The 1,153,433-nt window shown below is 45.4% G+C and overlaps 16 protein-coding genes, 9 long non-coding RNA genes, 1 other non-coding gene and 2 pseudogenes across 58 annotated transcripts; 12 read left to right on the top strand and 16 right to left on the bottom strand.

The window, feature by feature from the left end:
- Window positions 1-11,330: 11,330 nt before the first annotated feature.
- LOC102531610 (casein kinase II subunit alpha' pseudogene) lies at window positions 11,331-12,734 on the bottom strand (annotated as a pseudogene).
- A 15,002-nt stretch (window positions 12,735-27,736) lies between these two features.
- Window positions 27,737-28,110, top strand: LOC140695869 (X antigen family member 3-like). Its single transcript, XM_072958977.1, is given in 2 exon segments — window positions 27,737-27,910; window positions 27,913-28,110. Coding segments are annotated over 2 exon segments (333 nt in total). The 5' UTR covers window positions 27,737-27,759; the 3' UTR covers window positions 28,095-28,110.
- An 11,784-nt stretch (window positions 28,111-39,894) lies between these two features.
- Window positions 39,895-42,790, top strand: FOXE1 (forkhead box E1). Its single transcript, XM_031677335.2, has one exon. It carries the CDS (start codon window positions 40,685-40,687, stop codon window positions 41,801-41,803), a length of 1,119 nt encoding a protein of 372 aa, XP_031533195.1. The 5' UTR covers window positions 39,895-40,684; the 3' UTR covers window positions 41,804-42,790.
- A 2,621-nt stretch (window positions 42,791-45,411) lies between these two features.
- Window positions 45,412-96,383, bottom strand: TRMO (tRNA methyltransferase O). 5 transcript variants are annotated; one of them, XM_072959792.1, is made up of 7 exons: window positions 96,329-96,383; window positions 90,687-90,861; window positions 88,698-88,855; window positions 85,283-85,936; window positions 82,612-82,867; window positions 46,819-46,886; window positions 45,412-46,589 (listed from the first exon to the last, which is right to left on the bottom strand). In XM_072959792.1, the coding sequence occupies exons 2-6, from the start codon at window positions 90,713-90,715 to the stop codon at window positions 46,880-46,882; spliced, it is 1,104 nt and encodes a 367-aa protein (XP_072815893.1). In that variant the 5' UTR covers window positions 90,716-90,861; window positions 96,329-96,383; the 3' UTR covers window positions 45,412-46,589; window positions 46,819-46,879. The 5 variants fall into 5 exon arrangements, with proteins under 5 accessions (XP_072815893.1, XP_015094455.2, XP_072815891.1 ...); XM_015238969.3 differs by lacking the exon at window positions 96,329-96,383 and adding an exon at window positions 95,182-95,334; XM_072959790.1 differs by lacking the exon at window positions 96,329-96,383 and adding an exon at window positions 95,032-95,134.
- Window positions 83,438-92,640, top strand: LOC140696092 (uncharacterized). 2 transcript variants are annotated; one of them, XR_012072097.1, is made up of 3 exons: window positions 83,438-83,714; window positions 88,163-88,334; window positions 92,561-92,640. It is a non-coding gene; the product is annotated as an uncharacterized lncRNA (long non-coding RNA). The 2 variants fall into 2 exon arrangements; XR_012072098.1 differs by lacking the exons at window positions 83,438-83,714; window positions 88,163-88,334 and adding an exon at window positions 91,499-91,571.
- Window positions 96,384-100,119: 3,736 nt separating the features above from the next.
- On the bottom strand, window positions 100,120-118,372 carry HEMGN (hemogen). 4 transcript variants are annotated; one of them, XM_072959794.1, is made up of 6 exons: window positions 118,196-118,372; window positions 116,583-116,699; window positions 110,014-110,139; window positions 108,002-108,095; window positions 102,810-103,735; window positions 100,120-100,277 (listed from the first exon to the last, which is right to left on the bottom strand). In XM_072959794.1, the coding sequence occupies exons 1-6, from the start codon at window positions 118,248-118,250 to the stop codon at window positions 100,171-100,173; spliced, it is 1,425 nt and encodes a 474-aa protein (XP_072815895.1). In that variant the 5' UTR covers window positions 118,251-118,372; the 3' UTR covers window positions 100,120-100,170. The 4 variants fall into 4 exon arrangements, with proteins under 4 accessions (XP_072815895.1, XP_015094452.2, XP_072815897.1 ...); XM_015238966.3 differs by lacking the exon at window positions 118,196-118,372 and having other exon boundaries at window positions 116,583-116,690; XM_072959796.1 differs by lacking the exons at window positions 116,583-116,699; window positions 118,196-118,372 and adding an exon at window positions 115,924-115,947.
- On the top strand, window positions 116,727-120,239 carry LOC140696093 (uncharacterized). Of its 2 annotated transcripts, none has more exons than XR_012072100.1 (2): window positions 116,727-116,984; window positions 119,681-120,239. It is a non-coding gene; the product is annotated as an uncharacterized lncRNA (long non-coding RNA). The 2 variants fall into 2 exon arrangements; XR_012072099.1 differs by having other exon boundaries at window positions 116,727-116,932.
- Window positions 120,240-125,869: 5,630 nt separating this feature from the next.
- Window positions 125,870-133,907, bottom strand: LOC140696094 (uncharacterized). The gene is made up of 3 exons (XR_012072101.1): window positions 133,847-133,907; window positions 126,627-126,722; window positions 125,870-126,250 (listed from the first exon to the last, which is right to left on the bottom strand). It is a non-coding gene; the product is annotated as an uncharacterized lncRNA (long non-coding RNA).
- A 10,093-nt stretch (window positions 133,908-144,000) lies between these two features.
- On the top strand, window positions 144,001-165,949 carry ANP32B (acidic nuclear phosphoprotein 32 family member B). The gene is made up of 7 exons (XM_006204063.4): window positions 144,001-144,411; window positions 151,936-152,085; window positions 155,242-155,364; window positions 160,641-160,830; window positions 163,197-163,321; window positions 164,190-164,265; window positions 165,498-165,949. Exons 1-7 carry the CDS (start codon window positions 144,358-144,360, stop codon window positions 165,563-165,565), a joined length of 786 nt encoding a protein of 261 aa, XP_006204125.1. The 5' UTR covers window positions 144,001-144,357; the 3' UTR covers window positions 165,566-165,949.
- Window positions 165,950-171,537: 5,588 nt separating this feature from the next.
- Window positions 171,538-176,426, bottom strand: LOC140695870 (uncharacterized). Of its 2 annotated transcripts, XR_012071703.1 has the most exons (3): window positions 176,262-176,426; window positions 173,968-174,131; window positions 171,538-171,716 (listed from the first exon to the last, which is right to left on the bottom strand). It is a non-coding gene; the product is annotated as an uncharacterized lncRNA (long non-coding RNA). The 2 variants fall into 2 exon arrangements; XR_012071702.1 differs by lacking the exon at window positions 171,538-171,716 and having other exon boundaries at window positions 173,557-174,131.
- Window positions 176,427-176,533: 107 nt separating this feature from the next.
- On the top strand, window positions 176,534-194,137 carry NANS (N-acetylneuraminate synthase). The gene is made up of 6 exons (XM_006204062.4): window positions 176,534-176,768; window positions 181,414-181,629; window positions 189,419-189,518; window positions 190,335-190,489; window positions 191,929-192,195; window positions 193,907-194,137. Exons 1-6 carry the CDS (start codon window positions 176,637-176,639, stop codon window positions 194,114-194,116), a joined length of 1,080 nt encoding a protein of 359 aa, XP_006204124.2. The 5' UTR covers window positions 176,534-176,636; the 3' UTR covers window positions 194,117-194,137.
- Window positions 193,521-225,964, bottom strand: TRIM14 (tripartite motif containing 14). The gene is made up of 6 exons (XM_072959797.1): window positions 225,747-225,964; window positions 223,062-223,157; window positions 211,674-211,907; window positions 208,215-208,377; window positions 203,362-203,454; window positions 193,521-200,498 (listed from the first exon to the last, which is right to left on the bottom strand). The coding sequence occupies exons 1-6, from the start codon at window positions 225,960-225,962 to the stop codon at window positions 199,963-199,965; spliced, it is 1,338 nt and encodes a 445-aa protein (XP_072815898.1). The 5' UTR covers window positions 225,963-225,964; the 3' UTR covers window positions 193,521-199,962.
- LOC140696095 (small ribosomal subunit protein eS1-like) lies at window positions 205,959-207,069 on the bottom strand (annotated as a pseudogene).
- A 4,782-nt stretch (window positions 225,965-230,746) lies between the features above and the next one.
- On the bottom strand, window positions 230,747-282,964 carry CORO2A (coronin 2A). Of its 7 annotated transcripts, XM_072959801.1 has the most exons (15): window positions 276,515-276,606; window positions 275,759-275,966; window positions 274,331-274,390; window positions 255,544-255,744; window positions 246,319-246,375; window positions 240,900-241,016; window positions 238,498-238,647; window positions 237,067-237,246; window positions 236,228-236,344; window positions 235,429-235,533; window positions 234,549-234,645; window positions 233,668-233,780; window positions 233,241-233,331; window positions 232,035-232,309; window positions 230,747-231,016 (listed from the first exon to the last, which is right to left on the bottom strand). In XM_072959801.1, exons 4-15 carry the CDS (start codon window positions 255,742-255,744, stop codon window positions 230,885-230,887), a joined length of 1,635 nt encoding a protein of 544 aa, XP_072815902.1. In that variant the 5' UTR covers window positions 274,331-274,390; window positions 275,759-275,966; window positions 276,515-276,606; the 3' UTR covers window positions 230,747-230,884. The 7 variants fall into 7 exon arrangements, with proteins under 7 accessions (XP_072815902.1, XP_072815901.1, XP_072815899.1 ...); XM_072959800.1 differs by lacking the exon at window positions 275,759-275,966 and having other exon boundaries at window positions 276,515-276,603; XM_072959798.1 differs by lacking the exons at window positions 274,331-274,390; window positions 275,759-275,966 and having other exon boundaries at window positions 276,471-276,776.
- On the top strand, window positions 235,038-248,686 carry LOC140696096 (uncharacterized). Its single transcript, XR_012072102.1, has 6 exons — window positions 235,038-235,128; window positions 235,391-235,599; window positions 243,343-243,588; window positions 245,689-245,815; window positions 246,340-246,450; window positions 248,138-248,686. It is a non-coding gene; the product is annotated as an uncharacterized lncRNA (long non-coding RNA).
- A 4,190-nt stretch (window positions 282,965-287,154) lies between the features above and the next one.
- Window positions 287,155-332,671, bottom strand: TBC1D2 (TBC1 domain family member 2). Of its 5 annotated transcripts, XM_006204059.4 has the most exons (13): window positions 332,038-332,671; window positions 328,520-328,661; window positions 323,940-324,087; window positions 319,340-319,473; window positions 315,877-316,070; window positions 307,442-307,825; window positions 302,100-302,210; window positions 298,688-298,875; window positions 297,184-297,660; window positions 291,831-291,951; window positions 289,299-289,484; window positions 288,368-288,489; window positions 287,155-287,720 (listed from the first exon to the last, which is right to left on the bottom strand). In XM_006204059.4, the coding sequence occupies exons 1-13, from the start codon at window positions 332,410-332,412 to the stop codon at window positions 287,513-287,515; spliced, it is 2,790 nt and encodes a 929-aa protein (XP_006204121.1). In that variant the 5' UTR covers window positions 332,413-332,671; the 3' UTR covers window positions 287,155-287,512. The 5 variants fall into 5 exon arrangements, 3 of the variants coding, with proteins under 3 accessions (XP_006204121.1, XP_031533204.1, XP_015094446.1); XM_031677344.2 differs by lacking the exon at window positions 328,520-328,661 and having other exon boundaries at window positions 332,038-332,165; XR_012072104.1 differs by lacking the exons at window positions 287,155-287,720; window positions 288,368-288,489 and adding an exon at window positions 291,247-291,452 and having other exon boundaries at window positions 289,347-289,484.
- Window positions 332,672-332,711: 40 nt separating this feature from the next.
- On the top strand, window positions 332,712-377,813 carry LOC116280322 (uncharacterized). 5 transcript variants are annotated; one of them, XR_012072109.1, is made up of 10 exons: window positions 342,466-342,674; window positions 342,776-342,932; window positions 344,572-344,643; window positions 345,349-345,475; window positions 351,272-351,435; window positions 353,655-353,813; window positions 368,141-368,338; window positions 369,524-369,644; window positions 370,613-371,880; window positions 377,262-377,813. It is a non-coding gene; the product is annotated as an uncharacterized lncRNA (long non-coding RNA). The 5 variants fall into 5 exon arrangements; XR_012072106.1 differs by lacking the exons at window positions 342,466-342,674; window positions 342,776-342,932 and adding an exon at window positions 332,715-333,045; XR_012072108.1 differs by lacking the exons at window positions 342,466-342,674; window positions 342,776-342,932 and adding an exon at window positions 332,722-333,045 and having other exon boundaries at window positions 370,613-370,733.
- GABBR2 (gamma-aminobutyric acid type B receptor subunit 2) lies at window positions 345,837-700,165 on the bottom strand. 4 transcript variants are annotated; one of them, XM_072959805.1, is made up of 20 exons: window positions 612,579-612,743; window positions 608,318-608,376; window positions 574,346-574,483; window positions 543,529-543,699; window positions 510,492-510,593; window positions 498,318-498,383; window positions 491,091-491,291; window positions 477,377-477,613; window positions 440,696-440,756; window positions 428,228-428,308; window positions 423,757-423,907; window positions 420,833-420,965; window positions 406,666-406,773; window positions 398,728-398,850; window positions 362,123-362,233; window positions 357,745-357,969; window positions 355,462-355,644; window positions 351,851-351,980; window positions 351,080-351,197; window positions 345,837-348,444 (listed from the first exon to the last, which is right to left on the bottom strand). In XM_072959805.1, exons 3-20 carry the CDS (start codon window positions 574,418-574,420, stop codon window positions 348,279-348,281), a joined length of 2,442 nt encoding a protein of 813 aa, XP_072815906.1. In that variant the 5' UTR covers window positions 574,421-574,483; window positions 608,318-608,376; window positions 612,579-612,743; the 3' UTR covers window positions 345,837-348,278. The 4 variants fall into 4 exon arrangements, with proteins under 4 accessions (XP_072815906.1, XP_031533205.1, XP_006204120.2 ...); XM_031677345.2 differs by lacking the exons at window positions 608,318-608,376; window positions 612,579-612,743 and adding an exon at window positions 699,800-700,165; XM_006204058.4 differs by lacking the exons at window positions 608,318-608,376; window positions 612,579-612,743 and adding an exon at window positions 682,145-682,934.
- Window positions 700,166-702,030: 1,865 nt separating this feature from the next.
- ANKS6 (ankyrin repeat and sterile alpha motif domain containing 6) lies at window positions 702,031-754,292 on the bottom strand. Of its 3 annotated transcripts, XM_072959807.1 has the most exons (16): window positions 753,898-754,292; window positions 745,699-746,195; window positions 741,198-741,242; window positions 740,319-740,523; window positions 739,252-739,358; window positions 737,442-737,590; window positions 735,937-736,135; window positions 735,117-735,166; window positions 732,072-732,275; window positions 730,804-730,957; window positions 728,430-728,599; window positions 720,848-721,034; window positions 716,187-716,254; window positions 713,915-714,031; window positions 707,200-707,296; window positions 702,031-704,304 (listed from the first exon to the last, which is right to left on the bottom strand). In XM_072959807.1, coding segments are annotated over exons 1-16 (2,610 nt in total). In that variant the 5' UTR covers window positions 754,257-754,292; the 3' UTR covers window positions 702,031-704,302. The 3 variants fall into 3 exon arrangements, with proteins under 3 accessions (XP_072815908.1, XP_031533210.2, XP_031533209.2); XM_031677350.2 differs by having other exon boundaries at window positions 702,031-707,296; window positions 720,848-721,031; XM_031677349.2 differs by having other exon boundaries at window positions 702,031-707,296.
- Window positions 754,293-768,736: 14,444 nt separating this feature from the next.
- GALNT12 (polypeptide N-acetylgalactosaminyltransferase 12) lies at window positions 768,737-804,246 on the top strand. 2 transcript variants are annotated; one of them, XM_072958978.1, is made up of 11 exons: window positions 768,737-769,163; window positions 780,554-780,723; window positions 784,468-784,657; window positions 787,499-787,684; window positions 790,232-790,349; window positions 791,718-791,894; window positions 794,057-794,188; window positions 797,858-797,971; window positions 800,370-800,516; window positions 802,544-802,678; window positions 804,112-804,246. In XM_072958978.1, exons 1-11 carry the CDS (start codon window positions 768,799-768,801, stop codon window positions 804,115-804,117), a joined length of 1,740 nt encoding a protein of 579 aa, XP_072815079.1. In that variant the 5' UTR covers window positions 768,737-768,798; the 3' UTR covers window positions 804,118-804,246. The 2 variants fall into 2 exon arrangements, with proteins under 2 accessions (XP_072815079.1, XP_006204119.2); XM_006204057.3 differs by lacking the exon at window positions 804,112-804,246 and having other exon boundaries at window positions 802,544-802,983.
- A 40,456-nt stretch (window positions 804,247-844,702) lies between these two features.
- Window positions 844,703-851,907, bottom strand: LOC140695871 (uncharacterized). Its single transcript, XR_012071704.1, has 5 exons — window positions 851,837-851,907; window positions 851,303-851,468; window positions 849,353-849,522; window positions 846,566-846,609; window positions 844,703-845,263 (listed from the first exon to the last, which is right to left on the bottom strand). It is a non-coding gene; the product is annotated as an uncharacterized lncRNA (long non-coding RNA).
- Window positions 851,908-872,602: 20,695 nt separating this feature from the next.
- Window positions 872,603-970,211, top strand: COL15A1 (collagen type XV alpha 1 chain). Its single transcript, XM_072959808.1, has 41 exons — window positions 872,603-873,090; window positions 873,173-873,258; window positions 905,457-906,004; window positions 907,204-907,278; window positions 909,106-909,186; window positions 913,800-913,947; window positions 917,074-917,183; window positions 919,446-919,592; window positions 920,862-921,014; window positions 923,064-923,213; window positions 923,742-923,882; window positions 927,255-927,314; window positions 928,463-928,555; window positions 929,732-929,857; window positions 930,427-930,489; window positions 936,272-936,307; window positions 936,726-936,866; window positions 937,057-937,125; window positions 937,931-937,966; window positions 938,073-938,156; window positions 939,412-939,477; window positions 941,712-941,747; window positions 943,635-943,697; window positions 946,079-946,147; window positions 946,256-946,291; window positions 949,331-949,384; window positions 949,485-949,544; window positions 950,956-951,024; window positions 951,152-951,193; window positions 953,721-953,766; window positions 955,914-955,994; window positions 956,402-956,451; window positions 956,549-956,650; window positions 957,543-957,687; window positions 960,769-960,833; window positions 962,167-962,295; window positions 962,490-962,549; window positions 963,256-963,315; window positions 966,563-966,748; window positions 968,014-968,129; window positions 969,112-970,211. The coding sequence occupies exons 1-41, from the start codon at window positions 873,080-873,082 to the stop codon at window positions 969,323-969,325; spliced, it is 4,107 nt and encodes a 1,368-aa protein (XP_072815909.1). The 5' UTR covers window positions 872,603-873,079; the 3' UTR covers window positions 969,326-970,211.
- LOC140695872 (uncharacterized) lies at window positions 893,504-899,295 on the bottom strand. Its single transcript, XR_012071705.1, has 3 exons — window positions 899,242-899,295; window positions 896,093-896,310; window positions 893,504-893,688 (listed from the first exon to the last, which is right to left on the bottom strand). It is a non-coding gene; the product is annotated as an uncharacterized lncRNA (long non-coding RNA).
- A 30,639-nt stretch (window positions 970,212-1,000,850) lies between the features above and the next one.
- Window positions 1,000,851-1,054,012, top strand: TGFBR1 (transforming growth factor beta receptor 1). 2 transcript variants are annotated; one of them, XM_072959809.1, is made up of 9 exons: window positions 1,000,851-1,001,038; window positions 1,027,864-1,028,109; window positions 1,030,457-1,030,699; window positions 1,035,343-1,035,573; window positions 1,039,396-1,039,563; window positions 1,041,279-1,041,435; window positions 1,042,566-1,042,690; window positions 1,043,961-1,044,091; window positions 1,049,767-1,054,012. In XM_072959809.1, exons 1-9 carry the CDS (start codon window positions 1,000,954-1,000,956, stop codon window positions 1,049,890-1,049,892), a joined length of 1,512 nt encoding a protein of 503 aa, XP_072815910.1. In that variant the 5' UTR covers window positions 1,000,851-1,000,953; the 3' UTR covers window positions 1,049,893-1,054,012. The 2 variants fall into 2 exon arrangements, with proteins under 2 accessions (XP_072815910.1, XP_072815911.1); XM_072959810.1 differs by having other exon boundaries at window positions 1,030,469-1,030,699.
- On the bottom strand, window positions 1,026,299-1,070,054 carry LOC140696099 (uncharacterized). The gene is made up of 3 exons (XR_012072114.1): window positions 1,069,861-1,070,054; window positions 1,030,420-1,030,579; window positions 1,026,299-1,026,569 (listed from the first exon to the last, which is right to left on the bottom strand). It is a non-coding gene; the product is annotated as an uncharacterized lncRNA (long non-coding RNA).
- Window positions 1,070,055-1,102,023: 31,969 nt separating this feature from the next.
- Window positions 1,102,024-1,138,179, bottom strand: LOC102526113 (ALG2 alpha-1,3/1,6-mannosyltransferase). Of its 2 annotated transcripts, none has more exons than XR_012072112.1 (5): window positions 1,134,351-1,134,413; window positions 1,132,078-1,132,228; window positions 1,131,102-1,131,174; window positions 1,129,952-1,130,081; window positions 1,102,024-1,103,275 (listed from the first exon to the last, which is right to left on the bottom strand). It is a non-coding gene; the product is annotated as an ALG2 alpha-1,3/1,6-mannosyltransferase (transcript). The 2 variants fall into 2 exon arrangements; XR_012072111.1 differs by lacking the exon at window positions 1,134,351-1,134,413 and adding an exon at window positions 1,137,928-1,138,179 and having other exon boundaries at window positions 1,102,025-1,103,275.
- Window positions 1,109,126-1,113,312, bottom strand: ALG2 (ALG2 alpha-1,3/1,6-mannosyltransferase). Its single transcript, XM_072959811.1, has 2 exons — window positions 1,112,878-1,113,312; window positions 1,109,126-1,110,616 (listed from the first exon to the last, which is right to left on the bottom strand). Exons 1-2 carry the CDS (start codon window positions 1,113,220-1,113,222, stop codon window positions 1,109,714-1,109,716), a joined length of 1,248 nt encoding a protein of 415 aa, XP_072815912.1. The 5' UTR covers window positions 1,113,223-1,113,312; the 3' UTR covers window positions 1,109,126-1,109,713.
- On the top strand, window positions 1,113,376-1,121,173 carry SEC61B (SEC61 translocon subunit beta). Its single transcript, XM_006204054.3, has 4 exons — window positions 1,113,376-1,113,694; window positions 1,113,885-1,113,982; window positions 1,117,918-1,118,019; window positions 1,120,890-1,121,173. The coding sequence occupies exons 1-4, from the start codon at window positions 1,113,692-1,113,694 to the stop codon at window positions 1,120,975-1,120,977; spliced, it is 291 nt and encodes a 96-aa protein (XP_006204116.1). The 5' UTR covers window positions 1,113,376-1,113,691; the 3' UTR covers window positions 1,120,978-1,121,173.
- Window positions 1,138,180-1,153,433: the final 15,254 nt, after the last annotated feature.

Raw genomic sequence — 1,153,433 nt, forward strand, 5'->3', positions numbered from 1 at the left:
CATGTTCAACATGTTCCAAGTTGTTCTTACCCCAAATCATAGGGCAGTGTCTGGGTTCTCCTTTCTCCCTAGGTCAGAGAGAAACCTGAGAGCTATTCTTGAGGCTTCCCGTCCTCCTACTATCCAATTACTTCTACCTGTCTTTCCTACCTCTTTAATGTCCCTTAAATCTATTTTCCATTCCTACTGTCACTATCCAAGTCTTGGCCAGTGTTACATTGCTGGCTTGGGGGACTGCAACAGACTACTAACTTGTCACTCCATCTCCAGTCTTGCCCCCAATCTATTCTCTACACTGAAGACAAAGTGACTTTCCTAAAATACAAATCTTACTGTGTCACTCCACATGTTACTTGCTTTCCAGACTCTTACCACATTGAACTTCTCTCTGTTCTCATAGTGCCATGCCTCTGGGCCTTCTCACATGCTATTCCCTTTCTCTGGAACACTTATATTCCTTCTTTGGCTCACTCTCATTTGTCCTACAGATCTCCTTTGCATAGCTTCCACTGCCCTTCCCAGCCCTTAACTACCTTAGACACCCCTCCTATTTGCTCTTGAAGTGGGAATCCATGAACTCTTATCTCATGGTGAATTCATTTTGATACAAAATTTCTAGAAAGCAAAAGGAAATGTGTATCAAAAGCCTTTAATACATCTATATTCCTCAACCCAGCAATTCTTCTTTTGAGAAATTTAAGAAAACCTGAAAGATGTACTCAGATATTTAAGGACACTGATATTCATCAGAGTGAAAAATGGAAACAACCAAAAGATCCAAAAAGGGATTGGTTAAATAAATATTACACCCACTAATTACCTCCTCCCCCACCCAAAATAAGTTAAAAATATTACACCCATACTATGGAATACTTTTCAGCCATTAAAAATGTAGGAATATGTGTAATATAAGGGAAAATTGTTCACAATATAATGTTAGGTGGGCAAAGCAGGTTGCAAAATGCTAGGTATGTACTGTATGAATCTAATTTTTAATTAAAATTTACATAGAAAAAAGTATCAGGAGATAAGCCAAAATATTAATAGTGATCATCTCTAAGTGATGATATTATGGGAGATTTTCATTTAGCTTATCCATGTTTTCTCCTGTCCTGTATTTGCTCTCTAATTATGTGATTTTAAAAATGAAATAAATGTTGGTTGACTGGATATTTTTATCCAGAGGCCTGAGTCAACCTGGCTGGAATAGTTGGGCCTTCTGGAGTTCCTGGCCAGCTTGAGAGGGGAGGGGCCTAAACACCAGAACAAAATGCCTCTCACCTATACCGAATTCAAATACAAAGCAATGCCAGTGGGAAGGAAAAACACAGTTGCTCTTTCAGTAGTAATGGCTAGAGGAATTTTCATTCATTGAAGTACTTGGCTTGGGAATTTCTATACTGGTAATATTCCCTGAGACCTTGGAGATCTTCAAATTCCACCTCCTCATCTTGGAACTGGGGAACTAGAAAACCAGAGGTGACTGGTGACTTTCCAAACCTTCCAGATCACATAGGCAGAGGAATATGTTTCCTCACTCCCTGGTCCCTGCTCATTCCAACATACATTCCCACCCAACCTTTGCAGTTGACCCCAAGACTCCCTACACACACACACACACAAACACACACACACACACACACACACACACACACAACACATAGGCAACCTGCTAGATTTCCATCCAAAGTCCATACATCCAGAAAGCAGACCACCCTGTATTCACTTAATATTTTATGATGGAGATCTCTCATACTAATCTTTGAGAAGTTAATCCACCTAACTGCCCCACCAAGCTCTGTTCTAAAGCATATCCAACTCTGTAACTACTACAGTCCAAACTCCACTGTTTTCTCTAGAGAGCTTCCTCTGTACCAAGCATTTTCCGTAAGATGTTCTCTTTTTTTTTTTTTGTATTTTTTATCTTATTCTCCCAACAGCACTACAATGTAGGGATTACTGTCCTTTTACCCTGTGAGGAAACTGCAATTCAATGGGGTTAAATAACTTTCTTAAGGTCACAGCTGTAAGTGCTACAGTCGGCTTTTAAACTTCTATTCTCAGTAGACCCCGCCCTGTAAACCAGTGTGGACCTGTTTCCCTGGTCTACACCGCCATGCCAGAGCAGATGTCCCTTTTTGTAGTCTGCTGAGAGGCATTTTTGGAACTCACAGAAAATTAGAGCTAAAGAGACCTCGGAGGGCCTCCTTTTACATTTTGTTCCACTCTTCAAACTGTTGTACAAAGTGGTTAAACTATGAACTGTGGACAAAGGACCTGAACTTAAACCCTGGCTCTGCCACTCATTGTGTGACTTTGGGCAAGTAACTTAACCTCTCTGTGCTTCAGGTTTCTCAACTGCAGAGATAATACTATTTAATTTATAGATTTGTTACAAGGATTAAATGAATTAAACGTGAAAATACTTAAAACAATGCTTGGCATATGGTAAGCTCTCCATAAATGGAAAGATTTATCATCATCATCACTATACTATTATTACTGCTACTAAGACTTTATGATGTACTAGGTATGATACACGGAACAGTGATTGGGAAAACAAAGATGACATAGACACCGTCCCCTCCTCAGGGAACTCATGGTATGGGAAGAGTGCAGAAACCATATATAATTAAAATATAGTAATGTGATGAATTCAATAACACAGATTTGTGTGGACACTCTAAGAGTGGGTGTGACTTGTCCAAGGGAGCAACAAAGTTAGAACTTGAGCCCAGGTATTGTGAGCCTCTTTCTAAGCCCATATCAACTGGCACTTTGCCCACATCCCATAAAGGTATGACCCAAAGTCTTTCCACGTGGCACCAAAAAGAGACTCCTAAAGCCACAGCTGCCTCAGCTGAAGATGTTACTAACATGTAGAGATAGTCAATAAACATTTGCTGAATGAGTCAATGAGTCAAAGGCGTTGGTGAGAAGACAGCCAACTTTCCCCTTGGCTCTCACCTCCTCAACCTGCAGGCATGAGGCATTGGCACAGGGCAAAGCAGAGGTGAGCCCTGGGGGACAAGTGGTTACCCTCTCTTCATCCTCAAATGGTGGGTAATTGGGGTACCACCATTCACTGGCTCCTCCTTTGCCACAGCTGTTTCTGAAATTTTTAGCACATTCAATTTAATCACTTCCACTATTCTGTTATTTGTATGTGCCCAACTCTGTAGAGAGAAAGGTGAATCAGCCCCAATCCCTGCCCTCAGGGAGCCTGAATTCCAGTAGAAGAAATTAACCATGACAAATTGCTCAGGGCCTCAAGAAAGGGGCAGAACAAAGACAGCCGGAATCCAGATAATAAGAGCTCAAAGGGAGAATATGACAGTCTGAATAATGGCCCCAAGACAGGTCCACGTGCTAATCCTGGGACCTGTGAATATTATTTTATATGGCAAAGAGTCTTTGCAGATGTGATTAAACTAAGGATCTTGAGATGGGGAGATCCAGATGGGTTGGCCCTAAATGTAATCACAAGTATCTTTATAATAGGGAGGAAGAGGGAGATTTGACTACAGACAAGAAGTGAGGATGAAAGCAAAACAGTTAGAATGATTCCAGGAAGGGGCCATGAGCAAGGGATTGTAGGTCACCTCCAGAAGCAAGAAAATAAACAGAAATGGATTCTCCCTGGGAGCCTCCTAAAGGAACCAGCCCTTCTGACACCTTGAAATTAATCCATTGAAACTGTTTCTGACTTCTGGCCTCCAGAACTATAAGGCAATAAATCTGTGTTGTTTTAAGCCACAGGTCTGTGGTGATTTGAAGGAATGGTATGAGGAGTGATGTGTAGGCGATATTACTAATGCTCACCGTTATTTGGTTCTCCTCTCCTTCTGTGGGAGACTACACTCCTGCCTTCTTGCAGTAAGGTGGCACCATGTGACCACTTCTGGCCAATGAAATGTGAGCAGTGAAAACCCCTGTGGAACTTGGCCTACAGGACCACTGATTCACATGTGCCTGTGAGCAAATCGCAAGCTCGCTCAGACTCCGTGACACAATGAACTTCTCCGATGTCACTTCCAATACTTACTCTCCAGGACTCTGAACATCATGTACCAAAATGGACAGTAAACGAGAGAAGAGGAAAGAAGAGCTTTAAAAGGGATGATGGGGACAGTGTGAAACACACGGGATACATGTGATTTGGGTTCCCCAGAGCACATGTACACACCAGCAAAGGAGACACTGGGATGAACTTAGTTATAATAAATAACTCATTTAGTTAATTATGGCAAATGATACTAGGCTTCCATCTAAAGTTTCTTTTTAGAGTAAATTTATGTTTTTAAAAAAGTGAATTGATTTAAAGAACAAATATTGATTAAGGTGGCTTGTGGATATGGCACAAACTGTAAAGGAGGAATCAAAAGACTAAAATCCAGCAACTTCCCTAGAACAATAGAAGGAACATGGGCTTTGGAATCAGACGAGGAAGGGGTTAAATCCAGTTCCACCACTTGCTGGCAGTGTGACCTCAGTCAGCTAAGGCTCTTTGGGATGATTTCCTTCTTATTTTTTTAATGGGCATCATTATTCCTACTTCACAGGGTAGATATGAGGATTACGACTTCCTCTCACCGTTGCTAACATTGTATCCTTCATTCTTATTGTTACCTCTGGGTCTTGATCCAGTTTTTAAATTCGGAGCCAAATCCAACCCACATTCCCAGAAGGCCTGGCCAGGCTCTGAGGAGGCAGAGCCCAGTTGGGCCAGCTCAACTCAGTCCCACCTCAAGCCCAGTCGAGGAGCTCCCTGCCAAGTGAAGCAACTGACACAGATTCAGAGAACCACAGTCCACAGCCTCAGTGTCACGGGAGATAGATGCAGCGGAGGCACTGAGGTGGCTCCCAGGAGAGCCACGCACGGTGCCAGAGAAGAGTCTTGAGCCATGAATAAGACTTCAACGGGCAGATGTGGGCAGGGAATATGTACTAGATAGCCTCACCTCTCTGAGCCTCAGTTTCCTCTTTTGTAAAATACAAATAAAACCACTTACCTTTTGCCTGCTACTGTGAGGATTAAGCGGGATAAAGCAAGGGAAGCACCTACCACAGCGTCTGGTTCATACTAGGCACTGAATAAACGGAGGCAATTACTTTACTATTATGTTGGATAATAAAGCCCTAGTGGGTGGCCCTCTTCCATAATGGAATTATCTTCTTCTTCCCTGTGACTCACCTCCAAGGGCTGGCCCAGGGGCTGGGATGTCCCAGGCTCCCAGGCAGGTTGGAACTGCCAAGCTCCCTAGAGTACGGCCTTTATTCAGAAGAGATCAGTGCCCAGGAGCTCTCACCTCATCTCACACTCCCATTTTGCAAACACAGACCCCTGGTCCCCAAGAGAACAAACATGATTTCTCCCCTCGTGTCAGAGCTGAGCCTCAAGTCCAACTTTCTACCATCTCAGAAGAGAAAGACCATGCCTCTAAGTCACCCAGGTCCTCCCAGACTCATCCTCAAGAACCTGCTATGCAGGAGGCCAGAGAGACCTTTTAGGAAGAAGCAGGAGCATGGACTGCTGGAGACCTGGCTTTAAATTCACCCAGTTGCTGTCTGAACCAGGGTCACAGCCCTTTCCCCACTCTAGGCCTCAGTGTTCTGAGACTGTATGTGACAGGCTGAAACTCCCACCGGTGTTCAAAAACTTTCGGGATTTAAAAAAACAAAACACGAAAACCACCGGGGTATCACAGACCCATCAGTGCAGACATTTGCAGGGTCCTGGTGGTCCCTCTCTGGGATAGGCATGAACCTTTTGCTTGTGGGGGAGGTATAAAATGTGCAGTGTGTGCGGTATGTGTTTCCCAAAGTGAACACGGGTCAACTGCACATCATCCTGCCCTCCCCCTCCTCCTCTCAAGGGCCCAGCACTGTGTCTGATACATACTGGCTCCACCTCAAGGTCCAATTTGTGTTCTGCAAGTTCCTCTTTCTAAGAAAGGTCCATACTCCCAAGAAGAGGCAGGAACCTCATGATTTTTTTAAAGCTTAATTGAAGTATAATTTATACACCATAAAATTCACCTATTTTAAGTGCACAATTCAATGACATATATTTACAGAGCTGTGCAACCCCACCACCAGAGTCCAGTTGGAGAACATTTCTATCATCCCCCTAATTTCCCCCACACTCATCACTCCCCTTTCCCATTCCCGTCCCCAGCCTCAGTCAACCACTAATCTACCTTCTGTTTCTGTAGATTGGCTTTTCCTGGACCTTTCATATAAAGGGAATCATGCAATATGTGGTCTTTTGTGTCTGGCTTCTTTCACTTAGCATAATTTTTTTTTTTTTGCTGAAAATTCATCTGTGTTGTGGCATGTGTCAGTACCCCATTCCTTATCTCAGTCATTTCACACACCTGGTACCCTACCAGTGCCCAGCACATGGTAGTTACTCAGAAAGGGGCTGAGGAATTTCACACAGGGACCAAAGGCCCTTCCAAAATGAGAGCAGCTACCTGCCAAAGAAATGCCAGTCAATCCCCAGTGGACAAGGCACTGCTCCGCAGGCCCACTGATGATGACATGAATACAGTTATCTGTTTCCAAACTCAGGATTGTACACCAGCTGAACAGGCATGCCCTCACGTTCAGAGGTGTGCTGCAGCATCCATCCACTTATGCTGTATTCGCCCTTATTCCCTCCTCATCCTATCTCTGAACACCCAGGTGACTCACTGCTCTGCAATTAACTCTCCTTCAACGCTGAATTGCCTGAACTAGTCGGAGAAGAATGACATTTCAAATACAACTAGTCTCCAACTATTACTGTAGAATTGTCTATCTGTCCCTTTAAGTCTCTCAATTTTTGCTTTATGTATTTTGGGACTTGATTTCCAGGTGTGGGTATGTTTATAATTGTTACATACCTTAATACTTATTGATGGATTGAACTTTTATCAATATATATTGTCCTTCTTTTTTTTTCCTTGTTTTTTTTTAACATTTTTTACTGATTTATAACGTTCTTCTCTGTCTCTCATAACCTTTTTTACTTACAATCTATTTTATCTCCAAAAGCAAAGGCAACAGAAGCAAAAATAGCAAGTGAGACTATATCAAACTTCCTAAGTTTCTGAACAGCAAAGGAAATAACCAACAAAATGAGAAAGCAACCTATGGAGTGGGAAAAAATATTTGCAAACCATGTATCTGATAAGGAGTTAATATCCCAAATATATAAGAAACTCATTCAACTCAATAGGACAGAAACAAATAACCTGATTTTTTATTTTTTTAATTTAATTTTTGATAGTTTTCATGCTTACTTTTTAACAGTTTTTAATAGGTTTATTTATTTTATTTTAAATTTATTTTTGAAGGGGGAGAGGTAATTAGATTTCTTTATTTATTTACTTATTTTTTTAATGGAGGACTGGGGATTGAACCCAGGACCTAATGCATGCTAAGCATGTGCTCTACCTCTGACCTATACCCTCCCTCCATAACCTGATTTTTTCAATGGGCAAAGGACATAAAAAGATATTTTTCTGAAGAATATATACAGACAGCCAACAGACACATGGAAGGATGCTCAATATCACTAATCAACAGGGAAATGCAAATCAAAACCACAATAAGATACCATCTCACAACCGTTAGGATGGCTATTATCAAAAAGACAAGAGATAATAAGCATTGATGAGGATGTAGGGAAATGGGAACCCTTGTGCACTGTTGGTAGGACAGTAAATTTGTGCAGCCACTATGAAAAACAGTATGGAGGGTCCTTAAAAAACTGAAAGTAGAACTACCATATGATCCAGCAATTCCACTTCTGGGTGCATATTTGAAGGAAATAAAGTCACTATCTCACAGAGATATCTGCACTCCAGTGTTCACTGCATTATTCACAATAGCCAAAGTATGAAAACAACCTAAGTGTCCATCAACAGATGAATTGTTAAAGAAAATGTGGCATACACATGCAATGGCATATTATAATATTATTCAGCCTTAAAAAAAAAAAAAAGGAAATCCTGCCATTTGCAACAGCATGGATAAACCTGAAGAACATTATGCTAAGTGAAATAAGCCAGACACAGAAAAACAAACTTCACACGATCTCACTTACACATGGAATCTAAAAAACAAACAAAAAAATTGGAACTCATAGCAACAGAGAGTAAAATGGTGGCTGCCAGAGGCTGGAGGATGCAGAAAAGGAGAGATATTCATCTAAGGGTACAAACTTTCAGTTATAGATGAATAACTTCTGGAAATCTATCATACAGTATAGTGACTGCAGTTAATAATAACATATTATATACTTGAATTTTGCTAAGAGAGTAAATCCCAAGTGTTCTCACCACACACACAAAAAGGTAACTATGGGAAATGTAGATATGTTAATTAGTTTGATTGTGGTAATCATTTCACAATGTATATGTATATCACAAAGTCACATTATGCACTCCAGTGTTCACAGCAGCACTATTTACAATAGCCAAGACATGGAAGCAATTCAAATGTCCATCGACAGATGAATGGATAAAGTTGTGATATATTTATACAATGGAATACTACTCAGCCATAAAAAAGAATGAAATAATGCCATTTGCAGCAACATGAATGGACCTAGAGATTATCACACTAAGTGAGGTAAGTCAGACAGGAAAAGAAAAATACCATATGATATCAATTATAAGTGGAATCTGAAAAGAGGAGACAAACATTTACAAAATAGAAACAGACTCACAGACATAGGAAACAAACTTATGGTTACCAAAGGGGAAAGTGGGAAGGAATAAATTTGGAGTATGGGATTAATAGTTATACATTATTATATATAAAATACAAAAACAATAAGGATTTACTGTGTAGCACAGGGAACTATATTCAATATCTTGTAATAACCTGTAATGGAAAAGAATTTGAAATATATATATATATATATATAAAACTGAGTCTCTTTGCTGTACACCTGAAACTAACACAAAATTGTAAATCAACTATATTTCAATTTTTAAAATCATGTTACATACCTTAAATATATATAATGTCTATTTCTCAAAAATAGGTAAAAATATATTTTAAGTCCATTCTGTCTGATAATGACAAAATGTCTTTTGTCTTTTGCTCATTATTTGCATAAAATATCTAGGTTAAAAGCACCAAAAGCCCATCTCTGCAGGACAATAGCTAAACTTCTGGTATCCAGAGTGATGTTCCAGATCTCCATGAGTCTTGGTTCTGTGACTGTTAAGAAGTTGTCTGTTTCCCTGTCCTATGAATCATCACAACAGTCCATTAGCAAAGCAATAATCTAAACTCTTCTTACTGTGTGAAGTGGTTGAATTATCAAAGAGCCTAGTAATAGAGATAAGAAAAACAAAACAAAAAAATTCTTACAAAGATAGGAGGGAATGCACCCCATAAAGATGTATATCACTCATGTAAGATGCTATGGAAGACTTTCAACTCAGTGATTCATTCACTCCTTCATTTCACAGCCCCTGAGCACCTATTCAGTTCCACAGCCTGAGCTGGACATAGCACTGAGGCAGTCATGGCCCCTGTGTTCTAGGACTCAGGATGATGTAGGCAAGCAGGGCCATTTTAAGATACTCATGACTTATACCTAAGTTTCCAAATCTTTGAAGTGTGGATAACAGCACAACCTCATAGGACTGGTGAATGGTTAAATTAATTTAAAATGTCATCATCATCATCATCATCATCATCATCATCATCATCATCATCATCATCATCATCATTATCATCATTACCCACCTTAATTATTTTTTTCTCTGGAAGCTGTATCTCACCAGTTAAAATTAAAAAATTTTTCACTGTAAAAACAATTTTTAGGGTAAACATTTTTACCATAAAAGCATTTTACTGTAAAGTATGTAATTTGTCTTTAGAGCCTATAATTAATTTCATATTTATTTTTAAGTTTGGGAGCCAATTATACTTTTTGAAAGCTCTTAAAAAGCTCATAAGACCATCCCCCTGGACTAAGTGGATAAAGTGGCTCTGCCCAGAGTGACCACGTAGGGCTGCACAGGTGAGATATTTTGTTTTTGGTTTTGGTTTTGGTTTTGGTTTTTTTTGTTTTTTTAGAGATAGGATCTGCTACTAATACCAATATGATTTTATTGGAATATGGAATATAAACATGTTCTCAAACAACCTAAACTTATAAAAATATATGGCGTTATTAAATAGTTAATAAAGAAATCCTAAAGTGTGATGGGGTGGTAGACACCTTGACCTCTAGCCAAGGTGTATGAGGTCCCCACAGCTGTGGCATGGCTCTGCAGCTGGGATCAGGGGATTGCTTGCAAACCATGTTGATGACAAGTCCTGAGAGTGAAATCAGCCTTATTTTTTATTTCCTTAAACAAAATTTAGCTTCCTTTGTAACATGAAGGCTAGCATAATGGATCCCAAGCTTTGATACTTGCCCCAGGAGCTCCACTCCCTTCCCCAAGCCCCTCACATGTTACCCTCTCTGGTCACTTGGGTTATCAGGTGGCCTTGCCCACACAACTCCAGTGCCTGCATATGTGAAAGACTTATCTTTGCCAACACATTCATGTGTTATGTACCAGAGCTTAAAAATGCAGATTACCCTGATTACAGTGAGAAACTGTTTCTCATGGGGCTAAAAAGGAATAAAGGGTGGGAAGGGAATGCTATTTTTCACCCAGTAGGTCTTTCTTGAATACTTTCTAATAGGACTTCTTTCCTCCCTCTCTGATTTCCTTGAAGACTGACTTTTCAGCTTTAGCTATGATTGTGAACAAGAAGTCTTTGTTTCAGAGATATGCATAAATAAGTGCACACACAGGGATGTGCTGGGAAATAGTGAGGTTTTCCTTACAAGGCTGGAAAAAAAAAAGCTACATGAAAAAAATAGCAACAAGATTTTGCAGTTAGGCAAATCAACGAAGGTTATGGTGAGCTCCAAGTTATGCACTTAGCATCCAACTTTTGATGAGACAGATGGACCTGTTCATGACATCACAAGGTTTAAAGTGATGCCTCCTGACATCAAAGGGGACTCATGGGAGTGACTGCAGTTTTTTCCCAAATGAATACACTTGGAAGAAAACTGCAGGGATAAGGTACATTTCCTAGAGAGCTCACATCATTAAAAAAAAATACATAAAACATGAATTTGTAAAAGAGCTTTAAAAAGAAAAATACTGTCACTGTTTTAGTATCTCCTTTTCATAAATGAGGCTGGTGTGTCAGAATAGACTGCTGACGTTTTGCTAAAACTTGAGCCTGAATCTCACCAAAGGAAACCCAGACCACAGTGGAATAGATAGGAAGTCAGATACTCAGAGATTGTTGACTGAACGGGTTTATTCAACAGTGGTCTCCTGTTAAATAAAGGTAAATGTGCAACAACTCTGAGTCTCTCATCTCTCACGCATTCCAAAGGGAGAGGCCCTCAGATCCTCAGCTGTGTGCATCGTCAGGCTACCAGAACAACTCCCTGTAGACTAGTACTGGGGAGTTTCTTTCCTTTTGACAGACTTTTAGGTCTTTACTCTTCTTTGCGTGTAGAAGGAATGGCTAGAATTTCTTCTTATCACACTGTAGTTTTCCTTCAAGATTTGTGTTTGGTTGGTTGGTTTCATTGGCAAGCGTCAATGCCGCATTACCCGTCGCTTTCCAGTCTTCATCGGGCCGCCATGAGACCACTGGAAAGTACAGAGTTATCTGCACAAGGCTGGGACCGCTCCTTCATCACGGGGTAGAAGTACGGGTGCTCCATGGCCTCTTTGGCAGTTGGTCTCTGTTGATGGTCATATCGCAGAAGTTTGTCCAGAAGACCTATAGGGCCTTCGGGCTGACGAGATGCCTGTTCTCACTATGGATAAAGTTTTCCCAACGCTTCTGTGAATGTTGTACCAGAATATCGTTGAAGTGCGGATCTAGGCCTGTGTGATACTTCTTCAGATACCCATACAGCTCGTCTGTACCCAGAACCTCAGCAACGCGAACAAGCTGGTCATAGTTATCCTGTCCGTGAAAGAAGGGCTTCTTTCGAAAGATCACACTCGCTAACATGCAGCCCAAACTCCACATGTCCAAGCTATAATCACACACCTGATAGTCCACAAGGAGCTCTGGTCCCTCGAAGTACCGCGAGGCTATGCGGACACTGTACTCGAGGTGGGGACAGAATTCTGCCAGACTCCAGTATATATCAGTCGCAGCTTTTTCTGTGGATGATCTGTCATGACATTGCGAGGTATCACCACCCTGGGCATGAGGTCCTTGCTGCGGCAGTAATGCAGAGCTTTAAGTAGTCTGTGCATACAAAACCGGATATCAAAGTCTGTCAGGGTCTGGTACAGTTGCTTAAAATCTGTGTTATTGATGTATTCAAATACCAAAGCTGGTGTCTTTGGCACAGGGTCCTTCACAGTGTCAACCAGCTTAATGATAATTTGTTCCACAACGAAGGTTCTCCAGAATCTTAACCTCTTGTTTCATCTTCTTTTTCTTCACTGACTTGAGAATTTTTACAAACACTGTCTCTTGTTGGTGATGTTAATGGCCTCAAATACTTCACCATACTTTCCCCGACCAAGTTTTCGAACAAGTCAGTAATCGTCTTGATCACCCCAGCTCGGGGCGTGAGCCTCAGCGTCCCAGAACTCGCGGCTCCTCAGGCCGTTCCCCGCGGCGTAGACCCGGGCCCTGCTGCGCGCGGCCGGGCCGGGCACGGCGGGCGGGACGCGGGGCGCCGCGGGGCGCAGAGGGCGGCGGCGGGCAGAGGAGGCGGCGGGCGGCGGGCCGCCGAAGTAGGAGGAGGAGCGCGGCGCTGGGCGGCCGAGCGAGGCCGAGCCCGCGGGGGCGGACGGGCTCGGGGCGCGGGGGGCGCCGGCCGAGGCGGCCCGGCCCTGGAGCGGCCGGCTGGGCGGCGGGGCGGGCGGCGCTCGCGCTCCGCGACGGCCTCCGCTCGGCTCGCGGTCCGGAGGCGGCGGCGGCGGCGGCGGCACCAGCAGCGGCAGCCGCCGGCCGGGAAAGGGGCAGCGGCGGCGGTGGCGGTGGCGGTGGCGAAGATGCATAGCTGGTTTTTACTACACAGCTCTAAGGAAGACCAGTCTCGTAGACTATGAGGTGAATGTCCCCATCCAGTCCCCAGAGATGTGTACTGCTGCAGCCCCGACCCTGCAGGTGAGGAAATCAAGGATTGCCAGCCAGCGCAATAAAGATCACTTCCCGTTGGGAGAAAAGAGAAGGCTTTATGGAGGCTCTTCTTCTGAGGCAAGTCATAAAGAGCAGGAAGACTTCGGTGCACAAAGATGCTGTGAGAAGGGCAATCCAGGCAGAAGGCACAGAAGAGCAAAGGCAAGGCGTACTTCTGTGGAGAGTGAGTAGTTCTGTTTGGTTGGAGGAAAAGATGTGTGAAGGGTGGAAGAAGGAAGTAAGTTTGGGGAGAGAGAAAGGAGCCAAGCTTCAAACTTTAAATTTTGTTATGTGGGCAGTAAGGAGTCATTGCATGTTTTTGAGGCGAGAAGTGTCATAATCAGGGCTGCGCTTTAGGAAAGTTCCTCTGGTAGCTGGTGTGAGGGGTGGGCTGGAGCAGGCAGAGGCTGGAGATAGGAGGCCAGTAAGAGGGTGGTTACAATTCTGGAAGCTAGAAGTCCAAAATCAAGGTGTTGGAAGGGTTGCTCCCTTCAAAGTCTTTAGGGAAATTTGAATCCATTCCTGGCCTCTTCTGCTGGCTATAGGCATTCCTTGGCTTGTGTGGCTTGTGTGGGCTCACTCCAATCTCTGCCTCCATCTTCACATGGCCTTCCCCTCATCTCTTCGTGACTCTCCTTTGTGTGTCTTCCATAAGGACATTTGTCATTGGATTTAGGGCCCCCCAGATCTCCCAGATTGTGTTAATTACATCTGCAAAGACTCTTATTCCAAATAAGGTCACAATCACAAGCTTCAGGGGTTGGGACACAGACATATCTTTTGGAGGCTCCCTTTCAATCCACTACACAGCTGTTGGCAAGAATGTGGAAAAATGAGAACGCTCATACACTGCTGGTGGGAATGTAAGATGATACAGCAACTTTGGGAAACAGTCTGGTAGTTTCTCAAATGGTAACACAGAGTTACCATATGATTCAGCAATCCCACTCCTAGGTATATACCTGAGAAAAATGAAAACATACGTCCACACAAAAACCTGTATATGAATGTTCATAGCAGCCTTATTCCTATTAGCCAAAAAGTGGAAACAACCCAAATATCCATCAACTAATGGTCCATTCAGAATCAATAAAATCTGGTAAATCCAAACAATGGGATATTATTCAGCAATAAAAAAGATTCATGATACAACGTGGATGAACCTTGAAAACATCACATTGCTGAGTGAAAGGAGCCATTCACAACAGGACACATACTGTATGATTGCAATTCTACAAAATGTCCAGATTAGAAAAATCTATACAGACAGAAGGTTGAGTAATGATCATCCAAGCCGAGGGGTGGGGGTGTGGAGGAAGAGGATGGGGCTAGGGGAGAAATGAGGAGAGACTACTAATATGTACAGGGCTTGGGGGAAGTGATAAGAAATGTTCTAAAACTGATTACAGTGATGGTTGCCCAACCCTATGAATATACTGAAAAACACTGAATTGTGCCTGAAATGAGTGAATCATGATACATGAATTACATCTCAGTAAAGCTGTTATTTTAAAAAGATAAATGTGGAGCACTGCATAAACCTCCTGGAAGCTCCTCAATACACTTGAGTTACCCTCCCATCAGTTCTGCCTTCCTGTGAATACCTGACAGGGGCCCATTACAGCAGCCCCACCTGGACATGAAGGTTGTAAATTGTAGACACCTTCAGATTAGCTGGACACAGGCACAATCAAATATTTCCTGAGCGCCAGCTATACAGAGGCTGCTGCAAGACAGCTGAAGAGCCAGAGATGAATTGCGAGCGCACCTCACCCTCAAGGTGCTCTTTCACATAATGAGAAAGGGTGTGGTCTTTGCCTTCGGGCTCCTCCAACATTGCCTTAATTAACCCCTCTCCCCTCCTCCTCTCCCTCCATGTTCTGTAAGATTTTCTCACAGAAAACTGCAGTAATTATCCATGTATTTACCACCATCACCACCCCCTTTTCTTTCAAAGGGAAGCATATTTAACCTTAGCAGATTTCCCAGACTCATTTGCCTGCAGAACACCTAACAAAAGATCTTGCCCAACCCCCTCATTTTACAGATGGGGAAATGATACCCTGCAGGGGTGGGGGAAAATCCTGTTCACAGTCACAGAGCAGAACATCGGGGCAGAAACCAGAAGCACACCCCAGGCTTTTGATTCCCACCCAAAGCTCTTCTTCCTTTAACAAGACACTGATGACACAGGCATCTTGTCAGTTGAGATACACCCATCTCTGATGACCTCTGTGCTCCTCAGTGTGACAGTGAGAAAGGGAACATGGAGGAGTGGTTAAGAGCATGGATCCCAGAGCCAGGCTGCCTAGGTTGAAGTCCTGGCTCCCCCACAAGCTGGGAGCCCTTGAGACAGTTAACTGAATGTCACTGTGCCCTGATATCCTCATCTTCAATATGGGGAAGGCAAGACGAGCACCTACCTCACAAGGTTGTGAGGATTACATGATTTAACGGGCATAAAGTAATGCACATAATGCCTCAAAGTATGTCTGGAAAAAGGGAATTCTGACACATGCTACAACACGGATGAACTTGAGGACATTATACTAAGTGAAATAAGCCAGTCACAAAAAGACAAATACTATATGATTCCACTTATATGAGATACCTAGAGAAGTCAAAATCACAGAAACAGAAAGGAGAAGGGTGGTTGCCAAAGCCTGGGAGGAGGGAAGAATGATGAGTCCTTGTTTAATGGGCACAGAGTTTCAGTGTTGGAACATGAAAAACTTCCAGAGATACATTGCACAATAATGTGAATATACTTAATACTACTGAACTGTACACAAGTTAAGATGGTAAATTTTATGTTATGTGGAGGATTTTGTTACCAAAATAAATAAATTTTTAAAAAATGTATTTCTGGCACTCAGGGAAGTTGCAGTCACTTACTATCCAGTTCTGTCACGGTTTGGTAAGTAGAGTGACAGGGGAGCCAGCCAACTCTCACCCTTGGTAGCTGTTTTAGGTCCCCTGGAGTCAGAGTGTCCTCATATAGAAGTTCTTCCTTCTCTACCAGGACTTGAACTCAGAATGACTGCAACCAAGCAGTGAAACAAGGTGTCGTAACTCCTGGCATGCTCCATCCCGGAGGGCTCCCCTCTGAGGCTTCTTCTAGCTGTAAATTCCTCCAAGATTCCATCTTCCTCATCCTTCAGAGCTGAGGCCAAAGCTCTGCCCACAGAAGTCTTCCTCCACCTCCTGGCAGGCAGCTGACACCAGTTCTCTTGCTTCTGAAATAGCTGACAATCTCTCTGTGGGAGTAGAGTCCTGGTTTTACATTCCCAACAGTGTGTGGGCTCCTGAGGGCAGGATGCAATCCCACAAGCAGAAGTGCTTAGCATGTTGGATGCATGTCTGAATGGATGAGTTGAACTTTCCTGGAGCTTCCAGGTCCACAAAGACTTCCTCCACAGTAACAGCTCCCTTTCACTTCATGCATTTGCAACCTAGTCCTCTCTCTGAAAGGACTGAGGACTCCCTGCCTTACATAACTGACAGATGTGTCCGAGGCTCCTCTCCACCCAAGACCATGAACTCCCTGAAGGAATGGACCAGGTCTGAGCCACCTTTATATCCAGAGTATTTATCACAAAATTTTACACAGGGTCGAGATGAAAATATGTTGAATTAAATTTGTTTTGCTATTTTAAAAAAAAAGCTTTATGTTCTAAAATATTAACCACAGAATTATTTATGCTAGAGAAAAATACAAAATAACTGAAATACCCAACAATAAGAAAATAACAAACTTAATTATAGTGAAGCTTGATGAAACATTTTGTAGCCATTGAAAATAGTAAGTATGAACAATGAGTAACAAGAGAGAAAACTTTCATGGGATGAAGTTAAGCAGAGAAAGTGGGTCATGAAATGTGTACACACTCTGACTACAGCTGTAACTGACAACATGTACTAAGGGCTAAGTATTTATAAACACTTCCCACCTACTTCTTACAACTCTTTGGGTTGGGTTTTATAATCCCACTTTCTCAGAGAAGAAAACGGAGGTTTGCAGAGGTTAAGTGCCACGCTCAAGGTCTCACGGTTGGTAAGACATTCAGGCACAACCCAGCCCCGGGTGGTCTATGCTGGTCCCTAAGTCCAAGCTCTTTACCACTTCGTTATACTGCCTTCCAGCAAAACCAACTCTGTAAGTATGGTAGTATTCTTGGAGAAGTGAAAGCTCAAAGTTCAGGCAGTAGGTTATGAGTATAATATTAATAATATTATTCAACATTATTTGAATAGTAACTTTAAAACATTTTAAGGATAAGAAACAGGATGTCAATGACAGAATTTCCTCAGAGCAGCAAGGTGGGAGAATATCTGGCAACAGGATATGCAGCTAAAAAAGCACCTGAGAGCTGGCTAGATTGATGGGGAAGCTCCTTTACTGGGCAGGGAAGCATGATTTGTGCAATTCAGGGAGGCCAGCACAGGGCACCAAAACTTGGGAAACGCTTGGCGGATGAGTATTTCTTGAATATTTAATGAATGAACGGGTGAGTGCCTCTGAGAGCTGCTTAGGAGGCTACTGACGCTAACTGCTGGGAGAAGGGATGGATTGGTTCCTGGGACACAGTGTATACGTCCCAGGAGTGTGTGTACCTGTGTGTGCGCGCGCACATGCCTGTGTGTAGGTGGGACTTGGAAGGCAGAAGGAAGAGGCAGGAGCCTTTGAGAGGCTGGGATTTGGTCCTTCTCTCACCTCTGACCTCTATCAGCTAATGGTATGGATCTCAGCCTGAGATCACCAATAAGCCTGTGGAGTGGAGTGTTCAGCCATCCATCCTGGCTGCCCTCCCCACCCCCACCAGGCTCCACCTCATTTCCACCCATTCCAACCGCAGTGTTCAGTCTTCTCTCCCTTTGCCTGAAAGCTCTGGGCTTCCTGCAGACATATCATGTCTGCTAGCTGCTTTATCTCCATTATCTCATTTCATCACTCCAGCAAGACTGCAGGTAGGTTCCATGATTATTCCCTGAGGTATAATGGTAAATAAATATCTGGTCTTTCCCTCCAATTCCTGGCACAGAACTCCATTCCTGAGTGATAGGGGTGACAGGAGTGTCTTTTGTTATTCATGATAAGCTTCTTTCAACCATACCAAGTGAAGGCTAATGAGGTCACTCTTGAGACCTCCATATAGCTTCAAGATGGGGACTGTTTACCCAAAAGACCAAGACCTGATTAGAGGGTTGGAACTTTCAGCCCTACCTTCCCACCCCTGACCTTGGTGGGTGGTGGTGGGGAGATAGGCTGGAGGTTGAGTTCAATCACCACTGGCCAATGATTTAATCAATCATATATACTGAAGACTCTGTTTAAAAACAAAACTAAACTAAAAACTGGGCTCAGACTGCTTCTGAGTTGAGGAACACAACAAGGTGCTTGGATGGCGGTGCACTCCAACTCCATGGGGACAGAATGTCCTTCACTCAGGACTCTGATTTCATCCTATGAGCCTCCTCATCTGGCTGTTCACTTATATCCTTCATGATGAACTGCAATAGTAAGTTTATTATTATAAAACTCTCTGGAGTTTTGTGAGTTATTCTAGCAAATTATTGAACCTGAGGAATAGGGTTGTGGGAAGCCCTGACTTTATAGCCAAGTCTGGCAGAAGTGCAGGTAACCTGGGGACCCAATGGTTGTGAAGTGAGTCCAGCCTTGTGGGACTGAGCCTTTAACCTGTGAAGTCTGACACTAGCTCTGGGCAGTCAGTATTAGAACTGAATTGGATTGCAGGACATTTAGTTGGTGTCAGAGAGCTGGAGAAGTGATGTTGGGAAAGACATCACATATTTGGTGTCAGGGGAAGAAGAAGAACCCCTCATTCCCACTTTGCAGATGAGGACTCTCTGCTGCAGGACTGGGCTGAAATCCTAAATTTGGTATTAACTCCCTCACCTTCCCCACGGGATTAAGGAACCCCACTCCCTTCTTTCATGAGTGGCTTCAAGAAGCCATTGAGATGATGAATGTGGAAGCACTTTGTACACCGGGGAGATAAGAATTAGAGAACAAAAGGGTCTGATGTTGGTTCAAATCCCAGCTTCATTGCTCATTTCCTGGGTGATCATGAAGAGTTAATCTCTCTGGACTTATTTTCTCACCTACAAATGAGAGAAATAGCACTGATCGGTGAGGATTTAATTATTTAGACATCAGATGTCAGGCACTTCACACACCCTGACACAGGAAGCTCTAGTAAACAGGAGCTCTTAATAATAGCAGAATGTAAAATCCAGGAGCTCACTAACCATAGCTTTTTGGGTTTTTTTAACCAAAAGACAGGAAGACATAATGTCAAAGCCAGATTGATATCAGGGAATGTGATTTACATGGAAATCAGAAAGTTCTGAATATACAAAACAAGCCAAGCCAGGTGTGAAAATAAGGCCCTGAAGCTCTCGTATTTTTAGAAGCCATTTGCCTGCCATTCTTGTTCCATTTCCCTAGCTCCCTGTGGGGATGGGTTTTTTAAATAACTTGACTGCTGATCTGCAAAGATATCCTCATTCAAGGTGATCAACTAGTGCCCTCCACTCCACTTCATTCATCCAATTATCTGTCCATTCAGCAAACATTTCCGCAGCTCCTGCTCTGGGCCAGCACTGCAGTAACTGCTGGTGACACAGTGGTGAACCCAGACCCATTCCTGGCATCAAGGAACTGCTAGTCTAGTCCAGAAAACAGACAAATCAGGCACCTGGTACAGGGAAGGGACAGCTTCTCTGAAGAGGTGGCACATGAGGAGCCACCCGGTGAAAGGCTGGGGGAGAGAGGTCAAGGCAGGGCAGGACCAGGTAAGAGAAAAGCCAGAGAGATGTTTGGAAAAAAGGGCAAGTAAGGAGGTGTGGTGGAGGAGGAGCCCAGAGAGATGCAAAGAGCCCTGATCTTGAAGGATGGAACTGGAATTTTGAACCAGATTAAACATCCGCTTGACGTAGGAAACGTGGGCAAGGACAGGGAGTGGGGAAGAGTCACCATGGCCACCCAGGAGGGTTTTTGTTTGTTTTATTTTTAGTCCTGGGGCTTCAAAGGGACTAGATTCTGAACCTGGCTCCATACTAACTTCTTGTTTGATCTTGGCAAGCCACTGACTCTCTCTAAGCCTCATATTTTTAATTTTTAAAATTTTCTTTCTTTATTTTTTAAAAATCATTCCTTCCTTTTTTTCCCCAGTTTTATTGAGATATCATTGACATACAACACTGTGTACTTTTTTAATGGAGGTACTGGGGATTGAACCCAATACCTTGTGCTTGCTAGGCACACACTCTACCACTGAGCTATATGCTCCCCACCAAGCCTAATTTTTTTTTAAATTGAAGTATAGTTGATTTACAATGTTGTGTTAGGTTCAGGTGTATAGCAAAGTAAATCAGTTATATTTATTTCTTTTTCTAGGTGCCTCGTTAGCGCCGTAGGTAGCACGTCAGTCTCATATTTTTTTTTCCTTTTCAAATCTTTTCCAATATAGGTTATTATGAGATACTGAATATAGTTCCCTGTGCTATACATTAGGTCTATGTTGTTCATTTTATATATAGTATTATGTATCTGTTAATCCCAAACTCCTGATTTATCCCTTCCCCCATTCCCCTTTTGGTAACGATAAGATTGTTTTCTATGTCTGTGAGTCTTATTTCTGTTTTGTAAATAAGTTCAACTGTGTCATTTTTTTTAGATTCCACATATAAGGTAGCATATGATATTTGTCTTTCTCTGTCTGAATTAATCACCTAGTATGATAGCATCTAAGTTCATCCATGTTGCTGCAAATGGCATTATTTCATTCTTTTTTTATGTCTAAGACTCATTTTTATCAACTCTGAGGCTGAGAGAGGGAAGGAGATGAATTCAAGATTATGTAACTTGAACCCTAAATCCGGGCTCAGTATGTTTCTAGTACATCAAACTGGTCTGTGATATCTGATTCTGGGGAGAACAGTGCATATAAAATTGAAGATCATCGAAAGGACTTTGGATAAATTGTGCAAATAAAATAAATAGTGTGAGTGTGAGTAGGACTGTGGCTAAGGTTAGTGTCTGTGGCAGTAAGGCATAGAGCCTAAGGGTTTATAAATTCAAAACCAGGATAGATGCATTTGAATGAGATTGGTATGTGAGGCTACCCTAACAAAATCAAACACAGCAGGCACTCACAGACTCTTACCACATGACCCAGCAATCATGCTCCTTGGTATTTACCTAAATGAGTTGAAACATTATGTTCACATTAAACCCTATATACAAATATTTACAGAAACTTTATTCATAATTGCCAAAATTTGGAAGCAACCAAGATATCTTTCATTAGGTAAATGGATAAATAAACTGTGGTACCTCTACACAATGAAATATCATGCAGTGCTAAAAAGAAATGAACCACTAAGCCATGAAAAGACAAGGAGGAACCTTAAATTCATATTACTAAGTGAAGAAAGCCAATCTGAAAAGACTCCATATTGCATGATCCCAGCTATATGACATTTATGACATTCTTTTTTTTTTTTTGCAGGGGGAGGTAATCAGGTTTATTTATTTAGTTAGTTTTTTGATGGAGGTACTGGGGATTGAATCCAGGACCTCGTGCATGCTAAGCATGTGCTCTGCCACTTGAGCTTTACCCTTCCCCCGCAACTATATGACATTCTTGAAAAGGCAAAACTATGGAGACAGTAAAAAGATCAGTGGAGGTAAAAAGATAGTTACCAGGGATTTGGATGAAGGAAGTATAAATAGGTGGAGCACAGGATTTTTTATGGTAGTGAAACTATTCTGTACTATAATGATGAATGTGTGTCCTTATATATTTGTCAAAACCTCTAGAATGTTAACACAAAGCATGATCCCCTAATGTAAACTATGGTCTCGGTTGATAATGATGTGTCAATGTTGGCTCATCAGCTGTAACAAATATACCACTCCAGCTAGGGACGTAGACAGTGGGGGAGGCTGGAAGGATGGGTTCGGGGTGAATGTAGGAACTCTCTGTATTTTTCCACTTAATTTACTGTGAATCTAAAATGGCTTCAAAAAATAAAATCTATTAATTTTTTAAACTGACAAGAAGAAATATAAAACCAAGTAGTCCTATGATTAGATACATTGAATTAAGTGTTGAAAATACTTTAACAAAAAGAGCAACAAATCCAGAAGATTTGAATAACAAATTCTATCAAACATTGAAGAAACAATAATTCTAATAGAAAATAGGGACCATTTCCTAATTATTTTATAATTATACCACTACTGGATTTGAAAACTTGAAAATAACATTAGAAGAAAGGATACTTCAGACCAACCTTATACATGAGCTAGTTGCAAAACCTCCAAACAAAGTATTAGCAAACAAAATCCAGCAATATATAAAAATGACAATACATTATGTTTCGATTAAGGTTTATCCCCCAAATGCAAGGTGCTTAGCATTTTTGAAAATCAGATTAACTTTAACAGATTTAAGAGTGTAGTTATCTCAACAGATGGAGAAAAGGCATCTGAAAAATCAACATCCAACTCATAACAAAATTTCCTAAAATCTAGGTATAGAGGGAAACTTCTTAACCTGATAAGTGTACCCAAAAAAGTACAGCAAAATATAATATTTAATTGTGAAACATTAAAACATTCTTTTAAGATAAAGATCAAAATAAGGATGTCAAGTTCCGTCATTTCTAGTCATCATTGCATTGAAAGCAATAAGGCAAAAAAATAAGAAAGAAAAAGTTTATATATATATATATACACACACACATATATATATGTATATATATATGAAATAAAAGTGTCATTACTCACAGTTAATATGATTTTTTATATTGAAAACCCAAAGAAATTTGTGATAAATTATTAGATTTTTTAAGAGAGTTGAGCCAGTTACCAGATACAAAATCAATGTGAAAAAAATCAGTTGTATTTGCACCTATCAACAACAAACAAGTAGATAAGCAATTTAAGAACAGCTAACATTTTTTAAGTCAGACAGAGAAAGGCAAATACTTATGATCTCATTCATATGTAGAATCTAAAAAAGCTAAACTCATAGAAACAGTGAATAGATTGATGGATGCCAGGGGCTTAGGGGTGGGAGAAATGAGGAAATGTTAGTCAAAGGGTACAAACTTCCAGTTATAAGAGGAGTGAATTCTGGGGATCTAATCTACAGCATGGTGACCATAGTTAACAACACTGTACTGTATACTTGTAAGTTGCTAAGAGAGTAGATCTTAAATGTTCCCACCACACACACAACAAAAAATCGTAATTATGTGAAGTGAAGGATGTTAACTGCCTTTATTGTAGTAAACATCTTGCAGAACATACGTATATCAAATTATGTTGTACACCTTAAACTTACACAATGTTATATGTCAGTTATAGTTCCATAAAGGTTGGAGGGGGAGAGAAGGACAGATAACATTTCCAATTTCATCCAAAAGAAGTACAAAGTGTTGGGAATAATTTTAATAAGATGTACAAGACCTTTATGGAGAAAAATAGAAAACTTTATTGATGAACATTAAGGAAAACCTAATTGAAATGATATGTAATTGAAATGATACATAAATCGTATTTATAAATTAGAAGACTTAATATCTATAAACGTCTAGTTCTAGTCACCAGTGTATGGGAAGTAAAGAAAATAGAGAAGCATGTTAAACTACACCATAAAAATACAATCTAAAATGTGGAAAACTCCATAAGGCCAACAACCTAGTTTTTTCAAAAAATAATTCCAAGGGAAAAATAAAAGCTGGGGTGGGAATTTATATATTAAATGAGACTCAAGACCAATCACAACCAACCCCAAGGCTTCTCACTGCAATAAAAAATTTTTTAATCCCAAACAAAATGTAAAAATAAAATAGTGGGGGAGGGCATACTGAAGTGGCAGAGCACATTCTTCCCCCCACAACAGAAAAGTAAAATAAATAAATAAATAAAACAATTACATTTATGAGACAACTGGAAGTCTAAACCTTCTCATTTAACTATCAAGTTGCCCTTGATGGTATTAAGGAATTAATGTGGTTTTTCTCTTTGGGGTTTTTTGGGTATGACATTGATATTGGGGTTTTATCTCTTAAAGATATATGTTGAATTACAGGTGAATTTATATGATGTCTGGGATATTCTGAAAATCATACAACAGTAGGGGAAGATGGGAATATGGATGGGACAGAAGTTGAACACAACTGATGGCTGCTGGAGCTGGGCAGCCAATGAGTACCTGTGGGTACATCATATTTTTTGTTTTGTATGTGCTCAATTTTTTAGATTTTTAAATTAAATAATATATATAAAGTGTGTATAAAATTTTGCTAATTCATTTGCAGATTCAATACAATCCAAATGCAAATCTCAACAAGAGACTGTTTAAATAAATGTAACACATATATGTTTATAAAATACTATATAGTCTTTAAAATGATGCTCTTGAAAAATATTTAAGTACACTGAAAGTTGTTTGTGCATATTAAAGGCAGAATTTGGGGTTAAAAGGCAGATTATACAGCAGTATGTGTAGTAGATGGCCATTTATGTAAAAAATGGACCAGAACTGAGATAAGAAATTTCTGCAGGAGGTTAAGCATTGCAGAAATTAATTTAGGTGAATAGTTTTTAACCTTCACTATGCATCAGAATCACCTATGAGAACTTAAAAAATATGCAGATGCCCAGGTCTCACACCAAAGTTTCCATTTCAACTGGTCTGAAATGGGGCCAGCCATCGTTAGATTTTAAAATTTCAGCGGGTGATTCTAACGTGCAGGACTGAGAGCCAATGATCTACATTTACAAAGAGAAGCAGAAAGATGGATAGAGAGTAGGAAGACAGATTAGATATATAGGTAGATAATTCATAGATTTTTGATTGATAGATGACGAGTAGACAGGTAAATGATAGGTGGGTTAGATAGTAAATCAAAGTCTGAAGAAAGGGAGGAGGGGATGGGGGAAGGGGAGGGAGAAGAAAGGAGGGAATTTGTAATGACACAGCAGATCAGAAATGAGCCACAACTCAATACCTAATTGAACAAAAAGAGAATGAAACAAAAGTGAACACTAAAAAATACAATAAAACAAAAAGTGAACATGTCTATATGATACAATGAAATGTATAAGTTGACTATTCTTTTATTTATTATATTTACTTAAAATCCATACCCCCTACTTTTCAAGGATATCAGTGATATCTTAAAAGTTAAAGAATGGAAGAATGGAGAATGACAGCTTAATGAGTGAGCAGTTTCCCTTAGGGGTGATGAAATGTTCTGTAACTAGAGATGATTGTACAGTATTGTGAATGTACTAAATGTCACTAATGGTAAATTTTATGTTATGTGGATAAAAAATACATTAAATGAAGATTGATTAAAGACTAAGGTTAGAGCCAGTTTAAAAGTGCAGAGGATGTTACCAGGCAATTGGGATGAGTTAATTATTGCTTCCAGTACAAAATTTGTTCCAAGTCTCCTAGCAGTTGAGGCAAAAAAGAAATCTGGCAGGTTATCGGGTTCTTTGTATATACTGAGGGCCCTTGGCATATCAGGGGCTACCTCTTGTTTCATTTTGACCCTTGCTCTATACCACATGCCCAGCGAGCGCGGAAGGGAAAGTGGGAGCCCTTTGGAACGTTTGACTCAGCTGAGAAAGGACGATTTGCCTTGGCTGGGAGAGGCAAGTCAGAGCTCAGCTCCTTCCCCTCAGAGCCTGTCATCAAACCGCTCTTAAGAATAGCAGCTCCTGCCATTGCGTGGCCTCGGCCTCGGCTGGTGGGTCTGAATGGCTGTTTGTTCAGCCTGAGCCGCGCAGAATCAGCCCTGACAGTGATGGCCCAGTAGGTATTATGAAAGGGGACCCAGCTTACCTGCCCTAAGACAGACAAAGCACATAGTTTGACAGGCAAAACAGAGCCAGCCTCTTTACTCCCAGGCAGCCAAGGGGCTATTCAAAGCCTGGACCTGGAAGATTTTCATGAGGTGCTGACATACGAAACCGGAATGCAGCAGGAACAAGGCAGAACTGGCACCACATGCAGTCAGGCATGGCAGGTGTCTCCAGCATCCAAACCGGGCCTTCTGGAGCTTTGACTAGGCTCCACCCATGAGAGAGAGAGAGAGAGAGGGCGCTTTGGGAGAGAGGGCCCCAACTTTCAGGCCTGAGCCTTCGGCAAACCTCACCTTTACCACCACCCTTATTGTTGTCCAACTGAGGAAAACCTTTCCAGGCCCTTCTCGTGGAAAACAGGACGTGGGTGCAGAGAGCCAGGAGTACTTGGCTCCTCGGTTACTAGCCAAGCTGCGCATGTCAGGGGCTGGCAGAGGCAGCAAAGGAACAGGTACTGAGTGCCCGCTGCACGCCAGGCGCTATGCAGGGGCTCCACCCTCAGGCACTGGTTTCACCCTCACAGGCACCCCACAAGGTAAGTACCCCATTATCTCTATTTCGCACGTGAGAAAACAGGCTCCAAAGAGGAACTTGCCCAAAGTTATACAACTGGGAAATGGCAGACCCAGCATTTGAACGCAGGTCTCCTTGGCCCCCAAACCCATGCTGTTTCTACCTAAATGGAGCCAGTTCACAAGACCCACAGCTCCTGGAATCACACTCTGTTTTCAAAGTGGCTTTGGCACTTTCTCGCTCTGTGATCCAGGTAGGTATTCATTCCCCCTTCTCAAGGCCTCAACGTCCCCATCGGTAGTATGAGGTACTTGTGAGCACTGAATGGATCAGGCAGGTGAGGATGCCTAGATGTCCACTGGTGTAAGTCATCACTGCTGAGCTGCACACTTTTTGACTGCTCTCAAAAACCACTCCCACCCTCAAAGGAGATCACCAGACCTATATAGATAACACTTTCTCTGGTCCTCTCTCAGAATTCTAAAAGAACATTCTCTGTCCAGTGTTGTGAGCAATGTGAGAGCAGAATTGCACCCGACTTGTCTACTCTCAAAATATCAACACAGAGCCCAGCATTTACTAGTGGCTCAAGAAATGCTGTTGAATGAACGAAAACATGAATGCATGGTTTGCCACGAGACGTACCATGTGTTGTGCTGGAAAGAGCTGGGCATCAGAGCACGTGGTTCTGGCTTTGCCACTAACTCACTATGTGGTTTTTAGCCACTCACTGGCCCCTCTGGACCTCAATGACCCCATTTATAAAATGAGGGAGGAGAACCAGGTACTCTCTAGCAGCCCGTGTCAGCTCTGATTCTGTAGGGACAGGGGAAAGAAAGATCTCACCCTCTGCAGTGATCTTCCCCTCTCCATGGAAAACTAAAGCTATATCATAGCCACGTTTGAGGATAGCCCGGGACATTCTAAATAAATGGTGGGGTGGGGGGGTATAGCTCAGTGGTAGAGCCCAGGCTTAGCATGCACGAAGTCCTAGGTTCAATCCCCAGTACTTCCATTAAAAAACAATGGCGAAAATTTTATGCCATGTGAATTATATCTCAATAAAGCTATTATTTCTAAAAAATTAAATTAAAAATAAACAAGCTGGGTGCAAAGCTGTGTCTCACGGTCTGGGCTCTTTCTCCTTGACTCCAGTGGGATATATGAGTCGGAGAATAAAGTCAACATTCAGACCTAAGGGAAGACGTTATGATCAAGAATGTTTCAAGCCAGTTGTGCCTGTGGTTGCCCACCACGATAAGCAACCTCAACAAAGGGAGCCACCAACTAAAAGTTAGGACATTACACCTGGTCAACAGAAAAAGATGAAGGAGCATCTGCAGTTCAAGAGCCTGCCCTGGAAGCTAATCAACAGGAACTGGCTCAGCCAGGGACTGGGCGTGAGCGTGGAGTTGGTCCTGATGTCACGGGGAAGACACTACCAAATCCAGAGCCCATTAAAATGCCAGAAGCAGGCGAAGGGCAACCACAGGTTTAAACGAAGACAAGCTGTAACCATGCAGGCTGTTCTTGTGTTGGAAATGTGACTGTTAAAATTCTCTCAGTGAAGTTTTGCAGTTTTATACAAAAATAAATAAATGAATGAATGAATGGCAGATCTGTCCCTGATTCAATCAGAAGCAGGCAAGCAACATTCTCAACAGTCAAATCCTTCCGTGCATGAAACAGAGACTTGCTCACGTGTGCAGCGTACTTTATAGTTTGCAAAACACTTCCCCTCCTTTCTCTCATTCAAACCTCAGCACAGCCTTATGAAGAGGACAGGACAGATGTCATTTCCCCATTTACTGACCTGCCCCAGGGGGCTTATGGAGGGAAAAAAGTACAGATGAGATGTGGACCCAGAACCAACTCCTGACTCCAAATTCTGCCTCCTTCCCTTTACACAGCTTGCTTGTACACAGGCAGTGAGGAGATGAACTCATTCTACCAAAACTAGATTTGGAGGGTCACAAGTTTACCATCTGGGTGGAAAACTGCCCAGCACGATGGAGCATTTTTAAGTCAAATTTGGGGAAGAAGGGTGCAGTGCACTGAGACCAGGTGGGCTTGTAGCCATGGAGAGTCAGCTGTACAGGAAGGAGGAGTCCAAGCCCGTGTCCAGGCATCGTACGTCAGCTCCTTGAAGCAGCTGGGAAGATGATCTGCATGCAATCTCTGAACATTGAGATACTGAAATACTGTGATGCCCCACAGACAAATAACCACTGCCTGAGGCCCCATCGCCACCCCTACCCATGCCCCTAGCTGTCCTGGTTCTCTCAGCCCTTCCCCAGGATCCCCTGGAAAGCCCCCAAGATTCTGCAACTAATGGGTTAAAGTCTGAAACAGCAGGGGAGCAGGGTACTGTCCTACCAGGCTTCCATTCTAATTGGCCACTTATTCCAACACATACAATCTGATTGGTCAACACCCTTGACTTACTGGTTTGGTTTTTTTAACCAAAAAAAAAAGGCTTTATTGAGGTATAATAGATACATAAAAAACTACATATATTTAATGCATATGTTTTGATGAGTTTGGATATTGCTTATACCTATGATACTATCACCTCAATCAAGGTAACAGATATATCTATTACCTCAAAAAGATTCATTGCGTCCCTTTTTGTGTGTGTTATAAGAACACTTAGCATGAGATCTACCCTCCTAACAAATTTTTAAGTGCACAACACCTTATTGTTAACCATAGGCACGATGACCTACGGGAGATCTCTATAACTTATTCACGTTGTGTAACTGTAACTTTATATTCATTGAACAACATACTGTTTGTTAAATATGTTTATTATTACTCCATCTGGCTAGCGAGATTGTAGAGAATCTCTTAGAGCTTTTCGATTGTTCTGAGTGTGATGATAATTTTCTTAACAGCTATAAATTCCACAGTTCTCACAACAGGCACACATACATGTAGGGTAGCCACATTTTTTTAGTAAATCCTGAGTGATAAATTTCATGTCCAGAAAATGACCAAAACTTAAGTGACATCTTTAAATGAATTTGCATTTTATTTATGATGCAACTTAACACAGACTTAAAAAGTAGTCATACATAATGTATGTGAGCCCTGTGAATGACTCAATCAATAGACAATGCCTAGTGCTCATGAGCACTGGAGGATACTTTGTAGTCGTCTCTTCTGTGGGGGTAAGAACAACTACCAATCTAGCCAACCAAATCTCCCCCCTCCATTTGAAAGCTGGAAAAACTGAGGCTGGACCTCCTCAAACCCACTGTTGGGCTGCATCTTGCAGGCATGCAAGCCCTGTACGTGTTCAGCCTCAAGACCGAAGAAAGAACCCAGAGACAGCCACAGAGACGCAATGGTTTCTTGGACAGGGGATCTTACAAAAGGTTCCTGGGGTGACACCCTACCATGGATGTGGACAGCAGACGGCAGGCAGGACACGGCAGCAGTCCTCTTCACTGCCTCTGGGAGAGGGAGGTTACTAGTTATAGACAGAACTGACATCAGGTTGGCTCATTGGTTACCAGGGAAACAGGCAGAGGAACACGCCCCTTACTGCCACTTTGACAAACTGTCCTAGTGGAGACATCTGATCTAAAGATTAGAACAACCACCACCTAGGGCCCGGGGCAAGTACCTAGGTATTTACTGATTAGGCACTATGATTAAGAGGGCAGGTCAGTCATGTGAGTAGATGTAGGTAAAGCAGGGACTAGCAGGTGAGGTACAGAGAGCAAGAGGACAGCCATCTTGGGTGGCTGGGTCATACACTCACTCACCACTTGGAGCTAAAACTTGAAGCAGCTTCGCATCCAAGATTTATTGTGTCCAGGGGTGTTGAATTAGGGGGTGCTGACTGGGCAGAAGACATCCCAAGCTGGGCCTCCAGTGACCCTCCCGTTATAAGGCAGGTATCATTCATGGAGATAGCCAGCAAAGATCTACTGTCTTTTCACTGACTGAGGTCAATCAGCCTTACAGCAGCCACTCAAGCCTATTAGACTAGGGGATGCGGGGAGGTTTTGCAACACTGCTCAATCCTGAGAAGAACCCAGTGAGTGATGACAGGTCTCATGGGCCCCAGAAGCAAAGGACACTGTGAGGCAAGGTTAGAAGTGTAATAACATGGGAATATACTAAGGTACTACAATGAAAGTCTATGGGCTTTGACAGGAAACAGGGGGCTTCAAATCCATCTCAGGTATATGGCCTGAGGTACATGAACTTTTCAGATCTCAGTTTCTAAATCTGTGAAATGGGACTGTTCTGGGGATTGATTAAATGGACTAACATATGTGTAACTCCTATTCAAAGCATGATACAGGTATATTGCTCAACAAATGTTCAGCTTCCCAGAATCATCAGGAAAATACAAACCCCTCCATCCAGCAGGAAAACTACAGTCTGACAATTCTGTCCACTTTTCCAATCCTTTGTTCTTTCATTTTTTCTTCTCTCCAATTTTCCCACATCTAGCACTACTACAAAGCAACTTTAAGCTCAGTTCTGCTAACTATACCAGGCTAAGCCATACCCAGATTCCTGACCCATAGAAACAGTGAGATGATAAATGTTTGCTGTTTTAAGCCACTAATTTTGTGGCTTACAGCAATAGATTATAAACATAATATCAGTCATGAGGGAAATGCAAATTAAAGCTACCATGAGATAACACTATATAAAAAGGGTAAAATTTAAAAGGCTGCACTAATCAAGTTTTGGTGAGGAGGTGGAGCAATCAAAACTCTCATCTACTGCTAGTAGAAATAAAAGAAATACAGCCATTTTGTGAAAACAGTTTGGTAACTTCTTAAAAATTTAAACATATGCCTACAATCTGACCCAGATACACCTCTCCTGGATATCTACTGAAGAGAAATGAGAACAGAGCCATGCAAGACTTGTACAGGACTATTTACGGCAGCTTGTATGTAAGAGCCAAAAATGGAAACAACCCAAATGTCTATCAACAAGTGAATGGATAGCGGGAAGGATATTGCTCAAGTGGTAGAGCACATGCTTAGCATGCAGGAGGTCCTGGGTTCAATATCCAGAAATTCCTCTAAGAATAAATAAATAAATAAACCTAATTACCTCTCCCCACCAGAAAGAAAAACTAAAAAAACAAAAGCAAAAACAAGTGACTGGATAAAGAAACTATGGTATATCCATATAACAGAATACTACTTAGAAAAAAAAAAGGGGAATTGACTATTGATATCACAACATGGATGAGTATCAAAAATAGTTATGCTGGATGAAAACAGTTAGGCAAAAATAAATACACTGTTATTCCATTTATATAAAATTCCATAAAATGCAAACTAGTCTATAGTGACATCAATAGATCAGTAATTGCCTGCAGATACTGCAGGGTGGGGACTGTAGGGGCAGAGGGATAGATGAATCCATCACAAGGGGCATGAGGAAACTTTGAAGAGTGATAGATATGTTAATTATCTTGATTGTGGTGAGTTGCAAGAGGTCCTTGGAGACAATTTGGTAGCACTATATTAAGAAGCAAAAATGTTCCTGGCCCCATAAATCTCTTAGGAATTTGTCTTAAGAAGGGTTCAAAAGAAATACAAAGCACTTTATACAAACACACAGCAGCATCACCTATATCAAAGATACTGGAAATTACCTAACTGCCCAGCTACTGTGAAAGGGTTAAATCAACACTACGCCATTTTATTCCCAATTACAGATGAAAAATGGGAGGTAAGATGCAACACATAGTTATGTTTACAAAATAATGCAAATGCACTGTGTATAAAGACAATGGAATTGTACATACACTATGGTTACACCATGGAAACGTACGTGTGTATGCAAAAGAACACAAAGGAGGAAAAAAAACAGAACAGAGAAAACCCTAGTAGATGAATGATAGGTAATTGGCATGTGGGTGACTTTTTTCTTCCTGTTGTCTCCTGTCGTGTTATGATGTTTTCATGGCAGTTTTTCAAATGTCTTCTTGTTGGTTTTGGCTCGGTCTCCCTACCTGGTGATTATTCTGAGCCTTGCATCTGTCAGCTACCAGCATCAGCACCTCAGCGTGGTCAGCCACTAGCCCAATCAGCTTGTCTTCTATGCCTTCTTCTAAATCACTGACAAAATGCTGAACAGAGCTAAGGTGTGGTGTGAAGGACACACTCTTTCCTTTCATCATTGTTAGTCTGCTTAGGTTATTTCAATTCCATAAATGACAGAAAGCCACTTCCCAAGGGAGGAGTACTAGGAGGCGGTAAGCAAAGTAAACCTGGAGAAGGAGGTTGAGCTGCTTACCTGAGCTCGGACTGTCTTACTCACTCACTGGGTAAAGCTAATGTCAATCATCTCTGGCCAGCAAATGCCCTGACAATCAGAGGCAGCGCCACAAACTACGTGCGGGAAATAGTAGCCTGTCTATGAGAAAGTTAGAACTTGGGGGGAAAAGTGATAGAAGCCTGCAGATAGAAGCTGTTGTGTTATCCCACTGACCCAGAGCTAAGTTCTAATAGTCCATCTGGTCCCACCACCTGGGGCCAGCTTGGCCTGGCCAGGGCTCAGGGAAGACAAAGAGCCACATACAACACCCACTAAGGTGAGGTCCCCTAAAGGGATCCCAGGAGCAGTCTCTCACCTCTTCCCTATGCCAGGAGTATGTCTAAACCCAGTCAGGAAGGTAAGCCCAGATCCCCTAATCAGCCCCATGGTCTCTGCAGTCCTACCCTACTGGGTAGTAAGTGTATGGATGGCTTCAAGACTGAAGAATATGCTTCTGAATATGCCCAGCTCAACGCTGAAGCTTTCCCCAAACCTCCTGCCAAAAGGCTGGGCCAGATCTGCCTGGACAGAAACCAGGTGCAAAGCCCTAAGTTTCCAGGACACCTGGGAGAGAGGCTGCCCCTGAGAGACTGTCAGACTGCAGCCTAGCAGCGCCAAGTTAGCCAGACTGCCTCCAAGATGGCCCCAGGATCGTCCACCCAGTGCCCTCCATACCTGAACCTAGCATAGAAGATGCTGTTCTGAGTCTGAACCTTCCCTCAGGCCCGGTCTGCCACATGTGAGACCCCTGCTTCCGGGCTCTTTTGCAGCTGCCCACCTGCCTAGATGGCATATCAAGTCATCATGCCTTCCAGATCCAGTGCTCTGCCTATTCTCCTGGATGTGCCCCCAATGCCCAGTTAGTAACAGGCCTGAGACTTGCCCCCAGGTCTCCTGATATGTTAGTGAATTTATTGTATGTAAAGTGCTTAAAACAGTGTCTACACATAGAAGAGTTTTACATGTGTTTGCAGTTAATATAAGCAACCATCACAACTATCTTATGACATTAGTATTATCCCCATTTTATAGATAGAAAAGCTGAGATTCAGAGTGAATTTAAGTGGCTGAAGGTTGCACAGCTGGGAAGAACTAGAGACAGGAAATGACCCAGAACTGGATGATTCTCAGTAACTGGCTCTCACAGCAGGGCCACATTGTTCCTTGGGCCAGGCCCTGTGCTGGTGACCTAGGTGCCCAGTTGCAGGAAGCCACACTTCCTGCCATCAAGGAGCGCCCAGAGAAGAACAGAGACAGTCACATAACCAAATTACTACATCACAAAAATGTGTGACAAGTGCTAAAATCCAAACTTGCTGGGGCAGGCCCAAAGAGGGAGTGTTTGACTTACTCAGGCAGATCAGGGAAGACGTCCCAGAAGAGGAGACATTTGAGCTGAGGTGGGAGGGGGACCAGCTTTTCTAGGCTGAGGGTAAGAACTTATGCAAGAGAACTGGAGATGATTTGGTGGGGAGTCCTCTGAAGCTGGGAACAGGGAAGACCAAGGTGGTGGAGAGGTGCTCCATTGTGCAGGGAGGGCCCTGAACTGCCCTGGAGTTAGGGGAGCCATTGAGGGACTTTGAACAGTCAAGTAGCCCAGTTTGTGCAGAGACAGACAGCAGGAGGGCCCTGCTGGGGAAGACTGATTGGACCCTTAGATTTGTCCAGAAGGCTGGCGTGTGTAACCCTGTGCTCCCCTCTCCCTGAGGCAGGCTCAGCAGAGCTGAGGTAGCTGAGGGCTCCAGAGGTACTTGGGCAGAAAGACTGAAGATCAGGACTTACACCTGCTCCAGCGTCCTCCTGCGTGAACGTGTGTCTGTCCCAGTCCTGCCGTTGTCGGCACCATCCTCTGGGAGGGAAGAGGCTGGTACAGGCAGCCCGACCCTGGCAAGAATGTGTGGGCTTTCTTTGCGAGTGACTCGGGAACATGTGCCCAGAAAGGGAAGATACATACAGGCTGATTCATACAAAGAGACAAAAGGACAGTGGACAAGACAGAAAGATACACATTCAGAGGCTTCGAGACAGAAAAAGAGAGCCAGAAAAGCCAGAAAGAAAGTGGCCAGAGGAGAGGTGGGCTGCCCGTGCGTGTGTCTGAGGACAAGTGTGGCGCTGTGGGCACCGAGCAACCAGCCAGCTGGGCTTGGTACCTGCCTGAGGCAGCAGGAACTCTATCAAGCTCTAACCACCCCGTCCCCACCCCTACCCCCACCCCAGGAGCTTGGACTGAGCTTCGGGGCAAGCCGCCATGCTGGCCACGGTGCTGGCCAGAAGAGGCAGCAAGGATTCGAATCAGAAGCCTGGGGCTCCGGGCTGAGCCTGGCCAACCAGGCTAGTGCATTTTGGCCCTTTTAAGATTGTCTTGCAAACCATGAACTCTGTTGCCCAAATGAAGAGTCACGGTGTTTTGCACAAATTCCGGGCTTCTCGGAGTCCCAAAGCCCTGGATAGAGCTCAGAAAAGCCAAGAAATCCGGAGGGCTCCTACGATCCCAGACGGTCGCTCCTGTGCCCCAGGTGTTAGAATCTAATCGAGGGTGCACCTGCTGGCCTCGCTGAAAATTCCTGGGTCCAGTCCTCACCACCTCTGCTGGGGGCCAAGTCTTTCTTGGGAGAGCCCACCGCCACAGCCCAGCTCTCTCCTACCCGGTGGCCTGGCTAGGTCTGAGCATTTCTCGGCTCAGAATGCTCGCTGAGCGCCAGAGAAAACGTGGAGGAGCTAACCTGGGGGCGGGGGCAAAGTTGAGGTCCGGGCTCAGGCTCAGCTCCATCCGGGACTCAGTGTGCGGGGTGGGACAAGTCCCCGTCCTCTCCGAGTCGGCTTGCCTTTTTCACCGCAGCCACTGGAGCTCCTGGAGGTCACAGCCGATTCCTGAACTCCCCATTCTGGGGACCAGAGGGCAGGGTTGGGAGACGGCTCCGGCTCCGAGGCAGGTACTGGGAGTATCCTGGAGGTGAGCCAGGAGGCTGCTGGCAGGGTGCAAGCTAAGCAGCGTGATGGGAAGAAGGCTCCCCTCTCTGGGTTCCAGTTTCTCAGCCGGGTCCCGGGGTGATGATAATTCTCTATTCACAGTGTTTAACTGAACCAATGGCAAGAAAGCGCTAATAGCTGCATTGCCCTGACCAAGCTCGGAGGTCCCCACACCTCGGTAGGAACAGAACAAGTCTACATCCACGCAGATCTCGAAAACTGGAATCACCATTTAACATACACAAACACACATACACACTCACATACTCCCTGCTAGGCGGGCAGAAAACATTTTACTTTAATCAACCGCTACTTCTTTGAGAAGATAAGACTTGAATTTTGATGAATGTCCGCCCATGAGTGGGAAAGACTTGAATTTTCCCCCGCAGCTTGTCTTTTTTTTCACAACAAAGTTTCACCCTGAAAACAACTTAAAAGACAAAAAAAACGATCACAGGTTGGCGATGTGCTCCACTCCATCCTCTCTACTCCCTGGAAGAGGGAGGGCAGGTAGGGAGTCCTCCACTTCACAGATGGGGAAACTGGGGCCTAAGAAGGGCAGCAGATGGCTCAAAGCTGCTGGGCCAGTAATGAGCTAGCTATAATCAGAGCTCTCACTCCATGCCACTGCTGTGACCATTGGCTGGGCTGAGTGTGACAAAGGACCCACCCCCTTTGTGGTACTCTGAGGCCATATAGCCCACTAACCTGATTGTCTCAGAGTAACCCACACAGAGGTCACTATGTTCCCCCTGTACTGAGATTCTTGGATCTGATTTGCAAGCATCTGGGCCTGGGGTTTCCATTGTCACCCTGTAAGGAGACTGGCCCAGGCCAGGCCATTAAGCACAAGTGAGGCTCTGAGAACTCAGGAAAAGACAGAGGGGCCAGAACACCTGAGTTTCCCTCTCAGTGTAGAATCTCCTCTGCAAGACTTTAAGCAAGTCCCTTCAGCAGTCTGAGCCTAGTTTCCTTCCTGGAAATTCCAGATAGAATTTCCAAGATTTCCTTAAGGGGTATGTGTGTTGGAGGGAGGGGGAGGAGCTACCTCTGCATTTGCATGAAGGGGCATCTGGGTCAAGGGATATGGAGGAATTTTCCAGGACTCCCTGGATCCCCTCCTTTATATTTACAAAACCCTCCAAAGACACTTCAAAACTCAGTAAAATAGTTGAGGAAGGTCTGCCAGCATTTTCTACAGATCATCAGCACTCCTTCCCTCATCCCCCGCAAAAAACTGAACATAAAATAGCCTGTGAGGGGGCAGGTTTTTCCAAAAAGTCACGGAGGATACATGCAGGGCTGAAGGCAGGCACAACACCAGCCCACCCCTGCTGGAACAGAAGAATCATCCAAGGAACTGGAACCCACCCCGTAGCTTTCAAATGGCTCTCAGTGGGGTCTGTTACCCTATATACATTAAGGAGCACTGAAGCAGAGAAGGGGGAAGACTGGACAAGAGAAAATCAGGGAAATGGTCTGGCATTGGGGGGATCTCTATGTATAGTTTTGATCCAAACGGGTAAAACGTCCCAGTTAACTCAAATCATTTAATTCAAATTTTACATCATAGATTCACAGAACTTTGAAATGTATTATTAGAATAAAACATTTATGGAATAGAATTTTTAGGATCCTTTGTTCATGAAAATCTTAGACTCATGATCTTTTATTGACATATAGTTGATATATAATGTGTTAGTTTCGGGCATAAAGTTATATATATACACATCTATGATCATGCTCTTTATAATGCTAATCTCAGTATGCTAAGACTTAGTCTGATGCACAGGTACAGCTTAATAGCTGCAAAGTTTCAAAAAAGGAATCAGATTTCTAAAAGAATGTGTCCACAGACACAAAACAATGAAGCTCAAGATATCCTGAGACATGGAATTTAAAAGTAGAGAGTCATAAAGTCATTAAAGCATATGGTTACAAATATCATAAGAATTATTAGAATTAGATTATTTATATTACTGAATAGTGGATCTAATACCTATGTTTTGGAATTAAAGAAGACGAGAGTCGTGGACTTTTAGGACCCAAATCTTCCAATCAGACATTCCTAGACTGAAATTCAAATTAAGTAATGTATACCTTAGAGCTGCAAAAATGTCTAAAACCTAGAGAAGCTGCAACTCCCAATAGCGGCATCATAGTTTCTAGCACAAAAATCTTATTCCTAGTATCTGAAAATATGAGGAATACGCTTTTACACTTTGACTAGATGCTTAAAGTCACAGGAACATAATCAGTGAAATAATTTAATGTCTGGTCATGGAATCTTAGAATTACAGAATCACGTTCTTTGATTTACGGATTCACATTAGGATAGTGGTCCCCAAATCTAACATCTGGAAACCCGAACCTTGGAAATAGAGAACCACAAAATCCAGTTTTAAAAGACTGCTATAAAATCTAGTTGAAATTTTAAACTTTTTATTTCCCTTTGAAAAAAAGTAACAAGAAGAAACCTGGGTTTTCGCATCTTCATTACTTTGGAAGAAGGAAGCTGGGAGTTTCGTTGAGCGAGTGAAAAGCCCTCAGCCCTCGGGATAAGTGCTCGAATCCGCCGAGGAATGTCTTCATGCAAACTGTTCAACTGCTTCCACACTCAGGTCGGCGGAGCGAGGACCTGGACTTTTTGCCTCTTTTTTCCGAAGGCAGTTGCCCAATACTTGGCGAGGCTGAGCCTGCCCGGAGCTCACCTCCAGGAAGAACGCGACTAAAACCCCTGAAGGCCAGCCGCCCGCGCTCTTGCGCCTCGCTCCGCCCTGCCCTGCACTCGCAGCCCCGCGGAAAGCTGCGTCTTGGCCGGAGCCTCTGGAGTTGGCATCAAGGCCCGAAATCCTAAGGGTAGAAAGGGCCCCCGAGATCTGCACATGCTCTCCTGCTCCCGATTCACAGAGGAGAAAATTGAGGGCTTGCAACTGTGAAGGGACAGGTCCAAGGCCTCCCCGCGAATGACTACAAAGCGAACCCAGACCTGCGGGGCCGCCGCCGCAAGCAGTCTCGGGGGAGGCCGGAATATGGCCTTAGGGGGCTGGCAGGAAAGGAACTCGGACAATCGCAGAGCGAACCGGTCGCGTCTGCCCGCCCCTTCCCCGGCAGACGCGCTCACCCAGCGCACCACCCCCCGGCACTCATCTCTCTCAGCCTTCACGCCCCACCAGGGGAAGGGCCTGCTAGGCTGCCCCCGGAGGTTTTGGGAGCCACCTGGAGCCCTCCCTGGCCTGAGCAAACTGGAGAAGTTTACCGCGAGAGGGCAGAAGCCTAGCCTTCATCCTCTCTAAGCTGTGCGCTACTCCGCATCATATAGACGGGTCCCGAGTTACTCAAAGACGATTAGAGTCTTTGAGTAACTCGGGACGGGCAGCCTCTCCCTAAGTATCAGCAATGGAAGGACACTTGAGATGCAAAACCTCGGTACAGTCGAGGAACCTGGGAGCCACAGAGGGAAAATAACTGCCCTTGGCACATGGCGGGGAAATGCAGTCCTAACAGACGCAGGCTGGTGTGAGGCTTGGCTAAGCCGCGAAGTCGCGGTGGAGCCGTGGCAAACCACCTCCTCTATCAGACCTAGGAATCATCTGAAAGATGAAGGACTGGATGGGGATTGGCCAGGGAAGATCTGCCTTTAGGTTTGAAAATCATTCTCGAAAGACTCTGGGCGTCAGTCACCTGGAACATCTTCTCCCCTCCTCGTCCCCCGCCCTCAAGAACCGAGCTCTCCCTCAGCCAATTATCACCCTCTCGGACCAAAAAAGTGAAGTGAGCCCCTCCTTTCACCTGAGGGTCCTAGCCTTCTGTAGAGTCTGGTAAAGTCCAGAAGCGCTGAGTTCGAGCGCCACGGTCTCCAGAGACAGTCCCTGGCCTCTCCCAACCTCAGTCTCCCCGTCGGTGCGCAGAGACGACCTACCCGAGAGATCTCCAAGCGCCCTCCACGCTCGGACGGTGTGGTGCTCCCGCCTCGCCTCCACAGCTGCTCCTACCTGGGGAGGTGCGCCAGGGCCCTGGGGGCGGGCAGTCGGGGGGTGGGAGGGGAACCGGCACCGCCCCAAGCTTCCTGGTGCCTTTAAGGAGGAGAAGCCTGCAGAGGGAGGAGCCGGTCCTGGTATGTGCAGGGGAGCACCTCGCCAGCGGTCCTGGCGGCTGGGGGCCAACGCCGAGGAGAGGAACAGTCGCCAGCCGTCCCGCCTGGCCCGCGCCGCGACCTCGCAGCTGGCGTCTCGCCTCCTTGCCCTCTGCGCCTTTCACAGCCCCAGCCGCAGGGGCGCAGCCTGGGCAGCCTCCACCAGAATGCCCCCACAGCTGCAGTAACTGCCCTCGGTTCAGGCCTTGGGGCCCGCAGCCTCCTCTGCGCGCACGGCTTCGACGGTTATCCTCAGATCAGCTGGAAGCCCAGACCAGCTGCAAGCGCCCCAGCTCCAGGATCAATTCCGGGCCCCTTGACCACCTGGCAATCGTGCGCAAAAGACCCTTCGGCCCGCGACGGGAGCCTAGTCCCGGTTCAAACGTCACGTCGCTGTCGGCGCCTGGCCTCGAGCTCCAGAACACGAGCAGAGCCGTCGGTGAGCGGGATACTCCTGAGCCTGTGTCTGCACTGAGCCAGCCCGGAAACCGCGGGCGCCAAGCCTCCAGAGCGCCCCTGGGAGGGAAGCTGTGCTCCCGGTGCCAGTTGCGAGGACCCGCTAAGCTCTCCGCAGACGGGCCCAGGGTCCGTTCTGGTGATCCTCCGTCCCAAGCCCAGCAGCTCCCAGGCTCGCCCCCGCACCTGGACAGCAGCGGGCAGCGGGGACACGCGACGGCTGCGCCATGACGGCCGAGAGCGGGCCGCCACCGCCGCCGCCGCAGCCGGAGGCGCTGGCGGCCGTGAAGGAGGAGCGCGGTGAGGCAGGTCCCGGGGTCCCGGCGGAGACTGCGGGTCGCGGCGCGGGCGGGCGGAGACGGAAGCGCCCCCTGCAGCGCGGAAAGCCGCCCTACAGCTACATTGCGCTCATTGCCATGGCCATCGCGCACGCGCCGGAGCGCCGCCTCACGCTGGGCGGCATCTACAAGTTTATCACCGAGCGTTTCCCCTTCTACCGTGACAACCCCAAAAAGTGGCAGAACAGCATCCGCCACAATCTCACGCTCAACGACTGCTTCCTCAAGATCCCGCGCGAGGCCGGCCGACCGGGCAAGGGCAACTACTGGGCACTCGACCCCAATGCCGAGGACATGTTCGAGAGCGGCAGCTTCCTGCGCCGCCGAAAGCGCTTCAAGCGCTCCGACCTCTCCACTTACCCCGCTTACATGCAAGACGCGGCCGCTGCCGCCGCCGCCGCCGCCGCCGCCGCCGCCGCCGCCATCTTCCCGGGCGCGGTGCCCGCTGCGCGACCGCCTTACCCGGGCGCCGTCTATGCAGGCTACGCCCCGCCATCGCTCGCTGCGGCGCCCCCGGTCTACTACCCCGCTGCGTCGCCAGGCCCGTGCCGTGTCTTCGGCCTGGTGCCAGAGCGGTCACTCAGCCCAGAACTAGGCCCCGCTCCGTCAGGGCCAGCGGGTTCCTGCGCCTTTGCTTCGACCGGCGCCTCTGCCACGACCACCGGCTATCAGCCCGCCGGCTGCGCAGGCGCCCGACCTGCCAACCCCTCCGCCTATGCGGCTGCCTACTCCAGCCCTGACGGCGCGTACCCGCAAGGGGCGGGCAGCGCCCTCTTCGCAGCGGCTGGCCGGTTGGCCGGGCCCGCCTCTCCCCCAACGGGTGGCAGCAGTGGCGGCGTCGAGCCCGCAGTGGACTTCTATGGACGCACATCGCCTGGCCAGTTCGGAGCGCTGGGGCCCTGCTACAATCCTGGTGGGCAGCTCGGAGCGGGCAGTGGAGGTACCTACCATGCTCGCCATGCGGCCGCCTATCCTGGCGGAGTAGATCGGTTCGTGTCCGCCATGTGAGCCGAGCATAAGGGCGAAAATTCATAGATACCTCGACTGTCCTTATGAACTAAGTATCCGCGAAACCTGAGGACGGGACTAAAGAGAGGACCGAATTGAAAGCCACAAGGGAGGGACCGAGCCGCCAGGACAGGCGCAGCCTCCTCGTGCACCGTGTACACACTGGTACGCTTTGAAAATGGGAAGAGGTGACGAGAGGCATCCGCGGCCCACAGACTGGGACAGTGGACCCTCACTGAGGCGAAGCTCCAAAGGACGTGCCTTTCTGACATTCTATTAGGAAGGGTCCTTGGCTATAAAGCGGGCGCTATGTAGTGTCTACATCAGAGTCTGGGGTCTCCGAATTGTGGGGAATAACATGACTTCACTCTTCCCTGTACTTCAGGAAATTCGGGTCCTTTCACACAGTTTGGACTCTTGTGCCTTTGACTACTTACGACAATAAAAGACTCCAATAGCGCCTTCCTACTTAAGGTGAGGAGGACAAATTTGCAAAACAAGTACCTGGGTTTTTTTAATGGGAAAAAAGAAATCTCTATGCTTCGCTTGACCAGGGGCTGGTTTTCCCTGCCTCTGAGAACCGCAGACCTGGCTCCGAGTCTGGACTGTACCCCAGCTCCACAATGTCACCCACTCCCATCACTCACACCCCCAGTTTCCCCATCTGTTATACCAGAGAGCTGCAGAATTCGATGGTCCCGCATATGATCTTTAAGTGCCCATCATCATTGTTGCTACCCTGCATATTTGGCAGCATGGGTGGGTCACCCAGGGCCTAATCGTATTCCAGGGAATGAGAACAGAGCTTATGGCAAACATCTAACTTAAAAGTCTCTGGATTAGCTCCAAACACCGGTTATATCGTAATTTCTTGACTCTTTTGAGCATGATGTGCTGATCATTCGGCAGCTGTTACTGCTGGTTCACAAATGCAGTTTTCCAATGAGGCATATAGGAATACATTTGTCCATTGCCCGCTCTTTCTTTTCATCAACAGCCCCAGACCCAATGGGTGAACTAAAATTCAAAGAGACGACAGGACTCAGGGGAGTCTGTTGGTGACAGCTTTCAGTATGTCAGGCTGGCTCTTCCATCCCTGGCACCCTCTGAGGTACCTTAGCAGCCTCTGTGCAAAAAGAAAAGAGAAAAACTAATTGGGGTGGTCAGTTAAGTAAGCTTTAGAAAGAAACTGGTGTTTAAATTTGTTTTGTATCCATTTGTTTGTTTCAAGCAGCAAGCTGACCAAAATTGGGGAAAAAATCCAACCACTATCACACCTTTCTTTTGAGAAATCTTGTAAGTTTTGATTCTGGGGCTAAATTTTCCAGCATTAAATATTTCAGAGGCTTAGTGTGCAGCTTTCAGGTAAACCTGAGTGTACAGATGAACTGTTTTAATAAAAATCTTGAGTAATTGAGTTCTGGCAAGAGAAATGCAACCTCTTTGCTAAGGAAGGGTGGAGGGGGTGAGAAAGAAGACTGAAAACCATTGGTAATTTTTAATTTCGGGGACTGCTCTATCCTGTTCATAAAGACATGTGAATATGATTCAGGCCAGACAGGTATTTGTCTAAACCAGTGCTGCCCAACAGAAATATAATGCAAGCTGTTTATGTAATTTAAATTTTTTTTCCGGTAGCCTCATTAATAAAATAAAAAGAAATCAGGTGAGATTAACTAATAATATATTGTATTTAACCCAATATATCCAGACTATCATTTAAACATATAACCAGTATAAAAGTGTTGAGATATTTTACTTTTTTCATACTGAGTCTTCAAAATCTGGAGTATACTTTACACTTACAGCTTATCTCAATTTGGACTAATCACATGCCAAGTGCTCAATAGCAGTGTGTGGCTGATAGCTATTATATTGGACAGTACTGGTCTAGAGACTGGTCCTTCCTGACTTCGGTGATGGTAAACGACCATCTGGAGGCTAGGGGCAGCTGCAGCACTCACCCTACTGCCAGTGGGTCCAGATATCAGGCCCAGCCTTGTGACCTTGGAAAAATCTAGATGTTACGTCTCCCTCATCTTCTTTTGGACCCTTGCAGGTTGAAATTCAAAGGATTCTGGTTCTCTCAGGCAGAAATCAGAGTGCCTTGCTGTTGGCTGTAGCGGGAAATTGAAACCCCTCCACCCTGGGGTTTTGTCCTTCCTGGCCGCCTGAAACCCAGCTAGGGGACTGGGGCTGGAGAGTTGTCTATGCACCCGTTAGTGCAGGTGTTGACCCTTTCTCTGGGTTTTAATTACCAAGTCGAGGTCTTTGGTAGCACCACTAACCTTAAGCCAGTCCCTTCTTTAATGTCCTAATTTGAGAATGGGAATTTGTGACCCCTTCCTCACAGAGTCCTCCTGAAGTTAAATGAATCAAGAGAGGTAGAAACGCTTTGTACACTGTAAAGCGCTGGGAACATGAGAGAGGAAAGGCTTTAACATTAAAAAAGCACCACCTTTATCCCGAAGCCTCCTGGAGAGTGGCGGTAAAGCCGGGGACGAGAAAGATGGGGAGGAAAAGTGCACGCGTCTTCGCCCCCAATTTGCCTTGTCAACGAGGACAACTGGTGAGATCGCGCCAAAAGCGAGAGTCTGTTCGCTGAGAGAGGAGACGCTGCGAGGAGGGAACTGGGTGTGTATAGCGGGAGCCGGCAGAGACGGCGAGACCCTGGAGGCATTGAAGACAGAGCGTCAGCCCTTCTCGGCCTCCTGCGGGCCGGCGACACACAAAGCTCGCTCGCCACCCGGGCCTGGCCAGGATGGACGCGGCGCAGGCGAGTGAGCACCGCTCGCACTTCTACCACAGAGGGGTCGGGCCGACCCTCTGATCCGCGTGACTCTAGGACCTTGAGAACATTGCCTGCTGCGTCTCTGGACAACTCTCCAAATCCTCAAACCGTGAAACCGGACCTCCCCGGTTCTCTGTCTAGGTGCTCAGAGACGGGAGGTGCGTTTCCTCTTCTCTTCTTCCTATTACGAAACCAGAAAAGTCGTTTGCCCCTCTCTGGGCCCCGGATCCCCAGCATCGTGTGCAGGCGACCCCCGGGCTGTGGGTAATTAGATGAGTTCTTCCCTAATTGCCCAAGGCTCATTAGAATTCGCCCCAGAGCTGTAACATTTATTTTCTTTCAAATTAACTTTGCTTGCAATTAAGCTTAGGAAACCAGCAACAAAAGCAGACTTGGCTCGAGGTCGTTTACTACGAAAACGGATTAAAGAAACTTCTTTCCCAATTTAAGGGGAAAGATTCCTGCAGCCAGAGTTTTGCGGGAGGAGCTCAGAGAGCAGAGGGGAAGAAGGAGTAGGAGGCTGCTTGCGGTGGTTGAGGACGCTGATGGCACTGGTCTTACTCCTCATCTCGGTGATTCCTGCCAGAAAGAGTAAGGGAAACCTCGCTGAAATGAACTAGAGAGGATTTGGGCTGAATTACACACCCATGACGCGAAGCTGCTGTATGTAACTACGGTTTATCTAGCACGTTCATGAACATAATCTCATTTACTAATAAGTTTGTAAGAATTTTCTTTTATTAAAATTAATTTTTTCTAATTACAAAATTGGTACATGTTCATTGTAAAAAAAAAAAAAACACTTAGAATCAAAGGAACCCATAGTTCACCCAGGGAAAGCACAGCAAACACCTCAGTGAGTATCTTTTCTAGTTTTCGTTTTTGTTTATTTTTGTTTTTCTTAAGCGAGAGGCCTGAGTCTCAACTTTGTCAGTGAAACACTGTGAAATCTTGAACAAGCTCCTTCCTGCACTGGGTAGGCCTCAGTTTCACTATCTACAAAGCTAGGTGGCAGGTCCCCTTTCACCCTCACATTCTTGAACTCCTCTTTTTTTGGTCATTCAAATCCAGAATGCACTTCTCCAAGGGCTGACAGCGGAGGCTTGCCCTCCCTGCTGTTTTACTCAAAAGCCTGAGGCCCTCAGGCCTTGCAGCTCTAAGTCTGTGGGGCACAGACTAGCTGTATGGGCATCCCTGAGAGCTTGCTAGAAATGCAGAATCTCAGATCCTACCCAGATCTACTGGGTACCTGCATTTCAGCAAGACCCTCCAGCAGTTCATATGCCCTAAACAGAGAGGCAGGGCTTTAGAGAAATGGGGAAAAAATGTGTTATGCTTTTGAGATCAGAGACCCCAGAACAACTTCCAGTAGCCTCCTGTTTCTGAGCAAGAACCCCAACCAGAGATGGCTGCAGAGAGAAGAGAGGGCCAGAGTGGAGCCCTTCACCTCCTCCCTTGGGTGTAATTTAGAGTCTTGGAATCCTAGCTCTTAGAATGTATCTTACCTCATGTTGCCAGTCTTACAGGTGACTGTGACAGTGACATTCAACCAGAGTGTATCAGAAATCATCTTGAAAGCTGGGGGGGTCAGAGCCAGGGCAGGAACCCAGGCTCCTGACTCCCTGCTGAGCCACTTTGGGGACCTTGGGTTCTAGTCACTGTACCTTCCCTAAGAAGCAGTCATTTGCCCAAGTATGAATTAAACGTGGTGGCTCCAAGCCCAAGTCTGGGCTAGTTGGTGATTTAGGAGGAAAATGAAGCTCTCTTCTCAGAACACAACAGTCAGCATGAAGAGGCCCCATTTCTGTGTCCCTCTGGGCTGAGGGATCCTATAGTAGAGCATTTTGTGTGCCACTTAGACAGCCCGAGATCCAGGGCACCCTAATGAATCCTCACCTGCCCCATACACACACACCTTTCTGGAGAATTTGGTTTCTGTGCTCATTCTGCTCCTGAGAAGTGCTGACTCCTGGGTGGGGTTGGCTGGCAGGAGAACTGGGGAAGAAAATGTCCCTCATGAAAAGGGGTTCAGACAAGGGCCATGTACCATGAAGAATGGGGGCAGAGCCCAAACTGGCCTCTCTTCCCAGGATCACACGGCAACTCACTGGGAGAACCAGGATTCTCAACTCAGAGCTCACATGCGTTTTCAATAACAGAAATGAAAAGGAATACCGTGAGAGTGTACAGAGCTTCTATAGAGCTGAAGGGACACGTGACTTACCCAAGCTCTCACAGCTGTAAGTGTCCAAGCCAGACTAGAACCCAAGGGAGACTGCCACTGATCATCTTCTTCATAAAAGGCAATGTGGAAATGGAAGTAATCAGATTGGGGCGGGGCGGGGGGTGAAGGCGGGGGTTGAGGGTTAGGGGTGGAGTGCAGCTTGGGGGCCTCCATTGTATGGATGGGTAAACTGAGCCTGGGATCAGCTAAATAAATAGCTTAGAATTACCCAGAGGGAAAGCAACATGACTAGTGCTCAGCCCAAACTGAGCAGTGAACTAAAGAAAAAGCATGGCAGATAGGTGGGGTGGGGATGGGGATAGGAGGTCCTGAATGGGTTTGGTTACTGGTCTCACTCTGTCCCTGCCTTCTTTCTAGCATTCTCTCTGGGCTAAGGCCAAAGCCAGCCTTTGCCGAGCTCCTGGAGTGAAGAGGATGACTGCTCCCTGTGGAGCTCCCTGTGCCCCTCTGCCAATCCCACAACCTCTCTTCTGAGAGCTGAGGCTCAGATTTCCAGCTCAGCCCAGAAGGGTTAACTGGGTGCAGAAGTATGTAGTCAGGGAGGCCCTGGGGATCAACTGTCAGACCCTCCCAGGGTGAGGAAGGGATTGGGAGCTGGAATCAGGGTGGATCTCAGCCCTGGTGCAGAGCACCAGCTTATCTCACTATCTGAGAACCTGGAGCGGCTTCTCCTAGGAGTGAGGGCTGAGCAGAGCCCCAGCCATGGTTTTTCAGGCATGGAGGCACTCAGCAATCAGAGATAAAGTGTGGGAACCACAGCCTCATAGAGCCTAACTCTCACCTCTGCTATCAGTCCCCAGCAGCCAGCCAGGACCTCCTCATGGGTGCTCATGCATCCTCCCTCCATCCTGCCCCCACTGCCAGACTCACTTCCTGAAGCTGAGCCCCAGTCCTGTGGAAGAAGGCTCCCTCCTGTCTGCAGCAGAAAGCCCAAACTCCAAGAGTCCTGTGCCAACCCTCTTCCCAGCTTCATCTCCCATAGCTGCCCTTCCCGAACCTCTAAGCTCCAGCCAACACACCACTCGCTGTCCCCAGACACTTCTATGTGTTCCTGTCACCGTGAATCTGCTCTGACCATTACCTCTCCAGGAACCACTGACCCCTATCTTGCACCTCCCAGGCCATCAAGCCAGCAGGAGCTTCTATCATCTCTCTCCTAGATCCCATTATTCATGGTACATGAGCCCTCCTAACAGGGCTCCCTGCTCCCTCCACCGCTCTCCGCAGTCATTCCCCCAACAGCAGCCAGTGTGTGACAGGGCTTAAACATGAATGGATCATGTCACTCTCTCATGGAGGTCCAGACCTCAGGGCCAAGCAGTGACATTAGGAATATGGCATGCTCATGAGCAGCCTTGTGCAGGGTTTCTTACACTATGAGAAAATTATATTTAATATGAGCATCTTCAAAAATTCCCCCTCCCGTGTAACACTTTCCTTTTACCCACACTTTCATCAAAGCTTCATATAACTATTCAACCTTGAGCAAAGTATGTATTTTCCCTGCAGTGGTGCTCAAAAGAAAGAATGGTGTCCCATCGTGGGGACTGGGCACAGGGGTCTTGATGGTAGAGCTGAGATGGAGCATGTTGAGGACAACCATGCAGTGGGCAACTCTGGACAGAAGTAACAACATACTCTGGCACATTTAAGAAGGTGTGACAGACACTGCTAGTTGTCTACCCAGGCATTTCCCCCTTCTTCTTTGCTCCCCAGACCCTGATTCTGTCCAGGTTGCAGTTGGTCATGTGTTTTAGGGGCAGTCTTATCCCTTGGGGTACCCAAAGGCTCAATTTGGACTTGTCTAAGGTAAGCATGGTCATGATTCCATCACTCTTGCCAGTGATTATTTAGAAACAGGCACAGGATGCTTTATTGGCCAATGAGATGTCCAAAAAAATCTGCTTGGGGCTTCTCAAAAATATTTCTTTGTTCTTAAAGAGACAGGCGAAGAAAAATACCATATGAGATCGCTCATATGTGGAATCTAAAAAAAAAAAACATAAATACAAAATAGAAACAGAATCATAGACATAGAATACAAACTTGTGGTTGCCAAGGGGGCGTGGGGTGGGAAGGGACAGACTGGAATTTTAAAATGTAGAATAGATAAACAAGATTATATTGTATAGCACAGGGAAATATATACAAGATCTTGTGGTAGCTCACAGCAAAAAAACAATGTGACAATGAATATGTATAACTGAAAAGTTGTGCTCTACACTGGAATTTGACACAACATTGTAAAATGACTATAACTCAATAAAAAATGTTTAAAAAGAGAGAGAGAGATAGGGGAAGAGAAACAGCCCTTTTCTTCCTCTTAATGTTGTCAGAGTGTGACTCCTAGAAGTGGGGCAGTCACGTAGGACTCAGAGGGTGCCAGCCTAGGTGAACAAACCAACTTGCTGAGGATGGCAGAGTCAAAAAGTGGGAATAACCTGGATGCCTGATGACATCATTGAGCTGTTGAAGGAACCAGCCCTGGAACGATTCATTACACCTGTGGGCAACAACAAATGTCCTCCAAGTGTAAGCCTCTCAACCTTGGGCTTCCTATGACTTGCAGCCAAATACGTCCTAACTGACTCAGAAGATGACCCTTATGGGCAGGGAAAAACTGACTCTTGGTTTTCCCTTTGAGATTTCCTTGGTCATTCTTATAAATAAACATGCAGCTGAAAGGTTATCTAGTCCCACCTCTTGTTTTATAAAAGGAAAATACCAAGGACCAGGGCAGGTAACTTTCCACGGTTACACAGTGAGCTAACATCGTAGACCCCTGGTCAGGGCTCTCGCACACCTCTGCTCTTCCCCAGCCTCAAGTGGCCCAGCAGTGGCACCACTGACTAATGGTAACCCTGACATTATCGAAGAGTGGCTGTATCCAGGGTGTACCAAGAAATTCCACAATATGTTATCCTTTGGATCTTCCCAACTGCCCTGGGAAGTAGCAGGTTTTGTTCAGATGAGGAAACTGAGGTCCAAGAAGAGAGGACAAGCTTAAGGTCTCGGACCTTTGCATAAGAAGGATTCAACCCAGGCGGAACAAAGTCCACAGCGAAATGAATCAGACACGTGAGGATCTTTCCTCCCTGGATGTGAGAATCGGGAGGCTTGCGTGTTGGTTTTGACTGCAGCTCCAAGGAAATCCTCTCTCTTCAGGCCTCTAAGTAGGGTGGATCCTCTACACGCCCCTGACTTACCTCCACAGGGCGTGTGAGGCTTAAAGATAATGTCTGCAGAGTGTGTGGATCTGCTTGCTTCAGATCCTACAAAGTAGAATGGTTAGTGCCAAAGCTGAAGGGGACTGGCTAGAGCTTAAAATGAGCTCTGCCATCGTAGGCCTCTTGTCACCCTCCTATCACCCTACCTGGACCCTCCCAGCTTTAGGCAGTGTTGGTCCCACCAAGGCAAAAGCTGCAGGCGCAGGCCCGTAGTTTACAGAACACCTGGGAGAGGCTGTGGGCAGCTGGGTAATTTCCAAATTAATTGTAGGAGAAACCTAACAAAACAATCTGCAGGCTAAGCGTCCCAGAGCTCTGCTGTGAGACTGACAGCCTGGAATCCAGCAAGTACAATGCGCCAACCACAGACAGGAGGGCCCTTCCTCCTTTGAGGGAGGAGGGCTGACTTCCTTCCAACAGGGGCCCGTCTGGGCCTGCAGCGGGCCCGATAGGAGAGCAAAACCCCAGAACTGAAACGGGCTTTCCACCCAAATCCCAAACCATAACGAACATAAACGGCTTTCCCGAAACACTGCTGCAAGGTCCGCCAGCCGGTAAGTTACAAGCCCTGGCAGACATCTGGCTCCTCAGACAGGGGCTTTCAGGTCTCATTTTGAAGATTTCTCCTGAATTGATCCTCAGGAAACCTGGGCTGCCTCCACTGCCCCCTGTAGACCACACACACAAGCATGAACTGAACCTGGAGTCTGACGATTGTTAATAATGGTCAAAACTGAACTTTGGTAGTTTCCTGTTTTCTGAGAGACCACCTGCCTTCATCAGAAAAGTACTGGTTCAAGGCCTGGTTCAGACACCTAGGCAAGTTTCAGCCTCAGCTTCCCCAACAATAAAATGGGCACAGCCCTGCCTTCCCTCTCTGATACCAACAGGAATGGCTAACATTCAGTGAGCTATGTGGCAGGCACTGTTTAGTGCTTTCAGTCTCCACAAACTCCCCTGGGAGGTAGTGACCATGAACTAGGAAATGATAGGAGCAGAGTCTGAAGCCAGGCAGTTGGGCACCCGAGCTTCTAAGTGATACCACTTTGCATCATGAGGCTCCTACTTCTCAGAGAAGCACGAGGCCAGAAGTCAAAAGACTTGGCCTCACCCCTCCACAGCCACCAACTTCATGTGTGACTTTGGGTGAGTCCCTTGCCTTCCATAGTCCCTTCTCGCTTGTACACTGGGTAGATGTGTGTAGCTGGGGCCAGTAAGATGGCCTACAGTGTCCCTTTAGCATAACATTTGATGAGTCTGAGTCCCCCTCCCCTGAACACAAACGTGAGAATGGAATTGCATAAGATGAAAGCTTCTGTATGCTGTGGTGAGATAGTTTATTTCTAAGCCCTTCCATGTCACTATTTCATGAAGTCCTCAAAGCAACTTCAAAGTGACAGGGTGACGTGGGATGGGGGAAGTTTTACTGCACTGGTGTTCATAGCATGGGGAACTAAAGCCCAAAGAGGGGTCATTAGCATCTACAGCAGAGCCCATGCTAGATTCAGGACAGCAGGCTCTGACCCAGTGCTCTTGCTGTTACATTGCATGGATTTTTGCAAATGAACACAGCAGCTTCCTGGCTCAGGTATAATGCTGTTTCTGGCATCGTGCCTTGCCTGCAGTGGGTGCTCACAGCATGTAGACCTAGAAAACTGGCTTGGTAGTAAGAAGTGTGAGGGTCAACCCTGACTTTGGCTACTCAGCCTGGGTCCTGGGGACTTAGGACTAATACCCACTCAGATCTGGGCCCAATCTTATAGGCTACTCAGACCCAGGGTTCCCAGACACAGCCTGGGTCCCCAAGCCCCTAGTGTCTGTCCACAACCTATTACGCTCACCTTCTAGATAGCACTGATGGTTATCCCAGGTCTGACATCTCATACTTCATCTCTCCCTTGCGCCTGCCCCATAGAGTCACACACTATGGTGGCAGATTCATGTCTCCCAACTTTCCCCCCAACCCTCAGTATTCACAGCCTGTGTAATCCCCTCCCATTGAGTGTGGATTGGACATAGTGACTTGCTACTAATGAACAGGGTATGAGAAAAGTGATAGGATGTCCCTTCCGTGATTAGGTTATGAGAGACTTCTGTCTTGCTAGCACTTGCTCTCTTGTCTGCTCTAATGAAGCAGGCTGCCACATTGTAAGATGCTGTATGTAGAGGACCAAATGGTAAGGAACCAAGGGACTTACGAGGAACTGAGATCTTAATTCAATAGCCTGTAAAGAGCCAACCCTGCCAGCAAGCATGTGAGTGAGCTGGGAGAAAAGGAGGGCCAGGGGAGCTGACCTCCAAGGAGCCTAGGCCTAAGCTTAGGACGCCTGGTTGCCCAGCGCGGTGACACTGGGTTTCACAGCCACGTCTCACAATATTCAAGTCCACCTTGCAGCCTTTGAAAACATGACTACGTACAGTGTCAATAAATGCAGAATCAACCCACTTTCTGCTGGCCTTTAAGTCTGACATTAAGATTAGAATTAACTGCTCCCAAAAGGAAATGAATAACATGTATTACAACCTTTAGGTGAGAGGCTTACTTTTGGAGGCCTCAGCCAACCCCAATCTGGCCTGAGGTTTTCTTAGAATTAACATTCATGACTTCTGTTCCAAGCTGAGTTTGGGCACTGCCAGAGAGAGAGGCACTGTTTCCTACATTCCCTTCTTCTGAATATTTAGAGCAAACACTCCAAGGGGAATCTAGAAACCACTGACCCCATGGTAAGATCTTTCTGACTGTACCATAGAAAACTTGGGCAAGACCTGCCATTTTTAAGTGGGGCTGTGAGCTCAAAAAACCAACAGCACAAGGGCCAGCCAGGGAATCCGGGATGGGTAGCAGCATGTGTGAAGACAGCTTAGCCAGTGCTATGCTCACTATGACTCAGGAATGTCATGAAGCTGCTGTAATAATAAACTTCATTTGAGGCTACATTAAAAGAAGTAGAGTGCTCGGAGCGAGGAAGTGATGGCCCTGCTGGACTTCGCCCTGTTCAGGGTGTCTGGATTGGCCCTGAGCTTCACATTTCTGAAGGACATTGATTAAGTGAAATGTATCATGAGAAGACTATCAGGATGGGAAAGGGGCTGCAGCCTGTCTCCTGGGAGGAGTAGTTGGAAGAATTAGGCTTGTGAATCTGAAGAAAGTCAGACTGTGGTACAATTCTCTTTCTTCAAGTCTCTGAGGCATTTCCAGGACAGAGATGTTGAAGAGGGGCACACAGATAGGATCAATGCCATGTAGCATCAGACTTCAGTCAGTAAAATGAAGAAGTTTGAAGTACTTAGAGGTAGCCAAGAGTGATACTGGCTGCCTCAGGCAGTAATAAGCTCTTCATTCTGGAGGAATGTCCAAACACAGTTGAAAAAAACAGTTGGTGGGGATGTTATAAGGGAATCCATTCCCTGGACAGAAGTTGGGTCCAAATAACTTCCGAAGACTCTTCCAGGCCTAAGTCTCTGAGATATCAGGTGCTCACTAAAGTCTCATCCACCCACATTTCCTGGTTCCACACCCATCCTCTCACAGGCATTCCAGTGGTACCCAAGGAGAACAAGGTTGTGCATCCCTTCCCACAGCATTATCAATCAGGCTTCTTTGGTTGCAGGCAACAAAATACAACTCTGAACAACTCAGCAGTAACAGGAGTGTATTGAAAGGCCATAGGATAGTTCACAGAACTGAAAGGAAAGCTGAGGAACAGGTCTTTAAAAAGGCAGAAGTCAGGCAAGCAGGTAAAATCTAATGGATGAGCTCTTTTGAGTGCCACTGTCAGGATGAATCAGATTGTCAGTTATTTGGACTCACAATTCAAATTTCAGGGAGTTGTCTGACCAATCTCTCTGGTATCACACACCCCTCTCGGCTAGCAGGGAACTGGGGACACTGACCAACAGACAGTCCAGTTTGATCACATCCACTGAAGGAGGGGTAACTTCCACAAAGCAAAATCAGATGTTATCAGAAGAAAGGGATGCTGCGCCTACAAAATAAAGGCTTTTGCCAAGATAAGCTGACAGGATTTGTGAAGAGGGCTCTAAAATCTGCTCCTCCAGTTATATGCTAATTATATCTCACGAAACTGGAAAAAAAATGAAATAAAATTAAATTTAAAATATGTTCCTCCCATCTTTTCCATTACAGTGAGAGTCAGGATTTCCCTGACCCTATAAAAGGCACACAAACTCTATCAAGGTCAAAGCCCTGGGTAATGTTGACACTTTGAGATGTGGGTACAGACATCCTGTGGAAAAAAGCACTGGAACTTCTGTTTCCATCAGCAATGAGGACCGAACACCCTTAAAGAATCTTCCAGTAGAAACAACTAAAATACCCGGATGAAATGTCTTTTAAAATGCACTGCTGAGTGGGCAAGAGATATAAAAAAAAAATCTACAGAGGCCCAAAATGAAATGAAAGCAGGAATTCTGGGAGGTGAGCAAGCCCTAAAGGCAGCTCTTGCCCTGAGGGTATCTATCTGCCCAATCCCAGAGGCCCAGAGTCGTTCTGTAGGCTTTGTGAGGTACAGGGGACAAGAGAGAAAAGTCTAGGGCCTGTTCTAGGTTGAGAATGTAGGAGGATACCATACAAAAGCTGGGGTTTCCAAAGGTACATATACTCAGGATAAGTGTGGATAAAAATAAATGTATCTTCTTTTTGCCTCATATCTCAGACTTGAAGCTGAAGAAACTGGTAATCTGAAAATGCCAAAGGGCACAGGAAAAAGGCCCCCCCAAACCCTGCTCCCCTTAGCCAAACAAGCAGGAAAAGGACAGCCCACCAAGGCAGAAAACTACTCCAGTCAAACATCACAGAGAAACTGACACTACCCACACCCACACCAGCAAAGGCCAAGTGGGGAGCAGGGACGCAATTATATGCTACTGTGGGAGACTGGATGATGGTCCCCAAAGACATCGGGTCCTAATTCCTGGAACCTGTGAATGTTACCTATGGCAAAACGGTCTTTGCAGATGTGATTAAGTTAAGAATCTTGAAACGGGGAGATTATCCTAGATTGTCCAAGTAGGCCCTAAATACAATCACCAGTGTCCCTGTAAAAGGGAGGGAGAGAGATTTAATTGAAAAACAGAAGACATGACAACAAAAGCAAGAGATAGGAATGATGTGACTATGAATCAAGAATACTAGTAGACTCTAGAAGTTGGAAGAGACAAAGAACAGATTCTCCCCTGCAGTCTCAAAAAGAAACCAGCCCTGCCAAAACCTTGATTTTTAGCCTAGTAAAACTGATTTAGGACTTATGATCTCCAGAACTATGAGAGAATAATTGTGTAGTGTTTTAGGTCACCAAGTTTCTGGTAACTTAGTTTAGAAGCTATAGAAAATTAACATAGCTATCTATAAGAAACTCACTTCTAATACAGCAACATAGGCAAGTTGAAAGCAAAAAGATTATATATATATATATATATACACACACACATACATACACACACACACACACATATATATATAATATAAACATTAATAAAAAAACTAGGAAGGCTGTATTACTATCAGATAAAGTAGACTTTAGAGCAAAGAAAATTACTAGGAAAAGAGAGGGACATCACATAATGACAAGAGGGTAAATCCAACACCAACACTTACCAATCCTAAATGTGTATGGACCAAACAACAGTTACCAAATATGTAAAGCAAAATTGATACAACTGAAAGGATAAAGAGACAAATTCACAATTATAATTGAAAACTTCAACAACCCTCTCTCAATAATTGATAGAACAACTCAACAGAAAATTAGTAAAGATACAGAACAACTCAACAATACCATCAAATAAGAAGATGTAGTCAAAGTCTGTAGAACACTCAAAAACAGCAGAATACACATGCTTTTCAAATGCCTATGGAACATGTACCAGAACCATATATCCTGGGCCATAAAAACAAAACCCAACATATTTAAGAGAACTGAAATTATACAGAATGAGTGCTCCAAATTTCTCTAAGAAAGATAACAAGATGACCTCTAAACATTTGGAAACTACACATTTCTAAATAGTCCATGAGTAACAAAGAAAATCTCAAGGAAAATTTTTTTGAAGCCGTGGAAGTGAATGAAAATAAAAACAACATATTAAAAGCTATGGGACACAGCAAAAGCAGTACTGAGAGGGAAATTTATAGCACTATAGGCATACATTGGAAAAAAGGAAAAATCTCCAATCAATAACCTAGGCTTCCACATCAAGAAAGTACAAAAAGGAGAATACAGTCAATAATATTGAAATAACTCTGTATGGTGACAGGTGGTAACCAGACTTAACGTGGTCATCATTTTGTAACATATAGGAATATTGAATCACTGTTGTGCACCTGGAACTAACATAGAGTTGTAGGTCAATTACACTGTAAGTAAAGAAGGAAGATAGGAAAGGAGGAAGGAAGGTAAGAGTAGAAATCATTGAAATGGAAAATAAAAACAACAGAGAAAAATCAAAGAAATAAAGAGCTGGTTCTTTGAAAAGATAAATAAAATGGACAAACCTCTAGCAAACTGATCATGGAAAAAAGAGAGAAGATACAAATCACTAATAACAGGAGTGAAACAGAGGATATCACTATAGACCCCACAGACATCAAAAGGATAAAAAAGGAATTCCACAAACAACTAAAAATACACAAATTTGACAACTTAGATAAAACAGACCAATTCTTCAAAACACAAAAACCACTACAACTTACCCAATATGAAGTAGATAATTTGAATAGCCTTGTAACTGTGAAGGAAATTGAATCTGTAATTTTTTTAATTCCCAAAAAGAAATTTCCAGGGCCAGATGATTTCACTGTAAAATTCTACCAAAAACTTACATAATTAACACCAATTACACAATCTCTTCCAAAAAATAGAAGAGGAAGAAGTGCCCCAGTTTATTTTATGAGGCTAGTTTGTCCTGATACCAAAATCAGATAAAGGTTACACAAAAAAAAAGAAAAGAAAAGAAAGAAAAATCTATAGACCAATAGTCCTGATAAATAGAGACAGAAGTCTTTAATAAAATATTAGCAAATAGAATTTAGCAATATATTAAAAGAATCATACACTATGACCAACCAGAGTTTATTTCAGAGATGCAAGTCTAGTTCAACAGTCAAAAAGTTAATTTTTGTAATCCACCATATTGACAGGCTAAAGAAAAAACTGCATAATCATATCAACCAGTGCAGAAAAAGTATTTGACTAATACTTCATGATAAAAACTCGCAGAAAAACAGGAACAGAGGGGAACTTCCTCAGTCTGATAAAGAATATATACCCAAAACCTACAGCTAACATACTTAATGATGAAAGATTGAGTATTTTTCCTATAGATCAAGCTCAAGGCAAGGATGTCCACCTCATCACTCTTATTCAACACCATACTGGAAGTTCTAGCCAGTGCAAAAAGACAAGAAAATGAAATAAGAGGAATACAGAATGGAAAGGAAGAAATAAAACTGTCCCTATTTTCAGATGACATGATTGAAAATCCCAACAACTCTACCAAAAAAAAAAAAAACCACCCAACTCCTAGAACCAATAAATGATCACAGGATATATATTTCCATGTACTAATAATGAAAATGTGGACATCAAAATTAAAAATATAATACCATTTACAACCACTGAAAAAAAACTTAGGTGTAATTCTAACAAAACATGTACAGAACTTGTATGCTGAAAACTATAAAATACTGATGAAAGAAATCAAGGAAAATCTTAACAGAAAGACATACTATGTTCATGGTTGGAAAACGCAATACCTGAAGATGTCAGTTCTCCTGAAAGTGACATACAGATTTAATGTAATTCCTATCAAAATCTCAGCAAGAACTTTTGTTGATATAGATAAGATTATGCTAAAATTTACGTAAAGGCAATGGAACTAGAATAGTTAGTATAATTTTGAATAAAGAATAAAGTATATTTTAGTCAGTTTGGGCTACTATAACAAAATATCATAGACTGGGTGGCTTATAAATAATAAAAATTTATTTCTCACAGCTCTGGAAGCTAGAAATCTGAGATCAGAATGCCAGTACGGTCAAGGTCTGGTGAGAGCCCTCTTCTAGACTGCAGACTGCCGACTTCTCATTGTATTCCCATGTGGCAGAAAGAGAATGAGAGAGCTCTCTGGGGTCCTTTTACAAGGGCATTAATTTCATTGAGGAGGGCTCCATCCTCATGACCTAATTACCTCCCAAAGGCCTCATCTCCTAATACTTTCACATTGGGAATTTGGATTTCAACAACTGAATTTTGAAGGGATACAAACATTTAACCCATTGCAAAGTGAGAGGAATCATTTACCCAATTTCAGGACTTCTTATATACTACAGTAACCAAGACTGTATGGTATTGGTAGAGGGAAAGACACATAGATCCATGAAAAAGAATAAAGAACCCAAAAATAGACCCACACAAATAAAACCAACTGATTTTTGACAAAGTTGTAAAAGCAATCCAACAGAGGAAAGATAGCCTTTTCAACAAATGGTGTTGTGGCAATTGGACATCCACAGGAGAAAAAAAAAAGAACCTCAATCTAAATTTCATACTTTATGCAAAAATTAACTTTAAATGGATAATGGACTCAAATATAAAATGTAAAAGTATAAAACTTTTAGAAGAAATGGGAGAAAATATTTGGGATATAGGACTAGGCAAGCAAAAAGTTCTTAGACTTGACACCAAAGCACAATGCATAAAAGAAAAAATTGCTAAATAAGACTTTATTAAAATTAAAAACATCTGTCTAGGAAAGACCCTGTTAAAAGGAATAAAAGACAAGCTAGAAGGAAATATTTTCAAACTACATAACTGACAAAAGATTCATATCTAGGATATATAGACAACTCTCAAAGTCAACAGTGAGAAAAGAAACAATCCAACTAAAAATTAGACAAAAGAGATACTTCACCAAAGAGGATACACAGATGGCAAATAAGCACATGAAAAGATGTTCACCATCATTAGCTATTAGGCAAATGCAAATTAAAACCACAATGAAATATCACTGCATACCTATCACAATGACTGAAAAAACAAAAACAGAGCAGTGACAATGCCAAACACTGGCAAGGAGTCAGAGAAACTGGATCACTCATACAATGCTGATGGGAATGTAAAATGGGACTGCCACTCTAGAAAACAATTTGGCGGTTTCTTATAAAGCTAAACATGCAACAACCATACAACTCAGCAGTTGCACTCCTGGCCACTTATCCCAGAGAAATAAAGACTATGCCCACACTAAAACCTGTACATGAATGTTTATAGCAGCTTATTCATAACAGCAAAAAAAAAAACCTGGAAAAAAACCCAGATGTCTTTCAATGGGTAAACAGTTAAACAAACTATGGTGCATCCATATTGTGGAATAATACTCAGCAATAAAAAGGAATGCATTATCAATACACACAACAACTTAGATGAACCTCCAGAGAATTATGCTCAGTGAAAAAAAGCCCATTCCAATAGGTAACATGCTGTATGACTCTATTTATATAACATTCTTGAAATGAAAAAATTACAGTAATGGAGAACAGCTCAGAGATTGCCAAAGGTTAAAGAGAGGCTGCAGGTAGGAGTGAAGTGGGTGTGGATATAAAAGCAAAACATGAGAGATCCTTGTGATGACTGACATGTTCTGTATCTTGACTATATGAATGTTGCTATCCTGGTCATGTTATTATACTGTTGTTTTATAAGTTGTTACCATTGGGGGAAATTGAATAAAGGCTACACAGGGTCTCTCTGTATTATTTCTTTTTTTTTCTGTGTTATTTCTTATAAGTGCATGTGAATCTACTATTTAAAAGTATTAAGTTTTAATATAGAAATAAATCAGGTTAGTAAAACAAACCCTGTGTAATTATGACAATATCAGACAAAATCTTATTTCATTGCAAAAGAAAAAAACCACCTCACTAGAAATAAGGTGGGTCATTTCATAATAATAACACTTTTAATTCACAAGGAAGATAATAATTCTAAACTTGTCTGCACCTAATAACATAGCTTTAAAATATACAGAGCAAAAGCTGGCAGAAGTAAAACACACCATCACAGTGAATACGTCTCTCTCAATAATAATAGATCAAGCAAACAAATATATCAATAAGCACAAGGAATATTTGAACAGCTCAATTAACAAGCCAAATGCCATTCATGGAATGTTACCACACGTGAAACATCTTTTGTGTATTGACCAGGTGCTAACCCCATAAAACAAGCCTCAAAAGATTGGTGTCGGCAAATAATAAATGCTGGAGAGGGTGTGGAGAAAAGGGAGCCCTCCTATGCTGTTGGTGGGAATGCAGTTTGGTGCAGCCACTGTAGAAAACAGTATGGAGATTCCTCAAAAGACTAAAAATAGACCTACCATATCACCCAGCAATCCTACTCCTGGGCATATATCCTGAAGGAACCCTAATTCAAAAGACACCTGCACCTCAATGTTCATAGCAGCACTACTTACAATAGCCAAGACATGGGAACAACCTAAATGTCCATCAACAGATGACTGAATAAAGAAGTTGTGGTAGGTATATTTATAGAACTGAATACTACTCAGCCATTAAAAATGATAACATAACGCCATTTGCAGCAACATGGATGTCCCTGGAGAATGTCATTCTAAGTGAAGTAAGCGAGAAAGAGAAAGAAAAATACCATATGAGATCACTCATATGTGGAACCTAAAAAAAAAAACCATAAATACAAAACAGAAACAGACTCACAGACATAGAATACAAACTTGTGGTTGCCAAGGGGGAGAGGGGTGGAAAGGGATAGACTGGGAGTTCAAAATTTGTAGATACTGACAGGCATATGTAGAATAGATAAACAAGATTATACTGTATAGCACAGGGAAATATATACAAGATCTTGTGGTAGCTCACAGCAAAAAAAAATATGACAATGAATATACATATGTTCATGTATAACTGAAAAATTGTGCTCTACACTGGAATTTGACACAATATTGTAAAGTGACTATAACTCAATAAAAAATGTTCAAAACAAAAAGACAAATGAACTTATACATAAAACAAAACAGACTCACAGACACAGAACACAGAATTGTCATTTTTAGCGGGGAGTGGGGTGAGAAGGGATAAACTGGGAGTATTTGCAGGTACTGAATGGTATATATAAAATAGATAAACAAGTTTATACTATATAGCACAAGGAAATAGATTCAATATCTTGTAATAGCTCATGGTGAAAAATAATGTGAAAATGAACATATGTATATTCGTGTATGACTGAAGAATCGTGCTGTACACCAGAAATTGACACAACATTGTAAACTGACTACAATTCAATAAAAAATATTAATTAATTAATTAAAGTTAAGTTGTTGGAAAAAAAAATACTGGTGTCGGACCATGATTCTGACCATGCAATTAAGCTAGGAATCAATAACAACAACAACAAAACTAAAGAATCCTACATGTTTGGAAAACTTAGAACAATTCTAATCAACTCAAAGAAGAAATCCTAATAGAAATCCAGATCAAACCATAACTAAAACATTGCATATCAAAACCTGAGGGACAGAGCTAAAGTAGTATTCAGGGGGGAAATTGTAACATATTTACCTTAAACATGTTCAAATTTAATTAGCTAAGTATTCTACCATAGTAAATTAGAAATTATAACACTAATAAATCCAAAGAAAGTAGAAGGTAAATAAAGATAAGAAAAAGAATTAATAAAATATAAAAATACAGTATAGAGATAACAACAAAGTGAAACCTGGATTTTTGAAAAGCTTAATAAAATAGACAAACTTCTGATGAGATTAATCAAAAAGGAAAGAGATTGAGAGAGAGAGAAGGCTCAAATAAATACAATTAGTTACAGAAAAAGAGGACACAGAGATGCGGCATATATTGCACATGTACACCAGAAGGTACATAAAAGAATTTTCATAGCAGCATGTTCATAACAATAAATAACTGAAAAAAACCCACAAATGTCCATCAATACCAGAGTGCATAAATAAATTGTGGTATATTCATACAATGCAATACTACTTGAAAGTGAAAATGAATGAACTTCAGCTACAAACATTAACATAGATGAATCTCAGAAACAAAATATTGAACATAAAAAAGAAAAGCCACAGATGAATACATGCCTTATGATTTCACACATAGACAATACTAAATTGGTGAAACTAAACCATACCTTCCTTGTTTAAGGATTCATACATACAGGAGTGATACTAGAAATATTTGCTAACTATTCAGCATAGGTACCAATCAATCAGAGTGAACATCCAGCCAACCAAAACAAACACCAGCAGTAAGTGATGGGAAATGCTGTACCTGAGCAACAGGCTGAATGTCAGTCCTCTATACCATTATGGTATAACCGAAGAAATACATGGGAATAATTAGCACAAAATTCTGTCAGTGGTTATCTTGGGCTGGGAAGACTTCGGAAGCAAAAGAGGAGAGGAACCAAAGGGGTGTATGATAATAATCTGACGTCTTAAACTGGATGGTGGGCTCAAGGATGCCCATTTGATGATGATGATGGTGTATATTGTATCAATTCCCTCTTCTATATGGATGATATATTTCACCAAAAACTTTGTTTAAAGATTACTGGAGAAAAAAAAGATCACTGGACTTTAAAATATAAAATAAAATAAAGATCACTGGACTCTGATTCAGAAGTCTTAAATCCACAGCTGTATCAATTTTGAAGCTCAGAGAGATTATGGTCTAACCACTTAGAGTAGCAGCCTCATAACTAGACTCCTGACTTCCAGTCCAGTGCTCATTCCTTTACACTCAATTCCATGGCAGTGCTTCCTTTAAGTTCCATTCTCTTGAGCATGAATGGCTTGTTAAATGTTGCAGGTGAAAGCTGTTGAACCCAGGGCTGCAGGGTGTGTGACTCCAAGGTCACCGTGCACACAACTGTCCGTGTAACTGGCATCCCTCTGGGGGTAATGTGAGTGATGTTCCTTGGGTTTGTGCAACCTGGTGCTACTAGTTCACCTGGAGGAAAACTTCTAAGAAAAGAAATTAGCTATTGGTTCAGGACAAAAAGACTATCTAGGCCAACAAAATCATTATACAGGAGTTTAAAAGGTTAAAACTTCTAAAATCCAAACCATCCTCCAGCATCTAGTCCATCTCTTTACAGTCACTTGACTTGGCCCACATTTCACCCTTTACAAGGCATCTTCACACCCGTTATCCCAGGCCCACCCAGGCAATGCTTGAAGCCCTAACGGGATTCACAGCTGGAATTAGGTCTCTTTCAGCTTTGCAGGTTGCTCAGTGACGTTCCCCAGGTGCCTCTCTCTCTGGGTGTGTCCTACATGGCAGTCCAGTCTGTAGCCCACTCACATCCAACCATCACCCAAGGCCCTCAGACAATCCCCACAGTTGAAACGGATCTTTGTTACACCATAACAGCACTGCCTCGGGTGTCTGTCTTTATAAGTTTGGAGCCCCTAGTGGATTCATCTCTTTATCCTTCAGTTCTTAGAAATATACTAACCAGAGTTTTTGAATCTTAGCACTATTGAGATTTGGGGCCAGATAATACGTTGTAGGGGACTGTCCTCTGCACTGTAGAACATTTGGCGGTATCTCTGGCCACTACCCACTAGCTACTCTACCATCGCCCCAGTCCCCGCCTGCCCCCACTGTGATGTGAAAACCAAAAATGTCTCTGGGTGTTGCCAAATGTTCACTAAGGGATAAAATTATTCCTTGGTGATAACCCCTGCTCTAGGCTATGAGCGCCTTGGGGACAGAGCAGTGCCTTTTTCACTTTGTACCCCTACCGTCTAACATTTTTCTGGCACACAGGAGTTGACCAGTGTAGAAAATTCAACTTACTAAGTGCCTCCTATGTGCCAAACATTGTCTGATTTATTAGTGCTGACTACCCTTCAGTCATTCACAGGCCAGCTTCCTGGTTTTTGCCTTATTTGCATGTAACCAATACTAGTATTAACTTGACATTTTCCTTTACATTGATTCAAATCAGCTACACAACATGGTATTACAGTACCTCATACAAAGAGGATGCTTAATAGCTGTAGACTATAAATGAGTTTCCCTTTCCAGTTCTCAATATCAGCTTCATGGAAAGAAACAAATTCCCTGACTACCTATCTCGTCTATTAGGGACCTCTCACTTCCGTGACAAATAAGCCCCAGAATTTTGAAATTTTGACACAATGAGATTTTATTTCCCACTCATGAATAGTCTGTATAGGGTGTTCCTGGCTGCCAGGTGACTGTGTGTTAATTCAGGGACCTCAGGCTCTTGACATCTCAAGGCTCCCTTCATGCTCTGGGTTCCCGTCTTACTATAAATACGGAGAGAGGAAGGGTAAAGAGAGCATGAAGAAGGCACCCCTCTTCTTCACAGGCAGGCCCGGAAGTGACATACATCACTTAGACTCACCTTCCTTTGGTGAGGACCACTCCCAAGGCCCCAGCTCAGTGCAAAGGGGCCTCAGAAATGGCCAGCCGCTTCCCAGTGATGACTCAACACTGTGGAACCAGCTTGCACCCTGCCTTAGGTCATGTAAGATACTGTCAGCTCACATCTCAGATGTCTGCTTTCACCCCCAGAACATCCCTTCACAGCACCCTGACATCCAGTCCTACTGACCACACCTCTGGTGTCACAAGAGGGAGCAGAGTAGGGAAACTCTTGTCTACAATGGGTTCTCAAATCAGCATGTCCACTCCATTCCTTCCACCCTTTGCCATTAAACAAATGGCAAAGCCAAGAGAGGACAAAGAGCCTACTCAGGATTACCCACCAAGTCAGGGGCAGTACAGGGCTCTGAGCTGCCGGCACTAGGCTGGCAGCAGTGGGGCCCTTCCACCCACCTTGCATGGAAGCAGCCCAGGGAATTAGTGCTGATGCCAATGCCCCACTCTGGAGTTCCTGACACCTCTTCTTGGACCTAGGCCCTTTTAAAAAGAGTATTTCAAATAGGAGCCATCAACACTTACAGAGGGTGGGTCTTAATCCATAGAGGATCATTAGCTTCACCAAAGTGATGGGACATCCATCAGCACCTCCCATTCTTCCACCAATTATCTATCTGCTAATTATCTGGGATTAAGAATTGACACGGAGTGACATGGTCATTAACCACATATTTGCACAGCTTATTCATGTCAGTGGGGCTAATCAGTCCCACTGAGTTTAATTGGACACGCCCACAATGCACACAACACATTTACATCTGCTCGGCTGTCAGCAACCAATAAAGGACTGCAGGATGTGTTTATTTCCAAAGGGACTTGGCTCTTGGCAGAGGCTTTTTTGCAGGCATGCTGGATGTCTTGGCTTTCCGGCAGTACAGGCTGTGCCTTAACTCACAGCTTGCACTCAGTCATTTGTCAGATATTTGTTAGCGCAAGCCCTGTAGCAGGCATGACACTGGCTCTAGAAAATTTTACAAAAGTGAATGAGACACTTTTCCTAACACCTCAGAGGTTTACTAACAGTCGAGGAAACAGATGCAAGCAGAGAGAGCTAAGGGCTCTGAGAGAGGAAAAAACAGCATGCCATGGGAATGCAACCCCAGGAGAGATCTGTTTGTCCTGAGAAATCAGGGGAGGCCTCACAGAGGAGGTGGCATTTTCAGTATAGAGACAGATAGAGGAATTCCAGGCTGAAGGAACCACAAAAGCAAGGGCACAGAGATGCACAAGCAGAACGGGGAGTGACCTAGTGTGGATGGCACACATGCACAGGTGAGAAGGAGATGGCCTGGTAGACTGGGTCATGTCGTGGAGAACACTGAATGTTTTGCTAGGGTTTGGAAATGTTTCCTCTGGTTATGAGGATCATGGAAGGAATTTTGTTGGTGGTGTGTGTGGGGGGAGGTGTTAGCAAACTTTTTATTTCAGTGTAGCATAAAAACAAAAAAAGTGCAAACATTTTCACAAACTGACCACACCTATGTAAATAGTACCCACTTAAGTAAATAAATCATTACTAAAACTCCAGAAATCGCCCTTGGCCCCCTTTAAGGAACTAGCCAATCATAAGAGAAAGCACTATCCTAACTTTAATGCAATAAATTAGTTTTCCCTATTTTCTTGCATTTGGCTTCTTTGACTCAAAGCAATGTTTTCAAGACTCATCCGTGTTGCTATACATAAAACTAGTTTGTTCCTTATCACTGTGAATATCTCATTGTATGAAAGTATCACAATTACTAATGAGCATTGTATAGTTTCCAGTTTGGGGCAGTAAACCTTCTTGCACATGACTTTTGGTTCTTTTATGGATGTACATCTGTTGGGTACAAATCTAGAAGCAGAATTGCCGGATCATAGGGTACACATATGTCTATTTGTATAGACATTGCTAGTTTTTCTAAAATTGTTCTATTTACACACCCACCAGTAACGCATGGGAGTTCTGGTTCCTCTATATCGTGGCCAACACTTAGTGCTGTCAGTCTTCTTATGCTTTATGCTTGCTTGTTTGGAGGCGAGAGACACAATCCCACCTAGGTTGAAGAAGGTCACTCTGGCAGCAGCATAGAATGTAGTGGTTAGAGGGAGCTGGCACAGGGATCAGCAACGAGGCCAGGCAGTAAAGCCTGGGAGAGGGATAATGAAATCAGTGGCAACAGAACTAGAATTTTGAAAGACTGATAAAAAGAGGCACTGCAGGGTGTAACATGTAGGATGTGGACTTGAGAGGGAGATGGAGGAAGGTTCCAGTGTAGGGTGGCTGGCTAGGTGAGGTGTGTCAGTTTTGAGAGCAGGAGAAAACATCTTAGTTTGGGATGCATCAAGTTTAAGATCTAGGACAACGAGATGGAGATGTTCAGTAAACTGCTGGTTACATGGGTCTGTTTGCTAAGGGATGAGGTCAAAACTGGAGACACAGAGTTAGGATTTATCATCACAGAGGCAGGGGATGAAGCCAGGGGTGTGGTTGAGATTTCCCAGGGCAGGGGGTGGGGTGGGGTGTGTAGAATGAAAGAGAGGAGGGCTGAAGACCTGCCGCCCACCTTTAGGGGATAAGCGGAGGAAGAGGAATGAGAGACAGCATCGCTTCCCTCCGAAATGCTGGCAGGGGCTGTGAAGCATGAGTCAACCCTTCGAGCCCTAGTAGCAGCCTGGGGTCCATCTCACCAGCCACAGTTTTACCCTGAATGAAATTGCATCACTAACCTCAAAGCTGCATTGCGAAATCCACAACAGATTGCGTACTTCTGGCGGCGTCCTAGGGACAATGGGCACCAGAGACTCATTGCATCTCAGGGATGGGAATCTTCCTCCCCACCTCCACAACATCTCTGCCAATTAGTTATCCAGCACCCAAGGCAAGGACTCAAACTTCCCACAGCAGCCCATTCCACCACAGAGCAAGTGAGGATGCAAGAAAAACCTTTCCTTATAAAGGCAGTCTCATGATGTTGGAAGACAAAGGAAAAGATAAAAGCGAAACTCCAGTGGTAATGACCCTAGATAGCATAAAGATGCAAGGACTCTGAAAAACTGTTTCTATTAAGATAGCCACGAGCATCTTTCTGTTGGGGTTGGGTTCACGGTGCTAGATTCCCCACAGGAAGCTGCAGTGATTTCACTACCGTTTGCACGCTGGATGGGGATGTGCTCATCCGCTGCAGGCACTTCTCTGGCTTCATCAAGCAGTGAGTACTGCCCTGGAGTATGGCCAGGCTCTCAGGACAGGAGCAGTGCATGCTCCAGCACAGATCCACCAGGCTGGACACGCGGAAAGAACAAACCCACGGCAAGCGAGGTGGGCACCATGCCATTCAGTTCAACATTTTTTTCTAAATCTTTACCTGCATCCGCCCTGTGTGTGTCTCTGTAGAAGAAGGCAGACAGATATGACTAAGAAATGCCCCCTCCCCCTTGCAGAGATTGGTGGAAGAAATGGCATGCAAGAGGGAAAGGTGGCTGAAACATGTTACTGGTTTTGTTTTTGGCTTTATTTTTAGAAAAGTCCAAAACATCTACCTGAGCAGCCTCTGCATGACCTGAAATATGATTTGGTTTCGGAAAAGACATCAGAGGAAAATGCACTTAAGCTTCAACAGAAAGGGTCTAATCAGCCACTATTAACAACTGACAGCATGAAACTCCAAACTGTTAATTAATGGATACACGTTTGTCAGCTGAAAAGGCATACATCACCTTCTCTTGACTACAAGACATCCACTCCACTAGGAGACCTCAGACTGAGGATTCTTAGGAATTTTCCAAAACTTGCAGACTTTGGAAGTGGATAGCTTCTATCCAAGATGACAGAACAAGATTAACTTTCTGGTTCTACAGAATCCATTTTTTTTTCTTTTTTGGGGAGTGTGTGTGTGTGCAGTAATTAGGTTTGTTTATTCATTTACTTTTAATGGAGGCACTGGGGATTGAATCCAACACTCATGCATGCTAAGCATGCACTCTATCACTGAGCTATACCTTCCCCCACCCAGGATCCTTTTTCGTTCCCTCTGCTTTACCACTCACCCTATCTATTACTGTACATTGACAACCTCCATTTTCTCAATATGATTCCCATAATGTTCATCCTGTTACTTTTAATCTGCTATGGTCATGAGAATTGCCCAATCCACAGGCATGGAATCCCACCAAGCACAGCATATGACCAGTGGCTGAGGTATGGGAATGAGCCCAGGGTCGTGGGATGCACTGCTTGATATCACGTGCTGCACCTGGAGGCTGGTAGCCTCACAGAATGCTGAAATGCCCTTCTAAAGGTACAACTGATGCACCATCTCTGGGGAAACACCCTGAAAGAATAGTGCCATTCTTCAGGATGCAGTGCATTTATTAAATCAGAGACCCCTATAGGTGTGAGTGCACCAGCAGGAAGGACAGAAGGCCTGGGAACCAAGAGGTGGAAGCAGCAGTGGCCCTACTAACCATCCATCTCAATGACCTACTGTAGGACTATGCTTCCCATCCCTGCACTTTTGGCCTCTGCAGGGTCACACTTTCTCAATCTCATGTGAGTCTACCAGCATGGGAATATATATTATGGTTTATCAGCTGGACTTTTTAACTGGAACTTTCTTGTTTTATTAGAAAATTGGGTGATTTTCTCATCTTTTTAATTGTGGTGGTTTCAGTGGTATTTGTATATATCGAAACTCATCAAATTACACATTTTAAACAACTGTTCCTCAATAAAGCTGCTTTAAAAAGAGAAAACTTGAACAGTTATATGAAATACACGACCTCAAAAGAACAAATATTGAGATTTCAATAGGAGTTTTGGTAAAAATATAGAAAGTAGACGAGAAAAATCAAGAAACCCTTCATAGAAGTAATTGTAGGCATGATTCAAAATTAATAAAAATATATTTTCGTATATACTCCAACTACTGTCTTTATAAAGTTGGAACAGCTTAAAGAGAAGGTCCCACCTACACCTCAAATCAGGACAGGTTTGAATATCAGATTGAGGTAGGGCCTTAGGAGAGGGGGACTGCTCTGTATAACAAGGGAGAAGCTGAGAAAAGAGGAGGCACCAGGGAGAGAGGAGAGAGGAACCAGCAGGGTGGGATGCTGCATGGGTGGAGGAGGGAAAGTTGAGAGTCCTCAGGGGCACAGCAACACAAAATGGACTTTGGGAGAACAGGAGTTAATCGGAGGGGATTTTTAAGTTGTTTGCCATGGTGTGTGCTCTGGACCTCTCTCCCTCTGGTCACTGCTGCACTACCTTTAGAAAAGGATGCATTGCTCACTAAATTCTTTTATGTGAAAGTGGATTGTTCTGGGAATACTGAAGCAGGCAGGGATGAGTTTTATGTCTGTGATGATGCAAGGCAAAAACAGACTAGATGCAGAGAAGCTGGAGTTAAAGACTCCAGTGTAAATCCTTGAAAATGAGCAAAAAATTCTAGGGGATCTTCTGACTTTCAAAGGCTGTGGAATTGCTGGAGTTCAAGTTGAGATCTCCAAGGGGTAAAGAGGGAGCCAGTTAATATCTAGGCTCTAATTGGAAGAAATAGGAAACACAATAAGATATGTATTTGATACAGTGATAAGATGGAGTCGAGAATAAAAAAGGCCCAGAGAAGGGTGGGAGGATGTAGAAGGGGTTGAGGGACCTGCTAGGCTGAGGGGCTATGAGTTTACCCACTCTCTGTCTACTCCACCCGCCCCCCAACCACCACTCTAGAGAAACCGAAGACGAGCCCCCAGAAGAAGTTGAGTTTTTAATTTTTCCTGTCCCTCATTCTAGTTTTCTAAATGAATTATGTGGCCCAGAGAGACAAGTGAGAGGGGAACTGTCAGAAAAGGAGAGAATATCATCTTTGTGGGCAGGGAGGGGCTAGAGCAGAGACTAGGGCCTCTATCCAGCACCCACAGACCACCTGTTTGGGTGTCCTACTGGGGTCTGGGAAAAAAACCCAGGCATGCAACTCAGGGGCCACGGATTGGATTACTAAGAGAGTTCAGAGAAACTGAAGGAGAGTTTCTCAACACCAGTTCATCAGTCACCGTCCCATCTGGGTTCCTTGGTCAAGGCTCTCTTCTGTGTTAGAGCTGATCTGAATAGCAGTGCTGGGCCCCTACAAGCTTCTAATCAGATGCTGGAGCCCCAGTGCTGTCCCCATGGAGCAGAATCCCACCTTCTGGAGCAAATTCTATCTGAGACTTTGTCTCCTTCTTCAGGAGAGTTCTCCTAATTGAAAAAAAATCAGCTAGGGACCCCACACAGAAAACCTTCCTCTGAGGTTTTCAAGAAAATAAAAAATATTTTTATCCACTTTAGAAATAAATAAAAGTAATGTAGAGCTCTGTTAACACAATGGAGAAAGATTTATCCATGAATTATGATGTGCCTAAAGAGAGGAGAATAAGAATTGAGTCCAAACCCCACATTCCTTTCTTGCTTTTCAGCATCAGAGTAGAGAGAAGAGGAGCAGAGAGTGAGCATTTGGTAGGTAAGGCTCTGCCTGTTCTGTCCTGAGCTCTCAAGGGTTAACCTTAATGTCTCCTTTCCGTGAGACCCAGGTCCAAGTCCACAGTCTCTAAGGGCGTCAGCCACTAGAGCTCATCCCCCTTAGAAAACAAAGGCCTCAACAGGGAGAGTTAGAGGAAGAAGTCAGATCCAAGAACGCTTCCCCAGTCTCCTGCTCAGCCCATCCACAAGAGTGGGAGAACGGTGGAGCTGGCCAGTGGGTCTTGCCCACCAGGTGGCAGTGTGAGACACCGTGGAACAGATACCTGGAGGCCGAACTTTTGGGTCCTGATTTGGGACAAACTGTTTCACGCTTTTAAGGTTCAGATTCCTTCTTGAGATACACTTGACCTTCATCCCTCACAGTGTGGTTACGAGGATCAGATGGGATAAAGTATAAAACGCTATTCCAGACTTGAGCCTGTCTGTTGTCAGTGACTATTTGACCGTGTGTACTAATGCTTAGGGTCTTAGAGTCTAGTCTCCCAAGGGCCTCCCCCAGAGGACAGTTTTGCTAAGCCTCCTGTAAGAGCCTTTGCTCCTACCTTCACCGCACGTGACTGTGTTGCCTGGTTTTCCAGCTGGGAGAGCTCGCCAGAAAGGAGCTCATGTAACGTGGGAACTGCTTGCTCTTTGGAAAAGCAGGTGTTAGTGAATCTTCTCCCTCTTTCCTGTCCCCCTCTTCCTAGCATGGCTTATGTGACTCCAGGCCCCAATGCAGCTGAGGCTGACATGGGAGGAGAGAGAAGAGGAGGAGGGACGCTTCCCACGCAACTGAGGCAGACTACCAGTGAAATCTTCTGGGATGACTCAGGAGCTTCCTGCTGACAAAAAGGACACTGCAGGCTCCCAACCTTTGTGGAGTAGCTACGTGGTCTTCAGCAGTTTCCAAACCCCAAAACCTGAGGGGACTCTGTGGCAGAAATGGAGCCAGCTCTTCCAGGGTCTCCCCTCTCTGCACAGTGAGTCCCTGGGGCTACTGTCCTGGTCCCAGGTGGCTGATACCCACTGGCATCTCCCTTTGGCTTATTCAGTGGGTTCCCTATTGGGCCCGGTCCACATTCAGAATAAAAGAAACCCAACTGCAGCCCCAGCCCACTCTCATCTCGCACCCTGCCCACATCCAGCCCTAACTCAGGCCTACCTTTAACCTCTCTCCTGTTACCCCAGCTAGGTCCTGCGGAGTGTCTCTCTCTGAACTCCAGGGTGAAGTACAGTCTCTCATCCCAAGGGAAATTCAACCCTTGGAGTGGCACTGCAGAAGCAGCTGGAACACGTGTGGTGTTTGCCCTCTTTCGGTCCAAAGATCTCTGCAAATCTTTAATCCACTAGCTCCCAGCATTCCTCAGTGTAACACAGCCTCTCCACCTCCAAAACCAGGTTCCGTCCTTGCTGGAGAATTTCCTATTAGCCATGAGATCTGGGGAAAGCTGGAGCACCACCTTCGAAAGAGCTTCATCCAACATAGGACGCACCTGGCGAAGATTACAGCCTCAGGACAAACTAGCAGGGAATTCTTGGCCAAAAGGCAAACATGATCCTTCCCAGCCCTCTGTGGCAGGAGGCGAAGCAGCACAGAAGGATGTAGGCTGCGTAACACTGAGGCAACCACATGACACTGGGAAAACTCCGTGTGAAGGGCCGGCAGTGCCACCTAGGGAACGACCCACAGAGTCAGGGACATAGTCTGGGGAAGATCCCCCAAATAATCCAGATATTTAGAAAGCTACCTGCAAGGAATCTAGACTCCGACTCTGTATGTCACTCAGGGAGCTCAAGGGGGAACCCAGATCAGAAGCAACTGGAAAACACCCTAAAGATTCACTTGGACAAAAAGTTGGGTAGACGTTTCCGGTAGGAGCCCTGTAGGTATGTACAGTTCATTGTTGCCACCTCTTGGAAGCTTTCCTTCCTTGATTCAGGCATTAAACAAGCACTGGAAGCCCAGATTACATGGTTTTGGGTACAGCAAAGATAGAGCTTACCTCTCAAGGTCCTTGAGTCCATAGAACTGTTTAGTTGATACAGACTCGATCACAGCCTCTTTCTCAGTCCATCTTTCTCTCTTAGTCTTCCATGTTTCAGGGATGGCTAAACCAAGGTTGCTTATCTCTTTAAGAGAAACCCTTAGGCAGATTGAGAGACAGGCTGATCACAGTCCACATCTTGGACAGTCCTCTCCCTGACCCTCAGCTGTGAGCAACGAAGGCCAGAGGGCCCTGAGATGTTGGTCATGGTTCACAGAGGACCTTCAGTCCAAGGGGAAGAGCAAACTTTTTAGCTCCTCACACCCATCATCACGGACAAACTGTGGTAGAGCAGGAGTGTATGGGGGACAGGAGAGGTAGTCCAGAGTCACTCCAAGTCAAGCAATGGCAGTTCATGACCCAAGGGATGAGAGTGGAGTCGTATTCCAGGAGACTCCTATCAGGGAGGAGCAGTGCCACAAAGGCAGAGAACAGAGTGTCTGGAGGGGGTCAGCACAACGGAGAGCATCTTCTTGGAGTTTAGGAGAAGGATATTAGAGATTAATTTAGGGATTCCTTCAAAGGCCATAGAATCCAGGGAGATAGTGATAGAGAGTCCAAGAAGACTCCAGCTCCTAAGCCACAACTGGAAGATGTCCTAAGAGCCAGTAAGCTGGGAAATGCACAGAAACTGAATGGCTCCAGTGGTCAAGGGACTCCAGTGACCAAGGAATGCGCCCTCCCACCTGAAGAGATCTGTAATGGCCAAGACTTAAAGAGCACCTTGCTGATGGACCAAGGCTCATACTAGAGGTATAGCTGCAGAGCCAGCCTCAGGATTTTCCCAGTGAAGTGGTTCTTGCCTCAGAGAGTCTGCTTACTCTATTTCCTTAAATCTATAAATCAATTTGAGAAGAGTTGATGCCTTAATGATATTATGGCCTCCAATTCACATTGTAGATCTCTCCACATATTTAGACCTTCCTCAATTTCCCTCAGTAGTGTTCTATAATTTTCTGTGTACAGATATTACACATATTTTGATAAATTTTATCCCTAAGTATTTCATATTTTTCCATAAGTACTATTTTAGTAGTTAACAATGATTCTATAATTTTTTAAATTGAAGTATATTCAATTTACAATGTTGTGTTAATTTCTGGTGTACAGCATAATGATTCATATATATATTCCTCTTCATATTCTTTTTCATTATAGACCACTACAAGGTACTGAATATAGTTCCCCATGCTATATTAGTAGCACAAGTAGGGCCTTGTTGTTTATCTATTTTATATATAGTAGTTAGTACCTACAAATCCCAAACTCCCAATTTATCCCTTCCCCACCCCCTTTCCTCCCTGGTAACCAAAAGTTTGTTCTCTATGTCTGTGAGTCTGTTTCTGTTTGTTTACACTTTTTTTATTGAGTTATTTCTGTTTTATAAATAAGTTCATTTGTTTTTTTGGTTTTTTAGATTCTGCATATGAGTGATATCATCTGGTATTTTTCTTTCTCTTTCTGGTTTACTTCACTTAGTATGATGATCTCCAAGTCTATCCATGTTGCTGCAAATGACATTTTTATTCTTTCTTATGGCTGAGTAGTATTCCATTGTGTATACATATATCACAATTTCTTTATCCAGTCATCTGTTGATGGACATTTAGGTTGCTTCCATGTTTTGGCTATTGTAAATCATGCTGCTATGAACATTGGAGTGCATGTATCTTTTTGAATTAGAGTTTCCTTCAGATATATGCCCAGGAGTAGGATTGCTGAATCATAAGGTAAATCTATTTTCAGTTTTTTAAGGAATTTCCATACTGTCTTCTATAATGGCTGTGCCAAACTACATTCCCACTAACAGTGTAGGAGGGTTCCCTTTCTCCACACCCTCTCCAGCATAAATGCTATTTTTATTTAAGTTTCCAGTTGTTCACTACTAATATATAGGGATAAAATTGACTTTTGTTTTTTGACTTTATAGTCCACATTTCCACCTTATATTCCAACTCACTTATTAATAATTAGCTTTTTCTGTTGACTCTTTAGGATTTTCTACATAGACATGTATTTGTAAATAAGGAAAATTCTATTTCTCTCTTTCCAATCTGTGTGCTTTTTATTTCTTTTTTGTGCCTTACTGAATTACCTAGTACTTCTAGTACAATACTGAGTAGAAGTGGTACACAAGGATGTCCTTGTCTTGTTCTTGATCTTAGGTTGGAAAGCATTCAGTCTTTCACCCCTATGTATGGTGTTGGCTGTAGGTTTTTTGTAGACTGAGGAAGTTCCCTTCTATTCCTGCTTTCTGAGAATTTTTTTTTTAACCAGGAATGGATATTAAATTTGGTCAAAAGCTTTTTTGGCATCTATTGAAATGACCATAGGGTTTACTTTTTCAAAAGTTTGTAAATATGGTGAATTTTGTTGATTTATTTAATGTTAAACCAAGCCCACGTTCTTGGGATAAATCCTACTTGGTCATGATGTATTATCCTTTAATATATTGTCGGATTAAATTTCCTAAAATTTTGTTTAGAATTTTTGCAAATGAGAGATACTGATCTGTAGTTTTCTTTCTTGTAATATGCTTATCTGGTTTTGATATCATGGTAATGTTGGGCTTACAGAATGAGTTGGAATATTTTCAATATTTTAAAAGTTTGCTTAGAATTCTTTTTTCTTCCTTAAATGTTTGATGGAATTCGCCAGGGGAAGCCATCTGCACCTGAAGTTTTCTGTGAGAGGGTTTTAACCACAATTTCAATTTCTTTAATAGATACAAAGGTTCTTCAAGTTATTTATTTCTCCTGGAGTGAATTCTAGTAATTTGTATATTCATATTTTTATTCATTTCATCTAAGTGTTTTAATTTATTGGGACAAAGTTGTTCATAATATTACTTTAAAATATCAATATAATCCATAGAGGTGTCACTTCTCATTCCTGATACTGTTCATTGGTGTTTCTTTTTTTCTAATCAGTATGGCCAGAAGTTTACCAAGTTGATCTAAAAAAAAATCAGCTTTTGGTTTTATTGATTTCTTTTGTTTTCTATTTTCTGTTTCACTGACTTCTGCTTTGGGTTTCATTTGCTCTTTTGGCTGCAATTTAATGGGATTTTAGCAGGCAGCAGAAACAAATGTATGGGTTTATTCCACGTTTATCCAGAAGTCAGAGACGTGATTTGAGGGAGAGAGGTGGTGAATTCAGTTTTAGTTCTACTTTGTGACTCTTCCATTTGAATTTATGGAACCGACAGTTGTAGATTCTTCTAGGATGGAAACCTTGGAGTTATTGGTGTTTAAGAATGTTGGTTCTGCAGTTTGACAGACTCAGGATTTATATGCCAAGTCTTCCCCCTTCCTAACTATGTGAACTTGCAGAGTAACTTAATGTCCTGAGACTCAACTTGTTCATTTGTACAATGGAAATAATAATAGTAGCTTTCCTCATGAGATAATCCATGTTAAAACTCTTAGTTCCATACCTAATGTGAAGTGCTTGGTAAATGGTAGTTATTACTTATTATAACTTTTTCATGACTTTTATTGCAAAAATCCATCCTGCTCTTCATCATTTAAGGATTTTGTCATGTTAACTTCTCCTGTTAAAAAAAAAACTCCAGTTTTCCACTGCTCCTCTCAAGAGTGTGGTAGCTAAATGTATAAGCTGTTTTTTGTTTCATAGCAAATCATCCCCAAATTAGTAACTTAAAATGTCACTAATTTTTCTTCCCCTCATGATTCTTTATGTTGGCTGGGCCATCTAGGCCAATTCAGATAGAGATGGATGATGAATGATGGCTTCAGTATGTCTGGTCATAGGTTCAGTGCCAGCTGAGACTCAGCCATGTACCTCTAGTGATCGAGCAGACTGACCCAGGCTTGCTGGTGTGGTAGTAGAAGGATTCCCAAGAGGAAGAAAGGGCAAGTTCTGAGGACAAAGCTCCTCCCACCTTAAGACCCAGTGGAAATTTGGGGCATGGCTTCACTCATCAATCCATTTTATGTCACTTGTTTCCCCCTTGCTTCACGGTTTCTTACTGGTGTTGTCCACTATACTGAAAGTATCTTTGAATGTGACCTTTCATCTTGGTAAAGATAGTATATTGGGCAAAGAACTAAGGAAGAAAAATCTCCAGCTCCAATATGAGGGGGTCTCTGACTTGAAGTCCCTGAGGTCCCTGGGTAACTTACCTAACCCCTCTGGGACTCAGTCCTGCCTTAGCTCTGCCATTTCTCTCAGACCTCGACTCCTCCCCAACTCAGGCAGAGCCTGAGCCTCCAAATCTGTTGACAGCCTTACTCCACCCCCAACACAGGCTCAGCTCTGCCACCTGCCACCATGCCAGCCTGCCCTTCTCCTAGTCTGCCCCACCTCCACCTCAGCACAGCTGCCTGACCCAGTGGGAATAGCCAATCCACAGCTCCGAGACTCTCCTTTCCTGAGCCTGAGCTCAGAGCTCCCCTTCTGACAGTGGGTAAGGGGCAGCCCTGGGGACCCAGGGAGAGCAACCCTCACAGTCATATGACCTATGAGCTCACTAAATGCAAGAAGACAGAGAACCAGTAGGTGGACCTGATGAGTGAATGGATCCTGCAAGCAGAGACCCATCCCTTCCTCCAGATTGGATGAACTGCACAGGTTTGGCGAGTACCGGGCTCGGTGCTCTCAGTGGCTCAGCCCTCTACCAGCAATATCACCTGCAATGTCTTCTGCCTGGAAACACACTGCCTTATCCAAAACCCTGTCTCTGGAAGAACAGAAAATGTCAGTGCATCCTTGGGACAAGCTGCCCAGGCCCAGCCGGTTTACCTGCCCCTAACTGGCTCAGCTCCACAGCTGATGTGTGACCTGGGTGGTTTCTAGTTTTGTGATCCACACGTGATGCTCCAGGAAAAAGTAACAATGTCTCTAACTATATTTACCAGATTTAGGGGGCAGGGAATGAAGACAAAGATACATAGTTATGTATTTAGATACACAAATCTAAAACTTAAGTTAGGACATTCTACTCTCCTTACATTCCACATATAAAAATAATCTGTGCTCATGATTAGAAAAAAAAATCCACAACATACTGAAGAGGATAAAGTGAAAAGTTCCCTTCACTAATAAATTCTCAGAGAATACATGACCCTCCCCCCAGGCAATCACTGTCAGCATACTTATATTTATCCTTCTAGAAATGTTCTACATATGTGTAAGCATGGATTTGTACAACCTCATTTTACACATATGAATAGGACATTATAATACATGCTTTTTATAATACTATTTATGCCATATTGGTTAAGTTTTCTCACATGGCTACAGGACTAAATCCTTTCAAAATACAGAGAATCCATGACTTAGAAGCATGTGATAATCCAAAAGTTATTTTGTTAATAACCTTTCTGGAACTCAAAACACCTTTTCAGAGAAATAATTTCTGAATCAGGGTCTGTAAACTTCTCCTGTAAAGGGCCAAAGAGTAAATATTTTTAGCTTTACATGCCGCAGTCTCTGTCACGGGTTCTGCTTTGAGCATTGTCTGTCTTTGTTTACAATCTTTTAAAAATGTTAAGATCAATCATAGCTCTTAGGCTGTAGAAAAACAGGCTGTGGGCCAAACCTGGCCTTCAGACTATACTTTGCTGCGCCCTGTTCTAAATAGTGGTTAGACTCCCAGCTTAGCTTCTAGAAGCAAAATCCACCCATAACATTGCTAAGATACCAAAGGAGACAATATATTGTAAATGGCTTTGTAAACCATAATGTCTGTATCACTGTGAAGAATTATCAGCCAGTTCTTCAGTGTTCAGCATGTGGATAATTTTTTAAATAAAATTTGTAAACACTGAATTAAAAAGTTTTATGTATCTTGAATTGCATGAAGAATTAGAGAAGAATCTGAATCAAGCTATCTACAACCCTGCATTACACCCAATCCTACTCATTCTGTCAGCACAACATAAACAGGCACTGATTCAAATTTGACTGGTTGGTGTGGTGGGAGTTCAGAGGCCAAGCGGTCCCCTCCATCGGAAAACAGGGAGTGTATCACTGAGTTTTTGCCCTACTGTGCGCACTGACAAGGCTTTTCTAGTGCTTGTTGTTCACAGTCACATGCACTGACCTAAACTTTATGTCCTCTCTGAGTCCCAGCTCCCGGAAGCCACAAAGGCAGGGAAGGGGCAGAGAGCAGAACATCAAGGACAATGGAGGGTCATTTGGTGACTGTCTAGGTGAGGAAGCTTATTTTTAACAAATGACCAAAAATCTCTTATATTTCATTGAGCTTTAATCCTTATGACTCGCCTCTTTTCTGCCACAGAGGTAGAACTTCCCTTAATAATTTCACACCATGATTACAATTCTATTTTCTCATAAAAGAAATGCAGAGATTTCCCTGAAATATCTGGGCTGAAATCAGGAAAGAAGGTGGAAGAGAAAGGGTGCTAAAGAGGATCACACATGAGACAGGCTGAGCTGGTGACCGAACGCACGGGCAGGGAAGGCGGCTCTTGGTACACGTACAACCTCAGGAGGGAGAGCCAGGTGGGCAATCGGTCCTTCAGGTGCAGGCACTTTGTGATCTCTCCCTTAGCAAAACATCCTACAACTTGCTAAAAGAAGTCCTTTAAAAAAAAATCTGTAATGATTATTATTATTAATATTAACATATAATAATAACAATAATAATAACAATAATAATAATAATAATAAAAAAAAACCCAGGCCATCCATACATTGGATTTTATGGACCCCTTGATTCTTCTGAATCTGCTTGTCCAGCCAGGTAAGCCAGAGCAGTGTGGCAGAGAAAGGGTGTTGATGATGACAGGTACAATTTTAAAAATAAGCTAAGTTTATAGACCATGAAGAGTTTAGAAAATACTTTCCCAGGCATTATCCTCATAACAACTCTGTAAGGTCCAGGAGGTGGAGATGGATGCAGGGACTTGCCCAAGGTCACACAGCTAGCACAGGGTGGAGCAGGAAGCAGCACGTGAACTTTCTGAGACCAGCCTCAGTGTTCTCCAATCTCCCACACTGCTTCCCAGAAGGGTCCAGCCTGCCGACCCTCACATACAGCAGCATGGTTTGCTGAGCATCTGCACCTGCACTGGGGGAGGCAGGAGAGCCAAGCTAGGAAGGGTGCCAACCGTGGAGCCTGAGCACGTTACTTACCCTCTGATCAATGGAGGGAAAGTAGGTGCCCAGTGCCAAGGACATGCCAGAAGTTCAGTAGCTAATACAGGTTCCATTATTATTGAGTCCTTATTTGTCTCCTTTGGGACCATATTATAAAAAGAAAACTACCAGCAAGAGGTTGATTCATGTCCTCAACTTCATTTTCTTCTGTCCAAAGAAATAAGCCACACACACACAGTTCATGCATTTAGCTCATGATTCTGCCTGGTTGTCACAGCCTCCATATGCTGGAATAATCCATCCTGCCCTTTAAACCAAGCTACAATTTTAAAATTTAAGAAATGACCCTTATCCTTCTGACTTCATCCTATATGTGATTAACAAACATCAGCACTTCCTGTGGAAGTTACTGTTCTGGAAAGCTGGGGCAGGTGGGCCCAAAGCCAGAATGACCTAAACAGCTTCAACTCCTGGAGTTTATCCTGAAGCTAGTGAAAATAATCAGCTATCAAGGGTTCCCCCTACAGGCACCAGAAAGCAAAGGCTAAACTGAGGTGGATGTCATCTGTGTTCCTTTCTTTTGAAAAAGTTTCCAAGATGAAAAGGAATAGATTTACTTCAAATGATTTCTCTTTCTGAGGAATAGAAGTTCATGACCCAGAGACCCAAATTTCCTCACAACAGGACGCTGGAAGTATCTGCCGAGAGACAAAAGCTCACATGGGGACTCAAGGATTGGGGGTGGGGCGAGGTGCTCACATGTTATGAGAAATAGCTGCAGAAAACACGGAGCGCGATCAGCTTTACCCTACACAGCCCTGCTGGAGCGCGGAGTTGCTGGACAACAGATTTCATTTCATACAAAGGAAGAACATTTTAATAATGAGCTACACACAGCAGGGCTGAAGGGTCCTCACTGAGGGGTTTAAGGAGGGGGAGAAGGCCAGTCACTGGGGAGTACCAAAGAGGCTGGCAAGCTGGTGGAGAATGAAACTGGATTATATTTAGGATTTAGTTCTAAAACCCTGAGAATATTAAAACCCCAAACAACAGAACACTCCTCTTACTAGAAGGCTGATTGGTATCGTCCTCAGAGTTATTTCTTCCATATTAAATATCAACATTTTGTACTTCAAGATCTGATTCAGTCTCAAAGTAACTTTAAGAGAAAAGAATTTGAAATCAAAGTAAAGGGTAGACTGTACCAATGTCAACTTCCTGGTTTTCATATTATACCATAGTTATGCAAGATTATAATCACAGGACGAAGCCAAGTCAAGGGTACATGGGCCCTATGCACTACTTCTGCAACTTCCTGTGAATCTACAATTATTTTGAATTCAAAAGCTTTTAAAAATCAAAGTAAAGATACTTCCCTAAGAGGTTCTAAGTAATCTCAAAGGCAACCCAGTTTGGTTCAAGAGTGCAGTATCATCAGCCACAAATGACTGTGCAAGTAGCCACAGGCAGCAGTGCTCATTTCAAAACCATGATCAAATTGCTATGAAGATTTATAGCGGCAATTAGGAAAGCCCACGTCATGTTGACAGTGTCTAATTTGGTTACGCTGATCATAAATCTTCAGTTATCTGGGATCACATCGTTAAAATCACCTATAGGCAATACATTTTTGAAACTGCTTCCTGTGAGGTACTAACACAGGAACCATGTTCTGATTTAATTACTATACTTGTCTAACTGTAATACAACAGTGAGCTGGTGTCTTCTTCCTCCACTATGACCCGCAACAAGAACTACATTCTGTCCATCTCATTTATCACCAAAACCTAACCCATACAGGTTCCCAGTAAATAGTCATAGAATAAATAAGAAATAAACCAGTAATTAAGTTATTTTCTTGGACTCCTAAGAGTGACTTTCTTTTCATACAAAGACATCCAAAGAAATCTCAGAGTCCCTATTTCGGAATCAGGACTAAATATATACACATACATACGTGTGTGTGTGAGAGACAAAGCCTGCAATACAGGGGTTTAATCTCTAAAGATCTTTATAACCACTTGTTTTTGATCTGTTAGTTTCTTAAGATACCATAATTCAATTTGATGTAGCATAAATTACAGAGGTCAGGCTTTTTCAGACAGAAAAACCAGTATGAATTGTTGAACACATCCCCCAGCTTCTGCCCAGTTTTATCAAGTGCCAATTCAGGAATCACTGAGACAGCGTCACCTTTGGATTCTTCAGTATTAACCAATCAAAAACCTATCAGCGATATGGCGATTCCTTAAATTCTAAATCCTCTTAGTTTATTAAAACATATGTCTTTCAAATAAATATTCTGAACTGCCCAATCAAAGCAGTGAGATCCCAAAGTGTTGCTTCTTTCTGCAAAAAAGGCACATGTGTTGCCTGTACAGAAAATCCAACAGCCACACCCGAAGTCAATTAGGCTGTTTTAAAGACGTGATGGAGGCTACTCACGATCCTAGAGACACCAAGGACTCCTCAGGGTCATTCATCTGAACGGCCTCAGAAGCCGCCTTGATCCTCAGGACCTCTGCAAAGCCATCACCAAACCAGCACGTGATGTGCGCTATGTCTACAGTAAAGTAGAAAAGGCGATCCTGGCAGAGCTTCCGGCGATACACAGACCGAGGGTCAGCAGACAGCACAGCCTCGATGGCCCGCCTCGCTTCCTCTGCCGACCGAAAGTATTTAAACGAAGCCTGACCAATGCCTGCAATGAGAAGAACACAACTTAATGCTCAAAATCATGCAGGGCAAATTTCAGTACAGTGAACTTCCACGTGGAGGTAGGCTGGTTCCTTGAATATCACTTGAAAATCTACTCAGTCGTTATGGAGAATGTCACCTTCAAGAGGTACTGTCATTAGATTGAATTTATGCACCCCTGCCCAAATTCTGCTGAACAAAAAAATCATGGTGATAACTCTTCTTTAGTTCCCTAACTAGGAGAGCCGAGCTTTCACTTTCTGGCAACATAGATGTTACTTTCCTATGCTCAACGTAGACTTTAATTCAATTCTTCATCATTTTCTCTTCAGAGTGCAGCCATGGTCAGGGAAAGGCATGACATTCCCAGCATTCTCAGGAAGCCACACTTACGCACAGCACTGGCTACATGCAGGGGAGAGCCTCAGAGAGCACTGCCACATACTCACAATTAAAAGTAATGCCACATTCCATAAGGAACAAGGACAGTGAAGCTGATACACCGAGAAAGTTCTATGCCATCACTAGGGAACAGGCCACCCCATTCTATCTAGGTGCGTATTTCAGTAAACAGATGTCTACCCCGTCAAGTGGGAAAACTTTCGATGTTTTTATCACTGTGGATGTATTTTAATTTTTAAAGATAAAGTACATACAAAACTTAAAAGATTAACTGTGACCACATAACCAAACGAAGCCAGCCTTTTCCAGGAAAGCATGTGATTTAAACAATGTTGTTCCTGTTCAAAATACCATCTGGAGTGGTGGTGGGTCTTTATCTTTCTGAAAGTAAATTCAACTTTTAGAAAGCAGCCAAAAATCACTCTGGGCTATGTGCAATAAATAAGGAGGTAAGTAAGCCATAAAATACAATTTTTGGTCAAAAACCAAGGACCCATTATGCAATGCTAAGATTCCTTTAGTGCATGGTTCATAAACTGACTCTAAAGCCACTCAGAAAAGAAGTTTTAAAAACACCACACTCCTCAGTAACAGTGTGTCTGGCAGAAGCTCCAGGCCTTTGCTTGGCTGATCATTTGGCGTAGGTGCCCTTTCCTCACTTCCCTACCCACTTATCCTTCCAGGCTCAGCCCAAATATATCCCTTTTCCTCCAAGAAGCCTTCCCAGATTGCTTCCCCAAGAAATAAGAAGCCTCCCCAGATTTTCCACTCCCCAAGTTAGAACCCTCTCTCCCTTGTGTGCCCACAACACTCAAGCGCCAATGCCCAACCCCCTGCCATTTCAACATCTTTTTATCTTTTCTAGACTCTGAACTTCCTGAGGTCATTTCTTTTTTCTGTACTGGCTCAAAATTCTGCTGTTATAAATTAGTCCCCATTTTACAGTTACATGTCTAATTTCTCTTTTTAACCATTTTTTATCAGTAAGGCATATTATAGCCTTTCAATGAACTGCAGTTTGACAAACATAAAACTTCCCAAAGGAGGAAGCATTCCACGATAACCACAAGAAAAGGGGTAAAATCTTCTAGGCAGTGCTGCTTTGGTCTACCACAAAATGCTTTTTTTAAAACTGATCTTCAAAAAAAAAAAAACAGCTGATCTTCCCCCTCCTGTGAACTGTACACGATGATGAAACAACTTTCAAAAACCAAACTTTTAAAATAAAGAGATCAATTTAAAAATCAAATGTTCTGTCTAAACATCAAGCCTCAGGAAAGAAAGAGAAGCACAAGCATCCAGCGGCAGGTAAAACTGGACATCTCCTTGGCAGCTAACTGGCTACTTCTTACTGGAATCACTGCACCCACTTCTTCACAGGCCCTTCCTTCATTCTAGATGGCTGTTTGCAATCTGTCGTGGGCTGGAGAAACCAGATAACAATGTTGTTAAGAACCATCTGTTATAGTAAACAGGCTCCAAGTAAAAGCCCTGTGGCCTCACTTCTGCAGTGAAATGCGTACCTCTAGTACTGGGACTTCTGGGGGACAACTTCTATGCTAAGACATTCTCTCCTTCTTACTCCTGGGCTCTGTGCCAGATGCTGAACTAACAGCCACCCGACAGAGTAAGATGGGACATTTCGCTAGTCAGATAGCGAAACAGATGGAAAAAACTCAACCTACGTAAGTACAGAACAAACACAATTTAGCCTCTGAATGCTGTTTGAAAACTCCAAGAACTACTGCAACAGGTACATAAAAAGGCCCAATTCCCAGGAAGCAGCCGTTCTCAGCAAACACTTGACTACGTGCCTGGGACTCACTGTACTGAACAGTTGTTGACTGAAAGCCGTCGGATGATGGTGTCACTCCAGTGTGACTTTATACTCCATTTCTTTACGAGTCATGATGACAGACTTCCTATAACTGCCCTCAGAAATACAAAGTTTCGCTAAATCTCCCAGTAAAAGCTCATCTCTCCTTCAACAATAAGAAACAGAAAACACCTGCTTCACCTGAGCTGAGGCGCCCAAGGTCCATCTCCGCGTGCGGGGTAAACCGGACTTCCAAGGAGGCCACGGGGGCGTCTCTCACCCAGGCGGGAACCACACTGTGGTGGGCTGCACCGGCCACCCTGGAAGGGCAGGCAAGAGCCTCCGGTGGCATCTCCGCACTGTTGCCTTGTGGGACCATTGCTTTTTCCCCTCTCCTTAGCCTCCTGTCTGCTTGTTCTTCCGAAAAGCTCTTCTCCAGGTGATGTGAGCCACTTTGCTCTTCTGCCATGCTCGGACTCTGACCACTTTCTGATTCAACACCCAAATCTGCTGCTCTCTCCCTGTGCGAAGCAGGGCTTCGCTGGACTTTTGCCGTGCCATCATGTTTCATGTCGTTTTCTCCTGAAGTTCTGTCTTCGGGACATTTGGGTTTCCCCTTGGTACAACTGTAGGGTTGCGGTTCATCATATCTTGAGAGCTGTTGCTGGTAACAGCTGTCAGTCTTGCCATCAGACTGGGACACGGTTTTTGGTTTATGTTGGTTATTCTGTAAATTAAAGTCCCCCAAGGGCTCAGTCAAATTTTGTGGCGAGTCATAATCAGCAATATAGGGCTTTATGTCTAGCACAGGTGTGCCATGGATCATGTCAATTCCAGAAAGGTACAAGGCTCCACCTGTAACGTGAAATATTAACAATGAAGAACAGTGTAAACAACTGGAGAATCAACACTATCTGCTTAAGCCTCACCAAGCTTACTCACAATTCTCTTACACACCAGGCTCTCTTATACCTGGTGCAGGAATACACTTTTCTCTCTACCTAGAAACCTGTCCTCTTCTTTACCTGTCAAACTCCAACTTACTCTTCAAGGCTCTCATGTGACATCTTTTTTACAAAGCCTTTCTGACTCTTCCAGACATAAGTATTCTTTCCTCTGGCTTCCATGAAGGAACCTGTGCCCAAACCTCTTCTGGAGCCTTGTCACGTGGTCTGGCAGTGACCTGCTTAGAGACTCTCTTCCTAGACAGTAAGTAGGACCTTGAACAGAGGTGAGGCCAATGTGCCTTTGCATCCCTGGGGCTTCTAACTCTGTTCCAGGCACATCAGGGACTCAACATATCTCCGTGAGACTGACGAAGGTTTCCACTGTGGCAAACAGATCTGAGGTGACCCCACGAGGCTCACCTCCTGGCATTTAATCCCCTCTTCTTAAGCATGACTTGATACCACTCCATTGACCACGTTGTGTTATCTAAGACTGTGTTTGCTGGCAGACTCACTTGAGAGATTCTCCTTGGGCATCTGACAAAGCAAGAAGCCATGCTGGGAAAGCGCACGAGGCAAGGCACTGCAAGCAGCCTCTAGGAGCTGGGGGTGGCTTCCAGGAGCTGGGGACAGCCACTACCCAACAACTAGCAAGAGGCTAAGAGCCTCCGAACCACAACTGTAAGAAAGTGAATCCTGCCAACCACCAGAGTGAGCTGGGAAGTACATTCTCCCACAGCCAAACCTCCAGAACAGAAGTCATCCCAGCTGACACCTTAACTGCAGCTCAGTGATACCCAAGTGGAGGACCCAGCTAAGCTGTGCCCATACTCTTGACTCACAGAAACATAATAATGTTTTAAACACAAAATAAATGTGTGTTGTTTAAACCAAGTGCATGGTAATTTGTTACACAGCAAGAAGAATCTAATACTCCATCAAGACAAATAACTAAGCAGAATGTAAGTCACCATTACTAAATACTAAGGACAGGGCCCCTGTTGTCCCACTTACAGAGCTACAGTCAGTTCCTTCTACTGGTATAGAGTCTCCTAACTTGACCCTTGGGAAACTGGCCAAATGAGAAATCAAAAAACCACATGTGATCACATTTGACCCTATCTCCATTTAAGAAAAACATGACTAACAAAGGACTCTGATCTCTAAAACATGCCTACTATGAATGAACCTGGAACTTCAGGAAGAAGATTTTGGACTTTCTAAATGACAGATTATGCTCAACAACGCCTGCAGGAGAAAGAAAGGCAATGGCGCACAGGGGAGAGTTCACGGGATTTGGAGTCAGATAAACCCCTGGCTGAATGCTACCGGGCATATCAACTAAGAGCCTCAGTGACTTTACCCAAAACACGGAGACTGCTACCTGTCAAACCCAGGAGCCACTGTGAGATACTGTACATGAACACTCTTTGTAAACCAGAAAGCACCACACAAGCACTGGTCATTACCGTAATGCTTATTTATAAGTGTCCACAGGGCTAGTGTGCTTGCCTTTCACCTTTCTGATTTGATTTCCCCCCCAGCAATGCTAAGCTCATCTGTAGGGCAGGGATTTTTATCCAATTTGCTTGCCACTATATCCTCAGCACCTAGAACACTGCTTGGCACATATTCAGCACTCAGAAAGCATGTATGGGTTGCACAAATGATCACAAAACGTTCCAGTCCTGTTACCTAGATTGGTTAGCCATCACAAATTGATAAAACTCAAGTTGGACTGGCTACAAAAATTTTTCTGGAAAACCTACCCAACGCCCAGCAGGGGAGTTCAAGATCTGGGAAAGAACAAGCAAAGTAACCGCTCTCATCTTTTTTAGCACCTGGTAGCCTGAAAAGCCACCTTACAGCTTTTGTCTCATAAGATCCTCAGAAAAATCCCATGGAGTGCCAGAGAAGGCAGATCCTTCTTCTTTGCCCACTTTACAAACAAGCAAGCTGAAGCCTGGAATGGTGTCCTGATTCCTATCTACCTGCCATTTCATCTTCTGCCTCTCTAACAAATGTGCTGATTAGGTCAGAGGAGTTCAAGAAAGAGATGCTTTCTAAAACATATGGCTCATTAGCTAGTTTATGTGTGAACATGTAGTTAAAATTAATCTGGTATTCTACACAGGTTCTTCCACAGTCTGACAGATGTTCAGTCTATGGCGTATTCATCCCAGACCCTCTGGCGCATGTCACAGTGCACGGCGGCACTGCAGCCACGATGCATGGCCATGTCCTCAGGGCTGCGAGGAAGAAAACACAGCACTGCCTGATGCTGATCATATAAACACGTGCAACAGGTACTGTGTGTTAAATTTTGAAAGTGTCTGATTATTTTTGGATCATTTTGTATTTATTACATTCCCAGTCAGAGAAAACTTGGTTACTAATTTAATGATTACGAAATCTTAAGAGACATTTTTAGATAATTTACAAACTTCTGATAAATGCAATGACTTAAAACTCTGAGCATCCTATGAAAGCTTATTTCAAAGTGTTCCAATGTTAACACTTTTTTAATCATTTCGTTTTCTTCAACGTCTGGTGGTTCTCAGGGGCTAACACCAGTGGCACTTGTCTGAATAACAACCAGTGCTGAGTACTATGTTGATTTTATAAGGCTTCTTTTGGTGAAGGAAAAAAAAGGTCAAAGTAGAAATTACCTTCTACCTTTTCCAGTTTGGCCAGCGTCAGTCCTATTGCATTGGGACGATGTGGGCTCCTGGTGGAGAAAACGCCAGTCTTCACACCATTCAGCCTGGGAGGCTGCACTTTTGCCTTACAGCTCAAATGACCATTTTTGTGAAAAACAAACAAAATCCTATTGAAAATAAACCAAACCACTGAGTTAGAAAAGAACACAAGTTAATCTATCATAATGACTTGAGGGGGAAAAAAACTTTAATAGCCACAGAAAGAATGCTTTTAATGGGAGTAAAACGTAATCAGTAGAGGAAAAAAAGAATAATACCATTCCTGTTTCTTGATGGAAGACAGAGTCTTAACTCTATACCCACTGCCCCAACACAATGACTGGTACACGGTAGGAACTTGAGACACTTGTCAAGTATCTGAATAAACAGTATTTACTAAGTAAGTGCCTGCAATGTGCCAGGCAGTGTGCTAGACATTTTTATACTCATCTCATTTAATCCTCTTAACAACCCTAAGGAGTATGATTTATCTTCCATTTTAAGAATGAGGACATTGAGCCTCAGAAGTGTTAAATGATTTCGCTAGGCCTCCCTACACAAGGTACAAAAAGAATTCATGAAGAAAAACAGTAACAGATTTGAATTCATTAAATCATTAAAATTGTGTGCTATAAAATGTCATCCCAGGAGAATAGGTTTGCTACATGTATAACAGACAGTGGGTTAACATCTGTGGTAGATGAATGGTTCCTACAAATCACAAAGTAAAAGAGAACTTGATATGGGAAACCAAGCAAAGAAAATGAATAGGTAATCATGGTACCTCCATATTTTGTAGTAACAGGCAGCTATCAAAGCAAACAAGGTAAATCTGTAAGTACCGTCATGATATATACTAAGAGAACAAAACATACTCCATTTATTAAAACACCCACTTTATATGTATATATTTAGGTTTCTATGTGTATTGAAAAAGGAAAAGAAAAAAAGAAAAGGTCTGGCAGGATACCCACCAAGCTGTTAACAGTGATAATCTCTGAAGAGTGTTAGGGCGGGTGGGGACAAGAAAGGAGAAAAACAGGAGGAATAAGGAAAAATCTCTTTATATACTTCAGAGTCCCAGAGTCCATTTTTTATAACAGCAGTGTTTTTAACGTAAGTAATTCAACCAAGATCATATACGCTAGGTCAGAATACCCATGTTCTTTCTACTCTACCCATATCCCCAAATTAACATGAAAAATAAACTATTTCAGAGTAAACAGTTACTTTTAGATCTTCGTTAGTACAATCAGACCAATTCAGACCGCTGATGTTGGGGTGATGAAAATGGATAGAGACAGAATTCCAAGTGACAGCAACCAACACGACTACCATGCAGACTCTAATATAGGCAACACTACGTATCTAGATTTCTAAGGTCTCTTCTGTCATTTAGGAAGAGGAGACTTAATGCTTCATGAGTCTAGAGCAGGGTCCACAAACTTTTCCTGTAAAGGGCCAGACAGTAAGTATTTTAGGGTTTGAAGGTCAACCAGTCTCTGCTGTAACTAGTCACCTCTGCTGCTGCAGCACAAAAGCAGCCACAGATAACACATCAAGGAATGCACACACGTGGCTGTGTTCCTGTAAACTTATTTACGAAAGCAGAAGGTGGGAAGGGTTTGGTCCATGGGCCACAGCTTGCTGACCCCTGGTCTAGAAGACAGAATGAGGACCCATGGACAGTATTGAGAAGTCTACAGATTTCAGCTCAACAGAAGGCATTCATCACAATCAGAACCAAGTGTGAATAGAATGTGCCCTCGCAGTGGATCCCAAGCTTCCCCGAGGGCGTCCAAGTTACGCAGACAATCACATGCACAACACAGTCCAGGAATCCCATGCAACAGGCAATGGTGGTCTAGATAGCAGTCTCCAACATTGCCTCCAACTGGAGTACTTTACTCAGGCACAAGTTCTGGGCCAAATATCATTTCTAACTAGAAAACAACTTACCAAACATGAGAAAACTGTTCTAAACCCATCAAGGAATGTTCAGGATTATTAAAGATGCTTTTTCTAATCCTCAAACAAGCCCGTGAATGGCTACAAATGGATGGCTGCCTTGGAGTACCATTCTTGGCTGAGAAACAGGATTCCAAGTAACCAATTGGTTCAGTTAAAAGATTCCCTACAAAAGAAAATTAGTTAAGAAATCATTAGTCAAAAGGTCAAGCAAAGATGTAGGAAAACATGTTTTCTTTAATGCACTGATTTCATAGTTTTAAAATCTACTAGGTGTTATGCAATTATAAAACATGATTCTTATAGTATTTATAAATACATATAAATATGCTCATCATTACATACGCATTGTTATATCCCATTAGATAATAAGCTGCAAAGAGCATAGGTCTAAGAAAGAATGGAAAGAAGAAGGCATCTTTAGAAGACCCACTATGACCGTAACTCAAATTCTACGCTATCACTGCTATGTTATGTGACGTTGGTCAGCGCTAAGAGGGTATTTCATATAGAGGGAATAACATGCACAAAGTTAAATGAGAAATGTTATAGCATAAGCAGGGAACAAGCTATTTTAATTGGCTAGAGTGTGAAATACAAGGCAAAGAATAATGAAAGATAAGGGGATGGGGGTTGTATGTAAGTAAAGATGCTTTCAATTGAAAACAACTGAACACATGAAACAAACTAGTTGAATTAAGCAATAAAGGGAGTGCATGGATCACAGTACTAAAATATCTAGAGGCAGGTTAGATTTCAGATTAGTCTTGCTCCAGCAGCCCTCTGCCCCACTAGTATGTAAGCTCCACATGGGCAGGAGTTTTACTATCTTATTTACTGCTATATTCTCATCGTCAGTACATGCCTACAAGAGGAGTAAGTACTTTAAAAATTCATGTTGCATGAGAAAAAGGATTATGTAAATCTTAGCTGATTAAAATGGAAAGTGAAAGAAGAATATATATAACATAATCCTATTTATGAAAATTGTATATATTTACCTATCTAAGTATATATAAATATATATCTAGAAAGCTGTCTGGAAGGATATTCACCAAAAATGTTAATAGTGGTTAACATCGGCTGAGAGATTCTTGGATTATTTTTATACTTAACTTTGTAATTTCTACAACATTTGAAATTTTGGCAATAATTACAAATCACTTCTTAAAATGTTTTTAAAGCAGTAACGCCTTTCAAAAGAAGAAAAAAGTACCCAGGCAGCATCAGTATAGGTTTTAAAGTCCAAGATATCCACAACCACCATTTTGAATTTATAGATTACTTTTTTTTCACATTTCATGAAGGCTCTCATTTTATTTCCAGCTTCCATTAAGTCTGTCCTACCAGCACAGGCAGTAAGAATATAGCCCTGGAGAAGTCCATCACAGCACTCTTCATTACTTTTCACTTGTAAAAACTATATTATGTGAGACATATAAAATATTACATGTAACACATATATAGTAAAGCATATTAAAATGAACTGTGTACCACCACCCAGCCCAAGAATTAGTGCTTTATCAACAATTTGCATCTTTTTATGTTACCTCTTTCCCTACCTTGACCCTTGAGATAGACAAGTGCGGCCTAGCTCATTCACTTCTTGAATGAATGTAGTCTTTAGCATTCACTTCTTTTTTTTAAATGATTTTATCACATGCATATGCATGCAAAAACAATGTTTCATTTATCTTGCCTTTGAGTTCTATAAAAACTGGTATCAAATGTATGTTATCTTTTCAGATTTGCTTTCTTTCTCTCAATATTAAGATTCTAAGATCCATCAGTACCGTGTACATTTTTGAGGACTTTAAATTTTTTGTCAATTATGTTTACAGGCATTCTTTTTTTTTAATTTTCAGCTGTGCCCTGTGGAATCAATACAGTAAACAATTTTCTGCTGTTCATAAAAAATGTCATGAAGGAAAATGGCCAAAAATCAGTTGGGATCCCTGTGTCTTATTTCATTTGTTTAACAAACACTTTATAACTGTCTCCAATTGCCAGACACTGCTAAGTTTGGGGAAAAGATACAAAACAAGAATCTTATCACAGTGGAGTCAACAGTTGGTTGAGAGAATCTTACATTAGCTGCAATATCATGGGAAATGTCATATCTGAAGTAATGATCAAAGACTCCTGCCCTTGACTGGGGGCCTACAAGTGTGTAACTAACTTGAGCTACCACTTCATTGAATTAGTCTTTACCTGTTTTTCGCAGGTTACACAGATGCTATGATAAATGTAAGTAGTAACCAATTAGATCGATTCCAACCTCTTTGTGCATCTTTACTAGAGCATAAGCAAGGTAACACCAGGTAAGCAATGAACTGAAAGCATACTCATGAGCCATGTTGTAAGGAGTCCCTCAACTATGTCACTCTCAAAATGTTTGGGACTATTCCCTACATATCAAATATCCATCTAATAACCTGGTGGGAACTTACCATATTCTAATACATCTGAACCCTCTGAAACTTATTTATATATTCTCTGTGCCCCATTGTTGGAATAACTGCTAAGAAATATAAATGCTCAATAATTTCCAAATATAAATTCTGCTTGAACGCTCTACTTGAAGTGGAGACCTGAGAAGGCACACCCAAGAGGATCCTGATCTTCTTCCTCTCGCCTCATATCTCAGAAAACAAACCAACAAACAAAAACATTAAGCACCTGCCATTTGGTAAGCACTGTGCTAGGTGCCTGGGTATAGGCATAAACAAGGACCAGTTTTCACCCTCAAGGTGTCCAGTATATTGACAGAGTAGACAAGTAAATCAACAATTAAATCGAATTACCTTACATTCAGGATAGGGATAAGCCCAGGTATGCCAGAGTAGTACCGGCATGAGAATTATATGGAGAGGCAGAAGAGGTTCCCCGAGGACTATGGCCAGTATGAAAAAAGGACAAAACAACACAGGGCCACTACACTAGTTGTGTGACCTTGGGCAAAACTGCTTACCTCTCTGGATCTGTTTTCTCTGTTATAAAATAAGGATAAAAATACCTATCTTGGAAAGTTACAAAATTACTAAAATATGTAAGACACGTAGTACAACAGAAAGTGCTCAACAAGAAGAGGTTTTTAAAGCCCTTGCTCAGGCTTTTCCCTTATTTTAACAATATTACAACCGTATTAACTGTGTAATTTTTTTAAAAAACCAACGAATTATTAATGCAGAGTTTTTTGTACACAAGGCTTATCAACAAGTCTTGTGCAGACAGAAAAATTCAGGTCCTTTTAACCTCTTGCCCGGACTATTAAATTACTCTTGTTATAATTCGACTCCCCTTAGCCAGTCCCTCTCTTCCTCAAAACACACTACACCAATCCTCCAGATTCTGAGCTCCTATGTCATGCTCCTCTCTAAACTTTCTATGTTCCCCACTATTAACAGATGTCCTATTTCTTAGCCTGCTATCCAAGGCTCTCTATCCAATCAACAGTTCTGACGCCTCCCTTTTCCATCGAATACTTGGTACTTATAGTCAGAATCTCATACTCTTTAACAGGCACAAATTTTGCCCAGGTAACAATACTTTCGGGAAATTTTTAAAACATACACAAAGATTTTAGTTTCAAGAACTTTCATTTATAACAGTGAAAACCAGCAATAACCTAAATGCCTCAAAATAGGGAACTGGTTAAATAAGTTAGAGCACATCTATAAAACAATACAGTGCACAATCACTTAAAATTAACATTAACTGCTGTGAAAAGATTTTTATGAACCTTAAGGGTTTTTTAAAGTTATAAGGCAGTGAAGTCGCATATTAACTCATATTTCTAGTGTGTATGCACTAAAACATGTATGGAATGTAGGCAGTAAGATATTAACAGTGGTTTTCTCTGCGTGATGGCCGACCACTTTAATCTTCCCATTTGCTTCCTCTAATTTCTAAAGTTAATATACTCTGCTCTACAAATAGGGGCGAAAATAGAGAAAAAAACTCATGTCCATCTGTCCAGGCCCAGTTTACAACTGTGTCCTCCCCCTGAACTCCCTCCGCCTCCCCTCACTTCCTACAGCACAGGATGCTTCCCTCGTGGTATTAATTCCTAATCGGCATAACACCTGCTGTATATATTCCGTCTCTCCTTTATGAGTGAGGACTCCCTCAGAGAAAGGCCGTTACAGTGCACGTGGCTGTTCTACCAAGATAACACCTGCTGTATATATTCCGTCTCTCCTTTATGAGTGAGGACTCCCTCAGAGAAAGGCCGTTACAGTGCACGTGGCTGTTCTACCAAGATCGGTCGATCTGAGCCACCAAGAACAGGAGAGATGACATCATTCCGCCCGCCTCAGACACATCACGTGGTTACCTAAGCACATGACCTGTGCCTTCGCAACAAGTAGGAAAACGACCCACGTCAGTTCAGGGTCTCGCATTTCCCGTCCCTCTATGCAATGAAGTCGGCTGCCTGCACTTAGGGCTCTTCTGAGCGCAGACCCTCCTGCCTCTTAGAAGTTACCTGTCTCCAGAGCCGGCTTCACGCACCCGCACGGGGTCGCTGCGGGGCGAGGCCCGGGCTCTTCCAAGCTGCGCATGGTTACTGGTCACACAGGTGCCCACCCAACGCGTTCAAGCCTTCCGCTTCCGGTCTCCATGCCTGGCGCCTGCGCAGGAGCGCGCCGGCGGGTGGCGCCAAGAGCTAGCACTCGCGCAGGAGGGGGGGCGCGCGCGGGGGGCGGGGCCGGAGGCCGCCGCAAGTTTGCGGTTAAGGGCTTGGGGGCCTCATCGCGGGTAATCCGCTGCAATTTCCCGCCCTTCCAGGGCAGCCAGCGACTCTGTGTTACCCGTTTATCCAAGAGGGACATGTCGATGAAGATTTGTGCGTAAGGATATCTCGAAATAATAAGCAACCTACATATACAACGCATGATGCTAATTCTTTAAGGAAAAGAATGTGTATAACTATCACACAGCAAGATGATCGGATGTTGGAAACTCTGTTCATTGTTCTTGGGTGGTGGGAATACATAGATGGTCATTTACACTTGTCTATATGCTCCCACTTTTCCATAATAAAAACGATGTTTTGTCAGAAAAGAATCCCAAGTAACTCTTATTTCAAATCTAATAGATGGGTAGCCCCACACCATATTAGGGGTTAAGAAGTAGGGACTGGTCCTTGTGCTCCAGATCTCACGAGAACTGAAGCGAGAATGAAATTGAGTCAACTTGCCATATACATTAAGGAGATTGTAGTCATTGCTTCTGGGCAGCTCTAAAAAGTTGAGGGCCAACAAGGACCGTTATTCATCCCATATGATGACCAGTTACCCCTGGACCGATAGCCTGGCCTTTTACCCACTTGTAATGTCATCTCTCATCTGTATATTTCTCTGTATACATTATTCTACTTCTGAGTTTTTATACTGTTGTTTCATGGGAGGGCAGGGGGACTGCAAGGAGACATATTGCCTGCGAGATAAATTATTCAAAACCATACATATCCGCGGATTTAAAAGCTTACCAGCCATGAAAAGCTGTTCCTCAACCTGTTCATTTATCATGGACTAACATCATTAGCAGAAAAAAACCATCATAAGGAGCCAAAGATTTAAAGATTGTAGGTTTCAAAACAAAAACCTTAAAAATTGATAAAATTCACATACCTACTTGTCCTCTGATGGATCTTTTCCACTTGAAAATTTGGAAAAGAATGCCATTACTCTGTTTCCCAGAGGAAACAGTTCTGGGCCGCTGAAAGAACAAGTTTGATAACCGCTGAACTATGTACACATTGTAGAACTGTGGCAGTAATAGCTGCAATTTGCCACGAGGTGGGGGTGTTGCTAAAAGTGATAGTCTTGCTTAATTTGTGGAGACTGTTGTAGAAAATGGGAGGTATTTGCCCTTCTGGACTTAGATATCATATACAATGATGATAACACCAAAAATACATTAACAAGTGTGAGAAGTTCTTAAATGCAGACTTGGAGACACAGATGAAGTAGGTTGCTATCTCTTTTAAAGGTAAAATTTCTCTTTATGGAAAACAGGAACTTAAATAAGTAGCACTATTATGTGATTTGAAGCTTTTATCATCTTACCTAGAGTTATATATTATTATTTGTAGTTTATGAGACAGCTGTTTATTTGAAGGTAGGACCTAGGAACATGCCTTAAAAAATTTAAATGTTCAAAGCAGGTGGTCATCTGCCTACACTTTGATGAACACTTCTCAGTGTAATAACTCAATCTTACATTTTGGTGAAGGATCCCTTTGAAGAATCAATTAAAGCTTTGGATTTTATCACACATCATATTAGATTTAATATCATAAGATTCATGGATTTCAAAGAACCACCATTGTACCTACCATGACAAGAGGATGGCACAGGGTAGGGCTAGATGGATTCTTGCAAAACTTAAATTCTGTGATCTCAAGGTTCTAAGCCAAGAAGAAAAGTGGAAAATTTGGGGATACACACTGTGTTTGAATGAGAATGATGAGAAAGCAGATGTTGTATGTATATAGGGAGTGGCATAAGAGGGCAAGTAGAAGAGGGGAGGGTATAGCTCAGTGATAGAGTTCATGCTAGGCATCTATGAGGTCCTGGGTTCAATTTTTTTAAGGAAAAAAAAAAGAGAGAGAGGGCAAGTAGAAAAGGTCCTAAAAAGTAGAAAGAGAGGATCCCTCTTCCTCTAATGTACTATATTCCTCATTCCATCTACTTTCTTATCTCTTTCACCTTTGTGCCCCTGTACATGTGTAAATCTCTTAAGATTCATCTTAATAAAACACTTTGAGAACTCGAAGTTTCAGTTTTTTTTCTGAACTTGAACCACTCTGGCAAGTGAAATTAAGATTTCCAAGGATTGAAAACCATAATGAAGAGCCCTGAGGAAGTTAGAGGTGACTTTGTGTGAGTACACAGCCTCTCTGCCGTAATTTCCTCAACTGTAAAATGGGAATGGTAATCACTGCCCAGCCTAGACTGCAAAGACTCTTGTGCAAATCAAATTAAAAAGTGTATGTGAGACTGGGACATTGTGCCGTACACCAGAATTGACATATTGTAACTGACTATACTTCAATTAAAAAAAAACTATATGTGAATGTGTAAGTTCTGATGTGCCATTCAGATGTTAGGGTCTATCATGTTGTAAGCTGTTCTCAATATGTTACTTCAGTAATATTTTGGGGTATGAGTAATCATTGTGCCATTAATATATCGGGAGGATAAAATTTAATGTTTTTTGGGGATAGTGTGGCAAATAGGAGGGAAGTAGCATTATAACCTCCCACTATACCAGTGGTCCTCAGCCAACATTAGGATAATCTGGAGAACCTTTAAAATACTCTAAATGCACAGACAGAAAACAAACTATGGTTACCAAAGGAGAAAGGGGTAGGGAGGAGGGATAAATTAGGAGTTTGAGATTAACAGATATACACTACTATATATAAAATAGATAAACAACAAGGACCTAATGTATAGCACCAGGAACTATATTCAATATCTTGTAATAACCTATAATGAAAAAGAATCTGAAAAAGAATATATACGTGTGTATATTTGCAACTGAATTACTTTGCTATATACCTGAAACTAACACAACATTGTAAATCAACTACACTGCAATAAAAATAAACTTTAAAAAATACTCTAAATGCAATGTTGTGTCCTAAATTGGATCCAGAAGCAGGAAAAGGGAGTTGGTAGAAAAACTAATGAAATCCAAATAGTATCTGTAGTTTAGTTAATGGCAAATCTTAATTTCTTAAGTTTTGATAAATGGACCATGGTTATGTGAGATGTTAGCATTAGGGTAGACTGGGTGAGAGGTATACAGGAACTTCTGTACTAGATATACAACTTCTATATAATTCTAAAATTATTTCTCAAAAATTATTTAGAGCAAAAAACAATTTAAAAAATAAATATACCTATGTCTGGATGTCACCCTAGATAGGTGAATTGGAATCCCTGGGGAGGTGTCTGGGCATCTGTGATTTTGAAATCTTCCCCAATGTTTCTAACATACCGTGAGGATTGAGAACCGCTGTTCTACACCATGAATGCTTGAAAAACAGGGATCCTGTCTTGTTTTTCACTATAGCCTAGTACCTAGCACGATGCCTATATGAAGAACTTGCATAATTGTGCCCTTGCTAAATCATTCCTTTATATGCAGAAATCTCCTTTGAGTCCACTGTAATAAGAGAAGGGAAACTGAAAATAAACCATCACCCCCCAAATGCCAGGGAAGATTTTCGGGCATCCTCCTACTCAGAATAGTTCCTACTCCTGCCCCCAGTCTCTTGTCATTTTCAGCTAATCCTGACCATTATCACCAGATAAATATTCCTAATATACTAAAACTGCCACTCCATTGTTCAAGTCATACTTGGTTTCCCATCACCTAAGTAAATAATATACTTCTTAGCTATGCAAAATTCCGTACACTCTAATAATATAATAATAACTGTTAGCCTACTAGCCTGCTATTATTCCACATGGACCCTGCATTACCTGTAGGGGTTCTGCATGCAATTTTCTTGACTATGTCTTGAATTCATCCTTCTCTGTGTCACGTACAGTAATGCTGCTATCCTCACCTGTAATACAAATCCTCTCCATCTTTCAAGGCTCCACTCAGCTGTAATTTTGTCAAGTCACTCCAGCAAAAAAGTGAGCATTCCCTCTGTTATATCTTCTATTCAAACGGCACTAACATTTACTATCTTCTTTTGTAATTATTTGTTTTCTGTTTTATTCCCCCATGAAACTAGACTAAAGCCCTAGTGGGCAAGGACTATGTGTTATAGGTCTTCTGACCCTCACAGTGCTTACTGTGATGCTGTCCACACAGTTAAACATGTAATCATGATTTAATGTACATTTTGCACAACTACAACATGTAAAAAGTAAAAATGGAAAATCAAAATTCAAATACACAAGTAAACCACATTCATCACTCCAAAAGTTCTTTGAAGGAGTCCCAGAATGATAAGAATTGTTAAAATTGTTAAGTTGTTAAAAGCCAACTGAAGCCTGAATAAAATTTTGGTGCTATTGTTACATTAATAATTGAACAGAGTTTACAAGAAAACTATATACTTCCCCAAATTTTAATTGTTCATACTTGAAAATGGGAAAAGGGAAGACTCAGTAATTAATTTTCCCCTAAGAAAAAACATTTCTTTAATTCCTAAGAGCAGGAAAATGATTAAGTCTGTTCCCACTACTATGGTCTCCCCAGTATACATATGCATACATATATACATGCGCGCACGCACACACGCACACACACACACACGCAGGATATTGTCTATGTGGTAGAGCCTGAAGAAAATATATTAGTTCTCTCAGATATGGTCTATATATGGGGGAAAAACACTTAAAATATTCATGAATATTGTAGAGATTTCTACCATATTTTGAGAAAATCACACATATAATGTACTAAGATGTGTATTTTGTTGAACAACTATGATGGTTGAACATCGTTAAAACAAAACATAACTATAGATGTCATTTTCTGGCTGAATCTCTTGAGGAACATTTGGAATCACTGGTATCTCTGGTTCTTCTGCTTTGGGTTTTTCCTTCATTTCTGTAAAACAAAATAAAATACAAAAATAGGTTCAATAAGTGGTATTGGGACAACTGGCTATCTATACGGAGAAAAAAACTACCTCACACCTCGCACAAAAAAATTTTCAAATGAAGATTTAAATATTAAAATAACATACATGCCATAGAGACAATAGAATGTCCCAATAATCTTAAGATTATAAAGGCCTTTTGAAGCAGAACACAGACCAGAAGCCATTCAGGAAGAGACTGACAAGTTTGAATCATTAAGAATTAAAATCATGACAGGTTTGAATAACTAAAAACTAAAATTAAAATTTTGTCAGATAGATTACCAAAATATTTCAAAGTTAAGCCAAAAAAATTTTTAATAAACATAAAAATAAAAAATAAAAAATAAAAAAATAAAATTTAATTTAAAAAAAGTTAAACCACAAACAACTAGAAATATATTTACAACTTATATGTAGGTAAAGGTTCAATAACTATTATTTAAAAAGATTTTTTTTAATCAATCAAAAAGATAGGTATCCTAAACATAACATCTGACAGGGATTCAAGCAGGCAATTCTCAAAAGAAAAAAATCAAATTCATAATAATTATAAAAAGATGCCTAGTAGCATTAGTCATCAAAAAAAGTGGGAATTAAAATAATTAGGTTGTTTTTTTTAACACAAAAGATAGGCAAAGATTTTTTAAAACATAATTATGTACAATGTTGGCAAGGGTGTGAGGAATAGGCACTTACATAAATTCTGGGTTTCTGTGAATTGCTACAACTTTTTGGAGTCTAGTCTGACAGAATGTATCCAGACTTTAAACGCTGGTACCCTTTGGCCCAGCTTCTAGGGCCAAACTTCTAGGGATTTATTTCTCCAAAGGAAATAATCAGAGAAACTTAAGCTTCCAGTGCCTTAGTTTCTTTATCTATAAAATGGGGATAATGTTATTCAGCCAATATGATTCTTAACATTAAATAAAATAGTTCAAATAAGATGTTTAATACAGTGTCTGGCAGATAGAAAGTGCCAAACAATTGTTAGTTAAATAAATGTTACTTCCAATGATGTGCATGGAACATTGTTATAATAGTAAAACTTGGTAGTAACCTAAGTTTTGATCATTATAGGGGCTGGTTGAATAAATTATTGTACATATGACATAATACTGTACAATTGTTTCAAAAGACATTATTAAGATGGCCACAATATATGTTGTATATGAAAAAAATAGGTTATAGAATAGAATGTATTGTACCATCTCATCTGTTAAAACAAAACAACAACTTAACATTGGGGATAGGAGAGGGTATCATAGGGGACTTTTATTCTACATTCACTTATATATTGCTGTAACTTATTATAATGAACATTAATAATTTTCATAATTTTATTATTTTAGTATATTTAATATTTATGGTTTTACTGTTATCTTATAATAATTTATGAATTATAATTGATAATAACATGATTATTATAATGAACATTTATAATCTTAAAGTTATGAAAATTTTATAATTACCAAAAAGATAGGTATTTCCACATGTTTACTAAGACTAAGCCAAAAACAAAATGAGCATTAATTAATTGCCCATCTTAACCTTGCTGGGTTTAGAATGAAACTCTTAGAATCAGGGTGTTGAATTGATTAGAGCAGCAGGAAACTCCTGTCAGTACAATGCTTCATATGTCTGCTTTTACTGTAATTTTATTTCCTCAACACCTGTGTTACTTGGACCCCAACTAACCCCAGGTTTTTGTTGCACTGATATTTTAGGAGAAAGAGTAAATAAGCTACCAGAGGGATTTCTTTAGAAAACAGTTCCTTGGGGCTAGCTGTGTTCTGCCAGACTCAATCCATTTCTTATACTGAGCACAGTAGTGTGCAAAGAGAACTGAGGCTCTCAGTTATGTCCCTGAGACAAGTCAAACCGAAGAAAGGTCACATTATTTTCAAAATTCTATGCTGAGGAGAAAGCTTTTCAGGAACAAATATTTAAATAGAAAGGGTTTTTGGTAAACGTAAGTCCTACAAGAATGAGTTCCCTAGTAGCAAAATCCTATTCTGTGCCTTTGTATCTCCCTCAGTACCTTGGAGCATGAATTTATTTGCATTTAGTTTACCAGGAAATTTTAATTTTCAAGAAAGACTTCATTCACTAAGCCTTCTTGCTAATCTAAATTTAATTGTCCTTTAAAGTATTTTGCACATAATTCACCCTGTATGAGGTTCATTTCTCTTCACTGGCTAAAGCTTCCCAAAATGGATAGTGTGTACACACTATACATGATTATAGTTTCAATTATTTTCTTTTAATTATGAAAATATACCAAGCAGATATTGGTTGAATGAAAAACATTTTTCACTTGAAACTAGACAGGGACATTAATGATATCCCTTTGAGATAATGGGGGATAACCCAGGATAGTCAAAAAAAAGGCTATAAATTACAACTCTGAGGGAGATACACCTATACAGTGCTCTGATTATGACCTGGGAACACCTATAAGTGGCAGCATCACTGACTTGTCCCCAGTAAACAACCCCTACCTTGAGGAAAAGTAGAAGCATCCTTAGCTTTTTCCTGGTGTGCTTTAGGATCTTCGTCTTGGGGCCCACCTGTTTCTTCATATGGCTCTGGAAAGCATTCTTTAGGCACATCCTTATCTTTACATGTCTTAGTAGAGAGGTCTTCAGGCCCAGGTGTTTCTTGGTATATATCAGGTACAGGGTCTTCAGATCCAGGTGTTTCTTGGTAGGTTTCAGGTGAATATTCTTCAGATCCAGGTATTTCCTGGATTGTTTCATGAGAGGGGGCTTTAGGCATAGCAATTTCTTTGTAAGTTTTATGAGAAGAGTCTTCAGGCTCAGCTGTTTCCTGGTATGTCTTTGTAGACAGCTCTTTAGGCACAGCTATTTCCTGCTGTATTTTAGGAATGAAGCCTCCAGTTTCAGCTATTCCTTGACCTGGTTCAGACTTGTGTTCCTCAGGTTCAGCTCTTTTTTGGTACATTTCAAGAGTGTAGCCTTCAGGCACATCTGGTTTGGGGTATGCTTCAGGAGAGCATCCTTCCAGGACAGCCATGTCTTCAGATGTTTTAGAAGAAAGGGCTGCAGCAGCTTCCTGGCACATTTTGGGAGAGAGGTCTTCTGGTTCAGCCATATCTTGGTGTATTTCAGAAGGGTGGGTTTGTACTGCTGTTTCTTGGTACTCAGAAGAATTTTCCTGATGGATAATGCTTTCTTGACCTATTTCAGAAAAATGTTTCTCAGGCACAACTCTCTGGGGCAGGGATCCCAGAAGGAGAGCTTCAGTCTCACTCCCAGGTGGCTCAGCTTCTTTCTCTATAGGTGCTTTCTCCGACACTTCCTTTTCTAGTTGTGATGGAGGCTCCACCTTCATTTCTGTATTCTGTTGTCTCTTTCTGCCTCTTTCATTTCTTTTTCCTGTTCTCTGCCGCTTGTGTTTTTTCTCTCTATGGAGAAATCAGAATTGGTGTCAGCAACAGGGCTATGGAATTCAAATAAATGCTAGGTAATAACAGTCCCAGGTCTCCCACTGCCTTGCATAACCTTGAACAAGCACTAAATCTCTCTGGGCCTCAGTCTCCTTGTTTGTAAAATGAAGGAGCAGTGCTAGACGTTCTCAATTGTCAGGAGAGGAAATGACCCTCAGGCTTTTTGTCTTTGATGCCTTTCTCAGCAGGAACCTTCTTGGTGAGCCATGTGTGTGTGGGTGGGTGTGTGTGTGTGTTTGAGAGCCTATACTTACACTTAAATTTTGGTTATGGAAAACGTGTCATTGATGTTATAAATGAATAGACTGGCATTCTGGTTTATATACTAGTGTCTTTGAGTTTAGTCTGTGTGAATTCGTTTCTCTATGCCCTGGGTAAACAAATACGATTGTGTTTCTAGATCTGCAGCCCAGCCCCGCTCTACATCTGTGCATCCTGCAGGTGAATGATGGATATGGCTTGCTCATCTAATACACTGTCTTGTGTAAAGCAGGTTAAGGAACTGCACTACATGTCAGATGAGGTGTGCTGTAAGCTGAGTCCAGAGCGTCAAAAACATTTTCTTGAGGTAAAGAATCTTGGTGGAAAGGCATGAGTGGTCATATTATACCTACTCTGAACTAGTAGTTAAAGATCTAGAAGAGGAAAGGATATGCATGGGACCTGCAGCCAATGACAAATTGTTAGGTGCTGCAAATATAACCAAATACAGATGGCTAATACAGATGGACTCAGGGGGGAGAAAAAGGTACTATAAATAAGCATTTCATCATTTTTATAAACCTACAGAAATTCTGTTCCATGCTACCTGCCCCATGGAGCCTTCTCTAACAGAACACAGGGCTGAAATGCTCTCCCTACTTAGCGCTCCTATAGGATGTATTATGATTATGCTTAAGGCAAAGAACATAGGCTGCCTCATCCTATAGTCACTTACGGAGAAATTCTATTTCTTTTAGTAAACTAGACCTTCTTTGGAGATAAAACTAGTGCTTTTTATACCCCTGCAGTGCTCACAGTTCCCTGCACACTTAAAAAAATGTGTACCCTATTATATTTTTGTGATTTCAAAATTTTCTATGATTAAAATTGTTTTAAAGATTGCCTCATCAAAACCAGTTTGAAGTCAATATTAAAAAGGAATATATTGTAATACGAGAGTTAAAATGAATATTTAAAATAATATAGAAGGTAAAAACGATATTGGTACCTCAGCATTTTGAAGTTTAATTCCAAGTAACCAAGGTGACAAGATAAATTATAAAATCTTTATTGTCAGATTTTTAAAAAGATGATGTATGTGAATTCTTCAGGAAACACTTATTATTATCCTGGAAATTAAATCCTAAATAATTCGATATGTAGATCTCTATATGAGGGAATTTGAGTAATATAATGTCCCATGTTCTTCCTGGTAGTTTTTCAAAAGATACAAATATGTCTGTGTGACCTAAAATTTAATCTGTACTCTGTGACTTATCAGCTGTATGATCGGGGCAAGTCACTTAAATTCTCTATCCCTTGGTTTCTTCACAGGTAATATGGAATAAACCAACCTCATGTGGTTGTTGTAAGAATTGCACATAATAACTTACATGAATCAATTATCCAAATAGAAATTTATACTCTAATATTAATATAGGAAATATTTCCTATACGTGTTAAGTAATTTACTTATTGTGTTATCACATATAATCTTCACATCAACTTACGAGGTAGATACTATTATCTCCATTTTGCAGATGACAAAACTGAGGCACAGAGAGATTCAGTAACTTGGTGAAACTGCTAGGAAGTGAGGGAGCCAGTCTTCAAATCTAGTCATTCCGGCTTTGACAGCCAGGATCTTAACCGTTACACTCTGCCACTTCTCTCTGGAACTACAAAGGTTTCACTGTGCAGTGTGTTGCAGTGACAACAGCCCTCAGTAGTATAGAGATGTGTCACAAGAGCAAGGCCAGCCAGCTGCCAAGAGGCTCACCAAGGTGTCATTCACTTCAGTGACCTCTTCAGCCTTGACCCCCAACCCAACGAGCACAGAAACCCAATTCAATGAGCATAATGAGATCAGCTCCATTTATGAGGGGCAGAGCTCATCAACCAGCTCAAAGAGATGAATATGTACACCTAAACACCAAATTTTATTTGTTTTGTTTTTGTTCTTGTTTTTGTTTTTGGTGGGGTGAGGTAGGCGGAGGGAGGTAATTGGGTTTATTTAGTTAGTTTTAGAGGATGTACTGGGGATTGAACCCAGGACCTTGGCAAACTAAGCATGTGCTCTACCACTTGAGCTATTACCCTCCCCAACCAATTTTTAAATGAACAGTGAGAAATGTAAAGTCACAATACTTGGGCTAACAAATAAACGCACTCTTTCCCTGTAGCAAGTACTTGGGAAGCCAAGTAATGATCAGAAGGTTGCTTGGTGACTATGGAATTAGGGGCGCTAATAGGGTATTCTTCAATAGAGGTATTTGCCAAAGGACCTAAGGATAGAAGTTTCTGCTATAACATATATGCATTCCTGAAAAACCTCTCTGCAAAATCATACACTTAAAGTTACAGGCTTATGGGGGAAAAAATCAAGTTGGGGCAAATGACTCAAATCTTATGCAACTTTTTAACACTAACATAAGCAATAATTGGTACAGGGGAGAGAGATCTTGGATAGTCCAGACAGGCAGTTTACTATGGCTGGAGGCTGCCTCGGGGATTGTAAAAATGCACAAAAGCAACAGTGTAAATGCAGGCTTTCAGCACTGAGATCATGCAAATAAGGGTGGCACTCTGAGCCAGCAGAGCTGCCACTAAGTTGAGCAAAGGAGGAAGTGCAACCTGCTACATGCAGAGATCTTTGCGAGGCTGGTAATGTCCTTCTCTAGGGGTGGAGCCCGGATGTAGGCTGAAAAGGATCCTATCTATACAGCAGCCAAGCTGAAGGCTTTTTCCTTCCTGCTGAAGGCTTTAATTCTATTCCCACTATTCTGGCTTCTTTTTGACTAGGAAAAATTATAAACGAACACAACTTCCACATTATACTGACATCATTCTCCTATTTACCAGTCCTATGTAAGCTAACTGGTGTTGTAGAAACACGTGTTGTAACAGAACAGCCAGTACTCAGTCCACAGTGGGACTAGGTGCTTAAAATACATACCTGCATAGTATGTTTTTTTTTTAAATGATGCCTGGAAAATTGCTTACCTACATTATTTTTGCCATTGGAGGAAGAAACATTTTTGCAATAAGGAAGAAATACACATCTATATCTTAATCAAAAATTTTTTAAAAGAAGAGTGCTTATTTAGATCAGTGGTTCTCAACTGGGAGCAATTTTGCCTCTTTCTCCCCGAACCCCAGGAGAAATTTGAGAATGTCTGGAGACAGTTTTGGTGGTCACAACTTGGGGAGAGGGGAGTTCTATGGGCTTCTAGAGGCCAGAGATGCTGCTAAACATCTTCAGTGCACAGGACAGCCTCCCATACAAAGAATTCTCCTACCCACAGTGTCAGCAGCGCTGGGGTTAAGACACCGTGGCTTGGATGCTGTCCTTTGGCTCCTTGGACTCCCATTTTCTATCTCCAAGCAAGCAATACCTCTGTTTTCATAGTCATAGTCTAAATGGATACAGTTAGATGCTGCCTAATGTATAATCATGTTCTTGTACTCCCTCTCTGAGATTACACACAGCTGACTGGGGCCATTTAGGAACTCCCAAACTCTCATCACTCATTTGCACACAGTGTTTGGGTTTAGTCCATGGAGAGTCAGCCACATTCATTCAAGGATTTTACTAATAGAAAGCTTGGAGAACAAGCTTGGTCGGGGGTGGGGGCAGGGGTGTCTCTCCTCAATGGTGTCTCCCAATTCCAACAATAAGATGCTTCTATGGTTATATTGCCAGGGTGGTTGGACACCAGGCCTCTCTACAATACACATAGTTTGATCGCCTGGTGCTTTAATTAAAAGAGACCAGGGATACGATTCTGTTCCCACTACTGTACTAGCTGTGGGACTTTAGGCAAAAGATTTAACCCTTCAGAGACTTGGTTTTTCTTTCTTTCTTTCTTTCTTTCTTTCTTTCTTTCTTTCTTTCTTTTTTGTAAAATAAGGATAACAACTCCCGATTTATGGGATTGTTGGAAAAATAAAATACAGTATGTAAAAGTGCTTAGCATATGCTCGGTAAATACCAGTTCCTTTTCCCTCATGGGGATACTGTACCCAAATTGCCATTGTGAAGTTTGCTTTTCTTGTGCTTCAGCTTTCCTTTTTCTGAGTTGTTCTCTGTTTCGCAAACGCCAAGTTCCAATGACTTCTGTAGGATCAAAATAAAAGTTATAGGAGATAGTTACGGATTGCACATAACAGCAAAAGAGTCATATAGCAAAGTGGCAGAATCCCTATACTTGGTATCTAAGTTTTTCTCCTAAGTTTTTCTTTTGAGGACAAGGACTATATCTTATTTATCCCTGTGCCTCTAAGGAATGCCTGGGAACAAACATTTAGTCAACATTTTTTAAATGAAAAGGTCAGTATTTATACATAAGTATGCAACCAACCTATTAATTTCTCCCAAATATTGTGCATATGGTGCAACATAGAAGAAAAAAATCAACCATGTTCTGCTGTCCCACACATTGTAATCTGTTTTCATTTCATTCCTCATATTCATTTAGTCCTTGTATTACACAAAATTGTAATGATAACATAACACAATTTAATCACTTATCAACCTAACAATGTATCAGAAATATTTTCCATCATCTAGTCTTTATAATTATAACTTTAGCAACTACATGATACTAATTAAGTGGATATATTCTCATTTATCAACTCATTCCACTTGTCTTGAATATTTAGGTTGTTGCCAATTTTGGGGGGGGTTGCCATTTTAGATCAAACTGTAATGAGTATTTCATGCATACAGGTTTTTTATTTTCTTTTGGAATTTTTTCCTTAAGATGATGTTTCTTTAAGTTCTTTGGAATATAAAAGTTATTATCAAGAAGAGTTCTGTTGCCATCCAAGTTTGTGAAAAGTTGAAATGGGTCTTTGACGTAGAACTTCTTAGAGCCTATGGAGTGATTGTAAATGTGCATGGGGATCCCCAAAAGAGAATATGTCCCTTGGACCATGGCACCCTTTGTTCTTAGGACAGAAGCTCTTTTTTTTGTTTGTTTGTTTTTGTCTTTTTGAGGGGAGATAATTAGGTTTGTTTATTCATTTATTATTAGTTATTTTGATGGAGGTACCAGGGATTGAACCCAGAACCTCGTGCATGCTAAGCACTGCACTCTACCACTGAGCTATACCTTTCCCCCAGGACAGAAGTTCTTAATGGTGAACTTGGATGGGGGAAGAGTATTCCTTTATTTTGATCAATCTCCAATTAAAATTAAAGGACCATATCCTTCAATTATGAATGTAGGTAACAAACAATGATAAATTCTAGCAGTGTGTGTCTTTGTCATGAAAAGAAATTACAGATTTTTTTTCATATCACATTAGTTATTGCAGATACCTTAAAATATCATTTATTTGAGATAATATATTTGATTTGATACAATGGTTATTAACTCCACCATTGGATCTTGTTATTTAATACATCTATAAAGAAGCGTATATATTACTATATCACAATTCTTATTTTGATAACTGTATCTTAATATAATTCTTTCTTTTGTAATTCTATGTATTTAATTTTATGTATTTAAAGTATCTAGTCTAAAAAGGGGTGTAGAGGTTCATCAGAATGCCAAAGGGATCCATGGCATAAAAAAGTTTTAAATCATTGTCTCGAGGCCTAGGGTTCTGCAAAACATTTTGAGAAATGCTGCTTTAGGATAGATCCAAAGATTAAGATCAGTGAGCAAAAGAATAAACACTATTATATTTACTATCTATTGCCAGGTCTCTTTCCAAAAGTTACACAACATTTATGTTACCAAATAGGTAAAGTGTACTTGTTTTACCACAACCATCCAGTAGTGAGTGTTTTCATTTATATATTTTATTAATAATTTATTTATTTATTATTTCCTTGTATTTCTCTGGCTTATTGGAATCTGAGCACCTGAAGCCACCTCAGAAAATTATAGAGCCCCAATTTTTCCCACTTAATATATGAACATACCCAATTATGCCCCTTTTTTGGCCAGGTCCATAAAAAGAGGAAAATAATCATAGCCCAAATCCTTCCCAACAGCCACCACCTCTTAAGGTCTCTTCATTACCTGGAACATGCTTCTCTTCTTGATGAGGATCAGGTGTCTGATGAATCATCAGATGAGATTGGTCCTTTTCCAAATCCATCTTGCTGCAATACCTTCTTGCTATTTGGTCTGACTTCCACAAGAAGCCTTTTTTAAAATGTCAAAAGTAACTAACAGTTAAAAACACACACACAGACACACAAGTTCACTTGTCACTTGACTTCCCGCCTAAAAGTTTTATCTGGTTGGACCACAGCTGCTGGCTACTTCTACTTTGTTTATCGTACTGCACAGGTGTGAGCAAGGAGCATGGCTGGTGCTCTGTCCTCATTCTCTAGCATAGTAGCTGGTTATACAGGGAGCCCCACGGCCACAGGCTGATATGTCACAGCCTCCAGTACACAAGTCATTTGGCTCTGTCTGCTAAGAAGTGCCTGAGTCTGGTGTTCCTTTTTACATACAGAGGTGGCATAGTGTAGGAAGAACACCAGGTCTAGCAGCTAACCAGCTCGATGTCCTTGAGCAAGTCGCTTCCCCTTTTTGTGACTCTCTTTCCTCATTTGCAAAGTGGGTAAATAATTCCTGACTTGCCTAACTCACACAGTTCTTGTGAAATTGAACATAATGAAGGTGAAAATTATGAAGATTTGAAATTAATCTTACATTGTTTTCCTGCATATGACATTTTTTCACCTTAATCTTATGCAAAGTGATGGAAAGCTTTGTTATAAACGCTGTTAGACTTAGATAATAGACATAAAGAACTAAATTAGGAATTCAAAGCAAATTTGGACCCGCTTCTGCTCACCTGATCATTCACAGGTGACTCAAGAACTAGTGAAATCCACTGTGACTCATCCAGGGAAGGTCAAAAAGCATTTCTTAGTGAAAATATCAGCACATTCTGTCACAGAAATTAAGTTGAAACCAAAGGAATCGCCCATCTCCATTCGGTCACCCCATTTATGAAGACAAGGAAGCATAGAGGATGAGGATTGTTCACCTAAGAAAGGAACACTGACCACCTCCTGATATGGGCAACCAGCCTGTGAGAGGTAGGCTTAACGACAGGTCTGGAGTCAAAGACTGAACTGAAGAGAGTCTGAATTCCAGAGTTGCCACATTCCCTAATTCAGTGATTTTAGACAAGTTAGATAGTCTTGGAGCCCATTTACCTACCTACAATATGGGACAATATTGGTATGTACTTTGTGGGGTTTGGGGATGATTGAATGGAATAATCCATGTAAAGCATTTTATATGTGCCTGGCATATTGAATACATGGTACCTAGCATATTGAACTTGTTTAACAAGTGTTAGGTGCTGTTGTTAATAACAAAAATATAGTGACCAGATTTTGGTAAACCAATTCCCAGTTTAAATGCACTAAAGAAACTCAGAAAAAAATCTGAAGGGAATCCTTTATAAAAAGAAAACCTTTACGATGTGAATAGATGCTCCCTACTTCCATAGACTCTTAAGGCGTTAGAATTGGAAGAGCTTCCTAAACCGTCTAGTCCCTCCCCCTATTTTATATGCAGAGAAACTGAGAACCGATAAAGGCAAGGATTTAGCTGCCCCAGGTTTTCTTACTTATTGCTGGCAGCAACTGTTACTTATAAAATGGGTCATCTTTTTATGCTTAATTTAACCTGGGTATGAGAATGTTTGTGTGATATGAACTATGAGAGAAGCAAGCTTTCCAAACACACTGAAAAGTACTGAGAATTATATAACAAGACACTCAAGTGCCCACCATCAAAACTTAATGCGGGGAGGGAATATCTCAAGTGGAGAATGCATGTTTAGCATGTATAAGGTCCTGGGTTCAATTCTCCGTACCTCCTCTAAAACATAAATAAAAATAAATAAATCTAATTACATCCCCCCAAAAATAAATAAATCAGAAAAAAACTTAATGTGGTTTTTAATTACAAGATCCTAAGCTCTAGCTTGAAGTTTCTCAGTTCCCCCAAGTCTTTCTTGTAAATAAATCTCGAAAAATTCAGATAATATCATGGAGTCCCTATTCAAAGGAGTCCTGTAGGGAATGGAAGGCATAATTTGTCATTTATCTCTTGATAATTTTTGGATTTTCAGAAACAGGGTTTTAAAAATCAAGTACAAGTAGCTTTGAAGATTATAAAAGGCGTTTTATAATGTAAACTGGTATTTTGAAAACTAGTCCCTTTATTTGAGATATTTTGTTCTTACTGATTAGGTTGTTTCTTATGATACTGAAATAAGATAGCATTTCAGAATACTTCTGGGGCACCTTACCAAAGATGCAGAATTGCTTCTTAAATACAATCATCCTTAAAGCTTACAACACCGGGTTCAACGATTCAAACCTTCCTGAAAGCCTACTCTGCGCTGCATACTGAGGAAGACTGTCAGACTTACAAAGGTGGACAGATGTTGGTCTCTGAGTTCTGTGTACTGTAGGTTCATAGAGATATGCACATCTTTATTGGGAGGAAGTAATATTTAGATCCTTTACACTTTCCTAAGTGGCACCCTTCTTAAGTTGACTCCACCCTGCCGCATGTTCCAGTATCTTAGGAGCACAATATTGAGGGACTATATGAGGGTGGGGTCTCAAGTTAACAGTAATGAGGGAGCAATATTGGGTGGAGGGGGCCAGTGGAGGGAGTTTGGAGCAAACTAGATTGGAAGTCAGGCAAGGTGTCCCTCGTGTGATAAGCAAGCCACAGCAGGAACTTGTCTGGGACAAAAATAGCCAGGCACTAAGTTCAAGCCATAGTTCATTGTCCTTTCCCCTCGGTAGTAAAGTCTAGAGTCATGACCAGAATGTGAGATGTTAGACATTAAAGGCTGGATATTTTTAACAAAAGTTGCCTTGTTCCAGAGTTCTTTGCATAGATACATGAAACCTGCCTCTAGGCCCCAAACTCTGAGAGGTGGTTACCACTGCTGATGCACCTTTCTGTCCCCACAGTATAATCCAGTAGGAGGCTTCACCCAGAGTGGTCCCCATAAACACCCTCACTCCTGAATGCAGGGCCGGCCTCGTCGGCGTGCAGACTGTGAAAGTACTTTATATACTCAGAGCAGCTGATGCTGCCATGACTGAATAATAGTAATAATGCCATCATCTGCTCCAGGGCTCTTTCTGCTGTCATTCAGTGGCACTGACCCATGGGCTGGAGATATAGCAGTTAAAAGATAAAAGGTCTCTGCCCTTACAGAGCCTACATTCTAATGGAAAGAGATAAACAATAAGCAAATAAATAAAATATGTATCTGATGGTGATGAGCGCTTTGAAGGAAAGTGAGCAGGGAATGATAGGATAAAGAATGAGGTGGGAAAGCTGATGGTGGTTGCTATTTTAAGCAGGGTGACAGTTGAGCAGAACTGGAGGAGGTGAGGGGCCAGCCAGGCTGCCATCTGGGAGGACACTGCAGGCAGAGGGGCACTGGCAAATGGCCTGAGGCGAGGGAGTAGTGGGGAGGTGTGTTCAGAGAGGTAGCTTATTGCCCCTTGTAGAGATTCCTGCTCTGATAGAGATTAATAGTCCTGGGATGGTTTTGAAGAGAGGAGTGATACCCTCTAACCTATATTTTAAAAGGATTATTTTGCCTACTGTGTTTAGAACAGACCATGGGGAGAGAGGCGGAGGTGGAAGCAGGGGGACCAGTTAGAAGGATCCTGCATAATCCAGGTGAAAGATGACTAAGACCTGAACTGTGACGGGAGTGGTAGAGCAGTGATCAGACTGGAGTAGCTTACAAATTAGGTGTGGAGTGAGCGATAAAGAGTCAAATACTTTAACAAGGGTTTTGGTCTGAGCGACTTAAAAGATCGTTACCATTAACAGAGGAAGACTGGGAGGAGCAGGTCTGCAAGAGATGATCAGGAGTTTAGTTTCAGACGTGCTAATAGATTAGGGAGAAAACAGCAGAGTAACAGCCAGTAAGGTGGAGAAAAACCAGAAAAATGCAGTTTTCTGGAAGCCAGGTGGAAAAAGATGTTTCAAGGAGGAAAGAGTGATCAATTGTGTCAAATTCTGCCAATAGCTAGAGTAGAGAAAGGATTGAGAGTTGTCCTAACAATTCATTTCCTAACAATTTAATTAATTATGGATTGGAGCCCAGAAAGGCTAAGTGACTTGGCCAAGGACAGGCAGACAGGACTAGCTATATAATTTGCAGGGCCCTGTCCAAAATGAAAATGCAGAGCTCCTCTTGCAAAAACTATTACGAATTTCAAGACAGCTACAGCAGAATATCAAACCCAGCAGAGGGCCCTACTGTCACAAGTGTTTCCCTGAATCTCTGTGGCCATCTTATAAAATAGCTGTTAGTATCCTCATTTTTCAGGTCAAGACACTGGTGCTCAGAGTGGAGAGTAATTTTATGGGGGTCACAGAGCTAGACCAGTAGTCTGAGCATGAAACCTGAGCCTGCAGCCTCCAAGTCTGGCCTTCTTCCTACCAGACCAAACTAGGTATCGAGGGAGAGAGTTGCTCTCCTGCCTCTTGATCCATCTGGAGCAGGTACTGAGGCCATGCATTTCAGAGGCCTGACTGAACTGCGCAGATGTGGGAGGGAGGGAAGCACACCACTAAGAACTCCTCCCTGGGGCTCTTTATGATGGGAGTGAAAAGGGAGCACTGGATATTACTTAGTCAGAAACGTGAGCTGGTAAAAGTACCCCAAAGCTAATGTAGTTTTAGGCTATGTCAATAGAATTATAGCAATGAGGGCGCTCAGAGTCCTGCTCCACTTTGGCTTGTCATACCATATGTGGAGTGTTCTACTGTGAAGACCACGTGAACTGGTATTTGAAAACACGTGGGGAAAAGAGCAAGGGATTTGGGGCTCTACCATTTCCCAGCTGTGTGATTTCAGCGGAAATCGCTCGATTCTTTCTGATCCTCAGAAAAACAGAGAAAAAGTAATTCTTCACAAGGATTCTGTGAGGATGAACAAGATCATGAGAGCTTTTTGTAAAATGAAGAGCACTGTGCAGATAGGCATGAGGCGAACTCGGGCAGTGTTGATAGTATGATTAGAGCACTCTAAGGATGCATCAGGGCATTTTCCCAGGGTGGGTGGGAAAGTCAAGAAAGGGAAGATGTAATACACTTATGTTTCTTGGTGTTCTTTCCTTGCCAAAATACTTTTTCAAGGCTTTTGAATTCTTTTCAAACAGTGGATCAAGCTTTGTTTTCCTTAGTGAGGAGAGTTTCTGGTTTCCCTCTCTCCACAGTCTGTTGATGCATGATAAATAAGCTCTGTCTGTGCTAAAACAGATGCTGCTCGACACATGCAGATAACACACTCTGTGACTTCAGAATGGCTGTAACCTGACTTTCAATCTCATTAGTTGCGAAGTCCCTCCTCCGGCCTCCTCCATCAATATTGCTTTCTATTTCTTCATGTATAAACAATAAGGATCTGTGCATAAACATTGGTGGGTGGTCATTTATCTAGGGAAGAACAATTCTGCCCCCACCTTGAGCCCCCATTGCATCACTATCCTCATGTTTCTGAATTTTCGGAACTAACAGTGTACTCTCAAGTCTACTGCTTCTTTTTCCCCACATCACGTCTTCATTCCTTTGCATCTGCAATTCAGTTTTCTCTTCCACATACTGTTCTCTCATAAGTCATAAATGACTTCCCAATGGCCAAGTCCGGTGGTCCATTATCAGTCCTTGTTCTATGACCTCACTGTAGCTCATGAGTCCTCTGAGCACTTCGGTCTCTCTATTCTTGGCTTCTATGGTAATGTGTTCTTCACCCTCTCCCTCCTCTTCTCCTCCTCCTCCTTCACACACTCCTCTTTCACTCCTCAAGCCATGGGAGGTACTTCCCAAGGACGACTCCCTGATCCTTTTCTCTCTTACTCTTCTTAGAAGATCCAACTGTATAGCTTTCACTATTACCTCTATGCAGAAAATTACCTGAGTTCCAAGATCACATTTTCGAGTGTCTCCTGAGTATCATTCCTCACCTGAATGTCCCACTGCACCTTAATCTTAGCACAGCAAAAAGCAAATATGTCTTCCCCCTAAGAGCAGTCTCCTCTGTACTTTATTTCTGCTATTCTTAACTATTCTACTATAGAATGGTAGCACCATGTTCCTGGCCATCAGTTCTAAACCTTCAGAGCTGTCTTTGACCCCACCTCCTCACTCTGCATTCCACATCCAGTAGAACACAGTTCTATGAGTTCATTCTTCCTAGTGTCCCACATGCTCACCCCCTCTCTTCCTTTCCCATACCATCATCCCAGAGGGGAACCTCAGCTTCTCATTGGAAGTATTGGAAAAGCTTTCTAAGTGGTTTATTTGCTTCCATCTCCCCTCACCTTCCCCAGATCGTCCTGCACAAACAGCTAGAAATTCCCCATATAACTGGCTCTGAACTGCTCTCTACCCTGTTCAGAATCCTGTAAAGTCTCAGTATTACTTGTAGAATAAAGACTAAATACATTGGCCTGACTTTTAAAGCCAACTTCCCAATGTTCCCTCCCATCACTTTCCTAAAAAACCCCAATGTTTCAATTAAATCATGCCACTTGCTCTCCCTGTTTGGCCTTGACTCTTTCTAACACCCTTACCTTTACTCACACCTCCTGGCTGTTCAGTGCTCTTCCCTTGTGTCCGCCCATCCAGATGGTGTGTGCCTCCATCACAAAGCCTTTGATGATGACGATGATTATGATGTGTTAGCCACTCTACAAACACATAGTAGGTATCTGACATGTTACACACATTATCTCATTTAGTTCTTCTAACCAATATTATCCCCACTTCACAGATAAGGAAATTATGGTATAAAGACGTTAGGTTACATCCCAAGATCGCATGAGCTTCGTAAGTGCCATAATTCGGGCTCAAAACCAAGGCAGTCTGATTCTGAAGGCCACAGATTTAACCATTCCTTTCTACTACCTTTTCCTACACAGAGGTAATCTCTTCTTTCGGAGCTATAGTGACAACTGATCTGAGCCTCTATTGTGGTAAATATCACATAATTTTAAAAATTTTATTGTTCATGTGTACACATCTTTTCTATAAGATTCATTCAGCAAACATTTATTGAACATTTATTTCTTGCCAGCCCCTCTGCTAAGCATTGGAGACATACAGAAGAATCAAACAGGAGTCCTTTCCTCCAAGGAACTCAGTCTGAGGGTGATAGACAAGTAAACTAAATTTAAAATATAATACAGAATGATCATTTTAATATCAATGTTTCCAAATGTTCTGAGAGTAGAGGTGGAGTGTTTACTTCTGCTGCCACAGAAGTGGAAAAATAAGGATATTATATTGTGTATCCTCCAGCTGTAATTCTCTTTATTCATAGCTTCCTTGGAATGACTCTGCATTGGTCAACAAGTAGACCTGGGAAAATGAGGAGGCCCTATGTGTGTAACACAGTGTTTTGGGTTTTTTTTTTTAACTTTACAGTAGTGTTAAGTTTTTCCCCTTTTATTAATTTCACAGAAATAATAATAATAATAGCCAATATTTATTGAACATCTGCCCACCGTATCCCAGACACTGCTCTAAGCACTTTATATACACTAATTCATTTAGTCTTTAAGTCTTTTAAGGTAGATACTATTGATATCCCTGTTTTGTAGATGAAGAAACTGAAGCACAGGCATTGAATCTGTTCCCTAAGTCGCACGCTTAGTAAGTGGCAAAACTGGGTAGTTTGGATCTAAAAGGCCATATGCTTAACCAACCTACTCTCCTGCCTCTCCATTCTACTTCTTTCATATTTAATAAAATAAGGTAGCAATTTGTTTTCTTTTTCGATCCCCTCTCCCTCCTTTCTTCCTCCCTTCTCTCTCCATGCTCTCCCTCTTTCTGCAATTTGTTGACTATCTACTCTGTGCCCCAAAGTATGTGGGGCCCTGGGGGTACAAAGGCAAATATGCAAAACAGCGTATGTGGAAAATGAAGGGAACACAGAGGACAGACATCAAACCAAGATGGAGAGATGAGGTCAAAGCAGTCTTCCTGGAATAGGTGATTTTAGGCTCAGTTTGGAGGCTGAACAGGAATTCACTGCGACCACGCAGCCAAGCTCAGAGGAACAAACACAGCCTCTGGAGTCAGACCTAAGTTCATTCAAATCAGGTTCTGTGTGGCCTTGGGCAAGTTACTTGAGATCTTCCAGCCTCGATTCCCTCACATACGGAATGGGCATTTTGACACCTACCTTTCATGACTATTATGAGAACTAAGAGGGATGACTTTTGGAAAGCATCCAGCATACAGCAGCCCTTAATGCTCCTGCTGTCATTACTGATTGTTCATAATCTCAATAACAATAAGTGAAACAGAGCGACTAAATAATAAATCCAAGCAAGGCGTGAGAGTTGTTTCATAGATACAGAACTGGAGAGCCAGAGAGGGGCCAATGTCACACAGGCTTAGTGGCAGTTCCGAACCGGAATCCAGATCCTCTGAAAGTTCTACCATTCTCCCTACCCCTGCCTGCTATTCCGAACATTTCTGTCTACAAGCCAATCTACCTCATCCCCTGGCTTAATGAAGTATTTCCCAAACTTTCCAATTACATCCCATCTTTGTGATTTTTTGCCATATTCTTGTAATAACATCTTCGGTAGTGTTATTTACTTAATGTTTTTCTTCAAATAAGCTTATTTACTAGCAGTATTTAAAATGGAAATGTTCTGTCACCATTGTAAATGGAAAAGCAACAGTATCACCTGTGAAATCACAGGTTTGTGGTATAACAAATTATAATTCTTCTAAGGCACATTAAAATACTGAACTATTAAAATAGACAATGTTTTATCTGAAATTATCTGCACTGTCCCAAGTGGAATGAATGCACACCACCTCTCAGGAAATGCTGGCTTAATCAGTGAGTTCTTTTCACTTCACAGAACTTCTAGATCATGTCCAAATTATCCTAAAACCAAACTGCCCTTTGCAGTGACTGGTTTATAATTTAAAAGGGACAGAGCAAGAGACCCAACTCATTCCCTGGCCTGCCATGGACCCACTGTTATTCACATCAGATACTCTCCACAGGGTATAAAGTTGAACAGTAACCTCTCCTATTTCTGCTCTTTCTTCACCCCTTGGAGTTTTAGCTACTCTGGCATAGAATATGTACTAAGACCTAACATGATGCTTTAGTCTTAATTGTTTGGAAACTTCAACTCCCTGCTTCCAGCAAATTCTATCCCCTGGACTTGAAGTTTAGAGTTAGAATGACCTAGATCAGTCCCTGCCTGAAAGGAAACACTGCTGATGCACTGCAGCCTTCCAAATGGTTCAGACCCAGTGCCTGCCGGGGGCCTGGCACAAGGTGTGCATTCAAGTGAACGGTCCTCACCTGAACCAGTTGAGGTCAGGGCACTCTGGCTAGAACTGCCGCCCCTAGGTGGACATAAATGGCAATTGCACCATTCTCACCTGTCAACTAGGTTGTGAGCCTTGGCTCCAGCACTTTCCCTTAGAGGCAGCCTGCCTTGCTCCCTAATTCTCTGACACTCTCTGTTCCCCCTCCCTGCAAGTCCCCCTCTGGGTGAGTTAGCATCGGGGATGTTTGCATACCAAACACTTAGCTAATTGATATTCTATCACAATCTGTTCAACAAATGTTAGGCTTTTTTGTATTTCGGGGTGTGTGTGTGTGTGTGTTTTGCTAACACTTTGGTTATATTTTTAGCCAGGTTGGAGAGGAAAGAGAAGGAGTTACTTCAGCAGGCAGAAAATGGATTGCCAGGTCTTTTCTCCCTGGCGTTCTCCTAAGTGACTGTGAGCACCTTTAACAGATGGAGCTCAGGATGTGATCAGATCTGATTTTATCAGCATGGATCCTGGGCAAGTTCACTGTGAGGATGAAGACTTCCTTTGTGCTTCTTTATGTTCTGTGTCGTCACCCTTTTCTGTTAGTACTCTCATCTCATTTTAAGGAAGCCGGCCCTGCTCAGCCGTGAGAGATACCTGTGTGGGAGACATGCAGCAAAGTCTGATGTTCCCCTGGAAGAAAAGACGATCCAGGCCTGTCCCAGAACTGTGTAATGAGCCCTCCCCTCCCCATCAGCAAGAAGCATATCTTATTCTTAAGTGTCAGAATGTTCTTGGCAGTCAAGACAGAAATTCAAACAAACCCAGACAGAATAGCCATCTTCAGAGACTACCAGCATCACCCCGAATTACCCATAACTCTTCTAACTGATGGGCTTTGTCTTTCTGATGAAAATAAAATAGGATGTTGAACATTATTATTGCCACAGTCTTTGTTATTAAAATTGGGTGCTATACTTTGCTTCTCAGGAAACATTAATAGCAGCAATTATCACCCTGAAGAGTGTGTGGTGCAGCAGACAGAGCCTGGACTCCTGGATTAGAAGATAAGTAGGGTATCTGCTTCCACAGAGCTGCTATTAACTTCTGTTTTCAGCCAGTTCAGATGGGCGTACAATGCTTTGTTCTCATGCAAGGAGACTGGACAGAATTATTAGGCAGAATTTATGTAATTTGGCCCACCCAACCAAGACAGACTTTCTAGAAAGTCCTACACCTCCCCTGATCTGTGGAAAACTCCATTCCCATATCCCACCACCAAATACGGCACCCACATGGATTCAGTCATCTCTCTGAGGAGGAATGAGGAGAATGAACCTTCACTAATCCAGTCAATTTAATTCCCCTTTAATGGGAGTTAAATTAAGATCTCAATAATACATGATGACAGTTCTGCTTTCTAGTCTTGTATAGAAATTCTGCCTTTAGCTCTAAATTCTAGTTATCCCTGGCAGAAGAAGTGAACAATTGATCAAGTAACAGAGTTGCCATACAGGAGGGAGTAGAAGTGGAAGGAATAGACTGATGACTAGGTGATACAGTAAGTAAGTAACAGGCTTGAGACTTTTTGGTAAGTCAGTCAGGGATGCTTGACTGGGCAGGAGACCTATTTGTTTGGGAAATTACTTGCAAACTGATAACTGTACTTTACAGAGTTACGTGAACCTAGGACACAGTAAACACTAAATTTCATAAAATTTCATAGCTGGAAGAAATTTTTAATGTCATCTAGTCATATTTCCCAAAAGATGTCTGAAAGCCCTGTACGGACTCAATTTACTAGTAAATGTTTCTGATTTTTTTAAATGTTTTTAAAGAAAACCTCATAGAGATTTTTTTTAAGTAACACCATATGTTATAGTTTTGATGATTACTTCACAACCCCGGGATAGTCACCACATTTCTATGGGCCTTTGCTCAAAATGTGACCTTGGGCAAGTCGCTTCCCTTCTCCGGATATTAGTGTCCTTCTTGACAAATAACAGCCCCAGCTCTGTCCTGCCTGCCCCTCAGGTTGGAAAACAGACTCAGTCTTGGTAACTGCAAGATATGGTGTCTTTTCTAAAACATAATAGGTGTTGCTACAGGTTCCTACAGTCCCTCACCAGCAACATCCCCGTGCTAAGCAAGGGTAGCCATGTTTCATCCCTCTGCATCCTATTAAGATGTGTCTCCTCCTCACCTGTAATTCCCCTGACAGAGTTACCCACAAATGGGTCCCTACAAGAGCGTTTTCCAAGGGGTCTTGTTTTTTCTTTTTTTTTAATTTTTTTTCAGTTGAATGAATTTTATTTTGTTTTATTTTAAAGGGGTCCTGTTTTTTCATGAAAGACAAGGGATGGGCTTGTGCGGGTCGCAGCATGTGGAGGGAACAAGCAGCAAGCATACAGGGAGGTTTTCAGGGGGCACAGCTGAAAGCCTCTTGCTTTCCCCCACATCCTCAACTACCAGGGCCACTTGTCCGTAGGCTTCTATCAGCGTGGGTGAACCCTAAGGAGCGTGGCAGCAGCAGACCACGCAGAGGACCCTCATCGTCTACATTTTCGGTCTCAGCAGAACCTCATGATGGCACAGATTGTCGTTCGTCCTAACAGGCATTTAGTAACTGTTTGTTGTGAGTCAGGTCCTGTGCTTGCCACCGGGGGTAAGAGATGAGTCAGATGTGCTGCCTGCCCTTGAGAGCTCACAGTTTAGTGGGAGAAAACAGACTCGTGTGTGTCATATACAGGATGTGTTGTGACCAAAGCCCACAGAGTGTGTGGGCACAGTTGGTAGGTCACTTAAGTCTGTCTGAGGGTCCAGGGTAGGTTTCTCAGAGGAGACAAAATTTAAATGGAACCTTAACAGGGGTGGAGAAATTCCCATGGGGTTGGGGGTTATGGGGGGGGGCATATTTCAAACAAGGGGAGCTGCAAGTATACAAAGGCACAGGGCTGTGAGAGGACACCTTGGTTCTTGGCACAGTAACAGGTTCTTGCTCCACATCAGGGAAGGGAGAGACCTGAAACCAGACAGGAAGCTGGGGGCCTGAGGAGAAGGCCTTTATGATGTCATGGGAAGCCACTGAAGGGCTTTAGGGAGGAGAATGTCATGGTCAGGTAAGGTTCTTAGAGCACTTTGGTGGCAGTATGGGGGCTGGGTGGGAAAGAAGAGAGAAGATAAATTCACAGAGAGCATTAAAGGAAGGGTCAGATTCTAGAGAGATTTAGAAGGTACCCTTGATTATGAAAAATTCTAAGAACTCTGGCTCAGGAAATTAAGAGAGAGAAGACAGTATGAAAATTTAGTGAGGGCCCACAGGTAAGATGACAAGATATCTTACATCAAGCAAATCACACCTTGACTGCAGTTTCTTGACTGCCTGGCCAAGATAGCCTATGTAATGTTTGTGGACAGGAGGTCAAAAGCTTTCATTATAAATTATTTTTATAGCTACAGAAGTGGATTCAGCAGATCTGGCTGCCTAGGCCAGTATTCCCCTCCTTCCTCTCCTGCCTAATGTGTCTTAGCCCCAAAGCCATTGCTTCATCAAGGAGGATGCCCTCTGCAGATAGAGTAAGGCCACGTTTTGGTTGAGGATTGACAAATAGCTGTGCCAAGATCATGATACAAAGTCCTGCCTAGATCCACTCATTACCACTGAGAACCACACAGCGCCCAATTCTCGGCTGCCTGTGGCTCACAATTACAGAACATGCGTGGGGTGAATTTCCAGAAGAACTGATATTTGAGCTGGGTCATGGAGGAAAGCTGAGGGAAAATAAGTACATTAAAATGATATCCTACCTGGTTTGGCCTTTTTTTAAGAAGTATACCTACAATGTTCTAAAGCAGAACTTTCTACAATGATGGGCATGTTCTTCTGTACAATCCAGCATGGTAGCCACCAATCACATACAGCTATTGAACACTCTAAATGAGGCTAATGTGACTGAAGAACTGACTTTGTCATCTAAGTTTTATGAATTTAAATTTAAATAGCTACCATGTTGGACAGCACAGCTCTGGAGCCCACTTAGCAAGCCTAAATTCTGTTTCACATGCTCATCCTTTGCTTCATTCTCCTTGTGACTCATGCCTGTCTCTGTTCTCATCTGCCTAGACCCTCCAGTTTGAGATACTAATTGACTGTCTTCTAGCTTCCAACATTGGTCCTGTTTCCTGGTTACTGATTTCCTCTCTCATCACAGCAGAAGCCCAGATTATTTTCCATTTGACACATTCCTTAATACTTACCCAACCTGTGCCAGTGTGTAGGTCTAGATAAAGTAGCTTCGGAGAAGCCTGTCCTGCCACACTGGGCTCTTCACTAGGCCTTATTCAGTCCTTCCCTTCTTTCTCTTGGTTTCTTTTCCAGGCCACTTTAACCAGCCAGTTAGTAACCTGGAACATTCTTTGATGTTTTCCCTCCCTGACAGCTTGAGTCAGAGGATGGAACATTTGGGATGGAGGTGTGTGTACTAGGGGCGGGGAGGGAGGGTTATAACTGGATTAATGGACATTTTGATTTGGAAATAGGTGAAGGGCCCCATCCTGAGGCCTTTTCTGTCAGGCATTTTTAACTGTGATTTATATACAGTTAGCAATATTGATAGATGGATTACATTTGTGGATAGAAAGGATAGATTCAGGATGCAAAAAAGGCTCTTGATAGGCCAAAGCATTGGGCCAAAATTTAACAGGTTCAAATGTAATGATGACAAATCTCAGATTCTGTTTTGGGGTCTAAATGGCCAATTGCCTGAGTACCAATGCATGGTGTAGAAGACTGGGCAGTTTTAGCTAATTATGAATCAGTGATGGATAACAAGAAAGGCAATATACCCTTGGAAAGCACTAGTAGAATCACATCCAACAAGAGTTCACATCCATAACAGACCTGCTCAAGGGTGTGGAGAAAAGAAAGCCCTCCTACACTGTTGGTGGAATGTAAATTGGTGCAGCCACTATGGATAACAGTATGGAGGTTCCTTAAAAAACTAAAAGTGGAGTCACCGTATGATCCAGCAATCCCACTCCTGGGCATATATCTGGAGAAAACTATAACTCAAAAACAACACATACACCCCAATGCTCATAGCAGCACTGTTTACAACCGCCAAGACATGGAAGCAACCTAAATGCCCATCAACACATAAATAGATAAAGAAAAAATGGTGTATACATATATAATAGAATATTACTCAACCAAAAAAAGAATGAAATATTACCATATACAGCAACCTGGATGGGCCTAGAGATTATCATACTAGGTGAAGTAAGTCAGACAAAGAAAGACAAACATCATATGATATCACTTATATGTGAAATCTAAAAAAATGATACAAATGAATGTATTTACAAAACAGAAATAGGCTTACAGACATAGAAAACAAACTTACGGTTGCCAAAGGGGAAAGGAGGGGGAGGGATAAATTTGGAATTGGGGATTAACGGGTAGTTACTAGTATATATAAAACAGATAAACAACAAGGATCTACTGTATAGCACAGGGAACTATATTCAATATCTTGTAATAACTTACAATGGAAAAGAATCTGAAAAAGAATACATATATATGTATAACTGAATCACTTTGCTGTACACCTGAAACATTGTAAAGCAACTATACTTCAATTTAAAAAAAATTAAAAACAAAACAAAACAAAAAACAAAAGAGACTTGCTCATTTCCACCCTGACCGGACCATGCCCGGATCATTGTTTCAGGTTTTGAGCACCTCTCCTTTAAAAACAGAAGTGGGGGTTGGTTTTGATAAGCTGAGTGACCACAGTGGTAAAGGGACTAGTAACCTGTCATATAAGGACCTGGGACAGTTGGGCTTTACAAGAGCAGACCATGGGGACAAGGTCACTGTCCTTAATCTCTCAAGGGCAGTCACAGAACAAAGAGCAGACATGCTCTACATGGCTTATGAGGGCAGAGCAAAAGCAAACGAGTGAAAACTAGGCCAGATTTCAGCTCAGTATGAGGAAAACATTTCCTATGGTCAGAACTATGATTTGGGATGATTTTAACCTGCAAAGGCAAAGTTTGGTAGAGACCCTGGAGAAATGACGTTAAACATGCCCCAAAGCGAGTCTGCTCAAAAATCGATCGTCTCCGCAGTGATGGATAGCTGATTCAAAATGTGTAGGCTGGATGCGCGCTGACCCCGCTGAGCTTACAGGTTCTATATTAAGTGCCACTTCTCTCATTCTAGCTCAGCATTCTCGTTAAATAACCTTGGCTCCTTGTATGTGAAAAACAGGTTTCGTGCACAGAACCTCTAGCACCAAGCAGAATGGCAACATAATTTTAGCTCCTGAGCAAAACGGGTGTCACAATAGCGTCGGTACAGTGTGCACATTAACATTTGAATATGCTGTATAATAAGCGTGCTAATTACCCTGAGAAGAATACTTGAAGAATAAAATAAGCTGTGATCGTTAGAGGAGGAAGGGGCTAGCAATTTATGGCATGGCTGCTGCTTGCTATTCAGAAGTACATGACAGCTCTCATCACAGGTAAAAGGTAATTACTGTGATTATAAAATGTAATGACAGTGGCAGGAAGTGATCAGAATTTTATTGGAAATAAGATTGTGGTACAGTTTTTTTTTTTTTAGACACATTCAGATTTAGTAGTAGTAAAAATGGGTCTCCAGTTGGTTGGTTGGTTGGTTCCTTCGGGCAGTTTAAATGTGAATCCATGGCTGTGTAACTAAATTCAATTTTGCAGGAAGTGGCCGACCGAGTTTTCACGGGAGATGAGAAGCTGGCATGGGGAGGCCTCGGGTTGGACGTGGGGACCTGACAATCACCTTGTGCTGGGATAGGAGCCGTGATAGGGAGCTGGCAGGCGTCCCACACCTTGGATGACCTAGACCAGCAGTTCTCAAAGTCTGGTCTGCAGACCTCTGGGGGATCCTGATACTCTTTCAAGGGGTCTGTAAGATCAAAATTATTTTCATAATAATATTAAGATGTTATTTGGTTTTTTCATGGCTTCCTATTGTATGACTCAGCTTATATGAAATGTCCCAAACAGGCAAATCCATAGAGACAGAAAGCAGATGAGGAATTGGCAGGGATGAGGGAGGCCAGAAGAGGGAGTGACTGCTTAATGGGTTTGGGCTTTCCTTTGGTGTGCTGAAAATGGTCTGGAACTAGATAGTGATGGTAGATGCACAACTAAAGAGGCTATTGAATTGTACACTTTAAAATGGTTAATATGGTGAACTTTATGTTTATGAATTTTACCACAATAAAAAAACTAAGACAAAAAAAAAAAAGACAAAGAAGAAGTAAAGGTTCCACATTTACCTGAGAGGTTCTTCCCATCCAGACTATTAAAGCTGCTTGAGGTTTTTCTAATCCTGGAAGTTGTCTTCTTTGCCAGGTCTTTCAATAGCTGCAACTCTGAAAGTGTGGCACATTTTTCTTATTCCCCTAGCCTGCCAGGCCCTTTCAAACCACTTCTTTAGACTTTGCCTAATGCTCATCTCTCTACTTGAAATAGCCTTTCTGTCAACCCGGAAAGCTACTACTTGTTCTTTGAAGTCCCTCTAAAAGGACATTCCCTGGCTGAAATCTTCCTGGGCCTCCACTCCCAACCACAACCCGGGAAGGTTTGGTCCCTTCCCCCAGTCCAGGTTTTTACAGTGCTTTGGTCACATTCCTTACATAGTATTCCTGATATAATATCTTGTCACTTTGTATCACAGTTACAATACATTACTTTTATTAATGTGTCTCTCTCTCTTAAAAGGTGACTCTTAAGAGCAGGAGTATATTCTTATTATTTCCTAATTATTATTCCTTATTATTATCCTATAATTATTACTTATTATTCCAGTACATACACCCCTCTCCACACACACGCAAAACACACAAACACACACACACACACAGCTCTCCAAATATTTGCTAATTAACAACTTAAAGTACTTTTTTAAAGGCTTTACAAACATTGACTCATTTAATTCTTATAACCTTATATACATTTTATAGACAGTTAAGCTGAGGGAGCAAAACTTTAGGGTATGAAGAGATTTTGACAGCAAAACTGTGGGATAGCAAAACCATGTGATGGCACCTGGTGTCAAATTTGGCACGTGGTTGCTGCTTAGTAAAGGCCTGTTTACTATTTACTAAAATGGCCAATAATATTTTTTAAAACGGCCAATAATATTAAGTAAATGAAAGAGATCCATTCTCAGGATTTGTTAAATGTTTCCATATATTTCGGGACCTCATAGAGTGTTAGAGCTGGGAGAGATCTTGGTTATCTCTTCATGCAAGTTGGAGATAGGGCATGGGAGCGCCAAGGTGATCCCTGGAAGAAATATGAAGCTGAAGCTTAATAAGAGAGATCAGGTGTAGGAAAGGAGGTCTCCAAGAAGCAGAGAGAGTGTATAAGATAATTAAGAGAGAAAATTATTCAACCAGCACTTAGGAAACCCCCTACCCCAAAAAAAAAAACGCCAGAGGAAGGCAAGAGAATTAGGAGATGGGAGAGTCCCAGAGCAGTGCAAGGTGCCCCAGGGCATGCATTATCATCAGAGGATATACGGAGTTTCAAATCAAAGAGCACTTCAAGGCTTCCCACAAAAACCAGCTGCAGTCTTTTGTCCCGTCCCACCCAGAGAGAGCTCCCCAGAGGCAACGATTGCTAACAGTTTTAGCTGTTTCTTCTGATGTTTACCTCCATTTTATAAACACATGATCTGTTCTACTTCTTGGTTTTTACACTTTAGACATGATCTGTTGACCTCTGTTATTGGAAGATTAGGGTTTTGCTCTCTGGTACCTTCTCTAAAAGCCAAGTAAGTGGGCACTAGTAAACTGGAAACCAAGTGACCCACCTAAAATGGAGGCAGCTGCTACTAAGTAGGTTATTGCCAGGGAATGCCGCCTCACGTTGGCCAACGTGTCAAAGTATGTTCACTTTGTAAGTAACTAAAATACGACTGGAAAACTGACTTATCAATGAAGCTCACACTAGAAGTCCAGGGTAATTCAAGCTTCAGGGTTGGTTTGATTTAGCAGAACACCAATGTCATTACAGCTGAACTTGATTGGGGGCAGGGCACAGCTCAGCAGTAGGGCGAGTGCTTAGCATGCAGGAGGTCCTGGGTTCAATTCCCCACTACATCCATTTAAAACAAAACAAAAACAAAAATGAAAAGCTGACCTTGATGTGAGATGGGCAAGTCCCAGAGCTCCTCACCCATATCCAGACAGATAAAAGTCACTTCTGGAAGCCTCTCTCTCAGGACTCCTAGCAAGCCTCTGTTAAGCTGGATTGGATCTTGTGCCTCTAGCGGACACCATGGGGTTCTGCCCAGATCCCCTCTTCCAGGAGGACACATCCATTCCTCAGCTGCTGGGAATACTTGCTCCTCACCCTCAGGAAGCCACTTCCCCCAAGCTTTTACACCCCATCCCAGGGTGCAGCCCGAGGCCAGTGACTGACTGATGTAGGAATACAAAAGCCTGGCCCCTTTACTTTGGTTTGGGACAACTCTGAAGGACCATCCCCATTCTTGAGTTCTGGCTAGGATAAGCTGAGGCTTTGGTTGTAACTACATTGCACCTACTGTGCTGGTCAGTTCTCCATGCCCACCCAGCCTTCACGTCCCCAGAGGTACATATCCCGAGAACGCGCCTCAGTAAACCTTCTTCATGCAACTCTCCATCTTGGATTCTGTTTCCAAGGAACCCAGTCTTAAGATAGTGCTTGTCTTTGAATCAATAAAAGTGACAAAAAGAAGGACTATGTTGATGAATTAGGACTAGTTTGTAAGCCCTGTTCTAGAACCATGGGTGAGATCGGCCTTTCCCAACCCACCTAGGCTGAGCCAGGGAGAATAGGGACTGGAACAAAACTTTGAATTGTTAATGAAAAAGGGAAGAATCATATTTTGATCTTTTAAGAAAAGCCAGAAACAGTTCATGTAGAAAAACAAAAATAAAAATCCTCATGATGTTTTAATATCAGAAACTAATTGAGGTTTTTTTAAATACTATGAAGAGCCAACAAGACATGGTCCAATTGTTTGAGCAGGCAGGTAGCTAGATATGAGCAGAGAAAGGGGGACACAGACCAAATGGCAGGAATTGGGCAGAAAGGAGGGGCACAAGCCAAATGCAGGAAAACATACATCATGTAAGCACTAGGGGTCCTGGGGTGGAGAAAGAAAAGGAGGAACCTTTGGGCTGATAAGGGGCCACACCTTTTGGCCTGGAGACCAACAAAGAAAGGTGAGAAAAGGCAGGAATTTCCAGTGTCCGAATGTAACCTTTTGCTCCTTGTGCCCTCGTTTCAATAAAATTAGCCTTGCAGATCAGAAGTACCCACGAGGCACCGACGCCATGACACTTCCGATCCAGACTAAATAAGGACAAAAATCCCTCCTCCCTTTGGGAAGGTGGAGTTGGGATGATAATCAGGAAATATGACCCCAAGTCCTTCCTTTCACAATCGATATTCCGCCCATTCATTTTTACATCCTATGTAACTAACTTTCCAAAGAAACACAGGGCAGCCACTCAACTGAGCCTGCAGGCTCTCCGCTTGAGAGTGTACTATCCATCAGCCTTTAATAAATCCTCGCTTTACTTTTTTTAACCACTATGTCTTGTCTCTGAATTCTTTCTGGGATGGACACAAGTACCTGGAATACCTGCTGCATCCACCGGCAACACAATACTGGCCAGCATTTTAGCAATTTGCAACCTTGGCCAGAGAGAACGCAGGTGTGGTCTGTAGTTCCAGAGCGCAAAGCTGTGATTAACAGTTATCATGAAATCAAGCTCTCCAACAGTTTCCTAATGAAGTGAGCAATATAAAAATGGAATGAAGCACCTCAGGAGGTGGTGAGTTCCTTGGCACTGAAGTTCATTGTTTGAGTCTTGTTAGAATTTGAACTATATGATCTTTGAGTTCCTATTTATTGATATCCATGTAAAGTGCCATGTATTCATAAAACATCACTGATACAATCTTCGCCTAATATCAATAGCAAAGAGCACTGGGATTGCACCAGTGGTTCCACTGAAACACAGCTCAACTTCCTTTTCCTGGAAAGCACTCCACTTGACTCATCACTTCCAGATACTTCAGTATCAAAGAAATAATAGGTGACAAGAAAATCATGTGATTCTTTGCCCTGTTCTTGACTTAGATACAAAAATGTCACCAGCAAATCCTTTACAGATTTCACATTATGATACCCTTTGTTGCTTAGAAATTAGCATTATATTCTAGCATGTCAGAGCTGGAAGCATCTCAAAGATCATGCAGTCTTGCTTTCATTCAGTGGGAGAAGACAGAGAAGAGAAGGAACCCACCAGAATTACAGGGTAAAGTGAGGACCAGGACCCAGATCTCGGCATTCTCAGAGCAGAGTTCTTGTTGCTGCAACCCAAGCAGCCCATTTATTGTCATTCAGCTGAAATAACCGCCTATCATCCAGCTACCCCAGAGTGACAGGACTTACGGGCTAATGGACCTCACAGATAGTAGGTAGCCAGGCTCTGTCCTTTTCAGCACTCCAGAATGCCTAACCATTTATAGAGAGAGATTATTTGATTCTGTTTAGAGGTTTTTTTTTTTAAGGTAATATGTTCACATGGTCCCCCCAAAAAAGTAAGCACTGAGAGTGTCATTCCCACTTCTCCTTTTCCTCTTATCCCCTCCTACAGGTGATTTCTCTTATTAGTTTCTCATAAACTATTATGAGACATTTGAAGTCAATTCCTCTGATTCTCAAAATGAGGGTAGGATATTTATTCACCCTCATTTCACCTATGAGGAAACCAAGACTTAGGGAGCCTCAGTGAACAAAAAAATGAAAAATTAACCAAGCTGAAACTCAGTGTTCTTTCACAATGTTACTACCCTTTTAATAACTCTGCGGTGTGTGGTAAGGGCTTAGCTACTAGGCACAGAATGAAAGGTACAAGTGGCCCTGGAAGGCAAGCTGAGCCACTGAACCAGGGCTCCTTAAATTTCCTAACAGGACAGAGCCTGCAGAGGGACTGACTGGCCCAAGCCGTAAAGAGAAGAGGGACACAACAGGCAGATATCCACCTTGAAATAGGACTTGTTTCATCCTGTTCCTTCATCCCATACATTTAACCTGTCACAAAGCCCTGTCAAGTTTTCCTGTGGAATGTTTATCCTGTCTGTACCTCATATATGGGTTATTGTCACAGGCTTTTAACTGGTCTCCTGGTGCACAAATAGCTTTAACCTAAATGAGCATGTATTACATCCAATTTCCCTTTATAATATGTGTGTAAATTATGCTCGTCCTTTAAAAAGCCTAGTTTTTAATCTTTCAACTCTATGCAGTGGAAACAACCTCATTAGTGTGTTAGTAAAGAGGGTCACGCAAAGAAGACTTGCTCCAGCTCAGAAACAAGGCTGGTTATGAGAAAAGGAGAGACTTGTTCAGAAAATGGATAAATACATTGCGATATATTCATACACTGGAATACTACTCATCAATAAAAAGAAACAGTTACTGGTGCATCTGATACAACCCAGATGAATCTCACAAATATGTTGAGGGAAAGGAGTCAGATACACGAGAGTACAAGTGGTATGGTATCATTCATATGACGTTCAAGAACAGGCAAAATTGTCTGTTGGGGATATAGTTTACAAGGGTTGCCTCTGATGGGGCACTGGAAGGGATACGGGAGGATGTGATAGCAGGGCTTCTGTCTTGATTGGGGTGTTAGTTACACAAGGTGTACACTCTTGTCAAAACTCAGAATACTCAACATCTGTGCATTTTACCCTAATTATTCCTCAATTTAAGAGACAGAGGAGAAAAAGAGAGAGTGAGAGGGAGGCCAACCTGTTCAGTCTGTTGTAACAAAAGGAAACTGGATGTCCAATGAAAAATAGTGGCTTCCTAGTAGCCCTCCGCCCTCTCTCAGCTTCTCTCTAAAACACATCTAAAGAAGCTAGGAAATTAGGAATCTCCCAAAACTGTATGAAATCTGACCTAAATGTTGTACTAGAGTCTTGGCAACATCTCTACTCTTCTGAAGTGCATGTTGCAGCTGGATGGAGAAAATCTGACCCAATTTTGAGCTCCTATCAAGCCCACTTTCATTCCATGAGCAGACTGCCTCAGAAAAGGTTGCAAGGCCCTCGGCCCCTCCCACACCATCTGTCCTCAGTGCTCTGGGGACACCCAGCCCTTCCAGAGCAGATCACTGAGGGAGGCAGAACACCTTTCCCGGTATCCACACCCTCTGCCAGCATACATGCTTTTTAATTTAACTTTTGTTTCAGAGTAAATCAAGGACAGAGTCTCAAATGCAAAATAGGACTACGACAAAACTTGTTACCAAAACAGCAGTCTCCTGCCTCGCCCCTCCCACTTCACTCCCCCTTCTCCAGAGACAGCAATTTCCGTTCTTTTAGCTGTTGGCGCTGGTGTTTGCCACCTTTTATATAAATAACGTGGTTATATTATGTTTGATGTTTTTTGAACATTAACTACTGACTTCCTACTATGAAAACTAGGAATTTGGACCCTGACACCTCACAGCTTTGACTCCCCCCAACCCTTGCCTTTCAATATTGGTTATTTATGTTAATAGGACTATATAATATTTACAGATGAGCCACATAACATGCTGTAATTATATTTCTTGTACAACTTTTTGTTTTTCCTGGATTACGAAAGACCTCTTTTCTTGTTGTTTTCATTTCTCTATCAGAGCTGTGAAGTCTCCTCAATGTGGTTACACAGGAGGTACGCTTCATTTTTCTTTTCCAGCATCCCCCCTGGAGCGCTCTGTCCTCTGTTCCATCTGTACTGGGTTGCCCTCGGGTTGGTTGGTAGCCTGCTACAGCTGCCCTCAAGGGAGGGTAGTTTCTAATAGCTTTCTGAGAAAGGGTGCATGGAGGGCTAACATTTTGAGATCTTAAATGTCTGAAAATATTTTTATTCTACTCTCTCTCTTGACTGACAGTTTGGCTGCTTGTTAAGTTCTAAGAGGAGGATCCCTTTCCTCAGAAGCCATCAACTGCTCCACTGTCTTCTAGTTCCCTGTGTTCTATTGAGATGTCTCATGCCATTAGGATTTTTTATCCTTTCATTATGACTTCTTTCTCTTACGACTTTTAGGATCTCTGGTTTTCTGATTTTCATCATAATATGCCTTGGTGGGCCATTTCAATCTTGAAATCCAAAGGAATTGTGCTGTATTATTGCTTGATCATTTCATCCTTTATAGCTACAGGTACTGAAAATACTGACTTTTGACTTTTGGGGGTGGGGGGGAATCTCTCAGTGGAAATGCCAGCTTGCTCCCTGATCACCATGGTGTAATACCCACTAGTCTGTAAGACCTACCAGTACATCAGAGTTTCCAGTCACCTTTTTAGCCCCTCTCTCATAATATGAACAGATATTCAAAGATGATCACATACTCAGGAAAGGCTTTTGAAAATTAACAAAGGGAAACCTCACTAAAATGGAGGTGGGGGGCCAGAGGGAGAGTTCTCATGTACGTACCACTCAACATCAATATAGATGCCAACAGGAAGAGACATGCCTTGCATCTCTGGCAGAAGTGACACTACTTAACTACCTTGGGAGGAAGAAAGATTTCTTCTTGCCTGGCAACAGCTCAGCCAATGAGGGACTGTCACAACTCAGCCTATGAAAGGCCACTATACTTCAAATTTCCTGTTTCCTCCAATGGACTCTTTGTTTATAACAGCTCCTCCCAATTTCCCTTCTCCTCTATAATAGAGTCTCTATTCTTTTGCTTTACTGCTTACCTGTGGTTCACCACAGTTGCCTGTCGAGTTGCAATTCTTTCCTGCTCCCAAATAACTCATTTGCTGGTAAAATAACTGGCTGTTTTATAGTTTTAGGTTAACAGACTCTAACACAAGAGCTAGAAATCTGAGTTAGTAAAAAGGAACTTGGGGACAATAGAGACAATTGGTGTATCAGAATAAAACTTTATCTCCTTAAAGATTAGAGAAGATATTATACCAATGAAATAGAAACAGGATGCTATGAAAAATGAATAATTATAAAGACAAAAAAAGGAAATTATAACTAAAATAAAAACAAATTTGGTTATCTTAGATGTTCACTCTTAAAGAAGTCACTTTCCTCAAAAGAGAATCCTCCAACCTCCTGCCTTTGGAGGTTAGCTATTAGCATTCTGGAACTAAGTGGAGGAAGGGGAGTTGGAGGGGTAGCTCACCATTTGGAAGGTAGGCTTCCACTTAATTGCCTCTATTTTATCTTTTCTCTCTTGAACTCTGGTAAGTCAGATATTGGACCTCCTGGACTGATCCTTTGATTTTATTTTTCCTTTAGTATATTTCTTTATCTTTTTGTTCTACTTTCTGGGAAAATTTCCTCAACTTGATCTTTAAATCCTTTTAAGGGTTTGGGAGGGTATGGAGATAAGTATGAGTTAAATCCATCGAGACTTACCAGAAATCTTTCTGCTATCATTCTACATCTTGACTGATGGTACAGTTGACCCTTGAACAACACAGGGGTTAGGGTTGCTGATCCTCCCTGCAGTTGAAAACCCACATATAGCTTTATAGTCGGCTCTCCTGCATCCGCCAATGTGCATCCACAGATTCAATGAACCTTGTTTTGTATAGGACTGTAGTTCATATTTACTGAAAAAAATCCATGTGTAAGGGTCCCACGAAGGACTAGTAGGGGCACTGTGCATTCTGAAATATACATTCTCCACCTCTCCATGGCTAGCGGAGGGAAATTCACTTTTATTTGGGCTTGGTGTCCCCGAGTCCAGCACCACTTTGAGCCTATTTCTCCAGAGAATAAACTTCTGGTCTTCTGCCATTTGTCCACTGGCTTTCCATTTGCTAACCTGTCCCAGAGGGGTACTGGTGAGGGTATAGACAGAAAAATAAGTGAAAAGAGAAGGAGGTCCAGAAATATACTAAAGAAAATGTAAGAATTTAGTATGTGATAAAAGATTATATTTCATGTTCATTGGGGGAAAGAAGGTTATTTAATACATGGTTTTGGCCATTAAAAATAAAGAAAATTAGACCTTTACCTCAAGCCTTACATTAAAACATTAGTCTACACAGATTAAAGATTTCACCAAAAAAAAATGAAACCACAAGTATCAGAGGAAAATATAAATAGTGATATAATCTTGGTCTGGGGAAGGCCTTTCTAAGCATGACATGAGGGCAATAACCATAAAGATGAGTTTTATCCTAAATAAAAATAAAAATTTTTTCTTCATCACCTTTCCCAGTGTGTGTGTGCGTGTGTGTATGTGTGTATACATACATACGTGAAACTTTAAAAACAAACAACAAATGGGGAAAAAATAGTTTGAACATGTATGTCAGACTAAGGGTTAATATTCTTAATACACACAGGGCACGTATTAATAAATAATTTTATAATACCAACAGGACATGAACAGGTAACTTATAAAGAAATACAAATAGCTTATAAATACCTGAAAAAAAATATTCAGCCCCATTAGTCATATACACAAGTACAAGTTAAAGAATGGGATATCATGGTCAGCTTACCTAAGTGATAGAAAATTTTTACAGTTTTATTGAGATATAATTCATACACTATAAAGTTCACTTCTAAAATGTACAATTCAGTAGTTTTCAGTATATTCACAAACATCATCACTATCAAATTCCAGAGCGTTCCTGTTACCCCAAAAAGAAACTCCATACTCATTTTAGTCACTCTCTGTTACTCCCAGCCCTTGACAACCACCAATTTACTTTTTGTCGCTATGGAGTTGCCTATTTTAGACATTCCATATAAATGGAATCATACACTACGTGGCCTTTGATGTTCTTTTACTTAGCATAATGTTTTCAAGTTGCATTCATGTTGCAGCCTACATCAGTACTTCATTCCTTCTTATGGTCAAATAATATTTCATTGTATGGCTGTATTAGTTTCCTACTTGTTGCCATAATAAATTGCCACAAATTTAGCAGCTTAAAACAACACAAATTTATTATCTTATAGTTCTATATGACAAATCCAAGGCAGGTATTCCTGGGCTAAATCAGGGTGTTGACAGAGCTGCATTCATTTTTGGAGGCTCCAAAGGAGAACCCATTTCCTTCCTTTTTTCAGTTTCTAGAGGCCATCCACATTCTTTGGTTTTTTTGCTCCTTTCCTCTGTGTTCAAAGGCAGCATCGGTAGGTCAGGCCCTCCTCAGGTCCCGTTACTCTGATGAACTCTTTTATAGTCAAATCTCTCTGTTCCTTCTTTTATGCCTCCCTCTTCAATTTTTAAGGACCTTTGTGATTACTTTGGCCCATATGGATAATCCAGGATAATCTCATCTCGAGATCCTTAATCACACCTGCCCAGTCCTTTTGCCATGTAAGGTAATACATTCACAAATTCAGAGATTAGGACTGTGGACATGTTTGGGAAGTCATTATTCTGCCTACCACATGTATATACCACAGTTTGTTTAAGCATTTATCAATTGATGGACATTTGGGTTTTTTCCACTTTGGGGCTATTGTGAATAATGTTGCTATGAACATTCCTGTACAAGTCCTTGTGTGAATTTACATTTTCAATTCTTTTGAGTATATACCTAGGAGTGGAGCTCTATGTTGAACTTTTTTAAAGTGTACAATTCAGTGGGTTTTAGTATATTCATAAAGCTGGGCAACCAAAGCATCACCACTATATAATTCTAGAATATTTTCATCACCCCCAAAAGAAACTCCATACCCACTAGAAGTTACTTCCAACTCTCCCCATCCTGCAACCTCTGGAAACCACTAATTTGCTTTCTCTTTGGATTTGCCTATCTCTGGACGTTTCACATAAATGATATCATATAAAATGTGGTCTTCTTGTCTGACTTTAGCTAGCATATTTTTAAGGTTCATCCATGTTGTAACACATATCAGTACCTCATTCCTATTTATGAGTTAAAAAAAATCCCATTGTACAGATATACCACATTTTATTTATCTATTCATCAGTTTATGGAGATTTGGGTTGTTTCCAATGTATGACAATTATGAATAATGCTAAAATAAACATTCATGGACAAATTTTACATGGACATATATTTTCATTCTCTTGGGTATATACCTAGCAGTGAAATTGCTGGTTCTATGTATAACTTTGAGAAACTGCCAAGCTGTTTTCCAAAACAGTTGCATCATTTTACATTTCTATTAGCAATGCACAAGGGTTCCAATTTTTCCACATTCTCACCAACACTTATTGGCCATCATTTTAAGTATAGCCATCGTAGTGGGTGTGAAGTGGTATCTTACTGAAGTTTTGATTTTCATTTTCCTGAATGCCTAATGATGTTAAGCTCCTTTTAGTGCTTATTGGTCATTCGTCTATCTTCTTTGGAGAAATGTCTATTCAAATCTTTGCCCATTTTTAATTGAGTTATTTGTCTTTCTGTTGTTGAGTTCTAATAGTTCTTTATCTAGTCTGGATACCAAGTCCCTTATTAGATATATAATTCAAATATTTTCTCTCATTCCATGCATTGTCTTTTTACTTTCTTGATGGTGTCATTTGAAGTGCAAAACTTTTAAATTTTGACTAAGTCCAATTTCTTTTTTCTCTGGTTTGTTGTGCTTTTGGTGTCATATATAAGAAAGCTTTGCCTAATCCAAGGTCATGAAGATTTACTTCTAGGTTTTCTCTGAGTCTTACAGTGGGTTTAGCTCTGGTATTACAAAGTCTATGATCTGTTTTGAGTTGAGTTTTGTATACGGTACGAGACAAAGGTTCAAATTCATTCTTCTGCGTGTGGATATATAAGAATCCCAGCACCTTTTGTTTAAAAGACTATTCTTTCACAATGACTTATGATGGCATCCTTAGGTTTTCACCCTTGCTATTAGTTGAAAACAGACTGCGGCAAAGAATTTGGAAAGATAATACCTAGTTTAGGCAAGAGTGAGGGGAAGTCTTACACACTGCTAATGGGAGCATAGAAGAACAGCCTCTGAGGGGTAATTTGCCATATATATTTGATTGAAAAATATATATTCTGGTTCAGGAATGGTACTTCTAGGAATGTATTTCAAGGAGCTAACTGTACAAAGATGTTAAATATAATGGTGAACAACTGGAAGTAACCTAAATGTTTATCAGTAGACAATTAGGTGAATAAACTGTGCTACATCTGTATTATGAAATATGATGTCAATTTTAAAAATTACGAAATGATTTACTGACTTGGAGAAATCTCTGTGACCTACTGCTAAATGAAAAATAAAAGCATGTTAAAGCTCCCTTTATAGTGATATTTCTTTATATAAAATTATGTGTTTTACATATGCATCTACATTCACAGAAATAGCTCAGAAAATATCCACAAAAATGTTAACAATGGTTGCCGCTAGGTAATGGGATTTTGGCTGACTTGTATTTCTTCTTTATACCTTTGTGCATCGCATGAATTTGCTACATGAATATGTACTGTCTTTATATTCAGAAAAAGAATAGCTATTTTCATTTTGTAGAAGAATGCCCTCAAGGAATATATACTGTAGAAGACTATTCAATGGCATGGAAATATGTTCCTAATATGTTAACTGAAAAAATCAGGTTCCAATATCATCCCACTTAAAAAATTTTAATGTCATATACACAGTATTTCCTAGGTACTATACTTTTTTTCACCACTTACTATTTCTGAAATAAAAATGTCTCTTATAGTCAATATGAATAATGTAGTTCCCCCCTCCCTGTCTCCCTGAAAAGCTGTTATTAATGAGATGATGCTTCTGGCAACTGGAGACTTGAGGAAGTGCCATATGTGTGCAGAGAAAAGACGGGAGGAAAAGATACCAAAATGTGAGCAATGCTCAGCCCTGAATTGAGGTCTTTCTTTTTGTTGCTGTTGTTAAATATAGTTTCCAAGTTTTCTGTAGTACATGTGTAGATAAACATACAAAGAAATCAGGAACCTGGCTGCTCTGCTTTTCAAGGAAGAAATAAGACTGTGAGGGTATTTGGGACTTTGGGGCTTTACCAAAATAAGAGACTAGCAAATTGGGACACACACAAACCACCTCCGTAGTGTCAGAGTCTGTAGTGAGGGAGGACGACCTTGCATGCCCTGTGAGGGACCCCTGGCCAAACAGCAGCTGGCAAAGCAAGCTCAAGAACAGATAGGAGAGTTCAGTCAGCAGGAGCAGGGCTCTTGGATCAATCTTAGCTCTGTGTGGATGAGGAAATCCCTATGAGGTAGGAGAGAGTCCAAATGGTGGGGATGCCGGCTAATTGTGGAGGAGAAGGATGCTCAACACTGTGGGGCCACACAGATATTTTCCAGGAGAACATTCCTAGTTCCTCAAAAGCTACAGGAGATGAAGGACATGGAGCAGAGGTGGAGGACTGATGGTCACAGTAGAACTTCAACAGCCCCTGAGGAGGCCAGCAAGCTCTGGGCCTCTGCTTAGAAGGGAGGGACATGGGCCTGCAGTGACTGTGGCCAGGGCGCACAGGAGAGTCCCAGGCACAGTGCCAGGTAGGAGCTTCCCTCACATGATCACGTCTAATCCTCACAACAGTCCTGAGACAAGCAGCCTGAGACTCCCAGAGTGGTTTGTCCCAAAGCACACAGCCTGTAAGTGGTAAGAGTGGTCTCCCTCCTTACTAAAGTCCTTCTCTAAAAAGGGAAAAACACAGAGCAAAGTTAACACTCACATTTATCATGAGTATTAACTCATTATTTATCATGGTGGTAGATGGAAAACAAGTTTCAAAAATTTTCAATCTGCTTTGAATATTTTTAAATAATAATACAGAAAAAAGCTGCAAGGATATACACCTTAATGGTGGATATGTCTCAACAGTAGGAATTTAATTTTTAAATTTCACTTTTTTTTAACTTCCTCTCTACCCTCATCCTTGAGCATGCAAATCTTCTTACAGCAGAGAAAAGTTTTTCCTGAAGCCGTTGTGAAGACTAGAGGATCAAAGTTGTAAGAATGAATTACAGTGGGACCTTAATGACAGAGAAATCCAGGTTCTTACTAGCTATGTGAGCTCCACTTGGTTTCGCTAAGCCTGTTTCCTAAACAATAAAAGGGGATTATAGTCTTGTCCCAGCGAGCTGTTGCCAGGATTAACTGAGATGCAACGTACACGAGAGCCCCAACCAGGGCACTTGGCGTAAGGACAGTGTTTAATAAACAGTAAACCTGACTCTTGGTAGTCAGAGCTCTTCCTTGCTGCAGCGGAAGGCTCAGCACCTGCAGCTGTTTCAGAGAGCAGAGAGGAACCTGGCTCTCTTGGCAGGGGCCCCTTATTGGACCTGAAGCTGCCTGCACACCTGACACTCTCCCCTCCTCTGTTTTTACCATCTGGATACTAACGGGATCTCATTCCTTAACCCATTTTCACCTATTTGCCTTCCTCTCTCCCTTTGTCTCAATGACCTCAGCTGCCTAGAGAGTAGTTTTGAGTACACGTGGCATTATTTCAACATAACACACATTTGCCAGGCACCTATGTTCTAAAGATGGCCCCAGGCTCCTGCTCTCCATTCATACCATCCAGAAATATGTGTATGAGCTCACGGTCTAGCTGAGAATTTAGATATTTCAGCAACTCCCACATGTTGCCTAACTGCCCTAACAGGCACACACACCAGGCTGGGAAACTCAGAGGGCAGATTTACCAGGGCATGCACATGTGTACGGGAGAGGAGGGAAAGAATGGAAGAATTTAGTATCTAAAGAGTAATGATTTCCTCACCCTATATTATGCATCAGCTTCATATACTGTCTTTCTTAAAGAGAAAAGGTATTCACTCTGCTGAACTGGTTTCAAAGGCAGTTAAACCAATGCTCAAGTAGGGCTGTTCCCTCTCATTTTCAGATTTGTTCAAGTCTGCTCACAGACCCAAAGTCTGTGGAAGGCTCTGGTCATCTGATGCTGCTGCTGAGGCAGTGGGGTGGAGAGCAGGTCCGAGGAGCTACAAACTTGCTCAGAATGTTCTCAGATATTTTGGAGCTCACTGGAATACACACACATTCTGATTAATAGGCAGTTTTAAGACGCAAAGAGATGCCAAAACCAGGCATTATTTGATATTTGTATTGCTTATTAGGTAAATATTAACATTAGTGGAAGTAAAAAGAGATTCACCTATAGTTGAGACTCCCTCACAAACTAAGATGTTTTCACTTTTATTCCCTTCCAGACTTTCTTCAAATCCATAGTCATGATAACTGAGGATTAAACATTCAACTTCTTTCTCAAACCCAGATGCATACACAGAATGGTGTTAAGTACAGCAGTATTCAAAACCAGAGCAGTGTGACAACAGCCCCTTCAAGCCCGTGGACTGACAGTCCAGTGGAAGATGTTGGCAGGGCAGTGAGACACACCCTGTTCTGCCTGTGTTATTTATGCCTCTGGCAGTGAAGCCCCTGACAAAGAAGCATGTCACTGGAACACACGCTCTTTGTTCACAGAGGTGCATGCCAGCACCGGCTGTGTCAGAAGGGACAGTACCGGGTCTGTAGTCTCTCCTTTGGCTCTTTTGCTTTCTTTTTATTTGCTGCACATTGTGGCTATGTTTATTAATTACTTTGTAGCTTAATCTTGTAAAACACACATTCATCTTGTGAGTCCTGATACACTTGAGATGGTCATAAGGAGAGGACAGGATCCCAAGATTTGTCCCCGTTTTCCCCTAAGGATTGATACCACCTCCCCCAAGAGCCGCCTGGTTACCACTCCCAGTCTCCTTCAGCATCTCCTCTTTACCTACAAGGTGGTGCCAGCAGGCTCTGTTTGGTATTAAAGATCCTCTACAGTTGTTCCCAACCCATTGTTCCAAAGCAGACCCCCATGCTAGGGACTTCGTTCCAGAAACGGACTGATGGTGTAGCAGAAAAGATGGAAGGCCTTGGAGTCAGAACCATTTGGGTTTAAACCCTAGCTCGTCCTCTTGTTGGCCAGGCAGCTTCAGTTCCTCATCTATAAAATGACTAAAATACAATCTACTTCACAGGGTTGCCTGAGGATAAAATAAGAACTTATTAGGCCCTACAAGTGGATGCTCAATCATTGCTTGTTAGCTCATGGAACTAATTTGCTAGGTTTTCGTAAAAGCCTTCATCCCACGGCCCTGTGGTTCCATAACCTTACAGTGATAGACCTCATGACAGTCTGAACAGCACCTCCCTCATCATCACAGAGATGTCTGCTAAGACTAACATTTTAAATACAAGACTCAGGAAACAACACACTAGACTGTTTTTCCCTTTATCCATAATCCTTCTAAAACTTTTTAGGCTTTGACGTATTAATTCATTTGATATTTAAAAATTAATACAACTAGTTTTGCATGAGGAGGGATAAATTAGGGGTTGGGGATTAACAGACACACATGACTATGTATAAAACAAACAAGGACCTACTTACAGCTCAGGGAACTATTTTCAATTTCTTGTAATGACACACAATGTAAAAGAATCTGAAAAGAAAATGTATGTATGTATGTGTATGTATAACTGTATCGCTTTGCTGTACACCTGAAACTAATATTGTAAATCAACTACACTTAAATAAAAAATTTTTAAATAGATGTAAGTAGTTTTGTTTGCCACTAAATGAATTTAGGTGAACTGGGAGAGGGGAGTCTCATAACTTAAAGAAAACCTTAGGTTAATGCATAGAATTCTAAGTCTTTCTCTATTCATACATTTTTCTCAACCTTGGAGCCTCTTGTCCATACCAGAATTAAGATAGTATCTGATTTGACATACGACGTATTTACTTATTTTAAGCTGAATGCAACGTTACGTTACCTACCCAAGGTCTGCAAAGCCGACTTAGTGCTCTAACCCTAGCTCTCAGGGAGCTCTCTGAGCCAGCACATTACAAAGGCTACCTGCCAAGCTTTACCGAAATGGAGACCATCAAGAATTCACACACCTCACAGGGGTGCCCTTAAAAATAAACGAGATAAAAGTCTTCGGGGAAACTCTGTAAACTCCGAGGCCCCATTAGAAATGCTAATTGCTGCCTTCGCTAGCCTATATTTAAATGTTAGAAAACCCAGGAAGATTCTCCCGAACTCTGGGACGCTCGGCTCCTCTGTGGCTTGGGCCAGTGGCCGGTCCCCACCGGCCGTGAAGGCCGACTCCGCACGTTGCCACGCGGTACAACGCGGGCCGGCAGCGATTCCGCCCCCGACGTGGGTCCTCGCAGCACTTCCAGCCCCACCTGGCCAAGGAGACGGCGGAGCTTGGGCTGTTGGCCCCACACTATGCAGGGGAGCGGGAGGTGAACCCGAAGGCCCCAGTTCCGCTCTCTTCACGTCTCCCGTCTTCGCGGGAGTCGGACTGGGCTGGCCAGGACTCTGAGGACGGACCTGGCCTTAGGGACCCCCGAAGTCGGACTGTAAAGTCTCCCCCCGTCCCCGGCCCTCCCGGCAAATGTCCAAGCGCGGGCTGGAGAACCGCCTACGTGCGCGTCGAGGAGGGACCTGGGGGTCTCAGCTCGGCAGCAGGCGTGGAAGCCCCCAAGGCGGGTCTTACATCAGCCACCCCACGTGCGATCGGAGGGCGGGAGGAAGTCGCTCCTGTCCCCGAGACTGCGCCTTTTGCCCCCAGCCTCCGCCCCTCCCGCCGCGCGTCTCCCCGCCCCGTCCTTGGTGCACCGCGGCCGCCGAGCCGAGCGGCGCCGCGCGGGGCCGAGTCGAGCCGAGCAGCCGCCCGCGCCGCGTCGCCGGTTTAAGCGCAGTGCGGGGCCGCGGCCGGGGGCGGCGGTAGTGAGGCCAGCGCTGCGCTCCAGCCCCCTTTTCCCTCCATGGTTTCTCTCCGCTCCCGTGAGTAACTTGGCTCCGGGGGCTCCGCTCGCCTCCCCGCACGCCGCCCGCCGCCCGGGACCGCGCCGCCGGCCTCTGCTGCGAGCAGACCCCTTTCGACGGCCCTCGCTGCGCAGGCTGGGACGCCTCTCCCCCCTCCGCCCCCGCCGCGGAAAGTTAAGTTTGAAGAGGGGGGAAGAGGCAAACATGGACATGAAGAGAAGGATCCACCTGGAGCTGAGGAACCGGACCCCGGCAGCTGTAAGCAGACCCCCCCAGTTCGAGCGCCCTCTCCCCCCGATGACTTGCATGTAATGGTGGCCACCTGCGGGGCTCGGGCCGCGGGTTCGCCGGCCCCGGAGCGAGGAAGAGCGCAGCTCGCGGGCTCGGACGGTGAAGGCAGGCGGGCGGGCGCGGAGGGGGGAGCGAGCGCGCGGGGATTAACTCTTTGGCGCCCGCGGGTCCCCGCAGCCGTCCGGGGAAGGCGGTGGGGTGGGGGAAAGCAAACTTTGAGCTCCTCGCCTGCCGGGGTCCTTTCCCCGCGGAGCGCGTGTGCGTGTGGCCGGCGGCAAGGGAGGGAGGAGGGGGTTGTGTAACGCTGGGAGCCATGTTTGCAGCCTCCCGGGATGCGCGGCCGGGCGGAGGCCGGGCCTGCCGAGGAGCCGCGCGGCCAGCCCAGGCTGGGCCCGCTTTGCTCCAGACCGGGCTCCGCAGGCCCCGGGCGGGTCAGGGAAAGGGGCTCGGGTGGCGCGGGTGGCTCCTCCGGTCTGACCTCGCGGTTGGCGCCGGCCCGGTCAGACCAGGGGCCGAGGGTCGAGCAGGGAGCCTCTTCCCTCCGAAGGGGACAAGAAGACCCCTTGGGCACCGGGGGGCTTGGGCGGGCGCGGCCTGGCGCGCGAGGAGCGGGGGAGGGGCGAACCCGGGCAGCGGAGGTGGCGCAACCGCCGCCCCTCCCGAGGCCAAGTTTGAAAAAAGGACCCGGTTCCCGCCATTTTTCAAGCCTAAAAATAAAACTTTCTCCCCCATTTTTATCGCTCCTCTTTGGACCCTCGGGCCTTCACTACTTGCGACCTCCCAGGGATGGCCCCCTCGGCCCGGGCTAGCCGTTGTGGCGTAGGCGGTTTCTCCCTACCCGCCCCCGCCCCCCCCCCCCCCGCCGCGGCGGCGGAGCCCGGGGGCCTCTGCCCGGGAGGCTGGCCCCTCGGTGTGGGCGGGTGGCGGCTCCTCGCGTCAGCCCGGGCGCGCCACAGACGGACACAGCGCCATGTTGGCGGGCACCCGTCTCCCTCCGCCGCGTGAGCCGGCCTGTGGGCTCGGCCCGCTGGGCCCTGCCCGCCCGCCCCGGCGGTAGCAGTGGGCCGCCGTTCCCCTGGCCGAGTCTGCGGCTTGTTTGGCGCCCGCCTCGCCGGGGCTGGGCTCGCACTGGCGGGAGCCGCGCGATCCGGCTGCCGCCGACTCGTCTCGGGCACGCTGCCGTCCCCCTCCCCCTCCTTCTTAAAAGGGCAACGCCAGGCGGCCGCCTCCGCCGGATTCGGGCGCCGGGGGCCTGGGCTCGCGGGCTGGGGCCTCTACCCCCGCACGTGCTCCAGGGCCGCCGATCCGGGCCGGCTCTCTCCCGCCGCGGCTGCGTGAGCAGCGGGCGGGTCTTTAAGAATGCCTCTTTCTTCTCCACCCCGGCCCTCGCGGCGAACTAGAGCGGCTTCCCGCGGCCGGGCACGGGGCCATGTTTCCCGGTCCCCGCGCGGGGAGGCCGCGCCTCAGCCAGACCGCCTCCTCGGGTGAGTGGCGTCCTCTGGCTGGTGGGCAGCCCAGGGGAGTCCTCCCACCCCGTCCCAGGCCAGCGATGGGAGTGTTAACGTGCAGTCAGGTAGCTGTGGGGTAACAAGTTGCCAACTTGTGGGAATTCGTCAACCATGGTTTACCTGGTGTGCACGCGAGGTTTTCAATCCCTGAGGTTCCCACAAATGTGGCCTTGGACAGGCCGCACCTCGTGGCTTCCCCGCGAGTCCCTGGAGGACCTCGGGGTGGGCGTCTCCACTCAGTCCCCGGGGTTTTAAGGTTGAGGTTTGACCGCAGCCATCCCTTCCGTCCATCGGTCAGACATTTTGTGTTGGCCACGTGCTAGTATATTGAACCGTTAGGCTCCTTCACACTAAAACTTGGAGTTGTCTCATTTTGAGTTGTTAATATAAGACGTTTGAATTATTACTGAGTAGTTGCAAATCAGTAGACTGTGGAGTAATTAAATTTAGCCAAATTTTCCAAAAGTGCGCACGTAGATCTTCAAAGTGCCTTAAAATCTGAAATTTGAGTTTTGAATGTGCATAAAGTACTATGAAAATACGCGGCTAAGAGCATTGTTGTTCCCTGTGAGAAATACAACTGAACTGGTGGTGTATATGGAATGTATTCATTATAAAATAACTAATATACTACTTTTTAAAACACATATATATACAAGTGCTGATTTTTCAAGAAATCAACAAGACTTAAACATTTTCCCCAAAGGCAGGCTACACTCATGTGGCTATTAAACTTAAATTAAAAGGTCAGCTTATCAGTTTCATTATTCACATTTCAAATACCCAAAAGCCACACATGACTAGTGGCTACTGTATTGGACAGCACTAACCTACAGTAATTCACTAGTTTTGTCACATATTTGAGTACCAACAGTATGCCAGGGTTTGGAAAAGCACTGTGAACATGGCAGAGAGCAGCCCCTTCCCTCCTGAAGCCTCAGAACCGAGTGTTGCCTGTTGCCCTAGTGCAATTTAGGGGCCTTGGGAGAGTGTCATGGGAGCCAGGCAAGAGTATGGGAGTGAAGAAAGTCTGCTCTATGGACTCTGACCAGGGGGCTGAGACCAGTAGGAGTTAGGTTCTTGGGAGAGGAAAGCTTTGACCTTAAACTGAAGGCTTTTCAGGAAAAAAGAAATTTGTAGATTTAAAGGAAGTTTTAAAAGAAGAGTTTAAAAATGTTTTGCACAAAAGCATCATCCTTAAGGTAAGTGAGAAGTTAGTTGTAAAATGATTCTTTTAAGACCTAAATCAGCTAGTCACATGGCACCATATGTTTGTTGTTGGGCCAGCTGTTAGAGAGTAGGCTTGACCTCTGGGATCCTGCAGACCCTTGTCACTTGGGGAAAGGAAGAACCCTCTCTCCATTGAATGTATTGGTATAATAAGGATAGGAGGCTCTTAAATTCACAACAGTGTATCCCATGGTTGACCCTGATGTCATGAAGTAAGACCTAACAGTATTTGAGGAGGTAAGTGGAGGTTTGATTGTAAGTGCTTTTAAGATCACAGGGGCTTTTATTGTATGTGTGGGGTTTTTTTGTTTGTTTGTTTTTATTTTGGGGTTTGAAGAAGATCCTGATAACACCTTACCTTGTGTTCTTTGGGCAAAGTACATGGGAAGAAGATAATAGGTTCATTTCACCAGTTACATCCTCACTTGTTACGTAAATGCAGGTATGCTCATTTCCCTAAGGTAGGGTAACTCATAAATAATGTAATTCAACTTTTTAAAGTCTAAAACACTTCTTTATAACAGAGGTGTTCTCATAGTGGAAAAAATGGCCTAAGATGACATTTAAAAAAATAATTTTCATAAAGAATGGTGATCACCATTTAAAAATATCTTGTAGGCAGGGATAGGGAATGCTTTATACAAAATATTGGTGTCAGTTATTTCACCGAGAGCAAATTATATAGTGCTAGCATGTACCCTATACACCATAGAAATGGTGGTAGATGTGAAGAGACACATGTAGTAGCCAGATACAGACCAGATTTAGATGTATTCCAGAATTGGAAAAAATTTCTGTTGTTTACGTAAGGCCCTCATCTTTCTACTACACCAAACATGCACCATTGTGAGCACCTCATTAACTATGAATCTCTGTTCCAGTCTTGTGTTCAAAGTTGGAAAGCCAGGCAGTTCCTGTGGCTCACAGTCTATGCCCCTGGGGAACACTGGTGGGCTGTATATGCTAGACTGAGACATTCCATATCTCACAAATAAGAGCAGTTTTTTTTTAAGTCCCGGTTTACTGAAGAAGGGGGGGGTTCTCACGTATGTCTTTTGAAGTTTTTTTCCTCCAGCTTTTGTCATTTATTGTCTACTGTGATGTGATTTTGAGCTCAATGGGATATTCTGATTGGTTGCATAGCAGCTAATTGGGTTTTTCCCTTGTATAAGGAATATATCTTCATTGAAGAGAAACTAGATACAAATATGCCAAAAAATAGTAGATATAAAGAATGAAAAACCCCAGAAATCTCACACACACACACACACACACACACCCCTATCCTACCATCTAAATATTCTGATATTTAGTATAGTCCACAAGAATGTTTAATTTTTTCCAAATTCAGATCATGCTATTAATGCTTATACTATCTTGTTGCTAAAGTACAGTAAATATCTTTATCTTTCTAAGTTACCATTTATTATTTTTACAGCCTGATTGTTAATGTCGGTATAGCCCATGGCATGTTTAGGTTTTTTGCTGTTTAAAATTGTACTGAAATGAACATTTTGTAATGTTAATCTCTGCCAAATTGCTTTTTAGAATGATCTCTTCTTTACCTACCCACCAGGTAGGATAGGGTTATTTCCTTCCTTCATGCCAATGTTTTGCCCCCCAAGCACACTTGAGAACTACTAATATAAATCTGTCCTGTTGTCATTTTGAAAGCATTCTTTTTTAAATTTATTTTTATTTTTAAGATTACCTTTCTGTGCCTCAGTGTCCTCATCTGTTTATTAGTGGAGGTACTGGGGGTTGAACCCAGGACCTCATGCATGCACTCTATGACTGAGCTATACCCTCCCTGCCAAAAAAAAAATTACTTAAAATAATAGTAGGGTGGAGAGTTGAAGATTGGTTAACTCAGAAGGATGGAAAATGTCAAAGGTGGCAGGAGTTACTTTCCACATTTTCTAATTTCACTCACTAGAGTAATCATGTATTTTCTAACTAAAAGAATTGATAGTGATCTTTAATCCTCCATCTCTTTTTCCCTTCTTATAACTGATAATTTAGGAAGGTCACTCAACCACTTAGGGGAAGTTGATACTTTTTTTTTTTTTTTTTTGGAAGAGTAGGAATGAGAGCAAGTTGGAGAGGATGGAAGAAAAATTGCTTGATCTCTTCTGTAGCTCCTAGCTCCAATCCCCATAGCTTGGCTACATTGTATGTCAACATTTTCAGTGAGAAACTGGAGTATCAGCTTTGCTGATAGCTATAGAAAACAAAAACAAGTTGAATAGAAGTCATTTGGATTTTTGTTCTTGGTTTTTAAGTGTTTACCTTAAATTCATGTTTGAGAAAAAGCTAGTTTCATTGGGAAATGAGGGATGAAGAGTGAACTTGGCCCTCAAAGTTAAACCATTTATCTTCAAGCAGAACACCAAGTAATTCTACCTTGGACCAAATAGCTCCCTAAGTTGTACATACAAATGTACAAGTGCCTGCCCAGACTTTCTTACTAGGTAGTAGCCCTGGGAGAATTGGGGACATAAGGAGATAAAACTAGAGCTGTTTTTCCTTGATTAGAACCTCCCGTTATGGATCTAGATTGGGAGGCCCTCGGGTTCTATGCCCCCCAGCCCCCACCTGATGCATTCTCCCTTGCAAGGCAGTCTGGATTCTTTCACACTCAGGAAGGATGGAGGGGAGAGGAGAGGCTTAGTTACCTCAAATGCTGCTGCTGACACAGTGCCTGAGAGCAGACACCTTTTCACCAAGGTCCTGTTTAGAACTTTAGATTGGCTAGAAGGCTGCTGATGGTGGGCTTTCTAGGCCTGTTATAGTTACCGGGTATACATTCCGTGAACTTCTCTCTCTCCCACTTGTAAACTTCCTGCACCTGAACCCATCCTAGCCATCTCTTCTCCGTGGAAGGGCTGCCCCACCTTCGACAAGAATAGAATGCCATCTCATTTTTAATATGCATTATGTATTACTTGTTATAGTCAAATGATTTTTTGTTTACTGACAGTTTATATTTTTATGGCTTGTCTACTTTTTTGTCAGTATTTTGTAGGGTTTTTTTCCTCCTCATTTAGGGGAAAAACAATACCTTAAGAAAAAGATAAAATAAATAAATGCAAATACCTAGAATTTCCATATATCAAGAAAGGTCACAAAAAAATCTTAAGGCTTGGTTCCCATTTTAAATAAAGAACTCATAACTCAGTAACAGGCTCTTAATGTTTATATTTTTTTCACCTAGCAAGAGATTGTGAGGAAACAATCCTTATTTCAAAGAGCCAGCCCTTCTCAGTTGCCTTTAAGTTTTCAGATATACTGATTTTCATCAGGAGAGGGAAGGTAGCAGAGGTATCTAGATAAAGGTGGAAGGAAGGGAAGAAAGAAGCAAACGATATAATGGGCCTGTATGCATCCTGAAAGCAGGGTTTCTGAAGAGGAAGTAGACAGGATAGCAAGAAGTAGTGAAGGAGCAAGTGAGAAGTTGCGGTGTTGCAGGTATCACTGACTCTAAATCTGTTTCCTTTTCTGTAGCTGGGGGTAGGATGTGTGGTAGTACAAAGAATGAGTAAATTCTCCATAAATGATAGCAGTTACTAGAATAGTATCCTTGGCTTTTGAATGGGAGGATGAAGATGTTACTAGTTCCCATCTTCCATTTTAGAACTATCAGCATCTCCTTCCCATAAACATGCTTGATTAATGCTGTTAAACATGTTAGAGTTACTGCAAGAATGCCTTTGGCAGTTAAAACTAATTTGCATTAGTGTAAATTTATCAAGACATGTTTAAAAATTGCAAGTTTCAGAGTCAGCCACAGAACAAGAATGGCAGTGGGAATCATGGTACATATTCAAACAGTAAACTGTTTATTAAGTAATCAGTATTTTCATAATCTTCAGATGTGATACCCTTGGGTGAATTTGAATTTTGAATTTCAGGACTTCCAAAGAAGAAGATTTTATGGCCTGAAAAAGGCACCTAATGTCTAATGGTTATCCTAGAAATGTTTTTCTCACATGTATCACAAAGTGATTCTGGAGGAGGGTATAGCAGGTGCTTAGCATACAAAAGGTCCTGGGTTCAATCCCCAGTGCCTCCTCTAAAAAATAAATAAGTAAACCTAATTTTTACCTCCCCCCACCGATAAAAATAAATAAATAAACATATATTAAAATAAAAATTTTAAAAATGATTCTTATTTTGAATTAAGGCCTCTTGCATCTTGAACATTTCCTAATGTCAAGATGATCTCAGTAAAAATTAATAAAACCAGAAGTGGAAATGTAGTCCAGCAACCTGTAGCCAAAATCTCTTCGGTGATCTTGATGGGAAAAATAAAGCTTTCCTCTTTCCCTTGTGTCAATCTCCTGGGCTTTCAGGTAGACTCAGCCTAAAGGGGTTGCTGGGGGTGGCAGGGAGGAGGCTGTCTTCACTCTGTAGTTGTGGTTAGAGCCACCCTTTCAGGAACAGACTTGGGAAAAGGAATAAGCGGGATATTGTTTCTTCACGTACATCTTAAGAACTGTAGTTTCTGTCTCTGGAAAGTAAAGAGTTTAAATCTTTATAACATGGTGTGACATTCCACCCTTGATATCTATAAGAATATTGTTACCAAAGGCTTAATCATTTTTCATTTATTTATAACTAATGATCTAGGTCTAAACAGAGTCTGCCCCTATATGTGGGTGATTTGTTGGGTATTTATGGTTGGAATTTTTACTTTGTTCCTTGTTTCTTGTATGTTTTTGAAAGCTTGTCTTTCCCTCTTTGTTACCCACAGGTTCGAGAACTTGTCCTGGACAACTGCAAATCAAATGATGGGAAAATTGAGGGCTTAACGGCTGAATTTGTGAATTTAGAGTTCCTCAGTTTAATAAATGTAAACTTGATTTCAGTTTCAAATCTCCCCAAACTACCTAAATTGAAAAAGGTAAGTGGTTTTTCTTTAACAGCAAAAGAGAAAACCATCTTGGGAGGGGAAAAATATTACTCTATCTAAGGAAGCGTTTAGTGTAGCAGAGAGCACATGGCCTTTGGAACTGGGCAGATCTGGGATTGAATTCCAGCTCTATCAATTTCCTAATGGGTGATCTTCTGCAGGTTACTTAATCTCTCTAAGGCTCAATTTCCTCGCCTATAAACTGGTGATACCACCTGACCTTGCATGCAGAATTGCTGTGATGTGTGGAAATCATACATGTTGGATGCTCAATAAATAATTATGAAGAATAACTGTGAATAACATTTCTTTTATGAATTTGTTATAATATTAACTACGTTTTGTTCTTAGTATGCTCTGGTTTAGGAACCACAGGGGCCTCCTACTCTTCATGTTTTATGTTTGTTGATTAAGGGTGAGTTTAAGTAAAGTCTTCAGATTTGTAGTCTGTAATATTTCAAACCCATAATATAATTCTTAGTGACTAGGAAGTTTAAAATGTGTTGCGATTGACTGCAAGAATTCATTTTAACAGAACTGCTCTATTTTCCTATCCTACTTGATGGCCTGTTAGTGCTTTATTGGTCAGTTATAAACCAATCACTATCTCCTCCAACCACGCCCCCCCTTCCCAAAAAAAAAAAAAAACACCCAAGAAAAATGCTTTTTCATGTCCTTGTACATTACATGTCAAGAGTCCCAGAATGTCTGCACTGGAAGAAATGTAGACCTTCTAGCCTAGCCCTTTATTTTACAGGCACAGGAGTAGACCCAGAAAGGTATAATAATTTACCTAAAGCCACTCACAAAAGTGCTTAGTACTGGAGCCAAAACTAGAACCCATATCTCCTATTTGCCAACCTAGGACTTGTTCCATCACATTTGAAAATGTATGTGGTCATAGTAGTCTTGTAGAATTCTCCAGTTTATGGAATCTCTTTATTAGAGAATTTACATTGAACCTTTATCTAAACAAAGATACAGATAGAAATCTGAACTCAAATTTAGGCAAAGGACAGGTAGGTTGTTTCTGTGGTTGACTTGCTTAAATCCGAAAGGGGCTGTTTTTTTGGTTGAGTATGGGAATTAAAAAACAGAAGTGCTTTTTGCTTATTTGCCTTATTTAGGTAATAAATGCTCAGGCAGCCCTCATGAGTTGCAGGGTGGCTGTCCTATCAGAAAGAATTCTGTTTTATTTAAATTTGTTAATTTTTTCTTTCTTGCATCTACTTCAGAGGTTCAAATGTAATCCTTTTACATTTGCATGGGTTATTGGTGACATTGGAAGCTCTAATAAGCCCATTAAAAACTGATGGCTTTTTAGCCTCTATCTACATAAACTTTATGCTAGCAGGTCCCTACTATGTGTTTTGTATTCTGTGCTGCTTTCTTAACATCCTGGTACATTTTCCTGAATTACTATGATCTATGTACTATCACACTTATTCAGAAAGTCATTGTACAGGGGAACATCCATATAGAGGCTTTATCAAATCCTTCTGAAGTCTTGTTAATCACTTAACTTTGTGGAGTTGGTGGGGGAGGAATGGAGATGTCTATAAACCAAACCAACCTGCCTTGGTTGGATGTTCTCACAGCCGATACAGACTTTATTTTCTTACCTGAGATTTTCATGTTGGAAGGATGTGAATATTACACATGTTGATAGTCTGACCAAGAGAAATGATCTGTTTAGTTTCATTTACTATAACCTCAGTAAAGCTGACACTTGAGTCTTCGTTGATTATCGAGATGTACTTTTAAATCTGGACCATGACTAGATATTTTAACAGACTATCCCAATTTGAAGGAAAAAATGTTTTGAAATGTCACATTTTTCTCTTCAGAAATGCTTGGTAATACATACGCAGCAGACTTGTTTTTTTAAACGCACTCTTTCAATGACTATTTACATTTTTTAAAGGTCCTCTGTTTGGTGTCATGTAGATTTCATTTCATTGCATGCCAGACTAAATGACAGGTGTTTTCATGGTATACATGGACATAGCATTTACATAGCATAGTGAGGAGCATGTGGATTCTTCTGAAACTAGCCTGCCTGGCTTCATATCATAGATCGACCACTGGGCAAATTACACAGTCTCTTTATTGTTTATTGTTCATTTTCCTTATCTGTAAGTGGGGGTAATAATTCTGCCTACCTCATAGGATTATTGTGAGATCGGATGAGTTCTTGTATTTCTAGTACTTTGAACAATTATTTAAGTACCTGTGTACTTAACACTTAAGTACCATATAAGAGTTAGATAGTTACCATTGTTATTGGCACTTAGAATAGAATTGAAAGCAGCTATATGGCCTAGGTTTTCTTATCTGCAAACTGAAGAGTTTAGTTTGAATTGGATGCTTTCAACCATCTTACTTTTCCAGGCTCCAATTTTTTTTCATTCTGCGATTCTGATATTCCTTGGTAAAGGTTCATTCCTTCATGGGCATACCACTGCTATTTGACCTGCAGCTGAGAATTAGAGTAGATTCTTAGAAATAGTGCCAGATTTGTGCAAGAAGTGGCCTCTGTTGAGTTGGTTTCATCAGTCTTGAAGCTGTTGCTCCAGTCCCTTTTCTGAGGTCATGGGACTTCTTTAAGGGCTTGTTCTGTGGTGTGTACCACTCCTGTAGCCTTTGGGGCAAGATTCCTTGGTGTCTTCCAGATGTAGAACCCCATGACGAATCAGCACTGTACAGAACCAGATTAGGTTTCAAGTGGCCATTGTGAGCTTTGCTTGGCCCACAAAATAAGCTGCTTAGAATGCACGGACTGTTTACCCTTCCTGGCAGGTATAGAGTATTACAGCTTCTCAAAGAATTCTAATTTGCTTTGACCCACTTTTTAGATTAGAAAATGTATTCACTGATGTTGGGGGCCAGTAAACTGTTACAATGAGCACCTGATTTAGAAACAACTCTTCTCATCCTATCAAGTCCCCCCTTCCCTGAAGTGTTCCTGGGATCTATAAACCACTTACTTCTGTTTAATCAAACAAAATGAACATACATACACTAATAAAAAATAGAGATGATTTGATCTTGATAAATACTTGCAAACTGTATTTGTTATTTATGACACCTTAATGATATGTGTTTCTCTATGTGTTATCTGTGTGCTGTGTGCATTTTCTCTTACAGCTTGAGCTCAGTGACAATAGAATCTTTGGAGGTCTGGATATGTTAGCAGAAAAACTTCCAAATCTCACACATCTAAACTTAAGTGGAAATAAACTGAAAGATATCAGCACCCTGGAACCTTTGGTGAGTAATCGATAATTTGGAAGCCAGGACTTATTGGTCATTTTCATTTTCATATTTCTTTATGGTGAGGGAAGTAATTGGAAATAATAATTGATCAAGAAAGTGGTGGGGTTTTGTTTTTTTTTTTATGTTCGTTTTTATAGAAAGTCCAGTTTTCAAGCTCGGGGCCTCTCTAGTTATATGTGTTCCTCTGGCTTTGCTCTCCCTCCCTGATTATTGTGGTGGCTTTCTTGAAAGGGGGGGATTTATTTCCTTTTTTGCTGTTTTTAAATATATATTGACTATATAGCCTTAAACATTTCTCTTAAGAAATTTTTCCCCAAACTAGCCAGGCTGTTCTGTACTTTTATAGAAAAGGCTGTTTACATTGGGTAGCATATCTGAGCTGTACATAGAACAGTTCAAGGGCAGCTCCAGTGAGTTCTAGGTCTTCTAATTCATGATCTTATGCTCTAGCTGGATCACTGGTGTCTAAAGTTTTACATGGGAACCCCCAAATTCTCCTCTGTCTTACATGCTGGAATAAGCTATGGAAAGTAGAGTGCCATTTGGGTTATAGACTTGCTGTGTGACCTTGGGCAAATTGCTTCTTCTCTCTGGGCCTCAATTTCCTCACTTAAAGAAGCTGGAAGGTTATAGTCCCTGCCTTAACTTACTTCACTTAGGAGTTCTGAGAATAAAACAAGGTAATACACTTACTTTGCTTTGTAAGTTGGGAAGCTGTGCTATTGGGAGTCCAGTCCATGTGGAGGTTATAGGGACCAGGAAAGAGCTTCTGGAGGCAGGGTTCATGCAGGGTAGGGGGCAGCTCCACAGGCTGTTTTCTTTGGCTGTCACCTGGAAATTTCTATGGTTTTAAGATTATTAAATGACTTTTCCCCCTAAATAATACATTCTATTCATAGAGGTAGAATTCGGTTCTAATAAGGCTAATGAAACTCAGACTTGTTTCATACCACCCAGAGAAGCCTGTGCTTCTTTCTAATTTTTTTCTGTTAGACATAAAGTCAGTATTTCCATCTGACTTGACTGGGAAAGGGGTTATGTAGCAGATAGGAGCTGTCTTTCAGGATCCACAAGAGCAGAACCCAAGAGGATAAGGCATCCTTCTGCTGTCTGTATCTTTTCTGATGCCACAATTTATTAAAATAATTTGGATTTCATATCACTTGTACAGAATGCTCTGTTGCTATTTCAAAAGAATATAGAGTTAAATTATGTTTTCTTTTAATGAAGAGGATTTCCTGCCGGAACTATAGGGTCTTTTCCCTCCTAATGGATAATTGAGGCTGTGCTCCAATACAGATTTAATCACCAATTTTGTGAGTCCCTTTGTTTTTATATTTCATAAAGTAGACCACATTTAGCTCATATTTCTCGTAAGTATTGGGAGGTTGGTGCTCACCTTTTTTCCATGAATTTTGCCCCTTTTTTCCTGCTATAGGTACACCCAGATACTTGGGCTCCCTCCTTTTTTTTTTTTTTTGAACTAGTTCTGTTTTCCTCCAAACCAATCCCCATTTCTAGTATTTAAGCAAGCACTGCATTTTGCTTTATTCAAGAACATTAACATTTGCCTGTTGTATCCTCATATAAGGCAGAGAAGAGAGAATGTCCTCCTTTTAGAAATGAAGAAAACGAATTTAATTACTTAGCAGCCTCAGATAAATGGCGAGTAGGGATTCAAATCCAAGTCCTCCAGTCTTTCCACTGCCCTTTGAACCTGTTCTCTTTTTATCTATAAAGTTATTCCATACCCAGGTTGACCTAAGCTGGGAATTCCAGCAGGAGCACTAAATTAAGTGCTGATGGTCTCCCAGTCAGATGGGTTACATTACGCCTTTGTTGTTTGTGTTAATGATAGGCCTATCAATTTAGGGTCATTGTAAGCATTGGAACCCCTTTTCTCGGGAACAGAACACCAGTAAGCATTGGAACCCCTTTTCTCGGGAACAGAATACCAGTAAGCATTGGAACCCCTTTTCTCGGGAACAGAATACCAGGCAGTCAGTACCTTTTCATGCTGTTACCTAGTTTTCATGGCAACCTTATTAGTCTTCTTTGATGTTTCGTCAGAAGGTTTTGTCAGTGTCACAGCATTTAGAGGTAGAGCAGAAGCAAACATTGTGTGGGAGTTGTTTGCATGGTGTGTTCCTGACCTGGTCAGTGATATAATTAGGGCCCTTTGGTGGCTATGAAATTCTCAGCGCCCTGAGACTGTGAAGAATGAGAAATAAGCATTATAATATTTACCATTTTTGGAGGATCTGCTATGTACCATACACCATAGTGGATGCTTTGTGTATGTTGTCTCATTTGTAATCAACATTTCTACAAAGTGGATAGAAATAGCATGACCCTTATTTTATACATGAGGAAGTTGAGGCTTAGGAGAGGCTGAATCCATTGTCCAGAGTCACACACTTGGCTAGCCATTTGACCGACCCACAGCTCCACAAACCCATGACTATCTGGAAAGCTTGAACTCCTGCCATTCTCCTGAACTTGTTCAGATTCCTGGGGGTGCTAGGTGGGTCTCCTGGAGTTACAACTTCAGGATAAATAAATCTGTGGAAAGTGAAGGGGGGAAATGGGTCCATTTCGACTTTGGAAGGTATTCTTCAGTGGGGGAAAACACCATCCTCATCCTCATCAACCACATACATTTTGACACCGTCTACTTTGAGCCCAGTTCTTACAGTCAATGCAATGATTGTGAATGCCTCTGCTTACTACAGGGACATTAATCGAGAGACAAAGAAGGCATCAATTCAAACTTCCTTGGACACCTTTTTTAAGAGACCTGGGCCATCCAAACCATCCCCCAAAGCCCTTCTAAATTCTAAGAAGGCAAGCAAAATTATTGTTAATAAAATGTTTAATGTTTATTATGGCTAGCCTATTAGTTTTAGGCCAAATTTCTGAAATGGTAGAGTTGTGGTTTTTTTTTTAAGAAGTAGTTACACATTACATTGAGATCCTAAATAATCTGTGTGTATATTTTGGGCCTTAAAGCATAATTTTACTGCTTTAAACAATTCTAGAGTGCTACAATTATTTGGTGTTTTGTTGTTTATTTGCTTTCACTTCGTTTTCTAGCATATTGTTTGACCTGTCCAAATTATTCATAATGCGTCCTTCCTGAAGAGGTAGTTACAACTGTCACAGATTCAGAGTTTCAGAAACAGGAGAGCCTTGGAGGCCCTGTACTAGGATAGTCAACAGAATTAGAAAATGGGCTTGGAACACTGTAGAGCTTTAAAGATCAGGGGTTGTGTACATTTTTGTACATTGATTCCTAGGGAATAATGTTGAGCAGTAAATTCCCTTGAGCAAAGAATTTAGATGAGTCTCTGTGGGAAAGCTGCCTAAATTTACTTGTTCTATCCTAGCTGGTGTAGTCAATCTTTTTGTGCAGAGAAAAGAGTTCCCCACTTGTCTAGGGTGCTGTTTCAGCATTTTTTTTCCTTTTTGGCAAGAACTCATACCTCGGCTTCTGGAGGTCAGGGGCTCTCCAGTAGGGAACCTAATCTGAAAGCTACATGACATAAAAGCCATTCTCCCTGTGATCAGAAGGGCTGGGGACAGTGCTCTTAAGACCTTGGGGGACCGACTTACATAATCACATTATTGGATTCACAAAACTCTTGGATCATTGTACGTTGGTGTTTTGAGGAGTACATTTGCCTGTTGCTGTAACCCTGTTCTGTGTTCCCTGCCTGGCTCTGTGTTCCCAAGGGCTGTTCAGTGAGAATAAAATCAGTGTGGGAACCTCTTCTTTGATAAGGAAGATGAAGCTTTTGTGTGTGCAGGGTCAGCAACCCTTTCCTCTAGAGGACCACCTAATAGTAGGTCTTTTAGGCTTTGTAGGCTGTACAGTCCCTGTCACAACTACTGCACTTTGCCATTGAACCACAGAAGAAGCCACACATAATACACAAACAGGTGTGGCTATGTTCCAGGAAAACTTGTCCTGAAGACACGGCTTTGTTTCATCTGTGTTTCTTCCCAGGTTCTCGTGAATGTTGAAATAGACTTCCCAATAAAGCATCAAAGCCTTTAAACATCAACGTTTATTTTTTGCAACTTACTTCATAGAGATCCTCTTAATATTTTTATAGTACCACCCTCTTAGAGAATACCAAGCTTTTTCTCTTGATTCAGACCCATTAAAAGTTAAACTTACGAAGCTGTATATCCATATGCCTTCCAGGCCTGTTCTAAAAGGCACCAGGCTACATGGTACTTCATATTTTGTGTTTACTCTTTATAGGTTTGCCCCCTCTTCTCCCTGTGAGGGTCTGTTGTCACTTTCTGTTGCTATCTCCTTACTTGCCTATAATACTGCCTCTGTCCCCCATCTCTTAATTCACCCTTAATCAAAACTTAATAGACCTGGGATTGAAATACTAGGACACTGATGTGATAACAAATGAAGATTTGAGTAAAATACATGGACACTTTCCTGTCCACTTTGGCTGCTCAGAAAACTTTTCTTGGGCCAGGTTTTAAGAGAGAAAGATGAAACTGAGGTCCTGAATAATTGAGGTACTGTAACAAAACTTTTAAGGTATGGTAAAATCAGAAGAATTTTACATCAGAAAGTTCTGGTAATAGTGTCAATCTTCCCTAAAAATTAGAAAAGAAGGAAAGAGTGTAATGTTTCTCTACTTATGAAGTTTCAAGTCTGAGACCCCTTCTTTTTCCCAGCCTGTATTGACTCCTGTCTTCCCAGAAAGTATCTGCATCACCACACTTGGTGCTTTACTATACTCTGTTCTCAAGTGTTTCATATCTATGTCCCCAAGTAGAAATCGCAAAGATCTTGACATTTGAATAGATTGCAGTCAGTCATATACTACCACCTCAGAGCTTTGAAGACTTAACTGCTTGATAACCCAGCAAGTTCTTATTGGTCATTTGATTACTGAAACATTAAAGTTTAGTTTTGAATCAGATTTATTAAACTCTCTGATTTGTCTCATACTGTGAAAAGATCCAATTTTAATAAATACTTCAAATTCATATTTCTTAAGACTACTCATGCTGCCAAAAGAAAAAAAGAATCTGAGAAGGTAGAGAAGGGAAGAACTAGTTAAAATTTTAGTGACCTAATGTAAAGGTTGTAAAGGACTTGAAATGTTTTCCTATGTATAAGGCTGAGTAGGTAGCAGCTAATTGAATACAGAGCCTTGAATTTTACCTCTTTGGGAGATGGGTTTCGTTGTTTATGTTCCTTTGGTTTAGGAGGTATGTTTCTTGGTCCTTTTCTTCAGAAAAAGTTGGAATGTCTGAAAAGCCTGGATCTGTTTAACTGTGAGGTTACTAACCTGAACGACTACCGAGAGAGTGTCTTCAAGCTTCTGCCCCAGCTGACCTACCTGGATGGCTATGACCGAGAGGATCGTGAAGCCCCTGACTCAGATGCCGAGGTGGACGGTGTGGATGAAGAGGAGGAGGATGAGGGTGAGTGGGTACAACATCCAGTGAACCTAGTTTTTGCCTTTCAGAGGCCCTGATAAAGCTATTGAATGTTCTTGCTACTGAGCAGAAAAATTTATATCCATGCCGTGCATGTAGGCATTCTGTTAAATTTGGAACTCTTAGGACATTGAAGTCTTCAAATGATTTAAAATGGAAAATGCTTTGAACTAGTCTTGAACTCAGAGCCTAGAGATCATAGACTGTGCTCCAGCCCATGGCGGTACTTGTAGTTTACCTTTTACTTAAAAGGACCATTGTCTCAGGTCTCTTGCTTTTGACCTAGCTGTTCCCCTTTCTTGGCTACTACCTACTTACCCACAGTCAGCTTTGTCAACACTTCCAGGTAGCATTTGGTGACACCAGCGAGCTAGGTTAGATTCCTGTGTGTGCCACAGCATTGCCTTGCTTACCTCTTTCATAGCACTTGTGATTCTCTGCTATTCTTGTCCCTTCCAGGTATGCTATGGTTATCTTCTTACCTTTTAATTCACAGGGCCGAGCACTTAGGAGGTACTTAGTACATGTTTTTTATAAGTAAATATAAATACACATTTCCTGCTTTCAATATGACTAGAGTTTTAAAAGTAATGATTTTAAAGCACTATATGTTGCATTCCATTTTTCATTAATAAAGGAAATAATCTCTGGCTATAACATGGAATTAGAATGTAATTTTTATTTTTGACACTTAATCAAGGTTTTACCATCCAGTTATCTCTATTATCTCTTTGTATATTTTCTGCTCAAACTACCCCTCCTGATTAGCTTGTGCTTTCCTTGCATAGTGACGTGATTACTCTGAGTCATTCTTAGGATAAAAGGCTTCTCACCTCCAGTGGCTTAGAGAATGCAGAACAATTAGTTTGCACGTAAGTCAACATGAAGAAAATTTATTCTCACAGAGTTCCTGGTGTTGCTGGAATTTGCAGTATTATTGGACTTGAAGCATTGTTTTTAATACCTCTTTAAAGATAAAAGTTCATAAGACAGAAATGCTTAAAAGTGGAGAGCATCATCAGGCACCTTGGGTGCAGTTAATAGGGCAATACTCTGGAAGCATTTTACAGTTTTTTATTACTGCAGATTTCAGACAGGATGAAAAGTGATGGGATGTTAGGTGGTAAAGTGGGCACAGAATAGCTCAGCTTGTTTCAGATGTTTACATCACTTAATGCCCTTCACTACTGGTTCTCAGTTTTTCTTAAAAACCAGTCTTGTTTTTATTTTATTTACATTCACCTTAAATGGATTGAAAGGCCACCTGTGTGCAGGAGCCCATAAAGGAAATCCCTTGGAGGTTGGAGGGCAGTTCTTGAGAGCGAGATCAATTAGGCAACAAATATATGTGCTAGGCTCTGTGGAAAGTAGTTTCAAAAGAAAAAATAGACATAGTTCCTGTCCCCTTGAAGCTACTGTCTACTAAGAAGGAAAATGTTAAATAATCATAACTAAATAAATAATCACAAGTGAGCAAAGTGTGTGGTAATGGAGAAGCATCACGTCGTCATGTGGGAACATAGAGCTGAGATTAGGGGGTTTGGCAAGTCAGCCTGAGGAAGTGATGTTTAACTGAGAATCAAAGGTTGAGTCAGTGTTAGCCATGCAGAAAAGGCAGGGAAGAGTGCGCAGAGTCCAGGAGGTAGGAGCGAGCACAGCAAGCTCCAGGACCAGGAGAGAGAACTGCTTGACTAGAGGCCTGCACCAACCGGAGGAGAGACACAGTACCTTTCAGCTGGCCTGGCTGCCTCCCCTGTCCCCACGCCCACCGTCATCCCCATCGTGGGGTTATTATGGCTGTTACTCAGGTTTTTGATTTGCACAGCTGGTTTGTAGTGGTACCCTTAACCCAGAGAAAATGGTTGGTATTCTTAGGTTATTTTGGTTTTTTGTCTGAGAGGGGTGTTCTTCCTTCTTTTCTTTCCTTTCCTTTCCTTCCTTCCTTGGAAAATTTCAAATATAGACAGTGGTAGAAATACCAGTAAAACCAACTTTCATGTTCGCATTACCGAGTTTCAACAATTACTGTGTCATGGCTGATCTTATTTAAACATACACACTTCCCCCCTTCCTTATTTTGAAGCAAATTGTAGAGGTTGTATCATTTCATCGGTAAGTATTATGGTACACCTAGTCCACCAGGATTCCTGGCCTCCAGGTTTTATGAGACTCGAGATAAAGGGACTGAGCTGCAGCAGTGTGAGAGAAAGAAGGTCGCTGTGGTTTGTGCTTTCTCCTGACAGTGTAGCCCAGCACTGTCCTGTGGACCAACCCAAAGCTCCACAACCTTAGCAGGTGTGCCTTGTGGGGCACACAGGGTATTTAATGAATTCGTTTTGGACTATTTTCAGAAGGAGAAGATGAGGACAAGGAGGAGGATGAGGATGGTGAGGAGGAAGAGTTTGATGATGAAGAAGATGAAGACGAAGATGAAGATGTAGAAGGGGAAGAGGATGAAGATGAAGTCAGTGGGGAGGTCAGTGCAAATCTTGCTGACCTGTTTCCTATTTGCAGTTAAAATAAAAGTGGATTTTTTTTTAAAGGAAAAGAAAAGCCTTTTGAAGAAGTTAAGGTACTCATAAATAGATGGATTTCTGTCTGATTAATTTAGCTCTTGCCCCCTTTTAGTAAATACTAAACGGAGTACTTATTGAATGCCTACTAGACAGTGCTTGGCTCTGCAGAGTAAGTTTTGACCCTTTAACTTTGGGAGGCATCAGCGAGTTTAGTATTCAGTCAGCAGGATGAGAAAACTGGAAACATTGAGAACAATGGTATGTCCATCTCTTTGTTGGGAAGGGTATATTTACCAAGTCTGAACTTTCTTGTATATCCAGCTTAATGCAGTAAATACACATGTGCCTGCTATGTTAAAGAATTGAGGATACAAAGTTGAATAAAAATGTGGTCCTACTCTGAAAGAACAAGTAGTCTAGTTTATGGGACACACGGTAATACAGTATCTCTGAGGAGCTGAATGCCATAGAAGGACAGGAGAGAGGAGTGAGTTAACTTTGACCCTAAAGGGGATTTGTGAAAACAGGCCAAGAAAATAGATGTCATCCAAAAAGCATGTTCTTTTGTAGTACAAACATAAGGCTGAGGATTTGTGTAATTTCATAGGTCTAATGAAATTAAGTTTGTGAAAGAAGCTTTTTAAGAAGATTTTAAATTAAGCTTATTTAAGAAAAACCAACAGTTCTCAGTATATTAAAGTAGGTAAAAATAAACTTACAGTTTGTTCCTGGTGGACTGTTACATGTATTGACAATCATCATTTTTCTTTGTACTCCTCAACTGAGCAGACTTAATCTAATAGTGGTATGCTATTTACCATTCCATAGGAAGAAGAATTTGGACAGGATGGAGAAGTTGATGAAGATGAAGATGATGAGGATGAAGATGAAGATGAGGATGAAGGTGGGTTAAAGCCTGTACTATGGTCCCCCTCAGTTAAAAATCAGGCGGAAATTCCGTTAATTTAGAATTTGAAACCACTGAGAAGAAAATAAAATGCCTTTGACCCTCATGGTCTTCACAGGCACTTGTATAGCCACATCAGTGCATCTGTGCTGGTTCAGCCCCCTGGCTCTACAAGAATTAATAATACCTACATGAGGGTGGGAAGCCTGCCCTCAGTCCCCACACGTTTTTTTAGACCCCATCATTTTGGTTACTGTCAGGCATGAGATTTCTGTTTGGAATTTTTTCATTTAAAAAATTCTTAATTGGATCGTAATTTTTCCAGATATATAAATAGCACCTTTCCAATTTTATTAATGTTACTCCTTTTCTCACCACAACCAAAACTAGTGAAACATTTATTTATTACTTGTCAAAAGTACAGATTCTAACGCTTATGTACGTCAGAGTACCAGGTTGTTTGCTGTGCTTTCCACTGGTTCATACTTTCAGCATCTGCACAGGACTAAATTTACATTGGATATAGTGATGGTTAGGCTCTGATTTCTGCCTTCAAGGAGCATTCCGGAACACACTTCAATGCAGGTTTAGTTAATTTCATTAAAATAGCCAAGAGTTTTTACTAGTTGAAAAAACAGAATGATGCATAGGCCTCTGTGTCTCAAATATCTAAGAAGTCTAAGAAATCTTTTTATTTAATATAAACTGGCTGAGTCTTGCCATGTTCTAGGCTAAATACTTTTAATCCTCAGAATAACCCTATAGAGTCAGTGCCATTGTACCCATTTTACAAACGAGGAAACAGGCTTAAAGCGGTTTAAGTGGCCTGCCAAGATCACTTGTCAGTGAGCTTGGCTCAAAAATAGTCTAGCTAACTCCAGAGTCCTTGCTGTGCGTTTTAGTAACTGCTAATGTCTAATTGTTGGGACCAACAAGTATAAGAAAACTAAGAAACGTGACGGCGATTTAAAATTGAGAAAACGGACTTGACTTGGCTATGATTTGAGACGCTGCTGTGCATTGTGCCCTTCTTGGTTCTGTAGTCACTATTTTATGCTCCTTCAAATTAATACTTCTTAATTAACAACTTGTCCATCTGATCAAGCTTACATCATTTTTTAAATCTCCCAACCGTTAAAAAATTCATTGTTGTTACCTCCATTAGCAATAACTTAGGCAAAGTGAATGCATTTCCAGTTGTTTTAAAGTGAATTTTTGCTATTGTACAGAGGAGGAAGAAAGCGGGAAAGGTGAAAAGAGGAAGAGAGAAACAGATGATGAAGGAGAAGATGATTAAGACCCCAAATAACCTGCAAAAAAGAACTGTTCAGTATTGGTTGGACTGCTCATATGGATTTGGTAGCTGTTTTAAAAAAAAAAAAAAAAAGGTAGCTGTGATACAAACCCCAGGACACCCACCCACCCAAAGAGCCAAAGAATAGTTCCTGTGACATTCCGCCTTCCTCCACTTAGTCCCTCTTGGAAATCCACCACCAAGCTTTGGGACTTACCCCAACAAAATTGTAAGCGTTGTTAGGTTTTGTGTAAGACTCTTGCTGTAGCCTGGATAGCTGTGAGTGGTGAGTCACCCGTCTGTGGCTCCCAGTCACGCTGAGATTGTAACAGCATTTTTACTTTCTGTACAACAAAGAAGCTTTGTAAATAAAATCTTAACATTTTGGGTCTGTTTTTTCATGCTTTTCTTTTCTTTTTAATGAAATTTTTTTACACTAGGACATTTTATGTGACAACTGCCAAAAAATATTTTTAAGAATTAAGTGAAATAAACACGTTCCTCTTTGGTAAAGCCTAGTTGTATGCTTACATTTGTAAATTAAGACTTTGTAAGCCTGTGTTAAAACACCCTAAAGAACTGGTTTCTTTGGCATTTTTATTTTAGAGATTGTTGAGGGGAAATACACAATATGTGAGATCTTTGAGCATTTAAATCTAATCCTCATTCTTGATTGTGGAAATAAATGAAGTAGACTTTTGAAAAATAGTGTTTGAAATTCAGTGTCCTGGAGCCCATGAACGCCAGTAAAAATACTGTTAGATTCAAATAACAGACAAATTAAAGAAATGAGGGTAGGATAAAGGAAAAGGCCCTGCCCTGAGTCCCGGGAGATCTGAATTCTAGTTCTGGCTCTGCCACTGATTTCCTTTGTGACCTTGTGTTGACCTATGGTTTACCTCCCAGCCTATAAAATTGAGGGGGTGTGACCAGATGGCTTCTGAAGTCTTGCAGCACTGATCATCTGTGACCCTTGCTGACAGGAAGGTCTGAAGAAACAAATGAGCTTTGCACCAAGGCTGAAACATGTAGCATTTGACTGACAGTTGAACAGAGTATGGTTTGTTTTCAGGACAGGCATGCTGAGGGGGAATGACATGTGAAAAGCTTTGCCAGGGAGCAGGTAGGCACTGTCTGAAGTCAGCTCAGCTTTTGCAGAAAATGGAAATTTGCTCTATTCTTACAGAACTTAAAGGGATTTAGGGGAGGGATCAGATAGATATTCTGCAATCTGTATGCAGTGGGTCAACAATTTAATAGATGTGTGACTGTGTTGTCAATTTTTGGAATGGAAGGTTGACGGTTGTTTTGGTAACTGAGCTCTAAGCTACCAGAATCGGGTTTTTATACATGTAAAACTAGTGTTAAAAATTGGAACCTAATCTGAATTTATATCTAGAAATAGTTTATATAGTGTCAAGGTAGCCCCCACATTGTGTGCTTTGAAGTTAGTCTCCTCTAGGCTTTAAAATGGAGTTTGCTTTTTGCAAATGAAATTTGAGAAAATTGAATTTGATCTCTGGCTTAACATAATATTTTCCCCAACCATAAGGCTTCATCAAGGCTATTTGGCAAACCTTACATATTATAAATCTTTGTAACATAGGTGTCCTTAGGTTTTGCATATATTGTCAAATACCAAACAGTAACTTTGGGTGAACATTTTTTCTGATTTTTTAAGTTTACAGAACATTCCAGTAGCTACCAAGCACCTAGCACATGCCAGGCTCAGCTGCTTGGCCAGGCAAGGTAGAAGGGGTTGGGACAGACAAGTCAGCCCTTGGGTGCTCCTAGGAACTAGTAGAGGAGACACAGGTGATATTTACCAAGATCTAGAACAAGAGGTCCAGTAAGTGTTAGGGTAATTCAGAGGTGGCTTCCAGCTGGGAGGTTTAGGAGAGTTTCCTAGAAAGGAAAGTATTTGAGCTACACATGTAAATATGAGTAGGGTTTAGAGAGAGGAATGGAGAAAGGAGGGAGGAACGTGATGGACAGATGTCAGAGGTAGGGAGTTGTGTACATTTAGATTCAAATAGGCAAGTTTGACTAGAGAATGAAGGAGAGGAGAGGAATGGCAGATGAGACCAGCGCAGTGATTTGGGACCTTATCCCAGCATGCCTTGAAGGTCAGACCTTTCTTGTGCATTCACTTTATAAAATGTCATCTGACCTACTAGTGGCCAGTGAGGATGTCTAGGGATTTATTAAACCAGCTTTTCATTTCTATCATGCACTTCTTGTTTTAAAATTAGGTTTTCCAGAAGCCTATGACATTCAGATCTCTGGGAAGGCCTTGAGGCTCAGCTGCTTTTGAGTAGAGATTATTTTTAAGTTCTTGAGAAGCAAGTTTTTGGGTGATGAGGTCACAGCAGACCATATTTCTAGAATTATCTCCTATCTGAAGGAGACCTTCATTGAGTGGGTTTGCTTCCAGCTTTTGCAGTGAGTGTTTTAAGTTATAAATGTCTGAGCTGGGTGGAATCTGATGGGCTGGATAACTGGTTCCAGTTTGCTCCTGCAGGGCCAGGAGAGAGGTCTCTTGCACACACACACCTGCCCCTCCAGCCAGAGCAATTGCTCTGTTCCTGTGTGATATGCTGGAATGTCATGATTGCTTTTGAAGCTTTCGTCTTCTAAAAATAAAGGGTTAGAACCATTGCTTGGTGTAGATATGGGGAAACTGAGGCACAGGAGAGGGTCAAGGACTGGTCCACAGTTTCCTGGTGAAGTAGTGAAAGAGCTTGGCCCTGTTTACAACTTTGTTCTTACCTTTAGTTTACTCCTGCTGCTGTAGGAATCCAGGCCCTGAAGATTGACAGACACTTCTGATGGAAATGCAGAAGACCATCTTGTGTAAGATGCTAACCCCCCCACTCCACATCACCACTGCCAGGACTCCTCTAACTAGGTCATATGAGAGTCGATGGTTTCCATTTCTGGCATTCCTATTTGGGCTATACCGTCCTCCCAGTGTAGAAAGGTGAGACAGAACTATAGAGGTGGTTTTATCCCTAGGCTATGACCTTCCCTTTTCTCCAGCCTTGTCAAGTTGTGCTGACATCAATTTTAATGAGACTGATGACACCATTGTGTTGACAGTTCGAAAAGGGAATCTAGTTACCAGCTGACTTAAGCTTCAGCTGCCAAACAGTTGCTCTGCAGGAAAACCACCAAGACTGAAGCAAGTGTAGAAGGTCTTTCTAGAGCCAATTAGGTCAGCTTCATAATCTCTCACCAAGTATTTTATAACTTGTCCCACAGATGTCAGAATGGCATACAGAGAAAAGAAAATGACCCTTAGAGTTACTCTGATCAAGGGGACTTGACCCAGGCCAGTGGGTGTGTTCATTACAACACTGCCCTGCCCCAACCCTTGGGAAGCAGAGTGGAGGTATGGTGAGGGAAGCCTCAGATAGAATCCAGAGACCTGTTCTGGCCACCAGCTGGAAACTGACCCTTCTAAGTCACTTCTCTCCTGTGAGTATCTAGTTCCTCCACTGAAAATATGGAGTCCAAGCTTAGGTGAGCTTGCAGCTCTGATCCAGCTATACAAATCTGGGTTATCCTCCAGTTCTAACCAGCAACTGACATGCTAGTAGTTAGCTATTCATGCTGTTATTCCCAGTTACCCCAGTCTTCCTGAGGAGTAGGTAAGGGTTTGTTTTGGGCTGGTGGAAAATGTCAGAGCCATGCCTTAGGCTGATGGAGTAGAAAGGGATGGACATTAGCAAGAGATGAGTGAGGAGGCCATTCTGGACAAGGCTGGATGAGGACTGCACTCCCAAGACTGATGGTGCATGAAGTACCTTCCAAAAACTGCAATACGAATACTAGTAAATCTGTTTTACTAGTTAAACTAGTCAGTCTGGAAAGTAGCATTACAGACTCACTCTAGCACGAGCAGAATGTGTATCTGCCCCTAGGGGGCACTAACGCTCTGAATCGTAGGAAATGAGCTAAACTGTATTCCACATTTTACAGAAGTGGAAGGAAACTGAAGGATTTAGAAGTGAGGTCCCACTAAAGTCACATAGCCAGTAAATGGCCAGCCTGGCTGGGGTTCCAACCTAGCTCTGCTCGAATCCACGGCTTCTGCTCTTTACCAAATGCTCCTCCTAGGGCTCTCTGGTTCCTGGCTTCTGACTCCTTGCTCTGTTCTAATGAGAAAGTTAGTGGATCTATTTCTTTCTCCTCAGTCTGGAGCAAACTAGATGCTGGCTAACAAGACCCTGAACAGAGCTAGTTTTCAGAATTGGAACCATGAAATGCTTTAGGGGTGCGGGCAAACAGTGAGTATTCTATAAAAACAATTACCATTCTTAATCATAATTTCACATTGTTAGAGGCAGCCCTGCCATGTACCAACTGTTAACTGGCAAAAGGCTCTTTGCTTCTTAGAACTCCATTTTCCATTCATAAATTGGTGGCCCTGCACACTGTCTGTGGTAAGCTAATGAGTGTGAAAGTGCTGGACCCTCAGGGAGGGTAATGTGCAGAATTGCTGGGAACAGCCTGCATTCTGTCAGTGGCAGACTAGGCTAGCACACATGCAGCCGGGGATCTGCACAGCTGTGCACTTGGGAGCTGCGGCACCAGCAGGCGGGGGAGCAGTAGGCACCTGAGCAGAGTGGGTGGCCTGGCACTGAGGGAGTTTGGGAGTAGGTGATAGGACCCTGGGGAGGCAAGTATTCCGCAGGAGTCCAGCCAGCCTCTGGGGATGGGAATTCCTGTCAGGCCCTTGGCTTTGTCCATTCCAGTGCTGGGTCAGGGCCCTGCCTTGTCCTTGATCTGCCCTTAGGTTCCCCTCCTGCTGGGACATCAGCCCCTTGTTTCCCGATTCTTTAGCCACCTGGTGCCTCTACAGCTACCTGTCCAAATCCTACCTGCAGCCACTCTGCCAAGGTCGGGCCTGACCGGCTCCAAGGCTGACCCATCCTGAGCCCCACTTCTGCCAAAAGAATGATGGCCTCCAGTGTGTCCACGGCATGCTACAGTTTGCATAGCTCATATCCATCATCTTGTTCAAAGGATGTGTGTGGATTCTGTGCAGTGTGAGCATTCTGACCCTATCTTTCAAATAAGGGAATTGAGGCTCGAGGTGACTTGCAAGGCCCCAGAATGCAGAGTAAGGCATTCCAGCAGGCAAGAAACTTCCCTCCCTGGATTCCTCATTCAATGACTTTGATGACTCGATCTCACCGCCCTGGTGCTGGCTGCTCTGCTCCCTGTCTAGCCTCCCCTGCTAGGGAGTGAGTGCTCTGGGCCATGGGTCTGAACGCCTTTGCTATGCCTCACACACTGGCACTCGGTGCACATTTCCTCAATGACATTTCCTCAAGTGTATTAGGTAACAAAGCATCATAGACTGGTGGCTTAAACAACAGAAATTCATTGTCTCGGTTCTGGAGGCTAGAAGCCCAAGGTGAGGGAGTGAAGAGGGCTGGTTCCCCCTGGGGTCTGTGGGGGAAGGATCTGCTTGTAATTGGCCATCTTCTCCCTGTGTCTCTTTACTTGGAGTTGTTCTGTATGCCTCTGTGTCCAAATTTCCCCTTTTTATAAGGACAATAGTCATCTTGGATTAGGGCCCACCCTCATGACCTCATCTTAACTAATTACATCTGCAAGGACCTTATTTCTAAGTGAGGTTACATCCCGAGGTACTGGGCATTAAGGACTTTAACATATGCATTGGGGTGGGGTGTGACACAATTCAGCTCATCACACAAGCAAGTGAATTGTGAAAACCTCTGGGCAGAGAATGGCAGTCAGGTGCTTATAAGCCCCCACAGTTGTGTATTTGGACATATAAGCAATGTGATTAAAAGGGGGACCTGGGGACTCAGGTTTGGAGAGGAGAGTCAGACCCTGATTTGCCATCTCCTATTTTGTGATCTCACTTAAATTACCCCATACTATATTGCTGTTCCAAACTATATTAATTCACATTAATTATATCATCCCCCTTTGAACTTGGAACTGGGAAAAATTATTTTATTTTGATGAGCAGAGGGCTAAAATGACAGTAGGTGAGACAAATCAATTCAAGGGAATCTAGAGTCCCAAAATCAGAACCCACCAATCTGGAGATAACAAAGTCGTATCTTCAGATACCGATGGAAACTTCCAAAATGCAGAGCAATCCGGGCTCTCCAGGCTGCAAGAAACCACATCTCATGTAGTCAACTCCATCTGCTGATGCTGGAAACCCCTCAGCAACATGCCTGCCTGACTTGTTGGATACCTCAGGGATGGGGAGCTCACTCTTTATAAGGCAATGTATTTTCCACCTTAGAAAAACAAAGTTCTTTGTCTCTAGAATAGTAAGGCAGCTTTATTTTTTATTATCATGGGTGTTGTTAATTTGATAAGCAGTCTTCTTCAAAAGCTCTTATTTACCCAATTTCCTATAACACTCTTGGCTCTAATTTTGCCCCACAGAGCTGCAGAGGGGGAAAAAAATCTAATTTAGCTTTTTAAATGGAGTCTTGCAAATAATTGATATAATCTATCATGGCTCCCCTAGCCCCCAACCTCTCTTCTCCACAATTTATCTCAGTTGAATACTGTTGAAAGCTTCAACTATTGAAAATTCCTGTGACAAGGTTCCAATGTCAGGTTCATCCATGTTGTAGCATGAATCAGTGGTTCATTCCTTTTTATTACTAAGTAATATTCCACTGGGTAGCTATTATTCTATTTTATCCATTGATCAGTTGATGGACATTCAGGTGGTTTCCACTTTTTGGCTATTATAAATAATATTATTATGAATATTTGTGCACAAATTTTTGTGTGGACACTTTATTTCTCTTGGGAATGTATCTAGGAGTGGAATTGCTGGGTCATATGGTAATGCTATGTTTAGCCTTTTGAAGAACTGCCAGGCTGTGTCCCAAAGCGGCTGTACCATTTTATATCCCATCAGCACTGTATGAGGGTTCCATCTCTCCATACCCTTGTTTTTATGTCCTTCGGATTCTAGACATCCTAGTGAGTATTTGGTGGGCTCTCACTGTGGCTTTGATTTGCATTTTCCTGATGGTTAATGATGTTGAGCATCTTTTCATGTGCTTATTGGTCAGAAAATTATCCTTTGACACATGTCTGGATCAATCTGGTTGGCCTCGGGTTGGCAGTATCACACGGTTGAGACTAGGCTGATGGGGGGGTGGGTTCTGATGTACTGGGGTTGTTTTTAGAGATGCTAGTGAGCTAAGCAGGCAACCAGGAGAGCAGTCAGAGTTGGTGATGAATATCTGAGAGTCACCACCAAGGACACAGACCTTGAAACCCTGTAAATGATTGCTATTCCCAAGGACAATATGAGGAAGAAAATGAAAGTTCTGAAAGTTTTGGAGATCCTTGGAAGTTAAGAGTGAGAGGAGGAAGGAGAGACATCATAGACCTATTGTCTTAACTGGGGTGTGGGGTGAGGAGGAGATAAGGCTGGTGACAGATACAGACTATCGAGATGAGGCATGAGGACAGGGAAGGTCCCCCCAGGCCACAGGCAGTGGAAGAAGGCCAGGGAGCAAGGGCTCAGAAATGAGACTCCTTTCTCCCTAAGTGTCTGGGAAGAGAAAGAACCTGGGCAGGCAGTTCTGGGCGGTTAGGGGGTCTCCCACGCCTCAGCTCATGTGGTCCTCACTACTGCCCTCTGGTGGTGGTTGTCCCCATTTGGTGGGAAATTGAGAAGTTATTTAGCAGGAAGGGACACAGCTGGGAGTGAAACCCAGGCCTGACTTATTCCAAACCCTGTGCTTTTTTCAGGACATTCCACTGTTTCAGCATCCTGTTGGGCCCAGCATGGGAAGAGATTATTATCATTTGGAAGGAATTTGGGGTGGGGGGGTCCCAGCTTCAGTGTCCTCTCTTCAGAAAGACTCTTCTTGAGCACTCATCTAAAGAAGGTCCCCTTGTTAGTCACACACAGCACTCAATTTGTTTTCTTCATTGCCATTATTATAATTCATGATTTTATATCAATATGTGAATATAGTTTATAAACTACATTTACTGTAAAATGGAGTTTACAGGGAAAGGACCATGTTCTTCATTCCCCATTCTATTCCTGGTGCCTGACATGGTGCCTGGCATGTAGCAGACACTCAGGAATTATTTGTTAGATGGGTGAGTGAGGTAGCATTTGGAAAATGGAGGCAGGTAAGATGTGTTCAACTTTCCAAAAAGAAATTTTTTTTGGACTTTATCACAGGACAGAAGCCTTCCACAGAGACAGTACGAGTTGCCTTTTGCCTCCCACACCAGCCCAAGGTGTGATGGTGGGCTTGTTCTCCCACGGACACTATAAAAATGAGTTCATGTTACAGAGATGAGGAAGCAGGAAGTGGGTGTGGGACAGGGTGTGACCAGGATGGGTGCCTATAAATGGAACAACTGAGCACCTTGGGAGAAGCAGATTCTTTGGCCACTTGACACCAGGGCAGGTCCTCAGCAGCTGGGATTGGGGAGCTTGGGTAGATGAATACTTCATTTCTTCTTCAGAGGGACTTTTCCAGAAAGCTGACTTCAGGGGACAGTCATGTTCACTCAGGAGGCTAAATGTGGCCTGAGGGATAAACATGTGAAGTCAGTTATTCCTCAGTCTTCGCCGTCATCTTTCCTTTTCTGACCATTCAGAAAATGTTTATTGGCACCTAGTAAGTGTTTAGAAGTCCTGTGCTTGGTGCTGGGGACATAGTAGGAAACAGTTCAGGCCCTGCTCTCAAGGAGCTCTTGGCCCTGTAGGACACAGTTACAATACAGAGGACTGGTCTGTCCTGTTCACCACGGGCTTTGTGAGAGAAAGTGACTTCTACACTGAAGAGCCTGCAGAAGGCAGGGCTCAGTATGGTGGCTGGAGAGGAGCAGGGACTGTGCAGGCTCGGGAAACAGCCTGTGCCAAGGCCTGGAGGAGAGAGAACATGATCCTTTAGGGGAACTCAAAATAGTTCAGCGTAACTAGATCACAGAGTGGCAAAAAGTTAAACATGAGTCCTAAATTGGAGAAGGCTTTGCAGGAATCACCTTCACTGACCACTGGGGTCCCCAGCCCCAGGGTCTCAGTTCTGGGAACTGGGTCCAATCCTCTACTTTGATCTGCATGACCCAGCACTCTGGGTACCCTAGTTTCTCCAAAACTAAGTTCTTCCTTGCACTCTCCTGCCAGTAGCGGAAAAAAGTCCATCATTGGTTTTAATTTGTTTTTAAAGACCTTCCCACATGTCCTCATCCATCTGGACAGATTGAACACTGTTTCATTATCCAAGCAGAAAAAGCAACAGAAAGCACTGGAAACTGGCTTTAAAAACAGGAATAAGAGTGGAATAAGGATTGTGTCCTTTCCTCCTTACTATAGTAAGGCAAGCCACTACTATATTTTATTGAAAGTCCTTATTTAACCACGAATAACATCAGCCTAACTTGCTTTGGTGGGATGATCTACTTTTAAACATGATTTCTCCTTTTTTTTTCTTTAAGTGTGGTTTCCACTCATTTACAAATTATGCAAAGCTATAATGGTTTTCTTTAGCCCAAGGTGACTGAGTTGCTTTAATTTTCTTTAGAATCAGGATCCGTTGCTCAGCCTCACCCAGGTGTGAAAGGCCATTTAAACTTGAGAAACATAAAGCAGGTGGCATCTTGTCTAGCACACTCAGCATAATGCAGATGAATGAACCCCACTACAAACTCCTTTTCCCTTTGGCTGCTTCCTCCTGGCCTCCAAATACGCACTTCTTCAGAGCCCCTCAACTTTGGGACCCACCTTCCTCTAGCCCAGGGTCCATTTTCCCTCTCCTTTTAACAACTCAATTTTTCCAAGAAAAGCTCAATTTTTACCTCCTGTTACCTCATCTTCCCTTGACCACAAAATCGGCTTCTCCAGTGGCTCCCCCCTGCCCCGCACGCCCCCCAAGTTCTTGCTCCTCATTCTCCTGCACTGCTCTGGGCCTTTGACTTTGTGGGTCTCTCCTCCTTGGGATACACCCTGGTTCTCTGTCCTTCCAGGGCAGCTCACTCCTCCACACTGCTTATCCCTCTGCAGACCCTCTCCTTTGGGAGTCTAACCTATCCTCAGTCTTTTCCTTACTCAGAATGGCTCCCAGGTTTCTCTCCCCAGCCCAGACCTCTACTCTGAGCTTCAGACCTGCCTTCCTCCTGCCTGGTGGGCAGTTTCACCTGCATGTTTATACCTTCGGATCCTAAACCTACTCTTCTCCCCTTCCATCCAGGAGTGCCTCCTCTTCTCCTTTCTGTTGTTATTATTGTTACTTAGCCCATTAGTTCTGCTAAGTCAAGCTGGGAATCAAGAGTTTTTTTCCTTCAAACTGGTTCTTATCTCTCAACTTCGTCTGCAACCCAGTATAATTAATGTATTGCAAGAGCCTTAGGCTGAGAGGCAGTCAAGGGTCCTAGTCCCAGCTCCGCTCCGGCTTTCTGGTTGGCTTTGGATAAGGCAGTGGAACTTCCTGAACTTGTTTCCTCTTATATAATAGGACCGGCGTTGAAAGCTTACTACAGGCCAAGTACTGTGGTCAGGGTGTTCTACACATCATCTCATGAACCTTAGGAGATGGGCTGTATGTAATTTCCCCATTTCAGAGAAAAAGGAAATTTTTACTTAGAAAGACTAAGGTATTCATGACCAAGAGCTGGTTAGCGGCAGGGGCTGGGCTGGAACCAGCTCTGTAATTCTCACCCCAGAATCCGTTTTTTCCATTACACCGTCGAGCGCACTCTTCTCACTCCCAAAGCCGCCACCATACTCCTTCGGGGAATGTGGGGACCCCGCGACCGCCAGGGGTCAGGCGTCCAGGATATGAGCTACACACTCAGCTCCCGAGAAGGGCGCGGGGATTCCTCTTCCCGCCGCTCCTCTCTGGAGTGTGGCCCCGCCCCCTGACCCGATTGGCTGTCGGGAGCGAGTAGGCGCCCGGGGATTGGCAGCGCGGCGGCCACGGCTGACGTGGCAGGGCCGGCGTGTGCGTCTAGCCGGGCTGCCGACAGAACTGACCCGAAGCAACGGCTGCGGGGCCGAGGAGGGTGTTGCTGCGCCGGAGCGCGAGGCGCTGCCATGCCGCTGGAGCTGGAGCTGTGTCCCGGGCGCTGGGTGGGCGGGCAGCACCCATGCTTCATCATTGCGGAGATCGGCCAGAACCACCAGGGCGACCTCGACGTGGCCAAGCGCATGATCCGCACCGCCAAGGTGAAGGGAGAGTCTAGAGGACCCGGGCGCCGGGCGGGGCCTGGGAAGACCAGCCAGGGGAGGGGCGGGGCTGCGGAGGCCGGGACCGTCCGCTTCTCCGTGCCCTGCATCCGGCCTGGCGTGCAGCTCGCCAGGTCCTTTTCCAGATATTTGGAATTCTCTTCTTCATCCTCCGCCACCCTCCTGATTTGTTTGCATTACTACAGCTGCGCCCTAACCCGACTTCTTTCGCCCGCTTCTGGTAGCAGAATGATCTTTTTTTTTTTTTTTTAAATTGAAGCATAGTAGGTTTACAATGTTGTGTCTGATGCACAGCATAATGTTTCAGTCATGCATATACATACATGTATTCCTTCTCATATTCTTTTTCATTATAGGTTACTGCAAGATATTGAATGTAGTTCCCTGTGCTATACAGTAGAAACTTGCTGTTTATCTATTTTCTATATAGTAGTTAGTATCTGCAAATCTCAAACTCCTAATTTATCCCTTCCCACCCCCTTTCCCCTTGGTAACCATAAGTTTGTTTTCTATGTCTAGGACTATGTTTCTATTTCGTTTGTATCATATTTTAGATTCCACATAAATGATATCGTATGGCATTTGTCTTTCTCTTTGTGACTTACTTTACTTATTAGTATGACAATCTCCAGGTCCATCCCTGTTGCTGCTGATGGCATTATTTTATTCTTTTAGAATTATCTTTCTAAAACACAGATTTGATCAGGTCATACCCCGGCTTGACACCTTCAAGTAGCTCCTACTGCCAGCAGGTAGAGTTGAAACCCTTTAACAGAGCCTTCAAGACCTTAATGACCTGGCCTCTTCCTGCCCATTATTTTTCCTCTCTGACATCTTCCAGTGACAGTGAATTACTTCCAGTAAGTTCCTGAAAGTTGCTGTGGTCTCTTTCATCTGCCATTCCTTGTACTTACCTCATAGAGGTGTGAGGATCAAATGAGATAACTTGTGTAAAGCTCTTAGCACAGTGCTTGGCACAGAGGACTCAGTAAATGTAGCTGTTAGTGATATGACGTTAATGAACGTTCATTTTCTCTCTTCTCTTGGTTGCTTTCTCCAACCCCTTCCTGCAAAGCTGGGCTCCAATAATTGTTCCCATCCAGTTGCACTGTCACATCTGATTGAAATTCTCTGTTAGACTGTGAGCTCCCTGAAGGGGGTGCCTATCATGTTCTTCATTGTGACTCCAGCCCCCAGCATAAGATCTGCACTGTGATTCCTTGGCTTAGAGGTAGCTCGCTCCATCTTTTTCCTTTACTTTCCTTTCAGTCAGTGCTGTTCACCCAGTCATTCATGACTAGGTTTTTCCTTACTCTTCCAAAATTAACTTTCCTTTTATGGAAGCCTACTGAATCATAAAGATACTTTTTTTTTTAACATAAAGAAACTTTATTTTTTATTATTATTTATTTTTCATTGAAGTATAGTTGTTTTACAATAATATATTAGTTTCAGGTATACCACATAGTGATTCAGTATTTTTATAAGTTATACTCCATTTAAAGTTATTATGAAATAATGGCTATATTTCCCTGTGCCATGCAATATACCCTTGTTGCTTATCTTATGCATCGTAGTTTTTATCTCTTAACCCTCTACTCCTATGTTGCCCCTTCCTACTTCCCTCTCCCCAGAGGTAACCACTAGTTTGTTCTCTGTATCTGTGAGTCTGTTTGCAGCCTAAGTGTCCATCAACAGATGAAAGGATAAAGAAAATTGGTGTATATATACATGATGGAATATTACTCAGCCATAAAAAGAATGGAATTCTGCCATTTGCAACAACGTGGATGGATCTAGAGGATATTATGTTTAGTGAAATAAGTTAGAGAAAGACAAATACTCTATGTTATCATTTATATATGGAATCTAAAAAATAAAAAGTACTATTAATGAGGAACAATTGCTAACTTTTTTTTGAGTGCTTACTAAGTGCTTTAAATGCACCATCTCACTTAATTCCTGCAACAGCCCAATGGAGAAGATACTGCTGGTTTCATTTTAAAGTCTCAGAGAAGGTAAGTGACTTGTCCAAGGGCACACAGCCAGTAATTCATTGATTTCAGAGCTTTGCTCCTAGCTATAGGCTCCAGCCTTTGTACTGTAACATTGTTTGTAGGGGGAAATTCCTGCTCTTAATTTAGGGAACAACTTTTTTTTTAGAGGTGTGACCTCTGAATCGTGAAGTTACAGAAGTTCCTAGAGATATTGAAGACATAGAAACAAAGTTATAGTTGTTTTTTTTTTCTTTCTGTGGAGGATAGTTCTCCCAGGAGGAGAATGAAGAGGTTGAGGCTGTGTTACAGTGGAAAGAGCCCTGGACTAGAGTCATGGCATCATTTACTAGCTGATACAGTCTTGAGCTTTTCCTCTCTAGGCTTCAATTTCACTCGTTTTACAGTATGTATGTATTTCTGTTTTTAAATTTAAAGCAGTGGAATCTTTTGAAATCCTTATATTTTAGGATTTTTTTTTCCAAATGGAATCACATTTCCAAGTTTAGTTACTCAGAGTGTGTTATGTACAAGCTAGCTTGTTCATACACCAAATCTGTTGAAGTATTAAAAACTGAGTTCTGTTAAAAAAAATTTGAGTTCTGTTAACTTGAAACCCAAAAACACACGTGAGAGCTTTGAGCTGAGTTTATTCAGTGTCTTACTGAGGCCTGTAGCCCGGGAGACAGCCTCTCAGACAGCTCTGAGAAGCTGTTCTGAAGAGATAAGCGGGGAGGTCAGTATATATGTGATTTTGGTGAAGGATTCACATAATCAGTAGAAGGCTGCTGCTAGTCAGGAGGAACACATGTCTTAGTTAATGATTTTAGGACTTAGTTCAATGTGTGGGAAAATGCAAGAATCTGGGGTCATTGGAATTCTTCCTGGGATATGCATCTTAACTACCAGCCTGTTTATCCAAAGCACAGAAAGCCTCATAGTCCTGTTTTTTCCATCCTGAATTCACCTCAGGGTGCGCTGTCTGTCTGTGGAGACCTGTCGTCTGTGGAGACCGCAGTGGGTTGTGACTTAACCCTTGTGTAACTGGATGATGAGCAACATTGTTTGTTCTTTTCTTGTTCACACAGTATTTTAATAGAATAAAAATTTTATTATAACAATATTATAATATGACATATATGGAATATAAATGTATTATAATTAGAGATTTGCTGATTGGATATACTTTTAACTTTCAATTTTTGATGCAAAGGGAGCATCATACCTTGTCTGGTTCTGGGCTTCTGCAGCTTGCGTTCTGCCAGGAGAGACTCGATAAAACCTTGAACAAAGAAACCATCAGCATTTTTAATAGTAAAACAGGGACAGTGGTTGAGTTTTCTGAACCTAATGCTACAGAGTTGACCATAGCATTAAGCAGATAAATCACTCATATTTAGGGAAGAAGCTGAGAATGGGAAAGGAGGAACCTGCTGTCCTGCCATCCGTCCTCCCATACAACCGCTGTCAGGTGGAATGTGGTAGAACTTTATCTGATTTCTTATCATTAAGTTTCTGCTTTTACTTGACTTCACTTTACTACTTCCTGTAAAGGGAAGGTTTGCCTAGGTGTAGATAAGCTTTTTCACTGCTTGAGGGTAAGTCTACTTTTTGAGATAGAGGTGAGACCACAGGGAGGGAAGCAGCACTCTGGGAAGCCCTCTGGCTGCTCTGCCAGACTCACCGTGCAGCTTTGGTCAGGTCACTCTAGGCCTTGGGATCTTCCTCTAGACAATAAGGACTCTGCACAACATCACTTTCAGTTCTCATGTTCTTTGAACTTCTTTCCAGCATCAAGTTCTGACCAGCACAGACATTTCTGGAGGAGAGGTTTTCAACAGCATGAGGACCTCTGTGCTTACAGAAATGTCAGTGAGCTGAGACTTTGGAGGGTTTTCTTTAATCCTTCTCTTGAGTGGCTTTTAAAAACAATTTTGAGAGATTGGAGGCTGGCTGGCAATAAAATTATAGCTTTCACAGACAACCCAGCTCTTGTATTATAGCTTCTCTTCAGTAAGGCTGGGTCATTTCTAAGTTTTATTTGTCTGCTTTTTGCCCCAGGACCTCTTGTTCAAACAAGATGCCATGCAGAAAAGCCTAAGTGCAGAACAGATAAAAGCTGAGTTGTTCCTTTGCTTCCCACCCCCTTAAGGGGCTCCTCAGAACAGTTACAGGTCCTGGAACCAGCCGCCAATGGCTGTTTGTGTAGCTGGAGACACAGAGCCCCGAGACAGGAAGGGACTTATCCAAGAGTTAGGGTCAAAGTTAAGCCAGATTCTGACTTTTTCTCCTAAATTCTAATCTGGTGCTCATTGTCCTGTGCTGAGTTACGGAACTTCTTCTTTAACTGTTTGATTCATTACTTTTAATATTATTGTACAAAACAAATCCTCCCCTCACCTTCTTTCTACATTTTAAGAGGGAAAAATAGAGGGGAACCCCCATCTCCAGCCTGTTCTTCCTTTGAGACTTCCTCGCTTCTCCTGTTTCTTGTTGTGGGGCGTTTTTAACGCCTCTGTAAATCGATATAGTTTCTAAAGATAACAATTTAATGTCAGTTGCCCCCAAACTTCTCTCCTCTCTGAGAATCCGTGGCTAGTCATTGAAAGGACCCCTGACGTATGTTGCAGGAGTGTGGGGCTGATTGTGCCAAGTTCCAGAAGAGTGAGCTGGAATACAAGTTTAATCGGAAAGCCTTGGAGAGGCCGTATACTTCGAAGCACTCCTGGGGGAAGACGTACGGGGAGCACAAACGCCACCTGGAATTCAGCCACGCCCAGTACAGGGAGCTGCAGAAGTATGCCGAGGAGGTTGGCATCTTCTTCACTGCCTCTGGCATGGATGAGGTGAGCCCTCTGCCGCTCTGTCATTCACCATTTTAGCTGGCCCAGGGGACAGCAGGTGGCCTGGTGGCTTTTGGCTTAGAGCCAGCTCCAGCCCTTGCTCACTTTAGACCTTTCTGTGCTTTCCGGACCTAGAGTTCCCCATAGCATTAAGTAGATAAATATCCACCTGGCTCAGTGAGATCTGCGGTGAAGAGAACATAGTTGTCAGGGCAGGCTGTCTCTGGGAGCAGGGGGTAGCCACAGTGGAACCCCAGAGTCCCTCCAGCCTGTGGGAGATCCCCCCACGACAAGGCCAGTTTTCTCCCAGTGGAAAGTGGCCTGGATTCAGAGTCAGGAAACTGCAGTTCTGACCAGAGTCCTCCCTTTGCTGCGTGGCCTTGGCTGTTATGGGTTAGGTGGCGTTGCGTCATCCAGAAGGGAGCGGCATGCAGGATGGCCTTGCTGACATCCTGGAAGAGTCCCACTGGTGCCAGGTCTCAGGTTCCATCTGCTCTGTGACCTGCCTCAAGATTCCTTCATGTGTTCTTTTTTTGAGTATAAAACAACTTTAATTATAAAAATAACATAATATCACAGAAAGTTCAGAAAACAGAAAAAAAGGGGGGAACTGACCCATAACCCCTATAGAGAGCTCTTTTTATGTATTTTCTCTTGAAGTTGTTTTATGTGCATATTTTATTGCCTGGTTGTTAACAATTGTGAGTGTTTAGTTCCGTGCATGCTTTTCCCAGTTAACATTATATCACAGCTTTTACATATATCTTGATTTCTTCCCCCCAACTTTATTGAGTCATGTAATAATGGTTATGAAAATATCTTGTGCTGAAAGTTTTTAATGGCAGTGTAATATTTCTTTGGGGGGATTTATAATATATGTAACTGTTTCTTTATGTTTGAACATGCAGGTTACTTTCAGTTTTTTGTGCTTATAAATAATGATGAGATAAACATCTTCTTTGTGTGTTTTGAGTTGTTTCCCTAGGATAACTCTGCAGACACGATCATTAGATGAAACCTAAGAACATTTTTATGGCTCTTAAAACACTTGGGATTCTTTAAAACAGCCAGAATATTTTAAGTGACCCTAGTTCCTTCTCAGGCCTCTGACCTTTTGTGTTGCTGTTCCAACCCTATGAGTTGTCTGTAAATTGACCCAAAAGAAACATAAGTCTAGCCTAAGCCAATGGTAGTTTAAAAAAAAAGAGGAGAAGCAGAGAACCTTGGTGTCTGGGAAACTTGACAAGTGCAAATTCCTTCTTTAACTGACAGTATGACATTCTTGACATTCTTCAAACCTAGTTGTACATTTAATCATCTTAGTTTCCTACTTCTGAATTATGTTATAGTTTAGAAAGCATCTTCACTTACAGTAGTATAGTTTATCCCTACTATGCCCCATTTTACAGATGAACAAATGGAGGCTCAGAGGGGCCAGGAAGTTTGTACAATGTCGCACAGCTGGGAATTGGATCTTGGGGGCAGTGTGCTCTGTGTGGTCCCTCAGCTGCCGCCTGGGCGTCAGTCCAGATGTGTCTGGCTTCCCAGAGCTCAGCAGAGCCTTAGGGCTTCCACCCTGGCTCTTCACCACCCTCGATGTTGGTGGCTGGAGAGTCTTTGGCCCCAAGAGCTGCCTCGGGGTGGAGGGGACAGACTTTTTAGGAAAGCCTCCCTAAAGTCGTTGCTGGGTATTTTCGTAGTCACAACTTGAGTAAGACCTCTTCAGGAAATTTTTCCTGTGCTCCTGCTTGGTTCAGGCTCCTCCTTCTGTCGTGTTCTCCCAGTGCACTTTACTTCTGTAATTGCTGTGAACCACGCTCCTTCCCGCCAGCCTGTTAGCCCCACAGTGTCCCCAGTGCCTGGTATGTCATAGGTGCTCGGGAGAGATTGGTTGAATGAATAAAGAATTGGATGAGCCAAATAAAAGGGAAGGTTAGTGGCTTTTATCAGCTCCTTAAAGGATCTGCAAATCAGTAAAAGTTAGGCAGGAAAGAACATGGGCTTTCGGATCCGAGAGACTTGGGTGTTGTTTCTGGTTTTGCTATTAACTAGCTGAGCGACTCAGAGTAAGAATCTTTAACCTTTCATGAGTGTTTATGTTTTGCCAAGTTCTGTGCTATAATCTCAAAATAAAAAGTTTAAAATCTAAAAAAAATTCCTCAGTTTTTAAAAGATTTTAGCTCAGTAAATATGACTAGTAGAAGCTGCATAAACAGAAGCTCTGTGGCGTCCTCACTGGTCAGGGCCGAGCGGCTCGCTGCCCTGAGTGTGGTGTGCACCTTGCTCTCTAGTGTGGACCCTGGCTGGCTGGGCTGGTGGCTGCGTGCATGGCCTCTGGGGTCCCTTTTTATTTTTAAATTGATTTTTTTTTAATTGAAGCATGGTCAGTTACAATGTGTCAGTTTCTGATGTACAACATAATGTCCCAGTCATGCATGTATATGCATGATGTCCCATTTGAGTTTGAATATGGTTTGTCTGTCATTCCTAGTGAGTCCAGGTGAGGGTTATTTACTTTCCTTGTGCTTCTGTGTCTTTAGCTGAACCCCTGTCATTGAGTCATTGTGAGGATTAAATGTGATCATTCATGTGAAGCGAAGCACATATCAGGCACCCAGCAACATTAGTCACAGTTTAGGCTGGGCTGAGGGTCAGGACATCCGGGTCCTTGCCCTGCTTTGCTCTAAATTCATCTCAGTGTGAGCTTGGTGAGTCCCTTCCCTGCTCTCGGCCCCCATTTCCTTTTGTGTGTGAACAAGCTGCTGTCCAAAGTCTCTCCCAGCTCTGCTGTCCCAAGTCAACCTAGAACCAGAAACGGCATCACTAACGGTGACTTAGACCTGGAATGAGGGCTTTTCTGTTCAGTCTGTGTTTCCAGGCACCTGAGCTCCCGGGCGTGGACTCTGAAGCGGAGGATGCCTTACATCTGTGGGGCTGCTCAGGAAGTCACATCTTTAGGTCGTTCACTCCCAGGTGGCTTCGAGGTGGGAATTAGGAGCAGTTGGGAGAAGGAGAGGAGCCCGGGTGTTGGTAACCGGGAGCTGCCTTTCGGCAGGTTCCCTTTTGGTTCCCAGGAAGCGCTTCTGTTTGGTGTGTAGAACGTGTGCTCTGCAGCCGTGCTCAGTTCAGGTGCCGATACTGACACTTCTTCTGTGGGCTTGGGCTCATCATGTAACCTCTTTGAGCCACAGATGCCCCATCTGCAAAAGTGAGGTGATCAAGATGCCCACCCACAGGCTGCAGGGAGGCTCCAGTGAGACAAGCCTGTGGGGCTCAAGATCTGCCTCCACTGAATGACAACTGTTCTGCTACTTAGGACCCTTTCTTTTCTCTGCTTCACACTCACTGGGCGGGGAGGCTCCTCTGTCCTAGGAATGCCGTTGGTTCCCAGCTGCTCTCCTGACTGACCTGGGTGCAGGTAGTGAGGGGAAATGCATTATTTTTTTTAACACCTTTATTGTGGTATGGTCCTATACAGTAAACTACACATATTTCAAATGTACAATTTGATGAATTTTGATAGATATATATACACCCATGAAACCACTACCACAATCAAGATAGCAAACATTTCCATCACTCCACAAGAGGTGCAGTTTTCAAATTCCCAATTTATCCCTTCCCACCCTTTTTACCCCCTGGTAACCATAAGTTTTTTCTCTATGTCTGTGAGTCTGTTTCTGTTTTGTAGATAAGTTCGTTTGTCTTTTTTCAGATTCCACATATAAGCAATATCATACAGCATTTTTCTTTTCCTTCTGGCTTACTTCACTTAGAGTGACAATCTCCATGTCCATCCATATTGCTGCAAATGGTATTGCTTCATTCCTTTTTATGGCTGAGTAGTATTCCCTTGTATATATAGACCACATCTTACTTTTCTAGTCACCTATTGATGGGCCTTTGGGTTGTTACCATATCTTGGCTATTGTAAATAGTGCTGCTATGAACATTGGGATGCATGTATCTTTTGGATTATATTTTTCTCTGGGTATATGCCCAGGAGTGGGGTTGCTGGATCATATGGTAAGGCTGTTTTTAGTTTTTTAAGGAACCTCCATACTATCCTCCATAGTGGCTACACTAATTTACATTACCACCAACAGAGTTGGAGGATTCCTTTTTCTCTACAACCTCTCCAGCTTTTATCATTTGTAGACTTTTTGATCTTGGCCATTCTGACTGGTGTGAGGTGATATCTCATCGTAGTGTTGATTTGTATTTCTCTAACAATTAGTGATGTTGAGCATCTTTTCATGTGCTTGTTGGCCATCTGTATGTCTTTGGAAAGATGTCTGTTTAGATCTTCTGCCCATTTTTCGATTGGGTTGCTTGTTTTTTTATATTAAGGTATATGAGCTGTTTGTATATTTTGGAAATTAGTCCCTTGGTAGTTGCATCATTTGCAAATATTTTCTCCCATTCTGTAGGTTGTCTTTTCATTTTGTTGATGGTATCCTTAGCTGTGCAAAAGCTTTTAAGTTTAATTAGATCCCGTTTATTTTTGCTTTTATTTCCATTACTCCAGGAGCTGGTTCAAAAAATATATTGCTGTGATTTATGTGCAAGAGTGTTCTGTTTTCTCCTAGCAGTTTTATAGTGTCTGGTCTTACATTTAAGTCTCTAATCCATTTTGAGTTTATTTTTGTATATGGTATTAGAAAATGTTCTAATTTCATTGGGAAATGCATTGTTATGAGCCTTTGCAAGAGTTAATTTCTTTTCCTGCCAGGCACCTTGGCTGAACCAGCAAGTCCTGTCTACCCGGCTGTTGGAGGCAGGTTGGTCCCTTGTTCTGTGTTTACCTGGCAAGTAGCTCTGAGTATTTACCCACCTAACTTCCTCATGTACAGTAGGCATTTATTGAGTGCCGATTTTCTCCTCTCTGTGTGCTGAGGAAGGTTAAGGCATGGCGGAACTTCATTAAGACGAAGAAAACTGCCAGGGCACTTGGTCAAAAGCTACACAGAGGCACGTGGAACTTGGCTGAAATGAGCACAGTGCCTTTGGTCTAAATGGAGAATTCTGTTCAGAAAGCCAGTGGGAGCCATGAAGTAGCGGTGGCCCTGAGGGACCCATCCTAGCGGAGCTGCCCTTCCCTCCCTGCACCTGCCTCTACAGCGCCCTTTCCTCTGCCACCCCTGCCTCCTCATGCTGCATTCTGATGGGGCCAGCGGGCTCTATGTCCCCCTTATCATTTCCTCACCCTGACTAGGGCAGTCCTTCAGCACCCCTGTTCTTGCCAGCTTATCACCACAGATACAGAGGGGAGTGGAAGCACCTCTTAGATCAGCGGACCCCCACATTTCTCATGGGACACAATGTGGAGAGGGGGTTCTATGGGCACACATTGTTGATTATCATTAGTTTATTAATTTAGAATCAAAGCCTCTCCCCCAAATAAACAAGGATTCTGAGTAAAATAAGTGTGGGAAGCACTGAGATAAAATAGCTGGACAGGTGTATTTACTGGGACCCTCTGGGAGGGAGTCTGGCAGTGTGGTGTTTCACCCAAACCAGTTTGCTGGTGGGACCCTTTTCTGTGTGTTTAACCCAGTTAGATGCCCGGGGTTGGGGGGCGGTGGGTCATACTCAGCCAGGTTCCTTTCAGACAGATTCAGAAAGCCTTTGTGCTGTGGAGTGGGAAGGGGGAGAAGTTGTAAGACTGCCTGGCTGCATTGTACCCCTGGATGGAAGGGATCAAACAGCAGGGTGGGCAGGGCTAGAGGAAGCCAGGGAGTCCACGGAGAGGAGGAGGCCACTGACATTGACCCAGCCTGAGGGGTCCTGGGCATGGCGATATGGCCGCAGGGTGGAAGGCTAGCCTTTTCCGGATTATGGCTGAAGTTGGCACCCTTTGCAGAGATTAACCCCAAATGGCAGTTTTCTAAATGGCCACTAGGTGGGGCTGGCTCCTCAGGAGGGCTGCAAAATGAGGTGCACAGTTCTCTTCCAGCACAAATTTTGTCCTTTTCCTCATTTGAAAATTGTAGAGCTCCATGCACATTTTACAACTAGCATAGGTAAGCATTTTCAAGTGTTTTTTCTGTACATGGCCCCCCACCTTGCCCCTGTTCGCTCTGCACCTCTCCTGAGTGGGCTTCTCCATCTCTGTGCTCTTAGGGGCTTTTTCATCATGAACCACGCTCTCACAAGTTGACCATTATATAGACGAAAACTTAGCACAGGGTTTCCCCTCTTAAAATGGAAAACACGCTCTTCATCTGCCAGATAGAGTAAGAAGGATGGGAACGTTAGGCTTTGTTCAATAAATATATTAAAAGTGAATACTTTTCAGTCCCATCTTAGGGCTGGTTAACAGTATGAGAGACACATACACAAGAGAGAGTGACATAGAAAACTATGGAAAGGAAAGGAGAGACGAGGAAGAAGTAAAGCAGAGAGGAGGAGGCACCAGTGTCTTAGCACACTTGGAGGTGAGTGGCGCTTGGGCCATCTCCAAGGTGTCTCTTGGACTGAGGGGCCATCTGCCTTTGAACTGTTCACTGGCTGGTTAGCCACTCTGAATGTCTCTCCCGAACAGCTCTAATACCTATGTTATTAGAGTCTTAACACATGAGGACAGTGATTCTCTGAGTGTGGCCAGTGATTGGAGTAGTAGTTCATCACCTGCTGGGAAGATGGACAGAAGCTCAGGCAGCAGTGTCTTGATTTAAAGAGCCTACTGGCAGAATGACCTTCTCAGACTGCTCCTAACCATCCCCAAGCCCTTTGGATTTTCATGCTGGTAGTCTCGCTCCTTGCTATTCAGGGTATGATTCTCGGAGCAGTAACAGTGGCATTCCCTGGGAACTTACAAGAAATGCAGACTCTCAGGTCCCACTGTAGACCAACAGAATCAGAATTTGCATTTCACTTGAGCAAAATCCCTGACAGGTTCCTGGGCCCGTATTAGAGTGTGAGAAGCACTGACCTAGCTAACCAAGTCTTCCAAACTTACTTTTGAGACTCAGCCAGCATTTTAAGATAGATGAACTTAGATATTTGGAAACATTCCAAGACATTGATTCGCCCTGCTTCTGGTTTTCAACTTCAGTTTTTAAAAACAGCAATGAAAAGTAATTTGGGGGGTCTTGTCATTTGACAGCAAGTTGAGATTTTACTCTTAAATCCTGAGGTCCTTTGCCAACTTCCTGAGTGTAACTGATGAATCCCAGATAAGGATGGTGAAAGGCCCTAGAGAGGTAGCCTCAGACAATGATGTTGTGTCCAAAAAAGTGACTGCGGTTCATTTTTCCTGTGAGCAGCATGGTTTGAGGTCTGAAAGGGCTTGGGTTTGATGGGCCCTGCCAGCTGTGGACTAGTGTGTGTCAGAGCTGGGCCATCCTGTGCTCCATTTTTTTCTACTTTCGGCAAAGATTGAAATGGCTACTTTTCCTGGCTCTTTGGTCCTGAAGAAAGGGTAAAACCTTTGAGGAACTTCCACTTTCTCACTGCCTGCTTTTCTGGGTCAAGATTAGGCCTTCTCGTTTGTTTCCTGGGCCCCTGGGGAAGGAAGGTCTGGCCAGGGGTCCCATTCACTTCGAGATTCTCATGGCTAGTGCAGGCCAGCATGCAACGTTTGTTGGACAGACGGATGGTTGGATATGAATGCAAGAGTGTTTGAATTTGAATGAAATGACTGATAACAAATCTGTGTCTGCTTTCAAGTTGTTGAGAGTCCCTCTTGCTGGGCAAGAGAAGGGATTTTTCTGTTTGTGGCTCCTCACCAGTCTTCAGGACAGTGATTTTGAACAATGGTGAAAAAGAGCTCCCCCTCTGATTTTTGTAGATGGCAGTTGAGTTTCTGCACGAACTGAATGTTCCATTTTTCAAAGTTGGATCTGGGGATACTAACAATTTCCCTTATCTGGAAAAGACGGCCAAAAAAGGTGAGTGTTTCATTTTTGTCATACAGTCTGAGTCCAGACCCTCTTGTTCTTACTCTGTTAATAAACAACCCACCAAAGGAGTCTCCTGAAGATAGGTTTTCCAGTCAGCATATTCTCCCACTTTTTCATTTGCTGACTTGAAAGGAAAGTAATTGAGGATAAGACAGTTTTTTAACAAAAATTTTTAAATTAAAAATTTTTTTTAATTTCTAAGAATATTTATACTAAATTGAGGATATGACAGTCTATATAAAGCTTCTTAGAGGAAGGTCTGACTTTGAGAAATATTCTGTAGGTATATTACAATGTCTAACCTCTGCACGTCACAGTTTGTAAAGTGGCCTTACAACAGGAGGGGTCTCACTTGATCCTCGTAACAACCCTGGGGCTGAAGCAGGTCGTATAACTATGATGCTCTCTACTTACTTCACAGACGAGGCATCTGAGACCACACCACGTAGATGTGGCAGCTCTGGGCCTCGCACTCTTGTATCTGGGGCAGTGCTCACCTTACCACACTGTGCAACCTCTTAATCCAATGAGATGTTCATTTTTCTCTGAAGAGTGTGGAGTTCCTCTTTATTTGGTTCACCTTGCAAAACGATGATGTTGCGGGGGTGAGGGCTCTGCATTTCCTGTAGTTGAGGACAGGACCCCACCAAGCTCACCTCTGTTCCCCCAGCAAGGCTGGCACAGTGTTTGAGAGCTGTTTGTAGGGTTCAGTGGAACGATGAGACCAAGAGCAGGGGTGTGCTTAAGGGAGAGTTAGAAGCCCTAAAAAGAAAGTGGTGGCAGTGTTGGTGTTGGGTCCCGCAGGCCGCCCCATGGTGATCTCCAGTGGGATGCAGTCGATGGACACCATGAAGCAAGTCTATCAGATTGTGAAGCCCCTCAACCCCAACTTCTGCTTCCTCCAGTGCACCAGTGCATACCCACTCCAGCCTGAGGACGTCAACCTGCGCGTCATCTCGGTGAGCACGAGGGAGGGCCGTTTGTCTGATCGGGCCATTTGCTGTGAGGCAGATGCTGCCCAGATCCTAAACAACCTTGCTTTGTAACTTAAACATCCTTTGCCAATACCTTTTTTTTTTTTTTTAACATCCTTTGACAATCCTGCTGTTACAGAATCTAATTAGAACCAGCTCTGAGGTTAAAGAAGCAGATACATTCTAAAGATCATAAATTAAATTTTCTTAAAGCCAATCTTAATTTTGCTCATTGTAAAACTTAAGGTGGCGTCTTCATAATTATCTATGTACATTTTCTTTACCAGTGTGTCTTCGCCATTAGCGGTTCCTCTTCTGTGAATGGCTGGCTTATATCCTTTCTAAGTGAGTTGTGGGTAAAAAAAAAAATTAACCTTTTTGGAAATGACACTGCTATCTTTTTAACTAAAGTTTCTGTCCCTCCCAGTTCAGTAGTCTTTTCTCCATTTCTAGCTCATCTCTAAATCATGTTATTTTTAAAACATGATTTTTTAAAAACTCAAACAGCCCTGAAATACATAACATAGCAAATGAGCATCCTCTCTAATCCCATCCCACAGAGATTACCATAATTAACAATTTAGTGTATGTGATGCCAGATAGTTTCCTCAGTTTTCTTCCTTTGTGAAGCATGGTCCCCACTTCCCTTCCATCCCCCTAAGGTGTGTGCATGGCCTCTCTCTGGAGAGCAGGGCACGGTCAGAGTTAAACTGCCAGCCCGCCCCTTGGGCCCAGCCCACCCGAGTCACAGCAGGGTGAGTCCTCTGACCCAGCACCCTGCACTTCTTTGTCCATCTCACACCCGTAAGCCTGGTTTTCAAGGCCTTTGCCACTCAGCCATCCTAATCTTTTATTAACTCCCATCTGGATCTGTCTGCTGTACTTAAGCTTCCTCGTCACCTCACTGACAAGACTCACTCGACTTAGAATGTCTTGTGTTGCATCCAGTGAATTATAGACAACCAGTTAATTATTTAGCGTTTTCACCAAAGGACTGTTTTGGGATTGGGCTGTGTGCTTTATTGATGATGGTACTTGTGCATGTAGCACACTTGCTTTCAGCAGCTCAGGCTAATTAACGGGGCAGGTGCTTTTCGGACGAGTTTAGGCATTTGGTTATAGTCCTGTTATTATTCCTGGTGGTTTGCACAGTGTGAAACGTCCTTCAGCTGCGTTCTTGATAACAGTAGCCATTACTTTTGAGCATTTACAGTGTGCTGAGTGCTTTCCACGTGTTCACGGCAGCTCCCACCAGGTACAGTTGTCCCAGGAAGGAGAGGCTCAGAGAGCCTCAGCGTCCTCCTGCAGCTGTGTGGATAGTGAGCGGCTAAACTCGGGCTCAAACCCCGATCTTCGTGACTCCGGATGTATATGGAAAGCACCACAATATTCAACCTTCTTTCTTCTCTTTTTCTACTTTAAAGGAATATCAGAAGCTCTTTCCTGACATTCCCATAGGGTATTCTGGGCATGAAACAGGCATAGCAATATCTGTGGCCGCGGTGGCTCTGGGGGCCAAAGTCTTGGAGCGTCACATAACTTTGGACAAAACCTGGAAAGGGAGTGACCACTCGGCCTCGCTGGAGCCTGGAGAGCTGGCCGAGCTGGTGCGGTCCGTGCGCCTCGTGGAGAGGGCCCTTGGCTCCCCGAACAAGCAGCTGCTGCCCTGTGAGATGGCCTGCAACGAGAAGGTGGGTCCTCCTGATCCTGCCAGGCTCCACCGTGGGGAGGGGCCACAGTGGGCTTACCTGAGAGGTAGTTAGTACCAGCCCTACCTGAGCCCAGGCCAGGGCGGGGATGCAGGGATGTTGCTTTGAGCCTTGGAGTTCTTTTGGGTTCATTTTATAGTTTTCCATTAAGTCTCTGAAGCCTGTCACCCTGGTGCTCTAGACCCTGAGAGATGTCAGGGCTGGGGAGTGTCCGGGTCCTCATGAGGCACAAACGTAGGTCAAGCCTGGGGTCCCGTGGAGTAGGTAAGTCTTGAGAAACATTCAGGCAGAGGGGTTCCGTGAGGCAGCGGGTGAAGGGCCTGTGATATGTCGAGGCATCCCTAAGTGCGGGAGGCTCTGGGTGGAGGGGAGCAGGGGGTTGTCACAGGGCTGGTGGGGGATGATGCAAATGTTCCCTCAGGAGCAGTTTGAGCTGCACAGCATTAACCTTCAGACAGAGGGGACGGGGAGGCCGAGGAACCCTGCCTGGCACACTGAGCATCTGGGCTTCCTCACAGCCATAGCCTAGACCTGTCTTGGCCTCTGAGTTGAGAGCCAGGTGGCCCGGGGCTACTAGGAGAGCAGCCCTCCTCACGTGATGCAGGTGGTCTGAGTGGAGGCAGAGATCAAACACTGGGCCTGCATGAGGAGTGTTTGCCATCTTTTATGCTGTCCTCAAATTGAAGATGCATATACACCAAGAAATTAAAATAGTTAAAAAAACGAAACTGAACAAAAACCCAGCTACTTTAGAGAGGAAAAGGGGAGAGAACTGGACCAGAAACTGGAATGAGAGATGTAGCAGTTGAGTACTTGGTTTGGTTCTGAGCCTCCAGGCTCCCTGGGCAAACAGTGAAAATATCACAGGATGCATAATCTGATAATCATCCCTTGGGAGACTTTTTGTCCTGCCACTAAATTCCAGAGTAGATTCCTTGGCCCCTGCCTGGAGGATGTAGCGGAATGGAAGAGATGATTTGTTGACCCGTGTTAACAGACAAGACAGAATCGCTGGTCATGATCTTCATGTCTCCTTTGTTCCCCTTACCTGCCCGTCCTGTCTGTCCACCCTTCCTAGGAGGCCCCCTTTCTGTTCCTCTGAACAGCAGTCATCCTCACCGTCTTGTGAGCCCTCCATATTCCTATTTTACCGAGCAAGGGGACCATAAGGTTTGTGTCCGTCGAGAGCAGTGGGCCAGGAGTCAGGAATCCTAGGTTCTCCTGGCTCCTCGTAGTCTTGGCCGGGTTACCTGCCCTCTGTGGACCTCAGTTTCCCCATGTTTAAAATGAGATACTGAACTAGACGATGACAAAGTAATCTTAATTTTTATTTATTGAGAGCATTCTACGTTCCAGGTAGATTACAGACATTATTATCATTAATCCTTATAGTTGTGTGACAAGATAGAGGCACTGTTGTTTCCCATTCTACAGAGACACTCAGCCACGATTCGGATCTGGCTCTTTGGCTCCGTATCCTGAGTACTTTATTATAAAGGCCCCTCCTCTGAGTCCCCTTGACACTGGCTGAGTCCCTGCTGTGTGTGAGATACTGTTTTAGGCACCAAAGGGGAAAACAGTCCCTGCTTTCAAGGTACCCTGTTCAAGAATACCAATCGGGGACCTTGGGGATAAAGCAGCGTGTGCTAGTTATTTCTGTGAGGCTGGCACTGAGTCTTTATTTTATCCACAGCTGGGCAAGTCTGTGGTGGCCAAAGTGAAAATCCCGGAGGGCACCATTTTAACACTGGACATGCTCACTGTGAAGGTGGGTGAGCCCAAAGGCTATCCTCCTGAAGACATCTTTAGTCTAGTGGGCAAGAAGGTCCTGGTCACTGTTGAAGAAGACGACACGATCATGGAAGAATCGGTAGAAAATCATGGCAAAAAAATCAAGTCTTAAAATAAAGTGCCATTCTTTGAATTCTGAATTGCCTTGCGGGTACTGTCAGGTGCCTTTGAGTGAAATGGGGTGGGAGTGGTTGTCTCCAGGGACCTGGCTTTCATCCCCTCCATGCCCAGACAACAGACATTTTGGGGCCAGGCCCTGGACCAGGCCCGGTGCAGGGATACAAAGAGCAGATAGGAGCAGCCTCTGCCTCAGGTTGGCCGGCCCAGAACGTGAGGTGGGCTCAGAAGCATCCCATCACCCTCCACTTGCTGTGAGGGTGCAGAGGCGTGAGTACTGGCTGAATGGGCCCTCTCCTTCCAGCCTGCCTTCTTCCTGCCCACAAGCCATCCCTAATGACCCCAAATCTCCCGTCCTTCCAGACCTTCAGCTGTCTCTCCTTCTCCACTGCCCTTATCCTCCGCCCGCCCTGGGGCCGAGTAGTTAACTGTATAGCGACGACTTGGCATTAGAGAAGGGGTGGCCAGAGTGTCTTGCAGGCAAAGAAATGCCCAAAGTACTCATATGTCTGAGCAAAGAGGGAAATGGCATAATATTCCTTCTTTCAACAAATACGGAGGGCCTACTATGTGCCAGGCCCTGCTTTAGGGCCTGAGGATACAGCAGTGAATCCCTTCCTTATGGGACATCCGTTCAGATGGGGACAGATGCACCGTAAGCCGTGAGCACAGTAAGTAAACTGCAGTGTTAGAAGTGAGATGGGTAAGGGAGTTGGGGGATGTGGGTCTTGGTGTATTTGCAGCTTGTGGTGACTTGTAAATGCGGTGGTGATGCTGAAATCAGCCCTTCCGTGATCCACAGAGAAACTACAAACCCAGCTAACAAAAAACCCTCACTGTTCTACTTCCTTGAACTGCAGCATGAACGTTTCACAGAGATTCCGTATCATATTCCTCTTTGTTCTTTTGAACCAATACTGGGATTAATGATTATTTTCAAATTCTTAATCTTTGTTCATATTTATGTGACGTGGTTACTATAACTCCTCTTGTTTCAAGGTATATATTTGAGTCTCTTTTCAAATGCATAAATTTGCCTTTTGAAGTTTCTTTACTTGTGAGGATAGAGCCTCCCTCTCCTATGGATCCTGGAAGTTTCTGGAAAGGCACTCGTGTTTGTGTGTGTGGGTGCGTTGGGGTGGGACTCCGAGGTTGTGCTCACATGTCAAAGAGAACCCACAGAGTTGACGTGCTAGTGCTGGAGTGTGGGAGCGCCCATTTCTGCCTGCTCTTTACTCCCTTTTGTTTCTCCTATAAACAGATCGTGAGTAGACAGTCAAAATTGCTGATTCCATGGCCTTTTTCTTCTACAACAGCAGAGAAGATGACACTAAAGCAAGTATCTGAGACTTCCTAATAAGAGGAGACATAGTATGGTAGGAGACAGATGTGTTCCAGGGCCTGGAAGGATGTGGGTCTGGAAGAAAGGGAGGGAAGGGTCTGGCTAAGAATGAGCAGCAGGTGGTTTCTAGCAGGGAACCAGTCAGTCGCCTCCAGGTCCTGTGAGACTGTAATGTTAGAAGGGCCCAGGCTGCTCTGCTGACCTCAGCTGGATTTCCCTCAGAGGGCAGGGGCCAGTGAGGCTCAGAGTTGGAAGAGCCACTGAGAGTATAGATCTTAACTCTACCTTTTGGGTGGAGGACTGTGTAACATGTTGGAGAGAACTGTGAAGGAGGGCCAGTGTCCAGAACACGCTTCCCGCCAGGGCACATAGAGAAAACGACAGCCTGTGTATGACATGTGTGGGTAAAGTACGGGGCTGCCTGCGGCCAGGAGTAGCTGGCCCCTTCATGCTGTGCTGGGCCCCGAGGGCAGAGGATGGATGTCTGGGCACAGCTCTGGCCCATTCAGGTTGGGAAGCTCAGGTCTAGAAAGTGACATATGCAGTGAGATGGGCAAGGGAGTTGGGGAATGTGGAGCACCTGCCAGGTGGGAGATGCATTGTTGGGCCCATAGAGGCAGCAGATGGACCCTGTTGGAGAGTTGACAGCCTGTTGGGTGCAGGTAACTCCACTAATAGCATGCTGCATTTGTGAATTGCTGAGATATTTTTCAAGAGTCATGGGAGCTACGGAATGGCAATGAGAGAAGAGATGTTGGCCAGGGAAGCCCTCCTGGAGGAGGCAGCACTTTAGTTTAGCCTTGCATGTTGAGAAGTGACCAAGTGAGGAATTGTGGGATTCGGGGCATGGGAAGTGCCCTGTGTGTCCAGGTGATGGTTTGGCAGGGAATGGCCACATGGAAAGAAAGGGTTTGGAAGGTGGTCAGAAAGGAAGCAAGGGCTTAAAAGCCTGCTGAATTTGACTTTGTTCTGTAAGTAATGGGGCGCCATAGAAGGCTTTAGAGCAGGACATGGTGGACTCAACCTTGCCCCCCACTCTTATGCGTACCCACCCCACCTCCTTTGCAGCTTGGCTTCTTGGGCAGGCTCTCCCCTCTGCATAGTAGAGCCTCCTGCCCACCAGGCCCTGGCTGTGCAGGGCCATCTCTGTGCCTCCTGCGAGGTTGTGCCTCCACCAGGCTGTCATCACTGTCCCCTGCTCCCTGACAAAGTTGAATTGCAGAAAAAGAAGAGATGGTACAGTAGGCAAGGGAGGGTCCATGAAATCTCTAAAAATTGGCTTCAGTGTTGCTATAGGATGATTATAAAGTTGCCAAAAGCTACATAATACTGTCTTGGATAGGAACAGCCCAGGAGGCAGGAATTTGTTTCCACATAAGCAAGAACTTGGTGAATTACCTTAGAAACAGTGAACTAACTCTCCATCACTAGATAGTCAACCAAGGACCAGCTGACTATGAGAGAGTTGTGGAGAGGGTGGGAGGTGAGCAAGGCCCTGCTCAGGCCTAGGTGCTGTGTGTACTTGAAGCAACATGAACTTCCAGTGAAGAACATGGTTAAAGGAGACAGTATTCGTATTTTATTAAAACAAACCACATATTAGACAATTGCTGTCTCTTAAAAATATCTGCAAGCAGTTTATGCTCAGTAAAGAAACTTCTGTAGATTCAAGTCTGAAGGAGAGTAAGTGATCAGAACCCTTATACAGACATGGACCCCAAGGGAACTCTGTCCCGTGTTGAGAACATTCATGGAGGCTCCTGCTACCGCCAGATGGCAGCTAGGAATATCGGTTGTCTCGCACTGTGCCAGGCAGAACAAGGACTTTGCTGGGGATGCTAATAGGTCCTGGCATGGTACAGCCCTGTGCAGTTTTTAAAGCAAGTTCATATCCTTTGGCTAATTTGAGCCTCACAGCACTGGTAGGCATTAAACCCACTTTATGGATGATGCCTCAATAAGTACAGTGACTAGCTTGAGGTCACAACTGATTGTGGATGAAAACTACAGTTCTCTGGCTGGCACCAGCCCCGGCACAGGGTCAGAATTTGGTTAAAGCCAGTTTTCACCCCTTTGTCCAGCTCTGGCTCTGCTACATGCATCCCAAACTCTCAAATCCCCTTCTAGGTGTAAGAACTCATCTCAGAGCCCCAGGAAGGTAATCCAAAGGCAGACTCAAGTCTCAGAGTAACTGGGCAAAAGCAAAGCACCACAGGCCTAACAAGAGAGGGGCCAGAGCAGGTAGGCACTGGCTAGAGACCAGCTGCGTTCACCCAAACATGGTGCATGAGCATGGGCTTCAGCTCCACCATTAGCTGTGTGATCTTGGGCACATTAGTCATTCTGTGTACAACTGGGATAACTTTCTACCTCCTAGAGATGATGTAAGGATCAAATGAGTTAATAGTTGTAAAGCATTAGAACAGTGCTTGACAAAATAAGCAAGTATTTTTACTTGGCCCCTGAGGCTGTGGGTCTGGGAACAAGTCTTGGTTTGCAGGGATGAACAGAGATGTGGGGTCAAGTGAACCCATCTTCCTCTGTCAGGAATGCCCTCTGCCTGTCAGAATTCAGCTCTGGGCCATCTCAAGTAGAATTAATTTCCCTTTTCTCAGGATTCCCAGAGCATAGCGCTTAGATATCTATCCAAGCTCGAGTTTTAAATGATTTGGTTAGAACTAAAGCAGCTTTTGAGATTCCTTCTGCCTTGTAGTCTACTTGTATTACATTGCCCCCCAGGAAAGTGCCATTTTTTAGGTCAAAAACTATTGGTAATTGGCAGCTTTATGTAGTTCAAACTAATTAATGCACCAAGAGTCTGTTTAAACCCTGAGGGGGATTCAGCTTTGCATTTTCTTCACTCTGCCACTGCCTCCTGCCGAGCACCTAGGGAGATACTTTAACATAGTCTAACTTCAAAACCACCTAACAAATTCAGCAAGTCAAGGTGCCGAGCCTTCAGAACTGAAGCACAGACCCTGGAAGGAGGCCCTTCCTTCCCTGCTAGACGCACTGACCTCCCTGGCAAGGCCTGCTGATGTGGCCTTCTCTATTTCCATCGCTTCCTGGAAAACAGGGCTCTCTGGGTTTCCTTGCCAACATCTTGGATCTGAGGAGCATAGCGATGCCCCAACCCCACTCACAGTTCATGTCTTTTTGATTCTAAGACAGTTGGGAAAACTGCCTCTGGTTGCTTAGCAACTGTCACCTGCTGATTTCGTCCCAACATCCCCTGAGAAATGAGTAAGCAGTAAAATCTCCCAGGTTGAAAGCTGGGCCTGAAGGGCTGGGCCAAGTGGCAAATGAGACGCATGCTTGGGGGTATGTGGGTAAGCCCTTAATCACTGTGGGTGACTTTAAGTAACTTTCTTGCAGGACTTTATTCTCCCCAAATGTGCAACGTGGTCCGGCTGCCTGGTCTGTGAGGTCCTCCCATCTCAGCTGTTCTGTGATTCAGGGATAGCCAGCTGGTGGTCATTCATTCACTGCCTGGGAGGGAAGGGACTTTCTGAACTTTTCAGGGTGTGGAGGGTGTAGGACATGGCTGCCCTTAGAAATCTTCCAATCTAATTGGAAAGACATGTCCCAGATTGTGGATCTGATAGTAAGAGAGAGAGATTCTTGTGACTTCTATAGACTTCCTGGGGCATTTAAGCCTGGGGAAGATGGACAGGAAAAAAGAAAAAAGGGCTTTCCTGTATAAACGTGTTTTGTGTAGGAAGTGGCAAAGACACCGGTGTAGAGGAGCAACTGTGACACACAGTTCTGACTGGAGGGTCTCTGAAAAGAGCAGAAGGAGCTAGATGAGGAAAAGTAGCTTTGGGGCAGACTAGAAAAACCTTGAATGCTAAGGTAAAGTGCTTCCCCCCCCCCCCCACGGTGGTCGTTGGGAACCTTTTGATAGTTCTGAGAGGTTAAGTGAGGTTTCAGGCAGAACATTCTGGCAGTAGGGTGGAGGATGAGCATTGGGAAGGGTTCAAGCCAGGAGACAATAAGAAGCTCTTGGCAGCTGCTTTTAAGGGAGGTGACATGGACAAGCTGAAGTAGAGTGGAGAGGAGGAAGCAGATCCAAGGGACATTCAGGGATAGAAGAGTCTTAGTGACTCATTCATTCACATAGTTATTGTGTGCCTACTATGTACCAGGCAGTTCTGGGTGCTGTATGAGGGAGAATGTTCTGAGGCTGAGAATAATGTATTCTAACATCGTCAGGATGCTTAGGGCTCACCTTGTGGGTATGCCCTTTTAGGAACCTGGACTAAAAGCAGTGTAGTGTAAGTGCTGGGGGGTGAGGGGGGTTCCCATGAGACAGCAGCAAGAGGACCTGTGTTTAGAGCATGTTTGAAACTCGCCTACCTAGGAGAACTGTTTAAAACGCAGGGCATGACTGGTGGAGGAGAGAATGGGAGGCTTAGAGAGGCGGCCATAGACCAGCCACATCTGGGTGGGGTGGGACCAGAACCACGCAGAGCCTAGGGAGGTTACTCGGGTCTCGGCCCCTAGGGCAGTCGGATCATGCTGATGGCTCCTTCCCAGAGCCGCAGGGCCGGGTAGAGCGGCTCCTGGAAGGCGGCACGGAAAGTGTACAGGTGGCTCATGCCGCCTGTCACGTCATAGAAGGCTAGGACACCGGCCTCGTAATCCAGGAAGACGCCAAGCCTGTCAGGGTCATCACGGGGCCGCAGGCGGCTGCGCTGGCCGTCGTGGAAGGCCCAGTACTCGAGGTCATAGCGTTTGAGGCACCAGGACTGGCGGTTGCAGCCCAGGCGGGAGGCGGCCGTGGCCCCGTGGCGCCGCAGGGAGCCGTAGGCCGCGCCCACCCACCAGCCGATGCCCGCCTCCTGCAAGTCCACTTCCCAGTAGTGGCGGCCTGCGGCGAAGCAGTCTCGACCCAGTACTTGCCATAGCGAGTCGAAACGCACCGTGGGCGCTGGCCCTAGGCGGGCGAAGAGGCCACAGCGTACCATCAGACGGTCGGCCGAGAGGCGCAGGCGCGCGTGCATCGTGTCCGGCTCCAGCGTGGGCGTGCGTGCGTCTGCGGAGGGTGGGGACACCGGGCCGCGCCTGACGGGTGGGGCCAACGCCCCGCCCCGCCCCGCCCCCGGGAAACTGACCCGGCTGGGGGCCGCGCCCCGGCACACGTTCACAGTAGAAAACGAAAAAACGAGTCTCCAGTGGGGAAGTGGAAAGCCACCCTTCTAACCCTGATTTCCTCTGGGGAGGTGGCTGGGGGACGGGGGAAGGAGAGAACATTTCACTGCTCACTCATTGTACCAGTTGAATTTTCTACCGTGGGATTTGTTGTCAGTTTCAAAGAATTTAAATAGTATTTCTATCACAATACTTGGGTATATATCCTGCTAATTCATTTTCCTTTACTTGCTGCTTTATAGTTCTTCTTAACATTGGTATCATACCATACAGGCTCTTGGGTAATGTGCTTTTTAAAATTTATTGATGTATTTATGAACATTTTACTACATCATGTCAGTCTTTCACAAGAGCTTTTTAATGGCAACCTTAAGATTTTGATGTATAGATGAAGTATAATTTAACCTATCCCCTTTGCCTTTTTTTTTAAATTTAGGCTTTTTAAAAACCTTTCAAAAACACTAATATACATCTTTATGTATCTGATTATTTATTTAGGATATAATCCTAAACGAAGAATTGCTGGGTCAACATGGATGATTGTGTTTTTAAGGCCTTGGGTAAATGTTGCCAAATTGTCCTCCAGAAAGGTGGCAGTGATTTAAACTCACCGTAACAATTTTTGTTGCATTATACACATATGTAGACATGAAATTAAAGAGAAGTCTAGGTCTTAGGGCATGTTAGTTCAGTATTAGGAGATACTGCCAGATTGTCTCCTTGGTAATATTTTACAATTTTCTGTAGAGAGGTTTTGTACATCTTTTCTTAGATTTATCCCTAGTTTTTAAAAAGTATTACTGAAAATAATGTTTTTAAATTTTCATTTTCTAATTGTATATTGCCAATACATAGAAATAGTTATTTTTGTATGCTGACATTACATCTAGCAGCTGTTCTAAATTCACTTGGTAACTAATTTATCTATAGATTATTTCGAATTCTTTGTAAATAATCATATCATCTATGAATAACGATCTTTTTTTTTCTCTTTTCCCATCCTTATAGCTTTCTTTTTCTTGCCTTAAGGCACTAAGAACAGTGTTGCATAGATGTGGTTATACTGGGCATCCTTTTTTCCCACTCCTGAGTAAATATCCAATAGACATGCACACATACATGCATCAAAAGACATGCACCAGAATATTCATAGCAACATTGTTCATGACAGGCAAACGCTGAAAATCCAGAATGTCCATCAGTAATATTAAGTGTGCTGTGTTCATACAATGGAACACTGAACCACAGTGAAAATCAACAAACTACTGCTATGTACAATCATATAAATAAATTTTTCAAATGTTGAGTGATAGAAGCAAGACACAAAAGAGTATAGGCTGAATGATTAATTGTATAAAAGTCAAAAACAGGCAAGAGTTATCTATTGTGTTAGTAGTCAGGAGAGTGGTGACCCTTAGGGGATAGAGGGCAGGAACCGGCACAAGGAGGGGTTCTGGGGAGCTGGAAAATTCCATTTCATGGTCTGAAGGAAATTACAGAATGTGTTTAAAGAATCACTGAGATAAACAAGTTTATACTGTATACAGCACAGGGAACTGTATTCAATATCCTGTAGTAACCAATAATGAAAATGAAAAAGAATATGAAAAGGAATATATGTATGTATATGTATGACTGAAACATTATGCTGTACACTAGAAATTGACACATTGTAAACTGACTATACATCAACTAAAAAATCTCTGAAATTAAAAAAATAAAAATAAAAAATCACTGAGTTGCACCCCTTTAATTCATGTGCTTTTCTTTGTGTTTTATATTTCTATTAAAGATTAGTTTAAAAATGCATGCCCAGTAATTAATTCCACTTTGAGAAATTACTCCTAAAAAAAAAATCCAAAATGAGCTAAGATGTATTCAGTCACTTATTCATTAATTCAACAAATAGGTACAAGAATGGATGTTTACTGCAGCATTGTTTATAGAAATGTAAAGCAGCCTAAATGTCCAACAATATATGAGATTGATTTAAATATGGCATATTCAATGGAATACCATGTATCCTTCAAAAATAACAATACTATTTGTATTTATTGAAATATAAAATTATTCAAGCTATACTATTAAATTTTTTTTAGTTACAAAGAATATCTATAATATGACTCCATTTTTAAAACTCTGTGCACATATATGCTTTTAAAATGCCTGAAGGAATATATGCCGAAATGTGAACATCATTTATCTCTGGGGGAGGCAACTGTTTCCATATATTTAATTTCTAATTATCTACAAGAAGCATGCACTACCTCTACAATTTTTTAAGGGAAAAAAGATGTTCATAATATATCAGTATATGAAAACAGATTACAGAACAGTATGTATAGTATGACACCATGTTTGTTAAAAAAAAAGATATATTAAATATTTATCATATATATCATACATCATACATATATTTGATATATCAAGTATGATATATATAGCTGTGCTAAAAAAAAGCTAAAAGGGCATGTAACAATAATTCTCTACTCTGCTTGGGTAGACAGGAGCAGAAGAATTTCCAAAGCCCTCCAGTGATTGTCTTTTTAAAATTTTTGCTTTTCTTTGTTTTCCAATTTTTCTACAGTCAACATGTATTATTTCTGTATTTTTAAAAAACTGATAATAAGGGTTAAAAAAAAAACAAAGTTGAGTCTCGGAGAAAAAGAGGGGCCTCCACCTCAGTGACCCTCCCTCCCACTGTGTACCCCACCCTCTTCACCCTTTCCCCACTCCTGGGGTCTTACATTTTAAGAAGAGTGATCGTTCTGGTGAAGGACTTGTTTTCAGCAAGGAACCTGGCTTGGCGCTGAAGGAGCCTGAGAGCTGGCAGTTCATGTCTGTAATGAATTGTGAGAAATAAGTGCCTGGTGTTCATGCCAGCAGCACAAATTACAAAACATACTAAAAATATTACAAAAATGGAAATTCGCATAATCTCTCCTCAAGAATCACATGCAAATTTAAGCAGGAAATGCAAATTCACAATAACAAGAAAACTCAAGGACAAGGCTGAGATCTATGGAGAAACAACCTTCTAGGACAGGAAGCACCTTCAGCAATGGCAGGCCAGCGTGAGCAAGCCTTGGACACCAGGAGGCTCCAGGACCATCCTGAGAATCAACTATGTATTTTATAGTCAAGGAAGGAGGCAATCTCACGGCAGACATGCAAATTCCAGAATAAATATGGAAAACAGGAAATGAAAGCTGAGCCCTCAAAAAGGCCTCATTCAGGTTAAACGGGAGTTCAGGGGAAACCCAAGCCATGGTCCCTGTCTTCAACAGCTCAGTCAGGTAAATGAGGTGAGAAATGGGCTTGCTTGAGCTATACTACCCAAGGTAGAGAGTACTCCAGGTCCAGAAGAGAAGTGAAAGGCTCCAGGGCTTGGAGGGGTCAGGGAAGGCTTCATGGAGAATCAAGCAAGCAGCTCAGCTGGCCCTTAAAGGATGGGGAAGATTTGGACACCCAGAAAAAGGATAGGAAGCTTTCCCAACAAGAGGATACAGCAGGAGCAAAGACATTAAGGGTAGGTGCTAGGAGTGGCAATGTAAACAGTGGGGAGCCATAGAAGGTGTCTGAGGGAGGGTAGACATGAGCAGAAGAATTTCCAAAGCTCTCTCTGGTGGGTAAGGGATGGAGAAGGGTGAGAGTGAAGGCACAGACCAGAACTGGAGCAGCAGGGATGGAAAAGGTGGGTTCAGGATATACTGCAGTGGCAGAAGAACCAGGACTTAACTGTACGAGGAGTGGGGATAAAGAGCAGACTGGAGTCAGGAAACAGCAAATTGGGGGTTTGAGGTGGAAGATGTTAAATTCCATTCCAGCCTGAGCCTGCAATGTCTGTGGAACTCACAGGTGGGGAGGTGGGGAGGTGGGGAGGTGGGGCAGGAAGGGCAGAGGTGCTGCAAGACGCCCATCTCCTTGGGTCCTTCGTGGGAGTCAGCACCTCTCAGTATTCCCTGTGACAGTGAGAATGATGGCCTTACCTGGAGGTGGGTGAAGGGTGATGGATGGCCTGGGAGGAAGCAGAGTCCAGGGGGTCAGAACGCAGACCCTGGGACCAGAGTCTGTTTGAATTCGGCCTCTACCCCTACCAGCCGTGTGACAAAGGGCAAGTCAGTTAACCTGAGCCTCAGTTCCTTATCTGTAAAATGGGGGATAACGAAGACATCTTTATGGGGTAGTGGTGAGGAGTTGCTGGATGAATCCGTGTAAAGTGCTCAGAACAATGCCTAGCACAGAGTGTTAGCAGTTATCATGGACTCGACAGGAACCACCAGCTCTTTGGGAATGGACTTTGAGAATGTAAGTGTGAGTGAACTGCAGTTTGGCTCGGCCTGAGTAGCTTTACGCCAGGGGTGGTGCTTCCTGCAGCCAATTGCTAAGATTTCTTTTTTCATGTTTGACTATTCTCTTTTATAAAAATTGAGATATACTCACTGCTATAATTCTGATGTGTGATTTTCTTTTAAAATAATGGTTGGACTATGTATCCAAAATTCCAGTGGAAGTTATGAGCAAAGAGAACACCACCCATAGATTAAAAATCTGGTTTGACAAACCGGCTCACACAAATCACTGCTCGGCCCCGCTGCAATGAGTCACAGTGTCGAAAACACGCTTTAGTGTTTTCTTGTCTCAGTTTGAAATGCCTTCCCCGTTCTCTCCCACTCTGGAAATCTTAGTGATTCAGTAAGGCCCAGCTCAATACCAGCTCCTTTCAAGAAGGCTTCCCAGTTTCCTGTCAGAATCACTCTCTCCTTCCTCTGCGCTCCTTTGGCCCCTGGGCAGAATTCAAATAGGTCCCAGGATCTGTATCCGACCCCCTCGACTCTGCTTCTTCCCAGGCCATCACCGCTCACCCACTCTGATGAGGTAGTCTCTCTCACTATCACAGGCAATACTGAGCAGGGCTGACCCCCAGGAGGGACCCAAGGAGACATGTCCCCAGACACTGCAGGCTCAATGAAGCCTCCAGCTCTGCAGCTAGGACCCGGCCTGGCCTCCCTCCACACCCTAGAGGGGGCTCAGTGGGTGCTGGGGCGTTTCTGCCTCACTTCCTCCCGTCCCTTCTTTTCTTCTGATCTTCAGACCTTGACAAGGTGATTTCCAACTTCTCACCTCACCTCCTGCCACGCTCCCTGAGCACCTCATCGGGGCAGGAGCAGCCCCTCCGCCCCTGTTGCTCTCACAGCCCTCATCGCAGGGCCCACCCTTGGGTGATACGTGGGAGACCTGTCTCCATCCCCAGGACTCTAGAATCACAGGTCCAACCGCCTATTTGAGATCATCACATCGGAGGTCAAATTCCATACTTATGAGGTCCAAACACTTACCATTCCCTCCAGTTTTTTTTTTTTTAAAGACTACGTTGTATTCAAAGCCCAAATTTTAAACAGATTCTTGGACTGGTGGCTCATATCCATCAGCTTTTTCAACTTTAACAGATGTCTTGTCCCTAGTAGCTTTTTCCACAACTGCTGCCTTCTCCACCAAACTCCATAGTTTTCTCAACTCAAACTCAGGAAAGCATTTTCATGTCAGTCAGCATTTTCACTTTTTAACACAGACATCACAGAGTGAATAAGGCAAGCCTTTTCTATGTCTTCTCTGATGCTGTTTGGAAGAAATTCATTGACCTCTTCTTTCAAATCATTTTCCTGCACCTCTTGGGTCATTATTTCATCATCCGTACTTGGCAGACCTGCTGGTGCTGAGGGTAAAAGGTCTTTCTTAATCTGACTGTTGTGGTTTTTTTAGCAAAACCAACACAACATGAGAAGTAAACGTCAGTAATCTTGATACCAACATGAGCTTCAATCGTGGTCTGCGGTTTTTTGACCATGGAGCACATATTGTCATGGATAAGATCTGTGCCAAGAAAGGTAGGCTGTTTTTGCCCTGAACATCTTCAGTAATTAGCTTTAATTTTCTAAATGCAGCATCATGATTCTGCACATCAGCAAGGCTCATGTCCACAAGATGACCCTTGAGGCCATCAGACACAATTTTGGTTCCTCAAGTTCTCCTGACTAGGGGTTTTCCAATATTTCTTATATTGAATGTAGCTGGTGCATTCACATCCTACCAACGTTTTTTAGAAAAAAGATCAACTACTTTTTTCTTTGCCCCTCTTTTGCCAGCTTTATTCAGGCATTTGTTCTTGCATACCACCATGGTACCGTTCAGAAAGCCAAGAGGGCCATTCCCTCAAGTTCTAAATGCTTTATCCCATCTCAGAATATAACAACTTCCTTCTACTTGCTCAGGCCAAAATCTCTGGAGTCTCCTTGGTATCTCTCTTTTTCTCTCCCTGGACCAACATCTACTCCTGTTAACTGCCTCTCTGCTTTGCTGTTCCTTCAAGATGCCAAACTCTTACCTTGTGCCTCAGGACCTTTGCACTTGCTTTTCCTGCTGCTTATAAGACGTCTCCCCCAGGTGTAACAGCAGCAGCAACAATAATAGCTAATGCTCACAGGATGCTTACTATTCCTGACCACCATTCTGAGCACTTTACATATAAGAACTCATTTAATGCTTGCAACAACTCTATAAATAGAGGGGACTCTATTATCATCTCCACTTTATGGATGTGGAAACAGAGGCATGGATAAGTTGGGTGCCCTGCCTTAAGGGGCAGGGTTAGGAAGTGGTGGGCCTGGGTTAGGAACCCGGGCAGTCTGGCTCTAGAGTCCATGCATGTGACACAGTGCTCTCCAGCCTTTCCTTCAGGTCAGCTCACACATCCCCTTCTCAGAGAGGCCTTCCTCATTTCCCCATATAAAATAGCTCTTTCTCCTGGTCACCCTCTATTCTCCTTACTCGGTTGTATTATTTTTTTCAGAGCACTTCTAATCGCTGACATAGATTCGATTTGTTGTCTGTCTTCGCCTTAAAAGACTGAGCACCACAAAGGCAGGAGCTTTGTTTTGTACCCTATTGTGCCTGGCGCATAGTAAGGGCTCAATAAATGTTCTGAATGAAGCCTAATAGCAGAGATAAATGAATGAATGAATGGATATTTCTGAGCACCTGCTTTGTATCAGGCCCTGCAGTGACTTCGGAGCTGGACCTAAAGTGGTTCTTGCCCTCTGGGCATTTACAAGAGGCAGGGAGGGGGTCTGTGTATCTGGCTCACAAACACCCCCAGGCAGGAGATGGAGCAGGCCTTGGAGGGGGAAGGGAAAGAAGGGGGAGATGGCCAGGAGAGGGAGCCAGCCCAAGGTGGCACAGACACGCCTCCCAGGTGAGCAGGCTGCGGTCCTTGACAGAGCGGGAGGAAGAAGGAGGAGTTAGCCCTTCCAGCTGGGAGCCTGGAGCAGACAAAGCTGAGTGAGTGTGGCAGAACCCCGGAGCAGCTCAGGGGCAGGAGCAGAGCACTGCGACTGCGACAGGCAGGACATGGTCTCGGGATGCGCAGGAGGTGCAGCTAGAAGGGAGGGTTGGGCCCAGGCCCAGGAAACCCTGCCTGCCCAGCCTACCTAGGGCCTCTGTGCGGGAGAGTCATGATGTAGGGTGGCGATCTTCACAGCCATCTGTGTCTAAAGGGCACTAGGGGAGTAAAGGACCCAAGGGTGGTCACATGGGGACTTACTTTCCTTAAGGCGGACGTCCAGTGGCGTCTGTAGCAGGCTCTGCATGGCTTCCACGAGGCCATTAAAGAAGATTTTGACAGGCTCGAAGGAGAAGGGAACGGGCTGGCATAGCTCGCCCAGGCTCATCTGCCGCTGGATCTGCTGCTCAGCAGCTGTGTACTCCTGCGAGGGCACGCGGGGTCAGGGCAGCCCGGGGCCGCGCCCCAACCTCCCACGCCAGGAACAAACCCAGCCAGCCGGAGGCCCCCACCGGCCCGACACCTGCGCCAGCCCAGGCCGGGGAGCACAGCCCAGGGAACTCTGGTCAGCCCCGCACTGAGAGACCTTTTAAATACCTTTGATGTGTTAAGTGCAGCTCTTTTAGGTAGAAGCTAGAAAACTGTCCCAGCCCTCCGTGTACCCCTGGTGTAGGCCTGTGACGAGGCTTCTCCACTCTAAGAGGCGGATGTGGAAGTGAGGGCGGGGTAGCGATGGCGGCGCGTAGCTGTGTGGGACAGCAGTGGTGGAGGTTACGGGGCTGTGCCCTGGGGCAGTGGTATGAGCTGTGGTGTCCTGCCCAGTGGAGATGCAGTGGAGTCTGCACTGGAGCAAGCCTATGCCGTGGCCTCAACTTCACTCCTATTGCCTGGTCTTCATCCCGACTTTCTGACCCTCCTGCAGGCCTGTGAGCTGCCTAATACTGTTTCATGAATTCCTTTCTCATTTAAAACAGTTACAGTGGATTCTCTTATCTGCAGCTAAGAGCCCTGTCTGCACTTTCTGGAGGGTGGTCTGGGCAAGGATTTAGGAGACAGCAGATTGCCTTAGGCGAGCAGGCCCTGGCTGGTGGGCAGTGCTGCCCAAGATGGAGTGGATGGATGGATGCCTCAGGAGAGAGGAAAGATGGCTTGGCAGTCCCCCCCGTGGGAGGAGCTGAGGGATGGTCTTTAAGCCCCGCCCACCTAGGAAGTGGCAGGTCTAAAGCCCATCCTCATTTGGGTGGGAAGAAGGTAATTTGTGGGGAAACAGGGCTAAGGTCACACCCAGAGGCCTGCAGTGGAGCTGGCCAGGGAGTCAGAGCACTAGCAGGGAGGGCAGGGAGCAGCTCCAGGCAGCAGGAGGGTGGCCCAGAGGGCAGATGGGTGGGGTGGGACTGAGAGGGGGATGAGGGACAAATACCACCACCTGGTAACCCCAAACTCCAGCATCTAGCACAGGGCCTGACACATAGTAGGCTCTCGATAAGTGTTTATGATTGGATAAATACTTCTTGCCTTTGCAGACTCAGAGAATAGCCCCATAGCCACCCATGTCTCACCCATCAGCTGTCATCTTGGCTTCCTCTAACCACCAGTCCTGTCACATCTCCCATACCTGCCTGCTTCTCCCTATCCCTGCTGCCTCTTCGCTGGGCCAGCCCACCACCATCCATCTCCTGGACACTGGGGTCTCCTCCCAACTTCCCTTCCAGCCTCCAGTCCTGGCCTGCCCAGTCCACCCTCCAACCTGTCACCAAAGTGACCTTTCTAAAGCATTAATCTGACCAGGTCATTCTTTGGTTCAAAACACTCCCCTGGTCCCTGTTCTCTTTATAGGATAAAGTCTAAACTCCATGGCCAGGCACATAAGATCTTTCATCAACCAGCCCTGGCCTTCCGATCCAGCTGCATTTCCCAACAGCCCCTCCTCCCTTATACCCTCCTGCCCCACCTCCAGCCAGGCTGAATCCCAGTGGTTCTCCAGCCTGCCAAGCTCTCTCATGCACACGGTTCTTTTCTGCCTGAGAGGTCCTCTATGCTTCTTCCCTCTGAATATACCAAAGGAGCTCCTCCTTATCCTTCCACACCAGCTGCATTGTCATTTCCTCCTGGAAGTCTTCCCTGATTCCCCATACAGAGTTGGAATTTTCTTGGACACGCTTTTGCTAGCTTACTTGAGCTGAGCTGTGTTGTGAATAACTGTTTCCGAGTACATCTCGCCACCAGTGAGCTCCTCATGTGAAGCAGGGGCCTGCTACAGATCAGGTTACTGAGTGTACATTTGATGAACAAATGAGTGAGCAAATGCAAGGAACGATGAATAATGAAAATCAGTAGCCCTGACCCCAGAGGGGGGAAAAATGACAAAGCCCTGAAACTATACCTATGATGGAAGAATGACATTCTTCTCCATGGAAACACCCCTTTGCGTTAGCTATCCCTAAAAGATAACAATATTTTAAAAGAAAAAAAATACCCCTCTGTACATCTTGCCTCTCTTGAAGTACAATGTCTACTGTGCCTAGGAGAGCATCTCACCCAGAGTATTTTGTTAGTGTTTATTGTTGTTATTTGTTGTTGCTTTATTGTTAGCTAACAGTGAGACACAGGCCGAGTTGACCAAGGCCACATAAAGGCACAAGCCAGGGAGTGGCTTGACGAGTTTTGTACTGACTTACTTATTTGTCTATCTTATTTTGCAGCCAGAGCCCAAACTAATCTGTGGTTAAACTCAGTGCCATCTGTATTTAGTTGTACCTTATTCCACAAGCTTTTAAAGCATCTTATGAAGGTTATCTAATACTGCAAAGTTTTCCTTTACAGTGAGAAAAATGAAGCCAAAGGAAAACCAGGTCAAGAATGTAAGCTAGAAGCCAGGGTGAGATGAGGCACAAAGTCTTATCCCAGCTATTTGAAATATATTTGGCTCTGAGCTTCCCAGAAACCATGGCAAAGAAAGAAACAGGAAGAGTTACATGAGGAGAAAAGCAATCCAAGTGCACAGGTGACTGCACAGGAGTATTGACATGAGAGAGGAGGTTCTCATGGTTCCTTCAAGACAGAAACACCACCTTCAACAACATGCTTTCACTAAGGGTGTAGGAATGACTATCAGAGGGGCTAGTTTTTAGATTCTCCTTCAGGATAAGATAACAACCTCTAATAGAGTACCATCCTTCTCTCCTCTTTGAGCAAACTGTGACTCAGCCCTTGAAGTCTGCTTGGTAGCTTTTGAAAGGACACCTGCCTTTTCAGAAGTGATGTTTCGATTAAGACTGCACAGGTAGAGGACTGGGCAGTGATGCCTTGTGGCCTTACAGTCAGACAGACCTGAGCCCCGATCTACCCCCCACCAGCTGTATGACCCTGGGTGAGTCACTTCATCTCCCTGAGCTGCAATTTCTCATTAGTAAAATGGGGTGAGAATATCCAGTTTGCAGAGCTCCAGTAGATATTAGATCTAAGATAAATGAAGCACTTGGAACACAGAGGCCCTCAAAAATGGTGGCTGTTAGTGCTATTCAATGAGTTCAAGATATATATTACATTCCTATTCATACGTATTTTATGACCATTTGTGTGGGGGGCAAGGAAGTCTACATGCTGTCAAGGCAACTCTCTGCATATTTATTCAGAGTGTAAATACCGTGTTCAATGTCATAGTAACCAGGATGAAATGTGGTGGCGGTGGCCAGGGTGAGGGCAGAAACCCAACATTACCTGCAGCAGCTGTATAGGATTGGGCTCCTGGCTGATACTCCAAACCCTGCTGGAGAGGCTGTCCGTGACATCGATTTGCTCCCCACAAGACTTGATCTGCTCCCTGTACACCTGGAGCGCAAGCTGCGTGTTTTTATCAATGAATTTCTTGGCTAGTGCTTCCTCTTCATCAAGCAGCAATCTGAGTTCAGTGAATTTCTCTGTCAGCCAGGTTTTACTTGACTCTGCATGAGCCTAAAAAGAAAACCAGTTGCAGATGATATGATTGCCAACCAGGAAATCCAAAATGGTCAACATGAAAAAAATTTTGATAACCTCTAAAAATTATGATAATCTCTAAAAACTCACACTTTCCTAAGTACCGGTTATAATCAATTAGAAAATGCATGGAGAAATAAAGAACCTTTTATAAACAGTAGAAAAAAATTGCAAAGTATCTAAAACTAAACCTAACAAAAACTGTAAAGACCTAGATAAAGAGAAGCATAAAACTGTACTGAAAGACATTAAAAAATCTGAATTCATAGAATTACAAACCATATCCCAGGCTGGGAAGATTCACTAATATAAAGATGCCATTTGTCTCCAAGTTAGCCTATAAATTGGATGTAGCTGAAATCAAAGTCTTAATATATATATTAAACAAATTTTAAATTATCATGGGGAGAATAAGCACAAGAAAAGCCAAAAATTGCTTTAAAAAGATCAATAAAGGATGAACTGCCTTATTAGCTATCAAAACAGACTGTAAAGCTACAGGATTGAAAACCACGTGGTTTAGGCATAGACAAAAGGATCAAGAGCACAGAATAGTTTAGAAAAGAATACATATATATACATATGTGTATAAATATATGCATTTATATGCTATTCAATAAATGATATTGGCCCAGCAATTTATCTTTTGAAAAAAATTAAGTTACATCCTTACCTTTTTCTGTATACAAAAATAAATTCATACAGACTCCACTTATGAAGTAGTCTTGCGAAAAATGTGAATCTGAATCTGAAGGAGCCTTAAAGATACAATGTAGAGAACACAAAGAGGACAGAGGAGCATGCTAACCATCAGCTTAAAAAATACATCAACCGATTGCATTTTGAAAACCTTATTTCACTCCTAATTCAAACAAAATGTGACATTTATAAGACAATTGAAAATGCGACCATGGATTGGATCTGTGACGATATTAAGGAACCACTGTTAGTTTTCAGAGGTGTGATGATGATACTGTGGCTATATATTTTAAAAGATGAGTCTTTGTAGAGATAATATGCTGAGAGTTCGATGCAAAAAAGCATTTGATAAAATTCAACACCCATTTATTATAAAAACTCTCGCCAAAGTGGGTATAGAGGGAACATATCTCAACATAATAAAAGCTATATATGACAAACCTATAGCCAGCATAGTTCTCAACAGTGAAAAACTCAAAAGCTTCCCACTAAAATCTGGGACAAGACAAGGATGCCCACTATCACCACTCCTATTCAATATAGTCCTGGAAGTCCTAGCCACAGCAATCAGGCAAGAGAAAGAAATAAAAGGGATCCAAATTGGAAAAGAAGAGGTAAAAGTGTCGTTATATGCTGACGACATGTTACTATATATAGAAAACCCTAAAAGGTCCACAAAAAAGCTACTAGAGCTGATCGAAGAATTCAGCAAGGTAGCAGGTTACAAAATTAATGTTCAAAAATCAGTTGCCTTTCTTTACACTAACGATAAATCAACAGAAAAAGAAAGTAAAGAAACAATCCCCTTTAAAATAGCACCCAAAGTAATAAAATATCTGGGAATAAATCTAACCAAAGAGGCGAAAGAATTATACACAGAAAACTATAAACCATTGATGAAGGAAATTAAAGAAGACTTTAAAAAATGGAAAGATATTCCATGCTCTTGGATTGTAAGAATCAATATTGTTAAAATGGTCACACTGCCCAAGGCAATCTACAGATTTAATGCAATCCCTATCCAATTACCCAGGACATATTTCACAGAACTAGAACAAATCATAATAAAATTTATATGGAACCATCAAAGACCTAGAATTGCTAAAGCATTACTGAAGAGAAAGAAAGAGGCTGGAGGAATAACTCTCCCAGACTTCAGACAATACTATAGAGCTACAGTCATCAAGACAGCATGGTATTGGTACCAAAACAGACATATAGACCAATGGAACAGAATAGAGAGCCCAGAAATGAACCCACAAACTTTCGGTCAACTCATCTTCGACAAAGGAGGCAAGAATATACAATGGAATAAAGACAGTCTCTTCAGCAAATGGTGTTGGGAAAACTGGACAGCAGCATGTAAAACAATGAAGCTAGAACACACCCTTACACCATATACAAAAATCAACTCAAAATGGATTAAAGACTTAAACATAAGACAAGATACAATAAACCTCCTAGAGGAAAACATAGGCAAAACATTATCTGACATACATTTCAAAAATTTTCTCCTAGAAGAAATAAAAGCAAGAATAAACAAATGGGACCTAATGAAACTTACAAGCTTCTGCAGAGCAAAGGAAACCAGAAATAAAACAAGAAGAAAACCTACAGAATGGGAGAAAATTTTTGCAAGTGAAACCGACAAAGGCTTGATCTCCAAAATATATAAGCAGCTCATACGACTCAATAAGAAAAAAATAAACAACCCAATCCAAAAATGGGCAGAAGACCTAAACAAGCAACTCTCCAAGGAAGACATACAAATGATCAAAAAGCACATGAAAAAATGTTCAATATCACTAATTATCAGAGAAATGCAAATCAAAACTACAATGAGGTATCACCTCACACCAGTCAGAATGGCCGTCATTCAAAAATCCAAAAATGACAAATGCTGGAGAGGCTGTGGAGAAAGGGGAACCCTCCTACACTGCTGGTGGGAATGCAGTTTGGTGCAGCCACTATGGAAAACAGTGTGGAGATTCCTCAAAAGACTAGGAATAGACTTAACATATGACCCAGGAATCCTACTCCTGGGCTTGTATCCAGAAGGAAATCTACTTCAGGACAACACCTGCACCCCAATGTTCATAGCAGCACTATTTACAATAGCCAAAACATGGAAACAACCTAAATGTCCATCAACAGGTGACTGGATAAAGAAGATGTGGTATATTTATACAATGGAATACTACTCAGCCATAAAAACCGACAACATAATGCCATTTGCAGCAACATGGATGATCCTAGAGAATGTCATTCTAAGTGAAGTAAGCCAGAAAGAGAAAGAAAAATACCATATGAGATCGCTCATATGTGGAATCTAAAAAACAAAAACAAACAAACAAAAACAAAGCATAAATACAGGACAGAAATAGACTCATGAACAGAGAATACAGACTTGTGGTTACCGGTGGGGGGTAGAGGATGGGAAGGGATAGACTGGGATTTCAAAATTGTAGAAGAGATAGACAAGATTGCACTGTATAGCACGGGGAAATATACACAAAATGTTATGATAAATCACAGAGAAAAAAATGTGACAATAGTGTGTATATGTCCATGAATGACTGAAAAATTGTGCTGAACACTGGAATTTGACACAACACTGTAAAATGATTATGAATCAATAAAAAATGTAAAAAAAAAAAAAGCCCTTAAAGAGATGCCTGGTGGTGATGCAAGTAGGCAAGGTAAAATGAGAGCAGATGTTCTAGGGTGAGAAATGGAAAGAATAGGTAATAGAGGTTTGAAGTCAGTAGTACAGATTCAGATTTTATGAAAATTCCTCTAGAAAGGAAGGAAGAATACACAATGGGAAAAAGACAGTTTCTTCAATAAATGGTGTTGGGAAAACTGGACAGATTTATGCAAAAGAATGAATCTAGACGAATTTCTTACAGCATAAATAAAAATAAACTCAAGTAGATTAAAGACTTAAATGTAAGACCTGAAACTATAAAACTCCTAGAAGATATAAGCAGTATGCTCTTTGACATTGGTCTTAGCAATATTTTTTTTGGATCTGTCTCCTCAGGCAAGAGAAACAAAAGCAAAAATAAAAAAATGGAACTACATCAAACTAAAAAGTGAAGGAAACCATCAACATCATGAAAAGGCAACTTACCAAATGGAAAATATTTGCAAATGATATGTCCAATAAAGGCTTAATATCCAAAATAAATAAATAATTTATACAACTCAATATCAAAACACAAACAATCCAATTTAAAAATGGGTGAAGGACCTGAATAGATATTTTTCCAAAGAAGACATACAGATGGTCAATAGACACAGGAAAAGATGCTCAACATCACTAATCATCAGAGAAAGGAAAATCAAAACACAATGAGATATTAAATGCTATTTCTCATCATTGCCTGAAAACAACATCATGACCAAAAACTCTTTTTGTTCAAATAATAATTTTTCACTAAATAGATTTACTCATCAAAGTAAGTCATGGCTGTTGACTTTAACTGCAGAAATTTAACTAAACAGATTCCTTTTCGATAAAGTTGCAAATTTCATAGCCCAAACACAAGAATCTAACTTGATGTCAATTTGAAAGAGATATAACTTAATTAAGAATTGTAAATTATTGACAAAAAGCAGGAAATGTTTAATTTTCTTTGTTATAACTTATCCGTAAAACTTAATTTTAAAGCATTTGTTAAAAGATAAAGATAAATGCATTATATTTGTTAAACTAAACTTGATTATTTAATATACATAACACATGCTGACTGTAATACGCACACAAATTTCAAACATCAACAGAAAATTGATTTCTTGAAATTCTATATTATTTCTAAATTATAAACCATTTTCTTTAGTATTGCATCTGATACTATTGCAAGAAATAGCCTTCTCCAAGACTACTCATAATGTGCATTTGTGATTAGAATGATGAAATCACATACTGTATGACTATTAAAAAAATGAACATTACGTGACAGAATAGTTTCAGAGAAGTATATGACTCTTGACACATCCTAAATTGGTTGCAAATTACAGTGTATTAAGAGGCAACTCTCTTACATGACCTAATTCTCTCAAAGTTATATCATTTCCTTGTAATACAGGATTTAATTCAATTGTTTTCTAAGAGAAAATGATGTCATTAATAGAAGTATTATATTATTTCTATTGGACTGTATAGGTTAAAAGCATCATAATATATTAATAAAGCACATATGTAGTCACCAAAAAAAAAATATGCTGAGAGTTTTACAGGTGAAATGGTATGTTGGATTTACTTCAAAACACGTGTATATGCTTGAGGTTTTCTACAATAAAAGGTAAACACTTTGAAATAGACTAAAACACTTTACATTAAAAATAATAAACCTATTAGAATGAAATACAAAACAATTTTATTTCAAAAAATTGGGGGAAGGGAAGACCTCTGTAGGAGGCCCCCAAAACTCAGCAAAAAGGGAGACATGGCAGGTTTGATCACCTAAAAAAAGAAACTCTTCCCAAGATGGAAAACACTATAAACAAAGCTACATGACAGGTAACAAATTACACAGGTCTACTATCCATAACATAGTTTAAAAAAAAAAAAGAAATCATTCGCTTTAAAAATGGACCAAAGATATACGAGAGCCAATAGACGTATGAAGAGGTGCTAAGCCTCCCCCAAAACAAGGAAGTGAGCAGTGTAATCAGAAAAAATATATGTATGTATTTTTGGCCATCAGACTGGAAGAATTTTAACTGATGGATAAAACCAAGAGTCCGTAAGGGTATGTGGAATAGGTATGTGGGTGGTAGTGTCAATTAGTACTGCATTTTTAGAGGGCGATGTAATATCAAAATTTTAAATGCTTAAATCCTCTGATGCAGCAATTCTTCTTGGAGGAATTGATCCTATAAAATGTTTTCACATGTGCACAAAGATTTGTGTACCAAGATGCTCACTATAGCATTGTTGTGGTAGAGAAAATTTGGACAAAATTTTCAATATGGAAAGTGTATACATATACATGTTCATTGTACAAATTATGCTGCGTTCATAGAATGAGATAATATTTAGTGATTAAAAAGAATGCAGTGTTCTGACACATGAGTATGGATAAAACTTGATGACAAAATGCTAAATAAGCCAGACACAGAAGGGCAAATATTGTATGATTTCCACTTATACGAAATATCTAGAACAGGGAAATTCACAGAGACGGGAAGTAGATTAGAGGTTACCAGAGGCCGGTGGGAGGGGAATGGGAAGTAATTGCTTAATGATTACAGAGTTTATGTTTGGGGTAATGGAAAAGTTTTGGAAACAGCAGTGATGGTTGTACAACACTGTGAATGTAATTAATGCCACTGAATTACACACTTCAAAATGGTTAAAACAGTAACTTTTATTACCATTTGTGTGTGTATTTTGCCACACACACACACACACACACAAAGAATGTAGTGGACCTCTATGTCCTGTCGCAGAAAACTCTCCAAGAAACCATGTGAAAAAGGGCAAATTGCAGAATAATACCTGCAAGATGATCCCAATTATGTAAAAGATAACAGAATAAAATCCATATATGGATATATGCATGTTTCCAAGTTCATTTAAAATGTGTTAGTGATAGTCATGTTTGGGAAGAGGTGTGGGATTGGAGAGATGGTCAAAAGGGACTCTCACTTTGTACTTTCTATAGTTCTATACTATATTCTAATATACTATTTATTTAAATTTTTTAAAATAAGCATGTGTCCCTGTATTACTAGTATGATTAAAAAATAAAACAGAATCATTAAAAAAAATAGGCCAGCCTCTTTCCTCAGCCCAAATGTCTGTACAGCCCACACAGTAGAAAGACCCCTGGTGCCTGGGCGGGTGGGCAGGCACCCCCGTGATCCCATGTTCTCTTCTTAGTAGGGCAGGAATGTGTGGGTTGGCAGAATCGAGGGGATGGTTTCCCAAAGTCTGTGTTTACTATACAATGCTCTGGGCAGTGGTCAGGCTCTGAGGTTAGCTTATTACCATCATGTGCCATATAGATTAAATTGGCTTGGGCCAGCTTGGGAATTAGTCTACATTTACAGCATGGTTTCTATGGGTCAGTGAGCCCAGACACAAATATATCTTTGTTGAATGACTAAATGAAGGAAAGAACATGTGTTCTAAACCCTTGATTTATCAACACATTTTGGAGGTGACGTATGTAAACGGAGGACCTTTCTATAGGAACCAATAGCATCTCCTCCCGACCAAGCTGTGCTCCAAACAGTTTCCACAGATCTACTTTGTAAAGAATATACAAAATCAGCTTAGTGACACTACACATTGTCATAACTCTCAGCATAGAAACAGCCACCTGAAAACTTACGGTGTAAGCAGATGAGGCTGATTATGCAATATGATTAAAAAAAAAGATTGAGAGAATTCTGGCAGTGAAACAAGGAAGTACACTGTCTGGTTTGGGCCACATTGGTTCAAAGTGAAACTGGATCCCAGGTTGAACTGGGCCAGGGTTTGGACCCTGCTGGGCAGGGCTGGGGCTGAGTGAGGGCCTGGCAAAGTCTAGTCGAGGACGGTCTAAGGACTGTGGGAGAAAAAATAACTTGATCAGCGATGAAGCCCTGCACATGGGAAGATGAGGAATTTTGCATATGGAGGGCTGGCTGTTACATGAATCCATCCCTGCTCAGGCCCTTGGAAGCCTGTCTGGAGCCTATGAGGGGAATGGAAAGAGCTGTTTTGCTGAAAACTCAGTATGACTTTGGACAGTCTTGCTGTGGGCACCGTTCAGGGGCGGGCGTCCCACCAGGGAAGCAGCTTCCCTCTCCAGTCCTGCCGGACCATGTTAGCCCTGCTGTCCCCATGAAGTTGATACGAGGCAGCGGCCTGCAGGGGGAGCCAGAGGGGCGGCCGTGCTCAGCAGGGGTGATGGGGACCAGTGGCACCATCAAGGTTGACAGTATGGCTTGGCTGAGTCCTAGTCTTCCCATTCCCACTCTGTCAAAGGCTGGTTTATGTCACATTGCTGGTCCCTCGACCCCAGGCTGGGTTTCAGTCCCTACAGCTCTGGTGGGTCACAGGAAAAGGCACAGAGCCAGGAACCAAGGCTGTGTATTTCACTCCCTGGGGTGTCAGTCTAGGCCTAAGTGTCTCAGGTCCATTTCCTGTCCTTCCCTGGCTCTGCCTGAGGGTCTGACTCCCGCAGGCAGAATTACCAGGATCCTCCTTCAGGCTGGGTTTGGTCAATGGCAGGAGGAACTAGAGGGAGGTCAAAGGGTGAAGGGAAGAAGGCAACTAGGGTATCCCTCCCACCAGGACATCCCTCCCACCAGGGCCAGGGCTGCATCCCTCAGCCCTCTCCACCCTCCAGTTCCCACAGGCCAGCCCGCTCTGGTTCCACTCCTGCTTAGGTAGCCCTGACCTTGCTCTCTGCTAATGCCACCTCCTCCTTTGTCCCGTCCCCGCAGGAGTGAAGGTGCTTCCTCTGATGCTAATTGCCTTGCCACCCACTGGCTGGCTTCTCTGCCTCTTCCCGGCTGTGTCACCACTCCCTGCATTTATCCCCTCTGTCCAAAAGACTCCGAGTGGCTTCTGTTTTCCTGGGTGGACCTTGATGGATACAGCTGTGGCCCCAGGTCCACCTCTGCCTTCCTACGTGGCCAGTGATAAGTTATCTCCTCTTTCTGGGTGTCTCCATTTCCAAGGGCCCTTGAGCTCTGACAGCCTACGCCCATTCTAAATCCCGATCTGGATGGTTTGGATTCAATGGACAATAACCAATGTTAAATACACATATAATATTTATATACTTTTTGTTTGTTTACAAAAGTATCAAAAGCTCATTGTGGATAATTCAGAAGACTGGAAAGAACATAATCATTCTGCTATACTGTCTGAACTTTTTTTGCGTGTGTGGAGGGAGGTAATTAGGTTTATTTATTTATTCTTTGAGGAGGTACTACGGGATTGAACCCAGGACCTCATGCATGCTAAGCATGAGCTATATCCTCCCACCACCACTCTGCTATACTGTCATCCCATCCTAGTCCAAATAAAAAGTTAGGGTGGCAAGCATATGTTGATTTTTTTTTCCCTACACCTGGCATGTATCAGCCCCCTGAGGAGCCATGGTGGGGAAGCAAATAGCTTATTAACAAGGATGTCAGAGAAAATCACTGAATGGGTGTCAGCTGGGGATTAATGATCAAATCCTTCTTGACTGCTCTCTGGAAAGGAGTGGTTAGTTAGGCCTGGTCATCGGCTTCTGAACAGTGGACTCTGGATCATTATGAACTTTATTGGTTCCGATTTGTTTACCAAGCTGTTTTATGGATTAATTTTCAGGCAGATGCCCTTTTCCCAAGTACTGCCTCTGGGTAAGCAAGGACGGAGCAGCACTGTTAGCCCAGACCTCTCTGCCACAAACCCTGCCCGCCATAGCTGGGTGGAATGCACGGGAGTCCCTGGCAACACCTGGGCCAGTTGAGCCTGGTGAGTCAAGTCTACAGGTGTGTCCCAAAGGAAATAAACCAAGGTGCCAAATATCACTGCAGTGTTGCTTCACATGAGTGAAAAACTGGAAATGATCTAAATGTTCAACATTAGGAAAATGGCTTCACGAATCATGGTAGATCCATACAATGGCATATACAGCCTCTCACACTCACACTGATGACAGACTTTTAATGACCTAGGGAAAGGTTATGGTCTTAAACAACAAAACGCCCTGTATGTAAAATGACACATAGTTTTGGTCAATAAGGGAGAAGAAGCTGACACGGAAGATCCCCCTTGCTACTTCAAACACATGGAAATGCTGATACAACGACAAATTTTAAAATTATATGACCAAGCTGGAAAACAAAACAAAACCAAACCCCGCAATCAAACAGACAATAACAGTAGAAAGGAAATCTTCAGGGGCCAAAAACAAAGAGGGAATTTGGCATCAGAGCTGAGCTGAGTGAGCCAGGCAGGGTAGGGGTGGAGATGTGTGTGAGAGCCAGAGCACGCAGGCGCCTAGTCATCTAAAAGGACTCCCGGGCACATGGCTTCATTCCCTCTGGGAGTGGGAAGGGGGCCACCTGACCTGCATCAAACCAGATTCACAGAGAGCTGCTCTACCCCTCAACTAGGCACCAGGGAAACTCCACCCACCGGCCTGGGGAGGGGCAAAGAATCTTGTCATCCATCCACGGTCATGCACTACCTTTGTAACGGTCTATGAATCTGTAATTATTTCAAAACAGTTTAAAAGTTGGGGAGAAGGTTCAAAGAAAGAAACCCATTCCTTAGATGAAGCTGCAACCTCCTCCCTTAGGCTTTCTATACATGTCCTAACTCTCTCCTCGAGGGAACCTAAACCATATCTGCTCAGAGATTTACAGACAGTGAGCCTGTGCCCGGAGACTCTTCTTTTGGCCAAACAGCCCAAAGCACCTCCCCTATCCCTTCGGGCATGTCAACTCTCAGTTCCCAAATCCTTTTGAACTGATGTATTGGTCTAAACTCAGAGTCCTGCTCTTGAAGACATGACATGATTAGTAATTAAGCAGGGGACACAGATGTAAACTATAACTGACCCCAACAAACTGGGGAGTGCAGTCACCCAAAAGATAACAGATGTTGGCAAACAGATGGCCAATTCTGTGGCCCGATGTGGGTCTCGGCATTTTCATTCCACTGTGCGCCTGGCCTTAGGAAGACCTGGGTGCTAGCTATGCCCACGGTCAGAGCCAGTCTCCCCGCCTGACTTGTGGTGGTCACCCCAGGGTTTCCAGAGTCCTCAGTGAGATAGGCCCTGGGAAGGCATCGCTCCCCAATTTTGAGGAGGCGGCAGCTGAGGCCGAGAAGGGAAGGGACTGGCCAAGTTCACATAAAAGGTCCCTAAGAAGCAATAGCGTTTTCAGTCACAACAGCAGCTGGGATACTGTCAGCCAACTTCCCACTTAAAACCACAAAAGAAGCCACTTAAATAAGCATCATGAAAGCGGAAACCTAAAGAAAGTAGATATTTATGGAATACATTTATACCTGTTTGCTTTGCATGTTCCTTACCTTGTATTTTGCTTTGCTTAAGCAACTTGGGGTGTAGGGCATGGAGGACTAGTCTCTCCAAGAGAGTGGGCTTGGCAATGGCAGGAGACAGCCATTCCTCCATCTTATCAGGTGTTACGGGGTAAGCGCCAGGCACTGAGCAGAGGTAGATTCACCACAAAGCTAATGAAACAGGAGCCCCAGGCCCCTCCCTAGCACAGCCCCTTCATGATCTTGCAGCTAATTTGGTGTTTTCTCCAAAGGGCCCCCTAAATTATAGAAGACCCAGGCCCTACTAAACCTGATCCGCCCCTTTGAGGTTGGTGTTCATTTTCCCTTAGCTCCAGCTTGGGGAGAACCATGTGTCTGAGAGGGAATGTGGGCATTGCAGTGAGAATAAGGAAAGATCACCCACTTGCCTTGAGCTTCTCAGCAGCGTCTTCTATCTGGGTTATGTTGCCAACTTGCTCCTGCTTCTTGGATGCCAGCCGCGTTAAACATTCTTGGGTGAATTTCTGTATGTGAAGGAGTCAGGAGAAAAGCCTTAATGCTGTCCTTTTCATGATAACAAAGCACCCCAGGGGTCATCACCGCTCACCCTGTATTTTTTTCAGCTGAGGTATCTGAGACACAGGTGAGGTGACTTGCCCAAAGTTAAGAGGCAAGTTGGAGAATCAGCTGAAACCAGGGACCCTCTGATCCTCAGAGGCCCTCATCAGGTATTCTCCAAATATTGATGCACCCCCTTTTCTCTAGGACAGTCCTGCTTGTGACCTGCTTTTCCAGGCCCTCAAATAGGACCCTTAAGGCAAGCAGTTTGGGGGCAGGGGAAGAGCATTCACTTCTAGAGTGAATACTGAGTACCTAATACATGCTGGGCCCTGTTCCAGGAGCTGCCCTCATGGAACTTGCATCCAGGGTTGGTCTGTGTTCCTCTGCCTGGATTGGGGTTCAGAAGACCTGCATGTGGGAGAGGCCTGTGGGGTTTGTGATCTCCCTCACTGGAGATGGCTCCCTTTCATATCTCTGATTTTTACAATTGCCATTTCTCCAAAGGTATGCTCTGGGACCCTCTCTCTACCAGGTGTGACCTTACCTCCATCTTACCTTCTTACATCCCACCTTACACTCAGCTGCTGGGATGACGGGGAGCTTCCCGAGGGCAGGCTTGCTCCATTCTTGGCTCCCCTATAGGGACCAGGGGGTGACCAAAAGTGTTTGCTGAATTACCAGGGGCTGCCACCTTCAAGTGGACAGCTGAAGCCACCCAGCAAGTTATGAGCCAGAGCCCCAGAGTCAGATGGGAACTCCTTAGTCTGAGTCTCAGTTCTCCTTCCACATGACCTGGGCAAATGACCTCACCTTTTTAAACCTTGCTTTTCTCAGCTGTAAGCATGGGGATAACCCCACAGAATTGCTCTAGAGAATGAGAAGTACACAAAGTGCTTGATGTAGTGTTTGGAAGACAGTAAGTGCTCAACAGGTGTAGCTCTTATTTTAACACCCAACAAGCATTTGCTACTGTGTGCAGTTTTAGTCTAGGAGGAGGGTTGGGAGTGAGTAAGCAGTGGGGCTGGGAACACAATAGAAACCCAACTATAAGCTACAGCCTCAACTTCCAAGAGCACATCCTTACCCCACTGTGATTTCTAAGGCTTCAAGTCTAGATCCTGTCCATCAGCCAAAGACAACCCAGCCTCCTGGTGCTTGTGCTTTCCAGTCACAGGGTGCTTCTCCTGTCCAGGTACCTGGTGAAACCCCATTTATTCTTTATGGCCAGCTCCAATGGTACCTCCTCCAGGAAGTCTTCTGGGCTTCCTGTCCCTGGTTCACAGTGTCCTCTCTTTGGCTCCCTCTGACCACTGCCTCAGGCTTCCCAATTATAATACTTACCATACTGTATTGTCAGTGTTTGTTCTCCCCCAACTAGCCAAGGAACTCCTCCAGGTCAGGGAAGAATTGATCTATGTACTGAATAGATGTCTAATGAATGAATGAATGAGTGGATGGATGATGGATGAACAGATAGATGAGTGGGTGGGTGTGTGGAGGCAAAATGGGTAGGGTGGGGGGCACCTGCCTATGAGACCCAGAAGCCATATCTCTGAAAGTAGCCTTGTTAACTCTGAAAGCAGCCTTTTGAGAAGCTACTATTATTACAGCCATTTTATAGATAAGAAAAGGAAGACCTGGGAGGCAGAAGCAGGTATTGAATCCTGGACCCCACCTGCTAGAATGGCCCCAACATGGCCCGTTCTCAGCTTGGAGCTCCAAGGTTGTCACAATGTGATGGTGTTAATTTGTGCTGTGCAGGGGGATAGGTCACTGTGGGGGTGACTTAATCACTGAAGACTTCTTAAAGTTGGAAGTGGTAGAATCAACTTCTGTGACAGGAGGGCCCGTCTAGCCTAGAGAGGTGGGGGGATTTGACCAGAGTCACTGGACAAGTCGGCCACAAGGCTGGAACAAGAGTTCAGAACCCCCTTCCACTATGAGGATTAAGCATAGGTGAGAGCTTCACAGTGAGCATGGGCCGTTGGGGGCAGTTCAGCTGGTGGAGTCCTGGGTTCAAGGCCCGTCTCTGCCTCCAGAACCTTCTTCTTCTTATTCACGAAGTGGCCTTCTAGCTCCCTCCAGGCTGTTAAGAGCGAGGAATGGAGCGGATGTGGAGGGGGAAGCGCAGAACGGGGTAGCAGAGGGCCGCTGAGGGCGTTCCCGGGGCGACCGGGCCAGGCCGTCCGCAGTGGCTTTCCGGAGCTACACGGCGGTTTTCTAGGCAGAAGGGATTTTTTTCATCTTTGTTAAGAGGTAGACATTCTTCCGGGCCAAAGGCAGTGTGATGGACCCATCGTGGAGGACGAGGTCCTGGATATCTGGGGACCACCTAGGGTACCCAAGTTCTCACTCTCAAACCCACCTTTTCTGAAGCTTAATTGATGGCCTTGGCTCGCCGTTGCCCTTTTTTGGGCCTCAGTTTCTCTTTCTGAACAATAGCTCGGCCGCCTAGATGGTCTCCGGCCGCCGTGGGGTCCTGGTCCCAACCGGTAACCGTTAGTGGCACGCCCCTCTCCGCCCGTTACTCGGGGGCTCGCGCCCGTCCTTACCTGCACGCGCGCCGCCTCCTCCCGCGCCAGGTCGACCGGGTGGCCGCGGTGCGCGCCCAGCAGCGGGCAAAGCGCGCACACGCAGCGGCGGCAGCGGCGACAGAAGAGCTCGGCCGCGCGGTCGCCATGCTCCGGGCAGCGCCAGCCGCGCGCGTCCTCGGGCTCCGCGGGGCCCAGCCCTCCAGGTGTCCTGCTTAGCGCCGCCGTGCCCGCCATTTTCACCCGTTTCGGGCCGCTGCGCCGCAGCCGGGGGCAAGCAGGGAATCGAAACTTGGGCGGTGGGGCGGGGCGCTCTGGGTCGGCCCAGTTCCGGGAGGGAAGGACGAACTACAGGGCGCCCCCGGCCGGGGGACACTCGCAGTATCATCACCCTCGGGGCAGCAGGGTGCTCTCCGGCCCACCTGCCCTGGCAGGGAGGGCTCAGGCCCGGTCTAGCCGGCTCTGTGTCTGGCCTGGAGGCGGCCACAGCACATTGGGGGCTTGCTTCTAATGGGCTAACTGGAAGGAGGTGGGGTTCCCTGCTAAGTGACGCTCGTCAGGAACCAAAGTTGGCTGTGGCCTTCCCGGATGCTGTGCATTACTTACACTTTTCCCTTTCCCTTAATTGTCTCTTGCCCTTTCCCCAAGAGAATTAGCTATTCCCTCAATTGTGGAAAATCACTCTGGAAACTCCAGTTGCCCCCATGCTAAAGTTTCAACATCCACGGAAGTGAATGGGTACAGCCATTATGTAAAACAGTAAGGAGGTTCCTCAAAAAATTAAAACTAGAGCTACCACGTGATCCAACAATCCGGCTTTTGGGTGTATATTCCAAAGAATATGAAGTCAATATCTCAAAGAGAGATCTGCACGTCCATGTTCACTGCAGCATTATTCACAATAGCCGAAATACGGAAATAACATGTTTCCAAGAATGGATAAAGAAGATGTGGTATATGTATGTATATATAGTGAAATGTTATTTAGACTTAAAGGAAATCCTGCCATTTTCAAAGTGAATGAGCCTGAAAGACATTATGCTAAGTAAGATAAGCCAGACAGAGAAAGACATATACTGTATGGTATCTAAATATGTGAATCTGAAAAAAAAAAAAAAGTCAAACTCATAGAAACAGAGTGGAAGGGTAGTTGCCAGAGGCTAGCGGAAAAAGATGGAGTGAAGGAAAAGGGTACAAACCATCAGTTACAGAAGGCATAAGTTCTGGGGATCTAATGTACAGCATGGTGAATATAGTTAATAATACTAAATTGTATACTTGAAATTTGTTGAGAGTAAATCTCAGATGTTCTCACCACACATGAAAAATGGTAACAATATGAAGTGATGGATGTATTAATTAACTTGATTGTGGTAATCACTTTACAATGTATTTATATATTAAATCATCACATTGTACACCTTAAGAAATCACATACAACCTAAGTAGATACAATTTTTGTGACTCATACGTCAGTAAAGCTAGGGAGACATCTCAGCTCTCACCTACAAGGCCCTTGGCTCTTCGTACACTTAATACCCTTGATCTCTGCCCTGTCTGTGCTCCATCCTTTGCTCATTTCCAGACCAGGGAACAAGTAGTTCCAAAGAGTGCTCAGAACACTCTTTTCCCCATATGCCCATTGCCCCATTTATTCCTGTTTATCCTCCAAGTTTCTGCCTAAGTATCAAGAAGCCTTTCTTGCATCTCCCAGAGCAGCCTGCACATCCCCTGCCCAGGCCCTGCCCTTCCTTCCAACTACGACTGAAAACTGATTGGAGGGCAGGAACCAAGTCTGTCTTGCCTGTTTCCCAGCCTGGTTTCTGGCCCAAACAAATAGGTACTTACAGGTATTTTCAAAAGTTCACTTTATGCCACCTTGCTTTTACGAAAGACCTGTATTAGTACTTGTTTTCCCTAACAAAGAAATCTGAAGTGAAGTTTCCCTTGCATGCAAAAAGCGAAAAGAGCATTCAGTGTTTGTTTTGCAGGGAGCCATTATAGAGGCAGCGTGCACCCCCCACCCCGTGCACCCCAAGCAGTGAGAGTGGCACCGCCAAGCTCCTTCCTGGGGAAGGAGCACTCAGCATGTCAACATTAAGCAGGCATAGCTTTGAACTGTATCTGTGAGCATTTGTGCTTTATCTTGATTTATTTTGTGTATCTGTTAGCACGATGTGTTAATGTTACTGCTTCTTCACTTTAGCCATTTTGACTTATGAAAGATTTCACAAGAACCTCTACTTTTCAGATAGTGAGGGAAATTGGTATTTATGAAACAAATCAAGAAAAGGAAAGCTCTATGTATTAAAATGTCTAGGCAGATGTTTATTATTTTATCACATTCTTTCCATTGCACGATTCCACATCTATTTATATTTTCACTTTTATTTCTTTATATTATTTTATTTTTTTTTTACAAAGGTACAAGGAATTTCAGAAACAACATTAAACCAATCAAACTGTTTCAGGCACGGTTTCATATGAAAAGCATAGATTAATTTCTCACTTCCTGCTTCCCTCTATGATACAATCTCAATGATTGCAGAGCTAAGGTGGATACACCCCAAAGCTCATCTCCCAGGGCTGTCTTCATTCTCAGAAAGTTCCTGAGTCAACAGTCAGGGGGCTCCCAGGATATGGAGTAAGGAGATGAGTACACATTCTGCTTGCCCTGAGCCTGAGGGCCCTGCAAGTGCTGGGCAAGTCCCATTTCATCAGGCAAGAACATAAATGTAATTTTAAAAAATGGCTTAAAAAAATATCTGATAAAAATTACCTATCCCTCTCCCTTGCTGTGAAATAATTTAAATAATTTACCATAGATGTAAAAAAAAAAAGAAAAAAGAAGTTTGTTCATGGATGCCTTCGTAAGCATGAGGTCTGGGTCCCTTAGGGGCGGGGAGAGCTTGAGAAGGGCGGGATGGCTCTGTGAAGAGGAGGCATGCAGGCAGCTTCCCAGACCAGCCCCACCTCCACGCCTGGCAGCCAGTGCCTTTGGGCTTGGGCTTGACGATTCTTCATTCTCTGAGGCTAGGTCTTCCCTTCTGAACGTGGGGATCATTAACGCCTAGCTGACCCGTATTAGAGTAGGATGTGTCAGTGAGTGGAGGTGGGAGGACTACGTAAACTGCGAAGTGCTGGCCACAAATGAGGTGGGAGAGGTAATCCCATCCAGCGGAGCTCTGATTCCCTGACAATGCCTGGGATTTGGCCTTTGGCAAGCTTGGCGGGCCCCAGCAGCTGAGTAAACACGACAAGGATCGTGGGCATCTAGCATGTGCGGGCACACAAGGTGACTGTAGCCTCACCTAGCGGAGGGGGCAGTCAGGAGCACAGAGCCCTTATCGTGTTGCAGCTGGGGGTCCCAGAGACACCCTGGATAATGCTTCTTGATGTTTTTAGGAGCTTCCAGCCTGGGCTTAGAAGATGGAGTTGGAGTCTCAGAACCTGTCTGGTACTCACTGTCCTCATCTTTACTGCAAATAGGTAAAGTTGACTAGCCCAGTGGGTCTCTATCCTCACTGTATTGCAGAATCACCTGGAAACTTATAAAAACATACACAAGGCCAGGCCCTACTCTGGAGATTGAACTTCAGTTGGTCCAGGATTGGGCTTGGGTATCTATTTCCTGAATGCTCCCAGGGGATTCTAATGTACAGCCTGGGTTGAAACCTACCAGGCTAGGTGACCTCCTGCTGTTCCCATCTTGGCTCCAGAATCATCCTGTGCAATGGGCAAAACTCATCATCTGCACCTCCTTGGCAAGGAGGGGCACATTTAACTCCCAACATTCCCCATCTCTAGCTGGGCTGCTGTATTGACCACTGAAAAAGAGAGAACCTTAGAGAAAGGGCTCAGAACACAGATTCATAAAGGAGGGACACAGAAAAACTCTCAGGCCAGAAGGGAAGGTCAGGGCCAACTGGTCCCACTTCCTTGCCTGGTGTAGTCATCCTACTCCAGAAGCCTTCATGGGTGGCCAGCCATGGGGTTCTGCTGGCACACTTCCAGTGTGGGGCTCACTACCTCCTGGAGACTTCTTTTACCCTGGCCTGAAATCTGCTTACATCATCCTGGAGGCAGGCTCTGTGACCTGAGGGCTTTGGTGGTGGCAGTCAGTGGTCATGGGCACCACTCTGCTGTCTGCATCCCCACATAAGGAATAGTGTGTATCCACATCCGATGGATTCTGGTTGAAGAGAGAGTGGCCTCCAGCCTGTGTTCTACTGCTGAACCTTGACTTATTTCCCTGAAGTTAAACTCTTGCTGCCTCTTTGTCAATGTCTTTTGCGTTCCTGCAGCAAACCCAGATCATCACCCTACACGTAGTTTTCTTCAGGTCAAGGCCAAGGTTTCTTATCTCAGGCGGCAGATCCTACAGAGGACAGCCCATTCCAAGGGCCCCCTTGTTCAGACAGAGAAAGTGAGACCAGAGAGGGAATGACTTGCAAGAAGTCACTGAGCAAGTCAGGGACACAGCTGAGGCCAGAACCAACAGATTCCTGCCCCGTGGGCTGAGACCTGCACATCTGCTGCATCAAACAGCAGAGATAGACCCAGGAGACCAGGTGCTCAGCCCAGCCCTGCCATGAACTCTCTGGGGACCTTGATTACTTGCCTCTCCAGGCCTCAGTTTCCCCACCTGTCAAATAAGGAGGTTGCGCCACATTACTGGTTTTTAAACCAAAATTCTCTTTCAGTAGCAGAATTCTGTATTCCTTAGAAGCCAATATATAAAACAGAAAGGAGGGGAGCTGTCTGGTTGCAACAGCAGGCAGAGGGCAGAGCCCTCCTGCTTAGCCTTCTCCCCTTGCTTATGGACCACAGTTTGAAATTCCAGGCAGGTTCACCTCTTTGGTCCTTCCAGCTCTAACTCTACAATGTTCTTCCCCTTGAGAAGTTATTGTGGACCCTTCAAAGCAATTAAACAGAAGGCAAGGTATCATCTAAAAAGAGTCAATTCAGACACTTGTTTTTCGAGAAGGCAAATAGAAAAACGGCACCAGGTCCCACTGGAATCCTTCAGCAACCAAGAGTTTCATTTCTGGTAAAAAATATAGAAAGAGTGGCTGTTCTTGGGGGACCTGTGGTTTGGTTCTGGACCTCCCCGTGGAGCTGAGTGGTGTCCCTGAGGCGAGGAGGGCAGAGACCTCTGCTCAGAACCTCTCTGAGCCCATCCGCAAGTTTTTGATCTCCAGTTCCAATTGTTTGGCCTGGACCTCGCGCTGGGTCACCAGCTCCCGGAGCCTTCGGATCTCATCCTGTTGCCGATAGAACATCTGTAGCAGCTAGGAAAGCATAGAGCAGAGGGAAGGTCACCCGGATGTCCTGGGATATGAGGCGGCATGACACCAGCAGAAAGCATAAAACATTACTTCTCTTTGAAGCAGAAAGGTGGGGTGATTAAGGTGGCTGAGGCTGAGGGGGCATCCATGGCATAGAAGTTTTACAAAAACCTTTTCATCACCCAGTAAATGAAATTCAAAAAGATTTGACGTTTCAGAAGTTTTCTGCCTCCTTAGATTCCCCCATGAGTGGAGCAAAGGATACTTGGCCCTGAAGTCTTGGAGACCAGAGTTTTTACCACCACTAAACTGTGTGACCTCAGGCAAGTTACTTACCCTCTCTGAGCTTCAGTTTCCTCCTCTGGAAACTAGAGATCAGAAAACTAACCCCAGCATTATGACAATTGCTGCTGCTATATAGCATGGCACTAGATGTTAAGTGTACCCCCTAAGGAGCTTCGTTATTCCACTAGGTGCTGACAAGACCCTTATGAGGGTGATATTATTAGCATCCTTACTTTACCACCATGGAAACCGAAGCTAAGAGATTCAGCCCCCAGCTCTAACATCCTAGAGGCTCCGTAAGGCCAGGCTCAGAATCCCTCTGTGAGGCACCAGTCCTTGTGTTTTCAGCCACCACATCCTGACTCCCAGGGCTGTTGAGAAAATTCAATCAGATCGAAGTGCCTACCTACCCAGGACCTGGCACACAGTAGGCATTTAATAAATATTGACTCTGAGAGCACAGAAAATCCTAGTTTCAGAACTGGGAGGGAATTTAATACCCACCAAGTCAAACTCTCTTCGTTCTACAGATGGTTCGCCACTATCTGTAAGTAAACCCACCATCTTGGCATACAGAAGGTGCTCATTACTTCTTTGTTGAATGGCTCAGCAAAGTGAGTTAAGTGGCCAGGTCATGCAGCTGATTATTTTTCTCAGCCCTCATTTCCTCCCTCCCCACCCCAGCTGCTCACAGCTGCCCCTTCCCCACACAGGACCACCCCACCCCTGTTCGCACCTCATTCTCCGTCTTTGGTGGGGGGCACTCAAAGATGTCAAAGCCATTTGTGAGCCAAGTTTTCTTCTCCTCCAGCCTGTGTTCTGCCGCCCACCTTGGTGCCTTCTCCTCCAGCAGGGAGAAGGGCCTCCGGCCATCTTCTGCACCCAGCTTTTCCCTCTGGTTGAAGAGCAGAGGCGAGGTGGGGGCCATGGGGTTGGAGAGGGGTCTCTCTGGGGGCAGAGGACGAGTGCTCAGCAGCTCGGAGCCAGGCCTAAGGGACACCAGGACTGGCCCTGGGAGGGAAGCAAAGAGCTGTGTGAGGACTGAGTGGCCCCGGAGCAGATGGGTGTGGGGGACACTGACACATGCAGGCACACAGACATGCACAGAGCCACACACAAACACAGTGATACACGTGACAGGTGTGGGAGACATGGCCACGTGCACAGGCACAAACCCACAGAGTGCAGCAATAGGAGCGTAAATACACACTCGTTATGATTATCTAAGGGAGGCCTGGTTTGTAGGAGCTGCCCCCCAACACCGCAAGCTGCTCAGGCAAAGCCTTGACCTTGCTTTCTAAGGAGAGTCCCACCCGCGTTGCACTCTGCCATCTACCAGTTCATGAATTCTCCCAACACCCTCAGAAGCCGGGGAGGCAGGCATCACGGATATAATGAGGAAACTGAGCCCAGACAAGAGCGAGACTAAGGGTTACACATAAAAGGGAGGGGGTACAAGGCAGCTGAGGAGCGGGAACCAGGGTGGGAGCACACACTGCCTTCCCCTGCACAGGCCCTTATGTTGACAGGCCAGGGAGGGAGAGTCAGGGAGGGCAGAGTGGGCAGAAGGGTCCAGGCAGGGGCTGGTGCCTAGAGTCTCTGGAGTTAGAATGTAATTGCAGAGGTGGCGGGAGGATGGGCAGGGGGCAGCCAGCTGAGATTATCCAGTCACTCTGCACAGCCCAGAGTTTAAAGATGCTTTTCGTGGAGCAAAATCCTTTGATTCGGAGGGAGTTTCCAGAGCCACTTGGGACAAGCCTCTCCCTTTCTGGACCCATATGTGACCATCCTAACCACTGGGGACTGACTGTCGAGGACCAGTCCAGGGTTATGGGGTAACAGGAGAACACAAATACCAGGCAAACCCCTCTCAGCCACCCGGGCACTGGACATGCCATTGTCTCCCCACATTCGCCTGAGGCCTTTTCTCTGCCTTTCTCACCTTTATTCATCCCACTGAGCCACTCCTGGGCTGTCAGAGAGGGCTGGGCACCTGCTGTGGGTGGGTAGATGTCCTCTTGGTAGGATTCTGACTGCAGGAGAAGTCAGGACAGTGAGAGTGGGGATGGTGCGGGAGGGCCCTTAGAGAGCTGGGGGTTCAGGCTTTCCCAACCCTCATGAGTTTAGGAAACAGAGGCCCAGAGAGCAAAGGGATGTGCCCACGGTCACAGAGCCACTCAAGAGCACAGGTGGAGTGACACTCAGGAAGCCTAGCTCCCAGTGACAGTGTGCTGACCACCAGAAAGGCCTTCCCCTTGACAAGGGGCCATCAGTACCCCTGTTGCTGCCCCAAGGGCAAGGGCTCCAGGCCCCAGGGTCCTTCAGGAGGGGTTCCCCACCTCCCTCGCAGACTGCCCCCACACCCTTACCCTCCGGGGTACGATCATGGATACAGGTTCGATGAGGCTTTTGGTTGTAATCAGCTTGTAGAAGCGGAAGATCTCGCAGGAGGACACGTCGAGACCTCTCTTTGGCATAACACCTGCGGGCAGACGGCCAAGGAGGGTCAAGAGGTCCTCAGGATGGGCTGGGGCCCAAGAGACCCAGAGAGAGTAGCAAAGCCAGGTTGCACACCTGGATGTGAAAGGGGGACCAGCCTCCTCCTACCATCCTCACCACAATAAACAGTCCCACACTAGACCAGGGCCTGTGCTAGCGAAATGGGGTTGAAATCATCAAACCTTATCCCTACTTTCAAGGACTTAAATGATTTTGGCTAAACTTTTACAGGAAGGGTGCTCTGCTCAAGGCCCTCCATCGCCATCCCCATGGCTCCCGACCCAGATGCTCTTTATAGAGCAGCTCCAGCTTTCCTCTGATTCTGTTAGAATGCTATCTTTCTCCATCCCTTTACTTTTAATCTAACTGTGTCTTCATTTGTAAGTGGGTTTCCTGTAGACAGCGTATAGTTACATCTTTTTTTTTTAATCCCTAAATGCACTTAAAAAGTAGGGCCTCTCTTGGTCAACATCTCCCATCTCCTTGCTACTGTTGTAACTGCTTAACTTTGGGCCAGAACACCTTCATCCTCTGCCCATGCTGTGCTCTGCTTCTCTTTTGGCTCCTTAAATGTTGCCTCCTCCAGGAAGCCCTCCACGACTTCCTTCTGTGTGCTCCCAGCACACCTCGACTAGAGCTCCCATCCACTCAAGACTGTTGACCCACCATCTCTCCTCCCCAGTGTGGGCAGGACCTGCATGTGATATCCCTGATCCCCAGGCCCCAAGTGGCCTCGTTGTCCCACACTCACCGATCCCCTTCTGCGGGTTATAGGAGCGGTATTCAGTCAGGTAGTTCAGGTGAGGTTTGTCGGCGCTTACCTCATAGTAGCGGATGTTCCCATCTCCCTGAGGAGGGGAGGGTATGATTCAGAGCTAGGTCCCATCAGCCTCCCAGCTGGCCCCCACTGCCCTACAGCAGAAACTTGGCATTCACTGTGAGTGAAGAGTTGGCAGAGCCACCTCACACAAGGGCACAGTAAGGAACTATCACCAAGGCAACAGGGAGGTCCTCATTTTAACACTCAGTCCCCCCAACCATGACCCGAAGCCCACCCATGTGACTCCAGGGCAGAGGCTCTGGGAACACAGGCCTGAATCCCACTCCTATCTGAGAGCTGCACACGAAGGTCAGAAGTGGGGTGTCCTGAGACCATCTAGCAGGTCTTGTCCCTGAGGGCATTTCTGGTAGTCACTGTCACAGTGACTGGGCGGGGCGGGGTGGGGTGGGGTGGGCAGGCGCTACTCCTGGCATTGGTGGGTAGGAGTGGCGAGGGATGCCAAATACAGAACAGTCCTATCCAGTGAGGACCCCCTGCCCCAAAGTCGAAGGTACCCCTGCTGAGAAACACCAACTGGTTCCTCCTCATCTGGACCCAGAATTGGGGAGGGGCTAGCTCAGGGTGTCTGGCCAAAGCCCTGACCCCAGGTGTTCCTGTGGAGCCAGGAAGGTGGGAGAGGGGTGCGAGCTCACCACAGGTGCAGAGTATCCACTCTTGCCTGTCCCTTCCCCTGCCCTGCCCCACAAGGGTCCCAGGCTGCTGTCTGACCACAGGCGGGACTAGACTCAGGGTAGTTCTGCCTCCTGCCTCAGGGGTCCGGGCAGCCAACTCCCTCTGGTGCCAGACTGACCTTCCCCACCACGTAGAGCATGTTGGTGTCCGCATCATAGAAGGGAAACAGCACACCTGAGGAGCCATCCAGGTCCTCCTCTGTGAGAGGCACAGAAAGGTCGTCCTGCAAAGGAACGGAGACCAGGAAGGCCTGTGGGTCATTCACGGACGCCCTCGGTGGTGCTTGGAGGTAAGAATCTCCGCCATGGGGCTCTGGGGTGGGTGTGTATACACGTGTGCGTGTGCGCGTGCCTGTGCCATGCGGGAGAGCGTACCACCTTTTATCCCGCCAGTATTTTGCCTTTAATAAATTACTTCTCACACGCATGATGTCACTCCAGCCCTCCCCCTCCTGTTTTCTATCTACGATGATAGATGAAGAAGGAAATTCAGAGAGGAAATGACTCTGAGTGCTCCTTCAAATCAATACTACTTGGTCTGGCTGGGCCTCACTCCCACCCCTACCACCTTGAACAGGCAGCTCCTCCCACCCACACGCCTCCCTATTTCATTCCAAGTCCTTGTTCCAGCTGTTCCCTCCACCCAGAAGGCCCTCTCTCTCTCCCTCCCCCAGCCCTGGTCTCAGACTCAGCCACCTTCCCTTCCCTACACCAGGGCCTCTCCTGGGTCCTGACCCCTCCCCTCTCTTGAACGACAAGATGCACAAGGTCTGGGTGAGTGTCACTGGGCTGTTGGCACCTCCCTGGTTTTCATCAATCAGTTCGATCAGTGAGTGAATGCGTGAATGAATGAAGGAAGCCAGCACTCAGCTGAGGAGCGCTGGTGAGAGGCCTTGTGGGGTCGTGCGGGAGACTCACCTGGTCCCACAGGGCCACCTGCCGGTTGTTCCATCGGGATGTGCCCGTGGACAGCAGCTTCTTCAGGTTCCCCAGAAACAGCACTTTGTTGGCCCTGTGCCCCTTGTAGCTGGCTTCCTAGAAGGACATGTGTGGTCAGGGACTCCCTGCCTTTGCTTATGTTGCTGCTCCACCTGCTTATGCTACTTTCTTACGCCAGCTCTGCCTGGAGAATCCTTCCAGGGGCACCACCTCCAGGAAGCCTTCCTGAGTCTCTCCCATTCATCCAGAATCTCTCCCACTATTTTTGTTGAGAGTTCATTTTCTCAGCTAGAATAGAGGCAGATTTTGGCCCAGCTCCATGCTCTTGCTAAAAGATTATCGAGCATACACGAGATGCAAGGTATGGGGCAGGTTGGGCACTGTCACCTGGGTCATCTCATTTAATCCTCCCAAACGAAAGACTAATGACCCATTGTTGCAGATGAGAAAACAGAGGCTCAGAGAGTAGAAAGTGCTTGTCTGAGGTCACACAGTAGATAAACAGCGGTGCCCTGAGGTCTCCAGACTCCATGTCATGCCTCCTGACAGAGCTGAGGCACACTGACAAGCTTTGGAGTCAGACCAGGTTCAAGTCCCAGCTTTCAGTGTGGGCAAGTCATGTAGCCTCTCTTTGGCCTCAGTTTTCTCATCTAAAAAATAGGGATGACATATTCTGCACCTCCCAGCAGATGGGGATAACACGTGTGAAGGCTTGGCCAGAACACTGACAGTGTTACTGTCCTGTTCTCAGAAGCCTCCCCCATCCTCATTCCACTCCTTGCCCCTCCGACCCCAAGCCACCCCACCCCAGCACTGACCTGGAGGACTGCCCCTGCTCGGGGGTCGAGAACTCGTATCTTGCGGTCTCGACAGGCAGTGGCCAGCAGGCTGCCGTTGGTGTTGAAGGACATGGAGAGGATCACGTCTTGGTGACAGTTAATTGTCTTCACGGGGCTCATGATTACAGACTCCTTTGTATCCAGGTTCCAGACCATCACCTGCATGGCAGAGAGCCAACTCTGAGCACAGTGGCCGCCACCTCCCTCCCTGGCCCCTACAGTCACACACCAGCCAGGCTGCAGTGAAACATGGTATCCCCGGGAGGGAAGCCGCAGATGGCAGTCTGGCCAAGAGGCCTCGGGTGGGAGGATGGATCCGCTGCCACGTGGCAGGAGGGGAAAGCCAGGAGTCAGGCTGTCTGGCAGTGAAAAGAAAACACCATCTGCTTGGAGCAACAAAACATCTATGCTGGGAGGACCCCAGGGGACTAGCCAGTCCAGGGGGTTTCAAACCGTCATTAGCAACAGTTTCCACCACACAGATAAAAAGGGCTGTCATGTTCAGCTGCTTAGGCTGTGCACTGCACAGCTCCAGGGCAACCCATTTCCATAGTCTATAATGTGAATAGCACCCCCCCAGAGTTGTGTACAGAATAACCTGCACAGTCATAAACCATAGCACACCCTACATAAGAGGATAATAGAGCACTTTTGACCAGAACGGGGTAAAAGGCCCTCCCAACAGCTCCCATCACACCCTTTTATCCACCACAGAGGCCCCTGAAGTGCCCTACAGAGTTGTGAAGGGAAGAGTTTAAAAGTCACGGCTATGGTCACATTAACCCCAGACTGAGAAACTGAGTCCCAGGGAAGATAAAGGACTTTCCAGGTCACATTGCAAGTCAGAGACTGAGTGGGAATAGAATCTAGGCCTCATACTGTGAGTCTTCCCAATCCACAGGGCCCACAGCTTGCTAGCTTGGCAGCCAACGGAGCAGGGGGAGGTTTCTCTGGGCAGGATCCAGCCCATCCCCTCCAGGAAGACTAACAGTGTCCCCACAAAGCTCATGTCTACCTGAAACCTCAGAATGTGACCTTATTTAGAAATAGGGTCTTTGTAGATGTCATGAGTTACAGTGGGGTCATACTGGATTTGGGTGGGCCCTCAATCCAATGACTGGTGTTCTTATAAGAAGAGGAGAGGACACACATACACAGAGAAGGCGGCAAGAGACGGAGGCAGATGGGAGTGATGCAGCTACAAACCCAGGTGTGCTTGGAGCTGCCAGAAGCTGTAAGAAGCACAGAAGAATTCTTCCCTAGAGCCTTTGGAGAAAGCATGGCCCTCCTAGCACCTTGATTTTGGATTTCTGGTCTCCAGAAATGTGTGAGAATACATTTCTCTTGTCTTAACTCACCCAGTTTGATCATATGTCAGAGCAGCCCCAGGAAACTAACATACAGACCCACCTTGTAGTCGTAGCCAGAGCTGAAGAGGATGTTGGCGGCCGTAGGGTGCCACTCCACCAGGCCCACTCTGCGGGAGTGGGCCACCAGCTCCTTCCTGCAGGCCGTGAGGTTCCTTGCCAGCAGCTGCTTGGGGATGTCCCAGATTTTAATCTGTCAGGGGAGAGGTGGCCAAAGGGAAGTGTTAGCCAGGCTCATCTTGGCACCCCCACGATCCTGAGCCACAGAACTGGCAGTGCTCAGCAGAAGGGCCAGGGGAGCTCTCTCTGCATCCACCTCTCATTTAGTGGAGAGTCAGCTGGGGCCCCTCAGCCTAGATTATCCCTCAAAGCACAATGGTCTACCTTGTCCTGGTCCCAAAGGCTCAGAGTAGAGCTTTGAATGCCGGGAGGAAGGGTTTATGCTACATCCTCAGGGCATAGGGAGCCAGTGCAGTCTCTGGAGCAAGACAGGGGAGGGACAACTCCTTCCTTTATAGGGTGGAAGAAGAAAGACTAAAGGCCAGAAGGCTGGTTTGGATCGGGGCACAGGCCTGCATTCCACAGTAGGGGCCTGCGGGGAGGAGCTGGGGCTTTCTTCCACAGTAGTACTGTTGAGGATAGAAGGGGCTTACATGGTAGAAAGTAAGCTCCCCATCACGGAAGCATACAAATGGAGGTGCTGAGGGATGCTGCAGAGGGTGACAGAGCCCAGGCTGGTGTTGACTAAATGTTCCTTATTGTCCTGCAGGGCTCTCGGGCCCCTACATGACTGTTTGTCCTCTTTCCTTCACAGATAAACTGCTTTTCAGGTAGACTTTGCTTTCAGTGCAGCAAATATTTATTTCCTGGTTGTCTTGAATTTAAAACCAGAAAGCCAACACCCCCACCCCCCTGCTCCCGCTGCCAAATAGTGCCAGGCTCCAGAGAGATGGAGTCCGGTGAGTGCTGTTACTGCACAGATAGACTTGGCTGGAGGACAGACGCTGGGCAGGTCTGTTTGGAAGGTACAGACACCATCCCCAACATTCCCCAGAGCTAGAGGGTCATCTCTGCCACCCCTAATAATTGTATTCACTCCTCCTGCCCCTGGGGCATCTGGGAAGGGACAGGAGATGAGACTAGCTAGGAATTTAATAAAGATCTTGAGGGAGACTTCAAAGCAGGCCTGCAAGGGCAGATACTCCAGGAGTGGACACAGAGTCAGATATTTGATATCCTATCGGAAGTCCTACTCTCGTGTGAGATAAGACCAGTTCTCAACAAGCCCAACTGCCCCTTTGGGGAAATCACATGCTGGCAGACACTGTCCTTTATGTTTCTCAGCATCTTTTATGTGGAAAGGACACAAGTCCTCTTAGGATTTTCTACCTGCTTCTCTTGAACTGGTCTGTTTCCTTTGATTAGACAGTGAGGGTTCTGCAATACATTCTATTTCCTTTTTTGCCTTGGCTGCCAGGCAGCTCTAAACTAAACATGGAACTCAACAGCTACCACCCTCCATAGTCAACGTTTCTAGTATTATTTCCTCACTTCCTCCATCTGTGGCTGCTGCTCTTTAGGGAAATGGCATAGCTCAGTGGAAACATATTGGGCTCTGAAATCAAGCCTTAGTCTGAAGCCTGGCTCTACCTCCACAAACTGTGTGACCTTGGGCAAACTGCCACACCTCTCAGATCCTCAATTTCTCCATCAGAAAAACATCCTACCTTGTGGGGTTGCTGGGAAGACTGAGTGAAATGATATTTGTAAAGAGAGTCAGGAACCCCATGGGTAACTATTACCTAAATGGTAACTATGACTTTTACCTTTATTTTAATCATTTGTTCATATCTGTGTCTTTTGTTTTAAGCTATACCCACTGAGTTTTAGAAGTGGGCACAGAATACATTATAAATAACACCAAACATTGTGGGGGCATGGACTATGACCCTGGCACAGAACAGGGGCTCAGAAAGTTGGTGAGACTGGAGCTTTGGGGACTGTTTTGGTATCCATATTCATTTAGTGCTCCCACTTTTATCCTTTACAATCTCCCCTCCCCACTGTCTATGAGATTAAGTGGCACAGTATTTTCTGGCCACAATAAAAATGCTGCTTACAGCATTTTATAGTTGTCTTGAAAGATGGGCTTTCTCACTGGAAAATGAATTTCATTGGATCTTCATTAGATGGTTGGGGGCCATTATGCCCATTATTTTACATGGGGGACTGAGGCGCATAGAGAGGAAGTGTGGTGCCTAAGTCTCATAGGACCCAGAACTTCTCCTCCTCAACCTAACTTACCCCCTCGGCTCACAGTGACCTCACCTAATGAAGGATAAAGAATCAGGAGTGTCCGAGCTGAGTCCAGACACCATTCTGTGTCCCTATGCCCCAGTCCTGCTCCTCTCAGGAAAGGGAACCACCTCATGCGCTGACACTCACCGTGGCATCTTCGGAACAGGAGGCGATCTCAAAGTCATCAAAAGGGTTCCACTTGATGTCTAAGACGTTCCCTCTGTGCCCGCAGACCTTCGGGTAGTGTGGGTCCAACTTTCCCGTCTGTAAAACAGTACCCAGGAAAGTTGAGGAGGGGAGGGGATTAACTCCACCTTAGCATCTAGAGGGTCGCTCGGGCAGCCAGCAATCACTGAGTAGACAGGAGAATGTATGGGGCAGGACTGGGTGTGAATCTAGAATTTACCACTAATCCCTGTGTGATCCTGGGGGAGTCACTTCTCTGAGCCTCAGTGTCCTCTTCAGTAAAATGGAGGCAATAATAGGTATTTCAGAGGGTTCATGTGAGACTCATAGGACATGAGGTACAGGAAGAGTCTGGCACAGTGCCTAGCACACAGTAGGTGTTCAATAAAAGAACGTTTCCCTTCATACACTGCTGGTGGGAATGCAAAAATGGTGCAGCCACTGTGGAAAACAGTCTGGCAGATCCTTAAAAGGTTAAACAGAGTTACTATACGACCTGGTAATTCCACTGCTAGGTATATCTCCAAAAGAAATAAAAATATAGGTCAACAAAAAAGTGTACATCATTGTTCACAGCATCATTATTCATAATAACCAAAAGGTGGAAGCAACCCAAATGTCCATCAGTGGATGAATGAATATATAAAGTGTAGTCTATTCATACAGAGGAATACTGTTCCGCCAACAAAGGGAATGAAGTACTGATACACGCTACAACATGGGTGAACCTTGAAAACATCTTGCTAAGGAAAGAAGATAGACATAAAAAGCCACATACTGCATGATTCCACTTAGATGATGTACCAGATGCAGTTTCATTGCTCGAGCAAATTAATACATCCCCTGGTACCTAGTATGGAGAACCCTGACTAGTGCATATGAAGAACGCAGAATAGGTAAATTCTTAGACTGAAAGCAGACGAGTGGTGGCTTAGGGCTGGGGGAAGAGGGCAATAGGAAGTGACTGCTCGCGGATTTGGAGTTTCTGCTGGGGGTCATGAAATTATTTTCAAATTAGTGGTGATGGTTAAACCACCATGTGAATATTTAAAACCCACTGAATTATACACTTAAATGGTGAATTTTATGGTATGGAGTTATATTTCAATTAAAAAGAAAGGGCATTTCTTTTCCCTCCTCCTTTTCCTGCTGAGAATTCCATATAGGTGCTGGGAGGACACACAGGTCTCACAGCCCAGGCTACCCAGCCCTGAAGCTGAGATTCCCCAGGTCATGGGACAGCTACACCAGCTCAGTCACAGAAACCCAGAGCTGGCAGGGACCAGCACACTCATTTTACACATCACACTGCATGGCCCTGGCAGTACAGGGACCCTCTGCCTGCCCACGCAGGCACTGCCCACATGCATTGTCCAGCCTCAGGGTCTAAAGTCCACCCACCAGAAGACTCCACCTTTATATCCAAATGAAGGAGATAGCGGAGAAGGAAACTGGCCAACATCCATCCATACAGCAAATCTTTCGGGAACCTGGGAACAGGCCCTGTTTGAGGTGCTGGGTGAACATAAGACATAGTACTCTACCTCGCAGAATTAACAGTCTCAGGAGTTTTAAAAACAAACTTTCAATAAAAATTGTAAAGCAGCACAGAATTAACAACAACAAAAAATAAAACAAGTAAAAATTTAAAAAGAAATAATAAAAAATAAATAAATGAAATTTAAAACAAAAATGAACTTTCAGGAACACAGTGAACCCCGGGAACACCCACAGTGTGTCCTCGCCTCACCTCCCCAGCTCTGCAGAGACCACTGCGCTCTTGTGGGACATCCTAGACCATGTGCAATGGAGACTAAGCAAAGACCAGTGAAGGTCTCTGACATTGCTTACTAAGGCTGTGACACAGGCAGCTGCCATGAGAACAGACATAGGACATCCCTGTTACCTCTGGCAAGCTAGGAGACAGATGATTGAGCCTCTGGTTCATGGGGGTCTAACGCATGCATCTTAGTGGCTCTGCAAACAGGCCATGGTACTGGGCTTCCCTTCGGAAATACTCCACCCAATTCAGCTCCTGCCCCTTGGGAAAGGGTCTTAGATACCTCAACCTAGACTGGATCCCTTCCTGGAGGAGGAACTCTATCAAACACGTTGTTTGACAAGTTGGAATGTTTATGGTAGATTAAAGTGTTGTTGCAATGTTAGATGTAGTGAATTCGACGATGTACTGTGGTTACATAAGAGAATATTCTTATCTGTAGGAAATATATAAGGTTTAGGGATAGAGGGTAAAGATATATGTAAGTTACCCTCAAAGGGTTCAGGAAAAAAATTATACTCTCACATACACATTCAGAGAGAGAGAGAAAATAGAGGAAAGAATTTGAACTTGTGTCATTTGACAGTGATGTGTGAGGATGAGCAAAAGTTCTATTTCTTTCAGATGGTTCTGCCTTCTCCGTGGCTGAAAAAAAATGGGCCCCTGGGCAGAGAAGAGAGCAGTGGGGCACCAGGACCCGGGAAGAACACTGCACCCACGGGCCCAGCCTAGATATCCTGGGACCATTGCTCCAGCCACCAGGCCATTCTGCAGCTTCTTAACATGTGAATAATAATCTCTTCCTCTCAAGATTGTTGAGAGGGTTAAATGACATATTGTGCATGAAAAGCCAAACACTGATGTCCTATAGTAAGTGCTCATATAAGAGCTTTTATTATATGTGTGTGTGTGTGTGTGTGCGTGCATGCACATACATGTGTACGTTAAAGCTGAGAAAAAAAGACTGGAAGGAAATGCACCAAACAGTTCTCTCTAGATGGTGGGGTAAATGGGTGGTTTTTATCATCTGTGCATTTAAAAATTTTTTTCTAAACTATCTACAAAAACTGTGTAAGTTTTGCAATAAAAAGTATTTAAGGGGCAACAAATAAATGAGGAGTTTGGGATTAACATATACACACTACCATGTGTAAAACAGATGAACAACAAGGACATACTGTAGTATAGCACAGGGAATGATATTCAATATCTTGTAAAAACCTGTAATGGAAAAGAATCTGAAAAAGAATACATATATGTATATGTATAACTGAATCACCTGAAACTAACACAACATTGTAAATCAAGTATACTTCAATAAAAATGGAAATAGAAATAATTTTTTAAGAAAAGGTATTTAAGACAAAACTTCAGACTTCCTGAAAAGACAGGGTCTTTGCAGGATTAGCCAAAAATTTCTTATAAAACTGCAGAGCCTGAAGGGCTCTGAGATCAGGAACAGTAAAAACAGCAATGTTCTTGAATCTTGCACCTGTGGCAGGCATTACTAATGGATCACAACATTGTCTCAGTGACCCCAGACTGGAGGAGAGACTTGCCCAGGGTCACAGGGAATGTCAGGGACAGAGCTGGGTTAGAGCCCAGGGCTCTGGCTCCCAAGTGTGAGTCTGTGGTATACTTACTGTGCTCTGAGGGAGCACCAGCCCTCTGTGAGTCAGTATCCTGCCCTCTTCCTGCACACAGCCCTTCCCTTCTCTTGGATTACTTCCTGGGTGAAAGGGCATGATCAGTGCTGCGTCTTTTGCTGCGGCACACCCAAGTGCTCTCAGAGCCTTGATCTCTGCACTCTGGCCCAGGGCCATGCCCCACTTTCTGCCCTGAGGGTTCCTGGGAAGAGCTGATTGTCAGCTAGCTGGCCTTGGCTGACCGGAGGCAATCTGTCTGGGAGGCCATTCAGACTCCCGCCTCCCAGCCTGGGCTGCTGAGCCACAGACTCGGACGAACCCAAGAGCCAGGCCTGGCTCTGATGGACACTCCTCCCAGGACTCTAAGAGCAGAAGCCCCAGCCCCAGACGGCTTCTCCTCCTCCTCAGTGAATACAGGAGGCTGATGCTTCCTGGAGGCCGGCAGGCTCTGTGCCTAAAAGGGTCTGAGCAGAGGACTGACGTTAACAGACATTAGCCAGTCTGAAGGGCTATTGACCCAGCTGCTAAAAGGCCTGTCAGAGCAGGGACATTTATAGTCAGGAGGCCACTTCTGCCTTTTGGCCTATTAGGCCAGCCAGTGGCCAGGGATAGGCCTCTGATGGCTAGGGGCGCAAACTCTAAATCAGAGGAGATACACCTGCCTCCTCCTAGACCCCAGGGAACTGTGGCTTGGATGCAGGGAGCTGGCTGATCAGCCTGGAGAGACGCCACCTCCGAGTCTCTGGGGGGATGCCCTGGGGCAGATGGAGTGGACGGGGCTGTAGGACCCAGAGGACAGGGCCAGGTGGGTGGGGGACCTCAGCTGCCAGGATGGGAGAGGCTATGGGGCCATTGTCATGATCTCTAGTGCTCACAGGGAGCTGGCTGTTCCCACAACAGTGTCACAGTTGTGGCCTCAAGCAACCCCTCCCCACAGCCCAGGGTGGACATGGGAGGCAGGGGTGGTAGAGGCGGGCAGAAGTGGGCTGCCCAAGAGGTGAGGCAGGCAGGCTGACTCTGGTTTCCTGAGTTTGAATCCCTGCTACAGCACTTACTGCTGTGTGACCTTGAGCAAGTGACATCAACTCTCTGTGCCTCAGTTTCCTCATCGACAAAATGGCAACAGTAGTAGGACCTCACAGAATGGGTACGAGGATTAAATGAGTTCATATACGTAAAGTGCTTAAGAAACTCCCTGGTACATGGTAAGCTCTCAGTGAATTCACCAATTTAAGTTCATAAGTGCTAACCACAATTACCCAGTTTTATCGTTGCTCAGTGTTTCAGGGGCCCAGGGATGTACTTAGTGTACAAACTTCCACAGAGGGGCTCCTGTCACTTCCTACAACTGATGGGCAATCGCTCCAGGGGTGCCCTCAGTGAATAAACTGATGCCTTGATCATATCCTGACTGATGAACTCAAGCAGGAGCTCATATTTCTAAGAAACAGGTTTGTAAGTACTTTTCTTTAGGAACCATAATTTATGGAGTCATTTATGTGCCAGGAGCTTTGCTCATGTTATTTGATTTCCCTCCCTCCCTCCCGTGCTGCTAAAATGCCAATCACATTCCCATGAGGATCTAGGGCAGAGCGTCACTCATCAGCTCTCCCCTCATATACACAGATGAGCATGAAGAGGGTTTACCGTAGAACCCCACACCCAGGGCTGGAGGTGGTAAACCGCAGAGGCTATCTGGTAACCCTGCTTGGTCACCTCCAGAGATGGGGAGCTCACTTTCTCCCCAGTGGTTTATTCCACTTTCAGACCTTGCTGACTGTGAGAAAATGCTTCTTACTCGGAGCCTGGTGTAGCCTCCCTGTGGCTTTTCCCGCTCCCCTCACTCTCTGCTTGTGGTTCTAGCTCTGTCCCTTGGGACCCCATAGACACCACCCCCAACTCGACCCCTAGTCCCAGGCCAGCTCCTTGGATATTGAAGGCAGAAGACTCATTCCTTGAATATGTCCTTTTCCAGGCTGAACAGACTCTTGGAACTGGAAGAGACTCTCCCCTAAAATAGAAAAATAAAACAGACTAGTCTACACCCTGCATTCCTAGAAGGGGGACCTGCGTGCGGAAAGAACAGGTATGTGCTATGGAAGGCTCTGAGGTTCAGCTGTCGGCTGGGATGGGGCCTGAAGGGCTTTGATGAAAAAGGCAGGACTGTGTGTGCAGGTGATGGGGGTCTTGGGAGGCGTTTACACAAGGGAGTGACATGGTCTGACACAGGCTTAAGGAGGGTCTGGCTGGCCTCTAAGAGCACAGCAGTGAAGTGCTCCCCTCCCTTTGCTCCCAGGTACCTGTAGGCCCTGTGTCCATTCAGCCCCTCAAGCCCACGCATCCCTCTGGCCCTGTCCACTGCCAGCGATGCTGCAGGGCCCATCCCCAGGGCTCTGCCTGCTCTTGCTGGCATGCCTCCCGACCTCCACACCTCACAGCAAAGTCCACCTCCTACCCTGAGGGGCTGGGTCCGCTGTAGGCTGGGCCCCAAGGTCAGGAGCCCAACCAGGCGTGTCACCGGGCTCAGGGCGGGCCTGTCCCCAGACCTTCCCACTGTGCCTTTGGTCCCTGAACATAGCCCTTGGTTGCCTGGGCGGCAAGCGCCACCCTGCAACAGGCCCACCCTGGGTCACAGCAGGCAAGAGGAAGGGACTGTGAAGTCATTCCCTTTGGGACACCTGACACCACCTGGGCAGCCTGACCCTTCTGAGAAAACTTCCAGGACATGGTGGTAAGACCAGGCACCTTTCAAGCCTGTGTTCCAATAAAGAATTAGCTATAGTAAACAATCTTATGGTTACTGGGGGAAGAGGGTGGAAAGGGATAAATTTGGGAGTTTGAGATTTGCAAATGTTAGCCACTATATATAAAAACAAATTTCTTCTGTATAGCACAGGGAACTATATTGAGTATCTTGCAATAACCTTTAATGAAAAAGAATATGGAAACAAATAGATATATGTATATGCATGACTGGGACATTGTGCTGTACCAGAAATTGACACATTGCAACTGACTGTACTTCAATTAAAAAATAAAATAAAATTCTGTGTCAATCACGGAATCACTATAAAGAAAAAAAAAAGTTGGTTGAATATTAAAAAAAAAAAAGAAGCTCCTTCTTTCAAAAAAATAAGAGACATGTTATAGGTTGAATTGTGTCCCCCTAAATTCATATGTTGAAGCCCTAACCCCTGGTACCTCAGAATGTGATCTTCCATGTAAATAGGGTCATTGCAGATATAATTAGTTAAGATGAAGTCTTACTGGAGTAGAGTGGGCCCCTAATCCAATATGACTGGTGTCCTTATAAAAAGGAGAATTTTGGACAAGATACATGCACTCAAGGGGAACACCATGTGAAGATGAAGGCAGAGGTGCGAGCGAACTTCTACAAGACCAGGAATATCGAAGATTACAGGCAAACCACAGGATATTAGGCGAGAGGCAGGGACCAGTTTTCTGTTGCAGCCCTCAGGAGGAATCAACCTCGCCGACACCTCAGTCTCAGACTTTTAGCTTCCAGAACTGTGAGACGATAGATTTCTGTTTGTTTAAGTCACTCAGTTTATGGTATTTTGTCATGGCAGCCCTAGAAAACTAACACAGCCCATTACACCCGATTGTTCTACCCTAGAGTGTCAGAGGTAATGCAGAGAAGAGACTGAAAGTAATTAAGAAGAGAATGAAAGTTCTTCAGAACTCATTCCACTAATACAGAGATTCAGTTGGGTTAACATTATTTTCTTAAAATACAAAAATTTCTTTTCAAGGTTATGATCATCAGTTATTTCTACCTTCTGGCATATTATATTTTCCAAAGATAGCCAGCATATCCCCCAGTCCACATTGCTTTTCAAGAACCTTTCCATTTCTCCATTAAGGAGTAAGGCTAATTCCTCCTGGAATCCAGGTGGGCTTGTGATTGACTTGTAAGCAACAGAATGTGGTAGAAGTGATGCTACATGACTTCTGAGGCCATGTTCTAAAAGCTGATGCAGCTGCTGCCTTGGGAGCAAAAATACTTGCATTGGAGCACTGAACCGCCCCGAGGCTGCCATGTTGTGAGGAAGCACAAACCAGCTCTTTTGGAGAGACCACATGGAGAGGCCCAAGACTGCATGAAGAGAGAGCCAACACCCAGCAAGACTGCAGCTACTCCAGTCACTCTGCTCTTCTAGCTCCAGCCACCAACTGATTGCAACCACATAAGGGACCCAAGGACAGAATCTCCCACTGACCTTACCTGAATTCCTGAGCATAGAAACTGGGAGAGGTAATAAAATAATAATAAAATGGCTCATTTAAGTGAAAAAAAATTAGCTAGCTTGTCCCTTCCCTTCTTTACTGACACCTCTCTGTGCCTCTCTTTACTGACACCTCTTTCTGGTAACTGAGAAGAAGCCAGCGTAAACCAGAGCCAAACCTCAGAAGCGCCAGTCAGCTGAGGGAGGGGGTGGGGGAAGCCAAGGCCATGCCCAGGTGTAGGTCCTCACCCTTACTGCTCAGGGTCCTTCAGGAAGTCATCTGAGCCTCAACATCCTCATCTGTACAATGGGGCAAGACCTCCTACAAAATGGGCTAATAAAGGTACAACATAAGGCCTGTCCCTGTGGCTACCTGGAGAAGGGCCCGCAGACCTGTCTGCTCAGGTAAGTGCTGCCCAATGGGACCAGCACTTGTGTCCTTTCCCTGTCTCAGCCTCTCCTTCCTGCTTATCACACTGAATCTGGTTACTTAAGAACATGTCAGCCAAATGCAGTGCATGGAACTTTCTGGATCCTGATTCAAACAAACCAGATACAAAGAGGCATTTCTGAGGAAATCAAGGGCATTTTCACATATAGGGACCAGGTGGCACAGGAGATATTGTTGATGCTGTGATCCTGGCTTTGTGCTTATGTCAGAAAGTGTTGCTATATTTTAGAATTTCAGACTGAACTTTGTGGGGGTAAAATAACAAGTTGTCCAGGATTTGCTTTAAAATACCTCAGGGGTAGAAGGGGATGGATGAAGCAAGAGCGGCAAAGTCTTCAAAATTCTAAACTCTGGGTAAGAAGAGTTCATTGTAGTTTTTATCTGCCTTTGCGTTGGAAATTTTTTTGTAATGATAAAAAAGAACTAGAAGTGAGCCCCGCTGCTGAAAATGTAGTTTGTAAACAAGTAGCATTGGCATCACCTGGGTGTAGAGATGCCAGATTTAGCAAATGAAAATAAAGGCTTGTCTAGTAGAATTTGAATTTCGGATAAACAGCAAAGACTTTTTTAGAAGTATGTTCCACATAATATTTTACTTATGCTATAAAGCTATTTGTGAAAATAGCTTGGCAGGTTCTTATAAAACTGCACACGTAACTACTTTATGATCCAGCGATGGCACTCCTCGTCAGTTATCCCAGAAAAATGGAATTTACTTATGTTCACACAGACATCTGTACACAAATGTTTACAGCAGCTTCGTTCCTAACAGCCCCAAACTGGAAACAGTCCAGATGGCCTTCAACAGCAAATGGTTTGACAAACTGTGTGCACCCACACCACAGACTATGACTCAGCAATAAAAAAGAATGAGCAACTAACTGGTACACCCAACAATCTAAATGGATCTCCAGAGAATTGTACTGAGTGAAAAAAGTTAAGCCCAAAAGACTACATTCTGTACAGTTCCATTTGTATGACATTCTTAAAATGGCAGAAGTATAGAGATGGAGAGCAGATTAGCGGTAGTCAGGCGTGAAGGAGAAGGTAGGGGTGGAGGGAAGTGGCTGTGGCTATAAAAGGGCAACATGGGAGATCTTTGTGATGATAGCAACATTCAGGTCACCAAATCAGAATCTGTGTTGGACACTCAGGTGTGAACTCTGATTAGTGGCTTCCGGCTCTGACTGCCTGGATTCCTAGGTAGCAATGAACATGTGTCCTCCAGCTATTTATGCTGTTTCAAAAAGTCCAAAGGGAATCACAGAGTACCCAGGATCAGGTTGAGCAGGACAGACAGCTGAGTTTCAACCTTCCAGGGGTTTCCCAGTAGACTCAGAGTAGAGCCAGGCTCCCGCCCTGGCCTACAAAGCCATCACAGTCCTGGCCCTGCTCCTCTCCCTGACCTCACCTCTGACCACGCTTGCCTATGTGACAATGCACCCGCTTGTTTCTCAAACACACCAAACCCATTCCACCTCAGGGCCTTTGTATTTGCTATCCAGTCTGCCTGAACACTCTGCCTCTAGAACTTTGAGTGGCTCTCTGTGCAAATGTTGCCTCCCCAGAAAGGCCTCCTCTAATCAATCTATCTAAACTAGGTCCCCTCTTCGCACCCAGGTCACACCCCATCACATCAAACCAATTTATTTTCTTACTCTCAGTCATTAGTACCTATTTATACTGAGTAGTTCATGCTAGCTAGAAATGGAGAGTTCTGAGAGTCTAAGTAATAAAGAGCAGGAAAACACATTAATTAATTCATTAAAAATATAGTTTGTTTGGTGGACAGAATCTTTCAAAAGCACCCAGAGCTCAGGAGAAGCAAGTAGCTGAACAGGCCATCTCTAGGGGTCTTTCCAGCTCTGACCTTCAAGTCTTTCCTTACATCCCATTTTACACTTGTCCCTCCTCAGCTTGAAAAATGTCATCTCTTTCTAGAATACAGTTTACACTTTTCACCCTGGCGTTCAAGGCCCTTCTCACCTGGCCCCAGTCCACTTCCCAGGATATTTCCCTTCCTGCCCTTCACAGACTGTTCATTTGTTCTGGCCAGACTGCTCTCTGCACTGTTCCATGAACACTCCACGCACAGTCTCAACTCCATGTCTTGGCTTGTGCCCTTCCCTTTAACAAGCATGCCTCTCTATTTATTTGGATGAACAATCACTGGGTAATTTGTTCAATCAGTGAAAATGTATGAGCACCATCTTTGTGGCCACAAGGTGGTATATGGGTAAACAAAGTACTGGTTCTTTTTCTCACTATTCCAAGTACATGAGGAGGTGCTACCAAAAGAACACAAATGACTCTAATTCAAAGAACTCAAGGCACAGTATCCCAAGACAGGAATGGTCTGTGGCATATGTCATAAAAAGGAGAATGCTGTGGACATCTGGGGAACGGATGAAAAGTGGCTATTCATGAACATGGTACATATTTCCTTTTACTAGGTCACCTTCAACATTAGCCTTTAAATGATGCACTGTAATTTTCTTCTTTTCAGTTTCACTTATTTATTCCTAGGTATTCACTTTTCTTTTATTTTACTGCAAATGCTTACATTTTCCAAGCATTCTTGGTAGGTAAAATTGTGATTCATTTTTGTATTCTGATTTTTTTTATCCAGCTACCTTCCAAACATTCTTATTATTTTTCTAATAATTTGACTATATGTTCTTTTGGGTTTCTATGTAGACAATCACATCTGCAAATAATGTAGTTTTACTTCTTCCTTTTCAATCCTTATACCTTTAACTTATTTTCTTAGTCGTACTATGCAGGCCAGGAACTTTTATCTTATCGCTGATCTTAAAGGGTTGTTTCTAACATTCCCTCTTTATAAATGATGTTTGCATCATATTAACAAATAGATCAAATATCACCAACATCTCCAGTTATGGGACAAGCTGATATCATGTGTCACATGATGTAATGAACTGAGGATACACATCACCTGTTTAATACTCTTGCCAAAAATGTATGACATGAATCTAATCATGAGGAAACAATTTGACAAATCCAAATTTAGGAATGTTTACAAAACAGCTGGACTTTACTGCTTTAAAATGTCAATATCATGAAATAAAGTGGACTAAGAGATATGATAACTAAATAAAATGCATGATCTTGAGTTGGATTCTGGACCAGAAGTGAAATTTCTGTATACTCACATATGGAGAAAAAGATATAAAAAGAGATAAAAAGTATATTTGGCAGAATGTTAACAACTGGTGAATCTAGGTGAAGGATAATCACTTTATTCAACTATTTTTGCAACTTTTCTGTAGGGTTGAGATTCTTTCAATAAAAAGTTTTAAAAACTTTGTCTCTTATATGTTATATTTATATGTTCCTATAACTTCCCCTTTCCTAGTCTGCAAAGAATTTTTATCAGTAGTGGGTACTGCACTCTTAAAATGCTTTTTCTGAATTTATGGAGATGACCACATGGGTTTTCTCCCTTCATGTGCTAACATAGTGATCTATATTTATAGATTTACTAATATTAAATCACTCAGTTTCTGGAATAAATCCAGTGTGGTCAGAATATATCTTTATTCAATTCATTACTAAATTCGATTTGCTAATAATTTTGCATTCATCTTCTTGAGTGATACTGGCCTGTAATTTTTCTTTCTTGATCTATTCCTATCTGGTTTTGGAATCAAGGTTATACCGGCCTCAGAACAAGGAAGGGAGCAGCCCCTCTTTTCCTAGTCTTTGGAGGTGTTGGTAAAAGAGTAGAAGAATAATTTCCTTGAAAGTTACATAAAAATTGCCCATAAAACCACATGGACTTGGGGAGGGTATAGCTTAGTGGTAGAGTGTATACCTAGCATGCACAAGGTCCTGGGTTCAATCCCCAGCACCTTCATTAAAACAAACAAGTAAACAAACAAATGACTTCCCCTCTAGGGAAAATAAAGACAAAACCAACCAAACAAAAAACAAACCACATGGGCCAAGTGTCATTGTTTCGTGTGTTTGTGTGAAATATAATATACTAAAAAAATGCATAAAATGTAAATGTTCAGCTTAATGAATTGTTAAAAAAAAATAAATTTAACCATATAACCACCATCTCCCCAGGTCAAGATATGAACCATTACCAGCACAGTGGAGACTCCCTTCTATGCAACACTTTCCAATCATAACTCCCTCCCTCCCTCCCTTCCTCCCCCAGGGGTTAACTATTATCCTGGTTTTCTTGATAATCCCCTGCTTGCTTTTCTTTAAGATTTTTCTACTTATGCATCCCTTAAAATTTAATGTAATTTAGTCTGTTTTTAACTTTAGGTAAGTAGAACGAGACTGTAATTTATTTGGTTTCTTTCCTCGACATTGTCTTTATGATTCATCCATGTCATGGTATATGTCTATACTTTGACTTTTCATAACTGTGTATATTCAACATTATGGATATACCATAATTTATTTATTCAATTCTTGGACATTTAGGTTTTTGCAGTTTTGTGATAACATGAACAATGCTCTCATGCAGACTCTTGTGTTTGTGTTCTGACACATCTAAGCACACAGTTTTGCATAGTAAATATGTAAGAGTGGAATCTCTGAGTAACTGTCTGTGCATTTTCCTCTTTAATAGAAACTGTCACACTTCGTTCCAAAACACGTGTGCCAGTTTACCCTGCCACCAGAAGACTCTGAGAGTTTACAGTGCTCCATATCCTCATCATTACTTACTATTACTAGATTTTTACATTTTTGTCAAGCTGGTGAGTTGCAGTGGTGTCTCATTGTGGTTTACTAACAAGGTTGAGCATTTTTTCAAATGTTTAGCAACCATTTGGATTTTCTCTGCTGTGAGATAGCTGTTCAGTTTTGTCCCCCCCCCCAGTTCATTTTATACATTCAGGAAATGAGCTCTTTGTCATGTTTACTGCGCAAATATCCTTTCTCACTTCATGGCTTGCCTTTTCCTTCCGCTGTTTTCTTTAAGAGAGATTTTTATTACTCAATTTTGAAAACAGTTACAGGACTATTCAGGCTTTGTATTTCTACTTGAATTGGTATTGACAAATTATATATATATATATATATATATAGATATTAAGAATTTGTCCATATTGCCAACATTTTCAAATACATTCTCATAAAATTGCTCCTATTTTTTGAAGTTCTACTGATACTGCCTTTGTTGTTGTTGTTGCTCTTGGTGCTGTTTGTACCTTCTCTCTTTAATTTCTGACCATCTCTCCAGAGGCTTGTCTATCAGTCTTTTCTAAGAACCAACTTTAGGCTCTCTTGATCCTCTTTAATTGATCATTGATTCTCTTTCACTGATTTCTACTCTTTATTACCTCCTTCCTCAAACTTTCTTTGGGTTTACTCTGTTGTTCTTTTTCTAACTTCTTAGAGTGAATGTTGAGTCATTATTTCTCAGCCTAATGTAAGCATCTATGCTATGAACTTCCCTTGAGGCACCACCTTCTCTGTATCCTGTAAGTTTTGTGATGTATTTCACTATCATTCATTTCCAAGTATTTTTAAATTTCTATTTTGATTTCTTCTTTAATCTAGAAGTTATTTAGAAAGGTGTTTCTAAATTTCAAAATGAATAGGCATTTAACATTTATCTTTTGTTACTGATTTCTAGCTCAACTGCACTGGGATCAGAAAACCTGATCTATGAGAGTCCAATCTGTATTTACGATTTGAACTTCTAAAGCCCTTTGGGGCTCTAAGTCTGTTGTTTGTCTAAGTCTGACGCTCACTCATGGATGTTTACATGCTTGGTGTTCTCAGCTTACGAATTTCCCTGATCTTAATCTGTGGGAATCCTGTCCACATTGGGAATGCTTCTCTCTGGAGAAACTCTGTATCTGCTTCTGCGGCAAGCCAGAGGCACTCCCAAGCCCAGATCCCTCGAGCCCCTTCAGAGATTCTGCCTCAAGGCAGAGACTCAGGATCCTGAAAAGACCTGCTATCAAGTTGATCTATGTGAAACTGCCATTTGGGGTCAAAAACTGTTAAATATCAGCAATTGCATATGGCCCAACTTATTCTGTCCACCTTCATCACAGGACAAGCCTGTTCTTCCTGTTCACTTGCTGCTTACCTTTTCTACTTAGATTTTGGCTCAGGTTTTTTCCCTTTCTTGGGGAGAGGAGGTGGTTTTTCAAGACTTCCTCAACGTCTAGTTAGCCCAGCAGTGCGTTAAGAATTAAATGTTATTCAGGAGTGAAATGCTTTGCAGTGGGGTGGAGGGGAGGTCCCAGGAGTCCTAGATGACTGCTAGAAGCCAAAATCCCAGGAGAGGTATACTTTACCAATGAGGAAACTAAGACTCAAGGGAGTGAAATGACTTATTTGTGGTCACTCGTGACACGGCTGGCAACAGGCAGGGCTAGGTCTTGAACCCACATACGGGACGGAAACCAAAGCTCTCTCTACCTTCCCTCTGTCCTGCGCTGCCTCCAGAGAGCTGTTTGGACCTGGGCTTAGCAGGCTTCTTTACCTGGTGCAAAGGGATGACGAGGAAGGCCCCCCCACCAGCACACTCAGTCACGACCGCGATGAAGTGGGGGTTCACAGCGCAGAAGTGGTTGTCGTGGACGCTGCGGGTGATGGGCACGGAGTCGTAGCAGTTCTCCTTGCTGGCTGGTTTGCCAAAGACGTGGCGGAACTTGGAGCTCCGGTACTGGGGGTGCCATGACATCTGCCGGAGACAAATGGGACAGAGGAGGTGTGAGGCTCGTTGCAGGACACAGCAGGGCACGTGGAGTCTCACCTTGAGAATACGTAAGAGGGTGTGACCAGGATAACGCTCAGTTCTACGAGGATAGTAATGTGCTATAAAGGGCTCCCAGGTGAACAGGCTTTAATTGTGGCTACTTCTATGGACATAGTGAGATGATGGATAGTTACTGCTGAACTGTTTGCTTTTCATCCCTTCCAGTGTGAACATAAAAAGGCAGAAAAACCACAGAGAGAACTCACCCTATTCTCTCCCTATCCAGCACCTCACCCAACAGCCCAGCCACCCTGCCCCACTCAGCCTAGTTAAGTGGGTAACAATATGTCTTCTGGAACCAGTCTCCCTGGGCTCGAGTTCCAGCTCTGCCTCTTGCTAGCTGGATGGCCAAATGACTTAACTTCTGAAGCCTCAAGTTTCCTTATCTGTAAAATGGGGACAAAGAAACTATCTGTCTCATAGACTTGTTGTAAGGATTAAATTAGATGATACATTAAGATCTCTCACTCAACAGCAATAATTACAACCACTATTATCATCCAGGCATCTTGACCTTCCCTTGTTCTTCATCCAGCCTTGTATTTGTTCACTCAGTATTTACTAAGCACCACCATGTGACTAAGTCCTATGCCAGGCACTGGGGGTTTGGAGAGAACAAGGCTAAGCCCAGCCTTACAGGGGCCAAGAGTCCTATGAGTGAGGCCACCAGTGAGTCTGGGCCACTGGGACCCAGTGTACCATAGGTAATAATGGAGGTTTGTACATGGCAGTCAGGGAGGGCTTCCCAGAGGAAGTGACATGTAAGCTGTGAGTTGAAGGATGAGTAGGAGCTGGCCATGGAAGCTGGACAAGGGTGAGCTGGAGGGAAGGTGTCTGGGCAGATGGAACAGCTTGAGCAAAGGCCCTAAGATAGAAGCCAACATGAAATGTTTGGGGAACTACATGTGGATTGGTAAGATTAGCAAGGAGATGCTAAAAAGAAAAAAAAAATTCACACATATAACATGTAGACTGGATGGTTTGAATGAAGAGAATACAAGCTGGAGGGGTGAGCAGGGCTAGATCATGAATGGCTTGTAAGAGGGTCTGGGACTCATTGCCAAACACATGACACCATGTGGCCTCCTCTCTCCCCACTGCTGCTCCATTCAAACTCCTGCCCCTCAGTCTCACTGACCCACTGGGCCCTCCTATCCATGTTCCCTGTGCAGCCAGAGGGATTGTTCTGGACACTGAGCCTGACTGTATTCCTCCCACCAAGGCCCCCACCTTAGACCACCCTTTGATGCACCCCATTCACTGATGTCCTACAGGATCAAGGCCAGACTCGGTTTGGGTCCCACCCCATATTCCAAGATTTACTTTTTCTTGCTCATCTTCTAAATGATAACTTCCAGACAAAGACCACCACCCAGCTTCCCTTGCACCTGCTCCTGCATTTGCAGTCCTCTGGGCCCTCACCCTTGCCTTTCCCTCTGCTTAGCTTGCTCTTTCCAGCCCCCTATTGCCCATACCCATCTCTACAAGTCCAAATCCTCCCCTTCCCCAGCTCCCAGGCGCCCTCCTCCAGCGCTGACCTGGAGTAGCGGATCTCTTGCTCTCCTCTGTCTCTCCTCCTTGACTTTTGGTCCTTGACACTGTCTTTCCTGATTTGCAGTTTGGTGTCAGGTCTCCTCTACCAGATTGCACATATGTCAGAGAAAGGCCTGGGGCTACCCCAGGAATGCCTGGCACAGTGCTTTGCCTACGCCAGGCCCCCAGGCATTTCCCAGGGGAAGGCAAGTTTGGCCGGGCATCCATGAGGTCAGGACAAAGAAGGCACTGACCCAGCCTGCTTGGCGGCCTGAGGCTCTTCTCTGGGCTCAGTTCAAAGGCACAAGATTAGGCTGCTGACCTTGGGAGATCATGGAGAGCAGGGGCCCGATCCTTGAGCCAAGCCCTTTATACCCTACCAGGTGGCCCATCAGCCTTGTCGGGGCGGGTCTATCCTGTGAAGCTCAGGTATTTCAACTTGCCTTTTAGGACCTTTGCCCAAAACGCTGGCTGTATTTGCCAGAGCTACAGGAGGCAGCACAGAACGCAGGGACTGACTGCCTAATTAATGCCCATCTGATCCCAGAAAGGATGTAGGAAGCCTTACAGAAATAGACAGAACACACACACACACACACACACACACAAATGCCATGGTGAGGAAATGGGGACAGAGGGAAAATGCGAGAACCAAGAGATCACCTGAAATGTGGGGGGAGTCAACTACAAACGTGTGCTGCCAGACCCTGCACACAGAGGAAGTGGACCTCAGGGGGCGAAATTTGAGTCTGAGCTTCCTAGTGGTCAATTCGACAAAGGAAACAGAATCAGAAAGGGATTTACTCAGTGTCTGTAAGATAAACGCCACCACTTGCTAAGGAGCAGCTTGGCTTTGCTCTGCTCTGTGTCCTGAGAGAAATGGGTCCTAAAGATCATCTTAGGAAGGAAGATCAAGGGATAATGATCTCCCCAGTGTCTTGGCAATTAGGTGGCAGCTGATGAGTTGCCTGGAGCCTGCGTGGGTGGTGGCAAAGTAGGGGGCAAGTCAGCAGGCTCAGGTCCTGGGACCCTACTCCTGCCTTGTCTTGAGCGGTGGGGGATGAACTGGGGCGGAGGGTGCCGATGGTGGTGGTGGGGGACCTGTGTGTGGCCTACTGTGATGCTCACCAGATATTCCACTGCTCCCATCCTGTCTCAGCCTCCTTGCAGTTAGACAGCCACTATTAGGCCTAGCCAGTGAATCATGGGCAAAAGCGACCAGTGTCACTTCCAGGCTGAAGCATGTAAGACCTGCCTGTGACCCTCTGGAATTCTTGTCCTTGGCTGGAAGGATGAGGTCACATGTTCCAGATGGTGCAGCTTCCATCATCCTGGGTCCCCAAGGACTATGTGAACAAAGCACCTCCCCACAACTGACTCATGTTGGACAAATAGTGTGACTGGGAAATAAACTTATAGAGTGAACCACTGAGAAGTAGCAGGGTTATTTGTCACAGAGAATAGTCTATCTGTCCTGACCAACACACTATCCCATGCAGGTCCAATTAATGGTAAACAGGTAATGGCTGCCTGTGCTTGGTGTGGGCAGGGCCCAGGAGGCTACAGGGAAGAGGTGGGCGAGCAGGCAGGACCCAGATCCTCTCAGGAGCCAAGTGAAATGACCTGGACTCTGAGGGCAAAGGGGAGCTATAGTAGGGGTTACAGCATGGGAAGGTGAGGACCAGTGTTCACTATTAGGTGATTCCTCTGATGGTTAGAGAAAGAAAGGGTGGAACAGATGAGAGTGATGGTCACCTGGGCTGAAGGAGGGCAGAGGGGATGGAGAGGGAGGGACGGGTTCGTGAAAAACCAGAGAGGGGGATAAACCGGCCGTGGTGCTGTGCCCACGGTGGGCTGTGGGGCACTGGGGCCAGTCATCGCTGCTGAGATCAACATGACATGACCAGCATCAGCAGTCCTGGCCCCTCCAGCCACTCCCAACGCTCTCCCTTCACAGCCTGGGGACGGCTCTGGGTCCAGGTTCAGGTTCGGGGCTGTCAGAGGCCTGGGCAATGCCTCTCTTTGAGCTCACAGCTACATCCATGGCAATAGCAGCCCACAGTTTGGGGTGCTCGCTAGGCACCAGGCACATTTCAAGTGCTTCCCCTGTATGAATTTAACAGTAGGTGCTACCTTGCTCCCCGTTACGGATGTAGGAGTTGAGGCAGAAGAGCGAAGCAACCTTCCCAATGTCACACAGCGAGGAGGCGGTGGAGCTGGGAGCTGAACCGAGCTGTCTCCGGAGCCCTCAGCTCCAGACAACGAGCATGACGACGGAGCTCCGCTCATTACACTCCGAATCCCACCTCGGCTCCCAAAAGGAGGTATCATGATCATCATCCACCCACTTCACAGAAAAGGAACCCAAGTGGACACCCTCTGGAAAGGGGGCTGTTGGCCTCCACTGACGAAGCCGGCCAGCCTGGGAGCAGCGTAAACATCACTCAGCCCTGAACTCTGTGCCAAACTCCTCTCTCCCACCCCACCCCACCTGGCCCCAGCACCTAATCCCCACTGCCAAGTTTCTTCTAGGACTGTTCTCATGAGGGAAACTTACAGAAGTGTGGGTGGCACCAGGCCAGGCAGGCCGTCTTTCCCTCAAGTATAGGCGTGTGCATGTACATATGCAGGGTCTGGGGGAGTTTGTGCAAATTCGTGTGCACTGTGTGTGCAAGTCTGTGCATGAGCACGGGACTGATCAGGGCGTTCACATGTGCTCATGTGCTCCTGTGAGTGTGCAGCACCCATGTATCGGGGTGTTTGTGTCTGTGCATGTACTGCACACACAGCAGGTGCGCATCAGTGCATATGTGAGTTTAAGGGCTCAGCAATTCAGAGAGCAGTTTTACCTTCCCCACAAGCAGGCACTTGCCTGAAAATGCAGACCATAGTGGGCCCTCAGCACTGCGAGGCCCTCACCCAAGGGCTGGGCCAGAACAGCAATCTGGGCCAGGTTTACCCCACGCCACTTGTCCTATCCTGCCTGGTCCCATCCAGCTGGGCCTACATCAAAGCCACAGCAGCCAGACCGCTGGGGGGCACAAAGCAGGGGGTGGCACTGATTCTACTGCTATCCCAAGGGTGCTTAGCAGGCCTGACGCCATGGGATTAGGCTCTTTGCGCTGTGAATTCCCCACCCCTCAAAAAGATTTAGTGATTGCTGGGTGTAACATCCCATTGAGCTTATTTCTTAATGCCCAACAGCAGAATGGCTCACTGCCTGTCCCACCCCTTACAACTCTCCTGGGGACTGTTGTCCCCATGTGGGGCAGAGGAAGTGACATGACCAAGATCGCATTAGTAGGAGCAGAGGCGGTGGGAAGCAGAAGCCAGGACTTGGTGCAGATGCCCCTCTTCCTGCCACATGCTCCTTTCTGATGTGTGAGAGAGATGGAGACAGAGACAGAGACACAGAGACTTCCCTGCCTGGCCCCAAAGGCCTGTCTTCCCAGCCCAGCCCTGAATCATTACAGGACAAGGGTTAGCTGCAGGGTGGCTGAAACCGAATCCAAACTGGGTGTGGTACAAAGCAGTATAATAGATTATTCATTAATTGTGCTGTACCTGGCCTCAGGGAGAGAATGAAATTATCTGATTTGGTCTTTGAACGTCAAGGATGGGGAGGAGTCTGGTGCTGCTGGCCACCACTGGCCCCTTGGGAAGTGTGTGGTTCTGCATCTAATATTTGGAACCGTATTTTATTTTTTCCTAAAACCTGACCTTGTGGTCACTGAGCTGCCCCCAAGCACGCCTCATGGGACGGTCTGAACCACCACACCCATGTCAGTTAATAGAGGAATATCTGAATCACAAGTTACCCAGTTTTAAAAAATGAAAAAAGGTTACCATAAAGAGTAAAGGACTCTGAAGGTGATCTACAGAGACCAAGAATTAACACAATATTCACCTAACTACAGGTGGGTCCAATACCCTGACGCCAATCCTGGGTTGACTATCATCTGTCAGAGAGTTTATCTTGATCCTGGCCCTGACCCCAAACTTGACCAGAAAGCTCCTTTCTAATTTACCCTAAATCCTTATCAGGGCCTCTGATCCACCCCAGGAGAGGGTGAGATATCTGGTTCAAGAAGCCAAGGCCCATTTGAGGTCAAGGACTCCCTGCTGTCGACGCAGGTCTCTGCCTGACCAGCGATTTCCCGTGGAACCTTCCTTTCTCACCAGACAGAAAGGAGAAACAGGTGTCAGCTACTTCTCCCAGTGAGAATTTTACCAGTCATTTTTGTTCATCTGAGGCCAGGTCCTGGTTTAGCTGTCACTTCTTGGCACAAGGTGTCTTTATTTTTGCCCACAACAGGCCAGCAATAGGGTCTGAAGTGACAGGGTGGGACCTAGGGAATCAGGGCCTCAGGGTCTCATCTCACAGGCTCAGTTTTCTTCCCTACTTCAGAACAGGAAGAGGCCGTGTCGCGCTGCAGAGAAGTAGGGTGACCAACTGTTCTGGTTTGCCCAGGACAGGGTGTGGGGGCAGGTATTTCTGGGATGCAGGACTTTAAGTGGTAAAATCAGGAAAGTCTCAGGCAAACAGGAAAAAGCTGGTCACCCTTTCACTTACTATAGAGGCCTTCAGAAAACTTTTATCTGATTTACGTGCAAGGATTCTATAGTAAGTCACTAGTAGCCTTAACTCTGACAATTTGCCTGCAAGAGAGAAGGCTCTAGAACTGACTTCTTAAAGAGCCCAATATCCTGAACCAGAGAACAGAACACCTCGAAGCAAAAAAGTCAGGAAGGTGTATAAGGAGAGGTGAAAATGATTTAACTCAATCACCAACCTTCATCCACTACTGGCTCAGCGCTGCTTCTGTATGAGGCCCTGTGTTGGGGTCAGGGGAAGGGGAAATTCAGGGAAATGGCCAAAGGAGGAAAGGATGAGATGCCAGAACCCTGACGGGCTGCTAAAGCACAGGGCAGTGGTTTGCAGCTCAATGCACATTAGAATCACTTAGATCAGATCACCGGGTATGAGACCCAGGCACCAGCTCTGTCCAACACGGGAATCTCTAGTCGCACATGGCTTCTAAATTAATATTAAAATCAATCATAATGTAAAATTCAGCTCCTCAGTTGCACTAATAACATTTCAAATGCTCAACAGCCACATGGAGCTACCAGGTACTCAGCTAAACAGTGTAATGATAGAACATGTCTATCATGCCTGTGACTTTGGGCCAGTAACTTAGCATTTCTAATTCCTTACCACTGGGCATAATAACAAATAATAGCTAATACATTCCTCACTCTGTGTGAGGTATGTTCCAGGTACTAACTGAATCCTCACAACAGTTCGTAAGTATTATCGCCTCAATTTTGGATAGAAAAACTGGAGTACAGAGAGGTTAAGTAACCTGCCCCAAATCACACAGCGAGTTGGTGGCCAAGCTGGAATCTGAAGCCACACTGATTAGTCCCGGGTCCACACTCCTCCACGGGGTTGACTTGACAACTAAATGAGATTAACCACATAACACACAGAGCGACGCTGGGGGCATATTTAGTCTTCAACAAATGTTCACTGTGAAGACTGTTGTAGCCCCAGTGTTTACAGGACACTGAGATTTGATTTAACACACGACAGGTACGTGCTGAGGGCCCAACATCTGAGTAAAAGTTCCAAACCAGAAAGTGCAAAGCAGCCCACCAGGTGCGCAGAGATTTCCCCCCTGGTGATCACCACGTTGATGGAGGGAAAAGACATGTGAAATGCTAACTAACAGTCTCTGCGGATCCAGAAGAACCCACAGAGGTGGAGTGTGTATTTGAGTGTCTCCTGCGGGGCTCTCCTGAAGCAGGACTCTGTGGGGTCCTCCTGGTACAAAAGCCTTTCCATGTTCTGAGTTTCTTGTTTGTAGAAAAAAGGATTCTGCTTTCTAGCCCTGAGTTCTAAAGGGCAGATTCAGTTACTCATCAGAGACGCCAGGGACTGCAGAAACAAAGGAAAAACAGGCAAACAATAGTGAAGCAGAGTCCCGGTTCATCCTCAAAGGATATACATAACAATATATGTTTGAGTTCTTCTACAGGAACTAAGGCTCCCTACGCAGGTGGAGGATGGTAACTTCCAGCTGAGCACAGGATTCCTGGAGCACCAGCAATCAGAAGAAAGTCACATACCCTGCAGCCCTCCGCCCAAAGTTTGCCTGTAAAATCCTCTTCCCTGAAAACCATGGGGGAGTTCAGATTTTTTAAGCATGAGTTCTGCCCTCCTGGCCTATCTTTCTTGCTTGACCCTTGTAATTAAACCTTTCTCTGCTCCAAATTTTGACGTTTCCGTTTGTTTGGCTTTACTGTGCATCAGGCACACGAACTTGGGTTTGACAGCAGAGGCCAGCAGCCTAGCTCAGCCCAGTGCTGAGGAGCCTGGGGGTCTTGGTGGGGGCAGGGCGGAGGCTGGAAGGGCAGAGGAAGCCCTTTGGTTCTCTGGGACATCAGTACAGCCCAGGCGGGAAAGCAGAATGCTGATGCCCGGGGAATCCCCTCCCCCAAACTGCCCCCGGCAGGCCTCAACGCCCAGGCCCTATCAACAGTGGAGGCAGAGGCACCACGCAGCCAGCAGGTAAAAACAGTCCTGTTTCCAGGTTCTCTGCCTCGAGTACCCTCCCACCTCTGCCTTTATCACTCCTCCTCCAGCTCCCTGGTCCTTCTGGTCCAGCACAGGTGCCACCCGGCAGGCCCACAGGAAATACAGATTGAGTCAGAAAGCGAGCCAAGATAATGCCTCTTTCCTGCTGATGCGATTAAGTCTGTGGGAGTGCCTCTTCCCAACATCTGACACTGCCCAGAGCCAGGTAGGTCCCTGGGTCCCGAGGAGGAGCAGGGCATCTCCTGAGATGGTCTGATCTCCCCTGCCCCACGGAGCACCTGCTCTTGACCCCTCCCTCAAGCTGTGTGCGGCCTGGGCTGCCTTTTCTCGCAGTGACTCCATTTCTCCTCCACCACAGCCCAGGCCTCCTATCCTGCCCCCACCCTGACTCTGTTATTTCCCTGAAGACAGCCCCCTCCTGTCCCCTCTGTCTTCAGGATAAAGTCCTCTTCTAGACTTGGGTTTTGAGGCCCCTGTACATTCCCTGATGGACGGCCTTCCCCTCACATCTACAGACCTGCCTTTGGGCCATTCTGGTTTATCTACTCTCCCTTCAAAGCGTCGGCTTTCCCAGACACCCCATCTTTGCTTACACCCCTTCTCCCTGCCTAAAGCCAAGTCAGCCCAGATAAGTCTGAGGCTCCTCAGATGCCCCTTTCTCGCACTGCACCGTCCTGGGCCCAGCTCAAACAGAACCGTCTTCGGGGCCTCCCCAGATCACAGCCTGAGCAGTCTTTGTAGCCTGTGAGGTCCCCCATCCTGATACTCACGGAGGCGAAAGAGGGGCACCTGGTTCAAAGCCCGCATTTGTCTCTGGGCCCCGGCATCCTCATCTGTAAAAGAGTACCCGACATCTACCTCATGGGGCCTTGCCAAGGGCTAAATGAGGCAGCAGATGTGAACTGCCTTGCGTGTGTCTGGTACCACGCAGGAGCTCGGCTGATGGATGCTCCCTTCCTTTCCTCCTGTCCTGCTCCCTGTATTTCTTCCTTCTTTCCTCCGTCTGTCCATCCATTCATCCTTGGGGCTGTTGACCCCAAATGGCCCTCCGCCTTCTGCACTGCCCACCCACAGGCCAGACCCCACAGGCAGGCACCCAGGGGGAGTCTGACCTGGCTTCTGGACTGAGCTTTCACTCACTCCATCAGCCTCTCCTGAACACCCGCTCTGGGTACTAGGAACTGGGAACTGGGCATGTCACTTCATAGTAGGCTTGCTGGTCAGGTGGAGGAGTCCTAATTCTGATGCCAGTTTGCTCCGTGACCTTGGGCAAATCTTGTCCTATCTCAGGGTTTGTTTGTCCACCCATAAAACAGCAACGCCTCTGCCCTGCCCACCTGTTAGGACAACCTGCTGAGGGCTCTGCAGCCCACCTGTTCCAGGCCCCGGGGCCCGAGAGGACGCTGGGACTGCCCAGCTGGCGGCCGCCCCAGTCCTCAGAGGGCTGGTCCTTTCCTACCTCGACCCTCGGGAGACACAGAACAGGGCTTCTTCCTGTTTATTCCTCAGAACCAGGCCCTGACCAAAATTCCACACAGATTTATTGCCCCACAATTTCCTTATCTGGGAGTTTCGAGAGACAAGGGTCACTGGAGACTTTTTAAAGATGCCTCCTGGAGGTGGAAAACCTGGGGGCTCCACTTCCTGGTTACCGTCTGTTCCCTGGCAGAGCTTCTGGATCTGCTTTTGGACAGAGAGGGACACTGAGGCCCAGGAAGGGATGGTGCTTTGCTCATGGCCCCACAGTGAAGCCCTGTGGCCCCGTCCTGGGACAGACACCTGGCCAGGGGAGCTGCATTCTGTCATCAGCGGACCCACAAATCAGCTCTCACCCTGCCCAGCTGCAGGGGCCTTGGGCCCCGAATGAGTCCAGCCAGCATCACTGGGACCCTCTCTTAGCCTGGCCTGTGCTGGGTGCTGTGGGGGCAGGGGTGACCCTGACTCCCAGGAGCCCTGGCTGATGGTAAAAGCCAGCAAGCTCAATTCAGGGCAGCAGGGAGCCTGAAACTGGGGGAGTCAGTGAGGGCCACCAGGAGGCTATGTTTGAGCTAAACTTCGAGGCTGAGTGGACGAACCCAGCACCGAGGTGGAAGGCTCTGCGCTGAGCCACACCCGGAGCCCTGCGGCGCAGGCAGCGAGGGGCATGCGGCGTTGGGTGGGTAGGCGAAGGCACATCCAGGGAACAGAAGGGTCCAGATCAACTGGGGTCTGAGCTAATGCTGGGGAGCAGTCAGGGCTGCGGCTGGAAGGGTGGCCTGGCGAGGCTCTGAAGGCCTGCTGAGGAGCTGGTACTTGAGACCACGAAGGGAGGCGGCAAAGTCTGTAGCCCAGGTGTGAGCTGTCAGGGCTGAAGCGGCTGTAGCCCCTGTCATTAGCGAGGGGAAGTATTCTCTCTCCTCAGCTCTGGGCTGTTCTAGGGAAAAAATAAGTGTGTTTCGTTTCATGCCCAGCTCCAGTCTGCGGGAGCGGCTGGAGCACGGTGAGAGCGGCGAGGGTACTCTGAGGCCTGTCAGGACGAGGGAAGAGCTGGCGTGCTGCTGACCAGGAGTCCGGGCCTGCCCTGTCTCCACTGGAGAGAAACACTGAGCTGGGAAGCCCATTCCTGGGCTGCTTCTCAGCAGCTGGGTTTTAAATCAGGAAGCAGCGTCCCTTTATCATTCAACCCATTTCTGTGGGAGGAGTTCCCAGGCATGACTTAGGGCTGCCTGCTCCTGCCTGGGACTGGGCAGCCGACAACGCACGTTCCAGCCCAGCTGCACACGCAGGAGGGTGATGGGAAGCCCCTACCTGCTTCTCCCCAACCCGCTCATCAACATGGAATTAAATGCCACTGTGCAGCCTTAATCAATTCCCTGGGTGGTGTCTGCAACAGACGCTGAGGATGGTGGGCCTTCTCTCCATTTCCAGCCTCCCTGGGCTCTGCCCACATCTGTTCAGGCTAGGCCTGTGGACCAGGGAGGACAGGAGGCCCAAGGGAGTACAAAGAGTACAGGCAGCACCCCAGGCTGAAGAGGCACTTCCACCCCAAGACTGACTCTTTGCTCAGATGGGTGACAGTATCTCATTTACATTTTGCAAGAAGCTCTCCAACAGTGGGTCTCAAACGTGAGAGCACATCAGGGTCACCTGGAAGGCTGACTGACACCCAGATTGCTGGGTCCATCCTAGAGTTTCTGATTCAGCAGGTCTGGGATGGATGCTGAGATCTCTGCATTTCTAGCAAGTTCCCAGGTGGTGCTGATACAGCTGCTCCAGGAACCCCTCTTTGGGAACCACTGCTCCACAGCCCTGCTCCATGATTTACAAAGTCCTTCCCACTCACCGTTGAATTCACGCCTCACAGCCACCTTGGGTGGGGACAATTATCCTCACTTCATGGATGCAGCAAGCTGCACTCAGCTCAGAGTGATGGAGGCACATTCCTGAGGTTACACAACACGTAGGAACCTGACTCCAAAGGCTCCATGAGCACAGGGCACCTTCCTAACTTGGGCCACATGGGGCTGTGTTTCTGGGCTTCCTCTCTCCAATATTATCCTAAATACATACATGTGGGTTCAGGCCAGCACTCAAGAGCTGGGCAGGTGTTTCCACGACAGTTTCACTGTCTGAACAGCAGGCATCAAGGGCAGGTGGTCAAGACATAGGCAGGCTTCAGAGTCAGAGACCCTCCCTACATCTTGGTACCACACAGCACCCACCTCTCCCCGGGTTACTATGAGACGGGGCAAGAGGCTGGACAGAGCCTCTGAGCTGGCACACAGCGAGTGCTCCACAAGCCAGTGTGCCCATACAAGAGCCAGGGAGGGATGCGGGGAAAGGTACTAACCCTCTCTGTGCCTCAGTCTCCTCAGCTGTAAAAGAGGATCATTAACAGAATCTGCTTTATAGGGGAGTCATAAGGATTCCATACGTTTATCCCTTTAAATTGCCTTAGAGCAGTGCCTGGCATGCGAAAAGCTGTGTGTGAGCCTCCTATGCACGGTCCCTTTGCTAAGCATGATATTTTAGCATTGACTGCACACTCTTCATCCATACATGTAAACAAACCATTAAACAATAGACTAGGCTACTGTGATGTCAAAATTTAAAAATCATAGTGGTAGTGATTGCACAACAGTGTGAATCTACTGCATGTCTCAGAACGGTATACTTAAAATGGTTAAAATGGTAAATTTTATGTTATGTATATTATACCACAATTAAAAAATAAAGGAAAAAGGAACAGCAGCACGGAGCTAGATCAGCACCCAGCTCTCTGCACGCCTTCGCTGGGCTCTGCCTCTGCTTTCACGGTGGTTTCACCAGGGAGTTCCTGTTCCTTTAACCCTTCCTGACTCCTGGCCTTAGAGTCGACTTCAGGGGATGAGGGGCAGTTGGTTCCCCAACTGCTCACCCTTTCTTTCACTCCTGGCTCATCAGGGCTTCTCTGCCTAGGCTTCCAGTAGGAGGGGCCCCTCGGGGTGAGGATCCTCACCCCTCCCCCAGGCACCTTCAGGATGGCCTCGAAAACATTCTCCTGGGCAGAGGGAAGCTCTTTCCTTTAACTTCCTTCTAGCTCGCTGGCCCTCTGTGGAGCTGACTCCACTCATTTTGGTGAAGGAAGGGACCGCTTGAGGGAGCAGTGCCCTCAATAACCAGCACGTACTCCCACCAGGCTTCAGCTGGGAGCTCTGCTCTGTAGTGGGAAGGTGCACAGATATTCTGAGACCAGGGGCCCGGCTCCAGTCTGCTCTGCCCTCATTTGCTGTGTGACCCTGCTCAAGGGTCCCTCTCTGGGCCCCAGTGCCCCATCCATAAAATGGGAATGTGCATCCCTGCCTAAAACCCTCCTGGAGAACGGAGGCAAAGGCACTTTGTTTCTTTATTACATGGCATGACCACGTCAAGAGGCAGCACAGCAGTGGACAGACGTGGTTTGGAGCCCGCTTGCCCAGCTCAAACATCGGCCCCAACTCACACCAGCCGGAAGGCCTTGGACAGGTTAGTCAACCTCTCTAGGCCTCAGGTTTTCTCATCTATAAAATGGGATGGTAATATTAAATGAGTTCACATCTGACAAGCACTTAGAACACTGCCTGGCACATGGTAAATGCAAAAGAAATTAAAAATAAGTAATAATGGCAACAATGTGGATGGACCGAGAGAGTATTAGGCTGAGTGAAATAAGTCAGACAGAGAAAGACAAATACTGTATGATATCACTTTTATGTGCAATCTAAAAAAATAAAATAAATGAGTGTATATAGCAAAACAGAAACAGACAGACATAGAGAAGAAACTAGTGGTTATCAGTGGGGAGAGGGAAGGGGCAAGATAGAGGTATGAGATTAAGAGGTACAAACTACTATGTATAAATAGCTAAGTAACAGGGTATATCGTACAGCACAGGGAACTATAGACATTATTTTGTAATAACTTTAAATGGAGTATAATCTATAAAAATACGAAATCATTATGTTGTGCACCTGAAACTAATAAAATGTTGTAAATCTATACTTCAATTGAAAAAATAAATTAAAAAAACTAATAATGGTAATTTCTATCGACTATTCACTATGAGGGGGCACAGTTTTAAACTACTTACCTGTATTAATGGATTGAAATGAACATTTAGCAGAAATGAATACGGACTTTGAACAGGGTTTACAGATTAAACCAGAAGCACAAAGTGCCCATGTTCCTTTTCTCTTCAACCAGCGACACCTAAAGATCTACAGTTTTGAGGGTGGGAGAGATCATCTGCATTGGGAGGCACCAAAATCCCCTTCACTAGATGAAAACAGAGGAAGCCTTGTGCCCCTCCCCCACCCCTCAGTGCCGATTTAGAATCTGAAGCTCTAATTCTTGTCTAATCTAATTCTCAGCCAGACCCACTAACTCCCTCTCTCAAATGATCTTATTAAATCTGGGGGCAAGAAACAGACACGATATCCCAGGACTGCCTGGGGTCAAGGGCCCTCATGGGCATCCAGCCCAGCTCTCTGCTTTCCTGTCCACACCCTTCCATCTGCAAAGCCTGCAGGTCCCGGCTTGCACCATTCTACTAAAGGGAAGCTCACTCCTCCGCGGGCAGAAGAGCGCAATCGTTAGACTTCCTCCTTCCACTGAGTGGAAATCTACAACTTCCCCACAGCCCTGTCTCCACCTCTGGAGCCCCACCAACCACATCCGGTTCTCTGCCCCATGACAGCCCTTCAGAGATCTGAGGCCCCTGACCGCCTGCCACTGGGATGGCTCCGCTCCAGGTTGGGGGGCTTCTTGTGTGACTCAGTTTCCCATCTTCTCCCTATTTTGGTTGTGGCACAGTCATGCTCCAAGTTGTCCCCATTGCTCACTCAGTTTGGAGCCCAGCTCATACCCAAACCTCCTAGATGGGGGCTGTGAACCACTCAGTAGAGAGGTCTCCAAAAAGATCCCAGACTTCGCATCTCAGAAAAGCAGCAATGGCCAAGCCCCTAGAGATCAAGAGGTACAAAAGGAGAATCAGCATGCCCAGGGCCACCCATACAGGGCAGAACCAGGAGTGAGAGCCAGGTCTCCAGCCCCCAGCCCAGGAAAGTCCACTAAGACACGGAACAAAGTTTCCTTTGATCCTGTGCCTGGATACGGTGTCACATATTTTGTTCCTTATCTGTGCTGCTATTCTCGGAGGGACAAATTCCAAGGATGGCTGGGGAAGAAGGCCTTCTGATTGTGAGGCCGAGGGTCATTCACCCTAGCTGGGCTCTCCTGAGGCTCAGACCTTTGAAAGATACTGCATTTCTCTAGAATGTGGTTTAGGCTGGGAAAGATGGGGCCAAGACAGAAGACAGACCCCAGGTCTTTGCTGCTAGAAAGGCCAGCAGAGCATAATTGAAGCACATCCACTCAATCCATATTTTCCAAGTTCCCAGTTGGAAACAGAACACCATTCTGGGCTCTTTGGGCCCAGAGGTAGCCATGGAGTCTCTGCCCTGGGAGCAGGTAGAGAAATGGAGAAATCGCACCCCACTCAAACAAAGTCTGATCATAAACGTGGTGGTGTGTCAGAAGTGGCAGCAGCATAGACAAGACCAGGAAGTTAGAGCAGGGGGACCCAACCTTTTTTGATTATTTACTCCTTCCAAAGGGAAAAGAATTGAGCTCACCCACTCCAATATATTATATTACATACAAGTGCCCATCACCAGTAGCCACAAGGCACAATACATACAAGAGGTGAGGCTCACCATTAACTGGAGTGACTGTAAATCTGTATTTCAAATAGTGTCCTCCCCACCCCAAAAATTTTGGGTTGACCTCTTGACTCGTGGTTTTTTCCCTTGTGGCTGATGAAGTGATCGTGCTAGAAAGCCGTGTTAATCCTTCCATTGTCTCGTCCGCATGTGCTAGCATTATTAGAATTACTAACTACCCAGCATTCTGGTAGGAATCTTTTGAAACCACTTGTCCGTTTTGTGAGAGTTAGTTTTGTTAAAACCAGTTAATATAATCCATAAATTCAATCTGGTTTAATTACCCTGGATTAACCTAGATTAACGACCAGGTTAATTAATAGGGATAACCTGCCTAAAATGAAGCAAAGAGTAGGGTGTCCTTGCCACCTCTTTCCCAGAGACTTCTAGAGACACGAGACATGAGGCTGCTTGACCCCCTGACTGACTGCAGACGGTATCAGTGTGCCTACACGTGGCAAATGTGAGCAAACCTGAGTTATTCCCTTGTTTGGATAATATTTTTTCCTATACCCCAACAGTGTCTTGCAACCCTCACCTTGGAGGCCAGGGAGACCCTCAGAGAGGATTTTCAGGCTGCAAGGGATGGCAGGGATCATCTAATCTAAACCCTCACTTTGCAGGAGAGGAAACAAGGACCTGGGAAGGGATGTAGCTGGTCCTGATGTTAACACCTCCGTGTCCTGGCCACAGTCAGCCCCTTCCTAGCCCTCTCACTGGGCTACAGGCAGGTCCCTGATGTCTCACCCTCTGGGCTGCCTCCCCTGGGATGTGAGATCACCCGCTGGCTCTGAGGGTAGCTGTGGGCAGCAGGGAGACGTGCATCTCAGCAAAGGTTACAGGTGCTATCAGGACAGGGGATGAGGGATCATCAGCAGGCCCTGGTTCTGAGAGTTGCTCTGAAGCCTCAGTTTCCTCATCTGTGAAGTGGGACTAAATCGACCCAGCTGTTGTCTGAGTGCCCATGAGGTCTCAGAGACATCTGTGGGCTGGGAAGTACCCCCTGAAGGGCATTACTGCTGTCCTCATAACTTTGGAAGGTTCTGTTTGGGAGGGTGAGATCTGGGATGCCCCTAGAGCCTGAGGATTCTGCTCTGACAGCCAGCTGGAGCCCTGGACACTGCAGGACTTGGAACCCCACAGCCCAGCGGTCTGCAGGGTGTGCCAGCTCTGGCCTGGTGAGGTGGTGGGTAGCTGTGGACATGGATCTTGGGCCTTGTGCAGCACAGGCTGAAATCCTGCTCCTGTCTCTGTGGCTCTCTTCCCTCTGCTGGGAAGGGGAAGTGGGGGGACAAAGGCAGTAGGGAGGTAAGCAGTCAGTCTGGGTGCAGACAATAAGGGGGCGCATTTTCTATAGAGCATTTCAAAACAATAGTAAAATCGACTAAAAGTCTGACTTTTTATTACCATGATGTTCCTGCAATTCCAAACAATGTCAGTGATAAAACTCTCCTCCCTGCCAGGGCAGACTGCTCCCTCCCTGCCCTTGGTATCGGGCCAGTATCTGATTCTTCTCTCTTTAAATTGAGCCAAACCAGACGATGTGTGCACCGCATCCCAAACAGGCTCCACGTGCTTCCCATCACCAGCCCTTGGCTTCTTTGTTCCTTTGCCAATATCTCCCTCCCCATCACTCTGTATGTTCAGCTGCCTGGCTCAGACTAGATGCTCCCTCTTCCAGGAAGTCTTCCGGCATGCAGTCCTGTCCATCCCCTAGCTGGCTGCAGCTCCCCTTCCAGGCTGCAAACTCAGCAGTGTCATGTTCTCAGCTCCAGAGCAAGAGTCAGGAAAGGAACTACCCTCTGAAATCTGGGACCCACGGGACAGACAACCACGCCAGAGCGCTAATTCCTAGCTGTGTGACCTCAGACAAGTCCCATGGCCTCTCTGGCCTCCGTTTCCCCTCTGTACAAGGACCATCTCATCTCCAAATGGCCTCCTTTCCTTCACTTCAGCCATCCCTTCTCTTAGCCACACCCTGCACTTTGTCATCATATGAAACTGTTCCGCCTAATTCCAAAGTCACATTAGTGTGACCCCCTCCTTGCCGACCACACCCTCAATGCCTCCAGCTTCCTGTCACCCTGGCCTCCTTCTCCTGGTACCCACTGCCAATCCATCACTCATCCCACCTTCCCCCACCTCCAAACATCTCTTAAACCATCCACATAGGTCCATTCCCATGGCTACCACCTGTTCTCATCTGGTCACTTAGTCTAAACCACCAACCATCTTGTCCCTGATCTTTTCAAATGATGGAAATTTGAGTATGTCACTCCATGGTCGTTGCTCCAGGGCCGGAAGGGTCTGGCCCACTCAACCTATCCAGCCTTACCTTGCCCAGGGATCAAAGCTGCAGATATTCAGTGCTTTTAATTCCTCAAAAGCCCATTTCCTCCAGCCTCAGGGCCTTTGCACAGGCTGTTCCTCTGGTCTAGTGTGCTCCGCTCTCCACCCTCACCTACTCCCTACTCATCTTCCAGATCTCAGCTCAGAAGCCCCCCCCCCCACCTTCGAACAGCCTTCTGCAGTGATCCTAGACTAGGCACATTTCTCTGCTCTGCATGCTCCTTATGTCCCCTCTCCTCCAGGTTTTGTAGGACTCCCCGGTTACTGCCCGTCTCTCCTCCTGTCTGTGAGCTCAGCAGGGCCGCTCCTTTATTGGTTTTGCTCTGCTCTGTATCCCGAACACTGAGCTGTGTTTCACATGCAGAAAGTGCTCAACACATGAACAAAGATCCCGTTCAAAAAATCAAATTGAGAAATAACTTTTTAGGAATGAATGAGTGGGCCAATCTGGGTGAGGCTCTAGGATTGTATATGTGGGACAGGCCTCTGCAGTTTCTCTCCAGGGTGGGCCACAGGCCAACTAACTCCCAGTAATGGCCATAACGAGGATAAGACTAATGATGCAGTCAGTAAGCTCTCAAAGCCCCATCCTGTCCATTAGTTCCCCAGCCCTCCTCCAGGCCCCCTGTTACTCAGAGCACCCAGCGTTTAACAGCCAGTGCACCGGGGCATTTCTGCACTGAGGTACGTTCACTCTGATGAACGTTCTCTTTTTCCCAAGGACCAGAGCTCAAGGGCCTTGTCTTTGTGGGGTCGGATGAGGAAAAAGTAGTAGAATCTAGTTAGAATAGGGTTCAAATCCTAGCTTTACCTCTTGCTGGCTGTGTGACCTTGCAAGTCACTTAACTTCTCTGGGTTCCTGTTTCCTCATCTGCAAAAAGAGAAGAATATCTAGCCATGAGGTACTGTAAGGATTAAATGAGTGAATAAACGAAGAATCTAGGGTGGGGCCTGCCACATGTCTGATTCCAAGACACAGTTTTTGTTTTTTTATTTAGCATTTTAACATCTCTGAAACTATGATGCAATTTATAATTATATTTTAATTGCCTTTTAAAATAGAACTATATATTTTATAATTAAATATATAAAATACATAAAATATATTTTATAATTTTATATTTTATAGAAAAGTCCTTTTTTCTTTCTTAGTGGATTATGAAGTAACAGTGTATCTCACAACAGGCGGTGCCCTGCATTCAATGAAATAGGACAGCAGCTTAGTTTCTTTGCTTTCTTTGCAAAGAGGCAGGAGGGTCTATGAGAGTCCCAGGGACCAAAGACTGAAAAAGCACATGATTGAGCGCAAAGGGCCTTCCGGGGCCTGGCACACTGAGGTGGAAACCTGAAGCATCCGGGTATCTGAAGGCACAGGCTCCTCCCCAGCCTGGTGGCCTCTCAATCTGTCCCAGATGTCCCAGTCCCACCCAGGGGGCTGCCTGAGCTCCAGCAGGACCCTCACTTTCCTAGATCTGACTCTATGCTTCTGCTGATGTCGTCTGAGGTTCCTAGCTTTGGACAGTCAGGTCATAATGCTGACTGTGTCTGCAGCCACCTAAAACCCCTAGTCTTTGTCCCAAGAAGAGAGTCCTGGGACTCATTCCAGAGACCCCCAGAGACCTCTCCTCTTGTGTTACTCCCACATCAAGCCATCCCTGGACTCTGCTCTCAACTGTTCTGGAAGGCCAGCATCCAGGATGTCCTCCAGGCCTTACCCAAGTCCTCGTGCTGTGGGTACCTCCTTAACCCTCCAGCCTGGTAACAGCAGACTGGCCAGATTATTATATTAGCTATATTCTATTGTATCATGTATATTTATTTTTATAACAATAAAATGTCTATCACATATAAAATTTCAAAATATAGAAAAGACAAAAGAAAATAAAATTCTGCCATCTAGTGATAATCAACCAGCTGGATGTGTGTCTGTCTGAGTATCTTTCTGTATTTATATGTGTGTAGATCTATTCTTTCCTCATATTCAAACCCAAACAGGCTCATTCCCCACCTTGCTCTTTTCCTTGCTTTTCCAGGTAATGCAAATTTGCAGACCTCTCTCTACACAGACTGGTTTCTTTCCAGTGACTTCTCGGTGCTCCTGTATCCTCCATCCCTTCCCCTGGCAGGTCCCTCCAGCCGCCACCCCCTCCCCAGGTCAGGTCCCTGAGGCCTGACTAGGGTGCCCAGCCTGTACCAGAATGCAGGGCTTTTGGCCTGGTGGGTTTCTATGGACACTCACTCCTTCCTTGGACAGGGCTGTGATCGGGTCATAGCTGCCCTCGGAGCCTCCTCTAACCCCAGTTGCAACCCAGCGCCGAAATATTCTTGAACTCTTAAATCAAGGGCTGTGAGGTGAACAGCGGCTGTCTGCCCCTGCCGGATTTGACTGCAGGTCTTTCTAAACAGGCTAGATGTTTCTCCAGACTCAGATGCTGCCCCCGGGAACTCTAGATAGCACAATAAACAACAATGAACAGGGGCCTGGCATTCTGCAGTTCACAAGCGCTTCCATGCTCTTTATCCAGTTTTGAGACTCACAACCACCCTATATATTAGGCAAACCAGGTATTTATGATCTCCATTTTACAGATGAAGAGACTGAGGCTCACAGAAATGGGGCAATTTACCCAATGACCTTCCTCGCTTTTCTCTCCTTCAGAGTCTGGCTAACTCCAAATCCCACTAACAACCCGGCCCAGGTATCACCTCCTCCTGGGAGCCTCCCCAACTCCCATCCCCACCCCTGGCTGCAACAGATGCCCCTCTTTGAGGGCCCACGGCTCTGGGGTGTCCCTATTAGAACTGGAGCCCCACCAGGCTGTGTGCCTTTGAAGGCAGTGGTGGGTCTGGCTTATCTCCATCTATACTCCCCAGGGTATAGTAAAACCTTAATAGATGGCTGCTGGTATGAAGACCATTATGATTATTAAGGCAGGAAACACTCTACTCACTTTCCAGGAGAGAAAAGGGGGCATAAAGAAGGCACAGGACTTGCCTACAGAGTCTGTCAGTGGCCAGGTCAAGTCTTCCTCCTCAGAGGCTCTTCTGTTCCACTGTCTCTCCTGTTGTCTGCAATCTTGGACTCCAAGCCACTGCCCGAGGTTCATTTCCATCTCCTCTTGCACTGGCAGGGCCCTACTGATCAAGCCGGGTGTGAAGGGGAGCACTGTGGACAGGGCTCTGGCTGGGTAGGCTCAATCCCTGGGCCAGCACCCTGGGGTGGTTCTAGGAGCAGCAGCAGTAGCCAGCTCTCTATTGAGCTCTTCTGTGTGCCACGCCCTGTGCCAGCACTTTCCATCCCCATCTCCCTTTATCTTGCAGGTGTCACCATTATGATGCCACTTTGCAAGTGGCGGGGGGGGGGGGGGGGGGGACCCTGGCCCAAGGCTCACACAGTGGCCGGGCTAGGATTGGAAGCCAGGGCTGCAACCCTGGCAGCAGGCAGTCCCAGGAGTTTGCTGGCATCAGTCAGAAATAAACGCACAGTCAGAGTACAGGAGACAACTCCCAGGGGGCCTGCAGGCTTGGCAAGGTCTCAAACTCTCCCTCCCCATTCCCTGGCTGCTTCCCACCAGGGTCTGCTGGAGGGCTGAGACTCTTAGGCTCTGGAAACATAGGCCTGCCCTCGCAGTGCCCAGCACTTCTTGTGGGCAGGGTCATGGTACTTGCCAGCCCCCTGCAAGCTCTGGTCTCAAGATCAGGCTGGAAGCAGCTGTCTCATCAGCCAGCATAAGTGCTTAGATCCCTATTTCTTCTTAGAATGAGACATCACACTCTGCTCCCAAATGGCTGAGAAATGCTGAGCAAGGCCTTCCTTTCACTGGGCCTCACTTTCCCTATCAATGAAATCATGCTGGGGTGGGGGGAGATGGGTGGGTGGTGTCTCAATGGAACCCACCAACTGACATTCCAGAGTTTGCCTATGGGCAACATAGCCAAGTGATTAAGACCCTGGACAATGCAGCCAGAGGACATGGGTCCAAATGTATTACCCTGGGCAAGCTGCTCAACTGCTTTGGACCTCAGTGTCCTCATCTGTAAAATGGGAATAATAGTAAAAAAAGAAAAAGACAAGGTAAATATACCACAGTATTTATATAGATTATCTGGTATTAAAAGAGAAGATGTGAGTGATTTATTTTGTCTGTTTTCCTGTCTTTCTTCTAAATTCTCCATTATCATCAAGTATTTATAATAGAAAAAAATATACTTTCTCTGTAAATTAACTTTATTGAGATATAATTTACATATAATACACCTATTAAAATTGGGAATAATAATAAGTAGTAGTATCTATTCTATAGATTGCTTTGAGGATTGAATGGGTCAACGGGTGTAAAATCTTAGATGGTACCTGGAGCATAAGAAGTGCTATTATTTGTTAAATAAATAAGCCCAAGAGAAAACTCTTAATTTGAAAAGATGCATGCACCCTAATGTTCACAGCAGCACTGTTTACAATAGCCTAGACATCTAATCAAGCTAAATGTCCATCGGCAGATGACTGAATAAAGAAGATGCGGTATATATATATATATATACAATGGAATTCTACTTGGCCACAAAAAAATGAAATAATGCCGTCTGTAGCAACATGGATGGACCTAGAGATTGTCATACTAAGTGAAGTCAGACAGAGACAGACAAATATCATATGATATCATTTATATGTGGAATCTAAAAAAATGATACAAATGAACTTATTTACAAAACAGAAAGAGACTCAGACCTAGAAAACAAACTTATGGTTACCAAAGGGGAAAGAGGGGGAGAGATAAATTAGGAATCTGGGATTAGCAGACATAAACTACTATATATAAAGTAGAAAAACAACAAGGTCCTACTGTATAGCACAAGGAACCACATTCAATAACTTATAATGATCAATAATGGAAAAGAATATATATACATAGAACTGAATCACTATGCTGTACACCAGAAGCTAACATAACATTGTAAATCAACTATACTTCAATTAAAAAAAAAACCCCAAGACCAGCCTGGCTTCCTCCTCCTCTTCCTGCTCACCTGGCCTGGACCACTACCTCACCCCTAGTACCAAGCTCAGCAGATCCTCTGCCCCCACGTTCAATGGTTCACACACGGGTCCAACCTCATCACTTTCACAGCTTCTCTCTGCACCCAGAGGAAGCACACTAACGCAAATGTGGCCGTGCCCTGGCTTTGTTCAAAAGCCTTCCATGGCTCCCTCTGCACTTGACCAAAAGCCCTAGATCCTCTGTGAGATACTGTTTCGGCAAGTACTTAAACTCTCTGTATTTCTGTTCCTTTAACTGAAAAACAGACATACAAATATTACCTCCCTCACAAACTTATAGGACTCATTTCATGTTGTATGAGACGGGGTGCACAGCCTGACCCATGGCCTCTCTCACCTGTCTCCTCTTCCCTCTCCATCACTCTGTCCCAGTGTGCTCTTCCTTGAACGTGCCAGACATGGCCTACCTCAGGGCTTTTGCACCAGCTCTCCTCTCTACCTAGATGGCTCTTCCTCCAGAAATCAGCCCAGTTCATTCCCTTACCTCCTTCAAGCCCTTGCCCAAAAGTCACCTTCTCAATGATCCTCCCAACCATCCTATTTAAAACCACAACCACCTCTTTCCATTCCCCTCACATGCCTGAAACATCCTATGTTTTATTTGCTCTATCTCACTTATCACCACCTATTTTACTTACTGTTAACTCTCTGTCTTTTCTCCTATTAAGAGTGGAAGCTCCTTTAAGACAGATTTTTTTTTTGTCTATTTTGTTTACTGTCAAGCCCTCCCACCCCTACCTAGAAAAATGTGGCGCAAAGTAGGTGCTTAATAAATGGAAGGCTGGATGACTACACGAAAGACACAAAGCACAGGACAGAATCAGGCAGGTAGTAAGTACTAGACACTTGTTAGCTTATTATTGTTGTTGTTATGGGTTCTTCACGGTGAGACTCCCAAGTCCTTCCACCTTGACTTCTCCAAGCTTGTAATCACCTTTCCCAGTCCCCACCGCACCCTGCCAATCTCTCAATTATGGTAAGGAGCACACTGCATTTTAATTATATCTTCTTTCATTTAGGCTGAGCAAAATAAAATTGCCATTTCTTATAAGTCAAAAACAGCCAGATACTGACCATTTCACATAGTTTAATCTAATGTGTTTCCCATGGCACCCATAGGCCCTCGGGAGGCACCTCAAGGCCTAGAACACAGTAGGTGCCCAGTAAATGTTTGTTCACCTCCTCCTGGCCCTTCATAATAGCTGTGATTGCTAAACACCTCCAGTCTGTTCTGAAAGAGGCAAGGCACAGCCTACAGACTTAAAATAAGAAATGGAGGATCTTGCTGCATTATTTTCTGATCCTCCTAAAAAATCTCGGTCCCCTTATATTTGGTAAAGATAAAAACAAAAACACACTAGCTCCTAAAATAATCCACGTTCTGGCCATTTGAAGATAACAAAGGTCCAAGGCTGAGGGAAGTCTCTTTCCCAGAAGAGTAGCTAGCTAGCTGCTTGACTCTAAGGGGATTCATTTAATGATAGGGGAGGGAGGGAGGCTGGAAGGTTCTTTGGTTACCCTGTGTTCATGGCTCCTAATAAAGGCTTCAGTTACAGGGATTTAAGTCTAGAAGGTGGGTTGTCAGAGCTCAAAGAAATTTAGCAATCACTGAATATACCCCATTTCACAGACAGGGAAATGAGGTCCAGAAAGGGGCAGGGATGGACCTAAGGTCACACGGTGGGGTAGAGGAAGAGCCAATCCGGGAATCTACAGCTGCTGACCTGAGCCTTGTGGCTTTTCCTCCGGACCACACTGCTCCTGTGCTGGCCAGTCTCTGGCAATGGAAGCTTTAGTGTCACTATTTTTAAAGCTGTACTTTTCAAATGAAATGTTGATTAAGCCTCAGGTAAAACACCAAAAGCTTCGTCTGTATAAGATAACATCTTGTAAATAATAGCACTACACTCATTTCTCTCTGTAATTACTTCCTTGGGGTAAAGTCCTCAAAGTAGAAGGCTAGGGGCAAAGGGAAGTTAGGATCATTTTCATGGACTTTTGTAACCAGCTGCCAGATTGCCCTGTAAAGTTAAATGCTACTGCAGAATCCCTACTGTTTTGCCAGTATAGAGGTTTATCCTCTTATATTTATTTTTGTTAATTTTATAGGAATAAACACAGGTTGCTTTCATTTACTGTATGGTATGGCTTTTCAAACACACACACACACACACACGCATACACATTGGTCCTGGAGTCAGGATCCCTGGACTTGGTTGTTTGTTTGCTGTGTGACCTTTGACAAGTCATATCCCCTCCAGGGATAGGGGATACCTATCTGTAAAATGAGGGAGTTGGATGAGATGATTTCTTAAGATCCCTTTCAGCTTGGATGTTCCATAATTCCATGGTACATTTTAAAATTATTGGCATAGGATGACTTTTTAATAACTGGAATCTGCCCTACCCCTAAATCAAGGCCCAATTGGCTTGGACTAGCAGAGCAGGAAAATGGAGCCCAGATTATACGCAGGTAGAGATGATGGGAGGCACAGGTAGCACTTAAGCCTGTGTGATGGAGCTACACTCGAGTGAAAGCACATATACTTAGTCTGCTTTTACAAGGGGATAAGAACACTCATCTGTGGTCTAGCTTCAAGTTCTGTGCAACTCCATCATGGCCAGAATGCAAGGTCATGGCTACTCTACTTCGGCCCTAGTGTACCAGACTTGCAGTCAAAGGGAGCTCACCCCCAGCAAGTGCTCATCCAAGCCTCTGTACACACACCTCTAATGACACAGAGCTCACCATCTGCCCAGGCATCCGCTCCTTTCCTTTGGCTTTGAGGAAGCTCCCGGGTGAGGGGCAGGTCATGAGGGGGTAAAAGAGAGACCAGAAGGCCCAGACTTAATTCTCAGAAACTACTCCCAGTTAGGGCAGGCGACAGGAGAAGACAGGGAAGAGGACCCAGAGGCTGGAAGGCCTGGAGAGGGGTCCCCTGGCTCTTCTCTCACTCCAGACCTCTAAGACGGCTGCTAACCCATACAGGGGACACATTCCAGTCCTGATGAAGGTGGGTTCTGAGAAAGCCCCAGGCTAACTGCTGCCTGCTCTGGGGCAGACACCTCAGCTTCCTTGTCTTGCTTTTTCTCCCTTTGGCTCTGACAGGAGAAACAGTGCCGGATCTGGGGCTGTTTAGCCCTGAGATGAGCTGATTTAAGGCACCAGATGATTGCCCTGGGGTGGGGGATGGAGCAGGACTAGCAGATTCTAGTTCTGCTTACAGCTAGTGAGATTCCCATCATAAGCGGTATGCAATAGGGCAGCAAGATCTTCTAAAGGGGATCTTACCAAGGGGCTGGGCCAGATGCCAGAGGTCTTTTTTTACTCAGAGAGCTTGGACTCACAGTCTCTCAGACACCTGCTCTGTCCCAGACCCAACCCTACCCAGACACAGCTCTCTTGGCACTGTGGCCCTTCTCGGGTGCCTGCATGGAGAAGTCATTCCTATCACACCGGGTGGGAGCACAGAGCTGGGCACCAGAACCTGGAGGGGAAGGGAAGAGGAAGCGCATGTTCCACACCATTCCCTAAATCAAGGTGTCTGCTGGGTCTGGTCCAGGCAAGTCTGTGGCCAAGGGCCCATCCACCTCCAAACCAGGGCTCCTCCAGCCCCAGACCGCGAGAGAGACTTGGCGGGCAGACTGACTGCCCCACCCTGCATGCCCAGGCGGGCTCCATAGGGACCCGGGGGTGTCTCCCCTCCTTGTTTCTCATACTGGGAAGGTAAGGCCCAGCAGGTTACTCAGCCAGGAGAGGGAAGAGCCCCGGCACAGGTCCCACGGGGCACTCAGGCCACTAGAGGGGACTGTCGGGACCGGCTCGCCACACCCAGCATGAGCAGCCCTCACTGCGGGTGGGCTGTGCAGACAGTGCCCATCCAGGCCCCGCCGCCGTCGGGAGCCGGGAGCTTGAGGCTGCCCTACCGAGCAGCCCAGCTAGGAAGGGGCCACCTTTACGGCTGCTATCCCGATGAGGAACTGAGGCCTGCGGAGGAGCAGTGCTTTGTGCAAGGTCACGCGGGGGGCTGGAAGCCAGGTCCCCCCAGCCCCGCCGGGTCCCTTGCGGTGCACCGAGCCCCAGCATTCCTCCCCGGGCGCTGCAGCCGGGGGACACAGCGCGCACACATAGCGCAGACCTGGAAGGCATTGCCGGTGGTCCCGGGCCGCCCTACCTTGATGACGGCCGCGCAGGTGGCGGTGGCGGCGGCGGCGGCGTCCGGCTACGGCTCCGCGCTCCTCGCCGCCCGCCGAGTCCTCGCGCCCAGCGCGCTGCCTCCTCCCCGCCAAGGCCCGGCGGGCGGGGCCTATGGGCGGGGCAGGAGCCCAACACAAGCCCCGCCCGCGAGCCCAGCGAGTTTGAGGGGCCACCCCTCCTTCCTCACCTCCCCGGCCGCGCTCCTGGCCCCCCAGAGCTGGTCTTGGGGCGCGCACACGCACACAGAACGGGCGCGCACACCGGCGCTCACACGCCGTAGTGATTGGGGCAGGCTGCCTGGCGACCAAGCAGAAGCTGGAGACAGTCTCACCCGCCTGCCTTCACGTCCCGCCACTCCCTGGCTGAGTGACATGGGACAAGGGACTTGCCTCCCGGGAGCCTCCTTTTGTGAAATGTAAACAGTAATCGAGTCTGCCTCAGAGAGCTGTCTGAGAATTAGATGAGAGGATCTAATTTACGGCCCGGTAAAGTGCGCGCTCAGAGTCCGCCACAGGAGTCTTTTCGGTGAACCTGCGCCGGTAGTGTAATTCCCGAGGCTTCCCGGTCCTCCGGGAGGAAGAGGGCAAGGAGAACTGCTGAGTATGGGGAGGATGCTCTTCTTTCTCTCGGTAGCCAGGAGAGGGCGCTGCTGCCCAGTCTCGCCAGCTTTGGGATCGAACACACTAGATAATCTCCATGAGGAGGCCCAGCCTTTTAGTAATACCACCTAACCCTTAAAGAGCCAGACACTGTTCTAGGCACCTTAAACGCATCACCGCACTTTACCGTCACACAAGCCTACGAGGTTACGTATGACACACCTATTTTACTCTGAGGCACAGAGAAGTTAAGTATCTCGCTTAAGATCACACAGGTAGGCAGTGTGGCTCCCAAGCCTAAGCTCGTAGCTACTATATCACACCACCTCTTTTGAAAAAAGCTCTTTGTTCAGTGGTGTATCTCCAGGGACTAGAACAGTGCCTGGCTCAGTAAGTGGTAGTTCACCTGAATGTCTTAATTCACCTAGGACTTGGGCCAGTAACTCTGGTGCATCCCCCACTCCCTTGCACTCACACCTCTGTGCCCTTGTTCACATTGTCCTCTGTCAGGAATTCTCTCCCCACATCATCTCCTACTGTCTAACCAGACTCATACGTCCTTCCCCAGGAAGGCTTCCCAGATCCCTTGTGGACATGCATTTTCCCACTCTGTGTCACTATGGTAGGTGGCTGGGACTGTGTTTGAGGAAAGGCTGGTTTGACAGGGATTTCTCTGGGGACCATGGGCATATGGACCAGAGGGGAGGCCATTGGTCCTCTGTAATACATGACATGGGCTCTTCCTAGAGATGCTGTGTGTATTTCCTCATTCTCCTGACCCTTCCCTCCCTCTGACTCTGGTCCACTTGGTGAAGGCTACCCTCTAACCATGTGAATTGCACACATGGGAAACTGAGGCCCGAGAAGGGATGACATGCACACGGGTCCCTAGCTAGGAAATGACACAATAGGTCTGGTCACGAAGTTGAGCCCATCTACTAGCACTTTCTATTGGGCCTTATTGCTGATTGGGATGGGCCAGAAATCCAACATCTTCTTATGTCCACATGGCCTGCTTTGTTTAATCTGCCATGTGTGAGTCAGTGTCTAACGGGGAACCAGAACGTGTGTGTGGGGGTGGAGGGGCAAGTTCTCTCCTCTACCTGCCCAGCATGGAGCTTTCTGTACAATATGGCCCTGTGCAGATTTAGCTGAGAAAGAATGAGGGTACAGCAGTGCCTGGGATGTGAGATTCTGAATATGGGGGAGAGTACCCTAAACACAGGCATTCTGTAGAAGTGAGTGTGCATCTCCCACTTTGCGGTGGGGAAGGGTCTTCCAAAGTGCCCTCCAGGCCCTCCCTCCTGTTTTGAGGAGTCTTACTCTGGGTGGATATTGCCCCAGGCAGGCTCCCCAGGTAAATCCTTTCTCCTCCCCTATGGAATGGAGCTTGGACGTGAGCTTGCCCGGGGCCTATGTCTGAGAGAGGAATGCTTTGAGCTAGAGGGCCCATCCCCTGGGGTAGGGAGGTAGGGCTGTGATGGATCAGATCCTCTAGCCCTGGAAGGCAGCAGCCCCTGGGGATGAGGGGCGACAGCTATGGTGCAGGGCCAGGAACCTGACACCAGGGGTGGGCCCCAAATGCCTTTCAGGAAGAGCTGGGGGGGGTAGGCAGTCTCCCTAGGAGCAGCAGCAGCCTCAGACATTCTTGGGGTTTGGCCCTACCCCCACCAGTCCCTGCTACAGCTTCCCTGTCAGGTGGACGGTCCTTCCTCCCATTTTCCTCTCCCTGGAGCTATCCTCACGGGCCCTACACCACTCAGGAGGTTGTAGGCTAGCCTTGCCCTTTCCCCTGGGCTCTTGGGGGAGGTGTTTCAGGATCCAGAGAAGGCTCCTGAGCTTGGAGGATCCCTCCCTGGTTTTGCAGTTATCACTTCTAAGGCTTGAGCATGTCTTAACTACTCAGTGGCTGTGTGACTTTCGGCAAGTAGTTTAACCTCTCTGAGCCTTGTCTCCTCATCTGTAAACTGAGCTTGGCCTGGAGTGAGTGGGTGCTCTAGGACAGGCAGTTCTCATTCCTGGCTCTGGCTCCAGCTCCCTGGTAATGGGTAGGAGGCCCCACCAATCACTCCCCATTACTTGTGGTCTCTGACTCTCTCAATGCCCATGCCCCCCAGTAGGCTCTGAGTGTGGGGGGTCAGCACTTAGGTGATTCTATGGTGCAGCCAGGTAGGATCCAGAGGTGACCCAGTGCTGGACCAGCTGCAGAGCACCACCCCTCCCTCCAGTAGGGGAGGGGAAGTGGGGGTAGGCACCCAGCTCTGGGCAGAGCTTCCCTGTCTGAATGTGTGTGGGAAAGATGGAGGTTGGGGGAGAATAGTGGAGAGGAGAGGAGGGGAGAGATGAGAGGGAAGAGGAGGAGAGGGGCAGAGGAAGACGGGGGGAGGGGGTAGCAGGAGGGAAGGGAGAAGAGGGGGCCATTTTTCTGGCAGCCTCTGTCTGAACTGGGATTGTTTGCTGTATTTTCTGCTGAGGACGTAACTTGATTTTAAGGCTAGAGTCTGAGGGACCAGCTGGACCTATTCTTTCCTAGAGCCTTGGGCCTTTTCTAGGCCTCAGGGCCCTCCTGGTGACATTTTCTTCGTGAAAAGGCCACTTATGGCCTGTGATTGTGCTTCAGTCTGTGCCAGCACCAGGCTCAGCACCAGTGTCATCGCCTTTAACCCTCTCAGAGTTCCTGGAGGCTGGACCCCTTGTCTCCCCGGTGATGACCCTCAGGGTTACAGCACGCAGCCTGTTGCTGGTGCAGCCAGGACCTCCACCAGGTCACCGTCCGGTCACTATCATGCTAAACAGTTACTGTTTGATGGTGAAAGGACCTCAGCAGATGAAAAAAGTTCAGCAAAAATGAGAAAGGCCATCAAGCCCAGGTGTGAGGTGTTCACAGGAAACCGGGCCGGCCAGTAGCCCACGCGCATGTGGCACGAAAGAAACCCTGAGGGTCCCTTCCCCAGAGTTGTTGGAGGGGGCACGGGGAAGGGGGAGGGGGGACCTGTGGGTCACAAAGGGGTCTGTCCCTGGTCCCCAGTAACGGGCATGGCTTCCTCCCCTGCCCTGACAAGAGCCCCAGATCAGGGAAACGCCACCCCAGTCCTTCATACCAAAGACTGCTGAGCCCTGCACAGGCTTTGCTGAGAAATGAGCTGCCAAAGTCATTTGTGCAGCCTCGGCGCTCTGCCTTGAGGCAAATGCGGGAAGCTTGTCTGCTGAGGAAGGGCCTGGAAGAGCCCAGGAGAACTGGAGCTGAGTTCTGCACACGTGGGTGCTGTGATGAGCCAGCCCTGACTTGGCAACAGGCTGCAGCTCTGTCCCTCTCACCACCTTTTCCTCCCCCTCCCAACCAAACATTTTTCAAAGACATGACTTTTCTTGCCCCTGCCTGTGAAGTTGGTGATGGGAGATCAGCAGTTGGGCACCTGACCCAGGGCTCTCTGCCCAGGCCCCCACACCAAGTTCCTCTTGGTGGTGGACAGGAAATGCCCCCCACTCCCACCCCTAGATGGGCTGTGAGCAGAAAGGAGAGAACAGGGGCAAGGCTCAGGAAACAGGCCTCGCTAGGTGGGAGCCGGGCCTGGAACAAAGGCCCCACCAGCATTGGAGAGGCGGTGTCACCCAGAAAGACAGAAGCCCTAAATGCACAGGGTCCCAGCTCTTCCAGGAACCAGGAGGGGGACTGGCACTGCAGAGGCGCCCACAGGAAGAGCAGCCAGGGACGTCCCAGGCTGGAAACACTCTGGAGCCTCCGGCCCACCCAGGAACAACTGGTTACTGAGAATCAGTTAAATTCCAAAGACTATGAACTATTTCCAATATTTACACTGTTTTACACAGAAAAAACCTGGGGAATGTTCAGGTTACCCTATAAAGACAGCACTCTTGATTGTCTGTGTACTAAAGTGCTCTATGGAGGAATGAGAAGGGGTGCATCCTGGAGACGTGTCATGAGCAGATAACCCAACCAATGGCTTCAGAAGCCAGTGTCCCAATGGGGTGACTGAGTCCCAGAGAATGGTAGGGACTTGCCTAGGGTCACATGGTGATGGGGCTTAGGTAGGGGGCCTGGATCACCTCCATGGCCGTCCTATGGGCCTGCCAGCCAAGGGTGAGAAAGGGATTTGGGGAGGGCAGGTGACCAAGTCAGGCCTCCAAGTCCCCCTCATCCTCACTGGTGCAACTCTCGGGCACCGCGGGGCCCTGGCACGTCCGGGTCTCCAAGTACTCTGCCTTGAACTGCTCCAGCTCGTGCAGCTCAGCCTCCAGTCGCTCCCGGTGGGCCGTCCGCAGCTGCCACAGCTGTTTCATAGGAAAGGGGTTCATGTCGTTGAAGGCGATGTTCATCAGCTTCCTGTGGGGAGAGCACAGTCAGCCCAGAGCCAGTGCCCGCCCCGGGCCCACATTCTCCAACAGTCCCAGGTACCCCTGCGTTCATTCCGCTCATGCAGCCGAGGCCCCTTCCAGAGAGGAAACAGTGAATAAGAAGATAATTTCCACCCAAAGTGACATATACTGAGGCAGGAGGGAGCTTAGGGCTATGGGAAGGAAAAGTTGGTCAGGGAAGACTTCTTGGAGGAGGGGACAAGTGAGTTGAGTTTTGAAAAATCAGTAGAAGTAGTCCAGGCAAAGATGGTGGTGGTGGAAGAGGTAACGAGACAGTCCAAGAAGAAGAAGCTGCAAGGCCAGAAGCCTAGAGATGGAGGTTGTCCTGGTAACTCAAATAATTCTGTTTGGCAAGATCATAGGGCATGGGTGTTGGGGGCAGGAAAAGGTGAGCAAGAAATCAAACTGCATGGAGGCCTCAAGTGTCGTGTTAAGGGGCAGAAAGATGCTGAGGAAAGTCCCTAGAGACAGTTCAAAGCTGTAACGGAGGATTAGCAGCACTAATCAACCCACACTTGGAAACACCAGCCTCCTCTCTGCTATGTGTCCTGGGTGGGCATGTGTGGGTGGTGGGTGTGGTGGAGGGGCAGGGTGGGGGCAGGAGCAGGTTCTCACTGGCTGTTGCAAATGGTCTTGGTGAAGAAGCGCAGGTACTGGTAGATCTCCAGACCATCCTGCAGCCTCAGGATCGCCTCCTCGTTGTACTTGAAAATGGCCAAGGCGTAGCGGAACACCACCTGGGGGGCAAAGTAGGGGCTCAGGTTGGGTGTGGGGAACCAGGGCAGGGAATCCCCAGAGGGAGTAGAGCCCACACCCCTAGGTGGTGTGGAAGTCCCTAGGCAGGCTGCAGAGGTTGAAGGCTTGGAGGAAACTGTAGGGGAAGGCCAAGGGGAGGGGGAGATTGGAAACCCCATGGGGAACACAGCTTAGAATCTGGGGATTAGGACTGACTAGTCCTGGGACCCTGGGCAAGGTCTTGCCCTTATTGGACCTAACTCGGGGTAACACTGTCTTTACATGGGGCATCAGCAGGAATTGAATGGAGAGGCAGATCTGAGGGTGCTGGGTAAACCGTGAGGTGCAGTACATTATCAATCACCATGGATACGGGGCAGAGGCTAGGGGATGGCCTGTCCAGGATCTCCTAGCAAGGTAAGGGGCAGAGCTGGGACCAGACTCAAGTGCCAGCCTCTCAGTCTGGGGCTCAGTCCAAACAGGAGGAGGAGAAGGTGGGGCCTGGGTGCTGGAGGGGCAAGGGATGGAACAGCGACCTCCCTCCTGGTCATGCTCGTGCCTCCTCTCCAGGGAAAGGAAATCCCCTCAACTTTAGGATTCATCTTCAGGGGCAGAAGCACTACTTTCCCTCATGGGTGCAAAGCACTTGAGCTTACAAAGCCATGCTCCCAGGAGAGGTCTTCCACAGACCTGACAGTGAGCACTGTCCTCTCATTGTCTAGGGGCAGAATCGAGACCCAGGGGATGCAGAGACCTGGCCAGGACCCTCCTGCGCACCCTCCCATCTCCTACATCCCCTACAGTGCTCTACCTTGGTGCCCTCGTAGAGGAAGGCATCCCATACTTGGAAGAGGATGTTGCTGATGAGACTGTCTGCAAAGACCACGAGGAACCAGTTGAAGGTGATGAAGGACAGGTCCACACGGTGCTGCCCCAGGTGGGCCATCAGCCTGGGCAGCTTCTCTGAGAGGAGGTCCTGGAGAACCCGCTGGTCCACCTGCAAGTGACGCGAGGGCTGTCAGCTGCCGCCCCACAGAAGGTGCTGCCTCCCTCCTACCTGCCCCTTCACACCCAGCCAGTCCACACACACACATCCCTGGAGCTTCCCCCAGTGGGTCCTGCCCTGCCTGGGAGCACAGAGCGCCTGGAGGAGCTAGAGCCCAGCCTGGCCAGGAGACAGGTCACTCCACAGGCAAGCAGCTTTTCAGGCTAGAGCTTTGATGTGGAGGTCTCTGTGGATCATAAGTTCTCGGTCAGTGGACTTCTGGCCCTTTGTCCCCCTGAACGTCAAGCCAAGTAGGAGCTCAGGCTTTATCGGCTGACACCACGGCTGCTCCTTGCTACCCATTTTGGGCCTGATGCACAAGATGCTCAGGGCAAGGTCTTGTGGGTGGGTGTCTGGGAAACCACACCTGACATCAAGGGTGATGCTGCTGGGTGAGGTTTCTAGTGAACTCTCCACATGGTCACTGTTACACCTCCGTCAATGTTGCACTTGACCTGGCTGATTACTCCCAGAACTGCCTCCTTCCCTGGCTCTGGCATATGGTTCTTTTGTGGCTGCCCCCTACCTCTGTGACAAGCCTATGTTAGGCTCCTCTTGCTCTTCCTTTCCTGGAACTGCTGGTTTCTCAGCCCTTTCCCTCCATTTAAGCCTTCTTCTGGACTTTAGCCAGCAGCTGTGGCGAATGCCCTCTCCCTCCCTTCCTCTCTCTGAACTCCAGGTCTGCTGCAGAGGCCGAGTGTCCAGCTCAAAACCTAGGGCAACTCACTGAATCGAAGATGCCACTGAACCTACTGAAGGATTTATAGATGAACAGATATGATGTCTGAGATATACTTCCAGGTCATCAAAGAAGGAGTGGGTGGGAGTGTAGGTGAAACAGCACTGGTCTTCCTATGTTGATAATTATTGAAACTAGGTAATGGATACATGGAAGTTCACTACACTGTTTTCTCTATTTTTTGGTACATTTGAAATTTTCCGTACTAAAAATAAACAAAACAAACAAAACACACACCATAACACATTGGTTTATACAATATACCTCAATTCCAGAGATGTTAAAATGTGATAGTGAAATAGTTGTAAAGTAAAATATTTGTATATTTCCCAGCCTGCCTTGCAACTAGAGGTGCCATGCAACACAGTTCTGACCAATAAGAGGTAAGCAGAAGTTGCTGGGTGGGGAAGGCTATTGGAAGGGGAGCCAGCCGGTGCCTGCCTTTCACCCTCTGCTTCTTTCAGCCTGGACCATGGCCACAGTGCCAGAGGTGGTGCAGCCATCTTGTGACCACGAGGTGATGAGCAGGAGAATGAAAGTCACGTTGCAGAACAGAGAGCTGGAAGGAGCCTTCAGCTTCCTCATTATCTGGGAAAAATAATCCCCCATTTAAGCCACTGTTAGGTTGGGTCTCCCTGCTACACAGGCACACACAATCCTTATCTGGTTCACCATCTATTTCCTGATGACTCCTAAGTTTTGATCTCCATCCCTAATCTCTCTCCTCACCTCCCCACCCAGGTCTGTGTCCCAGAAGGAGGAAGCAGTGTTTGGTGCTCGGTGCTCGCAGTAGGAAAGAACAGGATGGGTGGGCGGGTAATGGCTTAGTAGGTTTGGAAGGGGAGTGAGAAGGTTCCTTCTGGGTGGCCTGTCTCCATAAAGCACATGCGCTGATGGAGCAAGAATGGGACAAGGGGCGAGGAGGGAGAGGCTGGGGGTAGGGGTGGCAGGTTTGAAATGGTTTCCCATTTATACCTCTCAGCAAGCCCAGGAAGTAACGTTACTCCCATCCAAAAGCTGGCAAGCCCGAATTTCAGAGAGATGATGCCGCTTGCTATGCACACGGCTGGTTACTGGAGGGTCACTTCTGAACCGAGCTCCGCCTGACTCCAGGATGGCCTGTGCTCGGAGGGCAGCCGAGGGGCCACGAGGTGACGGAGGCAGCTGTGCTGCTCAGGAGGCTGTGGTGAGCGTGCGTGAAGAATTTCCGTCACCTCCCATCTTCCCAGTCCCGACTTCCACCCTACCTGACCTCTGTTTTGAAATTCTTGACTGGCAAATACCAAGTGACATTAGATTATATTCTCCTCCCCTCTCCAGGAAATCAACTGTTTCTAATGACCTCACATCACCACTGGAAAAACAATGGTCTATCTTGTGGGCAGGGCCCCCACAGTTCTCAAGGCCATCAGCTCACTGGAACTTCACAGCAGCCCACTGTACAGAGGGAGATTTAGAGGCTTGAGACATTACTGACTTTCCTGAGATTCACCGGCTTCTCGGAACAACACAGGGGCACTGACCTGCGTGGCTCCAGGTCCCATCCCTGCCCCGCTCACCTGGGATGCCAAGAGCGTCTTGCTGTAGTAATCAGCTGGCATGATGACCTCCACGATGGCCACCAGACACCAGAAGGCACTCTCCTCCTCATCTAGGACCAGCAGAGCGATGGCTGCCAGTCTGGAGTGGGAGGGAAGGAGACCTGGGTGACCCATGGAAGTTATAACCAGGCAGCCCTTGGCAGAGGTGGCTACCCAGGGGATGTCCTGCCCAGCACCATTTCCTAATCAGGCTGGTGTTCCTGGTACCTAGGGTGAGACGGACATGCTTTTGAAGAGGACTACCATGGGGATTTCTAGAACAACGGGAATCACCTTAGAGCAGGGCCTCTGGAGTCCCACTGCCTGGGTGTGAATGCTGGTCCTGTTGCTTCTTTGCTGGGTGACTGAGAGTTAACCTCTCTGAACTTTAGCCTCCTCATAATTATCACAGGATTGTTACAAGGGTTAACAGAGTAACTACACCTTAACTGCCCAGCACAGTGCCTGATACATAGTGAGACGCTTTATAAATGTTAGCTAACCTCATCTTAATATCCTCGGGCTTTGAGACTTTGGCAAGTGTGCTCATTTCTGAGCCTCACTTCCATCACCTGTCAAGTGGGGTTAACAGTATCCACCTCCCAGGACTGGGAGGCGTTTGACATACAGTGCCTTGCTCACTGTCTGGGCATATACCAGGCGCTCAATAAATGGAGTTCTTTTTCTCCTTTGCTTCCCCTCTCCAGAGTTATCACAAGTCTCTATGAGATCACGGGTAAGAAGAAAAGCCCACAGTGCTGAGCTGGGATGTCTGCCTGGAAGAAGCACTGCTTTCTCTCTTCTCCCACCTTCCCTGGCAGGTCTCGTCCAGGGCCAATCCAAGAATACATTTCCCAGAATGTACTGGTCTCTCAAGATGCTAGATGGGCACATGGTCCCACTCAAAGATGTGTGAGGAATGCTGCATACCCTAGCCCCCTTCTAGAGGCTCATGATATGCAGTATCTTACCAGAGCCTCTTAGAAATCCCATGGTAACAAAGCCCCACGTGACTGACACAAGGTTGTCCAATGGGGCTGTGTACAGTGCATCTGCTGAATCTCCTTGGGCAGAGGCTGCTTTCAGGACTGGGTAGCCTCATGCTCTCGATGGACTTAGCACATTTCATTGTCCAGATATTCCTGCTTCTCTGGGCTCTTACTAGATTGGATTTATTACCTCTTCTGAGGTTCATGCTTTTTTTAGAAACAGGGTTTCTCAAAAGAAGAAAGAAATTCCTTTTTGCCCCCCAGTAGATTGGGAAGGAATTTCTCTCCACTCCAGCTAAAATATTTGTACCAAGTCCTCCGGAGTCTAGCTGAGTGGATGGTGAGAACAGTTACAGGTCTCTTGGAAATAAGAGTCTTTGCCCTCTCAGAGATGGAGAAGTGGGAAGGCCTACAGAGGTTATTTAGCTCAGGGATAGCAAATGTGATACATTGGCCACCACTGTCTTTGTGTGTGCCTGGGCCAGACATAACTAATTGATCACAGCACTCTTTCCCACTGAGTCTGAAGGCTGCCTCAGAAACTCACAAGACGAGGCTCCAGGCAGTTACTTCCTACTGGTTATCCCTGGTCATTGCAGAAACAGGAAAACTGAGGCCCAGAGAGCTAAACTGACTTGCTCAAGACTATACAGTCAGGTGGCAGCAGACTGGAAATAGAACCGAGGGCTCCCTAAGTCCAGCCTGTTCTCTCCATCCCTCCTCATTCCACTAGAGCCTCACTCAGGATGTGCTCAGTTAGGAGCTGGCTATCAGCATTAGCTCAGACTTCTGCTCACAGTAAAAGGTCAGTGATTTGATATGTGAGCTGTTGGTAATGTTCAGTGGTTTGTACTATTTTTAATATTTTGACTCAATCCTGAACTGGTAGGATAAAGCTTTTGTGTCAGAAGGGAGGTTTAGTCCTGCTAAGATGCCACTCATGGAAGGCCCTAAGCAAGGCGTGGGGCTTTGGGAACCAACACCACTGTTTTTGCAAGTCCCAGTAATGCCACTGGGGGCAAGGGTATGACATGATTTCTGAATCCAAGAATGCTCTCAACATGCTTGGTGGGATAACTCAGGACCCCTTCTCCTGGTGGAGGAGGCCAAAGGACCTTGTTTTTACTTCCATGAGCTTTGTTTCCAAATCATATTGCTCTCAGCTTCCCAAAGACTGGTCCCCTTGAAGAGGCCCAGGCCACAGGTTCTCATTAATAGCCACAGGAAGGTTCGCTGGCCTGTGCCTGTCTTCAGGCTTAACTCCCAGGAAGCTGCCTCACCCTTGGCCGGCCTCTGCTTCCTGCCCCATCCCCGACTCCTCAGCAGGCCTCCCTGCCACTCTGTGGGCCTCACCTGTTGGTACTGGGAACTTTTTCTGGGCTAGTGAAAATTTTAGATGTGTGTTCCTTGTGACTTTTAAAACTTTTTTAGTTGTGTTTTAATGCTGCAGAATAGCCCAGACATAAGAATATCTGTGGCCGAATTCTCATAACAAAACAAAACAAAACAAAAAAGATTTAAAAACGTTATGGTACATTTAGACAATGGAAATTGAGCCTCTGTTGAAAAAAATGCCCCCGGCAGAAAGGAAAATATACATTCCCACAAAGACTTGCCCAGGAATGTTCATGGCATTATTCATAATAGCCAAAAGGTAGAAACAATCCAAATGTCCATCAGCTGGTTAGTGGATAATCAAAATATGGCACATCCATGTGATGGAATGCTTCTCAGTAAAAAAAATACATGCTATGACATGGTTGAACTTCAAGAATACTACGCTAAGCAAAAGAACTTGATGCAAATGATCACATACTGTATGACTGGTAAATGAAATGCCCACAACAAGCAGATTCATAGAAGCAAATGGGCCCAAGGTATCTTTTAGGGGTGATGGAAATGTTCTAAAACCGGACTGTGGGGATGGCTGTGCAACTCTATGAATTTACTAGAGATCATTGAGTTGTGCACTTAAAAGGGGTGAAAAAGAGGAAAAAAAGGTCAGTAATAAGCATTCTAGCAAATGCTCGGGCTACAGCCAGACTCTAACTGAAGACACTCAAGCCCAAGTAGGTCTGTAAAGGAGGGTGATGCGAGAAAGAAAAAAACTGCTTAAAAAGCACCTGTTATATTTTAGAGAGATGTGGATTTAACAATTTTTGCTCTGAATCAGCATTAAATCATTACTATATCTGTCTCCCTCAAACAAGGCTGGGTTTGTAGCATAAAAGCAGGTTCCATCCTCTTTTGAGACACCACACATGCAGTTCTAATGGCCGCCACTAGACAGTAGCACTCAGATGAGTGAAAGGGGCCGGCCGGCTGGGTTTAGGGGCCTTGAAAAGAATACAGTGCACTCTCCACATTTAAACAGGCTCTATTTCAAAAACTTTCTATTTAAAGCAACAGTATGACTATCTTCCTAAATGCCAATTATTGGCAAAAGCAGCATTTACAGAAAGAAGGAAAGAAATACCTCTGGGTGTCTCCCCCTCTTGGTCTCTGCTGTTCCTTCTGTGAGGCTGACCTCAAGACTCCCCTCCTGCTATAGGATTTCCCCTCTGCCCCTGCAGCACAGATTAGACTCCAAAGCCCACATATGGCTAACTGAATTCCTGTTCTCAAAAAAGGTTATATCTGATCAGGAAAAAAGGTTTCTGGGAGCTCTCAGCACACTCTCTGCCACAGTTCCCATTCTGGGTGAGGGCAGGTGGTAGGAAGGATGAGGTCTGGGAGCTGGAGACCAGGGTGAGCAGCTGGCCCAGCCCCCTTGCATGGTGAGGCCCAGGCAGGTTCCTTAGCTTCTCAGACCCTCTCTTGTCTCACCTGGACAATGTGGGTACTGATGCCCACCTGGCAGGGTTTTTATGAGGCTTAGATGGTGTCTGGTATGTAAAGTGCCTGGCATCCAAGAGGCCCTCTTTAAGTCTTAGTTCCTTCCTGACCTTTGCGAGAAATGTAAAAATTATTATTCATACTAATCCTATAGCTTCCAGCTCCCTTCAAATCCAAAGAGGATTCAAAGTTTTGTCCCTTCTGGATTTTAACATGTTCAAACAGATGAGAAGTGCACAGGCTTCTGCTTGGCTGCTGAATACATGAATGAATGAATGAATTTCTACAGACATCCCCTATAGCAGGCATTTAGAGCAGCATGAAATGTGAACATGTTTTCTAAGAGCCTTAGACTGAAAGGTATTAATGTTGGGGCTTAACCCTGAATTCCCAGTAATTGTACATGTATATGCTCAATTCCACCCAATTCAGGCTGAAAAAAAGTATCAAAAATATCTACCCTTGGGAATCATTCAAATTTGTGTAAGGACACTCTGAATATTTATTCTGTGTTAAATAAATGTCACACACTGCCTACTTTGAAAAAAAAAGAAAAATAGCGGAATAGCTTATGTAAATTTTGCTTGGTATTATGTGTGTTTAAATTGAGTTGAGTCAAAACTTGCTTTGGGAAATATTTAAGATTATGCCACTTCTATCAAGATAACTGGGGGCAGCCGTGAGAGTTCCCCATAGTACTGGTGGGAGCAGCCCTACCAAGTCACACCACCCCACCCCATCCCCCATCCCTTGTCTCCTGCTGTTGGACCTGAAATAGAAATTAATCCAGGCTGGACCAGATTCCTTTCTTTGGGAATTTAGGCCTGGGGCATGAAGGTATCAACAAGCCGGTTGCTGAGAGGCTCAACTCAGGGACTGAGGTTTCCATCCTGACAGCCCTGATGGACCCTAAATGTCCAAAGACTGACAGGCAGAGAGGCGGGTCTGCTGAGAGAGGAGGAAGCAGCCATGTATTGTGAGAGGCCAGAGACTGCGTAGCCCACAGAGAGCTACACTGTCTCAGGGGACAACACCCCCTTGGAAAATGGCATGAATGGCGCCCTCTGGGGCTGTGCTGTACTGTGGCCCCACTAGAGAAAAGAGTTGCCTGGCTTCCAATACCATCTGGTCCCTAGCTCTATTTCCTTTTCCTGGCTTTTGGGAGCTTCCCCTGTAATATTTACAAATTCTCTTTTCCTTGGGCTCCTCTGAGTGGGTTTTGTTTAAAGCAATGATCCCTGACCCAGGCAGTGGTGCAATACGTGAGCTGGCTGTGCGTGACTTAACCCCAGGGGCCCGCTCGCATGCTCTCTAAGAGAGCAGTACCACCTTGAGCGCAGACTGCAGGAGAGGGCACGGGACCGGGAGCCTGGGGCTCTGGGCCAGTGCTTTCTTGAGCATGTCCTTTTCACCTGCTGGTCCCCATCTGTACGTAAGCCCCATCCAGCTTCTTGAGAGGGTTCAAAGAGACTGAGAGGTGCCCTGGGAGGTAGGGCTGTGTGGCTCACCTGTTCAGGCCCTGGCAGTAGCCGATGGTGGGGTTCTGCCAGGAGAAGGCCAGCAGTACCCGGCGGAGCTTGTCAGGGAAGCTGGAGGTGGGACAGGTGAAATGCTTGTTGTTGGGGAAGGTCCGGTTCAGATCCAGCTCGATCTGCCGGGCGGCGGGGTGCTTGCAGGCCTGGCTCCGGCTCAGCAGCTCCTGGTAGCGGCCGGGGGCCTGCAGGTGCTGGACGCGGAAGCGGACCAGCCACCTCCAGATGTGCGGCCGGTGCTCATGGGGCACGCCCGCCCGCAGCAGCTGCTTGAGCTCAGCTGAGGGGGCCAGCTCCCCTAGGGCTGCCCAGCGCTCCCGCAGCGGCCGCTCCACCGCCTCGTGGGCCAGCAGGTGGTGGGAGTGCACTTCCAGCGCCTGGATCTTGGCCAGCAGCTTCAGGTCTTCCACCTCGTAGTTGGGCACTGTCAGGAAGCCGTACTCATCGTACTCGCTGCCAGCAAAATCCTGTGTCAGTGGCACCCTGCAAGGCCCTTCCCCAGATAAGGGGCGGTGGGGAGAGGGTGGACCCTAGGCAGGGATCCTGCCTGGCTTCACTGCAGGTTGGCCTTGTAACTCTGGGCAGGTCACTTCCTGCTCCGAACCTCAGTCTGCTCTGTACAATGGGCATAGGAACTCCTGCTCGGCCTCATGAAGATCCAGTGAGATCCTCTGACGTAAACTGCTAGGGGCTGGACACTGCCTGGCACATGGTAAATGCTGAAAAGATATTTACTCATTCATGCTGTGCAAATATATAGCACCCTCTTATTACTCCATGCAGCCTTAGGCGCAAGGTGTCCTGTACTGCCATTCCAGAAACCCACTTCCATGGCCAGGAGGCCCAAGGGCAGACGGGGAATACAGAGAACCAATAACAAGCAGAAATAGGAAAGCTGGGGACCCGACCCAGATGGCCTTTCATTTAGTCAATGTTTATTTGCCTCTAGCACGTGCTCTGTATGTGCTATCTCATTTAATGCTCATGATCCTGCAAAGCAGGGATCTGAGCCCCTGTCTAACGGACGCTGAATATGAGGCTCAAAGGTAAAGTGATTTGTCCAGGGTCCCAAAGTGGCAAAGCCAGATGTGGCTCCAAAGCCTGGGCTCTGGCCACTGGACCACCCAACCTTTAGGGGCCTTTAACCCCAGCCACAGCCCCTCCATTATATTTAACTGTCCAAGTCCACTGTCCTCAGCAAGCTTGGCTCTGACAAACACCTCTAGGGGGCAGCCTGGGGAGGTGGGAAAAACAGAACTCTAGAGGCAGGCCCATGTCAGATGCACTAATGTGCTGTGTGGCCTTGGGCAAGGGGCTGCCTCCGCTGAGCCTGCACCGCCTCAGCTGTGAAACAGGGCTCATTCCAGCCACATGCTCATTTGTCTGAAGGCCCAAGGAGGTCAGGGATGTGACACAAGGTCAGCAGCAACTGGCAGCAGGGACCCCAGGTCCTGCAGACCCAGCCCTGCTCTGGGCTTACCTGATGGGGCTCAGCACGACGCTGTCGGCAGAGGAGTCGCCGGCTTCCCACTGCAGTGCCTCCTGGATGAGCTGCCTCAGCAGCTCTGAGCACTCACTGGCCTCGCCCCCTATGGCCTCCTGCAGCCTCCGCAGCCCCGCCAGGTACTTGCTTTCCACCTGGCAGTTCTTGGCTTGGAGGTAGGCACACTGTGGGAGGGAGGGATGGGGCTGGTCAGGCCATCTGGTTGGGCTTGGGCCAGAGGCCCTAGGCCTGAACAGCTTCAGGCAGTCCAGCCCATCTTCCAGCTGGACCCCCATCCATCCCCACCCCGGCCATTCATGTAAGGGAAGGGAGATGAGCCCCGAACCCAAGGATTTACATCAAGGCAGAAAGGTTCCAGGCAGGAGAGAACCCGTCCCAAGGCTGAAGCTGGATTCAGAAAAAGCAGGGAGAGGTGGGCAGGAGCAGCACAGGCTCTTGCATGGCCTGCAGTCCCATTCTGGTTCAGCCACTGCAGGCTGGGTAACCTACGGCAAGTTACTTAACCTCTCTGTGCCTTAATTTCTTCATCTGAACAATGGGGAAAATACAGAGTATGCCTTAGACTTCTTGTGAGACTCAGATGAGCCAATGTGTGTAAAGCTCTTCCAGGGAACTTGGCCCAGAGCAAGCTCTCTGTAGGTGGTATAACGGTATAAGCAGTTCCCAGGGGATGGACATGGAGCTCTGGACACTGCTCTCGTACCTTCTGCTGCCATCATGTGGGCTCTTTCCATTCCTCCAACACACCACCTCTCTCTACCTCGTGGGACACACACTGCATTCTCCCCATCTGCCTACCCCCTCCTCCTGCCTTGAACTTTTGTGTTTCTATTTACACAAGCTGGGTGGTGCTGGGGAAGTCAGGTAACCTCTCCGGGCCCTGTTTTCTGTCTTTGTAAGATAGGGACAGTAAAAATCTGTCTCGTAGCATTACCATGACCTTGGGGCCAGCTGGCTCCTGTCTCATCCTGGTGTGGCAGAGTGGGAGTCTCTAGGCCAAGGCTGCCATCCTGTGGCACCCCTGCCCAGTCACCATCACTAACCCTGAGCCATCCTGTGAGCCTGTCTCCTACCTGTCCCACCTGGCTCCCACCCCTGCTTCCCTCTAAAGCCAGAGCCACTTCCTGAGGCCCCCACCAGTTCGCTTCTATGGGATTTCTGCTGCAGACTCCCAAGTCTCCCTACTTCCAGGCCCACCTCCTCAAGTCCACCCTCCACCGAGCACCCACAGCAGTCTCCTCAAAACACTCATCTAACTGAGGCCCTCCCACTCAAAATCCTTTAACAACTCGCAGTTTCCTCAGAGTACACTCCATACTCCTCACCCTTTTATTAAAATATAACGTCTTTGTCTCTTATCACTTTTTAAAAAATTTGAAGTCTTTTTTGTCTAATATTAGTACAGCTACCCTGCTTTCTTTTGGTTACCATTTGCATAGAATATCCTTGTCTTTCCTTACACATTCAATCTATTTCGGTCTTTGGATCTAAAATCAACCTCTGGTAGACAGTATATAGTTGGATTATGCATTTTTATCCATTTTTCCCAATCTCTGTTTTTTGACTGGTGACTTTAATCTATTTACATTTTTCCCCCCTAACAGAGGCACTAGGGATTGAACCCAGGACCTCATGAATGCCAGAATGGGCCCTCCAACTGAGTTATACTCCCCACCCATAATCTATTTACATTTAAAGTAATTACTGACAAGGGGGAACTTATTTCTGTCATTTTGCTGTCATGGTTACAATAATACTAGCTTTTATAGTCACCCATGTGTTTCCCTTCATTGAGATCTGTTTCTTTATACAGCTTTGAGTTACTGTCCTTTCATTTCACCCCACAGGACTCCCCCTGAGCATTTCTTAAACAGCAGGTCTAGGGGCAACAAACCCCTTCAGATTTTATTTATCTGAAAATGCCTTAATTTCTCCCTCACTTCTGAAGGAAAGCTTTGCCAGGCATGGATTCTTGGTTGACAGGTTTTTTTCCTTTAGTGCTTTGACTCTCTCAGCCTACTGCCTTTTGGCCATCAGACTTTTTGATGAGACATCTGCTCGTCATCTTGCTGAGGGTCCCTTTGTGTGTGATGAGTCACTTCTCTCTGCTTTCAAGGTATCTCTTTGTCTTTTGCCCTTGGAAAGTCTCGATATAATGTGTCTTGGGGTGGGTCTCTTTGAGTTTATCTTACTTGAAGTCTGTTGAGCTTCTTGGATGTTTCTAGGGTCATCCCTTGGTATTTGCAAGGGATTGGTCCCAGGACTCCTCTTGGATAACAAAATCTGTGGGTGCCCAAGTCATGTATAAAATGGTGTGTTATTTGCATATAACCTACACACATCCCCCTGGATACTTTAAATCATCTCTAGATTACTTATAATACCAAATACAATGTAAATGCTATGTAAATAGTTGCCAGCATGCAACAAATTCAGTTTTGCTTTTTGGAAATTTCTGGAATTTTTTTTGAGAATATTTTCGATCCACTGTCACAAACAGTGGATATGGAGGGCCAATTGTATTCATGTTTTTTCATAAAATTTGGAAAGTTTTCAACTATTATTTCTTCAAATATTCTCTCTGCCCCTTTCACTTGCTCTTCTCCTTCTGGGACTCCCATAATATGATAGATATGTTGTTCTGCTTCATGGTGTCTCACAGGTCACCCGGGCTCTGTTCACTTTTCTTCAGTCTTTTCTCTTTCTGACTCAGTAATTCCCACTGTCCTATCTTCACATTCACTGATTCTTTCTGCCCGCTCAAATCTGCCTGTAAATCTCTCTAAGTGAATTTTTCATTTCAGTTACTATACTTTTTAGCTCCAGAATCTCTTTTGGTTTCTTTCTAGGTTCTCTCTTTCTTGATATTTTTATTTTGTTCACACACTACTTTCTTGGCTCTCCACATCTTCCTTTAGTTCTCTGAGCACCTTTAAGACAATTGTTTTAAAGTCTTTGTCTGGTAGATTTGCCATCAGGTCTTTTGCTGGGACACTTTCTGTCGATTTATTTTTACTTCCAAATGGGCCATATCTTCCTGCTTCTTTGAATGCTTTCTGATATTTTGTTGAAAACTGGACATCCGAAATCTAATAATTGGGAGTGGAATTGATTAAAGAAACCTCAGCTAAAAGAGGATTCAGGACAGGCCTGTATGGGGAGCAATGTGGGGAGGTGGAACAGTGGCTGCCTGCCTCTTCCTCTGCTCCTCCATGATCAGAAGCAGCAGTCAGCAGAGCGCAGATCCCTGGGATTTGGAAGGCCAATCATCAAAGGCACAGTCCAGAGGGAGAGGAGTAATAATGAGGAGAGTGAAAGAGTGGTGAGACGGTGAGAGGACAGGAAGGGCGGCTGGGAATAGAGCCAGGACAGGGCTCCCGCCCCTCACCTTCATCAGGAGGGCCCTCTCCTTCTCAGCCACCTTTCTCCAAATCTTTGTGACCTGGTGGATCTCGGAGTTGAGAAAGCGATTCTGGGTCCGGTATGCTTCCATGTCATCCTGGAAAAGAGAGCAAAGCGTTTATTGAGTTGGTCCTCACTCTCAAATGAGCTGCCAAAACTTACTTCCTTTAGAAATTTCTAATAATAGTAATGGAAAAGGAAATCTGAGAGAGAAAAAAGTTACTGATAACCCCCTTCTCTAATCTTGATCCCATCATGATATGGTGGAGAGAATGTTAAGAGTGCAGTTCAAATCCTGGCTCTGAATTCCTGACTGGGAAGCTTCACTGAACCACTATGACCCTCTGTTTCCTCATTTGTAAAAGGGGAAAAATACCAATACTACTCTACTCTGCAGCTGGAGACTAAGTAAGGTAACGTGTACACTGAGTGCAAGGACCAAACACAGCATTCAATTAGTGTTTGTTTTTAAATAAATATATTTTGTCATATATTTGTGATCATAGAGAACAATACTGGGTGAAAATTTTTTACTTAGTGTCACTTTATAAATACTTCTGTATGTTGTTACAGAAGCTTCCCAATGATCATTTTTAATGTCTGATGACTACTCTAGTAGGTGAACTTATCATAACTTAGATGTAATCTTTCTCCTGTTGTTTTTCTTTTGAGCCCTGGCTTGTTCTTGGTTTGTCTCTATTATGAATAATGCTGGCATGCTTATCTCTGAGCCTAGAGCTTTCCTTTCGAAAGCTGTCCAGTGGAGGGAGTAAGATCACGCCGCTGGGACGTGCAGAGAGAAGTTGGCCAAGCCCTGGGGAGGTTCAAGCAGGAGGCTGAGCCTCAGAAAAAAGCAGCCATAACCATGGATCTCAATCTGCTTAGATGAACACTGCAGAAGCAACGGACAACGCGTGCTCACAACAATACCTAGCAATTCCAGGGCATCTAGTAGCTGAAACTCAACCCCTTTCTGTTCCACCCAAGAAAATGTACTGGGCGAGTATGAGGGACTCTCGCAGGTATGACTTTGGATAGGCCCTGATTTATCGGAAATTAAAAAAAGCACACCTAGCCTGTGGCACTTCATTATCAGGGATGGGTCACTTGTGCATGGCTCACAGGTCATTCTGATCCTCTTCATTCTGGCTAAGATCCCTTCCAGCCTGGAAGCTCCAATTCATGTCCAGGTCTGCTGCATTCTGCCTAGATGGCTGACACAATGGGAAGACCACATGCTCCCAGGACTCATTAGCTGGAAAAAATGCCCCAGGCTGACTTCATCACGTGGTCTCTCACCCCTCTGCTGGGGCTTCCATGGTGTCCCCCACCCTGGCTGCCTCTGCTTTCATCTCCCTCCCTGTGCCTAGGCTGCAAGGCTGTCCTCAGGCTGAGCTTGCTCTCTGCTCTCTCCTCCCAGCTGGGACCCAGGCTGTTCTATATCCCCAGCCTGGACTTCATCCTACTCTCCAGCCATTACCCTGCCCTGGATCAAACTCCAGGCTCCTTTTGTCAGAAATGCTGCTGGGGAATGCCAGCTGCTCTTCTGAAAAAGTGCCTGCCTGTTTCCCCTCCACGACCCTCATTTCATATCCTTATGTGGAAGGGGCAGTGAGGATGCTGCAAATCCCCACGCTTGCAGCATGAGGACCCACCTCCTGTAAGCACCAGGATTTTCTAGGACCACTCCCCACTCCCACGACAGTCTTACATTTTGGTGTCTGGAGATTCAGAAAACTTAAGAACAAAGAAGCTGTGCGGGCTCCCCGCACCTTCACCCCCACCCTCCACCCCTATACTGAGCACATTATCTCATTAATCCTCCCAGCAGCCCAGAGAATAACACAGGTGAGATCTCAGAGGCCCTGAAATGATAAGTAAGTTGCCCAAGGTCACAAAGCAGAGTGAGACTGAGCCCAGGTCTGTCTGATTCTAAAGCCAAGTCCTAAACACTGCACCCCCTGCCCACTTTCCAACTCCCTCCCTGCTGGAATCTACCTGGATGACAAAGTCTAGTCCCCTCTTCAAGGGTTGTCTTTGGTAGTGTTCTGGCTGAAGGCAAGCATGCTTGTCTGACCTCGCCTACCTGGCAGCATAGCAACATCGCACCACAGACACACCTGCCCACTGCCTGGATGTAAAGCTGCCCTTCCCACTGAGCCCCGGCACAAGTCACTCACCCTTTCTGTGCCTTATCCCCTCACCCAGAGAACAAGGATGATAACAGTACCACCTCAGGGGTTGTTGGAAGGATTCCTAGTTAGCTCATCTGTGCACAAGGTGGAGAACCGTGGGTGGTGTGGGGCGCGCGCAGTGAGAGTGTCATCTCCCTCCTGACTCTCACATCTCGGATCCACTCTTCCCACTGTGCTCCTCCCACACCTGCTGAAAGGTTTCCCACTGCTGCTACCGTGAGTTCTTCCAAATGCCTGGGAAATGCAACAAGCCTCCAGGTGAGGGAGGCAAAGCGCTACCAGCTGCCTGAGTTTCTACACTAAGCGCCAGGCCCCTTCCCCCACACACATTGTTGTGTGTAATTTAACCTTGACCACAGTGCTGTGGGGGAAGTGCTCAAGTACCAGCACTCCCTCTTCACAGGTGAGGAAACAGGTTCAGAAAAGGTACATTCTCCTCAGTCACGCAGCTGGTACGGGGAGAGAGGCAGGATCCAAACCCAGGCGTGCTCAGTCCATGCTGGGACTTGAAAACGACTGCGGGCTGGTCTGAGACTGTTCTGCACCGCTCAGCTCTGCCTCCTGACAGCAGCCCTCTTCCTGTGCCCCAGGCCTAGAAGGTGCACACTGGCTCTCCAAGGCTTTGGGCATGTTGTAGAGGGCACCCTGCTTCCAGCCCAGACAGGGAGGGCAGGTGCGAGCACCCCGGGGAGCAGCCGTGGGCCTGGTGGGGGTGGCATCTGGGTGCCCCTTCCCATTCGGCTCCTTGCCCTACCTTGAGTGTTCTTCTTGGCTCAGAACTGCAGGAAGGAAAAGGAGAGATCTCAGAGAAGAGAAAAGCTACTTGACTGTCACCAGTGAAGCCAAAGAGCAAAACACAACTGCAGAGAGGGGACAGGGAAGACGGGAGTCTGCCTGCCTGCCTTCACAGGGCCCAGGGGCCCGGGAACCCTCTTCGGGAAATGCTGCATGGACTAGCCCTTGTGCTAGTGGGGAAGGCGGTGGATTGGATGTGGGGAGACCCGGGGTCTAGCTGCAATCCTGCTGCTTGTGCTGTGCGACCCTGGCCCAGTCCTTTCCCCTCTCCAAGGCTCGGCCGACGCTGCCAGCAGATGAGAGGCAGGCTAGATCTCTGAGTCTTTCTGGCTCTGATATTCAAGAGGTCAATGATTCTCACACTGACAGTTTCAACAACGAGGAGGCATTTCCCTAAAGAGAGGTGCCCTCAACCACAAGGGCAAACAGGCAATGTGAACACGCTCTGTTCCAAACATAAAGACAATGGAATTTTGATGAGTCTTCTATTTTTTTTTCTAGCTCAGACACCTAAAGGCTAAAAAATAAGGGACTCACTCTAGCACATGCAACTCTTTCTAGCACAAAACACCTGAGGTGTCAGCTGAAGGACTGATCGCTAACAACCTCCAAGGATCAGCTGTAAATGTTAAGCATGGTTGATGTGAACCGTACCCAGAGTTTCTTCATATCTGGGCTCACTGATAAATTAAACTCCTGAAAATGCAAACTCAGGGGCACACTCAGTGTCCTAGGTGCATCCGTGCTTCCAGTCAATTCTGAGGCAGTCTGGAGGCACCAGTGAGTCTACCTCTCTGACCCCCACGCTGTTCTACTGGGTCTTCAACAGTGGATTCCAGCAGGACCGACGAAGAAAGAAGACAACTTAGCAGGGCAGAGTAGGGCAGGAGAGCAAGCTGATGGAAGCGACTTTCACAGCTATGTGAGGGACTGAGAGCTTTCTAACAGCCTAGCCGCATCTGCACTTGAAAGTCTTTTTTTCATTTTGAACTCTAAAGAATCTTTGATTTTCGACTAAATAAGGGAGAAGGTTCGTAGACTGGTCATGTGGTTTTTCATGCTGAAAGAAAGGGAAGGAGTCTGGGTTTCATGTCACCTCCCCTTGTAACAGCTCTGTGAGTAGGACTGGATAGGCCAGGCTATATAAAGGTAAGATAACTTGGCCAAGATCACAGAGCTAGGAAGAGGCAGAGCCAGGATTCAAACACAGGCTGCCCGACCTCAGAGTTTGTGGAGTGGCCACTGTACCACATGGCCCACTGTTCTCTCAAGAGCTCCTGGATTTCTTTTTCTTTCCCCCTTCACTCCTTCAACAGCAGTTCTTTGATTCAGCAGCACGGGAATTCCACTATAACACGATGTATACACGTGTGGCTCTGAGTGCCAGGGCTGGGGGCTGGGCTGACTCTGGCTATATGGCTGCCTGTGGAGACGGTGGGGGCTCTGCGCACCTATCCCCAGCCTCAGGCCTCCGGGGGTCTGGCAGTTCCTGTCACCACCCTCCAGAGAGGAGGCTGCAGCCTGTGGCCGACATCACACCTAAAATAAAGTTCCTGCCTGCTTTGCTGCGACTGGTCCCTGCAGGATAGGGCGGCCTTTCCCAGGTGAGAACTGCAGCCTGGACGAGGGTGAGGCAGGGATGTCGGTGGTGGCTAGAAGCTCCAAAGAAGCTAGCAGGCAGCAGAGCAGACAGGCTAGTGAGAGATGTGAGCTACAGCCCAACCCCCGTCCCCTGACCTGCTCAGCACACCGCCCTGGGCAAGTTACTTCACCCATCTCAGCCTCAGAGTTCTCCTCTGTCAAGTGGGGGGCACATGAGCAGCTGCCTCGCAGGGCTGGTGCGGGGGTTCAATGAAGTGATGCAAGTAAAGCACTTAGGGCAGCGCCTGCCACACAGGAAACAACCTGTAAGCAGGAGAGGCGATGACTATCAGAAGCAAGTCACAGCCAGCCAAGGTCACGACTTGTGTGCAGGACTGCCGAGGAGGGCCGCCTGGCACCTTGGGCTCCCGAGAGCATTGCTGGGGCACTAAAGGAAGCTGACTGGGCCAGGCCCCAGAGCACTTGGGAGTTCTGGCTCCACCTTGGGGTCTTTCATCTCTAATTTGATTACTTAGAGATTCTTTCACTTCCAGCCAAGGATATCATGAAGTGATCAAATTTGCCTTGGGCCTTCTGGTTAAAAAAGTGAGGAAGAGTCTAGCAACATCTCCATCAACATCTATTTCAACTATGAATATTCTAGCATTAAGGGCTAGCCCTGCTCTATCTAGAAAACCCTTAGGGTCGAGAGCAATGCCCTCCCCGAGACCCAGGGCCTGGAGGGAGGGGTCCCTACCTTCAGGTGCTCCATCTTCTCCTGCTGGCTCAGAAAGTCCCTGTTGGCCGCATCTGGAGTTGCCAGGGGCCGCATGAAGTCCTGGGTGACCTTCTCAGAGAGCTTGCAGATGACCTGCTGCTTGGCCTGGTTCTTGTCCATGAGCAGCTGCACATGCTGCTGCAGTTCCTGCACCTGCTGCTCCCGCAGGCTCGCCGTCTGCACCAGGCTCTCCCGCTCCTGCTCCAGGGCCTCCACCCTCCTGCCCAGCTCCGCGATCTGCCGCACTTTGTGCCGCACCAGCTCCAGCCGGTCCTTGTCCTCGGCAGCTGCCAGGTACATGCTGGACACCCTCTTCTCCTGCTGGGCAGCCTCCAGAGCCTTGTGCAGGATCTTCACCAGCTCCTGGGCAGGACAAACGAAGCACCCTGTGAACTTGGGGAAGGGCTGTTAGGGGCCAGCAGCAGTGGGGCATAAGCTGTCATCAGTTCTCCTAGGAGCCCTGGGAGGTGGCCGGCGTCACCCCCGGGGGCATCTAATTCCAGCATGCATATTCTCTTTTTCTGCTCAGAAGAGTTTTAGTTGAATACATGGTTCCCCAGTGAAAGACTACATTTCCCAGCCAAGCTCATAGCCAGATATGGCCAAGTGACAATTCTGCCTAAATGGGATCTGAGAAATGCTGTGGGCGGCTTCTGGATCATACCTTTAAAACCGCAGCACACATGCTCCCCTGGCCCAGTTCCCCTTCCTTCTGGCTGGGAAATGGCAAGATCTCGGTAGCCACGTGGGGCTCACGAGCAGAAGCTGCATGTTGATGATGACACGGTCGCCCCACCAGCTCAGAACTGTGTACTTACCTTTGGATTCTTCAGTGTCAGAAATAAACTTCCAATTTGTTTTAGGCCATGGTACTTTAAGGCTTCTATGTTACAGTAGCTGGGCCTGTACCCTGACAGATACATGTCTGTTTCAGAGATGTACAGAGGCCCAGAAGAGTGGAATTTAATCCCAAGTCATCTGGACTCCTAGCAGCCTGTACTCAGTCAATAATGAAAGCAGGGTGGTCAGCGGCATGGCACATGGGCCTGGCTCTTCTCTGTCACTCCTGAGGCAGACATCACTAATTAATCTCAATACTCCTTCCTGCTAAGCCTGGTTGAGGCCTCAGAACCCCTCTGAACATGGCATCTGAGCAGTCACTACTAATCGAGCTGAGGTGGCATTAGAAAGGAAACACGTTGGCCATCCTCATGCCAAGCCACACACTCAGGGCCTCATTCAAGTCATCCATGCCCAGTCTTCGGCTCACCAAACGATGCCTGTAGGGTTGGTCCAAAGAAACGTGAGACAGTTCAGAAGAAACAGACCTTGATTGATTCCTTGGCAGGAGCCCCTGATTTGCGTGGAAATTCAAGGTTTGGCTCCCCGCGTCTTCGAGCTTCCACCCTCCCCAGCACCCAGGGACCTGTCTCGCCCCCAAGCAGAGATGTGTATTCAGTCAGGACCAGGAAGAACAGCAGAAGCCAGGCAGCCCAGCAGCCAATCACACGTGAACCTCAGACCTGGAAGTTAGGGCTTTTAGGTCACACTGCTGTGCTTCATGCCAGTCTCATTTGAAAAACATGGTTTCCAGGAGGCATGTTAACTGTATGCACGCCAAAGTATTTAAATCAGTGATCAGCTGGATAGGGATATTTGCTAAGAACAATTCCATTTTGGAGAATTGCCCTAAGTCTATGGCTTTATTTTAGAAGCTAATGAGAAGAACAGATTAGCACACATCTCCTGAAACCTTGATACCAGTAACTGTCCCTTCTCTGGTTCTCTCTCTTCTATCTGTCCATCCAACCTTGATTAAGCATCACTCAGTGCCAGGCCCTGGGGCCCAGGGAAGGACCGGTCACAGTTCCCACCCTCAAAGAAAACAAAGGCTGCTGGAAGCAAAGGTGAATCACTGTCATGGAATGATTTACTGCAGAGCGAAGCAAGGGTGTTTGTGGGGGCACAGGGCAGCAAGCAGTGACTTCTCCCTGGGGTGGAGGCGGGGGAAGACCAGCATATCCTAGAGAAAGGCAGAGCAGTTTAAGCAGATCCTGAGGAATGAGGAGGGCCCGAGATGGTCCAGCAGCAGGTGGGAGCTGAGCGTTGGGAGGGCTTTCCAGTTGAGGCTGAGCCAACAGCTTGAGCAAAGGCTCAAAGGAATGAAAGAACAAGTGCGGAGCTGTGGGAGTTCTGGGGTGTGGCGGGAAGGTGGGGTGGGGTCAGTGGTTGCAAACCAAACCAGAATGTCTGGAATGAAGCAGTCAGCTTCCCAGGGCTGTGCTGAGAGAATTTAACATTCCTGTGGTTCCAGGATAATCGAGAAACCTAGACCGTTTTCTAGGTCAGCTGAAGTTTGGAGATTACCTTGGGTAACTGCCTGGTGAAATAACCAACACGTGCCACTGTTCAGACTCGCCCTAGCCTCAGAATCCAGTGGGTATCTTTCCCCCAACTCAGAGTCAACTCTGAGGCCCATTTCATGACATCGGAACGCTGTCTCTCCACTTCCCACATCTGGCTTTCCAAATCCAAGACAAAGACACCAGCCTAGGAGGCTGTCCTCCCACCTCAGGATCCCTGCACCAAAACGGGGCAGGGGGAAAGGAACTCGGAAGAGGGATGGAGCTGGAGCAGGAAGTGTGAGGTGAGGAGTGGGAGTGGATCATGGATTTAGAAAACCACCTGGAGGCTGGAAGGCCCTGGGAGACCACCTGGTCCAGTCACCTCACTGTCACATAGGGAGACTGAAGCTCAAGAAAGGAGAAAGGAGGGGACCAAAGGGACTTGGTGATCCCCATGACAGGGAAAACTGCAGCAAGAACAGAGGGCTCTCAACTCCAATCCTAAGATCCTTCGCTTCTCCAGGATGTGTAGTTAATGGATTTTGCACCGAAACGCTTCTTTCAAGTTCTTTAAAAGTGGAAATAATCCATGTTCGTAGCAGCATTATTCACAAAACCCAAGAGGTGGAGATAACCCAAGGGTCTGTTGATGGTGAGTGGATCAACAGAATGTGGCACAGAATGGAATGTTACTGTCACATGTTACAACATGGATGAGCCTTGAGGCCATTCTGTTAGGTAAAAATAAGCCAGTCACAAGAACGCACATACACATCAATAAAAATAACAGAAACAAAAAGGAAGGCTTGAACGTCAGTTCTGAAGCTGGTTTTGTCCTTATGACGTGACGGTGCCTCTCCAGGTTAGTCGGTATTGAGCAACACCTTTGTTTGCGACAGTTCAAGAGCACGCCTCGTACGAAGGTACCACAGTTCCCTTCATCCCACCCACCCCAGCATGGACATCTGGGTCATTTCCAATTCCCGCAATTATAAGCAATGCCTTAGGACCAAGTCTTAGAAATAGAAGAGCCGATCAAGTGATACTTTTAATATTTCTTAATCAAATCATTGCCTGGCCCATCTCAGACTTTGATAACTGGTCATAAGTTGTCATTTTATTAAAGTTTTTAAAAGCCAATAAATCATTTAAAAAAATCCTTTATCTTATTAAAGAGTTGATACCTTCATCACTCACTAAAATCAAGGCGGTACGGCGCCCAACATTGTTTGTGACAAAAGCACTGGACTGGGAGCGCAGCACTTCAGCCACTGACCCCTAAGGGGACTGGAGTCAGCTGGGTGCAGGTGAAGGGGCACTGGCTTTCGAGTTACAGAGGCCTTGGTTCCCATTCCAGATCCATGAGGGTGTATCTAATGCAGGTGTTTAACAAAACTGAACCTCAGCTTTCTCGGATGTAAAATGGAGATAATGGTCCTTACTTTACTGAGAGTCACTGAAAGGATGAGCAGATGTGGCAGGTGTCCCTCCCCCAGCTGAAGCAGGGGCCTTCTCGACCCTCTTTTATGACCTCAGGCCCCAGGGCCTGTCTCTGAAGTCTTTGGCTTCCCAGAAGCTTCCCAAGTGAATGACGTGCTTTTACCAAGTAATCCTGAGCTAAATTGGCCCCAGGCAGCACCTGGGAGGGGTTCACCATTCCCAGCAGCCAACAGATGGCCAACATCACCACTAACAGCAGCCTTCCATCTGCCGGAGCAGACAGCCTCCAGGCTGGGTGCGATGCTGTCAGCTCTGAAAGCCTGAGTCAGAGGCCAGGCCGCCATCTGGCGCTCTCTCCTAGAGTCCAGATCTCCCGTGGGGCCCGTGCTGCAGGGGCCTGGGAGGGATAATGGCTTAATGGGCATCGGAATCACAGGGAGTGTGTTCACTTGTTCCGAGGAGCAGTTGCGGTGCTTGTGTCCGATACTGTAAGACTAGGGAGGAGGCGGTCCTGGACCTGGAGAAGGAGACCAGGGCCCAAGTCCTGGCTCTTCCAGCTGTGTGACCCTGGAAGTCACCCACCTTCTCTGAGCATGGTGCAGTGAAAAGGGAGAAGCTCTAGAGGCAGGCAGACCAGAGTGTGAACCCTGGCTTGGCGCCTGGGAGGCCCTGAGCATCAGAACCTCTTAGAACCTTAGTTTGTTCGTCAGAAGGAGCTGATAACTGTGTGTGTGTGTGTAAAGATTAGTGACAAAGCATGGAAGGTTCCAGCACAGTGCTGGGGCCACTTAATACCCAGTTACTTGTGCTCGTATTGTCTCTTCCCCACTGGAGGGTGAGGTCCCCCAGGGCAGGGATGTGGCCCAACGTACCTCTGTGCCCTCCATAGAATCCAATAGACCCTGAGATACAAACTCTTTTTAAAAATCACTAAAACTATTGGCAGGTTCTGTCTGGCTATCTGAGCCTGGAGAAGACCCCCAGTTCCCATGTCCTCTTGCAGCCTGAGGTAGAAAGGTGGTGCCTTCTCACTGAAGAGTCACAGGAGGGCATCCTGTAGACATGGGCCCAGGAGGTCCAGGGGACTGTTTCCCCAGCTGAGGAATTAGACTTGGAGGGTCTCAGATGGAGAGGTGCTCTCTGACCAGCATTTCTGAGTGGCTGGGGTCCCACTGTGTACCCCAAGATCGTGCCAGCTCCTCTGTCTTATCTGTGGGTCAAGAGTCAGTCCCTTTTCCTCCTGCCCCTCTTTGGTTTTGGTATTTGGGTTGAAGGCAAAACCTGAGTTGGTAGGGCTGGGTTCCCCTTCCTAATGTGGAATGAAGGTGGTGGGGCCTCAGCTCATGCTGCTGTGCCACACAAGCACACCTCCGGAGCCCCTGGCGGGGGAGGGGGGTGCCTCACTCCTGGTAAGGCAGGCAGGAATCAACGAGGAGGGCAGCGAATGCCACAGTCATCGCCAACATAACCAAAGCCTGCATGTCTGGGGGACTTGCTGCGTGCCAGGCACTGGGCTTTGTGAATCTGGACACAGGCCTCTCCAGTAAACAGGATTACAGCTCCATCTAAGGAGGAGGGAACCGAGGCTCAGAGAGGTTAAGAGCCAGAATTGGGGCCTGCGTATCTTATCTAAAGGCCTGTGCTTTGAATGGCCCACTAGACTAAAGTGCATTTGGGAGATGGGTCGGAGAGCATGCAAATCCACTCATGCTGTGAGCCAAAAGTTAAACCCCAAGACTTGCTCTCCTCCCGACTATCTGTCCCAGGACAGGGCTGAGGTCTGCTGGAAAGTGAACTAGTCAAAGTCTAGATTCTTTAGTGCTCAGACAACTTCCTCCTGACATTTCCACTCTGCTGAAGGGGAGTTGTCAACGGCCTGGGCAGCCCTTGCTAATCTCCATGAGTTTGCCTCATTTATTGAAGAACGGAGAGTCCTCCAGGGCTGCACAGCCATCGGGGACAAACCCGGATGAAATCTAGGTTTCCCGGGGATTATCCACGTCATTGACAACTCCCACGTCCTTGGAAGGAAAGGCTGAGTCACGGGAGGCTGCCCACGTTTCCTGGAAAGAAGGGGAAGATGCACGGAAAGGAGAGGTGGTGTTTACATTCTAGATGTCTTTTCCAGTCAGGTCGGGTTTGGGACTTGAGCTGTACTGGTCCAGGGATTAGGAAGCCGCTACAGCTCAGCTTAATGCCCTCAGCTCTCAGGAGTGGCCTGCAGCCTCTTGACAGGAACACAGAGGTGACTGGAGGAAAGAGTGACAGCTGGGTTGCTAGTGGCAGCAGAGGAGACCTACATGCTGTAAGGATATATCGGTGTTGGTTTGCTGAATGCCTGTCTCTGCCATGAAATGGAAGTCCTGCAAGGGCAGGACTTGTGTCTTTCTTCACTGTTTGTTTTCCAGCACCTAGAACTCAGCTTACATGTAACAGGTCCTCACTAAAGACTTGCTGAATGAACAAATGAATTGAGAACATATGAACGAATGAGCTTCCTCCTTGGAGAACTCTGATCACCAGCTACTTCATTAACAGTTACCCTGACCTGTCAGGAATGAAGTGTCTGCTGGTTCCCGTATTAACTGTTTAGGGGCAAGAAAGGCAAAGAAGGAGCAAAACTAGATAGGGAGAACATTTTCTCCAAAAACAGAGCATAAAGGAAGAGAAGAAATGTACAAGGGGGAGAATTTTTAGCAGTAAATACAGGACACTCCCCACCTCCCCAAGAGCAAGAGCAAAAACAAAGCAGAAGGAGGCTCACTGGTACCAAGGCATGAAATTTTGGGCCTTCCCCTCAGAGGTGGAGGAGCCTGGGTGCTCAGTGGGGCCCATCACTGGAGCCCTACCGGCACCACCCTCGGGATTTGGGTAACAACTGTGAAAGCTTAATGACTTTTATTATGCTAAATAGAGCCTATCCCCTCTGTTCAGACTTGATGGAGAAATCAAAAGCTTCACAGATAAACAAAAGTAAAAGAATTCAGCACCACAAAACCAGCTTTACAACAAATGTTACAGGAACTTCTCTAGTCATTAAATCACAAGAAAAGAGAACAAAAAGAAGAAAGAGAGAAAAAAAATCTACAAAAGATTGCTTTGGTAGCTCGGGGTCTTTCATGGTCCCATATAAATTTTGGAATTGCTTGTTCTAGTTCTGTGGAGAATGTCGTGAGCATTTTGACAGGGACTGCACTGGATCTGTAGATTGCTTTGGGTAGTAAGGCCATTTTGATGATGTTGATTCTTCCAATCCAGAAGCACAAGGTATCTTTCCATTTCCTTGCATCACCTTCAATTTCCTTCATCAGTGTTCTATAGTTTTCAGAGTGTAGGTAACCTCCTTGGTTAAGTTTATTTCTAGGTATTTTCTTGTTTTTGATGTAATGGGAATGTTTATGCCAGTTATAAAATTCTGGTTTTTGAAGTGAAAAAAAAAAGTGAATGAAGGGCCATAAATGGCAAAATACCCTTCTTTCTTATGTTGTATTTCATTACTTATATATGCTGCATCTTTTTTATCCATTCATCTATTGATGTGCACTTAGGATGCTTCCATATCTTGGCAATTATAAATAATGTTGCTGTTAATTGTAGGGTGTAAGTATCTTTTTGAATTAATTCTTATTTTGTGGTTGGCTTTATTCCTTTGATAACTATGTAAGTTAAAAAGCTACGTTCTTAGAAACAATGAACAGTACGTATATGTAAATGAAAAATATATGGGCAGTATATTGTGTATATGTGTTTACATACAATATATTGTATATGTGCAGTCAAATTGTAACAATCCTACCTAACAAAACTGAAAAATGAAAACAAAAAAGAGCCTATTGTCCAGTGCCGCAACCCCACTGCCTCCCTGTCACATGACCCTTACTACTTCATGAGGTCACTCCTGGATATGACCACAATTTACTCTCTGGGTTACAGGATTTCTGAATGATTCTAATCCCTGTGTATGTATATGATCTGTTTTCTACAATAATCATGTAGCTTGTTCTTTTCTTTTATTAATTTATTTTTATTATTATTATTTTTTAATGGTGGTACTGGGGATTGAACCCAGGACCTCATGCATGCTAAGCACTCACTCTACTACTGAGCTGTACCCAACCCCCCCCAAGCTCGTTCTTTTCTTAACCAGTATAATTAACCTCTCTATTCTCTAGCTTAAATCTTCCTCCCTGTCACTGTCCCCTGTTGGGCCTTGCTCAGCCCCAGGGCCACACAGACCTGCCTGCTTTCTCTGTCCTGTGACAGACCGTTAGAGATCTGTACCCCTTACCAGCTACCAGGTCAAAGATCCCCCAGTTCCTTTGGTGGCCCCTCCCAGGACCCTGTACCCAGATCAGACTCCTCCAAACACTGTCCCTCTTTGGGTAGGGGGGTCAGACCATGCACAGTCCTTCAGGAGAGGATCAAGAGACCTTGCTCTTGGTGGCCTTCTGTCACCTAGCTTGAGTGATAGCACATCCCTGACTGATCAACAGCACAGCATTTCTAGTCACCTGCAGTTTGACTGTCAAGGACCACAGACTGGCCAATGTATCATGTCTAATTTGTCCAAAGGCTCCAGGCCCAGAGGGGTCCACTGAAGCCTGGGGCTTCTCTTGGGCCAGAGCTTACCTTTTGAGCCGTTAGCTCCTTGGTGAGCATCAGAACCTGCTGCTCCAAGGCCAGCACTTTCTCCTGGGCGGTTCGGTTCCGTATGAGCCCTTCGGTGAACAGTGGGAAGGTACTGCTCTGGAGTTTGGCTTTTTGAATGAGATTGGTGCTCAGAAAGGACTTGGGAGGCTTCAGAGAATCTGCTGAGTCCTTCCCTGTTCAAGAGGAAAAACACAGAGGTTATGATCAGCAGCCTCAGTAGTTCTCAAACTTGGGCTTGCTACAGAAGCACCTAGAAGGCTTAGTAAAATGCAGACTGGGGACTCTGCTCCCAGAGCTTTCCATGCCATAGGCCTAGGGCAGGGCTTGAGAATTCGCATTTTTAAACGTTCCTAGGTGATACTGATACAGCTTGTCCAGAGATCATACTTTGAGAACCACTGCACTGTGTAAACATGGTTTACCTTGTGCTGGCCAGATCATTCAGCTCATCCTCTAAACTTGGATCCCAACCTACATGGCCTATCTCGTAATACCCCGCTGGGGTCTGCCAGGTGGCCATCTCCTCAGGCACAGGCCCAGGCAGGGTGTCTTTTTTCTTATTTCAGGCTCCCACCTCTACCCTCTGGGTGATTTTCAAAGCACATGGATCTTGTCCTTCGATAGGAGCACAAAATACCTATACTCTGCATTATCGCCCCAGTGACTAATTTAAATTCTCACTGATTCTTATTTCATGCTAAATTAGGAGACATATTTCCCACAGCCGAACGTCTCAAGGCCGTATCCTTTTATTTCCTCCAGAGCCTGAGACAGCAAACAACAGCCCAGGCTAAATCTGCCGGTAGCCTGCTTTTGTAAATAAAGTTTTACTGGAACACAGTCATGCCATTTGTTGCACAATGTCTGTACTTCTTTCACTCCACAAGGGCAGAGTTGAGTACTTGCAACAGAGACCATATGGCCTACAACGCCTCTGTTTATCTGGCTCTTTATAGACAGTGTTTGCTCACCAGTGCTAAATTTTATTCTTAAATCACATCCAATATCAGAGACTCACTCACTCAGACTGACTTGTCCTGCCCTGCCCCCAGCTTTAGGGCTCTGCCATCAGCCTGCATCCAGGGACACGTAATGGCCCGACTATATGGTCAAGGGACCTTGAGAATTTTGATCACATGGATCATACACATCATGTTCATTATGAGGCTCCAACAGGAGAAATTCTCCCCAGTACTCAGTGCCAGAAAAAGCTTTGCCTCTTCCAAGAAAATACAGGTTTAATCTCATGGAGCTGGAAATAATCTAAACACATGCATTTCCCTCTTTGCCTTGGCTGCTGAGAAGCTCAGAGCCACATCTGCTGCCCACCTTTGGTACACTGTAGGATTTTTTTCTTGATCTTACCTAAATTTCCTAACCCAAAATACTCATTTACGTTCCCCCGATATACATTTTAGTAAGTTATACCCAATCATTTTGGGACTAAGATGTTAAGAATAAGGATGTGGTATGAGATTCTAGGGGAGGGGACAGGCAGGGCTTGCAGGACAAGCTGAATCACTTAGCAACTTTCTTCTGAGGACGAGGCCAAGGACCAACCAAATAGTCCTGAACAGATAAAGAACTACTCTCGTAGGTGACAAAAACCAGAAACTCCTTGGCCTTGTTGAGCACAAGATCAAGTCTTGTTCCAAACTTAAAAGAAATCCGGTTGAGCGGGTACAAAGCAGCTTGCAGAGCTCAGAGGAATGCGATGCTGCTTTCTCTTTCCTGCCACAGGGTCTAAGAGGGCTGGGAGGCTCCCTGGAGCCCTGCTGCCCTCTAATAATAACACTACCATCCACCAGCCCTGAGGACAGGCAGCGTAAGATCACCCTGCTCAGCTTGCAGTTGGGGAAAACGAGGCCTACGACAGTGGTTTCCAATCAGTGCCCTGGGATTTCGTGGGAGCACCTCAAGCGCTGACTGGGCAGGGAAGAGGGTGGGCCCGGAGGAGCTGAGGGGGAGCCCAGACTCCCACTCCTGCCTCCACTCGGCTTTTATCTGCTTTGTGTTTCAGATTTTGTTTATGGGCACAAAGTTTCATGGCAATAAAGATGTAGTTTGAAAAGTCACTGACTTAGAAAACGAGGCTTCAGGTTAGCAGTATGGGACTGGACTGCTTGGCCTGAATTGTATTCTGTTACTCACTGTGCAGCCGTGAGCGAGTCACCCCACACGTCTGTCCCCAGTTCCCTCATTTATTAAATGACGAGAACAGCAGTATGTACTGTTCAGGTTGTAAGGATTAAACAGGTTAATGCAGGTAAAGCACTTAGTGTACATGGACAAAACTTGAAAAGGTTGTGCTGAGTGAGAGGCACCAATCACAGAGGACCACATACTGTAGATTTCATTTACATGAAATGTCCACAACAGGCAAATCTATAGAGGCAGCAGGTAGATTTAGTGGTTGCCTGTAGTTAGAAGGGGGTGGAGATTGGGATTGAGGGCTGAGGGGTACAGGGTTTCTTTTGGGGGTAATAAAAATGTTTGAAAATTGATTACAGGGATGATTGTACAGAATATACTGAAAGCTGCTGAACTGTATGCTTCAAAGGAGTGAACTGCATGGTATGTGAATTACATCTTAATGAAACTGTTACCAAAAAAAAAAAAAAGCTTAGAGTTGCTCTAGCAAAAAGTGCCACTATATATAAGTGCTAGTTGTATTATTTTTATTGATTTGATATAGTACTGACTTTCTCTTGGACTGTTCATTGTGATCTGTGGGGACTCTCCAGGCACTGCTCCAAAGGGGTGCTTTTTCTAGAGTCACCTCTACCCAGCACCGGGGGCCTCTCTGCCCTAAGACCCCTCAGTGCTACCTTAGCCCGTTTTCTCCCAGCTGTTTCTAAGTTAAAATATGTTCTAAGGGCATCAATGCCAATTTCAGAGACGTCAAACCCCCTGATGTTGTGGGTCACCCACATTTCGTGAAAGAAATAATAAAGTGCCACATCATAACTGGGATGAACACCTTGAGGTTGTCTGTTCTGCCTCTTCAGTCAGATCTGATTTTAATTATCCCAGAAAAGCATTTTTATATCCTTTCCTTGTAAATTAACAAAAAAAAGTAAGAAAGTAAAAGTGAGAGAGATTTTCCTTATTACTTCCAGAATCACTGCTTGGTGTTTCAGTTTGGGAGGATGAAAAGACTTCTGAAAATGGTTGGTGGTGATGGTTGCACACAATTGCGGATGTACTTAATGCCACTGAACTACACACCTAATATTGGTTAAAGTGGTAAGTTTTAAGTTACGTATTGTTATCACCCCCCAAAAAAGAATCATTGCTACTAGACCCGTGGAAGCCCAGGAGAGGAGGAGTGACCTGGAGAGTTCCACCTTTGACACACACAAGCATGAATGCTGGTTTTCGGGGAGGAGAGAGGGCACACACTCAGTCTCTGAAGGCAGCTCGGACCTGGGCAGAGGCTCACCTGGGGTGCCGGGGTCAGGGGATGAGGGCTGCTCCTCCCTCTGGGGCTCCTCGCTCAGTGGGGAATCTTCTCCTGGGGGAGTGTGGCCTGTTCCTTGGGTCTGCTTGTTGCTCCGGATGTTATGCATCGTGTTTCTGAAAGGAAAATGGAGGATCCTGAGGCTGACAGCCCTGCCATCCTGCCCACTGCCCTCCCCACTGGCGCTGCTGGCGCTTGGGCCGCATCCTCATCCCTAGTCACGGCCCGATCAGTCCGATGCATCCCACCTGAGCCACTCCTGTCACCCTCACCCTCTCCTTTTCATTTTCTCATTGTACATATCACCTTCCATACACAGTATTCCTTGTAAACAATATACGCTTGACGCCTCTGCCTCCAGCCCCACTGCTGGAGCATAAGCTCCATGAGAGCAGGGATGTTTGTCTGTTTTGTTCACTGAAAACCTCTGAATGCCTAGAACAGTGCCTGAAGCATAGAGGGCACTTACTACATACCTGTTGAATGAATGTTGGATGGACTTGCCAAACTAACTTCCTGAAACCTTCATCCAGTCTTATAACTACCCGGCTCAAAATCCATCAGTGGCTCCCTATTTCTGCTGAGAAAAGTTCCAAACCTCTCCTGGCCTCCATCTCCCCTTGCTTTCTTTCCCTGCTCAAATCTGTTCTCTCTGTAGCCTCCACTGATCACCTCAACAGGCTCCAAGGAGCTTACCACACTTCAGGAATGGGCCACCCTTTGACCAAGTACTTGTCTAGGCTGAGTAATGGCATCTTCTCTTCAAGAGCTGGGCACCCACCTATCAGCATGCCTGCTGGTACGGAATGCAGGCTCAACAGATGTTTGCAGGAAGGAGCCAGGTAGCACTAAAGGCTGGCCTGGCACCGCAGACCATGGAGAGATTCATAATGAGTCAGATGAAAAGGCAGTCTGACTGAGTTTATACACCCTTAGTAAAAGGATAAAAGTAGACATATTCTTACATTAATAACAAGAAAGAAAAAAATGACAAAAAAGATCAGGAAGTCAGAGTTTTTCAAACAGCAGGTTGTGACCCACTGGTAGACTGAAAATCAGTTTCACGTCATGACTGGTTTTTAAAAATTGGAACAGAACATACCAGAATGCACCCCACTCAGGACGGGTTAAAATTTTGTGAATTATATATATGTGGACTGAGCTATAAAATAAAATGTTTTTCTTACTGTAGTCATGGTCAAAAGTTTGAAAAAGACTGCACGAGGAGGTCACTTACTTAAAGGGCAGCAATAGCATGGTCAAACAACAAGAGGATGCCAAGGTCTGTAGACCGTGATGGAGCCCTGGCTTTGCTCCACGGTCCCTACGGTCCATGCAAACATCTAGCAATATGGTGGGCAAACTACTCTAAAAAACTCTTGCTCCACAAACACCTAGATGATAGATAAATGCAAAACATATTTTTAAAATATTTAGCTGAATTCCCAGAAAAAGGAAGGGACCAAACACAAAAAACGAGGTGAAATTCAAGTGGGAAGTAAAGAGGAAGAAGAATGTGGGGACTAAATTACCGCTGGGCAAATACTCACTCCTTCCCCTCCACCTCCACAGGAGACTACTTCCCCCTCCTCCTCTTGACTTCGGGCATGGCCATGTGACTGGCTTTGGCTGAAAGGTTGTTGGTAGGTATGATGTTAAACACAGGTTTAAAATGCGCTTGCATGTAGGGCTTGCCCTCTTGAAGAACATGCCTCAGCGGCTGGTCCATGGAAAGTGAGAAATATGTGTAGACCTAGATTTTCCCAATGGCTTGGAGCCAGGACCAGGGGAATCCAGCTTGTATCGGTTAAACCCAGATGTGCTGGAAATAAATGTGTATTATTATATGACACTGAATTCTGAAGTGTTTGTTTGCAGAATTATCATTGTGAAAGTTGGCTAGGATGTGAGTTTGTCCAAGGATCAATTGGTTTTGTTTTTAATTGAAATGTAATTGAGTATAACGTGATATTAGTTTCCAGTGTACAACATACTGATTAAATGCATGAATGTATTGCAAAAGGATCACCACAGTAAGTCTAGTTAGCATTCCTTACCACACATAGTTACTTTTTTTTTTCCTGTGATCAGAAATAGACTGTTGATACCAGAAACCTAGAGCCTTGGTTGCAAAGGAGGAAAGAAAACAAGGTTTTGGACCCATACAAAATATGGAGTTAAAACTGAAATTCTTACATAAAGCTGGGATTCCTGAAGGTCCATGTCCTTTGTGAAAAGGTGAATTAAAAAAAAAAAAAGCCTGCTGGCAAAATTGATACAAGCAGTATAGGTGAAGGCTCTGGGTGTTCAAAACATTCTCTTTATGTGGTTTTGGTTTCAGAACAATATTGGCCTAATTGAATAAGTTGGGAAGTGTTCCCTGCTCTTTTTGCAGGGGGAGGGCTGGAGTTTGTAAAGAATTGGTATTAACTCTTCTGTAAATGTTTGGTTGAACTCACCAGTGAATTTATCTGGTCCTAGGTTTTTGTTTGTGTGTGTTCATGGTATTCCCTTATAAACCTTTTTATTTCTATAAGGTTGGTAGTAATGTCCCTTCTTTTGTTCCTGCCTTTAGTCATTTGAATCTGTTTTTTCTGGTCTTTCAAGGTAAAAGTTTATCAATTTCGTTCATCATTTCAAGGAACTATCATTCGATCTTAAACTTACTTTTAAAGCAAAATCCAGTTTTTTGGTATAGCTGGGTCCAGAATAGGAAAAAAATGAAACTATACTTTAATGGAAAGTACAGCTGACTGATGGAAGGTAAAATTAATCAATTAAATTAAGAACACAGAAGAAATCAGATGTCAGGACTCCCAACACCTGACCTTCAATAAAGAGCCCTGACTCCTTGGGCTAGTCATTTATTTTTCCTAGTTCTTACTTTACCCATTTAAAAATTAAAGAGTGGTGGCCATATTAGTATGAATGATGACCATGAGGGGCACCATGCTGAGCCCATCACATGACCTTCACACACCATAAGCCACATGAGTTGGTGAGAACTCAGGGGCACATCACTATAGCCAGAGGCACTGGCTGGGTGGGGTGAGCGTCACTGCTGCCCACACTTCCCCTTGTCCAGTGGGTGCAGGAGACAAGGGCAACCCTGGTCTTATGGGGGCTGTCAGCAGCCAGGGCACTTGCAACACTGCCTCGCATTTCTGTGGGTTATTACAAGTAACTGACTGATCCTCAGGAACTTCCTTCCTTCTTGATCTCTGCATGTTCTCTGTTCCACTTCTGCTGTTTGTGGTGGTCATTATGCAGAAACCTGGCTTAGTCTTAGGGAGACCATCCTAGACACACACCAGCTGGGTGGCTGGACTTCTCAGGTCCCTTCTGCCACAGCAGGCTCCCCATGCACCGAGGTCCCTCCAGCTCTGCCTGAGGGAACATCCCCTACAGGGCATCCACCTTGTCTGTTCACACTGGGGGCTCAACCACACCCCATACCCCCCAAGTCTCTCTGTCCAGCTCAGCTCTCTCTCCTGTGTTCCAGGCTGTTCCACCCACTGTGGGGTAGTTCCACCTCCAGCCAGTAGGCCCTAAAGGACACTCATCATATTTTCCCTGAAACCTGCTTCTCTCCTGGGAAGAGCATCACTACTCTGCTAGTTACCCAAGCAAATTCAAATGCTGAAGCCAACAGAGGGAAACGCTATGCCTGGTTCACACAGAGCCAGGGGTCTCTAATCCAAGTCCAGTTAACAATCTATTCTGCCTTCTAAGGGGTCCCAGTTTGTCTGAAGTCTATACAGAAAGTGAGCACCCAAACAGGATCAGGATTGAGAATAGCCTGAATTCCAAAAGCTTCCATTCCTTCAATTAGAGCAACAGTAATAGCAACAGACAATATTTCAGTGCTTACTGATACCCAAGCAGCTATAAAGCAGTTTACATGCATTAACCCATTTACCACACACACACACACACACATCTTGTAAGGCAAGCACTGTTATGCTTACATTTATTGACAATTTAAGTGAAGCACAGAGAAATCAAACAACTTGCTAAGGGCAGCACTGCCCATAAATGGTGGGGCCAGGATACAAATCCAGGCACTGCTAACTTTTTATAAAGTATTTAAAACAAAGCCTGCCAGTGGGAAATCGTATATACCATACAGTATTAAATGAAAAAGAAACTGAGATGTGATCAGTATACAATAAATTACACATGTTAAAAGTGAATAATTTGATGTTTGACATATGTAGACATTTAGTGAAGTCATCATCCCATTATGTTGATATGATCTCAATTATGCACATATGAATATAGAAAATTCGGGGAAAGAGATATAGCACATGCTGAGAATGCCTGTCCAGGTGACAGGACTATGGTAACTGTAAATGCATACCTTTCTAGGTGTTCCTAATCTCCTACAAAGAACATGCACTACTTCAAAAATCAGAACAACAAATGTAATATTTTAAAGTCATGATGTGATGAATTGAAAATAAAGCTCCTAACCCTCTACCCAGGCCCAACTCCCTGTAAGGGAATCACGCCTGATCACTGTAAGCGCCAAAGAAGGGACTGCTTGCAGCTTGGCCAGCCCCTCAGCTCCACGGGCACTCACTGTATCTCAGTTCCCAGGTGCTTGAGGGAAATATTCTGAAGAGCCAAGGGCATGGCAGGGACTGGCTGGGAGGCAGCTGCTAGGCCCACAAGTCCAGGGGGCGTTTTCACAGGACACAGGAACTCCTCCAGCTCCGCCTCCTCTTGCTCTGGGGAACAAAGGAAAGGGAAGTCACCCACTGGGTCACTGCACTTGCAAAGACTAGACAGGTGGGTGCTACAGGCTCAGGTCTGCCTGGGAGCAGGCAGGAGTCTGAGCTGTACGGGCAAGCCTTCCTTCCAGGTTAACACCAAAGAGGCAGGCTTTTCTCCAAATGTGCTGCAACCAGTAAAATGATGCATTTTGCTGAGACAGCCTTCCTGGAAACCCCCTTAAAAGTTTGCAGAATTGCAGATATTTCTACATCTGAGAATCCATCCTAAAGAAGTTGCCTGAAATGCAGACAAAGCTTTATGGGCCAAGAGGTTCATCCTGGTACTGTTTAGCCTCAAACTGGAACTAGCGTAAAGATCTAGGGAAAGGTTAAATATATCATGATGCTTTTCACACAATGGAATATTACTCAACCATTAAAACAATGCTAATGAAGAATGCTTAAGTATGGGGATGAGATATAATATGGAAAAAACCATATAACAAATTGGGTTTGTTGTATGTCTCAACTGTACAGACAAAAAACTCAAAGAAATACACTCTGCAATCTTAACAGTGGTCAAAACTACATGATGGGATTAGAAATAGGCAGGATATGCTCATTATAATTTATGGTTTTCCCCCTACATATTCTACAGTAAACATGAATTACTTTTAAAAACAGAAAAATAATATATCTTTACCAAAAGTAGCTGTTTATAAAAAGATTTTACAACAGGGAAAATTTCAGATCACTCTACTGAGTACCAAAAAGCAAAGTAGGATGTTTTATATTATTATATGATCCAAAATATGTCTAAGTAAAAGGCAGATAGGAGCTCATGACATAATGTTAATACTGGCTGTCTCTGGGTGATAGGATTATGACTACTTTTTTCTTCCAGTTTTCTACATTTTCCAAGTGTTTAAACAATGATTCCCATACAGCAAGTGCTTCAAAATGTTTAATGTTAAGGGAGGTTTTGAAGCAAAGGACACATTATTAGAGGTATAAGAGAGGGAGTTGAAATATTTAGAAGTCAATTTTGAGTATTACAAAAAGTGAGAGAGAACTCAGGCCACTTATGGGATGGTACCATCTTGACCAAGTGGCCCCTGAGGACAACAGGGCAGTAGATAACACCTCTCATTTGGAGCCCTCTTACTGAGAGGGTGAAAATGTAGGGGTAGAGCGTATTTATTTTTGCACTACATCTGAAAAAAGGTGTGGGTGTAAAAACATAAAATACAGGCACACCTCAGAGATATTGTGGGTTCGGTTCCAGACAGATGCCACTGTAGGAAACAGAATTGATGACCCAAGGCTCTGGCCTAGGGCCTCTGGGCCCCTCTCCAGGCTAGAGAAACACTCTCAGTGAGGTGATCACATGAAGAATTTTCAGCGGCATTAACCTATAATTCTTTTGCCTGAGCTGTAGAGGTTGCCCCATTACCAGTAGGAAGAAATCATCACCCAACAAAAAGTGCCTGGACCTGTGGGCCACTGCTTCCCCAAAGGGCCCTGGACACATGACCAGTTGCCTCCAAAGCTGAAGGGGAGTGGGGTGGTGGTGGTGGAATGAGTCTGCAGACTAGGGTTCAAATTTCAGTGCTGCCATTTTCTTCCTGTGTGACCCTGGACAGGTCTCTTAACCTCTCTGAGCCTCTTCTGAAAAATAGGAATAACACTACCTACTTGAGATTGCTGTGAGGCTGAGAAAACAATGCATATAAACTGTGAGAACAGAGTCAGTAAGTGGTATGCATATTTTTATGACATACATTTAAAAAAGTCCTTTGTAAACTGTGCCCTACTTAGGCAGCATGTTAACATTCTTATAAATTTGTTGACTTCCCCTCCATCCTTTTTGGCTCTTGTGGAGACCACTGTTTAGGTAAAGTATAAAATAAAGGTGTAAAAGCTATAGAGAACATGCCTTGCAGATTGCTCAAGGACTGTGGTAAGACACTTTTACAAGCTGATGTGTCTGTGACTCAAGGTCAGATGAGAGTCTGTTGGTTTTCGCTGCCCTGGGAGCAGGCCCCTGCTTCCTCCCAGGAAGGGTGGAGACTGGAGAGGTGGGGCAGCCTCCAGTCTAATCCTGAGTCTGCCAGTTTGCTCAAGACTCTAGAAATTTCTTTCTGGATAGACTAGGGAAGGTTATACAGGGGCCCTGGGTCCAGGAGGGTGAAGGCAGACTGTGGGACAAGAGAGGTTTCAGGAGAAGCCCACATCCCTGCTTCCTGCATCTCCTCCCCGAGCGCCCCTGTCAGGAGACTGGAGCCTGCTCGTTATGGCAATCGCTCCCCTCCCCTGATGCTCACAGCACAGGCTGGCCCAGAAGAGGCCCACCGAGTGTGCTGAACCGAAGCCATTCTTCTGATTACCCAGTTCTACTGATTTCAATTCTGGACGCTCGGGAATTGTCAGGAGGAGGGCTTTTTGTTGCTTCTAGTCTGAGGCTGATTCGGCAACCATGTCAACTCAGTTTGCAGTTTCCCGCACAGCTGGGGTGCTGAGTCTCCGACAGATGGGAGTGGAGGGTGAGCAGAAGTGCAGAAGCAAAAGCAAACAAACCCTTCCTCAAAGAAAGTCCTTACAAGCATAAAAGCCCCAGCAAGTTCTCTGAAACAATTATGGATGATTATTATAGACCCTAAAAAGAGGCACTTGACAGTGACAGCGTGCAGGTACACACACAGCGACAGTTTTACAGGGCAGCTCCCCCGTACTGAGCTCTCACACTGTGCCTGCCATTACACTGAGGGCTTTTCATTCCTTTCCTCATTTAACGATAAAATTCGATGTATTCACTCACACATTCACTCAGCAAATATCGACTGTGCCTGGCAGGGCAGCAGGTAGGGGAGACACAGGTGACAAAGACACAGCCCTCATCCTTCAGGGCCAGAGGGCAGAGACTGACAAGGATGCTCTAATTACAACAAAACGTGACAGGCCTTGTTGGAACCATCCGCAAAAAGTGCTGAGGGCTCATACAAGTCCAGGGGGCACAGTCCGGGAAGGCTTCCGAGAGGCGGTGGCAGAGGAGGAGGTGACAGTGGAGCTCGGCCACAGAGACTAAGCAGGAGCTCACCAGGCAGAGAGGAGCGAGCAGACATGCCTCTGGTGCTGCTGCAAGTGGGCTCCGGGGGAGCGGGCAGAGGGGAGACGAGGAAGGATGAGGCCTGAGTTTGGTGCTAAAAAGCTGGGACTGGGCCTGGGACATGGTGGGTGGCTACGGAAGCTGGGGTGGGGTGGGGAGCTCAGGTTTTCATTTGAGGAAGCACACTTTGGCTGTAGTGAAGGGGGTGGGTCTGAGGTGGCAGGTTGGGACACGGGGACATCATAGAGGAGGCTGCTGTGGTTTCCAGCTAACAGTTGAGGCCTGACCCAAGGCAACAGGGGTGAGAAGGGCCTGGGTCTGAGGTGCAGGCCAGAGGGCAGACATCGCCAGCACAGGGGACTGAATGGACTGACTATCAGTGATCTAGGAAGGAGCAAGAGGGCTCCCAGTTGCTGGGGCAACTGGGTAAATGAAGGCCATTTACTGAGGGAAGGAAAAGTGGGGAGGAGAAGGCTAAGGGCAGATGAGCTCAGTCTGCAAAGCATCCAGGTACTGGGGTCTAGGCGGTGCCCAGCCACAGGTCCTGCTCTCGCCCACTGTTTCCCTGTCAACTGAGGCTGCGGTGTGTTAGACACACTGCAGCTCTGTGCTGCGACCTCACTCTCCACACTGTCACAGGGGCAGCTCTCTGGGTTGTCTGTCCCAATTCTAAAACCTGCCAATCATAACCCTGGCTGCAGCATGGGCAGGAGGGTATGAGCTCCTAGACTCCCCCATGCTGAGATGTTTTAGGATTTGGGATCAAGAAACTTCACTTGTGGGCCACATGGGGGTAAAGATTCTGCCTTATGGGGCCATTGATGATAAAATCATTGATTTACCCAACCCACAGCACAAAAGCATTTACGTAAGAAGCGACAACAATAACTGTATTTTCTCATTAACCTTCCTCGTAGCAGCTCTGTGAGTTTCATTTCTTGAGCTCTTCCCACAGCTGTCATCATCATAATAGTAGCTGACATTTACTGAGCTCTGACAACAGGCCGGCATTGTTCCAACCATGTAAGGTGTATGGATTAATTTAATCCTCATAATAACCCTAGGAAGCAGGCATACTTTACAGGAAAGGAAACCAAAGCTCAGAAGGGTTAAGCAACTTGCCCAAGGCCACACAGGATTTGGAATTGAATCTAGGCAGCCTGGCCTCAGAGCCCATATTCTTGCCCTTGATGCTGTACTGTTGCCCTAACTGATCCTGAGTCACATCCCTGGCTCTGCTTCTTTAGCAGATGGTTCCTCCCACTCACTCCCAACAGGAGAGTAAAGGCTTGGTCACCAAGAGCCCTGGGTGTGCAAGCAAGAGGCAAGCCCATTGGGTACCTAGCTCGAGGCGCAGGGCGGGCCCATTCCCAGCCAGGGCAGCGTCAGGGGTGGCGGGAGGTGCAGGTGGGCTGTTGTGGAACTCCCAGCGCTTCATCTGCAGCTGCTGCAGCCAGTACAGCATCGCTTGCTTGGTGGCGGCCTGAGAAGCACAAGGGTTAGTTGGCAAGGCCCTGTGCCTGCATGGTGGCACTGGGTGTGGGACGCAGGGAGGTCATGGGAGGCTTGGCAACTCTCTCCTTCCCAGGGGAAAAGAAACTGTCACTGCGGATGGGTGCCCACCTCTGAAACACCACCTGCTTCTTTGCCACAGAAGATAACTCAGGCTCTGATCTCCCCACTCAGAGGTTCCTTAGCCTTCCTGGGCCTCAGTTTTGTCATCTGTACTATGGTGATGATAACCCTCATTTCCTAAGGTGGTTATGAGGGTGAAATGAGGTAAGGAAAGTAAAGTGTCCAGCACAGTTCCTGACACACAGCAGGTGCTCAAAATGTGCTCACTGGATAAAGGAACTTGGAGATGCTAAGAGAGAGGGAGAGGGCTTTGAAATTCTGACCCGGCTGGGGCTCTGGTAGCATCACTGTGTTCCCGTGTGGCATCTCAACGTCCTAGCTGACCTTGTGAAATGGGGAGAATCCCTCCTGTTAGAGGGAGGCACTGAAATCATGGATATGATTGGGACCTGAAAAGCCATCCACACACTACAACAACTACATTGCACCCTCCAGGCAGCCCACATGGGGTATGGCTGACATCGCCCATTAGTCTCCCAGCACTAGATGGTCCAAATGCCGACTCTCACATCCATTACATTGCCGGGTCCTCCACTGGGGAGGCAGGGCAGGAGTGATCAGGTCCCTTCCACAGATGGAGAAACTAAGGCTCTGGAGTCTTCTACGCAGGTGGTGGTAGAGCTGGTCCCAGAACCTGGGTCTCCCACCTCTAGGCCAGAGATTCATTAATTTACGGCCAGGAGATTGTGGCTCACACAGAGAAGGCATGGGATCAGCTGGGCCACAGAGGCTGGGCAGCTCACTGCAGGTGGATTGGGAGCCTCACAGAGCTGCCCTCAATCAGAACAATGAGAACAGCAGAAGCTACGGGTGACCAGGGCAAGCCTCTCTCTCATGATGACCACAGGTGAGGTGTGCACGAGCTCATGAAAGAGGCCTTCAGCCTGTTGTGGAGGTATCGAGTCACATAAAACCATGCCCACCATTCTTCTCTTTCTATATACTTTTTGCAAGAGATCTCAGCCCTGCCCAGGGTTTCACCATGACCTTGTGTGACAAGCCCCAGTCCATATCCAAACACCCTATTTTATTGATTAATTGGACAGGTGTATATTGAGCATCGACTATACATGTCAGGGACTGTGGCAGGCACGGGAGACACTGTGGTAAGCCAACACACATGGCCCCTATCCTCTTGGAACTTAAGAGTCTACAGGGGGCAACAGAAGCCTGCATGTCCTATGGACTCCTCATCCTGGGTTCCCTCATATCAGTGACTGGCCTGACCATGCAGTCAGCCAGTTGCACAAGGCAGCTCTGACTCCTCCCGCACATCCCGAGCCACCCCTATTTGTCTCCCTTCCCACTGCCACAGCTCTAGCTCGGCCATCATTCTCTCCTGACCACCTCCTGATGGACCACAGCTGGGCCACAGCCTTATCTTCTCCTAATTTGTTCTCTACCCAATAGCCAGACAACTTTCTCAACATTCTAATCTCGCAGTGCTTCCTTGCTTAAAGCTCTGACAATTTCCCATAGCCCGTAAGACAAAATCCAAGCTCTCTGGCCAACCTCATGAATGGCCTGCCCTCAGGCTTCTGCTCTCCCACTCTGACTTCTGGGCCCCTCTATATCCCAGGCTTCTGGGATTTGCCTGGACATTCCAGGCTGTTTTCCTGTTTTTGCTCATGGGGGTCTCTTGGCCTGGAATATCCTTCTTTCTCTTGTCTGCTTGTAGAAAACTGATTTCCTTTTTCAAGTCTCAATGTGTCATCGCCCGTTTCCTCCTCCTCCTTTCTGGATAGCCCCACCTACTCAGTGGAAGAGACCCCTCCTGTCACGATGTCTTTCTGGTACCAACTTATCATAGTGTCTCTATAAAACAGTTTACTTGCATGCCAGTCTCCCTGTTGGTCTCTCTCACCAGGACTTAAGGTGTTTGAACACCAGGGAGCTGGTCTGATTTGGCTCCACATCCCAGTGCCTAACAGTGCTAGACACACACAGGGGTCAATGGAATAGTAAACGGCATATGTTGGAGACCATGTAGACAGCATTCAATGTGTGGGAGGAAAGACATGACCCATAAGCCACATTACCCCTAAAACGCCTGCCTTCCTAGGCGTGGAATTCCTGATTTGCATTATTTTTTGCAGATTCCCTCAGCCTGGTCACATACAGGGGAACTAAAGTTGTGGGCTCAACAGATGCCCAGTTGGCTGGAGGTGAGGGTGGAGATGTGGGAAGACGGGGTGGGGTGGTGCGAGGGTAGGTGTAGACTGGACTGGAAGACAGTCTCCTGGCACACTCGTCTCTGATGAACGTGAATCCTAGAACTCTTAGCCCACATCTGTCTTTCCAGTTAAGTTCTGGGGCCCTCCCTCTTGACATGACATGAACTTTCTGACCTTGCTTCCATTGCTATGTGTCTTCATTCAACAAATATTTATTGAGCCACTATGTGACAGGCTGTACTCGAGGTGCTGAGATTAATTTAACAACTTGTAGGTGCCTGTGATGTGCTAGGTGCTTACACACCTTGTTTTAAATCTCACAAACTGTTTAGGTACAAAGAGGTTAACTTGCTCAGAGCCACACAGCTAGTAAGTAGCTGATGTAGAATTTGATCCCAAGCATGTCTGACTTCAAAGCACATGGCCTTCACATTGTTTCAGGTTTTCTCAGGTAAATATGACGATAAAACAAAACCTACTGGTGAGAAAACAGGTTTCGGCATGCCTTGATGAACAATGTGGGTTGATCGGTGAAACCTAAGTGTTTATCTCCCAATCTCTGCCGAAGTTTTCTCAGCATTCACTCCCCTTGGCCACAACATCAAGGAAAGTGATTCAGAATCCGGGCCTTGAGAGAAGATTGCAAACCTCCCAACTCGGCTGTAGTTTTAGCCCCAAGTAAGAAAGTTAGAGTAACTGCATTGTTAGCCACGCCCAAAAGTAAAAGTTCTGATACGGGACTGAGAAGTAGAAAAACTATGGGATACACCATTTTTTAGTTGCATGACCTCGGACCAGTCACTTCATCTCTTTAGAAGTTTCTTGATCCGTAATATGGGTCCATCATCCCTGCCTTTGTTGTGGGAACTCAATTAGGAAATGGATGTGAATGCACTTTGGAAAGCACAAAACTCTGAGCACCCAGGGTTCACTGGAGTGCTCAGGGTCGGTGATCGTTGTTCCAGTAAGTTTACTGTGACCACCCACCTGCGCCTGGCCGTACCTTGGGATATAAACCCAGCTGAAAAGGAAAAAAGCTGTCCCATTTACCTTCAAAGTAATAATCCGGCTGGGAGTCTTGATTTCGAAAGTCCCTTCCTCAGCGTTTGCCTTGCAGTCAAAGACTGCAGTGGAGACGTCGATGCTGTCCAAGGGATTGGCATCCTGTGCGGTCCGCGAATAATACAGGTGACATTTCCTCTCGTCGTAGAAGAACCAGCGGGATTTCCAGCCCCGGATGGGCCCTTTGCCGCCAAACTTACTTAGATATCCACAAAGTTTCTTAGGAGTTGTCTCCAGGGGCCGGGCGCAGCCCTCCGGCTCCTCGGGAGGCAATACCTCGCGGCCCTTGGCCGAGCCGGCAGGCTCTTCGGACCTGGGGGCGGAGGAGCTAGACTCCGCGGGGTTTTCCTCGGCGCCCTCCATCGCTGATAGAGACCACCGAGGGACTGGAGGTCAGCAGCCGAACTCCGGTCAAATCTCGGAGACCGAGGGGAAATTGTCTAAGAGGGAGCTTTCTGGATGGGGCGGGGCCAGTGGTGACCCGCCCCCAGGAGACGACGGAGGGACACGGCTGGCTGCTGTGAGTGCACCTAATTGATCAAAACCCCAGTAGGGGCGGCTGGTCACGCCCATCGGAACCCTTCTGCAGCCAGCCCACGCCCCGACACGCCCTCTACCGGCTCCTCCCACTCCGCCTACTTCCGGCTTTCCTTCGCGTCTATCCGCCATCTTTACTGAGGGCAGTTGCGGCGTGAGGGGGTCTTCAGGTTGAAGGCGTCGTGTTCCTGAGCTAGGTTAACCTGCGGAAAAGAAGCTGGAAGTGACGCCCGGCCTCGACTACATGCTCCGGTAACTCGCGCAATAACGTAGAAGGATAGCTCCTCGCGCCTTACGGGCCTCCCGCCTTTTCTTCTCAGGTGCCGCGCAGGTCACGGTCGGACGACGGACGGCGCACCGCGCTGCCATTGGCTAAAAGGGACGCCCGGCTCGGTGCCACCACTTCCGGCGACGCACACGGCGCGCGTGCCTCGTGGGGTCTGTTGCTTTAGCGCCCCGGTGAGTCGCAGCTGACCGTGGTGGTCTCTTCTCCCTCGGTCCCAGTTCCCACTTGACTCTTTCCCGGGCTGCTCGCCTTATATAGGGCCCAGTGCCTGGGGCGGGATTGGGCTCAGTAAATTTTGTAAACCAACAAATATACCCAGGTTGACAGGCTCGCTCAGCTTCCTGCCCAGTTCTACCTTTTGTCCTTAAGTTTCTCCTTCTTCCTTAAGGCGCATTCTGTGGAGCCCATTTCTGTCCACCTTTTTAGGGGCTTCAGGCTTCTTCTCTAGCCCTTCCTTAGCTTCTTTATCTTTTGCTTCTCCCCATCAGCCGTCCTTAAGAAAAATCTTCTTTGTTTTCTTCGGGGCAAGTTATGCTCATGAGACTGAGATTGCCTTAGCCAGTAATTTATTTAACACAGGTTCACTGCTGGAATTATAATTATAAATGATGTTACCGACCAGGGTTCTTGGCCTTAATCAATATAAATTGATAACAGGCCAGAGGAGAAATTCAGGCAAGGTTTTAGTGGGACTCGTGCCGCAGCATGAGGAAGCAATAACAAGTAACAGGTTCCCTTACTCGCTCCCTGAGGGGGTGGGGGAACTGGTCCCTTAAATAAGGCAAGGGTAGGGGCGGGCCCAGGGGTTGGGCTGCAGGGGTGGCTTAGGTGGTCTGCCCACCCCCTTGGTGGTGCTGTGTGCAGGAATTATATGCAGTTATCTTGCTTCTGCTCTGGGGACCCTGCTATTGCTCCCGATAGTTCAGAAGAGGCAGTTGGGTTTTTGGTCTTTTAATATCTTATTGTTCATAATTTGCCCCAACTGTGCATGCATACAGTTATTTTTAGTCCTTTATAGTTTCTTTGTATCCTGTTTATCCTGGTGCAAGCATTGCAGCCCAGGGTCCCAGGCAAACCCTATTCCCGACCACCTCCATGCTGAGGGAATTAGGGAGGGGCATGGTGTACAGGCCCCAGCTGCAGTGGTGGGTGTTAGGAAACCTGGGCACTGGAATTTTCATTGGCCCATTAAAACCTTTCTGGCTTTGGTTTCCTCATCTGTAAAATAGTGATTATAATTCCTACCCAGGACATCCCACTGAATACGAAGACCTAAAAAGGTAATGATGGAAAAATTTTGTCTTGGTGTCCCTAATCTGCAGTAATAATCTGTATGCTCAGGGTTGCTCCAGAGGGAAAAAAAGGTTTAAGTTTTAGGTTTAGGAGCAGTAGAGGGAAATTCCTGTTAATCTAGATGCACTAATTGCTAAATATCCTAATGGATGTACTTTTGGTTACATCAAAATATAGTCAACATCCCTCACAACCCTCCCCTCTTTACCTGCAGGCGCCTAGCGTTAGCTGCAAAGCAAGAGGTTGTCAGATAGCGACACCTTGTGGCCTTTGTGGTGTACTGCCGTTGGGTTTATCGGGTCGCTTGTCAAAGGGAAACTGATTTTCTTTCAACAAAGTCATGAATTTCTCTGTGTTCCATTATTATATGCACTAGTAAATATTATGCCTTAAGTTATTTGAGCTACCTTCCATGTTGAATTTTTTCCTTTTCTTACTATGGGACAGTGTTATTTCTCTTACTGAGAATCTTATTTCTCTTACTGAGTGCAATCTTATTGAGAAAACATTTTTAAAAATTTAGGTTTTCTGGTCAGCAAAACATCATCATATAATTTCTAACATCTATTTTTGAGTAATATCATTTTCAATTGAAAATAAGCCCAAAGAATTAATGTGTTTTGACAAATAAGATTTTTTAATTGAAGTGTAGTCAGTTTATAATGTTGTGTCAGTTTCTGGTGTACAGCATGATGTTTTAGTTATACATGTACATACACGTATTCTTTTTCATGTTCTTTTTCATTTTAGTTACTACAGTGTATTGAATATAGTTTCCTGTGTAGAAAGTTGTTGTTTATCTGTTTTGTATATAGTAGTTAGTATCTGCAAATCTCAGACTTCCAATTTATCCCTTCCCAACTCCTTCCCTGCCAGTAGCCATAAGTTTGTTTTCTATGTCTGTGAGTCTTTTTGTGTTTTGTGAGTAATTTCATTTGTGTGGTTTTTTTTTAGATATCATATGGTTTTTTTTTTTTTTTCTCTTTCTGGCTTACTTCACTTAGTATGACGATCTCCAGGTCCATCCATGTTGCTGCAGATGGCATTATTTTATTCTTTTTTATGGCTGAGTAGTATCCATTGTATAAATATACCATTGGGTTGTTTCTGCGCATTTTAAAATTGGGTTGTTTGGGGGTTTTTTTTGATATTGAGTTGTATGAGTTCTTTGTATATTTGTTGTTATACAAATATTGTTACTATAAATTGTCTGCAAATATCTTCTCGCATTCAGTAGGCAGCCTTTTCATTTTATGATAGTTTCCTTTACTGCAAAAACTTTTTAGTTTGATGTGGTCCCATTTGTTTATATTTGCTTTTGTTTCCCTTGCCTAAGGAGGCATATCCAAAAAATGTTACTAAGACCAATGTCAAAGAGAGTACTGCCTGTTTTCTTCTAGAAGTTATGGCTTCTGGTCTTATATTTAAGTCTTTAATCTATTTTGGCTTTATTTTTGTGGATGGTGTGAGAAAGTAGTCCAGTTTGATTCTTTTGCATGTAGCTGACCAATTTTCCCAAGTATATAATTTTAAGGGAGTGAGGTTCATTTAAACACACAAGTCATTTGCAAATAGGATTCTCATTGACAGCTTTCCTATAAAACGTTGGAAAGAGAGAAACAGTGTTTACTTTTGCATGTATGCTTCATAATATCACATCATCTCAGAGGTCACAGTGCACTGCCCCACTAGCGTGCAGGGTCACAAAACAAATGTCAACTCTGACAGTAACATTTTGCATGGCTGAACATAAAGGAAATTCAGTTCCACATGTAAAGCACATGTTTCACAATGTTTAGTTATAGAATCTTGAAAGAAATGATCCGACATTGCAGACATTGAATAGTTTTATTTTATATTCCATTTTGAATTCTGAATGTGAACCAGATTCTGCAAAAGAGCTTTAGTTCCAGGGAAATTGTCTTTTTTAATTGTTGTGTATTTTAAAGACTCAAATAACAGGGGAATATTTGTAGTTTAACTTTCACATATTTGTAAGCCAGAAAAATGAAATTTTAGACTTCTGTGTTTTTTTGGTTTTGGTATGCTTAGCAAGAAATGTGGCCACATCATTTAATGGGTAGGGAGAAGAAATTCCCTTCAGAAATTGTCAGATCTTGTTGGCATCTTCATCATTTCTCCTCTAGTGTCTCTGGAGTTAGATTGTCTGGATTTAAATTCTGGCTCCATCATCACTAGATGTGTGATCTTGGACAAGTTACTTTACCTCTCTGCCTGAGTTTTTTCATCTGTATAACTGAGGTTAATCGTAATACCTGTCCCGTGGTGTTATTACATAATCATGTGAGATAAGCCACTAATGTGCTCACACAGTGTCTGGCCCATGGAAAGCATTTAGTAAGTGTTGGCTGCTAATATTAGTATCAGTTCTCAGAATCCTAGGTTCTTTGAGCGAGTAGGGCCTCCTAACTTTCTTCTGATCCAGGTCATTGTCCAAACTCTCTTGTTTTCACTCCAGGCTAGCAGACAAGACAGTTTCTCTGTTTATTGCTGATTTCATTAAATAACAGGAGGCTCTGAACTCTTCTAAAAGGGAGTCAACTAGATAGTAATGTTCCTTCAAAGAGGAATAATGTCCCTTTAAAAATGTAAAATGGCTGCTGTTCTGGAGGTGATGTGGCTTCATGATCCACCAGTCCATGTGTACCCCAGGGGCTGCCTTTCTCCTTTCCATTGGATTATTGGGAGCCTCACTCCAGGGCCAGGTGCAGATGACCTTTTGGTGATTTCCTGTGCTGTTCACGTGCACTGCAGATCTTCAGGGAGCACAGGGAGAGAGGGAGAATTGAGAAGAACACAGCTGTATGCCACTGTCCCAGATGAAGGTTGAGAGTTATAGAATACAGCGGAAGTCATCCACTCACGTGCCTGCAGAGAGAAAGCTGGTAATAATATACTTGTGTTAGGTGGGCTGGGTATAAGGGAAAACCCCACAGTACAAGCAGAATGATGAATGTCAGGGAACACTTGGCCTCGATGTTGGGTACAGCGGTGGGGTGGTGGCCATGGTGATCTGCAGGACGTATGACCTACGGAGTGGGGCACCTCTGCTCAGCTCTGTTCTGGTTTTCAAGAGAAACCAGAAATACAGGCTTTATTTAAATAATAGTACTATTAATACTGCTACTACTAATATATTGGGCACTTTATAGGCAACCTTGTACTCACAAGAGCAGGCACATCTGTTTACGCCATATGACATGCATGCTGTCAGTTTGCAACCTCCGAAACAACGGTCTTGGGCGTTAATCCATTCCAGCCTCTCTTCAGCCTCCCTGTTTGAACTCTTCCAGAGAGAGGGTGGCTACTTCCTCATGAGGCGTTCTGTTCGTTGTGTGAACTGTTAGGCTTGCTGAGCCAGAACTGTCTCCTTGAACCTGCTGCAGTTTGTCCTCCTTTGTCCCTTTGGAGAGATGAGGAGGAAGACACTTCTTTTGTATTAGGTGGCTTCCCTTGGGAGGTAGTAGTTGTCATGCTGTGCTTTCCCACTGCTCCCAAATCTTCCTTCAGCTGTGTCCCCTTGACATGATTTCTGGGCTTGTCACTGTCTGGTTCCCCCTCCTCCAGAACTGCTCCTTCAGAAGCCTTATGACTAGAACAGGACTATGAGGGCAGGGTTGCACACGCAGATACCTTGTAACTTTCATCTCCAAGAGGCCAAGCAAATGACATCTGCCCTGCCAAGTCATATCTTCCCCCTTGGAGATATACTTTGGGTAGATCAGAGAATGGGGAAAAGAAAGATCTCATTTTGCAAAGCCATGTGCAAAAGTAGGATTTTACCCCGGAAGGAGTTTCCTTGAAGGTGATGGGTGTGATTCTTGCAGATGATCCCTTTGTGTTTGTCCTGGGACCTCGGGATGCTCTGAGGATAGTAAATACAGACGCCTACTCCGGAAGCTCAGCCTTCTTCCTCCTCCTCAGCCTGCCCCACAAGTGGACCGCCCCTCAGCCTCTCTTAAGATGTCTAAACCCCACCCCCACCGCCCAACATTCCTGTGTCCACTCAACCCATGAGAAGCCCATGTCTCCTATCAAGTCACTCTGTGGGAGTACTGCTGGCCACCCCTGGCCCTTCTTCCCTTCAGCAGGGCCCCTTTCTCTGGCCCCTTTCTCCATATCCCTGCAGCACCAGCCCTGAGCTTTGGGCAGTCCAGTGTTTCTGAAGTTTTCAGATAAAGGTGTTACCAGTCCCTTACTTGGCGAAGGGGAGAGGATATGTGTGAATACTTCAGGTACTTCTAACCTTATGGGGGAGGAGAACTTGTCTAGTGCACCCCCTGCTACCCAGGGGATGGGAAAGAGGTGGATTTTGCTCCATGAACTCTACTCTCTTGCCTCGTCTAATTTTGACCAACAATGCCCACCCTCACCACCCTCTAGGCTGTAAGTACAGGGTCAGGGGTGATTAGTGAGTGAAGGTGGATGTTGTAGGGTTCTTTTGCGGAAATCACGTGAAATCATAACTCCCTGCAGGCCTCCATTGAGATAACAGCCTCACATCTGCTGGCCCTTTGATATCAGAATGGAGGCTCTAAAAGCAAATCCAGAAATGCTGGTAACATTCCACTGGGCTTTCCCACTACTGAGTTAGAATCTACTTCCAAGTAGCCTTCTGTGCAAACAGTGGGAAGGGGGTGGCCTGGATTTTCTCCCCTTCCCAAACAGTGCAGTTGCTTGAACTTTCAGGAGTGTGCATGAGACACTTTCCCTAGCTTCCAGAAATGGTCTAGGTAGAACTGTCACACAGATTTCCCCCTGTTGGGTGGGCCATTGTAGCAAGGAACTGGGCGAGGGAAGGAGTTAAGTATGTGGGCTTCTGACACTGCCCTCATCCCAGAATTTCCCTCCCCCCTCCCCCTCCTTTTCTCCCATCCTTTTCTCCTTTCCTTCTCAGCCCTTGTCTCAACAGTTTAACTGTAATCTCTTGTCTCATAGAAACCAGGTCTTACTAGTTTTTCTTGAAACTGCAGAGCAGATAAGATTTGATATTTACTTGTTTCCTGAGGGAAATCTTTTCCCAAAGTACTTTAGTCTTGGCCTGTTGTTTATCTTTATGCTGCAGAATCTTCATAGACTCACACGTTGATTTTTTTTCCTGCTGAGGAGAAGGCGTATTGTATTGAGGTATAACCGCATGTGATTATATCTATATGTGTGTGTGTGGTTTTGTACACATGTTCACACACATGTGTGATTATATATATGTGCATGTATGTGTGTATATATATGTGTGTGTGTGTGTGTGTATATATATATAATATCACATCATAAGTGTACAGTTCAAAGAATTTTCTTAAAGAGAAGACAGTGCTGTAACCAGTGCTCAGACCAAGAACCAGAACATTACAAGCACTCAAGAGCCCTTCTCTAACCATCTTCCCCACGACCCGTCCCCACCAAGGGTCACCACTACTCTGGTATCTAAGAGGTTAGTTTTGCTGGTTTTTGAACTTTGTATCAGTGGAATCTTAGAGTATGTTTTGCTGGTTTTTGAACTTTGTATCAGTGGAATCTTAGAGTATGTCTTCTTTCATGTCTGGCTTCTTCCACTTCATATGTTTGTTAGGTTCACTTTTACTGTCACATGTAGGGTTGTTTCCTCTGGTTCTGCTGTATTCTACTCTGTGAATATACTGCATCACATTTTTTTCTGTTCTACTGAAGATAGCATTTGGGTAATTCCGGTTTTGGCCAGCCTGGTCATTTCTGAGCAGTGACTGTCATATCCAAGGCTGGCATTTCTCCACAGAAGGGTGAGCATCTTCTACCTTGCTTGCCCTGCCCTGGGATGCTGGCAGAGAGTCCTGCCAGATCTTGGAGGCCTGAATGCTCAGGGGCAGGGTGGGCGGATCTGGGCAGTGGGCAGCTTGGGCAGAGTTTGTCTCTGTATAGCTTCTTCCATGTTGTTGGCTTACCTGCACCTCAGAGCAGTGAGGGTTTCCCCCTGCTCACACTGCCCGGGGCCAGAGACGCTCAGGCCACGGGTTTAGAGCCTCAGGGGATGATGTGAATGAATCTGAGATAGGCAGACCTATAAAATTTTAAAAGATTGTGTTTTCATTTCAAAATCATCTAAAACAAATTAGGCATATTCTCAGTCATCTGAATCCAGCTACTTCTAATGAGGCAGTTTAAGGAAGTATACACAAAGGGGATGTGTTCCGGCATCAGACTGCCTGTGTGCAAATTCGCACTCCCCATCCCAGCTGTCTGACCCAGGACAGCACTCACGCTCTGTGCCTGAGGGCCCTGAGCTATAAAAGGGTGGCAGTAATCTTACTGTGGGGTCCCTGTGAGATCCGAATGAGATTATGCCTGCAGAGTACCTTACCAAGGGCTTAGTGAGCATCAGCCCTCGGTCACCGTTAGACTCGTGTTTATTATCTGGGTGGCCCCATGATTGTCAATGGCTCATGAGAGAACAACAGAGGCGGATTTAATAGCGAGGTGATGTGTTAGAGTTGAGTGAAGGCCAAATGATATCACAGCGTGCTGAATAAATGAAGTTTTCACGGTAGTTTAAATAAAGAAAATCAGTGTAATAATTGAGTCATCACACCAGGCAGGCTGAATTCAAAGGGACGTGCCTGGGAGCAGTTGGTGCCGTGCTTGTGCTGTGAGCTGCAACGTCTGTTTCAGCAGAACCTCATCTATCCCTTTAAATCAGTGTTGTTAAGATGTTTTCATTGTTTTTGTCATTTTCTTTACATTTACATTGTACATTTGTTTGGCTTTTATGTGAAGGATATAAGTATGAGTTTGTCTAGTTTAAACATATTAGGTAACTTGTTTTGCAAAAATAATTTAAGTCAACACTACATCTTAAAAGGTGTCCCTGTGGTTTCAAACACTGCCCTGGGTCTTTCGCATTGGAATTCAGTTGGAGAGAAAGCAAATGCGTTTCCTCCTGGCACAGAGCCCTAGCTGTCCAGTTAGGGCAGGGTGGACCAGAGCCAAGAGGGCAGGCGCGACCTGGAGGCAAAGCCGCCTGGCTTCAGGATGGCAGATCCTCCACTTTCACCGCCTCCAGGGCCTTGCGTGTGGACTTTATTTTGTGATGCAGTTACCCCACAGTGTTACTGGTCTTGCTTTCTAGTATGTCTGCCCTTGCAGTCAGGATCTTTGAGACTGATGGCTCTGAGGGATAAAGTGTTCCATGTCACTCATGGAAGCTAGATGTCAGCAAGGGTGACGCTGCCCGGAGAGATCTGGGGGTTCCGTCCAGACTTCCCGTACCTCCCGTGCCAGCTCCTTTCTAGTACTTCCGTGCATTTCTGCGGAGCTTGTACTCACGGTCACCTCTGGCTCCCTGTCCCTGCTTGTGCAGGGAGCGTGTTTTCCCCTCTGCTGCTGCTTTTGTCCTCATTTTGGCTTCCATCCAAACTTAGAATTTATCCCTTTCTTTCATTTCCACCAAACCCCACAAGACTTTTGCTTGTACAGTAAATGTTACTGAAAGTTTAGGGACACTTTGTGGGAGCGGGTGAAGTGAAGGGAAGGAGAGGGTTTATTTTATAGCGACACGGAGGACTTGATATTACATGTCTGATGTCTCTGTTCTTCGAACTCTTACCATGTTACTTGAACATTGCCCCCCCCGCTCACCTTTCTCTTCCTTCCACTCCCAAATTTCTAATCCTTTTGAACAGAACTGTGCCTGTGTCTCTTTTTGAGCCTTGTCTTCAGAATCTTACCTTCCCTCCCCCATAGCTTGTCAAGAGTCTCCCTAACAGTTTCCGTTGCAAGATACATTCTGCTGTTAAGGAGTTAGATGATTGGGCTGGCCCCTGCACTTATAGAAGGTGTTCATTTTACATCCGTCTTGTCTGGGAAGAGAACAAATATTACCTCAGTGCTTACAAAGCACTTTCACCTACATGAACTCCTAGGTGAGATATCACGCCCATTTTACAGATGTGGAACCGGAAACTCAGAGAGGTTGAATGAATCATCTAAAGCCACGTAGCCAGATAAGTGGGGAAGTAGAAAGCTGCACCCAGCTCTGAAGGTTTAGAGCTGTGACCCGTGTTATCACACACAGACAGAATGCAATGCTCTCTGAACCTTCAGGCATCTGAGGCCACGTGGATTCCAGGGTAAATGATTAACATGTGACAACCCAGTTGGCCTGGGGAGGAGGGCAGCCCCAGCACCCCCGGCAGGTGTGTGCCTTCTGCAGGAGTTGGCCTGCCAGTTCCCACCCTATGCTTTCCCCTTCCTTCCCTCTTTTACTAACCAGCGCCTACTCATCTTCATTTCAGGTCTAGGTGTAGGGCTGGCTACATAGTTTGTTGGACCCAGTACAAAATAAAATGTTGGGCCTCTTGTTCAAAAGCTATTAAGAATTTCCAAACAGCGACAGCAGAACATTAAGTCAAATACGGAACTCTGGTAAGCAACTGCACACGTGACATGCCCACAAAGCCAGCCGTGTATGGAGCTTCCACCCCCGGGAGGCGTCTTCTGGCTCCCGGCTCTGAGCAAGGTGCTTATCACATGCTGTCATCATTTCTTCTTTACGCTCCTGCTTCCCCATTAGCCTGTGAGCTTCCTGAGACCTGTGTCCTTTTCACTGCTGTTCCCTAGTGCCCAGCAGGAGCCCTGACAAAGAGCACAGGCTCAGTGGATGCCCCCCTGGGGCTTGGGGCTCCTGGAAGTCGGACCTGAAGGAACCAGGCAGTGAACAGTCATGTCCAAGCAAGACCCATCCAGGACTACACAGTTTCAGGCCAAGGATGACTGAGTGAGCCTGTGGGGCTTGGCAGGGGTTTTGGTGTGGGGTAGGGACTCATCCTTTTTTCAAAAGAGTGTGTTAATCATTTGCTGCCCAGGACCTCACAAACCCTGCTTCTCAGGGCCAAGTAAGCTGTGGCCAGCTGAGGAGGTAGGGCATAGGCAGGGGACAAGGGCAGAGAGCATGGAACTGACATCGAGCCCTTCCTGGGGCCACGCAACCTGGCCCACTGACCTTTCTTTAGCTTCCTGAGGCTTCTAAGGCCCGCATGCCCCTTACCCACCCTCCCAGCTCAGTGGTGTGTGTGGGAAAAGGGGGAATATTCCTCTGATGTCTTCTTAAAGCTAGGGGAAGGGGAAGGGGCAGAATTCTCAAAAGTTTTGGACAACAAAGAGCCCTCATGTGGAATTCCCTGATTCCCACAGATTTCTTTTGGTTCTAAGTGACAGAAACCCTACTCTGTGAGCAGAAAAAGGGATGTATTAGTTTAAAACTGAGAAGGTCAAGGGCAGATGTATCTTTAGGGGTTATTGAGCCTTGAGCCCAAATGATGTCACGAGAGCTCATTGCCTCTCTTTTCATATCTCTCTGGGTGGAGGGCAAGATTTGATGCCTCCTGAAAGATGGCTGAAACCCTGGAAGGGCTCTGATTGGCTGGGCTGAGGTAATGAGCATATCCTTGAGCCAATCCCTGTGTCCAGGGATGACAGCAAGGGCAGTTCCTCCAGATTCCCTCCCCTTAGGTCCCTCTCCTCCCCCAAGAAGCAGGGCCGTACTGCCAGGGGAGGGGCAGGAATGGGCCGGGCATGCAGAGTAGCCAGTGACCCCTGGTCTGCTTTCCTTTAACCCAGCACCACCTCCTCTCCCTGTCACTGGCTTCTAAACCTCTAGAGGAAGCTCCTTGTGGAGAGGAAACGGCTGAGCATGGGGAACTGCCTGGAAGGTCAGGGCTCTGGCTGGTGCCCCAGATTCCCTGTTTTCTAGAAACTTCTTCCCACCTTCCCTCAGAGCAGGTCCTAGGGTTGTCTCTACAATGTGGGCTGAGGAGAAATCCCAAGCAGAGATTTCTCAAAGGGCTTCAACTCCAGAATGCTTTTCTTTGAGGGACATAGTCTATCTTATTTTTACCTTAGAAACGAGCCAATCATAACCAAAGGAGGACAAAGAGAGCCCTATATGAGCGGGTGAATCTCCTGCTGCTCTTGAGGCCTTTTCTTTAGACTTATTTTTTAACCGCAAACGAGCTCCAAGGCCAAGCAAGGCGTGAAGAACCCTACTGAGGATGGTGATGACAGCTCTGTGGATGTTTCTCTCAGACATGCTAAAAGAAAAAGCCACATTTTTCATCAGTTGATTCCATATTTAGTGGGGAAATAGGAAGATTTCTCAAGGATCTGAGGTGGTGGAGAAATGTCTCTGTGTCGTGGTGTCTCTGTGCTATGGTTGCTCTACCTGTGGTTCTGGGTCAAGTGTGAGGAAGGAGCTGGATCTCAAAGTCAGGAAATCTGGCTCCCATGCCGGCCCTCTCAGGACCTTCTGCTTGACCTTGGCTCCTGTCACCGGGCCTCACTCACACCACCTGTAAAGTGAGGGGTTGGACAAGATGACACCTAAGATCTCTCTTAGCTCTGAATTTCTGTGATTCTAGGTCAGGTGGAGAAGACCAATCAGGATTCTGGTTCTGTTCTTGCCTGTGCCATGACTCACTAGGTAACCTTAGGTAAGTTCCTCCTCTTCCTCGTTGGACCTGTTTGCCACCCTTGAACATCCTGCATCCCATGGGAGGGCTGTATAAAAGGTAGCCAGGGTTCATCACTGAGGATCCTATGCATTAGGAAACTCCAGCCTGGGTCCAGCCTCCTAGTGAAGTCTGTGGGTCCAGTTCCCCACTTCTGGGCTCGCACCCAGTCACATGGCCTCGGGCCACCCCAGCCTGCTTTGGCCACCTAGGCCTTCCCTCTGTCTTCCAGGCCTGGCGACCAATATGAACACACCTCAATCAAAATGTTCAGTTCTACAAAAGCTTTGTTGAAGGCTGTTCTGAGCTAGTGAGAGGGCCTAGTGCTGGGTGGGACATCGGAGAAGCAGATGTGACTCCCATCTTCAGGGAGCTCATGGTCTGGGGTGGAGAGGAGGGGCCAGCATGAGCGTGTACCTAGTGTGGTGAGAGAGGGACAGTGGCCCAGAGGATTTCAATTTGGGGGAATCTGAGGGTGCTTGGATGGGACCTTGAAGGATGGGGTAGATTTGAGATAAAGCTGCAGGCTGAGGACCCAGCATGATGGAGAAAGTTCAGACAGTGTAGGGTCCAGGGGGAGAGGGCAGTGAGGCTGGGAAGAAGCATGGGGCCACATGGCCTGGAGGGGGAGTCAGGGCTGGGGAGGCAGTGAGGCTTCTAGACTCATCAGGAACCTTTTGGTTGCAGTTGTTGGGAACTGAACTTGGAGTAACCTAGGAGAAAAGGGCGATTTATTGGGAGAACTGAGAATCTGAGGAAATTCTGAACATCCCAGCATGGGAAGGACCAGGGTGCTGCTGGCCTTCAAGAACAGGTAACCAGGTGCTTGGACACCATCAGGACTCACTTCTTGATCCTGTTTCTCTCTATGTTGGCTTCATTTTTCTCTCTCGTGGCTAAATTTTTCTACATGGGGAAGAGACTTAACTGGCCCAGCTCAGGTCAGGGTCCCATCCCTGGATCTATCGCCTCTGGCTAGAAGTTGGGTCACGTGGTAACGGGGCTGGTCTGTTACTGTCTGCAGAGGCAGGGGAAGGCAGTTTCTGAAGGAAGGGGCCATGCTGAGCAGGCACCCACAGGCCACCCACTGAATTTCCAAGCAGAGGAATGTGGCCTGATGGGACCTGCATTTTGGGCAGAGTAGGCATTAAAAGATGACAGTTTTTTTCCTTTTATTCATAAAAACAAATTTGCAACAATTTATTAAAAATTGATACCATGCAATAGGGGTACGAGAAATTCCTCATTTACATTTGATTCTGGCAGTTCCAGTCTAATTTAAAGCGTTTGTGCACTAACATCATTGGAAAATGCCTTCAGGCTGAAGCCTCTCCGGAAAAGTACAGTGTGTTTGCTGCATATAAAAGAACAGAACCATTAAATAGCTAGTCACTTCTGTGGGTCTTGTTATTTGTGGGGAAATTAAAAACAAAACAAAACAAAACAAAACGGGTGAACCTACAGTATCATTAAGACAGAGAATGTGCCTTGTGGGTTAACCTAGAAGACGGTGCATGTTCAGGAGTCACAACGGGTCACGGACGCACACACTCACCTCCGACTGTCCAATACTTTTGTTTTTTATTTCCCTGCTATGCTGGATTAATATTTCTACAGGTATTAGTTTTTGTGTGTGTATACATTATGTACAATGAATTGTCTCTTTCCTTTTGAAAAATTAATGTGGTTCTTTAAATTAAATCTGGTTTTGGTGAAATCAAGAAAGCAAGTAAATACTGGTAATACACAGTGAGTGACAACACCGATTTTTAGTGCCTAAATAGACAACAACTTCAACTTGACCTGTGATGTGTTAACATTTTTTTTTCCCTAAAAGCTACAGAACCTCTGTAACCTCTCTTTAGGGGAGGGGAGGGGAGAGCTATGCTATGTGAAATAAGGTGTTTTGAAATGTTGGCGATGGTAAGATTCCTGCGGGCCCGTTTGTCAAACCCTGGTGGTGACAGCACTATATTCCTGACTTTAGTGGTCTGGGAAGAGATTATTGCCTGCCTGTTGAAGCTGCCATTAGGTTTCCTTAGAGAGTGAGTGACTGCTCAGTTGTGCAGACGTCCTGGACGTTATCATTCAGGTCTTTTTTTAGCTAAGACTGAACCTGTCTAAAAATGTCACAAGGTCATTGAGAGCCTCTCTCCAGCCTGGCTGATCCTGGTAGAGGGCTGCACGGGGAGCTTCTCTGGCCCATACCCCTGGCTGTCACGAGGGCTGAATGTCGTGGTCATCCTGATACCTCACGGGTCAGGGCTGCTTCACTGTTTGCTCTAAAGCTTTCCTGGATGAGATCAAGGTTTGATCCTCAGAGCCACCCCGTGAGGTAGGCAGGATGGGTATTATTTCAACCCCAGTTTGTTAGAGAGGGGAAACTGAGGCTCAGAGAGACACAAGTGACTTGCCCAAGGACATGGAGGGAGTCAGCAGTGGAGCGAGGGCTTGAACCCAGGTCTGACTCTCAGACCAGTACTCTTTGGAGTCTGTTTAAAAGAGAAGAGTGATCTTACGAATGAGAACCAGTGTGCTGACCAGTCACCCTCGGGACCCCCAAGGGCCAAGCTTGCTGGCTTGTCCACTTGAAGGTTGCCTTCCTGAAGTTAAGGGAAGCCCTCAGCTAGCAACTCTCTCCCCATGACTACAGGGATGTCTTCTAGCAGATGCTCCCGATTCACTTTGGTCAGACATAAAGTCAGTGGGGAAAAAAAAAACAAACCAACCCCAGCCAGCCCTTGGGCCCTGATGAGAGAGGTTAAAGTGCACAATCTTTCTTTATCATGTTTGCTGGGAACAGACATTCCATGATTAGCTCGGGTGATCCCCCTCACTACGGGAACACCTGATACGAACACGAGGGCATGGCCAACGTGGTGGGTGCATGACCAACTGTGGGTGAATGCTGCAGAGCATGTCTGCAGTGACGTGCCCTAAATCCCCATGGTCCCGGAACGGGTGTTATTGTGTTAATGTGTGGCATTTATCAGAGAGTAAGGTCCCACCGGGAGGCATGCGGGTCAGCCTGCTCCGGTACCCCAGCCCTCAGTACCCCAGCTCCCGGGCCGCCCGCTGCAGAGGTGTGCCGGCTGCCCTTCCTGCAGACTCCCTGTTCCAGGAAGGCTGGGGCTGGCTGGACTGGCTGCCTGCCCACCTCCTTCCCCAGAGGGGAGAAGGGCTGGCTGGGGGGCCACAGCCGGCGGTGTGTGTGCAGCGGCAGAGGCGGTTTCTCCAGAAGCCCCTTGCCTCTTTTCAAGGCTGCTCAGGGCCACTCAGTGACTTCTAGCTGGAGTTCTAGTGACTTTCTCCTGGTCTAGGATTTTTTTTTTTTTTTGCAAAGTTTCAAATATCCTAGCTCCTCCTTTGCAGATGTTAAGGAAGAAGTCATTTCCATTCCTCTTCTTTGTGAAAGAATAAAAGCTTCACAAATAAGGCGCGAGGTCAGGTGCCAAGTGACCCCCATCCTGTGCACCGAGTGCCATCCGAGCAGTCCTGTGAGGCCAGCCGTGGCGCCAGCTTCTTCACAGTCAGAGCTGACAGTGTTCCCGTAAGCAGACGCCTCTGCTTCGTGTGGTTCCGTCATGGGGGAGGCCCCGGCCCCAGGCCTCCCAACCTTACAGGCCCGAGACCATAACTCGGAAGGAGGGCGGCACATGTCTGTGGCGGGGGCTGGCGGTGGGGCTGACGCAGGGGCTGACACAGCTGGCATCCACGCCTCCAATGGATGGGAGGTAGGCGTGGTGGAGGATGGGGAGCTGGAGGGACAGCCGGCGCTGGATGCTGTGGAGAGAGGAGGGGAGGAGTGTCAGTGAAGGCTGTCTGGCTGTTCACCGGAAGGTTCCCTGGGCTCACTTTGGCTAAGAAGCTGGTGGGAGGAGTAGAGCTCTCTCTGAACTCAGGATCTGTCCATCCTGTCATCTGACCACTCACCCATCCAGCAGGGGTTTAGTGCAGGCCTTCACATGCCAACTGGGAGTAACCGGGGTGACAGCAGTCAAGGAGGAGGCAGGCTTCTGGAGCTTCTGGTGACCAAGAATCCCAAAGAAGAAAGGCTTTTTTGCCCTTCTAATAGGGCCTTGCTGCAAACATGGACAGTTATCATTCCCTACTCTTGCAAGTCTCCAAAGGGACTTGGCTTTGAGTTCCATCCCTGAAAGCCTTCCCAGCTGCTCTGTCCTTCCTCATTGGCTCCTCTGCCCCTGCCTCTTGCCCAGGACCTCAACTCTTCTTGCTGGGCCAATTCCAACAGGTTCCTTCCTGGTCTTTTGGCTTTTTTGGGGTGACTAGTGTTCTCTCTCCAACACTGGGATAGGGCATTCAGGGATCCCCAAGATCTGTCTCTTGCCAAATTCCCGAGGTGAATCTTCTGCCCCTTCTCCCCACAAACCCTACGCTCTGGCGGCTAGTCTCCCCTCCAGCTCTGCTATGGCAGTCTCTGCACGCGCTATTTCCCCCGCCTGCGAAGTTCTTCCTCCACTTTCCCGCATGGTGACCACTGCCCCTTTAAGATCCAGTTTAAACGTCCTCTTCTTTGGGCTAATCCCCCAGAGAGTGAGCCCCTTCCTCCTCTACACCTCCAGCAGCCTTGGTAAATTCCCAGAAACGCAGCCAGGAAAACCCAGAGGCAGGGCTGAGCCCGGGGCTGAGTATGCCGGACTGATGGAGGAGCGGAGTGAAAAGGGGGCCAGCTGTCCTTGCTCCCTGTCACTGCCACGCCCTTCCGCTTGCCTTCTCATCAGTTTTCACCACCAGCAGGTCAGTAGGTCAGTAAGTCACCTCAGCTGTTGTGAAGGCTGCTTTGGGGGATGTGCCCAGGCCACTGCTCCCCTGCACTGCTCAGCTGAGTTTTGTGCGGTTCACTGCATCTGGGAAGTTGCATTGCCTGAACTCTGAGGCCTCCTTGTGTCCCCCATGCCTGGTCACTCAGGTGGGGAAAAATCCAGACATTCACAGAACCCAGGAGGCAGAAGAGGCACTGCTATTCCCATTGTAAAGATGAGGGCAGGGTAAACAGAACTTGCTCACAGAACCAGAACCAGAACTGGGGAAGGAGGGATTCTTGCTGCTTCTGTTGAATCACAGTGCTTTGTAGGGTAGCAGATCAACTTGGGGGGCTGCCTCTTCCCACCAGTGTGTGCCCAGGAGTGTATGTAGGGCATTGGTGGGGTTCTGAGGTGGACAAGGACAGATGCAGTGCTGCCCCCACTCCCTAGGGACCTGCTGGCCAGAAGGGCTTCTCCTGAGAGACTTCACAAGTGCCCATGAGAGATTAGTGTGAGACATTTTGAAATTAGAGTTGAACTTATGTAATGTCGTAGGTGTTGGCAAAGAGTCCAGGAAAAACGGGAGCTGAAGAATGGGCCTGACTTGGGCCAAGATGTCCTGTCTGAGCATCCCTGACAGGGCCATCTGCCCGGGCAGGGTGGGCCTCTGTATGTGGCTGTCAGAGCCACACATTCTGCTGTCTGCCGGGATCCTATTTGCCTTTTCACTAATTCGTTGCTGAAGACCTACTCAATGCTGGAACCTCTGTTCAGTCCAGGGGACGTATGAAGGGCTATGCCTTGCCCTCACGGTGCTTGCACTCTAGTGCAGGGAACTAATACGCAGACCACTGATGAATGCCATGTAACCATCAGTAATTGTACTGGACCATCAGCTGTGAGGCTCTGGAACTAACTGGGTTGAGATGCTATTGGCTCTTAAGACCAAAGGGCCCCAAATGACACTGCAGTTAGTGTCTGGGCTCCCTTTGCTGGCTCCTTACCTCTTGTCACTTCCCAGGGAACAAGTTTCAGAGTCAACATTTTAAATTACTGCTTCCAATCTGCTGTAAACTGGGAAGAACTAAAAATTGCCACTGGGGACCAAGCTACTGGAGATGTCCAGGTCTTTGCTTTGATGTCACCTTCTCTGACCACCCTATGTAAAATGATACTTCTTAAGCCCTTCCCTGCTTTATTTTTCTCCAGAGCACCTATCACTTAACATACAAAGGTTTGCTTTCTTATTAAGTTATTGTCTTGCCAGACAGAATGCAAACTCTGTGGAGGGATTTTATCTGTTTTTGTCACGGCTGTGCCTGGCACATACTAGGTCTCAGTAAATCGGTGTTAGGTGACTGTGGTTGTTTTATATACATCACAAAGGCAGAGAACATGGGATTTGATGTTGGACAGACCCAGTTCAAATCCTGTCTCCTACATTTAGCAACTGGTGAGCTTTGGCAGGTCACCTCCCCTCTCTGAGTATTAGTCTTCTCAGCTGTAAGATGAGCATTGTAATTTGACCTGCCTCATGGGATTACTGTGGAGTCCAAGTGAAATAATGCACGTGAAAACATGGTGCCAGTTGTAAACTCTTGGGCAGGAGGAACATTCTCTATGGCGATAATTCTCAAGGAGAAGGTACTTACTGTTCTGGGGAGTTTATATCTTCTATAGGATCTTTGCATGTTCGAGAGGGCTCTGTTGTGTTCCACTGTAGCTGCGGATTTTGATCGAGGTGATTTTTTAAAATGGCCTTTCCCCCATCTGAATGCAAAACAATATTGCAATAGATTCTGTTAACTTGATTTTGAAAAGTCAACAATGCAATCATTTTTTAGGATTGTGGCCCAAGGAGACAGAATGCAAAAGAGCCCATCGTCCCTCTGCACCCTCTCTGCTGTGGTCTCTGCAGCAGCTCTCTGGAGCTCGCTTTTTAAGAGTTGTACCGTGTGTCTTGTTTAGCTGCATCATAATTAATGAATCCACCTCGAGTGACGAACATGTAAGTTATTTCCAGCTTTTCTTGCCCACAGGTAGTGTTATGATAAATACTGTGTGTCTACACCTTTGCCCACGTGGGAGTATTTCCAAGGGGCAGCCTCCTGCTAGGGGGATTGCTAGTCAAGGGGCTTAACACCTGACATTTGGAGAGTGCCAGACCGACTTCCAGAACGTTGCAGGAGGATGCCCAGTTCCACACACTCTTACCGACACTGGGGATCTTTTTAAAAGCTTTCTGAAATGCAGGCAAAAAATGGACTGTTATTTCCCAAGTAGTTGGTGGAGTTGAGCAACATATCATCTTACTGACCACTCCTTTCCTGTACGTGCATGAGTACCTTTCCTGTACAACTTCCTCATCTGTAAAATGGAAGAGGGGAGGCTGGTGTCATACCCAGGGGCCCCCCTCCTCCTACCTGTGCTCTCGGTGAAGTTCCCCAGGTTGAGGATGTCGTTGAGCTCTTGGTAGTGGTTCTGTTTAATGTAAGTGGTCTTTTCTGGTGTGTCCTGCAGCTGCATGGTGACCTCTTCCAAGTCTTTATCCAGCTAGAAGACAAAGGCTCCGGCTGAGTCAGAGCCCCCGGCCCAGCCCCTGCCCTGGCCCTGGCTGCCAAGCCTCAGAGCCAGGAAGCGGGTCACAGGGTCACAGGGTCACAGGGCTGGGCCTCGGCTGGCCTCAGGAGGGCACTGAGAGACACATGGGCTGCTGCGTGTTGGGGAAGAGACACAGAAGGCCCGTGCCCACACTTGTTCCAGGAGAAGCTATGCTGAGAGAGGCCTGGGCTGTGCAGTGATGTGTTCAGTGCAGGTGTGAGCCTTGACAGAGCAGCTAAGCAGGCCTGGGGAGGCAGGGGGAGGGGGAGGGGAGTGGGGAGGCAGGGCGACAGAGCATCAGTGCACAGGCTGAGGTTGGACAGGCCTGGGGGCAAACTCAAGGCTGTGTATTGGCTGGTGAGAACTGAGTCTCAACTCCTTCATCTGTAGAATGGGGTAATAGCAGTATCTATCTCATGGGGATTAAGTGAGATAATGCAGTGAAAGTTTATTCCAATGCCTGCCACATAAGAAGGGTAACCTGCTACTGTAACAATACTACTATAATTACTATTATTGATACTAGCGGGATCCTCGGTGGGGAGGACACATCTGTAGGGCTGGTCAGCTCTGAGCCTCACACTGTCACAGAGACTCAGGCCAGTAGGAGCTCCTGCAAAGGGGTTAATCAGGATGGATCCCAGTTGCTTCCAAGTTACATAAAAATCAGATGCAAGCTCTGGGGCATTTCAGCCCCTGAGATGCCTGGGAAGTGGGTGTGGGTTGGGGAGAGTAGTGGGCATCCTGCTACAGATAAGGGAGAGGAAGTCATAAACTGCTATTCCGATGGCAAGAGCACAGCCATTAAACTGTTTAATTAGTTTTCATGTGGAGGAGGAGAGAAAGAAGTTTTTTCTGTGTGATTCAGACAGCAGGGCTAGAATCAAAGAGTAGAGGCAACAGGAGGCCAGACTGTGATTCAGTCCCAGGAAAACCCCAAATTTTTAGGGTTTTTGCCCATGGCTGGCATTTCAGGTTTCCTAAAGTGAGTGAACTTCTCATCGCTGGAGGGTGCAAGTGGAGTTCGAATGTCAAGGCCCAGGGATGTGTGGTATCACTAGTCCCTGAGAGGCCTGATATGACAGCAGAATCAGCAGTGGGCTTTGGGGGACAGAAACCTTTCCTGCTTTGATCCCGTGGCACATGGAGGGCTGTCCCGTGCTACAGCTGTCCGCTTTAGAGGCACGGACAGCTGTGCTGCGGATCTTTGGGGCAGAGTATAGTGAGTCCCCCAAAACGTTGCCAGATTGAACAAATAAAAATTCAGAATGCCCAGTCACCTTTGAATTTCAGATAATAAGAATCAGAATTTCAGATAATAAGGAATAAAAAATTTTAAGTATAAATATATCCCAAATATTATATAGGACATATTTACACTAAAAATATGATTGGTTGGTTGTCAGAAAATCAAATTTAACTGGACATCCTGTACTTAATCTGGCAATCCCACATCTCATTTCTTTCTTGGGCCTGTCTGGCTAGAGACTACATTTCCCAGCCCTCCAGTGTGATCACATACGTTCTTGCCAGTGTAACTGGAGCAGAACCAAAATGTATGCAACTTGCGCATCACTTGCTTAAAAGGCGATCCCTTGCATGGACTTCCTTTCTCTTTCCTTTCAGGGACTGGGAACAGGACATGCTGTCCACGCAGCTTTAAGTGTTCTAGTGAGGAAGACACCTTGGGGACTGGCAGAAAATTAAGAGTAAAAGAGCCTCAGTCAGCAGTGACCTTGGGCAGAACTGCCTGCCAACCTGGACCTCTCTCCCCAGGACTGTCAGGTGAGAGAAATAAACATGTATCTTCTTTGGGCCACTCTATTTTGGGGCCTCTATTATAACAACTTAGCCAGTACCCTAACAGCTCACTTTTCTTTGTTCCTTTCCTGTCCCACTCATCAATCAGAGTTCCTCCCTTAAAGACATAACCCAAGGATCATGGGCATGGTCACACCTGAGACCTAAAGGGAGGGCTGGAGAAGGGGAAGGTGATTCGGTTTCTCCTCCCTAGTGTAGAAAGTCCAGATTTGAGGTTTGGCTTGGGCACCAAGGAATCCAGTTATAGCCTCTCTAGACTATTCAAGGACCAGTTAAGGACTTTCAGGACAAAACTGAGGTCTGTTGCAGCAAAGTCTCCCTCCTGAGAAGTTCCTCCTCACTTCCTCCTCTCTTGCTTTGCATCACACAGATGTGAGTGGTTACGGGTTGTGTTGGGAGAGTGAAAAATGGAGGCGGGGATATACTTAGGAAGCTGCTTATGAGACAGTAATACATACTGGCCTCTGCCCTGGGTTTCTGACACAGGGCTCCTGAAACCCTTGTAATTTCCTGGGTGTTGGGGTATCTTTTGTTCTAACTGGGCAACTGTGGGTGGGCTCCTGGATGAGGGCTGGTCACCAGAAAGAATGAGCCATGATTAGAAACCAGGAATTTTCAGCCTTGTCCCCCATCCTCTTGAGGAGGGAGAAGGGCTGAAAACAGAGTTAATGATCAATCATGACGGGTAACAGAGCCTCCATAAAACCCCAACATATGGGGTCTGGAGAGCTTCTGGGTTGGCGAACACATCCCCACTGGGAGGGTGACGTACCCCAGCCCCACGAGACACAAGCTTCTGTGCTCAAGAGCCCCTGGCCTCTCCCACTGTATCCCCTCCTGGCTGTTCATCTGTATCCTTTATCATATCCTCTAATAAACTGGTAAATGTAAGTAAGTGTTCCCGTGAGTTCTGGGAGCTGCTCTAGCAAATTAATTGAACCTGAGGAGGGGGTCATGGAAACGTCTGGTTTGTGGCCAAGTTGGACAGAACTGTGGGTAACCAGGGGGCCCACTACTGGTGACTGGCATCTGAAGGAGGGTGGGGGTGGTCTGTGGGATAGGCTTAGGAGCCTTTAACCTCTGGGGTCTGACACTATGTCTAGGCAGATGGTGTTAGAATGAGTTAAATTGTAGGACACCCAGATGGTGTTGAAGAGAACTGCTTGGTTCGGGAACTCCCTCCCCCTCCCCCTTGACACACACACACACATTTGGTGACCAGAAGTGTCAGAAGTGAAGAGTTCTGTGTGAGTGGTAAAGGAGACAGACAGGAGGTAGAAAACTAAGTTTTCCCAAATCAGTGCTATAATCTGGGGGCTTACAAATCTCTAAGAACTTTCTTTCTGAAGATGCTTGAATCGAGGCATTGCTGGAACCCAAGAGCCTTGGCCAGATGGACAATAAACTTCTATGAGATTCCGACAAACCGCCTCTGTCTAGTTTATGTTCCCGTGGTTCTTAACAGCATAATGACAACAGATGGGACTGCACAGCCATGATGTGTGGGTGTCCTAGGGGAGCCGAGGTGGGGAGCGGCAGCTCGGAGGCCCTGCACGGGGCCGGGGGCTCCCGTGGAGGATGGGGCCCTGGTGACCAGCGCTGTGGGAGGTACCTCTGTGATCTTCATTCGCAGGCGGTGGTTTTCTGACTGCAGGCCCTCTAGGCGGGATGTGCTTGCTTGGTTCACGCTGGTGACTGAGGTGGAGGTTTTAGAATCTTCTTTCTTCTGATTCTGAGTGAACTGAAATCGTCTGTTCTGAGTTGCTGCGTCTGGGTTTGTTCTCAGAGTGATGAGCTGAAAGGACAAAAGTGGAGCTGAGAAGAGAACCCTGGGGTCTTTCCTCTCGGGCCCCATCCAGTCCCTCCCAGCAGGGCCTGCACTGGAGGCAACATGGGGCCCCAGGAAGGACACAGTCTGAGAGTCTGGAGCCCTGGGCTCAGGCTTGTCTCTGGCCCTCGCTTGTGTGTGACCTCGCGCAGGCCTCTTCCTCTCTCTGAGTCTCGGTTTTCTTCCTTGCTGGTAGAAGTCTGGTCTCCTGACCCTGATTCCACCTGCATCCTTGCCATCCCGCTTATGCCCTGCTCCAGCTGAGCCTCACTCTGCCTCAGGCCTTGCTCCACGTAGAAAATAAACCTGAAGGTGACAGCTGTGAAGACAGTGGGAGGAGAGTGAAGGCTTGTGCTTGTTAGAACCATGGCCACGGCCCCTGTCCACTAGGACTTCTGGTTCAGAGGTGAGAGGCAGGGATGGAGGAAGGACTCAGATCATCACCAGGCCAGGCATTCAGGGCACAGTGCTCAGCATGGTGCTGTGGGCCTGAGCTAGGCTCTGGGGAGGGCGTGGAAGGATGGTGAGGGTAAGGGAATTCCAGGGGAAGAAATGGCACATGCAGATGCAGGGGGGCTCAGGGCACTTATAGAGAAAGGCAGCTGGATGATGGACAGGGTTCTCTGGGGAGCCTAGAGGGATCCAGTGATCCTGAAAGCCAGCCCAGTATTGGGCAACTTGATCCTGGAGCCAGGAGGGCAATGAAGAGCTGTCGAGGGTGACAAAGCAGAGTGTCCTGATCAGAGCTGGGCTTAGGGTCAACCTGGCATCTTCACAGGGTGGAGAGAACATGTGAGTGCACACAGAGAAGTTGTGGGCTTGGCCTGGAGCCTGGGAAAGTGTCGACACCCTAAGGAAGGAGTACGTGCCAGAGGTGTTCTGGGGCACAGCTGAGCCTGACTGGGGACTGATCGCGTGCCCAGGGGAGAGGAGAGATCACTGGGGTCCTGTGGCTCCTCCATCCAAAATAACCACTGACCTGAGAGATGTTTTCCTGACATTATCCCACCCAGCAGTGGGCGGGTGAATTGGAGGCCTTGACCTCTTCAGTAGGCTGATCTGTGTAGAGAAAACCTAACCTCGGTGGGGCCCAAGAATAAAGGAAGAAGCAGAAGACAGAGTTAAGAAGTTATTGACTCAAGCTGGGTAGGATAATGTCTGGAAGATATCACTCAGGTAAGCCCTGCAGATGAATGAAAACGTAAGTGGCTGTTAAAAATGGTTATTCCTTTTCACCCAGTAGTGCTACTTCTGTGACTCAAGCTTAAGGGAATGACTGGAAACAAGGAAAGTGTATTATGTAGGAAAAATAAAAGTACACTTATAAGAAATCTGGAAATACTGTAATGCTCAACCATAAGGGATCAAGAAGACAAGTAGGTTACAGAACTTCCCCTCAATGATGGTTATGAATGTGGGAAAATACAAGGGGCAAAAGCTAAGTGAAAAAGGCAGCTACAAAGCATGCTATAATTACAGCTGTGTCTGACTCACAGACGTAGAATACAAACTTGTGGTTGCCAAGGGGGCGCGGGGTTGGAAGGGACAGACTGGGATTTTAAAAAGTAGAAAAGATAAACAAAATTATACTGTATAGCACAGGGAAATATATACAAGATCTTGTGGCAGCGAAAAAAAATGTGACAATGAATATATGTATGTTCATGTATAACTGAAAAATTGTGCTCTACACTGGAATTTGACACAACATTGTAAACTGACTATAACTCTATAAAAAATGTCAAAAAAATACAGCTATATCTGAAAAAGCATCACTGCCTAAGCACTAAAAAAAAGACTGGAAGGATACATCAAAAATATTAACAGTAAAAAACCAAACCAAAACATTAACAGTGGTTATTTTTGGGTGGGGGGACTATGTGAGAGTTCTGAAAAATCTGATTTTTGCTTTTCTGCATTTTCTAAACTTTGTGATGTGAACTGTGTTCATCAGTTAAAGAAAAAAGTGCGTAAGACTTTTAGAAAGTGGAGGAAACTCAGCAATCCCCTTGTGAGGCCAGACAGGATGGCAGGGCGGTGAGACTGGGGGCAGAGGACCGCCTGTACCTTGGGCACAAACACCAGGCAAAGGGTGATGGTGCTGCAGAAGATGATGACCAGGGCCACGATGCAGAACTGCACGTTGGGCTGGTCGCGGGTCAGGAAGGAGACAGCGGCCCCAATGATGCACATGATCCCCACGTTGTAGACGCTCATCCCAATGTACTTGCTGTCGTTGAGGGCGGGGATGCTGACGTTGCGGGTCTCCCAAGCTAAGAAACAACCGAACAACTGCAGCGGTGACAAAAAGGGGAGAGAGATGGTCATTACCAAGCAGCTCCTGCTCTGAGAAGCTGCTGAACTGAGGGTTACTCTGGAGGTGGGGGTTGGGGAGGGAGGCTGGGGGCTTGCTGCTGTCTGGGTCTTCTGGATATCACCATCTGTCACCACTGTGGCCCCAGGTTGAGTCCTTCCGAGGAAATGCAGGCTGGGGTGTTTTCGCTGTCTGGTTCTCCTTCACCCCCACCACTAGTTCACGCACAGATGCACAGGAGGCGGCAGTGGGAAGGAATGTCAGACATGATCTCAACCACGTCGCCTTGCTCTACAGAGAACCCGAAGGCCCAGAGAGGAGGAAGGCGCTTGCCCAAGGCCACACAGCAATCTGGTGACAAAAGTGGACTATGTCCCTAGAAGTTCAGTCCAGTCTTTTTTCTGTTGAACCAGACAGAGCCCCTGTGTCTGGGACTTCTATTACCCCCCAGTGCACGCAGTCACACAGAATAGAGAGACTGCATTTCCTAGCCGTCCTTGAAGCTAGGTGTGATGTGACTAGGTTCTGGACAATGCCATGTAGGTGGAAGTGGTGTGTGCAAGTTCTAGCAAGTGTCTTTAGAGGAAAATGCTATTCTCCTTCCTCCACTCCAGCAGATGGAGTGGAATGTGATGGGTGGAGCTTGAGCAGCCATCTTAGACCATAAAGTCATCTTAGACCATGATGTGGAAGATGCGTGATGAAGATGAGGGAGGCAAGATGCAAGGGACTAAGATTCTAAGAGCCTCCACACAAGCTCTTTTGCTTACCTGAGAGGGAAATTAACTACATTTTTTTAAACTACTGTTTTTGTAGGTTTTCTGTCACTTGCAGCTCTACTCCTAACCAATTCATGTCCTAGCTGAAATGAGTAGAAGTCAAACGTGATCTGAATCAGGGTGTTTAGGGTTTAGCCTGCAAAAGGGAGGGCAGGTGGCAGAGAAAGTGCAGGCGGAATGTGGGGCAGAATGGTGGTGTGGGCGGGAGGGAGAGCTGATCAGGACTGCTGACTGGTCAGGGGTTTTGGCTGTGGGTCAGCCCCTCCAGGAGGTCTTCCTACAAAGGCCCCCTTTCCCTCTGGCTTTATCACTGATGTTTGGGGCATCCAGCAGCTGCACAAGCCATTTAACTTCATCCAGGGCCTACACTCTGAGGTTTGATTTAATTGGCAGCACAATGCCATGTGGTAGAGGCCAGAGGGTCTGGAATCTGCTCTGCTATCCCCTGGCTGTGTGACTTTGGGTAAATCATATCACCTCTCAGGACCTCAGTTTCAATATCTGTGAAATGGGAATAACAGTAATACCTATCTCAGGGCTTCTATCTAGACGAAATGAGAAGATGGGTGTGAAAGCATTTTGTAAACTGGTATGTCTGATACAAAAATAAGTTAATAACTATCTTATAACTGGTTATTTTGTTTTTACAACCACAGTTGTAGTTTGCTCCTTTAAGTGTGTTATCTCACAGATGGACATGTTATTTTTTAAAAATTCCAATTAAAGTGGGAACCAGAGCCCAGGAAGCAGATACTGAGTAAGAGAAGGAAACATGCACTGTTGAAAGCCTGCTTTGTGCTGGGTCCTTGGAGTGCAGCCCCTTCAGTCCCACAGCAGCCATGCCAGCTGGGCGGGCCTGTCCCCGACCTACAGGGGAGGAAACGGAGGCTGGGCAAGGCGAAATGACCTGCCTCGGGTCCCACAGCAACGTGTCAGGGCTGAGTGGGTGCCTGGGATGTCTGCTCCTTGCCACACTGCTGATGGTCCACCAAACCATCACAAGAGTCCACTGGTCATAAAATGTGGGCAAGTCTGGGGACCTAGTAGTTGGCTGCAAATCTCTGACGAGTGTCAGGAAGAAACAGAGGGTAACCTGTTCTCAGGCCTTCAAGAAGTAGAATGTGTGTTCACAGGCACATGTTACACTGAGGCTGATTTAAATTGAGGATAAGGAAGAACTTTCTAGAAAAGCAATCCATCTGTGGTAGGTTGAAATAGTGGCCCTTAAAGATATGTCCACATCCTAATCCCTGGAAGCTGTCAATGTGACCTTATTTGGAAAAAAGGTCTTTGCAGATAATTAAGGTTCTCAAGATGAGATCATCCTGGATGGCCCAGGTGGAGGTAGAGACTGGAGTCATGCAGCCACAACCCAAAGAATGCCTGGAGCCATCATATGCTGAGAGAGGCAAGGGAGCATTCTTCCCTGGAGCCTTTGGAGGGAGCATGGCTGTGCCTGGATTTCAGACTTCCAGCCTCCAGAACTGTGAGAGAATACATTTCAGTAGTTTTAAGCCACCAGTTTGTATTTGCTACTGCAGCCACAGGAAACTGATACACCATCCATAGATGGCACAGGCTGAAGGGGGTGAGCTCCCCATCACTGGAGGTGTGGAAGCAGTGAGTGAATGAACACTTGTTAGGGATGCTCAGGGTGGGCTGGGGGGCTGACACATCTGAGAGCAGAACCGGCCTACAGGGCTGTGTATGTTCTTTCCACCCTGAGATTCTGTGGTTTCAGAACAGAAGGGGCCGGGAGGTGGGATTTTGGTCATGAGCCTTAAGGGCCAGGAGGGCTGTGGACGGTTCCTTGCACATGCTGGAAACAGTAAAGCATTTGTGCTGTCAAATAAAGAGCTTTTATGGACATGATCTGGGTGAAGGTATTAGTTTCTCTGGAAGAGATACAGTCACCTCCATTCACTTTTGGAAGTAGGTGGAGAAGATAATAGATGGCCAAAACATTACAGACAAATCCAGTTTAAAGAGTCAGTCTGATTCACCATAATCTAATTTCACAGAGTCTCAGGATCAAGGAACATGGAGGCTGGAGGGATCCTGGAGAGTCTAGCTTCATGCGCTTTACTCAGCAAGGGCCGAGAAACTCAAGTAATTGATGCCGCATGCCTTCCATGAAGGGAGCTCCTTCCCGCCCGGGGGCTCAATCACCTTTGTGGACACTGCTCTGTTAGACAGAATCCTTCTTTATGTAAACTCGAGGGTTGCCTTCTGACAACTCTGTGCACTGATGATGGGTCTGCTTTGGGGGTCTGTACCCCCTGTCTCTGACAGCCCTGGTGACCATGTCCTCAAGGTCCCATTTTCTACTTCATGCATGTCCTGTTACGTCATGGGACCCAGACTGTACCCCAGTGGTCCTCAAAGGACCTCCACGGAAATCACAAGAAGGTCTCAACTAGTATGAAGTGGGGGGCACCCTTTGCCTGGGGTTCTTGTAACACATGATCTTCTGGTGTGGCCCTGTGCAGGATCCAGGATTAATAACAGTTCTCTGAAGCAGCAGCAGGTAAGGATGCATTTGAGCAGCGCAAGAAATGGCCTTTGGAGAGGGCTTCATTCTCAGCCTTTAAGTGGTAGCCACACAGAGGCAGATGGTGGCTTAACTTTCCTATGGAAAGATCTGAGGTGCAGTGGCCAGCATCCTGACCCTGGAGGGATTTTAGTGGAGGCATGGCCTGCACAGGATGTGGAGAGAAGGTTCAAGGGTTAACCTGGAATAAGGTAGGATGAGACTGCCTTTTCAAGTCCTTCCTAACTTTGAAATTCTACAACCTTGAGAGGTGGGCTAGGTATGTGATCTTTGATTACACAGATGAATGGAGTGGGAAGAGTATTGGGTTTGGAGACTGGAGGTTACCAGGTGGCCTTCAGCAATTCATTTAACTTCTCTGAGCCTTACTTTCCCCATCTATAAAATGGGGATGATTCCACTCACCTCCCACAGGAGGTAGATCCAGTGAAATGCAGGGATGTGAACATGCGCTAGGTGTTACCAGACTGCTGTTCAGGGAGCAGGACAGGGGCAGCTGGGAAGCACGCTCACAGGCTTGGGGGTTACTCTCTAGTTAAGACCTTGACTCTGCCACTTACTAGCTGAGTGACCTCGGGCAAACCAAGCCTCAGCGTCCTCATCAGTGAAATGGGGACATTATTTGTACCTGTCTCACATGGGGTTGTGCGACCGAGATGACATGTGCCAGACACTGAGCCTGGCGTGCAGTAAGTGCCTGGTCCTGGGGGCTCTGGTTATTTTTATGTTGACGGAGGCCCCAGGGAGAGAGAGCTCTGACAGAGAAGCATTTCCCCACGCTGCCTCCTGCTCTGCACCTACCATGAGAAGCCCCTTATAGGCATAGACGATGCCGAGCCAGATGGTCATGTGGGTGTTCTCACAGTGCTCCAGGAGAGGGCGGATGGAGATGTCCCGTCCTGCTGGGTCCGGCTGTGCAAAGAGAAGACAGCAACTGTTGGTGTCGCAATATCATATACACATACACACCGTATGCGGAGAGAGCTGATGGCTACTCTAAAGCTTTATTAAAGTTATACAGTCTTATATAGCAAAGAAGAATGACAAGGGAAATGGTTAACTGGTAGTGTCTGGCTCAAGGTCAGAAGACCCTTTATGTTTTGGTAAATCATGTTCGTGTTGGCACCAGCGAGCCTTACAGCTTATCAGGGCGGAATGTATGAGAAACAGCTGCTTAACAATCTTCTTCTTGGACTCCGGCGGCTGTGCCTGTCTTAGGTTGCCCCCCTCTGGGGATCTTACCCGTCATTGGCTAACCAGCCTTCTCACCTCTGAGCCTGCAGCTTTTTATAACTTGTTTACCATTCCAGCCCAAGGCTCGTTCCTTTGTTCCCACAGTCGGGGGGCTACAGAAACCCAAGGATGGCACTGGCCATCTTCCCAGCAGCCAAGTCCCTGTTTGACAGTCCTTTCCTCTCCCATGAGCCACAGCCAGTGCCACCATCCAGGAGGCCTTTTGGACCCCACCTCTGTGTTCCATGGGGCTCACGCCTCAACCAGCATTGGCTGCCTCTGTTTGTTGGTTGTGATTCAGCTCTGAACTTCATTTATCTGAGTTCTTCATATCTTTCCAACTTGATTCAGAGCTCCTAAGAGTAGGGACTGGGTCATTTCTGTACCCCTAGTACCTAGCACAAGACCTGGCCCTGAGCAGGCATCTATAACATTTGTTAGAAGAGTGAGGGAGAGAATGAGGCACTCAGTTAGGTCAGGAGGCCTTCAGGTGTCTCTGGAATTAACTCAGGCAGTTGGAGGTTCAGTATCTACTGGCTGGGCCAAGCACGGGGCCTGCCAAACCCTTTTAAGGAGACCCTCTTGCCCACCACCTCCACTGAGGGAGCAATGGTGGCAGCCATGTTATGTACCACATGACCCTTCCTGGGCTGGAGCTGATTGGACAAGGGGTGGGCACCAGACCCTAGGCAGCCAATCCAGGGGCTTATCAGAGACCTAGGAAGTTTCCTAGTGCAAACTGCTCTGCCCAAAGAGGGGTGGTGGAGAGGACTCAATCCAAGCACGTTCTCTCAGGAGTCTGAACTGGGAAACTGTGGAATCAGCCAGGTGGTGGCAAGAGGAGAAAAAGACACCCAGGGAGTGAAAAAATATCTACTATACATATATATTTTTTCTGAGCCATTTGCGAGTAAGTTGCAGACATCCTGGCGCTTCTTTACCTCTAAACATGTAGCATGTATTTCCTAAGAACAAGGGATTCTCTCATATAACCATGTACACTTACCAAATTCAGAAAATTTGACATTGATACGGTATATTATCTAATACAGTACTCACTTTACAATTTTGCCAACTGGCCCATTAATGTCCTTTAAGGACCCAATCCAGAACCATGTCGCATTCACTTGTCATGTCTGCAGTCAGCCTTGGAATCAGCCCTTTCTCCTTCAATCTCAAACAAGACCTCAGCCTCCTTTCATGTCATTGATGTATCTGAAGATTCCAGGTCAGTTATTTTGTATAATGTCGCTCAATTGGGTTTGTCTGAATGTGTTTCCATGATTAGATTCAGGTTATGTATTCTTGGCAGGAATCCTGTATAAGTGATGTTCTCACCTCTTCAATGTTTCACATCAGGGGCACTTGATGGCACTTGCCCCATTATTGGTGATGCTTGTGATCATTTGGTTGAGGTGATGTCTGCCAAATCTCTTTACTTCAGAGGTACCATTTCCCCCTTGTAATTAATAAATAATCTGTGGGAGATACTTTGAGACTATGTGAGTATATTGTTCCCCCACAAACTAACTCAGTGGTTTCAGCATCCATTGATGATTTCTATCTGATTACTTTGGTAGCTGCAAATGGTGATTTTCTAACTCTCTCATTACATTTAAATACTTGGCAATATACTGTAAACAGGCTCTTTCCTTTCCTCCCACTCATCTATGTATATCAGTATGGACTTATGGGATCCTTTTAGATTCAATGTCTTACAATCCATTACTACTATTATTTATTTTGCTCAAAATTTTCCAGATTTGGCCAGTAGAAAACTCCTTCATGCTGTCGCCTGTGTTTTTTTCCACATGTCCCTATAATTTTTTAAGCACTTTCATATTTCTTGGCACAAGATATTCCAGGCTCTCCCTACACTTTTCTTTTCCCCCCAGTCTTAGAATCAGCCTTTTCTCTGAAGAGTCCTGGTTCTTTTAGCAGAGAATGGTATTTAGAAACCAAGATCTGGGCACTTGATGTGCTCACTATTCCTAGGGTATCATTACTTTGAGGCCCTTTTATCTCTCTGTCTATCCATCTATCCATCTACCTATCCATCTATCCATCATCATTCAGTCTGTATCATCTATCTATAGATATAGATCAAGATAAAATCCAACATCACAGAGTTCTTCCTTGTTTTCCCTCATTCCATATTTGCATCTGTATTCTCCCATAGTGAATCCCTAGTTTCTAACAACATCAAAATACTCACTCATTTTTTTCAATTCTATAATAGACACAAAACAGTTTCAAAATTGCTATATCCATACACCAGCAACAACAAATTTACTAAAGTTGAAGATTTCCTTGCAAATCTGTTTGTCTTTAGAACTGATCCCACTGAGGGTATCTCATCAAAGATATGGATGGGTGGGGAGGGATATGTGTGAACTCTCTGTCTTTTCTGCTCAATTCTGCTGTGAACCTGAAACTGCTCTAAAAAAATAAAATCTATTAATAAAAAAAAGAACAAAAAAATAACTGTGTTCTGGATGTTGTCCTCTTAAGGCCGAGGGTAAAGCCACATTCCTGAGGGTAAGGGGTAGGCATTCTCAGGGTCAGTCACTAGAAAGAAGGGGCACTTTGGTGGGATCCAGGGATGCAGAAGGCAGACTTCAGGCAGGTGCAGGATGGACACCCTATTTGTCTTGGCCCTGCTCACTAGGCTTGGCCTTTGAGGCAGGCAAGTGGCTGGGCTCCTGTGAGTTGAGGAAGATAGTGTCCTGACATGGATGCAGGAGGAGCTGGGAGGGGTGGGGCCTGAGGGCTCAGGCCATTTGGTGACTAGATCACAGTTGCATGCTCTCTCAGGCTTGATTTCCCTTTTGCTGTCCCAAGCCACAGAAAGCTTTAGCTTAGCTTCTTTGGGTCCATGGTCGTTGAGTGCACACACCCGCGGCAGTGCTAGAGGGAGAGCAGGGTCCCCTGCGGCCTCCTCAGTGGTGGCAGTGGGTGCTAGTGAGAGACACCTAGGGAAAGGTGATCCGCAGGAACCACAGTCAGAGTTGCCAGGGCTAGAGATTTCCCAACCACTGCTACTCCCCCAGGAAGTGGCTGGATTCTAAGGGTGGTAGGGGATTCCTGATACCCTAATTTAATTTAATTGAGGAGACTGAGGAAGAACTTGGACCCGAGGTCAGCAGTGACTTAGTGGCATAACTTGGTTTTCTCCAATGTCTGACAGCGAAGCAGACTCAGAACGCAGTAGCACAGGCCCGCTGCGGGCATGCATGAACAGCAGGGCCATTAATGATGACAGTGTCTGTTCTACCAGGAAAGGCAGTAATTTATGATGAACTCTTAGATCCTCCATGTAGAGAGGAGTGATTCTGTCATACCCATTTTTCGATGTAATGAAAACTCTGTTCATGGGAAGCTGACAGTGGTTGCCTGGCGTATTTGCCCCCAGTGGCAGAGAGTGCCCTCCTTCCCACTCTTGGTGAATTTTTTTTTTTAATTGAACCAGAACCTTCTCCTCCTGTACTTCCACCTTCGGTCCTTGTCTTTCTCCCAGGGCTCCCCAGAAAGATACCAAACTCTTTTTCCACAGGAGGGGAAGATCTGCCAGGATGCATCACCTCCCCCAACAAGTAGACCTGGTCCTGCAAACCTAGATTTGAGCTCAACACTTCAGGTAGTGCTAAGCACCTCTCTCCAGCTCTCCCTGGTGCTCTAAATAACTACCTTCCACTGGTGATTCATAAGTTCCTTGTGGTTGACTAGGACCCCACAGGTAGTTTTCACGGAACTGCTGGTAGCTCTGTCTTCCCCTTTCTGTGGTTGGCACTCCAGCCTGGTTACCTTTTACCTTGTTAGTGCCCCCTCCTCTCCACCCCCCACCCCAATCCTGGTCTGCTCTAACCTCTTCAAATCCTGATTTTTAATCTGGTCTTTCAGTCCCCGACCCATCTCATTAAACTTAAGCACAGCCTTTCCTGCGGAGGTGAGAGGGCAGCAAAAAACCACGGGCTTGCCCAGAGCTCAGAGAAGTCAGTGGTCCCAAGGGTGGGCAGAGATGCTTCTACTTCATCTCCCCAGTACACAGGCACTGATCTGGAAGTAAGCCAAAAAAAATATCCTGGTCATCAGCATCACTCTCACACAGCCCCAGGTTTGTGCACGCTGGCCAGAGTGGCAGTGGTTGGGGGTGGTTTTAGGAGTAGGGGATGGGGAATCTGAATAAAGTCAAATCAGCCCTGCATTGAATTTCAAACTGTAAGAGCCATGCCTCTTCCTGTATGATCTGTCCTGATCATGCCTGGGACTGGAGTTCAGAGTGCTGGGAGCAATCACACACATGAAGAGAGATGCCTGACCATGCAACAGGACATGGTGGGGAACCTGGGCCATTACCTGAGTGCTTACTTGACCTCGTTGTCGTGCACCAAAGCGCCGCTAGAGGGCAGCAAAGAACCATGTGGAGGGTTCCGCCCAGCAGCCGTGGCTCACCCTCTCCTGGGGACGCAGAGCTGCTTGTGGAGCTCAGTGGGGCTGCAAGTGGCGAAGCCATCAGCAGCAGCATCCTTTTCTCTAGAAGGCACTCATTGGCCTTAAATTAGGCCAGACCTCCAGGCACCTTGGAAGACCTGCCTCATCCTGCTTTTTGGGCAGTGGGTGAATGGGGGCTACTGAGGAAGGAAGGACTGGCCATCACACTCCCTGTTCCCAGAGTGGGCCAGCCACGTCGCCCAGTGCCAGTGAGCACAGGGCACTGACTCCTGCAGATGCCATGCTAGGATTTGATGTCAGGGCCTGAGCCGGGATTTCAGGCCCACTTCTCTGTACGGTGTGGGCTACAGCATTTCCATTGGCCTAAGAATGTTTCCCTTGCCTTGGATGACTGGTCTGCAAGAACTTTCAGCTTGCTTTTTTCTCTTCTTTATTTTTCTTCCTTACTTGTTGCTCACCTGGGCATTACCTAAGTCATCATTCATTCATTCATTCATACCGTAATTATCAGGCACTACCATTTGCTGGGTACTGTTCCGGGAATGGGGAATGTGACAGTAACCAGGACTGACAAGGGCCCTGTCCCCGTGGGTCTTCCATTCTAGTAAGATCAGGATGGTTCCATGAGAGGTGACCTCAAAGGGGGAGTGGGCTGGCCTCAGCCAATAAGAGCCACCCTAAAACACCAGAGCTGCCTTGTCACGAGTGACAACAGTGTGCTAGTTGCTAAGCTGTGAGCTCTACACACGTTATCTTGTCGCTGCTTTATAAGGATCCAACAAGGCGTTAACCTCACTTCACAGACGAGGAAACTGAGGCAGAGAGGTTAAGTAACGCCCTAATCTCCAACCAGTACGTGTCAGAGCTGAGATTCAGACCCAGGTCTGTCTGACTCCCAAACCAGCGTTCGTTCCTTCCTCACCATGTGTATCCCCCAGCCTGCCCTGCCTTTCACATGCCAAGGAGACAGCGGGTATAAACCTGTTCTACAAACTGTGAGGTGCTGCTCGTGGGAGGAATGACTTAAGTGCTAAACGTTCGATAGAGGCCTCCCTGAAGCCCCGGAGCTCTGTGAAGGCTGTGCTTTGGTGCTGCATGAAATCAAGCTGATAAAATGCTCTTTCTGCCTGACAGGGCGCAGAGCCCAGCAGAGCAGCCACGCCTGTCTGTGATGGCCGGAGGCTGCAAGGGCTCACACCTGACTCCTGGTCCAGCCGCCGCTCAGCGGGAGGCTTGCAGACGCTGCCCGGGAAAGCCTCCCCCATCTGTGCAGCAAAAGGAGAGCAGCTGGCCTGAGAGTCCCTCTGCATGATGCAATTATTCACAATGTAGGTCAGTGGCCCCTGCAAACATCCGGCTTTGTCAGGCCGCACAAAACAGACAGGCAAGGATATGGACCTGGCTTGAGGCATCGACGCCTGAAAGGTCAAAGGCCTGGATCCTGCTCTAGACTTGCTGGGTGACCTTGGGCAAGTCCTCACACTTTTTTTGACCTCAGTTTCCCATTTCTCAGCAAATGAGCCCATGGGTTAATTTACAGGATAACTAATGTGATTGTGAATAACTGGGGATGACTATATTTGTCCTGTGTTCCCTCATCAGAATCAACTCAGTATTTCTCATGTGCCTGCTGTGTGCCGGGCTCGATGCTGGGGTCCAGTTCTGAGACCTCACAATGCTTGCCTTCTTGGAGCATGCATTTCAGTGGAGGGTACAGGAGGTTGACAGGAGCTCTGAGCAGAGGGGTGATAGGTGTTCCTAAAGAGAAGGACAAGGCGCTATGAGGACCTGCTTCAGGTCAGGTAGTCTGGGAAAAGCTCTTCGGAAGTGGTGACATGTAGTCTGAGACCTGAACTGAACAGTGGGAAGACCAGCCATGTGAAAACCTAGCGGGGGAGCATTCCTGGGAGCAGGAGCAGTGCACAGGCAGGACCTGAAATGGCAAGGACTCTGCCAGCACTTCTTTGAAGGAGTGGGTGCCTTCCACCTTCTGACCAGCTCCCAGAAGTGGGCTCTCGGAACTTTCTTCCTGAGCCATTTCTGCCTCTTTTTTAAATTTCAAACTTGATTTTTAAAATATGTGGTAAAATTGGTAGGTTTTCCTACTGGAGGTTAGTATATGTGTGTATATAAATGTGAGTTTGAAAGTGTGTGGTGGTGGGAGGAGGGAGGACGTCTGACCTTTCTGGGCTGAGTTTCAGTCTTGAGATGCTTCTCTTTTCCTGGGAAGGCAGGTGAGTTGACACTGCCTCTTTTGGGGGAGATGCCAGGGGTTGTCCCATCAAGGAAGCCTGGGCAGGGAGGGAAAGGCCACGGGGGTCAGATCCCAAGTCCATCACTTGCCAGCTGTGTGACTTTGAATGTATCTCTAAGCCTTTCTGAGCCATGATTTCCTCATCTGCAACCTCCCTGGGTTGGCAAGATGATCAAAAGAGGTAACCGGTGTGTTTAGCAGGCTTTTGAGACTGGAAAGCCCACTCCTTATGTGTAGACCATCATCATTATCTCCAACCGCAGAGAGTCACAGAGCGCTGGAGCCGGGAGGAGCCTTCCAGATCCCGCCGGGGCTGGGCCGCTTATCTCAACAGCAGCAGTCACACATCTCTGAGGCAACAAAGCTCGAAGCTGTCATTTCAAAGTAAGAATTTTTTTGAAATGTTTGATTATGAGTCTGGGTGAATTTTTTCAGAATCCCAGATTGAAGGGACCTGTGAGATCACCCACCAAGGTTTCTCCCCAGGGCCACTTCCGGCAATTCTTCTCTTTGGAGGGGCTGTAAATCTTTGTTGTGAGGGGCTGTCCTGTCTAGTGCAGGGCACCCAGAACCCCTGGCTCCTGGATGCCATGAACACCCTCTAGTCACCATGTCAGCCAGTCTCCCTCCCCTGGCTCCCCATTTCTAAACACTAAGGGGGTCGTGCCCTAGTCCAATTCCTCTTTTTATAGATGGAGAAACTGAGGCCCAGAAAAGGACTCACAGCAAGCAGTGACTAAATGGAGACCCGGGTGCAGGTGTTCTGACCTTGGCCCCATGCCCTGTGCACTGGACCATGCTGTAGGTTGGCACAGGGGGAACCAGCCTTGTGGGCTGCTCACCAGCCAACATTTATTGGGACTTACCATTCACAGGTGCCAGGCAAGGCCAAGTCAGCCCCCTGGAGCTGGCTTGTAGGCCAACCCCTGGCTTTTGGACTGTGCACTCTTTCTTAGGTGTCCCTGGGGCAGTGTCTAGGGCAGCAGTCATGGGTCCAGAGCCACTTGCCCTAACCTCCCTGGCCACATCCTTATGGAGCCATGCTTTGCGGAGGGGAGAGGAGGTGGGGGAGGTGGCTGGGACCTGGCTGAGGAGGGCAAGGAGCCCTGGTTGAGCATTAGGATGCCAGTGGGCTAGTGGGACCCTCACCTGGTCCTGTTCAGAGAGGCATCCTGAGTTTGACCTTGGAATCCAGAATGAAGTTCTGTGGCTATGTAAGGGTCATAGCTGGGGTGAGGATCATCTTGGGGAAGTTAAGGATTGACAGGTGCAGTAATAGGTCCTAACATTTCTAGCCTTTTGCAGCTCACAGATGTATTCATACTAGGATTTCTCTTTGATTCTGACCCCAGGAGCCAGGAATTTTGCACACGTTACAAGTGAGGAAACCGAGGCTCAGAGAGGATGAGAGACTTGCTTAAGGTGACGTAAGTCCGAGGCAAAACCAAGCCAGACCTCTTTCCTGCAAAGCAGGTGAGGACATCTCAACGTCTGTGGCCTGGCTCTGTCCCCCTCCCTGTGAAAGCAGGCCTTCAGGGGCACCCCTACTCTCCACACGCCTGTGCCTGAGGCTTCTGGGGCAAGCCTGGAGCAGGAAGAGCTCACAGGCATTGCTGCTGAACCCGAAGCCAAGAGGTGCTTGTTCATGGCGGGCTTTCATGAGGCAGCCTGTGAACGGGTGATGATACTGCCGCGTCCCAGGCGTCAGCCTCGTGGTTTGCAGCGACCTCCTGGCACCAGGGTGGCGCGTTGTGCACTTTTCAGTGAGCCTGACCATGCTGGGTAATGAGAGACCAGTGCCAGAACATGCACTTCCCCAGACGGAATGATGACCCAGCGACTGGGGACAGGGAGGTGGCTCCACACGTCCTTGAGAGAGTCACCAGGGAGTGGCTGGGCACCAGGATGGGAAGTCTTCCTGCGGCTCTAGAGCAGAGAGAAACTCCTGCGCCTCAGGCATTGTGCGGGCCACAGATGTGTTTTACTTCACCTAATGGTGCTTAAAATTTTTAGACTTCATAGTCAGTATTTAAACTGACTCAGTGATTTCACACGAACACCCAGATTTCTGGCTTCTTCTGGAAATGAGACACCTGGCAGCACAGGGCCTGTCTGTGTGCACGTCACCGCTCACGAGCTGGGTTCCTGCCACCATCCTGCGTCTGGGCTGCCTGTCCACACGGCTCGTCCTGGTTCCAGAGTCAAGTGAATGCTTGGAAGGGCTTCTAACTCTAAGGACATTTTTGAAGTGAGTGTGGCTACTGTTCTCAAGTTAGTTAAAGAACTCGAGAGAGTGAAGTGGTGACTGAAAGCAGCTGATGTGGGTGAGGACAACTCTACCTCAGTGTTGGAGAAACTGCTGCTGTTTTAGCAACTGGATGAGAATTCCCTTCTCGGGAGCCACGACTTGGTGGAAAGTGCCAGCTCTCGGAAGGTAGTTGCCACTGGCACCACGTGTACAGAGGAGGCCAAACCCACCCTGGGAGCTGGTGGGGAGACTGTCTGCTCCAGAGAGAGAGCAGAGAGCAGCAGGACGGAAGCTGGCTGGGCCACATGCTCCTTCCCCACAGACTTCTGCACCTTCAGAAAGTTCTACAAAAATTCAGGACATGTTTGATGGGTGAGAGGGGAAGGGGGTGACCCTGGCAAAAGGACTGGGACTTGTCCCGGGGTGATGTGGGGTGGAAGAGAGATGGTATCCGTGAACCAGGAGCTGCACTGTGCCCATGAGGAAGGCTGGGAGCGGGAGGAAATTCCTAGCAGGCTCGGGATGTCCTCCCCACCTTGGGGGTTGAGGCAGTACTTCCGGTATCTCACGGCCCACAAGGGCCCAGCTGACACTGGGATATGTGGAAATACGGGTTAACTATTCATATGATCACCTGATTTTTGGAGAAGCAGGGTTATTGATTGGAAACGTCTGTGGGCCAAGCCTGGGCAAGCAAGCTCCTTCCCCTCTGAGTGCTGACATCTGGTGAGCCTGGGGTGGCCACACCCAACGGGAAGCACAGGCCCCTGGTAGGCTGCCTGGAGTCCGGCTGCACCCGCCCTCAGCAGGACCAGGGTGCCCACCACCCTGACAGCAGAACCTGGCTTTCTTCCCGCGGTCCTGGGACCAACCTGGGTGTCCGGGCCTCTGCCCGTCAGGGTAGGGGTGGGGGTGGGGGGAGTGAGTAGAACAATGGAAGGAGAGCAGACAGGAGAGAACAGAAGAGAAGAGAGACTTGTGTCCCTCAGACACAGACATGGTACAGTAAGACTCTGAGATGCTGGAAATTAAGTCCTGAGAATAAACGAGAACAAGAGTTGAACGAGTCAACAGCCACTGGGTTTGAGCACTAACAGGAAAATGACTGAGGAAGAAACCCCTGACCCCATCTCTGCTCCCTGACCCCTGCTCTCCTGCCTAGTTACTCCGCCGCCCCCGCTGGGCCCCAGCCTGGTCGAAGGCTCCTTCCTGCTTCCTGTTTCTCAAGCGATTTGGCCCCTTTCTCTTGCCTGTCAGTGGAGCTTTCTGAAAAGGGTGCCTGTACCTCCACCTACATTCTTTACCTCCCAACACTCACCCCCAAGCCACTGCAGTGCTCCCCGTGGACTCCACGACCTCCTAGTGGCCAAAGGCAGGGGACCCCGTTTAGTCCTCTGCTCCCGGAGGCCACCTGAAGGAATCATGCTCTCACTTCCAGCCCTGCCCTCTCCCGGTTCTTTGATTCTTTGCCCTCCGACCCCTCCAACTTAACATTTCTCAGTCAGAACTCATTACTTTCTCCCTTAAACCTTCCATCCCTCCCGGGTTTGCTAACTCAGAGACCTGCCTCACGTCCACCCAGGTCACGCCGGAACCTGGGCTGCCTTCCAGGACCTCGCTACCTCTCATGCCCTTTGCCCTCACTCATCTCCTTCCCGCCCCAGCTCCTCCTCCATGCTGCTCCGGAGCAATCTTCTACATAAAGGCTATGATACCACACTCAGAGACCCTCAACAGCTTCTCAAACCGTAGGAAAGTCACTCAGACCCACAAACCGGGCTTCGTGACCCTCTGTGATCAGATTCCGCATATCTGACCAGCCCTGCATCCCATGACCCAAACTCACCCACGGCCCAGCCCCATAATCTCCCTCCGGGTCCTTTACTCAGCCTTTTCTTTGTCCTGGGATGCCCTTCCTTCACCCCTTCCTCCATCTTTGCAATCTTTCTAGGTCCTCTCACCCGGAGTCCTCCCCTCCGAGGCCCCCTGTGCTTCCTGCCTCTCTCTTTGGGGAGGACTGTGGCCTCGTGCTGGAGACACCTATGTGGGAATTTTTCCTCTCCTCTACCTCCCCCACCCCTTTACCACATGTGCTTCCTCTGCCGCCCTGCACGTGCTGACTGCTCACTGTGTGCCACATTCTGCGCTAAGCGTGTTGGGTACCCTGTCCCATTTCCTCTAAACAATCACACAGGATTGAGGTCTAGTATGACCCCCATTTTAGGGGATGCTGAATGAGGCTCGGAGCAGCTGAGCCACAGGCTCAAGGTTACACAGGCATTCAGTGACAGCTGGGACTTCCCAAACTTTTGCTTTAGACCATAAATCCAGAACTACCCAAAAAGATGCCCTGGTCACTGGTGTGCCAGCAGCGGGTTACAAATGTCCCAGGATGGTGTGCTTTCCTCTGCCTGGGGCACAGGGCTGGGGCCAGGCACCTCCAGCCACAATCAGCTTCTGTGGTCACCCTCATGCTTGAGAACATTGCTTCCTGTGAGCGCCATGATGTGAAAAGGAGGGGAAGCCCTGCCCTAAGCTAGACTTGGTCACAGCCCTGAGCCAGGTCAGGGCAGCACCTTCCTGGAACCTGCAGCCTGGCCTGGGAATACCTGCTGAAGCCCACTCCCCGCGTCCTGCTCTAGGCCAGCACTCCCAGGCCAAAGGGCCTCCACGTGGGGGCAACTGTCCCTGGCCTGGGATGAGATCTGTGGCCCCATACATAAGAGGAGCTCTCAGGGGGCCCTGCCCAAGCTGCCCAGCTCAGTCCTTGGCCGGGGTGGCACGTCCCCTGCCCAGCCCGCAGCCCTCCCAGCCCAGACCTCGAGGCAGCTAAGCTGGCGCTGTTCAGCCCCGCCTAGCCATGCCCACGTGGTATCTCTCATCACCCTCTCACGGCAGTCTGCTGCTAACTCAGGGCACGACCTGGCTGGTGGTTCACAGAGACTCCCTGCTCTCAAGTCCAAGGCCATCTTGGTGTGAATAGGGAGGTGACAGAACTAGAGTGTGAAGATGCTCTAAATCAGGAAGCTGGAGCATTGGGATCCTGGACAGAACTACTATACTCCCCTGCTGCTGTGCTTGGCACTCAGTTTTACGGTTTTCAGTATCATTAGATCTGCCTAACGACGCGAGGAGTTTAGTAGGGCCATTAGACTTGCTGCTATTTTGCTTAGAACCCTGAGCCCAGGAATAGGCTGTAACTCACCCAAGGCCACACAGCAAGAAATCCAAGGACCTAGCACTTGAGCCCGGGGTCCTGACTCCTAGCCCAGGGTCCTCCATTGTTTGTGCTTCTCCCTGAAACTCTGGCTAGTTCTGGGAGTCTCAGCTCACCAAGGAGAAAGGAAGGTGGCGCTTGGACGAGCCTCAAGTGCTCCCCCCTGTTCTCCTCTGCATCTCGGATTTTACAGTTTGCCCATGGTGAAAAGGAAGCAGGGGACCCCACAGTGCCCTGGTGTAATGGACAGCCACCTGCCTGGCCTCTGGGCGAGGGTTCTGGCCCAGGGCTGTCACACGCTCAGTCTGAGCCCCAGGTTCTCCTCTGAGACATGCTGGGGTCACCTGCTTTGGGGGTTCTGAGCATCGAGCAAGAGCATGGTAATAAAAAAGACTACAAAGCCGAGGTGCACGCGCCCCATGCTAATACAATTGAGAACAACGCATCCATTTCATTTGCCTGTTGCCTTTCAAGGAGGCGAGCGTATTGGGAGCCCCATAAGTGCAGTGTTGCAAAGACTGTTCCAAAATAGGATGTTGTAACTGGTGCTGCTGCCATGGCTGGCTGTGCGCTGGAATCCCTGGGCAGCAATGGGCCGGGAGAGAGTGCACACCCCTTCCTCACTCTGCAGGGGCTTGTTTTCTGGGCCAGTTTCTGCACTGCCAGTGCTTTCTCCTCTGCACCAATGATGGAGTTTCCAAGGTGAACATGACACTCCAATTCACATAACTGAAAGCTGCTCTCAACTCATCTCACACACACCCATTAGCAACAAATATATATATAAATAAAAAAGTCTCCTGAGGTCACACCAAGTTTGTAGAATCACACAACTTTTGGGCTTAAGGAGACCCAAGCGTCTTCTTTCACTTCACTTCTTTAGTGTGCAGTCCACACCAAGCACTCATCCAACCTTTTCTGCACTGGGGATGGGACACTCCCTACCCTCTGAGGAAGCCTGTTCACTTTTAGATAAGCCAGGCTAAGACCTGAACTTCCTTCCCCATCCTATGCTGAGACCTGTATCCCCAGGACTGCTCCCGCTGGTCCTGGCTCTGCCGTCCAGGGCCCTGCCGGTCATGACTCCTCCCTTGGCTCCAGGAAAGCCCCTCTGAGCCTTCTCTTAGCTGGGTTGGCACCAACCCTTTCTACATGACACAGTTTTTTATTCTTTGCTCATCCTGGCCACCCTGCATCTTGTCACCGTCTCCAGAGGGTCTGGGGTCTGGGGTCCAGATGAGAACACAAGTCTCCAGTGGGGTCTGAGTGGGTAAGACTTGTCTCCTCCCCACGCCTGGGGTCCCACTCTCCCAGGGCGGCCCCGAGCCTGCAGCAGCTACTGTGAGCCACGCCACAGCATGGCGCTTGGCAGTCCACACCGTCAGTGTCCTCAGTGAGGGGATTACTGGTGCTTGAAACAGACACAGACACAGACACACACACACACACACACACACACACACACACACACACACACACACACACACACACACACACACACACACACACACACACGTCTGGTGTTCCTAGGGGATCTAAGGAACCCTAGGTCACGTGAAGCAGGCCCCTGAGGGTTTTCTCTGCTGTCTCTGCTGAGAAATGCACTGGCGGCCTCCCTGTCATCCCTCTTGGCACTTTAGGGTCTCCTTTTCCGTGCGGGATGTGCTGCCTAGTGTGCGATTCCAAAAATAGGCCAGCAAAGGTTACTGAGAAGTGGTCTTAATGATCTCACTGAAAAATAACTTAAAAGACCCAAACAAGAGGAGGGAGTAGGCAATACAGAGATGAAATGGGTTCAGGGGAATAAGAACAAAAACGTAGATTTAAGGAGTGTTGAAGTTGTACATTTTTCCTATTAACCAAAGAATGTGGTATGGCTTTGGCACAGCATGAAGTAAACATATAATCACTTCTAACTTTAACTTAGTGTTTTTCACTATATGATCACATCTGCCCCCTAACACTCCCATGAAAGATAGGACAGGAAGTACTAGCCCTTTTTTACAGATGAGGAAACTGAGGCTTAGAGAGGTGAAGTGGACTGACCAAAGGGAATGAAGGACTGGCAGAGGCTAGCACTCCCGGGACATCTCATCTGCTCACCCACAGTTCCGAGCCCCTGTACAGTTAGGTGGGAGTCGCATGGCTAATTCTGGCCAATGGGTAGTGGGCTGGAGTGACATTTGACCTCTGTGGCCTGAAGCATAGAAAAGCTGTTTGCAAGATCTGCGTGCTGCCTTGTGTTGGGGCCCAGATCACAGAGCTGCCTCATGGGAGACAGTTGCCTCGGAGACCACCTGGATTCACAGGTGGACTTTATATGACTGAGAAATAGAGCTTAGCTGCCAAGATTTAGGGCTTCATTATTACCTCAGCCTCTTCCAGCCTATCCTGGCTAATGTGGAAGGGCAGTTAGTTTTTACATTATCACGTGTCAGGCCCTGTGCTCAGGACTTGCACATGTTTCTCCCCGCCCCCATGCAGTCCTTGAAGCTGTCCTGTGAGACAAGGATAATTCTTGCTCTTTACTGTGTAGGAAAACGGAGACATGGAGAAGCAAAGCCGCTTGCCCAGGATCACAGAGCCACTGAGGTGTGGACTTGGAAGCCGAATCTGGGTCTGATTGGAAAGCCTCGATGAACTCTGGTGATGTGCAGAAACAGATGGCTATTGTGTCCCAGCACCCTGTTGGGCTAAATGCTTTCTTTGAAGATGGAAGATTGCACAGACTGCTTTTCTCATTCAGATTTGATGCCTGAGTAAAACCCTTGTGCTGTGATTTATTATAGCAACACTGATTTTCCAATTTTAAGACAACAATGCAGCATGAAATAAAACGAAAAGAAAACACCGAAACATTTGAAACCTTTGCTTTTGATCCTTATTGTGTCTTGCTTGAGCTGTTCAGGGCCTGCCTCCTCTTCCCCTCCTGCCTCCATTCATCCCCCGCGTTCCCCAGTTCTGAGGCTCTGCCTGAGCCACCTTTCTAAAGCAGAGTCTGTCTATGCTCCCTCCAGCTCAAAAGCCACAAAAAGGCTCTTCATCCTCCAGCAGCACTTCCTAAATTACACTCCTCAGAATATGTAAATGTAAATATGCTATAGCCTACAAATAAAGAGTTCCATGGCCAAAGATGTTTTGGAAATGCTAATTTAAATGTTTTTATTATTAAAAATTAAAATGAAAAAATTTTAGTTAAAAGTTTTTGGGTAAACTTCAGGACTTTTCAGAGTCTTTAACATACTAAAGCCCATACATTGTACATTTCCAAGAGGCAGATACCTCGTTTCTGGGATTTCTTAAACTTTTGGACCATGAAATCTCCCCGTTCCCTTTTATTTGGGGACAGCTAATGGGATTAGCATTCCATGCTGTATACCGGGGGAAGATGCTGGCTTTCAGGGTAAAGTCTGGACTTCTCAACTAATATTCAGGGTCTCCCAGGATCTGTTGCCAGCTCACCTTCCAGCCTCATCTCATAAACCCTTGCCTCCGTCTACCCCAGGGTTCAGCTCCTCTCGCTCCCCCCGCCTGGGACATCGTACTGTTTCTCACTGAGGGGTAGGTTGTGTGATCTCTGAGCTGTGACCTGGAGGGGAAACAAGGGTTGTGGAACAATGTCAGAAACTTAACACAATACAGCCTCTATTTGGGAGAATGTTAAAAACACTCGATTAGTGACGTGGTTGAGATGAAAATGGGAATGATGATTGTGCAACTAATTGAAGGCATGTGTTTACCGAGGCTCAAAGAATCCCTTTTAGAAGTGGGAACTGGGCCCTCATGTGCCAATGAACAAGGCAAAATGGGTGCATGCTGGAAACAAAAAGCACCAAGATATGCTGGGCAGAACCAAAGATATTAACGTAATTAATAAAGTAATTAACATGCACAGGAAGGAAAAAGCTGCCAGGAGGCTGATAAGAGAGGGTTATTAAAAAAGAATGAGCAGTGTAGCAGGGAAGTGAAATTAAGTTTTGCATTTCTTTTTTATCATGGACCCCCAAAATACTCTATGAGTAATAAATAGGCCTTGATTTACTGCGAAAATACCAATGAGGCTGGGGCCAGAATTTGCTGTTGACCCTCTCCCTTGCAAAATAAACAGACCACTCACTCACTCACTCAGTCAGCCAGTCACTGAGAATGGAGGGGGACCTACACCCAGTGGTGTAGCTGAGGGCAAGGTGGTTAAAGATGTCAGACCAGGGGCCAGACTGCCTGAGCTCTAGTCCCAAGTCTGCCACTTAGAAACGCTGGAACCCTACAGGAGCTATTTAGCCTCATTGTTGCCATCTGTAGAATGGGTCTAAACACAGTACCTCCTCCTAGGACTGAGGATTAAATATACTGATAGGAGTAAAGCCCCTAGACCAGTGCCTGGTCCAAGTGAATGGCTCAGACAGGGTCAGCTGTTACTATTGTCACCACCAACGCCCCCCACCCCATGCCATGGCAGTTTACCCAAGCTCCCTGTTAACATACATTCAGAAAGTATTTCAAAGGATTCATTAAGAAAATCAGACCAAACTCATGTCCCTTCTTGTCATTTCTCCTCTGTCTGGTCCCTAGAGCGTTCAGGGGAAGGTGGAAACAGGCACACGAGGGCTGGTTTAACTGGGAGATTATCCTCAGTCAATTCTCTGGCTCAGGGACTTTGGGCAAGACTCTATTTCCCCAACATAGAAACGAGGGTCTGTTTATGAGATTTCTTAGGTCATTCAAGCTCTGAAATGCTATGCATCAACATTAGTCATACAGGCAAGTATCTATTGCAGAGAGCAAAAACAACCCTCCTTAGAGGCTCCTTCTCCTCCTCCTCCTTGGCTGTTTTTCAGCTCTATTCCTGGCACTGGGGTCCTCCTGGGCCCTCAGGCTGGGAGCTGCAGAGTCATCGAGCTACTGTGCCTCCCTTATCTACACGTCCAACCGCCCCGAGCCCTGGGTCTTGGACCTCTGCCAATCTCAGCAACAGGGAACCTCGGCCCCAGCCCTTGGGGCTCAGGCTCTTGGGTCCTCACTGCCCCACCTCCCCAGCCTGTCCCTCCCCCGGAGAGATCTGTCTCCCCTGAACCCAATTTTCTCCTTTTCTCAAATTGTACTGAAAACATTTTTTCCCCAAACACATTGAAAGACTAAATAGTACAACGAACACCTGTGTACTCTCCTCCAGGAGTCAGAAATGGCTAACATTTTGCCACAATCTGCTCTCTCTCTACACACACACACACACACACACACACACACACACACACCCCTCCCCTCTAAACCATCTGAAAGTAAATTTCAGACTCACTCTAGTTCTGAATGAATGAGTACATAGTCCTAAATAACCACAATATTATAATACCTAAGAAAAGTAACAACAACCTCATAATAATATTGGAGAGCCAGGCTGAAATTTTATTAAGACCTTGTTGTGTTGTTCCGCTACTGAAATTCCTTTAATGGCTCCCCGTTGCCTCCACATTATGGTACAAGCTCCCTCCAGCTCTGCTCTTACTTCCTACCCACAAGCAGCCAGATTCAACTGACTCTCGAACTTTCCCCTAGGCATACCCTCCAGTTTCCTGCTCATGGATTTTCATCCTGGAATGCCATTGCCTCCAATATCTTCTTGAGGTTTTGCCCATCATATAAAGCTTAAAATTCCATGCTGTCCAAGGAAACTTTAAAGGTTTTATTCTACTTGAAATGCATCTTCCTTTCCATATCTCTGTAACACGTGGGAAGCTAGTGCGATAACATATTTCACACAAGGAGGAAGGCAGAGATGAAAGTCTTACAGAAAAATGGAATTGATCCCTGATCAAACTGTGCCTGAATTCCTAATTACCACTAGAACCTTCCAGGTTGTCAATACATTCTCTCTACTGTGCACTCCAATTTGAGTTACTTGCAGTCAAAAACATCCGAATGAATACTGTAGAGACTAGGGCTGATGATCCTTCAGCCTTCTAAAGCTGTGATGCAACAGTAGAAAAATACAACGCATTATGCCCAGTTGCATCGGACACTTGTTGTTCCCTAAGATCACTTCCCCCTCTTCCTACCCTTGTTTTGGAAGGCTTGTCACCTGGAATGCTCTCGTATACCTTGTCCTGTCTTTAAAAAATGAGATAAAATTCATACAAAAATTCACTATTTTAGCCATTTTAAAGTGTATAAGCAGTGGTTTTTAGTATGTTTACAATGTTGTCCAACCATTACTACTATCCAATTCCAGATAATTCTTACCACTTCAAAAAGAAATGCCATACCTGTTGGTAGTTACTCCCCATTCCCTGTCCCCAGCCACTAATCTTTCTGTCTCTATGGATTTGCCTATTCTGGACATTTCAATAGATTGAATCATACAATATGTGGCTATTTATTTATTTATTTATTTTGGTGGGGGTAATTAGGTTGATTTATTTTAATGGAGGTACTGGGGATTGAACCCAGGACCTTGTGCATGCTAGGCATGCGCTCTACCACTGAGCTACACCCTCCCCCAATATGTGGCCTTTTAGTGTCTGGTTTCTTTCACTGAACATAACGTTTTCAAGGTTCATCCACATTGTAGTGTGCATTAGAACGGCATTTCTCTTTATGTCTGAATGATGTTCAATCGTCTGGACATATCACATTATGTTTATCCATTCATCAACTGATGGACATTTGGGTTGTTCCCACTTTTTTGGCTATTGTGAATAATGCTGCTATAAGTATTTATATACACACTTTCACTTCTCTTGAATGAATGGATACCTAGGAGTGGAACTGCTGGGTCATGGGGTAACTCTGTTTAATTTTTTGAGGAACTGCCAGACTGTTTTGTATAGCTCGAGTTTTCTTTAGCTCTGTAAGCCTTACTTGTCCTTTCAAGACTTTGGGGAAAAGCACATCTCCCCACTTTTTAATGAAACATTTCTCAGGGTAGAATGACTAGCCACCTCCTCTGTGATCCCCTAGGGCTGGGGGCTAAGCTTTCCCAGCACTTAACCACTGCACTGACAGGTCAATTTACCCATCTGTCCCCCCGGACTAGGAGAGTCCTAAGAGCAGGGCTTGTGCCTTATCCATCGCTGGGCACAAAGTGAATGCCCAGCAAATGTGGGTCTGGTGAATGAGTGAACAGCACATGTCTCTAGTGACCTCATGGTACAGCTCAGCTTCGCAAGGGTTTCTTCACAACAGAGCTAGGCTGTGCTGAGAGCCTCCTGGATGAGGGAGTGAGAGCGAGTGGGTGGAGCAGAGGATGTGGATGTGCGAGAAGGCACGAGGAGAGGGGTTGAGGGTGTGCATGCGGGGATGCAGTTCAACAACACATGCTTGAGTTCAGAGACTGCCTTGGAGCAAGCCGAATGAGACTGATCCAACTGGCTTATCCTAGAAGGGGGAAGTGAGGACAACAGACTTGGACAAAAAGGCAGTTAGGATGCCTGACCACAGGCAGGTGCTTGAGATAATAACAGTAACAGGCCTCAAGCTGGGGTAGAGCTCTGCTCCTTAGGAAGCAATTTCCCATCCATTATCTCATTTGAGAGTCAGCATGGGGCGTGAAAGGAGCATGGCTTTGGGGAGCTGTGGCCTGGCTTAGAGCCTCTGAGCCCCCCTTGTGGTCCAGAGTCCATCACTTGACTCCATGCATCTCCAGGTGCTCACCTGCAAAATGGGAAGAGAACTCTCTCTGCTCAAGGTGATCGTGAGGCTTAAGTGAGTGGAGTCAGCGGAAATGCATTGGAAGGTGTAAATCCACTCCACTGGCAGCAACATTGCTCCTTAAGACCTCCCTGGGAGGTGGGCAGGGTAGTTATGTTAATTTCCCTGTGGAGTCAGGAAGGTCTGAGTCAGAGAGTGGGAACAGAAGTCACAATGATGGGACTCCTGTGTGTCAGACTTAGTGCTAGGCACTCGAACATGTGACCCCAGTCAGTGTACATGGTAAATCTGTAAGGGAGAAATGGATTTTCCTTATGAGCACTTAGGCTCAGAGAGGGTGAATCACTCACCCAAAGTCACACAGCTAGGAGGTGGCAGAATATAGATTAAAACCTTGGATCATAGTGTTTACGGCTACTTCATTATTCCTCCAAAGCCCAGAGCTGGAGCTTGGGTTGGTGAATACATTCCATTTCCTTGGCATGTGAATGCACTTCCAGAAGGCTGCCATATATATTTAATAATTGGTATGAACATGCAATCTCTTGTCAGCCTGCTTCCCGTCTGCTGTAAGACACAGATAAGAAAGAAAAGCTGAGCAGACGCAGGAAAAATCCTCCACATCCGTTGGCAGAAGTCACTCCGGCCCAGAGTTACCTTTCTCAACTTAATTCTCTGAGCCTTCTGTGTCTGACTCATGTAAGAAAATGACTTCTTGGGTGAAATATTAAAACGCCATGTGTGGATGTTCATAGTCTCGCTCTGGCAGCTCTGGCGATAATGGCTTGGAGGAACGGGCTCGGCAGCCTGCATCTAGGAGTCAGATTTAATTCCTCTGAGATTCCGAAGCCAGGAGCACACTGGGCTGGGCTCAGGGGGCCCATGACAAGGAGTCAGACACAGGAAAATGGCAAGATGAGGGATCAACTCTGAGAGGGCCCAGGGGCAGGGCCGTCAAGGACCAGGTAATAATGCTCCAAGTAATAGCTAACCTCCACTGGGCGCCCTCCACATGCGGGGTGAGTCCTTCATAGGCACGCTGTCCCTTCTAATCCTCCCCGAAGCTCTCTGAGGTGGGCGTTATTAGTATCTAGACCCATATTGTGGATGAAGAAACTGCGGCTCTCACAAGTTAAGTCACTTATTGTATTAGTTTCCAAGGGTTGCTAAACTAATATCCATAAACTGGGTGGTTTAAAACTAATAGAAATTTATCCTTAGACAGTTCTGGAAGCCAGAACCTGGAAATCAAGGCGCTGGCAAAGCTGCGCTCCCTCTAGGGGCTCCAGGGGAACTCCTGTGCCTCTGCTGCTTCTGGGGGCTCCGGGCGCTCCCTGGCTTGTGGCTTCATCACTCTGGTCCCTGCTTCCACTGTCATCTGACCTTCTCCTCTGGGTCTATGTCCTCTCCTCTTCTGCTTCTTTTAATGACACTTGTCATTGAATTTAGGGCCAATCTGGGTAATCCAGGAGATTTCATTTTAATATTTTTAATTTAATCACCCTTGCAAAGACCCTTTTTCTAAATAAGGTTGCACTCACAGGTTCTAGGGGAAGGACGTTGACATATCTTTTTGGGGGTCACAGTTCAACCCACGACACATACCTAACTGCATACAGTAAGCGGCCGAGCTGGGATCAGAAGCCTGACTCCACAGTCCAATTCCCTGACCACAACGGGCTAAATGCTGTGTGACTGTGATCATGCTGCTTAACCCCTCTGTGCCTCAGCTTCCTCACCTGTAGACTAGGGATAACAATGGTAACTACGGCATGGGTGGTATGGGTGGTTGTGAGGATTAAGAGAGTCAATAAAGGAAAGCACCTGGAACGATGTCCTAAGCACACAGTATGTACTCAGCAAAAGCTGCCGCTGTTACTATTTTTGCTGTTAAACCAAGACCAAGCAGCTTCTTTGGAGTCCTGGATGAAGGCTGCACAGACCCGCTACTGAGGACGAGGCTGGACTGGGAGGCAGTGCTCTCAGATCTGAATTTGCTCGGTTTGAACATCTGCTCACAAGTGCTTCGCTCTTATGAAACATCAACCAGAGAATCACAGATGTGAGAGAGATCTGAACATCTATAAGAGAGCATTATGCACAGTGGATGCTAATAATCTTGAAAGCATCGATGAAGGAAATTTCTTTAAAACAAAACTAAGTAAAACACAGGACTGATGTGAAAAGATGCAGGAAGTATGAATAGACCAACAGACCGATCCAAGCAGAATCGATCCCGAGTCATCTAGCAGCACATGGCCTGGGCTGGGTGTTTCCAGTTGCAGGCAATCAGTTCACCTCTCCAGTCTCAGTTTCCTCATCTCTAAAACACAGTGATGTCAAGGTGCTTGGTAAACTGTGCATGCAGTAGAAATGCAGGCACCCATTATTACAGTGTGTATTTGCCAATTGTTGAGTGCCTGTTCTCCAGTGGGATAGACCTGGGCTTAGAGCTCCGGTCCAGGGAAGGGTAGGGGAGTGGGTGGGCTGGGCACTAAGAATTGGGATGACGATGCTGCTGTCCCCTGAGCCCTTAGGAGGGGCCCACAGGTTGTGTCAGGGTCTTCTGAACTGAACTGAGCATCTCTGGGTCATGTTAAGTGCTCCATCCTATGTCAGGATCAAAATGACTCAGTATTTGAAGTTTAACCCACTGTCACCTTAGGGAGACACTTCAAGCCAAACAGTGGCAGAAAATAACGAGCATCCCACCAAGTGGCCGGCAGTTCTATTTCGGAGCCACTGTGGGTGGCGAGGTGCCCGGACACTGTGGTTCCCTTGCCCTCGTTGGTTTCTGTGGTCAGTGGCTCCCTGCAATGGCAGGGCAGGTGTTGTTTTAACCCACCTAAAGTTCTGGTCTGCAACTTGCTCACCCTCTGCCTCTCAGCTCCAATGAAAAATGCAACAGAAATCGAAATCCCATAGCTTTTCCTTGTTTCCTATTTCTTACTTTCTGTCTTCCACTGGGGAAAACAGTTGTTCAAATGCTGACGAGGGTTTTCAGCAAAACGTGAGACTGGAGGGACTCATTCAGCTCTGTGGGGTCTGCACATGCCAACCTTCCCGTGTAGCCCTCTCCCTGAGTCTGTATTTCCTTTGTCACCATCATGTCTTCCAGCTCGGGTTAGGGTAGGGGTTGGTAGGGGACCAACTGAACTTCAGATCTCTTGGATTTAGGCTTTTCTTCTCTCATCTTTTAGCCTTAAACATATTCTCCTGAGTCTGTTTCTAACTCTGGTAACCAAAGTGCAGTCCTGGGGCCTTCCTAGACACTGGTGAGGGGTGAGCTCAGAAAGTTTCAACCCTGGCTGCACACCAGAACCCATAGCAATTTCTAAAAAACTCCAGTGTTCGGGCCTCTTTCTAAACCAATTAAATCAGAATTTCTGGGCAATGTGACCCAAGTACAAGTATTTTTAAAAAGATCTCTTCTGGGGTGATGTGGCCAGGATCTAGAATCACACATTTGGCCTACCTTTATGTAAAGAACTCTTATAACTCAACAACAAAAGGATAAATAATTCAACTAAAAATGGGCAAAGGACTTAAATAGACATTTCTCCAAAGAAGATATACAAATGGTCAATAAGCACATAAAAAGATGTTAACATCATTGGTCATTTGACTGTCATTCTCATCAAAACCACAATGAGATTCCACTTCACATCCAATAGGATGGCTGTAATCAAAAAGGAAGATAAATGACAAGTGTTGGCAACAATGTGGAGAGATTGGAACCCTCGTACATTGCTGGTGGGAATGTAAAATTTTAGACACATGGCACTGTCTAGCAGTTCCTAAAAATGTTAAACAGAATTACCACATAACACAGCAATTCTCTCTCTCTCTCTCTCTATATATATATATATACATACACACACACACACACACACACACATATATACACACATATACATACACACACCCAAGACAACTGAAAACATATGTTCACATAAAAACTTGTAAATAAATGCTCATAGCAGCATTACTTATAATAGTCAAAAAGTAGAAACAACCCAAATATCCATCAATTGATGAATGGACAAATAAAATGTGGTATATCCACATAAGGGAATATTACTTAGCCATAAAAAGGCAGGAAATGCTGACACAGGCTACAACATGGAGGAACCTTAAAAACATTATGCTACGTCAAAGGAGCCAGACACAAAAATCAATGTATTGTATGATTCTGTTGATACGAAATATCCAGAGTAGGCAAATCCACAGAGCCATAAAGTAGATTTGTGGTTGCCAGGGGCTGGAGGGAAGGGGAAATAGGGGTGATGGGTAAAAGGAACAGGGTTTCTGTTTGGAGTGATGAGAATTTTCTGGAACTAATGAGGATGACTGTACGATCTTAGGAATGTACTAAAAACCACTGTACTGTACATTTTAAAACTGTGAATTTTATGGTATGTAAATTATATCTAAAAAAACAAAAGGACACTTCCAACTGCCATGGAGAATGGCTTGAAGGGGGCTATGAGTGGGAGGAGGGAGCTTGCTTAGAAAGTTGTGGTAACAACAACAATAAACCACAGCTCAGTGGCCTCCACAGGAAAGGCAGCGTCATCCCTCTTGTCCACGGTGCGTCCACAGTAGCTCTGCTCATAGTGCCCTCTCTGTGATGCCAGATGAGAGATGACGGTGCCCCGGACCTCGGTAGGAGCAGTGGAGATGGACAGAAGCAATGGATTGAAGGCTGGCTTCCTTCAGTCATTTACCTGGTCTTATTTATTGAGGGACTGGGGATGCAGCAGTGAATAAAACACAGTTCTGCCTCCTCCCTTGTTCTCATGGAGCTCACATTCTAGTCGGGGGGTGGTATCTGTGACAGTGGCAGGAAGATAGATGGAAGGCCCTCCCATAGTCATTATGGCTAAACCTCCAACCCCGGCTCTTTCTCTCCTAGGTTCATGGTAGGATGGCTTTTCCCTGACCCACTGAACTCAGGCATGGAGAGTTGACCTGTTGGGGCCAATGAAACATGAGTGAAAGTGAGTGGAAGCTTTAAAAGTTAGTGCACACCTGCCATGCTCTGTGCCACAAAAACTGTCTCTGGAGGTGCCCACCAGCTGTGTCCTGGAGTGACGATGCTGTGGTGGCGGCAGGCTTTAGCTGTTCTTCTGTGAACAAGTGCTATGACGAGCGAAGTCTCTGAGGTTTTAATCCACTGAGTTTTGCTGTTGTTACCACAGCAAACCTAGCACACCCTGTTCTTTCTCACTCTTCACCCTCTGAGGGACATGACTTCAAACCCCATCCTAGCTCATATTTTAGAAAAGTAAGCCTAGTATCTCTGTACAGTAAGCCAGACATAAAACCAAGAGTCTGGCGGCATATGTCATGGAGAAGGTGACAGCCCACTGTGTGTGTGTCCAGTCTTGCCCCTCAGACTGAGCAGTCCTCAGGGGAGTCTGAGCACACACACAGTGGGCTCCCCAGAAAGCTGCAGGAGCGCCCAGATGACACACCATTTACGAAGAGGCAGGCTGGCTGGAATTCTCCCGCAAGGAAGAGGGGACATCTCCATGAGTGCCCTGTGCGAGGAAAACCATCAAAATTTAAAGGCAGTCTTTGCTCAAGAACCGGACTGGCTTTACCAAGACACACAGTGTTCGAAAGAGGCCAGTATCGCAGATAATTTTCCAGCTGTTCTGCCCTGTGGCACTTGAGGATGGCCAGTAGACAGGCCACCCTCTGCGGAGCACTGGACGGGTAGAGACCAGAGAATTCCCTGCCTCAGGGCTGTCCCCTGCTGCGGTGTCTCTGTGTCTTTTGCTTGGTGTCCTGAGGGGCCTCTGGAGCCTTAGGACCTCCCAAAGGCACAAGGGAAGCCAATAAGGAAACTGAAACAAACTGCGGTCTCCCCTAGATCTGAGATGCCTTTGGATGAAATGTTCCAGAAGCTTGGCTGTGGCCGGCAGAGCAGTCTGTCCACACATGGGGCCCACCATGCTGACTGCAGCCGAGGCCAATCTGGGACCCCAGCCAGAGGAGAATGTTTGAGGACATCCTGAAAATGTCTCTCTGGCACATCATTTCAATTAAATCTCGCCTAGCGTTCTTATTTTAATAACTTAATCTGGAACTTACACCTTGCCTCCTCTCCCAAAGGGCCTGAGGCAGCGCACAATAAAAGCCCAAACACAACAGGACAGTTAAAAATAAAGACGAACGATCAGAAGGCGAGATAATCCTCCAGGAACCCGAGAAAAGATGGTTATTGCGGCTGAGTGTTGAATTTGGCTCCAACTTTCTGGCAGCCAAGGTTAAAAAGAAAACAGAGTGGCTTATCCAGTTACGACTGCCTGATGGAAGGAAGGAAGTAGATACCGGTTCGCGAGGGGAGCACAGCCCATTTCCTGGCGCTAAATTCCGTGAGGATCTATCCAGTGGATCGCTGTCTCCAGGGACGAAGTCACAAACTGAACAACAGTCTTTTATAGAAGATGCTGAATCATCCTTCAATTGGCAGCTTTAGCCCTGTAAGTGGGCCCTTGATAAAAGGTGAGGGTGTAATATTAAATTAAATTGCAACTCAGCAAAGACATTTCTTGGAGAAGCCGGCTTAATGGGCCCAGACAGATGGGTTGAATTCGGACATATGGAGGCTTGGCGAGAGAGTTCCAGGTGGAGGGAACAATTTATTCAATAAATATTTACTGAGCACTTACTGAGAGCCAGGCTCTGCCAGTGGGTGCTGGGGACATACAGATGGCCCTGGCCTCTCAGGAGGTCACAGACTAGGAGGGGCCAGGTGCACAGGCAGATAATTACCAGTGTTGTGATCAGATGAGGGGCAGACAAGGTGAGGTGGGGGCCTAGACAGAGGCATTCAAAGCAGCCTGCTGTTCCAGATGCTTCTGGAGAAGATGCTTCTGAGCTGCCTCTTGAAGGTCAAGTAGGAATTTTTTACATGAAGATGGTGTATTGTGATGGGAGGGAGGGTGTTCTGGGCAGAAGAGAACAGCAGGTACGTGTGGTGTGGAAGGAGACAGAGTGTGACATTTTAATGAAATGCCATTAGTAAGGGGAGCTGAGCTCAAGGAGTGAGGGAGGGGCTGAGAGAGGAGGCAGGGGAAGTGAGTGGGGCCAGACTGCCAGATCATTGAGAACCTCCCGAACCGCTCAGAGTGAGGGCTTCATCTCTAGCCAACAGGGAGGATTGAACAGGAGAATGACATAGTCAGAACTTCAGATGGTTCAGCCCTCTCCCAGGAGGTGGTAGGCAGGCTAACTGGGGTGGCCTCAGCTAATGGGTCCACCCGAGGTCCTTGCTGAGTCCTACTGCCCTGCCTGGGACTTGGTCTGCATCCAGGTGGAGCCTGAGCAGGACCATCCAGAACCCCATAGATGACTATGGATGACAAAGACCCGTCCTACTGTCCAGGGATGGCAGTGATGACTCACCACTTGGAATATGACCCTGGGCATCAAAGCCTTGGACCACCAGGCTGTCCATGTGCAGCTCACAGAGCAGAGTGGACCATGACCCTTAGCACGCCCCTCACCCTGGCCATTCTGATACCTCTTTATTTCAAAATGAATAGTGTGAGATGGAGCCTGGACAAGCTTTATGAAGATACCAGATGTTTCTGAAAGTGTCTGCTTTGGGATTGGAATTCTTTTCCAGAGCAACTGTAGAGGGAGGCAGAAGATAAGAGTTAAAATTATTTAAAACTCTATGTATTTGCTTCTTCCAATATCTGTTTCCATAGAAACATAACTGGAATAAGACACCAGTTTCAGAGCCAAGTGCAGTCTATGACTTCCAAGTCCCCCATTTGCTTCCACAAAGAAGCATGGTCAAAGCATGGAATATGGAGGGAAGTTTGAAATACTCCTCTGTCCCAAACTGCCCTTTACATGGTTACTGCCTGAATGGCCAGAAGGCCACAGAACCCAGAGTGCAAGCAATTCTTGACATAGAGCTGGTGGAGACAGCCTGGTGCCAATTCTTTCGTTCGTTTTTTTTTTTTTTTAATGGAGGCACTGGGGATTGAACCCAGGACCTTGTGCATGCTAGGCATGTACTCTTCCACTGCCACTGAGCTATACTCTTCCTCCTTCTGCTGCCATTTCTGTAAGTGAATGTCACACATGTGGCTCCTATGGGTGACCAACTGTACATGATTCCACCTCTGTTGCCACCTGCCTGGGAAGCAGATAGGGGGTGGCCTCAGGGAGTGCAGGTGGCCTCAGGATGCTGCCTTGGTGGCTGCCCGTGGCTCTCCTGGGTGTTCAACATCTGGTGGCCTTTGGTGCTGTCCACCATCTTCTCTCCATTTCAGAACCATTTCAGAATGGTCAAGAGGTGGGCTAGCAGAAAAGGAAGGCTTGGGACAAAAGCAAACAACCCTTCCACCCAGGCTGTCTTCATACCATCATTATGCACTGCTTTCACTCTAGAGGAAATTATCTCAAATTATTTTCCTTAAAAGAAAAAAAATCCCATATAGGTGTGTGTGTATGCACACACATACACAGTGTCAATTCTTGGTTTTCATCTTACTTGATCTAAAAGCAGCACTTGACACACTTCATCAAAACTTCCTCCTTGGAACACTTTCTTCATTTGGTTTCCTAGACACCAGACTCATCTATTTTCTTCCTATCCGTGGCTTCTCCTTGTAGGTCTCCTTTGCAGTTTCCCACCTACCTCCCTTGTCTCCAAACACTGGTGCAACTGGGGGTCTGTCCTTGGTCCCCTTCTCTTCTCCATTGTTAGGTACCCCACTCCCCAACCCGTGCTCTCATCTAAGGCTCTCAGTGTCATCTATATGTTGACCGCATCCAAGTTCCCATCTCCAGCCCATACCCCTCCCTGAACCCCATGTCCGTATGTCCAACACCTACTCACCATCGCCACTGGTAGAGTAGGTATTCAAAAAAAGGAGAGTTTTCCCCTCTTTTTTTTCTAAGAATAAAAATCGTATTTTAAAAACCTTTTTAACATACTTGGCAGATTTATCCACACCTGCTATATGTGAAATGCAGAAATAGCCAATCTTCCCATCAGACTTGGTAAAGCAGAGGAAGGAATGGTTGCAATGCAATGCTGGAGTACTGAGGACAGAGTCAAGTCATGGAGGAGGACCTGTCAGTCCTTACTTTGGTCTGGGAGACCTCTCCTTCCTTCTTCAAGTTCTCCCTATGCATGGACAGCTTTCCTCTTCCTTGCACCCATCCATGGGTGGCTCTCTCTCCTGGCTACCCCCTTCTTTACAGACCTCCATGTCAAAGTCCCTTTGCCTGGCTTCTCCTCCTGTTCCCATCACCACTTAGTGATTCCTTGGGCTCCAGTCAGGATGTCTTCACTCTGACTGTACCACTCTCACGCCGACCACATGCATCCCCACAGCTCCCATTGTGAATGTGTAAACTGCCCCTCCCCCAAATTTATCTACTGGACAAACTGCTCTCTTGTGCTCTAGGACCCTACATCCAATCTTCTGAGGTCCTCTACCCAGAAATGAACCTTTCACATTCCCTTCCAAATCCTCATTCTGCACCTGACCTCAGTGGTGAGGTATGCCATCCACTACCTAGTCAGAAATCCAGGCAGTGCCCCAGCTGCCTCCCTGTCCTTACCCCTTCGAGTCAACCAATCACCAAGCATTGTCATGTCTGCTTCCTTAATAGCTCTCAAATCCACCCACTTCTCTCTGTTCCCAACTGCAACTGCCCTGCTTTAGGTCGTCATCAGCTCCTGCCTGGATTACTGCAAAAACCATCTCTGAGCCATTGCTGGGACTCCAGCCTTGCCTCTCCATCTGTTCTCACCCTGCGGCCAGGGCAAATCTGATCATGTCATTCCCCCGATTAAATGTCTTTCATTCTGAAGTTTAAATTCCTCTGCTCAACACAAAAGTTCCCTAATGACTCAGGCTCCGCCTGTGTCATCACTGCCCTTCCTGTCACCTCTCCAAAGGCACCCTCAGTTTTGGACAGCAGAACCATCTTGTGTTTATTTTTTTGATCATTTAAGAAAAAATGATATATTAATATCATGTTTCATGTTGAGAAGCTAAATCCTTTCCCTTTAAGATCAGAAACTAGGCAAGGTTGTCCCTTCTCACCACTGCTATTCAACATCACACTAAGAGTCCTAGCTAAAACAAAAATAAGCCAAGAAAAGAACTAAAACGCATACAGATTGAGAAGGAAAAAAATAAAATAGTTCATTTGTAGAGGGCATAACTATCTATGTAGAGAGTCCCAAAGGATCAACAACAAAAACCCTTCTGGAACTAACAAGCAATTATAAGCAACATTGTAGAATTCAAGTTTAAGATACAAAAGTCAACTGCTTTCCTATGTAATGAGCAACTGGAATTTGAAATTAAAAAACACAACACCACTTATATTAGCATCGAAAACAAAATACTTCGGTATAAGTCTAACAAAATAAGAGCTATATGAGGAAATCTACAAAACTCAGATGAAAGAAATCAAAGTAGATCTAAATAAACGGAGAGATAATCCATGTTCATGGATAGGAAGTCTCAATATTGTTAAGATGTCAGTTCTCTCCAACTTGAGCTATAGAACTGACACAATCCCAATCAAAATGCCAGCAAGTTACTTTGTGGATATCAACAAAGTGATTCTAAAGTTTATATAGAGACACAAAAGACCCAGAATAACCAACACAATATTGAACAAGAAAAGTCAGAGAACTGGTATTATTTGACTTATTTGATTTCAAGACTTACTATAAAACTATGGTCATCAAATCAGTGTGGAATTAGTGAAAAAACAGACAAACAGATCAGTGAAACAGACTAGGGAGTCCAGAAATAGACCCATACCATTAAAGTCAACCAATCGATGACAAAGACACAAAGGGAATACATTGGGGAAAGGATAGTATTTTTGACAAATGGTGCTGGAACTACTAGACATTTACGTGCATAAAAGTGAATCTAGACAGTGACCTCGCACCTTTTACAAAAATTAACTCAAAATGGATCATAGACCTAAATGTAAAATGCAAAACTATAAAACTTCTAGAAGATAACAGGAGAAAATCTAGGTGACCATGGGTATGGCAATGAGTATTTAGATACAACACCGAAAGCACAAGCCATGAAATGACAAATTAATAACTTGGACATCCTTAAAATAAAAAATTTCTGTTCTGCCTAAGACAATGTGAAGAAAATGAAAAGACAAGATATAGACTCAGAGAAAATATATGCAAAACACATACATGATAAAGGACTTGTATCCAGAATGTGCAAAGAATTATTAAAACTCAACAATAAGAAGATAAACAATCTAATTAAAAAGTGGGCAAAAGATCTGAACAGATACCTCACCGAAGAATAAATACAGGGGGGAGTGTATAGCTCAAGTGATAGAGTGCATGCTTAGCATATACAAGATCCTGGGTTCAGTCTCCAGTACCTCCTCCAAAAATAAATAATTAAGTAAACCTAATTACCACCCCCCAAAAAAATTAAAAAATTAAAAATTAAAAAAAGAAGAAATACAGGTGGTAAATAAGCATATGAAAAGATGCTCTACATCATATGTCAATCTTGTAACCTGCTACCTTGCTGAATTCTTCGATTATTTCCAGTAGCTTTTATGTGGACCTTTTAGGGTTTTCTATATATAGTATTATGTTACCTGCATATAGTGACACTTTTACCTCTTCTTTTCCAATTTGGATCCCTTTTATTTCTCTCTCTTGCCTGATTGCTGTGGCTAGGACTTCCAAGTCTATGTTGAATAGGAGTGGTGATAGTGGGCAGCCTTGTCTTGTCCCAGACTTTAGTGGGAAGCTTTTGAGTTTTTCACTGTTCAGTACTATGCTGCTGTAGGTTTGTCATATATAGCTTTCATTATGTTGAAATATGTTCCCTTTATACCTACTTTGGTGAGAGTTTTTATCATTAATGGGTGTTGAATTTTATCAAATGTTTTTTCTGCATCTATTGAGACGATCATGTGGTTTTTGTCCTTTGTCTTGTGGATGTGATGTATTATATTGACTGATTTGCGTATGTTGAACCACCCTTGTGTCCCTGGGATGAACCCCACTTGATCATGATGTATAATCTTTTTTATGTGCTGTTGGATTCAATTTGCTAATATTTTGGTAAGGATTTTTGCGTCTATGTTCATCAGTGATATCGGTCTGTAATTCTATTTTTTGGTGGTGTCTTTGCCTGGTTTTGGTATCAGGGTGATGGTGGCTTTAGAGAATGAGTTTGGGAGTATTGTCTCCTTTTCAATCTTCTGGAAGAGTCTGAGAAGGCCTCTACATCATATGTCATTAGGGAATTGTACATTAAAACAACAATCTGATACCACTATACAACTACTAGAATGGCTAAAATCCAAAATACTGACAATACCAAATGCTGACAAGGATGGAGCAACAGGAACTCTTATTCACTGCTGATGGGAACGCAAAATGGTACAGCCACTTTGCAAGACAGTTGGCAAAATTAAACATACTCTTAGCATATGATCTAATGATCCTGCTTCTAGGTACTTACCCAAATTACTTGAAAACTTATGTCCACACAAAAACCTACCTAAAAAATGCTTATAGCAGCTTTGTTAATAATTGTCCACTCTTGGAAGCAACCAATATGTCCTTCAATGGGCAAATAGATAAACAAACTGTGGTACATCTGTACAATAGAATATTATTCAGTAGTAAGAAGAAATGATCTATCAAGTCATGAAAAGACATGGAGGAAACTTAAATGTACATTGTTAAGTAAAAGAAGCCAGTCTGAAAAAGCTACATAGTGTATGAGTCCAACTGTATGCCATTCTGGAAAAGGCAAAGCCATAGACAGTAGAAAGGTCAGTGGTTGCGAGGGGTTGGTGATGCATAGAGGATATTTCAGGCAGTGAGCCTGATCTGTACGACACTGTAATAGTGGATACATGACTATGCATTTGGCAACATCTATAGAATGTACAGCGCAAAGAGTGAACCCTAGAGTAAATTATGTACTTTAGTGAATAATAATGTATTAGTACTGGTTCATCAGCTATAACAAGTACACCACACAATGCAAGATGTTAATAATAGGGAGAACTATGGGGTGTGGGGTGGGACATATATGGAAACTCTCTGTACTTTCTGTTCCATTCTGGAATGGAGACGCTCTTCCACTGGTCCTTTCTGTTATTCCTGAACCCTTTATCTTGTTTATTTACTTCCAAGTGCTATCAGAATCCATGCGATCTAAAGGAATTGTGCTTATTTGCATGTTTACTCTCTGCCCCACACTAGCCTGTGGTCACTTTGAGACCAAAGGTCACACTGCTGTGCTCACCTCTGTCTCCCCAGGGGAAGATGCATGTGGAGGTGCTGGGCTGGGTGATGGGGGAGACTGATCTGCGGGGTCCTGTCCTGGAGAAGCAAGCAGCCCAGCAGGGGTGGGACGGGGCAGAGATGCACTCAGCAGAGATGATCAGTGTGCTACGTGTCCTGACGGGCAAGGCCAAGATGGGGACGGAAATGGGAAGAGGAGGCGCTTAAATCTGGTTGAGCTCAGGAACACAGCAGATGACACAGGAGCCTGCAACTGAAGTTCACTCACTTGTCAGAGAAGGTTCTGGAAGGGGGGCCAGCACAGGCAAAGGCTTGAAAGTGCAACACAGAGCAAGGTCTGTGACTAGAATCCTGAGGCGTCAGTGTCCAGAGTGACCAAAGGCTTCTGGGATAGGTGTGGTCCAAGAGGAGGAGGGGACAGGCTAGGGAGATCTTTGATCACTTCTCCCCCAAGCGTAAACTTTCTCTCTCACTGGGGGTTGTGGAAAAAACAGCCCTTCGTAGAAAATTTAGGACCCCTCAGCCTCTGGGGACACTCAACCATCATGCTGCATCTGACAGAGGCGGGTGTGAGGGAAATCAACTGACAGCTTGGCGCTGTTTGGTGGAAAAATGACAATAAACCGACACGGCTGTGGGTCGACATATCAAAGGTTCTGCTACCATGGCAACAGAATGACAGGGCAACCCTAAAATTAGAGGATCAGGCCAGAAAAGGTTCAGAGAGAAATCTCAGCAGATACTTGGAGGGAAACACAGAGACAAGGTGTCTGGGCCTCAAGACAGGGAGGTGGCTGTCCTCCGGCCCCCACCTTCAGATGCCCCCGGGCAGGACCTTCTCCCTCCCCAGCCTCAGTTTCCTCATCTACACAGAGAAGCATTTCCATGGCACCCCATGGCTCTTCAGTTTGAGAACCATCTCCTAGAAGGTCTGGAATGGACCAGAGTTCTATGCACAGAGCTATGGAGAGCAGCAGTACTTACTACAGAAAGTAAGGAAGAAAGGTAAGATGGGTGAGAGCCACTTACATTAATTGGCCTGCACAAGCTCCATCTCCTTCAAATGCTCCAGGGGCACAGGCTTCCTGGATCTATGTCCAGAGTCAGCTGACTCAGGCCAACTCCAGCTCTGCAGCCTCTCCCCAACACAGTCAGATCCTAGGGACCCCAGTGCATGCCCGGCCCCTATCTTAACCTTGAGCAGAGATGGCAGCGCCCCACCTCCAGCAACCCTTGGGCTCGGCATCAAGCCAGCTGGGTCTGGTCTCTGTCACGGGGTCTGCCCGACTCCCTTTCTCTTTCCCTGATATCCTTGGGCCCTCAGTCTGCCCAACACCTAATTTTAGGCTTCATCTGCAGAAAGTGAGAACACTTTCCTGCCCTACCCATTTCGTAGACCAGTGACCAAAGGTCTTCAAAAACACCTAAAAACTACAAAGTACTGTCGTGTATCGAAAGACAAGGGAGGAGAGTGAGTGAGACAACAGTTGGTGGTATTGTCATTAACCTGCTAGGTAACCTTGGGTACCTTATATAATAATCTCTCTGGGTTACTGTTTCTGCATCATTAAAATGGAGTTCAGGATAGTACCTATTCTACAGAGTTAACTGTGAGGATTCAGTGAATTAACACACAAATCTAGTCACCAGCAGCATCATTATTATTGTTGTCATTAGCATTACTGCTTTTGATCATCATCACCCCAGGCTCTCCCTAGCCTGGAGGTCCAGTTAGCCAATGGCGGCTCTTCCTCCTGCTGACATCCGGTCTGGATTTCCAAATCCTGTGGGTGGTGAACCCCTAGGATGGAGTCGGGGGCAGGTCTGCCCCTTTTCCAACTGTGCAGATGAGTGATGACCAGATGTCACCTCCCCTCTAGGAACAGCCTGTCTGCTCAAGTGACCTCAGCTGAGTTCCTGCCCCTTTGGCCCATGTGCAGAGCCAGTGTTGGGTCTGTCCTCTGCCAGATCTGGTTGAGCCTGTCTGGATTCCTGCTTCCCCCCAGGATGGACACTTAAGGCAGTGAGATGGAGGCGCACAGCCCTAAATCCCTCTCCTAAATCCACGCTGTCAGAAAACGCGTTCTCTGCCGCTGCTCTGATTGCCTGACTTCTTATTGGGCTGAGCAAACCCTCTGCCTGTTTGCCAGACAAATGAGGTCAGGCATCTTATTTGCTAGAAAATCTTGTCCAGAAGGATAAAAACCTCTGTCCTCAATGCATAAAACGACTGTCTCCAGTTTAGTTTAAGAACTCACCTTAAATTCCACAGAAAGATTTCCTTAATAACGCAGTGAGAGAACTGGAGAAAATTCCAGCTTTCTCAATAGAATTTGCCACCCTGCAGGGAAATCATACAGTACAGCCACCACCGTTCAGCCTGCTCTCTCCCCGACAAAGGTATGTTTAACTCTTCTAAGAAAAAGTCAACATAACTACAACTTCCCTGATCTTGAATTTCCCTAATCTGGAGCATCCAAGGAAGACCAGTATGCGTTAAGGGCAAAGCCGAGCACAAGACTACTAAAATATGTATTTAACAGTACTTTTATGTAAGGTTCTTCTTTTTGACAACACATCACTTTGAAGATCCTCTGGTAACTAGAAGGAGCTATCAGAGTGTTTATTCCCTAGTAACACTCCCTAGGGAATTGACTTTAAAGGCGGGATTAAAAATGCAACGTAATTTCTAGACTAACGGATCTTTTTATAAATTGGGCTTTTACATACTGGTTTAAACAGCTCAACATTTCCCCTTAATTCTGCATATATTAATACACCTAGACAAATTTTTGCCATTGTTTCCCCAGGAGTAAAGACGTTATATTTGGCCTTCCTGAAATAACGTGTCTCAAATGGAAGCAGACAGAGCTGATGAGACATTCCTGACAGGGAACGCAGGCCCATGTGGAGCTGTGATGACTTCCCCATAACTATCTTGACTTCTTAAGAAGCGCACCTTGGGCAGCTGGGGCGACTGTGCCTCGCTGTCCCGGTATCTGGGGGCAGCATCCCCGCAGGGCTCCCTCCTGCTGGGCCGGGCGCTTACCTCCATGCTGTACCTCTCCACCGTCCTTCTCAGGGGGTCCACAGCCTGCCAGCAAATCAGGATGCACAGGTCAATCAGCAGCATGCCCCCGACGATCACGAGCAGTTTCTGGTCCTTGATGATCTGCAGAGAAGGCAGGGGCAGATGGGAATGGACATGAGAGAGCTTTCCAACAGCAGCTGAGGAACTGGGTCAGGTGAGTGACTGAATGGTGGCACCCCCAGTTTCAAACTTCCCCCAGATTCCCCATCGCCCATAGAATAAATCCAGCCAAGCTTCTTTGCCTGGCATTCAAGGCCTTTCATGAGCTTGGCTTGTCCACATCCCAAACACACACATATACTTAGTTAAGTCTGCTGACTCCCGGTCTCGGACTCTGCTGAGATTTTCACTCCAGGCCTTTGTGGGTGCTGGTTCTCTTGTCTGAAACACTCTATTCTTTCTGTTCAGCAAACTGCTAATAATCTTTAAAGACCCAGATGCATTGTCACCTCTCCATGAAGCCCCCTAACTCCCACAGCAGAACTAATTATTCCCATAGCACTTTGTTCACATAATTATACTTAATACGTTCAATACTTATTATTATGGAGAGTAATAGTAGTAACTACAAGAAGAAAAATAAATATAAATGTTAACATTTAATGAACACATACACTGCACCTGCCTCTAGGTTGATTTCTTAAAAAATTTTTTTTATAGGTTTATTGTTTTACATACATCTTCTCACATAAAGGCAGACACTATTATTCCCATTTTTTGGACGAAGAAACTGAGGCTGGTGCTGGGGGCTAAGTAACTTGCTCAGTGGAATATAGCTACTAAAAAGTGAAGCCCAGATTGGAACCAAACTCCTCCTCTCTCCAGAATCCACACCCTCAAACATTTACAGCACCTACCAGATGTCTCAGGGACCAGATGCTTTATTAAGTTGTATACCCGCCTGCCCTCCTCAGTAAACTGGGGAACCCCTGACAGAAGGGAAGCCTGTTTTATTTATTTGTTTACCCTCAGTACCCAGCAGGACCTGGCATACAGTTGGTACTTAAGTTTGATGGATTGAATTGAGATGAAGGAATATATAAAGAAGAAATATAGCTTCTACCCGCCTTTGCAGCCTGGGATATTTTTATTATACCGTGAAATTCCCACCCTACTTTATGTCCATTTGATAGGGATTGGCCTGAGGACAAATGCTGTCAGCGGCAAAGCTAACCTGTATTTCACTCACTGCACGTTTATGTGTCCTTCCCTGCCCCCTGCCCCAACGCCAAATAAAAGCTAATGTGATGAAGTAGTTCTGGAAAAGACTATATAGAAAAATAAACAAAACTGAAACAAAAGCTTAAGAAATATCACCAGGTCTGGCTTTTAATGATTGAAGCCATTTTTAAAGGCGAAATAGAAACGCAAGAGGTTTCTCTGTGGCCAAATTGTGAAAAGAACAAGAAAGTATTGCTGAGTTACTACCAAAGAGATCAAATCCACCAAAACCACTTTACCTGGGGCTGGGGTGGTGGCAAAGACCCCTCTGAGATTTTTCAGAAGCATTCAGTGAACGGCTGATGGTTTGCAGAGGCCTGGCTTAACCCTAGTCCTCTGGGGAACCAGGCGGCTCCCTGAAAGCCTCGAGATATTGGACCAAAAGGAAGAAATGCTGAGGAGCTTAGGACTCGGAGGATGGCTAGAAGGGGCTCCCTGGTTGATGCTCACCCAGGGCTGTTGGAGGCCCAGGCATTTGCCCATGGAAGGTCTTTCCCCAGCTTTCTGCCGGTGCCCTCCTACCCTTATTTCAAGGTTGAGCCTGAGCAGCTGCTCCTCTGTGAATTTGTAGCCCTGCACAGGGCGTGGGCTACAACTGTGCTCCTGTCAGAACAGAGGCAGGGACCAGCCGGTCTCTCCTCTGTACCCTGGTGGCCTTGTGCAGGGGCTGGCTCTCTGATCTTCCTGGGGAATTAATGAATGAGTTCCCAGAAAAAGGACAAGGGAAAGAGGTGCTGTTGAGCAAGTTCAAGGTCACTGCCTCCTGCCTAGGGCTCAGGTTCTGCTTCCCATAAGGCCCCACCTGCTGCAGGTTCCTATTCCTTCCCAGGCCTTTGTAGCTGCTGGTTCTTTTGTCAAAAACAACATTTCCTCTCTGTGAGAGGTTCTGTATGGCTGCATGAGTGTGGGGCGGGATGGGGATGTGGCTGGAGACAGGGTGAGCTGGAGCAGGAGAGCCTGTGTGCATGTGATGGGGCCTCCTGTGGGGCTGCTGGAGGTTTAAGCATCTTTAAGCATCAGAGTGATGGGGAGCTCTCTGCAGCATTGAGGGGTGGACCTGAGGTGGGAGCCTGAAGTAGGAGGCCAGTTAGAAGCTGGGGCTGCTGTCCTGATGAGGAGGGAGGAGGCCCGATGCAGAGCAGTGACTACCAAATGGACAGGAGAATGCAGATGCCACGAATACCAGGTAGGCAGAGTTGCCAGCCTCAGCCTCTGAGTCCTCTTCCCCTCCCCAAACTTCCCCCACCAGCAAGTGCCAGCACCTCCAGCTCCCTCCTCTGCCAAGGCTTTCCCATGAGATGGAAAGGGTACTACTCTTCCCACAGCATAACTTCCAGGAGGCAGTGACCTTGAACTTGCTCAGCAGTGCCACTTCTCCTGGCCTCTTCCCAAGGGCTCATGCACATAGGATATGGACCACCTTGCACTCCAGCACACAATACCTCGGGTCCTTTGGGACTGCACAGTCTCTCCTGGACGAGAAGTGGTACACTGAGAGGGAGGGGCTGAGAAACATGAGGTGGGCACACTCAGTGAGTCACCTACAGGGGAGGTAGATGCAGCACCTTGACCCCTGCTGCCTGAATAGGGAAAGCACCCACGGCACAGCTGGCCTTTAAACTTAAGTGTGATAAAGTCAAGTCCTCCCAGTTTTAAGGCTCAAGTCTGAAGCCTGAGGTAGCATGTGGCTAGAAAGACAGGATCTGGGATTATGTGGACCTGGATTGGAGTCCTGTTTCCATCCCTTGTGACCTGTGTGTGACCCTGGGTAAATCACTTCCTCTCTCATTCTGCATTTCTGATTTGTACAATGGCAAGGAGTGGAAGGTAGTTGGGGGAGGCTCATGTAAGCTCTAAGCATGGTGCAAAAAAAGAACACAGTTTTGGGCTCCTTCTAATCCCAGTTCTTGTCAAATGTGATCCTGAGCACGCTGTATAACTTTGCTGGGCTTATCTCCTCCTCGAAAAGTGGAGCCAGGGAGCCCTAAGCTGCAGAGCTGGTATAATAGTAAAATGAGATGATGTATGGAAGGCATTTAGTACAATGTCCAGCATAGAGAAGATGCTCAACAAATGGTAGCTGTTTGGCTGTCATTACTTGGGTTTTGCCAATTTCTGATTCTCTGTTTATGTGCAGGACAGTGACGTCTAGGGGCAAAGTGTGACATTGCACCTCAGCTCTACTAGATTCAGGGCTACACTTCATACAGACGGATCCAAGGTGGGAAGAGCCTGAGAAGAGAGGACACATCTAATTTCCAAAGCCTGACACTTGGCCAGTGTTTGTGACTAAACAAATTTAGGCTACGTAGTTATGAATCACATTTGACTTACTAATCACAGGAACAATTTATTGAGCGCCTCCTCTGAATTAAGTTCTGTTCTAGGCACTAGGGATGCAACAGTGGGCAAAACATAAATATCCTGCCATGGAGCGTGCATAAAAGGGGGAAGACTAATAATGACTAACTAAACAAATATTGCATGCATATACACAGTGCAATGTCAAGGAGAGGTGACTTGAAATAATCTTTTAAAAAAGATCTAAAATTTTAAATTTAAAAAACAGCACTGATCTGATCATACAAAGTCTGAGCACCAGAGAATCCCCAAATTAGGCAAGGTCATCTCTCTAGTCTCACCTCAGCTTTCCTGAGTTCCCTCCTTATCTTTCAGCTTTCTCTTCAAGAGCTGCATGAACTTTTCTCCATTGTGTCAGTGCACAACAAAGCCATGAAACTCAGTTCTCTCTCTGGGGCTAGGAAGTTACTAGTGCTCTGGTCTCACTGAATGAGAGATGGGGGTGAAGGCATCAGGAATGATTAAGCACCAGCTTCTGGAATCAGATCTGAGTTTGATTCCTACTGACTTAGCTGTGTGACCTTAGGTAAGGTTCCTAACCCCTCTGAGCCAGTTTCCTCATCTCCAAAATGGGGAAGATGACCACACAAATCACATTAGATTACCAGAGCTTGGCTTATGATTACTGTTCAACAAATGTCAGCTATTATTACTAAATGTCACTTCCCATGGTTGTTTAGAGCAGGGATCAGCAAACTACAGATATGACCTACTTTTGACTTTGTAAATAAAGCTTTATTAGAACACAGTCAAAGCCATTCGTTTATGTATTTGTCTCTGCTTTCGTTCTACAACAGCAGTTACATGGTTGTGACAGAGGCTGTATGGCCTGTAACGCTGAGCATATTTACTATCTGACTCTTTATAGGAAAAATTGGCTGACACCTTGTTTTGAGAAAAGAGCATTTCTTTATCTCTTCAAAAAGCTTCAGATATTTTGACTGATCCAGACTGCCCTTCTACTAGGACCAGCTAACTGCCTACTTTCAAGGACGCCATTCCAGAGGGAATACAGTGTGAATGGTGCCCCCTAGAGTTGTTCATTCAGCACAGTGGCCCTGCCTTCCTGCCATCAGTCAGATGATGGTGCTCTCTCAGCATTTTCCTGAAGCTGAGTCTGGATGAAAGTCCGAGGGGACAGTCCCATGTTACTGTCTGCAACAGTATCAAGTCATACTTGTAGTGAGCTTTCTTTGTCCTCAAAAAAACACCTGCCCCCACAAGGGAAGACCTCATCTCCGAGTTACTGCTCTCTCTCAAACTTTCAATTTGGTTCTAGTAAATATAAGAGGCAGAATAAATACTATAGTAGTGGGGCTTCTCAATTCAAGATTTTATAATTGGTCTTTAGGAAAAAATGGTAACATACTATAAAAACATTGAATTTGGAAGCATTAAGTCACCACATGTCAATACTTCCTTTAATGGGCTTCTTTTCTTTTAATGTCTTTTAAAATGTAGCCATATGGGGTGAAGTTTGTGTATGTGTGTCTGGGGAGGGTGTGACATCGTAGGTGGAGGGAAAACGAGGTGGAAGCCAGGGAAGGAAGAAAAAGATAAAAAGACTATGAAAAAAAGTGTGTGATCGCATTTACACATTTAGGTAAATCTTGTATGTGTCAGAAAAAAAAATTAAGGGGCCCATTTAAAAAAAAGTCTAAATTTAAAAAATAATAAGACAAAGTAATGACAGTAAAAACCAATCCTGGCTATATAAAAGGTTGGAGTCATGGAGAATTCAATCCTAGTTTTGTCCCACAACTGCCACAACAACTCTTTCAAAACCATCTAGTTCCTGGACTTGAATTTTTGATCTGTGTAAGGTATAAATCTCTCTTCTACACTCTTAACCTCCTCTAATTTGGTTGATAAACGATACTCCGCTGTAGGGCCACAAGGCTGTTCGTGGAATAACTGGAAAGCCTAGAGCAAAAAGTGTCTCACACTGGAATGTCTGTTCATCTGGCTTAAATCATCTTTACCACAGACTAAACTAGTGACCAAATCTTGCAGTCAAAGCCTTTCTGCTGTACTCAAAGCAGTTTCTCAGACAGGCCCCCTCCCTGGACGCCTGGGCCCATGACCTCCCTGGGCTCTCACTTTGCCCAGACACCCCGGGGGTGGAGTCCCCTCGGCTCAGGCAATGCAGCGGCTGTGGCCACATCACAGCTCCAACTCCCATGGGGCTTTCAGACAACTGAACTCCTAAAGTCTTCCCCAGCACGCTTTGTCAATTGCTACCGAAGAATCCAAGTGTTCTGGCTTAGTGATCACATAAGTAATGGAACATATAGGCCGGTCCTTCATTACTGAAAATGATACGCATGAACCACATACTGACACAGAAGAAACAACACTGATTCTTCAAACCCAGGATGGAGTTGTCATAAACAGCCGAGCATCTCTAAACCAGAGCCGCAGACTGGGAGGGGCCCCAGAAGTGAGCTTGTGCCTGTCAAACTTTGGCTAGCATCAGCTTCACAGAGAGGGCTGGTGAAAACACGTGTTTCTGGGCTCCACCCCAGGATCCGATTCTTAGGGCTGGGGTGGGTCCTAAAAATTTGCATTTCTAACAAGCTTCCTGGTGATGCCCATGATCCTGCTGGTCCAGCCCGCACTCTGAGTAGCTCTGATCTAGACCACAGGTCTTCCACCCTGGCTGCATATTAGAGTCCCCTGGGGAAGTCTAATAACTCCTGATGCTCAGCTCCAGCCCGGGAGATGTGGTTTCAGCTGGCCTGGGCTGGGTTACTTGCAGTTTTTAAAAGCTCCCATTTGATTATAAAGTGCAGTCAGGTCTGAGAAGGACCAGGCGGCCAGGCTCCTCATCTTACAGACAGGAAGGAGTTGTCACAAATGCTGCTGAGGCCCAGCGAGGGGAGGGCCTTCCAGGTGAGCACAGGCAGTGGGGTGGCAGAGCTGAGCTCTTTCTTCCCTCTAAATGGAGCCCCGGGTGGAGCAGAAGAGGCGAAGCTGCTCCAGTGGGACCAACAGCAGTCCCTGAGTTTACAGGAGCGAAGGATGTCGGAGTGTTTCCTGAGCACCGGATGTGGGCCCAGCTGAGGGAGAGCTGTGTCCAAGACAAGCTGGGGGGACCAGGGAGCCCAGGAGTTGGGGAACTGCCACGTGCCTGGGAAAGGAGCCACAAATGGCCAACTGGGGAAGTATTTCACCCATGTCAGGGGCACCGCAGGACAGAGTCCCAGTAATGAGGGGCTTTGAAAACCCCACAAAAAGACCCCATGAGAGCCTAAAGGGCCTACTTAACCTCTGCCAGGCCCAGCAAGCCCAATGCCGCTCCTGGCAAATAAGGTCTTTCCCGCCCTGTCCACCACTCCAAACTCCAACTCTGGAGGGTCCAGGAAACCTTGGGAATGGGATAACGGGGAAAAAACTCAGGCTAGTAAAAGAGAGAAGCAGCCCACTCACACCCCTCTCCCAGGGCAAGTGGCCAGCTGCTTCAGGATGGTCTGGGGGCGGGAGAAGCAGTGCAGTGCCTTGGAATGTAGTTTAAAGTTTTGAATATTACGATGGACTCCACATATATTAGTTGTTGACCAGAGAACCTCAAAGCCATTAGACTTGCCCGAATTTTTAACCAGGAGCAAGAGAAAAAGAGCACCAGCCACCAGAAGGGTTAAAATGACAGTTTGGAGAAAGTTTCGCTATGACTACATCCTAAGAGTCAAGCTTAATCAACACGATGGTTAGAGCCAACCACACGGGTGGCAAATGCTTTCCTCCCACACGAAGGCAGAGGGCTCCTGTCCTCTAGGGCCTCTTCGAAAATGGAAGCATTAAATCAGGCCTCTGCCTCTGTTTCTACTCCCCTCTTTCAAGGGCTCTTCATTGCCCATAAGTTAAAGTTGAGATTCCGTACCTCCTGCCTTCCCCTGAAGCCCCCTCTTGTACTCTGTCTCCACAAACCCATCCCCATCCCCCAAGCCTCCGTGCACACGGTTCCCTCTATGGGGCTTGAAAACTCCCCAGCCTCTGCCTCTCAGTCACCCTCCAGGTCTTAGCATAGCCATCGCTTCCTACAGGAAGCCTTCCCTGAGTGCTGTACCCCAGTTTCCCCCATATGCACCCATCCAGCCCCTATCATCTTGCATTGTAAACGCTTTGTTAGCTGTCTGATTTCCCCAGGAGCCTGAAGGTGTTGGGGGTGGGAGTCGGGAGGTGGGAAAGGTTGTGTGTAGCTTGAATCCAAAGCAAATAGCCCAGTGCCTGGCACATAGTAGGTGCCTAACAAATCTTCATTAAATAAATACGAATTGAATATTATAAACACCCTGCAATGGAAGGCAGGATTACCTTCTTCTTCATTTTCACATTTTTGAAGATGGCGTGGACCCTCCATGTCTTTGCAAACATTGCCCCAAAGGCGGTTGTGTAGCCCACGGTGAGAATCCAGGTCCTGACCTAGAGGCGGTGAGAAAACAGAGGCATTAAAATCTCCCAGGTGGCTCCAACAAGGGGACTCTAAATGGTGTTGCTCTACTTTACATACTGTAGAGTTTTACCAGCACCAATGGTCCTTCAATCACGTTTCAATCTGATAGACGTTTGGTTCTACCGGCCACTTGCCAGACCCAGGCCCCTGGGCGCAGAGGCACATGAGAGTCAAATCCTGCCTTTGATGGGCCCACAGCCCAGAGGGAACCAGTCATAGAGAGAGGCACAGAGGGCCCCCAGGACCACTGAGGGGTCACAAAGCTGTTTCAGGCCAGCTCTCTGGTCTTCCCTCACCTTCCTTGACAGCCTTCTAATGTGGGGAGACATGCCTGCAGAGGTGAACATAATCACTGATTTCTGTCTCCTCACCTGAGTCTCTAGGAGACCAGGTGGCTCCAGGAACCTCCCAGCTCCTGGGTTGTGGGCCGCGGGTAGGGAAGGGCACTGGGCCCCAGGGGCTGAGACTGGGCAGGACAACAAGCCTGCATGGCTCTTCTCCAGTGCTAGCAACCCCACCACTCTGGTAGAGCAGTGCAGGACTTGGCCAGAGCTGGCCTTGGGGACACCTGACTGGCAGCTGCACCAGCTCAGCTCATGGCCATCATGAGGGGCTCAGTTAGGAGGAAGGCCAGGGGGAAGAGCTGTGACCTTCCCACTCCCAGCAGGGGCCTGTTTCCTTGGGCCTTTGGAGAAAGACAGGAATGATGTTGCCTGGGTCCTGCTGCTCAGCCCCCAGTCCCAGCCCCCCATGGCCTATCATTCTGTGTGACCTCAGGAGTCTGGTAACTCAGCACCAGGCCAGCCTGGCCACTGAACCCACATTCAGACCTTGGCTTCCTGCTCACGACTAACGTCCTATCTGGCTCTTACCTGTTCCCCAGGACTAAAGTGTGCCTCGATCTCTAGCCCTGGGCCGGTGGCTGCTGGGAACTATCAGCCCTGATAGGAGCCTACAGCCTGATTCACGCAGGCTGGGATGGCCAGCCGCCATATATTAGGTCTTGGAGGCCTCCCAGGTGCCCACTCTCCACCTGCACTACCACCTTGGCCAGACCCCAGCCCCTCCCAATTCTAACGTCGCTGGCTGGTCTGGACACTCTCCAAGACCCTGGAGATTCCCCAGCTCCAGGCTGGACCCCATATCATGGCCCAGCCCTCAGCTGTGCACCACTTAGTTCTGGGGCCTCCCACTCCCTGGGACAAAAAGGCTGCGTGCTCTGTGAGCTCCAGTTCTCAGCTGTGGTCTTTCTTCTGCTCTCCTCAGCTCTGCTGAGCTAAATTCTCTCTGAAAGGTCCCTGAGCCTCCTCCACTGAACACAGCAGGAAGAGGGATATGGTAGGGATATGGTAGGGAGAGAGAGACAGCAGGCTGGAGCAGATAGCCAGGGCCTCCGTGTCCAGAGGAGTCAGCCAAGCAGGTTTGCCCGGCCTCAAATGGCCCCGTCCAGCCCCAGGCTGCGGGCAGTTAGGTAGGAGGTTCCCAGACACACTCCCTTCACGGAGTCCCTTCACCCTGCCTTTCTATTCCAGTGACTTGGCTCTCCAGCTTTCCAGAGACAGAACACTTTCCCTTTCCATTTGATTTGTAAAAATAGGAACTGGCTGGGTAGAGGCAAGGCCGACCCCGTAAGAAAGACCAGCAGCGTTACAGCAGTCGCTCAGAAACACAGACATCTGAGGTGTGAATGCTGACAATGGCACAGGTGGGGACCTAACCTTCTTCTTTTTTTAAATTTCAAAAATTTCTGACAGGCAAGAATGAATCACAGTACTTTAAAGAAGGTCTTGGAGGGCCACATCATCACTCGTATTAAAATACAGGGATGCAAGAAAAAGTAAACAGAACAGGGACTGGGAAGGAGACAATTACTGGGAATTTAGACCTTATTCAATGACCGGATCACACTTTCCTAGTCTGTCAGAGTTGCAAAGGACCTTACAGATCATCTCATTCATTCATTCATTCATTTATTTGTTCATCTGTTCATCCGGTAAGTATTACTAGGCCAGAAATTTAGTATATAATGATAAAAACACACAAATAAAACCACAGCAACAACCAACACCAAGGTGATTTTCTGAATCCATCAGTTGAGTGAGAAAACCCCTTTGCAGGTGAAGAAACTGAGACTCAGGGTGTTTAAGGTATTTCTCTCAACCATGCCACTCATTGCAGCCCTCTTTCCCTCACATCATGCCTGCTCCTCCTCAGCCTCCTTGACCCCAATCAGGTTCTTCCCTGCCCTGGAGGCAGCGGTCAGAGGGACAGGACACATCTGTGGGCGGGGCTGGCCGGCCTGAGAACACTCTCCTCGCTGATCTCAGCACACTTTCAGAGCTAATGGTTGCCACGGTTGTTCTGGCCGATGGCCTCCAAGCGTTTTGATCATATTCTCTTATCAGAAAAACAATTTTAAACATGAACATATACAGAAGGTGGACATTTAAAAAAGGATGGTAAGAAATGAAATAACATCATTACTTTTACCTCATAATGTGGCAGACAATGACCTCCTATAAAGTATCACCCCAATGTGCTTCACGTTACTATATTTGCTTTGACTTATGTTTTCTTTGGAGTAATCGTTTCCAGGCCACTGATCTATTTTGTAGGGCCCAATTCCTTAGAACTCAGTCATATCAATGAGATAAAGTTAGTTAAGACACAATAACACAAACTTAACCTGGCATCTGGACATGGCAGTATGTTGCCATAGACTGAAAGCAAAGAACGGGTGAGGACGCCTGGGCAGAAAGGAGCTAACCTAGCAGAAAAGGTGAGCTTTCAAAGCCCTGCTGGCAAAGTGGGCCCTCCAGCTGGCGTCTGAGAATTTGGATTTGGGGAGAGTTTTCCCCATTCCCTCAATGACAAGAGTGACTCTGTGCCTGAACAAACGGTTTGTGCCAGCGGTGTGGTTTATGCTGCACACCTGCCTTCCTTCTGGGAGCCTGGTATCGTGCTGTGTGCTCAGCATAAGGTACCTTGGTGACCGGCCCCCGGTAAATACCCTGGGCGCTGAGTGTCTAGTGAGCATCCCTGGTACATATTTCATGTGTTGTCACAATTCATTGCTGGGGAATTGAGTGCGTCCTGTGTGACTCCACTGGGAAAGGCTCCTGGACGCTTGCACCTGATTCCCCCTGACTTCGCCCCATGTGCCTTTTCTGCTTTGCTGATTTTGCTTTATGTTCTTTCTCTGTGATTAATCATTACCGTGAGGACTATTATATGCCGAGTCCTAGTGAATCACTGAACTGGGGGCTGTCTTGCAGACCCTGGACACAATGCCCCGTGGCTGGCTGGTGTCACGGACTGACTCACCACTCTGTTCTCAGGAGAGCTCCTGCACAAGACCACCAGACACACCCACTGAGCCCCAGTGTCAGCCCGAGTATTAAATCTTAGTACAGTTTAATTTCTTTCATTTTTTCTACATAAAAAGTAAATAAAAGCTGTAATATATTCTTCTACAAGATGATCCCAGTGGTTCACATCCCATTTGGAGAAAGCTCTTCAGACAACGATGAAACAACACTAGAAGAAATATTCTGAAAGCAGGACAGTGGAACCCCCACCAGCAGAGCCGCCCATGTCAGACTGCCTCGCTCAGGGTCATCCCTGGCCTAGGCCGCTGCAAAAGGAGGTCTTATGTCTCTCTCCACTCCTCCACTATCTTTTTAGGATGGAAATGGACCCTGGGGTTCAGTACTGGACCCTCTTTGTCCTAAAAGGGCTCTCCCTGGGTTATCACTCCCACCCTTAGGCTTCAATCCTTTTCTTTGTGCTGATAATTCCCTTAGCTCTTCCCCAGCTCCTACCTCACTTCTGAGCTCCAGACCTGGATATGCCACTGTCACTGGAAACCTAAGTGACACTTAGGTGTCCCATAAAACCTTCACACTCCAGAGCCCAAGCTGAGCCCATGAGCCCTTCTGTTGAGCAGCTCCATTTCCTCCTGACTCAGGGATGGTGCCACTACTGCCTGTCACCTAAGTTAGGGACCTGAAAGCCCTCCTGGGAACCTCCTCTCACCCTCAGTCTCCTATTCGGCCCCCAAGCCCATTTCCCTCTGCTGCACCACCCCCAGAGCAGTTCTCTGCCCTTCCCATGCTCTGACAGGTGGAGCCCCATGCCTGTGCCTCTCGGGCTCCATGACCTCCTGGCTTCCAGCTGGATCTGGAAGGCACGATCAGGAGACTGGCAGGTGCTAGGAGAGAGAAGATGGGTATGTGCTTCCTGCGGCCACTGCTTCTGTGCTGTGTCTCTGGGCCCCTCACACGGTCCTGGCCCTGTCTGGGCTCAGGGAGACACTCCTCTCTCTGCTTTTGCAGGCCCAGGAGTGGCAAGGGCTTCCTGTGTGGTGGCCTCAACACCTGTGTTTGCTTCCTTAACCCCACCTACACCTCTGCAGGTAGTCCCTGCACGGGAGTCTCTCCCTGTGAAGCACGGGGGTGGGCTCTGTTTGTGGCCAGGGCTGTGCCTCACGGCCATCTCATCCCCTGTCTCTCGTGAGTACTCCCTTCCTCTGTGTTCCCGGGGTGCCATCCAGATTTGTCATTTCAGCAGGGCCTCTGGAGGCAGACTGACATGGGTTCAGGTCCTGGCTTTGTCATTCACTATCTACGTGAACCTGGAGCAGGTCACACGACCTCTTTGAGCCTTGATCCCCTCATCTGTGAAATGGGATAATAATAATGCCTCTGACTTCACGGAGTGGTTGTGCTGAAGAGATGAAAAAAGGTGGTGTAAAGGGCTGAGGTTCTTGATCAATATCTGCTTTTTGTCCATGGCTTCCTTACCACTGTTCACTGGACAGCTGGGGGATCCTCCAGCTGGTCTTCCCTTCTCTCCCTCACTTCCTGCTCATCCGACACCCAGAGAGACTGTTCTTCAGTGCAAATCTAAGCAAGTCTCCCTGGATTTAAACCCTTCACTGCCCCACTGAGCCTGCAGGCTGAACTCCAGATTCTTAGCAGGGTGTGCCCCACCCCACAGTACCCCTCCTGTCATTCCTCACATAGCATTTCACTTCCAAGAAATTCTATGCTGTTTAAATGTCCCCACATATCACACTGGCTCACACTGTGGGCCTGGCACCGGCTATTTCCTCCATTCAAAATGCCATCTTCTCTCTAAACTCCTTTACAAATTCTCATTTGTCCTCTGAAAACCAGACTCATGGACCACCTTCTCTGAGAAGCCCTCCCAGACCTTACAAGGAGGTCACAGCTGCCTCCTCCTCGAGACCTTGCCCTCATGCATGTTTCTGTTGTGCTGGTCACACTGAGATGTCTATCTGATAACCTGCCTGCCTCTCCCATGAAATGGTACTACTGGGAGGTGGATCCTACACAGTCCACCTTTAAATCTCTGGTTTGAGGGGTGATTGGGCTGGGTGGGCCTGCTTAGGAGGTAATGGACCATCTGTCACCTAAAACGTACAAGTCGAGCCCGAACAAGCACAGGAAAGGAAGAGCACACAGAGAACTGGAGTTCTGGACGGCAAAAGAGGCCGAGTTTATGGTCTCGGTGGTCCCTTCCTCCCAATGCAATATTCTGTCTGTGAGGTAGTGAGCTCCCCATCACCACATGGATTTAAGCAGAGCCTGGAGGACTCCCTGTCATGGTACTATACGGGCATTTCCAGCACTGAACGACGTTTCATTTGATGATCTACCTTCCGCGTAGCTCTATGATGCCAAATCAACTAGGAGGTTCTGTGGGCTCTAATGATTCTGTTTCCAAAATGTCGACTCTAATACAAGCCTCCACTGATTCATCATCACAAGACAAACAGCTACTTCGCTTCCTCTCCCAAAGTCTTGAACATATTTACTCTTCTAACGTTAATGTCTTTCCTTTTCTCTCTTCAGCCATAAAGTTCCTGGCCCCTCTCACACAGCCCTGACATGCATCCATGGGGGAGGGGAACTTTAGCCAGGCAATGCCCATCTCAGTCTCGACTATAAAAAAGGGAAAAACAATTAGAGCACATCTCCAGACGGAAGGAAAAATCTATGCCCGGAATAGTTCTGCTCAGCCACTTGTTCAATCGATTTTGGGAAGGCCTGCCTGGCAGAGTGAAGGGCTTTCATGGCTCTTTTGGGGACTAGCAGGAAAGGGACACACAGCCTCTCTTGCAGGTCTGTTCTGACAGACGACTGGGGCTGCCAGGCTCCAGGTCTCTGGCATGTGGGCCCCAGGCCAGGAAGTCAGAGGGCGGAGGAAGCCCTGGCAGGTGGCTGGATGCTGCAGGGTAAGCTGCTTTCCCGCTGTCCAGAAAGGTTCCTAAAAGGGCCTTTTGTTTCATTCTGACTGTTCACCCCAGGTAATCAATAGTGAGAAGATGGGTAAGGAAGACCCCGACTATCCAAAAACAAGCCCCAGAGCTCCATTACTACAAGGCGGAGGGAAAGGCGTTGTTGTCTGGAGCTAAAAGGCCAGTACAAAGTACTTTACCATGGCCAGTCACCAAAGCATGGGATGACATGCTGAAACAGCCTCCAAACTACATTATTACATCAGGTTATCTCTCAACTGTCTCAGAAAGAAATCCCTGAGCAAAAAACAAAACAAAACAAAACAAAACAAAACAAAAAAAAACCCACAGATATTTATGGTCATTTAAATGAAGACATCACTAATTTCTAATTCCTACTAGGCTTGAATTTACTGGGAGGCCAGTGGGTGTTCCCAGGTAGCCTTTGACTTTTGAGACAGAGTTATAAAATCCTAGCATCTCTGGGAGGGCTGGAAGAAGACGTCATGCTTCCCAATCAGTATCTGGGCCGCCACGACTCCATCCTTTCCAGCAGCTGCCCATCCAGAGCTCATTCATACACCTCTTGTGAGCAGATGGTGAGAATGTGCTTCAGGCCCTAGAATCCAGCCCTGCCTCCTGTGATGGGACAGCCCTGCTTCCTGGGATTCCAGGGTGGAGGCCCAGGATCCCTCTTCCTACTCCAGCCGATCCTCATGGAACAAGGCTTCTGGTGCTTCCATTTCTCTTACATCATCAGTCTCCGAGAGACAAACTCAAAAATAAAGCATGGGTCCTAATCCTGACCTCGCTACTGTGTGGTCTGTGGATGCAGTATCCACATCACCTGGCAGCTTGTTAGAGCTGTAGCATCTCCAACTCATCCCACACCTGCTGAGATGGAATCTGCTTCTTCGCCTGGAGGCAGCTTTGAGACCCCAGACCCACACCGGGGTAAGCACCCCCTAGAGGGCAAGGTGGACTCCCCTGGGGCCCTAGCAGGGATCTGAGCCAAGGGCTCCAGATGATTCACGTGCCCTCTAAGCAGCGCTGTCTGTGCAGGTGGAAGTCAGGATGGTGGCTACTCTTGGGAGGGGGGTGCTGATAGGAAGGGGACAGGAAGGGCTTCGGGGATGCTGGTTATGGCCTGTTTTCTTCATCTGGATTCACAATTGAGTCCAATCTGTGACAATTCATTGAGCTATACACTTATGAAATGTGTATGTGTATATCTATATTTACTTTAATAAAAAGTTAAAAAAAAGAGAAATAAATAAAAGAGTCAGGATTCTCAGCAAGCAGAGGCAGATGAGAAATAAAGCTGAGCCCAGGGCTGAACTGGCTTCTCCTAATTCTCACGACAGATTCCAATGACTGGGGACTCATGTCCACGCGCCCTCAGAGGTCCCACCCACGTCATTCTTACCTCCCTCACAGCCCGCCCTGAGGCCCCTTCCAACACTCAAGGTTGCAGAGGTGTTGCAGCTTGGCTTTGACTTGGGAAGGCCCTGAATCTGTTCCTGACCCAGTTCTAAAAGAGCAAGGGCATGTAAGGCCAGGAGCTGCCACGGACGTACCCACGCCCAATCAACAAGGGCCAACCCCAATTCTCCAGGCTCCTCTTCATGCCAAGTTTACCCTGCTCTATCAGCACCTCTCTTAGCAGTGTTCACAGGTGAACACAACTATCCAGATGTAGGCCCATCATTCACTCATTCCATTCATTCATTCATAATGATTATGGCTAACGTTTATTGAACCTTCCTATGTGGCAGGCGCCAAGTGCTTTAATGTACCATCTCATTTAATCTTCACAACCCTATGATTATGGCCATTTTACAGAGGAGTAAACTAAACTAAAGAGGAGATGGTAAGTAACTTCAAGTCACATAGCTGGGAAGTAGTGTCATTGGGATTTGAAAGTGAGCAGTCAAACTGAAATTGTCTTATATGCCAGGCACTCTGATATACTTTGGGGACGTATCAAAAATGAATGAATAGATATACTAAGACAACTGAATTATATATACATCTTAATAGGGTACATGTTATGGTATACGAATTACAGTCAACTCTCCCTATCTGTGGGTTCCACATCTGTGGATTCAACCAACAGGGAGCAAATTGAAAATATTTTTTCAAAAAATTCCAGAAAGTCCCCAAAAGCAAAACTTGGATTTGGAGCACCAGCAACTATTTACATAGCATTTACATTGGATTTACAACTCCTTACATAGCACTTACATTGTATTAGGTATCGTAAGTAATCTAGAGATGATTTAAAGCATACACGAGGACTGCGTAGGTTATATGCAAATATCACAGCATTTTATATAAGGGACTTGAACATCCTTGGATTTTGGTAGCTGCGGGAGTTCTTGGAACCAATTCCCTATGAATACTGTGAAGGGATGACTATATAACCCAATTTTAAAAAGTCTGAATGGACAAAAATTTTGGTTGGGATAAATGTTGACCACATCCCTAAGAATTTAGTTGACCTGTTTTTCCTGGTATAAACCAGCTAACAACAACAAAAAAATTTCCTAAAAAAATGAATGAAATGTCTCAGATATCTTTGTAGTTCAACATAGCTAGTTCCAAACCTCAGTCCTGACAGCTCGCATGTGTGACAGAGTTTCAGTTTTCTCTCCTGTGAAGTGGGGATAGTGAACCTGACCTTCGTCAGGCAGTTTTGGCGACTGAAGGGAAGGCAGCACGTGGCGGCTGGCTCTTCGTAGGTCAGAGCAGAGAGTGCTGAGTTTTATGAGGGCACAGGCTTGGGGAGTTAACAGGGCTCTGCTGACCATCTCCACCCCCAGGATTGCTCTGAGCACCCCAGAAGCTGCTGAGACCTGTGCCGGGACCCAAGGCCCACCTTTGATCAACGGTCTTCTCGTCCTCACTGCAGTGTGCCTTCTTCCATGCTCGTGTGTGGCTTTCTGCCTAGGATTCCACAAGGAAGGCAAGTACCTTTTCCCTTCCTCACCCACCAGCTCCCTCTCTGGGCTGCCAGGGACTGGAATTCCAGAGTCTCCTAAGCTGGAAGCAGGCCCTCCCATCCCCCTGGCACTGGGGCTCTGGCCCACGCCCAGCGCGGTCCTCCTAGGCATCTCTGTGCCCACAGGGGCCAAGTTGCTATGGTGATTCCACTACCCACACAGTGTCCAGGGAGACAGCACGGTGTAGCTGGAGCTGTTTGCAAGACTTGCTGAAACTAGGCTGGGAAGATGCCTGAAAGGGTCAGAGGGAGCGCGGGATGGGAACCAAGTGTAACTGCTTCCCTAGCTCTGTGTGCGTACGTGCGTGTGTGTGCATGCTCACACGGGCGCCCACCCCGCTGTCTTCTGAGCAGACCATCTAGTGATTGTCACAGGTTTCTTCCTAAGGGAACGTTCACGGTTTATCGTTGTGTTTAGTTTCTATATTGAAAACCAAAAGGGGAAAAAAAGTCGTATTCATATGGCAGCAGAACAGACTGAACTGTGACTTCAATTGCTCCACATCTGAAGCTGGCTTCATGTTCCACTTTATCCCTTGTCCAGTAAGATTTCCTGGGATACCAGGAGATTACACTGTGAAGGGGAGAAAGATGCCTTCTCCCTTGACCCTACACTTGCCTTATGTTCCAGGCAGCTCCTCTGAATAGTTGTTCAAACCACTCCATGATCCTGCATGGGGATTCATCATGCTCATTTTATACATTACAAAACTGAAGCTCAGAGAGGTAAGTCACCCACCACCGCCAGGAGGTAGGAAGTGTAGGATGTGGGAGTCAAACCCCGGCTGTTGAAGATCTGTGCTCACTGGGCTAGGCGGCTCTGCTTCCATCTCCATCTCCCAACTCTGGAAGTTTACTGTGAGAATCTTCCAGGCCCAGAGAGGAGAATCCAAGGCACGACGTGAAATAAAGGAGCTGAGCCCCCTGGAATAGCAGGTGGAGGACAATCCAAATTGCACCCATTGGGGGCTGGCACTTAGACTCCAAATTTGAGAGCTTTCAGTTCCCCTTCTGAGCAATATTGGGAACTATTAAATAAGTGATCCCGGTCCTAACCCATGTACACATTCGTGCTGACCCAATTCAATCCAGAGTAGTTAATCTATGCCTCCCCTCCCCGTCACAGTCAGGAATGTGAGCTCCCCTTTGCAGAGCCTCTGCAACAGCCCTTACTGCAAATAAATGAATCCTTGGGGCGGGGAGAAGCAGGCCGGAGCATCTTCAGAGCCCTCGTGTTCCAGCTAATGCTGATTTGTAAAGCGCTTTATGATTTATTCATACCGCCTTGCCAGGCTTCCCAGGACAGCCTTCCTCTCACACAAATGAGCGCGACTCCCAGAGCAGAATGTCAAGCTTCATTAAAAGAAAACACCGGGTGTGGGGGATGTCCCCGTTCTGGTTCCCTAGCCTGTGTCACCCAGCGTTTGGAGGATTCAGGGCAAACTCCAGGAAGCACCTGTGCTCTGACAGCATTTGGCTTATGAGCAAGGTGAGGTGTCAGGAACTCTTTTCTGAGAGGCAGAGACTCTCCAAGGGCTGGGCCTCACGTCTCTACACCAAAGACTAGACCTTGGGCCAGTGGATGTGTTCCCAGGTGGCAGGCACAAGTGACAAGGACCTGGAGAGAGGGATCCCGGGAGGGACTTGGGTGGAGCTCTGCCCCCTGATTCTCCTCGGTTGGGAGACCAAGGTGGGCGTCTCAGCTCTCGGGGATGCCACTGAGAGCCCAGAGCACCGTGTAAATGAGAAGTTACCAAACTGGCCCCCGGTTGGTATTTTCATTATTACCATTACCATCAAGTACCATTTTCATCATTACCATCATCATGGTCTCCTTAAACTTGGAGAGGGCACCTGGGCACAAAAGGGAGAAGGAAACCCAACTTTCTTCACTTAGCTTCTTCAGGGTGCCTTGAGAGCAGCCCCTCCCTCAGCCTCACCACTGTCCAGGAAAGCTGGACACACATGGCACCCATGAGATCACAAGGCCCCCAGGGCACAGAAGTCATGCTGATGCAGCAATGAAGGGGCCTTCAGGGGCTTCACATCCTCCCTAGTGAGCAGGACACAAACCACGGTCACCATCCTCATGCCAGGGGGGCACACTTTTGAGGGAACAAACTGCTAAAACACACTCACAAGGACTTTTGAGCAGCTCAGCTTCTTTGGAAGCTGACTCCAGGCACCCTGACGCTAGGCACATGGGGGACTTGTGACTCTTAAGTTCACCTCCTTAACCCCCAGAAGGGCAGAATAAAGAAGGGGGGCAGGAGAGGGGCTTGGATAAAAATCTCTTGAGTAGGAAGATCGAATTGGGTGAGTCCTGGAGCACGTGGGGTCTGACTGCCCTCCAGATCCACCCCAGAGAGAAGAGATGGCTGAGCACCCCAGAGACCCCCTGGGGTATTGGGGACTTGACCACACACTTCTCAAATGGAATCTTTCAGACCAAGTACATGTTCTGCGCATATCAGTTGCTGGACAACTCATGTTGAGGTTACTGGTAACGTTAACAAGTCAGTCCAATGTGATCACCTGCAGGACTCAGGGGAGCATCATCATGTGCTCCGGGGCTTCCCTCCTGCCCACGTGCTGTCCCACTGCCTAGGGACTCCAGGCAGTCCTGAAAGTCCAAGGTGTGGGCTGTGACCTGCAGCACTTTTAAGAGGTCCCTCCCCTTGTTTATCTCTGGCTGCCAGCTTTCTCTCCAAAATCGTCCAGTAGTGGCAACACAGATTTTAAAAGAGACTACATGGGCCTACATTGCTCTTAACACTTTAAAAGAAAACAGCAACAGGAGAGGCTGTGGAGAAAAGGGGGCCCTCCTGCACTGCTGGTGGGAATGCAGTTTGGTGCAGCCACTGTGGAAAACAGTATGGAGATTCCTCAAAAGACTAGGAATAGACTTACCATATGACCCAGGCATCCCGCTCCTGGGCATATATCCAGAAGGAACCCTACTTCAAAAGGACACCTGCAACCCAGTGTTCACAGCAGCACTATTTACAATAGACAAGACATGGAAAAAGCCTAAATGTCCATCAACAGATGACTGGATAAAGAAGATGTGGTATATTTATACAATGGAATACTATTCAGCCATAAAAACCAATAACATAACGCCATTTGCAGCAACCTGGATGTTCCTGGAGAATGTCATTCTAAGTGAAGTAAGCCAGAAAGAGAAAGAAAAATACCATGTGAGATTGCTTATATGCGGAATCTAAAAAAAAAAAAAACCATAAATACGAAACAGAAACAGACTCATAGACATAGAATACAAACTTGTGGTTTCTAGGGGTACAGGAGGTGGGAAGGAACTGGGATTTCAAAACGCAGAATAGATAAACAAGATTGTACTGTGTAGCACAGGGAAATATATACAGGATCTTGTGGTGGCTCACAGCGAAAAAGAATGTGACAATGAATGTATGTATGTTCATATATAACTGAAAAATTGTGCTCTACACTGGAATTTGACACAACATTGTAAAATGACTATAACTCAATAAAAAAAATGTTTAAAAAAAAGAAAGAAAAAACACCCAGCAACAACAAAAGAGTTGCTTTTGGATTAATCTGGTCAACACTGATCCTTTAATCATCCCTTCAAGCTCTGGTCCTCTAGGCAGGGAATTGGATACATTACTGCATTTGCGACAATGGAGAGACCCAAATGTCTAACCCAGTTTTGAGAGATCATAGTGAAGTCCAGAAATAAATCCCAACTGTTCATCCTCATCTTAAAAAGTAAACCAATACTACTTTCAACTGATAGTTCTACATAATTGCTAATTGTTAATGTACAAACTCCTTAAAAAAATTAACAACAACAACAACTAGGCATCAAAAATTTTAAACATGTTAATTTTCAAAATAATATTTCTAAAATATAGTAAACAAATTACACTGTTTTGGGCTTTCTTAAATATATTCATTCTTAGTGGGTGGTGATATAATTCCCAAGGTGGGGGCAAACATTGTTTTTTTTTTAATTTAAATTTTTTTGGGGGAGGGGGAGGTAAGTAGGCTTACTTACTTATTTATTTTTAATGGAGGTACTGGGGGTTGAACCTAGGACCTCCTGCATGCTAGGCATGCACTCTACCACTGAGCTATCCCCTCCCGCCAAACATTGGTTCTTGAATGTGAAAAAATGTTAGCCTTTTATGTAGTAACTATAGCTATACGTATAGTATATGAACAGACATACAGTATATCTTTGATATTGAAATTTCAAGAGGGGATGATCAGAAAAGAAAGTCTAGAAAGTCTCCTTAGGAAAGTAACTGAGAACAAAGGGTCGAGAAACACTGCAATTAAATAGAGAATAAGGATAGTTATTTTTTCTTGTACAACTCAAAGTCACCCTTACAGAGACATCTCTTCTTATACTCTGTGGTGGTTATCGAGGTCGACGGGCAGACTACTTCTTTCTTACACAGCCCTGCCCCTGCCCCCAGGCACGATGCGTTTACGAGTGGTCGTTTTTCTCCCTTGCTTTTCTAGGTTATCCGGTCATTCTCAGTAGGCTGTCTCCCAGCAATGGTCTGTTAAATACATGATCCTAATTTTACCAGCAATACATAAGTCTATTCTGGTCTAAAAGCTACACCACGCTGCCCTGTTGAATTGCCGACATGGCTGAACGGGCTGTCTGCTGCCTGTTCATGTAGTCTCATGCATTTCTGTGTTTTTGGTGATTGTGGTCACCAAGAAAACCTTATATCACAAACCACTGGAACATGCAGAAAGAATGACTTACGGTGCAAAGGGTTTCGAAGGTCTTTTCAGAGACAAAGGACCCATCAAGGCCAAAGAGAAAGATGGATGCATAGGAAAGCATTCCTCCGAGGATGATGAGGTTGTTCATGTATGGACTCGACATCTTTATCAGCCTGACAAGAGAAAGATACTGCAGTTAACAGGACTGTGAATGGAGCTATTCCTTCAGCACATATTTTCTGAATGTGTATCTTGTCACAAAAGCTGGAGGGAGAGAGAAAAATGAAAGCCCTGGTTTCCTCCACTGCCCACCCTGCCAAGACTGTGCCACCTCCAAGGGGCTGCTTCCCTCCAACTAAAGGACCCCGGATGCTATCATTTCTGGTTGTTGATTTCCCTTTCTCCTCAGTCAAGTTCACCTATCACTTCTCTGGAGACAGCTTCTAGCTTCTTCAACCATTAATTTTTAGTTTACACAAAGACGTTCAGTCAACAGGGTTTTTTGTTTTTTTGGTCTTTTTGTTTGTTTGTTTGTTTTGGTTTTTTTTGGCTGCAACTGGGAAGACAGCCAAAACTAGAGAATTCTAATTTAAGTTCAGCTACCTTCCACAGTGAGGGAGGAGATGGCCACACCACAATCTCCCATGCTGAGTGGACCAGATCTAGGAGGTGTACAGGTGAGAATTCAGGGCTGCTCAGGAATTGTGGTCACCAGGTGGTAAGCGAGTATCCACTCTGGCTATCTGAAGCTCACACTGAACTGGGCACAAAGAGGGCCACACGCGTGAGTAGGAGCACCTCTCCCTGTCACCAGGTGATGGAGGTAGACAATGGATTCCCCACCCCAACTTCTCCTCCTGTCTTCACCAGACTGCTGTTGGGGGGCATTCTTTATACTCCCAAACTCTACAAACTCTACATTCTTCTCTTTCACTTTCTTGAGGAATCCTGCTGTGGCTCCCAGAAGCACAGCAAGCCAGGGCTGGGTTAAACCATCGGTTGGCTGGAATTTACCCGCAGCAGTGCCTGGCTCCCCTAGCACAATCCGTTCAGAATGTCTTGGGTTTTCAGGCACCCCGTGGTCCAGATGCTCTTTTGCAGATTGTAATTATGGTCAGTTCTTCCCCCAACATTTTCTTTTGCATTCTGCACTTATATTCATCCTTCCACATTTAAAAAATGTAATGTCAAAGTAGTAGAGAAATAAAAAATGTGCTATAAACTGTGACCCACTCACAGGCTTTTGAGTTGGGAGCCCTGGGTCCAGCACTTGGCCCCTGTCACCCCACAAGGTGCACCTTTAGCAAGTCAGTTAGCTGGCTGAGTTTCCTCAACTATAAAAACACAGGTCCCACTGCCTAGGGCATTTGTGAGGCTGAGAGGAGACTGGGTCCCTGGAGGTCCTTTTGCAAACTAAAAACTGCTAAAGCCCCTTCATTCTTATTACCACAGAAAGCTGGGGAGGAGGGAGGCCAGCAGTTGGGGCAGGCTTCTTCCTAGAGGAGGTGGACCTTAAAGGATGAGAAGCATTTAGAAAGATAGAAGTGAGGGAGATTTGAAATCAGTGACATTTATTTCCTATCTCTTTGCAGATTTTTTTAATCTGCAAAGCCAGTCAAAAAATTCACATGAAAAACAGCCTACTGGAAAGAGTAATGGTAATTCCCCTTAGGAGGTCAAGAGGGGGTAGTTAAAGAATTAAAGGACAGGGACAACTTGCTGTTATGATGAGAACTCTTGCAGCTTGTAGGAAGGGAATCTAACATTAAGAGCTGACTATGTCCCCAGGTCTTGTGCCAAGTGCTAATAGGCATGGTCATCATTTAAGGTTTGTACGGAGTAGATGAGATTTGCTTCAGTTTTTTTGGTGGCAATATATGTGATATTGGTGATAAATAAAACAACAGGTGAATTAAACTCCTTTTGTTCTTTAGGAAATAGGTTTGACTAAGTAGCGGCTACCAAAAAAAAAAAACAAAAACCAAAACCAAAAACCACAACAGAAAATCTGGAGCCTCCAAGTTTCTCCTTTGCAAGCAGGGAGAGAGAAAAACCTGTTCTTGGAACTGCTCTTGTTCCTGGCAGCCCGGGAGGTCATGCAGCATGGCTTCTGGGCACAATGGCAGAGCTGTACCGCCCACGGGTGGGCACCAAGGCTGTGCCCCTGACGGCTGAACTCTGAGCCCCTGCTCAGCCGTTCCCACAACAAGTCAGAGAGCGGGGTTCAAGGATTTGCTATGGAAACCAAAGAAATCGGTTGTGCTCAGTAAACACCCCACTGTCTGGGGTAGTGGCCAGTTCTACCCACAACTGACCAGAATAACAGAAAGTGAGCTGCTCTCCTCCAGAGAAGGAAGGCCAGGCATGGGGGAAGAGGAATCAAGACCAGAAACCAAGGGGATGGGTTCTGCCACATGCAGCCATGCAGCCTTGGACAGCAGCCCTCCAACAATTAGCTGGTGCTCTCCTCTGTACTCAGGGTTGTTATCCAAGGGTCAACTGAGATGATGATGGAGGCTATTCCTGGATCGTGATGTGCTGTAGGGATGGGAAGTGCTCTTATTGACCTCAGTGATCCCCACGGGCAGTGCTTCTGGAAGATGCTGGGGTGGGGGGCGCAAAGATGTTTGGGGAATTCTGTTTCCTATATTTCTCCTCCTGGACTATCACAAAGTGCGTGAGCATAGTGAAAGTTCCAAGAAGGCCTGTGGACTTGGAGCCTTCAATTTTGTTTAACCCAGCCTTCCTGTGCAAGCAGCAACCCTGCCTGTGGGTGTGAATGTGTGTCCGCACCGGCACGGGCACATTCACAGGAAACATCTAATGACATTCCAGCAACTAAGGGGCATGTTTTGGAAAACTACCCTGTGCCCCTGGAGAACCTGTCACATGATGGTCCTAAACTTTGTCTGAGGCTTGTCAACCCAGAAAGCACTATCTGAGAGGAGGGCATGAGTGGCTTACTTCTGATTCCGATTCTTGATGTTGAAGAAGAGAAAAGCGCTCGCCATGATCATTCCCAGGATGGTGAGGGCAGAGAGGATGCTGTAGAGAGGTAGGGAGATCTTACGAAGCTGCTCCAGGATGATGGTCTTGTCTTTAGGCGGTTCGGATCCTAGAAGGCCAAGAAAAAGACATCAGCAGAGCCCAGCGCACAGTCAGTCCCTGAGAACACGCTTGCCTGCATGTCCTTGACATCTGCCCCCTGTGCACAACTGCTGTGCAGGACATGCCACTGGGTAAGCAGGCTTCGGAGACTGGCCAGTCTGTCCAGCAGGGAGCCTTAGCCAGGACTTATTTCTTTCTCTAAATAGAATCAATAAGGGATTTGTGATGCATTTAATAGCCATTAGAAGACTAGAATTTGATTTGGTCTAATTACCCTGTTGAAAAACCATCACCATTTATCCCCAAAGGTACCAGTGGCTTGAAAGGCCCAGGGCTGGGTGCTGGGAATGGGTACCACTGGGTGTCTCTGGGGGCGAGGAACTTGGCTTGAGCTCTTAAGGACTCTGCTCTGAGACATGATAATGACTACTCCTCAACAGGGTGGAAACCTTGCCTGTCAATTCCATGGAGATGTATATGTGCTCTGGCTACGGATTTTCTGCCTCAAGGTCATTATGTTATAAAATCTCTTTCTTTTTATTTCATAAGACTTGCTGACTGTGGGAGGCAGAGGCTACCAGCATGCCTTCCTCTCCCTGCTGTGCCAAGCCTGGACTGAAACCGTGGAATGCCATCCCTCTGTGCAACTGTATGGATGTCCCTGCTCATTCTTCAAGGGCGCCAGGAACCTGAGGCAGCCCTGAGGGCCTTGGAGCAAACTCATCTTTATGGATGGTGGCAAAACTGTCCTGTTTTAGTTTTACCAGGTAAGGCTGGTTTGGGAGGAACGATGCAGGAACATCCCCTCCATACCTGCCTACCTCTCATTTCTGGCAAATCTCCTTTCTCAGCTGCTATTTCAGATCAGGTTTCTGCTGTGAAACTGTGAACATCTGGGTCTTTTCCTTCCAGTGGGGATGTGTGGAATCAGCCAGATGTTCAAGAGGGGCCAAGCCTGGGAGACCCACCAGGGGTCACGATGACCACAGCATGGCTGTGCCACAGATGCCAGCCTTGGTTATGCTTCTGTTCCCAGGAGGATGGGCAGATGTGGCAGCAGGGATTAAGAACTCCCCTGAACATCAGTGTGTAAAAAACTCTGCCAACAGGTTCAAATGTGTTTGGAAACATTCAATGGGTAAAAAGAGTTTGAACCATCTAAGTAGTCTAGGGAAGCTGCCAGGTTCAAAAACCGCTGGGAACCTGCTGGCTTGGTTAATGTAAAGCAATACTCACTTCTATGCAAAGTAACACTTATAAGAGGTAGCCTCTAGAGCCAAAAGTCAGGGCAAAAGCAGACTCAAGGGGACAGAGGTAACATCCTCTCTTGCCTCCAGAAGTAAAAGCTCAACACTTAGAAATTTCTACTCTCATTCCCCATCCTCATCCCCTCTCCCACACATAGCCTGGGCTGCATTAGGCTGACTCAGGTGCCTTCTGGATCCTGAACAAAAGAGCTGTGGGTGCGCATCAGTTCCTGGTGGAAACAAGCCCGTCTCTGGGCACTAAGAAAGAGGGCGAGGTTTGGGTCAAAGGTTACGTGACTACCACGACCATTAGGTTGTGTAGAAACACCTTCAGAAAACTGACAATACCTTCTTATTCTACCATCCTTTCCCCCCAAATGGCGCCTCCCCACCATGCATCTTAGTTAAGTCTTTACGGAAACCAAATGGTAAGAGCTTATCAGAGGTGTTAGTAACAGCAGCAGCCCCGTTTCTTGCTCCACACCCAATCTATTCATTCATTCTTCATCCGTTCTTCATCCATTCATCACCATCCTTCATCCACCACCCTTCCTTCCTTCATCATCATTAATCATTCATCATCATCATCTTTCCAACTGTCTGGCCTGGTGTGGGGCACCAGTGATTCAAAGATAAGCAAGACACAGTTCCTGTCCTCAGGGAACTTACATACCAGCCATGTTAAAAAAGAAAAAAGGCAATAACAAGCAATCACATTTATTGAATGCTTACCACAGGCTGAGTACTTTATAGAGCTTTTCTCACTTGGTCATCTAACAGTCTCATGAGTAGAGAAGATTATTCCCATTTTACGGGATGTGGGAACAGGTTCCTAGGTATTAAGTGGCTTCTATAGGTAGTAAGTAGCAAAGTTGGCAGGATCTGTACCCAGATCTGCATAACCCTGAAGCCTATGCACATTGCCTCTAGTGATGGGTCCAGGTGGTCTAATAACATTAGGCACAGAGAGGCCTGAGTAGGAAGCAGGGAGCAGAGTGCAGTTCTCCCTGATGGGGCCAGGAAAGGCAAAGAAAGCAGATGAAGTGGGAGCTGAGTCTTGAGAGGAACATAAGTAGTTGGCTGTTCACCAGGAAGATGAGGATAGGGCATTCTGGGCAGAGGCCCAGCACAGGCAGAGGCACGGCAGTGTCTTGGCACATTTGTGGAACTGTAAGTGGCTTGGATGGGGAGATCTGAAAGAGGAGGCAGAGAAGCGGGGCGGGGTCCTTCATGGAGGCCTTGGCACCATTCCAGGGAGTGAGGCCTCTCACTATGAGCAAGGAGGATTATGCAGGCATCTGAGCAAAGGTGGGGTGTCTTTACTGCAGCATGGACAGGACGGACTTGAGCGGGGTAGACTGGCGGTGGGTAAGACCCATTGCGGGCTGGGGTAGGGGTCTGGGTGTGAGAGGCTGAGAGCTGAACCCAGGCCGGGTGAGGACTCAAGAGCTGGGCTCTGCCCTGTGTCCAGGGGCGTCTTAACTGGCTCTGGGTTCAGACACTGGTTATCTGTCCTCTGGAAGGTTCAGGGAAGGCCTGAAAAGCAGAGGTGGGAGCCTGGAAGAGCTGTGGCCTCAGGGTTATCCTGGCCTGGAGCTTCCTCACTATTACTTAGCCATTGGGTTCCTGGCTGGGTTTTTTGTTTATTTTTAAATTTATGTCTTTCCTCTCAGTTACGTTTTATGACTTTTATTTATTTTCTGTTTGAGTTTTTCTTTTAAACTGTAAACCCAGAATCCCTTCTTTAGCAAACCCAGATCCCCCGAGTCGAGGAGCCAACAGCCCCACTTTGGGGATCACTCTTGTGGTCAGCACTGGCTTTGCCTCTCGCAGGCTGTGCAAATTTGGCGTTTTCTGAGCCCTTTTCTCATCTGTACAACAGGGATGACAGGACTTGCCCACTCACCTTTCAGAATGTTTCTGTGGCTCCATGAGGTAATATGTGACTACGGGCTTGGTGACAGCTCCCTCAGGTGGGAATGAGAAGAACACGCCTCCTCTTTGAGGCCACCTGGAGTTCTGCTGAACCCCATAGATCCAGTGGATATGCAGGCACATGACAAAATAACCAAAGGGTCCATGGGACAGCCTTCTCTGGTGGCCTTGGTTTTAAGAAGGAACTCCAGGCACAGAAAGTCAGCTGTCATTCTTTGCAGTCGCAGGGGAACCAAAGTAAGAGTATCTGGGTGCTATGGGTATGGTGGCTTCCCCCATTGCCACGCAATGACTAGGCTATCCATCTACCAACTCACCCATCCATCTATTCACCCATGCACCCACCCATCCTTCCACTCATCCACCCATCCACATATACATCCATCCATCCACCCACTTGCTCACTGACTCATATGCTCACCCATTCATTCATTTACTCACCCACCCACTCAACCATTTTCTTGATCCATCATGTATTCATTTTTTCATCACATATCACTGAGCCCCCGACATGTGCCAGACCCTGGCTGGTGGCAGGAATTTAAAGTCAAATAGGATCCAGTCAGGGAGCTCATGGTCCAATAAACTACTAATTTCAATGCAAAGTGACATGGGAGAGGTAGAGATAAAGACTATGAAAGCAAAGAGAAAGGAGCCATTAGCTAGACTGGAGGCCATGAGACAAGGCTGAACAGAGGAGGGGTCATTTGATCTGGTTCTAGAGGCTAAGGAGGCATTCTCCAGCAGAAGAAGAGAGAGAATGGTTTTCCAGGGAGAGCAGCAGGTGAAAAAGCCTTATCACCAGCCTGTCCATGTGTTTTCCCAGAGGAGGGGACAGAGTGAAATTTACCTGGGCCACATTTAAAAAGAATTATTCCTGGCCATTCAAAGGTTTAAACACAGATGCCTTGGTGAGAGCCAGCACTACATGCAAATTCCAGTGACCCAACCCAGGAGCTGGAACCCAGCTCCCACTTGAGTGATGGGGCCCTGCCCTCAGTGAGTGAGTGCATGGACTGAGAGGAGAGGATGTTCCCTCTTCTGCATGAAGCCAAAGATTCTGAGCTTGTCCCCAACTCTCAGACAATATCAAGGCCTGGGAGCACCGAGCAGGCCCTCTCCTCCAAGAAGCCCACCTGCCTTACCTTGGAACCTAATGGTGTCGTTGATGATCTCCAGCGTGTCAGCCACAGCGTTGTATTCTCCCACCTTCACCTCCCTTCTGTCTGCGGGAAACAAGAGACAGTGGCTGGTGAGATCTGAGTCCTGTGTTTGTGTCTGGGTGTCCTGTCCCGGCTCTTGCTTCTCCACAGGCCCTGGATATATTCTTGCAGCCTTTTCCTTTCCCAGTGCCTCTTCTAGGCAGAATCACAAAACCTCCAACCTGATATAAGTTGGAACAAATACTCTCTCACATTGTCTCATCAACCGGTCATCTGTTCTTTGCTGTACATCTATGGATGGGAAGCCTACTCCCCCATCTGCCTGTTTCCAAGTCTCTCCTGGGTCATTGAGCTGAATCATCTCTCTGTAACTTGCCCTGGTCATCTGGCTCTGCCCTCTAGGACCACGCAGACCATCTCCCTCTGCCTCAGGAGAGCCCTAGAGACTTGAAGACAAGAACAGATCATCCCTCTGGCACTAACCCCCAACTCCACCTTACTGAACATCTTTTCTATTTTCCAGCTGATCCGGACCCCAATTTGGGCCACACCCCACAGTGTCACTGTCTGACAGAGTGTAGACCAATGACTGACCAACGCACTTTAGGCATGGCCTGTTCAGCAGCAAGCAGAAGGGACCATCTCCTCTTTCGGTCTGCACATTATATTCCTATTAACGTATCCTAAGGTGAAATTCCCATCTTTCAGAGGCCCCATTGCTCTGCTGTGTCCCACCAAACACAAAGTCTCCTTCATATGCTCCTGTTCCTTGGTTCCTCCATATGCATTTATTCAGGTGTATTCTCAAACTCAAGTGATACATTTGAATTTATCTTCATCCTTGATACTATTCTGTTGGTGGGTTTAGGTCACTGTTTCAGTCACTGCCAGGGACAAAGATGATGAGGACTGGCTCAGGGTAGTGGCAGGAGGAATGGCACAGTGGGAATTAGATTTGATGCAAGTTTCTTTTTTCCAGTTTCAGGTAAAATCTGAACAACTGGGTGATCAGTTGGTGAGGGAAATGAGGGACAGGGGAGTGAAGCAAGTGACTGGGGGGCTCAGGTGCCATTCCCTGAGTGGGAAACCTAGGAAGAAGGTGGGAAGATGACAAGTTCTGGATGTGCTGAGTCTGAGGTGCCTGTGGATCACCAGGATGGAGACATCCTTGGGTCTGGAGCAGGGGAAGTGGTCTGGGCTGGGAAGAAAGGGTTGGGGCCATCAGCACGTAAGCTGGGAGTTGGAGCAGGGGTCAGGGAGGAGACCCCAGGGACAGTGCCAAGCGAGAAGAGCAGAGGACCAAGGGCAGTACCCTGGGGAGCGCCAACCTCGGGGCGAGCAGAGCAAGGATGCTGCAAAGAGACTGGGAAGGAGTGGCCAGGACTCTGGGAGCAGGATGCCAAGAGAGAGCCGGCATCATGGGAGACAAGGAAAGGGATGATTTCACAATGGACCTGGCCAGCAATGCCACAAGCCACTGAGACGGGGACAAGATGCCTCTTGAACATGGGGTCTATTCAAGGCTTGTGGGGGAATACTGGTGACCACAGATGAAGCTGATTCAGGGAAAGGTGGGGTTAGGGGCAGAGAGCCAAAGGCAAGGAGTGGAGGGTGGAGCCCCTGTGGCAGAGCAGGCTTGGACAGGGTTGGTGAGTGCGTGGGGAGGGCCAAGGGGATCCACCTTCAGGTGTCTTTTCTTGTTTAGGTCTCACAATTGTGTGGAGTAGCTGGTTTCAGTCCCACTTTACAGATGAGGAAACTGAGGCTCAGGCAGGTTGTAGCTTTGCCCAGGGCCCCACCAATACTAAGAGCAGAGCCCAGGTTCAAACCCAGGACTTCCCACAGTCCATGCTCTTCCCTGACAGGGTTGCCTTGATGGGACCCGTGAGAGGTGACAGCTCTGTGCTGAACTCCTCCCTCCATAGGCCACCTGAGTGTAATCACTAGAGAGAGAGATGCCCACCTGTCTACCTGTGGGGCAGGCAGGTCTCCAGAGCTGCAGACCCTGGTCCTCAAAATGCCCAGTGGTTATAAAGCAACACAGCAGCAGGAGTTCCAGGCATGTGCCTGGAAAAGCTGCCTGCTAGGGTTCTGGCTTTAAGCGAATTTCTTTGCAGAGATGCAGGTGAACTGCTGGTTTCTTATAAACATTCAGGAAACGGAACAGGGAATCCCATAGGCCACACTTCTGCCTACGTTCCTTTGAGTGTGGGGTAGAAAATAGGGCTGTAAAAGTCACTTCCTTCTCCCGGAAAAGGTCTCCCCACCAATTGGGAGGTGTCACACTGTGCAGGCGGCTGTCGCTTGCCGGGGTCACCCAGATCCTAAATGTCACATTAGCAGACTCTGCTGGGAGCTCCAGCATCCCTGCTCTGCCTTTTGAAGTCTCAGCCCCAGTCAGCTCCTACTGCTCAGAGGAGGAGGCCCTGATTTATTTATTTGGTGTGGGGAGGCAGCACATGAAATATGCAGGCTGATTGGAATAAATCATCAGGAGCTGGGAAGTGGTGTGGCTGGCACCTCACCGCACCCCCAGCCACACAGCCCTCCCCCCTCTGACTCACACACCCCACTCTACCATCTATCGCATGCCACCAAAATAATACTCAGCTTCCCACGAGGACCATAATCACCATAATCTCTCCTTGGGGGCAGCGCTTGGAGGCTCATAGAGGGGCTTCACACAGTCCTGCATTTAAGACTCACAGCAAACCATGAATCTACTCAGCATAACTTGCCCCAGTCTGTAGGTGAGGGAGGAACCTCACTTCCGTTAAGTGAATGCTCAGAGCCACACAGTGGGCAGCAAACAAGTGGGCACCTGAACTTGGGTGCCCTATTTCTGAATTCAGAGCACTTTCCCTGCCCATACTGAGCAGGGCTGCCAGCCATTCAGTCCACATTTACTGAGTGCCTACTGCATGCCAGACCCAGCTCGATAAAGAACCCCTCGAAAGCAGCAGCACAGGTGGTAGAAGGTTAGCTTACATCCTCATCCTTGACTGAGTGACCTTGGATATCTGAATGCTGAAGGATGTTTATGCTAAATCCCTTAGTTTAAGGGTAATCACTTAATTTATTCGTTCATTCAATAAACATTGATTGGGTGCCTGTTATGTGCCAGGCTCTGCGCTGAAGAAATAAGATGAAAAAATAAGTCATAATCTCTGATCTTGTAGTTGAGTGACTGCAGCCTCATCCAGCACTAGCAGGTGGGTAAAATTATTCCCATTTATAGGTATTTCCTTTCCAGCCTGTGCCCCACGAGGGAGTGGCTGTAACTGTAAAATGGGGAATTTCAGAGCCCCTATGAGGGCTAAAGAGGAGACTATAGGAAGTTTCTGGCTTGAGACCCAACTCATAGTAAGCGTTAGATAAATTGTAGTTAATTATTTGAGTCATGATAAAAGTAACTGTGAGCTATTTGTGAGGTCTCCAAACACTCCCTTTGTTTTATTACTGCCATCATTCCCCACAATGGTCCCTCTGCTTGGAAGGTAGCTTTTCCTTCTCTCTACCAAACCAACATGCCCAAATTGTATCCACCTTTTCCAGGAGCCCTTCCGAATACTGTTCTTCTCCTCCGAGTACTTGAGTTGCTGTGGGCCCAGGACACTGGGTGACAGTTTCCCTGGTTGGAGCCATGCTCTAGGTGTGCCCAGGCCTTCCTTATGATTCTTGTCACCTGGTCATTTCTTGAGAAGAACCTGAAGTCTGACTTCTGAGGTCCCGGGCAGCACAGGGTCCTATCCCCTGCATTCTGCCCAAGGCCCTCCCGGGTCTGCAGGGGAAGGATGGTGTCCCCTCTGCTCTTCCATTCACTCACTACCCAGCCAGGTGGAGCCCCATGATAGGGGCTCGGCACTTAAAACTTTTAACACTTGGGCTCCTTGGTAACTAACTCTGTCGTGCAAACATCAACCACTTATTTGGATACAGCCTGGGCCTTGCAGATTGTGGACCAAGGGACTTGAGGCTGGACTAGACAGAGGATGCCTGGGGATGGGGAGGGGAACAGAGCAGAAGGAAGGGGGCTACGGCACTGGGTCTGTCACTGGCTGGCCTCCCTGCCCCACAAGCCCCGCTGTAGGATGCTACTGACTCACTGTGTGACCCTGGGCCAACCATTCCTTTCCTCTGGGCCTCATTTTCTCCATCTGCAAATTGTACGGCAGGGGCTCCAGTGGTTCTCAGCCCTGGCCAGACACTAGAGTCACCTGGGGAACTTCTAGAAAATTCAGATGCCTGGGTCCCAACATGGACCCATTATATAAAACCCCTTGGAGGTAGAGGAGTGGATCCTGGGTGGCAGTATTTTTAAAAGTTCCTGAAACTGATGCTAATGCACAGCTAGGGTTGAGAACCACATCATTAGGACTCCCCAGTGCTGACACTTTCTGTTCTCGGAGGCTCAAAATACTGTCAAATAATAAAGAGTCTGGGAACTGCTTCAGTCACAGAGTGATCCTGCCTCCCCCTTGCCCCACACGCACCCAGGCAGGAGAACTAGTTGTGGGGTCAACAACCTCCTGTTTTAGCTGGGTCCCCACATCCTGCTTCCTGGGCTCCCCACCCCCAAGTATTCATTCTTCCTCAGTTGGCTCTAGACCTGGACTGAGGGAAGTATATGTGTGCTTTAAAGTTGAATTGTTCTTGCAAACATAGACTCAATGTATAACTCTGAGGTATAAAACAAAAGACGATCTTGGCTCAATGAAAAATCAAAGATTCTATAAAATCATGCCATTCTAGGACTCCCTATCAAAATCCCAGTCTCAGGGATAGGAAGGAGCTCTGGCTGGAGGACAGGACCCTTGGAGTGAGTTTTGGCTTTGCCATTTCCTCAGTAAGGAGCCCCAGGGAAGTGACATCCCCTGCCCAGGTCTTGATACAGTGAGTGGGCCAGATGGGGAAATCTCTGTGCCCTCCGGCTCTGGTTCCATGATTCTGCAACTGCTTTGAAGGGTCTCCCTCAGTCCAAGCAGAAGCCTGCTCCCTGAGACTTCCCTCACGGTCCTGGCTCTGCCTGGGGCCACACACCACAGCGACTCTTGCTCCTCGCTGTTCTTCAGAGGTGGGAACTCAGCGATTTCGGGCCTTGATTCTGCTTTTCTCTGAGCTGGCCAGCCATTCCTCAGGAAATGATTTTTCACTCCCATCCACACACACCTTCAGTCTGGTCACTTGGAGCCTCCTCTACACTTGTCTCTATTTCCACAAACAGCATCCACTGCCACATTTTCAATGAGTTAACTTCATTGCCCCTTGTTTTGAGATTTTTAACAGGCCAGGTGGACTCTGGCCAAATGTCCCCAGTGTATAATAATCCTGCCAAAGGTAAGAGTTGTTTACTGATTTACGCAAACTGGCCCGAGGCTAAACCTAAGTACCTGAGGGGATACAGGATCCAGATAAATACAATAGGTTATTTGCACAGAAAACAGCTTTGTTCTCTTCCTCTTGGCTAACTCCCACTCATCCTTCAGAATTCATCTCAGATGCTACCTCTCCCAGGTAGCCTTCCTAGAATCTGCCAGGTGGAGCCAAGTGCCCCTCCTCTGAATGCCCTTATGACATATCACACTTAGCTGGGGCCCTATATCTGCTCCCCACTGAACTAGGGGCTCCCTGAGGGCAGGGGCTGTGTCTTACCCATCTCTATACCCCCTTTGCCCAGCCAGGACCTGGCATGTGGGTGCCAGGATATGACTGTTGAGAAACTTCAAAAGCCCAAACCATGGGACCAAAAAACAAAACAAAACAAAACAACACATCAAAATTAAGAACTGTTCACCAAGGTCTTTAAGTTGAGACAAGGGACCAAGGGACCAAATCGGAGAAGATATTTGCAAAGCCTAAAGCCAACAAGGATTGAAATCGAGATTATGTAAGAAACTCTTGCAAATCAAGGAAAAAAGAAAAATCTTCAAAATAAAAGTGGTCAGAGCATCAGAACAGACAATTAACAAATGGCTAACAAGCACAAGGAGAAATGTCCAAACTCATCAGCAATCAGAAAAATGGTATTTAAAACTACAATATAATATTAATTTATACTTTAAGACTGACAGAAAATGAGCCGGAAACCATCCAGGGTGGGTGGGAGGTAGGGACACAGGACTCCTCATGCTGGTGGGAGTGGAGGTGGGTATGGGCATCCCCAGGAGACATTTGGCAGATTTTAGGCCTGTTCAGTGTTGACATACCCTCTGACCCAACAATTCAGCTCATGGGCATTTGTCTTCAAGAATGTCCAGTTGGGTTCATAAAGGAAGATGTACAAGGACACTCATGTACATGGAGGCAGGGAGGTGAAGGTGACCTGGGTGGCTGTCCCTGGAGAGTGGAGGGATGTGCCCTGTGGAGTGAGCAGTGAAAGCCACAGCCTAGATGTACACACAGGATAATGGAGGCACCTCAAAAATGAAGGGCTGAATGGGGACAAAGAAACAGGAAAAGGTATATAATCCAGTTGCGTCGATGTAAATTCAAAAATAGGCACACAAAACAGCAACACACATTTTGCAAGGACACATACAAAGACAACATCAGCATTAAATACTTAGAGTGTTTGCCTTTCATGGGGGGAGGTAGGAATGGGGAATGAGAATAAATGAGGGAAATAAAGGGATAAACAAACAAGAGGGGCTTTCATGGACCAACGATAACAACATCCCATGAAATGAGGAGTGTGAAATGTGTCCTGAGGAAGCAAGATGGCACTTTGTTCAAGAAATTCTGGAGGGGGTAAGTCTGGGATCATTGTGAAGAGTTCCAGAGAGGAGAAGGAAGCCCACAGTTGTCACGGCTCTTCTCTGTGCCAGTCACCAAGCCTGGGTCATTCATAGCCTCATGTCATTGGATTCTCACCATCACTCTCAAAAGGAAAATGATCACCTTTTATTTCACTATTTTAAAATAAGTGCTGAAATGATGGCTCAGAGAGATTAAGCCACAGTGCCTGACTAGCAGTGATTAGGCATGTCTGCTTTAAAGCTCATGTACTTCTCACATGAGAAGAGGTGAGCTCTCCATCACTGGAGGAATTCAAGTAGAGGCAATGCTGTAAAGAAGAGTCATGTAAAGGAAAGTCCTTCAACGAAGAGAGTCTATTGCTCAATGAAAGACAAGATCTGCTCAATAATTCTGTCTCCAGGCCACCTTTCTTGGGCTCCCTCAAAGGTAAGCCCTGGATCATGAGGGCTAGGAGGTATCAAGGTCAGAGTCCAACTCCCAGCCCGAAAGAGCCCATATTCACATGTGTCCTTCCATTCCTGCTGACCCACACCCCTGCCCGTGTGTCCTGCAGGGTAGTGGGCTTACTCCTAACTACATCAAGTTGAGTGGCAGTACGACAAACTGGCCTTTCCAGACCCATGGCTTAGTGAAGAGAGCTATAATATATGCCTTCATAGAAGGAAAAGGGTATTAAAAATCAGCCTGAAGAGTCTCAAACTAGAGTCAAACTAGCTCCAAAAGTTTTCTAGTAGGTTCTGGGAAATTATCTTCCTGCTTTTATAGGCACTGGCACTTGGCCAGAGAGATTATGAAGCCCTTGCCGGGGGTGAGGGGAGGCAGGGACTGTATCTTATTCAACTTGGCTTCCCTGGAGGACTTGGTAAAGCGCCTGGCAGATGCTCAGGAAATGCGCACTGAATAGAACCGTATCTTTTACCCTGAAGACCAAACGGCAATTAATGTCTGCAAATGGTGGGGGTGGGGGGGCAAGCCTACATTTCATTAGGTACCTTCTGAATGACAGTTACACTGTTAGAGCAGTGGAAGACCCCACCCCTTCAAATGCCGATGGATAAAACTCCAAAGTCTGAGTCCTTTATGTTGCACAGAAGCAGTGTGAAATTCAAGCAGATTATCATTCACTGAGATGCTCACAAACAGTCCTAATGAAGGCAGGGACAGGGAGTTAGAGCGGCAGATGCTGAGATTTCACCAAGAACAGCACAAACAAGGCTCTAACCATGGTTTCACTCAACTTCCTTCCCTGCTGCAAATTCTGAGCCATGTTTAGACTTCGTTAGTAACATGAATTCTTTTTTTCTCTTAAGGGAAAAAAAAAGCCAGTTCCTTGGTATTCATCCCCATCTACACGTGGTTTGGTGGAAGTTAGCGATGGCGTGGGGGAGGGGTACTGAACTTGGGAGCTGAAAGTGGGTTAGGCCCACTGCACCCAAAGTGTGTGGCCGGGGGATGCTAGTACCTGCCTTACCTACTGCCATGGGTGGGTCCCTCAGTATGGCGCCTGGACAAGAGTAAGAATGCATGTAATTTATTTAGAGGTGATCCTTGAACACACTGATAGGGGCCTGGGGAGGTGAGACAGGGAAGGGAAGGGAGCCAGGGCAAGGTGCGTTAGTGAGCAGATTTCTCAGCGGCCAACTGAGGCTCAATCCCAGGGGACCTCTGGAGACAGAGGAGAACATTCCTTGGAGTTCTTGGGAGTTTCCACCCAAGGGGAAAGGACGCTGGGGGATTTATCCTCCACTTCTCATCCATCTCTGGCTGAGAGCTGACATGGAAGCATTAACTCCCTGAATACCTGTCTTGCTCTTCGCACAGGGTGAGAGATGAAGGTGCTCTTAATAAGATGCTTGTTTGGAACCACGGATGCTCAGGGACTATGGGTGAGAGACTGATGGCATCCACTGCGTCGACCCTCTAGGATTGTCCTGTTGGAAGGTAAGCGCGCTGGGAAGCCTTGAAAATGGAGGGAAGCTGGGAATGAGGAAGGTCATGCTTAGGGCTCTGGAGCCCTCTCTGGATTCAAAATGCCTCAAGAAGGACCATGGGGCCAGCCCTGGCACGTTATTTTAGAGTGGTTCTGTCTATCCAGCACTCCTAAGTTTGCAAAAAAGGCTATTTCTCCATGAACAACAATGGCCATCATCGTGAAGTAGCTTCAGTTCACATGTCTGTTGTCAAGACCAACTGCTGTTTGCCAGACATCCTGACTTGATTCAAGCCACTGGAAACCACAAGTAAATGCACATGCTCTCAGATTTCTAAGAGCCATATCACTAATCAATTCAGTAAACATTCACCAAGAGCCAGCCAGGAGCCAGGCAGCATGCTAGTGACGTGACTAGCTTCCCAGCACTCGAGGGTTTATGGAGCAAAATCTCATTTGGTCCCCACACCAGCCCCAGGGGACAGGCAGGGCTGGCATTAGTGTCATCCCACTTTCCAGAGGAGGAAATTGAGGATTAGGGAGATAAAGCAACTTTCCCAGGGTCACAATGCTGGTAAGCTTCAGAGCAAGGGCTTGAATTCAGGACTTAAATCTCCAAATTAATTCAATAAATTTGTACCTGGGGCTTACTGAGTGCCAGGCCCTTGCAATACCAATCCCATCACTCTGGAGTCAAAAAGAGCAGGACCGTGGATTCCTGGCTCCCCTTTTAGTCTTCTCCCCCAAACTCCCTCCCATGTCCAATTAATCTAGTTTTAGTTTTACAAAGGACTTAACAGAGCCTCCTATAAAATGCTTCCTCTACTACAGGAAAAGGGTTTTGAAAGCACCAGGAACTTTGCAAATGAGAAGCCGAAAAAGCATCTTTCAAGGTCTTCAGAAGGAGGGTGAGATGGGCCAACTTCCAAGATCCTGCCAGTGAGCCCTGAGACAGTCTGGGTGGGAGCTCAGGAGCAGACCCTGCATAGGGAGCCCCACTGCTGGGCTGGCTGTTTGTGAGTCAGCTCTGCTGTTCCACTGTCCCTTCTTAAAAGAGGGCAGGAGGCCAGGGAGAGAGGAACAGATAAGGAGAGAGAGGGCTTGAAGGGCACAGCAAAAAAACAACATGGTGACTCTGATTAGAAGCCTTTTGTGAGGTAATTTAGGATCTAGTAAACCCAAGATGGGGGGCAGGCCCACCCTCTGGCTAAATTCCTGGAAGGTCCTAGAAGACAGAGTCTGGACCAGCCCCTCTTGGAGGGGAACCATGAGCCCAGAAAAGAAAAGGGATGAACTCACTGTCCTACAGCAAGTCCCTTCTCGTATCTGAACCTCAGTTTCCCCTCTTGTGAAGTGAGATGACAACCAGGAGCCCTCCCAGCCTGGACAGGCTACCCAATAATTCAGTGCCCCTCCATCCTGGCAGCAAGGTACCTCTGAGACTCTATGAATTTGGAAAACTAACTGTTGTGTTGATGTGAACATGCCCCTAGCACAGCATCCCTCTGCCAACAGGACTCAATGCCCTCTTTAAAAACATGTAAATGGGAGTATCTTCAAGACTCAGCTCTGACATCCAGTAAAAGCTGGACACAAGCGTGGTGATGAGAGAACACTTGGGCATAGGTATACATGTGAACACGTGGAGGCCAGCACTTGAGGGAAGTCGAGGTCCAGTCCCCACTCTGCCACCAGCCAGCTGGATGTCCCTGGGGAGATCACTTCCCTTCCCTGAGCCTCAGTTTCCCCATTTACACCATGAAGTCATGGGACGAGGTCATCTCTTTGGCCCTGCCCCATGTGACATCCCACATGTCATTAAGTGTTGGGAGCAGCTGTAAGGGGTAGGCAGACAAAAAGGCACACAGAGGGTTTCAACACACCAAGAAAATGTGGATTTGCTCCAGAAAAATGTCATAATTTAGACTAAATGCTAATAATAACTGCTACTACTTACTGAGCAAGAAATACAAGCACACGTTTCTCTGTGTTATCTCACCTAGCTCCTCCCACGTCCCAAGAAGGCAGGTAGGGTCATATCCTTATTTTACAGATGAGGACATTGAGACTCAGAGACGTTAAGTCACTTGCCTGATGTTCTACAGCGATTTGAGCTCAGATGGTTTCAAACCCACCTCTGAACTACTGTTCGCTACACTACTTTTCTTATAAATACCTAAAACCAGTCACTGGAGTTGGTGTCTCATCCTAACATTCAGGGGGGAAAAAAGGCAATAAAACTGGCATGCAATCGTAGCTGTGACTGGCCAATCAATATTTTACAAAATATTCTCCTAGAACGATATAATTTGAGAACTGGAAATGTGACAAGAGAATTTAGTTGCAATCACTCAAAAAAAAAAAAAAGTAAGTATCTTTGCCAAGATGCTTACTTTGTTCAACCAATGAAGAAGTAAGACTTAACAAATGGGGAAATAATTCCGTTTGCCTAAAATTACATCTTTTGTGCACGCCAGAGAGCTGACACGTGTTTCAATTACCTGTCACGGGAAGACAAATGGGTGAACCTACAAGACTGCATTATGGGGTGACGGTGCCGAAGAACACCTGCCCTGATTGATCTGAATCCGGCTGGGATTCGTCTGAATGAATCTGAAAAACCCGATTTCATTTCTTGCTTTCCCCTCAATGACTCTGGGATCTGCTCAAAGTGAGTGGACACAGAAGGCCCTGCTCTTGTTTCTGGATTTTCTAGAAACAATCAGAGGCTGAAAAACATTGCATTAATGAATGGTCTGTCTCATGGTTCTGGCTAACAACCCTGCTAATGACCATACTGGGCTGACCTGAGGTTCCTCCAGGGACAGCACCCATCCCTGCTCCTCACTGATGCCCAATGGGCTCTGACAAGACACTGCCCCTCTCTGGCCTCCGTTTCCTCCTCATCACATGAGGACCTGGATCTGGATGGTTGCTGAGGTCCCCTCCAACTCTGCCAGCAGAAGAGTCTGACAAATGATCTGGTTTCTTAAAAAAATCAAATGGTCTGTAAACACTGTGTGCGGGAGGAGTATAGATTAAAAGAGACTAAAAAGACACATCAACCAGATGCAATGAGTGGACCTTGTGTGAACTCCCCAACAAACCAACTAGGGAGTCATTTTTGAGACAAGGAGAGGATCAACACAGACTGGGAATAAAGCGTATTAACACTTGTTAAATGCTTAGGGTGCAATAATAGAATTGTGGTTATGTTTTTAAAAGCCCTTATCTAGTAGAAATGCATACTGCAGTATTTATAGATTGAAATGAGATAATGTCTGGGAGCTTCTTTGAAACATTACAGCAAAAAGGGGTGGGGGGCAGGGGAATGGGGTGAGTCAAGATAAAACACGGTTGGCAAAGTGTTGAAAACAGTTGAAGCCGGGTGATGGGTACATGGTGTTCACTATGCTGTTCTCTCAGGTTTAGAGTCTGTTTGAAAATTTCTATAATCAAAAACTAAAACAATGCAAGATCCCTCAGAATACTGGCACTGACTTAACCGCCACCACTCCCCATATTTTCATGAGCTTGAGTCACGTGGAAAGACTTGAATAGGCCTGAGAAATAATGCAGCTGAGAAAAAATACTCTGAATAAGTTGAAACTAATGTTTTCACAGAGAAGTGTTTCCTATTGATTCTGCTTTCTCTTATCTGGAACATCGTACTTTCATTTCTTTTTATGTATTTTATTGCATAAACACAACATCCCTGAATATAGAATTCATCAACTAGAAAGAATAAGCATCAAAAAGCCTACCTTGAAATTGAGTAAACTTAATGGTCCCCATTCTCTCTCCGTTCCGGAACACAACTTGACCCTAAAAACAAAACAAGACAAACAAGAACAAAAAAGAAATGCTGTATTAGCCCAAACACTACTGATCTCAACTGAAATTCGTTAATTGTACAATGCGATTATTATTACTGGATAAAGAATAGACTCCTGTTGGATCACAGATGCAAAATTAAATGAATTGTTTTTAAACTGGTTGTGATTTTTATCTCATAAGTTTGAGGAGCACAAAATCAATAATGGAAACTACACACGTAAGTTAAAGCTGAGATACACATCATCATTATCACCATGACTATCAAATGCCCACATGCCCTGTGTTGTCCCAGGACAAGGTCTTCCAGGGTGCTGGAAAGATGGAGGCAGAGATGAAGCCCATGGAACCTGGTCCTGGCTCTGTTTCCAAGCCTCACCCACAAAGATGGAGGGCTTTGCTGAGGTTGTTTGGCTGGAGGACCAGAGGGGGCTAGAGTTTGGTTAGTATTTCTTACTCAGGACAGAGAATGTTTTTTTAAGTTCTTCCTGAACAGTGACATCAGCCCCAATTATAACTGGGCTACGGGGCAGCACAAAATTAAGCTTCTTGAGCCAATGAGACCTGACTAGTGTCACAGGCAGCTAAGCACCCCTCATTAGTGACCCTGGGGGCGAAAGACAGCATCATCTGCTGCATCTGCCTTGCTGGCTGATATCTGGCTTCCACACGCTGGGCTAAATAAATCAGGAACATAAATAAAGAGGGGGCGTGGTCTCTTCTTGCCTATTTATGGTGCACCTAAAATTCTGCAACCCTGCAAAGAAGTCGACACGTTATATCAATGAATCTTTATGACAAGCTTGAGTGGAAGGAGGATGATCCTGATTTTTATAGATCAAGAAACAGATTGAGGGAGGTTATGCCAAGGTCACTGCAAGAGAGGCTGGTGGATTCCAGTCCGAGTTTGATTTTAATGCCCATGCAACCTCACTATAGCATATTGTTTCTGATCCAGAAATAAATTTCTTCCTTTCTTTCCATTAATGTGAAATTAAGAGAAGAAAGTGTCTTAAAGGTACACTGCTTTACGCATGCAGTCACGCTCTTGCGTCCCCAATTAGGCAGTGGCACTGACAGTACCACGGAGCCCACTCAATTCTCAGGAGAAATCACCAGAAAGTACCTAGCTTCCCTGGGTGGAAATCCAAAGTCTGAGGCCCTGAGGCTTTCGGAACAAAGAGAATCACTCAACGTGTTCTCAGAACAAGAAACACCTTCTAAGGCCACTTTGACACCATGTTGAAATCCTGCAGACAGCTGCAAGTAGTATCAGTTTGAAACTAACGCCCACCAAATTCTATATTCAGGTGATGGTAAGCAATTCCCTGGAGTGTGAAAACACTTCAATGTAAGGTGAGACAGGAGCTGTGATTTTATTTCCAGGGATGATTGAAAAACACAGAACATCTTCCAAAAGGATCACTTTTATGCAAATGGACCACTTTGCATGGGTGGAAAAGATGCAGGTTCTGTCCACAGGACATTTCTCTGTTTGACACAGGTAGAGATCTAACTAATTCACCCATCTCCTGCCAAGCTTTGAAGAATCCCAAAGACTTCTAGATATAAAACGTGGACAAATTCTGCAGAATCTTTATAACTTAAAAAGAATATGCAATTATATTCAAAGCTTGGATGGAATAACATAGGAGTGGAATATAGGATGCGGATGAGGAAGACTCTCTCTTTACTTTCTTGGTTCCCCCCGACCCCCTTTACTTTTTAAACAAAGCTAATTAGTCCATCTTTGAAGGAAGACCTGTCATATTTTATTTCTCTCACAGTAGCTATTTTTACCCATAGCAGCTCCTCCTAACTCCTTGATTTTTCAGGTAGTGCAGTGAAAGGCGGCCAGCATCTGAGTATCACAAAGCTGGGTTCAGGGCTCCCTTGGGCAGGCTCCTGAACACCTGAGTTACAGAACTAGCACAGCTCCTGGTCTTCAACAGGCACTCAGTAAATGGTATCAGTGATTTTTATTTAAACACATTTAATAGAGAGCTGAAATAAAGAAGACTTCAAGCACCAGGAAGCTTTCCAATCTTTAGGAAGAGATACTCAACGTCACATGATTTCAGCTGGAAAAGAGGTAAACTGTTGGGCCCTAATCCAAGGTGGCGACACTGCTCAGACACATCGGTCCCCAAGTAATTGAGTTTCCTAACCACGTGGGCTGCTGTGTGTTCTACCAAAGAAAGAAAGCTGAGAGTTCTTTGACCACGGTAACGGGGAGTCATGATGGACATGCAGATGGGTAACTGGCTATACAGAGGGTCGGCACCAGAGGAGAGCCATGAAGCTCTGTGTGGCCCCTTCTGAGGAAGATGCATCACGTGATTCTTTCCCTGCAGTTGCGACCATGGCATCTGTTAGGTCAAACCGATTGATGAAGCCAACTCTGCTACCTTGACCATGGATGACTGGATGGGGACCACCATCCTAGCCATCAAGCTCGATAAGACTGGACATGAGGAAGGCCGCATGCCAATGAGGTGCTTTTCAAGAAATTCTGCCAGATGGATGTCCTCCGTGTTAGTGGATGCTCAACTCACATGACATTCCACAAATATCTGTCTGCCCTGGCTGGGTCCTCTTCTAGGAGCTGATTCCCTGCTCTCAGAGAACTTCATATTTGATTAGGAGATAAATGAATAAGATCATTTTAGTTAGTGAAGTGAGCTGTGAAGAAAACAAACGGGAGTGCCTGGGTGAAGGGAGTGAATCTACTGCATGCTTAGGAAAGAACTCCCAGCAGAGCCGACATAAGGCTGAGGCCTGTGCAGCAAGAAGAGATACCCCGAGCAGAGGCAAAGGCCAGGACAAGCCCTCAGGTGGGAACGGAACAGAAGGGGCAGGCAGGGGAAGCCCAGTGAGGGAGTGGGCAGGTAGGGGTGAACTGGGGGCCATGACAGAGCTTGGAGGGGATGCCAAGTGCAGCGAAGAGCCATGGCGATGGGGAGGTTATGCAAAGCAGTAGCATGATCTGACTTAAGATCTCAGAAGATTGCTCTGGCTGATGGAGAGAGAATGGATGGTAGTGAGGCAAACATGGAAGCAGAGACACGGGGTCTTAGGTGGCAGCGGCTTAGGCTAGGGAGGTGGCTGGACTCTCTCTCTGTCTCTCCAGCTCAGGGTGCATCGTCAAAGTGGCTGAGCGCTGTGGCCTGAGCAGCAGTGGCTTCCCTTCTACTCCTGCCATCCTGGATGGGGGGTGCCATGGTGTGCGGCTGGATGCCCCCTTCAGGATGAAGGAGCTTATTTCCCCAGAATTTCGGCTGTTGTTGGGTTGCCCTGCACCCACAGGGAGCTGTATCAGTGAAGATTATGTCCCTCCCTGGGGGCAGCCTACATCCACTGGTCAGTGTAAAAAGACACAGTTGTTCGAGCCCCCCTCCCTCAACTCAGGAGAGCTGGGAAGGCCCATGGCTCCAGAGGTCCCCGAGGGTGGCTGAGGCTGTGAAGGCAGCTGCATTCCACTTCACCTTGTCCCTCGGCCTCATCCTGCTCAGCTTCTTCCCTTTCGAGTTTTCTTCCTGAGAGCCTCCTGACAAACTTCGTGCATGTCAATCTTTGTCTCAGTCTGTTTCCTGGGTAACCCTGGCCTAAGACACCTGCCATCAAAGGTCACTGGAATGCTCTCTTTTTTGCAAGCCAAAGGAGGCTGAGTGGTAAGGCAGTGGGAACAGAGGCAACGATTCTGAGTGAGGCCCACACAGCAACTAGAGTCCGGTTTCGCTATGACCTGCATCTCCGAGCCAGGGAAGCCGGGCAGGCTTTGGTTTCTAAGACCCCCGCTTGAGCAGGGATTATTTTGCTCTTCTCTTCACACAGACATTCTTTATGTCTATATAAATGCCGCGACTCTCCTGAAGCTTTTGCCGAGTGCGATCCCAGGGCTGTAATGGAGGATCATCACATCCACTTGAGACCAATCCATGTGAGGCCTTAAATTCCAAAGCAGTGGAGTTTGATAACTCTGGCTGGAGCAGTGGTTGTGACCTGTCTGTTGGCTCACAGTCCACGCTCACTTTCCTATGTCCTCTGTGTCGCAGGGCCCACAGCCTGGAAACCACACTTCCCAGAATCCCCTGCCAGCTGGTTTCCATTTAGGTTCTGCTAATGAGAAGTATTCATGGGGGATTAGAAAGTGTGCATAAGGGAAAGGCTTTTTTTTTTTTTTTTGCTTTTTTTTCTCTACTTTGGTTGCAGCAGCAGGAGCTGAGTGACTGCAGGTGTCTGTGGGGCCCCAGCAGCTCTGCATTGTCAGTGTGTGTAGTGGAGGGTCCAGGCTGACCGCTTGGTGGCCAGTGGTGGGTCCCCAAAGCAGCAGAAACAGCAGTGGCAGGAGCCTCGGAGGCCAGTGTGTTTGGGTCCCCAGTATTTTATTTGCATTCCAAATCTGCTCTGCAGTCACTTATAAACTCCTCGCAAGTTAGAATCCATTACCAATCAGCATGCAGTCAAGAAAACAGAAAGCACTTCAGGCATGTCAGAGGCAACACCATTCCCTTTTTGTTCGTCCAGCTCAAAGGGCTTGGTCGTTTTCTTTGGTCTCATCTTTGGTGACAGCACCTACCTGATCTGCTCCTCCATTCCTTCCAACAAAGTTGTCACCAGTTCCCTGTATTAACTCTCCCTCTGACATGCCTGAAGTGCTTTCTATTCTCTTGGCTGCATGCTGACTGATAATGGATTCTAACTTCCGAGGAGTTTATAAGAACGACCACAGAGCTGATTTGGAATGCAAATAAAATAATGCAGGTAAAACCCCAAGTGGATACTTTATAAGGATGTTTCTTTTTCCTTAAAGAGATGTTGCTAATGTCAAAGAGAGCAGTCTGTTTCATAAAAGCTGATCCAAACCAACAGTTCAGGTTGAATTGAGAGTGATAAAGCTGCATGTTCTTTTTCAGAGGAATCTTCAGAACACATAGGATGAATGACATATGGAAAAAAAACTTAAGTTTCTGCATTCACTAGACAAGAGTAAATTTGCCATTGGTATGACCTTGGACAGTCATTCAGTGTTTTTGAGCATCAATTCTATCTGAAAAGCAGGAAGAACAACACCTGCTTCTCAGGATGGTTTGTGAGAATTAAAGAAGGCAATTATGAAAACAGCATAACCCAGGGTTGCCACACACAAAGGGTAACTCTTATAATCCTCCAGGTAATCTGCGTTAGCAAAATTCTACCTGATGTCAGTTCAGAATCCCCAGAAAAATCAGTGCAGCGTAAATGTACAGTAAGGATTCCAGCAGTCAGGAGGCATCAGTGGTCTCCTCTTGGAAAAATTAATTCAGTTTCCATTGTTCATCTTTAATGTTTCACTACTAAGCATGAGTGAAATTTATTCCAACAACACTTTATGAATTGTACAGGTCAAGCCCTACATTGGAAAAAATTTTTTTTGTCTCTTTCAATTTCATAACAAAGGGCAGGGATGCTCTGCCCTGGAACATCATCTGATGTCGAGCTGGAGGCTAGGCAGAGGGAAGACTCACTCGGCTCAGCCAGGTCTCCTGGAGTCCCAGGCCCACTGAGGGACCAGGTCTCTGCCGATCACGGTGCTTTTGGGGAAGGCGTTCTGTCCTTAATACAGCTCTAACTGTACTCGTCTCTGGGTGAGCGTTTGTCTTTGGGAGGTGTGAGCAAGCATGCTCATCTGGGTGTCTGATTTGTGCTGTGGGGAAATAAGATCCGCTCTGACAGGTCACACAGGCAGCTAATCTTTAAGGAGGTGGAAGCTGAAGGGTGATGGGGGCCCTGGTCGGCACAGCACTATCTGAGTGGATGATCCAAGCCCACTTTGGACTGTTCTGCTCTAGCCCTTCACCCAGGACCACACGGATCTCAAATGAATAATGAAGATTTTGAGAAAATGTTGGGGTTACACTGCTGGTTAGATTTTCCGTAAAGAATAGAGATCCTCATCACGTAGGCTTGAAGAAGTTACCTTCTGTTTCCCAAGGGACATAAAAGAGAAATACCAAACAACTGGGTACATCCACCCACATGTTCTGCAAAAATGAAAAATACTTTTTTCCTACATGTCCCTTGGGCTATAGGTCAAGTCATATTTTGCATACTATTTAAAATATTTTCTTACATAAAAATGCTTTTGATAGGCCTAAGCCTTGAGGAAGGTTTGATGTCTCTATTGAGTCTTGAGCAGCTGGTTTGCAGGGAGTTAAGAGGAGGGGCAGGATGGGACGTGTGGCCTGCCCACTGCCATCTTCTGCTGGTGAGCAGTAAATAGAGGGCCATCCTTCTGATGGCCCATAGGGTTCAAGTGGCAACCAGCCACAAAGGAAGTGGTGGTCTACGGCAGGTTGGGTACAGTGGACAGGAGTGGGGACCAAGAGGAGATGGCGGCTGGCTGGCCCAAGAGAAGTGAGACCAATTCCCTCTATTTCCCTCCAGTTATGATATAAGAGTCAAGCTTGTTTAGAATAGAAAAATATCAGAAATAAACGAAATGTTCAAGAAATAGGGCAATAGCAAAGTAAACCATGATAGTAAAGTAAACATGATGAAATTTTATGACACATGCAATCACTCAGTCAGCACTGTCAAGCCCCTAACATGTGTCAGGTATGTGCCAGGTAGGCACCGGATAGAGAGTGAGCAAAGTCCACATGGTCCTTGAGTGTATGGATCTTGCAGTCAGGTGGGAGGTATAGTCATCAAACAATAAATACACCGATACATATATGTTTACAAACCACCGTAAGTGATATAAAGGAAAGGAACAGGGTGATGCAAGAGAGAACTACAAGGCTTCAATTAGACTGGGGGTCAAGGAGGGCTTTTCTGGGGAGGTGGCATTTGCGTTGAGACCTGAAGGAGTCAGCTAAGAGTGAGGGGAGAGCTTCCTGTGAAGACAAATTGCAAGTACAAAGGTCCTGAGGCAGGAAAGAGATTGGGAAGTTGGAGGAGCTGAAACAATGCCAGTGGAGCTGAAAGTGGTGATTGAGGGGGAGATGAAGCATGGAATGGAACTGGCAGGGTGGACAGGTGCAATGTCACACAGAACCTTATAGGCTTATCAAGGATGCCAGGCTTAATTTTAAATTTAAGGGGAGCCATTGAAGGGTTTTAATCAGGAGGTGACTTGATCTAGGTTATGCAGACTTGAATATTATGTCATAAAAGTTATAAAAGATTGGAAAAAGCGTTATCCTGATTGTGCCAGTCACTGGCTAGTTGTTTCTCAAATCCATTTCCTCTTCCTCCCAGGCACATGGTTAGACTGCATTTTCCAACCTCCCTTATACTTAGATGTGGCCATGTGACAGTTCTAGCCAGCGCAATGTGGGCAGAAGTGGCATGTGGCATTCCAGGTCTGGCCCATGAAAATCTCCCACAAGACCCTTCCTGCTCCCTCACTTCCCCCATCTGCCAACCATAGTCACAGGATCTATCAATGAACTCCAAGTTCTAAGGAACAGTGGGGACATGAGACAAAGGAGCCTGGGTCCATGAATAATCATGCAGCAACGCTATCTTCCAGCCAGAAACATCCACTTTGGATTTTTCAAAAGAGAGAAACACATTATTCCTGTGTGAATCCATTGAGGTTCTGAGATATCTTTGTTACACCAGCTAGTGTTATTCACCCTAATACAATATGTAAGTTAAAAAGACAGGATAAAAATTATATACACAGAATGTTCACAATTATGTAAAAATTACCCCAACCAAGTAAAAAATTATTCCCAACCAATACTGATTGGTCCCAGGTTGTGGGATTATGGTTTTTTGTCTTTTTACTTTTCAATACATTCCAATATCCTCTAATAGCATGCATTATTTTAATAACAGGAAAACTTTATTAAAAACTTTCTTCTGAAAGGCTGTTATAAGGAGGCACATTTTTTTACAGGCAAAAATAGCAACATCATCACCAACAAAATAATACTCCCTCTTGGAATAGATTAATTTTTACTGACAGCTTAGAGTTTTCCTGAATAAGAGCCAAAGGATCTGTGCACGCATAAGCACATTTCCCCCTCAACTTAGGAGAAGGGGAAGAGCACTGAACAAGGGTTCGGGAGAGGCAGACTCGGGCTGTGATATGCTATTTTCTAGGAAGGAAACCTGGGGCAAGACCCTCCTCATTTCTGTTCTCAGGTTTTTCTCTGCAGAGCGTAAGTTATTTTTAGCTCTGCTGAAACATTTGTGTATGTTATCTAAGATTTTTTCTGGGGTTCTTCTTTATTAATAAATTCTCAACAACAACCTCATTGTGATGAACTATGTGCTATTATCATCTTCATTTTACAGATGAGAAAATTGAGGGGCTGAGAAGTTAAGAAAATTGCCTAGGGTCACATAACCGGTAGGCAGTAGGAATGGGACTCATCCTAGCTGTGCCTGGCTTTAAGCTCATGTTTCTAACACATACTTACTATCCGGCCTTCCTTTGCAAAACCCAGTCACTGATCAGAACACGAGCTCTTTGCAGGGGATGAGAGCCTGGGCGAGGGGAGCAGGTAGGAGTAGAACAGGAGGTAGGTGGAGGAGAAAAGGAGTCAAGGATGTGTTGGTAAGTATTTAACTGGCTCTCTGGGGGAATAAAAGGGTCCTGATTTGTAGTGTTTGCCAATTTCCACAGTGTAAATATTCCCACCAAGGCAGATTTCCAGCTATCAATCATTTAACAACTGGCTTTAGGCAGCCCGCAGGAGCCGGTTCAGAACGCTGGTGGCAGAGCCAGTCCTCTCAGGAATGTGAAACGTGAAGAATAATGCAAAATGCCTACTTTTACTTGCACAAGAGGTGGGTGAGAACCTCTTCTTAGAAGGGAGGGAGGGGCTTCGAGTCAGGGTGGGAACACTGGAGGAGGGGCTTGTGCCAGGGACTACTTGCTGTCTCTCAGCCTCCAGCTGCCCTTCTCCACTCAGTTCTGTGATGCTGGACCTGGGAAGCTGCGTCTCCCAGACGCCCCATCAGCTCCGCCGATAGCTGACCCTGAGGGAGAGTGGGAAGCAGGCGAAGAGAAGGACTTGGGAATTCCCATTTCCCTGCTTCTGTCAGGGTCCCGCTGCCAGCGCCAGTCCAGCTACACCCCCTGAGAGGTGCCAGCAGCACTGGGCAGTGCCCCTCCTCAGATGTCTGAACACTAGCTCTGTCGGCCTTCTCCTCTGAGCTCCCAGCTTCTGGGAGTCTCACCTCTTCCCTTCCTTCTTCTAGCCTACGGGTGATGACTGTTTCTCTCAGCAGCCGGTGTCTCCGGACTGCCTCAGGATTCCTTTTACACTTCTTTCTCCTTCCAACACCTATTAAGTAACTCCCTGTATTAAATCCCCTCTGTTAGAAGTCCCTAGTTTGCTTTCTGCTTTTCTCCTGGGCCCTCTGTCCCTCTGTCTACCACGTGGTCCCTAGGAGGACTCAGTCCTCCAGCACCAGCCCTGTATGTCAAGACCGGATGAAAATGGCCTCCCAACTCATGTTCTCCATGGTGCACTGGTGACACTGCCTGCCCTGCCTCTACCTCAGGGGGTGCCGGCAGCTCCTTCCTCCACCCCCTGACCTGCCTACTGTACTTGTGTCCTGCTGAGATGGAGCTCCCCCTACCCCACCCCAGCACAGAAAAGTGCTCTTTCCTTCTCTAGTCCTGGGAAGGAGAGGAGTGTGGAGCTGTTTGTGTTGGGCTAAGTGGGATGATCCAGTTTAGGGGACACTGGAGCAGGGTCCCTCAGGAAGGGCTATGGAGGAAAAGGAGGGGAGAGAGAAAGGACACTGGGAGACCAAGACATCCCTGTGGGCTAATGGTATTGGGGGTCAGGGCTGAATGATGTTTGTTGAGACCAGTTCTTTACAATTAAACCCAAAAGGGCTCTGGACTTAGAGTGGGAGATTCAGAGCTCTAGTCCCAGTTTTGACACCAACACCCAGTGTGCCCATCATTATGTTCCTTCCTCTATCTGGGTCTCGGTTTCCACAGATAAAATGAGGAAACGGTTGCCACACACAGTGTTTGGGGCATGGCATGCTGATGCTAGACCCAGGAAAGGTATACTAAGTCAAAGTCCTTTTTTCCCTAGAAGTTCCCAGTCTAATGGAGGTAACAGATTAAAAAAAGACAGTTACAGGTCAGTGTGATAAATGCTAGGACAGGGTGGGTACAGAGGGGGATGGGAGCACAGAGGAAGGGCACCTCTCTTGTGAGGAGGTGGTTTGGGAGGACCGGGAAGAATGAGTGTGAGTTAGCCAAGTAGAAAAGATAAAAGGATGAGACAGGGAATGTTCTGCGCAGAGGCAACCGCATATGCAAAGGCCTGGAGGCAAGAGAGAGCTTAACTCTCTGGAGACCAGAAGGAAGAGGGCATGGTGGCTGGTGGGTGGTGTGCAAGGGGTAGGAGGGTTGGTGGAGTCAGGAAGGCAGGAGCCACGTCAGGCAGGACTCTGGATCTCATGATCCAAATGAGGGCCACAGGAAGCTTGTAAACCAGGAAATAGTAATTCCCACATGCTCTTTAAAAACAAGGAAATCCTGCCATTTGTGACAAATGATGGACCTAGAGGACATTATGCTAAATGAAAGAGGCCTGTGTGTCTGAACAGAAAGACAAATACTGCATGGCGTCACTTTTATGTCGAATCTGTATTAGTCGAACTCATAGAAGAAGAGAGTAGAATGGTGGTTGCCAGGGATTGAGGGCAGGGAAATGGGGAACCTCCCAGTTATGCAGATGAGTAAGTTCTGGAGGTCTAACGTACAGCCTAGTGACTATAGTTAACAATATTCTACTGTACACTTGACACCTGCTAAAGGGGGTAGATCTTCAGTGTTCTCATCATAAAAAAAGAAAAGAAAAGAAAAAGAAAGTGAGGAAAAAGAAAAGAAAAAGAAAATGGTAACCATGAGTTGTGATGAGTATGTTAATTACCTTGATTGTAGTGCTCATTTCACAATGTATGTGTATATCAAATCATCAAATTATACCCCTTAAATATATATAACTCCTACTTTCCAATTATATCTTCATAAAGAAAAAGAAAAGGGCTACTTTGGCTGCTGTGTGGAAAACGGATGGGTATGTGGGCAAGACCAGAGGCCAGGAAGCTGCTGTGAACTTCAAGTGAGAGATGAGGGTGACACAGGTGGAGCAGAGCCCATGATTCAAGAGATGGGAAGGAGATGGAATTGAAGGACCTGAGAGGTGGCCAGCATGTACAGGGTGGGGAAAGCGGAGAAATGAAGAATGGCTTTTCGATTTCATGTTGCCCTTTCTCACCTGCATAGTCAGCAGAGGGGATCTGGCAGGGTCTGTGAGGGGGTCTCTGCCCAGGTTCCTGGGTGGGTGGTTGAGCCAAGGGAGCTTTGCAGCTCTAAAGCCACACATCACGAGGCCTCCTCTAAGCTTTCTGCCTCCACCCGCAACTTCCCTTCTTTCCTGGTCGTTTGCAGATGCAAGCAGCCTCACGATTAGAAATATTTAATTTTGCTTTACTGTATGTTCTATTTTTGTTAAATAGATTAGTCTCCACAAGGAAAACCAAATTGCTGACCAGTCGACCTGAAAGCCTGAGACATGCAATTTGCAATCTGTTGGAATCTTCACTGTAAGCTGGGTGGGCTGCAGATTGTCCTGAGGGGGCTGGGGGAGGGTTCAAATGAGGCAGCTGGTGCCGCAGCAGTCCAGGCGCGAGGCCAGGGGGCTCAGGCTGCAGGAAGTGGCCAGGCAGAAAGAAGGGCATAGACTAGAGAATAATAGAGACAAAATGGGCAGGACTTGGTGACTCACAGACAGGTGATTCAGAAGGGGCGCTGGGCTGGGAGGCCGCTGGGTTTCCGGCCTGGGATCCCCCACTCGCTTTGGTTGTGGTCTTTCCTACTGTGTAAAGAGATAAAGTTTATATCATCTGAAAGCTGGGCCAAAAATTCCCCTTAAAGAGAGAACAAGCTTGATGGAGGAAGGAATCTTGATTAGAAGGAAATGCAGGAGAATATCTTCGAAACCTAAGGGCAAGGAAAACTTCCTCAAACAAAGCTTCAAATGGACAAACCACAAGGCAAAAAAATTGATCAATTTGATTATATCAAAATAGAGCATTTCTGTCAGACAAAGGACTCTCGGACAAAGTCAACAGACAGATGACAGAATGGAAGATGACTACATTATTAGTCTACTAATATCCAGATTAGACATGGCACTCCTGAAATTCAGCAATTTACAGAGAGCAAATCCATCAGAAAAATGGAGCAATTTACAAAAGAGGAACTCAGAGCAAACAGGCACATGAAAGGATGCTCAATATCATTAGGAATCAGAAAAATTAAAATGATGTCACTTTATATGGATTAAATGGCAAAAATCAGAAATCAGATAATGCAGGTGTTGGTGAGGACTTGGAGACACAGTAACTTCATGCATCACTGGTGGGATGTCATAGGAGCAGCTATTCTGGGCAGCATCTGGCACTACTTAGTCCAATTAAGTGTCTACATACCCTCTGACCCAGAACTCCACTCCTGGGATACAGCCTCAGGAAATTCTTATAAGGGGACATTTAGAAGGGTGCTCATTACACACATTATGGTGTGTGTGTATGTGTGTGTGTCTGTGTGTGAGAGAGATGGAGGTGACCTGGGGAGAATCATAAGCAGCAGATTTGATACACAGAGAGCTTAATGAAAAAAGAAAAAAGGATGACATATAACAATACCATTTACATAAATTAAAAATACAACAATACACTTTGTAAAACTACATACAGAAAAAGGTACAATTAGACTCATTAGAATGCCTCCTGTGGAGAAAGGGGGATGAAAGTGGGGAATGCAGATAAAAAGGAATGAATAAAAAAATGAATGAATGAAACAGAGCTGAGCCTTGATGACAAATATGAACTCAGTTCTTTGCACCTGAGAGAGGTTAAACAAAATAAAACAGAACCCAGACTTTCTCCTAAGGGCAGTGGAAGCCAGCTGGAGTCAAGAGGGTCTGTGCTCCTTTCATTTGTATGTTGTTTATTCAATCAGTCATTTACACACTCATTCATTCATCATATTTTGGAGATCCTTCTCCTTTGGGCCAGGCACTGCGCTGGGCTCTAGGGATAACATGGTAGACAAATATTCCTGGGCTTTGGTCCTACTGCAAGGCCAAGTACCTAACAGGCTGCTCTGGTGTTAAATGGATCCAAGATGGGCAAACCAGGTGGTCCACAGGTTTTATTACCTTTCCATTTCTTGGTTTAGGAAAATGAAGCTCAGATAGGTAAGTCACATGCCCTAGGTCACAGCTGTGGGAGGCAGAGCTGGGAGCTGAGCTCAGGTCTGTGGAACTCTGAAGCCTCCTGCTTTCCCTCACACCCCAGCAGAGGAGGAGGAAGAATCATAGCAGTTTTACCCCAGGTAGGCTGCAGTCCTGATCTCAGCTGCTTCAGCTTACTTACTCAAAGAAGGGCTGGGAAGGCTTCAAGCAGTTGGCATGAAAGACCCAAGCCAGAACCTTCCAGCTAAGTCACTCTTGAATTCCTGACTCACAAGAAACTATGTGAGCTAATAAAAGTTTATTGTTGCTTTAGGCCATCACACTTCGGGATAATTTGTTATGAAGTAATAGAAAATGAATACAAGGTCACAGGAGGAAACAATTCACCCTGGATGGTTCAAAAGAAGAGACTTTATTAAAGACTTCTCACAGAGCAGGGGCAGACTAAGGGAGCAGACCAGGGAAGGTTATATGCCCATAGACTACCAATGGCAGAAACTGTTATTTGGGGGCAAAGGAAGATAGAGTGTCTCTGGAGCTTCATAAGAGTGGGACACACAGAGCAGAAGACATAGCCAGGGAGGGAGGGGCACAGCTATTTCCGGAGATGCAGCACCAAAGTTCAGGGGGCAGGTTGCAACCAGACCCCTCTCTCTCCTCCTAGCCTCCAATCTCCAGCCTATGGTCTCCAGTGGCCCCAACCCAACCAGCCCAAGAACAAGAGATCCTGGGTGATGTCACCTATGGGCTCTGCCTCTCAGGGCACAGAAAATGGCAGAAAATAGGTCTGTGGGAGGAGAGAAAAAGAGAGAAAAAAAACAACAGAGGGATATTCCTGGCCCCACTCTCAGCCTTGAAGTTCTGTGAAGGTGACTCTATACAGGGCTGGATCACATGAGTTAGACTAAGCCAATCAGTGCAGCCTATCCTCTAGCTATAGTGATTGGTTCAGGGATGGGCACATGACCCCAGTTAGCCAATCGGGGCTAAGAGGACTCACCTCTTTGATGATGCTTTTGGGAAAATGGGCTTTTTTTGGTTTTTCTTTCTTTCTTTTTTCTTTTGCTGGATTTGGTGCTGTGATTATGGGAACAAAGAAGCAACTGTGCAGAGACTGAGGATGGAGCTGGCACAGAAGAAAGCAGAGCCAGAGATGGAGAGATGGAGAAGCCTCATCTTGGACCTCATTGTTATCTCTGATTATGTACGGTTTTCAATTACTTGCACCAGAAGAGTCCTGAATGAAACATTCTCACCCACAGCTTTGATGATTCTTGTGGCAGCTCTCTGGGGTAGGCTGGGCAGAGATCATTAATTCCATTTTATAGATGAAGAAAATGAGGTTCAGTTCTCTTTATCACTTGGAAAACCAGTTCATTTAAATTCATAATTAAGTTCACTACACTAGCCTAGGTCTTTGGTGTATATTCTGTCCTCACGTTGTATGGTTTTAGATTTCTGACTTCTATTTCAGTGGCCTTGATTGAAAGCTTATTGAAAGCTGCTTCGAACGCTCTTTAGAAGTAGGTGGCACTCAATTATTAATTTTAACCAAATGAGCAAACAAATTGTGTAGATCTCCACCACTCTCCCACCTCTGTGCGGCTCTCTCCTCTCTGCCACTCTGCCTGCAAATTGCAGCCTCTTTTGGCTCTCTAAATTCAAATTTTCAACTCTGTCTCCTCTCCTCAACTTGGCAAGACTGCTAGGCTCTTTTTGGCCACCCCTTCCTGTGCACGGCCTGGAAACTCTCCAGGCAGTAGGGTGGGCAATCATAAGCTCACATCCTTGGTGTCCCTTCTCTCAGGGGTCACTCTCCTCTGTGGTCTATAGCTCAATGTCAGAATGTCATTATGTGTTGCGTCACATAATTCGGCCAGTTTTTTTTTTTGGTCACTTAAGGCAGGAGGGTACATCAAGTTCCTGGATATTACTTCTCCGCCTTGGCCAGAAGTAGAAGCTCCCCCGACTCAAGTGCTCCAGACACTCTCACCCTAGGCTTTCCCACTGGCTGCTCATCCACCCGGATCCCTCTTTCCCCAGTCATCTCAGGGCTTGCTCTCTCCTTCAAGTCTTTTCTCATGTGTTACCTTCCCAATCAGTCCTCCTCTGGCTGTCCTGTTTAAATGCCCACTCCCCGTCCAATGGTGGCATTTTCAATTCTGCTTCCTCTTGCACATTTTTCTTTTTGAATAGCAACCACTGCCTTCTAACATACTGGATAAATTACCTATGTAATATGTGGATTATTGACTGCCTCCTTGCACTAGACTGTAAACTCTCTGAAGGATTTCTGTTTTGTTTGGTTCATTGCTGTATTCCCAGCTCCTAATACAGTACTTGGCTATAGTAAGTTCTCAAAAATTATTCATTAAGGGAGTAAATGATTGAAAAGATGGAAGGGAAAAAACCCTCAATGGGCACAGTTATGAAGCTTGGAAATTATGATGTGTGGGACAGTAGCTGGTATCCCTTCTGTGTGAACAGCAGCGTGAGGAGAAATAGCTGGAAACTCAGGTTATAGCCTGAGGGGTGGGTTGGAGCTCCTAAAATGCCAGGCTATATCCTGCAGGCAGTGGGGAGCCGTGGAAGGCTTTTAATAAGGAATAACATGTGGGGAGCCGTGGAAGGCTTTTAATAAGGAATAACATGGTAAAGGATTATTTAGGAAGAATAATCTGTTGAGTGTAAAAGTGACAGCCACAATAAATGAGCGGCAGAGAGGGGAGAGAAGAGACGGGGCACTTGGGGTTTCACAGTTAGCAGGCTTGACAAGTGGAGGTGGGAGACAAGATGATACCTGCATATATTTCTCTGTAGAAACACAGCTGGTATAACAGGGCAAGCTTAGGTTCCAAAGGATTCCACTGAGTGAGGTGGGCAGGGGTGTGAAAAGAACCTGGGCATTAGAGGTGGCTGACATCAGGCCTAAAACCTGGACCCTGCACTTCCCACCTTGTGAACCCGGCCCAGGTCACACTTGCCACTTGGTGAACTTGGGCACAATTCACACGTCTCACTGTCTTGAGACCCTTTTCTCCTTCACTACTTCAGAGTCACAGGGGCCTGAGAGATCCGAGAGCCCCTTCTCTGAACACGCCAGGCAACAGCCCCTCCAAATCCCACAGATGAACTGAGACACAGAACGCACCCCTAGCTGAGGTCCACTGACTGTCCGACGGAGGAGGCGTCTGATAACATCTCACTCCCTGTTATGGATGCTGCTACTCATAAAATTTGGGGTGCAAAGCATGAGCCCAAGTTGTAGATGCCAAGCTGGACATCTGCTCCAAATCCCATTGTTGTGGGGGTGAGTGGAGAAAATAGGACATGTTTTCATTACACTGGAGTTTAGAACCTCAGGATACTCTGTTCACAAGAGACTTTAATTCCCAAGACAGCTGTCTAGGGGCTAAGGCCATTAAACATGGATTACGGAGGCAGCTCTTCATAAGCTAGTTGATAGAATTACTAGATTTGAGGACGAACAGGAAATTTTTTTGTACATTTCAGAAAGCACTGCAGAGCCTGCACACACTGCAGGGACCCTGCCAAATTACTGACGGGGAATTGACAGTGGTTATGTGGATTAGCTACCAGTACATATGGCTCACTAAGGATCCTGTGTGCTGGAGAGAGAATCTAGGTCACTGTTTTACCATATACTGTGGGCCTGTAAAAATATATATGTATGTGTATCTGCACACATATGATACATATATATACATATACAAAATTCTGAACTCTTCATCCACTTACACTAAGCATCTATCAGAGCTGATCAAACACAACAGTAATTAAGTGTATACACCCTCAGTCCTCCAAACCTCAAGTCTTTTTCAAGCTGGTCTACACCCTATGTTAGATAACATCTTATGTAGTTTTTATTCTATATATTCAAGATTAAAGTGCATAACATGCCCTTAATTAATGGGACTCCAACCAGTGGGACTCCAACTCAGCAGAGTTTGGCATTGAGGAGAAAAATGGTGGAGTCAGTTCCTCTAGGCCCAGAAAACTGATGGCCGCATGAGGGCAGGACACGCTGAAGGTCTCTCCGATATCCACTTCCGCCTCTTCTCCCCTCCCTGCCCCTTTCTTTTTGAAATGAGAACCAGGGTCCACCTAAGACAGAATGGGGCAGAAAGGGGAAGAACATTAATAATGACTGAGGGACCACATGCGCCAGGAACACCAAACAGAGATGTGTCATTTAACCTTCATGACAGCCCCATGAAGCAGGTATTAATAGAGCCTATTGTACAGATGGGAAAACTGAGGCTGAGGGCTTAATAGTGAAAGTTCCTTGGCTAGTAAGGTCAAGACTGGATGAAAACCCAGGTCTTCTGAAGTTAGTAATTTTGAAGTTTTCCTTTTTTTTTTTAAGTCTTTCCTTTTGTTTTTAAAGTCTTCTTTCTTTTTTTTTAACTGAGACCTAAAGTAATGCATAGTCACTGAAGAAAATTTGAAAAGAATAAACAAAGAGAAAGAATTCCATCCAGAGACAACCACTGTTAACATTTTGTAGAACATTCTTCTAGTCTTTATGTATTTACAGTTTTTTAAATCAAAAGTGGGGATTTACCACACAAACTTTTGTAACCTGTCATTTTCCTCACCAAGTAATGTATTATAAACCATCTTCTATGCCATTAGAGACTATTCCATAACGACTATTTTTAGTGGCTGCCAATAATTCCACTGTGAAAATGCATCCAAATTTATTTAGTGAAGTCCAAGCCCTGGGCATTTAGGTTGCTTCTAGTTTTTCCCCTGCCCCCATCATGACAAAACATGTTGCCCTGAACACGCTGATTGGCCCTGTCTGCCCATGCCACGACAGCTTCCTGGGGAAAGCTTTCTAGAAATACAGCTTTTTAGATCTAAGGGGATATAATACTCCTCACACAGGGCATGGGAAAGTCTGAGTGCTTATTTCTAGACAACATTCTCCTGTCTGCTCCCGTTATCTCTGATTTTCCAGACTCCACCTGCCCTTTGAGGTCAGCCCAGCTGTCTAGACTGGAACTCTATGCCACTGGCCCAGGGGCTCCTTCAAAGTTTAAACCACAGTGACCAATAGAATGTGAGCCAAATATGTCTTTTAAATAATCCAATAACCATATCAGAAAGTTGAAAGAATCAGGTGAAATTAATATTAATGACCAGTTTTATTTAACCTGATATATTCAGGACAGCATCATTTCAGTTGTACTCAATATAAAATTATTAATGAGATATTTGACACTTTTTGGTACTAAGTCTCTGAAATCCAGTGTGTATTTTACACATATGGACCAGCCCCACTTTCAGTGCTCTTGAATGGGGCTATGGGGGACCACACTGAGAAGTGCAGGTGTAGAATGTGTCTTACTCCCTCCCGTATTCTTATGAAGAACCCAGGGCCTGACGTGAGTGAGTCAGTCACTAAAAGAATAATCATTCCTCCTTCTGATGGTCCTATCTCCAGCAAGAAGTGAGTCTCCCTGCTGTCACCCCCTAGTGCCCTGAAATGTTCCTTCTTGATGTCCCCATGGATGGACCCCGTCCTGTCCAACACACAGCTTTGTAATGCCAGGGGCCTGGCTGACCTAAACCAGGACTCACAGTCCACCCCCGCCTGATGACTGTTGGGGCCACAGTCCCCAGACAATGAGATGTTTAGTGTGCTGGTGCCTTTGTGTCTGTTTTGGGGTGGGGGCTGGCAGGTCCATGTGCCCAGGCACTGGGTCTGACCCCTGTGGAGAGAGGGGCTGAGTGGAAGCTAAAGGGACTGTGTCCACAGGGAACCTGTGGGACTCGGGGCACAGCTGAGCTCTGGGCCCAGTCAGTGGTGTGCTGGGAAATGTTCAACAAGAGCTCTCTGAGGGGGACAAATCAGGAGGAAGTCCTGATTTGTAGTGCTTGCTGATTACTGTGGCATGAATACTCCCATCATGGCCAATTTCAAACTACTAAGGTGGTGACATTGCTGAACAGGGAGGGGGGAAGAGACGTGGATAGTCGGCTCTAATGAACAGATACAAGTCAGTTCCAACACAGCACTGTGCCCAGCTGAGCAAGTGCGACAAGCAAGGGGCAGAGTGGCCTTCTTCCCCAGTAACAACTAAGGCTGGAACAACCCTGCAGGGGCCCCATTTTGGGGGGCACTGGGGGATGAAGATCTGGTGATAAAGTGCTGGCTTATGGGCACTGGATGTCACCAAGAGGCCATGGCACTGGGCCAAATGAGGACCATGTATGAGGACACTGAGATCCAGGGACACAGAGACTACTGGAGGCATTTTGGAAGGTGGGGTGGGACTTGCAGTCATGCTATTCTGCAGGTAGGGGCACCATACAAGGAGGTTTCCTTAACGTTGGTATAACCTCCTTTGTAGACAGGCTGGAGTGGATTTTACATCATATCTGCCTCCCCATGGACATGTACATCTAAAGGCTAAGATCAGATCTGTCCTGCACACTCGTATGCTCTGTTTTAAATGAGTGTTTGCCAAACATCTTTTTGGACCTGATCCTTGCCTCCCATGGATGGAGTGTAATTCTCCAGGACTAGGAAGGGTGACTGCACCAACCATTTTTCCCTGGGCTACCATGCAAATTTCCAGAATACCCAGATGTTAAACTGTACAGAATACCATAGAGTCTACAGATACATCCCTCTAATTTACTGTAGTAATATTCACAGTGTATGTAATTTGAGGACCATTCAGTTGAAAATAGGAAGCAATTGCATTAGAAGTACATCCTTGATCATCCCCTTTTCTACCATAACTGGTCAATAACCAAGCCCTGTGGTTTTTCTCCTGCCATGTGCCTTGAATCCACCTGCCCCTCTGCCCACTCACTGCCACAGTTGGTACCTCATCCCTGCAGTCGCTCTCGCTTGCTTCTAATCTGTGCTCTCCCACGGCAGCCAGGGGAAGCTTCTGAAGAACAGGAGTCAGTGTGCTCCCTGGCTAGACATCTTTCCGTGGGGTCCCAAGGCACTGGATAACAGGTGCAGAATGAGCTTCCTCCAATCCTTCTCCCCCACGCTCATCCCACTCTCAGCTCACAGTCCTATTCATTCTCCAGTCTCAACTCACAGTCACCTCCCTAGACAAGTCTTTTCTGATCCCCAGCCTAAGTCAGGTCTCCACATCATACACTCTCCACACACTCCATAACTTTCCACAATTTATATTAAGTTATTCAGGTGATTATCTGTTTCCTCCTGGGTATAAGGACCACTTTTGTCCTGCTCAATGCCATAACCATAGCACGCCCCTCCCCATGCCTCTCATACTGTAGGTGCTAGTAAATAGCTGCAGAAGAAATGGAAGAGGACAACAACCATTTCTCTGCAACTGTGGCAGGTTTTTTACCTTATGGTCAACATCACTCATAATAAAAATTCCATGGCCCCAAAAAGGTGTTTTATTGGTTCTTAGACGTATAGTTAATACTTTTTAATGAAATAGCTGATTTCTCCTGTTGTTTAAGTCCCCCGAAAAGAAAGGAATGTGATATATATGAGGTATGGCTTTCTTCCCTCTATATGACTGAGGCATCCTCCACTGTAAGAGCACTTTACAGTTTGTAACGTACCTTCTTTATTTCATCTCTAGAGAAACCCAACGAGGGGGCCACTGGTCGTTGGTCTCACTTTGCAGAAGAGAATGCAAAGATTAGAGACCTCCCCCAGGTCACCACTGCTAGGAAGGAGGGGACAGCATGCAAACCTAGGTCTGTGGACTCCATGTCCAGTGCTCCTTCCGCCACCCGAAGCTTCCTCTCCCAGCAAGCTAAACAAGCACCCAAATGAAACAGTGTCACCTCAGTTTTGCCTGGCATTTTTCTCAAATGCTTTCAGAATCATTTTTGCAACTGAAACATCTCTCAAAGGAAGAAAACTAGTTCATCACAGTAATCAAGTCTGTCATAGAAGATGTGTGATGATGTTTGAAAATATAATCCTATGAACATCAGAACTGACAACTCTGAAACATCTCTAGGCTAAATCTGCTAATAACAGTCTTTAGCATTCAGGCCGGCACTCACATGGGTTTGGTGTGATACATTTCACAGCAGAAATACCCTAACAAGGAACTTCCTCAAAGAGTAACCAGGTAGAGGACAGATTTTAATGAGGCCCAATCCCTGAAAGGGTGAAGTGTGAGTGAAAAATAAAGGCATGAGATGAAACATGTATTTCTGTGAGTCATATGACAAGATGGGGCCTCACATTAGAACATGGCGAACACTTTCTAGGGGTCGGGACTCTTACAGAAAAAAAGTCAAGACATCAGGGCCATCAACTCTGAAGATTCTCCCAGAAAAAAATGTGCTTTGATTAGAATGAAGCAGACACATATGAATTGCAATTACCTCTTCTAAGCCTGCTGTTCACTCACTCACTCCTTCTCACCCACCTACCCACCCACCAACTTAACCACTCATTCATCTTTGTCTATCCACCCACCTGCCCATCTGCCTACCTATCTTATCAATCCATCTATCCACTTACCCACACATCTACCCATCCATTTCTACATACTCACCCATTAATCCATCTACTCATCTCTCTCTTTCTCCATCATCCATTCACCTACCCCCATATCCATCTATCCATTCATCCACTCGACCATCCAACTGTCTACTCATCTGCCTACCTCTCCACTCGTCCTCTCACCCATCCAACCAGCTACCCAGGCTTTCCTGTGTATCTACCATGCATAAAGCCCTGAAGAGATGTTGAAGAGGTTGGAGACAGGGGTGGTCATAAAAATATATCTGATGTATTTGTTCCTTTACCATCAGTTGGGACTCAAATACAGGTCAGAATGTGACCTGGGACCTGAGAACAGAGGGTGAATCTCAGACAGATCCTGTCCTCAAGGAATGGGTAGTAGAAACCTCTGTTGTAAAGCTGGCCACCTACTTGGGAATCAAAATGACTGCAGAATGGAGACTAATGCAAGGATCTCCACATAATGCTGCTTGGGATTGAGGGCCACCACAAGCAGCTTCACAGTTCTTTTCTTGTCTGTTTCACGGACACCCACCCCCTGGCCAATCATATTATACTACTAAAAACACACAAATGTGGTGAAAGGGCATTAAACAAGAAGGCTATTAACCCTACCACCAGAAACTTAGGTGTAAAAGTACAGTACTGTTTGCTACTTTGGTAACTACACAAGCTGGCCAAGGAAAACAAAGTTCTGCTGTTGGTCAGTCTCTCACTCTTCCTCATTCTCTTTTCCACTCTTTTATGATTCATTTCTTAACCTTTTAAGAGGATGACCACAGTGCCTTTCAATAAAAGTGAAGATAAAGCAACAAGGAGGACTCTGTTTCTGAAACCTCCTTCATACATGTGTCACCTTCACAATTTTTGTAGCCATCTGTGCTTTTCTTTATTAAATATCTGCTTCTTAAAAAGAAAACTAAAAAAGAAAACTTATCTTGCTACCTTAAATGCTAGTTATACTTTTATAGTACACATTAAAATCAAACACAGCTATTAAAATAATGTGTGTAGGTCCTCGAAAAACTAAAAATAGAACTACCATATGATCTAGCAATTTCACTCCTGGGTATATATCTGAAAAAAATGAAAACACTAATCTGAAAAGATACATGCACCCCAATGTTCCTAGCAGCATTATTTACCATAGCCAAGATATGGAAGCAACCCAAGTGTCCATCAATAGATGAATAGATAAAGATGATGTACACACATACACAATGGAATATTACTATTCAGCCATATTAAAGTTCTGCCATTTGCAGTAACATGGAGGGACCTAGAGGGTATTACACTTAGTGAAATAAGTCAAACAGAGAAAGATAAATACTGTATGTTATCACCTGTATGTGGAATCTAAACAATAAAACAAATGAATGAATATAACAAAACAGAAACAGACTCACAGATATAGAGAACAAACTAAGTGGTTACCGGTGGGGAGAGGGGCGGAGGATGGGGTAAGATAGGGGTAGAGGATTAAGAGGTACAAACTACTATGTATAAAATAAGTAAGCAACAAGGATATATTACACAACACAGAGAATGTAGTCAATATTTTATAATAACGTTAAATGGAGTATAATCTATACAAATGATAAATCACTATGTTGTACATCTGAAACTAACATAATATTGTAAATCAACTATACTTTAATTAAGAAAAAAGAGAGCGCAGGTTTGGGTACCACCCTAGATCATCTCTTCTCCCATCTCTGAGGCACTGTCAGGGACCTGCCACCACCGCTGCTCTCCGTGGGCCTCTCTCAGGGGCCTGACCTGGGTGAGCTGAACTGAGGGTTTGGGTCAGGTTCCCCCTTAAGCCTTTGCTTCATCTTTGTTCCTGCAGAAATGTACTTGCTGATTTTTAAATAAAAAGGGAGGGTTAACGAAGTCTTCCAAGGAACAAATTTGGGGGGAAAAAAGGTAAAGTTAAATGTAATTTTAATGTTGATGCGAGTGCAAATGTTAAATGAGGGACAATGATATTGGGCTTATATGTAACAGCTCTTTTGAAAAACAAATTTGAAAACCAATGGAATAGATTGATAAATCGCTGTATGTGCGAATGAACAAGTATGCCCATAAATCACACATTTAGGAGTGTGTGTAAGTATACGTGAGTGCGTGTGAGTGTGTTTGCTGCTGTGCCTATGAACGTGAGAATGTGAATTACCAAAGATGGCAAGAACAGAAAGGATGCAACTGAAGCAGTGATATGGGGTCCCATCTACCCCAGTATCTCCTGGAAAATTAACTGTAAGTGTTTGAGGATCTAGAGGACTGTGTGCAGCTGGTATCCAAATGCATCTTTCTTCATCATCCTCTCAGTAACTTAGCACCTACTATGTCCCAAGCACTCTGCATGTATAAATCTCTTTAATCCTCACAACCCTTTGAAGAAGGGCTACTGTTATCTGTAGGGGATACTGGAGGGCTCTGCTCATATCCCCTCTTTATGGCTGAGGCAACATCCTCCAAATCCTGGGAGTACTGGATACTGAGGTTCTCAGCAAGGCTCCTTGCTTGGAGCCTTACCGTGCCTCCACCATGGGGAATAGTCTTGCCCAAGGATACACCCCGTCCCAGGGCCCAGCCATGACCAGTGACTGGCTGATGAGAAGATCTAAAGGCCCAGGCCCATGCCTCACTTTGAACAACTCTGAGGGCCATCCCAGCTCTAGAACTCCTCTAAGGTCAGCTGCGGCCTCAATTGCAAACTTCGGATCAACTTCTTGCTCTGCCCAATCTGCCAGCCTCACTTCCTTACAGTGTATTTCCTAAGCTTATTCTCTTACAAACCTTCTGCATGCAACTCTCTGTCCCTGAGTCTGTTAACAGGGAGCCCAACCTAAGGCATTATCCCATTTTACAGATGTGAACCAGGGAAGAGTGTCTCCAGAGTCCATGTTCCTAAGCATTTGATACTATTGCCTCGTATGAAGACAAAGGTAGGCAACCCCCTCTAGTATTTTCCCCACCTTATCCCCACTTCCACTGCCCCTTCCACAATTTACACTGCTCTGTCTAGACCCTAGGTCTCCACTTGCTGTGAAGATTAATAAATTTTCATTAAAATGTTGTCAGGAGGCCAGAAGGGGGAGCTCTCATGCATAAATCACTCACTCAATATAGATCCCAAGAAGAGATATACTCTGCATCTTGGGTAGGAAGTGACCCTACTTTACTACCACTAGCAGAAGGAAGAAAGATTTCTCCTAGCCTGGCAACAGCTCAGCCAATGAAAAGCCTCTATACTTCAAATTCTCAATTTCCTCCAATGGATCTCTATTTATAACAGCCCCTCCCAACTTCCCCTTTTCTTCTATAAAAAAGTTTCCTCTCTTTTGCTTAACTGGACTTGCATATGGTTTGCCACTGCTGCATGTCCTGAACTTCAATTCTTTGCTGCTCCTGAACAAACCCATTTTGCTGGTAAAATAACTGGCTACTTTATTACTTTAGGTTAACATTATCAAATACTGGCTTAAGCTAGAATCCTAAGCTTGAATTCCACTGAGAAAGAAGAAAGAGGGTGGGAGAGTGTTGCAATTCCATTAGAAAATGGATCTTTCCAGCTTCTTTCACCTCCTCATGCTGGGCTGGCCATCATCAGTCAGGCAGGCACAGAGGGTCACATCCAAGTGTGTGTGAATAACCTCTCTATGAGGCATCCATTAGTGTTCAAAGCTGTGGGACTTGTCAACTGAAATTTATGTCAGCTGTCCTCCCCTGATTGGAGAACACTTCCCTCCTGCTTAGCAAGCTCACGGGCTAACATACCTTGACACACACTGAGAGGGTACTCTGGCCGCACACAGAGAGAAAGGCATGGGATGCACTACGGACCTCTTCAGACTGTTCTCCAAACAGGATCTGGGTGTATCTTTACGGATTTTCCTCAATAGTAGGGAAATCACTAATGCTTAACTATATTATTTACTTTAAAATGTTAGCTCACTATATTCTCAACATTTTTTTTAATGTACATTCTTAGGTTTCTACATGAAAAGACAACCAAACTGTTGCTGGGCTAAACACTATTTGGTTAGAGTAAGCTTGCAAATACCATAATTTCCCTCTAAAATTAGTAAGCAAATGACTTATGATATCTTTACAAATGCTTTTGAAAATAAATAATAAATGAATAGTATCAGCTTTCCCATAATAAATAATAGCTTTAAGATGACTGCACCTAATGGGGAGTTACTGTTTAATGGGGACAGAATTTCAGTTTGGGAAGATGAAAAAGTTCTGCAGATGGATGGTGGTGATGGTTGCACAACAGTGTGAATGTACTTAATGCCACTAAACTGAATACTTACAAATGGTTAATGGTAAATTTTATGGTATGTATATTTTATCACAATTTAAAAAAAAAAGCAAAGGTGGGGTTAAAAGATTGAGAACTGTTGCCATAGAAAAAGCTTTATAATGTGAGGGATCAAAACAAATGGTTGGAAAGGATTTTTTTTTTTTTAAAAGATCTGGCTGACTCAAAAGCCCATGTTCTTAACCATCGAGATATTCTGTTCCTTCAGCTAGCATTTCCAGCACCCCCTCTAAGCCAGACTTGAGTCAGGCAGGAGGGGTAAGACATAAGGTTTGCCCCGCAAGGAACTTGCTATTCAAACAACCACATGAGCTTCATGAGAGGGAGAGCAGAAACGACTCTCCCGTGTTAATAGTGGAGGATATTGTGGTCCCCTCTCTGACCAGGTTATTTGTGTGTTCGTCTGCCCCTTTCCACTGGACAGTGAGCACATCTGAGTGTGAAGTGTAAGTGCTTACAGTGTTCTATAGTTACTTCAATGATGAAGTTACAGGTGCCTCTGATTTTCTCTTTGGTGCTTGTCTTATATTTTTCTACATTTTCTATAATGAACATGTATTATTTTAGTAATCACAAAAAGAAATATGTTATTTTAAAATACATGAATAAGAAGAATATGTAACATGGGGTATATAATACCTCCCTCCCCCCAAGTCAGGAAAGAAGTGAATAAAATGTAAGTTCTCTCAGTTCTGGAGGCTACAGGCCCAAGATCAAGGTGACGGCAGGGCTGGTTCTTTCTGGAGGGCTGTGAGGAAGAACCAGTTCCACGCCTCTCCCCCAGCTTTTGGTAGCTTGCTGGCCATCATCTGCATTCCTTGGCTTACAGAAGCATCACTCCATCTCTGCCTTCATCTTCTCGTGGGTTTCTCCCTGGATGCATGTCTGTCTCCAAATCTCCCTGTTCTAAGAGGACGCTAGTTACACTGGGTTATCGTACTCCAGTATGACCTCATCTTAATTACATCTGTAATGACTCTATTTCCAAGTCAGGTCACATTCTGAGGTGCTTTGGGTCAGGAGTTCAACATATGGATTTTGGGAGGACGCAATTCAACTTATAACAGGGCTTATTATGAGAACTAAATGGGGTAATACATTTAAGGGCCTAACATAGCACCTGGCATATAGTGAGCACTGAAAACTATTAGCCATTCCTATTATCACGACATCTGTCATTATAGTAATGTTACTACAACCACCATGTCACCGAACTCTTCCTTTGACTGTTTCACTCAGGGACCCGGACAGAGTCTGTACACAGGGCTTCTGTAGACGCTCCCATGGGATGATACACTCCCCTACACTGCTTTTCATAAGGAAACAGCTATTTTTTCCCCCTGACTTGAGGAAGTCAAACTTGCAAGCTTTGGAAGGCTAGGCATCAATTCAAACAAATTGCTAAACCACATTATTTTGATCTTTCAAATTTATCTGACAGCAGAAGGAGTAGGATTCTTCCCTGTGCTGTACATTATCTGCAGTCATTTGTGATTGTGTTTAAATAAACGGGGGAGAGCAGCCAAGCAGCACCCAAAAACACAACATTTGGAGACACTCGCATTTAGATTCAGAAGACCTAGGATGCAGATCTGATAGGCTCACCAGCAATACACAGTGGGACCCAAGCATAGCTACTCTGCCTCGCTGAGCTACAATTTCCTAATGCATTCAATCAACAAACGTGTTTCGAGGACTAAGAGCCAGTATTATACAAGGCATCAGAGGTACAGAGAAAATCACAGGTCCCAGTCCCAGTCAAGGAGCTCACAGGCTCACTGTCCAGTGGAAAGGGGCAGACGTACACACAAATAACCTGGTCAGAGAGGGGACCACAATATCCTCCACTATTAACACGGGAGAGTCGTTTCTGCTCTCCCTCTCATGAAGCTCATGTGGTTGTTTGAATAGCAAGTTCCTTGCGGGGCAAACCTTATGTCTTACACCCCTCCTGCCTGACCCAAGTCTGGCTTAGAGGGGGTGCTGGAAATGCTAGCTGAAGGAACAGAATATCTCGATGGTTAAGAACATGGGCTTTTGAGTCAGCCAGATCGGGCAGCTTTGAATAAACTCTGTCACTTGCTACCTGTACGATATTGGGTAAATCATTTATCTTTGCTCAGCCTATTTGTTTTGTTTTGTTTTGTTTTTTTAAATCAATGATATGGTTGCTAATTATCTAAACCATTCAATCATTTAACAAATATTTACCAGGCACCTACTAGGTCCCAGGTACCTGGTTCTAAGCCGAAGCAATACAGCAAAAAACAAAGCACAGTGAATAAGTAAAATAGGGTGCACGTCAAGTGGGGTAACTATTATGAAGAAGAACAAAGCGGGTGGAGTTGCAATGTTAAATAGGGTGCCAGGAAGGCCTCACTGAGTAGCTGACACATGGACAAAGATGTGACATCCGTGAGAAAATCAGACGCAGCTCACTGGGAGGAGTGTTCCAGGCACTTGGAATTACACATCCCCTGCTGGGCGGCTGTTTCGAGCATCACATTCAATAGCATGTGCAGTGCTCAGGACACTGCCTGGGATGTAGGGGCTCATTAATTGATAGCTATTATTAGAATTAAGTTAATAACTGTAAGTGCATTGAGAAACGAAGGAGGGGGAAACTGTAAATGTACTCTGTGCACAGGGCAGTCACATCGATGACTATTACTGTTTTTTATTACTTGCAGTTACCTCTAGGAAATGCTCCTTACGGTCTGAAGTCACAGACGGCCCATGAGCAAACCCCTCTCCCCCTCAGGCCCAGGGAACTGAGCCCCAGAGAGATGCTAATGGGAGAGAATAGGGAGGGGCTAGGGGGCCTCAGGAAGGAAGAGCAAGAGCCTCAATCCCCATCCCAACACACACACATATGGGGGAGATTTCCACAACCTGTGTGAAACAGTGACGCCAGCTATTACAGCAATAATCTGGAAATTGAGGTCAGCAGATTCAAGAACTATGGACCCTGTTAATACTTCTGTTGTCAGTTCTGATTATGGGGTAGAAAAAGTCTTTTTAGTTTAGAGAAGTCTGGAAGGAGGCAGAGTAGGAGAGAGGGACTGAATTTCTTGATCGTGTGTGGATTCAATCCCACAAAGTTAACTCAAGGTTCTACCTTCTGAGTTTCTACCAGGTGTAACGCGCCAGGTGAAGTACTCTGGGGACCAGAGGGATGAAGACCTGTGGTCCCCACAAATCTGGGAGCTACTGACTCACTGGAGGAGACAAATATGGCTCTCGCACAGGCTGAATGCAAGAGGCAGGGGTAGGAGCAGAGGGCAGCAGAGTACAAGGGAGATGAGTCTGAAACCCTCTACCTGGTGTCAGGAAGGTGATGGATGTGATTAGGTTGGTGCTAAACCTAATGCAGAGATAACAACTAGCTTACAGTAAAAGTCTCTCTTGAAAATGTTTAAATTTTCCATAAAGACACACAGATGTCCCCCAGAAGCAGAGCCTAGGACAGGAAATCGTGTGCAGGTGATTTATTACAGACACGTTCTCAAGAGAAAGCTGTAAGGGACAGACAAAGAGGGAAGAGGCCAAACTTAGATGTGTCTTCAGAGCAAGCCTCAGCCTAATCCCGCGGGGAGCTCCAGAGGTGAATCCCACAGGTGTCTGACTACCACTCCAGCCAGTCATCATTGCTGCAGTTTGCTGGGTGGGACGTGAGTCCCAGGCACCTCCCGGTTGGGAGGCTCCAGTTGCCCAAGGAAGGGGTGGGCTGTTAGCAGGGGCACCTGCACAGCTGGATGTGCGCAGAGGATGGGCAAACCTCACCAAACCCCTAAAAGGGATCCCAGGAGATCTGGCTGGGGCACCAACAGCATCTGCTGTGGCTAGTTTCTGTGTATGATCCTGAGTGGTAATTCTTAGGGCCATGGGAGTTTGAGTGGCATGGAGCCAGACTAAAGGGAGGAACACTGGGAGGTCTGTGGGCAGATTCTTTCCACCCTCAAGGTAACTATCAAATCCCCAGAGTGAATGGTAGCAGGGAGGGAACTCAAAAGTGTTCCTGTATCTTTAATACAAGTTAATAGATTTGTTTATTGTTGAGAAAATTAAATGAGATAATATATGTGAAACAGACTGGCACTTAGGTATAGAATGATTGTTGGATGTAAGTCTGAATATTGATTAGATCCACATAAATTGTTTTTTGAAAAAATCACCACCATAATAGCAGTGGTAATAATAACAACAATAATAATTGTAATAGTAATGATGGTGCAGTTATTGGGTGCTAAACACCACTGTTATTTCTCACATAACCCCTATGAAGTAAGTTATATTTCCCTTCATAGATGAGGAAAGTGAGGCACAGAGAGGTAAATAATTTCCCTGAGGTCACACAGCTCTAAGTAGTGAACTAGGCTGTGGCCTCCTTTTGTCTGACTTCTCAAATTTGCATTTCCTGTTACAGTTCCTCACTGCCATGCCCCAGGCAATGGTGTGTTTTGTCGGAGTTTGTGGGTGGGCTCCTTAGCTAGGGAATAAAGGGAGAGAGATTAAGTTCTCAAATCAGCTCCTTTGTTAAGTTTTTGTATGATGCAATTCCACTGCAATTCCCCGGGTCTGGGATGGAGACAAGTAGGGTGCAGAGGAAGTTCTAGAAGGGTTTGCTGTTGATTATGGCCAATGGCTAAGAAAGACTCCTGAAAGGGGGACCTTAGGACAGGAAACCCTGAGTGGTGTCCAGAGCTAGCAGTTGGTCAATGGGATATGCCTTGTTTTCTAGGACATGCAGTAGGCACATCACACTCAGATTGTGGCAGATCTTCTGACAAGTTCTCTAGTGATCGTCTCAAGGATAAAATCGAGAAACAGACAGAATCCTGAGAGTCCAGGGGATGGAGTCATGACTGATAAAATGACCAGCCCCAAAATGGTTCAAATCCTAAATTGGTAGAATTTTCTCTACTTCTAGATGGAGTTCCTAGTGCTCCATTTCTTGTCTCACTCAAATTCAACCTAAAAAAAAAAATCTACAGGCTAAATGATGACATAAGGCACAAATGGGTGGCTGGTGAGAAGCTTCTGTACTAAACAATAAAACCAGGACCCCAAAGATCAGACAGGCAGGAGAGATGGGCCAACTTGAACAAGATGCTGTTTAACTCATTCGTGTGTGTGTGTGTGTGTGTGTGTGTGTGTGTGTGTGTGTGTGTGTGTGTGGTGTAAGTCTCCTCTTTGAATAAAAAAGTCAACTGCATAACTTCAGGGCCACAGTAGGGCCAGGAAACAGTGGGTGTGAAATAAGTGGGGCTTCAGCCAACAGTGCGGTTTCCCTGGACGAGGAGCTGGTTGACTTCCTCTAACCACCTGATTCCAAGTGCCTGGAGTGACTGGAATCCCACCAAACTAGCTTACTCTATGATGTCCTCTTTTCAGATAACATGCTGGCAGGGGGAGGAAGGAGGTAGTATTTGAATCTTGGAGAGAGATTTTCAAAAAATTTTTGCATAAAAACTTGAAGTTTAAGGGACACACTGGTGAAGGCTGGATTCTTGTTCTCCAGCAACAAATACAAATAAATCAATAAACTCTGCAAATCACCACCTGCTGTCTTCGTCACCTTCTTAATGAGATCAGTTAGTGACAACAGCCATCAGAGGTGATGTGCCTGGACCTGAGGCTGCCAGCCTCTCCAGACAGATGTTAAATTGAGATGTCCAGACCTGAAGCTGGCTGGAGAGGTTGGGCAGAGGATGAAGAACAGCCCTGTTATTTGGAGGAACTCACGGGTCACCCTCTTTGCAGCTGTGATCGCTTCTACGTGAGGTCTGCCAATAGGGAGTGAGGACGTATTCACAGGAAATACTTTAACAAGGACAGGCCCTCTTCTCACAATCAAAGATATTCCCAGAAGCTTCTTTCAGTTTCTCTATGGACAAGAGCTCTTGGAAGCCTCATGCCCCAACCCAGACCTGGGGTACATATCCCAGTAACTTTCTGGAGCAATTATTACACACATTACATTTTCATGACAGGATGTAACAAGATTCTCTTTTTCAGCCTCTGTTACAGGCACCACAAAGTTAACGTGAAACATTTACTAACGGGGGAATACTGCTGGTCAGAGCCATCAGATCTAAGTCTGGCATATCCAAAGGATATATCCACTTTGAGGGCTGGTAAGTCATCCTTGTTTTAAGAAACTGATCACTCTCAGGAAAATTTAAGCTTTGATTTCCACCTGGATACTCAGCACATGTCCGTAAGCGGGCTTGGAAGGGTTATAGGTATAAGCTTGTCGATGAATTAAGTGCCTCTTTGGTAGAAAGGCCTCCTTGGAGGAGTCTGTTAAGCCACAGTATACAGCCCTGAGTGCTGGGGAGGGAGCAGCTGGCATTGTACCCTTGCTCCACGGGCATGGCCCAGGGAGAACCCGCAGACGGGCACCTTGCAGTTACCCACATATAGAGTTCTGCTGAGGAACTGTGGGAAAATCAAGGACAGCTCCCTCATCTTTACTCCCATAAGTAGAATGGAGCCCTCCCTCCAAGGGCCTTGAGCTGACCCTGGACAGTGCCCAGCAACTGTTCATCTAGTGTCTCCCTACTGGGCAAGGAGCTCTTGAGGGTCAGACCCCCATTATTCCTCTCTACGCTCCCAGCTCCCAGCACAGGGTCTGCTAAGGAGCGAATGGATGGAGCAACAAACACATCTCTGCCAGATTTAAATTCAAAAAGAGTGTGTGTGTGTGTATGTGTGTTTGCATGTGTGTGCACACGTGCACATCTGACAGAGCTCCACTGGGACTCTTGTTAATAGTGGGAATTTTTTAGCCCTGCTGCAAAGCCACCAAATCAGGAGTTCTGAGGTGGGGCCAGGAAATCTGAATTTTTAATGAACCTCCCTGGGAGATTCTCATACATATAGAAGTTTAGGAATTCTTGCCCGAGATGAACCCTGCTGAGCTGGGATTCTCAGAATGCCCTGGGCTTTGGGGACCTAAACAGACAATTCTAACCTGAGTTTCTGGTGACATGTTTGGCAGAAGAAGGGTTTCCAGGTGAGAAAGCATTCTGAGATTTGCAGACCAGAGAGAAGTAATGACAGGGCCCCACATCAGAACCGTGCACTCGGGGAATCAGAGGTGGCAGAACCCTCAGGCCATTGGTGTGCAGGGAAAATACAGATCCTGTTTCCCAGTGTTCTCTGAGGAGGGCTGCCGGCAGGAGAGATCCTAAGAAAAGGAAACAGAGCTGGTCTCCAAGCTAAGCCAGATATCTAATCTGGGATGCCTGGAAGAAACCTCTTCTTCACACACCAATGCGTGGCCACATGTCAAGCTCCCAGGCAAGAGTACATACTGAATCAATTGAAATTGAGTCACAGATATAATTAATTTAATGTGTTCAAACGATTTCCCATATAGTAAACACATTGAATGAGGGTGACCCAGAATAAACTGTCTGCTTGAGAGTGGAAAAATGGATACGGGGTGTGCTGTATAATGAAAACCCTTCAGCAAATAGAAAATGCTTCAATTTATTTCTATCTCCTGTTCCTTTCCTTTCTAACTCTTTATTTATGGCTGAACTTGGCCTTCTGTGGTCTCCTTGGACCACAGGGACACTTTTTATTTTGTCAGAAGATGGCCTTTTCCCCCTGATCAGAACACAATTTTAATGAAACCTGCTTACAGCCTGGTGACAAGCACATGTTAACATGTGAAGAAGGGGATAAGGAGGAAGGGGGAAAAAGTGAAGAACTGTTTCACTATTGCAATTTCTTTCTCAACTAATGGAGGACTTGCACAAAGAGGAGGGAGACAGCACGTAGTGTGGTGGGGGCAAGGCAATCTGAGCAACTGTTCTGGCTAAATCGAACCTTCTTTCCACGTGACTTTGAAACTCCCCACCCATATCTCGGATACTCAACACGAGGCAGCTGAATTTGAGGATCTCTAAGACTGCTTTCAGTTCTGACATTCGCTGAATTATGAGTCACAAACCAGAGCAGGCATAAATATGTGTCGAGGAATTTCCCATTAAAAAGAAACTCATCTTCAAGCTGTATGAAGCATTTCAGGCAGCCTCATCTAATTGCTCATCAAGTAGGGATTATGTATTATTTGGCTTTGGTGAGAGGGAGCCCTTAGGAGTAGTTATAAATGCTCTCCAACTAAGATACATCAGGCATCTAGACAAAATGCCAAGTTCTAGGATTAGGAGAGGCTTCCTAGATTCTGTAGCTCTCTATCCAGCCGTTTCAATTTAGGATACTAGGAATTCATTCTATTCAGTAAGAAAAAAAGCATGAAAAGAGGACCTGAAAAAGTGTACCCACATGTTGAGACAGCTTTGCCACAATGCTACAGGTGGGACCCCAAGCAAATCCCAAGCCCCTCTAAGGCTCAGCCTATGAGTTTGTACCACAAACAGAAAGCACTTCCGAAATACTTGGTGCCCTTGGAGCCCCTCTGAGGTGGGGGGGTCTCGGGGCTGCGGGGAGGACTGGGGAGGGGGCCGATCGCAGGGCTTTGGGCTCCTCCTCTGTTCACCTGAGAGACCCCTCTTTAATCTGTATTATGTATCAGGCACAACGTAAAATTTTATAACAAAAGGTTCTGAGGATAAGAAGGTAATTTTGAAACCACTGGGCTGAGAAAAAAAATTAGATTTCCAGTCTGGGTCTCAGCTGCGCTATGAACACGGCCTTTCCTGGTAACTATATAGAGCCTTTACTTCTGAGCTGTGGGAGCAGATGCCCAGGCCTCAGGTCAAAAGTGGATCTACTCAAGAATTTGGAAACCTCCTTCTTTTTAGCAAATTTCCATACTGCCCACTGCCCAGAGCAGTGGTTCTCAAACTCTAGCCTGCATTAGAATCACCTGGAGGGTCTGTTAAACCACAGATAGCTGGGCCCCAACCCTGGAGATTCTGATCCAGTGGGCCTGGGGACAGGCTGCATAATTTGCATTTCTAACTGGATCCCAGGGGATGTGGCTGCTGCTGGCTGAGGTGCACTTGGAGAATCTTGGCCTGTGAGATGAAGGCCAGCATCCTTAGCTTGCCTCTACAGAACTGGGCTCCAATTTACCTGATCAGCCTCATCATCCTCCCCTTCAATATTCCAGACAAAGTAACTGTTCCTGCTGCATCCCTCCCCTGCTCACCATGCTCCTGGCTGGACCTCCAGCCCACTCTGCATGTCTAAGGCACAGCTCAAATGCTGCCGCTTCCAAAAAGCTTTCCCTGACTGTTTCATCAAGGGTCACAGAAACCCCTCTGGGCTCACACAGTCTCCCCCATGGTGCTGAGCACTTTTAACCTCTTATTGTCATTTGAGTCCAGGTTTCACCCTTGCACCTGGACCATGGGCTCCAGGACGGGGAGCCCATCTTACTCACTTTGGCATTCACATCATGGTCTACAGTCAGCACCTACCTGCACAAGCCCTGGCCTGTCAAAGCAGCAATTCAAGCCTGAGAGCGCACACAAAGGAACATGAACGTTTAAGGAATATACCAGTCAGCTCATCTTATCTACTCCTAAGACAGACTGATTCTCTAAATGACTCTTTAAATTAGAACAAAGGACAGCACTTCAGCCACTTCAACCTATTTAGGCAAATTGTCATTATTTTCTGGGAGCAGAGTTAATGACAAATAAATCATCATGAGACGTAAGTAACTATCACTGATGTCCACTACCAGAGGCAGTATGATGCAGCAATTAAAAAGCTAGACCCAGATTTGAATCCCAGCTCTGCCTCTGATTAGCCCTGGTATTTAAATGCTCTGAGCTCCAGACTCCTCACCTTTAACAAGGATAACAGCACCTACTTCCCATGTGTGGCATACGGATGCAGTGAGACCATTACCACAATAACAACCACTAGCATCTACTGAGTGCCTGCATGTGCCTAGCACTGGGCATACACCATTGAACCTAATCTACATAAAGTGCCCAGCACGTGTCTAGCACATAATAAGCATCCAGGAAATAGCAGTGATTCTCATTATTGCTAATTTTCCCAATTTCCATGCAAGACGTTATCCCCATTTCCCAGCTGAGAATCTTGAAGCTCAGAGCCAGTAGCTTGCTCAACAGATACTAGCAGTTTTACTTTGTAACAGTGGATCTTTATAACCACTGTGAGAGGGAGGTATTCCCATTTGAGGAATGAAAACTCTAGCTTGAAGATGGTAACTTGAATATGAAGGCCCAGGATTTGAACTTGATTTTGGGTGTAGAGCTGGCCCACCTTACCCCACCCCACTCCATCACCTGGTGGATTCTACCTGCTTTGTGTGCAGTCAACTCACTATGCCCTTTCTAACCCTAACCTAATTTAATCTAATAGATTGTAATATAATAGAATCTATGAGGGAAGTTACAGAGAAGTGGTACAGCGTGTTGGGGAGCACCACTGTACCCGCCCGGTTCAGCAGTCCCGCAGCCGTACAGCCCACAGGATGTTATCTCAATGACAGAGAAAATGCACCGTATACCAGACAGCCTCCTTCCCTTGTACATCTCCCAGGGGCACTAAGAAAAGCAAAGCCCGAGGGCCTGGGACTGACCGTGACCCCAAAGAAGTTGGTCTCATTCATGGCGTTGAGGATAATCCTGCCCAGCGTGTGGTCCGTGTAGTTGAAGTCCTGGATCCGCTGGTGCCGACTGCTGGCGTGCAGCGTCTCCATGGCCCTCTGCAGCGTCTTGGCGATGACCCAGATGCCGTCGTAGGCATACCCGTGGAACTTGCTGGGCCCCACGCCTGACCGCTTGCTGTTGTACTCCCTCTCATACTGCTGTGGCGTCTGGAAAACAAGGAGGCCACGTGTGACTTGTGACACCAAGTTACAGCCAGCAGGGTTACCAGGCAGCTGACACTCTCCTGTGCTGTGAGCCAGGCACAGTGCCTGGCTTTGAATGTGCATGATCTCATCTAATCACAACAACCTTGTGTGGTGGTACTGTTATTGTCCCGGTTTACAGATGAGAGAACTGACTCAGGAAAGTCAACTTGCTTAGGGCCAAGTGAGTGGCAGGGCTGATATCCTAATCCTGGCCGTCTGCCTCTGCTGGGGTGAAGGAATAATGCACCCTAACCAGGCCTCCTCCTGACATTTGGGGGTCTGGAGCTAGAGACCCATGTACCACATGACTAAATAGTAAGTTACAGGAAAGCAAACAAACTGTTCAACAAAATATTTTCTATCTTTCCAACATAACGGGTTAAAGGAAGGTAAATATACCTTCCTAATCATCTAGAAGGCCAAGTTTGCATTCAGAAGTCTGGGGCTCCTCAGAGTTTCAATCTGGACACAGCAGCACCGGGGTAGCTGGCCTTGCTGGGTGGCCCACCCACCCCTTCCCTTCCCATCCTACTCTATCCCACAGTTCAGCCAAGCTCCGTCCATACCGCCTCCCCCTTCCAGCATCAGCAGCCATTTGACCATCCCAAAGGCCCAGTCCTCCCTGAAGAGGCTCCTCAGGAAGTGGCTCCAGCCATGTGAGCTGGGAATTCAGCGCCTAGGAGGTGGAGGGAATGGGGGGGTCCAGGTGGTCATGTCCCTGTGGCTTTGTGCATTCTGAACCCCTTGGGGCCTGAGTGAGGTCCTCTTAGAGCATGGGGCCCAGAGCAGGGCCCAGTTGCTCAGGTGTAAAGGCCGTTCTGACCTCTACATTGTGCCCTTCCCTTTTATCTTCCGTAATATTATAGCATAACTCAGTATTTGAAAAAAATTTTTTTTTCCCTCTATTGAGCTGAATTTCATAAAAGAATTTCATTGGTAATATTAACATTCTGATTGAGGCCACAAAGTAATGAAACTGCTTTTTTACTCCAGTCCCTGAGGCTTATACATCCAAATGAATGCCACTCCAGGGGAACCCATTACCCTCAGCCCTTCTGTGGGCCTTTTCTCAAATCACGTCTGAACTCCTCTGCTAGAAATGTCATCAGAGCCCATGGCTAAGTCTTTGGAAAAACCCTCCGTGGGGACAAATCACATGTAGAAACTATCAACTCATTGTCAGTTTATACCAGGAAAGGCCCTTAGAGACCGCCACATATGCCCCCTCAACCTGCAGCTAGAGACACAGAGAGATCTAGAGACTTGCCCAAGGTCACACAGCTTGTGTGTGCATGTATATAGCTAGGCTGGTCCCATTCCATCTTTGCTGCTTCTCTCTCATTTGACCTTTGAGGGCATAATTGCCTTTTGAAACCCACCCCAAGTTGTTAGGGGCCATGTTGAGTGCCCAATGAGGGTGGTGAAGTCGAGCTGTTGAAGGCTGGGTCATCCTGTGACTGGAGCTCGAGTCTCTTGCCCTTGGCTCAGGTTGTTAGCAGAGCCAAGGTACAGCCGAGTCCCTCGAACTGTGGACACCAGGAATTCTGCCTGACCAAATGTGAATGGTGTCCTAGCAACAAATTCACTACCTGTTAGGTTCACCACACCATGTGTTAGGTTTTATCCATCTATGATTTCCTTCAGAAATTCATCATGTCCAGCCATCACTATTCTGTTCATCACTCAAATTACACAGCAGAAGCTCTTCAATTCCAAGGGTTCTTCAAGGAGACAGCACTGTCTCTAGCCCAGCCCCACTCCCCAAGCCCCTTCTCACAAGTAATTGCCGCCCACCCGCCGGCTCTCCCAATCATCCTTTGCAGTCTCACTCCTCCTGGGGAGCATGAAATGGTCCATTATGAGGCTTCTCTTCCTTAAACCTTTTGGGTCCTTTGATCACGTCGTTTGTCTGCACCTCAGGGCTGTGGCATTAGATACTTACTCTGCCAGAAAGCTTCTTCCCCAGCTCTTTGTGTGATATTCTTGGCACCCAAATATCAACACTTGTCATTTCTCAGGGCGGGCTTCCCTGAGCCACCCTTTCCAAAGCCCCCTCCCCCCAGGCATTCTCTATCTGCTGGTTTTACCTTCTTTATTGCTCTTTTCACTTCCTGCAATTTACCTACCCAAAGAATTAAGCTCCATGAGGTTAGGTATGTTATCTGTCTTGATCACAGAACCCAGAACAATACCTGCAGAGATACTTTCTAAGCCTCAATTTCTCCCTCTGACAAGCGAGGAGGTTGGACCAGGTGATAGAGAAGTTTCCCCTTGGTGACTGAGGCAGGGGCCTGGCACAGTGATAAGAATGCAGGATTTGGAAGCAGGACGACATGCCCTGGATCCAGCCCCAGCTCCATGGTTTGCTAACTGTGACCTGGGGCAGGGTCCTATCTCCTCCAGGTCCCCGCATCCTCCCTTGCTTGGTGGCCGTGAGGGTTCAGTGAGATGAAGTGTGTGCAGCACCAGTCCCGTGTCCAGGACATGGTAGGTCCCCCACAAATGCTAGCCATGGCTATTAATAGAACAGTTGGTTGGTTACCTGGCCACCTGCCACGGCTGCTCGCCCAGGATGTCCTGAAGACCCCAGACTGCGCCGAGACTGGTACTGACAACAGTCAACAGCCCTCCCAAGAACATCCTACCTTTACTTCCTCAGCTAATTTCCAATTATTGGACATTTAGGCTGTTCCTAATTTTTCCCAATTACACCCCTGCAAAAAAGCACCCCTGTATCTAAATTTTCTGAACACACACTGATAAGTATGTTTTCAGAAGAAATTCCCAGATGTGAAATTTCTGAGGAATTGCTGAAGGTATAAGAAACTTAAATGCTATTCACACATATATAGGGGCAAATTATTCTCCCCAAATATGAAAAGCTAAAATCCCATTGTGTATGAAAGTACCCATTTCCCTGCATCCTGGCGCACAATAGGTATCTCAATTTTTAAGATCATTGTCAGTTTCTTAGGTTAAGAAAAAAAAGTGTTATCTCCTCTCATTTTAATTTGCATTTCTCTGATTAATGATTAAGAAGGAGCTCCTTTCAAATACTGATGGGCAACTTTCACTTCCGAGGTGTGCTTCCTCTTTATATCAGATTGCTATGGTAAGAGTCACAATTTTCAATGTTTTATTTCAAAGCATCCATGTTATTTTTCCATCTTTCACTATTTGGCTATATTTTTCTTGATTTTAAAATGCAACTGGGGGCAATTTCATCTTATTAATTCAGCTATTGGCTATATTTCTCTAATTAATTGCTTAAGCATAAAAGGAAGGAGGCCCCTTTGACCTCTTTCCTGGATCTTGCTGCCATGAGGCTTTCTCTGATGCACGCAAAGGCATCTGAGGGCTGGTGGTATCTCTTTGAGTCCTGCTTGTTCAACCTAATGATTACATTCAGATGACGTCTCCAGACCTCTTTCCCATCCGGGACAAGCCACTGGGGGCATCCTTCAAGGATTCTGTGACCCTCTTAAAGTAGGGTGGGGGGTTCAGACCTGAGCAAACAGACACAGTATGGTCTCACCAGGAGATCAATGAGTGTGATTTTTAAACTTCTTCGATATAGTTTATTGGCAGTATTTTTTTTGTGTGGACAGTAGTGGGATCAAGATCAGGCTGTTTATTCAGTTTGACATTGAAGCCAACATAAGCCCCTATATACTTTTTTATATGTACCACCTTAAATCCCTATCTTTTCTATTTCACAGAACTGTTCTTCATCCAAGGGAAAGGAGAGTGCAGAACACTGGCAATGTGGCTGTTTACTTCTCTTCTATGGGTAGAGTCCTTGGAGTGGGACACCGGTGTAGCTTAGCTCTGAAAGGTGACCTCATGCTCACTGTCTTTGCAAGCATGGAGTCGAAGTCATTGCTAACACACTATAGCCCAGACCATTCATCACTGTTCCCAGGTGAAGCCGGCTCCAATCTCCCTCAGGCAAAACAATGACAGCAGGAAGAAACACTCTCACAATCGTCTGAGAAAAAGTAATAGTTGTTCTTAAAGCAGGTCTCCAATTATGCAGGGCAGAAGAATTTCTTCCATTGTAAAGCTGACACTGAAAGCTGATTGATTACTCAGGTTTATCATGAGATGCTAAAAGTTTCTGAGAACATAACTTTATATAGAGAGTCCCAATTACTGACAGGTTGTGCTCCACATATTTCTGAAAGGCAGTTAGTTGTTGGAACCTAGAACATATTTTCCCACAGAAACTATGTTATAAATAGTGGTGCCGTTCCCAGGCTAGCCCACACAAGCTTGCTACCGCACAGTGTGACTAAACTTTATGGGTCTGTCATTCCCACAGTACTGAGCTGAGTCCTGCTTTCTGGGAGATGGGAGTCTCATGGACAGAAGAGAGGAGGAGGAGGAGACAACCCCTTCCACATCTTCAACTGACATCCCCCAAGGGCAGCAAAACTGGCAGAGTTTCTCTCTAGCATCCCTTGTGGGATGCTAGAAACACAGCCTCATTTGGAAGGTACACTAGGGGATAATCTGATTCCTATACTCCAGTTTGTAGGTCACCTGGGGAGCTTGTTAAAAATGCCAGGGCCCTACATTTTGTTCAGTATGTCTGTGAGATAACATCTGCATTTTTTAAAAATACACAGATTGGTTACCATTGATTAAGCCCCTCTTACAATCTGATTATAGGACCTCGTTTCTCATTAGCAACTTCCAGGTGTTTGTTGAGCCCTTTCTGAGATTCCCCCAGTGTTGGCAGAAGGCAGAGCTTTCCACTTAAGGAATGCCTGGTGTCTATGACACTAGTCTTCCAGATACAGAGTTTACATCCATCTCCCTGTAACGTGCTACGTCTTCCTGTGGAGTCGCAAAAACCATGTCTGCTCCCTGTAATCCACAGCGGTGCCTCAAAGGGCTGAAGTTAGTGACATGCTTACCCTGTCCCCAACTTGCCACTCTTCACCTTTTAAGCAAAACAGTCTCAATTGAGACTTCTACTCTGACTATGACAAAATAGGTTACATCAGACTAAAGCTCTCATGAAGAGCATTCAGGAAAGCAGAATAAAATTTTAAAAAGCTGGATATCTAGAAACCAGGGTATCTAGGACTTGAGGAACCAATATCCTGGAGAGAAAAGAAATGTTCTGAGAAGAGTCCAGCATTCTTTGCTGCTTCCTCATGAGGCATTTGCTGATTTGTAAGTAGGAATGCTAGCTAAAGGAACAGAAAACACTGGATAAGAGTTTTCAGCAGACTCTCAGAGACTGGAATTAAAAACACTGTAGTTCAGGGTTATCAGGGTGGCAAGGCTTGTAGGGCCAAGGTCTCAGAGGAAAAGGAACCACAGAATACCAGAATGCAGACTGACATTCACATTTGAAATATTTGGTGATAACTAAGCTACATAAAGCAAGAGACTGAGAAGCCCCCCCCCCCCAAATGGTGGCTAAGGGGCTAAGATAACAAGCAGATGTGTTAAGAGTCTCAAGATATCAGGAAGACAAAAACTGGAATCCAGGGCCAGTAAACACCCCTGGGTTTCAGTTTAGAACACTGAACCACAAACAGGATTAAGGGCAAACCAAATGAGATCAGGCCTTACGAAAACTAAAACCAGGCCTGGAATCATCTCAATTCTTGATTGTATAACGTGCTCTGCTCCTAAGCTAACTGCTTGCTTGAAGAGAAATAAATCTTCTCTGGAGAAAGACAACATCATCTGTAGCCCCTTTAATTTTTCATATCCAATTCAATTAGTCAAGTTTTCTAGATATACCAGGTGATAGGACAAAATTTTTTAAAAAGAAAGTAAAGGAAAGAAAGAAAGAAGTAGGGACGGAGGGGAGGCAGGGAGGAAGGAAGGAAGGAAGACAGGCAATAGAAGCAGACCCACAGATGATCCAAATCTTCTTGTTATTAGACATGGACTTTAACGTAGCAGGTTTATATGTCCAAGAAAACAGATAAAAGATACAGAATGCCACCAGAGAACTGGAAACTATGAAAGAAAAAAAAAGAGTAAAATGAAAATTCTAAACATAAGAAAGACAACAAATGAAATGAAGAACTCAATAGATGGATGAGGCAGCATATTAGACACAGAAGAAAGGTTAGTGAACTGGAAGAAAGGCTAGTAATATTCAGACTGAGGCATAGGGAGGAAAAAAGAATAGAAAATAAGAAATGAACAAAAGAGATATATGGAATGTGTTGAAAATGCACATGTATAATTGGTGCCCTGAAATGTGAGGAAAGAGAGAACAGATAGAAGCAATATTTGAGGGATATCATCCTAGAATTTCCTCAAATACACATCAACCCACTGATTCATGAAGTTCTGTAAAGCTCTGTAAACTCCAATCAAGATAAACCCAAAGAAAATCTCACTTTAGCACAGCAGAGTAAAACTGCTGAACACTCAAGCAAAGACAAAAATCTTCAAAGCAGCTAGAGAAAAGAAAAGGGTGCATTGCCTTCAAAAGACCGACAATAAGGCTGACTTAATAGAAACAATGGATGCCAGAAGACAATGAAATGACATCTTACAGTGCTAAAATAACAGACCATCTAGCATTCTACACTTAGTTAATATACCTCTCAGTATTAAGGTGAAAGAAAGTAAACTTCACACAATCAGAAATTGCGAGAATTTGTCTCCAGCAAACCCATTATAAAAGAAAGATCAACGGGGGTTCCTCAGGCAGAAAGAAAATAATCACAAACAGAACAGAAATGAAGGAATGAAGAGTAATGGAAAGTGTAAATATGTGAGTAGATCTAAATGAAACATGACATCAGGGCCAAGGACACCCAAGGAAGTCTTACAGAAGAAGAACAAAGATATGGGCTAACACTACCAGGCATCAGAACTTATTCTAAAACTTCAATTATTAAGACACTGTGGTATTGGTTAAAGGATAGGCTAATAGACCAATGGAAGAGAACAGAAAGTTAAGAAACAGATCTACACACTACATAAACTCATTTAATTTACAGCAGGAGGATAGAGAGGATTCTCAGTAAATGATTCTGAATCATTGTTTATCCATATGAAAATATTAATCTTGATCTTACCTCAGACCTCATATAAAATCAATTTCACATGAATTCTATACCTAAATGTGAAAGGTAAAACAAGTTTCTAAAAGACAAGCTAGAAAAATATCTTTATGAGCATGGGTGGGCAAAGATGCTTAAACAGGACATAAAAAACATAAGTAATACATGTAACTGTCTAAGAATTCATATCCAGAATACAAAAAGAACTTCCACAAATCAATAAGAAACAGGCAGAGAATTCAAGTGGAAAATGGGCAAAAGACTTGAATAGGCAATTTATAAAAGAGGATATCAAAATGGGTAATAACGGTATGAAAGATTCACAACTTTATTAGGCATCAAGGAAATGTAAATTAAAACAAAAATGGGACACCACTACACACCCACTAGAATGGCTAAAATTAAAAAGCTAACAATGCCAAATGTCGGTGAGCATGTGAACCAACTGGAACTCTCAATCACTGCTGGTGGGTGTGTAAATTGGTACAACCACTTTAGAAATCTGTTTGGCAGTGTCTACCAAAGCTGAACATATGCATTCCCTATGACTCAGAAATTCCACCCCTAAGTATGCACCCAAGAGTAATGTGCACATATAGTCGCCAAAATACATTAAATATCTAGAAATAAATCAAATGGAGTATGTGCAAGAATTCCACATGGAAAATTACAAAACATTTCTGAGAGAAATTGAACAGACTAGAAGACTCCATATTATTATCAGTTTTTCCTAAATCAATCTATAGATTCAGTAAAGTCCCAACAACAAAGGAGAGCAGATTTGTGTGTAAAAACTGACTCACTACTCCTTTCTCCCACCTCTGAGGCTGCTGTACTGATGAAGGAAGAAAATTACAATTTGTCAAGTACCTATTGTGTGCTTGGCAGTACCTGGCAAGATATTTTCCTCTATATTACCTCATCTAATTCTTCTAAATCTGTAAAAGAGATATAATCATCCTAGTATAACAAGAAACAATTTCAGAAAGGTCAGCTGACTTGCCCTATGTCTTTGTATCACTATTGATTAGGTTCAACCACATAACTAAGAGACAAATTATCAGTAACTTAAATGAGATAGTTTCTGTCTCATGTTAAAGAGTCTATATGTAGGCAATGCAGGGTTGCTATGGTAGCTCTACAGTGTAACTGGGGACTCAGGCTCCTATCTTTATGCTCTGCCTCCCTAGAATGAAATTTCCTTCTCAAGGTCACCTGTTGATCCCAAGATGGCTGCTATAATTCCAGCCATCCCATCCATATTCTAGTCAAACAAAGGAGAAGGAAAAAGAAGGGCAAGTCTTCCCCTTAAGGAACATTTTATAAGTCTTATATAATACTTCTACTTACATCTCTTGGCTAGATTTAGAATCCTGGCAGTCTCTAGCTACATGGGAGGCTGGGAGATGTACATTTTTCAGCTGGGTGGCAACACACCCAGATAAAAGCCAGAGTTATGTTACCGAGGAGGAAGGAAGTTTATGGATGTCGGTATGGACAACTATCTTCCAGAGTCACTCAGCTGGAAAATGGTGGGTCCAAGATTCAAATCTAGCAAGTGTCAATAGGCCACCACACTCTTTCTCCTGAGCCCATATTCTCTTGCCATATCACCTGTCTCCCAGGGATGTGAATACTTAGAGAAGCTGAAGGGAACAGGATCTTTGTGGGGAAGGTGGAGGCAGAGGCAGCAGCATTGTAAAGCTTGACTCCCCAGGAAGCTCCTTTACTTTTCCATGGCACCTTCCCTTCCTCCTCTCCAGAGCCCAGGGCTGCCCTAAAAGCCCCAAGTTCTTTGCCATGGAGCTTCCAATGCAGTGACAATGAGATGGGTGCAGCTTTTTCTGGGTCATTGCTCTAAGCTGAGGACTCCCAAGATTTGTGTTTCTTCTCATTCTGCTGTGTTTAATAAACAGTCGTGGGTGGTCTCAGAAGCTTCTTGCTGGAAAACATTACAAAACTCTTCCAAAGAATGAGCCTGCGCCTTTGATGGAGGATTGGGGCCACCTTTGAGGTTCCCACTGATTCCAGAGTTCTGTGAACATCTCCATCTGGTGCCTTGGCCCAGCTTTGTGTCTCAGCAGGGGAATGGTAACAGGGAAGAATGTCCTTATTGGAGAGGCTGAGCCATCACTGGAATTTTACACCAGAACTCTAAATGCTCACAGTGGAAACAAACCCAAAGGGACAAAGAAGAGTGAAAGCTGACACTGGAAATCACCAATGTCAACAGAGTCACTGTGGGGGAGAAGAGTGGTGATGGGGAACCGTAATGGGAAGAAAGAACTGTTAGGGCCAAAGCAAGTACCCAGAGGCTGTTTTTGTGAGGCTCTAGAAAACTGAGCTCTGAGTGTGCTCCAGGAAGCCTGAGGGTCTGTATTTATCCCGTCATTGAAAATTCCAACTGGAAGGGACTGATGAACATGCTTGGGAGGGACAATGACCTTGTTATTCCTCCTACCAGAAATCTCCTGGGTGCCAATGAGCAAGTTGGGGACAGCTTGATATTGAAGACAGGCATATCGAAGAGGGAACTGTGGAGAATGCATTTCAAGAGGGGCCACTGTTCCACCCAATTCTGCAACTTTATCAGGAGTCACTTTTATCCTGGGGGTTCCAGGGTTTAACATTGTAACCACATTACACAGTCTGCTGTAATAATTCAATAGATGTTTACAGAGTTAGAGAATTCCACTGTGAAAGGATACCAGGAACTATGTAGTCCAAATCTCTCATTTTCAGCTGAGGAAACTGAGGCCCAGGGAGGGTGAGTGTCTAGTTGAGGTGGCCATGTCAGGATTTGCACTAAATCTCCTGATTACCAGGCCCATGCTGTCCTGTTCTGTCACTTACTAACAGGCCTGCTGAGACATCACAGAAAGGGCTGATTTGGATGTGTTCTGTTTCTAAGCATGTCACAAATCTAGAGGAAGAGCACAGTAGAGGGAAAGGGGCAGAGAGTGGGGACCTAGCAGTCCTGGATCTGTCCCCAACCTGCTGGGTAACTGTATCAGTTTCTAGAGGCTGCCATAACAAACTTCCACAAACTGGGTGGTTTAAAATCTACAGAAATTCATTTGCTCATAGTTGTGGAAACCAGAAATCCAAGACAAAGGTGTTGGCAGGGTTGGTTCCCTTTGGAAACTCCAAGGAAGAATCCATTCCATGCCTTTCTTCTGGCGGCTGCCAGCAATCCTTGATGTTCCTTGTCTTGTGGACACATTACTCCAATTTCTGCCTCCATCTTCACATGACCTCCTCTGTGTGGCAAGCCTCTCTCTGCCTTCTCTAATAAGGACACTTGTCATTGGATTTAGGATTTACCCAGGTAGTCCAGGATAATCTCATCTCAAGATCCTTAAATTAATTATATCTGCTTTTCCGAGTAAGGTCACATTCATGAGTTCTAAGGGTTAGGACATGGACATATCTTTTTAGGGGCCACTATTCAACCCACTACAAGGATCCTGGGTATGTCCCTTCCCCTTTCTGCTTCTTAGCTTTCCAAGTAGAAACAGTGAGAGTGGCAAGCATCCATTGACTTGATTCCACAAATGTTTGCTTGTTTTCATGGACACTGATGGACCACAAAATACACACCATCAACCCAGCATCCCGTGCCATGCTGACCACAGTCCCCAGCAGTCGTGTATACCGCAAAATCAAAAGCAAGAACTATTTCATGACTTTCTAGAACTTCCTTTGGCGATAGATTCTTGCAGGTTGGTTGGGGAAGTTGGCTTGTGGTCAGACCACAAATAGGAATGCCTTATCAACTCTGGACCCCACACTCTGGGGAGAGAGCGTTCAACAAGAGCAAGTGCAGAGGATGGGCTGAGTGTGGGAAGGGGCTTGACAAAAAACCTGTGCAGGGCTGGGACCAGGGGGAGGTGAGTGAGGCCCTCCCTTCTGGGGCAAAATTGAGGAGGGAGCCAAAAACCTCAGTAATCAAGATTAAAAAAAAAAAAAAGGGACCAAAAAACGAATGCAAAAAAATGCATGATGAACAAAATATCAAAATTTTAAAGACAAGATGTGATCGTGAGACTCAAATCAGTTAGCTCACTCTAACCTTGGCCTTGTGGAGCCTCTCTTTACGTAAAATTTTGGTATTTTGTTCATCACGGATTTTTTGCATTGAGGTCTTTGGCATCCCCTTAAATTCTGCCTTTAGTCTCAGCCCTGGAACTGTGAGTTACGACCATAGGGATGGGCCCTTTAGTGACAGGGATCACTCCGCGGATGTGGTGACCACCAACAGGACCTGGAGGGGGTGGTGCCCAGAGGGACCAGTGGGGAAAATTAAGGAAGAAGTAGTGAGTCCTGTGCTACTGGGAGGATCTGAGAGTCTGATAGGAGGCTGGTCCACATGATCTCTAGGAAAGCCCTAAGACCCTCTGATTCCAAGAAGGAAAAAGGCTGAAGATTTCCCCCATGTAATTTCAATCATCTTTCAACCTCGAGATAATGTAAAAGCTGCCTCTTGCCTCACAGACTCTTGGACAGGGACTAGGTCGCCTGGAATTTTAGAAGCCACCGAAGCTGGGAGCCTGCCTGGCTCTGCTCTGATGGCATTGCTCCATCCTGGAAGGCCCAGGAGTTGGTAGCCCACACAGTAGGGTGAAGTGAACAGCCCCAGGAATAGCCCCAAGGTGTCCCATTCATGGGCACAGTGATAAGGGGGTGAGGTCAGTCTCCTCACCAGCTCCAAATTAAAAAATTTAAAATTAAAAATGAAAGTCAGTGACTTGGGAGATGTTACAAAGTCAAAACACTTACTACAAAAAAAAAAAAAAAGAAACTGCAAAAAAGTGATATTTCCAAAATGCACTCCTGTGTACTTCTACACATCTGGGTGTGGCTCGCCCACTCTGGGTAACATTCAAGCTCCTTGGAACGACATTGAAGCCCTTGGGGTGTTGCATGGCCCTCACCCCAACTCAGCTTCACAGATCTCATGTGTAATCATTTACATCTTTGGTCTTCCTTAAGTCTCTCATTTTAATTATTATACTGTCTACCTGTATGGAATTTTTTTCTTAGTTTTGTACTTCCTTCAAATGTTATACTATTTTTAGATTAAAGTATAGGGTATCCCTGGACCCAAGAATCTTCTAATAAACTGCAAACTTTAACGCCTTTAAAAATAACACTTACTGAAATAAAAATGAGCTGTTTCTACTCATTATTCAGCATCTCCAAAAACTTCATATACTCATTGATTTTGGTATGAAAATATTTCTCCAAACACTTTCTAACCAGAGTGTTTTTCCAGGATTTCTCAGGTGCCAGCTTGATCTAGCGCCGCTTATAAAATGTGTCCTAATGATTTGCCATTTTTGGACAAATCAATAAATCATTCTTAGAGCACTGGCTCTAACTGAGACTAAGTAATGGACAATAATAACATACATATTTTTTTACTTTACTATGAAGTTTATTCTTTAAATGAAACTGATGGTGGGTGAGCATCTAAAAATCTGAGATCAGAGGAGACAGGAAAGGATGATGTGCACCGTGGTGCTGAATTTTGGCTGGTGGTTAGAACTGAGAGATGGATGTTGCCATCTTCACCGAGGCTGTCGTCACCTGATTCTTGATAATGGTATCTTACACTGATGGAGAACAGTGTGCTTTGGAAACACTTTTACATATACCACGTTACCCGTTCTCTCACAGCCCAAAGAGATAAGCAGGCCAGGGGTTAGTCATCCCAAGTGGAAACATGTGGAGGCCTGAGGACTTAAGCACCCTGTCAAGGTCCTCCTCCCAGTTATGACAGCACAAGGTGCCAGGCGCCATGCCAGCCACGTTGCACAATCTGCCAACCAGTCCTCCCTTTGACTCCAGAGGAGGATATTTTCACCACCACTATACAGGTGAAGAAACAGCGGCTCAGAGAACTCAAGCTCAAGATCATGCAGCTGGTAAGTGGCAAAGCTAGGGTTTCGACCAATCTTTCTGGTCCTCAGTACATGTCTCCTCAAGTCTACTTGAGGAGTCTGTCCTTTCCTCCAGGCTGACAGGAGCATCAGTGAGACTGAGAAAAGACTGCAGGTCGGCGAGGCATGGGAGAAACGCCAGCCTACTCTGAAAGGCAATGTCTGCAGTTGGTGCTATAACAGTCACGACTCCATCCCTGACACATACACTATGTTATGTGCTTACAAAGCACACTTACCTCATTTGATTCCCACAGTTCCCCAGAGGGCCATGTAGTAGTGGGCTGGCTATTCTCATTTAACAGATAAGCAAGGCTCAGAGAGGTTAAGTGATTTACTCAAAGTCACACAGCAAAGGCAAGAACAAGGTCTAGGTGCTTTTTGCCAACATCACTGGACAACATGATCAAAGGAGATGGGTTTGGGGCAGACCAAGCAGACCAAGGCACTGACCTTTCCTGAGATGGTCTTGATCTGCTTGGAGCTCAGGGGCTCAAAGTCCACGCCAATGTAACCCTCCATGGCAGCAAGGAGATTCTTCCGGAGACAACGGGATGAGTTGGCTTCTGTGTGCACCTGCTCCCACCAGGAAGGCTCATACCAGCCAGGGATGATCCACTGGTACTTGCTACCATACATATTCTCCTCATATGCCTGCAACAGAGGGGTTGACCATGAAGACACCAAAAGACAAACATCTGTTCAAAGCTTTGTGCCCTTGAGAGAGATGGAGATGACTCAGGCTTCCTCTTACCAGAGGATTCATTAATTCTTCTATTACTTGCTTGGTCTCCTCTTCTTTTATCTCTCAAGGGAGCCAAGGTAGTTTATAGGAAACATGTATAATAAAATAATAAACATCAAGAAAAAATTAAAACATAAGGGCCTGGGAAAGTTAATTATAATATGTTTACTAGAGGTAAAGGGAACAGAACATAGACAAGTCAACCAAAGGTTCCAACACAGTACATACTAAGCTGTATATTTCACCATAAATTCCCGGCAGCCTAAGAGAAAAGGGCAACAATATTAATTGCTCAACTCTTGCGTTCAATAGGGAGAACACATACTAGTTCTTCAGGGACATGAAGTGTTTTCCAGGCTTTAATCCCTAAAAAATGCCTCATATGGAGGACACTGTCAAATTAGCTAGCATGGTATTAGCAGCATCCCTACAACAAACAGATTTCATAAGGCTATTTTTGTATAGATCTTAACTAAAAGACAAGATTATAACCTTTAAATACAACCCAGGGGGAGCAATTTTGCAAGGGGCTAAGAAAATTTAATGTGAGCATGTAACTTACATAAGATGCCACTTGGCAAACTGAACATTCTTTCTAAATCTTTACCCAAAGCATAAATTGAGATCCTAAAAAAAAAGTCCCTTACATTTGTATGCTCTACCCACATCTTACTTGATTGTCATTCGTATTCACCCTTTGAGATGGTCTGGGCAGACTTTTATTATCCTCATTTTAGAAACAAGGAAACTGAAAACCAGAGAGGGAAAGTCACTTTTCCAAGGTCACACAGCCAGGGAGAAAAATCAGCCTGGAACCTAGATCTGCCAACTCTTACACTGCAAAGCCACACTGCCTGCCTTCCATTTAAACAGAAAGTTGTCAAGACTTTTAATGCAGCCTTATTTGGCTTTAATTCATACTATGATGATTTTATAACAGGAAAGGTATGCTTTTCGATAGCACAAATGAACCCAGAAAATCTCACTTTGTAGGAATGTCATGTTCCATCAAAGCTGGGTCCAGAATGGAGTTTCTAAGTAGAGTGCACATTCTTATCAGTAATTAAAATACCCGGAAGTAACAAAAGAGAGCAGTAGTGTGCGCTCTGTGTGCTGTGATGAACTGTATACATTTAAAAATGTGAACCTTAAACAATCCATCTGTTTGTTCCTGGGGAATCACCTATGTTAGAAGGACATTTTGGGAAACAATTCAAGTCAGACCTCTTTATGTTCCTTGGCTTAGAACAGAGATAGCACAGACACCAGGAGGGTGCAAAGAGAAGCCTACGGATTGCCCGGAATGCCGGAGAGGTTCTGGCTGCCCTGCAGTTAGACTCTAGGACGCTAAGCCAGGGTCTACCCAGAAAGGTGGGCCAGAGCCCCTAATGCGTCTGCACACTGGAGCATAGTTACTGTCAAGTCTAAGAGTTGGAAGAGTGTTTCCTTCATTCCTCTTCCAGAAAGGGGGGTAACACTTCAAAACTCTCTCAACACCTGAAAAAGCCCAGCCTGCATGATAGAGCATCTCACTGCAGTAAATGTGAATTAGAATATCTGTTCCTTAACTTAAGGTCAAATTCCAACTCCAAGGCCTCTGTTCATTGATTCAGTGAAGCCTCCACAGATTAAACTGAAATTGTTTAATAAAAGAGCCCTTCAACTATCTCAAGGCAGTGATCACATTGCCTCTTCTCTAGACTCCTCCAACGATATGGGACTTTCACCTCCCTCATTCTAGACACTGTACTTCTCATAATGCAGCCTCAGAGCATAGTCATTTTTCCAGCAACTATATTATAATGTTATGTATAATGCCCCAATCAAAACTGTTGTAGAAAACATGGAGAGCCTTCATATTACCATGACATAATAAAATCACAGTTCAACAAAAGAAGGCAGTCTTCTGGGCTTCCCTCTAATAAACGGGGCTTATTCCACAGACACTTTTTTTTTTTTTTACGAAAGATCATCCCAAATCCTCTCTTGGGGCTAGACCTTTGAACAAAACGGTTGTCCTGAGGATCCCAGGTTATTTAACCAATGGCAGAAACTGTGAGACTTCACAACTGTCATCTTTCACTGACAGGGAGGAACTGACATGTTAAGCCCTTATTATGTACTTGGCCATTTATATACATTACCTTATTTTATTCTCACAACAACTCTATGAGGTGTGTGCTATCATCTCCATTTTATGAGGTGTGTGCTATTGTCTCTATTTTACAGATGAAGAAATTGAGGCTCAGAGATCGAGGAATTTGCCCAAATACATTCAACTAAGTCAAGGGGACAAAATTCAAAGTCCATTTTTTTTAAAGTTTCCTTCTTTTCTTAGCAAAACACAACTTTTTGGAAGCTCTCTTAATCTTAAAAGGTTGAGACAAGATAGTGCCACTTATTGAGAATGTATGGTGAGTAAGAGTCAATAGACACAGAGCAAGGACAGGAGGAGGTCTTCCGATCAGATGCAAAGGCAGCTCAGCATTACTCTCTGAGACCAAAGACCATGTGGTAACTCAGAGGCAGCACAGAGCAGGAAGTCAGGAGCCTCTCAGGAATCTGCTGTGATACCTGACTGACCTGCCATTGTCCTATTAGGAGCTGTTCCTTGTGAGTGGATTTTCTAGAAAACAGAAGCTCAGTCCATTTGAATGACAATACATTTTGTTTAGAATCTCAGCAAATTTGGTTAAGATAAAAATTTTTCTACTGATCCTCTGGGGAAAAAAAAATTACAGTCAAGCAGCACTAGATTCTCTACCACACACCAGCTGGGTAGCCCTGGCACACAAAGCCTTGGGCCTCTCTTTTCTCATTCATGGCCCATGGAAAGTAAATCCCATCTCACTGGGTTGGTGCAGGAATCAAATGAGGAAATATGTGCACCATGCCTGGACAACACTACATTCAGGAACATTTTAGCTGCTCCTGCTCGTTCCCTTCTCCCTTTGGTACCTCATGGTCTCATCCTGAACATCAGCCACTGTTACGGGCCATGCAGAGTGACGCTCTTGGACATGAAGAAGACTGACCCAAATGCCAAATGGCTCCAGACTGTTCTTGGAGTTTTTGATGCACTTTTTATGGCTTTGTCTCCTTTCAAGCTGTCAGGTCTAGGCTGTCACTTTCACTCTGAATTTGCTGCTTTTGAACTGCTACAGAAAGCAGGGAGCCTAGATTGTTAAGTATATGTGTAGAGCAAAAGTACATGGACTTTGAGAGAAGGTCTAAAAGGCGCTCCTGCAAGAGAGGTAGACTGGTCTTAAATATAGCATCCACTGTCCAAAGCAACTGCAGAGAAGCCTCTGGGCCTCCACTCTGTTTTCCCACATTTAGAAGAGCTGAGATTGTTGGACATGTGAGCTTTAAGAATCTTTGCCTGGTATCCTTGTCTTCTCCTTTGCCAGATAGGGAGTTCCTGGAGGGTTGGTGTCTGCTCTTCCCAGGATCCTCAGTGCTCAGCACAGTGCCTGGTGTGCAGCGGGCACCCAATAAATGGTTGCAGAGTGACTGAATGAATGCATTTCCAGTTTACTTGGTCACCTTGGTTTTCATTTTCTCTGCCTCTAGTAGGAATGTGGTCTCAGGAAATGGCCACCAAATGGGCCCTGCCAGGTGATGACGGGCAGTCCTGAGCTCACGTTCTTTAGTCCCACGAACCACGCTGGTTCTTGTTAGCTGCAGGCAGGTAACCATGATGTGATTAAAAAATCCAATTTCCTCTTTTTATTAAGTTTCCTTTTGCCTCCTCACCTCCCCATGCAAGAAGGACATTTGCTTTTTATAGACATTTCACAACCATAATAGTAATAAATCCTCACATCGGTAAAGCAGTTAACAATTGGGATGATGGTCACCCTCCAATGGCCGTGTTTAAGCTTCTCAACAACCCCATGAAGCAGATAAGGCAGGGGTCATTGCTTCTGTTTCAGAGGTGAGGCAGCCGGGGACTGCAGTTGTAAAGTGGCCCGAGGAGTTCTGAGTGGCCAGAACCCAGGTCAGAGTGCTTGAGAACTGAGAATAGACCACCAAGGAGACAGAAGAAGACAAAAGTGACAGGCTATGCTCATCCTTTGCTGGAGCCAAAATGAACATTTTGCCACAGGGCTATAAATAGGCCTTGCGTTTGCTGGAGTCTGCTTTCCCACTGGGTGGCAGGTCCAATCTCAAGAACACAGCAACATGCTGCAAAGTTTGCACTGCAGCATTTGGATGGCAAAGACGTGGTTGTGTCCATCTGGTTGTGTCTGACCCCGAGATGGGCAGAAAGGCTCTCTCCCTGGGTCTCTGTTCTGAGCAGCCCCTCCTTCCATCACACGCCAGAGTCTTGATCCAGCGTGAAGACATTCAGCAGACTCTCCTCAAGACCTTCCAGATCTGGGAGAAGAACTCCTTCCTGACCAGATAAGAATGAAAGTCCTGGAGCGCAGATCCATCTGAGGGTCTGACACACGGAATAAATCTCCAACCAAAAACTTCTGAGAAACTCCTCAACAAATAAAGCAGTCAGCAAGACTCTAAGAAAAAGCCCATCTCAAAATACCCAAAGTCTAAGAGGAAAGAAGAAAGTGGGATGACGAGGCGGGATGGTGTCCTGTGCTGAGTGGAAGGCAAGCAGCCTGGGACTGGGTCAATAGGCAGATAGCCATGCACTCTGTTCTGATATGGAAACCACGCTGGAAATGCCACTCGGAAAATAATCCCAGTGCATGGCACAGAGGGAAATCACAGCCATGCCTTGGCTTGGATTTGGTTCAAGTCAGAACAGGAGGCCTCTCTGCATTTTGTGCAAACGAGAGATGGCCAGTGCCCAGTGTGGCGTCTTCATGGATGATTTTTATTTATTTTTTTCTCATTTGGTCAACAATCACACACCATGGGCCAGCTGTTTGCAAGGCCTTGGGGATATGTGGGGGTAAAACCCAGATTCTTCTCTAAAAAATTACGTCCTCTAATTTGGAGCATTATTTTCCTTTTTTAAATGGGCCATTTCTGGACCATAAATGGTAACATGTAAGGCATTATGAGTTTTGAAGTAAAACATGTTAAATCAATTTGCTCCATTTTTTTTCAGTTTTTCCTCATGCTCCTCCTTAGATTTTTGTGTGGAAGGACTTCTTGTTACCCTTAACTAAAACATAGGATGCTTAACAGAATCTTGTACAGTCCATTAGTTAGTAAACTTACTAGCCCAATGGCAGTCCATTCCATCCTCCGAGCCCTTATGTAAACAAATAAAAAAAATTGCTGACATTTACTGAGGACTCACTGCACATCAGGCACTATGCAAAATGTTTTTGCCCATTTAATCTTCACAGCAATCCTATTAGACAGGTGTTATTATTATCCCCACTTTACAGATGAGAAAACTGAGGCTCAGAAAGTGTTAACAAGTCCAAATTCAGTTACTAAGCTGCACACCAGGAGTTCAGGCCCAAGCAGACTGATTCCTGAGTGCTAAGTTTCATCTAGGGTCTCCTGAAATGTCAGCCTGTAACTTCTCCCTCCTCCCTGCTATTCTGAGAGATAATCAGGCAGTTCCTGCTTTGCTCCTTAGCTTTCCCGATGAAATATCCCTGTGGAACTGTGGCTTCCAGCCACTGCTCTCTCCTTCTCCCAGTCTCTTTTCAGTTCCTGCATCTCTCCTGTAATGTGGCGCCAGGAGCTGAGCAGGACACCCCAGGTGGGGTCTCTCAGCAGAGGGCAGAGGGACCACCCGTCCTGGGGGTGAATGTGGAGCCTGAGGTCACCTCGGCTCCCCGGCAGCTCTGCTCACACTGGTTACTCACAGTAACCTTGAGGCAACAGACTCCAAATTTTCTCTTGTTCTAAACACACACAGTTCTCCTCAGCTATGCCTCTACCATCTTGGACACAGGCTGCCCAATTTGTTCTAATATAACCTTATATTAAGACCATTAGATTTAATCTTCTTGGATTTAATCAAACATTCCAGTTAATTAAGGTTCTTTGCACCCTGGTTCTGTCATCCAACATATTTCACAGCTTCTAAAATTCCTATAAGCCTGCTTTTTATAATCTCATCTAAGTTACTGACTAAGGGTCAAGAAGAACAGAGGGCTGTGGCCCATCACTAGAGCGTACACCTAGAACAACCTCAGTCCAAGAGGAGGAGCTTATTGGGTAGACGATGACTCACAAAACTAGCCTCTCATTCTGATGAATTCTCTCCTGACCCTGGGGTGGAGGAGGAGCCAGGGCATCAAAATCGGAAGACACACTTCCTGTGTTAGAGCTCTTATGTATGCTCGGGTCAGAACATGATGTGGAGAAAAGAGGATCTGACTGGGACTCAGGTGAATGAGGATGGAGCCTTGGCTCTGCCACGAACTGTCCTTCTCTGGGCCTCTATTTCCTCATCTATAAAACAGGGTAATGAGAGTAGCTTCACATGGTTATGGAAAAAATTAAATGGAATAAGTTTTAAAAATCTCCTTCATCACCTGTCACACACCAGATAATTAGAAGGACTCAGGGGTAGATACTGAACAGTTGACAGTTTGTTCTAAACCCGAGCCTCTGAGCCCTGCTTGCAGGGCAGGGAGGGGTCTGAGGCAGCCTCATCTCTCCTGGAATCTGGCGCCTTCCTCTGTGGGGTGCACATGGCACTGCTCCACTAAGTAAGGCTGGGTCGAGGGGACTTAGAACTAGCAGGCAGCACTAAGGCAATGGTCAGACAGTGGGTTTGGTAAATCAAGGTTTCTGGTTCCTCCTACGACTGCACTGTACTGAGCCCTGGCGTTTTAGCGCCCTGAAAAGAAGAAAGAGCAGTGAGCATAACACTTCTACCTCCAACTCCCCGGACTCAGGCCCTGTGGTGCCCCTCTTGGAACAGGCAGGGAGAATGATCTGAGAAAAAGCTTTGTGAACCTTCTCAAAAACACAAATGACACGACCAAAGTGTTACTTACACAACAGAACACTTTTGCTGCCATATTCTGGTCAAACTGGCCAAGGATGATCCGCACGTCGTTGCCCTGTGGACAGAAGGACAGGGTGTGAAGGTGAGCATGTGATCGGCACAGCCCAGAAGGCTCGGGGCCATGGGCAGGGAATATTCACGTGCTCCAGGCTCCCTAGCGAGAGCTCTTCTGGAGCGGGGTGGGCAGGGCAGAACCACACCCCTTATCCCAGCCCGGCCTGGATCACCAGCCTTCTCTGGGTCCAGCTTTTCCTCAGCACCTGCTGTTGGCCCTCCCTGGTCTCATGGGAAAACCCTGGGGCAAGTCTGCACAGGCTGGAAGCTGAAGCTGATGGCTCTGTGGGGCCTTGGCACGCTCCCTGCTCTCCTCCAATGGCAAATCCTGTGGGGCACTGAGACAGGGCTGACTCTCCGTCCTCACTCTACACATAGGGAAGCTGAGGCCACAGGAGAGAAGGGAACTTCCAAGGTCTCCAGGGGGGGCTGGCAACAGAAACAAGTTCCCAGCCAACTCCTCCCCCAGTATTCTAGACTTTTCTGCCTTCCTGGAGCCCACAGAGCTTCCCAATTAAGAAGTTGCAGAGTCTTCTCAAGTTCTGAACTTTGTTCAAATCTTAGCTCCACTCCAGTGGCCTCAAGTGGCTCCTTTTCCCATCTTAGCCTCAATTTCCTCATCTGCAAAATGCGGATAATGGCAGTCCTTTCTTAGAGGGCTGCTGAGACAACTAAATGAGATAATCCTCATAAAGTGCTTAGCAGAGCTCCTGGCACAGAGTAAACACCAGCTAGAATTAGTATTTTATAAACTTCTCCCAACCCATCCATCTCCCTTTATTTCAAAGGAAGATCTATATTCAATAGCTCTATAAATGGTTATTTATTATCTTATTATCTCAATGCAGTTAACACGTATACATTGTATCATAGCTCCTATGATTCATTTATTCACTCCACAAACATTAACTGAATGCCTGATGCTCCCTCCTGGGTCAGGGTGAGGGGTTCTTGGTTGCTTTCTAGGGGACAGGATCCAGGCTGGGCCCCGCTCCCATAGAGAACAGGATGTACAGGCAGCCTCCAGGCAGGCAGCCTCCAGGCGGCCAGCCTGGCTCCTGCCCACGTGCCTGCTCCCCATCTCAGGCCTGCCCTCTGTACTGAGGCTCAACCTTGCAGGTGGTGCCACCTTCCTGCCATTTATCCCGTCCTTTCCAGCAGGCCTCAAGGCCCTTTGATGCATAAAGAAGAGAAACATGCCTTTAGAGATCAGTTTTTAGCATCTTTCAAAATTGGAAAGTGCTGACTGGGAGGCCATTTTACTCATCATGTACTTTAGCAAAATAAAAAAGGCTTGGATTCTAAAATCATCTTTCGTTTGCAAGCAAGAATGGAAAGAAGAAAAAAAAAACTTGCTCTGAAAGGACTTTAAAAGATCGTTACCAGAGCAGTTGAAGGAAGGCAAGCCTTTGTCATCACCATGTCTGCAATGCTATAAAAAGTTCTAAGCTGCTTCCTTCCGTTCTGTGGCCATGTTCCTGGGCACACTCCAGGGTCTTTCTGCTTGTTTGTTGAAAAAAAAATTTTTTTGTTTATAGCATTTCTTGCTACTAACGGTATTCACCTATCCATATCCATCCATCCAGCAAACACTCATGGAGCGCCTACTTTGTGCCAAGCCTGTGTCGCTAAACATGGTATAGCAGAAACAGCTTATTGGATTTTGGAATCAGACCTTGGTTCACATTCCAGCTCCAGCACTGACCAGCTGCATGACCCTGGGTCTTAAATCTCCCAGAGCCTTGATTTCCTCATTTCTGAAACAGGGATAATACTCCCTACTCTGCCTAGTAGGTTGTAGGATTCATGATAACGAAACCCACCCACTGGCTTTATGATGCTCTCTCCTGGCTCCCTCCTTCCTCCTAGTCATTCCTGCTCAGACTCTAAATCAGTTTCTCATCTTTCTGCTCATCCCTAAATGCTGCTGTTCCATACAGTTCTGCCCTCATCACTCTCCCTGGGCAATCTCATTCATGACCCCAGCCACAACTCCCCACCGTGTGCTATGAGCTCCCAAACCTCTCTTCCCAGCCCAGACTTTTCTCCAACTGTCCCCTGGACACCTCCACTTGGATTCCCCAGGCACCTTAAGCTCAACATGTTCCAAACTGAACTCATCTTCATTCCCAACGCGCCCCTTCCCCTTCCTATACTGTCCATTTCTAGAATGCTGTTTTGCCAATCTCCCACTCCCCCAGATCAGAAACCTGCGCGTCATCTTAGACTCCTCCTCTCCTCATCCTAGCCATAACCAGGGCCTGTTGGTCCTGTCTGCTCACCAGTGCCTGAATCACCCCCATCTCTTCAGGCCCACTCCCCTGGGCATAGCCACCATTATTCCCTACTCCGTGAACCACTACGGCCTCCTAGCTGGACCCCTGCCTTTAGTCCTGCCCCGTCCACCCCAGTCTCCACAGAGCAGACGAAGGGATCATTCCAAGATTCAAATGTGATGGTGTAAAATCTTTCCATGGCTCCTCGAGCTTTACAGATCAACCTCTAAGCTCCTCAGAGCACTGCAGATTCTTTACCAGCTGACTCCTGCTCATGTCTCTAGTCACATTTCTCACTACTCCACAGGAGAGAGAAGGAACTGCCTGGGGTACTCTAAAATGGTCTGCCATCCATTCACTCACTCATTCACTTATTCATTCATTCATTTTCTCACCCTGTCCCCTTTCTACAAGCTCATCCATCCAGAATGCCATTCCCTCCCACCCACTGGCTCTGCCTGGAGGGCTGCTGGTACTCCTGCTTCACGCCTTAGCTCAGGCAGCCCTACTCTGAGATGCCGTCTCTGTCCCATCAGGCTTGGTGGCCCAGAGCACTCTGTACTTCCCTCCATCATGGCCCAGGTCCACCAGTCTGTCTTCCCCATTGGACTGAGGTAACCTGATTCATCTCTGGTCTCCAGCTCCCAGAACAGGGCACAACACATATATCAATAAATAAGTACGGAATGCATGATTAAGTGAGTGAATGCTGTGTGAAGCCCCAAGCACACCGCCTGGCCCACAGTGGTTATTTAGTAGCTGGTGGTTATTATCATCAACTGCACTAATATCTTGCTAGCCTAGGGCCCAGGCTCTGGTTGGGTTCACGATGTCCATTTCTTCAATGAACAGAAGGACCCATACCTTCATGGCTGACTGCCTGACCACCTGCTGACAGATAAATAACCCACTCTGCCACTTGTGTACCATTTAGTGTCTCTGTTGTCATGACAACCAAGTTGCATGGACTGCTTGGTTCTGTGCTCCCAAACTGTTAGGATTGGATAGGGCCCAGGGGATCATTTATCTAGTTAACCCCTTCCCAGAGAGGCAAAAGGCTTTCCCCAAACCAGCACAGCACCCCAAAACTGGTGCTCTCACCTTGGTGCCCTGTGACCATCAGAGGACACTGGAGAAAGAGCCTATCCAGAGCCGAAATGTGCCTGATGCAGGGAGCTATTTGCACCCACTCTGGTTCTAGATGGTGAGTAAGTGGGGCAGGCTGCTGCAAAGTCTGGGAGGGAAGAGGACGAGCCAGCACCCAGTGTAGCCGGAGCCTGGATCCCAGGGTGGGGAGAAGACAAAGGCAGATGGGACTCGGCTGGGATCCTTAGGGGAATCTTGAGAGCAGCATATAAAGTTTAAGGTGCTCCTTAAATTGGGATATGTGTACTCCCAGGGCATAAGTAGTAGTCCTGAGAGTAAGAAAAGCACAGATATACCTGGTCCTTCTTTCTAGAGTAGTAATTTAGTAGAAGATTTGGGGGTGAGGGGAAAGGTTTTGGATTGGGGGAAACTTAAAAAAATTTTAACACATTCATACTTTCACAAAACTTCCAGAATCCCACTTTGCAATGTTGCATAACTTGTATATTTTTCTGAAAATACAGAGAGAGGAAGTAGAAATTTTGTGTTGGTAGTGGACCCTGCTTCCAGCCAAGCCTCCCCACCTCCCTGCCAGGGGTATAAGCATACACTCTTCTGCAGCTGAAATGGCTTGGGGGAAGTGGAAGGCATGCCAGGGGGTTGGGAAGAAGAGCTATGACCGTCTCTGAGGATGAGGGGGCAGAAGAGTGCTGTGATGTCAGAAACATGGCAGAGGGCAGGTTCTCAAAAATCACCACCATGCACTCTTGGCTTTGCAGGCGGCTGTCTGGAGTGAAAGTAGATTTCCTAAGATCAGACAAAAGACAACTTCTTCTGAGAGGCTAGATCTAAGGTCGTGGACCATAGTGGAGACCCATGTTCACACCCTCAATAGGCCACACCCACAAGGGAGGGGCAAACAAGGGAAGGGAACAGCCATGGGGTGCTTAGCCCAGGGAGGGGTGCTCAGGCCAAACCCTGGGTGGATTTCCTTTCCCCTTTCTGAGCCCCTCTCACGTTATCTAGAACCCCTTTGTCTGTGGGACCCTTAAAGGGAGCTAAAAGCACACACACATAAAAATGACACTTAAGAAGGATGACTCATTTCAAAGCACTGGTGTGTAACCCCCATTTTACAGGGGATCCTAGCAAAATCAAAATAAATGACAGTTCCCGAGATCTTTCCAGCCATGGTCCTAGGAGGTAGGTGCTATTACCGTGCCCACTCTGGATAGTTTCATGAGCAAACTGAGGCCCAAAGACTTAAGCAACTTTCGTAGGCTCAGCAGACACCGTGGGTCCTGTGTATCCCCTCCTCAGGGCTGGTGCACCCTTCCCAGCTGCAGTGGGGGTGGGCTACTGACAGCTCACTCCCTTCTCTGGAGAACTCCCCTAAGCCAAGGGGAGTTTCCTGGCCCGAGGAGGCCATGCTTTGTCCCACACCCCGCAGCAGCCAGTGACTGATTCACACAGATAGAAAACTCCAGCCCCCTTGCTGAAAGGTGGGACCAGCTTGTGGTGCAGGCCATGCTCCAGAGGCCTGGTGGGGCCAGGTCAAACCAGTCTCCAGCCAAGAGGCATTCTAGCCTAGCTCCCCTCCGCCTTATCCTGCTTCTCTCCCCTTCTCGTGCACACTTGCTGTAAGTCACTTTTACAAGAACCCCAGGCTCTGTTTCTAGGCAGTTCAACCTAAGACACCAGGTCACAAGGATAAGAAGTGGCACTGGCCTCAACCCAAGGTGGGTCTGGCCCCAGAGCCTAAGCACTTGATCACTCACCCCCGTATATCACCTCCCAGGCTGAGAAGGCAGGCCCCACGAGGTCTGAGCTGCTGGGACTCAGCGCTCAGTCTGCGGCAACAACTCATGGAGAAAAGTCTTACAGATTCTGAAGTGGAAGGACAAGAGCAGCAAGTGTAGTCCCGAGACATTAAAATAGCTAGTGTGCATCTAAAGAGCAGAAAAGCAGAAAGCTACCCATCCTGCCTTCCCTGTGACAGGAGTGTGGAGTCCTGCTAGAAGGTCAAGGTTGACCGTGACATTGACCTCTGGGTTATCCGGCATCTCCTGCCACCTGTGCATCTGTCTCGGCCCATGTTTCATAGCTTCCTGGTTTCCCACAGACTCACTACCTCGCTACCCCACTGGGCTGCTGAAAAATCAAATGAGACCATATTTGATGTCGTAGAAAGGGGTGAGATGCTACGAGTCCTAAGGTGGCTGAACTACTAGAGGCCGGCCATGATGCAGGCTGGAAGGTGCCCTGACTGGGGGCAGGGGGCACTGGTGAAGGGGTCAAAAGCCCAGGCCTGCTCCTGCTCCCCAACTCTGGTTGTGAGATCTGGGGTAAGCCTGAGACAGTTAGCCTAGATGTTCTTCCAAAGTCCATTTTGGCTCGGACAGACTGACTCCACACCCAAAATGAGTATTCTCTTTTATTTAGCTAAAATTAGTCTTTCTTAGACTTCCCCCACCCCAGAAGTGTCCCTAAAGGCAGAGAAGCAGGAGACATACACTCTTAAGGACAGGAGTGAAAGAGGGAATAGCCCATAGCAGCCCACTGGCAAAGCATGGCATTTCTTTAAAGTTTATTATTTTATCCCGAAAATTCACATATACTGAGCATGCCAATAACATATCTATGTTTATCTCAAGATAAAAATAATGCTTTTTCTTCCCAGATCTTTGCACAAAACTAGCCTGCTGAGATGAGGCACCACATTTACTCTATAGCTTTGTGTCATATATACAAGCTGTATATATGAACCTCAGGTTCAGGCAGGGCTTGTGGCCAGTGGGGTGAGGGGTAACTCCCACTAGGATTCTGCCATGGAGCAAAGTGGGAACAGTCCCCCTCAAGGCCTATCCTTGTGGTCTTCCTGTGATAGACGGAATAATGGCCCACCAAAGATGTCCATGTCCTAATCCCCAGAACCTGTGAATAAGCTACGTGACATGGCGAGGGGGAACTAACATTGCAGGTAGAATTAAGGTTTAAATATAATCAGTCAACTGTTTTATAAAACGGGGAGAGTCTGAATCCTGAATGATGGGTTGGAGGCTCCAGGGAAGGCCAAAAAAGAAACTGAAGTGAACAGAGGGGCATGTCTGGAGCCTGGCGCCCTCCCCCGCAGAGCCCAGCTCCTCAGTGCGGGCACCACAGGAACACCCAGGGCAGTCTCTGGCCAGTGCAGGGGGTGGCCTCTCAGCCCAGCCTGGCGACAGTTAACTTTCAAGGCCCCTGTTTGAAACAGCCTGGAATGAGCTTAAAGGCCTGGGGTCTTCGTGACACAGACATGGTTTTATTTCCCAACTTTCTTTTAGATGAACTTTGACACATATCTGCTAAATCAGCCTGATTAATTCCATTATTCAGTTCCTCTGTGTTCTTGCTTATTTTTGCCTGGCTGATCCGTCCAAGACTGAGAGAGATGTTGTGGCTCCCAATACTATTGTGTTTCTGTCAATAACAGGCTTTTCTTTATATATTTCAGTGAGATGTAATTTAGAACAATAATGGCCCATGAGTGTGCTACTCTCAGGGTGAATTGTTCTCTTATCTATAGAAAATGACTCTCCTTAATCCTGTTTAACGCCTGTACCTTGAATTCTCTTTGCTCCAATGTGAACACTGGATTCTTGCTTCAGTTTGGCTTGCCTGATACACCTTTGCCCGACCTTGGACCTTTCTGTGTCACTTGGTCTCTTGTAAATAGAACTATAGTTAGTTGTTCAAAACACAATTTGAAAGTCTTTGCCCCTTAACAGGGAGTTTGACCTATTTGAATTTATGATCAGAATGAACATATTTGGTCTGCAGTTACAGTTTATGCTTTCTGGTTTTCACGTTGGCTTTCTGCTTTTCGATATGTGGACTAGATTTTCTTTGCTTTTACCTTTCGTGTTTCAGGAGCTTCAGGCTCTGCATTACAGTATATTTACCATTAAGTTATTCAAAGCCTTCTTAAACTTATATTTTTCTAATTATGAAACTCATCAGCAAAACAGTCTCTTTTGAGTCTCTCTTCTACTTAAGAACCAGGAGTTAAGCATCCAATATCTTTTTACTCACTTCTTTGGCTCTGTTAATGGAACTTGGGTTTTTATATCTCAATTACTGTTATTACAGTATCTATTTGTATTATGTATATATGCATGTTTGCTTTCCAAATGAATTTCTGCATCTGCATATTCTTTTATAACAACTTTTCATAACAACTACTTAGCTCTCTTTTCACGTGTTTCGGTGGTCCCTGCTCAGCCGTTTCTGTCATGACCTCAGCTGTAGTTTGTTGTCATTCCCGGAGGGCTGATATAGGACTTCAAGGATTAACTTCAAGAAGGGCAGCTGGCTAGTACATCATGCGAGCCTCACACGTTGGAGAAAGTCTCCCAGTTGCTCCATTGCTTCTAGGCTCGAATGTTGCAGGGAGTTCACGTAGCCTGATTTTACACCTTTGTGGGAAATCTGTTTTTCCTTGTCTAGATACTTGTAGATTCCCCCCTTATGTTTGTATTGCAAGACCTTTGCAAAAATGTGTCTGGGGATGATTCTCTTTTCACCCACTCTGCTACAATGAGGAAAGGCCAGCTCATCTGCACATAGAGTTGGCACAATTTCCTTATGAAACTGTTGATTTTGTAGTTCCAAAATGGTTGTATACCAGCAATTTTGTATGGTCCAATCTAGTAGATCTCTCCTGAGCCCCTTAAGTTTGTCTCCTTTTTGAAAAAAAATAAACTTATTTGAGAAGTGTTAGATTTATGGTAAAATCACAAAGAGAGTATAGAGAGTTGCCATGTGTCCCCCACCCAGTTTCCCCTATTATTAACATTTTATGTTACTATGGTACATTTGTTATAATTAATGAATCAATATCAATTCATTATTAACTAAAGCTCATACTTTATTCAGATTTTCTCAGTTTTTCTCTAGTGTCTTTTTTCTATTCCCAGATCCCTTCCAGGATACCACATTCTATTTCATCATCATGTCTCTGTAGGCTCCTTTTGGCTTAGACATTCTTTAGTTTTGAAGACCCAGGCAGTTTTGAGGAGTATTGGTTGGGTATTTTGCAGGATGTCCTTCAACTAGAATTCACCTGATGTTCTTCTCCTGGTTAGACTGGGGTTATGGGTTTTGGGGAGAAAGATCACCAACCACATCACATCAAGGGGACATACTATCAACATGACTTATCACGGTTAATGCTGACCTTGGTCACTGGGCTGCAGTCATGTTTGTCTAATTCTTCCAATATAAAGATGTTCTTTTTTCCTCCTTTTCATCCTGAAGTCGTTTAACAAGTGGGTCATTCTGCTCTACCTCTTTGAGTCTGAAATACCTACGTAAATTATTTGGAACTCTTTGGCACAGAGGATTTGTCTATTCTCTCCCATTTACTTTTTCAATCAACTCATGAATATTTATTTTATACTTTGGGTTATAATCCAATACTACTTTTATTTTATTGCTCAAATGTCCCAGCCTTGGCTATTGGGAGCTCTTTCAGTTGGCTGCTGTATTCTTCTGACACACCCCCATCAGTGTGTGTCGTTGTTTTGAGCACATCCTTAACTTTCTGGCATGACAAGATGCTCCAGGGTCATCTTGTATATTCCTGTCCCAGTCCGAGAATCAGTCATCCCTCAGAGGAGCCCTGGTTCCTGTTCGTGGAGGTATTAGAAACCAAGATCTGGGTGGTAGGTGTGCTTGCCGATACTGGGGTGCCTATTTTGTTTTATATTTTGGTTCTGTTTCATTTGTCCTGGTTCTCCCATAGGATCTCCCTTCTCCACTGTCCATAACTTATCTTTCCTCTCATTAGATTGATCTCTTTGACCACTGCCTCCGAATTCTGGAAAAGTATTTCCAGTTTGTCCTCCGTATGACTGATTTTTATTTTCCTTGGCATTAACTCTGCTTTCTACTACCTCCAATGCAGATTTAAATTATGCTATTTGCTATTTAGTTTTCTTCCTTGTCCTCTGTACCTCCTTCTCTATCTTATCCCACGGCAAACCAGAGATTTGCTTTTTCTTTGAGCTTTGCAGAAGTTACTTTTCTTTGTTCCTGAGTATTTTATCCTTGTGTCCTCTCTTGGTTTTGCCTGTCCAGACTTGGTATTTTATTTGCACACACTCAGCAAATTTGTTGAGCAAATTAGTTTTGGTTCCAGGTGATGGGGGATAAAACAGTGACCAAGACAGACAGAAACTGTTGCCTCCTAGAGCTTACTTCCTAGTGGGAGGAGACAGATAACAAAACCACCAGGTAAAATGAATAGGACGCCAGACATTGTTGTGGGTTGAACTGTGTCTCCCAAAGATATATTGAAATCCTAACCCCCAATACCTCAGAATGTGACCTCATTTGAAAACAGGGTTGTTGCAAATGGAATTAGTTAAGATGATGTCATACTGGAGTAGGGTAGGCTCCTAATCCCACGTGACTAGTGTCCTAATAGGAAGACAATGTGAAGAGAAAGGGAGGAGATGCCAGGTGAGGCAGAGACTGGAGTCACACAGCTGCAAGTCAAGGAATGCCAAGGATAGCCAGTGACACCAGAAGCTAAGAGCAAGGCAGAAGAGTCCCCAAACCTTCTAGAGAGCATGGCCTTGCTGACACCCTGACCTTGGACTTCTAGCCTCCAGAATGTGAGACAATAAACTTCTGTTGTTTTAATCCACCTAGTTTGTGGTATTTTGTTATGGCAGCCCCTGGAAACTGACACAGATGCCCATCAGTGAAAAGGAGAAAATTAGCAGAAAGGGGGAGTGGGAGCATGAGGGGTAGGGATTTTAATTTTAAATAAAGCACTCAGGGAAGGCCTCTGGGAAAAGGAGACAACTGAGAAATGACTAGAAGAAGGTGCAAGAAGGGGCTATGTGGGTTCTGGAGGAAGAACACTCCATGCAGAGGGGATCCTTTGCCAATAGACTGAGCGTGCTGTCCTTGGCTCTGCTCTCCCGAGCTTATGTGATGCTGGAATCCTTTCTCAGAACCGCAGCTGTGCAGGGTGGTGGAGAAGCTGGACCATGGTGTTGCCCAGATTCAGGTTTGAATTCCAATCTACTGCTTTCTAGCTGGGTGACTTGGATTGAGTTCCTTAACCTCTTCGAGCCTCAAGTTCTCTGTGCGTGAAATGGGAATACAAAGATTCCCTCAGCCCCAGTGCTTGGAGAGGACAGAATGGGCAAGTGCAGGTCAAGGGCTGTGCATGGGGCCTGGCCCTTGCTCAGTGCACTGGAAAGGCCAGCTGCTGTTTTTAGCATCGTTACTATCACTCACGCTTCCGTTGGAGTCAGATGGTTGATGGGAATTCCATCCCCAATTTCTTGTAGACTTTCAACTAGTGCTTCTGCTCCATACAAAAGGCTCTTTAAATTTTAAAGCCCACAGAACTCCGCTGGACCTCTGAGATGCAGGAAGCTATTTCAAGTGCCCACCCTGGGGAGACACTGCGGGTGGCAGGAGAATGTCAGCGCAGCATCAGGCCCCCACCCCTACCCCCACCCAGGGCTCCCAGGGCTGAAATGTCACATGCACATGTGGTGTCTGCTCCTGAGAAGGTGACAAACACCTGGTGCCCTGGTCCCTTACTCCCCATTTTTGGGCCTTAGTCTCCCCATTTGTGAACTGAAGGCTTTGTAAGCTCTAAGCTTCCACCTGCTCTGACTGACTGGTATACCCTGGGGCCAGCCCAAGAGAGAAGGGCCATGTCAGCAGTTGGCGTCTAGGGTCTCAGACAACTTTCAATGTAGACATGAGGAGTGGAAGAGTAAGGTGACGGCTCTGTCTGTACCTGCTTACAGCTTCCCAGAAGCTCCTCGCTGCCCTCAGGATAAAAGACCCAACTTTTTATCTCGGCATTCAAGGCTTGTGGAAACTGGCTCCAAACTCTGTTTCCAGCCTCAGCATCTTTCCCGTAGCTCCACCCCTGAGACTCCCACCTCCTGGAATTCCTGCTGGTCCCAAGTGCGCAGTAAGCATGGCTGCCCTGCCCTCTGATCTTTACCCTTCCCTCCCTGCTGGGCTCCTGCAGGTCCCCATCTGGTCATCCTCCACGGCTGTCCCTTCTCTGGAGCCTCGTCTGAACCCTCTCCCTGGGGAGGACGAGTCACTTCTCCCTTTGTTCCCCAGCCCCTCTGTTCCTGATTCCCCTGAGACGTATCTGCCTTCCTCACCAGCTCTGAGTGACCTGACAACATGGGCAAGCCTGATGGTGTCTGTGAGCCCAGGAAAGGGTCCGGCACAAACACAGTGATTGAGAGGGTTTGTGGAATGAACAGATGACAGGGACTAGTTACACCTGGGCAAACTTCTGGTTGACCTTTCTGTTCCTGGAGTGAGTGTCACTAGAGGGGGTCAGGAGACTGAGCTTTTAGTCCCAACAACAGTTCTTCCTTGCTGTGGCTTTGGGAAAGACAGTTCCTCTCTCTGAGCCTCTTCCCAACAGACATGGTAATAATCATGCCCTGCTTGCCCCTCCAGCTGGGTAAAGAGACACAGGATCACTGAGCAAGGTCCACGTGGCTGTGCACCTGGCACAGACCTCTGGCCAGTGAGGGACAGCAAGCAAGGGGACAGGAAGGGAAGCCAGCTCCTGAGAGCTTCACCCCATGTCTCAGATGCCAGGGATGAAATGAAATGGCCTAAACTTAAGGCTCCTTCAAAGTCAGGGGATCTGGGGAACCCCAGGAGCCTGCTGCCCATCTGTCTCCCAGGCTATGGCCAGCGGCACCTACCTTAAGCTTCTTGACACTGGTGCAAGGATCATTGGAGAAGCTCTCGGTGTCTGAAATTTCAATGTCCTCACCGTACAAAACCCCGGTCAGGTCGTTCCTCACCTGTCAGCAAAGAGAAAGCAGAGGGTGGGTGTGCTGGCAGCCACAGGAAGGGCCGGTTCAGAGGGCTCACTCCTCCTGGGAAATGGCTCAAATGGGCGAAGTGATTTTCTCCAGCAATGTGCAAAAGGGGTAGGTTTTATCTTCATTATAAACTAAAGCACCCTCTGGGGCCTTGGAGATCCCCCAGCACCAACCCACACTTGACACATAGGCATAAAGAGGCCAGACAGGGAAGGGGCTTAACTAAAATTGCCCAGGAATTTCCTGGAAGAATTAAGATGAACATCCAAGTCTTTGGATTTTCATGCTGGTGTTTCATACTGTCTCCAAATCAGATTAGTCAAATACATCTCTATTTATATTTTACATTATTTATTTGCAATACTACTTCATTTCCAGGGTGAAGAAATAGCTGAGATATTCAGAAAAGAGGAAAGAGTAAGGGGGTATAGCAGCAGCCTGTGATGTTAGACACAACTATGTGTCTGCTGGCATGCAGAGTCACTAACATCTACGTGCTTGGAAAACAGAGCTGCAAACTTCCATGTTCACAGGGACTCGCCAGTGTGTGAAGCAGCCTGTGGCCTGTGTGGAAAGACACTAGGGGGTTATGGGGGCTGTGGCAAACTGGTGACCATGTGCCTCACCTAAAGATGGCACTTGCTGCTCGGCTCCAAACATACTATGCCAGAATGTTGGTCTAGAGTTACCAGGCTTTCTGATTTGAGAGGAGAAATCAGATATCTAGATTTTTAAAATATAAGATCCCCCACATTTTAAAATGTTAATATGATTTTCAATTAAAAACACACACACACACAAAGTAAGAACCAAACCAAATAAATCTGAAGTCTGTATCTGGCCTGTGTCCATGGTTGTGTACCCTGTGACATAAACCAATGGAAACTGGACTCTGTTTTAGTAGAAAAAACCAGGTGGGAATTTTGGGACCCAGGTTTCAGGTCCTGCTGTTTCTGACTTGCTTGTGACCTCAGCCTCTCTGTGTGACCCTTTTCTTCCTAGGGCTTCAGTTTCTTCCTCTTTAAGAGGAGATGATCTTACTCCTTGTTCATACCCATTAAGAAATGGCTATTATCACCCCCCTCAAAACAGTAAGTGTTAATAAGGATGTGAAGAAATTGGAACCTTTGTGCACTGTTAAAATTAACTGTAGAATTATCATATGATCCAGCAATTCCATTTCTGGGTATATATCCAAAAGAATTGAAAGCAAGGACTTGAAGAAATACTTGTACACTCATGTTCATAGCAGCATTATTCACAATAGCCAAAAGCACCCCAAATATTCATCAACAGATGAATGGATGAACAAATTGTACTTTATACATATGATGGAATAATATTCAGACTTAAAAAGGAATAAAACTTTGACACATGCTACAACACAGATGAACCTTGAACACATTATGCTAAGTGAAATAAGCCAGATACAAAAGGATAAACATTGTAGGATTCCACTTAGACGAGGACCTACAGTAGTCAAATTCACAGAGACAGAAAGGAGAACAGGGCTTCTAGGGGCTGGGAGGAGGGAGTGAGGAGTTATTGTTTATTGGATACAGAGTTCTGTTGGGATGATGGGAAGTTCTGGAGATGGCTGGTGATGCTGGCTCCACAACGATATGAAAGTACTTAATGCTTCTGCCCTGTAAATTTAAAAGTGGTTAAAATGGTAAATTTGATGTTATGTATATTTTACCACAATAAAAGAAACACTTCTTGTTTCAACCATTGGTAGATCCTCCCAATGTACGTATCAAAATCTTTCGAATAATTAGGCCCTGAATGTTGCAGGATGGTCACTGGGAAGCCACCATCGTGGAAGCGGAACAAACCGGGTTTCAATGGGAACTGCTGTATTCCACTCCTTTAAAAGAAATACGATGCAAATAGAGCAAAATGTGAACACATTAATTCTGGGTAGCAAGTCCATGGGTGCTTGGTATTCTGTGGTTTCCTGAATGCTCGAAATACTTTGTAATAAATGTTTTGTAAAAAGAATGAAACTGCCACAGTCAGGGTGAAACTTGTCCATCCTTAGTTCCTACATCTATTTTGACGGAAGACTGGGAACTAGCTGATGGAAAAAAAAGTTGACTTTGCCATTACAGTTTATTTCTGCTGCCTCAAATCCTTTCTGGTTGCAGGTGGGGTTCCATTATTAGTTCTGTGTGTCATAGTGGTGCCGTGGAGAAACAACAATTATTAAACACAGAAAATGTGCAAACTCGCCCCTGCTGGAAGGCAAGGCAGCCAGCGCACACGTGACCAGCCATGCACAGTCAAGCCTCAGCTCTTCACTTGCACGCCACCCAAACATAGGGAAACTACCTGAGCTCTTTTGAGTCTCAGTCTTTTCACCTGCAAAATGGGGGCAATAAGTGTAAGCATGTAACTTACAGGGTTGTTACAGGGCCCAGCAAGGACACGGAGGATGTGGAATGGCTTCATAAACTCTAAAGTTATTTGAGCTGGTTAAAAGCTGGAATGATCATTTCCATGCACAAGACATGGATGGCATCAAGGTGGTCAGTGGCTAGGCTCTATCTGAATAAGTGTGTGTGTGAGAGCTATATATAATTAAGGCAGGAAAAAATATTTCATAGGTGGTCAGGACACAAAACAAACAAAACCGAAACACCCTAGAGGTCATCTCATTCTGCCCCTAATTTCACAAATGAGGAAACTGGGGTGTGACTCCCAGTCCAGTGCTTTCTGCATTCTCCCAGGCTCTTCTGGACTCCGCCAGATGTGGATGGTTCCTGAAGCTTATGAGCCAGAACAGGTCAGAACAGATGGTTGGTGCAATCAGCCACTCACTGCCCATAATTTCAGCACCAAGAAGTCTGTCTGCTCGAGTATTTATTCTAATGGATTTTTTTTCTGGGAAGTAGGGAAGCAAATAGAAGAAACTAGTAATAAATGGTATTTTAAAATAACCAAAACAAGGAAAAGAAGTAATGATCTATCTCACAAGGAAAAAAAATCCATACTCTTACATGTGGATAGAAGGATCATTCAGTGCACTGATTAAAGATTACTAAATAAATTAGAAAAAAGACCTATTTTTTTTTCCTTCTGAAGCAGCAGGTATCTCTTGTTTAATGGGGCCAATGTCTTTTAGCAGCTTGCTATAAACTGCATTTCTGCTAAGTGAATCCTATTTTCTTTATTCACCTCCATTATAAAAGCAGAAATATCTTCTTCCTGGAAAGGAGTAATCCTTAATTTCCCAGATAATAAAATACATTCACACATACACACACACTCAAGGATAGCCAGGGTCCCACTGGGGGGCCTAATCTACATATTGGGCCCAGAGAGGTAGCCATCAGGCGTCTGATCTGCTGAAAGGCCCTGGCCATCCTGGAAGGGAGGGGGAAAGATGGGTTCTGATGGGCAGGGAGGGAACAGAGAAGTAGGCTGCCCATCACCTGGAAGGGAGGGCCAGGGCTGCCAGTGGAGTGAGGAAGGCCACAAGTGGGGTTCCTAGTGCTGTTAGAAGGGGGATTAGGAAGGGCTGAGTCCTTAAAGGCCTGGATCTCCAGGCCAGCCCACAGGGCTGAGATAGCCTAAGGGAAGAACTCTCCTTGCTTCTGGAGCAAATGAATCCAGGCCCTGGCCACAAGAGCAAATCTGAAAGAAGCCCAGGTCACTCGGTACCAGAGAGAGCAGGTTGGGTCAGAGCTCCAGGAATAAATAATGAGGGATAGGCTTGGAGGCAATAGCTGTTGACTTTTTCCTCCAAGAACTGGAATGGGCCATGGATATGAAGTCATACAAGAAGGCATGTCCCTAAAGAAGTGGCAGTGGTTCTCATGGTGTGGCCCCTGGATCAGTAACACCAGCATCATCTGAGGGAACGTGTTAGAAATGCAAATTCTCAGGCCCACCTCAGACCTACTGGATCATACACTTAGGGGTGGGGTCCAGCAATCTGTGTTTTAACCAGCCCTCCAGGTGATTCTGATGCATGTTCAAGTTTGAGAACCACTGCCCTAAAGGAGGCAGGACAAGTTTTAAGCAAACCATTGGTAGTGGTATGAAAAAATACCTCCCATGGCTTGGATATTTTCCCCTTGAGCAAGAGCCCAGAATGTGCTGATGTGAGTAAAACAATTGCCAAAAGTGTGAGTAGGACTGGGAACCGCATTTTAAAACGTATCACATCTAGAACGATGGAGAGGACAATCGTCCTCTGGCCTGTCCACCCCAGGCCACACCTGGAGTGCTGGGCTCAGTTCTGGTTGCATTTATCAGGGATTGTGACAAAGTGGCTCAGACTCAGAGGAGAGAGGTGTGGCTATGACAGGGACCAAGAGCCCTTTGGGTGACCATGGATATGGAGATAGGGGGTGGAAGGGTGGGGGTGTAAAAGTCATAAGAGGTGACACCAATGACTCCTCAGGGCTCCCATGTAGCCTTGGGAATCAAACATCCAAATCTAAGAATTTTAACATACAAATCCAGACTTCAAGCTCTAGGGAAGTCCAACATCTTGAAAGACGTCAAGAGCCAGGCAGAATCAGCAGCTTTGGGGGAAAGCCCAGAGCTGGAGGACGATCCTGCTCAGGCTGAGCGGGAGAAAGTGCCGTCAGGTCAGATCAGCCGTCTGAACTGCGGGCCCAGTGGGTCTGCACACAGCCTGCCTCCCAGCTGTTTCACAGGACCATGAGTGAAGGAGTGAAGGGGTGACAGGGACTTGTCACTCCAATGAAGCCATCACAATGGCCTCGCTCCTCTAACTGAGCACACAGCCTCCATCCACATGCTTGGCATCAGAAACTCACAGCTGGTCTTCATCTGTCCTGCAAAATGTAGAGGGAGAAGTGGACAGGCGTGGGGAGGAAAGGGGGATCAGAGGAAGACATGTGCAGCTAGTGGTATTAGGAAAGGAGTGTAGGTGAACAGACTGGGAGAATTTTCTGGCTTAGCATAACTGACTCCACAGGACCCATTTTAAGCATAATGTGGGTCCACTCTGTTCTATCAGGGAGGCTTGTCACCACCTTTGAGCAATCCCCAGTGCAATTCCACCTGCAGGCCTCTCCCTGTTCTGAAGCCTGCACCTCTTCACTAACATGTATCAGCTGCCCAGATGATGCTCCTTGTCTCTAGAAATCACCCAGTGATTGGCCATATGAGATAAGTGTATTATGTGCCCCTACCCTGAGTAACTGCCATGTGGGTTAGGCTGTTCTCTCTATCCACACTAACCTTGCTTCAGGGTCCCAGGACCGTATCTGTAGGCCCTGTCAGTTTCCTATCCCCCTGCAAGTTTCCGCTGCCCACAGGCCAGGCCAATTAACTCCCTGTTCTAACAGATCCTCCACCTCAGCCCTGGAAACCCTTCATCCTCCAGCAAGGCAATGTAAGGAGCCTGAGGTCAGGAGGTCAGGGGTTCAGCCCCCTGCCAACTTGGCATGCAGCTTTCTTAGATCTCAGGCTCTCAATCAGGGCTCTGGCTTCATTCCTGGGGTTGGAATTCCATCTCTTGCCCAGTCACTCCCTTGCCTCTGGGCTTGAGTCCCTCTCTAGACAGCTACCGAGTGCCTGGTCATTCCAGAATGGGGCCCTGTTTGTTCTTGCCAGTCTCTCTCACTCTCATTCATTCATTCAGTCATGATATTGACATCTTTTCTGTTCCAGGTACCATGCAAACTAGTACTAGGGCTCTGATGCTGAGCAAAACCATTCATTGTCTTGGATCTCTGTCTAGGGGGATTGAGAGACATTAATCAGATAGTTACCCTGGTACCTACCAACACAAGGGCACTCATATTCAGGGGTGTGCTTCTGGGAGAGGCTATCATGGAGAAGTCAGACCCAGGCCAGAAGGAAGGGCAGAGAGAAGGATTTCAGGCTGAAGAGCAGCACATGCAAAGGATCTAGTGGGAGGGGGCTGGTAGGAAAACCAGAAGAGCGTGGCTGAGCTAAAGCAGAGCATGGGCAGGGGGCTAGGGGAGGCAGAAGATTGCTGGAATGAAATGAGAATGAGAGAGAAGAGGTGGGTGGGGGAAGACCACGAGGGCCTCATAATTCACACAAAAGATTCTGGTCTTGAGCCTAGAACAGTGGGAGCCTAAGGACAGTGTTGAGGGAGGGGGTGCCATGATTACAACTGTGTTTTAAAACCAAGACTTAGGCTGCCGTGGGACCCATGGAGTCACAGGCATGAAGGAACAGAAAAGCCATTGAGGCAGCTACAGAATCATCCAGCTGGATGAGGAGATGGTGGTACAGGTGACAAGAAGTGATCCATTTGAGGATATATTGGGGCAACTAATAATCTGTATTAGTCATCTGTTGCTGTGTAACAAATTATCCCAAAACTTACTAGCTTAAAACAAGAAACATTTATTATCTCACACAGTTTCCATGAGTCAGGGCTGTGGAGGTGACTTAGCTGGGTGCTCTGGCCCAGGGTCTTCCAAGAGATTGTTTCAGGATGTTGGCTGGGGCTGCAGTCACCTGGAGCCTTCTGGGCTGCATATTAGAATCACCTAGGAGTCTTTAAAAACTACTGATGCCCTGGCTGCATCCTAAACCAACAAGAACCTCTAGGATAGAGCTCTCCAGGTGGTTCCAACATGTAACTAAAATCAAGGACCACAAATGAAGGGGCAAAAGCCACAGAACTGCCAGGCTCACAGCTGGGCTGCCAGCCTGCCTAAAAAGCCCTCCAAGTCACCTACCCCAACCTTCTCCAGGTTCTGGGCACCATCTTCCTATACAGCTGGGACTCCCCTCCTGACCCATGCAATAGTTATGTCTCTTCTTTATCATCTTTAACCCCAAGATCCTTCTACTCCTGGCTCCCAGCACCGCGAGCAGATCCTGACCACGTCAGAAGGGACAATGGAGGGAAGGCAAGCAGGGAGAAGGGAATGAGAGGCAGAGAGAAAGTAAGAAAGGGAGAAACAACAGAATATTAGTTAGCTATAAGTTTAAGCTGTAAGTTATCATATTTCAACTGCATGTCCCGGGCGGGGAAGGCTCTGATGGAGCTTGTGAAGTGTACCATGGAGGCTGCGGGGAGTATGAGAGGCTCCAGAACACTAGGCTTCTGTTGCCAGTAGTTCCCTAGACGCCTTCCCTAAGGAGGCCACTGCACCAGCTGAGGAATCATCCAGATCCAGGTAAAGATGGGGAGAACCAGGTCTGCACACACGCACTTTACAACTCTGAAAATTCTAATTAGGTTACGAAATGAACTTGAGAGCAAAGCGAGTTCCCAGCTCCCCTATGGAAGCTGAGGTAACCTACTTTGTCATTCAAATACACTCGCTATATATAGCCCTAGATTGTGCCAAAATGTCACTTCTCTTACCTGACTAAAGCGTATAATTATAGATTTACTTCTATTCATTCATGAAATATGTCTTCACTTGATTAAACAGTTCATTCAAGTAAAATCCATTAAAATATGGAACATGTTAAAATGTGGCTCGTTAGAGGCAGAGGGCACTACTGTAGTTAAGATGCTAATTAGGATAAACAGGCATTTAAAACACTCAAATCTTTGAATAATTCAGGTCACTTTTACCGGGGCTGGAGCTCCCCAGGAACCACCATTAATTTAAACCAATTAAAAAATTAGCCTGGAGAAGAGTAGACTAAGGCAGGAAGTGATGGCCAATCTCAAAACCTGAAGGGCTGTGGTATGGAAGGGAGGGCACCTGGTTCTGGGCACCTCTGTGTTCAAGGAGGGACCAACAGGTAGGTGGCTCAAGAAAGCAGATTTTGGCTTAAAGCCAAAAAGAACTTTCTAATGATGGAGAAGGTAGCTTTGGTAGGTAACGAGCTCCCTATCATCAGAGGTGTGCAAGTAGAATCTGGTCAGAATACTGGAGAGGGGTTTTTTTTCTTTCGTCGCCAATGTTTGTGGTTCCAGGAAAGTAAGTTTTAAAATCTCACCTGTGCCCATTCCTTGTCTTTTTGAATGTTAACGTTACTGAAGCAGCCCTCTGCAGCTCTGAAGTTTTTCAAAGATTTTAGGCATGCACTTAAGAGTCCCATAAAAACTTATCCATGAGGTTTTATTTCTACCTTTCTGAGGAGGCTCATGAAACAAAGAGCCTGAGGAACACTCATGACACAAAGAGACCTGGCAGCTACTGGTTCAATTCACATTCCCTTGGTTAAGCCCCAGCTTCCTGTCCCATTCACACCCTCACGTCACAGGCTGAGGTTTCCTGACGGGAACACTGGTTTCCCTCTACTCAGTAGCTACTTGTCTGTCCTAAAGAAATATGACTTTCCTCACTTTCCCAGAGTTACCAAGAGCAGGAAACCAAGGTGGGGACCATGAGTAGCTGTGTCATGGGACACAGGGGTCCAGGTGGGGGGCCACCAGCCACATGAGCCTTAGTGGAGGGCTCAGGAGTCCAGCACGGATGACTCAAGGGAACTAGGGCTCTCTGGCTCTCAAACCCCTGTTCTCATCAGCCAGCCTTCCACAGTTTTAAAAATTCCAAAGAATCTTAAGTGTGATGAACACAATAATTACCAATCCCCCTCCACCGCCCGCCGAAGATGTCCCCATCCTCATCCCTGGAATATGTTACCTTACATGGCAAAGGGGACTTTGCAAAGGGGTGTAAGTGAAGGATCTTGAGATAAGGAAACCATCCTGGATTATCGAGAAGAGCCCAAGGTGATCACAGGGGTCTTTATAAGGGAAAGAGAAAGGTAGGAAAGTCAGAATCCGAGGAGACATGACAGAAACAGGGATTCTTGGGGTGAGGGGGGAGATTCATCTGAACAAGCCACACTGCTGGCTTTGAAGATGCAAGATGGGGCCAAGCCAAAACAGGCAGGCAGCTTCCAGAAGCTGGAAGAGGCAAGGAAACAGATTCTCCCTTAGAGCCTCCAGAAGGAACCAGTCCTGCTAAACACCTTGATTTTGGCTCAGTGAGACTGATTTTCAACTTCTGAGCTCAGTATCATAAGATAATAAATTTGTGCTATTTTAAGCCACCAAGTTTGTGATGATCTGTTACAACAGAATAGGAAACTCATATAATAAGCTGTGTCCTTGAGATCCTTCTCAAAGACCCTCTCGTACAGGAGGCCTTCCCCCATCCCCAAGCTAGTGGTGACCCCTCCTCTGAACTCCACAGTCCTGTGCTCAGAGCCACTCTTTCTGGCTCAACAGAGACTGTCCTGAGAGTCAACACACCCTCCATCTGGGACCCACAGAGCCCAGCACAGGGCTGCCTAGGGAAGCAGGGCTGGGCCCAAGCCCCCTTCTTGAATAATGTGCAAGTCCTTGCTTTGGACCTCCCAGCCAATAGTCTTCTCTTTGCCAGAAGTTCCAAGGAGCTTGCCACTCTGCTCGGTCAGTGAAGTCAGGCCACACCAAGTCATTGGGGAATGAAATTAGCCTTCGGAACCTCATTGCTTTCCTGTGACAGAAGTACCTATGGCTTTAATTGCAGCAGACCTGTGGGACCAAACCAGTATTTACAGAAATACTTGGATATTAATAAAACAGGTATATTTTCCAGTTAAGATGATGAACACAAACCTTTAGGAAATCAATGAGATGCAAATTGTGCCTCTGACACCAAAATAGCAGAGGGATATTAGAGAACTCACACCTGAGAACACTAAAGAATACAGAACGCAGAGTCCTCCTCTGGTTTTCTAAGCCCCATCCCTGTCACTGGAGGAGTGGCTGAGGGGACAGGAGGGGGCCACGTGGACAGGAAGTCCAGGCCTGTGAGACACCCCACCTGCATATCCCGAGGAGCTGTCATTGAGACTAGCGGAACAGCGTGGCGCCTGGGCGTCAGGGGAAGGGGAAGGGCCAGGACCGGTGAGGGAAGGGCCAGGAAGTAGATTTCAGCTCCCTCAGAGGCAGAACTTTCTAACAGGGGAGCAAGCCAAGGATGGAAGGGCCTCCCCCATCTGGGAATGAGCTCTCTGCCACTGTAGATGTGCAAGCAGAGGTGGGGTTGCTATAGACGGGATTCAGCCATCAGATGGAGGGGCAGAAGAGACTGCTGGATCCCAAGGAAGGTCTTAGATTCTTAAGCCAGTGCCCCAGCTAAGAGGGACAAATGCTGACGGCAGCCTAGGTGGCACATGTTCACCCTGCAGGAACAGGACAGCTTCAGGAAGCTCCAAAAGCTGGATAAGTAGCTGGATCCAAGTGTTCATCCCTAACTTCATGGCAGAGCTTTAAAGGGCTCCTCTCAGAGACCCTGGGGCATGATGCCCTTTTCATGGGCAGCTTTTTCTCCAGTTCTATATTCCAGAGTGAATTCTCTGTCTTCCACTCTAGTGTTCTGCCTGGATGCTCTACAGCCTAGCATTTGAAGCCCTCCTTTGTTTATCCAGACTCTCTTCTTCATCCAGGACTGCAAATCTGGTGTATAGGTTGGGGGGGGTAGAAAGTGAAGGCATAGATGCAAATGGCTCCCCAGAGCCTGCCTCCCTTCCTCCCACTCCTCACTCGAAGCCCTCAGGGAGCAAGCAGGCTGTAGGTCGCACAGCACAATCACTATGGAGTGAATTTCATCTTAGGAAGTAGATATCATCATTGTGTCCATTTTATAGAGGAGGGACCTGAAAAGTTAAGTGACTTACCCAAGGCCTTTCAATTAGTAAGCCTGAGGGTGTAGATTTAAACTCGTATTTCCCTGCCTCCACAATCCAGGGCGGTTGGGTGGAGGGAGAAGAGAGGAGGGGGTTCAGAGGCAGCATTGACCTGATCCCCAGGGTGAGTTGCCACAGTGACAGGAAGAAGGGCTCAGTTACTTGAGTGTCTCCCCCAAGACTGGGAGGCCTGGAGGGGTGAGACTGTGTTGGGGCCTCTTCATGTGCCCATGTGGGACACAAGCCAAGCAACCAGAACATTTAGAAGAGAGAAGAGGGCAGAACTAAGTACATCCAAGGGACGGGGGATCAAGATCAGAAGGTGATAATGACAAGGAAGTGGGCAGAGGCCTAAGATGTATTTCAGTTCCAGGCCCCAGTATCACTGCAAAGGGAGCTTCTGTCCAGCGGGTAGAGTTGGCACTACCACCCTCAGGCCCACTCCCCACACCTCTAAGAAAGGGGCTGTGCTCAGAACGGGCTGGCTGCTACACCAACACACCAGCCCATGTTGGACGGTGGGGGAAAGTGAGGTCCTGAGATGGGTAGGGACTTGCCCCAAATCACACAGCTGTCTAGGCACAAACCTAGTTTCCTGCTTCCCAGGCCAATGTTGCCCAACGTCATGCCTTTACTAGCAGCAACAGAAGAGCAGCCCTGCAAAAAGCCACCAGCTGCAGCCCTTCAAGGGCCCTTTCTCCAAGCCCTACAAGACAGGAGCTGCCCAGCCCAGTTCCTTGGTGTCCAGTACCCAGTACAGGGCCTGGCACAGAGCAGCAGCTCAGTAGACACTGCATAGAACTGGCAATCTCCCCGATGTCAACCACCCTTGGGTTCAGAGTTTTTGAGTAGTGGCTCCAAAGCCTGCTATACATCACATCTCCCTGCAAATTTTGCAGAAATACAGATTCCTGGGCCCCACCCAAGAGAGCTGACTCTGGTATGAGCAGAGGGGGAGGGAGGCCAGGAATCTGTATTTCAGTAGAGCACCTTGGGTCTTGGTTACACAGCCAGACTGGGGACCACTAGCTAAGTGATGCCCTTTTGGCTGCCCTGGTCTGACTGGCCCTTTAGCCTAAACTCCCTTATTCCCAAAGCCCTGTGATAGATACTATGGTGCAGGTGGGAAACTTCCATTCTCCCAGCTGCCAGGAGTGTTGGCTACTGACAATTCACGCTGTGTGTCCTCCCAGGATTTGCCCTTCACTTAAGGGGGCAGCCTTGTCCAAGGTCACACCCCCTCCCCAGGGCAGCCTAAGTCCAGTTGCTGGCCCAGCCTCTGGACTCAATGTGGGACATCTCTGAAGGGCCACCCCAGCTCCAGAGCTCCCCACAGGCTCGGCTGAGGCCTGTTACAACTTCATTTTGCGTCAACCTCTTCCTCCACCTCACTCCCTCCTGTGGGCATTCCACAATAAACCTCCCACAAGTCTCAGGATCCCTTTCCTGGGGAACCTGACCTAGGCCAGGCCCACCCATGTGTGTGTTGGATCAGCCCAAACCAGTGGCTTGCCCCTCGGTCCCTTGACGATGACACCTCCTGTCCTGAGAGCTCACGGACAGCTGCATGCTTCGGGGTTCTTCTCTGTAGGACTTTGTACCAGTTGCATTCTTTTGACTCAAAGACTTCAAACTTACCTAAGTAATTTACAAACTTCACTGAAAGTCTGAAAAAAGGAGAAAAGTGATAGAATTACCCATATTCCTGATACACTACCCAGGCTAATATAATTTCTCAGGCTGATTGCCTTTCCAGCCTGCCCTCTGCTATTCTGTTTCTAGAACTTGACTTTTATGTATGGCATCACTTGAGCTCCCTCATCCTGTGACTTCCAGGTAGGCTAGGCCAATGAGAGGCCCCAGCAGGGGTCAGAGGGTGGGAAGAGAAAGAGTTCAGGGTATTTCTCCCTGCCTGCTCCCTGGCTTAGCTACAGCCCTTGCCAAGCAGCCCCTCCTCCCAGCTCCAGTGATGCTGCTCTCTCTGCTTGTCCTCCAGGCACATGGCGGTCCTGACTCCCACCGTTGCTAGTCCCTGGTGCTGCATTTGCCCTGGTTGGCTCCCCTGGTCCTGTCCAAAGTACTTCCTCACTATTTAAGCCCCATGAAGTCCTTCTGGATTTTCCAACGAGCTGTGCTCACCCCCCTGAATGTCTGCATTCTCTGCTCCTCCCTCCCAGGTCCACACTTCCTTTACCCTGTTCTGGAGGAACTGGGAACTGCCTCAGGCCTCCACACCCCCATACCAGCACACAGCACGTCCTTGGCCCTAGTGAGGTGGCCAAGGGAGAATGCCAAGGCCAAATGGACCAATGGAGAGGAGCTAAGCTGTCAACAGCTCCTCCAAGGTCACGAAAGACAGTCTGCCCGTGCCCTGGCCCAGAGCCCGAGGAGCCAGCCCCAGCCTGGAGAGGTGCTGAGTATGTGCCTGGGAGGGAACCAGCGGGTCAGGTGAGCCGACCACGTCCTGGGGTGGACACTGCATCAAAGTGCTGAGCAGGCCGACAGCCCGGGAGCGGGGCTTGAAGCTGTGCTAAGCTCAGCAGTTTTTATAATGTATCTTCCTAGGAGCAGTACCCAGACTCCAGGGAACAGGCATCCACTCTGTAGAGTGCAAGGTGAATTTTCCAAAGGGGACCAGAATCTGGAGACACAGTGGTTATGGTGACTGTCATCGCTATTAACATGTCCATCTGCCCCAGGCTAGGGGCTCCTACTATGCCTGAGGCCCTGTCTGAGTCCCTGTCAGACTCAAGCATAATGGTCTGGCTCAATCACCACTGGCTGAATGAACGAATGAGACCAACAGGACACGCCATTCAGCTGCCTGAGGTCAGCATCATTTTTGCCTGCTGCTCAGTGTTCTGAGAAGGCTCAGGAAGCATCTGTGCTTCATTTGTGCTGTAGGGTATCAGAGAAGATGAAGGATTCTTAGGAAGAAATGTCAGAATGCTCCAGAAAGGAAGCCAAAGAGCAAAAGTGGAGAAGGCTGCACATCTGTGACAGGTGAGAAAGGTAACAATGACAACTCACGTTTCTGAGTGCCCACCTGTATACACAGTCCCTCACACATGTCATCTCCCGCCTCTTGACCACTGGTGAAACCCAAAGGTACAATTATGACCAGCTTATGAGTAAGTAAAATGAGATTCAGAGATGTTGAGTCAGATGCCTTAGGTCACACAGCTGGGAAGTAATGAGCCTTGGATTCAACTTCAGGTCTGTCTCTTTCCACAGCCCTGCCTGTAAACCATGGTCAGCAAATGTTCTCTAGAAAGGGCCAGATAATACACATTTTAGGCTCTGAGGGCCATACAGTCTCTGTCACCACTACTCAAATCTGCCTTTACATTGCAAAGGCAACCACAGACAACGTGCAAATGAATGGTCACGGCTGTGTTCCAATAAAACTTTACTGACAAAGCATGGGGCTTGCTTGGGCCCCCTGGCCTACCATGGCAGATCTCGGCTCTGAACCCACAACGGAGAGCCTGTGGGTCTATTTTCCCCTCTAGGCAGGCAGTGGCAGAGAGGAAAGAGTACCAATTGGAGTCAGGTGGCTGCAGACTAGAATGCTGGCTATGCCCTACTGGCTGGGCTCCTCGGGTGAGCAAGGGAACTCTCTGAGCTCTTTTCTCCCCTGTGAAAGGGGCATAACCATAGCTTCTCTTAAGGTTGTCACAAAGGCTAAAATAAGCTGATACATGGCTGAGGTTCAGTCAATGGCAGTGTTTAGTATTAGAGGTGAAACAGGTTGGGAGAAGGGAAGGAAGAGCCAGTAGTGCCACTGGAACTAAACCCCGATGGGTGCATCTTCTCATAAAGGCTAGTTACTTTGGACTTTCTGCAGGAGAATGTTATTCCACACCCCATGAAACCCCGAAGGGAATTCACAGGCACCCACAGTGGGAGGAATCTTTGCACCGTTCCCGGAAGGAGCAGATGTGTGGCGCTTGGTGACTCCCTGACAAGGGTAGGCAGGCAGCTGTTCCCAGACTTGATATGGCAAATTGTGTGATGTGCTGTCTTCCTGGGGCAGCCAGCCAAGCAGCGATGGGGGCCTCTGGCACCCCCTCCCCCACCACCTTCTGCCCACGTCTGCTGATTCATGCGGGAGGGTCTGGGTGTGCCAGAAGGAAGCCGAAATGGCTCTCAAGTGCAACAACACAAGGCTTCAGAAGGAGAATGGGGACTTGGAAGCAAGAGGACGGATCCTTCTCTGTTTCCACTGGAAGGTCATAACTTTGGCACAGAAAGGAGGATGTGGAGAAACTCCATCAATATTGCTGGAGGCTAGGATATGGCTTATGATGCCAGATGATAAGCCCCTGCAAAGGGACGGCACTCACCACCCCAAGACTGGCAACACCATGTTTGCTGGGAGAATTTATCCATCTGATCAAGAGGATGCTAAACTGAAATTTGAGAGGGAGAGAAAAAGTTTCCAGGAAAAATATAAAACCAGATATGATGAGGGCCAGTATATATAAGGAATTTTAAAAAGGGGGCCACTAAAAAGGAAATGCTCAGGAATTGTCATCTATCTGTAGACCGAAGTACAAAGTATGTGCAAGTGTTAACTATAAAACTTTTGGGAAAGATGGTAAAGCTGAGCACAGATGTCCAACTCCCACCTAAGCTACCTCCTTCTGAAAGTGACAGAAAGGACCAAAAGAGTATAAAAATAGGGGGGATCTGCTTCAGCATTGGAAAATAGGAAAGAGCGCCATCAATATGCCACCAACTTTGAGGAATTTCTGCCGGGTGCAGTGCCAGTGGAACCAGATTGAAGGCTGACTCACAGCTCTCCTTCCTGAGAAAGCAGCATGGTGCTGCAAGGAGGGCGGGCGTGCCCACAGGGCCCATCTCACAGCCTTTGATGGCGAATGAGAGAGTGCTGGACTAGAGGCTGGGCCACAGGAGGGGTGCAGAGCCCACCATGGGGAGCCCACCTCTCACAGTGCAGCCCAACAGCCTTCAGGAGTGCCTGAGCCATTAGATCCAAGGACAAGCAAAGCCGATCCAAGCCTGGTTTTCCGATGACTGGTCTGGATGTCCCCTAGACACAGAAGGTGGGAGAACAAGGGAGAGGCCAGAAGGGACAGGACACATCGGGAGCAGCTGTGCCAACAAAGCAGAGAAGAGACACCCACAGCACAAATGACCCCCAACCCCTTGGGCTGGCTGGTAATGTGAACTGTCGTCATGCAGTCTTCCAGATTAATATCTGATGTGAAGAATCTCACAGCATCCAGATAAAACAATGAGGGGATCCCAGGAGAAGTGAGCGAATACCAGGTCAGGGAAGACCTAAAATGCACACGGAACCTCTGAAAATCTTCTGAAACATAAAGGAGACAAATGAGGAATGCATACAGAGGAAAAACATCACCTCTAAAAAGATTCACTATAGGAACCAGAAGTAAATTCTAGTGTCTGTTTTGTACTTCAAAGAGGCCAAAGAATCCTGGCCTCTAAGATGTAAGAAATGGAATTTGCAATAGAAGAGACTGAAACAAAAAGAAAGCTGGCAGAGCTAAGAAGATAATGACAGATAAAGAATGGTGTTATAAGAATTTTAAGAAGAATTAGAAGCAGGAAAGAACAGAAATTAATTGTAGAAAACCGATGGATCCTGTTGAGGACAATGGTGAGATGTTTTCTCAGAACACACAGAACAAGGACTAGGGTAAAAATTGCCAGAGAGAAAATAATACTATGGAGAATAAACGACAGAGGCTCACTCATGAATTGCTGGTATTCCTAAAAAAAGATACCAGAACAAAAGAGTCATAATTAAAGATATAACAGAAGACAACTTCTGCAATATGAATACTGATTCTTCATATAAAAATGGTAATCATATTTTAGACAAAATAGACAAGCATCTGACATGTGCCATATTTTTTTAAATTCCAAAGATTAAGAAAGAATCCCACAAGCATCCAGCACAGAGCGGGGAAAAAAAAGACTCATCCACAAAAAAATCAAATCAGATTGCATCAGACTTCACTACAATGTTGATGTAATGTCTAGAGAAGTTTCAGGAAGAATATTATGATAATAGAAATCTATACTTCATACGAGAAGCAACAGAAAGAAACTGTGGTCTGTGTAACAGCATGGTAGATAGAAAACCCATATATCCTTCCTGAAAAATATTACTCAAAGATGTATTCATGCCACAGAGAGACAAATCAAGACACAACTCCTGAAAGATATGTCAATACAAGTTGAAGCCATATGAATCTGAATCTTAAAATCATAGTTATTGTAATATAAGCTTTAAAATATAATCAGTATTTCAAATGACAACAGAAAAAGAATATCCACAATGTAAAGAATAAAGTCAAATAAAAACTGAAATTATAACAATTCAAAATCAGAGGTGATAAGGGATGGGCAGTAAATAAAAATGCTAATTTCCATAGCTAACAATAGATATTACATTTTAATACTGGTACTTAGAGAAGTAGGAGCCTAACATTTTAAACTGAAAATGCAATTACAGAATAATCTTATTAAAATGCCATATTACATAGCTAAAAAATATAGGATTTGGCTAAAGCTGAAATCAAAGACTAATTTATGGGCTTAAACACATTTGATAGCAAATAAAAAAGAGTAAAATAAGTATGCAAATCTAGAAGTTAGAAAAAGAATTGCAAAACAAACACAAAAGAAGGATGGTATTAATAAAAATAAAAGCAGAAGGAAATAAATTAGAATTAGAAATAAATTAGGTAAATAGAAGCAAAGCTAATAAAAATTCAAGTGCTGGTTCTTTGGGTTAAAATAAACAAGATAACAGGATGTTTCACTGAAAATTTAATTTGTGTTTTTGCTATATGTTCTTTGGCAAAGGAAATGTCTGGAAAAGTTGTTTATCTCTGGGAAGGGGTGGTAATCTTTAAAGGGAAAGCAAATGGACCCCTAGAGGCTACCAAGGTGTCTGCTTTAAAGAAGATGAATAGTGGTTATGGCAAATAGTACTGCTTGCCCACCCTCCACCTTTTCCCTTGCAGCACTGTCCTGCTTCTGTTTAGAGGGCACTGTGCCAAGTACTGTTCCCCTTAGTCAGAGGTGGGCATGTGACCTATGTTCTTTCCACAGAGACTTAAGGAGTAGTCTGTTGGATCTTTCTTTGGGGAAATTTTTTTCCTAATAAAAGAGCAGATGAAAGAAAGAGACAGAGAGAGAGGAAAGAAAGAGAGAAAGAGAGAAAGAGAAAGAAAGAAAGAAAGAAAGAAAGAAAGAAAGAAAGAAAGAAAGAAAGAAAGAAAGAAAGAAAGAAAGAAAGAAAGAAAGAAAGAAAGAAAGAAAGAAAGAAAGAAAGGAAGGAAGGAAGGAAGGAAGGAAGGAAGGAGGAAGGAAGGAAGGGAAAGAAAGAAGAAAGAAAGAAAGAAAGAAAGAAAGAAAGAAAGAAAGAAAGAAAGAAAGAAAGAAAGAAAGAAAGAAAGAAAGAAAGAAAGGAAGGAAGGAAGGAAGGAAGAAAGAGAGGGAGGGAGGGAGAAAGGGAGGGAGGAAGGAAAGAAAGAGAGAGAGAGAAAGGAAGGAAGGAAGGGAGAAAGGAGAATACACAGCAAAATGGATAGGACCATTTAGGAGTAGGGTTCTAAAAGAAACCTTTTCTGATTCTTAGGGGTATGGATATCAGAGAAGAAAAAGCCAACAAAGGTTTTGGATCCATGGGAGGAAAATGACCAAGTGTCTCCTGACAATGTGTTTCTGCATCCTGGGAGTGGCTCCAAATGGGAGTGGCTCCAAATGGGAGTGAAAAGGCTGTTCATAGAAAGTTGCAACCTGGGAACCCAGTGAGGAGTTCGAGGATGCTGGGAAGTGTTCCTAGGGACCTCCATCAGTGGAGGTAACCAGTCAGACCAGTGTCAACAGCACCACCAAGAGGCAACAGGCAGCAAGGGCTGCAGAACACAGGCTCTCCCAGCTGGGTGAGAGAGACTATTTTGGAAGAGGGTGACACTTCAAGAGGAAGATGCTGACCCTAGTAAATCTGGCAGGTAGAGTGCTTGATCCAGGTTTGATTTAACTTGGAAAAGTAAGAAATGTGACCATTTTTTACATGCTGAATTTAAGATGTTAATATCGGTTACATCAGTAAAGAAGTAAACTGGATAATTTAATCAAGGAGAAAAGTGGGGAAATATATCTGTAATGAGAAAGAGCATATAACAAAAGACACAGAAATTTTTTAAAAACGGTAGTTAAACATATTCTGATAAATTTGAAAATCTAAAGCAAATGTACCATTCTCTGGTAAACATAAGTTCTAAAATCCACACAAGAAGTAGAAATCTAAAGTGATCAAAAAGCATGGAAGAAACCAAAAAGATAACTTGTAAAGTGGGTGGGATGGGGGACACAAAATCCTGGATGGTTTCACAGACTCATCATTTGATTTTCAAAGAGCAGCTAATCTGTATATTCTATAAACTGTTTCAGAGCACCTAAAAAGATGAAAAGTTTTCTGACTCATGTTGTAAAATTAGAATAACTCTGACAACTAAACCTGATTGAAGATGGCATAATCAGAGTAAAATATAAACTATTATTACATGTATTTACCAAAAAACCCCCTAAATTATTAAATTGATTAAAAGAATAATGCAGCATGACAAAGAAAGGTTTACTTTAGGAATGCTACTATGGTTTAATGTAAATATGAATTCCAGATCCATTTATCCAACTGCCTAGTCCACCTCTCCATCTGGATATCCTAAACTAAGGAATAAGTTAAGCATACCTAAACTAACTGTTGATTTTCTTCTCTAAAACTTGTTCCTCTGCATCCTTCCTTAAGTTAATAAGTAGTAACTTATTCCTTCTAGTTGCTCAGATCAAAAACTTTGGCTCCATCCTTGAATACGCATCCTTTTTCACATTACACATACAATCCATCAACAGATCTACTTTGTCAGCTCTATTGTAAAAGAAGTATCCAGAATCCAAGTAGTTTTCATCGTCTAGTCTCCAAGTCAACACCTTCCACTCAGCAGCCAGGGTGACCCTTTTAAAATGTAAGTCAGAGCATATCCTTCTTCTTCTTCTTCAAAAAAAAAAACTCTCCAGTAGTCCAGAAATAAATCCATATTACTATGGTCAACTGATTTTCAACAAGGATGCCAAGACCATTTAATGGAGAAATAATAGTCTTTTAAATAAATGGTCCTAGGTCAACTGGATAGTTTCATACAAAAGACCCTTACCTCACATCATATACAAAAATCAACTGAAAAGGCAGAAAGACCTAAATGTAAGAGCTAAAACTATAAAACTTAAAAAAAAAAGGAAATATAGTTTTAAGTCTTCATGACCTTGGATTAGACAATGGTTTCTTAACTATGACACCAAAAGCACAAGCAACAACAAGAACAAAACCCAAACAGATAAATTGGATTCACCAAATTAAAAGCTTGGACACCATTAGGAAAGCACAAAGACAACCCACAGGATGAGAGAAAATATTTGCAAATCATATATCTGACAAGGGTCTAGTATCCAGAATATATAAAGAACACTTAAAATTCAGTAGCAAAAAGATAAACAACCCAGTTAAAAATTGGACAAAGGATTTGAATAGGTATTTCTCCAAAGAAGATGTACAAATAAGCCAGACACAAAATGCCACATATTTTGTGGTCCCTTTTCCCTTTGTTTTATTGGGATATAATTGTCATATAACATAGTATAAATTTAAGGTATACAATATAATAATTTGATATATGTATATATTGCAAGATGATTAATTGCGATAATAAGTTTAGTTAATATCCATCATGTCACATAGTTAACAATTTTTTTCTTATTGATGAGAACTTTTAAGAGCTGCTCTCTTCAGCAACTTTCAAATATACAACACAGTATTGTTAACTACAGCCACCATGCTGTATGTTACAACCCCAGAACTCATTTATCTTATAACTGAAGTTTATACCTTTGACCACTTTCCCCCATTTCCCCTACCTCACACCCCTATGGTTCCACTTTTATGAAAAGTCCATTATAGCCAAAGATACAGAAAGTAGATTTCTGGTTGGTAGGGGCTGGGGGGCAGGGGGGAATGAGAGTTCTTTCTGGAGTGAAAATGCCCTGAAATTAGATAGTAGTTATGGCTGCACATCTTGGCGTACATACCAAACCATTTAATTGTACACTATAAAGTGGTTAAAGCAGTAGGTTTTATGTTATGTGAAGCTCTTCTCAATAAAAACAAAACCCAAAATAATCTCTGGTAGCTTCTCAACTGACTCAAAATATAAGCCAAAGTCCTCACAAATGTCTTGTGAGGGCACTTCCCTCAAAAATGCTCCACTTTCCCCTCACCCACTCTGTTCCAGACATACTGGCCTCGCTGATGTGGTTCCAGCACCACCAGATTTACTCCTATATCAGGACCTTTGCACATGCTGTTCTCTCTGTCTGGAACCCTGTTCTCCCAGATATCCTATGACTTGGCCCTCACTGCCTGCACATGTCCGCTAAACGTCACCTTATCTTTGAAGCTGTCCTTGACCACACCCCACCCTCCATGGCATATCCTACTCCCCTGACCCTACTTCATTTTTCTCCCTAGCACTTAACATTATCTGACATCTTATACATTTATTCGCTTAATTGTTTTTTTTATCATGTGTCTCCCCTACTAGAATGCGAACTCTTTGAGGGCAGGAACTTTGTTTCATTCACTGATCTGTCCAGAATGCCTAAGACAGTGCCCAACACATGCTAGGTACTCAGTGAAGAGGTGTTAAATGAATGAATGCATTACAGAAAGAACACGAGGAAACTGATGACTGTAATTGGTCACACTAACAGAGCAAAGAAAAAACGTGATTATTGATATATATCCTAAAAAGACATTTGATTTTTCAGTGTGCATATCTGGTTCAAACACCAAATAAATAAAAATAGAATATCTCTTCTATTAGAATAGAACATCATGATGAGGAATATCTGTCCTTCTAGCAGACATCATATCTTACAAACAGCAGTCCCATTAAAGCCAAGAAAAAGACAAAAATATCCACTATTATCACTATTTTAAAATATGACTCTAGGATGTTTAGTGAATGAGGCAATAATAATAACAGTAATAATAGCCAATTTATATTGGGTGCTCCTTTGGGCATTGTTCTAAGCCTTAAGTGCCTTATACGTGACTTATATAATAAATGTAGATTACTTGAGAATAAACCTAAAACAAAATGGAAAGGATCTAGAGGAAGAAAATGACAAAGCTTTACTGAGGACCCAAGATATTTTTAATGGAGAGAAGTTCTATGCTCATGAATGGATAGGCTCAGTATTATAAAGACGTCAAATGTCCCCTAAATTAATTCTGGGGTTATTGAAATTCAAATAAAAACATCAATGGCATTCTGGGAACCTTACAAAAATTAATGAGTGAAAATAGAGACAACTGTGGAAAAGAAGGTAAGACTGCACATGAAATTATATTTTAAAGAAATAATATTCAAAACACTGGGATGCCAATTCCAGAATAGCCAGATCAATGGAACAAAATTTAAAAACTTAGAAACAGTCTAAAGCCATACTGTCTAATATGGTAGCCACTGGCCCACATGTGAAATGATAATGTTTTAGGGTATGTTGCATTAAATAAAATGTTTTATTAAAATTAATTTTTCTTTTTAAAATATGACTAGTAGAAAATTTAAAATTACATATGTGGCTTATATCGTATTTCTATTACATAGAACTGCAAAGTATATATAAAAAAGCAGTATGTTATTTTCTAAACAAAATTTAGCATAGGCATTTTAAATGGGTTGGAAAAGATGCATTCATTAGATGCTGGAAGAATTACTGAATGACTATGGGAGCAGAAGAAAGAAAGGTTTGCTATCTCAGGACATATGCTGAAATTCTGGGCAAACTGAAAAAGGAAGTAATAAAAGTACTAGGAGAAAATGTAGGCACATATTTGCAAAAATTCTTGGGATGGGAAAAGCATGCCAAGCTAAACTTAAAAGTGAAAAACATGGTCTTGTTAAATTTAACTATATGAAATATTAAAATTTTCAATATTATCAAATAACATAAAAAACAAAACTGAGTATCACATGAAACACGGGGAGATTTCTACAACAAATGTGACAAAGAGCTGATATCCTTACTTTATAAAGAGCTCTTATAAATCAGTAAGAAAAACTGGAACAGGTGCCAATAACATGAACAGCCAATTTACAAAAGGAGAAACAGAAATGAGAATGATTCCTAGTAAGAAAGAAATTTAATCTTACTAGTAATCAAAGAAATGCAAATTAAAATAGCAATTGCCAAGGATCAAGAAAGAACAGTATACAATGTTGGCATTGAGTGCTCTCATATCCTGCTATGAAACACTAAATTGGTATGATCTTTCTGGAGGACAATTTGGCAACATGCACAAAAGGTTCCAAAATGCACACATACTATTTCTAAGAATTTATCCTCAAATAATAATCAGATGTTCACACAAAACTACAAGTATGAATTTACTGCATTGTTGTTTGTAATCAGGAAAAATTGTCAACTATCTCCATGTTCAGTCATTACTGTACTGGAGCTTCGTTGAGCAATTATAGTACATCCATAGGGTAGAATTTTTTCAAGGGCTATTGGAAAAAAATAGGGTACAACAGAGACTAACTCCTGTCCCATCCCAAATCCCTCAAAATGGCAAAGATAAAAAAAAAAATCTAACAGTACTGGAAAACGATTAAGACGACCACTAATGGACAGAACATTTGCAGAACTACTGGAAGACAGGGAAGAAGAGAACAGATTGTAGGATAAAGAAGACTGGAGAAAAACAGCCCCAAACACATCAGGCTGTGGCAAAGGTGGGGACAGTCCACAGGGTCAGCAGGCCCAGAGTTGCCAGGACATTACGAGTCATAGTGGTAGAGAATATCTGCTGGCCAGGGAAATATTCCACCTGGGTTGCTAAGTTAAAGACACCATGTCTACAGTAAGAGCGTCTATTTGTTTATACAAGTTCACTCATATGTATCAAAAAACAAAACAAAACTGTAAAGGCATATCCCTACAGATGTTAACAGTGACCTTTTAGTGGGTAGTTATGGCCAATTTTTAATTTCCTTTTTGTTCTTCTGTGTTATTCTAAGTTTTCTGCATTGAGTACATATCACTATTATGGCTACAAAACAATGATCAGTATTTTAAAACAAAGAGGCAAAAAATAAAAACAAAGAGAACTTGAAGTTTTTACGTAAGAAAGTAACTACAATCTTACTACTTTTCCTTTGAATTCTTGCAATAACCTTCTGGCTGGTTTCCCAGACTCCTGCCTGCTGGTCTCAATCTGCCCTCAAGATCGCTACCATCCCTCATCCCCAATTTAAAAACCTTCCGTGGCTCCCTACTGCTGATAGGTAAAGTCCTGGGGCCTTCACCACTCCTCCCCCAGCCATTCTCCCCTCCACTCCGAGCTGTCCTGCCCCAACTACCTGCCATTTCCTGAAGGTTCCACACACCTTTCAACTCCAGACCTTTGCCCAGGGAGTCCTGGCACCATCCAAGCTTGGCAGAGGGGCCTTGGAGGGAACCACAGCCAGAATGACCAGAACAGCTCTGGAGACCCACACACGACAGGGTGCGCTGCCTTCTCAGCCAAGTTTAGACAAGGCTGAAAAACGTCTCCTGGAACACCTTGGTAGGAGCAGGGGTGGAGGGACACCCCTGAGTCTGAGATTTGAGATCTGGGAAAATCATAAGAATTAAATGCAGAATCCCAAGGCAAAAACTCCAGGAGACTGTGAGAGGCTCTGCTTAAGACACAGGTTGCTTGGTCCAGATATCCACCTCCTTACTGTTGGTAGGGGTGGGGTGGGTGGGGGATTCTGGCTGAGGCCTGTGGTCTCCTTCTCTCCACAAGGGGAGGCACAAACCTGGGTTCACACCTATACCTGCCACCTCTTGGTGGAACCTTGGCAAAGTGACATAACCCTTCCTTCCTGAGTCTGTTCCTGGAGACGGACCATGCTGGGTGAGAATGTCATCACCTGCACACAGTAGGTACCCCTAAATGGCAGTGGATGATGTCATAATTACATTTTCCTACCCAGCGGTCCTGGTGCATGGGCTGGTTCATGGGGCTGGAGTTGTGCTCTGGGTAACTGGCCCAGGGGCTGTGCAGGAGGCCCCAGGAAGTGTCCCCGGTGAGGGCTTTGAGGTGGATGGCCAGGACCCCCGAGACCTCCAGGATCTCCTTCTGGGCCCTCACTCACCCCTGTGTTCTGGGATCCATGCAGCCTGGGTGGAGATGTAGCTGTCTAATATCACAGCAGCGAGTGTAGCACTCACCAATGCCCTCCGAGAGCCCTGGGGCTGGCACAAAGACCCTAGCCAAGCACCTCGTCCTCTCAGAGCAGGGTCCAGGCAACTCTTTTCTTTAAGAGTTGGGGTATGTGAGGCGGGAGGGTACTTGGCGCCTATGACCTGCTGTGGAGTGTTAGGGAGGAAGCATTCGCCAGGCCCTGCAGTTTCCTGTCCCTGCATCTCCTGCAGCTCTGGAATGGGCCGTCTCTCCAAGGGCAGAGCTCTGAGCTGGATTAAGGCATTCAGCTTGGAGGCTGACCTTTTCTTCAGAAGGCTTAGCCACTGCAGCCACCCCAGGACAAGAAACACTGGATGTGCCCCAGATGTGTGCACGTTGCCAACAGGATGGCAGGAGCGCTAGGAACTGCAGATCCTGACAGGGTGAGGGGTGGTTCTCACCTAGGTGGGGTCTTCACCCTCTGCAGGGATGGGTGAGCAGAGCACTGGCTGGTGGGCTGCCCTTCCACCTGGGGGTACTCACATGAAGGTACAAGTGCTGCCTGAACCTCAGAGTCTGCCCTGTGATAGAAGGCTGAAGGCCTGCAGGCCAATTCTTGACCTTGACCTCAAGTTTCTCCCATTGACCACCTGCAATGGACCAGGGCTTCGAGGGACAGCCTACTGCCAGTACTACCTTCCACCCCTCACCCACCCTCACCTGCTAAGTGAACAGGCAGCCAGATGACTTCATCCATCCCAGTGGTCTCCAAACTTCAGTCCTTCTTGTACCCCCTTAGAGGCAATTTCACTGTATAAATGCACCACCTATGTGCTTGGTAGCTTAGTATTTTCCTTTAAACAGTCTCACTTTTTAAATGAAGGTTCTAAATAATAAGATCAATTAAGTGCAGTTTTGATGGGCTAGTAATCTTTTTTCCCCTGGTATATAATAACAGAAATACACAACTATTAAAACTGTACAGAAATCTTACATAAAACTGTGGGAAATAATGGAGCCCTCTCCCCAGTGCCAAAGAGGCTGCCACAAATAGCAAGGCTGGGTGTGGGCAGGATGGATACTGAGCTGTCCCTGGCGGGTCTCTCCCAGAGCAGGAGGCAAGAGCACTAAGAAGGAGAGGACGTTTCTCGCCTGGGGCGGAGAGCCAATCACCTAAAAGCATCAGCAAGTTTTCAAATAGAAGTTGAAGCACAGGATGGGGCACTGGGACCATTAGGATTAGAATCTGATTTGTCAGGAGTTCCCTCCTGTCTCCTAATGATGGAATATTTGCAGGTGTGTGGGCGGCCAAGGTGATCCTACAGCCTGGAGGGAAGCCAAGGACAGAGACCAGAGGTGGCTTGGTGCCCCCAGCATGCCTGGCCCTTTTCTCAGATAAAGTGGGCCTAGGAGCACAGTGGCTTCAGTTGAAACCTGCCCATTTTTTCCATTACAGGGGTTCTCAAACTTGGGCGTGCTGGGCCCCACCCCAGAGGGCCTGATTCAGGGGTCTAGGGTGGAGCCCTCAGATTTGCTGGGAACATGCTGACTCTGCTCATCCAGAACCAACTGTGAGAACCGCTCCAGAAGCTGGGATTACCTCATCCTGGTAAGGGAGGATGACAGCTCAGAATGAACATCACAGGAAGCCAACAACTCAGATACAAACCACAAGTGTGCATTCCCAATGTCCATCACTGACGCCACCGAGAAGCAACCACATGGCAGGCCCCTGGTCACCGCTGGTTCCAGCGGCTGGCCCAGAACTTTCCCATTGAGATCTCTAGAAGAATCCTCACCAACGATGTCATGTCCAAATTTGAAGACTCAGTTAAGAAATGACAGAATGGCCTGTGCTGAGTTCTGCAGGAGTTTCACTTCCCGATTTTGCTAGCTCCTCCCTTCTTTCTGATGCCCCAGTGATTCATGATAGGGACTGGGACATCCCTGCCCTCCTCTAACCTGCTCTTACCATCCCAGCTGCAAGCAGACTACAGGCACAGAAGGGAAATCACTGCATTTATCCCTAAGAATCTGGCCTAATGGATAGAGACTGATTTACCAAAACCCTTACTGAACACACACATGCCAGACAGCATGCAGGGTGAGGGGACAGAGAGGGCCGGATGGCTCTTGTCACAGGACCCTCCAGCCCAGTGGCAGTGGGTGACCAGTGAAGAAGCAGGTCGGGTATTTCCCTGCACTGTGCAAGGAGCTGGTACAGGGAGCAGCCCGAGGGGAGAGGAATATAATGGTGGCTGCCCTGACCCAGCCAGGGGAGGAAGGGTGAGCCTGGGAGTGTTGGGGAGGATGTTCTGCAGAGAGAAGCCAGTGTGGAGGTGTGGCTGGACCAAAGTGAGAAGTGCCTGGAGGAGAGACAGAGTAGCAGGCCTCCAGTGGCATGAAGGGTCTCTGGAGTGACATCAAGGAGCTCATTCCTGCTCAGAGCAACAGGGAAAAAGCTGATGATTCTACAAGGTTGGCTCCTGGATTAGAAGCAAGCACAAGGTCCTCCACCCTCCACTGGGGGTGTGTCTCCCAGGCTATATGAGTGGTAACTTTGGAGGAGGCCCAGAGACCCCTCTGGTGGGGCAGATGGTGACTCAGCAGGGCCGAAGGGCTGGTGTTTGAAGAAGAAACTCTGCAGATGGTGCCCTTTCAGTAGTGGACAGATCAAAGGCCTCAGCTGGTCCCAGGACTTGAAGGAGTCCCCTGGTGTGGAAAGGTCAGCCCCAGAAGCACCGAGATCACTGAGGACCACCAACCGGGCAGGTAGCCCCCGAGCCTGCTTGGAGGGAGGAGAGGAAAGGGAGCAAAAGGCACCAAACCCCGCCATGGCTTGCTCCTGAATGGGGTCAGTCATGTGCTAAGGAACCAAATTCGAGATGACAATAAAAATAACAGCCACCCCTTCCTGGTGCGGATTATGAGTCAGGCACTTCTCTTAGCACTTTAAGTTTCTGAACACATGTAATCCTCATAACCACCCTAAGAGTTAGTTACCATTATTACCCTCATTTTTAAGAGAAAGAATCTGAGGCACAAAGAGGCCCAGCAATTCTCATGGCGACAGCCCTGGGAGTGGTGGGATCAAGGTCAATGACCAGATCTCCCTAAACCTAAATTCCTTGAGCTAGGAAAGATCCTAGAGGTCAACTGACCCAACTCCCTTATCTTTTACAAGGGGAAACCGAAGCCTAGAGAGACTAAGTGATTTGTCCAATGATACGTAGCTGGTTAGTTGCATCATGGACTCAAGAACCCAAAGAATAACTTAGTGAACACTGTTTAGTAGACCACACGCCTGCATTTGGGAGAAGGGGCCCAAATAGCCCTGTTGGTGTCTGCTGGGCCTCCCAGGCTCCCCTGCTCACTGCCTTCATCCCACCTCATCCCTGCCTCCATCCTGAGTGGATGTCACTCAGAGCACTCTGGCATTTCACTTACTTACCCCAGTTCCAGTGACCTCTACCTGCACTTGGCTTTAGCTATTCACACACAGCCAGGGCCTGGCCCCTCAGTTCCTACATCCCTCGCCCAGCTCTGCCACAGCTTTTATCCTTCCAGCTCCCTCACTCCCACTGACTTAAGCTTCTCAGAGACTTCCAGGGCTCCACTTCCTCCAAGCCCACAAGCCACCTGCCTGCCCACTGCTCACCATTCCTGCCCCCACAGACCACCTTCTCAGCAGTGACCTCAATCTTCATCACCACCTCCACCTTTGTCTTCTACCTGGTGAAGCCCCTGGCACCATGGTCTCCACCTTCTCCATCCTGCTCCACAGTCACCTGGCCTGCTAAGAGTGGTCATGCCACCATGTAGACCAGGCCACTCTGAGCACAAAGGGCTCCTACCACAAGAGGGGATCATTTCCACCCTGAATTTCTGAGCCAGTTGTGAGGAATGTCAGCATTGTCTGCACACTGAAGTAACCTGGAGAACTGGGAAAGGTTCCAACGCCTGGGTCATCTAATGCAACTGTTCTGGGGGTGGCCTGGGCATCAGGATTTATAAAGCTTCCCAGGTGATTCTAAAATGTGCCCTGTCCACACAGGGGAATACTACTCAGATGTATAAAGAGACAAACTACCAATGCATGTTATGTGGATGAACCTCAAAAAAATTGTGCAAAGTGAAAGAAAACAGACACCAAAAAGCACATGTTATATGATTCTATTTATATGAAATTTCCAGAAAAGACAGAATTATAGTGCAAGCAAATGAAACTAGGGCTGAGTGTGGGACTGCCTACAATGGGCACCAGGAACTTTTGGGGAGATGGGAGTGTTCTAAGGCTGGATTGTGGTGATGGCTGCACAATTGTATAAATCTAGTAAAAATAACTGGACTGTACACTAACAATGGATGAACTGTAAGGTATATAAAGTATATACCAATAAAGGTATTAAAAGTGGGGGGAAAAAGTAAAAAGAAAAAACCCAACTTATGGAACTTAAATTTTATTTTGCTCAAAAAAAATTCCCCAAGTGATTCTGATGAGTAGCCAGAGTTGAGAACCCAAGGAAGGAGGCCTGACACTCACTGACCCCGAGGCCACACCCACTCCTCTCCGGCTCTCCACAGCACACGGTCTGCACCCTCATAGACTGTGGCACACAGTAGGCCTCATGAGTATTTTCTGAGTAAATGGATATGCATTTCTAGGGTCTGTCCTATGTTCTAGCAGAGTCGAGAATGTCCATTTAATGAATACTAACTATGCAGAAGTCTTTCATTTATGTTTTCTCATCTAACTCTCCCATCTCCCAGTGCCTGTGAGGTAGGGATAAATATCCCGATTTTACACAAGGAAAACAGGATCTCACTGAGGTGAAGTGAATTGCCTGGGGTCACACAAACACTGCTTGGCAAAGCTGGGCTTAGAGATCAGCCCATATATGGTACCAAGTCCTTCCTTCTTCTCTCCTCTAAGTCTTTGACCCAGAGAGGGCAGGCCTGAAGCAAGCGCCACCTTTTCTGCCACTGGGATTCCCCACGGACCCTCATTTGTTCTGGCAGAAGCTCTAGGTCTGATCCATCTGAGCCAACAAGGTGAAGTGAATTGACAAAGCGGGACCTAGAGATCAGCACACCTGATCTAAGTCCCCAGCAGCCTCTGGGTCACCACGCACTAGCCTTGAATCTCAGTGGCTGAAAAGGTGGAGCAGCTGGTCACGAGGTGGGATGGCCCTCAGCTGTCAGCCCTCCAACCCTTTCAGTCCCAATGTAATAAATTGCACAGGATTAAGGTTCATCCCCCAGCACCCTCCTCCAAATTCAGGATTGCTTTCATTTGACATTCCTTCCAGTGTACCAGTCGGGAACAGAAGTGCTTGACGCTGCTGATCGACCACTTTCATAAAAGGAATCCAGTTTCCTTTGCACTCAGAAAAAGCTGTTAGCCCCTGGCGAGTTTCCAGGGCCTGCACTCCAACGATGCAGCCCAGACATCGGGAGAGGGATGCCAAAGCCCTTGGGCACAGAGAGGAGTCAGCTGGGCTGATAGATTTAAATCGAGAGGGGTTCTTGCCAGCAATACCACCAAGCAACATCCTGTCCTCAGAAAAGAGGTTTCCCGCTGAGCTGCCCTGAAACCCAGCTGAAGGCCCTAACACAGCTGTGCAGGGATGGAGCTATGGTACCAAACTGCCAATAGCTGACCCCAGTGAGGACAATGTAATGGAGAAGACACTGAACAACAGTCCAGAGTGTCAGCTGGGTTCTTTACCAGTATGTGCCCCAGCACAAGAAAGCACCCACCCTCTGTGAACCTCAGTTTTCTCATCTATAAAATGGGAACCATAACCCCTCCTTCCAGGGCAACTGGCTGTGAGAGTGTTTGGAAACCCATAAAGCACTCAACCAAGTTGGGGCTGATCATTTATCCTCTTTAGACCAAGGATTTGGGGTTTTTCAAAACTTGGAGTCTACACACAGGTAGTTTCCATGTGACTACAGGAAGTTATAGATAGAAAGAACAACTGGGAGTGCAGAACTCAGGATTCAATCCCAGCTTTTCTGTGACCAATCATTTCATGACTTCAGAGGTGATTTGAAACCCTGGACTGTGTCCCTTTTCCACTCTGGGCCTCAGTCTCCCCTTCTGTACAATAAGGAGGTTGCGAGAGGTGTCTCTAAGGGCCCCTGAGGCTCTGTCAGCCAAAGACTATACTGGAGAAAGTCAGGTCCCCCCAAATTGCAGCAGAGCCTGTGTTAATGGGGCCATGGGACTGGCCCTCCCCACCCTCACCATTAACCTGTTTCACATTCATTTCAGAACATTTGTGGCTGCTCTATAAAGGGCAGGCTTCCAGCAAAAGCCTCTTCAGTATTTGGCAGTGAGTCATGCCCACTGGAGGTCAAATTCCCTTTGTGCCTCTCCCTAGGGACTGCAAAACAGAGGTGGGAAGATGAGAACCAGTCTTGTTGGGGGGAAAAACTGGCCTTGTTTGGATGACCACAGATAGTGGGGCCAAACACTTCTGCTTTTCAAACACCTATGAAAACATCCCTCTCTGTGCATAAACTTCACAAAGATCTCTGAAATTCATGTTTCATCTGATTTTGGCAAGAGTCCTGCAGGATAGGCATGGGAAGTGCTGTTGTCCTCATTTTACAGGGTACGAAACCACAACTCAGAGAAGTGAGGTGACTTCTCCAAGGTTGCACAGCCAAGGCATGCAGTGGCCTCTCTTTCCCTGGGGAGAGACAGGGCAGAGTCTCAGAAAGGGAAGTGTAGAGCTGGAGTGGAAACCAGGTCTGGTGATTCCCAGCCCTGCTCTGCCCCATCTCCCCCACCCCACACCCAGCATCCCCAACTGGTAGAAGGGCTGTGTCCTCTCTGATTCATCTCACTGAGGTCTGCCTGGATACCTGCCTCACACATTTTTCCACAAAACTGCTCAGTTTTTTGTTTGTTTGTTTGTTTTTGTTTTTTCTATTGGGCTGCTAAGCAAACCTGGAATGTCGTATCTCTTTGGGAGGCTCTGAGTACCAAGAGCATACAGGGGAGAAGAAAGGAAAGTAGGAACTCTAAGGAGAATGGGAAGAAAAACAGAAACCATTCTGCAACTCAGCTGAATGGGGAAAACTTTTTAGATTTGCTAATATCCTATTAGTAAAGATGTGTGGAAATGGGAATTTTCAAATGTCACTGGAGGGACTAAAAATTGGAGGTCAATTTCTCTCAACATTTTAAATGACCCAGTAATTCCACTTCTAGAAATCTATTATGAAGATGCACACCTCCACGGGAAGGTATTATCTGTGATATCAGAAAGCTGTAAACATTCAATAAATTACCATCTATCTGACAGAACACCACAGCCCACTAATAAGAATAAAGTCAATCAAGATCTCTAAGATCTGTTGTAAAGTGAAAAAAGCCATGTATCTAGTATGAAGACATTTGGGTTTAAACAAATACTGAAAAAGGCCTGGCAGATGAATACTACACAGAAAGTAGGACTAGATTTGGAAGAGAACGTGGATTTAGGGGGATTGGGTAAAGCAAGCCTTTTCTTTTTTTACTGTATATATTCTGGCTTTTTTTTTTTGGTAAAACAACAACAACAAGAAAATCTCAGAACACCAAGTACTGATGTATATTTGTAAGTTATTAAAACAAACAAACAAAACCCCCCAAAACCACCCAATCCACAGTGACTTTGGAATCTTCATTCCAAGTCAGCTCCTCCCAAAATTCCTCACAGAAGAAATGCTCTAGACGGCACCTCATGGGTTTAGATGGTCACTATAGGTCAGCAGCAAGGACAACACACCTGGGTGGGGTGGGGCAGTGAGGGGATAAATTTCGCTGAAAGACAAAACGAAAGGGGAGGTTCCACTCCTGAGCTGTGCAGGTTGGAAGTCATCCCTGTCTCATGCACAAATTCCTCAACAGCTTAAAGGCCCCTGGACATGACAGTGCCCATCCTTGATTGAGCTGTCTTGCCCCTTGCCCGAAGGTGACAGCGCTAACAGGTGGGTGAGGGCATGCCTCTCGGTGGGGCGTACCTCGGAGAAGCGCTGCACGTCCTGAGTCAGCGTGCCCACTCGCTTCCACTGGTAGTGCTTCAGCAACTTCAGGATGGCTGGATTCACCGCGTTATCTGATGGGACTGTCCGAAAGAAATAAGGGTATTTCTTCTTATCAGCTAGAACAGGCGTGGTTGCAGCAAAGGAGAGCTGAAAAACACAAAAGAGGCAGCGCTTTCACTGAGGGAACCTCACAGCTGTGAGCCCAGGATCTTTCCTAAGGGAACAGAGGTCTTTAGTTCTTACTTGGGGTACGAACACACAGGTAAAATATTTTTTAAGCCTTCTTATTGCAAAAGCAACACATTATAATTTAAGAGGTTTTAAAAATGCAAAATAAAGAGAAAGGAGGAAAAAATGGACCAATAATTAATCCTTCCCCCAAAACAGTCATTAATATTGTCATCTATTTCCTTCTGATCCTTTCTCCTGCATGGCAATGTTTTAAAAAAAAAGATTCTTGGGATCATTCTACATACACAATTTAACTATTTATTCCTTCACTTATTATCCTACAAGCATTTAACCATGCTGTTAAAACTTCCTGTAAATATTTTAACATGTAAACTTTTTATTAGCTGCATAATATTCCAGCATATGAACATACCATAATTTATTGAATTATGTCTAATTTGGGTGCATTTAGGCTGTTTCTAATTTGTCATTATTGTTGTATTATTCTATAAGCATCTTTGTGTATAGTATTTTTTCCCTGTATTTCAGGCTATTTCCGTAGGCTAGAGTCTAGGATGTGAAATGTCCCAGATAAAGGATATGAGCATTTAAAGACTTTATACTTATTTCCCCCCCAAATCATGTCAATTTACACACTCACTAGTCAGGAATAATTAGAGGGCCAATCTCACCAACATTCTTGTCAACAGAAGGAAAATAGAACATCTCTCTAATTTATTTATGATTTATCACCAAAAACTGTAATCACATTGCATTTGTTGGTTATACATATTGAACCTTTTCCCATGTGGTTGTTAACCAGTCATATGTTCTATTTTAGGAATTGCTTTTGTATGTCTCTTGTTTATTTTCTGAGTGGTATTCTAATGCTTTTCTCACAGAGTTTAACGAAGACTTTTATATATTCAGCATTTAAACTCAGGCTATTACAGTTGCTGCAAATATCCCAGTTTGTTTGCTTTTACATTTTGTGTGTGTATATTTTAATTTACACTCAGTAGTCAAATCTGTCCATCTTTCCCTTTATTATTTCTTCTTTTTCTTTTAAGTGCCAGTAAGTTGCTAAATTGGATTTTAATTATCTGCCCTACAGAGCCCAGCTTAAATGTCATTCCTTCTATAACATTTCCTCTGATCTCTGCTCTCTCTTCCGCTCAGCCTCATCCACGGAAGGCTGTTATCAAATTTTTTGATCTTTGCAGTATGATGGTGGAAAAATGGCATCTTGTAGTTCTGATTTGCATTTGAGGTTGAGTGAGGTTGAGTGTCTCTTCTTATGCTTAAGAGCAATTTGCAATTTCTTTCTGGAAACTCTTCACATCCTTTGCCTGTTTTCCAATTGGACTCTGAGTCTTTTTCTTGTTGGTTGGTAGAAGTGATCTTTTATAGTAAGGAGATTAGCCCTTTGTGATATAAGTTGCTAATTTCCACCCAGTTTGCACTTTTTCTTTTGATGTTTCTTATGGTGTCTTTTGCCATATAGAAGTGTTGTTGTTTTTTTTTAATGTGGCTGAAATTATCATTTGTTTCTTTTCTGTCTTCAGGTTTTATGTCATATTTAGAAAGGCCTTTCCCACTCTGACATTATAAAAGAATTTCTCCATGGTTCCTTCTAGTCTGTCTGTCATCTCCCCTCCCCTCCTTCCCCGCTTCCCTCCACCCTTCTCTGCTTTCTTTCTTTTCTTCCTTCTTTTGTTTCATTTAAGTCTTCGATCCAGAGAGGGCAAGGCTGAAGCAAGATCCCTCTCTGCTGCCACAGGCTGTCTCCCCAACCCCTGCTGTCCCAGCAGCTCTAGATCCAATATATCCCAGAGTCTAACTCCAGCATCCAGGGAAATAACATCCTGGAACCCATAGGCCCCAGCTGAAGTTGCTTTATTGCTCCTCCTGTCACCCAGTGAAGCACTACCCCCCACCCCCAAGACTTCAGCAGAGCAGGGCAATGGAGATTTGCCCCTTTTCTTGAGCTGGCTCAGATGGTATACGGCCACTACTAGAATCCCTGGATCACCTGCATCCACTCAGCAGCCTCAGTAGGTCCTGTTGTTAGAGCTGAACACACAACAAACCATCAGCTGTCACCCGGAGCTATACAGCACTTATAGGAACCAATTTCTAAGATCTCCACAAAGACAGGATATCATTCCAAGACTGGATAGATCGACTATTAAAAAAAAAAATTCTGGGTAGAATAAAGGTCAAGGGGAAGAACCTACAGAAAGGAAAATCCAGCTGGACACACTAAGGACACAACCTAAACTGTCCAGCAAGGGGAGGCCTGCTGTTGGAAGTAGTGAGATCCCTGTTTCTGGAGGTGTGCAAACAGAGGCTGGATCATGATGATGCAGTAAGAGCACAGAGGGGCTGCAAGGTATCTGGGAACTCCCTGAAAACTGTATGAAAAAGCTTGGTGAGCATGTATGTGCATACAGACATGCACATTTTTCTGAAAAGAGTATCCATGGTTTCCATCAGATTCACAAAGAGAATCAACCAAACAAGGTCAGCACCCCTGCCTGAAGGTGGTACTTAGGTCCCATAGTGAGTGCAAGAAATAGAAGCTCTCTACAGTCTGCTCAAACTTAGTGTCTGTGATCCTTCTCTCGAGATTAAAACAATATTTCCAGCTTCCTACGGTCACCAGTGTAAGAAGGAGCTATTTGAAAAATCAAAGAGCAACTATTTCAGGACCAGGAATGGTATATGTACCATCACATCCCCAAAAATGCTTATCTAATACAATTTGGAAAATATTGGTTTTCTGATGTGATTTCTGAATCACACTCTGGTTGATACTTTGCTGTTATTGTCCCATTAGTTCCAGGTCCACAATTAATTGTTGCTTGAACAACCTCATATGTTTGCCCTGTAGGTAATTACAGTGGTTACTGTTCAGCGCATAAATGGCCCATTGTGTTTACAATGGGCTTGGAGTACAATATATGCCCCGGGTCTAAATCATGTTGGGTGCAAAATATTAACTGGCGCTGACATTTTCTGCACCATTTGAGATAATGCACACTTTGATTAGATTGCTTTGCATCACTGTTCCTCTGGCTTTAGCCTCCTAAAACTTTCTTCCATCGGCAAAGACCGCAGGTGCCCAGCAGCATTGCTGAACTGAAGGAACCCTAGAAATCTAGTTCTGGGGTTCCCTACTCTGGCTGCACATTAGAATCACATGGGGACAGTTTTAAAAATATTCATGATTTGGTCCCATGCTAAAACAAGTGCATCAGACTCTGTGGGCATACAGCCCAGGCATCAGTATTATTTAGAAACTTCCCAAGCTGAGGGTTGAGAACCGCAGTTGAACTGAGGGTTCAGCACCCCTAGTCTCGAATATAACAGACTGAGGCCAAGAAATAGGGAGAAATTGAGATACCCAACACAGTCAGTAAGAGGCAGAAGCAGAATTCAAAGCCAGGTCTAAAGGACTCTAACACCAGTGCTCTTTCTCCCTCTGATGGCTGTCCCCTCCCTCCTGTGTGTTTGCCAGGGCTTCCTCCCCGAGCAGTCACCCAGCACCTGCAACACTAGGCCTGCTACCATTAGAGTCCTAACTCCAAGACCTAGTCTTTCTGGGCTCTCCTGCCTTATTTCACACAACCAAGTTCATTTCTAAACAGACTATGATTGAGGCTTCGAATTAATCCCTAACCAAGGATTTATTCCAGAGAGTACTTTTTAATTTATTTTATAGTTTTATCATTTCTAGGTTTATTGGATTGTTTTGAGAATTTGGAGTGTACAGTTTCTGCTTTCAGAATTTACTGAGAATTTTTTTTTTGGTAGCCTATTATACAATCAATTTTTGTAAAAGTTTCATGGTGGCTGGAAAAACAGATGTAGTCTCTGGTTGTAAGCTATAAAATTATCAGACTTCTTATGTATAAGAGATATAGTCTAACTAATCAATCATATTATTAACACATGTTTTGTATTTTTGTTTACTTCACCTATCAAAAACTGAGAGGTTTGATTTGACACAACATTGTAAAATGATTATAGATCAATAAAAAATGTTAAAAAAAAAACCCCAAAAAAACCTGAGAGGTTTGTTAAATTTTTCCCTGTTGTCACTGACAACATTTCCATATTCTTCAGCAGTTTTTGCTTTATATGCTTTGATTTTATGTTGTTTTGAGGATAAATGTTCATTACGTCTTTATTTTTCAGCAATATATACCCTTTTCAAATGCAAATAGCAGGTAATTAGTAGATAATAATTGAGTGGACTGAGATTAAAGTATTTACTAAGGCAAAATAACCCTCTTCATCATTTTATTGCTGTTTGTTTCATATATCTTGCTCGATATTAATATTGAATATCTTACTTAATATTAATATTGAAATCCTTTATTTTTTTTATCACACTTGCCTGCCATGGCTGAGATCCATCTTTTATTTGTATTCTATTAAGATTATATTTAAGTATATTTCCTGAAACAAGTACATGGAGTGGATTTCAAAATACACACTTATTGCTGCAATAAATACTTGGTCTTGCATTTATCATTCTGTTGGAAGTCTTATTCTTTCTTTTAATGCTTCCTTTTTGTTTCCTTTTGTTCCCTCTGGTATTCAAACTACGTATCCACTCTTCTCCATTCTGGATGTATTAATCTTGCTTCTTGTCTTAACCTGCTGGAATATCTTTTCATATTCTGAAGGAGGGTAAAGGGTTGAAAACTTGCTGAGAATGAACCTCTGCTGCCTTGACTCATGCAGAATTTATCTGGGTATAAAATTCTTGGGCTACCATTTTTCCCCTTTGAAATTACAAAGAGATGCAGAAGAGAAATCTGGGGATAGTTTGATTGTTGTTCATTAGTAGGTATCTGATTTTCTCTGCTTGGATGTCTGAAGGATTTTTTTTTCTTTATTCTTAGAATTCAAAAAATTTGCCAAGATCATTCTGGGTGTGGCAATCTTGATTTTATATGGGACACAGGGAGTCCTTCAATCTACACACTCATCTTTCAACCAAAAAATATATATATGTATAAATGTATTATTTATCATATAAATATAGTATACACAATACTATATTTATTATATTTATGCTACGTTAATATTCATATATATCCTTGCCTCTCCACTGGAATATCTGATTATCTACACGTTGTCTTTCATTTCCCAAATCCATATCTGTCCTATTTTTTCCATGATTTCATCTCTTGGTCCTTGTCCTCTGAGTTCTGGAAGACCATCTTATTGTGTTCTGTCTCTTTTATTACAGGGTATGTGCATATCCAGTTTTGTTAACTTCTGATAAAATGGCTGCATCAGCCACAATCCCAGCAGTGGTGCACAAGGGTCCTTATTTCTCCACATACTGACCAATGTTTGGTATTATCTGACTTTCTACTTTTTGCTCAGCTTTTGGGGATAAGTTAGCGCTTCAATATTAATAGACTCTGCAGCCCTTTGACTATAATATGATTGAGTAGCTGTACAGAAACATGTTAGCCATTCAAGTTCCTTGTTCAGGTTTGTTGATTTGCATTTCAACAGTCTCAGTTTGAGCTTTACTGTCCCTGACATATTTTTTTTATTGTTTTTGACTTCTTCCATTTCCTAGTAATTTTTTATGACCATATCCCTTTTCGCCACATCCTCTTATCTCATATTTCATGGAGACCATGTATTTTTCTGCATATGACGGAGGATGTCAAAAGTCTTTCAAAAGTTTTCTTCTGTATCCTACAATAGCTCATCTTCAGAGGTGAGCTCTTCCTCTGCTTCTTCTGGATATTGTGCATCTTTGATTATTTTTGCAGTATTTCTTCAAAGGCTGAATGTAGATGATTTCAGTGTACTCATCCTCAAAAGCAAGGCAGGTATTTTCTGAGGCAGCCCATCAAAAGACAATATATGGGTTGCATTTGGCCCTATCTGCTGTCTGTTTACATTATAATTTAGTATTTTTTCTCAGAAAACTGGAGAACAAGTATTTGAGCACAGATTTTTGGTGTCTAGTAGGCTCCCATCTTATGCTGTCTGTGTTAATGAGTGCATGATTTTCTGATACTCTGGTTAACACAGTACATTAAATTCCTGTCATGCATTGTTGCCAGAGATTTTCTTTTTTGCCCATGAAACTTTGTCATGAAACTTACTTTAGAGGTTTCTGTTTCACTCCTTGTGCCCTCCTGTCCACTTTATATAGCTTTTTCTAGGAATTTATAGCTCTGTTTGAATTTAGAAAGATAAACAAGAATGAAGAGAAAAAGCATCTTGGTTGCCTCAAAGATCAACAACCATGAGGAGAGAGGCACAGCTGCCCAATTTTCTGTAGAAGCCCTGGGTCCCAAACAGATTGTGGAGGAAAGAAGGGGTAGTCTGTATTATTCTTCAGGACAATTGTCATTTTATGAGGCAAGGGCCCAAGTGCCAGGGGGCAAATTTGGGTAGGATTTTCTCAATCCTGTTCCATCCACTTTATAATCGGTGAAGCTTCCAAACATCTAGAATGTCAGTGAGTCTCAGAGTCCCTTAGTTCTTCGAGGTAAAATTTACCATCCATTTTACAGCTGAAGAAACTGTGGCCCCGAAAGGTGATACAAGCTGTGCAAGTACTAGAAATATGGAATTGGTCTTTTGACTTCACATCCAGTTCTGTTTCTTCAACCAGCTCTGACCCATCAGTCCCAGATGAGACAGGGTAATGATCCAGGGCTTGTTTATTCTTCAGACCCACTAGCCCAGGGAAGAGACAGCGTATTTCAAGGCTACTCAAACATAGCAAGTGTCCACGGTGGGCATGGTTGATCCTGGGAGATTCCGGGAAGACACACCCTTTAACCAGCAGCATGGGATGGGAAGAGAGCCATCAGCATCTCCCTCTGGGTGGGAAGCCCCGGCTGGCCATGAAATACCCTGAGAAAGTTTGGGTTCTGCATGTTGGACTGTGAGTCTCTTTCACATCAAGCGCCCACAGACAGCGAGAGCAGGAGAACGAAGACAGCTACAAGGGTACTCTAGGGAGCTGGGAAACCAGGCTGAACCCCGTCTCCGTGACTTCAAGAACAAGGCAAAGCATTTCTCATCTGTGGGTGTCTGTTTTTCTCATCTCTGAAAATGATGGATTGAACCAAAGATTTCAAAGGCTCCTTGCAACCACACAATTCTATACTTCTCTCTCCAACAATGGAGGAAAATGATGAAGGAGTTTGTTACTTTTGTGTGGGTGTGTGTTTCATTTGATCTGATTTATTCTGATAATTGCCGTTGTGTCTCACTTCTCTTTGCAGATATAAGCCTAGATGAAAAATAGAAATACACCTCCCCATTTCAGGATCTTTATTAAATTCTCAGCCATTGATGAATTCTTCTCTAAATGCAATTCCTTCTTTACCTAATTTGGGGCCTCTGAATTTCACCTTTCTGCAGAAATAAACCATTTTTCAGATGGAAAGTATAACCAAGAGTGGCCCTAGTTGCTAAATCCTAGGTGAGAAATGCCAGCCAGATCCGAGGGGGGAGAAGATGATTGAGGCTTTGCTCTTTTCTCCGCTCGGTTTAATCTTCTTCCATGGGTTTGCTGACTGTTTCTGTAATTAAATGAGGGAGGTATTTGTCATCTAGGGTTTCTTTCAGCCAAGATGAATGGAACACAACTTTCTCAGGAAGCTTCTGACAAAACCTTGTTTGTGGCCAGTGCCAGGATGTATACAAAGGCACCAGGCTGTGTGCGTTGGGAACTGGGGTCCACTTGAGATCTGTGCCAGGTCGCTGCTGCGCCCAAGCCCTGGAGAAAAACTGTTTGGACACAAAGTGCCTCAACATAGACACCCGTGAGATTAACGTGACGTGGGGTGGCCACAAAGCATTTCCCGAGTTAAGAACGGAGAATGAAAGTCTGGCATTCGGGCAAGTTCTTGGGGCCCTACTCCCACCAAGGCCGGCCAGGCAGTATGTGTAGTCTTGCTGAGGCTCAAAACCTCTTCTGGAACCACCTGGAGTTAACTGTCTCTCCTTTCTGTTGATGAATTATAGTTTTAATCACTCAGAGGTGCACAGGAGTTCAGCTTTTCCCACTCACGTCCATAGCTGTGTCCTTACTGTGGACTCACAACAATTCGTGAGGGAGATGGGGAAGGCATGGTTGTCTGTGTTCCTGATGGAAAAACTGAGGCTGAGGAAGGCACAGTGACATGCCCAAGGCTCCACGGCCAGCAAGGGGCACAGATGGAATTTGAACTCAGATATTTTGACTCCTTGAAGGTATTGCCTACTCAGCACCTGCAGTGGGACAAGCCTTGTGCATATGGCTAGGCTTGAAGGGCTCACTTTGTCACTGAATGTGCAAAACCACCTTATGAGGTAGATAATATTTTGAGCTGTATTTTTCAGATGAGACGACTGAGGCTCAGAGAGGTTAAGTCACTTGCACCTGGTCACACAGACAGCAACTGGCAGAGCAGGAAGACTAACGTCACAGGCTTCACTCAACCCACAGATTGCTATGCTTCTTCTCTGTGATGAATAATTTCCAAAACTCATTTCCTGCTTTCATCTAACTTTGATCTTCACAAAACCCCATGATACAGGTAGACTTTATTACTCTCATTTTATAGCCGAGGAAGCTGAAGCTCAGAGAGTTAAGTGACGAGCTCAGAGTCACATGTTAGCAAGTGGCAAGGGCTAGTGCTCGAACTTGGAACTTCTGTTCTTGAAATGTAGTTTTCTATCCAGTAACAAGACTGCTTCTTAGGGAGGCAGCCAGGTACAAGATGACAAAAAACTGCAGCCATTTAGAAGAAGGGAGAAGAAAAAAATAAGATTTGCTTAAAAGAAAAACAGTACTGAATCCGTGGCTTATTACGCTTTTGACTGACTAAGATGGTCCAATTCAATTATACGAAACAAAACTCATGTATATTTGATTTTTTACTGAAGAGAAAATTCTTCACATTTTTCTTTTTAAACATTTATTAAGCAATATAAACTATGTATATAAGTGTATGAAATATATATGTTCAGTTCAAGGAGTAATAACAAAATCAATATCCAACTGTCTATCACCCAGTTTAAGAGAAGGAGCTTTTATTTATTTGTAAATATTAAATTGTAAAGTAACTTAATTTTTTGCTCTTTCAGATACAATTTTTTTTCATGTGGCATTCTGTGATTTTTATTTCATTCTTAGCTCCCTTCCATAGCATTTCTATCATTGTTTTATGCAAAGAAGGTTGCAAAACAAATATGACTTCCTCAAATCGTTTTTTCTCCCTTTTTAAGTTAAAAATGGGAGTAAAATAGAGCAAAACTAAGCCAGTGCTGAAAAAGCGGTGTGGTCCATAAGGATAAGAATTTCAAGTTTCGGCTTGGACAGGCTGGGTCTAAATGCCAGCTACACCACTCACCATACAACTTCAGGAACACTACTTCACCTCTGGGGATATATTTCCTCTGTAAACTGGGGTGACAAGCACCCCCTGCCACCTCAGGGCTACTCTGAGGATCGGAATAATGCAGGCACCCAATTAATGATTACTAATGTTAGATCACAACTTCTCAACTTAGACATTATGAGAATTGGATGGTACCATTATGTACAAAAATGTATGTGTTACAATTATGAAAAGCCTTTTAACTTACAAAGCTGTTTCCCTCAATACCTCAACCCCAAACAAGGCAGAGTGGAGGAGAGTTTACCCATTTTACAGATGAGAAGCCTCAGTGAATGGAAGGGTTTACTCACAGTGACGTGGCTGCTACCAGGTAGAGACATAATTCTAAATCAGGCTTTCTAAATTCTAACCTAGTGATTTAAAAATGGATTGTTAATTAAAAAATAATAATAATGATTATATTAGTTGTCTAATCACATACAATGAGAACATATGTCTTCAATTTTCTCTTAAACTTCTGGTGAGATGTTCCATTTCCCCCTTAGAGCTGTGTAGGTGACAAATGTAGGAAATTAACAAATTACATTAGAAGCCTCTTCGGTTTCCTCAGCTCCTTTTCACTTTGCTTTCAGCTGATGTCTTCAGGGGTAAGAAGTACTCTCAGGTGATCACAGCTGTGAAGCCAACTGCCTTTTAATTACCACACTGCAAAAATCATGTCTCTTCATGTCAATTTAGCACCTCTAATTAGTCGATAGGTTGACATCACATCTACAGGGGGAAAGGTGTGCTGGGCCCAGCTCAATGCTTGCAGCGGGAGGGGATGCAGCATTTCCATCTGATGGATCCTCTTATCTCTTAAGGGCCAGCTCCTACTCATTTGTCCAGGCCTGCTCACAGCCACCTCCTCTAGGAAGCCTTCCCTGCTATCCCTCGGTTCTTCCAGCACTGTTTCTTCCCCTTGCTGTGGGGTCCTGAGAAGTGATTGGTAGTTAGGCCCATTTCACTGACTGGTCTGTGAGCATTTCAAGGACAGTCTCCAAGTCCTTTTTTGCAGCCATGGGAGAAGAGGGAGAAGAAGGGCAAGGGGAGGCAGTGGGTTCACAAAATGCTTCCATGCTTTGCCTTCCAGACAAGAACTCACCGTGGTTTTCACATAGAATGGGGCTGAGGAGGAAGGCAAGCACTGGTTTCTGTAGCAACGAAAGATGGTGTTAGCCAGGCCTGCCACCTGGGCATCTAAAGAGAATCCAAGAAAAGCTCTGGGCAGCAGTACTGGTACCAAGGTATTGCTCAACCAGGACAGGCCAAGATTCGTGTGGGGGCCTATGAGCCACCTGCCTGTGACACACAGACCGAGAGACTACAGAAGGGTCAGGAGGGTGGAGGTCACCGGGTACCTAACAGTCAGGATCCCAGAGACATCAGGGCTCCAAGAGAAGGGGTCATCATAAGTCCCCTTCACCCTTGTGAGCCAACACCACCCATAACCAAGGAAGGGAGAGCAGAACTCTGGACTCTAGACCTCTGAGATTTGCTTCATGGTCAGTCCTGGGAAAACTGAGTAAGTTAAATCAAGATAAAAGATTCAAAGGGCAGAGAAGGTCATCCTGGACCAGCTGGGCTGGGGCTCAGGGCACAAGGAAAGGAGCATGGGTGTGTGACTATAGAACGGCGAAACCCAGCTCCTCCACATGTCAGCTGCACATCTGCTGGCGGTTCATTAAGCCTCAGTCTCTTTACTTATGAAATGGAGAGAGTGAGTCCCATCCTGACTACCTCTCCAGGGCTCTTTTCTTTTCTCTTTCTTTCTTTTTTTTAAATTAGAACCTGGCTATGAAAATGTTCTATAGGAAGTAAGTTCTTATGTTAATGGAGGGTTACAATACCCACCTGATCTGCTCACTCCTCACCTTTTCTGCGGCTCCAGCTTCCTTTCTCATCCTCTCACTCAGCCTTTTACTTCCAAAAGCATACCAGCCTCTCTCTCATTTCCCCACAAAGAAGCTTTCCTAAACACCTCCCCACACCTCCAGCCTAGGCCAAATGCGCCTCCCCTGCCCCATCCCCATCAGACCTGTCACACTGTATTGTAATTGCATCCTTACTTCCCTCAATAAGACTGTAAGATAACAAGTACTCAAGCTGTCACATTAAGAAGCACTCAAATATCTGTCAAGTAGGAAAACTAGGATCAATATGTGACAAATATGGCTGATATGATAAGGTTGATATGGATTCAGTAAAAGAAAAAATATTTAATAATAAGGTATTTAAGAATGAATCAAAACCTTGCAAAGTACTGAGTTCCCCATCCCTGAAGGTATTCAAGGAGATACTCAAAGATCATCCACCAGGGTCATGGAAGGGATTCCTAAACCAGCAAGGAGTTTGCATTCGTCAGTGTTGTTTTCTGTGCACTGCTGGTGGCACACCCAACATTTATAGGTGAGCCCCAGACTAATATTTTATATCTTAATAGGTATGTTTTCTCTTTATTTGCTTTTACACTTCTTCTTAGTAAATTATACTGATTTTCAATTGCAAGTATTTAAATGAAAGGATAGTTGATTTAAAATACTAAGTAAATTAATAATACAAGTGGTATACAGATTTGGCAAATTCAAGAAAGTGATATGCAAATGATGTCTGGGGAACATGGGATTGCAGGTTTGCTCAGGAGTCTTACAAGAATATATGGCCCTCAAATAGATTAAAAAAACAAATTTCTTCTGTATAGCAGAAGGAACTATATTCCATAATAACCTTTAATGAAAGAAAATATAAAAACAAGTGTATGTATATATGTGCATGACTGGGACATCATGCTATACACCAGAATTTGACACACTGTAACTGACTTCAATTTAAAAAATGATGAAGGGTTGGAAACAAACAAAAAGAATATATGGCCCTCAGAAATAAAAATCTACTCAAATCTCCATCACTTTCCATAAATTAAACTATACTATAAGTTTAAACCATATAGAATAAGCTAGACTCTTAGCTGGGCCCTAGAGAATGGGCATTGTCAGAAGTACCAAAAAGAGAGTAGATCTCTAAAATGAAAGAAATTAATTACATAGAAGAAAGAGAAATAACTGCAGAAGTAGAAACAACCTAAGGGAGAGGGTTGCTGTATTTAGCAATATTGGGGACATACTTGCAATTAAAAAATTATTCTTTATTTACCTGAAATTCAAATTTAACTGGGCGCCCTGTACTCTAGCTGGTAACCCCTACGTAATCACCCAAGCCAGAAACGGTAAATAGGCTTGAGCCAATGTGACATCATAATCAGGCTGACAGTGGCTGCCCAGGGTAGTAGATTAAGTCAGTGAAGAGGGTGTGGTGATCAATTAGTTACATCTGCAATTAACACTGGAGGAGGGAAGTAATGGCACCAACGTTACTCATTAATCTGCCACCCTGGGCTTGTCCAACTCCTCATTTTACACAGTGAGGACCAGGGAAGACAAAGGACTTGCCCAGGCTCACAGCACAAGTCCACAGCTGGGCTGGACTAAACTCATTTGCAGCTCCATGCCGCCTGCTTGGAATCAAAACAGAATGCGACCAACGCCATGATTATGTAATTTCAGACTACCCTCAGCAAGCATCACCACCCACATCATCAGCCAGAATGCACCCCGCCAGTCAGTCCCTCCACCTGATCCACATTTGATCATGACCACATTTGGATGCCCTAGAATATCACAAAAGATGTGAAACAAGATCCTTTTACACTGAGAGTTCCGTTGAAGGAGATGTCGTTGTGACAGAAAGCACTCAGGGGTCTGACCCACCATGCTCTTCACGTACCATCTCAGGGGGTCTCAGTAGTACAGTTTCACATTTGACTCCCTGCTTTATTACTAAGCAGATATTTCACCTATTGTTTATGGAACTGGATAGGATTGAACTAAATTTGTGTTTTCTACGTCATCATTCTTTTGGTCCCTCCTCCTTCTGGGCCAGAGGTTCCTTATTGCTAAAAGAAGAAGACTGTACCAGGTGGATTTTTATTTCAGCTCTAAAATTTCATTATTTTGTAATTCTATGTTTAATTTACAAACCAAGGTGAAATTCTCTCTTTAGGGGAGAAAACGAAAATTGCTGGCCTAGAGACAATATCACCAGAAGGGTTTTGACCTAGCCTCTCTCACAAAGAGAATTATTTAGTCTAATTGTTTTATGTCTCCATTTAGATATTAGTCTTTTACTTTCCACTCTTCTTAATCAAGTTTATTCATTAGCTTTCTCATTCATTCTCTAAAGATGTATTTTCTAGAAAAATTGTAGATGCATTTTCCCTTTGAACCAGAAATCCCACTTCTAGGAATCCATCCCCAATTTACACTGGCACAAATATGACTTGTGGCCAAGGTTATTCCAACAGATTGGAAACAACACAAATGTCCATCAATAAGGGACTGGCTGTACAAATTATAGTATATCCACACAAAGAAGTGCTATGCAGCTGTAAAAAGAATAAGGAGTGTACACAGTGATAAAACAGTGAGCTCCAGGAAAATTAAGTAAAAAAAGCAACATGCAAACACTGTATATAGTATGCTCCCTTTTGCATAAGAAGGAGAAAGACGAATAAACACACAGAAGTTTGTGCATATTTGCAATAAGAAACACCAGAATAATAAACTAAAAAACTAATAAAAATGGTTATCTATAGGGGTGGCACAGAACAGAGGGAAGCTGGATCAGAGCCAAATATTCTCTACTTCTTATATAGTCTTGAGTATAGAGGAGTAGAGAGTCACATACAAATTGTACACATTTTACATGCTCTCCCAGAGATCATACAATCAGCTAAAAATATAACACCAAAAATAAGACACTTAAACACAGATCTGCTTTGAAGCAATTCAATAAATTGTAATCGAATTCAACTGAAATTAATAAAATTGAACTCATCTGACTGGATATGTACAAAGATTGAGCATTAGCTGGAATTCTCCAAGAAGCCATTGCAGGGTAGGGTGTAATGGTACAATTTCTTGGAGGAAAGAGAGAAACAAACACTTAAAAATGCCTTAAACCATGTTTTGCAATCATTTAGCCTAGCAAGAGAGGCTCTGAGAAACAGCAGCTCTAGATAAGCTACTGTGGAATGCAGCTAGTGGGAAAATGTCAATCACAGGGAATCAACTTAAAAGGAAGACTGAAATTTCACAGCAAATCGTTTAAAAAAAGATTTTTTTCTTAACTTCAATTTTAAAAGTTGTATATATTTTAAAAATAAAATTAATTAGCAAGAAGAAAAATATCAATCCCTGAAAACTGAAAACAAAGGCATTTAAGAGTATACCAAGTTGCTAATGTAATCACACACAGAAGTCTGTACAGAGACTTCTGGACACATCTTTATTGTCTTAACTAAGCAGGGATATGGTCCCTCCTCCACTCCCAACCTCACACTCATTCATAGCTTTTTATTGTGAAAACAGTCAAACCTACAAAAAAGTTGAAAGAACAGTACAATGCCCACAATATACCTTTCACCATTCACCATTTTCCACATCTGCTTTCCTCTCTCTATAAATATATACACATATGTATGTATATATACATACACACATAATATACGTACACACACACACACATACACAGATTTTTGGTTTTGACACATTTCAAATTAACTTGCAAACATTGTGACACTTTATTCCTAAACAGTTCAGAATGCATCTCCTAAGAATGACATTCTCCTATGTCATTACAGCATCATCACACTTATGAACATGAATTAGTAATTCAGTATCATCTAATGTATAGTCCACATCGATTTCAATTTCCCAAATATGTCCTTTACATTAAAAAAATTCCAGATCTAATCAACACACAAGCACTGCATTTGACTGTTGTATTTTTTTTTTGAAAGATCAAAATTTAGTTTAATCAGAAATCAGTCCTCCAGTCTTTTTGGCTTGGGATGGAAGTGTTCTTTTTTTTTTTTTTTTACATTTTTTATTGATTCATAATCATTTTACAGTGTTGTGTCAAATTCCAGTGTTCAGCACAATTTTTCAGTCATTCATGGACATATACACACTCATTGTCACATTTTTTTCTCTGTGATTTATCATAACATTTTGTGTATATTTCCCTGTGCTATACAGTGTAATCTTGTTTATCTATTCTACAATTTTGAAATCCCAGTCTATCCCTTCCCACTCTCTACCCCCCTCCCCCCCCGTTGTATTTTTTTAGTCTCTTTTCATCTAGAACAATCAGTCCCCTGCCTTTCTGCTGTTGTTCTTGCTTTCTGCAACATTAACTTTTTTGAAGAATCCAGGCCAGGTGACTTCAAGGATATACCACATTTGTGTGACTATCTCCTCATGGTGAGATTAAAATTTAAACATTTTTGTTTAAAACATTAAAATTTATATTTTCTAGCTCAGTTCACTGAAGAAATCTAGAAGCAGTGAACCCCAATAGCAATGAGCATGCAGACCTTGGTTTCTAAATATGATTTCCCACTGGAAAGAATCAGGGATCCTTCGAGAAATGGCTGATTCCAAGTCAAAGGCAGGTAAAATATAAGCACCCAAACTGATGGCGGAGAGTGAGGAGGAGAGAGAAGGAAGAAGGAGGAGGGAAAATAAGGGTCAAAAATGGAGTGCTCTTCTATAGAGAAGAGTGCTAGCTTAAATGTGGAAGGAAGACAAGAATTAGAAAATGCAACCCCAATGTAATTAACAGTGACTCAAGCAAGGACCATCAATGGATGCCAAAACCACTGGGAGAGAGATTGTAGAGGACAGGTATTCATATGGTCTCAAAGTCTCATCCCACAGATCACTTAATAATTACTGAGGGAAAAGGGTATCTTTACAATAAATCTAGCAGATGCGACCTTAACCAAGTGATCAAATTTAGCAAATTTGATTTATCCCCTGGTTGAGGGGGATAAATTAGGAGTTTGGAATTAACAGACACATACTACTATATATATAATACAGAAACAAGTACCTACTATATAGCACAGATAACTGTATGCAATATCTTGTAATAAACAATAATGGAAAAGAATCTGAAGAAGAATATATATATATATGTAAAACTGAATCACTTTGCTATACACCTGAAACTAACACAACATTGTAAATTAACTATACTTCAGCTATTTAAAAAAAAATGGTTAAAAGAGTAGTGTTCTTACCCAAATTGTTTAACCTGAATCTAATAGTGAAGAAACAATCAAACAAATCCAGATTTGGGATTTGCGGGAAATTTTACAAAAAAACTAACTGATTTGGGCTTTTAAAAAAGGTCAATGTCCTGAAAGCTCCCCTGACCCCAAGAAAGAAGAAACGTTCTAGATTAAAGGAGACTAATAAGCACATGACGAAAATTACAATGCATGCTCCCCAGTTGGACCTTTGATCCCTTCCTACCCACCTCTACAAATAAATGGCAAAAGGGATATTCTGGGGACAACTGAGGAAATTTGATTATGAACCATATATTTAGGTAATATTATTGTATTACTGTTAGTTTTTTAAAACATAACATATATACTATTGCTATGTAAGAGAATATAATTGTTCTTAGGAGGTTCATGCTGACATATTTAGAGGTGAAGTGTCATTGCATCTGCAAAGTATTGTCAAGTGCTTTAATAAAAGTGTGTTTGTGTTTGTGCGTGTCTATGTGTGTGTGTGTGTGCGTGTGCGTGTGCGTGTTGGGAGGGGGTTGTGTGGGGGACAGAAAGGGAGAGGAAAATCCACACACAGCAAAATGCAAAGAACTAGTGAATCGAGGCAGAGGGTATATGATGCTCATTGTAGTTTCTTTTAACTTTTTTGATGGGTTTGGAATTTTTCAAAATAAAAAGCTGGACAAAGGCAGAAACATAAGAGCAACAAAAACTACTGTCTGCATTAAAAAATGATATCTGCAACTGATTGGAATATAGTCCATTATTAAATACTTATTAAATACTTTCAAAGATCCATGAATTCATAATGTTACTGAAAAAGGAGAGACTGAGAAAGCAGGAATCTCAAAACAAAACAAAAACAAAGATTCCTGGAGGTTCTCCTAAATTCCAGGCCATATGCCTGGCTCAGGGGTTCCAGCTGCCAGTGAGAGGGATGTGGTCTCACCTTCCTGGAGGGAGCTGACAACTCTCAGGCAAACTCGACACTGAACTGGCAATTGACTCTGCGGTGACGCTGCAGGACAGGGAGAAACAGGTACTATGTATGTGTCTATTGGAGACAGTGATCTGGCTGGGAAGGCTTCCCAGAGAAGTTTTGTGTTGAAACTGAGAACTGAGCAAAGATCCCTTTTTGCTAGCGTGGGAGCTGGGTTGGGCTTGGGCTGCTTTGCTGTGCTGAAGGTCCTCGTACGCATTACTCTAGCAAGGGACCTGGAGTTTCAGAAGACATCCAGGACAAGAAGGGAGCCATTCCCTGGCACACACAAAGCCAACCTGCCATCTTAGGAGTAACCAGGACAGTACTATGAAACCGCTTGTGTGGGAACTTGGGGAAGTTTGGGGAAATTATGCTCTTATTGGCATTTAGGCAATAATGTCTAGCCATCTGACCTAGGATTCTTTTCCTCAAGTCGAGTGATTCCTACGGTATAAAGGCTCAATCTTGGCCTCATGGAAATAATCAATTATTTAATCTTCTTAGTAAACAGATTCAAAGCCAAAGCCTTCTGTATAATTCAAAATGAAAGGCTATGCTCTATTAAAAAAAATCAAGCCATTCATTACAGAACCACCTAGAGTAGAACTCGAAGTACCTACCATATGCTTGAAATACTTAGCATGTTATTGATTTTCACGACAATCAGTCCATCTATTTTCTGAGTTCGAAGGAACCACTTATTTTTTATATACAAGTCACTGGATAAATAGTAAGTTTAAAAGTGGTGTGTGTGTGTGATGAATGATTTACAGGGAGAACACATGTCTGCATGGAGAGGCTCATGCCAGCCTGGGTTGTCATCTGCTGACAGGCAGGAAGCTCCCTGGAGAAGTAGGTTGCGGAGAGACCCCAGAAATACAGAGGAAGCCTCTGTGGCCTCCGGAGCCCCGACTCCTATACCCTGAGGTCTGCTCACAGCAAGAAGCAGGGCAAGCCTTGCTCTCTGCCTCTTATTTTCCTCATTCAGCAAACAGGCCCCACCAGGATGATACCTGCTCCTCCTTCCCCACAGTATTGCCCCAGGCACTGGAGGAGGGTGTGTGAGAGGCAGTGCACCTAGTCGATGCCAGCACAGCCTCCAGAGCCACTTGGTCCCGGCAATTCCTTGGTGAGACACTCAACCTCTCCATGCCTCCGTTTCCTCATCTGTGAAATGGGCAGAGTGGTGTCCAGCTCAGAGGGTCGGCGTATGGAGTATATGAGTTCATGTATGCACAGTGGAAGAGTGCCTGCCCCACGGTCAAGGTCATAGAATTGTAGGCCAGTAGTACTACAAATTGGTTTTGTAGTGGGCCACCCAGAGGTGTCCATTCATGATTTCTGAGCACCCACTCAGTGCCAGGTCCTATGCGAGGCTCTTGGGGTACAGCCAAGGCTCAGGCCGGCAAGGTCTGTCCTGAAGGAGTTTGCAGTGTGCTGGGTAACACTGAAACCTCATCAGAGAACTGTAATACACTCAAGAAAGGGAAGAGATGAAGTAAATGAAGAAAAGGCAAAGGGAGAGGCCAGGTACCTCCTCCAGCTGGGGAGCAGGGCTGCTGAAGATTTAGGGAGGCTTTCATGAGGAGGTGACACTTGAACTAAATATCAGAAAATACAGAGAATTGTGCCAGGTGTGGAGGGGGAACAGAGAGGGCATCAAGCAGTGGGAACACATAGGCAAAGGCCCTGGAGCTGCAGAGAGCAGGTTCTATCCCTTAGCACGAGGGGATCAGACTAGAGGGGGACCTAGCAAAATGCTGATGCCAAAACTCAACCACTACTCATGGTGTGACCCTATGCAGGCTGCGGGACCCCTCTGGGGTCATTTCCTTCACCTTAGAATGGAGGGTTCTCTGCCTGGAGAGGTATGATGGAGGCTGCATGCCTAAGCGATAAGTAGCTCAGGAATGGAAGGGGAACCAGGCCCCAGCCCAGGAGCCCCTAGGGGAGGGAATCACATGCAGGGCCCAAGAGGGAAGCTAACAGAGTGAAGACAGATGCTGATGGCTTTGAGCCACACATAATAAGGACATGACACTATCAAGGCTATCTGCTGTCCCAACCCTCTCCCTTTACAATAGGAGGCCCAGAGAGAGCAAGGGATGCACAGAGGCCACACAGCAAGTGCCAGAGTGCTGATCCTAGATCCCATGGCCCTGCCTCTACCTGGGAGGTAGACCAGGGGCCACCTGGGTTCCCTGGGCCTTGAAGAATTGTGAGCATGGTGTGAGGAACTCTGCCAGCATCATCTCAGGTCATCTCACAACCAGCCAGGGTCAGTATGATGCCACCGCCATTTCCAGAGGAGGAGCTGAGAGTGGGAGAGGCTAAGTAACCTGCTCGAGGCTACCAGCTAAGAAGCCCCAGAGCCTGGATGGGAGCCCCAGCCCATCTGACCCCGAGTCTAAAAAACACAGCCAGTATTATCAGTTTACAGGTTGACCAAGCCCATTAGCCCCTTTGGGCCTCAGTTTCTTCATCTGAACAAATGGGCAGAGGACCACCTTATGAAACAGGGTGAGGATAGAGCAGTCAATGCCATGTTGTGACACAACTCCCAAGCTTTTGTTCCAGAGCACTTGCCTAGCAGCACCCCTGGGCCCTGACTCACTGGAGCAAGTCCCCACTGTCCTGGGAGGAAAGCAGACAGCTACAGACAAGGATGCTCAGGCTTCAGGGAGGGGAGGTGGTTTGTGTAAGGCCAGCCAGCTGGGAGATGGCAAGGCCAGGATGGGAAGCCAGGTGTCCTCACATTGACCCAGTGCCCTGTCCTTTATTCCTTATTTGGAGCCACAGGTCCCCTCTGTGCACTCCTGGCCACTACAGGATCAGGGGCCTTGCTGGCTGAAAGAGACTCCCAGGTCAGCCCGTCACAGTGAGACTCAAGAACCATAGTTTGACAAGAGGCCCTGTGGCCCACAATGCTGACTGCAGGGACGGCCAGAGGTGCTGAAAACACTGACCGCAACTGCATTTTCACTATGACATTCCAAAGGTGAATCCTGGGGCTGAATCAGTAGCTCTCTTCCCAAGCCAACTTGAGCCTGAATACTTACCCTCAAAACTCTTCCTACTCAGCTGACACACCTCACCTCCCTTCAGAGACCCCAGGTACTCCTGGGTGAAAGGCACCTTAGATTGGCAAGAATCACGTAGGAATTTGCTAAAATTCAGAGTCAGAGTGAGTAGGTCTGGGGTGGGGCCTGAGAGTCTGCATTCCTAACATACTCTTAGGTGCTGCTGCTGGTCGGTGGACCACATTGCTTTAGAGACTGTCTAGACAGGATTTCCCCAAATTTCCCTGATGATAACTATCCAAAGCACTTGTTAAAAATCAGTTTCCCAGGCTTCTGTTCTGGAGATGCTGATCGGGGGACCTGGGAATCTGATTTTTAATTGGTAAATCAATAGCTCGCTCCCACTCCGCTCCACCTGATAAGTCCTGCCATCAGATCATTTGGGAAACATCGCCTAGTCCAACCCCCTCATCTGGTGCCTGAATCCCCTCTGAGCATCCCCAACCAGGAGCCATCCTGTCTCCATCCGAGGGTGGCTCATCCCTCTGCAGCAGATGCTCTCACCCACTGCTGTGCATCAGAGTCACCTGGAGCACTAATAAAGTGCTCAGAGACCAGCCTCCTAGAAGTAGGACAGGGCCTGGCCAAGGTGACCAACTTGTCCCCATTTGCCTGGGCCTTTCCTGTTCACGTTTCCTGCTCCACCTTTATCATTTCTACCCCGTGAGGTTGGTATTACACCCATTTTACACATTTGTCCTTCTGGAGGGAGTCTTCTGATTCCCTCCCCAGTTCTTTCCAGACTCAACTTGTAATTCCAGACCCGACTCAGTGTAACCTGCGGCTGGGCTGTTTCCTAGCAGCATCAGCCGTACCGTAAGTAGTGCGAGTAATTTATTTATTTAGAATGAATTATTTACACCCAGCATATTTCCAGGCGGTGAAAGACGCATCAACAATGAGGCCATTGGAGTTACACGCTGGGAACTGATATCACTTTAGATACCATGGTCTTGAATTAAAAATGGGGGTCAGAACCTTGAATTGAATCTTTTACCAGATGGACAGGAAAGATATGTTGGGTCCTTGGCAGGAATAGATTGGGAACCGCCACGCACTTGATAGCATCGTGCCCTTCTTTGCCTCTGCTTCCGTGAAAACTCAACCAGAAAAGAGTATGCGCACTGCTCACAGATGCCTTGGGCTTATATGGCCTCTCCTGCAGGTTCTCTGTTTTAATTTTACTGTTCTGAATCACCTTCATGGTCTGTGATAGCTCATTTCATCCACAAAACTTTGAACCTAGAGACAAATGGAGACATAATTCTTCAAAGAGCTCCCTGCCCAGGGCCAGGCTGGCATCTCAGGTGCCAGAAGCATCAGCGATGATAATATGAACCTTAATCTGTAGCAAGCTTACAGTCTGCAAAGGGCCTCCACCTGCCACACCTTCCCTGTCCTAGTTGATGCTCTCAATGGCCCCAGAAGAAGGGCAGATTTAGTTAGCCCAACTCACAGGTGAGTTCGGCGAGGCTCCCGGAGGTTGCCAATCTGCCCAAGCCTGCTGTCAGTGGAAGACAAAGGAGGGACAATTACCCAGAGCCGCTGGATTCCAGGCCTCTGTTCTGGTTACTACACCCACTGCCTCTCTGCCATGTCCACCTGTCCTGGGGGTGGCAGTGTTGGGCAGCGGAATTGGCACTGGTCTGGGAGAGTATACAGAAGGCATTGCACTTGAATAAGGGAATGAGTAAATAAATATGAGCATAATTTAATGAATGAATGAATGAATGAGAACACCTCCCTTTCTCCCCAGAAGATCAATGGGATCTGCTGGGATCCCTGCTGAGGGCTCAGCTCATACTTCCTACAACCCATGTGTATGCAAACCAATTGCTAGCACCCTTTTCCTGCCTCACATATGACACTCCACCTGCTCTCAGAACCTTTTTTATTGCACCAGGCATCCAATCTTATAACCAGGAAGGGCCATCCACTGTCTCCAATCCTCGGGGTCTCTCCTGCCCCCTCCATTTGGCCATAGTGAATGCCTTTAATATCTCTTCCCTTTCTCCTCCCCCATCTATTTTTTCTTTTTTAATGAATCCAGAAGGTGGAAGCATCTCATAGATTATTAATGTGCTAAATGGCCCCTCTGGAGATCAGCGCCAAGAAATGGCTCCAACCCGCCCTGGATTATTGGCCTCCGTTCTCTTTCTTAGAGAGCAGTGCAGCAGCAGCAGGAGCAGCAAAGTTTCCAGCTGTGCCTAATCACATCATAGCTCCTAAGTGGCTTTCAGTCAAGTCCACAGTCTCTGTCAGCCACTCCACAGCAAGGGCATGGCATCACCTGGGCTGGCAGTGGTGGAACTTTGGCCTGCTGGATTCTGACTCTTGGGGGCTGAGAAGCAGACCTGTGTGCTCTTTGAGTGTCTTGCTGAAGAACCCTCATCCTGCCTCGGATGCCTTAGTTTCAGGGCCTGCAGTGCTGTTGATGCAGAACAGGGGGTGTGGCCAGAGGTCTGCTCCTGGGGAGGAGTCCTCGTCATTGTAATATTATCATATTACAACATTGTAACAGCACCTACTGTTTTGTAGTCTTTAAAAAGTGTTTTCACCTAAAAAAGGAAGAGCCTTATTGATTCTCACAACTGCACAAAACATGTAAGGCTAATTTGCTATTCCCATTTTACATAAGAAAAGTGGGGCTGAGAAAGATAAAATAAAACACAATTTAATTACAAAATACTGGAGAGTGAGCCAGGGGACCCAGCTTTGCTGTTACTGTGAGAAACATGGGTCCTACCCACTTTGGGCCTGTTTCCCAGTCTGTATGATGGGGAGACTGGACCCAGTGATTGCTAAGGCTCTTTGCCTTTTTTGACTCTACCTCAAATTCCACAAACCATGGCTAACTAAGAAACAACCTCTGGATTTCTCAGGCAACCCACAGCTTTAATAAGGTAGTCACTTGAGAAAGTCAAGTCAGATGACAAAATTTTTGTTCCTATAAAAGAAACAGCATCAACCGACAGTTTAAAGGTATGCTGGAATTTGGTAAATAGCAAAGGGCCTGATTTGAGGGTTTTCACTGATCTGGCTTTTTAAATGTCAAAACCAAGCATGATTTAGACTTTTCAGAAAACAAGTCCTAAATGTGCCAACACTTAGGCAGAGTCAAGGTTCTCCTGTTCACATGACCTCCTCACCTCTGCTCTCTCTTGTGAGCTCCAAGGAGACAGCCCCATCACACAAACTGCAATGTTCTGGCCCAGCAAGGTCCACGAGGAGTGGACAGGCCAGGAGGCAGGGTGGGCTGCCGAGGGGAGGCTTGGGACAGTGCCAGGAGAAATGCATCTACAATTTAATAATCTGCTGTGGCTGCCTTTTAAAGGACAGGCTCTGCGGGAAACGGTTCTTGACGAAATAGTGCTTGCGTTTTCCTGTGAGCAGCCCTTTATCCCTTCAGGAATCTGACTTTATTTTCATCAGCGAGGCTATTTCTGTCTGCAAGCTGAGGCAGCTATCATCTCACTCCCAAGAAGGAAGGGGTTTTTATCCTGGTCTCAGGTGTGAACCCCCTCTGGCCATATCTCCTGTACCTTTGCTGCGCTCTGTCTCCATCTTCCCCACCCAGCTCCAAACCCTCCGGCTTTGCCCCAGGCCCCGTGCTTTCAGACAGACAGACTAGGCTGGTGGGAGGTCTGCAGAATTGGTCCCAAAAGTGCAGGGCAGGGTCAGAAGGAAGCCACCTTCAGGTCTCTGAGGGAAGGATTCTACGGGGGTCTGAAAACATTTTTCAAAGGAAACATATTAGTTAAAAAGCATCAAGGCCAGAGATGGGAGATGTGGGCTGAAGCCATTTCAGGTGTCCCTTCATGTCCTATCACCAGGGGGCTGCAGTTGGAGAGTCCTTGGGTCCCCCCAGGTCTTATAGGCTCTGATGATCTGCCCTTGTCATTAGGAATGAAACTGGGGCCTCGAAGGCAGGCATCCGGCTCTCTGCAAACACGCCCAGGTACCGCTCAGCATCAGGCACAGGGTGCAGGGGCAAATGAGAGCAGGCACTGCCCTCAGGCAGCTTGACGCCGGGTGTGTGCCAGAGCAGCAATCACCGTGGGAGGGGTATGCAGGTAAGGGAGCAAAGAGGAAGGAACGGGAAACTTCACAGCAGAGGAGGCAGCCAAACTGCACTAGGAAGGATGAGCACAGTCCTGCCGGTGGAGAGGGAACAGCCTGTAAGTGATCGGTGGCATGAAAGAGCAGGCGGGTGGCAAAGAGAGGGGCAAAATGAAAGAGCACCTCTTGCCATGTCACAGGCTATGGACTTTGTCCTGGGGATATCTGCCCCAGCTGCATACCCTGCTGTCAACTCCATGTCCTCTTTCCAACAGGAACTGTGTAAATTGAAGTTCTGTGGACCAGGGGCACTCATCAGAGTCTTGATGCCTGGGAGATGAATGGGACTTAGAGATCACCTGGTCTCGCAAGTCCCTAGGAACCAACCATATCTACATCACTTGAGCCGCTGGTATTGAAATGGCAGTGGGGGTGAGGAGTGGGGCCCACAGTCCTTGAGGGATTTGATGAATCCTTTAACCTAGACCTGCTCAGCGTGGAGCCCGAGAATTTGCATTAACACAAGCACATCCTTGGCCCCCGTAAGTGACTCTCACCGTATAGTCTGAGAGCCAGCAACCTAGAATATGCCTACTCCATGTATTAAATCTCCCCAATAGCAGGACTGGATGAGACTGGGGTGTTCAGAGCAACAGGGAACTCACTATATCACAGCCAGGCAGCCCACTCCATACCAGATGCCTCCAGCAGCAAGGACTTACTTGCAGGGAGCAGAGAACCCTGCTCACCGCTAACAGCAGCCATTGATCCTGCATCTCCCAACCTACAGCTCAGAGAACCAGCAGAATCTCTCAAAAAGCCATGCAGCTTTTTGTAGGCTGACTCCTCCCTCCTTTCCAGGGCCCTGCAGGTTCTCCAGTCTGAAGACATTCAGCTCTCCAATAGCCAGGTCCCGACCCTTCCCAGATGCCTCCCAGGCTATGCCCTGGTGAGTCTGTCCCAGTGTGAGGCCCAGATCTGAGCTTCTACCCTGGGCGGGTTCTGACCAGGAGGACAGGGACCAAGCCTGCCATGCACACCCTGGGCTGTATGCAGGTCCCTGCAACTAGTTGGAGGAGCTGATGCTCCCAGTGACTCACATCACGACTTACACAATATTAGCCTCTCGACATAGCAACCATGAATCAAGAAGCCCGGCAAAAGGCAAAAGTTAAATTTAACTGATTTTAGCACCACCGTGGATTTTCACCCTTTTGTGGCGCGAATCCCTATTTTTGTAGCACCAGGAAACAGAAACAACTGATTATGCATTCCAGGCTGTCTCTGTCCAGCAAGCATTGTTCCCCCAAAGGGCAGTCAGAGCTCCTTTTCAATTACACAAATTACATGCATTTTCCCATTTGTGGAACTCTGTTTCGGAGCCCAGTTTTGAATAAGTTAAGGGACTCATCAAATCCCTTGGGCAACAGCAGACCCACTCATCCAGCCCTCCACCGTCTCTTCAGGCAAGCTCAGCCTCCAGGAGGTGGGGAGTGGGTGGAAGATCCTCAGAATCTGGTTTGTAACAAATGGGGCTGAGTTCCCCAAGAGTGCAGGGTAGGTCAGAAATCCTCCAGGGCTATTCCCGATAGGGACTTAGATCTTTGTTCCTACATCCCCCTTGCCCCTTTCCTGGGCTCATCCTATGATTCTGCCTCTCAGGTCCCCAGAGCTGTCCCACCAGCTGGGCAGTGTCGAGTTCTTAGCCTCAGTGTCCCTGATCCATGCACAGCTGGAGCCCTTGATCTGGCCCAGTGTCTGGCAACAGATGTGCAGGACAGTGGTGGACAAGAATGGTGCACGAGAATCACCCAGGAGCCTGTCCACAATGCAGAGGGATTCTTCTGAGGTGGAGGCTGAGAATCTGCATCTTTCCCAAGTCCTCTGCCCCCCCCCCCCCCCCGCCGTGGTCAAGTTCACATCGTGAGCAACCCTGCTATGGAGAGTTTCAGACTCCCCAGCTTATCCCCTGCACTTGGTTCGGTTCAGCACTCAATGAGGACCTACTGTGTGCCAGGCCCTGTGCTAGGCACTGGAAACTAGGAGATGAAGGAAATGAGAGCTTGTGACCCCAAGAAGCTTATAATCTAGTAGGGAAGACCCAGATATAGAATAAACTATTTTCCACAGAATGTAACACATTTAATAACGAAACACCATATGCAGTATCAAAGTGATGCAGAACCACATACGCTCCTCAATCTTATTTTCACTTTCACTTTCACTTTCCTAAGACACCTTTAAGCATTTTTTCCTAATTTCACTTGACTCGTGAAGTTGTAAGACCACAGGTATACTATATATCTGTTTATGCATTGTATGTATACCTGTGCTTTATATATAAAAAGAGTGAGTTTTTTTGCCCTTTTCCCACAAGAATGAATTTTCACCCCCTTGAGGGACATGACCCCCTACATTGAGAAGACATTGTTTAGAAGGGAACAATCAATTCAATTTTGGGGTTGGGGATGGGAGGCACAGTAGGAAAGGGATCAGGGAAGGCATCACAGAGGAAGCGGTACCTACCTAGGGCTTTGAAGGGTGAACATCAGCATCCAGTCTCACTTTCTGAGCAATGTGAGTTCCTGGTTTCACCCAAGAATCCCTCCCTCCTGTGGTAGCCAGCCTCTGAGATGGTCCCTAGTGGTCCTCACCTCCTGCTATAGATTGTGAAGTCCTCTCCCTCACTAAATAGGAGCTAATTTGTGATCAATAAAACATGGTGTGCAACTTCTGAAGCTAAGTTCTAAAAAACTTTGCCACCTCTGTCTCCTAGATGACTTGCTTTGGGGGAAGCGAGCTGCCATGCTGTGAGGCCCCTCTAGCAGTGCTATGGAGAGGATCCCATGGAGAAGCCCCATGTGAGGGAGCAAGCATGGGAGCAGACATTCCAGCCCCAAGCAAGCCTTCAGATGATGCCAGCCCCCGTCTCCAAATCTTCCAGCTGGACCTCAAACATCATGGAGCAGATGCAGGCCATTCTGTGGGTCTGAATTCCTGACCCACAGAAATAATACAATAATAAATGATTATTGTTGTTTTAAGCCACTAGATTTTGAGGTGATTTGTTATGCAGCAAAATACAATAACACTCCCGTCTCAAAACCCAAGTTTCCTGTCTTGTCAGCTCCAGAGGCTGTCTTGTACATGCTGAGGCCAGGTAGCTCTGTTTGGCAAGCCAGGAGTCTGCAACACTGTGCTTGCTCCTATAGCTCTTAGAGAATTCTGAGGGGCAGATAGTTCCAGGTGAGGCTGTGAGAAGGTCAGGAAGCTCCCTGGATTCTTCTCTGGCTGGGGAGTTTCCAGGAAGCTTGGTCTCTCGTATCTGGACAAATTGTCCATCTACAGATCCTTCCATCCCTCCTTCCCTCCATCTCTCTGACCATTCAGCAAAAATCTGATAACGTCTGTGAAGTATTAGGCACCAGGAAGAACAGGGGTAACTCAGGCCCAGTTTCTGTCCTCAAGACGCTCACAGCCCAACTAAATATGCCCCCACATCTGTAAAGCCCTAAGCAGGGAAAGGCAGAGGGGTCTAGGCGATGGGCTGTGTATATGTTCTGCTAGAAAGTAAACAGGAGAAAGTGAGAGAAAGAAAAAGAGGAACTACTTTGGCTAGTGCAGTAAGGAACCTAGAAGAGGCAGTATTTAAGCTGGGTCTCTGAGAATGGTAGGACTTGTCATACAGGTCATGGGGAGAATGGGATATTTCAGGTGGTGGGAAATGTTTCAGGAAAGACAAGAAATGCTAAGTGTTGAGGTATTCAAGGGGGTATTCAACTCAGGGAGTAACAGGAGGCAGGGCAGGGGTGACAACAATAGTAAAACATGAGACACTTAATGATTGGGACATGCCAGGTGCAGTTCTAATCACTGCTTAGTCACTCAGCCACATGGTAGCCCAATGAAGTCAGTCCTCTTATTACCCTGCTTTTACAGATGGGAGGCTGAGGCCAGAGAGGCAGTGCCTGGCCCTGACCAGCAGGCGTCTAGCATGCTCCTTGGTACTCAGAAGAGGAAGCTCAAGGGTGGAGAAGGTACGTGACTCCACCAAGGTCTCACGGCTGAGGGGGCCGCAGGGCTGGAAGCCAGGCTTCCCCAGCACACTGAGCTGCGCTGGCTTCCAGCTCCAAACTCCTTAGGTTTTCACCAAAGCACGTCGAGTTGCTCTTCTGGCCTCGTCCCGTTACACTCGCCCACACTTAGCATGGCCTGCTCCAGCCACAGCGAGTGACTCACTGCTCCCCAAGCCCACACGCTTTCCCACCTCCCGCTTTTGCACGCCCAGTTTCCTTTGCCAGCAAGTGTGCTCCTCCATGTCTCCAGCTGTCCGACGCCCTCTCCTCCTTCGCAGCTGGCTCACCTCCCATGAGAAGCCTTCCTTAACTCCAGGCTGAGTGGGTGGCCCTCCCCTGGGACCTTGCTCTTCCCTCGTCACAGCTCTGCCATGGCTGCCTCCCACCTCCCCTCTGGCCATGATCTTGGGGCTCTACCCCCAGCACCTCACCTATGCTGGGCTGGACTCAGGTCTTCAGTCAATGGGAGCAGACCCCCTGTGGTCTGGCTCCTTCCTCCCTTCATTCTCCTTCTCCCCATTCATCACACTCCAGCCCCACTGCCCTCTTTTCTGTTCCCTGAACATGCCAGGTCCTTCCCGTAACAGGTTGTCTGCATGTGCCATTCCATCCTGATGTGGTGGACTATTCTTTACCCATCCAACTCCCTCTCATGCTTCAGGTCTCAGCTCAACTGTCACCTCCTCCAAGAGACGTTTCCTGACTGTTTTGAGCTAGTCACTATCCCATCACCCCATTTACCTGTATCTTAGCCCAATCTCCTTCCCACAATCTTATCTCAAGGGCCAGACTGCCCTCGAGCTTAAACCCTGGCTCTATTACCTATGAGCTGAGGGTCCTTGGGCAAGTTATTTAGTCTCTGTGTGCCTCAGTCTCCCTATCTATAAAATGAGATGTTAAAAGTACCGACAGCATAGAGAAGTTATAAGGAGTAAATGAACTAATGAAAATAAGTGCTCATAATAGTGTCTGATACCTCATAAGCCTGACATATATACTATGTACATGTTATTCTTAGTATTATTGTTTATTTGCTTCTTGCCTGCCTCCCTCCTAGAATGTAAGCTCTAACAGGGTAGGGACTGTGTCTGTCCTGTTCAGCACTATATCGCCCATGTCTACGAAAATTCCAGATACACAGTAAGTTGCATTATATTTGTTAGATGGATGAATGGATGATGGATGATGGATGGGTGGATGGATGAAGCAAAGAAGCAAAACATGTGCCTGGGCCATCATTCATCCTAGGTGGTCACATCTTTCTACACTCTCTCCTCTCCTGTATTCCAAACAATGGCTAGTACAGGTGAGTTTCATCTAAAACAGACTATGCACTCATGTAGAACATTTGACAGTGTTGAGTGAATAACAGCCAGAAGTCCAGGGAAAGGCTAAACTAAGGACAAAGGCAGTCGTAGTGGACAAAAGAATTTCAGTGTGGGGAGAGAGGTTTTGATCATCTGGTTAAGGAAATAGCAAGAGTAGGGCTCCGAGGCCTGTAGATTTAGGGTGCATTTGGGGAAGGTGGGGCTGAGGCATGAAGTGAGTGGCAGGGATAGATGAGACTGGACAGGAAGACTGGCTGGACATTGATGGCCGTGAAAGTTGGGCCAGGGAGTCACTAAAAGACTTCAAACACCAATGGTGGCATCAGGACTGCCCTTTAGAGACCCACCGTGAGAGCCATGTCAGGACAGGACAGAGGATCAGGCCAGGAGGTGAAGGCAGTGGGAAGCTGTGCCATCATCCAGGAAAGAGTAGGTGAGGCTTGAACTGGCAAGGAACCATGTTGGGCAAGGAACCATTGCTGCAAAAGATTGGTGGCCAATCAAAGACAGTTCCCCAACCAAAGGTGGCCAGGATCTTACCTGTACCAGATTCCAGCCTTGGAGGGACTCTGCGATGATGGACGTAACAGATGGACAGACTCCTCCAAACACCATCAAGTGGTTCGGCCCGTATTTTATTGCATCGTAGAAGGCTTTCAACCCTTTTGCATTATCACACTGGGGAGCAACACACAGAAAGAGAAGTGCATATTAGAAACAGCTTTCCCCAGGGACAAGGGCCCAACAGTGGATTCACAAACAAATCTTTCCCATGGGAAATGTGGGTTTCAGTTCTTCCATCGTGAGCCCTTTATTTAAGCCAGCCCTGAGTCAATGCTGTGGGTTCAGTGAGGCGTGGTCTTGGTACCCTCTTTGCTGGCTGTCCTCCACCTGAGTGCTCTCCAAATTTGAGACGCTGGCTCCTCAGTTATCTCTCTTCAGGGCACACTGAGGAAAGGGTGCCCAAATGCCTCACCCTGAGGCCCCACACCACGGTCATTTACATTTTAAAAGAAGATGAATCCATACCCATTAAGTAGGCTATTATTAAAAAAGCAGAAAATAACAACTATTGGCAAGGATGTGGTAAAATCAGAATCCTTGTGCATTGCTGGTAGGGATACAAAATGGTGCAGCTTCAACAGAACACAGTACTGCAGTTTCTCAAAAAGTTAAAGAGTTACTACATGATCCAGCATTCCACTTCTGGGTAAATACCCCAAAAGAACTGAAAGCAGGGACTGGAAGAGATATTGTTCACTCATGTACAGAGCAGCATTATTCACAATAGCCAAAAGGCGTAAACAACCCAAACATCCATCAGGAGATGAATGAATGAACAAATCGTGATTTATACATACAATGGAATATTTTTCAGCCTTAGGAAACTCTGACACATGCTACAACATGGATGAAACTTGAAGACATTGTGCCAAATGAAATAAGCCAGACACCAAAGGACAAATACTGTGTGATTCCACTTAGATGAGATATTTAGAAGAGTCAAATTCATAAAGACAGAAAGTAGAATAGTGGTTTACCAGGGTCTGGGGGAGGGGAACAGGGAGTTACTGTTTAATGAGCACAGTTTCAGTTTCGGAAGATGGAAATGTTCCGGAAATGGATGGATGGTGGTAGCGGCTGCAGGTTAGTGTGAATGTACTTAATGTCACTGAACTGCACCACCTAAAAATCATTAAAGTGGTACATTTCATGTTATATACATTTTTATCACAATAAAAAAGGAGGAGGAGGAGGTGAATCTAAAGGGAAGAAATCATTCAGCAGATACCTGCCAAACATCACTCTGTGTTCAGCCCAGGGCTCGATGTTGAGGAAACAGAAAAGTTGGACACAGCTCCTGCCCAGGAGCTCACATGTGAGAGGGGGAAACAGATCCCGGCGATCCACTGTGGGAATGAACAAGGACAAATGTCTGCGGATGTTGGGAGTCAGTCAAGGCTCACCTCCCCCTCTCTCATCAGGCTGGTGGCCAGCTCTCCCCTGGACAGAGGCACTGGCTGCTAACTGGGCATCTTGCTCCCCCTGGGGCCCAGTTAAGCCTGTTCATCACCAAGTAGTCTGAGGCTCCTTTGTAAAACATATATTAGTCCTTTATACTCTCCTGCTTTCTGTGCACTTAAAACCCAAACTCCTATCAGAATATAACTCTCAAAAGGTTAAAAACATAATTCTAGTGAAAATCAATAGAGGGTACATGTCAACCTTTTATTTAACTCATTAATAAAGGGGATCTGCAGGATGACAAAGTGGATTTGAAAGAAAGTTTTGAGAGATGAGGATTTTTACAGTGGGTGGAAAAATAAGAAATAAGATTGCTAAATTAGATATAAAACTGGCTAATGTCCAACAGGGCAATAAAACTATAATCTTTGGGGACAGAAAAGAATATCATTGAAAACCAGCACATCTTATCAGTTTTAGAGAATTATAAGATGTCTGGGCCTTAAATTCCCCACTCAGATGACCTTAGGCAGGGCTATCAGAAAGTGCCATTAAGTGTTAGGCTGACAGGTTATATAATAACTATTTTGTATTTTTTTGCAAGTTTGGTATGATATTCTTAACCCTCCTTATAATGGATGCAAGAAGCCACAAGATCCAGCCCTGCCTTCCTCTCTGACCTGATTTTCCTCTACTCTTTCCCTTGCTCACCAAGTACAGCCTCACCAGCCTCCTTTTTGTTCCTTGAAATGGAAAGCAATTCCCTCCTGCCTCCGGGCCTTTGCACTTGCTGTTTTCTTTGCTGGGAATAATACTCCCGTGGTTCTCAGCACAACTCACTCCTCATCATTCAGGTCTCAGCTTAGCCGTTAACTCCTCAGGGGAGTCGTTACTGTCCCCCTACCCAAAATGGTCCCCACCCCTACTCACACGCTACCATGCCATCCTATTTAACACCCTAAAATAGTTCTTAAAATTGTCGGAAATCATCTTGTCTATTTTTGTTTGCCTGTTTGGTCCTCTAATTGAACTATAAGCGCCCTGAGGGCAAGGCTTTTTGTCATTGTTTCCACTGCTGTCTCCCCAGAGCTTACACAAGGGATCTCAGTAAGGATCCGCCGGATGCCTGACGGAGCCCTCTGACCTTTTCCCTACCTATTCTCCTCTCTTTGTACTTCCGCATTTCTCTTCTTATTTCTGTCTTCCTCTCTCCCCCTGCTCCACCCTCCTCTCCCCTCAAATGAACATAATGTAGGACCAGAGTGGGCTAATATTCGTTGTTTCCACCTCATTTATTTGAGAGATTCTGGACTGAGATCCATGGTGGGTGCTGACAAGGATAGAAATATTGAACCTGATGCAGTTCCTGGCATCAGAGAGCTCACTGTCTGGTGAGACAGGAGCACAGGTGACCACTGCACTGCACTGGGGTGGAGAGGACACAGTGCCAGAGCAGAGGCACCACAGGGGAGCACCAGGGAGGGCTCTGGGTGGAGGCGGGTGGGGGCACTTGAGACTGAGGATGAGGGCTAAGTGGCCTGGGCTAAGGCTAAGGAGTGCTCTGAATGCCAGGCTAGTGAGTTTGGGTGGTGCCCTGGAGAGATTCAGAAAATACTTCAATTTTCAAATTTTAATTTAATTTAAAAATTGGTCAAGAGAATTGTCTTACCAAGAAAGAGAGAAAGAGAAAAGGGGAGAAAGATGGGAGAAAAAGAAGAAAGAAGGAAGGAGGGAGGGAGGGAGAAAAGAAAGATTAAATTCTTATTGTTTCTTGGGGCCTCTATTAATTGTCCCTGACCTTGACTGAAAGCAACACTTCCCATCTTCAGTGGAGCACAAGCAGATGTAATGGAGCAGTTCATGTTTTAATTGTTTCTACCATGATTTACTGAATCACTTCCAATTTTAATACATTCCTGTAATGATTTTAGCTTGCTTTCTAATCTGTGCTAATGACAATGATAATACAGTACCACAAGATTTATATCAAAGTTGCATTAAAATAATATTGGCAACAATGAACTTATTAATACTTGTTTGCTCAGCAAACATTTCCCCAGAACCTAGTCCCTGCAAGACTCTGTAGTAATAATGATGTCCTAGCTTCTCAAAATATATACCTTCTGAATATATCAACTAAAAAATCTGAGAATATTTGACCACCTGTATTTGAGCTGGAAGAATCTTCCAGTGTTTGCAAATGTTTATCTGACTCAGCGTTCACCAGGCTGGGTGTGGAAAGTAGAATTCTGGGTCCCGTGCGTGACCTCCTTGGTCTTACTCTCATGAATACATTAGGTTACACGGCAAATGGGACTTTGCAGATGTAATTAAGGTTACTGATAAACTGACCTTAAACTGTTATCTATGTAGCCCCATGTGATCTCACAAGCCCTGAAAAGTAGAGATGTTCCTCTCTGATAGCAGAGAGGAAATCAGAGATTCAAAGCATGAGATGAATTTGATGTGCCATTGTTGGCTTGAAGTTGAAGGGGGACCTCAGTCCTACATACCAACGAAATGGGAACCTCAGTCCTACAGTCCTAAGAAACTGAATCCTGCCAACAACCTGAATAGCTGGGTATCCAGGTAAGAACCCAGCCCAGCTGACACCTTGACCTTGGGAACTCCGAGCAGAGGGCTTGGCAGAGTCATGCAGGCCTGGACTTCTGGCCCATGGACAGAGACAATGAGTAGTTGTGGTTTAAGCCACTAAATTTGTGGTCATCCATTAACAGCAGCAATAGAAAACTAATGTGGTAAAGTAAAATGATAAAAATAAGAAAAATATAATGAGATTTTCCTTAACACTAAGTTACATTCCATTAGAAGAACTGCCCTTAATTTTTAGACAAGATTCTTCATAGTTTGTATGGTGTTGAAATGTTTTTCTGTTACAAAATTATAGATAGTAGCACAATTTTGTTTTTAACGTCCTAACGTGGCAAAATAAGATGGTTTCCACCCTGTGTAGGTTTCTGTTCCGTGCCCCCTGGCACCCGTCCCTTTAGCCTTTACTGCTGTGTGAGTTCCAAACATTCAGGCACTGCTAACCCAGCCAGCCCTGCATCCTCATTTCAGGGCAGACCCTGAGTGCAGAAAGGTGACAGGACCTGTCCACTGTCCTTTCAGGATTAGGAGAGAGATTTTGGGGTCCCAAATTTGGAGCTTTCTCAATGACCCAGAGAATTCAGCTGAAAGGGCGAAGGGAAGGTAGAAGCCAACAGTGTTCTAGAAAGGACCATGCCCCCAGGATAATGCTGCAAACCCAGGCCTCTTCCTGAACAGCACTCTCGACCTGAGGCCGGAGAAACAACCTAGGGGGCACCAAGTAAGAAAGAAATAAAGAAAAAGAGAGAGAGAGAGAGATAGGAAGGGAGGAAGAAGGAAGAAGGGCGCTTCCACGGCTCTCCTAGAGAACACGTTTGCAGTGACTAACAAAGTAAAGATCACATGGATGTACCTGTCCCATTTTAGATGCTACTGTCCCTCATCCTCACTTCTAATACTGTCTCTTCTTATCTGACATGGTTAGTGTCCCCAATTCATGGGCTCTCCAGCTGACCAAAGCTGAGTCTTTGTGGCTGAACAAGCCTGGAGGTTTTCAAACTCAGTCCATCAGGGGTCTATGACCCAGCAGAGATGATTGCGGGCCAGTGAGAGAGGCTCTAGGTGCTTTACCTTCACTTCAAGCAGTAGATCTCCTTCATCTGTTCTATATACAGCATCAAGGTGCCACATAATACTTAATTTGAAAAGAGGACTTCATGGCTAGTGGCAAAAAAAAAATGTTTGAAAACCATAAAGGAGAATGACCCCAGATGTCCTTGCCTGTGTATGAGTTTTGCCGCTGGCCTCGGGAGGTGCAGGCGGGTGTCTGGCAGGCGAGGCTGGGTGAGTCAGTCACTTGAGCACAGACACTATAGGCCACTCGCTGAAAGTTAATCCACTACACATCAGTTTGCCTGATGATCGATTCACCAAATCATTGGGGAATTTCTCTAAGTTTGAGTTTCCCAAGGGATTCTTTGCAGATACTTCGCATGGCCATTTCATAAGGATTTGTCCTTGCGGATCAAGTGAAAGTCAATTTCAACTGTATTTCAGTCCTTCCTAAATGCTGTGCTTAAAGATGCTGCCCTAATGCCTGTTTATTATTGTCTTCTTCTTACGGGCTCTGGACCTGCCCCTCCATGAGCCAGGGAAATGCTGAAGCTTTTCTATCCACCATTTAAGGTGTCTGTCAGATGGATTTTAGTGAGCTGGTCACTGGGCAAAATCATCATTCTGGGAAATTATTTATGACATGTTGTCTTTGAGCGATTTGGCTTTTGATGAATTGCTCTCAGAGCCCCTATAAAGGGGTTCTCGTGTCCTGGAAGAAAGCTACAGGTTTTATCTTGTTCTACTTCCCCAATGTCCTCCACCAGAAATTCCCCTAACTCCCCTCGAGAGGGTATTCTGACAGTTGGCTTGGCCACACCTGACTGGCAGACAGGAAGCTAATTCCATCATGGTTCACATTCTCATGCAGTAAGTGAGAGCTGAATGACCAGCCACAGCCTCTGATCTGCAGTCCTGTCTCTTGGACAGGGGCTCTGGCACACAGTAGGCCCTCACTAATTCACGCCCTCCCTCCCGTCTTCTCTCCAGGATTTTTCCTCCTTGCCTTTCACAGATTCCATACCTCCAGTAGCTCATGGTCATTACCTCCAACTCCCTTCCCATTTCATTTCCAAAGGCTTCTCCTTCCCTGCCAAGATGGACTTGTCTCAGGGAAATCATAATGGACACATACAGGCTCTTAAAATTCAGCACCTATAAATGGGAATAGATCCAAAAGCCATGAAAATCAATTTTTTTTTAAATGAAAGAGTGGAAATCTGGGATAAAATCCATTTTCATTTAAATCTCATTTTTAAAGAATTAAAATTTTTTGACTTAAAAATTTCAAAAAAAAATGTTGCTGAGAGTTAAAATGTAAAAATGCCAAGAAAATGTCAGAGTTAATAATGACCAATTTGAAACCGGGAATTACTCTGCACAGAATTTCAGAACTGAAGGAGTATGGAGTATGTAAAAGCTAATGTGTCCAACATGTGCCCCCGACACAAAGGACCCCTTTATGTATCCTGCTCCAGGAGCAATCAGCAATCTGCTTACAGCCCTCCAGTGGCAGGGGTCTCACTCCTTCACTAGGAAACTACTTCATTATTGGCCAGATCTGTTTCTTAGAAAGTTCTTATGGTCTTGAAATCACCCTCCTTTTGCACTCCCTGGTCCAAGTTCTCACTCTACAGCAAAGGTCAGCAAACTTTCCCCATAAAAGGCCAGGAAATCAACATTTTAGGCTCTGTGTGCCATATGGTCTCTGTCGCAACTTCTCAGTCCTTTGTAGCACAAAAGCAGCCACAGACAAAACATAAAAGAATGAATGTGGTTGCAATCCCATAAAATTTTATTTACAATACAGGCAGCAGCCAGATTTGGGCCATCGGTCATAGTTTGCCCACCCTTGCTCTAGAACCTCATAGAACATGTACAGTCCTCCATCCCCATGAGCACCCTTTAGATACCTAAACTTAGCCAGCCTCCCTCCATGAGATGCTTTCAGGCCAAAGGATCCTTAGCTCTTCTCATCATCCCCCTACGATACAATTTCACATCCTTCTTGTCTGTGAGCATCCTATGGAAAGGCTTCAGAGAACATATTCCTAGGATGCACCCCAAATACCTCCATCTGCACTGCACAGAAAAGCAAAGTAATGTGTTGCACACTTACTATGTGTCAAGCATGATAATAAGAACTTCACATAAATTATCCTATTCACTCCTCAAACATTATGTAAGGTAAGTACTATTATTTCCATCTCACAGAGAAGGAAACTAAAGTTCAGAATATTTTAAAACTTGCCCAAGGTCACATAAATGGTAAGGATTCAATCCCAAGCAGTACCACTTAAGAGCACTGTCTTATCTAAAACAAGAATTTATATGAAATATTTCATTCACAGAAAAGAATACATATATGTATACATATAACTTATATAAAGCATGGGAAATAGCAATGTGAACATACAGTATACCCAACACCCAGCTTATGCCGAAGGCCCTGTGTGCCCACCTGGCACATATCTCTCCTTAACCCAGGAAGAACACTTACTCTAAACTTTGTGTTTATCCTTCCTTGCTCTTCTTTGTTGTTTTATTATATATATACATGCCCGAAACACTGTTATCACTTAATTTAACTGATTTTTTTAATGTATCTGTAAGTGGAATCATGCCTGAAACTTGCTTTTATGACTTCACATTATGTCTGTGAGATTTTTGTTGCTGAACAAAGCTGCAGTTCATTCATTTTCACAGCTAAGTAGTATTCCACTGTGTGAACATGCCATGGTCTATTTGTTCATTCCCCCGTTGATGGACACTTGGGTTGTTTCCAGTGTCTTGTTTTGATTGCTGATGTAAGCAAGACAGCTATATGTATCTCCTGGGAGACATGTGTAGAGCTTCTCTAGGGTATAAACCTGGAAGTGGAATCGTTGACTCACAAGATTTCCCATGTTTTATCAAACTGGTTTTATCCATTTACACTCCCACCAGCAGCATTTGGACCATTACTCCTCATCCTCACCAACTTTAATTTTTGCCAATCTTAGGGATATTTGATGTCATTTCTATTTGTATATTCCTGATTATTAAGGAGGATAACCCATCTTTTTGTATGTTTGTATAGTTTCTGTTTCCCCTTTTGGACTGATGATTTTGTCCATCTTTCAGTTGGATTGTCTGTCTTTTCCTTACTGATTCGCTTAGAGCATACCTAGCCGCAATGCTAAACTGAATGAAACGATCACCTCCCGCATTCTGAGCACAGACTTCTATTAATATATTCTCAGACAGCAGGCCTTCTACTTGGTACCTGCTTCGCACAGAGCTTGCTGTCAGTAAAGACTACTAAATCAGCACAAGTAATCTTAATAACAAAACACCTATGAACTTTTCTTGGAAAGAAAAAGAAAGAAAGAAAGAAAGAAAGAAAGAAAGAAAGAAAGAAAGAAAGAAAGAAAGAAAGAAAGAAAGAAAGAAAGAAAGAAAGAAACCACTCGATGATAAAATCTAGCCAACCACAAGATGAATCAAAATACAGACCTCAGGAAAGGAAGGCTTGTGATAAAAAGGAGTGATTGTGAGAGCTGGATCCATTTAACATGAAACAATCAGCAATGTAAAGCTAATATAATGTAGCAGAAAATAAAGAAGGTGGAAGATAGAAAAGGAGTTGTGAGATTGCTAATTTCCTTTTCTTCCATACAAGGATTTTAATCGATACCATCTAAAGTGGAAAACTGGAGTTTAAAAGCCAGAGCTCTAACCTCACTGCTCTTCATAATCTTCTATTACCCTTAGATATTTTAAAAACAATTATTTTCTGTAGCAAAGGTAAAACTGTTTAATATTGAGAAATTCTTTTTGCTTTACTCTTCTTTTTTCCTTCTGACATACAAATAAATAAAATTTGACATCAATTTTAATTAGCATGTAATAATGATCTTTTTATAAAATTATTTGTCCATTTCTCTAACTGAATGCATAGAGAGATGTCAGGAATGAGAGTTATTCACATTAAAAACAGTAAGATTTTGAGTGACTTTTAAAAAACTTTCTTCTTTGTACTTAACGTGTTTTGCCTGAAATTTTTTAAAGCATATATTATTTTTATAGAGACAGAAACTCATTTTTAAACTGGTAGGCATTTCACACTCACGATACTTTCTCAGCCATTTAAGTCTGTCTCTTTCTGTTCTTCTGTGATTGGCTTTCTAAGCCAAAGCACAGGACTTAACATTTATTATTGCTAAAGCATGTTAAAAATTATCCAAGCACCATGGTCAACCGAATTCAACATACACTATATTTTTTCCATTGAAATTGATTCATTCAAACATTTTCTGAGCATCCACTAAGTGCTATGAGAAATAATAAGTCCCTGTGACATATAAAGATTCCTCAAACAGAGTACTCACTCAAGAAACATTTACGGACACATTAAATCTGGAAATAAGAATGGTGATAACAGCAGGGCAATTGCTGTATCACCTGCTCTATTTGTGCTGGGCACTGTTCTACTTTTAAATACATATTAACTCAGTCCTCACAACAACACTGTGAAACATGTCCTATTATCCACACTTCAACAGATGAAGAAACTGAGGGTCAGAGAGTCACGTGAGTGATGTGTCCAGAGTTTTTACACACTGAGTAAGAGGCAGAGTTGGCATTCTGATCTCCCTGGGCACACAATGACACTTCATTCCCCGCCTTCTTTGCAATCAGGTGTGACTGCTGAGTTTTGGGCAATGGAATATGAGCAAAGATGATGGGTGCTTTGCCCAGGACTGGCCTATAAAACCTTTTCATGGGTGCTCCTGCTCTCTTTCCATACATAGTGTGAGTGGGGAAGACTCCAAGGACCTGGAAGCTCCCCTAACCCCAAGTCCCTGTGGCCATCATGGAGGGACACCACTGCTGCCAGAGGACCTGTCATGTGGAGGGCAGCCTTCCAAGCTGACAGACGCTGGGAGCACTGCCTTCAGAATATGCCTGGCTCTTTGTAGGCAACCCAAATCATTGACTGAGCATGGCGGCCAAACACAGGCTCACGATTTCTGGCCAGAACAAGACTGAGCTACGGGCAACCCTGAGCCCCTCTGGTCGGGTTGAGACTTTCTCAGAGCTGCACTGCTTCCTGAGTCGCTTCCTACCCACCTCTCCTTCCTTCCCCCTCTGCTTTCACAAGTGGCAGACCTGCCGACACTCTGAAGACTTGCCCTGCCTTTCTCTGCTCTCTCTCCTCTTTCTTTCATGGGCATTTCTCCCAATGCACCTTGAACTCTGGGCATCTGCTTCCCAGAGGACCCAACCAACACACCCTCTGACCTGCACTTGACTATGACATGAGCAAGAAACCACCTTAACGCATTGAACCACTTGAAACATAGGGGTGTTTGTTACTGAGATGAGACTGCATTGACCAGTAAACATTCTTAACTATCTACTATAAAAATGTTGAAACATAAGAAAATCAACACACCTGGGACACTATTACAGAAAGCTGAGAAGAGTTTAAAGAGAGACAAAATAAGATTATAGGAAAAGATAGGAAGAAATTATGCTGTATATTTACAAGTGTTCCCCTATCAATCAGGACACTGATGTCAAACTAGAGTTCAAGGGAGATGATCAGATGTAACTCAGATTCGCTGCACTGGGTGGCCTTCGAACCCTCTGTCCCCTTGTGCCCTCAGAGGGCCTGGCTCCAAACAGGTATCTAGTACATACTGGCTTGACGAAATTATTGCTGCATGGTGGATACAATCGTTGCTGGTGGATACAGCCTGAAACAAGAGTAACCACAGCTTAGCTCTATTCCAAAGAGCTTATTAACTCTTGCCATCTTGAGTTTTTCACACTTCTTCCCCAGGGTGATGGACAGACCATCTGCTTCTGAAAGTCTCCAGAGAGCCAGAATGTCCATCTTGGATACTGAGAAAAACTGGCATTTCTGTATTCTCCCTGAAGCTGTCACTCTGAATTGCTGGCCGGCTGCAGACTATGTTATTGGAGGATGATGGAGCCGTAGCACACATCTCTCCTCTGCACTGGGAAAGCCAATTACCTAGTTTACAAAATGTTTTTCAAAGACTGGTAGATACAAACTGTGTTTCCTAATTAGCTGTCAGTAAGTACCCCCACATATGCAGGAGTGACATTTTAAAAACTCAGGGTCATGAACACAAAGTGTATGCAGTCTGCCTGTCAGGAAGGTAGGGGGTGCTCCTTCTGCAGGTTTGCAGAAATTTCACAAGTTGCAGTCCTTCCCCTGGGAATGGGGACCAGGTCACCTGCTGAGGAGGGACACACTCCAGCTACAAGCCACCAGGCCACTTTCACTCCTTTCTACTCCACATACGCCTCTGCAGTGTGCTCTTCTGAGGGGCACACAGGTTCCACACATGCTGAGGACCTGGGCTAGATACAGGGGTATGAGATAGGTATAAGTCCCCTCAGGAGACTTACAATCTAGAGGAGGTGCAGAAATAATTTAGTAAAATGTAGTACAAGGTGTAATGGAGGTCTGGAACCCTCATTCACTCCTTTAACACTCAGGGGCAATGGTGAAGAGTCAGATCCTGTGGCAGGTGCTGGGGACACGAGGAAGTTTACATCTGGTCCTGCTCATGAGGGAGCTCTTACTTCAGTGGAGGAGAGAAGATTGAAACATAAGGCAGGATAAAAGTGGGAACTGTGGTAGAGACTCAAGTCATGCATAAAGAAAGGAATGGTCAAACCACACTGAGATATTTTGCCAGGACTTCTTGGAGGAGGTGACATTCCAGCTGAGCCTTGGAAGATGAGGAAGAGAGTGCAGTGGTAGGAGGGCACTGCAGGCTGGGATTCCAGCATGAGCAGTGTCCCGGAGGGGATAGTGCAGGGCACACAGGAGAAGTGCGGTACCTGCTTCTCTGGCAGGAGCACAGAGTAGGGAAGAGAGGTGGAAGGAGACAGATATGTGGGGTCAGACTGGCTAGTCCCTGGGGAGCCCTGAACACCAGGCAGAGTATAGTTTCGTTTCTCTAGGCAGCAGGAGGTAGCGCAGAACTTTCATCAGGGGAGTGCCAGGATGGAGGCTGTGCTGTGTGCAGATGCCTCTGGCAGCTGGTGCAGAGGAGGGAGGCCTGATGGGAAAGAAGGCGGCCAGCAGGGCGTGGGGAGCAACAGTCCAGGTGAGAGGCTTCATGAGCAACCTGGCCTAGCACCCCGGGAAGGATGTGTGTCCACAGAGGAGCTCACTTCTTAGAGGCCCATTAACTAAGAGGCCCTGAGGCTTGGGTTTGACCAGCATGTGACATCAATGGGACCCAATCAGACGGGTCACTACAATGGCCTCCTTAATGGGAGCTCAGTGACGGGGAAGACCGATGAAGAAAGATACCAAAGGGAGAACAGAGCCAGCGATGTCAAGCACAGATGTGGGCCTGGATGAGAGCCTCAGGCCTGCCCTTGCCTTGCCCTAGCCCTCCTCTTCACCTGGGCTTCACTTACAAAACAAGAAGATTGAGTTAACTGGTTTACAAGTCAGGAGAGGCTAGGCTATGCTGTGGCAACAATCCCCCAAACCTCAGTGGAGCACACCATAAAAAGCTGATTTCTCTCTCAGCAAGAGGGAGCTTGGCACATCCTAGTCACTCAGAGGCCCAAGCTGATGGAACAACTACCATCTTGAATGCTGCCTGTTGCAAACAGAGAAGGAAAGAGAAAACTCCGGAGAGGGTCAATCAGCAATTAAATGGAACTCACCGGCCAGACGTGGCCCCACTGAGTACCAGGGACCCAAAGCGCAACTTGGCCAGCAGGAGAGGGGAACTACAAATGGCTGCCACAGTTGGTCTCTCAGCTTCCTTCCTGCCCTAGCAATCTGTGTTTTGGTTCGTGTGACAGATTTTGCTTCAATGAATATACACCTAGCTAACGCTTCTTTAGCACTGACCTATGTGCTGGGCACTATGCTAGATTCTTTATGTGCATTATCTTATTGGTTATTCATAATGTATCTTCTTTAATATTCACAATGACTCTTTGAGATGTCATTATAAACACACCTCATTTAATTGAGCTTTGATTTATTGTGCTTCACAAATACTGCATTGTTTTGTTTTTTAACAAACTGAAGATTTGTGACAACTCTGTTTCTAGAAAGTCTATCAGTGCCATTTTTCCCAACAGCATTTGCACAGTTTGTTTGTGTCACATGTTGATAATTTCCACGATATTTCAAACCCTCTACCAGCAAAAATATTCGACTTACTGAAAGCTGAGATGATGGTTAGCATTTTTTAGCAATAAAGTATGTCTTAATTAAGGTATGTACATTTCTTTTTTAAACATAATGCTATTGCACACTTAATAGACGCCAGTGTAGTGTAAAAATAACTTTATACACATTGGGAAACCAAAAACTTCATGTGACTGGCTTTATTGTGGTGGCCTGGACCCAAATCCATAATGTCACCTGTATTATCCCTCATTTAACAGAGGAGAAAACAGAGGTTCAGGGAGCTTAACTGACAAGTTCTAGGTCACACGACTAGTAAGTCATGAAGCACCAGGACTCAAATCCAGAGCATCATACTCCAAACATTAACTCTTATCTTTTACAATCTGAGCTCTTACAGTCCAGAGATGGGGTAAAATGTCTTGTAAAGCAGTGGGCTGCCTGTGACTGTGGGCGTTCCAGCAGAAGCCTACAGGAGGATGTTGTAGAAAGGATTCTTCACTGAGTAAAGGAGTAGACTCTAATCCTGAATTTCCATGAGAAGAAGCAAAGAAACAGGAAAAAGGCAAGGAAACAGTAAGTGGCATGCTGAGTTGGAGCACTCCAAGAATGAATGGAGAAATGAGAGGTGGGATTGGAAAGGGAGGCTGAGGCAGCTTCTGGGGGCCCCTGAGCACCAATGTAAGGGGCCATACCCAATTCTGGGAGCCTTGGGGAGTTTTTATTTTCATTTGGTTGTTTTTTAACCATTTTAACCATTTTCAAGTGTACAGTTCAGTGGCATTAAGTGCACTCACAGTGTTGTATAACCATCACCACTATTTCCAGAACTTTTTCAGCATCCCAGAGAAACTGTACTTATTAAACCCCTTATTAAAGGGTTTAAAACTGATACTGACATCATCAGAGCTGAATGGCGATGACCCCCTCAGGTTGAGATGGGCAACCGTGGCTGCCACTTGAAGGACATTATTAGAAGGAAGAGAGACTGGACACGGGGATGAGTAATCAGACCAGCACAGGGGTCCAGGTGGGAGATGGTAGAAGCCAAAGACAGGGCAACAAGAGGGACAGAGGGAAGTGGTCAGATTTGGCACAAGAGGAAGGGAAACTGCAGAGGAAGAAGGGAGCCCTAACTTCCTCCCGGGGCCCAGTGAGTCCTGAGCTACCAAAAACTGAGGTAGAGGAGCCAGGAGGGGACCTGGGGTCCTGGGGATGCCACCAGTCCAGCACTGCACCTGATACAGGTGAGGCGCTGGCCAGCTGCCTGCTCCACCAACTTTCCCTAGGGAAGCACATCCCCAAACTTGACAGTCCTTCCTGGGACACAGGCCAGAGCTGCAGCCTGACACAGACCCTACCTGCACTCAAACACTCACTGTGTGCCGGTCTGGAGATGAAGGGTGATCACAGGTGGAACAGAATCATCACCCCACCTCCCCGCAGCCACACTCATTACTTAAGGCGGGGCCGGCGTCAGCAGCAGCTCAGCTGGAGTTAATTATGTGCCTCTTTTGTCCTCCAGCTGGGGACATGGCGGTCACTCCCCCACCTGATGGATGAAGGCTGGGTCTCTGTCACACATCACCACAACCAGGGGCCTCTACTCAAGGAAACTTCCAATTCCTGTCACAAGTCCTTCCACCTCTCCGCTGCATGGGCTGCTGCAGGCACCTGTCTTCAGAAGCCTTTTTGAGAAGGGGTTTTCTCATCACTCCAAAACTCGGCCTGCTTCCCTAGATCCCATCCCCACAGCCACCTGACCCCAGGCACAGGCTGACCCCACTTGACTTCTGGGGGCCTCGTTACACAGGCATCCATGGGCCTGTCTGGGTGCCCACCTCATCACCCTGTTCCCACACCCCAGCCCCTCCAAGTCTAAAGTCCGAACATGCCTTCCCAGGCCTCTGTCCCCAGGACACAATGCTTGCCTGCCTCCACCCTATGGCTGAGCTCCTGCAAAAGGGTCCCCAAGCTCATCATGGCACTAACCACCCAGATGGCACTGCTGAGTGCTGCTCTAGACTCTGAGGGATGGGAAGCACCCCCTGCCTGGAAAGGGGCTCTTGGGGCAGCTAGGAGCAGCACATTTAGAAGTACAATCCACACTGAGGAGGCCCCTTCGCAGGACCCCTTGCCAGGGGGCTGGCAAAACTCTAAGAGCAGTAGCATTTGGAAGGCCAGGCAGAGGTGAAGACCCTCAGAGGGCAGCCTGTCCCATCTTGCACATCTCTGTACCTCCCTTCTTTGTAAAACAGGGAAGCAGCTCTGGGAAGGCCTAACCCTAGGGCCCTTCCAGGGCTGAGTGGGGCAGATGCCCAAGAGCCCTTCGTTAGATGTTAACTCTGTGCTGATTCAGTTCGATGCACCAGGCATTTACTGAGCACCTCGCATGGGCCATGCTCTGTGCCAGGCGCTGGGCAAACAAAGGAAACAAGTCAGAGCATATCCTCAATAAGCTCACTAGCTAGTGGAGATGAGAGAGGCGCCAAGAAGCAATCACAGCACAGGCTGGGAAAGCACTCCATGAAATGGGCAGCAGACAGTGTAGGGCCCAGAAAAGGCCACTGAACCCAGTACCAGAAATCAGGGTTGGCTTCCTGAAGGAGGAGGTGCTTACGCTGAACCTCTTGATACGTAAGGAGGAATTAGCCAGATGGAGAGAGTAGAGGAGAGTGAGTAGAACTTTCATTCATTCATTCATTGTACAAGAATTATTTGAGCACTTATTATGTGTCAGGCACTGTGATAGGTGGCAGGGACACAGCAGGAAAAAAAGGCCCACCTCTGAGAGCTTTTATTTCTGTGGAGGAAGGAGAGAATAAATGAGTAGGGAAAGTAAAATGTTAGTAAATGTTAGAGAGCATAGTAATAAGTAAAACGTGCTACATGTAATAAGTGCTAAATGGAAAAAGGAAGTAGGGGACAGGCTGTGCAGGGTGGTGGTGGGAAGGGAGTGAACTAGGAGGTTTCAGCAATGACTGACTCCTGGCACAGAGCACAGGGCACACAGAAGGGAGAGGCTACGCAGGACGGTGGGAGGGACATCTGGGAGGGCAGTTGTGGGGGAGGAGGCAGTGGAGAGCAGGCCCCAGAGAGCATCACGGGGAATCAGTAATAGTCATCATAATTATTATTAAACCATGGCCACAGCTATTGTCCCTAACATACTAGTGAAAGTCAAAGCAACTAAGGTCTGTAATGATTTGGAGAAAGCTCCCCTCCAAACTCCAGAAGCATCTAAGCCTTGCCAATGAAAACAGCTACTCAGAATCTCAGAATCTGAGGGGCTGAGAACTCCCCAGATGGCCTCACACCACGCTGATGTGACACACCAGCTGCATAACAGCACAGAGGCAGTGGGGATGCAGGTGGGCAAAGCGCTGAGCTAGAGGACCCCGTGTACCAAAGCAGTGCCTCTGCCTGGACTGGGAGCCACGGCCCAGCCCCCACCCTCTACTCCAGCTCCTCACTGGGGACCATTGGGCAGGTCTCAGCTCTCCTGCACTTCACATAAAACAGGTCCAGTGAGCCCGCCTCCTTCACATGGCAGAGGGTGGATCAAGCTGGATGGCATTTGTGGGCCCTGGGAGCAAGTGCATGTTGGAGGGCCTGTGTTGCTATTCATACCCAGACCTGAGGGCAGAGATACCCCGGACTCAAGATTGGGCTCCCATTGTTTGCCATTTGCTGGGTGACCTTGCGCTGGGGCCCTCTTGTCTCTGGGCTTCAAGATCTTCATCCCAGGACAGCCTCTGGGCACTCCAAGCTCCAAGGTTCTGAGAGGTTTCCTACATGTGGTGGTTCGGTGCCTCTACAGTGAGTCTTGCCAGAACCACCCCTTGAAACCGGGCCCATTTCTAACCATGATAGGACCCCCACCCAGATACAGGGCAAAGTAAGGCTGCCTGTGGCCTCCATACCATCCCTTCCTCAGGACTCTGCTCCATACACCGCTGTCACACCCAGTAGGTGCCCTTCCCCAGGTGGAGGGCAAAAAAAAAATTACCTTAATAAATCCTGCAAACAGAACAGGAGGATTTTCAGGGTTTATTCATTTTCATGCGGAAAAAATTACGATTATTTTTTCCTAGAGTAGCAACCTCGTTGTGAAATTGTCACTTTGTTTTCTCCGTAGGTTTAACAGATCCTTCCTGAGTCTTGAAAAATTATTTGAATGCAGTTTTTCTCAAAATTTTGAAAAACAAGCAGAAAGACAAATAAGGCAGACAAGAAAAGGACAAATATTGCATGATTCACTTAGATGAGGTACCTAGAGCAGTCAAATTCATAGAAAGAGAAAGTAGAACTGTGGCTTCCTGGGCTGGGGGAGGGGGGAATGGGAGTCATTAAATGAGCACTCAGTTTCAGTTTGGAAACACGGAAAAGTTCTACAGACAGATGGTGGTGATGGTTGCACAACAATGTGAACGTACTTTATGCCACTGAACTGGACACTTAAAAACAGCTAAATGGTAAATTTGATGTTATACATATTTCACCACAATTGAAAAAAACACAAGTAGGAAAATATCTTCCCTAGAACAGTTCTCATGGCTTCCCTGGGCCTCAGTTTCCTAATCTGTACAATGGAAGAGAAATTCATTCCTCCCTACTCTCTCAGCCTCACGGGGAATTCATGCCTTTTTCAAATGACACTTTACAAAGAAACTAAAGAGAAATCAAAGTGGAACTAAATAATGAATACAGAGAAGCACCAAATGGCTCGTGTCTGGGGGACAGAACGTGTGTGTGCTCAGGAGCCTGGAGGCCTCCTTGCCCAGCTCCCCTCTGCCTTCTTGTCCTGAGGAAAGAGGAGTGAAGGGAAGAGAAGGAAGTTGCCCAGGGCACACAGCCAGTCGCTGAGCGAGCTGGACAGACCCTCCTGCCCAGAACCCATGCTCCCCTCACCCAGCAACAGGCCCACTACTCAGACTGCATGTGGACTCTGTCACAACAGCCATGTCCACTCACTGTGTCCAGCCAAGCCCAGCACATCTTGCTTCCTCCTGGAAGCCTTCACCGGGTGAGATGCCCTTTCCGTGCGCTAATTCAGCACCTCTGGGGTAGGATGGCCCAGGACAGCCCCTGGAGCATGGCTTTCTAAGGACAGAGCTATCTCCTGTACCTCTGTGGTCAAGGGTCCACCCCTGGAGCCAGGTCCCTGGGTTCACATCTCCTATTTAATAGCCTATTGACCTTGGACCAATTCTTTAGTCTCTGTGCATCTGTTTCCTCCCCGATAAACGGGGATAATAGTGTCTGCATATAGTTGTTGTGAGGGTACAACTGGTTAATTCAAAGCCCAGGAAGAGTGCCTGGCACCCAGGGAATACCTGATAAATGCTAGCTATTCAGTGTACTTTCCTCAGGAGCCTACTGGCCCCAGCATGCACGCGTACATAGGTGCTCCAGGAATGTGTGCTGACCCACTTACCATCCCTCCTCACCCTGGGCCAATGAGTGGAATCACAGCAGCCTTGGGAGTGGGCACTGGCTTGTGAGTTTCCTTCTCAAGCTTCACATTAAACAGCAACAGAGACCCCAGGACAGTGCCTGCCCCATCTGGTCCCTCACATGTCCCCCCACTTTTACGGCTCTACAAGCCTGGTCCAGCCCCAGCCCTGCCATGGAAGGAGCGGGTGCTGTGGTCATGACAGGCACCGTATGGGGACCCACCCCTCTCTATTTTTGGCCAATCTGTTGACATGACAACCAGGCTTCCCGACCCTGCCGCCCAGTCTCCATCCTTGTGTTCTGCCAGGCACATCTCCACTGGCTGCCTTGCAGGTTGTAAGGACACTTTTCACAAATTCTGTCAAGACTCTTCTCCAAACAGCAGCAGATTTGGGACATCACGCCAGGCATCCCTGCTCATGATGGGCACAGAACTGGCAGCTCTGTTCCCCAAAACCCAAAAGAGGGGCTTAAGGAAGCACAGAGGAAGGGGTGGCCACCATCATGAAGCTTTCCAGAAAACCCCAGGACTGACTCAACTTCACCAACTAGGAGCTGATGAGGACCTACCCACATACTGTGCCCAGTCTCCACACACTAATATTCCAGGAAATGTCAGGTCAGGAATGGCACATAGAGGTTGTCTGAGCTGAGTGCTGCATTCTACTGTTGGGGAACCCAAGGGGTGCGGCTTATCTGAGACCACACAGACCCCCAACTCCTGCTGGTCCAGGATTCCCTGCACCCCACCAAGATTCTGTTCACGTTGCTCTAAAATAGATGAAAGAATGTGCTGGAGTCTCCTGCATAATAGTAGAGCACACAGAATTTTATTTTTAAATAAGGAGCTTTGTGATCATAAACAACACACCAGGGACAAAACAACAAGATAATAATAGCTCGCAACTCCTGAGGCTCAGTATGTGCCAGGTAAAATCCTAAATTCTTCACAAACATCATCTCAAGTAACAACCTTCACAGCATGCCCATTTTACAGACTGGGAACAAAATCTCAGACTTTAAATAACCAACTCAAGGACACACAGCAGAAGAGGAGTCAGGCTTGGGGCCAGCCTGTATATGCACTTACCCATGATCTCATGAGGCCTGGAGAGAGGGGGGGGCCCCAAGGATGAAGTGGTAGCAAGCATCTCTGAACCAACTGGTGTGATGGCACAGACAAGGAAACTTGGAGCAAAATGCTCAGAGAAGTGAGGAAGAATGAGCCATGCAAGGGGAGGAAGGGAAGGGCACACGACTGGGGGAGAGCAGCAAGGAGTATCCATTTATAAACAGTTCCAAGAGCCATGCACTAATCTAGGCACTTCTGATTATACCATCTGTCCACCCACCTATAGGGCCCCTTAGGTGGGGGTGTGGGGGTCAGTGACCAGGACTAAAGAGACAGGAAAAGGCTTCTTGGAGGAGGAGGCTTTCAAACTGGAAGATAGGACTATCTGAATTTTCCACAGTTCAGGAAATGCATCATCTATTTCGCGGTACAAACTACGCAATATTCCATCCTGACACCACACCCACACTAAACTCTCCACACCCTCTAGAAACAGAAAGAACTTAAAATTCCACAGGGAGATGTATTGTTGACATAGTGCATAATAGAAAACAACAAAAGAATTTCACTAGGAGGCCGGCTGATGCAGTCAGCTGAAATAAATAAATTAAAATGTGCATTGTTGTTTCTTTGTGTTATGTTAGTTTTAATTACTGTTTGCTTAAAAACTAAAATTTCACATGTGCAAGAAGGAGAAAGAAAATCCCCAAACCTGTGCATCCGGAGTCTCTGTGTAATGGATCTACCTTGGGGTAGGCGGGGTGGACTTTAATTTTCAGCTGTCATGGCAGGGTCTAGCCAGGGGCGTAGACACAGCCCATGTTCATCAAGTGCCTTGAGTGTTTTTCCACGTGGCTGGAGGAGGCATGGACCCAAAAGCTCATCCAGTGCTCATGGATGCACACACACCTCCTCAGCCTCAGAGCTGCCTCTAGGCCATGTGGGATGGGCAGGATTTTCTGTTTGGTCACAGCACACCCACCATGTCTTCTTTGTGGGATTTACTCCGTCTTTTATTAAACAGCCTGTTGTTGCCATGGCTGGCTCTCCTGTCCATGGGAGAAGGTATACCCAAGGGCAAGAACCATGCCTGGGCCACGTCGCTTGGGCCTGGCACAGAACTAGACCTCTGTGCCAGGCTGCCAAACTGAGCATAAGATAAGATGGGCATCCTCAGCTGTCGGGTCAGTGGAGAGAGATGTGGAGGGTCTCGCTCCTGGGTGAGGTCTCTGGGGGCCCTGCGGGTGAGGACGCGAACCTAGGGATTTCAAACTCAGTTCCTCAGGAAGCCTCTCGAAGCACTGACTTGGTATGACCCCAGGGGATAGGCTCTGGGTTCCCACTGCCATTGAACCAGGAGAGGTCCCTTCTGCCCTAAAAGAGATCCAGACCCTCTGGCCAAATGGACAATAGAAAAGATAAAACACAACAACCTCCCACGAAAGAAGTACCATCTTGGACTTTCAACACTGGATGAGGCGGCTGGGGTTTTCTCTTGACCTGATTGATGCTGAGTGACAAATGGCCTGTGTCATAGTTCATTTGAACTGTGATAACAGATACCATTGACTGCTTGCTTAAACAATACATATTTATTTCTCACAGTTCTGGAGGCTGGGAAGTCTGAAGTCAGGGCAGTTTCAGAATCCAGTGAGAGCCAGCTTCCTGGTTCTCACTGTGTCCTCTGATGGCAGAAGAGGCAAGGGAGCTCTGGGTCACTTTTCTAAGGGCACTATCCCATCATGAGGGCTCCATCCTCATAACGTAATCGCCCGCCAAAGGCCCAGCCCCAAATACCACCACACTGGGGATTAGGTTTCAACATATGAACCTTGGGTGGTGGGGACAAATAGTCAGTCCATAGCACCATGAATGCCAGGCTAACAGGCACTTCCTCCATCTTACGGAGCGTGTGGCCCAGACCTCTAACTCACAGTATACAGTGGGTATTGGTGGGCTCCATGCAGGTTACACAGACAAGCCGAGACGGGCCCAAGCAGGCTCAGATGTAAGCTCAGGACACAAACCTCGGCACCAGGAAGATTTTCCCAAGGGAGAAGGAAGGGAGACCTGAGGGTGTTCTAGACGATTAGAGGATGAGACAGGACAGCAAGGGAGAGGCGGGAGTGGGACAAGACATGTTGACGATCCACCAGCCCAGTCTGGCTGAAGCAGACCATTGGAGAGATGGACAGAGACAAGGTCCAAAGCAGAGAATGCTTGGATGGGGGCATCTGAACACTAGGAGGGTGAGGAGAAAGGAGCAGGGACACTCTAAGTAATTGCTGCAGCTGGAGGATGGCTTCCCAGAGGCTGTTTATCCCACTCTTTCTACTGTGATATATTTCTGAAATCATCCATAATAAAAAGCTCAAGAGAAAACAAAAGGAAAAGAAAGGGCCAAGCGGACCCTGAAATCTTCCCTTTCCTATTTCAGTGATCTCAGGAGCTCCTGCGGGAAATACACTAACTCCAAATCACAGCTAGGAAGAGAGGCATGGAGGACTGGAAAGGCAGCATAGCGCCCACTCCCCTCAGCTGGGCAAAGCATGTCTTTCAGGCAGTATTTATGGGCGGTTTTTCCCACCCTACTACATCAGCCACCTCCTGCAGATGTGACCCTAAATCCTGCCCTCAGTCCCAAACTGATCTGGTCTCCACCTGGGTGACCCATAGCCCCAAACCTGCAGTCACCACCATCCTTCACATCTGGCCAGTGTCCCAGAAGGCTGAATGCAAATGTGTCCGGAAGGACACAGGCTGTATACTCAAACACTGAGAAAACTGCTTTCTGGAAGCCTTCTGCATAGGTATAGTGCTCAGCAGGTGCTCAGTTCATGGAAAAGCTCAGTTACTGTTACTGTTGTCGAAATTTGTGTCAGAATCAGCATTAACACTCCCCTGCAGCCTCCCCAGCTTTGCAAGCCCCAAGTCCTGAAGGTCTACTGGCTGAGCATCTATGGAATCAGGCCAGCCTCTCTGTCCCCACTGCCATGCACTCCTGTCTGGCCTCATCATCTCTCCCCTGAACCGCAGGCAGTCCTTCTGCTCTCAGGCCTGCTGCCTACCCTCTGCTGTTCACCTTCCCTCCAGAGTGATCTCCCTAAATGCTCATTTCACTCTCTACTCAAAGAATTTCACAGACCCCCATGGCCAAAGGCACTTAGTTCAAGCTCCTTCATCTGCCACACATGGCCTCCCAGATCAGCCACCTACACGTCTGGCTGGCCTCAGCTTTCCCCGCCTGAACTCCTCCCTCAAGCTGGCAGGCAGTGTTCTCAGGAGCACCTCAACTCTGCCTGCCTTTCCTCACCAGCCTCTCCTCCTGGAATGCCCCTTCCCTGGTGAGCACCCTCTCCCCTCGCCTTCCAAGGCGCAGCTCAGACAGCCCTTTCTGCCCCCAATCCTCCATGGTCCCAGCAATCAGGATGGCCACTTCCTCCCTGTGCCCCGTGGACCTCACACACTTCTGTAACGGCAGTGCCCAGACTCCTAGCCATCATAAAACACACAATTCCCCCGTTATCCAAATCAGAATGCCAAGGCAGGTCGTTAAATTTTATTTTCTCAAGTGAGGATGAGGGCATTAAAGAACAAAACAAAATGAACAAACAAATGCTAACATCCTCTATCACCACCATTTGGTTTTTAAAGGACATGCTAACAAGGAAGGAGGAGGAGAGAAGGAAGCGCACCATCTCAAAGTAGAGGCCTTCAAAATAACAACAGGAGCCAGCCCCTTCTTATTTTCCCATGTCACAATGCTCTGCGAAAGCTCTGTCAAGGCCAGTATGGATCAAGGGCTGGTCACTGTGAGCATTCCCTGGGTTGCCCACATCTTCACTGGGGACTTTTGAGCCCCCAAGGGTGAGGGTGAGCCAGGAGATGCTCGGCTTGTTCACAGATGGACAAACCTGCAGGTATGGCTGACCACGGCAGTGGGTGTCAGGGCCTCCCCACTGCCCAGCTGCCTAGGAATGTGATTTCCAGTAACACACCATCACAAACCCATCCAGCGACAAGAAGTGCCCCTGGCAGGGCTGCCAGGTTGGTTTTAGAAAGATTTTACTAGAACAACTGCTCTTTCTAATATCTCTTAGGAAACATTCCTTAAAATAAGAATACAAACAAACCTGCCCAGGCACCTGGGATCAATTCTCCACTGTTAATTAATTCAATGGGAGAGGGAAAAACATGGAGGAAAGGGAACTGAATCTCTAAGGAGATTCTCCTCTCTCTTTCTTTCTCTCTTCCTCCCTCCCTCCCCCTCACTCTGTCCTTCTGTCCGTCCTTCCATCTGTCCTTCCTTCCTTCCATCTGTCCTTCCTTCCTTCCTTCCTTCTTTCCTTCCCTCTCTCTTTCTTAGCAAACTACCTGTACCTGCCACAATTTCTTCCTTCCTTAAACACCCCCATACAGGATTCCACCAAGTGCAGGGGGCGGGGTGTGGGGCATAGTCTGTAGTGGAGAGTCCAGGGCTCCACAGTCAGAGCAGGCACGGTGCTGGGTGCAACCTGGCAGTCCCTCTGGGACTCAGCTTCCTCACCAATTAGGTGCAATGATGCTTTTTCTACCTGCCTCCTACAGCTATAGGGAGGGACAGCCAAGACGCTGGACAACACAGGCTCTGGAAACTCCAGGATTGAACAAACGCCTGGGATTGCTGCCAGAATTATTGTTACTGTTGTTGCTAATAAGACCGCTAACAAGTGTAGACCAAAAAAGAAATCGGTCGCATGTAAATAAACAGCCCGCTCTCTCTGGCCTGTCTCGGATAGCGCACCTCATTTCATTTGCTGAGACATTCCCTATTTCAGGGAGATAAACAAGATCCCTGAAGACCATAAATAATTCTTACAGCAACTTTCCCCTTGCCTGCTGCAACCAAGACCCAAGTGGACCTTCTCAAGCAAAGAATCTGGTCCGGAACAACTTTTCCACTGTGTTTCCTCAATAGCCAACATTCATTCATGCAAGAGAGAGGAGGAATTTAATATTTCTAATTACTTTTCAGGGAGTAGTCTACTCCTGCAAATTTTGTTAATTGATTTTTCATCCGGTTTCCCTTTGGTTGGTATTATTCTCTCAAGACCCTTACTGCACCTTCCAACTACACTTCTTTTCCTCTTCATATTCCAGCTGTGTGTTTGCTTTTCTGGTCCTCCCTCAAGGGCAAAGGCCATGTCTGCAAGTTTTGGATCCCAGCCCTGTGCCTGGCAAACCAGTGAGCTAAGCCAATGCACTGGGAACAAAGACTAGAAGAAGGAATTATTTCCTCTACCCATGCTTTCTCTAACTGCAGCTCAGAAATCCCAAATGGTTCGGGTTCAGAAACTGGCCCAAAGCTGATTAATTTTGCAAAACAGACCTTCCAGGATAGCACATAAGATCTTCAGAAACAACATTCTGGTTTTTACTTCCCACTGAGAGCTTCAGGGACCATAATTAGAGCAGCACGGAGCAACAGACTCAACTTGAGTTCACTAAACCTCAAGAACCTTCCCACCAACACGTACAAAAATAACTTTCTGTTCTGTTTGAAAATACCACCTTGCATTCAGATTTGTGCTTTCCCATTGTGTTCCATGCATTTTTAAGGAGTTCTGTTTGGCTGGGTTTTGACAACTGGAGGCTGGGGCATGGAGCCCAGCTCCAGACACAGGGCGGTGGACAAATGCATCAGAACAACCTGGTGGCTTGTTAAAATGCCACTTCCCAAGTGCTACTGTAGACCACACAGATAGAAACCTCCAGGGCTGGCCTCTTTTAAATTAGCATCCCTGATGATTTGGATGTGCACTAAAGTCTGAGGTGCCAACTCATTTTTCTGCCCACCCTCCTTTGCCCCACAAGGTCCCCCACACTCCACGTACATTTATTCCTTGGATTTTACTGAGCAACTATTTCTGCAGGATAGGATGTCTGGGAGCTCCATGGGATCCAAAGACTGCAGACTCTCCAAAGTTCTCAGGGTCTTCGTCTGCAGCCCAACATTGCCCTTACACTTGCTGCAATGGCCCCCAGGCCCCTTTAGGCTCCTAGTGTTTTTCCTTTTGTTTCAGAAGACTGTGCTCTCCAAGCTTTGTTCTTGCCTCTGCAATGTGCAGAAGGCTGAGCACGGGACAGGTCCTGAGAAATTTGCCTGCTGATTGCCCACCACTTGGCAACAATTTCATGGATTGGAGCCACTCACTGGAAGGTCATTCCTTGAATGTGCATTTATTGAATTCTAACTGGATATTAGTACCGACAACAACAATAGTAATAAAGATGCTAGTGATAAGATTCCTGATACAAAGCCCATTCTAGCTTACAAGGATGTGTCAGTTTCCCTTTGACTCTCACAGTCACCTGCAACACTGCCAGAACAAACATGATCATGCCTACTTTACAAATAGGAAACTGAAGCTCAGACAGGTTAAGTGACTTTCCTGAGGATCTACAGCTCATTGGTTACAGAGATGGTGCTCAACCCAGACTTCCTGACTCCCAGGAATTAACCATTCTCTCCCTGATCCAATAAATAATATTAAGCACCCACTGCATATCATTCATTGTAGTGGTACTGGAGGTGGAAGAGTCAAGACTGCATGGTCCCTGCCCTCCTGGTCTCAAGCCTCATTGCCCTGAATGACATAGAAGCATGGTCAACAAGGAGACAAGACATGTATACAGGGAAGTGACGAGGAGTAACAGAACAGGGCAAAGTGCACCAATAAGACAAAACCAGGGCAGCAAGGTCTTAGCAGGGATGCGTGGTGCCATGGAGCAACCTGACCACAGTCCCCGGGTCGGCATCTAACCACACCACCCTGCCAGTCTCAGACAGTGTGAGCCCCGAATGGGGAGGCCAGGAGAAGCACAGCTCTTGGTGTGAACAGGGGCACTGTCCAGAAACGGGGAGCAAAGGGGCTTGGTGCAAGCTGCACTTCTTCAGGGCCTTGCACAGATATGCAGTGGCCTGGTCGCCGCACTGGGCCTTCTCTCTTTAGGGCTCTGGGCCCCTGCCTCACTTGCCAGGGTTAAGGTTACCTGCCTTACAGAGCTGTTGGGATGCCTACATGAATGCGATCAGGAAACTCACAAGCTCAGCCTGAACGTCAGCAATCGCTATGATTCCTCAGGGGGCCAAAAGTCTTCTGCTCTTCCTAACTGATCTTCTAGGGCCTAGAGACTGCTGCTGCCATCTAGGACTAGGGTGAGGGGCATCTCTAGGGTATCTGCCACTTTCAAATCTTCCTTTAACTTGGGCTTCAAGCCCCGTGACAACTGACTAGGCCTGAGCCCTGGGCACCTCGCTTAACATCACAGCACCCATTTCTTCATCTGTAAATGGTATCGGATAAAGGGACTTACCCTCCCAGAGTTGGTGTGAGAAACAAATGAGAAAATACTTATAAACCACTTGGAATAATACCTGGTACATCCTAAGCACTGTGCCTGCTACCCTTATTTTTCTTTTATTATCACTTTCCATCAAAAAAAAGTGCAAAGAACATGCATCTCTATGACTGAAACAGAATCATTTCTTACAAAACCACTGCTCTGTCCCTTCACACTAGCATCCTGGACACCCTGGAATTTGGCCTCTTCCAGCCCCTCTGCCATCCCCTTCAGGTGCCCTACATCACAGTCATCTTGCAACTATCCTTTCCCAAAGTTAACCCATCTGTTCCCACCTCTGCATCTTTGCTCCCCACATTCCCTCCAACTTCCTGCACCTGGAATGCCTTTTCCCTCCCATTCATGCCATCTGAAGACTGCCCATGTTGCAAGTGAAAGTGGAGTGTGAGTTCTCCTGATTTTTAACAGGGTGATTTCCCCACGCAGCAGAGCACATGCCTCTTCCCAGCCATAACACAACCAGATGGGCTGAGCCCTAACTCCTAAGCAAGGAGGAGGCAAGACTGAGGTTGAAGGACAGGGCTCCAAGGTGGGTGTTTGGCAGTGAGGAGAGTGTAGTCTCTGTATGAGCACCAAGGCCCTGGAGCCAGTCCTCTGGGCCAGGAGGCTGGACAGTGGAACTGGTGGTTCTGAAGAAGGCTGGCCATCCCAGGAGGAGACAGGGGTGTAGACATCAGGGGCTGTGGCTCCTCATGTTCCAAACCAAACTCCTGTCCACCCCTCCACCACTGAGCCTCTCCCCAGTGCCTCATCTCAGGGGGCAGCGCCATGGTTCCATATATCCAGCACAGGAAGGCAGTGCAGCCAGCTGGTTAGGAGCAAGGACTCTCAAACCAGACTGCCGGGGTTCTAATCCCAGCTCCAAGGCTTCATGGTGCCGTGACAGAGGGCAAGTCTGACCTCTCTGAGCCTCAGCTTCCTCGTCCACAAAGCAGGGATGACAATAGTACCTGTATAAGGTTGCTAAGGCTAAGTGGTCTAAATGAGCCGGTACATCTGAAGCAATCAGGCCACAGTGCCTGGTCTTCAGTCAGCACTAGGTAAGTGCTAACTTACATAGTCTGTCTTTGAGCACCACAGGGGGTGTATCATGGCCTGCAGAAACATACGTCCTAAGTCCCGGAGCTGGTAAATGCTACTATATGTGGTAAAGGAGTGAATATTACCTTATATGGCAAGAGATGTAATTAAGTTAAGGATTTTGAGAGGAGACGCTTATCCTGGAATATCCAGGCTGGCCCTAAATCTCATGAATGAGGCAGAGGGAGAAGAGACAGACAGAAGAGGAGGAGACACTGTGACCACAGAGGCAGAGATTGGAATGATGTAGATGTGGATCAAGGAATGCCAACAGTCTCCAGGAACTGGAAAAGCCAAGGAAGGATCAACTCTCCCCTAGAGCTTTCAGAGAGCACGACCCTACTGACACCTTGATTTTAGACTTCTGGCCTTCTAAACTGTGAGAGACTAGATTCTGTTGTCTTAAGCCACCCATTTGTACAGCAGCCCCAGGAAACTAATGCGGGTGCATTCTTGACATAACCCTCTCTCACCCCTTCCCCTCCTTTCTCAACTTTCTCTCTAATCCAGACATTCCTCTCCATCTCCTCTAATATCAACGTGGTCCAACTCCCTCCCTAACAGTCTATTTCCATCCCCATCTACTTTCTGCCTAGCGGCCACACAGATCTTTCTCATGTCCCTCCTATACCAATTCATGTTAAAGATAGCAATAAAGATTCAAATCCTGCCCACGGCCTATAAGGCCAGGCCCATGGTCCGGCCGCTGCCACCACTTCTGCTACCTTGCCCCATGCTTGCCCTCATGCCCAAGACTCCAGCCACAGTCCCTCTTATGTGCCATGTTCCCTCCAGCCACAGGGCTGCCACATCTACTGTCACCCACACCCCATCCTTAACCTACATAATTCTCATCTGAGCTGCCACAGCAGTGAAGACTGTCATGGATTCCTTCATTGCATCCTGAGCACACCCAAGGAATGGATGAATGGATGGACAGATGAATGAATGAATGAATGAATGATATTCAAAGATCCTGAACATACCAGGCATAGTTAATTGGATAAGGTATGTAGTCCCAACCCATAAGCTAGCCGCTGACCTATAATCTTGCAGGTCATGTAGCAATGAGCTGCCAAGACAGAGATCTCCTCTCTTGAGAATCTGGATTTGGAAACGTTAAGAAAATAGAGACATCACTTCCTTATGGAAAACCTCCCCAAACCTGGTTAGGTTCTCTGTTACAATCTCTCACATCACCATGTACTTAACTCTTATGGCCGTGATCAAACTACATCTGTCTCCCACACCAGACTCCAAGTTTCATGGCAGTCTTGTTCACCACGGCATCCCTGGTACACCCAAGGAATGAATAAATGAATGAATGAGTGAAAGATGGTTGACCGAGAAGCCACGGGAGTCCATCCCATGAGGTGGCTCACAGATGCACATATAGGAGGAAAGGTCCCAGATCAAGGAGGTGGGGGAACAGACTTGCTTGGCTGTTGTGGTTACTGATGGATCCATCTAAACCCACCTTTGAGGCTCTGTGCAGGCTCTGACTATGAGAGGGAGGAGGAAATGTGAAGAATGTCCATGAAGGCAGCCATGTGGTAAGAGGACAGGCCATCATAGCCCACAAGTTCAGGCTACAGAACCTGGAGCTGTCCAGCCGGGAGAAGGAGGGCTCAGTTGGGGCCCAGTAATGGCCTCCATGCTCTGATGTGTTCTCAAAAACAGAGCACATAGATGAGGTCTATTTGATTCCAGAGGGGAAAAGTAGAACTAGAGTTGGGAAGTGGGGCCTAGGGCAGAGAAGCTATAAGGAGGCATATATTAGCTGAAAAAGAACAACTTTTTAAAAACCAGGGCTATTCAGAGATAGGATGAAGAAGTGGCAGACCAGCCATCCCTGAAGGTGTCCAGGCACTAGACGTCCACTTGTGGGATATGCATTAGAGGGATTAAAGCACTGGAAGGCTCCTTCTAACCTTGAGAGTCTGAGCTTTTGTTCTGTCACAATTATGTACATTCTAAAGTGGCTGTCACACTCTCATCTGTTTCCTGGAGAAAGTGACAGGCACAGTTTTAGGAAGTAAACACAGGAATCCCAGCCAAGGTGGTATTGCAAATTAAATTCATACTTTAAGGTCCCCTCCTCCCCACCATACCAAATACAGAGCAACAGTAGCTGAAATACAAAAATAGTAAGGTTAAAGATGCAACATTACAAAAATATTAGATAAAAATCTCAATTAGGAAAAAGAGAAGAAAAAAAAAAAAAACCACAACATGTTATGTGGAGATGTAAGCTTAATGGGCTCCAAATGTGAAACAGCCAAAGATACCTGGCAGTGTGAATTCTCCAGGACAACAGAGACTCATAGCATCCCAGAAAAGCAGGGGCAGAGCCAGATTCAATGCAAAGGGGGACCAGAGTCAAGCTCACTATTTGAAGCAAAGCAGGTAAGGAAGAGCCTGCTCTACTCATCAGAAAAGCTGAAACTAAGTTCTGCTGTTGCCTGGCAATGCAGGCCACATGAAGTTAGATGCTCAGGGTGGCAAGACAAAGAAGCAGAAGCAAGCGATAAATTGAAACCAAAAATGACCGTAATCACTTCAGTCAATCCTGCACCCAAGGCCATTGTAAAATGACTTTCCCACTCCTTCCATCAAAAGATGGAATTTACTTTCCCACTTCTTGAATCCAGGCTGGCCTTGTGACTTGATTTGGCCAACAGAATACAACAAAAGGGACAGTAAGCTGGTTCCAGGCATAGGCCTCAAGAGCTACCAGGAAAAGGCTGTTTATAAAGAATCAGATGGACAGCAGACTTCTCATTGACAACAACAGATCCAAAAGACAAAGTTCTAAAGATAAATAACCGTTTGCCTAGAATTCTATACCCTGCTAAACTATTACTCAAAAGTGAGAGGAAAATAGAGACATTTTATGACATTCAAATATTGTGAGTTGACCACCTTCGACCCCTATTATATGTACTGACTACAACTTAAGAATGAACTGAGCAAGAGAAGTGAACCCAGAAGGAATGGGACACAAAACAAAAACAAAAACAAGGGTGAGCAATAACATTGGTAAAACGTGTAGGCAAATTAAATTATTAACTAAAAAATAAAAATAATGACTAAAAAAGTTTTTAATTAGTGAAACCAAAGTTCTAGGAAACAATAAGAAATACAGAGTTCTAGGAAACAATTAGTGGGTGTGTTAGACATTGTTACAATTCTTGTCAGATTCAGTAGAGGAGAAATATACTGAGTTCCTTTGGATTTTAGGAGGAAAAAAATATAATTCAGAATGTACACTAAAATGTTAAGGGTATAACCACGTCAGTAGAGGGAAAAAATGGGGTGGCAGAAGGAACACCCAAAATAAGATGGTAGAAATATGGCAGGAATCACAATAAATATAAACCAATTAAAAACTACCTATTAAAAGACAAACTGAGTATAACAAAATGGGATAAAAAATGTTATTTACAGTATGATGTTTGTATCAAGATTTAAAAATACTATCTATATGTTGTTTATGGACATGTACATCTGTAGTAAAATATAAAAATAGAGATGGGAAAAATACAACCAACTTCCAGACAGTTGTTATTTCTGTGGAAGGAAGAAGGGAGGGAAGTGGGAATGGGAAGGGTAAAGAGGTAACTCTGGCTGTGTTTGTAATGCTTTGGTTTTTTTGAAAATGAGGTCTGGAAGGAAAAGATTCACATTTTCAAATCTGAGTTGTAGGGATAAGCTACATTGTAGCTATAAATATTTATCTTTTTCTGTATGTTTGAAATATTTTGTGATATGTTTTAAAGTTGGAAGGAAGGAGGAAAGAATTAAGGAAGGAAAGAAGGGAGAGGGGAAAGGAAGGAAGATTAACTACCTCTTTTATGTTCTGCACTCTGATGCTTTGACATCTGGGGCCCTGCTGGCCCTAAAGGGACTGCCCCTCCCAGAGTGTGTCAATTCCTTAGAAACAGTCAACCAGCCTGTGAGCCTTTTGCCTGTAAACCAGTCCAGAGCCCATACCCCCAACCACTTTCCTGAGCTCTGGGCACTGTCCCCTGCCCTCATCAGCCCAGGGACAGGTACCAGACAACTAGGGACAGCCCTGAGCCCTAGAACCAACTGATGTTATTCAAACTCGCCAATCCTAAGCTGCTGACCCTGACTCATCTATTTCTTCCCACGGAAACCACAATAAAGGCTCTTGCCCATGTGCCCCCGTCACTCCCTCTGCCTCCTGACCAACCAGGGTGCTTCCCTTTGTGGGAAGTGCTGTGCCTGCTGTTTCTAGGGGACTGTGAGTGTAAACACCTTCCTTCACAACAGTCTATATTAGCATGTCTCACCAGCCTGCTTAAAACAAAGCCCCAGCACCCTGAAAACCGAAAGGAAGGAGGAAACAGAGGAAGGAAGGGGAGGAAGGAAAGAATCCATGAGTATCAGTCCTAGAACCTGACCAGAAACTGAGACTGTAAACTTAATTCATCCAGGGGATGGCTCTTTTTAATATAGCTCTCCATTATTCTGTTGCCCAGAAATAGACTTTCAGGGTAAATAAACCTGCTTCTCTGCTTCTGTTGTTCTCTCAGCCCAGAACAGCATCTCAGTCCTACAGTCTTTTCTATCAAAATCTTATCCTTCTAGGCTTAATGGACACACCCCTTTCTTGATTCCCCCACAGAAGGAACCACACCCCAGGCTTACCCCTCGCTCAGCCTGAGGCTGGCTGGTCCACCTCTGTTGCCCTCACTTGATGGGCTCCTGAGGCCGAGATACTGTCCCATTCACCCCTGGGTCGCCAGCCCCTAGCAGGCACAGTCACAGCGGAGTGCGCCGCTCCTGTCTGTGCAGATGACGGGATGACAGTGACAGCCCTCAGAGGCACGGATTGCTGCTCTGGGTGTGAGAATTCTGAGAGGCAAGGAACAACTACAAGCCCACGGTGCAGCAACAGGCAATGTCCACAGTGGGACAATGAGACAGCGTTGATGCTTGCACGGGAGTGAATTTCTAGATAATTCGAGTGTGTATCTTTAAAAGCCCAAACATTCAAGTATTTTTTGATGGATTCATTTTTAAAGTGTATATACATTTAGACACACTGGAAGATTTTAAACATGTTCTTATTGCTTACAACTCTTTCTCTTTCCCCCATGAACGTGTTTTAAATTGCTAAGGTTACTCATGCTTGTAGAAAATTCCAATAATACTGTAACGCATCAAGTAGGAAATGCAAGCTCCTACTTGCTCCCCTTCCTTCTAGCCTCACCCTCCAGATATAATCACTGTTGACCCTCTGCTCTCCTAAACGAGGGGTGTGGTACACAGCTCCAGCCCCTTCATTCAGACCACCTGGCATGTGCCGAAACTGCTAGGCTTCTTCATATCGGTTTAATCTAACCCACGAAACAGCTCTTTGAGGGAAGCATGATTATTGCTCCAGAATAACAGCTGGTTATGTGAGATCAGAGGAGCCTGGCTGCCTGGCCTAGAATCCGGTTTTGCCATTTATGAGCCCTGTGGGTTTGGGCAGCTTTGCTTCTGGTCTGTGCTTCCGTTTCTTAGTGATAATAAATAGCGCACACTTCATAATCAGCAGGAGAATTAAATAAACTGGCACAGGTAAAGAATGAAGAACAGTGCCTAACACATAGGAACCCAATAAATTACTATTTCCATTTTACAGATAAGGAAATCGAGGCTCAGAGACGTATTGACTTACAAATTCAACAGATGATCATGAAATCAAGCATGAACCAGCCAGGATTACGTGCAGCTCCCCTGGAAGGCAGAGGGTGTGGGGTGTTACTCTGCCCTACAACTTCATTCCTCCAATGCTTTTTTAGTCCCTAGGTCCTTCTCTGACATTTTTCCCTCTCACCCTCTGAGTCAGGTGGTAAGCTGTCACTTCTTGCTGCTGGCTCTCTGCCTACATCAACCTGACATCTACTCCCAATTGGTTAACTTGCTGTAGACTGGAAACCAAATATAACTTTCTGGTGAGAACAGTACACAAAACAAGTACAAGTAGGCATGGAGTGAAGCCCTAAGCAGACCTCCCATTTTTAAACTGAGTGAGTCTAATAAGTCTTCTTTTCCTGCTGTTCAGAGACCTGCAGATCCCAGGCAGGGATCTAGATAGCTGAGGTGCTGGATTCCATGCCCTCTGGCTAAAGGAGGTGCTGATCTATGAATGTGTTTCCATATTTGTAAACTAAAGATTCTGATTTAGACACTTTTAAATTTCCCTGCTCTCACAAGGCAGAGACGTGCATCACAGTCCCCCTGCCAGGGTGTTTCACTTCATACACCGGCATTTCAGGCTCCCCCAGGTACCACCGAGACTTAGAATCATCAGGAGATGCCGCATTACATTTAAACAACTCCCAGCTCACCTCCGTAAATGCTCTGTATGATGGTTGGTTGCAAGTTTCTGTCATGTGTGTGTGTCTGAATACTAAATTATGCCAAAAACCAAGCACGTGCGGGGTCACGGAGGTAAGTGAGACCCAAGTCGCACCCTGGAGGAGGTGGGAGTCTGGAGGGTGAGGTGAAACAGGGCATCGGGAAGTAAAAGGCAGCACAAGAAGTTCCATGAGAAAGTCCAGAAGGAACTAAGGACGCCTGGAGGAGGGGTTGCAAATACAGCCTGGGGGGAGACAGGGTCCCGGCTGGCTTTGTGGGCCCAAAGACCTCTAAGATCTCTGATTTTGTAGTTACATTCTTTATACTTGTTGAATTCATGATGAAGACATATGCATTAGACACTCTACTGTGGTTCATACAAAAATATCAAGAATCAGCAAGAGGAGTGACGAGGGAGATGGGATTTTCTGGCTTATTTGCACAATCAGATAACTCAAGTTCCTAAATGGATTTCTTTGGCCTCCAATCTCTGATGAGATCATTTAGAAATCCTTACCTCTCCTCTGGTGAATATGGGAGACCCAGATCGTCCGTTACCCAAAAAAGTTTCAGGAAACTGAGTGCCAGTGTCACAGTGGGGATGGCTCGGCGGGGGAGCAACGTCATTCACAGGCGTCCCTGAGCTGCTAGGTGAGGGAATGGTAAGGAGCCCAGGCTGAGGGACCAGCCTCACGCTCAGCAGATCATAAGCCCACAGGCCAAGTGCAGGGATGGAAGGGGGCGAGGCTGACAGGGGCTGGGACCATCTCCCTGAAGCCTTGATCTCCCTGTGAGACTTGGACTTAGAGCCTGAGAGTCCTGTGTCCAGTTTGGCTCCACTACCTACAGGTGATATGACCTTGAGTGCTTTGAGCCTTAGTTTCCTCACCTATAAAATGGGATGATATCTATCCCAGCTGGTTGTCTGCAAGGGCTAAAAGGGGAAAAGGTACATAAAAAGTGTAATTAGCCTAGGGCCTGGTCCACAGAAAGCGCTCCACCAAGTAGGTGTCATTCTTACTCTTGCCGTCATCCAGAAATGTCTTTCACTCATGTTAGAGACCCGAGTCCCCACTGCAGTCAGGCCTCGGGGTGAACTGACCCTGTGAACCTAGGTCTCTGGTTGCAGACCTCATGAAGGGCCTCCACCTTTCCTACACAAGATCCTTCTAAACAGCTTAATAATAGTGGCCCTCAGAAGGGGAGCCAGACTCAGCATAATTACTACTCTTGTGCCCTCTTTGTAATCTTGACATTGTAGGGATTGTTTGATCACAATAGTTGGGGGTTTGTGTGCAGTATTTAATTAGGCAGATGAAAGAATGTTAGGATGAAACAATAGTATCTCTAATTTAATGGCCTGTTCTGCGTCTTATCCTAAAACCATGACAAAAGATGCTTCCATTCAAAGAAAAAGAATCTCTCTCTCTTTCTCCCTTCCCTCCCTCCCTTCCTGTCTCTTTTTTCCCCAGTTGAAATCCAATTAACATGGTTCCCACCTCACCACCATGTTCTGGTGAATATGCCATTGCTAACCACTCTTCGCTCCTTTACAAGCCACCTGACTGATGGAATCCAGAAGAGAAAGGAACGGAGGAAGTGTGGTGCAGTGGTGCATGCCTGGCCTTCAACCCCAGCTCCAGTCCCAGCTCTGACCTCAAGCCAGTCACTCCCAGGCCAGTTTCCTCCTCTATTAAGTGACATATTTAGTTTAAGCCTACCCTGGCTCTTCTTTTGGAAAATAAAATATTTATTAGAACTTGTGCCCTGGGACCAAGATTTGAGGGAGGTTTATAAAATTAAACACAGTTTAAGATAGGGTAATTAAACATAATAAAAACATTATCCAGCTAAGCAGAGTCCAGAAAGAGATATTAGCAGGTAACAGGATGATCTCAGAGCTCTTGTCTAAAATTCTATTATTTTAATTCTGGGCTATAAAATGCCAACATTTACCCAAGTCAATAAACATCAAGAGACTGATATTTCATTGGAATCCAAGTCTGATTTTTCAATATTGATTTTTGTGAAGTCAATTTTGGTTTAAAGTGCCTTTTTAAATTGGTGCTCCAGTGGTGTCAAATGTCAACATTTATTTTTCCAGGACTCTCTTTTCTGTGGGCACTCTGGTCAATGAATGAAGTTTTGGATACTTGGGAGTTTTTATTTTCTTACTTCTGACTGAGGGCCCTGATTCATAGTATAGGGTGTTTTTTACTCAGCCTTTAAGGTTCCTGTTGGGATATGAAAAGTAATTTCTGTGTGCATGCCCATCACCAAAAAGCTAGAAGAGGAAGAGTCAAAGAGTAGGGAGAGGTGAAGGGTTAATTAGGGGTCTAGCTGATCGCTCTGAAGGCTTCATGCAGACCTGAAACTCACCATTCACTTGCTGTGTGACCATGGGCATGTCACTTACCCTCTCTGAGCTTTGCTGGGTCATTTGCAAACTAGGGATAACAACACCTACCTAACAGAGGAGCTATGAGAAAATGAGACAGCTCATGCCAGTGGCCGGCTCACAAAATGCATTCAGCAAATGGCGATCCTTCCTCAGCTATCAACTGAATTAAATTATTGAATTATTTTCCTTCCACTGATACTTTTTATTTAAAAATTTTCAAATCTACAGAAAAGTTGAAAGAATAGTACACTTAATACCTATACTTTTAATCTATTCACCAACTGATAATATTTTCCCACATTTGCTTCTCTCTCTCCTTTATTTTTTCCCCTGAATTGTTTGATTGTAGGTTGCAAACGTAAGACCACTTTACCCCCAATACTTTGGGATGTAGCTCTGAAAAATGAGGACACTCTCCCACCTACTACACACTTAAAAAAGTAATACTCAGAAAATAATATTACTTAAAATTAAATTTGTATTTCAAACTTCCAGCTGTCTCTAAAATGTCTTTTATAATTTTCTTTAATTCCACGTTTTAAAAAATCACACATAACATTTGGTTGTCAATTTCTCTTTAACATTTGGTCATCAATTTCTCTTTGCCAATCTACCCCTTGATTTTTAGATGGTATAAGAAAAGAGATATTCTCCAGGGCAAGTAGGGGCAAAAGAGCAGATGATAATTTGGTTAACAGAAGAGGCAAGAAGGAACCTTTGGAATTGGGTTCAGATCCTGTCTGAGACACCGGCTCTGGGTGACCTTGGACCTGATGCTTCCTTCTTACAGAAGCTTTCATCATCTGTAATCAAGGGCTTGCCTAGTCCATCTCCAGACCCATTATCCCTCTAAAGGAGGGAGCTGACATTCACAAGCTATTGAACATGAAGAGCCCAGTTTAAATTCTACTCTATTAGGAGTGTGACCCTCAAATGATGAGGCCCTCAAATTATGTCTCTGAGCCTCAGTTTCCCCATCTGCAAAACAGGTGTGCTAACAATAGTACCCACCTCATAGAACATAATTAGAATTAAATACCATAATTCATGTGAAGCACTAGGCACAGTGGCAGGCACAGAGTAATGGCTCAGTAAGAGAAAAAAAAGCTATTATAGTTATTAATGTTCCAGGAATTATGGACTCTACAATCAAAACTCTTATCTGCACAGCAATTACCTTTGGCTTATGAAGAGCCCTTCACAATTTATGAAGCACTTTCTCTATTATCTCCTGGTATGCAGTCCTGGGAGGTGGCAGCATGGGGACAATTTTTCTCACTTCAGAGAGGGGACCCAGAGGCTCAGAGAGGTTGAGCAGGTTGGCTGAGGTTGTTCAGCTGGTTACAGAGGGAACCAGGCCTTGGAGGGGCCCCACCCCTTTCCTGCCCTCTGAGCTCTTGTTCTGTTACTATGGCATCAGCATTATGTGGTTCTCCATCCATTTCTGCCTTGAGAACACTCATCTTGTTTTATTTCAGTCCACTGAATGTCCAGTCAAATCTGGACACACCTTACATCCTATTATGTGACCACAGGAAAAAGACTCTGCTTCTCTGAGCTTCTGAACTTCTGTCCCTGCATCTGTGGGATGGATGTGAACCTGTTGCCCCAGCGGGCTGCTCCTGGTCTGAAATTCAAACCAGAGAATCACGCTGTGAACTGCAGGGTATTTTAGAGAATGACGGCAACCACTGTTGTCATCAGACTCTGGACCTACTAAAGGCTCCTTCCTTTACATGTGGAGCCAAATAATTAGCATAGAAAATTAGGGTCCTCTCTCCCGGGCCTCATATTTGAATCATAAACTACAAGAATCAGAGTCACTTTGAAAAATGGCTTTTCATTTGTCATGATTTTTTTCATTTCCTCAAAGAGAAGGCATACTGTACTAGGCAAGAAATCAATGCTTCCCCATAATAATGTGTCTATAAGAGATCCAGGGCAGAAGGCCTCATGGAGAAGCAAGGGAGGCTTATCTATGGAGTACCTCAGCCACAGTAAGAATCTGAAAATCAATACTATATGGGTTTGCATTGAAAATGCACAATTTTTAATCAAAATACAGAACAACTGACTATAAGGTTTTAAGACAAAAACTATGTCTTGCAATTTAAAACAAAATGCCTGCAAACATCCCAAGGAAAAACTATATCCTTTTATCAACCTAAATATTATAATTATCAGAGCATCCTTCATGTTCCTAGAGCCTAGTCACTCTTCCTTCATCCCACCTATAGCACATATATTTTATAACCACCAAACCAGATCCACCGACTGTGACAGGAAGGAAGGAATAAATGCTGGGTGCCAGCTACATGCCACAGACTGTGCAAGGTGCTAGAGAAACAAGCACACTCAGGGTCAGATTCTACTTAAGACCACACACAGCTCGGCCCAAAGACTTCCTGTGGCATCCCCATCTCACTTGGAGCCAAAGTCCCTGCAATGCCCCCTACCTCATGTGATCTGCTTCTGGCTAGGTCCTCCCCAGTGTCACCTCCTTTTCTCTTCAGCCATGCTGGCCTCTTCACTGCTCCTAAATGTGCTTTCTAGGGCTGCTGTAACAAATTACCACCATTGAGGGGCTTAAAATAAGAGAATTTTATTCTTTCACAGTTCTAGAAGATAAAAGTCCAGAATCAAGCTATCATCAGGGCCATGTTCTTTCAAAAGGCTTTAGGGAGAATCTGTTCCATGCCATTCTGTTAGCTTCTGGTGACAGCTGGCAGTCCTTGGCATTCCTTGGCCTGTAGACGCATCACTTCAATTTCTGCCTCTGTCATCACATGGTGTCCCATCTCCCTCCATATGTCTCTGTCTGTCTCCTTTCCTCTTCTTGTAAGGACAGCAGTCATATTGGATTAAGGGCACAACCTATTCCAGTGTAATGCCATCTTAACTAATTACATCTACAACAACCCTACTTCCAAATAAGGTCACTTTCACAGACACTGGGGATGAAGACTTTAACATATCTGTTTGGGGGACATAATTCAACCCACAACATACACCAAGCCCCAGGGCCTTTGCATTTGCTATTCTCTTTGTTGAAGGCTCTTCCTCCAGGTGGCCACATGTTTCACTCCTCATCTCCTCTAAGTCTTTGCTCAACTACAACCTTCTCAGTGAGGCCTTTCTGATTACACTACGCAAAACTACAACACCCCTGCCACCCCAACACTCTCCATCCCATTTACCCACTTTATTTTCTTCTATGTTACCTATCTTCTATCTGACTGTATAATTTACTGATTTGTTTGTCTGTCTCTCCTCACTAGAGTGGAGTGTAAACTCCAGGAGGGCAGGGATTTTTGTGTTTTGTGAAATGTATCCCTCATACTGAGAACTGTGTCTGGCATATAATAAGCATTTACTAAACACTTGCTGAATGAATGAATGGTCCAGTGCAGGGAAAGATGGACACAAGAACTTAAAATTACAACACAATGTGATGGGGGTTCCAGGGCACAGCACAGGCAACTGCAGGGATATGGAGAAGGTAGTGGTCTGGCTCCAACGTGCAGAGGGAAGGGTCAGGAGTGGCTTTCTGGAGGAGGTGATATCTGAGCAGTGTCAGGAAGGGCAAACAGAATAGTCAAGTACTGAGGCTGGGTAGGAGAGGGAGAGCAGAGGGGGCTATTTCAGGTGGGACAGCAGCATTTTAAAAGAGATGTGACAATGACTGCGATAATAACAACTACTGATGTTTCCTGGTCACTCCTAAGCATGCGTCTTAACTCAGTGAATCTTCACGGTGTAAGAGGTAAGGTGGTGTATCAGTTTCCTATGGCTGCTGTAACAAATTACCACAAGCTTGGCAGCTTAAAACAACACAATGATGATCTTACAGTTCTGGACGCCAAAGTCCAAAATGGGTCTCACTGGGCTAAAATCAAGCAGAAAACCAGGGCTGCTTTCCTTCTGGAGGCTCTCTAAGGGGAGAATCTATTCCCTTGCCTTTTCCAGCTTGTACAGGCTGCCTGCATTCCTTGGCTCATGGTCTCTTCCTCCAACTTCAAAGCTAGCAGTGCAGCATCTTCAAATCTCTCTCTGACCCTGACTCCCACTTTTGTTGTCACATCTTCTTCTCTACTTGAACTCTCTTGCCTCCCTTGTAAGGATCCTTGTGATAATATTGGACCCACCTAAATAATCCAGGACAATCTCCCCATCTCCAGATCCTTAATTTACTTACATCTGTCAAATCCCTTTTGCTATGTAAGGTAACATACTCCCAGGTCTGGGATTAGGATGTGGATACCTAATAGGTCCATGATTCTGCCTACTACAGTCCTCTTCTTATGCAGTTTTCAGATGGGAACCCTGAGGCCCTGAGTGGTTCTGTAACTTCCCAGGCCTCAGGGGGGAAGGGGGCTGAGGCAGGATTCAAAGGCACAGTCTGACTGCAGAGGCCACACCCTTCCTCTGCTCTGTGAGATAGCAGGGCTGGTGCACAGATCTGCAAGTAACTATGTGTCCTGAGAGTCAAGGAAGATGGTGAATGGCAAGAGCTGAAGCAGGCACAGAGGGCAGTGAGATGGCTGAAGCCCTGTGAGCTGTGAAGGAGCTGGACCTTCTCTCAAGGGCAGTGGGGAGCCCCATAGGGTGTGGCCTCACCTCCAAACAGCACGGATGTGCGTGAAGGACAGACAGGCTGGCAGAAGGAAGGCGGGTGCCTACAGGTTTCAGGAGAAATGTGCTCACCGCAAGGAGCAAGGGAAGTAAAAGAAACCTTGACCTTGACTGTCTCAGCCTGTAGTAGTCCAGAGGGAACCTGAACCTGACCCCACTGGGATGCTGGGGTGTCCCACCCCAATTCCATGAAAGGTTGATATGTTTTGGCCAGAACTGTGGGAGAGAAAAACTTCAATTATCCTAATTGTTCAAATACTGTCTTCTAGGAGAAAAGAAATGAGAAGTTAAACAAAAGGTGGGTGGGTGGTTGCAACTAAGACAGAGAGAGTCAGGGTGGGAGGCAGAGTGGGGAGTGAGAGCATCGCTGGGCTGGGGGCAGGGAAAGGCAGCAGTGAGGAGCTGCTGGGCAGCTGCAGAAGCACGAAGGTAGACAGCAAGAATGCCCAAGCCGGGACAGGAGGGCCATGGCAAACGCACAGAGAGTGAATAGCCAGCCTGAGTAGGAGCCCAAGCCAAGGGCAGACAGGAAAGCAGCTTACTCTGATTTATGATGGGACCTCGACAAGGACCATTCTCCCCCTGAGCCTCAGTTCCCCCATGAGCATTGGGAGGATGAGAGAGAAGGAATCAGCATGATGTTCTGCAGGGTTTTCTGCAACATGCGACCCCTCCCTCCTTGCCTGGCTAGAGCACCCCTCAGAAGCCCTCTACCTAGCCTCTTGAGGCCTTGCTGTCTGCCTCTGGCCAGGAAGCACTGTCCTTCCTGGAACCAGGACATGTTGGGGACCTACACCTGGGCCAGCACACGCTGCTGGGCTACATATAAAGGTCACAGCTGAGGTCTCTGCAGAGGGGGCTGAACTCTAGCCTGCACCCCAGTTGCCACGTTGCATACCCACCTCTCCCTGCACCCACCCCACATTCATCCCCACTCACCTCCTCAAGCAAGGAAACCCCAGACCGTGAACATCAGGGCTCTAGATTGTCCAGGAGACACTTCCCCCAGTGCCCATACCACCTCCTGTGGTTCTCTCTCCTCCTGCCAATGGGTCATTGTCCTCAGATCCCACATGGCCCGAAACCTGGAGAAGCCCTACTGGGAGATCATGAGGCAGAGAGAACACAGGCTTGGCAAGGAACTATCCTGCCACTTCCTCTGGGGGGTCTTGGGGAATATCCTGGGTCTTTCTTTGAGGGTGGACATGATGCCCCCCTCACCAGTTTGCTGAGAATCAAATGAGATAACAGGGCGACCGCCCCACATACTGGAATGATCTACACGATGACTCATACAGTTACCAGCTCAGAGGTTTCTCTGAATTTCTAAGACAGGCCCAAGACCAACTGGATCCATATTCTGCTGGCCCCATGGCCAGTCACAGTCTGGTGAAATGCATGTATGCAACTATCTCCTTTAATCCTCACAGCAACCTCAAAAAGCAGAGACTAATTTACGCCCATTTCACAGATGAAGAAACTATGGCTCAGAGAGGTTTCAGTGGCTTGCCAAAGAGCACAAAGTATGTAGAGCAATGGAGCCACACCAAATCCACCTTCCTCCCACACCTGAGCAGGGAGGTGCCATCACTAGGGAAGCCAGAGCTCAGAGAGGGCAGTGGAGGGAGCATCCTGCCAATCAGGGCAGGGCCACCACAGGTAGTGGGAGCAGCCTGGCCAAGCTCTGGAAATGAACCTGGAAAATGCAATGCTAAGTGCAAGAACCAGGTTTAACAGACCATGTACTGTGTAATTCCATCTGTAGAGAATGTCCAGAATAGGCAATCCATACAGACGGAAAGCAGATGACAGGGACAGAGACGGGGGAATTGGGGGTAAACAGGAAGTGACTGCTAATGGCTATAGGGTTTCTTTTTAGGGTGATGAAAATGTTCTTAGATCGATGATGGTAACGGTTGTACAACTCTGTGAATACGCCAATAATCATTGAATTACATTCTTAAAAGGGGTGAATTGTATGGTATGTGAATTATATCTGCAATAAAAAGCTGTTAGCTTTTTTTAAACAAGGATATGGAAGTGACTTCTGGTTTAGCTTAAGGTGAAATCTCCGTGAAGTAGTTAAGAGCCTGGGTTCAAATCCTGTTCTACTTGCTACCTGAGTTATCTTGGACAAGTTACTTGACCGCTCTGTGTCTCCATTTCGCTAGCTGTACAATAGGGGCAATAGTACTTACCTCTTAGGATTATGAGGTTTGAGTTAAATGTAAATACCTGTACTTAAAAAGGTCTCAAGCATTGTAAGTTCTAGACAATTACTTGTTATTTTTATCTGAAGAAACACTAAGCATGAGGACCTTTCGTCCAGTTTGCATGTTGCTTGTATAAAGTTGCCTACTCTGTTCCACCCATTGTGAAGTGACCTAAAATGCCTTCTCTTTGGGGGAAGATAAACAAGCATTCAGTCAGTCAACAGTCATGCATTTTTGCCTCTGACTGGAACTTTTCTGGATTCTTCTGGAGAACTGAGCTAGCAGAGAAGTTACAAGGAAACGAATTTTAAGATACCACTGAGATCATCTTGCCTTGGGAATAAGGAGAACCTGGAACATGAACACACCTCGGTTTGAAATCCCCTTTCTTGAAAAAGATGAGACAGCTGAGTTGAAAGGATGTGGGATCTGGCTTCCTGAGGTAGGTTAGCCTCAGCCCCTGAAAAGCCAGTCTGGCAGAGTGGCCCCGATTGCAGCTTTCCCCATGATGCTCTGAGTCCACGTTGGTTCCTGAGCTTCCTCCTTGAATATAAGCTACTGAGATTGGAGGCCAAGAAGCCAACAAGCTGTGATGGGCCATGTCATCTCCCTTGGGCGCCTCTCCCCTCCTCTGGAAGGATGCCCGGACCACCCAAAGCCTGCCTCTGGGACCTCAAAGGGCAAACTGGGAAGAGCAGTCAAAATGCACCCAAGAAACAGGCTGCTAAGTCAAGGGTTTAGGTGCTGTGAGTGAGACAGTGTTGGGATAAGTTATTCCCCAATCTCTTGTCCATTGTTCTGGCTATTGCAGGAATCATCTGGAACAATCAGGTAGAATACTGCATTCCAGAAGCCTTTGTAAACTGTGTCCACCTGTGGGTCTGTTACTCTCATTACGAATACCTGACTAACAACTAGAGCAGCTGAACTGGGGAAAGCTGTTTCGTGAAGCAGTGCCCTCCCTGTCACATGGAAGCGTCCACACAGGGCAGGTGGCAGGTGAACACCCATCCAGGGTGTTTTAAAGGGGATGCGTGCACTGGCTGATGCTCTGTGAATTCCCATGGCCATTCTCCTCGGTTTCTGAGGCTCTCAGCAGCACCCCAACCTGAGGTTCAGTAAACTACGAAATCACAAACCAAAGGAGCCGGAAGGGACCTCCAAGACCATTTGGTTCAGCCCCTCTATTTTACCAAGGGAAAAACTGATTTTACAGATGAGAAGTTAACTTGCCCAAGGTCACACAGCTCTTCAGGCAGAGCCTGGAGAATTAAATTGGCCTGTTCAATTGGGCCTGAAGTTGGGCATCGGCAGACAGACCTTCTGCTGGAAAACTGTTTCAAAACTTTTTGCATCCGTGGGTTATAGCCAAATGGCTTTTAATCAGATAAGGATGATTCTCAAACACAGAGAATTTTAGAAAAAATGTAGCTTTCCTTTAGCACCATTAACAAACAGCAATCAGAACAGACGCTTTGAAAAGTTACAAGATGTGAGATACAAGAATAATGACTTACATGTGTTTCAAATGATCCCACTTGGACCCAAGAATAACCTTTTAATTTTAGCCCGATTTTACAGATGAGGAGGTTGAAGACCAGGAAAGCCTGAAAGAAGAAAGAACTAGAAGCCTGGGCTGACTTCAAAGTAGGACTTTTGCTACTACCCAGGTGTCCTAAAGCCACATGTTATAAAGAGATACACAAATAAGTTTTCAAAGGAAGGGGAGCTAATTATCTGGGCTGCCTGCTGGCCATAACTCCCCCTGAATTGCACTTGCTAAGGCCAGTGCCTTCTCTGGGCATTTGTTGGTGTTTGACCAGCTCCGGGGCACCTCTTGGCTGAGAAACACTTGAGCTTTCTGTGAAATTGCCCACTTTAGGTGGTAACACCTTTTCTTTCTCTCCCCTTTATATAAAAAGTACATGTAATGCTATTTCAAAGCTTTTCTATTAGCTATGCCACTGTACTTGACTTTTTCTCCCAGCAATCACACCTCGCTCTCTGCTCTGTGTGATCCAAACCGCCCTGAAAATGGAACTTGCCTTCACACACGACCCTGCCTCCAACACCTCCTGCCAACTACTACTCAAGATATTTTTCCGTAAGAGGAAAGGGCAAGGGTTTGCTGCATGACAGAGTGTGGGCTCCCCACCAGCCAACTTCTCTTACCTGCAGCTCCCCCAGCCTCCTCCGTGCTGCACAGGAGAACACACACAGATGTAAGGGCAGGGCTGGGCCCTTCTCCCCTCCCAGCACTGTAAATTGACGGCCAGATTTAAAGCTGAGTCAAAACTAAGAGTCAATCACCAATTCTGGGTAAGGAAAGGGATCCTTCCTATACACACCTGGTACTAAACATTAGCGTTCATCTAAGCACAGACTGAGCTAAGGTTTAATGAGTGAGGCAATTCATTTGTGCTTGATATTTACACTTTTTCAAATATGCTTCAAAATTATATGTGCCCTTATTTATAAAGAGAAAACAGGATATTCAGGTTTATGCTATTGTTTTACTAAAGAATCATAAAATTTTCACAGAAAAGACTGGAAATGTTCAGATGACGAGCCCAGAATTTCTTCCTGCTCTTAAATCAAACCCAAGCTGATTCTAATCATTAAGCTGAAGAAGCACACTTATCACGAGGAGCTCCTTAAATCACAGGCCGTCTTCTCCTCCTTGGGACTAGATCATATAAACCAAACCTGAAAGCAGGGGCCATCATTTTCCTCATACCTCTAACAGCTTGATATTCTCTGCCCACTGACTTCTTTAAGTGGACATTGTGGATACTGGGGGTTTCCTAAGTAGCCTTCATCTTTCTCTCCCTTGACAGACCTTGATTTTCATCTGGGCTCAGCCCTCCCCCTCGTGTAGCAGCCAAGCTCTCTGTGGGGTCCTGGCTCGTGAGTCTAAGCCCCTTTTCCTTGATCTTGATTGCTGCAGCTGTTAGAATACACGGCTCCCTGAAGGAATGTTCTTGGAAAATTTGGGCCTGTGAACTAAGAGAAAAGTTGCCTGGAGTTTTTTTCCTAGGACAAAATCCCACTATGACTTGAGAGGGCCTAGGTATTTTTGCCTTCCTAGGCCCCTTCCTCAATAAACAAATAAATATGAATGTGCTTGTACTAAAAATTACATTTTATGACTGCACTGGTATAAAGATGAATTATTAAAATCATATATCAACACATTTTCTCCAACTTCAAAGTTCTTGTCTTCTTATTTTAAAAATATTAAAGCATTTTTGTGGGCATTAAAATTACCATGGGCCCTAGACATTGTGCCTACTGTACCTTATAGATAAGGTGGCTCTGTTACAGGAATGAGTTGCCCCGAATACCCACCTACTCTGGACCTCTCATTGTGAGCCTACGGGCTTCCTTACGGTTTATGTCACTCTGAGTGGCTTTTTTATTACTGGCAGCCAAGAGCATCCAGACACCCTGGAAATCGGGCAACAGGTAATGAGCACTGGGGGTTGCAGGAGTGTGATTAGAGGCCCAGTGACCAACCAGGGTAGGACAGACTCAGTTTCCACTTCCTTTCATGTTTCATTTCTTTAATTCAGCAGCAACAGGATCAAAAAAATGATCAAAACACAGACAGCAGAAGGAGAAAAGAGAAGCAAAGGGAATTTGTTGGGGAAGCTGGGAGACCACTGGGAATTTGTGAAACTAGATTTTCAAGCCAGCAAGGACCACATGATAAAGGGAAAGAGCCAGTGAAGGAAGTAGGACGTTAGGGTCCTAGCCCATGTCTACGCTGAAATCACAGCAAGCCCCTAGGAAGCCTTTTTCCCTCGTGGGCCTCAAGTCTCTCTTTGTAGGGGAAAAAAGGGAAGTTCTCACTTTTTTTTCGAATAGTCACTAGCCATATGTGGTCAGTGGCTACCACGTTAAATACTGCAGATATACAACAGTTCCATCATCAGAGAAAGCTCTATTGTTCAGCACTGCTACTGTAAACCATTATTAAATACTATGTTAATATAAAAACCATCAATGATAGTCATCAAAATCAAACTGAGTGGATTTGCAATTCACAAACACCTCTTGAAAACTTCTGTGGTGTGTTTACACACTTAGGAAAAAAGAAATACAGGGTAAGGAGTCCAGAAATTTGGATCCAGGCCTTGACTAACTTCCTGCCTGTGTGACCCTAGAAAAGACAATTTACCTTTCTAAGACTCAGCCTCTTCATTAGTAAAATGAAATGAAATGTAATGATAATGAAAGTTTCTATTCTATAAGGATATGGCTGTGATCAATTAGCTAATTCAACAAATACTTATTAAGTGTCCACTCTGTGCCAGTAACTACTTATCCTGTACACTGAGGATAGACAGATATCCCTGACCCCATGGAGCTAACACTCTAATCTAATCTAAAAGATCTCTAATCAATCTAAAAGATTTTAGCAAATGTGAGTTATCAATCCTGATAATAAAAGTTATGGCAATACTCTGGTTCCTATTTGTCATCAATGGAGACGCACTCAATCAGTAAGAATGTAATTTTAATTTTACAAATATTGGGCCCTCTAACTTATCTCCCTCCCCAATATAGAGCTCAACTAAAAATTCTTTAAACTTGTGCACTGCTTTGGGTTACATCATAAAACCAAAGACTTCCCTGTGACATTTGAATCTAATTCAAGAAAAAAGATCTGATTTCAGCAGCTTTTAGTCCAGACTTTAGAAAAAAATTAATTATGCATGCATTCAACTAGCAATGAGCAAACTTGATAATTTAGGCAGTTTAGCAATTGGATTGAAATTTTACAGCTAATTTGAAGTACTCCACACTACTGACTTCAGACTTGAGGTTCTGAAGCTGAATTAGCCTGGACAAGAGCAATTACTCAGCACTTCCTACACACGTGGTCTTGATTGACTTTTAGGCACAGTGAAGCACTGCTCATACCCAACCACAGTTGGCTGGATGCTAAAATGCCATGGGGATACATATATGCCAGACTGAGTTTGTTTTGTGCTCTCTAAGCAAGATTGGGTCTTATGTACCCTTGGCTCCCCAAGCCTAACAGAAGTCACATTGTACTCCACAAATGAACTTAAGTTAAGTCCTAGTAGAAGGGTCATAATGATTTATGGCTGTGTGACCTTACACAAGCTCCTTAACCTCTCTAAGCCTATTTATTTATCTGCAAAATGGAAATTATAACATTATAGTTGTGAAGAAATAGAGATGATGTATATAAAGCATCTGGCACATAGCAGGTGCTCAATAAATGTAGCTCCTTGTCTTAGTCAGTGTGGCCATTTAAAAATGTGTCACAAAAGGTCTTAAGACACATCTCCCCTTAGGGGAAAGGTCTATGCCCCACCTTCTCGGATCTGAGAGACTTGTGACTCCTCTAATCAATAAAGTATAGTGACAGTGATACTATGTTACCTCTAAGACTGAGTCATAAAGGCCACACAACCATTACCTGGCTCTCCTGAAACATGCAGTCCAAGAATTTCTTTTTGGCAGTCACAATATGCTCTGTCTTAAAACCCAGCCACTTTCTGTGAGAAGCCAAAACCACATGGAGAGGCTGTGTGTAGGGTCTCTGGTCTACAGTCTCAGCTAAGTTTAGGCATCAAGTCTTCCCAATCGTAGGATAGGACAAGCCATTCCTGCTGTGGCCTGATTTCCTGACCCACAGGGTCCTTGAGCATAATAAAATAGTGGAATAGTGGCTGCTTCACCACCAAGTTTGGGATGGTTTGCACAGAGTGGTAAGCACCTGGAATACTCAGTAGGTATCACTCATTCACTCAACACCCACTGGAGCCTCTATGTGCCAAGGGATGCAGTGCACTCAGGACAGCCTCAGAAAGTGCACAGGCTGCTGGAGAAGCATAACTGTAAGCTGTCAATAGTGTGCTGGTCAGTGTTTAATAAACACCTGGGGGAAGGGGAAGGCCTGGTTTGTAGTGGTGGCCAATTTCCATGGTATGAAGACTCCCATCATCGCCAATTTCAAGCTACTAACGTGAAGTCAGTCAGCCTCAAAAACTCCTGAGAAGTTAACATCAGCTCTCGTGAGCCAGTACAAGCTGGCTCCATGACACCACTGTCACAAGACCTCGGAAAGGCAGCAAAAACATCAGGGGCACAGGAGAGTTCCGGGAGTGGGGGCCGAGGTAATGGTGGCCATTTAAGTCCAAAACTCCTGATATTGCCTCCAAGAAACAGTAAGGAAAAGAATAAATAAAAAGCACATCTACAATAAAACAGAAGATGCAGACCCCTCAAGCCTCAATTTACCTGAAAGTAGAAAAATAAATTCAAAATCTTAGTGAGAGCAAGTGCTGAGAAGGGCAGTTTGGGGAAAACTGTTAGAGGAGAGAGGAGCTGATGGCAGGTGGAAAGCTGATCTAAAATCACCCTAGAAAAAGAAAGCCCACAAAAATTAGAAAACCGTGGAAATAAATACCAATGGTTTCGAACACCTACTGCAGGGAATGGATTTGTTTAGGGGAGCAGCAGGGGAGGGGGTCTTCCCAAGGTGATGCCTGGGGACGGGAGAGAAGCAGGTCATGGAAAAGAGAGGCATGTTGGAAGCCACACAATGAAGGGGAATAGAAACAAGAGGGGCATCTAGAATCATGCAAGACAAAGAAAATAGGAAAATCAAGGACAAGCAACCCTTCCCCTCACTGAGGGGCGACTGAGTCTCCCCTGGGCCAATACTGTCCCATCTGTAACAGAAGGCTGTGCCCAGGCCTAACCTGTATGATTCTGTATTTGAAACAGAGAATAACTTGTGAGAAATCTAGAGTTACTCTTAGTATGTAGCATCTTGCATTTGTGTGGGTTTCCCCGAGAGCAGAGCTTGCTGGAGGGCAGAGAGGTCATCCAGCAAGGAAGCAGGGAGGTGGGATAAGAAAGAAGAAACAGTGCAAAAGGGCGAGCTGTTGGTCTGGTCACTGCCGTGGGCAACTGTAGAACCAGCAAGAATGCTTCTCCGACATCCATCCCATGTCGGTCCAGTTCCTCCGAGAAGCAGAGGCTAGGACAGGGTTTGATGTGCAAGAGATTAACAGGGGAAACGCCTGTGAGAGAAAATGGGCCAGGAGCCAAAGGGGACAGGAGAGGATCAGACCACAACTTGGGTCTGACAGAGGGCAGCGGGGAGGGGTGGTCGGTGGAAGAGCCTTGGACTGCAGTGCAGTTTTAGGGGTGCTCGGCAAGGGTCAATGGGTAGTCCTTGAACCCAGTGTCATCAGAGGAGTCTCACATCTCCCACAACTAGGCCTGTTCTGTTGTGTTCTAGTGTCCTAGTATCTCCACTCAGCTCAGCACTGGCTGGGAGCAGTCCATGGGAAGCCTGACCTCAGCACAAAAGCAGTGATGGGTTTCAGATGGCAGTACCTGGAGTGTGGTCGGTTACACTTGCCACTGGTGGGGATGGCAGAGGTGCATTTTCATAGCTGCCATATGAGGCCGTGGGGGCTTTAGGGGGAAACCTGTCATTGTGCACGAGTCTGCAGAAGATCTCAGGGCTGCTCAGGGGATGGGCAAAGACATCAGCTCAACTCCCAGCTAGCTTCCTTGATTTGGGCCCTGGATAGAACATCACTCCCACTACTTCAGTCCATACACTTAGAGGCCTACAACAATATGGAACTTCCTGGGGCAGAGCCTTAGACGGTGAGCACACTGCCCTGGAGAGATGTTTTATACTTATTTTTAGTGGGTTGAGTAGTGTTCCCCTCCAAATTCATGTCTACCTGGAAATTCAGAATGTGACCTTATTGGAAATCGGGTCTTTGCTGATGTAATTAATTAAGGATCTTGAGATGAAATCATCCTGGGTTTAGGGCAGGCTCCAAATCCACTGGCTGGTGTCCCTATTAAAAGAGAAGATGAAGAGAGACACAGAAGGAAGAAGGCCATGTGAAGATGGAGGCAGGGATTGGAGAGATGACGCCACAGGCCAAAGACACCAGGAACCATAAGACGACGCAAGGAAGGATCTTCCCCTAGAGCCTTCAGGGAGAGTGTGGCCCTGCTGACACCTTAATTTTGGGCTTCTAGCCTCTGGAACTGTGAAACAACAAATTTCTGTTGTTTAAAACCACCCAGTTTGTGATTATTTATTATAGCACCTTAGAGAACTAATAAACTGATAAACTATTATTAGTTAAAATAAAGAATAAACAACTATTAATTCAATGCCCATCAAAAGTGTAGACATCAGAGAGTTGGAAGAAGGAACACACAACCAGAGAATCAGTGACCCTTGGCGTTGTAGTGCATGGGAGCCACGCCTCTTACCAGCTATCAAACCTTTTAGGCTCATTCAGCTTCTCCTTGAACACCCCCAGTGACAGGGAACTTATCACCTCAAGAGGAAGCCTGACAGTCAAACCCCTTCATTTCTGGCAGCTCTGACAGTCAAAGCCCTACCTATTACCAACCTAAAACATCTGCCTCCCTGTGATCCCCCAGCTTTCAGCCTAATTTTGTTCTCTGGGACCCAGCCTGCTCCTGACAGCACATCTCCTGCTATATCTTCCTGCAGGCTACTCGGCCCCAGTTCCTTTAAGGAATAATGTAACTTACTCGAAATACAACAATGAACCAGAATATGCAAATTATCTTATCAGCTGTACTCTATAAAGACAATCTTTCCCTGATTAGCATACTGCTCTGTCTATTTTCATCAGGGATTCACAGAACTGGCACGTTCAGAGCTTCTAGCAACCACAGGGCATTTTGGGACAGCCACTGAAGCTGGGAGGGCACACCAGGCAAAGTTTAGGAGGGGACAACTGGCATAGTGGTCCCTTCATTCCACACACATCTAAAGAGTGACCCCTACGTGTCAGAGTCTGGGATTGGGAGAGGTAAGGAGGCCAAGGTGAGAGTAAGTGCCATCCAGTTAACATCCAGAACAACAGTGTGGGAGACAGAGCCAGAAATACTACCTGGAACTCTCAATACAACTCATTTAACTATCACGCTCTAGCTCAAACAAAGGGAAAGGCACACACAAAGGCAAGAGGTGTGACTGCCTCCTGAGGTGAAATCAGAGCAGGCTTCCAGAAGGAGGCATCTGTAGGTTGAGCCTTTAAGTCAGATGTGACAATCAAAATAAAAGGGACAGATCAGGCAGAAGGAACTGCCTAAGCAAAGGCAAGGCGATGTGAACCTTCAGGCCATGTTCAGGAAATGAAGACAAATTTAGTGTGGCTGGAATACAGGGGGTACAAGTGTATTTGCAAGAGGAAGAGATAAGAGTAGAAGATGAAGTAAAAGATGGCCTTATAGACTGGGTAAAGGTTTCCTCTCTTTAGCTGTTTTTTCCCCATGAAACTGAGCATTTATGGTGCTTCTCAGAGTTTAGAAATCACCTGTACAGTGTGCTTAATGTGCAGACCTCAGCCTCCCCTCACTGTGCCCCTAGCATCCCAACTCCCTTGCACACCCTGCCATGCCCCCTATTCTGATTCCATGAGTTGGAGTGGAGCCTGGGTTTCTGCATCATAAATATGCTCCAGCAATAATTCCAAGGCAGGAGACAGCAAACCTCACCAAGGAAGCAGTCTTGTGCCCCTCACCTTTCTTCGTTACGAAAAAAGATGTGGGTGGCATGACAACATATTAGGTTATGCCAGAAATACCGGCAATTTAAGTTCATATGAAAATGCACTGGGGAAAGAAAAATAAATTTCAATTCTCCATCAAGGTACTCGGTAAAAATAAAAGGCCAAGAATTTATCAGAAATTACCTCTGTGGGCAAAGGAATGAATTGTGGGGCTGCCCAACTCTCTCCCCAACCCTCAGAGTCACCTGTTACTTGTAAAGGGAGGCCCTTAGGTCGTGTCAGGGTGAGCACAAGGTTCAGCCTCAAGATCTCTCAGGAAACTGAAGCATGCCCTTGGAGGGAAGTCAGTCCCTCACAAAGGAGTGACAGGGATTTAAACAGATATTTCATTTCGTTTTTGAAAAGCAAAAAAGAATTTTGGAAACAAAAAAAAATTTCTGGAGCAAAGTATCTCAGAGGTGGAAGAACCTTTGAGCCATTGTCTCCTTCAAGTACCTCGCTCCAAGTTGCTCATAAATACAGAGTCCCAGGCCCTCCACTGGAGACTCTGGTCCAATGGGTCAGGGATGAGGTCTGGGAATCTGGTGGTGAGAGATGTTTGGAAACACTGATCTAGCTCACCTGGCCTCTGCTTACACACCTCCAAGGATAGGGAGCTCCTTTCCTTCAAGGGTGACCCATCCCAATTTTGAAGAGCTCTGACCATTTAACAACTTCCATCAGACACTGCTGAACTAAAATTTTCCTCCAGTGCCAAGTCCTCTAAGCTCCAGGCCTCTGCACTGACTCAGTAAGTCTAACCTTCTGCCACAGGCAGCCTGGTAAAAAGGCAAAACCCCCACCCAGGAATGAGGTCCTGGGTCGGCACACTGTATGTGGAAAGGGAAGTGCATCTGGCTTCTTTGAGAACCTGTCCCTCCACTTTTCTGGTGACCCCTCACTTCTGCTTCCCCAGAGAAAGGTGAGAGTAATAACATTCATGAACAAGGCTATTTATTGAAGGCTTACTGTGGTCAGCAGAAATAATGGCCCCCAAAGTATGTCCACATTCTAATCTCCAGACTCTGAATATGCAGGTTACATGGCAAAGGAGAATCAGGCCACAGATGAAATTCAATTGCTAATTAGCTGGCCTTAAAATAGGGAGATTATCCTGGATTATCTGGGTGGAATTTAAGGATCCTTAAAGTGGGAGCAAGAGGCAGAAAAGTAAATGTCAGAGGGAGGCAGTGTGAGAAGACTCGAGTGGCCATCAAGGCCTTAGGAAGCCATAGGGGACCACAAGCCAAGGAGCGCAGGCAGGCTCCATGAGGCAAGAAAACAGATTCTCCTCTTTAGCCTCCTGAACGCAGTCCTGCTGACATCTTGACTTTATCCCATGGAGACCCACGTTGGACTTCTGACATCCAGAACCGTGAGATAATAAATCTGTGCTGTTATAAGCCACTCAATTTGTGGTAATTTGCGTCGGCTGTAATAGAAATTTAGCACATAGATATATATGCCAGAGAACACTTGCTCATATACCTGAGTATGTCATTTAATAACATAACAACCAGAGAATAGATATTATTCCTGTCTGACATGTGAGTAAACTCAGGCTTAGATAAGCTATTAATAATTTGCCTGGAATCACACAAACAGAAGTGGTACAGCCTGGATTCAAACCCAAGTCTGTCTGTCTCCCAAATCTTTTATGAAGAAGGGTGGTGAGGAAAAAGAGGAGCTAAAAATAAGAGTACAAAATGGGAACAAAGAGATGAAAAGACCTGGAAAGAGACCCAGAACAAAGCACATAATAACTCTACAGAGTTACCCAAAGGGTGTTCTAGATTAATGAGAAATGCTTAGAGTCCAATTCTAATCACAGACTCAAAATATATGAGCTGGAAGCATACTTGCAGATAATCTAGTTCAAACCCACCAGGTTCAAGTTGAAGAAGGAGACCTAGAGAGGGGAAGTGACTTGTCCAGGGCAACAGAGAGGCTGGTGGGGATGGGGCTGGAACCACGGCCCCACTCCCCATCCAGGGCTAGTTCTTCCTCTCCTTTTGCCCTGTACTTCCTTTCTTCCTTCCAGAAGAGTCTGTGATGGCTCATGGGCAGCTGAGTAGGGGGTTCTGCCCAGGGCACAGCAATGGAGACTGCCAGAAGCTTTATGCCTAAGATGTCTCAAGACAGTGTCCTCCCCAGCAGGACCTCTCACTCCCAGACATCCAGCAATCATGATAGAAACAGGTTGTATTCACCCAAAGTATCCATTGTGTGTTCTGATACCTGTCGTTGCCTTGCACATCTAGTGTGACCCAGACCACCATACCATGAAGATGGCAGCTGCCAGGAGACTGGCATTGCCTGGGGATGGACGGGACAGCGCCACCCCACCCCCTACCCTTGGAAGAGGAGAAACAGCATACCTTGCAGTGACACAATTTTCCTACAAATACAACTTAATTAACCTAGTATAAATTTCAGCCTCATATCTAATCATCAACCATCCCTCTCACACACGCATATGCAAAGAAAAAAATTTCAGATACAAGACCCATTTATGATGGGTCTAGAAAATCCTGGTTTCCCACACTCTATTTCAGAAAGAACCTCATAATTGCCCTCTCCCCCGACCCAGAAGCCCGTGCTGGAGATCCAGCTGGCCACATATGGTGCCAGCATCTCCACTGGCAGCTGCTCCCTCTAAAGGTTCCAGTGGTTCCTTTATAAACTACCTTTCCTTGGGAAGTGCCCTGCTGACCCGGGACCTCCCCTGCCAGGCCTAGGGGAAAACCAGGTGCTTCTGGCCATGCAGATCCTCTCTCCTAACCAGAAAGAGTGGCACTGTGGTGGCCTCAGGACAGGCCTCTTCTATAACCTGGAACTGGCTCTGAGGCTCCCTCAATTTTTACCTCTTTTCCTTGTGATCACTTCACTTGAATTAAAAAGGGAGTCTTGGCTAAATTCCACCAGTCTCAACATTTAAGATTTCTATTTTACTTGAATAATTTTTAAGTTTTGAACCTTTAAAAAAAACTGCCAAAGATATATAAAACATTTCAACAACTTGATAGTAATTTCCTCTAAACAGCTGCTAAAGTCAGAACCAGGCCCTACTTCACCTTTGGATCTGCTGTAGCTCCAGCATCCACTGGGCACCCAAGTAATGGGTGCTGAACTGAATGTAATCACCTAACCTCATCCAAGCCTAGGGATGGAATCACAGACACTATTAGTCATGGACACTCTGCAGCTTGCCCTGCTGTCTCCACTTAGCTGCCAACTACTCAACACTCAGTAAACCTGCTCACAGCATGAAGGGGCAGACTGCCCTTGTTTTCCCCTTATTCTACAAGGCTCAGCTCAAATACTTCCCCTATCTCCATGAAATCAGCCTGATGCTCCCTTTGCTGCGAGTCAGAATCTGTCTCTCCCTGAGTGATGCTGAGGGACCACAGACAGAACAGTCCTACCATGTTCCAGATATGGTCCTGATACAGGGAATGTGAGAGATGCTTTAATGGGGCAGGGGCCACAGACAAGGATTGGTCTAGACTTGGGGCAAATTGTGCTTTGGGAGCCCAGAGCAGGGAGAAGTCTAATCCACTGGAGAAGGACAGCAGGCAGGCATCCTGGAAGACTTCCTGAAGGAGAGCCCACCTGTGCAGAGTGGGTGATACGCAGGCTATGCAAGGTGGGAGGCTTACAGGTTCTGAAACGGGGCAGGGTGCCTGAGGGAACCACTAGCAGATCAGTAAGTCTCACACACGGGATTTGGGGTAAGATATTAACAGGCTGAGCTTGGCTGAGTTCCTAAAACTTTTGGAGCCTCAGTTTCCCGATCTGTAAAGTGGGGAAAAATAAGGAATCTCCACAGAGATTTGCATACCTTAGTACACGTAAGAATAGCCTGGAGACCTTACTAAAGTACAGATTTCTTGGGTTTCCCTCCTCTCCCCTCCACCTCCACACAAACACTTAGAGAATCTGAATCAGTAGGTCTAAGATGGAACCCAAGGACCTGTGTTGTAACATTCATACACACATATCATACATACCTACCATATATACCACACATAACACACATACACACACACATACATCATGCACATACATACCACCCCGCCATACCACGCACTGTGCACACACACCGCACTTCTACACACACAGGTAATTTTCATTGGAGGGGTGTCCACAGATCCATAAAACACAGAGTTACTGTAAGACGAAGTATCTAACGTAAGTAAAGCAACTAGCATGCACTTGCCACATTATTGGTGCTCAAAATGTTAGTTTCCCTTCCTTCCTGTTTGTTCCTGAAAATCTTTGCAACAGTTTTAATAGAGCAGACACTCCATTCTGCCTTCATTTATTTGGAGCCACTTTCATCATGATCCTATGTGTGTTTCTGTGTCTGCTTCCCCCAACAAGACCATGTGCCCCTTAAGGGCAGGGACCAAATTAGCATCCTCAGTGTCCAGTGGGCCCCTGGCCAGGTAAATATTCTGTGAATGAAAGGCAAGAACACAGCTCCCCCAGCTTGGCTCCATATGAATCGTGCAGTAAGTAGGTCGATGGGCGGTGGGGCTGGAGGGGGACCCTGAGGGCCTCACCCAAGGGGAGAAGAGGGGCGCTGTGAAGAGCTGCAAGAATGAAATCCATCAAGAAGCAAGGCTCCTCCAGCACGGCTACTTCCCACTTACGACAGCTCTGGGAACAGTTCTGCTTTCTGGACACATTAAGTACAAGTTGCTTGACCAGTCGACAAGTTCTTTATGACATTTCCAGACTCACAGACCGGAATAACATTAATGAAAGTTTCATGCCCTGATAAATAGTTCATCAGTAACCAAGGAAGATGATGGCCTCCACCCTCCTCCCCATGAGCCAGCCTGGAGACCCCAAGGCCTCTTTCTCACCTTCCTCAGTCTTCCTGTCCAATTAGCCACTGAGGCTGGGTGCCTCCACCATCTGCTTCCGCCTCTCCATCCCCCTGCCCTAGTCCTAAGGCAGACCCTGAAGCAAAGCAATTCAGCTGGACCACAAAGCAGGCTCCTCACGGTCTCCTTGCTTCTTCAGCCCATCCCCTGCACTGCCATAATAAGCTTCCTGAAGCTCAGCTGGGAACTGAACTCAGAAGCCCGCAGTGACTCCCCATGACTCCAGAATCAAGTGCAGGTATTTCAGCCTGACATTCAGGCTCCTCTGAGGTCTGGTCTAACCTAACTTTCTCCCTCATCACCCGCTACTCTGATTCCTACCCCCTTCCCTTTAGCCCATGTTTTTAAAACTGAAGATCACACTCTATTAAGGAGATACCAAATTAAGCTAGCGGGTCCTGACCAGAATTTTTTCACAGAACAGAACAGAATATGACATACCAAAGTGCATCACACATAGGAATTTTTCATTTCATGAAAATTCCATTTTACATATGTGTGCGTGACTCTGAGTGTGTGTGTGTGTGTGTGTGTGCAGGTGTGAGTGTACTGTATCCCGTTGTAAAATGCACATCTTACCATGGATCACAGTCAAAAAGATTTGAAAAGTGCTGTTTGGGCCAAGCTGAATTCACTGTCTCTCTTCTAAGTTCTGTGCTCTCTGTTCCATCTCCATACGTTTTTCACGTAATTCCTTCCTCCTACGTTGTTTCTACCTCTCCTCCATCCTAATGACTTCCATCCATCCAAATCTTACTCATTCTTCCAGGCTGTCTTAGCTGGTTTCTTCCAGAAGCAGACTCTGGGATGAGGATTTTTATTTGTGAGGTGACTCCAAAAAAGCACCAGTAAGGAAATGCAGAAGTAGAATAGAAAAAGAGCTGGAACAATCAGGGTGCTCTGTTGAGCAGGTTCCTGCTGTGGGTAACTGGACTCAATCCACTGGGGTCTCTGGAGGGCAAGGAGTTGGGATATTCACCAACCTACTCCTGCCAGTCACTGCTGCAGGCTGCTGGCAGGTGGGGGTGGTCAGGGCATCACTGCAGGGGGGCATGGTGAGTGCCCAAAGGCTACGGTGGGGCAGCGCCAGTGATGATAGAGAAAGGTAATTTCCTACATGAAATCCGCCCTTATGCTCTGCCCATCCTACACAGACACACACACACACACACATATACACACAGAGGCATCACCGTTCCACTTGTGTAGTGGACTTTCCTTCCTCTATCTTTGTTTCTGAAATTCACTGTTAACAAAGATTTTAATAGAGCAGGGACTTCATCCTGCCTTTGTTTAAGTTGGAGCTCCTCTTTATGTTTCATTGTCTGTTTCTGTGTCTGCTTCCCCCAACAAGACTGTGAGCTCAATATCCATGCTCTCTTCTTCCTGGAAATAGAGCCCATATCTTCCTTGGGGGAGCGCTCTTCTTCCACTCTCATCATGTGAGCCAACTATATCCCTGTGGCCACAGCGACATGGGCAGAGATAGGCACTGACCCCAACAGGTCCACCGAGGCTCAGTCTGGGGACTTCTGTTTGCTTTGTTAGCAAAAAGAATCGCTTTTTTGTTGGTGTTGCTGAGAGCTGCTGACTGCCATCTTCCCACCAGGAGGAGAAAAGCCACAAGAGAATGCAGCCAGCACAGAATCAAAAAGAGAGGGGAGAGAGGAACCAAGTCCTGGAATGATTCCAATCCATTCCTTCTTTCCCCTGAAGTCATCTTGAACTGAGTTTCTGTCCCAAATCCCATCCGATGTAGCCTGCCTTATGTCCCTTGCTGCAGTGTCACCTGGAGGACAGAGTGCATGACCTGTCTGGACCTCTACACTTGGCAGTCATTCGGGACAAGCAGGGATCTAGAGAGCGAGCAGGGGTGGGGATGCCACCCAAACACATTTCCTTTTGCACTGCAGTTTCTGGCTGCTGGCAGACATAGACATATGGTCACTGACCCAGTCGTAACCATGACCTCCAAAACAAATATAGTGGACAGTTACAGACATAGATGTGGGCAGCAAAGAGCAGAAAGGACAAGACTGTGAATAAGGAAAAGGAGGCTGGGAACTGAAGCGTGTCTGAGTTGCCTGGGTCAGTCTAAAAGGAGCCCTGGGTTCTAACACGGAGACCTTGGAACTTGCCGGCATATTAACCCAGATTCAGCCCCAGGGAGGCCCCGAGAAGCACAATTTTTCAGAGCTGGGGGACTGAGGAACATCTTGTTCAGCCCCAAGGTGTCAGGGGCTGGCCCGAGGTCACTGAGCAAGCTGGTGGCATCTCTGGAACTAGAAGCTGGGCTGGGGCTCTTCCTACTGCACAGGGAAGAAGCTGGAACATGGGGGTCTGGTTCATCCCATCACTGTTGTCAGACTGCTAGAGGGTGACCCTGTGCCTTCAGCCTTTCCCTCTGCCATCAATCTCCTTCCCAAAGACGCTCTCCAGCGTGAACTCCCTGGTGCCCAGGAGACCAGCAGTAATTGAGTTCCCCACCTGCCAAGGCTCTAAACCCCCTCGGTATGCAAAAGCACTGATCACCAGCTCTGTCTCAGACCAGGCACGGTGTGGGAAGGACACTTCTACTTAACACTGCGTATGGTCCTTGGGAAGCTTCTTTTCTGCAATCAGGCATGTATATTTAGCACCACAGAACCTTAAACTGCAACCACAATAGTAATTATAATAGCAGCTAAGCTAGCTAACAGCTAAGCTGTTAGCACTTTCTGTATGCCAGGCACTGTTGAAGTGCTTTACACAGACTAACTTGTCTAATTGTCAACCAACCCAGTGAGGCAAGTACTATCATCTTCATTTTACAGATGAGGAAACAGAGGTGTAGAAAGGTTTAAACTTGTCCAAGATTACCTACACAGCAGATGGCAGGCCAGGATGGGAACCCAGGCAGCCTGGCTCCAGGGTCCCCAGCGAGGACCGCCTTTAAATACTATGTCTGTGCAGAAAAGGGTTAGAGGAGCAAGCTGGCGACTGTGTCCTTAGAAAGACCTGCTTGCAAGGGTGGCCCTTGGCTGGCACCTAAGAAGTTGGATTTGAGGAGGGTTCCCACCATCCCCTGGTAAGAGTGCCTCACCGAGCCTAAATTGTGCAGATATGGCTTATGCCAAACACCTACTTTTCTTCAGAGTCTAGAAGTTTTGGTTTATGCCAAGGTGATCGGCTCCCATTAAAAACCCTGGGCACTGAGTGCCCAGTGAGCTTCCTGGGTAGATGGTATGTCACATGTGTTGTCAAAACTTATTGCTGGGGAATTAAGTGCATCCCATGTGATTCCACTGGGGGAGGCTCTGGAAAGCTTGCACGTGGTTCTTCTGGTCCTTGCCCCCATGAGCCTTTTCCCTTTGCTGATTTTGCTTTATATTCATTGATTGTAATAAAGCATAGCTGTGAGTATGGCTTTCTCTGAGTTCTGTGAGACCTCCTAGCAAATCACTGAACCTAGAGGTGGTCTTGGAGAACTGATACATCCTCAAAATCCCTAAAGGTAATCATCTGTATGAACATCACCTTGGCTCATCTGCTCTTGGGTAACATTTTTCTCAGGTGTCCTTGTATATTTTACATAAGACTCACTCGGGTGTTACAAATGTGCCTCAAAGTGGGCTGTCCAGCACTGGGCCAGCACAGGGTCCCAAAGCTGGCAGGTCTCTCAGAGGACTGTCTCCAAGAAGGACCCCCTACACCCATTCTGGCCTCATGGGGCATCAGAGATAAGCCCTCGGCCATCAGTAATACCAGCCATGCTGTTTAACCTACAGGGAAACTGAGGCTCACAATGGGTGTGTGATGTTCTTAGGCACCAGAACCTCTGTCTCTTGACTTTCCATCCAGGGAACACCCATGATCTATCCTAGGCACAATGATTAGAGGGGGCAGGAGAAGATTTTGTTGCAATATAAGGAATAATATCCCTCCAGTAGTAGGGGATGCTCCCAAATGCACTGAACAAACATAGGTAATGTGCTGGGCATGCTAGAATCAGACACGGTCCCTGTCTTATGGAGCTTACACCTACAGAAGGTTTGATTTAAGGGACTGGGCAGGTTGGGAATCCCTGCCTTCTAGTTCCTGACACTGGGATTCAGCGAATTTTATGTTACATGTCTGATAATGCCAGACAAGCATCTCTCAGGCCCGCTATACTCTTTCTCCAACCTTTCCTCTCTGCTCCACCATTCTTCTCCAGACAAAGCCCAGCCCAGGAAGTGTGCAGGCTGCCAGAACAGAAGACATAGTGGGCTTTGGAAACAGAGAGGCCCCCAAGTTTGATCTCAGCTCTACCCCACACTAGCTCTGGATTCTGGCAAGTGCCATTAAGCCCTCTGATTCTTCTGCTTCCTCAACTGTGGCTAACAGGGACTCAGGAGATTGCATGAAATCCATACCTGGCCCGGTGCCTGTTACCCAGCAGGAGTGTAAGAAAATTGTGCCCTACCCCCCTTGACGCCCAGAGTGCTGGATGTGCCAGTTTTATGAATAGGCCACCTACTTTCCCTTCTTCACTCCACCAACAGGAGGAAGAATTAGGTTAATTACATTGAGAAGAAATACAAGAGGGTAATAAGATCTCTAATCCCATCTTTTGTTCACAAGTTAAATAAATGTAAAAGTTCTTACCCAAATGATGTTAAAATATTTGACCTCATTACCCTGAGTGCCGGCCATGGTATGGGGGCTAGTCAATGGGAAAGAAGATCCTAGTTATTCAAGTACAGCTTCCCTTATGTAAGAATGAACATCACTCTTATATTGTCAATAGAAATGTTACTTATTCTTTAAATGTTCGTTTAAATGTTTGGTTTCTTCCTCCAAGCAAGTTCACAACAACAGGAAAGAAAGTAGCCAAGAGTCATGGCACCCAAATGGAGGACTATTCCTCTAAGCCTCATTCCCCATTCTATCTTTATTTACATGGTTATAATCATGCAGGGTATATATCTACCATTTAAGAGCATTTTTGAAAAGCACCTCCATGTTTTGATATCACCTTCATATTTGCTACTTCAGGGGGGTATAAAATGGTAAATATTTGAGAGCACCTCTCCAGACCCAGTACTGCCACCACGTAACTCCTTCTTGTTCCCTCTGTGTCTCCATTTCCTTCTCAGTAAAAGGATGGGTTTGGACTAGATCAGGAGTTACCAAACACAGCTTGGTTAGCATAATAATCAGCGGAGGAGCTTTTAAATATCCAGATTCCCAGGTCTCACCTGGATCCACAGAATGAACCTCTTGAGAGTGGGGCCTCAGAATCTGAATTTTCAGCAATATGTCCTCTCCCCGCTCACTATCGCACCACCACCACCACCAACCACCTCCACCTCCTAGGGCTCTCAGATGCAGCTACTTTGGCACCCAGTCACAGACCAGCTGGACTAGACTATCTTTATGTTCCTACCAAGGTTGATATTTTACTTTTTGGATGATCTCACAGAACTAACATCTGGTAATAATCTTAATCATTCCCCAACTTCTAGGTGTCTGAGTTATTTTCCATTTTCCTAAATATGACTCTTTTTAAATGGGTCGTGGTGGCTATCATTTTTCCTCATTCACAGGCATCCACAGAAAACACAGAGCCCAAAGGAACGTCCACATTCTAAAGGTCCATTAAAAAGTGATGGATGTCTTGGAATTCAGGTCAGTTTCAAAGGTAGATTTCTCCTGATTCATCTCTCAGTGACGACAGGGCAAGGCTGGGTGGATTTGATTTAAATCTAACTGATTTAACTCTCCAGACAAGAGGACTCAATTTGACCAATTTTTCTTCTACAAAAGATGTGCTCTTTTTTTCAGAAATATAACCTTAACGCCTCCTTTACAGCTCAGAGACAAATGTAGCTTTCTTTTTTGTTAAAAAAAATCATGATTTTCTTAGTATCCAAGCATCCTTAAATGTCAAAGCTGGAAAGACCTAGCAGTCGCCCAGTTTAACCCAGTAAGGCTCCAAAGAAGTAGTGACCTTCTGAGGTCCCACTGGGAGTCTGCGGCAGGGAGGGAGAAGGACGGCACTGTGGACACTTGGGCAGTGCCTTTTCCACCATAGCCCCTGCCTCTAACTTGCTTCATGGTCCTTACCAGGAATCCCACAGCTACAAAAGAACCTTCAATGATGCCTGGGTTTTCCTTTTACCCAAAGCTAACTGGAGCAGTGGGATACAAACAGCAGCCAAAGAAGGAAAATGCTTTCCTCTCAATTCACAAGCCCAGAGACTAAGGTTTCAGACACTTAGAAATGACTCTCAGTTTTAAAGCTGATGTATATATGTATATGTACACATGTATAATGTATGTATTTATGGCTACTGGAAAAAAGAAACTAAAAAAAAAAAGACCTGATGAAGTGGTGGAGTTAAAGATTTTCTTCTCCATTCTCCAAAAAGGTGTTATGTTGTTTCAAAAATAAGTATAAACTTTAAAAAAAAATATGAGGCTCTTGGAAAGGGGGCATCCAGGGGCTATCAGAAAGACAGGTAGCCATTTACCTTGCTTTATTTCTGCTGAATACCATGACCATCTATCTTGGATATGCTATTCAACAATAAGCATTCACAGCGATGTAACAAAGTACCCTAAGGTGGTTCATATGTCTGGATTTACACTGACTTCTGAGAGCTATGAAGAGGTTTCTCCAACAGTACTCACCCCTGACATTCACAGTATACCTTACTCATCTGGAAGACAATTAGGTGTGATCTGGTAACATTCCCTCTGTTAACCTAAATTTCCATCTCTATTTTTCCATGTGTTTGGGTCCAATCTCCCCAGGAATCAAAATCATGATCTCTTTTTAACTAATCCCTTGTCTTGAATAGCAGTACAGCATAATCCAACTAGACGGCCTGCGGCAGAATCCTGTTCTGCACGTGCTAACTAGGTGATTGAGGATGAGTCATTTAACCTCTACTTAACCTATTTCCCTAATCTTTATTTTTATTTTTATTTTTGTATATATATTTTGTATTGAAGTACAATCAGTTTACAACATTGTGTCAATTTCTGGTATATAGGTTAATGCTTCACTCATACATGAACATACATATATTCGTTTTCATATTCTTTTTCACTATAATTTACGACAAGATATTGAATATATTTCCCTGTGCTATACAGTATGAACTTATAGTTTATCTATTATATATATATACATATACATATAAGTTAGTATCTGCAAATCTCGAACTCCCAACTTATCCCTTCCCACCCCCCTTCCCTCCTGGTAACCATAAGTTTGTTATCTATGTCTGTGAGTCTGTTTCTGTTTTGTAAATAAGTTCGTTTGTCTTTTTTTTTTTAGATTCTACATATAAGTGATATCATATGGTATTTTTCTTTCTCTTTCTGGCTTACTTCTCTTAGAATGACAATCCCCAGGTCCATCCATGTTGTTGCAAGTAGCATTATTTTATTTTTTCTATGGCTGAGTAGTATATTATTGTTTATTATTCCACTGCATAAGTATACTACAACTTCTTTATCCAGTCATCTGTCAACATTTAGGTAGTTTCCATGTCTTGGCTATTGTAAACAGTGCTGCTATGAACACTGGGGTGCATGGATCTTTTTGAATTAAGGTTCTTTCTGGATATATGCCCAGGAGTGGGATTGCTGGATCATGTGGTAAGTCTTTTGAAGAATCTCCATACTGTTTTCCATAACAGCTGCACCAAACTACATTCCCACCAACAGTGTAGGAAGGTTCCCTTTTCTCCACGCCCTTTCCAGCATTTATCATTTGTGGACTTTTAAATGATGGCCATTCTGACTGGTGTGAGGTGATACTTCACTGTAGTTTTGATTTGCATTTCTCTGAAAATTAGCAATATTGAGCATTTTTTCCATGTGCCTATTGGCCATTTTATGTCTGTTTCCCTATCTTTAAAATGGAGTTTCAATGAATAGTACTTATCTCATAGGGTTAACTCAGTTTATATATTTTTAAAACTTAAAATTGTGCCCAGCAAAGAATAAGTACAATATAAATGACAAAATGTAAGCTACCGTGGCCAGCCCAAAAGTTAATGAGGTCATCAGCAAAAGCCCAGATAGTGGGGAACACTACAGGACAAATGACCCAGTTTCATCAACAAATAAATTGCAAGAAGAAAAGAGAGAAAGGAAGGAGGGAGATGAAGGTGGAATCTATAGATTAAAAGATGCTTAAATGCTCAAGAGTTATTTATATACCTACGTTCATAGCAGCATTATTCACAACGGCCAAAATAGCAAAAGGTATAGGCAACCCAACTGTCCATCAATGTATGAATGAATAAACAAGATGTGACATCTACATACAATGGACTATTATTCATCCTTAAAAAGAAATTAAATTCTGACACATGTTACAACATAGAGGAACCTTAAAGACATTATGCTAAGTGAAGTAAGCCAGTCACAAAAAGACAAATACTGCATGATTCCACTTACATGAGGTACCTAGAGTAGTCACATTAATAAAGACAGAAAGTAGAATGGTGGTTCCCAGAGGCTGGAGGGAGGGAGGAATGGGGAGTTACTGTTTAATGTGTATAAAGCTTCAGTCGGGGATGATGAAAAAGTTCTAGAGATGGATGGTGGTGATGGTTGCACAACAATGTGAATGTACTTAATATCTCTGAACTGTATACTTTAAAATGGCTAAAATGATAAATGTAACATTATGCATATTTTATCACATTTTTTAAAAAATATGCTTAAGAAATATATCAGCCGATCGCAATATGTGGACCTGATTCAAAATAAACTTAAAAATGTATGATATTTATGAGACAACTGGAAATTTGAATCCTGACTGGATATTTTATGATATGAAACAATTAATGTTGATTTTTAAGGGTGTAATCATGATTTTTAAGAGTCTCTATCATTTAGAGACACAAACGAAAATATTTACAAATGCAATGATTTAATATGTGAGATTAGCTTCAAAATAACAAAGGAAGGGAAGAAGTGAATGGGGATAATCATAAAACAAGATTGGCCAAAAGGCGATAACTGTTGAAGCTGGGTGAGGAGCACATGGGGCTCCTGATACTATTCCTTCTACTGTAGGTTTGTGAATTTCTATCATCAAATAAGGTCAAATACTTTATTATCAGTGGCAAAAGAGCTGTTACGATATGTGTATCATCTCTGCTCTCAACGGTCTAGAATGACTCCTGGCACACCACAGCTGATCTGTCACTACTTTTTAGTTTTGTCTGGTTAATTTCAGCTCATTCAGGTCCGAAGACCTAAGGAATACGGAAAGCCATGATCTTCCCTCTAACCTCGCCCCTGCACCCTCAGCTCCAACATGGACTCTTCCCACTGCTCCTCCAGCTAAGATATTAAAGGAGTGAACAACCTCACAGGTGTACAGGTCTTTTCAACTGAATAAACTTCATCTGAGAGATGAGGACCCGAGGGCCTGAGAGTCTGGCGACTCGCTCTTGCCATCAAGTTGCAGAATCAGGACTTAAACCTGGATCCCTGGTCACAGAGCTGTCTCTCCTCCCCTCTCCCAGCAGCCTCCTTTCTACTACCTTTTCACACACTCACCTCTTCCCCGCTCTCCTTCAGAGAGAGCCTGGAACCCAGGTCCTATCAGTATTCCTCAGTCAAGCTAAAGCCTTGGCCCAGTGTTTTCCAGGTAAGTGCGAATTCTCATTCTCCTTTTCCAGGTGTACATTTTGAGGTTGTTGGTTGGTCCTCTCCCAGGCACTGCAGGTTAAAAGAGCTGCCACCAGGTGGCCTTACCAGGTGGCCACCAGGTGGCTCTGAGGTCTGAACAGCCAGGCTTTCCAGGCCTGGTTTCCAGGAGCAGTGGCTCTCTACACTGGCTGCACATTTAAATCACCAGGGGAGATCTGAAAAACACCAATGCCAGGGCCCCACTTCCAGAGACACTGACCTAATTGGTGTGAGTGGCCTCAGGCATCGTGTTTTTTTAAAAACTCCTCAGCTGTTCCAAAGTGCAGCCAGGGTTTCTGATACGGCCTCAGAGACAAAAGGATCCTTTTCTCTAGCCAGTTAGCTTTCTTTACCTACAAAGTGGGACTCTTTAAAAAAAAAATGACTGAAAGAAAACTAATATTGGGATAAACATGACACATAAATGAACAGTAAATACTGGTTGAAAAGGTCATAAATTAAATTAGAGTAAGATTTAAAGAAATGAAAACCCTGAGGTTCCTAGGAAGAATTAGGTATCTTCAAGTGTCTCCCCTTTTTTACATCCCAGCTCTAAAAGGAGAAACGTCTAACTTCTCCTTCTGGATATGAATTCAAAAGACACCAGGATATGATAACATCCTTCTGTCCCTGGTGGCTGTTAGCACAGCCTCTCCCTTCCATGCCTGAAGGGCCTCCCCAGAGGTTTTCAGTATAGAGGCATGTGTACACACACACACACACACACACATACACCCTCAAATATCTACTTGTCTCAATAGCTGGGCTGAGATCAAGGAAAATACTGGTCTTTGGCATCATAAACAGCTAAAACAATCTTTTTTCTAATCAGAGGGGTGGGAGGTCCATACACAGTGGATTCTTCAGCTCATGGAGAAACTCCATAGTTTTAACACTATGGAATGCATGTGGAGTGCCAGGTACTGTCTGAGCACTCTACGTGTGCCCCATGGTCCCACTTCACCCAGCAGGCTAGGAGAGATTAAGTGACTGACTCAAGGTCAGAAAACTCATCAGTGACTATCCTGGGACCTGTATTCTGATTTTGAGATTCTAAATTCAATGGTCTTCCCATATTACAGCCACAACCATCCCTCTCACCTGCCCACACAAAGTGTGCACAGACACAGAACTACAGTCACCCATAGAGCCCTGGTGGGGGTGCTCATGACTATCACTGTCAATCTCTGGTGCCCACTCTTCACTGGGCACCATGGAAACAGAGTGGAGCCTTGCTCTGGGTCCCTCTGCAGCTGGTGCACAGCTCCATCACAGCCCGTCTCACCCCCAGCATAGCTGTCTAAATATCTGTCTCACATGTAGGCTCTTTTAAGAGCTCATGATTGGGAAGAAGACCATTCACCACCATTCATTCACTCAACAAATATCTGAGTGCTTTCTATGTGCCAGACAGTTTCGACTCAACAGGGTGCTAACTTGGAGCTCACATACTAGTGGTGACAATGGATATTAGTCTAAGAGTTACAGGAATACGCATATAATCACATGCTGACGAGTGCTACGGGAAAACACAGGATGTTAGAGAACACTGAGCAAAAAGAGGAGGACCCGATCTGAGGGCTCAAGGTAGACTCACTGAGGAAGTGGAGTCAGAGCTGAGCTCTGAAGGATACATTGGGGGTTCAGCAGACAAAAGGCAGTGGGGCATGGGGAGTGGTCTATGAAGAAAGAACTATACAGCATGATGAAGACATGAAATGGGCGAAGAGCCAGAGAGCAAGAGGACCAAAGTAAGAGATAACAGTGGTGTACAGGTTGGGGGGTCGGTCTGTACAGGACCTTAAAAATGATGTTAAGGATTTTGCTCTTTATCCAAAGGACAATGTGAGCCACTGGTGGGTACCAAGTAAGGGGTTGATACAGTTCTGAAAATCTTATCTGGGTATAGCACTGGGAATGAACTAATATGGGGTGACAGTGAATACAGGCAGACAGTTAGAAGCCAGTAGAATTGCCAAAGAGCTGGATGATGGTGGCCTAGAGCAGAGTAGCAGCAGAGATGAAGAGAAATAAATGGATCCAGAAGATATTTGGGATGGATATGGTGGAGAGGAAGAAGGGGTATGGAGGATGACCCCTAGCCTCCAGCTTGCAGAAATGGAAGGATGGTGGGGCCATACACTAGGAGGAGGGGTTATGAAGGAAATGCAGGTCCAAGATGTTTCATTCATATCCGACAGAGTTCATCACTGGGCTAAACCCAGCCCCACATTGCTGTCTTATTATGAAGAAGAGAAAAAAAAAAACAGTCGAGCTGATATTTTGAGTAATAAGTGGGCAAGTACTTCAACATTTAATTTATATGTCACTAGTTTCAAAACTCATTTTAAAACCTTCCTATAGTCTTACCAGGTTTATGTACACTGACATTATAACACCCAAATTATTTCTGATCTAAAAATAATTACCCCGTATGTTGCTTTGCCTGAAAAAGTGTTGAGAGAAGTTATTGGCAAGAAATATTTTTCCATTGCCAGAGAACAGTGAGCCAATTACCAGTTATGCCTTAACTCATTTCATCTATTCTTAAGAAAACCTATCATGGGAGAGACACATTCCCTGAACATATTTGGGAATGAGGGTATCCTGGCAAGACGGCAGAGCACTGTGAAATGATTATGGAATTGTGGAAATATGAAATATGGGGAGATCCAGACAAGAATCAGTCAACAGCTGGGATGTCTGTTAACAGGTAGATGAGTAGGCGGTACTGGCAAAAGCAAGCAGGTCTTTGATCCCGGATCAGAGGTTAAAAACTGGTAGTTCTTGGGCCATAGTCAACCTTAAAATATGTTTTGTTTGCCCCACATAGTGCTATTTTTAAAAACTGAGCCAACATTTTAAGAAGTCTAAATTTCTCGATTCTCCTGAGAAATCAGTAGATTTGTCCAATCTGGGCCACATTCCCACGTGGTAATGATCAGCTGAAACTGAGTAGCCATTATCCCCTCAGATGGGCAGGGCTCTCCCATCCACACATCCCCAAGATGCCCCATCTCTACCCAACAGTAAATGTCAGCTAACATTTATCACTGCACTTGCAGAGTTGTTTTTCTTATGGTGAAGAAATATTTTTCTGTACCCATGTCTTGATTAAAAGTGGGAAAACAAAACATAAACCATAAAGACGGCATGTTTCCAAGAAAAATGGAGAAAGTGTATTTCTTGAACGGAATTAAAAACTATTCGACAGGCGTAATACACGAAATGTGTCTGCATCATTTGTCTTACCCACCGGCTCTCTTCACTCATTTTTATATTACCCGCCTGGCCCCTGTTGATTCCTGTATGCTCTTGATTTTGCAAGCTCTCAAGACACTGAGGCCCCAGGCTAGGGATTCCGATACAAGGAAGGGTCTCAGTTTAAGGGGAAAGGGATATGAAAAAGGCATGGCCACAGGAAAGACTAAAATTCAGTTATGAGAAACAGGCTCTAGGGTAAAGGCCAGTAAGCCAACTCAATGATAATGATAATTTTGACCATGACAGTCACAACAGCCTTTACTAAGCTTCTATTTTGTGTGCTAAGCGTGTTAGAAATATACTTTGCGTGTATTCATTTTAACCCATTTCATAGACAAGTAATTTGAGGCTCTGAGAGGTTAAGTCATTCACTCATAGTCATGTGACTGATAAGCAAGGAAAAAAGGATTCGAACTCCAAACCCAAGGTCCACCACCAGTGGTTTTTCCACTGGAGATACATGTCAGAATCATGAAGGGAGATACGTAGAAATACGCATGCCTGGGGTCCCACCTCCAGAAGATCCTGACTCAGAAAGTCTGGGTGGAGTCTAGGCACCGCTATTCACAAAGCTCCCCAGGTGCTCAGTATACACAGCCCCAGTGAAGAACCACTGCCTCACACCTCATCATTGACTGAATGAATGCTGGAGAGAACTGGCTAACACAAGTAAAATGGGCTAACTTTCCCATTAGATGGTGTCACCAGGACCTGCCTTACAGCTGCCCCTCCATGAACAGACAAGTGCTTGCTCCAATCCATCATTCTGTTCTGCCTCCAAAAGCAGAACCAGCATATGTTGCAGAAAAAGTTATTCTTCCTTCAAGGTGGCATCCTAAAAAGTGCCTCTTTCAAAGAACCAGTGACAGTATCCCATATGGCTGTGTGTGCAGAGCACTTTGTTCAAGTGACACAGAAGGGAGAAAGCCTTGGCTCAGGGATGGGGACAGGTACATGTGACCTCATGAATGCCACGCAGTAATACTGTGGCTGATAATGATCACAAGCCACATATATACAAGTTGTGGGACCCCAACTCACTCACTCAGAAGACCCCTATCTGAAACCAACAAGAAACATAAAGAGAGGAAATGAGTTTGGGGCAACATAAAGGATGTCATTCCCTGAAATTGAAGACTTTCTTCATGAGAATTTGTTCTTCCACGAATCCAAAGCCAATTTATTCTCCCTCTGGGCAAAATACTCTCAATCTGATCACACCAAAAATTCACATTATATAGCTTCAGTGGTGTACAGAAGTGTATTATCTCAGCCAAGAAAAACTATTAATCTTTTCTTGAGCAGCTGGGGTGTGTTAGATATTATATATATATATTCTTGCTTTGGCCACCAGGTAGCACAGAGCCAAATTTCTGATTCACTTTTAGTAGCTGTGCAACATTTTTGCACACATTTCTCTGTACTCAGTTTATTCCTCTCTTCATTTTATAATACCCCCTTTAGTACCTTTCTTAATTCCCCAATTGATCCATCTACTTTAAGTCACTACACTCTGGAAATTTTAATAAATCTTTTCTGTTTGTTTTACATTTTTAACACTGTTTTACTTACTATAGAGAATTAGAAGCTATAGATCAGGGGTCAGCCAACTTTCTGTAAAGGTCCAGATAGTAAATACTTCAGTATTTGCAGACCATATGGTCTCTGTCATCTATTCCTTTTTTTTTTTCTTTAACAACTCTTAAAAAATGTAAAAACCATTCTTAGCTTGCAGGCTTTAAAAAAAAAGGTGCTATAGTTTGCTGATTTCTGATATAGATTAAAAACTATATTAAACTTACCAGAAATAACCGCTATTTAAATTATGGTACATATTCTTTAAGACATTTTTATACACATGTTTTAATAAAATCTGGATTACATTATACATGCTATTTTGTGATCTGCATTATTCATTTAACAATAATTCATTAATATTTACTATGTTAAAACTGGATACAGAAAGTATTGTATAGATATATACAATAGATACATTTTAATCAATATTTATTCAATCAATTCTTTTTTTGAATATTTAGGAGTTTCCCATTTTTCACTATCATAGATTATACTCCAACCATTACCTTTGGATAAAGTCCTAAAAATGGAATTTCTAGATCAGGGAAGATACATATTTTAAAATCATTTGACAAATATTCTCAGAAAACCCTACAGAAAAGTTATACCAATTTACACAACACTCCTACCTACTGGCAGTATGAGAACAGATATTTCCTTAATCCTCACCAACAACAGGAATTACCAGTTTTTACTTTCACCAATATGACAGGTAAAAGTGGTATCTTATTGCTTTAATTTGAATTTGAATGTCTTTGGCAACAAATATATGTATATTTGTAACTAGGGTATATATTTTTAATTGCATTTGTATTGTATATGTTCTTTTGTAAATTTCCTGTTCAGGTCTGAATTCATTTCTTATTGCTGCCATAACAAATCACAAACTTGGTGGCTTAAAACAACACAAATTTGTTCTCTATAGTTCTGGAGATAGAAGTGCAAAATCTTATGGGGCTAAGTAAAGTTAAGATGTCAGTAGGGCTGGTTCCTTCAGAGGCTCTGAGGAGAGAATCTGTTTCCTTGCCTTTTTCAGCTTCTAGAGGCTGCCTGCATCCCTTGGTTCATGGCCCCTTCCTTGCAGCACTCAAAGTTCTTAATTCCATCATCACATCTCCTACTACCCACTCTAGTCTCTCGCCTTTTTCTTATAAGGACTTTTGTGATTATGTCAGGACCACCTGGATGATCCAGAATAATATCCCCATCTCAAGATTCTTAACTAATTACATCTTCAAAGTTCCTTTTCCCATATATGGTAACATTCACAGGTCCCACGGATTAGAATGTAGACATCTTTTGGGGCCATAATTAAGCCTGCACAGTGGGTCTTTTACCCGCTGTTTCCGCCAGTGTTCATCTCTCTCCTATTCTTCCTTCTGTACATTAAGATATTTTGACTATCATAGTGGAGCTGTGGTGCATTGCCCAGATCTCCCCTTCAGGACCAAGACATTCATTCACTCAGCTGTTTGGAGGGCTGGCTGTTGGTGACTGACAGATGTCTCTTCCAGAAATTGCCCTGAGCTGAAAGTTACCATTCTGCCTGGCCCGTGCCTTGATTCAGGACAGCTCCGGAGCACCCTAGAGAACTGATTAAGGCTTCTCTGCAATGGCCTTGCAGCTCAACTTCCCCCTCTGCCCAGTCTTGCTTCCCTCACTCTCTTACAGGCGACGTTCCTGAGAGTACTTGCCAAAACAGATTCCTGGATTCAAATCTCAAATTAGTTTCCCAGGGAACCCAGCCTAAGGAGCTGGCTTCAGAAGTTGTTCTAGGAAGCATAAGCTAATAAGAGATTTTGGAACTGGCACTGAGAACCCCATCCTTGGTGGCAGGTGGAGCACTCATAGTCCACTGCATGCTGAAGCAGTGAAACTGTTAAACTTTCACCATGGTGGACTGGAATGGGGTGTCGGTAGGGACAAGGGAAGTAGTAATTATAAGGAACTTGGAATTAGAGATGGCTGTTGCTGGATAAAATTGATATGCTAGAGGAAGAGAGGCTGAGAATGATTAATCACCAATTTAAGTGAATGGGAAAATCAGAGACCCTCCTTGCTATCACACTGAGACTTGCATCTCCTACAGGTGAAGCACAGAAAAAAGCTGAGCATCAGACCCAGGACTCTGAGTGGGGAATGGTACTGCCAGACTTGGAAGGGAGACAGCTGGTCAATGCACTCTAAAACTAGAATTCTCAGGTCCTCCTGAGCCCTCTGAGCCTGCAGTTATGACCCACTGCTCCCTATGATGGGCTACTGCTGTCCCCTTGCTTGAAGATGATGCAGAAACAACATGACATATGCTCCCCACTCAAGATTTATCCCGAATCTCCTTTCCTGACCATCAGACCAAAAACTAGAGTGAAATCACAACATAGCCCAGACATGGAAGTCCTGGGCCTGCTAAGACATGAGGGGTAACATTCACCAAAGGAACCACAGGACCAGCAAACATGTGCCACAGGAACAAGAAGGTTATGTATGAGCCTGGATTCTGAGGGTGGTGGGTCAAGGGGGATGGAACATAAAGTTGGTTAACGGGGAGTTTATCAATATGGGAGGAACTTCCCAAGATACAGGATATAAGATCCTGGTAATATCCTAAGAGGTACAATGGCTCTTAGAAGCCTGGTCTATACTAAGTGAAAAATAAATGCTATAATTCTCACAAAGTTGGTAGAAGAAGGGATCAAAAAGCTTAGAGAGGGTATATACTAGAGTGGATATACTACCAAGGCCAGGGAACCCACTAGGAGACTATGTTATGCTGAGGGGGATGGACCCAGGTGGAGAGGACCACATGACTGAGATGCTCAGTAGTGGCTCTCCTCTGTAGGCCAGAGCTGATGGCAGAAAATGCTGCTATAGACTGAACTGCCCGACAGCAATGGGGACAACAGAGTCCCAAATAATAAGAGGTCAGAGAGCAGCGCTTAACTGTTAGAAGCAAGGTGGGTGCAATTATCATAATGAACGGCAAGGTCAGAGTGGCAGTCAGAGGGGCCTACTCCCCAGAGACCTAGGAAGATGGTTAACAAAACACAGTGTTCCTAGGGGGAAAGACAGATAGGCAGCCAACAGGAGTACTGCTTAATTGATAAAACCAAAAAATAAAAAATCAAGAATGGATGATCAGGAGGCAGGTAAGGCAGTTATCCCACTAAATAAATCATAATTCCTTGCCCAGTTTATGAACCTGAGATTTTTCAGACATGAAAGCCTCTGTCTGAAGGAGAGGCTAGGGATTCCCATGAGGAAGGACCTCATAGCATCACAGCAAGGATACATAATGATTCCCCCAGTCTTTCCCCAGAGTGACATATAGAATTTATTCCTGGTAATCATAAACTTGGAAAAGAGAAAGATCCAGGCACTTTGAAGATCATTAAACACAGGATCTGAGTTGATACTGATATCTGGGGACCCAAAGGACCATCATGGCACCCCTGTTGGAATGGGATTGTATGGGGGGAGCCAATAAAAGGAATTCTGGCCCAGGTCCAGGTCATAATGAGTCCACTAGATCCACAGACCCACTCAGGGGTTATGTCCCCAGGTGATTCACTGAGATCTCTCTCAGTGGTCCTCTGCCCAATTTTGACAGTAAATGTACAGTGCCTGGGACTACAGCACTCATGGCCTGAGAAGAAGATGTGGCCAGGAGCCCAGAGCCCTCAGGGTCATCCCACCTAGTAAGCCACTGAGATCAGAAGAGATGCTGGAGTATTCAGAATAGTCAGCAAAGGAGAGAGGTGGAGTATCAGGTGTTCCCCAAGACAAGCTGTAGTGGTAGGGGCTGTAGTTTGTCCCACTAACTTCCTCTTAGAAGTCTCCAAGGAAAAGAGATCACAGAATTTTCGAGAAGACACTCCAGACAGTTGAACTTACATTCAAAGAAAGTGAATGCAGGGGCAGAAGCACTGGATGGGGCAGGTGCTGTGGTGCACTGCCCAGACCCTTCCCTTTAGGGCCTAGACACCTGTTCCCCCAGCTGCGGGGAATGTTGGCTGGCGACTTCACAATTAAGCCCTCACCAGGACAGCCCTTGGCTAAAGTGAGCTGCCTTACCCAAGTTTATGTCCCCTCTGCTGGGACAGCCCATATCCAGAAATTGTTTCCTCCAGGGTATAAAGGCTTGGCACCCTTGCCTTGTTTCAGGACATATCTAAGGGATGTCCTAGCTTCAGAGGTCCCTGTAGGAACAAGCTGAAGCCTTGCCAGCAACTATCTGGAAGTTCAACTTCTCCACCAGTCCCACCCTGCCTCTCTCTCCCTTACAGGTGCTGTTCCAGAGAATACCCCTGGGGTGTAAACCTCCTGCATGCAGATCTCTGCTCAGTTTCCCAGGGAATCTGACCTAAGAATATTTACTGGGCCTGTTGCTTATGGCTATAGTGGATCCTGTGAGGCTCCACCCATGTCCCCTTTGCTGGGCCCAGAGCCCATCCCCACTGCTGCTGAGAATATTTACTGCTGATGGCTCATAACTGAGTCCCTTACTGGAACCTGCCCTCAGCCTTAGGGAACCACCACATCCCAAGGGGCAACCCACGGTCAGTGACTGGCTGATGCAGGGAAACAAACCGCTGCCTCAATCTGGAACATCCCTGAAGGGCCACCACAGCTCCAGGATTCCTCATGGGATCAGCTAAGGGGTCCCCTGAACCACAATGCTGGTAGGCTTCTTCCTCGGCCCCTCCTGCCGTCCTCCCCCTTAATTCTTGACTGGCCCAAGCGCACTCCTCAGTAAAGCTTTTGCACACACATCTCAGAGACTCTTTCCTGGGAGCCCAACTTAACACAACAGTGGTTTTGATTTTCAAATATTTTTAAATTTTGCATTCAAATTTATCAGTCTTTTCCTTTGTGGTTACCCACTTTTTAATTTTTTTAACATTTTAATTCTTAAATGTGATGAACCAGTCATCCTCAACATCCTCTGTTGAGTAACTCAGCTTTTCTCAAATACTTACAGAGCATTATTGTTAGGACTTGGGGATACAGAACATACAGAGCAGACCAGGGGCAGGGGGCCGACACACACAAGTAATTAGGCACATGTGAAGGGAACAATAAGTGGAAGTCTGGAAGCATAATACTTGAAATTGAGTTATTATCGTGACAAGGTCTTAGTGCAGCAATATCTACAGAGCTTTCTGCAATGATGGAGGTGTTCTACATCTCTGCAGTCCAATACGGCAGCCACCAGCCACAACTTGCTACTGGATACTTGAAATGTGGCTAGTACTACTGAGGTACTAAAATTTTTTACTTTATTTAATTAAATTCAAATTAAATAACCACCTATGGCTAGCAGCTGCTGTATTCATCATTTCTTTTTACAGCCAAATAATTTCTATTTTATGAATATACCATATTTTATTTATCCATTTGTCAGTTGATGGACATTTGGGTTGTTTCTACCTTATTGGCTATTATGAACAATGCTGTTATGAACATTCATATATAAGTTTTTGTATAGACATATGTTTTCATTTCTCTTGGGTATATATCTAGGAGTGGAATTGCTAGGGCATAATGATAACTCTATGTTTAATAATTTAAGGAACTGACAGACCATTTTCCAAAGCATCTGCACCATTTTACATTCCCATTAGCAGTATATGAGGATTCCAATTTCTCCACATCCTCACTAACATTTGTTATTGTCTTACCTTGTGATTCTACCCATCTAGTGGGTGTGAAGTGGCATCTCACTGTGGTTTTCATTTGCATTTCCCTAATCACTGAAGGCTTTTAATGGAGGGCCTCATACAACCAGACTTTTGAACAGTTCACCCTGCAGAAACAATTTGAGGATTTGAGGACAGAAGGCCATGAGAGGATGGTGAAGAGGCCATTACAGCGCTCTGGGGAAGATGATGGTAGTTGAGTTGTGATGGGAGAGATGGTAAACAGGAGACAGTTGGAGAAATGGGAGATAAAATCTAGTAGGTCTAGAGGTCATTGGATGGGGCACAAGGAGGGAGGGGTAAAAGGTTTTTGATTTATAGAACTGGGTATATGGTAGTACTCCCACCAAGAGAACACAGAAATAGTTTTAAAATTGTGATAAAAATACATGTAACATAAAATTCACTACCTTAACCATTTTTAATCATATAGTTCAGTAATTTAAGTATATTCATAATGTTGTGCAATCAAGCTCCAGAACTTTTCATCTTGCAAAACTGAAACTCTATACTCATTAAACAATAACTTTCCACTCCCTGGCAACCACCATTCTACCTTCTGTCTCTGTGAATTTGACTACTTCAGATACCTCATACATATGGAATCACTCAGTATTTGTCTTTTTATAACTGGCTTATTTCACTTAAAACAATGTTCTCAGGATTCATCCATGTTGTAGTATGTGTCAGGTTACCTTGCTTTTTAAGTGAAAACATAGAAATATTTTTTTACTGACCAAAAAAAGGCACAGGTTTATTCTTTCTTCAATACACTAAGTTTTACTAAGTTTTAATATAAGCCTTCTTCAAATTCAGATTCTCAAGGTTCTTCTAAGCCAGTGCTTGCCTTGGCCAAACTTGCATAGCATTGTGCTGATACTGTGCTGTTCATGACCCAATCTTCATGATCTGATCTTCCTATTTGATTATTTGCACTTTCATTTTTCTTTAATTAAGTCATCTATTAACAGAAACTAGATAGTTTCTCTTGAAAATCAGTCCCAAGCTTTTAATAATTTGGGGCACTTGATATTCCTCCATTACACAAATTTGGTCACATTTACCTCCCTGCAACTAACTGCAAAAATCCTATGATCTATTCTGAGAGATCTGGCAATTTCTGCTGCCTTTAGTCATCTTGCCTGGCACGTGACAGGCAATCTTCTGGATTCACAATGATTTCATTTCTTCATTACAGTATAATCTTTTAGAAAACATAATGAGCAGCCAGTTAGGAATTCAAACGCAAGTAAAAATTCAAGTGAGTGTAAGGTCTCCAACCAAATAAGTGACCAAAGCAGCTGAGGTGGAAACAGATGAAACCCCATCTACGCACAGATGATGAGAATCTTCATCAGAACTTACTGCATTGCCTGCTGGCAAGACATATCCCAGTTTTAGCAACATAAAAATGTTAAGGGAAGATGGGCATCTTGGAGTCAAGAAGGTGTGGTGCATGCAGAGAGGCAAAGGAATACAAGGAGGGTTTACATATAGCAGCAGAAAGTGCCAGCAGGCACCAAGAGAATGAGAACACAATAAAACAGATAACAACCCCACACAGCACCCTTTATACTCAAGAATCACAGTGGTGGGGCAATAAAAAAATCCTACATCCCTCCTGTAACTTCCCAGAGTAAAAGTAGAAGACAGCTGATGAGGACTGAGATGAAGATATGGAGTCATCAATAAAAGATTAAATTAAAAGTACATCTTAGAAGGTGGGATGTTAATAGTGCTTACCTCTGAGAGGAGCAAATTAAAGGGAAGTTGTTATTGCTTATAAGTATTTTCTTGGTTTTTGCTACAGTGAACATTCACATTAAAATTTTTATAAGTTAAAAAAATAAGGAATAAGAAATTTTAGAACAATATTATAAATCAACTATACTTCAATAAAAAACCAAAAAAATTTTAATTAAAAAAAACATATTTTAGAAAGAACTACAAAATGCAGGAAACAGTTTCTCGTGTTTAAATATGGAAATTTTAGTTCCCTGAAAATAAGCACCTCAGTACAATTCATGTCCTGAAGATCCTGAATAAATGAGGCATAACTGAACATGGGAACCTTGCATAATCGCCAACATCACTTTGGTTTTGCTATAAAGCACTGTTCGATGAACAGGCCCCTGTCTGACCTACAGTCAGTGCTAATTCTTCAGCTACTACCTCTGAAGGTCATATAAGAGCCTGCTGAGGAGATAAATGGTAATGGTTTCTGTAACAAGGAAGCCTCATTTGGGCTCACCAGTCACTGCAAATGCCATCCATACACCCTGTATCAATTCTCTTGGGAAGGAGCAAAGGTTTATAAACTTTGCTTAATAGTCAGACCCTCCATCCTCCAGGCACCACGGGCCCTCCCTGCAGCCTTGCGTGGCTCATGATGGTTGGTCATTTTGGTCTCCAGCATCCTCTAGGGAGGGAACAGAGAAGTTTCAGATACTCTGCTCAGCAGTTCCCTCCAGTGCCCAGGACGGTGCCTGGAACACAAAAGGAGCCTAATAATTTGCTCCTGAATGGAATGTAGAGGCCATCATTCCCCAGAATCCTAAGTCCAGATTCAGTGATCCTGCCTGTTCTGACAAGTTGGTTAAACCCATCAACACAGCCTGGAAATCATGGGGATTTCCTCAGTAATCTTACGGGTGAGAGCATCCACCCATGAAAGCCAGAGAAGTCATATTAACGTCTTGAGGGAAGTCACAGGATCCTTCACCCCCCTATTCGCTTCTGATTCAGGGGCCCTGAGGGCTGGTGCCTGGGCCAGTGGGATGAGATGGGATGGGGTAGGGGGCCTAGCAGGAAGCAGAAATGAGCAAGGGAAGGTCATGCATCCCGGAGCCCAGAGCAGTGGGGAAATAGCCCCTGGCAGGTCACTCGCCCTGAGTACAGGCTCATTGCTCAGGACGGATGGAAGGGATGAGACACCTCCCCTGGAGAGCGCATAACAGATGAGACAAGAAGAGAGGTGACAGGCAGTGATGCAGCCCAGAAGAGCCAGACTGGGGAGCCCTAAGCTGGGTCTCAGAGACTCAGAGCCGGCAGCCCAGCCTGCCTTCAGGAGCACACAGAGGGTCTGGGGAGGTTCTGAGCCAGAGGGTCCACTGGCCAGGGAGGCAACTAGATGCCACCATGGGAGTGCTGTGCAGGGGGCAGAGGTGAAGCCAGCCTTGATTCCCTCCAGACCCTCTTGTCTTTCTGCCTCCCCAGCCTTCAGCAGGAGTCCTGGTCACCAGGAAAGGAATCACCACATCTTAGAAGGATAGCTCATCTGGCCAGGCTCTCCCAACTGTGAAGAAGGAAACTGAGGTTTAGAGGAGACGTGTGTCTTGCCTCGGCCTCCCAGTGGGTCCCTGGCTGAGGATGAGACCCTGAGCTAGGGACTCTGACTCCAGGGCCCTTTTCCCGTTCCCATCTTGGTCAAACACATGAGGACTGAGAACAGATGAGTTTTCACCTGATAGGAACTAGGATCCTGGTGGAGATTTCTGAGCACAGTGGAAAGGCAGTGGTTCTTGGTCAGTGAAACCAAAGTAGAAGCTGCCGTGGACAAGAGAGGCCTGAAGGAGGAGGGACTTCATGGGACAAGGGCCCATGAAAAGTGTGGCAAGGGTGCAATGGCAGGGATGAGGGCTAGACCAGTTCCATGAATAGCCTAGCAAAGAGAGGCTGGGAGTGAACATCAGGAGATCTGAAACTGCGCAGCCTGATGGGCAGGGCAGTCAAGCAAAGGGAGTGGCCAGAGAGGAAGCCAAGCCACTCAGCCTATGTGACCAAGAAGAGGACAGTACAGGGAAACCAGGAGAAGGAGTTGCACTGGTGGCCCTGGGTAGTGGGCTCAGTTTTAGCTCTGTAGAGCTATGTGTCTTTGAAAGGAGGCATCTGGCCCAAATGTCCATCACTCTGAAGGTGGGGGCAGGTGATGGAGTCCACCAAGGGTGCAGAACTTATCAGTAACAGGTGTGAGCTACTGATCTGCCCAATGGGCTTCCTCTTTAACTTCTTTTGTCTGAACTTAGCATATACACCTTTAAAGAACAGCATGCGACACCTGACACCCTTTGCTTTTCTATAAACCGGTGAATTTCAGCACAGTGCAAAGGAGCAAGCAGTCAATATCCCACCGCACATTCCTTCATTCAGCATTAACTGAGCAACCACCATGTGCCAGGCAGTAAGACCCTGTCCCCTGATTTCCTTTCTCCCTTTCCTTCTTTTAGTAGTCAAACCACTTTCCACCTATGGTAGACAGAATAATGCTATCCTCCAACAAAAATATACAGATTCTAATCCCAGACATTTGTGACTATGTTGCCTTACATGGCAGAAGGGACTATGCAGATGTGATTAAGTAAGAATTTTGACACGGAAAAAGAAAACAAGTTTCTCCTGTATATAACAGGGAAGTATATTCAATATCCTATAATAACTTGTAATGAAAAAGAATATGAAAACAAACATATGTATGTATATGCATGACTGGGACATTGTGCTGCACACCAGGAACTACACACTGTAACTGACTGTACTTCAACGCAAAAAATTTTTTTAAAAATAATTTCGAGATGGGGACATTATACTGGATCATCCTACTATAACCACAAAAGTCCTTAAAGACAGACAGGAGACCAGAATGAGTAACAGGAGATGTGACAATAGAACCAAGAAATCTGATGTGCTGCAAGTAAGGGAAGGGCCATTAGCCAAGGAAGGCAGGCAGCCTCTAGATGCTAAAAAAGGCAAGGAAACAGAGTCTCCTCTCACAGTCTTCAAAGGAACAAGCCTTGCCAATACTCTACGTCAGCAAGACTCACTTTGTATTCCTAACCTCCAGAACTGTAAGAGAATAAATTTTTGTTGTTTCAAGCCACTGAATTTGTGGTAATTTGTTATAGCAGCCATAGGAAACTAATATACCACATCATTACATTTAAGCTGGGCCCATGCCATCAAGCTAGAGATCAAATGTAACCATCCTCCCTTGTAGCTGAGCGTGATTATGTGACTAATTTCTAACAGACTGAACAGAAGAAGTAATATGTGCAACTTCTGGACCATCTTAAGCTTTAAGAGAGGCTACTTGCTCTGGTTGTCCGCACTCTCTCTTCCCCCTGCCCCCACTGGAATGCAGATGTGGCAGTGACCCTGTTCCAGTCACACCAATGAGGACAAATCCTGTAGGCACGGTGGGACAGCAAGAGGAGTTAAGGAACTTGGATCCCTGAATGATGTGGTAGAGCAGAGACAACCTACCAGACTGGGGAAATAAATTTTTAACTTATTCAAGGTGCTATATTTTAGGGTCTTTTTGTTATAGCAGCTTACCTATCACCCAAACACACTGCCTAAAGAAGGTGGATAGCAAACACAGAAACAGATCTTTACACTATTACAAGATGATGCTATGGTACAGAGGTGAGAAAGGAGCCCAGGAGCACAAGAGGCCCCTATAGTGGATCCAGGACCTCAGATTCACTCAACGTAAGCCATCAGTCCAATCTCTCTTGCCTTACAGGCCTGTAAAACAATAAGGGTAGTGCTAAAGACGAAATAATTGTTTCACACAGCAAAGAGGGCTCTTTAAAGCTCAATTGGACTATCACTGCCCAAGTCCTGCCCTCTGTAGTGGATATTTTCAGCTCATGAAGATGAGTCTGAGCCACTTGTATATCTCCAGACTTAAGCTCCTGACCAAGGGGAGGTGTCTGGCAAACTCCAAGCCGGTCAGCCCCAAACAGATGAAGGCTTGATCCACACAACAATCTGGTCAAACATGAAGAAGAGTCCTACTCATTGTGTTTTCCCATATTAATAGCCTGAGGGCATCTGAGACAGGTTTACAACATCATATAGGTATTCAAGCACTGTTGCCAATTTTTCAGAATATTTTTTTCTAGTTTTTGTGGTGGTAGTTGGCTACTGTTTCTTTATCTCTTTCATTTTCAGCCAATTCTGCCTGCTCTGCCAAAAAATCTTTCAGAAATAAACCCAAAAATGCCTAAAGACAGAGTCTGGAAAATAGCCCTAAAAGACAAGTCAAATCACATCATTTCTCTGTGCATAATCCTTGAATGTCCCATGGCCATCAAGCACTGTGGGATATGGCCCTTCCCCCTCACCAGCTGGATCCTACAGCACTTCCTCACTCTGCTCCAGCCCCAGGGGCCTCTTTGCTGGTCTTGAATTCCCCAAGGAAGATGCCTCAGCACCCCCGCAGCTGCCCTTCCACTGGCCTGGACATCACACAACACCACAGGTTCTCTGGCGCCCTCTATTCCGTCTCCACTCAAATGCTGCCTCACAGAGGCTTTCTCTGAACACTGATTTAAAACAGAACTCACCCAGCCCCTAAATCATTATCACTCATCCCTTTACTGTGTTTATCTGTCTTTTCTAGCACTATCACCACCTGACATGGTTTATGGCTTGCTGGCTAAGATATATGTCAACTTACGTATCGTTTGTCCATCTCCCTTACCAGCATGCAAGTTCTCTATGGACAGGGTCTTTCTTATGTCCTGCTGTACCCCCAATGTTGACAATAGTACCTGCCACATAGTATATGGTTAATGTTTGTTGAATAAATAAGTAGTGCACCAAAACTACCTATATGTGAAAAATCCAGTAAAAAGGGACAATTCATTTTTTGCCAACTTATCAGTTTGGACCTAATTTTCATCTTAATTATATCATTTTCAACCAAATTGTCTTAGAACAACCTGTTTTCAGCCAAATCAACTGGCACCATCCTGGGGGCACTTCCAAGCACCGTTCAGCTCGTCACCTGGCACCTGAATCCCTTATTTATTTAGAAAGCATGTCGAATCCCCCAGACAAAATTCACCCCATCACAGCCACACCTTTACTGCAAGGTGCTTTGCTGAGAAGGCTGACTCCCATCCCAGCAGCTGGCATAATCATGAGGTTGGTAATACCAGAGCTCAGGAAGGCTACAATTAGTACTTGACAAGCACTTTATGGCCCACAATTTAAACGTCTACGGTATTGTAATTCAGTTCCTTGGTGAGGCAAACATGTTACTAACCTCACCTGGAAAACTGGATGAAATGCCTCCTCGTGTTGATGGCCTCCTAATTAGAGCACAAGGGAAGGTGAGGCTCCCCAGCCTTCTCACCTCTGAATTTTGAGACTGCTTTTTAACGTCCTTCTAGAATTCATGCCAGTGACAGAACATGCATCCGCTGGCTCTGACATGCGCTGAATGAGTACCTTCCGGGGCTGGGGGCACTAGGATGGCTTCAGCTCCTGTTTCTCCATAGGGTCTCAATACAGCTGGGGATGAATGACTATAGATGATCTTGAGGACAGATCACACCCACCAGGTGTTTACAGTCTAGTTGCCAACATGCAGTCATCCACTGGGCCTGCTAAAACAACTCTTTGAAATGCAAACAGTGCATATGGGAGATGCAGAAAAAGAACTTAATAAAATTCACTCATTTCTGATTTAAAACAATAAAATCAAACCCTCTCAGTAAATGAGAAAGAAGGTACCTTCAGGACACACCAAAATCTGTCACAAACAACAGCCAGTGTGCCCAGCAACAGTGAAACAGAAGTCATTCCATCAAACCAGAATGCCTGTGGTCATGACATCTACCTGATTCTGTGCTCACAGTTGATGAGCATTCAATCCATGGACAAAGAAGCCAGGTAAAAATACTGAAAAGGAAGAGGCATAAGTATTGTCCCTTGTTAAGAAAGATGACTATCCACCTGGAAAACCCATGGGAAGCTAGTAGGACCAATGAGAATGCTCAGTTAGGTGGCTGGTTATGAAATATCCACAAATCAAAGCTTTCTACACACCAGCAATAATTAGTTAGAAAATACAGCAATGAAGGGCAGCCACTATAAAATAAAAGGATATCACTCACAATAGTAACAAAGCTATAAAATACTGAGTAATTAACTTAGTGAAATGAGTAAGATTTATATGAATAAGAAAAGATGTATATGTATATGTATGGCTGAAACATTATGCTTTTACACCAGACGTTGACACGCTGTAACTGACTATGCTTTAATAAAAAATAATTCAGTAATTAATTTAAAAAATTAATGAGATGATATATATAAAAGCACCTGACTTTGGCCCATAGTAAGCTTTCCAGAAATGGCAGAGATACCTAAGCTTAAAAATATTTAAATTTTGCATACTCTTTGGCTCAGACAATGTCAGAGTCTGAGAAACTAATCATGGAAAACCATACACATTTTGTTTCAAGACTGTATGCTGCAGCGCTGTTTAGAATAAAAAAAAAAAACCCACATGTTCAACAAGAAAAAATTATCCAAATAAACTATGGCTTAATGTAATACTGTCAAGACAATTAAAATATGGAGTAGAGGTTCTGAAATGGCCTGGAAAGCTCTTCGTGATATGGAGTTAAAGAGAAAAAGAGCAGGTAACAAGCAGCAGATAATTTGAATTTTGTTTAAAAACAGTGTGACACTACATGCTATGTTATCAACAGTGATTATGTTTAGATAGTGGGACTATGACTGATTTTAGTTTTCTTTTAATTTGCATTTTCCAAATTGTCTTCAATAAACATAAATTACTTTTATAATAAGATAAAAACACGAAAAGTTATCTTTTTTCTTAATGCAAACTCTTTCAAATACGAAAGTTGGTCGTTAGGATGGCTTTTCAAAAGATGCAAATGATCTTCTAAGTATGCCTTTCTCTTCCCAGCTGGAAAAGGTCCAATAGTGGAGATGAACACCACTGGCAAGATACTGACTAAAGTCCCCAAACAGAAATTGCTCATTGTACTCAATGATATCTATTCATTCCTTGGTACATTTGTCCTTATTCTGGAAAAGGGGGCCTGTGATTCCAAGACAATGTACTTATCCCAAAAGATCAAAACCAAATACATTTTGTGATACTCTACAATAACATTTTTCAAAAACACAGGTAAAAACAATGTCTGTGGTAGAGATAAACCTCACCGCAGCCCAAAGCAGTCCTTAGAGATCTGTATTTTGTCTGTGTGGTGGACTCTGCCTGAATTCCCTGCCCTAAGGATGTAATTCTCTACTTTCCTCAAGGCCAGCTGCTGCCTCACCCCCCTCCCCAACTGCCCAGCCCAAGGCAGAATGAACTATTCCACGGAATAGAAGGCCATTCCACCCCTGGCTCCCTGCTTTAGTCTCACCTGTGTGTTCCCCCACTCCTGACTGCACAGCTGCCTATATCAGAATGCCTGGATTATCCCCATGGCCAGTCCGATGGCCCCATTTACACACATGTTGCAGAAAGACTTGCTTGTAAACTCCATGAGTACAGGGACCCTGGTTGGTACTGACCACCAGTGCCCACCACAATGCCTGGCACACAGGGGTCTTACTTAACAAGCATCTGCAGAAGGGAGGGAGAGAAGAGAGGTGGGAGGCTAACCTGAGATGAAGCCAAGGTTGAAGCCAAGGTCGAAGCCAAGGTCACCAATAGGAGCTTTTCTCTAGTGTACAGACAGATATCTTTGATGGTCTCGCTGACATCACCTTTCCCAGCACATGCCCTGAAAGAGGCCCCATTCTCAGCAGACTCAGGGACTTCAGACTACCAGGTGGCCTGAATTTACGTCAGCACATGCACTGAGCAGCAGACCCCAGTTGCTCCTTCCTTCCAAGGAGCATAATGAGTCTCAGTCAACTGGGGCCTCAGTCTCTTTCCATACCTACTCCCTTTAAGCCTCATCAACTTTGTCCTGTCCTTAAGCAGCTGTTTCAGAACCTAAGTGCCAGTTGACGCAATGAATCCTGAAAAAGAAGTCTTGAAATCCTGGAGCAATGGAGTGAATATAACAAGAGGAAGTTTGCTTTTTGGCTCTGTCATCTGAAATATTTGAGAATCCTCCTAGCTTGACATCATCAGCAAAATCTGACCAGTATGACATCTATGACTTTATTCAAATCACTGATTTTAAAAGAATATATATCTTCTTTTAAAAATAGAAAGACAGAGAGATAGGTCAATTGATCTTCCTCAACTTAAAATGTGGTGAAGTCCCATAGTAAGTTGAAAATATAATTAATACATGTAACCCACTGAACGTGAGAGCTTAGCCTAGTCTACTCAAGCGTGCTCAGAACCCTTATGTTAGCTTACAGTTGGGTAAAATCATCTAATACAAAACCTACTTCATAATAAAGTGTTGAATATCTCACGTAACTCATTGAATACTGTACTGAAAGTGAAAAACAGAATGGTTATCTGGGTACAGGAAGGTTTTAAATGTATCGGTTTCTCTCTCGTGACCATGAGTGGGAGCTGGGGCTCACGCCGCTGCCCAGCACTAGAAAGTACTGTACCGCACCAGCCCAGGAAAAGATCAAAATTCAAAACCTGAGGTACACTTTCTGCTGAATGCATATGGCTTTTGTACATTACAAAGTCAAAAAACTGTAAGTCAAACTACCAGAAGTTGGAAATTATAATTTACAAATCCAGGCAAAGAACAGAGTCCTGTGGACAAACCCCTCAGACTATGAAGATTAACATCTTCTGGATTTGAGATTCAAACAATTAACAGATGCCTCTAAATGGACCATTTTCTCCATCTAATTGAAAAGGTATAGGAGATTTTGTCAAATACCTTCATGGAGTTCACATTTGCTAGGTTCCCAGCTCCCCTGATCTCATCAGTTTTCCTCAACAAAGTAAGTGAGTTTGGTCCAGCAGGTCATTTTTCTTGGAAAACTCAGAGTGACCCCCTCTTCCTTTTCTAATTGTTCAGACCACCTTCTAAACATGCTCTGAGCATCCACATTGGAATCACAGCTCGTGAAGGTTCCTGCCAACCTACCTGTAACCCTCATACAGCCTCTGTGGACAGCAGGGTGGGGCACACCGGGGAAGAGGCCTGTCAGCCAGAGTGAGCCCGACAACAAGACGGGGGCCAGCTGGTTCAAGAAGAGGAAAGCAGAAAGCATGCCAGGGATGAGAAGGAAGAGTCCAGTCTGGGCCAGATGTTGACATGGCTCTCACTCTCTCAGAAAGAGGAACACAAAAGGCAGGGCAGAAACTTCCAGAGGAGGTCACTCCTGTAATGAAGAGCCAGGTTCTAGTTCTAGCTAGCCTGCAGTCCCATTGTGGGCTTTAGCAAGGCAGGCCCCTTGCCTTGGCACCTTCGTCTGTTCAAGCTGCTGGAACAGATATCATGGACTAGGTGGCTTATAAAAAACGGAAACTTATTTCTCATAGTTTTGGAGGTTGGGAAGTCTAAGGCTAAGGCACCAGCAGACTTGATGTCTGGTGAGAGTCCACTTTCCGGTTCACAGATGATGATCATCTTTGCTATAACCTCACATGGTAAAAAGAGTGAGCTCTCTGGGATCTCTTTTATAAGAACACTAACCCTAATCACCTAATTACCTCCCAAAGGCTCCACTTCTAAATACCATCACACTGGGAGTCAGGATTTAACATATGAATTGGGGGGGGGCAGGTGGGTGGTTGGATGGGGAAACAAAGATTCAGTCTATAGCACTGGGCCTCAGCTTTCTTATCTGTAAAATGGGGATAATGATAAGATTATCTGTGGGAAGGCAGGCGACTGAGCCACTTGATCTTTTGAGGTCCCTTTGAAAGCCAGACACAAAAACAGAGATGCACAGTGTTTATGGATGTGGGCCCGAGAATCAAAGTGCCTGAGTTTGAATTAGTCAGTTACCTGCCACGTAACTTTAGGCAAGTTATTAAACTTCTCTGGGCTTCACTTTTCTCATCTGAAACATAGGAGCAATAAAAATGCTTATCTTCTAGGATCTTGATGAAAAGTAGATGATTTACTACATAAAGAACAGAGGCTAAGCCCATAGAATGTGTTTGCTCTGTGTTTGAAGGCTGGTGGTGCTAGTGGTGAAACATACTGTGGTTTCACTTAGGCAAGTTCACACCTGCTCCCAGGGCACCTAGACAATAACCAGAATTCCCACATGCCTGGTTTCTAGAAGACCTTGTATAGCTCCACACAAGAAGAGTGGGACTAGAGAAAGCAAACAGCTGCAGCTAGCAGAGGGGCCAGTATCATCCTCCAAAATATTCTCCATTCCAGATGTCTCCCAGTCTGGCTTTTCTTCAAAGGAGTCAGAATGGTAGGGGTTTATGGCACTGTCATGTTCTTCCTAACGCTATTAGATCAGTCATTATTTACACCTTACAAAGATCTGAAAGCTTTTAAACCAGCTTCTTATACACATTCAAACCACTTAAGAAAGCCTTTTTGGGATATATTTATTTGTTTGTCCTGGTGGGCCGGACAGCTCCTCTGACATTCTGACTTCTAACTCATACAGGATGAAAGAATCCAATTGCCCATTTTCTGTCCTGAAAAGTAAACTCTGACTTAAAAACCAGAATAGATAGCTGAATCTTTACATCCACTGCCCTATTTCTTCCTAAAACCTAATGAGACCTACTTTAGTTCCCATTATTTTCACAACACTGCTTTTTCTGTAGCTTTCACGATTTTCTTCTTTACACATCCGGACAACTGCCACTGTAGGGGTCTCTCACAGAAATACTTAACAATCCCACATAGTCCTACTTTGACTTTTCTCAAGGGCTTTCCAGTGCCATTATTCGATTTAAGCATAAAATCACCCTGAGAGAATAGTTGGAGCAGGTACCCTCCCCATTTTATAGAAAAAGAGACCAAGGCTCAGAGAGCCCAGCTCCCTTGGAAAGACCCCAAGGTTGAGTCTTCCAAAATCCACACCTGTATTCTGAACACATCCCTTACCAACAGTTCCCCCTAAGGCATTACAACTTCTTTCCCTAAACAGAATGGAGTCATTTTGGTAAAAATCCAATTGAGTCTTTTTACATCAACTTCTTTATCAGTGGTTGTGAGAAAACCACTCTATTGCTCTGTTCAGGATATCTTCCATCCAAATGGGTTTTAGAAATGGCCCATCGCTGCACAGAGAAGTGACCTGCAGCAGGTGGGAAAAGGGCTGGACCCCGGCAGGTCTCAAAAGGAAAGCCATTCCACATTCCAGCTGGGTACCAAAAACTTCATCCTCCCAAGACAGTCTGCTCAATCACTAGATTCCAAAATGACAGCCACTCCTGGAAGCCTTTCTGTCTCAAACCCAGAGCCTGTCCTGGTGGGGGACGGAGGAGGCACCTAATCCTTGCCAGATATCCAGCCACACTCAAAACAGAGACAGGCCCCCCGGGGCCAGTGCAGTCTGTGGCTCAACCCATGTCAAAAAGGGAAACCTCTGCAGCCGGACTGGCTACCCATCAGCCTGACAGATAGGCCTGGGGATGTCAGCACCAGCCTTCTACCCTCAGACTGCACGGCTGGGCCTGCCAACCTGGCTTCTGGCTGCGAGGTTCCCCAACAGTTATTCCAGCATGATCCCTGCTACTCTCAGCTTCCCTTCATCAAGAAAGCCATTAAGAGAAACGTAAAGCTGATTGCTTCTATTACGTCCACCTACAGACCCAACTTAGAGTAAGCTCTGAAATCACTCCAGGGCCCTCTTCAGACCCTGAGTCATTTTTCGATTGTTAAAATTAGAATGGTCTCATGGCAGACTCGCTCCTGAATCTAATCGGTGTCAAACTAGGCTGGGTCCTACTCCCATTCAATGTTCTTAGTCTGGGGAATCTGGGGATACTTCCTCTCATCCTTGCCTTCTGGCTACCCCATCAAGGCTGGTACCCACAACCCAACTGTACAGGTAGAAAAACAGGCTCAGTGAGTTGGCGCTTGCCCAAAGCCATACCTCAGGAAGTGGCAAAGCCAAGATTTAACTAAATCTGCCTGATCTACCTTCCTTACCTTGCACTCTAGTCTTTGTGAGGTCCCTGGAGATAACCTTGTCCAGCTCCCAGGGGTGTGTCCTCCAGCTTTAGCCAACAGGAAGCCTTTGTGCTGAGAGCAAGTTCCAGCAGCCAGGACCTTGCAAGAGGCCCTTGATGAGCACCAATTGACTAAAAAATATGTGTTCGGACACTGCAGGCCCAAAGATGGTTCTTCCGATCTTTGTTCTCTCTCCACAATGTCTTCTGCAGTCAGTCACAATGTGCCTGCCACACCTGAATGGCTCAGCATTTTCCCCTCAAACTCCCACCTGCCAACATTTGCTAGCACAGTTCCCTTCTCCCACAGGGTTCTTCCCACATCTCCACCTTTGTCTGTCAAGCCCAGCTCAAAGGTCACCCATTAGGAGAAGCCCACCGAGGTTGCACCCAGGGAGAATTCATCACCCCTTCTTTCATAGTCCTGTAGCCTTTACTTGTGCTTCACCTAAGAGTGTATTCATATTGGCCTTTTATCATTTATTTTATTTGACAAACTCTTTTATGGCACTTACTATGTAGTTACCCAGAGGTTGAAGTCCTCAGCACACTTTAACTGACTTAATTTTTATGACTATCCTATGAAATAGGTACTATTATCATTTCTCCATTGTACTGATGAGAACACTGGGGCACAGGAGATGAAGTGGCTGTACCAAAAGTAACACAGCCGGTAAGACGTGGTGAGGCAGTCCTGCTCCAGAGTCAGGTACTCCACCAGGGTCACTTGCTCGCATGTGAGTTGCCCACACTGTCCTGTCATACCCAAGCCATGTTCAGATGCCCACAGCCTGGCATGAGATATGTGCACCATGCTCGCTCCTGGAGCTCAATGTCCAGCACCAGGTCATCTCTCCCATGCGGTCAGCTGACAGTGGCCAATGTACAGATGCTGGTCCAAACTTCCAGCTGCTCTAAGTTTGCCTCCCTGCTGTGGACACCACCTCTGGCAGTCCTTCCTGAGGCGCTTAGGAGGATGAAGTAGGAAGCACTTTATCATCCGTGAAGCCAATAGCGTCTGTACATATACCTCTTCCAGGCTTGACTGGAGGACCTTCAGGGATGGCCATGATGGATGACTCCCCTGCTTCTGGCTGGATCCCCGTGAACCCAGATCAGAGTGCAGAACCACAGAGCCCACCTGGCTAGATTGGAGTGTGCCCAGCAGCTCTGGGCAGTGCAAAGGGAACTGGGCTTAGAGTCTGGCAGACTCTGTTTACTGCTTCAACCTGGGCTCATCACTCTGAGCCTGTTTCCTTATCTATAAATGAGGCTAATAGAAGAATTCCTCTCTTATCAGGTTGTTAACGGATGACGCATTTGAAAGAAATAATCAACTCTAGCACTACACACAATCTGTAATTCTTGTTTAGTTGTTGAAATAATATCTACTAAATAATGTTATTATCAGAACTAAATAAGAAACCAACTGCACTTCACACTTTACCAGACTGGGGTACAAGGGAGGTCACATTTCTTTGAATGGTCAGAGACGACAGGGACAGGGCAGTTCAGGTGTTATCCTGACAGCACATGGCCCAGTGCGCCTCGGCCCTCTAGGTGGCCTGTGCTGACAGGTTGGTGAGTCTGCCTCACCTGCACCCCTCAGGATGCTCCTGGGCCCAACCTCTGAGCCAGACCCAGCTGCCAGCCTTTGTCTCCTTCAGCTGCCATGCTGGCCAGAGGCTTGAGGTCTGCTCTGAAACCAGGGCAGGTCCTTGCATCCTGAGGAGGTTGGCCCAGGGACAGGAGAGTGCCAGAGCCCAGATGGAAACTGAGGGTTACAGCTGTCAACACTGAGCACCTTCAGTTTACATTATACACACAGCCACCATCCCCAGGGTCTCCCCAGGGCATCAGCGGGGAGGAGGAGCACTCCAGCATCGACTCCCATCTCCAAACCAGCCTGCCCTTGATCCCCCATGCCCTGGGCCCCCATTCCAAGCAAAGCTCTCCTGGGAGCTCTTTTTGCCCTTTCCTCTGGCAGGCCCCACTCAAAGCTAGGTCACCCCTCAGGCATGTCCTAACAATTTCAATCAGCAGAGGGAGGGACCAGGGCCTCAGTCCTTTCCCTCCTAGAGGACCCCACGTTCTTTAGACAGTGGGGCCACTGACCCCAGCAACCTCAAAGCTTCCTAACAGTAATGGAGGGGTTTCTAGAATTATCTGAATACAGAGCCAGACCAGAGCAGGGCCTTCTTCCAGTTACACCCACTTCCCCACCTCCCTGAGCCAAGCTCTTTTCGTTACACCTTGCCTTCTCAGGCGCGCATGAGAGAGAGCCCAGCACAATGCCCAGCTCATAGTAGGGGCTCAGTAAGGATCTGTCACTTTGTTTTGTCCATGGTGGAACCACCAGGCTAGAACTAGAGCCACAGCCTGCAGAGGCTCTAGAGCAGCCAAGCAAAGCCAGTCAGATGGTCTGAAGACCCAGCATCCACAGGAGCCCAGTGGGTGCTCTTCTGAGGATATCCAATGGCAGGGGGTGGATCTGGGGCCCCTAAACCTCTCAAAACAAACTCTTTATCTCCACAGTGTCTGGTCCAAAATTCTGAGGTCTCAACCAAGTACTTGTACATCCGTTGGCCAGAACCAAAGCTCTTTCTGGAGAAAACAAATGCTACTAGCTCAGCACATGGGCATCCCAGTCGCCCACTCTGGGGCTGCCGTGGACTGGCCCAGTCTGCGCATTTCATATTTCAATCAGATGTGCCAGGCTTTGCCCCAGTCCCTAAACCCAGCAACCCCCCACAATTTGCTGGCCTGGATCCCAAATCACTGCTTACAGCAGATAGCCCTAACTCCCACACCACCAAATTTCTGCCCTGGCTCTCTTGTTCAATAGTTTGGCTGTGGACAGTCTTGGATCTGACACCTGCCAAAGACGAATAGCTGGCTTCTGAAGACATCTGACAGATCAGAGGAAGACATGTTAATCAATTCTTGTTCTAGATGCTTCTGTAAGACAGCCTGCTGGGGTCAGAAAACCTCAGCCCCCTGCCTAACTGCTTCCACAGTGTTGCTATCTAATACTGTGCCCTCCTTCTTTAATAGAAAGTTGAATGAATCACCTGTGTGAACAACATCTCTGTGTCTTTGATAAAGATGTTATTGGAAATATCCAAAGGCCCTGAGAGAACAACCCAGAATTAATTACTCTTTGTGCTTAGTTTCAGGCACATCTAATATCTGCAACTCTTCATGACTTTTTAAAAGACTCTACACTAATCTCTCTCTCCCCGCGCCTTCTCTCTCTCTCTCCCTTTTCAATGATTTCCACAATAACTCCATGGACAAGCAGGGCAGGCATTGTTATTATTCCCATTTTATAGATGATAAAACTAAGGTGTACAGAAGTTAAACAACTACTTCAAGGTCATTCACCAGTGAGTATTAGAGACAGGTCACCATGGCAAATGTAGAGCCCTTTCCACTGAGCCACCCAGTCCTCTAAGCTAAAAGATTTGTCTCTGGAGCCCAAAGGGAAACGTGGTCTCCTCACAGGGGAACTCCGGAACACTTCTCTCTCCCCTTCAAATCTGGTCTGCAGTTGAAGCAACCCATTCCTCACAGATGCCAGATTGTGTCTTCTCCCTCTGCTCCATTTAGAGGCTCAGTTGTGATTTGATCCAAAATTGTCATGCTGTACATCACGTTTAGCACCACTCATGCAAAAAGCATTTGCTAAGCACTTATAATGTGCCAGGGGTCATGCTAGGTGCTCGGACACAGAGGCACTCATCAGATATTGCTGAGTGCCTGCAGGCTCTGTCCTGGGTGCAAGGACACGGCAGGTGCAAAACAGATGATGTGCCTGTCCTTGTGGGCTGGCCCAGCTCACAGCCAGGGGACACGGCGGACAACAGCCAGCAGTGACAACACAGAGCTGCAAGGACTCCACCGGGACAACAGCCCAGTCCCAGGCCCAGGGGAGGTCCACCACTGAGCTCTCAGAGCACCTCAGATCCTCCTGGAAATGCACAGGGATTTAGAAACAACCACTTCACTTAGACTCCCATTCAATGAAGCTCAGACAAATCTCACACACTTCTTTCACTGGCCTCAAACACACAGGCCCCTACTGAAATAAAAACCAGTTTTTATGTGACTAGACAGCATTTTACATTTTCATACACATTATAATGAAATGACAACAAAATTTAGTGGGTGCCTACTCAACGTGGCCCTCTGTGGTCAATGCTTGGCATGAATGTTCCATGTCAGCCTTCAAAATAACCCTCTGAGAAAGGATCATCCCCATTTCACAGATGAAGGACACTGAGGCTCAAGGACTGAGCAGCGTCAGCACACACACACAGGTCTCTGATTCCACGTGTGATGGTCTTTGCACAGTGCCCAGCTGTCTTCCCCAACTTGTACGGGAATTAGAAAACACATAGAAGCCGTCATTAACAACCAGATGAGCCTCACAGATCCTTCAGCACTCATCCATGCATTCTGCAAATATTTACTGAGCACCTGCTATGTGCTAGAAACTGCTGGGCGCTATGGTGAGCCAACATTTAGACCATAGCTCTTTGGCAGAACAGGGAAGGACCAACATTGATCAAATAATCCAGCAAATTAAAATTGCACTTGTGATAAGCACCAGAAAAGAAAGAGTCATGGTTTTTAGAAAAAATGAAACGAGATTTTTTTCCAATGAGGAAGGACAGAGGAAACATACTTGAGCTGGTATCTAAAAGATGAAGAGACATGACAAAAGCAGTCCAGACAGTGAGAACAGCTTGTGAGAAGGTCCTGTGCACACTCTCTGAGCACGTTCACCAAAGAAACTTGAGAAGACCACGTGCCTGGGCCCAGAGGGTGAGGGGAGAGTGCTCTGTAATGAAGCTGGGTATGAGCAGGGCAGATTGCAGGGCTTCCAAGGGCACAGGGCGAAGTTCTGTTCCCATTCCCAGAACGGAAGTCGCTGAAGGGTGTCAAGCAGGGAGGGCACTTGGCCAGAGTGCTGGGTCAGTGGTCCTAACAGTCCTCTACATCTGGGAGATGGCCCCTGCACCTGCCCCAGGCTGCACCATCACTTTTCCCATGACACACAGTAATGATCCCTGGCGGCCTCCCTTTGAGAGCGCTGCTGTGTCAGGATCACCTCCACATGCCCCATAACCAACCCTGGGCCTGGCACCAAGCAGATGCTTAGCAAGTACGAGTTACATGCACACAGGAAGCATCACAGCTGCCCTCGACATGATCCCAGCTAACATGAGAGACACACACACACAAACACTGACACCCTGAGTAAACACTACAAGAGGTAACGAGTTCTGCAGGAGCAAGAGGAGCAGAGAGCAGATCCGTGTAAGTCAGGTGTGTCGACAGATACACTTGAAGTGAGTACAGAGTACAGAGCTGGCTGTGTGACTGAGTGGGCAGACAGGGAAATGGGGGAGGGTGGGGCTGAATTAGAGGGAGAGGCAAGCAGCTAGGTGAAATTCACCAAAAAAAGAGAAGCAGCAGCTACTGACAAAACGTGCCACTTGCTTTTATGGAAGGAAGACAACTCCCATATGAAGATGCTGTTTCACTTTAGTGCTTAAGCAGCAGAGATCAAAGCCATACTATCCAGACTGAAATCCCAGCTCACCACTCGGTTGGCTGGGATGTTAAATAAGTCACTTAACCTTTAACCTCTCTAAGCCTCATCTGTAAAATGCAGACAATAACAGCATCTACCACATCAAATTGGGATGAGAATTAAATTAAGTGCTTGACATAGGACTGACATGCACTAAGCACAGGATAAAGGTGAGTTACTGCTGTTGCTGTGGTCTCTTTTCCTTTACCTACACAGTTGCAAATAAAGTTACCATTTCCTTTTCCCTTTTTTCAATAAGGTTAGAAGCTCTCCAAAGTCTTCCTAATGTTTCTAGAATTCAGAGTTCAGCAACGAGGTCAAAAGGGTCGGTTGGGGCCCTGAGGGGATACTCCATGGAGTGACAGGCGAGCCAAGGTGCTCTGAGACGGGCTGGGTGGGAGCATTAGTATGGGCTCTGATCATATGCCCTGCAGTGGGCTTCCAGGTCCCAGTCTGACAGTTAAATCCCTGAAACAATTCTGGGGCATTCTCAGGAAAGCTTCAGTGAATGGGGAGTTCTAGAAACAAAGCGATTTGGATAATATAGTGATTATTATAAGGATGGCTGCTGCTTTCAAAATCAGTTCCCTCTGAACAAAGTCAAGTGGATCATGAGTAGAGTGTGAAAATACCATTTTCTCTCTGCCACCTCCTGACCCTGCGCCATGAGAACAGCTATAATGCATCAATCCAAAGTCCTTCTTTGGCTACATTTTCTCTGAACGGTGACTGATGATGTCCTTGCCAAATGGCAGGAGAAGGGGTCTGCTTTAGCCAGCAGCTGTGGAACGTGGGCACTGATGAAGATAGATGAATCCATCTACTCAGTACTTTGGAGCTACCACTAATTTTCTAGATGACAATGACACTTCATCCTTCCAGCAATGTAGACTGTTCCAAAAAACTGAAAAAGTAGAAAGCAGGCAAAAGAATGCCCAAATCAGTCACCCAAAGGTGTCACAATGTTCATGCCTTTCTTCAAGCAAGAATTCTTAGACCTTCAAAGACCAGCTCATAACCAATTTACTCTTATTTTGCACATGATTCTAATAAACTTGGCTATCTGATTTGGGGTCCAGACCAAAACTAGGTCAGGGAGATGGTCACCTCCAGGCTGAGCTTACCCAGTTCCTGAGTCAGTCCTAACCACGGAAGGATAAAGAGCAGAAGTTTTCAGCCCAGGAGCAGGGTGCCTAGCATAAGTCTTATTGTTCAGGGGATCCCAGAGCGCCTCTTTATTCACTGTACTCAAACCTGCGACTAGATCACCTGGCTCAGCAAGGCTGATGACTTGGCCTCTTTCCTACAATTTCTACTAGGACCAGAGCCCAGTTCACTCTCTGTGGTTCTCACACTCCCTGGAGGTGGGAGTAGGGTATCAGAACCTGATTCCTGCAACCACCAACAGCTGGTTAGAGTATTTTTTGCAATAAACTAATCTCCTAAAGCCACAGTACTTCTCAGACACTGGAAAGTACTTCTTTCCTAGGTTTTGATGTACCTTGGAGGATGCTGTGTATGTTTGTCAGGGGAGAAGAGACTGATGTGAGCTTTTCACAAAATCTTCTATTGGAACATTCAAGAAGTACCCTTTCCCCTTTGCATGCCACAACTTCAGCCCCTCCCTCCCCCAAAGCACCAAAGAACGAATAAAGAACAAGCAGGAAGCTCACCCTACAAGGCTTGGCATACAAAGCACTTCCTCAATTTGTTAAAACTATACCCATTAATCCTCTAAGAAGCAGAGAGCTCAATTCCAGGCTTTTAGATCTATTTGTTTGTTCAATAAATATTTATTGAGCTTTTGCTCTGTGCCTGGCCCTGAGATAGTCCCTGGGAGATCAGGGAGGGGGGTGGGGTGCGGCACAAGGGAGTCAGACACACCCAGTGCATGCCCTTGGGGTGCTCACAATGGAGCAGAGATCAATCTGTGCTGCAGTTCACAGAGAGAAACAAACACTTAGCAACTAACCTAGCACCAGCACCCTGATCGCTGAGGTCTTAGCAACTAGTCTAACACCAGAACCCAGATCATTGACCCCATCTGAGGCTCACACTCCTATAATTTCAGCCTGGCACAACTACTCTTTCCTAGAAAGGTACAGAGAGGAAGGCATCTCACCAGTCTCACTGCACGTCGTTACATAAGCAAAAAGGATAAAGAGTAAAATAAAGGAGCAGATGAACGCAGATGCTCATTGGGCAAACTATGCCATTTAATTTTCTCACCTTCCTAGAACCAAAATAAATAACAACAACAAAAAAGTAAGCAATAGGAAGCCACTTACATTTCATTCCCAAACAACATGGAGGAGGACCAAACAGGCGCCCCCAGAAGATGGATAACTTCCTCAGCATCCTCTGCCTGACCATGGTCAGGTCACACTATGTGCGATGGTTTCTGTCTTGACCACCGGTTATCCAGTGAGATTCTCACAGGCGAGGTCTGTGTCACATCCTAGAAAAGGGCCTGGCAGAAATTCCTCTCCATCAGAATGTGTAGCATTAGGGTGTTGGAGCAGAAACAGGTGGTGCTGTGGCAGCCATCTAGGTGGGTGACTCAGATCTCCTTTGAAGAGAGAACCTACAGGACAAGTGCTGTCAGCTAAGCCTTCAGCTGTAGCTTCAAGATCTGTCCGCAGTGTTTAATTAAGCAAAGGACACAAACTTCCCAGGCAGCCTTCAGCCAGTGACTGAGTTGGGCAGGGATTCTAGAGCCTGGCTCTTTCGGTCTCCAATACGGGACCCCTCTAATAGGCAATCTTTGCTCTGCAGCACCTCAGTGGGCTGGCCAAGACTTTCTGAGAGCCACACACCAATCTAAGACTCTTCCTCCCAACTCTCCTTCCTTCCCCTCTCCTTTCACAGGTGTCAGAATAGCATCGTGGTCTGAGGGTTTCCCTACCTCCTCTTTTATCTTTCACAGGTATTACCCCCAAGACCTTTGGCACTGGTAAATCCATCTTGGCATTTACTTCCTGAAGGACTCCAAATGATAAGTGTCCATGACATTCACGCGCTCCTCTACACATCCCAGCCTCCTTTCAAGTTAGGTTGGCCAATGAAATATGAATAGAAGTAATACGTGTCACTTCCAAGTAAAGATAGTCAAAAATCTGGTGTGCCTTCCCTGTGGATTCCTCCCTACCCTCTTCTTCTTGAAGCCACAAGATGGGAGAGTGACAACACAAGAGCAGCCTGGAGCCCTATGTTCTCACTTGGAGGACAGCCTCCCAAGAGGTTCGACCCACACTGGATTTGGGTGAGCAGTATATAAATTTGGCTGTGTTAAGCAATCAGAGATTTCAGAATTTGTCTGTTAATGCAGCATAGCCTAGTCCACCCTGACTAACAAAAGCCATATCTCCTCTACATGTATTTATTTAGCACCTCTATTTGCACCCCTCTCTTACACTTTCAGCTTGTTCATTTCCCTGCTGAAATCTCACATCTCTGCGTGAAGAAGTTGATGTTACTCTGTCCAAAGGAGGGTAGGCCAAACACATGAAGAAGAGCCCTTTAAAGATCACGTTAGCAAGCTAAAACTCTCAGCCAATACCAAGTTCTAAACAGGCTCTAGTGTGTTATTCCACCCACCACCATGAGGGGTGCCTGGCTAGGTCTGAGGAATTGGTCAGGGGCAGGCACGGCTAAGGGCATTTCCCTCATACTAGGGAAGCTCAGGGGTCGGTGCTGGTGAAATCATGCAGAAGGCAGCTACAGCTTAATCCTGGTATATGGGAGCCCCTGTGTCCTATGGTGGTGGGGGGTGGGGGCCATGGAGCAAAGACCCTGGGGAAGTGATCCAGAGAAACCATTCATTCTAAGGGATGCAAATTCAGAAGGTAGATTCTAATTTATTCACTTATAGTTCAGCTCAGCAAACATTCACTCATGCCCACTGCAGGTAAAACAATGGGGAATCGGATTAAGCCCTGCCCTCACGGAGCTACACTCCAGCAGAGGAGAAAGAGATAAATATGGCTATGACACATGACAGAATGGAAGATGCACTGGGAGATACACATGAATAAAGATCTTGTGCTTGCATCCTTTCTCAACACCCGTCTCAGCATCCCATTCATTGTTGGAATGCAAGATTACAGGCAACACGGCTTTACGTTTACATCATGTTTTGAGGTTCCACATCCATTATATTTATTCCTAATACAGCCCTGTGAGATCAGCATAATCACCCCCACATGGTACAGGAATAATGAGAATGGTGACAAAATAGCAGTGAATGTTTACTGAGCACTTACGGTGTACCAAGCATTGAATTACTTTATCGGGATGATCTCATTTGTTCCCCACACTCTATCAGGCAGTTAGTATGTTACTCCCATTTTACAGATGAAGAAAAGGGGCAAAGTGGCTTGCCCAAGGTCACCAGGCAGGTATGTGGTAGCCAATGGGGATAGAAACCCAGGTCCCTGACATGTTGAGAAGCTCATCCAACAGGTGCTCTGGAGCTAGGGGAACTGATCTGGTTTTGTGCCCAGCCTCATCCTGCAGGGATTCTCTCTCCTTGTTCCCTTGCAGTGCAACTGACTCCAGTTACTGTCTTGCCCACCAGATACCCCCATCACCATGACTCCCTCTCTGCTGACCCTCCCACCCAGTTACTGCCTTGCCTCAGAGCTCCCCCATCCTTTCACACTGCCTCTCCATCTCTGTTCAGGCCTCAACTGCCCCTTCAACTGCTACAACAGCTTTCGGGCTTCTCTGTCTCCACCCTTACCTGTCTAACATCCAGCCTCTACACTCCTACCAGCCCTAATCACATCCATGTTTGAAAACATGGCATTCAGGGCCTTCCACACCCACCACCAGGCTGCCTTTCCTTCTACAAGCCCTGCACTCCAGTGGAAACATAAGTCTGTGCTCCCCAGACACACTTCACATGTTGTGGCCTCCATCCTTTGATCTTGGGGATCTTTCCTGGGATCCAACCTCCATCTCCCAGAGCCTGCGCCTCCCTGTGTCAACATTATGTTCACCCTTCCAGACTCATCCTGACATCCTCTCCTCCAGGAGGCCCCTCTTGACCTAGATATGGTCTGCCCTTTCTCTCTCTCATTTGTTTTTTGGTGGAGGGAAGTGATTAGGTTTATCTATTTGTTACTTTTGGTAAAGCTACTGGGGATCGAACTCGGGACCTTGTTCATGCTAGGCACGCACTCTACCATTAAGCTATACCCTACCTCCTTCCCTTTCTCTTAATACCCCTGGCATTTATTGTTTCTTTCTTGAATATAGCACTTCCCAAGTGGATATCTGTGATCAGACCCACCTGGCATCCACCCCCCTTTAATAGCCTCTGATGTACTTCAAGGAATCACCTCTTCACTCTGTATTCATGTGTTGGATGGGGCTGACCTCTATCCTCCTCCATGAAAGGCTGGAAGATGTCCCAGGCCCATCAGTATCATGTTATTGGTCTAGCCAATGAGAGCTAAGCTTGGGATTTTTGCCAAAACAGTCAAGAAAGAAACACTCTTCTTACTGGAGTTTCTAAACTTGGGAGTGTATAAACTTGCAGCTGCTAAGGGCCATCTGTACAGCCAAATGAGGAGACCCTGCCTGAGGGTAAAGCCAAACACAGAGGAAATCAGAGCCAAGAGACAGAGAGGATGACATTTTTCAAGTGTCATTTGAGACTCTGGATTCAGCCTTGCCTGAATACAGCCCACTCCATCAACCAAACCTGGGTTTCAGTTACCTTCAACAAGGTTCCTAAGCAATACACCTACTAAGGGTCAGGAACCGTGCCAGGTAACGGGATATAATCACAAAGAAGATGTGAGCTTGATCCTAAAAGAGCTCATTTTCTACCTCTTTATTTCTAAGAACAGCTGTATTCAGATATAATTCACATACCATAACATGCATTCTTTTAAAGTCTACAGTTCAATGGTTTTTAGTATAGTTACAATTGTACAACCATCAAGATAGATCACTTTCTATCTTGCACTGAAAAATGACAAACATGTGCTTGCTCTGTTCTCCCCTTTGCACCAGCTCCTCTCCTGGGCCCAAGGCTAGGTTTTCTCCTTTCTGCAGCAACAGCAATTACACTAGGTGCTCAATTAATGCCTGCGAGGTTGTACTCAGACCTCCTTGAAAAACCTGGCTTCCATCCAACAGTTGTTTGGGTCTGCTCTAAAGCACAACGAATGAGAGAACAGATATTTGGGAAAACCACGCAAGGAATATTAGGTGTAGGTGGATTACAGGCAATGTTTTTGTACTTCTCCATAATTTTCAGTTTTTCTAAAATGAACATTACCTTAATCAAATCAGAAGAGCCAACATTATTTTCTAATCCATTCCTTGGTTATTGTTTAATTTTATGAATGTGGCTACCAAAGAATGAGAAACAGCCACGTAAAGAACACTTCCGTACCTGAAAACTTTCTTTAAAAAAGACACTGTCCCTCAGAGTCTTTCAATCAAACATGTAAGTAATGTAATCCACCATGTTTACCTTTTAACCTTAACTGCCAGGAAGCTCAGAGCTAAAATTTAATACACAAAAATGCAATAATCATCTTAGCCCAGGTTCTTGGTTCAGTAACTTCAATACTTCTATGCAGTTTCTGATGCTTCCTTTTATCTCTATTTTCAGTTGTCTTGTTTATGTTTTTATATACTCAAACCTTCCCTGGACTACATAAAGAAGTATTAGCTTAAGTGATTTGAGGTACATCAGAGAAGAGAGGTCTTGCCTAGCAGATGCTCTGATGGGATGTTTAATTTTTACAAACACATGGCACTGAGTGGGGCTTTGAATGTTCTGTCCCTATTCTAATTACAGAAGAAAGGCAACCTGGATAAGTGCGTTTGGGAGGCACCTTGATAGAGACAGGCTGGTCCCAATGATCACATTAACCCATAAATCTCCACCTCTTTGAAGGCTGTGTGGACACAGGTCCATCTTGGCTGCCCACAGTCTCTGGCCATTGACTGACAGCAAACGTTAGCAAAGGCAGCCAGAATCCATTCACCATGTGCATCCTGTGTTCAGGTCTACAGACAAGTGATGCAGCCAGTAAGTGACTAGGGAGTACATACAATTCATAAAGACATCCTACCTGAATAAAACAGCACAGACACTCTAACACAGGCCCCAAACACGCTTCAGATCGCTGTGGATTTTGCTGCAATTACCCAGACTGATCCTTCCTTTACTTTGGCTTGGAGAGAAAGGACCTCTACTCTAAAGATGGGTCCCTTGAAAAAATTATTATATCACCCAGGTATTCTCCCAGCCATGACACCTCATGGCAGAAGATAACATGTTTATTTGATTGAATGTCAGGATTCTTTTTTTCTGGTGATAACTTCACTGACTCTTTGTGAGATTTCAAAAGTGAGAAAAACAAGTAAGCAGGATTATTATTTTAGTTGCGACCATTTTATCATATCTAAAGTCACAATGTCTTACTTGTGAATCCACACCAGAGGAGAATGAAGGGAGGAAGGCAGGAAACATTTATTTAGTGCTTACAGCATGCCAGACAGAGCACTGGCTGCTGCACCTAACAGCTCAAGGCAGTTTCCACTCAGGCCTGTTATCTCCCTTAAGCATCACAATACCGTCCTATAGCATATCATGGCCCTATTTCTTCAGAAGTGGAAATCTAGGCTTAGTGAGATTAAATACCTTGCTCAAGGTCACCCAGGGGGGAGACAACAGGCTTCTGACTAGAACTCAGGTCAGACTCACCCCAAAACCCATGCTCTGTGACCCTTCAAATGGCTAGATATGCTTCCCTGTTTTCATGAGGCTGAGATTACCCTCTGCCCTCCTTCCTCATGAGCTGAAGTGCCTTCTGACTGCCTCCTCCTCTTGACTTTGGGCCCCCTCTCACTCAGAAAGTCATCAAGATACACTTGAAAAATAAAATAAAGCAGCATCAGCCCACATGCTGAAATTGAGCACCGTTCCCTTTGATGCCACAAACAAGCTAATGTGAAATCTCTCTCAGGAAAGCTTTCTGAAGGGAATAAGTTGACAGTGAAAACCTTATGCACCTGACAATATTTGGTGATGATGCAAGCAAGGCTACCCTGTCCATAAATGGTTTTGTCTCCAAAGAACTGGCTCTCCCATGTCCTTTCCAAAAATATATATGTGGAGCAACAGAAACAGTACGAGAAGACGTGGCTGAGTATAATTGCATTGCCCTCTCCGTTTATGCGTGCCGTACAAGTACCCCAGAGAACTTGAAATGTTCTGGGAAAGATAGGAATGCCATTCAGAAATGATTCCTCATAGGTTGACTCTGCATAGCTCCCCAGCTCACATCCTCCTGGGGCAGAGGAAGCCTCTCCGCTTGCAGCAGCCTGCGCGCACCGCCACCAACTGCCACCCGTTCCTTCACCTTTTATTTACAGCGCAGAGCAGGCTGGTTCATCAGTGAAAGGGGGAGGCGGGGAATAAAATGCAATCCAGATTTCTGCGCTTTCTCCCGGGACCAAAAGAGAAAAAAAGGGGGGAGGGGGTGGTCAAACAGAGAAGGAAGCCGATCCTAGGCTGCAGGATTAGCGCGGCAGCGCGACCATCCTCTCCGAAAGGGGTTTGCACCGGGGCTCAAGCAGAAGCGCCCGGGGAGCCCCTGGAAGCCGGGTCAAGCGCAGCGCCTTGTCGGGGCTTGGCGCGGTGGAAGAGGCGCCAATCGAGCGTACTGCACAGGAAATCACTGCCCCCTTCAGGCCGCGTCTTAAACGCTGCAGCCGGAGCGTAGGGGCTCCCTGAGTCCAGAAAAACTCGCAAACCCGACCTCGCGCGGCGGCCGATCGCTCCTCCAAGGCCCCACGGCGCACCCCAGTCCTCAGGCGGACGGTGACGATCCGCGCTAGGGCTTCAGCCGGAACCCAAGTTGAGGGTGTGAGGAGGCAGTTTGGGATGGAAAGCTCTTGGCTCTTCTGCTCCCCTCAGAGAAGGAGGCAGGGAGGACAAGCCGGCTTCTGCGCTCTAAGTCCGTGCTTCAAGTCTGCGCCCGGGGAAACTGCGCCCGCAACTGCCTGGCCACCAGCAGCGGCGCGGCCGGGCACCCCGGCATGTACGGGGAGACACCTCTCTGAGCAACTAACCCTCAGAAAACCGCTCGGGCCACAGGAAGCGCCGGGCACACGCAGGCAGCAACGCTACAGAGTCGGCGGCCCCACACCGGCCCGCGCCGTGCGGGCTCCGAGCTGCTAGCGCGCATCAGGCGCCCAGCCCTGCTGCGCGCTCTGGCCCCTGTGCTCCCCGAGCCCTCCGGACCTCAAAGCACAGCTAGGCTTTTCTGGGGCCCGCAAGCAGGCCCGTGGCCTCTCTATCCTCGGGTGGCCCCGTTTATAGTCAGTGCGCCTGTTCCTCCCACTCTACAGCCCCACCAGCGGGACCTGGCAGGGGTGACCGCTGAAGGCCTTTTGATGGGGGTCCAGTCCCCACCATCTCCACACCTTCTCTGGTTAAAAGGGACCTTAGCCTTCTATTCCACATCCCACAAGCATACACACAAATAAAATCCCAGAGGAGGAAGATGCTCAGCAAATCTTGGTACCAGCTGTGTCAGCCAAACCCGGCGGGACCCAGGGGGTGAGCACTGAGCCCCAGCCCGCGGTGCCCTCGGTAGGCATGGGCGGGTCAATCAGGGCTCTGCCCAAGGACTGAAGCTTGCCTCTCTCCAACACGCCCTCCCCCATCGCCCCCACAGCCCCGACGGCGCGGGCGGCCGGACACTCACCTCGGTGTCGTAGAGCCGCAGGTCGAGGAAGTAGGGGCGCAGAAGCGACTCATTACGGATCTGCTCGATGGCCAGTTCCACGGCGGGGAGCACGCCGCGCCCGATGCTGCCCTTGGCCACCTCCTTGGTTAGCGGCATGAGGCCCATGATGGAGAGCGGCGGGCTACTGGGCGGCGGCCGGGGGGCGCCCCGCGCCCAGCCCCAGGCCCCGGGCGCGAGCGGCAGCAGTAGCGGCAGCAGCAGCAGAAGCAGAAGGCGCGCGGGTGGCGGTGGCGGCGGTGGCGGCGGCCCGGGCTGCCCAGAGCTCGGCGAGGAAGCCATGCCGCGCCGCGGGCTGCGGGCGCCGGCTCACTCGGCCCGCATGGCCTGGCCCGGCCCGCCGCCCCGCGCCAAGCTCTCCCCGCGGCGCCCGCGCAATGGCGCCGTCCCCGTCCCCGGCTCCGGCTCGGGCTCGGGCTCGGGCTCGGGCTCCGGCTCGGCTCAGAACGGCCGCGGCGGCGGTAGCGGCGGCGGCGCCCGTGACGGATCAATCACGCCGGGAAGGGGTGGGAGCGAGCGGGGTGCGGGAGGCGGGGAGCCAGCGAGCAAATGCGGAGAGGGGGGCCGGCGTCTCCGCGCGCGCCTCTCTCCGGCGCGGCCGCCCCGAACCGGGCCGCCTCCGCCCGCCCCCGTGCGCGCTGTGAGCCGCTCTCCCGCCGAGAACCGCTTGGCGGCAGCCCCTGGAGCCCGGCTGGGGGAGGGCGGGCGGCAGGAAACGCGGGAGGCGAAAGCGAGTCTGCTCCGCGGCGGCTTGGGCCGCCTCCGGAGACAGGGACGGGCCGTGCGCGCCGGGGGAGGGGAGGCGCTGGCGCTGCGGCGGCCGCGGGGAGGGCTGCCTTCCCAGCACACGCACACATGCACCCCCGGCGCTCCGCCGCGCCGGCTGCCCGCTGCCCGCGACCTCCGGGGACCTGAGCGCCCTGGGACAGGAGCTGGGGAAACGAGGGCGGTGTGCTGGCACACGTAGTGGCCGCCGCCGCTTCGCCGAGCTCTTCCTGTAGCACCTGCACTGTGATTTGGGACTGCTTCTCAGAGGTCTGGCTGGGAAGGTCTGGACTGTGAGCGCGCCACCGAGGCGTCCTAGAGGCACCTGCAGCCCACGCTTTCCTGGCCTGCGCGGGTGCCGGGGTGGCGGGGGTGCGCTGTGAGCCCGAAGGGGCGGCCGAAGATGCCGCCGGCGCTTGAACGCCCCTTGGTGCTAAGGTGTCCGGCCCTTAGAGTCTTTCCTCTAAGTCCCCCTCCCTTCCTACCAGACTGAGCCGCCCTTTGCCAACCCCAAGAGATTAGGGTCTTCATCTTGCGTGTGCTACCGCCCCCTCCAGGCATTTGGCCGCCCCTTGTCCCCATTCCCGAAGAGGGCTCCGCCCTAGAATTCTTCCCCGGACTCCCCCTTCTCTGGGTCGGAGCACTGTCCTTAGGCCAGAGCAGATCCATGCTCCTCTTGACTTGGCCTTCTCTCTGCCGGGTCGCACTGGCTCTCTGGCTGCACTGGCTAACCTTAATTAAGCAAAGCAGTCCTGTAATCTGACCTAGAGCCTGGGACCCCATGTACCTCTCCAAGCTTGAAGAATAGGAATCGTGGTCGTTAAAATATAAAATCCTAAGAGGTGATTAATGAGGAGGACACTATAGGACATCAAATCTGAAAACCTCCTTGAGCCTGAAACAACCATTGTGGGCAATATGGACGACCTTGTCACAAGGTTGAGAGTTTAACCTTCACTGAACACTTGCTTACAGCCTTATTGTGGAATCCTCACAACAGCCCTAGGAACTAAGTACTGTGTTTACCTTTCTCACTTTACAGATGAATACTCTGAGGCTCAGAGAGGGTCTATAACTTGTCAAAGTACATAGAACTATTAAGGGAGGACTGGAACCCAGAGCCATTAAGAGCTCTATACACAGTGCAGTGGAAGTCAGGATGGAGAACAGGTTCTCCTATGGGAGGGGGACTGCCCTGACTTCGGATTGTTCTGAACCTTGGTTCCCTTGGGCATGTGGTGAAGGAGTTGGACCACATGTCACCCACAGACTTGCTCTTCTGGGGTGACTCAGAGGCAGCCCTGAATCATAGGCCAGGTTGGTTATTATCAGGAAGCACGAAGATGGAGAGGAGAGGCTGGGACCAACTCCTGGAGAGCACCTTGGACAGCTCTGGGGAAACCAGGCCAAATTCTCTCTGTCCAACTCTTTCTAGGCTTCTGCAGACACCATCTCTCAGGCTCCACTTAGCATTTGCTGCCGTCTAAGCTGGAGGGTTTGTATGGGCAGAGCTCACTTGAGCATGTCCACCAAAAAAAAAAAAAAAAGGTCCAGAGGACAGTTTAATCCCCAGATGCTCTCTTAACTGGTATCTTGACATCACAGATATTCCCTAGTCATAGGTTTCCAGCATCTGCCATTCCTCAACTTCTCAGCTCAGGTTTCTGAATGAAAATTTTCACTCTTTTTTCCCCTTTTTTCCCTTAGTCATTTGTGTTTTCCTTGCATGCCGTGCCAATATGGAATATCCACTGACACACATCTGGGAATAAGTTGAAAGCTGGCATAACTTTGCTTGACATTTACTAAGTGGTTGAAGGCCCTGCCTGGTAACTAGTTGTAAGCCTCTTTGTCTTCACTTATGGGATGACCTGGCCCCTAGACACATTGCCTGGGACTAGCCCTGACCTGAGGAGCACCAATCTCACTCTCCATCAGCCTGGCTCCAGGCCAAGCTGTGATCTCATGCCCCATTTCTAGTGTCTGAGCATTCTTCTGGTTCCCAGATTCTAACTTGGCCTGAATTCCAGTTTGGGTAACTGGATCCCCAGCATGCTTCCTCAGGTCTGAGTTCCTGCCTCGGTCACCAGCCTTGGGTCCATGTTCTTCTAAAGCTGGAATTTAGCCTCTTACTTGGTAATAATTCACTCCTTCAATCAATGTTTTGCATTGTCTACTGTGTGCTGAGCAGCATCCTAGGAGCTGAGGACAAGTCAAACTAAAATCCCTGCCCTCATAAAACTGACATTCTAATGGAGAAAGAGAGACAATAAACAGAAAGAAGATATTTTAGTATGTCAGTTCATGAAAAGTGCTATGGATAACAATACAGCAGGAAAGAGGACTGAGACTGACAGGGTACAGCTACAGTTTGAAATTGGGAGGTCACAGAAGGACACACTGAGATGACTTTTCAGTAAAGACCTAAAGGAGGTAAGTAAGCAAGACACGCAAATAGTGTTCCAGGTGGAGGAACTGCAAGGGCAGAGGCTCTGAGACAGAAGTGTGCCTGGCATGTTCAAGGAACCATCAGGAAGCCAGTGTGGCTGGAATCGAATGAACAGGGGAAAGCAGTAGTACCCAAGGTCAAAGGCAGGCAGGACCAGGTAGAACCTGGGCACTGTCAGGACTCTGGCTTGCACATGACAGAGTGGGGAATAACTACAGGGTACTGAGTGCAGCAGTGACATGATCTAATCTATTTTAACAGGATCTCTCTGGCTGCCAAGTGAAAAGTCGTTGGTAGGAGGAAGGGAGGAAGCAGAGAGACTGGTTAGACAATCAGCCACTTATGGTAGCAAGAACCAGGCTACAAGCAGAGGAAGTGGTGAGAAGTGGCTGGGTTAATACTCATTCTTTTTATTATTAATGGGAATAAAATGCACTGGCAGATGCCAAATCTCAGGACTATGGTAAACAACTTACAAGAAACGTAGTAGAGACTTTAGAAAGCAATGTGCTCAGGGTCACACCCCTAGAAAGTGATAAAACATGAATGTCAGTCCAGGTCTGTATGGCTTAAATCCTCACCTTCCTTCCCAAACTCTGCCTCCTTAGCAGTCCTTTCTCCCTACACACAAGAACCAGAAGCTAGTGTCCAAACCCTAGTTTAGAGTTTGGGCTGTGTTGAAAGATGATGCCTGTTCCCCTTCTGGGGACTCTGGGGGACCATGCATGGTCCATTGGCTGCCCGTCAGCAGGACACCCCATCCCTTTAAGCAGGATCATGACAATGGGAGGCTAATCAGGCCTCACCCTGCTGCCTGTTCTCCTTCCACATTGGGCTGGACACCCTTTGCCACTCTGGTGCCAGCTGCTCAGATCTGCCCTCCTCCAGCTGCCTCCTCCTAGGAACTGAGTCCAGTTTCCAAGACCTTGTTCCCAGTCTGACCTGTCATCCACACCTATCTCTATTCTAACTCTCAACAACAGGGAGGTCTTCTTTTATGTTTTTCTTTAAAAAAAATTATAAGCCATCTTTACAGATATCTCCCATGTATTTCTTATTCATGTGTGCATTGAAATGTTTCTTTCAACCAAGTAGCTGTTTTTTTAAGTACATTGTTTGTTTTCATTTCCATTTTTTAATGGATAAGTTATGAATGATGGCTCCAAAAAAGATTAGCTACATGAATCTAAGTTGCTTTTCTTTTTTCACAAGGCATGTTTTTTAAACCGTAAAATTGGGTTTCAAGAATCAAATGTGGTCTGGTGACACAGCTGGAGTAATAATAATAGCTACCATTTATTAAACACCTACCTACTCTGTGCCAGACACCTTGGTATGCATCATCTTAATCTTCATGACTGCCTGAAAAATAGGTGTTAGGATCCCAGTTTTGCAAATTATGAGACTGAGGTCCAGATGGATTAAATGGCATGCCTAATGATACCCAGCAGAGGCAGCAATGGGGCCCAAACTCAATCTGTCTGACCCCAAACTCCTGCCATCACCTCTACTCCACATGCCTCTCCTTGAAGATGCCCTTATGTGACTGAGGAGGAAATGGTCTTAAAGAAGTAAAGAATGCTGCTGAGGGTCAAAACGAGAAAGAGGTAAGATGACTTGGCCAAGGTCCCCCACCAAAGTAGAGATGAAGCTGGCTCTCCTTTGGGGTTACCAGGGGACAGCATCTGGCCAGGAGACAGTCTGTGACTAAATCCTTCAGGAGTCAGTGCCAAGTCTGGGGTGCACCAGCAGAACCTGGAGCCTCTCATTCCACCCATGCTTCTCGTTTGGTTTGAGAACAGCAGAAGGATAGGGGAGTCATCTTGCTCCATGTCGGCTGGACAGGTCTTAAGCATGCATAGGCAGGAAATTTAGCTCATAACTGAGTGGTCTCCAGAAGGATACCACCTCCCATTTAGAGGTTTCAAAAACAGTAAGATCCTTTACAAAGGGGATTATAGACAGACAAGAGGCACAGTTTAGGAACAGAGCCTTAGAAGATAAAGTGTCCTATCAAGTGTCTGGTCCAAACACTCACCAAACCTTAAGGACAATGGTGAGTTTTGGAGTCAGGTGGTCCTGGGTTCAAATTCTGGCTTATCAATTATTAGTGGTACCATTTTAGGAAAGTCACTTACCCTCCTGAGTTTCAGTTTCCTCACCTGTAAAGTGGCAATAAACAATTGCTCTTTCACAACAACAAGATTATTGTGAGGATTAAATAATAACAAAAGCTAGTACGTATTGAGCACTCACATGTGCCAGGGACTCTTCAAAGAATTTCACATATAATGAACTCTCTTATTAAGTAAGATGATGCACAGTACTAGGCACTTACTAGGAAAGCAACTAATAATAATAATGAAAATCATACTGCTGGAGATGGCAAGATCAGTGCCTCCTGAGGTTCCCACTCCATTATTTGATTAATGGGGTATTTGCATGCTGTTTCTTAGGCTCCACCTAAGCCTTTTGATAGCATTCACTGTGGATCTCAGTTTGTTGCTGGAGTCTATGGTGCTCCCCCTCACCTATGGTGGCCCCTGACAAACGACAGCTCACGGGTACCTCATTACTCCAATCCAAATCAAGTCTTCTCTTCCTCAGGAGATGTGTACCCAGATTCTGCAATGTTCCCTGGCCACCAGTCTAGAGTCTATCCACAGCTCTCTTCAAAGGTGATACCCAGAACTGACGACCAACCCTCCACATGGGCTGAAAAGCATATAGAGTAGCAGGGCCATCTCTTTGTGCTCAACACTCTAGACTGCTGTCCCCACAGTCCAGAGTTACCTGAACTTTGCTAACAGCCACATCACTCCTTTGGATCATAGGAAGCTTGTGGTTCTCCAAGAGCCCTACGTTTGATTTCTATAGACTTGCCATGCTGTTTCAAATGAACAGCAAGCCAGATCTCTCTGATCTGTTTATTAGCAGTTTAATTCAGGGACCTATGTACAGGCTTAAAACATTCCATTCATAATTATGTCCCAATGTTCCAGCCTATTGAGGGCATCCTGCATCTTGGAACTGTTCCTCTTCATATTCACCACCTCCCTCAGTTAATGCCATTTTTATTGGACAATCTGATTTTCTTCCTTAACCTGAAGCATGGGTTGAAACATCAAATAGGAGAATAACGAAGACAGAGCTTTGTGACTGCCCACACTGGGGATCATCTTCCCTGTCTGGCCCTGTGACCAAACCCACTGAAAATCCCCCAGCTTCCAAATTCTGCAGTCCATGTTTCTCCATCGTACACTCCAAAATATCGTGAGAACACTGCTAAAGTTTTTTCTGAAACCCTGATGCATACTGTCTCCTTATTTCTCTGGCCTGTTAGATTAGTAACTCTACAAATACAAGTGATTATGGCTGGGCTGGTTTTTGGTGAACCCACATCCATTCTTAGGGATCACTTCCTCTTCTCTGTGTGATCACAGATTGTTTGCATAATCAGTCCTTCTCAAATTCTGCCAAGGGTCAACGCTCAAAACCCCTTATGACGAGGTCACCTTTTTAGTCTCTCAGAATATCGAAACTCTGCTGCATCCCCCACCATGTAAGCCTTCCTTTCTTTCATCCCCCAGAGATCCTTAGATGCTCTCTCTGTATCCCACCCACAGTTTCATCTGGACCTGGAGACGTGGGCTCATTGAAAGAACTTAGGTGCCCTCTCCGATTCACCTCATCCATCATTTTCCTCTTACCCATGCTCGCTCTGCTATTTCTGTTTGCTGCTCATTCTCCACCAAAAGTCTATTGTGTCTCTGTCACAAGCCTGGAGGTGAGAAAGTTTTGCGTTCTCTTTATCCTCCACCCATGCTTGCTCCAAGTTCACCCTACAAAACTCCTAGGGTGGCCTGCGACATTATTCCAAAGCCTCAGCTCATTCTGGGATTGAGTGCCTGCATGCTCCAGCAGGTTCCTCCATTCTGGACCCCTACTTCCATGTCTTTCTCTATGGCCCCAATTTATGGTGGGGGGGTTAATGTATTGAACCATAACATACATACAGAAAAATGCATGAATCTTAAGTGCACAGCTCAATTAATTTTCATAAAGTGAACACACCCATAAAGACAGCACCAAGAGCCAGTATCTTACTAGCACCCAGAAAATCCCATCATGTCTCCTGCCAGTCACTAACCTCTCTCGGAATAACCACCATCCTGACCGCTAACACTGCTGATTGGTTTTTGCCTTTTCTTGGTCTTGATATAAATGGAATCACCACCCGTCCTCCTTTGTCTCTGGCTTCTTTCACTCAGAGTTATGTTTGTGAGATTCACCCACACTGCTGGGTGTGGTTGTAGATCTTTTATTCTCATGGCCGTACGGTTGCCTCAGCCTTTTGTAATCTGACTTCCTTCTGTGTGCAGCCCCTTAGTTTTCTCTACCCACCCCTTACCTGGCTGGTTGCAATTTTCTAACTTGTGTCCCTGCCCCTAGCCTTACCCTTCTCCAACCTAACCTTCATCTGCCCTGTCAGACTAACCTTTCCAGAGCTTGGCTATAATCATGTCTCTCTCAGCTCAAAACATTCTATGGCTCTCTGTGGGTACAAACCCTCAAGACTGGGATTATAGGCTATTTACAGTCTGGTTTCAATGTTTCCTCCTTCAGTAACCAGCTCTCCTTCTCCACACCTTCTATCTTCTAACACTTAAAATATATTAGTTGGTCCATAAACATGCCTGCTCTTTTCTGTTTCTATATCTTTGCTCATCCTATTCCTCCAACCTGGAATATTCTTCCCACTGTCTCCTATTCGCAACATCCTTCAAGACCCAGATCAAATGTCAATCCCTATGATATCTCCTCCAGTCACTCCAGCAGAAATAACTGCTACCTTCTCTCAGCTTCCATAGCAAGGCTTGGCTCATGCTGAGAGATACCACTTATCACTTCTTTAAAAGTTAATTACCACATTCACCCATTCTAAGACACACATTTTTACTTATCTCTGGAATCAGGATGCACCTTGCCACTGATGGCATTTTATAATTGGCAATATTTTTTTTCTTTCTTGGTGATACACAAAATAATGGTGTCATAGATTTGATGAAATACAATATTTCATTTTTTAATCTCAGCATATTCTAGAAAGACTCTTTGGCATCACACTGTATGCTATAGTTAGTGGTCTATATCCTTGGGTCCTTCTCCATATGTGAGACCATAAGCACGCACAAAGCACACGTGTATGTTTATTGAATGAATAAATGTGCATTATTCACTATTACCGGGACACCTTCTGCATGTGTTTCTATAGTGGGGAGAGGAGATGGCATGGAGAAGCCCTCTCATCATGGTTCTTCATGAGGCTTCTTGCAAGAAGGGGAGGAGGGCTGGAGGTCTGGGAGGAGGGCTGGAGGTCTTGCTTCCCTGTGGCTGGCATAGCTTGGGGTTGGAAAAGTCACACAGGGTTCATTTAGGGCTGAATTCTTGATTAGCAAAGCAACTTCAATGACAACATCCTCCCTATTGGGTAAAATATGATTTGCTTTTCACGGATCTGGTTTATGGCCTGGTTTTCAGGAACACACTATGATCAGAAGCAATACATCCTATCCCGCCAATCTTGTTTCAAGCCTCTTTGAATAACAACAGTGAGTCTTTTTGTTTGTTTTTTTTTTGCTAATGAAATCTGTTATCCCCTTTGCCCCACCAACCCAGCTCTATATTATATTAAAAAAATAAAGGACAGGATAAATAAGTTGTGGTATATTTATACAAAGGAATACTACTCAGCCATAAAAAATAAAATAATGTCATTTGCAGCAACATGGATGGACCTGGAGATTGTCATTCTAAATGAAGTAAACCAGAATGAGAAATAAAAATACCATATGATATCACTTACATGTGGAATCTAAAAAAAGACAAACAAACTTATTTACAAAACAGAAACAGGCTAACAGACATATAAAACAAATATATGGTTATGGGGTAGGGGCAAAGGGTGGGAAGGGATAAATTGGGAGTTTGAGATTTGCAGATACTAACTAGCATAAATAAAATACATAAATAACAAGTTCATACTATATTGCATATGGAATTATATTCAATATCTTGTAGTAACTTACGGTGAAAAAGAATATGAAAATTAATGTATTTGTTCATGTATGATTGAAGCATTATGCTGTACACCAGAACAGCACAACATTGTAAACTGACTATACTTCAATAAAAAAATATATATACAAAAAAAACCCCCAAAGGACAAAGAAAAAGTGGCATCCAACTGAAGTGATATTTTAGTTACTCTTTGCCCACTTCTTAATATTCCAGCCACTCAAACTTCATAGGTGATTTTAATAAAATCCAGCATGTTCAATTGTTCTATTTTCAAGTGCTTCTAAAATTTGAAAATACACTGTATGTTGTCAAATGCTTTGAGATGATCCACTTTATATGATCAGTGATACTGCCTTTTTCTGATATTACATGACCCTGCACAAGTGTGTGACCCTAAGAGCCCCTGACTTCAGATAGATCCATGTCTACGTTTAAAGGATGGGTCTGGAAGGAAGTTTGCTTCCATGTCCATTAGGAATCCTGTGCCAGGGAACAATTTTATAGGATTTTTTCCAGTTTTAGGTTGGTTTGGTAAAGAAGTCACTATATGTATCAGATGTTGCTTTCTGTTGAGTGGTTTTCCTGGGTATTTCAAGGACATGGAGACTGCCAGGCCGATAAGCATGATAAAGTTCAATTGCATGGCCATCTGGACTTCCTTTGGGGAGTTTGATTGATATCTTTATTTTGTCAGGATCTTGGAAAGCAGTTAATTCTTTTATACAAAGTTCATGCTCTTTTAGCAAATTGGATGCCTCTGGGAATTTTCTAAATTTCTTCTTCTCCTTCAAAAGATGGATACTTCACTTGCAATGTGAAAACAACAAATAAAAAGTTTCTTACTGTCAAGAGTGGCAACCTCTGGCTAATAGGACCAGGGATGAGAGGTAATGGAGAGGTGAAAGGGACCTATTTCTCACCTTAATCCTTCTGTACTGTTTGAATTTTTTTTTACCATGAACATGTATTCCTTTTATTAAAGAAAAAAAAGTTTTTTGTATCACTTTGCTCTCTGTTTTGTTATTGCTTTGGGTTCTATTTTTCTCCCTCTCATATTTTCATTTTGAGAAGTTCAGCCAGAAGATGACTCAGTTCATTAAAAAAATATCCAACAACAACAAAACAACAAAATGATTTTTTAAAAATACTACATTTGGTTTCTATTGTTTACTATTGCTTTCCTTTTCAATTTTCTTTTTATTTATGGTCTGATTTTTTTAAATATTAGATTTAATCTTATAATAGAAACAAAATAAAACCCTTATGTCTCTAAAAAATAAACTTATTTGGGGGGAGTTAGGCAACTTTTAGGAAATCTAGGGGAGGTACAGATCCCCTCTGCAGGGGAAGGCACAGGCACACAGCTCCAACGGCGTACTGCCCTGAATATCTATTCAGTATAATTGAGAGTGCAATGCCCTTTGCATAAATTACTTCATTTAATTATCTCATAATTCTGAGGCATTGTTATGCCCATTTTATGGAAGAGAAAACCAGAGTCTTAGCGAGGTTGAATGGTTTGTCCAAGGTAGCACAGGGAAAGTGACAAACTTTGGGTTGTCATTCTGATTTAAGGGGCCAACTGGCCTTTTCCACTACATCACAGCTTTTAAGTTAAGTGGACTGTTGATTTTCCAGCATCTCCCATTGTTTTCATTTCCTTTGTTAAAAGTGGGTACCTAATGCCTCATGTTGTCTTCTTTGCCATCTCTCTTGGCAAGCGTCCCTGTGGCTTGCATGTTCTTCTCTGGACATTGTCCCATACTGGTTGTGAGTCTTCAAGGGGGTCATTATGACTTCATGTCACTTTGGATGTCCTCAAGGAACAACCCAGAAGGAAAGTCATAGGGGCTAAAATTCAATCCTTCTCACTTCAGCACCCCTAACATGTAGCAGCACAACGTCTAAGGCAGGGAAGGGAGGTGGGGGACACAAAGGAGAGATGTAGACTAGGAAACTGCATTCTGCTCCCAACATGTCAGCACTTGGAAAGCTCCTTGCCTTCAGCTTCCTCTTTTTAAAATGGGGGAATGATGGTCGTGAGCAATTTTTAACAAGAAACACATCAAGCATTTACCATGTGCCTGACCCTGTGCTTAGCACTTTATAATTAGACAGGGGCAAAGCTGGGATTCTAATCTGGGTCTGAGAGCCTCTAGGGCCTTCTACATGATGCCCTACCACCTCCTACTATGACACTCCAACAGGATCGCACTCCCTAAACGAGGGGCAGAAGGTCAAAGGGACATGAGAAAACATGATCTTAGCAGCCATATTCCCAACATCCCTAAAACCTACCAGACTGCTCTCCAGACGGTGGTGCCAGTTTAACATGGCACACAAGTTTGCCAACACTGAGCATTACCCAACTTTCTAACATTTTTAATTGATGGCTATAAAATGGAATCTTGCTGTTGTAATTTGCATTTCTCTCAATCACTGGTGAGGCAGAGCATCTCATCATACACTTGTCAACCATTCAAGAGTCTCCCTCTCTGAAACTGATTCTTCTTGGATTACAAATATTTCTTGTATAAGCCAAATACTAATCCTTTGTCAGGTTTAGATATTACAAATATCTTCTCCTTTCTGTTAATTTTGTGACCTTCACTTTTAAAGAAATCTTTATGTAGCCAAATCTACTATTATTATTTTTGATGGCCCTTTTTAAAACTGAGGGATAGGTGATGTACAATATTATATAGGTTTCAGGTATATAACATGGTGATTCACAATTTTAAAGGTTATATTCCATGTACAGTTATTATAAAATATTGGCTATATTCCCTGTGTTGTGTATCCTTGTAGCTTACCCATTTTATACAAAGTAGTTTGTACCTCTTAATCTTCTACTCCTACCCTGCCCCTCCCTCCTTCCCTCTCCCCTAATTTGTTCTCTACATCTACAAGTCTCTTTCTTTTTTTGTTACATTCAGTAGTTTGTTTTACTTTTTAGTGTTCACATACAAGTGATATAATACAGTATTTGTCTCTCTCTGTCTGACATTACACTTGGTATAATACCCTCCTTTTTCCTTGGATAAAGATGGGAGATACACACACACACACACGTACACTGGAATAGTACTCAGCCATGTTGCTGCAAATGGCAAGAGTTCATTCTTTTTTATGGCTGAGTACTATTCCATTGTGTGTGTGTGTGTGTGTGTGTGTGTGTGTGTGTGTGTGTGTGTGTGTGTGTGTGTCTCCCATCTTTATCCATTTTTCTATTGATAGATACTTAGGCTGCTTCCATATCTTGGCTATTATAAATAATCCTGCTATGAACACTGGGGTGCATGTATCTTTTCAAATTAAGGCTCTGTGCTTTTCCTATCTTATTAAGGAGTGTGTCCCCACTTTCCAGCTCTTTGACCTGGGGCAGGTCACATCCCCTTGGTCTCCTGTACTGTAATTCTATAAGCCTGCAGAGAGCAAGAGTGAAAGAGTGAGAGAGCAAAAGAGAGAGCGAAACCTGGTCTTTCCTGCACATTTTCTACATGGCCCAGTTTTGAGCTCTTGACTCAGGGAGAGTCTCTGCTCTGTTCCCCAGGCTGAGTGTTCACCACTAAAGAAGGCTTTGTTTTCTGGGGTGTTAACTTTCCAGAGAACATACTAGACACTGTCTTCATAAACAACACCACAGTTAGAAAACAGCAAAGCAGAATATGATGGAAAGACGCATGTAACAAACCTGGTTTCCAAACCAGGTCCGTCTCAGGAAATAGCAAGAAAAGGAAGTAAATAAAAAGTTGAAAGTTGGCATTTCTCCCTTCTCACTTTCCTCGGGTGTCATGTCTCAAGGAAATATATATGTGCCAACTTCATTTTCATTCCCATAATTTCTTTAAAGGGTTCAGAAAGCAATATATTTCATAGTTGTGAGGAGACAAAAAGAGCTTTGGACTTAGATGTTTGAAAGACCCCAGTCTAACATGCAGTTGATTTGTGATTTTTCACAAGTCACCACACTTCTTTGAGCTGCAGTTTCGCCTGGAGAATGAGATTTATTATGTATCCCTTTCCTAAAAAGCGCCAGCCAATTAGAGAATGGAAATGGAAGTGCTCTGCAACTTTTATAGATGTTTTAAGCACCTACTTCATGCTAGGTACTAGGGTTATTTTTCTTATTTAATTCTCACAATCACCACAGGAAATTTATTATTTCCGTTCTACAGCTGGGAACACTGAGATATTCAGAGAGATTAAGCCCATTCCTAAGGCTCAAACAGCTAGAACTGCTCTGCCCCTGCCCTTAGGTGGATTGGAAACATGGAGCTATTTGGTGTGGGGTCTTTAGCTCTTCCCTTAGATATTTCTCTAGTTCTTTCAGAGTGAAACATTTAACTCCTGGAAAATGTGACAGAGCCACAGTCCCCACTTTCCTGCCCTAGGAACCAGGTTGGAATCAAACTGCAGATGGTGCTGTCCAGGTCTTTCCTCTCACCAGCTTAGGCACTCTGGCAGCCCCAGGGATCCCCAAACTCAGCTGCTGAGGCTTGGGGGCTCCCTTGAGATAGCAATGAAGTGGTTCCTTTGGCTCCGATTAAGTGGAAAAGAAATGGGAGGGCTTGCTTACCCACCAGGAGCAGAAGGCAAGTGATAGCCCCAGGAAATGCAGCTTCCCAAAAATATAACAGGACTCAGAAATGGCCAGGGGCATGCTGCAGGAGTGAGGCTTCCCCCACACCAATCCCAGGAGATGAAGCTGCCCACAACCCCGTGCAGGGACACAAGATCAAGGAAGCCTGAGTGTCTGAGGGTGTGGTGGGGTAAGCTGGGTGTAAACAACCATGGGCATGTGCTCTGGCATTGCCACACTTGGATGTCATCTGCCAGCTTAGGCTAAGGGTCCTAGAGTCTTGACTAGAGGCAGCAGTCTCAGATGCCCTCTTCCCTTGAGACTGGGTAGTGTTTCCCTCTAAACCTAATTCACAGGAAATTCCGGGACCCAGCCAACAGGCACTGAAGGGTCAATGCTGATGCCTCTCAACTCAGTACCTGTCAGCTGGTGAATAGGTGTCACAGTGACAGAGCTCTAGGAGCAATGGATCTCCTTTCCTTTCTTAGAAAATGGTTATAAAGTCACAGAATGTCAGAGCTGGAAGGTCGCATCAAACCTGTCTTGGGGAGAGTATAACTCAAGTGGTAGAGTGCATACTTAGCATACACAAGGTCCTGGGTTCAATCCCCAGTACATCCTCTAAAAATAAATAAATAAATAAACCTAATTACCTCCCCGCCTCCTCAAAAAACAAAACAAAACAACCCCCCTCCCCTCCGCTGTACAGGGCACAGGGAGAACCAGGCTCAGAGAGGGCAAGCCTGCTGACAACAGCCACCCCAGGCCTGTGCTCCCAGTAGTGTTCTCTGCTCAGGTGATTCCTAGCAGTCCCCACGCTAAAAGTCCTCATCCCCAGGAGACCGCTACTGGATTTGGGGGATGCAGTGAAACTGGGATATTCCTCCAGATTTTGAAAACTCAAAGGTATAGCCCTCCTGTTTTTAAAATTTCATCTCGATTCATTTGGACTTGTGTGGTTTACAGGAATCTTGTTTCTCCAAGAAAACAACAAAGAAAGGATGGCTTCCTGTGTCAAATCCCTGGGAGGTGTAGGACGCAAGAAATGTTCTGCTCCTTGTCTCACAGAGCCCATGGGGAACCAGAGAAATCCCAAGCCTAATGTTTCCAGGGAGCAGCATTACAACGCTGGAACAAATATCAAAGGAAGATGTGATTGGCGAAGTGGAAAAACAGTGACTTTAGAGTTGAGGGATTCAGGTGCGAGTTTCAGTTTTGTCATTGATTTGCTATGTGACCTCCGGCAGGCACCATCCCATTCTGGCCCTGTTTCACCACCTATAATTTGGAGGAAAGAAGACAAGATGCTCTCTAAACACTCTTCCAGCATCAGCTCTGACTGGGGTCCTAGGTCCCCCCATGTTGTCCCTGGACAATACCTCCAGCCTTGCCTCTGTGCTAGCAAAGCCTGGGAGGGAGTGAGAGGGTGTCTTTCAGCCATGTTTTCTTGCCACTTAAACTCAGATTTACTAAGTGACTTGTCCACACTTCTCTGGAAGTGACAGCTAATGGATAAGGAGTTCCTAAGGTACCTTGTCCAGATCTGACCAGGGAAATCAGGGGGAAGGACAATCTCCAGATTGCTCTGGGCTGACGTTGCTGCTACAGGATGATGTTAATTCTGCTGTTTACAGAAATAAGTCCAGTGTGAGGCTTTTTGGTGTTTAAACCAGATGGTACTTCCTGCCTTGATCAGCCTCAGAGCTTTGGTTCCCATGACAACCCCAAAGTTCCACCTACTGCAACTTCCCTATTCTCCAAGTTTCATCCTTTTTCACCATTGTGCCAGGGTCTCTGGAGATAAAGCCACTAACCAGCATATGCATGGCACTTTACAGTTTACAACACCTCCCAGCATTTATTACCTCATTTACTCCTCACCACAGCCTTGCCAGATAGCTTTTGCTATTCCCTCCATTTCACAGATGGGAAAACCAAAGCCTCAGAGGTGAGGTGATTTGCCCTCTCAGCCTTCAGTGGTGTCAACAGGACTCAAACCCAGGTTTTGTGACTTTGGACCCCACATGGGGTCCACTGTGCCACTGTGCCCTGCCCTGCAGGCCACCCACTCACTGAGGATCCCTAAGTGGTAAGTATCATACACATATGGGTCTAGATCAAGGTGTGGCATCCTTAGACAAATTATTTAATTTCTTGTGCTTTACTTTCTTCATCTGTATAATGAGTGGTAATAGTGGTTACCTCCACATGGATGGGAGGATTGAATTAGCATGTATGTAAAACCACAGTAAGCGCTTGCTGAGAAGCCTGGGTGAGTCTCGATTCTACTTTAACCATCCTGGGATCCTGGGTGGGACATTTTGCTTGTTGGTGCCTGCTTCCCCCTCTGTATAAGAGGTGACAGCATTATTGTGCTCATATGGATGTCATGTGTGATGAGATTAATGCAAGGAAGGTGCCTTGGAGGGGACTCTCACACTGCAGTGTGCAACCTTGTGAAGATGCAGATCCTGGCTCAGGAAGGCATTTCTTTACTTTTTAAAAAAATTTTATGTAATTAATTTTTAAAAATAGAAGTTCTGGGGATTGAACATAGGACCTTGTGCATGGGAAGCACTCTAACACTCAGTTATACCCTCCCCCTAGAAAGGCATTTCTTACAAGTGTCCAGGGAATGCCAAAGCTCCTGGTCCATGGACCACTCTTTTGAGAACCAAGGCTGTGGTTAGGAAAGCAACATTTAAGTGTTACTAAGGACCAGTAACGCAGAGTGCCATGTCCATAGGCCTCCAGTTACACGCTTAGCTGAAAGTTCAAGAAACTTGGAAAGCCCACTGGGAGTGTCAGCAGAAGCCCATTTGGAGGGTTTTTCTGGGTGAGATATTTCTGTCAGAAGGTCTCCTTAGACCCCCAGCCCCAGGCTCCATGCATCCCGGAACTCCCACGGGGCTCTGGTGAAAGCTATACCTGATCTTGGGGCTCAACAACAGAGGATTAAAAATGCCAATGTGTTACATCTTCTACATCAAGATATACTCATTGATAATGACTTGTGCAGTTCTTTAAAAAATAAAAATAAACCTTTTAAGTGAAAAAAAAGTGTGATCCAGGAATGCTAAGTGATCTATGTTCAAGTGCATGACAGAAAGTGGATCAAAGTACAGCTGTTCCATGGGTCTAAAGAACACAGTTTGCTTTTTTCTCCAATTCTTTCTTTGCTCTGTATTCTTTCTTATGCGATTGTGGGTTGTAAACTGAGTTACGTTTGTTAAGTTCATTGCTATGCAATAAACAAATATTTTCCGTTCATTCTGGCAATTCAATTGGCCGGTGTGTCCCTGGCCCTATTGCGGGTCGGTAACCCAGCTCCTCTGACTGCTATCAGCTCAAGGTTCATGAATGCGGCTGCCCTGAGTTGTGGCCCCAGCAGAGTACACCATTTCTGGAACCCTGGCCAGTAAGGAAGAGTTCATGTGGTTCTGAGTTCTAAGGAACCGGGAGAGGAAATGAGCCATTAGAAGCGTCTGTTGCCCCAGGGCACTTAATCTGTGCCAGGCACAGTGCCGGGCACTTGATTAGCATTATCTCAGTTAACCTTCCCCTGCCTTGTGAGCCAGGATTGTTATCGCCCCAGTTGAGCATAAGCTCTGCGAAGACAGGGACTTTGCTTTGCCCCCTGGCGTATCCTCAGTGCCTACCTCAGTGCTCCGTCAGCGTCCGTCTGCGGAATGAGTGTGTCAACCCTCATTGCGACAACAAAGAAGCAGAGTTAGCTTACCTGAGAAAGGCTGTCACCTCGCATGCGAGTCTGCACTCCAGGTGGCCCGAAGGACATTCCCTCGGAGAATTTCGTTTGACTCAGGCTCTCGGCCACCGTCCTTCATGAGGAGCTAGTAAAATCAGTTTGCCCTGAGGCCACCTCACCGAGGAAGCCACCTCACAGAAGCTGCAAGAACACTGGTGTGCAGTCTTCAGTTCTTGGTCCTTCTCTGTGGCTGAAGTTCCTCTCCACACACTCACAGCCTCACTATTTATAAAGCCCGGGCTGGCAGGCTGGGTTCCCGGGAGAAGACGGTGAGTGGAGACTGGCCTGCAGCATGGAGTTCAGGCACAGGTCTTGGGACGGACACCTGTGGCGGGCAGAGAAGGGGTACCCGGCGAGGGAGGCCGGCGCTTCGCCGGAAGTGCGGGGGCTGGTGGCGGAAGTGGGCGCGAGTGGGCGTGGGGGAGGGGCGGGGCCCCTCCGTGGAGCGAGCTCCCCGGGAAGCGCTTCGGCAGACTCTCATCTGTGACTTTAAGGGAGTGTTTCTGATTGTGGTGAAAGTGGAGACAATTATCCTGTTGAAAGAGCTGCGAGCAAGTGAAGCGGAGAGGCCCTGAGGCGCGTGGAGACAGGGAATAAGAGAGGAGTGGCGGGAGGGCAGGGAGCCCGGGAGGCTTCCCGCGGCCACCTTCCAACCCAGCTTGCGTCTCCCAGAGCTGGGACAAGGGCGGCCTCACCACATTCCTGAGCCTTTTTTGTGCGGCTCTCTGAATTGAGACCCGCAGTCCATCTAGACCCCTCTGATGAGGGGCACAAAGCTGTGTGTACATATGGGTATGAGAGGGACAGGAGAGAAGGAGACCCTACCGTGGAGAGTATCCTTCACCCTGAAGGACAAGGTCGAGAGGGGAACACTGACAGGAGAAGGGCTCCCCTGGCTCCAGCCAGGTCAAGAGCTCCCCTCTTTTCTTCCTTATTTTAAATTATGATAAAATTATATAACATAAAACTTACCATTTTAAGCATTTTGAAGTGTACAATTCAGTGGCATTAAGTACATCACACTATTGTACAACCATCACCATTATCCAGTTCCAGAACTTTTTCATAACCGCAAAAGAAATCGCCTATCCATTAAGCCGTGGCTCCTCACTTCCTCAGTCCCCAACCCCCAGCTTATTCTGTACATTCATATAAATCGAATCACATAATACATGGTCTTTTGTGTCAGACTTCTATTCGGCACAATGTTTTCAAGGTTCATCCATGTTGTAGCGTGGATCAGTACTTCCATGACCGAATAACATTCCATTGTGTGGTAATACCAGATTTTGTTTATCCATTCATCTGTTGATGGCCATCTGGATTATTTCCATCTTGTGGCTATTGTGAATAGTGCTGCTACGAATATCTGCATTAAGTTTTTATTTGAATACCTATTTTCAGTTCTTTTGGGTATATTACCTAGGAGAGAATTGCTGGATCAGATGGTAATTTGATGTTTAACTCATTGGGGAACTACTCCCCCCTTCTTTTTATAAATTTTCACAGACTCATGTGGCTGGGACCTCAAAAGTGACCCAGAGCAGTGCTTCTCTGACTTTTGGATTGCACATATCTGTAGGACTAAAACTACCATTACCTACCCCCACCCTGCCAAAGTAACAGGGACTTGTGTCAGGATCAAGGCCAACCCCGTAAAAGGAATATATTTAGTGTCAGGTAAACTTATTGCTTTGAACTTGTTTTTGTTTTGTTTTTTGGATCCCCTCCACCATTGGGTCATTTGGGAACCATCTGCCTGGTCCAGTCTTCATCCAAAGTCTGAGTTTCCCTCTCTAGATGCCCCCGGCTTGACCAGCCTCTGCAGGCCCACCTGGGGGACACCCTATCTTCCAGGTAGCCCTGGTCCCTGAAATGTTTTTCCTCATGGAGAGCTGACCCTACTCCTACAGTCCCCCAGTATCTTTGCTCCCCACTGTGGGGCCCCACAGACCTTGGCCCCATTCCACCTGCTTCAGGACTGGAACCCACACTACCTTCTGCTTCTTGAATGCTCTGTAGGACTGATCATAGCCAATGTGAGATACTGAGAGCAGAAGAGGTGGAAATAAGGCAGTTCCCTGACTTGTAAGGATTCTTAGAAGAAACAAAGAGAAATCTTCAAGATTTCTTCAATATATAGTGTATATATTACAATATTTCATAAGTGCCTCCCCCACAAAAAATTGTGAACAAGCCATACAGACTAACAAGGTTTTATTTGTTTTGCTGTTGGCTGGGCTTATCCCAATTCAACATTTCTCTCTGTGCTGAAAGGCCAGCAAGACAGCATAGAGAGAATGTGGACTCTTGATGAGAGTGAGAGGTGAGGCTGGCATTCAAACTGACCATCCCCTGTTACAGAGTGACCTTGGTGATGTTAATATCTGTGTGCGACACTCACCAAGTTGATAGAAAGGGGGTTTTAAGGCTGCCTCACAGGAGGAGCCAGGCAACAGAAGCTTCCAGCACACCATAGGCACTTACCACCTGTAATAGTTCTCATTGGAAGAAATCTGAGCAGCATTTTATACCTCAATGAGCAAAATCAAAGTCAGAAGACAAATTCACCATTATTTAATACACATTTGGCAAACAAAAGCCCTTCAAAGAATCAAGTCCCTGTACTGAAATAACAATAAAATAATAATAGAAAGAAGTGTTGGATGGTGAGGAAAAGGGAAACACTGTAGGGCTGAAACAAAGAGGCAACCTGGTCTCTTAACAAAGGGTACAGTGGCCCCACTGAGGCCTTAGGGTGAGGCCAAACCCTACCCCAGCCACCTGGAGGTGGGAACTAGGTCTCTTGGAAGAGGACAGCTACGCCCTGTGTCTATGAGCCTAGGGATGCAGCTCAGAAGGGAACTGGGAGAGACTTTACACTGATGGGAGCTGGCTCACTCCTCTGGGCAGGGAGGTCCCTGAGGAGGGGGTTAGGAAGGAAGCTAAAGAGGGGACTCACCACCCATCTACCCCAGGGAGGAGATCTGATCCCTGGCCAGTCCTGCAGAATTTGGTAACGACTTTGTCAGGGAGAGCGTCAGGTCTCCTTGCATGTTGAACAGGACCTGCTGGTTAATGGGACTTGATTATCTTGCCTGAAATGGATAATGAAGCACAGATGGTGCTTCACACACGTTCAGTCTGGGCTGCAGAATCTTCCCAGGAAGGGTCCTGGGCCCTAACGAGGTTCTGTCTTGGTAGCACAGGTCAGCATAGATGTCCATGGCTGCCTAGCCCAGGCCTGGCCCACACGGCAGTGTCCTTAGGCAGCTCTGAGGCAAGAGCAAACTGGAGGGGTTTCCCACTTCCTCTCTGCCCCCTGGATCAGCTCCTGCAATCAGGAGCAGGAATGTCTTCCGGTTTCTTCCTGTCCACCTTGCTGGGAACCCCAATGACACAAACACCCAGAGTCAAGCACAGCTGGAGGGTAGGGATCCATCACCATTCCTCACTTCCTCAGGGCTCTGATGCCAGCAGAGCCATCTAAGCTGCTGCCACCTCTGGCTGGAGGCTGCTGCTTTGGGCCTCGCCCACCCAGACATGGCTACATCAGGGGGAGTGGGAGGTAGTGGGTAGGCGAGACAGAAACAGAGAAAGGATTTCAAGCAGGCAACCGTGGAGATTTCTCACATCTGCACAGCACCACGTGGTGCGACAAGGGCTTTCACCTTCATTTGATCCTCAGCACCTTGGGAAGTGTGAGCCCCTTGTAACCAAAAGGGAAACTGAGGCCCAAGGAGTGGAAGAAACACATTACTCATTAAGAAGTGGCTGAGCCAAAACCAGTGCTGGATTGACTCTAGATTCAATACTCTTTCCAGGTAACAGATTGCTTCTATGCGTTTCAAAGAAAAGAATCAAACATTAGAATAACAGGTATCTAACTTACCCCCCAACGACATTTAAGCCACAAAAATTACATGCCACCTGCCTTCACACACACTGTCCCCCAATCTGAGGAGCCCTTTCTCTCCCCCACCTGCCAGCTGTGTGCCAGCTACCTTCTCAGACCCAGTCTCTCCAGCCGGGCCCGTCCAGGCCAAACCTGAGCCATGGACCCAGCACATACCTTTATCAAAAAACTTCTCACGGGCACTACAACATTTGACTTAGTGCTTGTCTCCTCTAAGACATTGTGGATTCCCTGAGGGCAGAGGCAAGTGTTTTTCATCTTGGGATCCAAAGCACAAGCACCATGTGGGCACAGAGTAGATGCTCAGTAAATGTTCAGTAAATGAAAAGGAATTGTCTTCCTTGCAAAACTTGCAGCCTCCATGTAATGGTCTGGCGCTGAAGCAGGGAGGTGGGAGCCTTCCCCTGGCCTGGGGGACAGGACCTAAACACCCAGCACTCGCCAGGCAGGACACTGCACCAACGCTGGGAAACAATGTCTTCGACCCTGCAGGAGACTCCCTGGCACTCTCAAAGTCAGGGGCCTCCCTTACCCCAATGTCCCGCTGCCAAGCAGAGAGCTCCTGGGAAGAAAAGAGAGGTGTTACCAAAGACACCTGACCCAGCTGAAGGCCTCAAGTGCCCTCCCAAGAGCCTCATAACTGTTACTGTCCCAGTCAAAGCAGGGTTTCCCTGACAGCATCCAAGGAACCCATCCTGTAAGAGCGCCATGAAGCATCATTCAAATGTGTGGGGAAAGCTACAAGCTACTAAAGACCCCACCACCACAAACCCCCCCCCAAAGGTCCTGAGGTATCCTACAACAAACACCATGGGCTGGGCTTTAACCCAGTGTCTGCCAAATCTATCTGATCACAAAGTGTCACCCCACTGTCACATATGTACTCCCTCCCTTTATTTTTCTTTATGAAAAATGTATTAACATCCTGTGGAACTAGTGTTCCAAGGAACACACTTTGGGAAATGCTGGTTGTCATCAAGCAAGGGAAACACTATGGACAAGAATAACCACCTGGAGGGTCACCAGGAAAGGGGGAGTGCCAGGGATCTCTCACCAACCAGCACACAAGCTGGCCTAGAACCACTGAGTCCAGTGAAAAAGACAAAAGAAGCATCTGTCCTGAGCCTCAGCTGTCCCATCTGCAAAATGGGAATAGTATGCCCTGCTGTCGGGGATCATCAGATGAGATCGTGGAAGTGCGCATTTGTGGAAAGCTGACCCACAGCACGGCTCCTGTGTCAATCATGGGTATTCAATCAGACTTACCCGACTGCAAGCTGCACAAATGTAGGAGTGATGAAAGAACAGGATGACAGGGAAAAGCTGGCACAAAACCTCACAGCACCTAACTCAGAGGCCCAGGTGTATTTCAGGGGCAAGCAACCCTAGGCCTATTGGTAACTTCAGAAGATAAGAATGCATTAAAATACCAAGAATCCCTGGTGCTTCTAGCTCCAGGAGTCAGTGGGAAAAGCACCACATCCTGTTCTCAGCCAGCTCTGCTCCTTCCGGGCTGTGTAGCTGGCACGCAGCTCCACTCCTCTGTGTCTGTTTCCTCAGCATGCAGGATGAGTTTATACTATGCCAGCCTCCAGGCTGGTGGTGATGACAGATGACACTAGGGTCAAGCTGCCGCACACAGTAGGTGTTCAATGACCTTGTCTCCTTAAAGGAGGTTGGGATGGGAGAAACGTTTATAAAGATGTCTGTCAGTGATGGCTAAAACAACACCTCTTCCCTCCAGTCATGTGGAAAGTTGGCTTCTACTGGTGGGAGGATGAAAGGATGAAGGAGGAACAGCACCCACTGGATGGAGGGGCGGAGGGAGAACATGATGAGGCTCTGGGCAATGCAGTAAGGACTGCCTCTAGCGGCCAGCGGAGGGAGAGGTGAGAAGCCACACCTCCCAAGGAGAACAGTGCACAGTAAAGACAAGAACTCTGCAAAGGCTGCCGTCGATTCATCGTGCGTGTCCTGCAGACCAAGTGCTCGACACAGGCTGGCTCTAAGTGCCAACTGAGAGGCCAGGTTACCTGACCCCCCGCCACTCAGCTGGCCAGCCGCAGGGCTGGACCAGAACCCTGGGCCTGAACCTGGAGTGCACGCTCTCTCCACTCCTCTGGGCTGCCCCTTGAGGCTGGGACTATCCATTCGCGGCTTCTCTTGCTGTCGAGGTCCTTAAGGGTGGGGACCGGCTCTGGCTCGGCTCTGAACCACCAGCATGTGGCAGAAATGCAGCAAGTGTTGGCTGAATCATGTGCTTGAGAACATTTCAGAAAGCTCCTGTACTTAAAAGTCAGAGCCCCTCTCATAGAGTATGACGCAGTAGAAAACTACACAGGCCGATTCCCTTTTAAGGAACGTGGTATTAACAGGGTATATAAGAAATTCCAAATTCTCCACTTCTTGGCCTAGAATACACAAGCACCAAAGTCCTTCCACGATGTAGTATATTAGTGTCTTCTGCTCCAACCTGAAGTGCAAAAGCCCAGCAGTGACTTGAGGTGAGCAATGTGGAACGTCAGAGCATCATCTTGCCTCACCACAGACAAGGAAACTGGAGGCTAGAAAGGGGAAGGGATGCCCCCTCAAGATCACATAGTGGGTCTCCCCTTTTTTCCTATAAAAAGGCTGCCTTTGCAATAAAGAAGAAATGCATTCAACATACACATCCTGAACAGCTGTCGTATGCTGTGTCCGGCGGGTGCGGTAAAGTGCTAGAGCAGTTATCACACAAAGCAGCAAGTGCCCCAGTGGCTGGAAGAGTTAGTTAGGGGTAAGGGAGTCAAGAAAGGTTTCATTTGATAAGTGAAGTGGTGTGAGGGAGAAGTCAGAAGTTCTAAGGGAAGATGTGGCAGAGTCCCTAACCTTCCACCAAAATATGCGCTCTTCCACCAAAGAACCGAGTTGTTGCGGTGAAGCCACTGCCTGAACAAAGATGACACTTTCTTATCTTCTCTGCATCCAGTTGGAGCCATGTGACTACTGGTGGCTGATGGAATGTGAGCAGGAGGGGGAACCAATGGAATGTGAGCAGTTAAGAGCAAGGCAGTTAAGAAAAGGCTGTGCCTTCTCCACCATCCTTTCCCCCTCTGCCAGCCAGAAGCTAAGACTCTGAGGCCCCCGGGAAGGACAGAGCCTTGGATGAAAGGTGCAGGGTCCCTACATCACTGTGTGCTTCTGCCAAGCAAAAGCAGCCATACTGGACTTTATGGGAGAACAAACATGTGCTGGAGTTGGTTACAGCAACAAGCATCACCAGCTACTACAGCAGAGAAGGGAAGACGGATGCTCCAGGCAGAGGGAACAATGTGACCAAGGCACGGCAGTGTGACAAAGCATGGTGTGTTTCAGGGAGTGGAGAAGAGCTGATGGTGGCTGGGCCGCTGGCCTTGTGAAGGGTGTACTGAGATTCAGAAAGCTCATGCTTGTGACCACGGGGAGGAGGGTCACGTACAGGGATTGTTTCCAGGGGCCCTGGTGTTGCTGGCACTGCTCTCAAAAGAAGAATGGAAGTTGTGAATGGTTTCCTGTAAAATTTGTCTCTCACGTCCCTGTGGAGGAAATTGAAAACAGACACAGAAAGTCTTGTTAAATCTTTTAACCATTAATTCAATTGACACAATGTTGTTAATGTTTAACTCATACTTGAAAAACCCATGGGTGTCTTAGGGAAAATAAATTACCTAATTGAAAGAGTACTGAATTTAATAAAAAAAATTCTGAGTCAGAATCTCCCCCAGCACCCATAACTGCAGTATGCCAGTGCTGGAGAGGCTCCCAAGATGCAGGGGTCCCATCGCACGGATGAGGACAAGGAGCAGAGCCCAAGGAGCAGGAATGACTTGCCCTGGGTCACCTGGCCTGGAAGGGAGGTCTCCTATCCTGCCCTGCTCCAAGCATCTTTCCAGCTCTCAGATTTCCAGGGAACTCAGTGGGAGCCAAACTTTCTGATACTAAGTGAGAGTCTGAACTGCTTTACTGCCTCTTGCCCAAAAGATGACGAATTTGTCCTCACAGTGGTTCACTTCTCATCCCATCCCTGCAGCATCCTCCTCCAAGTCCCCACCCTCTACATACACAGTTTGAGATGGGAAAAGAGGGGGGGATGTGGGTGTTGCTTTAAGCCCAGAGAAGATCTTCACTGAATACCTGGCTGAGAGGCAGTGATACACAGAGGTTAAGAACAGAGATTGGAATCAAACAGCCTGGGTTCAAATCCCATCCCTCCCATGGACTAGCTGGGTGACCGTGAGCAAGATACTTCATCTCTGTGGGCCTTAATTTCCTCATTTATAAAAGGAGGATGATAATAGTACCCAAGGGGTTGCCGCTGACACTGGGCTGTAGGTGGGCAGCAGGATGCTGGCACATCCTGCCCTCAGGGGACAGCAGTGTAGATTAAACGTATATATTTTAAACCAAATTAATGTGGCCCAATGTAAAGTCACTTAAAAATGAATAATCTCTGGTAGATTGTTCTCTGCCAAGAGTGAAAACAAAAAACAAAACAACTTCACTGAATGAGCCTAGACTGCAAACTTTCTCTTCTTTCATTTCATGGACTCCCCACATCCCTGAGGGGCTCCTTTCCAGACCCTCAAGCAGAGACCTTCTTTCTGGACACCTGAGAGGGCAGAAAGGGCAGGTGCAATCCTTCCAAGTCATCCTTCCTGGAATAGATGCTGCAATAGTGGAATAGTGCTACAGGGATTCCTTCAACACAAACCTAAAGGCTGCAGGGCAGAGGACAGTACATGGGAGGTGCTGGGGTCAGAGGACCCCAAATTCCTACTCTACCATTCACTCCATCGCAGGCAGGACCCGATGCCGCTGAGTTTCCATGCCTGTAAGATGGGGATGATATCACATGCTGGGGCTGTGATGAGACTCAACCTGAGATAATGAATGGGGTGACACTGTGCAAACTGCAGAGGGCTAAAAAATAAATAGAAGGGGTGGATGACAGCCGTCTCAGTATTAAACACCACCTTAGCCTTAATTGCTTGAGAAATGAGGTCAGGGAAAGACAGGAGTCCAGCACGCTATGCTTCCTAACCTCAGGAGGGAGCTGTAAACGATGAAAATCATAATCACTCCCTGCATCCACAACTGATTGAAGATGATAATGATAATCGCCCTTTAAAAACCCTGAGTGTCAAAGGACCTTCCTCGTAATTCTTAAAAGGAAAAAAAGCAAATGGCCATTAAAAGTAGAAAAATATGTTCAGTCTATCTAGGAGTCAAAGAAATGCAAATTAGCCCAAGGCATATTTCTTGTCCTATCAAATTAATAAAAATTAAAAAGCAAATTGATAGTATCCAATACCAGCAAGGGTGACACTGGAACTCATACCCACAGCTGGTGAGGACGTTCGCTGGCTCTTTCAGGAAGGTAATTCAGGATGAAGTACCATATTCCTTGATTTAAACTCTGACTCCACAATTTTCACTTTTTTTTTGGACATCTATTCTTAGGAGATAATTAGAAAGCCTTATACACGAAGTTGCTCACTGCAGCACTATTTATAGAAAGTTTGGATATCTACATATCCAACAAGTAGGGATTTAAATAAATAATTTTAGTACATCGATGCAAATTCATTTTATTATATTAAAAAGAGTTCTTAATGACATGAGTAACTGCATATATTTAATGTTAAATGAAGAAAGTAGAATGTAAAATTATAGATCCAGATTTATCTCAACCACATAAAGAAAAACATTCAGCACAAAACACTGCAGAGCGATCCTCCCAAATGTGAAGAGCCCTGGCCTCTGGGTGGTCGGATCGTGATTCCTTTAAAAATTCTTTTCACCTTTTTGGTACTGTGCAAATTTAGTAAGACAAATATGTACTGCTTTGATAATCACAAAAAGTGAGAATGGAAAGAAGCAACGGCTTAGGACCAACTAAAGGTGATACTCAGGCTATCATTTCTGGCTAACCGTCTCCAATATACAATTTGTTTGAAATTAACAGACGAATAAGCAGACCTGAGTATATATCACAATTTGAATACTGGGGTGGGCTCACTTGGAAGTCACAGGGCTTGCAGGCTGAGGGTCCACATTGCTTTACTGATATTTTTATGGCTGAGCCAGGTTTGGGGTTAATATTCATTTTAAAATATTTAGACTAAAATGTTCAAACTTTTTTGATAGTGTAAGAAAAACATTTTCTACCACAACCCTCTTACATGTAAATCCATACAACTAAAACAAGTTTTACCCTTCTTACCTGCAAAGAATGTTGGTATTTTCTACTCTATTCTATGTTGCTTGTTAAAATGCTGCTCATGAACTACTAAATTGATTCTACAATCCTCCAGCACACTGTGGGTCACAGCTAGAAAGACATGGGGGCAAGGAAAGCTGGCCCTCCCCTCTCTCACATATCCTCATCTGAGTTCTCAAATGTGCACAGAGCATTTGAACCACAATGAGTACTTTCGTGGCCAAAGTTGGGTTTTGAAAGAAAAACGATAAACGTTAAAAGGGAAGCCCATGCCCTGCAGCGATCAAGGAGACAGGAGTCAGGGTCAGGTGGGTCCAGCCCAGAAGAGCCCAGGCCCAGGGCATCCAAAGGGCTCTGGGATGCCACACTCAGTCTGAGAAGTTTTTCGCTCTTTCTAAGAACCAGGACAGACTTGCAACGGTAACCCAGAGAAGTGAAGATAAACTTGCTTTTGTGATAGTTAGCATCTCCCAATTGTGCCTTCGCTCTAAGATACACTTGACACACAATCCTTGTTTCTACAGGACTGTCTGGCACCACTCAGCCTCAAATAATAGAGCTGTTCTCAGCGATTAGTTCAGATCGGCCCTACCCCCTGCACCTATCTCCATGTGGGATCCTCTGCCTTTGCAGCGTAGATGCTGCCTGTGGGGAGGATGTGGGTGGCCTGGCACATTAGAAGCACCTGGGTCTTCCAGTTGGGAGCTGGTCAGCTGGTGCCCTCAAAGAAGACCACTGTTATGGACTGAATGTTTGTGTTCTCCCACCAAATCCCTATGCTGAAACCCTACGCCTGATGTGATGGTGTCAGGAGGTGGGGCATCTGGAAGGTGATTAGGACTAGGTGAGGTCATGAGGGTGTGGCTCCAATGATGGCATTAGTGCCCCTGTAGGAAGAGATAAGAGATTTTGCTTCTCTCTGTCCTGGGCCGGACACATGAGAAGGTGGCAGTGTGCAACTTGGCAGAGGACTCCCCAGAACTCAAACTTGCTGGCACCCTGACCTCAGACTTCCAGCCTCCACACTATGGGAATTACGTTTCTATTCATAAGTCACTCAGTCTAAGGGACTTTGTTATGTGGCCCAAACTGACTATGACAACCATCAACAGCTGTCTCTTCTGCTTCTCTTGATGGGGCCCTGTTTAGTATGGGATGCAAACTGTTACACAAGCAGGGAGAAGACGGCCTATGAATTTGAGAGAAAACTGAAAAAAGTTCTAGATTGTACAGACTTTAAGAAAAATGTCCTCCTTTTGAGTGGGCTCGAGATGTCACATCATCCACTCTGATGATGACAGTTAAGTTCCTAAGATTTCTAAATGAACCCATCTGTCTTCTTTTTGTGATTCTGGACTAAGGTGGCCAAGGCAGAGGGGAAGTTCTGGAAGCATTAGTGGTTGCTGTCTACCAAGCCCGAGGCCAGGCTCTAATGGTACCAGGCACCTGTCTTCCCCGGCCCTCCACAGTCCTCACTGACCCTACTGTATCCAGACCCTTTTCTGTCCTTCTTCCTCAACTGACTAAGCTTGGCTTTCCTCACCTCCATCCTCTCCTTGGCTCACACATCTGGCCCTTGGATGTCTTGAGGAGGAAGGGCCCTAACTCCTGAGCCATAGTCCCCTATTATCACTCACCTAGTCCTCTCCCCAAAGCCCTTGCCCACTTGACTGGGTCACCCTTGACCTTCCTGGGACCCTCAGTCTGTCCCCTCTGGTCTTTTCAGACACCACACATCTTGTTCTCTGTGCTCCAGCCAGTCCTTTCATTCTTTAAATGTACCATACATCTTCTCACCACAGGGCCTTTGCACATGTGTTTCCCTCTGTCTGGTCTGCATTCTCTTCTAACCTTCTGCCATACAGTTACTATCTTCTTCAGATCGCAGCCCTCCTACCATTTCCTCAGGGATGTCTTCAAGGTCCTTGCCTTACCAGACACCTCTCTAAGCTAGGAGCTCTCATAACAAGATACATCTCTCCTTCATGTGCTGGTGGGTTACACCCAGGCAGGATAACACAGTGGTCAGGACACAAACTGGGTGCTAATCCTGGTTCTGCCACTTACTGACTCTGTGATCTTAGGCAAGTCTTCTCTGGTCTCTGTGTGCCTTAGTTCCCTCATCTGTAAACTGGAACTGACCTCAGTGGCTTTTGTGAAGGTTACATGAAGACTAGATGTGACATGGCAGTCAGATTAGTGCCGGGCACAGACTGATTCTCAGTGCTCAACACCCACACGATGCTTGATACATGGCAGATAGTCAAAGAGCAAATTTTCATGAATAAATCAACACTCCAAAGACTTTAGTGCTGACTTCAGGTGACCCAGTTGCAGCGAGCCACCTTGGGGCTTCCGTTCCCTGGGTGAACCCTTCCTAACAGCAGAGACCTGCCCATTTCCCAGCCCTCTCATCTTATGGCAGAGCAAAAATGGTGCTGGTCTGGGAGTCAGGGCTCACCGCCCCTCCTGGAGGCTTTGCTTCCCTATCTGTAAAGTGAAGCAGCCCAGGTTCTGGGACAGGTGAGCAGCGTTTAGGAACAGGCCACTTACAGAGGAGACAGAACACACAGCAAAGACTTGTAGGAAAATGCTCAGCTTTGCAGGCACCTGAAGCAATGCTGACTACATCACTCTGAAGGACCACCTCACAGCCTATAGGCAGGTGTATTAATGATGACAACGCTGGCAACAAAATCACCGCCCCAAGCACAGCACGGTGCTGCAGAACAAATGAGGAAGACCCAGCTCAGGCTCTGCCTCGGCCGTCCGCCCACCACCACCTGGGCCTGGCTGTTGACCCTGCTCCTTGGCTGGATCCGTGAAGGTGAGGATACCGGCCTCCCAGATTAAATGAGGAAATGTATGCAAAGTGATTTGTGAATGATAAAGTGCTACAGGATATTTATTTGCTGTCTGTTTAATATTTCTGTGTCTACTAGAAATAAATAGAAAGAATCATAAGATGGTCATGATCTCTGACATAACCTCATATTGTGGAACAGAGCCCGAAACAACAGAAGAAAGAAGAAAAGGCAGAGGCGTCCATTACAGCACTATTTATAATGGCAAAATCCCAGACATAGCACTACTATCCAACAAATGGGGAGCTGTTAGACAAAGTGTGACAAAGTGACAGGTAAGCAAGTATTATACGTTGCTGCTAGAATGAGAGACAAAAAGATCCAGCCCACATTGGGGAGAAAGGCAGAAGGCAAAGGGGGGTGAACAGCCCGAGAGTGATTGTACAAAGGCCTGCAAAGTGAGTGGTGACTTGCTTCTCGTGTGTTTTGTTTGCTTATTTGTTTTTTGCATATGCCCCTTTGGGTGGGTGGGGACATCGCCCATCTTTAGCTTTAAAGCTGGTGAAACACAAATTGAACATCAGACAAAAATGCACGATGCTAACAATAACAACAGTGACTGACGGATCACTGTATGCCAGGCATTCTGCTGAGTCTCTCAGACCTGGCAACAAGCCCATCAACCCTCAACTACAGACAGGAAAGCCAGGCTCAGAGAGCGGTGTGACTTGCCCGGGGTCATGGTGAGTAAGTGGAGGAGCTGGGATTCGAACCCAGGTCAGCCTGACTCCAGGCCCTGTCTTAATCAACTTCTATTGTGCTAAGGAGGGCAAAACCCAGCCCTGTGGGTTGAAATGACTGGAGGGAATATTTGAGCTAAATCTAAGGAAAAACAACCTTGTGGAAAGAGAGATCTGGAAAAGGAACAGGCACACTGGAAGGCAGTGACCCTTCCGCCATGAGAACTGTGCGAGCGGGGCAGCCTCCGCCAGGGATGTCAGTGCGGATGGGGGACGAAATCAGACCTTGAAGATCCTTGCGCACACAGGGCTGAGGATCCTAATGAAACTCTTGGTTGAAAAAGGAAACAGCACAAAAAAAAAAAGAGAGAGAGAGAGAGAGAACAATACCTTGCCTGCATTCAGTTCAGAAATCGCTGCCAAGATCTGCTGCCTGGATCCATCTGTCTTAATACCCAGCTCCTTCAAGTCGCCGTCAGTGAGCGTCAGGAATGCTTCCATGTCCACCTGGGAAGAGAGAAGGGGGATTTGCTACCATCTGCTTGGTGCCACACCTCTTTTTTCCCAACCGCAACAAAAATATCATGATTATGAGCTATTAGTGCTGATTAGCAGTAAATTAATTATGATTTACTACTTCCAATTCCTGGCTTTATGCTGAAAGTTCATTTGAAAATATCATTAAAAATGAACTCTCCTTAGCTCTAGCCCTGGGATTTTCAGAAGAGTGCATTCTGGAAAATGCCTACAAGCCAAACAAGTAAGGAAAGTCTCCGAGACACTAATCTGGGTGACTTGAGTGGTAAAAATCCAAGTCCTGCTATTAGAAAGTTACTTCCAACATTGCCGCCCTTTTAACAATATTGGATACTGTGCAGAAAACAGGAGTATATGGCAGTACTCACCATGTTTCCCCCCCAAGGACAAGAGAGATGCAGACTGTGGAAAGAGAGTGAGAAAATAAACCAGCAGAAGCAATAAAGGAAAGAAGGGCTGTGGAGAATCATGGCTGCCCCCTGACCCTGGCGGAAATTCCTGGCCCCGCCAGACACTTCTTCCCAGGACCATCCCAGACCTGTAGCAGAGACCCCACACCCAGCCTGTATGTAGGTCCCCATGGCTAGCTCCTCAGAAGGCATAGAACATATAAAATAAAAGCAGGCAGCCATTAACAAACAGAAAAGATTTTTCTGACAACAAGAAAAATCACCACTGAAGTTTAAGATGCCAAGGAGGCAGGAAGGACAGCGTGGATAGGGCAGAAAAGCAAACCGAGGAAGAAAGCCACAGCACCTCTGTTTCTTGAATCAAAATACAAACTCCTCAATTTCATCTCAAGCTTGTTGGGGACAATGAGTGATTCTTGCGATTGCTACTATAAGTATGACAGTTGTCATGTAGTAAGCTGGGCAGCAGAATGTTCTAAGCCCGTGATTACACTGTGGTGGCTAGTGGGGCTCAGAGAGGAGTTTTATTTGGCCAACAATAAAAACAGTAATGGCTTATTGAGATATAATTCACCTACCATACAACTCACCCATTGAAACTACACAATTCAATGATTTTTCGTACAGAGTTGTGTAACCATCACCACACTTAATTTTAGAACATTCTCATCACCCCAGAAAGAAAACCCATACCCGTTAGCAATCACTCCCCATTCTCTCCTCCCTACATTCCCTGGCAACCACTAGTCTACTTTCTGTCTCTACAGATTTGCCTGTTCTGGACATTGCATATAAATGGAATCAGACCATATGCGGCCTTTTATGACTAGCTTCCTTCACTTAGCACAGTGTTTCCAAGGCTCATCCATGTTGTAGTGTGTATCAGTATTTCCCCCAATTTTACAGCCAAGCTACATTCCACGGTATAGAGATAACACATTTTATTTATTCATTCATCAGTTGATGGGCATTTGGGTTGTTTCCGCTTTTTGGCCACTATGATGAATAGTGCAGCTATGAATACACAAGTTTTTATGCCAAAGTATGTTTTCAGCTTTCTTGGGTATGTACCAAAGAGTGGGAATGCTGGGTCATGAGGTAACTCTGCTTAACATTTTGAGAAACTTCCAAACTGCAGAACAGTAGTTTTTTGGGGTTTTTTAAAAATGTGATTGTGAGTGCTTTTAAGCTTTTAAACTCTCTCAGACTAACACAGACTCTTTACATTCAGACACTTAACAAATAGATTCATTAGGATTTGCTTTTGACCTGCTTTAAACCTAAAAGCCTGCTAGTCAATCCCCTTCAAAGGGGAATAGGACAGACACAAACTTTACTAGAGAGAACAGTGCTCAAAATTACAAAATCCTATTACAACAAAACAAGCCATGATGTCCCCAGGATTTCATTGTTAGGAAGTGAACCAAATATGCTGAACATGAATTCTTTTTTTTTTTAGGTTTCTTTTTTGAGGGGGAGGTAATTAGGCTTATTTATTTTTTTAGTGGAGGTATTAGGGATTGAACCCAGGACCTTGCGCATGCTAGGCATATACTCTACCACTGAGCTATACCCTCCCTACCTGAACTTGAATTCTATTTCCTTAGCTGCCTCAGTGAAAAAGATCAATCCAGGCTTACAGAATGGAAACCTAAATATTTAGACAACTGTTTTCTGGTAAGATTTAAATTGACACTCGAAAAGAACATCCTTACCTCTTGCTCCTCAAAAATGGGCTGATATTTCTCAAGTGATAATTTCTTAAGGATTCCAGTCAGTTCATCTTCAAGAGGGAGAGAATGTAACATAAGATATTTTAGAATTTGGTAAAATACATCAAAAGAGTGGTTTTCAATCTTTCATAAAGTAGTGGTAATCTTATCTCAAATGAAGTTCGACAAGAATCTCCCACCGAGAAAGCAGATCTAAGCTGTGTTCCTGGGGATGAAGCCGGAGGTGTATCCCGAGCTACCTGTTGGCCACACTCTTCCCTTGGGGCAGGCTCTCAGCATTTCCCAAAAGCCCAGATTGGGCTGTGAAGACAGATGATGGGAAGGTTCACGGCCAGGCTGACTCTCCAATGGCTGCAACCACCAAGTTCTTGGAGTTCTAGCTGCTGGGACTACAACTCCACCTTCTGTCCAAGAACAATTTTTAACTATGTTTTCTTGACTGCTGGTAGCTGCACTTGCAGCAAACACTAATGCCAGCAGCTCTCAGCTAGCCAGAGAAAGACCTGGACAGAACAGGCAGGTGGGCTTCAGACCAGAGTCAAGGTTTGGCTCAAGCATTTGGAGGTTGTAGGCTTCCTCAAGGAAGGATATGTCTAAATGGAACCACAAAGCCAGGTGGGCACGGACCAGGGGAAAATAGAAGATCTGGGGTATCAAGATATCAGAGCAGGGAGGGTAAAGAAAGGAGACAATACCAGCATCTGGGTGGCTTGAAGAAACATTCATTTGCGCAGTCAATAGGGATTTACCAGACTAGGCACTGGACCAACAATGACCATAAACAGGCTGACAGGCCCAAGGCAGTGAAGAAAAACAGATCAGGGTCGGGTAGGTTGACAGGGGATGAGAATGTTGTTTCATACAAGGTGGTCAGGGAAGGCCTCTTGGTAACATTTAAGCAGTAAATGAAGGAGTATGCTGTGCAGATACCAAAGCAAAGAGCACCAGGCAGCATCCAGGTAGAGAGAGTGGCAAGTGCAAAGGTCCTAGGGCAGTGGGTATAGCTCACAGAAAAGTGGGCTTGAGGTTAGGAGGACTAAGTTCCTTCTTCTACTCACTCATTCATCATTCAACAGTAACAACTAATGTGCCCACTACATGCTGGGAATGCAAGGATGGAAAGGTCCCTGCTATGAGGGAGCTCAGTGTGGCTGGGAAGACATAATGATGAGGGTGACAGCTGATGCCGTGCTCACCATCAGGCACCCTGTAATGGATAACCCCATGAGGTAGACCCTATTACTGTCCCCATTTACAGATAAGGAAGGCACAGAAAGCTGGATACCATATCTCAAGTGAGGTCACTCCACTAGTCCACGGAAGAGCAGGGATTCAAGCCCAGTGGTTTAGCTACCAGGTCTCTGCTACACACCCCGCTCTGCCACTTCTCCCATTAGTGAGGAGTATATGGTGAAGGGCATGAACAAGGGGCTCTGGGGACAGAGAGAACAGCTGACCAACCCAAAGGACTGGAGAGGCTTCACAAAAGAGCTGCTATTGAGCCAGAATGTATGAGAGGAAATGAGTCCCAATCCACACATAATCCATTATAGGTTCATGATGCATATAATGCTTTGGTCCTGCTGTTCCCCAAAAGTCTCTACACATTTGTGTGCTGGTAAATGTTTAACAACTGGCTTTATGGGTGAGGGGAATATATGCATGTATATAGGTCCATAATTTTATTGCAGATTTTACTGATTTAAGAATGTGTGCACATAATTTACGTATAATAATAAATTACATGATACTCTGTATTATAAATTCCCTATAGCCAATGCCTTCATTGCATTTCGGGCATCTCACTGAATGCTTTTATTGATTTTTGCCTTACTCTTGCAGATATGGCCAATGAATATACTTCCAACATGAAGGTTGGTTCATGCTTCCGTTTACATGAGCATGAGAGATGAAATGAAACAACAAAGACAAATGCTGGAACTTCATGCGAGCAACTTTGCTGAATCAGATAATGGTTTTCGAATCCTAGAAGAATACTTTCTCAGTTTTGGGTGCTGCTCTCAGTATAACAGCTACAGACATGAAACTTTAAAGGTTAACCTGCATAATTCACACTGTCTCCATCACTATCTAGATGACATTTATATATGAGCTATAAAACAATAAATCAAATCCTGATGGATGATGTTTGCTAATTTCCATGGTGTAAATACCCCACCATGGCCTATTTCAACCTACTAATGTCACGTTCCTGAAAGCAGAATTGAGAAAGATGCACAGGAGTAACACATCATCACACAGCCTTTCCACCGTATAGATAAGAGATGTAAAAAACCCCAAGAGCACAGATATTAGGAAATTCACTAAAAAATCAGTAAATAATACATTTTGTTTTAAATACCATATACCTGTGTATGTAACATAATCGACTTAATTCATGTAATTTGACTTTTTTTCTATTTTAACATATATTTTTGTTGTTGTTATAATCTGACTTTTAATAGCTATGTTTAATTGCCAGATTGTACATTTCATATAAATTTAACCCTCTGGCCCACCACTGCCCTCTCTCTTCTCAGCCCTTGTGGCCCAGCACAAGTGCCTCCTCTTCAGTGAAGCCTGCCATGGTGCTCCATGGTGCTCCATGATGCTCCACGCCTTGCTGATAACACAGGTTTGATCCCACTTTGTGTTACAATCATTTAATGTTATTATGTGAAAAGTATCTGAACCCCAGCCTAACTGTGAGTTATCCTAACACTCAGCACTGGTTATAGTACCCAGTGCCTGTCCCGGAAGCCTTCATGGAACAAATGTGAGGCAGAGAAGGTGACATTGTCATGGCCTCACCACTTCCGATGCGCAGAGCGTAGAGAGAGGGACATGGGTAGAAAGGTGAGCAGGGCAAAGGCTTGCATGCGGTCCTTGACTGGAGCTATAGATTTCCCATAAAAATTTCATAAAGGATGGCTGTTTGGGGATGAACTGCAGGCTCCGGTCTGTGATAATCTAATGCCTTCAGGACAACGGTCTTGCTGTCCCAGGTCCCAGGAACCTCAGGAGGGAAAATGAGGCTTTCTAAGTCCAAGAAATTAACCTAAAAAGAACTTGCTTCAGGTCCTCCTCTGTTTTTATCCCAACTAGGCTTTGTAAACCTTATTTTAATAAAGAATGAGACAAAAAGAGTGGGCATGGACAGTGCATTCAAATATCCACTGTCTCAACTCTGTTTTGGAAAAAGGTGGGGTACAAATCCTAAACTGAACCTCTAAGAGCTTCGATTCCTGAAAGACTCCGAGGTGGGAGAGTTCACAGGTAGAAAACTTAAGATTCCACAGAGAAAACACGATTAGGGAGGAATGGGGTTGCTAGTGAATCTCTGAAGCTTTTATAAATGATTGCACTAGATATCACAAAACAATAAAAGGAGCCCCAAATAAAGAGGATGCCGATGGCAGTGTGCGTTTATCAACTCAGTACAGACCAGAGCCTGTGCAGTTGATTTCAACTTGCTGGGCAGAACCTGCTCCGCCCTCCCTCCTGGCAGCTGCAGGGATATGCCTGCAAATGCGCTGTATGAGGACCACACACACAAAGAGTTTCCTGCCCTCTCTGATTTATACTCCTTGATTTGCTCCTGCCTGGGCCCCATCTCTCATCAAAGCTCCACTTGCTCCTCCCCCAACCCCCGCTCTCAGGAGCCACCAGAGGGCAGTTTTAAAGGGTGAGCTTCCGCTCTTCTCTCCTTTCTTTTATGTCTTCACATCTTTATCTGGGGCCTCACTGCACAACCTCCACTCCTGCCCTGCCGTCAGCTCCATCTGCCTTTCCTCATCATCCCCACTCATGCAGGTTCCAACGTTCTCCTGGTTGCAGTGGATACCTCTTGCTTTTGCTTGCCCAGCATCCTTGTCTCCTCCTTCCAGAAACAGCACTTCCATTTTCCTTTGAGGAGCTACTTCTCTCCCGCTCTCAGTCCACACAGACCTGACCCCGACCCTGGCTCTAAAGGCAACACACTGCACCCTTGGGAACACAGTAATCATCAAGGATGAGCAAAAACCCAAGTAGTCATAAATATAGCCAAGGCAGGACAATGACCTTTCTTTACCCCAGGGATTTTGCTGGACCTACTAAGAAAGCAGCACTCTTTCTGCTGGGTTGCGAATTCAGCAGGAAGAAGTAAGCCTGAAGCTGCTGAGGGCATCCTTGCCACCACTTTTGAGACATGGAGAGTAACACTCCCAAAGGACCTGGATCCAGACATGCCTGAAGCACACCCTAGACACTTACACTTTATGAGCCAACAAATTAAAAGTTTTTTGGTTGTTTTTGCTTAAATCAGTTTGAGTGGAGACTCCATTCCTTGCAACTGACAGAATTCTGATTCAGGGAAAAGTACAAAACTGATGTTGGAGAAGCATTTCTACACATGTACATTTGTATATGTAATCAAAACTCACCTACAGTCAAAAAACTATTATATACTGTTTAGATATGTAAGCTCAACAAAGGCAAAAATACACGGCAGAATCGGGGAGGGGAGGGACAGGTGTTTTTGTTTGATTAAAACAAATAAAAACAAAACACCCAACCTAGGATGGCAATAGCAATTAAGGACACCTACCAGGTCACCATGGTGAAGAGGAAAGGGTGGGGTCTGGGGATGTCGGGGGACTCACCCTCGTCAGTGATGGTGCCGCTGCTGGAGCCCCCGCTGCTCTTGGATTGCCGGTGGGAGGAGGAGGAGGACACGGAGGACTCGGCAGCGTGCCCTTTGGGAGACGGCGAAGGTGTGAGGGTAGGGGAGGTACTTTTGGAGGTAGTGGAAGTTCCAGACGGAGGCCTTTTGCTTGTCTCCAGTTTCTGCTGGAAAGAATAAGAAAAACACATAAGCCATCACCTGGAGGGTAGACATGATTCAAACAGACACCCACAACAGGGAACAAGGGTGATATCTAACTCAACAAGATATCTAACCAGGACTATGAAATCTACTTAAGAAAACATGCAAAGCAGAAACAGCATTATCAGAAGAGCTTCAGGAAAATCCTTCCCTGGAGCAGAGAGGCAGGGAATAGAATGGGGAAAGCGGCACACGAGGAGCCAAAAAACCCAGGGCCTCGTCCTGCCCCTACAGCTGCTGGCATTGTGTCCTTGGCCAAGTCCCCTTACCTCTCAGTTAACCAGCTCTAAAATGGAAGCGTGGCTCATCATACACAAAGTCCCATTCTGCTGTTCCTTCATCTAAACCAGCCACTTCCAACCTTCCACCAAAGAACTCTTAGTGTTCCTTTTTATGTGTGTGCTGCACACAAAAAAGGCCTTTTTATTTTGAAATACTTTTATTTATTTATATTGAAATATAGTTGATTTACAATGTTGTGTTAGTTTTAGGTGTATAGCACAGTGACTGTTTTTTTTTCCAGATTATATTCCATTGCAGGTTACTACAAGGTGTTGGGTATATAATCCCCTGTGGTAGATGGTAAATCTTCATTGCTTGATCTGTTAATCCCATACTCCTAATTTATCCCTCCCCTCCTCCCGCTCCCCTTTGGTAACCATAAGTTTGTTTTCTATGTCCGTGAGTACTTCTAGATGTACAGAAGAGCTGTAAAGAGAGAACAGAGTTCCCGTGTATCCCTCAGCGAGTTTCCCCTAATGTCAACATCTTATAAAACTCTAGTATAATCATTGAAGATAGGAAATTAACACGGGGACAACACCAGTAGTAAACTACAGACTGTACTCAAGTATCACTGGTTGTTCCACTGACGTTCTTATTCTGGCCCAGGATCCTTGCTGCATTGACTTTTCATGTCTCCTCAGTCTCCTTTAGTCTGCGACAATCCCTCGGTCTTGCCTTATCTTTCATGACTTTGCCATTTAAAACCTGGGCTCATTATTTATAAAATATTTACTTATTTGTTCAACCCTAGTATATATGCGTGCAAAAAGTATATATATGTAAAGAGGCTTCAGATCTGCTAGCCTATACCCCTGCAAGAAAAAAAATTATCAACTAGAGTGCAGTGCTTGTGTACCGTTCTTTTTGTCTTTGCTTTAGCCTTATAGTATCTACTTGATACACATTTTCCCCCACCTCCTACAGTGTGGTCATGTCATTCACTTGTAATATAGCTAGATCTGTTGTCAGAGTCTGCATACCATCCTTAGTTCCTAGTTGATTTTTTAAGTTTGCATACAGTAAAAATAACTGTTGTGTACAGTTCTACAGGTTTTGATAAATAAGCAGAGTTGTGTATCAACCAACAGAATACCACACAGAACATCTTCATCATCCCCCCAATTCCTAGTGCTGTTCCTTCTCATCAATCCCTCCCCCGATCCCAACCCATGGAAATAACAGATCTGCTTTTCATTCCTACAGTTCTGCCTTTTGCAGAAGGCCATCTAAATGAAATCAAATATGTACACATTTTTTTTTTGGCCTGGCTCAGCATAATGCCTCTAAGATCCATTTAAGTTATTGCATGTATCAATAGTGTGTCCTTTTCCAGCCTGCTGAGTAGTATTTCATTGCATGGATGTTACCACAGTTAGTTTACAAATTTACCTGTTATGAGCTGTTTCCAGTTTGGGGTATTAAGGAAAAACTGCTATAGACATTCACAAACTGATTTTTGCATAAACCGAAGTTTTTAAAAATTCATTTGGGTAAATACCTAGGAGGGAGATAGCCAGGTCATATGCTAAGTGTATATGTAGTTTTGTAAGAAACTGCCAAACTTTTTCAAGGTGGCTGCATCATTTTCACATTCCCACCAGCAAGGAATGAAAATTCCAGTAGCTCCACGTTCTCATAGCACGTGTAACTTTTTTTTAATTTCAGGCAGTCTAATAATAGGTGTATTAGTGCTGTCTCATTGTGGTTTTAAGTAGCATGTCCCTAATAATTAATGATGTTGAACATGTTTTAATATGTTTATTTGCCATCTGTATATCTTCTTTGATGAAGCATCTATACAGATATTTTGCCCAATTTTAAATTTGCTGGTTGTTTTCTTATTACTGAGTTTTGAGAGTTCTTTTTACTGGATACAAGGCTTCTGTAAGATACATGATTTGCAAGTATTTTGTCTGGTCTGTGATTTGCCTTTTTATTCTCTTAATGCTATCTCTTGCAGGGCAAAAGATCTGAATTTTGATAAAACCCAATTTAACTTTTTTTTTCTTTTCAAGGATCATGCTTTTGGTACTGTATCTTAAACTTCCTTGCCAAATCTGAAGTCACACAGATTTTCCCCTAGAAGTTTTACAGTTTTTCATTTTTTATTTCAGTCTGTAATCCATTTTGAATTAATCTTTGTATTCGCTGTGATATATATGCGGAGGTTCATTTTTCTGCATATTCAATTGTTCCAGCACTATTTGTTGAAAAGACTATCCTTTCTTTGTTGAATTGCTTTCGTGCCTTTGTAAGAAAAAAAAAGTTGACTATTCTTGTGTGGGTCTATTTTTGGCCTCTCTATTCTGTTCCATTGACCTATGTGTCTGTCCTTCCCGAATGCCATACTGTAGTTTTACAGGAAGTCTTGAAACTAGGTAGTGTGATTCTCTTTTTCATAATTCTTTTGCCTATTATGGTTTTTTGCATCTTATTATACATTTCAGAATCATTCTCTAGATCTCTACAAAACAGAGCTAGCTGGTATTTTAATTGGGACTACATTGAATCTATAGATCAGACTGCAGAAAATGGATATCTTAACAATGTTGAGCCTTCCATCTTTCCACTTACTTAAGCTTCTTTGATTTATCAATGCCTTGTGGTTTTCAACCTATAGATTCTGCACATACTTCATTAGATTCATACCTAATCTTTCATTCTCATAATACATTTTCATATAATACATTTCAAATGTATTATAAATGATACATTTTAAATTTCAAATGTAAAAAGTCAAATTGTTCATTGCTAGTATATAGAAATACAATTGACTTTTGTATATTGACCTTGTATCCTCAGATCCTGCTGAACTCACTTACTAGTCCTAAGAGCTTTTGTGTAGATTTGGGGGTTTTTTTTTTTTGAGTTTTCTAAGCAGACCATCATGTCATCTAAAAATAGAGATAGCTTTATCTCTTCCTTTCTAACCTGTGTACCTTTTGTTTGTTTCAGACCTTATTACACTAGCTATAGTTTTTGGTACAAAGTGAAAGACTTGGATGTAAGAGACAACATCCTTGCTCCTGATCTTAGGGGAAAAGCACTCAGTCTTTTACCATCAAGTAGGATAGGTATTTTATATGAGGTCCAGGAAGTTCTCTTCAATTCTTAGTTTGTCAAGAGTTCTGGTCACCAATGGAGCCTGAATTTTGCCAAGTGCTTTTTCTGCATTTTATTCTTTAATCTGTTAATATGGTGAATTAAACTGATTGATTTTACAATGTTGAACTAGATTTGCATTCCTGGGATAAACTCCACTTGGTCAGAATGTATTATCCTTTTACTTTATCACTGGATTAGATCTGCTAATGTTTTGTGGAGGATTTTTACACTTCTGTTCATGAGGGCTATTGGTCTGGCATTTTCTTTTCCTGTACTCTCTTGAAAACATATCCTTGTTTCCTATCTCAAGGGGAAAGAGGGACTCTGCATAATGCTATAGAGGTCAGTTCTCCAAGAAGACATAGCAATCCTCAATGTGTATAGAGCTTTAAAATACATGAGGCAAAAACTGATAAAACTGAAAGGAGAAATGGAACAATCCACAGCTATAGACAGAGACCAATATTCCTCTCTTAGTAACTGACAGAACAAGTAGACAGAAAATCAGTACACATGTAAAGACTTGAACAACCTATAAACCAAACAGACCTGACATTTATAGAACTTGCCCACTTCCACCACCACAACAAAATACACTTTCTTTTCAAGTGCATATGGGAGATTCACCAAGCTAGCACGCATTCTAGAGCATAAAACAGACCTCAACACATTTAAAGGAACAGAAATAAACTAGCATTAAACTAGATCTCAGTAACAAAGATTTCTGGAAAAATACGAAATGAGTGCAAAACAAACAATACACTAAATAATCTAAATAATCTTTGGGCCAAAGAGGAAGTCTCAAAAGAAATGAAAAAAATATTTTAAAGTGAATTAAAATTAAAATATATCAAAATTTGCAGGATGCAGGCAAAGCAGTATGTAGAGTTAAAATTACAGCATTGAAGTGCTCACGTAGAACAGATCTCTAAACAGTGCTCTAAGCTTCCACCGTAAGAAACTAGAGGACAAATAAAACTCCAAGCAAGTAGAGGAAAGGAAATTACAGATAAGGTCATAGATCAATGAAACTGAAAATATAAAAATAGAGAAAAGTCAATAAAACCAAAGTTGTTTCTTTGAAAACATCAATATGATTAATAAAATTCTAGCTAGACTGACCAAGAGAAAAAAGAGAGAAGTCACAAATGACCAATATCAGGAATGAAAAAGTAGACATTCCTACTGGCTCCAGACATTAAAATTATTAATAAAGGAACACTAACAATTCTATGTCCATAAATTCAACAACTAAGATGAAAAAGAATACTTTTTGAAGACACAAAATGCAAAACTCACTCAAGAAGAAGCAGGTAACCTGAATAATCTTATACTTATTAAAAATTTTATTTTGTAATTTAAAATTTTCAAGAAAAGAACATGTCAGGCCCCGACAGTTTCACTGGCAAATCTTAAAATTTTATCAAACAGTTAGGGAAAAAGTATTACCAATTCTACAAAATCTCTTCCAGAAAAATAGAATAATACTTCCCAACTCATTTTATGAGACAAGATGACTGTTTTTTTCCTTTTAGCACTTTAAAGACATCACTCTGCTGTCTTTGATTTACATAATTTCTTACAAGAAGTCTGCTGCAATTCTTTTTTTTTTTTTGTTCCTCTGTATGTAATTTCTTTTTTCTCTGACTGCTCTCAAGATTTTCTCTTTGTCTTATTTTTAGTAGTTCAGTATGTACAGCTAAGGTGTGTTCTTTTGGGTATTTACTCTATTCAGTGTTCTCTAAACTTCCTGGATCCGAGGTTTGGCATCTGTCATTAATTTGGGGAAATTCTTGGCTGTTAAAAATATACATATTTTGCATTTATATATACTCCTTCTGCCCCACCATTCTGTCTCTCTTTCTCTCTTTCTTTAGAGATTCCAATTACCTGTGTGTGAGAGCATCTAATAGTCTCTCAGCATTCTGGGGTACTCTGCTTTTGTTTTTGCTTTAACTTCTTTTTTACTTTTTTTTCAGTTTGGGTAATTTCCATTGCCCTATCTTCAGATTCACTGATTCTTTCCTTGGCTGTGTTCAGTTTACTGAGGAGCCCATCAAAGGCATTCCTGATCTTTGTTACATATTTTTTTTAATTTGAGCATTTCCATTTGATTCTTTCTTATAATTTCCATTTCTCTGCTGAAATAGTTACTCATATGATGTTGCATGTTGTTCAAATTTTCCATTAGAGCCTATAACATATTAACTGTAGTTCTCTTAAATTACCTGTCACATAATTCCAACACCTATTTCACATCTACATCAGATTCTGATGATTGCCTTGTTTCTTGGGAGTGTGATGTTTCTTGCCTTTTTGCAAATCTTGTAATTTATGCTAAAACTTGGACATTTCATATAGGAGAGACCAAGATAAGTAGTTTTTATGCATGGAAGTGGGTACACATTTCCTTCTGCTAAGCCTTTAATGCTCCTTTTAGCTAACTACATTCTAGAGTGGAAAAAGAAGTCCTTTTCTTAGGTTTTGAAGGACTTTGTCAATAAGCTGCCTACATTATTTAAGAATTCTTCCTCCTGCTTTTTCTATAAAGAAAGACATTCCATAATTAAGCTTCTGATTAAGCAGGAGATAATTAGTGTATCTTTACAAAACAGATCTATTGCAGCCAAGAGTAAAGAAACACAATACTCTGAACCTTGTGGGCAGCATTATTGGGAAGGGAGCAGGTTAAATGTAAGATTAGGATGCTCTGAAATATTTGAACTATTCCCCACGTCCCCAGTGTGGCAGACTGATCATATAATGGCATCATCTCCACCCGTCCCTGGATCCATATACTTTGGTATGTAATTCTGTGTGATCTCCTGCAGTGGGTGTGATGACTTGCTTAAACAACTTGATTAGATTTCAATTTATGCCTTCGGCTGTTGCCATGAGAACATGTCCCAGCTTGATGTGGACACACATGGCCCAGTTTGACCCCAACATTTACGAGATCCCCCTAGACCGGAAGAATTGTCTAGCTAAGTCCAGACTAAACTGCCCAGCCATAGATTTACAAGCAAAAGAAATACTTTTTGTTTTAAACCACTGTGCTTTAGGGTGGGACTAGAAAGCTGAAATACTCAGTGGGCCTTTGGGCTTCCCAGGATGTGGGAAATCTTGATGTCCACTCTGATCTCCCCCCCCCAATTCTGTGTCTCCTAAGGCACAGTTCATGTCAGAAGCCATGCCTTATGAATATTCCACCATTGCAGTGGTGTTTGTTTTAAGCAAAGTACAAAAACCATATTCAGAATATTTTGAAGACTAATTTCTAATTTTTCCTAAGGGAGTCTCTGAAAAGCACTTCATGTCTCCATTTTGCTGTTGGAGCCTTTGACAGGAAGCCCACTCCTGTAGCTTTTGATTTAGGGTGATGGTTTCTAAGAACCTGGGCTGGGCTGGCTGCAACACTCTTCAGGGGGAAAAACAGATTCCCCAGACCCTACCCTGAGAGTCTCATTCAGTTATGCTGCACGGAACCCAGAAACCTGATTTTTTAAGCAGCTCCCCAAGGTTACAGCATATTATTATGTTAACAATATCAAGTGATCATTGAACCAGGCCCCACTCTAAATGCTAAAGTGTGAGGCTGAGATTTGAACCTAGGCAGTACCTCCTGAACCCTTTTGCTATAAATCAGTGGAAAAAACCATGTGCAATGTGAGGCTGGATGACCAGCGCAGGGCTGCAGGAGCCTGGTGCTCACCCCGCACCTCAGTGCCCCTCCCACCTCAGGTGCCCTGGAGATCAGACAGGAGGTAAACACACATGTGCAGGAGACTGACGGCACAGAGTGTGAAATCCACAATGGCCCTTCTTAGAAAGCCCACGAGTGGCTGGCTGGAAGGGGTCAGTTTAGTTCAGTCCCAGGACAGTGGCACACCCCATACCCCCCAGCACACGGGCTGTGTTAGGACAGAATCTGTGAGCATCACAGGAGGAGACAGAAACAGAACAAGCACCTTGCCACCAGGAACACCGCTGCCTGCAGGGGAGACCGGGAGCTCAGACGGGCTAGAGCTGGGCGCTGGCCCAACAGGACTTGACCGGTGGCTGGGCTTCTGCTCGGATAACCCAGCTGCTTTCTTCCTCTGGGCAGCGATCTGGGACAGGACACTGTCTATGCTGCCACCTGAGGAAACAGGAATAGGAATGACTGCCCTGGGTCCAGAGCACGGCAGCACGGGTGGTGGACATCGGGTGTCAACCTGGCTGAGCCGGAACCACATTTTCCAGACCCCTCCCCATGTGGCTGTGCATCAGGGCTGACCACAGAAGGACTGTGCATCAGAACTGGCAGGTGGATGGCCATCAGGCTCCAAAGGCGTCATTGTAAGAGGTGGTGAGATGCTATGCAGGCAAAATCTGTTTGTCCTCACTTTCCCCCAAGGCACAGCCAGCTCAGTCAGCCCCCAGCAGGCACAGACGCCACTCCCTGCCCTGCATTCCCACAGCAGCCCCTCTGTAACACCTTCCAGCAGCTGCACATGCGGCCATGCCAGGGCTCCTCTGTCATCATCCAGCCTCCTGGATCTCTACATCCCCAGTTACTCCCACAGCTATATCAATAACCTCCTCACTCCGTAATGCTCAGGGGGTCAGCTTCCCTGATTGAATCCTGATTGCCAGGTCCCCCTCCCTGTTTCCCCAAACCTACTAGCAACCTTGAATTATAATGAAGGAAAAAGGGAAAGTGATAATATCCAGGGTGAGGGAGCATGCTAGAGGAAGAACACTGATAACTAACATTTATAGAGCACTTACTAGGGGCCAGGCACTGCTGTGAGTATTTTACACGTGTAAACAGAGCCGCTCCAGAGGGCAAAATGTAAAGCCTCAAAAACAGGCAAACCCATTGACCCCACCACCCTGAGTCAAGGGAACTTACATTAAGCAAATCATTAAACAAGCATGCAAGCACAGAGGTATGAAGCCATTACTTAGAGTGGGACCTATAAGGGCGAAAATCGAGAACAGCCTCAGTGCTCAACAAGAGGGAGCTGGTTAATTAAAACTGTGATACCTGATATGAGTGGAAGGCTGTTTGGTTATTTAAAAGACACTATAGACATATGTGTATTGATTGACACAGAAAAGGTGTTTACAACATAGTAACGGGTGGAAAGAGGAAAAAGGTTACAGGGCAGACTCCACTCAGAAGTTGGCCTGCCTGCGTTCAGGTCCTGGCTCTGCTACTTCACAGCTGTGTGACCCTGGGCGAGTTATTTAATTTCTCTGAGTGCAGTTCCCCACTCTGTAAAGTGGAGAGGATACCCTCACAGGTTGCTGGAGGACTGAACGAGACAATCCACTTAAAGGGCACAAGCTCAGTGCTCAATAAATTATTATTCTGCTTTCATAAATATGCATAAAGCACCTTGCAAAGACATACACCAAAATGTTAATGATGATCCCAGTAGGTGAGATTCTTCTTCTTCTTCCTCTCCCTCTCTCTTTCCTTTTGTTCTTTTGATTTATCTAGTCTTCAAGCTTTTCCACATGAAGCATGCATTCCTTATGTAATGGCATAAAGCAGGTTTCCTTCCTGCAAAACTGGCTTTAGTTAATCCTGGTGGCCTTTGGGGAGGACTAGAAAGTGTCCTGTAACCAGCCTCATTACCTATTCCCATATTCTGTTTCATTTTTTTAAACAGTATTTACTATTGTTAGATTTTTTAAAAAAACTATCTGTTAACACCAGAATAAAACTTCCTAGAGAACTGATTTTGAATTCTTTACTGCTAAGTACTCTATTGCCTAGGTGTTGCCTCACATATAATAAGTGGTCAACAAATGTTTGCTGAAAGAATATGGTAAATAAGTGTAATGATGTGAAAAAAATTAAAATTTAAAAAAGAGAAAGTATGCCAAAAGCCCAAAATATCTGTAGCTCAATCGACTTTGAGTCTTAATTGTCCCCTACTTGCTGTGTGTCCCTGGGCTAATCTGTCACCCACTCTGAGCTTGTTATCTCATCTGCTCAATGAAGGGTAAGGATGAAAAGATATCTAAGGTTTAACCTTCAAGGATTTTAAATACCAAAAAAAACCCCATGCATTTCTCTTAGTTTCTTGTAAAATTTTCCAAGGAAATAAAGCATTATAGACTATTTCTCGCCTTCCCACTCCCCTCTCTCCCACCCTAAGAAAATGCATAAAAGAAACTCTGAATTGTGGATTCACTGAAGATTGCCTTAGGCACATGGAGGAGAAAGACAAGTTGTGCGGGCCTTTCTAGGGCTGTCCCCAGAGCGAGCACAGGGGGCGGTTCACACTCTCAACCCCAAGGAATCTTCCCACTTCCCCAGAGTGGCCTGCCTGGTCCCCAGGTCCCTACCTGAGCGGTTGTGCAGCTCCCCGCCGTGCCTGCTCATGCCCCCTACCCCACTGGAGCCACCGGAGGAATGAGGCGAGTGATTGAAGTTTCCAGAATTGGCAGGAGAGGCTGGGCTTCTGGAGAGAGATGGAAACTTAACCGGCCTGATGGGAGTCTGCAAGAATAAGGCGGATATCGCAGTTAGGGTCTGCTGCTCACTCCTTTGGATGCACAGATCACAGTGGGGAGGGACCTGGAGTTCGGCTGGCCCATCCTGGCTGATGCTTGCATCCACCAGCACATCCCTGCCGACTGGTGCTCTGCCTGCTAGGGCCCCCGTGGGCTGGAAGTTCACTTCTATCCACTGACAACCCGACCAGCCATTAGCTCAAGCTGAGCCTCTGTGACACCGTTTCCCATCGGTCACCCACCTCCTTCCACGTGGGGAACTAACATAATCCCACTCTGTCCATTTTGAACACCTCCAGGCGCCAGGCCCCTGGTCTCCCACTAGTGACTTAGTATTACGACGTCCAGGGAGGCAGCAGCAAGCTCCGGAAATCAACCCATCTCACAGACAGAGACGGGGGCCTGAATTTCTCCAGGTGTTCAACACATAGCGGCAGGGCAGGTCCTAAATCCCTGTCCACACCTACTGTATCCACAGTGACGACAGTCTACATATATAGAGAGCAGCTCCCACCTGGAGAGGGACTACCTCAGTTCATTACAGAGACACACTGAGGGCCACCAGGTCAGAAACCACTGTGGCCAAAAGGACAGAAGTCGTACTCTTTCTGTGTGCAAGAGAACACCAGAAGCACACTCAGCTGCTCCCAGTGTTTGCACTTGGTCCTGGACCTGTGTACTAATGCAGTAAGTATGGAACTTGATTAGAGGCCAAGAACCTGGTGTCTGGTCCCAGCATCCTAGCCCCCATGCAGCTGGGTAACCTTCAGCAAGTGACTTCCCTTCTCTGGGTCCCAGTTTCCTCATCTACTAAAGGGAAGGGTGGGTTAGATCAGGTCTTCAAACTGTGTTCCTTGGAGCTCCAGGGTTCCAGAGAGCGGGGCTCCCATTTCACTCCACTCACTCCAACATTTTAATCTGCTTACATATTAAGTTCCTTTGTAGGGTTTCATTAGACAAAAGGATTTCACTCATTTAAAAGAAAATAAAAAGCTTCAACCCCTCTGGATTAGTGGGTCTGAGGTCTCTTCCGCCTGCAACACATCACAAGGTCAGTGAGCAGCAAGTGACGTGTCAAAGGGTGTCAGCGGAAGACTTACTGCGTCTGTGCTCCCGCTGCCCACGGGGTGACCCCTGCTGGCTCTCTGGGGCAGCACAGTCTTCATGGGGTCTGCCCTCCCGTTGTGACATGTTCGGGACCGTTCCGAGCTCCACAGCTCAAAGCTGGAAGGGGGTAAGAAAGGGGGGATGACTGCCTTCAGCTTGTCGCTCGGTAGTCTGGTGAAGGGGGCTCCATTCCGAAGCTGAAAAAGACAGGCTGTGGGTTAGGCAAGCCAGGTGGGCTCCTGGCTCTGGGAGGAAGATTCTGGGTTTCCCCTGCTTCTCAGAGAACAGCACCGCCACCTACCCCCACCCCTCTCACAAGCCAGAAACCCACGTGGTGTCCTCAGCTCTCCTCCCAGCAACCTAGCAATACCCACGTCTGCCCTGCTCCAAGTCCCAGCCTCTCTTGGATCTGTCCACAGGGGCAAGACTAGAACAGAGGCAGGGGCAGGGTGTGGAGCCACAGAGAAGCTGGGAGATGTTGGGTGTCCTGTGATGGGGGAGCAGAGGGGAGGGGCACCTGAGCTGAGCCCAAAGGCCAATGCAAGCTGGCTCGGAGAGGATGGGGGAAAGGGCACTGCAGACAAGGGAACAGAACATGGAAAGGCCTGGAGACAAGAAGAGCAGGACCAGTGTGCAGAATAACAAGGAGACCTGTGAGACCAGAGTCGGGGGTTTCAGGAGGAAGGGCAGGGGACAAAGGCACCGGAAGGCCTGGGCTGGCTCCCTGTGAGCCCAGAAAACCCTCCCTCCCCCTTCCCACCACATCCTTCCTATTCCAGTCACACCTCCCACTGCTGACATTTTTAACTGCAATTTAATTTTAAGTTTTGAAAATGTGATTTGGGGTCAGTATAAAATCTACACAATGATGACTGGTGGATCGTCAAGGAAAAGCTTTCACACAGTCCATGCTAACTTTAATTAAGAAAAGACACTGAACTTGGTGCCAGATGGTGCCTTGCAGGGAAGGGCATCCCACAGCTAACCCTGCCTCAGGAGCCGGGCAGGCGGGCATCTCCACAAGGATGGCTGTAAACGCCCACTCAGCAGAGCACCCTGGCCCTCCTCCATCTGCCAGGGTGCAGACGGGCACGCTGGTGCCCTCTACTGGGCACGAGGAGGCGGGACAGGAGAGCTCCAAGCCTGGAGGAATTCCATCCTGGGTTTCCCACCTGGCTCTGTCCTGCTTTTCTGAGTTCGTGAATAAGTGCCATCCCCTTCTGGACCTCAACAGGCTCATCTACATAAGGATTTTCATCAGAGCTGTTAAAATAATGAAAAACTAGGAAACCCAAAGTCCAGCAAGTCAGTCTTGGATGAAGAGATGAGGTCCCATGATGGAATGTTGCACCAGCCGTTATATGTGATGTGGCCAAAGAGAGTTTCTGATACAGAAAAGATGGTCATGACAAAATTTTAACACTCTAGGTTCAGCACAACATGAGGATGATAACAGTGCCTGACCTGGCATGGTTGTCAGGGATATTAAATGAGTGAATACAGGTAAAGTGCTGCAAATACTAAGTATTTGGCTGGTACATACTTAGTGCTGTGTTAAGCATTCGTTTATTAAATAAAACACGATATCGTATTCATAGATGCGAAAAACTGGTTAGGAAAAATACTCAAAAGATACATGTCACAAAATGTCAATTATGATTACACCTGGGTGTGTGATCATGGGTGATTTTCTTTTTCTTTATACTTTATTGCATCTTCCAAAATTTCAATAACAGTATTTCTGTCTTTATATTGAGAGTAATTATTGCTGTTTAATAACAGTGTCAAGTATCAGGCAGTACAAGTCCCACAGACAGTGCACAGACACCAATTCACACCTACTGCACTGCGGGATCCGCAGGTCCTGGGTCAGCTCAGTCCTTCCCCAGGTGCACCTCTGCTCTCTCCTCCTCTCCAATACTGCCCTCTCCTGGCCAGCCTCCAGATTAGGGCCTCAGAGCTAAAGGGACCTGAGTCCAACTCCAGCCAGGATACTCATTTCAGAGAGAGGAATGAAGCCCAGAGAGGTGAGGTGACACGTCCAAGGTCATATGGCAGGTAAGTGAGAGCTCATTCTGGGCGAGGCACTATGTTAAGAACTTCCTGGGGACAATCTCATTTAAAAACTATAACCATGAGGGATAGCATCCCCTAAGTCAGAGAAGGCTGGCTATCACCCAATATCCATCCTCCACATCTTTGTCAGCAGACACATCTGATATTTAGATGGGCACATGACCGCCCAGAATAAAGACTTCATTTCTCAGCCTCCTGTGCAGTATGAATGCGCCATGTGACTAAATTCTGGCCCATTATTACATTACATTACTATTACATTAGTAGGCAAAAGTGATGTGTGAGTTTCCAGGAAACTTCTTTAAAGACACCTGGCATGTGCCCATTGTCACCTCTTTTCCCATCATCTTTCCTACTGGCTGGAATGAGGCAGTAGTGGACAGAGCTCTGGCAGCCCTCTTGGACCAAGAGGTGACCTCAGTAGTAGAAGACACCTGGGAGACCAACAAGTAAAAGGAATCTAGGTCCCTAACTCTGTGGGGGCCAGTTCTGAACTTCCCTCACTTGAGAGAAATATGATGCTATCATACGTATGCCAGGTATTTGGGGATTTTCTGTTACTCGTAGCTGAACCTAACCCTGATACATCTCTAATTTATAGATGTGGAAACTGAGGCTTCTCTCAGGGTAGAAACACACTGTTCTCTTTGACTCTTCTCTCCTTGGCTCTCTGTAACCAATTCCTACCCCTACAAGGCCCCTGTCCTCAGTGCTGCTTCCCTGAGAACGTGATCAGGGCTTCCTTCTGGTTGCTAAGTACCAGCACAGCCTTACCCACAATTTGGGGCTGGCACCTGCTCTGATTCCTTGGTGCGAGAGATGTACCCCTTGTTACACGCTTCAGTTCTGACCCTATCCGTGACCACCACAAAGAAAGACAAATGCCCACATCTCTCCTTATAAATCAATCCACTAACGATTGGCAGAGACCTCAAATGCTTTTAGAAAAGCCCCACACTCACCATGGTTGTCAATAATACATCTTCTTTTTCTCCTCTTGTGCTCCCAGGACCTGAGAAACAAATGGAAGTTTCCTGAAATGAGTTCACGGTATGAGGATGAGTGACCAGCTCGGCCTTCATCCTGGAAAACCAACTCTCCTGAGTGATTAAATATTTAATAATAATTGGTATTCAATATTTGAATAGAAGGAAAGCATTTAAAAGGTATCTCAGAGACTGTTTTCAGCTTTTCCATAAACCACTGTCATGCTGGGTCAGACAGTGGTACACCCAGCTCAATAGTCTGTCTCAAACAGTGGTGCCAAAGAATCTCATCTGGGTGTGGGAGTCTGACTGTTAGAAGGGATCTGATCTAATCGATCTCCCAATCAGTGTGGGAATCTCCTTCAGTGCCCTGGCAAAGTCATCCAATCTGTTGAATACCTCCAGTGGTGGGGAGCTCACTTCCTTCACTCCAACCCCAGTAACTCACTCTATTTTAAAACACTGTCAGTGCCATACCAATAACATTTGGAAGGTAGGAAAATCACCTATTGAAGGCAAGAGAGAGGTAGTGACTGACCAATGGTCTCTCAACAGGGCATGTGGGACCGGGACCTGGGACTCTTACTACCAGCTTCTGCATTCTACCACATCGACAGCAGTTACATCCCTAAGTCTCTTCTTCACCAGATCAGTCACTCCACCCTAGTGTCACATTCCAACATCATCTCACCTCTGACATCAGCCCAGGAACTAGGACAAAGGGCAGAGGATGAGGGCAAAGAGGTCCAGGGTTTGACCATCCCGGAAATACTACCACACATGCAACTTTTCTTACCATTGTCTTTGGTCGGGGGAGTCACATCGGGGAGCCCAGAGCGGCTGGTCTTGTCTAGGGGGGCCGCCCTCATTGTGGAGTCCAGCGCTGGCTCTGTTTCATCACAGAAAGGCAATGGCTGGTTGCTGGACAGCCCACGGGGCAGGGTCTGCATCAGTTTGAGCTTCCGAAACCGATTGGACATTCGGTTCCACCAGGACTGCCAAGGGAGTGCAGAGCAGAGGTCACACCCTAAGTGCCCTTAGCTCAGGGATAATGACCACACTTCACACTTGCTTCCCGTCCCGTCTCCTTGGCCCATGGCAGGCATTACCAACTGACCACAGAACCCTTTCTCCAAAGCCATGGTTCTCTCTAGATTCTTCCTGACCAGCTCTTAGGGGACCTTTCCAATAGGCTGGAGGTGGCAGTGAACCCAACTGGCTAACCTTCTTCTAATCAATCTCCTCATTGCACAGACTGAATAATGGAGACCCAGGGGTGGTGACTTGCTCAAAGTCTTATGGTGAAACAGGGACAGACAGCTGGACACAGAGGCAACACCAAACACCTTAAAACATCCATGACTGCATAACCTCCTTCCCTTATTCCAGCAACAACGCGAGAGGTGTCAGGGTGTCCATACCAAGGCCTGACCATGTGCTCCCATAGCTGATGCCTCCCCACCTAGAGAGAGGACAGGCACCACCCCAGGGTGCCTTTATAACCCCACACAGTGAGGAGATCACCGGCACAGTGCCAACGGGAGGCTGTGAGGCCTTCAGAGATGGCAGTGATGGCGGGGATGAAGGGACCTATGCAAACAACACTGCGAGGAAGAATCCAAGGGCTTGCGTGAGCGATCGATATGAGCAGAATGTCAAGTCTGCAGATCTGAGAATGAGCTGGAACCCCAGGCAGGACGGGAAGAAAAATAAGTTTGATTTCAAACAAGTAGAGCAGGACTGGGAGGGTAAGAAATTCAAAGAGAAATATTCAGCTCGCAGTTTAGAAATAAGCAACTGGAGTTTGGTTTTAAAGTTTCCAGGGAGAAGCTGACAGGGGCCTGTGGCCCACAGAGAGAGCCTAGAATGGTGCAGCCAGCAGATACTTTCCACACTAAAGCACAGGCCGCTGACAGATGGCCTGGAAAGAGAGGTGCTCAAGTTTAGCCAGCTCAGTACTACATCATGCAAAAAACATTTTTTAATTCCCTACATTTATAAACTGAGTCTCCACATCAAAATCTAGATTTCTAGTTTCTCCTAAAAAAATGAGAAGATGTGGCAACAAGGACCCACATACTCTTAAAGTGGCCACTGCTGCCACTAAGTGTTTACAATCACCCCAGTTTTCCCTGGTCCCCACCATTCCTTATTGCTCACCTCCAGCTTACTTCTTGTCCCTGCTGGGTCCCCAACCCCGGCCTAAACCAGCCCTGGGCAACAAGGAAGAGGTAAGCATCGCCCCCCTGCCCCCATACTGGACCGGCTCTCTGAAGCCCTTTAAGACAGGAAAAGGCAAACCTTAAGTCCACCTTTGTCATCAGGCAGCACGGGGACACTCCAGGGCTGTCGGACCTTTGAGTGGGGTGGGGGTGGCGGGTGGCTGGGCCGGCCTTTGTCTTTATTCACCTGCATGCAGACAGATGCCAGCAGTCGAACAAGTTCCGTGTCTATGGACACAAAAGGCAGCGTTTTACCTGCAAATATGTCTGTCGGGCTGTGGGGTAGGGGGGCCCAAGGTGACACCCCTCAGTCTGAGAACTCAGCCCCGTGGCTCCGGAGCACATGTTACTCCCCTGCCTCTCCACTGGCTCTTCAAAAGGGGGCAGACAGGCCAGCAGGGCTTAACCCACTTAACCAAGAATAAACACCAGAAGCCCTGCCCTACCAGGAAGGCAGAGGGGCGGTGTGTCTAAGCAAGCATGGCCGAGGCGCGAATTCTGCCTCTGCTTCTCCCAGCCGTGTAACTGCAGGGAAGTTAAGGGGTGACCTCAGCACCCACCACATAAAGGTATCTGAGGGATCTGAGGGAACTCCTGACATACAGGAAGTGCTTAAGAAAGGTTAAGTAGCAATAGTTATTAAAACTCAACTAGGCTATTAAAAAAAGTAACAAACAAGATTGAGAAGAAAATACTACAAACTGTCAACATGCTTTTTCCTTGATTGTTCTTTTTTCTCTCCAAGTGTTCAATAATAAGCACGTGCTTCTTTGAAAATTTTAGGCAAAAACTTCATTTGAAAACCTACTAGGCAAAAAAGTCTATTGGGATAGATTGTTTTATTGGGAAAGGGAATGGGGGGGTGGGGGTGAAGGAGAAGAGACACAGGAAAAGAGATGAGCTTATCAGAGGAAAACGTGTGTGTGATGCAGCCCAGGGAGACTAATTCTGAGTGACATGAACTCTAGGCACAGGAGGAGCAAGACGACTGGACTTGGGTGGAGGGCCCACCTCTCTAGCCAGGTCCCAGGCACCTCCTCCCACAAGGGGGCGTGAAGCTCTGCTTCCCTCACTTGCTCTGCAAAGATGAAATGGAAGCGGTGTGTATCCGTGCCGCGTGGGGTCTGCGAGTGTAGGGAGGGCGGGAAAGCTGGCAGTGAGGAAGGGCGCTTGGTCTGCCACCCCGTAGCCAAGAGAGGCAGCAGGAGTCCCCCACTTGGGACTGTGCAGGTCAATGTCCTCTCTCCACGGCCAGCAGGCTGGGATCTGGCTCAGGGTTCAAAGCCTGTGGGTTGGGAAGGCCTCCCAGCTTCTCCCTCTCTCGAATGAAACTCCAGGGTCACAAGAGAGATGACAGAGACGCTCTGCCCCTTGAGCTGGCTAACTGGAAGCCTCAGGTCCCAGAGGAGGGCCTGTCACAGTGGGGGAGGGTCTGAGGGGAGCAGCAGGCGTCAGCTGGGGGCCAGGAATGGCCATACTCCCAGCAAAGGACCCTTGACCTGGAGCCTCCACCCACACAATTAAGCCAAGGGGGTCACTGCTTTGTCTGATTCGGCTTGTCAGAGGCGCCTGTTTCCCCTCTGAGTCGCTTGATTTCTGGCTGGGAAGCAGGGATACCATTCTAGGACCTGTGTGGACAACATTGCTGGCTTTCCCTCCAGGAGACTCCCAGAAGGCTGGAGCTGGGAGAGAGGCCTCAGGGACTACCTGGTCCCAGCTCCACCCTCCTTGGGAGGCAGGACAACTTGCCTGAGGCTGTGAGGTGAGCTCTCTGGGGCTGGAGAGTAGCTTCCCCCTTGAAGATGCAAGGGCTTAAAACACAGGTGATTATCTCAATTCCCAGCCAGAGAACTTGGCAGGTTTAAAACTCTTTTCCTGAAACAACCCACCAGGATCACTCAGCAGCATCACTAGGTCAAAGGCCGTGTACCCGTTTTTTGCACGAAGAGTGACATCAGCCCCTTGGTTTAGCAGATATTTGACAATTTCCTTATTCCTATGGAGGAAAGAAAAAGACAGAGTGAGACCCACTGAAAGGGGAAGTGTGGCTTTGCTCATGGGGAACAAGAGCAGTGGCTTTAACTGCAGCACCTTCTCCGCACATAAGAGGCTGGGAAAGCTGTCTTATAGCCCTTGTTCCCTACCCCTTGGGCTGCTGTGATGGAAATCAAAGCCCAAAGTGCTCCTTTCACGAACAAGATGAAACCCAAGGGCTCTGCCCAAAAACCACTGGCCCCCAGGACCTCCCACCCCATCAGAACCCCTGCAGCTCGAACACGAAGCCTCCCGCAAGCCAAGGAGTTTGATGTGGAAGTCTGAGGCTCGTCACATGAGGAAACAAAACACTTCAAGAGGATGCAGGAAAGTGCTCTGATCACCTGAATCCCTCATTTGGAATCAGATCACTTAGCGGGGTTAAGACGGTGTGCAGATCCCTGCCTCTTGGTCAGCCCACCCCAAAGAGGAGGCATCAAGGAGGGCAGTTGGGTGACTAGATAAGAAGGGGTTCAAGGCACCAGTCAACACTGACACTTAATCAAAATGAGGGTTAGGACAAGTCTCACTATTGGACAACGTCTCTGAGAAGCCAGTGGTATGAATGGCTGATGGTTATTTCCAGTGGGGAAAATTTAAAGGGGCCTCTGCACAACAATGTGAAACTCCAAAAGAACCAATCTCTCTGCTCGACCAAAATCAACCAACAGAAACATTTTTCAGTATCAAATCTTCCTGCTGCCTGGATTCTCACGGCCACTGGTGAAATTCTGTGCTGAGGTATCAGGAGATTTGAACACGGAGAGGAGGGGAACGCAGGACAGAATGAGCCTGTGCTGTTTTTAGTCTTTTTCGCATGTCTCAACATCTTCACAACCGTGGGGCTTATCTGGGGCACCTCAGGACCAGAAACCCATCAGGAACCCTATCTTAGCCGTGAGGGAGTGGAGCTGGCACTAACCCATGGTAGGTGGCCTGCATGAGGGCCGTCCAGCCGTGCACGCTGTCCTGCCTGTCAATGTCGGCATGCCTCTCCACCAGTAGCTGCACCAGAGGCAGCTGCCCCATGACAGCTGCCAGCATCAGTGGGGTCGCCCCATCCCCATTGACCAGGTTCACGTGGTTGGGGTCTTCGTCGGCAATCTCTTTGACCAACTGGAAGTTCCCTGCAAACAGAAGTAGGAGTCTTAAATAAACCACAGGTTTATTTACCCAGCAGTTTCATGTAACCAACGTGCTGTGCCTGCCTCTGCACTGGGCTGCCAGGCATCAAAGGGGCTACAAAGATGAGTCAGATGTAGCCCCCACTCAAACCCTTCAGTCTACAAGGGGTGGAGGCAAGCACACAAACAGCTTTACTTAAAGAGTGTCATTGACATCTTAAGAGAACAGTGATGATGAAGGGCAATGCACATGCAGAAGGAGAGCTCAGGGCTCCCTGGGAGGTGAGGATCAGGGAGGACTTCCTGGAGATGGAGTCTACTTCAGGAGAGGAAACTTTAGGCTAAATAGTTCTCCATTACAAAGAGAACGGAGTGGGTAGGTGAGCAGCCATGCATTCTAGAGGTGGATAAAAGCCACGACATCGCCAAAGGGTTTAGCTGGAGAGGTGGAGGGGGGTCTGAGAGAACAGTCTGGAACCTGTGTGTAAAGCACCATAGTAACTACTAGCCTCCAGGATCTGACCCTCCCTGGGTAAAACTACAGAGTCAGGAAACAACAAAATGCCTGTTTCTTTCTCAAATACTCTGGGCAGCCTTCAAAAGGACTATAAATATTAGGTTGGGAGACTATGGCGCTGTATTTTTAAATATCCAAAAAGATTTTCTAAAGCGCTTACCCATTTTCAATGCATGGAAAATATCAGGTCGCCTTTTCTCCTCATCTGGGTAAACAAAGATTTTAAAAGTTAACCACAGAAGGATTTAATAGAACAGAAAAGTCACAAGGTTGTAACCACTGAACTTGGCTTTAAAAATGATCTACTTCTCACAAGCAATCTCATCAGAGATCTACGTGACAGATGATTCCAGCAGCCCTTCTGGAAGGTTTACTGTCAGAGTGTCTGAAAATGTTTCGCAGACTGTGGGAGGTCATTTGGCCGAGGAAACATGAATGAGCAGACAATTTCCTGATCTCACAACTCATTAAGCAGTCATTTTTAGGTATTGCAAACACTGGGATGTCCTTTCTCAGATATAATGGAAAAGTATACTCTTGGAAAAATCTGGATTCCTATAAAAATTTTTAATGTGACAATGAATAGATGTATGTTTACGTATAAGTGAAAAATTGTGCTCTACACTGGAATTTGACACATAGTAAAATGACCATTACTCAATAAAAAAGTGTTTAAAAAATTTTTTAAAGGAATAATGATTCTTTTCTTCTAAAAAATAAACGTACAACAATGAAGTAATTCCAGAGCAGAGGACCCCAGAGACACTAAGCAGCTAAGCCCAGGGGAGGTCATGCTCGTGGCCACCAGAAGAGCCAATGTTAACATCTGCTTTCCTTCCCAAATAAGCAGCCATGTGAATGATTCTGATGCAGCTCCCTGCAGGCGGCTGCCCACCAGGTGTCTCCTGGGCCTTGCTGGCCCCTCCCTCATTGGCTCTTCCCGTCACTTTCCTTGAAGCTTGAGCTAGTGGGGACCCTGCTCCCTCCCATCAGAAAGCAGACATCCTTGAGACCAGTTTCCTCCCTGGTGCCTGAATATTGGACTTCCTTTGACTGAATCTGGGGGATGGAGCAAGAGGAAACCTGGGACCCTGGGGCCAAATTCCTGGTCCAGATCAGCCCCCTCAGGCAGCTGGGAGGAAGCTGCAGGTATGGCACAAGGAGCACTGAGTCTGGAGTCAGGGCGTCCAAATTTGAGTGCATGTTTCCAGAGTGATCTGTCTCCTCATGGCTGATATGGGGACACCACGCTAACATGGGGACCACGTGGTGGTTGCAGGGGTGGGTAATATAGGTGGAAAAATGCTTCAGAAAGTCTTAGGCTCTATTCAGAAGAGCAATTTTTGTTATCTTCCTAGACACTAGCACCCATCCCAGAAAGGGTGGTTAACGCCCGGGCTCTTCCAGGGAAGTATCGACAGGGCCATGGCACCAGGTGCCTAATTTTGCCTGTGAAGTACTATCAAGAAGTGATTCTGCATCTTGGTTTTAAAAAACAGGTCTTGTTCCCTTACGTGTTGAAGAAACTGGTTTGCTGTGGGCCAGGGCCTTCTCAGGCTGAGACCCTTTGATAGAAAAGAGCATGTCATCTGACCCTGGTGTTGGCTACTAAGCAACCATCTGGTACAGATGGATCACTGGCAGCCCAGTGTGGCCCCAGGAAGCTGGGGCAGCTGAGCCTGACGTCGAGTGACCCCTTCTCACTCCCCACTCCAGTGTTTGCATCTGTATCTGAGCAGCTCTGGGACCCACCACGGCCCAAGAAACAACTGCAGTGGGGGTGGGGAAGGTGTCACAATGACAGGTACAGCCTCAAGGGTGCCAGGTCCTGCAGCTAATGCCAGGGAGGGTGCTGGGGCCTCCGAGGCCATGGTGGAGGGCGGATACCCTGGCATCTGACAAAAAGAGCTGGGGGTGATGTTATTTAACAGTCTGTCATTATCAGTAACTCAGCCTTTGCCCTGGCTGCTGTCCCACATCAGCTCCTGAAAGTCAGCTGAACTCTCACCTCCCCAAGGGGGCCCCCCAGCCGCCCTGGTTCACATGGTGGCCTGCATCACCCCAGCCCCACTGCTCCCAGACCCTCACCTCGCCCCTGTTGGTTTTCTTTCCCCCTCACAGTACTTACCACCTACCACACTACATAATTTATTGTATTTAATATGCTTATTTCCTGTTTCTGGCCTGTCTCCTCTATAGAGGCTAAGGTCCTTACGGGCAGGGATGGGGTCTGATTTGTTCACTGCTGCCTACAACAGTGCCTGGTACATAGTAGGGACCCAACAAATACTTGCAGAATAACGGAATGGACGCATGGTCAATAAAAATACATCCAGTAGCTTCCATTCACTGAGCACTGTCTATGCACCAGGCACTGGGGCACACATTTCACAGGCATTATTTTATTATTGTTCACAGAACCTCACAAGATAAGTGCATTTATTCCGGCTGTTTTATGAAAGAGGACACTGGAGCCCCGGAGGGACAATGAACACACCCAAGGCCATTCAGCCTCCAAGTTGGGGAGCTGAGCCTCACACCCAGGTCTGCTCAGTGGAGAAGTCTGCTGGGAACTGAGACCGATCCCGTCAAATATGACAACAGGGAAAGGGTGACGGCAGCTGCCAGCATCTCTCCCACGCTCCCTCTGGGCTAGGATGAGGCGGGGGTATCCCCGTCCCCAACTTAGGGACAATGAAATGGGAGGCTGGTGAGGGCAGGCAACTGGCCCCACGCCCCTCGGCTGCACAGGCAAAGCAGGGTTGATCCAGGTAGAGGGTGACCCTGGGCATACCCACCACCATGTCTGAGATGAGGAAATCACCTTCCCAGGGTGCCAGGCCAATCCCTAAGAGGCACGTGGGGAGCTAAGACCCCAGCATCCAGGTGGGGCACAAGTCATGAACTGTACACTTCCAGGCGGAGGCCTTGAGCAAGTTGCTCAGCGCAGACTTCCCTCACCCGCAACATGGGTGAGCACCGGGAAGTGAGGTAAGGGTCTGCATGTCATGCGTGTGGGCTTTGCAAGCCAGTTCTCTTCTCCATCCCAGCTACAAACACAAATGTACGAACGCGTTTAAAGGAGGGCAACAGCCCTGGGTCAAGGAATAGACCCTGAATGAGACCTGAGCCCTAATTTCTAACTGCAACTCTTCCCCAGGACCTAACAAGGATCAGCTACGTTCTGCGCCAAGGGCCTCACAAGCCAGAAGCCAACATATCTTCTGCTCAGGGCCACCTGGTAGTCGTCATTAACCCCATTTTACATGCGAAGCAAACAAAAGTTCACAAGAGTTACAAGCGTGCCCAGCTCCCAGAGGCCCTACAAGTGCTGGAAATGGGCAGGCTCACATGCCAGTGCTCTTCCTCACCTTCTGTCACTCAGCTTCTAACAGGTGTGTGACCTTTGACTAGCCTCTCTTCCTCTCTGGACTTCAGTTTCCCAATCTGCACAAAGAGGTCTCCCAGCTTCAGAGAGGTTTTCCTAAACTTTACTTCTTTTTCCTTTCTGTTTCAGTGTCCTGGTCATTTTTGCCATCTCTGTCATTACATGGTTTTTCAACATGTTTATTTTAGAGTTGTTCTGACCAGACAGTGTGTTTCTAAAAAGCATTTCCCAAATGTGCAGCATCTTTTGATTGATGGGATTTTTAATTGGCCATTTGAATTTTTTTTAATTGATTTACAGGACTATTGCATATTCTTTGGATGGTATGAAACTTTTCAACACTTTCAAGTCTTTTGGGCCAATTTGTCTGAAGACCTACACTTTCTTTCAATTTTTACCTTTCAGCCCCAGATGCTCATATGCTGCAGCCCAACCTTACAGCCTGGGCTGTCTCAGTCCCGCCACTGAAATCAGACCCATCGCAGACAGAGCCCCGAGGCAGTGTGTGACTCTGCATTTCATGGCTCTACTGCACATGATGAACTAGAGGTTTAGAAACATGGTATGTCCTGTGGCAGATCTGGATTGTTTGACATCCCTTAAATGCCAGAAAGATGGCAAAAAGGAAAAAGAAACAGGATGCTCTAATAGATGTTGAAAAAACACAACTCGAAAGTGCGCTAAATTTTATATTAATTAGTCTCTGAGGACTGGTCATTGGCAGCTGAGGTCAGGCACACTGTTCTAGAGCAGGGGTTGGCAAACCACAGTCCTGGGCCAATCTGCCCCTACGCCTGTTTTGAGAATTACAGTTTTCCCGGAACACAGCCCCACCCGCTCATTGACATATTACGTAGGCTGCTTTCACTTTAGCAGAACTGAGTGGTTTCCACAGAGACTGCACGGCCCACAAAGCCTAAAATATTTATTATCTGGCCCTTTACAGAAAAAGTTTGCAGATCCCTATCCTAGAAGGATCCCAGAACCTCCTGCATCAGAATCATCTGATTAGGAAGGAGGGGACTTGCTAGATGGGCTTCCAGGCTCTTCTGAGAACTACCAAATCACTCTCTGGAGGGCAGGCCGGGAATAGCGTGGCGCAGCACTCCCACCTGATTCTTTCACACGGCACATCTTAAGTCCCACTGCCCCGCAGGCTGGACTCGGACTGTCACATGCCCTTCTACTTGGGCAACCCTTGGCTTTCGCCATTTAAACATAATTTGTGAAGCCATGGAGGGGGTGGGGTAGGTTAGTGGTGGCACAGCCTGACCTGTCTTGGGCCTGACGGTGGTGAGCGGGTCGAGGTAGTCCGCAAGGTCCCTGTGCTTGCAGTCAAGGGCAACCTCGAAGGCAGTCTTCTCCAGCACGCTGAGGTGGTCAGGGTTGGCCCCCTTCTCCACCAGCTGCTGGGCCACACCAAGCCTCCCAGTGAGTGCCGACAGCATCAGCGGGCTCCAGCCCACGGTCCGGGCCGTGTGGTTGGGGTCTGCACCCCACTCCATCAGCAGACGCACTGCAGCCTCATGACCATGGTGGATGGCAGCCATCAGGGCCGTGATGTCCAGTAGCTCATCCCTGCTGTCCCCTGCCTGCTCGCCTGAGGGTTTGTGATGGTCCACGAAGGCACCAGCTTCCAGAAGCAGCTTCACCACACCCAGGTGGCCACCCCGGGAGGCCACAGTCAGCACACTGGCTCCCAGCCGGTTCTGGGCATTGACGTCAGCCCCGTGATCCAAGAGGAGGTGTGCCACGCTCACGTGACCAAATCTGCCAGGAAGATGGAGAATCAGCAAGAAGACAGTTAAGGTAATCAATAAGAAGACAGTTCGGGTAATTACAATTATAATTATTAATCATTAAGTTATTAATTATTGAATCGTTCATTATTAAAATTGTAATAGCTGCTTACAATGAAAAGTCTTCTTCTGGAGCCAGGCACTGTGCTGGCCCCGCATATGCACCATCACAAAGGTGAGCCCCTGCCCTGTCTAGTTCCCAACACACCAGCTGCATGACCTGGAGAAAGAACTTTGGTGTCTTGGTGCCTTCATTTCCTCATCTCTAAAGCGGGGATGTAATTATATCTATTTTAAAGGCTACTAAGGATTAAATGAGTTAACATGTATAAACATATAATACATATAAGCATCTAGGACAGTGCTTGGCCAAAGGAAGCGCCACATAAACGTTAGCTATGATTGTCATAATCATTAAACACTTTATATTACACAGTGTGCCAAGGTCAGTGACAGGGTCAGAACCCAGGTCTGTCCAAATCCTGCCTGCCCTCCCACTTACCCCCACACCACGCTCCTTTCCTACATCTCAGGGAGATAAACTGACTCTGCTTCAGTGCCCGGTAAGGTAAGCTGCCTTTCTGCCTGTGCTCTGATCCCTCACGGGCAGGACCCATGTCTGACTCATGTCCCTCCTCAGCCCCAAACCACATGCACAGAAGGTCCTCTGAGATGAGACAGCTGACCCCCTGCCAAGAGGAGTGGCATAGCTGTGGTCAGCAGAGAGGTGCTGGGACACCTCTGGCTAGAGGCCTGCTGCCGCCTGCTGGCTGGAATGTCCCCTGCTGGTGGCTGAGAATCTGGCCTGAGCTAAACTCTTCCTGTGTAGCCTGAGCTGGGACACTGAGGAGACAGACAGCACCCACCAACTCTAATACCAGGAAGAGGAAAACAGATGCCTCTTCCCAGCAAAATCTCTTCCTTCTTTTGCCGCCAGAGGGCAGAAGAGTTCTGTTTTGCAGTGTTTTCCTGTTGGTGCACTCTTTCTGGGCTCAGAAATGTAAGGAGCCTTAGACTAAAAGGAAAAAAAAACAAGAGAGGGGCTGGCGGTGCCAGCTTTTACAGGACCATAACGCCTGCATGACGCCTGCACCTGCAATCAATCTCTTGTTGCGCTCCCCTCCTCTCTGGAAGCAGGCTTCGTCCCTCATCTAAAATCCCAGGGCCTCCCTCCTTTCTGTGGAACCAGAGCCAAGGCTGAACTCTGGTCTGAACTTACAAATACCTTCTGGGACATGAACCTTAACAGTACCGGGTCAGTTGGCCTGTGGAGCGTGGTGTGAGAGCTTCGTAAATTGGCTCCCCCAGCTGCAGGGGGACTGGCCTGTCCAGCCTCTTCTCCAAGAGCAGACAGAATGCAAGTCAGATGGAAATAAACTCAAATGCAGATAGCTGCAACCCCAACCTGTCTCCCTACCTTGTTTCTTCCTGCCCCTCCTCCACGCTAATATTCCCCAAACATAAATCTGATGGTCAATGTTCCCACTGTTCGGCAGGAAGGCCTGCCAACTTTGTCAACCTCGTTTCCTCCCAACTCCCACGCTGTACCTGGCCATGCTCACCAGCACTCACCAATTACACTCCTCCCACGCCACTGCCATCCTGCCTTTCCCACCACAGTACCCTCCTGTCCTTGTCTACGAAGCACACCCTTTATCCTGCTGCAGGATTCAGCTTAGATCTCGCCTCCTCTGAGCAGCTTCCAGACCAGCCCCCACACCAGTTCAGGTGCCCCTCGCTTGAGCACCCGCAATTCCTGTCCTCACCCCTACTGATGGACCAGAGTCCTCCTTCTATAACTGTGTCTCCCTGTTAGACTGTGCCCTCTCCAAAGACAGGACCGGGTGGCTGACCCACAGTGGAGCTCAGTAAATTCTGTCAAATGAATAAGTGAATAAACAATTGGCATAACCAAGTAGAGGATGGTCCAGAGACAGGCCATGGAAGCAGCTGAAGAACTGGTATATCCTCCACTGGAGCAGACAACTCGAAAAGACTACACTTTCAGCCATCAAGCATGAGATTAAAATCTAGCATAATCCCTAACAGCAGATAATAGGGGTACTGTCATGTTTTTATTTCACAGGATCTTTTTTTTTTAATTTTAATTTTTTCATTGAAGTACACTTGATTTACAATGTTTCAGGTATACAGCAAAGTGATTCGGTTATATATCAATATATAGAGATATAGATATATATTCTTTTTCAGATTCTTTTCCATTTTAAGTGATTACAAGATATTGAATATAGTTCCCTGTGCTATACAGTAGGCCCTTGTTGTTTATTTTATATATATTAGTGTGTCTGTTAATCTTAAATTCCAAATTTATCCCTTCCTCCTTACCCCTTTGGTAACCATAAGTTTGCTTTCTATATCTGTGAGTCTATTTCTGTTTTAAAAGTCTACAAATAATAAATGCTGGAGAGGGTGTGGAGAAAAGGGAACCCTCCTACACTGTTGGTGGGAATGTAAATGGAGAACAGTATAGAGAGGTGCCTTAAGAAACTAAAAATAGACTTACCATATGATCTAGCAATCCCACTCCTGGGCATATATCCAGAGAAAACTCTAACTCAGAAAGATACATGCACTGCAATGTTCATAGCAGCACTATTTACAATAGCCAAAACTTGGAAAAAACCTAAATGTCTATAGACAGATGAATGGATAAAGAAGATGTGGTATACACATACAATGGAATATTACTCAGCCATAAAAAGAATGAAATAATGCTATTTGCAGCAACATGGGTGGACTCAGAGATTATCATAAGTGAAGTCAGACAAAGATAAATATCATATATCACTTATATGTGGAATCTAATAAAAATGATACAAACGAACTCATTGGATCTTAATACACCCTATGATAAAATGATAATGCCTGTTCCACAGAGGAGGAAACTGAAGAGTAGAATAGAAAGCAATAATCCAGAGCCTCTCAGTTTGGAAGTGATATAGCCGAAAACTTGAACCAAGACCCTAAAATCCCAAACCCCAGTTCTTCTGGCATAACAAAGTCACAGAGGAGGAAAACGGCTGAAATGCTGACATTTGGGATGCTTTCTGAATTCCTGAGCAGCCCAAGAGGTCACTTAATTAGGCTGAAAATATAAAAGGATTCAATGAAGGCTGAGATATTTCATGGATGCTAAGTTTCTAATAGGTAATTACTGAAGATGGGGAAGCTCAGGGCTCTCTGGGCAGCTGCTCCGATTACCAATTAATTTCAGCAAATAACACCTGTGTTGAAAGACCTGGCACACACACCCACTCTCGAAGCACTGGGCTGAGAGGCCAGCTCTGCCACGCTGGCAGGCGGAGAACTGAAGGGCAGAAGAAGGAAAGTAAGGAAGCCAAGGGTGAAGTTAGAGCCAAAGCAAACACCACGCAACCTGTCCCCCTAGTGGCTGGTAAATTTGGAGACTGGTTTCCTTGCGGCCAACACCAAAAGGAGAATGGTCAGTTACAGGATTCAGGCTGGGCGCACAGGCTGGGACCACAGGCTCTGGAGCCACCTGCCTAGGTGTGAATCTGACTCTGCCACTTACTAACTGCGCAGCCTTGGACAAATGACCTAATTTCTCTGAGCCTCAATTCTTTATCTGTAAAATGGGGAATAGTACCTACTTCCTAAGGTTTTGTGTGGCTTGAGTGAGTTAATTCATTTGAAACACTTAGCACAGTGCTCGACACCAAGTAAGTGCTCAATAAAGGTTATCACTTGAATAGGAGAAAACATGAATGTAACCATCTCTGATACTAAAACACCCACAAGAGACCAAACTGCAGTCCAGGCACAGGGCCTCTCACGGCCTGGCCCAATCCAATGATGCTTTGGAATACAGAGAGCTGGGATGATAAAACAGATGCTCACTGCACCAAAAGTGGCAGCTGCCAGGAGCACCACCTTGAGGTACTTACTCTGAGGCATATCTTAGATTCAGGGAAGAAAACCACAAGACTGGAACATGTCAGCACACAGCCATGTGTTTGGCTGTCCTGATCCAAGGGATAGACAGACAGTGTATCCTTTAGGAAGTCTCCCTACATATTATTCCTCAACACTGAGCTTTTGATATGGATTCAGCAACAGAAAGCACAACCCAGCACAAAGGTGACATCTGAGCACAGGTGGTCAGTATCACAAACAGAAGGACAATACATTTTAAAGTACCAGGCCCTGCCAGGGCTCAGCTAAAGGTTGAGAGTTAATTCTCATCCTCTCACCAGACTGTCAGATTCTACCATAGTCTCATAGGAGTGAATTAAAGAGTATGTCAAAGCTAACGCTCCCAAAAGAGCACTTGTAAGATAAACGGAGGAATAAAGAGGAACATAATTAGTCCAGAGCTTCTTGATTTGCAAGTGACAAAGTCAGGACACTTGGATCACAAATTCTAGCTCTTTTTACAATACCAAATTGTAGAGAAGAAGGAAAATCCTCTTAAAATTTAAATTATTGGTTAACAGAGTTTAGGTTCATTCTTCTGAGTCTCCTATACCATCAAGATTAACAGAAATTAATTAGATGAAATTAACCAGATAACTTTGACCATCCTGCAGAAGTTGGTTAACAGCAAAAATTGGTGATCAGCATCATTCAGATACCCTAAAGTGTATCAGGTGCTGCAAACATAAATCTCGCTCAGCCAGGCCCTCAGGGGCTCACTAAGGGCTCCCTCTATCAGTGGCTCCCAAACCTACCTTGTGGGAGAATCGCTGGGGAGCCTCTGCTCAGAGTTCCTGTTCCTCTCAGGTGTTCTGAATCACAATCCCAGAAAGGGAACACAGGATCTGATTTGGAAAAGCATCTCAGTGATTCTCATGTGCGGCCAGGTTTGGGTGCTACTGACAAAGGCAACCAGCTCTAACATGGAGTGGTGGGCATGCCGGCAGAGGTCTGCCCAGGGGTGAGACACCAGAGAATGGAGGGATATCATGGCAGGCTTTCCAGAAGAAGCTAAGCTGGGAGGAAGAAGGGGGCTTTACTGAAAGGAGAAGGGAAGGAAGGGGCTTCCTGTATGTGGTTATGGTCAGGGCTCTGCAGGCAGACTCTCCAAATCTGCTGACTAGCTGTATTCTCAGGAGCAAATTTTGTAATCTCAAATTCTCATCCGTAAAGTGGAGATAATAGTCTTGGCACATAGTAACTGCTCAATAAATGTTAAGTCTAAATAAAATAAACATGCAGGGAAACACAAAGAAGGCCTGGATGAAATCATCTTGGCCTGACTTTAGGAAGTCCGGGGGAAAGGAGAAGAGAGGAACTGGGGAGAGGTCCAAATGTGAGAGCCTCAAATGCCACACTAAGGGCTCTGACTAGGGAAGCCATTGCGGGAGGGGCACAGCCAAACATTCATTTGAGAAAGATATGGAAGCTCTGCGGAGGATGGATTACAGAAGGCACACCTGGAGGAAGGGAGTGCAGTGGGAGGCCACTACAAACGTGCGGCCGGGACTAAGGCAGAGGGGAAGGAGGAGGGTATGGATTCAAGAGAGGTTATGGCACAGACAGGTTCTAGGCTGAAGAGTTACCTGGAGTTTTAAAGCCTGGAAGAGTGGATGGGGCCACTAAGAGAGATAGGGAACCTCAGAAGAAAGGTCCATAGCCCAAAAGGCTTTATGGTCATTCCATACTGCTCCAGGCAAGAAATCAGGTGTCTTAAGACAAAGGGTCCCAACACAATGATAGGTTTATAAAACACTGCATTAATCCATGTGAATGGGCAGCATGAATGTTACAACTGGGATGTGTTCCCAAAGAGTGCTTATAGATTGAAATAAATGCCCAAGGGCTAAGGAACAGCTAGGCAAACCACAGTACCATCCCACGGATGGAATATCGCACAGCAGCTGAAAATGACATATTTGAAAATGATGCAGAATAAAAATTTGCCAGCAATACAAATTAGAACAACTCTGTAACACTTAGAAAATAACTCAGAAAGAAAATATTATTGTGTCACAATGGGAAGATTCTGGGTAAGACTGTTGTGATTTCAATGCCTTTCAGAAAAACAACTGGCTCATACATATGGAAAGATGTTTTACTTCACTCAGTTTAACAAATGCAAATCACAGCCACTCGAAGACATTTTTCACTCATCAGACACAAAAATCCAAAAGTCTGATAATATACTCTGCTGGAAAGGCTGCAGAAAACCAGGCCCTTATATATACTGCTGCTGGGAGGGTAAACTGGCACTCCTACTGTGTGCAGTAGAATAATGGGCTCCCCAAAGATGTCCACATCCTAATCCTCAGAACCTGTAAATATGTTAGGTCTCATGGCAAATGGGAAGTTAAGTTTGCAGGTAGAATTAAGGTTGCTAATCAGCTACCCTTAAGATGGGGTGATTATCCAGGTAGGCTCAGTGGAATCACAAGGGTCCTTTAAATGTGGAAGAGGGAGGCAGAAGAGTCAGAAGATGTGATGACAGAGCAGAGGTCAGGGTGATGTGATCGCTGCTGGCTTTGTAGTACATTGTTACAGCAGCCATAGGAAACTAATACACCTGTATGGAGAGCAGTTTGGCAACAGCCATCAAAATTACAAGTGACTTCTGTTCCCTCCTTTGGGAATTTCTCCAAGAAACTAGGTGGGACCCAAATAGATGGCTGACAGGACTGAGAGACTTCACTGTATACCAGTTTCTTTATACCAGATTTTCAAGTCCTGTTCATCCTACTTCCTGAGTACAGCTCAAACTCATCAATTTGCCCTCCCACCACTGTCTCTGCTCTGGTCCAGGCCACCATCACTTCTTCCTGGATTGTGGTAATCCCCTGCTAACCAGCCTTTCTGACTCTAGCCCTTCGCTCCAATCCATCCTCACACTGCAGCAATAGTGATCTTTCCAAACATAAATCTGATTCTGTCACTAGCCTGCCTAGAACCTCCCATTACTCCCCAGTGCCCTTAGGATAGCTCACCTTTCTCAGCTTGCCACCAGGCATCTTCCTCTTTCTAGAGAGGGCTCATCTCCCAATACTCCCAACCCCTCCCAGCCATAACATTGTTCTAGCAATCCAACCCCTGCCTGTTTCACTTTGGCTGCCAACCTTTGCATGGGCCTCCTATCACCCCCTTCCCACCTTCCGCTTCCTCTGTCCTGGTCAACTCTTAGGCATCCTCGGGTCTTCACTTGAATATACACATCATCCTTACCAGAAACCTTCCACCACCTCCCGAAACTGAGTCTGCTACTCCCAGAGCTCCCCGAACTTTCCCAGTCAAGCCTGTTCCTTTGCCTGGCCTGCTCAGTGGCATATGAGCTGCTCCAGTGGGTCTCGAAGCATTCTGGACGTCAAGCTAGGGTGGGCAGATAGGTTCTTTGGAAACCTTTATCGCAAGAAGGAATGAATGAACATCTTTAAGGTTCTGAGTCTCTACGATTCTATCTGCAGTTCCCAGATTCTGTTTTGAAAGTACAATGTTTCTAAGATTCTAATTTTACGTTATTAAAAAGCGCGTCCACGTCTCGTCATATGCCAAGCTGCTCAAAGTTTACCATTCCAACTCTCTCTTAACCAGTCCTTCACTCTTTACCTCCTGAAGAGTTTGCGGGAGCCATCGGACACGTCCGGCCACCTGAGCCCGCCCGAGCCCCGGAGGCCGCTGGCCACCACCCTGGGTCCCCCCGACCCCCCGCGCCTCCGACCCCTCACCTGGCCGCCTGCATGAGCGCGCTCCAGCCATAGTGGTTGCGGCTGTTGACCGAGGCGCCGCGCCGCAGCAGGAAGCGCACCAGGGGCTCGTGGCCCCCGGCCGCGGCGAACTGCAGCGCCGTGTTGCCCGCCTCGTCCGAGCAGTCCACGGGCACTGGAGCTCCGGCCGCCGCCGCCGCCGCCGCTCCGGGCCCGGCCGCCTCGGCCCCCGCCGGCTCCGCGCCGGCCTCGGGCTCCGCGCCGCGCTCCGCCGGTTCCGCCGCCCCCGGCTCCAGCAGCCGCCGCGCCGTCTCCGTGTCGCCCTGATCGCAGGCGCGCAGCAGCAGCTGGAAGGCCGGGGGCAGCCCGCCCTCGCCCATCGCGGCCCGCGGCCCGCGCCTGTCTGCCCAGCCAGCCGCGCCGACTCCGCCCCCGGATACCGCGCGCCGGCGCCCCCTTCCGCCCGCCCGCGCGCCTACTGTGTGCCGGGCGCGCGCCGAGGGCAAGGCCGCGTGCCTACTGTGTGCTGGGCGCGCGCTCGGGAGCAGGGCGCGCCTCCATCGCCTGCGTCGGGGGGAGCGAGGGCCGGACAGCGGGTTCCGGGAAGCTCCGAGCAGCGTCCGCGGTCGAGCTCGCGGGTTCGCCTTTGCCTTTTCGGCCCCCGGTTGCAGCCCTGCCGGCGGCTCCGGAGACTTCCTGCCCCGTGCGGAGGTCGGAGCGGCCGCCTCAGCCCTCCTCACACTGCGAACTCCCTACCACTGGGCCGGGGTCTGAGCCCACCGCCTCAGGGGCCTGGCCTGTGGCTTGCGCCGCTGATAACCCCAGCGCCCGGCACTTACTCGGCGCTTCCTAAATAGTCCTTGACTGAATTAAGGAACGAATAGGTCTACTCTGTCCACGCAGAAATGTCCTGCGGGGCCGTCAGTGCCGTCCTTACTTGGGATGTGCGTTAGGGCTACAAGTAACTTTTGTACTTTCATCTCTCTTCACCAGTGGTTCTTGAAGCAGCACCATCTGGGACATTTTACAAATGCAAATTTTCTCATCCCACCGCAGACCTGGATCTCCGAAACCGAAACCGAGTGTGGAGACTAGCCATCCATATTTTAACAAGCCCTTCAGGTGATTCTGAGGCGTGCTAAAGTTTGGGACCCACTCTGATCTTTTACAGCAGTACTGTCAGCTATGGGAAAGCTGATCATCCCTATACGATTACCCCTCAAACGATCACCCCCAATTTACAGAGAAGGCAACTGAAGCTTGCTAAAGGCCACATGACTAAACAGCAGGAGAGCTTTGACTAGGAACTGGGTGTTCTGACATCCAGTCCAGTTCTCTTTCTCTTCTGAACAGATATTTACTGAGTGCCTACTGTGTGCCAGGCATTACTCTAGGTGCTGGAGAAGCTGCAGGGAACAAAATAAAATCCCTGCCTTCCTGGGCCTGACAGTGGGGAAGAGACAGGCTGTAAATATGCAAACAAGTAAGTAACTTGTATGTCAGATGGTGATGAGTGTTATTAAGATAATAAATAGAACATAGCATAAATCCAAGTAAATGGGACAGGGGATGGTGTGTTATTTTATAATAGGTTGGGTGGAGAAGGTGTCACTGAAAGTGTAACATTTGCACAGAGACCTGAAGGAATTGAGCAATCGAGTCATGCTGACATTTGGAGAGAGTGCAATCTAGGCAGAGGGGAAGAGAAGGATTCTAACCAGAGCAGCCCTGCCAGCAAATAGCTTACACCACATGCTCATCATGATAATAGATACTAACATTCTGATCTAGAGTATTTGGTTTCCATAGACTGTCAGCTGTGGCCCCAAAGCCTAGCAAGAAGCTAGACATAACGGTAGGTGTTCTGTACATGACTATTAAATGACTAAGTCTCATGTGCAGGATTATAATACAGAACAGAATTTGATGAGTGGGTGAGGAAGGAATAAGAGTCATGACTTTGACAGACCCAAGATGATGGTAATGCCCTTGGGATCTGGGCCAGCAGGGCTGGAAGAAAAGGTCTTCTAGGCGAAATGTAAAGATGAGGAAAAGTCTCTAAAGTACACAGGGCTCAGACTGCAAAATGATTCAGTGCCAGGGATTTATTCTGTTTATTCTGTGAGTAATGGAGAGTCATGGAAAGCATTTGAGCAGGTGAGTTACAGGGATAGAGTAATCCCTTAGGCCATGTTGAAACTGGAACAGGCATACCTTGGAGATATTTCAGGTTCAGTTCCATACCACCACAATAAAGTAAATCACATAGATATTTTTTGGGTTTCCCAGTGCATGTAAGTGTTATGTTTATACTATACTATAATCTATTAAGTGTGCAATAGTGCATGTCTAAAAAATACGTACATACATTGATTTAAAATACTTTATTGCTGAAAATGCTAGCCATCATCTAAGCCGTCAGCAAGTCATAATCTTTCTGCAATAGTAACATCAAAGGTCATTGATCACAGATCACCATAACAGATATAATAATAATGAAAAAGTTTGAAATGTTGCAAGAGTTATCAAAATGAGATGCAGAGACACAAAGTGGCCAAATGCTGTTGGAAAATGGTGCTGATAGACTTGCTCGAACAGGATTGCCAAAAACCTTTAGTCTATAAAAGACAACATATCTGGGAAGCACAATAAAGGAAAACACAATAAAACCACATGTACCTGACACTGTCCCTCATTTCCAGATTTGGCCCCATTCACCACAGTAGAGGTGAGAATGACTTGGTTTTGAATGTCTAATGAAGAATTGTTCCCTTGAAAATCCTGTGCAATTGCTTCCTTGTCTTATTCTATTTATTCAGGTGTCTTACATTTTACTAACTTGTTATTTCATTGTAAAAGTAATGTACATGGTAAAAACAAAACAAATTCCAACAGTATAAAAGGGCATAAAGTGAAAGCAAAAGTTCTTTTCCCTCCTTCCCCACTTTCCTAGTCCTCCTTCCCGTAGGTAACTTAGATTCGCATTTATTTTATCCTTCCAAAAACATTTCATAAGTATTCAAACATGCACACCTACACATAGGCATTAATCAAGCTTCTGGATTGCAAGCAGCAGAAATGAACCCTCTGCATTATTTAAGCAGAAAGATTTAATACAAGTTTGTTTGTTTGTTTTTTATAGTTCACAGACCTCACAAGGGCAAGAGAACCAGCCCTGGAGGCCCCACAACCAGGAACAATGTCCCAAATCATGCCAGGCTGCACACTATAACAGGATGGAGCCCTTTTAGCTTCAGAGTCAGAGCCTGAGGTGGGAACATCTGAATGGCCTGGCCAGGTCAAAAGTTTGGCCTGGCAGAAAGGGAGGCTGGGAAAGTGCATTTCTGGCATTTTCAGCATGTAACGTGGGAAGTAGGCTCCAGTGTGGGTGCCCCGGATGGAGAAGACTCTCCAAGAGAGGAAGGGAGTTCTGATGTTGGGCAGCCAAAAAGGATAACAAATGTCTACTACAAATAGTCCCTCTAGAGTGGATCTCTATTGCTTACACTGGCCCTGCCTCTCCTACTCGGGAAAGAGACACCTCTTTCTTCTGGGGAGCCTCCCCCCCAACTTTCAGCTCTTGTGTTCAGTGATTAGCGCCTGTCCAAGCCCATTCCAAATGCTTCAGCCCAGGATTTTTTGCTAAAACAAATGGGAAGGAGGCCTTCTTTGCTGAAGTTGTTGGCTGTTAGGATGTCATAAGCCAGGCTCACTCTGTTCCCATTAGAAGACAGCCTGCCTGAGAGTGAAACCACCACACAGAAAAGCAGAGACATGTGATAGAAAGAGATGGGATGAGAATCCTCTCCCATTATTTTTGGTTAGATTTGTTTTGAGCAGGATTGTCACTTGCAATCCAAACCTTAACAATGCATATTTTACTTTTTAAATGAATGGTTTCCTACTATGCATGCTATTCTGAATATCCACGCCCCCATCCCCTTCAGATACCCCCTTGGGTATATTTCCATGTAGGTGGATATAGATCCACTGCATCCTTTTTAATGGTTGCATGTAACACCATTAAGCAGATGTACCATAATTTATTTAATCATTTCAAAATGATGCACAATTAGCTTGTTTCCAGTTTTGTGCTATTATAAAAAAATCCTGCTTGTAGCAGTCAGGGTCCCAGCAGGAAACAGATGGCACACTTGGCTGAGGAAAGGAGGAATGTTTACTAAAGGACTAAATACAGACATGTGGGCAGGATTTACTAAGAGCCACAAGGCATGATGCAGTTCTCAGAGGCTAGTAACAGTAGGGAGCCATTACCACCCCAGGCCCGAATGAGAAAGGGAGAGAGCAGTTACTGGAATTTAGCAAGAGAGAAAACTGGAACGATCTACCTGAGAAGAGTTAATGGAGCTTGATAGAGGGACACAGCCAACCCCAGGCAACCCAGTAGGGAGTAATCCCCAGAGGAATAAAAACCTCTGACCTCGTCCTCCTCTGGCCCTCTGATCTCCTGCCACTGCTCCTCTTTGGCCAAACCCAACTGTTAGCCAGAGTTCAGAGCCTGCTGATGTGATCATCCTCACAGTCAGCCTCCCAGCATTCGGAGCAGGGAGGAGAGAGACTCAGCGGGGCAAATAAAGATTCCAGCACCTTGCTGCTCAAACCGTGGTCCTTGGTCAGCAGCATCAGTACCTTCTGGGAGCTTCTTAGAAATATAGCAACTTGGGTCCACCCTAGACCTATTGAACCAGAATCTGCATTTCAACACCATCCCCAGTTGATTTGTGTGCACAGAGGTTTTGAGAAATGGACCCAGCACATCTTGGTATGTAAATCCCTTCTGCAAGAGAATCTACAGTCTTATTTATGAACTCTTTTCCAGTGTTTTTTCACTGATCCCTGTGTTGGTTTGGGTCCTCTGAGAATCAAATGCCACAATGGTTTTTTTCTGGGAGAAATGCTTGTATAGGATAAGGGAGGAAGGAGGAGGAAAGGGGAAGGCGAGCCTTCAGACCCAGATGGAGGTCTGACAACTGGGAAAATAGAGTAGGAAGGGAGGAGGCTTGAGTAGGAAGAGCTTCAGACTGCCTTGTCGTTCTGGGAATGTCTTGGCCCGGCTGACGGGGAGTCCTCAGGCAAAGGGATTCTGCTAAATTTTCCTGCATCAGGCAGAAATGGGTGGATTTTGGTCCCTGACTGGGAGAAACCAGAGGAAGGAAGTATAGTCTCAACAAGAATAGTACAGAGGATCCAAAGATGTAGTAGCTAGGCTCCCGGTCAACTGTTCTCCCCACAGGGGGTTATCTTGAAAGGTGATCTGAGCAGTGCACTTCCATCACCAACACAATCCCTGTTCAACCAACGTTAATTGAGTGCCTTCTGTATGCCAGACGTTATGTGTGTTGGATGATAGGGACACAGCCCCTGACCCCCAGGGAATCCCACATGATTGCAGAGCAGGGTGGTCTGTGAGCTTTTGTCATCGATTCAGAAGAAGGTGTCAGAGTTTGGGGGTGTCATTGACAGCTTCATGGGCCACAAGTGTGGCCACAAGTTGGGCAGAAACACTGGGTGTGATCTGGGTGGTTGCAGGAAAAGAGAAGAGACAGACTGGAAGAGAGAACAGGGAGGGAGGGGACCAGAGACTAGTGCAGTGAATTGGAAAGGAGGTAAGGAGGGCGTGGAAATAAAATAATCTCTGAAGAGTATGTGTTTACCTTAAAGTGTCTAACTTCTTTTTCCTAGTAAGATAATAATGTTTGTTGTAAAGAGTTCCAATGTTGTAGAAATATGGAATGCAAGCTCCTTGAGATCAATGGCTCTGAGTATTTACCATCATATCCCTAGAATCTAGTACACTGACTTTCAAGCAGTAGGTGATCAATAAATATTTGTTGAAAAAAAGGACTAAATTTGACGAAAATGGAAGGGCCAAGGAGTTTCACTCATCAGAAATAAATGAAATACAGTTAATGGTTTGATGACTATTTCTTTAAAGCTTTTTCTTTTGCATATATTAACATATTTTACCAAAAGAGGATCATACTATCCATACAGATCTACAAGGTGCTTTTCCTGACTTAACGATACATCTTAAGCACATTTGTTTGTTAAGCATCTAGAATTAATGTCATCCTTGTTTTTTTAAAAACACTTTTAAATTGAGTTATAGTCATTTTACAATGCTGTGTCAAATTCCAGTATAGAGCACAATTTTTCAGTTAAATATGAACATACATATACTCATTGTCATATGTTTTTTCACTGTGAGCTACCACTAGATCTTGTATGTATTTCCCTGTGCTATACAGTATAATCTTGTTTATTCTACATATGCCTGTCAGTGTCTACAAAATTTGAAATCCCAGTCTGTCCCTTACCACCCCCTACCCCCTTGGCAACCACAAGTTTGTATTCTATGTCTATGAGTCTGTTTCTGTTTTGTATTTATATTTTCTCTTTTTTTTTAATTCCACATATGAGCAATCTCATATGGTATTTTTCTTTCTCTTTCTGGCTTACTTCGCTTAGAATGACATTCTCCAGGAACATCCAGGTTGCTGCAAATGGCATTATGTTGTCAGTTTTTATGGCTGAATAGTATTCCATTGTATAAATATACCACCACTTCTTTACCCAGTCATCTGTTGACAGACATTTAGGTTGTTTCCATGTCTTGGCTATTGTAAATAGTGCTACTATGAACACTGGGGCGCAGGTGTCTTTTTGAAGTAGGGTTCCTTCTGGATATATGCCCAGGAGTGGGATTACTGGGTCATATGGTAAGTCTATTCCTAGTCTTTTGAGGAATCTCCATACTGTTTTCCACAGTGGCTGCACCAAACTGCATTCCCACCAGCAGTGCAAGAGGATTCCCTTTTCTCCACAGCCTCCCCAGCATTTGACATTTGTGGACTTTTGAATGATGGCCATTCTGACTGGTGTGAGGTGATACCTCATCGTAGTTTTGATTTGCGTTTCTCTGATAATTAGTGATATTGAGCATTTTTTCATGTGCCTATTGATCATTTGTATTTCTTCCTTGGAGAATTGCTTGTTTAGGTCTTCTGCCCATTTTTGGATTGGGATTTTTGTTTCTTTCTTATTAAGTCGTATGAGCTGCTTGTATATTCTGGAGATCAAGCCTTCGTCGGTTTCATCGTTTGCAAAAATTTTCTCCCATTCTGTAGGTTGTCATTTTGTTTTACTTATGGTTGCCTTTGCTGTGCAGAAGCTTATAAGTTTAATTAGGTCCCATTTGTTTATTCTTGCTTTTATTTCTATTGCTTGGGTAGACTGCCCTAGGAGAACATTTTTGAGATGCATGTATGTGAGATAATGTTTTGCCTATATTTTCTTCTAGGAGGTTTATTGTATCTTGTCTTATGTTTAAGTCTTTGATCCATTTTGAGTTTATTTTTGTGTATGGTGTAAGGGAGTGTTCTAGCTTCATTGCTTTACATGCTGCTGTCCAGTTTTCCCAACACCATTTGCTGAAGAGACTGTCTTTATTCCATTGTATATTCTTGCCTCCTTTGTCGAAGATGAGTTGACCAAAAGTTTGTGGGTTCATTTCTGGGCTCTCTATTGTGTTCCATTGGTCTGTATCTCTGTTTTTGTACCAATACCATGCTCTATAGTATTGTCTGAAGTCTGGGAGAGTTATTCCTCCAGCCTCTTTCTTTTTCTTCAATAATGCTTTGGCAATTCTAGGTCTTTTGTGGTTCCATATAAATTTTATTATGATTTGTTCTAGTTCTGTGACATTATGTCCTGAGTAATTTGATAGGGATTGCATTAAATCTGTAGATTGCCTTGGGCAGTGTGACCATTTTAACAATATTGATTCTGCCAATCCAGGAGCATGGGATATCTTCCCATTTTTTAAAGCCTTCTTTAATTTTCTTCATCAATGGTTTATAGTTTTCTGTGTATAAGTCTTTCACCTCCTTGGTTAGGTTTATTCCTAGGTATTTTATTACTTTGGGTGCTATTTTAAAGGGAATTGTTTCTTTACTTTCCTTTTCTGTTGATTCATCGTTAGTGTAAAGAATTGCAACTGATTTTTGAATGTTAATCTAGTAACCTGCTACCTTGCTGAATTCTTCGATCAGCTCTAGTAGTTTTTGTGTGGACCTTTTAGGGTTTTCTATATATAGTAACATGTCATCAGCATACAGTGTCACTTTTGCCTCTTCTTTTCCAATTTGGATCCCTTTTACTTCTCTCTCTTGCCTGATTGCTGTGGCTAATGTCATCCTTGTTAACGACACTGTGGTATAGTAGTATATGAATGTGCAGTACTTACTTTATAATCTCCTATTAATGGATATTTGAGTTGTTTCCAACTTTTTGCTTTTGTATACAGTACTATGATAAGCTTCCTGTAAGCTTATCTCTTGAGCACTTATGAATCTATTTCTGTTAGATAAATTCTTAGATGTGAAATTACAGAGTCAAAAGGATATGAACATTAATATTTCAAATAAATGTTACCTGGTTGCTTTCCAAGAGGTCACATCAGTTTGCATTCCTACCAACTAGGTAAGAGTGCCTGTTTATTCACATCCTAGGCAACACTGGAATTAATAACCTTTTTAATCTTTGCCAATCTGATAGGTGAAGAAATATTTTGGAGTATGTTTAGTTTGTATGCATTTTAAGTAGATAAGTTGAGCATGTTTTGCTACATTTATAGACCATTTATATCTCTTTTTTGGGGGAGCTATCCAAATAGTTTGGCTATTTTTATTTCTGTTTATTCCCTGTTGATTCATATATTGGGTAAATGTCATCTGCAAATATGTCTTTCTGACTTGTCTTTTGAGTTTATATTATTTTTGGCCTTACAGAATTTAAAAGTTTTTATGTCAAATTGATAAATCTTTTCTGTAAAAGTTTCTGGGTTTTTTTCACCTAATACTTTCATCGTTGGATTTTATTTTATTTTTTTACTTTGACATTTTAAGATCATTTGGAATTTATTTTGGTGTAAGTTATGAGGTTGGGATTTAACTTTGTTTTTCCAAATTTTTATCAAGTTGCCCCAACATTGATTGAATCAGCCATGTTTGCCCCTCTAATGTCTGAAATGACACATCTACTGTATATCATATTATGTTCTAAAAGGGATGTAGTGACCCCCTATGAAGGGAACTAATATGAAAAATCAAAAATGCCTTCTACAGAATCTATTTGTTGGTTGAGGAGCAGATGAGATAAGATGAGATACAGTTTGGTCAAAGAACAAATAAGCCCCCAAACTAACAAGAAGCCCAAGGAAAGGAGAAGCAACTCAATTTGGAAAGAGGTATGAAAAGAATTAAGTTCTCAGCTGGATTTGCCTTCTATGGATGCCAACTTGTCATCATTAATGACATTTATATAATGCTTAACCTGGGTAACTCTTGTTACTTTACCTCTATTAACAAACTATTTTATTTCTAATAGCTCCCAGGTGGTACCAGTGCTGCTGGTGTAAGGATCACACTTTGAGCAGTAAGGCGCTGGGCATCTTCCACTTGCCCCTGCAGAAGCTCTCTCCATCCTGCTTTGTGCCCATGGAGGCTGTCTGTGTGGACTACATTACTCAATCCTTCCAAAAACCCTATTCAGGTACCATTATTATCACTATCATTTTATAGATGAGCACGTTGAATTGAGAAAGGTTCAGTAACTTGCCTGAGGCTACACAGCAATCTGTGAGGGGGCTGGGCTTGAGCTCAGGCACATTGCTCGAAGGTTGAGCTCCTACTCATGAAGCTAAGCTGCCTTTTGGTCTCCACAGCAGCCTGCAGTGAGTTATGTGGTGGGAAATCTGTTGAATTAGGAGGCAGGAGACCAAGACTCAGATCCTTGTTCTGCCACTTGCATGTTGTGTGACCTTGGATAAACCACCTCACCTGTCCAAGCCCAGGTTTCCTCATCTGTCTGACTTTCAAGGTTGTCAGCGGGTAAAATGAGATGGTGCATGAAAAATAAAGCATAGCAGTTTACGGCACATATAGGTGGTCAGTAAGTGACAGCTTGTATCCATCACCTGGGATTGCAACTGAGGTCTTATAAGGCCTAATTCCATCATGCTTTCCTCTGCAGCTGAGCCTCCTTCGGGAAGCATTCCAGTGGGTGAGCTGGTCCAAGTTGTAATCCGTGTCTGTTTTCTAATCTGACCACAGATCTTAAATGTGTTGGGTGTCTGGACAGAGGCCAAAAGACACAACTCCAAGCCTTTCCTATCACACCTGCCTTTCAGCACCAGCCAGCAGACTCTGTTCTGTGGGTGGAGTCACCTCCCACTAGTCTGGTATCAGCAGCAGTTTGTTCTGGATAGGAGCTGCTTTGCATGGTTCACCCCAAACCTTGTCCCGCTCCTGGAGCCCCAGGGGAGATGCTCATGGAAGGCCCATTTCCTCCAGAGAGACTAGAAACCAGAAGCTATGAATCCAAACAGATGGCAAATGAGATCCTAACTCTCTCTGCCTGAGCCACCAACTTGTTAGAGACCTTCTCCCCACTCCATCTCAGGCTCCCCATCTGTAAAATGAGAGAATGAGATTAGACTTAGGCTTCTTAACTTTTTGTCTGTGGTCCACTCGAGAATAGAGAATATTTGATAAAAAGCTTTGGACTAGCTTCCCAGTTTACACACTCTATCTTTCTATAGGAGATACAAAACTTCATTTCCCCGAGCTGGGTACCAGCAGAGGGAGTAGCAGATTAACCTAAAATATGATCTCTGATATCACTTAAACATTCAGGTATCCGTGTAAACATTACTTCCTCAGAGAAGCCTTCCTAAACCCCTAAACTAGACCAGGTTCTACTAGGATAAGCCCCTTCAGTTCCCTGCAATTCTTCTTGAAAATACTTATCACAATTCTAATAAGTTATCTTTTTATTATCTGTCCATTCCACTACACTTTTAGCACCATGATGTCAAAAATATCTGTCTTATGACAAAGATTCTCTCCTTGGCCAAGCTCTAGACAGGTTCCTCTGAACCCTCCTCTTGACCAGGGCCCAACCTTGACCTATAAAAACACAATGATCTCATCCACCAACCTCCCCTCATATTAAAAGACTTAAACACTAACATAGTTTCTAAGACTATGACCCTAGGCCCCCCTTGAGTGCCTGCCGGAGAAAGCTCAGGCTACCCAAAGAATTTACTGTTTGTTCTGTCCAATACCTAACCAGAGGCCCCTGACCACCCTTCTTAGAGCATTTATTACAAAGGGCTTACAATTCTGAATCCTTCCTCTGACCCTTTGAGATGTATATGTATCTCCTATAGTTCAGGAGTGTCTTTCTCAAGGACCTGAAAGCCATTCCTTTAAAACGTAGTCATCAGGAAGGATAGGGCATGTCTCAGTGAGAGGATGGAATCCTAACTTCGATGGTTGCCAGCCAACAGAGGTGGCTGGGCTCGTCAGCATTTATGCTCACCAATCCTTCGTAATTTTTCACTTCCTCGACTCTGCTTAGAATTCCAGTCACTTCTGTGCAAATCAAAGTTGAATCAGTTCATGCTGGACCCTCTTCCCTATAGCAATAGTATGTTACTGATTCAAACCAATCCTTACCACTTAAACTTAGTACCCACGTTTGTTTATCATTGACATATGCTCATTGTGTGTGCCTAGTCTCTAGCATGGTGCCCAGCACATAGTAGATGCTCAGTAAATATTTCCTGTTGAAATATGTTGATTAAAATCATCCATTTGTTCCAGTTATCTATTGCTGAGTTACAAACCATCCCAAAGCTTCACAGTGTAAAACAACAGCCATCTTATTATGTTGATGGATCCTGTGGGTTGGGAATTTGAAGAGGGCACCTCTCCTCTCTGTTCCGTAGTGCCTAGGGCCACAGCTGAGATGACAATGGCTTGGGAGGAGCCACTTCCAAGATGACTTCACTCACCTGTCTGATGCCTGGGCTGTCTGGGCTGGCTGAAGGTTGGGCACAGCTGGCACTGTTGACTGTCTACCTGTGGCCTCTCCAGCTTGATGGCATCAGGATAGTTGGATTTCTTCCCTGGAAGCTCAAGGCTCCAAGAGCAGTGATCCCATGAACAAGGTAAAAGCTTCATGGTCTTTTATATCCAGCCTGAGAAGTCATAGAGCTTCACTTCTACATTATTCTGTTGGCTGAAGCAGTTTAAGTCTACCTCGATTCAAGGGGAGGGAGTATCAGAGAATTTTCAGCCTGGTTTTAAAATCACCATGCTTTCAGAGTCAGATTGGGGAGCATTCTCTTACAATTAATCCTCTATGTCACTGAGGATTAATTAGACTTGACTGCATAGGACAGAAAACCCATAGGAACAGTGGCTTAAACAAGACAGAAGTTCATTTCTCTCTCGCATAAACGAAGCCTAGAAGGAGGCCATCAGGACTGGTTCAGTGTCCCCAGGGTAGGGAATTGGGCTCCTTCTGCCATGTTATTTCACCATCCTCAGTGCATGACCCGAGGTGGTTGCTTGAGCTCCAGACTTCATAGCCACAGTCCAGCCAGCAAGAAGAAGAAAAGGTAAGGAAGTTTCCTTTAAAGACATTACTCCGAAGCCCCACATGACACTGCCACTTATAGCCCATCAGTGGCACACTTAGTCAGTGGCCATGACTAGCTGCAAGGGATGCTGGGAAATCTAGTCTTTATTTAGGAAGACCATGGGCCCAGAGAAACAAACAAATTGAAAAAAAGAGTCTCTCTTGTTAGGGAGAAAGAGGAGATTGAATATTAGCTGACCTCCAGCAGTTTCTGCCACACCTTTTTATTCTGTTCTATTTCCTGTTCTGCTACTGACCAACTGTGGGCCTGGACAACACACCTCCTTTGGCCTTGTTTCCAGTTAGGGAGGAGGGTGCTGCAATGTAATAAGGAAACTCAAAGTATTAAGCAAATAAAAGTGTCAGTACTCTGGTCCAGGGAGAAGAACTGGAGCCCCACCAAGTCAGCTTCCTTTTTTACTTTTCCGGGTGGTCCCCTGGGGTTCCTGGGAGCAAATTTTGAAAACTCCCAGACTGAGTGAGTTGCTGAGGCCCTTCCAGCAAGAAGATCTGAAGAATTCATTTTTGTTACATTTTGGGAATAACTTCTCTCTATACTTAACCAGGCTATGCCCTCCATCAGATACCTCCCCAGTGAGTTCAAACAGGTGCCTTTGAAAGCGAGTGTGAGACATAGAGCGAGCTATGAACTGAGCACTTACCGTGTGTCTGACACTGAACCAACTTCTGGGATCATAAAGTGACTACAGCTCATACTCTTAGTCCTTTACAGTCTCTTTGTTACAAGGCCAGTGCGTGAATGAAACACAATCCAAAGTAGCAAGGGCTGGAACAAAGTATGATGGTGCTGTGGATTGAATTGTGTCCCGCACCCCTGCCAAAGATATGAAGTCTAATCCTTGATACCTATGAATGTGACCTTATTTGGGAATAAAGTCTTTACAGATGTAATCACGTTGAGGTCATTAGAGTGGGCCCAAATCCAATGACCAGTGCCCTTAGAAAAAGAGTAGAAAGCACACAGAGACAAACAGACCAGAAGAATGTCCTGTGACCATGGAGGCAGAGATTGGTGGGATGCATCTACAAGCCAAGGAGTGCCAGGGATTGTTGGCAACACCAGAAACTAAGAGAAAGATGTGGAACAGATTCTCCCCCTGGAGCCTTCAGGGAGCGCATGTCCCTGCTAATGAGACTAAGTCTGGGCTTTTAGCCTCCAGAACTGTGAGGGTGTCAATTTCTGTTGTTTTTAGCCACCTTAGTTTGTGGTACTTTGTTATGGCAGTCCTTGGAAACTAATAGACAGGGTTGGTTTGATACTCAACTTGGCTAGGCTTTAATCCTCAGTTACTCAATTAAACACTGATCTAGATGTTGCCATGAAGGTATTTTGTAGATGTGATTAACATTTGCAATCAATTGACTTTAAGAAAGGAGATTATTTAGGTGGGCCTGATTCAATCAGTTAAAGTCCTCAAGAGCTGAACTGATACTGCCCTAGAAAATAGATATTCTGCCTGTGGACTGCAGCTTCAGCTTATGCCAGAGTTTTAGCATGTCTTACTCTGATGGTCTGCCCTATAGATTTTGGACTTGCTTAACCAGTCCCCACAACTGCATAAGCCAATTTCTTACAATAAATGTCTTAATATATCTCCTACCAGTTTTGTTTCTTTGGTGGAATCTTAACACACAAAAGGATGATATAATCTTGCAATAATACATTTGCTTAAAATACTGTGGAATTGCTGAAGGCTTCATAGAGGTGGTGGCTTTTGGCAGGGCCTTGAAGGATGGGTAAGAGTTTGATAGGTGGGGAAGGGCATTTCAAGCATAGAGAACAGCATGTACAAAAGCCTTGAGTGAAACTCAAGCTTATGCTTTATTTGCATATGATGTTGCAAAGTGTAAAACTGGCAGCCTGTAAAGGCCTGTGTAAACCTACTGACAGGGTCCAGAGCTTGGAGTGTTAACTCTTCTGGGCCCGCTGGCATAATAAACCTGAGTTCTCCAACTCTCCGAGTGCTGCTTGGTCTCTCGCCGGATCCAGGTTGCTGTCATAACTGAGATGTAACACATTTTTCCACAACATTTCCTCTCTTACCAGACTGCAAGGGTCAGGTGAGATAACAGCAGTGAAATTCGTAGCACTCTGCTCAGCGCACTTGGCTAACATTTACGGAGCGCTCAAGAAGTGCCAGGCAGTGAGCTGAGGGTTTTACGGCCGCTACCTTTTTAATAAACATACAGCCCCGCAAGGAAGGTGCACGTCTTAGCGAGCCCGCGTGGGGACCCTGTAAAAGTTAGCTCCCTGGGCGGGCGGGCAGGCGCGGCGGGAAGGGGGCGGTGCGCAGGTTGGGGGGGGGCGGGGCAGCGCGGCGGTTCCGGGATCCGGGTCGCGGGCTGCTCCGCCGCCTCGGGGCGCGCCGGTCGCTGGCCGCAGCGGGCGGGCGCATGTGGGGTCGCGCGGCGTGGAGGCGCTGCCCGCGAGGGCTGCGGCGCGGACGGGGGGCGCTGCTGGTGCTGCTGGCCCTGCTGGCACTGACCGGGCTGGGCTCGGTGCTGCGGACGCGGCGCGGGGCCGGGGCGGCCGAGCCGGGACTCCGGCGCACTCCGCGTTCCGGGCGGCGCGACCCGGTCCTGCCGCGGCCGCCGATGTCGGAGGACGCTCTGGGCGCGCACGGCGAGGCGGTGAGGCTGGAGCTCCAGGGAGAAGAGCTGCGCCTGCAGGAGGAGAGCGTGCGGCTGCACCAGATCAACATCTACCTCAGCGACCGCATCTCACTGCACCGCCGCCTGCCCGAGCGCTGGAACCCGCTGTGAGTCCGCAGGTGGCGGGAGGGCACTGCCCGCGGAGTCCCCGGGCCTCAGTTTCTGCGGCTGTGAAGTGACGGGGTGGAACCAGGGTCTCGAAATACTTGGGGATCCCGCTTCTTACTGAGTCTTACTCAGAAGTGGGCAAAGGGTCCATGGCTGGGGACAGGGGGCGCAAGAAAGTTTTAAAAAATGAAAACAGAAAAATCTCAGAATTGACAAATCTGTTACTAGGTGGTCGCTTGGCTCCCTCTCCCTTGAGAAAATCTGTCATTCGGCCCTGAAAAGTGTGGGGCTCCGGGCTAAGGAGACAGATTTAATATGAGACCCCCTGGGTGCCCGTCCTGGATCCCCAGGCACCCCCAGTCCAGCTCTGCCCTTTTAACGTCTTGCCTTGGCAAAGCAAAGAACCTGTGTGGTTTGAGACAGGCTTCATTCGCTTATCTTTGTGCACCTGTGTGCTCCAGGGCCCATGAATGAACCAGGAGGAGAGGGTGCGCCCGGCAGGTGAGGTGAAAGGTGCCTAGAAGGGCAAGTCAGAGGTAGCAGGCCTCCTTCCCTCTCTCTGGAAGTTGGAGTCCTTCCTAAGCTTTAAGTGGAGGAAGGCAGGAGGGAGCAGGTGGTGAGAAGGGCTCCTTCTGGCTGTGGTCCAGCCCACCTCACTCCGGGTGACACAGTCCTGGAACCTGTGTGATCAGAGGCCTAATTCCTGTTAGAGCTGCTGGCTGGAAGGGTTGTGCTCACAGCTTAGGTGAGAAGGGAACAAGCTAGCAGAAGGAAGATGGCCTTCCTGACCTTCTATTTCCTTTCCTCTTTTGGTGAGGACCTTCTGGGTCCCCTACTGGAGCCTCCTTAAAGACTTTGAGGGAAAGAGGGCACAGAGAGGGAGTTCTGGAAGGAGCCAATGGGACAGCCTCCTGTGTGCACCAGGCACCTGCCACTCCTCCTTGCTCCTTGTCATTCCTGCTTTGCACGTGTGGAAATAGGCTCAGAGAGGTCAGGTGACCCACCCAAGGCCTTGCAGCTGGAAAGTGGCAGAACAGGCCTTGGGAGACTGATCTCCTGGCCCCCTTGGCACTGTGCTGATTGCAGGATTTTAGGGACCTGCTCTGTGACTCCTCGGCCAGAGAGAGCATGAATCCCTGCAGGAGGCCCCACCTCTGCCACCACTGGCAAAGTTTGGATGGATTTGCACCTCACTGTCTCCTCTATATTGGAGAATCTGCTCATGCCTAGCCAATGCTTTTACCTTAAGCATTTTCACTGTTAACGTTTTTGCGTAGAGCTTGTTTGTTGGGGTTGGTAGCAGTTCCCCCACTTCAGCCAAATGGCTGAATACATGTTTATCTCCTTGAAACTCCAAGGGTGCTCATGGAGGCAAGATCTAGGGGAAGCTTTCAGGTCCAACTCAGGGTCCAGACCCAGCTCATGTGAGATAAAATCCTGACTCTTTTGCTCGTCAGTTCTGTGATGTTGGGCAAGTTACCTAGCCTCTCTGAGCCTCAATTTCCCTATCTGCAAAATAGAGGATGAGTAGAAATAACACAATGTAGGAATTAATAAAACACCTAACACCTGGGAGCATACTGTGTCCTCAATTCTTAATAGTTTTTCCTGTCTTCCCACTTGCTAACAATACACTCAGGAGGTTGCTTTTAAGAGTCATTCAAGGATTGGTCATAAAGTTTTTCTTTTCTGGCTTCCAACTTCCTTTATTGTCCCAGGTTGTGAAACACTGTGGACGACCCATGGGGCTTATGGTATCCCGTCTCCATGGTGACACAGCTGCCCTGTGTCCTATCAGGATTTGCTTGTAAGTCCTGCTGTTGCATTGACCCTGGGAAGTTAATCCAAACCCAGCGTGATAAGGAGTGTGAATGCCTCCTGCCTTAAATTCCTGTAGCAAGGCCTGTTGAGTCATACTTGCCTAGCTGGAGAGAAAAGTGAGCTCCCTCTGTGTAGGTCTCAGCCTGTCCAGGCCTTGAGGAGGGTCAGGGCCTTTCATGAAGACTCACTTTTATTATAGTTCACACAGGGGTGAGAACCTAATAAGATCTTGAAATTCAGCCAGAGAAACCAGAATGGCAGATTAGGAGTTCGCAGTCAGGGTCATGGGGGTGGGGGTGGGGATGGAACTCTAATCGCTAAGCATGGTTAAGATCCTTGACTGTCATAGGAGAGGAGGCCCTGAGGGGGCATGCAGTCTAACCTCAGAGAAAAAGCCATGCCCCCAAGGTAACGCAGAGATCTGGGGCAGAGCTGATCTAGAACCTAGGTCTTTTCTTCCCTCCTCCCTGTTAAGGTTGAGGCAATTATTTATCTATTCTAATTATAAAAGCAATACATGTTCCCTGTAGAAAAATTAGCATGTACACAGAAGCAAAAAAGGACAAAAAATAAAAGTCACCCATAAACCTACCACCCTGGTAAGAACCACTGTTAACATTTTGCTGTGTATCCTTCTAGACTTTTCCAGATACAGAAATAGACTTAGAAAAAGATACTTATGGGTATGTAGGTGAGAACACATTCAAACATGAGTATGTTCAAAGGCCCACACACATTTTAAACTCCAGTGGATAAACCTGTTATCATAGGCAAGGAGTTTGGACTATTTGGCTTGGTTGTTCCTGGCGTCCACAAGCCTTGGTACCGTGTCTGCTCTCCTGGACAGGGCCAGACCAACAGAGACACTTCTGAGTGTTGACTCTAATTCCTTGAGAATACATGTAGACCCCGGCCCTTCTGTGAGGCTAGTAATTCACATGCCAGTGGATTAGTGCCCAGCTTTTTTCCTATTAGTTACAGCACTGAATTGAGGAGGAGAAAGAGGATGAGAATGACAAGGAATCCTTGCTTGGTAGTATAGTAAGTATAGGGTTTGCACAACTCTGACTGTCTCATTTGAGCCAAGCCAGGAGAGGGAATTTTCACTCTGAGATGGCAGCAGCCAAAGTGGGAAGCCGGATAGCTGGGTTTGTGGCCTTGGGGGACTTTTAAAAATTATATACAGGAACTTACCCAGAACAATTCAATAGAATTTTGGTGGATAGGGCCTAAGCTGAGGCTGATGTACAACTAGGGATGGAAGCTACTGGCTTAGAGCCTGTGGGTTGCTCACTTGGAAGATTAAGGGTGGGTGCTTTTGAGGGTATGGAAGAACACCAGAATTAGACAGAGTGAGGATTAATAACAGATCAAGTGCAGTTGAAACTAGTGGTGACATCACAGTCGGTTGTAAGGTGTGTCACAAGTAGGTGGTTGCTGATAACTTACTAACACTGGCAGAAAGTTTTAGTTTCCATGAATCAGGGAAGCCTTGAGATAATACTGTACTGTCATTCTCATTTGCATTCTGACCTGTTTAGCAGGAAAGGTGGTGTGACAGCATCCGTGTATGGGGACGCCACCTGTGTGGACGTTGTCAGCTGTTCTCTGCTGTTGCCGAGGAGTTGTGAACCACTGGTTAAAAAAGTGTGTAAATATTACATGCAGGTGTTTTCATTTTTTGGACGCTTACTGTGGTTTTGGCCTTATTACTGCTATAGTTACTGATGTGTACCTGACTTTAAGGACTAGGACTTGGGTACTAGGATGGTAAAGATTCTCCAAACAGTTCTGAATAGGTAATTCAGCAAAAGAAAGGATTTGTGTCTTGCTGCAGTTGGCAGGAAGGCCTTGGTTAGGAGCTCTCTTTTTGCAGAGAGATAGCCTACTTGTCTGTTTTCTTAACACTACCTTTGGAAAAACATCACACGTGATGTGGAGATTAGACCAAATGATTCTTTTGCTTCCCCAACAAGGTTGTAAACTGAGGCTATTTTATTAGTTTTTATTAGACCCATCTTGTGGTTACCAGAGTGTTCATTCTTTGAATTAGTACTTTAGGTCTACAGAACACGTTAAGTTTTCGTTAATATTTTCCTGATCCCTTTTTCTGTCCTTTCACTTTCACTCCATCTGTGTCCTTAGGTTTTAGGTGTGTCTCTAATTAGCGTGTAGCTGGATTTTGTGTTGTCATTAAAACAAAATCCAGACCAATAATCTTTGATGTTAACTGGATAGTTATGTCCATTTATACTTATCATGCTTACTGATAACTTTAGTGTTTGAGTATGCCATCTTATTTTATGCTGTTTGTTATGTTTTTTCTTCATGTTTTTAAAATTGAAGTATAGTTGATTTACAATGTTGTGTTAATTTCTGGTGTACAGCATAGTGATTCAGTTGTATATATATTCTTTTTCATTATAGACTGTTAGAAGGTATTGTACTGTGCTGTGCTGTGCAGTAGGACCTTGTTGTTTATCTGTTTTCATCAAGATTTTCCTTGTAGTTCCACTTGTATAAGATATTCTGTCAGGGTTCAGTAGGTATTCTGTGAGAACTGTTCCACATGTAGATGTATTTTTGATGCATTTGTGGGAGAAGGTGAGCTCTACATCCTATTCCACCATCTTGAAGCTCCTCCTGTGTGTGTGTAGTTTTCTTTTTTTTTTTTATACTGGTTTTGAGGTGGTAGATCCTCCCCCAACTTCTCATTCCATTTTTCTCTATCTACTAATTTGGCAGTTATATTATCTATTTCTTATCTTTAGTGGTATATTTGAAAGTACATATTTAACTCAAAAAGGTCTGAATTAATCAGTACCTTAGAATGTTTTAAGACTGATCACCTTCCTTCCCAATTTGTATGCCATTTTACCCCAGTATTTTAATTCTGTCTTGCTTTTTAAACCAATGCATTACACATTTTAAAAATGCAGTATTTGTTTACATTTATCCACAGTTTTACCATTTTCTCTGCCCATCATTCTTTTCTGAAGGGTGGTCTTTGGGTCTCAGAGATCTTTCTCGGGTTCTTTTCCTTATTCCTGAAATATATCATGTATTAATTGCTGTAGACAAGGTTGTTGTTGTCAACTCTCAGTTTCATTTATCTGAAGATGTTTTTGTTTTGTTCTTGTTCTTGAAAGATAGTTTGGTTGGGTATATAATTCCAGGTTGATAGTTTGACATTTAGAGATAATATTCCATTGTCCCCTGGCTGGCACCATTGCTGTGAGATGTCTATACTGAGTTAACTATGCCTGTCATTCTTGTTTCTTTATCATTCATTTTAGGTCCTATTTTATTTTTTTAAGCATAGTAAGCATACTTATTTTATACTCTGTGTCTGATACCTCTGATATCTAGGTTCATAGATTTTCTTGTTGTTCCTGGACCCTAAGGACTTCTTTTATTTTCCTATAAGCTGAACCATGCATTTAAAAGATTTTTAAAAGTATTTTATCAGTAATTTTTTGCATGTCCTATACCTGGAGGGTTTCCCCAGACATTTCAATCTTTCATATTGCTGGGAGTAAAACTCCTATATTCACTTAAAAAAGAGACTTATTTTCTCTATTAGTTAGGGTTATTTTGGTTGAAAGTGACTGAAAACTCAATGCAAACTGACTTAAATATAAAAGGACATTTATTGACTTCTGTCACAGAAAAGCCTGGGACTGGAACTAGGTTCTGATTATTCTGGGCAATCAGGGACTCAACTGATGTCATTAGGAAAATGTTGATTGGTCAGGCTTGGGACATGTGACCTTCCTAGAGGGGTATGTTTATGTGTATATGTATACATGTGTGTGTGTGTCCAGTCCTGAACAAACCACACAGAATGAGAGTCCAGGAGGCATGGTTCCTGAAAAAGAAACCAAAGTGCAGTAAGGTAAAGAAAGGGGAAAGTATTCTGGGCAGGTAAAATTCACCTGTGTACATTGACTTCCTTGGTCTGCTCTACAAAGAATACGAATTTTTTTTAAACATATTTATGTGGTGACCTGAATATGAACATAAAAGGAAATTAGGAGGTATTTACCACACCCATTCATTCATGTCCATAAAATACATTAGACATATATATTGTACTAGCAGAGATTATGGTAATCCCCACCCAGTAGAGTTGTTGTGGAGGTTAAATGGAATGATGCATATGAAGTGCTTAGCACACTTCCTGTTGTGTAGTAGGCACTCAGTAACTGTCACTATTATTACCACATGTGGTACAAAGCATGCTGAAAACACAGAGAAAAACACAAAGCATGCTGAAAACACAGAGAAAAACACAATTCAGCCTCTGCCCTTGTGAGCGCTTGGATTATATCAGAAAGTTAAGAAAGGGTGGTTTACCATGATTTAGCAGTGAATTTGGTTCTGATCTTTATTGTTGTTGTCGTTTTCTATGTGAAAGTGGAACCCTGAGTGATGCCTCGCTGCCCTTGTCTAACTGAAGGATGCCTAGCTTTTTATCACTCAGGATAAAGGGAAAGTAATTTTCCTGGCAGCAAACTTAGAGGTGTTCAGAAAGGATATATTGAACTTCCTGAAGGTGAATGCCTTTAAGGGATTTTTTAAAGAAGGAGAAACCATACCAGGCCAACCAAAAAAATAGAAGAGGACAGAATATTAAATGATTGCTCAATGAAGACATTTGCTATGGGGAGCAGAAGAAATGTGATCCAGCTTTTTAAAAATCTTTTTTGTGATTATAAAAATGATGCATGTTCGTTGTAGAACAATTTTGGAATGCTGAAGAAAATAAAGGACTGAATAATAATCAGTGATCATCCCACTGCTCAGAGATCACCATTGCTAACATTTTTGGCATGTTTCTTTCTATTGTTTATTGTTTGTGTGTGCACACACACGCACACACACTGTTGTTTGTAGAACTGATATGATGCTGTTTATAGATTTGTATAAGCTTATCTGCTCTTTTGATTTAACCTTAGAGTATGGCCATTCTTTTTTTACTGCTAAATAGTCTCTGAAAACATGACTTTGGATGGCCATGTAGTGTTTCTTCATGCAGTTGAGCTATACTTTAACTACTTCTTCTTGAAATTATTTACAGCTTTTTGCTCTTATAAATAATGTTACAAAGAAAAATTTTTACAACAAGCCTCCTTCAGGGTATCTCTGATTATTCACTTAGGTGAGATATGCTTAGATGTATTGATATGAGATGGAAGAGAAGAGGAACATTTTAAAGCTCTGAGTGTGTGTTGCTAAAGTGGTACCCAACATGCTTTGTGACCTAAGCGGACACAAATAGCCCACCTGTACATTTGAGAACAGTTGTCTTAAACTTTTGATTTTTGCAGAGCAGTGAAAACACATAAACAAAAGCACTGAGGAGGGGCCGATGGATGGCCCCAACTCGATTTGGTCAAGCAGAGCTTTTCCCACTCTCCTATTTACACTCATCATGAGATGAAATACATTTTAATCCAAAACAGTAAGGATGTGATTTCAGACTAAAAGACAGTTCTTTAAATTGAAGAATTTTTATTTTTGAAAACCTCATTGTCCTTATTTTCCACTCATTTCTCTTTGGACCTGTGCATAGATGAAACTAAATTTTAGCTTTACCTTTTTTTCTAAAGATAAAAAGATCTTTATTTTTAGGTTTCACAAAAAACAAGTTTTTTTTTTCATGTAGTACAAGCAGTTAATTCTTTCTGATGCTTCTAGTGGGCTATGGTAGCTTTACTATGGCCCCTGTCTAGGACTCAGAGGCTTATTAAATCCGGACGCTATTATTAATGTTTTTATATATACATATGTATGTGTGTTCCATTTGCTATGACATATTTGGAGGAGGGTGGCGGTGGGAATGAATGAGGGAGGACCTTAGTCAGGGCCACTAAGATTGAGATACATATAGATCAGAATTGGCTGGAGTTTGTACAAGTACACCCTTTGCAACATTAAACCTTTTTCTTCCTTCTTTTTGTATTAAACTTTTAATTTTGAAAAATTCAGATGTAGAGAAAATTTGCAAGAATAGCCGGTCTCCTCTATATCTTTCACCTAGACCCGCTCACTATTATTTTGCCCCATTTGCTTAATTTTTCTTTATCTGTATCCTATAATATTATACACATTTGAGAATGTTTCAGAGATGATAATTCTTTATCCTTGGTTACTTCAGTGTGTGTTTTCTAAAAACAAGGACGTTCTCTCATTATGCAATGATGTGATTATCAAATTCAGGAAATTATATCATATTGGATGTTTCCAACTGTCCCACCTTTTAGAGTGACTTTTTCTTCCTGACCTGGAATCTAATTGAGAGTCCAGTAGGACATTTAGTTGTCCTGTCTCTTTAGTCTCCTGTAGTCTGAAATGGTTCCTCAGACTTTCATTGTCTTTAGGGCATTCACATTTTTTAAAAGAATACTGGCCTGTTGGTTTATAAAATGTTTCTCTGTTTGGGGCTGTCTGATAGTTTCCCTGTGATTTATTTCAGCCTGTCTATGACCACAAAACTTAGTGACTTAAAACAGCAATAAACGTTGATTATTTCGCAGAATGTCTGCAGGTCAGGGGCTGGGGTGGCTTAGCCAGGTGGTTCTGGCTTTGGGGTCTCTATGAGACTGTAGTCAAAATGCTGCTTGCCAGTTTTCGTCATCTCAGGGCCTAATGGGGGTTGGAGGATCTGCTTTTGGGATGGTGCGTCACATGCTGAAAGTTTGTGCTGACTGTCCTGTGTGTTGGTGCACGGGAGGAACAAGGAGGAAACTTCAGTGTTATGTGGCTTGGAGGCCACATACAGTCACTCTTGCTGCATTCTGTTCACGTGTGGTGGTTTTAAAACATACCTGCAAATTCTTTGACAGTTTCCCTTCAAAAGAAGGAGCCTAATTCTCCCCCTTGAGTGTGGCTGGCCTCCCCTCCATGGAGCAAAGTAACCACTTCCATGAATCGGAAGCCCAGGGTGTCCAAGGATTCGAGTCCTGCTGGCTCTGGCTGGTGGGGATGCCCTGTTGCTTTAGGACACAAGAGAGATCATGCCTCCCACCTCAGCTGACTTTTCCTCAGGTGCCCAGAGCTGGGCCTTCTGATGCAGCAGGATGAGAAAGTAAAGGGGGCAGGAAGGAAGAGCCAGCCCTCCTCTGAGAGCCTCATAGTAGAAGCCTGTTCATGTGGAAAGCACTCCAGTGATGGCAGAGCCTCAGCCACTGCCTGGGAGCCTCTGAGCCCTCTGCAGAGGCTGTCCTGGGATTTGGGAAGAGGGACCTGACGCTCCTTGGAAGACCCTGAGAGAGGAGAGGAGAAATTGCCTGTGTCTTGGCAGGAGGGAGAGCTAGTTGGGAAGATGGGATGCCAGCATCTTTATTTAGATGCCAGTGGCTCACCTGAGCCTCCTGCAGGGTCAAAGGCACGAGCCAGAACCCTGTGACGAGATCTCTGGACACAAGGAGCTCAGCTAAGTACATATACACCCTGTGAGCTGCCCACGTTACCCCACCTCTCCGAGCCTTATCTTTAAAATAGGAACAGTAAGTACTAACATAGGAAGAGGTTTTGAGAGTTAAAGTACAACATTTCATTGATTCTAAGGCCCTTTAAAAAAATGTTTTAAAATTTCTGAAATTTGAATGTCTCTTCAAATCAGTGCATCCTACAGTTACAATTGATAGCAGTTGTCTTTCTTATTGGTTCCCGGTAACTTAGATGAAAACTTGTAGACTGGAGATGAGATAGCACTAAGGAACTGCTTGTTTTTTTAAGTGTTACAATGATATTGTGTTCATTATGAAAAAGAATCTTTATCTCTTAGAGATATATATATATATTGGAATATTTATGGATGCTGCAATATGCTGGATTTTGCTTAAAAATAGTCTGGTATGGGGCGTGGATGAGGACATGGGCGAATCAAGCCATCACATGTTAAGGATTATTGAAGTTAGGTGAACACAGGAGTTTCTTATACTGTCTTCTCTACTTTATTTCATGTTTGAAATTTTTTATAATAAAAGGAAAAGCACACAAAGAAATGAGCTGTGTACACGAAGGGCTTTTCTTCTGCTTTCTGTGGGACTGAGTCCCTCGGTAGTCAGGTCTGATCTTAAATGTCACCTCCTGGAGAGGCGCTCCCTGATTGCCTGTTCTGTGGTTGCCCGTTTACCGTTTCCCCCTCCCCTCTGTAGCTGGTCTCTGTTTCAGCACTCTCCTTTTCTTCCTGGCACCATAGCTTTCTGAAATTATTGATAGTTTGCTTGCTTGCTTATTTTCCCCCGGATTGTAAGCTCTGTGGGAGCAGGGGCTTTGCCTGTCTGGCACATGGTAGGTAATCAGAACGTATTTGTAGACTAACTGACACAGGCCCACTGTGCCTGGCACATGGTAGACAGTCAACAGACATTAGCCTCACCCTGCTTGGCTCTCCATCTCTTTGATCAGCCATCCTGCTTATCTATAAGAACTTTACTTTCTGCCCTAGGAGCCTGTCTGGTCTTTAGCATTTATCTTCTTCTCAAATTTCTAGTCCATCCCTTGGTCTAGCCTTTAACCAGCCCAGCATTCAAACCCTGGTCCCTCTGATATCCCTTGTGGGTTTCTGTTCCTCCCCTGTCTTGCTGTCAGCTATGTCCTCATTTCTAGGAACTGCCCAGTCCCTGGTACGACACTGGAGGAGTGTCACTCAGAGGAGAGAATTCTGTGTCAACAGTGAACCTTCTGTGCAAAGTAACAGAAAACCCTACTAAAGAAAGAAGAAGCTAATTGGTTCGTGTCACTGCCAGTCAAACCCTAATCCCAGAGAGATGGGTGGGCTCAGCCCTCCCCTCACCATGATGAGGCTGCCACAGAATGGAACGGGGTGGTGTGGGAGCTGGGGGGCAGTCAGTGTCCTCTACAGAGCCCTTCCTGGAATGTTCATGCATCCTACCCACAGTTCCAGTTTATGCATTCTGTGCACTGACTGGAAACAAAAGCACTGCTGGGATGCAGGGTAGGGAAGATGCTGGAAGAAGGTGGGGGAGACCCAGGGGATGGTGAGCTCTGGAGCACTGAGAGTGATGCCTGGGCAGGGTGCTGGAGGGGCAAGGAGGAGCGAGCACTGCCCCACACAGGTGGTCCCGGGCTTTCCCAGAGGAGGTGGGGTCAAGAGGACAGAGTGTGCAACCAGGGAAGGGCGGAAAGGGCACTCCCGGCAGAGGATGCAGTCTGAGCAAAGGCCTGGCAGTGGGATTGGAAAGGAGTGGATGGGTGGGAGAGCTGCTGGGCGGGGAGAAGCAACAGTCTCCCTCCCTTCTGATTCTCCTTAGTTGTATGTTGTGCAAATCGGAAAATCATTTTAGAGCTTAAAACCAGTATCCTGCAGTTCAAGCTTGCTGGGTGTCATTTTAGAACCCTTTTTATAATCTACTGGGGTCCTGGTGGAACACGGTGCTGGGGGGCCTCGGGAAGATCCCAGCAGATTACTTGCCATTCCCCAAGGGGAGGTCCCGAGACTGTGACCTATGTCCCCTTCATCGCTTCATCCCTAGCACCAGCCTGGGCCTGGCACACAGGCAAGGGTGGGGTCTTGATTCCTGTATTGTATTTGCAGGTGCAAAGAGAAGAAATATGATTATGATCATTTGCCCACGACATCTGTCGTCATAGCATTTTATAATGAAGCCTGGTCAACTCTCCTTCGGACAGTTTACAGTGTTCTCGAGACGTCCCCAGACACCCTGCTAGAAGAAGTTATCCTTGTAGATGACTACAGCGATCGAGGTAAGCCCCTGTCGTGGGCCCCTGGAGGAGCCTGTCCTTCTGTGGCAGTGCCTAGGAGGTGAGAGTGTGGCATGGGGCATCAAAACAGGCCTGGAAGGACAGGCTTCCTATGTCCCCTTGTGCCCAGTCCCTGCCCTCCGGGAACTGAGAGCCAGGTTGGGGAATGCAGTCGTGATGGCAGAGGGCTCAACCACACAGTGGAGAAGAGGGACTCACCCTGCCTGGGTGCTCAGGATGGGGAGTTGACCTTAGTCTTGAAGGTTGGGTGGTTTGCAGGTAGGGAGGAATGTGGAGGGAGAGCACTTCTGGTGGAGGGCACAGAATATGGAAAGCCTGCCAGTGCTGCTTGAATTGTGTAGACTGCAAGTAGTTCAGGAAGGATGGAGGGCCAGCTGCTTCAGGGAGCAGCAGGAGAGGAGAGGGAAGGGAGGTGGAGAGGCTGCAGGCCTTAAACGCAAGGCTGAGTGCTTGGGACTCTGCCCCGAGGGCAGGGGGAACCAAGGCAGGATTTCAAGCAGGAGACCATTTTTGCCCTTTGGGGGATCCCTCTGGGCTGGAGTGTGGAGAACAGGGTACTGGCAAGCTCTGCAGGGAAGCCTGGGGGTTGTGGAGGTGGCCCAGGTGAGAGATAGAGGCTTGGAGTCAGGTGGGAGGGGAGAGGAAGGGGGAGGAGGGAAGTCTGGGAGGTGGCCTCTGCAGGCCTGGAGGCTGGCTGAAGAGCGAGGAGGACCCTCGGGTCTTTGGGTGAATGGTGGTGCTGTCCCAGAGCTGGAAAAGCCACACAGGGCGGGAGGGACAGGCCTGGGAGGGGAAGAGGGTATTTGACGTTGAACATGTTGAATTTGAGATAAGATCAAAAATCTGGGCAGCCCAGATGGAAGAACTGAAGCCAGGGAGAGGCATTTCACTGAGAGGCTGGTCGGTGTCCCTGCAGACCTGACCAGTGACCTGAGATCTAGGAATTCATATGCAATCCAAGGCTGGCCCTTTATTATTCAGTAAATGTTCTTTGGGTGTGTGCTGGGCATGGGGGAGTCTGTGGGAAACAAGACAAGTCCCTGCTCTCATACAACTCACATTCTAGTGGGGTGGTTGGAGGTGGTCAAAAAACATACAAAGAATATGATACATATAGCACCTAATACCACACAGCATAATGTAACATAACATATACATCACCTAACACAACACAACACAATATTACACAGTATGTACGTCACACAGTACAACACAACACAACCGCACACCATGATGTCACATGGCGCTATCCTACAGCACAAGTAGACAGTGCTCCGAAAGACAGGTGGGAGCAGGAAAGCGAGTGGAGCCCGGGGACCGAGCCTGCTCTAGCTGGTGGGGGTCCGAGAGGCCTCTCTGGGGAAACACAGAACTGAAAGCTGGGTGTGGAGAAGGGGGCAGCCTGATGATCTGGGGGAGGGGGTTGGGCCGGGCGCAGCAGGTGCAGAAGCTAGGCCAGTGGCAGTTCTCCGGGGCAGACCACCGGCCAGTGGGAGTGATCCGGGGGGAAGGTTGCAGGGCCAGCAGGGCCAGATCAGGGGGGCCCTTGGAGGCCAACATAAGGGGTTTAGGCTTAAATAGGAGCCTGGTGGGAGCCGCCTGAGGGCTGTTGAGGGAGCAGGAAGGTTGCTCAGTCATGGGGCTTTTCTGTACTGCCCTGTGGAGCGAGGCTCATGTTGAGGGGGCGGGAGAGGATGGAAGCAGGGAGGGGTGGGGGCCTCCTGCGGCTTTGGCTGTCTGGGTTGGCGGTGTGATGGAGCAGGAGTGAGCCAGTAAATCTTGGGTGACTAGCTGATGCGAGGGCAGCTAACTTAACTGAGAGGGTGTCAAGGCCCTAGCAACAGGGAGAGCCATGGGCTTGGTTGCCAGAGCCTGTCTCAAAGCAAATCACCGCCCCTGGGCCACCCATCAGGGTAGCAACCAGTGCTTATTGGGTATTTGCTGTTTCAGGCTCTGAGGCTGGTCTGTCTGACTCTCCTAATTGGGGGGTGTGCTGGGCTGTTCTCACAGAGACCCAAAATAACAGTAATTTCCATGAAATCAAAATTGATTTCTCTCTCGCAGCACAAAGCTGGGGTAATAGTCAAGGGCAGGAGTGGCGGCTCCATGGCGTTAGGACCTGGCTCCTTCTGCCCCGAGTCTCCACCTTCTCTAGACGATGTGCTGCCTCGGTCTGCGTGGTCCAGGCTGAACTTCACCTCCTGCTCACTCCTGTCAGCAGAAGGGTTTCCAGGGGGCGGAAAACGGCACCTGAAAGCTGCCCTCACATCCCCTTGAGCAGAACTGGAAAGTGCCAAAAACATTTCAGAAGCATGTACTCATTCAGAAGCAAAAATCAAATGATTTTCTCTTGATGGGATTAAACAGCTCCTCAGTAGGCAGTAATACCATATGAGCTCCTTCCAGCACAGTTCAGTTCTCTCATAAATGTGAGCCTCTGTGGGGGCCAAGGCTTCCCCTCCCCATCGCAGTAGTTTGTAAAGCCTGCAGGATGCCTTCCTCAGCCTGCCTCTTCTTCCTACCCTTCCTACAGTGTCAGTCTGAGTTGATGAGGAGGTGCCGCCCCCTTCTAGGATAGGGGAAGTCAGTTCAAGCAGACAGAAAATTGATGCACACCCAACCCATAATGAGTGCTGGGAGGCTGCACCAGTATTTTCCTGTGTTTTTACTGGGCACTGATGCTAATTAGCTTTGCTGGGGAAGTCACCTCCCTTATTCCTGCCATCAGCTTATATGCAGTTATAATTAGGGTTAAAAAAAAATCAACCAATGAACGTTTTCTGTTTGAGTATCAAGACTCTTTAGGGAAACATTTCACAAACAACGAAGCAATATAGAACATTTTACAAACTTTTCCCCTTCCCTGATTGAGGAGGACTTTGAGACAAAGTTCGTATTTATGTGGGGAGATGCTCTCATGTTTATTTGCCTGTGTGGTTCCCACCTGCCCCCACCTGACCCATCAAGGGATATGAATCAGGGCCTGCAGTCCTGGAGTTGGGAGGTCTAGGGCCAGCCCTAGCTGTGGGCATGTCCTTTCAATTCTTAAGGGCTCATCTCCTCTTCTGCAAATTGGGATAAGCACGTCCTCCTGACAAATTTTGGATTTATTTAACAAGGATGAGAAGCTGTAGGAGAAAGCACTGGAGGCAAGGTTAAGTCCATGGACTCAAGCCAGACTCCCTGGATTTGAATCATGACTCCTCAGCTCACTCATGTTGGGACCTTGGCACATTATTTAGCCTTTCTGGCCTCAGTGTTCTCATCTATAAAATGGGGACATTAGTAGTGTGGACATAAGTCCACATAAATTAAAATTTTATGGTGTATTACATAGTTAACATAAATTGACAAAATTTATATGGACATAATTTTTCGGAAAAATTGTAGTTGGATGGTCTGGTGCTTGTTATTTAAACGTTCACAAGTCAAGCTATTTTTGGGGGGATAATAGCTTAATTGAGATATATTCACATGCCACATTCACCCATTTCAGGAGTACAATTCAGTATGCCTGTATTTTGAGGGGGAGCGTTTGATGGTTCTGGAATCTTCCACCCCAGCCTCCCATGCCTCCTAAGCTTCCAAGCTGGGTGCAGTGAGTCCCAGGTGCAGAGCAAAGGAGGCCTGTGTCTATTTAGTCTTCTTTTTGGGACAGGGAGGCCCTGGAAGGACACGGCTGGGAATGTGTGGCGGTGACCCTCGTTGTCCCGCTTGCCTCCCCAGAGCACCTGAAGGAGCGCCTGGCCACCGAGCTGGCCAGGCTGCCCAAGGTCCGCCTGATCCGCGCCAGCAAGAGGGAGGGCCTGGTGCGAGCGCGGCTGCTGGGGGCTTCGGCGGCCAAGGGCGACGTGCTGACCTTCCTGGACTGCCACTGTGAGTGCCACGAGGGGTGGCTGGAGCCACTGCTGCAGAGGTGCGTGAGTTGTTCACGGGGGGGGGGGGGCGGGGAGGGGTGCTGAAGCAGAAAACAAACTGATTACCATGGCATGAGAGGCAGGGGTGCTGGGCTCAGATGCCCCTTGGGCAAAGCCTCTGTCCCTGGACGTGCTAGCAGTCCCTACCTCGTGGGGCTGTGGAGGCCATTAAATGATTTAATATATGGACACCAGTGCTTAAAACATGCCAGCATGCAGGAGACCTCAGATGAACACTTGCTTTTATATTGCTTATTGTATAGGTTTATTGTAGAAAAGTTAGATAGTATGATCACCCAAGAAAAAAAATATTGTCAATCATATAGAATCACATTCCTAGAGAATCTACATTTTGATGTATTTCCTTCAAGCAGGGCTGACTTATCCATTACACCCAGTACCTACAATGCCTAGGGCTCAGGGATCTTTAAGAAACCAGAAAAAATGTTTTTATGTTCATTTCTTTTAAAATCACAAGGGAAAAAGCTGCTATCATAATAGTGAATATATAATAATTAATCAAGCCTGGATTATGTTTGTCTTTGTACCAATATAGTCATAAAATATTGTTTTTATATATATATATATTTTATGGAGTCATGAAAGTCATAATGTTGCTGTATCTTTAAGGTCATTTCCCCTGCTTCCCACAGCCTCTTACGCTAACCCTCCCCCCTGCCCTCCCCAGAACCACTGTCACTGGCTGACTTTTGTCCTCTTTTTCTCCCTCGCTCCCTCCCCATTCTCCTGATTCTGCATCAGGAGCTGGGCTGGCAAGCCCAGAGCTCTTCCTGGATGAGGAGGAAGGTCTGGGGGGTCTGTGGTATCCCCATGTGGAGCGGGTGAAGGGCTGGAGGATCAAGGTCTGTGCAAACTTCTTTCCCTTGGCTTCCACCACTTGGTTGCCTGGGTCTGTCTGGAAGAGCTGGGACCCCCTCGCCTCCCTTCCTTCATGAGACCAAGTTCTGTTCTGCCACTTCCTGCTGTCCTGGTGCTTCACTGCATCTTTCTCTCCCCTCTGCTCTGATGAGCTTCACCAGCAGCAAGGACTCAGGGTTTCTCAGGCCAGTGGTAGAGTCTGAGATGATTTAGAACATAGAGACAGCTGGGTGCTCCCTCTGGAACTTGGACTAGTGGGTTTGCCCTGCCCCTCGCCCCACTGTGCATGCAGAGGGCTGCCTCTAGGCCTCTCTGAAGTCATGGTGAGGGCACTTTTCCCCTTCAGCTGATTCATTAATGCCTCCTAGAATTCACCTCCACTCCAGCCCAATGCACCCTTTGAAGAGAGCAAGGCAACACTCCTCATAATCACATCCTTTCTCCATACCTGGAGACAAAAGGATTCTCTCCTGGTTGCTCATTAGAGACAAAAGGGGAACTTTCAAAACCTGTGGTCCCACAGCAGATTATTTGGATCTGAATCTCTGGGGTGGGGCCTGGGTTTTTGGAGTTTCAGAAGCTCCCCAGGGACTTGGGTGTGCATCAGAGTTGAGCCACACTGGGATGATAGACTGTCCCTCATATAGTCCTAACCAGGCAGAGTAACCCCTTCCCTCCAGGGGCTTTGGATATGGAAGATGTTGGTTGTCACATCAGCTAGGTAGCACTCCTGGTATTTTATGAGCCACTACTGATATTTGGGGCAGAACCATTCTTTGCTGTGTAGGGCCGCACTGCACACTGTAGGATGTTTGGCATCCTGGTCCCTGGCTAATGAGTTGCCAGAAGCTCTACCCAGTAACAGCTGATGCTGGGCCCGCACATTCTCTAACCATGATTTAGCATCCTGAGGCTAGTGCTAGCTACCTACCCCCCGACTCTGTTTTCCTTTTCTTGTAAAAATTAGGCTACGCATAGTTCCAGCATGACTGTTAAGTTCAAAGTTTATAATTTATAGGTCTCAAATTCTAGAGAACTGCCCCCAAGATGTAACCCAGAGAAATCTAGTGTTCACACATGATCTAGTCTCAGTTCATGTTTCCTGGTGTGCCGTCAAATGCAAAGAAACACAGTCTGGAAACATGCTGAAGGATGGTTGGGCTTGTAAGAGTAATTGTGGAGAGAATCGCTGAAGCATACCCACAGGCTGATGCCTGCAGCAGGAAATCATCGCATTTTCCACTATGTATAACATTCATAATAATAAAGATTAAAAGAAAAGAATAGCAGTAGTTCCAGGTTCTCCAGCAGCCTCTTGCAAACATTCCCTCTGGGAGTCCACATTAACCTCGTGAGTAGGTATTACTGTTCCAGTGTTGCCCACCATGCAACTGGCTCTGAGAGGTTCGGTAACCTGACTAACATCACACAGCGAATAAGGGACAGGAGTAGAATTTATCTTCTAACTCCAAAGTATCTTCTAATCCAAACTCTTTGGTCTGGGTGCATCTTTGTTCCTAGGGAGATAATTATTTCTTGACTTTACGATGTTTCATTGTGATTACATGAAGAAATCTCTTCCAATCTTGAAAACTGAAAAATCTGCTTTCTGTTTTAAAAGTTACCTTTGATTTTTACATGTGTTGACTTTGATAGAGGAATTCAAGTTTAGCCAGAATATCCCTAGATGGCCTCAGAATATTAAAGCTGTGGAATTTTCCATATCAAGGCCAGAATCCTTGCTGCCTGCCTCCCCCTCCCTGCCCTGGCATCCTCCCTGACACCCACCTGCCAGGGCTCAGACTTTGCTGTGGACATCTGGAATAAGAGAATCAGGCCCTTCTCACACAGGTGTTCCTCCTTCCTAGTGGAAGGCTGAGGAGCGTTCACTCCCAAGTTTCCTAATTGTCCTCCTACTGCCTGTACACAGTGGAGTAACGGGGGCTTCTGGATGTTTCCAGGATCCATGAAAAGGAGTCGGCAGTGGTGTGCCCTGTGATTGATGTTATCGACTGGAACACCTTCGAGTACCTGGGGAACCCTGGGGAGCCGCAGATCGGTGGTTTCGACTGGAGGCTGGTGTTCACGTGGCACGTGGTTCCCAAGAGGGAGAGGATTCACATGCGGTCCCCCATCGATGTCATCAGGTCAGGGGTCTACTTCTCTGAGCGTGCCTCATTGCACCTAGCCAACTTATTGATGAAGGCCCTTGGGAGGGATGGTTAGCTGTTTTATGTAACATAAAATTTACCATTTTAACTATTTTTTAAATGCACAAGTCACTGGCATCAAGCACATTCACAATATTGTACAACCACCACCTTTACATATTTCCGGAACTGTTTCACCAACCTATGCAGAGACTCTATATAACCATTAAGCAATCACTCCGTTTCCTGCCCTCCTCTAACCCCTGGAAAACTCTCTTCTAGTTTCTGTCTCTATGGATTTCCCTATTCTAGATACCTCATATAAGCTTAATCACATATTTGTCCTTTTGTGTCTGGCTTCTTTTCCTTAACACAGTATTTTCAAGGTCCTTCCAGAACTCCATTCCTTTTTATGGCTGCATAGTATTCCATTGTGTATATGTCCACACTTTATTTATCCATTCATCTGTTGATAGACACTTGTGTTATTTCCACTTTTTGATTATTGTAAATGATGCTACTGTTGTCTTTTTAAGTCTCTGTTTTCAGTTCTCTGGAAAATATATGTAGGAGTGGAATTGCTATGGAAATTCCATGTTTAATACTCTGAGGACACACTGTCAGGTCCTTTTTGAACTGGGGGTGAGTGGACCTGGGGGTTCAGGGGCCAGCTTTGGCCAGTAGGTGAGCCTGGGTCTGAGTAGAATGGCCTCAAGGAGGGCTCAGTTGCCCTCATTCTTGAAGTGTTGAAGTAACAGTCTGGCTGCTTCTTTCTCATCCAAGTTCAGGACCAAATAGGAGGCAGATGTAGGAGTCAGGAAGGTGGAGGATGGACTTCAGCTTTTTTGCTGGGGTATTGACCCAAAGATGGTGTCATAGATCTGCACCCACACTTGGCAGTTGGGCTTCTGAATTCTTCACCTGAATTCAGACCTTGAGATGGCCCACTGCTGGCTGGAGTGTATTGAGTATGGAGACAGTGTTGAGAGATGGGGCTGGAGAGATGAACAGGGCTAAGTCATATCCAGCCTTGAAGGCCAAGGAAGGGGATTTGGACTTTACCCTGAGTGGTTAGAAGCCACTGAAAGGATTTGAGCTGGAAGTGCCCTTAGCTTGTTGCATTATTTGAAGGTTGTGCTGGATGCACATGGTGGGGGCCTGCAGCCCTGCCACTGGGAGTGCTGCAGTCTTTTAGGTCAGAAATGATGGTTCAGGAGATGGAGGGACATGGTGGACTCCAGAGATGTTAAGGTGGAGAATTGGGTGGAATTAAATGGGAATGGGGGAAGGAGGACTCAAGGATGATCCATAGGCTTTTGGAGGAGCCCTGAGGTGGGGGAGGGAGCATCCTGCCCAACCCCCCACTGAACAGGTTGGAAACTGAGGCACCAAGTAGGAAAGATCATATCCAGGGTCACATATGCAGCCTGTGATGTTGAAGTGAACTGTCCCTGTCTGCACACACACACACTCAGGGACATTATGGCCAACTATCCTTCCCCTCCTGTAATATCCCTGGTCTTCAGTTTTCTCACCTGTGAAATAGGTATGAACATATTCACCCTCCCTATTTCCTAGATTTTTAGGATGAACACATGTGAAAGTGCTTTGTAGTCTAGAACCTTTCCTTCCACAGTGTTGGTTTCCTGTTCTCATTGGCCCAGAGCTTGGATGCAGGGAAAGCCGATATTCTGTCAAGGCCCAGAAGGACTGCTGGAGGGCCTTAAAATTTTTTAAACTGTTAGGCTTTCCATGTTATATATTTCCCCATCTCTGAATTGATTCCTTTGTATCTGCATCTCTGGTATGTTGATGCTACAGCTTTCTGCTGGGGTAGGATAGAAGCCTGCGGTCATTTTTGAAACCAGTGCTCATTTCTAGATGAACCAGGTAGGGAGAAAATGGGGCTGACAGAGGCCAGAACTGGCCTTGTGGGTCCTGGAGGGGAGACCACCTGAGCAGGAGAGGCTCAGAGCCTTGGGGAGCTTTAAGATGCCAGGGTTGCTTCTCCTGGACTCTGGAGCACCTGTGAGTGCTGTACAGTGACTGCGTGACCAAGGCCGCCACAGCCTGCGCCTGCCGTTCTCTCTGGGAACATGGTCTCTCTCTGCTCCTCTCTCCTTACTGCCTATGCTTCTGGGAGTACAAGGGTTTCCCTCACCCTTAGGCCTTTGCTCTTGCTCCTGTCTTCTTGAAGGAACATTCCATTCCTTTTCTGGGCTAACTCCCCTTTGTTCTGCACACCATGCCTCCTCCAAGAAACTTAGCCCTGCCCCTGCCCTGTGGCCTCCTGTGTTCCCACAGGGCCTGGGTGGATCTTAGTAATCCCACAGAGTTCTGTGCTTGCCTGCTGACACGTCTGTGAGATTCCCCAGGGCAGAGGCCGAGAGGCACGTCCAGCCCAGCTTAGCACCAGGCACAGGGTGTGAGCTCCGGGTGTGCTTATCTGGGTGAATGGGCTCAAGGCTTGTGCTGGGAAGGAATTCAAGTGACAAGATGGTTTCCTGCCGATTACATTGAAATATGGATATCACATGCTTCTAGGTCTCCAACCATGGCTGGTGGGCTGTTTGCCGTGAGTAAGAGATATTTTGAATACCTGGGGTCTTACGATACAGGAATGGAAGTTTGGGGCGGAGAAAACCTCGAATTCTCCTTTAGGGTAAGCATTCCCGTCTTGTACTTGGACTCATTCTTTAGCTGCTGTCTCTCTGGGAATGGTGGATTTGCTCTGAGAGCCTGATGGACCTCTCCTCCATGTTGTCAGTTAATCCAGTGGTATTGAAAGATGGCAGTAGTACACACATCCTCTAAACACACTTACCTTCTTGTGTGAACTTTTTAAAAATATATACTTTTAATAGACTTGGGGTTGGAAAGGGTCTTGCAAGTCACCTAATTCTTTCCTCTGACTACACAGAGGGGAGGGACAGAGGCCGTACAGAGGAGGTGACTGGCTCAAGGGTGCTCAAAGAGTACGTAGCAGAGACTGGACTAAAACACAAGGCCCTGCCTCTTGAGCTGGTATTTTGGAGCCTTGATTTGCTTGATAGCTTAATAAAGTAGCCTCTTTATTTGGCATAGTGACTTTCAAACTTTAACACATACAAGAATTGTTAGGAAAACTTGTTTAAAAAGAAGATTGATAGGCATGGTCTCTGGAAAGGCAGATTTGACAAATTTACAGCAGGGACCGGCAATCTGTCTTTTATAAGAAGCCCATCTATTGATTCTGTTGTATGTGATCCACAGATGTCCCTTTGAGAAACTCCTAGCATTTTGATTGGTTTTCTAGTTAACTGAATCTTGCATTTTAATTATCAAAACCGCGTGTTGATGTTTGTGCTTTTAAATAGAAAATTTAAGAATATTTTATATGGTTTCCCACTTAAAAAGAGTTAATAAACAAGAATTTGGCTCTCCACTGAGGACTCCCCACCTCCCCCATTATAAGCACTGGATGCTGTCCTTGGTCGTACATCCAGGGGACAGTGGGGTGTTCACAGCCATTTGCCCAGCATGGAAAGGCTCCAGACTACTCCACCTGTTGAGTTTGAGGATGTACTCTTAATGGTCTTTCTGCCTCTTCCCTAGGTGTCAGGCTGCTCTGCCTGCCTCTAGAAGCTCTTCCTTTCCCCCTTCCAAACCTCTCTTCTTACTTGCTGCTTTCCTATCTTCTGTGGCTAGGAGACCAGGTAATCAGCCTGTGTTTTATGTAGTGAGTCAATGCGTTCCCAGTGAGGTCCACTGTGGGTGCTCCTAGGAGTCAAGTGCATGAGCCTTAGTGCGTGGACTTTGGGGTCTGGGTTCCGATGGCTTATTTGTCTTTGGGGCTGCTTTCTTGCTCTTTGACTGCATCCTGTGTCCCGAGTGTGCTGAAAAGTGGCTGCCTGCCCCAGGGAGGGTGAGGTCTTGGCAGTGTTCACCACGACCTCCGTGTGCCCAGCCTCCTGGTGCAGGCACTGGGGACCAGCAGCTCACTTCCCGCTCACCACCTCCCACCCCGGCCTCCTCCTGGCTCTGTATGCAGATCTGGCAGTGCGGAGGCACCCTGGAGACGCACCCGTGTTCGCACGTAGGCCACGTTTTCCCGAGGCAAGCTCCCTACTCCCGCAACAAGGCTCTGGCCAACAGTGTCCGCGCAGCTGAAGTGTGGATGGATGAATTCAAAGAGCTCTACTACCATCGCAACCCCCACGCCCGCTTGGTGAGTCCCCGGCCCACCTACACTCCATCTGGCTGCATCCAAACAAAAGCAGCTATTTCTGGCCTCCCTCCCGGGGTAGATAGACCCGGTTCCAGAAATAGAGAGGAAATCGGGTGCTCGTGATACAAGCATGGTAAAACTTTATCCCTTCCTGTATCATCGTAACAACAGACGGTTGACACTCATTATTCACAGTAGTTATGCTCTCTACAGTCACCGCAGACACAGAGTTCAGGACTGACTACTGAGCCGTTGCTCTTGGTGGAAATACACGGTTGGATTCCTGCAAACTTCTCACAGGGGGACATGTTTTGTCAACCAGTCAATACATGACTTGATTTTATGTGTGTTTCTCTTTAAATAGCTTATCTAGTATGTATTGTTGATTGATTGCATAGAATGCACGGTCAACAACACTGTGTAACTCGTGCCCAAAGCTCATCTAATGAACCTGTTTCTCCATGAGGCACAGCACAGCCTTCTTGCACTAGGAATACTGGACAGCACCTCAGCACTATGCTTGTGGGCCATTTTAAACTGTGAAATCACTGACAAAGAGTAGAACAATCTGAAAAATGTGAAACTAAATAGACCATGAACAGAGCACTTGTTCTCAGGACTAGAGCTGAGACATGACCAAAGGTGGGAATATGCATGGAGAGTGACTCAAGTTTTTTGTCTCTGTGTGCTGCTTGTCCGTGGATCACTGTGAAAGTGTGAAGACACCGCAAGTATTGATTTTTGGGTTACAAATAAGTTTTAGCAAACAGGTGCACAAACTCTGTATACATCAGCTCCACACGCCCCAGGACAAGGCTCCCACTTACCCTATGTTCACATAACTAAGGCGCTGCTTGGCAAGACAAGAAGGTCTGCTCCAAGACCTCCTTCCCAGCCACTTGATGGAAATCTCTTCTTGTGAATCCTTACAGCAACCCATCAAGGTAGCTCTGAAATTTTCACTTTATAGATAAGAAAACTGGAGCTCAAAGAGAGGGTGTTTAAGGAGCTTGCTTAAGGCTGCATGGCTGATGCAGGTGGAACTGGGTCCAGTCCAGTGCATCTCTCTCTGCTTTGTAGAGCCCTGTGGACCATTACCCTGACCTCCCCCTGGGCGTCTCTCTGCCTCTGGAATCCAGAGTCACTGCTTGCTCTGTCTTGCCCACCCTGTAGGGTAGGAACATCTGCTCTTCCCTGTTATACAGTCTGGAACCCACGGTTCCCTCTTCCTGAGGGTTCCCAAAGAATAATGCCATTAGAGGGGCACTGCCTGCATCTTTTGTCCCAACCCAAGGGCCAAGTGTCGAGATGGATATTTGGTTGAAGATGAGGGCACATGACCCTCATCAGAGAATGAACTTCTGGGAAATAAGCAGAAATCTGAAATTTTATTCAAACATTTTTCCTTATCTTTTCCATTTTGTCAAATATTTAACTTGTCAAATGTTAATAGTTTAACATCCTTGTGCAGGGACAGTCATATCTCTGCACTCAGCACTTCTCTTGTGGCTGCACGTTTGCTGTGCTAAATAGAAACTTGCTTTATTTGGGTATTCGAACGATCTTAATCATTGGTTCTGTCCATAAAACTAAACTTCCACAAGTATTTATTATCGCTGCGTTTTGCTCTTACCATCAGAAGTATGTATTTAGACTGCAATAGACCGAGCACATGAGAAGGTTTGCATGCATGATTTCCTCTAGAATACCAACCTGTGTTTGAAAGTGAGTGTTCAAGTGTCCATGGTAAATCAGAACGTCATGGCATACGTGTGCTACTGATGTGCTAATGATCTGTGATTGCATGCTCATTGGTGATGCCCGGGACGAGGGATGCTAGTGCAGCCCCAGGACTTGGCTCCCTGATTCCATTGGTAGGTGCTTTGTGTCCCTCCCTCGTGTACCTGCCTCCCTCGTGTACCTGGCTGCTCCTCCCTGTACCTGAGCACCTGGGAGTGTCGTTGTTTGTGCAACAGTCTCTCCTGCTAGGGTGCAACAGCTATGTCTGAGGCCATTTCTTGTTCTCTGTGCCCTGTGCAGGGTCCTGCACACAACAGGTGCTCCATAAAAGCTTAAAGAGTTAGTGAGCATCAGTGGAGAGAAAGGATTTGATAGGAAGCACTGTGACCTGCTGAAGCTCACTGTTTTGTCGTTTTTCTCAGGAACCCTTTGGGGACGTGACAGAGAGGAAGCAGCTCCGTGCAAAGCTCCAGTGTAAGGACTTCAAATGGTTCTTGGAGACCGTGTATCCAGAACTGCATGTGCCTGAGGACAGGCCTGGCTTCTTTGGGATGGTGAGCGAGGCGGGCCCCTGCTCTTGGCTTCCCTGTCTGATTGATGAACCCTGGCCAAGAAAGGCGCCCTTCATGGGAACTGCTGGCCTCTCCTACACGCTCTCCCCCCTCTTTATCCACTGTCCTTCCTTCTCCCCTTGAGTATCTTGGCCTTAGATGCAGAATGTCAGCACTGAAAGCACCTCAAAATTGGCAAGTGCAGCCTCCTGAAATATTTTACAGATGGAAACTGAGGCTCACTTGATGTTTCCATGTCCTATTTTTCACTTGTTCCTTATCCAATTACTTCAAGCGTCAATGGCTGGACCAGTTACCAGTTGCCAAGTCAGGGGTCCACAAGAGCCATAGTGGGGAGGGAGAGTCATTTCTGTTATTTCAAAAAACCTAAAAGAAATGTTTCTGGGATGAGGTCAATGAAAATGTCCAATGCCTTTGGCTTTTGCTTGGAACTCCACCAACCTAGGGAGGCCTCCTCTGCTGTGTTGTATTCATCAGAAGAGCTGGTGTTCCATTCTGGAAGTCTTGATAAATACAAAGCACGGTATTAACATGCTAATTTCAGTTTTCTTTACAAAAACAAAACTGAGAAACACAGAGAGAGTGATATAGTGAACTCTGTCCCCAAGATTCTGGAATTAGCAGGATTTTGCCTCTCTTGATTTCCCTCTCCTCTGCCCCACCCTCCCACAGTTTCTTTTTTCCAGCAAACCCCAAGCATCACGTCATTTCATTCCTCTTCACCCAGCGTGCATCTCTGTATGGACATTCTTACAAAACCACAGGCCATTATCACACCTAATCAAATGAACAATAATTTCTTGGTGTCATTTAATATCCAGCCAATTGGATTCCCCCAATTTCTCAAATTTCTCTTGTATTTGGCTAGTTCCAACTGGGATCCAAACAAGGTCTACACATTACATTTGGTTACCATGTCTTTTCTCCTAAGTCTCTCTCTCTCTTTTTTTTTTTTTTTGAAATATAGTCTCTTGATTCAAGGCAATCTTCTTCCATGCCCCCACCCCCTTTGTTAATGCCTTTAACTTGTTGAAAAACAGCATCAGTTGCACTGTAGAGTGTCTCACCCTTGGAACTGTCTAATTGTTTCCTTGTGGCATCTTTTAAATCATGCCTCTTCCCCCTATATTTCTTTAAAATAAAAACGAGGTCTAAAGTTTTGATTGGAGTTGGAATTAAGCTTTTTGGCAAGAACACTTCACAAGTGTGATTTGTACTCACATTGCGTGGTTGCGGGAGTACATAACCTCTGGTCATCCTGCCTCGAGTGATGAGATTGATCAGTGGGTGCGTGGGGCGTCACCTGGACCACCCACTAGCAGGTGCCACTTCAGTCTTCCAGCTAACGTTTTAAGTAGCCATTAGTAATCATTATCTAGATCCGTTATTTCCAGTGGCGTTGCCAAACAGTGGTTTTTCTAGTTCTTTCCTTTCTTCTGCATTTATTAGCTGGGATTCTTCTACAAGGGAGAACATTCCCTTGTTAACTAGGACAGTTTGGTATCCATGAAATTTAGAGTTCCTTCAGAAGCGACATAACAGATTCTTAAGTCTTTCTCTTTATTTGACTACTTGCCAAGCAGGAGTTGGTACTTTAGTTTCTTCTGGGTTGTATTTGTGTCTGTTGGCTCATTTGCTTTTTGGCTTTTTCTTTTGAGTATCATTGTAGGTCACTGGGTTTTTACACATCCAATTTGGTCTTTCAATTTGTCCTGTCTTTGACAAGTAGGAATCTATTTAGGCTTCTGTGATCTTGACGCCATGGTAGCAGCTTTGATTGCTTCCTTGACTCTGGCCACACTTATCTTGCACACTTGCTGCCGTTCCTCTCAGAAGCCTTGATCGTTTTAGTGAGGGTTAGTATTCAGAGTCCTCACTCTGGATGCTAGTGCTGGTCTTTGTCTCAGAAACTATAATGCCAGCTACATGTGTAATTTAAAAATTTTAGTAGCCATATTGAAAAAAGAAACAGGTGAAGTTGATATTATATTTTATTTAGCCTCACATATCCCAAATATGATCACTCCAACATGCAAGTTGATATAAAAATTAATTTACTGAGATTTTATACATTCTTTTCTTCATACTAAGTCTTGAAATCTCAGTTTGGACTGGTCACATTTCAGGTGCCCAGTAGCCACATGTGGCCAGTGAGTACCATGTGGGCTGGCGCAGCTCTACACTTTCTCAGTGGGCAGAGAAGGGAATACATATTATTGAGAAGTAAATCATGAGCTCTTATTGATACTTCAAATTCAAATGTAATTTTATAGGATTTTTTCTTCTTTGATATTATATTTTTTCTTGCACTGAAAATCTTGGTTTCTAAAAATACTAACCTAATTACTTGTTTTATTTTAAAATATATTTTAAATTGTTTCCAAATAATAATACAGTATTACCACTGACAGTCTGATACTGAATGAATTTTGACTTCTTACAGCTCTATTTATTTATAGACTGTGTTTCACTAGGGACGTGTACTCAAATATACTCTGCTCTAAAGTCATTCAAAATTATTCTTTTCTATATGTTTATCATCAACTTAATATAGTTATCTTGATTAATCTCAGTTTTAATCTTTAGGGAGTTCTCCCTTTTTTCTTTTCTTCTTTCTTTTTTAATATTTTTGCATTTTCTTTGGTAGACAAAATCTTTTGAAAATAGGGAGCTCATTTGAGGTCAAGGTCCTTTGGTGATCAGGAGCGGGTACCACTTGGCTTAATGACATTTGAGTCCTTCTAAATCTAAGATGCTCTAATTATTCACATCTCCTGTTCCCAGGTTCCTTCACAAAGCAAAGGGACCTCAAGAACACAGAGGTCTGTGTTTTATGAGCTAGTGGATTGTGGATCCCTTCTTTCTATATGGCTGAGTCTTATCCTCAGAACCAGGCTAGTCAAAGGTAGACAAGGGCCAGGGCAGGAGTAGGGTTCTGGAGAAGCTATTGAGGGTTCTTTAAACTCTTCAGAAAGGGATTTGGAAGATGCTGTAGTCTTTTTTCTGGAGGCTCCTGGAAGGGAGGAAGAAGCATGGAACCTCCCATGGTTTTTTGCTCTTAGACTGATTAAGGGGATTTAGATCCAAAAGTATCTTAGAGATAACATTAGGTTAGGCAATGTTGAGTGATGGAGAGAGCACTGGACTTGGATTCTGAGGTCCTGGATTCAAGACTCAAGTATCTCCACTCATCTGTGTGCAGATCATTGGCTCTGTATTACACTGTTCCTGTAATCTGCAATGGTGGCCTTCTGATCTGAGATATGCCTAGTCTCTCATTTGGGGTGTCCTTTGCAGGTGCATAATAGCAGGAGCTCCTTGGTACATATGCGAGGTGACAACCCAGCTATGTTTAGACTAGTGCAGCAATATAGCTGCACTAATTAGACATGAAGCAGTGTGAGCTCTCAGGCCATGAAGAGTTCATCTCTCTGCTCCTCAGGTTTCTCATCTTAAAATGAGGGTTGTGATTCCTGCCTAAGGTATAGAATAGGAAAACACTTTAAAAATCAGAAACAGAAGGGACTCTTAGCACTGAGTCCAGCTCTTGAGGCAGGCACTCCTCTCACTCCATTTACCCACCTCACAGCCTTGGGTGGAATCTGTTGTGTATAAACATGGACCAAAATGCCACCTTTGTGTTTTGTTTAGCTCCAGAACAAAGGACTGAAAGATTACTGCTTTGATTATAACCCTCCCAATGAACACCAGATCACAGGACACCAGGTCATTCTGTACCACTGTCACGGGATGGGTCAGAACCAGGTGGGTGCTACTGCTTTAACAGCTTGTTCTCAGGCTGTGGGACCATGGACAGCGGGAGGCTCTGTGCTCAAGGAATCAGTGATGTGGGCCTCTAAGGAGGGAGATGAGGAGAAAAATCTATGCGTTTTAAAAATATTTAATATGTGATTTTTTTATTATAGAGGTAATATATACTCATCACAAAACATTTGGGAAATATAAAAAGTGGAACAAGTAGTGAGTGACAGGACCCAGAGCAACCACCATTATAATTAAGACATATTTACTTCTCGCAGGGTAATGGTCTTAGAATAAAGATTAAAGAGGACAATCAAATGCAAAACATCAGTGAATCCTGGTCTGGGGAAACTACACATGCACAACTATAAAGCACGTTTGGGGGCAATTTGGAAATTTGGACATGGACTGTATATTAGATAATATTGTTATTTCGCTGTTAAATTTCTTGAATGTCATTCATTATACTGTTGTGGTTACATAAAAGAATGTGGTCTTAAATGCTGCACACTGTAGTATTTAGAGATGCTGTGCTTCCTGCAACTTTCTATAATTGTTCCTAGGGGGGAAAATTATATATATACACACACACATACATATGTAATAAAAGATAAAACAGTGACATATATACACATACACCTGCTTTATCTCTCACTCAGTGTGTGTATGTATGTAATTATATGAACATATGTATACATATATATACACAGAGAAAATGGGGAGAGAGAGGTTCATATATGTTTATATACACTTTTATTTACATATACATGCATTTATCTACTTACACAGAATGAGAGAAAGAAAATATGGCAAATGTCAAAAAAAAGATATATTTACTTCCCATCTTTTTTGTGCCTGACCTGGGGATTATGTATTTTAAATAGTTGTTATAATATCTATATGTTTTATATCCCATTATTTCCATCACTTATACTTTTCTAGTGTTGTTAGACATCCTCTGAGAATATCATTCCTAATGGCCTCTTGATATTCCTTTGTGTGGCTGTATTAATTACTGCAGAGTAACTGACTCTCTGCCTCCCTGTTTTTGTGATTATAAATAACCCTGTCACTAATATCTTGGCTGAGAAAAAAAAAAAGAAGGAAAAAGCATCAGATGTGCATTTCAGCTGACTTAATTAATACTTCAGTGGAATTACAGGATTCGACGTGTCATGCCACACTGCAAAGTGGTTTTTAGGGCAGTTGCCTCAATTGGGCCCCAGAGCGGTCTGTCTGGATTAAGTGTTGAACCACAGGCTGGGCAGGGGAGTAAGACCTGGAAGATCTGAGGACCGGAATAGGACCCCAGTCCAGGGAAGCAGGGGCCAGTGGAGGATGCAGGAGAGAGCAAAGCGTTAGTTCTGGACCTTCAAAGCCTTACCGTCTTAAGAGGTGTCAGACACTGGAGACGAGGGTTGGGGATTCAAGTTTTCCTCCAACCTGGAGTCACCCCATTTCCGTTTGAATATTACACCCCATTATGGTCAACAGTAAACTTTCATAATTCGGACCCCTACAACGTTAAAATTTTCGGGTTCTTCAGCCCCTTTTAGAACAGTGCTCCTCAGAGGTGCCCCCACTGGTACTATCAGCATCACCTGAGAGCTTAGAAGTCCAGGTTCTCAGACCCACCTGAATCCCTTGCGAACCCATCTCTTGTCTTGGCCCCGTTTCAGGGAGGTTCGTTTGAGAAGCACTGCTCCACGTGCCTTCAGAACAGCCACCTGTGCCAGAATCTCAGGAAGCAACAGGGTAGGGTAGGGTGGATGGTGGCTGCATGTCTTGTTAGAAGTGTAAAAGTACGGCTTCCTGGGCGCCATCTCAGACAAAAGGAATCCTCCTCCTCTCTCTGGGAGCGGGGCCCAGAATCAGCATTTCCCTAGACACACTATGGTGGGAAAAACATTGCTCTGAAAAACAAGCCCCCCCATTAGCAGTCCTGTTGCTTGCTGTGCACAGCACCTTACAGTCTCCCAGGCATGGTTGCATCTATGATATTTGGAGAGGAGGAAGAGGAAGGGACTGAAGAAAGTAGCTGGCCAAGGTCACAGAGAGCCTTCAAGTGCTGGTGCTGGGACCAGTCCATCTTCTTTACCACCCTTCTGCCCCAGCCCAGGGATAGGCACAGAGGGTGTGGGGTGACCAGGCACCAGCCCTGCCCTCACCATCTAGCAAATGAGGAGGGCATGAGAAAGGGCGCCTCCATTCGCACTTGCTAAGCACCCCGCCAGAGGTGCACTGGGTGCTGCAGGGACACACATGGTGTCGGTGGGTGAGAGGAGAGGGCTGGACTCCAGCACCCAGGCCCTGCTGACCCAGATTCTTACCCCTCTTTCTAAAGATTTCCCTCTTTGCACATCAGAGGGTAACTGGTGTGTCTTGGCTGCTCCATTTCTAGTTTTTCGAGTACACGTCCCAGAATGAAATACGCTATAACACCCACCAGCCAGAGGGCTGCGTGAGTGTGGAAGCAGGATCGGATGTCCTCATCATGCATCTCTGTGAGGAGGCCACCCCAGAGGATCAGAAGTTCATCCTGCAGGAGGTAATCAGGCGACCTCATGCCTTTCTTGCTGTTGGTCCTGGTCCCTCAGGCTGCAGAGGGGGGTGTGGAAGTAAAGCGAGTCCCTGGCAAGTCTCAGGGATGCAGTCCCTAGCAGAGACCAGGAACTTCACAGTGAACCCGAGGGGTGGCAGTCCTACTGAGGTCCTGTGGCATCCAGCACCAATTTTCTTCTTTCCTCACTGTCCACTCCCTTTCAGCCTCCCTGTCCCCCTCACACTTTGAGCTGCAGCTGGCTGGAATGGGAAGAGGAGCTGTCCCCAAAGCATTTGGAGATCACATGGGGTTCAAACAAGGGAAACAGATAGCCACGTGTAAGGACATGAGGTTAGATCCAAGTATGAGCCACTCCCGTTGCCTCAGCCTCATTTTTCCCAGCTCTGAAGTGGGAACAATGATCTCAGCCTTGTCTACCTCTAGTGAGGAGTACAAGTATGGCCAGAAATAGTCTTTGGAAGGTGTAAAGCTCTACAGAGATTAGTTTTTACTTGTGGTACAGCAACCAGGAAAATATCTCTCTGATGGAGTTGGCGCTCCGTCGGAAGAGTCACTGTTGATTTGGAACTGGGTGTTATTTCAGGCCCAAAAGGCACTAACCCCACCACATTTTGCCATCAGCCCATGATGCAACTCATACATCAGTCATAGCCCGTGACTCACTAAAAAGCGCTTGAGGGAATAAATCCAAAGAAAATAACTCAAAAGAAAGAATTAGTTCACTTTTAGCGCCATGGGAAGCTTTCATTCCCAGTCTGGCCCCAGGGATGGAAAGATTCATCTATACTACTTAGAAATGGATTCATTCTAAGTATGATTAGAAGTTGGAATATGCTTTCTTGTAGAAAATGTTATGATTAGCAATGAAATTTGCAGGTTACCTGGAAAAGTCAGACATCATAGTACTGCCTATTTGATATAAAAAAAATAGGGAAAAATGCTTCTGTGAACCCCAACAGTTTGTGATCCTTTGTAACGCCCTTCTCTCCCCTTCTTTCTTCCAACTTGAAGCTGTTGTAAGCCATCAGGGAATAGTAATACAAGATAGGAATCATGAAATTGGTTTGAAACGTCATTAAAATCTTATCTTAAAAAATCTTAAATTTCAGTGACCATTTAAGGAAGTTTCTTTAGAAGCGTGGGAGGTGGGGTGCTTTATTTAATTATTTACTTTCACATTATTCTACAGGCAATTTGTGAGCACTTTTAAAGCCTTTCCAGGTTAATGTTACTGAGATTCTTCTGCATCTAATTTTATTTCCAAGAGTTCTCTTTCCCTGGAACAGGGATGTCACTTGCTTTGCCTTTTTGCTGCTCAGCCATGGTGAAGTGCCCTGAGGGCGTACAGCTTACAACAGGGAGAGGTGGAGGGAAAGAATAAACTCCAGAACTTGGGGAGAGACATGCTGAATTAACTCAGCAGCAGTTGGTGAAAAGAAGAGACGGGGGATGTGTTAGAGATGGTCTTTGTCCTTTGGGGTTTGGGGATTGGCACGGTCTGCAGAACTTGCTTCCTCTCTGGTTACCTTGTCCTCACCCAGCTGGTCTGTGGCTTAACTGGGACTAAAGCAAAATTTGCTGATTCTCCATTTAAATACATGGGAGAAAGAGACCCTCAGGAAGGAATTAGTTGGCCTAAGGGAAGTGGAAGAGATTAATACAGGATCTTTGGTCCTGATTTTCCTCAAGGAAAGGATGTCAGTTGAGGGTGAGATATAAGATCTGACAGATCCCAAGAACAGCCAGCAGGTGGCACCGTCGGTCCTGACGGCGGAGTCGAGGACCCCAGTGAAGAGCTCCCGCAGAGGCAGGCGTGGCAAGTCTGTGCATGCCCGACCCTTTCTCTGCACAGACAGTCCTGGGTTGCTTTCGTCCCTGAAAGCACTGACTGCTCAATAAATATTTCTGAAAGGATAAAAATCACCCTGAGCACTTAAGGAAAACATCCTTTCTCCTTTCTGAGGAATTGCTTGTAATTCTCTTGAATGTCGAGTGTCTATTATCTTTTGTAGGATGGTTCATTATTTCACGTACAGTCGAAGAAATGTGTTCAGGCCGAGAGGAAGGAGTTGAGTGACAATTTTGTACCACTCTTACGAGACTGCACCAACTCGGAACATCAGAAATGGTTCTTCAAAGAACGCATGGTATGAAGTGTCACTGTACCACGGAGCCTGTCAGAGGAGATGGGGGCCCCCAGGACTCTGTGTTTAACAGAGACTTAGTACAGTGGCAGACCCACTAAAAACTTGGCTGCTCTTTCTTTGATCAGAAAATCATTCTGTGATTTGTGAAAATGATGTTGGATTTAGTAAAAATGTGAATAAGCTTTGTAGTGATTTTGAAAACTTTAAAATTGTTGCCAAATGCCCTGTTTTCAGAGGGTAGTCATAAAATGTTAACTCTTGGTATTCAGAGAATTAAAACCTTTAACTATTTTTCTATCAAGATATATAGTCTACTGTCATTTCTTTTTTGTTCCCCCTAGCAAAAAGGTAACTATTTTATTTTGATATTTGCAGGGATTCCTATGTTTTCCTGGGTGGAAATTAGACTCATGTAATGTACTTCGCATAAACTGATAATACCTCAAGTATTGGGTTAGAGTTTTCTCAGTGTAGACAGGTGGACACTGGGAACATTATATTGATTCCTTTAGACTTTTGAGATAACCTAGGTTTATTAAATAAAGAATTCTATTTAGTTTTGTGTTGCTGCCATGGTCAAAATTGCAGTTAAAGTTTATGTTAACTAAAGAGAACTAACCAAAGCTGAAATTTCAAGAGAACAATTTGATGTACTGGGCTAATACAAAGTTCCACTACACAGGGTAGACTTCTGACAGTGCTTAGCTGTGGTCTGGCTGGCTACTTTTAGTAATTACCACAGTGACTTTAAAACATGTTTATATCACTTTAAATTTTGATCACATGTTAGTGTCAGGAAGAAATTTAATTTTTTCTGTGAAATTCAGTTTTCAAATGTGTTCATTAATAATATTTGGTCATTTAAATTCATGTTAGATTTTGTGCTGCAGCAGCTGCTACAGTTTCTCTCAGTAACTCTGATGTGAGAACTAGCTCAGATCTGCTTCTGAGATCTGGTCAACCTGATAAAGTCACTATGAGTGATTAAAAAAACACAGCAAGAACATTGCAGATCTTTGTGTTTGCAATTAGTCAGATGTGAGAGATGAAGACACACATGCATTTAATTAAAAAGCATCAACTTTTGTCTCAGGCTTTTTTACACATTCCCCTCTGAGGGATCTAGTTGAGCAATCACCCAGGAACAAATCCAGTTGACCTGGCTTGGATCAATCTGATGCATCTTAACCACTCTGAACTTCAATTTCTTAATCTGTGAAATGAGAACAATGAAACCAAGCTCTTGAGGTAGTTGTGAGGATTATATAACATAGAACAGGTGAGGGCTGAGCTTAGTCCTTGGCTTGCAGTAATGGGGTCCATTAAGTTTCTGTTTTCATACATGCACTTTATAAAATGTGAAGCACAATAAATTTCAGTAGGTGTTTATTCAAGAATAAATATTAAATAATTTAGTCATTTTATCTTTGCAGGATTAAATAGCTCCTCAGCAGGCAGGAACACGGTATGAACTTCCAGTACAGCTCAGTCCACTCGTAAATGTCATGTGCTGTGGGGCCAAAGCATCCCTCCTCCACTGTGGTAACTTTTAAAGCAGATGAGGTGCCGCTCTTGGCCTGTGATGGAGGTAAGCAGTCTGCTCTGCCCCCTCCCCCATGCCCTTCCAGTCCGAGCTCCATTGAAGGGATGTCAGCCCTTCCCAGGGTGTAGGAAGACAGTTTGGGCAGACAGAGAATTAGTGCTAATCAGCTTCATAATGAGCACTGGAAAGCTACACAAGCTTTTTTGTGTGTGTTCAGTGGGCACCACTGGTAATTAGCTTTGCTTGAGAAGTCATCCCTCTTACTCCTGCCAGCAGTTTATATGTGGTCATTTTTAGGGTGGAAGAACTAATAAAAATATTCAGGGTGTCAAGGGAAATATTTGCACAGACTGGGAGGCAATTTATAACATTTTGAGGAACCTTTCCCCTTCACTTTCTCCTTCTCTGATGGATGAGGAGTCTCAGCCCTGCCCCACTGGAAGGTAGAGAGTGGCCTCCAGCCCTTGAGTGTGGAGTCAGGAGTCCTGGGGACCAGCCCCAGTTGTGGTGGGTTGTGTCCCCTGCTAGGACTCATTTCCTCATCTGAATAATGGGGATAAAAGTATCCTTTGTTGATTTCTTAGATTTTTTTTTTAGTTACTTTGTTAGTGGTTGCCCTAGGGATTACATTATGCTTCCTGAATTTATTGCAGTCACTTTCATTCTTAGTATTGAGTTAAATCCAGTAAAATTTAGCAAATTTGTATCAGTATAGCTTCTGTCTCCTCCTCTGTGCTATTATGGACATATATCTAGATGTTATTTAAACCATTGTTAAATTGAGTTTATATTACTTTACATAATAAGAGAAGAAAAGTAAAAAAAAATATATATATACAATATACACACAGTCTCTTACATTTACCCACATATGTGCCATTTCCCATGCTTTTCATTACTTCCTGTGAATCTGAGAGACCCTCTGGTGTCATTTTCTTTCACTGTAAGGCCTTTCTTTGGGATTTCATCTAGGATAGGACTGTTAGCAATAAATTCTCTCAGTTTTTGTTCATTAGGGAATGACTTTATTCTGCTTTCAATTTTTAAAGAGATAGTTTAGCTGGATATAGAATTCTTGACAGTGATTTTTCCTTCCAGCACTCTGAATTTGGGATTACACTACCATAGTGCCGCCATTGTTTTCAATGAAAGGTCATCCGTAATCATTTTGTTGCCTGTATGTGATGAGTCATCATTCTCTTGCTGCTTTTAAGATTTTCTCTTTGTCTTTCAGCAGTTTAAGGTATGTCTAAATGTGGTCTGTGTTTATTGTACTTGGGGTTCATTGAGCTTGGAATGTAATTTAATGTTTTTAAAATCTACTTGGGAAGGTTTTAGCCATTGTTTCTTCAAATATTTTTTCTGCTCCTTTCTCTGTTCTGGATAATTTCTGATGATCTATCTTTAAATTCACTGATTTCTTCTGCCATCTCAAACTTGCTGTTGAGCTTATGTAGTCATTTTATTTCAGTTACTTTTCAACTCTGAATATCCATTTAGTTCTTTTTTGTAGTGTCTTTCTCTGTTGAGATTTCCTATACATTGACTTACTGTTAGCATATTTTCCTTTAGCTCTTTGAATATAGTTTTCTTTAATTATTTGAATATATTTGTAATAGCTGCTTTGAAGCCTTTGTAACTTAGCAGCTGGAAACATTAAACATATTATTGTATAGTTTCTGTAGGTCAAAAATTCAGGCATGGCTTGATTGGATTCTCTGCTCAGGGTCTCCCAAGGATGTCGTCAAGGTGTCGACCACGGCTGTGATCTCATCTGGGACTCAGGGTTCTCTTCCAAGCACAATAGTTGTTGGCTGAATTCAATTCCTTGAGGCTATAGAACTGAGGACCTCAGCTGTAAAAGTCCACTTACCATTCCCTGCCATGTGGCCTTCTCTATAACATGACAATTTTCTTCTTCAAGGCCAGTAGGAGATTATCTGCTGATTCATGTCTCTTTTAAGTTGATTAGTTGATAACTTGATTAGGTCAGATTGACCCAGAATAATCTCCCTTCTGTTAACTCAAAAGTCAACTGATTAAGGACCTTAATTACATCAAAAAATTCCTTCACTGGAGTAATAGCTCATCATATTCACAAGTCATGCACACACTCAAGGGCAGGGGATTAAACAGGGCATATATACCAGGAGGCAGGAATCTTGGGGGTCATCTTAGAATTCTACCTATCACCATCCACCCTAAGCCCCCAATAATTCACATCCCTTCCACATGAAAAATATATTTACTCCTTTTCAGGGTTCCTCAGAGTCTCATCTCATTACAGCACGTGTTCCAAATCCAAAATTTAATCATCTAAATCTACATCTTATCACCTAAAAGTTCAAGATCTAAATCAAGTCCAGGTACAGATGTGGCTCCTGGGTGTCATTCAGTAGGTGCAGCTGCTGGGACAAAGTTGCTCTCCATCCATAGACCTGTTACACTGAAGAGGCTGTTCATTCTCCCCAAACACTGGCAACATAGAGTAGTGAGAAGGCATAGGATAATGTTCGTAGATGTTCTGGCTCAAAAAAGAGGAGAAGGTCAGAAGGAGTCACAGGTCCATAATGGTTTTGAAATCAGGTAGATGTTTGCCTTTCTCGATTTAATTTCAAGACCTGGGAATAATCCTCAGGGCTCTTGGCTCTTTCTTCTGGGCGTGGGATTCCTCCTTGTCATCCTTCATATTTTATGAAGGATAACACATTTGCAGCTGAGTAGTTTTATGAACCCTGCTTCCTGCAAGTAGAATTTGGGGAGTCCAACCACCTCTTCATTTTGTTCTCTCTCTGACCCTTTTCAGCCAAGCTGGCAGGATTTCTGCTGAGATAGTCCTCAGAAACTATGTGGGTCTTGCATGGATTCACTGCCTTTGACTCCACTAGACAAAAGCCAAATCCACAGATCTTTTCAAACAAATCTCTGTTCTCTCTTGGCCTCTTGTTTAGATGGCTGAGCGATAATGACCTTAAGCTTCCTAGATGCTCCTGGTTTAGTCAAGGAGCTCTGTGACATGCACACACTCTTAATCTCTTAAAAGCGGCCTTGTGTGACTGAGTGTTCTGACCTTTTGATCTTTCTGAGGTTTCAACGAAAGGTTGTGCAGTCTCACACTCAGCCTTTTTTCTCTATGCCACACTTTCAGCAGCCGTTCTGATTTTTAGCATCTTTTGCCATCTGGAGAGGCTGAACATTTTCTAAATAATTCAGTCCTTATTTTTTTGGTGTAACAGTTTTCCCTCTACTTATCTCTCTGGTCTTGCATTTTACCAGAAGCAGCAAAAAGGAAACCAGGCAGCACCTTCAGCACTCCTTGAAAATCTCCTTAGCTATATAACCAGGTTCATCCCTTCTAAATTCTGTGTAACTGCAGCAGACAATGTTGCTAAGCTTTCTGCCACTGTATAATAAGGACCTCCTTTTTTCTACTTTCTAATGACGTTCCTCACTTCCTTCTAAACCTTCATCAGCAGTGTTGTCAACATTTGTATTTCTACTAACAATCTCTGAGGAAATTTAGGCTTTTTCTATCATGTTCTGCAGAATTCCTTCAGCTTCCTCCTGCTGCTCAATTCTGATGCTGCTCCCACATTTTAGGTATTTGTTACAGTGGCATCTCACTTCCAGGTACCAAAATCTGTATTAGTTTTCTATTGCTGTATAGTACATTGCCACATACATAGTGGCTTGAAACAGCATCATTTATTGTCTCCCAACTCCTGTAGGTCATAAGTCTGGGCATCGCTTAGCTGGGTTCTCAGCTCTGGGTCTCACTGGCTGAAATCAAAGCATCAGCTGGGTCTGCTGTCTCAGCTCGAACTTAGGCTCTTCTTCCACACCCACAGTTCATTGGAAGAATTGAGGTCCTTGTGGCTGTTGGACTGAGAACCTTAGCCCCTAGAGGTCACCTGCTGAGAGAGTCTTCTGCTGGCGTTGAAGACATCAGCTGCCATGTTGTGATGGGCCACATGGCTAGAGCTTGAGGTGGCCTCTGGGAGTTCAGGGTGGCTGAGTTCATGTTGAATTTCTGGAAACAAAGACTCATCAGTGTGATTATGACATTAATAACCATGAGACAGTGCAGGTACATTTGAAACTCTGGTTCAGGGGTGCCCATCTCATCAAATACCTACTTACTCTTCCAGAAGGCTCCTTTATGGAAACTTGTAAAAATTCCCAAGAACCTGAACTTTCATTGCATGACAGGCTCCTTACATGTCAGTGGGAATAATTAGTCTTATTTCTGTGAATCCATTCTGGATTTCTTTATGGGCTGAGTATGTGTTAAAGTTACATTTCCTGTGCTGACTAGCTTCCCTTTTCTCCTTCCACTAAAGCAAATGCTTTTCACAATTTAACGTGCATGGGGGTCACCTGGCATCTTGTTAAAAGGTAGATTCAGGTTTGGTAGGTCTGGGATGGGTTTTGAGATTCTGCATTTATCACAAGCACCCAAATGATGCCAGTGCTGCTGGTCTTTGGGCCAAATTTTGAGTAGCAGATTATTCAAGTGAGAATCAGAAGAAGGCTCCTAGTTGGCTGGTGACTGGTGTCTGCTCTCACACACACACTAGATGGTGTTGTCAGCTCAGGAAATGCCACAGTGCTTTAGTTGCGTCCAAGTCTGTTGGTCTAAAAACACCTTCCAAGTCTTAGGTCCGTGGGGTGCAGGCTTGGAAGGCACCCAGAGATCATCCTGTGCCCAGTGTAGCTGACCGGGGGTCAGTGGGGAGTAGGGCAGATGAGGTCCCTAAGGGAAGGTGTTTGAGAACACACTGCAAGTTAGGAACAGCATTTTCTTTGTCAATACTTGTCATTCTGTGTAGTTATCAGTATTCTAAACTTGGCCTGGGTGTGTTTTTCTTAAAGTGTTAAATTGGCACTCTTTTTAAAAAATTTATCTTAAAATATTGGCTTTGCTGTATTACATTAAATTATAAAGTAAAATTAGTTTCCTATTTTGATAAAAAGTCCTAAAGACTTTGCCATGTGGTTTGTTGTATCATAGCCACAATGTTTATTTGGCAGGTGAAGTTGGAAATGCTGGCCTGTTACAATCTCCTACTGTTTGTGAGGTTTAATGCACTGCACACCAAATTTCTCACAATGATACACAGCTTTAGAATTTTCTTTTCAAGAGTATTATTTTGTTTGATCCCATAAGGTCCGCTGGATGAGGATTACTGTCTTCTGTTTGTAGCTGCTGCAGCTGCTGCTGCTGCTAATAATCATAATCATAATCATAACAACAACAACAATAATACCATGAGTTGGGCACTGTTCTAAGTACTTCATGTAAATGAGCTAATTCAATTCTGAAAACACTCAGTGAAGAAAGTGTTGGTCTTCCCCTCCCCTCCTTTCACCTCCCTCCCTCCAATTTAAATGTGAGGACACTGAGCTCAGAGAGGGTAGGGAACTTGCTTAAGGTCACACAGCTAATCAGTGGCAGTGCTGGGATTTGAACCTAGACAGTCTTACTCCAGACTGAGTTGTAACTGCCGTGTCCTGGTAACTCCTGGAGGAGAGGGGAGGCAACTTGCCCACGTCACATAGCTCATACACCCCGACCACAGCCCCTCCCCTCACTCTTACTCCGGTTACACCATATTGCCAGTTATGGCCCGAGAATTAGTAAGAGTCTGTCCTGCTTGGAGAGTACAGGGGTCACAGCAGTTTCACATCCCTGGGCAATCACATTCCCTTAGAAAGTGCCAGCTCAGGGAGCAGAACAGGGGACAGTGCTCCAGGTGCAGAGCTGCTGGGGGTGCAGACCTGCGCCTCTGGGTGCCATGGTCTGGGTAGAACTCCATCTTGCCCATACCACACTCCACCCTCTTTCTGTTTACAACGAGGCAAGAGTGGGAAAGCAGGATTCAAGAGCGGTGCTTCAGTTTCCCCTTTGAGATTCTTGTTGCAGAGCCAGGCCGGCCCACAGTCCGTGGCCAGATCAGCTGTGGTTGCCCCATCCAGCACTTCTCTGTCTTCAGAAGGCTGAAAGCCCGTGGGACCGAGAGTTCTGTCCTGTCTGCTGTGTCATGATTGCTCTGTGAATCATCTTGAACCTTCTTTTACAAGGCAAGGGTCAGTGGAACTGATTGCTCATCAGACTATAAAGATTTTTATTTCAGTGTCCTAAAAAGAAATTGCCAGATGAGTGTGTCTATTGGGCAGCTCTGGTTATTAACTCAAGAGTGATTGCAGAACACCACTAGATTCTGATTGCCAACGATTACAAAAGGAAGCGGTTACTGGGTTGTAGAATTTGTTGGGACTTTACAAGTTATGCATTCAGCTCCTCTTAAACAGGAATCCCTCCTCGTCCCCATTAGTGGTCAGCCTACCCTAGCTTGTCCACTGCCAGCGGGGGGTGCTTCCCACTTCTCAGGCCATCCATTCTGTTCTTGGATAGCTTCTTGCAAAGCTGAGATCTGTCTCCTTGTAGCTTCCTTATTGCTCTGGGCCCCCCTGGGAGGCCACCCAGCATGTTTATTCTTTGCCCCTTGGAAATTCAAGGAGAGAGGATGTGTCTGAATTTTCTCTGCTCCAAGCTAGCCAGCCCTCCCTTCTTCAAACCATCCTTATGATAGAATGTGGTTTTCACTGGAGTTCCGGGAGGAAGTAAAGATAGACATCTGCATTAAATCGGTTGCATGTAACCAGAGGTCAAACTCCATTCCCAATCCCTGCAGAGAGGTCTAGTCTAGCTCAGGCTTCCCCAGAGTCTCTGAGGGTAATAAAACGACAGAAGTAGGCTGTGGAGTGGGGAGGGAGGGGCACTGTGTGTGTCTGACAGCAAGAGTGAGAGACATGGTAAAAGAGGAACTTCATTTTCCATGATAGTCAGTAATAATGGTCTAAAACGCAAAAATCTTAAGAAAGCAAGGCTAATGTGTTACTTGAAATAACAGAGACAAATACTGGAAGAAATCGCTGGAAATGCTGAGAGGAGGGTCTCTCCTGAAAGCCAGGTCTGGGTGGGGTTAGAGAGGGTAGGACAGGGGACTGCTGATTTTATTATAAACCTTGAGTACTGTTAGGCTTTTTAAGCTAAGTCCATGTACTTAAGCTAAGTATATCTGTTGAAAATTATCTTTAGAAATTCTCCCAAGTGGAATCTGAGCCCAAACTCTTGTTAGTAGGGAAGCAGTCAGGGACCTAGGTTTGCTTTACCTGGCAAGGTAGATTTAAAAGAGGTCCGAATATGTAGAAGGACAGACCTTCTGCAAATTCTGTTTGGTGAACCTGCCAGCTTTGTGATTTGGGGCAAGTTACTTAACCTCTCTGAGCTGTAGTTCCTCATTTGTAAAATAGAGGTAATGCTAGGACCTAACTCGAAGGAGTCGTGAGGATCAAGTGAGATGAGGTGTGTTCAGAGCACCCTGCAGAATAGGGTCTCAGGGTCCATTCAGTGACCAAAGATTCCTTGTTGCTCCATCCCAGAGGTATCCTGAGGACCCAAGCAGCTGTCAGAGACAGCACGTATCTCCACTCCCGCCTGCAGAATGTTTGTGCTTCATGAAAGTCCTGGATTCTGTGCTGTTTAGTACCTTGGGGCAGAACAAGTGAGCAAAAGTCCTTGGCGGTTCCCAGTCCTCCTTCCCTCTCCATCTGCTGGGAAATTAGCTTTTCAGCCCTTCTCCTCTCATAACTCGTTCATCTCCAGAAAAACTTTGAACCCAACAGCTGCATGGAGTTTCGGAGATCCCTTTAGTCCAACTTTTTGCCATAGAGTGGGCACACTGTTCCCCGAATGGGGTCAGGAAGGGGACCCCCAGGCCGGTTCTTCCTCTGTGCCCACAGGTAGGGGACTGGAGCGTGAGTGTCAGGCACTCTTCAGAACCCTAGTGGGCCATGGGATTTGGAAGACTCGGGGAGCTTGTCCCGAAGTGGACCAGGCTCAGCTCACTCTTTTTGGAACCAGAAACTAGAGGGAAATAAAACTGCCTTTTCTGGGTAGAATTCTGGACAGTTCTGGGAACTTGTCTGCAGAACAAATTGATTTATGGTGATCCGGCTGTGAGGAACTGTACAAAACAGGGATCAGAGGAGATACATTCCAGATGTGGCTCCATTAAAGGCAGGGGTGGAATAGTGGGGTTGAGAGACTTCTGAGGCCCATTGGGCCATGGAGACAAAGAAAGTATGTCCAAGGGCCTGTGGCTTCCAGCTGCTGATTCTGAGCTAGAAAACAGCTTAGAACTCATTCTGTCCAACCTCTTGAAACTAAAGGTGGGGATCCCGAGGCCCAAAGAGGGAAGGGGTTTACCCAGCATCACACAGTGAGGGGAGACAAGGCTGGCACCAGAAGCCACATCTGCTGCTGCCAGTCCCAGGGTCTATCTCATCACCCACCCTGCCTCTCATTCTTGCCTTTTAGAATCCATCTCAAGGCTGTCTTCTTAATTAAAAGTTGAGGGAAGGCTTAACTGTGCTACTCTCTGATGGTGAGTTGCCCAGAGAGGAGACTGGGCTGACCCTAATGCTGAGGGTGGGGAAACTCCCTCCCTGCCTCGTGAGCTTCCGAGGCCCCACGCTGTGGGCTTCTGTTGGAGCAGTTGGTCCCTGCGCTTCTGGAGCTGGACTCAGGGGGACTTTGCAGGAGCCTGTTCTCTGTCCTCTGAGGGTGAGAGCAGGATGCCCTCCTGCTGCTGCCTCCCCTGGGAATAGATTTCAGTTTTTGAAGCATGGAAATGAGATTCCCGTTCGGCAGAATCTCAGATCAAGCCTGGTCTGCGACTCCTACTACAGGACTCCTGACATGCATCGTCTTTTTTTTTTTTTTTTGTAACACTATTTTTTCCAGATTATTAAAAAATGCATGCTCAGCTGAAAATTTGGACACTTTGCAAAAACATCGAGAAATTGCTTTAGTTCTCACTATCCAAAGACAGCACCATGTGGAAGTATTTCCTTCCAGCCTTTTTTCATTATTACAGTTCCTTTTATTTGGCTGAAATTGGCTCAGTGAAGATGGTTCTGTCCTTTGAGGAAATGTAGAATTAGTTTCCTTCCTCTGCCCATAACAGGGGTTCAGATGTGTGAAGATGATATGCATCCCCAGATTCTTCCCAACTCTGGGAGAACACTCAACTCCATTTTAAATACTGAGATTTTTAACAGTTATGATCATTGCCATTTATTAAGGGTGCACTACTTAAAAGGCAGTAATTGATTTTCATACATTACCTTGTTTAATCTTCACAACAACATAACAAAGGAGGTATTTTCTAGCTCCAGTTTAGAGGGGAAGAAACTAGGCTTAGAAAGGATGAGTCCCATTTGGGCTGATGGGAATTGAGTTTCATGAGATTGTCACCTCCCTTAATCTGGCCTTTTTATCTTTATTAATACAGCCTTATGAAAACTACCTCTTGAATGCCATACTTGCAAAGCAAGCCTTTACACTTGTTCCTGAAAAATTCATTTCCTTCATTCTGGCTCACAAAGATCTTTCTTTTTTCTCTCTTGTTATGATAATCTCTCTGATGTAACGTGACTCATGGACAATTCCTGGCAATAATTTTTTTAAAAATCTCCTAGCACTGTCCCTGGCACATAGTACTCACCCAGTACCTAGTTGCTATTATTACATAAGGTGGGTGACACTGTTTGTTTGGTTCCCTGGTTTCCCTCTGTTCCCCACAAAACACAGAACAATGTGCTAAAAGTAGCATCGTGCTAAGGAGGGGCCCATTCACTGTGGTTGGTCTCTAAGGTGGTTTCCAGAAGCATCCTTCCTTTCCAGCTGTAGGCAGAAACAAGAAGCCAAGAAGATGCTTCCTCGAATTTGGGCCCCTCTGCCGCATGCCTGGCCCCACCCTTCCCCTGGGGTCGCATCGTTCCACCCACTGGCTGGTGTGACGGGTCTGTCTGTCTGTGGGGAGAAGACACCCCCCGCCCATGAAGTGGTGGCCCGCCTTGCTGCTGCTTCTGCTGCTGACCCCTCAGAAGAGACGTTCCTTCCAGCGGGGTGGAGCTGTCAAGATGGATTTTAAAATATGGGTTGTGTTTTATTTTAATTTTTGGTTGTTTTCTAAATTTGGTCACAATCATGTCGTCTGGTTCTAAAAAGAGGCAAAGGAAGCAGCTGCCCTCTGGGAAGGTCCCAGAGAGGAGAAGGGAAGAAGCCCGCATGCCCCCCTGCTGACTGTTCTGCTTCCTTCCTGAGCTCTTGACAGCCGGCTTGTGGAGTGAAGGGACAGATACGGGCCTGAAGGTGCCCGCATGGTCTCCCTGACCTGGGAACTTCGTGGAGGGCAGACCGTCACTTGCCCCTGACAATTTGCCGAGGCTACTGCCCCCCTACAAGTGCCAGACAACACAGACCCTGCCCCCACCCCGGGGAGTGAAAGCCACTTGGGCCCACCTAGTGATTCAGGGTGGACACGGAGAGATGGGAGGAGCCTGGAGAAAGGGCTGATCCTGTCTTCCTCATAGAGGGTGACAGCCGTGCAGGCTTGAAAGGTTGAGCAGGCCGTGAATAGGTAGGGGAAGGGCGGTCCAAGGGGAGGGCAGCCTGATGAGGAATGGTGGGCGGTGGTGTTACTGGAATGTGAGGAAGAGAGGCTAGGGGGTGAGGCCAGGTCCTGGCTAGGTCCACAGCTTGAGGAGCTTGAATGCCGAGCTGAGGAGTTAGCCATTCTCCTGGAGGCAAGGAGGAGAAATGGTCTTTGCAGTCGGGACAAGACTGCAGCTGTCCGAGGAGCTGCTTCCTTCCATTGCATCATCCTTCCTTGAGTGTCCATCCCCCACCAGGGAGCTGCAGAGGGCGGGGATTCTATCACACTGTGTGGTTTGACTTCTGTCTGCAATCCTGCCCTGAACCTCTCCTGCCAAGGTCAAGGACGTCTCGTTTGCTAAATCGGTTGATAAGTTTTCTTCCTTGTGTTCCTGCTTCTCACCGCTGCACTTTGCCTGGTCCATCCCTGCCTCCTAGCATCCTCTCCTCTTGTGGCTTCTGGCGCCACATCTTAGTTCTCCACCCACCCCAGACTCTTCTCAGTCACTTCTGTGGGCTTCCTTTCGCAAAGCTTTGAACCACATTCCTGGGATCCCAGGGGACTGTCTTGTGACCCTTCATGTTGTCCCTGGGAAATCTCAAACACAGATGTGGCTTCAATGCCACTGGTTACCTGTGTCTGTCAGGAACTGTATTCAGCTGCAAATAACAGAAACCTGAGAAACAGTGGATTAATCAAATTCGAGGCTTTATTTTTCCTACACAAGAGGACATCCAGAGTTAGGCATTTCAGGGCTGGTGTGGTGACTTCATGGTGCTGTTACAGATGGGGGCTTATTCTGTCCTTTTGTAGAGCCATGCTTAGCATGTTCCTATCACCTTGTGGTTGAAAGATGGCTGACCCTCACCTCCATGTCTTTATTCAAGGAGAAGGAGAAGGGGAAAGAGCAAAAGACTTGCCAGCTGAGTCTGTCCCAAGTAAAAGAGCTTTCTCAGAAGACTTTCCCCATTTCTGTATTAGTCATTTATTGCCACAGTAGTGCTCTGTAACAACCACCCCTAGACTCAGTGTAACAAGCTGATTCAGACTCAGACCAGCTGGTTTTGGCTCTCGGTCAGCTCCAAGTGCAATAGTTCTGGAACCCAGGCTGAACCAGCAGAGATGATCTGGGTGAATTCTTCTCATGGGAATTATCAGATCAAGAAGCAAGCCAAACCACACAAGCACATTTAAGGTTCTGCTTATTCATCCTGCTAACGTTCCAAAGTAAGCCATGTGGCTAAGTCCAGCATCCCTGGGTGAGCACTCACACTCCGTCCACAGTGGGAGAGGAGGAGAAGGCATGTTTGTGTAATAATACCTACATTGACACAGTCTCTGTCCAATCCTGTATCATGTCGTCCCTTTGCTGAGTAGGTAACTGACAAGGATGGTTTTTCAGCTGGCACTTTGAGATCCGAAACAAACTCCAGTTTTGATGGTGAGGAAGGAGGGGAAAGTGGAAATCTGAGAGGCACACTTTGCTAGGACTTTTTTCAATAGTGTGACGCAGGAGCTACTAGTAAAAAGCGATGAGATTAGAGACCATGTTTGCTTGCAGTGATACTGGAGACATCTGTTATCCTTGGGAAGCCACCAGAACATGGAGACAGGCCGTGCCACAAGATTTATGTGTCTACTGAGGCCCCTTCTCCCACTGCAGCATTTCACAAACCTCCCCCGTTCGGTGCTCTCCCGTGCTGTCATAGGTCCCACTGCCCGAGGGCGTGGGAGAACATTACCAGGGGAGGTGGGAGGTGTCATCAATGTCATCCCCATTTGGAACTGCTTGTCCTGTCTCCTAGTGAAGTGCTGGCCTGTGTCATTCCCAGCACATGCTTGTCAGCCCTGAAGGGCTCTGGCTCTGTCACATTGTAGCCTGGCCCCAAGGCCTGGCATGGATCTCTTGCCTTTGCTGCATCCATGGCTTGGTGTCATGTCGGATATATTTGACTCACTATCAGATATATCCAGGTCTGGGCAATCTAAGACAAGAAGGAAGAGCTAGACCTGTAGGATGGAGGCTAGGGCGTTGCCTGTTTCAGGGTTGCAGGGCTGCCCACTGCCAAATCCTCAGGAGGAAAGGGAGGAGGAGACTTCCACTAGACTGGATTTGTTGTTCCTGAGGCAGGGAGGCCAGAATGGCTCCTAGTGTCCATGGCATTGCTTGCCCTTTTAAGCTTCCCTCTCACCACCTACACACCGGCAACCTGCAGGTCTCCCCTGAGCCTGGGTCTCGCTCCTCCCAGCTGCCTGCTGAGCCCTTCCCCTGGTTGTCCCATCCAGCCTGCACACACACCACATTCCAACTTGGACTTGTCTTTTCTTCCCCCAATATGCTATTCTTTCTGCGATGTCCACCAAGCTGGAAAGATGTGGTTTGTCTCCCTGGCCTCTATTTCCCTTTACTCTGGCAAGAGCCCCTGTGTTTCTTTGGGATCCACCTCTTCCCCTCTTAACCTCTGTGGCCTGTTTGGCTCCAGCAAAGCTCATGCATGGATCAGCTCTAAGTCAATTAACACGACCATAGTGATTGGCTCAGGAGTAAGCATGTGATCTAAGCTGGTCTAGTCAGAGTGACCCTCAGAACTTTCATACAAATGCTGGGACACAAGCTCTTGCTTCTGTTGGATTTAAACCTGGAAGGATCTAGCTCAGAGAGGTGCTGGCAGCCACCTTGTTACCATGAGGCTGGTGGTCATCTTGTGACAATGCAAAAGAGCCATCAAGAACAGAGTCAGCACACAGCACCTGAGATACAAGAGATGGAGACAGAATAAGCTGATGATGTGGCCTGAGCCCCTGGATCCAGGTGGGTCTGAACTGAGTGAGATCTACTCTCACAAGTATTCCATCATATGAACCTGTACACTTCCCTTTTCCTTTTTTTGAGATCAGTTTGATTAGGTTTTCAGCCAGTTGTAACCAAAAGGGTTCTGCTATACCTGTTTCACTGAATGGAGGCAACAGCACTTAACCAACTAAGCCAGAAGCCGGGGCTCACGCTTAGACTCACTCTCCACATCCAAGAAGGCTCAGGCCCAGGCCGTCTCTTTAGTCTCCTCCCCACATCCCGTTGCTTTGCCTCAGGTTAAACTCATGTCCTTTCTTGCCTGAACCATGGAATAAGTAACCCAGAAAGTGGCCTCATTTTCAGACTTGCCATCTCAATTTCTCCTCCTCCCACTTGGCACAGTGGTCTTCCTAAAAGTTAATCTGATCATGGCACAGTGTTCAACCACTCCCCAGGCTCTGCTGGTTCATGTGAAGAATGACCTGGCCCCCACCTGCTGCCAAGAGCCTGGGCAGAATGGGCGTGAGGTCAGGCGGTTGCCAGACCCTGTCTTTGGGGCCTTCTTCCCTCTTGGTGCTGTCCCACCCCGGCCCCATCAGCTGAGCAGGGTGCAGAACTGCTCCAGTGGACTGGGCCCTCGGAACCAGAGGAACTTGCAGGTCTGGGAAAGCAGCCAGGGCTTCAGGACTCCCTTGTTCAGCATCATAGAACCAGAGACCTCGAGGTGGAAGGAGCAGTGAGGTCCTCCCCTCCCTTCCCTCCCCTCGCTCCCCACTGCCTGACCCTAGCCAGATCTCCAGAGCCAGCCAAGCTCAGAGGCAAGAGTGAGGCCACAAGGCCTGGTATCGACAGGACTGGGCAGGTCATTCAGGGCGTTGGTGCCAGAGATGGGACCAGGACTCAAGTGTCTGTTCTCCACGCTCACCCCTCCCCCTTCGTCTCCCTGCGCTGCTCCCCAGGACACCTGCTTTACAAGTCCCTTTACCCCGGCATCATATAAAGGCTGTGAGGGTCTCTCACTGTGGAAGACAAAACGCAGCGACACACAAAGAAATCTGCTGGCACCCATCCCAGGTGCTGGGTCTGGTGTGTGACAAGTGTGGGATCCCTGGACCCTTTGCAGGTGGGGTGCTGGGACACTCCAGCCTCAGGAAGGAGAGGAGTGTCTTCTCTGAGCTTGCCAAGTGGGAGGTTTGTGTAGCTGGATTTTGTGCAATACCCTGGGTGGGGGGCACTCACAGTGCTTTCTTTGGCCCCCGAGAGCCCCTGTTCCTCCTGCCACTGAATTCACCTTCCGTATCCTTTGTCAACGGTGATATTTGTGCACCTACACGGGGGCCATGGGCAGGGGCCCCAGAGGTACCCAAGGACTAGCCCACCTTGCTTGGGTCACAGACTCCTTTGTGACTCTCAAGGAAGCTATGGTCCTGACTCTGGGGGAGCACGTGTGTGTCCGTGCGTGTGGCTGTCCTGCACATAATCACACGTGACTGCACACGCCCACAGGAGCCTCCGGGGAAAAACTTCCACCTTAGAAGAATTTTTTATGTAGCATCTCCAGGCTTTTTCCACCTTCTACACCTGCCATACCTGCTACGTCTGCCACGCCTGTGTCCCACTCTCCTTACCATCTTTTCTTGGTGCTGATTCTGCCCCCAGGGACTTCTTCCCACTGATCCTTGTCCCGATCCTCAGAATCACCCAAAGAGGTCACTTAGTCCTCGCTGTGATAGAGATGAGAAGATGAGGACTTGCATCCCCCAGACTGCCCTTCTCCACAATGTTCAACTGTGGTTCTTTCCTCATAGGATGGGACATCCAGGCCCTTTCCAGCCCATCTTGGCCCCAGACATCCTTCTGTTTCTCAGTGTTCCCATTAAAGGCTGGGCCCCAGAACACAGCATGCCAGGTGCAGCCTGACTGGCCTGGGGAAGGCTGACCACTCACCCATTCGTTCTAAACGTTAGCTCTGGGGACAGATATACAACAGCAGATACACTGAGCTAGGGTTCAACTCAGACCTTCTCCCATAAATGGCTCCCTGGTCATAGATTCCTTTCCCTCCCTTCTAGTATCTGGGAGGTCCTGAACGGACATCCCAGGTTAGACCACAAATTCAGGTCTTTGTCCCATTCCTTCACTGCCCACAGTACACTTGTCCAAAGGCATTTCCACCCCTGAGCCTCAGTTTCCTCACAGGTTTGTTGGGATGGTCACATATATAATGAAAATGCTGGAGCTTTGATATATGTGAAAATTGTTTCTGTTACTTGTCATTTTGGGAAAGATTTCTGGTTGTTTCCAAAATCCATTTTCCCCTCTCTTCCATAGGAATGGAACCTTAGCACACAGATGTTTAGACCATTAAAAAAAAGCCTGCCTTGTGATAAGTATGGTTCTGGGAGGTGAGGGGAGCGATGCCCTCAAGATGCAGCGGTGCCCTTCAAGGGAAAAGGTGCCTTCCCCTGCCCCTGCTGCTCTTGAGGCTGCAGGCAGGCGGTGTGCCATCTTGGACCACAAGTATGAGCACAACAGCCCTGGAATAACAGAGCAACAAGGCGGAAGGGGTCTGGGCCTGTGGTGACTTCAAAGAGCAGCCTCCGCACACTCAGGACGACTTCTATGTGAGTGAGAAATGAACTCTTAATCTCTAAGCCACCATCACTGAGGTGCTCAGCTCTGCCTTCCTCCAGAGCAATGGGTGAATTTTCTTGAGGGATGTTCATTCTAAGAGGCAGAGATTGGCTTAAATCAACAGGGAACAGTTAGGAACTTGCAAATACCCTGAAGAAACTTGTATTTCCCCCTTTTCTTTCTACTTCTTTTCTTCCTTTCTTCAATTTCTCTGTACCCTATCCAGTTCTCCAACATTTGCTGGGCTCTTCTCCTGTACCAGGCCCTCTGTTGTGCTGTGGATGTGAGATGATTAAGGTACAGCGTCTGCTGAAGGCTAGCAGGGAAGACAGATGTAACGACTAGTTGTCCTCCAAGTCCAAGTAACTAGATCACTGTGGCGGTGTTTACAGGGTGATGGGTGAACCCAGAGGGGCGGCCACCACTTTGGCTTAGGAAGGAGAGAGACAGGGGGCCTGAGCTGGTCCACGAGGGCTGAGTCATGGTTCTTTAGAAAAAGAAGGACTTGCTTTGCTGTTTTTGCCCTGCTGGAGGTTAACTTCCTTCTGACGAGCCCTGAAAAGGAAGAGACAACGGCTTTGCAAACAAACACCTCACTTATTTATTTGCTTCATTTTCCTCGCATATCTCATCCCCTCCCCTGAATGAGAGGCCTCTCGTTTTCACTTAATTTCCACAGGAAACTAGAAAGAGAAACATCTGTCTAAATTCCCCCTAACATACTCCAGATTTCCCGGGTCAATGTGGACCCTGGGAGGCATGGTCTCCCTGGGGTCAGAGGTGACAGCCCAGGACGGGTGGACTCCCGCCGAGCCCCAGTGGCAGCTGGGCCGTCCCGGCACCAGATCCCTGCACTGTACAGATGTTCTGCTCGGCGAGACTTTCGCTGGGAGCGTCGTCAGTGGCCGAGGTGGCCCCTGGAGAAGGGAGCTCAGGCCTCGTTCCCACGGGCTCCTGCCCAATGTGGTTCCTGAGCGTTCTGTTCCTAGGAGAGCGGGTGGCCAGCAAATGCTCCAGCTCCCACACCAGCTGCTCCGGGAAGCAACTCCCTCACATGGCCTGGGGCCGCTCCCATCCATGGGGACATTGTTTAGTTCATAGCCCAGTGGTGATGGCATTTATTTAGGGGACACTTTCCCTTCTGCCACTCACAGGGAAGGAACTTGGTGCAGGGGAAGGAGCAGAGAGGGGCCTCTGGGGGTCAGGTTCCAGCCCTGGGACAGCTGCCTTCTCTCTCTGGTCTCAGTCTCCTCACCTGTAAAACAAAGCAGGTCGGTTCAGGTGGCATCCAAGGGCGACACCTGGCCACGAATGTGAACTTTGGAGACCAGCAGATGAGGCCTGAGTCCCACTTGTGCTGCTTGCTGCCTGCGTAGTCCTGCCTGGCCCTGCACCTCGCCAGCCTGGTTTCCTCATCTGTGCACTGAGGAGGCAGGACCAGGTCACCTCCAGGTCCCTGAGGGCTTCATTATGATAGGATCGCCTGCCTTCCATAAGGAAGCTAAGGAAAAGGATTTTATTTCTTCCTTGTAGCGAAATATTTCTAATTCTACGCCTATTGAAAATAAGCAGGGTCAGCACAAAAGAACTGGCCTCCACAAGTTACCCTTCATCCCCTGCCCCCACCCCGCCCACTAAGTCTCCGCAGATCAGAAGATGATTCTTCTAAAGCATGAACTGGATGACTCCTTGCGCATCCTCCGAGGCCTTGTAGGATCCAGGCCTCACACCCCTGACGTTGCTCTGCCCTCTCACTCACTCTGGCCCCTTTCAGTCCCTTAAATGGTCCAGCGGTGACCTCCTTTGGACCTGGCCCCAGCGGCAGTGCCAAGGGGTGTCAGGATAGGGGTAGGAGTAGGGGGTTAGCTCCTCCAGAGTCTTCTTCTGCCTCCCCAGAGCCACTCCAAAATCCTCCATCTAGTAAAAGCAGGGAGCTGTTGGTACCAGACAATGCCAAGTTCCCTGGGTCCCCATTTCAAGATGCCACCCCCACTGCAGGCCACCCCCCCAGCAGCGTTTCCTCTGCCTGGAGTGCTCCTCCCCCTCTTTCAGATCTTAGCGTCACGGTCACTCCCTCCAAGTGGCATTTACGCACATCCTGTCGGTCCCCCTCGCTCTTCTCTCTCACGGCACCTGGTCCTTTTCTTTAGAGAACCCTCACGTTTGTAATTACACGTGTATCTTGTACTTAACTGTTTAATGCCTCACTGTTCCATTGAGTTATAAATTCCAGGAGGGCAGGGGTCCTACCGGTCTTGCTAGACAGTTAGCCCTTGAACATGAGGTGGGGGGAAGTTAGGGGGCGCCCATTCCCTGCAGAGCTGAACATCCACGTGTAAGTTTACAGTCAGCCCTCCGAATCCACGGTTCTGCATCCACAGATTCAACCTACTGCAGATTGTGTAGTTGTGTGGTATTTATTGAAAAAAAAACCCACATATAAGTGGATCTGCGAAGTTCAAACCCACTTTGTGCAAGGATCAGCTGTATTCCCATTGCCTGATACAGCGCTGGTAAATAGTTGACTCTTGACAAATAATTGATGAATGAGTGAATGAATTTCCCAGAGAATCTAGAATTTGGTGGTAAAATGAAGACAAGGGGAAGGTGAATCTTTGCAAATCACACTGTGGCAACTGCAGCACTGAAGCCTGAGCTTTGGGTCCTACACTGTGGGTACAGAGCTTGGCCTTGACATGTGGGGCTCTGGGAGGGCAGGGTCATTTTCCCTCTTGGCTCCAGGGAGGTGAATATCTTGAGAAAGAGAGCGTGGTCCCCTATGTCGAAATGTTTCTTAGAGGTTGAGGGAGGAGGCAAAGGTCTGAGACGTGACTATTGATTCAGCCACAGGTCCTGGTGACCTTGACAAGAGCAGTTTCAAAGAATTGGGGAGTCAGAAACTAGACTTCGGGGGAGTCAGCGGGAGCTGAGGAAGTGGAGACTGAGTGTTAATGACTGTTTCTAGACACTAGAACAGGAATGGGAAGAGAGGTGACATTAGCTATTTCTTACCACACAGGAGCACATCAAAATTAATTTGGAAAAGTTTCTGAATAATAAAAATGATTCATCTCCTGGATGGCTGGCCAAATAAGATGCCTCAACTCCCTGTCTTATTTCTCTCTGACAAGCAGGATGTCAGAGTTGAAGGGAACTCAAAGCTCAGAGGTTCCAACACAACACTCTCATTTGGTTAATGAGGTGCCTAAGGCCCAGAGAGGGGCAAGGACTTGCCCAAGGTCATACAGCAGATGAGGGGCAGAGCCAGGTTTTAAACCCAGACTTCTGTAGGCCCAGCCTGGGGTTCTTTTTCTTATTTCATGTCCTTTTTTCCCCTGTCCTTTCCAAACAGTCTTTATTGGCTCCAGGAAATGGGAGGATAGTTATTTTTGGTTTATTCAAAATGAATAAAATGGGTAATGTTTTTTTTTCCCATATATCAGATCCAAAGCATGTTTTATGTAAGAGCTAAATGGGACGAGAAATGGTTCCACAGCAAGAACAAAGATTCCTTTGAATATAAAAGCTCCAGAGTGAACCCCAAATGGGCCCAAATGACTCGGATCAGCTCTCCTAGCCTAGCCGGCTGCAGAAGACTGGGCGAGGCTGTGCATGCGTGCATACATGTGTGTGGTAGCAGGCTCTGTCTCTGGGGCTTGAATGCTTGAGCAGCAGGACAAGCACCACGAAGCTCCTCAATACCTCTTTATTATGACGGTTTATTTTAGAAACATTATATTTTTAGAGCAGTTTTGGACTCACAGCATAATTGAGTAGAAGGTATAGAGATGTTTCCCATATGCCCCCTGCCCCTACACCTGCACAGCCTCCCTTGCTGTCAGCACCCAGCACCAGAGTGAACAACACAGGTTTGAACTGCATGGGCCCACTTATATGCGGTTTGTTTTCTATAGTAAATATGACGGTACTATAGGATCTGTGGATGTGGAACCGCAGAGACAGAGGAACTGTGGCTATGGAGGAACTGTGGTCCTGGAGGGCTGGCTATAAGTTATACTTGGATTTTCAACTGCACAGAGGGTCAGCACCCCTAACCCCCGTGTTGTTCAAGGGTCAGCTGTATGTTTGTTGCAATGAAAGAACCCAATGTGACACATCATTATCACCCAGAGTCCGTAGTTTACATTAGAGCTCACTCTTGGTGGTGTACGTTCTATGGGTTTTGACAAATATATAATGATGTGACCTCCAACCTCCTCAATACCTCTTTATTATTATGGTAAAATACACATACAATTTATCTTCCTAACCATTTTTAAGTGTACATTTCAATGGCATTAAGTACATTCACATCGTTGTGCAAACATCACCTCCATCCAGCTCCAAAACTCTTCTCATCTTGTGAAGCTGAAACTCTCTGTACCCATTCAACACTAACTTTCCATTATCCCCATCCCCAGCAGAATTATCCCCATTCTGCTTTCTGTCTCCAGGACTTTGATGATGCCAGCTCTGTCACAAAAGTGGAATCATACAGTATTTGTCCCTTTGTGACCAGCTGATTTCACTTTCAGTCCCTCTGTGCGTATTCCCTGTGCCCCAATTCCCCCGTCAGAAATCCCCACCTCCGGCAGGGGATTTGATTCTCTGCTGAGGAGGGGATGCACCCCGGGAAGAAAACACTTCAGGCTTTCTTGGCACTTTCTCTTTAATGCCAATCAGCGGATGATTTCTTGACAGTAGGTTTTGATGGTTGAAAGCGCTGGGTGTGTAAGAATGAGAGACATTAATGACAGAGAAGAAAATTTCCTGCCTGAAAAAAAATGTTGTGGGGATGATTGTAAGTGAATCTGTGTAGTTGGTTTTATAACAGAGCCACTCCCTAAATGTATGTCTCTGGGTCTGTTGACCTCACGTCTTATGCTGACTTAATTCCTTGGGGCGTTGTGGTTGAGGCGCCCTCTAGTGGTAATCACCGTAATGCCTCTGTGTTTAGGTTGCATTCTACAATTTAGGACACATTTTTATTTCTACCGTTTTATTTCATCAAAATGACAACGGTGTGAAGTAGTTAGAATAGGACCTACTATCTATATTTTTCAGGTGGGGAAACTGAGGCTTAGTGGGGTGAAGGGACCTTCTCAGGGGCATAGAATTACTTGTTAGAACTGAATCAGGAACCCAAGTCTTTAGTCCAGGGCTCTTCCCGTGGCTCCACATTTTGCTGGCATTTATTAACTTACAATGTCCAAGGACAACATTTATTTGCAAATGCATGTTCCTCCCCCAACCCTCCACTCTCAACCTTCCACTTGATCTCAGACCCAGTCCTTCTCCGAGAATGATGTGTCATCATCCGGATGCTCAAATTAGAAACCCAGGAGTTGTCCTTGACATTTCCCTTTCTCTTGTTCCATATCCAGGCTTCAATTAAGTCCTGTGGTTTTTAGCTCAGCACACCCGCTGCTCTGTGTTTCTGGACCGCTATAGTCCAGGCCTCTATCTTTCACCTGGAGTTGACCCTTTATTCTGTTATGCTGTCCTTTCTGTTTACCTGTTCCTCTGTGATTTCTTGGGAGATGTGGATTTGAGCAATGTTAAACAAGTTTCTATATTACAGGATTCCTCAGAGCCTTTGCTAAGCACGGTCACAGGGACTCTTCAAGGTAGGGGATCATGTCTTTTGCATGCCCCCACAGGATCCTCTTCTGGGGAGCCACCTACCAGGGAGGCCACGTTCTCCCACCCTCCAGGAGCATCTCATAAGCACGGTCTGACTTGGAGGGGGGTGGATTCACAAAAGGCCACCCACCCTTGCCTCAAGGAGAGAAGCCCTGCTGTGCCGTTTATGTTCCTGATACAGCTGCAGATCAGGAGCGAGTTAGGTGTTACCTATTAAAGCCCCTCCTTTCTCTTGTTTGGCTTCCCTCACTCCTTGTGGTTTTTCCTGAAGACCACTCTCTGGATACCTCCCCAGGGTAGCCTCTGTCCCCCAGGAGCTCTCCCTAAGGTACTTGCCATGCCCTCAGCCACCAGAGGGGTCCTCACACACTGTCCCTCACTCCCTTGCCTCATTCTCTCATAAAGCAGATCTGTCTCCCCTGCGGGGCTGCCAGTTCCACCAGGGAACATGTTTGTTTCTGCCCATGGCTCCATCCCCCATGCCTGGAAAGGGCTCAAGATTTGCCAAATGAAAAGTTAGAAATTGCCATAGAAATCCAGAGTGCAAATGAAAAATATCTCTAAAATACAGCAGGCAGCAAATTCATGTCTAGAGCATATTAAAAGCTTTGCCAATAAGAAGAGGCAAACATCTTAATACCAAAAAAAAAGAGCATGATCAAACAGTTCACAGACACAAATGGAGATGATTGCTACATCTGCACTTGTCTTTATCAGAAAATAGCAAATTAAAGCAATAGTTGAAAGAACATTTTTTGACTATTAGGTTACCTAAGGTTGATTCTTTTTGTTTTCTCCAAGGTTGATTATTGAAAGAGCATCATGCTAATGAGGGATTGAGGAGCCAGGTATTCTCATCCATGGCTGGTGGGAAGATAAGTTGATACCACGTTAGAATATAGCTCCTCAGGACAGAAAGGTTGTCTCTTATTCTCTGTGGTATCTCCAGCGCCCAGAACCGTGCTTGGCATTGGAGCACCGAATTAATATCTGTTGAACAAATGGACGGCAATTTGACAGTATCTATCAGGAACCTTAAGTTTTTCATACCCCTTGGCTTAGTCATTTTACCTCAAAAAGAAACCCTTAGCGAGTAAGGCAAAGATATTTGTATCAGGATGTTTTGCATTTTCATCTATAAAATCAGAAGACTGGAAATAGCCTGAGTGTTCAGTCAGATTAATTATGGTACATCCACACTGATCAATTTGATATAAATGATAAAAATGACATATTTGAAGAATATTGGGCATATAGGATTAAGCTACAGATAAATGCTAAATGAAAAAAGAATAAGAGATTCTATAAACAATATGACCTTGGTTTTTGTAAAAAAAAAAAAAAAGACTTAATGGTGGGTTACAGTGATTTTTATTTCTTTGTTTTTTTCTTTATTTTCCAAAATTTCAACAGTGAATATGTATTACTTTTATAGTCAGGGGAAAAAAGCTTTGAGAAAGAAAGCATAGTTAATAACAAAATTGTGGGTAGCCAGGAAAAGTAGGAATAACTGGTAATCTTATTTTTCCCACTAATACTTCATAACATCATTTTGTGGTGAGTTAAAGAACACAGCCCCCTTGATTGAATTGGTCTGGTTTTATTTAGAAAACAGTGAGAAGTAAATTTTGTGCTTTTGGAGACACTTGATATTGTTTTCATGTTCTTAGTGTCTATTTTTCCATGACCTGGAGAATCTTAAAATATTGGCTCCACTTTTTAAAAAAAATTTCACAACTCGTTTGACTGGAATTGATTTCTCCTGTGGCTCCTGGGGTCTGTAAAAGGCATCAGGATGCGACATGCCGTTGACCTTTATTCTTTGCGTTGGCCAGAGAATTTCCCTATGGCTGGCTCAAGGTTTTCTAGAGGAAGGCAATTAAATGACCTAGCACAATTGCCTGGATTCTCGGCCCTGGCCTTATCTTGATTAGGAGGAAGTGGATAGCTAGTTGTTCCAAATTTAGAGCACAGAAAAGAGCCAGATGTTTGAGACTATCACGTGGAGGAAGCCTTAACCCTTTCGGGCTCTTGTCCCACTCACCACTTCTCAGATATCTGGCTGTGCCCATATGACACAGAGCAAAGGAGTTTTGACTTTTCCTCTTCCCGGGAAATCTGTCCCGGTTTCTGAGTCCACAATGAGGCTCAAGCTAAGTGTTGAAAAGACCCAGGGCACATCTGTTGGCTTATGTTAAACCTTCCATCATCTCTAAGATCGAGTCGAGAATCCCAAGTCTGGTAGTCAAGGCTCTGTACCTCCTGGCCCCTGCCTCTCTCTCCCACCATTCAAGCCCCACTGCAGTGAGAGAGCAGACTCCAGGAACTAGATGCAGATTTGGCCCCTGGGTAGTGAGGAGACAGACGTGAAACAGGAGAGCACATTCATCTGGCAGAGATCTGGGTTTAAAGACCAGGTTGGCCTCTTACTGGCTGTATGATCCTGGACAAGTTATTTCATGCGTCGTGCCATAGTCATTTCTTCTGTTAAAGGGGGATGGTAATAATAATATTAACAATAATACTAATAATACCAAATTCATAAGGTGTATGTGAGCTTTACATTGTTTCATGTATATAAAGCACTCAGTACAATGCCTCCCATATAGTTAGTGCCTAATACATGTTAATTCTTTTCTCTTATTCATTCACTTGGAAAAAATTTGTTGAGTTCTGAGTAGGTGCTAGAAATTCAGAAGGGGATAATCCATAGTCCCTAGCTCGACCTCAAGAAACCCATATTTTAGTGATGGAGATTCAGTGGAAACAGGGCAACATAACACAGCTCCAGTGACTGCATTCCGGAAACCCAGCCTCCTCCCCGTTACCAAATACACCATGCACCTCCAGGCTTTGTGCCTTTGCTCACCTGTTCCTTGTGTCAGGAAAGCTCCCCACTCCTGCTCTTCTGCCATTTGAAGACTTTCAAGATGCAGCTTAAATTGCATCAACATTGTGAAGCCTTCCTGACCCCCAAACCAGAATCATGATCTCACCTTTGTCTCCATGGTGATCTGCACAAACTCTCTGACTCTAGCCTTCCCCATCCTTCAGGGCTGGTCATATAGGAGTATCTCCCAATAGACTGGGAGCGCCTTCAAGGCAAGTGAATTGCTTGACCCGTTTCCATGTCTCAGTGTCATCAAAGGGCCAGGCCCATTGTAGATGTTTAAGAAGTGTTGGTTGAATGAGTGAGTGAATGAATGAAAGGGCACCTGACATCGGAGGAGAAACTGCTGCACTGATGGGAGAGACAAGGAAGAAGGATGCTTCATGTCTGCTACAGTATTTACAAGACTGTAAAATCACTCTGCAGGTAGTTGGATCTCTCCTACTAATTCCACCTGTGGACAAGGATAAGTTTACTTCATCATAGGAAATTTGGAGAAGGTGCATGTTCTCAGCAGTTTCTGCCTGAGGAGCATCCTTAACGGGTTAAGACCCTTGTCCAGGAGGGAGGGTATAACTCAGTGGTAGAGCATGTGCTTAGCATGCACAAGGTCCTAGGTTCAATTGCTAGTACCTCCATATGAATAAACAAACAAACAAACAAACAAATAAATAAACAGACAGACAGACTTAATTACCCTCCCACCCAAAACAAACAAAGACTCTCTTATGACATTTCATTCTCTTTTCAGTGTGTGGGAGACAATTTAAATGAAAGTGGAGTTACTACAGCCAAGGTTGCAACAGAAATAATTAGATGTACAACCACATGTGCTTTGGGGACTGGGACACAGAAACTTCATTTAATTCTGGTTTCCTCACTCATCTGTTGGGTGATCTAGGGATGGCTCCTTTTCCTTTCTGGACCTCATCCTACAATACAGTTCTGTTGTAGGGGGTGGGCATTAGGGGGGCTGAGACTGATTACTCCAGCTCTGATAAACCCTGTCTGTAACTTACATGCTATCAGGTTGACCAAAAGCCCACTGACGCCAAGTTGCTGGAAAGTGATGTGGATGGAGTGTTGGGAGAGGATCCCAGTCCTTGTGATTTCAAGGCCATGGTTTAGGAACCAAAAGCTCAGAAATGCTCTGAAAGCACAGATGGCCAAATCCACCCACTGGAAGTGCATACTTGCTCAAATTTGTAAACTAAAAGCAGAGGTTTTTGAGTTGTTTGGAGGATGCGTGGCTAGCCCTAACCTGCTAGTGGGTGTCTGGGTTGGTTCATCCAAATGAATAGGCCCTTTCCGGGGCCAGCATCGTAAAGTGGCCCTGGCTGCCCCACCCTGGCCCTCAGGATGTAGAGATCCCTCTACTGAGTCTTATTCAGGCCCCAGGGCTTAACGATACCCTCAGGAAGTTCTTTTAACTTGTTATGTTATAGAGACTTCAACAGGGTCAGTTGGGGAGAACCGAACCCACTCTTGGTAGTAATTGCAGTGTGAAAGTTGAGATATAATTCACAGACCATAAAATTTGCCTCTTTAAAGTGTACAATTCAGTGGTTTTTAGTATATTCACAAAGTTATGCAACCGTCACCACTAATTCCAGAGCATTTCATCACTCCCAGAAGAAATCCCATATACATTAGTGGTCATCCTTCATTCCCCTCCCACCTTAGTCCCCAGCAACCGCTAATCTGCTTTCTGTCTCTGTGGATTTGCTTATTCTGGGCTTTTCGTGAAAAAGGAATCTTAATGAGATGTGGCCTCTCTGGTCTGACTTCTTTCACTTTAGCATAATGTTTTTGAGGTTCATCCATGTTGACGATATCCTTTTGAACAAGTAAAATTTATATATGCATATCAACTTTCAGCTAGCACACAGGCAAAACTATAGTGTGAGTTTGGTGGGATCTACCAACCCATCTTCGTAGACCTGACTAGCCAGGTCCTCCTTACTTCGTTATTCCAGTTCAGTTTTGGCTTTTTAAAAGAATTACAAGAATTTAAAATTCTGTATATAAAGAATTTATATCTTTAAAATTAAGAGTCAAACTGATTGATATTTTCATCTTTCTGTTTCATCTTTGCTGGTAGGTTTAAGTTTTTTCCCAACCCAAGATTATTTAACTATGTACATATATTTTCTTGCCATATTTTCATGGTTTTATTTTTACATTTATAACTTTAATTCATCTGGACTTTGTGAATGATGTGAAGTAGTACGCAATTTTATTTTGTTCTGTATGGTTAGCAAGGTGCGCCACCAAATATCTTTTTCTCGTTGATTTGGAAACAGTAGTGTTAGCATCTATAATTTTTATATATAATTGAGACTATTTCTGAACTTTCTTTTCTGCGCTGATCTGTCTTTTCTTCAACTGCTAGCATACTGTTAAATTTCCTGCTCTTTTATGATACAATTTAATATTTGTTAGAATGAGTTTATATTATCACTCATTTTAAAACATGCCTAGTTATTACCATACGTTTATTTTTCTAGTTTAGCTTTGTTTGTTCAGATGACACATTCATTTTGTGTACTGTATATTGCTGTGTTGTTCAAGGTTTTAAATTCTGCCTTAGAGAACAGTAGAAGCAAGCAGCTGTGTGGCATATTATAGATAAAGTTTGTAGAGCAAATATGGGCTGAACATGAATGGAAAGGATGGATGGACCAGGGAAGCACTGAATATTCATGAGGTCTGAGACATCAGATATGTGTGACAGCTACAGCAGAGCTGCAGTGAGAGCCACCTCGGCGATGACTGAGCAGAGAGCCAGAGGTCTGGGTCTCTGGAGTCTTGGAATTGCTGCTACAGTAGCCTGGTCCGCTCCCTCCAACTTAGGCGAGAGTGAAGACACTTCTATTTTGTTTAAACCATGACTACATGGAACTGAACATAATCCTCACTAATATCACCTCTAATTTCATTTTTCTGTTTGGTTGTCTGGATTAGGATTTGCAGAACAGTGTTAATAACACTGATGAGAGTGGGTATCTTTCTGGTTGCTGATGTGAACGGAATGACTCGAGCATCCTGCTGGCTGTGATTTCACATAATGTGTCTGTCACTTTAAGAAAATATTCTCTTTCTTGACGGTGATGATGATGATGATGATGATGATGATGATGATGATGGAATGCTGACTTTTTCTCGAATGGTTTTTGTCACTTACCAAAGTAATTCTGTGGTATTTCTGCTTTGCTATACTGATAATGATGAATTAGATTAATACGTTTTTCTAAAGTTGAAACACATGCAAATTCAATTCTTTGTATGCTATCTCCTCTGTTTTCTTATGTATGTGGAAGCTCTGTTGCAGCTCTTGGCTCTCTTTTCAACTTTTCTTTCACTGTTTTTATCTCTTTAACCATTTCCTTTGAGTTCTGGGAGAATTGCTTATATTTGTCTCCTGATTTCTTGCTCCTCGAAGTGTGGTCCTGGGGCCGGCAGGATCAGCATCACCTGAGAATCTGTTAGAAATGCAAATTCTCGAGCCCCATCCCAGATCTATTCAATCAAAATCTGCATTTTAGCAAGATTCCTAGGTGATTCATGTGCACATTAAAATTTGAAGAGTGCTATAAAATTCTAGCCAAAGAGGGAGTTCTTTCCAAGTTTCCAGTGGCAATGCAGACTTTCCCCATTATTACAGATGTTTGCTTATTTTAGTGTAAATTTGGAAGGAGAAGAATTTCAATGCAAGGCTTTGGGTCGCTATCTGGGACCAGAACCCACAGGCTCTCTGTGGCAGAATATGAGGAAGGGCAGTCGGCTACTGTGTGTGAAGGCATAAAATGGAAATGACATCCCAAAGGTCATCAAAATCACCACTAGACATCATTAGACCAACAAGAAAGGACCCTTCTGTTGCATTTCTGAAAGGCAGTGCATATCCCCTAGAAGGCTTTGCCCACACAGTTCTTTGACAAATTTATAAATGCCAACTGGTATCCACATGAAAGACTCTTGTCCTGAGCTTATAGAAGGGGAAAGAAGGCATTCTGGGAGACTGGCTTGGCGTCAGGCACGAATCTCTCTCTTTTCTTGGTTTGTCAAAGAAATTTCTGCAGCCACTGATGTTCTTCAGGGCCCCAGTGTTGCGCCTGAAGGCTGCCTGGGAGAAGGCGGGGTATTCACAGACCTGAATTATATCTATGAGTATTAGCAAGTGGAAAGATAAATTCTTTTAAGGAAAAAAAAAAAAAACCCCAACTGATTAATACCCAATTATCAGTTACGGTGTTACCGAAGCAAACTTGGATCCGCTTGCCCGCACACAGTAAAGCTAATCTACTGACGGGATTGTGGTGAAGGAAAACACAGCGTTTATTGTAGGGCACCAAGCAAGGAGTCCAGAGCAGCTAGTGCTCAAAGGTCTGAACTCCCTGGTGTGTTTTAGGAAAGCATTTTTAAAGGCCAGGTGAGGGGGGTGAGGGGTCACAGGGTACCTGATCAGCTCGTGCACAATTCTCTGGTTGATGGTGAGGTCACAGGGCGGTGTCACAGGGGTTAACCTGATCAATCCTTAGGCTCCAGTAGGGCTGGGGCTACTCATGGTCCTCAAGTAGTTAATGTCTTCCACTTGGTGGGGGTTTTAGCATCTGTAAAGCAACTCAGGAAATGTGCACCAGATATTGTTATCTGGGTCCTTCAGAGAGGAGCGAAAGCAGAGGATATGGGGGACCGGGTCTGTCTCAGAAAAGCCCCAGGAGGTTCTCTGCTCACTTACAATGGCAGAATTGGCAGGAAAAATCTTGGTAAGGCACAAAAAGCTATTGAAAAGATTCTAAAGAGAACAAGACTCTTGAAGACAAATTGGCTTATTCTTTACTGCTCTCAAACCCTTTATTCCCCAGAGACTGTTGAAACAATACCAGTGCCCAATTCTCATTGTGGAAGTAACAAACATCCTACTTTTCTTAAATCATTCCGTGAACTTGTTGTCTCAACAGGAAATTCTGGTCATTGTCACACATTCTTCTTGTTTATTATTAGTAATAATAACTCTTTGCATCATAACCAGGCTCTAACCTTACAAGGCTTTTCCACCCAAAGTAGGTCGTTTGGTCTTTCCTGAGAATCCAGTGAGACAGCAGGGTGAGTGGGCATTAATGTGCCCATTTCGTAGAGGAGGGAACTGAGGATTAGAGAAATGAAAGGACTTTCTCAAGGGTATGCTGTGCAGTCAGTGGCAGCCTCAGGACTCAGACTTGTTTTCTGGCTGCAGGGGAGATCTCTAAAACACAGATGGCCCAGTGTCGTTGATCCTTAAGCTTCCCAGCCCACTCAGTGCTTTTTGCTTTTCTTCGGTGCCTGTACGTACGGAAAACAATGAGAACGATCGCCGTCCACGGTTTTATGCTGAAATGCAATGTGTAACTTTAATGAGGTTGCATTCTTCAGGTTAGATTTACATGGACAGTCATCTCTGGTTCCCTGTGCACTGTTTAGATCTCCCCCACTTATGATAGACCTTTGTTAAACTTCTAAGAATCTACTCCAGCTCCACATCAGGTGAGATTCATTACAAATCAGCAGGAACTGTCTGAAAGTTATTTTTTGTAGGTATTGTGCAACCCCCAGCCCCAGCTTTACTGAGGTATAAGTGACAACTAAAAGTGTTTAAAGTGTACAATGTAATGATTTGATATGCATATACATTGTGAAACGATGACCACAGTCCAGCTAATTAACACATCCATCACCTCACTTTGTTACCTTCTTGGGTTCTTTTTGTTGCAAGAACAAAAAGATTGCCAGTATGCAATAACTATAGTCATGCTGCACGTTTGCTTTTATTCATCCGTTTGTAAGTTATTTTTTATTTCCTAAATTTGATTCATCTCAACTGATGCGGAGAGTGAAGGCATGTTATTTCTGCTCTTCTATAAACTATGCTTCTAGTCCTCATCTTTCCATAATGAACTTACCAGATTTCCTGAATGTTCCATTTATTCTCCCTTCATATGTTCTCTTTGCCCAGAATACCCTTCCCTTCTTCACTTCACCTCCTTCACTGTTCCTATCCTTGATGGGACCCAGCTCAAAAGCGATTCCTCTGTGAAGCCTTTTAAACCCAAAGTTAGACATCCCTGTGCTCTAAAAGCACTTTGAATGTATCTCTGCTGTATTATGGACTTATCACAGTCTGAAGTACATTTAATTTAGCTCCATATGTACTGGGATTCCCACTAAATCTGGAGCTACGTTGTGGGCAGGGGCAACATTTAATTCCTCTTATGTCCTCTGAGTTTGGAATCTGACAACTGACAGGAATTCACTAAGGGTTAAACCACTTTCCTCTACCTGATGGCTTTAGTGCACTGGGAATTGTTTTTGACCACATAGCACTTTAGTTTTTACAGTCTAGGTGATTGGAAACTCTTAAAGGAGGACTACTCAAACAGAACAAGAAATGAACTATCATAGCTGATCCTTTCAGAGGACAGGAGGTATGCTAAACTTGTCTCATTGATTTATCTTGATTCTGTTCCTTTATGTTTCTAGATTAGAGCCATTTTAGTGTAGAGCTCTTCTATCAACATCCTTCATGACTTTGTCCAGGACCAGTCCACCCTGAGGGGTTCTGCATTTTCTTTGGTACCCAGGCATTTTTTCCCAGTTCCTTCACAATTAGGTGATTTAATAGTTCTAAACCTTGGCTGTACATTGGAATCACTTAGGGAACTTTAAAAAGCACTGATGTGAAATTTTCATGGAATTCCCTTAAGTCTTCTGCTGAGTATTAAGCTGAAAATGTACAGAGGGAGACTGAGAGTGTGACAGGAAACAGCTACTGGAGGGCTATGAGCTCAACAGAAATTTTGGTAGTCTCACAGTGCAGACAGATACTCGATTTCTGACTAGCCATATTAGAGAGATTTCACTGAATACTCTGGACATTCAGTTGAGACCCCAGAAAGCCTGTGCCTTTCTATCTTTAAAATAAAGCTAACTGCCTGCCTAAAAAAAATGAGACTTTAAAAGGAGATACCAGTCTAGACTCTCAACATTGTATCCACAAATAAACAAAAATTGCTGGAAATTGGAAGAAACTGGGAAATGTACACCAAACTGGAAGAAAGAACAATTAGTAAGAACAGGTTCAGAGATGAGAAGATGATGGAATTAATAGATGAGAACTTCAAAATCACTCTTATCAATATGTTCAGTAAAGGAAGAGATGGGTGTAACAAATGAACAGATGGGGGAATCTCAACAGAGAATTGGAAGCAACAAAAAGAGCAGAATAGAAATTATAGAGCTAAAAAATGTAATATCTGAAATTTTAGAAATTTACTAGATTGGATAATAGCAAATTGGACACTGCAGAAGGAATAAAGAACAATGGAAAGGGAAAATAAACATGTGGACACACTGAAAGGCTTTTTTCTCAGTACTTCATCCAGGTGACTGAGGACATCACCAGCTGTCAGAAGTCACATTCATAGTATGTACCCTTGATATGAAGTGATGAGAATGACACTTTATCTTTGTGGCCTTCCTCCTCAGAATTTATAAACTGAGTCTAATTTTGAGGAAAAAAATATCATGTAAATCCCAACTGAGGACATCCTATAAAATACCCAGTATTCCTCAAAGCTGAGGAAGATTTCATGACCTTGAGATATTTGTTGATGACGCTGAGGTCATCAAACCTTGAGGTCATCAAAAACAAGGAAAGTCTGAGAAGCAGTCACTGCCAAGAGGAGCCTAAGAAGACATGATGACTGGATGTAATGTGGTACTGTGGGTAGAATTCTGAAACGGAAAAAAGGACATTTGATAAAAACTAAAGAAACCTGAATAAAGAATAGACTTTAGTTAATAATAATGTCCCCAAAATGGCTTCTTAATTGTAGCAAATGTACCATACTAATGTAAGTGTTAATAATAGCAGAAACTGGGTGCAGGATGTGTAAGGATGCTCTTTACTGCCGTTGCAATTTTTCTGTAAATCTAAAGCTGTTGTAAAATTAAAAGTTTATTCAAAAAACTAAATGGACCATAACAAGTGCTGACAAGGATGTGGGGCAACTGGAATTCTCGAAGGAATGTAAAAATGGTATAGTTTGGAAATTTCTTATAACGTTAAGCTTTTACTTATAATATAATCCAGCACTGCCACTCCAGGGAATTTAACCAAGAGAAATGAAAACATATGTCCTCATAAAGACTTATATGTGGATGTTTATAGAGGGTTTATTTGGAACTATCACAAGATGTCTATCAGCTGGTGAATGGAGAAGTAAATTGTACACATCCATGCAATGGAGTACAACTAACTAATGAAGAAGGGATGGGCTACTGATACACATAAAACATGGATGAAGCTCAAAAGCACTATGCCAAGTAAAAGAAGCCAGACACAGAAGAGTTCATATGGTATCATTCAATTAACGTGCAATTCCAGAACAAGCAAAGCTAATATAAGGTAGAAAAAGTCAGAACAATGTTTACATCTGGAGCTCTGGGGATTGAGTAATAAAGGGCAGGTGGGAACTTTCCGAGGTGATGCATCTATTCCTTATCTTGATAGGGATGTAGGTCACATGGGTGCATACATTTGTCAGAACACATAAAGATGTGTAGTTAAGATCTATAAATTTTAGAGGTATGTATGGTATAGCTCATTAAAAAAAAAAAAAGGATGGTAAAAGTGCTGATGTCTATGTCCCACTCCCAGAGATTCTGGGTTTTTAAAGACTCCCACAACCAAGGTTAAAAGCCACTGTTACAGGTACTTGTCTAACAATAGGACCTTTGTCATTCCTGTTTGCCATGGAGATACTTCTCTGACTTTGATGTGTAGATCCTGGAAGCTGGATGTATGGATTTACATGCCTGCGTGATGGCTGGGTCCACCTGGGGATGGCTAATTGGCAATCACCAAGAGGCCAAAAGAACCAGCAAGAAGATAGGACCAGGATAGAGTCTCCCCAAAGCTCATCCAACTCTTCTCTTTCTGCTTATCTGAGAATGGCCCTGCTTTTTCAGGGAGTGGATTGTTTTGCTGAAGGAAGAGAGAAATTAGAAGGGACCAGTGGAGGTATCGTTATGGAGCAGGGGGAATTCTTATTCCATAATAATTTTGGAAAATTGTCTATCTTCAGTTAGCTGGTATCACACAGACAGCAAGTTCCCACTGGATTATGTAAGCCAGTCTGGTCTTGATTTTATCCCCTTGGTAACTTCGGGCAGACTGTAAAAAGAGAGAGTGGGATGGGTCCATGTGTTGAGCACATGCCCTGCACTCTGCTGGAACTTCGTGTCTTCTTTCCACTTTGGGGTTAATACGTAACTTTCCTGTTAGCAATTTTTCTTCTTTTGAAGCTGACAGGCAACCCATTAACATTTTTAGGGCAAAAAAAAGCTTTTCTTAAACCTTTATCCAACATTAATAAAACTGTATAGTAAAAATTGAAATGATAAATCATAACAGTTATACCACGGATGCTCTTTGATATTTATTTCAGAACACATGGCCAAAGTTTCTGAGAGGGCTCAATAACTAGAACTTTGATTAACAATTTCTTCTAGGGTGCACCAATAAATACAATTTAGACTCTCCCAGTTGAAAGGAATTTTTCAGGTCATCTAATCCAACCCTATCATATTGTTAAGTTGCTAAGTGGTACCCAGTCTCTGCTTGCACAGGTCCCCAAACAGCGAGACGTGTACCTAGGAGCTGTTCCAACAGAAAGTTTTTCCTGGTATGAAGCCACACCTGCTTCTCTGTAACTTTTAGCCATAGAAAATGTTGGATCCTTTTTCCTGTTGGCTGTTCATGAGCCTTTACTGCAACAAGTGAAACATCTCCAATTGCTTAAAACATCCCTCCTGTAATTTGGATTTGTCTGCACTCACCAGTTCACCTTCTCTTTCCCTGATGAGTCCTGGTCCATTTCCATTCAAACCCAACACAGTTCATCTGACCCCATGCCACCTGAGCGCCTTCTCAGTGGCAGGCACTAGGCTCAGCGCTGTGGGGAAGACAGGAGCAAGTCAACCTTGGCTTTGTAAGACAGAGAGGGCTTGGACACAAAGGCCCTACAGGGTGGGCTGTGATACAGGGCAGGAGAGAGGGACAGTATCCTATTTTCCTCCCAGATTCCTAGGCTCTCATCTTACAGTGCAGCAGGTTGGCTAAAATATGACTGTGCAAGCTCAGGGCATGCTTAGAGTAGGCTGATCATCAAGTGTTTATCAAGTGATTAGGTCTCTGTGTTCCAGATTCCTGGGAGAGACAGTGTGATTGGCCCAGCTTGAGTCAGAGGTCCACCTGGCTCTATCATTGGTCTGCAGAAGGGACCTTGTCCAGTGATATGAAAGGCCATACTTTCTGGGCTAGGAACAAGGAAAGTTCTGTGAAATATGAAGGAGATTGGGGAGGAAATTATAGGCATCTTAGAGACACATTATGGATATAATATCCATAATATATAATACCCATAGATATATAAGCAATATATAATATCCATAAGCATTAATCCTAAAAGATGTGCATTTTCTCCATTTTATAGCTGGGGAAGCAGATTCAGAGAGGTGAAGTGACTTTGCCAAGGTTACTACTTGTTAATGGCAAAGTTGTGGTTTGAATTCAGGGCTGCCACATGGATGCCCTGCATTTCCTCAATGATTCTTTCTGGAACTCACTTAGTTATCCACTTATTTATTCATATATTCATTCAACTAGAATTTCTCCAGCACCAACCATGGGTCTGGCATTATGTGAGGACCGAGGATACAGCAATTAGCCACACAGACATGCCTGGAGGGACACCCATCAAGAGTGTGAGAGAGTTCCTGCCCTGCTCAAACACATGGTTTTACAGGAGAGATGAGACATACAGACACTACAAGCTCATGCATTGTTGCATGAAATGACCGATGTTACAAGGGCTAGAAGATGTCAAAGTAGAGAGACCTCTGAGGACTGGAGTGGTTGGAGAAGCCTCCTGGAGGCAAAACTCTGATTAGAGAGAGAAGGAAGGAAGGATCCCAGCAGGCAGAGGGTTGCACTGATTCTGTCTTCTGAGTATCGCTCATTTATATCCACTTTTCTGCATCCCACTGGGCCCTCCCCTGGCCCGGGTAGCTCCCCTCACCTGGACACAGCAAAAACCTCCCCAGCAGATCCACCTCCTCCTTGCCTCATGGTCCACAAATCCATTTTAAAATTTAATTTCGAAAACCTTGAAACATAGCAAAAAGTATAGCAAATAATGCAAGAGCCACAAGATAACCACCATTTTGGCTCAATAGATATATATGGACATTTCATTGTATTTGATTCACTTTCTCTGTCTTTTACAGAAATATAAGATTATAATGTCAGCCAAATTCCTACCCTATCCCTTAAGCCTCCCTCCAAAGAGTAATATTATCCTAATTTGATGTGATATATTCTCACATGTGTTTTTCTGTCTTTTCCACTGATGATCCACAAACCATATTAAGTTCACATCCGCTTGCAAGTTGCCTTTTCTATTTTCAGATTTGTCCTTGATGCATGGAGATCTGGTTCATTAAGTAGAATTCCAACGTATGAGCAAATTGAAGTTTACAGTTATTCCTCTATAGATGCCTGAATAGGTTAGTTCTACTTTTTTACTATTACAAGTGGTATTTAGTGAATATCATCACACATGTCTCTTTGGGTAGGAACCAAGGTATGGAGTTGCTGGATTAAGAATACATAGGTCTTCAGTTTACTAGGTGTTGCCAAATGGTTCTTTAAAACAGCAGTGCAGACTACATGTATACTTCCCATTGCATCTGAGTATGGAGTTCCAGTGGCTCCACGTCCTCACAGATCTTGGTATTGTAAATCTTTTTTTTTTTTAAATCATGTCCCATCTTCCCATGGCAGATAGAGAGAACTGTCTAATATCATGCCTGACTATGTCCCTTCCCTGTTTAAAATCCTCCAGTCCTCCCCTACTGCTCTCTGTTGTACCACCTAGAGTCTTGCTCTGCATAAACTAATCCATGTCCACTTCTCCAGACTCACCTCTCTATCCCCTCCTATTCCAACACTCACGAGTACACACACAAACGTACGCACGCATGCATGCACACACACACACGCATGTGCACATGCTACAGTCCAATCAAGCCAAACCATGTTTGTTCATGTCCCCTAACCTACTTGCCTTCCCTTGTCTTTGGGGATATTCTTTTCTTCTTCTTCAGAGGGCTGGTTCCTACCAGCCCTCAGCTCTCAGCTTGAGATCTCCTCCCTTGGGAAGCTTCTGCAGGCATCCCAGGCCTGAGTTGGATGCCCTTCCTCGCAGCACCCTTGACTTCTGGCATTGCGGTTCTCAGCACATTGTCTTACAGTTGCCTGTTAATCACCTCCCCGCCCCACTAGACTGTGGACACCTTGATAGCAGGGCCCATGTGGAGTTTCTCGCTGGAGTGTGCTCTGTGCCCAACCTACCTACTGAATGAATTTGTTAAATAATCCACGGACAGGAGACAGGTCCACAGTGAGCAGAGGCAGCCAGATGGGGAGCAGCTGGGAATCAGACTGGATAGGAGGTGCTGCCCCACCATCTTCGTAACCCCAATTTTCAGGAAAGGAGACAAGGGCTCAGCCAGGGGGCTGACCTGTCTAGAATCATGCAGCTTTGATTCCCAGTCTCCTGACTCTGTGTCTGGGCCCTCTCTGCTGCCCCTCAGCTGCAGTCAATGGGAAGGAGGCAGTAGAGAGGGAGAGACAGGGCTACCAGGAAGAGAAGGCTGAGCAGAAGAGGGAGCCCTTGGGATCTAGGTTGCAGGTGGAGAGCTTGGCCCAGCAGATATGACCCTGGATCCTCTGAGCCAGTGAGGAAGGAAGAACATTGGGCCAGACTTCTAGATCAGGCCCTTGTTCAGGCTGTCCTGGGAGACTTGAATGGGCCAGGTCCTTCTCTGGGGAGGAGCAGTCTTGGGGCAAGCAACCGAGCACGTCCCTCAGCTCCCAGCCCACCCGAGTGGCCTCTTCCTGCTGCATCAGGAGAATGATTTCTCAAGACCCCCTGTGATAAGAGGGAGACTGGAGCCAAGGGCAGCTGGGAAGAAATAGGAGCCTAATACAAACAGGCAGGAGCTGGCCCGGGGCCCAGGCCCTGAATGGAGAGTACTCAGCTCAGGCCCACAGACTCCACCCAGGTCACCGGGCGTCTAGAGGAACTCACATGTGCCAGGGCAAGTGGACATCAGCAAAATGGGGACAATAATACCCATACCTCATGCGATTATCGTGAGGATGAGGTAAGATAAAATGTGTAAAGGGGCTAGAATAATGCTCAGCACATTATATCACTCAGTCAGCTCTAGTTATTATCATCTTCTTACAGGGCTGTCAGGAGGAGTGAACAGGATGATGTGGTGGATGAACGTGTAAAGCTGTGTAAATGTTGGTAAACAGTCTTTCGTCAGGAACTCCATAAATGAGTGTGGACGACGTGGAAGCCAGTGGACAGAGGGAAGGCGTGTGGACTTGAGTGACCAATCGCCCTCCTCTGTTCCTTTGGTTTCTTCTTCTGACACCTGCATCAGAGACTACACCAGTCGGTTCTGGAAGGATGCTGAGAGATGGCCCAGGACAATCCTCCAGCTTCACACAAGGAGAAACCGAGGCCCGCAGGCTGGAAGTGACCTGTCTAGGGCTGCCCACAAGGTATTGCCAAGGACAGATTTCCCCAACTCAGATCCAGCACTCCTCCCTCTGTCCCCTCAGTTCAGCCCAAGCTCAGGATGTGGCTCTTTCAGCCGGTTCAGTGGTTGGCTTGTCTTCCGCAGTTGTCCACCCCCACCTCCAAGTCAGCAGGGCTCCCGCCCGCCAGCTCTGAGCACCTCAGTCTCCAAGAGCCCCTGCCTTGAATGCCCTCTTTCTGTTTTCTCATGAAGGGCAATTGAAAGTAATTGAAAGCCACTTCCAGCTCTGGTTTCCCCGCAGAGCTCTTCTTCCCTGGGCTTCTCTTGGAGAGGTTGGGAGCAGGTCAGCGGTGTGTAGACACCTGCTACCTTCCCCAAGGCTCCTTCAGCATTGGGCAAGTGCGAGCATTTCCCTTCCCCTTGAACAGAACCCCTTTCTTCCATCCCTCCTTCCTTCCTTTTTCACTTTTTTAAATTTTTAAAATTTTTTCTTGAAGTATAGTCAGTTTACAATGTTGTGTTAACTTCTGGTACACAGCATAGTGATTCATATATATATATATATATATACACCCATTTTCATATTCTTTTTCATTATAGGCTATTGCAAGTTGTTGAATATACTTCCCTGTGCTATACAGTAGGACCTTGCTGTTTATCTGTTTTATTTGTAGTAGTGTGTACCTGCAAATCCCGAACTCCCAATTTGTTCCTCCACCCCTCCTTCCCCACTGGTAACCATAAGTTTATTTTCCATGTCTGTGAGTCTGCTTCTGTTTTGTAAAATCATTTGTGTCATTTTTTTAGATTCCACATGTAAGTGATACAATATGATATTTTTCTTTCTTTTTCTGGCTTACTTCACTTAGAATGATGATCTCCAGGTCTAACCATGTTGCTGCAAATGGTATTATTTTATTCTTTTTTATGGCTGAGTAATATTCCTCTGTGTGTGTGTGTGTGTGTGTGTGTGTGTGTGTGTGTGTGTGTGTGTGTGTACATACACACAACATAACTTCTTTATCCAGTAGTCTGTCCATGGACTTTTAGGTTGTTTCTATGTCTTGACTATTGTAAATAGTGCTGCTGTGAACATTGGGGTGCATGTATCTTTTCGAATTAGAGTTTCCTCTAGATATATGCCCAAGAGTGAGATTGCCGGATCATATGGTAAGTCTATTTTTAGTTTTCTAAGAAATCTCCATACTGTTTTTCATAGTGACTGCACCAAACTACATTCCCACCAGGGGAATGTAGGAGGGTTCCCTTTTCTCCACATGCTCTCCAGCGTTTATTGTTTGTGGACTTTTTAAATGATGGCCATTCTGACCGGTGTGAGATTGGGTACCTCACTGTAATTTTGATTTGCATTTCTCTGATAATTAGTGATGTTGAGCATGTTTTCATGTGCCTATGCCTCCTTCCTTTTTCTAATGACATCCCCAACCACACGCACCTTACTGTTGAACTTGTCCCTCTGGCACGTACAGAAGCTCTTTCTGAGGGACCTTGAGTGTGTGTCCGTGTTGCACAGGTCAAGCTTCTCTACTGAAAAACAGTTGCAGGAGGAAGTAGATATGAAATGCCTGGCCTGGTTGAAGCTCATTTGACCCCAAGGACAGGCTGACGTCCAGAAGGTGTATTGAGCAACTGAGCTCATGTCTTACCAAACCATTTGGATTTTACTTTCTGGGTAAAAAGTTATCAGTCTTTGGCCACTACAGTTTGAAAACATGGGCCCCTCTTATCACCTCTGGAAGGCAAGTCCCCAGTCCCTGCATCCTGTTCCCCACAGCCAGGAGCAGGAGGCCTCCCCCATCCTTCCAGCCAGGAGGGCTGAGACCAGCACGTCACATGCTTGAAGAAATGGAATGAGGAAACTGTGAGAACGTGCTATGTACAGACGCGGTCTGTATACTAGTATACCTAGGAGGTGTCTGGGGTTCAGTTCCAGACCACCAAGATAAAGCGAATATTGAAATAAAGCATGTCACACACATTATTGGCTTCCCAGTGCACATAAAACTTATGTTTACACTACCCTGTAATCTAGTAAGTGTGAAATAGCATTATATCTAAAAACAATGTACACACCACACTTTAAAATACTTTATTGCTAAAAAATGCTAACCATCATCTGAGCCTTCAGTGAGTTGTGGTAATAACATCAAAGATCACTGATCTCAGATCATTATAATAAATATAATAATAATGAAAAGGGTTGAAATATTGTGAGAATTACTAAAAATGTGACACAGTGACGCAAAGTGAGTAAATGCTGAAAAATGGTGCCGAGAGACTTGCTCAATGTGGGGTTGCCACAAACCTTCAATTTGTAAAAAAAATGATACCCGAAAAGTGCCATAAAATGAGGTGTGCCTGTAATATTATATGTATATGTATTTGCATAACAACAGCTCAGGGACATAAAGCTTTACTGCCCCCAATCCTCAGAGGAAGGAAAGGAGGCTCAGTTGCCTTAGAGCAAGAGTTGTGGAGTTTGGGCCTGAACTCCCAACTCAGTCCTCTCTGAGATCTCTACATCCTGCCTTTCTGCACATTGAAGACACCCAGAAAAAGTTGGTGCTGTCTTTTCAGATCTGGGAGGACAATACCAGAGTCCCCAGGAGCTGGTCTGGCCTCCAGGGGCTTTCTGATCTCCAAAATGCCCCTCCTTCACTCCAGTCTGTCCAGTTGACGTCAGCGGAGCATCTGGAGTGCTGGCCTTGGCATCCAAAGGTGAAGAACCTATCCTGGGCCGGGGGCCACTTGTTGGTAAGAGAAGAGGGGTGCTGCGGGCTCCCTGGGCGGGAGCTGTGAACCCGGACGAGAGGACGCGCTGGCTGCATGGGTTTGCCTGCTACTGGAGCCAGTGCAGTTGGTCGTAGGGAATTTGATGAAAATAATCAGCTGCAGACTCCTAAAAAACAAACAGACGATGATCCAGAGGTTTGAATAACAGCCCCCTCAGCCAGATGGCCACAGGAGCCTTGCCAGGGAGAAAAAACGATCTCCCACCCTGAATTTCCTCTTTGTTCTGGACCCTGCTCTCTTTGGACATCCTCAGTCCCCCGTTCCTTTCGTGCGCCAGCCACCCGGAGTCTTGTGTTCAGCTTGCTAAAGGCAGCTTTCCCCAGATTAGGATTTGGAGACAGGGAATCCGGGCAAAGAAGGGGCTTTCTTGTCCCAGCATGAGTCACCCGAGACTGGAGGAAGCACACAGCTGTCTGCATCTGGGCCTGGAATGCTGCTTCCTCCTCTGGGGACACTCACAAGAATCCCGGGAACCTTGTTGGTGCAGAGCAGGAAGTCGACTATAAGCAGGGCCGCCCTGTGTGGGGCAAGCCCTCTGGACACCTCAGTCTTCGCCAAGAGACCACATCCAAGCTATTGGGAAACTGAATGCTAGCCTGTTTCCACATTAAATTGCTACCACGCCTGGAGCACATGGTGGCCAGTGTGTCCTGCCAAACTCAGCCTCCCTATGGTTCCAATAAGAGCATCCATGTAAGAGTGAGGCCAGTGTGGCTTTGGATCCTTGCTCTGTCACTGTGAAACTTTGGGCAACTTCTTTGACCTCTCAGCCTCCGTTTCTACATCATTGCATTTTAGTGAGACTAGTAAAGAAATTACATTTTCAGTGCATGTAGCACAGTATCTGGCACATAGCAGGCATTCTATAAATGTTGTTTCCTCCCTCCCATCCCTCTTGTCCAGAGCCTTTGGTACTAATTTCTCCTATTACCCATTTCTGAATACTCTCACTGATCCATGATTTAATGTTTCATTCTTGGCTTTGGGCAAAGCTTCCAGGTACAATCCTCTCCCATTTTTCCCTGAATGGATTGCCATCTCTCCTCCATGGTTAGATTAGCTACTCTGTTTGCCAGTATGTAGTTTGACTTCCTAAGGTACTATGAATTCTGTTTGGAAGGAGACTAGGCAGGATATGATTATGTGACATCTCATCAGGCTCACTTAACTTACGAGTCTACTTAGAACTTTCCTTCCCTAATAAGCAGTAATGCCATTAAAAAAACTTATCAACAAAAACATCTATGAATACATATTAAGATTATAAAGTGTATTAGTCAGGATTGGCTGGGTTTTGCTGCAGTAACACACACCTCCCAAATATGAATAGCTTAAAACAGCAAAGGTTTATTTCCCCCTTATATTACAAGTCCATTGTAGATCAGTGGTGTCCCTGCCCCACACTGACCTCTCTTGGACACTCAGGATTCACCATCTGGAATGTTGTTGGCACTGCAGCCAAGGGAAGAGAAGATGAAGAGTTGCTTAGCATTTAGCAGAACTTGAACACCTCTGCCCAGTAGTAACACACATCACTTCACATTTCATTGACTAAAGCAAGTCACATAATCTTGCCTAACCTCAAGGGAGTAAACACAATCTATTGCATTCAAGGCAGGAGACAACTAGAAACATTGATGAACAACACTAATGTTGACCCCATAGAAGCTCAATGTTTTGAGAAGAACAGAGGAAACCATGCAGGCAAGTAGAAATGCTGAAATTCCACCCCTGCCAGCCACCACTGGGGATTTGCTAGTCATTTGGAAAACAGAATATGCCCGGATGTTTGCACAAAGAATTTCCTTCATTCTATTTCTGTGGTCCTAAGTTTCCAATGTGTATAGGAATTATTTGATGTTGCACAGCATTGTACATACAATCCTAAAGGGTTTTCAAAGTGTTTTAAAAATACACAATTTTCCCTGTCTGCTAAATTTAGAACCTGACCTATTTAGGATATGATTCTACACTATTTAATTGATACTAGCGCCTGACTTTATTATTTTAAACCACTTTGTTAAAGTATGATTGACATACAAAGAGTGGTACAATTTAATTATATAACATGATGAGTTTGGAAATAAGTATATGTCCACAGAACCATTATCACAATCCATGCCACAAACATACCCATCACTTCTAGAAGTTTCCTCCAATCCTCTTTCGTTGCCTGAGTTTAACTGTCCCAACATTTCATTGCCTTCTCCTCTTCTGTGCTTTACTTACAACCTGAGGGGCCACTCCATCTCTGAATCCGATTGCAGTTGATATTTCTTTGATTTGTGTATGTACTTTATAATAAGAGTTTATACCAAAACTCAAAAAATAGTCTTCCATATATAATATCATTTAGTAATTCTTACCATAACTCTAAGGAGTTGGTTTATTAATGGATCATTTGCATAATACTGATGAACTAATGAATGCTCAGAGAGGGTAAATGACTTGCCCAAAGACATGCAGTACAGATGTGTTGAAGTCAGGTTTTAACCTAATTGTGTCTGCCTTCAAATTCTGGGGCTTTCTCATTATCCCAGGCTGCCTTTGGACCTGAACAAGGAGATCCTGTTTGGGAGAGGAACTAAACTCTGCTCTGGAAATCTCACAAGAGGGAGTGAGAGATTCAGGTCCGTAGACCCCTTCTCCCCACGGCCATCCCTGTGAGTCAGGGCACTGCAATCAATGGAACCCCAGTTTCCGCAGGAATGCTCTGGGCACACAACATTCCAGAACCTGGACGTCCAGGAATTCCTGTCAATTAGGCATTTATTCCTGGAATAAACATTTCCCTGAAGAGCCCTCCACAGCTTGCTGATGTCATGGTCCTGCCACAGTTGGTCTAGGTGATAAAAGGAATTGGATTGTTGGTGTGTAATGTGTGTGGGTGTGTAAGCTGGGTTCTGTGTGGGGTGGTGTTGTGTAAGCCTTTCTTGATGTGCAGTCATCAGATAAAATCCAGGATGCGCAGTTAAATTTTAATTTCAGATGAACAACAAAGTAATTTTTAGTATGATAAGTCTGTCCTGTGCAATATTTGGAACATACTTATTATACTAAAAGATAATTTGTCGTTCATCTGAAATTCAAATTTAACTGGGCACTTTATGCTTTTATTTGCTGAATGTGACAACTATATCTATGTGCATGTGTGTTGGTATAAATGGGCTTCCTTGTTTGTGTCTCAGGTTCACCTGAGGGTGTGTGTGTGTCCGTGTGCATATGGGGTCTGTGTGCATGTGTCTCCCAGCTGGGGAAGAGTCAGCAGGTGGGTGGGAACAGACAGCTCCACCACCCAAAAACTCGTCTCCCATGAGGCCTACCCTGCTCGAGGAAGTGAGGTCAGGATGGGCTGTGAACGCCAGGCCAGGGAGTGTGGACTTTCTCCTGAGGGCCGTGAGGAGCCATGGAAGGCTCTAAGCTGAGTTGGGTCAGCTTTAGACATGTGCCAGAGACACCCCTCTGGCTGTGTGGCCGAGAAAGCTCTGGAGAAGGCCACTTGAGAAGGGAGCTGAGGAGCCTGGGAGGGAGGCATTGAGGATGAGGATCTGGGCTTAGGCCTTGGTGGTGGAGATGGAGGGAAAGGGGCAAATGGCAGGACTTGAACATTCCTGCTGGGGTTGAAGGAGGGGGAATTGGAGGTGACACTAAGCTTTGTGCTTGGGCATCAGATGGACTATGGGCTCCTCGAGGGTTTATCTTGCTCCCTTCCTCATCCTTGATGTTGGGCATGGTGCCTGGCTTGTAATGGATGCTGTCTGGGTGTTTTGGGCGTGAATATGTGCATATGTGAATAAGAGAAACGGGAACACGGGAGGAAGGGAGGAGGAGGCAGGGGAGGACGGAGAGGTCTGGGGAAGAAGCTGACCTCGGGGGAGACGTCCAGCAGGCGGTTAACTGTATGGCCAGCTCAGGGGAGAGGTCCAGGCTGGGGGAGCAAATTCAGGGGATATGAGTGGGTAGAAAAGGTAAGAAACCACCAGCTGGGGTCAGATCACTGCAGGAAGGAGAAGGTAGTGGCGGAGGAAGGAAGCTTGGGGGATGGCGGCATTTAGGGAGCTGCAGGCAGAAGTCTGAGAGGGTCAGTGGATTCCCCCTCGCAGGGCTGCTGGGGTTCGGTGAGGCTCCCGTGGGGCCTGGGAGCTCCAGGAGGGCCAGCCAAGGGTGATAAGCAGAACATTTAACAGGCACTGACCAGTCAGGTCTGGCTGGGCCACCAACCGGTGCCAGGTCTTCTGGGCTCCCAGCTGTGCTGGAGTCAACTCTTGGGTGGCTGGATCCTGGGGAAGGTTGCAGGGAGGATGGGAAGAGGGCCTGGGGCAGCTGGGGAAGGTGGCAGGCACTTGGGAGCGCGGGGCAGCTGCTCTGTAAACAGAAACATATGAATATTTTAACAAATGGACAGTTCTATAGGGACATCCTGGTGCATGTCGGCCCTGGGGACTGACAGTATCATGCATTTCATTCCTGGCTGTGGCCTCGCATTAGGCCAGCACCCAGCAGTGAGTAAACGAGAGTTCACATCAGGTCCGAGCCCCGTGCCTGGTCTATAATAGGCTCTCAATAGGTGTGCTTTCTGTTCTTCTTTTCAGGGACTAAAGATGCTTCCATAGTTTCAAGGAATTTCCTCCTCTGAGCATAATTTTTCTATTTTAGAAAATCAAATTTCCTTTCACTTGGGAAGGCTATACTTTCTGCCGTTGAATTCCTGGGAATTTCAAAGGCTGCAAACTTGCTGTGGCTCAGGGGACAGCCGGAGCACAAGTGAACAATGGCCCATCTTGAGGGACAGCTCCCGTGAGGGTCGCCCCTCTGGTAGCCTCCCCTTCCTTCCGAAACAGCCCTGTCATCTGTCAGGAGCGGGGGCAGTGTCTGTGCTGTGTAAGTGTTTGCTGTGATTATTTTTGTTATTACTGTCCTTGGGCCTGGTGTTTCCTCAAACTGAATCATTTCTGTGACTCTAAAGCTTAGTTTATTTTATTTTATCCAAGCCTCAGATTAATACCTCGATGGCTTTGGATTCCCGAACGGGGTCACGCTGCAACAACTAATTCCAACACAGTTTCTTTCCGGTGATTTTTAAACACTCACACCACAGAGGAAGGTAGGCTTCCTTCAAGAGCTCACTTAATTTAGATAAATATTTGGCCTTGTGAATATACAAACAGTCCTAAAATGTGCCTTCTCCTAGGTGTAGGATCTCAAAAGGGTTTTCAGGATTCACCGCATATTCATTCAGTTACTGATTTGTCCACTTAGTCGTTCTCACCAGAAGGTCCATGAGGGTAGGGCTCTTTGTTTTGTAAACCCTGAGGCAGAACAGGGCCTGCCACATGTCAGTGTTCAGGGCATATTTGTTGAACGAATGAATGAGTGAACGAGCATCTTCTCGGTGCCAGGGTGCCTGGCATTAGAAAGTCAGAATAGGACACAATTCCTGCTGTCCACGGGCTTCTGGTCTTGGAGAAGAACGCCCCACTCCCCCCACCATTTACCTGAAATTCAAAGCAAACCAATGCACCCCCCCCCCCATGGGATATGTAAACACCCTGTATGGTCACAGGAGCTGGGCGGGAGGAATGACAGTGCTATTGGGAATACCAGGGAAGGTGTCCCAGGAGAGGTGGCATTTGAGTTGGGGTTGATTTCAGCATGAGGAGTTGGCAGAAGGGAAACAGAAGGAGCCAAGATCCAGGGTGAGAAAGCTTGGTGTAGTCCAGGAAGTTGCAGGAAGGCCACCTGGGTTGCGCAGGTCACTGGAATGAGTATCAGCTCCAGGAGGTCAGGGGCTGTGTCTGCCTTGTCAGTTGCTACGTGACACCGCATCTGGCACAGAGCAGGCTCTCAGCAAATTGTAGCTTTAGAATGAATGAGTGACATGAGGCTGGAAAGAGGAGATGGGACCTGGCAATCTTTTTTGGAGGTTTGTTTGGCAACCACAATGGGTTTCATTGTCCCCTTCCATCCTCTGTAGATGCTTGTGTCTTTTCTTAAGTTCAACCCCAGTCACCACTGTGACACCCCACCGAGGGATCTTGTACTTTCGGTTGGGATGCCCCTCAGTAATGGGGTGCTCACTCCCGCCCACACAGCTGGTCCCTTTTTGTATAGATCTGATTGTTTGAATAGCCAGCCTTACACTCACCACACAATCGGACGGGCAGCAGGGACAGAGCATTAAACTTGGTTTGGCTTCTGGCCCTGCCCCTGACTCCTGTAATCCCTTGGGCAGGGCGGGCGTAACCAGTGATTACAAGTGTCGGCTTCGGCATCTGACGGTTACTGACATCTCTGTGCCTTCACTTTCTTATCTGTAAAACCAAGATGGTAATAATAGTACTTTCCTCACCAGATCCAGGTGGGAATCCTGAGTTCTCAGTACCTTATTGGCAAGTTAGTAAGTGTTCAGTACAAGTCAACCATGATTTATAGTGTTAGCACTTCCTTTCTGGCTCTTGGTTTCTCCCTCTGTATAACAGGAACAAGAACCCCTGATTGGATGTCTCAGGCGGCTGGTGCAAGAAGCCAGAGAGAATGGGTGAGAGGCACCCACGGGGTCGGGGTGAGTAGAGGTGTGTGCTGTTCCCATCAGCCGTGGCATTTGCCGTGGGAGACCTCACTGGCACGGCTGACCCCCAGACCACTCCCACACCACCCAGCTCCTGAGTTTTCTCTCTACCTTTGGTGGCTAGTTACTGCTTCTTGCCATCTCATATCTTGACCTCTAGGATATATATTTAGAACAGGCCTGCAAGGAGCAGAAGGAGGAAATGAAGGCAAGGAAACAGGCAAAGTTCTCTCTCTCAGCAAGTCCTTGGGGGACTCAAGACGCAGGCCCCTTTGCAAAGGGGGCTCGCCCAGCCTTTGAAATAACCACTTCCTTCTCTCTTGGTCTGTTTAGATCACAGAGGTGGGGGAGGGTGTGGAAGTTCAGTTCCCAGACACTCTGAATAGGAGGCTTCAAACTTGCCTCTGATGTGCCCCACTTGTCCAGGGCCCCCGTTCCTGGGAGGCAGGACTCTGGGCTGTGGCTGCCCCTCCTGGGGTCTGCCTTGGACTCACCACAGGTCCAGCTGCCACTGAGCACGTGGATTTCTTTTAAGAGGTTTGGCTGATCTTCAGTAGAGCTGAGGTGTTGTCAGAGCTGGAAGAAGCATTACGACTCCGGGGCAGTGGTTCCCAGGCTGGAGGCCCCTGGCTGCTGGAGGTCCTCAGACTATTTCCAGTTCTTTCAAAAGCCTATAAGAAACTGTCTGTAGCCCCTGTGCGAGGGCTTACAGGCTCCTGACCATTCAGGGGTCTCAGCGTTTCCCTGAAGTCAGCTCAGTGTGGTCCCTCTGTACCCTGGTGTTGCTGGAGAAGATAATGACAGCTGCTCACAGAGTGTCTCCTCTGCCAGGAGCAGGGCGAAGCCCTTGACCCGCATCATCCCACTAACCTTCAACCTGGTAAGATGGGGAGGCTTATCATCCCCATTTTGCAGGTGGAGAAACTGAGGCTCAAAGGGGCTAAGCAAGCTGCCTAAGGCCACACAGCCAGCCAGGATCCAATCCAGACAGGCTGGTTCCCCAACTCCACCCTGCACTGCTAGGAGTAGTCTCCTGGATTCTCAGTTTGTGTCTCTGAATACTGCAAAAATGGCAAACACATTTGTCGTCACTTAGGAAAAGGTACTGGCAGGGAAGATTTCTGGATGCAAGCACTCGATGTAGGAGGGAAAATAATAGAGGTAGTGGGCTAGTTGAGAACCAGTCTCCTTGTGTTGGCTTGTATTGTAGAATTAAGGCCCCGGGAAGTGAGGGTCTGAGCCACAGTCTTCTTGTGAACTGGCAGCTGGGACGGGATCTTGTTTTGCTTCAAGTGATTCCTTGGGCCTGACTCCAGAGCGCCCGTGGTTAACCAGGAAGCAGGCCAGCGGTGGGTATTTCTGAGCTGATGGCTTATACCTGTGATGGCACAGGCCTGTGGCTCTGCCTGGCAGGGTCTCTGAGCTCCCCCTGCCGTGGCAGGCTGCTCCCTGACATGGGTCAGACCACACATCCTGACTAATTCTCCACCCATCCCCACCTACCTCCCACCAGCTGCATAGTACTGTGGCCTTGCCAGACCACAGGACTGCTGAGAGCCAGCGGGGGGCTGGTTGCGGGTGGGGTGGCGGTATTTGTCTTCAGCAAACTGCCCTCACCACCTCTGTGACTTCCAATTCCATGCTTGTGCATGCACTTTACAGTTTGCAAAGTGCTTCCACAGCTGTTATCTCATTTGAGACCCAAGGCTGTTCTGGGAGCTGGGCAGGGCATGGATAATACCCCATCTTTCAGAAGAGGAAAAGGAAGTTCTAAGAGGCAAGCGCCTTGTTCAAAGTCACACACTCAGCTAAGAAATGTTGGAGCCAGAAGTTGGAGCTGAGTTGGCCTCTTCCACCCCACCAAACAGCCTCTCCCCTTTCAAAAATGAGGACTCTCAGGGACCAGGGGTGAGTAAGGTGCTAAGCTGGGTCCCCCAAAGCACTTTATATATAACTAACAGCATCACCATTAACCTCATCTTTCTTCTTGGAGTAGACAAATACAGGTACCTCAATTACAACAGTTAAACTTGTGTCAACTAAGATTGCAGTCCTGCACTCCAAGAACTCATGATGTGACAAAAATACACAGATGTTCAAGTCAGTAGGGATTTATGTCTCACTGTCACCCTGGAAGGACGGTACATTGGGCTTCGGTTTCTACAAGTGGGCAATGGAGATGATGATAATACTTACATTGCTTCTTATCAAAATAAGTAGGTCCATCATATATAAATTTCTTTGAGAAACAGTTATATGACTATTACACATGATGATGAATTTTCATAAGCAGAGAAGGCAAGTGATATTCATATTTATAAGCTTATGATTATTAAGTGCTTCCTAAGTAATTTAGATGGATCATTCCATTAATTTGCACATGAGCCCTTTGGAGGCTGGTACCTTTATCAACTCCATTGTATAGATGAGGAGACTGATACCCAGAGATTTTAAGTAACAGTTAACAAATGGCAGAAGCAGGACATTAAAGCTTGATAATTTAGTGCCAGAAGATAAGCACTTTAACTGCCCAGGTACATCCGAATCACCTGAAGGGCTGGATAAAACCCAAATTGCTGGGCCCCGTCCCAGAGGTTCTGATTCAATCAGCCTGAGAGTTTGATGTCTAGCAAGTTCCTGGGTGGTGCTGATACTGCTGGACCAGGGGCCACACTGGGAGAATTCTGGGTTGCACAGAGCTCTGCTGGTACTTCCTGCCCCCCCAGTGGCCAAATCAGGGCCTCTGAGGCCTGTTTGCACAGCTTAGCTGGACATCTGTGTGCACTAGATACTTGATTTATGTCATAAAGGCACATTATGCTAATGGACAAAGTAGCTAGGCATGTGAGGAGGCCCTGACTCCTGCAGAAACCAAGTGAGAGAGGTTGCCCAATGCCGGATGGCCCTGCAGGTGCCCAAATCCTTGTAGCTCTGGCTGCTCAGGCCCTTCCCTAGAGCTGGCCAGTGGGAGGGAAGGCCATTGTCTGGGAGAAGCACAGAGAACAGATTAACGGGCTGCCTCCTTGACTCCCATCAATTTTCCCCTTTAAGCTGCTCACATTCCCAGACTTCAGAAATAGTCTATGAACAGAGAGGTAAGGCATAGCCTGTGAAAAGAGAAAGCACAGAACAAGAAGATTTAAATTTAATCACGCTTGATTAAATTTATGTTTTTGAAAAGGAATAAGAAAAAGGCCTCTAGAAGAATGTAAGCATTTCATAAAATAGGAGTTGAGCCAAAAGCAGGGGTCATGGGCAGAAGAGTAAAAAATCAAGAGATATGGATATCCAATTGTTCCAGAACTCTGTTTGTTGAAAAGACTATGCTTTCTCCACTACTCTGCCTTTACAGCTTTGTCAAAAATTAGCTGTCCAAATTGAGTCACCAAAACAATCTTGAAAAAGAAGAATAAAGTTGAAGGACTCAAACTTCTTAAAATTCCAAAATTTACTACAAATCTACAGCAATCAAGACTGTGTGGTACTTGAATAAAGACAGACATATACACAACAGGACAGAATTTGAGAATCTGGGAAGAAACCCTCACATTTATCATTACTAGATTTTTCTGCCATGGTCCAAGACCACTCAATGGGGGTAAAAAACGGTCTTCACCAAATGGTATTAAGACAACTGGATATCCTCATGCAAAAGAGTAAAATTGGTCTCCTGCCTCACAACTTATATAAAAACTAACTCAAAATGAATCAAAACTATTGCACTCTGGTAAGAAGATACAGGGGTAAATTTTTTGTGCCCCTGGTTAGGTAATAGGATGTTGCTCCATTTATTTGGATCTTTTTTAAAAATTGTACAATCAGTTACAATGTGTCAATTTCTGGTGTACAGCACAATGTCCCAGTCATGCATATACATACATATATTCATCTTCTTATTCTCTTTCATTAAAGATTATGACAAGATATTGAACGTAGTTCCCTGTGCTATACAGCAGAAACTTTTTAAAAAATCTATTTTCATAGATAGTGGCTAACATTTGCATGTCTCAAACTCCCAAATTTATCCCTTCCCTGGTAACCATAAGATTGTTTACTATGTCTGCGAGTCTGTTTCTGTTTTGTAGATGAGTTCATAGTGTCCTTTTAATATTTCACTTATTTATTACTATATCATTTAGTTTTGGCAGGGGGGAGGTAATTAGGCTTATTTATTTTTGGAGGAGGTACTAGGGATTGAACCCCAGGACCACCTGCTTGCTAAGCATGTGCTCTATCACCTGAGCTATACCTTCCCCCCTTATTGAATTTTACTCAGCAATGTTTTATAGTTTTCAGCACAGGTCGTTCACATCTTTTGCAAATTTATATCTAAGTATTTCACATTTTTATGCTATCATAAAAGACATTAGTTTTAAATTTCTAATTCCAATTTTTATTGCTAGTGTTTAGAAATAAAATTGACTTTTGGACATTGATTTGGTATCCTGCAACCTCACTAAAATCACTTCGTTTTAATAGCTTTACTGTAGATCCCGTCAGAGTTTCTCTATAGACATTCATGTCATCTATGCATAAAGGCAATTTTACTTCTTTTCCAGTGTGGATGCCTTTTGTTTCTTTTTCTTGCCTTAATGAGCTAACTGCAACCTCTGGTACATCATAGCAGTGAGAGTGGACATCCTTCTCTTGTTCCTGATCCTAGGTAGAAAGGGGCTTCTCACATTAAGTAAGGTGTTAGCAGTGGGGTTTGTGGGTGCCCTTTGACAGAAAGAGGAAGTCCTCCTCCACTCCCCTTCAATTCTTAGTTTGCTGAGAGTTTTAATCAGGAATGGATGTTGGATTTTGTTAAATGCTTTGGCATCTACTGACAGAGAAAATACAGTGATCACAGATGGGAGAGAGTCCAAACTCTACTTCTCCCAGGAAGAAGGAAACAGGAAAGAAGCAGCCCTGCCCGGCCAAAGGAGCCTGTCTCAGGGCGCTGGGCTCGCCCCGCCTCCGCTCTGCACCGCTGTCCTTGGCTGGCGTTCCTAGAGTTCGGATCCTGGCCTGGAAATTCCAGAGCCAGAGCTCTTTCATCCACACCAAACTGTCTAAAGACTTCGGTTCCGGAACTTTGCCTGGTCAAGTCCCCAAAGATGAAGGATCCCTCAATAACATAAAAGAGCCACACAGCCCTTTACTGAGCACTTTTGGAAAATCGAGAACCAGGGCTGGGATCAGAGTGAGGTGAGTGAACCCTCTCTGAATGCAGAATTTAAGGAGGTACCCACAAGACCGTTGTGCCTCATTTGCCTCACCCGCATCCCAGCCCTGCAAAGACAGTGCTAAACACACTACTCGCATTCCTTCCCTTAACCCTCCAACAATCCTGCAGTGATGGGTGCTATTATCATTCTAATTTTACAGATGAGGACACAGAGACCAGAGAGGTGGAGTGACTTACCCAAGGAGCTGGCATTTGAAGCAAATTCTATTCATGTTCCGTCTGTGCTCTTTGTCCATCATTCTCTCAACTCCAGTGGATCAGAATCTCTTGGAAGGTTGGTGAAAACACTGATGGCTGGGCCCCACCCCAGAATTTGTGATTCGGTATGTCTGCTGTGTGGGCAGGAGAATTTGCACTTCTAACAAGTTCCTAGGGACACTGATGCTATTGATCCAGGGACCACACTTTGAGAACCACTGCACTGTCTTCCTTCCTCCTCTATAACCCTTGCTCATTAGATCTCAGGGGACACAAGGATTCTAAGAGTAAAAGACAGAGGTCTGAGAGAACACTGCCAGATCTCTCTGGTTTGTGAAAGGAGAGAAAGCATCAATTTCCCAGGACTGGACCAAGGGTTTCCATGTCATTCCTGCGTGTGCTGGAGCCCTAACCCCATTCCAGAATGCCTTACACAGAATCAATGAGCAGTTATGAGTCGAACTGAAGGATGAACTGACTAGTCTTGATGGGACCTCTGTAGGGACTTATTCATCCAAAAAGAATGCCTGACATTTATTCTGAAAGGCGTCTTTCTGTAGACCCTCAATCCTTGTAGTACCAAGTGGCATTTTTTCCCCAATCTATTTCAAATATTTTCTAATTCATTCTCTGATGGGTATATCAGAGGGATATGGTACATCAAATTTTTCAAGGCTTTGAATAAGGGTTATTGCAAAAATAACAGCGAGGGGGGAAACCAACACACAGCTATTTATCATGTTGTAAAAAAAGCAAACTTAAACCAGGCTTGCCAAAATCTCCAAGCTTTAAACACGTGACAGCATTCCAGAGTTGACCCTAGTGTCTGAGAGGTTAAATTTTTCTTTAATTTCCCAAATATTTGGACCCCAAGACCCCCATTCAGCTGCACTTGGCCCTAAATTGCAATAAGAAAAAAGCTGATTTTATTCATTCACTTGATCTTTATCGGGAGTATCACAAGCCCCCGTGACAGGAATTCTCAGCCCTGGCTGCCCACTGGAGTCCCTTGGGGAAGCTTCTAAAAATCTGTTTGCTCCTGGCCACATCCCAGATCAAACACATCAGAATCTCTGGGGGTGGGATCAGACATGAGCAGTTTTGAAAGTCCCCAGGTGATGCCAGTGGCGGCCAGGACTGAGAAACCCCTGCTTGGTGAACTCCCACTGCCTTTCTGCTAATAATGATGGTTCTGAATCTAAAATATCTCCATGAAATGAGACCCTTGCTTAGAATCCAGAGACAGCTACTGCCTGGAGCTCTGATCGGAGGAGTGATGAGTGGGGATAGAACTCCTATTTGTTAAAGGTCTTCTGCTGCCGACCTAGTCCCAGCCACTTAATAGCCCTGTGAGACGGGGATTACTGTCTCCACCTTATAGAGGACATCCTTCTGGTCAAGGAGGTGGAGTGACTTGCCCAAGGTGGTACAGCTGGAGTTTAAAGCCAGGCTTGTCCCCTTCTTCCTTGGGAAAGCGGAGGAAGGAGACAAGCCTGTGTCCTCCCTGTGACAACTACTGCTTGCTCCCTCCTGCTCAAGGCAGCTCCTCCCTGCCCCTCCCACCTGGACCCCTGTGGCGGGCTTGGAAACAGTTCATGACCTTGTCCACTTCTGAGGCCTCTGTAGCTAAAGGCCAAGGACAGGACTGCTCTCCTCTCCCTGCTCCCAGGACTTGCTGTCAGGTGGTAGATGACAAGGGTCTCTGGCTTCTGGCTTCTCCTCCCTTTCTGTGCCCTCACCAGCAATTAGCAGCAGCTGAGGTCACCACGTGTCCTCTCACAGACCAGGACAGGCCAGAGCCCTGGGTGACCTGGCCAAGCGTGGGCGGAGCTTCTGCCTTATGCTGCTCCCAATGTATACACACTACTCAACAACCTTTCTGCCCAGAACAGGCTACGATGTTTATAATATATATGTATTTGGTCTTCATCTTCATTTCTGGCACAGAGCTCCTAAAACCTTCAGAATTCCTGTGCTGAGAGGGATAAAGTTGTCTTGTGTCATGTTAATGAGGTGACTTTTAGACCAGCACCTAAGAATGGGGACTGGTTGCCAGTGAAAGCAACCAGGTGATCAGAGGGTTGGAATTTTCAGTCCTGCCTCCAGACCTCTGGGGAGGGGAGAGGGGCTGGAGGTCCAGTTCAGTTGCCCACAGCTGATGATTTAATCAATGGTGCCTGTATTTGAAGTCTCCATAAAAACCCAAAAGGATGGGCTTCAGAGAGCTTCAGGGTTGGTGAACATGTGGAGATGTGGGGAGAATGGTGCTCTCCAGAGGACACAGCAGCTCTGAGCTTGGCGTCCTCTCCCCTTAACCCTGCCCTATGCTTCCCTTCCACTTGCCTGTTCCTGAGTTATAGCCTCTTATAATAACCTGGTAAGTAAAATCATGAGTTCTGTCAGCTGCTCTATCAAATTAACTGAACCCAAGGAGAAAGGTTTTTGGCCCTTCGATCTATAGCCAGTCGGTCAGAGGCGCAAGTAACCGCATGGAGTTGCAGCTGGGGTCTGAAGTGGGTGGAGGGGCAGTCTTGTAGGACTAAACTCTTAACTGTGTGCTCTGATGCTCTCTCTGGGTAGCGTCAGAATTGGGTTGAACTGTAGGACACCCAGCCAGGGTCAGAGAATTGCTTGGTGCTATGGGGGAACCCACCCCTCCCAACACACATGCACACTTTGGAAGATGGTACCAGAATCTTTAAGGTGTCAAACAAGCTTCACTGGTGGGTCTCAGCGGAGCTTCAAAATACTGTGAAAGGGAAGATCTTTGCCCTTGGTTAATGGCTGAGGAAGCTGAGACTTTGAGACGGCACAGGGCTCGAAGAAGCAGCCTGCATGGGACCAGGGCCAGGTCCCCCATCTGTCAGAACCTGTTTAGGTTTCTAAGACCCCCGCTGCTCCCCTGGTTCAGGCTTTCTTTGTCCCCAGGGTCCTCGTACATCCTTTCCACACCATCATCCCATTCATCCCTCCAAGTCACAGCTTAGCTGCCCCTTCATTCAGCAACCTTAAAGGACATTGAACACAAACACCTTTTTATTATGGAAACTTTTGAAAAAATACAGAAGAGAACAATATAATACCTCCCCTACCCCCAACTACCAACTAACTCCTTATCTCCTTTTATCTTCACCCAGCCAGTGTTTCCAGTCCTCCATATTTTTGGAGAGCAAATCCCAGACATCATATCATTTAATCTGTAAACATTTTTATATTTATCTCTGAAAGATAAGGACTTTTAAAAGTATCCACAATACCATTATCATCTTTAACAAGATAAACAATAATTCCTTAAGATGAGCAAAAGCCTTGAGTTCAAATTTCCCCTAATGTCTCTCTGTTTTTTTCTGTATTGTAGTATAGTTGATTTACAATGTTGTGTTAGTTTCTGGTGTATCGTATAGTGATTCAGATATATACATATATATATGTTCTTTTTGAGATTCTTTTCCATTATAGGTTATTACAAGATATTGAATATAGTTTCCTGTGCTATATAATAGGACCTTTTTGTTAATCTATTTTTATATATAGTAGTGTATATCTATTAATCCCAAACTCCTAATGTATCCTTTTATCCTTTTGTTAACCATAAGTTTGTTTTCTATGTCTGTGAGTCTATTTCTATTTTGTAAATACATTCATGTGTATCATTTTTTCAAATTCCACATATAGGTGACAGCATATGATATTTGTCTTTCGCTGTCTGACCTCACTTAGTATGACCATCACCAGGTCCATCCATGTTGCTGCAGATGGCATTATTTCATTCTTTTTTTGCCGCTGAGGAATATTCCACTGGGTATATATATAGCACATCTTCTTTATCCAGTCATCTGTTGATGGATATTTAGGTTGCTTCTATGTCTTGGCTATTGTAAATAGTGCTGCTATGAACATTGGGGTGCATGAGTCTTTTTGAATTAGAGTGTTCATCTTTCTCCTAATGTCTCTCAAATGTTGTCATTACAGTTCATTTATTTGGATTAGGACTGAAATGGTGCCCAATTATTCCAGTGGGTTGACAACTCTCAAGTCTCTTTAAACTTCTAGGTTCCCTTTCCTCTTGTTTTTTCCCTTGTAATTTATTTATTGAAGACGACTAGTCATTCATCCTGTAGAGTTAGTGTCTCACACTAACTGGAGTTTGCTGCTTGCATCCTCCATGGTGTTTTCAACATGTTTCTCTGTTCCTTGTATTTTAAAGAAAAAAACTAACAAGAAGACTCATCCTAAAGTCATTACCCCAATAAATAATAATAATCATGATAAATAAATAATAAGTAATAAACTATTTTTATTCCTATCTGTTCCCCTTTGATCCCTGTTTACACGCATATAACCTTTGGTGTTTTTTTCCTGTTTAACACCACTCTGTAAATATTTTCCAAGTTTCTGTATAAAACTTTCATAATTAACATTCTTAATAGCTACTTACTATTGGAGAGTGATGTTAAGCCTACTGTTGAACCCTTAGGTTTTGTGTATTTTTGTCACTCTGATAGATAATAAATCTTTCATATCTCTGGTAAAATTATTTCTTTAAGGTAGATAGATGCCCAGGAGTGAGATAGGGATCCAAAGTGGATGAATGGTTTTTTGTATTCTGTGCATGTTGACAAGGTGTCTTCTCAAAGTGTTAAATCAATTTTTATCATCACCACCACAGAAACTCCATCTCCACGTCTTTGCACTGCCTCCTCCCTGCAATTTCCCTCCTATTTAATGTGTGTAAAATGATGCTTTGATGGTAGGCTAGAGCTGATGACAATTCTTCGCTGTCTCTCCCATTGTAAGGCAGAGACTAATTCCACTCCCACAACCTTGAGCCCGGGATAGCCTTAGTGATTATTCAACCAATAATACATGGCTGAGGTCATGTTCTGGAATTTCCAGCTAGTTTGCAAGAAGCCTTGTAGCTTTGGTCTAGGTCTCTCTGAATGCTTGCTCTGGGCGATGCCAGCTACCACATAAGAGCTCCAACATGCCGAGAAGATGGCCGTGCTGGAGAGGCCGGGTGTGGGATCTGCAGTTGACAGATCCAGCCCAGCCCAGCCCAGTCCACCAGCCTCCCCAGGCATCAGGCGTGCGCAGGAATCCTTGAACTCTCTAGACTCATTTGCTGGCTGAGTACCACTGTGTGCCCTCAGATGCCATGAAGAGCAAAAGCATATCCCAGCTGAGCCTTGCCTGAATTACTGACCCATAAAGTCGTGAAATACAATTAAATGGTTTTTGTTTTAAGCTGCTAAATTTTAGGGTAGTTTGTTTGGCAACGATAGATACTGGAGCAGGTGCCTCTATGCCCTCCCCTTCATTTTTATTGTGTTGAGAACCATGTTCCTTTGATTTTTTCCATTTCTGGTTTGCATTTTCCCAGGGATGTGATTTGGATTTGTGATTCTTTTTTCACTTTCGTAAATTGGCCTTGTTTTGCCCCCAAGTGGAACTTTGACTCTGGGTTCACAATGACATAACATGTCTGGGATTCTGACCCCAACCACCCCCACCTCACGGAGACATGTACTCCTGCCAAAGAGATTTCTACCTGAATGCTCTGGAGTTTCCTCCCAGTTCTCCCATGACTCTTAAGTGTCCTGGGTGGTGGAGGGAGAAAATGAAATTTGTTTTCTAAACCCAACACCCATATCCAATCGATCATGGCATAATGAGGCAGCAGATGAAATAAAAACCATAGAGAGATACTAAGTTTCGTTCCAGGGCCCTTGATAAGAGGACACTTATAAGTGGATCCACAGCAACTTGAAAACACAGAAGGAAGAGAAACTTTAAACCCTGAATATTTTCTGCAATAATATAATTTGGATTTTTGGGTGCCTTAAATGAAACTACTTTTTATATATGCTTTTTGCCTACATTTTATATTTATTTCATACAACATGAAACCATTCTAAAGACACTTAGTAATTTGGTCAGAAAGATGAGCAGTTTCTCAACTTACCCCCCAACCTCTACTAATGATGTTTCTTCCCACTTAAAGCATTTGTAGCATCTATTGCTTTTTTTAAAGCCTGAACTTTTTTTTTTAAGTAGATGTATAATACTATTAGACAAATTTAAAAACAAGGTAGAAATCCATAAGCCCACCACACTGACATAGTGACAACTATTATTTTTATGTTCCCTTCCTGTTTTTATAAATCATGTATGTGCAAATATTTTTCCGGGCTTTTTGACCCTAATACTTTATCATAAGTATTTTCTCTGATCCTTCATAAACTTCATACCATCATTTTTAATGGTTATAGAATATTTCTTCAAGGCTTATACTGTGATTTACTTTACCATCCTCCCCCTGCTTTTTGAATATTTGGGCTGCTTCCAGCTTTTTGCTAAGCAGCTCTTTGATGAGTATTTTTCTGCATATGGCTTTTCCCATATTTCAGGGTATTTTCTTAGGCTAGCTTCCCAGAAGGGGATTATGGAGTCAGAGTGTATGAACATTTTTATGGCTTCAAAGTATCTTTTGAAGAAGGTAGGTGTTCCATTTCATGAGGTTCACAAACATAAAAGAGGAAATTTGGCTTCAAAAAAATCCCTTGTAACACATGTATGTAAAAATTTGGGCAAAGAGCTGTTCTAATAGTTTTCTAAGTTATTAAAGCTTGCCCTTTTTAATTAAAAGAAGTTAATTTTTATTCTATTTGTTTTTGATGAGAGTCTTTTCTAACATGTTTTACACTTTTGGAATTTTCTAAAAAGAAGCCACAAAGCACAGTTTAACTTTTTCTTGATTATTCCTGTGATCAGTATAACCATCAGCTGCTTCCCTGGGCTTAATACTTGAGTACTTTCAGGAATTTCTGAAGTGAAGAGGCTACGTGCTCCTTCACAAAACAGCCACAGCCCAGGAGCTCTTACGGAGATCTACCCAGGTCTCTCGTTCCATGGCTCTGCATCTGCATTGCTGGCTACTTGTCATGTGCTGCTTCCTTCTCAGACACGGTCTTATCTTGCCGAAGACGCCAATGCCATCCCTCATCTTTCCTCTTCATTCACAAGCCACAGCCATCTATCGGAATTGGGGGTCTGAAGGGCCAACTCCCACCAAACAGCAAGGCACCCACAACAGCAATCGTTCCTCTTGGAAAATATTATCTGTGAAGCACAAATGTCGAGGTGGTGAAGACTGCGTGTTGGGATTTCCCCAGATTCACTTCTAGGATCTTGCATCTCCTGCTGAAGTCCCACTAGACTCCTGCAGAGTCTCCCCGGAAGGTGAGACACTCCAGTTGTCTTTTCGCGTATCCCCTGGATAACAAGGTAGGTGAATGGAATTCTGAAAAAAGCCTGTGTGCCTAACTGAGGTGGTGGAGGACAGTGGGATGTGAACAGAATATGAATGGGAGGCCAGAAGACCCAAGTTCAAGTTCCAGCTCTACCCTTCAGTAACCTACTGGCCTTGAAAAATTCAGCTGCTTAATCCTTCTGAGCTTCAGTTTTCTCATCTCTGAAAGGGATAATAAGATGTGCCCTACCACCTCCAGGGTTGTCGTGATGATGACATAAGTGGTGAGGAAGCTAAGAAGGTTCCTACATTTGCAGGTCATCATAATCTTGTTTAAATTATAAGAGCACAGACCCGTTTGGACCAGAGCAAGCCACTGTATTATTTTGTCAGCTTTCTGATGGGAAAATATATGAAATCTCATGAGTCATTAAGAATGGGATCCCTGGCCAGAGCGGTGTGGGGAGGGTTGGGAAGTGGTGTCTGAATCCTTGATGTCACTGGGGTCCTGCCGAGAGAGTGTGGTGCTATTCTCAAGGGCTCTACATGTGAGAACACTGAGTCACAAAATCCAGGAAGTAGGAAAAATGTAAACCAAGATAAAGAGGGACTGTCCATGAAGAGGCACGGGGAGGGCCATATTTTCTGAAAGTGGTGTCTTTTTAACCATTTAAAGTAATATGTTGATGTGATGGTTGTTAAGCGTGTGGTAAAACTATTAAAGGACGTAGTTGGAAGAAGGGACTAGATCATTTAGTTTGTGACTGACTTTAGTGGTCAGGAGGTGTCAAAGGCTGGTTGTCCCCCCAGCCAGTGTCACAGCCCTACCCCTTGAGCCTGGCCCTGCCGTCTGCCTCCCAGGTACCATCTAGTCCTGCACTTCTTCCGCCATATTAGAACCTGGCCTGCTTCCACATGGTGACCGGGAAGTTGGGGATGGATTTGGAGAACTAGGCAGCCCTCCTACATAGGTGCCAAGGCTGTGGTTCAGCGAAGGTGAAAAATACTCTTTTAAGGCCTTCCAGCCAAATTCAGGGTCCTCAGCCCCACCCCACCCCTCTCCCACGGTGGTGGCTAGTTCTATTGTCCACTGTGTTGCAAGAGCTTTTGAATGTTCGGGTCTACCCGTTCTCACGGTGGGGAAATGCAAAACTGACGGGCCCGCCTGGCTCAGAGCAGCGCCCTGTGAAAACTGCAGGCCTCAGTGATGCACAATTGCTTGTCTCTCTTCGGGCATCTTTTTGGGAGACAGAGCAAGATGAGTTTAGTTCATCAGAAGTCACTGGGGCTTTCACCTTGGCCCTGCGATTTACTAAGTCAAGCTGTGTGGGTGAGAGCAAATGATCCTTACAGTGAGATTCACTCCATTTTCCCGCCACTGGTGCTGACTAAGAGTTTTGAAACAATCACACTCTAATATGGGTTGTGGCCCATATGTAGGTCATGAAACCTGTTTAGTGGGTTTTTAAACTTCATCCTCTAGCCAAACGGCATGCAGGAACTCCTCTGGTTGTCCTACTTCTTTAAATTTGCACAGCAGAGACTGATTGGAATGGGTTTGGGATTAGGCGCCAGGTCGCTTCCAGTTCTGGGCTGCTTTGTTTCTAAAATCTTGGATTCTAACGGAAGGCCTTACCTCAGTGGAATGCATGATCTCTTGCTCTTTCAAGGGTGTGGCGAATGGGAAAATCCATCCAAGAGGGGTCGTGACAGTCTGTCTAAGCTGGAAACTGCAAATGCATCATAGTGGGGGTTATCTTTGAACAGAAAAGCTCAATTCTAGCTACAGGGGACACAGCACCACATGCTGACCACGGGTTCCATGTTCTGGAGGAGAGTGCCACACCCCTGCGCTGTACTGTCTCTAAATTGATGCCTTAGCTGAGCCTTTAACAGACCCTTCCACCACTGTATTAAGCTAGCTGCTTCTGGGTGATGTGGTAATGCTAAAACCAGTGGGTTCCTTGGTCATTCACCTATTTTCACACCTCTTTTGCCATAAATGCTTCCCTTCATCTGAGATGATGTTGTATGAGACACTACATTGATAAAATCAAGCATCCTACTCTTTGAATGGTGGTGCTGGCAAAGACACTTGGTCAGGGAAGGCAAGCCCATATTCATACAGGTACAGATGCTGGCTGGTGAGGAAGGGGTCTGAAGAAATCAACTTGTCATTCACTGGTTGGGTGGTCTCTTTGAGGAATGGTGCCACATTGAGGGCTCAGTGTCAGTCTGCAGGTGGCAGGTTGGACATTCCCCAGTGTCAGGAGGTAGATCTGCTTTAGAAGGATGGAGCCCATTTTGTTGGGTCTTCGTCTGCCATTTACCCTGGCTATCATTGTTGCTCTTTCTAAGGCTCCACAGTGTCAGCCCTGGGGTAGCCAAGGAGAGAGAGGCTAGCTGGCATCCACAGGATGAGTCATTCTGTCCACCTCGTTGTTGCATGTCTCCTCTGTGATGGATGCTTTCTAGTGAGCATTGTGAGACACAAAGACCAACATATTTTGTGCCCATTCCTAAGATAATCACATAATACTTCCTTAGATCTCATTGTCCCTGATAATCCAATCCTATCTTCAGGTCCCTGGCCAACATCCCAGACAATTGTCCACTGCTCAGGCATCTGAGTATATACTTGTCACTCTGTGTCCATGGAGGATTGGTTGCAGGACCCCCCACAGATACCAAAATCTGTGGATACTCAAGTCTCATCTATAAGAGGGCATAGTATAATGAATATAGTCAGCCTTCCGTACCTGCAGATACAAAACACATGGATACGGATGACTGTATTTGTAACCCAAACCACTTCTGCCTCCATCAAAGGGGTTGACCAAGTGTACCACTCATAGCTCTACCCACTGGAAGGAATTCTCTTCTCATTGTCCCTTGGGGCCATCCCTGAAAGGACTGTAGCACAACAACATCCATTTTCAACTAGCCCCAACATATCACACTAACTCATCTGTGAAGAAGCCTGAGTTCTTTCCTTCTCTGTTTATTGGTTGTAGGAAACCAACACTAGAGCTAGAAGTGTGAGCTGAAGCAGGGGTGTTGGTGCAAAGTGGTAGGTGTCATGGGAGTCTGGTAGATGACATGTGACCTGTACATATAATTTACTTGTGCTTTGTAGACTTGTTTAGACCTTTGCTCAAATGTACAATTGGGGTAAATATACTTAGCTTCGGCAAAACCCTTATATCAGCTACTTGGCTTATAGAAATGTCAAGTGAAAGTCCTTGAAACTACCTCCCTTTTTCCATCTTTGAGAGTAGATCAGAAGGAAAACCATGTCCCAGAAGTATTGCAGATTTTAGAGCCACCATTAACACGTAAATAGTGAAGGGTTGGTTGGTTCCATTGTATTTCCACTAATTCACTTGTATGGCCCTTGCAAAAGCCAAATGGATTGTGGTGGATAATAGTGGATTGCCATGAACTTGGCCTCAATTGCAGCTGCCATGCCAGATGTGATATCTGAAATATACCATCACAACCTTTGACACGTGATGCACCATGATCTGGCAAACGCAGTCACAGTCTCTATCAGGGGAAAAACTGAAACCACTTTGCTTTCATATGGCAAATGGAATAGGCCATTTTCACTTTTTGATCCCAGAGCTATGTTAACTCTCCTGTTCTCTGTTATAATATAGTCCATAAGAACTTTGTCATCTTAATGTGCCACAGTTCATGCTGGTCTCCTATGTTGGTAACATCATGCTAATTGGACCTGGTGAATTAGAAGCGACAATTATTCTGGAAACCCTGTTAAGGTCATGAGTGAGGGAGAGAAACTCCACCACCTATCTTATCCTGGGCCACTCAAGTGTTAGTCTTAGGTGCCTCTTTGGTATTAGGGGGTAAAATCCTAGGGAGCAGAAGTAGAGAAAAGGGGAGTGAGGCAGGGAAAGAGGAATAACCAATGAAAGGCATTAGATGATTGATTACTCAGTCTTGTGAGAGCATCTCTCAGGTGCCTTATAAGTGACTTTCTCAGGACAGTGCATCTGGGAGAAGGAGGAAAAATGTATTTGTTGGCTTCCATTGGCTAAAAATTGGCTTCATGAGGTGTAATTTCTATTGCCCTTCCAGGCTGCTGGGGCTGAGTGAATTACGCCCTGTGTCAGACATCAGCAGCATCCCTGGGGCAGGAAGGGAGAGGCGCTCAGTGTGGGTAGGGGGCAAGGGACTGACTCTGGGTGTCTAGAAGTTCCCACCAGTTGGAAAAGGGAGCTGAGATTTTTAATCCATCAGCTCCAGCCAGCCGTTGGCTGAGAGCAGCTGGGGGTCAGAGTTAATTCCCCAGCACTTCCAGTCTGCTATGCTGCGGGCAGAGCAGGGTCCGGCAGGCAGACAAAGTGCTCAGGTGAAGGGAAGCAGTTGCTGGCAGCTGGATGACCTTGCCTATAGTGCATGTGAAGGATACAGGCAGAGGGGATGGCAGTAGCACCTAAGAGGTGCCTGACAACCCCCCCAGACCTTTTTTTTTGTCCTCTCAGATTTTTGTCTTCATATCTCTTATGCAGAACAACTTGGCTTTTCTCAGCCCCTGGTCCCTTTTTGCATATCCACATACATCAAGGTGCTCATCGGAAAGCGTCCTGGATAGAAGGCAGTTGTGGGATTGAACTGTCCTTGTTTTCTCTTGATTACCCAAAAGGCAGCCCTTTTCTCTGGATATGCCAGTAAATTCTTTTCTAGTGAGCTAGTTGGGTCTATTCTGCTTTTTCTACTCCTGAAACCAGATGAGGATACAAGGGTCTCCTGTGAACTTTCTCACCACAGCTGCACAAGGGAGGTGTTATCCCCACGTCCTGAAGAAATAGGTTCAGAAAGACCTGCACTATGTGCTTGGTAACTTCATCCCAAACCAGAACCTGGGAGGTTTCTCACTGATTTTTGTGCCCCTTCCAGCTGCTTGAGACAGTCTGGAGAATGCTTTTGGAGACTGAGTTTCCTGGGACACTTGGGTGGTTTATAGGAAAATGGAACAGACCATTAATTTAATTGAGTTCTAGAAAATCTGGGACATAGGTCCTCATGTCTCCACACCTCCCGATGTCGCAGATTGTCCTAAAGCTGTGGTAAACAATTTAGACCAGCTCCAGTATGACACAAAGCTTCCTCTTGGCTATTTCTACAACATCATATTGAATAGAAGGAAATCGCTTAAACCCTCAAAACACAGTCTGGCAGGAGGCGAAATGCCTGGCTTGGCATCCTGCCCCCATCCCTCCCACACCAGCAGCTGGGACCATTTGGTCCCCCTTCAGCTCCCAGGCCGGACGCCCGCCCTGTTCTCCATCAGTCTGAGTTCACAGTTCCCACCTCCTGGCCCAACTTTAAAATGAGAGCCCTGATTACCTAGGAGCCTGGTCTGGCTTCTCAGATGAAATAGGTACAAAATTAACAATATCAACGTGCATCTAATTCCAGTCATTTCAGAGAAGAAATGTGCTTTGGGGACTTTTACCTTTATATTCCAGTGAATTGGATATTAGCAGATACTTACATAGAACCAGCAAAATATGAAACATGCACAGAGGACTTCCCTGCCAGAGTAGTAAAGGAAACTACTGCCTTATGCATTTGGATCTTGGACTGATAAATTGGACTACAATCAAGCCCACCAATCAAAATGTAGCTATTCCTTCATCCATCAGGTAACATGCACAGCTGAGGGGGACCAGGTTTGTTTCATCATTTTACTTTTCACTTTTTCCCAATGTAGATATACTTAATTTGTATAAGAAACATGTAGAAATATGTTCTTTCACATCTTTCTTGAAACATGCCCCCCCTCCCTATTTATATATCTTTTCCCCCATTTTTAACAGAGACATGAGCAATCTATTCCATTTTTTTCTTATGAGAAAAGGCAGAAGTGCATATGTGATTATAAATGGCAAGTGATTCTTAGCCTTGGTGTTGGGGAGCAATCGGGATGGTGGGGACCACAATAGACTGGAGAACATGGCCTTGACTGAAGGCAGCATCCCCTTTCTCGATATAAATCAGTCACCAGCACAAGGAATGCAGGCCCATGTTGCCAGGTTTTCCAAAAATTTAAAAAGACACCAGAAATCCAGATTTTAATGTAAAATTAACTAATTATCAAATATATTGCTAAGTAATTTAATTTGGAGGTTGACACCAGGCAGTCTGAACCAAACATATCTGTGGGCCAAATTGAGCCCATGGCCACCAGTTCACAACCTCTGGTTTTAAATGTCAAACAGAACAACAGAGCTGTTATATAATTGTAGTTGATGTGACTCTTTCGAAGCAATACAGAATAATAGTTCTAAGAAAGTCAATTATATTCCCAGCTGATGTGGTACTTTATAAGCAATAAAAAATTTAGAACTAAGAAAGCAAATGCCTTATGGTTAGTAATTCATAATAAAATAAAGTATGTCCAGCAGAGCATGGTTGCAAGTGGGAGAGAATTCATATCCACAGAAATTAGGAACAGAATAAGAAAGAAACCTGAAGGGGACCATTTTGTTAGAAAGTACTCTGCCCTGTGTGTTAGTTCCACGTGGGGCCATCTGAGGTCTAGAGCTGTTTTGGCTGCTTCTCTCCTCCATCCTATTTGCCCCCCAGACCCTCTGCAGACCCCAGAGCCTGGGTTAACTTCACTACCATGTTGAAGCCTCTCCTTTCTTCCTCAGGCCACGCTGATTGTCTGTTTGCTTGTTTCTTTTCTGAAGACTGTCTGCACTGATGGCAGACCTGACACATCTATATAGCAGTTTACAGTGGACAGAGAACTGTACACTCTGTACACTGACTCTGTAGCTAGGGCGTGAAGAGCCTGAGTGCATGACAGATGCCAACACTCAGGCTCTTCACCACTCAGTCATGCTACTTGTCATTTAACAAGAGGATTAGACCCACTCCCTACCCCTGAGAGCAAAATTGCATTGGAGATAAGGAACACTCAGGCATGAAAGGGTTAATGCCAGCACAGGCAGTGAGGGTTCCAAAGGAAGCTCTGGCCGGAGATCAGGAGCCTGGATTCCAGTCCAGTTCTGGCCCTAGCTACAGAGTGAAGCTGGGCAAATCCTGTCCTTGCCTGCCTTTTTATTTCTTCATCTAGAAAAGGGAAGTAATGATTCTAATGTGGAACGGTGGCTTTGAGAGTCCATCTATTCCACCTGTACAGAGTCACTACCTGCCAAGTGAAAAGGTAATTTGAGTTAGCCCTGCAGAGATGGGATGGGGATGGACATACTAGCTAACATTTATTGACTTTTGATTGTGTCTGAGGCCCTATGCTAAATGCATTACCATAACGATCAATCCCCATAACAGCCCTGGAAAGGTGGTACTGCAATAGGGCACGTTTTAAACCTCAGCTTCCTCATCTATGAAATGAGAGTCATTGCAGGAGGTGACTCGCCCTCTAGAAATGAAAACCAGGAACTGACCACAGAGCCATGGCCCACTGTGACTACTTGGTGTATCAGGAAGAGAGGCCCCTGGGCCTCCCAGGTCTGTCCAGAACCATCCAGATCTCAGTGGTGCCTCCTCTCCCACATATATCTTACACTACTGGGCCTGGTGGTAATTGTAATAATAAAAAGCCACCATTTGAGAATTTAGCCAGTGACAGGTCCTGTGCTAAGCTCTGTATAGGTGAAACAGATGGCCCCCTGTTCCCTCTCCCCCCAGGTACACCACCCATGACTGTTGGAGGCTGAGACTGGTTCATCTCTCTTGGGTCATCACAGTGCCTGGATCCATGTCTCACCTAAGAAGTGTGTTTCTTCATTCATCCAATGTTTATTGACCTCTCCTACTATCAGGCACTATTTTAGACAGAGCAAAACAAATGTAAATTCTTGTCCTCTTGGAGCTTATATTCTGGTGGTGGTGCAGACAAGGTATAAAGAGGAAAACCTTGGAATATTAGATATGTTTAAAGTTTTTATTAGGATTCCCTTGGCTGCATTTATTTATACGTATATCACTTATAACCCCCAAACGGGACCACTCCTGGGCATTCAAGGGAGTTGTGTGTCACGCGTGCAGGGCAGAACACAGCAGTCAGGATCCCAGTCCAGCTGTGTGACCTTGAACATTCGCTCCATGTGTCTGAGCCTCAGTTTCTTCGTCATCATTTAGGGAAATCACCGCGATTCCAGCCCCCCTGGGCTGGTCGGAGGATTCCATTGGTCCGTGAAAAAGTTCGTTGGCGGCGGCGGGGCAGCCTGGACAGGGCCAGACGTGAGGGCTGGAGGGGGCAATGTCCCGCTGACCCTGACGAGCCCGGACGCGGGGCTTCTCTCGGTTACACAAGGCCGCCGGGGTGGAAGCGGCGGGCGCGCGTCCATTGAGGGGAAAGGGGCGTGGGCAGGCGGTCGGCGCGGCCGGGAGCCCCGGGGCGTGAGTGCGCCGCTGCGGCGCTGCCCGAGGTGGGGCGCGGCGCGGCGCGGCGCGCGGAGTAGCGCAGGGCGCGGCGGAGTCGAGTTTCAGAGCGCGGGTGACTCAGGGCGCGGGCCGGGCCGGGATCCTGCCCGCCGCCGCCGCCGCCGCCGCCGCCGCCGCCGCTGCCCAGCGCTGTCTTTGTTCCCGTCGGGAAGGGTGAGCGGCCCGCGCGCAGCGCCAGGTCGCCGTCCGCGAGCTGGGCGGCCCGGTGCCCTCAGGGGGCTCGCGGACCTGCGAAATGGCGCCAAGGTAGGACTCGCTGCCCCCCCGCCCCGGCGCCCCCCGGCCCCTCCGCCCGCCTCACCTTCTCTCCTTCGGCCACTTCTCGCAGGCGGGACGCGCCGTGCCGGTGCCTGTTGCTGCTGCTTTCGGTCTCCGCGCTTCTCCCTGCTGTCACCTGGACCCGCTCCACGACAGGTAAGCGGCCCAGCCTGAGGGTGGCACCGGCTGCCTTCGTGCCGCAGGGAAGTTGGTTTGGGCGGCGGGCGCGGCTGCGGTGCGCGCCTCATTCCTGGACATAAAAGGGAGTCCTCGGCGCTGGGTACGCACTAGCGGTCCTGCCGCGGCTTCCCCGGGCGGTGCAGGGGGTTCGAGGGGTGAACGCGAGTCTCTGGGCGGCTGGAGCGGGTGGAGCACTGCCCGGGCACCCGAGGTGTCTGAGCTAGGCGCGGCAGAGACGGACTTTAGAAGCACAGTGACAACGCCAGCGGCTCTGAGGGGACAGTTAGCTCCCGCTCACCTAGCGCCCGCGCTCAGGTCCTGCGTGCTGGCTGGCGGATTGTAAGTGCAGGTCTGGTGCCCACTCCGTACACAGGTGCGGAAGCATGAGCGCTAGCGGAGACACCTGGCGCTGGACTGAATTCCCTGAGTTATGTGGAGAGTCCCATCCATCACGGGCAGTGGCTCCCTGGGTGATGGGGAGAGCTTTGGACTGGGAACCAGGGGTTGTAGTGTCTTCTGTTGCCAGGCATTACTCCCTGACCCCTCACGACCCAGAGGCGGTTGTGTGACTACTGGGGTCTGAGGTAAAATAGATTTAAGATGTGGCTGGGTTAGGTGCTGTTGGGCAATGAATTTGCCCACTCTGTACCTCAGTTTCCCCATCCGAAAAAGGGGAATACTTAGATCACCCTTCCTCCTAGAGATGCTATGAAGACTAAAAGCGGTATTAGAAATAACATACTTTACTCACGGTGGCACATTTTGGGCACAAAATAAATGATGGAAACTGCAGGTTGATCCTCCCAATAGCTGTGTTGGAGAGCAGGCATTTTTACAGAAGAGGACACTCAGGATGAGAGAGGCTTAAGAACTGTCCTGTGCAAAAGGCAGGACTTGGGCCCAGATCTCTAGGTTCCCATCCCACCCTGCCCAGCTCTTTCCCCAAGCAGCTTTGCAGGAGAACTATGCTCTCCAAGTAGCCTCTGACTTCTTTCGGATTTAAGAGGTTAGTACACAGTCTTAATATAAAAAGTGTGTGGGGAGAAGCGGGGAACAACCACTCTGAAGGAAACTGAGGATTTCCTGGGTGGTCGTGGTTAACTCTTCGTGTGAAGGAGGAAGTTTGGGACAGCCCAGACTATTGTCTCCTTGGGCGCAAGACCCAAACGAGATGACAGCTTTTCCTGCCAGAGCATCCAGCCTGGCATTTCTTGCAGATGAAAGGGCAGCTGGAGTGCAGTTTTGGCTTCTCAGCACCATGGCCCATGTTGGAACGCTGCAATTTTGCATGTGATATAGGGTATTGCCAACTCAGCGGCAGAGGGCAGCTTCAGGTTCTGTGGTCTTTTGTGGACTTTGTTGCAAACTTTTACCCCCAAAAGTAAGGAGGTTCTAGGGAAAAAAATTTTTGGTTTCTTTTTCCTTCTGCGTTTGTAGGCTGGATCCCTTGATGACAGGTCAGGGCTGTTCTTCTAACACAGAGGAAGTCCTGTTCGCATCCATAATGTAAAAAGGGAGTGCCAGGAAACCCTCAGGAGCTGGAAAGGGCCTGGAGGGAGCCATTTGCAACCGATAGGTAACAGATGAATATTCAGTGTCTCTCTCGGACTCAGAAGAGAATCTTTCTAGACTGGTGAAATATCCTCTTGCAAACCAAATCTTGCATGCAAATTAATAAGGTTAGCACTTGTAAACCACTTCATACGTTGGGGGCAGAGATGTGATACATTCTTACTTCATTCATCCAAACCTCACAATCACTCCAGAAACTGTGCTTCTGATGAGGCCCAGAGTCTCAAGTCTTCTCAGCTCCTGAGGGTTTCCTGGCCCACCCTGTTTAAAGAGACTTTTGTCAATGGGACCCTGTCCCCCACATCGATCCTTGTGCCCCTAATGAGTGATGGCTGACCTACTAAAGTTACAGTGTCACTGGAATGCCTGCTATTTTAGAAGATAAAAAGTTGTGAGGACAGGCGCAGTGATGTCATAAGTAATTTGTTCCTGATAACAAAATACTGGTATGTGCAAATTATTTCCTTTTCTTGAAATTGTCTTATTGTAAAATATAACATCCATTCAGAAAAATGCACACAAAAGTACAGCCCAATGATTTCCTACAGAGCAAACATTCACATAACCAGGTCAAGAAAAGGGGTAGCCCCTGGATGCTCTCCTGTGCCCCTTGGCTGTGATTATCCCCTCCCTCTGCTCAGAGATAACCAGTACCTTGAGTCTAATGGTGATTGCTTCCTTACTTTTAAAAAATAACTTTAGTACCTAAGCATGTATCCCCAAATTCTAAAGTTTCTTGATTTTGAATGTTATACATGCAGAATATCTTCTTTGGTATCTGGCTTCTTTCACTGAATATTAGTTTTGAGATTCATTTATGCTATTGCATGTGACTGTAGTTAATTCATCTTCATTGCTGCATAATATTCCACTGTATTAGCTTGCTGTATATTATTTGTCCATTTTTTTCAAAATTTGGGTGTTTCCATTTGGGGCTAATATTTGTAGCATGTCTCTGAACCTTCTTGTACATGTTTCTTGGTGCACATAGCCACACATTTCTGTTGGTTCTACATCTAGGAGGGGAGTGCTGGGTGACAGGGTGTGCAAATCCTCCAGATGAACAAGCCAGCATGCCTTCAACTATGGTTGTACCAAGGTTCACAGCCACCAACCTGGTATGAGAGTCTCTATTTCTTCACATCCTCACCAGCACTTGGTCTCGTCACTGGGCTTAATTTCAGCCTTTCTAATGGGTACATATTAGAATCTTACTGTAGTCTTAATTTATATTTTCCTGATTATTAAATTGATATCCTTTTCTTATATTTATTGGACATTTAGATGTCCTGATTTTTTTTATTGAGAAGAAATTCATATAAGACTAGCCATGTATGTGTGTACGATTCAGTGGCATTTAGTACATTTACAGTGTTGTACAGCCATCATCTCTAGTTCCAAACATTTTCATCACTACAAAGGTGTTGGTGGTATAGTAGCGAGCACAGCTGCCTTCCAAAACATTTTCATCACTCCAAAGAAAACCTTATTTCCATTAAGCAGTCACTCTCCATTACCACATCCTCACTCCACTGGCCCATGGCAACCACTGAACTGGTTTCTGTCTCTATGGGTTTGCCTATTCTGGAAAATTCATATAAATGGAATCATACAATATATGACCTTTTGTGTCTGTCTTCTCTCACTTAGTTTAATGTTTCTGAAGTTCATCCATGGTGTAGTATGTATCAGTACTTCATTCCTTTTTATGGCCAAATAATATTCCATTATATGGTTATATTACAACTTGTTTATCCATTTTTCTATTGATGGAGACATTTGGGTAGTTTCCTCCTTTTGGCTATTATGAATAGTGCTTTTATGAACATTTGTGTACAAGGATTTGAGTATTTGTTTTGAAGTATTTCGGGTGTATATCTAGCAGTGGAATTTAGAACCTTAATTCCACACTTAAATTTTGGGGAACTCCCAAACTGTTTTCCACAGTGGCTGAACCACTTTACATTCTTACCAGCAGTGTACAAGGGTTCCAATTTTTCCATGGCCATGCCAACGCTTATTTTCCACTTTTTAGATTACACCTGTCTTAGTGGCATCCCTAAGTGGTATCTCACTATGGTTTTGGTTTGTATTTCAATAATGACTAATGATATTGAGCATCTTTTCTTGTGCTTCTTGGCCATTTGTAGATCTTCTCTGGGGGAAATTCTGAATACTAATCAGAGCAGGTTCAGATTTTCTCTCTAATCATCTCACTGTTGCTCGTGGCCAGTTGATGTGCTTTCCTAAGTGAGGGAGAAGCAGGTGAATCACACCTAAGATTTCACATCACTGGCCTCCCACCTTACCTATGCCCCAACCTGTAGTGCGCTACTGTTGTTCATATACCATTAGAAGCTGTGATGAGTATAAATGATTGTAACGTTTTAATTACTGGCTAAATTTTTGGTTTTCTCTAAAGTTGGAATTGCCTGTGGTGGCATAATGTTCTGCTTATGTGTTTTATAGCAGAGTGAAGGCTGAACACCCCGGCACACTTAATCACTCATAGCTCCCCTTGTGTAGTTGAGATTTTGCAGTTTTCTGGACTTTGCACAAGGTGTAAACTAATCTCCCCGTCTAGAGTATACTTTCTCACCCTCTGTTTCTCTTTGAGGCCTAATCCTACCTCCCAGCTTAAATAGCACCTCTTCCAGACTGCCTTCACTGGATCCCCAGCTGAGCTTTCTCGTCACTAAACCCTCACTGCCTTTCATCTGTCTCCCAGGCACCAGCCATTCTCCCCCTGTACTGTCAGTATGTTTATTTCTCTCTCATTCCTAGGAGAGCACCTTGAGGGTGTGGGTCATGCCTCATGTGTCCAGAGTTGGCCACTTGGACTTTGGCCATCTTGTCATTATGATAAATGATGTTGCTGGAAACATCTCCAGACAAATGGGCTTTGTTTTCTTTTTGGATTATTTCCTTTGACTAGGTTCCCCCAAGCAGATTTGCCCATCAAAGAACAGAACTGTTTGGGTCATTCTTATTATATAGTTAGGTGATTCGTTCTAAGATACAATCGAATCTTGCTGGTTCCTAGTTGAATTGATCTTGCTGGGTTCTCGGGGTACCTAGGGTGGAGTCATACCCCTTGCCTCCAAGTCCCCTTTGTGGTCTGGTCTCCACCTGCCTCTGAGTCTGCATTTACACAAAATCCCTCTTGACTTGGGCTCACACCAACCACTGGCATGTTTTTGGGTAACATATTCGATGTCTCACCTCTGTGTCTTTGTGTGGGCCAGTCCCTTTTGGAGAAGGCCTTTCCCCTTGTTCACCTGGCACCCACCTCATTCATCCTTTAAGAGTCCTCTCTAGGAAGCCCTCATGCCTCTGCCTCGTCCAACTCTAAATCCCAGAACCTAGCACAGGACCTGGGGCAGAGCTGGCGCTCCCCAGACTCTTCTAGTGAATCCAAGAGGGAATGGGTGGGCAGATCCAGCCTGTAGTCTAGAGAGAATGTGCCAGTTTACCATGTCCTCTGCAGTGTCTAAGTCATCCCAGTTCTACGGCTCTGCCAACTGTAGAGTGGCCATGGCTAAGCAATCAGGGTACATTATGGGGCTTTTAGTTTACTTTTCTTTAATAACTTTAATAACTAGTTAGGCTAGAATTTACACTGATGTTACTCTGCTCTTTATCTTTTTTTTCATTTCATCTAATTGTATAAACAATTTATTTTCTAGCTTATGCCCACACATCTTATTCCTGAAAGCCTTCATTTTGTCAGAAGTTGTACATTTGTCTTTTCTGTGTTAGCTAAATATATGAGCTTATTTTCGAGTTTTCTTTGAATGTCTACAGTGTGATCCATTTAAAATGGACCATAGATTAGGTCAGTTACATAGATTATGTAGAGTGTATTCTCAAATCAGTTCTTTTCCAAAGTGGTACCCAGGAGGTCCTGAAATACTAATTAAAATGTGAAATATTGCTCCATCATTGTGTTGCTTCTGTCTATCATATAAAATTTTTCTTTTAATGATAGAAATTTTTTTCCTGGAATCTCTATTCTGTTGGTCACTTTCTTATGCATATGTGTTGTTTTAAAAAATTCCATATGGTCTTGATAATTGTTGCTTTTTAATATGTTTTAAAATCTGGTAAGGCTTGGAAGTTACCCCTGCCTCTTTCATTAAGCCATAAATTCTTTAGCATAGATTGATTTACACATAATGATAATCACATGAGATTTAATCACATCTCATGATATGACTGGATGCTGGGAGTGTTGTAGTGGTGGTGGGCAGGTGAGGGTTACAAAAAGGGAGGCCATCTTACAGTAAAGATTCATTTAAGACATTAATATGCAGTAAGGAAAGCAGATGAGCAACTAAGGCTTCAAAGCCAGAGCAGCAGATTGTGGGACCTGAGCCATTGCTGTCGACACAGAGACTTGTGAAGTGGAGACGGGTCAGAGGTGTTGGGAGGGGCCAGGTTTGCTAACTGACTGACCAGCTTCCTCTGCTTCTCCCCACCTCAAGAGAAAAAAGTCTCGGATTAGAGCAGAACCTGGGGAAGGCCCAGACCTCTTCCTGGGCAAGATCTAATGAGGCAACACGTGAGGCCTAGGTTCCCTACTAAGTGCAGCCTACCCCTTATCCCCTAGCAGAGTCAAGTCAACTCAACCGAGCCCAACTGAATGTAACCCAACCCAACCTAATCCAATCCAATCCAATCCAATTTAACCCAGCTTTATCCAGTCCATTTCACACATGTTCCCTGCCGTGGATGACTTAAAGGACTGGGCAGGGTAGAAAACTGTTCTGAGGGCCGTGATATCTCTCTTGCATGAGCAGGACCCCTGACTTCTGGTGTTGCGGGAGCTCCTTTTTTGGGTTTGGGGAGCTTGGCTGTAGTCTGGCTTGCAGGGAGCAGCCCTCCGATCACTGAGGAGTTCAAATGGGGCCCAGCTTAAAAGCCCCCTCCACCACCAGGGGGCTTTGCACCTGGCCTCCTCCCAAGGGAAACGTCTGCTGAGGTCCTTAAATCTGCCTGCCCTGTTCTGTGTTCTGGCTACAATTACAGATTTCTGTCTTCCTCCCCTGTTTCCTGGCGGCTTGCTCTCTCTGAGGCCCTCTGGGGTGGGTGGTAGGGTGACTAAAGAGCCACATGGGACCCAGTGCCCATCCTGGAGGGACTCACAATCCAGTAGTAGAGACCAGTGTGCAGCAGCTGGCTTGAATGCTATGGAGCTTGTCCTGAGTGACCTAATGCAGGTGCAAGCAAGCCTCTACATCACTGAAGTAGGGATGTCCACTTCCACCAGAAGCTGGGGGAGGCAGAGGGAGGTAAGCAAGCTCTGAAAGAGGAGGTTTATTTTTTTCAATTACATTAAAAGATTTTGATAATAAAAATAATAGTCATTGTCAAAATTTAGGTCAGAAAAAAAAGACATTTAAAAACGTCACACATTATCTCATGACTCAGAGATAAACCCTGCGAACATTTGGTGGACCATCTTTCAAATTTATTTTCCATGCCTAAATGTGCACACATGTTATAATGTGAATAGATCATTCTGTACACTGTATTTTATTGCTTGGTGTTTTTTCCCTTAACGATCATCTAGACACTTCCTCTAGAATGTTAAATGTTCTTCCCTAAATCCTTTGTAATTGAAATAGTATTTCATTCTGTGGATGTCCCATAATTAAACTCGGCCTCTTTTAGGCCTTTAGGTTGTTTCCAGTTGTTCACTAGCATAAACACTATTGTGATGACCCTATTCTATGTTTGACCATTTCTGTGATTATCTCCAAGCACAAATTCCTAAAAAAAAAAATCTATTGGATCTAGTGCCTCCACATTTTTTTAAGACTTTCATTGCATTCTTTGGAAAGGCATAGTCTCTGAGAATATCTAGGTCACCCCACCTTTGCCTAACCAAAAGGAAAAACTGACAGCAGCTAAATGGACAGTGCCAGCATTACTGCTCCAAATTGTCCTTAGTTGAATGGAGTCAGGGATTCCTTTCTCCTCCCAACTATTCATTCATCCATTTGGCACGTGCCTTGTGATTGGGCTAGGGGAGAAGAGGGTTTTGCAGGAAGTTATGATGCCAGAGCTCAGGTCTCAAGGAACTTGTTGGTTCTCAATCCTGGCTGCACCTTAGAATCACTGTGGGGATTCAAAAGGAACCTGATGGCCAGTCCTCCCCACGTCCAGGACATCTTAATTTATCTGGGGTCCAGTCTTTGGCAGATTTTGAAAGCTCCCTGTGCAAATCTAAAGTCCAGCCAGGGTTGAGAACAAGCCATACGGTCCAGCGGCTTCCTCTCAGAGGTGGCGATCCTGAGTCCCAGAAAGGACAGGTCCTGTCTGTGGTTGTGGCACAGGTGAGTGGCGGAGCTGCCACTGGACCCCAGAGGGAGCTCTGGGATCCCATGTCCTGGGTTCAGACCTCAATTCTGCTACTTCCTGTTGAGTGACCTGGGGCCAGGGACCTTTCTTATCTTAATTTTCCTTATCTGTAGATCGGGACAATAATTCCTACTGTGAAGAGTAACTAAAGAAGCATGGGACCCGTAATTGGTAATACCCAGTTCAGTATCTCTTTCCTTTCTGCTCCCGCATCTCTGCGAGTCCCTAGAGGGCAGGAACCCTATGTTATTTATCCATGTTTTCTCAGCGTCTGTCGCGGCAACGAACAGACACAATGAGCATTTGAATACGTTAATGAATGAATCATTCAAAGCCTGGGACTGTGGCAATCTTAGTGAAAACCCGGCAGTAGGAACCCTGGACCATAGCAGAGTCTATGTGAGTCTCCAGCTCTGCTGGGAGACCCCCCGCAGCCATCCACTGTGATGATGGTGGTGATGGTAGTGATGGTGGTGATGGTGGTGGTGGTGATGGTGGTGGTGATGATGGTGGTGTTGGTGTTGGTGGTGATGGTGGTGGTGATGGTGGTGGTGGTGACGATGATGGTGACGATGATGGTGGTGGCGGTGCTGGTGCTGGTGATGGCGATGGTGATGATGGTGGTGATGGTGATGATGGTGGTGGTAGAAGGGTCAAAGTGGGGTAGGAGCAGGGGCTGGGTATAACAGATACGTCAGGAATGGAATACATTTCATGAAAGAAAAGTGAAGGTGTGCTTTTCTAGTGCCAGAAAGTTCTAACCATTGCATCCTGTAGAACAGAGAGTCTAAAAGCTGATGACAAACTTATCCTAAATCCAGGCAGTTTCAACAGAGTCACATACAAAACCACCTGAAGTTGGGTCAGCCAGCTGCTTCTCCCCTTCTGGCTGTACAGTCTCAGTGCCTGGCTTATTCTGTCTTTATTTTCAGCATGCGGCACGTGGCCTCTGTTCTCTCCACCCACCCACCCACCCCGTATTGCAGCCACAGGAGTCTTCTCCAGTGTGGACCACCAACCAGCAATGACAGCATCTCCTGGGAACTTAGCAGAGCAGCACAATTTCCAGTCCCACTCACAGATGCAATTTTTCTGAATCTATTTTCTAATAAGATCTCTGGTGATTTACACACACATTAAAGTTTGAGCTGCACTGTGAAACCAGCTCTGATATGCTACTCCCTGCCTTAAAACCCTCTGCATCTTCCCATGCCAACCACCTGTGGTGGGCAGAGTACTGGCCCTCCAACTGTGTCCACACCCTAATCCCCAGAACCTGTGAATATGTTAGATTACGGGACAAAGGGGAATTAGAGTTGCAGAAGGAACTGATTTTAATAGTCATCTAACCTTAAAAGGAGGAGAGCCTGGATTACCCAGATGGACCCAGTGTAGTCACAAGGGTCCTTAAAAGTGGAAGAGGGAGGCAGGAGAGGAGGTCAGAGGGAGGCAACGTGAGGAGGACTTGACCAGTTGTCTTTGCTGCTGTGGCTGATGGAGAAGGGGCCCAAAGCCAGGGAATACAAGCAGTCTCTAGACCCTGGAGAAAGCAAGAAAATGGATTTGTCCTTGAAGCTTCCAGAAAAAGGAGCACGATCTGCTTAATTTTTATCCAAGTAAGATCTGTGCTGGACTTCTGACCTACAGAACAGTGAGGCAGTACATTTGTGTTGATTTAAGTTACTTCATTGGTGGTAATTGGTTATGGCAGCCATAGAAAATAATTTTAACACTCCTTAGCATGGCATTTGAGACCCTCTGAAGTCCTACCAGTGTGCCTCATCTCCCAGAATACCCGTTCTCACAGCCCGATCTCAAACCACACAGCCCCCAGAGTGGTTGGGATGTTGTGGGGACACCCTGAGAGTCCAGACCGAGGTTTTTCTCCCCCAGTACCTAGCACCATGCTTGGCTCTGGCAGGAACTCAGGCAATGCCTGTTGAACGAATAACCCAGTGGAAACCTGCTTCATCCAGGTCATCACCAGCCACGGAGGGGCCCCAGTACACTAGAGACAAGTGTGGCAACAGGAAGGCACGGGGGAAACCTGGACGGGGGCTCAGCTTTCATGTTCCCCTGCCCTTTTTTTTGCCTTGGACAAATCGCTGTCTGTCTTTGGGCCTCAGTTTCCTTATCCAAGAAATGAATGAGTTGGGCAAAGTGAACCCTAAAAAGCGTGATTAGCATGAACATTCTAGGATATCTGAGTTCACTTCGCCCAAACTTGGTGGCAGTTGGGGGAGGTGATTCAACCCAGCAGCACTCAGCCCCATTCCCATCCCTCACTGACATCCTGGTCCACGGGTCAGGATACAGGACTGTGCCCTATGGCTGTGTGTGTTTGTACAAAACGGAGCCCACAGCTGCTCTCTTTCCCTGTCTAGTTAAAATGCCAAATTACTCACTCTCCCACAGAAAGAAAATGGGAGGGAAAAAAGAAACCATTTCTGACTGCAGAGTTTTTCCATGTGACACATTTTCTAATTTTGTTTCAGGTTTAACTGTCTAGGGTAGATGGCTCCATTTCAGGGTCTCCCCTAATCCCTTTTTCAAATATGAACTTCCAGTTTAAGAAATAGGTTGGTTTTGCTTGTTTAATATTTGCAGGCGTGGGCTGATATCAAGTTACAGCTGAATATCTTCATTTTCTCTGCTGGAGGAAGCACTGTAAGGTGCATGGCACTGACCTAGTGGTAGGATTCCTGGGGCCTGGGCCCTCTGTGGGAAGCTTGACCAAGTGACTTCCGTTGTTGGACTCAGATACTTAATCTACAAAGAGAGGAAAAGGCTGGGTCACTACGGAGACTCTGGCCAGTTGGAAGAACTGTTTGGTGGGTCCCATTTCTAAGTGTGGTTTTATCTGAGACTTTTTGGAACTGAGTGCACCTAAGTTTATGTTTGCCTGCAGATTTGTAATCTCTGCTCTGTCGCTGTAGTGCATGGGATGGCTGAGAAACTTTTAGCACCTGGAAAGAGTGCTGTAGCTTTGTTTCAAAGAAACTGATTCTGCCCCTGCAATCTCTTCCTTCCATCCCTGTGCTCCACTGGGTTCAGGCCTGTCACGCTCACTAATGGACCATCACAGCGGCTCCCAGACCTCTCGTCTCTCCATCCTCTAGCGCATCTTCACTGCAGTCATCCTTCTTAGAACCCTTCCCTGCTTTTTGTAACACCTTAAATTCCACTGTCCTCAGGCTGGAGCTCCAGGCGTATTCTCCCTTCCCATCCTTCCTGGTGCCCTGGCTTCAGCTACCCTGAACTGGTCTCTGAATTTACTGAGTATGTTCCCTTTTCCCACCTTTGCTAGTGCTGCCCCGCATTCCAGAATACTCTCCCCACCCTGTTGAAATCCTCTTTCTCCTTTTCTCTTTTCTAGAGTTAGTGATCGAAGTCTGGTCCCTGTGTCAGCAGCCTCGGCACCACCAGGGAGCTTGTTAGAAAGGCAGGGTCCCAGGTCCAGCTCAGACCTGCTGCATCAGAATCTGCAGCTCACCCAGGCCCCTGGGCAACATGGGGCTTGTAGCCTGGTGGTCAGGTGCTGGGGTTATGGGGTTAGGTGGATTGGTTTGACTCTAGGCTTTGCATGTACTAGCTGGTGACCTTGGACAATTTACTAGTCCTCTTCCAGCCTCAGTTTTCTCATCCGTAGAGTAAAAATAATAGTACCTGTCTCAGAGTTCTTGCAGTGAGTACATGGAGTCATGTCCCCAAAGCTCTTGGCACAGTACCTGGCACACCATGAGCCCTCAATGAAGGGGAATAGTCATGGTGATGAGGTTCAAACTGAGTGCTAACTGACGTGGTCCCTAAACCCTCTTGTGGCCTCTCTCAGCATTGCTTGACCCTGGTTTGTTCCATCAGAATTCACGTACATGTCCATCTCTCCAAGGACAGGGAGTGCTGGGACAATGCCATTCATCTTTAGAGTTCAGAATCATTGACCTTCCACTGGAAGGAGGTAAACAGCCAAAATCCGATAATTCCTATTATCCGGGAAATGTGAAATAGAGCTAAGCAAGGACTTTGCAGGGATGGGTGGGTGGGTTGGATAGAATTAATGCCAAAGTTTCTTGGTAGAAATGTCCATCCTGCCTGTCATAGCCTGCTAGGATTTCCATTCATTCATTTGTTCATTTCCTTTTATTTAATAAATATTTATTAACTGCTTACTGTTTGCAAGGCAGTGTGGTACATTCTGGGCATGATTCCCACCCTCATGGAGCCTAGACTCTGCAGGGGGACAAAGACACTAGTAAAAGTTTGTACCAAAAACTCTATAAATATCTATGAACCATAAAAAGTGTTATGAAGAAGTACAGGGAGCTATGAAACATACATCTGGCCACTCTAATCTGTACTGCAGTGTCGGGAAAGTCTCCCCAAGGAGTGACATTTCAGATGAGATCTGAGGGGTGACTAGATTTAGCCAGGAAAGTGGGTGAGGGTGGTGGGTTAAAGGAGAAGTGGAATGTTCCAGAGAGAAGCAACAGGATGAGGAGAGGATGGAAGCAGCTGCCCGTGTGTGTCCCAAGCAGTTAACGCTGCTCTGAGCATGGTGAGGGAAGGGAGGCTGGGGAAGAGGCTGGACTGGAGGGTGGGGGTCTCCAAGCATGAAAACAGAACCTCTGTAGCTGCTGTCCCGAGTCTGGTCCTGGGTGAGCGCCTTGGCTTCCAGTGTCCCTTGGGTCTTGCCCAGTGCTCATAGTCCAGGGTCCATGGGCTGAGGGCCTCTGGGTGCTCCTTTCTGCTCTGCTCTTGCCTCTACTTACCTGAGAGTTAATGGCTTCAGGCAGGGGCACAGGGTCTCTACCTTAGTGTTGCCCAAGAAAAGTGTAGGTAACAGACTTGCCATAAAATGGTATGGAAGAAAGGCTGCAGTCAGAGCCCTGGGCCGACACAGAGTCTCTGGTCCTACCTCGGCCACCCAGAGCCTCCCAGGCCATCATAGCTGTCTGGCTGAGAGGTCAGGGAGGTCACATGGGGAAAGGATTCCAAGAGTTACCCTTGCCATTAGACTCGAGTTAGTCTTGCCTTTGAAAAGCTTCTTCCTGTCTCTGAAATGAAGGAGTTGGACCCGTTCTGAGGCTTATTCAGATCTGATATTATCTCTTCTGATTTTTGTCTCCTCTCTGGATCTCTGTATTCAGAACTTGCACCCACAAGCACAATGCAGAATTTTCTTGCCAGGGGACAGAGAGGTCTTAGGGGGAGTAACCCGGGTGGTAAGTTTTTAGATGTTTTTACATGGGGAGCAATTCCTTTAGAGATGGTGGAAGATGGGTGATGCATTATCCTCTCCCATTCTGGCCATTCATTTAGAGACCTGCTTCTCCAGCTGGGTGTTCTCGGGGTCCTTGGCTGTGTGACAGCGGCATGCAAAGCCACATTATTTAGTTCCTTCATCCATTTTACTCAGCATTTGGTAACTAGGGGAGTCTAGTAACAACTGGGAAATTAGAATATTTTTATATTAAACAGCTCACAACTAGTATAGAGTAGACTGCAAAACTTAAGTGCTTTTAAAGATAAAGCAGGAGGCTTTAATTAAATTTCCACATTCTGGGGGGCTATTTGTCTAGACTCAGGCCCTCAAGTATAGGGTCCCCTCTCTCTGAGGGTAGGATGGTTTAGTAGAGATGATGTTATGTACAAATTTGAGGTCCTCAACTGTTGAGGGGAGACTTGAAATTATTGTAGCAGGTGCCAGAATCCATTCTTGTGTAAACATTTCCTCCATCAATAGTTACCTGACACATTTGTGTGTAGAAGAGGCTATTGATGTGTTTTTGCAATTGACAAGTTGGAGGTCACTGGTCTCCCCAGCCCTTTTGCTAGAACTGTCAACTCCATGAGGGAAGGAAGGAATTTGTCTCTCTGTCACTGCTGGATCCCTGGTGCCTGGAACAGTGCTGCCATACAGCAGGTGCTCAATAAATGCTAGCTGAATGAATAGATCTGTGTGTGTGTGTGTGTGTGCTCATGGCTGTAAGAAGTGTCCCTCTCTCGATTTGCATTTACCTTTCCAGGAATAAATGTGTAGGGTGCATGAGCATGGGAAGGTTGGGTGGAATGTGAAAAATGCTGTTCATACATAACCATGTGGGAGACTGGCCAGTCCCACTCAAGTTCAAGGTTTCTTCTAAAAATCACCCTTTGGAGGCAGCCTCCTACCAGTGTGGTCTGTGCTGCATAGTGGCTCCTTGTGGGAGAAGGCACAGTTGACCATTCATGCCTCTTGGCTAGCTGGGGCTCCTAAGCTCCCTTCTGACTGGGCTCTCAGGTTTCCCAAACACCTTGCTCCCATCAAAACCCATTGGGAACCTCAAGGACCCTGAAAATGTTGGACTTTGGGGATCATCTATTCTGAATCTCCTAAATTACAGATGGGAAGATGGAGGCTGAGATAGAACAAGGGACATGATGAGAGTCATGCAGCTAAAATAGAGGAGAACCGCATCTGGAACTGGGCCTTCTGTTGTCCAGGTGGGTGGTATCACACCACCCTCAAATTCCCAAGTGCTGCTGTGTGTAGACATGTTGTCCTACTTCCTGGGCTGTGTGAGGCGCTCAGTGTAGAGCCTGAGACGACCAGCCTTTGGTGGATAAGAGCTCTCCCCAAAACAGTGAACCTCACCCTGAGTACAACAGCATCTCTGGGGAGCCTTCAAAACATACCTCATCCCCAGAGATCCTGACTAGGGTGGAGCCAGGCATCAGTCTTCTAAAGCCCTCCAGCGATTCTTCTGCCCAGCCAGGAGCTCAGTGCTGGAGCCTACACGCTGGGAGGGCAGGGAACACATCTGTCCTGTTCGCCCATGAACCTCACACACTAGCAGTGCCAGGCACGTGGTGGCTGGTGCTTGAGATTATTTGTGAATGAATGAGTGAGCAAATGAACAAGATGTGCTCAACACCTGACGTTACCCTGTGCCACCACGCTGAGAGCTGGGTATTGTCATCTCTGTGTCAGAGAAAGAAACGTAAACTAGCAGTTAAGGAACCAAGGTCACTGGCTAGTAAGTGATGGATGAGGTCCGGTGTGCAGGTCTCCCTGGCACAGAATTCCATGTCCTTCCCCTGCATCAGCTGGGCAGGGCTCCAAGCTCATCCTCCTTGGGTCCCCTGGAGGTCACCGTCAGTTTTGGGTCTCCAGTTAGGGTCATCTCCTGGGTACCCGTCTTGGAAGGCCTGATTCTCGCTCTCATTACTCTGGAGGTGCACAGGCTCTTCCTCCAGCAAACATTTGGAGGCCATCAAGCTGTACTTTCATCTAGATTAAACAAGAGTCAGCCTGTTTCAAAATATGACTTCAGGGTCACCATCTGTTCTGGCTGTTCCCTTAAACTCACATCCCATTTCAGAGCCAAATGGGGCTCCAACATCCTGCAGAGAGCAGGTCTCTGCACAGCTGAGCAGGAAGATCTGTATAAAGAAGCAGTGTGTTTGGTAACAGCTATAGGGTAAGTTTTGTGTGTTGTTTCCCCTACTAGATGGAAACTAGACTCCCCTAGAGTCGTCATGTGTGGGCCAGAGGCCCCTACTACAGACGTGAATACATCCATTCCCATAGTAGGTACCTACTGTGTACCAAGCACCTTCCCATCCTCACCTTCTTTATGGTGATGGGGGAGAGTGGCCTGGATAGTTGACATCATCAGTCTGGGCCTCAGTTTTCTCATCTTGGGGACGCTGGATGGAGGTCCTTCCCAGCTCTGAAGGTGACCCCAACTCTCTAGGCCTCCAGCAGCCCTGTCAGTGGAGGCAAGATTTCACAGTGCCTGCTGAAGCCATGAGCTCATTCTGCCGGCTGCTTCTCTGCCCCACTGAGTTCACACAAGCGCATCTGTTAGGACGCCCCGGGCCGTCCCCAGGGCAGCTTGATTTTGCCCAGGGCATAACATGCCAAGCGCTGAGAGGCTGCAGGAAAGTATGTCTCCTGCTGTTGCCAAACTCCCGCCTTCGCTCCACATTCCAAATCGCCCAATTCCACCCTCTCCTTGGCAAGAGAAAGGAAGGGGCCTGACTGCCGGGGCAGTAGCTCGAGGTGAAGCAGTGATGCCTCCTAAAATGGTCAGTGGCAGACTTCCTCAGAAACCTTTCAAGGCACCCATTGCCTGTTGCATAAATTTTAGTCTCCTTGGCTTGACATTCAAGGCCCTCCCTAATCTGGCTCCCGTCTCCCAAATGAAAAAGTGACTAAGAGTGGAAAGAGCTGGAAAGGACCTCAGATGACTCATGTGTGAGTCTCAATGACCCCAGTTACCAGCTCTGTGGCCTTGATTGCATTCCACCTCAGTCTTTTCATCTGCAAGATGGGAGGGCAATAGTCCCCACCTTATCAAATTTTCCTGAGATTACATGAGCTGATGCTGGCTTCACCCGTCTACATCTGTATTTATCTGGATTCATAATTTCTCCTTTCTGCTCTAATATTAGGGGTTACCTAAGAGTCTCATTGCTCCCATCCCCCAGGACCACTCACATACCCCTCATTTTCCTAACTCCATGGGTTTGCTTATGCTGGGCTCATTCCACCACGTTCACCTATGCAAAGAAGCCTTCCAGGCCCACCTCTATTGCCCCATTCTTCAGTCCAGGCATCTGTACCAGGGCTCTTTGTATTGGTGTCTTGCCCCCTCTACTAGGCTGAGAGCTACTCAGGGACCAGAATCTGAGTCCTCTTGATCTCCCAGAGTCTAGCCCAGGCCCAATGCTGGTCGTGGACAATGCCAGAACCCTCGACTGGGACCAGGATAGAGTGAAAGACAGGGAGGTCCACTCCTGCCTCCTCTTCCGGGACCCATCTTCCCCTGTGGCCTCATTCTCTTGGTGCTGGCACAATGTAAATTATGACTGAATCAATGCATGTGGTTAGCAATTCTTTAAGACACTTAATGGCTCATGTGGTGTCAACTATGACAAAGAATTCAAAAAATACCCAAGGACATACCTCATTTAGAGACTTAGAAAGCTCCAGGATTACTTCCAAGCTTCTCCCACCATTGATGCCCCTCCCACCACAATGCTTTACTTCGTGGGGCTGGAGGTAGGGGTGGGGGATGCAGTGAGGAGCAGGAATCTTACCCTTCTGTTCCAAGGATCTCCAGGGCTGGCCTGTCCCATCCCATCTTGCCCAGTGGCCCCAGCTCGTGCCCTAATTCCCAGATAGACTGAGCATCCTCCCCAAGGCCAAACCTCAAGAACCTAACAGAGTGTAAGAAGCATCCATTGTTCACAGTCCCCTCCCAGACCCTTCTTTTGGGGAGGGGGTGGGTGGAGCAGCTGGAATCCAGTCTGAAGTCTAAGAGGCCAGTGTGTCTTAGAGCCGGACTCTCATCTCGGTGGGTGAGAGCCAAGGGCAGGCACTTCTCAGAAGGCTGGTCATTCAGAGTCCTCCTGCTTAAGGGTCAGCCAAAAGGATGGAACATGGCAGCCCTCAGAGAACTTACCATCAGGCCTCTCTGTGGCTATTAATACTATATTATACTTCAACAGTGGGATCAGATGCGAGCGAGGCTACTGAGCGAGCACTGAGCTCAGTGGTGCTGGTGGGATGGCCGTGACAACAGCTGGCATTCATTGGCGTTCTTTGTGATTGATGACAGAGACTGTACTGACTGTATGTACTGATGACAGTAAAGATGATGGGCCAGACAGGCATACAGTCACGTTCTCCAGGATCCATTAAGCTCATTCATTCACTCCTATGTGTATTATTTGTTCATTCCTCCTTCAATGCTCAATTTTTGCCTAACCCAGGCAAGCCCTGTACTAGAGGGGTGGGGATGAAGTTGGGAGATATAAACAAGAAACAGATGATGCCTGCCCCGCAAAGGGCTCACAGGCCTGGGGGAGACACTGGCAAATAAACAGATAATAACAGAGTAGTGAGGAATTGGAGCTTCCTGGGAAACTTACCCTGGAGGGGTTTCTTGGCAGGATGGGGTGACTCATTGGGAGGCATTTAGAAGTCAGTCCTGAGGCCCAGCTTTCCAGTGTGGCTGGAGTGGACTCCTCTGGAGCCTTCAGGCCCCTTGAGCACAGGGCAGGGCAAGGGGGAGCCGGGGAGGCAAGGAAAGTAGCTGTCACCACCCCTCTGGGTGTGTGTTCCTCCTGCTTGGGACAGACTTTCTCTGGGAGCAGCTCCCTTGGAGGCCACAAGCTTCCTCGTGGCTGCAGGTCCCTCACCGACATGCCCAGGTACCCTGGGCTGGACCTCCCAAGCCTCTCTGCATCCCACAGACTGCCGGCCTCCGTCCCCCAGCTGGGGCCACTTGGCTGCCCCCTACCCCAAGCTCTAGGGCCCTCCTGTTGTCAGTCAGGGGGATCTAGTCACTAAGGGGACTCAGCCTCCCATCGGCCTGTCTGGGAATTAGCTCGTTTGCCCTGACTGTGCTGTGATCAGAGGGAAGCTCCATCTCAGCTGGGGTCCTGCTGGGGTCTGTGCCCGGGCCTCCATCCCTGCAGCAGACTTCTCTGCTGCTCACTGCCTGCTCCGTCTCCTACTCCGTGATCCCCCACTGCTGTCCTCTGCTCAGGTCTTAGGCTGCCACCCTCACCTCAGCAGCACATCATAGGCCAGTAGGTCTCAGACTCAAGAGCGCATCGTCACCTGGAGGGCTCAGTAAAGCCCAGGGTACTGAATCCCATTGCATGGTTTCTGATGCAGAATTTGTATGTGTAGTAGGCTGTATGTGTAGTAGGGCTGCTGCTACTTCTGGTCCAGGAACCATACTTTGAGAATCTTGGTGTCATGTTTAAGTAGATGGGCTATGGAGCATGAACCCCAGCTGTCTGTGTCTACATCTGGTCCCTGCCACTTACTGGGTATGTGACGTCATCCGTCTGCTCCTCTGTCTCTTCATGTATAAAATAGAGGTAATAAGAACACCTTTCTCGCTGGATTATTGAGTATTAAATGACACAGTCTGAGTACTGCACATAGAATAGGACTTGACGTGCAGGAAGCAATGAATGTTTTAGGTTCCTTGCCTGCTGTTATGAGTGACCACAAACTGGTAAACTTGTGGAGGTCAGAAGTCCAAAATCAGGGTGTCGACAGGGCTGCCCTCCCTGGGGAGGCTCTAAGGGAGAATCCTTCTTTGCCTCTTCCAGCTCCTGGGAGCTGTCAGCGTTCCTTGACTCATGGCTGCATCACTCCAGTCTCTGCCTCCACCATCACGTCGTCTCCCCTTCTGCCTGTCAGGTCTTCCCTGTGTCTTATATGGACACTTGTCATTGGATTTAAGGCCCCCTTGAATCGTCCAGGATGATCTCTTCCTCTCAAGATCCTTAATTACATCTGCAAAAGACCCTTCTTTCAAATACGGTCACACTCACAGGTTCCAGGGTTTAGAACGTCGACCTGTCGTTTCAGAGGTGATCATTCAACCCACTACAGTGAGCATCGACCACTGTTATCGTTGTTTAGTTGATGTTTCTTCCTGCAGCTGTGGTTAGCCTGACCGTAGCTTCTCGCCCTGGGGCTAGGAGGGGATGGAGTAGGGGTGCCAAACTCGTTTCCAGATTCCACCTTCTCTTTGTCAGCGCCGTTTTCAAGCCATTCCCGGGCTGGGGCAGGAAATTCTGCTTAAGAAGTTAACGTTGGCCGTATAGCAGCTCAGCAAGTTGAAGTTTCACTCATCTGGGGAAAACAGCACTCTCAGCCCCCAGACGCCTGTTTGGACCCCTCTGTCCACGTCAGTTGTTCCTTATACCTGAGCAGGCTACACTTGGCAAAGCATTCCTACATTCAGACCTGCATTTGACCCTCACTGCAACTTAGTTGAAGGAGGCCATCGTATCACCCCATTTTGCAGGCGAGAACACTGAGACCCAGCGGGAAAACTGCCCACACCTGCCTTTCTCGGCAATTATAGACAATTGTTCACGGGAGACAGAAAAGGCTAATATCATTGACAATAGTCACAATATCAACCACCATTGTGCTTTATTGATGTTTGCTTGGCTAGGCTCTCTGCTTAGTATTTTACGTCCATTATATGAGGTTATTCTCAAAACTCTCCCCTGAAGCAAGTGGCATTGTTCCTATGTCACATATGTAGAAACTGAGGCTCAGAGAGGTGAAGTGTGTTGTCCAAAGTTGCACAGCTTTTAAGTGCCGAGCTAGGGTCTGAAGCCTGAGCTGGCAGAGTCTTTCTCTTCCACACTGTGCTGCTTGGAGACCCTTCTCCCAGTTTGGAAAGTAGGTCAGGTCAGCCAAGATGAGAGCAGTGGCTGCCCAGTTCCCTCCCAGATCTGCTTGGAAGATAAAGCCCATGAGAGACTGTCCTTCGCTGGTGGCAGAGCCCCATTTCTGATAGGGAGGTGCTGAGTGTTGATGCTAAGAGCGGCAGGGAGGAGCAGCACGGCGATAGGAGTAGAGGGGCAGACGGGCCCCAGGTCACTGAGGGCTGGGCCAGTCACGGTGTGCTCCCCAGAGTGGATCAGCCTTGGGTTGAGGGGACATTCCTGGAGAAGAGGGGAGCAGAGGGACACTCAGCTCCTCACATCAGACAGAGAACGGTCTAAAATTGCCACTTCTGTGACCTGATAGCTGTGTGCCCTTGGGCAAGTTATTTAACTTCTCTGTGCCTCTGTTCCCTCATCTGTAGACTGGGAACAGTAAGAGTGGAGTTGTCGTGAAGAACTTGGGGGCTGTGAGTCAGCATCCTTCGGGGACCTGGTGCCCAGGCCACTCCTGGACTAAGTGAATCAGCATCTCTGGGGGTGGGCCTAGGACATTAGTATTTTTAAAAAATCTCCCCGGTGATTCTGTGCAGCCAGGGTAAAAACCATTGCTCTGCAGGCAAAGTACTTGGTGCCCAGGACACAGCGAGGGCTCAACACACACGAGCTATCATTCCACATTCCTCGTACGTTCGTGAAACTAACGTTTATCGAGCACCTACCAGCGCCAGACTCTGTGCCAAGCGCCCGTCTCACCTGTGTGGTCGGCAGTTCACATTTATTGCTCAGCCATTTCTAGCATTGCTTCCAAGAGAATGAGTTAATGGGGTTAGATGCTGTGTGAAGACATGACCCTAGTCTGATATTCTGAGAGGAGGGTTTTACTGCCAAGGCAGAAAATACAGAAAAGATGCCCACATCAGAGAAACGGAAAGCCTGTGTGTAGGAAGTGCAGTCAGAGGTCTCCAGGCCCTTAGAGAGGTAGAGCGGTAGCTGGAGAGGAAGTGTGGGCTGCAGACTGTCTGTTGGTCCCTGGCAAATATCTGCCCGGCAGCGCTCCCACGTCAACGTCTGTGACCTGGAAAGCTTTCTAATGGATGGCTTAATGTTGGTGGGTTGGTTTTTAGATGCAGAATCCTTTTCAAATGAGGCTATAATTGGAACCAGTATATTAAACAAATTAAGTCTGAGTTGCTTTGGTGTGAGTACATGGATCAGGGCAGGTGAGTGTGTGTGAGTGTGTGAGTGTCCATGAATGAATTGTGGGTGGATGTGTGTGTGAGTGAGTATGTGAAAGTGTCAGGTTGCATGAGTGTGGGTGAATGTGTGTGTATACGAGCGTGTGTGTGAATGTGTGTTTGGATATATGTATCTGGGTGTGTGGGGATGTGTTGTGAATTGGTGAGAGTGTATGAGTATGCTTTTACAAGTGTGAATCTGTGGATGAGTGTGTGTGTGTGTGTGTGTGTGTGTGTGTGTGTGTGTGATTGTATCCATGTGTGTATTAGGGGTCCGAGGGGCAGGCCTCCTCCTTAGCGTTTCCCCGTGGCCTCCTCCACCCACTCTCTGCCCTCCTTCCATCCCTGGCCCCGGGGAACAGTTAGGAACTGGCTGGTCCAGACATCTACCCTGAGCCTGCCTCCCTGCTCCTGTGCCGAGCCTGGCAGTTTTCAGGAGCCGCGTCTGCAGGGTGCCCACTTCCAGCAGGTGACCGTCTACTCCTCCCCAGGCCCCTCACATGCCCCAGGTAGGCCAGGCCCCTTCTCCTCCAGGCCTGTTTTCCAGGAGTTTTCCCGCACAGCCCCAGGCCGAGTCCTCCAGAGCTGCTGCCACGGGGATGACTCACCACGGTTGATATCATCCTCGGGAGTCCAGGCCTCCATCGCATTCAAAGAGCCTTTGTTCCCCAGATGGAAAAGGAAGGGCCATAGCCCGAGAGGAGTTACTGCAGGACTCTTCCCAGATGCCCACGGCTCACACACCTGCCTACACCTGCCAGCCTTTACTGGGCCACCTGGTGCCTGTGGTCCCTGTGTTGGCTCTGTGGTCCCTGTGTTGGTTCCTGGAACAGGGGTTTGGGGGAGCGGGTGAATGAAGGGGTCTGAAGGCCTTCCCAGCAGCAGGACCTGAGGTTACATGTGGTTCTTGCCCTGAAGCCGATTCTGCCGAGCCCAAGGGGTTAGTTGTGTGTGTGTGTGTGTGTGTGTGCGCGCACGTGCACATGCACAGAGGGTGGCGCAGACCCCAGTCACAGAATGAGGGAGTCACACCACTCTCCAGGCTCAGCTCCTCAGTTCCTGGGCTCTGGGCCTTCTTAACCAACTCTGTTATTGGTTCTGAAATGGCTAATGGTTGGAGAGTGGCTATGAGGGGAACAGCAGAGACTATGAGGGTATCCAGCGCAGGTTGGCCCCAGTCTTGTTAGCCAGAAATCATGCTGGGTCCCAAGTTCTCCCGACGTGCTGGGCCCTGTGCTGACATGGCCCTGATTGTGTCATCCAGGCTCTTGGTGACCCTGTGAGCCAGCTTCTATGCTGTCCCACTGGACAGATTTGTCTACAGTTCAGAGAAGTGAATCGGCTTGTCCAGGATCACACCCCAGGTAGTGGCAGATGCAGGACTCAAGCCCAGGTCTGTCTGATACCAAAGCCCAGGAGGTTAACCCAGGAGAGGGCATCATACTCACCCAGGCCAGGCTCTGGAGGATTCTGATTCCATAGGGCCCGGCAGGAGGGCTGGACCTGTGTCTTTTTAGAAGCTCCTCGGGTGACTGAAGTGTGGCTGGGGCTGGAACCTTCAAACCATGCTCTTCTACCTCGTCAGATTTGAATCCTGACTCCAGTTGCTTCTTATCTTCATGGCCTTGGAGCATTAATTAACTTTTCCAAGCTTCAGGTTTCTAACCTGGAAAATGGAGATAATATAATCTAACTCGGAGAATCAAGGGCGAAGATGAAATGAAAGCTCTTTGAGTAGTGCTGGTCACGCAGCAAGCCCACAGAAGATCTTAGCCGCAGACAGTACTGTTTCTTGGCATCCATTCACAGGATGTCATCCATTCACCCTCACCAGGCTCTGTGCTGGTAGCGGGGACTGAGAGACGGGTCTGCATGGTCCATGCCCAGGAGCCCAGGTCTAGTCATCTCCGGGAGGGATGGGAGCTAGCCACCAGAAGACAGAGATGAAGGTGTAGGAGTGGAGGGAAGGGCGGGGACTGCGGGGACACAGAGGTGAGTATCTGCACCTGGGAGAGTCAGAGGAAGCCCGGGAGGCAGTGGGCTGTAATAGGCTGGCTCTTGCACTGTGGTTTCAGGTTAGTTACTTCCCCTCTCTGGGGTTTGAGTCCCTCCTCTGCAAAATGAGAGCATGATCCCTGCCTCCCTTCCCCCTGATGGAGGGAACAGGTGAGAGGATGCTTCGGAAACTGGAGAGGGTGCTGGGTGGGCACAGACTTCCCTGCTGAGCTCCCGGCTGGGTCCAGCTCCTGTCAGCTGCTGGGCAGGGCGGCCAGGCTGCAGTGCCCACTCCTTGCTAGGATTTTGACCACCTCCAGGCCCCTTCAAAACCATCCTTTTCTCAGCTGAGGCCAGAGGCCTGAGAGAGCAAAAGAGTGAGTGAGAGAGACAGAGAGAGAGAGAGAGAGAGAGAGAGAGAGAGAGAGAGAGAGGAGAGCTCACACAGTAACTTCATTGAGCAGGAAAATTCCTATGCTATATATGAAAACCGGAAAAGGGAAGGAGGCGTTCTAAGTTTACATGTAGAAAAATGCTCTTCTGTAATTCAGAAAAATGAGGTCTTTGATTGTTGGCAAGCCCAGGTCTCCCTTCTAAGTTGATCCAGGATTTTTTTCGCTGGCAGGGAAACAGTTCTTTTTCTAAGAAATGCAATGGGTGGTAGGTTTTTCTAAGAACCTCTTTCATCTTTGCTGGGTGCGGACGGAGCCCCTGCAGTGGGAGTTCTGTTGCGTTCGTTTTCCTCGGGAAGGGAGTCAGGTAGAGCCGGGCACCTCTGGGGACTCCAGCCTGGGTGGGGCAATGTTTCCTCACAGGCAGAGCTGTGACATTTTCCTGGGCACAGTGCTCCATGCCTCTGGCCAGTCTGTGCTGTCCAAAGATGAGGATGTCTGTTGTGGGGGGGGGGGGAGGCTGGATTTGTCCTGGTCCCTGCTGGAGTCATTTCTTCCAGGCCTGAAGGCTGTGGGCTGGAGGAACCGGCAGCTAAGGGTGTTTAGAGAAACTGGAAAACAGATGGGAGACAAGGAGGCTTCAGAACTGAAGACATTCAGACCTGGCAAGGACTGTTGGAAACTATCTAATGTAAACCTCTCGTTTCACGGACGAGGAAACTGAGGCTCACAGAGAGGGGACTGCCCGAGGTCACAGGCTGCACTGGTGGCAGAGTCTGCTTTCCTGGGCCAGGTCCCGTCTACTATCTCATGCAGCATCTGAGAGGCCATGGTGTGGAAGTCCAGGCCGACTCATGTGTGGTCCCAGAGGGCAGAGTTAGGCCCGGCCAGGTGGGTGGGAGCTACAGGGAGACACGCCTCAGCTCACCAGGAGGAAGAAGACTTGAGAGTTGCCCCACAGAGGTCACGGTAGCCCGGAGGAAAGAGCTCCTGGACAGGGGAGGTGCACAGCAGATGGGCTTTCAGGAGGGGGTGCGATGGAGGAAACTCCTCCAGATGGTGAGCTGCACTCATTCTGCATAGTCTGTGGCTTGGTGAACTCCCAGCTTCCTGTCTGGGGAAGCGTGAGGAAGGGAGGCCACGGGCTGGGAAGTCTGATTTCAATACACCCGGAGTCCTCAGGGCCATCTCCCTGTAGGGTGTCCACAGGGAAGCGAAAGAACAGTCCTCGGAAGATACAGGAATGTCCCTCTCCCAGGCAAGATGGCCTGAGAAGGAGTCAGGTATTGGGGACCTCCTCTCTCCCTAGGGGGTGAGTGCAGGGAAACCCAGGACAGAGCGGCCCTGCTGGGGACCCCAGGGCAGTTACCCCCACTTCACCTATACACCCTCAGCCTGCTGGCTCCGCTCCAGCCCCAGGCCATGGCGACAGGGAATCATCTGGAGCCCTGAGCCCTGCCCCCAGTGGGAGAACGTGAACCAACTTTAAGGAGTCAGTGAGTCCCCGTTTAAGCTGACTGAAGTGTTCTTTAGTCTTCACAGCTGCCGGTGGAAATGGGAGGGGGAGGGGACCCCTTTTGCTTTCCCAGGCAGCCGGTTGTAGGAAAGGGGCAGAAGATGGGAGGGAGGCACTTGGGTTCTCCTCCTGGCTTGTCCACAGCTCCCCACGTGACCTCAGACCTGCTCCCTTGGGTCCCTGCCAGACCTGACTCTGAGTCTGTTGGTGGGATCCCAGTTCTGCCAGTTTCCCCAGGCACAGGCGGTGTCCCTCACAGCTGCCGCCCCGGAAGTCTTCCTTGGGTTTCATGGAGGTGCAGTTCTCCATGTCGCCACCAGGGGCCGCCGCTGCACATGTTCGGGGATGTCCTCAGCCTCCCTGTCTGGCTTCTCTGCAGCCCTCTTTGACCTAGAGCCAGAGGAATGCTCCTTAGCCTCTTTGGGCTTTAAATGCTAACAAGCACGAGCACTGGGCCCAGGTCCCAGATATTCATCTGTGAGATGGAGCTTTGCAAAGCCAGATACAGTTCCCAAAGGAGGCAAGCCTCCATAGCCCAAGGTAGCCCCAGGCACTGCCTCAAGACCCCACAGATGGAAGGGCTGAACTAGCCCATTACACAGAAGGAGAAACTGAGACCTGGCTGAAGAGGAGAAAGGCCAGCTATGCTGGAGTCTGGCTGAGAGGAGGAGAAGGAAGAATTCTGAGTTTTCACCTCTTTTGGCCAGGTGGCTGTCATCTCTGTGGAAGGAAAGCCTGGACCCTGCCCTGTTTGTTTCTTCATTGCTAGGATTCTGCCTTGGTTTCCATGGAAACTGGCTTTGGACCCCTGGGAGGAAAGTCACACCACATGGTAACTGTTCAGATTTTCCTCTGCCCAGTCCATCTCTAAAGCCGTCTGAGTCCTCCTTCCTGTGTTCTCGGGAGGAGCTGCCCCAAAGTTGTGCTCAGGAGCCTGAACCAAAGACTTGAGGAGCGTGAACCCCAGTTGCATATGTCTGTCCCCTTTCCTCAGGCCACAGTGGCAAGTGCCTGTTCCATGCCAAGCCTTGATGTGGGTATTTAAAGGAGGGGGTGGTGCCGCAGCTCTGTGTATAGGGTGGAGACTTGATCCTGAGGGCACTGGGGAGTCATTGAAGGCTTTGGAGCTTGTGGGTAGCATGAATGGATGACTACCAACTGAGACACCTCGATCATGAGCTTCTTGAGAGCCTGCATTCTGGGTTCAGCTTTATACCCCCAGGGGCACACAAGGCATGATGTGAGGGCTTCATAAGTGTTATCAAATTCATGAATTGGAAAAGTAGGTTGAAGAACGCCCATTGGAAATGAAGCTATGCCTATGCATTAATGAAGGGAGAGATTAAGACTGAGGTCAACTGTCCTAAAAGAACCTAAAAGAATTATCTTTGGAGAAGTGTAGCCCTCTCCCTCAAAGGGTCCCGAGGTTCCTGAGGCCAGAGAATTCAGTGATTGGACCCCCACTAGCACTGCCCCATCCAGTTTTGCCCCTCCAGGATGGTGGGATGTCTTCCCACCAGCTGTGATCTCCACCCCCCTTTCCCACCCAGCACAGAGCCGTCCCAGGACAAGCCTATGGACCAAGTTGCTGAGCCTGTTTGTCTTGGCTCCATGGCTTCTCTTCTCTCCCTGGTGGCCGCCTGAGCAGGTGGCCCTCCTGCTTGAGGCCAAGGGGAAATGAGCCAGCGGGCCCAGGCGCAGCCCTGAGCATGGGTCACTCCAGGCCAGGGGTTGCTCCCTGCCACGCCACGCCACGCCGTGGACAGTGAGGGTGGCGGTGGAGGCACGGAGGGAGCTGAGAGCACTGCTGGGCTGATTGGGCTTCTCCTAGATTGTGGCTTGGCTCCCTCCTATGGTTGACCCAGGGGAAGCAAGGCCTGGTGGCTACACACTGGTCCTCCCTTGCAGCTGAGGCCCAGGCAGCAGCGGGCAGGAAGGATTAGGAAGGGATCTTTTGACAGACTTTGGTTTTGGCTAAGCTTGTGCCTTTGAATCGAATGAAAGACGAATTGCTACCATTTGTCAAGCACTTGTATTTTCTACCCATCATGTCATTTGGTCCCCACCTGTGAGATGGGTGGGATGTTCCCACATCACCAGTAAATTATCCACCCACAAGCTGCTTGCTTGGTAAATGGCAAAGGCTGGATCTGAACCCAGCTTTGTTCAACGCCAAGGCAGTTCTCCTCCACAGGCTAACTCTTTTGCCTACTCTCCAGCTTGCCTGCCAACCACCTGTGCCTGGCGGGGCTGGGGCAGCCCGGGGGTCATGGGAGAGGCACAAGCTCTGGGTCACATGTTGTTTCAAATCAACCCCAAGGCAGATTCACACCTCCCCTCTATGCAGCCTTGCTGCACTGCTCCATCTGCAGCTTCCTGGCTGGGTCTCCTGGTCATGGAACTCTTTCCTTAACCATCCATTTCTCCCTGAACCCCTACCTGTCCCTTGACACCACTTAGAAATAAGCCCCCGGAGGAGAGGCTCTGGCCATTTACTCCCTGTGGAACCACACATTCTGCCAACCTGGAGCATCCCACCAGGAAGGGGCTTCTCCTCCTGATCTCAGTAGGAGAGATGGGGGAGCTGGAGGAAAGGCTTTCACTAGATGAGATGGAGAAGAAAGCAAAGCTATCAGCAGGGTACTCACAGTTTTGTTTTGTTTTTATCTTTAAACTCTGGAAGGGAGAAAAGAAATCTCAGTGGGGTGGTTCCTTTTACTTCTATTTCTGTTCTTTTCACTTTTTTTCTTTCTTTTCATATAAAGATGGACTATATTTGAGTGAGGAGAAAAATGAAGGAAAGGTTTTATACTTTCTAAAAGGGGATGGAAGGAGTTAATGTCTTTAAAAATATGTAAATGTCTTTATTTTTCACACCATGTTCTTGGGGTAAAATTCAAAAAGTACAAAGGAGTATCTAGTGAAAAGAAAGTCTCCTGTTGTCCCCCAGCCACCAGCTCCCTTCCCTGGAGACCGTCTCTGGTCCCAATTTCTTGTCTCCTTCTACAGATACTCTAATAGATATATTAAAATACATTTTTTACATTTATGTAATATATGTAATATATGTCTTTCCAGCTGATAGCAATTCTATTCTGCACCTTGTTTTTCCTGTTTGTTTTCCGATTAATACATTTGTGTCCTATTAGTGTCTAAGGAATCATATCTTGCTAAAGGCTGCATTATATTTCATTGTACAGATATAGCAAGAATTATTATTTATTTAACCGTTCCCCAGGATTTCCAGGATGGAATGGTTTAAATATATTTAGATACATTTTAAACAATGCTACCATGGGTATTCTTCTTGAGTGCTTTATATTTCACGTATGTACCTTTATCTGTTTTAAAAATTCCTAGAAGTGTAACTGCTGGGTCAAAGGGCACAAGTGCACTTGTAATTTTGATAAATAATGTCAGAGGACCCCTCGCATAGATGTTATGCCAACTTACGGTCCCACCAGCAAGGCGTGCGATGACCTGTTTCCTCAAGCTCTTATCAAACGGTGTTACCCACCATTCTGATCTTTGCCAATCTGCGAGGGAAAATGGTATCTTTGTAGTCTTACCTGGTATTTCTCTTGTTATGAGTGAGGTCGAGTATCTTTTCATATGTTTAAGAGCCATTTTTTTTTCTTTTACTGTGGAAAGAATTTTGTATTCTTTGCCCATTTTTCTGTTGGGTTGTTGTCCTACTACTTATTGGTTTGCTTCATATATTAGGGTAGCTCGTTTGTTGTCTGTGATAAATGTAGCAAATATTTTTGTCCAGTTTGGGATTCTGTTTGACACTGTGGGGATTTATTTTTGCTGTGCAGAACTTAAAAAAATTTCAGTGTAGTTACATTTAACCAAAATTTCCAATCTTTCTATTTTTGCCTTCTGGAGTTTGTCATACTTTAATTTCTGTTTTAATGCCAGTTGCAAACTGGACAGGAAAAGCTTTGGACTGGGAATCAGATCAGTTTATATCTGGCAAATGCCTTCCCTTCTTTAACCTCAGTTTTGCCTTCTGTAAACTGAAGAGGTTGGACTTCTTTTATTTATTTGTTCACTTTTTCTTTCATTTGTTCCTCAGCGCTGAGCTGGGTATTGGAAACACAGAGATGAGTGGTCTGGTCCATGTTCTCATGGTCCAAGGGGGAGAGAGACACGTGACCCAACAGGGACCTGCAGTGTGCCGAGGGTGAAGATGGAGGACCCCAGGGTGTACTGAGGGGGTGTCTGATGCAGCCGTGGGAGGAGGATGTAGCTCACGAGGTGAAATAAGGGACTTCAGGGGAGGCGAGGCTGGCCTGAGTCTTGAAGGATAAGAAGGGGTTATTCTGGCAAAATAATTGGTGGGGTGCGGTGAGGGGGGTGGCCAAGGGGAAAGTAACTGATGTAGATGGAGGAGGACCTGTGACAGCAAGGAGCACGAGGGGGGCGGTGTCCGGCACGTTGGAGAGTCGGGAGTGTGGTTGAGTCTAGACCGCAGAGGCCTCTCGGGCTGCTGTGACCCTGAGGGCCACGAATGGCCACGACGCCTTCTCAGCGGGACCTCAACATGAACAGATTTGTTCCTTTGTTGAGGCTGGGATAATCATTTTCACTAAAGTATTGTGAAATATTTTCTATGATGCTTTTTGTAAAGAATGCTACCATGAACACTTCTTTTGAATGTCACCTAGTTTAAGAAATAAACATTATCACTATAGTTGACAGACCCTGTGGGCCATTCCCCAAATCCTATCTCTCTGCCTCCACTAAATGTTGACAAGAACACGCTTCTGGTGAGCATGTAAAATGGCATGTTTGCATCTTCACCATAATTAAGATGATAATTGCATCAAAAAAGAAATGGTAATTATGTGATATAAGTGTTAGCTAATGCTAGGGTGGTAATCATATTGCAATTATATAAGTGTATCAAATCAACACTTTGTACACCTTAAACTTACACAGTGTTATATGTCAATTCTATCTCAGTTTTTTAAAAAAATGGCACAGTTGCTTAAGAGAACAATTTAGCCACGCTCAGTGAAGGTGCAGATGCACGCGCCTGTATCATCCAGTAATTCTACCCCTAGGTGGTGGAATTACCTGCACAGCTAAGCACAAGGCGGTGTGTATAAGAAAGTTTATAGCAGTAGTGATTGTAGTAGTGATGGAAACCTCACTTTCAGAACCATCAGCAGAAAAGGGAACTGATCCATAGTGGCTTATTTATACATACAATACTGCTATGAAAATGGGAGACTGGGAACCACATGTCTCAACAGGGGTGAATCTCAAAAATACAATGTTGAGTGGAAAAAAAAAAAGTACCAGAATCCCTGCATCATGCCAACAATTATATAAAGTTAGAAGACAGGCACACAGTTCTGTGTTCTGTTAGAAACCCATGTAGTAAACACACAAAGGTACGCATGGGGCTGAAAAACACCAGATCCCCCAGAGTGGCTGCCTCTGGGGTGTGGGCAGGGGGATAGGATTAGGGAGATTGTGAGGGCTTGAGCTGAATTGATACTATCTTTCTTAAGTGTAGTGGGAGGCACATGCCTGTTCCTCATGTTTTTCTTTCTTAGAAAATGTTAATCATGTATTTTATTTAGCCCAGTATTTCCCCAGATTATCACTTCAACATTAATCAATAAAATATATTACACAAAATGAATATTTTACATTCCTGTTTTCAAATATTCCTTTTTCAAAGTCCAGTTTGTATCCACTGTCCCACCTGCCGGGCTCCTGTCTGCCTCTCTATGGGACCTGCCGTCCTGTCTCATCACCTCGGCTGCACGTGGGTGCATGTCCCTGCAAACCAGCCGGCACCTTCTCCCAGGGAAAGGGAGGACTCGGGCTTATGAGCCTGGGGTCCTTTCTGGGAAGCCTAATGGTGCCCTATTATTTCTCCCCCAAAGGGTGATGGTTAGCAGCCCAGCCTCTGGAGCCAGATGCTCCGGCTTTGGACTCCAAATGGACTTCCTTTGGGCAAATCCTAACTTCTCTAAGTTTTCTTTGAAGCAGAATGGGGATAATAGGACCTACCCTCACAGAGCTGCTGTGAGGAGTGAATGAGCTAATGTATGTGCAGGGGAGCGAGCAGAGCCTGACGCGGAGTGAGAGCCCAGGGAACGCAGATGATGACGGTCCTGATGGTAACCACAGTGACGAAGGGTGATGACGATGACGCATACTTCGGTTGTCCTGACGTCTGGGAACTCTTTACTTTGTCCCTGCTTTTGTCCCACACCCTGAGGCACTTAAACAGTAGATCTCATGCAACCAGAACAAAATAAACCTATCCACTTTTAAAGAAAGAAATGGGGAAAAACTCCCCACATTGACGAGGGAGCATTGTAGGAATATTCTTTGGAGTTTTTTTGTTTTGTTTTGTTTGGGGGAGGAGGTAATTAGGTTTGCTTGTTTGTTTGTTTGTTTAACGGCGGTGCTGGGGATTGAACTCAGGACCTTGTGAATGCCAAGTATGCACTACCACTGAGCTATAACCTCCCTCCAGAATATTCTTAAATGTTTTCAAAACTGCACATCATGACTTGTTAGCGGGTAATGAAATCAATTTGGCAGGTTGTTTCCAGCATGTTTTTAGTGAAATAGAAGAGAAAAAGAATTATTAAACAGAAGGGGAAATATCAGAATGCCTGGTAAGTATTAAAAGTAAATAATATTTTATGAAACATTTGTTTCGGTGTTACAGATGTGTATTTGTCTAAACATGCACATTGGATTGCAATTTAGATACATTTTTTACTGTGGGTCGTTGTCAAAACAGTTTGAAAAACAGTAATTATGAAACTCCAGTGGGTTCCCAAAGGATCCCATGTCGTTCGTGACATCTCTTCCTCAGTTCCAAGCGTAGTAGAATCTATGTGTGAAGCGTGGTCTCCTCTCTCTCCCTCCCTGCAGAATTGGCTTCCCAGGGCCACCTGGACCTCACGGAGCTCATCGGCGTCCCGCTGCCCTCATCCGTGTCCTTTGTCACCGGCTATGGTGGCTTCCCGGCCTACAGCTTTGGGCCTGGCGCCAACGTTGGCCGCCCAGCCAGGACCCTCATCCCGCCCACCTTCTTCAGAGACTTTGCCATCAGCGTGACGGTGAAGCCCAGCAGCGCCCAAGGAGGGGTGCTCTTTGCTATCACAGATGCCTTCCAGAAGGTCATCTACCTGGGCCTGCGGCTCTCGGGCGTGCAGGATGGCCACCAGCGGGTCATCCTCTACTACACGGAGCCTGGCTCCCAGGTGTCCCACGAGGCTGCCGCCTTCCCGGTGCCTGTGATGACCCACAGGTGGAACCGCTTTGCCCTGGTTGTCCAGGGCGAGGAAGTAACTCTCCTCGTGGACTGCGAGGAGCACAGCCACGTCCCCTTCCCGAGGTCCTCCCGGGCCTTGACCTTCGAGCCCAGTGCAGGAATCTTCGTGGGCAATGCAGGAGCCACGGGGCTGGAAAGATTCACCGTGAGTCCGAATCCTGCGGATCAGGGGGTTGCTGGACTCTGTACAACAAACACGAGCAGCCATTCTTTTTGTATTTTATGTTTTAAATTATTAATTAACTAATTTTTAATGGAAGTACTGGGGATGGAACCCAGGCCCTGATGCATGCTAAGCATGTACTCTACCATTGAGCTATACCCTCCCCACCAGCAGTTCTTGTTGTTAGTTTATTCTTATGTCGTCAAAAAGGCATGTATGTATGGTGGGAAGAAAGCTAGGCCTGGACCAAAAAAACCTGGATTCCAGCCCTGAGTTTTCAGTTTAGCCTGAGGATTTTAGAAAGTATCTGGATTCTCTGATCCTCTCTGTGTTTTGTTTTGTTTTTTTCTATAAGTGGGGATGAGAAAACTTGGGCCATAGGGTTGTGGAATCACGTGAGCCAGCCTATGTGAAAGCATTTTGTATGTTTAAGGCGTTGTAAAAAGGGTAAGGCTTGTTATCTCCTTTAGTGACTTTTATCTTTGGAAAGGGGTGGTGGTTGCATGTGAGTAGTTTCTGCAGAGGTGCATTAGCAGGAAGGCCAGAGTGTGAGGTGCTTTCTCTCTCTCCTTTTGGACAGTATGCCCTGAAAAAATACTGGAAAACTGATTTTACTATCAATGGGCTTTTATGAATTCTAAAGCAAATCCCTAGGTTACTGTAGTTACTCATGTAGTCAGCACGTATCCTTACTGATACCCGCCCAACTGATTCAAGACAGGTCATGGAGAGCGGACTGTCAGGTGTGGGGAGGGGAGGCGGGAGTGGAGGCAGGGAGGCTGGTTGAGAGCTGCTCTGGGGACAAGTCCTTCCAGCTGGGAAGCTTTGAGCCACAGGAAGGACACATTTTGGTGGAGGAGGTGTGCATTTGAGGGCTTGCCGCTGACAAGCTGGGGACCTGGGGACCAGTTAGGAGGCTGCTGTTAGCCTGTGCCTTGAACACCGTGCTCTCCAAGGACCTCTCTAGTTAGCAGCGCTCATGTTACAATGGCCTGAGGAGAGTCCCCCTAAAGGAGAGTGGGCCTGTAGTAGGTGACTTGGTTTCCTAGTCTCGGCTGCGGGCAGCTCTTCTCACTCCTGCCTTTTACCTGGCTCTTCTCCTTTACAAAAACAGTCGTGTCTCCCATGGGTGCTCACGCTGCAGACGTGGCTTCTGACCCCTCCCCTCTGCTTTTTCCCAGGGCGCCATACAGCAGCTCACCGTCCACCCCGACCCCAGGACTCCCGAGATGCTGTGTGAAGCTGAAGACTCCTCGGTGAGCCCCTCACCCCACCCCCAACAGTGGGCCCTGCGGCCCCAGCAGCCAGTCAGCCAGACAAGGCCCCCAGGCAATTCTTCACCCCCCAACACCCCACCCCCAACAGTGGGCCCTGCGGCCCCAGCAGCCAGTCAGCCAGACAAGGCCCCCAGGCAATTCTTCACCCCCGTCGTCATGGAGTCTCTGAAATCTCTCATCTTGGCAGGCGCTGCCTCAAGTCCTATTTTGGGCTTTTTGGCTTTATTATTATTTTTAAGAGCTTCAGCCATCTCTTTGGTGTGTGTTGGGGGGAGGCAGGGTGTGTTTCTTCTAAGGTGTTAGGTTCTTCCGTGGCTGTACCAGTCAATGAAATGGCCTGGTTTCCAGACTTCCTGCCAAGAAAGGGTGTCAGGATTCTAAAATCAAAGTTAAAACTCTTAAGACATTCTGGGTGTAAATCCTTATGAAAATAAATCTAAATTTAGCTTTTATGCTTGGCAAATGAATCATTTCCTCCACTGTGGGAGTGGTAGATGGGGTGGGTGGTTAAGATGGGTCCTTTCCCCGTCCCTCCCTCCTTTCCTCCCTCCGGGATTTACTGAGCATCTGCTAGGTGACAGACCTGGGGAGATACCGGCGATAAAGGGATAAACTGGGAACTGCCTTCATCCTCCAGATGCTGACTCAAACTTACACACTCAAATGCAGTGACGGAGCTGAGGGTAACTGGTCCTAAGACCCAAACTCTACAGGTTGGGTGGGGGCAGGAAGGTGGAGGAGGAGGAACTGGGACCCAGTTGGAGAGGAGTTGATGCCTGATGAGTGACAAGCCAGTGTCAGCCAGGTGAAGAAGAAAAGGTGGTCCAGGCAGGAGCCATGGCATGGCACAGAAAAGCCAGAGGAAGGCGGAATGTGGCTGATTCCCAGAGTTTCTGCACCTCTTTGGGTGCTGTCAGCCCCAAAGCTAAACATTAGCTGATTTCATTCATTTAGTGAAAAATGCTGATTGCCTGTGGTCCTAGGACCGGGGATGAGATAAACAAGGTCTTACTGTGTAGCACAGGGAACTGTATTCAATAGCTGGTAATGGCCTATTATGATAAAGAATATGAAAAGGAATATATATATATATATATTTATATATATACATAAATGAATCACTATGCTGTACACCAGAAATTAACACAAAGTTGTAAATGGACTATACTTCAATTAAAAAAAAATGCTAACAGTGTAGTTGGAGAGCCCTCAGAGGTGGACCTTGGCTCTGTGAGAATATTTGCTCTCCTTGAGGCCATGCTCCTGGCCTGGCATTCACTCATATGACGCTGAGAGAAGGGGAGCCTTGTGTGCATGGATTCCTTCCTCTCTGCATGTTAGTATTGGACAAATAGAAATGACCCAAGGGTCCACGAGTCAGCTGCAGAACCATGGCATGCGGGTGTCCCGGCTGCCGTTAGAGGGGTAACAGTGCAGATGAGCTAGCAAAGGGAGGACGCACTTCAAACGTAACGGTTCCCAGCGGGAAATTCCAATGACAGCCATGCAAAGATTGGGAGGCCCTTTTGACAGAGATTCAGGGCACCTGGACAGAATGCAAGTAGGTATGTTGGACTGTCCATTGATTATAGTTTTCTGTCTGTTTGAGCAATAAAATGATGAAGGAAACAAAAAGAATAGCCAAGATGCGTGCTCTGTCCTCCATCCCACTCTCTCTGCCTCTGTCCATCTCCATCTCTCCCTCCTTCCCTTTCCCACACTCGCTGTTCCTCCATGGGAATGGTTCCTGTGACTTGCCCAGTTAGTTGTAACCTGCTCTGCCTGGCATGATTTGTCTTCATACAGGCATCGGGAGAGACCAGCGGGCTTCAGGAGACAGACGAAGTGGCTGAGATCTTAGAAGCTGTCACCTTCACTCAAGCCCCGGTGAGTACTGGGTGCTGTGCTGTGTCATCTTGGTCGGCTTTTAGGAGGCTGGGGGTTATCGGAGAGCCCAGAGCGCTGGTCTCCATTCTCAGATCTGTGACTTCATTGGATGGCTCACCTGGGGAGGTCAAGAGAAGACTGGCCAATGGATGTTTTGCAAAATCCCCAGTACACAAGAATGCTGTTGGCTGAGTGCTACTTTGTGCTGTGGCCATGAGAGGGCTGTCCAAAGGCAAACGTTGTGCTCTGTCACCTCCCAGCTGTGTGAACTTGCGTGGCTTACTCAGCCCCTCTGAGCCTCAGCCCCTTTTCCATAATGCAGCAAACAGTGTGCTATCTCATGGGGTTGTTGTAAGGTTAGAGGAGGCAGTGCAGGGGAGGTCTCAGCCCAGTGCCTGGCACAAGGGCAGCAGCCCTGAATGGTGGCCGTTGTCACATTTTCTTGGGGCTGTAGCTGTAAGAAGGAAGTCAGGAACCCCACTCCTGTGAGATGCATAGTCCTCCTAGGAGCTCGGTTCTGGCCCCATGGGAAAGGCAGCCATGCTCCCAGTGGTGTGGGCCTCCTCCCTCCTGGGAATGTGCCCTGTGGCAGAGACAAGGAAGTGGTTTTAAAAGCACTGAATCAGACTGTGGAGACACTAAGGGGCCTGTTTTAATGAAAACAGCCAGTGGTGTCTGAGTCATTGAACACAGAAGCCCCAGCGATCTCCTTGATTGGCCTGTCTCAGTCCATAAACTCATCTTTGACAGAAGAAAGCAGAGAGTTGGAAATAAGGCGGGGGCTATAAATTGTAGACCTCCAGTAGCAGAGGTGTGGGTAGGACAGAATAGGACCAGAGTCTGTTCGCATAGGAGGGACTGAGAGGTCACCTCTTTCTATACAGAGGTGTACAGAAAACCGCCCTTTGTACAGATGGGCAAACTGAGGCCCAGAGTGAGAAAGAGACTGGCCCTAGAGCTGAGCTGTTCCCTTCATGCCCCATCCAGGGTTTAGGCCATGAACTTGTGCTGCTGGCCTGGGCAATGTTGGAGAGGTGCACCCCCAGGGCCACAGCCAATTTGGAGGCAGCTGGGATGGAGAATGTCAAGGGTCCAATGTGCCCACCTGGATGGTGACTGGGGCATGGCTGCTCTGGGCAATGTTACAGCCCTGTGTGCCCATCAGCCCTTGGCCACCACATTGGCGTGTCCAGGGCACAGGGCAGGATGGCACAGGGCAGTGGTCCCTTGGGCTTTCTAGCCTGGTGCTGCCCCCCAGTGTACCAGTCACAGCCAGGAGTGAGGCTGACTCAGGCAGAGATGCTAATAACCCAAGGTGGCCCTGAGGGAAGGACAGGAAAGGGTAGTGGGGTCTGAGAGCATGAGATGACCATGAGGTTTTAACCCCAGGGGAGGCACAGAGGCATCTGGGAGTGTAGACATTTGCCCGAGGCTGCCCAGCCTGCAGGCTGCAGAGCTAGGTCTGCAGCCGGGCCCAGGCCACTGTCAGTCACATCGCCGCCAGCGGGGCTTCCCCCTTTCACCAGCTCCTGGAAGGGCCCGTGGCTCCCCTCTCTGGCCACCCCCTCCAGGGACGGAGAATTTCCCTCTTTGGCTCAGACGTTCCCCTCCCCTCTCTGTCTGGCTTCTCTCTTGGAATGAATCTCACTTCCCTGTCCTCACCCTTTCCAACCTGCCACTCTCCAAGACACAAGCCATGACTGGCAAACTGAATCACGGTCAGGGACTTAAAAGCCAGCCCCTCCTCGCCTCCTTCCCCATTTAGGGTAGGAGTCCCTGTTCCCCCATTCTTCCCCCTGCTAAGTCAGCATCTCCTGACACACCTTTCCATTTCTGGAAAGTTCTATCTTTGCTGAGTTAGAATTAATACCCTATGGTTCTCAGCCCTGGCTGTGCATCAGAGCTGGGGAGGGGCTGGGCATGTGCAGAGAGGGAGGTGCTAGGGGAGAGTCTTTAAAAAAGCCTCTTGCCTGGGCTGCATACCCGGACATTCAGATTCAGTTGGTCTGGAGTGAGGTCTGAGAGTCTTCTTACACGAAGCTCTGTAGGTGATTCTGATCCACAGCGGACCTCTCTTCCAGCTACACCCAAATGCTCTCAGTTTCCTAGCACACCAAGCCCTTCACCCCTCGTCCATGCCTTGACTCCTGAAGTCTGTTTGCCCGGAGGGCCCCTGCCCACCCCTTCTCTGCTTGCCTATTACCCACTTGTCCTTCAGGATCCCGTCCACAGCCCCTCATTGGAGTCCATGGTCAAGCTTCCCTCCTCACGCTTGGCTCTCACTTCTGCACTCCCAAGTCACATTCAGTCACAGTAGTGGTGTCTCGGCCTGGGTCTGTGTCTTCTCCCTGACAGTCCAACAGCGTGAGAAGAGATGCCTTTCTTATTCATTCATTTCTGCATCCCAGGGATCAGCCACACTGGTTCTCCATCCACACTAATCCCTGAAAACCAGCAGCCACCTGTTGGAGTCAGGACACCTGACTCTGACCACCGAGGGTCAGCTCACTGGCTCTGCCCTTGAACCCAGGGTTCATGGCTGTCTTGTTGAGAGTTTGCTAAAAGAGGCTTTTAGCTGACGGGCTGGAGTCTGTGATTTCTCTACCTCTGCCACCTTGAGTTGCTGAGCTCAGCCACCCTGCCCTACCTGCCTTGTCTCAAATCCCAAGTCCCTTTTAAAGCAACTGGGCTTCCAGCCACCAGCAGCCTTGCTCCAGGCTAGACATGAGCTTTCTTGGCACCATCAGGGAGCCATGATGAAGTGTCTTCCTCCGGACCCTTGGCAGGGAGAGGAGAGGAGCTGCCTGGGGCGGGGGTCCTTACCGCCCTGCTAGGTCACCATGCAGCTGCGGGAAACGCAGAGGTCTTACCTGGTCTTTTTCCCAGCGTCTCCTGGGGGCTGCCTGCTCTCTGCTCCCACTGCTCTACCCTGGTTCCTGCCTTACTCGGCTTCTTTAGTACAACCTGCTGGTGGCCTGCCTAAACCTCAACTCCCCAAATCCATGCTCTCATTGGCACCAGGGTGAACTCCCTGAAGTACATACCTACTCACATCTCCCCCAGCCTGATACCCAAGGGGCGTGTCCGTTGCTCCCAGTTGAAGGCCAGACTTCTCACCGCAGAACCAGCCCCCTCCCTCTCTCTCCTTCCCAGCCTCCATCCGTCTGCTTCCCTCCATGTTGCCTGCCGAGCACAGGTGGTCAGGCCCTGGCAGTGCTGTGACCTTTCTCACTTCATCGACCCTTCCATCCCTGTTTTCTGAAACTCTGTTCATTCTTCAGGGCTCAGCTTCTTGAAGCCATCTATCCCTGCCTCCACCCTGGAGGTTTATAATACAAGAAACTGTATCTTTTTTTTAGGACACAAATATTCCATTTCAATATTCCTATTGAAAAAACTACAAGTGTAGATGAACAAACAGGTAATCACCTTTAATAGCAACACCCAGAGAAAGTGACTGTTGAGGTGATATTCTTTCTCAAAATTTAGAATGCTCTTGATGTTGATGATAAGTACCATTTATACTGTGGGCCTAGTCCTATGCTGAGCACCTTGCATGTTATACCCTGTAAGTATCCATTATTAGTCCCACTTTACAGAGGAGGAAGCTGAGGCTCAGTGAGCTTATGTGACTTGCCCAACATAACATAGCTAATAACTGGAGAGCTGGGATTTGACCCCAGTTTGATTGGAAAAACTGAACCATTAAGTCCTAAATTAGGGGTCCATATGAATCCTCCTTGTTCTGATGGACCAGAGATTCATCACTGGTACCCTGGATTCTGACATTAAGGAAATCACCTTCTGTTATTAGCCAGGATAGGTAAGTAAGTGATGGCTGTGGTAAGACACTTATCCTGAGATCTTAGTGTCTTAGTTGCTTCTTGTTCATATCACAGGTACAGCATTGATCAGCAGAATCCTTCCATTCACGCCCAGCCCCTTGAGCTCAGAAAGTGATGAGACAGACAACTGACAAGCCCTGGGTCACAGGAGCTGCTACCTGATCCTGGGTCTGGGATTGACCTTTGCTACTGTTTATCGGGATTTCCGCCTAGATCTCTGAACTGCTGTGTTTGCAGCTGTTGGAGTTTTTTGTGTGTTTGTTTTTTCCTAGTTGGTAAAGGTGGTTAAGATGTTGACTGGCTTTGGAAAAGCTACACAGAAGCTGACGTTTTCCAGAAAGGAAACCATACCCTAATCTTTTATTTTCACAGGAATATGTGACCAGTGTGTGCCTGGGATTGGATTTATGCAGCTTTTACTGAGTGCAGCTTCCCCCTTCCTTCCTCCCCCTCTCCCTCCCTCCCTCCTTTCCTCTACCAGATCTTTACTGAGCACCTCTCTGTGCTGGCCTGGGATCCAAGGATCACAGAAATGTGGTCTCTATGCTCAGAGAGCTTCAGCTGAGAATAGCAGAGTCTTGCTATAAACTGAACAGCATTTCATTACCACACCATGCATCTTTTTTAGGCCCTGAGAGGTTCACGGTTCTAGATTTCTTCTGGGTGTATTCAGCTCTTGTGGAGACGGTATTTTCTCCAATGATACCAACCTCTTTTCTGCTTTTCTGCCAACTAAATCTTTTCGGGTCTCATTTTTCCTCCCTTCAGTCTAGAGAAACAGAAGTGGAACCCATAAACACACCTCCAACTCCATCCCCTCCCTCTGAGGATGCGGAGCTTTCCGGCGAACCTGTACCTGAGGGGACCCAGGAAACCACCAACCTGAGTGTCGTCCTGCACGGCAGCCCTGAGCAAGGCAAGTCCCCGAGGCACCTTCATAGGTGGTGGGTGTAACGCAGAGCACCTCACTTAACCTTCCTCATCCCTTTGAGGAAGGAACTATAATCATTCTCATTTTACAAATGAGATGGGGAATTTGAGTCAGAGAGGTTATGCCATCCAGCTGAGGATCCAAGGCTCATAAATGGCAGAACCCTGGAACATTTAACCCCTAGACTCCACCCCTCCAGAAGGGCCTAGGGCTTAACAGAAAAGCGTGTGATAATTGTGGCTGCTTGTTAAATACTTACTGTGTACCAAGTGTTTATGTCCCCTGTCTCCAGTCCCGACAGCACGTCACCTAGTTGCTAGTATTAGCCAGTATTTTACAGATGGAAAAACCGATGCTTGGAAAGATGGGTGACGTGCCCACGGTCACACAGCTAGTGAATGGTGGGACTGAGCCAGCACCCAGGCCTGACTCCACAGTCCCTACTCTTTCCAGCCTCGGCCACAGACTCGCCAACTCTCAGAGGATCAGGCCGTCTAAACTCCTGTTGACACATGGGGGAAGCTAACTGATGGCCAGAGGAGGGCAAGCACACAGGAGGTCAGCGGCAGGCCCTGGGGGCGTGCTGGCCTCCTGGCTCCCCGTCCAGGGCTCTGACCCCTGCCCAGCCATACAGAGAAGCCCTGGCAGAAGTCCAGGATCCTCCAGGATCCCCCAGACAGCAGCTTGACGTGCCCACGGTCTGAGGTCAGCCTGCATTTTCTGCCCTTTATCAGAGGGGTAACCATTCAGATGGAAGTTACAGCCAAACCAGAGCACTGAGATTTAGGTACAAAGTGAAGAACAACCCAGACTGCCCACAGTAGAGATTGATTGGGCAAACTGTATTTCATTCATGTGTACAGCCCTGGAATTGGTGACACAAGATTTAATGACCCAGGGACACACTCATGATGTATTCCATGAAAAAAGCATATTTCAAAACTATATGTGTGCTGTGACCCTAAATTTGAATATATGTTATTTATATCTATATTTAGCCATGTAGAGCACTGTGTGTGTGTATGTTAGAATAATGGACAACTAAATACTGTGAGTGGTTATCTCTGGGTGGCAGGGTTGTAAGTTTTGATTGTCTTTTTGTACTTGTGTATTTTACAAGTCTTCTAAAATCCCATGTATCATTCCCTTCACTTCTGCATCAGTAAATAAATGTTATTTTAACAACTAAACTTGGGAAGTCAGTGGGTGACAGAAGGTATACAGTACTGAATTGAAAAAATTGTATAATAATTTAATAAAGTCATAATACCAGGGCGTAGAAATCAGGGCGTAGCTGTGGAAAGACTGCTGGCCGAGAGCAGACCCTTTGGACGGAGGCCTTGCTCAGCCACCTATTCGCTGTCGGGCCTAGGCAAGCTGCTTGACATTTCTAAGCTTTGGATTCCTTCACTGTCCACTGGGAGTGTCCACAGCCCCTGCCTCCCGGGCAGATGAGAGGGTTGAATGCAGCGGCAGTGGGTGTGGAAGTGGTTTGTGAACTGCGCGGGCGCTTCTCCGGCCTGGGTGGGGGTTGGGGTGGGGGGGTGGGGGGTGTTGTGATTAGGATCTCGGGGGGGGGGGGGCGCGAGGAGGGGGCCGAGGCTGCAGGGTGAGGACCTCTCCTGGACTAAGGGGCAAGTGCAGAGGAGATGGGACACAGTCTTAGCACAGCTCGCCTGTCCCCTGGGATCCTCCAGAAGGCTTCTGTGGCAGACGCAAGGCCAAACGGAAACAGCAGACTGGCTGGGAGGTCCCGTTCTCGTCGAGAGAGCTCAGACAGTGCGGAGGAAGGCGCTGAACCCCGAGCCCTGCCCCTGGCTGGGGAGAGCCTCCCAAGAGTTTTACTCCAAGGGTCCTGACACCCTCTTGGCCCAGGGCACGCCACCCCAACCTCCATCCCCGGGGTGGGGACGCAGAGGCCTGAGGTCCCTCCAGCTGCGAGCACAGCACCCCCTGGTGGTCAGAGCGGGGAGGACGTGAGAGTGATTGTGAGGGGCTGACCGCTCCTGGGCATTCAGCCTTTTCAGTGCGTGTGGGCGCAGAGTCCCTTGAGTAGTTCAGCATCTGCCCCCGACACTGTCCTCCCCAGGGGACATGTGTGAGCACAGTGTGTCTGGAAAGGACTGGCTTCAGGGGCCCTCCCAGCTCTTACTCTCTGTGGGACCTTGTTCCTCCTTTGCAAAATGGAGTTAATAATCATAAAGTGCAAATGTGCAAATCAGAGCAGGACACACACTCTGTGGGGAGACTGCAAACATGGGACTCCTGCCTTGGCTCTGCCCACTGGCTGCAAGGTGGCAGGGAGGTCCTTGTGGGTAGGACAGATGGGCCAGCGGGTGGATGACATGAGGGAGTGCACAGGGCATGGTTAGCCAGGGCCCAGCCCGTAACAGGTGGGCATTCATCTTAGCAGAATGTCTTTTTCTTTGCTTGAGGACTCCGTTTGTTTTTTAAATTGCAGAAGAAATGTGTGCTTGTGGTAACAGTTGAATCAGTGCGGAGTTGTATGAACCAAAATAGTAGTTTCCTGTCCTGTCCTATGGAGGAAACCAATATTAAATACTGTGGTTTAGCCAAGTGTGTGTGGTTTATCTGCACACACTCAGATGTACATATCTATCTATTTTATATGTTATATATAATAATTATGTAAATTATAGTGATGATAATATATGCAACGATTATAAAACACATATGCTTTTACAAATATAGACCACACTGACAATGAACATTTATCAACTGCTAACTCTAGGTCAGGCGCTGTTTTCTTGCATTAGCTTTGTAATATATAATCCTCAAAAATGACCCCATGAGGTAGGAATTAGGATCCCCTATTTGTAGATGAGGAACCTGAGCCACAGGTTACCTGACTTGCTGCAGGTCACATTCCTAGTAAGTGGCAAAGCAGGGTTCCAGTCCAGCAGTGGGTACCAGAGCCTGTGAAGGGAAACCACTGTGTAATTCTGCCTTTTGACGTCTGTTTTTCTGCAACTTTTTCTTCCTCTTAATCCTGTGTTATGGACATCTTTTCAAGTCCTAGGTGCAGAAATACATCATTCTTTTTCAGTTGCCAAGTGCAGTTATTAATTAGAGAATGCCTGCTTCCTATAGGGTCTGGTGAGATCCTGAATGACACGCTGGAGAGAGTGCATACTGTGGATGGTGTCCCTGTTACAGACACTGGCTCGGGGGACGGGGGCTTCCCTGATGTCATTGAAGAGGTGAGTGAATGGTACATTTCATTTGATAAGTCTGTAGTACATTTGCTTATTTCAGACTTGACGGTGACTTGTCTCGGGCACCACGTAGAGAGCCCCGAGGATTTTAGTTGAACATCATGGAGACTGTCTCCCTCCTGCTGGTACAGAGGAGCAGGAGTCCCAGGGCCCCAGAGGCTCTCCGGGGATTCACCAGGACAGGGAGGAGAGGCAGCGCAAGCTGGTCCTCACACCTGCCCAGAGATGAATGCTGGGTCCTCACCAGGGCACTTGCCTCCTTCCTGTTGTGAAGATGCACAGCCTCTTCTGCCCTTTGGCAGAATCAGATTAACTGCAGGCATGTCTGCTTTATTGTTTGGTAATTGGCTTTCCACCTGCAAAGCCAGTTGTTTAAATGCTGGACACAGGAGGGTGCCAAATTAAAGCCAGCGTATGATTCTCCCTTCTGGCCTCTGCTAAAAACCCAGTGTCCGCTCATTCTCTTCCCTATCCTAGGATGAGAACTCAGACACGTCTCTACTCTCCCAGTCACTATATGGTAGCAGCCTATTTTCACAGATATTTCCAAAGTCCAGTCCACTATAATATGAAGAATTCAATAGAAATACAACCAGGAGACGGCCAGGGAAGGAAGCATGGTTAGGGATTTCCTCATTTTTTTGCTTCTCTCTCTTCCCTCCCATCACGACCCCCCACCCCCCATCTCCAGCAGCTGTTTCTAACAACTGCAGAGTCTGGCCCACCTGGAGGAAAGGGCACATGTGACTGGTCAAGAAGATATCTGATTGCTAGAACATTCTCTCATTCTGCTGTGACTCTCAGAGGTCCTCCTGCAGGAGACTGAGGATCCAAGCTTCCACCCTCTGCTGATCACCCTGATTCTCTACGGGGCCCTTTGGGTGGAGTCCACCCTGGGATGGCTTTACCGGGCTCCCTTTGGAGGGGTCATATCATTCTATCACCAGGAAAACAGCTGCAGGACAGACACCTCTCTGTCTCCTTCACTCTGGGTCTAGAAGGCTCCCTGCTCTTGCCTTTGGTGTTTCTCTAGAGGGAATTAAACACCAGTCCCTTTGCCTCCCAAAGTCGAAGGACTCCATATCCAGCTCACCAAATGGTTTGTAGTGAGGAGAGGGGAGGGGAAAAGCCACAGCACACTGAGAATTCTCTCCAAAGGAATTCTGACTCCAATCACTCAACCCCTGAACAAATTTGTTACCTGTTCTTATGTAGCCCAGAGGCCGGTGATGGGCTAATGCTGGTGGAACTGATTCAGTTGCACTGTCACTTAGCATGTCCTGCATGAGTGGTCTGCCTCCTCCTTTTAAAATATGCAGGGTACCCGAGGCCTGTGGAATTGTACTCGCCCTTTGCAACTTTAGCTGACATTGAGTCAGAAAAAAATATCATTTTAAAATCCTGTGCCATCATCTTTTCTCTGTTTTTTGGGACAATATAGTTTGGCAAGGATTTAATACGTTATATGAAAAAAAGGATTCTGTGGTCACGTAAGGTTGGGAAATGATCTGCTCTAGATTCTTCTTCATACAGGCTCTGAGAAGTCCTGCAACAAAGAAGTCTGTCTAACTTTGACCAGGCTAGTGTTTTTAGTATCCAAAGGAACTACTTTTTGCAACAAAACAAAACCCCACCCAAAAGTAAAAGGAAAAATAAAGCAACTGAGTGAAACTGAGATAAAACATAGTTTGGTGACACCAGCAGCCAAAGCTGCTCTCCGTTGCCATGTGCTACATCTGCTGTGCAACTGTCATAGAGTCTGCCTGTGCATTTCCCAAGGAAATGGAGTCACAGGGAAAGAGAGGGGTGACTGGTCTGGAGAAGGCTGAGGACGAGGCTGATACCTGGGCATCTCTGAAGCGCCGTCATGGATGAGGACATTCATCCTATCCTTATGGCTCCTGGACACATAGGGGAGGTCACAGGAACACAGACAGGTCTAGACAGAAGTGTCCAGCACTGGAGCAGGTGTCTCAGGAGGCAGTGATTTTCCAGTCATTGATGTGGCAAATAGATGCTTGGAATCAAACAGGAGACACAGGTGCTTTGCAGTCCCTCCTGCCACAGGGATTCTGGGACTGTGTGGAGCTGGAGTAACGTCAAAGATAAGAAAGTGCTTTGAGGAAATGAAGCTACAGAAATGCAAGGTGCTGGAGGGGTACGGGCAGTCTGTTCCCTCCAGCCACAGGTGCGTGGATCAGGGCCATGGGCAAGTGATGAAGTCCTAAGTGATGCCTTTGTTCCCAGGGCTCACCTACGGAAGAAGGGTTAACAGCAACAGCAGCAGCCGAGGTGCCCATCAGCACTGCCAGGGAAGCAGAGGTCGACATTGTGCCCACCGGGGGACCGAAGCTCTCCACATCCACCGAGGACCCCGGGGAAGGGGTCACTCTGGTAAGCAGCTCAGAGTGCATGCTCTGCTTCACCTGTTTCTGGAGTCTGGGTGGGAGCAGCCACTGGGCTTCCTCATCTGTCTGCAAAGTGCAGAGTGACAGCCAAGTCCAAATGGACACTGATTTGGAGACCGAGGCATCTTTTGACTCACTCAGCAGATGTTAGTGGAGTGCCGTGCTGCACTGGGCACCAGGTGAACAGGATGGACCCAGTTCCTGGGGACAGAGAGGCAGGCGGTGCAATAGGAGAGCACAGGGGAGCACCAGAAGGGGCCCAGAACCCAGATCTGGGGGACCAGGAAGACTTCCTAGGGAAAGGATGCCAAGGGAGAGACCAGGGGGATGCTTAGAAGTAGCCTGGCAGCCGGGAGTGAGACGGTGTCCCCAGAGGTGGGCCAGCTGGAGAAAGGCCTGGAGGCATCAGTGAGAAAATACAAAGTCCTAAAGACGTGCAGCATGCCTGCGGGGCCTCCGAGACTGTGGGCGCAGGGAGAAGGAGCCGAGTATCCAGCAGGAATGCGGAGTCACTGAAGGGTATTAAAGAAGGGAGTGATGTAATCTGAGTAGGATTTTGGAAAGATGACTGAAATCCTGAGTAGGGGGAGGATGGGGGAAGGAAACTGGAGGCAGGGGGGTAGGTTCGGAGGCCGTGTCTCCATCTGGGCAGGGGGAGGTATTGACTTGCCCTGGGAGGGCCAGCGATTTCAGATCCTACAAGAGTCCCGGTGAGTAAGGGCCTGGAAAGCTTCCTTTGGATCTGTCCCCGTGACAACTAGTGACCTCGGGGAGGGCAGTTTGAAGAATGTGGGAGGGGTGCAAGGCAGAGGGCATTAAGCTAGGAGAGAGAGGTTCAGGAGGTGGTCTCTGAGGCTAGCCAACCCCATCACCAAGGAAGCTCTGCATTCCAGGACCTGGGTTTTGTCCCAGCACCACGACCTGGGTGCTCAGTGGAAGCTGCACTCTCGGGAGTCATGGAAGGAGGATGGTGGGGACAGTGAGCGCCGAGTCACTAACGTTGGCAGGGGTGCGGGGTGAACCACACAGGTGCATGCTGGCCTTGGGGCTCACACCTTGGGCTGTATGCAAGGTCCAGTCTTCCACGTGGGAACACATTCGGGGCAATGGTGTAAGGTGAGGCTGTGGGTGGGCAAGTGCTCTGAAGGCACAAGAGTGACAGGATGCAGGTGCAGGAGGCGCCCTGCAGTCCCCTCCCTCCAGTCACAGCACAGTGGATCATGGACGGGGGCCCTTGTGATGTCTTCCTATTCAGGGTCCAGATGATGAAGAAGGTTCAGCAGCGACAGTGGCCGGGGAGGCCGAGGTGCCCATCAGCAGTGCCGGGGAAGCAGAGGCCAGCAGTGAGCCTACCAGAGGACTGACCCTCTCCATGTCCATCCAGGACCCTGGGGAAGGGGTCACTCTGGTAAGGGATGTAAAGTGCTGGAAGGTTGAGTTCAGGGCTGGGAGCAGGTCCTGACCTTCTCAGTGGGCCCATCTCTGTTCTGTTCAGCAAATCCAGAGGAACCAGAGTGGGGAGGGTGCACCTCTGACCAAATACTCCCTCAGATATGGAGTTTGCCAGTGCCTGGGTGAACGTGCTGTGGCCCCTGGAGGCATGGGACTGCACAGGCTGATAGTGGCCCAGTAGGGAGATGGGTGAGTCAGTGAGGTAGGGGTGAGTCCAGGGCTGATACAGGGGTCAGGAGCCAGGGTGTGAGTGGAGGAGGTGATGCAGGGCACAGCCTGGCCCATTTCTGGGCACAAGCGCAAGTGGTCAGAGGGCAATGGAGGGGCAGGGTGCAGCAGGCCTGGCAGGGTCCCAGGGCATGGCCAGGCCTTCTCAGCGCTCTCCTTAGGCACCATGGGGACACTGTTTCCAACTCCTGAAGGCAGGACGTGATTATTCCAGGACACTTTGTAAGTCTGTCCTATAATATTATTATACTGGATGTCCTGTAAGTTCTTCAGACTCAACAGATTCAAACCTAGACTCACCTCCACCCCTCCTGTGTTCGTTCCTGTCTCAGATGATAGGACCATTGTCCCCCAGTGGCCTTATCTGGAACTCTCCACCCTCTTGCTTACTTGCCACATTCCATCATGTGTCAAGTCTTGCTGATTTTCCCACCTCAACACATCACAGATCTGCCTCTTTCTATCCTCCTCCTGTGCCAGCCGCCTGGACCAAGCCACCGTGTCCCTAGCCCAGGTGATGGCTAAGGCCCCTCCTGGCCTCCTCTGTCCTCTCCCCTGACTCCTCCTGGTGGGGGCAGCTCTCTGCGAGGGGCCTCCCATTGCCCATGCTGCAGACCCTGCTCCCCAACCTGGCCTCCAAGGCTTGCAGGGTCCGGCCTTGCCAGCCTCGGGGACCACATCTCAGGCCACTGTCCCTGCTCTGGGTGCTCCAGCCTCACTGGCCTCTTTTCAGTTTCTTGAACACGCCACTCTCCTTCCTGGCTTAGAATCTTCCCATTCTCTCTCCTCTCTCTGGAACCTCCCTCCCCTCCTTTAATTCCTGCTTATCCTTCAGAGTTCTGCTCAACCCCCACTTCATCTGGGAGGTGCCTCCCAGGCTGTGAAGTCTCCCCATCAGACACACTCATGGCACCCCAAATTTCTCCTTGGAAGGCCTTATCGTAATTATAATTAAGAATGAACTTTTTCACTAAATAAAATAGTTCATTTCCGGCTCCCTACCAGGCTGCAGGCTCTGAGAGGCCAGGGATCGTGTTCGTCTTGCTCAGTGGTCTGTCTTCATTCCTGCAGAGGTTGGGGCCTCAGCAGTTGTTTGCTGAGTGAGTGCGGGGTCGTCAGGCTATCCCGTATCAACACTGGCCTTTGAGTCATTCCGCACTTTCCTCCAGCCTTCACCCCGGGTCTGGCGTCCATGCAGGGAAATTTGACGCTGGGGATCACGTGCCCTGGCCAGGTGACGAGCTCTTCAGGCCACTTGGCCGTTACATGGATTATTTTAATTAACAAATCGTCATCACCACCACCTTCTCCTCCTTCCTCCTCTTCTGTTGCTTCTCCTTCATCCCTCATCCCATCCTCCTCCCCTTTCCTTTTTCTTTAAGGGCAAGTCCTTTGTCACAGGTAAGAAAACTAGGGAGCAGTTCCCAGTTCTACTGAGTCCTTCCTCAGCAGAAACTAGAGCTTAACTAGCAGAGCTGTCTGGAAAGAGAAGGGCTTCCTGTGGAGGAGGGGAGCTCCCGTGACTGAGGGTGCGCGGGCTGGGAGAAGGCACTTGGCAGAGGTGTGCTGGGGACTCCTACTGGGGCAGGGAGGGGGTGACCTGGGAGGGGCCTTCTGACCTGGAGTTCTGGGGTTCTGTGGGCTAAGGCAAGGTCGTAGATGCACTGTGGCCCTGTGTTTATGTGACAGCCTCGGCGGTGTCCTCCCTGTAGTCACACACCCGCCAACCAGGGGTGTGGACGAAGTGGCATGATCCCTTACGCCAGTTTCGTTTCAGAGTCCAATCAGTGAAGGAGGTTTGACTACAGCAGCAGCTGCAGCAGAAGTGCCCCTCAGCACCTTTGAGGAAGAGGAGGCCAGCGGGGTCCCCACCGATGGCCTGGCTCCCCTCACACCCACAGCGGCCCCCGAGCAAGTGATCACTTCTGTAAGTGCCTCCTGGCATCCTCTCTGGCTCACAGCAGGGAGAGAGGTCAGGGTCCTGAGACAGGAGCAGTTTCCAGGCTTCCCAGAGCCAAATGCACGTGCAGCTTCGCTAAAACGGATAACTGGGTCAGCACCAACCAGAGGGTGGCCGAGTGTAACTGAAGGAGCATGGCACAGGGGTCAGGGGAGCAGGCTGTGTCCCGACCCTGCCACCCCAGCTTCTCCAGGGAGCACTTTCTCAGAATGTGGCCCAAAGTTAGATGGGTTGCTGGAGGGAGAGGCAGTGAGCGCCTCTTACTGGGAAGGGGGCTTAGAGGAGACACGTTTCAGAAGAAGATTATGAGCCTGTGCTTCTCTGAATGTGTTGGCAGTAAAGGGTAATGACAGTTGTAGGTAGGAAAGTGCTTTGAAATTGGCCTAGCACCAAGGAAGCACCTGGAAGGACAGTCAACAAAACTCCCCGGCAGCCATGCGCACATTGCATCGTGGGTGAGGTGACGTGATTCCCCGTGTTGGTTTGGCTTCTCAGGGTCCTGGCGATGAAGACTCAGTAGCAGTGGCAACCGAGGAGCCCTTTACGGCATCTGGGGCAGAAGAGCTGGGCGGCGCCCCCCCGGAGGGGCCCCCGCTCCCCGTACCCACGGTGGCTCCTGAAAGGGGGGTCCCTCTGGTAAGCAAAGATTTCACTTCCTAAAGAGGAGTGAAGATTTGACTTGGCCAGTCTTACAGAGAGGAGAAAGAAAGGTCATAGTTGTGGGAGGGGCCTGCCCCTGGCTCTCTCAGGGGTGGGTTTTCATTTTGGTTTGCAAAGTGTGGAATTTGGGCATTTGAGGGTCTTCCAATCTGGGAACACATAAGGAAGCTACAGATGGTAGAGGAAAAAGCAAGAGGTGAAAATCTAGGGCACCTGGCTTTGTGTCCCATATTGCCCACTTCTTCCATTGAAATGAGAACTTTCTAACAGGCAGAGCTGCCCAAAGATACAGAGGCCCCATCTCAAATGTCACGAGAGTCCCATCCTGGAGGTGGGAAGGCTTGTAAGACTTGGCAGGGACTGTGGAGGAAATAGAAGTATCAAAGGTTGTGTGTGTATGTTGAGGGGGGCTGGGGTGAAGGTATTCGATTCCCTTCAAATGTGAGTTTCTGTGATTCTGGACTGTAACTGTAGGACCTCATGCAAATCCTTTTCTTTGGGCCTCAGTTTCCTTCCTCATCTGTAGAAGAGGGTGGTTGTGAAGTCAAGTCAGAATGCAGGTCAGGGAATGTTTGGAAAGCTCTGTACACATGTGGGAGGTTGTCGCCACTTAAGGGCTGTAACTTTGTCCCTTAGAAATGGGAAACCCAGAGCTGGCCCTTAGCGTGGGCTCGTGTCAATTGGGGAATTAAATTGCCCTTCAAATGTCAATATTTTTAAGGGAAAGTATTCCATTGGTGACCAGCTTGGGCCAGCCAGTTCCCCGAGTAGCCCTTGGTCACACATGCTTTCAGAGCCTTGACTCACGCTATAGTCATGTTGTCCCTCTGCCACAGAGCTCAGGGCTGACCTGGGACAGGAGGGGCTGTGGGAGGGACATCCGAGAGCCCACTGGGAGTCCTGAAGACCCACTGCTCCACTGGCCCCGTGGTCGCCAATCCCTGTGACTGCCCCTTTATTTAGAATTGCTCGTTCACTCACTGACATGCTCACTGACTCAGTGCACAGCAACTCAGGGCCCTTGGTCCAGACACTCAGCATTGGGGTGAATTTGACCTCGTTCCTATCCCCAAGGAATTCACAGTCAAGGGGCAGGAAATAAGCCATTTGCACTGACATTTATTAAGCACTCTGGGTTCCAAGTTGATCTGATTCTGTGTACCTCTCCACCCTCGTACGAGGTGTGCCATCTCTATTTTCCAGGTGAGAGGAGTGAGACTCAGGGAAAGAAACGTGCCTGCTGTGGCAGGCCTTTAAGAGCAGGGCCGGGATTTGAACCTGGGTAAGCTGGCCTGCAGCGAGCTCATGCCCTGGGGCGGCCCCAGGCTGGGAGCCAGGAGGCTGAGGTTCTGACTCGTGGTGAGTCTCCATGTTGCCATCTATAAAAGGAGGGGGTGAGCAAGAACTCTGGGCTTTAACCCTCTCTGCATCTTAGAGACACCTGGCAGCTTAGGTCACTGCAGGTGTCTGAGTGCACTGCCAGACCAAGTAAGGAGCCCCTAGTGTCCCAGGGCTCCTGCTCAGAGGAGCCTCTACTGGGCAACTTATGTGGCCCCCACCAGGCTGGCTGTGATGCCTGCGGCCCCCGGCTCCTTCACTGTGACTCCCTAAACAAAGTCCCCCTGCTCTTCTGCTCCTCACCCCAGGGGACACACAAACACCAAGACCGCATCTCCCCGCGGTGATGCCGCGTCAGGTGCAGCAGAACTGGCTGGCCGTGTGCCTTTGCACAGAGCCAGTTCTTGTTTTCCTTTTTCTTAAAAAAAAAAACTGTTTATTATAGAAACTCTAAATATTCACAAAAGGACTTAGAATACTATAATAACCCCCCACATACCCATCACTCAGCGTGAGCAATTATCCACATTATGCCAGCTGTTCCACCTCCTATGGCCATTTTTTGGGGTGGAGGGAAGGGGAAGGCTGGAGTATTTTAAGGCAAATCCCAGAGATATCATTTAACTCAGAAATACTTTAATGCGTATCGGTAATAGGTTGATCTGGGACCTCTTTTTTCCTTAGCCACAGTGTCATCCATTAGTGGTAATAAGGGATGTCATTATCCACTTAACAAAATTCACAATGGCTCCTTCGTGTTTTCTAATACTCTAGCTGTTTAAAAATGCCTTTTGACAGTTTGAATTTGAATCCAAACAAGGTCTGCGCTGGGCTTGGTTGATGTGTCTCTTAAGTCTCTTTTAGTCTGTGATTGTCTCCCACCTACTTTTTCCTTTTTGCCATTGATTTGTTGGGGAAACTGGACCAGTTGTCCTTAGATGCTTTATATTTTCTGCTTTGAGAAGTTGGCACTTGGTGAGGGCCCAGTGAGACCAGCTGGGCTGGTGGGAATTGAGAAATTCTTTGTCGACACATAGTAACACCATAAAATTGCATAATGTTGACCCAGGCACTTCTGTTCTAGGAATCGACCCTAAAGGAGACAGTCTGATATGTAAAAAGGCTTCATGTACATGGAGGTTAATCTCAGTATTGTCCATAATGGAAAAAAACTGGACAGAGTTTAACTAGCCAATGGTAGGGGGGTTAATTGAATTAAAGGATGTTCAAATAATGGAACTTTATGCAGCTGTTAAAATTATACTTATTAGGAGTAGTTAGTGATGGAGGAAAATTCCACATAATATTAAGTGAGAAAAGCTGGTTGTGAGCATGAGTATACTGTGTGGTCTTAATGGTTTAAAAATAGATACACGTAGACACCCTGGAAGGACTACCCTCCCTAAATGTCAGCAGTTGTGGCCTTCAAGTGGTAGAAAGGTGCGGGTTGATAGGTTCCTATCACACGGTAGTGTTTCCACCCAAGAGGGCTTCTGACTTTTCCAATAAGATTTTTTAAAAGCTCTAAGGAAAAAGGAGGGGAGGCGCAGAGAAAGGGAGAGATGTATGCGCAGCACGTCCCTGATGGAGACAGGTCACCCTGTGTGCCTGGGTCAGGAATTGAATGCCCCGATTCCTGAGCAAATAGTTTTAAAAGCACAATAAGGAGAGTCAAGGGAGCGCTCGCTGTGGAGTATCTTCAGGATCATTTTGAATCTCAGAGTCACCCAAGGCAGCGGGTGAGCGGGGCATCACGCCTGGCTCTGCCCCACCCCTCTCTGTTTATTCATGCATAAGATGGGGATCACAGGACCTTTTCTCCGGGTTGTGGTGAGGATTAAATGAGTTAATACAAGGAAAACTTTACCTTCCATATAGTACACGCTCAACAAATTAGTATATGGAACTCCTGCATAAGCCTTATCTTAGGGTGAGCACAGTTTCTGGAGAGAGAAGAGGGCACAGTGGGAAGGGGTGTCCAGCGCTCCACTGATACCTTGTTCTCTTTAGGGTGAAGCTGAGGAGGGGCTTCCTGGTCTCCCTGGATCTGCTGGGCCCGCTGGACCCACGGTGAGATTCGCCCTGGGCTCGTCACATGCACAGTGTGCGGGGGCCAGGAATGCAGCAAAAAGCCACAGGCGGACCCTTCCTGTCAGCCCCCACGTGCCTTCCAGTCAGACCTCAGGGCTCTCTCAGGGAGCCCAGGAGCAGAATCTATTTACACCAGTTCATATCTTGTGCCCTAAAAGGCCCCAGGTCCCAAGATGGACTCGTCACCCTGCCCGCAGACCTGCTCTCCCCTCAGGGTTCCCTGCTCTGGGAATGAACCCCATCTTCTGGTCACCAAGAGAGAAACCAGGAAACGTCCCCGCAGGCCTCCCCTCCCCCTCTCCCATCCAGTCAGTCCCCAAGCACCCAGTCTAGCTGTGCAGCACCTCCTCAGCCCTCGGACGGTGGCATCAGCCTCCTAGCTGGTCTCCCCATCTCCATATCACCACTTCCCTCCTCCCACCCCCACACACACACCACTGCCACCTTCCTAAACTCAGCTCTAACCCCTAACCCAGCTCCTCCTTGTTCAGTGATTGAATTAGGCCTCGCCTGGTTCCCGTCTTCAGGAATTAAGTACCACTAAAGGTGTTCTGTAAATTCCCTTTTGTTCCTGGGAGGAATTTGATGACATTCAACAAGTACATGCTGAGTGCCTTCTCGATGCCAGATCTCATGCTGACACTGGGCGCCCAGAGGTGTCTCGGGATTGGGCCAGCCCTGAAGGAGTCCTAGTCTAGAGGGACTGACAGACATACACGACTGAGCTTCAAGTCAGGTGGTCCTACTGCCAAAACCAGAAGTCCACAGAGGCTGGTGGGAACGGAGAAGGAGAGAGAAGTCTGTCTGAAAATGGGGTTGGGTGGGGGGCTTCGTGGAGGAGGGGACCATGGAATGGGGCCTTGAAGGATGAGTAGGGATTTGAAAGGCAGGAAAAGAGGCTACAGGGTTGTGAGAGTGTCCTGTGTCTGAGGACTGGTGGCGTGTTGGCCGCACAGCTGGGAGGGGGAGAGGGAGGAGGGCAGCTGTAGAGGGGAGGGGGCGGAAAGTCCAGAAGGAAAGCTGGCAGCAGTTACGGGACCACAGAATATGGGAAGACTTTCAGTGGCATGGCTGTCCTTGGAGAGTGGCAGGTGAAATCAGATTGTGGGAACTTTTTCTCTCTGCAGGTGGGAGCAGAGGCTGAAGGCTCTGGCCTGGGCTGGGGCTTGGATGTTGGCTCTGGCTCTGGGGACCTGGTGCGCAGTGAGGAGCTGTTAAGAGTGAGTGTGAAGGGTGAAGTGGCCTGGCGTCTGGGGCAGGCTTCCGGAGGACGCAGGAGGGAGGGAGTGGGACGGTAACAGATGAAACTCGATTGGCCATGTTGCTAATGCTAATGACGGTTGAGGCTAATGGTGAGCTCCTGGGATTCACTGGACTTTTCCCTCTATGTTTGTGCATGTTTGGCATTTTCCACTTTGATCGGTGTTATTTTAAGTGAGACTGAGCCTTGACTTATAGTCAGGACCCCCATATTGCCACCTGCCTCCTTCCCCTGGCAGCCGTCTCCAGCAGGCTGTTCCACAGCACATACGCCCATGACCTTCACCTCTACACTCTGGCTCTGTCCCCTACCCTTTACCCATTCCAGAGACCTGCTGGCCTCTCATCTAGATAGCATTTCACACTGTGGCTTCCGGATCCTCCTTGAAACCCTCCCTATCCTGAGGCAGCCTCCTTCCACCCTCTCCAGACCACTCTTTCAGCCCCTTTCACACCTCTTGCTCTCCCAGCCTCTTGCCCAAGGCTGGGTCCCTACTGGTCCCCCTAAAGCTCCCCCTGGGGGCACCTCTCTCTTCCAGCTGTGGCTCGTACCTCTGTCCCCAGGGCCTCACACTCATCTCCACCCCTTCCTCTGTGCCCTTGTGCTGAATCCCCACCTAGACACCTACTCAGCTGCCCTTCTGCCCCCTTGTGACAGGGCTGGAAGGGTTCAGGACTCACTGGATGAGTGGAGCGGGACCCCGTTGGGACTTCCAAGCTGGTGGGATCAGCCAGCCCAGCCAGAGGCAAAAGAGACTAGTACATTGCAGAGATATTTTAAACAAGGGTTAACAATAGGCAGTTTGGGACTGACTTCTAAGGTAATCAAAAAACTAAATAAGAGCTTCTCTGAGAATTCCACCGAATTGGATTTTTATTGTATACATGCATCTAGGGAGAAAACATGATATAATGGGCTTAAAAAGACCTGGATTCAAATCCCAGACCTGCTAATTAGCTGTGCATGTGAGCCCTTGAGCAAGTCACATCATCTCACTGAGCCTCAGTTTCCCCATCTTCTAAGTGGGAACACCAGCCCCTACTTGCAGAGTTGTTGTCAGGAATGGAAAGAATGAATGGAACATATATATTTATCCCCTCTCACACTGTTTTTTAACAGGGTGTCTGTCTTTTAGGGTCCCCCAGGCCCCCCGGGCCCACCTGGCTTACCTGGGATTCCAGGAAAACCAGGAACCGATGTTTTCATTGGACCCCCTGGATCTCCTGGAGAGGATGGACCTGCTGGTGAACCTGGTCCCCCGGTGAGCTGCTGAAGTCATCTCCCCTTCCCTGTGCCCATGGGGCTTCCTTTAGCCAGGGAGGGCGTACAGACTACAGACCCCAGCACTAAGCCTCACAGCAGGGGATGAGCGGCTAGCTAGTATTTGTAAACAAAAATCCTCCTCAGCTGAGACATTACTAAGGCTCCTAAGAAACAAAGCCAAGAAAAACGTCACGCTACATGTTGTTTCGCTGCTTTATCTTAGTCAATGTAGGAAATGCAGGCTCATGCAGAATCTTGGAATCACAGGACATCAGTGCTGGGCCTGGGGTAAGAAGCCCCCAGGGGCCATCTTGTCCAGCCCTGCCCCCTGAGTCCCTGCAGAAGAGAAAATGTGCCCCAGAGAGTAAAAGACACTCATCTACAGGTGCACAGCCAGCAGTGGCTGTGCGGGGGCTGGGCCGGGCGCTCTGCCAGGGGCCAAAAAGGCTCTGGACCCACCCACCTCACCCGCTGGGTCATCCCAGCCCTCACCTGCTTTTCCAAAAAGGGTTCCTGTTTGAGTCTTATCAGAGATGTTGTGGGCTGATTGTCCTTGATGTTCTTCAGGGCCCTGAAGGGAAGCCTGGACTTAATGGAGCCTCCGGCCATCCTGGAATGAAAGGGGAGAAGGTACTGGGAAGAGGGGAGGGTTCCAACACAAGGGAACCACCAGGCCTGCCCACCCCCTCTCTGACCTTTAAGCCTGACCTTGCCTCTGATCCTATCCGGATCCTCTCTGCTGGAAGTCTCCGTCCGGGGGCTCTTTACGCCCAAACCTGAACTCAGCATTTTCCCCAGCCCACAGCTGCATGTTCCCAGCTTCAGAGAATGGCACCATGATTCGCCTAGTTGTCTGGACTCAAAAGCAGGGTCTTCAGTAACTCCTCCCTCCTCTCTCTTCCTGCCACAATATGTGCGTTGCCAAGACTGGCCAGTCTGATGTGCACATCTCTCACCTCTCTCCCCGCCCCCACCTGACCTTCATCTCTCCTTGCCTGCAGTGTGGCATCAGGCTCCTTGCCGGTACCTCTTCCTCCCCACCCACGATCCAGCCTCCACCCACCTGGCCAGTGAAATTTGCTAGAGCAGTCTCTCATCACTCACTCCCTCTCCACTGAGAGAAGATCTGAGCCACCTGCCTGCCTGCAGGGCTGCACCCTCACCCTGTGCAGACCTTCGAGGCCCTTCCAGCCTACATTTTCAGTTCCACCTCCCACTGCTTCTTCCCGTGGCCTCGGGCCAGCCAGCCAGTCCTACTGAAAGGCTCCAGGCACACTCTTCTTGCACAACCTCCTGGCCTCTGACCATGGTTTCCTCTCTGTCTAGAATGTCCTTTCTCTTTCCTCATCCTCCGAGGCCCAGCTCAGATATATCCTCTGGGAAGCGCTCCTGGACCCTTATGAGCAGAAAGCACCCCTCCCTCCTCCACTTCCCATTAATACAGGATTGATTCTGCTGGGACCCCTCTTAGCCAGGGATGCTAAGGCTGTTAGCTCTGCTCCCCACCCCCACCCTGACAAGCGGAGCACTGGTACTGTCAGTGTGTCCTCAGGACCCAGCACAGGCCTCTGTGAGTGTCTGATGAATGAATGAAACTTCCTTCAGGTGCCACTTTAATCCTCCACTCCTGGAGTCTCGGAGGCCTTCAGTGTCTTCATTCTCTGTAAGCTCTCCTCATCTTCTGTCTGCTAAGCCCACGTGGTGCTGTGGGGGTGGGGTTCCTGCCCCTGCAGTGCTCCCAGCCTGGTTGATGAGATAAGCTGTGTCCTGCAAAGACGGGCAATAAAGATAAAGTGAGCTTCCTTCTAGAGATGCAGTCATGAGCTTTACTGGAGCTCAGAGGAGGGGGGTCCGTCCCAGCTGGGAGAGGGAGTGGAGGCCTTCTGTGTACCCGACCTGGACGAAGTTGTGGAAAATACTGACTCCCTAGACACTGCCATCATCACTGAACTGAATTTCCATTTCCCATCAGCTCTCAAGTGTGTTTATTATAATTGAAACTGCAGCTCGATTTTCGTGGAAAGCTCATTTCTCAGAAAAAGAAGAAACTATTGTCGAGCTTTATAGGACTCATATATACTAACTTTTTCATAAGAAACTAAAATTGGCAGGAAACATCACATTACGTGATTCCCCCTCCACCACGCTTTCACACACCCGTCTCGGGCCGTGCAGACTTAAAAGTACCCACACCCACACTGGCACACTAACACCCGCTCAGGTGCACTCCACAGCTGCTCAGAGACTCAGTCGTGAGGAGGGCAGCATGCTTGCCCAGGATAATTGTGGGAGATAAATCACATTTTCCCCCCTGAACTTTGGTGTGATATGTTACCCTGTGTGCATATGATGTTTTCTGGTCAAGGAAAAGCAGACCCTAGAAGGACTTGGAAACTGCATCTGGAGAGCTGGAAAGAAACCTTGCATATGACATTTACCCACCAGCCCCCAAAAAAACCAAGAAGGAAAGTCTGGATGTGAAATCATGACAAAAACGTGCTGAAGAAAATGAATAACCTCATGGATGTCACACAACATAAAATTCAATGATGCATTTGATCCTTGGCTCTCTCCCACAATCTCTTCTTCACACCTCCAGTGACATGGGACGCATTTCCTGCCCAGCAGTAACTTCCTCCATTGCACGGACACTTGCAGGGAGGTCGTGCCTCATGCCACCAGGACATCAGCCTCTCTTCTCATCTGCAGGGCACATATTTTCCCCAAAGAATAAGATCCAGTTTATGTGGATGGAAAAAAATATCTTTATATATAATCATTTTCAAATGTGGGATTGTCATCAAAGTGCGATGTCATTAAGAATTTATCAAAGAGATTCTGTGTTGAGTTTGATGATAGAAATATTCCTTAATTTATTTTCCCCAAATTAAGATGAGCAACTTCTCTGAGAACAGGGTAGGCAAAGAATAGCCTGCTTTCTCATCTGTAGAATGCTTCTGCAAAGGATGCTGAAGACCTTGCTAGGAATGAACCTCTGAAAAATTCCTTTCTACTTTTGCCCTGCAGATTCTACCATCCAGTTCTTCAGCACAGATCGAGGACTAATTGTTGTCATTCTTTTCCTTCTTTCACCATCTAATTCTTTCATGTTACTCTTCAGTCTTAAAAGGTGCTGGGACACCCATGCAGAAAATAGTTTGTGCTTTGAAATTTTATTCAGTGCCCAGAATGGCTGAGGAATGTTAAGCTCCCAGGAACTGGCTGTGAGTAATCTCATTAAACAGCTGAAATGTCATTGTTTGGCATTGTAAAACCAGCTTCTCCATGAGATGTCAGAGAAATGCAAGTCAATCATCATCTCCTTCCCTTTCTCCAAGTAATCCCAAGTTGGCTTTAAGCAATTCTTTCAATCTTGTGTACTAATGAACGTGGTACCTGCCTCCCTGCCCCTACAACTACCTGAGTGGTAAACTGCTGTTAACTAGGATCCAGAAATAGGTTTAGAGCTTATAACAACTTGTTTCAATTAAACTCTCCAATATTGGCCTGATTTTCTAGTTTATATCTTCTTTCATCACCAAATGTGTTTGGTACAAAATCTGGATTATAAACCTCCGTAAAACCAAATATACCATAGTCAGTTGTAATTGTAACACACTGAAGTTATCAATGTAACAAACACTATGAGCAAAACCAGCAGACATCCCCAAGGCAGTAAATTGTGCCATCTCAGCTACCACAACAGAAAAAAAATATATATATCCAGGTATTTATTAGGTTTTTTGATGTTGTGTGATGATGAAGTGTACCACTGTTCTTAGCAAATCCAGTTACCATAATGAGCTGGAATTTCCAGTGACTTCTAAAAGGTGAATTTACAACATGTGGCTCTTTCTCAGTGTTTTGGCTGTAGAACTGGTCTCTCCATACTTCAGCATCAAAACCACACTTGCAGCTCTGCTGGTTGGAATTCCAGCATGGTGCATAGTGTCACCACATAGTTCCCGCACTGGGGAATGAAGTACAGGTCTACCACCATCATTTTGGCTACCGGGTCTTTGCTGACTCTTCACTGGAGCCACCACTTTTCAGTTTGCCTGTTCACGTATAGCCCAGTAACATGAGTCCTTCCATCCCTGAGCTTATCTGCTCACATTCCAAAATGGTGGCTACCAAATCTGTGAGCCAATGGAACGAGTCCAAATATTATCTCTTCACAGGTACAAACTGGACAAAATCATCTGTTTCTGAGACAGATTAAATCAAGGTCCAAGATATCTTCTAGAATTTCCTTGGAAACTGCTTCAAGATGTACTCTTGATTTGAAAAGAGTTGGAAAGGCAGTTGAAAAGATAGAGTTTTTCACTTACAAACATATTTTTCTTGAATAGAGCCAACAACACAATAATAAGATTTTCAGAGGATAGAGTAGAGAAGTCAAGAGATGAGGCTAATTTAAGTTCTGTTTCACAATATCCCTGACCACGATTTGACTTTTTACTGGAATAAATGCATAAGGTTGGCACTTCCTTCAGGGACCGATTGCAACAGGCAGCAGATGATGGTGTGGTTGATCACACCCAAGGAGAGCAGACACAGCAGCTTGTAGCCTCTGGACTGGGCAGCAAAGCTGGAACCTACTTCTTTTTGTTTCTACCCTGGGTGGAAGTTTCTCCCAGGTCAGGCCAGCAACGGGGCCCAGCACCAGACTTCCTTCTCCAGACACCCCTTCTTCTCCCATCATCCATAATATCCGGGGCATCTGTAGCCCGATTCTGTAGTTCCCTCTTCAGATGTGTCTTTTCTGTGATCCAGCCCTTCAGCAGAAGACTTTCTCTCAACAGTTATTTATTTTTATCTCTAAGCTCTCTAATTGATTCTCTTCTGTAACCACTGTTCTTATTTCATAATAGTTTGTCCTTGTTTCAAGGCTGTAATATGCTCCCTTCTCTCCCTGAGAACATGGAGTATTAGAGTCCTGACTGGATCGTGTTCTTCACAGCTTCCTCAGGCGTACGTGCACTCCACTGTTGGCGTTATTTCTCTTTTGGAGCATTGCCTTTCCTCAGATGTGTAGTGTTCCTTGCTTGTGTGTTTTCTTTTGAAATTGGAATCTCTCCCTCTTTCATCTGTTTTCTGCTTCTGTTTGTGCAGATTACTGGGGGTGGGGCAGTAGCTGCTCCTGAGACGTGCAGGTTTCAGGAAGGGGATGGGAGGAGTAGGATGTGCTGTCAGGCAGGGCATGTCAACAGCTGAGCTTAGTTTGGGGTGCCCCTGCCTGGACCTCCCAGGGTCAGCCACCTGGGGCTCTGCCCCATCCCTTCGCTCTTGTACTCGGAGCGGAAGGTGATGGGAGATGGGCAGGGCTCCATGGCTGTCCAGCTCCTAAACTCCACCTATCTCCCTGTCAGAGCCACATCTGCTCTGTTTTCAACTACCCCTTTGCCTAATTTCTCTCCACAACTGAAGCCTCTGGCTTCACCTTCCCAGGCTTTCCCTTTGGCATTCCTCACTGATTCAGGGTCAGTGTCACTCACCATCTTTTGTTTGAGCATGACTGTTTTGGAACTGTCCACCCTCATTTCTATGGATTTGCTGTAGGAAGGGGAATCTGGCTCAGGGAAAGAAGGGTTTGGGAGAAGGTACCGCCTTAGGTGGCAGGTGTATCGTGGTATCAGGACCTTCTTTGTGGCCGTGCGATTGCTGGCTCCTTCTCTTATGGGTGCTTCTGTGGTTTCCTTGGAGATTCTCCACCTGGGGCCCCCAACTGCATGTAGGGCAGTGTCTGCTGTGGGTGACCACCCCTGACCATCAGCCCCCAGGGGTCCTCCTCTTTGCTCTGAGCTCACAGCTAGCTCCTTTCTGTGGGATCCACATCTAATCCCAAGGGAAACTTGTACAGTGGCCCACATTGGGGGTGGACATACAACCTGTTTTAGAGCAATACCCCTCCACCCCATTCTGGGGCTGCTCCAGCCAGCTTTCAGTCTTTAGAATTTTCCAGATGAGAGACAGCCATCATTCCACATATCTCCAAAAGCCCCCGGAATACATACAGAGTTCTTGAAGTCCGTTCCCCGGGCTTCAAGGAGGGGACACACCCCTTTACTTCCATCCACAGGAGGATGGGGAGATGGTCTGCCTGGTACCCTGGCAACACTCCAAGGGAATTCTTCCTCTACAATCTCTCCCCGGTTAATCTGCAACTTCTCTTTTTCACTCTTGAAGTAGATAATGAGCTAATAGTTGAACAATGGGTTTCACAAACTTTCAGCCTGACCTGCCAAGCAAATTGACATTTACCGTAGTGGCTCAGCTTTGAGACACCAGCCAGAACTGAGCAGGAAGGGTCCCATTTTAATGTCCTGTTCCTTAAAAGTCTATAATTCTGCATTTTCTTCTGAACATACCTAATGGAATATATATTCATTGCCCCCCTTTCTTTTTTCAGGGAGAAAGAGGACCTAATGGCTCAGTTGGTGAAAAGGTAAAACAAGACAAAGAAAAGACTTTTTCCTCCTTCCTCCCCTCTCTCTGGGTTTAGTACAGTTGGACTGTTGGGCTGGGGTACTGAACGTATCAGTGTCGTGAAGTAGAGAGAAGCACATCTGGAAGGAACTGCTTGGGGAAGGCAGAGCAGCTGGAGCTGAAGGGGAGTCAATAACCTGCCAAGTTTTCTCCTTTCTCACCCCCTCCACCCAAGTGCGTTCAATGAGCGCCGTCAGCTTATCTCCAAGTGAAACATCACTTGGCAAGACCGCTGTCTCTGTACAATTAAGCAGCACACATCAGAGAATCCATCCAACTAATTGTTCAAAGAATGCTTTTTCTGACTCAAGCATGAAAGTTATTCCTTCCATGAGTGAACCCAGGGCTGGAGAATCAGCCTGTCCTCTTTCTTACAGGGTGATCCCGGCAACAGAGGCTTACCAGGACCCCCTGGGAAAAACGGACAAGTTGGCACTCCTGGGGTCATGGGACCCCCAGGGCCTCCTGGACCCCCAGGGCCCCCAGGCCCTGGATGTGCAACGGGACTTGGATTTGAGGTACTTTTCCCCCTTTCTGTGATTAAAAAGCAACGTGCTCCAAGGATTCCTGGAAAGACCAGCTAACTGAACGCGGGTCTGAGGGCCAAGGTGGTGCTGATTCCTTACTGAGCCCCAGCTCCCAGCACCACACCCAGCACAAGTAGGATCTGAATCGGATCTGAAATCCTCATTCTTCTTCCTTCTCTAGGATACTGAAGGCTCTGGAAGCATCAGGCTGTTGCATGAACCCAGAATCTCTGGACCAACGGCTTCAAGTGTACGTTGACTTTTGAGGACTGTCATCCTGGATTGAGGAAGCTGAGGGGTGCCATCCTGGCTCTGCGATTCTCAATAATTCACCCTCTCTGTGCTTCCAGCTTCCAGCCTTGCAGTGGGGAGGCCATTGCTTTTTACAGCTTGCTTCTTTGAGGAGCAGCACAGAGGTTTTGCACAAAACATCTTGTGGGAAAACTTGAAAACCATCTTTATATCCCTCCCTCTCCAATCCTGTGCCATCCAGCATCTCTGCTTCATTGCTTTCTTCCTGTTGCCCCATTCAGGACTCGCACTTTGCCCCATTTCAAAGCCCTGTCCTCCTGACAGGTGTCCCTTCCCATTGCATCCAGCCCTGGGGAGGTGTGGTCCATCTTCTGCTCTGCTAACTGCTCTCAAGAGGACCAAACCCCAGGATCTCACTATCTTTGTCAAGTGGTACCTAGAGCTGAGCACACCAGTCCAGGAGGAGCAGAGCCTCACAGAGGGAAGCAGCACAGCCCCCTCCATGATTGAGTACAAAGACCTTCCCCCATCCTCCAGAAGCAGAGGGCTCTGAGGTTCAGGGTTAAGAGGGGCACTCATCCCATGCTGGGAGAGGGCCTCTGGTCCTCTCACTCTCTCTGGGATGTTCTATCCCCTTCTGACTCTGAAAGGGGAATTTGCCCCTCATCTTTTGCTCCCATTATCTGGGACAAAATCCTTGGGGGAGCTTAGGGAGAAATGGTAAGATGGGAGGATAGATGGAGAGTGAGCCAAGTGAGTAGAAAAAACCCAAAGCATACTTATTTGATTGTTTGTTTTACCAGGGTCCCAAAGGAGAAAAAGGAGACCAGGGACCTAAGGTGAGGTTACAAATCTGAGGAGGGGGCGAGAAAAATTTACAGCCTGGTTCTAGAAGCATTATCACATACAGTGAATTTTTTTCCCCATTCTCACTGCTGTATCCAGGGCGACAGAGGGATGGATGGAGCCAGCATTGTAGGACCCCCTGGCCCCAGGGGGCCACCAGGGCGCATCGAGGTCTTGTCTAGTGTGAGTATCACCATGTCAGAGTGTGGCCGTGTGTTTTCTGCCTTGGCTAAAGGGGAGAGAAAGTTGTCCACAACTCCAGGGCCTGCAGGGCTACTGGTGATGTAGAAGGCATGTAGCTGGCATCAAGCATCAGAGTTTTCACCTCCCAGCATGGCCTACCTGTCTGTTCCTACCCAGTACACTATTGTCTCACATAACGCTTCTCTCTTCTGGTTGACAGCATTTACAGTCAGGAGAATGAGTGTTAACAGAACTGTAACCAAGAAGCAAGGAATATAAGTGGGGGAAACAGGGAGGAAAGATGGTTTAGGATATGGGAAATCGAGGAAGACTTTCTGGAAGAAGTGTCTTTGAGCAGGAACTTGAAAGCTAAGAAGGATTTTACCAAGTAAGCATGGATAACAGGACTTCCAGGATTCAGACGGTCAGGACTCTGAGCCAAAGCACAGAATAGAAAAACATGGGTGTGTCCAAGGCACAGGGAGCTGTCGGACACCAGGTTGGGTGGAAAGTAATGGAAATTTGTAGAGCAGCCTGGGTTATGGGCTGGGACCAGATCACAGTCCACTGAATATTAGAACATCACATTGTTAATGATAGTGAAAAATTGTGGCCCTTCTGAAAGGAATGATCTCATGCTGGTAGATGACAGACAAAAAGTCCCAAATAACTGGAAAAAACAATGATTAGTGTTTTTTCTTTTAAGTATGACTAAAAGATAGCAAGTGTAGGTAAAAGTGTGTTGAAAGAGATAATCTCATATGCTTTGTTGGAAATATAAGTGGTACAGCCCCTTGACAGCAATCTGTTAGAACTAAAAATGTTCGTATCCAAAAATTCTACGTGCAAAGACCTACATGCTGTATGATTGCGTGAAAAAAGCAAGCTGAAGATTGATACATGCAACCTGATGCCATGGGTATAAAATAACCATGTGGACAAACACACACACACCCCAACCACACTTTTCTGTTGGCACGTGTATTTTAAATATATAAATGTATCTTTAGAATTGTAAAAGAAAGAAGGCATTAATGTATGGTGCAATTTTGAGACTAATCGTAAGAGGACAGTGGTAAGGCGGCCTGGGGTTATGGTACGAGGAGTGGGAGGGTGTGTTGAAAGTGAGTTGGGGTGTTACCAGTGTCTGCCTTTGTCCGCCATGCAGGTGCTTCAGGTACAGCCTCACTGCCAGGAACAAGGAGGAACACAGGCTACCTTCTGTCTCACTGTCTGATTTTTTTTCTCTTTTCAGTCTTTGGTCAACATCACGCATGGATTCATGAATCTCTCGGACATTCCTGAGCTGGTCGGGCCTCCGGTGTGTATCCACCACTGCCCTAGAGTGAGGTTCCTGCCCAGACACCCCCGTTGAAACTAAGTTGGGTTGGTTTGGAATCCTTTGTGCTCCTAAAGCACAGAGCTAGAGTGCGTCAAAGTAGAATGGAAGAGAACTTTACATTCCTGAGAAGTTGCTACCACATTAATTGGGTTGTGCAGGGAGATTTGTCCAGTGCAGTGGCAGCTTCCACTCTTATGCATCAGAAATATGTGTAATGGAAATCGTAGAATCATAGGTAACAAATTGATTGATGTCTGTATGGTGCTTTGGGTCTGCTTTTATTTACATGATCTCATTTCCCAGAATGGGAGGAGCCTAGAGAGACCTATCCTTGTGCTAATGGGTAAACTGGTGCATGAGGAGGATATGTGACTGGTTTCAGTCTCTCTGGCCCCATGTAGAGATCAGGAACACACAAAGAAGCTACCTTATTTCTGCAAGTCCCCAGAGTCAGTCCATGGAAGGAAGCCTCCTCCTGCAGCCTGTGCAGTGAACCCCCATTGCATCTTCTACATCTGTTGACAGGTGGGGAGAGAGGAAAGAGCTCTGACCTTAGGCCTCCACCCCCATCTCTGCTACACACCACTCTGAGCTTCTGATCCTCTTCTCTGATAACACATCACCAGCTTTTGTGGTGGCTTATAAAAGGTGATGGGTGTGAAACTGCTTTGCAAACTGGGGCACTCTGTGTAAGCTGACATAGAGATTGAGACTTCTACTTCCACAGCTGTGCAAACCAGATGTCTGCTGGGGCCGCTGCCCCTGCAGTCCCCAGTGTGGCCTGAACCCCCGCCATCCATATCCTGGGGAGAATTCAGTGCCCTCCCCAAGGCTTCTGCAATTATCTGGGAGGTCCTTCTAGAGCTGATGTCTCCTGCTGAGTGGCCTCTCTTGCTGGGTCGTTTCACTGTCTCTTCTGTGCTACATCCGGGGGGGGGGGAGCCCTTTCCTTGATTTCTATTAAAATCACTCAAAACACCCAAATAGTCAAGCCCTAAAACAAACAAGCAAAAGTCATTTCACAGAGCCTCTTGGTCTTCCCCAAACTATTGGAGGCTTAGGGTGTTAGGTGGGTTGATTCTAAAGCAAAACACAGATAGCCTAAAATGTAAGGATCGGTATCTCCATTTGAAGAGCCCTTGGGCCTTGTCTGCCCCCACCCCTCCCCCTCTTCCCCACCCAAGAATCCTCCTTCTTTCCCAAATCCCTGCCCTCCTCTTTGGCAAATCCAGGCCCTCAAGGTTCCCCTTCATCCCTAATGGAGGATTGATTTTCCTACTCAGCGGTAGTTCCCTCCCACCTGACCCTTATGCTTTCCTAGATATACACTATCTGTATATATCAGCCCTTTGTGTCCATGGGTTCTGTGTCCACAGATTTAACCAGCCTTGGATAGAAAATACTGAAAAAAAATTTTAAGCCAAACTTGGATTTGTCACGTCTGGCAACTCTTTATATAGCATCTACATTATATTAGGTATTATAAGTAATCGAGAGATGATTTAAATTATACAGAGGATGTATGTAGGCTATGTGCAACCATTATGCCATTTTATATAAAAACAACTTGAGCATCTGCAGATTTTGGTACCCGCGGAGGTCCTGGAACCAATATCCCTGATTCTGAGGGATGACTGTGCAATGTATTGAGAAACCTGTGGTCATCCAGTTATCTCTTTCTGTATATATATTTGCAAAACTCTAATGCTTTAATAGGTATGTGGGTATCTGGGCTTGCAGAAAGAAGAGTCCTGGCCCCATGTGCTCTTACTGAGGGAAAAGAACTGAGTCTCACCAAGTGCCCCCACTTCCACCCCCAAACATCCCAGCCCACCTTTTGGGCCCACTCCTCTGAGTGTAGGAACTGGTTTTCTGAGACTCTTTGTTGAGATCGAGTGTTTCATTCATTCCCCCAGAGGTTTCAGATGCTGAGCGATTTCATGGAGGAGAAGGCTTGGACTTAAAAGTGCCAAGAGTCCTGGCTCGGGAGAGGGGGAGCTCCTGGGCATGGTTTCTGGCTCTGTGCTAACTAGTTGTGGGACTGCAGGACTGCATGGTTCCTTCCCCTCCTGGATCTCGGCATTCTCCCCTGCAAAATGGATCATGAGCCCCACTTTGTGGTCCTGGAGGGAGTGGGCCCCGGAGGTGTAGTGTTCTTGCTGATTGGAAAATGCAGCTCATGACCCACCTGCTTTCTCTTTGCTATGTCACAGGGCCCTGAGGGCATGCCTGGGCTGCCAGGATTTCCAGTAAGTACTGCAGTAGCCATCTTCCTCTGTGCCCTGTGGCTGTGTGCATTCTGTTCCTTCTGCCTGGAATGCTGTTCCTCTCCATCTGCACAACTGAGTTCTAGCACTGTCTTGCTCATGTAGTAGCCTTTCCTCATTCCCCCATTTGAAGTGGTGCTTCCCTCCTCGGAGTCCCACAGGGCTTTCCTTTCACCTCTGCTGTCATTCTTTTCTGCCTTGAGTAACAGTTACTTCTGCCCTTATCCTTTTTTCCTTGACTGTACTGTGACCAGCTTGCAGAGGGTCGGGTCTTGCTCATCTCTTTCTAGCCCAGGGCCAGCTGGAGCCACAGTGGAAGCCAGTGTTTGGCTTCCAGTGAATGCGAGTGGCTGAGTCAAGCATTTCAAGTAGATACAGCCCAATTAGATAAAGTTCCTAGAGGCTTGGTGACGACGGAAGATGGAGAGAAGGGAATCATAGCCTGGAAGTCCAATAATTAATAATCTGTGTGTATCACACTATGGGGCTTCCACCTTGGAAGGTGAAAATGCATTTCTGTGTAGAAAATGATGAGTTTTGTCTAAAAGGTTGAACCTGTGCTGAAGCCCAAGGCTGCAGAGTGAAATCTGCAGTTTCTCTGAGACATTGCATCTCTCAGAGGCCTAATGCCTAGGATAAATGAAGGAAATTTATCAAAAACACACAGAAATTTGTTCTTGATGGGGGAATTAAAAGTAATTTTTTTCAATTTTTTAATACTTTTCTGAACTTTTGCACTTTCTGAAAAGAGCATATCCTGTTTTGACACTAAAACTACACAGAAACTAGACATTAAAAACGGAGGAGGAAGGTGGCGGCCATGGAGAAGCCATCTTAGTTAGGAGAAGAAAAAGCTGGGGCTCTGAGCTCCAGCCCCAGCTTGGCTGTGCCCAAACCAGGCCATGTTGCAGGTGCATTTTCCTCTAAATGAGCGGTTCTGTGTTCCCAAGGGAGCCCCAGGCTCCTCAGAAGAGCCTTCAGGGCCACTTTAAGAGTAAGGAGGGGGCCAAATAAGCAGGATCCAGACCACTGACGAGGCTCCGTTTGACCTGGTTTATACATTGGGCTTTTGTGTAAAATTTTACTTAAAAAAAGAATGAAAAGAGTTTCATAGCTAAAAAAAGAATAACAAATATTTGAAGGCCATTGCGTTAACCCAGAAGATAGGGACGTGTAAGAGCTAGATCGCAATAAAGTGTTGAAACCCTTTTTTGGAGCAGATGTCTGGCTGTGTGAATCACTGTCACAGATACTGAGTGCCTGTTGGAGTTGAGACGAGGTCCCCTCTGACTGGGTGTGCAGACTGGTTCTGCAGAGGGGATGACATGAGCAGAAGTGCAGAGGCAGCGGTGGGTGGGGGTGGGTTGCAGGAAGGCTGAAGGGAAAGGCTCGCCCCCGCCCCCCGGAGGAGGGAGGGGAGTGGAAAAAGAGGTGCTGAGGCTGGCTGGGGTCCGTTTGGGTGTCAGGCTAGGGGGTTTGGTTCCCATCCCATAAGTAGTGGGGAGCCAGGGAGGAACTGGGAGTCATGGAGGGTGAATGATAGGGGAGACAGCTGTAGGATGGCCCTGAGGACCTATGGGTGAGCAGAGGCAGCAGGACCAGGCTGTTTCAGTGGTGCCAGTTGGAGGAAACCACAGGGCAGAGAGGAATGTGGCCTCCGGGCCTCCTAACACTCGACTCTGTCTTCTTTCCACCAGACTACAATTTCTAGACCACTTGAAATCAGGAAAACATTATGACTGATTGTGACTTCCACCTGCCAGGGGAATTGCAAAGTCTTCTAGTTTTGGGGGGGAAAAAAAAACTCCATTTGGTTAAAGCATTTTAATATTAACAAACAACTAAATATCCTCAAATGATTCCTTCCAGGGTCCCAGAGGACCAAAAGGTGACACTGGTGTGCCTGGATTTCCGGGACTAAAAGGAGAACAGGTAAGAGGGGCCTGGGTATCTGGGTAGGATCGTGCCCTTGAATTTGCTAAATATTTCAAATGGGCTGAGAGTAGCTATCATTTTTTTTAAATTTGATCTATAATTCACATACATGCCATAAAATCCATCATTTTAAATTGTGAAATTCAGTGATTTTTAGTATATTCATGAAGTTGTGCAGCCATCACCACTATCGAATACTAGAACATGCCCAAAGAACCTCTCTGTCTAGTAGCAGTCACTCCCCAGCTGTGCACTTTCATGACCTCGGGTTTCCTCTGAGTGAAGGTGGGGTGGGTAGAGAAATAGATTTTCATCATCATTTGGAAAGGGAACTCAATCAACCCTCCCTGAATGCTGTTCCCACATGTGCTGTGCTTTGTCTCGCCACCTGCGGGGCCCTTCCATGACAGTGTGCCCTCCCTGAGGGCGGCTGCGTCCACTTCCTTTACTCTAGCTCCTTAGCACTGAGCCGGGTGCACAAATGACACTCAAAACATTTGTTGGGTGAAAGAATGTATAAGTAATGGATATAATGAATGCTAATGTTTAGAAATTATGTTATTAAATTATTATTATTACTGTTATTATTATTATTATAAGAAGTCGGGGCATTCTGCAGTTGAATGGCAGACTTGGTCCAGGATCTTTGGAATAAATATTCTGAATGCAGAGCACTTCCTGAGAATTCCAAAGGCACTGACCTGACCTTTGTACCCTTCCACGTTTTCCTCTTAGAATTAACGTCCCAGTTGGTTTTTGTAGATAAGGGGACAGTGACATCCATAAACAGATTGCAGAGCCCCTGGATTGGATTTATTCATTCATTTATTCATCTGTCGACTTATGTACTCATCCAACTCACGTCCATTCCCTAAGTTTCCTGCACTGGGCACCGGGGAGACATGCAGAGAGCCAGCAAGGAGCATGGCCACTGCTGTAATGGGGGTCTGTACAAAGCCAGTGGGAGCAACCCCTGAGCCTGCCTTCAGGTCAAGGAGGGTGGGTGTGTCTCTAAGAGGAGGGAGTGTTAGGCTGCTTGCTTTCCTTCCTCCCCTCCCCTTTCCATACTAGCCCCCCAAAGGAGGAGAGACACTCCAGTGTTGGTTGGGCCACAGTTCCAGTGGGTGGTAGGTTCAGCGTGCTGAGTGAAGGGTCTAAGTTTGACACTACATGCGGCAATGTCTCGAGATGCTTTTTGCTGCCACGGCCCTGTGGAGATGGTGTAGGGCCCGGGTAGCTCTGGCTTGGGAGGAGGCTTGGTCAAGCAAGAGTGGCTTTTGCTTTAAACACTCTATTTTCTATGTGGCAAGGTTGGCTGGGTCTAAAAGGACCTGTGCCATCCCCACCCCTAATCCTCTGCCATCTTGGAAACTGGGATGGGCGCCCAGGCAGTTCTGCTCCGACCTTTGCAGCAAACACGCTTTCTCTCACTCTGCCTCTAATGCTTCTGTGCCTGCTTCTTCTTGCTGCTGGCGTGCCCAGGACCGCTCTTCCTCATCAGCGGAGTGGTAAGATCTGAATATCAGGGGTGGGCGTAGGGAGATGCAGAGGAGAGGCTGCTCTGCTTGCTTTGGCACCACGGCCCTGGCTGCTTCCAGCTCTGTTGAAGGGGGACTTCCGTGTAGTCCAGCCTGGCTCCCCAGGGGCCAGCATTGAAGTTTGGGGCCAAATCCTTGAATGGCCCCTCACCCTGGCCTTTTCTGATACATACCTCCTCGGAAGCCTCCTGAGCTAGTAGATGGCCCTGATGAGGACAGGATTTGGGGCAGGATCCTGTGTCCCTGCCACCGGTCTCCACATCTCCCCCATTTCCCAGCAACTGAGATGACTTTCCCTGATCAAGTAAGTGCACAGGAGCATGGAGTTTGGAGCACATGGAGACTCAGGGCCCCGGTGTTGAGAGAGGCCTCCACTGTTCATGCTCTCATGTCTTTCCCAAATTCAGATGTTTTAATAAGAAGCAGGATTCTGAGCAGGAACAGATCTCAAGTCAAGTTGTTAGGAAAGCAAGCTACCAAATAGATTTGGAACCAGAGGTTCCCAGAGGGGAGCCACATGCTGGGCTGGTTCCTGCAGGGTGGAGAGTGGGAGCTGACCTGGCAGCAGCAGGAGCCCTGGGGGTACGTGCAGGACCCCGGCCTGTGCTTTCAGACAGTAACTCTGATGGTGCCTGGAGGGACCAGTCCAGAGAACATTTAATCACTTAGGAGGCTTTTGTAATAATACTCTAGCTAAAGGTTACATTGGGGCAGTGGGGTTGGAGGGGCGGGATGGAGGCCAGAGAAATCATGGCGGTGGGACTTTGAGGCCCTAGCGAGCCTCTGGAAAAGGAGGCAAGGTGGAGGCCCGACCTCATCGAAAGGTTCTCTGAATTGCAGGGCGAGAAGGGAGAGCCAGGTGCCATCCTGACGGGGGATGTTCCTCTGGAAAGGCTGAGGGGCAAAAAGGTAATGATGTCACCAGACCCTGAAGGCGCACTTCTGCCTCAGAGTCCCATCATTGTTTCTGCTCCAGACTATTTCTCCGAGTGACAAGTCTGTGTCTCCCTGTTTCAGGGTGAACCTGGAGCGCACGGAGCCCCAGGACCGATGGTAAGCCAGTGTCTCTCAGCTGCGTCCAGACTGGGGTTTGAAGCATTTATCATACTTTGGCTCAACTAGATTGAGTTGTTCTAGTCATGAAAATAAAAAGGATGTGGCCAAATGTGTGTGTGTCAGGGTAGACTAACTGCAATTAAATGAAGTGGTCTAGTGCAACAGCGGCTTAGTTCTCACTCTTGCAAAATCCACTGTGGTTGTTCCCAGCTGGGCATCTCCCCTCCAAGCAGTGACTCAGGGACCCAGGGTGCTTGTATCCTGTGACTTTGCTATCTTGTGGACTCATGGCTGCACTGGCAGCCTCCAGCTCTCAGGTTGGGGAGGGGAAGAGACCATGGAGGGTGATGAACTTCATTTGGGGCACATTCTACTGGCACGACCTCAGATGCCTGGTAGGGTGTGGCAGGGTTGGGGGAAGGTCTCAGAAAGATGATTCAGCTTTGTGTCCAGGAAGGCGAGGAGAAGCAGACGGTGGTGAGCACTCACAGTTACACTACAGGTCTTGCCAGCTAAAGATTGCCAGGGAACCTGGGCTTTTTGGATTCATGTCCTGGATCTGCTGCTCATTTGCTGTAAGGTTCCTGAACAAGTCCTCATCTCTCTCTGGGCTTCTGTTTTCCCATCTGTAAGTGGGGGTATTAATGAGTACGAGGTGACATGATAGGGCCCTGCTTGCCTTACTGCTCCAGGAATCTGTAGCACATTTGGGCTGCTAAACAGTTTTTAAGCTTCCAGCTCTCTCCCCAATGAGTCCTAAACTTCCCTGTCATATATTTCTCCCCAAAGAACAAAGAAGATTGAGTTGTAGAACTTCCACTGTGGGTCAGACACTGTATTGATGCTTCAACACAGGTCATCTCATTTCACTTTTACCACCCAAAAAGATGAATGTCAGAGCCTCCATTTTATAGACCAGAAAACTGAGGTCAAAGAGGTTAAGTGACTTGCCCACTGCCGCATAGCTTGTTAGTGGCACAGTGGGGATTTGAACCCAGCCTATCAGACTCTGTGTCCAGGTTTTTCCCTGCAAACCTCACTGCCTCCAGTTAACACCTTCATTCTTCTGAAATATTTTAGGCTGGAGAATTGCACATTGGGGTCTGAATGTGGGGTTTGTTTAAAGCTGGAGCTCAGGCCTGGGGAGAAAGGACCTCACATTGATCTAACAGGCATGTGTCCTTGACGAAGGGTCCATAACCTCCAAGGTACATCTTCAAAGCATCATCTAAGTCCTTTGGTCTCTTAAGTCAGGCAGATTGGATGCCCTGGAGAGGTGTCCCTGGCCCTAGCTGAAGGCTAAGGCAGCATGGGAGAGTCTTGTGTTAACCACTGGTCAGCCACTTACTAACCTCCAATATGGTGGGAAATACTCATTGTTAGCAGTGGTGGGGAGCAGGTTGCTGTAGACGGCCAGGGTGGTCGTTCCCCACCAAAGCCCAGCTGTGCATAGCTTGCCAAGCATGGAGAGTAGGGGGCACCTTCTTCTAATTTGCATAAGATGCCATATGGGCTGTCTGTTTCCCTCGTGCCAGTATAGCTTACGACTCCTTTACAAATTCACTGGAGCCTCCTTACTCAAAGCATGGCCCGTGGACCAGCATCATGGGCATCACCTGGGAGCTTGCTGCTAAAGCCAAGCTTAGGCCCCACCCTAGATCTACTATAGCTGCACTTTGACAAGATCCAGGTGAGTCCTATGCACACTGATTGAGAAGCCCTGCACTGGTACATACCACCGTGTGGCCTGTGCCCTGTTAACTCTGTGCTTTTCTTTTCCTAAGAGTAACCCCTGTGGGGTGCTTTACATAGAGAGCCCATCTCAACACAGTTTTTATTTGCCATTTTTCAGGGCATGTTATGTATGTTATATATGTTAATGGCACCAGGAAGAAAGGACTTGACAGGCCCAAGGCTGAAACCAGTGGTTCCCCTGGGAGACAGGACAGATCCAGCTACAGGAAAGGGAGGGTGTAGACTGGAGGCTGAGCTTGATCGGGGAACAAGTAGTGCACTGTTTGCATCCCAGATACTGGAGGGCAGGAGGGTTCTTGCAGGTGGTTGGAACAGCGGCTGTGGGAGCATGTGGACACAGAAAGCTAGCACCACAACGGGGTCCATGGGTTAGGGACTCATCTGGAGAAGTGGGGTGTCAGGCCAAGACTCTGGAGCAAGGCAGGAAACAAATCCTGGAGCAGGTTATCTGGCCAGGCTGGCATGAGGGGCAAGGCAGGGCTGCGTTATTCCAATGGGGGACATGGAGAGTCCTGGGACATAAGACCTAGGGTGAAGTTCTTTGTTCTGAGCTGGCCCTGCACATGGCTACCTGGGAGCTGAGGCCCCAAGCTGACCTCTTATTCTTTCATTAGCCCTGACTGGCTGAGAGGGTTGAGTCCAGAGTCTGAGATGGAGTAGAGCCTGCAGGAGAGGCTGAGCAAGTGGGTCCAGGTGTGAGCAGAGATGTGGGGGAGGGGGAGGAGCCAGGTAGGTGGACACTTCATGACTGCTCCTTGCCCTCCGTTGTCCTATCCATGGTTCATTGTCACCAGTGCCCACGGAGACAGGCTGGATGGACATGCCCCATCACCCTGGCCCTTGAATTTCTGTTCTTTCTTTTTAAATTGAAATATATATGACATACAGCATTGTGTACATTTAAGATGGGCATGTTGATTTGATACATTTATATATTATGATTGCCATCGTAGAGATAGCTTTCACATCCCATAATTATCACTTCCTTTTTGTTGTTGGAATAAATAAGATCTAGGCTCTTAGTGAGTTTGATGATTATATACAACATATACAGTGTTGTCCATATTCACTATACTATGCATTAGATCTCCAGGACCCAGCTGTCTACTAGTTGCAAATTCGTACCTTAAACCACACCTCTCCTGTTCCCCCTACCCTCCTGCCCCTGGTAACTACCATTTTACTCTCTGGTTTTACAAGTTTGGATTTTTTAGATTCCAGACATAAGTAACATCATACAGTATTTTTCTCTTTCTAATCTGGTATTTGCTTTGCCTCCAGGGGCCCAAAGGACCACCAGGACACAAAGGAGAATTTGGCCTCCCTGGACGACCTGTAGGTGTCAGGGTTCCTCAGACTGCAGGGGAGGGAGGACACGTGTGCCAGGCTGGCCTGTGGGCGGTGGGTTTACTAAGGCATCTCTTGTGGGTTTCAGGGTCGCCCAGGACTGAATGGCCTTAAAGGCACCAAAGGAGATCGAGGGGTCATGATGCCGGTGAGTGCCACACCTGCACCCCAGCCCCACGCCGCCCAGAGGCTGGTGTCCAGATGAGGGGTGGGCAAGTGCCAGGTCCAGTGAGCAGGGCTCATGGGCGGAATGCTCAGTAATCTTCTTCCAAAGATCCTCCAACCCAACCGTGTCCTCCAGCTCGCTCTCAGGAGGTCCCTACCACCAAATCCACCTTAGTGGAGCATAGGCTTCCTCATCCAGCCCAAGAGGGAGGGTGGGAGAAAGCGATCTGACATCCTCAAGATGCCTGGTTGCAAATCCCGGGTCTTCTGACTTGGGTAATATCCCGTCTTCCCTGATTACTCAGTCCCAGGGGGCCCACACATCGCTTGGGCCTCGGTAAGCATTCATGAGAGAATATTGAAGATAGGTGAGCAGCTCAGGCAGGGCCTTACAAGATATCAAACACTGGAGCATCAGCAGGGTCCAGCATCTGAAAAAAGGGAGCTAATGTTTATTGAGCACTTACTGTGTACCAGACACTCTACAAAGTGCTTTTGAGGACAGGATCTGAGTCTTGATAATAACTCTCCTGAGAGACACTCTGTGGGGTCTTTGTTTTACACAAAAGGAAACTGGGGCCGGTAGAAGTTAGAAGGTCCCCCATTTGCTAGATGCAATGCAGCTAGAACTGTGTTGCTGCTTCTGTTTGCACCACACGGTCTCCACCTCGTATGCCCAGAAAAGCAGCTGTATGGAGTCACTGGGGACTGACTCATGCTTGCCAGGCCCGCTGGGGCGGCAGGTGCAGCAGATGCTGATGTCGCCACTTGAGTGATCACGTGGAGCTTCTGCGCGGGCTAAATGCCTCTCACCTGCGGTCAGAGCCTCACTACCACCACCTTCTGTTGCTTGGGCTCCAGGCTGGGCGGAGAAAGAAAACATTACACAGTGTCAAGGCCAGGCTGACCTGGCTTGGAAAGTGACTCTGCCATCTAACAGGAGTTGGCGTTTATTGTTCATTTATGGAGGACTCTCCCAGGCACCGTATCCAGGGAAGTCCCACCCCACCTACCCTTCCATACAAGGGATGCGCCAATGGAGGTGGTGGGCTCCATGTCTGCTGAGCACGGCTCTGGGAGTCAGAATCTGGCTTCCAGTCTCTGTTCTGCAGTGATTTGCTGTGTGGGCTTAAGCAGGTCACAACCCTTCTCTGGCCTTCATTATCTTCACATGTAAAACAGCAGTAATGCTTGCTCTGCCGTTGTGACGATGCAGCAAGGCCAGGAATGTCGACGTGCTCTGGGAAGAGACTGGCCTACTGTGGGAAGAATTAGCTGCCTTTAGAGGACCCTCTTTCCTTGTCGTGTCTCCAAACCGTGGGGACGGGTCCTGCAGCTGCCTCTGCACTGACAGCAACCTGAACTCAGGAGTGGCCTTTTTTTCCCCTCCTCAGGGCCCACCTGGCTTACCTGGTCCTCCAGGTCCCCCAGGACCACCTGGAGCTGTGATTAACATCAAAGGAGTAAGTTGGGGGAGGGGAGGGAGGGGGAGGGACCATTGCAGGGGAGCGGGGAATGGCCCCAGAGTGGCCTAAGCTGGCATCCGTCGGGTGTCCTGATTCCCTTTCCTCTTGTTCTCACTTCCCACAGGCCATCTTCCCGATACCAGTCCGGCCACACTGCAAAACTCTAGTAAGTAGCTTTTTTTGAAGAGTTACTGCCTTAAAGAGCAGACTTTGGCTTAAAAAGCAACTCAGAGAAGATGTTTTTGTCTTGAGCCCCTTCCATCCATCAGTGTCCTCTTTGATATCTTCTATCGCCTACATATGGACCCTTAAGTGACTCGAGGCTTCTAGATAGCAGACCGCGGTACTGAAACACACTGGGTGTTCTAAGGGCACACATGCTGACAGTGTTTCTTTTAATGCAGTCAAAAGCGGTGTCTTTTGTTAGCTTCCTGTTAGCATGTTAGCTTCATGCTTGGAGTGATATAAAAAGGGGGGAAATATATCCCTTAAAATACAGGTGAGAGTGAAAAAGCAATTCCAACCAGTGCTCTTTGCACTGGGAGCTGTGGGCTAAAATCTGTAACTGTCCTTTCTCAATTACCGTGTTACTGCACAGCACACAACCCTGAGACGAGGGACTTTCTCTCCCCTTTATAATGAGGAAACAAACTGTGACTCAAACAAGCTCACTGACCTAAGGACATGTGACTGAAGGAGCTGGGACTGTCACACACGTCCCCTGACCACCAGGCAGCAGGTACAGGTACTGTGACCCCAAAGGGGTCAGGCCTGTGCCTGGTCGCCCAGCTAGTCAGTGGCACTGTCCCTGAGGTCTCATCCATATTAGAGACCTATTTCCCTGTGGAAACCCAGGGAGGGTGGGCCTCTCCCCGTGCACAGGCGTTAGTCACGGAATTGTGCATAATCATTCTCCCATTCATTCGACAAATATTTATCGAGGACTTGCCAAGTGCCAAGTACTCTGTGAGGCCCTGGGAACACAGGGGTGGACTAGACAGGCGTGGCCCTCCATTCTCGGGAGCTTGCAAATTATAATTTAGAAAGATTCCTTGAAGTGGGTTCGTAATTGATGCCTGTTAGGAGTGGTGTTGGGGCTTGGGTCAGAGGCTTTAAAATGACGCAGTTCAGCTGAGTGTTTGCCCAGACATCTGTCCATGTCTAAACTTTGAGACAGCCAAGTCTGCAGCCCAGAGCCTGGGAGTTCTGGCCTGGAAGACAGAGGACAGGACCCACCTGTGTAAGGTGATTAAGGGGCCTGCTGGCTCCCAGAACTACGTGAGGACAGCAGCTGCCCAGGTCATGTTTACATCAGTGGCTTGAAGGGAAACCTAAAATGTCAGTGCTGGAGGGACCCTCCTGGGAGATGGCTGCCTCCCACCATGGAGAAGGGGAGACTGCAGCCCAGAGAGGCGAGGTCCCACCATGAGTTAGTGCCCCAAGCCCCTCCCAGCAAACAGGATTTCAGGCTTCAAATGACCCAACCACAGGGCAGCACTTGAAAAACTCAAGACTGTTGTAAAAATGCTACTGCAATTACTGCAACCTGTGCTAGGACCCTTTGCAGTGGCCGCGGCCTTTGGGGTTCAGGAAGTTACTTAGAAGAAACCAAAGATGAGCTGAGAGCATTTTGGGTTTTGATTTCACGTTGCCTGGCTGGACACTGTGCAAGCTGGGGTGTGGACATTTCTTGACTAGCCCCTAAATCTGACACTTGAAACAGAAATACTTCCTCTCACATCCAGTATTTCACAAGCCCCTTCTAATTTCAGCCCCTTTCTGATACCTTAATTTACAGCTCACCCTGAAGTAGAGGAATTTTATCAGCATAGCTGTAAGATATCAGCTTGGCACTGCTGCCTTTATCCTTAACTTAGAAATGTCTTTCCTGGAAGATCCCTGTCCCCTCTCCCCATCTTCTCTTGGTGACCCCGGAGCAGCTTGTGACCCTCCACCCAAAACATGGGAGGATCTGATGTCAGAGGGGTCATTTTGATCCTGCGTATTAACTGAGAAAGAGATGATGGTGGATTATTAAAAGCAGGGTGGCAGGTGGCCCTGTTTTAATAAAGAAAAAAAAGAAATGCAGGGATCTGGGAATGGACTGTGAAGGAACCTTATCTTGAACAGCTTGGATTCCAGACCCCTGCACTTAATGGGAAGTCCAGAATCACCCCCAAATCTAATGATAATCCCCACTTATTAATTATTACCACCATTGACTCCTGTGTGCTTGTCTTTGATTACACGCAGTAGCAAAGCTAATGGCTGGCCCAGCTTCGTGGCTTGGGTACGTCACTTGCCCAAATGCTTGACCTCTCACTTGTATCAATCCTGATCGATCAGGATGGAGGCCAAGAGTGCTTGAGGGTGGCCAGGCCAACACTGACATGGCTTGTCGTCTTAAAGCTTTGGGCTTTCCCTCCGCAGAGTTGTTTGGCCAGCAGGTCTCACCTCAGCTCAGCTACTTGCTGGGACCCCCAACTGAAGGCCTTGCATTGAGGGATGCTGAGGAGCTCAGGGGGCTCCCAAAGTGGGGACAAAAGGAGGCTCCAGCACCCAGGGAATGCCCTAACTCCATGACCTCGCCCCTCCTGCCACGGGCCCCCTGGGACGAGACTCTGGCTCCCTGGGCATGCAAATGCCAGAGCGGGGTTTGCAGTGTTTGACCTTGGCTTTCTCTCTCTCTCCAGGTTGGTACCACACATCCCGGGAATTCAGAACTCATCACCTTTCATGGTACACATGTCCTCTTCCCCTTATGTTTCTTTGGGATGTTTCCTGAGCCTCACAGCTCTGCAGAAGGTGGTCTCCACTTGCCCAGTGCTGGGCGTAGACTAGGTGGTCAGGAAGATCTGTCTGCATGTGGTGGGAGGGGTGTTAGCTGAACCAAGGAAGCAGGACCGGGCACCTCTGTTTGGTTGTGTCTCCCCTCTGCCTGTTCCACGTGTCTTAGCTGAGCCTCCTAGCTAGCAGGAAGCACTCCACTTTCCCACTCGTGTGTTAGTTTGTGCATAACATGTCCCAGATAGTGTCTCCTCGCTTGGTGCTGCCCGCTCTCTGGGCTGAGACAGATGGATCCCCTGCTCTTCCTGCCACCTAGGCCCTTAGATTCTGCTGGGTTAAACTGCTAAAAAGTTGTTACTATGCAGTGTACCAAGAGCTAATGCAGGGGAGGCCATGGGAGCTCAGAAGGCCTTGGCTTCAAGTGTTCCTGGACCAGCAGCATCAGCATCTCCGGGAAGCTTGTTGGAAATGCAGAATCTCGGGCCATGTCCCAGACCCGCCGGGTCAGAAGCTGCGTTTTCACAAGCTCCCTGCTGAGGTGTATGCGCTGTACAGTGTGAGACGTGCTGGCCCTGAGTGTCTGATCAGTAAACATCAGCCTGATCTCGGCCTGATCTACCACACATCAGGTGGGGATAGGCCAGGAGACAGGAGCCCGCAGGTAAGCAGTGATGATGGTCCCCCATCCCCACACGCCCTGTCATACCATGTGTGCCCCTTTGATTGAGAAGTCTGAACACTGGCAGTTTATACAGGGAAAGGCCTTTTCTCCCCCCAGTACTGACCTCTGGCTTGGCTGTGTCACCCCCAGCCTGCCAGGTAGTGGTGTCCCTGATGGTATGTGGCTTCATAGTCTTAGGGTCACTTTTAGTTACAGTGTCCGGGCTGTTCCCAAACTCCACCCTCAGACCCCACCCAATGTGAGACTCTCCCTTCCCCTGGTGCAAGGTGGACCTCGGGGTGAGGGGGTGGAGCTGGACTTGCTCTCTCAGATCCCCAGTGTTTCCCCTTCCCTGAGGGTCCCTCTGAGGGGAGAGAGAGGGAACAGACCTTTCTAGACCCCATGACCCCATTGTCATCCTACTTGCTTGTGAGCCGTTCCTCCTGCTCCCTGGGGTGAGCAGCCACATGGAGGGTGGTGAGCTTGCCGTCCTCTCCTCTGGGCCTCACCACAGTCTGTGGTCTCACTGTGGGCGGGTGGAGGCCCCTCGGGCCTGGCTGTCCAGGTCCCAGCTCTGGCAGCTCCCCCAGCATCCATGAGGCCTTGCCAGATGCTGTTGCATCTTCCGCTGACCCCCATGCCTCTGACGCTTCCGTTCCTTCCCCCATGCTGGGGAAGCCTGAGCCTACGCTGTGTGACCGCATCTCTAGGCACATGTTGGTTGGTTGATCTCTCTCAGGAACCAGGAATTCAAAGATCTAGTGTCCACCCACTCATCCCGGTGGGGAATGGGGATGGCTTCCCTTCCCAGACTGTACTCCCAGGAGCCCCACTCTGAGTCCTTCTCCCAGATAAAGAGTTGGGGGAGAAGGGAGGGCGGCAGTGAGGCCAGTTCTGCAAAAACGGTGCTACTCCCAAGTCCTATGGGGAGTACTGCACTGTTGGCATCCTTCCAAATTTGCAAGTGGCATACTTAGCATTCTTAGTTATCCTCTGCAGCACTCCTGGGAGATTCCTCTCCTCCCCTGACACCACCGTGCTGCACAGGCCTAGGTGAGATGGGACTGGGAGCTTGACTTGGTGTTGAGTCTCAAGCCACGAGTGAAGCTGTCAGAGAAAGACTTAACTGTAGCCTCTGCCGGGTTCCCATGGTGCTTCTGGTACCTTGAGGGCAGTACTTAGTCCGCCCTGCCTCATACTACCTCTCTGCGTCTGTCTCCTCGAGAGCTTTTCAAGGTCAGGAATTGCGTCTGCTGCGTCTGCCTCTGCCCTCGCCATCACATAGCAAAGGACTGTATACCCTTAATAGGCCTTTGTTGGGTGAGAATGTGGCTCAAGGGGCTCAGTTTGAAAACTTGGCTCAAACATGTTTTATGTGGAATGCAGGTGATTTTCCACTATCTTTTTTTTTTTTTAATGTGTGTGCATTTGGTGACAGGTGTTAAAGGAGAGAAAGGATCCTGGGGTCTTCCCGGCTCAAAAGGAGAAAAAGGCGACCAGGGGGCCCAGGGACCACCAGGTATCCCAACTCTTGTTCTGGGTCTTGCCCTTGATTTTCGTTTCTGAGAAATCCAACTGAGCCAGTAAGTAAGGCTAATAATTAAATTCCCGCCCTGCCCGCAAGCTCCATGGAGTTTAGAGAGAGCCAGTCATGGGTGACACATGTTCAAGTTGGAATATTGTCAAGAGAGGCCAGAGGTTCCAGTCCTTCCAGCTTCACATGCAGAGCAAAGCCCAGAGAGGGCCAGGGGCGTGCTCAAGTCTCGGGATCCAGGCTGTAGGGCTCGTTTCTGAGCCCAGTGCCCCCTCTGTCAGCTAAACCCATGTGGGGTCACTTCTGCTGGGAACTCAGCATGGTTGCCGGCTTGAAGGCTTTTGTGTTTGACTGAGATTGATTGTGCGTGTTACAAAACGTTTCTTTTTTAGGCCCTCCTGTGGATCCCACTTACCTGAGACATTTTCTGAATAGCTTGAAGGTAGGCATTTCTCAGCATTTGGCCTGTGTTTCTGTGTTCTCAGGCTTGTATCAGAGACTGGTTTGTCCAACACTTACGGAATGTTCTCTGCTTCCAGTGGGAGAATGAAGACAGGGGGTTCAAAGGAGAAAAGGGAGACTCTAACAGCGGCTTCTCCGTGTCAGGGCCTCCGGGCCTGCCGGGAAGCCCAGGCCCGGTGGTGAGTAGTGACCCCTCCATGTTCTCTTCCTTGACGAGTCATGGCTTTCCTTGAAGACCCCCAGTGTGACCAGATGGCTGGGGAGCCAGGTCAGTCCCAGCACCACAGCTGGAGGCAGGCCTTGGGCATGGACATCTCCCCACCATCGCTGCTAACTGCTGGGGGGCCTGGCTAGGCCCATGGAAGGAAGGGAGCTGGCCAAGTCCATGCGCACGCAGGTGACCTCCAGATCACTAGCCATGCTGCCTTATTCATTTCAGTGGTGGAACATTCTCTCAACACAAAGTTATTGATGGTAAACACATCAGATATTAGTGGCAGAATGGAAAGTGAGGGAGATATTTTTAGGGGAGCTACTTGATTCTTCTGAATTTCATCAGAGAAGGAGCCCTTCCTTAGGCTTGATCTTCTTAGGATGTTAAGCTTCTCCAGGTCACAAAGGAGAAACTCAGATTATGCCTCCAGTGAGGTTATACCCAGATCATCGACCCTCAGGGACTGTGAGCAAAGTCTGGGCCCAGAGCTTGCCAGGAGCGTAGACCCAGCAAAGCCAGAAGATCAGGGTTCTGCTGCCAGCCCTGCTGCTAATTTGCTTTGAGAGCTTGGGCAAACCCTGGCCCCTCTCCAGGCCTCCAGTTCTCCACCTGTGAAATGCCGAGCCTGGACCAATGATCTGCAGGGACCCCAATGAGTCCAGGGCTCCCTGCGCTTCTCTGCTGTGTCATTCAGCATAGTGACCAGGCCGCTGCTCTTTAGGACTTACACTGCCTGGTGTGTGCCCAGGATGAGGGATAATTGATTTCTTACAAATGTCCTGACAAAAAGAATAGACAGGACTTCTAATGACCGATGGCATTTTCTCTCTTCTGTTACTGTGCGCTTGCCTTGACAGGGCCAGAAGGGGGAGACTGTCGTCGGACCCCAGGGACCCCCGGGTGTTCCTGGCCTGCCTGGTCCACCTGGCTTTGGGAGGCCTGGTTCCCCTGGGCCACCAGGACCCCCAGGGCCACCAGGACCTCCAGCTATCCTAGGAGCAGGTCAGTACTGTAGTGGTGCCCAGGGTCACCACATCTGAGTGGCATGTTAGAGCCACACTGTCCGACTGAGGGCTGTTTCCTCGATAGAGCCTTCTTTCTTTTCTTTTTTTAAAAAAAATTGAGATAGAATTCACATGCCGTGAAATTCACCCATTTAAAGTGTACAGTTCAGTGGTTTTTTAGTGTATTCACAAGGCTGTGTAACCATCACCTCTAATTCCAGAACATATTTTTATCACTGCAGAAGGAAACCCTGTACCAATTAGCAGCCACTTCACTTTTCCTCCTCCTCCCAGACCTTGGAACCCCTCATTTACTTTCCATCTCTATGGATTTTCCTATTCTGAACATTTCATGTCCATGGAATCAGGCCATATGTGACCTTTTGTGTCTGACTTCTTTCCCTCAGCGTGATGTTCTCACAGTTCCTCCCTATTGCAGCGTCTATCAGTGCTTCATTCCTTCTTATGGCTGAATAACATTGCATCATATGGATCTGCCATATTTGTTTATTCTTTCATCAGTGGATGGACATCAGAGTTGCTTCCACTTTTCAGCTGCTGTGAATGACACTCCTCTGAATGTTCGTGTACCAGTTTTTGTGTGGACATCTGTTGTCAGTTCTCTTGGATGTGTACCTGGGGGTGGAATTTTTGGGTCACAGTCTGTCTGGCAGTTAGCTTTTGGAGGAACTGCCAGACTGTTTTCCAGAGTGGCTGCAGCATTTTTCATTCCCACTAGCGGTGTACAAATATTCCAATTTCCCCTCATTGTCACCAACATTTGTTATTATTGTATCTTTTTTATTCTAGACATCGTTCATTCATGTGAAGTGATAGCTCGTTGTGGTTTTGGTTCGCATTTCCCTAAAGACTAATTATGTTGAGCATCTTTTCATGTGTGGGTGGAAGCATCATGGCTGCTTTGTCGATGCCTGGACCTTAAGGAACTTGAGGATCAGCATTGATTCTAGCCCTTTGTGTAAAAATTTCTTCACTCCTTGGTATTTCACTACCTCAAATGAATGGGTGAAATAGAAAATCTCCATTTTTTGAATACTTAGCAAGTGTCAGGCACTCTGCTGGTCACTCTACTACATTATTTTGCTGGATTCTCACAAAGCCCTTTGAGGAAAATATTAGCATCCCCATTTTACAGATGAGTAAAGTGAGACCCAGAGTTGTTTAGGAACCTTTCCAAGATCACACAGCTGATAAGTGGCACCAGGGGGATTAGGACTCAGATCAGAGCAGCTCCAAAGCCTGTGTTCTTTCCATGGTGCCCGTGGTGGAAATAGCAGTAGCAGCAGTAACAGCCTGAAGGCATCATTCTTGGTTGTTCGGGTTGGCAGGAGCCAGGTGTGGGGAAGTACACCAGGGAAGAGGCCTATGTTGTCTGGGGCATCAGGGAGAACTTGGGGCAAGTGACAGAAATGAAACTCAAACTAGCTCACGCAAAAGGGAAACTTACTGGATGTGAAGGAGGCAGTGGGCAGTCCATCTATAGGAAGGGCAGACATGCAGTGAGACTTCAGGTACAGCCAGACCCAGGGATTCAGCCCCTGCGAGGTTTGTCTGACCATCTCTTTCTCAGCTTCTTTCCAAAGGCAGCCTCATGCTGCTTCGCCACAGACCACATCCTCTGCATGGCAGGAAATACTGACAACCGATGGCTCCCACTGTCATCCAGAAATTTTGGCCGCCCTTCTCAGTTTCAGTTTGAAAAGTCCTGGGTAGGGTAGTTCTGGGGAAGGACTCTGGTTGACCTGTCTTGGGCCAGATGCCCTACCTTGGACCAGTCTCCTGTGGCCAGGAGGCTGAATCACATGAGAACGTGACAGCTCCTTCTGGACCTGGATGGTTGTAGAGTGAGGGGAAGATCTCAGGAGAATCCTTACTGGTCCTGTAAGGAAGGAAGGTGCTGGGTGGATAAAACCATAGGTGCCTGTTCAACCTTGAGGGAAAAACTTGGAAGTGCAGGAGCCTGAGGGGCATTGCAGGGTGAGAACAGGATGCAGAGACTCTTGTCCACAGGAGCCCTAAGCTGGGGGCCCGGGGCTCCTTGCTGCTTTGAAAGGGATGGCCCTTCCCATCCTGTATGGCAGTTCACAGTTTACAGAACACTCCCATACCCATCATCCCATTTGATCTTCACAGCAACCCTGGGAGGGGTGAAATGGATCAGATTAGAAAACTCATTTCATGGATGAAGGCACCGAAGCTCAGAGAGGTTAAGAGACTGGCTGAAGTTCACAAATACTAGGAAGAGACGCGGCTGGGGTCCAAATCCAAGTCCTCAGACCCTCTCTCCACTAGACCTTCACCACCTATGTAAGAATTTTCAAGTCCTGTGTCAGAATTGCAGACTCCCTTGCAGTGACCTGAAAAATCTCATGCAGTGATCTGATTTAAAGGGCACTGTGATTCTTTAAAAGCTAAGAACCTCTAGTTGGATGCTGTATAATTTGCAAAGTGCATTCCTAGCTAGTATTTGTCTCACATCTCAACACAGCCTAGTGAAGAAGAAATACCTGTTTACATTTCACAGATGAGGAAGCTGGGGTTCAGGGGGCTTGTTGCCGCCCCAAGTCACACTGCTAAGAATAGGCAGATCAGAGACTCGAGTCTCCTGGCTGGAAGGCCAGGGCCCCTACCCTGCTCTCCTACAGCCTGACACCTTCTCTCCTTCTTTCTGAGTCTGCTACCTCTGTTCAGTAATGACCTCCTTGTCTCTTGGGAGAAGTAAGTTGTATGAGTCAGGGCATTTTGGGTTGCAAGTGACAGAAAACTCAACTCAGACTGACTTACACAAACAACAGTAACAATAGGGATATATTCACTTTTAAAGCCGAAAAGGCATGACTTCATCCAGGGCTACGATCAAGAATCTCAGCTCTGCCCTAAAGCCATCAGTGTGGCTGAGTCATATGCTGGGCACAGAGCTCCTAAGAGTCGGTTAAAAGGTGCCGCGCTTTATAGCGCTGAGTAGGGTGGCGAACACTCCCCTCTGTGACCAGCTGACCTCAGAGGCATGTTGCAGAGAGTGTGTTTTTGGTAACTTCTCTTCTCTCCTTTGTCTTAGCTGTGGCCCTTCCAGGTCCACCTGGCCCTCCAGGACAGCCAGGGCTTCCCGGAACCAGAAACCTGGTCAGTGTTATTAGCGTGTCTTCATCCTTCTGCTTTGCATGGGTCTCCTTAGAGCTTTAGCTGCAGTGTTTAGGGGCTGGCACACCTTCTATGTTGGAGTTAGGCCTCTGTGACAACAGAATGGGTGAAATTCCCCAGAAGAAGGTTATCTATCATCTCTTTGAATGACTTACTAACTAAGAAGGTACAGACTACAAAATCATTTATGATTTAAATTGCACCCTTCTAATCCTTAATTGCCTAGAGTTGCATCACATCACAAGACATAAGCACAAAAGTGTAAACAGTATCCCAGGAGTCCTGTGCTGGTCACATTTCACCTGGGTGATTCAGCCTTCTCCACTCTACCAAAGGATGTTTCTCGTACCTCCGTTGCCCTGCAGATCCCCGGAGCAGGTGTGGCACAGAGGTTATTGTGACGCACAGGAAGAGGGGCAAACAACTCCTAAGGATGTCAGGAGTCTTAGGACTGCTCTTTGGTCTTTGCTGGATTTTAGTTGGAGGTTTTGACTGCCAGATGAAGAACTGTCCAACAATTGATGGAATTTTGATGTTTGGTGCCTTTGGGGAATGTCTAAGCCATTTGGATGCAAAAAGTCATTATCTTCAAGGCGAGGTGAAGATTAAGTTTTTAAAATCATTCTCGTTTGAGGAGAAAAAGAATAGCTCCCTTGGCTGGTATTTCTCCAAGACTTGATACTTTTCGATCGATTTTTCCAACTTCTATGTTCTGTGCATGGATAGGCCAAGATGCCCGTCTAATCTTTGGCAGTTCCTGGTCAGAGAAACGGCAGACCCTCCTCCACCGTTTTCTGTTGTGTATTTAATATTGGAACTACCTAGCCATGCCAAAAAAAAAAAAAAAAAGGTTCAAGACCTAAACAGAATTGCTCACTTACTTGCATTTCTTACTCCAAGTGAAAACCAATCTGAAACTCTTTAAGGAGCAGCATGCGTGCATATAACATGTTTAACAGTGTCAGGTCCGCTCGCTGTGCGGCTCACACAAATGGAAGGGGCAAAACTTAATGATGATTTTACCGATACCAACGCCCAACAAAGCCAGCTCTGTTTACAGTTTTTAAATGTCTTCCTTGTTTTACTTTGTTTATTGTGACTAAGGTTTGTGTTTCCAAGTAATGCATATTTTTGTTTTCTCAGCGAGAAAGTCTTTTGGTTATTAATGAAGTTATATGTCTCTCTAAGTCACAGTCAGCCTCTTCAATGACTGGGAAGGGGTGGCTCATATTTGACTTTACAAAGAGACCAGTTCTTCAAATTGTGTACCGCTCTAACGCTCACTGCAGTGTTGGAATTTAACATTATCTGACAGGTTACAGCTTTGAGCAACATGGATGACATGTTACAGAAAGCGCATTTGGTTATAGAAGGGACGTTCATCTACCTGAGGGACAGCACCGAGTTCTTCATTCGTGTCCGAGATGGTTGGAAAAAGTTACAGGTAATTCTTAAACTTCCTTTAACAAACTGCCTCCAAATACCCCCTAAAAATAACAGTCCATTTCTGTAAATGCCATTTTTCGCTTTTGAAAATAGGCAAACGGTTTGTAGTTGATTTGTCATTTTCTTTTTCTTTCTTTCTTTTTTTTTTTTTTTTTTGGTGTGTCATTTTTCAATGTCCACTTTTCCTTAAAGCTGGGAGAACTGATCCCCATCCCGGATGACAGCCCTCCGCCCCCTGCACTTTCCAGCAATGTGAGTGGCTTCCCTGCTTTACCTCTGGCTCCTTCATTCATCAGCATGTACTGGGTCCCCCTTGGAAACAGTATTAAGCTCTCCAGACTCTAGACAGCCAGCTCTGTGTGGTTCGCTGTCTGGCAGAAGCCCAGAAATTACCAAGTGCCAACAGAATGTTCTCACAATAGATGGAGGGAGAACCGGACCTAGAGGCTGAAGACCTGCTGGTCCCACGTTGTGGCTGAATCCTCTTGGGCAAGGGACTTCCCTTCTCTCGGCCTCAGTTTATGTATCTGTGAAATCATAGTTTGCATAAGCAATCTAGAAGAACCCTTTAATATTTGGCACAGAGACTTCCTTGCCTGATAAGAACACCAGCAACTTACATCGTCTACTTTTTTAACCCGACAGCTACCTTTTGAGGCAGGTACTGTCATTCTCGATTTGCATGTGAGGAAGCTGAGGCTCTGAAGAGGTGCCTTGCTCTATTAAGTGAATGAGTTGGTGGTAAAACATGGGGCTTCTGCTTCCTTGATTTCTAAGTCTTGAGAATATCCCCTCCCTTTCAGAGGATCATTTTTCATGCGTGCATAAAACTCTTCACAGTAGAGCGTGGTCCAAAGCCCATGACAGACTGTTTAAAGCAGCTTCTCAAGAAATGTATGCTGAAGACAAGACTGAATACATACTCAGGACTGTTTGTTTTTCTTCTTTTACGTAACAGCCTCATCAGCCTCAGCTGCCTCTGATGTCTGTTTCAAGTGTCAGTTACGGCAGGCCTGCAGTAAGTACTATGCATGCATTTACCCTGCAGATGCTGCCTGTGTGTTTACCATGTGCCAGGCCTTGTGCTTGGCACACAGTTCCTCCCCTCAAGATGCGTGTAGACTTGCGCGAGAGGTGAACAGAAAGTAGGTCATTCCAGTGCAGTGTGATAAGTTGTTTGGGCGAGGCAAACACAGGGTGCTTGAAAGGCCAAAGAAGTCTACCTTCTTTGGAGGAAATGACCTCTAAATCAAGACCTAAAGGACAGTTGAGAGCAGGAGAGGGCCAGGGAGGGGGAGGAGAGTGGGAGTCCCAGGCAGAGAGAATATGGAACCGAAGGAAGCAAGGGCGAGCACTTACATTTCTCCAATTCCCAATGTGTCAGTCTTGCTGAAGGAGTGGAGTTCAAGGCAGGGGAGGGAGATGTACAGTCTGCAGAAGGCGAGGTCAATCATGAAGGACCTGTAAGCCACTCCAGGGGCTTTGGCCTTTTTCACTGAGTGGTGGGGAGCACTGAAGGGTCTTAAGCAAGACAAGGGTGTGTAAGATTGGCATTTCAGAAATTATCTTGCTTATAACGTACAAATAGATTAGAGGTGACAGGACTGGGGACCCAAGGGCAGTTAGGTGGTTACTGTACTATCTGAACGAGGGTCCCAGCAGTGAACATGGAGAAAAGTGGGCAGATGGGAGAGAAATAAAAGGAGGCAGGAGTGACACATCTGGTCACTGTGAGGATGGGGGTCATCAGGCATGATGCCCAGGTTTCTGCCTAGGTACTTGAGTGGTGATAGACCGCTTTCCACGGATCATTTTGTGCTAAGCCTAGAAACTCGCATCCTGTTCCTTTACCAGCATAAGTGAAGATTTTGTTCAGGTAATCCTGGGAGCCTCATGGAACTCACTTGCAGGAAGTACAGCGAGCCTCTGGGCTCTTGTCTGTGCTATTAGTCTGTTCCACTGTCTCTACAGATCAGCCTCGGCAAAGTGCTTTCTTCCTGCCTTCCCTCCCCCCACCACCCCAGAACATGGACGTAGGTTACATCTGCAAAGCGTGCACATGGCTTTGGGTTGCCTTGGCACTGATCCTGGCCCCAACTCTGTGTGATCTTAGTGCTGCACAGCCCAGCACTGCCTGATTCCGTTCAGAATCTTAGGAGAGATAGTCTACATGGATCATCTGCGGTCAGTGGCCTACTCCTGGCCAAATCTAGAGCAGCCAAGAGAATGAGATTGAATGGCCTAAGGTCACTCTTTTTAGCAAGTCTTGTGGGGACACTTTCAAAGAACAAGGCATGGGCTTGGCAGACAACAGAAACACGTTTCCTATCATGTCCACTGATCAGGAACTCACCGTGGGGCGTAGTGAGTCTGCAGTATCTGTCAGATATCTGGGTGGAGACCACTGGAAGGAAATAGAATCTGAAGGGCTGCAACTCTGCAGGGGGTCTGGTCTAGAGACAGAGACTTGGGGGTCTTCAGCAGAGCCATGGCAACTGGGTTGGAGTTGGTAGGATTCCCAAAAGAGAATCTGTATGGTGAGAAGAGATTGGACTGTGAGGAGCAAAAACAAAAAGGAACTGAAATACAAGAAGGAAACTGAGAAGCCGTCATCAGAGAGGAATAAAGAGCACCAAGCAGGGTAGCAGCCAACAGTGCCAACCGACAGCCGCTAAGAGGCCCATCAGAAGACCTAAAGGGTTCGTTCAGATTGAGAAACTAGAGGAAAGCATTTCTGTAGCGTGGAGGGACACCAACAAGATTCTAGTTGGTTACAGAGTAGATGGGAGGTGTGGAAACAGAGAAGCAAATATAGGTGACCCTTCAAAACACTTAGCTATGAGGGGAGAGACGATAGGGCAGTTGCTGAAAAATTTTTCTTTAGTATTATTTTATAAGCCTTAAAGTAATATACATGCATTATAGAAAATTTGGACAATGACTAAAAAGAATGGAGAGGAAGATAAGGAATCACTTATAATTTTACAAAACTATAACCATCCACAAAACAAGTGTTTTAACATCTGATTGTTGAAGTGTCATTGTCTTCTTAAAAATGATGTCTATTCATGATAGAGATGTTCCAGCAGTTAAAGATCAAGAAACATGAGAACACAAAAACCCTCTGTCCCACCATTCAGAAGCAGCAGACCTCATTCCAGACTTTTCTCAGTGCCCTTCCTTAAAGAAAGAAGGGGAGGGGGAGGGGTGGGATTAAAGGTGTGGCAGGAGGCCACCACGGTCACCGCTGCCCCTTTCCGAGGTGTCCCCTGTGATCAGGGAAGTGGGTTCCATCCAGGCCTATTGTGACTGCCCTTGGGTGTAGCCAGAAGCACACTGGCTGCAGGGTGATGAGACCCTAGGGCCTCCTTCCTGGGGGCCCCAGTCTTCATTCACAGAAGAGGGGGGAAGACAGGTTTAAGATACTGATATTTTTCTTTTCTGGCAGCTTGGGTTTGGGCCCCACATCAGCCGTCCCCAGCTCTGTGCTAATGAGATAAAAGTTACTCCTGACCTGAGATTGAGAAAGGGGATGTCTGCTCCTTGACTATGAAATGTATTCCGGAGGGTCAGCAGACAGGGTTAGGAGAGAGGGCTGCAGAGGAAGGCTGGTTTTGGGGAGAGAAAATGTGGGAGAAAACAGATTATGGAATGGCTTTTATTCAGGCTGCTGACCAAGATGGCAGGAATGTGAGGCTAGAATTACTGTTTGACCCCTGGTTTCCAAAAGGGTCTGTCCCAGCAGTCTTAGTAATATAATCATGACCTTCTCCTTTCAGTGCCTTTTCCCTCTGGCCCCTCATGATCTGCCCAGGCCTACTCAGGAGGTGGAAGGAAAGAGGGGGAGGCAGATAGCTTGATGTAGCTCTGAGATCTAGGGTCAAAGCCATCTTAAAAACCTCCTAGAAACTCACCTAGGGGCAGACCCAGAAGTCTCCGACACATGACCTGCCTGCAGCCTGGGTTCGGATCTCTGAAGTGCTTCATTTTTTCTGTTTTTCTCATATATGGAAGAAATCACTACTGTTTAGAGCTGTTCAGATTGCTGACACAGGCTGCTTTGGGAGACCTGAGATCTCCTTCACTGGAGATGGTCAAACAGGGACTAGAATTCCAGTGTCAGGTAGAGGTTGAACAAGGTGACCTCTAGTGTGCCTTCCATTACAGTAAGTCTGGGATCTTTTTAGGGACATGAGACTGTGATGGGGGTTGCAGTTTGCTTGTATCTCTTCAGCTGCACTGTCTTTTCTCTCATTTTTTTTCAGCTGCACTTGGTTGCTCTGAACATGCCATTTTCTGGGGACATCCGAGCTGATTTTCAGTGCTTCCAGCAGGCCAGGGCTGCGGGACTATTGTCCACCTACCGAGCATTCTTATCCTCCCATTTGCAAGATCTCTCCACAGTTGTGAGGAAAGCAGAGAGATACAGCCTTCCAATAGTGAACCTCAAGGTAAAAATAAATCTTGTTCTCATTGCCTCCCAGATGCACTGGTCTCCACAGGGGTTGGAGGCTCTTGCCACTCGTGACACCATCAGAAGTGTGCTGTTTCAAGGCCCTGATTAGCTGTGTGACTTTGGGTGGGTTACTTTCCCTCTCTGGACCTCAGTTTCCTTATATGCACACTGGCCCTTCCTGCTTGGATGGTTTATGACCCTTGGAGCAGACAGAAGTGATAGTAATAACCTCTTTTATTTATAGAGCTTTTTTGTTTGTTTACAAAGCTCTTAATGTCCATTATCTTAATAGATACTTGTAGTAACAATGGGAGTTACTCTTTTCTCAGTTTGTCAGATGGGGAAACTGAGGCTCACAGGGAGAAAGCAGTTTGCTCAAAGTCAATACAAACCAGAATTAGTTTCCTTGACTCCCAGGTCTGAGGTTCTTGATTCCACCCGAGGGTGCCTTCTGTGGAGCATTGACTGAGTGGCACCATAGAATCGCTGGTGAGCACTGGTCCCAGAGCAGAGCCACTCTATCCTGCAGCCTGGTTTGGTGCTCTCAGATATTTCTCTGCCCTCATTCACTGGCAACACCATGCCTCGCAGCATCCCTCAGTTACACCACGGAAATGGCTTACTCCTTGGGATGCAGAGGGACAGCACTGTTGCTGCTCACTGCATCCTGGGTCCTGACCTCTAACTAGGGTGTCAAAAGTACTTCAAGGCCCTTTGGTCCCTGTGAACCCCATACTCCAGTTTGGAACCTTGAGGCTGGCAAGTCCATTCCTGACCCCACACCCAGCACTTTCCATCGCCTCTTCCAAGGTTCTCTTCTACCACCTTCACCCACTCAGGCTGTTTATTCTTGAAATACAAATAACTGGGGGAAATTGGGCTCCTTCAGAAGAAAGAGTAGGAGATTCATCTCCACTTCCCCCACATGTAGGTTGGCACAAGCTTGGTACAGATTTGAAGCTCAGTATATACAAATAAAATGTTTAAAATAGCAATAATAAATACCTCAAACACACTTTTGATGTGTAGGAGCTATTATACACATGTAATAAGAGAAATGACCTCAAGAAATAAGACAGTAAAGCCAAAAAGATTCAAGGATGGATCAGAAAATCAAGCCACAAGCATTTCCTGAGTTCTCACTCTGTTCAGGCTCTAGGGTTGGGGCTGGGGGCTTCTGAGCCTTGAAAAATGGATAATAGCTAGTCCATCTGCAGGCTGTTTGTATAATGATTCTAATGTAGCATTTTGTCTCCATAGGGCCAAGTGCTTTTTAATAATTGGGGGTCAATTTTTTCTGGCAATGGAGGTCAATTCAATACACACGTTCCAATATATTCCTTTGATGGCCGAGATGTAATGACAGACCCTTCTTGGTAAGTAGGGGTGGCAGCCCTTGAAGTATATCATGTGATGGATGGTTTCAGGAGACAGTCTAACAATGGGATGCCTTTATCAGCTGCTCCTCTGGGATGTTGCCAGCATAAAACCTCAGTGAGGAAGCCAAGGGCCATGGCAAAAGCCCTGACCTTGGAGCCAGGAGGCCTGAGTCCAGTAACTGAATAGAATACCTCGGACAAGGCACTTCCACTCTTTGAGCCTCAGTTGCCTCACCCTTCAAATGGGCAAGATAATCATATCTATACCATAATATTGCTATGAGGATAAAAAGATAAGTGTGAGAACATCTAGCATGCAGTAGACACTTAATAAGTGGTAAGTAATGCTATTCTTGGTGATCTTTTAACCCTATACTGTGAGTTGCACTCTGATTCTTTGAAAACTAGGTATGCTTTTAAGAACAGAACAACTCAGCAAACCTTTCCTCAGTGTCTACTCTATGCCAGGCCAGATGCCAGGCCCAGAAGGCGCAGTGATAAACCTATATAGGTCTTACCCTTTCAAAGCTCATAGTCTGTGGTAAGATATTAGCTACAATTCTCAACAAGATGTTGTAATTGGAAAATAGAGAAACAGATAAGATGGTAGGAGCACAGAGGAAATATTCATCATCCCTTGGTGGTGAGAACCAGGAAGGCTTCCTATAAGAGGAGGCATTTAATGAACTTTGAAAGATAAGAAGGAATCGCTGGTCTGAAAATGAAAGAAGTCTTGCTCCACGTGAGCAAAAGTTCAGATTCACGAAAGCAGAGAGTATGACTTGAGAACAAGAACAAGCTGAATACAGTTGGAGTATACTGTGAAAGTTGAAAACAGTGATGAAGACAGGTGATGTGAACCAGTTCTGGACGGTTGAGGAGTTTGACTTGACTCACTAGGCTTATGCCAATTTCATCACCGAGATATACCACAAAGAAGGGTCATTTCAGAAAGTAACACAACAAAATTCCTTTTTAGGCCCCAGAAGGTGGTTTGGCACGGTTCAAGCACCCACGGAGTCCGTCTCGTGGACCAATACTGTGAAGCATGGCGAACCGCTGACATGGCAGTCACAGGCTTGGCCTCCGCTTTGAGCACGGGGAAGATTCTGGACCAGAAAGTGTACAGCTGTGCTAATAGGCTTATTGTTCTGTGTATTGAAAACAGTTTCATGACAGACGCGAGGAAGTAACCACCTTCCCATGATTCTTAAGAGTTTTCCATTTTTTCTTATGTGAAGAGTTGACACTGAAATCTAAAATGTTTAAATGTTGTAAATATTAGTTTTTTTATTACATATTCATCACAACAGCAACCAAAGAAAACATACCTCAGTACACTCAAAAATGAAGACATAAAGGACTCAGATCAAAGATAAAATCTGATCCATCTATTGGTGCTAGATTCTGCAGGAAACCCCATGCAGTGTGAACACATCCCAACATGGTTAAGAGCAAGTTGAAAACAAAGGCCTGGCATCCTGCCCACTGCATCCTTCGGAAAGTAATTTCCTCCTTTTAACCATTGCTGAGTGTAAGATGTCCTTTATGTATTCTTACAAAGTCAGTGTTAAGAAATGCTACCCCTTTCTAAGTTATGTGCGGACCGAATGCTTTATTCTTTAATATATATCCATTGTTTGCAACTGCTGTTCATAAAGAGAAACAGAACCGCTCAAAATGATCCTATTTGTATTTTCTGATATTACCAGACCTTAATGTTTTTTTTCCTAAAATATTATTGCCATCATGCTTTAGGAGTTTTATATTTTTACACAATCATATTTTAGTATGGCATCTGTTTATATAACTGACTTGCTGGAAAAGTTTAAATGCCAAATGATCTGAAACTAGAAAAGAAATAGCACATAATTACTACCTTTCCCTTGGTGGCCCTCCCCCCCCCGATCCTGCACCCTGATTCTGTGACTTCCATTTGGCAATTCTTGAATTATAACTGCGATTGAACAAACAGGTTCATGAGGATGAATTTGCTGAGACACATATATCTTCATGCTATATTCTTTGATTCCTCTTTTTTTTCACGTAAGTGAACATAAAAACATCTTTTCCAGGTGCTTTCTTCTGTTTGACTTTTTTCCCCAGTTCCTTATTCTCCACCACTGATGTGGAAGAGGCCCTGGGGTGGGTTTGCTAACCCTGTCACTGCCGCTGGTGCTACCCTCCGGGAGATGATCAGAGAGAACAGGAAGATTTTCCCATCATGCTCCTCTGCTCCTGCCTGTTGTCTTCCACTTGGTGAAGGCAGCATGGGGCAGGCAGAAGAGCCCCAGTATGAGAAACAGGATCAACTGTGGCTCAATATATGACTTTGGGCGAGTTTGCCTTTTTCTCTCAAGGAGGTTGGGATAAAATATAAGCTCTCAGTTATTAAATATCAGACTTACCATAAATCCCATTCATCCTTCCTCATAATCCTGCAAGGTAAGTATTTCTGTCTCCACTTTACCAATGAAAAACAAAAACAAAAAAGGCTGAAGCTCAGGAAGTCACTCGTTCCAGGTCACGTGGCTGCTGAGTCGTGGGGCTGATATCAGGCCTAGGGTCTGTCTCACTCCAGTGCCCAGGATTGTCTCAAGGGACCCCTGCATGAGGCTGCCTGCTCTCTCCCTCCCAGCTGCCCATCTGTGACTCTCTGGGTCTCGGCTTGACGCTGCAGGAGAAACAGAATCACCAGGCAAGTGGCATGCTGGGATATTTCCTCCCATTCAGCTGGGCTGGCCCAGAAACTCAGCAAAGTGAATCCACCCTAATAGTCCTTGAGGTAGGAAGGAAATGGAGGACCAAAAAAAGGCAGACGGCCCAGAACCTCCACTTAGGGACTTCCTAAATGGAAGAGTGATGAGAATCTTTCTGAGTCATGGAATGAAGACAGTTATAGGTTGGAAAGCCCCAGAGGTGGATGATTGAGGACCAAGTCTGGGGGCTGGAGTTGGGGTGCCTGGCATGGACCAGAACGGAGTAGGGCGGGAGGCTGCTGAGGTCATGAAGTGAAGGTGCCGTCCATTTTAGTTAGAGCCTGCTGCGGCCCTGGGTCAAGGAAAGGGCAGGTGGGCTGGGGATTTGGGGAGAGACTCCTTTTGCTGGCCCCAGAAAGGAGGGTTGAGGTTCATGCCCTGGCTTCTCAGTCTTCTTTGTGCACCAAAGGAGGGTATAGCCTACCAGCCCTCCCAGGAGAGACCTTGAATCAACTGCAGACCTGGTTAGACTCTGAAATTGATGGTCAAAATCCTGGGCCTGGCATTCAAAGGCCTTCACTGAACATTGGTTTTCCTATCACTTGCCAAAGGCCACTAGCCTGGGCTCCTCATGATTACTTAAGTGAGCCACACAGGTCCCTCTGCCATGCCCTGCCCCACCTCAGGAAAGCCTGACCATTCTAGGTCTAGCCTGGCCTTCTTGCCAATAGCCAGTGCAGACTCTGCTTCCCCCGTGACCTCCCCCGGTCCCCTATACCTGCTTACCTTTTGTCATGCTTCCTCCTCTGAACACCTGGTGTGTTTAACACCTGGATCCTGCCACACAATTGAAACACAGTGATTGAAAAGTCTCCAAGCCTTCACTTTATTCCTGAGTATATTTTAAGGCTCAGGATCAGACTAATGCTCTCAGGCATAATAGGGGAGGGAAGATAGGCCACAGTAGTTAGTCTTCACTGCACGAGAGGTCTTGGGGTACTTGCTCTGAGTCCGTATTGTAGACTCTCAAGATCTGAAGCCTGTAGCATCCAATGTCCCCTGTCGAGAAGCAGAAGGACAGAAGTGGTTGCCATATATCCACGTATATCAGAGGCCAGGTCCTGTGGAAGAGGCGGACTTCGGAGAACCTGAAGGAACCAAGAGACTGGGAAGGTATGGGAGGTGGGGGAGACAGAACGTGGAGGGGAAAGTCCAGGGGAGCGCTGTCTGCCAAACGTGGCTGCCTGGTGGTGCCTGCAGAAGGACTGAGGGCACAAGAAGAGGGGATCACAAGAGCCACTCTCATGTTTCCTGCACCCTCTGCATCTATGGCTTGTACCATGTTGCCTGACCCTGTGTTACACGTGTAAGTAGGAGACGACATGGAACTCAAGGAACTGTCAGCAGTACAGCTGAATATTGGTCAATAAAGCAAATACAAGTCAGATTCATAAACCAACAAATGACAGTCAACAACAACAAAAGGGAATGTACTGGCTTGTGAAACCAGGAAGGAGGACGGAATCCAAGAGACTCAAGTGATGTGGTCACTTCGTCTGTTCCACTTTCTGTGTGTGTGTGTCTGTCTGTCTTGCTTCTGCTTTTCTCTGTATGTGGCTTCCTTCCCTTCAGGGAGGACAGGATTTCTTTGCGTGGCAGGGGCTTCTCAAAGCTCCAGGCTAACATTACTCCACCACCCAGGAGAGTGGCCTCAGAGGAAAGAGAAGCCCTCCTCTCCCCTCTGGGATTATTTTCATTCCTGGAAAGGATTCTGGTTGGTCCCACTTGTGTTGTGTGCCTATGGCTGTGATTGGCAGCTCCACCCAGGATGAGCTGTGCAGAAGAAAAAGTTCCTCCACCCAAAATGTGAGAAGGTTTGCAATGACCAGAAAATAGTGCTCAAGAGGTTGAGAAGATTGGGGGAAAAAAAAGAGAGTCCAGCACACAGCAGCAGGGAAGGGCTGAGTATGGGAGATGTGGTGGTGAGTGACACGGTGGCCTTGAATTCTAGGATAAGGCATGTGGACTTCATCCTGCTACTGGTGGAGCACCTTGGGAGGAGTTTAAGAAGGTGAGGTATGAGATTAGTTCTGTGTTTGAGAAAGGTCAAGCAGGTTTTTGTTTATTCATTCGTGCATTGAGAGATATTTCTTCAATAATGCTTTTGTACTCAGGACCACATTTGGATTTGGACATACAAAGATAAATGATGTCCCCAGTTTTCAAATCCACCAAGCTCATTCTCCTGCTGCAGACTGTTTCAAATCCCACGTATATCGCCTCTTCCTCCAACTTCTCAAAGACCTTACCAGTTGGAGCAAGTATATGTGTACAATCCCTGCCTAACCCAGCAGCTGCAGAAGTACCTCTCTGGCTACTCCTTGAGCGCCTGAGTCACCAAGGCACCACTGAGCCTCTTCAAACCTCTTTGATTGCCACTAGCTGATTTCCCCCTTTGCCTTCTATCTTGTACTCCAACTTATAGGGCAGTAAAGTGTAGACAGATCTTTGTCTAGGTTTGAATTTGGGCTCTGCCACCTTCTAGCCATGATTATATAGGCATGTTACCGAAAATCATACCCTACACTCAACCCTTCCCAGCAGCTCAGTTTCTTTATCTGTCAAATAGAGGTAGTGATGGAAACTACTCTCCATTGAGTTAAGTTGTTGGAAGCTCTGGGAATGGCATTGGTACTCTGAGTAAGCATCTGGTAAGTGCTCACTGTCCTTGGCCTGCTTTGGGGGTCTCTCAAGACGAGCTGGGGGCCCTTCCTCTAGCCTTGCTAGTTGGCGTCTTCCAATCTGCCTGGTCTGTCTGTCTGTTTTCAAGCCCAGAGCTCTGGCTCAACCTGTACGCACTAGTACAACTATACCTGTTGGTGAATATGCACTGTCCCAAGCCCCTGGGGGTCTTGGCTACCCTACCTCTCTGCTCATCCTCCCTGTAATCCAACAACTACAATGTTATCTTCTGGCGCAGTAGGAGTCCCACGATTCCGCTCTGGCAGTGAAGCTGTATTCCTTCTGATTGACAGGAGCATGCGCCACAATGACTGTGAAATAATCTGATTATTCTCCTGCCTAAGCCTGCCCACCACCCTGAGTTCCAAGCAGGACCCAGAGCGCCCTGTTATCTGATACGTTCAGAGATTGCCTACCCCAGCTCTTCCTCCAGACTTGCTCCTTCTTCTTGGTCCTTCTCTCAGGGAATGGTGCCACCAGCCAACCAGCAGCCCCGGAGTCACTTACTTATTCATTCAACAAACATTGGCTAGTGCTTCCTTAGTGACAACAACAGCAGCAATAATAGTAAGACGTGAAGTATGCACTGGGGAGCTCAGCACAGTCTGGCTATTTCGATGGTGGCTACCTCTATTCTTATAAATGTCAAAGTGTTTAAAAACTATCTTGGGGCACTCTTGCTTGGCTGTATGTGTTGGCCTTCCTTTGAGACAGAGAGCTGGCTCCTCTCTTGCCTCCATAGGACTGCTCCTCCCACCTCCATGCTGATCTCCTGGCCCGCAGCTTCTCCCCTTCAGTTCATTCTCCACACCAGGGGAGAGAACTTTCTGAAAAAACCTGCCACGATCTGTCAGTGTTTTGATGTGGGTTCCCCTGTAGCTGAGGATTCATTTGCCAGTAGTTTATGTGGGAGGTGATCCCGGAACACACCCGTAGGCGAGTGGGGAAGTGAGACAGGGAAGGGAAAGTGGGCTTTAAGGGGGGCATCTAGGCACGGCTGCAGGTGGCCAGATCATTCTGTCCTCTTAGGAACTCTGGGAGCCGGGTAGAGCTTCCCTCCTATGGGACGGAGAGCGGTGGTATTTGCACACCAATCATCATCAGTCATCGGAAAGCAGAGACGCATCCGATTCTGTGCGTCTGACCTGCCATGCTCAGTCTTGGTGGGCTCAGGCTGCCGGAGAAAGCTCTCAGGCAAGGAGGTGTAGACGCTGGCAGTGGGAAGTGGGAGGTCGATGGGCCGGGCACCACAGAGCCTGTTGAGTCAGGCTCAGTCTGATGGGAAGCCACGCAGATTTCAAGACAGTAATTTGAGCTTACAATAACCTCCCCAAATCTCACTGAAATGATAAAAGTAATAAAAATAACAGGAAAGAGAAAAGGCCCCGAAATTCACTGTTAAAAAGGAAGAATGACATCAACCAGGCAGAAACTTTGAGAACTTTCTGGAAGATGTGAACCTGGTGTGATTGGGTATCTTACAACCACAGCAAAGGCAGGGCCTGCCTGTGAATCTGTCCTGAAGCTGATGTCCACAGGGCAGTGCCAGCTGGGGCCGGAGGCAGAGATGGGCTGGGAACAGCGGGGGAGGCGCATGGTGACCTGTGTAATCGCTGACCGAATGCGGAAGAGCTATCAATCCTCATTAACACGGACTTTCATATTTATACATGGCAATGGATATTTGATCTGACAAATCTCCTCAGTCGTCCGAGGAGATGAAGCAGCCTCAGAAAGGGAACCAACAGATCCATCAGAGCCAATGGCTTTTATTCAGAAGAATTATTACAGAAAACAGGAACAAACTTACGAAAAATTCAAGCCTGCTTTTCAGTGAAATGTCAGAGGGTAAAAGAAGCATAAGATGTAGTTCTAGGAGAACAAGAAACAGTCCTGGAAGAGAAAACTCATGGTTGTGTGCACCCCAGAGTAGAACAGGGCTACAGCATATATGCTACTGAAAACTGATTTTGTGAATTATCAGTAAACTCATAAGAATTAATACAGTCCCCTCAGAACACAGACAAAGAGATAAATTCATGAGATAAAAAATAAGAGACAGTGACAGATTCAATGACCCAATAGTTATGTAACAGGAGTCACAGAGTAAGAAAGGATAGACGTGAAATATCAATTAACAAAATAATGAAAGGAAATTTCCTGAGCAGAAAGAGTTTTATCTGTGGATTGAAGTGATTCACTAATCCTGGGCAACACTATTGCAAAAAAATTCACCCAAGGGCATATCTGGTAAAATTTCTGAAATTCAAAGATAGTGTAAAAATCCTGCGAACTTTCATCCAGAAACAGATTCAGACTGGCGTTGGCGTTCTCATTTTCAGTATTAAAAACTAGAGAACAATGGAGCAATGTGTAAATAACCCCATGGATCAGGAATTATGACATTAAAGTTTTGCAGTCAGATAAACTGAGAAGAAAGGAGAGATACTTCCAGAAACGTCAAGGTTTGAAATTGTAACACCCAAGTGCCCTTTCTGCAAAACAAACCATGGAACAATTATAGCCAATAAAAATGAACAGAGAATTAAGATCTCAAAAAATAGAGGGCATTGTAATATGCTTGAAATCTAATGAGAAACAAAGTCAGAGTGATTTATAGTCGTGTGTAGCGTCTCCCAATTTGTAATGTGTACCACACCTACATGGAGGCAATTTTTCTTTTAATACTTACACACTTATTTTCATATGTGTTAGAGATACATAGGTAGCACCAAATCAATAATTCCACATTTATTTTTATTCAATATGAAGCTTAAGTGGGTATTTTGTTTTTTAAAGTGTGTTGGTTTAAAGAAAAATGTTAGGTAACTAGCAGTACAAATGGCACATCATTAAGGTCTTTGGCACATGAATGGGCTTGGGGAAAAGTCTGGACTAAATAACTGTTGATAGTGTGGTTGTAAAATATATTCCAGACTTGACCAACTTGTGGTGATAAAATAGGTTCATGTGTCTTTTATACCCCAAACTACAAGTCTGATCGCCTAGATGGGAAATTAGGACAAAGTCCAGTCCTTTTCTTCCCCAAGTAGTCTTCAATAATTCTACCTTCAGATAGTCCAGGCTTGCGTATGTTTTACCAGGAGTCAGGCCTACTTACTGTTTACCTGTGGGTACCTGCCGGGGGAGGGGAACTCAGGGATGTCCCTTGTGCCAGACTCACTTCCCAGGTATCAGTGCTGCATGGCGGTTAGCGGAGAGCGGATGATGGTGAGAACTGTGCTGAAGTCACAGCGGTCTTGAAGAGACGGGCTCTGACGTGATCACCCTGTTCTGGTGGTCCTGTCACCGAGACCACCTCCCCTGTCCACTGCCACCAATGCCTCTCTGTCAGTCCATGCCAAGGTGCTTTCTCAGAGCTCAGGGAGGATGCTTTTTCTCACGGTATTCTCACAGTCAAGGTGCACACATCAAAAATGCCTGGTCCCCAGTGTCACAGCTGCTAAATAGTGTGGCATCTTCTGTTCATCCATACAATTGCAATTTTCTTCAAGGCATTCCCACCAGCAGAATGGAGGCTGACTTAGAAGTTCATTAATTCTACTCTGTGTCCATATCAAACATTTCCCAGACTGTGACGATGAGTATTTTGGTGTCCCCAAATGCGGAGCCACAGACAAGACTTGGTGCAGGTGATCCCAGGAAGCAGGAGGGAGGAAATAGGGGGAGTGAGACAGATGGGGGACAAGTCCATCTATGGATACATCATCGAGGTCACTACTGTCAGCAATGGGAGTTCAGTTCCCTCTGAGAAGTGTGCAGAGTGTACAGTGTCTCCTCGAAGTATCCATCTTCTGGACAGGACCTGCGGCATTGTCCACTGGCTGCCATTCTGTATGGGTTGGGTGTTGCCCATAGGGTACTAACTCCTCTGTACTTATAAGCTGGGCTTGCAAGCCAGACCAGAAAGTTTCCTGGCATGGGAAGAAAGCTGTAGCACAGAATGGAGAAGATAAGTGGCCTGAGTCTGGAGGTGGGTCCCAAGCAACGAGAGGTGAGTGGGAGCTACCTGCCACAGCTAAGGCTGAAATCAGACGTGCTAGAGGGCTACTAAAGGTGCAGACACAAGAGGCACCTACTGCAATCCCCCAGTGGTTCGGCTCTCCCTGTCCTTAGAGTCAGTTTCAAATCAGGGCCCCACCACCCACATTGTTCTATAAAATATGATCGATGATATGCTATGAAAATGTAATGATCAAAACTGATGCAAAAATAGGTAGAAAATCTGAATATTCTAACCACAAATGAAACTTAAAAGATTACCAAAAAAATCCCACCTTCTCAAATTCTGCATTCTTACATGGTTTTATGGCCAGGATAGGAGCAATTACTCGAAGAAAGGAGAATGCTACAGAAGAAAGAAAAAGTAACTTGTCAAGAGAAAATAAAAGACACTCATTACATTGGACTTCTTGAGTTTCTCTCCCCCTCTCTCCCATATATACAATTCTAAGAATGCTTTAATTCACGTACAATAAAAATGTGCTTACCTTCTCCTTAAGATTTGACAACCACAGTGACACTCAGCTATCATATCCAGCTGCTGCAAGTTGAGGGTGCTTGGATGATGTACATTCCATTCCACTGGATCTTGATGCTGGTCAGTCAGTTATCAATTATTGAGCGCACAGGGGTATAGAAGAAGAGTAACTGCCCTCAAGGATCTTATATTCCAGTGGGCAGGGAAACAGGTAACAAACATGCAAACAAATAGATAAGATGAAATCAGGTACTGAAAATTGCTAAGACAAAACAATAAGGTGTGATTTGGGGAGGGGGACGCTGAGATACCCTTCTGAAGAGATGACATTTGAGTTGTTTGCAACCGGTGTATTGGATGTCTTGATTAAGGTGTAAATATAGAACTATTTGATTTCTTGTAGATGCACTCCCTGACCGTGCTATATTTGGAGCATGGTCTTTATAGCATAGACCCTTATGAACTTCTGGGGAAGTATATGAGTGAAGGTCCACCCAAAAGACAAAAAAGCACTTTCAGTATTTGAAACAGTGGGAATCTGAAGCAGACAATTAGTTACATGAGTGATGGAAAAGCTGAGAAACTGAACAGGGCACAATGAGACTATTCAGATATTATCAAAAGAGGGGCAAATGGAGGAGGATGTGTTGCTAGAGCCCAGCGACGAGCATCAAACAGCAAACAGACGAGCATGTGCTGGGCCTGGAGTCACAAAGGAAGAAGAGCCCACAGCCAGAAACTACACTAGAGGCAGATAGGGTGGGAGAAGAATGCCTTGATTGGTCCCTTCCTCCTGCTTTGCGAGCCCTCACCTACCAAAGGTATCAGAGAGTCAACTGAGCCGGCAGCCTGGGCACCACAGCCCCCGACCTGCCCTCCCATCCTAAGACAGTGCAGGGTTGGGAAAGTGAGAAATGCATCTGCAGGGCAAACAGACCCAGGACAGACACCGGAAGATTCCACAACTTCCTGGTTAAAATCCAGTCTCCTTGAAGATTTCAGTCTCAAACTCCATTTTAATCCTTCTTCCTTCCTCTGCCTGCACATGGAGCATTCTTGAGCTGAGATCTTGACCTCTAAGAATGAAGATGGAGAGACTGTGATCAGGTCGTGAGGTGCCTTCTCTCCTCCCTTCTTCAAGGCTCAGCCCTTCAGGCATGTTTGTGCTGGGAGGAAGGAGAGGAAACAGGACGAGGGTTTCTTTACTCACCTGCCCATGGCTATTGTCCCTTCCAGGTTGGCTGTTCCTACTTCTCTGGCTTCTGGTGGCCACTGACACCCTCTCTGTGGCAGGCATTCAAATGCTGGTGCATCCTCTGGAGGACTTTCCTACACAAGGTAGGACCAACTACCTTCAGTACTGTTCACTTAGCCCAACTGGAAATTCTTGCCAGAGCAACAGCAGAGAGTAGGTGGCTCCCCTTCTGTCCCAATTCCCATCTTGAAACAATCTGAGTCTTCCTCCATCTTACTTAGCTAAGTCCAAGGGCAAATTAGAAAATGATAACCAACATGGGAATGGCATGCGAATTTCCCCTCCTCTCAGGAAGGCCCTCTCTGTGGCTGATTCTTTGGAGCCTCCCCAATATTTGTCTTGGGGGAGAGTCACCTCTCACCCCAAACACTGCACTCCCCACAAGGCAGGTGATTCTGACTTGAACTCCCCTCATTCTCTCCTTCCCAGTCCTCTCCTGAAGATTAGAAAGGAGGGAGGGGGATGGGGACCGTCTGACATCTTTCAGTGAGCCCTGGGAAAGGAATCTGGTGTCACTAGTGGGTGCTCTCTTGAGAAAGGGGTGTGCTCTTTGTATGCATTTATGGGCTTTAGCTGAAATTCCTGGAAAACAGGAAAAGTCCCATTGAACATCCTGTTACCTTTGGACAATGGAAAGGAGGCAGCTTGCAAAGATCTGGGAGTAGAACGTCCCAAGAAGGAGGAACCATAGATTTTGTAAAAGACTGGAGATACAAACTCATTTGGCATGTCCGAGGAACAGAAAGAAGCTGGAAGGAGCTGGAGAGAGAGGAAATGGGATAGAATACAGAGCAAGAAAAGGGAGGCTGGGTGGGCGGCTGCAGATCACCTCAGTTCTTGCAGACTAAGGTACAAGGTTTGGATTTTATGTCTGGTTGCTCTGAGAAGCTACGGGAGGGTTTTAAGCAGGAGAAGGATGCAAACTGGCTTTATTTTTACTTTTGAGGCAGTAGTATCATCATGACATTGTCCACTATCAAAAAATACAAAACCAGCATTAGCTCTTTAAAAGCACATGGAGAGTCTTATAAACATATACCTCCTGCAGTGAGCATTAATTTTATTACTGAGATGAATACAGCTGTCTAGATTTTTTGCTGTCAACAGATCTGTTGGGTTTAAAAGTCTAGGAACTGATTTTTGTTTGAAAGGCCACTGCAACACGTGTGCTGAACGGACTGTGGGCTCAGCGCTGGAGGCGGATGGACCCGTTCGTTAATAAACCGTTGGCAGCGATTTAGCATTTTGGAGATGATGTTCCGGGCTGTGGCTGAGGCAGTGGAGACAGTGAGAAGTGGGCAGATTTGGGATGAATTTTGGGGGAGTCTTGCTGCAAGGTCTCAGTTATGAGAGAATGATTCCTGGGATTTGAAGCTGGCCGGTTGCCTGGATGGTGGTATTGTTCCTGCTATGGGAAGGAAGATAAGGACCAGATTTGGTTGTTTGTTTTCGTCATTATCATGTCCCCTGGGGGGCTAGATGAGTATCTGTCACTTAGTAGGTGCTCGGTCAATATGTGCTGAATAATTGAAAAAGCCATAGTTTGATCAGGTTCTAGTTGAGAAGCCAATTGGCCATACTCATATTCTTGCCACCTGTGATTAAATTAAATTCAGCCGCTCTATGTATGTTTGCAAAATTCTGTTTAAAAGCGGGGAGAGGGGAAGCAGTCCCCACAGGCCCTGGGCTGTGTCCAGTCAACACAGCTTCAGGATGAGATTCTCCCTCCTTCTCTGGCTCCCCCAGAGTATCCCCCTTCCCAGCCATAGATTTCTGCTGCTCCAGTTCTTTAAGGAAGAAGCGTCACCAACCTCTCTGCACCCTTGAAATCTTGCTGCAGGGAGGAGCCTCTCTTTTACCTGCCTGCTGTTCCCTCCAGCTTTCAAACAGCCCAGCTTCGATGGAAGCATCCTTTTGGGTAGCGTGTAGCCAGCCCATTCTGACATCCTGATATCCTTTGGCCTAGCCCTCTCCTGACAGCCGGCAAAGATTTCGCAGGCTGCTTTGATAGGCACATGGTCTGGAAATGCCAGCTTCTCCACCCCAGCCCCCTGGAGAAAGGCATCCCCGTGGCCCCTCGCCACCACGCCTCAGCCAGTTACACACTTTAGGGTCTATCTCCTTATCATTTACAAGTCCTCATGTGCAGGTTCCATGTTCTGTATTATTCAGGCCTCTTTGGTTATGGGACAGAAATCCAAGTAAACCTAGCTTAATTTAAAAAGGAGAATTACTGGCTCTTATAGAAGGTGGGCCTCCTACTGGGATCACTGTGTCCAGATAAATAAATTGTCAATATATTGTCAAGTCTTCTTCCTCCTACTCCCGTCCCTTTCCCTCCATCACTCATCTTGACTCTTCTCTGTGCTCGGGCCTCATTTTCTCTTGCTTAGGCTGGCTTCCTCCTGGCAAGGGCAGGGCACAGGAGGCATGGCCACTGAGGCTCCTTGGCCTATCTTATTTAGCTCAGCCATGCCAAGGCAATGAGAACGTGTCTCTCCTCCCCCTGCTTTACTGGATACACATCCCAGCTGATTGGCCCAGCTTTTATCAGTCTCCTCATTCAAGTCCCGGAGGCTGGGGAATGGGGTTCCATGATTGGCCAGGGGTCAAGAATCAATGATTGGCAGCTTCACTAAAATCTACCGCCTGGCTGCAGCCGGGGAGGAGCAGACGTCTAAGGAAGAAGGTGAGTGTGCTGTCCCTGAAGGAAGGAGGAAGGAGGAGGTGGACAGGCAAACACAGCAAATCCCTCTTACAGGAAGTCAGATTTAATGCCAGGATCCAAAGAAAGTACACGTGCAAACACTGGTTTTGTTTTCTTTGCTAACAAAAATGAGAGAAATGAACTGTGGGCAGGAATTGTAATGAGGAAGTAAGCACAAGTGTCTTCCTCTGTGCGCTAAGGGGGAAGTTGTGAGAGTAAGTTGTCCCTTCGCAGCCCCGCCTGCAGGAGGCTCTTGGAGGTGGAAGCCATTTCAGGTGATGACTCAGTGCGGTGTATCACGCCTTCCTCAGTTCTGCTCTGCCCAATTCTCCAAAGCCAAATAAATAGGAAGTGTGGCAGACTGGATTCTTTTTAGCAGCCGTACCCTTGGGTTTGTTTTCATGGGCACGAGTCCACTGGAAAGCAATTATGTTCTCTTGCCTCTTTGCTGCATCAGAGAAATGGAGCAATTCAAGAGAGATTCCAGAAAAACAATTTTGTAACTTACAAAAGGGAATCACATAGTGACCACCAAGTTAGCTGTGCTGATCCGTCATGACTGGTTCCCCCTTTTTTTAAAGTAAAAATCGTATATATTTAAAATGTACATGTTTCAATGTACATATTCATAGTGACATGATTACTACAGTCAGGGTAATTCACATATTCCTCTCTCCACAGTTACCATTTCTGTATGTGTGTGTGATGAGAGCCCCTGAGATCTGGTCTTTTCCCAAATTTGCAGTATGCAGTAGAGTTTTATTAACTATAATCATCATGCTGTACGTTAGATTCCTAGAACTTATTCATTCTGTGTAACTGCAGCTTTGTACCCCTTGACCAACACCTCCCTATCCCCTCACCTCTTCAGCCCTGGTAACCACATTCTACTCTCTGCCTCTATGAATCCAACTCTTTTGGACTCCACATATGAGTGAGATCATACAGTATTTGTCTTTCTGTGTCTGGCTTATTTCACTTAGTATAATGTCCTCCAGGTTCATCCGTGTTGTTGCACATGGCAGATCTCCTTTTTAAAGACTGAATTTTATATATATAATATATATATATATATGAATGATTTCTTTATCCATTCATGTGTTGAAAGACACTGAAGTTGTTTTCACTTCTTGACTATTGTGAATAATGTTGCAATGAACACAGAAATGCAGATACCTCTTCGAGGTACTGATTTCATTTCCTTCAGATACATACCCATAAGAGAGATTGCTAAAGCATATGGCAGCTTTATTTTTACTTTTTCGAGGAACCTCCATACTGTTTTCCGTGATGACTGTACCAGTTTACGTTTCCACCAGTGGTGTACAAGAGTTCCATTTTCTCTACACCCTCTCCAGTGCTAGTCATCTATTTGGTAATAGCAATTCTAACAGGTGTGAGGTGGTATCTCAGTGTGCTTTTGATTTGCATTTCTCTGATGATTAGTGATGTTGAGCGTCTTTTCATGTACCTCTTGGCCATGTGTATATGTCTTTTTTGGAATAATTTCTGATCCTTTGCCCATTTTTAAAATCAGATCTTTTGGGTTTTTTTTTTTTTTTTGGTATTGAGTTGGATGAGTTCCTTATAGATCATGGATATTAACCCCTTACCAGATATATAGTTTGCAAATATTTTCTCCTATTCCATAGGTTGCCTTCTCATTTTGTTGATTGTTTCCTTGACTGTGCAGAAGCTTTTTAGTTTAATGTTGTCCCACTTGTTTATTTTTGCTCTTGTTGCCTGAGCTCCTGGTTTCCTATCCAAAAAAAAGAGAAAATTACTGCTAAGACCAATATGTCAAGACTTGTTCTGATCACATAGTTTCTATTAAAACCTAAGCATGCCAGCATCAGAAAGATCTTAGAGATCATGGCCGACCCTCTCACATTACAGAGAAGGGAAACTGAGGCTCAGGGAGGGAAAGGGGGTGATTTAAGGGACACAATGAGTTAGAGGCAGAGTGAAGTCTAACACTGAGGTATTCTGAATCGTTGCACAAAGATCTTTCCATTAAGTCACTCAAGGATGCTTAATAAAGTAAATAACGGAGTGTGTTATACGAATTTGCTTCTAAATGTCCTTGAAAGCAGTAGATGGGGAATTTCAACCTGCTGCTTTAAGTGAAACTGCTAAATGAATTCTATTCTGGCATGCCAAAAATATCTCTGCAAAGATGTGACTTCGTCTTGGCTTAAACACAGGACACTTGAATTCAGCCATCAAGGACATGCCCTTGCCTCCTCCCATGTCCCTTTTGACTGAATTCCTGTGATCTGAAGATAGTCTTCCTGAATCGACTGGTTGGCAGTGCTTTTGTCATCTGGTCCCCTCTGGGTTTGCCCTTCTTGACTGTGGGGCTGTGCTGCTCAAGACTGGTCCCCGTCGAGCTGCCTGCCTCTTCCGTAGTGAGGCTGTGTGAGCCAGTTGCTCCTCCAGACCCACCTGGCTCTGTGCCTGGCAACCTGATCCATCTGGAAATGGCAGTGGGTTCTCTGGCCCTGTAGCTCCTGGTTAGATTAGGCCAACTAGCTGGAGATGGGAGGGAGGGAGGAGTCTGAGATTGGGTACTCATTTGCCGAGTTCCCTATCTTGGGATCTCCAAGGTCTGGCTTCATCCCTCCACTGAAAAGTTCAGCTCCTGTTAAGCAGCCCCAGGCACCCGGAACTCTTCCTCCCCTCCCCATTCAGACCTGAGCTGGTAGCAGCTCCTTCTGTTACCAGTGCCTCCAGGAGCCCTTGGGGTTCTGCATTCTCCCTTGTGGTTCCTCCATGCCTTGCCATGCCTTTGAGAAGAATCCTTTTATCAAACGCCCCTTGAATGACCCCATTAGAGTATGCTACCTCTCCAGCTGGGACTCTGGCTGATAAACTACCTGATTCTAACCCAAGGTCTCCATGTCTCCTGAGCTTTGGGACGTAGTCCATCCCAAGACAGAGTCTTCAGAGCCTCAGTTCAGGAATCAGCTTGTTGCAGGGTCCTTGAATCTGAACTCCTATGTCTTCGTAACAAATTCTAACCTTACTCTTGAGGATGAGCCTTGGAGACCTTAAGGTGGAATGGAGATGGCAAGGAGCCAGAAACCAGGACCCAGAGTAGGAGCCTGCAGCGCTGTGCTGGGCCTCCAGCTGGCGTTGGGTATCTCATGTAATAGAGGACAGGGTCCAGCAATCCTGAGAGCTGACTCTGGCAGCATCAGAAGCCAGAGTGTCCCTGTGCTTTCTGAGGCTGACAAGAGTCAGAGGACGGAGCTGTGTCCACGTTCAGGCCACAGCACTGGGGAGAAGCAGCACCTGCCAGGGCCCCATGTGATCACAGAGCCAGGGGTCTGCTGCCTGGACTGAAAGAGCCCCCCGAAGGAGAAGCACAACACTCTCCTCTCGGCCCTGCCCCCTCCCCCCAGTAGCCCGCTAGTCTGAGTTCTGCCCCGAGTCAGCAGTCCCACAGAGCAATTAAGCTATGAGTCCCTATTCTAACAATCACAGGCTATTCAGTGGTAGCCGGTGTTGTCTTTATTTCCATCCTCACTGTGCTAGACGCAAAATATGTTGGACTGAGAATCATTTACAGTTACTTACAACCTGTTTCCTTCAGACTGACATTTGAGCACAAAACTGTGGGGTAGCACTTTCACAGAAGAAACAGACAGTTGCAGAATATGCCCAAAGTGATGATATTATCTCACGTTTTGTAGTGTTTCACAGTTTGTCAGATATTTTCTCATGCATTGATTCTCACAATAAACCTGTTATATATGTGTATATGTATAGACCTGTCACCAACCTATCTTTATTTATCATCTATCTGTCTGTCTATCTATCAATCTATCTATAAAATGTATCTGAAGAGCCCAAGGCTTCAAGAAATAAAATGACTTACCAAGGTCATATAAACAGCCAGAATGAATTGCTCCTTTCTATTTCTTATGCTCTCATTGTGTAATATATTAGTTGTGATCATGGCTGTCTCCCACTTGAGCCTCTGAGCTCATTAAGCATAGAGTTCATGGCTTATTGTATTTTTGTCATACATACCAATAGGTGTGTGTATGTGTATGCACACAGTGTGTCTACATTGCATCCTTATTGTTTGATAGATAATAAAACAACCAGCCATCTCCCCACCACTTAGATTAGGAAATAAAATGTTGCCCTAACTACTGGAAGACCCTGTATGCCTCTTCCCTGTGTCTTTCTCTCTCAGTCTCAACCACTGTTCTGAATTTTGTCTTATCACATGAATGGATCCTGAAAAATGTATTATTTACTTGTATATGTCATTGAACCTTATACAAATGGGTACGTGGCCTGTTTATCTCACTCCTCCCACACTTCCTCCACATACATAGACACTGTCCTGCGCACAGTAGGTGCTTGGACTGGCCTGGGCCTGGCATGGCCAGAAAGCCTCTGTCTGCTCACTGTGCTGTCCACAGGGCTGAATAGGTCTGATCAGAGGTTGGAGTTGGATTCTGGGTAAGAAAAAACACAGAACAAAACATCTCCGGGCACCCAGCTGTGTTGCATGGCCCTGTTACCGCTCCAAGGGAGTCTTTTGTAGCCCCAAATCCAATCTATTCAGGGGGATTATCCCAGTGGACTGTCTTACTTCTTGAAGGTGGAGTCCCACTTTGGATCTCATATATCTCTTCTCTCAAGACTTTTTTTTTTTTGAGTCACAAATGGCAAACACCACCCTATAAGCTTAATGACTTTGTGCCCTCTATGAAGCCAACTTTCACTTCCTTATACATTTCCCTCTTAAATTCCTGGAGTATTTATGACACATTTTAACAACCATTTAAACAATGCAAGCAGTTTCTGCAAACCTTAAGAGTGGCATTTTTCAAACTATGGACTGTCACCCATTAGTGAATTGTGAAGTCAATCTAGTGGGCTCAGATCAGGATTTTTAAAAATTGAAATAGGATTGAGCATCACCTGGTCAAGAAGCCAGGATTACAAAATATTAGTGTGTGTCCTCAGTAGCAAAGGGTAAATGTGATCTTGTGAAAATTTTGTTCCAGCCGTGTGCGCGCGTTTGTGTGTGTGTATGTGTGTGTGTGTGTGCACTGGGTCACAATGTAAAATGTATTTCTTACTGTGGATCAAGATTGAGCAATGTTTGTAAGCCGCTGCTCAAAAGGACATTTCAGGGGACATTGGTGGCTTACTCACCTGCCATCTATTCTCACTCTCGCCACAGTGGGATCGCCTTGTGGTTTGGATGGGCTCTAGGTGTTTGAGTGTCCGTGACTGACCTTAACAATTACCATAATCCCAGTCAGTTGCCACTATGATTGGTGCAGGGATGGGCAGTAATCCTAGGCCTAGACCAATTAGGATGTGTCACTCCCTGGCCACAGTGGGAGGACACATGTCTCGATTAATCCAAGGATCTGTCTCTTAAGGAATCCAACCAAATCCTTTGATGGACCTGGAAATTTCACTAATAAATAGTTTGGAGATGCCCGATCTGGTCTGAAACACAAAAGGGCTATTCACTGTCCAACCCTATCCAGGCTAAAATTTGCAGGGGAGGGAGGAGAGACCAAGAGCAAATAAATAAGTCAGGGTAATTTCCAAGTTACATCATCAATAACCTACTTATAAAAGTCATGGGTTTTGCTGTCCTAAAGAGAGCTTTGTAAGTGACCACAGGGCCTTCTCAAACTCTAGGTTCCCCTAAGGAGTGGTTTACATGTTGGAAGAACCTGGGCACTTAGGAGGCTGAATTCCTGGAACAGGGATTTGGGAGTCATCTGCATGTCCAGGCCGGAGGGGCCAGAGGAGCGTTTGAAGTTGTCCAGGAAGAGCTGTAAATTTGAGTCAAAGTGAGAACACCTGGGACAGAGTCTGGGAAGAGCAGTAATGCGTGGGGACGGACAGAGAGAAGACCGCCACCGCCACCACCACACGTGTACTGTTGCATCGTGGTGACACAGGCAGCACCAAACTCTCCCCCTGCCCTCGCTGGCCACCTGCCAAGACCTGGTCCTCATTCGCCCACCAGATTCCCAGGGCTTTCGGGACAGAGATCTGGGTAGTGGGACTAGTGGAAGGAGGAGGCTAACTGGGCATATGTTAGAATGGATAGAGGGCCTCTCAGAGGGAAGGAAGTGGCTGGGGTGGCACAGGCCACATTTTGAAAGACTTCAATGTAATTCTCTGGCACCATTAAAATTTGTCTTTTTGATAAATCTTATATGAAGTTTTGGGTTTCGGGAGAAGTCAGACCATTGTTTCTCTTGATGAAACATGATGACGAAGGCGAGGAGGTGGTCCAGCTGTATCGGACCATAGGTAGTAATCACATGCAGCCATCTCCCTCAGTAAACTATGAGCTCCCAGAAGGAAAAAAGAGCTGGGCTGAGAGGAGGTGACCTATGTATGTTTGAGAAAGGATAGAACAGTTGAGTGGAAAGATCTCATGCTGGAGTCTTGCCCCTCCAGTGGGACCTGTCCTTCCCCACTCAACCCTGCCTGTGAGAACTAGGAGAGAAAAAGTAGTGCCTCTGGGAGGCCTGACCTCACACTGGCTTTTTGTTGGAATTGGGAGGAAGGAGCCTACCACAGAAATGCTGTAGAGTCATGCGTAAGTGGAGCTCTGAAATGGAGTATAGGGCAGAATCTTCCAGAAGCTGAGACACACTGATTCTATAAGCTTGATGGATTTACTGCATTTTCTTCTTTCATTTCCTTTAGCTTCATAGTTAAATTCCTTTGGAAAGTACCAAGTTGTCTCAGCTGTCTTACTGAAAATGAGGAAGAATTTGGGTTACATCGTGGAGTCTGAAGGAGGAGTCAAGAACTCTCCTCTGAGGGGCTGGGTGCGGGAACCCTGGGGCAGAGTTGGCGGTGCCAGCACGATCTGCGCCTGTCTGAGAAGTGCCCATCCAATGTTCAGATCTCTGAAATTGCTCCTTAAAATGTGTCCTGGCCTTTGCTTTTGACTCATGTGAGATGCTTCCCAGAGCCTGGCTGCTGCAGCTAGTGCCTCACCCCTCAGCTCAGCTGTGGAGCCATGAAGACCCTGGGGCTCCTTAAGAAACAGGCCTGCCCTCCCTTTTTCTCTGAACTCCGAAGGTGGCTGGGGCTCTGGAAAAACAACATGGCTTGATTGTAACGGGCTCACGCCAGGGAAAGGGCATTTGTCCTGGTGGATTAGTCCACAGAACCTCCCTCCTGCCTCTTGTTTCGTCCAGCAAGTTCAGTCCACCTGACACTGGTGCTAACTGGGGACATAGGGAGCCTCGATTTCTCAGAGGCCAAAGTCTAGGGAGCGTGTGAAGGAGTCAAAACCACAAGGGATCAGGAGGGCCTCCATGCCTGGTAAACGGGGATCAATTTTGAGCTGGCATCCTGGGATTCAGAATGTGGAGTGGCTGAGGTGTGGAAGCCAGCTAGTGGGAGGAGGATGGTAATTCTTCCCCTTGGGAGCACTCATGTTTCCCCTCAGGGATGGGGCAGAGGCCTGCAGTCAACAGCCGTGGTCTTTGTCTGCAGAGCATCCCTTCTGGTAATAGGAGCCTGGTGATAATTCCTTTGGGAAATGACTCTTCCCCAACCACTGGTGTCTTAGGAGTCTGGCAGGGTTGCCAAACCCAGGGCCCCATCCATCCTGATCTCTACCACAGGAAAGGGCAAGTGGCTGAGCTTTATCCCATCACCATGCCCTGAGACCCTGGCTTCAGCAACTGATAGAAGGCAGTGGTTCTCTACATAAGGCAGGACTGCATCCCACACCCTGGCCTTGGAAATGATGGGGGCTGCAGTTTGGCTGTTGTCCTTACAATAACTGGAGAGCATTTCCAGCATTTAGTGGCTAGGGGTCCCTGGACAGTGGCCCACAGCAAAGAATTGTCCTACTCAAAAGTCAAGTAGCTTCTCTGTTGAGAAACCCTGACCCAAATTTTGGGCACCTGACCCCGGCTAGGCCAATCAGCGTATATCCCTGGGATTTTGTTTAAGAGTGTCTGGCTGGAGAAGATCATGGTCACCCCTCTACCCTCAATACATGCAAGAGTATGTTTGAAGGAGAGAATGAGGGCTAGACAGAGAAAAGGCTGAGATGAGAGATGGAGAAAGAGAGAATGTGAGAGAGCTAATGACATCATCTGTCCTGGTCCTTTTCTGGAGTGACAGCCAATTTTTTCTTCTTTTCTTTTTTGCTTAATGCTTTTAAGTTGAGTTCCTTTTTCTTGTAATCCAAAGAACCTCAACCACCCTGAGGCTTCAGGAGGCAACGTTCCTCCTCCCTGGCCACTGATGTAGAGGATGCAGATTTTTAAAGCAGCTTTTACTCTCTCTCTAGTCTCCCCAAACACCCCTCCATATGTTCTACAAGTAAGGAAAGAAGTCCAGAATAAACAAATAAACCTAATTATCCTGCCCCACACCAAAAAAAACAAACAAACTAAAAACAAACAAATAAAAAAAACCCAAGCCAAATAAATAAAAACAATATTTTTTAAAAAACAAAAAAACAAATCTAAGCTCATGCCATTGGGGTAGAGGTGTGATTATGTCCTTCACATGTTATCTGGCACTCCAGGGAAGGCTGAGATACACAAAGGGAAGGTTCAAGTCCTCGGGGAACTTTCCAGCTGGTTGGGGCCACCATGGCTGCCTCGATCCTGTTGGTTTGGCTTAAAAAAATGGGATACTCAGATGGAACGGGAAACACAGGGCAACCAAACTACAGGGCAGGGAATTTCAAGCCTGCTAAGGTGACCCTTCTTCTTCCTAGTCTTTCCAGTTTAGGTAACATAATGGCTCTGTAGGGTATCCCATTTCCTCTGCAAAAGACCTTCAGGAGACAGTTGGCATCTCTCTTGGGCTCAGAGAATTTTTAGAGGCTCCTTGTGGCCAGGACACTATAATTAGATGAATGGGAACCTTGGCCCTTCCCCTGTAGGTAGGAAGGAGTTATGCAAGGCTGGTGTTTGCTGACTTAAGTGGGTGGAGGCTTCCCTGGGGCCATGGGGCACCTGCTTGGGAGACATGATCCTCTGGACTGTCCACTATGCACCCCAACTTCCAACTCCCCACCGCCCTACCCCTTACACAAACTTAAAAGTCACTGTCAGTTTTTTTCTGGCACTAAAATAGTCTTCATTGTTATCCGTATCAAAGGGAATTCAAACAAAAGCTATTGGCAATACAGTACAAGAGAAGTTCAGCTTCTGGTGTTATCTCCACTTCTCCAACTGTGAGAACACGCTCACCGGCTGTCTCTCCTCCTTCTGCTCTCAAGCTGATGTCTCCAAATGCTTGGGTTACTTGAGGGAATTTTGTAAGTATTTTTGAATAATTTGTTTTGTTTTGTTTCTGCTTTAACTTTTGTTACAAATGCCCAACTTTAAACACACCAGGGACACAGGATTTATCCTCTCCTGTTTCTGTTTTGGAGGAGTTTGTTGAGGTTTCTTAGTTTATGATCGCTTTTGTAAATATCCCATAGACACTGGAAAACAGAAGTGGACTCTGCATTTTGCATTTGCATGAACGTGTGTGTGTGTGTGTGTGTGTGTGTGTGTGTGTGTGTGTGTGTGTGTGTGTGTATGTGCCTGTAGAATTAAACTTGTGCTGATCTCCTACAAAGTGGCCACATGAGCATGTGCTCCATGTCTTCTGGCTTTTTTTTTTCTTTGTACATGTGATTAAAGGGAAATTTGAGCCAAGGGGAAGGGGTAGTGGAACCTTTGAAAACCCTTAATTTGTCTTGACCACAAGGGACTCTTCCTGGCTGACCATGGGGAAAAGCTAGGCTCTCCCTGAGACAATGCGACTGGATAGGGCAGACTAACCTGGAGGCAGGATAGGTGACCATAGTGAGGCAGAGTTTAGTCAGGCGGACAGCAACCAGGGAAAGAGTGAAAGGTGATGACATGCAGGCAGTCAGCTCTGGAGATGCCAACAGGGAGCAAGATGTTTCCACAGACAAAGAGAGAGCAGCAATGGGTACTTGAAAAGCAGAGGCAACCACATGGGGAGGTCAGGCTGCACGGAGCAAACGCTCATCCACTGAGCTCAGTTTTGGTCAGAGATTCCAGTCTTGGAAGGGGGATGATGAAAAGGAGTCTGGGCCAGTGGAATTGTGGATAATACAGGAGACCAGTGCAACATGGGAGCAAGGCAGAACCTAGGTATCAGCCTGCTGGAGGCCGAGTCCCAGAGAGAGAGGCAGGGACTGCTTAACGTCCAACTGTTTGAGGGCAGGATGGTGGCGAACAGAGCCACTGTCTGCAGCTTTGGGACTGCTTCTCAGGGTCAGAGAGAAGACGACTCAAGCCTGCTAACCCCCAGCCCTTAATCACAGGGGCCACGAAGTTGACATTACTTTTTAGTTCTCTGATGAGGTAAGGACGGTGGTGAAGGCCAGAGGGTGTATCTCTGGGGAAACAGGGAAAGCAGTGGGGGGAGCTTAATGCACCAATAAGCAAAGGATTAAATATACACACACTTACCTGCTCACAAATTCACGTGAACAAAACAGAGTCCACCTCTGTTTTCCAGTATCCATGGGACATTTATCAAATTAATATAAATAAATAAATAAATAAATAAATAATTTCTTCAAAGCAGAGAAAGTTTCCAGAGGGACAAATCTTTATCGGCAGTATTTTAAAAATTAGACTTTTATAACAAAAGTCTAAGTGAAAACAAAACAATACAAAACAGAAAACATTTTCTTAAAAGGAACCCAAGCATTTGGGGGAAACCAGCTTGACAGAGGCGAGTGGGGCTAGACAGCCTGGGAGCATATTTGTAATGTTTGAGAAGCAGTAGAGACGCTGCCAGAAGCTGAATTCTTCGTGTATGGTTTTGGCAAAACAGCTTTTGTTTGAACCCCCTTTATTCCCTGTAACAGTTACCACTGTGTCCTGCTTGAACAGAAAACGGGATAGCAATTTTGAAGATGTCTGGAGGATGTTAGTAGTAGGAGTTTCATTCCTGGTAACTGGTGGATTGACCCTCCCGAGGAAAAAATTCAAAATGCAGAGGAAACATATCTTCCTAAATGCATTTGTGAGCTGGCAAGAAAGTAAGAGAGTCTCAGGCCAAAATGCTGAGGGAGGAGTAAGTGAAAGAAGGAGCTCAGCTGAAGTGCCGCCCTGGCTGTTGCTCTGAGGGCGTTTACTGAACCAGGTGGATTTGAACTTCTGTTGTCTGGCCTCACAGAGGATAGGGAATGACACAGTACAGGGACCAGGGCCATCCAAGGCCCCCTGGACACCTTGCCCATGAAGGTGAGACCCCCAAAGGTCTATACTCCCAGTGGAAGTGTAAACCAGAAATAAGTGCTAACTGCATCAACCACCAGGGAGTTGCAAGAACCTAGGTGCTGAGCTCAAAAGGAAAAATAAGGTCATTACTGAGAATCTGGGACCACAGGCTGTCTCTCATGTAGTTTGAGGCCCATGGTCATATTACTTGTGTGTTCTTAACAGTAAACAAACAACCCCCTTCCCCCAAACTCAAGCCAATAATTTGCTAGGGTAATGTGAGACTGGCAGTAATACCAGTGGCCAGAACTGGTGTACATCTTTGATAGAGGAACCTACCTTTATCTCAGACCTTAAAGAATTTCCTTAAAGTACTTAGAGTCATGCTGGATTAACTGACTGTCAGTGTGGAAAATACTGAAACTTGATTCATACCTCACATGTCACACAAGAGTTAATTCAAGGTTGCTTAAAGACTTAAATGTAAAAGCTAAAGCTATAAAGCATCTAGAAGAATGTATAGGAGAAGATCTTTGTGATTGAGTGTAGACAAATATTTTCTAGACAGAAAAGAGAAAAACCTAATTTTTATAAAAGAAAAAAATTGAAAACTCCTGCTTTTTGAAGATAACAATGAAATAACAGTCAGAGCAAAACTATTTACCATACACACATCTGACAAAGGACTCATATCCAGATTACATAGATAACTCTTAGAAATTATTAATCAAAGACGTGGGCAAAAGACTTGGACAGACACTTCACAAAAGATGATACGCAAATGGGTAACAAACATAGATGCTCAAGATTTCTTCTGAGTTGAGATATAGACCAGTGCTCAGGGAATCTGCACCTGCTAGAATTTGCAAGGCAGAGTTCTGGAGAGAAAGGAGCTATGCAGAGTGTTTAGAAATCTGCACAGGGGTCTGTTTGAGCCTTTGGTTGAATATTAATCTATGCACACGTGAAGGGAAACCCCACAAGCCTGGCAAGAACAACTTTGGAGGAAAGAAAAATTACTAAGAAGCTATGAAATAGACAATTCTCAGAGTTCAGACCAGGTCAGGAATCACTTGAGTTCTCTCCAGCCAGAATAGAGGCACCTTGTTGAATATATAGAGCATTTAAGAGAGACCCCAGAAAGGGCATACCTTACAAGTGCGGCAAAATTAGTGTTAGAATAATGACTACTTTGGACTTGGCATAAAGGAGTTTTAAAATAAGCCTCAAAAGAATCAAACTAATCTGCAAGTAACTTAACTCACTGGCAGAAAAAATTCAAGACTCTTTACAGGAATACAACAAAATCAAGCATTCTACACCCTAAAATTTACAATGTCTGGCATCCAATAAAAAAATAGCTAGAAATAAGAAGCAGTAGGAAAAAGTGAGCCCAAAATATCAGTAAACAGAAACAGACCCAGAAACAGCAGAGAAGATGAAATTACCTGACAAGTATGTATAATAAAACAGCTATTATCACTATTTACAATAGCCAAGACATGGAAACAACCTAACTGTCCATCAACAGATGATTGGATAAAAAAGTTGTGGTATATGCATACAATGGAATACTACTCAGCCATAAAAAAGGATGAACGAGGGGAGGGTATAGGTTAGGGATAGACTGTATGCTTAATGTGCACAAGGTTCTGGGTTCAATCCCCAGTACCTCCATTAAAATAAACAAACAAACAAACAAGCAAACAAGCAAACAAACCTAATAAACCACCCCCCAAAAAGAATGAAATAATTGAATTTGTAGCAACATGGATGGACCTAGACATTATCATACTAAGTGAAGTAAGTCAGGCAGAGAAAGACAAGTGTCATATGAGATCACTTAATGTAGAAACTAAAAAAAGGACACAAATGATCTCAAATGATCTTATTTATAAAATAGATTCACAGACATAGAAAATAAACTTATGGTTACCAAAGGGGAAAGTAGGAGGAGGGACAAATTAGGAGTCTGGGATTTGCAGATACTAACTACTATATATAAAATAGATAAACAACAAAGTCCTAAAGTTTAACACAGGGAGCTATATTCAATATCTTATAATAACCTATAATGATAAAGAATATGAAAAAGAATATATGTATAACTGAATCACTATGCGGTATACCAGAAACTAACACAACATTGTAAATCAACTATGTTTCAATTTAAGAAAATCTAAAAAAAAACCTGCTGTTATAACTATGCTTCATATGTTTAGGGATGTAAAAAAAAAAAGTGGACACAATGAGAGGAAAAATAGAAGATTTTTAAAAGAACCAAATGAAGCTTCTGGAGACGAAAAATTCAATAAAATAAGGCATCCAGGTAAGGAGCGACAGGACTCTCCTTCATTGCTAGTGGAGATGCAGAATGGTACAGCCATTTTAGATGATAGTTTGGCAATTGCTTACAAAATTAAACATACTTTTATCATATGCTCCAACAATCATGATCCTTGGTACTTACTCAAATGAGTTGAAAACAAAAACCTGCACATGGATGTTAATAGCAGTTTTATCCATAATTGCCCAAACTTGGAAGTAACCAAGATGTCCTTCAATTGCTAAATGCATAAACTTTAATAAATCTATACAATGGAATATTATTCAGTGCTAAAAAGAAATGACCTATCAAGCGATGAAAAGATACGGAGGAAACTTAAATGCATATTACTAAATGAAGGAAGCAGATCTTAAAAGACTACATACTGTATGATTCTGACTATATGACATTCTGGAAAAGTCAAAACTATGGAGACAGTAAAAAAAATCAGTAGCTGCCAAGTGTTAGGGGGAGGGAGGGATGATTAAACTGAACACAGAGGATTTTTAGGTCAGTGAAATTACTCTGTATGATACTATAGTGGTGGATACATGCCATTATACATGTCAAAACCTATAAAATTTACAATACCAAGAGTGAATTCTAATGTAAACCATAGACTCTGGGTGATAGTGATGTGTCGATGTAGGTTCATTGATTGTAACAAATGTACCACTCTGATGGGGAATATTGATAGTGGGGGGCGGGCTGTGCATGGAGAGGGCAGGGAATATATGGGATCCATGTAATTTCAGTTTAGCTGTGAATCTAAAAAGTAAGTATTCTTATTTATATTATTTATTTATTTATAAATTTTTTATTTATAAAATATAATATATTTTTAAAATCAGAGAGAAAACACAGATTACCTACAAAGGGGAAATCGACCAATATCTGATTTCATAAAAACAACAATGGAAGCCAGAGATAATATAATGATGTCTTCAATTGTTAAGACAAAGTAATCAACACCCTAGAATTCTATGTCCAATGAAAACACTGTCCCAAAATAAGGATTAAGTATAGACATTTCAGTCAAACAAAACTAAAATTGTTTGCCACTAATTGACTCACTAAAGGGAATTCAGGCAGAAGTGATTTGAGATGGAAAGTCTAGAGGTAAAAAGAAACGAAGATCAGAAAAAGTAGTAAAAAGAGTTTTCAAAAATAAGCACATTTATTCTTCTCCTTGTCTCCATGCAAATTACAAAAATCCTTTGTAATTTGATTTTGTAGCTCCTTTTATTAGGAGTTGGAGTCTACGTCCCCACCCTTTGAATTTAGGTCCGGCCCAATTCATGCTCAAACCAATAGGGTGTGGCAGAAATTATGTTGTGCCAGTAGTAAACTTCTATTCATTATCTTAGACCCCTGAACTGTCATGTTAGCAAGTTCAGACTAGCCTGCTAGAGGATGAAAAACCACACAGAAGAGCTGATCTGGACCATTATAGACCTGTTTAGTATCTAGTTGACCTGCTACCTGACAGCAGATTCATATGTGAGCTCTGTTGAAATCAGCTTAAATTGGCCTAGACCAGAAAAACTGCTTAGCCTATCCATAGTCTCATGAGAAATAATACACAGTTATTATTCTAAGCCACTGAGTTTTGAGGTGATTTGTTATTCAGTGAGGAGTACCAAGATTTAGCAATAGAAGCCATAATGATATAAATCAATTATATCTTGTGGGTTAAAAAATAAGATAGAAATATAATATATAGCAATAGATAGATGGCATACTGCTAGAGTTGAAGTGTTTTAGGATTACAAAAAAGATGTTTATTTTTCTCATAAAATAAGAACTATATGGGTAAGCATTTTTGAGCTAGTATAGTTGCTCAAGGAATTTATTAAGGACCCAGACTTTCTCCATTTTTCTATTATTTCTAGTTAGGGCCATCATCCTTATATTCATAAGATGGCTGCTGCACTTCCAGGCATTACAACTGTGTTCCAGACAGAAGGAGGGTGAGAATGTGATCAATCTGTCTCTTGTTTATGAAGAAAACAGTATCTTTCCCATAAGTTTTGACTGGTAGATTTCTGATTATGTTTGTTTGGCCAGAACACATGGCCATATCTAGGTGCCAGGAGCCTGGGAAGTTTTTAGCTAAGTGAATTCTTCTCTCAAAGGAAACGAGGAATCTGTTATAAAGTGAACAAAGGAATGGATATAGATTAGGCAACTAGCAGTCTCTGCTCTCTGTTTGAGAGAAAACTTCTCACTTAAGGGAATAATCCAAAATGAAAAGTAAACAATGTACTCCGCATAAAGATGGAGAGGTAGCACTGTGCATGGGACAAGGCCCTGGAGTGAGGTTCTCCTAGTCTTGGCTCTGCCTCTGACTTGCTGGGGGACTGGTCCTCAGTTTCTTTTCCTTTAAATCAAGATATTGGAGTGAACAACCTGTGTTCCTTGAGAGCCTACAGAGACTTTGAAGGGAATTAACATTTATAATGGATTATTCATGTGCAAGAGCTTATTTAGACCTTACAACAAATAAATGAGTCAGTGCCATTATCCCATTTTACACCAGGGGATGTGAAATCTTAGAGAGATAAGGGGTGTGCACAGTTTCTACATCTAGTGAATGGCAGAGCCAGGATTCCAACCAGGACCTACAGGCCTCCAAAGCCAGAGGTTCCCTTCTATTGCCCACCCTTTCTCAAAAAGTGAAATAAGCACATGCATTTTTACTTACTGAATTTTAAGGTCACTCTTCCTAAAGCAAGTGTCTCTTTGAAGTGTGACCTGGTGACACCTGCAGCAGAATCCCCTAGGGATGTTTATTACATATGCAGACTCCTGGACCGCCTTCAGATGAAGTGGAGCATACTCTCTAGGGCTGATACCAGGAAAATCTGCATTTTAAAAAGCTCCCCTGGTAATTTGGAGACATTTTAAAGTTTGAGAACCACAATTATAAATTTATAACTTACTGCTCCATTCTAATGTAGTTTATTTATGGATCTGTGGCTCATGGAAATTTCCGCCAAATATCAGGAAAATAAAAAAATTAAAAATAGTCTGTTTCTCCTTCCTCTTCCTCAGTTTTCCAATGAACACACTCAATTCCATGGAAAATGTGAAGGACACAGAAGTGTGTCATAGAAGATATCCTGACACTGATTGCCTGAGGCTCAGTAAGGCAAAGGCACGGATAACCATGAGTATGAATACTGATTAGAATCACAGAGAGCTGGAAGGGGATGGGGAAAGGAAGTGACATTACTAAATATTTATTATGTTCCAGACACCGTTCAGACACATTACATCATTTAAAGGACCCAAAACATGTGATTCAATCCCTTTTATTTATAAATGGGTAGGCGCTATTATATTTCTATTTTAGAGTTGAAGAACCTAAAGATAAGAAAAGAACAGTCACTTGCCTGAGATGAATCATTCATTCATTCATGTATTCAGTCACACAATAAGTATCTCTTGAGCTCTTAAGTAAGATATTGAGACTAGAGCAGCAGAAAGGCAATCTAGAGACCTCGGGTGTCTCCACTGAAGAAACTGGAACTGAGAAAGCAGACTGGCAGAAGCAGGCTGTCTAGGCTTGGCCTGCCTGCTGCAGGGAGCAAGAAGAAAGCTTCCTGCTGGTGGTCACAGGCAGCCACAGAGAGCAGGCTGTAACCTTGGTTTCAGCAGTAGCTGCATCCCTAGTGAGGTGGTTCAGTGTATGTACACCAGGCCCTTCCTTCCTTGCCCAGAGGAGAGGAGCAGGTGAGGGATCTGGAGAGAGGGCCTAGAAGTAGAATTTGAAAGGGAAAAAGGGAGCCCCCAAATCTTAACATATCCTCTCACTAACCTTGGTAGGTAGATATTATTTCCATTTTATGGATGAAGAAATGGAGGCTCAGTAAGGTTAACTGACTTGCTCAAGTAAGTGTTCAAGCTGAAGGAAACAGTGCCTGTCTCAGATCTCAGCTCCAACACCCCCACCCTGTCCCTTTCTTTACTGCTCAGAAGGGAAGTCTTCTCAGGCTTGTAAAATGCTCACTGAGTAGCGCTAAAGTAATTTACAAATCGATACTAGAGGCTGGTTCTGATTCCTGCTACCAAGGTTTATTTAATTCCAAGTTCAGATCACACAGAAAATAAAATTTTCTCCTTAAAAGGTTCTGTGGAAAAATGTTCTCTGTTCTATGTAACAGCCTCCTCGGCTGTGTTTGTGTCTGAGGAGAGGACTAGTCTGACAGGAAGAATTACAAATCTGGAGCTCATTTTGGCGTCCCAGAGGGAAGGTGGGTGGAGCGTCTCACAGTCAATTAGAAATTCAGAATGAAAACGTAGCCGAGTTTATTTGGGTTTCTAGTGACATCTCAGAATTATTGTGCAGGAGTGTCAGAAGCAGCTTAAAGTAATGACTGCTCCTCCTCTCTCCGGGGGGGTGCTGCCTGCTAAGAAGGGGAATCCCTCTTCTTTAGGGGTCGGGGTGGGGATCTTCCCTTTCCCACCTGGATCAGGAAGGGGTAAGAGGGAAGGAGTGTGGTTTGGAGTCCAGTCTGGGTCTGCTCTGAGTTCCGGAGAGGGGAGGGAGGTTATTCGGGGCTGTGTCTGAGCTCAGGATCTGAAGTCTGGGGCTGGGATCTGAGGCCAGAATTTGGAGACATTCTGGGCCTAGAATTTGAAGGGAGGTAGTACGTAGGTTTGGGAGCGGGCTCTGGTAAGCGGGAGGAAGCAGGAGACTGGAAGGCACTGAGGTAGGATCTTAGGGGGATGTTGAAAGCTGAGGCGTGGATCTGGGGAGGGGAAGTTGAAGCCTGCCTGACTATACTGAGGATCTGGGTGAATGTGCAGGGGATTGATGGTGCAGGGCTGTGAATGGAGGTCAGGCTCAGTACCAGATCTTAGGTTAGAAGAAAAAAAGCTAGAAGAAAAGAGCGTCGAGCAGCCACAGCCTTTTTCCGAAAGCGACTCACATGCAGACACACCCATCGTTCAGTCCTCACCCCAGTGGCTGGTGGCCTGGCAGTGCCGAGGGTAGCTAGACCCCTGCCCCAACCCGGCCTCCTCCGAGCTCGGACCGGCTATGGCTAGGGCAGGGGTCTGGCTGCCCGGCCCCCGGGGAGTCTGGAGGCGTGGCCAGCGGCCGAGAGCTCGCGGCTCCGGATTGGTTGCCTAGAGGGCCCGTGGGCAGAGCTCCGCGCTGGGTCCCGCTCCGCAGCTCGCAGACGGCGGGGAGGCGGGGCCGGCGGGAGCCAGACAACCAATGGACGCGCGGCCCTGGAGCAGTTACAAAGGGCCGGAGCGAGGCCGCCGCGGCGGCGGGGGAGGTGGGGCGAGGCAAAGCTTGCTGAGGCGAGACGGCGGCCGGGCCGGGCCGGGCCACAGGCGGTGGCGGCGGGACCATGGAGGCGGCGGACGCTGCTCCACGTCCCAGGCTGCTCCTCCTCGTGCTGGCGGCGGCGACGACGCTGGTCCCGGAGACGACGGGTGAGTGTCGGCGCGGCAGGGCTGGCGGGCGGCTGCGGGGCGCGCGGGCTGGGCCCGGCCTCTGGCTCACTCCTTCTCTTTCTCAAACATGGCGCGGGGCCGGGGGCGCAGGTGGCGGCGCTAGGGCCGGGGCCGAGCTTTCCTGGCCCGGCCGCCGCCACGCGAGCCGCGGACGGGGGGCGGAGGCGGGGCGGGGGCGTGGGTCCGAGCGCGGGTGGACTTGTCCCGCAGTCCGCGGCCGCCGGCGCTGTAGGCTCCCCGGGGGAAGTGGCGTCGGGCGAAGCAGTCTAGGGTGGTGGGCTGCCCTCCGGCGAGCGTTTGGGCGCGGGCCGAGGGCCAGAGGGTGTGAGGCTGGCGGGATAGGCTCAGCTGGGGCTACTCCCCGACCCTCGCGAGGCGCGGTGTGGCTTTGTCCTGGGCACCGCACCCCGAGCGCGTAGGCACTCCAGGGCGGGTTAGGGGTCGGAGAAGGCTTCCAGGGCGAGCTGTGAGCTCTGAGCCTCCAGGGCCTCCCCCAGCCTTGGGAGGGGGCGACGTGTGGCAGAGACCCTCGGGGTCAGCAGGGCCGCCCTGGCCTTCGGCGCTGGCCTGACCCTGCCGAGAGCGGCTGCTTCTTCAGCCAGGGGTGGCTTTGGAAAGGGAGCTGCTGCGAAGCTTTGTGTGAGGACAAGGAGGCATTAAGGTGTTTCTTCTTTTCGTGCGTCTGGGGAAGTGTTGAAGTGAATCCACTAACCAGAAAGCTACAGATCTTTTTCATAGTAGAAACTTGAACGTTTGCTTGCTCTGCAGGGTTTGAATCGTTTGAATGGGAGTGACTGTGAATTGATCAAATGCTTTTATTTCTCCTCGAAAGAACATCACTAGAGTTGTTCCGTATCTTGAGTGACAGTAGTTTGAATCAGTCGTCTGTATAGCTGGTTTTCAAGGGAGAATGTTTGCTACGTTTTCCAAAATACTAAATCAGGATGGTGTATGTGGTCAATTACTTACCCGGTGAAGGAGGAGTGAAAAACTTTGTTAACATTCAAACTATAATACTGGAAACTGAAAATATAGAGCCTTAGTATAAGCAACTAAAATGAAGTGAAAGTACGTTTCTGTTTCTGTAATTGAACAAATGTTTTTAAAACAAAAAACTCAAGATTTAGGGTGCTAATAGCTACTGTCTATTAAGAGCTTACATGATGTAGATGCATAAATAGTACATTCACTAACCCTCACAACGAAACCCTTAGGGCTAGTGGTATTTGTCCCATTTTATACATAAAAAAAATGAGGTGTGGAGAGGTTAATTTCTCAGTTACTAGAGCTGGAGTTAGGATTTGCACTGAGAGGTCAGTGTATCCCAAACCTATACATCTTAATATATATTGACACCTATCTGCCTGGCAAAGCCCATTTTTCTTTTTTAGCCCTCTAATGAGTTAACTGATCTTCATTATTCACTTTCAGATTTTGCCTTCACAATTTGAAAATCAGGTTGGCTTCTTTCTGACTTCTAATACATTCTTGGAGTCCCTTCACACTGGGCCTACATTGGAGGAAACAATGAATTTTTGACATTGGCCTGAGAAGGGGGTTAAGATAAATGTGTGGACAGGTGGGAGAATCAGTATAGTTATGCATCAAGCATAAGTAATATTTCCACACTACTATTAGCTTGAATAATGTAATTCACTCTATTCCACCGAGCTTAGCATATGAAGTGTTCCTTTAGTCAAGTAACAGTATTGGACTTAATTGATGTACAGAGCATTGCTTATTCCATGCCCTGGAGGAGTTTACAGACTACACTGGCATGCATACAATACAAAGCTGAGTCAGCTGCTGTTATCCTTAAGTCTGCCTCAACTGATCTGCCTGGTTCTGTTGACAGTTTCACTTCATCCTTTCATACATTCCGAAGAAGCTCAAATGCTTTTTAAAATTTATAGTTTGACTTCCTTTTTAAGAATTTGCATTTATTGTCCAGGTGTCAGTATTTCTCTCCCCAGCTTCGGCCCTCTCCAACATAGATTTCTCTAGGGAAATTGGTTGCTTGTCCCTGGTACACAGTTTATTTAGTACCACTGTGTCTACATATATATCTCACGTGAGAATGCTCTTTGCTTCTTTTCTGCCATTTTGTAACTTTTTCTTGAAAGACATGCCTAAAACGCAACTCTTCTTTCCATTAATGCCCTTTGAATGTTTCTTCCTTTCTTTGTATGCAATCATCAGTTTAGTCTCCTGCCTGTTATCCCTCAAATCCATTTGCTTTCCAGTGCTTTCTCTCACCTAGGCTTTTCTCTAGACTCCTGCCAAGCTAATCTTCCACAGCTGTCCGCACAAAGGGTTTACAGGATTCCTATTTGTATTCACCACTTAGAGTAGTCCCAGAGGATTGTGATTAGGGCCATCTCTGAGTAAGTATCCAACCAGATATCTCACGTCCCAGTATTGGAAACCCTTGATTTTTCGGCCTTTACATTGTATATTTAATTTTACCCCTTTTGGGAGTGTGAGGAGAGAAGTTCTCAGTCCTGACTTCTGTACTATTTTAGTTTGTGAACCTTTTATTTCCCTGAACTGTGTAGCACTTACTCTTTGTGTTGTTTTTTTCTACTGTCTTGCACTGTTATTTAAATATACTCTTGAACATGTTTTAAGTACCCAAAGGTCAAAGGTCATGCCTTTTATTTCCTTTATGCTTTTAGAACTAGCACTGTGTTTTATATTCTGTTCCACTTAAATGCTTGTTGATTAAATGAATTCCATGTGACTTGAATGTTCCTTTAGTATTTACACTTTTATATGTAAGTACGGTTTATACAGTATTAATTGAGAATTCTGTATATAATCAGAAAAAGTCATGTGATATAGTGAAAGAAGCAATTGGTTGTTAGATTTGGTTATTAGTCCCAGCTTGACTTCTGGTTATGCAGAAAGCAGGGATGATAGGTAGCCTAATTCATGATATTGTGAACATCAAATGAGAAAGCTGTATTGGAGTTTGATTTTGCTGTATTGTATTGTTATTAATAGGAGGGCTGCTCCAGTCAGCAATTTCCCCTGGGCCACATGTGTTTTGATTGGTCAGACAGCCTTTCTGATTGGTTGGTACTGTTGTGGTGCCAGTTGTTAAGACTTTTAATATCACTCCTGCAGAGAAGCATCAGTGTTCAAAGAGGGAAGTGAGGAGGTCTAGGCTGAAGTGACTAGGGGAGGCTTCCTGGACACTGTAACTTAAACTGATTTTGAAGGATGGCTAGAATTCAGAAGGGCAGAGAAGGGGATTAGGTGAGTGTTAAGCTCTCTTTGTAAGCTGTGACCCCCAACTCCTCCAGGGCTGGAAGCAAAAGCTTATATTGTTTAGTTGGCAAGTTACTCTTTATAGAGTTAATTTCCTTATTCTGAAATGTGGGGTTTGGATGTATCAACCACTATTATTTTTTCCTCAGTTCTAAAAAATGTCTAATATGTGACTGGAAACAGAAAGGTAATCTAAGTGGTATGAATAAGGGGGAATAATATTATGGGATGCTCACCAGGGCTAGGCATTCTGTTGGTGAAGTCATAAGCCACTTAGTTTAAGATGGAAAAACATGCTCGGCAAGATTAGGTGAATTTCTCAGGGTTGGGCTGAACTAAGGCAGGAACTTTGATTTGTCTGATTCCAGATTTTGTGTCCTATATGACACTTTAAATGTGAAGGACTTGGAGAGGGGAGGAACTGGGTTATGGCGTGTCTTACCTAAGTGAAGTTACCTTGAATTTCACAGAGCTTACGAAAAGTGAGTTCTGAAAGTGGGAGGGAGGGGGAATAATTTTAGGTTATAAAGTCCTCAAGAGAAGGTCTGTGTCTTTTTTTATATTGCTGGATAAAGGACCTGGTATAATGCTTATTGATTGAGAGAAGTAGGCTTATAGTAGTTTGGAAGGTGGTGATACAGTTTTGGGTTTAATTGAAATTGGGTGTAACTGAGAGGCCTTGTTTACAATTAGGTTATGTTACAATTTTAGATGATTTATTTTGTTGTTGAAATTAAATGGGGAACTGACATGGTCAGAATAATCAAGAGGGAAATAAATCTTATTCCTGTGGGGAAGTCTGCTCCTGTGCAGAAGACCTTTGTTGAAAGCTTCTCCTAGGCTTGGCTGAAATAGTTATCTGAATTCAGTACCATTCTTATAGTACCGTTGTATTGCATCAGGTATGTTCATGTCTAGTGAAGTGGGTTTTGAAAATGCCAGTGTCCGATGGATGGCCCTTTTGTTATGAGAACGTGTCTTTAAATCACAGAACCTGCTGCTCATGTCAAGAAACGTCATGCCTTTTGCTTTTCTTTCTTGATGATGGCTTACATAATGCAGCTTTCTCTGAACAGTTGGACTGTGGTTTGATACCAAATGATTGGGTCACATCTTTGTTCCCAGGTTCTAGAACTGAGGGCAGATGCTGGCGTGTTTCTCAGAGATTTTAATGCCTTGTCCCTTAGAACTGGCTCAAAAAAACTTTTGGAATCTTCTGCAGATTTACAGTCTGTCTTGACCCAGTCTAACTCCAGTACTTAGGACAGTATTTAATGCCTTTTTTAACATAATTTTCTCAATGTCAAATCCAAGCAATCTCCATAAACATTAAGAGTCACTGCTACTTTGATTAGATGCAGGTTTAGCTGTAAAGTTTTGGCCCAAATGCTACAGGTAGGTTTCTTATGGATATCCTTTTTTGATATCCATAAGATTATGATTATGATTGATTGACTTGTAGGCTTTTTGCCGTAGACAAACACTTTCTCAAATACTAGTGGAGTAAGTCTGATTGACTTTATGGGTTCAATTTTATAGATCAGATCTGGCCTTTTGTAAAGCTGCTCCCTCATTTTGGTAATCTGAGAGCAATCCACATTATAAAGAATGATTTATAACTTAAAAAAATTATGACTTGCAGGATATATACACAGGTTGCTCTGACATTTCTTGAAGTTTCAGTGGTCCTTGCACCATTTTATCAATGTGAATGGAATTTATTATAAGAATGTGCCAGGCATTCTGCCTGCCTTGTCTCACTTAATTCTTATAACCTATTTTGGATTATAGTTGTGTAATAGTACAAAAGCTTCCTACTTATGTACCAGTTAATTTCCAAAAGACTTATATTTAAGTCCGTTTGTTCCCTGGTTCAGGTGACAAGTGTGCTCAGGAGATGACTGTAGATTTTGATGACATTTGTTCTCACTCAGGATTCTTTTCAGCTCTCTTAGATATTATCCAGAGATGTTACTATTTTGTCATTCATCTTTTAATCATAAGTACAATTGTAAAAGGAGGACACTGCTTCAGAAAGAACAGATATAGACTGACAGTAGTCCAATCACTGAGACTCAAATGATTGTGTGTTACCATTAACACCATCTGCCTTTGTAGGCAGAATTACCAGGATTCTTTGAACTTAGTTTGTATCTATGAAAGTTTTTAAATAGAAGAGCTTCTGTGTTTCCATTTTTCAGACCAGGAAACTGAGGTCATGATGTTAATGAATGTTGGGCCTGTTGTATTTGAGCATTTCAGACTGTACTCTTTCCTGTACACCATGCTGCTTTTATACACAGTAAATATTTTGTTATGGTCATTTCATCAGAAAGGTTTTCTCTTTCTTTCTATCTCTCTTTCTCTGCCATGAGAATTTGCTTCAGCTTGTTTTTATTATAATTTGCCTCTCTGCAACTGCAAGTTACTCAGATGCTTGCAGTCTTTCTTTGACATGTTTTTAGGTAATTTGCATCTCTCCAGTGAGTCTTATGATAGTTGATCACTCGCTGTTTGTGTTGATTTATATATATATATATGTTCATAGCAAACTCTTTGCTTCTCAAAATAACATAAACACAGACCTGAAAATTTGAATCAGAGAAAAGAAAAAAGTTATCACTTCATCATTAACATTTTGGCTTAGGGGGAGGGTAGAGCTCAGTGGTAGTGTGTGCCTAACATGCACCAGGTCCTGGGTTCAATCCCCAGCACTGCCATTAAAAATAAATAAACAAACAAATAAACCTATCTACCCCCAGTACCCCCCCCCCACAAAAAAACATTTTGGCTTATTCTACCCCTATGCATTTTTTTTGTATAATCTAACCATTCTGTAATCATTCTCTTTCAGTAGCTTATCAAAGCTAATAAATATCTTTTTAAGATGGCAGAGCTTTGGCTTGTAGAAGAAATCTCATTTACTCTTAGCAAATATTCAGTAATGGTCAACACAATGGGAAGTATAGAAAAAGAGACATTTGTTTACCAGGAAGATGATGCTGGTGAAATAAGATGAATACAGATTCAATAATAGCAACCACAGGGACCACTTTATAGAGGCGGTAGGACTTGATCTCATGCCTTGTAGGATATGGTGTAGAGAGGATGAGGGGCAGAGGGAGAGCACTCCTAGGCAGGGGACATTGATGTGTGTGAAGAGAGAACATGCTAAATTTCAAGAATTTTAAGGGGAGAGATGGAAATTCACGATATAAAGGGTGGGCTCAGAGACTTACGAGCCTTGAAAATCAGGTGGATGATTTTAATATGGAAAAAGAATGTCTAACTGCACCACAGAGGAAATGGAGCAGAGTGACTACCTAGAAGATTTTGGAGTTGTATGATGGCTGTGGGAATGGAGTGAAAGAGTGGCTCTGTGACATTTCATACAAAGACATGGGAGGAGCTGGTAGGAGGGCCTTTGCACGGCTGTTCCCCTGCCAGCGGGCTCTTTCCCCACACATCTGCATGGCTTCTTCCCTCACTACTTCTGTGTCTTTGCTCATCTCACTTGTTCTGTGTGTTTGCTCACATATCCCCTTTTTCTCAAAGAGGCTTACCCTCAACACCATTTTTGTAATTGCCATTGTCTTACTCTACTTTTTCTTTGTTATAACACTACTTTCTGAAATACTGTTTTTACTTGCTATATTTACTTACTATGTTTATTGTCTCCTTCTAACTACTAGGATATAAACTTCATGAAAGTGGATATCTTTGTTTTGCTTATCAGTATATCTCAAGTGCAAAGAAAGTACCTGGTGCATCATAGTCACTCAGTAAATATTTGTTGAATGGCAGCGGCTCTTAGCTGTAAAAAGGAAGAGTACAAGTAAGATGGACTCCATGAAATAAAAAAGAGTGACCAGGGTTTTTACACCCAGATAGTGCCTTTAACTACTAAGGAATTTGGTGAAAGAAAGGCTGAGGGGAATTGAATTCTGGTTTGAGCATGTTGAGTTTGAAGTGAAGGTAGGCTAGCCAAGTGAAATTGTTCAGTAGACAGCAGTGATATAAGACTAGAACATAATTGGAAATGGGAGAAGACCTTAGGCAAGAAATGATTATCAGCATTCGCCTTCCATCTCATTATCTTTCTTTGGATTCTGGTGCCCCCAGGAGTGGAGTATTTATTTTAAGTCTGAATTCCTAGTTTAGATCTGGAGCCTTGCTCAGTTCACTGTTATAGTCTTCCCTCCTGGGTTGGGTTTTGTTTCCCACCCCACCCCTCAGCCTCCACAAAGCCAAAGAAATATGTATTAAGAATTTTTGTGATCTTCCAGTTCTACTGAAATGAGCCTTCAGGCTGTGCTGCTTTCTCTGCAGTAATATGATTGATTTCTTGGGAATCTTCTCTGGTTCCGGGCTAAGGTGAAGGAGAGGAAGTTTCTTGTTTGGGGCCTGCATTTACTCCACTGGCTTCAGATCAAGGTTGTGATGTTATAGGTGTCACCTTTGTTGTCTCCTGGAGCTCCCTGATGACAGTCTTGTTAAATGCTTTTCATGCTACTGTTTTCCCTCATGAAGCAAATACTAGTGCAGTCGTATGTATCTCTAGACTGTATCTTTCTCTTTGGATTGATCTAACGTATTTGTTTCCGTTCCTTTATTGAAGGTGTTTAAGTCATGTGACTTGCTTGCAGAAATATAATAAAATCTTTATGGTAGTAGGTATAAGAGCCCTGACGTATTTGTCTGGAATTAAATTTTAATCAGTATATCTCTCTGGGACTCACTTTTCAAAGGAGGATAACACCTAACTTAAATGATGATTGTGAAGGTAATATGTGGTAGTGTTTATAGAGTACCTAGCATATAGCCTGATACTGGTAAACATTCAGTAAGTGGAATTATATGTTTAGGTAAGTGAAGGGGTCTTTTGAAAGAGGAAGTACATGTCTATGTAATGAAGAACTATGATTAGTTGGTAGACTGAGAGGCCAATTTCACACAATATAAGGAAGGATTTTATCGATGGGAGCTGTCACAAAGTGGAACATTATAAGGTACTATGTTCCCTGTCATTGGAAATATTCAGGCAGAGGTGGAGGTAGAGATAATCTCCTGTGTGAGAAGCCGTAGAAGAAATTTCTTGCATTACATATAAGAGGATGGCATTGATTATTTCCAAGCTCTGTTTTCTCCTCCAGAATTCTGTACTCACAGATATAGTTCAGGCTTGTTTTCTCCTGTTTTCAGCCAGCATACAGACTCTCAACTTCCCTAGTATTAATGGCTTCAAGATGATCACTGTTTTGTAACTTTATGTTATTGTATGGGAAAAATTTATTCAGTGATTGGTTTTACTCTGGCCATTTTTCAGAAAAGAATTTAGGAAGTTTGAAATGAAAACATGCAGTAAGACCAAAACTAATGATCAGAAAGATAAGAACCAATATAGGGGGAAAAGAAAGAGAACAATCAGCCATAACTTAGCTGAGGGAAGTTTTAGTAGTTGAGCACAGTAATTAGCACTGAGTTTTCTAGCAGTGAGAGCAATAAGGGAGCCTGAGAGTTTGTACAGATCTCTTTGCCTGTTGCTGAGATCACATGAGGAAGCTGCCACCTTACCCAATGAAATGGAACCCCAAACACGAAGACTGCAATACAGGGAGAATCTCCAAGTGGTAAGAGTTCCTGGACCTGGCAGCCCAGGTTCTTGTTCTCAGCCTTCCTCTTTAATATGGTTTTAGGATTCAATTTAGTACTGCTGCTACCATTTTCCTTCTCTTATTCTAATGACACACTAGTCTTACCCTAAGGCCAATGAAACAGCTGATGTAAGGCTGCAATGTTTAAATCAAGCTTTTCTGAAAGCTAGAGGATAATGAATATAAAGCAACATGAAACTATTCATCCTGGTTTACAAAGACATTGTCTTCAGCTCCTTATCTTTTGGCCTGTCTCCTTTTGGCAGACAGAGTCTGAGTACTGCCACCAAAGTGAACAGAGCAAGGTCCAAGATAGCAAGGTCCAGAGAGTGTCTTTGCTTGGGTTTCCTGTTTGAAAAGCTTCCTCCTTTCTGGGTGATGGATGTTGGGAATGATGACTTCCTTTAGGAGAGACCGCACTTAGCCAGAGAGCATGGCCCTACATATGTTGGTTGCATAGTAACCCCAGTATTCATAAACCTACGTATATTACCAGTACTATAAAGAACATTCTTTGGTTGCAGACATGCTGATTTCACTAGGGAAAACAAGTTTCTCCCTGCTTTTGAGCAGAACCTGTTGTAGAAGTCTTTGTGTAAGGTCCATTGGGAAAAAAGTGAAGAATTTGAGTTTATCACTCTCCTTGACTTGAGTGGATTCACTTTCCTGGCTTATTCTGCAGTTGCTGGGTTACTTCAGGCCTGTTCCAGTGTTTCCTTGTTCCAACCAACAGGGCTGAACCTCCTTATTTTTGTTCACTTGCTTCAGGATAACCATTCCATTCCAGATTTCTTAGGTGTGAACCTCACCGATTACATAATAGTGTATATTTATAGTTCTAGGACACCTTGTGCAGGCATCCTGTTACATTTCTACAATATAAGATCTTTAAATATGAATGGAAATACAAATAGCTCCCATGGAAAAAAGCAAAAACAGACGGCTTTTTTTTTTTTTTAACTAGAAATGAGGACTAATATACATATTTTGGAGCACTGAGCATGGAGGAGATAGTTAAACCTGAAAAGGAACATAGAGATAAAAGCAGTGACAGTGGCTTTTCATTTATACCAACACACACACACTATATGTATGGGGCTTTTTTTTTCTTTTTGCTTAATGTATTCATTCCCAAACCAAACCATAATGTGCTCTAATTGAGTCTCTTTGTTTAGCACATGGCTGTTGTTTTGAGTACTTTCTCCAATTGAAAAACTGACATTTTAATTTTGTTATTCAGTGTACAACAGATTTAAATAAAAACACCCAGATTGTGTATTGTAGATTTCCTTCAACAATAATTATATGTAATTATTTTACCAAAATAAACAAGTTAAAGTAGTTTTAGCTATTTTATCTCATTTCACATTTGAAGAGAAATTACAGACCATGGGCTAGAGTTTGCTCAAGTTTCTCAGTGAGGAAAGGCAAATTCTGATTGCTAGTTCTAGCTAGTTCCACCAAAGCAGTATACCATACGAGCGCTGAGAACGTAGAGAGGAAACACAAATGGAAAGAAGTCAGGGTGGCCTAGTGCTGCTAAAAACAGGTGATGGTGTTCATGATGGGGTGTCTCAGAAATTTTTGGGAACCTGTGAAGGTTGAGTGAGCTTGCTCTCATAAAACTTGTAGCATACTTCCTGGCACATAGAAAACATGAAGTAAATGATAGTTATTAAGAAAATTGTTTTTCATAGAATCATAAGTTTTTAGACTAGAAAGAACCATGAGACCATGATTATTATTTTGTCTTTATTTAATAGATGAGGAAACTGGAGCTCAGACGTTCATGGTATTTCAGGATAATCAGGGTAATTTCAGGAAAATAATTCAGCTAATGACTGAACAGGAATTCAACTTCCTCCTCACTTACAACTTCATTTAGCATCCCTTTTCTGGCTTGGGCCTCCATTAGGGAGAATGATTTTTTTTTAATCACCTAATTTATGGAAGATCTCTTTAAATACTATTGAATCGGACTTAACAGATACATGCATAGAGGGATAAATAATGATAATATAGCAAAATAGCAGTTACGGAATTTAGGTAGTGGTGTATAGGTGTTCACATTTCTATCACTTTTTCTGAATGTTTGAAAATATTCATAACATTAGAGGGGGGAACTGACAAAAACAATAGTATCTCCTTACCCCAGGTAGGTTTCTATTACTGATTTCTCTAAACACAGACAAACCAGCAGTACTTGCTACAGCCAGAGGAAATAAAACAACCCGGTGGGGGGGGGGGTTCAGAGCCCTCCAGGGTGCATATTCTAGGCCCTTTCCTTGACATTCTCCAGGGCTTGAGAATCACGTCTGTCTCAACATTTTTTTGTCCTTTTCTTTCTCTTCTCTATTTAAGAAAAAAAAATTATAGGTGATAGTTGTACATTGTAGATTTGAAATTCCCTACTTACCAGCAAACAAGCCAATTAACACAGCCCCGTAGATCACTTTCCTGTGAAAACTTTTTTCTTTCTTCGTTGTTTTGCTTTCTCCCCTCCCATGGTAAATTGTACCTTTATTCTCTTCCATCTTATTTTTAATACATTTATAATCGTAAGTCTTTCTGCTCTCATATAGCCTTTCTCCCCAAGATCACAATTGCTTCTTCCACTTTATCCTAAAAAAGAGGGGGTGTACATAAATATTCTTTTAGCTGGGGCCTTTCCACCTCTTCTCGTATATCACTTAAGTTTTGTCAGATCCAGCCTACTCCTGCTTTATGATGGGAGAAGGGGAGGGAAAGGGTTTCAATAAATTGGATTTTAGGAGTCAGGCAGGAATCTTAGGGGATATTCTTCAAGGATCAACAGATGCAGAATTAGCTGTGCGTTGCAAACAGATGGTGTGCCCCAAGGAAATAGCTGCTCTAAGCAATTGGATGCTTGCATCTAATTTAGCTTAGAGATGCTGGATTGGGAGGAAAGTCTCAGAACCATCCTAAACTATTGCTCGGGCCTAGTAATTATTGACTTATGTGTAGACATTATAATTCTGTGCCATCATATACCTGTACTGCATAATTCTGCACAGCATAATTCTTTGTGTAACTTCTAGTCTCTGAAGGATAAGTGACATTAGGCCCTGGCAGACTCTTTTCTTTTCATAACCAACCCCCTACTAGAGGCCTTCTTCAGTTACCAAAATGCTACCAGCAATTTGAAATCTGTATTCCTAATGCTAAGTCTTCGGATGTCTCGATTTGGAGGTCTGAAAACTTTATTAGGCTGGTTACAGTGTATTTTCAGGCTCCAGTTGTAATATATACATAGTTTAGTCTTAGAAGGGTTAATGTTCCTGTGAAAGGAGTTTGGACAGCACTAGCTACCTGCACCCTCATGCCCCAAGTGAGGCTGTGGATTCAAAACTTTGAAGTGCTATAACAATATAAATATTATAGAAAATTATAAAAGCCTCTCTATTTTGGCTGGGCTTTTCTGTCCTTGCCTGGTTTAGTTCAGCTATGTTTCTTTAGGAGACTGCAACTAGAATTGAACTGCTTTCTTTGACATTTTGTTGACAAGGAAGATGAACAATTCAGACTAGGGAAGGCAGGAACGTTAAAGCTTATGTAACTATATGTGTGGTTCACGAAGTCTCAGATTTCTAGCAGTACCCGTCATCCCTCTTTTTGCTAAATTCTGTGACTTTTTTCCTTTGTTTCACAAACAGATGGAAATGACATAAAGCTAAATACCAAGAGACTCGAGAGTAGAAAATGTGATTATTTCTGTGGAGCAGGAAATAGGAAGGGTTGAGTGTTGTTGTTCCTTTTTTTTTTTTTTTTGGTTAACAGTCTTGTAGAACTATTTGACACCTTAAACTGTACAGACACAACTTTGATCAAAATAAAATCTAAGTTAAAAAATTAATGGTAAATATATGGCAGTTGTAAGTCCATGAATATTTAGTAAATATGAAGAGTTGACTTCCCCTGTTGAAAAGACAGGTTCTTAGATTGGATTAATACAAACACAGAGGCCTGCAAATCTAGTAGTATTTTTCAAGAGATGCTTAAGATGACATCAAAAGGTTGAAATAGTGGAATACAAAAAGGCAAATCTGACAAAAACAGAAAAGTAGATATGGTAAGATTAATACCTGGCAAAATAAAATTCATGTTACAAAAGCATTAAAGGGAAGAAAGAGATGTATTTTGTTTTTGATAAGAGATATCTCTCAAGACATGTCATGAATCTTTATGCAACTAATAAAATAGTGTCAAAATACATAAAGCTAGGACTGTTAAAAATAGGAGACATTGATCAATTCACTGTTTGTAGATTAAGAAAGCAGTATCTGAATAACAGTAATAAATAATGTATTCCAATTTTGTAATCATGAATATAATTCTTTAAAATAATTCTCTGGTTTTTCAGAAAGTTGATGATATGGAAGCCTACAAAGAAAATTCAAATTAGACATTAACAGTAACCAAAAAAGAAAAAAAAAGCCAAAATGTAAGATTATTCTTTTAAATAATCCAGGGTTAAAGAAGAAATTACAATTGTAAGTTACAAACCATTTAGAAATGCACTAGAGCTGTACATATCAAACCTAGTGGGAACTTCGCTAAAACAGTACCCAAAGGAAAATTTGAACGGAATAAGATTGAAAGTCAAGCTAAAGAAAGAACAACTAGTAAATACCAAGGAAATGAGGATTTAGAAAAAAAAATTAAGAAAAATAGATTTGATCCATAAAACCCTCAACTGGTTCTTTGTGTGTGTTTTTTTAAAATTGAAGTATAGTTGGTTTACAATGTGGTGTTAATTTCTGGTGTACAGTATAGTGATTCAGTTATATATATATAGTCCTTATATCCTTTTTCATTATAGGCTCTTACTAAGTATTGAATACATAGTTCCCTGTGCTAATAGTAGGACCTTGTTGTTTATCTATTTTATACATAGTAATTAGTATCTGCAAATCCCGAACTCCCACTTTCTCTCTCCACCCCTCCTTTTCCCTCCTGGCAACTTTAAGTTTGTTTTCTATGTCTGTGAGCCTGTTTCTGTTTTGTAAATAAGTTCATTTGTGTCATTTAAAAATATTCCACATATAAATGATATCATATGGTATTTTTCTTTCTCTTTCTGGCTTACTTCACTTAGTATGGCAACTTCCAGGTCTGTCTATGCTGCAAATGACATCATTTTATTCTTTTTTTTATGGCTGAGTAGTGTTCCATTGTGTGTGTGTGTGTGTGTGTGTGTGTGTACACCACAACTTCTTTATCCAGTCATCTGTTGATGGACATTTAGGTTGCTTCTATGTCTTGGCTATTGTATATAGTGCTGCTATGAACATTGGGGTGCATGGATCTTTTTGATATATGCTCCAGATATATGCCCAGGAGTGTGATTGCTGGATCATAGGGTAAATCTATTTTTAGTTTTTTAAGGAATCTCCGTAATGTTTTCCATAGTGGCAGCACCAAACTACATTCCCACCAACAGTATAGGAGGGTTCCCTTTTCTCCACAGCCTCTCCAGCGTTTATCATTTGTAGACTTTTGAATGATGGCCATTTTGACTGGTGTGAGGTGATACCTCATTGTAGTTTTGATTTGCATTTCTCTGATAATTAGCGATATTGAGCATGTTTTCATGTGCCTATTGGCCATTTGTATGTCTTCACCTGAGAAATGTTTAGATTCTCTGCCCATTTTTGGATTGGGTTGTTTGTTCTCCAAATTGGTTCTTTGTAAACACATTATTAAAACAGACAAATATTTGATAAATCTAAAAAAGAGAGCTATGAATAGAAAAATGGCAAAGAAGAATGGTGTCTTTTAGCGTATTTTAATGTAGTCCAGGTTTTTTCTCTTTAAGGTTAGTGCTTTTTGAATCCTATTTGATTAATCTTTCTGGATTCAGTATCTTAAAAATGTTTTCCCATGTTTTCATCTAAAAGGCTTCTTGTTTTACCTTTCACACTGAGATACACAGTCCATTTGATGTTGATTTTTGATTGTGGCATGAGATGTTACTGTTTTTGTTTTTTGTTTGTTTTTAAGATATGTATGCCCAGTTGATCCAGCACTATTTGTTGGTAATGCCTTCCTTTTCCTAGTGCACTATGTTGTCACCTTTACGATAAATCAAGTAGTTGTATATGTGAAAGTCTGTTTCTGGAATCTCCATTCTGTTCCATTGGTTTACTTGCCCTTGTGCTAATACACACTCTCTTCAATATTATAATGTTGTGATGGGTCTTGATATCTGATAGTGTACATCTTCCAAAAGCATTGTTTTCCAGGAGTGCTTTGACTTTCTTAGGATGTTTTTCCACATAAACTTTAGAATCAGCTAGTCAATTCTCACTCACATGCACGTGCGCCTGCCCCAACCTGTAAGGATTTTTATTTGATTTTGCTGAATGCACAGATCACTTTGCAGAATATTGACATTTTTTACAGTATTGAATCTCCCAGTGAGGAGACTGGCATGTTCCTCCATTTATAAATAAATATATTTTATTTTATTTTTTCATAATTTCTATTAAGTAATGTTTTGCAGCTTTCACTGTAGAGGTCTTAAATGTCTTTTTATTCCTAGGTATTTGATTTTTTTGTTTTCTATTTGTTGCTGGTTTAAGAAAAGGTGATGACTTTTTTGTATAGTGACTGTTTGGTTTTATCTCGAATAGGTATTGAATTTTATGTTTTCTGTTTGTTTACATCGAGATAATTATATGATCTATTTACATTTTCCTAAACTGCCTAAATCTTATTACTGAGTCTGTGAACAGTATCTTTGTTTATCATCTCCCTGGAATGACCGTCTTTCCTTCCATAAGCCTCAGCTTAGGTGTCTGTCTATGAGAGAAGTCTCCCTTTTCTGTGCTCCCTCTGCACTTGGTCTACACTACCCTTTATCAGTGGCATGATTGTTCTCCACATCATATTGTGAACTCTTTGAGAGCAGGAGTCTCATCCTGATCATCTCTGTCCTAAAGGTATATTCTTTCTTCCTACACAGGTTACATACACTGTTTCCTGGTAAAAGGTGTTCATCTTTTCTCTGTGCTTCTAAAATTACTGACTACACGGCACCTTCTTCAGCTCATTTCTTCAACTATGGCTCCAGTAGGTCTTTTGCTGTTTGCTGGCCCAGGTGTAACTCTCCTCTGCCTTTAATTCAGAGGCAGCTAGTAAGTGGCTACCACTTCCTTCTCTAACCAGTCCTGTCTCCTTCTTCATTCCCCAGACCCAGAATGATCATCACTATGCCTTAGTATCTACGCAACCAAGTCACAACGTCTCCTACAGCCATTCTTGCCTTCCAAAGGGGAAGGGGAGAATCCTTTGTCTTGTCCTACTTGAGGGAGATCACCATAGATTATGTAATAATCCTTGTTTTTTCTTTTGGTGCTTTTAGAATAAATTAGATTATATTACAACTCTTAGGGCACTCCTGTTTCCTCATCTGTAAAAAGGGGTTAGGATCAGGTAATTATCAGGTTCTTCCAGTGTGAACATATTATGGTTAATGCGTTATGATTCCTTATCATTTGTGGGTATTATATATACACTAGATGTGTTATAACACTTCGTTAATTTGGGCTGGAACTGAAAATATACTTCCCTGTAGGTACTTTTCTCATGCTACAACAGTGAAATTCTTGGGCTAACCCTGTTCAAGCAGTCATATTGCTGAAAAACTCTATATGGGTATTTGTGAATAGAAAGAGAGAGAAAAAGCTACCATGAATGTTCAGGTCTCTGTGTGTACGTGTTTACATTATTATACTCTGTCAGTGTTGCCTCCTAGAATTGTATGAAGGTTTGCTCTGGCTCTCTGTTCAGCATCTAGGGACTGGCACATAGTAGGTGTTAAAATACTGTAAAATACTGAATGAGTGCGTAAATGAATTTTTCAGCATTTTGTTTTTTGCCAGGCACTGCACTAAATATTCTATCTCATTTAAATTTCAAACTTTATGAGATTGTTTTTGTTGTACATTTAGGAAACAGGCTCAAAAAAGTTAAACAATTTCCTCAGAATTACTTAAAGGCTGACTGGCAGAGAAAGGATTCAAACTTGAGTTTCTTGGTCACTGAATGCTATGAAATTAACTACCATACTCTTAATAATACCCACTAGTCAACATAAAATCCAATAGGAAACTGTGTAAAAGTATGTTTAGTTTGGGAGAAAACAAAAGAAATTCAGTTATATTTTTTAGCACTCACCATGATAAATACAAGTTTCTCCATCCACCTCCCCCCTCCGGGGCTAGAGTAGCTCAGAGTGCAGACATCTGCTCTGTATATTAACATACCTGAATTCATTGAAGTGGAACACAAATAAGGAGATCACTCTATAGGAACAGAATTACAACCACATTGTGTACAGCTTTAATAGTATGATCTATGATCACCTTTAATTGTTCCCCTGTCCTTAAACATGCTTCTAAAGTATCAGCTTTAATGGCTTTATAGTATTCCATTTATGATTGTTACCATAATTTATTCTGTCACTACTCTATTGTCATTCATAGAGGTTGTTTTCAACTATAAAATGCTGTAACAAACATCTGTGTGCTTACACCTTTGCTCTCATCTCTTATTGTTTGCTTAGACTAAATTCTAAGAAGTAGAATTAATGGATTAAAAGATAAAAGACTTTTTAAAAGCTCTTACAATATCTTAGCAAATTATTTTCCAGAAAGAACATTTAAGTTTTGAAATTGGCGTGAAGTGACTGTACTCCATAGGTTAAATATCCTGAGTTGGAGTTTTGAAGACAAGATTGGGAAAAGGGATGGAACATAGAGAGGCATATTAAAAAAATATTTATACCTTTGAATAGATGTAATACAGTCACATTTTTCAAAATTCAAAAACTACAGATGAGTTTATAGAAAAGTCTCCTCCCACTCCTATCTTCTGGGTACTCAGTTCTCTTCCTTGGAAGCCAGTGTTACCTTATTTCTTTTGTATCCTAACAGGGAGATATATGTATGTATTTTCCTCCCTCCCTGTCTCCTTTCCTTCCGTTTTAGCATAAATGTTACTATATCAAATATGCTGTTGTGCACTATGTGGATTTTTACTTAATACATCTTCTAGGTCAGTCTACATTAGTGCATAGAAAACATAATTTTGTTTGTGTGTGTGTGTGGCTGTATTAGCTTCCATTTTATAGTGGTACCATTATGTCATTTTACTAGTTCTATTGATAGAAACATAGGACAGATTATAATCTAGTATATACTATTAGGAAGTTAATAACCTATTATGTAAGTGCATGTAAGCCACTTTGCACATGCACAAGTATATCTACAGGCTGTACTCCTGGGTCAGAGGGTATGTTCATTTGTAATTTTGAAAGTGTTTGTCCTCCATTTATAGAGAGAGAGAAGTTATCTAGGCAATGGTATGTTTTACATCAAATGGACTTGAGAGGTACCTACATGGTAATTTTGGACAGTTGCAAAGAGAGCACTGAGAACTGGGAAAAGGATTTCAAAAGTGAAGGTAGTAGGAGGTAAAAGAGAAAATTTGCTTACTTGGCCGTTTTATTGAAGACCCTGTTGGTAGTAACTAGCCACATGATAGAGAGAGATTCCTTGGATATTTAAGAAACACCACTGGATCTCTCCAGTGTGCCAGGATCCAAGGATGCAGAGATGCTTATAGCGTTAAACCAGTCCCTGACTTGAAGAAGTTCATAGTTTAATGGAGGAAAAGAATAAACAATTAAAGAATGAGGTGCACTGCTCTACTTATTGTACCTTGAAGATGTTAAGTAGAATAGATCAAAAAATGAAAACGTGGATATTTGTTATTTGATGAAACTTATAAAATAGTGGAATCTTACTATTTAAAGGACTGCAAAGTTTTAGATTGATCTTTTATTTAGTACAGCAGATCCCTACTTCACAAAGTCTATTGGTCATTAAGCCTCTGCTTAAATATTTCTGATGATAGGAAAGTCCTAACCTTCTTAGTAGCCATTTCTGTTGTAAGGAAGAGTTGTCATTAGGAAATGATTTTTTATGAAACAAAATTTACTACATCCTGACTTCATGGTTTGATTTAGTATTGGAGTGAGAGAAACTGACTAAGTTGCTACATCTATAAAATGAGATTGTCTTCACAACTAAGATACCTTTCAGATCAAACTTTGTTGAATTAATTCTTTGATTCTCTGACTCATTTACATGGCAGATTGATATTCAAGTAACACTTACTAATTATTTATTATATTGGATATTTGTGAGATTTTGCGCTCAGTTCTCCCTCTGTCTCCCCTATCACCATGGCTATAGTTAACAGTAAATGTTGTTGACTATTCTAAAATCTGTTGTTAAACAGATTCCCTAAATCTGCTAGGCAATAATCCTGTAATTGTGCAGTTTATTGTGAGCCTAAATGAAGGCCTTTGTAGTAATTGCCCATATTAAATCTCACCTTGCCGTTCAGGCAGCCTTTTCTTAGTATGCTTTTCTCTGATATCAGTTAACTTATATCAGCTAATTCCATGGAGCTTAGGAGTCTAGAAAAATGGAGGTATTGTGGAAAAACCAAGTGATTGAGACTTTCAAAGTGCCCTCATTTGTGTGTTGAATTATATAAATAATGCTTTTTAGGTGCTTTAAAGGTGGCGGAAGTAAACAATTTATCTGGAGAAATGTCTGCATAAATCAGATTTTTTGAAGCACTACACTTGGGAATGAAATGTTATCTAGACTAGAGGAGAATTTACTTTCACAACGTATGGTGCTGTTACTTTTACATTACTGCTCAGGACAACCCCAATGGAGCAGAGTTGAGAAGAACCACTGAGTCCTTTGAGGAACAAAGCCCAGAGCAGTAGGCCAGTGGGAGTTGTGGTCAGGGTTTTAGCCTTGTTTACAGAGATAAACAGCACATTCTTAAATGTTTCTTAAATGCTTTCCCTAGACCTGAAAGAAGGAGGAGAGGAGAGGAGAGGATAGGCCTCCCAGAGGTGGGAGTGGAGAGAAGAGAGGAAGTATCCAGGGAGATACTGTGTAATATATACAGGCCAATATATGTATGTCTTTTCCTCCTGCCCTCCCTCCCTCTCTCTCTCCCTTCCTTCCTTCCAGAGGAGCTGAGTGGAGGAGTAGACTAGATGCTAACAGGGGTTGACTTTAGTACCTGAAAGGATTTTGTTCCAACTTTGAACTTTTGCCTTCGCCTTTGCCAGCAGTGGTGTGATCTGCTTTTAGTATATAGCTAAGTGGACTGAAAGGCGTGTGCTGTGTGTTAGTTCCGTTACCTGCCTGTTAGTGCATATTTGTAATATTTGGAAATACTGTGTAGTAAAGAATAGTTGTGCTATAATAGACAGGGTAAGGGAAAGAAAGGTTTTGAATGTGTTGACTTTGCAGTAACAGGTAAGCCCAGCAGAGAGGATCCAGGAAGGCAGTTAGAATAGGAGTTCAGAGCACAAGTCCAAGGATGGAGAGTTTAGATGTGAGATGTGAGCTGCAGCAAAGGGCTGAATGTGGTGGTAGGTTCGGGAAGTGTAGTGTCACGTCACTAAGACAGAAAGGGGTGTCTGTGTCTCATGTCCCAACACATTTAGAAAAGTTGAATTCAACCAAAGGGCATCATCACTGGCGAATTTCAACAAGATGTTCCAGCTGAGTTCTTGATAGGGGAAGTTGGGTGATGGCAGGATAGAGGGACCAAATAACAAGGGTTGAAAAAGGAAAGCATATTGAAGGCTATGCCGAAAACAAGAATATGTTGTATAGAGACTGTCACTCTAGCCCTGGGAAGACAAGGTGTCTGGTACTAATTTTTATTTTGTTAACAAGGCTCACAGAAATGCCTGTTCCATATGCTATCCATAGGCTGTCTGCCTCTCCATTGCCAAACATAAGGGCTTCTGAATCAAGCCTTTGTAGCCTGAGTGTTAGGTAGAAGTAATAGTGCTTTGATGTGTGACCTCAAGATACACTGAAATGAAGCAACAATGGAAAAAAAAATTTTTGTGACCTCAAGATACACTGAAATGAAGCAACAATGGAAAAAATTTTTTTAATAGATAGGACCAAGAGCCAGACTATCAGCTTGGAATGTATCACCCTGATGCTAGAATACAGTGAAAATGATAACCCCTAGGGTTCTCTTGGCTCTTATTATTGTTGTCACTTCCCTTGACAGCTAAATGTTTGGTTTCAGTCCTTCACATCATACCTACATCTTCAAACTCGATAATTCTCTAATTTATTTGGCAACATTTAGAAATTTCTAGTGCTAGTAATTGTATTCCTGGCATGGGACTGACAGTCTTCTGTGAACACAGTAAATTTTCATTGCAGTGCTGAATCACAGAGAAATCTTTGTGAGGACATTTTCATAGGGATCAAGCTTATGTTAAATTTTAGTTGCAAGAGAGCTACCAGTGCAGATAATTAATGTGATGATTACCTGAGTAATACCTTCCATGCGTAGCCAAGTTTGCACATGCATAGGTTGCAGCCATTACATCATGTCTTACCTTTCTGTCTAGAGGCTGGAGTTTTCTTTTGACCTTGATTGTGAAGTGTGTGCAGATTTCCAAAATGTTAAAGTGTGGGAAAATGTGCATCTTAGAATTGAGGACGCTGTGGCTACTGGTAGAGGCTGGAGCACAGAAGAAAAAGGTGGCCAAGGTAGGAGAAAAGTACCAAACAGGGAGTTTAGCTCTTACCTTTTGCTGTCCAGAAGAGTCAACAAGAAACTGTACTGTTGAAAGGTTTGTTACTTCACACACGGATATCAGTAAAGAAAAGAGCCACATTTACTTATTCATGTTCATGATGATAATTTTGTGGAATTTCACATCCACCTTAACCTGGGTAGAACACTGTTATAAATCATTTTGGTACTCTTAAGTTTCGGTTTCTTCATTAATAAAATGACAGAACTGAATTAGAACTGGATAATCTTTAAGGGTTCATGTGGTTCTGTCAGTCTGGGATTCCACAGTGACATTTTAGGCACTACATTTGGGAAGAGCTGTTTCTTTGGTGGCCTACAGATAAAAACCATGCTGGGAATGATGCCATGTATTGTATGTGATAATTCTGTGTGTTCACATAATAATTTATATTAATAGTTTCAAAGTATGTTAATGTACAGTATCTCATTTGAGAGTCTCAATGTGATGATGAAATAGGTCAGGAAGGTATTATATTCATCTTGTTGATGAAATGAAACCATTGTGGTTAGCATATTAAATAGTTATTTAAATTTGATGATCTTATTAACACTTGGGATGCTAGTAGCTGCCAGGATGAAATCTTACCAGTGAGGAAAAAAAGTCCTGTTAGAATAGCTTTCTCACCTTCATCTACTTGGCAAATTTATGTATTCTTCAGTTCTAACTTGAATATCCTGCAAGGCTTTTCTTGATATCCCTTATACCTCAGCAGAGTTGAAGCACTTTGATCAGTATCCTCAAGACTCTGAATGATCTGTTTAATGCCTTACTCATCCACTCTAATGAACTCCTTAAGTCCAGATACCTTGTCTTACTTATCCCTACACCATAGGGATAGCCCACATAGCACCTGGTCCTGGTATATAGAGATGCTCAATGAAAAATTGTACAGTGAAATGAAAGAGTCCAGTTGATGGGCTGGTTTTAAAAGGTTGCTGTGGAGTAGGAAGTGAAACTTGGGCTCTGAGTTGGGAAGAAGACATTTTGTATACCTTTTTTTAGATAGAAGTTTTGCCCAGTACATGCATTTAAAAATTGAAACAAAACAATAACCTGGTTTAATAAAAGGGAGGTCAGATCTATTAATAGTATAAATACGGATTTTTTAAAAATGAGAATTAAAGCTCATGACTTCTTGGGGATTTTTAAATTTGTTTTATTTTTCCCTAAATTATATTACTGTATCATACACATTTTAGAGCAATCTTGTATTCAGTCAAGACTGATTTAAAGTGGTGAAATAGAATTTTAAAATTCTCTCAAGAAATAAACCATTACCTGGTTAAGCTTTGTGTTACATGGTGTTTATACTTGTCTGGAGACCTGTTCTTCTTACTGAAAGACTCTTGTTAAGAGAAGCCCTTTTTTAGTACTGACTTTCTCAAATGTGCCATAATGTAATGACCCCTTTGGAAAGAAAAATACAAATGTATTTTTCATAATGTTACTTCAGGTATGAAAGGTATAGGCATGAAAGTAGATATAAAATATTTATTTTGGGCTCATTGACAACTATAAATCAAGTCTGCAAATTAAATATAAAGACAACTACAAAACAACAACATTCAAATGAATACAATTACTCAGTGTGACAGATGATATTAGGTTTCATAGTAGGAAAAAAAACAGCCTTTGGTCTGATTTCATTTTAAATGTTTCTTTTTGTTAACTTCAGTGATACTAAAAGTTGCAAGTGCCGAGATTCTCGTAAGTGATGTTGTGCAAGGTGGTACTATTCTTCAAGGCTTTGTAAGTTCAGGATAATCAGACCTCATACCTAACCAAAACACTTGCAAGCATTCCTCAAATACCAATTTTAATGAGATGTCTACTGTCTTGTTCACTTGATGAGGTTAACATTATGACATTATTGAAATCTTTAGTAAATGGCTCTGTAAAAGAATTACTGCTGGCAGTGAGAATGGAAAGATTTCATTGCATACTTAAAACCATATTTACTGCTAATTAACTTCTGCAGATTGTACTACATAGATAGGACCCATGTCATACTTACAGCATATATGTGGTATTGGCTGTTAGACTATTGGCTTTCAAAAATACCATGAATATACCAGGCCTGTATCACCATATGCTCTGGCGATTCAAATTCCCTGTACTTTTCACTCTTTCACTCACAATTACTATGAAAGCCTTGCTGGTAGAGTGTGCCATGAGAACATTTGGCCTGAGGGAGATCTTAACCCAGCTGAGGAAGCAGCAGTGAGAGCCTCCTGGCAGTGCTTGCTTAGGTGGCGGTTACTCATGATCTAGAATGTCTGTCATTCATCTTAGATTATCTTTTAAATGAAAATATTTAAAACATTTTTGTACACAACTCTTAGACTCCCCTTCTGCCAACATATTTGTGACTCCTGTTTGGGAAACACTGCTTTGGTAAATATTTTTCTGATCACTATTTAGGAGTCTGGGGAAGATGGGAAGACAAATCAAATAAAAAAAAAACTTGGGCCTTCTTCGTGTAATGAGAGACACTTTAACAGCAAACTATAAATAGACTGATTTGTGATAACCTAAAGGTATGCAAAGAGGGCAATGGGAAGAAAGTGAAAGGAGTTGTCCAGTTGTCTTACGGGTAGGGGAGAGGTTTAGAGCGTATCTTGGAAAAGATCTTGTTTGAATAGGGTCTTAAAAGATGAGAGAGTGGGTTTAAACTAGGCAAAGGGGTAGTATATGTAAAGACCAATGTCAGGAAAGACATGATTATCATAATGATGAGAAGTGCATGGCCCTGGATAGCATTTGTAATGTGAGCACTAAGTTGGAACCCAAAAGTAAGTTTTAATTGTTAGACAAAGTGTTTAGCTGTCATTTCATATGCTTTAAGGGAGCCAAGATCTTAGAACAGGGAGAGTATTCATGGCAGTATTTTTATATATAGCAATTACCATATTGTATTGTAATATTTTTCTTCACTGGTCACTGGAGCTTTTCAAGGGCCATGACCATAAGTTATTAATCTTTGTATACTAAACTTTTGGTAGAGTAACTGATAAAGGTAATGCTTAGAAAACATTGGTTGATGACTAATCACGAGTAAAGAGGATTTGGGAGAGAATAATGGCAATCTTCTGTGGTGGTGGTTTTAATTTTTTGTGGGTGACAGACCACTTTGTGGTTCTGTTGAAAGCTGTGAACTTTCTCCTTGAAAATGCAGATACATACTACATTTGGCCTGCAGTTTCATGGGACTCATGTATCCCTGAAGCCAGTCCATGGATTCCTGGTTCAGAATCTCTCCTTAGGAAATTATACCAGGGAACCTACACTAACCATCATGAATAAGCCACTGTTGTTTTTAACAGTCTTTAAATGTTAGGTTATGATTATATCTCGTATACTTTTCTTGAGTTCTCTTCATACTTATGAGGATTTAATTCAAAGAGCTGAACTATCTATGGAGAAAGAAAAAAATTTTTTATAATTATTAAGATAAAACTTTGCTAGTCTGTAAGAATAGACAAATATGCTAATTAAGCCAGCAACCAAAAAGCAGCTGCTTGAAGAGATTGTGGTGTTCCTGAGTTTGGGTTTAGCAGGTGAGTTGGGGGTTCTCAGAACCATCCTCAGGCTTGATGATTTGCTAGAAGGACTCATACGACCCAGAAAAGCTGTTATACTCATGGTTTTTATTTATTACAGTGGAAAGATACATATTAAAATCATCAAAAGGAAAAGGCAAGGCACATGGGGTGAAGTCCAGGAGAAATCAGGTGCAAGCTTCCAGATGTCCTTTCCTAGTGCAATAGCAGAGGTGCACGCCATAGCTTAGCAGTGATGTGTGACAGCGCGTGGGAAGTGTTGCCAACCCGGGAAGCTCCCCGGAGCCTTGGTGTTCAGGGTTTTCAATTGGGGCTCAGTCACACAGGCTTGCAGCATTCTTATCAGGGAGAATATTTCAAGGTGTCAAAGCTCATCTTCCAGGAACTGGCCAAGGGCCAGTCCTGAAGACAGGCCATTCTTGAGAATGTGTGTGGTTTGAGCACACACATTCTGTAGAGTTAAACCTTTCCTGCACAGCAAGTTAGCTGTTCAGAATTAGCCAGCTTTCTTCTGTCTGGCCTGCTTGTCTGCCTGGTCATTCTTTTTCTAGTTAAAGTAGACCTCCCTGGTCTCATCATAGATGGTCATTCTACAAATCCGGGCTCTCTCTTTCCCTTGCTAACATGTAATTGGAAAGTTTGGACTCAAGGATATACCTGTGTTTTGCAGTTTCATGAGATTATAGTGAAATATAAGTACCCATTCTGTCATTCATTCAGCATTTTTTGAATGCTGCCCCAGGCCTAGTGCTAGATGTGGATTTACAGAAATTATTAATATGGATCTCTGCCCTCAGAGACCTTAGAGTTTCATAAGGGAGAGGGAAAAAAAGCAATTCTGGTTAAGCAATGTGTGCTTTGGGAAGCACTTAACCTCGCTGGAGAGCTTAGTAGAGGGTGTGTCTCTGTGAACGGGAAAGTGTTGGTGATAATTAGGAGAACACTTCCTTTAAAGGGTTATTGCTCAAGTTGAACCATAAAGGTCAAACAGATGAAAGTGAGCATGGAGCTGGTGTTTCTCCAGTTGTTTCTGTAGCCAGTTGCCTGTGTGGTTGGAGCATGTATGTATTCTTTGCTTATGAGAAAATACCCTAATCCTATTTGGAAGATACGGGTCTTTCTCGGTTTTGCACAAAAGAAAGGAATGTCTGGCTCAATACAAATCTGTTTCCATTACTTCACTACTGTAAATTTACCCAAATGACATTTCCAGCCTACAGTGAAGGGGTAGTCGTGTTTTCACACATTGCTCCCCAGTGGGAGTATACAGATGAATGCCTAGTTTTGGACTAATAAGTATAACCATTACAAACTAACTTAAATGTATTTTGTTTCAAATGGGAGGGCTTGCCTTACCTTGATGAAATTGCACATAACAATTTTTCTATACTAGGAAGCCAAAAAGTCTTAGGCAAAAAACTAGGTCCAAATTCAATCATGTTTGGCTCCTATATATGTGTGCTTCTTAAGAAAATTTGGAACTTCTCAGTGTAACAAAGTTTTGTTTTTTGAATAGTGCAAAAAAAGTGTATAATGATAATAGAATCAGGAATGTATGATAGAGAATATAGGATAATTTCAGGTTGTTAATCTTGAGAATTTTTCTGATAGAATCTTTTTCTCTTTTTCCAGCATTACAATGTTTCTGCCACCTTTGTACAAAAGACAATTTTACTTGTGTCACAGATGGGCTCTGCTTTGTCTCTGTCACAGAGACCACAGACAAAGTTATACACAATAGCATGTGTATAGCTGAGATTGACCTAATTCCGCGAGACAGGCCATTTGTATGTGCGCCATCTTCAAAAACTGGGTCTGTTACTACAACATATTGCTGCAATCAGGACCACTGCAATAAAATAGAACTCCCAACTGTTGGTAAGTTGTTGTATACATATTTTTTTCTTAGTACTACAAGAAAAGCTCTTAGACTCTATGATTCTAGAGCTGGAAGGGATCTTAAAAATTGACTACCCCAGCTTATTCAGTTTAGAGGCAAGAAGTAATTTGTCTGTAGTTGTAGAGTTACAAGGTTAGCCAAGATGCTGACTCCTGGGGGTGTGTTGTTTGAGAAAGTGGTTCCAAGACAGACTTTCTCTGAGGTCTGTTATGCCTGAAAGGGTAGCCTTTTTTAGTGAATTGTGACAAAGCCCACCATAGCAATATGTCCTCAGAGTGTCCCTATGTTGTCCTCATGCAGGTGATAGCAGACTAGTGAAGAACTGGCCAACCACAGGAAGAGATGGAGGTGAAAGAACCTCTTGCAGAATCCCCAGGGACCTTAAGCCGAGGGGCTGGGCATGAGCTTAGGCTACAGGGGCGAAGCCTCAGTTCTCTTTAGGAAGCATCCTCTTTTGGTGCTCAGAGGAGGCACTGCTGTAGCTCAGAGGAAAAGGGCCAGTCCTGCCAGTTGTAGAAGGAAGGCAGCCCGCCACCTAGTTCAAGTGATTAACGGCAAAGGAAAACCAAATCCAGTGGCAAAGCTTTGTCAGACTGTAATTTTTCTGACTCTTATGGAGGCACCTGCAGTTCTAATATGACAAAGAAAGTGATAATTCCAGAACTTTCCATGTTCATCATTTGGGCTTGAAATTTCTGAATGGAGATTCACAAAGCCTTATGAAGAACTCAGTTTATTTCTAATGCTAAACATACACAAATCCTTCGTTCCCAAGTCCCTAATAAGCAGACAGCAAAAAACAAAAACAAAACAAAAACAAATGGAAAGATTCAGTGGTTCAGAAGTAGACTGAACTGGATAAATCAGAGTAGATGTCATCCTCTGAAATAGACTTAGCACATGATAGGGAAGAACTTTCAGACAGTCCAAGGTCTGTTTTCAGTTGTTTTTACAATGAAATGAGAACATTTCACAGTTGTTAAGATTGCTTTCAGATGAAAAGCTCAATTGATGAATTAATTTTAAAAAATGCAGTATTAAAAGTGAATAGCAGACTGTGTACTGTAGTTTTACAGTCAAGCATGAGACAAGCTTAAGGTAAGACAGGTTTGGAAAATTGTGTTATAATTCAGAGAAAAAGACAGTTGGTGAGCAAATTAAGAGATACAGAGAACAGAGCTAGATGATCCAATATGCTTAGTGTAAAAATTCCAGAAAAACACAAAAGAGCAGACAGAAGAGAAAATACTATGTTAACTTAATGGAAAAATACTTAACCAAATATATAATGAAAAAGTATCAATTTTCAAGAATAAAGAAAACTTGTATACACATTCAGCACAAGTGAACACTGGTTACCTATAAAAGAAAAAAGTTCAGATTTTCTGCTTTTTTTAAATACCAAAAGGCAGTGGAATATCGTATTATTGCTTGTTACACAGAATTCTTTAGATGAGCCAAGATTTTTTGTATATAAAGGCAACAGCCTTCTTTTAGATAATTAAGTATTCAGTGTATAAAGACTCATATACTCTTCTGAAAGAAATTACTAGAATTATGACTCTTTATACCATAAGAAATAAATCCAAACAAAGATCTCACAAATGGTAAAGATGTGACGCAAAAGAAATGATGGTGAGCCATGAACCAGCAAGTGTCAGGATGGATGCCAAAATAAAAATAATTAATGTGTTTCTGAAACAATGCAATGATTTTGAAGTAAAAGTCTAAGTAACTAAAATAAACTAGAACGTATACCCATGTAAACTCTATTTTAAAAAGGATATATTTTTCTATAAAAAAATTGGTGGAGATACGCAAAACACTAAAATGTACAGTTTGGGGGGATGGTGAGGCTGTAGATAATTTTTTTTTAACTTTTGCAAATGTATTTATACATTTTTTCCTGCTATGAGCATATACTGGCCTTGAAATAAAAAGATAAGCCAAACTACTTAAAAAAAAAAGAAAAGACAAATATTTAATGGGAGCTTTTCTAGATTATCGGTTCTTTTATTAGTGATCTGAGAGTGATTAATGGGGGAGGTCCTAGAATATTTTTGGTAGCTGCACTTGTTATAGAGGATGGCTCAAGACTATAGGAAGACTAAGTGGATGTTGACAGAGCTGGTGATCATAAAAGGAGAGGAGAGCCAATGGGAGAAGACTAAATGATTCACTTATTGTGGGTTTGAGGACTGAGCTGCTTGTGATGAGGCTCTGACTAATGGTAGTAGAGGCCGCCTGCAGGAAATGTGGAGGACTGGGAAGTTGTGAATGCCACTTACCATGTTACTGTTGTTGTTGATGTTTATTTCACTTGAGGCCCTTTTCCAGGAAAGCCATCATCTGGCCTTGGTCCTGTTGAGTTGGCAGCTGTCATTGCTGGACCAGTCTGCTTCGTCTGCATCTCACTCATGTTGATGGTCTATATCTGCCATAACCGCACTGTCATTCACCATCGAGTGCCAAATGAAGAGGATCCTTCATTAGATCGCCCTTTCATTTCAGAGGGTACTACGTTAAAAGATTTAATTTATGATATGACTACATCGGGTTCTGGATCAGGTAATGTATTTGTTTTTTCTTTTTTCTAAGATGTCTTTTTAAAGTTAACTGTACTATTTATTTTATTACTTGGCAAAGCGAGTTGGCTTAGTTTGTTAGAACTTGGGATAGTATAAACACTACTTCAGCTTTGAACCTAATAAAGGTCTTTAAGCTAGGTCTGTATCTGACTGTGGCTAATTTAGTACAGACAAATTAGAACTGACTTATTTCAGCAGCAAAAGTAAGTCACCTTCACATTTGTGTAAATGTCAAAGCATTCTCACCTTCTTAGGGCTCCACGAGATAGAATAAGGATAGTTATTCTCCTATAGCTGAGGCTGAAGTTCAGAGATGTTCAAATGATCTGCAGCTACTCATTCTCTTCAGGATTGTTTAGCAGCTTTATTTTTGTATTTGAAAGCAGACAGAGTGTGTGTTTGGAATTGTGAAGGTTATTTGATTTTTTAACATGAAATTGCTGTCTTTAGCTCAGGCCTAGTTTTTTTTATTTAATGAATTTTTAGGCATTTTTCTTACTTTAGAAAAAAAAATCTGACCACCTTGTTAATTAATATAGCTTTATGGATCCATGGCCCCTGTGATGTTTGCTTTTCTCAGTCCTGTTTGTTGGATCTGAAATAGATAGGCTGGCTAATTGCCCGAATCACTTCCTGAAGAGAATTTTGGCATAGCCATCAGTGCTTCGTGTTTCCATCGAAAGGGACTTATATTTTTTTTTAACCATTTCTTGTGCGTGCTGTGGAAGGGTACTAAGGGAAGAGAGTACCTATCCTCTACAATGTTGTAGTTTGACACTCCGCTGCGAGTCAGGAGGTCTAGATTCCAGTGCAACGTTGTCACTGATAGGCTCTCTGATCTTGGTTAAACCATGTTTCCTCCTTGGGCTTCTGCTTCTTCATCAGAAATATGGAATAGATACTGTTGGTAATAATACTTAAAGTGCTTTGTGAGGACTTTTAAATATACTATCCTTTAAAAAGTATAAATTAATTTCAAATAAGGGCTTGATTCATGGATAAAAATATACAGAAATATAATGAAAAATTTCACCAATTTTATAATCATATGATTAAAGGAATATTAAAGCAGAAATCGTGATTGGGGGAAGAATATTACTGTGAAACAAAATCACATCTGATACAGAAAGTTCACATAATTAAAAATGTCTTTTTATTTTAAGGGAATGAAGTTATATTGGTGTATATGTATGTATTATGTTCATTAAGCATGAAGAAACTGATTTCATGACCTAAAGCTGTCTTCTGTAGAATTTGGCCGTATGTATATTCAGTAACTGAGTTCTGTCCATGACTGCTAGGATACATATAGGCTTACACTGGAGCGAGGTCTCTTAAGGCAGCCTTAAGGGACCCTTGAGACCAGTGTGAGGAGGGAGGCAATGAGAGGCTGGATTAAGACGGAGGAGCCTTCGCACTGAAGATGTGACAGTCTTTGGGTAGGAGTGGTGCAGGAGTGGGGAGAGGTTGTTCTAGGGCTTCCCTCGGGTTTCCCTTTGATTCCGAGTTGGTTCAAAGGATTCCCAAAGAAGATATGGCTCATTCTAGAGTTACCTGGACCAAAAAACTATGACAAGGACCACAGTCACAGGAGATTAGGGTGGCAATAGATAATTTGGAATTAATCCCTTGGACCTTTTCTCTTGTTGCCAAACTTACATCCAGAGAAATCACAGCAACTCATGCCATCTGGCACAGTAATGTGTATCAGACCTCAAGAGAGCACGCCTACCTAAAAGATGGAAGGTTATTGCTGTCTGGATGGCAGTTGATTTCTGAATAAGAAAATATTTATTTAAGATACAAACATGACTTAAAGAACAGAATTATTCCTTTTTCATTTTATCTATTTCTAGATCCATCAGGGACCCACACTGAAAACCTCTCTCCCTCCTTTTATGCCTCCTTTTACCCTACAAAAACTTGTCTGGTTTTCTGTGACTTTCAGCAGTTAGCTGATGTCTCATGCCTGAGTTATTTCATCTTTAAAATGAAAGTAATGAACCCTGCATTGTGTACGTCACTGGATTGTTGGGAGGTTCAAATAAAACGAGATGTTTGTGTGAAAGCACTTAAGCACTTGGTCGATTGTAAAGTTCTAACCAAATGACAGGTGCTACTCTTACTGAAAAGATATTCAGGGGAAAAAATCTGACATACAGTATGAATTTGCTGCATTGCTCAAAACAGCGTAGTTTAAGGCCGCCTTCCCTGTCATAGTTTACTGTGTGCTGAATGGGCTCCAGATGTATCCAGACAGAAGCTATCATCTATTGAATGACAGCAGAAAATGCCATTGCTTTTCCTTTTATTTATTTTAAATCCTTAATGCGACTTCATGCATGGGACTCACGTCAAATGTCTTTATATAGTATCCTTGTTAGTTCTTTCACTTATTGTGGAGAAGGTAAAACTAAACATTTTATGTTATGAATTCAAATGGAAAGGCCCTCTCTCTTTCAGAGACTACTTTTAACTTAGGAACTGTGGGAAGACAAGGGAGAGCAAGGGTCTGGCAGCTAGCTCTAAACTTAAAGCTAACCTTATTCCAGCTGCATTAATTTGAATCACAAGTTGCTCACATGCCTGTATTTCAGCTGTCATTAGGTTAAGTGTGTGTGAACATGCACATGTGTGCCAGTGTTTGCAAGTATGAGTCTCTTAGGCCAATGTTCATTATATCTTGTTCCTGCTTATGATCTCTTCAATGTATGCATGTTGTTCAGGTCTTCTGTTGTCCACTGCATGTGAAGGTGCTTGAACCGTGTTTCCCTGTTGAAGCTTTCAAGCAGTTCTAAAAGGTACAGGAGTAAAGCAGAGAATATAGAGATCCAAACTAGGCCTGTTTCTTTTTTCTTTAGGAGAAAATCACTACTTGTAAAAAAAAAAAAGCTCAGCTATTCATGTGGGTTATGGTAACCACATATAGATAATATGATAAATGCAGATTTGGCTTTTAATTTTAGTTCTGCATCTAGAATCCTGTGATGATGGGGAAAACAAAAACTTCCCTTGTCCTCTGATAGCCTTTCTTGACCATACCATATGCATGAGCCCTGAATGTGTCAGGCATTTTCAGACTTCCCATTAGCGATTCCCTTTCTTCTTTATTCCCTGCCTTTCTAATTTCTGGATCAGCCTCCTGAGATTAACTCTTAAGTATTCTTTAAATCTTTAAGTACATGGTGTGGCCCTGTTCAAAGGCTTTAAGAAAATTTAGTAAATTAGTGTATACACTAGACAATATAATTAGGAATTGATCATTCATAATACAAAAGGGCTCCTGATTTAAATAAGGATTTTTCACTGATTTATTTTTAACCAGCACTCTCCTTATAAAAAAGGTTGTTTATAATTATTAGGCTGTTAACTACTTTGCAGGAAGTGGGGAAGATAGAGCAAGGGGAGGAAAGGACCTTTTGAGAAACTTAAAGGTGGAAAGAGGCAACTTAAAAGTAAAGATTTAGCATTTGGATTTATAAGCATTTAACATCAGGGAACCAAAGAGATCATTTCATTTACTTCCATTGGGTTAATTTGATTTAGCAAGCAACTCTGAATATAGATTATAAATGACACAAATTTATGTATTATACTGTATAAATAAAACAGTGTAGAACATGATGTACACTGATATTTTAATTGTTAGCATCAGTATAATTTAAGGTGACAGTTTTTAGTCCATGAGGATATGTTATTAAGTGAACTGGAGTAGTCCCAGATATAGTGTTACGTAAATTTTGTAGGTAGGTAGTAAATCTTTTTTTGTAAATGAAGTAAGTATGGAAATATTTAAAAATATGTATTTTAGAGTAAGGCAAGTTCATTTGGTGAAAAAACTACCAATGTCTCATCACCAAGCTAAGTTACTTGGCATCATTCTTTAGGATCCTAGTGTTGCCTGGGCAGCCAGTTCCTACCACGTAAATTGCTTGTCTTAAAATGGCTTCTGTGATACTTTCGACTAATTTATTAAAAGTTAGGCCAGAATTTACTTCTATGTTTTTTCCGTTTACATACTTTTCTCCTCCTCACCAGTAAAACTTACCAAATTCATCTTTCTAAAATAAGATTTTAAAATTATTTCTCTCCGTTCATGGTCCCTTTTCAGAAATCTTTAGTGGCTTCTCTTTTACCTCCATCTCTCATGGTCATCTTGAGCCTGGCATTCAGTACTCTTCAGCAGTCTGGGGCAGCTTCCCTTCTCTTCTGCTGCTTTACCATATGCATTCTCTTCCTGTTTATCTAAGTTGGTTCCCTAACCATGCATCAGTTTCTTCTACCTTTGCTTATATATTCCTCCTGCCTAAACACCTGACCGTCTCTTCTTCTTTGGTCTCTCCCTTCTGTCAAGGACAGTCTAAGATTAGCTTATCTTTTAAAGCCTACCTTGACTCTCTAGGCAGGAGTTTCTGGGTTCTTTTATTGTATTTATTATTTTCCTTTTATCATGAATTACTGTTTTTGCAAATGTATTCTGTATCTCCTCAGTGAGATCGTAAGTTCCTTAAAGGTAGAGCTTAAAGAGTTAAACCTTTCTGGGTCATTCTTTTAAGGCATGTTATTGTGTTAGAAACATGTACTGTGGTTGATTGTGTTGAATACGATTTCTTTTATCTTTAGGTTTACCGTTGCTTGTTCAGAGAACAATTGCAAGAACTATTGTGTTACAAGAAAGTATTGGCAAAGGTCGATTTGGAGAAGTTTGGCGAGGAAAATGGAGAGGCGAAGAAGTCGCTGTTAAAATATTCTCCTCTAGAGAAGAACGTTCATGGTTCCGTGAGGCAGAGATCTATCAGACTGTGATGTTACGTCATGAAAACATCTTGGGATTTATAGCAGCAGATAATAAAGGTCAGTAACATCTGCTTCTCTTTTAACAAAATGCTTCCCACAAACAAAACTACTCAACTTTGTCATATTTGACGAGAAATAGATGTTTGTCATATAAATTAGACCCATTAAGTCACATAGAATATATTAGAAGCCTTTAGAAACAGGATCTTCTTAAAACATTTTCTTGACTCTTGACAACATGTTCCTGAACCTCTAATTGTTTTATAAAATGTAAAGAGCTATTAGAAGAAGCTGTGTGCTTTTGTTAGTTTGGTTCTGGGGAGTTACTGAGTGTAGTCACAGTATAGAGAAGAATTTGTAAACACTAGTTGCCCAGGACTTTGAGATAGGATAGCGCTCAGATATGTTTCCTTTTAATCTCTTCCTGACCGTTAGGGCATTCTGATATTACCTAATGACCTTACTTACAGGGAGCATAAAAGTAACGTCTCAGTGTATTCTCTGTCTAAATTGCTAGGGGCTAAATAGATTAATCTCTTAAGTAAACTCACTTAAATAAGGAAATGGTTTCTTGAAAACCACCTTGCCCTTGGTAACCACGTGGACACACTCTTGCCTGTGGTACACAGGTGCTCGAGGCCAGATCAGATGCTGAAGGAAGTGAGGAAGCCGTGTCAGTGGAGAGTCAGGACGAGTGGTGGCTGTGAGCAGTGACTTCATTTACTTTCTTGGCTTCAGTTACCGTAGTGCTCACAACTCCGACCTTTATAGCTTCTGTCAGAGGCTTGTATTATAACTCAACTCTGGTCATACCTCCAAATCAAATGTATTTCCCAGCTTTCCTGTTTTTTAAAAAATGCTATCATTATCTTTTTTTAAAGGCCAGAACTATAGTCATCTTTTTACTTTTCTCCCTTCCCATTTTCTTCAACCGTATTTATTTCTTCATAATAGTAGTAGTGTTTAAGCTCAGTTGGTATTCATGGGTGACTTTGATTTTTCTTTTTGTTTCTCTGTATTTTCAAATGTATTTACAAGCATTTATTACTTTAAAAAAACACTTTTATTTATAGAAAATTTCCAGTATATAGAAAAGCAGAGAATCTGATGAACCTCCATCACCCAGTTTCAATAATTATCAAGTCACTGTCAGTCATGTTTGATCTCTGATTCTACCTACTCTGCCCCATCTGAATTATTTGAAGCTAATCCCAGAACACATCTTTTCATCCATAAACATTTCAGTTTTTATTTTTAGATCATGAGGAATCTTTTTTTATGAAATATAACCATACCATTTTTTTAAAAAAGTCATCAAATATCTAGTCAGTTTCACATTTCTGCAGTTGTCTCCTATTTCCTTTTTTTTTTTTTTTTAAAGAATTGGTTATTCACTTTAGGACCCATGTCATTTGGTTGATACTTATCTTAAGTCCCTCAGAATCACTAGGTTCTCCTTTGTCTTTTTTCTTCTTGTACTTTCTTTGCTGAAGAAACTGGATTGTTTGTCCTGTAGGACTTAATTAAATTATTGTAGGTTTGCTAACTGAATTCATATAGTATCTCTGAACTTGCTCCTTGTATAATGTGAAAACTGATAGATAGAATTAGAGACAATCTGGTTGTTTCATTGATTTCCTGAAATATTATATATTTTCTACATATTGTATACATTCTGTTGCATCACATCAGGAAGCATAGAAGTTTATCTCCTTTTTGTGACTTGGGGCAGTGATAGATATAGGCAGCCATTATCAATAGCTATTACCAATTCAGTATTATTTAATTTAAGAAAAAAAACAAATCAATAAAGCAGTGATCATTGTCTGACCAAGGCCTTAGTTTTCTTCTGCCTTTGACACCATTTAGCTTCTCCCCCAACCCTTAAAACTACTTTTATTATGCTCTGGGACTCTAGACTTTCTTAATAGTTGTCTTTATTTTCTGAAACTCTTCTTAATCATAGAAAGCTCTAATTCTTCAGATAGTAACTGCTCCCTTAAAGAACCTTCCCACATTTCTGGTTTCAAACTTTACGGTGGTGACTTTAAATCTGCATTTTGAGGCTCAATCCTCACCCAGGCCCAGCAAGTTTTAGTCTTGTTCCAAGTTGTAAACAAGCTGTGCCCTGAACTCTTCCCATTCATTCACACAGCATGCAAGCTGGTGCTGTCATCTGGTGGTCACCATGGGAACTGGCGACCTGCTGGCTTTTCCTACTTCCTTTCTTCTTTGTCAGGGGTTAATGGACCTTGCCTGGAACCTAGCCCCTCGACCTCCATTCCCTTTTCCTTTATCTCTCTCCTCCTGATTTAGTGATTCCACCTCAGACAACCCCTTACATGTGCACAGCCTCAAATATATCCTTCCTTCTTGTCAGTTACCTTAGAAACTCTCCCATTCTTCCATCTGGCTGTGTTCCTATCATCTGTGAGCCTTTCAGAATTCAGGCATGGTTAATAAATTAAGCATAGAGATAAAGCTAGTGATACGCCTGTGTCAGGGAAAAAGAAAGGTACAAGTTTGAACAGAATCAGTTTAAAAAGTTTATGAAGAAACAGGTTTATAAAGAACTAGTGTCATGAATATCTAAATCCTTTTAAAAATACTCAAAAATCCCCTCCGGAATCTTTTGAAAAAAAATCTCATTCCTTAATCTCTTCTAATCAGAATTGCTTTCCTCCAAGTAGTATCTTTCAAAATATAGAAATTGTTTTATGTCAGTTTGAGTTTTTTCTTTTGTTGTAACTAATAGGGAAGGAAATAGCACATTTTAAGTTCTTACATGCCATGAGATGTGTACTAAATGCTTTAAAAATCTATTATCCTATTTTTAAAATCTTAATAGTTTTGCAAAGTAAGATATTCTTGTTGTGTAAAAGAATAAACAAAGGCTCATTGGTTAAGAAACTCGTCTGAGGTCACGTAGTCAGTAATAGTCAGCCCCTGAATTCCAACCCAGAGCAGAATGACTCCAAGTGTGCATCTTGTACTGAATTGTCCTCCTAGTATTGTTCATTTTTAGCTTTCATGATTTGTGAAATATATGGTTTTCTAGTGACTTCTAGGTTAAATAGGCTTTTGTGGACCAGCCTCACTTAGAAGCCCAGTGAGAACCTTTGCCATGATTCTCATGGGAAATACATTCAAATTAAATTTCAGATTCATGTATCTGCTTACAAATGAACTTATGGAAAAGTCACCTTGTGTAAAACTGGATTCAGTCCCAGCTTTTTCTCCTCCTGACATTTCCAGTTCCTGTCTCAGCTTCCTCATGTGTCAGTGATACCACTATTTTTACATTTTTCTAAGCTGGAAACCTTGGAATCATAATCATCTTGTCTGGCTTTTTTATGAACTGTGTACACAGGCTGTCATTAAAGCTTGCATTTCTCATTTAAGCTCACTTTCAGTTTGTCTCATACTATTCCATTCCCACTGTGGCCACAGTAGATTCCAGATACTTATCTTCTTCGCCTCCCCACTCCCTTGTTGTTTCTCTTCTTCCTTCCAGAACCAAACATTGAACCCCTAACCTGAACCGGGCATTCTTCTACGCACCAAACAGTCCCAGCTCTGCTGCTGTCTGTGTAGACGCAAGATCACCATCTTTGAACTGTGATTCCTTGTCTCTTGAATGGGATTAGTTATCCTTGCCATATCTCAAGAATAGGGGGCTTACTTTTAGGATATAAAGGATATACACATAAAAGTATAAGAGAAACTGAAAATACAAGAAAATATGAAGGAAATATATACAAATATAAGGTATTAACAAATTACAGTTGTGTGATTCAGGATTGAGTGTAAAAAGTAGTGGTAACTTAAGTACATCGTAAATGTTCGATAACCCATCTGAATAGTCATTCTACTTTGCAGACAATGGTACATGGACTCAGCTCTGGTTGGTGTCAGATTATCATGAGCATGGATCCCTTTTTGATTATTTGAACAGATACACAGTTACTGTGGAAGGAATGATAAAACTCGCTCTGTCCACAGCAAGTGGACTTGCCCATCTTCACATGGAAATTGTTGGTACCCAAGGTAACTCAAAGCAATCTTGTTATTTAAGCTTTAAATTCCCATGGATCTAATGTCTGTTCAGAAAATTTTTGCAAAAGTCAGCCTAACTGGAGATGTTTAAAATAAGTTTTTAGATGAGAATATTTTCTCTTTCTGTTGATAAGCTAAGGTGGAGTTAGGAATGTGGGAATTCATTTAGAGATTCTCTAGTCATTGTAACACTGGTATTTTTGTGAGTTCTTAAAAGTAGCATTTAGTCTTGTGATTTTTGAGGATCTTGGTTTTGGAATTCAATTTATGTGTAGTATCAAATGAAATGTGAAAATGCTTTGTAAACATCAATATGCTACGCAAATGTTATCTGGCCATCTAATAATTGTATTTGATCCTAGGATAAAAGAAACTGCATGAAACAATTTTACAGTTGAAAAATTGATACTAAGTTTTAGTTATGAAATTTTTATGCTGTGATTTTTGTGCCATATAAGGTAACAGATGCTAATATAGTCTCTCTGCTCTAATGATTATCCACTTGCTACCTAATGGCTCCCTGACTCCCCACTTTACTACACACATCACACGTGCAATCTCAACTGGCCCCATTGTTGTACTTTTTATTATTGTTGATTATAACAGCTTTGAGTTGTAATTCACATACCATACAGTTCACCCACTTAAAGTGTACAATTCAGTGGTTTTTTTTAGTATATTCAGAATTGTGCAACTATCACCACAGTTGATTTTAGAAAATTTTCATCACCTCAAAAAGAATGCTACACATTAGCAGTCACTCCTCATTTCCCCCAAACTCTTTAGCCATTGGCAACCTCTAATCAATCTACTTTCCATCTCTAGATTTGCTCATTCTGGACATTTCATATAAATGGCATCATACAATATGTGGTCCTTTGTGACCAGCTTCTTTCTCTTGCTGTATTTTCAAGGTTTATCCATGTTGCAGCATTTATCAGTACTTCATTCCTTTTTATGGCTGAGTAATATTTTATTTATACCACATTTTGGATATTCGTATTCACCAGTTGATGGACATTCGGGTTGTTTCCATTTTGGGTTATTATGAATAATGCTGCTCTGAACAGTGATGTACAGTGTTTTCTGTGGACATGTGTTTCCAGTTCGGTTGGACGTACACCTGGGAGTGGAATTACTGGATCAGACAGTAACTCTGTTGTGAAACTGCCAGACTTTTTTCAAAGTACCTGTAGTATTTCACATTCCCACCAGTGGTGTATAAGGGTTCCAGGTTTTCCACACTGTAGCACTTAAATAGCACTTTTGCTGGTGGTTAGTATTAGAGATGCTGTGCATTTAATGAGTACATTCACTGGATAGGCAAAGGAAGTGATCTAGATTCTTGGTCCTTGGATTGGAATATCCGTGACTAGAGTTCCTATTAAAAAAATTCATAGGGTATCAACAAACTTATCTTTAACCACCCCCCAGCATGCTATGAGTCTTTGAGTATTAGACTTATTTTTTGAATATCATCTTTTGGAGCATCTTGTTTTCTCTATTTTCTTTGAAGAAATGTAATTTCAGCAACTTTTTGTGTATTGATTCACTTAAGGTTGTTTAGTAATGGCCCAGGTATTGCAGGTGATGGGGGCTGAAATGCTTTGGCACTAGGACGGGAAGTAAGGCTTTTGAACCTAAAGGTGAGACTTGTGGATGGTATTACCCACTAAACAACCATGTTTAACCTTTTTCTTCTTTAGGAAAACCAGCCATTGCTCATAGAGATTTGAAATCAAAGAATATCTTGGTAAAGAAGAATGGAACTTGCTGTATTGCAGACTTGGGACTGGCAGTAAGACATGATTCGGCCACTGATACAATTGATATTGCTCCAAACCACAGAGTGGGAACAAAAAGGTATACTATGGATACACAGTAATTAATATGTTCTGAAATCAGCTTCTTTTCCTTCTCATTGGTATATACATATCTTTTCTGAAACTCAACTTTGTACTTTGTTAGATTGCCCTCAGGTAGAAGATCTCATGGTCTTGCCTGCTCTGAAGCCAGGGTTACCTGAGTTAAAAAGGTACCCACTGATGAAAGGTGGCGCTTCCAGAAAATATTACTATGAGTTACGTTACTGTAATAGTAGCTACTGTTTCTAGGATATCTACTACGTGCCAGTCATTTTAATGGGTCTTTTATATATATTATCTCACTTAATGCTCACAGCAAATGCTCCACTATAGTTAGCCCAACTGTTTCCATATTTTTATTTCCTGAACATATGTCTTTCTCTTAGAACTTCTGCATATACTGTAGCCTAGAGCATACTTTCCCCTCCTGTTTCCCTTTGTGAGTCCTAATCAGCAACCTTAGTAAAGTTTTTGAAACCTCAGAACCCTACAGTGTGGCATCAGTAGGACTGGTATTCATTTTTGTCTCTTACTTTGTTCCCTGGAATATAGTCCTGTCCTTCTTTTTATCCAGTTTTAGTGAGAAGACTTCTGGAGTAAAATATATAGTACATGACAAAGGAGGTGGTGTACATCAAGACACTTGGGATAGTCAGTTGATACATGTATGTCCTTCACTGGAAACGAAGATCATAAGGCAGACAGCATGAAATTGCTGTTTTAGCTTTTTATAGGATTTAGTTGACATCATTAATTTGCAAACCAATGCAGATCTTTAATATTATTCTTGGGTCTAGTATGATCTTAGTTATGTGATACTGTCTGTGTACGTCTGTGTATAAAGAGATGTCTGAAAAGATGTTCATCAAAATGTCAACACCACAAAAGTGTGGTGGTAATGGAATGCTTTTCTACTTTGTACTGTATGCACTTTGGGAAAATTTCTGTAAGAAGTAGTAGTCATTTTTAAAAAACAGCAGAACCATGCTGAAACAGGGAAAAGGTCTAAGTTAATATTGATTTCACTACATCCCCCCTCCCACCTCAGGAGTAAAAGAAAATTTATCTAACAGTTTAAAAGTAATGTGGTCACTATTCCATCAAATAAAATGCTGACTTCTTTTTTAGGTATATGGCCCCTGAAGTTCTAGATGATTCCATAAATATGAAACACTTTGAATCCTTCAAACGTGCTGACATCTATGCAATGGGCTTAGTATTCTGGGAAATAGCTCGACGATGTTCCATTGGTGGTAAATTTCTCCCTCCTCCCCCCAGATTTTGTCATGAACAAAAGTTGTTCAAGAATTGCCTTTTTTGTTGAATGAAATTATACACAGTTAACAACTGGAATTTATATTCAGCCAGTGATCACTGAAGAGTACCAGGGAGCATAAAAGAGATAAAACCTATAGTGGGGAAAACATGACATGCTGTATCCTTTTTCTGTTTCCACCTGAATCTTGAGAAACATTAGAAACCAACCTCTTGTGATCTTGGAATATTTAGATATTTAGAATGGATGATGGCTTGACAGGCCAACCAGGGAGCTATTTCTAGCATATACCTGGGTCAAACTGATTTTTTTCCCTCAGAAATTGTGGTTATTTTCTCCATCTTAGTAGCTGGAAATTACATATACAGAATATAATTACACTGCCATTACATTACTTTTTTTTTAACATTTTTTATTGATTTATAATCATTTTACAATGTTGTGTCAAATTCCACTGTTCAGCACAATTTTTCAGTCATTCATGGACATATACACACTCATTGTCACATTTTTTTCTCTGTGATTTATCATAACATTTTGTGTATTTTTCCCTGTGCTATACAGTGTAATCTTGTTTATCTATTCTACAATTTTGAAATCCCAGTCTATCCCTTCCCACCCTCTACCCCCCTGGTAACCACAAGTCTGTATTCTCTTACATTACTTTTTAAAGTAAGTTTGTTTTAGTTTAGTTTTTGATTGAGTACTTTCAGTGTTTACTTGAGAAATAGTCTTATCCTGGAGGACCCAGGCTCACCTGTAGTGCCTCAGGTTTTTGAGGCAGTGAGGGATGGATTATGTCTCTGCTTTGTAGCAAATAGAACAGGCTGCACTTCCAGCTTGCCTTGTGAGATTCACATCTTAGTGATAGTGTGTGTATCCCCGTTACCAGGTGAGGCTGTGCACTTGCAGAATAAAAGCTTTAATTTCTTGCTCTTTAGGGTTCCAGGAGAAAATGTCAATCTGGTCATCACAGCTCACAGTTAACCATCATTAAAATAGCCTTTGCTGATCCCATAGTGGCATTTAGTTTCAAGGTGTGGGCTCAGCACTGACTCAAGGAGCTGGGTTGTTGACGCAGATGTGGGTGAGCCTAGAGCAGGCTGTAAGCCCTGCTCCACTCAGCCTCATATAGTAATGGGATACTGTAACAGGACTCTCGGGGGTTCCTTTTTGATCTGGTCAAGAATATTCTGACATTATCTGAGTGAATCCTTCAAAATAGATTTTTTTTTTAACCAATGTAGGAATTCATGAAGATTACCAGCTGCCTTACTATGATCTTGTACCTTCTGATCCATCAGTTGAAGAAATGAGAAAAGTTGTTTGTGAACAGAAGTTAAGGCCAAATATTCCAAACAGATGGCAGAGCTGTGAAGTGAGTATTTATTTTGGATACTAACAAACACAGTTTTCTAAACTGCTTCTGCTTAGTAGGTGGGAATTTGCTATTTTTCCTTACAGAAAATAGACATAAGAATTCCCATTCCTTTCTTTTTCATGTCTCTTAAACCAATGAGTAAAAACAGAACAGTTTGGTTTTCATGTTCAATTTAAGCACATTGTAAGTGGCGTGGAATGTTTTCAGTGACCATCAGCGTATCAGAACATTGTTTAGATTTGCCAGTGAACCAAGGCTCCTTCATTTTTGCTTAAAGCTTCCCTTCAATTAGGGCCGCCCAGAGTAGCAGGCTCAGTGCTGGATGGAATTAGGAAGCCTGCATTCTAGATCAGCCTGGCTGCCATAGAGAGTCCGACTTTAGACAAGACGTTACAGTTCTCTGGACTGTAATATACCTTTTTGTAAAATGAGGGATTTGAATGATGTGAAGATGGTTCAGATGTTTTTACATCTTAATTCATCTCATTGCCCATATGACCATTCACCAGGAATTTGGGGAAAATGCTTTCCAGCAGTGTCTGACAAAAAGTTTTTGACATATTTTTGTAGTTGTACATTTAAAGAATTCTGACAAAAAGTTTTTGAAATATTTTTGTAGTTGTACATTTAAAGAATTCATAAGAAATTTTATTTAATCTATCCTTAATTGTTAGCTGTTAACTATATAATGTTGGTGAAGCAAAACATTTCCTTCCAGATTTGAAGTTATATATTTTAGGAAGAATAAAAAGCTGGTCACTGAAATAGTTGATTTTACATCTTAAAAAAATGTAGGACCCAAGTAGATGCCTTTGACATCGAGAGAGCTCCTTGGCTACCTCTAGCAAAATCAAGTATCCAAGCCCAGATAAAATGTATAGTATGTTCACAGAATTTGCATATTTATTAACAAATGGAATTGGGCTAGATTTTGTCTTTTAAAATTTTGATTTTGATTCCTTTGATACTATAATAAGCTGGAAGTATTCATGAACTCATGCAATAATTAGAGCAGATTATTATTAAACAGACGGCTTTTTAAGCATGGAGGAAAGTTAGCGGTCAACATTAAGAACACATATGCAATTTGGAATTAACTGTCACAGCATGCTGAATTAATGTCATCACTGTCATTTTTGTTTTTTTCTCCATTTGGTTAGTTTTCTACATACTTAACATTAACTTACTCTTCCACTTTTCTAGGGCTTTATAAATCTTTCAATAGTTGAAACCCATCAAGAATATGAAACTGATAGAATACCTAAAGTGTCTTCAGAACCTTCTGACCTTTTCCAGTCTGGATTGGCTGTTCTCCAGGCCAGCTGTACAGCTCTCATCTTGGAACATCCCTCACCCTTCATCCTGGGGATTCCCTTTGCCTCTTATGGTGAATCCTTCCTGGACCCATGTCTTATTTTCCCCCTTTCAGGTCTCTGCTCAGATGTTACCTTGTCAGTGAGACATTGCTTCTCACCCTATGTAAAACAGCACTTTACTTCCTTGGCTTATTTTATCTCCTTCCCAAATGATGTTTCTCCTTAACACTTAGTGACAGTCCATGCATTTTGCTTATTAATTATATGCTTTAGCCCTCTAGAATGTCAGCTCTATGAGGGCATGGATTTTTTCTCTTCACTGCTGTGTCCCTAACACCTGGGATGGTATCTAGAAGATTGTAGGTGCTCAGTTTGCTGTATGAATTTATGTATGTGCTGGGCCCTTCGTCATTTTTACCTGGAAACAAATGTTCATCTCTAAGAAATTTTCCTCAAATATCTCTTTGAGGTGTTCCCTTCCATATTCCTCTGTTGTTTTTCTTCAGCTCTGTTACGAATGTAGACGTTGTGAACAGGCCTTCTAATTTTCTTATCTTTTCCCTCCTGTTTATCTGGGTTTTTTTCCCTCCATTTTTCTAGAAGTATCAGCTTTTATCTTTTTTTTTTCAGTCAGGTTTATCTTCCAGTTCTTCTGTAACGTTTTTCCAAAACCAAACAAGAAACAAGAAACTACTGATGATAAACCCACTGTCAGTATTTTCTTTAATCTCTTTGATGATCTTAAGGATATATTGTTGATACTGTTTTCTCCAAGTTGCTTTTTTCTGGTGATGTCAGCCTGTCTGCAGTTCCCATTCCTGTCCTCAAGGCTCTGATCAGATACTCTTCATGTATGAGAGGGGTCCTGAGAGCTGATGGGAAACTCTGTGCACATGGTGGAGCTTACTGTCATCGACTGTGATTGCAGGCTGATCAAATTGGGTTGCTTCCTTGGAGAATCACAGACGTCAGTCTCTTCTGGCCTCTCCTCTTGGGCTGAAGAGTCTTCTCGTCTCTCGCCTGAGGAGAATGTAAAATTGCTGGCCATGTGTTGGGAAGAATAGTTTAGTCTTAGCATTCAGCGTGTTGTCAGTATGGAACTGTGCCCTCATACTCCCCAGGACAGAAATGTCTGTGACACAAATCTCTCCTCTTCTGCTGGGTAGGGGTGAGGCAGTCACCCAGCTGTGTGCAGTTGGGGAGGGGCAGAAATCTAGGGTTCCAGCTCTTTTGGCTGATCCTGTTTTAGCCTGAACTTCACCCCAGGGCTACCTGATGCAGTTAATTCCTCAGTTTGGAGGGAGTTTCCATGTGAGTCAGGTTCCTTCTTTTCCTTGTACAACTCTGTTAAGTCAGTCACCCTTCGCCCATCTGCTTTCCAGTTGCTGGCACCTGTACCCTATTGATGGGAACTTGGGTCATTTCTTTCCCTTTTTTAAAAATTTTAATAATTTATTTATGTATTTATTTTACAATATCATTTTTTAAATGTAGTTGATGTACAATATTATGTTACAGGTATACTATATAGTGGCTTATAATTTTTAAAGCTTACACCCTATTTATAGTTATTATAAAATATTGGCTGTATTCCCCATGTTGTACAATACATCCTTGTAGCTTATTTTATACCTCCACTTCCATCTGGCCCCTTCCCCTTCCCTCTCTCCTCTGGTAACCACTAGTTCCTTCTCTGCATCTGTGAGTCTGTTTCTTTTCTGTTATATTCACTAGTTTGTTGTATTTTTTAAGATTCCACAAGTAAGTGATATCTTATAGTATTTGTCTTTGTCTGACTGACTCATTTCACTTAGCATAATGCCAAGTCCATCCATGCTGTACACCAGAAACCACTACAATCAACTGTACTTCAGTTAAAAAGCAGACAGCCAACCAACCCATTTAAAATAGGGCAGAAGAACTGAACAGGTTTTTTTCTAAAAAAGGAAATGCAGATGGCCAACAAGAACGTGAAAAGCTGCTCAGCATCACCAGTATCAGGGAAACGCAAATCAAAACCATGAGACACCATCCCACACCTGTCAGAGTGGCCAGCATCAAAAAGAACAAATAACAAGTGTCTGCAAGGATGTGGAGAAAAGGGAACCCCTGTGCACTACTGATGGGAATGCAAATTGGTGCAGCCACTATGGAAAACAGTATGGAGGTTTCTCAAAAACCCCAAAACAGAGCCACTCCTGGGATATACCTGAGAAAAGCAAAAACATTAATTCAAAAAAATACATACACCCTGCTATTAACAGCCCAACATTATTTATAGTGCCAAGATATGGAAGCACCCCAAGTGCACATCAACAGATGACTGGGTAAAGAAGATGTAGCATATATGTGTAATGGAATACAACTCACCCATAAAAAAGAAGGATATTTTGCCATTTGCAGCCCTTCATTCATTTTTTTTTTTCACTTTGAAAACCAGAATTTTGTAACTGGCATAAACATTTTCATTGCATCAAAAACAACAGAATACCCAGAAATAAACTTAACCAAGGAGGTTACCTACCTATACTCTGAAAACTAAAACACTGATGAAGGAAATTGAGGATGACACAAAGAAATGGAAAGATATCTTGTGCTCTTTGATTGGAAGAGTCAGCATTATCAAAATGGCCGTACTACCTAAAGCAATCCACAGATCCAATGCCCCCCCCCATCAAAATACTCACATTTCTCACAGAACTAGAACAAACAATTCCAAAATTTATATGGAGCCATAAAAGACCCCCAGCTGCCAAAGCAATCTTTTGTAGGTCTTCCCCCCACCCCCGTTCTTTTTGTTCTCTTTTCTTAATCATTTGATGACTAGAGAAGTTCCTTTAACATTTGTTGTAAAGCTGATTTGGTGGTGCTGAACTCTTTTAGCTTTTGTTTATCTGTGAAGCTTTTCATTTCTGCATCAAGTCTGAATGAGAGCCTTGCTGGACAGAGTATCCTTGGTTGTTAAAAAGTTTTCCCCTTTCATCACTTTATATATATCATGCCACTCCCTTCTGGCCTGTAGAATTTCTGCTGAAAAATCAGCTGATAACCTTATGGGAATTTCGTTGCATGTTATTTGTTGCTTTTCTCTTGTTGATTTTAATACCTTCTCCTTATCCTTAATTTTTGTCAATTTGATGACTGTAGTGTGTTGTTCATTTCAGTGAGTTCATTCTTCATCTCTGTTTGGGTATTCTTTATATTTTCTGGCTCTTTGCTAAAAACTTCACTCTTTGCGTCTATATTCCTCTTAGGTTCTCTGAACATCTTTGCCATCATTATTTTAAACTCCTTGGATAAATTGCCTACCTCCTCATCACTTATTTCTTCTGGGGTTTTATCTTGTGCTTTGGCCTGGGAGATGTTCCTCTGCCACCTCATACTGTCTATCTATTTGTATTTTTAGGTAGGCTAGTTATGTTTCCCAACCTTGGAGAGGTGGCCCTCTGTGGGAGACGTCCTACGTGTTCCAGCAGTACACTCCTCTGTTGTCACCCAAGGGTCAGGGTCCAGCCGGTTCCATTGTAGAGCCTGGCCTGTGTTTGTGGATTCCTTCCACAGGCTTCGGGATTGTAGTTTTCCTGTTTCTGGAATCAGCCCCCTAGTGGATGAGGCTGGACTAGAGGCTTACACAGGTTTCCTGGCAGGAGGAGCCAGTGCCTGCCCACCGCTGGGTGAAGCTTGGTCCTGGACCTCTGGTGGGTAGGACTGTGTCTGGAGGCATTTGTGCCTCAGGAAGTCTGCTGATGGGTGGGGCTGTGTTCCCACCCAGTATGTTGTTTGGCCTGAGGCTTCCCAGCCCTTAAGCCTACAGGCTGTTGGGTGGGGCTGGGTCTTGGTGCTAATGATCTAATCAAGATGTCAGCCTCCAGGAAAGCTCATGTAGATGAATACTCCTGGAGTGCCCGCCACCAGATTTTATGTCCCCTGGGTGAGCCGCAGCCGTCCCTTACCTACCCAATTGATCCTCCAAAACCAGCAGAGAGGTCTGGCCCATGTTGCTGTGAAATCACTGCTTCTGCCCTTGGACCTGGCGCACGTGAGATTCTATGTATACTTCCCAAGAGAATGAAGTGTCTGTTTCCCCCAGTCATGTGGGGCTCCTGGAGTTAAGCCCTAGTGGCCTTCAAAACCAGATGTCCTGGGTCTCTTCCTCCTCCCAATGCCGGAACCCAAGGCCAGGGAGCCTGACGTGGGAATTTAGGTCACTTCTACTCATTTCCTCATACAAATAATGCTAAAACAAAAATACTTGTATGCATGTCATTTAAAAAGGAAATTTACAGGTAAAGGTTATTATCCAGATCAATGAAAAGTGGTACATGCCTTAATTATTTTTCTTGTCTTTTCTTGCAGGCCTTGAGAGTGATGGCAAAAATTATGAGAGAATGTTGGTATGCCAATGGGGCGGCTAGGCTTACAGCTTTGCGGATTAAGAAAACACTGTCACAGCTCAGTCAACAGGAAGGCATCAAAATGTAAAATCTATGACTTTGCGTGAACTCTACTTTTTCTTCAGATCTGCTCCTGGGTTTTAATTTGGGAGGTCAATTGTTCTACCTCACTGAGAGGGAACACAAGGATATTGCTACCTTTTGCAACAATATAATAAGGTCAATTAAAAACTTCCCAGGATTTCTTTGGATCCAGGAAATAGCCGTATGGGGTCCTTTCTGTGCACTATGAACGCTTCTTTCCCAGGACAGTTACAAAATGTTACGTAGTCTACCTTTATTTTTTATTAACACAAAACTTGTTTTTTTAAAAAATGATTGCCGATCTTATCTTTAGGTAACTCTGCTATGCTGAAGGTCACCTTTAAGGGTAAAGGAGCTGGACTGCTGAGTGAGACGAGATATGTCTTATTTTTAAAGAAAGTGATTTTTCTCCTGGTTAGTACATTCTCAGAGGATTCTGAACCACTAAAGAGTTTCCTTGATTCAGACTTTGAATGTACTGTTCTGTAATTTTCAGGATCTTAAAATTAATGCTTATAAAACTCTTATCTTGAGTCTAAAAATGACCTCATATAGTGGTGAGGAACATAATTTATGCAACTGTATTTTGTATATTATTATTGTTCTTTCACATATTCAGAACATTTACCTGCCTTTAAAATGGGATTGTACTATACCAGTAAGTGCCACTTCTGTGTCTTTCTAATGGAAATGAGCAGAATTGCTTAAAGTCTATGTGTGTTAAAACCTGTAGTGTTTTAATTCAAAAGTTTTATGTCTCTGAGTAATCCACACTTTTTCTGTTTTGTTTTTTGGAAGAGTATTTGTGGTATGTCATTTAGTATTCCATTTTGAAACTGCCTTTCTCCTACCAAACTGTGCTTAAACCACTAAAAAAAATGAAGTGGCATTAATTGGTAAATTGTTATCATGGTCATGTTTGGATATTCTCCCATTAGGCTTTTGCAGTTTACTTTTGTTGTCTGAGTATACTGAAAAAATCAAGTGGCACTCTGGCTGCTTATAATACTTCAATAATTTAAAATCTGGAGCACACAGACTAATTTTTCTAAAAGGGAAAATTTGTCTAGCTGCTTATAAAAAGTTTATGGCATTCTGTAAGCCATTGTTTCTTTATCTGGTCAAAGACAGTGTTATTTTTTTAGGAAATCAACTACACTTAAAATTAGAATATGGGTAATGTTAATAGGCTTTTTTCTAGGAAGGCAAAGGTAGTTAATAATTTGAATAGATGACAGGTGTGTGGGAGTCGCGTTAGCCGTGTAGGCGTCAGTGTTCCGTGGGTTCTGTCTGTGTAGTGAGGGTTAGAGACAGCGTGGCTGTGAGGTCGCACTGCGCTCGGAGGAAGGCAGCTTTTGTCTCCGTCTTTCCTTCTGTGTGCAGACGCTGCCACTGCTAACTCACGTGGCTATGGAATGTATTCAGTGCGCCCTTGGTATTTGGGAAAGTGGTCACTAAAGAATATTCTGAGGATAGGTTCACCATTTACAAATGTTTTTGGTCAAGTGTTTAAAGCAAATTTGTCATGGTCTTCTCACGTTAAGTTGAAACTAGCTTATAATAACTGATTTTTACTTCCAGTGCTAAAAGTCTGTAAGATTTTTACAATTTTCAAAGTCCTCTTTATCACTGTGATCTTATTCTGAGGGGGGAAAATCCATCATAGCTGTGAGGCAAGACTTTTGACTACGTAGTGCTATCAATTTCCTGATGAAAGGGTCAGAATAACCTTTACAGTATTTTGGTCAGGAAGAGGTAGTGGCAATTTATGCTGACTGAGCTGCACTCTGATAATGTCTTATCTCTTATACCTAGAATACATTTGAAAGACTATTTGGTCTTAAAGCCAAAGTAATTTTAGAATGAATGACATATTACATAGGAATTTAGTGTCAGTTTCATGTGTTTAAAACATGGGGAAAATGTTTAGAGGTTAATGTTTTGACTCCAAATTTTGAGTTTTTCTTCTCTGTAGTTACCATGATTTCATCAAAGCAAATGAGTGAGTTTGAGAAGTTTGTTTTTATAATTGTGTTATATTTCCTGTTTAATAATCTCTAGCTTTGTGATCAGGTACTTTTTTATTTTTTGGCCATTTCCAAGCCTACCAGATCTGCTTTATGAAATCCAGGGGACCAATGCATTTTGTCACTGAAACTATTTTTATATAATTTTAAGAACATACCAAAAGTTCTTGTCTGATTTAAAATTGTGATACATGATTTTTCACTTTCATATAAGGTAATCAGCTTTTGCTGAAGAGATTCTTCATTAAATAAAAAATTGAGTTACAGTTTTACTGTTCTTGCCTAAATAAAATGTACTTTTGATGAATCAGGGAATTTTTTTAAAAGTTGGAATTTAGTTCAAATTTGGGTTTACATGTTACTTTAATTAATTCCTTTTTTGGCTAATGGCAGTTTGATAAACCTCAACTGGGTAATATTGAAAATTAAAGTAACTTAAGATTTATAGATCACGATTACTGTGGCTATAAATTGCAGAAAAATTTGACTAGAGAATTAATTTTTACCATTTAAGAACACAAGCCTTTGTTTATACTGCCTATCTTCAGATGCTCACTTTCCAAGAATCAACTTGGCTAAGATATACCTTCAGGCAAATTATCTGTCCACTTCCATTTTGTCAGTGCTCCCAGAGGAGTGGGGATGGGAGGGGTATGACCTAGTAGACATCCCTGGTCCTTTCTTCATACCCTTGGCTCTTTTTCTCCTACCCTGTCTTCCTGCTGGCCCTTGACTCAGTGCGGTGGTAGCTGTGGCAGTGGGAGTCATGCCAGAAGCAATGGCCATTTGTATCCTCTGTAGGACAGGGTAAGGTCCAAAGAGCTGAGCCTGTAGTTACGCTCCAGAAGTGCCTTGAGTCAGTATACAGTGCCATGGCCTCAAGAATTCTAAATTTCAGTTCTTACTACAAAATTTCAGTTCTTAACTATAAAATTCATGTGATCATTTTGCAGCTCATCCACGAGTTGCCTTTTTCACCCCCTACATCAGAGAACTGTCATGTAAGAGTATTTTGTAAAACAAGATGACAAAGTGCTAAGTAAAATGTACAACAAAATTAGTATTCCACTAGACATGTCATATCAAGAGTTTTTAATTCCTGCACTGAAAGAGTGATTGGCAGTAAACTGTTTCTTGACCATGGCAGTGCTCTGGCTCCAGATGGTGGAGAGCCCAAATAACGGTTCTGTCACAGCTTGGCAGGAAATGCCAATTCAGACATTTTTGAGATTCTAAAGGGTAGCTCATGACGTGTACTGCGGCTTCTTGTGTCTGTTTGGGAATGCTGGAATGCCCATGGCCCTCTCTCTAGGAATGCTGGACTTCGGGACGTTCTGAGGATTGTCAGTACATTCGAACTTTTCAACCCTATTATGCAGTCTTATTTTCAATTGTGAACTTTAAAAAATACAGTTAATAACATCCAACCTGTTTCTTAAAGCTTAAAAAGAACTTCAGTGAATGTTTTTATTTTTAAACAAGATTTGTGAATTGAATATCATGAACTATGTTTTGATATCCCTTTTTCACATTGTGCCAATGGAACGGGGTGTTTGATATTTCTTTATATGTCAAGGAGATGCTTCAAAATATCAATTGCTTTAAACTTAAATTACCTCTCAAGAGACCAAGGTACATTTACCTCATTGTATATATGATGTTTAATATTTGTCAGAGCATTCTCCAAGTTTGCAGTTTTATTTCTATAAAGAATGAGTATTAAGTTGCTAAATTACTCCAATGGTACTGTATTGTTTATATCTGTACCCCAAATAACATCATGTATACTTTGTTTTCTGTATTTTATTGTATTTGTGCAAAATTCTTTTGGCTTTATTACTGTAATCTCTGCCCTTTAAGATGTGTACAGAAAATGTCCATATAAATTTTCATTTAAGTTGAATGATTTTGAGAAGCCTGTAAAGAGGAGAGAAAATCAAACTTCAGTTCCCCATAAGTTTTTAACAATTGTATATTGTATTTGTAGTAATATTCTCAATGAACTGTAAATAGGAAGTAGAAGATAATGCTTATGTCCAGTCCTAACACTACAGTAGACAAATGGAAGCAATGCAAATAAATTACTTTTTTTCCCAAGTGCTAGACGCATAATTTAAAATCAGGTGTGTATTGGAGTGAGCCACGCTGTAGTGTGATGGAGTTGCTATAGGTAGAGACTAGCGTCTTTGCATGACTCTCCAGTACATATTACAGCATTATTATAACATATTGGAGGAGTGCCTGCCTGTCCAAAGGTGCATCTGCATGTGTGCGGGTTTCTTTCCACTTGCTTGAGGGCGGTTCTGTCAGCAGAGAGGATGAGACATGTCTACGTGTGAAATGCTTCTGCCTCTGGTTCAGCAGATTTGCTAAGTTTGTGTTCCAGCGGTGTTATTTTGATTCTTAAAGGTTTTCAATGATTTTCAAAGGAAATTAATTTTCATCTTCTTTCCTAATTTAAGGATTTGTGAGAAAAAAAATTTGTTGAAGCTTTTTTTCGAGTAGATTTGAATAGTCCGTCTCCTGGGAGTGAGAACTTGGCTGACAAGAGAACTGAGGAAGTGGTAGAGGGAGGAGGGGCGGCCCCCAAACGCTGGGAGAGAGTGCAGACTGGATTGCTCTTTCATTCAAGTCTAGTCACTTTAATTCAGAGACTGGGTTTAGGAGTACCCCCCCCCGCCCCCACAATAAAGACATCACTAGGATGTACAGCTTTTGTCAGAAATTAGAAGAAAGATTATCTTTAAAGCATGTAGTTTTATAAGACTCATAGAAGGGAGAACTAGCTTTATCTCTATCTAGTCATCTCTTCTGCCTTTAGGATTTCCTAATTTAGAGAAAGTGATTTTACATATACGGCCTGATGCACAGATTTTGCAACTCGGCTTTTTTATTTCTTATTTGAGGACATAGAAAACAGTGGGACTTTTCTGAAAAGTGCATAGAAGAATGTGATGTTACAAGAGGTAGGGCTCAGACACATATGACTTTTTTAAGAGTTAGAAATGGAAAAAATCTTGTAAGATGACTATTTACTTTCCTACTATGGAAGAATAGAATTATAAGAAAGGGGGCTTGGCAATTTAACTATTTCAAAGAAGGGAAAGGGGAAAGAAATGGTTGAGGGAGTGTAAGAAAAATAGGGGACAAAAGGAGAGTACTGGTGTGGACCAGTGATGCGCACAGAGAGTGGTAGACAGCACTTGGGGTATTAATGCTGTACTAGATGGTGTGCAGGGAGCTGTGGCTCGGTAATGTTAGATGTTTTAAAGAAAAAACATCTAACATGTATGGCTATCAACACTAAAGTCAGAGCTGCTGCTTGACACTCCTCATACCCACAAGAGAAATCAGATGGTCACTGGATTCACAAGCTGGAATAGATGTGGGCAACGAGTGATAGGTTAAATGCACTTTTGAGATTTAATTCCAGATGTGAGAGATGACTGTACTTGCCAATATCTAGCATTTGAGTTTTGTCCAAGTACTTTTATATGCATGATCTCACCTGATTTTTGCAACTAGAATGGACAGTGACTAACTGAAGATGCTCTAAGAAGGTACACAGGGCTGAGAGGAGCCTGCCAATCCTCTATGGAATGGCCGAAGGTGACCTGGGTGTGGATTTGATAGAGCATATTGAACTTTATAGTATTCAGTTAAAGTAGTGCTGAGAGGAAAATTTAGTTTTAAATACACATATTTGGAGAGGTATTTAGATCTCATGAAAAGAGATGCACAAATCCTTCACACTATTAGCAAACTGAATGCAGCAGCAAGTAAAAAGGTTTATACACTGGACCAAATATGTATCTTAGACTTGCAAATGCGATTTCACATCCAAAAAGTTTTATACTATATTAATAAAATGATAAAATCCACATGGCCAACTAAATAGACACAGGAAAAAGCATTCGACAGAACTCAACACCCATTCAAGATAAAAACTGAAACTAGGAATATAAGGCAACTTCCTCAGCCTAAGTGAAGGATTTTTCAATCTATGAAAATTCCACAGCTAATATACTTAATGATGAAAGAGTGCTCTCCTCCTGAAACCAGGAGCAAGTCAAGAATATCCACACATTTTTATTCAACATTGTAGTGGCGGTTCTATCCAGTTCCTGATCTCTCCCTGATCCAAATATTAAAGGCATTCAAATCTGAAAAAGTAAAACTATTCATAAATGACATGATCTTGTATGATCCTCAGAAATCCACAAAATAGCTACCAGAATAAATTGTAAGGTTATATAATACAAGATCAATATACAAAAATCAGTTGAAATTCTCTATTAGCAATAAACAATCCCCTTAGAATTAAAAACTTCCACTCATAATAGCATCAGAAATACAAGAATAAGTTTCACTGAAAAAGTGTAAAAATTACTGAGAGAAGATAAAGATCTAAATGAAGAAACATCCCAAATTTTTGTGGATTAGAAGATTCACAACTGTTATAATGATAGTTCTCCCCAAAGTGTTCTCTAGCTTCAATTCAATCCATACCAATATTCTAGCAGACTTTGTTTAGAAATTGATAAACTGATCCTTGAGAATGCTAAGTACCTCAAATAGCCAAAATTATTTTGAAAAAGAACAAGATTAGAGGAATTCCCCTACGCAATTTCAAACCTTAAAAAGGTGCAATAATCAAGACAGTGTTTGTTGGCATGAGGATAGGCATACAGAGCAACGGCACAGGATTCAGAGTTCAGAAATAAACCTGTAAATACATGTAAATACATACAAATGATTTGACATATGTGCCTAGACATTTCAGACTGTGAAAGAACAGTCTTCAATACAAGGTGTTGGGACAAGTGGATATGCATATGAAAACAGAGGACAGGAAGACCCTTACCTCATTAGAGACCTAAAGATAAAAAGCAAAGGCTACACAACTTCTAGAAGAAAGTGGGAGAAAATCTTTTGTGACCTTTCATTAGGCCAAGACTTCAGTGTGACACCAAAAGCAAAATTTAAAACATGGTCATAAACTGGACAAAGTTAAAATCTTTCGAGCTTAAGAAAAGAATCACTGTTAAGGGGAGAGAACTGAAAACTGAGGGAAAAAGTCTACAAATCATGTATCTGATAAAAGACATATTCAGAATAAAGAACTCTCATAACTCAAGACAAATGATCCAATCAAAAGTGGCCAAAAACTTTGATAGACATTTTCCAAGAGATACATGAATAGCTAGTAAACAATTTAAGACTGTTGATAAAATTAAAACCACAATAAGCACCCACTTCACTCTATAATGGCTATAAGAATAATTTTAAAAGACAATACCAAGTGTTGGCGAGGACTGGAAACTAGAATCTTCATACATTGATGGTACAGGCCCTTTGGAAAACAGTTTCTCTTCTCATGGACAATTTCTTCATTAGTTAAATATAGAGAGAGGGTATCAAGATGGCGTAGGATGTGGAGCTCATCTTCACAAATATCAAAACTACATCTCCATGTGGAACAATTTTCATGCAGAACTAACTGGAAACTGGCAGAAGTACAACCAAGGCTGCAAGAAAGATTCCCAAGTAACCAGATAAGACAGGGGAAAAAGCACTGGGTCGGGACCTGTGCCTCTGAGGAGTCTTAAGAGGAAACGAAAGATGGCATAGGTGGCCTCTCACCCTGGGGAGTGAGTAGGTTGAGCCAAAGACTGAGCGTCTCAGTTGTGAGGTCCTGTGTAGAAGAGACATGCACCCTTGGCTGCTGGGAGAACCACTGAGACAGAAAGGCTGGAGAAGCCTAGGCTCCACTTGCTACGAGTGCGCAGATGCTGGCTTGCCAACAGACAGAGCAGAGAGAGGTCTGCCCTAGTGGCTGCTGCCTCCAGCATTCCCCAGTCCTACCTGGGGGAACACCCAGGCCCCACACACTCCACACCACAGGCTGGCACAGGATCTAGAGCAGCTGAGTCCTGGGAAAAGACTATCTAGGGACAGGTGGCCTGGAGGGGCTGGGGTGTGGTCCAGGTGGGGCGGCAGCAACTACTGTTGGCAGTTACTCAAACAGAGCCACATAGGCAGCCCAGCCGCTCAAACTCCCATGACCAACATACCAGGATCCCTGCTCCCAGTGCAGTGAACACTGAGCCTGCCCACTCTGCACCATAACATGGCATCAGATCTAGGGCTGCCAGGTCCTGAGAACAGACTTGATCTCAGGACACCAAAGCAGCCCTGGGGACCTGGAGTGTGGTCCAGGTAGGATGGTGGCAGTCACTGTTGGTGCTTTCTCAAACTGTGCTAGGAAAGCAGCATAGACCTCTGACAGCAGTGCAGCTGCTTCAATTCCTGCAACCACAATGCCCCAAACCCCAGTCCCAGCCTAGCAAACACTCTGGCTCCACCCACTCCATGCCACAACATTGCACTAGATCTGGGACAACACAGCAGAGGAAAAGACACAAGCTTGGGCTGTGTCTGAGCAGAGCCACAGACACCTACACAGGCAGCACATCAGACCTCTATAATCACGTGGGCCTCACCTACTGCAGCACTCCTCTCCTTCGGGGCAAAAGCCCTCGTGCGAGGCGGAGGGAAAACACTTAAAGGTAACAGAGACTGCTTGAGCCTGAACCTCAGGGCTTCTGCTCCAGCAACTTGGGAGCTGACCCCACCCCAGGGATGGCTGAAACAGACATTGAGCAGAGAGGAAGTCCCACCGCACACTCTGAGCAGGCTTTAGCTTCTCCAAAACCAGTCACACCTCCAATCATAGTGGCCAGCAGACCCTGAGGAAGGATGTGACTGATATCCACATCAAATCTAGTCCTTGCACCAAAGACATTGGGCACATGCAGTCTACATAGGGATGCTTCCACACAAAAACACCCTTCAATACCCCAATAGACAACTTTCACCTAAATTCAGAGACAGAAAAAGTTAAGTAAAATGAAAAGGCAGAGGAACCCCAATTAAACAAGCAAGAGAAAACCCCTGAAAAATAATGAAACAAATAATCAGTCTACCAGACACTAGGTTATAAAGTTAGTAATAAAAATGCTAACTGAACTAAGAGTACTGATATAAACACTGATCATTTTAACAAGGAACTAGAAAGTATAAGGAAGACCTAATCAGAAATACATTATTCTATTTCTGAGATAAAAGAAATGATCGCTGACTCGGTAACAAGTGATCTGGAACACAGCATAAAGGAGAATCACCCAATTATATCAGCAGGCAGAAAAACAAATGAAAGCAACATACGAGATCTATGTAATAATATAAAATGTGCCAACAAACACATAATAAGGGTTCCAGAAGAAGAGAGAGAATGGGATTGAAAAGGTATTTGAAGAACTATGGCTGAAAACTTTCCAAGCCTAAAGAAGGAAACATACTCAGGTACAGGAAGCACAGAGGGTCCCAAGCAAGATGAACTCAAACAAACCTACACCAAGACATATCATTATTAAAATGGCAAAAGTTAAACAGAATCCTAAAGGCAGCAAGAGAAAAACAGATTCAGACACAAAGGAATCACTGGTAAGGCTATCAGCTGATTTCTCTGCAGAAACTTTGCAGACCAGAAGGAATGGCATGATATGTTCAAAGTCCTGAAAGGGGAAGAGCCTGTAACCTAGGATATTCTACCTAGGAAGACATATACTCTTACGACTTTTTTTGTATTTCTGTGGTGGGTGTAATTTCTTCATTTTCATTTATTTTATTTATTTGTGTCCTCTCTCTTTCCTTCTTGGTGAGCCTGGTCAGTGTTTTGTCAATTTTGTTCACTCTTTCAAAAAACCAGCTCTTGGTTTGATTGATTTTTTTCTATTTTTTTAAATCTCTATTTTTATCTCTCCTCCCTAATCTTTATTATTTCTTTCCTTCTGCTGACTTTAGATTTTGTTTGTTCTTTTTCTAGTTCTTTTAGATGACAGGGTAGGTTGTTTATTTGATATTGTTCTTGTTTTTTTGAGGAAGGCCTGTATCATTATGAACTTCCCTTAGGATTGCTTTTTCTGCATCCCATAGATTTTGTGTGGTTCTGTTTTCATTGCCATTTGTCTCAAGGTATTTTTTAGTTTCTTCTTTGATTTCATTATTGACCCATTACTTTTTTAGGAGCATACTGTTTAGTCTCCATGCTGTCATTTTTTCCTCATTTGTTTTCCTGTGGTTGATTTCTAGTTTCATGTCATTGTGGTTAGAGAAGATGCTTGAAATAATTTCTATCCTCTTAAATTTGTTGAGGCTTCTTTTGTGCCCAAGTATGTGGTCTATCCTAGAGAATGTTCCATGAGCACTTGAAAAGAATGTATATTCTGTTTTGGGGGGATGTAATGTCCTAAAAATATCAACCAAGTCCAACTGTTCTATTGTGTCATTTAGTATCTCCATTGCCTTATTGATTTTCTGTCCGGATGACCTGTCCTAGAATGTTAGTAGAGTGTTAAAGTCTCCTACTATCATTGTATTCCCATCAATTTCTCTCTTTATGTCTGTTAGTATTTGTTTTGTATATTTAGGTGCTCCTATACTGAGTGCATATATGTTGCATTTCTTTACACTAATGATGAATAAACAGGAAAAGAAAATAAATAAACAGTCCCTTTTAAAATAGCACCTAAAGTAGTAAAATATCTAGGAATAAATGTAACCAAGAAGGTGAAAGACTTATACATGAAGAACTACAAAATACTGATTAAGGAAATTAAAGAAGACTTAAAGAAATGGAAAAATATCCCATGCTCCTGGATTGGAAGAATCAATGTTGTTAAAATGGTCACACTGCCCAAAGCAATCTACAGATTTAATGCAATCCCTATCAAATTACCCAGGACATTTTTCACAGAACTAGAACAAATCATATTAAAATTTACATGGAGCAAAGGAAAACTACAAGCAAAACAAAAAGATAACCTACAGAATGGGAGAAAATACTTGCAAAAGATGAGACTGACAAGGGCTTAATTTCTAGAATGTATAAACAGCTCATACAACTTAATAACAAAAAAAAACAAACAACCCAATGCAAAAATGGGCAGAAGGCCTAAACAAGCAATTCTCCAATGAAGACATACAAATGGCCAATAGGCACATGAAAAAATGCTCAATATCACTAATTATCAGAGAAATGCAAATCAAAGCTACAATGAGGTATCACCTCACACCAGTTAGAATGGCCATCATTCAAAAGTCCACAAACGATAATTGCTGGAGAGGGTGTGGAGAAAAAGGAACCCTCCTACACTGTTGGTGGGAATGTAGTTTGAGGTAGCTGTTACAGAAAACAATATGGAGATTCCTCAAAAAACTAAAAATAGACTTACCACATGATCCAGCAATCCTACTCCTGGGCATATATCCAAAGGGAACCTTAATTCAAAAAGACCCATGCACCTCAATGTTCACAGTAGCCCTATTTACAACAGCCAAGACATGGAAACAACCTAAATGTCCATCAACAGATGACTGGATAAAGAAGTTGTGGTACATTTATACAACGGAATACCACTCAGCCATAAAAAAGAATAAAATAATGCAATTTGCAGCAACATGGATGGACTTGGAGATTGTCATTCTAAGTGAAGTAAGCCAGAAAGAGAAAGAAAATTACCATATGATACCACTTACATGTGGAATCTAAACCAAAAAAAGACAAACCAACTTATTTATAAAACAGAAACAGACTCACAGACATAGAAAACAAACTTTTGGTTACCAGTTGGGGAAGAGGGGTGGGAAGGGATAAATTGGGAGTTTGAGATTTGCAGATACTAACATACACAAAACAGTTAAACAACAAGGTCCTACTGTATAGCACAGGGAACTATAGCACAGATTCAATATCTTGTAGTAACACGGTGAAAAAGAATATGAAAATTAATATATGTATGTTCACGTATGTGAACTGACTGAAACATTATGCTGTGCGCCAGAAATTGACACCTTGTAAATGGACTATACTTCAATAAAAAATATATATAAATACAAAAAAAAGCAAAGATGAAATCAAGACCTGTTTTTTAAAAAAAGATTAAAAAATTGATAAACCTTTAGCCAGGCTCACCAAGAAGAAGAGAGAAGACCCCAATAAACAAAATAAATGAAAGGAGAAATAACCGATACCACAGAGATCAAAAAGCATGAGAATGCTAAGAACAGTTACATGCCGACAAATTGGACAACCTTGAAGAAATGGACAAATTTCTAGAAACACACAGCCTGCCAAAACTGAGTCAAGAAGAAACAGACAAATCACTAGACATGAAGCAGAATCTGTTAAAACACAAAATCATCACCAGCACAAAAAACCTCCCTGCAAACAAAAGTCCAGGACCTGACTGCTTCACTGGGGAATTAAACAAAATACATAAAGAATTTATACTTATCCTTCTCAAACTATTCCAAAAATTTGAGGCGGGAATACTCTCAAATTCATCCCATAAGGCCTCCGTTACCCTGATACCAAAACCAGACAAAGACACTATAAAAAAAATTACAGGCCAATATCCTTGATGAATAGAGATGCAAAAATCCTCAAAATATTAGCAAACTGAATCTAACAATACATAAAAGGGATTATACACCATGATCAAGTTTGACTTATTTCAGGGTCACAAGCATAGTTCATTCATACACACGCACAACAAAAAATGTGATATACCACATTAATAAAAGAATTTAAAAAATCACACAATTATCTCAATAGATGCGGAAAAAGCACTGGACACATGTCAATGTCCATTCATGATAAGAACTATCAAAATGAGTACAGAGGGAGTATCAGCATGATAAAGGCCATTCACAACAAACCCACAGCCAATGTAATACTCAACAATGAAACGCTGAAAGCCTCCCCACTTAATTCAGGAACAAGGATGCCCACTCTACTTCTATTTAACACAGTATTGGAAGTCCTAGCCATAGCAATCAGATGAGAAAAATAAATAAAAGGCACCCAAGGAGAAGGGAAGAGGTAAAACTGTCACTATTTGCAGATGACATGATACTCTACATCAAGAGCCCTAAAGTCTCCACACAAAAACTATTAGAATAAATGAATTCAGTAAGGTCACAGAGTACAAGATTAATATAAAAAAGTCTGTTGCATTCCATACACTAATTATAAAATGTAAGAGAAAGTAAAACAATCCTGTTTAAAAATCACATCAAAAAAATAAAATACCTAGGAATAAACTTAACCAAGGAGGTGTAAGACCCATACTCTGAAAACTATAAAAACACTGATGAAGAAAACTGAAGATGATTCAAAGAAATGAACAGATATCTCATGCTCTTGGATTGGAAGAATTAATAAAACGGCCATATTACCCAAAGGAATCTACAGATTTAATGTCATTCCTATCAAAATACCCTGGACATTTTTCACAGAACTGGAACAAATAATCCTAAAATTTACATGGAGTCAAAAAAGACCCTGAATTGCTTAAGCAATCTTGAAGAGGGGACGGGCGGTGGAAACAAAGGTGGAGGAATCACTGTCCCTGACTTCAAAGCTACAGTAATCAAAATAGCATGGTACTTACTCTAAATAGAAAAGCAGCAGGATGCTACAGAAATGAGAAACTCACAACTGGAAAGGTGATAACTCATGAATTACAAATAAAATAAACACAAAATTGTAAAAGAAGACATCTAAATCACTGAGAGTGGGAGAGGGAGGCAGGAAAATATAGAATTTTTTTCTTTTTTAAATTTTTTGTTCTCAGTAGGATGGGTTTGAGATCATATTACTATCAGTTTAATAAAAACAGTTATGGTAATGGGCTAATAGACTTACAAAAAAGGGTAACCACAAGCCAAAAACTTACAAGGGAGTCACAAAAACTAAATAAAATCCATGATAACACAAAGGACAATTACCAAACCACAAAAGGAAGAAGAAAGGAACAAAGAGGAAATACCAAATCAACTGCAAAGATAAGTTCAAAATGGCAATAAACACACATCTATCATTAATTCCTGTAAACGTTAATGGACTAAATGCTCCAGTCAAAAGACACAGAGTGGCAGACTGGATAATAAAGCAAGAACCTTCAATATGCTGCATACAAGAGACCCACTTTAGGGAGAAGGACACATATAGATTGAGAGTGAAAGGATGGAAAAGGATATTCCATGCAAATGGAAAAGCCAAAAAAACAGGTGCAGCAGTACTGATTTCAGATAAAACAGACTTTAAAACAAAGGCCATAAAGAAAGATAAAGAAGGACGTTTTATAATGATTAAAGGAGTAATACAAGATGAGGATATTACACTCGTTAATATATATGCACCCAATATAGGAGCATCTAAGTAAATAAAACAATTACTAACAGAGATAAAAGGGGATATTGATGGAAATACAATCATAGTTGGAGGTTTTAACACCGCATTAACATCACTAGACAGATCTTCCAGACAGAAAATAAACAAGGCAACAGAGAAATTAAATAATACAATAGAAAAATTAGATTTGGTGGATATTTTCAGAGCATTACACCCCCCAAAAATACGATATACGTTCTTTTCAAGTGCACATGGAACATTTTCTAGGATTGATCTTGTACTTGGGCACAAAAGAAACCTCAACAATTTTAAGAAGATAGAAATTATCTCAGGCATCTTTACTGACCACAATGCCATGAAACTAGAAATCAACAGAGAGAAACAAAGGAGGAAAAAAGGAAAGCATGGAGATTAAACAATACGCTATTAAAAAACCAATGGGTCAATGAGGAAATCAAAACTGAAATTAAAAAATACCTTGAGACAAATGACAATGAAAGCACAACCACTCAAAATCTATGGGACACAGCAAAGGCAGTGCTAAGAGGGAAGTTTATAGCGATACAGGCCTTCCTTAAAAAAGAACCATCTCAAATAAACAATTTAACCCACTAGCTGAATGAACTAGAAAAAGAAGAACCAAAAACCCCAAAAGGCAGCAGAAGGAAGGAAATTATAAAGATTACGGAGGAAATAAATAAAATACAGGTTAAAAAGACCACAGAAAAAATCAATCAAACCAAAAGCTGTTTTTTTGAAAAAGTAAATAAAATTGACAAACCTCTGGCCAAACTCACAAAGAAGAAAAAAGAGAGAGCACAAATTAGCAAAATAAGAAAGGAAAATGGAGAAATTACAACAAATTAAATAGAAATACAGAATATCATACGAGAATATTATGAAAAACTATATGGAACCAAACTGGATAACCTAGAGGAGATGGACAAGTTTCTGGAAACATACAGTCCACCAAGACTGAATCAAGAAGAAACTGACCACTTGAACAAATGGATCACTAGATATGAAATCAAAATAGCAATAAAAAACCTCCCTACAAATAAAAGTCCAGGACTGGACAGCTTCAAAAACTCAAAAGCTTCCCACTAAAATCTGGGACAAGGATGCCCACTACCACCACTCCTATTCAACATAGTCTTGGAAGTCCTAGCCACAGCAATCAGGCAAGAGAGAGAAGTAAAAAGGGATCCAAATTGGAAAAGAAGAGGTAAAAGTGTCACTATATGCTGACGACATGTTACTATATATATAGAAAACCCTAAAAGGTCCACACAAAAACTACTAGAGCTGATTGAAGGATTCAGCAAAGTAGCAGGTTACAAGATTGACATTCAAAAATCAGTTGCATTTCTTTACACAAATGATGAATCAACAAAAAAAGAAAGTAAAGAAACAATCCCCTTTAAAACAGCACCCAAAGTAATAAAATACCTAGGAATAAACCTAACCAAGGAGGTGAAAGAATTATACACAGAAAACTATAAACCATTGATGTAGGAAATTAAAGATGACTTTAAAAAATGGAAAGATATGCCATGCTCTTGGATTGGAAGAATCAATATTGTTAAAATGGTCACACTGCCCAAGGCAATCTACAGATTTAATGCAATCCCTACCAAATTACCCAGGACATATTTCACAGAACTAGAACAAATCATAATAAAATTTCTGCGGAACCATCAAAGACCTAGAATTGCCAAAGCATTACTGAAGAGAAAGAAAGAGGCTGGAGGAATAACTCTCCCAGACTTCAGGCAATACTATAGAGCTACAGTCATCAAGACAGCATGCTATTGGTACAAAAACATACATACAGACCAATGGAACAGAATAGAGAGCCCAGAAATGAACTCACAAACTTTTGGTCAACTAATCTTCGACAAAGGAGGCAAGAATATACAATGGAGTAATGACAGTCTCTTCAGCAAAGGTGTTGGGAAAAGTGGACAGCAGCATGTAAAGCAATGAAGCTAGAACACTCCCTTACACTATTCACAAAAATATACTCAAAATGGATCAAAGACTTAAACATAAGACAAGATACAATAAACCTCCTAGAAGAAAATAAAGGCAAAACATTATCTACCATACATCTCAAAAATGTTCTCCTAGAACAGTCTACTCAAGCAATAGAAATAAAAGCGAGAATAAACAAATGGGACCTAATGAAACTTACAAGCTTCTGCACAGCAAAGGCAAAAACCATAAGTAAAACAAAAAGACAACCTACGGAATGGGAGAAAATTTTTGCAAATGAAACCAACAAAGGCTTGATCTCCAGAATATATAAGCAGCTCATACGACTTAATAAGAAAGAAACAAACAACCCAATCCAAAAATGGGCAGAAGACCTAAACAAGCAATTCTCCAACGAAGACATACAAATGATCAATAGGCACATGAAAATATGTTCAGTATCACTAATTATCAGAGAAATGCAAATCAAAACTACAATGAGGTATCACCTCACACCAGTCAGAACGGCCATCATTCAAAAATCCACAAATGACAAATGCTGGAGAGGGTGTGGAGAAAAGGTAACCCTCCTGCACTGCTGGTGGGAATGCAGTTTGGTGCAGCCACTGTGGAAAACAGTATGGAGATTCCTCAAAAGACTAGGAATAGACTTACCATATGACCCAGGAATCCCACTCCTGGGCATATATCCAGAAGGAACCCTACTTCAAAAAGACACCTGCACCCCAATGTTCATAGCAGCACTATTTACAATAGCCAAGACATGGAAAAAGCCTAAATGTCTATCAACAGATGACTGGATAAAGAGGTAGTATATTTATACAGTAGAATACTATTCAGCCATAAAAACCGTCAACATAACGCCATTTGTGGCAACATGGATGCTCCTGGAGAATGTCATTCTAAGTGAAGTAAGCCAGAAAGTGAAAGAAAAATACCATATGAAACCGCTCATATGTGGAATCTTAAAAAAAAAAAACAAAAACAAAAACAAAGCATAAATACAAAACAGAAATAGACTCACAGACATAGAATACAAACTTGTGATTGTCAAGGGGGGAAGGGGTGGGAAGGGACAGACTGAGATTTCAAAATTGTAGAATAGATAAACAAGATTATACTGTATAGCACAGGGAAATATATACAAGATCTTATGGTAGCTCACAGAGAAAAAAAGTGACAACGAATATATATGTATGTTCATGTATAACTGAAAAATTGTGCTCTACACTGGAATTTGACACAACATTGTAAGATGATTATAAATCAATAAAAATGTTAAAAATAGCATGGTACTGACACAAAAACAAAGACAAATGAAACAGAATAGAGAGACCATAAATAATAAACTCACACATCTACAGTCAATCAAAGACAAAGGAGGCAAGAATACAAAATGGACAAAAGACAATCTCTTCAACCAGTCAGGCTGGGAAAACTGCACAGCCACATGCAAAACAATGAAATTAGAACATTCTTTTACACCACATAGGAAAAGAAACGCAAAATGGTCTAGAAGAGAATATCAGCAGGACATTCTAACATAAATTGTAGCGATACTTTCTTGGATCAGTCTAAGGCAAAAGAAAGAAAAGCAAAACCAAACAAATGGGACCTGATCAACAACGCTTTCTGCACAGCAAAGGAAACTATCAATAAAATAAAAAGACAACCTACAGAACAGGAGAAAATATTTGCAAATGATGCAGCTGACAAGGGTTAATATCCAAAATATACAAACAGTTCGTACAACTCAGTATCAAAATAAATAAATAAAACCAATCCAATCAAGAAACGGGTGAAGATTTGTAGCCATTTTCCCAAAGACATATAGATGGCTAACAGGCACATGAAAAGATGCTCAACATTACTAATTCGAGAAATGCAAATCAAAACCAGAATAAGGTATCACCTCACACTTGTCAGAATGGCCATCACCAAAAAGTCTACAAATAAATGTTGGAGAGGCTATGTAGGAGAGAATTCGGTCCCTGCCATTAAAAATTCTGAAGGCAATTTCGACAAGTTGAGACATCCACATTCCCCTTCCACCTTTGGCACTTTCCTCTGTGTATCAGGGGTGCTGTAAAGTCATGTGCAACTGCATATGCCTATATGCTCTAAAGACCCTTTCTAGAAATTCTGAAGGATTTTCATTTGGTTTCTTTTACCTCCTGTTCTTTATTAAGGCTTCTTTGTGCTGGCACCCTTCTTCACAATCCTGCTAGAATGAGACCTGGATAGTGTTCAAGGTTTGGCCTCTCCCACCATTACATCCCAATTAGGACCCACTGTTAGTCCAGCTACACTTTTGGCATCCTGTACCGGGCTGCCAGAGTTTCTGCATGAAGCCCATCTGCTTCCTCCCTGGCTTTATCCAGCACCATTCGACAGTCTTGTGAAGTGAGGAAGGGAGGGTATTTAGTAAATTTTGAACATCTGCCCAGGTCAGTTTATATGGGTCACAAAAAATTAGATGAAAAAAGATTTTCCATTCTCTTTGGGTCATCTCTGTAAGTTGGCATATTGTTCTTCCAATTAAGTAAATCCGAAGTTGAAAAGGGGAGTGGGCCCAGATCATCAGCTGCTCAGTTTCAGCAGTCACACCACCCACCTGGGCACTTGCCTTAAGTAATACTGTTCCACCTGAGTTTGGGTAGCTCCCCGGCTAGTATGAGAGGGGGAGACCACCTCTGTCTCCTATTTCTCGACCCTCAGAGACTGGCGGCGGGTGGGGTTGGGGGAAGGGTTTGGCGATGAGCCTGAGGCTGTGGCTCAGGTGTTGGCTGTGGGGGTGGGGGAGGAGCAGTCAGCGTTTGAATTAACAGCAAGGCCTCCTTCATTCCAAGTGAAGTTTCTTTGCTGTCCCTTCCTGTTGGGTCATAATCTTACATCTTATTTGCATAGGTGTATTCTGACACAATAGAAGACTGTACAAAAGTATTTCATCCCATTTTCCTTCCCATTTACAAAATAAATCTAGTTGCAAAATTGTATTGTAATAAAGGATCCATTTTCAGGCCATTTTGCTCCTGAGTCTAAAGGCCATGCACTGTTACCAAAAATACCATCTTTTTCTTGTTTTTCCATGGATTCATAACTGAAAGTTACCCAGTTTCAGAGAATGTAGCCTAGAGGGCTGCAAAGAGGAACATTTCCCATTTGGTTTGCTTCCAGGTGGTTGTGGCAACAAAATCTCCCTACAGGTCCTCTCTACCTGGTGCTCCTTGGGCCCCAAGAAACTCAATCCCCAGGTAACCAATTCTTAACAATTTAGACAACCAGATGTAGACAGACATGGCAAACAAGACCAGAACAAACAAGACCCCAAAACAAAGTCCCCGGCCTCTAACCCGGGTACCATGCACCTCCACGGTTGTGACCTTTTATATTGCCTGCCCAAGTTCCGCCAGGTGGACCTCCAACCCACGACCCAGTCAGGACTGCGTTTCTTTAACGAGGTTAATCACCCAAAAGTCATCTTCCAAACCCAATCCCCTAAACAGTTTTTTTTGGGGGGGAGGGTGCTGCAAAATGACACTACGTGTCAAAGTATGGTGACACCTCGCTGGGGAAATTCAGGGGACGGTCCCCGGAGCAAACAGACCAAGCAGCTGCTTGGACTCGTGCCCAAGCTCTCAGGACCGGCAAGGGGCCCACGAACCACGGGCACAAGCCGCCCTGGACTTACCTCCTGGCTGGCCCGTCTTGCTGGACGCACACCCACTCAAACCGCGGAGACGCCGAGGCTTGCAGCGAAGAAAGGGTTTATTCGCAAGGCAGCCAAGCGAGGAGATGGTAGGACAAAACTCAAATCTGCCTCCCCCAAGGCAAGGGGCTGGAGTACTTGTGGGATAACCAAGACAGCAGCAGGGCGGTCTGAGGTGTGAGAGCAGTAATGCCTTTCTGCGCAGGCGTAACAAGGCTACAGGCCCCCGCACGTTTGAACACGTCACACTTGCGCATGCCCCGTTGAAGGGGCGGTAGTTCAATCTTAACTGGCTTAGCTTTAATTAGATGCAGCTGACTCCAAGTTTCTAGAAAACAACTCAGGCAAATATCTTATTGTTTGGGTTACAGGCCGCTTGGAGAACATGCAAGTCTTAAAACGACCTTGATTAGTGAAGGCAGGTGAAATGGATTGAACTTAAACGGTTTCAGGCATCTGCATTTACTCACTGAATCTGGCAACCCTGATTTAAGTAAAATGAAAACATCCACACAAAGAACAGTAGGCGAGTGCTCATAGCAGCATTGTTCATCACAGCCAAAAATGGAAGAAATCAAAATATCCACGAGCTGGTAAACTGAGTTTTTAAAAAAATGTTGTATTTATTCAGTGGCTTACTATTCAGCAATCAAAGGGGATAGGCCACTGGTACATGATGCCAACATGGATGGACCTCAAACCCATCGTGCTAAGTGAAGTAAGCACACCAAAAGACTGCAGACACCACCAGGGAACTTTTTGTAATGATGGAGATGTTTTAAAGCTGAACTTTGGTGATGAATACACTAATCTATAAATTCAATAAAAAATAATTAATTATACACACATAATGGGTGATTTATAGAGTGTATAAATTATATCTCAATAAATCTGTTTGAAAAAATGATCTTCTGCCACACTTCCAATCCGGCATATTTTCTGCGCTGGTTCTGCTGAATCACCCGATATTCCCAGCCTGCCCTGCTTCTTACCACTTCGCTCAGGCTCTGCTTGCTACCGGGACAATATTTTCCCTGCCCTCTGCCTTGCTAACTGAATCATCCCCAAAGCCCAGCTCACAAGTCGTTTCCTCCACATTCACTCACACTGCCTGTTGGTAGATCACTGATCCCCGGCAGTATTTCCAGGTCACTGGGCTCAACTTCTAAATGCACTTCATTCCTGGTTTAATCCCTTGGAGATTTAGAGGACCCCTTCCCTCTTCACCTTCAAGGAAGCAGATAGTTTTCACACCTTTCCCTTTCAAAGGACCTATTATCAGAACTCACATAATAGGTTCCAGGACGATTTGGATGCTAAGTCCACTGAGACCCTGGGCTTCTCCGGGAGCGTGGACTGAGTTTGGTGCGTCCTGTCAGAAGCACAACCCCGCTTCTTCAGGGAGTCCTCTTTGTGTCTCCTCCACACTCTGTGTAGGAAGACATGGCAGGTCACACACATTACACAGACCCTTCCAACTTGTATAAATGTTACGTCCTGGAGTGGTTCCCAGGGCTCTCTCTGCCCACTAGATATGAATACCTCAAGAATGAGGACCATAGCTCATCCATTTTGGTGAACCTCTTGCCTAGTCCAGAGCAGAGCAGAGCAGAGCAGAGCAGAGCAAACTCTTCTTGAAACAGAAGAGTTTGTTGAATGAATAAACATCTAATTAAAGGAATCCTTAAAGAACATAACTGATCAGACAGAAGCCGGCTATGGAGATGGCTATTTCCTTTGTAGGAGCAAAGTCCTTCGCCCTGGGAAATCCCGCAGTAGAGGGTCTGCCAGCTTTTTATAAAGGCATTCCAGCCCCCAAGTCCCTCAGGTCTTCTTAGAGAAGACCTTTTACTTTGTCCTTACCCACCACCCCACCAATCTCTGGAGAGCTTTCCCCCTTGCTATTCTGTTTACTTATTCCATGAACATTTTCCATTTTCCTTTCTTTGTATTCTTTGTACTCTTCTCATACTTGATGTCATTAAAAAAATAAAAAAAAAAGGCTCTCCTTAGAACCAAGCACCTTTTAGTAAGATGGAAGTTGGGGCCTTTTGATTTAAATTATTTAAAGTGAAAGAATATTTTTGCATGCTCAATAAATATTTAAAACAAATTCTGTGTCTGTTATTCATCTTCTGTTTCTTTTCTTGTCCTGTCCTTCCAAATTAAAAAGCAACCAGAATTCTTATTGACAATATCCCCAACCTCAGCCCAGCTTATGAGTTTAGTGAACCAGATGATTTTGGAAGTCTTTCCAGCTCTAATATTTTGTGATTCTAATACAGGTTTTGTTTTGTTTCTTTCTTAAGCCAGTAAGTGAACGAAGTCTGCTTTGATCTTATTGCGGTGTTAATATTTTCAACCTTTACTTCAAAAAGGAACAGGAGTTTGGTTTGTTAGGCTGCAGGGCCTGGGTTTTTAAGGAATGTGTCCTAAGCATCGGTAAGCATGGTACGGAAGTCCAGCGCTGGCTTAAACACAGGTTGAGTTTGGCAGGATGCCTCACCAGGTATATAGCTTGGTTCCTCTTGGACTTCTTGGTGCCTCGGCTATGCTTGAGTCATTCTGTAAGTCAGATCTGTGACTCAGGGTGTAGGGACTTGCACGGTCTGTGACATATAAAGACACCCGATGAGTACTTGCTGGACACCTGCATGCTGGGGCCATGGGCTCCAGCAACTCTCACACACACAGACAGCCCTTCTGCCACTTCCAGGATAGAGGCTTCCACTGCCTCTCCAAGTGACCAGGGGTGCATCCCTTATTCCAGGGCACAATGTAAGTTATTTTTAGAAAGTAATACTTATTAAAAGGTCTCCCTAGTACCCTATCACTCCTTCTCATCGGCCCCACACACCAGGCCTTTGCCCCAGTATAGCCACGGCAGAAACTGGGAGCATGTCCCTTGGGTCGGCTCTTTGCCCGGGTGAACAAACTCCATGTCTTGAACTGTTGTCCAGGCTTCCCAAGCATCTCTCTGTATGATCCCGAGTTCTTACTTATATTGCTACTAATCCAGGCTCCCGGAGAAGATAAAGTAGATTTCAGGTCTGTGCAAGTCTCAAAAGGCACTGTTATTTATAAAATAAAACAAAACAAAACAAAAAGCATTCCAATTTAGTCTACTCTCCAAGAAGTCCTCAGTAGATGGCAGTGTTGATCTTTCATTGCTCTTTGGTCTATGGGGTGTTTTGTTGTTGTTTTGTTTTGTTTTTATAAGATTCAGAGCAGCTGAGGTTTCTCTCTAGCTTTAGATTGTGGGTTCCATAAAACGCAGTCCTTTTTCCTCAGCCAGTTGTTTTTGTTCAGGGCCTCACCAAAAACCGTTAAGTCTCCTGGGCATACACATGGGGGGGTCATACTCTTTCTATTATTCTACAGCTTACGTTTGCTTCTTCACATTGTGTGTGTTCCTCTCCATCAGTACATTAGATCTTCATTCTTCCCACTTGCACGGTTTATAACATTTACATTCTGTTCCGGAACTATACAGGCAAGTCTTCTAAGGCTTGAACTTCTGAATACTTAAACCCAATAAAAATAGCATGTTACCATATTGTGGTTATGTAAATATTAATCACTACAGAACAAAATGTGATCAAATCTATAAAGAAAGAAAGAAAATCACTTGTACTTAACACTTAACCACACAATTGTCAAGGTTCAAAGCTTTTACTTTCACTTTTATTTTCCTCACTTTTACTGAGCTATCAGTATTTTTTATTAGTTTGTTTGAATCTCATGTTTCCTGAAATCTCATTCTTCTATCCCTTTTTCTTTATTCAAGTCCCTCCCTGAGTAATTTGTAAATCTGAATACATCTGTTACAAGCTTTCCTTGCAGAACTGAAAATATCTTCTCCCCACTGATGGCTGGTTTGGCCTGGAGTGTAATTTAGTCTCAAATTCACATTCCCTTGGAAATTTAAAGACATGGTTTAAAAGTGTTTCTGATGGGAAGTCTGATGTTAGATTTTTATTCCTTTGTAGCTGACCTCTTTTTTTTTTTTTCCCCTTTCTGGAAGCTTTTAAGACTGTATCATTGCCCTTGGGAGTTCTGACATTTCTACAAGTGTCTAGGAGTGGATCTTGTTTTTATTCGTCCTGCTTCATACCTGGTGGGCTCTTCCAATCTGACAATTTGTGTCTTCCCTAGCTCAGAAAAATGTTCTATTATGTCTTTGATCCACCCCAACACCCTCCCCTTTTATTTTGGTTCTTTCTCAAACTCCTGTTGAATGAATGGATGTGACCTCCTGGATCTTTCCTCTGTCTCTGGACTTGTCTTTCACTTTTCACTGCTTTGTGTTTTCCTCGTGCTCAAAGAGATTTCATGGCCTTCCAGATAACTGGTCTAGGTTTTAGTCTCGACCATTCTTTTATTCCTCTGTTTGTTGGTTTTTTTTAAATGTTGATAATCATTTTAAATTTCCAGAAATAATTTCTTACTCTCCTATGGCTCCTTGAATGGCACCTAGCTCTTGTGTTCGAGATTTAGCATTCTTTCAAATCTCTCCAAAGTCAGCAGTTTCTTCTTGAATGTTCCCTACTGTGTCTTTTTTTTTTTTTTTTGAGATAGCTCCCATTTATTCATCTCTGTTTAGCTCCTTCATGCTCTTGGTTTCCCTGAAATGTTTGGTAGCCCGTGGCTGTTCATCTACTTTCATACATGAAAGAAAAGGCTCATTTGTCTAGGTAGCTGGTCAGGCCCATTTCCCAGGAGGCCTCTCCCTTGAAGGGAGGGCTGGCTACGGGCCTGTCAGCGGTCGGACTGTGTCATCGGCAGGCTTTGCCTCTCCATTGCAACCTGGGGCTGCCCACCCTTGCCAACGTCCAGAGAGGTTTAAAGAATGCACTGGAACACTTTACTGTGTTTTCCTCTTGGGCAGAGAAACACCCTCCTACCCCTGACATATGTGTCTGTTGTGGATGTCTGGAGCGATTCTAAGCTCTATTCTGCTTCTCTCTTGAGTTCCAACACCCACATTAGGATCTCTTCCTGGATAGATCACCCGCATTTTTTGGAGAATAAATCTTGGATCCTAGGGACTCAAGAGACAAAATTTCTATTACCAGTTGCTTTTTGTGGGTTGAAGGTATGTTGGGAGGGGGAGCGGGGAGGAGAAAAGTCAGGGCCCAAACAGGCTGAGGAACAGTGTATGGGGTTCTCCGCTCAATTCTCCTGATGATGCCCTGTGTTTCTGTTTTCTAGTTCTCAGCTCTGAGTTTGAAGCTTCTGTGGAATGCCCTTGAGAAGGAAGTTCTTGGTCCTGGTGTTTGAGGTATGGTTTGCCTTTGTGCCTTCTCAGTCTGATCTCACCTGCTTTCCAGCTTCCTACATTTTCGCAGACTCTCTGATCTGCTGGCACGCTCTCTTATTTTCTGGCACTGATGTGACTTAACTCTTTAAAAAATACCTCAGATGGGCCCATGGTATGGTGGAGAGGTAGATGTATGTGCTCAGTTTGTAACTTTTAATATAAGAAGGTTTCTAAAGGATGCATGGAAATTAAAAAAATTTTTTTAATATAATAAGGTTTTCAAACTTGAAACTTATTCTTAATTTATGAGGTTCCAAAGGTATAAGACAGATACATAAAGTAAAAAAATCCCTTTTATCCTGTTCCAGATAAAGACTACTAACTGTCCCCTTATACCTAGTCTCCTCTTCTTTCTTTAGAAATAAAGCTCCAAGTTTAAGCTGGGCTCCTGACTTCTCAGCTAAGGAGGACACTTCCTGGGTGTGGCCAAGTGACTGAGTTCTAGTCAACGGCAGGTGAGCAGAAGCAGCTGCTCAGGCTCCCCATGGCTCCTCGAAATGGCCTGGATGTGCCTTCTGCTTCCTTGATTTCCCCTTTCCTACTGGCTGGAATGCAGACACGGTGGGAGGCAGCTTTGCCCAGACAGAGGAGGGCAGCACTGTCAGGAAAGCAGAGTAGTGGAAAGCAAGGAGCCTGGGGAGTCCCTGACCCTTTCTCCCCGCTCTCCCAGCCCTGGTTTGTGAGAGAGAAATGAAATGCCTTCTTGTTTTAGCTTCGGATTCTGGGGTCACTTCTTAAAGCAGCCAATCCTATCTCCTGAGACGGTCCCGAGGCTACTCAGATCTCCTCCCCAGAGGCAACCAATGGGGACATGTTGCCGGGTTCTTCCAGGGATATTTCATGCCTAGACCAACAGAGACACGCACGCACAAGTGCACGCATGTGCATATACACACACCTCCGTACGTACATGTAGCCCCCTCCACGTTTACATAAATGGTGCTGTACCGAACAGCTGTAGTTTAAAGAGGCCAAGCTCCATTTCAGAAGGGGGACTACTGCTGACAGCCCTCACTCAGCTTCTCCTCTTCTATGCCGACTAACTGGGTTCTACCTCCAAACATGCCCACCACCCCCCTAGTGAAACCAAAACTCAACTCACTCCGCTCTGAGATGGTTTCTTGCAAGCATGTCCCTCAGAAGCCTCATTACTCCTCCCCCACCTAAAAAAGAGAGACTTATTGAAGTGTTGTGACCACACAGAATCATCTCCTTGTGAGGAATTCCAGTAAATCCATTTTTCCGGAGCTTGTAGCTTTCCAGGTCTTTGCATGACAAGAGTTGGTGCTCCAGTGGCTGCCCAGTGGGCTCAGCACTTATCCCAGCCCTGGTGCTGCCTGAGGAAGCTCTGAGTGCAGACATCGCAGCTGGAGAATGCACCTGATTATTGAACGCTCCTTGAATGGTCTCTCTGCTCTCTGCCCGTTTTCCCTTCCCTCACTGCCAGTCCCTATGCTCGATTCCAGTGCCCTGAATTGATCTTGTGAAGGAGATTGCACAGCATCTCCGCGGGACTTTCTACCCTTTCTAAAAAGAAGGGAGAAGCCAGGAATCCACCTAGGTCGGAGGAGGGAGGGAAAAGGTGTGTATATTGGGGGTGGGGTGAATGGGATCAGTCTCAGAGCACCGCGGGGATGGAGATTCTTGTGGAATAAATATCTTTTAAAAACAGAACTACATGTAATCCAGTAATCCCACTTCTGGGTCTATATCCTAAGGAAATGAAAACAGGATTTCAAAGAGATATCTGTACTCCTGTATTTATAGCAGCATTATTCACCAATAGCCAAGATAAGGAAACAACCCAAGTGTCCATCAGAGGATAAATGGATAAAGATGATGTGATATTTATAAACACACACACACACACACACACACACACACAATGGGGTACTATTTAGCCATGAGAAGGAAGAAAATCCTGCCATTTGCAACAACTTTGCAATGGACGAACACTGAGAGCATTATGCTAAATGAAAGTAGTCAGACAGAAAGAGACGAATTCTGTATATGTATTTCACACGTGTATCATGCATATGTGGAATCTAAAAAAGCCAGATTCACAGAAACACAGTAGAATAGTTGTTATCAGGAGCTGAGGGGTGGGGGAAACGGGGAGATGCTGGTCCAAAGGTATACCTTCCAGTTACAATTAACGACTTTTGGGGGCCAAGTGCTCAGCATGGTGATCATAGCTAATAATACTGTATTATACCCTTGAAAGGTGCTAAGAGGGTAGTTCTTAAATGTTCTTACCATAGCAACTACACGGTTGGATAGAGGTGTTAGCTAACGCTATGGTGGCATGAAGTATCTTTCCAACATTATCTTGATGGAGAGCGGACTCTCAGAACATACCAGTGAGAAGAGGTCTGACTTACAGTCTTGCATATGAGGATTACACCACAGGTCTTGCTCAGAAACCAGGAAGACCTGCTGAGATTTTTCTGTCTTCATCTCGGTCATTGAGGGGTTAAGCCTCTGCTGGCGCTCAGGAGTTTCAGCCTGGACTCCAAAGCCATTAATCATTGGAGACCAGGGCGGCACTTACTAGCAATTAACCTACAGTAGAGGGAGCACTGTCCCCCCTCCCCTGCTCCCGTCCCTCATCTGCACGCCCAATTACTCTAAATTAACATTTACCAAGCAAAGTGCCTGTTAATAGGAAGGGCAGTAGAAAGAAAGGCCACACACCTACCCAGTCTAACTTAATAACCCCAAGAGAAGCCATTAATTAACAGGAAACGGTGCACATCCAGATCTTGTTTAGACGATTCGCTGCTAACCACGGGTTTGTGTTTCTGAGCTCGGCTCTGGGGTGTCCTCTCCCTCCCCTCCCACACCTCAGGTTATTAAAAAAAAAACACACTTGTAAGTGAAACTTCACTTTGAAGGATGTCTGCACTGACCCGGTTCCTCGGAATTTTCTGGAAACAATCTTCTTATTGTCTAGATGTGGACACTGAAGCAGAGAAACAGGACGAGAACTGCCCAGGGTCAGTTCAGGTTCAGATAGCACCTGGCTGCGTCCCTGGCTGGGCCTCTCTCTGCTCTGTGCACTGGAGACAGACTGAAATGCAGAGGCAGCATCCGCTCTGGTCTCCAGATGCCAGACAATCAAGTTTGGCAACTTTCATGGCAACTGAAAGGGTGAAAAGCAAGAGGCTTCGAAGAGGGGATGAGGAGGGTGGGGTACCTGCTCACCAGTGGGAAGCAGAGTCTCTGGGCAGCCGGCTCTGAAACTCCCTTCCAGACTTGCTCCCAGTCCCTGCCCAAGTGTGCAGTTGAGTTGAATGGCATCCATGTCCCCCAGCCCAGCACCTGAGGGTCCTGGCAGACACTCCTCCCTCCCCTCTACCTGTCATCCATTTCCACGTCCTGCACGTTTGAATCCTGGGCATCACTCAGACCCAGTGCTTCTCTCCCTGTGCACATTCATGGTCTCCATCCTAGCTGGGCCTCTGCCCGGCCTGGCAGTCCTTTTATGTGCCCGACATAAGCTCTCTCTCTGTCTCTTCCAAACCCACAGCAACTGTTTCACAGCTTTCTGACTTGCCTCAAGCCCCTAACCCATTCCTCCCTGTCATCAGACAGCCTCACCTCCCTTCCCAAGAAAACAGATGCCATGGAGAAGGGGTTCTGCTTAGCTCCCCTTCCTTCCTGCTGGGATTCAGCCTACCCAGTCTGCAGGGCTGCTCTTTGGTTGCAGAAGTGTCTGGGTCCCCCGCCTGGGCTCTGAGTCTGTGTCTCCTCGGGGCCTTGCTCCTCTCTCTCCCCTCAGCCTTGACCATCTCACTCTCTCCTGGATTCTTTCCACACATTGGAAGACTCTCAGGTGACTCCCATCCTAAAAGACCCTGCTTTCCCCTACGGTCCCCCAGCTGTAGCCTCTCTCCTTCCTTCTCTCCCTCCCTCCTCTTCCTCTTGGTGTTGAGACATCTCCACTCACATATTCTCAGTCTCCCACCCACTCTCAATTGCCCCAGAGAAATGGTCTTTCCTAAGTTCAAAATTAGCTCCTTGTTACCAAAGCCAGGAGATATGTTTTTGTTTTTGTTTTTTTCTTTTTTAATATGACCCTTTTGTATAATTTTCTACTGTCGATCACTCCCTCCCTCTTTCCCAGAACTCACTCTCCCTTGGCTATCCTGGAACTGCTCTTCCTTTTGCAGGCATCTCTTTTCTGTCTGTCTCCGCCATTCTCCATGGGCAGCATTCTCCCATCCACTCTGGTGGTTTCTACTACCAACTTGATGATGAGGACAGTGATAACAACAATGATGATGATGAGGATGATAACGGGGCTCCCGAACATACAGAGTCCAGATCTGACTCCTGGGCAATGGGCTCATCTCCCACCACCTGGCAGACATCTCACTTGAGAGTCTCCTAAGCATCTCACACTCAACATGTTCAAAATAAGCTCATTATCTTCCCTTCATCTGCCCCTCCTCTAGGGCTCCCCATCTCATGGGAAGTGCCACCAGGAACCCGGAAGCCATCCCACCCCCATCTCTCTGTCCAGTAAGTCAATCAATTAGTCATCAAGCCATATACATTCAGTCTCCAAGTGGCCTCCGTATTCCTACTGTCATTACCTGGGCTGTGACAAATTCCAGTCTTAACTCCTTACTGCCAGAGTGATCTTGCTAAACTCATATTTTATCAAGTTGCACCCTTCAGTGGCTCAGCACTGCCCTCAGGTCAAAGGTCAAGCTCTTCAGAACATCTTCCAAGCCAGATTCCTCAAGACAACCAAATGGGGTTACACTTTAGAAAAATCCATGGAGTAGGACAAGAGAAGAGTGCTCAGCTCAGCCTCAATTTTCTCATTTTTAAAAATCAAACATCCCTTTAACAATGTTGGGTCTTAGAACTTTGATGGCCATTTCTTGATTTAAGTCATGACACACTTCCATGAGGTAGGAATTATTTCCCCCATTTACAGATGAGAATAACTGAGTCTTACAGTCTGAGGTCACAAAATAAATAAGGCAGGATTTGAACTCCTGCCCGAGACTTCCTATGCTCTTTTCATAATCCCAGAGCTCAGTAATCTGAGGGGACTTCCAGTGACTTGGAGACCACTCCGACCACATCACAGATCTAAGAGACCTTTGCATGTTGCTGACATCGTTTCCGGTTCTGGGTCAGAGGAAATCTGCTCCCACACCTAGTCTCAGATGCGGCAGGGATGACAGATGAGCAGAGAATCGATAGCATCTGTCCAGCTCCACTGACAAGCTAATCTTTTCAGTAAACATTTCATTAGCTCCTGCAGGGCTGCTCGCACCTGCTGACAGAGGGGCAGAATGGGGTGGGTGAGGGGCCTCGGCTTTATAATTCACCTCAGATGTCAGTTGGCGGGGGTCTCCTGGCCCCTGAGATCCAGCTAAGCTCAGCTAGAACACTGGTGCCATGCACTGGTGGGATCCAACTCAGCCCCATGGTTTTTGTAAATTCCTGGAGACTAATGTTCTTTTTGTTCCCACTGACTCTTCCCCAAAGATTTCATGACCCATCATCTAAATGAGACCTCCCCCATCCCTGCCCCGTTATAAATTCTTACAACTTTTGTCTTCCCTTCATCCTGCTCTTACTGCTGCTGCTGCTGCTGCTCTGTCGACTGTACTAAGAATAACAATAGCGAACATCTAGTGAGTGCTCACTATGTGCAGGGCACTGTGCTAAGCATCTCGCACACATTACAACATCCCTATGAGGTAAGGCTATTATACGTCCACATTTGACAGATGAGCAGAGCCTCTGAGAGCTTACGTGGATCAGCAGGTCCTAGATCCTGAGTTTACCTACCTCCAAAGTCCAAGATCTTATCCACTGTGGCACATTTGCAATTTGTGGAATCATTTGACTAACTTCTGGCTCCCCCACCAGACTGCAAGCTATGCAAAGACGCAAAGTGTGTCTGATGGCTTCGCCCTTCTGTCCCCAGCACAACAATTTAAAAAAAAATGCTACAAGGTATTGTACATAAGGTTGTTTAGCTTTTACTGCTCCCAAGCTGATGGAGATAAGAAGCTGGATTTTGTTTTTGGTTTTTTGCCATACAAATTCCCTCTTCTCTTTGGCTGCTTGAGGAAGACTGCTTCCTGCAAACATGGCTAGTTTGGGTGATCTCTCATTTAGCTCCACCTCCTCTTCTTCTTAAAACCAAACTATGTCCAGAAAAAGAATATGGAAACAAATATATGTATGTATATGTATGACTGAAACATTATGCTGTACACCAGAAACTGACATATTGTAACTGACTATACTTCAATTAAAAACAAACAAAACGATGTCCAGAAAATGTTCTCAAGCTAGCTGATAGCCCTTGCCTTCCCACTGCTTTAAACAAGCTACTCCAATAGTCCGTCAGGGGGTGTCCCTCATTTTTGGAACTCTGCTGGCTTTCCTGGGGTCTGCAGCCTCTCCAGTTCCTCATAGATTTCCCGTGTTCATTCTTTTCCTTAATTCCACTGCTGTGGGCAGGTCTTCCAAGTAATTTTAAGTTTTAGTTGTCTCCAGTTTCAATAAAAATTATTGCTGTTGGATGATTTCCAGGAAGAGAAAAGGGAAAAATGGACATCATGTCATGAGGTGACTTTAAGGGGAATGGGGTGAAGCTCTCTGAGGTGGGGCAGCCCAAGCTGCTTGTTGGCACATGGGCTGCAGGCTCCCTGGTCCCAGAGCTTTTGAGTTTTCACGTTGCTGGGAAAGGACCGAGCCAGAAACCTTCTGTATCTCACTCTGCAGTCCTTGGTCCAAAACACGACATTGCAAGTTCCCCATTAGCCATGCCATTGGAAGAAAAATAGAAAACTCATAAGCTAAAATAAATAATTGAAATCACTCATCATGTTTCCACCTAGAGAATACCATGGTCAAATATGTGATATGGAGGTTAAAGTGTTCAGACTTTTTCTATACATATATATGCAAACAAAAAATATTATCATACTAGGCACATGATTCTGAAACCAGACATTTTTACTTAGCACTATATGATGAATATATTTCCACGTCAATATATTTATTTAACTTTTGGTGGCTCTGTGGTATTCTAGTGAATGCATGGAGAACGATCTGTTTAACCAGTCCCCTATTGTTATGCAGTTTCTAATTTTTAACTTTTTGTACAATGCAGCATGGAATATCCTTGGATATATATCCCTGTGTACTTGAGTTTTTCCTCCTAAGTCAGGGTTTTGCAACAGTGACACTACGGATGTTCTGGACCAGTAATTTTTACTCTTGGAGGGCTGTCCCATGCATTGTGGGATGTTTAGCAGGTTACGTGGCCTCTACCCACTAGATGCCAGTAACACACCCCTCCCCAACTGTCCTGACAATCAATATCTCCAGATTGCCCAATGTCCCCTGGGTGGCAAAATCGCACCTGCTTGGGAACCACTGTCCTAAAGATAGAATTCTTAAGTCAAAATTTTAAAGGATGTGCAAATTTTAAAGCATTTGTTATCTATTGCCAAGTCACCTTCCAAAAGCTGCATGATTTATCACTTTATATTCCCACTAAGAGTGCTCAGTTCACCACCCTACAGATATGAGCATTATATCCATAATTTGGTCATTTATTAAGACAAAAATTCTCTCATTGTTTGGTTTTTTATTACTAGAGTAAGGTTGAACATTAAAAACACCATGTTGATTATGCTGATTGGCTCTTGTTTCTGTGGTGAACTCTCTCTCCTTATGATTTACTGTTTTTTTCTTTTGGACTATTCTCTTATTTTTCCATGTCATCCTTTCATAGCTTGCTGTTTGTCTTTCTGTACTGATATTTGTGGTAGCATTTGTTTTAAAAGCTTTAAGAATCTCTTAAGTAGGACCAGCGAAAGCATCCTTGCACATTTGCCTTTTTGGGGCTCTGTGTCCCCACCAGTGAGCCTGCATCCCAGCTGGTCTCTGCCTGGTGAGGATGCCATTCGGGTACACACTCATTTATGTTAAAATCTGCTGAATGTGCCTTCTGTGTTTGAGTGAAAAGTTCTTGCTCTGAAAGCCCGCTTGTCAGGAGGCAGCCTTGAGCTAGGAAGACTGACCTGGGGCTTGACCATAATTAGTTCAGGTTAATTATTGCCAATCTGTAGATTTGCACCGAAGGGGCCTCTCTTTCCCTAAGCCAGGGCCTCTGGAGGTTTCTTTTATGAGCTCTGAACCTTGAGGGAGGACTTAAAGTAATGAATTTTCCTGTAATCAGATTTGAGGGTTTGTTCCCTGAGCTATCCAGTCAATTGGAGAATTGAGCACTGACTGGTTTATTTGGCCAAAGGACGCTGAAGATGAAGCACAAGGCATCTGATAAGCAACCCAGTGAGTACACTGAAAAAATGACTTGACATTTCAAGAGACGCTCACCTCGTCTATTCCACGAAGTTTTTAGAGGAAACAGTTTAATTTACAAGGAGAGGATATCATCTGGGAGCTATTCAGGAAAGAATGGGATAATTTTTGTTTTGAGTATCAGGGAGTGAGAGTCCAATTATCCTCCAGCAAAATCCTGTGAGTTTCATCTTAAATTTCTTCCCTATAGGATTAACATGGTTTGCACATGTTCATAAGTATTTAACTTGTTCAATATTTATTCAGCATTCATTCTTTTGTTCATTCATTCGTTCAATCACCAGGAGGCAATGGGGATGTAGAATGCATGACACATGGCTCCTACCCGTTTTAAGGCAACACACATGCCGCCTTAATTATTGGGTGAGAATAGATGCTCTGTGCGAGTTTGCATTATGTACATCCAGGGTTCACAACGTGAAAACCTGCAGAGGCCAGGCAGCAAAGTTCATGAGGCCAGTTCAGGGATCAGGAAGATGATGAAAACGGGCTGAACTGAAGAGGAACAGTGATGAGCACGCACCCGCCAGCTGCCAGGTGTTCAACGGACCCTAGTTCCTTCTCCCAAGTCTCCCATTTGAAGCGCTCAGAAATGCAACAGCCTCTCTAGATCTGAACTTGGAAAAAAAAGCTCCTTGCAAATGGGCTTTCCAGTCAAAGAACAGGAGAGGGAAAGTTCAGACCTCTGCATATGGCCAGAAGCAGAAGGGAACTCCAGTGGTTCTCCTCCTTTGCCAGGTACCTAACAGGCCAAATGCAGACTCCAGGTCGGTGGGTCCTCTAAGAGAGGGGAGCATCCCAGATCAGAGCTCTAAGGGCCCTGGAGGTGGGAGTGAGGGCACTGACTGTAGAGAGGACTCTTCCACCCTCTGACCCATTGCTGGAGTAAATCGTGTATCTTTCTGACTCTTTTTTTAAGCTGTTATACTTACATCTTTCTTTTTTTAAATTGAAGTATAGTCGATTTACCATGTTGTGTTAGTTTCTGGTGTACAGCATAGTGATTCAAATATATATTATATATATATATATATATATATATATATATATATATATACACACACACACATATATATATATTCCTTTTCATATTCTTTTCCATTATAGGCTATTACAAGGTATTGAATATAGTTCTCTGCATTATACAGTAGGACCCTGTTATTTATCTGTTTTATATATAGTAGTTAGTATCTGCAAATTCTGAACTCCCAATTTATCCCTCCATTGCCCTCCTTTACCCCTGGTAACCATAAGCCTTCTGACTCTTGATTATGTTCATTTCTTGTTTTTCTTTGCAGTTGCATGGTTTTTCTTTCCCTTTTCAGCACGTCTCATGGGTGATATAAAGGGAATTCTTGAGATGGGGTTTCCAATCAACCCACTTCTCAGGAGCCGCTCACTGGTTTCAGAAAGGAATGTAGGTTATAAAACTTTAGGGAAAAAAACTGTTCGCAAGACAGATATTCCAAAAGGGAAGTTCATTCTAGAGGGACGTGAGGCTCTCAGAAATGTCATTCTGAGTTAATTCCATCCCACAGTTAATTCCAATAAAGGAGAAAAGAGTGAGGGAGCCAAAGACACGGGGCATGGCTATGCAGGGAACGGTGCCAGGCTCAAGAAACAGAACCGCCTCATGCCAAAGACAGTAAGAACACATGTGCACTCGAACATACATGAAGAGCAGCGAGGGCACACAGGGACACAGTCAAGTGGTAGCCCAGAGTGGCCGAGATTTGGGGAAGAGGACCAAAGGGCTTTGCTGATTCTGCTGGTGCGAGATCAAAATTAACTCCTGGTAACAGTGACCTGAGAAACAGCAGCTTAAATGAAACGGGGGTGCGCTTTCTCCTCTGGGGCAGTGCAGGGTCGCTTTGACGGCCTCAGCATGCCATCACAGCCTTCCACCTTTCTGCTCTGCCCTCCTTCATAAGTGGCTTCCCTCTGCCAGTTCCCTTCACGGCCCAGGATGGCTGCCCGCGCCCCTCCTGGAGGAAGAAGAGAGTAGGGAAGGGCACAAAGGGGGCCCTTACAAATGTGTCAGCGCCCTTTACAGTAATTCCCAGAGACCTGCCCCGGCGATTTCCGCGTGCCTCTGACAGACCGCCTCATCTGCACAGGAGGCTGAGACATGGGGCCACAGTGTGGGGCACGGCCTCACTCAAGAGCCAGGGGCACTCTATTACCGGGGAGAGGAGAGAACAGACGAGGAGGAACAGCAGATTCGGATCCACGCTCAAGGAAACAACGAACAAAGAGGGCACAGTGCTCTCCCTTCCCTCCTCAATCCAGGGTACAGGCTGCATTGTCACTAGGCGAGAGAAAGCCCAAGACTTGGAGCTCTAATTTGCTTCCATCCTCTCCTAAAATGTTAGAGGAAAATTCAGATGTGGGAAGCCAGGGAGGTAGAGCAGCATTTTAAAGGGTTTCAAGTTCCAGTCCCCTGGATAAATTTTAACACAGGGCAGTGAAAGGGCTGAGAAATCCTGGAGAATTTGACACGGGCAGGGGTGACCGGGCACCCCATTTTCTGAAGTGGGTTCCGCAAGATGCTGCTGGATGTTACAGGAAGAAATGGCTCCTGGGTGAAAAGTTTGGAAAACTCTGTGAAGCTGTTTATTTCATCACAGAAAATGTTGGAGTCATTAATATGCTGACTTCCCTTGTGATTTTTTTTTTTTGTTTTTCTTTCTAAGAGGGAGCATCCCCAAGCTTGTGACCATGGAAGTCACTCCTTGCAGAGCGTTCCACGGGCTGTGTCCAGAGTAGATATTTGGGACACAGAGGTGTAGACAGAAGCTGCCTCTTTATCTGCTGGGCTCTTACTTTCTCAAAGCACCACCCATGGATGGCCGGCCTCAGAATCAGCTCAGCTCCGCCTCAGACCCGCTGAAGCACAATCTCAGGCCTGTGGCCTGGAAACCTACATTTCCCCAAGCTCTCTGGATAATTCTCACACTCACTGAAGTTTGAGATCCACTCAATGACAGAGGCGAGCCTCTGCTTTACAAATGCTGTAACATGATTAATTTACATCCAGGTAGCTCCTCCCGGGCCCCCTCAAAACTCATTGCTCTCATCACCATTTGGTATCTGGCTAATTTTCTCAGCTCTGTTCAGAGCAGCTTGCATTTATCTTCATTGCCACTCTCTTTATTGATTTAGGTCCTTCTCTGCAATTTGTCAAGCCTGGATTGTATTTTAATCCTGTCCTCCAAAGAGGCTAAGATCCCTTCCAGCCTTGTATCATGTGGAGATCTGATTAGCTGGGTCTCGATTCCATCCTTCAAGTCATTAATGAAAATATTAAATGGTCCTGGGTTGGCACGAAGGTCTCTGGGGTTCTCAGTGGACGCATGGCTCCCATGTCTGGTTCAGGCACAGGTAGGAGATCACACCCAACATTTCGCCTACTGCTTCCTCACTGACAAATCCAGGTATGTAGTGCAAGTCTCTGCAGAAAATAACATCCATTAATGAATTCAATAAATATTAGACAGACAAATGCCTTTAAGGCCTCCTCTGCCCTTCTTCTCACATCAGTGGCATGTTGACAGCAGGGAGAGGAAGACTATACCCAGTGGGTGCATTGGGAGGATGCATGTTTAAGTAAAAGGCAGCTCAGCTCCAGCTCCACCATGCCAGGCTGAGCCGGCCTCATGACAAGCAGCTTCTACACAATAACACAGTAAGAGCTCACTTCTCTGAGCATTTCCGAAGTGCCAGGCACTGTTCTCATCTCTTGACATGTGTTCACTTACTTAATGCTCACAACACTCCTGTGATGCGAGCGCTATTGTCATCACCCTCTTCTAGATGGGCCGTATGAGGCATGTAGCGCAGACAGTGCCACAGCTGGAGGAAGTCGTCAGAGCAAGGAGTCACACTCGGGCAGGCGGGCTCCAGTGCCCAGACGCTGGGTCACTCCCCTGTCCTGCTGCAACAGGGCCTGAGTGGATAGTTTGGTAGGAAATGCCTGCCCAGCGCTCAAAGCCCAGAAATGATTAGGAAGACTGACTGCGGGGCTAACAGCTTTTCATCAGTTGCTTCTTCTAATGTTTGAAACCTCTGTCAGTCAATAGTATTTGCTCCCATTGTCTCGATGAGAAAATAGAGGCACTAAGATAGCTCCCCTGGAATCTACCCCTGGTCCTGCCAACTTGCTCCTCCTGGGGGCTGGCCCAGGAGGAGTGGAGGCTGCAAAGATGGGTGAAGAAAGAAGCATTGCAGGTTGGATGCTCAGTCATCCCCACTCTTCCCAGAAGCTCCTTCTGTGGTCTCATCCTCAAACATGGAGCAGAGCCCTGACAGGTGTGACGCTGGCGAAGCCCACCTTCCCCAAGAGTGGCCTCACTCTCCTGCTGGGCTAGTGTAGTCCTGGGAGATTGATGGCTGGGCTAAATTATCTTTCATTCAAACTCACTCATTCTCTCCCTCACTGGCTCCGGGCTGGGCTTGGCCTTATTCCCGGGGCTGAACAAGACCAGCCCCTGTGTATGATATCACTCATATGTGGAATTAAAAAAAAGAAAAAAGAAGACACTAATGAATTTATCTACAAAACAGAAACAGACTCACAGATATAGTAAACTAACTTATGGTTACTGGGGGGCAAACGGGGTAGGAAGGTATAAATTGGGAGTTCGAAGTTTGCAAAACTACTGTATATAAAATAAAGACCAAATTTCTTCTGTATAGAACAGGGAACTATGTTCAATATCTTGTAATAACCTACAATGAAAAAGAATATGAAAACTTATGTATATGTATGTATATATGACTGAAACATCATGCTGTACATCAGAAATTGACACACTATAACTGACTATACTTCAAGAAAAAAGAAAAAAAAGAAGTGTAAGGGTCGAGCAGACCTCAGCCCAGTCCCCACTCACTCTGCCTGCGGCAGTGGCGGGACCAGGGGTGCGGGCTGCCAGCCAGGCACACAGCTCTCCTGCTTCCAGAGAGCAGCTTCTTGGAAGAGCTGGGCCATGAATTTGGGTCTCAGGGACAGCTGAGTGGTAGGCTGGGGGTGTTCTGAGGCAGAACCGACACTCATGTGTTGCCCTTGTGAGCACTAGAGCAACTCTGGTGGCTCGTGGCTTCTCAGCCAAATGCTACCAAAGCAACGGACAGAAGTCACATTTTTACCTCAGTCCCTCAGACTTGGCCCCTCAGCCTGGCCCCTACAGCTCTTTCCTAAGCTGATGTGCATCCTGTTAGTCAGTCCAGGGCCCCCAGAACAAAAAAAAAAAAAAAAAAAAAAGAACTGCCACCGCCACTTGCCACTTGGCCAGGGAGAGCAGGCTGGGAGATGGACGGGTCTTTGTTCTCCTAGTTACTAGAAAGTACTTTGTCCATCAGCCACGAGAGGGCGATGGTCATCCACACATTGGATATGCCTATGGCGACAGTGAGGGGTACCCGCCTGGGCATCTGGGAAGTTGAGAAAGAGGATTTTGTTAAGGAATGGCGACAGGGATTTCCCCCCACCTCCAGACCTTTTAAAATCCTTTTAAGGGGTGTATTCCAATCTTAGGGAGCAGTCTAGTTTAAGAACGGCTTCTGAGATACAAAGCCACTTGATCTGGGAAGTCAAGAGAACTGGGCTGTAACCCCAGCTAGCTCTGATGCTCAGAGGCTGTGCTTACCCCCAGCCTTAGCTGCCTCACCTGTAAAATGGGAGTCATACTGTTTGTCACGCCTGTCTTACTAAGGGGTCACAAGGTTTAAATGAGACAAAGGAAGTGAAGGCACTCTGAAGGATGTGATGTAGGAAGACAAGAGATTCTGATCAAAGCCACTTCTGCTTTGTCGCCAGCCTCCTTTCTGTCATGGAGACAGAGGTGGAGCCTGAGAAGCCACAGCCTGCTTGGATGGAGCTGCCGCCTTGTCACGGAAGGAGGCCACTTCGTGGTCAGTGGTGCACAGCAGTGTCCCTACCTCTGAGACCTCAAGAGTGAGGGAGGCAGCACAGCTGGGAGAGTTTGGTCACAGCTCACACAGTGAGGTGAGAGCTCTGGTCCTGTCTCCAACACTGACTCGTCCTGTGACCTAAGGCGAGTCTCACTGTCTGTACAGTGGCAGGAGATGGGATCTCTCTGTGCCCTTTCAGCTCTGCTTTTCCGGCACCTCCCAGCCTTCAGTGTCCTCTGAGCTGTTATGACATGGGAGGCAGTGGCAGGGTGAGAAAGATCGCTGATACGGGGAGTTGGAGGGAGGGAGTGGAGAGGAGACCCTGATGCACAGGAACATGGGGACTTTCCTCTTTTTCTCTGGGCCTTGATCTTCTCACCTGTGGAAAGGGCAGATCAGACTAGTTGAGCTCTAACTGTTGTCTCCCTCAACCATGTCTAATAAATACACATGGGTACTAAAATTTCCTGATTCTAATTCCATTAAAAAACAAACAAGCAAACATGTTTCCCTCTGACTGTTCCTGACCTCTACAATACCTCCAAAGCATCCTGGCTCAGCGCTGGTTGGAGAACATGACCGTGCGCACATGTGGCCCTTCCCCCACTGCACATCGGGGAGAGTGACGGGACAGGCCATCCAACCAGACAATGGGCTAACAGGCTGGCAGTGAGAACTGAGGTCTGGTTGCCTTCCTGATGCTCCAGGGCCTGAAGACTAAACTCCACCTTCAAGCTGCTGACCTAGCTGCCCTTGTCCGGTTCCAATGTCCTCGTCTCCAGCAGACTGTGTCAGCTCCATGTTGGCATCTGGTCATTTTGGCTCCAATGGCCCATGGAACGTTGTTACATTGTGTGGCCCATATTTCTTCAGTTTTATCTTCTACTGCTTCCATTGATTTTAAAATTCCAGGGCAAATTGAAAGCAAACTGAAGTTTATGGGGTACAGGAAAGGAGAATCCATCTGAGAACTCCCCACTTGGAACTGGGATTACTTCCCGTCTCCTTTCAAGATCTCCATTTTTACCACCTTTTTCTTCTTTGCTTCACACAGGTACACGTCTTCCCTGTTTCAAACAAGCTTGCCTGTGCTGCTGTGCTCACATCAGGATACAATCCAGCTTCCCTCTTCCCTGGCTATGATGCCAGCAGTAACCTCCTCCAGGCTCCTTTCTAAAATGAGGACTGGATCCTATCACTCTCTTGCTGAAAGGTTATCAGTGGCTCCTCTTTGCCTTTGGGTAAACCAAGCATCAACGCCCTTAGGCTATTACCACTTAGAGTACCAGTAAAGACCAACATTCATTAGGCTCTCCGCTAAGTGCTGTGCATATGCTGTTCTATTTCATCCTCATAATCATCTGGAGCGGTGTGTCATATTATTATCCACATTGTGCAGGTGGGAGAATCGAGTCACTGAGAAGTGACGCAGGCCCAAGGCCACCTAGTTAGGAAGGGATGGTGCTAAGATTCGAATCCTGTTTTCAAAGACTGCCCCTAATCACAGTACTATCCCACCTCATCATTTTGAGCTTTTTGAGGTTACTGCTAAGGGACAGAATTCAAGGTTCCTTCATCTTTGCCTCCTTATTATGGTCCTCCTTGGAAGACACTGCCAAGTGCCTGCTTCTCTCCTCTGTTACTAGATTGGAAACAACTTGAGCACAGGATCAATGCACAGATACTCAGAAAGCATTGGTTAAATCGAATCCTCCTCTGTTCTGGTAGCTTCCCTGCATTGCATACCCTCTTTTCTTACCCACTTCCTCCTCCTCTCTGCATTTGGGCTCTGCATATGCCTCTGCTCATTTCGGCCTAGTCTCTGGGGACAGCATGGCCACATACAGTGTCATCCCTGGACCCACGGCTGTCCCTTCTCCATGTCAAAGTCCTCTCCCCTCGTGGTCTCCATCACGCTCCCCACAACTAGTCGTTTTGACAGCTTGTCTTGTCTCCATCCACAACCCTCTGACCCAAGTCAGGGAGCCATCTTCAGCTCTGTCCCCCATCCCCATGACATGACCACCCATAGGCCATCCTGGGGGCATAGGAGCCATTCCATAAACAGGAGCTGGATGAATATTTAAAGGGAAGTAGTAAGTAGTATATTAGCAACTTACACGGATGTTGTAATGATCCACAGTGAAATATTCCCTCACCTCTTTGCCAAATTATCATTCCAAACCACGGAATACATTAAGTTTTATGATCTACTCGCTTCTTTGGGGAAATATAAATCTTGAAACATCATCTTCATATGACAGGGCAAAGAGTCCCCTGGGAGACAAGATGTTTAAGAATGTTAACCAAGAATCAGAAATAGTTTGTGACTAATATGGGGGTTTTGTTTATGGGCACAAATAAATCCCTGGTCTAGGGCTGACCCGTACAGATCTGTCCATGATGAAGACTCTGCAAATGATGGAACAGAAAAACAATCTGAATCTAAAGAGATGATTGGGGGCAGGGTTGTAGTGTTTACAAGCTAATATTTTCTGACCATAGATTTGTATGCTGTTCAAATGTTCCTAGTCACCAACTAACATAAATAGGATAGAAACTAGAAATTTATATAAACGGTTTACAGCCCTCTAGGTTTGTAAGTAGGTCATGTGAAACGAAGCACTTCCTTTTTCCAGGATCATCAAAAGCGACCCCCTCACCTTTCTTTCACCATCCAGGTTAGGAACTAGCGGGGATGCTCACCATGAGGGGGCAGAAGAAGGTGCTGGCACTAGGGGACTGAGACTGGAAGCAGGATGAGGGGGTTCCCAGGGGACGGCACTGCTTCGGGAGTGAGGGACCCATGTTTGCTTCCCGCTAGTTAGCCTTGGTCAGGCCTCCTCCTTGTTTAAAACCCATCATAGATTCACCACGGCTTCTAGAACAACCCTTAGAATCCTTCGTCTGGCTTATAAAATCCTCTGTGATTTGACTCTGCCGCTCTCTCCAGGCTCATTTCCCAACATACCAGGTGAACTCAATACCTGCTTTCCACTTTCTTGGTCCCTTAACCTGCAACTTCTGCCCAGATGTCTATCCTCTTTGAGTCATTTGGTAGACAGCTCCTGCTTTATAAAAACAGCATGAAGCTCGTCTCATCCCTGAAGCCTTCTCAAAGGTGGTTTTTCCCTCCTCCAACTTGCTAGTGAACCCTGAACTTCGCCCTCTCTGCCTTGGGACCTCACAGTACACAGAATGGAAGAATATATTTCCCCACCTCACTGGTGTTGGACTTGGCCAAGGACTTAAGACCAGTGAGATGTGAATGCAAGAGCCAAGGCCTTAAGAGGCAACGTGTTTTGTATATTCTCTAGTGCTTCCTTGACCTTCCACAAGAAGAATGCACCTCTGGCCAGGTGCTATTCCAAGGAGGCTATGGAAACACATGGAGCAAATTTGAATCCAGCCTAAACCCAGAGCCAACCCCAGCTGAACTGCAGAGCTGCCTCAGCCAAAGCACAGATTTGTACGTGAAAAAAGGAGATGCTAACTGGAAGCCACGGAGTTTTGAAGTGGTTTGTTTTGCAGCATTAGTGTGACAACAGCTGACAAACACATCATTCCACTTTGGGGCTGAACCTCAGAGAGGAAGTGTATGTAGAGAAAACCTGTTTGGAGGGATTAGGAAATTTCAGACCTGGTGCTGTAAGCCTCTCAGAGCAGTCCACCTCTGGCAGGGTGCTGTGTCTAACACGGCATGGAAGTGGTAAGGCAGCACCAGGCAGGCGAGAGGGCCCAAGAGATGGGCAGAGAGATGCTGCTGGATGCGGATCTGATCCTTGGATAGAGATTCAAGGCTTCTGACATGAGTGGTGGGGGATGAGGAACCATGGGAGAACTATTTCATTCGTATAGAGATGAGCACAGGGAAACTACAAAGTGCAGGCCCTTGGGATCTCAGGCCATGGAAGGTCTTCGGTTATCAGCCTGATACCCCCAGACCACACAAGACCAGCCACCCCTGGAGCACCCTAGGACAGGATGCCCTACAGTATGAGGACACAGTAGTGAAAAATAGTGTATGTTGTTTTAAGCCACTAAATTTATGGTAATTTGTTACAACAGCAATAGAAAACACATACAAGGTGGAAGCAATATAATGATCCAGCAATAGGGGACTGCATTACAGAACCATGGTTTTGTCAAGAAAATGAGAGATTTATGGGAGAGAGTATAGAGCCACAGTTATAAGTCCAGCTTTGGAGGTGACCAGATCTGGGTCAGACTCTGGTTCTACACTCCTTAGCTGTTGATCCTGGGCAAGTGACCTGCCCTCTTAAAGCTCAATTTCTTCATCTGTAAATCTCATGTGCTTGTGAGAACTAGATGTGCCTGGTACTTAGTAAGCACTCACTAAATGGTAATATCTATTATTGTTATTACCATCATTATTATTGTTACTACCCCACAAAAGGAATTCAAAAGCAACATGACTGTCATCTCAAGGTGAGGATGACTTCATTTTGCTTGTCCTCATTTTCCTAGTTTGCTATAATGGACAATAATTCCTTTGGAATAAAAAAGCAATGAAAGATGAATTGAAACAATAACATAAAATATTTATAGAGTTTTTGAAATGTCTTCACTGCCCTCTTTCCTTCTTCCCTCTCTCCGACCCCTCCCCTTTCTCTCCTCCTGCCCCTCATTCCCCCTGGTTCTGCCCTTCTCCTCCTCCCCACCTCATCCCCTCTGCCCTCCTCTCCCTGCTCTCCCCTCCTCATGCCTCCCTCCTCCTTATTCCTCCTGTCTGTCTTCCCAGCCATACTGAGCTCTCTGGGGAGGGGGCTGTGATCCACAGTCACAACAGTAAATTCCCATTTACTGAGTGCTCACTGCACATCAGGCACGCGGATGCTTCTGAATCAGCGCTCACCTAACCTTATGAAGCAAGTTTATTGGTTATGATGCTCTAGGATGCAAGTAAAAAGAAACCCAACCAACAGTGGCATGAACCCTGAGGACATCTATCCCTTCCTTAACCAGATGTCTGTAGGAGGATGTCACTGTTCTTAGTTCAGATGGTGGCATCAAGGATGCTCTGTTCTGCTCCGCCATCTCTCCTTGGGCTTATTCCTTCATGACTGCAAGACAGCTATTAAGTCCCACTTCTGGGTTCAAAGACAAGAAGCAGGGCAGAGGCCATGGCTGTGAGAGCCTTTATTTTCCTGTGCTTGTTTTTAGGGAAAGGGTGGCTCTCCCAGGAGCTTACCTGCAAACTTACTCCTCCAGACTCACTGAACAAAATGAGTTACATGGCTACTGCTACCGAAACCGAGCATTCAGCATTTTCAGCCTCTGCAGCTGGGGATACCCTCTGGGCAGCCATTAAAAAGTGTCAGCGTCATCACTGGCCTCACTTTTACAAAAGAAAAAATGGGCGTGGTACTCTACTGAAGGTCCCACTGCTAATAAGTGACCTAGTAAGGTTTGAACCCACATCTCTTTGACTTCAAGTTCACAAAAGTTTTTCAAAAAGCAATTCTCATTGACAGAGGGCTCTCCACAAGGCACATGACTCTGTCGCCATCCTCCGTCCGCATACATCTGTTCAAAATCTCTGTGTGCTGACTGCATGCCAACCCTGGGCTGAACACAAGGGGCCAGAGATGAATGAGGACACAGGCCAGTGCGCTTATTAACAGATGATTCCAGGACAGAGTGGTAAGTGCTCCAGAGATTGAATGTGTGAGAACAGACGCATCAACAGCTAAGGCTCAGAAATGTACCCTGACTGATGTCACCAGCTGGGAAGTGGGGAGCAGAAACTCAAAGCTGAATAATTACCAAGCCAGTACCCTGCCCGCCTCCCCATGTGCCTTCTGCCATACACAGCAATCACTGGAGTGAGCAATTCTGACACCTAACCAAGACTTTACCCCTGGTCAGTGTAAGCGGTTTCTCAGTGGTGGTGATTCTCTTCATAGCGTTCCACAGAAACCATGACGAAAGCTTAAGGGAAATAAAAGCACTGCCATCTCCAGGAATGCGGACCCTGAAGACCTGCTGTGTTGGTCGGCTCTGGTTGCCATGACAAAACAACACAGATTGGGTGGCTTAAACAACAGACATCTTTTCTCACAGTTTTGGAGGCTGGAAGTCTGTGATCAAGGTGCCAGCAGGGCTGGTTTCTGGTGAGGCCTCTCTTCCTAATTTGCAGATGACCACCTTCTCACTGTGTCCTCACATGGCCTTTCCTCTGTGCACACTCAGAGACAGAGAGAGAGACAGAGACAGAGAGAGGGAGATCTGGTGTCTCTTCCTCTTTTTATAAGGACACCAGTCCTATGGATTAGGCCCCCACTGTTAGGGCCTCATTTATCCTTAATTACCTCCTTAAAGGCCCTACCTCCAAATACAGTCACAGTGGGGCTTAGGGCTTCAGCACATGGATTTTGGGGGAACTCAATCCAGTCCATAACACCTGTTCAGTGTTTTTACTAAAAAAAGTTTTGGTCTCATCTATATTGGGCTCAGCACAGTGTAGACAGCCATATAGAGCATCCAACATCCTAGATACTGATTTTCTTCAATGCTGACCATTTTCCTCCCCTGAACTGAGTTTCCTCAGCTCTCCATTTGGCTATATCTGCAGATGCAGTGAAAGGAAGTGCCAATTTATCACAACTTGGAGAAAAGCCCAGTCAGTCTTCAGTTTCTTCCTGAAGTCCTCTCCTTGAATCCTCCCACTGTAGAAGCTGAAAATACGATATTCACTACCCTGTCTTCTTTGTACCAAGCAGGACCTTGAACCTGGCTTGGCTGGTCTGACTCATCACCTGTGCTTTGAACTGCAAGCTGGCAAAGCAAAGAAGAGGGGACCTTACAGAAGCCATTCGGGCAGCAAAAGCAAGCAGCTAAGCAGTTTCCTGAGGTGGCTGATCTGGTGGCTGCATCTGAATCTAACATCAGAAGGCTGACCATGTAAACTGTGGACTGTGGGTTCACAGTGGCGGCAGTGGAGTCTCTGCAGGGCCAGTTCTGCAGGACAGTTGCCAACATCATCCCAGCTACATGGCCCCCAAGGCGGGATCTGGACCCTCTCACATACTCCCCAGTGCCTTAGAGCAAATTCCTTATCTGTGTAAACTAGAGTAAATTTCTGACACTTGCTAAGAAGTCTGGCTGATGCCTCTATGTCATCCGGAAGGAGTAGTCTTGCTGCTAGCTTCCTACTAAGCACAAAAGATGCTGCAAACTTCCTTTTTTTTTTCCTAAATAAACTTCTTATTTTAGACATACAGAAAAAAACTGCAAAGATAGCACAGAGAATTCTCCTATATTTCATACCCAGTTTCCTCCAGTATTAATATGTTGTATTATCATGGTACAGTTGTCACAGTTAATGAACCATTACTGACACATTACTAGTAACTAAAGTCCAAACATTATTCAGATTTCCTTAGTTTTTACCCACTTAAACCAGAGTCCTTTTTCTGTTCCAGGATCCCATCCAGGATACATTACATATACATTGTCGTGTCTCCTTAGGTTTCTCTTGGCTGTGACAGTTTCTCAGACTTTCCTTGCTTTTTTTTTTATTTGTATTTTTAAAAATTGGATATATAACTGACGTGTAACTTTAGAGTGTCCCTGTTGTTGACGGTCAGTTTGAGGAGTACTGATCAGGTGTTTTGCAGAATGTCTTCCCACTGGGATTTTTCTGATATACTTTTCTGATGATTAGATTGGGGTTATGGGTTTAGGGGAGGAAGGCCATAGAAGCAAAATGCTTCTCATACATCCTATCAAGGGAGCCTCTGGTCAGGATGACTTACACTGTTGATGCTGACCTTGGTCAGCTGACTGCGGCAGCGTTTCTCGGATTTTGTCACTGTCAAGTCACTTTTTTTCTCCCTTTTCATACTGTGCCCTTTGGCAGGAGGTAACTATGTGAGGCTCCGAGATTAACAAGCAGTGAGTTAACACTCCGCCGCTTCATTTATTTATTCAGTCATTTATATCAGTATGGACTCATGGCTGTTTATTTTACATTTTGGTTAATCATCCATACTACTTTATTTTGTTGCTCCTGTGTCCCACTGACATACCCTCAACTGCACCCCTCACGTCAATGTGGGGTTTAAAATTTTTTTAGCACTTTCTGACTTTTTGGCATTACAAGCTCTTGGCTCAACTTGTGTATCTCCTGCACCATCCTAGCACCAGCCATTTCTTCGTGGATCCTGGTTCCTTTTACTGGAGAGTGCATTAGAAACCAAGATTTGGGTGGTAGGTGTGTTTGCTGCTACTGAGGCACTGCTGCCATTTTGAAGGCAGTCTCAGTTGAGAAGGCAAGGAAATACATGTGTATATATGCTCATACCAATAAGTACTTCTTGATGTAGTCATCTGTGTCCATATTAAGTTATACATGAATTCACACTGACATCTCCAAACACATGATCACATTGATCATTCTAAGCCATCACCCCTTGCTTACTGTAAACTCCCACTAAAACAAGGAGACCCCGGCTCCCCCAGCTGCCATCCATATGTACTCGATGGTTCAGTTCCAGCGGTTTCAGAGCTGTTAACCTGCATACTTGTGGGAACAAGTTTGTCAACCAAAGTGCTTGTATACTGTTAGTTTTGCAGACTTCGTTGATTTCCAGAGTTGCTTAGGGTGCACCTTTTTCTCCCATCCCTTTCAGTGAGCTTTTTTCATACATTTGTACAAAATTCCCTTTTTCCCCTGGTAGGCAGGTTTCAGTCCATGTAGAGTCAACCTCAGATGGTCTCTGGGACCCCTTCTTTCTCTTGACTTCCCTTCCTCTCTTCTACTCTTCTGCCCTCTTCCTGGACCCTGGTTTCATCCTGCTCCCCTTCACCTGGTGTAGGCCAAGGAATACAAGTTTTGTCTCTAGCCTGAAGGTGCAAAGATGTGTTCTTACAATCAGGGGGTGATGCTCTAAAGATCTCTGGGGGATAAGGTTCATTGTCCTAGGTCCTCCAGAGGAGAGAAACTAGGGTATAAGAAAAACTTTCTCAAATGTTCGTATATCCTCTCATCACATTACTTCAATATGCTATTGTGTTAATATGACCGTCATCCGCAGGCAGGAGGGTGGAAAGGAAGACAGGGTGTGAACGGGGTTGGAGGACACCATCCTGCCACATGGAAGGCTGTGAGGACAGGCTACGAGGCTGGGTGGGAATCAGTCATGCCACAGCCATGCCACAGTTCTACAAGATATAGATTTTCCAAAGTCAAATCATTCACGGAAACAAAATTTCACTTGCCTTGAAATACGTTCTTCAAATTTCTCTATTATGTCTATTTTTAAAAAGTCATCAGAGTAATACTCCAAAAAACCACCCACTCCTCCTTAAAAGGTGATCTAAATAACATTCTCATAGTTATAATAGTCCCTGTGGCTCTAGGGTAGTGGTGGGGGCCTGAAGTTGGAAATGACAGCCTCATCACTTCTGTCCCTGGGGATGAGGAGGGAGCCTGACAGCTGATCACTTTTTGCCTTTGATAAACACCCTTCTTATTCTAATTACACCTTTCTCTAAGGTAACTTTTCCAGCTTCCCCCCTCACCCGACTCCTTACATCCCTGTTTAAAAGGAGCCTATTTGGACAGCTTGTGAACAATGTGCTTCGGGATGGTTTAATCGGGGAAAGGAAACGTGTAGCGGGTCTTATCCGGGGTGAGCGTCTCAAGCTTCTAAGATTATCTCCCTGACACCTCGTGACCCATCTTCTTCACGCCACCTTTTAATTTTGGTAGCAATTATGGTGTATATGGATAATGCCCATTAGCATATTCATGGTCATCTCTTCATATTTATTGTCCGCATAACTCATTAATCTTCATCTATTTTGTGTGCTTGACAGCTCAATCTATTTTGCAATCTCTGGGAAGCAGCCATAGCGCCCCAAAGCCTTTGTTTCCTGTAAATAAACTGTGTTGGGGACCAGAGGACAATGGTGCATCCTGTGGTGATTGACACCAGCCACGGCTACTAATCAGGATGGGACTTCATTGCCAGCTGAGTCGAGTGCATTATGGGGCCATTGTTCCAATGCTGCCAGGGCAAGAACACACACAGCCAGTCACCTTCACAAGATGGGTTGATTGTTCTTCAAGATTAGACTGAGTTGCCTTATTATCCATCCCAGATAACAAGGCATCTCACCCAAACAGACGCATTTGCAGGAACGGCCGGTATACCGGACAGATTTGAATTGCTAATGTATAATCTGCCCGGCACAGATGTGCAATGAATATTTGGATGTTGTTTTGCCCGTCAGTTGAGGAGGCTGAATTGATGAGGTGATGAGTATTCAATGATGGGTTCCTGGACATTGGCCAATGGCAGAGTTTGAGCACTTGCGCTGAAGATAATCAGATTACCCCCAAGGTGCCTTTGCAGTAATTCGGCAGCAGACTGTAAATTCTGTTACAGAGACTGCTTGGTGGAAAGTTCCTTTTCCTTTCTGGTGCCATTAGATGCTTTGTTGTGTTTTTCAGACTTGGGACAGGTATAGAGGTTGCCTTAATTGTGTCCTTACCTGCCAACTGTTGGGACTGTGAGTGATGTAGAACTGACTGCTTGGGTTTGAATTGGCCATTTTTGAGCTATTTTCTTAAGCAATTTGTGCCTCAGTTTTCTCATCTGTTGAAATTGGATGAAAAATTCTATCAACCTTATAGAGCTGCTACAGAGCTGATATCCATAGAATAAGTCCTAGCACAGTGCCTGGCTCATAGTAAGTGCTCAACAAATACTAACTATAGCATCGGTCATTTGCTTTCAACAGTACTGTGGTCAAATAGGTTGGATACATTGGAAATAAAGTTAAACTATCTTAATTACCTCAGGATTTCTCCTAGTCTTTACTCTGCTATATTGCCTGGTAGCTTTCCAATTGTATGGACCACTTCCCACACTTATATGACCATGGAAGCCTTTTCTCTGGAGCACTTTACACCTTATTTTGTTCAGAACATACAATAGGAAAAGCTGCCCCAGAAGATGATAACAGAGCATTTGTAAAGGTTTGAAAGAAAAACATGTGATTCAAGAATTTTATATACTATCAAGTTATTTATATGTGAAGGCAATGGGAATTCATTAGGCAAATGCATGTATTGTCTCTGAAAAAATGTCCCTAGGAAGAGGTCAATGACTGAAAAAGGAACTCCAGAACGGCAAACAAGAACTTGTAGGAATCAGTAAGACCAGTTGATTGTATCAAAATAAGTCTAAACAACTACAGCAAGTATCTTGTCAAAACTGACATCAAAAGATAAAAAAATTTACCGCAAAAGACCCAGAACTGCCAAGGCTTCCTGTGGGAAAAAAAAAAACCAAAGCTAGAGGCATAACCCTTCCAGGCTTCAGAAAATACTACAAACCTACCATAATCAAAATGCATGGTGCTGGCACAAAAACAGACATATAGATCAATGGAACAGAACAGAGAGCTCAGAAATAAGCCCACACACCTATGGTCAATTAATCTAGGACAAATGAGGCAAGAATATACAATGGAGAAAAGATGGTCTCTTCAGCAAATTTTGTTTGGAAAGCTGGACAGCTGCATGTAAATCAATGAAATTAGAACACTCTTTCACATCCCACATACAAAAATAAATTCAAAATGGTTTAAGATCTAAATATAAGACATGACACTATAAAATCTCCTAGAACAGAACATAGGCAAAACATTCTCTGACATAAATCATAGTAATACTTTCTCAGTCTCCCAAGGCAAAAGAAGTAAGAGCAAAAATAAACAAATGGGACCTAATCAAACTTAAAAGTTTTTACACAGCAAAGGAAGTCATAAACAAAATGAAAAGACAACCTATGGACTTGGAAAAAATATTTGCAAACGATGCAACCAACAAGAGGTTAAATTCCAAAATATATAAACAGCTCATACAGCTCAATATCAAAAGAACAACGCAATCAAAAAATGGAAAGAAGAACTAAACAGACATCTCTCCAAAGAAGACATACAGATGGTTAACAGGCACATGAAGAGATACTCAACATTGCTAATCATTAGAGAAATGCAAATCAAAACGATATTGAGGTATCAACTCACACCAGTTAGAATGGCCATTATCAAAAAGTCTACAAATAATAAATGCTGGAGAGAGTGTAGAGAAAAGGGAACCCTCCTACACTGTTGGTGGGAATGTAAATTGGTGCAGCTATGGAAAACAGTAAGGAGGTTCTGTAAAAAATTAGAAATAGAGCTACCATATGATCCAGCAATTCCACTCCTGGGCATATATCCAGAAAATATAAAAACTCTAATTCAAAAAGATGCATGCATGGCCAGCAGCACTATTTACAATAATCAAGACATGGAAACAACCCAAGTGCCCATCAACAGATGACTGGTTTAAGATGATGTTTTATATGTATGTTTTATATATGTGTGTGTATATATATAATGGAATATTCAGCCATAAAAAAGAATGAAATATTGCCATTTGCAGCAACATGGTTGGATTTATAGAATGTCATACTAAATGAAGTAAGTCAGACAGAGAAAGACAAATATTATATGATATCATTTATATGTGGAAACTAAAAAATAATATAAATGAATCTATACAGAACAGAAACAGACTCACAGACATAGAAAACAAACTTATGACTATCAAAGTGGAATGGGGCAAATTAGGAATATGAGATTAACAGATATAAACTACCATACATAAAATAGATAAGCAATAAGGATTTACTGTAGAATATAGGGGACTATATTCAGTATCTTGTAATAGCCTATAATGGAAAATAGTCTGAGAAAATACGTAACTGAATCACTTTGCTGTATACCAGAAATTAACACAATGTTGTTAATCTACTACACTTCAATTAAAAAATATTAAAACATTTAAAAGAGATTATTTATATTGAAATAATGGGACCATGGCATACATCAATGCAGATCAAAAGAATAAAGAAGGGGAAAGGAAAACCAAATGTCTTTTTTAAGGGAAGGAAAAAGAAGGTAGAAAGGATATACATCTATTTAATAAAGGTATAATAAGAGCAACCCCAGTAGTCTTTAATAAAGACTCTTAAAAGTCTAGTAAATCATTAAAGACCAATGCCTTTAGATATGAGGAAAAAAATCCCCTAAACCCAGTGTTTCTCTGCTTGTTAGACAAACAAAAATATAGTGAAATATTCAAAATTAAAATATGGGTAAAATATGATCATTCAAATGTGAACATAAAGAAGTCAGATTTGGCAACATTAATATCAAACAATGCAGAGATATACAAGTCACAGAGTACAAAACTGTAAACAATTTCATTTCTTCATCCCCAGGCCCTTGCACAAGGTAGGTCATAAATAGATACTAGCAAGATGTACTATGGAAGTGGAAGCAATGGGCAAAAGGTTATGTGGTAAGGGATAGCTCATCTGCCAGGGCACCTTAAGCATAAGTTAAAGGGGTCATTTCTTAATAGGAGAGGACACCTACTTTATCTTCCCAACTCACCTTCTTTGGGAACTGCTTCCTCTTCCTTCCTCTGCACACCCTGGACTCTCTTCTCCCAGCTATACGATTCCTACAGCTGTGTGATCCTAGATCCTGCCCACAGTTAATGGGAGCCAATCTGAGCCTGGCAAGCCATAGTACCTTGCCTCCCGATTTGCTTCATTAATTTAAGGGAAGGCACCTTAACCAAGAAGGGTCCATCACAGTCCTTCAGTGATGTCTTTTCAAACTCTGAGAAAGAAGGCTGGTTCCTCTTTGGTGATGCAAACAGTAAGATGGAGGCTCTCAGTTGCTATGGGTGACGGTCAGTCATATTTCCTGTCATGAGAAATAAATTAGTCTATAATGAATAACACTGATAACAGATATTTTTAAAATGGCATTCTAGAAGCATTTGAATTCTTGGTTCCATGTGAACCTCAGGCCTAGCTACAATGATCTAACAAGGAGAAGTTGTAGATGTAGCTTCCTAAAAATTTCCCTTTTCTGCATAAGCTGCAGTTGGGTTTCTGTTGCTTGCAACCAAAAGAATCCTAATACAGTCACCTTGTTAAAGTTTTTAAATAGTGGTACATATGTCCTGATATATGATACTGTATTACTCTGTTGAACTGAAGTGTTAAGTTAGGCTCCCAGGTTCCACAATACAAAGGGAGCACATCATCTGGTTGAAAGCAAGCTGGACAACATGATAATTTGGTTTGAAAATAAACAACACCAGTTGGTGAACTTTAAAAAAAAAACTGCTATTTTTTTGTTGTGTTGCTAGGCAGTTTTGCAACCCTTAACATACGCCTATTTTTTTCCATTATTTTTCCATGTTTTTTCTTTCTAAAATTTTAAATATTTGCTTTTAGTATTTAAATTATTTTTTTAACTCAGCTGCTAATTGTAGCAAACAGTTGGCACAATCATAATATATAATAGTAAGGGATTGACTAGAACAAACTTTACATCCCAAATAGGGCAATACTTGGATACACTAATGTCTAAAAATATATTGTAAAAACAGAAGTGACCAATAAGGTTATCTTATGCTTTAAGTTTGATTTCTTTTTCTTCTGAGAAAATCAGCTTGTACAGTATCAGAAAATACAAGCAAACAAAAGAAAAATTTAATGCCTACTGGTAATCACAACCACCTGGGGACAACCAACGTGACCACCTTGGTGTATAGTCTATTAGAAACTTTTATAATTACATATACATATATATCCTCATATCTATTCATTTAGAAAATCTTCTTTCCTATAAAAATGGGACTACATCACATATGCTTTTTTAAAATCAACTTTTGGAGATACAATTTACATGCAATGATATACACTCATTGTAAGCAAACACTTCACTGGTTATGACAAAGTTATACAGCTTGTAACCACCACCATAATAAAGATCCAGGACACTTCCATCATCCTTCAGAATTCCTTTGTGTCCTCTCCTAGTCAGTCTCTCTCTCTCACCCTGGGCTGGAGGTAAACAGCAATCAGCCTTCTGTCACTGTAGATTAGCTCTGCTTTTTCTTTAAGATTTCATGGAATCACATAATGTGAACTCTTTTGTGTCTGACTTCTTTCACTCAGCATGCCTTTGAGATTCATCCACATCATTGTGCTTATCAGTAGTTCCTTCCTTTTCATTGCCAAGAAGTATTCCATTGTATGTATGAATGTACCACAATTTGTTTATCCATTCACCTGTTGGTGGACTCTAATATTTAGGTTTTGACTATTAATGAACAAGGCTGCTGTAAATATTAGAATAAGTCTTTGTTTAGATATATGCTTCCACTTATTTTAGGCAAAATACCTAGAAATGGAATTGCTGCGTCATGTGGTAAATGTCATATTTAACTTTACAAGAAACTATCAAACTACTTTTCAAAGAGTTTCGTCCATCTTCCATTCCCATCAGCAATGTGTGAGAATTACAGATGCTCCACATTCTCAGTAACATTTCTACCGAGTGTCTTTAATTTTACGAGTGTGCACTGATGTCTTATTGTGGTTTTAATTTGCATTTCTTTGATGACTTGTGATGTTGAACATCTTATCATGTGCTTATTGGCCATTTGTATAACTTCTGTGAAATGGCCGTTCAAATCTTTTGCCTACTAAAAAATGTGGGTTATTTATTCTTCAGCTATTGAGTTGTAAGACTTCTTGATATATCCTGGATGCAGGTCTTTATCAGCTATATTAAATATTTCCTCCCAGTCTGTGGCTTTTTTAATTTAAAAAAATCAGTGTCCTTTGAAGAGCAGTTTTTAATTTTGGATGAAATCAAACTTACCAATTTTCCCCTTTATGCTTTGTGCTTTTGGGGTCCTATCAAAGAAATCTTTGACTACTTCAAGGCTGTATCTCCTTCCATTTTCCTAACTTCTGCAGTCTAGCCCTCATGTTTATTAGGCCTACGATCCACTTCAAGTTCATTTCTATATATAGTGTGAGGTAAAGGTTGAGGTTCACTTATTCTCCATATGGATATCCCAACTATTTCAGCACCATTTCTTGAAAAGCCTGTCTTTGCCCCATTGAATTACCTCAGCACCTTTAGTAAAAATCAACTGACCACATATGTGCCAATTTATTTCAGAACTCTATTCTGTTGATCTGTTTGTCCATCCTTACTTTAGTAACTGTCTTGACTTTTGGGGATACTGAGTTAACAACCCACAAACTGAGAGGGAAATACTCCTTGTTGGGGTTGCTTAAATGTTCTATCCATCTCCCCATGACGTGACTGTCCCTGGTGAAGGCAGACTTCCAATGCTACTCTTAGTGGGATGGCAACAGACTGGGGCAATTTACCTAGACCTGTGAGACTGTCTTCATCTCTAATAAGCTCGTGGCACTTTAACAGTTTACACAGCAGCTTCACATCCTGTCTCACCCATATACTGATTCAGGCCCTCTCACTCACTCTTTCATTTGTCCATTCTTCACAACCACCTTGTCGGGTGGGCTACTTTGACCTTCTTATATCCGTTTTACAGAAAAGAAAACCTAGACTTTAGGATTATCACCATCAGGACACTGTATCATAGTTATGGGACCCTAGAATTCTAGCTTAAGTAATACAGAAAAACAAAGGCCAATCTGACTTTATCATCTTAGCGGTCTGCTATAATTCTGCCTGCCAACTTCTTGAGTGAGTGGCAGATCACAAAGGTAAGTCACACCTGTGCTACACCTGGGCCCTCCTCTCCAAAACACCAACATACACACACATAAACAGATATATATACACAACCCCTAAGAGACTTCAAGACTACATTTGTCTCAAATGACATCAGAGTGGCCTAGTGATGTGCTTGCAAGATATTTCAGCATTTGCTTGTGGTCCTATTTCTGGGCCCCTAAGCCAATTCACCTTTATTGTGAGCCCCAGCCAATCCCCAGTCCTCTAGACAAGGACAGAGCGCTGGCTCCAGCAGCCCCTTGGCTCAGGAGTTAGCATGGTAAAATCCTTCCCCTTCTTCCCTCCCAGGGGTTGCTATTTAATCAGAGGACAGGTTGGAAACTGGATCTGTCACTGGGAAAGCTCTCTACCCCTTAGCTGGCAGGCACGAGTGCACTGGTGTACAGATGGTGGCCCCCTCACTGGCTGTTGGGGACAGAGCTGCAGTGGGGCTGAGGTTAGGAAAGAAGGAGTAAGGCATTCTCAGGAAGTGGCAGGAGATAAGGAGTTTTTGGTAAAAGTGGAGGTGGTGTGAGGGGGCTTGGAAAGAAGTTAGAGGAGGGCTGCAATTGTCCCTCTGTGTGACCTTAGGCAGGTCCCTTTCTCTTTTGGGGCCTCAGTTTTCCCGTCTATGTAAGATCAAGTTAGGTTGGGTGACCTCTGGGATCCTATTCAGCTCTGAGTGGATTTGATTCTGGGAGTTGCAAATGCGAAGAAAGGCGGTCAAAGGACAGTTAAGTGATGTTGGCAGAGGTGGACAGAGAAGGGCTGCTGGTCATAAACAGAGTTGGGGGCCAAATAGAGAGCAGGGCAGTGAAGTGTCCAGGTGCCTCATTTTCTTTATGGAAGAAGAGATAGAACAAGATCGTGGGAGTGAGACTCTCATACTGGGCAGGTTAGAAGGTGGTAAGCATTTACTGACACGGCATCTGTAGTACAATGCAAAGAACTCTCAACCTGGTCCAGGGCTTCCAGGCTGTAAGCCTCAGCTTTTTCACAATAAGCATGGCTACAATAATTACCTGGAACAAAGCTGTGAAGAGCAAATGTGACAACCTAGAAAGAGTTCTGCCGACTGCAAGGGCTGCCCAAATAGGGGTTCAGTATCATTAGTCATTGCATCATTTCCAAACAGTAAGAACAATACTGCTCTCCGTAAGCTAAGTGGGCAAATGTCTTTTATATGTACATCACTCCACCCACACCTCCATCTCATGTGTGTGTGCTCATGTGCAGAATCTGAGCTAACTGGTGGAGATCCATGGAAGGCCATGAAGGGTCAGGGGTTGCACCCATGTGCACAGGTGAGTGACTGACACAGGAAAATAGTGACCTCCTTGAGAGAGGGTGCATGGATCTCCAGCAGCTGGCTTGGTTAGGGCGGAGGCAGACTGAAGAATGGTTAAGTGGATGGACTTGGAATCTGAGAGCCTTGAGACGCTGCCCATCCCTCCAGGCTATGTGACCCAGCCAGCTTGCTTAACCACACTCATCTATAAAGGGAAGAACGCCGACACCTCATAGAACTGTCAGGATTAAGTGAGTTGTCTGTTAAGTGTCTCATGTCATGCCTGGCCCAGAATGAGTGCTAGTAGAACTACTATTGATACGGTCCTGGACAGTTTACTTCAGTGTTCCACGCTTCTATCTTCCCTAACTTCGGCTTTGTTTTGGAAGCTGTGAATATCTCCTACAGGCGAAGCTCCATCTTAGGTCCAGAGGCAGGAGTTAATGCAACAGGAGGCTACACATCCTTCCCAGATCTGTGATCTTACTGTCACCTGCTGGAGCTTAAGACAGGGAAGGGAAGTTAGACTCAAGGCCCATAAACCCACGTAGTCCATTTTGGAAGGATCTGCATAAAAATAGTCAAATAGGCAAAAGTTTCAATGCTTGCAATGGGTAAGCATCAGTTATAACTCAGAGCGTGATTGAATCTGTCTGTCCTAAACTTAGTGGTCAGAGCCACTGGGCCTTTCTGGAAAGGCTGTAGTTCCCTGAGAAACATGCACTAAGCCACAAAAAAATGGGACGACCTACTTTCCTGGATGGCAAGCTTTCACAACACCAAAAGGAAAGAAAACTCAACTGAACTCTTCATTCCACAGAAGGCTCAATAAACCTGACACTGGTACAGTCATTTCATTTCATAAAAATACTCCTGTGGTACAGACTAATACGATAAATCTGATCCCAAAACTTCATCCTCTAAAGAACCCCAAAAGAACAATACAGCAGTGCAGCATGAATCCACACAGAACTCCCACCGTAATCTTCAGCAGCTCTAAATTGCAAAACAACTAGCATTTATCTAGCCCATACTATGTTCAACTACTCTTTCACGTACTTTATGTACATAACGGTAATCCAGCATAACCACCCTCTGAGGAGAGTATGGTAGTACAGTTATCCCACTTCACAGATGAAGAAGCTGAGGCACAGAAATTAAGCAATTTGCCCGAAGTCACAGGCTCTTAGGCTCTCAGGTCTGTTCTCTTGGAGCTGTTTAGTGTGGAGCTTCTGGCTAGTGATCTTTGCTATTTAAAAAAAAAAAAGAATTTAACATTACAGGTATGTTGAAAGGTGCTTTATGCTTATTTGTACTTAGACCAACAGGTAAATGATGAACTGCAAGACTGGTCAGTGCCGTGAGAAGGCCAGAGCACGTGGAAGGGCAGGGGCACTTCTAGTTCGGGAGGTGGGTGAAAGGCCAAGGAAAGCTTCACAGCAGTGGCATCTGAGGCAGGCCTTAGAGGATAAAAAGCACTTGTGGTCTTACACTGAGTAGGAGCTTACTTAAGGAAACACAAGCATTAACAAAGCTGATGACTCAGATGACATCATGAAACAAACCATAAACAAGATGCACACTGCGTGTGTGACAATATCCACTCACTCCGATGCCCAGTTTACTCTAGTTTCTGACTTGAGGCTTGGCTGTCCACACTCCTACCACCACCACAATAGATCATGGAGGCCAAAATCTCATGTTCTGTCTCTTTCTATGTTAAACATCTTTTATTGTCATGTCTATGTGCAAAAACACAATAAATCATCTTTGTAATAAAAAAAAATAGACAGCATTCTTGCTATGGATCCAGGCAAAGGCATGACTAACAAAAATTTCCTAAGAGGTCAGTGAACACAGGTGGACTGATTTAGGGAACTACAGTAACTTCCCATTATGCAATGAAGCCAAATTAATCAACTATGATGATGACACACTTTAAAACCAAATAAGGCACAATATGATTCAAAATTTACAGGCAGAGCAACAATAACCTAGAGAAAATATAATTAAAATATTCTGCTGAACGTGGAATTGTACCATACTTACATCTTAATCAACAATGGTAAGACTCAGAATTATTACAGCATAAAAAGACGTTTTTCTGAAAAAGCACATAGTGGGGTGTAGGGTACAGGAAGGTGGCTCAGGTTTAAGATTCAAGTATATTTAAAAAAATTTCTTCTGCACTAGATTCTAGTTTTTTCCTTTGGTTTCAAAACTTGGTCTACAACTAACAAATATGGTATTAATGAACATAGCATAAAGACCTTAAAAAAATCTGATTATACCAGCAGTTTGGTGACATACTGGTAGAGCTGTTCAGTAAATGCTTCAGGAGAAAACTTCTCTTTCACCCTGGCTCTTCCAGCCAGTCCCATTGTGGCTTTTAAGGAAGGTTCATGGATGAAATTTTCCATTGCTTCTGAGAAGTGCACTGGGTCAGGCTCACAGAGAAACCCTGTGACGTTGTGGACGACGGACTCCAAGGGCCCACCTGAATTAACAGCAATGACCGGGCACTGCAAGTACATGGCCTCCAATGGGACAATGCCAAAGTGCTCGTTACTTGGTGTGTAAAGCACACATGTGCAGCCACGGAGGAGTGAGATTTTCTGTTCGTCTGAACAAGACCGCAGGAAGGTCACATACTGGCCTAGGTCAGAAAGCTGGACCATCTTCTTCAACTCCTCATAGTGTTGTACGTTCTCCAGGACTCTCTCATCATAACCACCTGCCATGATCAAATGAACTTTGTCCCAGTCCTGGGATGTCAACCTTCCACGTAGCTTTACTAGGGCTTCCAGTGCCAAAGTCAGATTTTTCTTCCTTTCATATCTGTTGATGGAGAGAAACAAGAATTTCTTCCCCTTAGGGACTAGATCATCAAGCTTTTCAGGAATAGCTGAATCAAAGCGGGTGATATTCAGAGATGGGTAGAGGACATCGGGGTCTATGTGAGACAGGGACTTGAATGTTTCCTTAAAAATGGCAGCTGTGAACCGGCTGTTGACCAAGATGCAGTCTGCCATGCCTGTGGTGTATTCCTCTACCCAGTCAATTGGAGCCCTGTATAGGCGCTTAAAAAAAGAATCTCTCCTGGTGAGAAGCAGATCTGGGAAGTGACAGTAAAACAGGATTTTCTTACGCCGTCTGGCCAGCTTGAATACTGGGATACAGGCAGACACCTAGCCAAAGCAAAAATCAACAGCAGATAAAGTGGTCAACTAAACTTCAAACAAATCAAAAGTACAGACACTTACCCTGCCTGCTTGTCTGTAGGCCCCTCATGGGCAATGTCACGTTCTGCCTTGTGCTCCCCCAAGACTCTTACCAGGCACAATGCCTGGTATATAGAGGGCTGGTAGACATTTTCTGGATGTGTGCTAAATATTAAAGCTGCAAGTCCAGTGGTTTCCTCTAGAACAGTAGTGTCCAATGGAAGTAAAAATTCAGTAACCACATTAAAAACTTTTTAAGGGTTAAATTTATTGTAATATATTTTATCTAAAATACTATCACTTAAAAATGTAATCAATATCCATACTGGACAGAGCCACTCCAGTATCTTCTTCCACCTAAGGAAATGAATGAATGAACTATAGTAGTTTAGCGTGTAGGCTCTGGAATTAAGATTGCCAGAATGTGAATTTCAGCTCCACTAGCTAGTCGTGCAACCATGACCTAGTAATTAACCTCTCTGGGCCTCAATTTCTTCTTCTGTAACTTGGTGACAATTACAGTTTTTAAAAAACCCATACAGTTGTTGTGAGTATTAAATGCACCAGAATATGTGAAACGTATAAGAATTCTGCATATCGTATGTGCTCAATATTTATTGAAATGTTAACCATGATCATTACTAGAGACTTAACTGTTAGGTAATCTTTACAAGTCACTTAATCTCCAGCTCACTTAACATCTGAAGAAGGTGAGCTTTACGGATATTGAGGGATTTCTCCAAAGCGGCTTAGAAAGTAGCAGATATGGAACTTGGATCCAGGTCTCCCACTTCCAAGCTCAGTTTTCCTCTGTCCACTACAGTCTCAGCTGCCTCACCTTACTGACTAGTTACACACGCAGGATGTTTGGTAAATGCTCAGGCTGCTTAAAAAGCAGCAGCTACCACACAAGCAAAGATGATCAAAAGTAATTCAGAAGTAACAATTAAAAAAACACAAACATAATGCCACTTCCACCTATCAGTTTGGCAAAGATTAAAATGGTCGATAACAACCAATGTGCACAAGAGCACATAGTGGCTCTATCATTGTGGGAGAGTAGATCTGCCTCTTTGGAAGGCAGATTTGGCAAAAGCTATTGACATTTAAGACGTACAACTCCTTGACCTACCAATTTTATTTCCATGAATTTACTCAAAGGCTATGCTTGCAGAAGTACAGAAAAAAAGGTACAAGGATGTTCATTACAACGCTGATGTATTCACCAAAAAACTGGTCACACTGTTAACGACGTTTAACAGAAGAATTGTTTAAGTTACGGTATATTCAAACAAAAGGAATTTTCCAGCTAGTATGAAGAATGAAGTGAATCTCTAATATTGATACATAAGGCTATCCCAAGCAAAAAATTTCGGTGAGAAAAAAGTAAGTTGTCCGATAGTACGTGTGTTACAATTCTCATTATTACAAATAAGAAACTGTTCCTATGAACAAACACACACGCTACTGTAGTCACAATATGTGAAAAGATACAGGAGAAAAAGTGGCTGTTTTTAGGGAGTGGAACTGGAATGGGACATTTACACTACAGTCTTTTATATAATTTGAATTCTTAGTCCTGAGTAAATGTTACTTTTTAAAATAAACATGTTCTTGCGAAAAAAAGACAAAAGAGTCCAGAATAGAGGCCAGATCCAGGTGGACATTATTTACCAAGGTAAAGAACCTGGACTTTTCTCCAAAGACTAACGGGGAGCCATGGTAAAGTTTTAATAGGGACATGACACGTTTGGCTTGCGGGTTTTCAACAAATGACACTGCAGAGGAAAGGAGTGGCCTGGCTGCAAATGCTACAGTGGGATGCATGTGGCCTGGGAGTTGTGTCAACAGGAATCATGCAAAGAGGGAAGCCACACGAGTTACTCAGAAGTAAAAGGTGACTAAAAGCTGACTTCTAATGTGTGTGATTTTTAGAGCGAGCCCCAAGGCCCATACGCTTCAGAATCACCTGACGTCCCAGAAAGTGCAGATTTCCGGGCCCTACTTAGGGGTCCCGGATGAAGACAACTGAGGGTGGGGCAAAGTAATCTGCAGCTTTAACGCGTCCACACTATAGTTCGAGAACCATAGTCTCAGTCCCTGCTCTGATTTCCCTAGTTCAGTTCCGATCTTTCTGAACTCCAAACCGGGAGAGGTCATCAGTTGTGCAGGAAGCCCCTGGTAGTGAGAAAAGCAAGCGCGGCGAGGGCCGGGCGCGGCCACCTCACCTGGTCGCACACAACCACGTCGAACTCCTCGTCGGCGAGGAACAGCACGTAGAGCGCCAGGAAGATCATACGCACGTAGGCGCAGACCGCCGCGCCGCGGCCGCCCCAGCCCAGGCTGCGGGGCAGCCAGTCCCCGGCGCAGCGCACCGGCAGCTCGCGGCTCTCGGAGAAGCAGTGGCCAGGGTCGTAGTGCGCCGTCCAGATCTTTACGCTACATCCGCGCGCCTGCAGCGCCAGTGCCGCGTCCAGCACCAGCCGCTCGGCGCCGCCCACGCCCAGATCCGGGTGCAGGAACAGCACTGACGGGTTAGGACCGGGGTCCTCGTCTTGGCCCTGCTCCGCCATGGTTCGGAAGCGGGGCCTACGCCCGGTTCCCTCAGGGGCTTCCGCGCATGCTCCTCCCCTCAGCCTCCCCGCTGGCCCTTTAGGGGCCGACGGCGCGCCTCGGTGCGTGCGTCGATTAGGCCACGTCAGCGCATATCTGTGGGCGCCTAGTAACCGCCGGAGAAAATTCTCGTCTGACCATGGCTAGATTCTCTCACTGGTAGGGACTGGAGTCTAGGAAGGACGCTGTGATCCAAGGGAAAAATATGAGAGGTCTGTAATTCCCATACAGCTGCTCACCAAGTCACCTGTAGGAAAATTCGTACAGGCATAATAGTGGGACAACCCAGGCGTCCCTAGAGTCAGCGAGGACCCTGCCAGCAGGTCTGGGGGCGGGACCTGAACCAGTCTCACCGGCCGCCAGTCCTTTCGGGGTTTTGCCGCTTCTCCACGGTCTACTTCAGGTCCCTGCCACCCCACTGTATCCAGCATGGTATGTGCCCCCAGTCATCCCGCCTTGTCCCGGCTTCTCCCAGGTGTCCGATTCCAGCCTTAGCCTTGTCCTTCCGCGTTCCCTTGCTTTCCTCAGCCTCCCGTTCAGGTCCCGGTCTCCGCGGTCAGGGCCTGGGATCTGGGGGCTGCCGGTGTCGCTAACGTGTTTCTTTCTTTGTCTCCCTGTACAGCCTGGTCCGAACCCCAGTGGCACTAATGTGGGCGCATCAGGGCGCTCTCCCAGCAAAGCAGTGGCCGCCCGGGCGGCAGGATCCACGGTCCGGCAGAGGTAAGAATCCCTACCACCCTCTCGACTGTGGACTCGGAGGGATGGGGCCTAAGAATTCGTAGGTCCTGAGAAGGAGACGCCGGGATGTTAAGATTTACAAGGGCAAAACGAGCTATGGGTGATGTGGCTGTAAAGGCACTTAAAAGATGTTTTTGGTCGTTTATATCGAGAGGAAGGCAGCATTTTCCTTGCGTTGCTCACTTTGGGGCACCACTCTTAAAAAAGGAAAGTTAACAAACTGGAGTAAGGTCAGAGACAGCATTGAGAAAATTGATGTTATTAAGTTGGGGTCTCTAGACCTAAGATTTACACTCATATTTATATCTGTTAAGTCCTCTACATACTAAATCTAACATGGGTTGTCTGCTGCGCACCTTAGTCTCTCGTTTTACCCCAGCTCTCGCCCCGCCCCCAATTATATCCTCGTATCTCCTACGTCCATATGGCACTGCTGTAAACTTATTCATCCAAAGCCAGAACTTCAGCCTCATTGGATTTATTTTAAATGCTCCATCTCTGTCCAGTACACTTAAATTTTACATGAAAACCTTCTTACCGGTTTTCTCCTTTTCCATTCCTGCTGCCTCATTTTAGCTTTCAACTTTGCTCATCTAGATCTTTGCATTTGCTACTTAACTTTTCTCCTCTCCAGGTCATTTCCACTCTAACGCTCTGATTCTGTCACACTTCTGCTTAGTTTCTATGTCCATTTCTTGTTGCTGAACTTAAAAAAAAAGTGGGGAGGGGAATACCAATGCCCTTGGGTGGTTCTTTTTTCCAGTCTAACTGCCTCTCTTCTCCCTCTCTCCTTTGAACTAACCATAGTGAGCTTATTACTGTTTTCTGAACTCAGTAGACACTCCCACCCCCTTCCATTTCTCTTTATTCTCCAAGACTAAGTTCAGGAGTTATTTCCTTTTGAGGCCTTCCTGACTCCAAAGGCAGCAATAGGTACTAGTCTTCACTTTTATTCCAAAGCACCTTGCCCATATCCTTCGAATAGCATTTGTTTCCATATTTATCTGCTTCATTAGACCCTGACAGCAACTGCCTGTCATCTCTATCCTACCATAAAGCCTGACACAGTAAATAATGACAGAAGGAAGGAATCAAGCCACACTTGTAGTCTTGGGCTTTTTGAAGGAACCAGTGGGGTTTTATCTACATGAAAACTGTCCTTAAGGATGTGAAGAAGGATGAGACATTTCTTGTTGGCTACAGTAGGTAAATCTAAAACTGATGATTTGAGACAGATTTCAGCCTGGAACAAAAAATTCCAATAGAACCATCAGAAATGGTAAGATGATCCTGAACGATTGTGAGTTCCCTGTCATCAAGATGTTCAAGGCAAGGCTGGGATGGACAAGCTGGAAAGTGTGTCAAGCTGTGGTGTAGGTTATTTGAACCTGGAGTGCTGTCTTGTTCCCACCCTGGATTTCAGAGATTCTTTGTGTTGGAAAACATGTCCTGTAGGTACAGTTCCTTGGGGAGTCAGTCTAGTTAATGAGAACTGGTAGTACTGTGGCAGGGAAGTTTGGCCATCTGAGAACTTTTAAAGGATAAAAAGAGAAATCATATATTTATCAAATATAACTTATTTTCTTAATAAAGATGAAATAACTGCAGCACAAGTGAAATGGAGAAACAAATGTTTGAGGAAAGATGCTTTTCAAGTTGTGGGTGTCATCTTTTAGAATTCACTATGATTGGGGCTAGTGTAACTAGACAGGCCAGGGTTGTATGTATTGGGAGACCTACAGAGTTCCCTTCTAGAATTTTGGTACTCTTTTAAGTGTTACTTCATGAGTACAGTGTAGTAAGTATTGGCTGTCTAAGAATATATTCCTGCTTTGTCAGTCTGTAAGAAAAAACTGAAGCTAGTAGTTAATAATAATGCTGTGGATTATGTAGTGCACAGATTTGCATTTTCTATGCGGTAACAGGTGGTACCTTGGAGAATAAACTATATGGGATGTAAATTCAGGCTGGGGCTGGAGCCCTCACTCCATTATTACAGTATAAAAGGAAGTTGCTAGGATGAAAAGGAGCAATACTGTATCGTAAGCTGTAAAGTGCTACCGTGTTCAGGATTAATGGGAATCAAGGATAGTAAAATGGTAGACTAGCTAGGGATATTAAGATAGTCATCAAATAGTGATTCAGAGTAATGCCAGGCACTGTTCCAGTCATGAGGCTGTATCTGAACAAACTGGGCAGGCTTTGACCTCAGGAACCTTATATTCCAGTGTGGGAGACCATAAACAAGGCAAATAAATAAATACTGTAATTTCAGGCAATAAGGCTAAGAAGAAAAATAAAGTTGGGTGGCAGATAGAGAGTGGATGGGGATAGGGTGTTCAGAGTAGGTGATATGTGGGTAGGGGCCAAAAAGAGGCAAGTGAGCAAATCATGGAATGGTTAAGGAAGGAACAGGCTTTCTAGGCAAGAGGAATGGTTAAGTGTAAAGACTTTAAGGTGGGAATGAGCTTGGCTTCTTCGAGAACAATCAGGATGCTACCATGTTAGAACCAAGTACATTAAAAGGTTGCTATGAAAACCATTGTTTTAGGGAATAGGATTAGGGAGGCAGTTACATAGTGACCAGAAAGAAAGGGTGAAATAGACCCCAAATAGAAATTAAAGAGATAAAAATGAGCTCTATTAACCTCTACCTAACTTCCTAAATGGGGGAATGGGAAATATTTTGGTATTTCTAGGTGCCCTGATTATCAAATCCTCTGCTATGTCCTGTGTGCTATAAGAAATCTTCAAAGAGGCCAGACTGATTCCTTGGGGGTTCCTAGAGACTTGAAGACAGAAACTGGAGTTGGGTGGTTGTGGAAATAGTGGAAAGTGCATGGGTCCTAGTCTTGGCTCAGCTGATAACTTACATCCATGCAGGGTTTACCATCTAGCTCAAATTCCTTTTTATGATCAAGGAGGAAGATTTCAGGCATCTACTCCACAATTAGATGTGTATCTCTGTGTGAAATCTCTTCTAAGTGTATGAATTACTGTGTAAATCCCTGTACAATTATGTCTACAATCAGTTTTCCCATAGAAACAGTTGTACAAATGGAGTTAGAAGTTTGAAGGCAACCATGTAGCTCATAACTAACATATCTGAAATATAATCTTTTTAGTACAGTATGTGTAAACCGTTGCTTGACACTAACTGTTTTCAAAGTTCTAGCATGAGCACTGCTCTTTCTGCTGGAGCCCATCCTGGAACCAGGACTCCACCCCCCCACTTCACACAGCAGGGCAGGCTCCCTGAGCTCTAGACCAGTGCTGCTTGCATTCAGTGTGCAGTAAAGGCCGTGGCAGGGTGAGGGGGGATTATGACCAGAGGTGGTGGAGACAGGGTATTCACTTCTGGTTTCTCCCTGAATTACAATTACAGCTTTATGTTTTTTGTCTCTTGTAGCAAATACAGTTATTTAAAAACATTTTAAAGTTGTCATTTTAAAATCAGATTATATGGATTCAGGGTATGTTTGAGCAGGAATTTTTTACTTGACTTCATAAAAATACATATGAAGAGAAACTGAAGTGCATCGTCCAAATGGAGCGCCCAAGTGTGTGGCAAGTGGATGGGCTCTGAGGTCAGAACTGGGTCCACAGTGGAGCTTGGCCATCTGCTTGCTGTGTGGTCTTCAGCACTTTGCTTACCCTTTTATGAGCCTCATTTTCCTCATTTATAAAAAGGAGCTGCTAACTACTTCTCTGTGTTGCTATATGCATCAATGTATAGCAGGTACTCAGTTCTTGGTGGTTATCATGGTCAGCGAAGTAAAAGCAAGAATTTGGGGTTTTTTAACAAAGAAAAAGTTTTCCCTTTTTTGGTTCTTTAACAGTGGAGTAGTAGCATATGTTATAATGCTCTTATAAGGGTTTCCAAGAAAAGGCCATTTGTAACATTTTTTCTCTTACAGGAAAAATGCCAGCTGCGGAACAAGGAGTGCAGGCCGCACGACCTCAGCAGGCACCGGGGGGATGTGGCGATTCTACACAGAAGATTCACCTGGGCTCAAAGTGTAAGTCTTGGGAGCAGACCTCGTGTTTCTGCCCAGTATCCCAGGGCCCTTTGGCAGCACTCGCTCTCTCTGCCCCCAGTGGTGTTTGATGAGATTTGTAACACACAACAGCTTCCTTTGTGCCAGGTGGTCTAAGTTTGGCTTGTCCATCCATCAGCTAGTTAGTTCATGGCGTGGAATGACATCTCTTCATGGATTGAGTGAAAGCAAGGGAACATCTTCATGTAGCTCTGTCAAAATAAATGATGGGAACAGAGAGAACTGGAGGGAAAACGGCTTAATTAGGTGAAATTGCTCTTCATTTAGTGTTCTTGTCCCTCACTGAGAAATAGGAGCTACCATTTGAATAGGAGCAGGGTGATTTTTCAAAGCTCTCCTGGAGGCACAAGCTGATATTACAGCCTAATGGGAGCTTCTGCATTAGGCTGTGTTACCAAAAGTCCTTTGGCCTCCTTGCCTTTGTGTGGGTGGTAACTAGACCTCTATCACTTTCCAAGTTCTTAGGCCTGGGAATACTCATTAGGTGATGAGAAATGGGCATTTGGGGGTCTCTGTCCCCATGCCTTGCTCACCTCACTTTCCCACCTTCCGGGTACTATGTGGCAGACCGGATCCCACAGGTTTATGACCAGGTAGGCTCCAGGACACCACTGCTTATAGCTGTTTCTGAATAATCCAGTAGATGAACTGGAATAATGACAGCAACTCTCATCAGTATAGCAACTTAGGTTCAGAGAGGCAAAGCTATGTGTCAGAGACAAACGCTAGCAAGAGCAAGAGCTGGAACCAGAAACTCTCAACTGTTAAATCTCATGGTTTTTCCATACTGCCTGGAAGCAAAGAGACAAAGTTAGATTTACTTGGATTAGTTTAATTAACTTGACCAGTAGCTTGACCTAAATCACAAATTTCAAGTTAGGAAGACTTCCCTAGAATTCTTTGGCTTTATATAATGATTTTTTTTTTTTTTTTTGCTGTTATATTGCAGACTTATAAGGTGAGAATGTATTTAGGAAGTAATTATTGCGGTTGGGGATATGTGAGTTGGCAGCCTTTTGGTCCCTGTTAGAGGTAATTTTTCCGAGTATTTCAGAGGGAAATTTTGAAGCCCCTTGCTATTCAGAGTATCCAGGGGACAACATTTTAAATCCTGGGTGGGTGAAACAACTGTTTTCCTGTGGATGAGTGTGGCTTGTGACTTCTCTGGACTGCTGTGCAGCCAGGCTTGCTTGCTGCTACTGTGAGTCCTCCCACGAATCGATAGTAGCTATTCCTTGAAGTGTCATGAATGACAGTTTCATCACATCAGAGAGAGATGTTTTTGGTGAAAGGACACAGTTGGGAAATCATATCCACAAATTCACATCTTGGAGCAGTCAGGTACCATCTTGGAGCTTGTTATTGGCTCTTCCTGGGAGTTTAGATTTTTTTTTCAGGTTGATAATAATAGCATTTGCTGAGAGCTTACTAGAAACCTGCACTGTGTGTGTGTTGATTTATTTAATAGATCAGCAACCTTATGAAAGAGGTGATATGATTATCCCCACTTTACTGATGAGGAAAATGAGGCTTGGAAAAGGTGAGTCACGGGGCTGCGGTCACAGGTTGTGAGGGACAGAGCTGGTTTCCAGACTCCAGCACTTGGACTCTGAGAGCTGCACTCAGCCTTATGCTCTGTGGTTGATGATACTCTCATGGTGCTTTACAGTAAGGGAGTTACGATCCAGTGCAGCATGATGAGGCTCTCTTCCTATGTACTTTTAATCTGTTTACTCCCGTAGTTGTGTAAATTTTAGAAAAACAAAATAGTGTAGCAAGGACTTGGATCTCTGCGTATTTGCTGACTGTCCGCCAGTTGACTCCGTTACCTGCTGCTCCACTGGGTTACTCCACTGCCTTAATTATAAAGATTTCTGGGGTCTTTTCCATTGTCCACCCTTAGTTGTATCTGGGAGGTGAGGTGACATCTTGAATTCTCCAAAACCGGTGTTGGCAAGAAGAGTCAAAAAGGCGAGGCCCGTAACCTTTGACTGAAGTCAGTATTCACATGTTGTGTAAAATCAAGGAGTTCTTCCTTACTCTCAACCTGGAAAGCATTTAACTAGGGAAGGGCTGATGAGTGAAATCTATTTCCTTCCTATGATAATCTCTTTATAAATCAGACTTTTAACTAATGTTGCCTAGAATGTTTGCTCTTTAAATATGAGAACCTTGAAGCCATAAAGTGAGCAATACATGTGGAATCAGAAAACCTAAGTTCAAATCCTTCCTTTCCATTCTGGCTCTGTGTTCTTAGGCAAGTAATAATCTCTCTGAGCCTCAGTTTTCCTTACTTACGAAATGAGATTCATATTTGTTTTGCCTGTGTCTGGAGTTTTTTGATCACATAGGATCATATATTTGAAAATGTTTCAAAACTTATGTGATATTCATCTTTGTATGCCTCGAGTATTGTAGTTAGACAATGAAAGTTGCTTTTAAATCTTAATTTGAAACAGTTTGGTAATTGGATCATCTGCACTTAAAGAGTTTGGGAAATTTTTCTTACTACTTTTTACTATGGAAGATATCAAATATATGAAATTAAGACTATTGTCTTCAAGACACCAGATCATTGTACTTGTATATATTTTAGTATGTTTTATTAAAAGATAAGGATTCCTCCTTTCTAAATAACCACAGTGCCGTCACCACATCTTCAAAATATCCACAGTAATAATTCTGGGAATATTTTTAAATGATGTAAATAATATTCTTAGATGGATCTTAGGGTTTTTTCCCCCCTCCCTTTCCTCTAGGCATTCTTTAATATTACAAATATAATAATGTATTATTACTAAAACTAAGCATGCCTCTCTTCCTATTTCTAGTGGCCCTGTTCCAGTATTGGTTATGAGTCTTCTGTTCATCGCTTCTGTATTTATGTTGCACATTTGGGGCAAGTACACTCGTTCATAGATTCGGCTACATCCATCTGCCTGTCATCTGAAGAAGAAAGGAAAAAAACCCAACTTATCTTGGACCAAAAGCATAGTGATTTTCTGTTCATGAGAAAGAAATTTTCTGTAAGCTCACTGTTTTACAGGGAACCTAATGAGGTATTTTAAGGAATCATTTTTTTTTTCTATGGCTAATAAACTTTTTAATTCATTTATACCATGTCTCATTGCTGATGCATGAGTGCTAAGGCCCTCAGTCTCCCTGACTTTAGATTTACAAGTAAATATGTAGAAAACATGTCTTGTGGAGACTTTTTTCTTGGATTGACAGTTCTTTATATGACCATGTAGTCATTCAAATCCAAGATACTGTATTTGGCCCTGGCTTATTTTTTTCTAGGTATTTCTGTCCTGGTGATTGTCGTTTTGGGTGTTCTGTGGTTTCCAAGGAGTGTGCCTAAGACTCCATCAGGCAGATCTGTGTTCAAAGGCAGCTGGTACCCAGGGAAATAGTCATAGAAATCATCCAGAAATCTTGGGTGAAATGTTTGCTCATTCTGTTCTTTGTCTCTAAAACTGCAGATAATATTTTTGCCTCGTCTCTCTCTCAGTTCTAATTCTGTGCATGTAGACCTGGCTTTCCATCTATTTATCACTTGCCACTGAACCCATTTTGAAAGAATTCATTTGATGAATTGGATTTATCATACAAAATTTTGTTTTCATTTTGAAAATTAAAGACCTTAATAATCAGTGTGAGATAACCAGCATTTCTAAACTGAGTTGATATAATTCCAACCCAAAATAAAAATTTTTGAAATTTCACTTAGCTTATGCTGCCTTTCTGGGTATAAACATTCAGTTTCTGATAGACCCTAGGAAATACCAAGAATAGCTCAAAAACGCATGCTCTAGGAGTCTAGGACTCTAAGCCAGAATTTCTAAAGAGACTCATGAAATGCCCTAGTTGTCCAGCAGAATTACAAAATGATGAAGAGGTGTATTAGCTAAAAAAATAGATAATTTTGAAAATATCTTTCTCATAAAGTAAGCCTATTAAAAAAAATTCCTAGAACAGTTAAGCAGTTTTATAGTGTTTTTCTTAAATCCTGACTGACAAGTAATTTTAGGTCCAAAGTACCAAAGTTAAGTGATGAAAGATCTTTAAAAATGATTTCCTAGGGTAATGTATGGGTGAGTGTGCTCTTGTAAATCATAACAAATGGCAAATTATTGGGAAAAATGGTGAAAAACTGGTTTCCTTTGATCTTGGGAATTGATTATTGCATGAAATAGGTATCTTCATTTTAAAATTCAGGGGGGAAATCTAAATTTCATTTGGAAGAAAATAAAGATGATAGTATCTATAATGGAATCCACCCCTCCGCCCCCCAAATTTAATGCTGATGGTACCAATAACAGCTAAAAGTTACACATTTAATTTGGAAAAGAAATCTGTTGGGAGGGGTCTGTTTTTCTTTGGGGGAGATGCTGAAGCCACGTGGGGGTATTTGGTTGTGAGGGGTGCATTCTCTTCACAACACAATGGTGCTGTTCGCCTCCTCTGCCTAGCAGTGGTCTCTAGTGGACTAACTGCTGAAAGTCACTGACTTTTTGGGCTAATGATTTATAAGAAAATGCTAGTTTTCAGTGGCAGAGCAAGATGCTTCATTCAGCAGAAGGAAAATTGGGGGTTGGGCATAAAAATGTACAACATCTATTATGTAGCTTCTTTTGGCTCTGATGATACAATGCTAATATCATAGCTGAGAGTCTTAGTGTTCAAGCTGTTCCTTTTTCTCCCTTTTCTTTTTTCCAATTTTTAAAAATTGTGGTAAAATACACATAGCATAAAATGTACCATGTTGGCAGTTTTTAAGTATGCAGGTCAGTGGTACTGAGTACATTTATATTTTTGTGCAACCATCACCACTGTCCATCTCCAGAACTCTTTTTCATCTTGCAAAACTGAAACTCTAAACCTACTAAATAATAACTTTGTTCCCTCCCCCCGCTCTCCTCAGCCCCTGGCAACCACTGTTCTACTCTCTGTCTCTATGAATTTGACTTTCTCAGTACCTCATATGAGTGGAATCATGTAATATTTTGTCCTTTTCTGACTGACCTTATTCCACTTAGCATAATGTCCTCTAGATTCATCTGTTTCAGCATATGTTAGAATTTCCTTACTTTTTAAGGCTGAATAATATTCCATTGTATGTATATATCACATTTTGTGGTCCCTTCTTTTTAAATAGGGACTTGTAGACTGTTGTTTCTTGAGCCCTAGTGGATCATGAGCCATTTATAGTAATCTCAAAAACTTAACAAATTAAGACTTTTACCTGCGTTAAGGCTTCCTTGGCCCAAAGAATTCTTAAGCTCCCTTGACTATGGGCTAGAATTCTAGCCACTACCGAGTGGACAGAGCCAGCACATGCTGAACAAAAGCTCTAAGTAACTGAAACTGGGAAAATGAATTACAATATAACTGCAGTTTGGGCTGAGCCTTTTAAGTCCTTGGGGAGCAACTGTGTTAGGGAAAGAGCCCAAGAGTCCCTGAGACTAGTGAGGGATGGAAAGGCTAGGGTCTCGGCTCAACAGTGCCTTGAACACCTTCCAGGAAAACAGTAGATGAGGAGAGATCTATTCCTGGGAGAGACAAAACACGTTATATAGCTTCTGTCTTCACACCTGTCCTAGTCTAGACTCTGTTTTCCCACCCAGGTGCTAATGTCCTCACAGGAAGAATGAAAAAGATTCTGAAATGCAAATGTTGGCATCAAGTTAAAATGGGTGAAAATATCTACAAAGCTGGCTTCATTCAACAGGAAATACTGTACAGTATGTGGGTTCCTATGTGCACGGTTCCATACTCTTGATTACCTAAGCTGCCCCTTTGGGACTCCAGAGCTGCACTGTCCTTCCCCTCAGATGCTGCAGGAGGAGGGTTCCAGCCAGGACCAAGTTTGTTTGACTTCTTGGGGGTACTACTAGGACTTCCAAACCTACTGCGCTTACTACCCCATCTTCCGGGCTTGGAAGTATTTCTGACCTGGGTTCAACTGCTGGCCCTGCCATTTACCAGCTTTGAAAGCATGGGTGGCTCACTTCTGTCTTCTGGGTGTACATGACCATAGGTATGATAATTCCCACCGAATAGAAGGACTAAACGAGAAGAACTATCCAAGAGTTGCTTTGTTAATTAGCTAACAGTAAACAAGTGCTTATTCTCAATAATTTTGGAGATGCAGATTTCTTAATCAACAACATAATGAGGAATTTACTATTTACCCTGTTTTACACAAGAGGAAACTGAAGCTTAAACCACTCAGCTTGTAAGTGGAAGGGGTGGGATTTAACTCCAGATCTCTGACTTACCCACTGCAGTCACATAGACAGGATTATTAAATATTTGGGTTGAGGGCCAGGGAAGAATGTCACAACAATAGAGCTTCTACACAGACCTTTTAAAAATAACACAATTCCAACAAAGTGACCACTATCATTTGGTGTACTCCAGGCATTACAGAGCTTCAGTTTGAGGTTTTGGTTCTGCAGAAGGAATAGATTTCTCTAGTTCAGACCTGAGCTTGTTAATTCTATGGAACTCTTGTGTTTGTAGAGGAAACAAGTGTTTATTCACTCAGCCAACATTTACTGATCACTGTGTGACATGCCTTTCTATTGGAGTTTTAGAAATGACCTGTGAGGTGACTCATTCCTTAAAAAGGCTGGCCATTTGGATGCCAGCATCCTAGTCCCACCTGGGGCTACAAGTTCTAAATCTGTGTGATTATGGGAAAACTAGACAGAAGTCCTCTCAAGGCTCCCTCAACTAGTGGTGAAATCAGTAGTTGGGACCACAGTTTAAGAACTAGTATGCTCTTGGTGTGTGGGCAATGGTGCCGAGGACTGCAAAACTGGGCGCTGCCTTCCAGGAAATCTATATGGTCTGGCCACATGTCTTAACAGGAAGACCAGGGAGCCCTGGGATCCCCAGGCTGGAAAGGCTGAGAGTTCACTGTGTCCTGCCCATTGTACAACTGCAGACTGGGGCTCCAGAGAGAAGGGGCTTGCCCAAGATTGTGCATCATGTCTGCAGCAGAGCAGAGGCCAGAACCAGGCTTCCTGCTTCTAGGCCAGGACCCCACCTCCAAACTGCACTATGAATCCTATCTGGGGCCTCTGCATAAGCCAGCTAACCTCTCTGGAGCTAGGTAAACTGAGTGGTGGGCTTTACTCAGTGGGCAGTGTTACTCAAAGTGGGAGGAGTAAAAGCAAGTTAGCTAGTAAAAATGAATTATGTTAGTAAATTCAGGAGAAAGTCAACAGGTTTAGGAGAGTTGACAGACAAAATAGGGAGAAGCAGCCAGCAGAACTGCACTGTTTTGCATTCTTGTGACCACAGATGTTAGGTGAGCCTGTGAAGGAAAAGCCGGGCTGGTCTAACAAGATAACACACAAGTCTAGGAATGTGAAGGAGAGGCTGGGCTGGGCTAACAAGATAACTCACAAATCTAAGTATCGGAATACTGATCTGAGTTCTGCTGGACTAACTTGTAAATCTAAGTTAATTAGTGTTGGTTTGCTGTTCATGTTTTTTTTTGCTAGCCAGCTGGATTTTCAAAGAGATATCTGGCTTTGGAATATTGGTTGGTTGCCTCCCTGCCTCCACTTTTGTGATAATGATGCTGCTAAAGCTGTTCCATGCCTACTGGCCGAATACCCCATGCTTGTACTTTACCCCATAAAACCTCATGCGTACGTCTTGGAGGTGCTCAGAGCTTCGGAGCAGAAGCCCCTCTGAGCCTGCCGGCGTGATACATCTGAGTACTCCAACCCTCCGAGTGGTGCTTGTTTCTTGGCTGGCCTGTCGTTTCCGTAACAAGCCAAGAGCACAGTGAGACTGACCAAGTATGGGTAAAGTAAAGGCTAACCTGTTAAATACTATTCCTGGTTGCTCTGGCAACTAGATCTCCTTCCCATGCTAAAGATAAACTAAGATAAAACATGCAAATTAACTAAATAGGAATCAAAGGTATACTCATACACAGTCTGGACAGCTTCATTTGGGGAAAGGTCTGGAAGTTTATATCTCACAAAGTAAATGAAGACATGGGAAGAACTTGAATTACACATACAAGAGTTAAATTGGTCCTGTGAACATACTTGTTTTTCTCCCCATTGACTCTGGTCATGGGCAATGTAGATGGCAAATCCTGTCCTTGCCTGTCCCTATGGTCTTGGCTTTTCTACTCAATGCTGGTAAGAAAACAGAAGCTTATTCTCCTAGGATCCTGTCTAAATCGGTTTGGGCTGTAGAATTTAAACAGTGGGTCTCAAAATATAGCACGCATGGGCATCACCTGGAAGGAATCTGCTTCTGTACCATGGCAGGTCTGGTCAGCTCCAGACTGGGCATCCCAGCTGTCTAAAATAGGAGTCACGCTGTAAGGCGATGGTCCCTGGGCTTATAGTTTATTCCAGGCCCATTATCGGTGCTAGTGTGTTAATTTTGCCCCTCTTTCTCTTCGAAGATTTTACCATGGTGCTATTTGTGTTCAGTCTCTGCACTGCATCTGGGGAATTTTACCCTGCTTGCCTTGGGTGATTCTGCATTCTGTGTGTTTGTGACTGGGTGGTGTGCACTGTCAGCTCATGGTGGAGTGGAAGACCCTGAGAGCCCGCAGAATCTGTTTCTCTCTTCATTTCTCTCTGGCTCAGGGCAGTACCTTTTTTCATAGAGCACGTGCTGCCTGAATGGGCAAAACAAACTCTTTCCAGACTTCCTTTTGTAGTAAGCTTGCTGCACTGAAACCTTCAATTGGCTTCAGGAGGCAGTAAAAACATGAAAGGTGCAAGTATGTCATGATTGTGCTGGCAAGGACCTCCTTACTGGGTGGGCCATTAATACTGGCATGGCTTTCCCCCTACATCCACACGATGGTGTAAAAGGTGGGAAGCTATGGTTCTGAGCTCCTCTACCTGGCACATGCCTCACTGTGGGAGAGCTGCTGGAGCCACCAGACTTGCCAACACCTCTATGAGACACATGCAGGGGTTTCAGGGGCCAGGAAACGTGTAGTAGTGGGTGCACATCCTCTGTACCTCTTGTTGGTGGGTTTAGTAAGCCAAAATTAAAGCAATTTAGGTGAGTGGTCAGCTGTCATTCTTATCGGTCTCTGAAACAGGTGCAGGCTTGGTGGCCTGACCTTGCTCACTGCTCTCTTTTTCCCCTCCTCCTTTTCTTTTCCTTTTCTTCTTTCTCTTCTTCCCCTGACCCTCCTCCCCTTCTACTCTCTCATTACTCTCTTCTGTTCTATACAGCTGAAATATTCCTGGGCTATTGTCTTTACAAATAAAACAGAGTGTGCAAAGAAACACAATCCTCCAATAAGAGTTACTTAAAAGTAATTCTGATTTTCACTTATATTTTCCCAAGTTGTTATGGGTTGAATTGTGTGGTCCAAAATGTATATACTGAAGTCCTAATCTCTAATACCTCAGTATGTGGCCCCATTTGGAGATGGGGTCTTTACAGAGGTATTCAAGTTAAATTGAGACATGGTCCCTAATCTGGTATGACCTGGATCCTTCTGAAAAAGAGAAGTTTGGACACAGATAGCCATACAAGGAGAACACCATGTGAACTTGAGGACATCCATCTACAAGCCAAGGAGCAAGGCCTGGAGCAGGCCCTTTACCTTACAGCCTTCAGAAGGAACCAAACCTGCCAGCACCTCGGCTTTGGACTTGTAGCCTCCAGAATTGTGAGGCGACATGTTTCTGTTGTTTTAGGCTGCCCCATTTGTGGCATTTGTTACGGCAGCCCTAGCAAACCGATACAAGAACGTGGTAAAGGGGAAGCCAACTGGTAACACGCAGCAGCGCACGCCCCTTTCCTGTCTTCCTCGTTCTTTGCATCTGCAGCAGCTATGGAACCTCTTGATCTCTAAATTCCCAAAACCCTTCCCCACCACTAGCCTGAATGACTCTCTATTTTTCTAACACCTCTCCTGGGGAGCAAGACATCAGCAAGCTCTGATTCATTGCTCTGGTATCTTAATCTTGAGAAAAGTGGTGCTCCAAATTGGAAATATGAGCATTCTGGGTCACTTATACCCCAGTATAAATGAAAATGTGGCCTATTTCATGAGCGAGGTGAGTACAATTTCTAGTTGGACTGTTTAGTCCAGAGACTTGTTCATCTCATGGTGGACTGGGAAAACCCCAGTGTTCTCAGTCAAGCCCAAGAAGACGACTTTGGCTGGTAGTAAATTCTTGGCAGGGAATTTGGTAGCAACCAGAACTTGTTTAGCAGAGATTCATACCATAACCATAAAGCCTGGACCAGTGAAGATCTGGTAAAACTGGCTGGGATTTGAGGATATACACAGCAGCTTGGGACCCAGATTCAAGTTTTCACTTAAGTATATTATCCTTGCATTCCTAGAATGAGTTCCACTCTATCACTGTGATGAAAAGAGTTAATGTGGCAGGCTGGACAATACTATTTTTAGAAAGGTCTGTTTCCAAGGCTGGAGCTTGGCTGGTGGTCTTCAGACTTGGCACTTGAACTGCTCCCTAACTGATAAGGCTGACTGATGACGTGATTTCTCCTATAAATCAGCTTTCCTTCTGAGAATCTGGAATTTTGGTAGTTTCCAGGCAGAAAATGCCTGTGCAATCACTGCCAATAAAATCCTTGGGCACTAAGTCTTAAATGGGCTTCCTGGGCAGAAACATTGCACACACAGTTGCATTCTTCCCTGCTAGAGAAAGGATCATGCTTGATGTGTCCCTCACAGGAGGGCAAGAGTATAGGAAGTCCGCATGGAGTTCTCCAGACCTCAACTGTGTCTTTTTCCTCCAATGATCCTATCGTGTATCTTTTCACTGTAATAAACCTTAGCTGTGAACACAACTATACTGAGTCCTGTGAGTTATTCCAGAAAATCTGAACTGAACATGTGGGTGGTCTTGGGGATCCCTGAAATAGTCACAGTGTCTTATTTTTTAATGTGGTGTTGGTTTGCTGATATTTTATATATTTTCTTTACTGATATTGTTCAGTTCAACTCCCATTTATCAAGCTTTTACTTCATGCACATTGTTCTAGGCATCAACACATAACAACTTCTTAAATCTTTTGAGATACTCAGGACAGCTCATTTCACAGGTGAGAAAACTGAGGCCCCAGAGATGGAGTGACTCACCCAGTGTCATGGGGTTCCTGATGGCACAGCAGAGCTGGGAATCAGGGCTGTCTGTCTTCATGTTAGGGTGACCAACATTCCTGTTAGCCCTCAGCTGAGGGTTTCCTGGAACATGGCACTCTGAGTACTAAAACCAGGATGGTCCTGGGAAAATCTGGACACTTGGTCACCCTGCTTCAAGTCCACAGCTTTTTTATACTTTCTCTGACTGGATACTTGTATTTTCCTGAGGGAGAGCTTGTCGCCATTAGGAGGTGGCCTATTTAGACCCAAAGAGCCAGACATCTGATCTCTCAAGGAGACCAATTTCCAGAGACCTTTGCTTAGTGCCAAACACTCTGCACCTCCCAACCCACCTTGCTCTGTCTGTTCTTTCCTCTTCTCCACCAAGCGACCCTGCCCCCAATCTCTGCCCACTACATTTTTCAGCATTACTGGTTTTAATTTCCTGCACCATCCCCTTTGCAAAAACTTCTTTCCTGATTTAATTACTATTTCTCTTAATTCAATTTCATTCTCTTGATTGTCGTTAAACTCCTAAAGTTGTTTCTCCAAAGAATTTAACGGCGAGGCCCTGTGCTTAGAGATTAATTGTCGTCATTTTGTCTTCAAACACAGGTACCTTCTTACTTCTCTTCAATTATCTCTGGGAGAAAGGAAAGTGACCATCCTTCTTCCCAGGGTTCCTCTGAGAACAAACACCGCTGGGGGCTGCCTTTTGAAAGAGAGACAGAGACAGAGACAGAGAAACCAAGAGAGAACTTTTTCTCCCACCTTCTGCTGACTCTAATCTCAGGGCCTGGGAGTAGCCAGAGAACTCCAGGTGACTCAAGCGGGTTCACGACTCATGAACAGGTTGTGGGGCTCCAGGGGCAGCAGCTCAGGCATCAGAGATGATGGTTCTCTGCCAGGAGGGGTTTGAAACGGTGAGGAGAGGGGACAGAGGACAGCTCCAGCCACAAGCATCCCATTCAGCTAAGATATCTCAGAGGAATAAAGGCTGTGGCTCAAAGGGACAGAAGCACTGCCGGCCAGACTCCCCATTTCCTGGAACGCCCCTCTTAGGAAAGCAAAGTTTCAGTGTTCTACCCTCTGTGCACCTTTCTCATGTTCTCAGTACAGCAGTTTGACCTTCCAGCCTAAAACTCCTGTTTTCCCCAGTTCCATCACCCCAGACTCTCCTCTGGCTTTGCGTGCAGACCCTTGAGAAAAGGTTGCCAGAGGAGAAGGGACGATTCCAGGTATGAGCCAGCGGCTGCATCCCCCGCCCCTGTGTGCATGAAGCACCCCTGAGAGGTAGGAAGCATAGGCTCTGGGGGCCTCAGACCAGGGCCTGAAACCCTGCCTGGCACCAAGGAGCCATGCTCTTATTCCTCTGATGCCTTTGAGCCTCAGTTCACTCGTTTGCACATATTCAGATAGAGCACCATGTGAAAGGGTCACAGGGCTGACTTTTATTTTATGTCAGTTAAATGAAAAAACTCAAGAGAAGTATTCAGCACAGTGCCTGGCACGAAATAAGCCTTAAACAACAGGTAGTATTACTCACACTGAGTCGTGCTTGGTCCTATATGTCACAGAATCCCCAACTTATAGGACTTAAAAGAAAATCGAAGTCCTTTAGCCCTCTTGTCCCCCATTGCCCATTTGATTATGAAATCTTCTATCTGGTCCCTGACTCTGCTTGGATACCTCCTGGGATGAGGGGCTCACTGCTCTTGGGGAATTCCTGCCTTCTTTGGGGCACTCTATGGATGTCAATTGGGAGCTCTGTTTATCGGGGTGATGTGTTTAAACCACTTTACAGTTGCAGGAAAACAGGAAGCCGTTCTCTATTCAACTACAATAATGTAGGCTGCCAGAAAACAGGACGCAAATGATCATTTGAAGGATAATTCAGCAAATAATGCAATGACGTACTCACAGGTGAAGGTTCCAGGCTGTAGCCTCTCCATTTACCCTGTTCCTGGGGGTCCAGTCCAGCTGAAGATAAGGTCCTGAGGATAAGGAAGAGCCCAGCTAGTTCAGGCATGTTTTATAGACAAAGCCTCAAAGATCCCAAAGAAACATTTTAAATCACCCTTTTCCTGGGTTCATGAGGACTCATAAATGATGCCATCCATCCCTGGTTACTTATGCTCATTAAATGCCGGGATAAAGAGCTTACAGCTCACAAGGGGCTCCAGCCCCATTACTCCGGGGCCGCTGGGCTGCATCTATGAGAAGGCCCTGGGTGTTTAATAAACTACCCCATTTGTCTAATAAAGTCCTCCCATGGCCCTGCTGATGTTACCAGCTTCATGTCATATATTCTTGTACTACTGGGACAAGAGCAGAATGTTCTTAAAATTCCCATCATGCCTACTTAATTTTTATTTAAAGGAAATGATCTTCAAGGTTTAAAGTAGATTTCCTAATGTAAACGTACCTATGCACCTAGGTGTAAGGAGCTAGAAATGTGACTATAGTCTGTATCAAGACAGTAAGGGAAGGATTAAGGATGGGACAGTATAGGAACTGTACTGGGCATTCATGGCTCATCTAACTGGAGATCCATGCTGTTCTCCTAAGAACTGTGATTTGTGAAATAATGATGGATTCTCATCACTAGGACATATATATTTGTATAGTTGAATTTATTCTTATTTAGCACTTAATAGATTTACTCTTACCTTAGAGTCCTAGAAGGTTTGGATTGGGCCTTAGAACTTAATTTGACCAATGCTTTCTGTTACAGATGAAAAATTTGAGGCCCAGGGAGGTTAAAGGTTTTTCTCAAAATCACATTGGTAGTAAGCGCAAGGCTGGGATTCAAGCCTAGATTTAAAAATTCAAGTGGGATATTCTTCCTACCATAATGAGAACCCCTTAATATATGTATCTGGCTTTCATGTACGTACCTAAACAGGCGCATATCCATTCGTTCGTGATAAGGGACCCTGGCTGTGACATTTGTCGTGACTGGCCACCGGGACACACATGGCCCATCTGATGCTTAGGTGACCACTCTCTTGCCTCTCTTGCTGCTCCTCTCGAATCCCAGGTGTACTGCTATAATATGAAACAGACAAACTTTGAATTGGAACAGCGGATTTCAAACCCTCAGTTTTCTCATTTGTAAAACGGAGTCACTTCTTCTGTAACCTTCATGCTAACTGCATGACCTATCTTACGGGCTGCAAATGGTACCAGTTCAAAACTCGTGCCACATGTCGCGAGATAAGCTTCTTTAGCAGTCTCTCTGGCAGAAAAGGGAAGTGTTAACGCTTCCTCATCCTCTAGCTCTGAGATCCTGTTTATTTGGAATTAGCCTGGTTGAAGGATCAACTTGCTCTCTCACAGATGCCTCACATCCATGGATGAGGAACCATGACCCTCTCCTTAACCTCCCCTTACAAGCACACATGGCATCTACATACATGCATATTTCTTCTTTACAGAAGACTTGAGGAAACAGAGGTTTGCATCACCATGTTGCTTGTTTCTCCTTTTTAGAATACCCTTCTGTAGGGTACATCTTAGAAATTCCCTGTCCCTCACTTCAAAGCACAGAATAACTTATCAATTCTCTTTCACTTAGGACTCTGTTTTGTTGCAACAGACACCTGTAAAACAATGCCTTAAATAAGGTTTATGATTTTTCTCTCATGTAAAAGAAGTCTAGAAGTATACATTCTAGGGCTGGTATGGTAGAGTTACAGTCTCATCAATGTCCTAACCTCCACTTGTCTTTCCATTTTGCTATCCTTAGCATAAGCCTACTGTCCTCAAACAAGATTACCTTACGCCTGCAAAGCGGCTGCTGCAGCACAAGTCATTACATCCACGTTTCAGATAGGGGAAGAGTCAATAAGGGGCCTACCAACTGAGGCAGTCCCCTTTTCACGGAGCATTTCCAGAAGTCCTATACAACAAGTTATTCCTTCATTCAATTGGACAGAAGTTAGTCACATGACCATTTTTTCTCTGGAGGGGAGGCTGGGAAATCTAATTTTTCAGCCAGCACACTGCCACCTCCAGCAGAATCAGGGACTTCTGTAAGTAAGAAGACAAGAGTAAACTTGGGGTAGGCAACCAGAATGTCTGCCACAACCCCCAACTCAGCTCTGGACCTATCTTTGCATAGCCAACGACTCATTATTCTGTTCAAGTTCAGGGGCTATCAGATGGCTGAAGCGAGAGAGCTAGAGTAAAAGAAATGGCTGATCTTTCATCTGCTGTCTTCACTGTCAGTCTCTGAGAGTGGACGGGGCAGCAAAGAGATTTATTTGCTCATAGAGGTGAAATTTACCACCCTCCTTAGAAGGGCAAAGCGGTTACAGTTGCCTTTTATTTTCCTATTGCTACACCCTAGGGCTGTTGTGAGAATCAAAAGACAGAGATGAGAAAGCATGCTATAAACTATAAAATGCTATTCAGTGACAGAAATGACTGTTTATCATTATTATGAGTGTTGTCATGTCCTTTAAAGCTGCATGCTCAGCTGAAGAAAAGGGTTTTCTGAAAGAAAGCAAGAGTGAGAGCCAAAGAGAAAAGGAGAGAAGGAATGAGGGAGGAGGGGACAGGAAAGGGGAGGGGTGAAGGGGATCTGGGAGAGAGGGAGTGGAGGCCTCTTTTCTATCAAAGACAGAACAAAAATATATTGACATAATTGAATCCCGACTGACCCAAACACACACACAACTATCTGGGAGACAGCATCAAAGTTCTTTACTCAGGTTTCTTGAATTAAAAAATATCTCCCTCATTTTTATGCAGTATATGTATATTGAAGACTATGTGAACCATATGAAAAGGCACATGGAAGGTTTAAAAACACCTGCTTTATTGAAGTATAATTGACATACAATAAACTGTCCATATTCCAAGTGTATATAATCTGATATAAGAATATACCCATAAATCCATCACTACTATCAACATATCCATAATGAACATATCCATCAGCCTCCCAAATTTCCTCCTGCCCCTCCCTCCTGCCCATCCCCACCACCCCCTCTCTGCCAGGAATCACTGATCTGCTTTCTGCCACTCTAGATTCCTTTGCATTTTCTCTAACTTTATACAAATGGAATATAAAATTTCATAGAAACACGTACAATGTATGTGTTCTTTTTTGCTTGGCTTCATTCACTCAGCACAATAATTTGGAAAAAAAAACCCCACAACTTACAGAGAAGTATAATTAATGATATAGATCCACCAGGATTGAGAACAGTTAATTAGTCATGTTTGCCTCAGCTTTCCTCCTGGTTTTTTTAATGTGATCTATACAAAGAAAAAATTTGCATATTTCAATGCATAATTATAAAGCAAACCGCTGTGGGTGAGAAATGAATCTTACAAGCACCCTGTTATTTCCTATGTTCCCTTCCTGACATCTACTTCTTCCCTCCCCATTCCAGGTCATCACTGTTCTCACTTTTGGGAGAATCATTTTCTTGCTTGTCTTTCTGGTTTTATGACCTATGTATCCATCCCAATTTGGTAGAGTTGAGCCAATTTATTGTTTGTCAATTTTATATGAATGAAATCATACTGTTTGTCTTCTTCTGTGACTTGTATTTTTCTTTTAACCATTATGTTTGAGAGATTAGCCATGTTATGCCATGTGGCTGTGGTTTGTTCATTTTAATGGCTATAGGGTATTGGATTATAAGACTATACCTCAGTATGGCAAGGCCCACCCCTGAGAGGAACCTGTTCAATGTAATCAGCACTGTTCGGCCTGCACTGGTGCCCAAGCCTTGTAGCCATCAGACATTCGTCACAGGATAGAGAGCTAAACACCCTCACCCCTGCTGCCAGTCCCCTGACCACCACCCTGTGTCCAGAGAAAATTAATCCCATAAATATTTACATATGCAAATCATAAATATTTACAGTATCTTCTGCCCTGACATAGTATTCTTTTTGAAGAAGCAAAGCACAAAGTAGCTTTTTAAAAAAAAACAAAAATCATGAACTTAATGTAAACTGCATTAGTTGGCTTAGGCAAATAAAAGAGGACCACAGACTGGGGGCAATGTATTTGTTTCTCATAGTTCTGGAGGCTGGAAGTCCAAGATCAAGGTGTGGGTAGGTCTGGTTTCCTCTGAAGTGTCTCTGGCTTGCAAAGGGCTGCCTTCTTCCTGTTTCCTTACATGGTCGTCCCTATGTCTTCTGTCTTCCTGCTGTGCTTCTCTGCGTCCTAATTTCTTCTTTAAAGAACCCAGCCAGATTGGAATAGGGCCCACCTTAATGGCCACATTGTACCTAATCACCAGTTTGAAGGCCCTGTTTCCAAATATGTTCACGGTCTCGGGTACTGGGGGTTAGGACTTCAACATCTGAATTTTGAGGAAGGCACAATTCAGCCCTTAGCAGTGATGTTGATATTAATACAGCTAGATATATTCTCCACGGGAGAAAGGAAAACAAGGATGAGGTTCGCACTTTTTCCATGGCTTGCTCTTCCACTTTCACTCTTTATCTCAGGCCTTCAATCCACAACATCCTGGCTCACTGCTCCTAAATGCCATTATTCACATGCTGCTTTAAAAGATGCTCTCACTATAAATTACATAAGAGGCACAAGAAATCAAAACCTGGTTCTATGTTTCTTCATGTATAAGAAACATTATAATTAGTGTCATTGAAGTCACTGCCTGCAGTCTGAGACTTTTTTAAAAAAGGGTTTAGTACGTTATTCAAGTTTTAAAAATAATGATTTAGACCTTGGCCTGTCTCCAGCAGATGGACCATGCTGCCCCTCCCCAGCCCTTTCTTAGTAAGTTCTTTATTCTGTGATACCCTACGTGTGTGTCGGCCCAGCGGTTTACAAGCCCACATGGTGAATAATTAGATCCTAATCACCACCCAGTGAAGTAGAGTCATCATTTGAATCCCTGTAGTAAACAGGAGATACCTGGAGCATAAAGAATGTGGGAATTTCAAGGTCACACAGCAAGAAAAGGCACAAAGCCAGTTTCCATTTCTCAGTCTAGGTAGTATGAACTCCGCATTAATATAACATTAAATAACACGATATTCCACTTTGCCTTCGTTCCCCAAAGTGGAGGTCCATCCACCAATTACATGTTTCAACTGAGGTGCAGTGGTGCTAGTCACTGGGGGGGGGAGCACGTGAGAACACTAATGACTCAGCAGTCAGTAAGAAAACTTTCTCAGAGAGGCGGAGATAGGGAAGCAGTGGTTTCTTTCTTCCCATAGTAGGGCATATGCTCTGTTTTTCAATCAGCATGCCGACCAGGTCCTTCTTACCATTTGTCTTTCCTGCTTTCAACGCTTTCTTTTTCCTTTATATTCAAAACCCACACATGTTAAGTTTTTTCATTCCATCTATACTGTCATTCTACTATAAATAAGGACCTTCCTCTCCCCTCCATTTATTTGTGTATTCATTTATTAATTTACATTACTACGGTCTCATGGATTTTTACGTCATTCAATGAATGGGTTTTTGTTTTATTCCATCGGTTTCGATGACCAGACTATACTGGATTTGTTCAGTGGGAACCCCTTCATTCTGGCTCCTGCTTCCTTTTGACATGTTCTCATTATTCTTTGAGCATACCCCTACTTGGTACAAAAAGCTGTTCCACATTTTTCTTGTACTTTCCCTGCCCCTAGGCTTGAACTCACTGTATTTTGAGACTTGGTGAATGCCACCCAGCATTAACAGTTGAAGTCTTGAGCCACTGTAGGAGCCAGAGGAGATGGTGATTTCCCCCCAAATTATGACCCTTCTTGGCTTTCATATGGAAGAATTAAGAGGTTGTGATTGCCCCCATGATGGCATATGCTTATAATTCATCCCAAGGATAAACAATTCTATTGTCTTATGTTTCTTATGACATCCATTTCATGGAAGGGAATTTCAAACTGAGCCTCAGCCGACACAATGTGGGAAACGGGAGATCAAATTTGTGGGGTAGGGTAACAGAGACCAATATGGAATGGACTGCCTCTGTTACTAACAATGACCCTGGTCCACACAGGCCTGTCCTCCCATGGAGCCTGCAGAGCCGAGTAGCTCTGGGAGGGCTCAGAGGACTGTGTTACTCTTAACTCCCAGGTCATGAAAGGTTAGCCTCTGTCCTGGGGACACCAGGGTGGGCAGGGTGTCCTTCCTAGGCTTACAGGTGCAGCCAGAGTCAACTCAAAGAGAAGAAAGTTTTGATCACAGCTCCTTCTTTTTTCCATTAGAAATAATTTCAATTAGGAAAGATTTCAAGTTTACAGAAAATTATAAACAAAAACATAATAAGCACAAACATACCCATCACTAGATGGAAGAAATGTTAACATTTACCTTAGATTCTTTCAGAAAGAAAATAAAACTACAGATAAAGTTGAAACCCAACTGCTCCACCCCTCGCCCCCACTTCCTCCCGCTCTCTCCAGAGGTAACTCTAAACTAAGTAAGCAGCTTCTCGGGGCTAGATATTACTATGCTTTTAAGTGTGTGAACACCAATATATAGTATTATCTTGCGTATTTAAAACACTTTCTAAGCAGTATTGTCTCCCACGCTATGCAGCCGATGCCCCAGGTGCAGGAACTTTTTTTAAAAAAACTGAACAGGCTAGCTGTGTTTTACCAATAAGACGCCACAAGGCCCAACAAAACCAGACTGAACCGGCTAGAACCAAGATGGCGGGGAAATAGACTAAAGGTCACCGCTTTCCTTGCCTGGATTTATTTACCTGAGTTTCTGTACCAACCCCTGAGTGCTAAAGGACACTTACCCTTATTTACTTCTGTATTTGCTTCAAAAGTACCTGGTGTTAGGCAAAGACATCTCGCAGCTGTACTTTGAGAGATACGCAGCCAGCCAGCTGGAACCAGCTCTGCCTGCACAGGAAGGCACCTGAGCAGATGAAACCTGGAACGCTCCCGGAGTTACCCTTGCTTCCGTTGACTAAGCTCTCCGCCCAATGGTGGGATCTGGGCTCGCTAGGCACAATTCGTGCTTCGCGCAAAGGAGCCTGGGAGCATGCGCATGCGCGGGCTGCTTCCAGAAGTCTCCACCCCTTTCCCAGAGCCCCGTGACCTACCTGCCTCTTAACCCTTAGCCTTCCCTAACTCCCCCTCTTCGTGCGGAAGGTGCTTTCACACCCTGAGCTCACCCTTCTCTATTCTCTGGCCATTGAGTAAAAGCCTCTCTTCCTTGCGCAAAACTCAGTTTCCTTATTGGCAGCAGAACCTGAACAGGGAAGAATTCCCTGACCGTCATTGGTGGGGGGGGCGGCTTTGGTTCAGAAGGGGCACCAAGCGGGGGGGTCTCGGGTCTAATTTGGTAACAGTACCATACTGCTTGTATTCTTTTTCAATTGGCTTCTGATTTTCATCTAACACGGATGAGATTTATCCATATTAATATCATAGACCTAGTTCATTCATTTTATCTGCTAGTGTTTTGTTGTATATTTCTATAATGAATGCTTTGTAAATTCTCTTGGATTTTCTTTGAAGATAATAAACTCATGCGGAATAGCGACAGTTTTGTTTCTTTCTATCCCTAAACTTCTATTTTTCGTTTAATGTTCAACAGGAGTTCAAGTGGGGATTATTTTCTTGTTCTTTTTCTGATTTAAAAGAGATTGCAAGGTTTGCATTTTTAGCTATGATATTTGTAGTAGATTTTTGGTAGTTACATTTTTATCAGGTTAAGGAACTTCCCTCCTAGTACTAGTTTGCCCAAAGTGTTTTCCCAATGCCCATTCATGACTCAGTTCATTGTTTCTCTGCCTCTATTGATATGATCATATAATTTTCTCCATTTAAATTCCCAGTTTAGGTAATTACATGAATAGATTTCCTAGTATTAAAGTATTGCATCTTTTTAAGGAAAAGATAAGCTAGAGGACCATCTTCTATTTGGTCATGATGTATTTCTTTTTATACATTGCTTTATTAAGTTTGCTATCCAACTGTCTGCTGTCTATGCATCGATTTTAAAAATTCTTGTATTTGTGTACATGTTTGAGGTGGGGGGGGGGTGGGCTGTAAATCTTTCCCTCATAATATCCCTGTCTAGTTTATTACTTAGACCATATTAGCTTCATAAACTAAGTTGAGGAGTTTCATCTTTATTTACTGTCTGGAAGAATTTATATATAGTTGGAATTATCTGTTCTATGAAAGTTTAGATCCACCTGGAGAACCATCTGTGATCCACAATTTCTTTGTGGGAAAATTGAAAAACTATTAATTCAAGTTCTTATTTTGTTACAAAATGAACTGGGTTTTCTGTTTCTTCTCAACTTAGTAGTGGCAAATATGATGCTTTAGATAGGGTAGACGAACTATAGCCTGTGACCCAAATGTAGCCACTTTTTATTTTTTTAAATAAAGTTCTATTGGAACATAGCCATGCACATTCATTTATATATTGTCTATAGCTGCTTTCCTGCTACAACAGTAGAGCTGAGTCTTTGTGACAGAGACTGTATGGTCTGCAAAGCTTAAAATACTTACTATCTGACTCTTTATAGAAAAAGTTTGTCAGTTCCTAAGCTATTTGTTCCAAAATATTGATTGCCCCTCTTTGGGGGAAAGTTATACTTCCTCACACCACTCACTTTACGGGTGGGTATGTGACTTGGTCTAGCTTACTAAGGAAATGACATACATACGCCACACAGAATCTTTAAGAGCCAGCATGTGATTTGCCATACTCTTTCTTTTTTTCTCGACCACAAGACTGACAATGTTCTATATACAGTTTGCTTCATTAGCCTGGGTTTGAGTGAAGATAGATCTGCAGTCGATCTTTGATAGCCATGTCATGTGAGTGAGAAATACATCTTTTGTTTGTTTGTTTTGGTTGTTGTTTCTTACAGGAAGGTAAATAGGTTACTCCATTTTGGCTGGAAGCAGAAGTCCCGCATTCTTATTTTTCGTTCCGTATATTTAAATGGTATGTTTAGGGAGGTTCTGTGGTGAGGGCAGAGGGGCCTGGGCAGCTTTCCCAGTTTCAGAGCTCAAGGGCTCCCCCTTCTGTTGTTACCATAGGGAACTCAAAATGTGTCCTCTCGATGTAGCTACTCAGTCTCAGAGCTCAGCTTTCTGCCTCCAGACTGTGCTTCCTAGAGCTTTACAGGCCTTACCCTCCAAGGTGGGCAGAGTACAGGTCTTTAAAAATAGAGAGAACAATAGGTTGTATTGAAGGGGACAGCATTTGTGAAATGGTAGGGCTGAGGGAGATGCCAGGGCAGGTACCCAGGTGAGGTGGAGGCAGTGGTAGAGGTCAGGCAGCCAGGGCCAAACACAAGGTCATATGAGAGCCGTGTTTAAGGACAAGTCCACTCATCCTCACGCTCCACGTCTGGGCAGGGTCAGGCACAGACTGTGGGTTTGCCAAAACAGAGAAGCAGGCGTATATACGAAAAGGCCCGCATGTGTCTATGTAGGACGTTAAGCATTTGAGAAGAGCTCGGTGTCTGAAACACTTGGTGTCTGGCAGAGATGACTGACTGCCCCCTGAGGATAAGTGTTTCCTTTGCAGGGCTCCCAGGGTGGTCACTAAGGAGAGGCTGGCTGCTCAGGGACTACATTCCCAGTCCCCTTTGTGGGTAGACATGTGGCTTAGAGGCAGGCCATGGAATGTGAGTGCCAGTGATGTGTGTCTCCCGCACAGGCTAATCCATTTACCCTGTGGCTAGGTAGGGAAGAACTTGCCTTCATTCCTCTCCTTCCATTCACTTCCATTCACAGAATGCCAAACCCCCTAGAATGTTCCACGTACTCTTATGAGGAAGAAAATTTAAGAGGAAAAAACCAAGGGAACTAGAGAGAGGGAGAGAGAGAAAGGAGATCACAGAGGAAACAGTCAATGTTGCCAAAACTAGACTAGCATAGACCAGAAAGATTCAAGGGGAAAAGGAATGAACATTTTAGCCTATCCCTGTGTGTATGTTTGTGTTTGTGTGTGTGTGTGTGTGTGTGTGCGCACGCGCATAACTGATTGCTGCATTACTAAAACATGTCCAGGAATGTCCTGCCCTTCTTAACATTAGAGGCATGATAATGGAGTTATAGGTCTAACTCTAACACCTTCATTTTATAGATGGACAAGCTGAGACCCACATAGAGACACAGGGCTGCTCAAGGTCACAGTTTGTAAGTTGCAAAGTTGGGACCTTCCCAAATTCACTTCATTCAGGCTTCACAGAAGCCCCCTCCCACTCCTCATGCCCAAATGCACATTCAAGCTGTGAAACTTGCCTCCCTGTGAGTTGGTGAAAACGACAGGGTGAGCCTGCAGGCAAACAGGCCCCCATCATCACTTGGCTGCCACCCAAATGGACTGCACGGTACAGGGAGAAGGATGTGGCAGAGAGGAGATTCATGCACAGGGCGCCCACCAATGCCTCTGCTCCTGGATTCATTATTTTAGCGGAACCCCTCCTGCCTTCAGTTGATGGCCCCGTGAGGAAAATGGCCTGAGTCACTCACTGCAGCACTGGGTTGGTGACCACAGAGGGTGACCACAGGTCTAGGGGGCTGGGGCTGTCTGGAAAGCAGTTTCCCTTTTAATGTCTGTCTAGAAGTGGTCCCGTCCATCATCTCCAGGCTCCTCTCAGTCTGACTGCTCTAAGCCACGCTGCGACCGTGTCTTCCCTAGAGTCCACGGAGTGGCATGCAAATTCCCCAGCAGGGCAGCCCATCGTGCCTACCCTTGCCTCTGTGTGTCTTACATGTTGGGGGCACCTGCTCTATTTCCAGAAACCACCGGTTGTTTTTGTATGTCTGTGCTTTTGTATAAGCTGTTTTTTCCTGTCTAGCTGTCTAGACTTTTCTCCCTCACCTGGACTGCTTGGAATACTCCCTCCTCATTCTTTTATTTTTAACAATTATTTATCTTTAAAAATTGGGTAAAATATATATTGTGCAGGTCACCACGTCCATCTCCAGAACTCTTCATCTTTCAGAACTGAAACTCTGCATCACTTCAATAATAACTCCCCTTTTCCCTCCCTGCAGCCTAACAACCATCGTTCTACTTTCTGTCTCTATAAATTTGACTACTCTAGGTACCTCATAGGGGTGGAATCATATAGTGTCTGTTCTTTTGTGACTGACATTTCACTTAGCATGTCTTCAAGATTCATCCATGCTGTGGCATGTGTCAGAATTTCCTCCCTTTTTATAGTTGAATAGTATTCCATTCCACGTATTCATCACATTTTGTTTATCCATTCATCTGTTGACAGACACTTGGGTTGATTCCACCTTTTGGCTACTGAGACATAATTTGTGGCCTAACATATGGTCTGTCTTGGAGAATATTCCATGTGCACTCAAGAAAAATATATATCTAGCTGTTGTTGGATAGAGTGTTCTGAGTTATGCCTGTTAGATCTAGTTGGTTTATTTGGTTGCTTAAGTCCTCTAGTTCCTTACTTACCTTCTGTATGGTTATTCTATCCATTATTGAGAGTGGGATATTGAAGTTTCCAACTGTTATTGTAGAATTGTCTATTTCTCCCTTTAATTCTGTCAGTTTTTGCATCATGTATCTTAGTGGTCTGTTATTAGATGTGTAAATGTTCCTCCTCATTCTTAAGCCTCTATCCAAATGCTACCTCCTCTGGGGGCCTCAGCCCTACCTCCCCTGGCCCTGGACAGAGTACTCTCCTCTGTGCTCTCACCGTGACTTGGATACGCCTCTGTGCCTTACATTCTGCAATAGTGAGTAATCTGCATGTCTGTTTTCCCAGTTAGTTTGTCTTGGAGGACACAGGATTTTGTCTTATTTATGCTTGCATCTTCAGAATCTGGCACAGGAGGTGCCCAGTGAATGCTGAATGGACATTTGTCATTGAATGCAGTTGTTGTGTCATCCATGTCCTTCCTGGGATAAAAATAATTATAGTCACAAATTCTCAACACATCACTGTTTTTTGTAACAGTAACATAGAGCCACCAAGGTCCTTGTCCTTCTCTCTTACTTGATCCTTACCGCAACCCTATGAGGGAGGTCAGGCAGGGGTTTACAGCTCCATTTTACAGAGAAGGAGACTGAGACTCAGAGACTCAGGATGAGTGTCTTGCTAGAGGTCAAGATGGTAAGATGCAGAGATGGGACTTAAGCCGAGGTTAGTCCAGCTCCTGACCAGGGCTCCTTTCTCTGTGTCCACTGCCCTGGATGGGATCACAGCCTCTGTGTGTGGGTGAATCTGAGACTGGCAGGTGTGGAGGCTCAGCCTCTTTTTCCCTGGGGAATTTGAGGTTTGCCTTTAGATGTGTTACGAGAAGTTCTGAGAAAACCTCAGATATTCTTCACGAGATCATTTTCGAAATGATGCATGCTGACTACTTGCTCACTGAAGCTCAGCTGGGAGTTGAGGCTCCAATCTGGGCTTCCCCGACTCCAGGTGTGATGTGCATGCCATTTGATCTGAAGTACCCTGGGCAGTCTTGGGATAGTCAAGGAGCTTTTTCATGTTTTGAACTAAAATCTGCCCTGTGTGACCATCCTCCCTCTCTGTACTTTGGAGCCATGCTCTCTCTGTTCCTGACACCCTACCAGAGATGTTTCCATAAGTTTCTTTTTCCTCAGGCTGAATGGCTCCAGTGCCTTCAGGCTCCTTCACTGCTTTTCCAGGGGCCTCCCTCTCTGGGCCACCTCCTCCAGACGTGTTCCAGTTTGCCTATCGGCTGAGTCTGAGTGACAGGGAGGGCACACCCATAACAGGGCATCACCGGGCTGGCAGGGAGAAAGAATGCAGAGGGCTCTAATTGCAGCTTCCTCAAATGGACAGGCAGCTGGCTGTCGGGCAGAGGGCAGGAAGAGGAGGAGGAGGTGGGGGAGGAGGAGAGGGAAACAGACCCCTGGCATGTGTGATGGAACAAAAATAGAGGGGCTGGGGTTACCATGGGCCAAGCTTCTTCCCAGCACGTGCTCGCAGGGTGGCTCTGGTTCAGGTAAACCCAGATGGTTGCAGGGTGAGACCCCTGTGGGGAGTGCTGGACATACCCAGGCTGTTCTCCTTCAGTGGTTAGAGAGGAGGTTTTGAATGGTATTTAGCAGAGAGTCCACATTGTGGTCCTTGAGACCTTGGTTACATGGAATTGTTTTGGCTCCCTTCCCTCCTGTTCTCAGGGTCCTCTAGAGATAGCTGGCTTTACTGTCCATTGACTGGCCTTGACAGTGAGGGGAAAACAAGGACAAGGAGTGGCTAGAGAGGGTCCAGTGAGGGCTTCCTGGTTCATTTTCATGTAAACGATGATAATAATTACACTTAACTTATAAGGTTGCTAAACATACATTAAAAAAGGCAACATATACACGTGCTTTGTGCAAGCCTGACCCTGTACAGGGCAACTACGCTTAGTACTCACCCTGTGAAGGCACCTGGTAGCTCCTAGTGATGCTTTCCTGGAGACTCTTTGGGGGCCTGAGTGAGGTCTGTCACCTCCATTTTCTGAAGGCATTTGTGGGCTGACAACTGGACCAGACAGCAGGGCTGGATTTCCGTCCTGTCTCTAAGCTGCTGTGTGACCTAGGGCAAGCTCCTTCCCCTCTCTGGGCCTCCATTTTCCTTCCTGCACCAGGAAGGACTTGGGCTAGAAGATCTTCGAGGTCCTCCAGCCCACAAGATCAGGGGGATCTGGGCCAAGGTGTTACTTTCGGATGCTCTGGACTCTTTTCTTTGGAGAAAGGCACTTCCCTCCACTCTACCCTTTGCCGAGCTGGGCTGCTGGTTTCTTAGACAGGCCCCACAATGCTGGAGACCAGTCTGGAGCTGTGGGTTCTAAAGTCAAGACCTTTGCCCTTGCATGAGGGCAGGCGCTGGGACCAGGGCCTCCCTGCTGCAGGCCCTGAAGACAGCCCCAGGAAAGGGGTGCTGCCTGGATTGCTTTCAGTGTACTTTCCCCACCTGCCCGGACAGCCCGACCCATGTCCTCAAGTCACAGGGCGAGTTCAGAATGTCCTGCTGTGACACATGGCCAGAGGGCAGTAAAACCCAAGCCCTCCTGGCAGGCAGGTGATCCTCACGGAGCTAGCCAGGCCTGACTCAGAGCCTTAGCCTGCCAGCCCCCGAACCAGCTGTTCCTCTGGCCACTACACAGAAATCACGCCGTAGGGGATGGCATCGGGCTGCGGGAAAGCGTGTCCCTGCCTCGGGGGCCAAGGAGAGGAATGCAATATCAGCCTGGCACCAACTGGCCTGAGAGAACAGCTGACTTTTTGCAGGGAAAGCTGAGATGAAGTCCCAAGTTTATGACTGGCCGGCAGCCCCAGGATGGGGATTGCTGATAGTCTGACCCACCGCCAAGGAGAGAGCTGGACCAGACCCTCTGAGGCCAAGCGCCTAATTCCACCCTTCACCTGACTGTGTGTGACCTTCACTTGATTCCTGCCCCTTCTTGGGGCTTCAGCTTCCCCATCTGGGTTGAACATGAAAGTCTTAAGAGAATCAATTTTGTGGCGTCTATTTAAAATTGAGGGACCCTGTTCCTCCAGCCTTTAGTGGAAATGTTACTATGAAGGGTGAGTGTCTGATATGTCACTATGTGCTGCACAGGACATTCTCCCTCTTCACCCAGCCTCCCCTTTCCTCACCATGTCCTAGTCTGAGCTGGTACCTATCCTCCCGTTTTCTGGAAGGAAAATTACTTTCATTCTGGGTCATAGGGAGTGGCAATCTGGACACTGCAGCATCTAGTTGAAGATGTTTGGACTGACCAAGGAGGTCCTATTTCTAGTTCCAGTTTTCCTGGTGGCATGTTGAGCAATTCTCTTCCCTGTCTGGGCCTCAGTTGCCTTCTTTGTAGTCGGAGGTGTCTGAGCCAGGTGATCTCAAAACTTCTTTCCAGTTTTGCCTCAGGGTCTCTAATTTCCCCTTGGAAAGTTAACCTTCCCCCCCCCCCCCCGTTTGTATCACAAATGGGATTAGATGGACTGAGAAGCGAAACAACTTGGCCATAAACCAGCTCAGAAGGACAACGAAAACCCTCAGTTCTGGTGTGGGGAGCAGTTGAGAAATGCTGTCTCACCCTTGCTGGTAAAAAGAGACAGGACGCTTACTGTTCATATCTCACCGACGGTGGAGGGGTTGCAAGAGTGATCGCACAAGCAAACACACACATCGGGGAGGGAGGAGGTGCTGGGTCAGCAGGGGTGTCTGGAGAATGTCCCTGAAGGAAAGTCAGGCAGAAAAGTATGCTTGGCACCAGGCCTTGCTGGGATTATCTTCATTGTAGAGTCATAATTTGTTTTCCACAGACCTCGGGATCATATAAGGGGATTCCAGAAGCTTCATGTGAGCAGTAAGTACCCAGTATTCTGGGGCTGCCTGCCAGTAAGGCGACCTCTCTCAGCCTCTGCCACCACCACCTGCTGATTGGGAGCTGGCCGCTGCCTGGGCCCTCAGGGCACCCGAGTCACGTGAGAGACTTGTCAGGAAGCTGGTGTTCACCTCTCAGGCATTTGGATGGGAACCTTCACCGTGGAGCTGTCAGCATGCCTGTGTCAAATGGGTTTACCTGCATGTGCCAGTAGAAGAGCGATCCTGTCACCTGGCTCTGTGGCTGACACAGCAACCCCAGCCTATCACTCATCCGCGCCGCCCACAGCCTGGGCGCTCCTTTGAACAGCTGGGGCTTCAGACTGCTGCTGGGGGGAAGCTTAGGCTCCTCCTGCTGATGAGCTGGGCTTTGAAGAATGAGCAGGGAAAAAAGAGGAAGAGCTTTCTGGATGCAAAATTGCACAGGGAAAGTCATAGCCAGTTTGGGTAATACAAGTAAACCAGTTTGTCTAGACTACATCAAAGGTTTCTATGTGCCTGCTCACAGACTTGTGATGATTCGTGAAGAATGGTCATCATTCAGAGCAATGGGGAAAGTAAAGCCCATAGAATGAATTGTGTAAAACTCATGTAGCTTGTGGAATTATTTTTTATTTTTAGAGGAATCCTTGCTGCTTTTTAATGTTAAAATGTATTCTTTTTATAAAATGATTGTAGTATTTATTACATGGTAGTTGGTTTTAAAAAGTGTACCTGTCTGATAATCCTGTGTCAATCCTCTGTGATTTAAAAAATTGTCTGTATTGATCTATGGATTCCCAAATCTAGGAACTGGTGTACTCTCAGGGGACTTGGAGAGAGGGTGGTGGGAGGCAGGGGACGAAGTGGAACACCTTGGTCTGTAAGCAGCAGAGGACCATGTCTATTTCACCCACTGCGGAATTCTCAGCATCTAGCATGTGAGTCAGTTAAACATTTCCTGTAAAGGGCCTGGTAGTGAATATTTGAGGCTTTTTAGGCCACACTCCTTCTGTCACATCTACTTGACCCTGCCCTCTTAGCACAAAAGCCTCCAAAGACAATAGGTAAATGAGTGAGTGGGGGTGTGTTCCAATAAAACTTTATTGACAAAAACAGTCGGTAGGCCTGATTTGGCTTTTGGGTTTTAACTGGTTGACCCCAATCCAGCACAATGTCTAGTATCTAGCAGGTGTTCAGTAAGTATTTGTTGAATTGATGTAAATTGTTTCTAGAGGGCAAAGAGGAGACAATGGAAAGGTCTGAGGTAGGGTTCTGGAAGGACCACTGTGGTAGGCTGTGTAAGATGGACCAGGGAGCATGAGGTAGAGCCATTGTGCTGGGTAAGGAGTAGTTACAATATCCCAGGCCTGGACTTGGGAGGGCTCAGCCTTGAGCAGGGTAGGTGGGAAGGAGTGAAGATGTGGGAGTAGCTGAGCTGATATTTAAAGGGAGAAAAAAAAATCCATGAATGGTTGTAATTTAAAGTCTCAATTCCTCAAACTCTGCTTTTTATGCCTCAAACCATGCTTCTAGAGCTTAGAGCTCTAGTCTATATGAAAAAGTTTGGCTCTTCCAAACCAGAATCTTGGGTTTCAAGGCTCTTCTTGCTATAAATTTCAAAAGCCCACTTCAAAAGACAAGAATTTGATTCTTTGCTATCCCTTTACATTTCAGCTATTCCAGATTTGCTGTGAGGCAATAAGTCCTGAATGTCTTAGCCTCCCGATTTTGTTTTAGTGGGAGAAGGGCTGTGCATTAAAATAAAAATGAGAATGAAAATGTATGTTAATTTAACAAAATATTTCCCTGCTTTATTTGGTACTAATAAGAGGCAAGAAAGCCTTGGGAGGGCGCTGCTCTTGGTATGATGAGTCAGTTTGGACGTCTGTGGTGATGAGGGACGATCAGTGGGGATATCTGGTGGTACTCAGAATTGCCACCCACGTTCACCCAAGTGGCAAGTGAGCTGAGAGAGAAGAGGAGTTCTCTAACAGTGGGAAGAACCAGAAAATCTGAAGTTTAACCTTTGAAAAATACTATCATTCAGGGACAGAAGACAGGGTTGAAGGCAGTGGAGGGGCCCCAGAGATGCTCAGAGAATCAAGATTGGGTAATGCCACCGAAACCAAGGAAAGAGAAACTCTCCAGGGGAAGGGCTTGGTTAGAGCATCAAGTCCTATGGTTTCACTCTTTGGTCACTCATTCCTTCACCAAACATTCAGCACTGCCTTCCCTGTGTCTGATTGTATTTCAAGACATAGGGATATAAACTCAGACCCAGCCCCTGTTGTTAGAAACACTTGATCTAGTGAGGGAAAGAGATGCAAATACAACTGCAGTTCATTTTAAGGCCTCCCGCAGAGCTCTGGCTGAAGTAGGATCCTTAGCTCTCCCTACACAGAGAGTAAGGCGAGATGGAATTTTGTTCCCAAAAAGCTGCTCAAAGATGGAAGGAGGAGGATATTTTGGAGGTACCAGTGTCCCTGTTATGCAGGATGTTCAAAAGTTGCTGGATGACTGGTGAGAATATTACAAAGGAGACAGAAATCTTATTTACGTCCTTTCTTCCAACCCTGAGCTAGGAAACAAATCTGATTCTGCTGCTCTTCCCTGTTTCTTTAGGTATACTCTCAGGCAATCATGGCTATGAATTCTGCTTGAGGGATGTGTTGCAAGGAGTAGAAAAGCAAGAATAGCACCAGGCTCCAGGAGGGACACTGAGGCAGCAGGCAGAGCCATATGTTCTAATCCCAGCTCTGTTACTGACTGACTGTGAGACCCTGGGTGAATCCTTCCCTTGTCTGGGCCTTAATGTCCCCTTTTGTACCATGGAGGGGATGTTGGACTAGTTGGTCTCCATGGTCTAGCCCACTGATTCTCATGCTGACTCTGGAAAGGCCCGGTTTGTTTGTTTGTTACAGCCTTATTAACATACAGTTCACATATCACATAATTCACCCACTTAGAGGGTACAATTCAGTGGTTTTTAGAATATTCATGGAGCTGTGGAACCATCACCATAACCAATTTTAGAACATTTTTATCATCCTCAAAAGAAACCCCTACCCTATAGCCACCAATTCCTAACCCCACCCTGGCCCTTGGCAATCACCAGTCTTTCTATCTCTATGGATTTGCCTATACTGGGCTTTTAATGTAAATGGAATCATACGATACGTGTTTTCCTGTGCCCGGCTCTTTTCATTTAGCACATTTCCAAGGCTCATCCATGCTGTAGCATGTGTCACTATTTCGTTCATTTTTATTGCTGAACACTGAATAACATTCCATTGTATGGATATACTACATATTATTTGGATTGTTTCCATCTTTCGGCCATTGTGAGTAATATGACCATGCGCATTAGTGAACAGGTTTTTTATGTGGAGGCATGTTTTCAGTTCTCTTGGGTACATATCCGGGAGTGGAACTGCTGCATGATGACTTCTCTGATCTTATAACCTGCACCATCCCTTACACTCCCTAAGCTCCACCCACGATGAGGCTTTATTCACTCCCCAAGCCCATGCTTTTAGGCACCCCCACATTTTTGCCCATACTGCTGTTTCCCCTGAGAAGCTCTTCCTTCCCATCATTTTGGGTTCAAATCCTACACTTTATTGAAGGCTCAGCTCAAACGTCGCTTCCTTCGCTGCTGCCTCTTGTGAGAGTCATGTGACCCCACGAGTCTGTCTGATAACACTAGGCCTATCCACTGCGGATTGAAGTTATTCTGTGCCGCATCTTATTATCTTCCTAGACTATACCCCTCCTAGCTTCATCTAGACTCTGGTTTTTGGATTCACTTTTACACTGCAAGTGTTTGCACACAGCAGACCTTGCATAAATGTTTGAATAGTGAGCTTTTGATGTGTTGTGTTATTTAATGATTTTAAGACGATACCTCCACACTCCATATGGCTATCAGGACTGTGAGAGCCCTTCCCATTTTCTCAGAATGAAGACACAATCCCCAGGCAGCACTTGGGGAATAAGGCTGAGCTGCCTTCTGTTCCTCTGGCCCGTTCCCCTTGTCTCCAGGCTGACACGGGCATCTTAGCCTCTTCCTCACATTTCCAGCTACAATCTAATGAATTACTCTAAAAAACAAGGTTATGCATTTTGGATCCTGACTTCTTTGAGCATTGCTCATGACTTTGAAATTTATAAACATAGACAGCTGTCTTCCCAGATGACCTACCAAATCATATTCCCCTAGAAAACAGAGCTCAATTAGACATTTAAGGCATCAGATAGTGAAATGGACTAGATGACTTCCTGCCCTCTGCAAGGTGGAGCATGGCCCTGACCAATGGTCATCTGGTCTCAGACTGAACATTTCCAAGAACAAGTAAATACCTTCCGCCCAGGGCCTCTTGAAAGGTAGGAACGTTCTTTACAATAAACCAAAATCTGCCTTCCTGCAGCTCTCAACCACTGTACCTGGCTTTGCCCCCTGGGGTCCCTCAGATGATCTCCACTCCTTCTGTTCCAGCACAATCTTTCCAGATTTGAAAACAGGACTGTGGCTTCTGTGTTTTTTCTTATCCAGACAGAAGAGCCCCAGTTCCTTCAGTAAGTTCTCAGTACTTCATAAGAATCAGTAAAAATAATAACTAATAAACAATCAATTAATAATAAATGTTTCCAAGGAAGAAAAATATCATAATATTACAACAAAGAGCGACAGTATTTAAGTTGTAGGCTTAACTATCTGATTTCTGAGCATTGAGCACATACTGAGTATCATGCCAAGTACTTAACACAGATTAACTTTTTCCAGTCTCACAACAAGCATATGAGGTAAGGGCTATCTATGATGATTTCCATCTGACAGATAAGGAAACTGAGACTTTAAAATAATAAGTAACTTGACAAAACTCACCTAGCTGTGGGTGGAGGTGGATTGCAAGCAGGTCTTCTTGAGATCAAGGTCTAACTTCCATGTGCTCAGCCTTCCCACAGGGCCCTGCCAGGTGACCATGACCTTGTCCAGAGAGCTGGTGGCAGGCCTTGTTCTCCCGTAGTCTGAAGATGCGGTTTCCAGTGTGGACTCTCCTAACTTGGGGTGTGAATCTGCATGAGGTCCCCTCCTTGCCTGAATCTCTGTAATTTCATCCATAAAACAAGGAATGAGCTGGTCTGTAAAGTTGCCATTGGTTTGCCTTTTGAATGTTTCAAACTTCCCTGAATGCACTAAACTCTTTCACATCTCTGGGCCTTTGACCCTCTGGTCGCATTGCCTGGAAGTTTCTTTTATCTTCTATCACTTGACAAATAATCCCTCATCTTTTGAGAGCTGGTTTGAATATTGCTTCCTCTGTGTAGCATTCCCTGAACCCCCGAGAAGGTTAGGTTCTTTACCCCCGGTTCTCTAAACACTTGCACACATCTCTGCTCAAAAACATGCCATGGTCTCCCCAGATGGACGGTGGCCTTCTCAAGGGCAGAGTCCTGTTTGTTCAACACGGCAACCCCAGCACTTAGCACCGTGTGGGTACTTGTCTTTCGAAGGACTCCAGAGTATCCGAGTGGTTCTGGTGCCATTTCACCATCACATCTGCTAGATGGCGCTGCAGCCCACGCGAGTGTCACCCCAAGGTCTGCAAAACCGCAGGTCCTGCCAGCGGGGGCGGTAGCCTCAGGCTAAGCTGAGAGGGAGATCACTTGGCCAGAAGCCCAGGAAAAGTACGTTTCTGTTTTCTCTTCATCTGTTCAGATTCAAATGCTGCTAGGATTGAGCCCTTTATATTTTCCATTCCTGGAGGTCTAGGAAGGCAGAGGCAGCTTCCTTCTTCCCTCCTCTGCTACCTCATAGCAGGAGAATTTAGACCATTCCTTTCCTCTGCATTTAGACTGTTCCAGGTTTATTGTCTGATGAGTGTGTGATCTGCTGGTTTTTGCCACGTGTCATTTGCACTGACTCCTCTGAAAAAAGGAAAGATACAGTTCAATACCTCATGGTAATACTCCTGATCAAAATGAACTTCCATTTCTGACCCTTTACTTGAATCCCATATTTTAATTTTTCTGTTTTCCTCTATCTTCTTTCCATTCTTTTCAGTGTCTCAGCACAGCCTGTACTCTGCCCTTCAACAGAGGAGAGGGATGGCAGTATGGTAGTGGTTAAGGGCAGTGAAGCTGGGCTGTCTGGGTCTGAATTTTGCCTTTGCTACTTTGTTGTATGACCTTGGGCAAATTACTTGACCGCTTGGTGACTCAGTTTCCTCATCTGTAAAATGGGGGTAATGATAGTACCTACCCCAGAGAATTGTTGTGAGGATCAAACAAGTTCTTAGTGCTTTACTTTAGAAGGGGCTGATAAACACTAAGTGCTACTAAGTGCTTATTATAGAACTAACAATTGGAAATTTGTTCATTATGTGTTAAATGTACCTCTCCGTTAGGTACATGACAGCAGTTGGGCTTGTCTTGTTTACTGTCCCATCTTTAGCCCCCAGAAGAATGCCTGGAATATGAGAGAGGCTTAATTAAAATTTTGAAAGAAACAAAGTCTGTTCTGTTTTTCCTTTATGATAAAAATGAACTAAAATTATGATTTATAATTGCTTACACATTAAACTTGGTTAGAATTTAAAGTTAATAATACTTAGTGTTGGCTAGGGCATTAAATGAGTGTTTTCATTTATTGCTGATAGAGTGTAAAATGGTAGAAGCTTTCTGGAAGGCAATTTGCCAATTTGTAGAAAGGGCCTGAAAAAAAGTTGACTCAGTAATTCTTGTTTTTTTTGTTTCTGTTTTTTTTTTTCAATCTGAGTGCTCACTGGTGAGAGTATATAAATTGGTAAGATCTTTAGGAGGCAATTTAGCAGTAAAATTTAAAAAAATATTCACCCCCTTTGACCCAGCAATTCTGCTTCAAAGGCTATATTCTTAGAAATACTACACTTTTGCACAGAGATGTATGCAAAAAGGTTCTAATCTGTTTATTACACTAAATAGTGAAGGAAGAG

The sequence above is a fragment of the Vicugna pacos genome, chromosome 4, assembly GCF_048564905.1.
Source record: "Vicugna pacos chromosome 4, VicPac4, whole genome shotgun sequence".
NCBI lineage: Eukaryota > Metazoa > Chordata > Mammalia > Artiodactyla > Camelidae > Vicugna > Vicugna pacos.

Coding starts and splice junctions, on each gene's coding strand:
- NANS (XM_006204062.4), top strand. CDS start 176,637: ATGCCGCTGGAGCTGGAGCTGTGTCCCGGGCGCTGGGTGGGCGGGCAG. Junction 181,630..189,418: donor CTGCCTCTGGCATGGATGAG/GTGAGCCCTCTG, acceptor TGATTTTTGTAG/ATGGCAGTTGAGTTTCTGCA. Junction 189,519..190,334: donor GGAAAAGACGGCCAAAAAAG/GTGAGTGTTTCA, acceptor TGGGTCCCGCAG/GCCGCCCCATGGTGATCTCC.
- CORO2A (XM_072959798.1), bottom strand. CDS start 276,632: ATGGAAATGAACCTCGGGCAGTGGCTTGGAGTCCAAGATTGCAGACAA. Junction 246,376..255,543: donor TCGTCATCCCTTTGCACCAG/GTAAAGAAGCCT, acceptor TTTCTATTTTAG/GGGAGAGTCTCTTCCAGTTC. Junction 231,017..232,034: donor CACCAAAGACGGAGAATGAG/GTGCGAACAGGG, acceptor ATGCTTTCCTAG/CTGCTACAGATGTTCTATCG.
- TRIM14 (XM_072959797.1), bottom strand. CDS start 225,962: ATGGCGGGCACGGCGGCGCTAAGCAGGACACCTGGAGGGCTGGGCCCC. Junction 223,158..225,746: donor AGGAGGCGGCGCGCGTGCAG/GTAAGGACGGGC, acceptor CTTCACATACAG/AAATTCACCCAAGAATGTTT. Junction 211,908..223,061: donor ACGCTGCTGAGAAGCTCAAG/GCAAGTGGGTGA, acceptor TTTTCTTTTTAG/GCTCATGCAGAGTCAAGTAA.
- ALG2 (XM_072959811.1), bottom strand. CDS start 1,113,222: ATGGCGGAGCAGGGCCAAGACGAGGACCCCGGTCCTAACCCGTCAGTG. Junction 1,110,617..1,112,877: donor ACGTGGTTGTGTGCGACCAG/GTGAGGTGGCCG, acceptor TGCTTTGGCTAG/GTGTCTGCCTGTATCCCAGT.
- SEC61B (XM_006204054.3), top strand. Junction 1,113,983..1,117,917: donor GGATCCACGGTCCGGCAGAG/GTAAGAATCCCT, acceptor TTTCTCTTACAG/GAAAAATGCCAGCTGCGGAA. Junction 1,118,020..1,120,889: donor GATTCACCTGGGCTCAAAGT/GTAAGTCTTGGG, acceptor TCCTATTTCTAG/TGGCCCTGTTCCAGTATTGG.
- FOXE1 (XM_031677335.2), top strand. CDS start 40,685: ATGACGGCCGAGAGCGGGCCGCCACCGCCGCCGCCGCAGCCGGAGGCG.
- GABBR2 (XM_006204058.4), bottom strand. CDS start 682,465: ATGGCTTCCTCGCCGAGCTCTGGGCAGCCCGGGCCGCCGCCACCGCCG. Junction 498,384..510,491: donor CCAGTGTCAAGAAGCTTAAG/GTAGGTGCCGCT, acceptor TTCTGTCCACAG/GGCAACGACGTGCGGATCAT. Junction 362,234..398,727: donor TGGAGAGGTACAGCATGGAG/GTAAGCGCCCGG, acceptor CTCTTTGCACAG/CCGGACCCAGCAGGACGGGA.
- GALNT12 (XM_072958978.1), top strand. CDS start 768,799: ATGTGGGGTCGCGCGGCGTGGAGGCGCTGCCCGCGAGGGCTGCGGCGC. Junction 780,724..784,467: donor AGATGACTACAGCGATCGAG/GTAAGCCCCTGT, acceptor TTGCCTCCCCAG/AGCACCTGAAGGAGCGCCTG. Junction 784,658..787,498: donor CTGGAGCCACTGCTGCAGAG/GTGCGTGAGTTG, acceptor GGATGTTTCCAG/GATCCATGAAAAGGAGTCGG.
- TGFBR1 (XM_072959809.1), top strand. CDS start 1,000,954: ATGGAGGCGGCGGACGCTGCTCCACGTCCCAGGCTGCTCCTCCTCGTG. Junction 1,030,700..1,035,342: donor TACATCGGGTTCTGGATCAG/GTAATGTATTTG, acceptor TTTTATCTTTAG/GTTTACCGTTGCTTGTTCAG. Junction 1,042,691..1,043,960: donor TCGACGATGTTCCATTGGTG/GTAAATTTCTCC, acceptor TAACCAATGTAG/GAATTCATGAAGATTACCAG.
- TBC1D2 (XM_006204059.4), bottom strand. CDS start 332,412: ATGGAGGGCGCCGAGGAAAACCCCGCGGAGTCTAGCTCCTCCGCCCCC. Junction 328,662..332,037: donor GCCGGATTATTACTTTGAAG/GTAAATGGGACA, acceptor TGTGCTTCTCAG/GCCGCCACCAAGCAAGCGAT. Junction 288,490..289,298: donor TCCTCTACGAGGGCACCAAG/GTAGAGCACTGT, acceptor TTTGCCCCCCAG/GTGGTGTTCCGCTACGCCTT.
- TRMO (XM_015238969.3), bottom strand. CDS start 95,257: ATGCGCAGCTTGGAAGAGCCCGGGCCTCGCCCCGCAGCGACCCCGTGC. Junction 88,856..90,686: donor GAACAGTTTTCTCATGTTTG/GTAAGTTGTTTT, acceptor TATTTTCAATAG/GATTTTGTTTGTTTTTCACA. Junction 82,868..85,282: donor CCTTGGGCGCCTCAGCTCAG/GTGAAGCAGGTG, acceptor TTCTCATTGCAG/GCATTGGTCAGGCTTCGTTT.
- COL15A1 (XM_072959808.1), top strand. Junction 913,948..917,073: donor GCACGGCAGCCCTGAGCAAG/GCAAGTCCCCGA, acceptor TGCTTCCTATAG/GGTCTGGTGAGATCCTGAAT. Junction 960,834..962,166: donor TTCCCGGAACCAGAAACCTG/GTCAGTGTTATT, acceptor ATTATCTGACAG/GTTACAGCTTTGAGCAACAT.
- HEMGN (XM_072959794.1), bottom strand. CDS start 118,250: ATGCTGGATGCTTTCCAAAAGTCATCCCTCTTAGTTCTCATAATAGTC. Junction 110,140..116,582: donor GCCAGGAGGTGTGAGTAAAG/GTAAGGGTGTTA, acceptor ATTTTAAAAAAG/GCTTCTTGTGGAAGTCAGAC. Junction 100,278..102,809: donor TGCTTCTACTTTTCCTCAAG/GTAGGGGTTGTT, acceptor TTTGTTTTACAG/AAATGAAGGAAAAACCCAAA.
- ANKS6 (XM_031677349.2), bottom strand. CDS start 754,256: ATGGGCGAGGGCGGGCTGCCCCCGGCCTTCCAGCTGCTGCTGCGCGCC. Junction 740,524..741,197: donor TTTCCATGCATTGAAAATGG/GTAAGCGCTTTA, acceptor TTCTGTTTGCAG/GGAACTTCCAGTTGGTCAAA. Junction 721,035..728,429: donor GCGGTGTTCCTGGTGGCAAG/GTGCTTGTTCTG, acceptor TATTCTTTCCAG/CAGAAACTGGAGACAAGCAA.
- ANP32B (XM_006204063.4), top strand. CDS start 144,358: ATGGACATGAAGAGAAGGATCCACCTGGAGCTGAGGAACCGGACCCCG. Junction 144,412..151,935: donor GGAACCGGACCCCGGCAGCT/GTAAGCAGACCC, acceptor TGTTACCCACAG/GTTCGAGAACTTGTCCTGGA. Junction 163,322..164,189: donor AAGATGAAGTCAGTGGGGAG/GTCAGTGCAAAT, acceptor ACCATTCCATAG/GAAGAAGAATTTGGACAGGA.